The sequence below is a fragment of the Loxodonta africana genome, chromosome 1 (genome assembly GCF_030014295.1).
Source record: "Loxodonta africana isolate mLoxAfr1 chromosome 1, mLoxAfr1.hap2, whole genome shotgun sequence".
Lineage (NCBI taxonomy): Eukaryota > Metazoa > Chordata > Mammalia > Proboscidea > Elephantidae > Loxodonta > Loxodonta africana.
In genome coordinates, this window is record NC_087342.1 from 195,493,176 (window position 1) to 196,646,608 (window position 1,153,433).

At 37.4% G+C, this 1,153,433-nt stretch overlaps 2 protein-coding genes, 1 long non-coding RNA gene and 1 other non-coding gene across 7 annotated transcripts; 1 reads left to right on the plus strand and 3 right to left on the minus strand.

Annotated features, from left to right (window-relative positions):
* Positions 1-122,257: 122,257 nt before the first annotated feature.
* Positions 122,258-682,047, plus strand: LAMA2 (laminin subunit alpha 2). The gene is made up of 65 exons (XM_064294826.1): positions 122,258-122,339; positions 139,865-140,035; positions 143,907-144,019; positions 187,633-187,875; positions 254,378-254,557; positions 261,696-261,785; positions 263,181-263,298; positions 268,784-268,962; positions 271,311-271,410; positions 291,216-291,376; positions 308,143-308,283; positions 311,689-311,862; positions 386,019-386,120; positions 389,144-389,355; positions 399,821-399,932; positions 405,527-405,640; positions 410,126-410,253; positions 423,722-423,808; positions 429,288-429,499; positions 433,285-433,391; positions 438,306-438,486; positions 441,926-442,062; positions 447,382-447,618; positions 449,784-449,927; positions 450,968-451,147; positions 451,256-451,444; positions 451,528-451,661; positions 456,091-456,208; positions 464,625-464,759; positions 480,814-480,938; positions 489,767-489,853; positions 494,452-494,645; positions 506,202-506,344; positions 510,667-510,765; positions 522,836-522,947; positions 529,284-529,446; positions 530,739-530,949; positions 542,061-542,177; positions 543,002-543,165; positions 545,193-545,331; positions 568,667-568,769; positions 591,776-591,892; positions 594,424-594,606; positions 596,402-596,407; positions 599,084-599,238; positions 613,640-613,783; positions 614,774-614,907; positions 617,045-617,204; positions 621,486-621,610; positions 626,328-626,490; positions 627,356-627,500; positions 636,940-637,078; positions 639,387-639,398; positions 643,426-643,546; positions 646,244-646,420; positions 649,993-650,141; positions 654,438-654,614; positions 654,857-655,025; positions 668,650-668,762; positions 669,080-669,269; positions 671,547-671,702; positions 674,196-674,349; positions 677,568-677,698; positions 679,632-679,854; positions 681,633-682,047. Exons 1-65 carry the CDS (start codon positions 122,258-122,260, stop codon positions 681,788-681,790), a joined length of 9,339 nt encoding a protein of 3,112 aa, XP_064150896.1. The 3' UTR covers positions 681,791-682,047.
* Positions 682,048-731,318: 49,271 nt separating this feature from the next.
* Positions 731,319-753,879, minus strand: LOC135232334 (uncharacterized). The gene is made up of 2 exons (XR_010322895.1): positions 736,270-753,879; positions 731,319-735,799 (listed from the first exon to the last, which is right to left on the minus strand). It is a non-coding gene; the product is annotated as an uncharacterized LOC135232334 (long non-coding RNA).
* Positions 753,880-754,857: 978 nt separating this feature from the next.
* ARHGAP18 (Rho GTPase activating protein 18) lies at positions 754,858-910,110 on the minus strand. Of its 4 annotated transcripts, XM_023558010.2 has the most exons (16): positions 909,908-910,004; positions 888,945-889,015; positions 826,782-826,981; positions 823,280-823,515; positions 815,891-815,954; positions 809,808-809,986; positions 797,715-797,880; positions 795,430-795,521; positions 789,202-789,279; positions 782,731-782,890; positions 781,081-781,163; positions 776,163-776,369; positions 774,600-774,740; positions 760,683-760,807; positions 756,919-756,980; positions 754,858-755,492 (listed from the first exon to the last, which is right to left on the minus strand). In XM_023558010.2, exons 3-16 carry the CDS (start codon positions 826,957-826,959, stop codon positions 755,401-755,403), a joined length of 1,863 nt encoding a protein of 620 aa, XP_023413778.1. In that variant the 5' UTR covers positions 826,960-826,981; positions 888,945-889,015; positions 909,908-910,004; the 3' UTR covers positions 754,858-755,400. The 4 variants fall into 4 exon arrangements, with proteins under 4 accessions (XP_023413778.1, XP_003404071.2, XP_023413847.1 ...); XM_003404023.4 differs by lacking the exon at positions 888,945-889,015 and having other exon boundaries at positions 909,908-910,110; XM_023558079.2 differs by lacking the exons at positions 888,945-889,015; positions 909,908-910,004 and adding an exon at positions 840,196-840,520.
* LOC111750454 (small nucleolar RNA SNORA57) lies at positions 762,145-762,304 on the minus strand. Its single transcript, XR_002785584.1, has one exon. It is a non-coding gene; the product is annotated as a small nucleolar RNA SNORA57 (small nucleolar RNA).
* Positions 910,111-1,153,433: the final 243,323 nt, after the last annotated feature.

Below are 1,153,433 nucleotides of genomic sequence, written 5' to 3' on the forward strand. Positions count from 1 at the left end.
GGACAGTGGGTCTGATTTTGTATACTTTGGGTTCACATGTAACTTTGCCTTAATACCATTGCTATGTATTCAATATTTATCCAGGTTCTGAAAATCAACATGTATTTGCCTCTGTCTAAACATTTTGTAAACATTTCACTCAGGCATTCACATAAAAATGCAGACAAGCTAATGGAAAAAATATTGCTTTTCTTAAAAAAAAAATATGTATACACACATACATATATACTACGTATAAATTTTCCCCCTTTTAATTGTTAACTTGTTTTTTTAGATTAGTCTGTGGTTGCCTTTAAAGAGTTAAAAAGAGCACAGGGTAAGAACTAAGGAAGGAATGCTACCCTGAGCATTTCTGATCCTCTTAGTATTTTATGGAACAGTATGAGAGATGTCTTCCAATTGTGTAGGATAAGTACAGCCCACTGAACACTGCTTAATGGAAGTTTACTACAAGCCAGTTATAATGTCAAAAACATCAGAGCCTTTCCTATTTTCTGTATTTGAATAATGATAAATGCCTTCATGCTGTGTGAAAACTATTGAAGTGTGCTTCTCTGCAGGTAAACTTTGCGGCGTCTTATATAACTCCGCTCTATGGAAGTATTACTTAAACAGTGTGAAATACATTGTCTGACAGGAATTGTATCACAATTTGGAATGATGTTTATGCAGGTGGGTAGGCTGCCAGTTATACAGAGTTTTAAAAATGGACCTTTGAGGCCAAGATATAAAACCCAAGTCTTTATTTGGATATTTGTAGTGAAAAGTGTAATTGTTCCTTGTGAGAGAATAATGTAAGCTCAGTCATTTGGCTGTAGTCCATCTAGTATATACGATGAAGGACAACTTGGCTGCTCTCTATTTCTTAAATACGATGTATAGTATAATTAATTGGTCAGTTCTTTTAAAATACCTAAATATAATTTTCACTGAAATTTAGTTGCATGTGTTCCTAATGCTTGGTTATCGACATGTTGGCCGTGGTTGTTTATTATCTGGCTGCTGTGCCACCCTCCTTCTTTGCTGCAAGTCCCAGTTTGTCTCCATCAGTCTCCTATGGTGATGATAGTCTTGCTTCTCATGACAAGTTTCATGAGTGGCCTTATGGGCCCAGCTGATCAGTATAATAGGTAACCAAAAGCCTGATAAGCTAATTGGGATATTGGAATGGAGCAGCAAATTTTAAAGTCCTTGGCAAATTTTTGATAGACTTCAATTTTATTAATTCATATTTCCATTCATTGAGTTTGTCGGTGGTATAAAATAAATGTAATAATCACAGAAAATGCTAAATGTAGATAGTAATTATAGCAACTGAAGTCTTTGGTATTTGGGTCACTGAGCTACAAATATATGAATCTATGACTAGCTATGTGGCTACTTGTGAACTGGAGTATGCAGTGCTCTCATAGTTGGACATGTCAATTGAGTACTATAAACTAAAAGATCTCACTACTCTGTTATGCTTTTGGAGAATAACTGGCATTTCAAGTCTTCCCTCCCTCATAGGTGTTTCGACTTTTTCCAATGATTACTTTTAAAAGGTATAATCTAGTTGCTTAGAGTCCCAGGGTTCTTTCCTATAGGGTGATGTTTCTCAACCATTGTGGACATTGGAAAGTCTGGAGGGCAACTTACAACTCTGAGAAGCTGTTTGGGTCATGGCAGCCGTGGCTTCAAGATCAGTCTATGAACTTAGGGCTAAAGGTGAGTCATATCCTCCCTACCTAATTTCCTTTACATTTGAAGTTTTACCAAACAAAATTGAAACCCATTGGCCCTTCAAGCTGGATCTTTCCTGTTTTAAAGAAAATGTTTTGGGTAGATCATGGTGCAGATGGTAAGAGTGGACTTGACAAGGTAGATTTTTAGGAAATGGAAGCTTTAAAAGCCCATAAAGCTTAAGATAAGTGAGGCTTGTTGCCTCTTCTGCTCCCCTGTTATCTTCACATTTGGATTTGCTATTCTCTCTTCTCTTCTCCTCCTCGCCTGGTTCTTGTCCTTTTTTTCTTTCATTTTACTTGTTTTGGATGCCTTTCCATTTCCACAGTTACATGGTGGGCTAAGCTCCTCTTCTTGCTCCAAAATAAACCCTCTCCCCCGCCCAAAAAAAAATAGAATGTGAAACTGTAGCCCATTCCTCTTTTTAAAAAATTAATTATTGAATCAGCATATGTTTGTCGTAGGAGAAATTAGAAAATCTAGGAAAAAGAGAACAAAAAGTCCCATCATTTCACCACCAGAAATTGGTGGCGTGCCTTGAAAAGTTGTAATATGTACATAGAGAAGTGTATTTTACCTTATTTTTCATAGCTGTTTAAAAGTTTGTTCCGTGATCTCAATTTAAAAAGTCATTTTATCTTTTACTTTCTCTCTTACACAAAAACTAAATTAAATTTTATTTGCTTTATATGTGGCCTATTAACCTCAATGGAGAAAGAGGCTCCCCTTGCTTACTTCAGAATTTATATATTTAGTCCTTAAGGTGTGAGAAGAGCCTGACATCAGTACTAGTTCTTCAGCATGGAATTTTAATTCCACCACAACCCTATTAATGAATGTGTACAAAGTAATCTTGAGTGTTATTTTATTTTCTTACATCTATTATTCTCTTTGGAAACCGTGGTGGCATAGTAATTAAGTGCAACGGCTTTTTTTTTTTTTTTTTTTAATTCTCTTTGGAAACCATGGTGGCATAGTAATTAAGTGCTACAGCTGCTAACCAAAAGGTCAGCAGTTCGAATCTACCACGCGCTCCTTGAAAACTGTATGGGGCAGTTCTACTCTGTCCTATAGGGTTGCTATGTGTTGGAATCAATGGCAGTGGGTTTATTTTTCTCTTTATTTTACTCTACCCCTATATTTGTCTTTTTTTATTTTGGCCTTCTTACTATTCCTCATTTCTTTTCTTTATCCTCTTTCCTTCAAACTCCTTGTTATAGAGTGGTATGGGTCAACCCATTGTGATAGATAGGTTAGAGTTTCATTATCATTTTTCTGTGAGTGAAAGGTTTGGAAGTAAGTACATGTTGTAATTATTTTCTCTAAATGATGATGTTCACCAAATAGTATTATTACTGTAAATTTCTAAACTTCTCTTTAAATTTGGTGAAGTTGGAATTCTGTATTAGATTTTAAAATATCAGAAACACACACTTGGTAGAATGAATGTCCATATATCTGCATTCTAGTAATGGTTATGTTTATCTGATAGCTTAATACATTTTATCATAAAAATCTACAAAAAGTTAAACTATCTGAAAAGGAGTTAGAATCAATAAAATAGAAATAAAGGAATGTTGGAAGCTAGAACTTTCATATTTATTGTCCCAAATTGAATTTATCATCTTCCTGTCCTGTACTAGCTCTCCTCCAATAAGCACTGTCTAGAAAAGCCATTACCACACAAGCCATTGTCCAACCAGAAACCTGGTAGCCTTCCTAATCCTTTATTTTCTTGATTTTTTTTATTATATCCAACAGTCACTTGTAACAAATATAATATTCACAGTATTGTGCAAAAAAACCCCATTAATTTCTAGGATGGAGCTTGGAGGACCTGAGTGGTGCAAATGGTTACTGTTCTTACTGCAAACCCAAAGGTTGGAGGCTCAAGTCCACCCAGAGATGCCCTGGAAGAAAGGCCTGGTGATCTGTTTCTGAAAAATCAGCCATTGAAAATCCTATGGAGCACAGCCCTACTCTGACACACATGAGGTTGCCCTGAGTCGAAATTGACTTGATTGGTAACTGGTATTAACATAGAAGTTAGCCTATGACTCCCAGTTGCCAGTTTCCCTAATACAAACAACTTAATCTAAATGTTTTCAGGTAATTTCAGTTCAATCTGGTAATTTTTAGGTCATTTTTCCAGTTAAAACCAAGTCAGTTCAAGGTGTGACCTGATACTCTTTCTCATTTTATAGAATCTGGGCGCAGGAGGACACATACATAAAATCATTGTATCGGGACTGGGAAGTGTGCATTTTGGTCCTGGTTGAATGTATCAAGATTGGTAGTATACTGCTATTGCTTCAACTAGTGGAGATCAGAAATCTTTCCTGGTACACATTCAGTTTCCCCACAGTAAACTCAGCTGTCGCTTCAACCTTACCTTCCATCTGACATTGCTTTCTTCTGATGCTGGTCACCTTACATTGCTCTCTGTTGGTCTCTAGCAAGTGAGATGACTTACATTTTGTTTCCTCAGTGATGGTTCCACAAGAGTTCTGGGTATTTTCTTCTGCCTCCTCTTTTGAGAATCATGAGGGAACTCATGGAGATTTTTGTTCTGGGTTGGTTCCCTGCTTGTGCCTATTTATGCATAAGCCATATACACTCAACTGTTCTCCTAATAACTAGAGGTAGCAATCTTGTTTAACCCTATGGGGCAGTTCGACTCTGCCCTCTCGGGTCACTGTGAGTCAGAATCGACGGTAACGGGTACTTCGTAAACTTTGAATCTGTTGCCATTGAGTCCATTCTGACTCATAGCGACCCTATAGGACAGAGTAGAACTGCCCCATATGGTTTCCAAAGAGCACTTGGTGGATTCGAACTGCCGACCTCTTGGTTAGCAACCGTAGCTCTTAACTGCTGCGCCACCAGGGTTTCCTTGTAAACTTCAGTGTACAATAATCTGTGTCAATCAATCTTGATAATAATAACACTCTTAACAACAACAGAAACACCAATATCATCCAACAATTATATAGTGGTTGATATTTGCCAAGAACTATTAGAAATGCTTGAAATATATTAACTCATTTAATTCTCAAAACAACACAATGATGTAGATAATACTGTTCCCATTTTGTAGGTGAGGAATCTGAGTCACAAAGACAGATTAAATGACTTGACCACAGTTACACTCAGTAAGTGGCTGACCCAGGTTATCTTAAAGTCTGCGCTCCTCATCTCGAAATCCTGAGGGGACCCCCATATGTTTGACGTTCCCCCTCCCATCTCTGTCAGCTCTTTTGTTCTCAGTGATCCAGGTACTAGGCTAGTTTAGGAATGCTGGTGGTAGATTGTGGAGGACCTTGTTCATTTCGAGAGTCAATTTTCTGCTTTAAAATATTCCAAGTGTCTCTCACCTGAACTCGAACCTGTTTTATTTAGAAACCATAGATTTGGGATCTTCATTTGCTGGTCCCGTCCTCCTCACCCCCCAAACCCTGAGCCCCAGCAATAATGGATGCCCCCATATTCTAAGATTCAGCCAGTATTGGTCACATGGGAGAAAAACAGCACACATCAGGTAATGTTTTAAATTGCTATTTTGCCTAGCACACACTGAGCGAAGAAGTAAAATCATCCTCTTTCTTGCAATCTAATAGTTGAAACTTACAAAACTTCCATTTCTGTAGGTAAAAAAACCAGTGAGTAGCAACAATTTCATATGGTTCAACCTGATACAACTTCATCAATTTCCTTGCAGGCTCACGACCATTACAGTTATTCAGGCAACCATCATCTCACACCTAGAAGTCATCATAATGGTTTTTTAATGGATCTCCCTGCTTCCAATTTACCCTTCCCCCATTTGTTTGTTACACTTCAGCTAGAGCAAGTTTTATAAAATACAATAGTATGGAGCTACTCCTTTAGATAAATTGCTACAAATTGCATCTGATTGACCTTAGTATAAAATGCAAGCTTCATTTATGGGGTTTATAAGTCACGGAGCCATACATCCCAGTTAGTATCTGACAGCCCTGTTTACACCTGCTGCCCCAACATAATTATTAATGGTGTCCCCTTTTATTATCAGAAGTGGCCTGGTTTGGATGACGAATTATACGATCATCTCATTTATAAGGTAATTCATGATCTGGCCTTTGCCTTTCTCTCCAGCCTCATGTCTCACCACATTTTACTTTTTAAATTATAATCTACGCTGTAGCCACTCTCAACTACCCTGGATTTATGGCACATGTCACATTCTCTCTCAGTTCTGATCTGGGGCTCATACTGTTGTTCCTGTCTCAAACATCCCTCTAGTAACATAATCAACTTATGCCAGTTGGTCAGGTTTGCATTTATATACTTCCTGCAGGAAGTGCTTCCAGGCCTCTAGACTAGTTTGAATTATCCTGTTTTCTGTATGCATATTTGAACCATACATCCCTAGTCCAACCCTCTTTCCACTTAACTATGTTTGTGTGTTAGCTTTTGTGCTTCTTCCTAAAGCCCAAGTTCTGGCAAGACAGGGCTCTCAGTTTATTTACAACCGTATCCCCAGTGCTTAATAAGTGCCTGTTACATAGATGGTACTAAACATAATACTTAATGAATAAATAAATAAGACAAAAAATAACTTTAAGGTGCTGTATTAGTTCCCCAGGCTTACGTAACAAAGTTCCACCAAGTGGTTGGCTTATAAGAACCTAAATTTATGGCCTCACGGTCTGGAGGCTAAAATTCCAAAATTCGGGTGTTGGCCCTGTTTATTCTGTCTGAGGGCTCGGAGGAAGAATCTGTCCCATCTCTCTTGCCAAGCTTCTGATGATAGCCAGCTCTGCTTGGCATTACAATCTCTGCCTTTGTGTTTACATGGTATATAGTAAATATTTGTTATTCTTGTTACTACCGTGCCTCTCTGTCTCTACGTCTCTTCTCCTCGCCTATAAAGACACAGTTTGTATTGGATTAGGGCTCATTCTACTCCACTATGATCTTATATTAACTGATAACGTCTTCAAACACCCTATTTCCAAACAAGGCCATATTCACAGATACTTGGGTTAGCACTTCAGCAATTCAATCTATACCCATTGTCTTTGCACTTTGACATCTGCCCTTGACCTTTTATGTTAGGAGAGAGAAATTGAGAGAGTATGAAGCACTAGTACAGGAGAGAACGAGAGAGACCAGAAGAAGACCAAGTCTTGAGTGTAAAGAAAAGAACAAAAAGAAAAACAACAACAACACAATGAGAGACTTTGAACACCTTCATTCTGCTTCTTTGCACAACTGTACCTTAGCAGGGACGCTTAAAAGCTTAAAACCCATTATATTTTATCTGCTGTGTTCAAACTTATTAGAACATCTTATATAGTACCATAATTATCAGTAGGTGTGGAAAGTAATGTTTGAATTTGAGGAAATATTGGACTAAGATAATCCCTCCTTTTTAAAGTTGGCAACAGTTAAGTTAAACAAAAACAAAATAATTTCTGAAATGGCGACTAAAAGTAAAAAAAAAAAGTAAGAGCTGTTTAAATCCACTTTATAGCATTTACTTCCAGAAGTTGAAAGTGGGACACTGAAGTGGCATTTTTTGTCATATTTTAAAAGGGAGAAAGGTGCATCCAATGTATTGAATACAGAAAGAATGGAGATAGAAATGAGAGAATAATCAGATGAATAAGTATTTCAAATGTAAATTCTGTGATGTGCTTTCTTACTGATCTCAATCTAAGTCATAATTCTTTTAACAACTCAATAACTAATCTACTTTGCTAGTATGATCAGTATAGGACATGCTTCGGGAACAGATAATCCCTGAAATCTCAATAGCTTAATACTAAAAACCAAACCAAACCAAAAGCTAGTAATTGCCATTGAGTCAGTTCTGGTTCACGACCACCCCATGTGTGTCAGAGTAGGACTCTGCTCCATAAAGTTTTTAATGGCTTATTTTTCGGAAGTCGAATGCCAGGCCTTTCTTCTAAGGCACCTCTGAGTAGACTTGAACCTTCAACCTTTTGGTTAGCAGCTGAGTGTGTTAATCATTTGCACCACTCAAGGACTCCAACATAACACTTCATGCAATGTCCGATGTAGGTGCATCCTGTGATTCAGGATTTCTGGTTCCTCACCTCTTGTGATGTCTTCAGTTCAGCAAATGGCTTCCATTGTTGGTGCAATAGAGGAAGAGAGGAGGACGGAAGTGGCACTTCAGAGCTTCATGCAGAATCTTACTTATTCCTCCCACATACATTTTTCTTGTCTGGAACTAGTCATATGGCCTCTCTTAGCTTCAAGAGGACTGGGTAAGTGTAGAAAGCACAAGGTTCCAGAACACTTAATTGTGCTCATGAGGAACCCGTACATAGACCAAGAGGCAGTCGTTTGAACAGAACAAAGGGATACTGCGTGGTTTAAAGTCAGGAAAGGTGTGCATCAGGGTTGTATCCTTTCACCATACTTAATCTATATGCTGAGCAAATAATCTGAGAAGCTGGACGATGTGAAGAAGAATGGGGCATCGGGATTGGCGGAAGACATATTGACAACCTGAGTTATGCAGATGATACAATTTTGCTTCCAAAACGTGAAGAGAACTTGAAGCATTTACTGATGAAGATCAAAGACCACAGCCTTCAGTATGGATTACACCTCAACATAAAGCAAACAAAAATCCTAACAACTGGACCAGTAAGTAACATGATAAATGGAGAAAGGTTTGAAGTTGTCAAAGATTTCATTTTACTTGGATTCACAATAAATGCCCATGGAAGCAGCAGTCAGGAAATCAAACAATGCATTGGGGAAATCTGTTGCAAAAGATCTCTTTAAAGTGTTAAAAAGCAAAGATATCACTTTGAAGACTAAGGTGCACCTGACCCAAGCCATGGTGTTTTCAGTTGCCTCATGTGCATATGTATGTGAAAGCTGGACAATGAATAAGGAAGATAGAAGAAGAATTGACACCTTTAAATTATGGTGTTGGCAAAGAATATTGAATATACCATGGACTGCCAAAAGAAGGAACAGATGTGTCTCGGAAGAAATACAGCCAGAATGCTCCTTAGAAGCAAGGATGGCAATACTTCGTCTTACATTCTTTGCACATGTTATCAGGAGGGACCAGTCCCTGGAGAAAGACATTATGCTTGGTAAAGTGAGGGTCAGCAAAAAAGAGGAAAACCCTCAATGAGATGGAGTGACAGTGCCTGCAACAAAAGGCTCAAGTATAAAAACGGTCATGAGGATGGCACAAGACCAGGCAGTATTTCATTCTGTTGTACATAGGGTTACTATGAGTTGGAAGTGACTCAATGGCACCTAACAACAACAACAACTATCTGTGCTTAGCCATAATGGCAAAAGAAAACATTCAAAAAAATCTATGAAAAATGTGTTATCTCCTCTAAGAATCTAGCTAAAAAATCCCAAAAAACCAAACCCATTGCCGTTAAGTCAGTTCTGACTCATAGCAACCCTATAGGACAGAGTGGAACTGCCCTCATAGGGTTTCCAAGGCTGTACATCTTTATGGAAGCAGAAAGCCACATCTTTCTCCTGCACGATTCTAGCTATTCCCCTTAATTTGATTTCTTTCTATCCCAGTGCTAGCCTTTTAAAAGCTTCTTTTCACACATATAAGTATCTTCATTAACATGGTGTTTCATTTATCCTTATCAGAAATACTGACAACAGAAATTAACTTTTTCTCTTTCCAAAATCATTCTTTATTAAAATGTTCATTAATGTTCGATTCCAATGCATTTGAACTACTTACAATGATGACAATGACTAAGAGGGAGAAGGAGAAAGATTCTGCACTGCAGTTTTTAAAGTAACCTGAAAGCTTTGTATTTTATGTATCATTTGAATTATCAATTAATAATTTAGAAAAGTGTACCTAAAAATCCCTCCCATGTAGCAAACTGAACCTGCACGCAGCATTCTTCCTAGTCCCTTCTATGAAAAACTTATACTCTTAGATGTTAGTAAAAGCTCAGTGCACAGATGGCTAGGGTGCCCCCACCTGCCCCGTAGAGTTGTAGGTGCAGCTCATGAAAGTGTTTCTTTCCCAGCAGGTACTTTACATGAATCACTACCAGTGAACCACCCCTTCACACCAAGCCAGTTGAAATTACTCTTTATACAGTTACATCTTCTTTTAGAGATAAGAATCATTTAACCAGAAATAACAGCAACAAGCCTTTTATGGAATACACTTGCTTGAGTCTCACAACATATTTTTAAGGTATTTATCTGTGTTCACAAAAATCATATAAAAATATATTTTGGTTGTAAAATATATAAGCATAGCATTCTCATTCCTAAAGCTCTACCCAGAGAAAACCACTTTCTTAATTCATCGATTATTGTTGTTAGGTGTCTTCAAGTCAATTCTGACTCGTAGAGACCCCCCTGTGAGAGAAGTAGAACTGCATCATAATATTTTCTAGATTGTAAATCTCTATGGGAGCACAGTGCCAGATCTTTTCTTCCATGGAGCTGCCGGTGGGTTCGAACTGCCAACCTTTCGGTTACAGCTGTGAGCTTAGCTGTTGCTCCCCCAGGGCTCGCTCTTCAGTTATTAGGTCTGTGTATTTACATACATACATATTCTCATGTAGAAATACATGGCTTATTCTTCAGTTAGGTTTTCACATAAATGTTTTCTTACTGCACTTCTTGTTCTGCTTGTCTGTCTTGGTTATCTAGTGCTGCTATAACAGAAGTACCACAAGTGGATGGCTTTAACAAACAGAAATTTATTCTCTCACAGCCTAGGAAGCTAGAAGTCCAAATTCAGGGCACCGGCTCCAGAGGAAGGCCTTCTTCCTCCGTTCTTTCTCTGTCGGCTCTGAGGAAAGGTCCTTGTCATCAATCTTGCCTTGGTCTAGGAGCTTCACGCAGGAACCCTGAGTCCAAAGGACACGCTGTGCTTCTGGCACTGCTTTCTTGGTGGTTTGAGGCCTCACTGTCTCTCTGCTCCCTTCTGTCTTTTATAACTCAAAAGAGATTGGTTTAAGACAAAACCTAATCTTCTAGATTGAATCCCGCCTCATGAACGTAACTGCCACTAATCCCATCTCATTAACATCACTGAGATAAGATTTACAACACAAAAAAATCACATCACATGACAAAATGGTGGACAATCACACAATACTGGGAATTGTAGCCTAGCCAAATTATATACATATTTTTCGGACACAATTCAGTCCATGACAATGTCCAACAATGTTTAAGTCCTGTTATTAGAAATGGGGCAGAGGCTTCTTGTTCCTTTCTCTGCCATGTTCTTCCTTGCCTTTTTTCTATTGAACTGAGACTCTCTATTGGTCCTTCACTAGTAAGCAAGTCTGACTGACTTTTTCATGGTCCAACTGATTTATAACTTATACTTCTATCATTTTTATATTATTTCTCATAAAATCTCCTCTTCTTGAAGATTGAATGTGGGTATATGTCAGAATTTATGTTTGTGTGTGTGTGTGTGTGAGGGCAGGTGGGGTGGAGTGTTGGGCTTCAAAGATGAAATAGCATCTTTTCACAACACTTCACGTTTCCTTAACTTTGAGTTTGTTCTGAATTTCTTTAAAAAGTTTTTGATGGAGGGAACAGGGATTGGAGGACAAAGATGGACTCTCCTTTAGGTCTCGATTATCTTATTTCTTTTTGAACCTAGAGCAATCCAAAATTACAGTCAGATACTGCATACATAACCATTTTTTAATACTAATATTATGCCTTGTTTAATAAAAGGTATTATAGGCCACATTTTGAATTTTTATGCTCCTTTTTCATTAATAATTCTTTCTCTGAGATAAGTTCCCCACTTTTGGAGTAGATAAAGACCACATAGAAATATTCAGTATAGTGGTAAAACCCAGAGTTGAAAAGATGTTTTAGTATTCAGCAGATACAATGTTGTAGTTTTCTTGGTAGGGCTGTGAGACAAATCCCAGTGCACTTAAGCTCTGCTAACAAAGACAAAATGAAATGGAGAATTAAGTGGCTATATGCTGAATCTGATTAAAGTTGACATCCAGCTTGAATACATTCATCTTCTAAGTATAGTTTTGAGTATAAATCATTAACTAAGCTTAAGATGGTGAAGTTGAGAGCAGAAGGACACAAAGACCTGGTAGATTTTAATGGACTGAGAATGTTCTATGGTTATTGAAATAGAAGTGTGAAATGGGCTCCATAGCTGATATTTGTATGTCACTAATATTAAAGTGGTGAAAGAATTCTCTATGGAATTGCACATGCCATCTTTCTGGTCAACACACCAACCCCCCTCCTCTCACCTCACTCCTCTAGAGCAGTGGTCTTCAAACTCTTTTCTTGGTAAAAAAAATACATTTAAACTGTGACCGGGTCCTCCCCCCCTCCCCATATCACTCTCTCTCTAGCATACACACACATGTCTGCACACATGTACACACACGGAATGAGTGTTGATTGACTAATTGATCACTTTACCTCAGTAGGCAAGTAAAAAGTTTCTGTGAGCTGAAATCTTTGTTCAGGATATTTGCTTGAAAATCTTCATAAAGGATTCACCTTAGTCAGCCTTTACCAAAAGTTCATGCCTGTACATGATAAGGCAAAGGGAAAAGAAATCTCTCTTTAAAAAAAAATAATACAAAGACAAAGGAAGAACACCAAGGTCACACGACAACTAAGAACCCAAGAGACAGAAAGGGCCACTTGAACCAGAGACCTACAATATCCTGAGACCAGAAGAACAAGTTGGTGCCCGGCCACAATCGATGTCTGCCCTGTCAGGGAACACAACAGACAACTCCTGAGGGAGCGGGAGACCAATGGGATGCAGACCCCAAATTCTCATTAAAAGACCACACCTAATGGTATGATTGCGACTAGAGGAATCCCAGAGACAATGCTCCCCAGAACTTCTGATGGCACAGGACAGGAACCATCCCCGAAGACAAATCATCAGGCATGAAAAGGACTGGTCAGTGGGGGGGAGAGAGATACTGATGAAGAGTGAGCTAATGAAATCAGGTGGACACGGGAGAGTGTGTTGGCAACTCTTGACTGGAGGGGGGATGGGAAGATAGAGAGAGAGGGAAGAAGGTAAAATTGGCACGAAACGAGAGACTGTAAGGGCTGACTCAATAGGGGGAGAGCAAGTGGGAGAAGGGAGTAAGATGTATGTAAACCTACATGTGACAGACTGATTGGAATGGTAAATGTTCACTTGAAGCTTAATAAAAATTAAAAAAAAAAAAATAATAATAATAATTTTATCTTTTTTATTGTGCTTTAGATGAAGGGGGCCCTGGTGGTACCGTGGTTAAGTGTTTGGCTGCTAACCGAAAGGTCAGCAGTTCGAATCCACCAGCCACTCCTTGGAAACCCTGTGGAGCAATTCTACTCTGTCCTATAGGGTCCTTATGAGTTAGAATTGACTCAATGGAAATGGGTTTGATTTTTTTTTTTTGGTGAAGGTTTACAGAGGAAATTAGTTTCTCATTAACAACTAATACACATATTGTATTATGGCATTGGTTGCCAAACCTGCAATGCCTCAGCACTCTCTCATTCTTGACCTTGGGTTCCTCGTTTCCATTCTTCGAGTTTTCCTGTCCCCTCCTCCCCTCTTGTCCTTGCCCCTGGGCTGGTGTGCCCATTTAGTCTTGTCTATGTGGTTAACCTATTTGTATTATTATTTGTTGAATGGGCCTGCCTAATCTTTGGCTGAAAGGTGAACATCAGGAGTGACTTCAGTACTGAGTTAAATGGTGTCCAGGGGCCATGCTCTCGAGTGTCTCTAGTCTCCGTCAGACCAGTAAGTCTGGTCGTTTTTTGTGAGTTTGAATTTTGTTCTACATTTTTCTCCAGCTCTGTCTGGGACCCTCTATTTTGACCCCTGTCAGAGCAGTTTGTGGTCACAGCCACACTCGATCTAGTTATTTTGGACTCAGCCTATTGGAGGCTGTAGAACTTGTGGTCCATCAGTCATTTGGACTAATATTTCCCTTGTGTCTTTGGTTTTCTTCATTCTCCCTTATTCCAGAATGGAAGAGGGGGAGGGTGGTGCAGGGGAACCAGTGATGTATCTTAGATGGTTGCTTGCAAGCTTTTAAGACCCCAGTACTACTCACCAAAGTAGGATGTAGAACATGTTCTTTATAAACTGTGTTATGCCAGTTAAGCTAGATGTCCCCCTCTCTTTTTAAAAACTCAAAAATTGTTATAATGCTTTACAGAGGATCATCTTTAAATATGTACTTCTTAATTATCCTAATGGAGATCAACAGTCTTCACTTTTATTTATACTCTGACCTTTTAGGAGTGAGATACAAAAGCATTAAGACTGTATTAACAAAAGACTCCGGAAGGATTCACAATTCGTAACTATTACCCATTTTAATACTTACAAAATAGTTGTGTCCCTTATTCCTGTTGTAATTTCTCATCTACATTATTTTTGCCATCAGTATTTTATTTTTTTCTAGGACTATGAAGCCAGTAAAATAAAATCAGCATTCTCTCTATTGGCTCAAAAATATGACCAGGTCAGTCATGATGTGAAATTTGGAATTTCATCTAAGCCCATAGATTAGAATATTACTTCTATGTCAAGGACTCCAAAATCTCTTACTTCCCTACTTGACCTCTTGTGGAGCTTGAGCTCCTAATTTTCAACTGTTCCTTGGCTATGTTTACTCATATGTCCTTGCCAGTACTTATTTGGCAGGACTTATGGAGTAACAGTCTAAATAGAGCAAGAACATTCTCTCTTTGACTTAATCCATTTTTGCTGCACCACCCTGGAAATTCACTCTTTTTACTCTTCTTTCCAAATTTCTGCTAAGGGCACCATCAGTCTTCCAGGCATAAAGCCTTATAGTCATACTAGATCCTTTTCTTTCCTCCCATTTTATATCAATTGACAAAACCTTGATTCTATTTCTACAGTATGTCTTATATTCTCTTATTTCTTTCCATTCCTACCTCTTACAGGTTCATTACCTTTCATCTGAACTATTACAACCACTCTTTAGGGTAGTCATTGGTGCTATTCATGGATATTTTCGGTTCTCCTTCTGGTCATATAGTAGGATTGTACTTGTCCACCCACTGAAGTTAGACATAGTCGATGACATGGTCAATGCAATATGAACAGAAGTGATATACGTTACTTTTAGACTGAGTACTTTAAAAGCCAGTTTGCAGTTCACCATGGTTTGAAGACATGATCTTTCAGATGGGTATCTGAGTGAGGAAGATATGGATGAGTGCCCCCCATGGACCCAAGATGCAGCTGGAACAGGAACAAGAAATAAGTCTTTGTTGGTTTAGTCTACTGAAACTTTTGTATTTGGGTTTATGCAATATCCTAGCCATCCTAGCCTGCCCTGACTGATTGCTATTTTGTGCCATCGAATCAGTTCCTACTGATAGCAACTTAATAGGACAGAATAGAACTGCGCCATAGAATTTCCTAGGCTGTAATGTTTATGGAAGAAGATCACCAGCCTTTTCTCCAATGAAGCTGCTGGTGGGTTCAAATTGTCAACTTTTCAGTTAGCTGCCGAGGGTTTAACGACTGCACCATCAGGGCTCCTCTCTCTGACTGATATAACCCTTTAAATGATTTTTCTACTCAGTCTCTTCCCCTTCCAGTTATTTTATATTACTATCATGTTAATCTTCCTAAATTACAAAACTAAATATATTAGTTTCTTACTAAAATCTTTCAGTATTACCCTTTTGTCTTAACTCTGGATTTCAAGACCTTCACAGTGTGTTTCTCAACTTCCTTTTCAAATAATCCTTGCTGTATCTCTACATGTATACACTTTAAATGTTTTCTGCCTCTTTTGCTTTTCTATTCCTATGATCCAGGATATCCTCCCGCCTTCTAGTACCATTTGTTGAAATGCTACCTATTCCTTAGTGACAATTCAAACACCACTGTCTTTATGAGGTCTTTTCTGTACTCTTACGTAAAGGGAAAAGAGACATCTTCTTCCTCTAAACATCCAAAGGATTTTGAATCTCTATATTTCTCATCACACTTTGCAGTATAGTTGCAATAATAAGTAGGTTTCTAGCTTCTTTCAAGTAGGAAATGGTCTTCTTTCATCTCCACATTATTGCAGATTCCCTTGCATAGTACTTAGTAGATGTCTACAAGTTGAATAAATGAATGAATAAATGTAATTAAGGTTACATTTGATTTTAAAACTGCCACTTGCTTTTTGGAATCCATTTGGTTATTGGTAATTACAATAAGACAAGTGCTTTCAATGAAATATTTTTTAAGCTAAAAAATGTAAATTTTGTGGCAGTCATTTTCTTTCAAATGATATTTAAAAAAAAAAATATTTTCCTAAGATCCATTTTGGACTTTATTCCTTTCTCTGAATTGAATTTTAAGCATTTCTTTGTGGCTTCAGTTTTTAAAAATATTTAAACAAATAATTACATTAGAGAACTGGTATTTTCCAACTGTTACTTTCAAAGTGGTGCACTTGGACTTTTATTGTAGAATCGGTTCCTAAACTTTTCTTTTTAGATCTATTATATTGTTTTAAAAAATAACAGTAGTTCATTGAATTTTTTTTTCTCAAGCTGCTTTATATGCACCAACCATTACTTTCTGGGTAATATAAGCAAGTAGGTCAATGAATATTCTTCTACAGTAGCCTAACCTTTATTTTTAAAAGAAACAAAAAACTTTTTATTCTACAAAGTCATACTTAAATTAACTCTGTCTTTTACTGTGAAAGCAATCATCACACTAATAGCCAAAAGAAGAAAATTAGGGCATTCTTCATCACTCATTGCAACACATTGCCTCTTCTTTCGTGAGCACTTTAGTGATACTCCCACAAGTGGAACTCTACATTGTTGACCGCACTTTTGCTAATGTGAAATCTTCAGTAGGAGTGACCTGGTCTCATGCAAATCTCTCTGTAGTTGTTCTTTCTTTCAGTACTAACCAATCACTCAACAAGTATTTATTGAGAGCTTACTGATGTTTGGGTCCTAAACTATTGCTAAGAAGAATACTAAGTATGAGTTATAATACCTGCCTCAAGAGTTTATGTTTAAAGCAAGACTTACATATATAAAGAGAAATTAAGAGTGAATGCTTGCATTCTAAATTGCACTATACAGGTTATGAGTGGAAAGAACTGAGAAAGAGGAGAAATCAGTATGGGAAGTGTACAATACAGGAGAGCGGTCCTTGGACAGGATATCAGAAGGTGAGAGTTGATGACTGCTTATGAAATCAGGTGATAATGTATCTATCTAGTCCTGTAGTTAGGATCTCTGGCTCCAAAGCCAGGATGCCTGGTTAATAATTACAGCCCCACCACTTATAAGCTGTGTGACTTTAGGCAAGTCACTTAAACTCTTTCTGCCTCAGTTCCCTTATCAGCAAAAGTGGGAATGAGGGTGATAATAATACTCATATGAACACCTATATCACTGAGCTTTTGTGAGAATAAAATGAGTTAGAAGGTAGAAAATAGTTAAGACAGTGTGTGACATATAGTAAGTATTTGTTATTATTACTAGTCCTTGGGTGGCACAAATGGTTAAGCACTTATCTGCTAACTAAAAGATGGCAATTCAAATCCACTCAGAGGCACCTCAGAAGAAAGGCCTGGTGATCTACTTCTGAAAGATCACAGCCTTTTGAGCACAGTTCTACTCTGAAACACATGGGGTGGCCATGAGTTGGAATCAACTGGACAGCAGCTGTTTTCTCTTTGTTTGTTGGTTACTGGTCATGTATAATTTCATTTGGTCTTCACAACAATCCTATAAAGAAAGTTCTTTTGTCTCATATTTTAGATAAAGAAGCACTTGGAGATGTTACAGTAGTTGATTTCAGTTACCACTTAGTATATAGAGAAGTGGGTATGCAAATGTGACTTTTTCAAATCTTAGATCCTGAGCACTTAATCACGACATCTGCCTTCCCAGGTAAGTATGATCATGTACTGCACCTGAGTTCCATGGGATTGTGTTGGTAGTACAATATGACCTGGAAGGGCATATTTAGAGATGCAGAATTTATTGTAAATATTAATGAGAGGTGTAAAGTATTTATATGGGTGCCTAATTATGTATTCCGGAAAGGAAGACATCAAGAGCAAGAACATGGAATAAGCATGGAGCTTTTAAGATAACAAGTCTGAGCAGAGGTTTGCTTTGGGTGATGGTGGAAAATAAGGATTGGTGGAGTGGAACAAGTTGAATGGAAAGCCTTCACAGTCAGGGAGAATAATTTAGATTAAATGAATTTAATTCAAACTTTCAAAAAACACTGACTGAATGTCTACAAGTTACCAGCCATAATGTAAAGTGCTGAGGAAATAGAGGTAATTAGAATGAGATAGGAGAGATTTATTGTGAGCTCTTAAAAAGTAAAGTTCATGATCAAAGTTTGAATTAGGAAGATTAATCTGAAAGCTTTGAAAAATGGACCTGGAAAGGGAAGGAGGTTTGTGGAATGAATGAAATTGAATAAAGTAGCCCGCTTTTGTTTAGGAAATATTCTGTGCATCATTGTTTACTTTGGTTTCCTTGACTGTGAAATTTGACTATTCTTTGGTTTATTTAAATTCAGATGAAAATATTTTTAAAATATATTTTGAAGAATCAAAAGCAAAAAAAATAAATGACATGTTGGATGAGTAGATGAGCTTAGAACTAAAAAGATAAAGGAGACATGAAGTATATAAGTGAGAAACATGATAATGAGTTTCATTAACAAGACTTATCATTAAGTACAAACATATTCTCATGTGGTAGAGGGCAGTTTTAGTCTCTGTCCCCAGTGGGTTGTTACCTACTGACAGTGATTTTTTGGATGCATTATGGAGCTAGAGGTCATCACATAACTCACTTACAACTCTGTCACTGAGAAGTTCACAGGTAGAAGATGAAGTGGACAGTGTTGGCCTCCGTTAATCTTAGCTTGAAAAGAGCATCTCTAGAGAACAGCATCTAAATTTAGCTACGTTCAAAATGCTTCGCCCCAAAAGAACAACAGAAAACGATCTCATTAAAATAAGCTTAGAAAACAATTCCAAGATATGTGATTAAAAGCAAACCAAACAACTGAAGCACAAATAGTGTGACCTTCTCTTGACATCTACTTTCACAGATCAACTTATTCAAGTTCTGCTTTGGGCATTAAGCTTTGTTCATTGCCATAACTTTTGTGGTTATTCACCCATCCCATCTACTATTTTTCCCCCTCTATTTTTTATTGAGTTCTTTCAGGAGAAGCTTGAAAGAAATCTTTATAAACAAAGGCTTTCACTCAACTGTTTTTTAAAGTAACAGTATGTCTACGATATAATTTAAAAGTGCCTGTTCCATCGTCACTTAAGTTACTGCATATTGAAATTTAACTCAAGACAAGAAAAACAGCTTTTTTACAGTTAGCTTAAAAGGAAAAGCAAGATGGACAGTAGCCAGAAATCCTGAATAAATTATTATAATTTTTATTTAATTTTTAAAGTTATGAGTCAATTCATTTTCTCTGTGTGTGTGTGTCTCTAAACAGTGTTGTCATAGAGATTGAAATATTTTTTTTCAGTTGCGCATATTGGGGATAGCAGATTTCTACCTCTAGAGTGATGCTTCTGTAGAATAAAATCAGAGTCTAGTTAGGGAAGATATGTCTTAAAGGGATTGTTAACACATAGATGACATTTTAAAATCACTTTTTTTTTTTTTTTTACCATTTTATTATGAAGCATACTGAGCAATTTTCAGTTCCATTGGTAACTGCCTTAGTTGCAGTTAAGCCAAAGTACTTTTTGAAGAAAGCTCTCTTGGGATGGCAGGGCTAACTGCAAGGTATGGGAGATTATGGGCTATTCTAGACCTGTAGGAAATGTTCTTGCTAAGACTGCCCTCTTGACAGAGGAACACCATCTGCACAAACTGTCCTCGGTTTGGTATGTAGAGCTCTCATTGTCATTCAGTTCTACAAATTCTGATTTTTTTTTTTAAATCCTTTGTAACAAAAACTATTTATTTATTTATTAAGGTATCTAAGTTTTATTTCCCCCGTGCATCTGTCAGTTTGTCTTACTCTGGGAGCTTGTGTGTTGCTGTGATGCTGGAAGCTATGCCACCAGTATTCAAATACCAGCAGTATCACCCATGGCGGACAGATTTCAGCTGAGCTTCCAGACTAAGACAGGCAAGGAATAAAGACTTGGCAGTCTACTTATGAAAAGAATTGGCCAGTGAAAATGTTATGAATGGCAGTGGAACATTGTCTGATATAGTACTAGAAGATGAGTCCCCCAGGTTGGAAGGCACTCAAAAGATGACTGGGGAAGAGCTGCCTCCTCAAAGTAGAGTTGACCTTAATGACATGGATGGAGTCAAGCTTTTGGGACCTTTGTTTGCTAATGTGGCACAACTCAAAATGAGAAGAATCAGCTACAAACATCCATTGATAATTGAACATGGGATGTAAGAAGTATGAATCTAGGAAAATTGGAAATGTCAGAAATGAAATGGAATGCATAAACATGGATATCGTAGGCACTTGTGAGCTGAAATGGACTGGTATTGGCCATTTTGAATCAGACAATCATATGGTCTATTATGCCGGGAATGACAGCTTGAACAAGAATGACGTTGCGTTCATCATCAAAAAGAACATTTCAAGATTGATCTATCCTGAAGTACAATGCTATCAGTGATAGGATAATATCCATGCACCTACAGGAAAGACCAGTTAATACCACTGTTATGCAAATTTGCACACCAATCACTGAGGCCAAAGATGAAGAAATTGAAGATTTTTACCAGCTTCTGCAGTCTGAAATTGATCGAACATGCAATCAGAATGCATTGATAATTACTGGTGGTTGGAATGCGAAAGTTGGAAACAAAGAACAAGGATCAGTAATTGGAAAAATATGGCCTTGGTGATAGAAATGATGGCGGAGATCAAATGATAAACTTTTGCAAGACCAGTGACTTCTTCATTACCAATGCCTTTTTTCATGAACATAAATGGTGACTGGCCAGATGGAATACACAGAAATCAATTCAACCATACCTGTGGAAAGAGATGATAGAAAAGCTCCATATCATCAATCAGAACAAGACCAGTGTCCTGCTGCGGAACAGACCATCAGTTGCTCAGATGCAACTTCAAGTTTAAACTGAAGAAAATTAGAACTAGTCCACAAGAGCCAAAGTACAACCTTGAGCATATCCCACCTAAATTTGGAGACCACCTCAAGAATAGATTTGACACATTGAACACTAATGACTGAAGACCAGACGAGTTGTGGAATGACATCAAGAACATCATACATGAAGAAAGCAAAAGATCATTAAAAAGACAGGAAAGAAAGAAAGGACCAAAATGAGTGTCAGAAGAGACTCTGAAACTTGCTCTTGAACATCAAGTAGTTAAAACAAAAGGAAGAAATGATGAAGTAAAAGAACTGAATGGAAGATTTCAAAGGGTGGCTCGATAAGACAAAGTAAAATATTATAGTGACATGTGCAAAGAGCTGGAAATAGAAAGCCAAAAGGGAAGAATACACTCAGCATTTCTCAAGCTGAAAGAACTGAAAAAAAATTCAAGCCTTGAGTTGCAATAATGAAGGAATTTTCAGGGAAAATATTAAACTACGCAGGAATCATCAAAAGAAGATGGAAGGAATAATACACGGAGTCACTGTACCAAAAAAGAGTTGGTTGACGCTCAGCCATTTCAGGAAGTAGCATATGATCAAGAACCTATGGTACTGAAGGAAAAGGTCCAAAGCTGCACTGAAGGCATTGGCGAAAAACAAGGCTTCAGGAATTGACAGAATGCCAGTTGAGATGTTTCAACAAATGGATGTCGCGCTTGAAGCATGCCCTCATCTATGCCAAGAAATTTGGGAAACAGCTACCTGGCCAACCAGCTGGAAGAGATCCATATTTATGACTATTCCAAAGAAAGGTGATCCAACCAAATGCAGAAATTATCAAACAATATCGTTAATATCACATGCAAGGAAAATTCTGCTGAAGATCATTCAAAAGCAGCTGCAGCAGTACATCCACAGGGAACTGCCAGAAATTCAAGCCAGATTCAGAAGAGGAGGCAAAACCAGGGATATCATTGCTGACGTCAGATAGATCCTGGCCGAAAGCAGAGAATACTAGAAAGACCTTTACCTGTGTTTAATTGACTATCAAAGGCATTCGACTGTGTGGATCTTAACAAATTACGGATGACACTGTAAAGAATGGGAATTCTAGAACACGTAATTTCGTTCCTGAGGAACCTATACATAGATCAAGAGGCAGTCATTTGAACAGAACAAGGGGATACTGCACGGTTTAAAGTCAGGAAAGGTGTGCATCAGGGTTGTATCTTTTCACCATATTTATTCAATCCATATGCTGAGCAAATAATCCAAGAAGCTGGACTATATGAAGAGGAACGGGGCATCAGAACTGGAGGAAGACTCATTTACAGCCTGCGTTATGCAGATAACACAACCTTGCTTGCTGAAAGTAAAGAGGACTTGAAGCACTCACTGATGAGGATAAAAGACGACTGCCTTCAATATAGATTACATCTCATCTTAAAGAAAACAAAAATCCTCACAACTGGACCAATAAGCAACATCATGATAAATGGAGAAAAGATTGATGTTTTCAGGAATTTTATTTTACTTGGATCTGTAATCAATGTCCATGGAAGCAGCAGTCAACAAATCAAAGGAGGCATTGTGTTGGGCAAATCTGCCGCAAAAGATGTCTTTAAAGTGTTAAAAAGTAAAGACGTCACTTTAAGGACTAAGGTGCACCTGACCCAAACCATGATGTTTTCAATCACCTCATATGCAGATGAAAGCTGAACAATGTATAAGGAAGACTGAAGAATCGATGACTTTGAATTATAGTGTTGGCGAAGAATATTGAATATACTGTGGACTGCTGAAAGAACGAATAAATCTGTCATGGAAAAAATACAGCCAGAATCCTCCTTGGAAGCAAGGGAGACTTCGTCTCACATACTTTGGCCATGTTATCAGGAAGGATCAGTTCCTGGAAAAGGACATCATGCTTGGTGAAGTAGAGGATCATTGAAAAAGAGAAAGACCCTCAATGAGATGGATTGACACAGTGGCTACAACAATGAGCTCAAGCATAACAACGATCGTGAGGATGGCGCAGGATCGGGCAGTGTTTTGTTCTGTTGTACGTAGTCTCGCTATGAGTTGGTACTGACTCAGTGGCACCTAACAACAATAAGAACAACAACGTTAGATGCTGGAGGTCTAAGTATGTGATTTCAGCCCTCGAGGATCTTAGTTTATTGGGAAGACAACATAACAAATACATGTTCCTGAAATTACAGCTTGAATATTCAGAAGGCAGTTGCATCTATGTTTGGAAGATGTTTGTAGATGTTGAATTTTACAATGTAAAATCTGGGTATACCTTTTGGCTGGTAAAAGTATCACTCTTTTATATTAATGTTTTATGTTAGTTGTTGTTTCGTGCTGTTGAGTTGGTTGTGACTCATAGTGACCCTATATGACAGAACAGAACTGCCTGATAGGGTTTCAGAGGCTGTAATCTTTATGGGAACAGATTGCCAAGTCTTTTCTCCCATGGAGCTGCTGGTGGGTTTGAACCACTGACCTTTCAGTTACTAGCTAAGCACTTAACCATTGCACCACCAGGCCTCCTTTTTATATTAATAATAATAATTATTATTAAAGTCTATAGTTACCTTCTATATATCATCCTAGATACTTGATTTATTCTTGAAATTATATAAGATAGGAGTCTTCTTTTTGTCAGTCTTTGCTTGCAAGTGATAGAAATCCAAATTTAGTTCCCGTTGACTCCTCCATTAATTTGTCCGTGGAAGTTCAAAGGTGAGCTGAGTTAGGCATCAATTGACCAAGAGTTGCAATCACATTATCAGAACTCTTTCCCTCTTGCCTCTCAGCTTTACTGTTTTTTGTCTTTATTTTCATTGGCTAATATGGCTATCAGTCTGTTTTAGGATTCCAATATTTGTTTGTCAGTTTGTTATACTGTGATGGCTTGTGTGTTATGGTGATGCTGGAAGTTATGCCACCCTGTATTTCAATACTACCATAGTAACCCATTATGGACAGGTTTCAGTGGAGTTTCCAGACTAATACAGACTAGAAGAAAGGTTTGGTGGTCTATTTCTGAAGATAAGCCAACATACTATTCAAGATAGTGTTGAAAGATGAGCCCCTAGGCTGTAAGTCACTCAAAATACACAGTGGGCGCAACAATTGACTTGAGCATACCAATGATAGTGAAGATGGTGCAGGACTGGATAACATTTTGTTTTGTTGTACATGGGGTCCGCATGAATCAGAGCTTACGCCACAGCACCTAGCAGCAAGAGCTCTAGGGTTATGGGCCCTTGACACTTTAAATCTCAGAAAGACTTCTTAATGCTTAAGGTTCCCATTAATCTCTGAAAAAAGGGCTTTGGCCCTGTATGAATTACGTGCACAACCATGTGTTCACAGGGTCAGGGTATGTTGGCTAGCATGGGTCGCATTTCTGTATCAGAGAGGCGAATTTATCTGACCTGCATTCTACAGCTAGCGAATGAAACTGGGATTGGAATCTATGCTCCTTTCAAACTACCACTTCTACTTGGGGTACTCGCCAATTGAAACTGCTTCCTGGTTGTTTCTAACTCACCATCCTCACTTTTAAGTAAAAGTAGTAAAAATATCTTCTTGCAAATAAATTAATTCTTACATATAGTGAATTCTATTAGTAGGTCTCTTTAGGGAAGAAAACCATAGTTTGCAAAAAATGCTACCATACTGTTTGTTATTTAATGCTGTGTCGATTCCAGCTTAATTGAGAGCCTTTGTGATTCTCTTTCCATCCTCCAGAAATGTCCTTTCTAAGAAAACCTGTGTCTGTAGTATGTATGCATGTTTTTGCATATAAATGGGTGTGCGTTTAAATGTGTGTGTGTTAGTGTGTGTGCATGCATGTATAGTTTGTGTGTGTGAGGTAAGGTGAAGAGAGAACAAGAGTGTGTGGTTTTAGCTTGTCAGTGTACTGTGATGATTTTGTTGTTCATTTCTTTTTCTAACTGATAAAAGGACAATTTTAGCTGTGATGTTTAAAGGACATGAACTTTTTTCCCTCTGTCTACTAAGGGCAATTTTATTTTATTTTTTATTGAACTTTAGATGAAGGTTTATAAAACAAACTAGTTTCTCATCAAACGGTTAGTACACACATTGTTGTATGACATTGGTCAACAAGCCAAAGACATGTCAGCACTGTCCCTTCTCAACCCTGGGTTCCCTATTACGAGCTTTCCTGTTCCCACCTACCTTCCAGTCCCTGCCCCAGGGCTGGTGCGCCCCTTTAGTCTTGTTTTGTTCCATGGCCTGTTCAATCTTTGATTGAAGGATGAACCTCAGGAATGGCCTCATTACTAAGCTGAAAGGGTGTCCGGGGGCCATACTTTTTGGGGTTTCTCCAGTCTCTGTTAGGCCAGCAAGTCTGATCTTTCTTTGTGTGTTAGAATTTTGTTCTACGTTTTTCTCCAGCTCTGTCCTGAACCCTCTGTTGTGATTCCTGTCAGAGCAGTCAGTGGTGGTAGCTGGGCACTATCTAGTTGTACTGGACTGAGTCTGGTGGAGGCTGTGGTAGATGTGGTCCATTGGCCCTTTGGACTAGTCTTTCCCTTGTATCTTTAGTTTTCTTCATTATTCCTCGCTCCTGAAGAAGTGAGACCAGTGGAGTATCCTAGATGGCTGCTCACAGGCTTTTAAGACCCCAGACGCTACTGAACGAAGTAGAATGTAGAACATTTTCTTTATAAACTGTGTTATGCCAGTTGAGCTAGATGTTCCCTGAGACCATGGTTCCCACAGCCCTTACCTGAGCAACTCAGTCCCTCAGGGAGTTTAGATTTGTCTATGGAGCTACCATGGCCTTGTCTTGTACAGGCTATGCTGGCTTCCCCAGTATTGTGCACTGTCCTACCTACTACTAAGGGCAATTTTAAAAGAAGCTAATTTCTCACCAAAATGACAAACCTGTCAAGTGCATTTGCATTACTCTTGGTATATTTTATTGGCAGTGTCCTTGAAATACTGATTTTTTTTTCCCTTAAATCTTCAAAAAGTTTAGGGAGTATATTATATCCTGCAGATTTTTGTTGTTGTTGTGCTAAATTTTTGGTTTCATCTCTTCCTCTGCTTCAGTTCCATAGGGGTGTTAGTGTTAGGTTGAGATTGTTTGAGAGTGGTCTTGAGTCTGGAAATTTGTCTCCTTGACCAGTGGATTCTTTCCTAATTATTAAAGATGTAGCATGCATGTCGAAGAAGGTGTTTGTTTTGAGGGTCAGTGTGTTGCATTATTAGCAGAACATATCTTTCAGAGAAAGAAAATACAAACTTTATATGCCTTATAATATTACTCTTAAAGATGGCTATCATTTTAGCTGTTATAAAACAGAAAGAAAACATCATGGAACACTAAAATCCGTAGTCACAGTAGCATACCACTAAATAGAGTGAAGGCATGAACATTTAAATTAGATTTTTTTTTTAAGCTATATTATCTCAGGAAGAAATTGCAAACTCTGGAAATTATTTCGTGTCTTAGTGAAAGAAGGTTCTGGCTTTTATAGCTCTTTTAAAGGAATAACTGCATCAGCAGAAGATTGCTAACAGTTCATATTTTATTTTATTTAACATTTCTTAAATGCACAGCGGCTGTTTTTATGGGGTTGGGGTTTGTTGGCATTTTTGCATTACTGATTCCTTGATTTGGTTTTTACTATCAGTGCTGACCTGTCACGTAGGATAAATCTACACTGACACAGAGCACTATTATGCTCAAGTACCTAGTCAGATATAATGCATTTGAATGAAAAAAAATCAAAATCATAGTGGAGGGCTCTACTTAAGAGCTTTTGAAACAATCCTATGGTTTAAGGCAGAGAAGTAATTCTGTCATCAAAAATAGATTACATGAGATGAGTTTGTGCAGGTACCATCTTAATTTTTGTTATCATTGTAAGTACTCTCCTTACATGTATTTAAATTTCAACAGTATTAATGGGCATTCTTCTGTGTGTCAGTAGAAGGATATTATGATTTCTAAGCCAGATAAGCCTTTAAAACACAGGACTGAGCAAGAAAAGTGCTAAGGTAAGAATCATTCCTCACAAAGATATGCTAAATAAAGTTATTATTAGGAAGTTTCACAGAGTTTTTTTTCACAGTATTAAGAGCTACTGTGTTTAGAAAGAAAAGATTCGATCTAAACATTGTATTTGTTCCATTAATGTAGTGATAAATCTTGCGTTTATTTTGTGTAAGAACTGGGGAATAATACCAGCAAAAGCTTATATGGTATTAATTAAGAACGAGAAAATGACGTGAACTCTATATATATAATATATGAATTTTCTTAATAGCTACTATTAGTTAGGAACAATTCTTATTCCTATTCAGAAGAAGACACAGAAGCACATAAAAGTTAAGTAACTTCCCTGAGGCCTCGCAGCTGATAAGTTGCAGATCAAGATTTGGACAGATATAGAAAGGCCCTAGAAGGTGCGCCCTTAACCACTAGCCTGTATTGCCAGAGCAAAGGAACTATAAAGAGATAACAAGTTTTAGCTATAAATTCCTTTGTCAAAATGTAAAAACAAATAGTCAAAACATGTGGAATCACTCAAAATTGGTAATTTTTTTTTAAATCACTAATAAGGAAAAAAATCAGTAGTTTCATCATTATGTTACTTTTACCACTCCAATTATGGATATTTGAATACAATTTGGGTTTCTAAATTTGGTTTTTATGAAAATAATATTAAATAAATCCATCATCTATCTATTGTATCTACCTTTGCGGGTTTTTCAAATTTGAGGAACATACATAGAGCTAGCTATAGAAACTTTGAAGGATTAAACATTTTTAGCATTAACTTGAGCCATTAATTACAAAGGTCAGCAGTTCGAATCCACCAGCCACTCCTTAGAGACCCTATAGGGCAGCTGTACTCTGTCCTATAGGGATACTATGAGTTGGAATCGATGGAAATAGGTTAATTACAAAAACATTTTAAATGCCTCTGTTTCTTGGATGAGAGCCACACACACTCAGGGTAAGATGTTGGTAGGATAGTGGATCAGTATATCTAAATGTGTAAAAAATTCAGTAGAACATACTTTCTGGACAAAAAGCAAAATAAAGACTCAGCTGATTGAAACACCTGAATTCATATGACTTAATAACTCTAAATTATACTTTTATTTTTATAATACTCTTTCTCGAGATGCCCTTTGAAATCTTCAGTTCTTTTGCTTCATCAATTCTTCCTTTTGCCTTAGCTGCTCAATGATCAAGAGCAAGTTTTAGAGTCTCCTCTAACATCCATCTTGGTCTTTTCTTTCTTTCCTGTCTTTTCAATGACCTCTTGCTTTCTTCATGTATGATGGCCTTGATGTCATTCCACAACTCCTCTGGTCTTTGGTCACTAGTGTTCAATGCGTCAAATCTATTCTTGAGATGGTCTCTAAATTCAGGTGGGATATACTCAAGGTCATGTTTTGGCTCTCGTGGACTTGCTCTGATTTTCTTCAGCTTCAGCTTGAACTTGCATATGAGCAGTTGATGGTCTGTTCCACATTTGGCCCCTGGCCTTTTTCTGACTGATGATATTGAGCTTTTCCATCATCTCTTTCCACAGATGTAGTCAATTAGATTTCTCCATGTTCCATCTCATGAGGTCCATGTGTATAGTTGCCGTTTATGTTGGTGAAAGAAGGTATTTGCAGTGAAGAAGTTGTTGGTCTTTTAAAATTCTATCATTCGATCTCTGGCATTGTTTCTATCACCAAGGCCATATTTTCCAACTACTGATCCTTCTTCTTTGTTTCCAACTTTCGCATTCCAAAAGGGAAGAACACGCTCAGTGTTTCTCAAGCTGAAAGAACTGAAGAAAAAATTCAAGCCTCAAGTTGCAATAGTGAAGGATTCCATGGGGAAAATATTAAATGATGCAGGAAGCATCAAAAGAAGATGGAAGGAATACACAGTCATTATACCAAAAAGAATTAGTTGATGTTCAACCATTTCAAGAGGTGGCATATGATCAGGAACCGATGGTACTGAAGGAAGAAGTCCAAGCTGCTCTGAAGGCATTGGCGAAAAACAAGGCTCCAGGAATTGATGGAATATCGATTGAGACGTTTCAACAAACAGATGCAGTGCTGGAGGTGCTCACTCATCTATGCCAAGAAATATGGAAGACAGCTTCCTGGCCAACTGACTGGAAGAGATCCATATTTATGCCTATTCTTGAGAAGGGTGATCCAACTGAATGCAGAAATTATTGAACAATATCATACACAAGCAAAATTTTGCTGAAGATCATTCAAAAATGGCTGCAGTGGTATATCGATAGGGAGCTGCCAGAAATTCAGGCTGGTTTCAGAAGAGGATGTGGAACCAGGGATATCATTGCTGATGTCAGATGGATCCTGGCTGAAAGCAGAGAATACCAGAAGGATGTTTACCTGTGTTTTATTGACTGTGCAAAGGCATTCGACTGTGTGGATCATAACAAATTATGGATAACATTGTGAAGAATGGGAATTCCAGAACACTTAACGGTGCTCATGAGCAACCTTTACATAGATCAAGAGGCAGTTGTTTGGACAGAACAAGGGGATACTGATTGGTTTAAAGTCAGGAAGGGTGTGCGTCAGGGTTGTATTCTTTTACCATACCTATTTAATCTTTTTTTTTTATTTAATCTGTATGCTGAGCAAATAATCCGAGAAGCTGGACTACATGAAGAAGAACGGGGCATCAGGATTGGAGGAAGACTTATTAACAACCTGCGTTATGCAGATGACACAACCTTGCTTGCTGAAAGTGAAGAGGACTTGAAACATTTACTAATGAAGATCAAAGACCACAGCCTTCAGTATGGATTGCTCTTCAACATAATGAAAACAAAAATCCTCACAACTGGACCAATGAACAACATCATGATAAATGGAGAAAAGATTGAAGTTGTCAAGGCTTTAATTTTACTTGGATCCACAATCAACAGCCATAGAAGCAGCAGTCAAGAAATCAAAAGACGCATTGCATTGGGTAAATCTGCTGCAAAGGACCTCTTCAAAGTGTTGAAGAGCAAAGATGTCACCGTGAAGACTAAGGTTTGCCTGACCCAAGCCATGGTATTTTCAATCGCATCATATGCATGTGAAAGCTGGACAATGAGTAAGGAAGACTGAAGAAGAATTGACATCTTTGAATTGTGGCGTTGGCAAAGAATATTGAATATACCATGGACTACCAAAGGAACGAACAAATCTGTCGTGGAAGAAGTGCGGCCAGAATGCTCCTTAGAGGCAAAGATGTAGAGACTGCATCTTATATACTTTGGACCTTTTGTCAGGAGGGATCAGCCTCTGGAGAAGGACATCATGCGTGGCACAAAGTACAGGGTCAGCGGAAAAGAGGAAGACCCTCAACAAGGTGGATTGACACAGTGGCTGCAACAATGAGCTCAAGCATAACAATGATTGTAAGGATTGTGCAGGACTGAGCAGTGTTCGTTCTGCTGTGCATAGGGTCACTATGAGTGAGAACTGACTCGACGGCACCTAACAACAACAGCAACAATAACTCCAATATTATCATAAATATAACTGGTACTTTTCTGGAAAAAAATTCACACAATTCACAATGTGGGAAGCAATTATCATAAAAGATACGTAAAACCCAAAGAGGCATTCAACACGATTGTCTATCAACAGATGAAAGAAATATAATGTACAATATACATGGAATTGAATATTATTCAGGATAAAAAAATGAAGTTGTGATACATGCTATGACATGGATGAACCTTGAAAATATTATGCTGAGTGAAATAATTCAGACACAAAATGGTAAATATTGTATGATCCCACTTACATGAACAGGCAAATGTGTAGAGACCAATGTTTATTAGTGGGGACTGGACTGGGAAATGCCATTGAGTCGATCCGTACTCATGGTGACAGGGTAGAACTGCCCCATAGAATTTCCAAGGAGTGGCTGGTGGATTTGAACTGCCAAAGTTTTGGTTAGCAGCTGTAGCTCTTAACCACTTCACCATCAGGGGTCCACCAAGATTGGGAGGGAGGGGAGATTGGAGAAGTACTACCTAAGGGGTACTGATTTTCTGTTAAGGGTGATGAAAAAGTTTAGAAATGGATAGTGGTGGTGATCACACAACATGGTGAACGTAATTAATGTTACTGAATTGTACCTGTAAAAATGGCTGAATTTGCAAATGTTTTGCTATATATATTTCACTACAATAAAATTAAAAAAAAGTGTGTATATATATATGCCATAGGGTATGTAAAGCCACCACATGAACATGGCATGTTTTCTTGGGCCATCGGTTTTACTCTAGGGTAATTTGAAACAATATTTTATATTAAAATAAGCATATTGTAGAGTAGAATAAAATTTATTTCAGTTTTTAAAAGATCCAGCCTGACTCTTTCAAGAAATTTCACCGTCATTGTGGCTGTCAAATTGGGCCTATAGCACCAGACCCCAGGGGATATCCATTCATTCACCTCTGCCTTTAGGGAAATTTTGAAGAAGAAGCTTGAGAAGCGCTGAGTTACTGCAGCTTTCCGTAGTTATTCTATTTGGAGTGTGGTAGTAAATTTTTGATAGTTATTATGAGCCCAAGAGTGAAGGTGAAACACAGTGTTTGATATCATTATGTGCCTTTGTGATCTTTGTTAACCAAATAGGATCAATAGATGAATAGTCTTGTTCATCAAAAAGAAACTAAACAGCACTTAATATATAATAAATACACATCAAATTTAGATAATATTTTACATAGCATAGGACTGAACAAAAATGTGTGTCCAGTAATTTTTTCATCTTGGCAATTATTACTTTCTTTAATGGTTTTTACTTTCGTTTCTCTGCCTATAAAGATAGCTCACCTGTTCCGATTATTATCATCTACTGCTTTGATTCTGTTTGTCATAGTACAAATTCATGTTCAGTTCTCAAAAAGTATTTCAAGAGGTCACAAAGAAGGGAATTTTTATTTAAAAAAAGAACACTGAAATTGAGTGATGGTGTGGATGGATTTTATGTGTGACTGAGCTTGTGTAGAGTGAAGAGAAATTCAGAATAGAAAGTTCTGTAGCCACACTGGATGGCAATATCAATGCAATACAATTAGAGTTTACTTTTTTTTTTGTCCATCCAGGAAGTGATCATTCTTTGACGGGGCCACAGTTCCTTCAGGCCACTCTTCTGTTTTTGATTGTGGCACCAAAAGACTTACCAGGAGGAAAATATGATTTGTTTTCATAATGTCATATTATCAAATTATGGTTGTTTCCCCCAAACATTCATTCAAATTAAGAATGTTTGAGTGTCTGTTATGTGCAAGGCACCAGGCTAATTGCTGTGGTTGGATAGAAGGATGTTTGGACTCCAGTAATATTCTTGAGAATAGTTTTTCTTTTATTCTGTCAGTTTTTAAACCAGTGAGTCCTATGTGTTTAATACTTCAAATTCCTTTCTGTCTTAAGTTTACCTAGCCCAGACATTAAGGGGCTATTTCTAGTACTCAGAGGAGTTTGGTATTTGTTGTTAGGTGCCATCTTGTCAGTTCTAACTCATAGAGGTCCTATGTACAACAGAGGGAAACACTGCCTGGTCCTGTGCCATCCTCAAATCATTGCTATTTTTGAGCCCATTGTTGCAGCCACTGTGTCATTTCATCTCATTGAGGGTTACTCTCTTTTTCAGTGACCTTCCACATTACCAAGCATGATGTCATCCTCCAGGGACTGGTTCCTCCTGGTAACATGTTCAAAGTGCATGAGACAAAGTCTCACCATCCTCCCTTCTAAGGAGCAATCTGGCTGTACTTCTTGCAAGACAGATTTGCTCATTCTTCTGGCAGTCCATGTTATATTCAATATTCTGCACCAGCACCATAATCCAAAGGCATTAATTCTTCTCCAGTCCTCCTTATTCATTGTCTAGCTTTCGCATGCTTATGAGGTGATTGAAAGTACCATGAATTGGATCAGACACACCATAGTCTTCAAAGTGACATCTTTGCTTTTGAACACTTTAAAGAGGTCTTTCACAGCAGATTTGCCCAATGAAATAGGTCATTTGATTTCTTGACTGCTGCTTCCATGGATGTTGATTGTGAATACCAGTAGAATGAAATCCTTGACAACTGCAGTCTTTTCTCTGTTTATCATGATGTTACTTATTGTTCTGTTTGTGAGAATTTTTTTCTTTATGTTGAGGTGTAATCAATACTGAAGCCTGCCCATGTTTTTTGTACTTACATCATCCTATAGATTTCAAATGTATATATTCCCATGTTTTTGCCTTTTGTTTGTTGCAAAAAAATCTTTTCAGAGTGGAATATTTATCTTTTTTTTTTTTATTAACTTTTATTGAGCTTCAAGTGAACGTTTACAAATCAAGTCAGTCTGTCACATATAAGTTTATATACATCTTACTCCTTACTCCCACTTGCTCTCCCCCTAATGAGTCAGCCCTTCCAGTCTCTCCTTTCGTGACAATTTTGCCAGCTTCCAACTCTCTCTATCCTCCCATCCCCCCTCCAGACAGGAGATGCCAACACAGTCTCAAGTGTCCACCTGATATAATTAGCTCACTCTTCTTCAGCATCTCTCTCCTACCCACTGTCCAGTCCCTTTCATGTCTGATGAGTTATCTTCGGGGATGGTTCCTGTCCTGTGCCAACAGAAGGTTTGGGGACCATGACTGCCGGGATTCCTCTAGTCACAGTCAGACCATTAAGAATGGTCTTTTTATGAGAATTTGAGGTCTGCATCCCACTGATCTCCTGCTCCCTCAGGGGTTCTCTATTGTGCTACCTGTCAGGGCAGTCATCGATTATGGCCGGGCACCAACTAGTTCTTGTGGCCTCAGGATAATGTAGGTCTCTGGTTCATGTGGCCCTTTCTGTCTCTTGGGTTCTTAGTTGTCGTGTGACCTTGGTGTTCTTCATTCTCCTTTGCTCCAGGTGGGTTGAGACCAATTGATGCATCTTAGATGGCCGCTTGTTAGCATTTAAGACCCCAGATGCCACATTTCAAAGTGGGATGCAGAATGTTTTCATAACAGAATTATTTTGCCAGTTGACTTAGAAGTCCCCTTAGAGCATGGTTCCCAAACCCCCGCCCTTGCTCCGCTGACCTTTGAAGCATTCATTTTATCCCGGAAACTTCTTTGCTTTTGGTCCATTCCAATTGGGCTGACCTTCCATGTATTGCGTGTTGTCCTTCCCTTCACCTAAAGCAGTTCTTATCTACTAATTAATCAGTAAAAAACCCTCCCTCCCTCCCTCCCTCCCCGCCTCGTAACCACAAAAGTATGTGTTCTTCTCAGTTTATACTATTTCTCAAGATCTTATAATAGTGGTCTTATACAATGTTTGTTCTTTTGCCTCTGACTGATTTTGCTCAGCATAATGCCTTCCAGGTTCCTCCGTGTTATGAAATGTTTCACAGATCCGTCACTGTTCTTTATCGATGCGTAGTATTCCATTATGTGAATATACCACAATTTATTTACCCATTCATCCGTTGATGGACACCTTGGTTGCTTCCAACTTTTTGCTATTGTAAACAGAGCTGCAATAAACATGGGTGTGCATATATCTGTTTGTGTGAAGGCTCTTGTTTCTCTAGGGTATATTCTGAGGAGTGGGATTTCTGGGTTGTATGGTAGTTCTAACTGTTTAAGATAACGCCAGATAGATTTCCAAAGAGGTTGTACCATTTTACATTCCCACCAGTAGTGTATAAGAGTTCCAATCTCTCCGCAGCCTCTCCAACATTTATTATTTTGTGTTTTTTGGATTAATGCCAGCCTTGTTGGAGTGAGATGGAATCTCATCGTAGTTTTAATTTGCATTTCTCTAATGGCTAATGATCAAGAACATTTCCTCATGTGTCTGTTAGCTGCCTGAATATCTTCTTTAGTGAAGTGTGTGTTCATTTCCTTTGCCCACTTCTTGATTGGGTTGTTTGTCTTTTTGTGGTTTAGTTTTGACAGAATCATGTAGATTTTAGAGATCAGGTGCTGGTCAGAGATGTCATAGCTGAAAATTCTTTCCCAGTCTGTAGGTGGTCTTTTTACTCTTTTGGTGAAGTCTTTAGATGAGCATAGGTGTTTGATTTTTAGGAGCTCCCAGTTATCTGGTTTCTCTTCATCATTTTTGGTAATGTTTTATATTCTGTTTATGCCTTGTATTAGGGCTCCTAGGGTTGTCCCTATTTTTTCTTCCATGATCTTTATCGTTTTAGTCTTTATGTTTAGGTCTTTGATCCACTTGGAGTTAGTTTTTGTGCTTGGTGCGAGGTATGGGTCCTGTTTCATTTTTTTGCAAATGGATATCCAATTATGCCAGCACCATTTGTTAAAAAGACTATCTTTTCCCCAATTAACTGACACTGGGCCTTTGTCAAATATCAGGTGCTCATATGTGGGTGGATTTATATCTGGGTTCTCAATTCTGTTCCACTGGTCTATGTGCCTGTTGTTGTACCAGTACCAGGCTGTTTTGACTACTGTGGCTGTATAATAGGTTCTGAAATCAGGTAGAGTGAGGCCTCCCACTTTCTTCTTCTTTTTCAGTAAGGCTTTACTTATCCGGGGCTTCTTTCCCTTCCATATGAAGTTGGTGATTTGTTTCTCCATCACCTTAAAAAATGTCATTGGAATTTGGATCGGAAGTGCATTGTATGTATAGATGGCTTTGGGTAGAATAGACATTTTTCCTATGTTAAGTCTTCCTATCCATGAGCAAGGTATGTTTTTCCACTTAAGTATGTCCTTTTTAATTTCTTGTAGTAGAGCTTTGTAGTTTTGTTTGTATAGGTCTTTTACATCCTTGGTAAGATTTATTCCTAAGTATTTTATCTTCTTGGGGGCTACTGTGAATGGCATTGATTTGGTTATTTCCTCTTCGGTGTTCTTTTTGTTGATGTAGAGGAATCCAAGTGATTTTTGTATGTTTATTTTATAACCTGAGACTCTGCCAAACTCTTCTATTAGTTTCAGTAGTTTTCTGGAGGATTCCTTAGGGTTTTCTGTGTATAAGATCATGTCATCTGCAAATAGAGATAATTTTACTTCCTCCTTGCCAATCCGGATGCCGTTTATTTCTTTGTCTAACCTAATTGCCCTGGCTAGGACTTCTAGCATGATGTTGAATAAGAGCGGTGATAAAGGGCATCCTTGTCTGGTTCCCGTTCTCAAGAGAAATGCTTTCAGGTTCTCTCCATTTAGAGTGATATTGGCTGTTGGCTTTGCATAGATGCCCTTTATTATGTTGAGGAATTTTCCTTCAATTCCTACTTTGGTGAGAGTTTTTATCATAAATGAGTGTTGAACTTTGTCAAATGCCTTTTCTGCATCAATTGATAAGATCATGTGGTTTTTGTCTTTTGTTTTATTTATGTGATGGATTACATTAATGGTTTTTCTGATATTAAACCAGGCTTGCATACCTGGTATAAATCCCACTTGATCGTGGTGAATTATTTTTTTGATATGTTGTTGAATTCTATTGGCTAGAATTTTGTTGAGGATTTTTGCATCTATGTTCATGAGGGATATAGGTCTGTAATTTTCTTTTTTTGTAATGTCTTTACCTGGTTTTGGTATCAGGGAGATGGTGGCTTCATAGAATGAGTTGGGTAGTATTCCGTCATTTTGTATGGTTTGAAATACCTTTAGTAGTATTGGTGTTAACTCTTCTCTGAAAGTTTGGTAGAACTTTGCAGTGAAGCCGTCCGGGCCAGGGCTTTTTTTTTTTGGGGGGGGAGTTTTTTGATTACTGTTTCAATCTCTTTTTTTGTTATGGGTCTATTTAGTTGTTCTACTTTTGAATGTGTTAGTTTAGGTAGGTAGTGTTTTTCCAGGAATTCATCCATTTGTTCTAGGTTTTCAAATTTGTTAGAGTACAATTTTTCATAATAATCTGATATGATTCTTTTAATTTCAGTTGGGTTTGTTGTGATGTGGCCCTTCTCGTTTCTTATTCGGGTTATTTGTTTCCTTTCCTGTATTTCTTTAGTCAGTCTAGCCAATGGTTTATCAATTTTGTTAATTTTTTCAAAGAACCAGCTTTTGGCTTTGTTAATTCTTTCAATTGTTTTTCTGTTCTCTAATTCATTTAGTTCAGCTCTAATTTTTATTATTTGTTTTCTTCTGGTGCCTGATGGATTCTTTTGTTGCTCACTTTCTATTTGTTCAAGTTGTAGGGACAGTTCTCTGATTTTGGCTCTTTCTTCTTTTTGTATGTGTGCATTTATCGATATAAATTGGCCTCTGAGCACAGCTTTTGCTGTGTCCCAGAGGTTTTGATAGGAAGTATTTTCATTCTCGTTGCATTCTGTGAATTTCCTTATTCCCTCCTCGATGTCTTCTATAACCTAGTCTTTTTTCAGGAGGGTATTGTTCAGTTTCCAAGTATTTGATTTCTTTTCCCTAGTTTTTCTGTTATTGATTTCTAGTTTTATTGCCTTGTGGTCTGAGAAGATGCTTTGTAATATTTTGATGTTTTGGATTCTGCAAAGGTTTGTTTTATGACCTAATATGTGGTCTATTCTAGAGAATGTTCCATGTGCACTGGAAAAATAAGTATACTTTGCAGCAGTTGGGTGGAGAGTTCTGTATAAGTCAATGAGGTCAAGTTGGTTGATTGTTGTAATTAGATCTTCCGTGTCTCTATTGAGCTTCTTACTGGATGTCCTGTCCTTCTCTGAAATTGGTGTGTTGAAGTCTCCTACTATAATTGTGGAGGTATCTATCTCACTTTTCAGTTCTGTTAAAATTTGATTTATGTATCTTGCAGCCCTGTCATTGGGTGCATAAATATGGAATGTTTATCTTTTAAAATTAGTTCCATGATAGCAGCTCCATTGCAGTAATTACCCTTGCCTTTCTTTCTCTGAACCTTCCATTAGGCCATATCTTCTCAAAAACATTGTTGTGAATGGTACTTTTTTTTTTCATAACAAGTATAGAATAATAGTCTCCACCTTTTTTTTTTTATTTTTATTGTGCTTTAGGTGAAAGTTTACAGTGTGAATTAGTTTCTCATTCAAAAATTTATACACGAATTGTTTCGTGACGTTCGTTGCACTCCTTACAATGTGTTAGCACTGTTCCCATTTCCCTTTACATCTTGGGTTCTCCGTGTCCATTTGTCCAGTTTTCTTGTCCCTTTCTGCCTTCTTGTCTTTGCTTTTGGGCAGGCATTGCCCATTTGGTCTCATATACTTGATTGTACTAAGAAGGACGTTCCTCACGTGTTGTTTGTTTTATAGGCCTGTTTAATCTTTGGCTGAAATATAGGCTTTGGGGGTGGCTTCAGTTCTGAGGTAGCAGGGTGTCTGGGAGCCATAATCTTAGGGGTTCCTCCAGTCTCTATCAGACCAGTAAGACTGGTCTTTTTTGTGAATTTGAATTTTGTTCTACATTTTTCCCCCTCTCTGTCTGGGACCCTCTATTGTGATCCCTGTCAGAGCAGTTGATGGTGGTAGCTGGGCACCATCTAGTTCTTCTGGGCTTAGGCTGGTGGAGGCTGTGGTTCATGTGGTCCGTTAGTCCTTGGGACTAATATTTTCCTTGTGTTTTTGTTTTTCTTCACTCTCCTTTGCTCCAAACATGATGGGACCAATAGATGTATATTAGATGGCGTCTTGAAAGCTTTTAAGACCCCAGATGCTACTCACCAAAGTAGGATGTAGAAATATTCTTTATGAACTATGTTATGCAAATTGACTTAGATGTTCCCAAGACCATGGTCCCCAGACCTCAGCCCCAGTAACTCAGTCCCTCAGGTGTTTTAATGTGTATGGGAAGCTTCTATGACTTTGCCTTGGTCAAGTTGTGCTGCCTTTCTCTATTTTGTGTATTGTCTTTCCCTTTACCAAAGTTAACACTTGTCTACTACCTACTAAGTGATTTCCCCTTCCTACTGCTCCCCTCCCTTGTAACCATCAGTGATTTTTTTTTCCTCTGGGTAACCTTTTCTTGGGTTTTTGTAATAGTGATCTCATGCAATATTTGTCCTTTTGTGATTGATTTATTTCACTCAGCATAATGCCCTCCAGATTCATCCATGTTATGAGATATTTCCCAGACTCATCTTTATTTTTTATCATTGCATAGTATTCCTTTGTACGTATGTACCATAGTTTATCTATTCATCTGTTGATGGACGCTTAGATTGTTTCCATATTTTTGCTATTGTGAATAATATTGCAGTGAACATGGGTGTGCATATGTCTATTCCTGTAATGGATCTTTTTTCCCTAGGATATATTCCTGGGAGTGGGATTGATAGATCATAAGGTATTTCTAGCTTTTTAAGGAAGCACCATATCGTTTTCCAAAATGATTGCACAACTTTGCATTCCCCCCAGCAGTGCATAAGAGTTCCAGTCTCCCTGCAGCCTCTCCAACATTTGTTACTTTCTGTTTTTTGATTCTTGCCAGTAATGTCAGGGTGAGATTATATCTCATTGTAGTTCTGATTTGCATTTCTCTAATGGCTAGTGATTGCAAGCATTTACTCATGTGTCTGTTAGCAACCTGAATGTCTTCTTTGGTGAATTGTCTGTTCATATCCTTTGCACATTTTTTGATTGGATTGTCTTTTTGTTGTAGAGGTGTTGGATTTTCCTGTAGATTTTAGAGATTAAACCTTTGTTGGATATGCCATTACAAAATTTTTTTCCCAGTCTGTAGGTTCTCTTTTTACTCTTTTGGTGAAGTCTCTTGATGAGCATAAATGTTTAATTTTTAGAAGATTTCAGTTATCTAGCTTGTCATCTAGTGTTGGTGTATTTTTAGTTTTGGTTTGTATCCTATTTATGCCATGTATTAGGGCCTCTAGAATTGACCTTATGTTTTCTTCTGTGATATTTATACATGTTGGTTTTATATTTAGGTCTTTGATCCATTTCGAATTAATTTTTGTGTATGGTGTGATGGATGGGTCCTATTTCATTTTTTCACAGATGAACATCCAGCTTTGCCAGAACCATTTGTTAAAAAGACTGTCTTTTTCCCACTTAATAGTTGCGGTCCTTTGTCAAAGATAAACTTACCATAGGTGGATGGATTTATATCTGGGTTCTGGATTCTGTTCCACTGGTCTATGTGTCTGTTGTTGTACCAGTACTAGGCTGTTTTGAGTACAGTAGCTGTATAGTAGGTTCTGAGATCAGGAAATGTGAGTCCTTCTACTTCGTTCTTTTTCTTTAATAACGCTTTTCTTATCTGAGGCCTCTTTCTTTTCCATATAAGTTGGTGATTAGTTTTCCATCTTGTTAAAGAATGTTGTTGGTATTTGGATTGGGATTGGATTATATCTGTAAATCACTTTAAGTAGAATTGACATTTTCACAATGTTGAGTCTTCCTATCCATGATCATGGTATGTTTTTCCATTTATGTAGGTGTCTTTTGATTTCTTTCTATAGTGTTTTGTAATTTTATTTGTATAGGTCTTTTAGGTCCCTGGTTAGATTTATTCCTAAGTATTTTGTCTTTTTAGGGGCTATTGTAAATGGTATTGTTTTCCTGATTTCCTTTTTGAAGATCTCTTTGTTGCTGTATAGGAATACAACTGATTTTTGTATGTTGATCTTGTATCTTGCTACTCTGCTGAATCTATTAGTTCCAGTAGTTTTGTGTATGTGTGTGTGTGTGTGTGTGTAATCTTCGGGGTTTTCTAGGTATAGGATCATATCATCTGCAAATAGGGATAGTTATCAGCAGGGGTTCTAACCAAAATGAACTGTGTTGAAGCCCTGATTTTACTATCAAGAAGAGCTGCATCATCTGCAAAATTGAGGTTTCACTTGAAAATCATCTTATCCCATACCAAAAACAAACCAAAGGCATTACCGTCGAGTGGATTCTGACTCATAGTGAATTGATAGGACAGAGTAGAACTGCCCAAATAGGGTTTCCAAGGAGTGGCTCTTGGATTTGAACTGCTGAGCTTTTGGTTAGCCGTTGAGCTCTTAACCACTTCATTACTAGGGCTCCTCTTAGCCCATAGAGAGGATAATTCACCTCACCTTGAATAGATTCTTTTTATACCATCCCTATTTTCTGTGTCTAATCCACTTATTACCTATTACTAATCTACTTATTACTTTTTAAATTTGCCACATATTTCTTTTTTCTTATTACAAACTATTGTATATTTATACTAAAATTTGGAACATTCATACAGACAGAAATAAGTAATCCCACAAGTCAAAAATAATGTTTGCTAGTATTTAGCATATAATTTTTTTTTCTTGGCAAATACAAGTATTTGGGATTACCCTTTACCCACCATTATAAGCATGCATTTCTTTCTTTGTGGCTTTCTGTCTGTCATCCAGTGGTATCACTATGAGGGTTCGAGGGGTATGGACCACACTGAGTGACACTGTCAGAGGGGGTGACACCAAAATGACTGCCTATAAAATTTTTGTGCAGTGTTTCAGCAGAAATTCATTTTTTTTTTTTTATAAAAAATATCCCTGGCGTTAGTTATAACAATTTTTTTTTTTGCAAGCCCAGGTTACACGTATCAGTATACCTATACAGTTAAAATCTTTGCTAATTTACTTTTTGAAACTTCTAATATGCTGTAGTCAGAGCTGTCATTATTACCCAATTACAACAATGCTTCAAATCATGTGGTTTCATATGTATACTCCCTGCAAGCGTTTTTTTGTTGTTGTTGTTGCTCCTGCCGGTGTTTTTATAGTTGCTGATTTTGTCAAATTTTCTCGTGTTTTAGCTACAATATTGTGGTAATTAGCATGGGAGGGGTGACATCATGAGTTACCACACTGGGTGACACCAACCCTGGTGATACCACTGCTATCGTCTACCTTCTTTTATTACTTGAGCGTGACTTGTATTCCCTGATTACCTAGCCATCTTGTAGAATTGCCAGTTAAGTTTTTCGTATGTTTAAGTATTATAATAATTAAACAATGTATCAATGCTCTCCTTCCCAAATTTACCTCTAGTTCTTCCCATTGTTACATAATTGCCAAGAGGCTTCAGAAGGATCATGGTTTGGGAGTTTTCACTTCACTTAGGTTATTTTCTTGTATTTTTTAAAGAAGGAATTCATCTTATTCCACGGAAAACTTGAAAAAAAATGACCTATTTGTTATTAAACAATCTATTCTTATTGTCAATACAATGTTTCTTAATTACTATGGTTATTCACGCTCTTTGGTTTTAATTTTTCAGCAACTGGTCATCTTAATCTGCAGTACAGATTCTTCTATGACTTCCAAATGGTACTATGAAAGTCTCTCAGCTTTTTAATGGAAACTTATTAAAACTTTCATTTAGATGTTTAATGCATATTACTTTTTCTAAATTCATGATGAAGGCAGAAAATATGACACCTAAATACTGATGGTATTTATTAGATTATTAAGATATAAAATATTACATGCACTGTCAAAACTCACTGTGTGCTATCTCATCATATTCCTCCTCCTCCCCTCCTCCCCGAGAGAACCAGTTGTATTTTATAATTTGTGATCTTGAATGATTTTTAACTAATTTCTATGCTGTTTATATTTTTTTCTGCAGCTTTACCATCATCATCATCTTTAACCTAGAAATAATAGATACTATTGATGTGCTCTGCATTTAATCATCACCTTCCTCTTGCCCCAGCAAGTTCTAGGATGTATTTTAAAGGAGGTTATGTATTTTGTATCTTGACTAAGTTTGTTTGTATCTAAGTAATACCAGTTAGGAGCCCTGGTTGTACAAACTAAGTGCTCCGCTGCTAACCAGAAGGTTGGCAGTGCAAACCCACCCAGTGACTCTTTGGGAGAAAGACCTGGCAATCTATTTTGGTAAAGATCACAGCCAAGAAAACCCTATGAGGGCAGTTCTGTTGTGTCACATGGGGTCGCTATGAGTGAAAATAAACTCGGTGGCACCTAACAACAGCAGGCAACAAATATATTTTTTATCTTGATTCAGTTTATTTATAGCTACGTAATTCCAGTTAAAGAATGAAATAATAATGAAAAGCTCCTAACAAAAAAAAAAAAAAATCACAATTCGTCCACTTCCCTTCATTCCCAGGGGCATGACTGATCTATCTAAGCTGATTCTTCTAGAATTTACCTCCAGATTTTTAAATAATGTATTCAACATGCTATATCTTGAGTTTTAAATTTTAGACATTATCATTCTCTTCCTATTAAGGAAGACAAAGATTGAGCTCTTATGCCCACTCTCATACATATTTCCTCTCCACATCCTCTAACATATATTTATATTTTAAAATAAATATTTAATGTTAACATTATTAAAACTATATGGCTGTTATTCACACTGATCTTTATGGTGCACTATGCCTACCTTTTTTTCCTAATACATGTTTTCCTAGCATTAATAATTGCCTTGTTTCTTTATTTTCTTAGTTTGCTATCCCAGAAAACCCAGTGCCGTCAAGTCGATTCCGACTCATAGTGACCCTATAGGACAGAGTAGAACTGCCACATAGAGTTTCCAAGGAGCACCTGGTGGATTCAAAATAAACCAAAAAACTAAAAACCAAACTGGCTGCCATGAATTCGATTCCAACTCATAGTAACCCGATAGGGTTTCCAGAAGCAAACTGCCACATCTTTCTTTCATGGAGCGGCTGGTGTATTCGAACTCCCAATCTTTTGGTTAGCAGTAGAGCACTTTAACCACTGTGTTACCAGGGCCCTAATCCTTGGTTCTAAATCATGCTTTGTGACAGAGTTGTAAAACTCTCCTCAACATGTTCAGTCACATGAGGTTGTTGAAAACAACCCTCCTGGAGCCTTCACTCCTGCGTTTTCATGAATAACATCATTTTGTGGATAGCTTCATAAGAAACAATGAATGAAAGGTGTATTCTTTTACAACTTGAATGTACACAACTATCTTAATTCTCTCCACTTTAAAATATTAAGTGGTTATAGAGTTCTAGGTTGGGAATAATTTCTCAGAATTTTGAAGGTATAGTTCGTAGTCCCCTCTGCTTCCCTCTGCACTCACATCATTCCAGCCACCCTGCTCTTTTAAGGTAAATTTGTTATTGGGTCCCTCCCTCTGCCCTCCCTAATCTGCTCTCTACCCCCTGTAAATCTTTATGGAAGCAGACTGCCACATCTATCTTCTGCAAAGTGGCATGTGGATTGGTTGAAACCCCTGACCTTTTGGTTAGCATCCTGGCGCTTAACCACTGCGTCACTAGGGTTCCTTAGTCTTGATCCCTAGTGTTCTGCAATTTGATGATGATATGCTTTGTGCTATGAATTTTTTGAACCTTGAAACTCATATCCTTCTGTTCATGGATTTAAATTTTTATTATTAATTTTAAACAATGTATTATTTCTTTATGAAACTTTTTAGTTTGATATTGTATTTCATACTCTAAATTTTTAACTTTTCTCTAATATTTTGATTTCCCTTTTCTTTTTTGTTCCTTTTTTTTCCTGAGACTTCTTCACCTTTACCTTCCAACCAGTCCATTGATTTTTTACAATAATTTCATTCTTAATAACTCTCTTGTGCTTTGAATGCCCTTTTAAAAATTATCATCTTGTTCTTGTTTCATGGGTACCGTATATTTTCCTTGTTCCCAGAGGTTATTATATTTCTTTTAGCGTTTTTAAATCTTTGCCTTTGCTTCCTCCCAGTTCCTTTTTTTTTCTACCTCTCTGCATTGGTTTCTGTCTTTCATGGGGGCATCTTTCCTAAAATGTCTGGGGATTTTGGGCTGTCCAGTCATTATTTGGCTTAGGCACTAAAATAGTTAGAGCTATAGGTGTCAGAAAAGTTTGTTAACTCACTAGAGTGTGATCATGTTGTCATTTAATTGAGAGATCCCCAAATGCCTTGTCTCTAAACCACTTTTCTAGGCAGAAATTTGCCAATCTTTTGTCTTCTAGCATTACTAGTGGGAATGGGATAAGGGTTGCAACGATCACACTGTTCAGTGTGTAGATTTTCATGTTTTTGTTTTCAATGTGGAACCTACTCTCATCCCCATTCTCCACTGCATGGGACTTCCCTGTCTCTGGAGACTTTCTGGTTCAGTTTCTCTGGAGAATAAATCCTCAGTCTCCTATCATGTCAGCAATAGGGTAGTAGCAAGACTTTTTGAGGTTCATGAGGACTTCTGGGTGTCTAAATTATTTTGCAGAGATTTCGCAGATGCAGTCATTACTTCTGCCTTTTAAGTTATCTAGTGCCTCTAGTTTCAGAAACTTTCTGGGGCTCAGCAGCTGAAACTAGCCCTCTTCTTGCTATGGTTTCCTCCTGCTCCTTTAGACATATACCCCCTGACCTCTCTGGTGTCTCGTTTTGGGTTAATTACCATTCATTCTTTCCACTTTCTTTCCATCCTCTGTAAATCTGTTGACATTTCTCTTCTGCTGCCATCTCTATTATCTACTGGCTATATGTATCTTTATTACTTTGCTCTCAATTTAGAAGGCTTTTTGAGTATAAACTGGTGTCTGTCGAGTCCACTCTGATTCATGGCAACCCCATGTGTATTAGAACAGAACCGTGTTCTATAGGGTTTTCAATTTTTCTTCAGAAGTAGATCACCAGGCCTTTCTAACAAGGTGCCTCTGGGTGGACTCAAAATTCCAACATTTTGGTTAGCAGTTATATATGTCAACTATTTGTGCTACCCAGGTTCTTAACCAAAAACCCGTTGCTGTTGAGTCAATTCTGACTTATAGTGACCCTATAGGACAGAGTAGAACTGCCCCATAGGGTTTCCAAGGAGCACCTGGTGGATTTGAACTGCTGGCCTTTTGGTTAACAGCTGAGCTCTTAACCACTACACCACCAGGGTTTCCACCCAGGGTCTTAATAGTATTTAAATATGCATTCACAGCCATCTTTAACTGAAGTTCCAGGTATAGGTACTTTAGTGTGAAACACAAACGGAGTATGATATTACTTCCATTCCTCTACATTTGGAGTCTATACTTTCAATCATATTTTACATACTAATAATGTTAAACTGCTTATTTAATTTTGTGTGTATTACATTGACACAGAGAAGTATATGGTGACTTAACAGGTTTTTCAGCTGCATAAGTACTGTGAAGAGGATGTTTATAAAATTTTCTTCATCTCTAGAGTGACAAAAACAGTGAAAACAAGGTACAATTACATTAAATATTTTGTTAAAAGTTAATTAATAGCAATAAATTAATGAAATCTCTCTTTAGGCATATACTTATCAGTACACAGGGCCCTGTTATGGATTGAATTGTGTCCTCCCCCAAAAATGTGTGTCAGTTTGACTAGTCCCTCATTCCCAGTACTGTGTGATTGTCTACTATTTTGTCATGTGAGGTGATTTTCCTATGTGTTGTAAATCCTACCTCTATGATGTTAATGAGGCAGAATTACTTTAAAAAAAAATACATGGTTGGGTTGGGGGAAGAAGATTGATCAGGGAAAGAGATGGCTTTGTTTTGAAACAGTTCTTTTACTAACTAGTAATTTTGGTTTTCAAATTATGAACACAGATAACCATAGGACTAAATGGTCTTTAAAGTCCCCTTCTTCCTGTTGTCCCTTCCTTTCTGTGCATTTGCTTTTCTTCCCTTTATGATACTGATATGATTGTTGTTGTCAACCTGCTCACATTTCAGAGGTGAAAATGATGGTGCAAATAGGAGTTGGATGGGAGACAAACATACCAATAAATATATACTATATGTTCATATTACTACTATAAAAATGTATGTAAAAAATGCTGTAGCAATATTGACTATTTTCTTAATAATCTTATTTCTTACCTAGTAAGTAGTTAGCACTTCTAATCGTGGAGATGTACTTCATGTAGTGTCTCACATGACTGAGAACCTTCTACAACACTGTCCAGTCCCGCGCCATCCTCACAATTGTTACTTTGCCTGAGAGCATTGTTGCAGCCACTGTATCCATCTATCTCATTAATGGTCTTTTTCACTGGCCCTCTACCAAGCATGATGTCCTTCTCCAGGGACTGGTCCCTCCTGACAAAATGTCCAAAGTATGTGAGACGAAATCTTGCCATGCTCGCTTCTAAGGAGCATTCTGGCTGTATTTCTTCCATGACAGCTTTGTTCGTTCTTTTGGCAGTCCATGGTATATTCAATACTCTTCACCAACACTATGATTCAGAATCATCAGTTCTTCTTCGGTCTTCATTATTCATTGTCCAGCTTTCGCATGCATTTGAAGCAGTTGAAAATACCATGGTTTGGGTCAGGCATGCCTTAGTCCTCAAGGTGACATCTTTGCTTTTCAACACTTTAAAGAGGTCCTTTGCAGCAGATTTGCCCAGTCCAACACGTCGTTTGATTTCTCGACTGCTGCGTCCGTGGACATTGAATGTGGATCCAAGTAAAATGAAATCCATTTTACATACACTAACTAGGTTCATCATTTTGGCCCTTGTATGTGTGCTTTTCTCGTGGCCAAAATGTCTGCAAATTATCAGTAAACACTGACAAAAGCTTAAAATCAGGCAAGCTATTACATTTTAGCTGACAAAAAATTCAGTGAAATACTACCTGTGTGAAGCACTGAGAAATTCATCACATGAATAGTCAAAATTATAGCACAAGGAGAATGTAACCCACTTGGGAGACACACTTTCAATGTTCTTCCAGGTTAATTTAAACCAATGTGCAGATATTTTATATAATTCGTGCTTAGTATCCCAGAAGGTTGTGCCTTCCTTTTGAGCTTTGAATGTGCTGATCACCTTTCATAAACCAGGGCATTCAATTGTACTTTAAAAAATAAATTTTTTCTTTGGAGATAAGTGGTGGGAAAGAGAAATCATTAACAACTGGAGTGTAGGATTGTTGATTGAAAGGATATCAAGTGAGTAGAATGTCCTCTGTTTTTAAAATGGGAGCAATCTCTATTATTACTAAAAGAATCTGCATTTTATGTGATACCTGACATGGAAAAGGAAGGCTTGGTGAGTAGTCAATGATGTTGAACTTGTTGCATTTTCCAACTGACTTGTTTCTCTTATGAAAGCAGTGTTTTAGTGAAATTGTGTTTGTTTTTCTTTCTGATGGGCTCTAATTGAAGTTTGAAGGTTCATTACACAGTGCCTGGGAATATGTTGTCAAATACAATCACCTCTCCCTTAGTGCATGTTGGCATAATTTTACAGGACAGGGGACCCCAGAGCACTCTGTTGTCATCTTATTTAGCTCTAATTTCATTCATCATGTATGGAGTATCTACAGTGTTTAGAATTTCTACTTTCAAATGTCAGTACACTGAAGCGAATGTTAAAGAACGGGCTCGAATGAAAAGTAGATGAACATTGACACTCAAACAATACTTTATATGCTAAATCTTATGTTTCCTTCAATTATGTTGAAATAATTCAACTTTAAATGCTTCATGGATGATTCATCTGAAATTCAAAAAACATACTACTGCATCAAAGTCATCTTCATTTAGGTTTAACAAGAAAAATAAAAGTCGAAAAAGTTGGCTGTTATTATACACACACTTTTCATGTAGGAGGACATTTCCGATTTTATTTGGGAAATTGAATATATGGCTGATGGCTTTGCCCAGTAAATGAGTCTACTTCAGTCTGAGGACTGTTTTTATTAACAAATTTTATAAACTGGCTTGGTAGTTTCCAGCTTTGTGGCAAGGACAATCTATCATAATAAACCTGTAACATAAATGTATAGGATACATCCTTGTTTCAAGAGTCTGTAAGGAGTCCCCTCATGAACAATTTATACGAGAGGATCATAAAATGAAGTTCAGCAGTAGCACAAGCAACTGCAGTGAATGGTGTGTTGTTAAGTTACTTTAAACCGTGAAAAAAATACACTTTCAAGGATTTATTAATATATCTCCAAATATATATGTATATGAATAACAATTGGAAGGAAGAGCTTATATTTTTTAGAAGTGCTGAGCTGACCAGTTTATTAGAAAAATAAATAAAGCAAGGCAGTGATCTCTGTTCTGAGTGAAATATTTTGCTCTGTTTGACATCTGGGTGCAAGGAGTGGTGGGCCAATGTCATTTTATTTTACTCTGGTGCAAATTTGATGAATTTTTTTTAAAGACTAGCTTCCATTTTAGAAAGCCTAAACTCTGTTATATTATGTTGTTGCTGTTGTTAGGTGGCGTCGAGTCGGTCCTGACTCATAGTGACCCTATGCACAGCAGAACGAAACACTGCCTGGTCCTGAGCCATCCTTACAATCATTGTTATGCTTGAGCTCATTGTTGCAGCCACTGTGTCAATCCACCTCACTGAGGGTCTTTCTCTTTTCCGCTGACCCTGTACTCTGCCAAGCATGTTGTCCTCCTCCAGAGACTGATCCCTCCTGACAACATGTCCAAAGTATGTAAGACGCAGTCTCGCCATCCTTGCCTCTAAGGAGCATTCTGGTTGTACTTCTTCTAAGACAGACTTGTTCATTCTTTTGGCAGTCCATGGTATATTCAGTATTCTTTGCCAACACCACAATTCAAAGGCGTCAGTTCTTCTTTGGTCTTCCTTATTCATTGTCCAGTTTTCACATGCATATGATGCGATTGAAAATACCATGGCTTGGGTCAGGCGCACCTTAGTCTTCAAGGTGTCATCTTTGCTCTTCAATGCTTTAAAGAGGCCATTTGCAGCAGATTTACCCAGTGCAATGCGTCTTTTGATTTCTTGACTGCTGCTTCTATGGCTGTTGATTGTGGATCCAAGTAAAATTAAATCCTGGAAAACTTCAATCTTTTCTCTGTTTATCATGATGTTGTTCATTGGTACAGTTGTGAGGATTTTTGTTTTCTTTATGTTGAAGTGCAATCCATACTGAAGGCTGTGGTCTTTGATCTTCATTAGTAAGTGCTTCAAGTCCTCTTCACTTTCAGCAAGCAAGGTTGTATCATCTGCATAACGCAGGTTGTTATTGAGTCTTCCTCCAATCCTGATGCCCCGTTCTTCTTCATATAGCCCAGCTTCTTGTATTATTTGCTCAGCATACAGATTGAATAGGTATGGTGAAAGAATACAAACCTGACGCACACCTTTCCTGACTTTAAACCAATCAGTATCCCCTTGTTCTGTCTGAATAACTGCCTCTTGATCTAGGTAAAGGTTCCTCATGAGCACAATTAAGTGTTCTGGAAACTAGAAGAAAATTGACCTGAGGATATGAATCATAATTTGATAACATGGTCATCAACCTAACTATTCTATTTATTTAATTATTCTAAATAGATAGCATAGCAAATGGCAATTGAGATTTGTCAATTTTTTATTTAACCCATCTTATTTCTTATTTGAATCATTATTCTCCTTTCTTCTCACAGGGACTATAGTTCTGAAAAGGAAATGAGAAGTAAATTAAGGTGTATAGATTTTTGAGTCCTGGTGTTTGTAAACAAACAATCATTAATGAAATTATAATTTTGTGCTACTTAAAAGCCATTTTTAAGCACTTTAAAAATACCTCCTATAAGTTATGTTTTTTAATAACGGGCTGCTAACTAAAACGTTGGCAGTTCGAACCCACTCAGGGGCTTCTCAGGAGAAAGACCTGGTGATCTGCCCCTACAAAGATTACAGCCTAGGAAGCCCTATGGGGCAGTTCTACTCTATCGTATGAGGTCACTATTAGTCAGAATCAACTCAATGGAAATGGGTTTGAAAGGGGGAATTTAAATGTCTTCCAACATTATCACCCCTTCAGACAGCAATATTTGAATACTTCCTAAGTCATATTTTAATCTAGTTTTCCCTTTCGTAAGTGTAGTTGTTGTTAGGTACTGTCTAGTCATAGCAACTCTATACGTACAACAGAATGAAACACTGCCCAGTCCTGTGCCATCCTCATAATTGTTGCTATACTTGAGCCCATCGTTGCAGCTACTGGGTCAGTTCATCTCCTTGAGGGTCTTTCTCACCTTCACGGACCTTCTACTTTTCCAAGCATGATGTCCTTCTCCAGAGACTGGCCCATCCTGATAACATGTCCAAAGTACATGAGACAAAATCTCACCATCCTGGCTTTAAGGAGCATTCTGGTGGTCCTCTTCCAAGAGAGATGTGTTCATTCTTCTGGCAATCCATGGTATATATATTCTTCTTCAACACCGTAATTCAAAGCATCAATTCTTCTTCAGTCTTTCTTATTTATTGTCCATCTTTCGCATGCATATGAGGCGATTGAAAATACCATCACTTGGGTCAGACACATCATAGTCCTCAAAGTAACATCTTTGCTTTTTTACGGTTGAAAGAGGTCTATTGCAACAGATTTGCCCAATGCGATACCACATTTGATTTCTTGACTACTGCTTTCATGGGTGTTGATTGTGGATCTAAGTAAAATGAAATCCTTGACAACTTCAATATTTTCTCCATTTATCATGATGTTGGAAACCCTGGTGGTGTAGTGGTTAAGTGCTACAGCTGCTAACCAAGAGGTCGGCAGTTCAAATCTGCCAGGCGCTCCTTTGAAACTCTATAGGGAAGTTCTACTCTGTCCTGTAGGGTCACTATGAATCAGAATTGACTCGACGGCAGTGGGTTTGGTTTTTTTTTTTGGTATCATGATGTTGCTTATTGGTCCAGTTGTGAGGATTTTTGTTTTCTTTTTTTTTTTTTTATGTTGAGGTGTACTCCGTACTGGATGCCCTGATAGCACAGTGGTTAAGTGTTTGGCTGCTAACCAAAGAGGCTGACAGTTTGAATATAGTGGCCATTCCTTGGAAACACTATGGGGCAGTTCTACTCTGCCCTATAGGATCACTATGAGTCAGAATTGACTTGATGGCAACAGGTTTTATTTTCTTTTTGGTTACTCCATACTGAAGGCTGTAGTCGTTGATTCTCATCAGTATTTCAGGTCTTCTTCACTTTCAGCAGGCAAGGTTGTATCATTTGTATATTACAGGTTGTTAATGAGTCTTCCTCCAATCCTGATGCCATGTTCTTTTTCATATAGTCCAGCTTCTTCAATTATTTGCTCATGATACAGACTGAATTACTATGGTGAAAGGATACAACATTGACACACAGCTGTCCTGATTTTAAACCACTCAGTATCCCCTTGTTCTGTCTGAATGACTGCCTCTTGGTCTGTGTATGAGTTCCTCATAAGCACAATTAAGTGTTCTGGAATTCTCATTCTTTGTAACGTTATCCATAATTTGTTATGATCCACTCAGTCACATGTCTTTGCATAGTAAATAAAACACCGGTAAACATCTTTCTGGTATTCTCTGCTTTCAGACAAGATCCATTTCACGTCACAAATGATATCTCTCATTCCACATTCTCTTCTCAATCTGACTTGAATTTCTGGTAGCTCCCTATCTATGTACAGCTGCAATTGCCTTTGAATTACCTTCAGCAAAATTTTACTTGTGTGTGATATTAATGATATTGTTCAATAATTTCCACATTTTGTTGGTTCACCTTTCTTTGGAATGAGCACAAATATAGATCTCTTCTAGTTGCTTGGCCAGGTAGCTGTTTTCCAAATTTCTTGGCATAGACTATTGAGAACCTCCAGCACTGCATCTGTTTGCTGAAACATCTCAGTTGGTATTCCTTCAGTTCTTGGAGCTTTGCTTTTTGTCAGTGCCTTTGGTGCAGCTTGGATTTCTTCCTTCGATACTCTTGGTTCTTGATCATATACTACCTCCCGAAATGGGTGAACACCAACCAATTCTTTTTGATTCAGTGACTGTATATTTTTTTCTTCTTCTCTTGATGCTTTCTGCCTTGTTCAATATTTTGCCCATCAAAAAAACCAAACCCACTGCCGTCAAGTTGATTCTGACTCATAGCAACCCTACAGAACAGAGTAGAACTGCCCCATAGGATTTCCAAGGAGCACCTGGTGGATTAAAACTGCCAACCTTTGGTTAACAGCCAAGCACTTAACCACTATGCCACCAGGGTTTCCATTTTGCCCATAGAATCCTTCGATATTGGAACTTGAGGCTTGAATTTTTTCTTTGGTCCTTTCAGTTTGAGAAATGCCAAGTGCGTTTTTTCTCTTTTGGTTTTCTAACTGCAGGTCTTTGCACATCTCATTATAATACTTTGTCTTCTCAAGCTGCCCTTTGAAATCTTCTGTTCAACTCTTTTACTTCATCGTTTCTTCTTTTTGCTTTAGTTACTGGATGTTCAAGAGGAAGTTTCAGAGCCTCTTCTGACATCCATTTTGATCTTTTCTTTTTTCCCTCTCTTTTTAATGACTTCTTGCTTTTTTCATGTATGATGTCTTTGATGTCATTCCATAATTTGTCTAATTTGTCTAGTCTTTGGTTATTAGTGTTCAGCACATCAAATCTGTACTTGAGATGGCCTCTAAATTCAGGTGGCATATACCCAAGGTCATACTTTGGCTCTCGAGGACTTGTTCTAATTTTCTTCAGATTCAACTTGCACTTGCATATGAGCAATTGATGGCCTGTTCCATAGTTGGCCCCTGGCCTTGTTCTGACTGATGATAATTGAGCCTTTCGATTGTCTTCTTCCCACAGATGTAGTCGATTCGATTCCTGTGTATTCCACCTGGTGGGTCCATTTGTATAGTCACCGTTTATACTGTTGAAAAAAAAGATGTTTCCAATGAATAAGTTGTTGGTCTTGCAAAATTCTATTATTTGATTTCCCACATCGTTTCTGACCTTGTTGTTAGCAGCTAACAACAACAACAAGGTCAGAATTAGATAAAAACTATTACCTTTTCAGTTTGTAAGACTTCAGTGGGTTCAATCTAGTATCTGAAACAGAAGTGCTTTGATATACTTTTTTCCTAACCAATGGTCTAAGAAATTGCTCACAATTTTAAAATGATACTAGCTATACACTCTGTGTTTGTGTAAGTGTAGAGGCTCAATGTTTGTTTTCAAGCTTTCAATATCTGAGTTAAATTATTTTTAGGAAGTACAAGTTACTTCTGTGATTTCTTTCTGTGGACATCTCCTTGAGGTCTATTCTGTTGTTCTAGGTTAATATACGGCCCTTCCACTTAAAAAACAAATAAATAAATAAGATAATACATGAGAATGGACCAAGGCTGGAAACAAAAGAAAAATAATTTAAACTGAAGGGCCTTTCCTGAGCAAAGCCTCAGAGAATGTGCCAGCTCTTCCTAAGAAAAGTATTGTATACAAAGGCCACATTTAGCTGTTTGAATAGATTGAAAATTCCTTATTATTTGGGTAAATGATTCAATTGTTGTCTCAATGCTAAATATTTATGAAAAGTATCTATTCACTTACATAATCTTTTTTAAAATGAGGTAAAATAAGGAAGAAGTAGGCAAATGTGCTGAGAAATCTCTTCTTTCCCAAATGGTTAATTCTGTATTCTTTCGAAAGAGCAAAAATCAGCTGAGCAAATAAGGCTCTTGGAATAATGAGAGTACTATACCCAAGAAAACCATCCTTTTGTTTTTAATCAAGAAGAGATTAATTAAATTTCACTTTAGATGTATCCCATAAAAACATTTCAAGGGCACAGTTCTTTCTCATTACACAATTAGTGAAGGTTCACATTTCAATGATTAACTCAAATGGAGGTGGGAAAATGTGATCACAAACTTTATGCAATTGTTAGAAAAACCTACATAAGATCCTTGTGAATACAGACTGTGGACATGCCCAGGAGCCAAAAGGCTCAATTCGTTTTTGCTGTTACAAAGCTTCAGGCCCAGGCTCTTTGCGCTGAGACAGAGAACAGCATCAGGGAAGATTTGGCTACCACTTGTGGCCTGCGAGATTTGCCCAACTTCCAATGGACCCAAATCCATTGACGCTCTCGACTCTTCCTGTTATTGTGTGCCATCAAGTGGATTCTGATTTATGACGGCCCCATATGACAGAGTAGAACTGCCCCATACGATTTTGTAGGCTGTAGTCTTTATGGAAGTAGATCACCATGCCTTTTTTCCGTGGAGCCACTGGGTAGGTTTGAACTGCCAACTTTTCTCTTAGCAGCTGAGCATTTAACCATTGTACCACTAGGGCTCCCTTGAATATTCTGAAAGACATACAAATTAAGACATGGATTAAAAAGAGATATACAAATAAAATTTAAAGGCAAAAGAAAACAAGAAAATGTTTTAAGAAATGCAGTTTTTGTGTGCTGTCAGTTATGACTCAGAGTGACCCCATGTGTCAGAATAGAACTGCCCCATATGGTTTTCTAGACTGTAATATTTATGGGAGCAGATTGCTAGGTTTTTTCTCCCATGGAGTGGCTTGTAGATCTTTCTGTTAGCAGTCCAGCACTTAACCATTAAAACGTATCACAGAAAAACACAAAAACCAGTTAATATAGATTATTTTATTAAATATTTATTGAATAAAATATTTATTCCAGGCACTGTTAGATTGGCCTTATGTTCTTTTTATGAGCACCAACTTGCTATCTGTCAGCTTCAGGAGATGCATCTCTGACCTCCCATAACACTAGGTATAATTCCTGTTCGACATTGTACTAAAAGCCCTGGTGGCACAGTGGTTAATTACTCAGCTGCTAACTGAAGGTAGTCAGTGTGAACCCACCAGCTGCTTCCCGGGAGAAAGATGTGGCAGTCTGCTTCTGTAAAGATTACAACCTTGGAAACTCTATGGGACAGTTCTCCCTATCCTATAGGGTTGCCGTGAGTTGGAATCGACTCGATGACAATGGGTTTGACATTGTACGGAGGGAACCATCAGAATCTCTATTGACCAATAGCTGTTGAGTATGTTTGTCAGGCATTTTAAAACTACTCCACCCTTAACAAAGAAGTGTGGGGGATTCCTGCCAACCAGGAACAGGAGGTTTGCAGGGCTCCCAGGAGGAAGGGATTGAGTAAGACCAGTTTTGCTCTAAGTGCCTCAAGGACTCAATTCTCTCCCCATAGAAGCACAGATTTACCACATAAAAACCAAGCCTGTTGCCGTGGAGTTGATTTGGATTCATGAAGACCCTATAGGATAGAGTAGAACTGCCCCATAGGGTTTCCAAGTAGCAGCTGGTGGATTTGAACTGTCTACATTTTGGTTAGCAGTTGAGCTCTTAACCACTGCGCCACCAGAATCCCTTAGTGGGTGATAAATATTTGAATCTGAGCTTTGCATCCCAAGCCATTTCCAAGTTATTAATTTCTAAAGGGCACAAGATTCCCTTCCCTGGGTCAACTGTTGCACAAGGATAGGATCCTAGCCCTAGTGCCTGCATTATTTTTCCCTTGAGCGCCAACTGTGCTGGTCAACTTTGCTCTTTAAAGATTTGCATTAAGTAAATCAATCATTCTAATTTGTTTTTCTACAGATGAAAATGGGTTTATTCAAGGAAACAAAAGGACATAAATGTGAGACAACTATTAAGGAAGAGCTCTCCCTCCAGAGTGGTGAGCAGCTGCTGTGCTGGCTGTGCTCTGGAAAGTCTTTACAATCACAGAAACGTAGCCTTAGTGACACTGATGTCCCGGATGTATTTGTTTGTTCCGAAGAATATGGCTTAGTGAATGCATTGTGGTCTAAAGTGTGATGGTTTCATTCATTCACTTATTACTTGTTCATTAATCCCTCCATTTATTCAACAAAGATTTTTGAGCTCCAATTATGTGTTCAGAGCCCCTGGGTGGTGCAGATGGTTAATACGCTCGGCTGTTAACTGAAGGATTGAAGGTTCCAGTTCACCTGGAGGCACCTTGGAAGATAGGCGATCTACTTCCAAAACCTCAGCCATTGTCAAAAATCCAATGGAACACTGTTTACTCTGACACACGTGAGGTTGACATGAGTGCGAATTGACTCAATGGCAAGTCATTTTTTTTTTTTTTAATTATATGTTAGGCACTGTCCTAAGCAGTGGGAAGAGAATAGTGAACAAATCTCCATTCTCATGATGTTTTCATATTAGTGGGATTGGGAACAGGAAAAGAGACAATGAATCAGGAAACAAATAAATCAACAAGATAATTTCATATAGTGATCACAATTGGAAGAAAATAAAACAGGTACGATGGCACTAGTTTTTTTTTTTTTTTTATGCTCGAGCGTGTGGGGTAGGGGCATTTCTAAAGAGGTGATGTCTTAGTCCAATTGAAGGACTTTCCAGCCACAGAAAGTTTTTAGATACAGATTTTTTCAGATGGACAGAAGAACGCAAAGATCCTAAGATGGAAATGAACTTCACATGTGGGAACGAACTTGTAACATTTGAGGAACAGAAATAAAGCCAGTAAAGCTGCAATATTGTGAGCCAAGGAAAGGGTGGTGTCAAGTAAAAGTCAGAAAACAGATAGGAGCCGGGTCATGGAGGGCCTTGTAAACTGTGCTGCTTTGCTTGAGTTTTATTCTAAGTGCATGGGACACCCGTTAGATGATTTTTGAATAGAGAAGTGACATTATTTTAAAACTTCTTTAATCCTATCTCACTCTGGCTGCTGTTTAGAAAATGAACTGTAGGAACACAGGAGTTTGAATTAGGCAAAAATACTAGTCAAAGCCTCCACAGAAGACTTGGCCAAGCTGAATTTTTATGATTCCCAAACTCTGAAAAGAGTCCACTAGGATTTCTTCCTCAGTTTCCTCTTATTTGTTATGGGCCAAGACTCTTGAGCTGATAAATTTTGGGACCGACTACACTCTTAGTTCTGGACGACCCCTTTGCTAGTAGTAAAAGGTTTATTTAACCAGAGGGAAGATGAACAGAGGGGGTATCTTTTTAAAAAAATAAAGAAACAAAAAAAACAAACAAAACCTTCTTTTCTGGTCCCCACAGAATGGAAATAGCACTTTATAACAGTTACATTTATACAATTTGCCATAAGTTTTGAAATCTTGTATTATTCACTGATGTTACAATTTCCAAAAGAAGTTCACCTGAATTCCCACAGCTGAGAATAGGTTTAAGCTATGATGTTACTACTTCCTGTGTAGTTTTAAATACTTGGGTTAGTATTTCCTTTTACTTTGAAGCATATTAATATATGCATATAGATGCTGTAACAGCAACTTCACTATTTGTATAAAAGTAGGAAAATGAAAAGTGCTATACAAACGGAGGGTATCACATACTTCGGGAATAACTGGTATTCCTATACAAGTGGGCTCAGGTCTGATGGTGAGGCCTAGAGCTGGTGTTGCAGTTATTTTTGGGTCTGAAATGAAAAAATAAACATATGTACTAGGCAACTAAATATGGATAGAAATCAGTGGGCATAAGTTTACTACAGGATTAAACTAATTGAGTGAAATTGAGAATTTGGCTATTAGGGGAAAATATATTTTTCTTTAAAATTTTTGGGTAATTTTATTGAAGAAAACTAAAAATCAGTGGCATTATACGCTGGTAAATGACCAAGTTTAATTCTTATAAAAATTGAAATAATCCTCTATAAACCCTAGGTCGTATTTTAGCCACAGGTCTTTTTGTTTTGTCTTGTTTAATCAAAAATTCTTGGAATAATGCAAACTTACAGTGACTTTTATTATGCTACAAGGTATGTTTTAAACATTTGGTTTAAATAAAACACGATGGAGTCTGGATGCAAAGCACAGAGCCGGAAATTAAAGTGTGAAGACTCTTAAAAGTTCTTTCACTTTTAATTGTTTTCTTCTATATTACATGAGCTACCAATGTTAAGAGCCTGTAAGAGTTTTTTCAGCTGCGTTTGATTTTCCAACACCCTGTGGGAATAGTTAGGAAGAAGACTTATTTGAGGCTTTATAACTGAAATCGGATAGGGTTCAAAGGTTGAACATATATAAACAGACTTTAATTATAAATAATTTAAAAAATTGCTCTCAAACTTTTCCCTAAAAGTTATTCCTGAGTTTCCTCAAATAAACTTCTGTTACAAAATAAAAAATTCAGTTGTGGTGTATCATATTCTTATTCTGTTAATTTGTTTTCCGTAACTTGTCAGGATGTTGTTTCTTAAAGTGTGTTTTTGATTAATGACAGAATTGCCATCATTTAAGTTGGTCATTCCGTCTTTGTTTGTGTACGCTAGCTGTTTTTTGTGAAATCAGTTTAGATCTAATTTGGAATGATTACAACCTGTAACTATGAGCATGGATAGCTAAATGTACATCTGCTAATTAGGAATGGTAGCTTCCTTTTGCATGTCTCTTGAACCAGCATTCATTTAGGATTAAACCAAGAAAACAAACCAGTCTGTGAAGGTGATTCTGACTCATGGCAACCCCATGTGTGTCAGAGTAGAACTGTGCTCCATAGGGTTTTCAATGCCTTATTTTAAGAAGTAGATCACCAGACCTTTTTTCCCTGAGGTGCCTCTGGGTCGACTTGAATCTTTAATTGTTTGGTTAGCAACATTAAACATTTGCATCTCCTAGGCTCTCCTTTGGAAACTCTGGTGGCCTGGTGGTTAAGTGCTACAGCTGCTAATCAAAAGATGGGCAGTTTGAATCTACCAGATAGTCCTTGAAAACTCTATGGGGCAGTTCTACTCTGTCCTGTAGGGTCACTAGGAGCCGGAATCGACTCGACAGCAATGGGTTTGGTTTGGTTTGGTTTTGGTTAGGCTCTCCTTCATTTATGGTTAAAAAAAAAAAAACCCAAACCCACTTCCTTCAAGTCTATTCTGACTCATAGCAATTCTATAGGACAGAGTAGAACTGCCCCATAGGGTTTACAAGGCTGTAAATCTTTACAGAAGCAGACTGCCACATCTTTCTCCCATGAATCAGCTGGTGGGCTTGAAGTGCTGACCTTTTGGTTAGCAGCCAAGCACTTTAACCACTGTGCCACCAGGAATCCTTCATTTAGGTTAGAGCTGGTTTTTTTGGTGGCCATGTGGGAAGGTTAAAAAAGGAGTCAAAACTATTCTTTTCCCCTCCTAGTGTGTGGCATTATCTTCTGTTCTGCCCCAGTCTCTCAGTTAACTCAAGAGGGTTGAGCTGCCCATGACTCTGACAATCAAGAAGAAGCCATCTCCTTTGTCCTCCTGTGCCTGGCACAGGAAAGGCACAGTGAAGACTTAGGAAAAATGTTTATTTTCTCACATATTAAAAACATTTCAAAGCATGTTATTATGTTACTAATATTTATAATTTAATATGTGTTATGGGTTGAATTGTGTTCCCCCCAAAATCTGTGTTGAAGTCCTAAGCCCTGTAACTGTGAATGTGACCTTCTTTGGGGAAATAGGATTTGTCTTTGCAGATGTTATCAGTTAATGAAGTCATACCTGACTAGGGTAGGACCTAATCCTAATCTCTTCTGAGTGGCATTTTATAAAAGAGAAGGATGGAGAGGAAAACAGGGTCACAAATGGGGAAGACAGCATGTGAGGGTCTGTCTACAAGCCAAGGAACACCAAGAGACACCTGGGGCTTCTAGAAACTGAAGGAGCCCACAGAGAAGGAGCATAGCCCTGCTGGTGCCCTGATTCAGGCTTCTAGCCTCCAGAATAATGAGAAAATAAACTTCTGTTCTTCAGAGCTACACACTTTGTGGTATTGTGTTATGGCAGCCCTAGAAAATCAAGACAACATGATACCTATATTGATAGGTATTGATAATTTCAAACTGAGAACATTATTTTTTCAAGTAATTATGAAGTTTTTTTTGTTTGTTTTTTAATGTTCTTAGTATTGTAGTAGGTATAAATGAAGTAGGTGCCTGCCTCCAAGAAAGTGTATAATCTTATTAGGGTCAAAGTTAAGAAATGAGTGTTGTCACAAGAAAAAAAAGATTTAATGCCAATACAGAGAGCTTAGGCAAGTAGGTGATGTGAAAATATAGAAGAGAATGAGTAATCAGAGAGAGCTTTCTCGAAGCAGTGGGACTTGAGCTGGGACTCAGAGGGTGTGTTGGAATTAAATACGAGAGATTAGAGAGAAAACAGGCAGATCTTCCAGGTCGAATGTCTTAGGTTGTTACGCCTAGAAGCAGAGGCTGTGGCAAGGAATTTAGTGTAAATAATTTATTGGGAGAGTGCTCTAAGGACAAATCTATGAGAGAGTGAGGGAAGCAGTATGGGATAGTGGAAGAAACTAAGCAAAAGTATGATTGTAGGGGAAGGTAAAACTCAACTTACTCATGGAGAAATCTGGGAAGAAAATTGTACCACAGAAGTGGTTCCCCATTGAGACACAGGGTGCTGGGTTTTGTAGCAGTAAGTCATTGGCTTTAGGTCAAGAGGGCAGTGGGAGGCACAAGTGAAGTAACTTGCGAGGTGGCTCTCTTTCACAGGTGCCAATTCTCTGGAATGCCACAGCTGCAAGACATGAGTAGCCAGCCCTTGCCACAGCTGAGAGATGGGTACTCAGGCTTATTAAGGGGATCAGGGTACAGCAACAGTTGTTCTGCCCTACAAAATAAATGTTAGGAGCATAGAATACTCAGTGTGAGAGAAGAGACCAGCCTGGTAGAAGTATTCATTAATGTAGATCCATCAAGACTTCTAATTAATTGGTATTACTTTATTAACTGTTGGATATTGCAACTTTATTGTTGTTGATTTATGACTTAGGAGACCCTATATGTTAGGGTAGAACTGCTCCATAGGGTTTCCTTGTAATCTTTAGGGAAGCAGATTGCCAGGCCTGTTTCTTCTGTGGTGACACTTGGGTGGGTTCGAAACGCCAACCTTTTGGTTACCAGGCAAGCGTAAACTGCACCACCCAGGACCTTTGGAGATTGCAACTTTATTTATTCTGAAACAACGACACTGTTTTAAAAACAGTCTTTTGTGAAATATCCATTCCATTCTCTTCCTCAGATACAGGTACAGTTTATTGGTTAAGAGCACTAGATTTGGAGTCAAGCTAAACCCTGGTTTTGTCTCTTACTGTGTATGTGGCTTTACAAAAGTTACTTAGCCACACCAAGCTTCAACGTCTCATCTGTATTATGTGGGTTCTAATGTCTGTCTCATGCTTGTTGGGAGCATTAAATGCAATAATTCATGTCAAGTATTGAATGCAGTGCCTGGTGCATTGTTGTTGTTGTTAGGTGCCGTCTAGTCAGCTCCGACTCACAGCAACCCTATATAGAACAGAATGAAATACTGCCCTGTCCTGTGCTGTCCTCACAATCGTTGTTATGCTCGAGCCCATTGTTGCCTGGTACATAGTAAATGTTAAATAAATGGCATATATCACCTCACCTCACTAGCAAGGAGTAAAATTTTTATTCTTTCAATATAAGATGTTTGGGGCCATTGTTGATGCTTTTCTGGAGATAATTGACAGGCCTGGGACTAGGACGAGGTGAGTGGATTGCCTAGGGCACGCTTGCACTTTGCAAGCACCCGAGAGTAAGTACTTTCTTAAATTTTGTGCCTCAGGTATCACATTCCCTTCACCAGTGAAAAATAAATCTTTATGCAGAATTAGGAAAAAAAAATTTGATATTTGAAAAAGATGGTTTATAGAAATGTTAGCGTATCCATAAAATCTAGTATAAAGGAAAATCTATTAATAGTGCAATGATTTTAGTAATACCTAGAGAATGTCTCTCATTCCAAGCGAACTCTGTGTGTCTTGTAATGACTTTTCAATTACTATGAAAAGTATGAACATTGTCTTAATTATCATATTGGTTTTTTGATGTAGTTTTAATATCTTTTTATTCTTGAAATGTAAGATTTAAACTGAATGGCAACTCTGCGAGAGTTGGAAAGACATAGAAATAATGAATTATAAATTAATCAACCTGCATATTAATTTAAAAGTAGTTTCTAGCAAATTACTGTATTGTAATGGGAAAGAAAAGTTTCTTTTTCTAAGACTGGTGATTCAACAATTGCTGCCCTAATAGCTGATGTCGTTTTTTATGTGGAGCTATCCTAAATCAAAGCCATTGTAAGATGCCACAGGCCACTTAATAGCTTGGCTCCTGTGCTAATGAGCCCAGGACATTAGAGCTCGTTTGAGAGCGGAATTCATGATTCCTTTACTGTTTTTTTACTGTGCAGTACTCCCACCTCTGGCTTTGGCTCAAAGACAGAACCACACACAGCGAAGGACACTGAGAATAAGAGTTTGACATTCTTTATAATTTTTCTTCTACCACGATCATGTTGTAATCCTTGATCAAAAAGAATGAGAAAATTATTGAAAAAACTAAAAGCTTGATTTAAAATGCTTTGCCTTTTTCTTTCCTTGACATTTTCTTCAGAACACCTTTCTTTAGAAACTCCACTGGTGATTAAAATATTGCAACGGTATTTATGACACAATTATTAATATTTTCTTTTAACTATATGCCTCTCCAGCTATATGATTTAATATTTAGTTAATTGTCCTTATTGTTGTTGTGTGCCATCAAGTCAATTCTGACTCATAGTGACCCTACAGGACAAAGCAGAACTGCACCCTAGGCTGTAAACTATGCAGGAGCAAATCACCAGGTCTTTTCTCCTTAATTATAAAAGTTTGCTGGGCGTCTTCACGGGAAACTGGACAAAGAAGGAGAAAAGAAGAGATGGGTGGAGGAGAGATAACAAGCCCCCTTTTTCAATCTACCGAAGGGGGTTCAGATTGGCAGAAGAGCTGAAAGTTAACATCACAGAGACAAGGGACTATTTAAGTATAGGGTTAAGACCCCATAAATAAATAGCTAAGACAGATCTTCACAAATACTTAGCCACCATAGGAGTGGTTAGAGTTGTTGCTTTGAGGATAACAATGCTATGGGACTTTTAGCCTATGCCCCTTCCATAAGGGATCCTGTAAATTGCTTCTAGCACAAATGCAAATTCACATTTCAAACAAACACATTTCCCTCCTCAATTGCTTTTCAAGTTTTGCATATTAACAGTGACCTAGAGCACCATTTAAAAGTCCTAAATATATCATGCAGTGGCTAGCCTAATCAAGCCAAGTAGCTGGACACCTTCATGCTCTGCACAGCATGTCAGCTGGCCTTTTGTGTAAGTCAGGGTACTCCGTTTATGCCCAGTTAACCAGGTGACCCTCTAAGTGCTTTATCAAGCACAGACTTGACTATCACAGGGGTTACATACACTAGGGACAAAAAGTATCCTTGCATCTCACAGAAAGAATTTCTTGAAATCACAGAATGTTTCCTATTATTTGCTAATATTCAATTTCTACCAAAAGACAAGCCTCCATGTTGTGTGAGAAAAGTCAATCCTGGAGGTATACAGGATCTTGGGCTCCAGAACTCTTGCCTATTAGGGTATACAGTGGCATGCCAGGAGATAGGAAAAACTAGAATAAACAGTACTGTCTTATGGCACATCAATTTTACTTAATGATTTTGATGGCAAGGGGTGGGTAAGAAAAACACTGTTTTGCATTAAAATATATTTAAACATATCATGGGATAGAACTGAAACATGTAGTTTTCAGATAAATCCCAAAATGTTAATGTATATCCTGGGGTACTAGGTTGGGTAAGTGGTTAGGTATTACACTCAGATTTCTGACTTGGTTAAGAGAAATGACAGACTTGGAGAGGAAATAAGTTTTCTGTTGGATTTTTTTTTTTTTTTCTTCATTTTCAGTGCTTGATAGACAATCATTTGCAAGTGTCTAGGAGGCAGCTGACTATTTAGAGTCAAAGCTCCGGAGGCAACTCTAGCTGCTGGTATGATTTGGGAATTTTCAACATCTAAATACTCACTGGAACCCAGGGGAGTGAGTGATATTGCCCAGAACAAATTTGCAGAGTGAAAAGAAGGGGTAGAATGAATGCTGAAAAAAACCAACATGGGAGTGGAAGAGATGATTTGCTTGAAGGTGTACTCACCATTTAAATTTTTCTCTTTGAAAGAAACATCATAACAGCAGAAGGAATTCAGTTTCTTTAACATTTCAGGCTTTTTAAGAAGTGTTAACTCATTAATAAAGAGTGTAAGATGTGAATAATGTTGACATTCTTGAGGAATGTATCTTGGGGCCTTCAAATCTGTAAATATCCTTTTGGTTCACACTAATCCCAAGAAATTCTGTGAAGCTTAGATTCATGGTTCTGTGTTACCAAGTGGAAAAAAAAAAACAAAAAACCCAGGTATAGCAAAATTATAGCGCCTGTGAAACTGTTAGCCTTGGGACTCAATGACAGCACATGGTCAAAGGTTACCTCTGTTCTCCAAATTGAGGTTCCCAGACTAATGAAGCAAGCTACTGTGTTCCACTGAATAGAAGATCCTGTCGAGATTTGTCCATCTTCTCTCACCTTTGGATATTTTCACCAATGCATTTTATTCTGGTATCTGTCTGTCAGAACTATTTAACTCTGCTGCTATAAGGGAAAAGTAGCCGCAGGCAACGTATATGTAAGTGGGTGTAGCCGTGTTCCAATAAAACTTTATTTACAAAAGTCAGGCACAAGGAGTAGCTTGCAGATCCCCTCTTTAATCAATCCTAAAATTAATGCTATACTTCCAAGTTTCTCCATTTGAACTTGGGGAGGGATGCTTTGGGGACTTTAGCAGTGCACCGTCAGCAAGCATTATGTACTTTATACGTTGAAAATCGGGTTAGGAAAAAAAAAAATTGAACTTCTTTGATTTTCCTTTGAAATATTGTTGCAAGAAGAAAGCAGCAGGCTGGTTCCTCTGCCAACAGGAAGAGCATAAAAGACAAAATGAAATGCCAGAAACTGAATTACTAGAGGGAATGAGTGCTAAGAAAATGTTAAAAAGGCCTCTTGAAAAGCGAGGATCACAAGGGAGGTGAACTTGTTCAAAGCACACATTAACTCGCCTCTTCCAAGAACAAACTGTATTACAAGGCTCTGCTCCAGCTTGTCTGATGTACAGCACCTGGGGTCTCCACAGACAACAGACTCTGTACTTGAAATGTATTGAGTTTAGTGCTCAGGCTGTAGAGAATGATGCACTGCATAAAGGTGTTCAGATGAAATCTGGAAAAACTAAAGAGCCTTTGAAAAAGTGTGTTTTGCCCCCACTTGTAATCATGGTACTTACTTTGAGTAATTTCTTGAAACTTTTTAAGGCTGAAGTGATCAGTTTGTAAAATTAGTGTCAAAATCACATAGTATGTATATTTAAAGGATTTTGAAATTATAACGCTGTATGCAACTATATCATATTTATGCAACTTGAAGAAGCTGTTTCACTCAGGATGGGCAAAGTTAGGCTGCAGTTACAAACAACCGCAAAATATCAGTGGCTGTGAAAATCAATTTTTTTTTTTTCACTCACGGTATATGTTCATCATAGTCCTAATAGAATCAGCAGCAGTGTCTACTAATTATAGTCCCTGATACGCTTATGCTAATGAATCAGTCACTATCTCAATGTTGTCAGTAGCCAGGATAGAAGACATAGCTCTAGAGCAATTAAATATTTTAAGTTTAAATTTTTTCTACAATGCACTGACCAGAACTAATCAATTAGTCCCACCCACCAATATTCGGCCAGGATATGCAGCCCTAACATGTGCCCAGAGTGTGGAAAGTTGGGAATACTTGGCAAACAGCACTAAAGACTACTACAGGCAGCTTTATATTTCCTTGTATGATTGTGCCTGTGTATAATTGCACCTGGATGGCACTAACAGTTAAGCACTCAACTACTAGCTGAAAGCTTGGGAATTTGCATCCACCCAGAGGCGCCTTGGAAGACCCATAAAACCTGTTGCCATCAAGTTGATTCTGACTCATAGAGATCTTTTAGAATAGGAATTGATTTGACAGCAATGGGTATAGAGCTGTCCCGTAGGGTTTCCAAAGCTGTAAATCTTTATGAAAGCAGACTGCCACATCTTTCTCCCATGGAGCAGCTGGTGGGTTTGAACTGCCAACCTTTGGGTTGGCAGCCCAGCACTTAACCACTGCACTACCAGGGCTCCTCACCTTAGAAGATGGGTCCCGCTATGTGCCTCCAAAAGATCACAGCCTTGAAAACTGTATGGAGCAGTTCTACTCTGCACACGTGGGGTCACCGTGAGTTGGAATAGACTCAACAGCAACTGACAACAGCAATAATCTGTTTGCCTAGATTAGGAGTAACATAAGAGCAGAAAATGTGATTGTTTTTGATCATGGTTTTCCCCGCTCTGTATCTAAAATAGTGCCTGGCATGAGGAGAGACTCATTATTTGTTGAGTGGATGAAGCTATCTGTCTAGTCTAGCATTTGATGCAACACTCAAGCCATGCAAGATAATCTCCCTTTCTTGTCTTCAGGATCTTCAGGAATATACATTCCATTCAGTATTACCCTTTGAAATAGATGTAAAAATTGCTGTTGGAAATTACAGCTAGAAAATGTGTCTTTAAAACTTTCATTCCGTTCAGAAGGAGCTGAAATATTATGGAGATGCTGTGCAGTTAAGCTTGAGGTTTTACTCTATTGGTTCATATTAATCAAGGTGAGTCTGCTGTGATAAACAATCCCTAGAAATCATGGCAGTTTAATGCAAGAATTTTTTTACTTCTCTCTCAGGCTGAAAATATTCCCCCTGAGGACAGGAACAAGATAAGGATGCCCTTTATCATCACTATTATTTAACATTGTGCTGGTAGTCCTGGCTAAAACAATAAGGCAAGAAAAAGAAAGAAAGGGCACCCAAATTGGTAAGGAAGAAGTAAAACTATCCCCATTTGTGGATGATGTGATACTATGGATAGAGAACACAAAGGACTTCACGAGAAAACTAGTGGAACTAATAGAAAGATTCAGCAGAGTAGCAGGATACAAGGTAAATACACAAAAATCAGTTGAATTCCTATACACCAACAGTGAGAACTACAGAAAGAAATCGGGAAAGCAATACCAATTACAATAGCCCCTAAAAAAAGAAAATACTTAGGAATAAGGGACATAAAAGACCTATACAAAGAAAACTACAAAACTCTACTGCAAGAAACCAAATGAGACCTACATAAATGGAAAAAAATACCATGCTCATGGATAGATAGACTGAACATTGTGAACATGTCAATTCTAACCAAAACAGTCTACAAATACAATGCAATTTTGATACAAATACCAACAACATTCTTTAAAGAGACAGAAAAACTAATTATTAACTTTATATGGAAAGGAGAGAGGCCCTGGATAAGGAAAGCACTGTCAAAGAAAAAGAACAAAGTAGGAAGACTCTCACTACCTAACCTCAGAATCTGCTCTACAGCTACCATAGTCAAAACAGCTTGGTTCTGGTACAATGACAGACACATTGACCAATGAAACAGAATTGAGAACCCAGATGTAAATCCATCCACCTACAGTCACTTGATCTTCAACAAAGGCCCAAAGTCCATTAAATGGGGAAAAGACAGTCTTTTTAACAAATGGTGCTGGCAAAACTGGATATCCATCTGTAAAAAAGTGAAACAGGACCCATATCTTACACCATATGTAAAAACTAATTCAAAGTGCCTCAAAGACCTAAACATAAAACCAAAAACTATAAAGATCATAGAAAAAAAAACAGAGTCAACACTAGAGGCCCTAATACACAACATAAATAGCATACAAACCATAACTAACAATACACAAATACCAGAAGATAAGTTAAATAACTGGGATATTCTAAAAATTAAACATTTATGCTCATCAAAAGACTTTACCAAAAGAATAAAAAAAAGTACAGACTAGGAAAAAAATTTTGACTATGACAGATTCAACGAAGCCCTAATTTCTAAAATCTATAGGAAAATCCAACACCTCTGTAGCAAAAAGACAAATAGTCCAATTAAAAAATGGGCAAAGGGTATGAACAGACACCTCACCAAAGAAGACGTTCAGGCAACTAACAGATACATGAGGAAATGCTTGGGATCACTAACCATTAGAGAAATGCAAATCAAAATTACAATGAGATACCATCTCATCCTGACATTACTGGCAGGAATCAAAGAAACAGAAAATAACAAATGTTGGAGAGGCTCTGGGGAGCTTAGAACTCTTAAGCAACGCTAGTGGAAATGCAAAATGGTATAACCATTTTGAAAAATGATACAGTGTTTCCTTAAAAAGCTAGAAATAGAAATACCTTATGACCAGCAATCCCACTCCTAGGAATATGTCCTAGAGAAATATGAGCCATCACAGGAATAGACCTATGCACACCCATGTTCATGGCAGGATTATTCACAATAGCAAGAAGATGAAAACAACCTAAGTGCCCATCAACAGATGATTGGATAAACAAACTATGGTACATACACACAGTGGAATATTATGCAACAATAAAGAATTTGGAAACATCTCACAACATAAATGAATCTGGAGGGCATGCTGAGTGTAATAAGACAATCACAAAAGGACAAATACTGTATGAGACCACTATTATAAAAACTCATGGAAAGGTTTACACACAGAAGGAAACAATCTTTGATAGCTACTAGGGAGGAGAGTGGTGGGGAGAAAAAAATGCTAACTAGACAATAGATTTTTTAGACAATAGATAAGTGGTAACTTTGGTGAAGGGTAAAACAGTACACAATTCTGGGGGAGTCAGCACAGTTTGACCAAGGCAAGGCCATGGAAGCTTCATAGACACATCCAAACTCCTTGAAGGACTGAATTACTGGGTTGAGGGCTGGGGACCATAGTCTTTGGGGACATCTAGCTCAACTGGAATAACATTTTTTTTTTTTTTTTTTTAAAGTTCTACATCTTACTTTGGTGAGTAGTGTCTGGGCTCTTAAAAGCTTATGAAAGGCCAACTAAGATATACTACTGGTCCCACCCCATCTGGAGCAAGGAAGAATAAAGAAACCACAGACACAAGGGAAAGATCTGCCCAAAGAAATAATGCACCACAACTACCATAGCCTCCACCAGACTGAGTCCATCACAACTAGATGGTGCTCTGCTACTACCACTGACTGCTCTGACAGGGATCCCAGTAGAGGGCCCCAGACAGAGCTGGAGAAAAGTGTAGAACAAAATTCTAACTCACAAAAAAGGACCAGACTTACTGGTCTGACAGAGACTGGAGAAACTCCAAGAGTATGGCCCCTGGACACCCTTTTAACTCAGTACGGAAGTCACTCCTGAGGTTCACCGTTTAGCCAAAGATTAGACAGGCCCATAAAACAAAATGAGACTAAAGGAGCACACAAGCTCAGGGACAGGGACGACAAGGCAGGAGGAGACAGGAAAGCTGGTAACAGGAAATCCAAGGTTGAGAAGGGAAGTGTGTTGACGTGTCATGGGGTTGGAAATCAGTGTCACAAAATAATATGTGTATTGTTTAATGAGAAACTAATTTGCTCTGTAAACCTTCATCTAAAGTACAATAAAAAATAAAATAGGGACAATAAAATACGTAGGTAAAAAAAAAGTCAAAATAACAGAACTTAGAGGCAAGTCTTAATGATACAGTTTAGTCTTAGTAAAGGCTAAGATAAATTGCTCTGTAGCTGGCTGGAGGAAAAAAAAAGTTTACCTCTCTCTCATATTCCTTGTTCAACTTGTGTTGTTAGAGAAATGGGAAAACGGTCTCTGCTCTATATAGCCACATTAGGGCTGTGGCTAATAGGCACTCCACTGTATGGAACATTGCTGGCCATTCCTCTCCAGAGGAAGAGACAACTGGAGGTCGCACACCAGCTCTTCCTGCCTTGGCCAGGGAAATGACAAACACCACTTCTCCTCACAGTTCATTGGCCAGAACCAGTCGCATGGCCTCACCTTATGCAAAGGATCTGGGTGATGTGGGAGACCAGAAGGAGTGTATGGAGGGCACTGCTTTTTCCACCAGCCAGATATTCTAGACAGAATGAACTGAACAGCCTAAATGTTTATATGTTGAGATACGCAAAGGAGCCCCTTTGCGACTATGGATACGGAAATTACTAGTAAGCAAAGATATGTTGATATCATCAGGGTAAGTATAGCTCAGTCATAGCTTTCAGAAACAATCGTTGTAACTGATTTGATGATTAAACAATACAAAAAGTATCAAAGAAGTAAAAGCTTGCACTTGAGTCAAGTCTGGGCCCAATAAATGTAAGCTGTTACTGCTGTTGTAAGAACAAAACAACAAAGGATATATTAACCTACTCCTAGGAGAAGTGTTTTATGAATTGGTATTAAAAATAATTTCTCATATCAAATAGAAGAACAGTGCAAGAGAAAAATGGTTCTTTTACTTTTCTAGATTGGTATCATACTTGGTGTAGGTTTTTAAATATGCCGGCTATTGTGTAAATACCTCAACTTTCTGCACTATGTACTGCTTGAAATGACAATACTCCACAGATCTGAATAGTCTTCATATTAATGGCTGTTAGCAGAATGTGTATACTGAATCTTTACAGAGTATACATGTTAACATCCACAGAAGACAGGAGGTTCTTTCTCTTTGGAATTTAATTTTCTGTGTGAAAAAGAAATCCCATTCTTTTTTTGAAGGACAGTTCTCATGGAACGATGGGTCATATTAGGTTAAATTGAGGAAACTCATGTTTATTGAGCTGTCCAGATAATCTGCTAAAGGAATTTCAGATCTATAAATAAATAAGCTTATTTTTCTATGGTGCCAGAGAAATAATGAGACTTTTATATAAAAATATTTCTACCAGCTGAAATATCATGATTGTTATTCTAATATTCCCTCTACAAATACTTAGTGAACTGTGTGTCTGTTTTAGAAAATTGGGGTGTTTTTTTTTTTTTTTCTTCTCAAGCACTACTTTTAACAAGAAAAAAAAATTGATTTTAATGTGCATATCTTAAGATTTCTTTGGATCAATACTAATAAAATGAAAATAAATCTGGGATATCAATCACTGGACAAATGTGCAATTTTTGCCTGAATTTGAGCCTAACTCAATGTAAGATAACATTTGGAAGGTCTTAGTACTCATCTTCCTAGTTATGATTATAATTGGTACTTATCCCAAACCACGCAATATACTCTTCTCCTGAATTTCTCTGTTCATCTGGATGCGCAAGTTGGAAACCTGAGAGACGTCCTCTCATCCTTTCTGTCCCTCACTGTCACATATAATTACTCCTGTATATTTTAGTTCCTAAAGACTTGATTCCCTCCCCTTTGCCCTACTACCTTTACCTGACTTCACGTCATCATCCCTTTTCAACTAGCCCATGGTAAGATACCTATTTGGTCTCTCTGCAGTGATATTTCTATAATTTACATCTGATGATTAAAGATCTTGGCTGGTTCCCTGTCACTCAAGATAAAGATCAAACTCCTGAGAGCTGGATATACTTCTTTCAGGATCTCACCTTTACCTACCCTTCTGTTCTCAACTCTCACTAATGCTCCACCCACAGTCTGAATCTGGGCCATTAAAAGGATTTTCAATTCCTCCCAAATAAATTTTTGTCTCTTGCTTGCTTTGTAAATACCATTCTTATTGCCTTCAACACTGAAATACAACCCTCAGCTCCCAGCATCAACTTCCACACATCTCTTAACTGCCAGTGTTCCTTCCTTTGAGAAGCTGTTTTCTAGTGTCCAGTCAGTTAAGCACCTAGCTCCTCTGCTCTCATACCATATAATCTATTCGCCCAACATGACATTAGTCACACACTGTCAAAATTGCTGTTTTTCTTGCTTGTCTCCTTCACTGCATTGTAAGTTCCTTGAGGGTAGGAGCTGTGAATTCTTTATTAGGTTTTTTATACTAGAAAATTAAAAAAAAAATACGATAAAAAGAAATGATAAATACCCACGTTTATATCCTCTCAAAATAACAACTTCTGATATTTTGTCTTGTTTATTTATTTTTTTTAACCAAAGAAATAAAATAAAACATGACCAACCTTTATCCTAAATCCCACTTCATTTCTGTTTTTCTCAGAGGCAAATATCATCATGGGTTTGTTGTCATTTTCTTCTCCAATAAAAATACACTTTCACACATATTATATATCTGTAGCCAATATATTGTACTTTGTAATTTTTTTCAAATTTTAAGTGGTTTCATACCTTCCTTAACATATACTGCTCTTTGGTTTATCATTTTTATTTTTTTATTGTCAATATGCATACATCTCAAAAACATATTATTTAGTGAAAATGTCAAGAGGAGAATGTTACATAAAGTTTAATTTTTATCAATTTAAAATTAAAGTGATGTATCATGGTAACTTTCATTTACTTTTTTGACTAGTAATGAAAGTGAACTTTTTTCCATTGACTGTTGAGATGTCCTGGACTCTGAATTTCCTGTAAATTCTTTTTTTTTTTTTTCCAGAGAACAAAAGACCACATGCCTGCACGCTGGGGGAAGTAGGAATATTCTAGAATGCATAGGAAGGTATTGCAGTTAGTACTCACTTTAATGTGGTAGAGTGGTAGAAAGAGAAGATGAGGAGGCAAACGCCAGGAATACCATAATGGATTGTATTTGCCTTGCTAAGAGGCTTGGACTTTCTACTCCAGTGAGTGAAATTTATTGATGGACTCTTTTTTTTTTTTTTTTAACCTAGGGAGCAACTGCATCAAAGTTGAGTTTTAAAGAATCAGCTTGTGAAGGACGCTTTGGAGGTACAGGTGGTAGGGAGAAGAAGATTTGGAGTAGGGAAATGACCAAAAATACTGCAGTAGCCTGGAAAAGAACAGTAATGGTCTGAAATGAGCAGAGGGACTGAAGATGGAGAGAAGTGGACATGCTTGCCACTTATTTGGGAAATTGAATTTTAGGAACTTGGATTGTGCCAAGGGTAAATAAAGCTAGGCGTTATATGCATGATATTATTTTCCTTCATTGAACTGAAAATTAAATCAATTGGACTGTATTAAATGTTGCTCTGTGTTCATTATATCCTCAGTGCTAGAAATAGGAAATATAAAATGGATACAATGGATACCTATACATGACTGGAGCCCTGGTGGCACAGTGGTTAAGAGCTCAGCTGTTAACCAAAATGTCAGCAGTTTGAAGCTACCAGCCACTCCTTGGGAATCCTATGAGGCAGTTCTACTCTTTCCTATAAAGTTGCCATGAGCCGGAATCGACTCAATAGCAATGAGTTTGTTTTTGGTATACATGACTACCTGCATAGAGTGTTTTTATGCTTGTAAATCTCACTCTCTTCTGTCATTCAGTCCTTCTGATTTCCCCAGGTACTAGATATGATTCCATCACTGAATATTTTGTTTCAATTTGTTTCTTGGGTGGTCCTGGTGCAGTTCCAAACTACAGTTGACTGTCCACATCCGAGGTTCCTCATCCTTGGATTCAACCAAGGGTGGATGGAAAATATTCAGAAAAAACTGTTACGTTGTTACTAACATGTACAGTGCAGTTAGGCCTACAATAGTTGCATGTATACTGAACATGTACAGACTTCTTTTTCTTGTCCTTATTTCCTGAACAATATAACAAATATATACATAGTATTTACATTGTATAAGGTATTATAAGTAATCTAGAGATGATTTAAAGTATGTGGGAGAATGCTCATAGGTTATATGCGATACTATGCCATTTTATATAAGAGAATTGAGCATCTGGGGATTTTAGTATCCACCAGTCCCTCATGCATATCAAGGGATGACGGTACAGGCAAATTCTCATTTTTCATCTGACTTCGTCTTTTTCTGCACGTGTCCTTGTTGTGCACTAGTCACTATGTAACCATTCGACTAACGCCTCCTCATTTATGGCAGATGTTTGAAAACTTAACTTTCTCATTAAGGACCCATTCTTATGAATTTAAACATGAAAATCATTAGAGACAAGTATCCAGATGTGAACTCCCTCAGATACTCTCCTTTTCACCTCCACTACTAATTTTCTCTGCTCAAAACATTACCATAATTCAACTTTCTGGATACCTATAAAGAAATTGCTGTGTTGTACAAATTCTGCAGAATTAAATTACAAGTTTCCCATACTAAAAGGCGTTTTTCTATGAAACAAAGTTTCTTTTTAGAAAAGAGAATATAATTTTTTTTTTTTTGCAATGGGGAAGGGAGACATTTCTCACCAATCTTACTGTTTTCCATTTGAATTTCTCTGTAGTTTAATTTTGGTATTTACTTGGATAGTCAGACCAGGTTTAGTTAAATTTTACTCCATTCCTTGGTTTTCCTGGGGGAGTACCTGTGACTGTAAGTGTCTGTATTACAAAACAACATAAATTGTACATATATACCTTGGGAATCACTTGACAGCATTAAATCTATGTAGTAAATAAAATAAAGTTTCATGAATATTTCAGTTTACGACAAAGTACCACATTTTTTGTTCTTCTGTGTAAATCTTCTACAATTTAATTAGTTGTTAGGACTAAAATACATGATTTTTATTATGCATTCAAAGGCTGTATTACTTTTTATTCCTTTGATATAAACCATAATATAGTGACAGCTTTTTAAAAACTCTTGTTCGTAGCCTGCCTCATTCTTTTCAGATTTATGTCCATGATGAGCATGGTCCTGAATGTGGAATGGGTCTCTGTGAAGGAAAGTGGGTCAGAGGGTTGCTTGTGCAGATTGGGGAGAAACTGATAGCTTTCTGGGTTCTTTTGAAGGGTGCTGCTTTAAAATCTGAATTAGTCAAGCTTTACAGTGCTGTTACTAGCCTGAACACGTCAAACTATCGTGCAATTTAAACTATTCAGTGCTTATGGCAAAATTCACTTCTTTTGATGTTGAGGCAGGAGTAGTTTATTTTATTGTAAGGCCAAGCAAAAGTAGAGACAAGAATGTTGTATGATTTTTTTTTTTTTGGGGGGGGGGTTGACTATCCTTACACGAGGATTTTGACACCTTTAATATCTAGAAATGGCAACAAAATCACAAACAAATACAACAAAGAAAAATTCCATTTGAGGCCCGCTTAAGAATCTGGTATTAATCTTCCAACAATTTTAAAATGTTTCCTTATTATGGAGAATTTTGAACATGTAAAAAATACGGACTATAGTATAAGGAACTCCTCAAATACACATTGCTCAGCTTCAGCAATTACCTGCTTGTCGTCTAAGGGAGTTTTAATTATATTCTATCGAAGGAAACCTGCCGGGCCAGCACAAGAGTAAGGCCTTGGAATAATGTGCAGGACAGATGCCACTGTTGGCAAGAGAAGGGCTGGTGGGTAGAGAGCCCAGGCCCACGGAAGTACTACCTGGACAATTAAAGTCAGTTATTGGGATTCTTATAGGTTGTTTTACAATTTGACTAAAATAATTTTTTTTTTAATTTAACTCTATGAAATTATAGGACCAAGAGAAATTTATTTCTTCATTTTTATTTTCCAAGCTTGGTGGAGATTAAAATTCATCTGAGATGGGCCAAATGCATTAATACCAGAACATTTGATTTAGAAAACTCAGAAATTTCTTCAGGCTAAAATTGTTCATTTAAACAAGTCTATTGGATTCAACTCAGATTAATAGGCTACTGAATAAAAAAGAAATTGTCCCTTCTTGGATAATTAAATGAAAAAGAGGACGAAATAATTATTTAGTAGAGTTCTATGTGTGTATGTGTGTGTATGTATGAATTGTTGTTAATGCTCTAGAGTGGGTTTCCACTCATAGTGACCCTGTGTTCTACAGAACAAAACACTGCCTAGTCCTGCACCACCCTCACAATCGTTGCCATGTTTGAGCCCATTGTTGCAGCCATGATGTCAATCCATCACTTTTAAGGTCTTCCTCTTTTTGCTGACTCTATGCCTTACCAGGAATGATGTCCTTCTCCAGGGACTGGTTCAGTTGTGATGATTCCTGTTTTCTTTTCTTTGAGGTGTACTCCATACTAAAGGCAGTCTTTGATCTTCATTAGTAAGTGGTTCAAGTCTTCACTTTTCAGCAAGCAAGATTGTGTCATCTGCATATCACAGGTTGTTAATGAGTCTTTCACCAATCCTGATGCCATAGTCCTCTTCATATAGTCCAGCTTCTCAGATTATTTGCTCAGATTGAATAAATATGGCAAAAGGATACAACCCTGATACACACCTTTCCTGATTTAAAGCATGCAGTATCCTCTTGTTCCGTTCAAACAACTGCCTCTTGGTCTATGTACAGGTTCTGCATAAGCACAATTAAGTGTTCTGAAATTCCCATTCTTTGCAATATTATCCATAATTTGTTATGATCCACACAGTTGAATGCCTTTGCATAGTCAATAAAACACGGGTAAACACCTTTCTGGCATTCTCTGCTTTCAGCCAAGATCCCTTTGACATCAGCAATGATATCTGTAGTTCCACATCCTCTTCTGAATCCATCTTGAATTCATGGAAGTTCCCTGTGGATGTACTGCTGCAACCATTTTTGAGTTATCTTCAGCAAAATTTTACTTTTGTGTGATATTAATGATATTGGTTGATAATTTCCATATTCTGTTTGTACGCCTTTCTTTGGAATGGGCACAAGTATGTATGTCTTCCAATCAGTTGGCCACGTAGCTGTCTTTCAAATTTCTTGGCATAGACGAGTTAGCACCTCCAGCATTGCATCCCTTTGTTGAAATACCTCAGTTGGTATTCTGTCAATTACTGGAGCCTTGTTTTTTGCCAATGCCTGCAGTGCAACTTGGACTTCTTCTTTCAATACCATCAGTTCTTGATCATAGCTATTTCCTGAAATAGTTGAACATTAACCATTCTTTTTGGTACAGTGACACTGTGTATTCCTTCCATCTTCTTTGGATGCTTACTGCATCATTCAATATTTTGGCCATAAAATCCTTCAGTATTGCAACTTGAGGCTTGAATATTTTCTTCAGTTCCTTCAGCTTGAGAAATTCTGAGCGTGTTCTTTCCTTTTGGTTTTCTAACTCCAGATGTTTGCACATTTCATTATAATACTTTACTTCGAACATTTCATTATAATACTTTATTTTGAATATGTATGTACATATTGAGTTTCTAGAGTAGCAAAAGATTTTTTGTCTTCAATAAAACATTCTATAAATAATGCTAATGGTAGTGGTATGTGGTATAGGGTATTTAAAAATAATGATTGTCTAGAAGATGTCATGATTATGTTTGAGTATAGCTTCTCTCATTCTCTTATACTCAGTGGAAAGCATTTATTGAGATTACTGAAAATGAGGTTCTATCTTTCAAAGTTCTGACAACTGAATTTAGAGTAAAAAATGCACACATGAAATATTTATTCTTTGAATTTATAAAAAAACTATAGTGTGAAGATTGGGTTATGCAGAGAAGTTAAATCATGTTTGCTGCTCATATCATATTCTCAGTTTGTAAAGCATAAGTTTAAGAAATAGCATTTGAATTCCCTGCATAGATTATGAAGGTATAGACTTTTGGATCTGTGTTGAAATTTCAATCTGCATTTTCTTTCTGAGCTACTAGAAAGGAAGACACTTACCTCTCAGTGTCTCAGGTTCTCCATCTGTAAAATGGAAATAATAATACCTGCTATGCAGAGATGTCTTAAGGAATAGAGGTAATACATATAAAGGGTCTAGCACATAGTTGGTGCTCACAAATTGTAACATTGTTTTTCATTTCACCCCAGGCTTTGTTGATATTTATGTAAGTCAATTTTGTAGATAATTTCCTCAATAAAATTAAGAACAATTATAAATGTAAATAGTTTCAAATGCTTTCTGATTCTTTATTGTGGCCACGGTTAAAAACAAAGCCAAACCTAAAATTCTAGTGTCAGCCAGGAGCTCTTATATAGCTTCATTTTAGAAGACTGTTTATCAGTCACCAGAAGCATACACCATGTGGTTAGCTTTTTCTGTTTTTCAGGTCCTCGGCCTGTGCTATTTCATCAAAAAAATATTATTCTTTTTTGTATTGCTTATTGGTTCCCTGAAGGAAGCAATTATTTCAATTATTGATTATGGTTTAAATGGGGAACCATTTTATTCTAACTCATAGGAATAAAGCAACAGCAAATGGAATGCCTGTGAAGCATCTCATAAATGTATACCTAACAAAGAAGACATACATCTTCAAATATGAATATTTATGTAGAGCCTGGCTTGCTGCTTGAGCTTCTAACAAGTTGTTCTGTGTTTCAACTTCCTATTATAACAGATTCTGCAAATGGAAGCTCTGGGCCAACAGCTAGAGGTAATAGCACCCTATAGAGTTTTGTGTCTGGGAAGAAGTGGACTTCTTTGTGGTTAGGGGATTACATATTTATTATTTTGCCTTAAGCCAAGTACATGGTAAAAACTAGTTTGTATTTTTTGTTTTGTTTTCAAGTAGGCCAGGTTCACTCTTAGTTATCTTGCCCTAATCAAAGGGTTCATTGTTTGTCGAAAAGCTTTAATCTGAAATCCTTTCACTGTGTGTATGTATTTACCTAGAACAAATACGCTAAACATTTTTTAATTGAGTTGTAAGTGATGCCTTGTCAGTACATAAATCTCAGGATGCTGTATATGTCTTAGTATGTGTAAAGAGGATATTTTAATCACACGGATTTCTGTATTTAAAGGTTGAAAAAAATCACTGTCTTGAGCTAAGAATCCAGGTGTTTTTAAAATTATACTTCTAATCACTATAAAGAAAACCCCGGTGATGTGTCTTTAGTGTTGAATGTAAAATTGTGGTCCAATTAGTTCAAACAACTATGAACACAAAGATGATTATTTAACTTGGATTTTGATTCAAAAAATAAGTTCTAAGGACTTGGTGTATTGTGCAATCTATCTCATACAGGAGGAAAAATCACATTCTTGTGATGGTTTCTCCCCTGAGAACAGCATACTGCTGAGAAGTTTATTTTATTCTCCCAAGATTTGCTTCCTTTTTTTTCCTAGAATGACGAGCGGTTTACAAATAGAAATTTGTATCAACTGACACAGTCCTTTTTCCTTCTATTGTTGATCTCAAAACTGTTCTGCATTCCTAAAATACGAAATACTATTTTTTTTGGTACAGCTAGTGCTCTCAAAAATGTAAATGGAGAAAGCCCTTCAGCCTATTACGGAACCAGAAACATCTTCACATTTGCTTTTCAAATTTTTCCAAGTAAAATACAGCCAGGTTTGTAACATCACATAAAATCCCATTTTAGAGCTTTTCACAATGAATTGTGGCAGATAAAGCAACTGCTTCTTATATTAAACAGTGAAGCCGGAAGCATGATTTTAAAGAGCTAGTTCTGTTTTGTTAGGATTCAGAAAATCTGACATGCTTGCTAACTTTTTAAAGCTGCTCTATAAGTGAAACTCATGGTTTGCTATAAAGTGTGTTGTAGGAAAAATATAGTGAGATTGGAATTATATGTCTAATTAAATGATGAGATATTCAGGCAAAAGGACCATTCAAGTGAAAATTTTTGTAAGTACATCATATGTACTCTTAGTGTCGGTGCATGTATTTAATTCCCAGTGAACTGAAAATCCTAGAAGTTGTCTTGTTTGAGTATTAACTTGGGAAATAAATTCATAGCCTAGTAATTTACTTTTATATTCACAGGATTTTAAATCAGAGCATAGATCTGACACTGTGTTTTACGGCAAGGACACACTTATTTGTGAATTATTTAAGCCTTATTATATTTTTTTATTATATTATATTATAGCATATAGTACTGAAGAGCCCTGGTGGTACAGTGGTTAAGCACTTGGCCGCTAACCAAAAGGAAGGCTACTCCAACTCACCAGCCACTGCCCAGGAGAAAGATGTAACAGCCTGCTTCCATAAAGACTCCAGCCTTCCGAAACCCTGTGGGGCAGTTCTGCTCTGTCCTGCAGGGACGCTATGAGTTGGCACATATTTAGTGGCAATGGGTTTGGTTCGGGTTTTTTATAGGATAATTAATATGATCACCTGTTAAGTTTCAATACAATTATAGAACCTTGGCATTTATAGATTTAGCATTCACAGTTCCAATTCAGTTTCAGACATATGTGAGTAGTCTCAAAGGTGTGTTAAATCCTTTGAAATTTGAAAGGACAGGAATTGTGTTCTCACTCTGGTCATGGGTAGCCAGTGAGTGAGCCCAGATGACTACCCAGCATGAACATCACAATATGTTCTCTGTTTTATAGTAACCAGTTACTGTTGAGTTGATTCTGACTCATGGTGACCCCGTGTGTGTCAGAGTTGAGCTGTGCTCCATGGTCATGGTGTTTTGGAAGTAGATTGTCAGGCCTTTCTTTTGAGGTGCCTCTGGGTAGACTTGAACCTCCAACCTTTTGTTGAGCAGCCAAGTACATTCATTGTTTGTGCTACCCAGGAGATCTAGGTGCCTTGCAGTAACTTTTATGAAATAATAAAAACTTATTTCATAGTAGGAGCTGGTCTTTAACGTCCTTTATGATTTTTACGTGAACGTCTCAAGATATATCTACCAAGAATGTTACAGTTTTATCAAAGTTAAATTCCTTATTCTGTGGTAAGATCATTTCAGTAGAAGGAGCCTTGCATTAAGTAAGACATGCTGCAAATTAGCACTTTGTGATTAAAAACCTTTTCCCAGTCATGATCTCTGGGTATAGGGCCCAAGCATTGGCATTTAAAGATAACTCCTATGTATACACACACATACACACACAGAAACACATAATGTTTTCACACTTAAATTTGAATAGCATATCTATGTTTCATAGTATCCAAATACCTTCACTGTATAGTTGGGAAAATGAATTCATGACTAGCTAAGTCAAGGTTGGAAGATGCCTGCTGTGAATTTATTTTGTACTATGACATTTCAGTTTTCCCACAAGGCTTTATCCTTTCTGTCTTCACTTCTAATTGATAGCTCTTTTTTTTAGGTTCTTCACATGCATCATCTTGTTGAATCTACTGGCATGAAGATCCCCCCCCGCAAAAAAATAAAAAAACAAACCCATTGCCCTTGAGCTGATTCTGACTCACAGAGACCCTATAGGACAGAGTAGAACTGCCCCACAGAGTTTACAAGGAGTGCGTGGTGGATTCAAACTCTGACCTTTTAGTTAGCAGACGTAACTCTTAAACACTACCCCACCAGGGTTTCTAGAAAGGTATAATATTAATAAGCTGTAACAATGCTGAGACAGTGTTAAACTAAGGCCTAATTCTCAGTTATGTTTTTTTATCCAACAGAAGAGTGGAAATTCCATTTAATATAAGTGGATCTTTTTTTTTTTTAAGTGAAAATATTTTGGATATCTTATGCCAAATACATCACATATTCTGTATAATTTCCCTACCTATCAGTGAGAACCATCCCTGAGATACACTGCAATGCCATTCTGTGGATGAAATCACTTAACCCCAGCAGTGCCACAGATTATTTATTTTAAATGACAACCACATTTCTGTGTACATGTACCAATCATACCCAAAACTTTCTGACTGCAAAGCTCAGAAGAAAGTGATAAAGCACTCTCTTTTCCATATGAAGACATTACTGACTAGCAGAAACTGGAAAAATATCTACCAAGAACTTAGATATAGTGTAGATAGATCCTGACTTAACAATGAGTGAACAGTTACTTCTCACAAATTTCAGTAACATCGTCATGACAGTGGTTCGTAGTGCCTTTGTGTTGCTAGGCAACCCAAAGGGGGATGGGGAATTTAAACTCAAATTTACTTATATATGTTTGATTTTATACTAGTATGTTGAGAGAGTATTATGCACATTATTACACGTTATTTGTAGATTTCTATCCTACCTTTTGTGTGCGCTACTCAGTATATACATGAAAGACACTGGCTGAATCCCTGTTTCCTTTTTCTAAAAATTTACGTGGCCCTAAGATATGCATTGCTGTGGTTGACTGTTGTGACTACGTGAAAGAAGATATGTAGGCTTTATTGATGCAGAAAGAATAGCTTTTAAAAAAAAACATAATCTGTACAATATGTGTCTCTGTGGGTGTGTGTGTGTGAGAAAGAGAGGGTGGGAAAAAGAGAGTGCAGTGCTTCTGAAACAAAGCTTCCAAAGAAAGGAATAGTCTGTTAGTTCCACTTGCTTTTTGTCATTTTAATGACTATAATTAATGGAAGCCAAAGAAATATATAACAGAGCCCTTAAATCCCTGGAGATATTGTATGTTAAAAATGTGGATATTTGAATTAAAGGCTAGCCATCTTGAGCTTTTTTAAACCATACATATGATGTTTAAGAAACTAGTAGCATCATAGTTTAAAATGAGAGTATTATACTTGATAATGGAGTGGTTTAAGAGTTAAACGTTATGTCAATGCCATAAGCCAGAGAATTAAATATTTATAACAAAGAGCTTTATGGAATGATGTATGATGGATTGTGACAGCTAAAACTACTGAAAAATTATGGCCTGAATCAAAAGACTGCATTATAAATCTTGTGGGATGATTACACACCTGTAATTTTGTGAGGAGCCCTGGTGGCACAGTGGTTAAGCACTCGGCTGCTAACCGAAAAATTGGCAGTTCGAACCCACCAGCTATGGGAGAAGGATGTTACAGTCTGCTTCTGTAAAAAATATTACAGCCTTGGAAACCCTATGGGGCAGTTCTACTCTGTCTTATAGAGTCGCTCTGAGTCAGAATGGGCTTGATAGCAGTGGGTCAGTGGGTAATTTTGTGAAGGAAAATCACTGTATCAGTCAGGGTTCTCCAGAGAAATAGAACACACACACAAATATACATACATGTTGTTAGGTGCCGTGGAGTCTGTTCCCACACACAGCAACCCCATGTAAAACAGAACGAAACACTGCTTGGTCCTGCGCTATTCTCACGGTCGTTATGCTTGAGCCCATTATTAAAGCCACCTTGTTAATCCATCTTACTGAGGGTCTTCCTCTCTTTCTCTGGCCCTCCACCTTATCAAGCATGATGCTCTTCTCCAGGGATTGATCTCTCCTGACAACATGTTCAAAGTACCTGAGGCTAGTATCGCCATCCTTCCTCATAATGAGTATTCAGGTTGTCCTTCTTCCAAGACAGATTTGTTCATTCTTTTGGCAGTTCATGGTTTGTTCAATATTCTTCCCTAACAGCACAATTCAAAGGAGTCAATTCTTCCATCTTCCCTATTCATTGTCCAGCTTTTGCATGCACATCACGCAATTGAAAACACAATGGCTTGGGTCAGGCATGCCTTAGTCTTAAAGGTGACATCTTTCCTTTTCAACACTTTGAAGAGGTCTTTTTGGCAGTTTTGCCCAACGCAATGAGTCTTCTGATATATACATAGACACATATATATGAATATGAATTATACGTTCATGTGTTTATATATTAATTATTTTTATTTCAAGGAATTGGCTCATTCTGTTGTGGGGGCTGGCAAGTTCTAAATTTGTTGGCAGACAAGTTTGAATCTATATAGCAGGCTGGCAGGCTGAAAACTCAGGCAGGAGCTAATGATACGTTCATTAGGCTGACTTTCTCTCTAGGAAACCTCAGTTTTTGCTCGTAAGGCCTTCCGGCTGATTGAATAAGGCCCACCCACATTATTGAGTGTCATCTTCTTAACTTAAAGTCAGCTGATTGTTAAGCTTTGTCATATTTACAAAATATTTTCACAGCAACACCTAGATTAGTGTTTGAATAGATAACAGTACTATAGCCTAGTTTGAAGTGACACTTATAGCTAACCATCACAATCAGTATCTTCTATTTCAAGGAGGACTTTGATGATTATTTTGGGGTCTACATCTTTGTATTAACTTAGTCAATTTTCAGCTATCTATATATGATTCAAATCTGTGAGTGAGGATATGTTTAGTGTGTGATACTGAGATTATGGCACTATTACTGATTGGTAGGTCAGAGTTTATAATCTCCAAATATAACATGCAAATCGATATGTGGGAATGCTAAAGGGATAGAATCTGATGTATTTAAAATATGATACGTTTTGAATTTCTTATGGGAGTTTGGATCAATATTTAGTAATTTTATTTATTTATTTGTTTCTTTTGTTTGCATTATCCTTATTTGATTGAACCTATATATTTCATCTTGTGAAACTCAAGGTTAAATTAAATATGTTTTACTGTATATTTTATTATGATTATGATTATTATTAAGTAGTTCTTAATACAGGAATTGCAATCATATATCCAAAATGATTTTCTACCTTGTAGAAATTTAGAGATAATGAAACATGAGCCTATAGATTTGGTTTTCTAGGCAGAGATAATTATGAACCTATAAAAATGTATCATATTGAATAATATTGTCAATAGAATGTTTTTGTGGGTGAAAATTCTAATGAATAATGTCACATGACATACCTGTTTAACATGGATTCTATCATATTTAGCAGAATATCGTTTATACCTGGTGGTTAAAAAAGATTTCCACAGGAGGAGGATTAAAGATGTTGATAAGAACCAGATATTTAGTACAGAAATCTCCTGATTCCTTAGATTTGTGACTCTATGGTGGTACATTTAATTACTTAGTGATCTGTGAATCTCAAAATTCATTGTAAATGTTGTGGTATAATTGTTTGCTTTTTTGTGATTTAAGAATTTAATTTCAATTCTTCTGTATATGAGTTTCTGGGTTCTATCTTTCTTGCTACTCTGAATTCATTTTTTTTTAATTAAGTTCAAATAGCATTCTGCATATTATGTTTTTAACCCATATTTGACTGATTCATTTTTCCTTTTAATTAATGAGCTTTTATGTACATAAAGGCAGTTTTTGCATAGATAAGCATTTATGTGGCTTAATTTCTCTTATTTAAATAAAACAAAATAAAAGCATAATTTGTAGACTTGGTGTATACTGATTTGGGGGAGTATGGATAGTTAAATGGAGCCCTGGTGGCACAGTGGTTAAGAGCTGTGGCTGCTAACCAAAAGTTTGGCAGTTCAAATCCGCTGGAAACCCTATGGAGCAGTTCTGCTCTGTCCTATAGGGTCAATATAGGGTTGCTATGAGTCAGAATTGCCTCTACGGCAACAGGTTTGGATAGTTAAATAAATACAGAATATTTTTCTTTACTATTTTTAGATTTTTGAGAGGTATGCACTCTCTTACTTCCCTTTCTTTTATTCATTCTGTTTAATGCTCATGAATTCATTCTTTGCTGAGAATATAAACAAGCAGATGAGGCCTTTGTCCTCACGGAGCTTAGAAATCGAATGCTGAAGACAGACTGTAAGCAAATTAACAATATAATTACATATTGCGGTAAGTTCTATGAAGGAAATAAACAAGGCAATGCAGTAGAAAGTAGCTGTGTCAGTTTCATTTTAAATGAAATGGTCAGAAAATGCTTTGTGTGGAGGCTGCATTGCAGCTGAGACAAGAAGGATGAGAAAAAGCCTGGCATGTAAAGAGTTGGGGAAATAACACATCGGGCCAAGTGACAAAAAAAGTAGAAAGGCACAATGGAAAGAAAGAATTTGGTGAATTCAAGAAATAGAATGGCAGTGTGGCTAGAGTGAAGTGAAGGAGGGGAAGGATTCTATGAGTCAAGGCCGGAGAGGTAAATAGGAGTTTATACCTTTGAAATGAAGTTCAGAATTTTCCAGGAGTGATAGGAAGCTGTTGGTTTGTTTTTTCAGCAATTGAGTGAAATAGTTATTTTAGACAGTAGAGAAAAGGTGTTGAGGAGATTCACAATGAAATGATTTTAATGATGGATCATGGAATCATTAAGCCAGAAAAGGGGAAATGAAAGCAGGGAGAAAGTGACAGATGGGAGAAATAAATGTTGGGGGTCAATCAATTTGAGGACCATGAATTTTTGTAGTAGGGTGTGAGAGTAAGTGGCAGAAAGGATGGTATGGTGTAGTGAATGCCATGTCTGGAGAGAAGCCATGAGAATGGATGCCTAAGATGAGAGGGGTAGGAGGTCAATGAAGTCAAGGACCTGAACTGTGGATAAGTCACATAAGTAGATTTAGCAGTTTAGCAGTTTTACAAGGAGAGGAAGAAAGCAAGATGGTGAACAAAAAATCAGTCTTTTGTGAACGACCAGAAGGTGGTTTTATGGAAGCAATGGGAAATGTGATAGGTGGTATGAGAGAAGCTTCACATAAACTGAGATTTTCAAAGAAAAAGGAAAGGAACTGATGCAGAGGTAGCAGCAAAGAGGAGCAAGGTAGAGCTGTATCTTACTTCTAGAGCTTGAAAAGCTTTTAGAAAATCAAGGTTTTTTTTAGAAAATTAAGTTTCTAAATCAGAGCTATGAAGATAGTTGTCATTTTCTTTCAAATTATGGCCTAATATTCACTGACTTGCACCTATATGTATTTCTTGCAATTTAGCAAGGTTGTATTTCTATGATGGCAGGGATTGTGTTTGTTTTGTGGACCATCAAATCACCAGAGCCTAACTTGTTGCCTTCTCAGCAAATATATGTTGACTTAAATTAATTGAATACATTGTTAAATCAATTTCTTGTTTTTCTGATTTTACTTTGCAAATTAAGGACAATACACTGTTACTATTTTCTGGCTTGATTTCTGATTCTTATACACTCATATTTTGACACTTTTTAATTATTATAAAATGGCAAATACTAGTAATTAATATCTTATTGACACTTTATAATATTCTATTAACTAGCATTTAGCACCTTCCTCCACTAAAGACATCTCATGGCATATTTATAGTTAGTGCTTGTTAACACTATCGTATTCTGGTTTCAATTTATGTGATCCAAATTTTCAAGTAAACTCTCAGGGAAGTATCAGATTCTTCACTAACACTCCAAATATTCATAAAACATCTGTTGAGTCTTCAGATAATTACTTTGGAAAGAAAAACATACTGGAATAAAATTTCTACCAATTATAAAGTATTTTATCTTGAATAAAAATTTCTATTGGTTATTATTATGCTACCCTTTTTAATGTGAAAATGCTTAGGTTTCTTTCCCAGAGTTTATTTTCGGCCACTGAGGTTAAATTTTTATAAGGGATTGATTTTAAACCCTCCTTTTCTCCTTCCTTCTTTTTATTGATTTTTTTCTATAAATTCATAGTTTCATAGGCTATGGGGTGGATGATGATTTCTTCATCCTTAGGTCACCTTACTTTATTACCCTAAAATTAAAAATATGTATATTTGCTAATGTTATCTGTCATTCTTTTTTATTAAAAAAAATATGAAGATAAAAGTGCTTATTTTTTAGCATCTTAAAACTGGTATTTTGCCAAATTGATCATTATCGGTAATTTTTTTTTATTTCTCTTTACTTTAAAAAATCTCCAGTAATTTGATAGTAATTGTTCAATTTTAATCAAATTCAAGATCTTAGGCTGATCACAGAGAGACTAATGAATTGTTGAGGGAGTGAGTCACATTATTTTCATATTTGAAAAGTTATTCAATTATTATAAAGCTCTACAGATTGATCCAATGTCAACTCCAATATTATTGTCATTATAATTTTTGGTTTAGAGAGAGAGCGTTTTGTCTTTTTTTTCTCCTATTTTTTCTTCTTGAGATTTATTGTATTTAGAAGAAAAATATATAAGTTTGATATAATTATCTTTATTTCTTGGTAAAATGACTAAGGTTGAAAAGTGCCCATCACTCTCCCTCATGGCAAAACCTACTGCTAGGGAGTTTGCCACAAAGGTTAGATCAGTATCAAATAAATTCAGAATGTGGATTGCAGATGCTGCACGCTAGAAAGGAGTCAGCTTGTTAAGTCTTTTAAATGTGGGATTCTATAATCCGGACCAAGTGACTTACTATTTGATGTTTATTATCATTTGTTGGAAATGGCATTGTTCTATACATATCAATTTCATAGAATTTTTTTAAAAAATTTTATTGTGCTTTAAGTGAAAGTTTGCAAATCAAGTCAGTCTCTCACACAAAAACCCGTATACACCTTGCTACAAACTCCCAACTACTCTCTCCCTAATGAGACAGCCCGCTCTCTCCCCCTACTCTCTCTTTTTATGTCCATTTCGCCAGCTTCTAAACCCCTCCACCTCCTCATCTCCCCTCCAGGCAGTAGATGCCTACACAGTCTCAAGTGTCGACCTGATCCAAGAAGCTCCCTCCTCACCAGCATCCCTCTCCAACCCATTGTCCAGTCCAATCCATGTCTGAAGAGTTGGCTTCAGGAATGGTTCCTCGCCTGGGCCAACGGAAGATCTGGGGGTCATGACCACTGGGGTCCTTCTAGTCTCAGACCATTAAGTCAGGTTTTTAAAAAATAAAAAAATTTTTTTTTTTTTATGAGAATTTGGGGTCTGCATCCCACTGCTCTCCTGCTCCCTCAGGGGTTCTCTGTTGTGTTCCCTGTCAGGGCAATCATCGGTTGTAGCTGGGCACCATCTAGTTCTTTTGGTCTCAGGATGATGTAGTCTCTGGTTCATGTGGCCCTTTCTGTCTCTTGGGCTCGTAATCGCCTTATGGCCTTGGTATTCTTCATTCTCCTTTGATTCAGGTGGGCTGAGACCAATTGATGCATCTTAGATGGCTGCTTTGCTAGTGTTTAAGACCCCAGACACCACTCTTCAAAGTGGGATTTCATAGAATTTTAAAGTGAAATTTAAGTGTTTTTTTTTGTTTGGGTAGAGTTTTTTTCTGTCCAAATCTATTTGTATCAATAGATTTTTATTAAAAAGTGGGGAGGAATCTTAATTTTTTTTTAATCTAATTTAAACACACTTGCCTCAGTGTTTTTGTAGGAACTAGGCAAGAAGACCCCTCATCTCTTCCCCTATATTCCTGATGTTGGTGAATGGCATCCCGTTAACTCATCTATCCACATCGCAAGCCACACCATGGAGACCTCCTTCAGTTTTCACCCACTCAGTCACCGAGTCTTGTAGGGGCTGCCTCAGTCTTTCTCATATCCATCTGCTTCTTTCCAATCCTACAGCCAGTACCTTCTTTCAGAATCTCAGTATTTCTTCATTTAATTTCTGAACAGCCTCCTAAGTTAGTCATATGCGACCCTCTTCTCATTCTTCCCATTCACATTATTCTTTTCCTCAATACTTTTCTAGGGATCCCCATGGTCTCAAATTTAAAATTTTCATAACACCTGCATACACTTCCTAAGCTTGTCACCGCTACCCAGTCAAGCCTAATCTTTGACACTTCTCCCATTGACATAAAACCAGGTGAAATTGTGCACTACAGATCAGTAAGCAAGCACAATTCAACCCATGCACAAAGCAGTGTGTACCATGCTTACTGGCTAATCTGTGTACCTGCATCGACTCACTGTATTACGGTCATGCTGAACTATTTGCTGTTCCTGTGCAGTGTATTTGCATGTTTTCTCACAGGTTATTACTTCTTCCTCTTTTCTCCTGTTCTTCCCATTATTTGCTGTAATTTTCTGTGACACTCTAACCCCAAACAACAGCCTCCTTGTGCTCACAGAGGTCTTTGTACTTATATAATTTACCACTTGGTATTGACCCTGAAGGTTTTAATGCCTGTATCCCATGTGACTCCTGAGCAGCTGTAACCAAAGAGGCTCAGGGGAAGCAATATGGAAGGAAGGGGGGCAAGGAGACCTGTCTTGAGGTTCCTTTGGCTGAGCAATGTTTTGCTTAGATTATATTTAGTTGAGGTGGGGTTAGAGAGGTTTACAGAGATTATTTGGGAGAGAGGAGGTATGAGGGACCCTAAGAGCTCCTTTGCACCACCACTGCTATTTAATGTAAAGGGACTCCTAGAAGAGAGGAACTGTGTCTGCCATCTGTGTGTTCCCAAGCATGACATAGTGTTTGACAAATAGATTATATGCCTGGTACATGTTGTTGTTAGGTGCCCTCGAGTCAGTTCTGACTCAGCAAAACACTGCCCAATCTGCAACACCCTCACAGTCATTGCTATGTTTGAGCCCACTGTTGCAGCCACTGTGTCAATCCATCTCATTGAGTGTCTTCCTCTCTTTTGCTAACCCTCTACTTTACCAAGCATGATGTCCTTCTCCAGGGACTAGTCTCTCCTAATAATGTGTCCAAAGTACGTGAGATGAAGTCTTGCCATCCTCACATCCAAGGAGCATTCTGGCTGTACTTTTTCCAAGACAGATTTGTTCATTCAACATCCTTCACCAACACCATAATTCAAAGGCATCAATTCTTCTTTGGTCTTCCTTATTCATTGTCCAGCTTTTGCATGCATATAAGATGATTGAAAATTTTATAGCTTGGATCAGGCTCAACTTAGTCCTCAAAGTGACATCTTTGCTTTTTAACACTTTAAAGAGGCCTCTTGCAACAGACTTGCCCAATGCAATACGTCATTGGATTTCTTGACTGCTGTTTCCATGGATGTTGATTGTGGATCCAAGTAAAATGAAATTCTTGACAACTTCAGTCTTTTCTCTGTTTATCATGATATTGCTTATTGGTCCAATTGTGAGGATTTTTGTTTTCTCTATGTTAAGGTGTAATCCATACTGAAGACTGTGGTCTTTGATCTTCATAAGTAAGTGCTTCAAGCCATCTTGCTTTCAGCAAGCAAGGTTGTAGCATCCGTATATGGCAGGTTGTTAATGAGTCTTCCTCCAATCCTGATCCCATGTTCTTTTTCAAATAGTCTGGCTTCTTGGATTATTTGCTCAGCATACAGATTGAATAACTATGGTGAAAGGATACAACTCTGGTGCACATCTTTCCTGATTTTAAACCACACAGTAACCCTTGTTCTGTTCGAACAACTGCCTCTTGGTCTATGTACAGGTCGCATAATTAAGTGTTCTGGAATTCCCATTCTTTGTGATGTTACCCATAATTTGTTATGATCCACACAGTCAAATAACTTTGCATAGTCAGTAAAACACAGGTAAACATCTTTCTGGTATTCTCTGTTTTCAGCTAAGATCCATCTGACATCAGCAATGATATTCCTTGTTCCACATCCTCTACTGAGTCTGGCTTGAATTTCTGGCAGTTCCCTGTCTATGTGCTGTTACAGCCACTTTTGAATTGTGCCTGGTACATACTAGGTTCTTAACAAATATTATAAATGGAGAATTCTAGATGCTATTTTTTTTATACATGTATCCATATTAAACTCCTTTCAAAAAGTAAATCCTCTGTCTCATTGAAAACTATTGAAAATATACTTCTTTTCTGAAAGAAATGTCTTATCCTTGTGATTTGATTAAGATGTGTGGATTCAGATGGGATTGATTCAAAGAGTCGCCATGTAAATATAAATATTCCATGAGCAACTGGTCTAATATTCTATTCACTAAAGAAGATTTAGTAAATAAATTGCCCTCTTTGGTCAATATTTTCTGACTGAGAAATAAGTCAGCAATATTAAAATCCTGCTTTCCCCAGTTTAGGCTGCCATTCTTTTTCTAAGAACTGTTATACATCAAACATACCTAAATTGCCTTTCTGAAATACAGGAACACCAGCGTATTGTCAGCAAAGTAGTCTGTGTTGATTAGTTTGTCTTTGGGGTGTAGTTGATTCATCAGATGATAGAGATACTGCTGGCTTTTCTTGCAACCTGCTCTGGAATGTGGGCTTTATTGGCTTCCCAGCAGCGACACTGACACAAACTGTCAGATTTTATGGGCAATTTTAGACTTAATGAAATACATCCTCAAAAAACTTTCTTCACCATTGTAGTAGCTGTATGATTTGAGAGAAAAGAATCAACACAACACAGGATAATTCAGGACTGAAATCATAGAAGACAATGGCAGCATGCCTATTTTGCTCTTGTACATGGTGTCATTAGCTACTCGATGGGATACTGATGCTGCCTCGGAGGCTGGTATTAATCTTTGTGCCAAAGCTTGCAGAAACTCTGGGTGCACTCACTGACGTAAGCATTGCTGTCCATCTTTTTGATTTCAAGATTATTCCTTTGGGGTGTAAGGTAACACCAGGCTGCTGGACTTTTAAAGAAACTCAAAGTTAGTGAAGATAAGAGATGTTCATTTTCTTCCAGAAGTGAAAATTAAGAGTACAAAGCCCCATGTTATTACACAAGAGAAAGTAGTCTTGTCCCTGTTAAGTACTTTGTATCCATTATCTAATTTAATCATAGTCCTGTGAGAGTAGAAATGCTTTTACTCTTATTTTACCAATGAGTGACTAAGTAATCTGCTCTTATTTGACCCAGATCTACCTGTATCCAAAGGACATATTCTTAATTAGTAGCCTATAAAGTCTCCCACTCCTACTAAATCTCTTCTCTTTATTAAGCCTTGTTGTTTTTGTTAGGTGCAGTCGAGTTGGTTCCGACTCATAGAGATCCTATGTACAACAGAACCAAACACTGTCTGGTCCTGTGCCATCCTCACAATTATTGCTATGCTTGAGCCCATTGCTGGAGCCACTGTGTCAACCCATTTCATTGAGGGTCTTCCTCTTTTTTGCTGACCCTCTACCATTATTAAGTCTAGATGCAAAAAAAAAAAAAAAAATCCGTATTTCTACAAGCAAAGAACTGTTGACAAAATGTATTTATATTCAAGAACATCCAGTTCTTTCATCTTTTTTTCCCACCTCTTTAAATATTCCTGAAATGGTGGTAGAGTCAGGATTTGCATATTGGTGCCAGGACCTTTGGAAGATAAGAGATTACTTTTCAGAATCGCTTCCAGAAATTTTCCAAATGATTCCAAATTTTCCAAATGATTCATAAAGAGTCAACTTAATCTTCTGGAAAATGTTTTAGGAACCACAAATACATAGTGTACCCAGCATGTAGCATGTTTACAGCAGAGTGGTCTGTGATTTTTCTTTTAGCATGCGTAATCTAAAGATTACATAGAAATGGTTGATTTTAGCACTTCTAGTTATAAAACAAATACTTTTTTAGAGGAGAATATTTTTGTTCATATAAAACATAATAGCAACTCTAACAAATATAATTAATCTGTTGAGAAAGACATCAGACCATTGGGATCTTACCTGGTGGGGATGAGGAAATAAGCCTTTTCCTTGAGTGTTTTTGAAGTAAAATGAAGATGTAATTAATATTAAAAAACAAACAAATGCTCATAAAATATTTGAGCTATTATGTGGATAAGCTCTCTTCTCTCACAGAATCCAATCTCTCAAGTATTAACAATTTTCCCTGCCAAGTACTTTGGAAGTATGGTTCAGATTCTCTAAAAACTGAGGGTTGTGATGGGTTTTCCCAAAACCTCACAATCTTGATAAATATTTCATATTTTCTTCTAATTAGGATGACTATTTTTAAAAGTCACAACCTACTTAATCAAAAAAATCCAGGCTGAAAGTCAAAATTTGAATGGGTCTTCAGAAAAATGAAGAAATAATTAAAATAAAAATTATGGAGTCATTAATCAAATATTTGACCTTTTGTGGTTTCTCAAGTGACCATCTTCAAAAAGATAGAAGTAATTAGAAGGAAAAGGCAGAGGATAAAAACAGCTTCAATTGCCTCGATATAGATCTGTAAATTACAAATGAGCACTTTTTAAAATTTAAATCCTTGAGTATGGTATCTCAGATGCCGATTGAGTTCTTTTTATACATAACACGGTTAGTACTGCCTCCCAGCTGTGTTCCATTTTCAGATGACCTTCCCTATAAGTTTTATATGTAACTCATAGAAGTCCTGGCTCTGGAGAATAATTATCATGATGGAAAGAGAGTGCTTCTTGATTTTACAGTGGAGTCCTGTTTCCCACCTCTGTTTTTGAAGGATATTAAAGGTAAGATTAAAAATGCTTCAGTTGTTCAGCTTGCCTGATTGTAACAGTGAAGGAGACAAAATTGATTCTAGCTTATGGCTGAGTATTTCAGCGTTATTCAACAGCACCTGTTGGCTGGCAGCTGTTGGGGATTATTGCAGGTTTCTTTGTCAGGAACAGTGTGGCAACAGTGATGAATCAGATATAAACTGGCTGCTGAAGGGGTTTGTTTAAAAGATTTAAAAGTCTTTCTATAGTCAAAGCTCTTAATTCTAAGCAGTGAGCTAGAATGAACTTGCGTATATCTTGGGACCAACTTAATATTTGCTAAATCTAGGTAATGATCATACATGCGTGGAAGCTGGTAACCTCTTTCCCCAGAAATACAGCAACACAGAAAGACTCCCTAACAACAACAACAAAAAAAACCCTAACAAACATGCACAAAATAATAGAAGGGTACATTTTTCATTGTTTTTTTTTTTTTTTTTTAAATCTTTGATTTAGGTGAAATAGAGGATACAGCTCTGATAATTAGAATTTCATATGGCAAATGTTCACATACGTAGTGGATTTGAAGAAATCGCTTCTCACTTTCCTAGTATACAGTGGCACATCTTACATTGAGGCAAACTAGGGAGAAACATTCACGGGGGGAAAGAATGGGGAGGAGAGAAATGTAGCTTATTATTTTATTATTTGCCATGGCAATATATACTTTATACAATTCATTGCTGGTTGCCTAAATGTCAACCCTAGTGGCATAGTGCTTAAGTACTACAGCTGCTAACCAAGAGGTCAGCAGTTCAAATCCACCAGGCGCTCCTTGGAAACTCTGTGGGGCAGTTTTACTCTGTCCTATAGGGTCACTATAAGTCGGAATCGACTCAGTGGCAATGGGTTTGGTTGCCTAAGTATGTGTTTAACCTGAGGTAAAAATCTGAAAATTTCAGAAGACGATTTGGGGATTCCGTGGGTGATGTGAGTGGTCTAGAGCTAAAGCAAGTGCCATATGACTTTGTATTTGTTATATTTATTACGTACACATATGCATCTACATATTACGCATATATCCATATTTAAGGGTTTATTTTTCATATTCAGTTTTTATTTGTGAGAAAAGCAGATTTATTCTTAATCTCATTTATCTTTGTGGAGAATAGCCCACCTTACTCATTTTACCAGCTATTCTTCTATAATACACACTAGCTCTTCCTCTCACCTCTTTCCTTCTCTTTCTTTGTGTCCTGTCAGTAATAGAGCCTTCAGTTCCTAAAACACACAATGACCTCTTTCTGAAGAGTAACTGAAATTAACCGCATACATGATTTTGGTGGTAAACCTTGGAGCCACCACAGTCATTTATAGTGCCAAGTTATCAGGGTTTTTGGTGACAGTAGGTAACGAATGCTACATAAACTCCTTATGTGGAAAAAAAAAAAAAATCAGCTGATAGTTTTATTTAGAAGCCTCGCACCCACCCCATATCCTTTGGATATTTATGAAATTTCTGTTATTTGTCCTTTGTCTTTTCAAGCATTCATAGAGGTTAGGCTCTACCTGTAGAGCTCTTACTCTCTGTACGCGTGGCTTGTCCATCACAGAGTCTTTTTAAACGTTAATGGTTACAACGCTGTGCTCAGCATCAAGGCTGAGCAAAGAAAAGACCTCCCCAGAGATTACTCTTAAAATCTTCCATTCTGAGCACACCTGTTTCTCCCTGCTGCTGATTACTCCAGGATTTTCAGGGTCAGTAGGAATGCTTTTCAACAAATTCGGTTTCTTTTTTAAATTATTTTTGGTTGCTTTTTTCCGTGTGTGTGGTAATTCATTTTAAGTGGTAAAGGGATTGAAATAGTGGATATGTAGAATTCTGAATGTCTTGAGGGTTTTTTTAAATCATACTAATTATTTTTCATAAATTTTATCTGGTCACACATACAAAAACTATAAAAACAAGAATATTATTAGCTTTGCTGGATAACAGAAAATTTATTAAAAGGGGACAAATGTGGCATTAGGCTCCTCTACTACTGCCTATATTTGACCTTTTGCTGTCTTCTACCCAGAACCCAACTGCAAACTTCCAGGATTAATCTTAGTCATTTTATGCAATTCTATACTGTACTTTGTCTTTCTGCAAAGTGAAGATAATATTATAGTTCAAAACTCAGCCATCCACAACATTTAGGGAAAGTGTTTTTTATTATTTTTAGCAGGAACATGTAAAATGTCTTTAGCTGTATTTTGCACTTGTCTGAATTCTTAAACATAGAATTGTTGTTGTTCTTAGGTGCCGTCAAGTCGGCTCTGGCTCATAGTGACCCTATGCACAACTGAACGAAACACTGCCCGGTCACGCACCATCCTTCCAATCGTTGTTATGCTTGAGCTCATTGTTGCAGCCACTGTGTCAATCCACCTTGTTGAGGGTCTTCCTCTTTTCCACTGACCCTGCACTCTGCCAAGCATGATGTCCTTCTCCAGAGACTGATCCCTCCTGACAACATGTCCAAAGTATGAAAGATGCAGTCTCACTGTCCTTGTCTCTAAGAAGCATTCTGGTTGTACTTCTTCCAAGACAGATTTATTCGTTCTTCTGGCAGTCCAAGGTGTATTCAGTATTCTTCACCAACACCACAATTCAAAGGCGTCAATTCTTCTTCGGTCTTCCTTCTTCTCTTTGCCCAGCTTTCACGTGCATATGATCCAACTGAAAATACCACGGCTTGGGTCAGGTGTACCTTAGTCTTCAAGGTGACGTCTTTGATTTTCAACACTTTAAAGATCTTTTGATTTCTTGACTACTGCTTCTTGTGTGTTGATTGTGGATCCAAGTAAAATGAAATCCTTGACAACTTCAGTCTTTTCTCTGTTTATCATGATGTTGCTCATTGGTCCAGTTGTGAGGATTTTTGTTTTCTTTATGTTGAGGTGTAATCCATACTGAAGGCTGCGGTCTTTAATCTTCATTAGTAAGTGCTTCAAGTCCTCTTCACTTTCAGCAAGCAAGGTTGTGTCATCTGCATAACGCAGGTTGTTAATGAGTCTTCCTCCAAACCTGTTGCCCCATTCTTCTTCATATAGTCCAGCTTCTCGGATTATTTGCTCAGCATACAGATTGAATAGGTATGGTAAAAGAATACAACCCTGGCCCGCACCTTTCCTGACTTTAAACCAATCAGTATCCCCTTGTTCTGTCTGAACAACTGCCTCTTGATCTAGGTAAAAGTTCCTCATGAGCACAATTAAGTGTTCTGGAATTCCCATTCTTCAAGTGTTATACATAATTTGTTATGATCCACACAGTCAAATGCCTTTGCATAGTCCATAAAACACAGGTAAACATCCTTCTGGTATTCTCTGCTTTCAGCCAGGATCCTTCAGACATCAGCAATGATATCCCTGGTTCCACGTCCTCTTCTGAAACCGGCCTGAATTTCTGGCAGTTCCCTGTCGATATACTGCTGCAGCCATTTTTGAATGATCTTCAGCAAAATTTTGCTTGCGTGTGATATTAATGATGTTGTTGTTAGGTGCCGTCTAGTCGGCTCCGACTCATAGCGACCCTATGCACAACAGAACGAAACACTGCCCGGTCCTGCACCATCCTTCCAATCATTGTTGTGCTTGAGCTCATTGTTGCAGCCACTGTGTCAATCCACCTTGTTGAGGGTCTTCCACTTTTCTGCTGACCCTGTACTCTGCCAAACATGATGTCCTTCTCCAGGGACTGGTCCCTTCTGACAACATGTCCAAACTATGTAAGACGCAGTCTCGCCATCCTTGCCTCTAAGGAGCATTCTCGCAGCACTTCCTCCAAGACAGATTTGTTCATTCTTTTGGCAGTCCATGGTATATTCAATATTCTTTGCCAACACTGCAATTCAAAGGTGTCAACTCTTCTTCAGTCTTCCTTATTCATTGTCCAGCTTTCACATGCATATGATGTGATTGAAAATACCATGGCTTGGGTCAGGCCCACCTTAGTCTTCAGGATGACATCTTTGCTCGTCAACACTTTGAAGAGGTCCTTTGCACCAGATTTGCCCTATGCAATGTGTCTTTTGATTTCTTGACTGCTGCTTCCATGGCTGTTGATTGTAGATCCAAGTAAAATGAAATCTTTGACAACTTCAATCTTTTCTCCGTTTATCATGATGTTGCTCATTGGTCCAGTTTTAGGATTTTTGTTTTCTTTATGTTGAGGTGTAATCCATACTGAAGGCTGTGGTCTTTGATCTTCATTAGTAAGTGCTTCAAGTCCTCTTCACTTTCGGCAAGCAAGATTGTGTCGTCTGCATAATGCAGGTTGTTAATGAGTCTTCCTCCAATCCTGATGCCCCATTCTTCTTCATATAGACCAGCTTCTCGTATTATTTGCTCAGCATACGGATTAAATAGGTATGGTGAAAGAATACAACCCTGACGCACACCTTTCCTGACTTTAAACCTTGTTCTGTCTGAACAACTGCCTCTTGATCTATGTAAAGGTTCCTCATGAGCACAATTAAGTGTTCTGGAATTCCCATTCTTCTCAGTGTTATCCATAGTTTGTTATGATCCATACAGTCGAATGCCTTTGCATAGTCAATAAAACACAGGTAAACATCCTTCTGGTATTCTCTGCTTTCAGCCAGGATCCATCTGACATCAGCAATGATATACCTGGTTCCACATCCTCTTCTGAAACCAGACTGAATTTCTGGCAGTTCCCTGTCGATATACTGCTGCAGCCATTTTTGAATGATCTTCAGCAAAATTTGCTTGCGTGTGATATTAATGATATTGTTGTATAATTTCCACATTTGGTTGGATCACCTTTCTTGGTAATAGGCATAAATATGGATCTCTTCCAGTCAGTTGGCCAGGAAGCTGTCTTCCATATTTCTTGGCATAGAAGAGTGAGCACCTCCAGCGCTGCATCTGTTTGTTGAAACATCTCAGTTGATATTCCATCAATTCCTGGAGCCTTGTTTTACGCGAATGCCTTCAGAGCAGCTTGGACTTCTTCCTTCAGTACCGTCGGTTCCTGATCATATGCCATCTCTTGAAATGGTTGAATATCGACTAATTCTTTTTGGTGTAATGACTCTGTATTCCTTCCATCTTCTTTTGATGCTTCCTGCAACATTTAATATTTTCCCCATGGAATCCTTCACTATTGGAACTCAAGGCTTGAATTTTTCCTTCAGTTCTTTCACCTTGAGAAACGCCGAGCATGTTCTTCCCTTTTGGTTTTCCATCTCCAGCTTTTTGCACATGTCTTTATAGTACTTTACTTTGCCTTCTTGAGAGGCCCTTTGAAATCTTCTGCTAGGTTCTTTGACTTCATGAATTCTTCCTTTTGCTTTAGCTGCTCGACACTCAAGAGCAAGTTTCAGAGTCTCCTCTGGCATCCATCTTGGTCTTTTCTTTCTTTTCTGTCTTTTCAATGACCTCTTGCTTTCTTCATGGGTGATGTCCTTGATGTCATTCCACAACTCATCTGGTCTTCGGTCACTAGTGTTCAGTGTGTCAAATCTATTCTTCAGATGGTCTCTAAATTCAGGTGGGATATACTCAGGGTCATATTTTGGCTCTCGTGGACTTGCTCTGATTTTCTTCAGTTTCAGCTTGAACTTGCATATGAACAATTGATGGTCTGTTCCACATTTGGCCCCTGGCCTTGTTCTGACTGATGATATTGAGCTTTTCCATTGTCTCTTTCCATAGATGTAGTCAATTTGATTTCTGTGTGTTCCATCTGGCGAGGTCCATGTGTATAGTCACCATTTATGTTGTTGAAAGAAGGTATTTGCAATGAAGAACTCGTTGGTCTTGCAAAATTCTACCATTCAATCTCTGGCATTGTTTCTATCACCAAGGCCATGTTTTCCAACTACTGATCCTTCTTCTTTGTTTCCAACTTTTGCATTAAAATCACCAGTAATTATCAATGCATCTTGATTGCATGTTGGATCAATATCAGGCTGCAGCAGCTGATAAAAATCTTCTACTTCCTCATCTTTGGCCCTAGTGATTGGTGCGTATATTTGAATAATAGTAGTATTAACTAGTGTTCCCTGTAGGGGTATGGATATTATCCTACCACTGACAGCATTGTACTTCAGGATAGATTTTGATATGTTCTTTTTGACGATGAATGCAACACGATTCCTCTTCAAGTTGTCATTCCCGGCATAGTAGACTATATGATTATCTGATTCAAAATGGCCAATACCAGTCCATTTCAGTTCATTAATGCCTAGGATATTGATGTTTATGCATTCCATTTCATTTTTCATGATTTCTAATTTTCCTAGATTCATACTTCGTACATTCCAGGTTCTGATTTTTAATGGATGTTTACAGCTGTTTCTTCTCATTTTGTGTCATGCCACATCAGCAAATGAAGGTCCCTAAAGCTTTACTCCATCTGCGTCATTAAGGTCGACTCTACTTTGAGGAGGCAGCTCTTCGCCAGTTATCTTTTGAGTACCTTCTAACCTGGGGGGCTCATCTTCCAGCACTGTATCAGACGATGTTTCGCTGCTATTCATAAGGTTTTCACTGGCTAATGCTTTTCAGAAGTAGACCTCTGGGTCCTTCTTCCTAGTCTGTTTTAGTCTGGAAGCTCAGCTGAAACCTGTCCTCCATGGGTGACCCTGCTGGTATCTGAATACCAGTGGCATAGCTTCCAGCATCACAGCAACACACAAGCCCCCACAGTATGACAAACTGACAGGCACACAGGGGAAACACAGAATATACATAATAATTTTACCTATTTTTGTGAATTCTCCTGTCTTAGGTTGGGTTCTCTAGAGAAGCAAAAACCAGTATATAAATATATATAGAGAGAGGTTTACATCAAGGAAATGGCTCATTTGAATGTAGAGGCTGGAATGTTCCAATTCTGTGGGTCAGAATAGAGGCTTCACCTGATTTTATATAGCCGCAGGGTCTGGTAAACCCAAGATCGGCAGGTCAGAGAGCAGGGCTCTTGCTTACAGGCTGTGAAGATCTATGAATCCCAAGATCGGCAGGCAAGATCAGAGATAAGCTACTAGCTCAAGTCCCAAGAATTGGAGGTTAGACGAACAGGAACCAGAGGCAGGATCTGGAGCAAGCAAAAGCCCAAGAGCCTTGCCAGAATGTCCACTTATATTCATTGGAGGCTACACACTCAAGGAGACTCCCTTTCAACTAATTTGGTTCTCACAGCAGATCCCATCACGGAAGTGATCACATTATGTCACATCTCATTACGGAATGGATTACAACATCATATGACTGCCAAACCTCTGAGAATCGTAGCCCAGCCAAGTTGATACACAACCTTAACCATCACATCGCCATTATTACAATTGCAGCTCTGATTTGAATACAGTGATAAACTATGTCCTGTTAAGTTATTCAAAACCGTTTGCTATCTGCAAAGAATTCCAAACTCTTATACTGTAATCACCCTTAATTTTCTTTTTAAAAACTGCTGTAATTAGGAATTAACATTATAAAGCTCATTGTAACTATTTAATAAAATGTTTTTTCCTGTGGATGAAGTGCACATTTATTTTGGATATTTAGAAGACATTTGTGTCTTTGTTTTGGCCTACTTCCTTTTTCTTGACTATTTACTTGAAATGGCCAGTTGTAATTTTAATGTAAGTCCCTCAAACATACTGAAGTTGCCATATTGATAAAGGCTTTTTGTTGTAGCAGAGTGATGCTTGCTCACTGAAGGAAAAGAATAAACTTTATAGATTTTTGGTTCATCCAGGTGATGGTTCATAAAAAAAAAAAGGTGTTCCATTGACAAAAGTTAGTTATATGCTTTAGCTTATTAAATGGATTAAAGGACAATGAAAAGAAAAACATTTTAAAATCTGCTATTCTTGACCTTCACTAATTATGTTTTTGCCTATGGGATTTTGGATTTATTTATATTAGAATTAGTGACACATACACCATTCATGTGTAATAAAAGACAAAATGTTTATCTTAAAAGGGGAAGTGCTGTAATTTTCCTTTAACATAGTTATACTCACTCTTTAAAGAATGGCTGAATTTCCATCTCTTCTTGAAGCATAACTTATTTCCATCAGTAAGTGAAATCCACTTTTCACTTTTAAAGATAAATATATATAGAAAATGTTAACAGTTATTGAACATAGGTATCATTTGAGCTTACCTCTCGGCTTTTCTATATGATTTTTAATTTTTCATTTAAATATTTGAAAAAATATTATAATTTGGTAATAAATGACTGGGTGATCTATTAAGATGACCAGGAGAGATCCGATAGATGAAACCAGCATGACATGTTGTAGGAGCTGAAAGAATGCTGGTGTGACTGGAGTATAGAAGACAGACTACATGTGGAAGCTTGACCTTTGATCCAAAGAAAGAGTATAGTTTTATCTATAGCAACAGGAAAGAAGGCAGAGAGTATGGTACAGATGCTGGTAGGTTGGTATATTGTTCTTGAAAATGAGGAAGTTTCTATCTAATTGCTTCTAGTTCCTCAAAAGAATATGAGGCAAGGCCATCAGTGAAGAGTAAGGCAGGGGAGAGAGGCATGTAGTAGATTTGGATAGCAAGGAGAAGGTACAGATTTTTCATCTACACTCAAAACTCTCAAAACACAGTGCCGTTGAGTCGATTCCGACTCATAGCTACCCTAGAGGACAGAGTAGAACTGCCCCATAGAGTTTCCAAGGAGCACCTGGCAGATTTGAACTGCCGACCCTTTGGTTAGCAGCTGTAGTACTTAACCACTACACCACCAGGGTCATCTATACTGCCTTTCCTCTTATGTTTGGATCCTGTGTATTTTTTTTTTTTTTACATTTCCCTGGAGAACTTGGCAAAACCTGTACTTTCCCCACATTAGTTTCAGGCAGATCTAGACAGGTCTAGTTCTAGATTCTTCCCTTTCATTGTATTTCTTGCAAACGTATTTATTGAATGTCAGTTTGTTGGGTACCAGAAGCTACATTTAATCATTCTAAGCCTTAATTTTTCATTGTCCCATCATCTAGATTTCACCTGCATCATGAGAAGTCATGTAAACATGACTTCACATGGCCCATTAAGAATACCAAGATTCTTAAAAGTTATACATTCTGTTATGGATTGAATTGTGTCCCCCAAAATGTGTTTCAGCTTGGCTAGGCCATAATTCTCAGTATTGTGTGACTGTCTACCATTTTGTTATCTGATGTGATATTCCTATGTGTTGTAAATCCTACCTTTATGATATTAATGAGGCAGGATTAGAGGCAGTTATGTTAATGAGGCAGGAATCATCTGCAAGATTAGGTTGTATCTTAAGTCAATCTCTTTTGAGATATAAAAGAAACAAGCAGAGAGACAGGGACCTCATACCACCAAGAAAGTAGTGCCAGGAGAAGAGATCGTCCTTTGGCCCCAGGGTCCCTGTGCTGAGAAGCTCCTAGAGCAGGGGAAGATTGATGAGAAGGACCTTCTTCCAGAGCCGACAGAGAGAGAAAGCCTTCCCCTGGAGCTGGCACCCCGAATTCAGACTTTTAGCCTCCTAGACTGTGAGAGAATAAATTTCTGTTAAAGCTGTCCACTTGTGGTATTTCTGTTATAGCAGCACTAGATAACTAAGACATCTTCTCTGTATAAAGCAGAAGAAAACTGTCCTTCATTCTGTGCAGGGTGCTACGTTGTGGTTTCGTTTATTGATGAACATAATTGAAAAAAATGTACATCTTTAAGTTTGCGTTTTCAATTTCAGGTTAAATATCCTTTACTCCATAACTCTTTTTAATCGAATAGACATGTATTCAAATCCCAGCTCCCCCACTTACCAGATATGTGTTGTTGTTATTGTTGTTAGGTGCCATCCAGTCGATTCCAACTCATAGCTATCCTTTGTACAACAGAGTGAAACACTGCCCGTTCCTGCGCCATCCTCATAATCATTGCTGTGTTTGAGCTCGTTGTTGCAGCCACTGTGTTAATCCATCTCATTGAGTGTCTTCCTCTTTCACTGACCTTCTTCTTTACCAAGCATGATATCCTTTTCCAGAGACTGTTCCCTCCTGATAACATGTTCAAAGTACTTTAAATGAAGTCTTGCCATCCTTGCTTCTAAGGCACATTCTGGCTGTATGGGAATATTATTTAACCTCCCATCTTTAAAACAAAGAATAGAAAATCTAACTAATAATAGAGATGCTAACATGATTATAAAAAAATAAGAATATAAGGATTATGAAATAATAAATGCTCAGTATGATCATTAGACTTTCATCAAGCATGAGTGTATCAGTTATTATATTCCGGCAGGAAAAGGTATCTAGCCAAATACTTTGAACTGTAACTCAGAAATCTATTCTGATTATGTAAACTTTAAAGTAGCCAGTTGATGCTTTTTAAAATAAGTGAGAACACTTTTATCTGAAGTGAGTTAAATATAGATCATTTATCAGTAAAAATGTAAATGAATTACCAAAAGGATACAAGCAGTATTAATATTACTTTGGAGCTGGAAAATAAACAAATGACATCAGTTGGGTGCATTTTAAAAATCACCGTTTTTGTTTTGTGTTTTTTTGGCTTTTGACTGTAGTGGGAATTTGGATTGGAGACAATAGGAACTGTGATGTATGATGTATAAGAGCGCTTCCAACTGAGGAAAACCACCACTCTTGTCTGTGCTTCAATCAGCAGGAGGTTCTCTTTTAGTTTGTTTAGAAGAACTAGGGCCTGTCATCTGCATAGCATACAATATTTGACTGGAGATTTTCTTTTGCCCTTTGTCATTTAAATGCCCAGTGCCACAGAAATTTCTGTCTAGCTGGAGAACAGCTGAAGATATCATTTATGACAATTTTAACAATAAAGCCAAATAAAATTTTAAACTATTACACATAAGAGACCAAGGACCATTATCTGAATACCAAACAGAGCTAAATCATTGTCTGTGATTCAGATTAGACACACACAGAAATAAATTTAAAACACTTTGGAGAACAGTTTGGCATTAACTACTGAAGTTAATGTATGCATTCTCTATGACCCTGCAGTTCAACTTGTAGGCATGTACCCAACAAAATGAGTGCATCTGTGCACCAAGACACACGTCAAGAGTGCTCATACAAGCAGTATTAATATTACTTTGGAGCTGGAAAATAAACAAATGACATCAATTTAGCATGAATAGATACTTTGCGGTATAGTCACATATGGTATGTGAAATTCTTCAAGCAATAAAAATGAACAACTCCTACACGCAACAGCATGGGTGACTCCTGTAACATAATGTTAACTGGAAGAAATTTTCCCAACAAGAATACGTACTGCATGATTCCATCTATATAAGATTCTAAAACTCAACTACAGTTTTAGAAGTCAGGATAATAATTATCTTTAGGGAAGGTGAGGAATCTTCAGTTTGGGAAACGTTTTCTTTCTTGACCTGGAGGTTTTTATTTGTGATAATACACTGAGCTATAAATTTATGTTTATACATTTTTCTGTCTATAAATATTATATACCAATTTTTAAAAATTTTTTAAAAAGAGAAAAAAGTCTTAGGAAATAATAATAATAATAAAACCCTGATTTTCTCTTTACTGGGGTGCATAACTAGGTTATGTACAAGCCATGTATGAAGTGTGTTATGTGAATGTTAAAATATGCTGAATAAGCATTTCAGCATTACCATGTAGACTTGCTTATGGAACAGAAAGCAGGTATAGGTTTAGCTACATTTTATTTAGCCACTAAAAGAAAGAATTAAAGTGAAAATCGTATTTTTAAAAATAAATTATCTTCAGGTATATTAACTGCAACGTAAATGTAACACAAGTGATTATTTTAAATGTTTTGTAACTCAGGGATTGTTGAATCTATCTTGGTTTTCATCATCCAGTTCAACAATTCATTTCAATTTTGGATTAAGACATTTTATTTTGCTCCTACACTATGAGAGTCATTAATGTTTTTATAAATAAATGCTCCAGACCCTGCCTCTCAGTTAGGAAATTTTATTCGTAAGAAGTAATATTGATTTTAGCAAGTAAGCAGAGAAAAATCACTTATGTAAATCTATAGATTACTTATCTGCTGCTGAAAAATCGCATTATGAAAGGTGAAAGACTTGCATTACATCCCTGGCATATGACAGCTGGTCTTTGGCAACATGAAGTCTAGCAAAAATTTATTATTCGGCAGTACATTACTTTCAAAAATTTATTTTTCACATTTCCTTGGGGCGTGTCATAAAAAAGGTGATGTTAAAGATGATACTAATGCTACTAGGGTCGCTATGAGTTGGAATTGACTCGATGCCACAAAACAACATCAACAACAATACTAGGCATGAAAGAAGCCCTGGTGACAGAAACAGTACAGTGCCTGGTTGCTAACCAAAAAGTTGGTGGTTCCAGCTTACCCGGCCACTCCATGAGACAAAGATCTGGCAATCAGCTTCCATAAAAATTACAGCCAAGAAAACCATATGGAGCAGTTCTGCTCTGTCACATGGGGTCGCTATGCGTGGAAAACGACTTGACAGTCCCTAGCAACAACATCAATACTGGGCATAGGAGTCCCTGGGTGGTGAAAACGGTTAAGCGTTCAGCTAGTAACTGAGAGGTTAGTGGTTCAAACCCACCTAGAGCCGCCTTGGAAGACAGGCCTGGTGATCTGCTTCGAAAAAGTCACAGCCTTAAAAACCCTACGCTGCACAGTTCTACTCTAGCGTACATGGGTTGCCACGAGTCAGAATCAACTTGATGGTAATATCATGTGATTTGAGATTTTTTTTTAAAGGCTCTTTCTGTCTACTTTGCATGGAAGAAATATATTAAGAATTTTTTTTTTTTTGGTCATAGCTAGTTGTATCGAACAAGAATAAAAGAGAGGAGAAGTGTTGAACGTTTTAAAATGTTTTTGTTATTTCAAGTTGGAATTGACTGTGAAATACTGTCATACTGAGTAAGAAATTTTCATTTAAGGAACAAAAATGAAGTATTTTAGAAGGCTTAATAAAAGAGTGGGCATGATGATCTTGTATGCTGCTTTAAGAGGCATATGCAGTAATTCTAAGGGGATTGAAAATCAGGAAAATAATTTGAAGGTAAACTTGTGTATATGAGAAGAATCAGCAAAGGTGACTCGTCTTAAATAAAAATGAAAAATTGTCAAGACTTGTTAAAAGTGATATAAAAGTAAAACATTGGTGAGATTTATTATTATGAATTTTTTTTAGTTTTTTTAATATAAAAATAATACAAATAAAAGTTAAATAGCACTAAGAAGCTTGAGATAAAAAACAAAAACACTTTTATCCCATCCATCTACAATTCCCAGTCATGTTCCTCTTAGGTAACTAATGTTAACACTTTTGGCTGTTCCTTCTGAAATTTCTAAATAATATGCTTCTATTTCTGTTTCTCAATTTGTTGATTTTAAATATTATAAATTGACATTCTATTTTTACAAATCACGATTTAGCTTTCTTATACCACATCATCTCTTCCAATCCTTCCAATATAATTACATCACAATTTTGGTCAAATAATAAGTATACACCTTTTATCATGATATAAACATTATCTGATGTTAAACTATCTACTATTCCATGTTTACATTTCCTGTCTTGAGAGCTTATTTTTTGTTTGTTTTTCCTGGACTTCCAATTACTTCTTTCACTATTTGCCAATATTGTATCCCTTTTTCCCATCACAAATATTTCAATATATTAGTTACTCTTAATAGTACCACTTTTTTTTTAGAACTCTAAGCCTAAAGCGCTCTGTGTTCTGTCTGAATTTGGACTGATTGCTCCCTAGGTCTGCTGCACTGCTTTCCTACATCATTTTCACCTTGTCAAGGAGCCCATGTCTTCCTCTTTCTTGGTTTACTTCCTCATTTTACTGGAGCATACTCTTTAAAAATTTATTAAAAATTGTTGCATGGGCAGTAAATTTTCTAAGTTCTTCTAGGTTTAATTTGTTTTGTTTTAGAATATGGTAGATCTTTTGAATCTATGCACTTATTACTTCACAAGAGTCCCTTGGTAGCACAAACAGTTAAGCACTTGACTATAAGCCAAATGGTTGGCAGCTCAAATCCACTCAGAGGTGTCTTGGGAGATAGACCTGGAGATCTGCTCCTGAAAAGCCATAGCCTTGAAAACCTTATGCAGCAGCTCTACTTTGCACACATGGGGTCACCAGGAGTTGGAATCAACTCAGCAGCAACTAGCAACCACAGATTCTTCACATTGGGTCATTTCTTGGGTTGTTATTGTTTTTTAATATAAATACGTTCTCTCCAGTTTCTCCTTTCTGTCTTTTAGGAATTTCTATTAGTCAAATTTGGCCTTCTTGTATTGATGACCTATGTTATCTTTTCACTCATAGCTTTAATCTCTTTCTCTTGTTTCTCTTTTCTAGGCAACGTCTTCAAATTTATCTTCCATAACTTCTATTGAGATTTTATTTTAGAAATATTTATACTACTCATTCTTCATATAATCCTACTATAGTTTCTCTCCTTGACTCTCTGAGAATATTAATTAGAAATTGTTTTTAAAAATGATATTGTCAGTACTTTGTATTATGTTTTATCTTCCAGATATCTTTTTTTTTTCCTGTTTATGATGGTTATTTTTTCCATGAGGACTCTTTGCTCAAATTTCTACATATTCTTTACTCCCTATTAACATTTAGCTTAGCCATTATAAAATTTTGATAGCGTTTATTCATGAGGTAAGGGCTTGTGTGAGGCTTTATATCAGAGTGATTAGGTAAAGAGAGAGCTGTTTGGCTGTTTAGCTGTTTTGCTAAATTCATGCACATTTACCATCAAGTGCATGAATGTGGAAATTTTTCTGCAATTCTGTAAGAATCACATTTTCCAGAGAGAAAACTTCCATCCTGTACCTGTGGTAGAGGTGGCTACAAGAATTATAGGGCCACAGATATATTTGGCCACAGGTGGAAGAAGTTATTAAGAAAAGTTTCCATTACTTTTGTGAAATCTTGTCTCAATCATATCATAAGTTTTATTTCACATAATTGATTTGTTGAAGAAAACTTTGCAGTCTTAATTCTTCAGTAACTCTTTGAACTTTCTTTTGGATTTTCATTTCAATGTATACTCACTGGTTGCCGTCAAGTTGATTCCGACTCATGGTGACCCTAGAGGACAGAATAGAACTACTCCATAGGGTTTCCAAGCTGGAAATGTTTATAGAAGCAGACTGCCACATCTTTCTCCCATGGAGTGGCCAATGGGTTCAAATTGCTGACCTTTTGGTTAGCAGCCAAGTGCTTAACCACTGCACCACCAGGGCTCCTTATTTCAATGTATAAAACCAAAAACCAAACCCATTGTTGTTGTCAATTCCGGCTCATGACAACCCTGTAGGACAGAATAGAACTGCCCCATAGGATTTGGTTTGAACTGCCAGCCTTTTGCTTAGCAGCCAAGTTCTTAACCACTGTGCCACCAGGGCTCCGTTTCAATGGATAGTAGGTTTAAATCCCAGTGTTTGAGAAAAGGCCCAATTTTTGAATCACACATCACTTGCTTGTAGTAGATCCTGGTCGCTAATCACAATAACTCATACACGAGGCAAAATGTTGACTTGTTTTGCCCATAATACCTATTTATTTCAAAATTAAGCTATTTACTTTTCCCATGTATTCAATTTCCCCTATTAATCAACTTCTAACCTATGTTATTTTTTCTTATATGTACATAAACGAAAATAATTTTGAAAAGGCAAATTATTCTGATGATAAAATAAGATTTTCATGGATTTCAAATAGAATGGAGGCTGGTAGAATTAGTTGTATGTTTTATCTAATATAGCTTATTGCTTGGAAATTATAAAGAAAATGCCCATAATTCCGGAAACAAATTTAAAAAGTTTTTTTCAAGGGCTAAAAAGCCCTCTCCAGTTTTTTTTTTTTCCTCCATTTGCTGCAAACCTTATATGTATAGGTATATATGTGTTTGTGTGTGTGTATATATATATAAACACACACACACACATAGAAAAATGGAAAGGAGAGAGAGAGAAATCAGTTATTTCTATAGCGATAAGAATTAGCAGCTTTAGAGAGAAAAGTTAGAAAGAATGCCCTGAGCATCCCTTTGAATAGCTCAGGCAAGAACAGGTGCTATTATCCCAGGAGGAAACTGTAAGTGACTTTGTGTAATTGGAAGTGTGTCCTGCCCTGATAAGAACTTGTGGATAAGGATACAGGAGACTAGTAAATAGCCAAATGGAAGAAAGCCAGAAAGGCTTGCTGTATTCTTCCACTTAAGTATATATCATTTCTTTAGGGACTGAAGGTTTTACAAAGAGATGAGAACTAATTTGGGATGCTACTTACCTCTCTTTCGGAAACAAAAGCCTCCTCTAGAATGTAGTTTTAAATAGGCCATGGACCAAAAACAGGCCATGAGGCATGTCAGCCAGCTTTATGAACTTCAAGATTCTAGGGAATTTTGTCCAATGGACAGTTCTCTAGTGCTTTAAACAACATTAGAAAGGGAACAGCAGTAAAAAATCAACCATGCTAGTAAACAGCTCTTCTGCAGAAGATTACTGAGTGGTTAAACTTTTTTAAGTGATTGTTGTTTTGTTGGTTGGATAGTTTACTGTGGATATTTGCTTGCTTCCTTGCTCACTGATTTTTAGTAAATAAATCTTGACAAGGCCAAGAAAAGAAAATATTCTTTCAGAAGACTTTAAGATAACATCATACATCTTGGGGATTTTTTAAGATTAAGATTCTGTTCTGTTTTATTTAAAAGGAATGTTACAATGCACGCATTTTTGCTTATTCCACGTTTTTGCTTATTCATGAAACTCAGAAGAAATTCTGCTCATTGACAAGTGCTCAGTGTGTATTTATCACCACACTAAACCTCATTTGCACCAAAATTAAGTGTTCAGTTATATGGATATTATAAATTCATTCTTAGTTGTAAAGTTTTTTTGATGCTAAAGAAATGGTACTTTGATTACTCTTAGCCCAATTGTTTAGCAAAAATATTACTTTGATGTACAATGTCAGCATGTTCTTATATTTTGATAAATGTGGACAAAATCAATAGGTAGATGCATGAATGAAGAGTGCCCAGATAAAATCATGGTATTTCAAAAGGTTTTCCTAACTTAACTCACAGCTGTAGACTTTTCCTTTCAATAAAGAGAGAAAGCAGTTTTCATAACTAGAGAGTACCTACTCCACTTTCTATTCAAAGAGTACTTATTTGCAAGAAGTAGAATAATAACCCAACAAAATAAATAGAACTGTTAACTTCAAAGCACTATGGTACTCAAAAGTTCTGTGAATTTTAGAAATTATTTAGGGTTTCCCCTTTACATATTTGGGGACACTACTTGCATCTACCTGCCATGTTATATAGATAGATTCTTTCATTTTGAATATTTCCCACATCAGAGTCTACTCTGTCCATTATCTTTCTTCTCTCTTAGTTATATTTTTAATATACCACTGTATTAGCTCTTTCCCTTCAGCATTTCACATGCTTAATTCTCCCACTCTTTTAAAGGTAAAACAAACAAAAACTTATGTACCACGCCTCCATCGCATTCACGTCTATGCCTGCTGCTTGCTCTTCCTCATATGCATTCACTCCTCATCCATCAACAATCTGTATTCAGTTTCCATCTCTTTATAAACTGTTTTCATTGAGGTCACCAATAAGCCCTTAATTTATGAATCCAAGGAAGAATTTTCTCTGTCTTTGAGTTCTCTGCAGCATTTAACAGTTGTGAGAACTCATTCTTAGAGAGCTTTTTCCATTGACTGCTGAGACAATGCTTTCCTTTAATTTTCTGTTCTCTTTGGTTTGTCCTTTTGGGTAACCTTCACTGGTTCTTCTGTATAATCCTTAAATGTACAGAATCTTCTGAGTTCTATACTGCTTCTCTTTATCTGTTCCATTGTGTCTCTCTGTTGTCTGCATGCTCTTCTATGGTATCCATTCCAGGTGTATACTGGAGACTCCCAGGTTTCAACCTTCAGCCTGCCCTATTGCTCTTTCTATATTCCATACCTCAGTTCTAGTGAAGAAACCTGGGGAACATTCTTGGGTCCCCCTTCTCTCTTATACCCACATTTATTGAATTATTAAATCTCATTGATTTTACTTTTTAATATCTCTTATATTGTTTCTCTTTCTTTATACCTACTGTCAGTTCTCATCAGCCATGGTTATATCTTGACCATATTGCAGAAACCACACCCCAATTTTCTATTTTCTGCCTAGTTTTACCACCTCCACTCAGCCCACACCTCATCTTCTTTCCTTTTTATGTTCTTCGTATCATTTATCATTTGTATAATAAGTTTAATTTTACTTGTGTGCTTATAAGTCTTAGTTTTTTGTAACCTTTTTAAGTAGCAATCCTAAATGCATATTAGTTTTGCATATCACAGTACTTGTTTAAAGTACTCAATATATATGTGTATATAGTTTATATATATATATATGTATATATTTGAGAATAGATAGACAAATAAGTAAAGACTGCTGCTAAGCCAGATGATTATAATTAAATGAGCAGTGGGACATAAAGAAGAGTTAAAGTCATTGAGGTTGGAAAGATTCTGTCTTTTAGCAGTTGCTTTAGCAACATTCTGGGAGAAGTTCTCTGTTTCTTCTTTGCATTTGTTAAAGTTAATGTGTAATAAAAATATGGATACCCTTGAGTGGAGCAAATGGTTAAGTACTTGAAAACTAGCTGAAAGGCTGGCTGTCCAAACCTACCCAGAGGCACCTCAGGAGACAGGCCTGGCAATCTGCCTCTGAAAGGTTACAGCCTTGAAAACCCTATGAGTGGTTCTACCCTGCACACATGTAGTTGCCATGAGTCAAAATTGACTTGCTGATGGTTAACAACAACAATTCAGAAATTTAACATAGAACTTAAATACAACCTCAGTATTGGGTCTATTTAAATACTATGTTACGTATCCAAAAAAACCAAACCAAACCCAGTGCCGTCAAGTCGATTCCAACTCATAGCGACCCTATAGGACAGAGTAGAATTGCCCCGTAGAGTTTCCAAGGAGTGCCCGGTGGATGCGAACTGCCAACCATTTGGTTAGCAGCTGTAGCACTTAACCACTACGCCACTTATGTATGTATAAATGTGAAAAAAATTAGGAAGCATGATCAAATTATTTGATAAATTCTTGAGGAAATATTATGTTATTATCCAAGGAAAAGTTTCAACCCAGTCACTGTTCAGCTGCAGATGAGTCTAGACAAATTAACTTTATGCTATGAGAGTAATAATATGTCTAGATATCATCCCATTTTTTTTTATTATGCAGAAATGTGCTTAATGTTGATCCAAATAAAAGATCAAGGACTATGAGAAAGATTTTCTTATGACTTCAGAAAATTAAAAAAAAAATAATTTAAAGCTAAATAAGTTTGTGAGTCATAATTTATTGAAATTAATCTTGAAGCAATAGCAGTTCTCCTATACACATAATAAGTGTCCATATCTGAGTGAGTCAAGCAGAGAGTGTAATTTAGGTTGAATTATAGGGAAAAGAGATAATTGAGTTATTCTGAAATGTGAAAAGTTTAGTGAAATATGAACCTCTGCTATTTTTTTACATAAATTAAACCTTCCACTTTCAATTATAAAAAATAAATCTTTTTTTTCTCAATCCCTTCTTGTTGTCATCCATACAGAGTAAGTAAATTTCAGAAAAACATGCAAGTATTTCATATCCATTGTCCTTACATCTAAAAGAGTATGCGTTTGGACACATTCTACTGTTGCAAAAAAATAAAAACTTAAATCTTGATTTTGTGCTTGTATTGAGGATTTTAAAAAAATATTAGAGCATGGCTATTGTTCTTTAGCAAAAGTGGAAATATCCCATTTTGTTTTAATATAGCTGTGAGCACCCTTTTCACCAATAGCTTTGTTAGTAGGTCAAGGAGAAATCATACCTAAATAGATGGGTCCGTGGAGAAAAGAGACCAAGCATATCAGAATTAAAATTAGATTGAAAAAATTTAAATCAAGGAAACCACTTTTGGCTTCCTCTGTATGATGTGCAAATTCATGCATTTTAATGGGAAATGGGAAATTTCATAGCCGCTGAACGGCGATGATGTGAGCTTTCTTGTCAGGGTGGATGCAAGGTGCAATATACTTGTGGTAGCTTTTGCTCATTTAAGGAAATTATGTTTGAAACATTCTGACTACATTATGGAGCCACGAGAAAATGTACAGTGATTTGTTTTTAGTGGAACAAAGTACTTGCTCTTTTTCAGCCCAGAATCATTTTCCAATCTTGCTCCACTTAACAAGCAGTGCAGACTGAGTCACAGAAATGTATTTGTTGTGCATATACCTGCATGCACGCACTGTCATGCGTGAGGGTTTACTAACCTTCTGTGTATTCCTTTGTGCCTGTCAAACTTAGCCATCCATTGAAATGTGGGTTATGTCTGAATATTCATTTCTCTCATCAGTCAAATGCCCTTCACTTACGCTATACGTACAGACTGTTTTATAGATGTGTTCAGGATTTCATAGTTAATTTGATGTGGAATAGACTAGAAGGCTGTGTAAAATCAAAATCAGGATATTAATTATTTTTCAATCATTCAGAATAAAATAAGTACTTGACCAGTTTTAAGAAGTATCTATGATAATTAAGAACATTTATACTATCCCAGCTAAATTTGTTGAATATTGATTTTGCGAGTTAAAGTATATAACATTTTTATTAAAATAAATATATTATCAAGTTGCAAGTGGCACAGTGGTAAAAAAAAATTTTATTCTAAGAGAGTTGCATAAATGTTCACAAAAATTGAATCTAACTGCAAAGATGAATGCGATATCTACACATTTACAAAGAAATGCCAAGAATAAAGCTGTTTACAAGCAATTAGTGTATATATGCGTTCTTAGAGAAAGGAGAATGGATCGTGAGTGGGTGTGCATTAACTCCATCAGACGTAAGGGTTCCCCTGCCCAAATAACTCCATTCATGTAAGCAATACACTCCCTGCAAATCGGGTTTCTGCTTCCAGCTGTTTTCTAATGTTGGAAAGTTAAACACTAGGATTTGAAATAGTTATGGGGACACAGACTTTCCTGTCAGGGATTCTAGCAGATGCTGATATAATTTAATATTCGTGGAAGACAGAGCAAATTTAGAATAGCATCAAAATGATTTTGCAGAATTTTTAAGCCAGATGTCCCTTGGCATTTACAAGAAAGAAGTCTACTGTGTACGAAGTTGCATATTTTCGTGTGCAAGTTCTCAGCCATGGTAAGTCATTGGTGTTTTGACAGCCATCTGCTCAGACCTTACTTCTTCTATTCAGCCATAGCTAAAATTGAACATTTTTTGAAATGGAAAATTCCAGGTAGTTTTGATTATAAAAGAACAAATCTAGTACTTGATATTAAAAATAAACAAAAATATATGTATTTTTTCCTTAGTGATAAGCTCTGAATTGAAATATAATGCCTTATAAATAACTGCACAATAAATAAGTTCTTTGAGAACAGAGACCTCACCATCTTCCCTATTGAGTTTGTTCTAACTGTGTGGAAGACTCACAGCTAGACACCAAGGGAGTTACAGAAAAGAGTAACTCCACAGTGACTAGACAAGCCAGCCTTGTCTTGTACACAACAAGCACTCAGTAAATACTTGCTGAATGAACGAATGAATCAATATGTTAGAATACACACATAATAGCTTGTTTACTCGTAGAAAATTTCACCCAACAATTGACAGGCTTTAATATGTGCAAGTGCTTGTGTGTGTGTTTGTGTATATGAAATACGTGTTTATATACTGTAAGTGAATGAAAGTGTGTTTGACTATAGATCTACCAATATGCTAGTCATTCAGGAGATTCAAAAGAAGTATACAACATTGTTTCTAACATCATGAGTATATCCACATGAAAAGAAATAAGAAAATATTTTTAAAAAATAGATTGTGTGATATAGATTAATTGAGAAAGGACAGGAAGCGGTGGGAATTTTTATTTTTTAAACAAGAGGATTAATTTTGAGCTGATCTTGAAGGAAACATAAACGTTAGACTCAGAGAATTATTAAGGCAAAATAACACAACCAAGGTGAGGTGGGTAGGGGGTTGGTGTGTTCAAAGTAAGATATAGTGGAAACTATTTGACTAGAACATGGAATTTTAATTGAGAATAATAAGGAATAAATTTATAATAAAATTAGGTAGTGAAAATAGATTAGACTGAGATTATGAAATACTTGAGATGTCTACACGAAGCGTTTATGTTTAGTTTAAGAATAAAGTGAGAACTCTTAGATATTACTGAGCAGGGCAGGAATATGAGGAAAGTGGACTTCTTTGGAGCTTAATCTGACAACAATGTACAGGAAGAGACTTGATGCGGAGGGAACTAATCAGAATTTATAATAATAATCTCTGATTTTAAGGAATGAAGAATGATAGAGAATAATGTGAATGTAAAACATACTTTGAAAAACAATAGCTAAGACTTAATGTCGGGAAAATAAAAGAGAAGGACTTGTCTCAGATAACTGTAAGACAATGTAGAAGTCCTCCCATTTAAATGATAAACTATTTGTGTTGTTCTCTAAAGTATAAGTTTTTCTGATTCGTATTGAAAACCAGCCTTTTATGTTGTATTCATACATTCCTTGATTCATTTATCAAGTATTTCTTGAGCACTTTCATGGGCCAGGCATTACATTAAGCAGATTTATTACTGAGAAAGGCTTACAATTTAGTATAGAGAAATAGAGACAATAAACAAATATTATGAGTGTCTAAAAATTTTAAGTTTCTCAAATCCATGTATCAGTTTCATAAACATGAATTTCAAGCCTGCTACGTTACTGAAAGGGTTATGCAAAAGAATTATATATCCAAAAAAAAGAAAAAAAAATCCATAGTTTACTGGGTATGTCTGTTGCAGCCAAGAAAATATGTATTTTTCTGGAAATGTTTAAATCTCTTGTTTCGACATGCTTGGAATCAGTTAATGTTTTCAGTTTTGTGAGTGAATAAATCTACATACTGACACATGTCATTCAGTAAGTTGAGCTACTTGAGTTTTTAATAAGTTTTGGAGCCTGAGGAAATCAGCTAGGGTCTTTAAGTTTAATATTCTTATCTGTGTCTAAACTTAATCTCTTGGTATAGCTATCAACTTGTTATTAATATTTTCAATAAATGAATTGTCTTTTGAAATATTTCATGTGGCTAGTAACTTCTAGAAACCCTGGTGGTGTAGTGGTTAAGTGCTATGGCTGCTAACCAAGAGGTCAGCAGTTCGAATCTGCCAGGCGCTTCTTGGAAACCCTATGGGGCAGTTCTACTCTGTTCTATAGGGTCGCTATAAGTCGGAATCGACTCGATGGCAGTGGGTGTTTTGGTTTTTTAGTAACTTCTAGCCACAAACTAATCTGGTGGCAATAGTGAGATTCAACACCAATAAGAAAATATAACCAACCTTTGGCTGTCTACACATGACTGACTCTACCAAATATACTATGTATTTCACTTCCGAAATAATCTTTGGATATATTATCTCAATATGAATTAGATGGTACAGCATATTGTTAAATCACCCAGTAGTACAAAAATAGGTAAAATGTGATTAAAGATACAAGGAGAAAGGAATAAGGGAAACAGGCAGATACAACTCAGAAGTTTCATATAGAAAACTACAGAGCAGTTTTCTTTGGAGGCAAAAATCTCGTGACACTAAAACATGATGATGAACAAATTATGTGCAAGTGTGGAGAAAAAATAGCTTTTGATACCACGTGATCTGAGAGCTCATTATGCATCCACATGAAAAGCCCTAACTACCATGCAATTATAATACTAGAGCATAAATAAGGGTGTGCCATGCGTGATAGCATATAAAAACTCACAAGTGGATGGCATTTTAATGGTGTAATACACTCGTGAAAGCAACCTGATTAGGAATATTTAATTGCATTACAATTATATAGACATCTTCTGTATCATCTTTCAATCAAGAATGTTTCATTTTGACTGTCTTACTAATTGTGAGACCTATACTCCAAATATGCATCTTCCCTCCTTCACCTCCAGTAGTGCATCCTAGATCCAGCCAGCTTCACCTGTCAACCTGAGTGCCAAGCCAAGCGGGATTGGGAACTGGGTAGGGTGCAAAATACCCATTGAAAAACAAACCCATTGCTGTTGACTTGATTCTGACTCATAGCAACCCTATAGGACAGAGTAGAACTGCTCCATAGGGTTTCCAGGGAGCGGCTAGTGGATTCCAACTGCCAACCTTTAGGTTAGCAGCCTGAGCTATTAACCACCGTGCCACCAGGGCTCCACTGGTGATCCAATATGGACAGCTAGTAACCACGCAAAGTGATAACTAGATATATTCCTCTCTTCTCTAATTATATCCCAAACTTACTGACTCCAGTGAAGGTAAAACATTTTGTAAAAATTTGGAAATTCTTGAAATGGCATTTATTCTAGGAAAGTCTAAAGAAAATTAGAAAATTTAAAGATGAATGAAGTTATGAAAAGACATAAAGCTGGTGATTATGAGTGATTTCCTTAATGCCTGCTAAAAGTCAGAGAAAAGAGACATGCCCCTATGTATATATATGAGCTGTGAGAAAAGCTGGGGGAAAAACCTCATAACATTTTGAAAGCAGTTTTTCAGACGTTTTCTGAATTTGAATATCTTACTTTGATATTTAGGAATGGCTTGGTCACTTCTTCCTTAGGCCTCTAGGGCAATCAATTGTAGGTCCTTATTGGCTCTACTCATTGATTCCAGTGTGCCTGCAGTCTGAAAGCCACTTCTGCCTCTAGGCTGCAAAACAGAGTTCTTCCCTTAGGAAGTAGGTGATTCAATATCAGAAACTTTCTCTAAAACACTTATCTTTAATTTTATCATCTCCAAGCTGAGATCCCTGATACTTGCATAGGCAGCTAAGGTAAAGCTAAGATAAGCTGAATCTGGTCTCTCTGAATTTGTGTCCACCTTTACCTTAGCTGGAAACCCTTGTGGCACAGTGGTTAAGTGCTACCACTGCTAACCAAAGGGTCGGCAGTTTGAATCCACCAGGTGCTCCTTGGAAACTCTACGGGGCAGTTCTACTGTGTCCTATAGGGTCACTATGAGTTGGAATTGACTCAGTGGCACTAGGTTTGGTTTTTTTGGTTTTGCCTTAGCTAAACTCTTAGCTGGACCTCTGGTCAAACTCACTTTAAATATTTGTGAAACGTTCTCCTTGCTGACTTTCTATCAATTTTATTTATTATTCCCAGTATGGAAATAATTCTCATAAAAATTATGCGGAAGGCACATAAGCGTGTGAAGGCAGGGTCTTACCTATGTTGTTAAAAAAAAAAAAAAAAATCCAAAACCATTGCTGTCAAGTCGATTCCGACTCATAGCGACCCTATAGGACAGAGTAGAACTGCCCCATAAAATTTCCAAGGAGCACTCAGTGGATTCGAACTGCAGTCTTTTTGGTTAGCGGCTTTAGCACTTAACCACTACACCACCAGGGTTTCCTGTGTTGTTGACTCATGTGTAATAACAACCTACTTGAGCACCTTTTCAACTGGAGAAATTTAATGACTATGTGTTGTGTATACTATAAGGAGCACTAAGACTGGATTTGAGACACCCAAGTTAAATATTTAGGAGATCATCTATCATTACTGTTCTTCCATTTCCTTCTCTATAAAATTGAGCCAAATAATGTCTATCTCATCTTAGAGGTTTGTTGTGAGAATCAAAAGATAAGTGAAAATAGTTTGTAAACTTCTGTGCAACATATTTACTGTAATCAGTAAACTACATCACTCACATAAACATTACTACACCATGTGACAAAAAAAAAAAAAGTTCATGTCTTTCTTGTTTTGGTTTTGTTTGCATGTTTTAGAAGACCAGATAAACTAGAATGAATATACTCCATGCAGAATTTTAAAAAAGGAGTTAAAACTGTAGTGACTTGAATCACATAATCTTTGAAGTCATTCCCTAATTTTATGAATATTTATTAAGCACCTATTTTATGTCAATAACTCTAGTTGTCCCTGAGAATAATACTAATAATAATAATGAATCACGGACACGGCCTTCAAGGAACTTAGAATTTAGTGGTCAGAAAATGTGGTTTAAAGGCAAAAATGAAATTGTGACAAAAAAACTCATTCTACCTGAGAGCTTATACGTGTTTTGTAAATGAAGAGGATTATTAGCAACACTATGCTAAATGACTGCAAAATGCTGATGTTTAGTTCAAGTATTTACAAGAGGGAACAGAATATTTGTGAGTTTTCCTGCATATTTACGTGTGTGTTCAAACAGCTGCTAGAGAACAAAGCGTTTTGCTATAAATACTCTCAAATCTCACTTCCAGAAAACTTTGTCTATAAAACAAGTTATTTCCATAGATACACTGAAGCTGCATAGAATTTGCTTTTAAAGCATAAAATAGGATTAGATGCTTGAGTCAGCTGTGAAGTATTTTTTTCATTCAACTCACATTCTAATTCTTCACCCTGTGGATCAGGCTGAGGCCTGGTACACTTTGAAAGTGATAATGCAATTTAAAACATGCAGAAGCAACCCAGTGGGGAGCATAACTTTAACATTATATTTTCCAGAGCTTCCCATGTGTACCTTCCAGTGAAATTTTTTTGGGCGGTGGGGAGGGTAGACTGGGAAATACATCAATCCATCATTCTAACTCCTCATGTGTCAACCAAACCAACCTTATTCCAGAGAGAAGTGAACATGTTTCACGACAAAATGTAAACAAAGTTTTATTTCTTTTCCAAGATGGAAGATGAAAAACTACATAGAGACTAGGGGTTTGGGTTTAGGGAGCTAAGTTACACAAAAACTTTAAGAAAGTTGATTTTAACCATTGACGTTAAAATTATCTCTATGCTGCCCAGTCACTAAAGCAAAGAAGGAAAAAAGAAAAAAAAATATAGCTGTGTTTCTATTGTATGTTGTTTTTCTTGTGTTCCGCTTTCTTTGTTTTTTTGACAAAAGGGAGTTTACTACTTCTTTAGAACAGGCATACAATTTATACACTAAATTCTGAGATGACTTCCTCATTTGAGAATAATTTTCAGCACCATCGTGTGCCCAGCCCTGTACTAGGCTCCGAGAATACAGTGGTATTCTTCCATCATGAAGCTTATGTTCTAGCAAGGAGGATGGACCTTGGGTAAATAACCACCATTTAAAAGTACATATTGTAAACAGTGCTATACAGAAAAAGTAAGACATGATCAAGGATCATAGTGGGAGACCTGTTCAGAGAGAATTAGGAAGGCCTCAGAGAAGTGAGACTTAAGGAAGAGATACTATGAAAGATAAAAAGGTGTAAAGAGTGGAGAAAAAGTGAGAGCAGAAATTTCTAGGCAACGTCTCGAGGAAGGAAACATCGTAGCCTTGTTCAGAAACTGACTAAAGTCAGCATTCTTTGAATATGGCAGGAGGATATTGAAAACCAGGAAGATAATTTCGAATTTTAATTTAGACACAATCTGAATCCATTGAAAAGTTTTTAGAGGTGTGACCTGAATCAGATTTGCATTTTTTTAATTTATTTTGTTTTTGTTGTTGAGAAAATACACAGCAAAACATAAACCAATTCACCTATTTCTACATGTACAATTCAGTGACATTGATTACATTCTTCAAGTTGTACAACCATTCTCACCCTCCTTTTCTGAGCTGTCCTCCCCCATTAACATAAACTCATTGCCCCCTATGGTTTCTATCTAATCTTTGGAGTTGCTTTTGACCCTTCGATCCCATATAGATTTGCATTTTAAGAAAATCCATTTTGTGAAAAATGGATTGAAGAAAGGCAAAGGGTAATCAGGAGTCCATTTTAAAGGCTGTTGCAGAAGTCCAGATGTTAAAATGCTTGTGATTTGGCTCAGAGTATTGTCAGTGATGATGGAGAGAAATGGGTGGAACTGAGGTTTATCTTGGAGTTAGTGATGGAGTGGTGTCTGCAGTGGCTATCCGGTTTCTGCATGAAACACTGGGTGGGTAAATTACAGTTGGAGCTAGAGAGAATCAGATTCAGGAGTGGAGTACTGAAAAATCACTAGCTCTGTTCTGGATAGGTTAAGTTTGAGATGATTTTGAGACATCTAAGTGGCGGTGTCAATGAGACATTTGAGTAAATAGGTCTGGAGCTTCAGAAAAATATCTGGCCTGCAGATACAATCTGGGAGTTGTTGACTATACAGATGGTGTGTAAATGGCTCGAAAGTGGATGAAATTTTCTGAAGAGAAGAATGAAATAAAAAAAGATCTAGGATTAAGGCCTGAGGAATTCTAATTAAAAACAAACAAAACAAAGAACACAGAAACAAGTTGCTGTCAAGTCAATTCTGACTCATGGCAACCCCAGCGTGTCAGAGTAGAAATGTGCTTCATAGGGATTTCAGTGGCTAATTTTTCAGAGGTAGATTGCCAGGCATTTCTTTTGAGGTTCTCCTGCATGGGCTCGAACTTCCAACCTTTTGGTTAGCAGCCAAAGGCGTTAACTCTGCACCACTTAGAGACAAGTAACTCTAATACTTACCAATAAAAATAAATAAAAAATATAGAAGTAAATGAATGTAACTTTTCATTTTATCCAGGCTTTTTTATCAGGGGAAGCAGGATGTAGGGCAGCATTTTTTATGTTTTTAATCATTAGAGGTAAGATTAGTCCGGCAGTCCTTCAAGAGTAGGACCCGCAGGGCAACTGTATATTTCCTGATGCAGTATATTCTTCACTGGTATGTAAGCCCCTTCTGATATTGTTTGAGGAATGTAAATATAAGCTCATGGTCCTAGTTATGTGATGTTACGGGGGTATCAATTCCTTTTGAGATTTATCATTTATTTTCATCTTTTGGATTGTTAACCGTAGACATAGGCACAAAGTTGTCAGTTTATTTTCTCTATTACAGACACCTTTGTTGTGGGATCATTGCCAATTCAAGGCTCTAAATTTCATTTTCAGTTACATAAAAGTGTTTTACATTTTCTCCCCTTTGTCTTTTTTACTTCTCATTTTGAGTTTGCATACAGACATGCCAAAGAGACACTTAGCTTATAGGCTCAGTTTGGAAGCCAAGCGGAAGAGAGCACATACTGAACATATGTTCTGCTGATACTGATGAAGTGAGGTTGGAAGAGGCTTTGAAGCAGTCTATTTCTTCCCAACTACCACCCCCTCAATGAATATTTTGGCTACGCTCCTGCTACCCACTAAACCCACTGCCATCGAGTCGATTCCACACTCCTGCTAGAATATTCTAAATAAGTACCCCAGCTACGATAGTGATTTTGTATCCCAATGGTTCTAAAAACCTTCAGGGTGATTCAAATTGCTCTACAAGTAGAACATAATAAAACCAAACAGAGCACTGGGTGGATTCTAGTTTTAGTAGTGGCATTGGATAAGATTTCCGTGCATGTTGCAAGGACTGGAAATTTTGTGACCAAGCAGTGCCCACCAGAGAACAAGTGCTCAATAGATGATGAAAGCAGACAGGAAGGGGGAGCTATATCTTGGGGAGATAGATTTGAATTTAAATAATCTATTCAATCTAGCCTTAGAGATGATATTTTGCTAAATTATGCACACATGCACACACACACACACACACACACACACATACATGAGCCCTGGTGGCACAGTGGCTAAGAACTTGGCTGCTAACCAAAAGGTCAGTTGTTCAAATCCACCAACCACTCGTTGGATACCCTACTGGGCAGTTCTACTCTGTCCTATGGAGCCATCATAAGCCAGAATCAACTCGACTGCAATGAGTTTAGTTTATAAAAATGAACCATCATGTCCTTCACAGCATACCTTTAGTATTCCTACCAGAAATATGAGTTATAATTATAATAGCATTTATTTTCTTACATATGTCTAAATTTTAGGTCACTGTAAATTTATAATTCAATGCCATCTTAATAAAATGAATGATGCACTTCATCAGGAATTTAAAATAATCCTATAGTGCTTTGCTGGGCCAAGTGGATAAGACAACATTTTAGTTCAGAGTGTATTTCCTTTGGAATACCTGCTACATAATGTAAATGTGGACGTTCTATAAGCAATTCCTGCTAAGAGCTGCTGGAGTATGGTACATCTGTTTAATTTTTCTTGAAAATAAAAATATGTACATTTTTTCTTAGTTATGGAAGAAAGATAGGAAATAATTTTTTTTAACTAATTCCACAGAGGAATTCTCTGATTTAAAAAAAAAAAAAAATGACAGGAGAGCATATGTCTTAGTCATTTAGTGCTGCCATAGCAGAAATACCACAAGTGGATGGCTTTAACAAAGAGAAATTTATTTACTCACAGTAAAAAAGTAGGCTAAAAGTCCAAATTCAGGGTGTCCGCTCCAGGGGAAGGCTTTCTCTCTCTGTGGGCTCTGGAGGAAGATCCTTGTTCCTCAATCTTCCCCTGGTTGAGGAGCTTCTCAGGTGCAGGGACCCCAGGTCCAAAACTCTGCTCCTGGTGCTGCTTTCTTGGTGGTATGAGTTCCCCAGCTCTCTGCTTGCTCCCCTTTCCTTTTATCTTTTGTAAGATAAAAGGTGGTGCGGGCCATGCCCTAGGGAAACTCCCTTTACATTGGATCAGGGCTGTGACCTGGTAGGGGTGTTACAATCACACCCTAATCCTCTTTAACGTAAAATTACAATCACAAAGTGGAGGACAACCACACAACATGGCCCAGCCAGATTGATACACACGTTTTTGTGGGGACATAATTCAATCCATGGCACCATATCAAAGCAGAAGCCTCCAAATTAACTTTTTTGTCTTTGAATGTGCAAAGGGCAGAACGAAGTAACAGTACAAAACAAATTTGTAAGGCCTGTGAACATTCCTGAGAACTGGTGTGTGTGCTCTGCTCTCCTTGATTTTTTTTGCTTCTGAACAAGTGGATTTGGCTTTATTTATTTATTTACTTTTCCCAGCTTACAAGCATTGTTGTGTCTGGACAGCTATTAGTTCAAATTGAACTGATTTTCCAGTTCTATAAAGCTCTTCATCTGCATCGTGGATCAAGTACATTAAGTTACTGCCTGCAGTGCACGGTTGGAAATCATTCTCTTCGGCAGCATTCTGTTTTGTCTCATTTTTATTTTATATCCAATGTTCCTATACACTCACATAGCTCAGACTTTCAACAGACAAATATCTTCTATTCTTCCTTGACTCTTCTTAGAACATTTTAAATTGGCATGCTCTCTTTTGTCAGTTAAATACCGAATCACTTGCAAACAGCTCTGTTTGCTTGCATGAATATTTTTAAAAATGCTCCACAGACCTAGAAGATTGAAATGGAATGTTGGAAACATTCAAGCACAGTTTCCTCTAATTCTCTTGAGAGGGGAGAGGTGTTTGGCATGAACTAGCAAGAGAAATATTGTGTACCGAGACCATGATAACAGAAAGAAAGAGAGAGAGTGGGTGGAAGTAGAGATTGGCAATATATCGCTGTAAACAGTGTAGAAAGATTTTTTTTTAAGTTATTAAAAATTGAATGTATTGAAGAGAGTTATTTCATTGGCTGAATGATTTTTCCGTGTTAGGCCTCCAAGTTATCAGTTACATTAATGGTGATCTTCATAAGCCTGAGTATATTTCCTAACAAAAATTATTATTTGAGACATGAAAATGCATACTTATATGTATATGTGTGTATGTCTATACTGCTATATAAATATGTTTTAGTATCTTTGAGCACTAATAAGAAAAAATAAATATAATAATATGTGAGGAGCAGGCAGTGAAGACAGCTGCTTTTCAACATTCATTGTTGTGATTAGTGTCACTATTATTTTATGATATGCTAGTGTCCCTGGGTGGCTCAAGCAATTTGTAATTGGCTGCTAGCATGAAGATGGGTGGTTTGAACCCACCCAGTGGTGCCACAGAAAAAGAAAGCCTGGCTATCTCCTTCCACAAAGATTAAAGCCAACAAAACCCTATGGAACAGTTTCTACTCTTGGGTCTCCATGTTTTTGTGTGTGTGTGTGTGGGTGTTCCTTCATATTTTATCCTGTAGATGTTTAAATGAAGCAACTGCCTTCATTTTTTTCAGTTGTAATAAAGCTGCTGCCTTTTGATCTTCCTATCTTTGCTCTATGTGTTTATGTGTACGCATGTGTGTGGATATGGTAGTGTGTAGACGTAGATACACCTTCTCCTCACTTATGTACTGTCAAATTAGCTGACATTTCATGTTTATGACAATAGTAAAAAATCTACTCTCCTACAATTTTGTGCATTAATGAAGTATGCCTCACGGTAACAAACACTGAAGTGCAAGGTGAGAGTAACCCTGGCTTTGATGGTTAGGTTATGTGTCACCTTGCCTGGGCCATGATTCTCAGTGGTTTGGCAGTTATGTAATGATGTAATTTGCCATTTATGTAATGATGTAGTCATCCTCCATTTTATGATCTGATGTGGTCATCCTCCATTTTTGCATAATACCAATTTTGCATGATGACCTGGTGTTTGGAACCTAACCATATTGATAAGTGAGGAGGGGGTATTTGATCTTTATATTAATCTAGATTCTTGGTCACAAGCGACAGAAACCACTAATATTGTTTAAATTAAGCAGAACTTTATCTGAAATATATCACATAGCTCATAGAATTGAAGGAAAGATTTGAGAACCAGCCTCAAGTGATGATAAACATCAGGGTCATTCCTAGGTTTTAGTACATGAACAATTTAGGCACAGCCCCTTTACAGCCGTGCTATCAGTTTCCCCTCCCCCTGGTACTGCTGTTCCTGCCACTGTAATGATCTTGCCTTCCTTGTCTCCCCTGTCATTGCTTCACATGCTCAAGATTCAGAATCCAGGGCTAAAGTCATGTGCACACATCCTAAATCCTTAAGGGCAGGGAGAAGGAAAATCTCCCCCATTTCTGATTCCTTGGTGAGAGGTAGGACACTGCATGCCATAAGTACTAAACGCAATGCCAATTATGCAAGAAAAGAAATGGAGGCTGGGTGTTGAACTGCAAGAAAGGACAAAAGTCTACTACATTTTTCAAATAGGTTAGATTTTTCTTTGAACTATTTCACTGAGCTGTAATACCAAAACTCAGAATCTATACTTCCACTAAATCAAGGGTTTGATTAGCTTAATAACCTTTGTTTGCCAAATTTTCTTTCCAGAAAGATTGTATTAGTACATATATTTATTCCTACTGAATAAATTTGAATCTGAGTGCTGTTATATGCCAGCTAGTGTTAGTTATTAGGAAACCAGGAGTGCAAATGATGCTATCTCTGTATTCAATAATTTTATACACTAGATATCCACTGTAAAGATATTAAAGTTAACAGTATGATGAGGCATCTAATAAAATATCAATGAAGTACCAAGAAGGAAACAACTAATTTTGTATAGCAGAGTCAGGAAACACTTTCAGAGAGCAAGAGATATTTGAGCTGAGTCATGAAAGATGAAGAGATGACTATGTAACAAAAAGAACACTTTCTATGTAGGAAGGACAGGATAATGTCATGACAAAGAGCTTCCAAAGCACCTGATACATTTGCAAAGAGTAAGATGTCAGGACATTGTACATGTAGGAAAGCATGGAGGAGTATGGTAACAGATGAGTTAAGAGAGGTATATAGGCCACTGATTATAAATGTTCAGATTACTGAGGAGTTTGGCCTACCATGCTGTAGGCAACAGGGAATTCACAAAGGTCTTTAAGCAAGAAGGTTACGCTATTGATTTAATTTTAGGAGGATAATTTCAGTGGCAGTGCAGAAGATCAGTGGGCATGGAGTCGAGGCAGGAAGATTAGTAGAGTCTCCTTGCAATAGATGTAAGATAAGAATAAACTGGTCTACTCCAATTCATGGTGACCCCATGTGTGTCAGAGTAGAACTGTACTCCATAATAGGGTTTTCAAATGCCTGATTTTTCAGAGGTAGATCACCAGGCTTTTTGTCTGAGGCACCTTTGGGTAGACTGGAACCTCTAACCTTTCATTTAGTAGTCGAGCGTTAACGATTTGCAGCACCCAAGGACTCCCTATCTGTATACATCTACCCATAAACTTATATTTTTTGATGTAGCACAAACTTCATCCCTAAACATTTCATCATAAATATCAGTAACTAGAGTTCAATATTGGTTTACTTTTTTTTTTTTTAAGGTAAAACCTACAGTGAAGTATACAAATACTCACTGAGTATAACATTCACTCACTGAGTGTAACATTGAGTGACTTTTAACGAATGTTGTTGCTGTTAGGTGCCATCGAGTTGGTTCTGATTCACAGCAACCGCATGTACAACAGAAAGAAACACTGCCCAGCCCTGCACCATCCTCACAATCGTTGTTATACTTCAGCCCATTGTTGCAGCCACTGTGTCAGTCCATCTTGTTGAGGGTCTTACTCTTTTTTGTTGACCCTCTACTTTACCAAGCATGATGTCCTTCTCCAGGGACTGATCCCATCTGACATGTCTGAAGTATGTGAGACGTCATCTTGCCATCCTTGCTTCTGAGGATCATTCTGGTCATACTTCTTCCAAGACAGATCTGTTTGTTCTTTTGGCAGTCCATGGTATATCCAGTATTCTTCTCCAATACCACAATTCAAAGGCGTCAATTCTTCGGTCTTCTTTATTCATCGTCCAGCTTTCGGATGCATAAGAGACTACTGAAAACACCAATTTGAAATTGAAAATACGAATTACTATCAAGCATAATAATCCCAGAAATTTCCTTTATACCTCTTCCTAGTCAGTCCCCACCCTCAATCCTCCAGAGGCGACCATTCTTCCTGTTTTATTTTCTCCATAGATTAGGTTTGCCAAATCTAAGAGTCCATATAAATGAATAATAGAGTATCTATTCTTGTGTAAAGTTTCTATTACACCAATTAACATAAAACCTAAGAACCTTGTAAATATATATATCATTATCCACCCACCTACACTATTCCTTTGTTATTGTTGTCCCATGCATTACATTTATATGTATTGGAAATACCACAAAGCATTATTTTAATTTTTGCTTTAAACATTCACATTTATTTTGAAGCACTTAAGAGGACAAAAAAAAATCTATTGATTTTTCTTGAAGTTTATCTATACTTTCTTTTGTCTTCTGCAATTGTATTTTTCTTAATCTCATGCAGTAAATTGCTTTTATTCCAGATATTGTACTTTTCAGGTCTAGAATTTACACTGAGTATTTTATGTGATTTCTATTTCTCTGCTGAGATTTTCTATTTTTCTTTTCATTACACACATATGTCTTTGTGGTATGCTTGAACATAATTTTATAAAGCTGCTTTAAAATATTTGTATGCTAATTCCAACATCTAAGGTGCCTTGGAAGAAGTACAGCCAGAATGCTCCTTAGAAACAAGGATGGCAAGACTTCATCTCACATACTTTGGACGTGTTATTAGGAAGGACCGGTCCCTGGAGAAGAACACCATGTTTGGTAAACTAGAGGGTCAGTAAAAAAGAGGAAAACCCTCAAAGAGATGGATTGACACAGTGGCTACAGCAATGGTTGCAAGCATAACAACAATCCTGAGGATGGTGCAGGATGGAGCAGTATTTCGTACTGTTGTACATGGGGTCACTATGAGTCTGAATGGACTTGATGGCGCCTAACAACAACAACAAATTTCAACATCTGGTCCACCTCAGTATTATTCTCAATTGATTGCTGTTTCTCTTAAGTATGGGTTACATTTTATTGTTGCTTTTTATGTCTGGTGTTTGCTTTTTTTTTTTTTTTTTAATTCTATTTGAATATTCTCAGTGATATATTGTAGAAACTCTGGATTCTGTTACCATCCTCTGGAGAACTAACCAAAAAACCTGTTGCCCTTGAGTCGTTTCGGACTCATAGCAACCCTACAGGACAAAGTAGAACTGCCCCATAGGGTTTCCAAGGAGCACCTGGTGGATTCGAACTGCTGACGTTTTGGTTAGCAGCTGAACCCTTAACTACTATGCCACCAAGGTTTTCCTCTGGAAAGCAGTGACTCACTTTTCTTTTTTGTTATATCAGTTAGTTAACTTGGCTGGATTCAAACTCCAGACTCTTGTCTTCGCTGTGGAGTGCAGCATCAGTAATCTCTACTCAGTTCATTAAGCCCTTGCTGGGGTGCTTGGAGTCTGCCTAGGGATGTGTAGGTCTAGGATCAGTGAAAGATTTGGACAGTTTGTAAACGGATTTGGAAACTCCCTTTCTATGGCTCTCTCTTTTCCAGTATTTTTCCCCTGACTTTACAATTGCTGTGGTTACCCTCAGTTCCATTCTCTGATTCTTCAAGCCAGTAAAACTGTGGGTTTCTATTTTAATTTCATCCATTCCATATGATGCAGTCTGGGGCTCATCTAGGGTATTTTTTTTCTTTCTTCTAAGCATACCCAACCCTCACGGCTTACCATTTTTTCTTGTTCTCTAGTGTCTTCAGGTATGTGTTTTTAATATTATGTCCAGAGTTAATAGCCGTTTTTTTTTTTTTTTTTCTGGGTTTGAGTGTCTTCAGGTATGTGTTTTTAATATTATGTCCAGAGTTAATAGCTGTAGGAAGTTTGGTTCAATAAGATCTACTCCAAAACTACTAAAAATAGACCTGGTATTATATATATAATTTTAGATAATATATAATTTAAAAAATGCTTCTGCCACTTAAAACTAGAACGTGGGGTTTTCAGAATGAAGATCATCAAAATCATGCAAACACGTATGAATCTACCACGTTATCTGAGCAAGCAAATATAGAAAAAAACGTAGCCAAATAAAAATAGTAAAAAATTTGATGAATTTTCTAAATGTTTGTCATATCATTGCAGAATGTATTTTTCACATGAAATAGACTCAGCCTTTTTCTTTATTTTCTATTTACCAAAATTATTATTACCAGATATATTATCCTATATATACCATATATTCTAAACTCTAATAAAATGTATACAGATGTTTAAAAAAAGTATTGTTTTTTGTTCAGACTTTGTTCCTTGTAACCACAAATCTAACTGAATTTATTTAGTCTAAACCAAAACCAAATCAAACCCTTTGCTGTCGAGTCGATTCTGACTCGTAGTGACCCTATAGGACAGGGTAGAACTCCCCCAAAGGGTTGCCAAGGAGAGCCTGGTGGATTTGAACTGCCAACCTTTTGGTTAGCAGCTGAACTCTTAACCACTACGCCACCAAGGTTTCCTTATGTAGTCTAGGTACTATTAAAAAATATCAGTCACAATTATATGGATATTGAACACTAGCTTTTATGTCAGTAACATTACAATTAAGAGGCTGTAAGTCAATACTCTATAAAAGCTCATCAGCTATTTGCAGTTCATTTACACTTGCAATGTTTATTTTGTTGTTTTTGTTAGGTGCCTTCAAGTCACTACCAATTCACTGTTACACTGTGTACAACAGAATGAAACACTGCCTACTCCTGTGCCATACTCACAATCATTGCTATGTTTGAGCCCACTATTGTAGCCACTGTGTCAATCCATCTTATTGAGGAACTTCCTCTTTTTTGCAACCCTGTCTTTAACCAAGCATGATGTTCTTTTCCAGTCATGATTCCCTCCTGATAATACGTCCAAAGTATGTGAAATGAAGTCTCTCCATCCTTGCTTCTAAGGAGCACGCTGACTACATTTCTTCCAAGAGAGACTTGTTGGTTCTTCTAGCAGTCTGTGGTATATTCAGTATTCTTCCCCAATACCAGGAAACCCTGGTGGCATAGTGGTTAAGTGCTACTTCTGCTTACCAAGAGGTCAGCGGTTCGAATCCGCCAGGTGCTCCTTGGAAACTCTATGGGGCAGTTCTACTTTGTCCTACAGAGTCACTGTGAGTCGGAATCGACTCGATGGTATTGGGTGTGGTTTGGTTGGTTTCCCCAATACCATAATTCAAAGGCATCAGTTCATCTTCAGTTTTCATTATTCGTTGCCCTACTTTCGAATGGATATATGAGGCAATTGAAAATACCATGGCTTGGGTCAGGTGCACTTTAATCCTCGAGGTGACATCTTTGCTTTTCAACACTTTAAAGTGGCCTTTTACAGTGCATTTGGCCAATACAATACATCCTTTGATTTCTTGATTGATACTTCCATGGGTGTTGATTGTGGATCCAAGTAAATATAAAATCCTTGACAACGTCAATATTTTCTTCATTTATCACGATGTTGTTTAAAGGTCCAGTGGTAAGAATTTTTGTTTTCTTTGTGTTGAGGTGAAATTCATACTGCAGGCAGTAGTCTTCAACCTTTATCAGTAAGTTCTTCAAGTCCTCTTCAATTTCAGCAAGCAAGGTTGTGTCATCTTCATATCACAGGTTCTTAATGAGTCTTCCTCCAATCCTGATGCCCTGTTCTTCATATAATCCGGTTTCTCAGATTATGTGTTCAGCATTAAAAAAAAAAAAAAAATCAACATAGAGGTTGAATAAGTACGGTAAAAGAATAAAACCTTGATGCTCACCTTTCCTGATTTTAAACTGTGCAGTATCCCCTTATTCTGGTTGAACAACTGCTTCTTGATCTATGTACAGGTTCCTTTTGATCACAATTAAGTGCTCTGGAATTCCCATTATTCCCAATGTTATCCATAATTTGTTGTGTCCCACATAGTTGAATGCCTTTGCATAGTCAATAAAACACAGGTAAACATCTTTCTGATATTCTCTGCTTTCAGCCAAGATCCATCAGACATCAGCAGTGGTATCCCTGGTTCCTTGTCCTCTTCTGAATTCAGCTTGAATTTCTGCAGTTCTCTGTCAGTGCACTGCTACAACTCTTTTTGAATTATCTGCACCAAAATTTTTCTTGGGTGTTATATAAATGATGCTGTTTGATAATTTCTGCATTCTGTTGAAACAATTTTCTGTGGAATGGGTACACGTATGTACCTCTTCCAGTTGGTTGGCCAGGTAGCTGTCTTCCAAATTTCTTGGCATAGACAAGTGAATGCTTCCAGAAGTGCATCCATTTGTGGAAACATTTCAACTGGTATTCCGTTAATTCCTGGAGCTGTGTTTTTGTCTGATGCCTTCAGTGCAGCTTGGACTTTTTTCTTCAGTACCATCGGTTCTTGGTCATATGCTACCTCCTGAAATGGTTGAAATTGACCAATTATTTTTGGTTCAATAACTCTTTGTATTCCTTCCATATTCTTTTGATGCTTCCTGCATCATTTAAGATTTTCCCTATAAAATTGCAACACAAGGCTTGAATTTTTTCTTTAGTTTTTTCAGCTTGAGAAATGCCTAGTGTGTTCTTCCTTTTTGGCTTTCTAACTCCAGGTCTTTGTACATTTCATTATAACACTTGACTTTGCCTTCTCGAGCTTCCCTTTGAAATCTGCTGTTCAGTTCTTTTACTTCATCATTTCCTCCATTCACTTTAGCTGTTCTACATTCAAGAGCAAGTTTCAGAGTCTCTTCTGACATCCATTTTGGCCTTTCCTTTCTTTCCCATCTTTTTAATGACTTTTCACTTTTTTTCATGTGTGATGTCCTTGATGTCTTTCTGCAATTTGTCTGATCTTTGGTTATTAGCATACAATGCGTCAAATCTATTCTTTTTTAATCGTGCTTTAAGTGAAAGTTTACAGAGCAAATTCTTTTCTCATTAAACAGTTATTACACATATTGTTTTGTGACATTGGTTGCCAGCCCCATGATGTGTCAGCCTTCCTGTCTCCTCTTGCCTTCTTGTGCTTGTCTCTGGGCTGCTGTGCCCACTTAGTCTTGTATACATGGTTGAGCTATGTGTGCTATTGTTTGCTTTATAGGCCTGTCTATTCTTTAGATGGCTTGTAAATTCTAGTGGGATATGCACAAGTTCTTATTTGGGTTCTTGTGGACTTGTTTTAATTTGCTTCAGCTTCAATTTGAACTTGCATATGAACAATTGATGATGTGTTCTGCAGTTGTTCCCTAGCCTTATTCTGAATGATAATATTGAGCTTCTCCATTGTCTCTTTCCTCAGCCGTAGTCGATTTGATTTCCATATTTTCCATCTGGTGAGGTCTGTGTGTACAGTTGCCATTTGTGTCGTTTAACCAAGGTATTTGCAATGAAGACGTTGTTGGTCTTGCAAAATTCTGTCATGCCATCTCTGAAGTCATTTCTATCACCAAGGTCATATTTTCCAACTACTGACCTTCTTTGTTTCCAGCTTTCACATTCCAATCACCAGTAATTACCAATACATCTTGATTGCATGTTTTATCAATTTCAAACTGCAGAAGTTGATAAAAAGCTTAAATTTCTTCAATTTTGGCATTATTGGTTGGTGTGTAAATTTGAAAAATCACCATATTAGCTGGTCTTCCGTGTAGACATATGGATATTGTTCTATCACTGATAGTGTTAAACTTCAGGATACATCTTGGAGTGTTCTTTTTGACAACGAGTTTGATGCTGTTCCTCTTCAATTTGTCATTCCCAGCATTGTAGACCGTATAATTTTCTGATTCAAAATGACCAATACCAGTCCATTTTAGCTCACTAATGCCTGGTAACCCTGGTGGTGTAGTGGTTAAGAGCTATGGCTGCTAACCAAAAGGTCAGCAGTTTGAATCCACCAGGCACTCCTTGAAACCAAATAGGGCAGTTCATTGATCTTCAAGTGTTCCTTTTCATTTTTGACAACTTCCAATTTTCCTTGATTTATACTTTGTACATTCCTTTCCATTACATTATATAGTGTTTACATAATCTTATATCATGTAATGTTTACATAATTTTAATCAAATATCACATTTAATTGAGCAATAAATATTGTACTAAATATTATAATGTAAACATTACATTGTATAGTGTTTACATCATCTTAATCAAATATCCCATATTGAATATGACAGTAAATATTGTTCTGCTACTGTTGAAGGGGAATAAACAGGTATATTCTAGTACACTAACATTTAATGAAAATGGTCTGTAATCTATAATACAACACACTGAAGAGTCAGTAAAAGTTCAGATACAGATGAACTTTTCAAAATGATCATTAGTAATTAATTGGGGACTTTCCTGACCAATGTACTTTACTAATTTTAAAAAATAAACAACAAAACAATTGATACAATTTTAAAAAAGGACTGTTCTCTGACCACAAAGCATGGTAATTAAACTGTGAAAAGATCAATTTTGAGCACCAGATCAATAAATGTAACAGAAACAAAGTGATGGAAAGAAGTGAAAGATAATAAATGTATATTTTATTAATATCTTTATAGGCAGCAAACTCAATTAAGCAATAGTGGGGTGATGATTTGGTAAATTAGTTCCTTTATTAAATATATAAATTGATAATCTTTGTTGAGGACTAGGTTCTGGCTCTTCTTCATGCCTAAAAAAGGCATGAATCTTCTGAGTTCAAGAGTTGAGTTTAGATGTTAGTTATAAATCTTACTAATTCATAGTTTTGTGAAAATTGTTTATCTTCTCTGAGCTGCAATTTCTTTGTTAAATGGAACTAAAATCTACGCAAGGGGCCTACTGGGCATTAAATAATATGAAGAATATGAAATAAGTTTGGAATCAATGCAACTTCCAAACCTATAGTCTTGTTGTGTTGTTGTTGTTGCTATCGAGTCAATTCCAACTCATGGTGACCCCATGCATTATGGAGTAGAACGGCTCCATAAGGTTTTTTTTTTACTGCAACCTTAATGGAAGCAGATTGCCAGGACTTTTCTCCTGTGGTACCACTGAATAGGTTTGATCTGCTAACCTCTAGGTTAGCAGTCAAGTACAAACTGTTTGTACCACCTAGGGACCTAGTCCTTTTATAGTTAGGTCATTAATCCATTCATTTTATTCTGTGGGTAAATTCAGATGTAATTCAGTTATATATTTTCTGTACATACAATGTAGAGTAAAATAAGTTCACCAGAGATCTTCACATATTGATACCCTGCTATGATTACTCAGGCCTGGAATGGTACAAGTGTGGCTGGTTCAAATCACATCCCACAGAGCTGCAGCAAAGCAGGGCATGGGGAGACTTACCCAGATGTGTAAAACAAAACCTAAGGTGAGGGTCAGAACTAGGCCAGAGGTTGAGAAAGTGTCAAAGATCACTGAATGAAACTGAAAATGTTCTGAGGCAGTTTTTGAGATGTTCACCTGTGTCTGAGATGGCTTTGCTTGAAGGGTTTGGAAAGAGCTTGACTACTTAATCTCATTCTAAAATTGATCTTTTCACAATTTAATTACCTTGCTTTATGATCAGGGAACAGTTCTTTTTTAAAATTGTATCAATTGCTTTGCTGTTTATTTTTTAAAATTAGTAAAGTATATTGGTCAGGAAAGTCCCCAATTAATTGCTAATGATCATTTTGAAAAGTTCATCTGTGTCTGAACTTTTACTGACTCTTCAGTGTGTTGTATTATAGATTATAGACTATTTTTCATTAAATGTTAATTAGGCTATGCCTGTTTATTCCCCTTCAACAGCATCAGAACAATATTTACTGTCATATTCAATGTGGGGTGGGATGTTTGATTAAGATGATGTAAACACTATATAATGTGATGTTTACATTATAATATTTAGTACAATATATATTGCAAAAGGATGAGAGGTAGAGTTGTGACCTCTTAAAAAGATGTCCAGCACGTATTTTCCTTCTTAAATTTTTTGATATTATAATGAAAAAAAATACAATAAAACAAATTACTAATAGTAACCAATCAGTAGTTGCGTAGGCCTATATATGAATTATTATGTATACTCCATGTATGTAATCTATCTCTATTTCTATACCTGTATAGCTATGTAACTTTGCAGGTTAGAACCATTACAAATTCAAGTACTCTGCTAGTCACTCAACGTCGACACAAGCTTTCAGGGTAAAATCCATACCACATACTGTTCACTCTGCCTAATTTGTTGGCTTTTTTTCTTCTTTTTTTTCCCTACCTGATAAACTTCTGTTTATCTTTCAAGATTCAGCCTAAGACCACTTCCCACAATAAGCCTATCTTAACAGTCTTTTCATCCCCCAAATCTTTTATGCTCTCTGGCATATTTTGAGCATGTCTGCATGTGCTCAAAACGTATTTGCTGAAAGAATAATTGTATAGCTAAATACAAAATGCTGATGAATATCACAAGAGAAAGATACACAGACAGGCCTTATTTATTTAATCATATATTATTTACCAACTTAGAGAATAAAATGTCTAAGGTAGAGGGATAATTCTCTGGAAACAATTTAATTATTTTTAAATGTGTAACCTGACAAACTTTGCAAATTGTTTGAAGTATTTTAGAATAAGCCCTGTATACATAGACTTGATTAAAATAATAATAATAAAAAAAAGATACTAGCCTTGTATAGTACTTTACGCCTTATAAAACATTTTACATTTTCTCATTAAATAAAAATAGTTTTATGAGTGGCTAATGTTTTTCTAACCAGTAATCATATATCACATCAGCAGAATGTCTCAGAGCTGGGGGCCACAGAACATAGAAACAAAGGGGGAGGTAAATTTATCAGGAAGAATGAATGGGATAGTGACTGCAATTTAGTAAAAAAAAAAAAAGCTCTGGGAAAAGAGGCAAAAATGGAAACCTAGAATACCATAACTATTAGCAGGAGAAAAGTGCAAGGCAGGGTAATTAATGAGGGGCCGGATTGGAGCGACAATATTAGAGGGAATTTAGGGACTGGTAAGGCTGGGGAGGAAGAAAGAGAGAAAAGATTGTGCACAGCTTTTTGGAGACCCTGAGAGTGACTGAGACAAGAGATGAGATGTTGCTTGGTCTTATGAATCTACTTACTCCTTTGACATTTTTGAGATTGATTTCAATCAAGATTTAAATCTTTTTTTTTTTAACTTTCTGTGTGATTGTTTCTTTCAATGCAAGTTTAAGGTCAACCAGGTTCACAAATTAGCATTAGATTTATGTAGGTTTCATATAAGATTGGAGAGACTCTGCGGTGTAGTGGTTAAGAGGGTAGATTCTGGAGCCATACTACTTGAGTTCAAAGTACAGCTCTGTGACTTGCTAGCCATGTGTAAGCTACTGAACATCTCTTTATTTTCTTAATAAAATAGGAATAATAGTAGCATGTAACTGATATGGGTTTTGTGAATTGCAAATTAGTCAATGCAAATAAAAACTGACAGAATAGTGCTTGGTACCTTATAAACATGTAGTGTTGGCTGTTATTGTCATCATCATTACCCAAATGATAGAGAAGAATGTTTCATGAGGCCAACCTTGGTTATTCATTCACTAACTTAGCATATGCTAAGTTCCCAGGATAAGGCAGAATGCCTATATGAACTCAAAACTCTAGGGATCTCAGTAAAAGATGAAGACATATGATTTGGTCAGTGAAGAGCTTTCTGTCAGAGGCTGAATTGATACAGAACTACTTGGCACAAGTATAGAATTCAGACAACTTATACTATTAGCATGTTCCTGGGACAAATCCTGACCCACCCGCTGCCGTCGAGTTAATTCTGACTCATAGCGACCCTATAGGACAGAGTAGAACTGCCCTGTAGAGTTTCCAAGGAGCACCTGGAGGATTCGAACTGCTCACCTTTTGGTTAGCAGCTGTAGCACTTAACCGCTATGCTACCAGGGTTTCCACAAATTGTGACAAATTATCTATATTCTCAAGTATACTTTCTCCAAAGGAAAGTGTCAGTTAATTAAAGAGTGGTTTCTAATGAGTGACTATATTGTCAATGAAGAGAGATCTATACAATACAAATACTAGATGTATAAAGCAGAACTGAAGTTAAGTTATGGAAGGTAAACAGACTGAGTTGGGTTCTCATATGCAATGAAAAGCCTAAGCAGAAATGGCTTCTGAGATTGTGTTTAAGCAAGTCAAACACTTTCAGTTAATGTAAGAAATAATTTGTGCTATGTGATCACGAACTACTGTGATAACTTTCCAGTGAGATGTTGCTGTATAATAGGGCTTTGTAGCACAGAGAGCAGTGAAGAATGGTTTTCCAAAATCTTTTATCATTCTCTATCTTCTCCAGTCTAGATATATAAAGGAATTGTAACAATCATTCATGCTAAAGGGTTATTGGAACATAAACATAACCATGAAAAACAAAGTTTTGAAAGAACTTTACAGGTGATTGTAGTTTATTACATGACATAAAGGACTGAAATGGAAGATGGAGGTAGTTCTTTGAAAGCTGCTGTAGATTTTTTGCCAATAATGTGAATACAGAATTTTTTAAATTGTGTGGTAGTGACAAGACCTTTCTAATTAATTATAGAGGGTTAAAAGAAAAAAAGATAGCCTTAGATTCCAGATTTAATATTCGGTAAAGAAGTGTTCTTTTGAAAACACATGCTAGTTATGTATTCTACTGTATTGTCATGTATTCAATTATTACTGATCATTTCATTTTGAATTAGTTGGATGCTGTGAAAAATATCATACCTTAATTGCATTTTAAGATACACCAGAATCAGGCCACTTTGTTCTGGACCACACGTATTCACTTGTCTGTCTTTTTTAGGTTTATTTCCTGCTGTGCTGAATCTTGCTTCTAATGCTGTCATCACCACCAATGCAACATGCGGAGAAAAAGGACCTGAAATGTACTGCAAATTGGTAGAACATGTCCCTGGACAGCCTGTGAGGAACCCTCAATGTCGAATCTGCAATCAAAACAGCAGCAATCCCTACCGTATGTATTTTAGTTTATGTGGTGTTGGGTTCGTTAGAGAAGAAGATGAAGCCTGATGGGAGAGACTGCCATTGGTTCAGGGATTAGTGGCTTTTTGATTTCACAGAGAATGTGAGAAATCCTGCAGGCATGGAAATGATGCGGGGGGAGGAGGTGGGTTAGAGGTTGAGACTGTGTGGACATGCATTTAAGATGAATTGGGCAGAGGGGAGGAATTAAAGAGAGATATAAAGTTTTACTTTGTCTTACAGGGTCGCTATGAGTCAGAATCGACTCGACGGCACTGGGTTTTATAAAGTTTATATATGTTATATATAATTATGTATATTATATTATATTATATATGATTTCCTGCCTCTGCAAGTAGAAAGTTAGAGCAAACCAGACTTGGAACACAGAAAATTAAAGGACTATTCAAAGCAGTAAACTCAAGGGCTGAACTTTGTGGTGCATATAAATGATATGGAATCTCTGAGAAGGAAAACATCAGTGGGAACTGAAGTAGCAAGGGAAAGTTCCAAGAAGGTGGTTAGACTTAGCTGAGCATTAAAAAAACTGATTTGCCTGAAATAAGAGGGAAGACATTTCAGGAAAGGAGAGAAAGAAAGGAAATGTGTAAAAAGTCATAGAGACAGAATGGAAGGAAGATGTAAGGGTTAGAGTGGAAAACAATTGAATGGGTGACTCTTGGTTGGAAAATGGATGAGATACATTTGCCAAAAAGAGTCAAAGAGCTACATGGTTGTTTATCCTCTTCAGAGTTCTCTATTCAGGGTCTCTTGTATCTCAGTGGAAGGCACCCATATTTAGGCATCCCACCCAGGTTTTGACATTGGGATGAAAAGTAAATAAATTGTTTTAGTAAAGCAAGATGCATAAGAGGTATGCTCTGTATTTTGCCATTTTTATTTAATATGCTTTTCTAAAACTTGTGGCAGCCCAGATTTTCTTCGTGTGTTTTATTTATTTATTTACTCATCTCCATTACATTTTAGAGTCATGTTTTGAACAAGAAGTTTAGACAGGGTAATACTCCACAAGAATAAAAACCTGGCAATAAACCACATGAATATGTTTTAGTGAGAGTTGGAGCAACAGACAATAAAATCCTATAAATTCAGTGAACTCCTAGATAAAGCTGGAAGCCTGTACCTCATTACCACACAAAGATTAAACCTGAACTTCCTGACTGTTAAAAACCAGCAGCTGGAAGATGTTTACTTCATCACCGATTTCCCTGTCAATCTTCAGATGCAGTTAGTCCTTGGGTTGACTTGTATAGTGATCCCTGTTGAGGATGTTCTAAGTTTCTCTCTCTTATTAAGTAAGGGAACTATGCCAATTAGTCAGTATTTGCAAATTAATTGTGATTAAACTTTCATAATGGGGATTATGGTTAATTGTTGATGCATCTCCCAACCCTCCTTTTCATGACTAATTCTCATATCAATTTGACCCGAGGTAGTAGATATCAAAATTTCCATTTAGACAGCTTTCCTCTCAATTACCTAAGAGCCAGAAATTTGATTTGGAAATGCGGCTTGTGTGCATGTTTTTCTATCATATATTACATGGTCTGTAAGGAAGATTCAGGAGGATGTTTGGAGAATGTTTCCTGTGATATTTATTTCTCTTCAGAACCAATGCCAGCAATATTTCATTAATGGTACCAATTCCTAATGTGCTAATTTCAGCACCCACTCACACCCCCAAGTGCATTTATTTGGTATTTAGTTATGGTTCTGGTATTTGGTGGTGCTATAGGGACCTTGATACCTTCCCTAGCTTTGACAGACTAGTGGTAATTATCAAATATACCCAGCAATTTTTATTTTTCATTAATGAGACAGGAAGCCTGATCTCAGTGGACTGCTAATGTGATATCATTTGGTACAAAACCAAATCTACCCAGCCGTTTAGTTAAATAATCACCAGCAAAAATGGAATATTGTCCAGTCCTGTATACCCACAATCCTCTAAGTAACTCAGACATAAACATTTACATTTTCAGTTAAACGGGCTACAGCTGACTCTATTTTTAATTGAATTAATATTAATAAAAATGCTCAAAATTGGAAATTTTAAATAATATTTAAATTACGTTTAATTATAAATTTAATTTTTAGTCCAGATTTTTCTTTATAAGATGATTTTGCTTTACTATGGTGCTGCAAGGATATACATAGCCCTTCATATTACGTCTCTTCATATTCCAAATTTTATGCTTTTTCATTGCCATTATATTTAAAAGAATGCTTAGATTACTACATTATATAGGCAAATTAAGAGTCCATGGTTCCTCATACTGATGTGATTTGTTCATTATTTGAGGTATTTCTTCAATTTACAAAAGGATTGCTTCCAAATCTAAAAGGTTATTCATAGCCATTCAAAGTAAGTGTTAGGAATGTTTCCAAGACTGACACCCCAAAGCATACTTAATCCAAAATGAACAGAAGAGTACCAGGGAAGCTACCTCCAATTTTCTTTTTTTTTACATTTATATGGACAAGCATGCTGACTTCCAAGTGGGTTGTTGAGAACTTAATTATCCTTATTGCAGTCCCAGAAATAGAGATGAGAACATCAATAACCTCTCATCTCTGCCACCCTCACCTACTCATGAGCTGGGCGTATTTAGAGGAGGAGTAAAGAAGCAGAACTCGTATTCCTTGAAAAACTAGAAGCAAAAATTTTGGACAAGAACCAGTAATTGCGAGCCCGAATAGAATGAGGGCTTTGACAGCACAGGGGTAATGACTATTGTTATGAGACCTGAAAAAACCAAACCCGTTGCTGTCGAGACAGGTGAAGCTAAATTGGAGGAGATGAGGAAATCTGTGAGGTTTAAGGATTATAAGAAGAGGAAAGGGAGCCAGAAGACAGGAGTGTGGGGTAGCATTGATTGTCTACACCTCCTTTTTTGTTTTATCTCCAATCACCTTTTAATTTTCACTCCACAGGAAATCCTCATGGCTTAGTGGTTAAGTGCTATGGCTGCTAACCAAAGGGTCAGCAGTTCGAATCTGCCAGGCGCTCCTTGGAAACTCTGTGGGACAGCTCTACTTTGTCCTTTAGGGTCGCTATGAGTTGGAATCGATTCAACGGCACAGGGTTTGGTTTTTGGTTTGGTTAGGCTCTAGTCTTATCCATCTGGAGTAAAAGTGAGGGAAGATCTGTGTTTGATTGGCAGTTTTATGTGCCATCCTCTCCCTGCTTGTCATTACTGTCCAGACTCCTCCATTGAGTAGGGAATAGGAAAATATTGGATGGAAAGTTTGGGGTGTCTTTCACTATAATTTTAAATAGTGATATAACAGTGGCAAGTTAAGGACTGGTTGCAAAAGGATGGATTTGACAGCATTTTATATTAAAAACAGATTATATATTGGATTGCTCAGGTCTCAGTAATAATGAATGTGCTAGAAGGACAAATCTTCAAGTACCTTTCACCACAATTCAGGATTTTAGTGTTTCAGTTAACAAAGTTGATGGCATCCTAGAGTTGCCTCTCATTGTTTCTTTGAATGACTGACATATCAATTAGATTTCAGTATGATTTTTTCACACTTAATATCTACAGTTATGTTTAAAGTTGCCAATTTTAGTTGATTCCCAGAGCGCTATGCAGCCTCTTCTCTTACAGACTAAGCATTTTACCATTTTACTCTTCCTTACACAGTGCCATGAAAAAGTTATCATTCAATAGATTCTATTGAAAATAGAAATTGCTGTCTTTTTATATTATTTTGGTATGCACATGATGATCATTTTAACCTAGTTTTCCTTTTTTTTTAAAAAAAGAAACAGCTATAAAATTTAGTAATATGACCTTTTCTCTATCTTTCACATGCTGTTGATGACTCCACAGAGAGACACCCGATTACAAATGCGATTGATGGAAAGAACACTTGGTGGCAGAGCCCCAGTATTAAGAATGGAATTGAATACCATTATGTGACAATTACACTGGATTTACAGCAGGTATGGTGCTGCTTTCTTTTCCTTTTCCACTTTTGAAGTTACATCTTGGATTTGCTATTTGTTTAGTTAGTAGTTCTTGGGTGAAAGGATATCCTACCTTATCACCTCCCATTATTTTCTTGATCAATGAACAAAAGGGCCTATTCATCTAGTATATTGCCATTTTTAAAAAAGGTATTTGGCATTAATTTCTAAAGCACAAATAAAATGAATCTACATGAAGGGTTTAGTGCTGAATTAGGAACTGAGTCTGTTTTGATTAATTAGACTTAATGATGCGAATATGCATCAATATGATTTTGCATAAAGAAAATGTAATAGTGCCATTTTTAACTTTTAAAGGAAGACAGTGCTCCCACTCTGCTGATAGTGTGTGTACTTAAAGGTTTTTGGATAACAAGGCTCTTGAGTAAATTGCCGCTCATTACTGGGGGTTGAGCAAACTGTGACAGTTGATTCTTAAATTAAACTCGGTCCACTAAACGAGGTAACAAGCCTCGTAGTTGTACAAAATTGACGTTGGAAGTTGTTAGAGGTTGTGTTGTATAGGCCTGGTTACAGGGGCGGATTAACCAGTAAGCACGGTATGCACTGACTTACAGTAAGTGAGTTATGTACGTGTTTAATTGTGTTTACTTACTCATCTGTAGTGCACAGTTTCACCTGGGTTCCACCACTTCATCAGCCATATTGCTTATTGGGTAATCCACTATTCCCCTGGTTGCCTTCTACTCTTAATTTCTTTCTTCTTTCAGTTCACAGTATTCAGATCAGGCTGAAGTTAATAATTAAGAATCAACGTCACCCCAAATTATTTTAGCTTGTAAATAAGAAGGAAGGTAGAAAAACGGTCCTTTATTTTACTGTTATTAGAAACACAAAGACATTTTTAATTGACTGAAGGCTGGGACTGGAAACGTTGGATTTAGATGGCCTCTTTCACTTAGCCTGTTTCTCTCACTCTCTGAAACCAAGGTAGGAAAGATGCTCAGCTGCTCTTCCTTAGCCCAGTATGGAGATAGAGTAGCAAGGAAGTTTGGGATTAATACGGGGGTGGGGTGGGGGATGGTAATAATACTTAACAGCTGATACTATACATTGTCAAGATTATGGTTTCCACAGCTGGCCATTTCGCAGGGAAGCACCAGCCAGTGGGGGTTAGTCCCATTCTCAGGGGGCCAGATAGGCACCAGGCATTTCCATAATGGTGACATTGCTCCCATCAGGAGTACCACTTCCTTCCTCCAGAGTCTGGGCCCACTTTGACCAAGGCTGCACACATTTAGGCTGGCTAGTGGACCAGCAGGCCAGTGAGTCTCAGGGCAGACCCTACTTCTACCCATTTAGAATTCTTCAGCACCTGCACAAATGGATGAGAGCAGGGGATTTCTGGCATAGCAACTGCATGTCAGCCTTCAGTTAATAACATTTCCCAAGAAGTCTCAGTCCTGTGCCTGGGAATGGCAGGACAAACTACCACACTGAGAAATCATGTTTTAGGTCATGAATTCCCTGGGGACACTAGACCCAAAAGGGACTTCATTTCCCTAATGAAGATAGCTAGTTCTTTACGGGTCACAGCATTCTCCCCCTTCGATGTAATCATTGAAAGTCAGCCTTCCCCATCAAAAGTGAGTCTGTTGCTCAGTGCCTAGGGCTATCTCCTGGAACAGGGAGTCAATAAATAGTGATGTTCGAGTGTTCTGGTTTACTCTCCACTTATTCTTTTAGACCACACAGGGAGCAAGACAGTCAATTACTGATACAATTTGCGAAGATCATTTACACTACCCTTTGAGCCTAGCCACAAATTTATCTTGTTATCAAACATAACCTCTTTTTCACTTCTAATTTATAAATGGATAGTGCAATCACAAGGTTTTCCTAAATCATTTCTATGCAATTTCCCTACCATCATTAATTCAGCAGGTCACAGAATTTACCTGCAAGCCCATTTATCAATGAAACCATTTATATTCTTCTAAGTTTCCATTGTATCCCCGTGCATCCATTCCAACAGTGTAGATCTGGAGCAGCACAGTAAAACCAATAAAAAATAAAGATAAAGATAAAATCTTTAAAGAAATCAGAGAAAAGTTTCTTCAAAAGACAATAGATGGTTATCTTCTCTGCATAACCAATGGAATCCTAAAGACAATAAAATGTGCTAAAGGAAAATAACTGCAAACCTAGAATTCTATATCCAATAAAAATGTCATTTGAGAATGGAGATGAATTCTGTAATACAGCTAATTACCAACAGGCCCTGTTAGTGATGAATTTACATATTAGTCTTGAAAACTTTCAAAATACTAAGAGTTGTTGATGGTTTCCCTGTATTCTCGGAAGTCATCTCCTCAATGTGGCTTCTTCTACTCTCACAGCAGGGAGAGGTGTTACCATTTTAGAAGCTCTGGTAGTACAGTTTTGGGTAGTACAGTACTTAAGCATATGGCTGCTAATTGAAAGGTCTGCAATTCAAACCCACCAGCTGCTCCGAGGGAGAAGGATGAGGCAGTCTGCTTCCATAAAGATTTATAGCCTTAGAGACCTGATGGGGAAGTTCTACTCCTGTGTGTAGAATTTCTGTGAGTTGGAATAAATTTGGAATAAACCTGATGACAAAAGGCATCTTAAAGTTATGTGAATTTGTTTCTCCTGTTCTCTCTTCTTTCCATTTTGTTTAATAGTCTTAAGATGGGTGAAAACTTCTAAGATAGCTTTTATAGTAAGCGGTAGAACTGTGTTTATAACCCATATCTACTTGACTGCAAAGTCTGGAATACACCAAATGGAAGTGGTAAGGCAGATATGACCTGAAGAATTTCCGGGATATTCCCACACTTATCTACTCTCAGCCCTCTCCTATATTCTGCAAATCAACCTACTGTGAGTTCAACAGAATGGGAACATAAATAATCTATAAATGGAAGAAACCCTTATTTCCACTTGTTTCACAACTTTAATTTATTTAATGATTTTGATAAGGAGGACTCTTGGCCCAATGGTTAAGTGCTTGGTTGCTAACCAAATGGTCAGTGGGAGAAAAGACCAGGAGACCTGCCCTTTAAAGATCATTGTTGTTGTTAGGTGCTGTCTTAGTCATCTAGTGCTGCTATAGCAGAAATACCACAAGTGGATGACTTCAACAAACAGAAGTTTATTCTCTCACAGTCTAGTAGGCTAACAGTCCGAATTCAGGGCATCAGCTCCAGGGGAAGCCTTTCTCTCTCTGTGGGCTCTGGAGGAAAGTCCTTGTCATTAATCTTCCCCTGGTCTAGGAGCTTCTCAACTTAGGGACCTTGGGTCCAAAGGATGCGTGCTCCTGGCTATACTTTCTTGTTGGTATGAGATCCCCATGTCTCTCTGCTTGCTTCTCTCTTCTATATCTCAGATGAGATTGGCTCAAGACACAATCGAGTCTCATAGGTTGAATCCTGCCTCATTAACTTCTGATAATCCCATCTCATCAAGGTTATGGAAATAGGATTTATAACATATAGGAAATCACATCAGATGACAAAATGGTAGACAGTCACGCAGTACTGGAAATCATGGCCTAGCCAAATTAATACACATATTTTGGGGGAACAGAATTCAGTCCATGACAGGTACCATCTAGTGGGTTCTTACTCATAGCGACTCTATGTACAACAGAGCAAAACACTCCCTTGTCCTATGCTATGCTCACAATCCCATTGTTGCAACCACTGTGTCAATCCATCTACCAAGCATGATGTCCTTCTCCAGGGACTGGTGCCTCCTGACCACATGTCCAATGTATGTGAGAGGTAGTCTCGCCATCCTCACTTCCAAAAAAGCACACTGGCCGTACTTACGCAACATAGACTTGGCCGTTCTTCTGGCAGTCTATGGTATATTCAGCATTCTTTGCCAACACAGTAATTCAAAGGCATCAGTTCTTCTTTGGTCTCCCTTATCCGTTGTCCAGCTTTTGAGTGCATATGAGGCTATTGAAAGTATCATGGCTTGGGTCAGGAGCACCTCAGTCCTCAGAGTAACATCTTTGCTTTTTAACACTTTAAAGAGGTCTTTTAGAACAGAGTTGCCCAATACAATATGTCATTTAATTTCTTAAGTGCTGCTTCCATGGGCATTTATTGTGGATCCAAGTAAAACGAAACCCTTGACAACTTCAGTCTTTTCTCCGTTTATCATGATGTTGCTTATTGGTCCAGTTGTGAGGATTTTTTCTTTTCTTTTATTGTGCTTTAGGTGAAAGTTTGTAGCTCAAGTTAATTTCTCATAAAAAACTGTATACCCACATTGTTATGTGACCCTAGTTGCTACCCTTATAATGTGACAGCACGCTCCTCCTTTCTACTCTGAAATTCCCATGTCCATTCAACCAGCTTCAATCCCTTTCTGCCTTCTCATCTTGCCTCCAGACAGGACCTTTCCATTTAGTCTCATGTATCTACTTGACCTAAGAAGCACACTTTTCACGAGTATTCTTTTATGTCTTAAGATTTTTGTTTCCTTTATGTTGAAGTGTAATCCCTTCTGAAGGCTATAGTCTTTGATCTTCATCAGTAAGTGCTTCAAGTCCTTTTCAATTTCAGGAAGCGAGGTTGTGTCATCTGCATATTGCAGATTATTAATGAGCCTTTCACCAATCCTTATGCCACGTTCTTGTTCATATAATTCAGCTTCTCAGGTTATTTGCTCAGGATACAGATTGAATAAGTATGGTGAAAAGATATAACCCTGATGGACATCTTTCTAGATTTTAAACCATGCAGCATCCCCTTGTTCTAGTTGGTTTTTACTCATAGCAACCTTATGTACAACAGAACAAAACACTGCCTGGTCCTGTTCTATCCTCACATTCATCGCTATGTTTGAGCCCATTGTTGCAACCACTGTGTCAATCCATCTCATTGAGGGTCTTCCTCTTTTTCATCGACCATCTACCAAGCATGATGTCCTTCTCTAGGGACTGGTGCCTCCTGACCACATATCCAATGTATGTGAGATGTAGTCTCGCCATTCTCACTTCCAGAAAAGCACACTGGCTGTACTTACCCAACATAGATTTGGCAGTTCTTCTGGCAGACCGTCTTTTGGTCTATGTACAGGTTGCACATGAGCACAATTAAGTGTTCTGGAATTCCTACTCTTCTCAATGCTATCCATAATTTGTTATGATCCACAAATGCCTTTGCATAGTCAATAAAACACTGGTAAACATCTTTCTGGTTTTCTCTGCTTTCAGCCAAGATCCATCTGACATAGGCAATGATATCCCTCATTCCATGTCTGCCTCTGAATCTGGCTTGAATTTCTGGCAGTTTCCTATCAATGTACTGCTGCAAGCATTTTTGAATTGTCTTCAGCAAAATTTTATTAGCCTGTGATGTTAATGGAGCCCTGGTGGCACAGTGGTTAAGAGCTAAGGCTGCTAACCAAAAGGTCAGCGGTTTGAATCCACCAACCAGTCCTTAGAAACGCTATAGGGCAGTTCTACTCTGTTACATAGGGTCACTATGAGTCAAAATGGGTTGGACAGCAACGGGTTTGGTTTGGGTTTTTTGGTGATGTTAATGATATTGTTGCATACTTTCTGCATTCTGTTGGATCACCTTTTTTGGAATGAGCTAAATATGGATCGCTTCCAGTCGGTTAGCTAAGTAGCTGTCTTCCAAATTTCTTGGCATAGATGAGTGAATACCTCCATTACTGTATCCAGTTGTTGAAACATCTCAATTGGTATTCTGTCAATTTCTGGAGCCTCAGTTTTTGCCAGTGCCTTTGGTGCAGCTTGGACTTCTTCCTTCAGTACCACTGGTTCTTGATCATATGCTGCCTCCTGAAATTGTTGACAGTTGACCAGTTCTTCTTGGTGCAGTGACTCTGTGTATTCCTTCTGCCTTCTTTTGATGTTTCCTGTGTCATTAAATATTTTCCGTAGAATTCTTCAATATTGAAGAACTGAATTTTTTCTTCAGTAGTTTCAGCTTGAGAAAAGACGAGTGTGTTCTTCCCTTTTGGTTTTTTAACTCCAGATCTTTGCACTTTTCATTATAATGCTTTACTTTGTCTTCTTGAGCTGCCTTTTGAAATCTTCTGGTCAGTCCTTTTACTTCATCATTTCTTCCATTCAGTTTAGCTACTCTACGTTCAAGAGCAAATTACAGAGTCTCCTCTCACATCTGTTTTGGTCTTTCTTTCTTTCCTGATTTTTAATGAACTTTTCCTTTCTTCATATATGATGTCTTTGATATCATCTCATTACTCATCTGGCCTCTGGTTATTAGTATTCAATGCATCAAATCTATCATTGAGATGGTCTCCAAATTCAGGTGGGATATATCTAAGTTTGTATTATGGCTCTTGTGGACTTATTTTAATTTTCTTCAGCTTCAAATTATATTTGCATATGAGCAATTGATTATCTTTTCCACAGTTGCCCCCTGGCCTTATTCTGACTGATGATATTGAGCTTTTCCATAGTCTCTTTCCACAGATGTAGTTGATTTGATCGCTGTGTTTTCTACTTGGTCCATGTGTATAGTTAATTTATGTTGTTGAAAAAACATATTTGCAATGAATCAATCATTGGTCTTGCAAAATTCTATCATGCAATCTCCAGTGTTGTTTCTATCACCAAGGCCATATTTTCCAACTTCAAACCCTTCTTTGTTTCCAACTTTCACATTACAATCAGCAGTAATTATCAATGCATATTGATTGCATGTTTGATCAGTTTCAAACTGCAGAAGTTGGTAAAAATCTTCAGTTTCCTCGTCTTTGGCCTTAGTGGTTGGCGTGTGATTTTGAATAATAGTTGTGTTAACTGGTCTTCCCTGTAGGTGTGTGGGTACTATCCTATCACTGACAGCATTATACTTCAGGGTAGACCTTGAAATGTTCCTTTTTGATGATGAACATTAGGACATTCCTCTTCAATTTGTCATTCCCGGCATACTAGACCATATGATTTTGTGATTCAGAATGGCCAATACCAATTCATTTTAGCTCACCAATGCCTAGGATATCGATTTTTATGTGTTCTTTTTCATTTTTGATGACTTCCAATTTTCTTAGATTCATACTATTTACATTCTACGTTCCTATTATTAATGGATGTGTGCATCTGTTTCTTCTTATTTTGAGTCGTACCATATTAACAAATGAAGGACCTGAAAACTTTATTCCATTCATGTCATTAAAGTTGACTGTCCTCTGAGGAGCCGGCTCTTCCCTGACCTGAGGGGCTTATCTTCCAACACTGTCTCAGACAATGTTCACTGGTCAATAGTTTCAGAAACTGACTGCTAGGCCCTTCTTCCTAGCCTGTCTTAATCTGGAAGCTTTGCTGAAATCTGTCTGCCATGGGCACCCTACTGGTATTTAAAATATCGGTGGTGTAGCTTTCAGTATTACAAGAACACACATACCACCACAGTAGGACAAAGTGACAGACGTGTGTTGGCTATGAAGATTAAGCCTAGGAAATGCTAGGACAGCTCTCCTGTGTCCTGTAGGGTCTCTATGAGTCAGAATTGACTCAACTGCACATAACAACAGCAACAATGATTTTAATAATGTAAAAACTTAAGTAGATTTTATAATGAGGTTTGGGATGGAATTTCTCAGACAGAAGGGACTTCAGATCTCTCTGTAGTTCCTGAGTAACAAACTGTGGGACATGTTCATAGTACTTATTCAGCTAAAGAGCAAAACTACAGGTAAGCATATTTCAGTGCACTGGCAACACAGACAATGAGGACACCTGTATTATTTCATTTATTTCTCATATTAATTCAATGAGGCAGCTAGTGTTATTATCGCTATTTAATAGCTGAAGAACAGTGAGGCTTAGAAAAGTTCAGTGATTTGGCCTCATTTACATAGCTTATTAAGGGCAGAGCTATGATTTCAACCTGAACAGTGTGAATCCATACCCCAGACACTTAACCACTACACAGCATTATTTCCTGAACTGTGATCTGAAGACCTAGCTTAAGTAGTGCATGAGAATTTTATATATAATATTTTCAATCATCTCTACGTTGTTCAGGTTCAAGAAACACCACATTGTGCTCTCCAGGCTTCTACAGAATATCATCAACATCTGTTTCATCATAAAATGGACCAAGTCTCTCATTTTCTAGTATACTCTATTCTGCCTCTCAAATGTTTTTTTCTACTTACACCATGAAAGATTAATAGGTTATTCAGCACAATATGAACTATTATTCAGTTAGGAATCAAGGGCAGTAGTTACAATAAATAGGTGACTATCACTAAATGTTTATGATGGATTCAGTAGAGTTTTGATCATTTATTAGTTCTTTTTATTTTGTGATGTATGAATTTCAACAAGTGTCTGTAATTTTGTTGATATATACCTGGCTTCTCTTTAGAAACTCTTATAATAAATTAGCCTTTTAAGTAATTGGTTTCCTTTATTAAATCATTAGAGATTTCACTGTGTTATTTCTTTTATATTTTAATATCCAAGGTAAGCACTATAAAAAATATAACAATTTATTTACAAGAAAGTAGACGCTTATTTTATAATAGATTATTTTTAGACTTTATTACTAAGGGATTATTAACTTTTCCCAATTCAGCTATTTACTCACAGCATATGTGGAGTAAATGATTTAATCATGCTGTGCCCCAACTTGTAGATTAGCAAAATAAATATTATAATAGCATGGAAATATCTGAAATAATGATAACAGCAATATAACAGCTGAACTCCATCTGGCAATTCAGGCCACTATAAGAACGTATCAGAATAACCTTGAAGAGAAGCTTAACTGTTTCCAGTGGTGTGTGTGCAAAAACCCAGTAAAATGGCAAAGAAAAAATACAGCAATTTAAAAGACAATAATAGAGACTTGGAGGTTAGTAAACGGTTTAGAACATTCTGTTAGCCCTCCTTCCACCAGATTTTCACCACAAAATATGTTATGATGCCTGACCTCATTTTTTTTTTTTTTCCCAATCTGACCATTTTCTTAGGCACATTCTTTTGTTTAGGGAGAAACTGATTGGTTGGTGGGATAAAGCACAGAAGGGCAGCATTTTAATAGACTCTGTAAACATATTCTGAGTTCATATATATTCCTGGATAATCCAGGTACGTTACGGAATTAGTTATGCTTATGTGTACGTTCACCTTCACCTCAATCTACAATTCACTTTCTCTTCCTAGTCTATCCCCCAAAACTAAAAATACATTTATTAAAAAACTTTGTCTTATAGCTACAGAGATCACATTCCATGTGTTTTTGGCCTAAATATTTTATCCATTACCCTTACAGGGACATATTTAGTGAGACAGGTTAATAGTTTAATGTGGGAGGTATGATGTGGAAGAAGCTGGGATTAGCATTTCTATTTAAAAATCAAAGAACCTGAGTAATGTAAAAAGCACTGGGCAGCAAGCTGCAAGGTTAGATGTTCAGGTACACCCAGAAGTGCCTTGGAAGAAAGGTCTGTGATCTACTTTTGAAAAAACATCCACTGAGAACCCTATGGAGCACAGTTCTACTGTGACACACATGGAATCACTATGAGTCTAAATCGACTTGATGGCAACTGTAAAAAAAAAAAAAATACTGATATACTTTTAAGAATCTATGTAAATATCATAGAAGAAATTTTTTCTAAGCTTCGAACCATGATGTAATGATTGAACCTGCATAATAATAATACTTCATATATTCCAGTTTTTTTTTAATGAATTTTATTTAAACGTATTAAGGGTAACAAATTTTCAGTCTTGAAGAAAGGTCTTTATTCTTTCATATCAACATTTTTTTCACATTTTCTTCTTTATCATTCTTATTAAAAGTCTGTATTGTTTTACAGATTAGAGAGCATGATTAGCTCTGCCATATTAAAAAATGAAAAAAAGTATTTTTTTTTTATTAACTTTTATTAAGCTTCAAGTGACCGTTGACAAATCCAATCAGTCTGTCACATATAAGTTTACATACATCTCACTCCCTACTCCCACTTGCTCTCTCCCTCTTGACTCAGCCCTTTCAGTCTCTCCTTTCGTGACAATTTTGCTGGCTTCCCTCTCTCTCTATCCTCCTATCCCCCCCTCCAGACAAGAGTTGCCAACACAATCTCAAGTGTCCACCTGATATAATTAGCTCACTCTTCATCAGCGTCTCTCTCCCACCCGCTGACCAGTTCCTTTCATGTCTGATGAGTTGTCTTCGGGGATGGTTCCTGTCCTGTGCCAACAGAAGGTCTGGGGACCATGGCCGCCGGGATTCCTCTAGTCTCAGTCAGACCATTAAGTATGGTCTTTTTATGAGAATTTGGGGTCTGTATCCCACTGATCTCCTGCTCCCTCAGGGGTCCTCTGCTGTGCTCCCTGTCAGGGCAGTCATCGATTGTGGCCGGGCACCAACTAGTTCTTCTGGTCTCAGGATGATGTAGGTCTCTGGTTCATGTGGCCCTTTCTGTCTCTTGGGCTCTTAGTTGTCGTGTGGCCTTGGTGTTCTTCATTTTCCTTTGCTCCAGGTGGGTAGAGACCAATTGATGCATCTTAGATGGCCGCTTGTTAGCATTTAAGACCCCTGACGCCACATTTCAAAGTGGGATGCAGAATGATTTCATAATAGAATTATTTTGCCAATTAGAAGTCCCCGCAAACCATGTTCCCCAGACCCCCGCGCTTGCTCCGCTGACCTTTGAAGCATTCATTTTATCCCGGAAACTTCTTTGCTTTTGGTCCAGTCCAATTGAGCTGACCTTCCATGTATTGAGTGTTGTCTTTCCCTTCACCTAAAGCAGTTCTTATCTACTGATTAATCAATAAAAAACCCTCTCCCACCCTCCCTCCCTCCCCCCCTCGTAACCACAAAAGTATGTGTTCTTCTCAGGTTTACTATTTCTCAAGATCTTATAATAGTGGTCTTATACAATATTTGTCCTTTTGCCTCTGACTCATTTCGCTCAGCATAATGCCTTCCAGGTTCCTCCATGTTATGAAATGTTTCACAGATTCGTCACTGTTCTTTATCGATGCGTAGTATTCCATTGTGTGAATATACCACAATTTATTTACCCATTCATCCGTTGACGGACACCTTGGTTGCTTCCAACTTTTTGCTATTGTAAACAGAGCTGCAATAAACATGGGTGTGCATATATCTGTTTGTGTAAAGGCTCTTGTATCTCTAGGGTATATTCCGAGGAGTGGGATTTCTGGGTTGTATGGTAGTTCTATTTCTAACTGTTTAAGATAACGTCAGATAGATTTCCAAAGTGGTTGTACCATTTTACATTCCCACCAGCAGTGTATGAGAGTTCCAATCTCTCCGCAGCCTCTCCAACATTTATTATTTTGTGTTTTTTGGATTAATGCCAGCCTTGCTGGTGTGAGATGGAATCTCATCGTAGTTTTAATTTGCATTTCTCTAATGGCTAATGATCGAGAGCATTTTCTCATGTATCTGTTGGCTGCCTGAATATCTTCTTTAGTGAAATGTGTGTTCATATCCTTTGCCCACTGCTTGATTGGGTTGTTTGTCTTTTTGTGGTTGAGTTTTGACAGAATCATGTAGATTTTAGAGATCAGGCTCTGGTCGGAGATGTCACAGCTGAAAATTCTTTCCCAGTCTGTAGGTGGTCTTTTTACTCTTTTGGTGAAGTCTTTAGATGAGCATAGGTGTTTGATTTTTAGGAGCTCCCAGTTATCGGGTTTCTCTTCATCATTTTTGGTAATGTTTTGTATTCTGTTTATGCCTCGTATTAGGTCTCCTAGGGTTGTCCCTATTTTTTCTTCCATGATCTTTATCGTTTTAGTCTTTATGTTTAGGTCTTTGATCCACTTGGAGTTAGTTTTTGTGTGTGGTGTAAGGTATGGGTCCTGTTTCATTTTTTTGCAAATGGATATCCAGTTATGCCAGCACCATTTGTTAAAAAGGCTATCTTTTCCCCAATTAATTGACACTGGTCCTTTGTCAAATATCAGTTGCTCATACGTGGATGGATCTATGTCTGGGTTCTCAATTCTGTTCCATTGGTCTATGTGCCTGTTGTTGTACCAGTACCAGGCTGTTCTGACTACTGTGGCTGTATAATAGGTTCTGAAATCAGGTAGAGTGAGGCCTCCTACTTTCTTCTTCTTTTTCAGTAGTGCTTTGCTTATCCGGGGCTTCTTTCCCTTCCATATGAAATTGGTGATTTGTTTCTCTATCCCCTTAAAATATGACATTGGAATTTGGATTGGAAGTGAGTTAAATGTATAGATGGCTTTTGGTAGAATAGACATTTTTACTATGTTAAGTCTTCCTATCCATGAGCAAGGTATGTGTTTCCACTTAAGTATGTCCTTTTGAATTTCTTGTAGTAGAGCTTTGTAGTTTTGTTTGTATAGGTCTTTTACATCCTTGGTAAGATTTATTCCTAAGTATCTTATCTTCTTGGTGGCTACTGTGAATGGTATTGATTTGGTGATTTCCTCTTCGGTGTTCTTTTTGTTGATGTAGAGGAATCCAAGTGATTTTTGTATGTTTATTTTATAACCTGAGACTCTGCCAAACTCTTTTATTAGTTTCAGTAGTTTTCTGGAGGATTCCTTAGGGTTTTCTGTGTATATAATCATGTCATCTGCAAATAGTGATAACTTTACTTCCTCCTTGCCAATCCGGATACCTTTTATTTCTTTGTCTAGCCTGATTGCCCTGGCTAGGACTTCCAGCACGATGTTGGATAAGAGCGGTGATAAAGGGCATCCTTGTCTGGTTCCCGTTCTCAAGGGAAATGCTTTCAGGTTCTCTCCATTTAGAGTGATATTGGCTGTTGGCTTTGCATAGATGCCCTTTATCATGTTGAGGAATTTTCCTTCAATTCCTATTTTGGTAAGAGTTTTTATCATGAATGGGTGTTGGAGTTTGTCAAATGCCTTTTCTGAATCAATTGATAAGATCATGTGGTTTTTGTCTTTTGTTTTATTTATGTGATGGATTACATTAATGGTTTTTCTGATATTAAACCAGCCTTGCATACCTGGTATAAATCCCACTTGATCATGGTGAATTATTTTTTTGATTTGTTGTTGGATTCTATTGGCTAGAATTTTATTGAGGATTTTTGCATCTATGTTCATGAGGGATATAGGTCTATAATTTTCTTTTTTTGTAATGTCTTTACCTGGTTTTGGTATCAGGGAGATGGTGGCTTCATAGAATGAGTTGGGTAGTATTCCGTCATTTTCTATGCTTTGGAATACCTTCAGAAGTAGTGGTGTTAACTCTTCTCTGAAAGTTTGGTAGAACTCTGCAGTGAAGCCGTCCGGGCCAGGGCTTTTTTTGGGGGGGAGTTTTTTGATTACCGTTTCAATCTCTTTTTTTGTTATGGGTCTATTTAGTTGTTCTACTTCTGAATGTGTTAGTTTAGGTAGGTAGTGTTTTTCCAGGAATTCATCCATTTCTTCTAGGTTTTCAAATTTGTTAGAGTACAATTTTTCATAATAATCTGAAATGATTCTTTTAATTTCATTTGGTTCTGTTGTGATGTGGTCCTTCTCGTTTCTTATTCGGGTTATTTGTTTCCTTTCCTGTATTTCTTTAGTCAGTCTAGCCAATGGTTTATCAATTTTGTTAATTTTTTCAAAGAACCAGCTTTTGGCTTTGTTAATTCTTTCAATTGTTTTTCTGTTCTCTAATTCATTTAGTTCAGCTCTAATTTTTATTATTTGTTTTCTTCTGGTGTCTGATGGATTCTTTTGTTGCTCACTTTCTATTTGTTCAAGTTGTAGGGACAGTTCTCTGCTTTTGGCTCTTTCTTCTTTTGGTATGTGTGCATTTATTGACATAAATTGGCCTCTGAGCACTGCTTTTGCTGTGTCCCAGAGGTTTTGATAGGAATATTTTCATTCTCGTTGCATTCTATGAATTTCCTTATTCCCTCCTTGATGTCTTCTATAACCCAGTCTTTTTTCAGGAGGGTATTGTTCATTTTCCAAGTATTTGATTTCTTTTCCCTCGTTTTTCTGTTATTGATCTCTAGTTTTATTGCCTTATGGTCTGAGAAGATGCTTTGTAATATTTCGATGTTTTGGACTCTGCAAAGGTTTGTTTTATGACCTAATGTGTGGTCTATTCTAGAGAATGTTCCATGTGTGCTAGGAAAAAAAGTATATTTTGCAGCAGTTGGATGGAGAGTTCTGTATAAGTCAATGAGGTCAAGTTGGTTGATCGTTGTGATTAGATCTTCCGTGTCTCTATTGAGCTTCTTACCGGATGTCCTGTCCTTCTCCGAAAGTGGTGTGTTGAAGTCTCCTACTATAATTGTGGAGGTATCTATCTCACTTTTCAATTCTGTTAAAATTTGATTTATGTATCTTGCAGCCCTGTCATTGGGTGCATAAATATTTAATATGGTTATGTCTTCCTGATCAATTGTTCCTTTTATCATAGTGTCCTTCTTTATCCTTTATGGTGGATTTAAGTCTAAAGTCTATTTTGTCAGAAATTAATATTGCTACTCCTTTTTTGCTTATTGTTTGCTTGATATATTTTTTTCCATCCTTTGAGTTTTAGTTTGTTTGTGTCTCTAAGTCTAAGGTGTGTCTCTTGTAGGCAGCATATAGAAGGATCGTGTTCCTTTATCCAGTCTGTGACTCTCTGTCTCTTTATTGGTGCATTTAGTCCATTTACATTCAGCGTAATTATAGATAAATAAGTTTTTAATGCTGTCATTTTGATGCCTTTTTATGTGTCTTGTTGACAATTTTATTTTTCCACATACTTTTTTGTGCTGAGGCATTTTTCTTAGTAAATTGTGAGATCCTCATTTTCATAGTGTTTGACTTTATGTTAGTTGAGTCGTTACGTTTTTCTTGGCTTTTATCTTGAGTTATAGAGTTGTTACACCTTTTTGTGGTTACCTTATTATTTACCCCTATTTTTCTAAGTAAAAACCTAACTTGTATTGTTCTATATCGCCTTGTATCACTCTCCATATGGCAGTTCAGTGCCTCCTGTATTTAGTCCCTCTTTTTGATTATTGTGATCTTTTACCTATTGACCTCCATGATTCCCTGTTATGTGTATTTTTTTTTTTAATTAATCTTAATTTGTTTGTTTTTGTGATTTCCCTATTTGAGTTGATATCAGGACGTTCTGTTTTGTGACCTTGTGTTGTGCTGATATCTGATATTTTTGGTTCTCTGACCAAACAATATCCTTTAGTATTTCTTATAGCTTTGGTTTGGTTTTTGCAAATTCTCTAAACTTGTGTTTATCTGTAAATATCTTAATTTCGCCTTCATATTTCAGAGAGAGTTTTGCTGCATATATGATCCTTGGCTGGCAGTTTTTCTCCTTCAGTGTTCTGTGTATGTCGTCCCATTCCCTTCTTGCCTGCGTGATTTCTGCTGAGTAGTCTGAACTTATTCTTATTGATTCTCCCTTGAAGGAAACCTTTCTTTTCTCCCTGGCTGCTTTTAAAATTTTCTGTTTATCTTTGGTTTTGGTGAGTTTGATGATAATATGTCTTGGTGTTTTTCTTTTTGGATCAATCTTAAATGGGGTTCGATGAGCATCCTGGATAGATATCCTTTCGTCTTTCATGATGTCAGGGAAGTTTTGTGTCAGGAGTTCTTCAACTATTTTCTCTGTGTTTTCTGTCCCCCCTCCCTGTTCTGGGACTCCAATCACCCGCAGGTTATCCTTCTTGATAGAGTCCCACATGATTCTTAGGGTTTCTTCATTTTTTTTAATTCTTTTATCTGATTTTTTTTCAGCTATGTTGGTGTTGATTCCCTGGTCCTCCAGATGTCCCAGTCTGCACTCTAATTGCTCGAGTCTGCTCCTCTGACTTCCTATTGCGTTGTCTAATTCTGTAATTTTATTGTTAATCTTTTGGATTTCTACATGCTGTCTCTCTATGGATTCTTGCAACTTATTAATTTTTCCAGTATGTTCTTGAATAATCTTTTTGAGTTCTTCAACAGTTTTATCAGTGTGTTCCTTGGCTTTTTCTGCAGTTTGCCTTATTTCATTTGTGATGTCTTGAAGCATTCTGTAAATTAATTTTTTATATTCTGTATCTGATAATTCCAGAATTGTATCTTCATTTGGGAAAGATTTTGATTCTTTTGTTTGGGGGGTTGGAGAAGCTGTCATGGTCTGCTTCTTTAAGTGGTTTGATATGGATTGTTGTCTCGGAGCCATAACTGGGAAACTAGTTTTTCCAGAAAATCCACTAAAAAAAAATGTAGTCAGATCCCTATCAGAGTTCTCCCTCTGGCTCAGGCTATTTGGATGTTAGTGAAGCCGCCTGGGGAGGGTGGGGGAGGGAACAGAGGGATAGGAGAGTAGCACCTCAGAATATAGCCAGAGTTGTTTGTCTTGCTTGGAATGACTATTATATCTGAGATTCCCGTGGGGCACGTCGCCTATGTGTGCTGGCTGTGTGGAGATTGCTTCCGGGGGGTCTGGCCCGCTGGAGTCACGGTCAGATCCTCCGCTTCCAGCCCCACGCCCAGCGTCAAGGCTCCCCTACTGGGACTGTGCACTCTCGACTCCAAAATCAGTCACTGCCTCCTGAGGACTTCTCGTCCCTCCAGCCGCTTTGCCGTGCCGCCCCTGAGAACCAGTTGGGCCCCCTCCTGGGGTTAGTTCAGGTGGGTGGAGCAGCTCCCCGAAAAAAGTATTTTATAATTAATAATTTCACAAGGAGAAAGGAGTATAAACAATATCCCTACCTTTAATACTTCATTATCTAGGCAATGAAAGAAGAGAAATACACAAAATGCACTTATAAAAAAACCATACAAGGTTTAAATAGCCCCTGTTCAATATATTTTATATAACACAGTCTATTTGATGTAAAGGTTTCCTCCTGGAGATAGGTCTCTCTATAAAGGCATTAGCCCATGTCATGGGGATTAGGTATTTATTTCCCTGTAGCCTCACTAGATGGTGAGTTCTTGAAGGCAAAGGTCTCTAACTATTTCTACCCATCATAGGTTCAGATTTTTCCTACTATATATGTTTTACTTATTTAAGTTGTATGTTTTACTCTTTCTTACTAAACGCAAATTTCATGAAGGTGGAGATATTTGTCTGTTCTTGTTTTTTAATTGTGGCATTTTAAGTACTTAGAATAATGCCCAGTATGTAGAAGGCACCCAATAAATGTTTAGTGAATGAGTAAATGATTGAGTGAATGAACAATGAAAAACATCATTCCATAATTTAATAATATTACAAAAAATGAGAATTAAACAAATTCCTATGTAATCTTGTGATGTTTCTAAGGATGGAATACATTGTGCATTTTTTTTTTTTTTAATTTATGGAATTTCTTTCAAGTGTCAGCTGGAATAGCATTAAGTAAATTTTCTCATAATCTCTTTAAACATGATCTGAACATCACTCATATTTGTCTCTGTATGACTTTACCACATTTAAAACTTTATTTATGAAAAGGAAATTTTAATTTAACTTTTTTTTTTGTAACAGAGAAGTCTGAGACTATAATTTTTTTTTTTTTTTTACTGATTATTTTATTAATTCCTTGACAAAAGATAAGGACGTATAGGAAAAAAAAAATTCTATGTCTAAAACAAGAGTTTAGATACAGAATTTTACATATTTGGATATAAATGCAGATAAATTAAATTCTAACAACATCATGAAAATATAAACATCGTGGCAATACAAATTCTATTTCAAATAGCGTCAAGATGACTGCCTTGGAAAATTCTTCTGGAAGCCAGGGAACAAACTAGAGAATTGCTTCTCTAAAACAGACACAAGAATACAGGGGGGACAGATCTATTAAAGCTCTGTGGGAAAAGATCTGTTAAAATTTTAAATTCATACTAATTCTGTTATGGAATGTCTGAATAGGACTGCCTAAAATAGATTGAATGTGGGCAATTTTCACAGCTGTCTGATGATTTCCACACATAAAACACAACTGCATTTCATTATTTTGATGAAATATTGTGCATTCTCCAATTTTATTCTTGGAGTCTAAATTTTCACACATACACACACAGAGAAATCTTTTATTAAGATTTTTTTTCTTTTCTTTGATGTAAGATGTTTACCACAATGAACCTAGGAGTGATTTTATTTGTATAAATACTGCTTGGGATTTTAAAGCTGCTGCATTCTCTGGATTGATGTCTCTTACCAGGTTTGGAAAATTCCCTGCCAATATTTTCTCAAATATTGTTACCATCCATTCTTTCTCTTCTCTATGTCTGGGAGGACTTCTTTTACACATATACTGGAGTTTTCACCATGTCTAGTATATATTTTATGATTTTCTTTATTTTCCTTTTCTCTCCCTCTCCCTCCAGTCTTCATCAGGTGACCTGTCTTTCAGCATACTAATGCTTTCTTCTGCTGGATGCAATCTCCTATTAAACACATTTACTGAATTCTTAATTCCAATCATTATATTTTTCAGTTCTAGAATTTCCATTTGATACCATTTTTTATATATTCTGGATGAAATTCCCCATTTTATCATATTAATTACAGTTATGTAAAGTTCTGTGTCTGATGACTGTAACATTTGAAACACCCATGAGTCGGTTTCTAATGTCTTTTTTCTCTTTTTTAGATTACTGATTCATGGCAAGCCTAATAGTTTTGAATTAAATAATGCATTGTGTATGAAAAACTGTAGAAAATCTATATGAAGTTATTTTTCTCTTAAAAGGATTCATTTTTATTTTGGCAAGAATTAGAGTAATGCCAAATTGCCTTGATTCAAACAGCAATTAATAAGTTTATGTCTTTCCTTCAGATTTCTGCTTCTGGTCTGCCCTTATCCCTAGTGGTAGTTCTTCAGCATTCCCAACAGAAAACCTGTGTCTTTCCTTCTTGGCTGACCCTGAACTCCAAACATTGTGTTCTCAGATCTGTTTTTTTTGTTGTTGTTGTTAGGTGCCACCTTGTACGTTCTGGCTCATAGTGACTCTATGTGCAACAGAATGAAACACCGCCCAGTCCTGTGCCATCCTCACAATCATTTTTATGTTTGAGCCCATTGTTGAAGCCACTGTGTGAATTCATTTCCTTGAGGGTCTTCCTCGTTTTCACTGACTTCCTCACTTCCAAGAAGCATCTGGCAGTACTTCTTCCAAGACAGACTTGGTTATTCTTGTGGCAGCCTTTGGTATATTCAATATTCTTTGCCAACACCATAATTCAAAGGCATCAATTCTTCAGTCTTCCGTATTCATTGTCCAACTTCCACATGCATATGAAGCGAGTGAAAATATCATGACTTGGGTCAGGTGTACCTTAGTCCTCAAGGTTACGTCTTTGCTTTTCAACCATAGAAAGAGGTCTTTTGCAGCAGATTTGCCCAATGCAATGCATCTTTTGATTTCTTGACTGTTGCTTCCATGGGTGTTGATTGTGGATCCAAGTAAAATGAAATCCTTAACAACTTCAGTATTTTATCATGATGTTGCTTATTGGTCCAGTTGTGAGGACTTTTTTTTTTTTTAATGTTGGGATGTAATCCATACTTAATCTGAAGTTTAGAGGAGAGACTAAAACTGGCAATATAAATTTGGATATCACTGGCAAAGACATTGTCTCTAATACTATGACTGTCCTTAAGATCACGTAAAAAAGGATAGCATTCAAAGGATGGCCTACAGTGTAATCCTAGGCATTTCTCATTTAGAGGGTGTATGGAGAGGGAAGTTGTTGTTAGTTGCTGTCGAGTCCAAATCATGGTGACCCCATGTGCAGAATAGAACTGCACTCCATAGGGTTTCCAAGGCTATCATCTTTCAGAAGCTGATCACCAAGCCTTGTTTCCAAGGTGCTTCTGGGTGAGTTTGAGCCACCAACCTCTTTGTTAGTAGTCCAGCTCTTAACCATTTGTGCCACCCAGGGACTTGTGGAGCAAAGGAGTAGAAAGTTGAAATCAGAGAAGCCATCATAAAATATACCAAGAGGAAGGGAGTGGTCACCTGTGGCAATGCTGTTAGTGAGAGAAACAAGTTAAACCATTCATATATTGAAAATATCAGAACATAGAAAAACACATATTGAACTTCAATGAGTGATGATATTTTTAAAAACTCTTTTGTTAAAGGCGAATATCTATACATATTGATATTTAATTTGTACGTTTCCACCACAGCAACACCTACCAGTGTTCAGTTTATTTATTTAAACACACAAATGTTGATTGTGCACTTTTTAAGGTAAGGTAACAACCAATAAAACTGTAAAGAAGAAAAAAACAGAGGCAATAGAAGATTATAGCATTCTTTCTTATTAGGTTGCATCTAAATATTAAAAATAATATATTCCTTTGTCAAAATACCTCAGCTATGTTTGTTTTTACAAGTATTTTAATGTGGCTTTTCAGGCAAGTTTGCTGTAGGAAGGTCGTAGTAGATTAATCTCAAATTAGCTGAAACAATGAAGACAACGGAAAGAAAAATCAGCTTAGCAATACAATACAACCAAAAAAAACCATTCCAAAACACTAATGAGCAGCTGCCTGTCAGCACTGGGTCATTCTGATTATACTAATAAGCCAGGCTGGAAAACAAAGATGAGTAATCTTCAAAATACACAGTAATTAATTTAGCTGTCTGGCTTCATAGCATTTACTATTTCTCTACTAAAATCTTGCATTTCTGGATTAGAGTGCATGATTTTTGGTATAATACTATTTAAATACAATTTCAATTTCTGCTTTATTGTCATCATCACTGCCACACTCTTAATTAAGTCACTTCAGTTGATAAGCTTTTCCATTCATCAACCTTGAGAGTAACTTATTTAATTAATGATTCTGGAAATAGGGTGATGTTGATAAAATTAGATGCAAAAATAAAGAAATAGAGTAAGAAAAAAAGAGAAGGGATAATTTTTTTCCCTAATTTTGGAATCTACTCAAGAAAATTAAGTAGTGACAAAATAGATTTCACTCTAAAGCTAGACACATTTTATTGTAGAATAGTACACATAACTGAGACTTCAACTAATATTTTTTTTGTGTGACTAGATAATACCTTAATATTAGCATAACTTCATCTTCCATTATTAGATTTCAGGTGGCCCTGCTACCATTTTATATATGTGTCTAGATAAACATGGGTATGTACTTAAGCACAGAGGAGAAGATATGAGGTGTGTTATTCTATGTGGTTATGAGTCGGAATCGACTCGACAGCAGTGGGTTTTTTTTATGTGATATAGAGTGCCCCATGTAATATGCAAAACACCTCTTTAAGGTATTAAAAATCAAAGATGTCACCCTGAGGACTAAGGTGTGCCTGATGGAAGCCATAGTATTTTCAGTTGCTTCATATGCGTGTGAAAATTTTTCATATGCATGTGAAAGCTGGACAGTGAATAAGAAAGACTATAGAAGAATTGATGCCTTTGAATTACAGTGCTGGTGAAGAATACTGAACACACCATGGACTGCCAGAAGAACAAACAAATCTGTCTTGGAAGAAGTACAGCCAGAATGCTACTTAGAAACAAGGATAGTGAGACTTTGTCTTGCTTATTTTGGACATGTTATCAGGCGGTACCAGTCCCTGGAGAAGGACATCATGCTTGGTGAAGTAGAAGGTCAGTGAAAAAAGGAAGATGAGATGGAATGACACAGTGACCCAACAATGGACTGAAACGTAGCAACAATTGTGAGGACTGGACGGTGTTTTGTTCTGTTATACATGGAGTCGCTGTGAGTCAGAACTGACTCAACAGCACCTAACAACAACAACATGTAATATATGGCTCCTAGTGGCACAAATGGTTAAGCACTTGGCTGCTAACCAAAAGGTTGGTGGTTCAAACCCATACAGATCTGCCCTAGAAGAAAGGCCTAGTGATCTGCTTTTGAAAGGTCACATTTATGAAAGCTCTCCAGAGCACCGTTCTACTCTGATATATATGGGATCACCATGAGTCAAAATCGACTCTGTGGCAACTTTGTTTTTTATGGTTTGGTTGTAATATATAAAACCCATTGCCCTCAAGTCAATTCCAACTCATAGTGACCCTATAGGACAGAGTATAGCTGCCTCATAAGGTTTCCAAGGAGCAGCTGGTAAATTCAAACTGCCAACCTTTTGATTAGCAGCCGAACGCTTAACCACTGCACCACAAGGGCTCCAGGAGCCTATATATCTTTCTTTTAAGAGAACCTCATAAAACGTAACCCACTGAGTACATTCTGACTCATAGTGACCCTATAGGACGGAGTAGAAGTGCCCCATATTGTTTCCAAGGCTCTAATGTTTACAGAAACATAATGCCACATCTTTCTGCTGCAGAGCAGCTGGTGGGTTAACAGCGGAGTACTTAACCACTGTACCACCACAACTTCTTAGAGAACCTCATCAAAAAAACCCAAACGTGTTGCCATCGAATCGATTCCTACTCATAGAGACCTTATAGGACAGAGTAGAAGTGCTCCATAGGGTTTCCAAGTCTGTAATCTTTATAGAAGCAGACTGCCACATCTTTCTCCCACAGTGCAGAAGGTGGGTTCAAACTGCCAACCTTTGAGATAGCAGCCAAGCACTAAACCACTATACCACCGGGGCTCAGAGAACCTCATAGGGGTTCCCAATTCACCACTGAAACAGTTCCCACTTCTTAGATTGCCTTTTGACATGTAAGAAAGATCCTTTTGACAAGCTGTTGTTTTTATCTACATCACTGCACTCTCTGACATCAACATTTTTCACTTTTACAAAGAAACCTTATGTTCCTCAGTTACTCTGTTAAAGATTTTCATTTTCTTCTCAACCCAAACAGTGTTTAACAGCCTGGACCTCATTTGCACTTATGGTCAGTATCTCAGAGTATGCTATTATTCACATTTTTAGTCATAGTTCTCTAATCTTTCTTGATTTGATTTTGGCACATTCTGAATCATATGTAATAACTTTTGGACCATATGCTGTTGGGGAGAATAGCTGTGAAGCGTGCTCATGTAAAATTCAAGACTCTTGAAACATGACAGATACAGGCATTCTGTTAAAGAAAGTTAAATCCTGGACACTTGCTCAGCTTGCTGAAATGTGTCATCAAGGAAAGACTCATGATAACTCAAAAATAGTCAGTCAGAAACTATTTTATTTGTTATTTGTATAAATTATGGCTTATAAAATTATATTATAAACCATTTTATAATATGATATGTGAGAGTACTAATGTCTGGAATTACAACAGAGATATTTTTGTCTCTGAAGAGTTACCACTGGCACTTTTTGAAAGCCTACTTTGCCCTAGACATTGGGTGAGATATTTTGCATAAATCATCTTATGGAATTTTTTCAACTCTACAAGATGCTACTACAAATAAGAAAATTTTGTGTCAGAGAAATTAAGCCACTTGCTCAAAACGTTGTAGTTGGCAATCAAGAGCCCAGATTCTAACCCATTCTCTCTGCCTGCAGGGCCTGCACTGTATATCCCAAAGGTGGTTTTGTTGTTGGGTGCCATGGAGTCAGTTCTGACTCATAGTGACCCTATGTAAAACAGAACTAAATACTGCTGGGTCCTGTGCCATCCTCACAATTGTTGCTATGCTTGAGCCCATTATTGCAGCCACTGTGTCAATCTATCTCATTGAGGATCTTCCTCTTTTTCACTGACCCTTTGCTTTACGAAGCATGATACTTCAAAGATATATTTATGCAACTTAATTCCTGACTTAAACCTTAAAATAAGAATAGTATCAGGCTTTCTGGGTTTATGATGGTTAAGGTTATATATCAACTTGCCTAGGCCATGATTCTCAGTGGTTTGGCAGGTGTCATAGTCATCTAGTGCTGCCATAACAGAAATAACACAAAATGGATGGCTTTAAAACCCAGTGCCGATGGCTTTAACAAAGAGAAATTTATTTTCTCAGAGTCTAGTAGGCTACAAATCCAAATTCAGGGTATTGGCTCAAGGGAAGGCTTTCTCTCTCTCTGTCAGCTCTGGAAGAAGGTCCTTGTCCTTAATCTTCGCCTGGTTGAGGAGCTTCTCAGACTCAGGGACCCCAGGTCTGAAGGACGTGCTCTGCTCCTGGTGCCACTTTCTTGTTGGTATGAGGTCCCCAACTCTCTGCTTTCTTCCCTTTCCTTTTATCCCTTGAGAGATAAAAGGTGGTACGGGCACACCCCAGGGAAACTCCCTTTACATTGAATCAGGAAGGCGACCTGAGTAAGGATGGTGTTACAATCCCACCCTTATCCTCTCGACATAAAATTACAATCACAAAATGGAGGACAACCACACCATACTGGTAATCATGGCCTAACCAAGTTGATGCACACATTTTTGGGGGGACATAATTCAATCCATGACAGCAGGTATTATGTAATCATTCTACATTTTATGGTCTGATATGAGCAGCTGATCATTTCAAAGGGAAGTTTCCTTGGGGGTATGACCTGCATCCAATATATATGGATGTTATGGCAAAGCTTGTTTTCTCTCGATCCTGCATCCAATGCATCGTTCTCTCACCTCTGGCTCTTGGGACTTGAGCCAGCAGCCTGCTGCCTGACCTCCAGATTTTGAGATTCACCAGCTTGCATAGCCCCATGAGCCAGGAGCCTGACACTTGACCCATGAATTTGGGCCTTGTCAGCCTCAAAACTGTGTAAGCCATTTCCTTGAAATCTCTCTCTTGCTCTCTCTCTCTTTCGCTGTCTCTCTCCACACACACACACATATTTGATACTACTCTACAATTTTGTCAGAGTGAGACATATAAGGAGGCTGGTTGGTTGGTTCTAATTCCACTAGACAAAGGGGTAAAAGAAAGGGATGAGCTCAAAGCTTCAGAGTCACAGCTGAAGTGTTGCATACAAGACCTGAAAGTTGCCAACTTGTGTCCTGAAGAAAGCATTATTTCTTATAGTAACAGAGCTGATACTGCTGAAAACCAAGCCCAGAGTCTTACTGTAAGATTGCTTGAATCACAACACCAATTGATTCCTAACCTCAAATGGTGTCTGAAGTTAAAGCGAGGGCATTGATAGGGAAGAAATGGGATCCTAAAACTTGGGGTGGGGACATATGGGCAGATAACCAGGAATCTGTGGACATTGAACCCCTAAATTCCATTGAATCACCCCTGCCAACAGAACCAGTCCTCTTAAACCCAGTGCCATCGAGTCAATTCTGACTCATAGCGACCCTATAGGACAGAGTAGAACTGCCCCATAGAGTTTCCAAGGAGTGCTGGGTGGATTTGAACTGCCGACCCTTTGGTTAGCAGCCGTAGCACTTAACCACTACGCCACCAGAGTTTCCACCAGTCCTCTTATTCCCATCTAAAGACTCCATCTTTGCTAAACCACCCTACCCAGTAAAACCATTATCCCTTCCACCAATATCTGAAAAGATTAACCCAGTTGTACCTAAAGAGTCTTTGTTTGAGATATCACCTGGGGCAGCAACTAGGGAATTGCCTGAGTCATGGCCTGTGGCAGATGCCTTACAAGACAGTGTTGAATATCCCTAGGATCCACCACCACCACTACCCATTTTTGCTGAATTTTCCCATCTCTGAAATTTCTTCTGTGTTATTATGACATTACTTTCTTAATATATCTCTCTCTTCTCTATAATTAGATTATACAAATTATTCACTGCTCAGTAGTAGTATAAATTGCTATTCCAATCCCCGAGACTTAACTTTTTAGTGATCTAAATATTTTAAACATCCAATAAAGTTAGGATGTAACATGTTACTTCTCCAGTAGGAGGCCACTTTCAAGTTTCCGAAAGGGTTCAGTTTCAATTAAAAAAAAAAATGTATATTTTTCTGTTGATCACGTAATTTGGGGGTCCTTTTTTTATCTTGATTTATTTTTTGTGATTTCCCTATCTGAGTTGGCATCTGATTGCTCTGCCCAGTGTTCTAGTCTTGGGTTGATATCTGATATATTATTGGTTTTCTAACCAGAGAACTCCCCTCAGTGTTTCTTGTAGTTTTGGTTTGGTTTTTACAAATTCCCTAAACTTCTGTTTATCTGGAAATGTCCTAATTTCACCTTCATATTTGAGAGACAGTTTTGCTGGATATATGATTCTTGGCTGGCAATTTTTTTCCTTCAGTGCTTTGTATAAGTCATTCCATTGCCTTCTTGCCTGCATGGTTTCTGCCAAGTAGTCCAAGCTTATTCTTATTGACTCACCTTTGTAGATGACTTTCTTTTATCCCTAGCTGCTCTTAAAATTCTCTCTTTATCTTTGGTTTTGGCAAGTTTGATTATAATATGTCTTGGTGACTTTTTTTTAAGATCTACCTTATGTGGAGTTCAATGAGCATCTTGGATAGATAGCTTCTCATCTGTCACGATATCAGGGAAGTTTTCTGCCAACAAATCTTCAATAATTCTCTCTGTATTTTCTGTTATCCTTCCCTGTTCTGTTAGTCAAATCACTCGTAGATTATTTCTCTTGATAGAATCCCACATGATTCTTAGGGTTTCTTCATTTTTAAAATTCTTTTATCTGATTTTTCTTCAAATATATTGGTACCAAGTGCTTTATCTTCAATCCAACCAATTCTGCCTTCCACTTGCTCAATTCTGCTCCCCTGACTTTCTATTGAGTTGTCTAATTCTGTAATTTTTTTCTTAATCTTCTGAATTTCTGATTGCTGTCTCTCTATGGATTCTTGCAGCTTATTAAATTTTTCATTATGGTCTTGAATAACCCTTTGAATTTCTTCAACTGCTTTATCTGTGTGTTCCTTGGCTTGTTCTGCGTATTGTCTGATCTCCTTCCTGATCTTGTTTCTGATGTCTTAAAGAGTTCTGTATATTAATGTTTTGTATTCTGCATCTGGTAATTCCAGGAATACACCTTCATCCAGAAGATCCTTTGATTCTTTGTTTTGAGAGCTTGTTGAAGCAATCGTAGTCTGCTTCCTTATGTAATTTGATATTGACTTTTGTCTCTGTGCCATCTGTTATCATATTGGTTTATTTTATGTTTGCTTACTGTATCCTAGCTTCTTGATTTGTTTTGTTTTGATATGTCCAAATAGGTTGCTTGAGTGAGCTAGCTTGATTATTTTTGCCTTTGAAGCTCTAACGTCCTGTCACCAGATGGCTAGAGCTGTTATCAGGTATATGAGTGTAGGAGTCCATTCAGTTTTCTTGTATGGATTCATCTCAGGTGTCTAGGTAGCTGATCATCAATTGTGTGGTACAGGCTCTGTCCTACAGTCTTAGAGGGACAGGGGTGATTGGTGTAGATACCAGTATCTGGTTGCAGCAGGGGGTCATGCTCTGAACGAGGGGGGGGCTGTCAACCATCCCCCGAGTGTCTCTTAGGAAAGCGTGTCCCTGTTACCTAGAGCACACAGGTGGGTGGGTTCTGCAGACAGACCTTGGGTACCCAGTACTTTTGGTTGTAAGGACTGGGAGATACCAGTTATCACTGGACACCTGTTGCAGGTGGCTGGGTGACCTGAGTGGAGCCACCAGTCCTTAGGCCCCTGAGGACCCTGTTAAATAGGCAAAGCAGCGTCAAACATCAAATACCCACCTCTCCACTGCACAGCTGAAACAGTTGCAGTCTGCCAACAAGGGCCTAGCCTCTTGAAATAGGCCCACACATGTCCATGCAGGGGGAAAGGTATTCAAAGTCATCGGATTGTTTATGCCTGGACAGAAGCCGCTTCTGTCCTGAGCTCCCCAGGTTAGTGGAGCTGGAGGATTATCTTTCCCCAGTTGTGAATTTATTTCTTCTCCAAGGCCGGGAGAATGGTGCAGAATGTGCAACAAGACCTATTTCAGGCCTGGGGAAATCGACAGCCAATGAAGCTGGCTTCGGGGCTGGGAGCGTGGTAAAATATACACAAGTACTTAGCTTTTGCCGAGAGCAACATTCTTCTCTGGTTCTGGAGGTGTGAGTAGGCTGTGTCTCCCTGAGGAAACTGTGGGTGAACACTATCACCAGCCCACCACAGCCTGGGGGTTCCCAGTGATTCAAGTCTAGCAATTCCTCTCCACTTCTGAACCATCTCTCCCTCTCCCTGCTGTGCAGTCTGCTTTCTAACTTTTCCTTTGATGTTCAGAACTTCTAGCTTGTCATAAATGTAATAGTTTCATTTGTTTTTTCAGGTCTTTGTTGTAAGAGGGTTCACTGGAAACATCTAACTACTCCGCCATCTTGGCTCTGCCTCCTCCACATTTTGCTTTTTTCAGTGTGGTTTAAATTTATTACTCCATTTATTTTATTTTTTAACCATTTGGTTTTTCCATTGCTACTTTTTTATTGATTGTTTTTCCCATATAAATCTTGATATTTTTACTTACGTTTGATAAGAAGCATGGGTATATTTGTTTTTGTTAGGTGTCGTAGAGTCGATTCCAACTCATAGCAATCCTATGTATGACAGAACAAAACACAGCCCACTACTGCACCATCCTCATGATCATTATTATGCTTGAAACCATTGTTGCCGTCACTGTGTAAATCCATCTCATTGAGGGTCTTCCTCTTTTTCACTGACCCTCTGTTGCTAAGCATGATGTCCTTCTCCAGGGATGATCCCCCCTGATAACATGTCCAAAGTATGTGTGATAAAGTCTCACCATCCTTGCTTCTAAGGAGCAGTCTGGCTGTACTTCTTTCAAGACAGATTTGTTCATTATTTTGGCAATCCATGGTATATTCAATATTCTTCACTGACCACCACAATTCAAAAGTGTCAGTTCTTCTCTCTTGCTTATGCATTGTCTAACTTTCACATGCGTATGAGTTGACTAAATAATCTGGCTTGAATTTCTGGAAGTTCCCTGGTGATATACAGCTGCAGCCAATTTTGAATGATCTTCAGCAAAATTTTACTTTCATACGATATTAATGATATTGTTCGATATTTTCTGCATTCTCATTGGATCACATTAGGGTGACAGGAAGTTTAGGGGGCAGTCAATTTATGTCAGTGGGGGAGGAACAACTCAGAAAAACAGAATGAGAATGGTTGCACAACTTGAAGAATGAGATAAATGTCTCTAAGTGATACATATAGAAAGTGTTGAGTTGGTGTATGTTTTAGTGTGATATTCTCAAGAACAACAACAACAAAATAAATAAAATTTAAAAGAAATTAGTGAAACTATTTGGGAAAGGATATTGAGAAAGGTGCCACAAATTGAAGAATGTAAATAATGTCACTGGATTGTACATATAAAAATTGTTAAGTTGATGTATGTTTTGCTGTGTATATCTTTACCCTCCCCCCAAAAAATTAATTCATGAAAATAAAACTTCCTAAATATACCCATATAAATAAATAGAGAAAAGATTGAAGTTGTCAAGGGTTTCATTTTACTTGGATCCACAATCAATGCCCGTGGAAACAGCAGTCAAGAAATCAAAAGACATTGCGTTGGGCAAATATGCTGCAAAAGGCCTGTTTAAAGTGTCATAAAGCAAAGATGTCACCTTGAGGGCTAAGGTGTGCCTGACCCGAGCCTTGGTGTCTTCAGTTGCCTCATATGAATGCAAAAGTTGGATGATGAATACAGAAGAACAAAGAAGAATTGAAACCTTTGAATTGTGGTATTGGTGAAGAATATTGAGTATGCCATGGATTGCCAAAAGAACAAACAAGTCTGTCTTAGAAGTACAGCCAGAATGCTCCTAAGAAGCAAGGATAGCGAGACATTGTCTCATATACTTTGGACATGCAATCAGGAGGGACCAGTCCCTGGAGAAGGACATCATGCTTGGTAAAGTGGAGGGTCAGCAAAAAAGAGGAAGACCCTCAATGAGATGGACTGACACAATGGCTGCACCAGTGGGCTCAAGCATAACAGTAATTTGTGAGGATGGTGCAGGACCCAGCAATGTTTCGTTTTGTTGTACTTAGGGTTGCTATGAGTCGGAAGCAACTCGATGGCACCTAACAACAACAAAGGTTTCTCTCTAATTTTTGAAGTTGCTTGTGTCAATTTGATCCATATAAATCATTCTTAAAAGAGCATAATGCTCAAAGCAGACAGTTTTGGCTAGTAGGACTAAACTATTGTTTGGTTTTAAGAATACTTCAGGGGATATTTTTGGTTTAAAGATTATCTCAGGGCAGTAATTTCAGGAGGTCATCCAACCTTCATGGCTCCAGGAAGTCTGGAGTCCATCACTAATTATTTTTAATGTAGATTTTTTTTTTTAATCTTATAAGAGTTAGTTAACAGCACTAATATTTCAGTTTATTTGCTTCCAGTTCTCTTCTACATGCACGCATGCACATACTCATTCACACTTTAAACTGGTAGCATATTGTAGATAAATTTTTATAGCTTTTTTTTAAACTTGATATTAAGTTGTGAGCATTTTTCTCCTTGTAGTTGCTTAGTCTTTTGAATTTGGTTATTTAAAAATTAAGTTGCAAACATACGGTTTTATATACTATTTTCCTGCTACCAGACCTTCTTGCGCTTATGGATTCCCTATAATGCAAGAGTAATGTAAGTAAGACAATGGAGCTAGCAGAATCTGAAGAAACACTGTTGCCTTTATGGCACCTGCCAGTATCATGAAAGCCAGCAATATATTTCTAACCAAGTAATAAATTTCTATAAATAAATTAATTAAAAAATATTCTACAGTTACATCATTTTTAATCCTTTTTCTTCATTCTGTATTTATTACAATAATAAAAATCAAACAAAAAAATGAATATCAATAGGGATAGATGGGAGTGGAATCCATGTGGACTTCACCCTCAATTAGAATATATTTATCCACTAATCTATTTTCTATTTCTCTCTCCTTTCTCGGTCTGCTAAAAGTTCCAAAGTAAATCTAGATTCTCTTGCCAACTTGATGTCCAATTGTATTCCCTTTTTCAAGATTATATAAAATGCATTATTGCTTAGTATTGCTACCAATTAGAATAACTAATAATGAATGCTTACTATGAGCCAGAAACTGTTCTAGACATTTCATTTGTATTATTCTTTGTAATCTTCATAACTTTATAAAGGAAGCGTATTATTATATTCTTTGTCTAGATGGATAATTTGAAGCACAGAAAGGTTAAGAAACTTGCCCAAGTGGCAGAGCCCATTTAATGCTACATTGCATCTGTCTCTCAACCAACAAACTGCATTTGAATGTCTAATGGAGCATTGCAAACTTTACAGATGAAAACCAGGAATCTTGATTTCCTTTTCCAAAACACACCTCTCTCAGTGATAAATAGCACCAGTCTTAATCCAGTTGTTCAGGCAAACGAGTACACAGAAACCCCTGTGGATTATCCTTGATTATTCTTTTTTCCTTATGACCCTTATCCAAGTACTACAAGATTCTACTTTCAAAATATATTATGAATCAGACCATGTCAAGAATATCTAAAATTCAAATTATGACCTTCTTTTGTTTTATATTCTGATTTTAAAGTTTATGACCTCGACACGCAAAGAATTCTACTCAAGAATTGAAGTAGTTGTATTGCTATTCTTCACTTCTGTTGGTGATGATACTTGATAGTGTATTGAACTGAACAGGCAAACAATTGAAGAAGAGTCTCCTCTACAGAAGTTAGAGTCTACCCACAGGTGCCTCAGAAGAAAAGCCTGGTAATCTACTTAAAAAAAAATCCTTTGAAAGCCCTATGGAGCAGAGCTCCACTCTGATACACATGGGTCACCATGAGTCAGACTCAACAACAGTTTTTTTTTTTTCTTTGTAGTAGTAGTCAATAAAACTAGTCAAGAAACTTCATGGATTTTGTTTTGTGCCTACCAACAACAAAAAAGTAGAGATTTGAAGACGTTTGGTTTGAGGTGGAGCTTAATTTCATATTGGTGAGACATTACTTTTATTTCCCAAAGATACATTGTTCTTTAAGGTTTATTTCCTTACTTTGTGATGAAATGTTCTATTGCTTAGTGATTTAGGAATCAGAATTTGGTGACAACATTTTGTTGTACTTTAAGTGTATGTAGGTTTAAATGTGTGTAGTATTTCTCTAGTGAAGGTTTTTACATAAGTTAATCATGTTAAGGCTTACTGAATGCTCACAGCAGGACACTTGGCACTACAAAAAGTATCCAAAATCAATTTTTTTTTTTTTCTGAGCAACTATAAACATGGCCGTATGTCACACTCATAGTTTGTTGAGTTGGAAAACTTCCAATTTTAGAAATTGTTATGTCACTTTTTAAGCTTTTTGTTTGTTTGGCCTTCTGTACCATAAGTCCTGGTTTGATGAAACTAGGCAGTCTTCAGATTCCTTACTGGTGGGATTCAAACAAAGGGCTTTTTACTCTGGTGGAATTAGTTAGGCATACATGGAGAGTCTTTGAAAGTTTGAGCAGTCAGTCAAACTTGCTAACAGAGCGAAATGCTTATTCGTGAAGACAGCATAGAGAAATCAGTGGTGCTCTCTAAGTGTAGTCGCTGTGTGCTACGGGCCCTTTCAGAGCCTTAGAAATCTAGCTCTCAGCACTTCATAAGTCAGTTTTGAGTTAACATCACCAAAGTTACAATATGATTATGTGAATTTCTAACTCATAAAGAATCAGGAGAGATCTAGGCAGAATACAAAGAGCAAAGAAATTGTAGGGTGGTTGTTGTAATAACTTTTTCATATGTCCTCTTAAAATTTTAGCCTTTTAGAAATACTTGTGATAACTTTTTGGCACTCAGTGTTCAGAAAATGTCTGTATAGTTATATAAGTGTCATCTCCCATCCTTATTTTTAAATTTCAGCTGAAATGACATCAGGCTCTACAGCTTTCTCATTTTTCATTTCATTTACACTCTTCACACTTCATTGGTGGGTGAGGTCATCTCTTTAAAATTTGGAGTAAAGGCCAAAACCTTGGCAGAATGGTCCATTTTGCAAACTTTCATTTCAGGAGGAGAATATATGATTTCGAAAATATTTAAGATTGTTATCTTGGTAGAATTCCCTCTCTGACAATGACAAGGGAGGAGCCATCTGTACTTACTCATGTTGTGTGGAGGGTGGGTAGATTCACCCTTCTAGGTCCTCGTAGAAATCTTTGATGTAGTCATTGAGTCCCTTAAATCACCTCAGAGGTGACAATCCATTTTGATCAATTACTCAATTGAATTTAAAAAATAATTGATCATGTATTATATAAGGAATTTGCTAGATATTTTTAAAGTATTCTGTACTTTCCCCCGCACCGTTGCCATCGAGTTGATTCCAACTCATATTGACCTGGTAAGAGGAGAACAAAATTGCTTCCTTACAAAGCAAAATAAAATAGTTGTAAGAGATGTTCACTTGTTACTTTGAAATATAAAACCGGCACATGAGAATTTGGCCAGGGTTAGAAATTAAGATGTAGAAGAGATCTTTATAAAAAAGTTAGTGGAAGTAATCATAGACATAGAAGGTATTATTAAGCAAAAAACAAAAGTTGACAAACTGGATCTAAAAACTTGCTCCATAACTTACTAGTCATGTGAAGTAGAACAAGTTACCTAATGTATTGATTTTCTATTGCTGCCATAAAAAATCGCCATAAACTTGGTGCCTTAAAGCAACACAAGTTTATTGTCTTGCCACTCTATAGGTTAGAAGTTTGACATGGATGTCACTGAACTAAAATCCATGTGTGGGTATGATTGCATTCCCTTCTGGAGGCTCTAGGGGAGACTCCGCTTCCATGTCTTTTCCAAGTTCTACAGGTTGTCCACATTCCTTGGCTTATGGCCCCACACTTCATCTTCAAAGCCAGTAATGTCAGGTTGAGTCCTTCTTTCTCTGCATCTCCCTCTCCCATTGTTAAGAACATTTGTGATTACATTTAGGGCCCATCCAGATAATCCAGGATAATCTCCCCATTTCAAATTCTGTAGTTTAGTCATATCTGCAAAATCCTTGTTACCATGTAAGGTAATATACCCAGAGATTTCAAGGATTAAGATGTGGACATCTTTGCAGGGGGGTGAGAGGGGCTTTATTCTGTCTAGGGAGCCCTGGCGGTACAGTGGTTAAAGTGCTCAGCTGCTAACCGAAAGGTTGACAGTTCAAACCCACCAGCTGCTCCATGGGGGAAAGAAGTGGCAATCTGCTTCTGTAAGGATTTCAGCCTTGGAAACCTTGTGGGGCAGTTCTGCTCTGTCCTGTAGGGTTGTTATGAGTTGGAATCGACTCTACAGCAATGGATTTATTCTGTCTAGCCTCTCTTTTCGATTTCCTAATTACCTATGTCAGACAGTTCCTGTTAGTAGAAATGAGCTTTTGGACAATGAAGTAGCTGTCAGAAAGTATACCAGTATACCATACACCAGTTTCTGTCAAGCTGATTCTGACTCGTGGTGACCCAATGTGTGTCACAGTAGAACTGTACTCCACAGGGTTTTCAGTGACTGAATTTTCAGAAGTAGATCACCAGGGCTTTCTTCCAAAATGTCTCTAGGTGGACTTGAACCACCAACCTCTTGATTTTCAACCAGGAGCATTAACTGTTTGCACCACCCAGTGACTAGTACTATAAAAAAAAAAAAAAAAACACCCATTGCCGTGGAATCGATTCTTACTCATAGTGACCCTGTAGGACAGAGTGGAACTGCTCCATAGAGTTTCCAAGGAGTGCTGGTGGATTTGAACACTGACCTTTTGGTTAGTAGCTGTAGCTCTTAACCGCTATGCCACCAGGGTTTCCAGGGTCCTATAGTAGATGCTAAATAAAATGCCATTTTCCCCAGGGAAAAGACGTTTAAGAAATAGGACAGACCATTGGGACATACTATTTTTTAGGGAACTTAGATTGAGAAGAGTTAGAGCAGGAATACCCATAGAGGGCTTAGAGAGAAAATTAGGTTAGTGTTGTCTTCTGAGCACCCCTTCTGTCTTTACTTTCTCCTCTCCTATTGTTTATATTTTAGGCAAAGAACTAAATTAAGAACTTTTTTTTTCTTTATGCAAATCCTTACATTATAAGTAAATATTATCTTTCAAAAATGGAAAAGCATGTCAGAAAGGGATAGGACAGCATAGTAAAAATCTATGGAGACCTCCAAGAAAGCGAGGATGGAGAAAAAGAATATGTATTTTCCAACCAGGTCACTGGTGGCTGTTCCTAGGGTGATTACAGTGGCATGGTGGGATGGTGCATAGCTGCAGGGGGTTAAATAGTGAAAAGTGATAAACAACGGAAGGTACAGACTATTCTTAAGAAAGTCCTTGGAGAAGGGCAAGATAGTGGGCTAATACATAATCACGAAAATAACTGAAGCAATTTCAGTGATACTAGCTAAAATAGAATAAGTGTTAAGTGACTGATCTGTTGAAAGAATTCATGAACCAAGATCAGAAAGTCTCATTCTGTCTTTGATTTGTTATTCTACAAATGTTAACATTATATTTCTAACTTTTTTCATCACTACAAATCTTTGCTATTGTTCTTCAAATGCTTTGAGCTAGAGTGATTGATTCATGTCTGTATTGTCATAAATTGGGGAACTTGTAGGTTCTTCTAGCCCTGGTAACTTAGAAGCACAAAAACAAAAACAATGCTGGGTATATCTCCAGGGTGAATGATTTTTAGAAGGCAAGCTTTGAACTATCACATTGCTGATTGTCTGTGATTCACACCAATATTGTGCTCTCTGATGGCTTCATTGAACAGACTGTCATGTTCTACGTGGGACTCAGCCTAACTGCCCTTTTACCAGTAGCTGGTGTGAAAGCCATGCTGTGCCAATGACTTGTTCACAGAAGGCAGGTCAATCTTTTGAAACCATAGATTGTTTCAAACGAGAGAGAAATATGTGAGAAGAGAGTAGGTGTCAAGGGCAGTGCTAAAGAGAAAGAAAATGCTTGCCTGACTTTTACCTGCAGCTAACATTGTTAAAAGTGATAGTAATTTGATGAAGCATGGAGTGCTAAATTCATTAACAAGCTGAGGGAGAACCTAATTCATTTCAATTTGGATTACATTTGCTTGGGTTACTACTTTTCTTAAAACTGAACTAAAATTTTGATACCTTCTGGGCCAACAATGCCCTTTAGAGTTGATAATTAATTCGAAGGAATTATGAACACATATTTCTCGAGTTTAGAATACAGTGTAGTCTCAGTTTGAGGCGGAGTTAACCATTCATCAAGATAATTAGGAAAATACATTAAATGTTTGCTCTGTAAGAGCAAGCACTAACTTACCAGTAGTTGTAATATTATTACATGGAAGACAATTATTTATTAAAATGAGCTGTAGTAGCAATCATTTTTATTCTTATTGTGAAAATTTGGAAACATATGCAGAAGTATAGAGAAAAGTACCTGGATTCGGATGTACGCAAAACCCACTTCAGGAATGAAATAATGGTCCTTCTGCATAAGCTCTGCAGTCGTCAGTATCTACCTACCCTCCATCCTCAATTATTTTCAGGCAAATCTTGTACGTATCATTTTTTCCATAAATATTTTATTATGTATCTCTGAAGGATAAGGCTTTTTTTTTTTTCTTCCTAAACAAAACCATTGTCATACCTAAAAATTACAACTACTCCTATTTTTAATATTAACATATAACCAGTTAGTGTTCAGATTTTTCCCAATTTCTTTGATCTGGCTTTATACCAGTTGGTTGATAAAATCAGGATGCATATGGAATTACGTATTACATTTCTTTGACATACTTCTTAATGCGCTCTTAATCTATAACCTCATTATTTTTTATTGCCTTGAAGTTTATTTTTTGAAAGAAAAGAAGAACATTTTTGTCCAATTGAGGTTGTCATATTCTTGATTTTGCTAATTGTATCCCTGTGGTACTGTTTAATATGCTCCAATGTTACTGTATTTTCTGAAAACCGATAGTTAAATTTAGAGACTTGCTCTGACTCAGGTTCACGTTTTTTGGCATGAATACTTCATAGATGATGCTGTGTGCTTCCATCACAATGCAGAGAATATCCGGGTCTCCCTTCTGGGGATACTAGTTGCCACTGAGGAGCATTGCCTACATCCACAATTTTAATAGGTAAATAGTAAACAGCGTTGTTTTTGTTGCCATGGGTTTGGCTCCAACTCATAGTGACCTATGTATAACAGAATGAAACGGTGCCTGGTCCTGCACCATCTTCGTGATCTCTGACATGTTTCAGCCCATTATTGTTGTTATTGAGTCAATCCATTTTATTGAGGGCTTCCCTCATTTTTGCTGATCCTCTACTTTACCAAACATGATGTCCTTTTATAGTGATTGGTCTTTCCTGAAGATGCGCCCAAAGTAAGCAAAAGTCTTGCCATCCTCGTTTCTAAGGCACATTCAGTTGTATTTCTTCTAGGACTCATTTGTCGATTCTTTTGGCAGTCTACAAGATATTCAATATTCTTCCACAACACCATAATTCAAATACATCAATTCGTCTTCTATGTTCTTATTTCATTATCCAGCTATCACGTGCGTATGAGGCGATTGAAAAGACCGTAGCTTGGGTCAGGCACACTTTAGTCATCAAAGAGACATTTTTGCTTTTTAGGACTTCAGAGAGATCTTTTGTGGAAGATTTTCCCATTGCAATTCACCATTTGATTTCTTGACTGCTGCTTTTGAGGGTGTTGATTGTTGATCCAAGTAGAATAAATCCTTCACAACTTCATTTTTTTCCTCCATTTATCATAATCTTTCTTATTGGTCCAGTCTTGAGCATTTTTTTGCTGTTGTTGTTAGTGTTCAGGTATAATCCACACTGAAGGCTGTGTAGTCTTTGACCTTCATCAGTAAATGCTTCAAGTTGTCTTAATCTTAGGCAAGCAAGGTTGTGTCATCTGCACATCACAGGTTACTAATGAGTCTTCCTCCAATCCTGATGCTGCGTTTTGCGTATAGTCTGGTTTCTTGGACTATTTGTTCGGCATACAGATTGGATAAGTATGGTTAAAGGATATAAACCTGTCACACACTTTTTTGAATATTGAAGTAGGCAGTATTCCCATGTTCTGTTCCTGTGACCGCCTTTTGATCCATGTGTAGATTTTTCATGAGCACAGTTAACTGTAAACAATTAAAATTTTTCCATATTGCTTTTTTCATTTAACATTGTATCCCTCCATTCATTGCTCTTCCATTTCAAGGCTTTCCTGGCTATTCTTGGTTGTTACTCCTTCAAATTAACTTTATAGTCAATGTGTCTCACTCTAGTAGTGCTATAAGGTTTTCTTGGCTGCAGTCTTTATGGAAGCAGACTACCAAGCCTTTCTTCTGTGGCACTGCTGGGTGAGTTCAAACCCACAACCTTTGCACTACTCAGGGACTTTTAACTGTGTCCAGTGGTACTCAAATAATCAGTACAATCTCTGAAAAACAATACTGACTGTTTGCATTTTTCCTAAACTGTGATTCTGAGAACAGAGGAACTGGGATAAATTTAGTTCCTCAGAATCATAGCAAAGAATAGTATTTTTGAAAAATCCAGACACAACAATGCATGTCCTAAAAAATCTGGTTTGTTAAATTTATCCGCATGGGTTAGAGGTGAGCTATAATACTTAGCCCCAGGGTAATGTTTGGAGTGGCCAAAGCTCCTAGCTTTCTTACCTCAGCTCACGAGGACTCTCTCTTTTACTCAAGTGCTGTACAAATATCATTTTATAGCAGCCATGAAGTGAAAAACTTGAGAAGCATAGCTCTACGTGACTGTCATTGTATGTTATTCGTTACTTGGGGAATGAAGCATTCTTTAGAAAGGCCTATTTTCCAACTCCAGCCAAAATGAGAGCAAGTTCTTAATACTGTGCTTGTGACAAAGGGAACATCCACTTTAATGCTTCATCAATGAAGTAAAATAAAAAAAAAAAAAAATTGAAGTAATTACATGATATTTGCTAGGTGAGTAACAATGGGATATGAAATAGAAAGTTTCATGTGTTACAGTCCAATGTAAAACATTTTATATTAGCTCAAAAGTGATTTTGGAATTTTGGATTTTTTTTTATTTGTTTGTTTTGGGTATCAAATTTATAAAAAGTACCCTCCAACAAAAAAATGTCTGGGCATCATGTGTTGATATCTTAGGTTCATTGAAGTCTTGCTGTTGTTGTTAGGTGCTGTTGCGTCAGTTACCTCTTGTAGAGACCCTATGTACAACAGAACAAAATACTGCCCAGTCCTGCATCATCTTCACAGTTGTTGCTATGTTTGAGCCCATTGTTGCAGGCACTGTGTCAATCCATCTCATTGAGGGTCTTCCTCTTTTTCACTGACCGTCTACTCTACCAAGTATGATGTCTTTCTCCAGGGACTGGTCCCTCTTGATCACTTGTCCAAAATACATGAGATGAAGTCTCACCATTCTTGCTTCCAAGAAGCACTCTGGCTGTATTTCTTCCAAGACAGGCTTGTTTGTTCTTCCGGCATTCCATGGTATATTCAGCATTCTTTGCCAACACCATAATTCAATGACATCAATTCTTCTTCAGTCTTCTTGAGGAGTTCATTGTCCAGCTTTCACATGCCTATGAGGTGATTGAAAATACCATAGCTTGGGCCAGGCGTACCTTAGCCCTCAAATTTGCTGACATCTTTGCTTTTTAGCACATTAAAGAGGTCTTTTGCAGCAGATTTGCCCAATGTAATGTGTCATTTGATTTCTTGACTGCTGCTTCCATGGACATTCATTGTAGATCCACGTAAAATAAAATCCTTGACAATTTCAATATTTTCTCTATTTATAATGAAGTTGCTTATTGGTCCAGTTGTAAGGAATTTTGTTTTCTTTATGTTGAGGTGTAATCCATACTGAGGACTGTGTAGTCTTTGATCTTCATCAGTAAGCCCTTCAAGTTCTCTTCACTTTCAGCAAGCAAGGTCAAAGCCTAGCAATCAGCATTTTAGTACTTCTTTTAAAGGGGTGTTTACTTCGTTGCATACTACTACAAATTGGGGTTTTATTCATCTGAAAATAAGGTTTTAGAACTACAGCCTTTGAAAAGTCTTTTACTGAAAACACAAGGCATAATTAAAAAAAAAAAAGAAGCATAGACACATTAGATAATTTTTCCATTAGGTCCATTAAATTTTTGTAGTACTTAGAAAATTACTGTTAAAATTTTCACATTTTCTGAAGCCTACTCTTCACTGTGTATTTTAATAATGCTGTTTACTACATTTTAAAAAGTTTACTCAAAATACTACAGGCTAAGTAATTTAATTTTTCATGTAATGTGAAAGAATCCATAGAAAATAAAGAGAGGGATATTGTTTTGGGAAGAAATTCCTGTAAGATTCTCTAAGACAGTTACTACTTTTCCATGTCACTTAATGCTGGCTGTTCTACTGAATTATACAAAGAGTCTGTGAGGTTTCTAGTACAACTTCTGTCATGGATTTCATCTATTATTCCAGAACCTACATAGTAGTTCCTAGGTTATAAATTCACACTGTAGCTCCAAGAGAATTTGGCCTCTTCCTATGTTTGCTGCTTCCTAAAGAAAGTTCTTTACCCATAACCTCAGTGTATCTTAATTTTTCTTACTGAGTACAAGTGATTTTCAGTGTACTTTTATTTCTCCTTTTGTTTTCTATCTTTTAAAAAATCTGTGTATTTTTTTTTCTAGAAGGAAAGATGCTAATTTAGAATTATTTGGATTCTTTCTATATTATATAATGTTTTATGTATATTATCTCATTGTCTCTTCCATGATTTTGGCTTTGGAAAAAAAAAGACTGAGAACCAGAGAACAAAAGAGTTTAAGTAACTTTCTCAGCTCATAGAGACATGGTAAGATGAACACCCAAGCAATGTAGTCTTTATTTCCTGCGAGTGACTAAGTATTATCAAAATTTGGAAATACACCAGCATCGTCTGGGATTCAAACTCCAACAAACAAAAAAGACCTGTGTTAAGCTAATAGGAGTAACATGGAAACATGTGACAGTGAAGATTGGGTTATTCAACTAAATCTAATAAACATTGAAGGAGCACTATTTCAAAAGAATTGTAGCATCTTTAAAGATATAAAAGCTATGGTCCCTGCCCTCTAAGAGCTCACAATTTAGTTTTTTGTATTCTTTATCATTTTATAGGCCTTGTCAGGAATACTTTAGGATTATCAGTAATTAGAAACAGAGTGTTTCATATTTTACAGTAGAGAGAATGCTGTCTTTGTGTTACCAGATTAATCGATCAATATATTTCTCAGTGAATTTCTTTATCAAGAAGTTCCATGTGGGTAAGAGGATCACAGAATTTTGAATATAAAATGTCTAAAAGGCATAATTGCTTATAAATAACATCTAAAAAATGCAGGAATAACCAATATTTTAAATAAAGATAGTATATTCCATCTTACTCCTACTCTTGTCCTTTCTCTAATATTTGAGTTTAATTTTCATTTATTTAAAAAATAATTTTATTAAAGCATAGGACACATTTATTTTAATTCAAAGAATATAACAGGGTACTGGAAAAAAAATAAACCCCTCCTGCTCTTTTCCTGGCTCCTCATCTCCAAACCCTAGAGGTAAGAGCTTTAATCCTTTCATGTGTATCCTTTCCATATGTCTAAGCATATTCAAATATATATATATATATATATATATGCACCTAGCTAGACATGTGTATATATCTACATTTATACTTATATTTGTACTTTGTAAATATAAATTCATTAATATTTTACTCCAGGAGTGATATTTAATAAGACAGAATGGTAAAAGCCCAGACCAGGCAGAACAGATGTCTTTTGACTGTTCCTCACTATACCAGGGTTAACCGCATGGTCTCAGGGAAAGGAGGTATTTGGGCAGCAGAGATTTACCAACAGGTACAAAAGCATTTCAGTATTTTAACTACTCATTTCTTCCACCTGTGCCTCCCGGCCAAATACCAGCCCTGTTTTCAGTCATTTAATGGCTGATGATTTTCCCCTCACTACACTCAAGTCTGCCCGCATTCTAGTGAAGATTTCAAAGGACCACCATTAGGGCCATCTGTGTTATGCCCCTTCTGTGCCAACTTTTCATATTTTTAAATTGAGTCCCTTAGAATTTACGTAGATACCAGTACATTAGCCAGTTGCCTTTGAGTAGATTCCGGCTCATGTGCATCAAAGTGGAACTTTGCTCCATAGGATTTTCAGTGACTGATACTGTACACATATGCATGAAGATCCCATGTCAAAACTGTGAAAGTAATACAGTTTACTTACAGCACCTTCCTTTCATGATTCCTGCTATGGCCAAAAGGTCCTTTAATCACATCATAATGGACCTGTCCTCCCAGATGTGCCTGTTCATGGACCCCCAACTACCCAGGGCTTATTTATAGCTGTCAAACTTCCCATATCTAATAACATTTAGTAATCAGTAACATATATTGCTTTATTAGTCTACTTTTCATGTTCCTCATGGAAGGAAAGGACTTTGTTTAAACTAGTACATACATATATGTATACATACATATATATGTGTGTGTGTATATATATATTTTATCTAGAATATTGCACATAAATGTCACTTCATAATGTCTGTGCATCATTCTTAGTCACTAATGACTTTTGGACTTCCGTGGCTAAAGACACACATATGCGCTATCACAAAACATCCAGGATATTTCTTTTTCATGACTTCAAATTCTATGTAAATTCAAACATAGAGGATTGTCATATTTCCCTCAATTGCAACTCTGCTGACTTATAGTAACTTGTTGCCCCTTTCTTCATTTCTCTTTCTTTTCACGTTTACCTCTTGTCTGGCTCAAGACAGAAAATCTTCATTTTCATTTAATATGTTCTAATTTCTGTCAGTTGTCTGGATATCATTCTAATTTCTTTCTCTATTATTTTCTATTTTGGGACATAGAAGAGTTAACACTTATTGAGCATTTACTTCCAAGAGCTGTGCCAGGTGTATTATTTAATCTAAACTCTCTTCAGTAGTGTACTCATTATTGACCTTAATTTGCTGAAAAAGGGAGGTAGTAGTTGGAAATGTAAATAATCTGCCCAGAGTAGTATAAATCCTGGAATCATAATTTGAACCCATGACTGTGCCTCCAAAGCTCCATTTACCGCATTGAATCCATCTAAATGGTATAATTTTTACGAGGATTAAAGTGATATAGGAAACCCTGGTGGTGTAGTGGTCAAGAGCTACCGCTGCTAATGAAAAGGTCGGCAGTTCAAATCTGTCAGGCACTCCTTGGAAACCCTATGGGGGCAGTTCTACTCTGTTCTGTAGGGTCGCTACAAGTCGGAATCGACTCGACGGTAATGGGTTTGGGTTTTTTTGTAAGTGATATAAATAAATTTGATTTCTAAACTATCAAGCTCTATCCACACATGGAATTTCTACCTCATATTTTATAGTCTTTTTTTTTTTTTTTAACAGAGTAGGGTGAAAAAATTGGTATGGAATAAATGTTTTAGGTGATAATGATTATAATGGAACTTTAAAAATCAGGTTAAACTATGTCAAGGAGTTGTTAGAGAATTAAAGTGCAGTCTTAACCCATTTCTTTAAAGTCGTGGCTGTCAATATGAAACATCTCTTTTTAGCAAAAAATTGACTGTATTTTAGAGATCAAACAAGGCTAGAGAATAGTCTGAAATAAAATCTACTGTAGTATTTAGCCTTATAGTTGATGGACAATGGCAAGAATACTCTGGAATTAAAATTTGTTGTTGTTATTCTTCCCCAGGTGTTCCAGATTGCATATGTGATTGTGAAAGCGGCTAACTCCCCTCGGCCTGGAAACTGGATCTTGGAACGCTCTCTTGATGACGTTGAATACAAGCCATGGCAGTATCATGCTGTGACTGACTCGGAGTGCCTAACCCTCTACAATATACATCCCCGCACAGGGCCACCGTCATATGCCAAGGACGATGAGGTCATCTGCACTTCGTTTTATTCCAAGATACACCCTTTAGAAAATGGAGAGGTAAGATGAGAAAACTCACCCTAAGTACATTTGAGATGGCAAAATAGGCCTGTCAGACAGATTGAATATATCAGTAATTAATGTCAGGGAGAGTTTGAAATAGGATTTAGTGTAAGTACATTTAAATGAGTTATTAAATAAAAAAGAAAAACCCAAGGTGATTAGAATTTTAACTACCTTCATCAGATATGTGTCTCCTATTTCCAATAAAGATCAGAGAAGAGGAAATGGGTTTAAGTCGGAAAGTCAATGATTAATTTTACATATAAGGAAGATTTCCTGACAATTGGGTTTGTTAATGATTAGAGAAGGGTTGGAGACCTTACAGGAAGCCAAAGCTTTAGATTTGTGGGTACTCTGGTCTGAGGATGTAGATGAAAATTTGTAAAGAAATACACTCCACACAAAGGATCCCAATAAAAGTTACCTGCAAGAAATTGGTCAGTCTTTGAATGATGTTCTGCTGTCACCACGTAGGGTTACCGTGGGATACATTCCCTTTTGGTCAGGCTTTGCTGAGTAGTCATGTGTAGTAAACCCCAGGTCTCAATTATATGCAATCTGTATTATATACTTATTTCAAATGTGTTTTGTTTCTCTGTAGCATCTTTTATCCTGTGGCTAAGAGTTTAGATGCGTTCATTGGTTTTATGCCACAGACTCAAAACATGGCTTCACCTCTTACCAGCTGTGCGATCTTGAGCTAGGTATTTAAATTATCTATGCCTTGGTGTCCTTTCCCATAAATATGGGAACAGTAACAATAATTATTATCTCAATAGTTATTCCTGATTGTCAAGAAGATTAAATGAGTTATTATATTTAAAGAACATAGACCAGGGCTGACACAAAATGCTTTGTACATATTAACTACAGTTGATCCTAATTATATGAAGATTTCATTTTTGCAAATTTGCCTACTTGCCAAAATGTATTTGTTATCCCAAAATCAACACGCACAGTGATTTCAGTCATTCGTGGGCATGCACAGAGTGGTGAAAACTTTGTGTTGCCCAGCATGCGCGTTCCCCAGCTGAGGTCAAACAAGGTGATGGCTGACTTCTTGTTTCAGCTCTCATATTGTAAACAAGCTTCCTTTTTGTGTTCTATTTACTGCCATGCTTTTCACATTTTTGTGCTTTTTGTTGGTGATGTCTCTGTTTTAAATGGCCCTTAAACATAGTGCTGAAGTACTGTTCAGTGTCTCTAAGCTCAAGAAGGCTATGATATACCTCACGGAGAAAATATGTGTGTTAGATAAGTTCGAGCGCTGTTTACCACGAGTTCAGTGTTACTGAATCAACAATACAGTATATCCAGAAAGAGGAAGAGGAAATTCACCAATCTGTTTGTGAGGCTGCTCTGAAAAGTGCTAATGTATGGTGAAGCTATGGAAAAGATGAGAAAGTCAATAAACGTGTGGATTCATGAGATGATGACAGGTTTAAAAAGCATGGTGGACGGCATTGTTGTGAGGGTGAAAGGCCAACAAATTTATGGTCATGTTACTCAGTATTGGAAAATTTTAGACCCTTCTTGGCTAGTGTTTTATTATAAAGAAATACTGTGTGTAATTAATTATCTGTAAGAAATAGACGTTAAATAAAGTATCTTTAAACAGAAACACACGGAAAACAAGGTTATGTTTTGATTGGTTGATGAAAATGTTTTGACCAGAGTCTCACAAGAACTTAACCCTGTATCTCCCCAGGATCAGTGGTGCAGTGTTCACTAATTCAGTGTGCACTGTGACTTTATAGAACATACCTGCCACGAAGGTGGAGAGTCGACCATATTGACTGTATTTGTTGTTGCTGCTGTTTTTGTTGCTATTTTGCTATTTTTGTACCCTAACCTTGACTTTGTGGCTCTCTTGGATTCTGTAGTACCTCTTTATTATGTTTCTACAACCTGTCTCCCTTGAGTATATGTGCTCTAGCTCTTCTCATCCTACCTGCTTATGTACATCTCTCTTTATACTCACCTGATATTCTCTCCTCATTAACCCACACATCTGAAGCTAGAATCATCTTTTATGTTAACATTTTAAGAAAACCTGTATTCATATTCTATGATGCCCACCATGTCCCATTTAGGGATATTTCTTTAAACACTATGGAGAGAAAGTTAGGTTTTGGACATAAATCTATCAGATTCCATTTTGACAACTCTTAGTCTATGAATGTATACCATTGCCTCACTATATTTCAAATCCAACATTCAAAAATACAGTTTTGGGAAAAATAATTCCAAATGGTATGCTCAGCAGAGATCTCAATCTGCCAAATGACAAAGAGTCAAATGCAGTGAGTCAAACAGCTGTTCCACCTGCTTTATGCCCAGAGGCATCCAATTCCTGGCCAGATTGGCGTGAGGATATGAGAGTAGGGAGGGAATGCAGAGAGAATATATTTGAGTTGAATGTTTATAATTTTTCTCCTGGTCCCAGTGTTTACCCAGGACTAATAATTATCTAATATTTTTAAAGCTATCCTTTATCTTTTAAAAAAAAGGTCCAATTCAGAAATTTATATTGCTTAAAGTAATATAAATATATATGGAGAATATAAAATATATGTTACATGCAAATCACCAATTCATACTCTCCCTACAATGATAGTGGTTCTCCATTCTTTAGACTACACTAACCTACCAACATGGAACAAGCAGAAGTATGTGTGTGTTTGTTGTTTAACTGGCTATATTGTTTTCATTTCTAGACAACATTCACTAAAAGGAAACCCTGGTGGTGTAGTGTTTAAGTGCTGCGGCTGCTAACCAAGAGTCGGCAGTTCAAATCCACCAGGTATTCCTTGGAAACTCTATCAGGCAGTTCTACTCTGTCCTATAGGGTCGCTATGAGTCGGAATCGACTCGATGGCAGTGGGTTTGGTTTGGTTTTGGTTTTCACTAAAAACAATGAATTGATGGTGACTATTAAGAACAACTTTTTCAACTTTCTCTGTGACGTGTTTTCTTATGTCTGTCTCTCCTAGGGAAATGGAAGAGTGAGGACCAGTAAGTAATTCAAAATATTTAGAAGTAGAATGATAGGATTTACGAATAAGAATTAAATTCAAAACTCTCCAAGGCTATCACTTTGCTGTATATAGCTTATTTATAGAACATATCATTGAGAATAGTACTAGAATAAACAGATCCCAGAGAAGATTAGTGGTATTCTCCAAGTCTCCCAGCTCAACAGGTAAGAGCCCTGATCGCCAGGTAATGCTGCTTCTACTACTCTGGAAAGACTGGAAGTTGATAGTTTGAATTGATAGCGAAGTTTCTAATTGCTAAACTCAAAATGGTTTAGAGGAGCTATAGTGATGCTGAACCTAGTATAAGTAGAAAGAGTCCCAATTCTGAAACATCACGATATAGAATAATGTATATGGAATTAGGAATCAGAAGACCTGTGTTATAGTTCTGGTGCTTTTCTTGGTGTGACCATGGTCAAGTCACATAATCTATCTGAAATTGAATTTCCTTAATACATTAATCAGTATTATAGTTGAATTGTACAAAAGCATCTTTCATTTCTCAAGTAATGTAGCTTTAGATATCACCAACAATATAACATTTGGGAATATTGTAAAAGTTTGCGGTGCTTGTTTCCAATATTTTCTAGGCAAGTGACTATAAAATAAATCTCATTAATTTCGAACTGATATACTTTTGTACTGCACCTGAAATATATTTATTAGGTGTTTATGTCCAAAACTTCCCAGAGAAGTGACATTCAAGTAAGAGAAACAAACATATAAGCTAGCTAGTACAACATATTTTAAGTGCTACAGCCAAAATGTATATGAAAAAACCACTCCTGTTGAGTCGATTCTGACTCGTAGTGACCATGTAGGGCAGAGTAAAACTGCCCCACAGGGTTTCCAAGGCTGTAATGTTTACAGAAGTAGATTGCCACATCTTTCTCCTGAAGAGCAGCTGGTGGGTTCCAGCAGTCGTCCTTTAGATTAGCAACCAAGCACTTAATCACTGTGCCACCAGAGTGTAATAACCCTCCTGGGTGAGTGGAAGAAGCCACATTGCAGAGATCAGGGAAACCATCAACAACTCTTAGTATCTCAAAAGTTTTAAGACTAATATGTAAATTAATCTCCAATAGGGCCTATGGGTTAAACTGGGTGTATTACAGAATTCATCTCCATTCTGAAAGGATATTTTCATTGGGTATAGAATTCTAGGTTTCCAATTATTTTCTTTTAGCACATTTTATTGTCTTCAAGGTTCCAATTGTCCTTTGAAGTACCTTTTATCTGATTTCCTTAAAAAAAAGATCTGTGTTTTTTTAGTATATAATTTTAGTATGATGCTCCAGATCTACACTGTCCAATACAATGGCCTCTAGCCATATGTGGTTATTTAAATATAACTTTAAATTAAATTAAAATTTAGTTACCCTGTTGAATTAGCCACATCTCAAGTGCTCAGTAACCATATGCGTCTAGCAGCTGCTACACTGGACTGTGCAAAATAGAACATTTCCATCATTCCAGAAAATTTTATTGGTCAGTGCTCTAGATTATACTGTTTTTTTTTTTTTTCTTAAAATTTTTATTGTGCTTTAAGTGAAAGTTTACAAATCAAGTCAGTCTCTCATACAAAAATTTGTATACACCTTGCTATATACTCCTAATTGCTCTCCCCCTAGTGAGACAGTCTGCTCCCTCCCTCCACTCTCTCTTTTCAAGTCCATTCCTCCAGCTTCTAACGCCCTCTGCCCTCTTATCTCCCTTCCAGATAGGAGATGCAGCATAGTTCAATAGTCTCAAGTGTCTGTTTAATCCAAGAAGCTCATTCTTCCCCAGCATCTTTTTTCTATCCCATCGTCCAGCCCAATCCCTGTCTGAAGAGTTGGCTTTGGGAATGGTTCCTGTCTTGAGCTAACAGAAGGTCTGGGGACCATGACCACCGGGGTCCTTCTAGCCTCAGTCAGACCATTAAGTCTGGTCTTTTTATGAGAGCTTGGAGTCTGCATCTCACTGCTCTCCTGCTTCCTTAGGGATTCTCTGTTGTTTCCCCTGTCAGGGCAGTCATCGGTTGTAGCCAGGCATCACCTAGTTCTTCTGGTCTCATGCTGATATAGTCTCTGGTAAATGTGGCCCTTTCTGCCTCTTGGGCTCATAATTACCTTGTGGCCTTGGTGTTCTTCATTCTCCTTTGCACCAGGTGGGTTGAGACCAATTGATGCATCTTAGATGGCCCCTTGCTAGCATTTAAGACCTCAGATGCCACTCTCCAAAGTGGGATGCAGAATGTTTTCTTAATAGATTTTATTATGCCAGTTGACTTAGATGTCCCCTGAAACCTGGGTCTCCAAACCCCAGCCCCTGCTATGCTGGCCTTCAAAGCATTCAGTTTATTCAGGAAACTTCTTTGCTTTTGGTTTAGTCCAGTTGTGCTGACCTCCCCTGTATTGTGTGTTGTCTTTCCCTTCACCTAAAGTAGTTCTCATCTACTATCTAATTAGTGAATACCCCTCTACCTCCCTCCCTCCTTGCTCCCTCTCTTAACCATCAAAGAATATTTTCTCCTCTGTTTAAACTGTTTTTCGAGTTCTTATAATAGTGGTCTTATACAATATTAGTCCTTTTGCAACTGACTAATTTCACTCAGCATAATGCCTTCCAGATTCATCCATGTTATGTTTCACAGATTCATCACTGTTCTTTATCGATGTGTAGTATTCCATTGTATGAATATACATATATCTGTTGATGAGCACCTTGGTTGCATCCGTGTTTTTGCTATTGTAAACAGTGCTGCAATGAACATGGGTGTGAATTTATCTGTTCATGTAAAGGCTCTTATTTCTCTAGGATATATTCCAAGGAGTGGGATTGCTGGGTCGTATGGTAGTTCTATTTCTAACTTTTTAAGGAAGCCCCAAATGGATTTCCAAAGTGGTTGTACCATTTTACATTCCTACCAGCAGTTCCAGTCTCTCCACAACCTCTCCAACATTTATTATTTTGTGTTTTTTGGATTAATTCCAGCCTTGTTGGAGTGAGATGGAATCTCATTGTAGTTATGATTGTTGTTTGCTTGATATATTTTTTTTCCATCAGTTGAGTTTTAGTTTGTTTTTGTCTCTAAGGTGTGTCTCTTGTAGGCAGCATATAGACGGATTGTATTTTTTTTTTTTAATCCATTCTGCCACTCTCTGTCTCTTTATTGGTGCATTTACTCCATTTACATTCAGAGTAATTATGGGGGAGGTATGAATTTAGTGCTATCATTTTGATGCCTTTTTTTGTGTGTTGTTGACAGTTTCTTTTTCCCACTTAATTTTATGTACTGAGTAGAGTATCTTTATATGTTGTCTTTTCCTCATATTTGTTGTTGATTTTGTTTCTGCTGAGTCTCTATTTTTTCCTTGTATTTTCTTTTGATGTGTAAGATAGTTTGTCTCCCTTGTGGTTACCTTATTATTTACTCCTATTTTTCTAAATTTAAACCTAACTTTTATTTCTTTGTATCACCTTGTTTTCCTCTCCATATGAAAGTTCTATGACTACATTTCTCAGTCCCTCTTTATTGTTTTAATGTTGTCTTCTTTTATATAATGCATCACTAATTCCCTGTTTTGAGCATTTTTTAATCTTGATTTATTTTTGTGATTTCCTTGTCTAGGTTGACATCTAGTTGCTCTGCCCAGTGTTCTAGTCTTGGGTTGATACCTGATATTATTGATTTCCTAGCCAAAAAACTCCCTGTAGTTTTTCTTGTAGTTTTGATTTAGTTTTTACAAATTCCCTAAACTTGTGTTTATCTGGGAATTTTCCTAATTTGACCTTCATATTTGAGAGACAGTTTTGCTGGATGTGTGATTCTTGGCTGGCAATTTTTTCCCTTCAGTTTTTTATGTAAGTCATCCCATTGCCTTCTAGCCTGCATGGTTTCTGTCAAGTAGTCCAAGCTTATTCTTATTGACTCTCCTTTGTAGGTGACTTTTCATTTATCCCTAGCTGCTCTTAAAATTCTCTCTTTGTCTTTGGTTTTGGCAAGTTTGCTTACATGTCTTGGTGACTTTCTTGTAAAATCTACCTTATGTGGAGTTCGATGAGCATCTTGGATAGATATCTTCTCATCTTTCATGATATCAGGGAAGGTTTCTGCCAACAAATCTTCAACAATTCTCTCTGTATTTCTGTTATCCTTCCCTGTTCTGGTACTCCAATCACTTGTAGGTTATTTCTTTTGATAGAATCCCACATGATTCTTTAGGTTTCTCCATTTTTTAAAATTCTTTTATCTGATTTTTCTTCAAATATATTAGCGCCAAGTTCTTTATCTTCAAGTTCAGTAATTCTGCCTTCCACTCACTCAAATCTGCTCCTCTGACTTTCTACTGATTTGTCTAATTCTGTAATTTTATTGTTAATCTTCTGAATTTCTGATTGCTGTCTCCTTATGGATTTTCCCGGCTTATTAAATTTTTCATTATGTTCCTGAATAACCTTTTTAATTTCTTCAACTTCTTTATCTGTGTGTTCCTTGGCTTGTTCTGCATATTGGCTCATTTCCTTCCTGATGTCTTAAAGGGTTCTGTAGATGAATCTTTTGTATCCTGCCTCTGTTAATTCCACTTTCATCTAGAAGATCTCTTGACTCTTTGTTTTGCCAGCTTGTTGAGGTGATCATGTTCTGTTTCTTTATGTGACTTTATATTGACTGTTTTCTCTGAGCCATCTATAAGTTTCCGTATTAGTTTAGTTTATGTTTGCTTACTGTGTCTTAGCTTCTTGCTTTGTTTTGTTTTGACATCCCCATATGGGTAGCTTAAGTGAGCTAGCTTGATTATTTTCGCCTTTGGAGCTCTGTCATCCTATCCCCAGATGGCTAGAGCTGTTATCAGGTATATCAGTCTAGGAGTCCATTAGCTTTTCTTGTATGAATTCAGCTCAGGTAGCTGATCATCAAGTGTGTGGTACAGGCTCTGTCCTATAGTCTTAGAGGGGCAGGGGTGATTAGTGTAGGTACCGGCATCTGCTTGCAGTAGGGCATCACACTCTGAACAAGGCAGGGGGCTCAGAATCATCCCCCCAAATGCCTCTAAGGAAAGTGTGTCCCTCTTCTGTAGAGCGTACATGTGGGTGCGTTCTGCAGATGGCACCCAATGTTTTTGGTTGTAAGGACTGGAAGGTAACAGTTATCCTTGGGCCCCTGTCATGGGTGGCTGGGTGACCTGAGTGGAGCCACCAGCCCTTAGGCCCCTGACATGGGTAGGTGAGGAGCCTGTTTAATAGGCAAAGCAGTGTCAAACATCAAACACCCACCTCTCCACTGCACAGCTGAAACAGTTGTAGTCTGCCAGCAAAGGCCTATTCTCCTGAAATAGGCCCATACAAGTCCATGCAGGAGGGAAAGGTATTCAAAGTCCACTGACCATTTATGCCTGGACAGGAACCGCTTCTGTCCTGAGCTCTCCTGGCTAGTGGAGCTGGCAAGTTATGTTTTCCCCCAATTGCAAATTTATTCCTTCTCCAAGGCCAGGAGGATGGCTCTAGGCACTCAACACGGCCTATCTCAGGCCCATGGAAATCAACAGCTGCTGAAGCTGGCTAAGGAGCGGAAAGCGTGGTAAAATATACACAAGTACTTAGCTTTTGCTGAGAGCACTGTTCTTCTCTGGTTCTGGAGGTGTGAGTAGGCTGTGTGGCTGGCTGCTTCTCCCTGAGGAAAATGCAGCTGAACACTAGTATCCACCTGCCACAGCTGCTCCTGGGAATGGTGCCTGAGGACTCCCTGTGATTCAGGTCCGGTAACTCCTCTCCACTTCTGAACCGTCTCTTCCTCCCCCGCTGCTCAGTTTGTTTTCTAATTTTGCCTTTGATGTTCAGGGCTCCTAGCTTGTCATAAATATACTGTTTTCACTTGCTGTTTTGGGTCTTTGTTGTAAGAAGTCTGTCTGGAAACCTCTGTCTATTCTGCCATCTTGGCCTCGCCTCCCTGTTTTATTTTCTTGATTGGAATTTATTTGGTTTGCTAGATATGCAGAGCCTTTCATGAGTTCAGGAAATAATTCAGCCAGTAACTCTCTAAATAATGTTTCTTCCCTCATTCTCTCTCCTTTATTTCTCCCATTAAAAGAGTTTGGAACTTCTTACTGTTTTCCCTATGTATCTTACCCTTTCTTTTGCAGAAGTTTTCACCCTTTTGGCTTTCTGTTCTTCAGTCTAGATATTTTGTTCTGGCTTACATCCAGTTCACTCATTCTCTCTCTATGTAAAATATGATAAAATTGCTGAAACCATATAGAATTCTTATTTCTAATTTCTAGACCTTCTTATTAATTCATTTCCAAATTGAAGTTGAGTTTCTAGTTTTATATTGAAATTTTCAGTATTTTTCATCTTGTCGAACCTATGATAAGAATTATTTTAGAGTTTTTGTCTGATAATCCTAGTATCTGAACTTTTGGGTATGTTTTATTACCTGTTTCTTCTGCCAGTTCTTTTTTACAAAGTCTTATATTCTCATACGCCTGATTATCTTTCTGTGCTGGGTTGTGTTTGAAAAAGTATTTGTAGAAATAACTTGAGGCTTAGGATGATATTATCTTTAGCTTGTATGGATTTTCCTATGCTTCTGCCAGGTAATGCCCATCTGGTAATCTTTATAAAATTTCAGGGATTCACATTTCTGGGACTCTCAGATGACTCAAAACTGTGCTGTATCCCAAAGCTGTTGTTGTCATTAGTTGCCATTGAGCCAATTTTGACACATGGTGATCCCATGTGAGTCGATTTTGACTCCTGGTGACCCCCAGAGTATAACTGCCACATAGGATTTTCTAGGTTGTAAACTTTATGCAAGCAGATCACCAGGTCTTTCTCCCGCAGAGCAGCTGGGTGGGTTTGAACTGTCAACTTGCAGTTAGCAGCCAACTGCTTAATGGTGGCACCACGAGGACCCCTTTAATTTTAATTCACACTCGTACCTAGGCTACCTGTCTTTGAAGTTCAATCAAAGTGTGTGAGTTTTACTAAAGTCACCACCCATGCAGGTCCTAGAATCCCACTTTTGTCCTCCTTAAGTGACAGCAAGGCTGTCAAAAGTGCTGTTGCATCTGTCTGCCATGTCTCCTGGACAGACAAATATCCACAGGACAAAAGCTGTCATAATGCATAGATCACCTCTCTAGATGTCTGCCTTCTCCTTGACATTGAGCAGTTTTTGTTTTTTTTTTAATTATCTTGAGAGCTCTCAGATGACTTCAAACAGGAGATTTTTTAAATAAGTTTTATACCACTTTAGGTGAAAGTTTACAGCATAAATGTGTTTCTCATTTAAAAATTTATACACAAATTATTTTGTGACATTGGTCACAATTCCCACAATGTGTCAGCACGCTCCCCTTTTCCCTTTTTACCCCTAGCTCCCCATGTCCATTCATCTAGTTTTCCTGTCCCTTCCTGCCTTCTTGTCTTTGCTTTTGGGCAGCCGTTGCCCATTTGGTCTTGTATACTTGATTAAACTAAGAAACATGTTCACCATGTGTGTCATTGTTTGTTTTATAAAAAAAATATAGGCCTGTTTAGTCTTTGGCTGAAAGGTGGCCTTCAGGAGTGGCTTCAGTTCTGAGTTAGCAGGGTATCCAAGGGCCATATTGTAGGTGGTTCCTCCAGTCTCTGTCAGACCAGTAAGTCTGGTCTTTTCTTGTGAATTTGAATTTCATTTTACATTTTTCTCCTACTCTGTCCAGGACCCTCTATTTTGATCTTGTCAGAGCTGTACGTGGTGGTAACTGGGCACCATCTGGTTCTTTTGGGCTTTTGCTGTTGGAGGTTGTGATTCCTGTGGTTCATTACCAAACAGGAGTTTTTATATATTTTGTCTAGGTTTTCTCTAGTTGTCAATATTGGGAGTCTTGGCCCAAATTATGTAATCTAGTACAAACAGAGGAAACCCTGGTGGTGTAGTGGTTAAGTGCTACGGCTGCTAACCAAAGGGTCGGCAGTTCAAATCTGCCAGATGCTCTGGGTTTGGGTTTAGTACAAACAGAAGCAATGTTTCATATGCATTTTAAAAACCTTTTTGCTTTGAAATCATTTTAAATTTACATAAAACTTCTAAGAGTGGTACAGAGTATCTCCATATCCCTTGACCCAGCTTCCCCTAAGGTTAAAATTTTACATAATCACATTGCGTTTGCCCAAACTAAGAAATTAATATTAGTGCATTACTATTAACTAAACCACAGACTTTATTCAGATTTCATTAGTTTTATCACTAACTTCTTTTTTTCTCTTCTAGGATCTAATTCAGTACATTGCATTTAGTCATCAAGTCTCCTTAGTTTCCTCTGGTCTGTGACAGTTCCTTAGTATTCCTTTTTTTTGAAATTACATTGATCATTTTAAGAGTACTAGTCTGACAGCACAGTGTTTAAGAGCTCGGCTGCTAACCAAACAAGTCGGCAGTTCAAGTATACTAGCTGCTCCTTGGAAACTCTATGGGGCAGTTCTACCCTGTCTTATAGGGTCACTATGGGTCAGAATCGACTCAATGGCAGTGGGTAGTATTCTGTAGCATATTCCTGAATTTGGGTTTCCCTGATGTTTTCTAATGATTAGAGGGAATGTCTGAGTTTTTGGGATACCACAGAGGTGGCGTCACTCATGTTTATTTTTCTATGCACAACTCTTTTGTGTATTTCCAACTACTGATCCTTCTTTTTTGTTTCCCACTTTCATATTCCAGCCATCAGAAATTATCAATGAATCTTAATTGCATGTTTGATCATTTCCAGACTGCAGCATTTCATAAAAATCTTCAATTTCTTCATCTTTGGCATTTGTGGTTGGTGCATAAATTTTAATAATAGTTGTATTAACTTCCTTGTAGGTGTATGAATACCATCCTATCACTGACAGCATTGTATTTCAGGATAGATCTTGAAATGTTCTTTATAGTGATAAACACAACGCTGTTCCTCTTTATCATTCCTGGCATGATAGACCATATGACTGTCAGATTTAAATGGCCCATACCAGTACACTTCAGCTCACTAATGCCTAAGATATCGATCTTTAAGTGTTCCATTTCATGTTTGACAACTTCCAATTTTCCTTGATTCGTACTTTCTACATTCCACATTCTAATTAGTAATGGATGTATACAGCTGTTCCTTCTCATTTTGAGTCATCCCATAGCAGCAAATAGAGGTCCTTTTCTCCATCCATGTCATTAAGGTCAAGTCTACTCTGAGGAGCCAGCTTTTTCCCTGTTGTATATGAGGGCCTTCCAATAGGAGGGGCTCATCTTCCAGCACTGTATCGGACAGTGTTCTGTTGTTTTCCATAAGGTTTTTACTGGCTAATTTTCAGAGGCAGATTGCCAGGTCTTTTAGTCTGGAAGCTCTGATGAAACCTGTCCACCATGCGTGACCCTACTGGTGTTTGAGATACCAGTGACATAGCTTTCAGCATCGTAGCAACATGCAAGCCACCACAGTGCAATACGCTGACAGATTATTTTTGACTAACCAGTGGATAATCATTTGCTTTCAGACCTTCATAATATCTTTTAAATAGAAATTTAAGTCAGCTAATAAGAGAAATGAAAGTAGAGCATTTTTAAGGGCATCTGTGAAATAAGACATTCTGAAATAAACATGTCTCAATTATAACACAGTAATTAAGTAATAATTATGTTTCAGGGGTAGAACATAAATAAAAATTAGACTTCCTTGCAATAACATAAAATCTACTTACTCCAAAGTTTGTTACATTGTCACTTTCTAAGAGAATTTTGGAGACAAATCCAAAACTTTTGAACATTCTACAGTGTTATATTTCAGGTGATGTCCAGAAGTGTACCATTTTAGAACTGAGAGGTACCTTAGATAAATCCCTCATTTATACATCCTGACGCTGGACTTCAGCCTCTTTACCAAACTCCAGTAGTGCCGTCCGTCCATGTCATTGAAGAATGTCTAGCCTTTCCTTCTGATCTCTTGCACCCTAACAGTATCACATCTTTGCTTATTTCTTCAGCATTATTTGTTGATCCTGCCACCCCCTCACCCTCTTTCTTCCGTCATCTGGCACAGCCCTTCTACTCCCCTTCATTGCACATTACCTGCCACTAGCCAATAAATATTAATCATGTGGGTTCAAGAGATGTTGCTCTTCAGTCTAGAATCCTGAGCTTCTACCTGAAGGGAGAAGAGGAGCTCACTCTGAGCTATGACATAATTATAGAGTATCAGGTCTCAGGGCCTAGCAAAGAATGGATAAATGGAGGACTGATAGTATGATATTACATGTATGTTATCCATGCTAGAAACAGAAGGAGGCTTTGAGCAAAAACCTTAAAAGGGTTTCATTTTAGAAATGTAATTTTGTATGATCTATGTCAATTTTTTTTCTTTTTTTTTTTTTTTTTTATGTCAGGACAGGGCTCAACAGGAAGCCTGATTTGCCCTGCTCTCAGAGAATGGTACCCAGCTCCCTAATAGGAGTTCAGAGTGTGAAAGCATCATACTGCAGAGGTCTCCATTATTTTGAGGCATCCAAAGGGAACAGCTCTGTAGGAGCAGCTACATGGAGATGCTTCTCCAGTAGCAGCACAGGGAGTCAACTGCATCAAGAGCTACTGTTATAGCCCAAGTGCTGCCTCTGCTAAATGCAGTTGCCCCAGGTAGGATTGAGAACTGCCAGCAAGACCTGCCACTTGGAGGCACCACTGAGAGCTATGGATAGAGCCATGGTTCTTCCCAAACTTGGCTTTACTTGGAAATCACTGGAGAGCGAGTAAAAGACTTTTTATGTTTTATTTCTGGAACCAGAGCTTTTAATTGAGTTGATTTGGGAGGGGCTTAGAAAGTCATACCTATATTTTTATATTATAAATAGGTAATCTTTGTGATTCTGATGCCCCTGCTCCTGGCTTATTATTCAGATACGTCCACTGTCCTCAAACCCACGAGGGAGAAAGCTAGAAGACCAATTATTTAGGGAAAGAGCATCAATCATTCTAACTACCTCTAACTGAAAAGACTTAACAGTTTTTTTTTTTTTTTTTTAATCAGGAAGCGTGATAGGCTTTGATGGACAGAAACTCTGGTTGTGTTTGAGTAAATAAACTTTGAGCTATAACTAGGTTGTCAAACTTATGATTGAAGAGGTGGCAGAGAGTGGAGAATTGTGTCAATAATATTGAGAAGGATGGGGTTGTACAGATGGCACTGCTTTAGGGGCCCTAGAGTTCAAATGGCAATACATGCTTTTCCATTATGTGAGATTCTCACCTTTCTGTTACTGGGATTATTAGTTTTAATTCATTTAGGTTGTCACTAACTACTGACATGGTTACCATAGAGATCTTTGCTTCAATTCCCCATACAGAGACCTTCAGTTATTTACATAAGATTTCCTCTCCTTACTACAACCCTTCCTACTCTCTTGGACTGCAACTCAGACGGAAGGTAGATTACTTTGATTCTGCTTTTGAAACATGGCAAGCTTGCATAAAACCCCCTAGAGAAACCATCATTAATTCTTGAACACACATTTTTTTTTTGTATACTGTGTAGAGCTTTGATATTATTTTGATTTCCTATGTGACAGAATTTTATATATAAAGACAGAATATTTTTCTTTCTGTTTTCATCACCTGGCATTTTGGTGATTCTTAGAATTGCAAATACTTGAGAAACAAATCCAACACTATACTGGAATATGTTTCAGAGACTCTCCTTTGATGTAATATTGTTAAGGATATAGCATGATTGCATGTGTTAGTTTGTATTGAAATAAGGAAATGGAAATTAGAAACTAGCCTTGGAGTTGCTTCTTTAGGGAGAAGCAGCAGGGTATTATTAATTCCTATCAATTATAAACAGAGATTTAGGGACCTAATTGTTAGAGATTCAGACTTTCTCTCTCTAGAAATAATTTGCACATTGATCGACATGGGGCCAATCAGTACCTGGAGCAAATGCATGAAAGTGCCTTATTATAATGAGGTTTTCACGGTAGCCTCCAAAAAACTAAATGTTTTCACTTCAGTTGAAGTACACAAAGCACTTGCAACATTTTGGAATTACAGACCTGGAATAAATAATTCATTTAAAGCGTTTATATTTTTGCATTTGAAACTATACCTTTGTAATAAAATAAAAATAAACTTAAGATGATTCTTATTCCTCCTGTCTTAGTTATCTAGTGCTGCTATAACAGAAATACCACAAATCGATGGCTTTAACAAAGACAAATTTATTCTTTCACAGGGTAGGAGGCTAAAGTCTGAATTTGGGGTGCCAGCTTCAGGGGAAGGCTTTCTCTTCCTGTTGGGTCTGAGGGAAGATCCTTGTCATCAATCTTCCCCTGGCCTAGCAGTTTCTCAGTGCAGGGATCCCAGGTCCAAAGGATATGCTCTACTCCCACTGCTTCTTTCTTGCTGGTATGAGGTCCTTCTTTTCTTTGCTCCATTCTCTTTTTTATAACACAAAAGAGATTGACTCAAGATACCATCTGATCCTGTAAATTAAGTCCTGCCTCATTGACATAACTGCCTCTAATCCTGCCTCACTGACATCACAGAGGTTAAGATTTACAACAAATAGGAAAATTATAGCAGATTGGAAAATGGAGGACAACGCACAATACTGGGAATCATAGCCTAGCCAAGTTGACGCACACTATAAGGGGACACAATTCAATTCGTAACACTTCCTTTCTGTTAACCGGTTTATAACTGTTGTTAAAAACTGTCAAATCAGCTGACTCATAGCAACCCTATGTATAATGGAAGTTGCCAGTCATGCTCCATCCTCCCAATCCTTGCTATACTTGAGCCCGTTGTTGTAGCTACAGTAGTGTCAATCCATCTCATTGAAGGCCTTCCTCTTTTTCATTGACCCTCTGCTTTACCAAGCATGATAATCCTTCTTCAGAGAGTGATCCTTCCTGACAACATGTCTAAATTACATGAGATGAAGCCTCGCCACCCTTACTTCTAAGGAGCATTTTGGCTGTTCTTCTTCCAAGATAGATTTGTTCGTTTATAACTACCTTCCCTCCCCAAAATAAATGTGTTTAGAAAGTATCAGCAAATTCTTGTTAAACTAATACAGTATTGTTGAGAAACAAAGACGGCAAAAGAAACTAAATGGGAATGGAATCTGAAGATGATAACACAAAAATTTAAGCGACCTAGTTATCTAGAGCTATGGAATAATGTCTACCAGGATCTAATAAAATGGAGCAGAAGGGTCAGTTTCTGTTAAGCTGTTTAAAGAAGTCCAGAGCTGTAGAAGACTGAAGGATACAGCATGTGGAAGTTTCCAGTATTCACGAGATTTGGCTTTCAGATAATGCTCTGCCACTTATTAACCACAGAAACTTAGACAGAGGGTTTAACTAATCCTGCCCTGACCAGTTCACATTGCTATAGTGAATATTGAATTATGCAATTTCTGGCAACAGATGCCCTTTGTAACCTACTAAATATGGTGGCAAATTTTCTGGGTTTAATTGCTAGCACTGTCTTAAACCCATGCAAAATAGTGGAATGAGTGATCTGGCTTCGCTGGGATGAGAGTAGGGGCATGGAAGGGGTAGACTCAGGCCATACTGTTCTGTGAGATCAGTGCTAGGGGTGTCAGGAATTACTCAACAAGGCAGAGAGAATAAACAAAGCCAAAAACTGCGAGCCTGCTGAAGTGCAAAGGGCCAGAAGGAACCAGTGAGAGCCTCGGGTGCTGAAGTGGGCTTAGTCCAGGCCGAGAAGGTAATTAATAATAATTTTTTGAACATTTACTTTATGGCAGGCACTGTCCTAATGGTTTTACCAGTATAAACTTTTGTGTACTAATAGTCTTCCCATTTTTACAGCTGAGAAAAATGTGGTACAGAAAAGTCAAGTACCAACTGGTAATTTCTGGAGCTGTAATTTGAACTCAGGTGTTAGGCTTCCAGAGCTCCAGCTGAGTACAGGTCAAAAGTTTTCTTCTGTGTCGGAAGGTTTCTTCAGGAAAACTTTCTGGGCACCGTAAGTCCAGAAGTCTCCACCCCACCCCCAGCAGTCCCTGTTTTGACTATCCTAACATCTTTGAGTTTATAGGGCTTTTAAAGCAAATTAATTTTCTTACATTTTTTCTTTTTCATAGGTAAACTACTTCCTTTTTAAATCTAGTTAATTTTGTAAACTTCACTCTAACCCTTATTTCATATACTCTTTATCCTGTTTTAGGAGTTTTATGTTAGTACATTCACATTTTTCAGATTTCTTTTTCCTTCTCAAACTTTATCCTTGTAAATAATTTTTACCTCTTTCATAGAGTCTTTGTTTTTATAAATTTTGTTTTTGCTTCTGGAATTTTATAGGTTCCAGTTGTGCTTGTTATTGTTGTTGTTAGGTGTCGTTGAGTCGGTTCCGACTCCTAGTGACCCTATGTACCACAGAACAAAACACTGCCCGGTCCTGCGACATGCTCACTATCGTTGTTAATGCTTCAGCCCATTGTTGCAGCCACTGTGTCAGTCCACCTCTTTGAGGGTCTTCCTCTTTTCCGCTGACCCTGTACTATGCCAAGCATGATGTCCTTCTTCAGGGACTGATCCCTCCTGACAACATGTCCAAAGTATGTAAGACGCAGTCTCGACATCCTTGCTTCTAAAGAGCCTTGTGGTTGTACTTCTTCGAAGACAGATTTGTTCGTTCTTTTGGCGGTCCGTGGTATACTCATATTCTCAATATATTCAGTGTTATTTGCCAACACCACAATTCAAAGCCTTTAGTTCTTCTTTGGTCTTCCTTATTCATTGTCCAGCTTTTGCACACATATGATGTGACTGCAAATACCATGGCTTGGGTCAGGCACACCTTAGTCTTCAAGGTGACATCTTTGCTTTTCAACACTTTAAAGAGGTCCTTTGTAGCAGATTTGCCCAATGCAATGCGTCTTTTGATTTTTTGACTGCTGCTTCCATGGCTTTTGATTATTGATCTAAGGAAAATGAAATCCTTGATGACTTCAATCTTTTCTCCACTTATCACAATGTTGCCTATTGGTCCAGTTGTGAAGATTTCTGTTTTCTTAATGTTGAGGTGTAATCCATTCTAAAGGTTGTGGTCTTTGATCTTCATGGGTAAGGGCCTCAAGTCCTCTTCCCTTTCAGCAAGCAAGGTTGTGTCACCTGCATATCTCAGGTTGTTAATGAGTCGTCCTCCAATCCTAATGACCCTTTCTTCTTCATATAGTCCAGCTTCTCAGATTATTTGCTGAGCATACAGATTGAATAAGCATGGTCAAAGGATACAACCCTGACACATACCTTTCCTGACCTTTAAGCCATGCAGTATCCCCTTGTTCTGTCCAAACAACCGCCTCTTGATCTGTGTACAGGTTCCTCAAAAGCACAATTAAGTGTTCTGGAATTCCCCTTCTTTGCAATGTTATTCATAATTTGTTATGATCCGCACAGTGGAAGCCTTAGCATAGTCAATAAAACACAAGTAAACGTCCGTCTGGTATGCTCTGCATTCAGCCAGGATCCATCTGACATCAGCAGTGATATCCCTGGTTCCATGTCCTCTTCTGAATCTGGCCTCAATCTCTGGCAGTTCCCCACTGATATACTGCTGCCACTTTTGAATGATCTTCAGCAAAATTTTGCTTGCCAGTGATGTTAATGATATTGTTTGATAATTTCTGCATTCGGTTAGATCACCTTTCTTGGGACTAGGCATAAATATGGATCTCTTCCAGTTGGTTGGCCAGGTAGCTGTCTTCCACATTTCTTGGCATAGACGAGCAAGTAATTCCAGCACTGCATCCATTTGTTGAAACATGTCAGTTGATATTCTCTCAATTCCTGGAGCCTGGTTTTTTGCCAGTGCCTTCAGTGCAGCTTGGACTTCTTTCTTCAGTACTGTCAGTTCCTGATCATATGCTACCTCTTGAAATGTTTGAACATCAACCAATTCTTTTTGATATAATGGCTCTGTGTATTAGTTCCATCTTCTTTTTTTATATATATATAATTTTTATTGTGCTTTAAGTGAAAGTTAACAAATCAAGTCAGTCTCTCACACAAAAACCCATATACACCTTGCTACACACTCCTGATTACTCTCTCTCTCCACTTTCTCTTTTTGTGTCCATTTCACCACCTTCTAAACCCCTCTACCCTCTCGTCTCCCCTCCAGGCAGGAGATGCCAACATAGTCTCAAGTGTCTACCTGATCCAAGAAGCTCACTCCTCACCAGCATCCCTCTCCAACACACTGTCCAGTCCAATCCATGCCTGAAGAGTTGGCTTTGGGAATGGTTCCTGTCCTGGAGCAACAGAAGGTCTGGGGGCCATGACCACCGGGGTCCTTCTAGTCTCAGTCAGACCATTAAGTCTGGTCTTATGAGAATTTGGGGTCTGCATCCCACTGCTCTCCTGCTCCCTCAGGGGTTCTCTGTTGTGTTCCCTGTCAGGGCAGTCGTCGGTTGTAACCAGGCACCATCTAGTTCTTCTGGTCTCAGGATGATGTAGTCTCTGGTTCATGTGGCCCTGTCTGTCTCTTGGGCTCGTAATCGCCTTTATATCCTTGGAGTTCTTCGTTCTCCTTTGATCCAGGTGGGTTGAGACCCATTGATGCATCTTAGATGGCTGCTTGCTAGTGTTTAAGACCCCAGAAGCCACTCTTCAAAGTGGGATGCAGAATGTTTTCTTAATAGATTTTATTATGCCAATTGACTTAGATGTCCCCTGAAACCATGGTCCTCATCCCCCTGCCCCTGCTACACTGGCCTTTGAAGCATTCAGTTTATTCAGGAAACTTCTTTGCTTTTGGTTTAGTCCAATTGTGCTGACCTCCCCTGTATTGTGTGCTGTCTTTCCCTTCACCTAAAGTAGTTCCTATCTACTATGTAATTATTGAATGCCCCTCTCCCACTCTCCTCCCCACCCCCCCATCAAAACCACAAAAGAATGTTTTCTTCTCAGTTTAAACCATTTCTCAAGTTCTTATAATAGTGTTCTTATACAATATTTCTCCTGTTGCAACTAATTTCACTCAGCATAATGCCTTCCAGGTTCCTCCATGTTATGAAATGTTTCACAGATTCCTCACTGTTCCTTATTGATGCATAGTATTCCATTTGGGTTTTAGTATTCCATTGTATGAATATACCATAATTTATTTATCTATTCATCCATTGATGGGCACCTTGGTTGCTTCCATCTTTTTGCTATTGTAAACAGTGCTGCGATAAATGTGAGTGTGCATGTATCTGTTTGTGTAAAGGCTCTTATTTCTCTAGAATATATTCCAAGGAGTGGGATTGCTGAATCGTATGGTAGTTCTATTTCTAGCTTTTTAAGGAAGTACCAAATCGATTTCCAAAGTGGTTGTACCATTTTACATTCCCACCAGCAGTGTATAAGTGTTCCAATATCTCCACAGCTTCTCCAACATTATTTTGTGTTTTTTGGATTAATGCCAGCCTTGTTAAAAAAAAAAAAAAATTTTTTTTTTTTGTTGGAGTGAGGTGAAATCTCATTGTAGTTTTGATCTGCATTTCTCTAATGGCTAATGATCGTGAACATTTCCTCATATATCTGTTAGCTACCTGAATGTCTTCTTTAGTGAAGTGTCTATTCATATCTTCAGCACATTTTTAATTGGGTTATTTGTCTTTTTGCATTTGAGTTTTTGCAGTATCATGTAGATTTTAGAGATCAGGCGCTGATCAGAAATGTCATAGCTAAAAACTTTTTCCCAGTCTATAGGTAGTCTTTTTACTCTTTTGGTGAAGTCTCTGGATGAGCATAGGTGTTTGATTTTTAGGAGCTCCCAGTTATCTAGTTTTTCTTCTGCGTTTTTAATAGTGTTTTGTATACTGTTTATGCCATGTATCAGGGCTCCTAACGTCCCTATTTTTCTTCCATGATCTTTATTGTTTTAGATTTTATATTTAGGTCGTTGATCCATTTTGAGTTAGTTTTTGCTCATGGAGTGAGGTATGGGTCTTGTTTCATTTTTTTTGCAGATGGATATCCAGTTATGCCAGCACCATTTGTTAAAAAGACTGTCTTTTCCACATTTAACTGTTTGGGGGCCTTTGTCAAATATCAACTGCTCATATGTGGATGGATTTATGTCTGGATTCTCAATTCTGTTCCATTGGTCCATGTATCTTTTGTTGTACCAGTACCAGGCTGTTTTGACTACTGTGGCAGTATAATAGGTTCTAAAATTAGGTAAAGTAAGGCCTTCTGTTTTTTTCTTCTTTTTCAGTAATGCCTTATTTATCCGGGGCCTCTATCCCTTTCATATGAAGTTGTTGATTTTTTTCTCCATCTCGTTAAAGAATGTCCTCGGGATTTGGATTGGAATTGCATTAAATGTATAGATCGCTTTTGGTAGAATAGACATTTTTATAATGTTAAGTCTTCCTATCCACAAGCAAGGTATGGTCTTCTGCTTATGTAAGTCTCTTCGTTTCTTGCAGAAGTGTACTGTAGTTTTCTCTGTATAAGTCTTTTACATTTCTGGTAAGATTTATTCCTAACTATTTTATCTTCTTGGGGGCTACTGTACATGACATTGATTTGGTGATTTCCTCTTTGATGTTCTTTTTGTTGGTGTAGAAGAATCCAACTGATTTTTGTATCTTTATCTTGTATCTCGATGCTCTGCTGAAGTCTTCTATTAGTTTCAGTAGTTTTCTGGAGGATTCCTTAGGGTTTTCCATGTATAAGATCATGTAATCTGCAAATAGAGATACTTTTACTTCTTCCTTGCCTATCTGGATGCTCTTCATTTCTTTATCTAGCCTAGTTGCTCTGGCTAGGACTTCCAGCACCATGTTGAATAAGAGTGGTGATAAAGGTCATCCTTGTCTGGTTCCTGATCTCAATGGGAATGTTTTCAGGCTCTCTCCATTTAGGGTGATGTTGGCTGTTGGCTTTGTATAAATGCCCTTTATTATGTTGAGGAATTTTCCTTCTATTCCTATTTTGCTGAGAGTTTTTATCATGAACGAGTGTTGAACTTTGTCAAATGCCTTTTCTGCATCAATTGATAAAATCATGTGATTCTTGTCTTTTGTTTTATTTATGCGGTAAAAAAAAAAATTACATTAATTGTTTTTCTAATGTTGAACCATCCCTGCGTACCTGGTATGAATCCCACTTGGTCCTGGTGAATTATTTTTTTGGTATGTTGTTGAATTCTATTGGCTAGAATTTTATTGAGGATTTTTGCATCTACATTCATGAGGGATATAGGTCTGTAATTTTCTTTTCTTGTGGTGTCATAGTGGTTAAGTGCTACGGCTGCTAACCAAAGTATCCACAGTTCAAATCCACTAGGTGCTCTGTGGAAACTTTATGGGGCAGTTCTACTCTGTCCTATAGGATCGCTATAAGTTGGAATCGACTTGACGACACTGGGTTTGGTTTTTGTTTTTGTTTTTTTTGGTGTGGTGTCTTTACCTGGTTTTGGTATCAGGGATATGGTGGCTTCATAGAATGAGTTTGTCAGTATTCCGTCCTTTTCTGTGCTCTGAAATACCTTTAGTAGTAGTGGTGTTAACTCTTCTCAGAAAGTTTGGTAGAACTCTGCAGTGAAGCCGTCTGGACCAGGGCTTTTTTTTGTTGGGAGTTTGTTCATTACTTTTGCAATCTCTTCTTTTGTTATGGGTCTATTTAATTGTTCTTTGTGTTAGTTTAGGTAGGTAGTGTGTTTCTAGGAATTCATCCATTTCTTCTAGGTTTTCAAATTTATTTGAGTATAGTTTTTCATAGTAATCTGATATGATTCTTTTAATTTCAGTTGGGTCTGTTGTAATATCACCCAGCTCATTTCTTATTCGGGTTATTTGCTTCCTCTTCTGTTTTTCTTTTGTTGGTTTGGCCAGTGGTTTATCAATTTTGTTGAGTTTTTCAAAAAACCATCTTTTGGTCTTGTTAATTCTTTCAATTGTGTTTCTGTTTTCTATTTCATTTAGTTCAGCTCTAATTATTATTATTTGTTTTCTTCTGGTGCCTGTGGTTTTTTTTTTTTGTTGTTGTTGTTGCTCTCTTTCTATTTGTTCACGTTATAGTGATAATTCTTTGATTTTGGCCCTTTCTTTTTGGACGTGTGCATTTATTGATATAAATTGGCCTTTGAGCACCGCTTTGCTGTGTCCCAAAGGTTCTGATAGGAAGCGTTTTCATTCTCATTGACTTCTCTGAATTTCTTTATTCCACCCTTAATATCTTCTATAATCCAGTTTTTTTTTGAGCAGGGTATTGTTCAATTGCCAAGTGTTTGACTTCTTTTCCTTGCTTTTCCTGTTATTGATTTCTACTTTTATGGCCTTATGGTCAGAGCAGGTGCTTTGTAATATTTCAATGTTTTGGATTCTGCTAACGCTTGCTTTATGACCTAATATGTGGTCTATTCTAGAGAATGTTCCATGTGCACTAGAAAAGAAAGTTTACTTGGTTGCTGTTGGGTGGAGTGTTCTGTATATGTCGACGAGGTCAAGTTGGTTGACCGTAGCATTTAGATCTTCCGTGTCTTTATTGAGCTTCTTTCTGGATGTCCTATCCTTCACCGGAAGTGGTGTATTGAAGTCTCCTACAATTATTGTGGAGCTGTCTATCTCACTTTTCAATGCTGATAGAGTTTGTTTTATATATCTTGCAGCCGTGACATTGGGTGCATAAATGTTTAATATGGTCGTGTCTTCTTAGTGTATTGTCCCTTTAATCATTATATAGTGTCCTTCCTTATCCTTTCTGATGGATTCAACTTTAAAGTCTATTTTGTCAGAAATTAATATTGCCACTCCTGCTCTTTTTTGATTGTTGTTTGCTTGATATATTTTTTTTCCATTCTTTGAGTTTTTGTTTGTGTCTCTAAGTCTAAGATGTGTCTCTTGTAGGCAGCATATAGACAGATCTTGTTTTTTGATCCATTCTGCCACTCCCTGTCTCTTTATTGGTGCATTTAGTCCACTTACATTCAGGGTAATTATGGATAAGTATGAATTTAGTGCTGTCATTCTGGTGTCTTTTTTTGTGTGTTGACAGTTTCTTTTTCCCACTTGACTTTATGTGCTGAGTAGATTTTCTTTATATATTGTCCTTTCCTCATATTTGTTGTTGTTGATTTGTTTCTGCTGAGTTTGTATCTTTCCTTGTATTTTATTTTGATGAATAGGATAGTTTGTCTCCTTTGTGGTTACCTTATGATTTACCCCTATATTTCCAAATTTAAAACTAACTTTTATTTCTTTGTATCACCATAACTTCCTCTCCATATGGAAGGTGTATGATTATATTTCTTAGTCCCTCTTTATTATTTTAATGTCATCTTCTCTTATATAATAACATCACTGTTACCCTGTGTTGGTCATTTTTTTTTTTTTTATAATCTTCATTTTTTTTGGATTTCCCTGCCTGGGTTGACTTCTGGTTGCTCTGCCCAGTTTTCTAGTTTTGGGTTGATACCTGATATTATTGATTTTTCTAACCAAGAAGTGTCTTTAGTATTTCTTGTAGTTTTGGTTTGGTTTTTATGAATTCCCTCAACCTGTGTTTATCTGGAAATGTCTTAATTTCACCTTCATATTTAAGAGACAGTTTTGGTGGATATGTGATTCTTGGCAGGCAATTTTTTTCCTTCAGTTTTTTAAATATGTCATCCCATTGCCTTCTTGCCTGCATGGTTTCTGTTGAGTAGTCTGAGCCTATTCTTATTGGCTCTCCTTTGTAGGTGACTTTTCTTTTATCCCTTGCTGCTCTTATAATTGTCTCTTTATCTTCGGTTTTGGCAAGCTTGATGATAATATGTCTTGGTGACTTTCTTTTCAGATCTACCTTATGTGGAGTTTGATGAGCATCTTGGATAGATATCTTCCCATCTTTGAGAATATTAGGGAAGTTTTCTGCCAACAAATCTTCAACAATTTTCTGTTATCCCTCCCTGTTCTGGTACTCCAATCGGTCATAGGTTATTTCTCTTGATAGAGTCCCACATGATTCTTAAGTTTTCTTCATTTTTTTAAATTCTTTTATCTGATTTTTCTTCAAATATATTAGTGCCAAGTGATTTATCTTCAAGTTCAGAAATCCTAGCTTCTACTTGCTCAGTTCTGCTCTTCTGACTTTTTATTGAGTTATCTAATTCTGTAATTTTATTGTTAATCTTCTGAATTTCTGATTGTTCTCTGTCTATGGAATTTTCCAGCTTAATAAACTTTTCATTATGTTCCTGAATAATCTTTCTGATTTCTTCAGTTGCTTTTTCTGTGTGTTCCTTGGCTTGTTCTGTGTATTGCCTCATTTCCTTCCTGATGTCTTGAAGTGTTCTGTATATTAAACTTTTGTATTCTGCATCTGGCAATTCCAGGAATGCACTTTCATCTCAAAGATCCCTGGTTTTTTTGTTTTGACAGCTTGTTGAGGTGATCATGGTCTGTTTCTTTATGTGATTTGATATTGACTGTTGTCTCTGAGCCATCTATAAGTTATTGTATTAGTTTATGCTTGCTTACTGTGTTGTAGCTACTTGCTTTGTTTTGTTTTGGTACACCCCTATGGGGTGCTTGAGTGAGCTAGCTTGATTATTTTCACCTTTGGAGCTCTGGTGTCCTGTCCCCAGCTAGCTAGAGCTGTTATCAGGCATATCAGTCTAGGAGTCCATTCAGTTTTCTTGTATGAATTGAGCTCAGGTTTCTAGGTAGCTGATATCAAGCATGTGGTACAGGCTCTGTCCTACAGTCTTAGAGGGGCAGAGGTGATTGGCGTATATATCGGTATCTGATTGCAGCAGGGGGTTACGCTCTGAACAAGGTAGGGGGCTGAGAACTGACCTCTGAGTGTCTCTGAGGAGAGTGCATCCCTGTTCCCTAGATCGTGCAGGTGCGTGGGTTCTGTAGATGGACGATGGGTACCCAAAGTTTTTTGTTGTAAGGACTGGTAGGTACCAGTAATCTTTGGTCCCCTGTTGTGGGTGGATGGGTGACCTGAGTGGAGCCAGCAGTCCTTAGGTCACTGATGTGGGTAGGTGAGGACCTTGTTTAATAGGCAAAGCAATGTCAAACATCAAACACCCACCTTTCCACCACACGGCTGAAATGGTTGAGTTTGCCAACAAGGAACTATTCTCCCAAAATAGGCCCACACATGTCCATGCAGAAGGGAAAGATGCTCAAGGTCCACAGACATTTTATCCCTGGACAGGAGTTGCTTCTGTCCTGAGCTCACCCAGTTATTGGAGCTAAGAGATTACCTTTTCTCCCGAGGTGTAAATTTTTTCCTCCCCCAAGGGCAGGAAGATGGCTCTAGGTGCACACCAGGGTCAATCTCAGGCCCAGGGAATCAGCCACTGAAGCTGGTTTGTGGGTGGGGTGAGCGGGCTAAAATATATGCTAGTACCTAGCTTTTGCCAATGGCGCCGTTCTCCGCAAGTTTCGGAGGTGTGAGTGGGCTGTGTGGCTGGCCGCTTCTCCCTGAGGAAACTGCGGCTGAATGCTAGTACCAGCCTGCCGCTGCTGCTGCTCCAGGAATGGTACCTGAGGACTCCCCATGATTCATGTCCGGTGACTCCTCTCCACTTCTGAATGGTCTCTTCCTCCCCCTGCCCCTCTGTTCATTGTCTAAGCTTGCCTCTCAGGGCTCCCAGCTTGTCACAAATATACTTGTTTCACTTGTTTTTTCAGGTCTTTGTTGTAAAGAGGGCTTGACGGAAGTGCCTGTCTATTCCACCATTTTGGCTGCACCCTCCCTTCTGTCTTCTTTTGATGCTTCCTGCATTGTTTAATATTTTCCCCGTAGAATCCTTCACTATTACAACTCAAGCCCTGAATTTTTTCTTCAGTTCTTTCAGCTTGAGAAATGCCAGGCATGATATGCCCTTTTGGTTTTCCATCTCAAGCTCTTTGCACATGTCATTATACTACTTTATTTTGCCTTCTCGAGTTGCCATTTGAAATCTTCTGTTCAAATCTTTTACTTTGTCATTTCTTCCTTTCGTTTTTTAGCTACTCATTGTTCTAGAGCAACTTGCAGAATGTCTTTTGACATCCATTTTGGTCTTTTCTTTCTTTCCTGTCTTTTTAATGACCACTTGCTTTCTTCATGTATGATGCCCTTGATGTCATTCCACAACTCATCTGGTGCTCGGCCATTAGCATTTAATGCATCAGAATTATTTTTGAGATGGTCTCTGAATTCAGGTGGGATATACTCATGGTCATACTTTGGCTCTTGTCAACTTGTACTGATTTTCTTCAACTTCAACTCGCATATGAGCAGTTGATGGCCTGTTCCACAGTCGACACCTGGCCTTGTTCTGACTGATAATATCGAGCTTTTCCGTTGTCTCTTCCCACAGACGTAGTCGATTTGATTCCTGTGTATTCCATCTGGCAAGGTCTATGTGCATAGTGCCGTTTATGTTTATGGAAATAGGTATTTGAAAGAAGTTGTTGGTCTTGCAAAATTCTATCATGCGATTTCTGGCATCGCTTCTATCACCAAGGCCATATTTTCCAACTACGTATCCTTCTTTTTTGTTTCCAACTTTAGTGGAAAAATCACAAGTAATTATCAATGCATCTTGATTGCATGTTCCATCAATTTCAGACTGCAAAAGTTGGTTAAAATCTTCAATTTCTTCATCTCTGGCCTTAGTGATTGGTGGGTAAATTTGAGTAATAGTCGTATTAACTGGTTTTCCTTGTAGGCTTGTGGATATTATTCTATCATTGATGGAGTTGTACTTCAGGGTAGATCTTGAAATACTCTTTTTGATGGTGAATGCAGCACCATTCCTCTTCAAGTTGTCATTCTCAATATAGTAGATCATATGGTTGTTCAAAATGGCCAATACCAGTCCATTTCAGCTCACTGATGCTTAGGATATTGATCTTTATGCATTCAATTCCATTTTTGACTATTTCCAATTTTCCTTGATTCATACCTCATACGTTCCACATTCCACATGGATGTTTGTAGCAGTTTCTTCTCATCTTGAGTCATGCCATATCAGCAAATGAAGGTCCTGAAAGCTTGACTCCATCCATGTCGTTAAGGTCAGCTCTACTTTGAGGAAGCAGCTCTTCCTCAGTCATCTTTTGAGTCCCTTCCAACCTTGGGGGCTTATCTTCTGGCACTATATCAGACAGTGTTTCACTGCTATTCATAAGGTTTTCACTGACTAATTCTTTTCAGAAGTAGACTGCTGGGTCCTTCTTCCTAGTCCATCTTAGTCTGGAAGTTCAGCTGAAACCCATCTGCCATGGGTGACCTTGCTGGTATCTGAATACAAGTGGCATAGCTTCCAACATCACAGCAACATGCAAAACCCACAGTAGGACAAACTGACAGACAAGTGGGACCCAATTCTGCTAAGTATCAAAATTTTTCATTTCTCCTTTAATTTAATTTTTTTGAAATGTTTTTACTTCTCAATTAACTTTCTCTCCATATTTTATTCTAGCTTAAATTTTAAACCATTTTTACCAGATTTTTAATCATTTTATTTTATCTTGTATTTTTATTTTCTAAGTATTACCATATGTCTAGTGTTTTATTATTTTTATTCATTGCTTTCACATGATCTGCAGATGTGGTCATAAAGACCAGAGTGAGGCTAACCTGCACAGAGTCCCTCATCAGTAGCCCTTCCCTTTTGGTAGCCTTTCCCTTTCAGTTGTCTCCAAAAGAGCTCTCCCTAAACTTACAGATTCTCTTCAAGGATGAACCCTAAGACACAGAAGATTCACTGACCAACGCTTCTTCCCAATGTAAAAATATTAATTTATGTACATGACTGTTAAAGCTTTATTTTTTTTTTTATTACCCAGGTTCCTTAGATATGTAAGTCCTCTAAATTTCCCACTGTATAAAACAGTTGAATATAAAGCAACTATTTTAAATAGATAAAGAGGGTAAATTGGAGAAGGATCTTAGAAGTACATATGTGATTTGATTTTAATACGAATCAGATTTCAGTAGACTCTGTAGAAGCTCTGTAGTTTTTAGAGACTGTTTTCTTATTTTAATTTGTATCCAATATGTGCATTAGCTATAAGATTTACCTTCTTTTCAGGCATGGTTATGGGATGAGTCTTCTATTATATCAGTGTCCCAGGGGCACATATGAAATAGGCCAGTGAATATTGAGTGTTGTTAGTTGCCATCCAGGAGATTCCAACTCATGGCCACCAGAAAAATGGAGTCGGAAAAGATTTTTTTAACAGAAGAGTCTAAATGGGTTACTTTTATAAATTAACAATAGAAGCCCTATTGGGTAGCTCAAGTATACTTAGAACTACAGAATTCTCAAGAATTATATGTATGTGTATATATATATATATTTATATACCAAAAAACTCATCATCAAGTCAATTCCGACTCATAGTGACCCTATAGGACAGGGTAGAACTGCCGCATAGGGTTTCTAAGAAGTGGCTGGCGAATTCAAACTGCCCACCTTTTGGTTAGCAGCCAAGCTCTTAACCACCGTGCCACCAGGGTTCTATGTTTGTATGTGTGTGTGTGTGTGTATACATACATATAATGTATATATTATATGTATATATTTCATTTCTTGACCACAGCTTTAATGCCCCACCAAGAACCCCTGACTCTCATTTCTTTATCCATCTCTGCCTCTCTGCAAGGGAGAATATACTGCCGTGCCAGACAGACTTGAGACCCTTTAAAATAACATGATTTAGGTTTAAAGTAAATTTCTCAAATACCCTGATAAATAAATAAATCCTTTTCTGAAGGCTTTAAGTATGACTATTAATATCAATAACAAAATTATATTTTTGGAAAATAGTTACCGACTGTATGTATGTAGTAAGAAAGGCTGGGAAAACCAGAGTTTTAAATGACTTCTAAGAGATTTATTTCTCTAAGCTGTAGATGATTGTATCAAACAGAGATACAGAAATTCCTCACGTTACAATTTTATTAAAAATGTTAATTAAAGCACCAGGCAAATACATTTTTTGTTTCTTCAACACTTTTATATAATTTTATTTATTTAAATTTTGGCTCATGCTAATTCTTTTTAATTGTTATTTTAATTATTAATTAGTTAAATTTTTTTTTTTTTTACTTAGGTAAAATTCTGTCTGGAGTGAATTGGCAACATCTACCCCACTGTTGAAAGAGACAGCCACCTATACCCTTAAATTTGCTAAGCTAGTAATCTTTTAGGCCTCCATTCAAAATTATGTCAGTTTTTATTTAATAATGAATTTCAGGTTTCTTTTTTTTTTTTGGCATGAGGATCAGTCAGTATGTTGTCATACACTTCACTCTTTGTCATTACTAAAATCACTATCATCTTTTAAGGAAATCCTTAAAGGACCAAATAAGACAATACTATATAGAATCTTCATTTATTGTAACTTATACATCTGATAGGGCTTTTCTCACTCATAAGTATTCTAGAGTAAAACACACAAACATTTAAATATGCTAGTGACTTATAGAAGAATAGCAAGAAAGTTGGGTAAAACAAGTTCTACTTCTTAGAGTCATTGTGACTTATCATAGCAAAAGCTCATGGTAAAAGTCTCTGACTTGGAATCATATACACTGTTTATCAGTAATCTGGATCCAAATTGGAAGGTGAATTGAGAGCACAAAATTATGAAGCAGAACAATATTTGTCATCTATGAAAACAGGTAAAAAAAAAAAAAAAAAAGAACAATTAAATGCACTCAATGATATAAAAAGCATTTAAGACCATTGAAGTCATCATGTGGTTTTTAAAATCAAGTCTGAAGTTCTCAGGAAACATCCCGTGATCAGATAGCAGGTCATGACAGATTTGATGGTGCCTTATCAGTTTTATTTCAAAATTACTAAAATAGAAACTAAACTCTTCAGTTAATATGTGAACCCCAAGGGAAGGAAGAAGATTAATGGGCTAACTTTTGTCATTGTTATTAATAATACTGGAAATAACCATTATGACCGTGGTGCTTTGTAAGTTACAAATCATGTTTCCATACATTGGCCCAGTTGATCCTCACCACAGCCTTGAAGACATGAAGCTGAAATTTTTGTTATCCTCATTTTATAGTTGGAAGTTAAGTAACTTGCTTGAGGACACTTAGCTGGTAAATTTTCAATGATAATTTCTGGCCCCAATTCTGTCTAAATTTTCTGATTGAAAATCTTGTAATCACCCCAATTTATAAATTGAACCCTGAGGTCCAAGAAGCCATCTTCTAAATTCATACCTACTATTGGTCACAAGAACTGAAGAAAAAATTCAAGCCCTGAGTTGCAAAATTGAAGGATTTTATGGGCAAAATATTGAATGATTCAGGGAATATCAAAAGAAGGTGGGAGGAATATACAGAGTCACTGTACCATAAAGAATTAGTCAATGTTCAACTATTTCAGGAGGTATCATATGATCAAGAACTGATAGTACTGAAGGAAGAAGCCTAAGCTAAACTGAAGGCATTGACAAAAAACAAGGCTCCAGATATTGACAGAATACCATTGAGACATTTCAACAAAAAGATGCAACACTGGAAGTGCTCACTCGTGTATGCGAACACATTTGGAAGACAACCAACTGGAAGAGGTCCATATGTGTGCCCATTCCAAAAAACGGTGATCCAAAAGAATGCAGAAGTTATCAAGCAATATCATTAACATTACACACAAGTAAAATTTCACTGAAGATAATTCAAAAGTGGTTGCAGCAGTACATCAAGAAACTGCCAAAAATTCAAGCCAGAGTCAGAAGAGGACATGGAGTGGGGAATATCATAGCTGATGTCAGATGGACCTTGGCTGAAAGCAGAAAATACTAGAAAGATGTTTACCTGTGTTTTATTGACTATGCAAAGGCATTCGACTGTGTGGATCATAACAAATTTTAGATAACATTGGGAAGAACAGTTTAAAATCTGGAAAGGTGTGCATCAGAGTTGCATCCTTTCACCATACTTATTCAATCTGTATGCTAAGGAAATAATCTGAGAAGCTGGGCTGTATAAAGAAGAACACACATCAGGACTGGTGGAAGACTCATTAACAAGCTTGCTTGCTGAAAGCAAAGACGACTTGCAGCACTATACCTTTCAGTATGGATTACACTGCAACATGAAGAAACCAGTAATCCTCACAGCTGGACCAATAAGCAACATCATAATAAATGGAGAAAATATTGAAGTTATCAAGGATTTCATTTTACTTGGATCCATAATCAATACCAATAGAAGTAGCAGTCAAGAAATCAAATGATGTATTGAATTGGGCAAATCTGCTGCAAAAGACCTCTTTAAAGTGTTGAAAAGCAAAGATGTCACTTTGAGTACTAAGTTGTACCTGACCCAGCCTTGTAAATAGTCTCGTATGAATGTGAAAACTGGACAATAAATAAGGAAGACTGAAGAAGAATTGATGCTTTTGAGTTATGGTGTTGGTGAAGAATATTGAATATATCATGGACTGACAGAAGAACAAACAAATCTATCTTGGAAGATGCACAGCCAGAATGTTGCTTAGAAGTGAGGATGGTGAGACTTTGCCTTACATACTTTGGACACATTATCAGGAGGAGCTGGTTCCTGGACAAGGACATCATGTCTGGTAGAAAGTCAGTGAAAAAGAGGAGGACCTTCAACAAGATGGATTGACACAGTGGCAGCAACAATGGACTCAAACATGGCAATGATTGTGAGGATGTCACAGTACTGGGCAGTGTTTCATTCTGATGTACATAGGGTGGCTATGAGTCAGAACTGACTTGACAGCACCTGACACCAAGGCAAGAGTTTGTGTGACATTATGTGGATCATTAAATGCCATACACCATGTCTGCTGGAAAAACCCTGAGGGCTTGTCAGTTAATCAGCCTCACATAAGAAAGATAATGTACTATTACCTTTATTGCAGAGGTATACTTGAAAATATAACAAAGGATCAACAAGCTATTAAAATAAGCTTTTGATCCTTAGGGAATCTGTTTCAACACTAGAGCTATTATCAAAAGTCCTTGAGACAAGTAACCCAGGAGTCAAATGGTTATGATTACACTTTACAAGCAAACTTAAAAAGATACCAGGTGCTGATTTACCAGGGCCTCTGCTATAAAATGATAACTGGAGAAAAATCTACTGCAAAGCATTTCAGCCTGAGGATGTGTACTGTTTTGCACCGTGGCAGACCAACATGCAGTCAAATATTTTCACTGGAAATACACAAATGAATAACTTTTGCTGAATTCTTCTACCTGGGAGCATATAACACATACAATTTAAATTCTCATCACAGGTGGCAAAAATCCTGTGATACTCATTTTGCAAAGGAGAATAGCAACCCTGGCTAGATTACAAGTTAGAAAATTATATTTCCTTTGTGTAATTTGTTCTTTGGCTTCATTCAGTAGTAAGAATTATTTGTTTTCTTATTCAATTGATAAGTGCCTTCTAAAACCAAACTTAGTATTAGACTGAGTCATATTAAATTGCCAATACTTGATTATTTCTAGCAAAGAAAAATGGCAATTTCATATGCTTCAAACTAATATATGCGAATGCATGCATAGATATACTTGGAGAAATTTAAAGTGTCTTAAACATAACCTTAGCTATACACAATATTTTAGCAAAAGCACCAAAGGGAAATGAAGTGTCTTTGTTGAAATGATAATTTATAAAACCATGCTAGTTATTTTGTAACAGCCTTTCCCTTACTGTGTTAGTGATATGCTAAATATTGATGAGTCATACTGCATTTGCTTCTTAACTTTTTGGGGTAGGGGAAATAGCAAATAACATTTTGGTATGAATAATCTGACATTCCATGGGGTGCCATGGGGAGCTATGTGGATGTATATTGGTCACTAAAGTTAAGGCTGGGATCTGTGTTGTTTTGGTTCATACAATGGAAACCATGTATATGTATGTCTGCATTTCTACCTAGACATGTTCCAGTGCCCTTATACATGCAGCATAATCACATGTGTGGATGTTAGTTGTGTCAGGAGTGACCACAACCACCTTCTTAGAGGCACTACATAAATTGTAAAGCTGACATCCAACTTAGAGAAGAAGTCATACACTTTTCTCCTAAGGCTAAATTGCCTTATTGCAAGACTATTGGTGGAAAAAAAAAAAAAGAGAACAAAACTTTACTGCCTTTTTTAAAGAAAAAATATTTGCCTTCTTCCTTATCTCCACACTTTTCCCTTCTATCAGTGGATGAGATATATTATGCCCTTCTTTCCTACTATCTGTTATGTTACATTCATTTATCTTATAACAAGATAATCTTTGATGTTGAATTAGCTACAGTGGAGCAGCTCACACACTAAACACTACTAAGTAAATGGATTGCCAAAGAGATAGCACAGCAAATATGGATGGGATACAGTTTCAATTCATTAAATCCAAAAAAAACAAACTTGTTGCTGTTGACTTGATTCCAACTCATAGCGACCCTATAGGACAGAGTAGAACTGCCCCATAGGGTTCCCAACGGGTGCCTGGTGGATTCGAACTGCCAACCTTTTGGTTAGCAGCTGTAGCTCTTAACCACTATGCCACTAGTTCATTAAAAAAAAAAAAAATCGTCGTCGAGTCAGTTTCAACTCATTAGCAACCCTATAGGACACAGTAGAACTGCCCCATAGAGTTTCCAAGGAGCGCCTTGTGGATTCGAACAGCTGACCTTTTGGTTAGCAGCTTTAGCACTTCACCACTACGCCACCAGGGTTTCCACCAATTCATTAGTATTTGGTATCATGGATAATAATATAAAATACTAATATTTGTTACTAATATTACAGATATTATGCCATGAGTTTATACACACAATAAATAGTCCTCAACTTTTAATTTTTTTTTTTTTCTCATTTGACACATACTGAGAATTTGCTATGTGGCCAACACTGTTAGGTGCAGAGGATAAGCGATGAAATATATCAGGGACAATATTTCAGAGTCTGGGAGTAGGTGGTAAAGGCATTTCTAGTAGAAGGAAGTTTCGGTTACAGGAAGAAAGAGAGACACAGAGAGAGGGAGAGAAAAGCAATGAATCATCTGGGAAACTGCGTGGTTGACCCATAAAAAAAACATGGGAGGGAGTGACGGCAGACGGGTTGTGTTCTTAATGATCACTTTGACTCACCATGATTATTTCAGCTACTGAAGATGTGAATAAATTGAGCAGAGAGGCTGCTGTACTGGGCTGTAAAACAGTTTCAGAGTGAGCAAATTTAATTTTAAACTTAAATTTAGAAAGGAAAAAAAAACCTATCTTGCAGAAGTTTGTCAGAGAAACAGATTTTAGGGGAGCAGATTTCTCTCCCTGTATAATAATTATGGCTACGTGCTTGTTAAAATAAAAATAAGAATATTTATCAGCATAGGGACAGAAAATATTTTGGGTTCATGCTATAGTTTATAAAAAGTGTCCTGTTTTATAATTCTTTTCCAATGTTGTTGTTGCTGTTTGGTGCTGTCAACTCAGTTCTGACTCATAGTGACCCCATGTACAACAGAACGAAACACTGTCTAGTTCTGCACTGTGCTCACAATCATTGCTATGTTTGAGCCAGTTGTTGCAGCCACTGTTTCAGTTCATCTCGTTGAGGGTCTTCCTTTCTTTTGGTGGCTCTCTACTTTACCAAGCATGATGTCCTTCTTCAGGGACTGGTCCCTCCTGACAAATGGCCAAAGTATGTGAAACAAAGTCTCGTATAATGTGGAATTCGCTTTTTAGCATGAGGGACTCTATTACTAGGGTTGCAGTGTTTCACCACTCATTTTTTCCCAGAGTTTTGATAAGTATTTCCACTGAGGCTTTTAATTAACCTTTAGTAATTCCCAGTACAAGCATGGGATAATATATGACTTCAAAGTTACTGTCACAGATAAACCAGTCCAGTCTGCAGAAGATAGGTAGAGTTTTATTTGCTAGCACTCTATGCTAAATGAAGCACACAAATTTTTCTTGAGACAATGGCCAGCTAAAAGCATCAGAGCACTGATGGAAACCAAATATAAAGAGAAAAGTCAAAAGGAAAGCAACCAGTTTCGTCTTCAGCACTTCCATTGTGTTGTCTAGGTGCTGTGACATTGTTTCCACTAGTTAATTCAGTTAAGCTTGTGATGCTTGCTAACAAGGCCAAGCTACTTACACAGGTCATTTAAATAAAGGCAGAAAAAACTCTGTGACCATGGATTAAGAGCATCAAAATTTGGGCAGAGGCCTGTGAATGGTGCTTTCAGGAAGATAAATCATTTAGATAGTAGCAAAATGAGGAGAAATGGTATTCTGGGCAATATAATGTATTGACATCCTTCTTTCTACTCACAGAGCCACTCTGCTAAAATTTGCCAAGACTCGCTAGTGTCTTTGAGGGACACCATAGAGGGGAGTCCAGGGACATCAGTTACCCTTAGCTCTGTTCTGGTAAAAGCCCTGCATTAGGACTGAGAGGAGAAAGGGTTCCGGACATTTTTATCCCTATCATTGGAAAAATAGAACAGTTGGTGCCTAACTTTCTTTTCTGAAAATGCACAGGTAATTTTTCAGCTGAATGAGATTTTTATCAAAAGAAGAAACAAAGGCAGAATGGGAAGAAGGAGCTAATGTCAGTTCTTCCAATGATACTAACATTTGTTTTAAAATAATAAAAGAAACAGTATCTCCAGGAACTTTAGACTCCAAAATTGGAGGCAAATCAAATAATAATAAATAGGATATTCATATAACCCCCCAAAAAAATTAGGGGACTTTTACAGCATAAGATAAATGCAAATCAAGGTTGAAAAGATATAAAATAATTAGGTCAAGGGCAATCAGTAAACTATATGCTGAGCAGAACAATGCTTTGATATTCTGTTCTGGAAAGAAGATTTGAAGTTTTTTTGAAAAATAACATCACTACAACTCTGTCCAGAACTCACAGCTGCAGAAACAGAAATAAACAAGTCATCCCATTAAAAGACTGCCAGGTTGAAGAACAACGAAAAACTCAAAACTAAATGACATTCTTTTTTGTTCCCATTGATATCATTATAGGTCATCCAATTCTCTAAGGAAGACTACAAAAGGATGTCTTGAGATAGAAATACAAATGACTTGCTTGTTTATTTGTTTTTAAATCAAGCAATAAAAATAAGGATTAGATACAAGATGTTTTCTGTATTTGCTGTTAAAAATATGTCTCTCTGTTTTACGTGTAGTCATTTCACAAACAGCCAGGGCCATTTACTAGGCATTGCTAAAAGCTATTGAGTGCCTTTAGTCACAGGGAGAGGACCATGACTTACTTTTTTACATTCCCCCATGTATGTGTAAGGCCTTCCATGTTGTTGTTGTTGTTGTTAGGTGTCATGGAGTCTGCACCATTTTATGGTGACCCTATGCAAATAGAATCAGATTGTTTTGACCCATCAGGTTTTCATTGGCTGATTTTTTGGAAACACATAGCCAGACATTTCTTCCTAGCCTGTCTTAGTCTGGAAGCTGTGCTGAAACCTGTTCAATATCACAGCAGCATGCAAGCCTCCACTGACGGACAGGTGGTTGATGTGCATTGGCCAGGAATCTAACCCGGGCCTCCCGTACGGAAGGCGACGACTCCACCACTGAACCACCAGTGCCCTCAAGGCCTTACGTGCAGGCAGCCAAATGAGATCATTCATGCTTGGGAGTAAAATGTGTTACTTGACGTATTTAGCTTGACTCTCCATCAATAGACCTGCTAACTTTAAAATATCTATTACGTTTGCGACAGGAAATTAACAGCTTAGAATTTTATAGAATATGCATGGTGGCATGTATTTATGTGCTAGAGCCAAACCAAACTCCCAGGGAAGTCAAGAACGAATGGCAACCTGTTATTTTGAATTCAAACTTAAATATTCACGTAAGGATACGAATAGACAAAAATTATTTTTATGACAAATATTGTTATTTTGTGACTCTCATCTCCTGGATACCTAGGAGATCTATTCTTCAATCCAAAAACAAGTATGCAAAATGTTACAGGGGCCAAGGAATGTTGCCTCAAAGAGTGTGTTTTAATTACTCAAACCAGGAAACATTTAATTTTGCAACCTTATTCCATCATTTAGGGAGTGCTTTCCACATGTGTGTACCAAAAAGACAATGAAATAATCTCCTGTAACTTAGCGAAAAATCGGGTTGGTGTCCCACTTTGAAATTAATTTCCAGTTTGATTTTCTTTTGTCTCTGGTGTTCTGTATGATCCTTATGAAGCATCTGGCTAATTTTATGTTAACATCTGGAACTGAGAATTTTTTATTTGTCTGATGCGTGTAGAATACTGCTGTAAGAAATATATTTTCCCAGCTGCTAATTCATTTCAGAGAGACATGGTTAAGTGAGTGTAACAGCCTCTAAAACTCCTTGGGAAACAGAAAGCATGTTCAATACGAAGTCTTGTCAGTCTGTTTTCTCTCCTACTCGCTTTTCCCATGGCAGAAATGGTTGAGATCTGTATAGAAGGAAGAATTCAGAATGTAACAGGTGGTGGTATCATTGAGTGCAAGACCCTTTGAAATGAGGCCTGGCTTGGAATCCCAGTCTGGCAGTCAGTAGCTGTGTAACCTTGGGCAGCTCTTTGAAGTTCAGTTTCCTTATCTCAAAATGGGGAAGTATAAATATGTGTCTCCCAAAATTGGTCATATTAAATGAGATGATTTATGTAAATTATCTGGCTCACTATGGGAACTCAGTCAATGGTAGCTATTATTATCCTGTGTTTCAGTCTATTTCAGAATGCAACTTGCAGTTTCTATTTTTCCTGACCTCCTAGAGCTTTCGTGTTTGCAGTCAGCAGCTTGGCTGTTTGTTCCTTTTCCCAGAGTAGAAGGTTTTTAGAACTGAGACTGAATCTTGTCTTTTAAAACTTGAGTCTGAGTAGAATGAACAGGAAAGAGTTAAGCTTGCTACAGACATTAGAGAGGAAGCCAGAGAATTTCCTTCCTGAGCTTCTGTAGAAAAGTAACTTGAACTTCCAGGCAGAGCTTCAGCATTCACATACTAAAATAAAGCCTACAAACACAAGCGATTGTGGTGGTGGAATGAACAGAGCCCCACGTCCATTATAATGAATGCGAAGTTGTTCAAAATGATTTTGGAGTTGGTTGTTTTTATATCCATGACTTATTTGTCAGCCTTTAAATGACTTTATTTGTAAAAAAAAAAAAAAAATTCCCCTTCAAAAGGTGAAATTTTATTACAATGAGGTAGTCAGAGGAACGTACTGGAAGTCCTGAACACACCTCTGAACGGTTCTAAAATGTCTTAAGTGTTGTGGGAAAATGTGTAGAGCCAAGGTGATTAATGTGAAGGATTTTCTGTTAGTTTGCTTGACATAAAAATGTATATGGTAAGGTATATATAACATCGAATTTGCCATTTCAGCCATTTTTAAGTGTACGATTCAGTGGTATTAATTACATTCACAATGTTGTGCACCCATCATCATTATTTGTTTCCGGTTCTTTTTCATCACCCCAAACAGAAACTCTGTATACATTAAGCAACAAATCCCCAACTTTCCACAGCCCCTGGTAACTGCTAATCTACTTTCTGTCTCTATGAATTTGCCTATTTTTGGTATTTCACATAAGTGGAATCATACAAGTCCTTTTTTGTTTGGCTTATTTTCAGGGTTCATGCACGTGGTAGCATGTATCAGAACTTCATCTTTTTTATGACTGAATAATATTCCATCGTATGTAAATATACCACATTTTATTTGTCTGCTTAACTGTCGATGGACACTTGAGTTGTTTCTGCCCTTTTGCTATTGTGAATAATACTGCTGTGGTTTACAAATACCTGTTTGAGTCCCTGCTGTCAATTTTTTGGGAGTTCTATACCTAGGAGTAAAATTGCTGGGTCATTGCTTTAGTTGTGTGGTTTTTTATATCTTTGTTAAAAATTAGCCACTTCATTTTATATTCACAGATTAAAAGGCAGTTTTCCCCAAAGAAGCACGGGCTAAGAGTGTCAAAGAAATGATTTTATAGCATGTATTTCACTATTTTTTCTGAAAACTCAATATTGAAAATATGATTTTTCCTGTGCTCTTAGGCCATTTTAAAGAAATTGAAGGATTGCAGATTGTTAATTTTTCATTGTTTTGTACTTACTAGGATTGGTGCTGGATAACACTCATAGTAAATGAGTAAATGAATGAGTAGATAACATAATAAAGGAATTAATTACCATTGTTTGTTAAGGAGATGTCCCTTTTTATACCTCCACTTATTTATAAGACAAGTGTCAAAAACTGGCACTTGTAACAAAATACAACTTTAAAGGGACAACAAAAAATGAAAATTTAACTGCACAAAAAGTATTGAAGAGAAATGCCTTTCTGTTGCTCATCTGGGTTGCATTAGTTATTGCAGTTGCACTCTTAATTTGATTCAGAATTTCTAGACAATGAGGGCAAACAAGGATAATGTTAAATTATATAGTGTCCTTGTCTGACAAAGGAGAATTTCCGAGTTTTCAGGACAAATATTTCCCTGGCAGTGAATTCTCCCAGCAATGTTTAATGTAGACCCTACATAATGACTTTAGATAGCAAAAACTACAAAAAGTATAAGGTTTCTAACCGTAACTAGAATAGAGGGCAATATTACTAGTTTATTTCTACCGCATAAGAAAGCTAAGGACAAATCTTAAATTTGTCACTCAGTAATGGTGTAGGTGTCTCTGAGGAACTAAGATAATACGATCCAATGCCATAATTTTCTGACAGTGTAACTTAACTCAAGAAGGAGCCCTGGGAATGAATGGTTAGTGTGTCCTTTTGCTCAGGAAAGTCCTCTCAAGGTTGAATTATTTGACAGAGTCTTAAGATGAATATTCTGTGTTGCTGGGTACTCATTTGTGTGATCAGCATACAGATTGTACTCCTACCCAAGTGAAGAGCCAGCCCACTCCCACAAAGAAATACTGTATTAGATGGCCTATGGTTACAGTTAATGTTTTTTCCCCAACACACACTTTGAACAATATTAACTAATATTTGTTGATCACTTGCCATGTTCCAGCTACCATTCTCAGTGCTCTCATCTCCTGATTCATCAAAATTTCATAATGACTCCACGCAGTTGGTATTATTATTGTTCCCATTTTATGAGTGAGGAAACTGATGGGCAATATTAACTTCCCTGGGATTATACAGCTTGTAAGTGGCAGAGCCAGGATTTGAACCCAGAGTGATGCTACAGCCTGATTCTTAGCCACAGAGATGAACTTTCCCTCAACTTGCTTACGAATTTGTATTAGCACATGGACAATATGAAATGGATACTTTAAACTGTTTCATGTAATATGGAAGGAATACTGACTTGAATAGTAATAATGGGAAGAACAACTAAAATCCACTTGCCTTAATCTTGAAGGAACATCAATGTGTCCCCCTGCTTAAATATCTGATTATGGAGTCAGTTGCGTTGTGAACAGCAGGTCAAGATGGAGAAAGTAAAAATATACCGGAAATAGATGAATGAATGAATGAACCTATTCCATGGCAACATCCTGGAAAAGAAAGTTCTTACAGAAGTGTTTGTGTCAAATGGAAAGTGCACAAGATTGGAAGTAAAAAGCAGAAATAAAAACAGAGTTTGATTCCTAAATCTACCACTCATAATCTCTACAACTTCATAGTATCTGCTTCTCTGTAACCTCATGTGTGCCTTCTTGGTTTAAAGTTCTTGTATCTACCTTCCAACTTTGTTATGATACCAAATAAGACACGGTATGCATCATGCCTTTTGCACATTCTAAAGCAATTTAGAAGTGCACAGCATGCAGACATACTTGTCATAGATGATAGACATGCATCCAATTAATGTAAAAGCTGTACCAAGTTATTTTAGTTCAGTTAAAAAAGACAAGTAGCTTAGCTATAGGCCCATTTCAAGGCATTTAAAATTGGAATTTCATCTGTTATAAATCTGTTTCTAACTATTCTGATATGATCTTTGAGAAAACTTTGATAGACTAGAATCTATGCCAAGAGTATATAGAAGCAGAAACTCTCTAAGTATCAAAGACTGATGAAAAATCTCTGAAAGCTGTGAAAAGTGCTTTGTAGCTTTCAACTCTTTCTCTAAAAAATGAAAGAAGTGAAACAGGGACCAGTAGTGTCAGAGATGGGTTCTTTGGTCCTTTCAGGTGATGTGAGAGTGAGGGACTGTTATGGATTGAATTGTGTCCCTCCAAAATGTGTGTCAACTTGCCTAGGCCAGGATTCCCAGTATTGTGTGATTGTCCACCATTTTGTTATCTGATATGAGTTTCCTAGGTATTGGAAATCCTACTTCTATGATGTTAATGAGGCAAGATTAGAGACAGTTATGTTAGTGTGTCAGGACTCCATCTACATGATTAGGTTGTATTTTGAGTCAATCGCTTTTTAGATATAAAAGAGACAAGTTGGCGGAGAGACAGAGGAATCCTATGCCACCAAGAAAGCAGTGCCAAGAGCAGTGCATGTCCTTTGAACCCAGGATTCCTGTGCTGAGAAACTTTAGACTAGGGGAAGATCGATGACAAGGACCTTTGCCCAGAGCCAACAGAGAGCAAAAGCCTTCCTCTGGAGCTGGCACCCTGAATTCAGACTACTAGCTTCAGCACTGTGAGAGACTAAATCTCTGTTAAAGCCATCCACTTGAGGTATTTCTGTTATGGCAGCACTAGATAACTAAGACAGGGACATATTGTGAAAATTGCTTTAGGGCACAAAACGTGGTATAACATATTTAAAGTTTTGGATAAATATTTTTAAAATGCCATTAAATAAATAGTACAAAATAATATTAAGTAATAAAGAAGAGTTCTCTCTTCTCCCCTGTTCTTTCCACTGCTAACAAATATTAGCATTTCAGGATATATCTTTTCAGATATTTTCTATGCATATACAAGCTTGGATATATAAAAGTATATTATATTTTTTTTACACAAATGAATCTACATTGTGTTTCTACTTGATTTTTCGCTATTATGGTATTTTTTTTTCTTTTTCAAGTTTTCCGTAGATTTAGCTTGTTGTTGTTGCTTTTTTAACTGGTGCATAGTATTCTATTAAATTGTAGATATACTATAATTTATTTAATCATTTCCCGACTGATGGTCCTTTAAGATATTTTCAACTTTTCATGACTATAAGCGATGCTGTGATAGACATCTTGTACAAATATATTTATGCTCCTTTATGAATATATCTTTAAATACGCCTGGTAAGAGGAATCGCTAGGTCAAATGACATATACATGTTTTTATTTTGACAAGCACTGGCACAGAATTGAATGAATAACTAATAATTAAATATGTCTGGGGCCACAGTGGTTACCAGCTACGACTGTTGACCAAAAAGCCAGCAGCTGGAATCTATCAGCCACTCCTTGGAAACCCTGTGGGGCAATTCTACTCTCTCCTAAAGGGTTGCTTTGAGTCAGAATCAATTCAACAAGCAAAAAAAGGGACTATAGAAGCTTTCATTGTTTTAATTAGAAAATTATCTATCACTTATATTGGTTTTAGTTATACCTGTGATATGGCCAATATAAGAAACTTTTAAGTATAATTTCTAGTCCTTGTATACTAATGCCAAAAAGGGAAGTTTTATCTATAATCAGAAACTGTAAGGTCCACAAGAGAAACAAATATGTCAAGAACATTTTTAATGTTGTCAGTGCAGGATTAGTATATTCCAGCCTGATTCCCTCAGGTACATATTTCGATGTGTTCAAAAAAATCAAAAGAAATTATTAAACTATCCAAAATTCCATGCAGTTTAGAGTGATGATGCTATAATGTAAGGTTGAAGATTTAGTCTTAAATGTTTTGGAATTTCTGAACAGTTAGTGGAAATCCATAACATAATCATTTGTAATTTTTTAAAATACATCATTAACAACATCCAAAAGGAAAAGCCAAATTCAAATGAAGTTAAATGAAAAGCTTTGTTCTATGGAACATTGCCACATGCAAAAATTGGCATGATTGGACTGTAATACATTTCTGAACTTACAGGGTTTTATAAGGATCAGACTAAGTAAAATGTATAATTTCTTGTAAATAAAAATGTTTTGCAATTTCAAATTCAAAATTAAGAAAACAGAAATCATTCACAGTGCTTAAAAAAAGATTGATTAACCCATTGCTGTCATCAATTCCGACTTCATAGCGACCCTATAGGACAGAGTAGAACTGCCCAATGGGTTTTCCTAGACTGTAATCTTTAAGGGAACAGATTCCAGGCTTTTTTTACTTCCCCATAAAGCCTCTGGTGGGTTCAAAATGCTGACCTTTCAGTTAGCAGCCGAGCGCTTAACCACTGTGCCATCAGGGTTCCTTGGCTATTGATTAGTACACCATAAAACATCTGGAGTTTAGATATGATTTGTATGGCTTTAGAATTCAGACCTTTCCCTGCCAGTGACTTTATTTCTGTTCTGCCTCTGATGCTATTTTGTTTAAAGCCTTGCTCACTTATCTACCCTGTATCAACGTACCATTCTATGACTTTTCAGCGTGTCTCTTTCTATTTGTCTGAAAAATCTTAAAGGGAATTAATATCCTCAAAATTCTACAGAGTCTTTTGCTATTGCATTTGCTAAGACTTGAAGCTAAGACAAAATAAATGCAGGGAAATGTAGACGTGACTACCGCAGAAGAATCCAAATGTGCCTAATGTCTTCTCAGGCTACTTCCTTGAGCCTTTAATAAAATATAACTTCTGAATGGCAAGGATATTTGTAAGCCACATGAATCAGTATGCAGCTTCAGCTGGACTTTTCAAGGAGACTTTTTGAATGCTGAAATGATTAACAGTACCTGAAGCCAAATTGCACAGAACAGTGTGGTGTGGTAATAGTGGGTGGGAATATATATTAGTCTAGAGGCCCCTACTAAGCACAAGACAAAGACCTCCTTCTCATTGTCTCTCACTGATGGTGGGCCTGGGACTTATTTGCAGAAATAATTATTTACAGAACACTTATAAAAATAAATGAATCAACCTCTTCACTGTGCCTGTTCCGTTTGAGGATGTTTGTCTTCTAGGCTGTTAAATTGGGAGATTTAGCAGTTTAATGAGAATTATATTTACTATTTCTTTGAGGACCTCATAGCTTTCTGCAAATATGCTTTCAATTTTTAATACAAACCCTCTTGATGCTCTTGTTTACCGTTGTATTTTGATTTAATTTGAATATTTTAATTTAGTATGAGCCATTCTGGTGAATTAACAGCTTTCCATTCAACTTGTATCTAGTGATATCTTAGGTTGCTGTGTGTTTTCCATGGTACATCTGCTATGCCAAAGATCTCCTGGAATTTTACGTATCAAAACTAGCAAAGCTTAATGACACCTGAAATAACAGCTGGAAGCTATAGAAGAAAAAAAAGGTGCTAATAAATAACCTCAAATCTGGAAATTATATGCTTTTTAAGGAAAATCTTCTCATTAGTGATGCTCTAGATTAGCCCTTCTAATACCATTATACATGGATTTTAAGAATTTAATTATATTGATAGCCTCTGAAAAGTTTAGAAAACCCAACACCCAAAAAGATCAAAGAAATTATAAGGCAATATCAAATTGTAAACAACATATTTTGAAATTAAAATGAACCGGAGTCAGTGTTCTGAAATGTTGAACAATTAAAGATTTTTGAGTTGCCTAAACTCTCAACTCTCCTGAAATACAGGAAAGTTGAGATATAGGGAACATTTACTGCCCAGTTGATTCTGGCTCATGGTAACCTAATGTGCGTCAGAGTAGAGATGTGCTCCATAGTGTTTTTAATGGTTATATTTTTGGAAGTAGATCACCTGGCCTTTCTTCTGAGTCTTTAGGTTAGCAGTTGAATCGTAACCATTTGCACCCAGGGACTCCTGGAGATGTCTCTTAATTATGGCTTCACTGCCTGATCCAATATGCAAAAAAACAAATTTGTAATGATTACTAATGATTGTGATTTCTATTGCTGAAATTATGGTTAACCCTTAAAATTATGTGGGGAAAAAAATCACTAAATCTTATTTTAGTATTTTCCAACTTAAACAGAATTTATAAGCTCTCTAGGCAAATTAAGTTCTACCTATGTGTGTAGCTAAATGTTCTGTGAACAATGTAGGCTTAAATCTATGTAAATCTTCCATCATATCAACAGAAAATTTGTAAATAATAAGATATTAACGGAAAATGGATTTAATTTTCTAATATCACTTATAAATCAACATTTATAAAGTGGATTTTGAAAGGTCTTATATTGGAATTTGGAAACCTGGTGGCATAGTGGTTAAGAGCTACGGCTGCTAACCAAAAGGTTGGCAATTTGAATCCACCAGGCGCTCCTTGGAAACTCTATGGGGCAGTTCTCATCTGTCCTATAGGGTCACTGTGAGTCAGCATCAACTTGATAGCAGTGGGTTTGGATTTTGTTTTTTTTGTATCAGAATTTATTTCTTGTACACCCGATGTTTCTTCCTGAGATAGCTCCAGTATAAACTTCCACGTCTTCCCTGCGTTACTGGATTTCATTCTAGGGAGCTTCGGTGTGTAAATTTGCTCGTTATCTCAAACCTAGACATACTAATACTTGTGGTCCAAAATGAAAACTCAGAGAAAAATGACTCAGAAAGCCCTCATACTGTTTGCTTCACACCCTGGGGAATCTATGGGAGGCTGTATCACTAGACAGAGCACTGAGAAGCAGAATTATATTCAAACTTTACTACCCAATTTCTCCCAAATAGAGCTTGTGTTAACATTTGTAATTTGTGTTTTGTGGGAACTGAACAAAGAGATTGAGACCTAAATTCAGATAACCTTTGCAAATGGCTGTAGATTTTGAAACCAGAGGCACTGATTGTCTTTGTCCCAGACCATCTTTTTAAGGGTGTTTGTAGAGTCAACAAACTGGAAAAGTAGAAAAAGGGTCTCCCTTTGAAGCAAAGGGCAGATGTGCTTACAAACGTGGAAGATAGAAACTGTACCTCCCACCAGAGCAGGGGCAGGTGTGCTTACCGCCCATTATAAAAGATTTGGGTACCCTAAAGGAAGGGTTTCTTTTCTCTAGCACAGCCACTGAGAATGCAGTTATCTGCTGACCTTCTCTGTGTCTTCCTGGGGAAGTGGCACTCAGGGCTCTGGCACCAAATATGCTGATGTTCACGCTGCTTCCTGGGCTGTGAGTCATGAAGTCCTTTTTCTCTGATGTAGAAATCTCATATGTTCTACCAGCATCCATGAAACAGTGGCAGGCTAACTTGTTAGTTTACTAAGGGAGTAAAAGCTCAGATTCCTTACAGTTCTTTTTTTTTCTTACAATTTTATTGAGATATATTTCACCTGCCATAAAATTCACACATTTAAAGTGTACAGCTCAATGATTGTTAGTGTATTCACATAACTGTTCAACCATCACAACAATGTAATTGTAAAACATTTTCAGCATTCCAAAAAGGCACCGATACACATTAGCAGTCGTTCCTTTTTCCCACTTCCTCTGCCCTCCTCATCCTAAGATTAAAGCATAGGAGAGAAGGGTGGAAGCTAGAGACCAGTTAAAAGGCTTTTGCAGTAATTCAGGGGATAAATTACGGTGGCTTAAAGCATGGTGGCTGCAGTGAAGGTGATGAGAAGCAGCTGAATATAAGATGTATTTTTAAAGTAGAGCCAATAGGATTTCCGGACAGATTGGCTCTGCCAAGTGGATTTGCTGATGGATTTTCCACAAGGTGTGAGAGAATGAGATGAGTAAAGGATGAGTCCATGGTTTTTTGGCTTGAACAACTGGAAGGATTGAGTTCCCCTTAAGTGGGTTGGGGAAGACTGTAGGTGAAGCGTGTTTTGACAGGAAAGAGTAGGAATTCAATTTTGGATATATTAAGCTTGAGATGTCTATTAGACATTGTGGAGACGTTGATTAGCAGTAAGATGTAATAATCTAGAGTTCAGGTGAGAAATACTACTTAAATATATGAATTTGAGAATATCTAACATAAAGATGGTGTTTAAAGTCAGCAGACTGAATGAGATCCCAAGGAAGTTCATGAAGACCAAAAAGAGAAAGAGTCCTAGAACTGAGCCCTGGGGCACTGCAACCTTTGGAGGTCAGAGAGATGAGGTAAAACCTGTAAAATCAAAGAACAAATACACATAGTTTGGGGCAAAGAAATTTCTCGCAAGAACATTGCAAGCATTACATATTCTCTTTGTTGAAGGATGTGAAAATAATCTTTTAGGAAATGTGCCCTCAGACTTTGGTATGATTTATACAATAAGCAACTGACAATTTGCTAATCCCATTTGTTTCCTAAGACAAAGAAAGTGTTATTAAATAAACAGTGTCAGGGAAAGGGGCTCCAGGCCCATAAAGAGGAATTTAATCATAGTTTTTCAGGAAAGGTATAGAGAAGCCTAAGTTTCTAATACATAAACTTAAGTATATTATTTTATGTCTTTCAGGATCCATATTACAAATTATCATATGAGATCAGAAATATCATATAATCAAGGACCTAACACAATTTGGGTTCACAAGGTGCATTCTTGAAATAAAATCTGAAGGTTAACCTCTGGATGTAGAGACCTGCTCTGAAGGAATTTAATAACATATTATATTCAGGAGCCCTGGTGGAGCAGTAGTTGAGAGCTCAGCTGCTAACAAAAAGGTCAGCCATTAGACTCCACCAGCCACTCTTTGGAAACCCTATGGGGCAGTTAGTTCAACTGTCTTCTATAGGGTCACTGTAAGTCAGAATTGACTGAAAGGCAATGAGGTTTTTTTATACAAAATTAAGGAGTTTCTAGGCGGTATAAACAATTAAGTGCTTCACTACTAACTGAAAATTTGGCAGTTCAAACCCGTCCAGAGGCGTCTCGGAAGAAAGGCCCGTTGATCTGCTTCTGAAAGATCACAGCCTTGAAAACCCTATAGAGTGCACTTCTACTCTGTAACACATGGGATCGCCATGAGTTGGGATTGACTATACTGCAACCGGTTATTCAAAATTAGGTTTCAATTCTGGCTTTTCTTTGTATTTTGTAAAACACTGAAAAATATTTATTGATAAGTGAAATTTTGTTTATGATATCTTAAAAGTCTTGCCAAGTAGAAACGAATGAAGCTGTCACCACTTCTTTCACACTAGAGTTCTCTCTAATATCGTGTTACAGAACTCAAGAAAGATTTTGTTTTTATGTAAAAGTTAGGTGGTGTCTTACGTGATGCCAAACATCTGGGTGGAACTGAAAAAATATGGTTAGTCATCGATGTTTATTACTATCTGGGTATTTGATGTCAGGAAATGATAAATTATAATTAACATTTCAGTCTGTCAAACAGATGTTCATTGAAATACAAACACAACCTTATTCCACAGACTGAAAGGGCATTTTAGATGGCCCACCTGATGATAATTATACCCCTGTGTCTCAAAGTGAAAGGGAAACACATTCAGTTTACTTAATCCAGTCAATGATTTGTAAAGATATAGTATGTTATTTTGTAAATATGATAAAATATGATAGTATACTAAAATGATAATGTGTTGAAATTTAACTGTTGTGTTTTAATGATATTAATAACTGAAGACAGCAGTATAGGCAGAATCATAAGTTATACTTAAAATCAAGCATGCTTCATATTTTTGCCAGGTGCTTTTTTTTTTTTTTTGGTGGAGGGGAGGGGAACTCTTGGTCTTCTTTTTTTATAATTGACATCAACATAGTAAAACCCTTTCCATAGGGACTAATTATTGGTCTTATATGGACTTGAAGGATGTGATTTCACATAAGTGAAAATATTTCTTTGGTAAACTAACCCCTTGGTTGCCAGTCTCTTCCTCAAACTAATATTTCCAACAGCTCCCTCTAGTTGGTTCTTAAGGAATACTCAGGCTAAGAGTAGACTTGGAATTCTGGGTGGTGGAAGAAATATGTAGGCAGGTTCTACTATCTATAGCATTTTTAGCTTGAATTTTCTATTCTGTTCGTGACCTGTTTTCCTTTTTTTTGTAGTTTAATAACTTTTATTTTTGGAATTGTCTTCCTCCTACGACTTAAAGAAAATTTCAGTAGTAATGAAAAACATAGGAGTAAAAACAAAAGGAGCCCCGGTGGTGCAATGGTTAAGCTCTTGGCTGCTAACAGAAAGGTCAGAGGTTTGAACCTACCAGCAGCTCCACAACAGAAAAGACCTGGTGATCTGCTCCTATAAAGATTACAGCCTAGTTCTTCTCTGTCCTATAGTGTTACCATGAGTTGGAATCAACTCAACAGCACATAACAACAATAACTACAACAATAAGATGGTTATAGAAATAGGAATATTGTTATAAATGGAGCACCCCAAAATAATTCTTCTGCAAGGGCTATACTCATTTGGATGTATAAATACACATATAAATTTAATGATGTTTATTTTAAAATCGCTTCTTAGTTTGTTGACCCTCCAACATACCTGTATTTTTACTTGAGGAAGAAATAGGATTTTTGGTGGTATATGTGTACTTCTACACAGATTGTTTAAATTGATGATGATGTTAATGTCATAAGAGAATATTGTCTTCTGTCTTTGTCAGTGTCATTGTGTCGTTTCTCAGACATACAACTGGGAGGAAATAGGGATATATAAACATAAGGGAGGGAATCAGGTAAAGACAGTGACGAATGCCTTTGGAATTAAGAAGTTATTTTATTAAAAACAAAACAAAACAAAAAATGCCACAGAGACTCCGTAAAGGAATTTAAAAGAAGCGGGGATATAGATGTGGCATTTAAGAGGAATCATTATTTCAGTTGAAGTACCTCATTGGAGAACAGTAAAGTCATGAGATATTCCAATGAAAGGGCTCAGTTATGACAGAGAAAGAGTTAGAAACAGAGAGAGAAAAAAAGTAAGTTTTCAGGAATGAAGTCAAAGAAGGGACTGAATATTTAGATCAGATTTTCAGAAGAACCCATAACAAAACCCAACTCATACCAATGCCAGTCATACACCTGAGGGTTTTCCAAATCAGCTTTCTAGGGTTACACTCAGTTCCTTGTATATAAAGGTGGGCCAAGCTTGGAGTGTGGCTATTGTGGTCCCTGGCCCTGTGCTATGGGATGAGATGATTTGGTTAAGAGAAGTCTGTCTGTCGTATCTCCACATAGGTAATAGAGCCCTTTGGGGGTGCCTCTAAACAAGATTGTAGAGATTCACACTTCTATTTCTCAAAAGCCTACCATGCCTAGACATCTAATATGGGAATACATCTTCTATTAAGAGGTCTGTGTCTGTATTAGCACCTCATCAGATAGAGACATTGAAGATGGTAGTGGTGCTAATAGTGGTGAGACACGGGAGTCCTAGAGGGAGGCTACAGGGAAGCCTGAGATGGAAGAGAAAAAGTAATTTTTAGAAATGGAGATATTGGAAGCATCGCATTCCAGACAGTGAAATTCACTGTTGTTTTTGCTCTTAGTTGCTGTCGAGTCAGTCCTGACTCATGGTGATCCCATGTGTGCAGAGTAGAACTGCTCTGTAGGATTTCAAGGCTGTGACCTCTTGGAAGCAGATCGCTAGGTCTGTCTTCCAAGGCACCTCTGGGTGGGTTCAAACTGCCAGCCTTTCAGCAAGTGGTCGAGCACTTAACCGTTTGTGCTACCCGGGGACTAGGCGAATACTTATAGGACTTAACACCTCTTTTTTCAAGGAACCAAGTTCTCGGTTTTTAGGACTACAAAAACATTAGATAGTTGTACATATGCTTATATTCATTTTTCATAGATGTCATTGTTATAAAGAGCCCTGGTGGCACAGTGGTTAAGACCTACGGCTGCTAACCGAAAGGCCGGTAGTTCGAATCTACCAGCTGCTCCTTGGAAACTCTTTGGGGCCGTTCTACTCTGTCCTACGGTGCTGGTATGAGTCGGCATCAACTTGACGACGGCAACAAATTTCGCTGTTACAAGCTATCTCAATGAAGTGATTCACCTTACCTTCTTATTTTAGAAATAAGCACTGTTAGTGAGAAAAAGAAATGAGACAGTTTTGTTGCCCTTTCTTATCGGAGCCAGTTTGGAATGAAAACAAACAAAAAATCTTAAGCCCAACAGCAACATTGTAACAATTTTCCTAATTTTACTCCTTTTCTCTTTACTAAGAGGAACAGTTGTAGTTTTGTCATTAATAGAAAAGGGAACAGTGTCTAAACAGTCTATTATAAATTCTTCTGGGAAAGCATACTACAAATAACTGAAAACAAACCTGATTCTGTGAACTTGGCAGTGAATGTATAACAGAAAGCAATTCGGCCCTGGCCCCTGGATGATTGATTAAACATTTTCTTCCCTTTACCTTCCATTCATGCTGTGTTTATCAAGAGGAAAGAGAAAAGATATGTTAGGAAACAAAGTCCACTTTAGACTAATAACTTACAGTAGTAATCAACGACCTCTAAGCGGTTGTTTATTCATTTTTCTCAGGTTTTAATGTTCCTAAATATTAACTATTCTACATGGGTTTCTGCAGAAGACGAGGCCCTGGCTTCATCATATTCCCAAGCCCCACCAGCTAAGCAACGACACGAGATGTATCTGAGCTTTTTTGAGGGCACATTCCTGCAGCTTCCTGTGGACAGTTATTAGTCTGAATTCAGTAAAGAAACAAGAACGCTGTGTACTCAGTAAATCTACGGAAAACTTCATCTCCTAGCTTGTGTGGGAGGAGAGGTCCCTGTGAGCATGCTGTTTCTTTGAAAGGACTAGAAATCTGTTGGTTCTGTACAGATGTCGAAAGCACCCAGAGCCAACATCCTACAAACCTAGTAAATAAATAATTATGATCCAACCCTATACAAGATAATGGTGGGAATCTGAACTTAGGATATTCTTGACATATATCGTATTTGTTGTTATTCTATAAAAACTCCAGAAAACCCGCTTCTATAAGCATGTAAAATTAACACCAAACCTCCTCAATGAAACACTATTTTAATGCCTTGATGTTTTTGAGAAATATCTAGTGTACATCATAGTGATGAGCTGCAAAACTAGTGCCTCCAACGATATTTGAAGTATGAATTTGAATTTAATGAGGGCCCTTTCTCAACTCTCACTCTTATTTTTTTTTTTCTTTCTCTTCTCAAAAACAACTACTCAGATGTCACAACTCTATAACCTCCTATTCCTGCAGCCGTTGTACTAGTACTTGGTTGTCTACTCTGAGTTCAGCCCCTAAAGTTGTTGTGTCAGTGGTTAAGAACATAGGCCATCCCCAGAACAATAGCCCCAGCATAGATCTAGAGGGAGTTTGGACCAGGAAGTCTTCTAATACTACTTTCTCTTAAATGCTGTTGGGAAATTGAATCCGGATAAGGGAGCAAACACAGGAGCATGTCCTCCCTCTCTCTCTCTCTCTCTTGTTCTGTCTTTCTCTCCTTGATGCTCAGCCTCTTTAACATTTCCAGAATCACCTCTCTATCATGGGTGGGAACTCGTCACTGCTGCTCGTGTTGTCTGAGGCTGTCCAGGTTGGTAAAAGGTGACTACTGTAACAGTCAATTGTATAATTTTTCTTATTTGCTCAGGAATAACAATAACAAGTAACAATAGTTTTTTTCTGTGTGGTAGGCATTGTTCTAATCATTTCACACTTGATGTCACACAATAACAACAACAACAATCCATCAGGTAGCTTTATAAAGTATTATTATTATTATCTGCCTTTACAGAGGATACTGAGGCACAGAATGATTAAATTGTCCAAGGTCACACAGGCAGTAAATGGCACAGCCACTCTGAACCCAAGTAGCCTGTCTCTAAAGTGTATGCTCTTAAACATTCTGAATATACACACAAACGCACACTCACACACACAATTATACAAAGCTCCGGGCACATTAAAAAAAAAAAAAATGAAAAGACCAAACCCACTGCTGTCGAGTTGATTCTGACTTACAGCGGCCCTTTTTACAGGACAGAGTAGAACTGCCCCATAGAGTTTCCAAGGAGTGCCTGGTGGGTTTGAACCGCTAACCTTTTGGTTAGCAGCCGTAGCACTTAACCACTATACCACCAGGCACTACATAGGTGTAGCCAAATCTACATAGGTGTAGATTTGGCTACATAGGTGTAGCCAAAATCTGAGACACATACATGTAAGAACAGATTTACAGGATTACATGCACTCACTGGTACCCAGATTTATAAACTTACTGAAATGAAAGCTCATTAGTTGTGCAAATATAAAATTTCATTTTGGGGAAAAAAAAAACACAAACATTTTCAAAAGTATTTTTTTACTCCTCGTACAATGGAAAATCATAAGACTGGAGCAAGGAGACCTATAGTTTCTTCTTCAAAAGCTAGTCCAGGAGACATGGAGTTACAGTACACAGATATTAGATCAGCTGTAGAAGTACAGTTTTACTATAAAGATGCAATGAAATGACATAGGACAAGAGTAAAAAATAAAAAAGAGGGTGTGGAAAAGAAGTAAAGACATGGAAGGAGGCACTAAAAATTAAAAATGAGCAAAAGGTGACAAATGAAGGGAATATTCAAAGAATGAGCCTGTCCCTGTGTTGGCAAGAGTAGGGAGTTGGTAGACAAGTGTCAGAGGGTGGGGTTATATGGACAGTCACCCTAGGGACCCTAGTTTGTCAATCTACATATAATGTTAGGGATATTAGAAATATAGCTAGCCTATGAGACATGTTTGGAAATCCTGGTGGCATGGTGGTTAAGAGCTATGCCCGCTAACCAGGTGCTCCTTGGAAACCCTATGGGGCAGTTCTACTCTGTCCTGTAGGGTTGCTATGAGTCAGAATTGACTCAACAGCAATGGGTTTGTTTTTTTGGTTTATGAGACATTTTCAGTCTTGGGGAGCTCTTGTCTATTATCAAACCTTTTTCTAAATATTACTATGACTCCATAATTAAAATTCTCTAACATTTTAGGGTTTGAGGTTGAACCTTTCCAAACACTAAATCAGTTGGGATTTCCAACAGCCACACTAAAGTGATGCTTCTATGCAAATGGGAAAACTTCAAAATAAGGTATCTACACAGATTTTTATTTAGATACTTGCAAAATCCACCTCTCCCTCCGAAAGAAAGAAATTCTCTCTGAGGCTCCCTTGAGACAAAGAATGAGAGATGGATTTTTTTTTTTTTTTTTTTTTTTTTTTTAATGAGTACACATCTAGGTTTTGTTCCAATAGAATGACACAGAATCTGGCCCTGTATTTAGACCTCCTGCTCCAAGATTTTATTTTAATTCTAAACAAGTGTTCCCACACGGGGACTGAAAACAAAACAGGAAAATGTTGCTTAAGTTTTCCTTTGTGCTGTTATTATATGTCTTTCAAGTGTACTGATTGTCCTGTCCTACCGATGTAGGTCATTGTACTCTCCATTGCTTTTTTTCCTCTTCAGGACTTTTTCTAACAGCTCTCCACATTAGGGAAGGACATGTTAGTCTTATACATATTTTTGATATTAACATATTATTTTCCCCTTCTCCCTAAAATTTGAGGGTTTTAGTACTTTTTGTTTAGTAGAATTTACCATAAACTACAAATTCTTTTTTTGCACACCATTATTTTACTTACTAAAATACTTAAGTACTAAAACTGTTGTAACCAATTTTGTGTATTATACTCTTAGTAAGACTTCAGGGCTGGTGGTTCTTTTCTGTGTAGTTGATTGCTTAGCTCTTGATTCATAAACATATTCTAGTTGCGGTTTTGATCAGTATGTAGGATCACCAAGAGGGTCTACTAATACAGATCCATGCCAGGAGGCATTATCAAGTCTGGAAGTAACCCTTGGCTTAGTGATCCTTAATGCTCTCATCTTTCTCACACCTTACCCCTTCCCAGAAGACCAAGACCCCTTCTGATCTGGTGATTAGTCCTGAGTTGTGATTTGGAGTATGGTAAGCAGTCTATCTTAGGAAGTCTAGAACGGATGGAAATGCTTGGATAAATCTGACCCAAATTCATGAAGAAAATCCAAAAGCTAGGGAAGTCAAAGACTAAAGATAATTCCAGAGGAGCAAGAGCAGGACAATAAACAGGAAACGGAGTTAAATTACCAGAGTAAGCCATAGCCAGGGTGAGAATGGAAGCAAGTCAGGAGAAAGGAATGGAGGAAGGGGTACGTGAAATAGGAACCGTGGTAAAGTTTCTGTCACTAGAAATCTTCAAATAGTGCCTAGCACACCACTATTATTTATTCAACAAATGCTCTGTGAGGTAGTGTAGTGATGAGATGAGAACAGCCCAAAAAGTCTGTCTAAAACTGAAACACATCCTAACTATATGAACTCAGCCATGTTTCTTAAAATTTCAACGTCTATTTTCTCTTGGAAAAGCAGAAATAAATATAGCACCTACTTCACGACGTTGTTGTAGGCACTAAAATGAGTTAATACTATATGAGTTATTACGTTCAGCTCGCCCGTAAGCGTGTCTAGCACCTAGTAAGTCTTCAATAAGAACAGACATTGTTTTGATGTGCAAGGTCTTGTGTATCGTAGAGGATTTTCTGAAATAAGTATGGACTTGGAATAGATGACTAATAATTCTATTGTCTTAGGCTGTCTCTGGTTGAAGCGCACCAAAAACAAAATTTGGAGCAATGCAAATGTTTGAAGAGAGTGAGTGAACTTTCCTTTTGGTGATTTTCCCACATGGTATGCTCTGAAGCTGCTTCTGTGAGATTCTTTCCTGGTTCTGAATTTCAGATTATGGCTGTACCCCTTAGCATGCCATGACGGCATGAAAGTTTAGCAATGACATCTGCATTTGATAAAAATTTCAATGAGAAGTTACCCCAAAAGACTAAGAAAACATGTTTTGACAATTCTTCTTTTACCTAGGTGTTATATACTTTATCATATTATATACTTTAGAATGTAGATATTAAATACTTTAACTGGAAAAAAAGAAAAACACGATAAAAAAAGTTTCAACTTGGCATATTGTTTATTATTATTTGAAGAAATTTAAAAATGTAGGTAAAATGAGCTCTTGTGTGTCAAGCTCCTTTCAGAACAAAAATGGGGTGAGGGTTGAGTTTTGCATTTAATAATGTTTTTCTCTCTTTAAAAATTTCCAGCACTTGGTTGTCATTCTATAAGGGTTTTATTCATCATGACCAAAGGGAATGATAACCAGATCTTCCATTCAGTTGTGCTGGATTATTGATCACCCATCTGGGCATGTTTCAGATGAAAATAACCTAAGCCCATCTTGAACAAGGAGCTTAGAAATCAATGCTTTGCTGGATTGTTTTGAGTTGTATGAGGCAAGAGCACCAGAAGCTTTTTGAAAAGGAGCATACCAATTTTGAGACTTTGAGGAAATTGAAACTCCTAAAGCAGCTGAGACTTTGCTTCTATTTTCTGACTGTTCTAAAAAACTTAGCCCTCCTATGTGTTAAGTAGTTCCACAGGAGTTAGAAAGCACTGCCACATGAAACCTGCTGTTGGTACAAAGAAATGGTGCAACTAAGTCTGATGCAAAATAAAAGACAAAGAGAAAACAAATCTATATTTACTTAAATTAGAATTTACGTGCATGCTAGCCATTTAAGACTTTGTCCAGTAGAGAAGTTATAGAAACTTTTGAGGCACGTTATTTAAAAAAAAAAAACAAACTACAGACTTTGGATGAAAAATACACTTTGAAAAGCAGATTTTTTTATTATGCTGCAGTTTATTAGTCATTATTGCTTTGACAATGAAGAATCTGTTTAAATATCTTATGGAAGGCAAAGCTGTCATCAAGGTGTGACAAATGCAAGAATTTTGATTCTAAAGAACAGGGGAAAAGCAATTTAAATTTCAGGAACAATTGGAACCAAGTAGGTGTCAAAAGCAAAAATATTGTCTTCTGGGAGAGTGAAAGATCTGTTAAGACTAAACCCGAGGGGTAGAGTTGTTGTTGATAGAGCCATATATTGCTAAACAGTTCATTAAGCTGACATTTCCTCGTATTCTTGGAGTAGATTAGTTAAGGAAATTAAGGACATGCTACAGTCCTTGACATTTTATGTATTAAAGCATTACTTTTCAAGCAACTCAGCAGTCAGCCATGTTTCAGCAGTTGCTTTAGTTGGGCTGGTAAACTTCTGATAATAGTTGGATAGTTATTAAAGATGTTCCAAACTAATTACAGTGCATTGCGCTCTACATAAAAATAAGGTCTTTTTAGTTCTGTTTAGTAGGAATACTGTGGCACCTGAAGGGATGCATCCTTTTATACAAGTATACCCCATTATTTTTCTCTTGAGATTGGCTCTGCTTGTGTTTTAAATAATTTTTAGTTGCTTATCCAAATATTGAGGCTACAGAGATACCCATATAATGTCCTTTTACAAGTACTAAAACCTTTGCAGCTATAGAGAGATTTATTTGATTATGGAAAAAAAATGTTAAAATTCATGATGTACTTCCTATACATGGAATTAAAAATATAGACAAAATATTGACCCTATAGGACAGAGTAGAACTGCCCCATAGGGTTTCCAAGGAGCGTCTGGTGGATTCAAACTGCGGACCTTTTGGTTAGCAGCCATAGCACTTAACCACTATGTCACCAGGGTTTTCACTTAAAATATATACAAAAAAAAAAAAATAAAAAGTCACTTTTAAAGGTTTTACAGAATATGCAAAGTATGAATCTTTTATTGAGGAATGAGTTAATTAATTAGTTACTGGGAATCTACCATGTGTTACTCATGTTAAGTACTGAGGCTATATGTAGATGAGACAACTTTCCTACCCTCATTGAATTTATAGTCTAATAACAAATACAAGCAAATAAACAGGCAATGGTAATAGAGGAGAGACACGGGAACTTGGAGAAATCATAGCATGAGCTCTTAGATATAGCCTGAAGGTATTTCTGGAAGGTAGGAATTTTCATCTCAGCTGAAACCTGAAAGATGTGTAAAGTATATCCCTGCAATGGGAAGCACTGGGGAGACAGAGAATGTGCTTGATGAAGAGACACAGAGATGAGACAGACCATGGACAAAAGGAAAAGTGAAAATGATTCAGTGACCTGGAAAATTGTAGACATCCAATAAATATTTTTCAATGAATGAGCAGCTGATGAGTGAATGAGAAATACTGGAACATGAAGAAGGGAACCAGAGATAAAGCTTGAGAGATAAATGTATTATTTAAGTCATCAGAGTACCTAATTTTTAGGAATTGCAAATGCAGTTTTTGGATTGATAAAAATAATCATAAAAATGATAGTTGTCACAGAAAATGGTAAAATATGGAAGGGAAAGGAAAATGGAAACTTCAAGTAAACTGTTCCTGATCTAACTGGAAATGATGGACTGGAAAAGATTGATTCCCTAATTTCCCAGTTGGTCAATAAGGCAGTAAAGAATCTTAAAAGATAGATAAATCTCTCATCCTAAATGTTTAAATATTAAATTTTTTATTGTCTCATAATATCTTGGTCATCTAGTGCTGCTATAACAGAAATACCACAAGTGAATGGCTTTAACAGAGAGAAATTTATTCTCTCACAGTCTAGGAGGCAGAAGTCTGAATTCAGGGTGCCACCTTCAGAAGAAGCCTTTTTGTCTACATCGGCTGTGACGGAAGGTCCTTGTCATCAATCTTCCCCAGTCAAGGAGCTTCTCAGCACAGGGACCCCAGGTCCAAAGGGCGCACTATTCTCCTGGCTCTTGTTTCTTGGTGGTATGAGGTCCCCATGTCTCTCTGCTCACTTCTCTCTTTTATATCTCAAAAGAGATTGGCTTAAAACATGACCTAGTCTTATAGATTGAGTCCTGCCTCATTAACATAACTGCCACTAATCCCAGCTCATTAACATCATATAGATAGGATTTACAACACATCAGAAAATCATAACAGATGACAAAATGGTGGACAACCACACAATACTGGAAATCATGGGCTAGCCAAGTTGATATACCTTTTTTGGGGGGGACACAATTCAATCCATAACACATATTATAAATGACATATTATGCAACTTTCATTGTTTACCCAATATAATTTTACTACTCATGCATTTATTGTCCCATATATTTATGTATTTTCACATTTTTATAACATTTAAAAAATCTTAGTATTGCATTGATTTAAAGGCTTTTAAAAGTGCAGTAAAACCTTTCTGAAAATGTGAAGTTATATTTTAATTACTATTTAGTTACCTATAATAAATTTTTTTTTTTTTTAATAAAATTAGTGGCAATCCCTAAAGATAGTAATCAAAATAAAGATAGTAATACACTTAGTAAAAACTTTTTTTCTAGAAATCAGGTACCCTATAACCTTTAATTAGCCTTGTTGATAGTTGTTGAATGCCCATAGGGTTAAAGTAGTGTACTCTATAATTCTAATATATTTTATTGTTTTTTCATTGATTCTTTTGTAAATAATGGTATATCAAATTTATGGGTTGGGCAATGATAGTTAGGAGATGATATGACCAAAGAAGGAACTAACCAGTGGATAAGGCCCACTTATGCCTCCATTTCTTATGTAATTCTCCTCAGCTGAAAATTATCTGTCAAAATGAAATTGATATAATAGAAAATAAAGTTAATTAACATTTAACGAATATTAACAAACATAGTAGGATTGAATATAAGGAAATCATGGATCAAAGCTGGTAATTTCCTAATATTCACTAAATCATCTTCACTCAGAAAGCTTGGGTGGAAGATGATATGAATGATTACTAAATTTAATTTCATTTTTTGAAACTAGCACACTCAAAAATTTACTTATAGGCTAACAGAAAAAATCTTGTCAATTATTCTGTGAAATTCTTTTTAGATAGAAGGCTATTTGAATTCATTAAATATTTCACTTAATTTTTACCAGACACTGTCCTGTTGCTGGGAATTTTATCAGTGAACAAAACAGATAAAAATTCCTGAAGTCTTGGGGCTTATGTTCCAGTCGGTAGAGAGAAACAATAAAAAAGGTAAATAAGTTAAGTCATATTAGTTATATGTTGTAAGGCAAGTATAACATCAACTACAGAGAAAAATGAAGCAGTTAACAGGAAATGAGTGCCAGGGTAGCATTTATACTATGAATAGATAGTCATGAAAGAACTCGCTGAAAAGCCATCATCTAAGCAAGGCTTGAAGGAGATGAGGAAGTGAGCATGTGATATCTGGGAGGAAAACATTTCAGTCAGTGAAACCCCAAGTCAAAAACCCTGACGTAAAAGCCTGTCTGCATGTTCTAACTAAGATGGCTGCCTGGCTGGAGCAGTGTAAATGACGGTGAGATTAGGAAAAGAACCTGAAAAGTAATTGTTCTTATGGCACTGGTGGTAGAGGTTACAGATGATTTAGGTTTTCATAGTTCATTGTAAAGATTTTGGGTTTTATCAGGAGTGGGATAGAACAGCACTGGAAGGTTTTAAGGAAGAGGGTGACATGAAATATTTAAATATTTTAAGTATTTAGCTGTTGTGTTGAAAATAAACCCTAGGGATGTAAGGGTGGTAGCAGAAAGACTCATTAGGAGGCTATTGTAGTGACCCAGGTGGACTATGATGAAAGCTTGAGCCAAGATGGTTTTAGTGCAGGTTGTGAGAAGTGGTTGGATGCTGGGTAACTTTTGAAGGTTGAGTCAAGAGGATTTGTAGACAGATTGGATGTAGAATGAAATAAAATCAGAGGAGTCAAGCATGACTCCAAATTGTTGGTCTTGAGTATTTGGAAGGATGAAATTGCTATTTAGTGAGATTGAAACACTGGGGGGCTGAAGAGCAGGACCTTAGTTTGAGATGTTTTAGATGCCTACTAGATGTTGTTGCTGTTGTTAGGTGCCGTCAAGTTGACCCCTATGTACCAGAGAACAGAACACTGTCCAGTTCTGCGCCATCCTCACAATCATTGTTATGCTTGAGCCCATTGTTGCAGCCACTGTGTCAATCCATCTTGTTGAGGGTCTTTCTCTTTTCTGTTCACCCTGTACTTTACCAAGCATGATGTCCCTCTCCAGGGACTGACCCCTATGACAACCTAGTCAAGTAAATTTATCAAGTAGGCAGTTTTACATTCTGATCTTGAGGGGAGATAACAGGCCTAGGGATTTAAGTGTAGAAAACATCAGTATAGATGGCATTTAAAGCCATGAGCTTTGATGGTATCACTAAGAGATAAGTGTAGATAGAGAAGAAAAGGAGGCCAAGGGCTGAGCAGCGGTGGACTACAATATTAGAAAGTTAGGAAGGAGCGAAGTTGTAGCAAAGGTGATCATGAAGAGGTAGCCAATAAGATAGGAGGAAAACAGACAGTGTGGTACCCTGGAAGCCAATGAAGTTATCAACTGTTTCAGATGTTGCATATAAATCAAGTAAGGTGAAGACTGAGAATTGGTCATATAGTTACTTATGGGATGGACCTTGGTGACCTTCCCAAGAGCAGTTTCAGTAGATTGGAGAGAGCTCAGCAGAATAAGAGCCTAGTGGAGTAGACCAAAAGATTCCTAAAGGCTAGCCAGAGGCAAAGCCAAAACCTTTGTCCTTTGATAGAAAGACAATGATAAATTTTTACGTTGTCCCTTGTCCTCGCTATTTCTGGTATACACTTTTTCATACAGCCCATCCCTCTATTCCTAATATACAGTTTTTCCACAGATTAAAATTAAAGTGATTAGGTTCAGCTTTCAAAGCTATCATCAAAATTTAACTTTCTCTCTTTTTTTTTTTCTTTGAAATAATATATTAAGCATGATTGGATTTAAGAGAGCCCCAGATATCTCAGCCACTCATGTGTATAGAAGTTCTTTGGCCACACATAGAGGTAATTAATCTCCTCCTACATGTATGGATTTTATTGTTCCGTCTCCTGGGGTCAACGTACTTTCAAGGTATTAGACCTATCTCATTTTTTTCATAGGTAGGCTCTCAAAGACTGATAATTCAAGTGAGATTTTTTAAACGTTTTAAAAGAACAGCAACTTGTCAACTCCACCCACTTCTACTATTCATTTCAAAGTTTCTGGTACTGTTAACACTCGTTAAGCAGCCGTCATTCTTCCATAGATCCATTCACTCAATGAACTTCTATCACTGGGGTAGGTATTAGGACTGTAGCTCAGGAATCTAAAGCAGTTGTAGTTATATAAATATAAAAGCATAATAATAAGATGCAATTGTCCACACTAGAAATATTATTTGCTGCACAAACTATTTTTTAACTGCATTCTAATAACAAAAAAATACCATGACATTGCAGAAGTCTTCTTTATGTACAAGGGAAATACGATTTGCACAGTATGCTTACACAAAACAAGTTATTTGGGTGAGTAGAGTGTTATATTGATTTACATATTTGGTCACAGAAAGGAATCTCATGAGGGTTCCCCTCCCCCCCCCCACTTTATCTGTTGTGAAAGCTCGTTTCAGAAAAGGGGGTATTTTTGAAAATCTAAAAAAAAAAAAAAAACAACAGATCAGTAAGCATAGGCTGATATCTTCAGTTGGAATGATTTCCTGTGACAGCATGAGCCAACACCCACCAACATGTGTATAATGAAAACATGTCAGAAGACAATAGACTGCCACAGTTTTCCCAGGGCCTCACAGCAAGCCAGTGGTGGGCTTGGGGGCTGACACTTTTCATCTTCCTTGAAGATAGACACCCCCCAGTTGTCACCCCATAGGAAATCAGGAAGTATGCTAACTATCCAGTGGACTTGGAATTAAACAGCATTGTGCCAGTGGAAATATTCTATCCAATGTTATGATTTATTTTGAAGGAGAGTGGAAAAAAAAAAAAGATGGAAGGAAGCTGCATACAACATGGCCAAACAGCTGGCTGGTTTTATATCACAGAAACAGCTTGGGACTAACTATACTCGAAAGATCTGTTGGCAGAGTAGCTTGATGAAAATACCAAAGCTGTGAAGAGCAGTGTTCTTTTTCTGAACCCTTTATATAACCAGCTTATAGTTTATTAACCTAAATGAGAACATGTGCACCATTTTTTAAAGTTCCTACCTGTTTTTTTACTTGTTTAAATGGAGAACTTACTGATTCCGTACATAGCACAAGTGTGGTTCACCATGGCATGAATACCCAATAAGCCTTAATAATTCAGAAACTTTAATCCTAGACATGTAAAGATTTCCTACTCTCTTTCAAATAGTATTTTGTTGGGCCTGTCAAAGGAGAACCTGATAAGACAGAAATTTAAGCATGGATTCAAAATTAATCTCTAAGGGAAACAATTTAATTGGTTCATGCATTTATTTATTCATTTTTTTAACATTTAATTGATACCTCCTTAAGCAAAAGAGACAGTTTAATTTTAAACATATTTCTATCTCACATGCTAGATGCCAGACTACGGATTATATAAGATCTGCTTTGCTCTTTTAGAATTTCCTTTATTAAAGAGTATACAGTATTTGGAGATTCCATATTTTAGGAGACTGCATTCTATCATCCCAAAATGTGTTAATTAAATGAGTTTATTCTTTACTAAGTATCCAAGATAGATTTAATTAGCTGGGAAATTTCGTATTTTTATAATGAGGCATTTTAAGTCTATTCTTTGTGATGCCAGAATCAGCTTCTCGTTTCAAAGTTGGCCATATTTCTCTACTGACTTAAATAGTTTATTGGCACTCAGTTTGTAAAATGCTCTCTGGGGTTATCTAAGTGCAGGATTTTAGGAATGGAAATATGTACTGTGGCTTCTCCTGTCAAAAAATGTAATTAACACACATGATATATCCTCTTGCGAAAGTGGGTAAAACTTTCCAGTGAGTCTCTTCAAACCTCAGGCTCCCCAGGCACACCAGTGGCTGCCCGTGTGTCTCCCTCCCCAGCACAGGACTTCTCACTTCTTGCACACACACGCTAATGTCGCGTGTGTGTGTGTGTTTTCAGTTCAAAATCTACTATTCAATTCCTATTTCTTTAACAATTTTGATTTTATTTAATGTGTTGCATAATAATCTATTTACAAGTTACAAAAAAGTGTGTACTATTTTCTGTAAATGTATATTTACCTCTTCTTTTTTTTTTTTAATGGCTGCACATGAGCCACTATCTAGTCATATAATTTATTTAGCCAGTTTTTTTTTTTTATGTTGATGAATATGAAGGTTGTTTCTAGTCTCTTGTTATTAGAAGAAAAATCCTGTAAGAATAACTTATACATTTGTATATTTACATAAATTGAATATGTCTGTAGAATAAGTTCCCAGAAGTACTTTTGTTGGGTTAAAAATTCCACTTGTTTGTAATTTTGATAGTTATTGCTAAATTGACTTCCATAGGGGTTTGTGCCATTTGACACTCCCACCTCTAAGTGTGTGAGAATGTCTTTTCCCCCTCAGTCTTGCCGTCAGAGAGTATTACCAATATTTGAGAACTTGAAAAAATGGAAAAAAGGACATCAATGTTGTTTTAGAGAACACTTCTCTGATTATGAATGAAGTTTAGTATCAATTTTTTAACAACTATATTACCTTTTTTTTGAACTGTCTTCGTATCTTTTGTCCATTTTGGTGTTATTTTGCTGGTCTTTTTTCTTACTGATTTATAGGAGTTCTTTAAGTATTAGAGAAGACTCTTTTACTTGTGACAGGAGATTTTTTTTATTGTTTGTTATTTTATCAAACACTTTATACCTCATTAGAATATTCTGTTCTTGTGAAATCCCTGTGAGAGCATGTGGGCCTGGTACTACTCTCCAGGGGTAGTTCCTTGGTATTTGATATCCTGTTTACATGGAAAATGGTATGATTACATTTTATCATCTGGTATCAATTGTGTTAAATTATTTTCCTATAGAATTAGCCATCTCATCCATGTTTTAATGTATTTTTACAGAGGGTGTTTTTCAGAGTGGCTTATACCCTTGGTAAATTTTTATTGTCTTGATCTATCAATTATTTTTAAAAAGCCTATTGAAAAATCTATGATTGTAGATTTGTCTAGTTTTCCTTGTAATGCTACCAATTTTTTATCTTTATATTTTAAGGCTATATAATTAAATGCTTTCAAGTTGAAAATCTTTTTAAGTTCTTGATGGGTTTCTGATTTTGTCTATAATTTTGTAACATTTTTTAAAACCAAATTTTGTGGTTTCCCATTAGCTATATATCAGATTCTTAAATATTTAGGGCACAATTATTTTCAAAAAAAGAGTGATCGGAAATCCTAGGAAGGTGAAATTGATAAAAGTACCTTGGAGCAGAGGAATATGGGTAGTTATAGTATATAGACAATACCTAAGATGTAAACAGTTGAATTGCAAAGACAAGTATCAGACGTCCATAAAATGCCTCAATTATTTCATTGCATTCCAGCCAGTAAACATGAGCCTGTATCTGCCTAACTAATTGGAAAAAGGGAAGCTTACCTTTTTTTTTTCTCCAAGGAAAAAAATCAAATTAAAAACACTCATTTATTTAATTTTGGTTAATTTAATTGTTAAATTGTTTTTCACATTATTTAGATTCACATCTCTTTGATCAATGGAAGACCAAGTGCTGATGACCCTTCTCCTGAACTGCTGGAATTTACCTCAGCTCGCTATATTCGCCTGAGATTTCAGAGGGTCCGCACCTTGAATGCTGATTTGATGATGTTTGCCCACAAAGACCCAAGAGAAATTGACCCCATTGTCACAAGAAGAGTAAGTTATGATAATCACTTTGGCACTTGTGAGTGAAATTACACCCATCATTTTCACTGTTGGTTAAAGGGTAAAAGAATTTAAAAAGAAGATTTCTGTAAGCGATCTGTGGAAGTACGTATTGTCAAAGACTTTAAAATTAGACCTTGGTTCAGACCTAAGCTCCGCCACTAATTAGGTATGTAACAGTTGTCAAAGTTTTTAACATTTTTAAATTTCAATTTCTTCCTTGTAACAATGAGGTATAATAATTTTATTTTTGAGAATGAAATTAGATAGTTTCTGGTGCTTGAGGTGATCACTACTACCATACAAGTGACTTCGAGGAGTTACTACTGAAGTGCGGGAGCTTGAAACATTTTTGGCCATAACCTACACAAAAATACATGTTATATCTTAGCCCACTGCATACGCATGTGCACACATACACAGAGAGAGAGAGAGAAACATAAAGAGAGATGTCTTAAATTTTAAGATACGTGCGATCAGCTGGTGATCTTGTGGAAATACATACCCTGATTCAGCAGGTGTAGGGCAGGGCAGGGATCCTGCACTTCTGCAATTCCCAAAAGATGTTGGTGCTGTCCGTCTGTGGACCATTTTGGTTTTATGCCCCATTAATGAGTTACAACCCATAGTTTGAAATAGAGCTGTTCTAGGGGGAAACTGATTCTATATACTGTTGTATTTTCCATTACAAATAGATTATCAGAAGAAAAAAAGGTTTAAGCTTATTTTCAGTATATCTTTGAAATGAGGAAGTAGCTAACCTAAGCTCTATTTTCCAGTTGTTTTTGTTGTTAGGTGCCATTGAGTTGGTTCCAATTCATAGTGAGCCACTGTACAACAGAATGAAACAGTGCCCAATCCTGTGCCATCCTCACAATTGTTGCTATGTTTGAGCCTGTTGTTGCAGCCACTGTGTCAATCCATCTTGTTGAGGGTCTTCCTCTTTTTCACTGACGCTCTACTTTACAAAGCATGATGTCCTTCTCCAGGGATGGTTCCTCTTGATAACATGTCCAAAGAAACTAGCAAGAAACAAATTTTCTTCCAGGGAGCACTCTGGCTGTATTTCTTCCAAGACAGACTTCTTTATTTTTCTGGCAGTCCAAGGTATATTCAATATTCTTTGCCAACACCAAAATTCAAAAGCATCAATTCTTCTTCAGTCTTTCTTATTCATTGTTCAGCTTTTGCATACATATGAGGTCATTGAAATACATGGCTTGGATCAGGTACACCTTACTCCTCAAAGTGACATCTTTGCTTTTTAGCACTTTGAAGAGGTCTTTTGTAGCAGATTTGTCCAATACGGTACATAGTTTGATTTCCTGACTGCTGCTTCCATGAGCATTGATTGTGGATCCAAGTAACATGAAATCCTTGACAACTTCAATCTTTTCTCTGTTTATCATGATGTTGCTTATTGGTCCAGTTGATCTTCATTACTAAGTGCTTCAAGTCCTCTTTGCTTTCAGCAAGCAAGGTTGTGTCATCTGCATATCGCAGGTTGTTAATGAGTCTTCCTCCAATCCTCATGCCACATTCTTCTTTATATAGTCCAGTTTCTCAGATTATTTGCTCAGCACACAGACTGAATAAGTATGGTGAAAGGATACAACCCTGACGCACAGCTTTCCTAAATTTAAACCACTCAATATCCCCTTGTTCTATTCCAACAACTGCCTGTTTGTCTATGTACAGGTTGCACGGGAACACAATTAAATGTTCTGGAATTCCCATTCTTTGCAATGTTATCCATAAATTGTTATGATCCACACAGTCTAAGGTGATTGCATAGTTAATAAAACACAGGGAAACATCTTTCTGGTATTCTCTGCTTTCAGTAGTGACATGAAATTTGTGGGAGTATGATGTAGATGATCAGCCCAGGTTCCTATGAGTGATAGTTCTGTTTCCTTCATGGTCATGAGTCAGGAGACAATTCAACAACAGCTAAAAACAACAGCCTTACTCCCCACCACCGTATTCACTGGCTCACATCACCTTCCACATATACTACTACACACCAAGAAATTACCAAGAGATTCAGTTGGGTCATAAAGCCATAAAGCAAATCCATGCCAACACAATATCTACCGGATAGTGAAAAGTGTACTTGGGAAAGAGGATTGTAGGGAGAAACTAAGATTGTGTGTCAAAGCACTTAGTTATAGAGTGATCCTACTAAGTTCAGACCAGACCACTGCCACCAAATGCCAAATTGCTGAACTAGTAAGCTAAATATTGAAGGGCAGCCCTTCTCAAGGTTTCTGAATACCGCTTGCATGTTTTCTCTCCTCATTATTTAACTCTCCCACAACTAACCTCTTCATTATCACAAAATACAAATTTTAGTTATCCCCATGGAACATATGCCAGATGTTTTAATGCCATGGATTTTCTGATCTTGAAACAATCTTACCCTGTATTATATTTCAGCATATTGTAGATAGTCTCATGCAGAAGTAATCATTATTTTATAGCAATGCTTTAGATTCTTTGCTTGTTTAAAAAAAATCACTTTTAATTCTAATTTTGGCATGACTTTAAAAATATACTGTGGAAGGCTAAATAATATTGAAGTGAAATTTAATTTTTCCTGACAGTATATCAGAGGAAAAAAAAAATCAATGGCAATAAATACTATTCCTTTTTTCATCTTTTACAGAAGACAGAAGTGGGGGCTGGGGTGTACATCTGTTATTTATGACTGCATGTACATGAGCCTATAAGACAGTGCAATAGAATTCAACATATAAACGTATTTTTGAAAGTACTTAAGTTCACTAAATAGTCCGTGTAAATTTAAATACATATCTTCATGATCCAAAAGTGAAGCATTATACAATTCATATACAAAATGGATTTCCCAATTTTAAAAGCATCTACAAAAACTACTGTATCAGCTTTCTGAACAACTCACTGTATATGTATTTATATTATTAACTGATGAAGTTAAAAGCAGATTTTTACATTACCTAAACCTTCTAGCTAGTTCTACTAGTTCAAGGTATAGCAAATAAGATAATGTAAGAAAAAAACAGGTTTTAAAGGGCACTGTATCTAAACAACAAAAAAAGTAAAAATAAAGGGAGAGAGGGAAAGGAAAAAGGGAATTTGTAGTCAGGAAACTCAGATGTTTGAACCTACTTAACCTTGCTAAATCAGTGATTTTCATTTGTGTAAAGTGGAATAATAGAGCTATCTACCACGAAGGTAGTTATTTGGATTCATACGCAAATATGAGCTGCTCCAACAATTATAAAATTTCATACACATATTAATTAGAATTTTAAAAAATAGTACGGTTCTATAATTATAAATAATCATTAAAAATAGCTGGGTAGATTAAAGTAATTAGGAACATAGTACTGCATTAACTACAGACAGGAAGGTAATTGCATAGACATTTTAACTAATAATGAAGAAAAAAAGCATGTGTACTGAACATCTTGTTTATTCCTCACATTACTTTAAATCAAACTTTCAGCTACTTTTTGTTTCCTTTTTATATGATTAAGGAATGTATTGTTATGAGCAGCTTTTAATAATTGGTTGATTCTTTTTGAATTCATCAAGCAAAACAGTCTGCATGTGATTTGGGAATATTGAGGTGCTTATATTGATGTTACTAGGTGCCTTCAAGTCAGTTCCAATTCACAGCGACCCTATGTACAGCAGAGCAAAACACTGCTCAGTCCTGTGCCATCCTCACAATTATTGTCATGCTTGAGCCCATCGTTGCAGCTACTGTGTCAATCCATCTTGTTGAGGGTCTTCTGCTTTTTTGCTGACTTTGCCAAGCGTAATGTCCTTCTCCAGAGAATGATCCCTCCTGATAACATGTCAAAAGCACGTGAAATAAAGCCTCACCATCCTTACTTCTAAGAAGCATTCTGGCTGTACTTCTTCCAGGACAGATTTGTTTGTTCTTCTGGCAGTCCATGGTATATTCAGTATTCTTAACCAACACTGTAATCCAAATACATCTATTATTTTCAGTCTCCCTTACTCACTGTCCAGCTTTCACATGCACATGAGGCAGTTGAAAACACCATGGCTTGAGTCAGACGTACCTTAGTCCTCAAAGTGACAACTTTGACTTCAAACAATTTAAAGAGGTCTTTTGAAGCAGATTTTCCCAAAGCTATATGTCTTTGATTCCTTAACTGCTGCTTCCATGGGCATTGATTGCGGTTCCAAGTAAAATGAAATCCTTGACAACTTCAGTATTTTCTGCATTTATCATGAAGTTGCTTATTGGTCCCAATGTGAGGATTTTTGTTTTCTTTTCTTTTATGTTGAGGTACAATCCATACTGAAGGCTGTGGTCTTTGGTCTTTATCAGTAAATGTCTTAAGTCCTCTTTGCTTTCAGCAAGCAAGGTTTTGTCACCTCATACAACAGGTTCCACATGAGCACAACTAAGTGTTCTGGAATTCCCATTCCTTGCAGTGTTATCCATAATTTGTTATGATGCACACAGTCGAATGCCTTTGCATAGTCAATAAAACACAGGTAAACATCTTTCTGGTTTTCTCTGCTTTCAGCCAAGATCCATCTGACATCAGCAGTGATAGCCCTTGTTCCATGTCCTCTTCCAAATCTGACTTGAATTTCTGATATTTCCCTGTCATGTACTGCTGCAGCTGCTTTTGAATGATCTTCAGGAAAATTTTATTTGTGTGTGATATTATTCGGTAATTTCCACGTTCCATTGGATCACCTTTCTTTGGAATAGGCACAAGTATAAATTTCTTCCAGATGGTTGGCCAGGTAGTTGTCTTTCAAATTTTTTGGCATAGATGAGGGAGCTCTTCCAGCATTGCATTCGTTTGTTGAAACATTTCAATTGGCATTTTATCAATTCCTGTAGCTTTGTTTTTCACCAATGCCTTCAGTGCAGCCTAGACTTCTTCCCTCAATACCATTGGTTCTTTATTATATGCTACCTCTTGGAATGGTTGAATGTTGACCAATTCTTTTTCGTACAGTGAATCTGTGTATTCTTTTCATCTTCTTTTGAAGTTACCTGTGTCATTCAATATTTTGCCCATAGAATCCTTGAATATTGCAACTTGAAGCTCGAATTTTTTCTTTAGTTCTTTCAGTTTAAGAAATGCTGAGTGCATTCTTCCTTTTGGTTTTCTAACTCCAGATCTTTGCACATTTCATTATAATACTTTGTCTTCTTGAGCCACCCTTTGAAATCTTCTGTTCATCTTTTTAATTCATCATTTCTTCCTTTTTCTTTAGCTACTCTACATTCAAGAGCAAGTTTCTGAGTCTCTTCTGACATTGATTTCATTCTTTTCTTTATTTCCTGTTTTGTTAATGACCTTTTACTTTCTTCATGTATGATGTCCTTGGTGTCATTTGGCAACTCATCACGTCTTCGGTCATTAGTGTTTGTTGCATCAAATCTATTCTTGAGATGGTCTCTAAATTCAGGTGGGATAACTCAAGGTTGTACTTTGGCTCTCTTGAACTCGTTTTAGGTTTTTTCAGCTTCAAGTTGAACTTGTACATGCACAATTGATGGTCTGTTCTGCAATTGGCCCCTGGTCTTGTTCGGAGTGATGATATTGAGCTTTTCCAACATCTCTTTCCTCAGACATAATTGATTCGATTACTGCGTATTCCATTTGGCAAGATTCACGTGTATAGTCACCATTTATGTTGTTGAAAAAAGATATTTCCAATGAATAGGCAATTGGTCTTGCAAAATTCTTTCATGAGATTTCCTGCAGTTTTCTATCACCAAGGTCATATTTTCCAACTCTGGTCCTCCTTCTTTATTCCCAGCTTTCACTTTCCAATCAGCATTAATTATCAGTGCATCTTGATTGTATGCTTGATAACTTCAGACTGCAGGAGTTGGTAAAATTCTTCAGTTTCTTCATCTTTGGCATTAGTAGTTGGTATGTAAATTTGAATAATAGTCGTATTAACTGGTCTTGTAGGTGTGTATTGTCCTATCACTGACAGTGTTGTAGTTCAGAATAGATCTAGAAATGTTATTTTTATGGTGAATGTGACTCCATTTCTCTTCATTTTTTCATTTCCGGCATAATACACCACTTGTCTGTCAGTTTGTTCTACTGTAGTTGTTTGCATGTTGCTATGTTGCTGGAATCTATGGCACTGATATTTCAAATACCAGCAGGGTCACCCATGGTGGACAGGTGTTAGTAGAACTCCCAGACTGAGACAGACTAGGAAGAAGGACCTGGTAGTCTACATCTGAAAAATTGACCAATGAAAACCTTATGAATAGCAGTGGAACATTGGTCTAATATATTGCTGGAAGATGAGCTCCTCAGGTTGGAAAGCAATCATAATACAACTGGGGAAGAGCTGCCTCCTCAAAGTAGAGTAGAAATTAATGGTGTGGATAGGGTAAAGGTTTTAGGACCTTCATTTGCTGATGGGTCATGACTCAAAATGAGAGGAAACAGCTGAAAACATCCATTAGTAATTGGAACATGAAATGTATGAAGTATGAATCAAGGAAAATTGGAAATTGTCAAAAATGAAATGAAATGCTTAAAGGTTGTTACCCTAGGCATCAGTGAGCTGAAATGGACTGTTACTGGCCATTTTGAATCAGACAATCATATGGTCTACTATGCCAGGAATGAGGTTCCTGTAATGACAATAAAAAGATTTTCTTTGAAGGTACTAAGTAAGACAACTTTTATAAAGAATTATAGCCCTTGGCCCCAGATAAAAACTACTGTCAATAACAGGTGCTGTCTGTCCAATCGAAACTTCTAAAATGCCCACCTATCATAACATAAATTATTGGGCTCAAACGTAACAACAATTGTGAGGAAGGCTCAGGACCAGACATCATTTCCTTCAGTTGTACATAGAGTCACTATAAGTCAAAACCAACTTGACAGCACCTAACAACAGCAACAACATATATTATCCTTTCTTTGGCCTACTATTATCATACTAGGAGTGACTGCATCAGTTTTGCAAAGTGCTAAATTTCTTCGAAGAACACAGACTTGCTTCAAACTAAGGGTAAAAAAGAGTATAAAGTGTTTTAACTGACCATTTCTCTTTTTTTACTTTCATCTTGGAGTCTTCGTAACAGGATTTTTCTCTGGATTGCTTTTTGCAGTATTACTACTCCATCAAGGATATTTCGGTCGGAGGGATGTGCATCTGCTATGGTCATGCCAGGGCTTGTCCGCTTGATCCAGAGACAAATGTATGTATATTTATAGGATGCTTACACGAAACGCAGCCTTGAACTGTAAAATGCTTCATGTGAGGCTTTGCTGACAGGAAACGCTGTGAATGGGTGTCAGCTCCGTACTTCAACAGTGTAACAGAAGGCTGCGCCAGGGTGAAATAGAGCTGGCAGTTAGAATGATAGACTTTAAAGTCAGCCATCACGGTATCAGAAAACAGATTAGTTTTTTTTCTAAAAAGGTTCCAGACTGGTCTATTTATTTTGAAACTTCTGTAGCTATGACAGCCTGCTATATGATTTAGCTTTAGAGAATGCTTACCATCACTCAACCTGGCCATTTCTTTAAAATTTTTAATAAAAAAAAATTAATGCAAAATAATGAAAATGGACATGGAAGGAAATGCATAATGGCCATGAAACAGGATGCTGAGGTAGGGCAGGGGCAATAGCGAGTGGGGCGGAAGAAAATATTCAAGAGAGAGTTGAAATTGCCAGGCCAGAAAATGCTGGAATGCTTTCAGGAAGAATTTTTCATTAATGCCAATGTATTATGTGAATATAACCTAAAAGAAGAAGACGAATGAGTGTCTATTTTTTTCAATCATAAACAACCTGGTGAAGTATAAAATCATCTACTGTGGAGTAGACGGAAGAAGTATATTGAATAGTAAGATCATTGAACGTAGGTTGCGCTATGAGTTTTTTTTTTTTTTTTCTCTACTAAAAGTATAACACAAATGATATTACATTCAAAGCTAGTTTTCTGACTAATGGATTACAGTGTTATTTCCCAGGGAAGTTTCAAATACCCTGGTGTATTTGCGGGGGCAAGGTTCTAGTGCTGCTTTCTGCAGGGCATTGCAGCTCTCTATCAATTGTATTGATGGGCAATATTTCCCAAGCTTAGAGAGTCCACAGGAAGCTTAGGAGGGTCAGGTCCATGCAGCACACACAGACAGGAGGTTTAGTCCTGGGGGACATTTGGTTTCTATTCCACCTGTGCACCTCCATGCCTAGGAATCAGCTCCCTTCTTTGTTTACACGACCTAAAATGTTAATAATACTTTGAGGGAAGCCTTAAAATAAGACACATCCAGAAAACCTTCATATCCGAGGCATCAGAGAAGGAGAATCTAGCCTTCAACAGCAATCCTAATTGGGCTCCATGTTGTATTCCAAGCCTAAGCTCAGTGATTCCAGAACCAGCCTGGATCTCCCTGGGCTGGTGCTGGTCACATATACCAGCCCCAAGGCTGGAACCACTTTCTTCCCAGACCAACAAGAATTTTTACATAGTGGTACATAGTCTAGAGGTTTTTCTTTTTTCTTCACACTAAATTTAAGGGAAAGATCCTCATTTATGGTTTTATGTATTGCTAAAATTATGCCTTTCCCTCCCTCTTTGACTAGAAATCCCGTTGTGAATGTGAGCATAATACATGTGGTGATAGCTGTGATCAGTGCTGTCCAGGATTCCATCAAAAACCTTGGAGAGCTGGGACTTTTCTAACTAAAACTGAATGTGAAGGTATGTTCTTGAGAAGTCATAGAATATGTAATTCCTTCCTTCCTTCGAAACATATATTTTAAACATATTGTGATTTTAAGAAAATTCATATTTCTGATATATACGTTTTATCTGAGGCAATAGTTTGTCGATTATTTTTTTCTGTTATCTTCATTAATGAACTTTTCAAAGTTTTTTTTTTTTTTGAAAAATGTTTGCCAAACACCTATGAATTTACCACTGTGTTAGGATTGTGAGAAATAGATTAAAAAAAAAAAATTAGTATACACTTTTTGTCATCATAGTGAAACTGAAGCTTATAGCAAAATGTGTATATAGACTAATAGAAATGTAAATAAACCTTCAGCAAAGCAGAGACTAACCTTCTAAACACATAGGTTTATAAAATGGTTCTAACACCAGTGTTAGCTCCAGCTCCTTCTGTCTACTCCCTTAGCAACCCCCTACCCTACTCCCTCACTTAGTAAATAGACCTGCACACTCATCATCAAATAAAGGGAGAAAAGTAAGAGGTGAGAGATTATACCGTACTTGTTAGAGTCCATTTATTATCTGAAAAACAAAGAATACTGTGATTCATTACCTACCCATTGCCATTGAGTTGATTCTGACTTATAGCAACCCTAGACAACAGAGTAGAACTGCCCTATAGGGTTTCCAAAGAATGGCTGGTGGATTCAAACTGCTGACCTTTTAGTTAGCAGCTGAACTCTTAACTGTTGCACCACCAGGGCTCCATGATTCATTAGTCATACTTACTAAAGGACGGCGTTTGAGAGCAATAGCTGGGAAATTGAAAAGGTGACAAAGAAGGCAAGAAATAAAATTTGTGGAAAATGAATACTTTTTATAATAATAAGCATTAATATTTTAAACACACAGCTTCATATTAGTAACAACTGTATAGAACTACTAATATTAGGAGTGACATCAATGACAACTGTTATCATTGAACTATACTGTAACAATTTATTGGACAGAAACAACTGAGAAAAAACCAGTAGTGAAAATAGTAAGAAAACTGTTTCTGCAAATGTGACAACAAATACTTATTTATACTTTAAATTATTTACTTTCGAAGACAACCCATGTCTAGTTGTCCTAAAGGGAAATACTCAAGGAGTGTAGCAGATGATTTTATAGCCCAGTAGTGCCAAATGGCTTTACATGGTGACAAGGATGCTGGAGAAATGTCTGTTTCTGGTGATCTCCTCAGGCCAAGAAATGACCAAAAAACAGAAGCTTGTGCTGAGCTATAGACTCAGTGTAGTACGAAGCCCAATTCAGTTGAATTCAGATATTCATGTTTTAATGAATCAGCCCTAACCAAATTTTTTTTTCAGTTCAATAAATATATATCGCCTCCAAAAAAGGTTTGGTAGACATTTCAAACTAATACAAATTCTATGCATTTATTGACTAACAAATTAATTCAAATAATATGTATACCTATCACATGTCAGACATGATACGTCTTTAAAACGATTATAGCAAACTTTGATCATAAAATATTTCCCACTATGAAATATGTTTGTTTGTTTTTTACATTTAAGATTCTGATACACTATCAATGTCTTGTCTCTTCATTTTCTGGATCTTCTTCTTTAGCTTTTTGGCTTGGGTCTGCCTGCTTATAGAGAGATTTTGGTTTGGAAATCTCCCATCACTACGGGACATAGCTGGAGGTTGGGCCACCACTACCCACTGCTGTAGGAGACTATTAGAAGCTAAACCTTTATGTTCTTCAATGCCCCTCGCCCTCATCTTGCCAAAATCTCAGGTGCTTAGCAACTTCTCACACAGAGAGCAGATTTTCATTCCGAACAATGCATTTAAATCAAATGCCACCCAGGGGTATTTGCTCTCAAATCTCTGTAAATTTTAATTAAATTTCTCTTCTGCACGTGGAATATCAGCAATCACAGTGAAAGAGGCATTTGAAGGTAGGGGTGCTTCCTGTTGCTTCTGACATTATATCAAAAAAAAAAAACAGACAGTTATAATTTTGAATACACAAGCAGCAGTGTAAGTGGATCTCTAAAATCCTTCACCACCCTCCACTTGGGTACATATTTTAACACAGAGAACAAAAAGACAGATGGAGCTTGTTAGCAACAGGGGTAGACTAAGATAAGGGAGAGGAGATTTTTCACTTGCTATTATGACATTTTAAAAATAGTGGGATTATGAAGTATTTTCTTTATTTCTTTACAGGGCAGAGAAGAGATTGTATTTCCAAATTGAAAAATAAACATTTAAAATACAGAATTAAAGATGGGGACTTAACCATAAAATTGTGTATAAATATTATGCTTTTGGCAACGTGTGCATTTCTAAAAGCTTATGTGAGAATTTTCCTTTCCAGGTTGAATTGCACTCCAATCACCTTAATTTTTAGAAAAATCCTTATGTGACATGACAAATCCCTCTGTAAAATGACTAGTCACCTTCTAATTCATTTGAGTTTAATTTGGATTGTCATCAATCCAGCTTAGTTAAAGGAAGTTATATCTCCAAAGAGCAAAGCATATTCATTCCATTACTAAGCCTTTACTAAAGAACAGTTTCCTATCATGTGTCTTGTATGTCCTGTGAAATGGCAAACTGCTAATGACAGAGCAAAAAGTGGCTGTTGTGATCAGGTGTCACTCGTGTCATCTGAGGCTATCCAAGTAGAGCTGTACAGAGAGCAGGCCCCATAGACAACAACCAGTGCTGCAGGCTGAGGGTCCTTGCTGCGCGGAGTTTGATAGGAATGCTTTTCTAACATCAGTATTTTACCAGCATTAGCGCATGGCTATAAATATTATTAGTAAAACTAACTCTAAATAGTGTGAGATTAAGTTTGTATTACTTTATATTTCCCTCTACTTACACTGACAGTAGAAATTTTGACTGTTTCTTGCAATATATTTTTAGATCAGGGTTTTTAAGAATTCCTGCGTATTGTCCTAAAGATAAAACTACTTATACACCTGTTGTTGTCGAGTTGATTCCAACTCATAGCAACCCTTTTGGAAAAGTAGAACTGCCCCATAGGGTTTCCAAGGAGCTGCTGGTGGATTCAAGCTGCTGATTTTTTGGTTAGCAGCCTATCTCAACCACTGTGCCACCAGGGCTCCAATACTGCTTATAACTCCTAGTAATTTATACTTATTATTATGTGTTTCCTAGAATAAAGTTTGAAAACTCTCCAATAATATAGAAAACTATTATATTCTAAATCAAAAGTCAATAGATTGGGGAACGTATTTGCAACAAATATGACAAGACTATAACATCCTTGCTATATTAATAGAACTTACAAATCAAAAAGAAAAAAGATCAATAACCTTTAAATGATGTTCAAAACAGGCATTTCTGAGCAAAAAAAAAAAGACTTATAACCATACAAAAATATTATCACACTTATAATTAGGAGTCATTGAGTGGTACAAACAGTTAAGTGAGCCAAAAATTTCCAATCCACCCAAAGTGCCTCAAAAGACAGGCCTGGCAATCTGCCTTGAAACCCTATGGAGCAGCTCTAGTCTGCATACTTGGGGCCTCTAATGAGTCATAATCAACTCAATGGCAGCAAACAAGAACTACAAGAAGTCATAATTAAGGTAAAAAACAATTAAAACTACTAAAATTGCTATTTTTAACTTATCAAAGTGTTCACTCATTCAACAAATACTTAAATGCTTTCTATGTTGAAGAACTGGTGTCTTTAGGCGGGCGGTGCAAAGGTTAACATGCTTGGCTACTGACTGAAATGTTAGAGGGTTGGGCCCATCCAGAGGCACTTTGGAGAAAAGCCCTGGCGATCTACTTGGGAAAAGTTAGTCATTGAAAACCCTGTGGAACACATTCTACTCTGACATACATGGATGGGCTCCTATGACTTGGAATCAGTTCAATGGCAACTAGTTTATTTGTTAATTACTATTGACCACCTCGTGTTTCAAAGGGAAACTGACCCTTAGCGAAATTAAGAAGTTGGCCAAATCACATAAGTACCAAGTAACAAGGAGGAGAAGCCCTGTCCGCGCAGTGGTTAAGTGCTCTTCTGCTAACGAAAAGACTGGTGGTTTGAACCAACCAGCTGCTGGTCTGTGGGAGAAAGATGTGGCAGTCTGCTTCTGTAAAGACTTACAGCCTTGGAAAGTCTATGGGAAAGTTCTACTCTGTCCCGTAGGGTTGCTATGAGTCGGAATCAACTCGATGGCAATGGGTTTTTTGTTTTAACGGAAAGGACACTCAAATCCAAGACTGGTGCAAATGAGCATGATCTTAGCCACTAAGTAAACCAGTTCTCATTTTGTCCTGATTATTTGACATTTATCATACATCTGGCCTCCCTGGTTGGTACTGATAGTTAAGGCACTTGGCTACTAACCAAAAGGTTGGTGGTTTGATGAGTCCACCTAGAAATTCCTTATAGATGACTCGTAAGAAAGTCCTAGTGTCTACTTCCCTCAAAAAATGAACCATTGAAAGCCCTATAGAGCACAGTTGCACTTTGACACTATGAGGGTCACTATGAGTTAAAATCTAGTCTACTGCAAATGGTTTACCATACATTTATCTCCCTCATCAGGCAAAACATGAAGGGATGTAGAAACAGTTAGTAGTACTGACTGTGGAGCTTGATTTCAGAATTTGCTTCCCAATATTTATTATGTTACCCTGCACAAGTTACTTCACTTCTCTGTGCCTTAGGTTCCTACTACGTAAGAAAAGTTAATAACTAACCCATAGAGCTATTTTGAGGATTAATGGTAATATAAAACACTTAGAACAAAGCCCAGCATAAAAAAGAAAACAATAAAAAAGTTTTTGTTGTTATTAGTAGTAAAAGAGGGGGGACTGTAGCCTACACATTTTTACCCATAGGATCTAACATAGTGATTTATGTGGAGTCACAGGGTGGTGCTGAAGGCTGGTAGTTGGAACCTGCTTAGAGGCATCTAGGAAGTAAGGCCTGGCAAGCTGCTTCTAAAAGGTCACAGCCTTGAAAACTCCATGGAGTACAATTCTATTCTGAATAAACACAGTGTTGCTGTGGCTTTCAATTGACTCAGTGGCAGTTAACAACAAGGACAGCACTTATTCATTACAGATTATTTGGGTATTAATCACTTAGTGCCACCGTTCAATAATTTTTGCTTAGATTTGTCGTAATTGGAAATTATAGGTTGAATCATATGAAATTGGAATCTTCTTAGTCAAAATCAGTCAGATATTGTCAATTTTACATGATTCAACTGCATTTGGATTATTTCGAGTTGCATGAGGAGGTGTGAATTTAGTAACGCATCCAATAAATCCAAACACTTTGTAGAAACTTCTGTAGTGATTGATATCATATATGTGCGTTTGTGGTAAATATAATGTAGTTTGCCATATAGTATAAAACCTATTCATGTATAACAGAAAATAATTTTTAAATATATCTGAAACCTGGAATGAATGTTTACTAATTTATTTTGCCCTGATGCAGCATGCAATTGCCATGGGAAAGCTGAAGAATGCTATTATGATGAAAATGTTGCCAGAAGAAATCTGAGTTTAAATATACGTGGAAAGTACCTTGGAGGGGGTGTGTGCATTAATTGTACCCAAAACACTGCCGGCATAAACTGTGAGACATGTATTGATGGCTTCTTCAGACCCAAAGGGGTAAAGTCTGCTCTTTCTTTTATGAAGTGGTATTATAGCTTTTTCATACAGAGATGCAATATACAGAAAATTATTTTGATAGCTTCTCTAATAAGTTGAACTTCAAATTCCAAAAGGTGACTAGCAGCTTTTTCCCAGCTGAAACTGATCTAAATCTTTGAGAATGTGATATAAACATTTCTATCAGTAGAGAAAGTTCCCTTGTGTTTTATTCCAGTCAATTCCTCCCTCCACAGTCAAAAATGGTTCTGATTTTCAGAACATAATTTAGTTTTGCATGTTAGTGAACTTCATAAAAATGAAATCATACAGTACATACTCTTTTGTGTCTTCCTTCTTTCACTTAGCATATATTTTGAAATTTATTCATGTTGTATGTATGAGTAGTTAGCTCTTTTTTATATACATATATTGCTAAATAGAATTTCATTGCATTAATATACCATAATTTTTCATTCTTTTTCCTGGTGATGGACGTTTGGATTGCTTACAGTTTGGGTCTAACTCCCATATACAATTCTGTACAAGTCTTTTTGTGGTCATGTTTTCATTTTTCTTTTATAAATACCTGGGAGTGGAATCCTTACAAAAAAAATCAGCCATTGAAAACTCTCTGGAGCCCAGGATAGTGCACAACTGGGCAGTGTTTTGTTCCGTCATACATAGGGTCACTGTGAGTTGGGACTGACTCCACGGCATCTAACAACCTCAAGAAGTACACCAGATTTATTCTGCTTTTGAACATTGTTTCAGTTCTTTGTGCTCAGAATCAACTTGTCAATTTCAAGAAATTGCATTTAGGATTGTCATACAGAATCTACAGACAAATGGCGAGAGAACTGACATCTTAATAATATTGACCCTTCCAATAAATGAGCATATAATATCTCTCCATTTATTTATATCTTCCTAAATTATTCACAGCAGTGTTTTCAGTGTAGCGATCTTACATGGTGTTTGTTAAATTTAATCCTCAGTATTTTGCACCATTTAAAGAGATATTCTTAAAAATAACTAATTATTTGCTACTATAATATAGAAATAGTTTTTATATAATGACTTTGTATCACATATCCATACAATTTTCACTTATTAGTTTTAGTAGTTTTAAACTACATTCCTTAGAAGCTTACACACTAATCATGTTGTCTGCAAATAAATTCAAGTTTCTTCCTTCTTTATGTTAATATTAAATAAAAATGGGCAGAGCAAATGTTATTTGTTTTATTCTCAATCTTAAAAGTAAATGTAGTATTTCACCATTTAGTATTATGTGAGCTGTAGATTTTTCAGAGATACCTTATATCAGATTCAGGAAGTTCCCTACTATTTCTGTATTGCAGAGAGTTTTTATAATACTGAAGTATTGAGTTTTGTGAAATGCTTTATTACACCTACTAAAATGAACATAGGGGTTTTCTCCTTTATCCTGTTAATGTGATGCATTTAAACTGATGGATTCTGTAATATTAAACCAACCCCACATGCCTGAGATAAACCCCTTAGTTATAAAATATTATCTTTTTAATCAATTTGATGATTCAGTTTATTATTTAAGGATTTTTGTTCTTTTCATAAGGGATATTGGTCTGTAATTTTAGTTTCTTGAGACATCTTTGTCAGGTTTTTGTGTTGGAGTATACTAGCCTCAAAAATTAATTTTGAAATGCTAGTTCTTCCTCAATTTTTTAAAAGAATTTTTGTAATGTTGGAATTAAATATTTAAAAAATGTTCAACAGAAATCCCTGGTGAAACTATTTAGGCCTCTAATTTTTATTTTCAGAAGGGCTTTGATAATTCAATTTTAATACATATAAGGCTAGATAAGTTTTGCTTTTTTTCGAGTCAGTTTTGCTACATTGTGTTTTTAAAAGAGGTTATCCATCTAAATTATCAAATTTATTAGCATAACATTTTTAATGTCTTTGTTATTTTTTAAAATCCTGTAGTATCTATACCTGTTTAATTCTAAAATTGTTAATATTTGTTATTTTCTATTTTATTGATAACTCATAATAGAGATTGATCAATTTGATGAATCTATTAAAAAGATGTTTGCCTTTTTTATTATTATGTCTGCATTCTATTTTTTTTTTTTTTAACCTGCCTTGGGTTTAAATTACCTGTTCTTTTGCTGCATTGTTTTTGTTTGTTTGCAAATCTGATAAACTCTTAGAAAAAATGGATTTTTAAGTTGCAAATACACAGTTTTTATATTATGAATTTTACAAAAATAATGTATCATTATGTATTATTAAAATTAATTGGTCCTTAAAATTTTTCAGAATAGAAAAATATTGGCGTTTTTAATACCCTTGATTAAAAGCATTTTAAAATTTCTTCTTAGGTGTCTCCAAAGTATCCAAGACCATGTCAGCCATGTCATTGTGATCCAACTGGTTCCTTAAATGAAGTCTGTGTCAAGGATGAGAAACATGCTCGACGAGGTGAGAGAGGCACTGTTCTGACAAAAGGAGAGCTGAAAGCAAAATACGATTATTTTCAGGAGAAAAATTTATAATAAATTTCATTTACATGATAAATTCGTTCTTAAATTTATTGGTGTTCCTCCAGGAGACAGTTTTTTAATCATCTAAGTGATTAATTGCGTGTTTTACTATAATGCTGTAAAAGCAAGCGTTGAATCATTTGTTTGCAGAAGGCATGTATGTATGTATGTATATTTAGGTCTATATATGTATCTTCTGGTCAATCACAAGTATGTGGTATATGTATTTTTTAATGTCTTTTGCTGTTTGTTAGGTTGGTTTCTAGTGTGAAATGACAGCATTCACTGAGGGCTGTGTGTGCTGCAGTGGGCAGAATGAATAGAGGAGATCATATACTAAGGAAGAAGTATAGACAATAATGTAGGTAGAAAGAAGTGTTTAAAGGACTAAAAAAAAAAAAAAAAAAGCTAATAGCGATGAGTTAATGCTGGAAAAAAGGCTGAAATTAATTTAAGCCAAATACTTTGAGGAGTGAAATTCATGATAACTCCAAATACAGAGACATCAAATGCCAACATAACTCCCTGATGTAAAATGTTGGGAGCTACTTCCAGGGTAGTTGCTTGCCAAATTTAAGTGTAAAATTCATTCATAGAATGTATCTGGAACTGTTACTTTTTATCTCTAAGAGTGGATTCTTCTGTCCTTTGGAAAGATTAAAACAAATCAGGCTACAATGTACGTTTCTTCCCTTCAATGACTTTAGAATTAAAAGACTAGCAATGTCTTTTAACTTACTTACTTTCTTGATAAAACTGTAGGATTATCAATTTGAGCCTCAGGGTCAAAAATCTTGAAATATATATATATAAAGATATATTTCAGTATTCAAATATTACATTACCTAAGGTCATTATTCTTTTTATGGCCCCATTTCTTTTTTAGAGGAACAACAGTCATGTTATTTTCTGTAATGTCACTTAACTCCGCCTTTTTAAAATGATAACTGTATTATCAGTCAAAAGTTAGAAAAAATTGAAAATAGAAAAGTGGCTCTACAACATAGTGGCAATTCAGCAGAGGTACCACTATTAACATTTTTGTGGATTTGTATTATAATACATAAATAACTTTTTAATTTTGTTCCTTTAAATTTTCCATAATGAATCTTTCCCCATATCTTTTTTACCAAGTTTCTCTGCAAATCTGATTTTAGTAGCTGTTATAATATGTCATTATATGGGTATAGCATAATTTATTTTCCCCCTTAACTTTATAGTGGCTTTAACATTATTTCTAGTTTTTGTTTATAGTTATCAATGCTTTAATGGAGATCTTTTTGTAACAATATTTTTAATTAGTATAAAACAATACATAGTAAAATAAAATTTAACATTAAAGAGGGAATAAAATAGTTCCTTTCTCCCTAATCAGTTCCAGTCCCATTTCCATATTTAACCATATTGGACCTTTAGTTTTATTCAGTTCTTTAGGGATTTACCTCCAATATCTCAATAATATTCTCATCAATATTTTTTACTTTATCAACATTAAATATTGCCTAATGACTCTTCCTTTTTGAATGGCAAAAAATGTTACATTAATACCACTTCCTTCCTCTTCTCTATCATCCATCTCAACATTCTTATTAACTATTTCTTCTATGGCATTTTTATTGTGTTAAACAGGAACCTTAAATATCTGTTTCATGACCTATTAAATTTGGACTGTATCTTTTAAGGTTCTACTGGGCATGATGAGAAAAAGACCATCCCTAACCTCCCCTCTAATCTTCCAATTGACTTAGCAATGTCTATCTATTGTGTCTTTACATTTTCAAAGATTGTAACAGTTATATTTGGTTCTGAATCAATAATTAATTCTTCTAATTTTAAATTTAATATTCAAGATTTACAATATTATGATAAAATATACACTATTCAGTATAAAGAAGATTTCAAGATCCTTCCTGAAGTACAACGCTGTCAGTGATAGGATAATATCCATAGATCTACAAGGAAGAAGACTTGAAGCACTTACTGATGACAATCAAAGACTACAGCCTTCAGTATGGATAACACCTCAATATAAAGAAAACAAAAATCCTCACAACTGGACCAATAAGCAACATCATGATAAACGGAGAAAAGACTGAAGTTGTCAAAGATTATTTTGCTTAGATCCACAATCAACACCCATGGAAGCAGCAGTAAAGAGGTAAGAGATGCATTGCATTGAGCAAATCTGCTGCAAAAGACCTCTTAAAATTGTTAAAAAGCAAAGATGTCACTTTGAGGATTTAAGTGCCCCTGACTGAAGCCATGGTGTTTTCAATTGCCTCATATGCATGCAGAAGCTGAACAATGAATAAGGAAGACCAAAGAAGAAGTGACGCTTTTGAATGATGGTGTTGGCAAAGAATATAGAATATAAAATGGACTGCCAAAAGAACGAACACATCTTTCGTGGAAGAAGTACAACCAGAATGCTTCTTAGAAGCAAGCGAGACTTCATCTCATATACCGTGGACACGTTTTCAGGAGGGACTAGTCCCTGGAGAAGGACATCATGCTTGGTAAACTAGAGAGCCAGTGAAAAAGAGGACGACCCTCAATGAGATGGATTGACACCGTTGCTGCAACAATGGCCTCAGGCATAACAACAGGCATGAGGATGGTGCAGGACTGGGCAGTGTTTCATTCTGTTGTACTTAGGGTCTCTATGATTTGGAACCGACTTGATGGCACCTAACAACAACACAAGGAAGACCAATTAATAGACTATTATTTAAATTTACACACCAGCCACTAATACCAAAGATGAAGAAACTGAAGATTTTTACCAACTTCTGCAGTCTCAAAATTGAGCAAACATGCACTCAAGATGCACTGATAATTACTGGTGACTGGAATGCAAAAGTGGGAAACAAAGAAGAAAGATTACTAGTTGGAAAATATGGCCTTCTTGATAGAAAGGAGGCCGGAGATCACATGAGAGTGTTTTGCAAGTCTAACAGCCTATTCTTTGGATATACTGTTTTTCAACAACAAAAATGGTGACTATATGCCTGGACCTTCCAGGTAGAATACACAGGAATCAAATCGACTACACCTGTGGAAAGAGACTTTGGGGAAGCATAGTATTATCACTCAGAACAAGGCTGGGGGCAGACTGTGAAACAGACCATCAATTACTCTTATGCAAGTTCAAGTTGAAGCTAAAGAAAATTAAAACAAGTCCACAAGAGCCAAAGTACAACCTTGAGAATATTCCATCTGAATTTAAAAAAACATCTCGATAATTGATTTGACATACTAAAGAGTAAGGAACGGAGATCAGTTGAGATGTAGGATGACATCAAGGACATTATACACAAAGCCAAAGGCCATTAAAAAGACAAGAAAGAAAGAAAAGACTGAAATGGATATCAGAAGAGACTCTGAAACATGCTCTTGTGTGTGGAGTAGCGAAAGTGAGGAGAAGAAATGATGAAGTAAAAGAACTGAACAGAAGATTTCAAAGGGCAGCTCAAGAAGACAAAGTAAAGTATAATGAAATGTTCAAAGACCTGGAGTTAGAAAACCAAAAGGAAGGACACAATCAGCATTTCTTAAGCTGAAAGAACTGCATAAAAAATTCAGGTCTCAAGTTGCAATACTGAGGATTCTATGTGCAGTAATGAACAATTCAGGAAGCATCAAAAGAATATGGAAGGAATACACAGAGTCACTATACCAAAAAGAACCGGATGATATTCAACTGTTTCAGGAGGTAGCATATGATCAAGAACTAATGGTACTGAAGGAAGAAGTCAAAGCTGCGCTGAAGACATTGGCGAAGAACAAGGCTCCAGGAATTGATGGTATAACAATTGATATGTTTCAACAAACGGATGCAGCTCTGGAAGTGCTCACTCATCTATGCCCAAGAAATTTAGAAGACAGCTACCTGGTCAGCTGAGTGCAAGAGATACATATTTATGCCTATTCCCAAGAAAAGTGATCCAGCTGAATTCATAAATTATCAAAAAAAAATCATTAGTATCACACACAAGTAAAATTTTGCTGAAGATCGTTCAAAAGCAGTTGCAGCAGTACCTCAACAGGGAACTGCCAGAAGTTCAAGCCAGATTCAGAAGAGGACCTGGAACGCAGTCAGATAGATCCCGGCTGAAAATACTAGGAAGATGTTTACCTGTGTTTCATCGACTATGCAAAGGCGTTTGACTGTGTGTATCATAACAAATTATGGATAACCTTTTGAAGAATGGGAATTCCAGAACACTTAACTGTGCTCATAAAGAACCTGTACATAGATCAGTTTGAACAGAACAAGGAGAAACTGCGTGGTTTAAAGTCAGGAAAGGTTTGCGTCAGTGTGGTATCCTTTCACCATACATGTTTAATCTGTGTGTTGACCAGATAATCCGAGAAGCTAGGCTATATGAAGACTGCTGCACCAGGATTAGAGGAAGACTCATTCACAACCTGTGCTATGCAGATGACACAACCGTGTTTGCAAAAAGTAAAGAGGACTTGAAGCACTTACTGATGAAAATCAAAGACTACAGCCTTCAGTATAGATTACACCTCAACATAAAAAAAACAAAATTCCTTACAACTGGACCAATAAGCAGCATCATGATAAATGGGGAAAAGATTGAAGTTGTCAAGGATTTCTTTCTACTTGGATCTACAATCAACCCCCATGGAAGCAGCAGTCAGGAAATAAAACGACACATTGCACAGGCAAATCTGCTGCAAAAGACTTCCCTAAAGTGTTAAAAGGCAAAGATGTCACTTTAAGGGCTAAGGTAGGCCTGACGGAAGCCATGGTATTTTCAATTACCTTATATGCATGGGAAAGCTGGACAATGAAATAAGATCAAAGAAAAATTGATGTATTAAATTATGGTGTTGGTGGAGAATATTGAATATACAAAGGACTGCCAGAAAAATGAACAAATATGTCTTGGAGGAAGTACAGCCAGGATAGGCTTTAGAAGCAAGGCTGGTGAGACTTCGTCTCGTGTATTTTGGACATGTTATCAGAAGAGACCAGTCCCTGGAGAAGGACATCATGCTTGGTAAATAGAGGGTCAGGGAAAAAGAGAAAGACACTTAATGAGATGGACTGACACAGTGGCTGCAACTTTGGGCTCAAACATAGCAAAGATTGTGAGGATGGCGTAGGACCAGGCATTGTTTCGTTTTGTTGTACCTAGGGTCACTATGAGTCTGAATGTGCTGGAAGGAACCTAACAACAACAATAACCTTGTTTATGAGAATTTCTAATATATAGAACTTTAAAATTTTTATGTAACCAGCTATCACAAATCAGATAACGTTCTTTAGCTATAATAATGACACTGTGCTAATTATCATATATATATTAATATTTTCATATTGGATTTATTTCAGGCCTTTGTAATTCTAAATCTCATTGTAAGATAAGGCAAACACATTTATTTTCTTGGTTTCTATGATTCATTTTATTATATTTAATTCCTAATCCATCTGAGATTTATGTAGGTATATTTTATAAGGAGAGTTTCTAACTGTATTTTGTTTTTCCAAATGGTTAATTTTCCCAATTCCACAAGTTACCCTCCCTTCCCAGTGGTTTGTGATGTTTCTTTTAATCTACATTAAGTTTTAATTTATATATTTATTATTGTATTTTGGGGCTATATATTATTTCTAGTGATCTATCTTTAACCTGTAGTAGTTCTACTATGTTTTAATTGTATTAACTTTGTAAAACATTGAAATACCAGTTAAAGCAAGAACCTATCCAGTTATCTTTGTTTAATTTTGATTGTTTGAAGTATTCTTGCCTGTTTTTATTTCCAAATAAATTTTAGAATTGCTTCTTTTTTTCCAAAATCTCATTGGGATGCATCACAAATTGAATTGTGTCCCCCAAAAGTATGTGTCAACTTGGCTAGGCCATGATTCCCAGTATAGTGTGGTTGTCTTCCATTTTGTGATCTGATGTAATTATCCTCCATTCTGTGCTGTGTTGTAAATCCTAGCCTCTATACCTGTGGTTGAAACCCTGGTGGCACAGTGTTAAGAGTTTGGCTGCTGATCAAAAGGTCAAAAGTTCGAATCCATCCGCCACTCCTTGGAAACACTATCGGGCAGTTCTAATCTATCCTATAGGGTTACTGTGAATTGGAATTGACTCAACAGCAATGGATTTGGTTTTTGTGTATGCCTGTGGTTATAATCCCATTTGTGAATGGGTTGTGTTCGTTACGTAAATGAGACAGAATTAGGTTATGTTAATGAGGATTAGGTTATGAATTTATATTAATGAGGCAGGATTAGGGTGTATTTTGAGTCAATCTCTTTTGAGATATAAAAGAGATTAAACAATCACACCAGAAAGCAGAAACAGCAAGATTGAAGACCGCCCAAGAAAAAAAGCTCAGAGACAAGCACCTTCCTCCAGAGCCACAAGAGAGAGAGAGCCTTCCTTTAGAGCTGGTGTCCTGAATTCAGACTTCTAGTCACCTAAACTTGGAAGAATAAATTTCTGTCAGTTAAAGCCATCCATTTGTGGTATTTCTGTCATAGCAGCACTAGATAGCTAAGAAATGTCATTGGGATTTCATAATACCTGAAAATTAATTTGGTAATAAGTAGCATCTATATAATTTAGACTTTCCAGACAGTAATATGGGGGATAGAGTTCTCCTTTTTTTTTTTTTTTTTCTGTAGCTTACATATAGTTTTCTTTAAAAGTACCTACATATTTCAGGTTAGGTTATTCTTATTCCAGATTGATTTTACTTGCAAGCTTGCTAGTTTGTTTGATATTTAATGCTTCTTTTTTGCAGATTTTATTTAACACATTTTCATTAGTGTATCCGTTTAATTTAGTTGTGTAGTATTTTTTATGTAGCTATTTTGCCTAGTTTTCAATTCCAATATTATACAGCTGGCTCATTTTTAAAAGAAGATATACAATCATATTGTTTGCAAATAATAATGGCTTATACTCTTGCGTTCTCAGAATTATACCTCATAAAGTTACTGTCTGGTTGTAGTTTCCATATATTCACAAATAATTTTCCATCTTAGTCACAACGTCATCCACCATTTTATATTTGCTGGGTACTATACAGCAATAAAAATGATTAAATTATAGGTGGACAAATGAACTAGGTTGCCTCTTAATGACATAATAGGAAAGTGAGAAAAGACAAAAAAGAGTAATTCTTTTAACAGATACATGCCAATGTTTAAACTACAAAGAACAGTAAACAGAACGTTCTGGGTGGTAGTTATCTCTGGGGGAGGCATGGGGAGAGTGAGGCTTCAAGAGTCCTGGTTGTATTATCTCTCTTAAGCCAGGTGATCGATACAGTAAGCACATGTAGTTTACAAATAGCTGTTAGTATGTATAATACATGAAAAAATATATCTTAAAAAATAACTGTTAAAATATTATCTGACAGTAAAAGATGAAGAAAAGCATCCCACAAAATTCTGCCTGGTAAATTTTAATAGTCTCTTTTTCCTTCATCTGTATTTATTTTTTCAGCTAACTCAATTCAAGAATTGTTTTCTTATGTGTTTCATAATTGTATGTGTGTATTTTTTCTACTTTAGCCCTGCAGGAGCACTGAGCTTTCATGTGGTTCTCTGCTACTACCTCTTAACTTGTGCAGGACCTAGGATTTGTCTTTGTTCCATAAAACCAATGTACCGTACTCTAGTCTAATTCATCAGAATTTGGCTGTTAGCTCCATGAAAGACAACAGTTTAAGGGTTGGCTGACCTCCCTAGAACTGCATTTTCTTGTAGCTTCGGATCTCCAGGGACTTTCTTTACTTTTTATTAGCAAAACCAATTTCTCTCTCACTCTTTCTCTCCATCCATTCATCCATCTGTCCATCCATTTGGTTTTTTTTTTATACTGCATCTTGAAGTGTTCTGAAAAGAGGTGTTCTTTAGCTGTCTAAACCCAGAAACACAGTGCTGTTGAGTTCACAGTATTTCCAAAAACAAAAATTACGATGGTCATTGTTTATTGCATGGAGTATTTCTACATTAAGTCTCAATTTCTAGAGATTTTTACATCAGAAATGAATGTTAAATTTGTCGAATAATTTTGCAAACTTTATTGAAATTTTCAGATTTTTTTCCATTTGATCCTGCAACTATACATCAAATGATATGTTGAAAAATGTATTTATTAATATTAAATATTATTTATATTACCAGAATAAATTCTACTTGGTCATTATGGAAGGCACTTTCAATGTACTTTAGAATTCAGTTGGTGTTTATTTTATTTAGGATTTTCTCATCTGGAATCAAAAGTTAAATTGGTGTGACTCTGATACTTGCTACCTCTGCTACCTTGGCAAGCAACTTAATTTCTCCATGCCTTGGTCTTTTCTTCTGTGAAATGGGAAAAAATAATAGCCCTACTTCATGGAGATGTTTTTAGTATCTGCTGTGTTAATTAACTTCTAGGGTGCAATACTTATATAATGCCTAGGACAACATAAGTATTGTGCTATAAGTGTTAGCTGTTATTATGTTTATTTTGAACTACCTTTATAAAGATTCTTGGAGCCCTGGTGACACAGTGGTTAAGCTTTACAGCTACCAACCAAAAGGTCAGCAGTTCGAATCCACCAGCCGCTCCTTAGAAACTCTATGGGGCAGTTCTACTCTGTCCTATAGGGTCGCTAGGTGTCAGAATCAACTCGATGGCAACAGATTTTTTTTTTTTTTTTTTTGGTAAGATTATGATATCAGGCTTCTAAACTGAATCACATAGCTCTCTATTTTTTATATGTCCCATAAGAGTTTTAAACTTTTAATATACTCTGTAAAAATTCACTGGTACTAAAACATTTTTGGGGGGTAGTTCTTTGCTAATTTTTCCTCCTTTAATATCCGGATTATCTTTGTTTAAGTCTTTCTTATTTGGTTACTTTTTTTTCAGATCTTTTTGTGTATGTGTGTGTGTTCATTTTTTTGTCATTTTTATAATTACATGAATTAACATTTAATTCATTTATAAAAAAAAAAAAAGGTCATATAATAAAGAAGTATTTAAACATACAAGTTTGGTTTTGACCACATTGCTAAGTTCCATTCTCACTGCTAGTATTTTAGTTTAGGAAACTACTTAATTTGCAACTGATGTCTTGATTTCCTCTTTTCCTGATCAGTTATTAAGAAAGGATGTTTATTATTAATTTTAGAGTAGTTGAATTTTTTAATAAAATTTATTATGTTTTATATTCATAATTTATTTTATTTCTAATTTTGTGAAATTTTATAAAAATGTAGTGATTTATGTTAAGAGAATAAGTCTTCAATAATTTCTGCTTTGAGAAATTGAACATTTTTCTGGATTAGTCAAATAAATATCTATGTTTATATAAAAAAAAAACTAGTGCAAAAAAACTAGTGCCATCGTTTATATAGCACTATATATATAATTTTTTTATATAGCACTAATATATAATTCAATTTTACTGGATTATTCAAGTTTCTGCCTTTTTTCTAATTTATCTGTAAGTATTTTGTGTGGTGAGATTAATGTCATCCTTAATCATTGATTTTGGGATAATATTTCTTTGATTTCCAACATTTTTTGTTGGCTATATATTTTTGTAATTATAATTTGTACTTATTTGGAGCATAAATGATAAAACTGTTATGAGTTTTTTTTTTTTTTTACCTTTATTAATATATAATGACAGCTTCTCCTATTGAGTCCACATTCTACTGTGGCCATAATGATGATGCATCTGCTTTTCCTTTCTGTTTGCCTTCTAATTTGCATTCACCAGTTGTTGTTTTTAATACTTTTAGTTATTTTGTGTGTCTCTCACACGTCACATGTTCATGTTTTTAATAACAACATTATGACTATTTAACTCTTTTGTATGTGTATAGTATGTATGCTTGACACTATTTCTGTCATTTTGTTTTATGCTTTCTCAATATTAAGCTTTTGCTTTTTGCCTCCCCTTTTCCTTTTGTGAGTGGCCCATATTTTATTGATTTGTTCTTACCTTTTTCCAGATTTAAAAAAAAAAAAAGCCCTGTTGCCATTGAGTCGATTCAGACTCATAGTGACCTAGAGGACAGAGTAGAGCTGCCCCATAGGGATTCCAGGGAGTGGTTGGTGGATTCGAACTGCTGACCATTTGGTTAGCAGCCATAGCTCTTAACCACTGTACCACCAGGGCTCTTTTTCCAGATTAAGATTAGCAAGCCGATAATTTGAATTCATTCCTACTGCATTTAGTTACTATTTTGCTGATTCAAAGACAAGAATAAACATTTTTTAATGTATTTTTCTGTTAAAAAAAATGGAAATGTACACTACTTTCATTTCCTTGCACTGTTTCTTCTTATCCCCAAAATATATGCACATCCCCTGCAAACACCTTTTGTCTTTTCTTTAGTAATACTGCCAGTGATGTAGTACTTGGATTATTGTTGTTAAATTGTTGTCTTCAGTAATATATTTTCACTACCAATGCTCTTTTCTTTCTTTTATTGTGCTTTAGGTGAAAGTTTATGGCTCAAGTTATTTTCTCATACAAAAACTTGTACACATACTGTTATGTGACTTTAGTTGCTATCCCTATAATGTGACAGCACACTCCCCCTTTCTACCCCGGATTTCCCACATCCAGTCAACCGGCTCCTACCCTTCCTGCCTTCTCATCTAGCCTCTAGACAGGAGCTGCCCATTTAGTCTCATATATCTACTTGAACTAAGAAGCATACTATTCATGAGTATTATTTTATGTTTTATAGTCCAGCCTGATCTTTGTCTGCAGAGTTGGCTTTGGGAATGATTTTAGTTCTGGGTTAACAGAAAGTCCAGGGGCCATGTCTTCTGGGGTTCCTCTAGGCTCAGTCAGACCATTAAGTCTGGTCTTTTTACGTGAATTTGAGTTCTGCATCCCACTTTTCTGCTGCTCTGTCAGGGACTCTCTGTTTTGTTCCCTGTCACTGCAGTTATTGGTGGTAGCCAGGCACCACCTAGCTCTTTTGGCCTCAGGCTGATGGAGTCCCTGGTTTTGTGGCCCTTTTGTATCTTGGGCTAAATATTTTCCTTGTCTTTGGTATTCTTCATTCTCTTTTGCTCCAGGTGGGTTGGAACCAATCGATGCATCTTAGATGGCCGCTTGCTGGCTTTTAAGATCCCAGACGCCACTCACCAAAGTGGGATGCAGAACATTTTCTTAATAAATTTTGTTATGCCAATTGACCTAGATGTCCCCCAAAACCATGGTCCCTAGACCCATGCCCCTGATACTCTGTCCCTCTAAGTGTTTGGTTGTGTTCAGGAAACTTCTTAGCTTTTGGTTTAGTCCAGTTGTGCTGACTTCCCCTCTGTTGTGTGTTTTCCTTCCCTTCCCCTAAGATAATTCTTGGCTACCATCTAGTTAGTGAATTCTGCCATCCTTCTCTCCCCACCCTCATAACCATCAAAGAATGTTTTCTTCTGTGTTTAAACCTTTTCTTAAGTATAATAGTAATCTCATACAATATTTGTCCTTTCGTGACTAATTTTACTCAGCATAATGCCTTCCAGAGCTGTCCATCTTGTGAGATGTTTCTCAGATTCCTCATTGTTGTCATTGCGTAGTATTCCATTGTGTGAATATACCGTAATTGATGCATTCACCCATTGATGGGCACCAAGGCTGTTTCCACCCTTTTGCTATTGTGAACAGTGCTTTTTTTTTTTTTTAATGGTACTTCTATTTCTAGCGTTTTAAGGAAGTGCCAAATTGATTTTCAAAGGGGTTGTACCATTTTACGTTTCCACCAGCAGGGTACAACCTCTCCATAACCTCTCCAGCATTTATTATTTTGTGTTTTTTGGATGAATGCTAGCCTTGTTGGGGTGAGATGGTATCCCAGTGTAGTTTTGATATGCATTTCTCTAATGGCTAATGACCATGAACATTTCCTCATGTATCTGTTAGCCACCTGAATGTCTTTTTGGTGAAATACCTGTTAATATCTTTTACCCATTTTTTAGTTAGGTTATTTGTCTTTTTGTTGTTGAGATGTTACAGTATCTTATAGAATTTAGAGACTTGACCCTGATTGGACATGTCATAGCCAAAATTTTTTTTCCCAGTCTGTAGGTTGTCTTTTTACTCTTTTGGTGAAGTCTTTTGAAAAGCATAAGTGTTTGATTTTTAGGACCTCACAGTTATCTAGTTTCTCTGCTGGTGTTTGTACATTGTTAGTTATGGTTTGTATTCTGTTTATGGCATGTATTAGGGCTCCTAGCATTGTCTCTATTTTTTATTCCATGATCTTTGTCATTTTAGATTTTATATTTAGGTCTTTGATCTATTTTGAGTTAGATTTTGTGCATGGTGTGAGGTACGGGTCTTGTTTCATTTTCTCAAGGATGGATATCCAGTTATGCCAGCACCATTTGTTAAAGAGGGTGTCTTTTCCTCATTTAAAGGACTTTGGGCCTTTGTCAAATATCAGCTGCTCATAAAAAAAAAATGCTCATAGGTGGATGAATTTACTTCTGAATTCTCAGTTCTGTTCCATTGGTCTATGTATCTGTTGCTGTACCAGTACCAGGCTGTTTGACTACCATGGTGATACAAAAGGCTCTAAAATCAGGTAGTGTGCGGCCTCCTACTTTGAACTTCTTCAGTAATGTTTTACTTATCTGCCCTTTCCACATGAAGTTGGTGATTTGTTTCCCCAACTCAATAAAAAATGTCTTTGGAAATTGGATCGGGATTGCATTGTATCTGTAGATCGCATTGGGTAGAATTGATATTTTCACAATACTGAGTCTTTCTGTCTATGAACAAGGTATATTTTTCCACTTATGTAGGTTTCTTTTGGTTTCTTGTAGTAGTGTCTTGTAGTTTTCTTTGTATAGATCTTTTACATCTATGGGTAGATTTGTTGTTGTTGTTGTTAGGTGCTGTCAAGTCGGTTAGATTTAATCCTAAGTATTTTATCTTCTTGGGGGCTATTGTAATTGGTATTGATTTGGTGATTTCCTCTTAGAAGTTCTCTTTGTTGGTGTAGAAGAATCCAACTGATTTTTGTATGTTTATCTTGTATCCTGATACTTCATTGAAATCTATTAGTTCCAGTAGTTTTCTTGTGGATTCTTTGAGGTTTTCTGTGCATAAGGTCATATCATCTGCAAATTGTTATTGTTGTTGTTAGGTGCTGTCCAGTGCATGGCTGGTTCCAACGCATAGTGACCCTATGTGCTACAGAACAAAACACTGCCCAGTCCTGCGCCATGCTCACAATTGTTATGCTTGAGCCCATTGTTGCAGCTATCGTCTGCAGATAGGGATACTTTTACTTCTTCCTCACCAATTTGTATGCCCTGTATTTCTTTTTGTTGCCTAATTGCTCTGTCTAGGACCTCCAGCACAATGTTGAGTAAGAGTGGTGAAAAATGGCATCCTTGTCCAGTTTCCGTCCTCAAGGAAATACTTTCAGACTTTCTCAATTTAGGATGATGTTGGCTGTTGGCTTTGTATAAATGCCCTTTATTATGTTGAGGAATTTCCCTTCTATTCCTATTTTGCTAAGAGTATTTATCATGAATGGGTGTTAGACATTGTCAAATGCATTTCTGCATCAATTGATGAAATCATGTGGTTCTTGTCTTTTGCTTTATTTATATGATGGTTCACATTGATTGTTTTCCTAATGTTGAACCATCCCTGCATAGCTGGTATGAATCCCACTTGGTCATGGCGAGTTATTTTTTTTTTTGATGTGTTGAATTCTATTGGCTAGAATTTTTTTGACAGTTTTTTGCATCTAAGTTCATGAGGGATATTGGTCTGTAATTTTCTTTTTTTGTGGTGTCTTTACTGGTTTCATAGAATAAGTTCAGGAGTATTTTTCTATCTTTTCTATGCTCTGAAATACCTTTAGTAGTAGTGGTGTTAACTCTTCTCAGAAAGTTTGCTAGAATTGTCCAGTGAACCTGTCAGGGCCAGGGCTTTTTTTTGCCGTTGCTGTTGTTGGGCGTTTTTTAATTACCTCTTCACTCTCTTTTTTGTTATAGGTTTATTTAGTTGTTCTACGTCTGTTTGTGTTAGTTTAGGTAGGTAGTGTGTTTCTAGAAATTTGTCCATTTCCTCTAGGCTTTCAAATTTGTTCGAGTGCAATTTTTCATAGTAATCTGATGTGATTCTTTTAATTTCAGTTGGGTCTGTTGTGATATCACCCATCTCATTTCTTATTTGGGCTATTTGTTCCCTCTCCTGTTTTTCTTTTGTCAGTTTGGCCAACGATTTATTGATTTTGTTGATTTTTTCAAAGAACCAGCTTTTGGTCTTGTTAACTTTTTCAATTGTTTTTCTATTCTCTATTTCATTTATTTCTGATCTGATTTTTATTATTTCTTGTGGGCTTCTTTTGCTGCTCTCTTTTTATTTGTTTGAATTATATGACTAATGTTTTCATTTTGGCCCTTTCTTCTTTTTGGATTGTGTGTTGCTATAAACTGACTTCTGAGCACTGCTTTTGCTGTGTCCCAAAGGTTCTAGCAGGATGTGTTTTCATTTTCATTTGATTCTGTGAATTTCTTTATTCCTTCCTTGATTTATTCTATAACCCAGTAGTTTTTGTCCAATGTGTTGTTCAGTGTCCATATATTTGATTTTTTTCCTTGCTTTTTCTGCTATTGATTTCTACTTTTATGGCTTTGTGGTCAGAAAAGATGCTTTGTAATATTTTAGTTTTTTTGTATTTTGTTAAGGCTTGCTATGTGGTCTATTCTGGAGAATGTTCTATGTGCGTTGGAAAAGAAAGTATACTTGGCTGATGTTGGATGGAGTGCTCTGTATATATCTATGAGGTCAAGCTGGTTGATTGTAGCATTTAGATCTTCTGTGTCTTTATTGAGATTCTTTCTAGATGTTCTGTCCTTCACTGAAAGTGGTATGTTGAAGTCTCCTACTATTATTGTAGAGCTGTTTCTCTTTTCAGTGCTGTTGGAGTTCGTTTTATGTATTTTGGAGCCGTGTTGCTGGTTGCCTAAATATTTATTAAGGTTATGTCTTCCTGGCATATTGACATTTTAGTCATTATATAGTGTACCTCCTTATTCTTGGTGGTGAATTTTGCTTTAAAGTCTATTTTGTCAGAGATTAATATTGCCACTCCCTCTGTCTTTTGATTGCTGTTTGCTTGGTATTATTTTTCCCACTCATTGGGTTTTATATTGTTTGTGTCTTTGAGTCTAAGGTGTATCTTTTTTAGGCAGCATATAGAGAGATCGTGTTTTTTTATCCATTTGCCACTTTCTGTCTCTTTGCTGGTGCATTTAGTCCATTTACATTCAGTGTAATTATAGATAGGCATGAGGTTTTGAGGTTAGTGTTGTCATTTTGATGTACTTTTTGTGAGGTGCTGACAGTTTCTTTGTTCCACTTAATTTTCTGTGCTGAGTCGTTTTTCTTTATGTATTTTCACCTTTTTTAATTGCTGATTTTGTATTTGCTGAGTCTATGTTTTTCTTGTTTTTTATTTTGATGTATAGGATTGTTAGTTTCCTTCATGGTTAATTTAATATTTGCCTCTGTTTTTCTAAGTTTAACCAATCTTTTATTTCTTGATATCGCCTTGACTTCTTCTCCATATGAAAGACCTATGACTACCTTATTTAGTGGGTCTTTTTTGTTTTAATGTTGTCATCTTTCACATATTTAGGTCTCTGTTTCCCTATTTTTAGTGTTTTAGCTTTTATTTTTTTTTATGACTTCCCTATCTGGGTTGATATCTGGCTGTTCTGTCTTGTGTTCTAGTCTTGGATTGTTATCTGATGTTATTGATTTTCTAACCAGAGGGCTCCCTTGAGTATTTCTTGAAATTTTCGTTTGTTTTTACAAATTCCCTAAACTTCTATTTGTCTGGAAATACCCTAATTTCACCATCATATTTGAGAAACAGTTTTGCTCTCTATATATAAAATCTTTGGCTGGTAATTTTTTTTTTCCTTCAAGGCTTTATATATTTCATCCCATTGCCTTCTTGCCTGCAAGATTTCTGCTGAGTAGTCCGAGCTTAGTTTTGTTGACTCTCCTTTGTAGGTGACTTTTTGTTTATCCCTAGTTGCTCTTAAAATTCTCTTTATCTTTGGTTTTGGCAAGTTTGGTAAAATGTCTAGTTGTCTTTCTTCTGGGATCTACCCTGTGTGGGTTTTGATGAGCTTCTTGGATAGATATCCTCTCATCTTTCATGATATCAGGGAAGTTTTCTGACAACAAATCTTCAACAATTCTCTCTGTATTTTCTGTTATCTCCCCCCTCCCCCCATTCTGGTATTCCAGTCCCTCCTAGGTTATTCCTCTTGATAGAGTCCTATATAATTCTTAGGGTTTTTTTCTTTTTTTTTATTCTTTTATCTGATTTTTTCTTCAAATAAGTTAGTGTCAAGTGCTTTGTCTTCAGTCTCACTAATTCTGACTTCCATTGCCTCAGTTCTACTTCTATGACTTTCTATTGAGTTGTCTAATTCTGAATTTTTTTTGTTAATCTTTTAGATTTCTGTTTGCTGTCTATCTATGAATTCTTGCATTCTTTTAAATTTGTCATTATGCTCTTGTATAACCTTCTTAAGTTCCTCTGTCGCTTTGTCTGTGTGTTTCTTGGCTTGCTCTGTGTTTTGCCTCCAGGGGGTTTGTTTGTTCTTTGTTTTGGTCACTTGCTGAAGCCATCATGGTCTGTCTCTTTATGTGACCTGATATTGACTGTTGTTTCCTAGACATCAATAAGTTATTATATTTATTAATGTTATGTTTCCTTTCTGTGTCCTAGCTGATTATATGAGCTACTTTGATTATTGGTGTCTTTGAAGCTCTCATGTCCTGTCACCAGGTGGTCAGCTTTGTTACTAGGTATGTGAACACAGGAGTCCATTTACTTTTCTTGTGTGGATTCAGCTCAGGTGTCCAAATCGTTGATCACTGAGTGTGTGGAGCAGGCTTTCACCTACAGTCCTAGATATGCAGGGGTGATTGGAGTAGGCACAAGTATTTGACTGTAGTAGGAGTTCATATGCTGATCAAGGCAGGGGGCTGACACTTGCCCTTGAGTGATTAGGTGGAAGACATATCCCTGTTCCCCACAGTGTGTAGGTGGGTGGGTTTTTCAGCTGAACTTTGGCCACCCAATGCTGTTGGATGTAAGGACTGGGATGCACCATTTGTTCTTGGAACCCTGTCACGGTTGGCTAGGTGGAGTGGGTGGAGCCACCAGTCCTCAGACCCCTGGTGTGTGTAGTTGAGGACCCTGCTTAATGGGCAGGGCAGTGTCAAATGTCTCCCATCTGCCACGAGGGCTGCAGCTGAAAATAGGCTTCAGGAACATACCCTCTTTACTGTGCTAATGACGGCCTACACTGTTGAAATCGCCCCACATAGATCTAGGTAGGAGTGAAAGGCATTCATTGTCCATGGACTCCTTATACCTGTGTCTAGGCAAAGAAGCTGTGCCTGTCCTGATTTCCCAGCTTAGAAGAGCTGGCAGCCTATTTTTTCCTGTTTGTTAATGTGCTCCCTCTCCAAAGCCAGGAGAATGGCTCAGGGTACATGACAGGTCCTACATCCACCCCATTTGGGCTCAGCAATCACTGAAGCCAGACCAGGACCCAGAGCAGAGTGGGGAGGGGGTAGGTTAATGAGAGATAGGTACTTCCCAAAGGGGGGAAGGTTTTTTTGATCCATGCAGTAGGTTAGATGCTTGTACTTAGCTTTCGTTGATCCAGCACCACTTCTCCCTGGTTCTGGATGCCTGAGCAGTCTCCCTGCTGCTTGATTTCTCCTGACATGGAAAATGCATCCTGAGTGCTACTGCTTACCTCAGGCTGCAAGCACCTGCTAATCCAGCCTGCCCAGTGCCTGCCAGATCAGGTCTGGGAAATCCTCTCTTCTTCTGAACTGTTGCTCCCCCCCGCCACTCAGTCTACTCCTCAACTTTTCCTTTGATGTTCAGGGCTCCTTGTTGTTGTTGTTGTTGTTAGGTGCCGTCTAGTCAGTTCTGACTCATAGCGACTCTATGCACAACAGAACAAAACACTGCCCAGTCCTGCGCCATCCTTACAATCGTTGTTATGCTTGAGCTCATTGTTGTAACCACTGTGTCAACCCACTTCGTTGAGGGTCTTCCTCCTTTCCACTGACCCTGTACTTTGCCAAGCATGATGTCCTTCTCCAGGGACCGATCCCTCCTGACAACATGTCCAAAGTATGTAAGATGCAGTTTCGCCATCCTTGCTTCTAAGGAGCATTCTGGTTGTACTTCTTCTAAGACAGATTTATTTGTTCTTTCGGCAGTCCATGATATATTCAATATTCTTCACCAACACAATTCAAAGGCATCAATTCTTCCTCGGTCTTTCTTATTCATTGTCCAGCTTTGACATGCATATGATGCGACTGAAAATACCATGGCTCGGGTCAGGTGCACCTTAGCCTTCAAGGTGACATCTTTGCTCTTCAACACTTTAAAGAGGTCCTTTGCAGCAGATTTACCCAATGCAATGCGTCTCTTGATTTCCTGACTGCTGCTTCCATGGCTGTTGATTGTGAATCCAAGTAAAATGAAATCCTTGACAACTTCAATCTTTTCTCCATTCATCGTGATGTTGCTCATTGGTCCAGTTGTGAGGATCTTCGTTTTCTTTATGTTGAGGTGCAATCCATACTGAAGGCTGTGGTCTTTGATCTTCATTAGTAAGTGCTTCAAGTTCTCTTCACTTTCAACAAGCAAGGTTGTGTCATCTGCATAACGCAGGTTGTTAATGAGTCTTCCTCCAATCCCGATGCCCCATTCTTCTTCATATAGTCCAGCTTCTCGGATTATTTGTTCAGCATACAGATTAAATAGGTATGGTGAAAGAATACAACCCTGACGCACACCTTTCCTGACTTTAAACCAATCAGTATCCCCTTGTTCTGTCCGAACAACTGCCTCTTGATCTATGTAAAGGTTCCTCATGAGCACAATTAAGTGTCCTGGAATTCCCATTCTTTGCAATGTTGTCCATAATTTGTTGGGATCCACACAGTCAAATGCCTTTGCAGAGTCAATAAAACACAGGTAAACATCCTTCTGGTATTCTCTGCTTTCAGCCTGGATCCATCTGACATCAGCAATGATATCCCTGGTTCCATATCCTCTTCTGAAATCAGCCTGAATTTCTGGCAGTTCCCTGTCAATATACTGCTGGAGCCGTTTTTGAATGATCTTCAGCAGAATTCAGGGTTCCTAGATTGTCATATATAATCAATTCACTTGTTTTTTTGGGTCTTTATTGTAAAAGGTACCAAAGGAAATGTCTGACTACTCCACCATCTTGGTCCTGCCTTTGCTCTTTTTCATCTCTGTTCATCTGGGGAGACAGGCTTATTTCATGAGCCTCCATGTATTCATATGTTATTGCTTATTTTTTTCCAATCCAGCATCATCAGTGTTAGAATTTATGGAATTTCTTCCTTGATCATTGTTTAACAGTTTTATGTAGCCTTAGTTTTGGTAATATTTTCTCTTTTCTTTTTCCTTTTTAAAATATTTTTAAAGTTGCTCAGAAGATTCTGTGTTAGCAAATGGTAGCCAACTTCTAATTAAGCCCTATTCTTTTTCAGTTTTAACTTTTGTTTACTAAAGTGCATGTTATATCTAATTTTTATGGCAAAATAGATTTTTAAAGGTTATTTTTGTTATAATTTTTGGAACTAAAGCATGTATGTGTTTTTAAAAATTTTGATATGTGTTCGGTCTTTTCCTAGGTCTGGCACCTGGATCCTGTCATTGCAAAAGTGGCTTTGGAGGGGTAAGCTGTGATCGATGTGCCAGGGGTTACACTGGCTACCCCAGTTGCCAATCCTGCAACTGCAGTGGCATAGGAAGCAGAAATGAGGACCCTTGTTTTGGACCCTGTAACTGCAAGGTACATTGTTTATTCTAGTAATGTCCTACTGCCAAGACAGAAGGTCATTTTCTTTGACTTCTCTGTTATGTTTGCTGACATTAAGCAATTGTAACAACTGTAAATATTCACTATCGACCTGACATTCCTATAAGTGTCTTTTAAATGGCTACCAGGTTCATTGCAGCAAGACATTTATAAGTCACCTACCATTTGTCTAAACACCTACGCATACACAGAAGAGAAGTCAGCTTTAAAGTCTCTGTTATTTTATAGCAGAAACATTTTTTCCATTACTAGTCTAGTCTATGAAATTAAAAACATATGGCACTAAATATAACAACACTTTAAAACTACAGCATACTAAAATCTACTACAGCATTGCATCTCATCCTGAAAATATTTATGTCAAGTGTCTCATTCTGGATTTTTAAATAATCTGATATTTGGGACTAGGTAGATATTCAAATACTCACCATGTTTAAACTTTTCTAGCTCATCGTGTTAACAGCAAGTGGTGGATTATACCTGCAGCTTATACATACAGAGGAAACATAGAAACATTAGCAAGTTCTAAGACTGACCTCCTTTTGCTGTGCTAAATCAGTCCCGTAACATTCTGATCAAACAGTGTGCAACTAAATTTACTGAGAAAATAAGCAATTTATTGAAGAAGCTAGCATGCCATACTGATGTGGAAATGGATGTTACTTCTTTTTTTTTTTCCCCCTTTATTCTCATTGGTGGATAGAATCTTATTAAGAGTCCTTCCATTGTTAATATTTTAATCTTAGCTAGGTGGCTATAAAGTATTATATGCTTACAGTTGTTATATGTGTGTATAAACAAACATTAAACCATCATGAATTGTAAATATTGGTATTATGGTTGTGTATTAATTGGAATAATACCTGAAATAACAAGCTAAATATTATTATATTTCTATAACAGGGATATGCCCTATCAGGAGTAATTCAGGTACCTACCTTATAGTATTGAAAAATATAAAACTTTTGTCTAAACAAACAGGCATAAAGTCAGCAATCCCTTGGTAAAGAGTTCTCGTGTGCTGTAATATAGTACATTTCTAAATCTAGCTCTTTTCATTCTAATATTATCTGAAAAGAAAAAAAAAATTGGTCTACAAGACCAAGTCTTTTTTCACTCTGTAAGTGATTGCCTGTTTAAGGACAACTACTCTTCTTCATCCTGTATGTCTTTTGGGGCATGCTGTAGACTCTGGAAGCCCTGGTGGCATAGTGGTTAAGTGCAATGGCCGCTTAACCAAAAAAGGTCAGCAGTTTGAATCTACTATGTACTCCTTGGAAACCCTATGGGGCAGTTCTGCTCTGTCCTATAGGGTCACTATGAGTCAAAATTGACTCGATGGCAATGTTTTTTTTTTCTTTTCTTTTCTTTTTTTAATAAGATCTTTGGTCATCCTTTCTTATGTTAACAAAACATATCCTGTGTGTGTTTTATTATATCTCCAAAACTCCACAGAAATCTCTAACCTTTACCATTTGATCAAATAAAAGACAGGCAAAGCTAAGCTTAAAATGGAGGAGAAACTTTTGAATATCTGGTATATTGGAAATCAAATTGGAAAAAAAGTTTTTATACATGTAACATTCACAGAACAGAGATGCCTCGTATTTGCAAGGAAAGAGTAACAAATCAGTGAGAGAGGCAAGATTCATTTTGTTCATTTTCACTGGTAAATATAGCAAGAAAGGCTAGAACAAGATTGCTTCAACCATCAACAGCTCTGAGGGAAGCTGCTTGAGCTACTTACTGTGTGTTTTCTGCCTGACTGAATATTGTGCCCAGAGTGATTGTGATCCTAATAAGAAAAGTGCCTCCCTCAAAGACACTTGAAGCATACGAAGACAATTAAAACACAACAATAAATAACAATTAAGAAATCAAAAAAGGGAATGAAAAATTAAATGAATAGCATCATTGAAAGAGTTGCCTTTATGTGATATTTTAAATTGACCTCTATAAACTTTTATACAGTAAATGTTTTTTGAAGACAGAAAGCAAGTTTCATTAAAGTTCGTCATAGTTTCTGAAATCACAAATTGCGTGCATATAACGTATTATATCACAATATGTGAGGTATGAAATTTATTACAATTGTATATATAGTTTCTTGTTTATTAGAAGAATAAATAGCCTGGAATTACAACAAAACATACATTTAATTTAAATACTGAAAAGACATTTATAAATAAGAAAATGCAGTAAGTCATTCTGTTTAACAAAGCCATGATTTGACACAGGTGTTTGAAACATTATTATTATAAAAAGCAGGGATGAACATGCTATTTAGCAAGAATGATTTTATTGAGAAGATGATATTAAAGAATTAAATTCAAATGAAATGATAGAATTTGGGCTGAATAGAAGAATATATGCTTATATGTCCATTCAGAGTAAATTACTTAAAAATTTTTTTTTTAAATATCAGGAATATAAATTACATGTAAATTTTTTTATATAAGTGTTCATCTCCAAAATGAATATTATTATAAACATTTGTGCATTAATTCCCTTATATTGTATTACATAATAAATATTCATAACTTTCGTTAGAAATTTCTTCATTTACTGAAATGCATAGGCATTTTAAGGAAGGCTTTTATTATGAAGTCTTGGACCAACATTTACTTCTATTGTAAATTTCCAATATTTACATTCTGATAAGATGCTGTAGTGAGCTGATGTGGGCACTTTTCCGATTTCTTTCATTTTACTTTTGTCATATCCAGCATTTATTATATGCTGGATAAAACATAGAAGATAAATTTATAAACATTCCAATTCAGAAAAGAAAGGGAAATTCCTAGATATCATAACAAAGAGGGAAATCTAAGCATAAACTGAAAAAAAGTAGGGTTGTAGAGTGGAGGTGGGGGTGGGGTGGTAACCAGTTGTCCTAATACAGCAACTAAAGTTTGAGATGTTAATGCCCTCAGTAGGATTTAAGGCTAGAATTTAAATCCATAGAGAGAAATTGGGACTGAACCCACTTAAACTGATTGTTGTTGTGTGCCATCGAATCTGATTCATAGCAACAACATAAAACAGAGTAGAAGTGCCCCTTAGGGTTTCCTAGGATGATGGGTTAGAACCACTGACAGGCCGGTTAGCAGCCCAGCACTTAACCATTGTGCCACTAGTACTCCTTCACTTAAGTTTAGACTCCTGAAATGCTCCCTGACTTTCAGTAGTAGACTAGAAAAGTCTCACCTCCAAGTCTGGAAGGGCAGCTAGAAAACTTACTCTCTACTTTGGGGGTCAGGGTGATGAAATATTAGTGTTTTGTGTCACATGGGTATGAAATGAATTTTATTCTCCCTTTATGCTGGAATTTGCAATCATGTTTAATGGCTATGTTAGGTCCATGATGGCATGGACCCTGTATATTTCCTTCATCATTTCACAGTAAGTAGTAACAGTGACTCATACATAAGAAAGAAGGAAGGAAGAAAACCAAGAATCTATGAAGCTTTCACAGTTGCTTGCCCTATCTGATTCATGTTTCTAAATCTATGAAATAGTAATATTACATCTTTCCTATCTAACTCTCAATAGCTGTAATCATAACAGTGAAGCCCCATTCAACTATAAAGCGTAATCATAAATAGCTTCTGGATTACACTTTGTTTATTTATATTGCTTTTCACAGGTAGAAATACATTCCCATTCTTTTTCCCCAGTAGGATATTTATAGGGAGTGCTAACATTTCTGTTGGTCTTCCATTTTCCTTCTCTTTTTCCATTTATGTACAGTAATGGTCATCTTCTTAACTATTTAGGCTTGAACAAAAAATCAAATCTATAAAACCAAAAAACCAAAACCATTGCCATTGAGTTGATTCTGACTTATAGTGACCCTGTAGGAAGAGCAGAACTGCCCCATTGGGTCTCCAAGGAGCCACTGGTGGATTGAAACTGCTGACCTTTTGATTATCGGCCAAGCTCTTAACCACTGTACCACCAGAGCTCTGTTTCTACACAGGGTCTTCAATTCATATTCAATACTGAGTATTATAAATGTTAAATTTTTAGCATGAGAAGTACACACAGTTTATCTTTTGCAACAGCTACAGTTGTTAAAATATTATGTTAAGCAATGTTTTGTGTTGAAAACTAAGCTTGTGAAAGCAAAAACTAATTTTCATTTAATTTCTCCTCTCTCTATATATTTCTTTCTCTCTCCTTTTGTCTCTCCTACCAATTATTTATTTTCTGCCCAAGTCAAGATACTTGAAACAATATCTTTAAAGAGTAAGCACTCAACGAATACTGTGAATTACCTAAATATCCTGCCCTTTCTTAACTTTATTTTAATACTAGTATGCGTTAGAATGAAGGTCATAACAGAGAAAAACTTGTAATTGACTACAAGCACCCATAAAACTGAGCATGACTGTAAAACGCCTGAAGGAATTATCGCAAAAAAACTAACTCAAATGTCACTGGAGATAGTTCTGGTAACATTGTCAACAGAATTCCCAGTTGACTAACAATCACGGTTAAACATGTACTGCTGAAGTTGTACCTAATTTATAATAAGATAGCTTCATGAGAAAGAATTCAAGGAAACTATTGTGACTATTTCTCTAGAGAGAGACTGTACTGAGGAAACTATAGGAAAAAGAAAATTGGTGTCAATCCAACAGCATCTGACTTCAAGAAACCAAAAATAAAAGAACTTAGTAAGGCTTTTCTAATTTAACTTTGTTTTGAGGGGAAGAGAGTACCAAGAGAAAAAAGGACAGCCATTATAAATATTTTTGTAAGATGGGTCATGACATATTTGACTAGACACTTAGCTAAATATGTTCATTACAAATATGTGTCTAAAGCACACAGTTCTCTTAGGGGTGAAAATTGGTTCTGGTGGGGCAAAAACATCATACTCTTTATGTATAAAGCAAACATATTCATAAAATTATACAAAATTTCACGGTAGAAATGATTATGAGAAAAACAACTTAAAGTGGTTCCTTAGGGGCATGATAATGAAAAGTGGGTTGAGAAACTGATCTAAAGTGCAGCAACACTTTAATATCACAGCATGTGAGAGCATGAAGACATTCATTATATGGATTAATAATTGACAATGGAAAAGTAATTGACTATTATTAGTTTTTATTTAATTTTGGTTAATATAATGAATTAGAGCAATGGTTTTAAAATAAACAATAAAAACAGAATATTTGACTTTAAGAAAATATGGTGATATACAGGAATATTAATCTCTAAAGTGAAAGTCTGGAGCATTCTGAAAATTACCCTATTTCATAGGCTTAGGTGTGAACATTATCATCACATTTGTAAATTAGAAGAATCACTAATGGGCTCTCAACAAATAAAACATTAAAATGAATTTACTGGATTGCAGAAGCTACCCAGTTGAAATGCTGAGAGAGTACACTAGACTTCATTTTGTTGAGATAAACAGTTAAAACAAGGTTTTAAAAATAAAACCATTAAATTATATGTTAAATCTTTTAATGTTAATCAGTACAGAGAAGTGATGGACTATTATCTAAAGAAAAGAGAAATTTCATAAATATAAAATAAATTCACGCTGTAAGTTCTGAACTCTCACCATGTTTAGGTGTTTAGGATCAATTATATTTTCATCTGTGCTTTAGAGACTGAGTTGGGTGGTAAGAAGGTAGAAGGTATGATCTCTGCCTTCCAGAAACTTATAAAAGGCAAGATAAAGTCAGTTCTGATTCACAGTGACCCTGTGTACCACTAAATGAAACACTGCTTTGTACTGCACCACCCTCACAATCATTGGTATGCTTGAGGGATTTTTTTTTTTTTCCTCTACCCTCTACTTTACCAAGCATGATGCCCTTCTCTAGGGACTGGTCCTTCCTGGTAACATATCCAGTGTATGTGAGATGAAGTCTCACCATCCTTGCTTCTAAGGAGCATTCTGGTTGTACTTCTTCCAAGACAGATTTGTTCATTCTGGTAGTCCATGGTATATTCAATAGTCTTCGTCAACAGCATAATTCAGAGGCATCAATTCTTCTTAGGTTTTCTTTATCCTTTGTTCAGCTTTCACAGGCGTGTGAGGCAATTGAAAACACTTTGGCTTGGGTCAGGTGCACCTTAGTCTACAAGGTGACATCTTTGCTTTTTAACACTTTAAAGAGGTCTTTTGCAGCAGATTTGGCCAATGCAACGTGTCATTTGATTTTCTGACTACTGCTTCCATGGGTGTTGATTGTAGATCCAAGTAAAATGAAATCCTTGACAACTTCAATCTTTTCTCCATTTATTGTGATGTTGCTTATTGGCCCAGTTGTCAGGATTTTTGTTTTCTTTTTGTTGAATGCAGTCTATACTGAAGGGTGTAGTCTTTGATCTTCATCAGTAAGTCCTTCAAATTCACTTGATTTTCAGCAAGCAAGATTGTGTCCTCCGCATACCGAAGGTTGTTAATAAATCTTCATCCAATCTTGATGCCGTGTTCTTCTTTTTATAGTCCAGCTTCTTGGATTATTTGCTCAGCATGCAGATTGAATAAGTATGGTGAAAGGATGCAACACTGATGCACACCTTTCCTGACTTTAAACCATGCAGTATCCCCTTGTTCTGTTCAAAAGGCTGAGTACAATTAAGTGTTCTGGAATTCCCATTCTTCCCAATGTTATCCATAATTTATTATGATCCACACATTTGAATGCCTTTGCATAATCAGTCAAACACAGGTAAACATCTTTCTGATATTCTCTGCTTTCAGTCAAGATGCATCTAACATGAGCTATGATATCCCTTGTTCCATGTCCTCTTCTGAATCCAGCTTAAATTTCTTGGAGTTCCTTGTATTATATTTGTATTATACTTACTTAAGATACTTCTCTTACTTCCTTTGCTATAAGCCTCTTAAGGGCATTTTTGTACTCCTTCCTGCATCTCATATAATGCCTTGTTTATCATAGCTCAGCTATGATTTGATGAGTGAATGAGCAACATAGAGAAAAAAATAATAAAAAGTAAATATAATAATGTGAAGAGCATTTATTCATAATTTGATAGTGATAGAAAAAGAAATTAATTTTCTCAAGGAGCTCACCCAGAAAGCAGATGGTTTATTTTCAAGCTGGATATTGAAATTTTAAATCCTGGGCCATTCATATCAAGGTATCTTCCAAGAATGAATAAGACGTACAATCAAAGGTTGATTCATGGATGACAGTAGTTGATGGATCAGAGAACAGTTTTGAAAAGCAATTATTCACCTGGGAAGCCACAGAAAGAATTGGTATCCAGACTGCCAAGATTATGTCGATTTGTAAACTAATAGAAGGTGGGTAACATTTGTTTCAGTGAAGGTACACATAAAAATCCTGGAGCACTATACTTCTTTGTTTTGAATTGTACCACTCTAAAATATATAAAATATACCCACTGCCGTCATAAAATTATAATGTTTTCTAGCTTTAAAACCAAATGAAAAACAAAGGAAACATTTGAAACGCAATCCTCTAAGGAAGGAATTGCTTACATATAAGCACTTCGATACGGACTCTCCCAAGGGAGGTTGACAAGGATGGATTACCCAATAAGCAAGGTATGCATGCGTTTACTTGAGCTTACTTATTAATCTGTAGTGTACAGTTCCACCTGTTTTTCAGCATATCAAAGATGTGGTGAAACCCTGGTGAAATTGTGCACCACGAATAGTAAGTAAACACAAGGTAAACCTGTGTATACCTTGCTTACTGTAAGCCACGCATACCTTGCTTACTGGTTTATCTGCCCCTTGCAGGCTGAAAAAGAAAAGAGCAAGTAGAATCTGATCTGCCTAGCTAGTTCTCTACATGTTAAACTACGTCCAGAAAGCAGAGTTCTAGTTAGCTACATGTACTTTCTCCTTCTTCCCTCCAGTCTCAAAAGACTCTTTAACTTAGTCATAAGGACAGATAAAAAGCATATGTTATATTTATTGTATTTACTAATCAGTTGCCATTGAATTGATTCTGATTCATGGCAAATTCATGTATGTCAGAGTAGAACTGTGCTCCATAGAGTTTTCAATGGTTAATTTTTTTTTTCTTGGAAGTCGATTTCCAGGCCTTTCTTCTGAGGTGCCTATAGGTGGACTCCAACCTTTTGGTTGGCAGCCAACTGCGTTAACAGTCTGCACCACCGAGAGACTTGGTTGTAGTTTAATATTAGTCTGTAGCAGAGCCTGAGAAAAACCAGAACCCAGAACTTTTAGATTGACTTAATCTAGCTAGCACTTACGGATGAAGATCAAAGACTACAGCCTTCAGTATAGAGTACACTTCAACTAAAGAAAACAAAAATCTTTAACACTGAACCAATAAGCAATGCCATGATAGATGGAGAAAAGATTGAGGTTGTCAAGGATTTCATTTTACTTGGATCCACAATCAATGCTTATAGTGGCAGCAGTCAAGAAATCAAGGAACATATTGCATTGGGCAAATCTGCTGCAAAAGATCTCTTTAAAGTGTAAAAAGCAAATATGACACCAAATTTGAGGACTAAGGGTTACGTGACCCAAGCCATTGTATTTTCAATTGTTTCATATGCATGTGAAAGCTGAACAATGAATAAAGAAGACTGAAGAAGAACTGATGCCTTTGAATTGTGATGTTGGCAAAGAATATTGAATATACTGTGGACTGCCAGAAGAATGAACAAATCTGTCTTGGAAGAAGTACACCCAGAATGCTCCTTAGAAGCAAGGACGACGAGACTTTATCTCATGTATTTTGGGCATGTTATCAGGAGGGACTAGTCCCTAGAGAAGGGCATCAAGCATGGTAAAGTAGAGGATCAGTGAAAAAAAAGGAAGACCCTCTATGAGATGGATTGTCAACAGTGGCTGCAACAATGGGCTCAAACATAGGAACACCTTTGGGAATGAAGCAGGACCTGACAGCGTTTTTGTTGTACATGGGGCCACTACGAGTTGAAACTGACTCGACGGCACCTAACAACAACAGCAACACCAATAAAACTATGGTATAGTCTCAGAGCTAAAAAGTAGTACCCTGGAAATTCAAAGTTGTGGCATTAAGCTGGCATGCTGTGCAAATTTATGTAAGGTCTATGAAAATGTCAAAGAGATGATAATTACTTGTGTCTAGGGTTGAAGTGAATGGGAACTGGGGAGGAAGAACATGTTAACTTGAGGACCTATAACAGGTCTAAATTATTTTGGCTCAAAGATCTGTCACCATAAGCAAAGCAGAACTACCAGTTGGTTAACCTATTTTTATAGGTGTAAACATCCTATCATTGTTTCTATGGTAATGAAAGTTTTCTCTGTTGCAATCTCACACATTTCATGTAGTACATTTTACCTGCTACTTACAATTTAATTGCTTCAAGTAGAGTTCTCTTGGTTTATCTCTTGATGAATAACCTTTAGTCACTTACAAATTCCTTTAGGACTAGGTCTATGTCTTAGGGTAACCATACAGGTTCATTATCTGAGGGGTAAGGCTCTGGATCTCAAGCACCATGTTAAGTGCCTAACATATAGAACACATTCAATACATATTTTTGAAAGAATAAATAATGAATGAACTTTCTAATTTGAAATGTTCTTATTCCCAATATCTGTGCGAACATAGGCCCCTTTCTCTATCTCTGCCAATAGGTTGAATTTTTATCCCATGCTTCAAGACTTAGGTCAAATTCCTCTCCTGCCGTAAAGTTTCCTGAGTCTTTATAACAAGAATTAGTTCATCCTCTTCTGTTACCGTAATTCATTTTATTTCTGAGATGTACTTATCCTATTCTACCTTGCATTATAGTTGATTATGAATGTACCATTTTACCCAAGTAGTTCTTGGCTTTTAAATAGAGATATTGACCCATCCATTTTTGTTTAATTCTCTAGAATTCTGATCCTAATGTGTTGCATAATGTTATTAAATGAAATTGAATATTGCAATTATTCAACATAATTTTTTCAAGGTCATATTACAAGGCTAAAATGCAGTTAAGGAAAATAACTGATGTTTAAAATTTTCTAATTGTTGAATTCAGTACGAATATCACAAAGGTGGTATTAGAAGCTTTCAAATTAGAGCAAATGAATAGTAGATTAGACCAACCACATTAGAACACAGTGTACAGCTGTCCTGTGTCCTCAATGGGATAAGCTAAATTATAATTATAGATATATTTCATCTTTCCAGCCTGTGTACTCTTCCAAAGATGCTCTCAACTTCAGGAGTTTGGGGATTTGTTTGTCACCATAGGTCTGAAATGAGTGTGATTAGTTTTGCTGAAATTTATCATCTCAAAATATATGAAATCTACCTTAAAAATAAAAACTAGCAAGAAGGTTAATGGCAATACTTCAATTTGTTTACATATCAGGATGCTAAAGTTTAACAAATGAAACAAGGAAGAGGTTGAGGTTGTAAATTCATCATAGTGACAAAAATTAAGACTCAAAAAGAAAGAAAGGGCTTTTCAAACTAATTATTTTCTGGGATAAAAAGGTAACTTCTTTGTTTATTCTAACAATTTCTTTGCACTCCATTTTCTCTCTTTTTATCTTCTACATTTCCCTACATGATTTCAGATTTTACCATTCCTATCTAATGTCCAATCTTGGTTTATTTACAAATGTTTTTATTAAACATCCACTATTTTTATGTGCATACCCCCACATGTCTGTCAGTTTGTCATACTGCATGGCTTGTGTGTTTCTGTGATGCTGAAAGCTATGCCACTGGTATTTCAAATACCAGCAGGGTCACTCATGGTGGACAGGTTTCAGCTGAGTGACCAGACTTAGACAGACTAGGAAGAAGGACCTGGCAGTCTATTTTTGAATAGCATCAGAACATTGTCTGATATAGTGCCAGAAGATGAGCACCTCAGGTTGGAAGGTGCTCAAAATACAACTGCAGAAGAGCTGCCTCCTCAAAGAAGAGTTGACCTTAATGACATGGATGGAGTCAAGCTTTCAGGACCTTCATCTGCTGATGTGGCACAACTCAAGGGGAGAAGATACAGCTGTAAACTTCCATTAATAATGGGAGCATGGGATGTACAAAGTATGAATCCAGGAAAATTGGAAACAGTCAAAAATGAAATGGAAGGCATAAACATTGATATCCTAGGCACTAGTGAGCTGAAATGGACTGGTATTAACCACTTTGAATTGAACAGTCCTGAGGTATACTATGCCAAGAGTGACAAATTGAAGAGGAATGGCATTGCATTCATTGTCAAAAAGAAAATTTCAAGACCTATTCTGAAGTACAATGTTGTCAGTCATAGGATAATATCTATACACCTACAAGGAAGACCAGTTAATAGAACTATTCTCCAAATTTATACACCAAACACTAATGCCAATGATGAGGAAATTGAAGATTTTTACCAACTTCTATAGTCTGAAATTGATCAAACATGCAATCAAGATGCATTGAAAATTACTGATGATTGGAATATGAAAGTTGGACACAAAGAAGAAGGATCAGTAGTTGGAAAATATGGCCTTATTAATAGAAAGGATGCCAGAGATAACATTGTAGCATTCTGCAAGACCAACAACTTTTTCATTGCAAATGATTTTTTTCTTTCAACAAAATAAACAGCGATTATACACATGAACCTCACCAGATGAAATACACAGGAATCAAATCGACTACGTCTGTGGAGAAAGAAAATGGAGAAGCTCAATATCATCAGTCAGAACAAGGCCAGGGGCCGACTGTGGAACAGACCATCAACTGCTCATATGCAAGTTGAAGTTGAAGAAAATCAGAACAAGTCCATGAGAGCAAAAGTGTGACCTTGAGTATATCCCACCTGAATTTAGAGACCATCTCAAGAATAAATTTGACCCATCGAACACTAATGACCAAAGACCAGATGAGTTGTGAAATTACATCAAGGGCATCATACGTAAAGAAAGCAAGAGGTCATTGAAGAGAAAGAAAAGACCAAAATGAATGTCAGGGGAGACTCAGAAGCTTGCTTTTGTACATAGAATAGCTAAAGCAGAAGGAAGAAATGATGAAGTAAGAGAGTTAAACAGAAGATTTCAAAGGGCAGCTCAAGAAGATAAAGTAAAGTATTATAATGAAGTGTGCAAAGACCTAGAGATAGAAAACCAAAAGGGAAGAACACACTCAGCATTTCTCAGGCTGAAAGAACTGAAGAAAAAATTCAAGCCTTGAGTTACAATTTTGAAGAGTTCTACAGGGAAAATATTAAACGATGCAGGAAGCATCAAAAGGCAGATGGAAGGAATACACAGAGTCACGTACAAAAAAGAATTGGTTGATTGTCAATGATTTCAGAAGGTAGCATATGATCAAGAGCCAATGGTACTGAAGGAGGAGGTCCAAGCTGCACTGAAGACATTGGTAAAAAACTAGGATGCAGGAATTAATGGAGCACCAACTGAGGTATTTCAACAAATGGATGTAGTGCTGAAAGTACTCACTCATCTATGCCAGGAAACTTGGAAGAGAGCTACCTGGCCAACCGACTGGAGGAGATCCATATTTTTGTCCATTCCAATGAAAGGTGGTCCAACAGAATGTGGAAGTTACCGAACAATATCATTAATATCACCAAACCAAAAGCAAACCTGTTGCCGTTGAGTCAATTCCCACTCATAGTGACCCTGTAAGTTTCCAAGGAGCACCTGGTGGATTTGAACTGCCAACCTTTTGGTTAGTAGCCATAGCTCTTAACAACTGCACCACCAGGGTATCACACGCAAGTAAAATTTTGCTGAAGATCATTCAAAAGCAACTTTAGCGGTACAGCAACTGGGAACTGCCAGAAATTCAAGCTGGATTCAGATGAGGACATGGAACTAGGAATATCATTGCTGATGTGAGATGGATCTTGGCTGAAAGCAGAGAATTCCAGAAAGATGTAGTTGTAGTCATCTAGTGCTACTATAACAGAAATACCATAAGTGGAAGACTTTAACAAAGAGAAATTTATTTTTTCACAGTAAAGTAGGCTAAAATTCCAAATTCAGGGAGTCAGCTTTAGGGGAAGACTTTCTTTGTGTCAGCCTTCTCATAAATCTTCCCCTGGACTGGGAGCTTGTCTTTGCAGGAACCCTGAGTCCAAAGGGTGCACTCTGCTCCCATTGCTTCTTTCTTGGTGGTCTGAGGTCCCCTCCTCTACTCACTTCCCTTTCCTTTTTATCTCTTGAGAGATAAAAGGTGGTGCAGCCCATGCCCCAGGGAAACTCCCTTTATATTGGATCAGGGATGTGACCTGGGTAAGGGTGGTATTATAATCCCACCCTAATTCTCTTTTAACATAAAATTACAATCACAAAATGGAGGACAACTACACAATACTGGGAATTGACATATTTTGAGGGGACACAATTCAATCCATGACAATGTTTACCTGTATTTTATTGACTATGCAAAGGCATTTGACTATATGGATCATAATAAATTATGGATAACATTGCAAAGAATGGGAATTCCAGAACACTTAATTCTTCTCATGAGGTATCTGTACATAGACCAAGAGACAATAGTTCAAACAGAAAAAGGGAATGCTGAGTGGTTTAAAATCAGGAAAGGTGTGTGTCAGCATTGTATCCTTTTATCGTATTTATTTAATCCTTATGCTGAGCAAATATTCCAAGAAAGTCGACTATATGAAGAAAAACAAGGCAACCGGGTTTGGAAGAAGTCTCATGAACAACCTGCGCAATATGCAGATGACACAACCTTTGTTGCTGAAAGTGAAGATGACTCGAAGCACTTACTGATGAAGATTAAAGACCACAGCCTTTAGTTTGGATTACATCTCAATGCAAAGAAAACAAAAATCCTCACAACTGGACCAGTAAACAACATCATGATCAATGGAGAAAAGATTGAAATTGTCAAGGATTTCTTTACTTGTATCCACAGTCAACACCCATGGAAGCAGCAGTCAGGAAATCAAAAGACACTGCAATGGACAAATCTGCTGCAAAAGACCTCTTTAAAGTGTTAAGAAGCAAAGATGTCAAGTTAAGGACTAAAATGCACCCGATCCAAGCCATGTTGTTTTCAAGTGCCTCATATGCATGCGAAAGCTGGACAATGTATAAGGAAGATGGAAGAATTGATGTCTTTGAATGATGGTGTTGGTGAAGAATACTGAATATACCATGGACTGACAGAAGAACGAACAAATCTGTCTTGGAAGAAATACAGCCAGAATGCTCCTTAGAAGCAAAGATGGTAAGACTTCGTCTCACATACTTTAGACATGTTATCAGGAGGAATCAGTCCCTGAAGGAGGACATCATGCTTGGCAAATTAGAGTGTCAGGGAAAAAGAGGAAGACCCTTAATGAGATGAATTGAAACAGTGGCTGCAACAATGGGCTTAGGCTTATCAATGATTGTAAGGATGTTGCAGGACTGGGCTGTGTTTCGTTCTGTTGTACATAGGGTCTCTATGGGTCGGAATCAACTAGAAGTCACCTAATAGCAACAACATGTGTGTAGTGGAGGCCTGGTTGCACAGTGGTTAAATGTTCAGCTGCTAACCAAAATGTCAGCAGTTTGAATCCACCAGCTGCCCCTTGGAAACCCTGTGGGGAGGTTCTACTCTTTCCGTAGGGTCATATGAGTCAGAATTGACTTGATAACAATCACTTTATGTGCATAGCACTTGGCTATGCATGAAAAAACATAATCAGCAGGAGAATTGTTTAATTTTAACAAAATTTTATGAAGCTAGTGGTCAATGTGGTTGTTCCTGGAACCTTGCTTGTTTCTGGGACTGTAAAGATAAGTAAGAGAAAGTTTCTACCTCAGAATAGATTGTGGTATAGTTGGAGATATCATTTTTAGAAAAAAATAGCTATTTTGTGTGTATATGTGTGTGTGGGGGGGTGGTGGTTATAATAGAGCAATGTATAAAGAGGCTTTGGGAACACTGTTGAGACAGTTCTCTAAGGAAGAGGAAAGCTTCATAAATGAAGAAATAAGGGAATTCAAAGGAAGAGGGGAAATGTGGACCCAATGCATATTAAGGGAATACTGAGAATCAGTTTTGTGGAAAGCAGGGAGTCATCATTTAGCTGTTATTAGATACGATTAGCCATTCTCTAAATTGAGAGATTATACCCTTCCCAGGTTTTCATTATAGTCAGCTTTCATTGTCCTGAGTTCACATTATAGGCCCACCCATAAACAAATAATTTTTATGTGTATCGAAGTAGAATTAATGAAACCAATCTAAGGGGCAGTTACCAAATTAAAATTATTTTTTCCTATGATATTACTATATGATTGACTGGCTATAGCACTGTGTTAAAGGAAACACTGTAAAAGTTAACCAGGAAAAACGTTTATCCTTTTCTACTTAGCCTGAGCAGGGAGGTGCTGTAAGTATTTGCCCCCGTTTCTCTGCCTGTCACGTTCCTAGGCTTACCTCATATGTACGTATTTTAAATGTTAAGGTGAAAAGAATTTTACAGTCTGTATAATATCAATATTCTATTGTACATTCATGTATTAATTTCATGTTTTTAGTTTTATCATATGTATATGGTCTAAGATTAGGTACTTAACAAAGATTTAATGAAGACTCTGTTAATCAATAGTGAACTAAACTGACCACATTTTAGTCAGTCTGATTTGTTAGCTTTATCATGACATTTACTCTACGCTTGTGACATAGATGAAGTTCATCAAAATTGCTACTTTCAATACAACAGATTACCAACCAAAATTATTTCCCACTAATCTGGTTAGGAAGAAGGTAGTTTAATGAGAAGTTTTTGAGCTGTCATTATACTTTAACTATGGTTGTTGAGACGGTAAAAGGAAGATTGGACAGTGAATATTTTCCTTATCCCTTTCAGGAATGGCAAAACCAAAAACATAACCAAAAACCAAAAACCAAACCCAGTGCCACTGAGTCGATTCCGACCCTTAGCAACTGTATAGGATGGAGTAGAACTGCCCCATAGAATTTCAGTATATATAACCCCCAAAAAACCCAACCCAGTGCCATCGAGTCGATTCCAACTCATAGCGTCATAGCTACCACTTATTTTAGTACCTCTGGGGTTCATTGGGAAACCCTGGTGGTGTAGTGGTTAAGAGCTGCGGTGCTAACCAAAAGGTCTGCAGTTTGAATCCATTATGAGTAGGAACCGACTAATATGAATGGGTCACTCTGAGTCGGAATCAACTCGACAGCAGTGAATTTGATTTTTGTTTTTGGGGCTCATTGGGAAGTCCCTGTCCCACTGACAGTATGTGCTCCTGGCAGGCAGAGCTCTCTCTCTCTCTCTCTCTGTATATATAGATATAGATATATATGTATGTATATATCTATATATAACAGTTTGCAAGGGAAAAAACAGAAGTGTGCCACAGATTACTGTTTTTACAGGGTGTTGTATGAGGTGGTCCTAAGTCATTGAATTTTTGGTAGGAAAAACGTGAATTTTGAAAATTTTTATTTGGTACTGGACTCTGGGGGTGGAATTTGTGTTCACAAGGGGTACACATATGTACCTCCAGACTCTGAGGGTACAATTTGTGGAATGAAGCATAAAGCAAAAATCATGCTACCTACCCAAAATTCAGATACATTCAATGATTCAACACGCCCTCCATTACTGAAAACATATAATATCACAAAAATTAAAAGAAAAAGCTAATTGAGTCATGAAAGGGCTAAGCAGAAATCAATGTGGAAAACTCTTAATTTTGAAGGGTATCTCTGTTTGTTTCTAACATACTTCTGTATTTGCAGGAGAACGTTGAAGGTGGAGACTGCAGTAGTTGCAAACCTGGCTTCTTCAATTTGCAAGAGGATAACCATAAAGGCTGTGATGAGTGTTTCTGTTCAGGGGTTTCAAACAGATGTCAGAGTTCCTACTGGACCTACAGCAATGTAAGCAACAGCTTTTAACTTTGTGCACTGCTTCATGGGTCTTTTTGCTGCTGTTGTCATTTTCTTTTGAAAGAAGTTAAAAGAATTTTTTTTTTCTTGCCTTGACGATCTACTCAAAGTTGGCACAAAGAAGTGATGGAATGTTCTTTCACATGCTATTTGTGTATCTGTGCTCAAAGCTTGTAAGGTTTTATCCATGACAATGTGTTGTCTGGAATCTCTTAGAATATTTAGACACCGTAGGGTCCCTATAGTCTGAATCAATACTACGGCAACAAATTTGGTTTGGGTTTAGAATATGTAATGTCCATGATCAAGATGTGAAACAGTAATGAAATTAATATTGTTTTGACCTCAAGGGAAGATGTTTCAATAGAAAAAACATGAAATTGCTGTTTGAAGAATTCCATTTCTCATTTCACTGCTGATGATTGCACACAGGTTAAGAAAAAGCTTTTCATCTATCTATGTAGTGCATAGCGCACATCAGTTTCTTGTTACAATTTGAAGTCTCATGAGCTCTTTCATTGTTAAATGGGTCCTAAATTCGAATAATATCTTCATTCTTAATTGATTTGAAATTTTCCAAATTACTTAAACTATTTAATAGCTACTGGGACTTTCTTAAGGAGCCCTGGTGGTGCAATAGTTAAAGTAGTCTACTGCTAACCAAAAAAAGTCGTCAGTTTGAACAGACCTACCACACTGTGGGAGAAAGATATGGCAGTCTGGTTCCATAAAGATTTATAGCCTTGGAAACCCTATAGGGTTGCTATGAGTCAAAATCAACCCAAAGGCAATGGGTTTGGTTTGTGACTTTCTTACTATAGCATAAAGATGTTTACCTTTCTCCAGCCACTCCCCACTCCCTTTTCACTCTGAGCAAAGTATGAGAGGCAAATGGGACCTCTGGGGAATTTCAAATACATTCTGTGGCTGGAACTTAAGACTGCCAAGTGGCAGATGCATGCTAGAGAAAGAGGAGCCCAGAGGAGGAATGAGAAACCATACCCTATATGGCTGAGGATGCTAAGAAGTCGGAATCTTATTCTTGGAGAGTCATTTAAGGATTTTAAGCAGGGGAGTGAGTGACATGAGTAGATTTATGTTTACAAAGATTTCTATTTGAATAAACTGTCTTGCAAAATGTCTCCCTTTCAGCTTTAGTCAGCTAACGAATTCTTACAAAAAAAAAAAATTCTTACACAATTATAAAATATTTTTCTTTGGCTATGTGGCTTTTAAACCCAGTCTGAAGCTTACAGGTAGTTTCTCACTGTATTCTCAGGCTATTATCTAAATTTGAATCTATATAGACTTTACCAAATGTGTTGCTTTTAGAACCAACTTCATAGAATCGATGAATGGACATCTAACCTGCTGATTCTCAGCCTACCCTATAGACTGTTCCATTAATACTTCAAAGTGTCATAGGTAGTAAATGGCAGAGCTGGCGCTCAAGCCTTAGCCCTCAGAAACTTCAGGCTACTAATTTTTGCATTTCAATAAGTCTTCTGGAAAGAATTCCCCTGAATATCACCAGACTTTCTTAGAATGCCTGAAGGGTGAAGTTGAGAAGAAAAGAGGAGTAAGGAATATATTACTTTATGTCTGTTTTCCAACATTTCATACTGGAGAAAATTATCAGAATGGCTATAACCCTACCCCATTCTGTACCTCTCCTGTTCCTTTTTAACCTGGTCTCTCTTTCTCACCTGACCAGGGCAGTTTCCCCCAAAAACCAAACCTGTTACAGTCGAATTGATTCCAACTCATAGTGACCCTATAGGACAGAGGAGAACTGTACCACAGGGTTTCCAAGGCTGTAACCTTTACTGAAGCAGATTGCCACATCTTTTTCCTGCAGAGTGGCTGGTAGGTTTAAACCACCAACCTTTCAGTTGGCAGCCAAGCACTTAACCACTTCCCCACCATTGCTCCTTAGAGCAGTTCCAGTGATTCCAAAACTTTGACAGGTACAAAATCAACTAACTTCTGCGTAACATAAACACATCATGGACTGTCCAATAACATTTGCTGGCCAATAGTATTTATCAAGGGGCAAATTTATCAAAATAAAAGTAACAATTTATCACTTGAAATTGGTATAAAATCAGTGTCCCAGATAGTTGAAGTTTTTTTTTTTTCAGATCTTTTTTCTATTTTCTCTGTGAGTTTTACTTTTCACTTTAACAGAAGTACTGTTCACCGTTATCCTTGCATATTTCTCCTACAGATTTTATCCTTAACTCTGCCCATTTTAAAAGAAATTCTAAAAATATTTCAGACACATTATCATCATTACCATTCTGCTCCCACCATCCACAAGACCAGGCAACTAACTAGTATGCCTCTGCTAACTCCAAACCTGACTAACCAGTGTTTTGTCCCGACCGGGTGGGACAGTTTAAGTTAGATTTGTAGCTGCATGTCTGACCTGGGCTGGAGTGTAAAGATGGGACAGCAAATACTATTGTATTCCTTTATTCCTCCTTTAAAGCTCCTTCCTTTTTCTGGGCCAGGGATATAACCTATGGGTCCCCACCGCACTTTTGACCCAGTACGAAAGATTAGGTAAAGGATCGTAAACTGCGGCCATAGCAACAGCCTAGTGCATTCAACTGTCCTTAAGCTTCAAAATTCAAATTTTAAAAAGTGGGAAGGAAGGAAATACTGAATGAAAAGCTATCTGTCAGGCACTTACATCTTTTCTTTCTCTGCTTTATAAATACATATGTAACAACTTTGGAAAATTTTTCATAAGCAAAACTACAAATGTAATGAAAAATATGAAATTCAACTGGATGAGAAATTGTATAATTTTACAACCATTTTGTAACTTTGAATACATTTCTTTTTAAAGTGGTATTTGGAACCACAATATTTAAAAAAAAAAATCATTGGATCAAGAAAAACAGATTATTATATTAAAAAAACCCACTGCTATGGAGTCCATTCTGACTCATTGCAACCCTGCAGGATAGAGCAGAACTGCCCCATAGGGTTTCCAAGGCCGTAAATCTTTACCGTGGCAGTGAGCCGCCAACATTTTGGTTAACATCCTGGAGCACTTCAACCACTGTGCCACCAAGACTCCAGATTATTAGGGTTGCTCTAAGTTGGAATCACTTGACCACAACGAGTCTAGTTTTGGGTTTTTATTCAAACTCCTAGTTATAGCAGAGGAAAAAACAAAACAAAACAATGGGAGCTTGTATGAATACATATGCTAAGTTTAATGATATTTTCAACTCATATTTTCCTAACTTGTCTTTTTTTTTTTTTCTCCCCCAAAAGGGGCACCATAAGGAACATGAAAGAGAAAGGAAGCTGATGTCTTTTTTTCCCTCTGCCCCCAACCCCCCACCCTCGCCCCCAACTAATGATGATTCTGTTTTCTTTAAGATACAAGACATGAGTGGCTGGTACCTGACTGACATCTCTGGCCGCATCCGAGTGGCTCCGCAGCAGGACGACTTTGATGCACCCCAACAGACCAGTATCAATAATGCAGAGGCCAGACTAAGGTTGCCACAGAGCTACTACTGGAGTGCCCCAGCTCCCTATCTGGGAAACAAAGTAAGTCCATAGTTACTTGCTTCTTGGAACTTTAAGTGACAAATAATGAAAACAGTTTTTATTCAGTATTTTTTTTTTTAAAGAAAAATGAAATCAAATACACACTACTGTACAGTATTGTCAGAATCAGCTGATCAGAACCAGTTTGGCGTTTCTCCTGTGTTCCGAGGAAGTTCAGGGCCTGGCCCCACTAGTAAAGATACTTGATATAATCTGTCTTTTATGTAAACTTTTTGAATGAATGAATAAATTAATATAGCCTCTAGGGTATTTGGTGAGACAGATTATGGATACAGCAAGAAACTGTGTTGTGTTTGCTTGAAGTACCAGTTTTTCTAGACTTGCCTGTGGTGGTATACTTACTGAAGTTTTCCTCATCGGTTCCTATTTCTTTTCAAAACTGATATTCAAGAGAGCTACTTTTTCTTCTGCCTTGTCTGACTGGTAAATGGAATTGAAAATTACTACATAACTAATTTAATCTCTGCCATAAAACATAGGTAAACAACATATTTCCCAGAACTTAGAAAGTGAACCATCCTAAAAGCAGTGCCAGACTGAAAGCACGTTTGTTTTGAAGCCCACTCCCAGATATAGAAAAACATAACACAGATAAACAAATGCAACAGCTTCAGAAATGCCGGCTTCCCGCCACCTCCCCCCCGCCCCCACCATCTTCTCTTGTGGATTAACTCTGTCTAGGAAGGTGCCTTTTTTAGAATTTTCTTTTATTTTAGTTTGTCCAATAAATTTTCAGAAGCAAAATTTAGTTTATTAACTCTAAATGTGAATACTTGCTTGTCCTGTGAGGATTAAAACCTTATCATCTGATAGTTAAATTAATTACCTAATCAGATAACAGAAAAAAAAAAAAAACTTAGTAAATTGATGGAATTTAAAGCCTAGTTTTCATCTATAAAAATAAAATGTTACTTTCTTTAAAGAAACCTTCACTGACAAATAAAAATGCATTTTCAGTTAGTGGTTTTCTTGCATGGCATGTGAGTATTAATACTGAAAAACTTAATAGTTCATATGTACTCAGTGAATAGGAACTGGCAGTTTTAGCTGATTGAAATGTTTTCACCTCATGGCCAGCTTCTTATTTTTAACAGGCTTCTAAATGCTGTTATGAAAAAATATGTAAACAAATAAAACACGTTTTCAATGAATATGTATTTTAAAGAGACAGCGTATGTTGCATAAAATTCAATAGCTGTAATAAAAATCTAACTAAACTTTTATTTGCAAGGCACTTTATGACAAGAAGTAATTTTGCTCTTTTATATTTAGGAACCTCCTGTACTCCCAATAAGAATAAAATAGCACATAAGACTTCAATAAGACTGTTTAAAATTGAAAGGGGGAAAAATGTTAATTTTTCTTTTTTTTACTGTTCTGAGGAGTTCAGAGAAGAGCCTTGAGTCAAAATTGGATTAGTTGCAGAGCTCTTATTATTCTTTTGTGAAATTTATTTAAGAATACCTATTAAAACTTTTTTTTTTTGTCATGTTTTTTCATCATTTCTTCTTTGGTTATATGGTTTTTCCTACTGTTGGCTGAAAATCAACCCAACAGAAGGAAAGCAAGCAGATGGGATATTAAATAGCATCAGAGCAAAGAATTTGGACATTCTGTTCGTAGTTATTGGTTCCCAAAGATAACTTCCCTTATCCTGGCTGACCTGTTTCTTATAATCGCCCACAATGAAACACTTCATATTCCCCAACAGATCATTTTCACATCAGAAAGCTGTGCTTGTCTGTGCTCTAGTTTCCATTCAGTGAACAAAATAATGGTAACAGGGTGTGCAAAGTGTTTGAATATGGAAGACATTTTTTAATGTAATATGGAAGCCCTTGGTGGTTTACTGTCAGACATCTCAGTATGAAGGAAACAATTTGCCTTAATAACTGAACCATATAAATTTTTGATACTACAATAATATGGCAAGCTCTCACAAATTACTGCCGTACATCTTAACTGTCATGTCACATCACGTAAATTATAGTCATGATGACATGCTTAGCTTGGTTGATTTAATATCTTGCTAAGGAAATGGAAAATTGTAGGCCCTTGTTTGTAAATTCAATAAAGCCACTTTTCTAAATAGTTGAGCCTAAATTCTTTACCAGTAATTGCTGTTAGAATCAGAGCCATTGCCAGCAACTGACAGAAGTAGTACATCAAGATACTAGTGCATCTGCTTACATACTGAACTACGTTTATATCCATCACCTAGAGGCTATGGGTACACGATCCCTCTCCTGCTTTTTTACTGTTAATTTTTAGGTTGAAAAAAAATACTTATGAGATGCTAATAGTGTTTCCAAATATTTGTATACCCAGTTTTCAAACATTTTCCAAGTAGCTAGGTTATAAGGCTACATGTAACAGGAGAATGACATACTATGCTGCTTCTATTCTAATGAGGATACCACATGCCTACCCTTCCTTTTAGCACCTAATACCAAATAAGAAAAGGGCTCCCACTTGCAACACACTTAGATCAAATAACAGAGAGTTCTGCCTGATCATCATAAAACTGAAGAATACTAGCTACTTTAGCAAAGGAGTACTCTTTATCCTATGAAGCATTATTATTTATTGCAATTCCTCTTTGGAGTAATGAGATATAAATAAGTGATCATAAATGTGTGTAGATAGTGCATGGGATCTAGAAAAACTTAGCACATTTTTAGCACATATTGCCTGTTTGCAGAATTCCCATAATCTCAACTATGAATTAATTCCTCAATAACAATTTCAAAAAACATTTTTTTTCCATACACGAGTGAATATGTGGCACAATTGGTGCATTAAGTGCTAATATCATCCCCACCCCTCATTCTAGATAGTCAATGAGAATTTATTCAAGCACTCATGGGGCTATGCTCGACAGCATTTCATTTTCAAAATGCTTGGCAAATATAAATGCTTAGTTTTAGGGTATTTTTAAAATCGTGGGACTAGGCCGGAGTAGAATGAGCTAGAGGACAGAATCCGGCTGGTTTGCTATAGACTTTAGCTCTTCAGAAACAGTTTGGGAATTTCAGAGTTGGGATAATTTACTGCTTTAGTAAACTAAGTGCTGTGGGAACATTGCAACAGTCATTTACTTAGGATTACCCCAGTGGTCTGAAATAGTGCAGCTTCCAAAAGCAATTCTCTTTGCATTGTAAAGTTCCAGGGGATCTGGCTGGCCCTGTCTCCTGTGCCCACATTACTATTAAGGTTTGAAATTTAGTCTCTGAGCACTAGTAAATTAATCCTATGTGATGTTTTATTTACGAAACAATGTGTATTTTCCATATCATGCTGTCTTTTTCTGTTCCTAACTTAGAGGAGCTCTTAAATTGTTTCACATAGGTGCCAGGAATGCCTACAGCCTCCCTTAAGATGCACATTATGATATTCTGCTGACATAATAGCATCTGTCCTCTAAAAGTCATCTTTGGTAAACTTCTTGGATGTGGATGCTTGACTTTCGGTTCTACCTCACAGATCCCAAATTCAAAGTGTGAATTTGAAGGAAGAGGCTGCTGTTTTAGATTTGCAGGACAGGGTAGCGCTTGCCACATAAAAGGAGGCTCAAAAATACAAAAAAAAACAAAAAAAATGCTGCTGTTTAGGTTGCTCAGAAATGATCCTTGAGGTTGGATTTATGTAAGAGTTCAAAGATTATGTCAATCTTGTTAAAAAAAAAAAAAGTAAACACCTGCTAACACACAAGATTCAGTCTCTTTTAAGCAGCATAATTTGTACTTGTGACTTCTTCCTCCATCTTGCTCACAATGATTCCAAAGTGAAATTCAGTACCCTCTCATCCATCCTTAACTTCCTCCAATTTAAGTGTGGATTAGATGGCTTAATTAAGAAGGTCATATGTATGTGGAGAATGGCATGGCCATAAAAGTGAATAGGGTAAATTAAGTGTGGCTAAGTTTTTATTCCATACATCCGATCCCATCCAAAAAAAAAAGATTTGGTAATGGAGCAGTACCAAGAAGATTTGCTACCTAGAGTAAACCAAATGAATTATTAGTGGTAAATGAGAAAATAAATATTAAAAACAAGATATGCCACGGACTCATTAGTTATGGTAGAATCTGCTTTGTAAAACTACTCCATCTATGCGGATTCACACTCAAATATAAAAATCTGTCAGTCTTACATACCCGTGGCATAACATTATCTTGATATTTTCCCTAATTAGATTTTTAAAGGACTAATTCTGATATTTCAAATTATTATATAAACAAACATTTTAATACTCATATGTGCTTACAATGTCTTATACATTATAAATGTAATAAGCTTTTGTTATGGCATAATTTTTTTAAAAAAACAAATCCTGAGAGAAAATTTTATACAACGAATACATGAAGTTCTATTTTAAGTTTGCGTGTTTTGTTAATCATTCTGTAACCATTCTGCTAGGTTCTAGGGTTAAAACTATGACTGAGTTGAGGTCCAATATTAACTGGCAACCAGTGAAGAAAGCATTATCATGCTATTTCTGAACCTAAAATGGCCAAACTGTCCTATATGTTCTGGGCTTTTTGTTTACAAATTGTTTTGGGTAGTGGAAGAAGAGCAAGCAAATGGAGAAATATGAGAAAGAGTGTTGTTAGTTTTCTTGTTTCAGTTTAAAATTTAATTGGATTTTTTATACAGCCCTAGACATGAGGTGAAGATGATAAATTGAAAACAAATGAACAAAAACTAATTCCAACCAGTAGCCATACAAAAATTAATTTCTTCCCTATCAGGAAACATTTCCATAATAGGGACCATTAGAATTTTCAAACAACATATTCTCTCTCATGTGAACCTGATTAGAAGATATAATATGAGCACTATTCCTTATTTTTTTAAAGTGTCATTCTAAACATGTCCTTTTTTTTTTTTTTTTTTTTTTTAAGTATCTACAATGGTAATAAGGATAGGAACCAAAGAGGGTAAGAATTACAAGTCATTTTTACTTTTTATTTTAAAATTTTAAGTGTTTAAAAATCCAGTGAATATTTCCTCAAGTAGAACTGGGGGGAAAAAAAAGACAATGTATTACGATATCATAATGACCTTAAGGAAGAAAAATATCTCTTAAAGAAGACAAAAAGTAAAAACAATAAAAGAACAGACCAACCACAAATACTACATTAAAATTAAGACTTGTTTAACAAAACACAGTGCAAAGAAAGCAAAAAAAAAAAAAAAAAAAACCTAAACTAGAAGATGTTTGAAAAACTTAGAATGACTAAGAATTCATATTCATAACATGTAAAACTCCTATAAATCAGTAAGAAAATGCCAACACAATAAAAAAAAGAACAGGAAAAAAAAAAAACACAGCATGCAACATGAACATGCTTTTCAGAGGCTTAATAACGTAAATGGTCCTTAAATTAATAGAAAGGTATAAATTCTTTGAAAATTAAAGAGTAGAGAAATACCAACTATTGACAAGGATCTACACCAATAATTATGTCCATCCACTGCTTGGAGGAGCCAAACAGATAAGCCAGTCCAATTACTTTAGAAAAGAGTTTGTTCTTATCTGGTAATAAACCAAAATTTTGATACCCATAAATACCTATTATTGTTAGAATAGATGATATAATAGGGACTGAATTTGTTCCCTGCCTTTGCCTTAAACAACTAGATAACTGGACAGAATACATGACACATAGTTTTCAGATATACACATTGGACAACAGAAAGAGCGGTAGTATGATCCTTGAGGGCAGGAAAAAAGAAAAAAAAAAAAAAAAAAAGCAGGGGCATCCTTAGTATTGCACCAAATTACTGCCTCTATTCAGATTGCAGACTACAGCAGAGGGAAGATAAGCCTAAGCAGTGCCCAGTAGCCTTGCTGGGTTTAGGAGACAGAGATTGGTGCTCTGGGTACTAAAATGTGTAGAGAAGAGTTCCAGAGATGAGGGACCTGTACAAAGAGAGCTCAGATATCTTCAGAGGGGTCTCTTTATATTTTTGATTAAGTATAAATCTGGGTATTATTGAGAGGCCTGGGAAAAGACTCCATAAAAGAAGGCAGAAGAGTTCCCAGAGCTGAGAGCTTATAATAGGATATATTCCCAGCATTCAAAGTGGGTATACCTGATAATATCTTAATTTACACACCTAACAAAATTAAAAAAAAAAAAAAAAAAAACTTGAAAGTATCCATTTTATGACAAGAACTTATGTGCACCAATAAATAAATAAATAAAAATAAGTCTATAATGCTTTAAAGATTAAAACAAACTCCAACCAAAAATTTAAATGACAATAGAAATACCCGGCATCCAATAAAAAATTGCTACTCAAGCAAGGAAGCAGAAAAATATGAATCATAATCAGGAGAAAAATCAAACAATATAAACAGACACAGAAATGACAGAGATAGTAGAACAAGTACACAAGCATGCTCAAACAGTTGTTTTTAATAATCTCCATAAACTAGAGGAAAAAAATAATCTCTGTAAGCTAGAGGAAAACATGAATATGATGAGGTGAGAAATATGAAGCAAGGAGAGGGGACAGGAAAAACAAAGCTGGTGAACAGAATATCGGAGAACTGTGAGTGTAATCCCAGAGGGAAAAGAGGCAAGTGGAGACAGGGAAAAAAAACAAAAAACAAAAAATATATATGTATATAAAGGAACCACTGTATATAAACTCAAATTGCTAAAATTTTTAAACCCAACCAGAAAAAAAAAAGAAAAGACACATTACATATAGTGGAATAATGACAGCCAATTTCGTGCTGAAAACAATGTAAACTAGAAGACAATGGAGCCACATCTTTTAAAATACTAAAGAAGAAAAACTGTTAACCTAGAATTCTATATCCAGCACAAATATTGTTCAGAACCAAAGATAAAGAAGAATTTTCAGACATACAAAAGATAAAAAAGTCATCCCCAGGAGGTGGGGCCAAGATGGCAGAATAGTCAGATGTTTCCTTTGGTCCTTCTTACAACAAAGACCCCCAAAACAAGTGAATTGATTATATATGGGAAGGTCATAGATAAAGTCGAGAAGTTGGACTGAGCGGCAGAGGGGAGGGAAAAACAGTTCAGAAGCAGTGAGGATTTGCCAGACCTGCCCTGGCCAGCATCCTGCGGCTGGTTTGGCTGGCATGCGCAGGCTGAGGCAAGAAGTAGCGCTTCGGACACGTTTTCCACATCAGGAGAAACAGATGGTGGAGAGTCTACACAAGACTCCAGAGCCAGGGAGAAGTGGCGCTGGGTCTGCAAAAGTTAAGTACAAGCATCTAACCTATTGCTCAGGATCAAAATAACCCTTTTCCCTCTGAAAAATGCCTCTGTCTTCCTTTACCTGCCCCCTCTGCACTCTACTCCAGTCCTGGTCTGGCTTCAGCAATTGATGCACCCAGTTGGCCAGAAGTGGGACACTTAGCGTGCACCTGAGCCAGTCTCCCAGCTTTGGAAAGGGAAAAGCAAATAAACAAACAAACAGGAAATAAGAATCTGCCAGCTCCCTTAAGCCAGGACCTTAGGGCAGGCACTGCCGCTTTGCATAGGCACAGGTATAAGGGTCCATGGACTTTGAATGCCTTTCACCCCTGCCTAGACCCATGTGGGCCTATTTCAGTAGTGTAGGCCCTCATTAGTATAGTACAACAGGGTACCTGAAGCCTATTTTAAAACACAACATCTAAGGGGGAGTGGCAGATTCATGACATTTGACACCACCCAGCCCATTAAGCAGGGTCCTCACCTACCCATATCAGGGGCCTGAGGACTGATGGCTCCACCCACTCTACCTAGCCACCCATGACAGGGATCTGAAAATGAGCATCCCCTCCCAGTCTTAAAGCCAACAGTATTGACTGTCCAAAGTCAATACCTGCCTACGCGCTGTAGGGAACAGGGACATGCCTTTACCCCAGGCAGTCAGGGGCAGTCATCAGCCCCCTACCTTGCTCAGCATATAATCCCCTACTGCAGCCAGATGACTGTGCCTGCTCCAGTCACCCCTACATAGCCCTACCTGTCTAGAACTGTAGGTGAGAGCCTGTAGCACACAGTGACCAACGACCTGGACACCTGAGCCAAATGCACACAAGAAAAAATAGACTCCTAGAATTGCATACCTAGTAGCAGCTCTAACCACCTGGTAACAGGATGTCAGAGCTTCAAAGACACCAGTAACCAAAGCAGCTCACATGACAAGCCTATTTGGACATACCAAAACAAAACAAGACAAGAAACTAGGACACAGTAAGCAAACATAAAATAAATAAATATAATAACTTACTGATGGCGCGGAAACAACAGTAAATATCAAATCATATAAAAAGGCAGACCATGATGGCCTCAGCAAACAACCAAACAAAGAGCCAGGAAAAATCCCAGAGGAAGAGAAAGTCTTGGAATTACCAGATGTAGAATTCAAAGGATTAATATACAGAGCTGTATAAGAGATCTTTTTTTATAAGACATCAGGAAGGAGATCAGGCAAAATGGAGACCAAGCCAAGGAACACACAGACAAAGCAGTAGAGGAATTTAAGAAGGTTATATAAGAGCATAATGACATATTTATCAGGCTGGAAGAATCCATAGAAAGGCAGAAACAGAAATCCAAAAGATTAACAATAAAATTTCAGAATTGGACAACTCAATAGAAAGTCATAGGAGCAGAATTGAGGCAATGAAAGTCAGGATTAGTGACATTGAAGGTAAAGCACTTGGCAGCAATTTAGTTGAGGAAAAATCATATAAAAGAATTAAAAAAAAAAAGAAAAAACCCTAAGAATTATGTGGGACTCTATGAAGAGGAATAACCTACAAGTGATTGAATACTAAAAGGCAGCAGAGGGGATAACAGAAAATACAGAGAGAATTGTTGAAGATTTGTCAGCAGAAATATTCCTTGATATTGTGAAAGACAAGAAGATTTCTATCCAAGAAGCTCATCAAACCCCACACAAGGTAGATCCAAAAAGAAAGTCACCAAGATATGTTATAATCAAACTTGCCAAAAGCAGAGATAAGGAGAGAATTTTAATAGCAGCTAGGGATAAATGAAAAGTCACTTACAAGGAAGTGTCAATAAAACTAGGCTCTGACTATTCCACAGAAACCGTGCAGGCAAGAAGGCGATGGGATGACATATATAAAGTCTTAAGGAAAAAGATTGCCATCCATGAATTACATATCCAGCAAAACTATCTCTCAAATACGAGGGCGAGATTAGGGCATTTCCAGATAAACAGAAGTTAAGGGAATCTGTAAAAACCAAACCAAGATTACAAGAAATACTAAAGGGAGTCTTCCGTTTAGGGAATCAGCAGTATCAGATTACAACCCAAGACAAGAACACAGGACAGAACAACCAGATATCAACTCAGACAGGGAAGTCACAAAAATAAGTGAAAACTAAAAATGCTGCAAATACGAAAAGAGAGACATCAATATGTAAAAGATGACAACATTAAAACAAAAAAGAGGGACAAAATAGTGTAGTCATAGAACTTTCATATGGAGAGGAAGTTAAGGCAATATCAATAAAAAAAAGATTGATTTAAACTTAGAAAAATAGAGGTAAATTTTAAGGTAACCACAAAGGAAACTAATGATCCTAAACATCAAAATAAAAAACAAGAAAAGCATAAAGACTCAGCAAATACAAAATCAACAACAATGAAAAGGATGAAAATAAAATAAATAAAAATGATTCAGCACAGAAAATTAAGTGAAACAATGAAACTATCAACACCACACAAAAAAATGGGTCAAAATGACAGCACTAAACTCATACCTATCTATAATTACACCAAATGTAAATGAACTAAATGCACCAATAAAGAGACAGAGAATGGCAGAATGGATAGAAAAATACGATCTGTCTATATGCTTCCTATAAGATCCACATCGTAGAGTCAGTGACACAAACAAACCAAAACTGAAAGGATGGAAAAAAATATATCAAGGAAACAATCAAAAAAAAGCAATATTAATCCACCACAAAGGATAAGGAAGGACACTATCTAATGATTAAAGGGTCGATACGCCAGGAGGCCATAACAATAATAAATACTTATGCACCCAAAGACAGGGCTCCAAAATACATTAAAAAAAAAAGAAAAGAAAACTCCACCAGCGTTGAAAATAGTCAGCTCCACAATGGTAGTAGGAGACTTCAACACATCACTTTCAGTGAAGGGCAGGACATCCAGAAAGAATCTCAATAAAGACATGGAAGATCTAAATGCTGCAGTTAACCAACTTGATCTCATAGACATATACAGAACACTGTGCCCAACAGCAGCCAAGTATACTTTCTTTTCCAGTGCACATGGAACATTCTCTAAAAGAGACCAAATAGGCCAAAAAGCAAGCCTTAAAGGAATGCAAAACATTGAAATATTACAAAGCATCTTCTCTGACCATAAAGCCATAAAAGTAGAAATGAGTAACAGAAAAAGCAAAGAAAAAAATCAAATACATGGAAACTGAGCAACACCTTCTTCAAAAGCTACTGGAATTAATGACAGAATAAAGAAGTTCATAGAATCAAATGAGAATGAGAACACATCCTACCAGAACCTTTGGGACACAGCAAAAGCAGTGCTCAGAGGTCAATTTATAGAAATAAATGCACACATCCAAAAAGAAGAAAGGGCCAAAATCAAAACATTAACCCTACAACTTAAACAAATAGAAAGAGAGGAGCAAAAGGGGGCCATGTGCACCGGAAAAATGGAAATAATAAAAACTAGAGCAAAATAAATGAAATAGAGGATAGAAAAACATTTGCAAGAGTTAACAAGACCAAAAGCTGGTTCTTTGAAAAGATCAACAAAATCAATAAACCACTGGCCAAACTGACAAAAGAAAAACAGTAGAGGAAACAAATAACCCAGATAAGAAATGAAGTGAGTGATATCACAACAGACCCAACTGAGATTAAAAGAGCCATAACAGAATACTATGAAAAATTGTATTCTAACAAATTTGAAAACCTAGAAGAAATGGACAAATTTCTAGAAACACACTACCTAGCTAACAAAAACAGAGGTAGAAAAACTAAATTAACCTATAACTAAAGAAGAGATTGAAGAGGTGATTAGAAAACTCCCAACAACAACAACAACAACAAAACCCTTGGTCTGGACTACTTCACTGGAATATTCTACCAAACTTTCAGAGAAAAGTTAAACCACTATTACTAAAGGTATTTCAGAGCATAGAAAAGGATGACATACTCCCAAACACATTCTATAAAACCAGCATAACCCTGATACCAAAACCAGGTAAAGACACCATGAGATGAAAATTACAGACCAGTATCCCTCATGAACATAGATGCAGCAATCCTCAACAAAATTCTAGCCAATAGAATTCAACAACCCAGGAAAAATTCCCAAAAAATAATTCACCATGACCAAGTGGGATTCATACCAGGTATGCAGGGATGGTTCAACATTAGAAAAACAATGTAATCCATCACATAAATAAAACAAAAGATAAGAACCACATGATCTTATCAATTGATGCAGAAAAGACATTTGACAAAGTCCAACACCCATTCATGATAAAAACTTTCGGAAAAATAGGAATACAAGGGAAATTCCTGAACATAATGAAGGGCACTTATACAGAGCCAACAGCCAGCATCATCCTAAATGGAAAAAGTCTAAAGATATTCTCCTTGAGAATAGAAACCAGACAAGGTGCCGGAAGTCCTAGCCAGAGCATTTAGGCAAGAAAAAGAAATAAAGGCTATCCAAATTGATAAGAAAAAAGTAAAAGTATCCGTATTTGCAGATGATATGATCTTATACACAGAAAACCCCACAGAATCCACAAAAAAAGTACTGGAACTAATAGAAGATTTCACTAAATGCCTGGATACAAGATAAACATACAAAAATCAGTTGGATTCCTCTACACCAACAAAGAGAATGTCAAAGAGGAAATCACCAAATCATTACCATTTACAATAGCCCCCAAGAAGATAAAATACTTAGGAATAAATCTAACCAGAGATGTAAAAGACCTATGCAAAGAAAACTACAAAACACTACTGCAAGAAACCAAAAGGGACTGTGTAAGTGGAAAAACATCTTGCTTATATATAGGAAGACTCAACATTGTGAAAATGTCAGTTCTGCCCAAAGTGAACTACAGATACAATGCAATCCCGATCCAAATTCCAATGACATTTTTTAATGAGATGGAGAAACATATCACCAGCTTTATATGGAAAGGAAAGAGGCCCTGGATAAGTAATGCATTACTGAAGAAGAAAAACAAAGTGGAAGGCCTTACACTAACTGATTTTGGAACCCATTGTACTACCATGGTAGTCAAAACAGCCTGGTACTGGTACAACAATAGATACATAGACCAATGGAACAGAATTGAGAATCCAGACATAAATCCATCCACCTATGAGCAGCTGATATTAGACAAAGGCCCAAAGTCCATTAAATGGGGAAAAGACAGTGTATTTAACGAATGGTGATGGCATAACTGGATATCCATTCTGCAAAAAAATGAAACAGGACCCATACCTCACACCATGCAGAAAAACTAACTCAAAATGGATCAAAGACCTAAATATAAAATCTAAAATGATAAGAATCATGGTAGAAAAAATAGGGACAATGCTAGAAGTTCCTAAAAATCGAACACTTATGCTCATCAGAAGGCTTCACTGAAAGAATAAAAAGATAACCTACAGACTGGGGAAAAATTTTTGGCTACAACATACCCGATCAGAGTCTAACCTCTAAAATCTATAAGATACTGCAAAACCTCAACAACAAAAGGACAAATAACCCAATTTTAAAAAATGGGCAACAGATATGAACAAATGGTTCACTGAAGAAGACATTCTGGCGGCTGACAGATACATGAGGAAATGCTCATGATCATTAGCCAATAGAGCAGTACAAATCAAAACTACAATGAGATACAATCTCACCCCAACAAGACTAGGATTAATAAAAAAAAAAATAGTAATAAATGTTAGAGAGGTTGTGGAGAGACTGGAACAACTATATGCTCTTGGTGGGAATGTGAAATGGTACGACCACTTCGGAAATCGATATGGCACTTCTTTGAAAAGTTGAAAATGGAAGTACCATATGAACCAGTAATCCCACTCCTTGGGATATATCCTAGAGAAATAAAAACTGTCACACAAATAGATACATGCACACCCATGTTCATTGCAGCACTGTTCACAGTAGCAAAAAGATGGACACAACCTAGGTGCCCATAAACAGATGAATGGATAAACATACATACAATGGAATGCTATGCAACCACAAAGAACAATGAAGAAACCGAGAAACATCTCACAACATGGATGAATCTGGAAGGCATTATGCTGAGTGAAATTAGTCACAGAAGGACAAATATTGTGTGGGATTAACATTATAAGGACTCAGAAAAGGTTTAAACACAGAAGAAAACATTCTTTGATGGTTATGAGGGGTGGGGAGGGAGGGAGAGGTGAATTCACTAACTAGATAATAGACAAGAATTACCTTAGGTGAAGGAAAGGACAACACACAATACAGGGGAGGTCCACACAACTAGACTAAACCAAAAGCTAAGAAGTTTCCTGAACACATCCGAACACTTTGAGGGACGACGTAGCAGGGGCTAACATCTGGGGACCACGGTATTGGGGACATCTAGATCAATTGGCATAACAAAGTTTATTAAGAATATGTTCTGCATCCCACTTTGGTGAATGATGTCTGGGGTCTTAAAAGCTTGTGAGCAGCCATCTAAGATGCATCAATTGGTTCCAACCCACCTGGAGCAAAGGAGAATGAACAATACCAAAGACACAAGGAAAATAGTAGCCTAAGAGACCAAAGGGCCACATAAACCAGAGACTCTATCAGACTGAGACCAGAAGAACTAGATGATGCCCAGCTATCACCAATGACCGCCCTGACAGGGAAGACAACAGAGAGTCCCTGATGGAGCAGGAGAAATGTGGTGCAGAACTCAAATTCATGTAAATAGACCAGACTTAATGGTCTGACTGAGACTGGAGGAACCCTTGAAGCCACAGCACCTGAATGTTCCGTTAACTGAGAACTAAAACCATTCCCGAAGCCTGCTTCTCAGAAAAAGATTAGACAGGCTTATAAAACATAAAATAATACTCGTGAAGACAGCGCTTCTTAGTTCAAGCAGATACGCAAGACCAAATGGGCAGCTGCTATCCGAAGGCAGGATGAGAAGGCAGAAAGGGACAGGAGCTGGTTGGATGGACACAAGAAATCTGGGGTAGGAAAGGGGAGTGTGTGGTCACGTTATAGGGATTGCAGCTAGTGTCACATAACAATGTGTGTATTATTTTTTGTGTGATAAATTAACTTGAGTTTTAAACTTTCATCTAAAGCACAATAAAAATAAAATAAAGTCATTCCCAGCAGATCTACAATACAAGAAACATTACAGGAAGTCCTTCATGCAAAAAGAAAATTATAACTGATTGCAATATAAATACGCACAAGAGAATAATGAGTACCAGAAATAGTAAATATGTGAGAAAGTATAAAATATTTTTACTTGATAAATATTTTCAAAGATAATCAATTTTTAAAACAAAATAAAATATTTTGGGTTTTATATCAGAGTAAAATATATAACATCAACAGCAGAAAAGTAGAAAGGGGCAAAATAGAAGCATGCTTTTGTGAGATTCTTATGTCATATGTGAAGAATATCTTGAGGATAGTGATAAGGATGTGTATTGTAAAGTGTACAATTGCTTGTCAAAAATAAAAATAATTTAAAAAATAAAACTTGTCTTCAAGTTGATTCCAGCTCAAAGTGATCCTATAGATGGAGTAGAACTGCCCCCATAGGGTTTCCAAGGCTGTAAATGTTTATGGAAGCAAACTGCCACATCTCTCTCCCACGGAGTGGCTAACAGGTTGGAACCACTGACCTTTTGGTTAGGAGTCTAACACTTTAGCCACTGCACAACCAGGACTCCTCAAAAATAAATAAAAATAAATATTGTTAATAAAAAACAATAATGGAGATAAAAAGTAATCATAAAAATTGTTAGTCAAAAAGAAGGAAAGGAAGAAGAAAAAAAAGCAAGATGGTAGAAGTACACATGACCATAGTGATAATTACATTAAATGTAGATGACTTACATACTTCTAATAAAAGGGAAACATCGTCACACTGATAAAAAAAAAGCAAGATTCAACTATATACTCTCTACAAGTAACCTCAGTTAAAGTAAAAATGTAGGTAGTTTAAAAGTAAAAGGAGGAAAACATAGAAGAATCCTGTACGTAATAAAAAGAATCATGAGCTGGCTATGTTAATATTAGAAGAGTCTAGTACAAGGATTATTAATGGAATAACGAATGTCAATTAATAATGAAGGGTCAGTTCATTAAGAGAAAATAAAACCAAACCAAACTTGTTGCCATCCAGTCAGTTCTGACTCATAGTGACCCTATAGGACAGAGTAGAACTGCCTCATGGGGTTTCCAAGGAGGAGCTGGTGGATTCGAACTGTTGATGTTTTAGTTAGCAGTCGAGCTCTTACTACTGTACCACCAGGGCTCCAAGAGAATACAACATTCCCAGACATGAGCCCTGGTGGCACAAGAGTTAAGACTACGGCTGCTAACGGAAGGATTAGCGGCTCCTTGGAAACCTAATGAGGCAGTTCTACTCTGTCCTATAGGGTCACTACGCATTGGAATTGACTTGATGGCAAAGATTTTTTTTTTTTTTTAATAGAAGAGCTTGGAAATAAATACTGATATAACTTTTAAAAAGGTATAAATTGACAGTTATATTTGAGATGTCAATACTTATCAATAACTGATAACACAAGTAGAAAATCAATAAGAATAAGAAAACACTACCAACCTACATAACCTGATATTCAAAGACTATCCCATCCAACAACAGCAAATTATACATTATTTTCATGTGTGCTTGGAGTACTCAACAAGATAGATCATATTCTGGGCCGCAAACCACATTTAATATATTAGGATTAAAGTCACACACAAAAAAGTAAGTTCTCTGATAACAACATAATTAAACTAGAAATAAGTCGTGAGGAGTTATCTGGAACAGAGTCCAAATATTTGGAAATTAAATAGCACCCTTACAAATAACTGTGGAGAAAAAAAATTCACAAGAGAAATTAGACCGTATTTTGAATGGAATGAAAATGAAAACACAGCTTATCAAAATCTGTGATGTGTAACTAAAAAGGAGGGCTTAAATGAAAATTTATGGAACCAAATGCTTGTACTAAAATTAAAAAAAAGGGCCTTACGTCAAGAGTCTAGGCATCCATCAAAACACTCAACAAAAGGAAGAGCAAAGTAAACTCAGAGTAAATACAATAAATGAAAAAAAATAAGATAAAACCAGAAGTCAATGAAATAGAATAATAAAAACAATAGAGAAAAATCAATAAAAACAAAAGCTTTTTTAAAAAAATTTCATAAAAATTAATAAACTTCTTGTCAAAATAATCCGAAAGGAAAAAAGAGACACATACCACCAACATCAGGAATTAAAGGCATGTACATCATTACATTATTATGGATTCCACAGCCATTAAAAGGATAATAAGGAAATATTATGAAAAATTCTATGCCAATAAATTCTTCAATTTAGGTGAAACACGTATTCTTTTGAACACAAAAACTAACACGCTCACTCAGAAGCAGTAAATAACCTTAATAGGTATAATTTATTAAATATATTGAATTTGTAGTTATAAACCTTCTCCTCAAAGGAACTCCAGACCCAGATGACTTCACTGATCAAGACTGCCAAGTAGTTAAGGAAAGAATAATACCAATTCTACAGAAATTCTTCCCGAACATAGAAGAGAAAAGAAGACTTCTGAACTCATATTGTGAAGTCATTATAACCTTCATCCCAAAACGATGAATTGTAAATAAAACAAAGACATTAGAAGAAAAGCAAACTAAGACTAATATTCCTATGAATGTAGGTGCTATAATCCTTAACAAATGAAATCCAGCAATATATCTAAAGGATAATTCATTATGACCATGAGGAATTCATCCCAGAAATGGAAGACTGGTTTAATGTACAAAAATGAATCAGTGTAACTTATTTTATTAACAGGCTATGAAAGAAAATCTGTATGATCATTAAAAAAAAAAAAAATATACATATAATTAATGAAATTCAGCACCCGTTGATGATACAAGCTCTCAGCAAACTAAAAACTGAGTAGAACTTCCTCAGTCTAGAGAGACCATCAACGAAATATCTATAGCTAACATCAGACTTTAATTATGAAACACTGAATTCCCTCTCCCTAAGTTTGGGGAAAAAAAGCCAGGGTATCCACTCCCACCATGTTTATCCAACAATACAATGGTATTCCCAACCAATGCAATGAGACAAATATTTAATCCTTGTACAGATTGTAAATGAAGAAGTAATGTTGTCTTTGTTTGAAAATGACATGATCATCAGTGTAGAAAATTCTAAGAACTACTAGAATTAATAAGTGACTTCAATAAGGCCACACAATACAAGATCACTATTCAAGAACGAATTGTATTTTTATGTATAGCAATAAAATTTGAGAACCGTGATTACAAGAACAATCTTTTTTAATAGCATCAAAATGTGAACTATTAAATGATTAGTGTAACAAAATATGAGCAATACTTGAATACTAAACACTAGGAAATATTGCTGATACTTAAATAATTGGGAGATACTATGCTTCTATATTGGAAGAGTCAATATTAAGATATGAATTTTCCCTAAATTGATCTGTTTAGATTCAGTGCCATCCCAGCAGGTATATTTTGTAGAAATTGACAAGGTTATTCTCAAACTTATATGAAAAAGCATAGCACATAGAAATAGAGAAAACAGCTTTGAATGCGAACGCATTTGAAGGACTTAAGTATCTACTTTTAAGCCTTATTATAAGAAATCCAGACACTGTGGTAATGGTGTAAAGATAGGCATATAGATCAATGGACCAGAATAGACAGACCAGAAATAGTACCACTCACATGTGGTCAATCAGTTTTTAACAAAGGTGTTAAAGTAAGATAGTCCCTGACTTACGACAGAGTCCCTTTCCAACGACTCCATTGTGAATCGATTCTGACAGAAGTTGAAGACCTCATTTTTTTTTTCCTTTGGCTTTCATTATTATTGCCTTTTATTATCAGTATCTTTATAAATCCAATCTTTATTTGTCTTTGGGCTTGGAAAATTACATATAAACTTATAGATATATTTTAATACATATATACATGCATAAAAAATTACATAAATCATAAAAGTTTACTCTGATGTTGAAGAAGAATTGGACAAAGTTGACATTTTATCAGTTGTGGTGATAAGTCCACTTGTGGAAGGTCCAGGATCATCTGGATTATCCCTGGGAATGGGGATGGCGTTTCTAGTCAGAAAATTAATGAGAGTTGTCAGTATGGTCCTTCCAATTTTTTCTTCATATATTTCATGGTAACATCTCACTGTGTCCTGAACCTACCTGTTGCCTTGAGTAAAGCAATCAGAGTTTGGGTCCCAAGGTTTCAAAAAACTGAAGCCTCTGGTTTAGTTTAGAAGAACCTTCAGCTAATTCTTTCACTGTAAAATTTTTTGACAGCTTTGCTCCTTCCTCTTCCTCATTATTTCTTTCTTCTTCAGCATTTCTTTCTTCTTCAAATTCCCTTAAGTCCTGATATGGGCCTTCCCCTATTTCATTATCTGTGAACTGATCAACATCGGCAATATCAAATTCGAAATTCAGCTTTCTGGCCATATGGATGATTTTTCCACTGATCTCTTCCATCATATTATCCTGATTAAATGCTTGGAGAGTGTTTCACATAACTAAGCAAGTCATCACAGCCGCTGGGTACATGCACAGTTCAGTTGCCATATGTCATTAGTGTTGAACATTGCCCAGCTTTCTATCTGTTCTGACTCCTAACGCAGACACTGACTTCATTGGAGACCAGGCTGTAGCCTGCTTCATGGCATTGTTTTGAACAGCAAATCATAAAATCGAACATCTGTGAATGAATAACTGAGAATGATAACATCAGCAAACATTGTATGTGGTACATATTACTAACAATAACCAAAAAAAAAAAACAAATCCATTGCCATTGAGTCAATTCTGACTCATAGTGACCCTATGGCACAGAGTAGAGCTGCCCCACAGGGTTTCCAAGGAGCACCTGGTGGATTCAAACTGCCGACCTTTTGGTTGACAGCCGTAGCTCTTAACCACTACGTGACCAGGGTTTACATTACTAACAATAAGATGTTAAAAAAATAAAAATGAAGAGTCGTAGGTGTGGTAATTTGAATACGTTGTAAGTTGGGGACTTGTTCTTACTGTTGTTAGGTGCCATCAAGCAGGTTCTCACTCGTAGCAACCCTGTGTACAACAGAATGAAACACTGCCCGATCCTGCACCATCCTCACAATCGTTGTCATGCTTGATCCCATCAATGCAGCCACTATGTCAATCCATCTCGTTGAGGGTCTTCCTCATTTTAGCTGACCCTCTACTTTACCAAGCATAATGTCATTCTCCAGGTACTGATGCCTCCTGATAACATGTCCAAAGTACATGAGACAAAGTATCTGCATCCTTGCTTCTAAGGAGCAATCTGGCTGTACTTCTTCCAAGAAAGATTTGTTCATTTTTTTGGTAAACCATGTTATATTCAATATTCTTTGCCAGCACCACAGTTCAAAGGCTTCAGTTCTTCACTGGTCTTTCATATACACTGTCTATATTTTGCATGCATATGAGGTGACTGAAAGCACCATGGCTTGGGTTAGGTGCACCTTAGTCTTCAAGGTGACATCTTTGCCTTTTAACACTTTAGATTAGTCAGAGACTACCTGTAATTAAATGTGGATGAGTAGCCTTTTTAACGAAAAGTACTGAAACTATTGGATATACATGTTTAAAAGTATGAAACTTGATTCTTATATCATACACAGAAATTATCTTGAAATGGATATGTAAAAGTTAAATTAAAAACAAAAAACAAAAAAAAACCAAAAGCAAAAATTGGAAAGGCAAGCCACAAATTAGGAGAAAATATTTTCAAAATATATATCTCAGAAATGATTTTTTTTCCACAATACTTAGAGAACATATACAATATTGAAAAGGCAAATCTATTTTATCTATTTAAATGAATAGATTTTTTAACTGGTTTTGTTTATCTTCAATGGCAACAGGTTTTCATGAAATAAAGTATACCAATGACAATTAAGTACGTAAAAATGATGCTCAAAATTATTATTCAGTAGGACTAAGGTAAATTAAAACCATATTGGGATGCCGCACACACCCAGTAGAAGGACTAAAATTTAAAAGACTGATAATACTAAGTGTTGACTAGGATGTGGAATAACAGTACATCTCAAATTGTACAGCCACTTTGGAAGCAGTTTTGCAGGTTTTCTAAAAATAAAATTAAACGTACATTTACCATACAAAACAACAATTGCCTTTCTAGATATTTACTCAGGGAAATGAAAGCATATGTTCACAAAAAGATCTGTTCTCAAATGTTGCCCCAAACAGAAACACAAACCAAATCAAAAAAATCAACTGGTAAATGGATAAACAAATTGGGTTATATTCATGTGATGAAATGCTACCTAGCAATTGAAAGGGAAAAAAAAAAAATTTTTTTTTTTTTTAATTACTGATACGACAACATGTATGCATTATGCTAAATGATAGAGTCAAACTCAGAGGACTACGTATTATATGATTCCAAGTGTATGGAATTCTAGAAAAGATAAAACTATAGTGACAGAAAACAAATCAGGGTTGGTTTCCTGGGACCAAATGGTTCTGGGGAAAGAACTGACTGACTGCAAAGGGGCACGAAAGCATTTTGGGGGAAATGAGAATGGTTTAAATCATGATTTGTTGGAGTGGTTACATGACTATACATTTGTAAAGAGAAAGTAGAAAGTAGAATGAAGTAGAAGGGGAGAGAGAATAATTAGTTGATAGGAAAAGTGCCCTGGAAATAGGAAGGCAGTGGAATTCAGGACAGAGGATTTATGTAAAATAGAACAATTTCTCTCTTAATGGAGTAGTAAAGGAAGTAAATATGGACACAAGAGCTTTTAATTTCTTTTCTTTTTTTTAAATAAGAGGATAGAAAGTTGAGGATTTCCAGTGGATGGACTTCCCACACCCCCAATGGTGTGGGGACAAAAAAAATTGTACAACCTGGATTCAAATCCTAGCTCTGCTACGTTAATATATAACTATTGTCTTATGTTTAAATATGAACTCTAGTTTGCTTATGTGTTGTAAGAGTAAGATGGCATTAAGTTTATTGTGAAGATTGAACAATATAATAAATGAAAAGCCCTAATGGAGCAGTTCTACTGTGTCCTATAGGGTTGCTATGAGTAGGAATCAACTCGATGGCAATGAGTTTATTTTTTTGTTTGTTTTATTGGGATTAACATCTGAGGGAGAAGGGAAGAAAGGAGTATTGGTTGGACAGAGGGAGATATTGGACTATTGTGAGGCAGTCACAACAAGACCTCAGTCAACTCCATGGGAGTTCTGAAGCTGACATAGTCCCTTAGAGTTATCCTGAGATGGGGTGAGGCGCCAGGCCTTTTCATTTCCTATTGACTAGTCATTTTTTTTTTAGTCATTGGATGTAGGTTTTCCTGGGAAGAGGGCAAATCCTTGGAGAAGATGACTGTCTTCAGTTAAGGGCAATTCCTAGAGTGGGTTGACAACTGAAGGCTGTAAGTTGGCAGTGCTCCTAGGAGCTGGGGGAGTAGTGCCTACAGTTCTGAAGTGGGCATATCTGGGAAGAACAGCATCATGTCCACTACAAACACGTGCTTAGTAATACATTTTGAACGCTTAAAAAGCATCTAACACAGAGGTGCTCAGAAGATGTTAACTATTATTATTCTTTCATCACTTCTTATCATGCCCGTGGTTCAAGCTGCATTCATTGTCTGGTCCTCGTAACATATGATGGTCTTACCAATTTTGGCAAAGACACTGATGGAAAAATATTATAGAATTTAGTTGTTCATGTTTGTCATCTGGCTATAATGGAAACTTTTCTTGGGAAATGCTTATTTCCCGTTGCATTGTATGGTGGCTGACTGTACGATGTTCAATTACAGTTGTCGATTAATGTAGAATAACCAAAGGCATGCTGAAAATTGAATTGGCGTCTGTTTGCACTTACAACTGTGGCAGATTCTACAGTATTCGGGGACATTTTCTGAAACCAGAAAATGAACAAATGAAATCAGATATGAACAAAACTTTGTTATTAGGTGAAAAAGTTGAGATCCTATACTATCAGGAGATATGATATGCCCAGTTCTAATGTATTAAGAATGGCATCTCAGCCTTTCACTTTGCTCGGTCTATTCGCTATATCTTTTTAAGATTTGAAGGTTTAATGTAACCTACTCACTGAACATATATAAAATTAACGAATCTAAGTGTCAGATATTTGGAGTGTACCTCTTGAGTTCTTTTGATGGTGATTGTAAGGGTTCTCCAAAAATGTGGTATTTGTGGCGTTCATTTTAAAGCCAGTCATTTTCTTTTATAAAAAAATATAGCAGGGCCTTAATTTGGCTATTAAATTTAATATACAAATTTCACCGAAGTATATATCATCATGTAAATTCATCCTCAATTATATAAACTAAGAAATTTCCAAAATTACAATTTTGAGACAGTTGATACACTTCTACTTTATAGCTGCAGGATATTGATGATATTTATTAAATTTACTTTTCTAATCAGTTACTGATGGGCAATAATCCCAAATCCCCTTAAACGTCCAGATTCTCAGTGAGGCAGAGTTCATAAGATATTTATCATTTCATTTTCTTGGTAAAAGATATGAAGAAATACATGTTAGTTCTATTTTGTCACCTTTAAGATAAAGTACGAAACACTCTGCAGGTATCTCAAAAAGCTACCTAACTGATATTAACTGTTTCACTTTGCAGCAAAGCTGTCATTTAAGTCACATAATCTACTTATTGCTAAAATTAACTTTCAGTGATTGTCCCTTTTTTTAGTGATATTTTTCCTTACCACCTATGGATGCTATGTTAGACAGCAACAAATAGGCAGGGGATAAACTTTCCATTAACAAGTGTCTTTTATTGATATAAAGATTACCTCAAATATAAATTATTGTGGCATACAACTACAGAAAACACAATGCAACTGGCAGTTTATTGAACACCTTCTGCGTGCTAAGGACATTTCTTAGTGCTTTGCACAAATCTGAGAAGGTGCTGGCACTCTCATTTTGCAGGCAGGGAAAGTGAGACTCAGATAGATTAAGGCATGTATCTAAGATCACAAAGCTAATAAGATAGAGATCCAGCATTTAAGTTAGGCCTGTGAAAAGCACAAGGACCAAAGCACTAATTAAATGTAATCACAAAAATAATGGAATCAGGGCATCTCCTTGCTTAAATAAAAAAAAAAAAAAAATTAATTAATTCTCATGGAAATGAAGAAAAATAATAAAATATTAATTCTTTTTATAACCTCATAATTTTCATTCTTGTTATAATTCATAGCAAACAAAGAGAAAATCTTTTCATACTTTTTATAATTCATAGCAAACAAAATCTCTCTAAACTCTAAAGAGCTTCTAGAATTGATAAGAAAAAAGCCAACACTCTGATAGAAAAATAGGCAACAGACATGAACAAACTATTTACAGAAAACAAAATACATATGGCTCTTAAATATACGAAACAATGTTCCACCTGACTCATAAAATGATAACTATAATGAGAATTCATTTATCATCTATCATATATCAAAGACAATAAGATTGAGAGCACATTCTGTTACTGAAGCTTTCAAAAGACAAGGATCCCATAATTTGGTGGTAGGGATACACATTGATGCAATGTCAGAAATTATTAATTTAGAAATTTTCCACAAAAATTACAAATGCGCATATTCTTTCACCCTCTAATTTCTTTTACAGAAATCTATTCCTCAGGTATATATAAACATATGTGAAATGACATATATGCAAAGTTATTCATCCCAGAGTTATTTGTGATATTCACAAAAGTATCTACCAATGAGAGCCTGATTAAGTGAACTTCGGTACATCCATACAATCAAATACTATAAAGCTATAAAGAAAGAGGAAGCCCTTTGATACTATTGTGGAATAACACAAGATATATTGTTATATGAAGTGATTAAACCTAGAACTAGAACAGTGTGGGTGTTTGTGTGTGTGTGTATATATATATATATCACCATCATTTGTGTAAAAATTGAGAAAACATATTTATATTTGTAATTACAAGATTGCTATTTAAGGTCAAATCTAGCATTTGAATTGAGGTGAGTTTGCCTCAAAACCCCTTTTCTACTGCCCCATGCTAGAATGGAATACTTTCGAGGTTGTAAAACAAGAAATTTTAGCTAGAAGAGTCTTTATTTTTATTTCTACTTTGATCTATAACAAGCTGACTTATTTTCTATCTCAAACATTGTTTTAAAAATGATTTCTTGTGGTGCAATCACTCAATAAGCATTAAGTGCCCAATTCTATAAGCTAAAAATTGGTTGACATGCTTAATTAACCCCAGAGATTCAAATAGAATGCTTATCTTTCTAGAGAGTTTCAGTAAGTTATGTTGTCGTCACAGAGTCTGTTGGAGAAGCCTCAAGCTTACATTTTAATTCCTGAGTTCTTCTCATAACTTCTAAGAGTCAAGGCAGATGCTCTGTTAGCTTATTTTTTCTAAAGCTCTCCCTCAATTACCTGGGTCTGAGATTCCAAGCAGTTAAAATCAGACATTCGCCACATTGCAAAAGGAGCTATGTGATAGGACCCCAATTTGAAATGTGATGAATTATTAAACAGGTAGTTTGTTGGGTGATTGAAAATTACTTGCAAAAGAGTGCTTATCTCCTTGAGGCACATCGAAAGCTAATGGAATTGAGCCAATTAGACTGACTGTCTCTTCAATGAGTTGTGACCTATCAATGGTAATAGCTTATTATGATGATAAATGAACCCATCTCTCAAACTGAAGCCTGAGTACACACTTCAACAGTTTTCTAGAATCCTGAGGCCATTACCTTTCAACTTCAGATCGACAGCTGTGACAGCCACAGGAGCGGAAACCATGGATGACTAGACAAAGATGATTGTTTTACTCAGATGAATATATTTACAGCTATTTCCAAAGAAATGGGCCCTCCTCATACCCAAAATATTTACCATGAGATATTCTCTACGTTAGGAAACGGAACCCCTTCCTGGCTCCATTGTTCTGAGGTAACTGAGAGGGTTTTGTTATATTGTTTTTAAGAAATTTTTTTTTTTTTTGGTTGTTTTTTGCCAATCTTAAGTTCCTCATTCTAATTGACCTTCTGGTTGAGGAAAATTTCAGACTAAAAAATATTTGTTTACACTGAATATGTTTCTACTGTACAAACAAGGGTTTTTTTTTCTTTTTTTCCTTAATAATTTATTTTATTTTAATAAATTCCAGAGTTGATGCAGGTTGGGAAACCCCTCAGAGACCCCTTTTTGTTTGTGAGGAAGTTTCATAAAGAACAGTAATTTAAGTCCTGTAAGTGTAAATACTTGTGGATTTTTTTTTTTTTTTGCTTTGTTTTGTTTTATAAGGAAATAACAAATTCCTTTAAGTAGTTACTGAAGTTTTATAACTTCCTTATTCTGCAATAATGATGTCTTTGGCTTTAGGAAAATTAGGAGAAAAAGGATATTTGTATTCCAGAATGAAACCTTCTAATTCCTAATAAGTATTAGATATTTCCAAAAATAGTCCTAGAAAACCTATTGATCAAGTAAAGCTGAGTTTGTTCTTGATAGATACTTAGTATTGTCTTAGAAGGGAATGGTCGGAGGAGGATATTTATAGGCTTTTTTAGGGGAAGGATTGAGTGATTTCCAGGGGAGGGAGGGATTAAACGATAGCAGACAGGTTGGGGTTGGGCAGTGTTTATGACAAAATAGCTTTGAGTTTGTCTGCAGAGCAAGGCAAAGGTCTTGAACCAGTTCTTGAAAAGCATGCAATTAGTCTGATAAGTAAGCTAGTTTAGTTGGATCAGAGTCATACAGGAACAAGGTTTTTCTGAAGCTTTTTGCAGCATCATTAAAAATAGGATTAGAAATTATGCTTGCATCCAGCATTGTTTAACATGGGAATGGGGAATTGAGCTGGTTTTATTTCTTACAGGCAATAGCTGTGTGATCATAGTTAAATGACTTGGTCTTTTGTGCCACTGTTTTCTAATCTGCAAGTGTAGGTAATATTAATGACTCCTTCATAGAGGTTTTTTTTTTTTTTGAGATTAGATGAATTAATGCATGTAAAGACTCAAGACAGTGCATGATAAGTAATAAACACTCAGTGCTAACTATTATTGTTAACTCCAACTGGGCCTACTTTAAGGTCACACATGATTTTGCTGAAACCTTAGAAAGACTCCCCACAAACACACACCAAAAAGAAAGAAAAACAAAACAGAAAGAAATGAAAAAAAGAAAAAGAATATTCTCACTTATATTTAATTTTTAGTGTATTTTGATTAAGAAAGTAACTGTCAATCAGGATCTCTCTCTTATAGTCCAAATCTAGCAGGAGGTGGTCTAGTTGGGGAGTAAATGCCTTTTCTCAGTTATCATCTGGGGCTGAGTTAGAAGTGATCATTGGTCTCAATGATCTGGCAATAAGTCCCTTATAATGAAACGCAACTGGAAATAAACCACAGGCAAAAAGTTTTGCAGGCCATCAAAGGTCCCTAGACCATTTACTGCCTTAGGCTTATTTTTACTCATCTCAGGGGTGAGGAGGGAAGAGAAAGGAGTTGTTCTTATATCAGATAATTTTAAATTCATATCTGTTGGTTTTATATAAATTAAACTGCTTTATTTTGCTTGTCCTTTCAAAACATGTGTAGAGACAAAATTTAATTTTGTCAATATCTAATCTCAATTCTGCTCTTGATGAGAAATTCTTTTGAAAATGTAAGCTGGAAACAATAGGGCAATTGAATGTATTTCACCAACTAGCAGCTATTTAGAGGTTGAAAAGTGGCATAAGTGTTTAGAACAAGAAGTACTTTTCTTTATGCCAAGCTTGGGGATTTTGTGGCTGGTGAAAGATATTTAGGCTAAGGAAAACATGAACTATTTGGGGAATTAAACTCATGTCAGCTTAATCCCATAAGATTTAGCATGGGCAACCAAGGTTGGACTCCATATCCTTGACTCATGTGGTACAATATGCTTATTTAGAGGAGGCAACTCAGGTTAAGGAGGTTAGTAGAACCATTAAACTAGCTCCTTCTTTCAAAATCTAGTTAGAGGTACAATACTGTCTCTCTGAAGTGATGTTTAGGCCAATCTGTACCAGAATCATATGGAGTCTTTATTAAAAATGGAGATTACTGACCCTTCCTCTGGATTCATTTAGTCAAAAGATCTGCAGAAATGTGTGGAAATCTCCATTTTTAACAATTTCCCAAACTGATTCTTCACACATAAAATTTTGAGCACCATTCTTTTGTCTGAATTCAGAGGTTGACTTTCTTATCCAATAGTTTAGCCTGTGCAAAAAAAAAAAAAAAAAAAACCCAAAATAACCCCTTTTAAGCTACCACACACACACACACACACAGCCCAACAACTTGTAGATCTAAATCTATTTTTCAGTCTCATTACAAACAGAAAAACACATATACAAACACACATTTACATAGGAAAAAAACCTTAGCAGATTTTTGTTTTGTTTTGTTTTGTTTTAGTAGGAATTGTAAAATCCACTGTCATTAATATCTGGAATGAGAAAGAAAAGACACTTGGCAAACCACAGTACCACCTGGGGATGGGTGTCAGGTTCAGATTCTAGATGAGGTGCCAACTCTCCCTGAATATGGTTTTGTAGTGTTTTTACACAAGCAAGATCTTTGACTTCACTGGGCTTCAATTCCTCACCTGTAAAGTTGGTAGCTTAAAATGTCTTGCGGTAGAACCTGTTTTTCAAACAAAATTTTTCTCAAAACACCAAAACAACCAACCAACCAACAACCAACCAACCAACAACCACAGCTAAAAACAACTGCAAGAAAAATGGTTCAAGTGTTCCACAGACAAGAGCTGGTTACAGAGGGAAACAGGGCAGATGCTGGTTACAATGGATGGCAGGACTAGTTTTGGTTAAAGTGAGTCATAGGCCTGTTGCTGGTTCAAGCAGATGACAGGGCTGGTGACAGGGCTAGTTTTGTTTCAGATGTGAGGCAGGACTGATTCTCATTACAGGGCGGGACAGGTCTGGTGTCTGTTCCGTCTTTACAGGAATGGTCCTGGTTACAGTGGGAGACAGGGCTTGGAGCTCTGCCTGCCGTATCTCCCCACGGCCTCATCTGTGGTTCTCCCTTAAGCAACCTAGGTTTTGGAGAAACATGGTATAACAGACTAGGTGTATTAGAAAGTCACCCACAGTTTCAAAAATTTGTGTTTTTAACACCAAATAGAATCATGCAATCAGATGATTATTGGCAATGAAATAATAACTCTAATTAAAGAATATAAATGATGGTAAAGTAACTACATGACTCCATTTGAAAAGAAAAACTTTTACTTAGCTGAGCTGATATCCATAACCAGATGTGTTGATGATATATATACAAGCCCAGCTGTTGAAATGTGGGATAAATGAGAGCAAAAGCAGCTAAAATGATTCAAAACACTGAATAATTGTTTAGGTTTCATCATTTCATACCTAGATTAGGAAAAAAAATCTTTCTTTCTACCTCTAGCCTTCTTACTCTAGTACTTCATTCACATACTTGACAGAGGACAGTCTTTATAAAGCTCAAATCTGATTACCTTAGTTCCCTATTTCAGCTCCCGATATGTTAAGGTAACAATGAAAACTCTGAGGCTATTCGGATTTTTACCTCCCTTTTCCCACCTCCAGAAGGAACTGTGTCTTACAGCCATTAATATGCTCATAGATATCTCATGTTCTCTCATGCCTTCCTGTCTTTGCAAATGTTCCGTCTGTCTAGGATTCGCTTCTACCTTTTTCCTGAGTGACTTCCTTCTATTCATCCTTCAAAATACAGATCAAGCATTGACTTTATCAGGAATCTTTTCTGACCACCCCAACCCCCGACACTGCTGAGTTAGGCCCTTTCTTGTATTCTTCCTGGAGACATCTCACCCCGCAACATAGAGAAATATTCCTTTCTGACCCTCTCTCTAAACTGAGTTCCTGATGGTTGCAGCTGGATTCTGCTCATTTTTGTTTTCTACATCCTCGCAAATTGTTTTGGATAGCTTAGGTAGAGAGCTAGATAGATGGCAGCTGTCAAGTTGACTCCAGCTCATGGTAACATTATGTTCAGCAGAATAAAATGTTGCCTGGCTCTCTGTTGCCCTCACAGTCACCAGCATTGCTGCAAGCTATTGTACCAATCTACCTCAACAAGAGTTTTTCTTGTTCTTGTTGGCCCTCTACTTCACCAACCATGATGTCATCCTCTAGTGGTTGATCCCTCTGCTTTTCTTCATAGTTTGTCTCAGTCTGGAATTCCAGTGAAACCTGTTCACCATGTATTTGAAATACAGGCAGCATGGCTTCCAGAATCACACCAACACATAAACCCTACAGTACAACAGACTGACAGATGGTTAGACGTCATAAACAAAACCAAACCCACTACTGTCAAGTTGATTCTGACTCATAAAATGCTGTAGGAGCTTAATAATTCCTGGTGTGTGAAGGAATGGATGCTCTGTGTGAACAGTAATTATTTCTGTTTCCAGAGAAGATGAACAAGAGAAAATATAGGTAGAACCATCCTAAATGAAAATATTTTGAAACCTTAGAAAAAGTACTTGGCTAAAATTTATTCAGAAATGCCTGTATTTCCTAAGGATTAAAACAAAACAAAACTTCTGGGATCATTTAAGGCCACATCTGTTCAGAGCCAGGGGGATGGTCTGAACAGTTTGCCAAATTCTTTTGTAGTCGTCAAATTTTATGAGCCTGAGCAACATTGTTTGGGTAAAACTCTTGTTTTTTTGTGGATTAGGAGAAAGTTAAGACAGTAAGGATATTTACATAGAAACAAAGAATTTTAAAGCTGGAAAGAATTAGAGTAATATTCTATATAGAATATAGAATTCTACATTTTCACACTGTGTTCTGAGTGGTCCTCCCATGCTTGGGAAGAAGTAAGATGGAGCAGACAGAGCCGCCCTTTCTATCTTACACTAGGGTATTTTCACCTGCTCTGCATGTTGGGAGTCCATGGAATGGAATGTAGAAACTGAGACCTGAGAGACTTAAGTCACTTGGACAAAGATATACAGTTTCTTCAGAGAGCAAACTAATACAGGATTTTTGGTCTCCTGACTTCCACTACAGATCTGTTTCTATTTTTCTATGCAAAACATAATAAAATAGTAGGCTAATTTATTTTATGGTCAGGGTAGGCTAAAGTTGGGGTACTTGTCAAACATCAATTTAGAGTTCATGCTATCAAATTTAAGAAGTTGGTTAACTAAGCTTAACTTGCTTTTACTTAGGAAGCAGCTTTCTTTTAAGATAATAAAATCAACAGATAAAATAGTATTTGGTCAGCTGTGGCTTTTAATTTAAATGTTGTATTTAGTGTCATTTAGTCTTCTGGATTCCAAAATATTCTCCACTAGAAAGCACTTGAAATATTTATGTTGATGTTGTAGGTCTGGCTGTCTTTCTATTGCTCAGTGTTCCCTGTGTTATCCGTGGCGTGACTCTGCTTTGGCAGTACATATTCTACAATAAACATGGTAGTTTTACGATCTAAAAAAATTTAGAAGAAGCAACAAATATGAGATAGACCATTTTTCTTTAAACAGTTGGAATCAAATGACTTAGAAATTGACTATGCTGCTCTAGCTAAGAGGAATATCTTGAAAATTCTCCGTTTGCTCCTGAGAGCTGTAACCTAAACATCTCAAGGCTTTGGGTAAAATAGCCAGTAGCCAGTTGGAATCAAGTTGAATCAACCCCAGTTCATGGAGCCCCCGTTTATGTCAGTAGAACTGTGCTCCGTAGGGTTTTCAGTAGCTGTTTTTTTAGAAGTGGATCACCAGGCCTTTCTTCCAAGGAAGCTTTGGTTGTACTACAACCTCCAACTTTTTGGTTAGCAGCATTAACCATTTCTACCACCCAGGGACTCTTATGGATAAAACACTTCTTACAAACATCCTAGTAAGGCTTATGGCCTAAGTGACTGAATGGGACCTAAAGAGGTGAATCAATATCAGAGTTTTGGGTTCCCAGTGGATTTATAAAGGGCTACAGTATGTTTTTTTTTTACAGTATGTTAGCCGCAGCTCTAACCCAATATCAAACCTTCTGACTTAGACCTCTTCCCCATATCCAGAGGGGTAATTCTCCTCAGTGAGAAGTAACAAGGGGCAATGCTTTACCACTCTATGCCACAATAAAGGCTTTCTGGAGAATGTAGAATGCTGAGGGATATATATTTCTTCCCAGCCAGTGAACACTGTATATTATCCTATCAATGAGGGAGTCAAATAGAACTGATCTTGTTTCTAGAACCTTACATTTACTAGATGTGAGATATTGGAAAAATTCCTTGACCTCATATGATTGACCTCATACCCTCAGTTATTTTATCTATAAAATGGAAACTGCAAAAGCCACTTCACAGAGTTATTCTGATGGCTTAATTAAAAGAGACAACACATAAAACATCTGCTATATAAGAGGAACTAGATAATTATTAGCCCCCTTGCTATCCATTTATATTTCCAAAATAACTTGATTTGGTATCCAAGATTATATGATAGATTCCAGTAGTTGTTGTTGTTGTTAGGTGCAGTCAAGTTGGTTCTAACTATAGAGACCCCATGCACAACAAAACTAAACACTGGCTAGTCCTGCGCCATCCTCACTATCGTTGTTATGCTTGAGCCCATTGTTGCAGCCCCTGTGTCAATTCATCTCATTAAGAGTCTTCCTCTTCTTCGCTGACCCTCTACTTCACCAAGCAAGCATGATGTCATTCTCCAGGGACTGATTCCTCCTGATAACTTGTCCAAAGTATGTGAGAGTAGTCTCACCATCCTTGCTTCTAAGGAGATTTCTGGTTGTACTTCTTCCAGGACAGATTTGTTCTTTTTTTTTTTTTTGGCAGTTCATGGTATATTCAATATCCTTCGCCAACACCATGATTCAAAGGCATCAGTTTTTCTTCAGTCTTCGTTATTCATGGTCCAGCTTTCACATGAATATGAAGCTATTGAAAACACAATGGCTTGGGTCAGGTGCACCTTAGACCTCAAGGTGACATCTTTTCTTTTTAACACTTTAAAGAGGTCTTTTTCAGAAGATTTTCCCAGTGCAATATTCGTTTTGATTTCTTGACTCCTGCTTCTGTGGGTATTGATTGTGGATCCAAGTGAAATGAAATCCTTGATAACTTCAGTCTTTTCTCCATTTATCATGATGTTGCTTATGGGTCCAGTTGTGAGGATTTTTGTTTTCTTTATGTTGAGGTATAACCCATACTGAAGGCTGTGGTCTCTGATCTTCATCAGTGTTTCAAGTCCTCTTCACTTTCAGCATGCAAGGTTGTGTCATCTGCATAATGCAGGTTGTTAATAAGTCTTCCGCCAATCCTAATGCCTCATTCTTTTTCATGTACTCCAGCTTCCCAGGTTATTTGCTGAGCAAAAAGATTGAATAAGTACGGTGAAAGGATACAACCCTGATGCACACCTTTCCTGAGTTTAAACCACACAGTATCTCCTTGTTTTGTTTGAACGACTGCCTCTTGATCTGTGTACCGGTTCCTCATGAGCAGAATTAAGTGTTCTGGAATTCCCATTTTTCACAATGTTATCCAAAATTTGTTATGATCCACACAGTCGGATGCTTTGCATAGTCAATAAAACACAGATAAACACCTTTTTGGTATTCTCTGCTTTCAACCAGGATTTACCTGACATCAGCAGTAATATACCTGGTTCCATGTCCTTTTCTGAATACAGCTTGAAATTCTGGCTTTAGCTGTTTGAAGTTACATATATATATACTTAGTACTTAATCATATTTATTAAGCAGGAGTTACCATTTATTATTAAAAATTCATAGGTAAGACCTCAAAAACTAACATATATCTTAATGGTAGTATATTGATGAAAGTATCCATGTATAGTAGATATTTAGAAGTCCCTGGGTGGCGCAAATGGGTAAGTGCTCAACGATGAGCTGAAAGGTTGGCAATTCAAACACACCCAGAGGTGCCTCAGAAGTCAGGCCTGGTGATCTGCTTCCAAAAGGTCACGGCCTTGAGAACCCTATGCAGTATACTCTGCACACATAGCGTCATCATGAGTCAGAATCTACTCAACAACAACTAGTGATGAGAACAAATAGTAGATATTTGCCAATTTTTTATCCCTCCAAGAATCTTTGATAATGTGCTAGTTTTCATGAGTTTATGTTTATATCCTAATAATGCCCAAAAGCATGTTTGTCAAAACATATGGGCCTAAAAAGATACACTTAGTCATAAGCCTCCAAGCACCCAGGATATACATGATTTATAGGAATGCTTTTGGGGGGTGAATATCAGAACTCCATATACCTATCTTATTGAACCTAAAAAATAAGAAAGAATATGAAGGCTCATGTCATATTCAGTGTGTGGATTGACACTAGCCTACTCACTTGGTTCTTGTGTGCCTTGGTCAGGTTCTCCAGAGAAACAGAACCAGAACCAGTGATTGATATATACAGGCATGTACATATATATACATATATATATACATACATATATACAGAGAGAGAGAAAATGGGAGGGAGGGAGGGAGAGATTGATTTATCTCAAGACACTGGTTCACACTATTGTAGGGGGCTGGCAAGTCCTAAATCCAATGGTCAGGTGACAAGTAGAGTAAAAGTGTTTTGGAAAAATGTCTACTTATAGTCCGGAGGCAGAACACACCCAAGGGAAACTCCCTTTTTGGCTCTTAAGGTCTTCAGTTGTTTGAGGTCTGCCCACACTATGGAAGGTAATCTATTTTACTTGTGGTCAATTGACTTAATCAAATATAATTGCTTTATAACAGCAACTAGACTAGCATTTTACCAAATAACTAGCCTAACCTAGCTGACACCAAAAATTAACCATCATGTGGAGGAAATACAGGGATTTACAATGTGGTAGGGGTTACAGTGTTTACCTCCTTGTTTTTAGCTTTTAACATGTTATGAAATATTTTACTTTTTTTGGCCAGCTGAATTGATTTATGGATTATATCACCTAGCTTTTCACTAAATAAAGCCTCACAAAATAAATATGTGGGTTTAGTATAGATAGTATTGACAATGCAAGTACAAGCATAAAAAGAAAAAACCCAGGGCTGTCGAGTCAATTCCAACTCATAGCGACCCTATAGGACAGAGTAGAGCTGCCCCATAGAGTTTCCACGGGGTGCCTGGCGGATTCAAACTGCCAACCCTTTGTTTAGCAGCCGTAGCACTTAACCACTATGCCACCAGGGTTTCCAGTACAAGCACAGAGTACAAAAAATACTAATTCTTAACCACTACTCCTATTAAGAGTTTTACCTTAGTCCCAAAATGAGGTGAAAGTATGACAACCTTAAGCCTGAGAAGATGTTGGTCAATGAGTGAGAAATTAAATGCCTTGTAAAGGCAGGTTTATTATGGAGAAACCATTTCAAAAGCAGTTGTTCAGAAAGCTCCCATCGTTTTATTATTTTGTAACTGAAATTATTGTGAACCTATCAACCGTGAATACTTTTTTTCCTGCACATTTGGAACTAGAGAACAGAATTATCTAACCTAATTTTTAAAATCTTCTGAACACAAAGTTTTAGTGAGCTTTGGACCTTTTTATTAAAAATATTAAAATGACACATTTTTCTAGATAATTTTCAAGTACAACCAGTTAACATCAGGACATTTATTAGCCACATTTCAATAAGAATCTCAGGATAATTGGTGAAGAGTATTGAAAAGTGAGTATCATAATTTAGTGTGCTCAAACAATGATATAATTCTTTTTTTTTTTTTTTTCCTTTTCTGGTATTTCTTGTCAGGTGTAAAACCAGTAATGCTGAGAAACAAACTGTATCTGGAATCAGAACTTCCAATTTCAATACTTAGTAACATCACTAAGTATTAAACCAAGATTCTCAAAAACAGACAAGAATATTCAGTTGCCTTGCTCTTTCTAAAAAAAAAAAAAAAAGACAGTAATATATTATTGTATACATACGCCCGTTGCCGTTGAGTTGATTCTGACTCATGGCAATCCTATAGGACAGTGTAGAACTGCCCAAAGGGTTTCCAAGGAGTGGCTGGTAGATTCTAACTGGTGATCTTTTGGTTAGTAGCCAAGCTCTTAACCACTGCGCACCAGGGCTCCCCATATATATATATGTTGTTGTTAGGTGCTGTCAACCACTCCATCAGATTTCCTAGGCTGTAATCTTTACAGGAGCAAATCATCAGGTCTTTCTCCCACAGAGCCACTGGGTGAGTTCAAACTGCCAGCCTTTCAGTTAGCACCTGAGCACTTAATGGTTTGTAACACCAGGGCTAGATATAGATATAGATGATATAGGTATAGAGACAGAGACGTAGAGATTATCTATCCATCTACAGAAAGAAAGTACGTTTATATGCTGTCAAAATAGTTTTACTGATAAGATTGTAAAATTAAAAGTCTAGCAACCCCCCAATTCTAGGTTTTTGAGTAATGCAGTAAATACAGCTCTAAGAAAAAATGAATACATGAAGTTTACCTTTCATGGATAATTAGCATCTTCCTCCAGATGCTATTTTCTCTCACTCTCCTGATGGTTATCTAGCTATCTGCTATTACTTTTAATTAATCCCTTATAAAGTGCTCAAGATAGACACTTAAGGAAATAACCACTGCAAAATTAATTGCATTTAAGAAGCGCATTTGATCAGCTTATTTATTCATTCGTTACACGTATACTAATAGACACCCAGCCTCTGAGCAGTGAATAAAACCAGACAAAAAACCTGCCCTCATGGAACTTACCTTCTGGTGAGAAGACAGAAAATAGATAAATAGCTAATACGTATACTATGTAAAAAAATGATAAATGCTAAGAAGAAAATAGAGTAGGGAAAGGAATAGATGGAGTGCTGGTGGATACATGGTTTTGTAATTTTAAATAGAATATTTAGTTTAAAAAAAAAACTAAAGGTGATACAGGTGCAAGCTATGTGGATATCTGGGGGAAGAGATTCTTATGGCAAGAAAAAAGCGAGTTCAAATGTCTTAAGACATGAATGTGTCTGACATGTTTATGGAACATCAAGGCAGGGTAGATGTCATGGATTGAATTACATCCCCCCAAAAATGTGTGTATCAACTTCGTTAGGCCATGATTCCCAGTATTGTGTGGTTGTCCTCCATTTTGTGATTGTAATTTTATGTTGAAGGATTAGAGTGGGATTGTAACACCACCCTTACTCAAGTCACCTCCCTGATCCAAAGTAAAGGGAGTTTCCCTGGGGTGTGGCCTGCCTCATCTTTTATCTCTGAAGAGATAAAAGGAAAGGGAAGCAAGCATAGAGTTGGACACCTCATACCACCAAGAAAGCAGCACTAGGAGCAGAGTGCATCCTTTGGATCCAGGGTCTCCGTGCCTGAGAAGCTCCTTGACCATGGGAAGATTGAGGACAGGGACCTTCTTCCAGAGCCAACAGAGAGAGAAAGACTTTCTCTGGAGCTGACGCCTTGAATTTGAATTTTCAGGCTACTTTACTGTGAGGAAAAAAATTTTCTCTTTGTTAAAGTTATCCACTTGTGGTAAATCTGTTATGGCAGCACTGGATAACTAAGACAGTAGTGTAGAAGGAGACGGGATGGGAACGGGCAAATATTGTAAGTCTTTGGCCCATTGTAGAGTCTGCATTTTTTTCACAGTGAAATTAGAAGCCACCGGAGGGTTCTGAGCAGAGTAGCGTAATGATTTGACTTATGTTCTAACAAGACGAATGTGACTGTTATGTTGAGAATAGACTAAAAGGGAACAAGGGAAGAAGGGCAACCAGTTAAGAGACTTTGCAATCATCCAGTCAGTAGATTTTATGGCTTAGACTAGAGAAGTGGCAGTGGCAGTGGTGAAGAGAGGCTTGATTCTGGATATATTTTGAATGTGAAGCTAAAAAAATGTGCTGACAGATTGGATGTGAAACATGAAAGAGAGATAGAATCAAGGATGATTTCAAGGTTGTGGGCCTGAGTAACTGAAAGAATGGAGTTACCATTTACTGAGGTGGGGAAGACTGAAGGAAGAGCATATTTTGGAAGGAATATCAGGAGCTCAGATTTGGATGATGCCTATTAGACATCCAAGTGGAGATGTTAACGTGATAGTTGTCATTCAAGTCTAAAGTTCAGTGACGGGGAAATCTGTACTGAAGATGAAATTTTTAAATCATCAATTTATCTGTCATTTAAAGCCAGGAGATTGTCTTAGTTTTTTTAGGGCTGCCATGGCAGCAGCAACAACAAGAACAAAATAAAACAAATGGCTGACTTTAAAGAACCGGAATATATTGTCTCACCGTGTTGGAGGTTAGAAGTCCGAATTGGGGAATTGACTCTAGGGGAGGGTCCATCTTTATCAGTAGCCCTGGGTATTCCTTGGCATTGCTTTGTTGCTTGTAGATGTATCATCACATGGTGTCTGTCTTATGTGCCTCTCCATGTCTGTTTTACCTTTTTATTAAGACACCACTCAGAACGGATTAGGTTTAGAATTAGGTTTAGGACCCATCCTACTCGGGTATGATCTCATTAACCTAACAGACAAAAACTCTATTTCGAAACAAGGTCATATTTAAAAGTACAGAGGTTAGGACTTCCACACATATCTTGGGAGGGGTGGGGTCACAATTCAATCCATATCACTAACCAAATGAGTAAAGATAGACAAGATCAGAGGTCTGAGGATTGAGCTCTATGGCACTCCAACATTTATAAGTTAGGAAAATTAACCTGAAATAAGATATTTAGTGGCAGAAAGGTAGAAGGAAAACCAGGAGAGTGGTAAATGTAAACCAATGGAGTTAATCAAGAATGATCAACTTTGTCAAATTCTATTGATGGGTCAAGTAGGAGAAGAAATAAAAATTGTACATTGGATTTAGCAATAGATGTTCCTGATGACCTTGATGACCGCATTTTCGCTAGAGTGATGGGGCCAAATGGAGTGAATTTAAAAGAAAATAAGAGTTAAGGACATGAAGACAGCAAGTAAGGATCCCTCTTTCTAGGGAGAGTATATGAACAGAGATGCTTTCAAGTGGGTTGACGTGCTGCTGGGTCCTATAGAAGTACTCTTCTGTTGAGCTTCATTTTCCTAGAGAAATAGAGAATAGATATGAGGATATTGGAGGACGTCTTTGGAGTTTTGAGAAGAAAGGGGAAAGTATGAAATAGCCTTCTAAGAGCATGGGAGAAAGACTGGACTGGGCAACATCAAGGATCTCCTTGAGGTTAGTAATTATGAATTTGAAGCAAAGTCAATCAACAGGCAACCAGGTGGATGTATTTCTTTAGACAAGTCCAGCTCAAAAGTTGCAGGTGCAGAGAAGGTGGAGAGTTGAATTTAACTAGGGTCATGATTTAGCTGGGAAGGTACAATGAAACTAGAGATGGAAAGAAAGTTGAGAGTATATGCAAATGAGAGATTAAAAAGACTGACCCTGGAATTTAAGCTGTGATGGAAAAGCCTCAGGCTGTAACAGTTCCCCATTCTTCCCTCCTGCTAAAATGGCTTTGGCATTTTAGCAAACTGTCTTTCTTGTATGGGACTATACATGCATTACAGAATATTTAGAATCCTTGGCCCCCAGGTACTAAGTACCAGTAGCATTTTAGCAAAAATTAAAGGAACAGCATGTATTCTTTGACAGTATTTGACCCCATTGCATTTTCTTCTTTCTTGAAATGAAATTTTTTTCTACATACCCCCCAAAGCAAGACTAGTTTATGTAACATTAAAATACTTATGCAAACATAGAAACCAATCCAATCATGCAACTGTTATGTCCAGTACAAAATATGACAACAAAGAAAAAACAAAACAAAAAACAAATCCTTTGCCGTCGAGTCAGTTCCAACTCATAGCGACCCTATAGGACAGAGTGGAACTGCCCCATAGGGTTTCTAAGGAGTGCCTGGTGGATTCAAACTGTGGACCTTTTGGTTAGCAGCCATAACTCTTAGCCACTAGGCCACCAGGGTTTCCAGTAACAAGGAAAGCATTGGTTAAATATTTGCAGTTATAATTAATTGAACACAAGAATTTCTACCATTTCAACACTGGTTTTATTTCTTTGATATATTAAAAACAGCAGTAACTGAAATGTATTGAATATTCATATGTATATCTGGCATGCACTGAGTGTTCATATTTATACCTGGCACAATGCTAACTGGTTAACCTGAGTTATCTGATATGGTCCTCATATGATGTTGTGAAGTATGTATTATCATTATCCCCATTATATAGCAAACAGTATTAAAATATGCTCGTTACTTGGAGAATGGTTAAAGAGAATGTTTTATAATATTACAGTATGGTTGCTCACTTTTCATCCATATATGCTGACATTGAATAGTTTCAGGCTGCTCAGGCAGCACTGTCAGAATCCACCCGTTTTCTAGATATAAACACACTGTATTCCTTTGTCCTTTAGTTCTTCAAAATGTTCATGCACTTTTCCCTGTTTCTTTTAACATGGATGATTAAAATTTCAGGCTTGAGTTTTGTTTTGTTTTTTAATAAAAAACAAGCCGGTGGAACACATGTTGAGTGTACCTTGATCATAAAATGATTCAATTGTCCAAAGAAAATTTTCTGCTTCCAAAGTGGTGTGGGAAACCCTGGTGGCGTAGTGTTTAAGAGTTCAGCTGCTAACCAAAAAGGTGGACAGTTTGAATCCACCAGGTGCTCCTTGGAAATCCTATGGGGCAGTTCTACTCTGTCCCATAGGGTCACTGTGAGTCAGAATTGACTCAACGACAATGGGAAAAACGGCATGACATTAGATATTAGTGACATCTATTTATAAAGGCACTGTTTACTGTTGTTTATAAAGGGCCACTATGAGTTGGAATGAACTTGATGGCCCCGGGTTTGTTTTTTTTGGTTTATTTATAAATGGAGCCCTGGTGATACAGTGGTTAAGAGCTCAGCTGCTAACCAAAAGGTCAGCATTTCAAATCTACCAGCAGCTTCTTGGAAACCCTATGGAGCAGTTCTATTCTGTCTTACAGGGTTGCTATGAGTTGGAATCAGCTTTACTGCAATGGGTTTGTTTTGTTTGTTTGATTTATAAATGAGTGCACATTTTCTTGGAGCTCTGGTGGTACAGTGGTTAAAAGCTATGGCTGCTCACCAGAAAGTCAACAGTTCAAATCCACCAGCTTCTCCTTGGAAACCCTATGTGGCGGTTCTACTCTGTCCTATAGCATCACAATGAGTTGGAATCAACTCGATGGCAATGTTCTTTTATTTATTTATTGTATATCCTTGTGTCTCCATCATAAATGTATCAACATAATATATATGAAATTCCAAATGCATTGCAAAAAAGGGTCTAGAAATGATGGTGGTCACTTGGCTTCTCTTGATTAAGATTGCATCATACAGCATTCCTCACTTTCTAGTCAATAACCTGAAAAATACAGCTATTTAAAGAAGACGTTTCTTTGTTTGGCATTTGGCAGAGTGTTATCATCATACAGAATATGTACAATACGGTCCTAATTTGTGTCTCTTTTATGTGCTAGGCTTAGAAAAGTTACCTTAATTTTTATTGAATTTAGTTTGGAGTTTAGCACTTAGTTTTGACATGATTTATATTCTAAGGAAATTTCAGCTTCTTCCTACTTGAAACTCAGCGAAATGACGTTGGATAGACAGAGAAAGGTGTATGCTCTTTTTATAGCAGTGTCTGTTAGGGCTATAGTCCTGTTTTAAAAGCTTGTCAGAATTTTCAGTGTAAGCTTTTCTGTTCTGAGCGTTATGATTTAATCTTCTAACTTCTTTTGCTCCCTGAAAACTGGACAGCCATTCTGTATCCCAGAAAAAAATCCATATATGCAAGCTCTTGTTTCTTTCTCCATACCTACCCTTCCCCAAATGTTTGGACTTTAATATTTCAAAAGTTTAATCACAGCAACTGATTCCAAATTGGAATTCTGGATCTGTTTTTGGAACTGGTGGCTAATAATTCATTCAGGAATTTTTTTATATTGGTTTAAGTGTAGGCTGGATAATTACTTCCTAAAAATGGTTGTGTAGTAGTTAAGATTTTGGCTGTTAACCAAAAGGTCAGCAGTTTGAATCATCAGCTGCTCTTGGAAACCCTATAGGACGGTTCTACTCTGAGTCAGAATCAACTCGATAACAATGGGTTTTGGTTTTAAAAAATGTCCATGCTCTATCCTCAGAGCCTGTCAGTATATTAACATGTATAGCAAAATAGACTTTGCTGAGGTGATTAAGGTTAAGGACTTTGAAATGAAGAGATTATCCTGGCTTATCCAAGTGGGCCGAATCCAAACATGAGCCCTTAAAAGTGGAAGAAGGCAGGGGAGGGGGTCAGAGAGGAGTGACAATGGAAGAAGAGGCAGGAGAGATTTGAAGCATGAAAGAAACTTAACACCTCATTCCTGGTTAAGAAAATGGTGATCCACAAGCCAAGGAATATGGGTTAGCAATGTGGGCTAGAGGTTAGGAATGGGCCTTAAGGGGTAACCAGCAAAGAAATAAAGACTGCATGTCTGTCACAAAAATCTCTAACAACCTGAATGAGCGAGCAAACAGATTTTTCCCTACAGCCTCCAGAAAGGAACAGAGCCCTGCGGACATGATTTTAGCTCAGTGAGACCCATGTCAGACTTAACATCTACAGAGCTATGAGATCATAAATGTGTTTTGCTTTAAGCTGCTAAGTTTGAGGTAATGTTTTATGGCCTTAATAGGAAATTAATATCATAATATAGATGCTTCAGTCTTTGGACAGAAGGAGATGGGAAGTATTTTGTATACAAAATTGGAAGGAAATAACAAAATGAAAAGTATCTGTGGAGAAGATGTCATGGTATTTGACAACTTTCCCCTTCTCTCTTTTTCTGAGAGTCTGAAAAGCTGATTTGAAGCCTGTCAGTAGAGAAAAAGGTGGAGGACAGAAAATGGAGGGGATATTTTGTTGAAAAAACGTTAAGACAAATTGTGACAGAGGATAAAGGAAAGACTGATTTTCCCCCAGCTCTAACAAGAGCAGGTTGATACTTGGAGGGTTAAGGGCAACTGTGGATGGAGCTGGGTTCCCACTAAGTGAAGCGACTACTGAGCAGTGAAAAGATGTCTTGATGAGTGGCAGGAATAGATTTGCTTTGGAGATGTAAGGGCTCCTTACTGGACATCAATGTGAGACTTCATTTTTATCCATAGGTTTGTGAGACCTGGGGATATGTGCATTATGTAAAAATATTATGTTTATAGTTAGGCAAGTCTCAAGTTATTCATGAGGAGTATTCATGTCCAAATATTCAACCATTTTAAATGGTGGCTACAAAATGCCACAAATATACATGAGAACCAAAACAGTGACTCATTCATCATCATAATTTTTCCAATCTAATTGTTTGTAGTTATGTAGAAGCATCTCAGAGGGCACTGGGTTTTGTGACTTTTCTGAGTAATTTACTTTTATCACAGAGTCAGGATGTTAAAAATATAACAAAATCAGAAGATAAGTTGAAAAAGAATGTAATAATAATATTTCTTCTCCCATACACATGTTATAGTGTAGTTAGCTTTTTGTAATAAGAAATCCATTAGCATAAAAACAGTTTAAATTGAATTAGTAAATTTTATTAAAGCAACAAAATGCTTATTTGGGAAGATCCATTTTATGAAAAACTGTAAAATCAAAACTACATTTTTTAAATTAAACCTTATTAATGCAAATAAGTCAAAGTAAATTTGTTCACTGTTAATTGTATATGTACTGTTTATACTATTTGGAAAATTTAATTACAGGGATGATGTTTTAAATATTCAGTTGATAAACCACCTTGGTAATGTATTAGGGAACATAAAACTGATAATCTACTGTTTTTTTTTTTTTAATAATTTTTATTGTGCTTTAAGTGAATGATTACAAATCAAGCCAGTCACATATAAGCTTATATGCACCTTACTCCATACTCCCACTTGCTCTTCCCCTAATGAGTCAGCCCGCTCCCTCCTTCCAGTCTCTCCTTTCGTGTCCCTTTTGCCAGTTTCTAACCCTCTCTACCCTCCTATCTCCCCTCCAGGCAGGACATGTCAACACAGTCTCAAGTGTCCACCTGATACAAGTAGCTCACTCTTCATCAGCATCTCTCTCCAACCCATTGTCCAGTCCCTTCCATGTCTGATGAGTTGTCTTCGGGAGTGGTTCCTGTCCTGAGCCAACAGAAGGTTTGGGGACCATTACCGCCGGGATTCCTCTAGTCTCAGTCAGACCATTAAAAAAAAAAAAAGACCATTAAGCCTGGTCTTTTTATGAGAATTTGAGGTCTTCATCCCACTGATCTCCTGCTCCCTCAGGGGTTCTCTGTTGTGCTCCCTGTCGGGGCAGTCATCGGTTGTGGCTGGGCACCATCTAGTTCTTCTGGTCTCAGGATGATGTAAGTCTCTGGTTCATGTGGCCCTTTCTGTCTCTTGGGCTCATAGTTATCGTGTGACCTTGATGTTCTTCATTCTCCTTTGATCCAGGTGGGTTGAGACCAATTGATGCATCTTAGATGGCCGCTTGTTAGCATTTAAGACCCCAGACGCGACATTTCAAAGTGGGATGCAGAATGTATTCATAATAGAATTATTTTGCCAATTGACTTAGAAGTCCCCTTAAGCCATAGTCCCCAGACCCCCACCCTTGCTCCGCTGACCTTTGAAGCATTCAGTTTATCCCGGAAACTTCTTTGCTTTTGGTCCAGTCCAGTTGAGCTGACCTTCCGTGTATTGAGTATTGTCCTTCCCTTCACCTAAAGTAGTTCCTTCCCTTCACCTAAAGTAGTTCTTATCTACTAACTAATCAGTAAATAACCCTCTCCCACCCTTCCTCCCTCCCCGCCTCATAACCACAAAAGTATGTGTTCTTCTCAGTTTATACTATTTCTCAAGATCTTATAATAGTGGTCTTATACAATATTTGTCTTTTTACCTCTGACTAATTTCACTCAGCATAATGCCTTCCAGGTTCCTCCATGTTATGAAATATTTCACAGATTCGTCACTGTTCTTTATCGATGCGTAGTATTCCATTGTGTGAATATACCATAATTTATTTAACCATTCCTCCGTTGATGGACACCTTGGTTGCTTCCAGCTTTTTGCTATTGTAAACAGAGCTGCACTAAACATGGGTGTGCATATATCCGTTCGTGTAAAGGCTGTTATTTCTCTAGGGTATATTCCCAGGAGTGGGATTTCTGGGTTGTATGGTAGTTCTATTTCTAACTTTTTAAGAAAACTCCAGGTAGATTTCCAAAGTGGTTGTACCATTTTACATTCCCACCACCAGTGTATAAGAGTTCCAATCTCTCTGCAGCGTCTCCAACATTTATTGTTTTCTGTTTTTTGGATTAATGCCAGCCTTGTTGGAGTGAGATGGAATCTCATCGTAGTTTTAATTTGCATTTCTCTAATGGCTAATGATCAAGAGCATTTTCTCATGTATCTGTTAGCTGCCTGAATGTCTTCTTTAGTGAAGTGTGTGTTCATATCCTTTGCCCACTTTTTGATTGGGTTTTTTGTCTTTTTGTGGTTGAGTTTTAACGGAATCATATAGATTTTAGAGATCAGGCACTGGTCGGAGATGTCATAGATGAAAATTCTTTCCCAATCTGTAGGTGGTCTTTTTACTCTTTTGGCGAAGTCTTTAGATGAGCATAGGTGTTTAATTTTTAGGAGCTCCCAGTTATCTGGTTTCTCTTTGTCATTTTTGATAACGTTTTGTATTCTGTTTATGCCTTGTGTTAGGGCTCCTAACGTCCCTATTTTTTCTTCCATGATCTTTATCGTTTTAGTCTTTATGTTTAGGTGTTTGATCCACTTGGAGTTAGTTTTTGTGCATGGTGTGAGGTATGGGTCCTGTTTCATTTTTTTTCAAATGGATATCAAGTTATGCCAGCACCATTTGTTAAAAAGACTATCTTTTCCCCAATTAACTGACACTGGGCCTTTGTCAAATATCAGCTGCTCATATGTGGATGGATTTATATCTGGGTTCTCAATTCTGTTCCACTGGTCTATGTGCCTGTTGTTGTACCAGTACCAGGCTGTTCTGACTACTGTGGCTGTATAATAGGTTCTGAAATCAGGTAGAGTGAGGCCTCCTACTTTCTTCTTCTTTTTCAGTAATGCTTTACTTGTCCGAGGCTTCTTTCCCTTCCCTATGAAGTTGGTGATTTGTTTCTCTATCACCTTAAAAAATGTCATTGGAATTTGGATCGAAAGTGCATTGTGTGTATAGATGGCTTTTGGTAGGATAGACATTTTTACTATGTTAAGTCTTCCTATCCATGAGCAAGGTATGTTTTTCCACTTATGTAGATCCTTTTTAGTTTCTTGCAGTAGTACTTTGTAGTTTTCTTTGTATAGGTCTTTTACATCTTTGGTAAGATTCATTCCTAAGTATTTTATCTTCTTGGGGGCTACTGTGAATGGTATTGATTTGGTTATTTCCTCTTTGATGTTCTTTTTGTTGATGTAGAAGAATCCAAGTGATTTTTATATGTTTATCTTATAACCTGAGACTCTGCCAAACTCTTCTATTGGTTTCAGTAGTTTTCTAGAGGATTCCTTAGGGTTTTCTGTGTATAAGATCATGTCATCTGCAAATAGAGATAATTTTACTTCCTCCTTGCCAATCTGGATTCCCTTTATTTCTTTGTCTAGCCTAATTGCTCTGGCTAGGACCTCTAGCACAATGTTGAATAAGAGTGGTGATAAAGGGCATCCTTGTCTGGTTCCCGTTCTCAAAGGAAATGCTTTCAGGCTCTCTCTATTTAGAGTGATGTTGGCTGTTGGCTTTGTATAGATGCCCTTTATTATGTTGAGGAATTTTCCTTCAATTCCTATTTTGCTGAGAGTTTTTATCATAAATGGGTGTTGGACTTTGTCAAATGCCTTTTCTGCATCAATTGATAAGATCATGTGGTTTTTGTCCTTTGTTTTATTTATATGGTGGATTACATTAATGGTTTTTCTAATATTAAACCAGCCTTGCATAAAAAAAAAAAATTTTTTTTTTTTTTTTTTAAATCCCACTTGGTCATGGTGGATTATTTTTCTGATATGTTGTTGAATTCTATTGGCTAGAATTTTGTTGAGGATTTTTGCATCTATGTTCATGAGGGATATAGGTCCATAATTTTCTTTTTTTGTGGTGTCTTTACCTGGTTTTGGTATCAGGGATATGGTGGCTTCATAGAATGAGTTAGGTAGTATTCCATCATTTTCTATGCTTTGAAATACCTTTAGTAGTAGTGGTGTTAACTCTTCTCTGAAAGTTTGGTAGAACTCTGTAGTGAAGCCATCCGGGCCAGGGCTTTTTTTTGTTGGGAGTTTTTGATTACCTTTTCAATCTCTTTTTTGTTATGGGTCTATTTAGTTGTTCTACTTCTGATTGTGTTAGTTTATGTAGGTAGTGTTTTTCTAGGAATTCATCCATTTCTTCTAGGTTTGCAAATTTGTTAGAGCACAATTTTTCATAATAATCTGATATGATTCTTTTAATTTCAGTTGGGTCTGTTGTTTTGTGGCCCATCTCATTTCTTATTCGGGTTATTTGTTTCCTTTCCTGTATTTCTTTAGTCAGTCTGAAAAATGGTTTATCAATTTTGTTAATATTTTTGAAGAACCAGCTTTTGGCTTTCTTAATTCTTTCACTTGTTTTTCTGTTCTCTAATTCATTTAGTTCAGCTCTAATTTTTATTCTTTGCTTTCTTCTGGTGCTTGATGGATTCTTTTGTTACTCGCTTTCTATTTGTTGGAGTTGCAGGGACAGTTCTCTGATTTTGGCTCTTTCTTCGTTATGTATGTGTGCATTTATCGATATAAATTGGCCTCTGAGCACTGCTTTTGCTGTGTCCCAGAGGTTTTGATAGGAATTGTTTTCATTCTCATTGCATTCCATGAATTTCTTTATTCCCGCCTTAATGTCTTCTATAACCCAGTCTTTTTTCAGCAGGGTATTGTTCAGTTTCCAAGTATTTGATTTCTTTTCCCTAATTTTTCTGTTATTGATTTCCACTTTTATGGCCTTGTGGTCTGAGAAGATGCTTTGTAATATTTCAATGTTTTGCATTCTGTAAAGGTTTGTTTTATGACCCAATATGTGGTCTATTCTAGAGAATGTTCCATGTGCGCTAGAAAAAAAAGTGTACTCTGCAGCTGTTGGGTGGAGTGTTCTGTATAAGTCTGTGAGGTCAAGTTGGTTGATTGTAGCAATTAGGTCTTCTGTGTCTCTACTGAGCTTCTTACTGGATGTCCTGTCCCTCTCCGAAACTGGTGTGTTGAAGTCTCTTACTATAATTATGGAGGTGTCTATCTCACTTTTCAGTTCTGTTAAAGTTTGTTTTATGTATCTTGCAGCCCTGTCATTGGGTGCATAAATATTTAATATGGTTATATCTTCCTGGTCTATTGTCCCTTTAATCATTATGTAGTTTCCTTCTTTATCTTTTGTGGTGGATTTAACTTTAAGGTCTATTTTGTCAGGAATTAATATTGCCACTCCTGCTCTTCTTTGCTTGTTTTTTGCTTGATATATTTTTTTTCCATCCTTTGAGTTTTAGTTTGTTTGTGTCTCTAAGTCTACGGTGTGTCTCTTGTAGGCAGCATATAGATGGATCATGTTTCTTTACCCAGTCTGAGACTCTCTGTCTCTTCATTGGTGCATTTAGTCCATTTACATTCAGCGTGATTATAGTGTTTAGTGTTGTCATTTTGATGCCTTTTTGTGTGTGTTGTTGACGATTTCATTTTTCCACTTACTTTTTTGTGCTGAGACTTTTTCTTTGTAAATTTTGTGTTCCTCATTTTCATAGTAGTTGAATTTATGTTTACTGAGTCATTATGTTTTTCTTGGTTTTTATTTTGAGTTATGGAGTTGTTATACCTCTTTGTGGTTATCTTAATATTTACCCCTATTTTTCTAAGTAAAAACCTAACTTGTATTGTCCTATATCGCCTTGTATCCCTCTCCATATGGCAGTTCTGTGCCACCTGTATTTAGTCCCTCTTTTTGACTATTGTGGTCTTTTACATATTGACTTCAATGATTCCCTATTTTGAGCATTTTTTTTCTTTTTAAAATTAATCTTAATTTGTTTTTGTGATTTCCCTATTTGAGTTGATATCAGGGTGTTTTGTTCTGTGACCTTTTTTTGTGCTGGTATCTGATATTGGTTTTCTGGCCAATTTCTTTTAGTATTTCTTGTAGCTTTGGTTTGTTTTTTGCAAATTCTCTAAGCTTGTGTTTATCTGTAAGTGTCTTAATTTCGCCTTCGTATTTCAGAGAGAGTTTTGCTGGATATATGATCCTTGCCTGGCAGTTTTTCTCCTTCAGTGCTCTCTATATGTCATCTCATTGCCTTCTTGACTGCATGGTTTCTGCTGAGTAGTCTGAACTTATTGATTCTTCTTTGTAGGAGACCTTTCTTTTATCCCTGACTGCTTTTAAAATTTTCTCTTTATCTTTGGTTTTGGCAAGTTTGATGATATGTCTTGTTGATTTTCTTTTTGGATCAATCTTATATGGGGTTCAATGAGCATCTTGGATAGATATCCTTTCGTCTTTCATGATGTCAGGGAAGTTTTCTGCCAACAGATCTTCAACTATTCTCTCTGTATTTTCTGTTATCCCTCCCTGTTCTGAGACTCCAATCACACGCAAGTTATTCTTCTTGATAGAGTCCCACATTATTTTTAGGGTTTCTTCATTTTTTTTAATTCTTTTATCTGATTTTTTTTTCAGCTATATTGGTGTCAATTCCCTTGTCCTCCAGATCCCCCACTCTGCATTCCAATTGTTCGAGTCTGCTCCTCTGACTTCCTATTGAGTTGTCTAATTCTGTAATTTTACTGTTAATCTTTTGGATTTCTGAATGCTGTCTATGGATTCTTGCAGCTTATTAATTTTTCCACTATGTTCTTGAATAATCTTTTTGATTTCTTCAACTGCTTTATCAGTGTGTTCCTTGGCTTTTTCTGTAGATTGCCTTATTTCATTTCTGAGGTCATCCCTGATGTCTTGAAGCATTCTGTAAATTAGTTTTTTTATATTCTGCATCTGGTAATTCCAGGATTGTATCTTCGTTTGGGAAAGATTTTGATTCTTTAGTTTGGGGAGTTTTAGAAGCAATCATGCTCTGCTTCTTTATGTGGTTTTACATCGACTGCTGTCTCCGAGCCATCTCTAAGATATTGTAGTGATTTATTTTATATTTGCTCCCTGAATCTCATCTTCTTTTGTTTTCTTTCAGTATACGTAGATGGGCTACTAGATTGCGCTGTCTTGATTGTTGTAGCCCTTGAATCACTTATGTCCTATTACCAGCTGGTTTGGGCTGTTACCGGATATATAAGCCTAAGAGTCCGTTCACTATTCTTGAGTAGAATCTGATTTGGGGTCATCAAGTGTGTGGTGCAGACTGTCACCTATCCACCTAGAGGAGTAGTGGTGATAGTTGTGTGCACCAGATTCTAGTAGCAGCAGGATTTCACACCCCGGTGGGGGCAGGATGCTGACAGGCTTCCCCCAAGTGCCAGTTTGCTAGGTGTGTCTCTATTCCTAAAGCACTTTGGTGGGTGTGCTCTGCAGCTGTACCTTAGGCCCCCAATGCAAGTACCTCTACAGATTGGTAGGTGTCACCCTCCTTAGACCCCTAAGGCAGGAGGCTAGGTGGTCTGGGGGGAGCTTCAGCCCTCAGTTCCCTGTTGTGGGTCAGCGAGGGCTCTGTTGAATATGCAGAGTTATCAGACCTGGGAAACTTGTCTTTCCAATAATCTGCTAAAACAATTACAGTCAGATCCCTATCAGAATTGCCTTTGCATTATAATAGTGACCTTGTTCCCTGTAGGGATGAAAGCCCAAGACTGTGGATCACATATGCTTGGCTGTAGCTGGTTCTGTATTTTTAGTCCAATTAGGGAAGGATTTTTGGTCCCTGTTTTTTCTTTTTTTTTTTTTTTTTGTAGCTGCTTCTGTCAGGCCAGGAGAATGGGTTAGGGAAAGACTAAAACCAAAAAAAAAAAAAAAGGAAAAACTGCAGCACACTTCACTCTTTGGCTCAGGAAATTCCAATGTTAATGAAGCCGCCTGGGAAGGGGAGGGGTGGGATCAGATAGATAGGAGGGAGTAGCACCCCGGAATATAGACAAAGTTTCTTATCCTATTTGGTGATGACTGTTTTATCTGAGATTCCCGAGGGGTGTGTAGCCTGTGTGCATTGGCTGGGTCAAGATTGCCCCCGAGGGTCAGGACCGCGTCCCGTGTTTGTGCTGTCTCAGAAAGCTGTGGTTAGTTCCTCTGCTCCCAGTCCAAAGCCCAGTGCCAAGGTTCCCTGGCCGGGACTCGCCCTCCAGGCTCCAAAATCAGTCGCTGCCTCTCGGTGACTTCTCCTCCTGTCAGCCCCGTTGCTGCGCTGCCTCCGTGCACTGGCTGGACTTCCCCCGAGGTCACTTCTGGAGGCTAGGGCTGCAACCCCTGTTTGCACTATCTCTGGATGCCGTGCTCAGCTCCCCTGTGCCCTGTCCAAAGCCCGGTGCCAAGGTTTTCTGAGTGGGATGCTGGCTCCAGGCTCCGAAAGCAGTCGTTGCTTCCCCATGGTTGTTCGTTCTCAGTCTCTGTCACTCAGGTCAACTCTTTAAATCTGTGTTTAATGGTCAGCGTTCATAGATTGTCATGTATGTGATCGATTCACTTGTTTTTCTGAGTCTTTGTTGCAAGAGGGATCCGAGGTAGCTTCTACCTAGTCAGCCATCTTGGCCCCGGCCCTGTTTTTTTTTTTTTTTTTTTTAATGGACTCAACCAAGTTCATTTAAGTAGCATATTACAAATTGAAGCCACTGAGGTTGAATGAATGGAATATAGTGATTTAAGTTAATCTTATTTTTTTCTAATTTATCTTAGACGTTAATGTTTGATTTAAATGAATTGGAAGTGAAATGTTAAACACATTTCTGAAATGTTAAAGAAGGTAATTTCATAATTCAGACTTTAATAAGAGCTTTGTTGGTCCATTTGAGCATGTATGTTCACATTGACTTGAATGATAAGCAGGAAACATCCAGTGACCAAAAAGCTTGGAGCTAATCTAACTGGTACAAAATAAATATTAAGTATTTCAGTGTATAGAGTTTATAGACAAAAATAATTGGACCAATTATTTTGCTACTAGAATGTCCACAGCTTTGTTTTGTTTTTACCAAGCCTTGGCAAGGAGCCAATGGGCTCTAATAAAATGACTCAAAGACCCTCAGTGTCCTGCTTTCATGCCTCGCTTGCTGTGTGTGATCAGCACCTCTCCAAAAAAGCAAGCTTTGTTTTGCCCGGGTGTATTGTCATCTCTTCCATCACCGGACACAGCCATCAGGCTATTCTCTCTTTCTGCCTTGAAAGAAGGAAAAAAGAAAAAGTTTTTGTGAGTTGCACCAAAATAGAAATACATCATTTCTCTTTGCTATACTCTTAAATATATACTTGCTTTGCATATGCCCAAGTTTAAAACCAAAATATGCTTATTGAATTACCTAATAATAACTAAAATTATAACAGAATTTTATTTGGTCTAGAAAAATGACCAAATTTTTTGAATGTCATATGTATAAAATATTAGAAAAAGTTAATAATATGATGTGTGTGCTTGCCTAATGATTATGATATACATTAACATTTCTTCAGTTCTCATTAACTAAATGTAATGTAACTATAAAAATGTCTATTATGGCATTAATTTGCTAAAAATGTATTATGTAACTTAACTTGCATAAAGAATACTTAGCTTGGGTGTTCTTTTCTCTCTTAATAAAAGTCAATTTAAAGTATGTTGCCAGAGTTAATCTCTTTTCTAGAATAAGTGAAATTCCCAGTTTATCTTATATCATTTAATTATTTTATTCTTAATTTATTAATTTGAATAAATTACATGATTTTATGGGAAGGAACTATTTTCTTCTTAGTATATTTTGTTAGAATTAGCTGCTAATTAGATATGTGTCTAATTTGTCTGTAGCTATGAAACTATTCACACCATTAGTTCCCCCAGTATTTTCTTGTTTTAGTTAAAAACTATGATAATAGATCATATATTTATTCTTCATTATTTTGTCACTTCATTACTTCAGTTCTTTCTTCAGTACTTTATTATTGATATGCAAGCAAACAATTATAATAGTGGTAGGCTTCAACTCATGACTAAATCTTTGAAAAGTACAGAGATAGAATTTTAAAAATTAGCAAATAAAACATATGGAAGATAAAAAGTTATGAAAAACATTTTAATAAAGTTGTTAATTTTATATTCATATATAAGATCTATTCCTATGGAATATTTTAAAAACCAATAAACCAATGTCATGGCAGGTCACATGAGCACATGCATTCACACACACACCTTTCAAAAACGCTAAAACCAAAAAATATTCAGGTACCATTCTCTGAGTATGGAATGATGAAAAACAAAAAAAAATGAAGCAAGTATAAATTAGAAATAAAAATGCAATAAGTTAATTAATAAAATGACCACTTAAAATCCCAAGAACATGCAGTACAATAACTTTTTGGCTACAACTATACCTAATTTAGAAAGCTACAACTATACATAATTAATGGATGTTTGTAGCTGTTTCTTCTCATTGTGCTCATGAGGAACCTTTACATAGATCAAGAGGCAGTTGTTCAGACAGAACAAGGGGATACTGATTGTTTTAAAGTCAGGAAACGTGTGGGCCAGGGTTGTATTCTTTTACCATACCTATTTAATCTGTATGCTGAGCAAATAATTGAAGAAGCTGGACTATTTGAAGAAGAACAGGGCATCAAGATTGGAGGAAGACTCTTTAACAACCTGCATTATGCAGATGCCACAACCTTGCTTGCTGAAAGTGAAGAGGGCTTGAAGCACTTACTAATGAAGATCAAAGACCACAGCCTTCAGTTTGGATCACATCTCAACATAAAGAAAACAAAAATCCTCGCAACTGGACCAATGAGCAACATCATGATAAACAGAGAAAAGATCAAAGTTGTCAAGGATTTCATTTTACTTGGATCCACAATCAACAGCCATGGAAGCAGCAGTCAAGAAATCAAAAGATGCATTGCATTGGGCAAATCTGCTGCAAAGGACCTCTTCAAAGTGTTGAAGAGCAAAGACGTCACCCTGAAGACTAAGGTGCGCCTGACCCCTGCCATGGTATTTTCAATTGCATCATATGCATGTGAAAGCTGGACAATGAATAAGGAAGACCGAAGAAGAGTTGACGCCCTTGAATTGTGGTGTTGGTGAAGAATATTGAATATACCATGGACTGCCAAAAGAACGAACAAATCTGTCTTGGAAGAAGCATGGCCAGAATGCTCCTTAGAGGCAAGGATGGCGAGACTGTGTCTTACATACTTTGGACATATTGTCAGGAGGGATCAGTCCCTGGAGAAGGACATCATGCTTGGCAGAGTACAGGGTCAGTGGAAAAGAGGAAGACCCTCAAAGAGGTGGATTGACACAGTGGCTGCAACAATGAGCTCAAGCATAACAATGATTATAAGGATGGCACAGGACCGGGCAGTGTTTTGTTCTGTTGTGCATAGGGTTGCTGTGAGATGGAACCGACTCGACGGCTCCTAACAACAACAACAACAACACAACTATACATAATTTAGAAAATAAAAAAAGTATTGTAAAGTTAAACCTCTAGGATGTGACCAAAGAAGTAAATCCAAATTCTACATGCTTTCTTTAAAAAGAAAAGACATTTTAGAAAGAAGAAAAGGAGGAGAAATAAGAGAAATCCTTACAATCATTATTCAATTCAGGAATTTAGAAAAATGATAAACAATACTCGTCACACTCTTTGTGACTATTGACCATGACCTCTTGCTTCTCCTCCCTGCAAAGCAGTTATTCTGTTTATCTCTATTTTTAAGCCTATCAATTTTTAAAATGTGATTTACTTGTTCAATAGATTTTAGCAAATGAATGAATAAAATTAAAGAAAATAAATAAATAGATTTGACCAAAAATATGTTCTGGTGCAAAAGCATGCTATTTTGTGTCTGCAAAAATAATATATGAAAAGACTGAATAATTATAGGTAGGTCCCAAAGAAAGATCATTTTCTGGAAAGCAAATCTACAGAGCAGTATATCTTTTGATTGCTGGTAGCTGAACTTCCCAAACTAGCTAGTGTACTCAGTATCATTTTGGAGAAAAATAAAACCTAAGAGTGTTCCAGTTATTTACTGCTGAGTACCAGTCCCCCTCAAAATTAGCTGTTGTAAAACACTTATTTTCATATGTTCACACATTCTGTGAGTCAGCAATTTGGACAGGGCACTGTAAGGAAGTCTTGTCTTTGCTCCATGATATCTAAAGTCTTAGCCAGGCACACTCGAATGGAAGTAAAACCCAAAAAACCAAACCCAGTGCCATCAAGTTGATTCTGACTCATAGCGACCCTATAGGACAGAGTAGAACTGCCCCATAAAGTTTCCAAGAAGCACCTGGTGGATTCGAACTGCTGACCTTTTGTTTAGCAGCCGTAGCACTTAACCATTACGCTACCAGGGTTTCCAAATGGAAGTAAGTGAATCAAATATCTGGAGGCTTCTTCATTTACACATCTGGTGTCTAGACTGAATAATTCAAAGGCTGGTTTCAGCTAGGACTGGCAACCAGCATACCATATATGAACTATCTATGTAGCTTGGGCTTTCTCTAAGGCCAAGGGTAGTTGTGCTTCCTTCATGGAAATTCAGGACTCCAATAGAGTACATAACCAGGAAACAAGACAAAAACTTCATGGCCTTTTATGACCATCGCTCCAAAGTTGCAGAGCATCAATACCACAGTATTCCATTGGCCCAAGTAGTTACAAGTCTATCCCATTACGAGAGAAAGGCCAAAGATGCAAATAACACTCACCAGGATAAGTATCAAATCATTTGTGACCACGTTCTAAGACCACCATGACAAAATTAAATAGAACAGAAAACATGTATCAATGAACATATGTAGAGATATAGAACCCAGAGTCGAGACCCTAGTTACCTGTTGTTATTTCAAATCGGCCTTTTTGGGCAGATCACATATCTTCTCTGGGCCCATGTTTTTTTAAAGATAAATTAAGTGGTTTGGGGCTTAAAAAAACCTACAGTGTTTTGATAGTTGAGGAAATAAATGTAATCAGTACGGTTTTCAGTCAACTTCTTGATAAATGATTACTTTCAGCAACATATAAAAAGTAATATTTGGCAGTAGATTCTAAAGTAATGGGAGGTTATTCGTATTATGAAAATAATGCTTATTTTTCATTGAATAAATGACTATTAAAGATCAGATGGTATTCGTGAAAGTAGGTTTTCTTTATTAGTCTTGCTCAGTGAATTTTAAAGGAATTTCTAGTATTATAAAGTTAAATCAGTTGCTTCTAAGAATTGCATGAGTGGCCTAATTGATTTGATTTGGGAAAGAGATAAAAGTTAATATCTCTGTGTTTTAGCAGTTGTGTGGATTAACTCAAGGAGATGTTTCCATTCTTCTCCCTCATTTGGAGAAGTTGCTGTTAAATGGACCAGAAAGCTTCCGGAGCTTTGAATTAGAAAACACTGTCTTTGCTCTTGCTATTTACAAAGTATATGAGAAAATGCACATTTAATTGGAAATATTTTTGCGTTTAGTCTTTAGTAGCTGGAGATCGCGTTCTGTTTTAACTAATAACGCAGATCCCATGCTTTTTCACATCCCAAGCTCTAAATTGTATCACAATAAGAAAAAATGATGAAGAGCCTGAAAAATCAATGGGACATAAAAGCTTTTGATTATGACCTTGAGATTGCCATTTGGTATTTATGGTGTTAAATTAATGTGCCTTCTTTTAAACAGAGAAACAGCTGGTCTGTGTGGGAGGGATGTTCAGTTATGGCTGAGGAGAAAGGGAAACAATTGAAACTAAAAAAAAAAAGAAAAAAAACTTTAGAAATAGCATTTAAAATAAAGTAAAAAAAAAAATATACTACAAAATCCAATGCAGTATGCCAAAGCTTGCAGAGTATGTAAAGTTGCCCCTTCCCCCCAGAAGAATACAATTGCTGTGCTGGTATGAAAGCATATGAGGAAAATAAGTGTCCAAAGCTGCATAAATATTTGCATCCCCGTGAGAGTGTGATAAAGTGTGTGTTTCATGTTGTGATTGATACAACTGCTTTCACACCCCACTTTGAACTCTTAGCAGAAACTTTGTAGTGTCCTGAGGGCCTGTCTGCCTTTGTATGGCAGGAACTCTGTTTTCTTAGAAAATAGTAAAGAACACTGTTGGTACTCCCTTTGTTCTAAAAAGGTACCTACAGTTTATGGGAACTGGGGAACTTAGTAGAAAAAAAAAATCACAAACTTCCTCATATGCCTCCTAAGAAATACTCTGCTTTACCTTCAAACTACAGGTAAAGTTTCCTTTTCTTTCCTTCTTTTTTTTTTTCTTTCAACTGGAAACTCCACAGACTAACATACCGATAATATATGTGTGATGAAATTTGCGGACTCTGGTGAGGCTACTTTATTCTAATGATTTATATGCTGAAATTAAAAAAGGTATACAGTGAAGGCAAATCTGAAATGCGGTATATTATGTATTCATTAAAGCAATGGTTTTTGCATATTAGAGAATTTCCCTAATGAAACAAACATCTTGAACACTTAATTGAAGCTCTAAATTCTCTAACTTAAATGGCATCGCGTTGCCGTTGCCATTTAAGTTAGAGAATTTTAGAATGAAAGGTGTCAAAAAATAAAAGTCTACATATTTGTAGTCTCCAAAATATGTTAACAAGTATTATTTCATATGAAACTTAAAATAATACATTGAAGTATGTAGGACAGTTATTGAAACTTGCACAGAAGACATGATGATTTTAAGGCTCACAAAGGTAATTAATGTGTTTGAAGTCATATTTCCATGAACTACTCAAACCGACACATTCCACATTTTCTTTTTGGTTTTGTCCTTAAAAAATTAAGTTTTTGAAGTTACACAGCTGGTCTAAGGCAGCCCAGGCTAACACTCAGATCTCCTGACTTTCTTTTCATTGTGTTTTCTGTAGTATCTGTATTCCAGGAACCTCTCTGAGTACATGTAAGAGCCCTTTATAAAAACACATTTTCTGATCGGTTGCGAGTGACATTTTGCAGATGCAAAAACCACAAATATTTCACTTAACTCAGATATCTAGATAGCAATGCTGATTCTTCCTATTTGAGTCATTTCATTTTAGAAAATAAATTTAAGCATAAATTGTTGTTGTCATTAGGTGCCATCGAGTCAGCTGTGACTCATAGCGACCCTATGTACAACAGAAGGGAACACTGTCCTATACTGTACGATCCTCACAACCATTATTATGCTTGAGCCCATTGTTGCAGCCACTATGTCAGTCCATCTCCTTGAGGGTTTTCCTCTTTTTTGCTGACTCTCTACAAAGCACAATGTCCTTCTCAGGGATTGATCCCTCCTTATAACATGTCCAAAGTATGTGAGACAAAGTCTCAACATCCTCACTTCTAAGGAGCATCCTGGATGTACTTCTTCCAAGACAGATTTGTTCATTCCATGGTATATTCAGTATTCTTCACCAACACCATAATTCAAAGGCATCAATTCTTTTTTAGTCTTCCTTATTCATTGCCCAGCTTTGACACGCATATGAGGCAATTGAAAACACCACGGCTTGGGTCTGATACACCTTAATCCTTAAAGTGATGTCTTTGCTTTTTATCACTTTAAAGAGGTCTTTTGCAGCAGATTAGCCCAGTGCAGGAAACCTGGCGCCATAGTGGGTAACTACAGCTCTTAACCAAAATGTCGGCAGCTGAAATCCACCAGGCATTTCTTGGAATCTCCATGGGCAGTTCTACTCTGTCCTATAGGGTCGCTATGAGTCAGAATTGACTCAACAGCAATGGGTTTGGTTTTGGGTTTTGCCCAATGCAATGTGTTTTTTGATTTCTTGACTGTTGTTTCCATGCGTGTTGATTGTGGATCCAAGTAAAATGAAATCCTTGGCAACTTCAGACTCTTCTCTGCTTATCATGATGTTGCTTACTGGTCCAGTTGTGAGGATTTTTGTTTTCTTTATACTAAGGTGTAATCCATACTGAAGGCTGTAGCCTTTGATCTTTGCCAGTAAATGCTTCAAGTCTTTTTCACCTTCAGCAAGCAAGGTTGTGTCATCTGCATATCACAGGTTGTTAACGAGTCTTTCTCCAATCCTGGTGCCCTGTTTTTCTTCATATAGTCCACCTTCTTGAATTATTTGCTCAGCGTACAGATTGAATAAATATGGTGAAAGCATACAACCCTGACACATACCTTTCCTACTTAAAACCATCCAATATCCCCTTGTTCTGTTACAATGACTGCCTCATACTCTATTGGTGAAAGGATTAGGGAAACAAGTACTCTTATGCATGGTGATAGAGTGTATAAAATACATGGGATCAATTTGGCAACATATCAAAATTACGGGTGCATATACATTTTGACACAGCAATTCCAGCTCTAGAAATGTATCATATAGTTATACTTGAACATAGTGGCTATAGCTATGCATATGCTTATTCATTGTAACAATATTTGTAGTAGAAAAAAGACAGAAAGCAACCTTATGTCCATCAATAGGAATTGATAATAGACATAATAACAATGATAATGATGGAGCTAACATTTATGCTAAAATGCCAGTCACTCTGCAATGTGGCTTTGCATATATTTTAACTCATTTAATTGTACTCTAGTTTTTTATCCATTCATCTGTTGATGGGTACTTAGGTTGTTTCCATCTTTTTGTTATTGTGAATAATTCTGCAATGGTACTTTCATTCCTTTGTAGACAAAAAGCAATCTATGCTTCCGAGTTAAATTAATATACCTAAGGTCTCATAGTAAATATATGGACTAAGATTAGAGTGTGGATCAGTTTCATTATGAATCACATGATCCATGCATGACAGACACGTGAATATGCGAGAATGTGTGAGTGTGTATTTTTGTGTGTATATTCTGTGTATGCATATTTGTGTGTTGAGGAGGAATGGTTAAAAAGGTAAACATAAATCAAGACTGCATCTCAATCTTGCTAAATTAGTGATGTAGCCTTGAACAACTTAACCTCTTAGAGCTTCAATCTGCTCATCTATAAAATATAGTGATAACAACAAGAACAAACACCTACATAAACAGATCTTTATAAATTAAATAAAATGATGTGAGTACTTTTTAAATTCTAAGTTCCCTGCAAATGTTAGCTCTGATTATGTATGGCTCAGTTCTATTAGTTTTGGAGGCCTACCATATTTTTTATGTTATCTGTATCTTTTAAACAAGTGGTGTATGTTTTCATTTTTAAACTTAAGAAATTCAGATCATACTGATTTGTTGCAGTAATATGGCAGTGAGAGAATCTTGTTCAAGACAGGTACAAATTTTGAAATTTGTTTCACATAATGGCAGCAATAACAAGAGCAATGATAACAGCTAACCTGTATTAAATATTTAAAAACTGTTGATGGTTATTCTAGATTGTTGAATCTTCACAACAACCCTGTGAAGTAGCTACTGTTTATCATTTCTGTTTTCCAGATGAAGATTTGAGACAAAGAGAGATTGTGTAATTTAGTGTAGTCGCACCAGCTGAACAATCATACCTGCAAGGCTGAGTGTTTTACCCAGAGATTTAGGTCTACAGCCTGTATTCTTTTCAGCTATGCTATACTGTCTCTCTGACCCTGTTTGTATAAACAGTTTTCTCTTAATGAAATTTATTGTTTTGTCCTCTATGTGCTTTGTCTTTAAAATCACAGTCACAGAGCAGGAAGCCATTGTATATAAAGCTAATTACATACTTTGAACATATTCTTGTGCTTTACAGTAAGATTAGGTAAAAGACTACAGCGTTCAGTTTGGATTACACCTGACCAGAAAGAAAACAAAAATCCTTCCAACTGGACCAATAAACAACATCATGTTAAAAGGCAAAGAAATTGAAGTTGTCAAGGATATCATTTTACCTGGATCCATAATCAATGCCCATGGAAGCAGCAGCCAAGAAATCAAATGACTTATTGCATTGGGCAAATCTGCCACAAAAGACCTCTTTAAAGTTTTAAAAAGCAAAGATGTCACTTTGAGGACTAAGGTGTGCCTGATCCAAGCCTTAGTCTTTTCAGTTACTTCCTATATATGTGAAATCTGGGCAATGAAAAAGGAACACTTAAGAAGAATCAGTGCATTTGAATTGTGATGTTGGCGAAGAATATTGAATGTACCATGGATTGCCAGAAGAAGGAACAAATCTACTGTGGAGGAAATACAGCCAGAATGTTCTTTAGAAATGAGGATGATGAGACTTTGTCTTGCTCACTTTGGACATATCATCAGGAAAGGTCAATTGCTGGAGAAAGACATCATGCTTAGTAAAGCAGAGAATCAATGAAAAAAGAGAGACACTCAATGAAATGGATTCAAATAGTGGCAACAGTGGGCCCAGACATAGCAACAATTGAGAGGATGGCACAGGAATGGGCAACGTTTCCTTCTGTTATACATAAAGTCACTATGAGTCTGAGCTGACATGACACCATCTAGCAACAACAGTAGAAATTGCAAAGGATTAACCCTAATATTTACACAACCAACTATTAATAAGTTAGCTGTAAAACTAGCATCCTGGCCTTGTGAGTTTCCCAGTGAGATCATCTAGTCCAGCCTCTCAGCAGATGTAGGAAATCCTTATCCATTACCCCAGACTTGTGGACCTCTATTCATACATCTTCAGGGATATGGATACCCTATGAGTTAGTTCATTCCAATTTCAACAATTTTAGATATTAGAAGTTAATTCTTACACAGGATTAAAAAATACCATCTTGATACTTCCTTAGGTAGATTTTATTTCTGCCCTATGAACAGAGCAAGTTTTCTTCCTATTATAAGACCTTCAAATGTTTGAAGAAAACAATCATGTTTTCCCTTAGTCTTCTCTTTTTAAGGTTTAATACTCCCATTTCCTTCCTAAACCTCTTGTTTGGCTTTTAGAGCCATCAACATCCTGGTCACACCTCTTTGGATGAACTTCAATTTGTCAACTGCTTTCTTAAATGGTGGTGTCAAGAATTGATCACGACAGTCTGAATGTGTTCTGACTAGGGAAGATTGCAGTTGGATCATTGCCTCCTATACTCTGTACACTAGGTGTCGTCTTAATGTAGAAAGTATTGAGTTTGCCAATATATCAGAACATACTGAAAATGTATTTATGGCTCATAAAATATCTATTAGTGGGTGCTCAAATTTATTCCATGATCCTAGCACACAGAAGCTGATGAAAAGTAATGCAGTATAGTTGATTTATGTGTGTAAATGTCTAAATGACTTAAATATTGACTTTTCCCCTTCAACTGTAGGTTGAACTTCCTAAATGCTAAAGGTTCTTTATTTTAAAACAAATTCATTTGTGGTTTGCCAGTCAGCAGCACAGTAAGCTCCCATAGTATGATTGAATCACCAAAAAGCTCAAACAGACATATTTCTTTTGATCTGTGTTTAGGACTGATAAAAAGAAGAATAGAGAAACCAGTAAAGACATATTTTAAAAACAACTGCAAGGTACCTCATAGGGGTAGAACAAATTTGTCCATTTTTTTTTATACTATATATATGTATATATATAAATACATTGCAATGATACACGGTTTTGAGTTTGATTAAAATTCAGCAAATATTTATGCACGATCTACTATCTGTAATATGCTTATGAAAAGTACCATAGAGAGACATAAAAGCATGAGTAAGATCTGAATCTTGCCATCACTATGATCTCTCTAGGAAACACTAAGATTTCAAAGTGCATTTAGAATCATAGAATAAATATTGTCATTAGGTTTTTAATATTAAGTGTTTATGGTATTTTAATTTTGAAAACTCTCCTTATTAAAACTGTATGACTGACAGCGTTTGTTGAATACATAGTATGCTAGATACCAGGTGAGGAGCTTTATGAGTATTTTCTTATTTCATGCTCAGAAGTTTGTAATTCAATATACGTAATTCAGCTTATTTTAGTGGAAGTTAAATGAGGATCTGCAAGCATAAATAACTTTCCCAAGAGTCAAACAGCACTTAAAGGCAGAACCAGAATCCAAATCCAGAGCTGAAAATTTTCCAGGAATGGGCTTGATCTTTCCAGGACTGGGAGGGGAGGGGAGTGATTTATAAATGACTCCTATATTGATAGACAAGTTGTGTTAGGTAACTAACAAGTTGTGTTAGGAAACACAACTCTTTGCCTGTTCATTCTGCAGAAGGGCATTGGAATGTATTTTATAAGCCTATTGATTCTTCTCTGGGGTGTGACTTCTTTTCCATTGCACCTTTGAGGATCCTATCTTCTAAAATTCACGACCATCTTCTACTGCTGTCATAAAGAGTCATCTGCAGAGTTCACAAATGAGTGACGAGAGAAAGGGGAATAGTGATAGATCAATAACATTGAGCATCAAATTAAAATAGTAGTCTAAAAGGCTGGTGTTTTGGCTTTTGTGGGAAATAAGTTGACTGATATTCAAAATACCTTCTATCTAAATTATGTAACCTGATATTAATTGAACTCATTTTAAACATACAATATTTCAGGCCATACTCTGTGTTACTGCATTGAGGATTACATTTGGGCAAGATGAAAACTTGTTTTCTATTTCTTGTCCCTCCTTTACAATAAAGAGGAAAAGAGCTGTACAATAGCTGCACACTGTGCAAGGCAGTGAATATCCTCAAACAGTGAGAAAAAGGTTAACTAAAATTCTCATTCAAATAGAAAATAGCAATGCTTGTATCTCATTTTTGCAGTGTTGTCATGAATTTTCCGTAAAGACTATAAACTTTGTTTTTATGCACTTGACAGTTATGTGAAAATAAGAAGTCTGTTTCTCTTTAACTTAATGGAGCTTGGATTAAAATGTGTCCTGTTATTTTAATCAGCATCTATGTTGTATATCATGGAAAATATAGTTTTCCATTTTCTTGGCATTTTTTTTTGAAAATAATTTAAGCCCTATTCAATTAAAAAAAAATTTTGTATGTATAAAATCATAATTTATGGTTTATTTGATTAGATGAATGTTTAGTTATGAATTGCATGTATATTTCTGTTGCATTGAATATTTACACAAAAATTAATCCAGCCCATAGAAAGACTACTAGTGGAACATTCCATCCAAGCATGAGTAAGTAAACAGAAGACAAACAGCTGTTGCAAAGACCCTGTTTTTTAAGTCTGGGCCTGATAACACAAAGCAGTTCAGAGAAGAATTTGGCTGCTACCATTTATCCACATCTGCTGATACGGCACTGTTTCAACTCAGTACTTGATCAGTATATGTCAAAGCAGGGAGTAGTTTTCTAAGCCAGAAAACTTACAGTAAACATTCAATACTAATTTATTGTGTAGAATATAGCCTTTCTCACATTTCATCATCTTTAAAATGTTAAGCAAATCTATTCATAGGGTGTGTCTTGGTTATCTAGTTATGCTATAACAGAAATACTACAAATGGATGGCTTTAATAAAGAGAAATTTATTTTCTCGCAGCCTAGGAAATTAGAAGTCCTAATTCAGGGCACCAGCTCCAGGGTAATGCTTTCTCTCTTGTCGGCTCTGGGTGAAGGTCCTTGTCATCAATCTTTCCCTGGTTGTGGCGCTTCTTGGCACAGGGACCCCGGGTCCAAAGGATGCACTATACTTCTTGTGCTGCTTTCTTGGTGGTATGAGGTCCCCATTTCTCTGCTCACTTCTCTCTTTTATATCTCAAAAGAGATCGGCTCAAGACACCATCCAAATCTTATAGATTGAGTCCTGCTTCATTAACATAACTGCCAATAATCACATCTCATCAGCGTCGTAAAGACAGGACTACAACACATTGGAAAATCACATCAAAATCACATAATACTGGGAATCATGGCCTAACCAAATTGATACACATATTTTGGGGGGGCACAATTCAATCCATGATGCAGTGTTTATATTTTTATGTGCCCCCAAATAGATTTAAGTGTTTGCAGAAGATATGTGAAATAGGAAAAAAAAAAAAGGAATTTGTTGTACTTTAAAATTTGGCCTTTCTTCCTCTTGACTTCTTGTTACATGTGAATCACTAATTGGTTTTCATTTGCAAACAAAAAGCATTATTAACTGATCAGACCCCTACAATTCCATTTGCTTTGAATCATAACTGACTATAAAAAAATTTGGCTTCTGGAATTTCAGAACACTTAAATGTGCTCATAAGGAACCTGTATATAGATCAAGAGGCTGTTCTTCCAATAGAACAAGGGGATACTGCATGGTTTAAAGTCAGGAAAGATGTGTGTCAGGGTTGTATCCTTTTACCACACTTATTCAGTCTGTATGCTGAGCAAATAATCCAAGAAGCTGTACTATATGAAGAAGAATGTGTCATCAGGATTGGAGGAAGACTCATTAACAACCATCGATATGCAGATGACACAACCTTGCTGGCTGAAAATGAAGAGAACTCAATGCACTAACTGGTGAAGATCAAAGACTATGGCTGTTGGTATGGATAACAGTTTAACATAAAGAAAACAAAAATCCTTACAAAGGAACCAATAAGCAACATCATGACAGATGGAGAAAACATTGAAGTTTCAAACAATTTCATTTTACTTGGACCCACAATCAATGCTCATGGAAGTAGCAGTCAAGAAATCAAACAGTGCATTGCATTGGGCAAATCTGCTGCAAAAGACCTCTTTAAATTTTCAAAGCAAAGATGTTACTTTGAGGACTAAGGTCCACCTGGCCCAAGCTGTGGTATTTTGTGCTGCCTCATATGCATGCAAAAGTGGGACGATAAATAAGGAAGTCTGAAGAAGAATTCATACACTTGAATTATTGTGTTGGTGAAGAATATTAAATATACTGTGGACTTCCAGAAGAACAAACAGATTTGTCATGGGAGAAGTATAGCCAGAATGATCCTTAGAAGTGGATGGCAAGACTTCAACTGACGTGCTTTGGACATGTTATCAGAAGGGACCAGTCCCTGGAGAAGGACATCATGCTTGGTAAAGTAGAGGGTTAGCGGAAAAGAGGAAGACCCTCAACAAGATGAATTGACACAGTGGCTGCAACAACAGGCTCAAACATAGCAACGATTGTGAGGGTGGCACTGGGCCAGGCAGTGTTTTGTTGAGTTGTGCTAAAGGCCACTATGAGTCATAACTGACTTGATGACACCTAACAAAACAACATAATTCGGTTCTACTTCATTACACAGAAATCTTATGTTAAAGATAGATTAGCTTTATTCAAGTGAATAAAAAATTAAGTTAATAACAGTTGTATGGGGAACTCATATTGGCCCCTCAATTCCTCTAGATATATGCCTATCACAATTACTTTTTTCTCTCTGTCAATCTAAACACTAAAATGAATATTCCTTATCATTACTAACAAGAAGCATTGTGTGTAATTATTGAGTAGGAGGTAGGTTGTCAGAATTTGGAGAGTTATGGTGAAATGTGGGAAGAATGAATATGGTTGAGGAGTTCCGTGAGCAGTTTAAGGATTGGGCTGCAAGGATATTGATCAGTCAATCAGCGTTACAGTTAGAGAATCTCTGATGAGCTGCCACAGAGCTCTGTCCTTGACCCTGTCACATTCTTAGTTGTCATGACTGCTTTGGATACTTGTGCAGTTTAGATGACACCAAATATGGAGGATTGCAAAGCTATCTTCTCAGGATGGACTAATTATAGTGGCCACATCCAGCAGGAAAGAATTCCAAACTCAGATGTTTCCCCAAGCCAATTCTAATAGTTGCACATGTGAAAAGGACTTAGTTATTGTTGTTTAAAATAAATACTATCAAAACTGTGCTGTGGTTACCTAAAAAAAGGAGAAAGAAAAGGAAGACATAGGTAAAGGAAAGGAAAGAAGGCAGGAAAAGCAGGCAGAAAGAAAGGAAGGTAGAAAGGGAGGACTGAAGGCGGGCAAGAAGACAGGCAGGATACTTCCTCAAAGACTGTCATCTTTGTATCCTCTGGACTACACAGCCTGGTCTCTTGCCTTCCAAACCAAATTTTTTAAATCCGTTGTCTCTGCTCGTCACTCACAACTCCCAGTCCATTTTCTATGCCTTAAAGACAATGTAACGTTAACACCTCTCATGTAAATTTAGTGTGTACTCTAACTCAGTATCTCCTTCTATCTGTTCTATTTAACAATTATCAAGCTTTTAAGAAGAGAAACATGCTTCTATCTTTGTGTTATAAGTGTATGGTTGAGCATAACAAAACCTGAAGTGGAGTACTGTTTCAGTGTTAAAAGAGAGCTCTGTGAATAAAAAAAAGATGCATTAATAAACACTTTCATGGGAGAGATCCCTTTTCAGAGTCTAAGGCTCTGGGGCTTTGGAATTCAGAAAGAAGTATCGCTTGCCCTGTTTGTAATTCCAAATTGAAATTGACAGATATGTTTGATTTATCTGCTCAGTATTAAAAGCCTTTTTCTCAGTGGATTTTAGTGTTATTCCTCCTGAAATATTTGTACTGGTAAGCAAAAGCAAATATTAGGTTTTACACACCATTTAGTGAAATAAGAGTGATGATAATCTGACAAAATCAGAGAACCAAATATTCCAGGCTTACATATAAAAAACTTTTCCCCTCCAGATATTTTATCCTCAATAGGGTACCCATCCTTCACTCCGCAATTCCTATTTCTTGACTTGGGGGGCAGGGGGAAGAGGCATAAGTACAAGTAGCCTCATACTAAATAGTTTTGTAGAGCTTAGTTTTATGAATTACCTTTAGCCTTTTCCACTCACGAGGGGAAACTTTCCTGCCTCATTAAACCTTTAATGTCATCTGCTGCATACACACTACATTATTATGTATGACATGAGGTTATATATTGCATAGTAACTGTAATGTTACTTGCAAACAATCTGTTTTGTTCCGCTGAAGGTAGAATTAAAACAGGTACTCATGGGCAACAGCTATTTGTATTGTTCTTTTATTAATGGGGTGAATTTGAGGATCAGGAAAGTGAAGGGCCCGGTACATGCACCATCTCCAAGAATGGATGGGTGCTGTTCCTTCCCTTGCGGTGCCTTCTCAATTTGATCTCAGAATCTCTCTGAAGAGAATTTCTCTGAATAAATGTGGATAAAGAGGCAAAAGGTCAGGCCTTTTGGGACCCTTATGGAATGGACTACTTTCACTAAATTCATCTTCTCTTTTTATCAGTAAATATAAGAATTGCCTCAAATTGAACTAAAATTGTACTTTCTTCTACCTGGGAAAAACTGTATTCCTCTATCCAGTGAGAGATAATAGTTTAGTTTCTACAAAACAGGAGGATATAGAATGTTCTATTGGCTGTGCATACAATGCTCTGTAAAATTACAGAAATCAAAATTTTCCCCATAATGGACTAACTCGAAAGTTTCAAAAATAAAATTAATAATTGAGTTGCAAGGTAGAAGATTGCTGGAAATTAAAATCATTCGCTGGATGCGTAACTTACCAATAGCATGTTACATGTTGTTAGAACCCAAATTTTTCCTTGGTTGCCACTGACTTCAGTAGATTTTGGGGGTATCACTTAAAAACTTTTTTCCACAGTATTCTGACTAGAGAGATACCAGCCAGGCAAAGAAAGAAAAGCAAGATTGGAATGGTTGGACGCTTGTAGGGATGAAAATTCCAGCAGAAAAAATAAGCAAATATAAGTAGCAAAAATAATAGATATTAAGGGAGCCCAGAAAAGAGGTTTCCAAAATTTCATAGTTTATAGTACTTTACCCCCCAAAAAACTCACTGTTATCAAGTCAATTCTGACTCACAGTGACCCTACAGGCCAGGGAAGAACTTCCCCATAGGGTTTCCAAAGAGTGGCTGGTGGACTTGAACTGCTGACCTTTTGGTTCACAGCTAAGCTCTTAACCACGGAGCCACCAGGGCTCCTTATAGTGCTTTAGTTTCTTCTTAATTTTTTCGCAGTGCTTCCTAGACCAAGTGACATATCCAATAGTAGTACATTTATCAAGTAATTATGCTCAAACAAATTAATAATATTTATTTTCTAACAACTTAGTAACTATTTGAAAACATAATGCCTATAAGTATAAAGTTAAAGACAAAATAATATTTTATTTCCTTCTTAAATAGCCACAATTACTTCCTAATAGGATCTATGTGTCTGTTGGGCAGCATACCCTCTCTCAAACCTTAGAGTCACTTTGGATAACACTACCCTTATTTCTTGTTCTCCACTGAGTCTTGTGCAATGCTTGCTTTTTATCACAGCAACCACTGAAAACCCTGCTTAACAAGGATATTATGTGACCAAAAATACAAGTAAACAAAAACATAATTTGTGAACTACCCTGAGCTAGATGTTCATGCAGTGTCCAACAAATATCCAGTATTACTCTTTTCTTTAAACATTTAAAATATTATGTGGCACCTATGTGTTTTGTTTTTTTTTTATGTGAGTTTGGCACCTCTGTACAGATTGTTAACATAGGCCTAGTTTGATCCTGGAGGGTATTGAAACCACATAGAAACTTTAATAATGTTATATAGCCCAGAGTTATTGGAGGTTCCACATTAAGAAAGTGCAAAAATACAAGTAATAGTTAAGCTTCTCCCAAGAAGAACACTGAAGGCAGAGAAAGAAATTCAGATGCTTCAAGAGCACTTAGTAAGTTTGATGTGGCGGTGGATAAGGAAAGTTAGACAAAAAACGTTGCAAGAGATTAGGATTGCTTGCAAATCTGATATAAGGGATAAAGGGAATACAATATTACATTGAACCTAAGTTTTCCCATTTCAAATAGAGAAATAAAGCAACTGGCTTGACTCAATCATGAAAGTTAGGAAAAGGATCAAGTTTAAGATCTGGGAAGATCCAGATATTGAGGTTAATTTGGGACAAGTTGAGTGTTCGAGACATTATTACACAAATACTCAACAGGGAATAGAGCACAGGACTGAGGAAGTAGATTGAAGAACCAATTGTAAATGTAGTTGGACCCATGAGAGAGCAACGAGTTTTCTAAAATAGTCGATATGAATGGGTAATAAAAAGAGACGGAGAATAGAGCCTTAGAGACATCCAAACAGGATGGAAGGAAATGGGGGGGAATATATATATTTATATTCCGACTCACAGTGACCCTATAAGACAGAGTAGAACTGCCCCATAGGGTTTCCAAGAAGCGGCTAAGGGATTATGTATGTGTGTGTATATATATATATATATATAATATACATATAAACAAGGCAGAGGTATGACCACGACAGAGAAAGTTCAGTGGAACAGAAGCCAAGGGAGATAAGAGTCGTAAGTAGTATGGTATGTCATGTACTGATTAAGAGTAAAACTGATCGAAAGGGCCATTAGTGGTTGCTAGATAGAGCTTATAAATGACCTTTCTAGAAACACTTTTTAATGGAGTGCAAAAGGTGAAAGACAGGTTGCAGGAGATAAAATAGGAAAAGGTGGCTAGGTAGGAATAAAGAAAAGAACATAATGCTCATGTCTCAAAATTTGACAGTGAGATGAATAACTAATCATAAATAATAGCTAGAGACAATAAAGTCAATTGATGATTGACAGCCCTGTGCGCTTTTGATTTGATGGAGAGAGGAAAGATTGGGACACAGAAGGAAATATGGGACAGTGGGGAAACAAGGATATAGAGGAGCCAAGTAAAGGTGGCATCTGGAATACAGAGGAGTAGTTAGATGGAAGAGAGGCAGATAATTCTTAATCTAAAGCTATAGGAAAGGACAATTTATACTCTGAATATAATCAAAGCTTTTTACCCCCCAAAACCCAATATCCCTCAGAAAAAAAGTGTTGTCTTACAATTAGCTCATTACAAAGTCTCTCATATTATAGGACATTGTCTTTGGGAAAGAGTCATTAGCTGGAAGCATCATGGAATGCTTGCTTTTATTGATTACAAAGAGATTACTTTATGAAATTGAAGGAAAAATGAAGCAAAGGAATTAAACAGAAAATATGGAATTATTCTTAGGGATTAAACCTCTAAATATCTTAAGCAACCCTTTTCAGAACTCACTTAAGTAACCGTCTAAGTAGTTATGCAGAGGTAGTCATAAATACACACCTTTAGGATGAATACAAAAGACTATAATCCTAATATTATAAACATGGATACTTGTGATTTGGGAAAAAAAAAACATCGGATAACAGAATCCTGCACATTTTAAAAATAGGGCAGAGTAGAACTACCTCATATGGTTTCCAAGAGGCAGCTGGTGGATTTGAACTGCCGACCTTTGGTTAGCAGCCAAGTTCTTAACCACTGTACCACCAAGGCTCCAACAGAATCATGCACATTTTAAAAATGGTCCTTTTTCCATAGTCTCAGGGAACATCTAGCTCAATTGGTGTAACATAGTTTATAAAGAAAATATTCTACATTCTACTTTGGTGACTAGCATCTGGGGTCTTAAAAGCCTGTGAGCAGCCTTCTAGGATACTCCATTGGTCTCACCCCTTTAGGAGCAAAGAATAATGAAGAAACCTAAAGACACAAGGGAAAGATTAGTCCAAAGGACTAATGGACCACATTTACCACAGCCTCCACCAGGCTGGGTCCAGTGCAACTAGATGGTGCAAGGCCACCACCACTGACTGCCCTGACGGGGATCACAATAGAGGGTCCTGGACAGAACTGGAGAAAATGTAGAACAAAATTCTAACTCAGAAAGAAAGACCAGACTTGCTGGCCTGACAGACTGGAGAAACCCTAAGAGTATATGGCCCCCAGACACCCTTTCAGCTCTGTAATGAGGTCACTCCTGAGGTTTGCCCTTTAGCCAAAGAATGAACAGGCCCATGGAACAAAACAAGACTAAAGGGGCACACCAGCCCTGGGGCAGGGACTGGAAGGTAAGAGGGAATAGGAAAGCTGGTAATAGGGAAGCCAGGGTTGAGAATGGAGAATGTTGACATGTTGTGGGATTGTTAACCAACGTCATACAACAATGTATATACTAACTGTTCGATGAGAAACTAATTTGCTCTGTAAACCATTTCAAGTTCAATAAAAATTTTTAAAAATCATCTTTTTTTCACACAACCTGGGAGTAAAATTGATTTACTCAGGTAAGTAGAACAATCAAACAATGGTTCTAATGGTGTCAAAGAATGACTATCAAAGATTTATGAAAGAGTTGGAAAAATCTTTTTCGTGAAATGTAAGAGTAAAAAAAACTAATTCATCATCAGCATTATTATTAGCCCTCAGGAGACTGGGTTGAATTAATTCTACTCCCTTGTTCATGTTTTCTTTTTTTTTTTTTATTGTCATTGACCTACATAAGGCTCCTCTCTTGTTCTGTATGTTTATTCGTTCATTTTTTCCACATTCCCACCTCTCATTTCTGTTCCATGTAATATTACTTTATACGCTATGCGATTTTATACCTATTGTAAATAGGGTCGCTATGAGTCGGAATCAACTTGACAGCACTGGGTTTGGTTTGGTTTTGGTAAACAGGCATGTGTTTGATAAATACATTACTGAAACAAATATTAGAAGTGAACATTTTTTAATTTCATTTATAGTCTTAAAAGTTTAGATATTCAAATTATACATACATTTATTCCTTTTATTGCTAAACTGAGATTAAAAAAAAAAAAAGAAAAAGCACCTTTAATTCAAATTTCCTTATATTTAGGTACATGTAGCAATTTTTTTAAGAAGCCCTGGTGGCACCTGGTAAAAGCAATCTGCTTCCATATAGATTTACAGCCTCAAAAACCCTATGGGGTTGCTAAGAGTCAAAATCAACTTGAGGGCAGTGAGTTTGGTGGTACAGTGGTTAAGAGCTCGAATGCTAACCAAAGTTTGGCAGTTTAAACACACCAGCAGCTCCTAGGGAGAAAAGACCTGGTGATCTGCCCCTGTAAAGATTATACAGACTAGGAAACCCTATGGGGCAGTTTTATGAGTCAGAATCGACTCGATGGCATGCAATACAACAACAACATGGTAATTTTTAAAATTAAGAATTAATTGGATTTGATCTTTTCCTTTCTTTTAATGGAAACATATTTCAGAAAAATAATGACATATCCACATTTTAAATAGCCAAAATATCTTTGGCGGTGCAAAATCTTTGGAATGCTGTAGACCCATTCTCAATGTCCTTCTCTAACTCAATCCCTACCTCTCCCTCAACATTTTTATTAATTTAGAAAATTCTAAATAGATAGTCCCCTTTAAGGTATATAAAATACTCTTTCTTTCTGACTTTCTAGACTTGTCTTATTGAGAAAACATTTAGCTGATTTGAACTCTGTGAAATTTCAGATGCTTATCTTAATAGAACCAAAAACCTTTTACATAGGTTTACCCTTCATTACTCACAATAATGCCAAATGCTATAGCCCAGGGAGATATTTATTATTTTATATATGAAAAGACATTAGAGTAGGGCTGTTTCTCAGTGGAGCAGGGGAATAAAAGTTTTCTGAGTTTTAGTTCCTTACAGAGCTCCATGTAATGAGCTCTTGGAAGGCATTGTGGAGCTGCAATTTAAAAATCCTGTTTAATAAGCCGTAACAAACTGTGTGCCATTCCCCAAGGAACAATTCTGAGAGGAATCGGGGTTCCTCCTCCTCCACCCAGTGCATGGCCAGGAATTGCCTCCTGATCAGGGTCTGCCTTTAAAAGACACAGGGAGCCAACTGCTGCGAAGCTGGGTCTCCGCATGTCAGCATGCAGGAAACAGAATACAGATCATCTTTGTTTTATGAATATCTTTATTTACAGTGATGCAGTGGAATTAAAAAAAAAAAAAGGGGCAGCACCATTCACATTGAATCTGTCACTCAGAGTCCTAATTCTGATTCCTGTTCTATAAATGATCTTGTTTTCAGATTTTTTTTTTTCCTACAAGGTTACTGTCAATGACAAAGTATGTAAACCTCAAGCATACATTGCATCATGTCTGGTATGCATCTTAGGTAAGGAAAATATTTACTTAATGAAAAGAGAATAATAACATCCATTCAAACTAAGTTTTTTGAGTGCACAGGGGAAGTATACCTTCCTTGGCAGTTTTGATTAAATTTTATCAGAATATAAAATTGCTGCTACGCTTTTTATTTGACTGACAGTATGTCCCCGCTTACCTTATGGTCTATGTAAAGTGCCCGTCAAATGGAGTGATGTCTTTTTTGAAAGCATGCAGGCCCACAGAAAGTCAGTGACCCTCAGGGATGGGTAAAAATCTCCCAATTTTGACACAGATCCTTCTCTGTTTGTAAAACTCAAACTATAGACTAGGGAAATGACAGGAGGGGCTGTGTTTAGTTTCGTGGAACTTAACCTATTTCAACAAGACTGCAATACTGGGGGAAATAATACATGAATTTATATTTGTGTCAGGCTTGCAGTTGATGGGTAAGGTTTGTAAAAAGTTACTCCTAAAGAAATGCCTATCATTTCAACTCTGTACTCTAGTGATTTCTGTTTCATCCAAATGCCATCCTCTGGAATAATAAAATTATTTTAGAATAATAAGTAAAATGTGATTGAATAGCCCATCTCCTAACCTCTAATAACTATGTGTCTCCTCTCTTCTAGCTCACAGCAGCTGGAGGACAATTGACATTCACCATATCATATGACCTAGAAGAAGAGGAAGAAGATACAGAACGTGCACTCCAGCTTATGATTATCTTGGAGGTACAGTATGGAGAATGTCATTTCTGTTGGCTACTTTATACACTTATGTTACTTGAGGTCACTCATGTTACCTTCTACCTGTGTGGATTTGATATTGATTTACATACTACTAAAGAAAAACATACCTCAGGAATGTTCTTTTACTTATGCCAGTCTTATATTTCCCTCTGAGACATATCTAGAAGACTCAGCTTATTCATTGGGTTCCAATGATAAAGGACAATATTAGGCAAGGCTTAGAGTTTAAACTGAAAACATAATGGCCATGTTTCCAAGACAATAAGTTTGATGAAATTGTCTGGGCAAATTCTGATTTACATAATTATATTTTTCCATCTCCCTTTACTCCAAGTAAATTTTATTGTACATTTCCTTGTTTGAATTGGGCAGAAGTAAATGAAAAAGGAAACTTGTGTATTAAAAAAAAAAAATAGTTAAATCTTGACTTTAAACTTTTAATTTAGGTAAGAAAGATGTAAAAGAAACTGCTCTCAGAATCTGGGGGGCCATAGGCAATTCCAAAATGCTGGAAACCTAAAGTTGCCTTAGAGAACCTTTCCCTCTCCTTCCTGTAACCTTCCTTTCTAATAATGCATGTCCCACCTGCCCCCCACCCCACACACACTCACAGGCTTACACACGCTTGCACATTTATGATACGAAATTGTTAGGTGCTGATTTGGTGCCAGACTCTATTTGTCTTTGTGCATGTGACTCAGTGTGTGATAATAATCAGCATGAATCTAGCCCCCCAAATATGGAGATTTATCCAGTGTCCACCTTCCCACTTTTCCATCCTCATTACCAGCTGCCCTTTTGGCACTCACTCTCTCTCTGACTCTTGTCACCCAGAGCTAGGTCAGAGAAAAAAAAAAAGCCTCTTCTTCAGACTGCCAAATAGGCAGACATCAGCCACAAATTTGGAGTCCACATAACACCTCAACCCTCTGATCTGCTGGTCACAAATTTGGAGCTGGTTTCCCACTACCCTTTCAGGATTCCAGCCACAAGCTTGGGAATCCACACTATACCCTTACTTTTCTGACCTATTGGTTCCTACTGCCCCTTTGGGTTCTATAGTTCATTGGAATGACTCACAGAATTCACAGAGAGAATACCATACTTATTATTACAGAGTTAGTATAACCAAAAAGAATACAAATGAAGAAATGCATAGGCTGAGGTCTGGGAGAGCTCCCAATATGAAGTTTCATTTTCCAAGGGACATGATACACTTCCAAGAGCAGATGTTCTCATCAATCAGGAAGCTCCCTGAGCCTCCATGTTCAGGGTTTTTATTGGCCAGTCCTGAGTGATGGGCTAAATTGTACCCCCTGAGACTAGTTGATATTGACCTTCCAGGAGAGTCTTTTCTGGCCTGGTCAACTTTCACTTACCAGCACAAATTCTTAGATGTGGCCTGAAAGTCCAGACCAAGGCACCCTAACTACTCCAATGGTTATTTCTCTAGAGCCAAGACAAAAGCCTCCCTGCTAAAGGTAAAACTAGGACCTTTACCCAAAAATGAGTGACAATATTCTTTCCATAAAATGAATATTTGCAGTATTGGATGAAGTAAGTGGTCTGGATTTTATATATAAAATAAATAAATGGTTTGAAACTAGAATTATAACTAGATTCTTCTGAAAAGAAAAGGGTTCTCTAAACAGAAAATATAGAGAACTTATATACAGGCAGTCCTTGGGTTATGAATGTCCAGTTTACATACAACCTATAGTTACAAACCAACCCCTGTAAAGCCTATTATATTAAAAATTTGAGGTACATACTGTGGTTTGTAATAACAAACAACTGTTACTTTGCAACACGCATCAAAACATTATCATTATTGTATTATTATGTTAAAGATACTTTAGTGTATCTGGAAGTGTTCCTTTAATGTCTTTTATGCAAAGAGAGGTACACTATGTACTATATACTAAGACAAGTATTTGACTAACTGACATAAAATACAATAATTGTCCTTATATACAAATTTGACTTAAAGACAGATTTAGGAATGGAACTTATCGTAATCTGGGGACTGCCTGTATTATAAATATGAATGAATGAAGAGGGATGACCTAAAGATGATAGATCAGTCGATATGCTCCTTCTTATGATGCCATTATCCTCTTGTGAACATTAGACTACAGGGTTTTTACTGTTGATTTTGTGTGTGTGTGTTTATGGCTTGTTTTTGTATTGCTACCCTATAGAAAAATTCTTTAAAACAATAGCTGAAAACATTTTTCTAAGTTTTCTTCCTTATTGTCTGTGCAACCCACAAACAGATTTGAAATATGCAATTTTTGACTACTTATGTAAAATCAAGGTGTTCATAATCACATATATGCTTATGAGCAGCTGGGTATGTACTATCTTAGTTAATTGAGGAAGCAAGGACATGCATAACCAAAAAGCTTATACTTTGTAATGCATTTGGTTAAGGCTGATATTTAAGTTACATTGCCTTGCCTTCATAAAACAAACCAACCCACTGCTGTCAAGTTGATTCTGAGTCATAGTGACCCTATAGGACAGGGTAGAACTGCCCCATTGGGTATCCAAGGAGCAGCTGCTGGATTCAAACCGCCAAGCTTTTGGTTAGCAGTAGAGCTCTTAACCACTGTACCACCAGGGCTCCAAACCCACTGCCGTCGAGTCAGTTCCGACTCATGGCAACTCTACAGGACAGAATAGAACTGCCCCATAGGGTTTCCAAGACTGTAATCTTTATGGAAGTAGACTGTCACATCTTTCTTCTGTGGAGCAGCTGGTGAGTTTGAACTGCTGACCTTCTGGTTAGCAGCCAACCTGCTTTAACCACAGTACCACCGGGTTTCCCTTCATATATACGAGAAATATGCTGTATGACAAGGGAAGCCAGCCTGAAATTAAAAGCCTACTGAGAATATAAATACAGATACTGAGAAGCTTTCTGTATAAGATATTAATGCTTTTACTCTTTTGTACCCTCTTTTCACAGTTTGACCCCTTTATGTTTTCTTTTCATTCTTTAGGGAAATGGCTTGCGCATCAGCACAGCCCAAGATGAGGTGTACCTGCTACCATCTGAAGAACATATTAATGTTCTGTCACTTAAAGAAGAATTATTTACCATACATGGCACAAATGTCCCAGTCAGCAGAAAAGAATTTATGACAGTGCTTGCGAATTTAAAGAGACTCCTCATACAAACCACATACAGCCTTGGGATGGATGCCATCTTCAGGTAAAATCAATAACTGCATCTCCCGTTGTCCACATCTTTGCTTCTGGCAACCATGCATGTGTCGGGAGGGTGAATTTGAAGCTCTCTGGGTCAGCAGTTCGAATCCATCAGGCGCTCCTTAGAAACTCTATGGGGCAGTTCTGCTCTGTCTTATAGGGTCGCTATGAATTGGAATCAACTAGACGGCACTGGGTTTGGGTTTTTGGTTTTAGGGTGGCTATAGGTTTTTTTTTTTTTTTAAATAGGAAACTCTCATGGTGTAGTGGTTAAGTGGTATGGCTGCTAATCAAAGGATTGGCAGTTCGAATCTGCCAGGTGCTCCTTGGAAATTCTCTGGGGCAGTTCTACTCTGTCCTATATGGTCACTATGAGTTGGAATTGACTTGATGGCACTGGGTTTGATTTTGGGGTTAGGGTGGCTATGAGTTGGAATTGACTAGAAGGCAGTGGGTTTTTTTTTTTTTTTTTTTCCTGGTTTAGTGTTATCGTCAAGTAGTACATGGAAGTGAAGCACTAGTTTACTGAAAGATGCTTCTGTTAAAGCTTGAAAGTTTTAAATACCCAAAATAAATTTGTGTTGGCCTTCTGATAGTATCAATGATTCCTTTGCAGTTCTGCAGAACACGTGATAAATGTTGATGCCTAAGCTGAGCCTGGTGGTGCAGTGGTTAAGAGCTACAGCTGCTAACCAAAAGGTCGGCAGTTGAAATCCACTAGCCACTCCTTGGAAACTCTATGGGTCAGTTCTACTCTGTCCTGTAGGGTTGCTATGAGTCAGAATTGTCTCTACAACAACTTTTTTTCTTTTGCTGAGCCTTAGTAACATAAACGTTAAGTGCTTGAACGCTAACTGAAAGGTTGGCGGTTCAAAACTACCCGGTGACTCTGTGGTAGAAAGACCTGGTGATCTGCTTCTGTAAAGATCACAGCCAAGAAAAGCCTACGGGCAGCTCTGCTCTGTCACACGGAGTCACTGTCAGTCAGAATTGACTCAATGGCACCTAACCACAACATGTTGAGGAATGCTGTATGGGCAAATAAAGCCCCCTTTATGGCTCATACAGTGGGAAAATAGAGATATGATTTCAGGGTAGTTATATTTGGAAAGTGGTTTAAAAAAATATTCTTTCCATTAATTAATTAACTAGTTTCTACATAGTAATATACAGTTTGTAATAAGAAATAAAAAAAAATTTTAATAAGAAATAAAGAATCTTTAAATAACCACAAATATCTTTATAAAACTCTCTAAGGCTACACTGGCTAGCATGGTGTAAAGGTAAGTGTGTGAGCTTTGAGCAAGACCTGACTTGAATTTCAAGATTGTTGCTTATTATACGTGTGACCTTCAGCCAATGATTAGTCCTTGTGGAACCTTGATTTCTTCACATGTAAAGTGGAAATAATAATGTCTGTCTTTCAGGGTCATTGTGAAAATAACGTGATAATTATGTAAAGTGCTCATTACCTAGAACACTTTTATAAGTTAGTTCCTTTTTATTCTCCATTCTTTTTTCTTTAAAGAGAGAACTTCTTGAACCAAATAGTCCCATATCTGAATGACTGCAGGTTGCCATGCTTTCTATTTTTAAAATAATGTCATTTTTTTCTGACAACGTTTTTACTTCAGCTATGTCCAAGTGAGCTCTTTTCCCTTCTCCTTTTCTACCCTAATAATGAATAAAAACAATAAAAGTATCATGGCATCTTCATTCTAAATCATATTGAGTTAGATGGTCAAATATACCCAAAACCGACAACTTGACTTTCTCATAATCAAAACAGTGTCTCTCAGTATTGGTTCACCTACAGAAAGATTTTTTAATGCTGATCCCTGCCCCCTGTGATTTGCCTGAGCTGCTTAGTTTGTCTTTCACTTGTAATATTTCAACTAAATGTAATCATCATTATCATCTCCCAAAGGTGGGAACTGCATTCAAAAACAGGTCCATTGCCAAGCAATGTACTTCTTTTGCACAGGCAATTCTGATAGAAGCTGGGTTAAAATGCCATGAAGATGAGAAGCAGCACTTAGGAATTAATTATGTTTTTTTTCCCATTTAGTAAATAGAGATTGTTATGATGTTTAAACAGTGCAAAGGAGATGAATCCTCTAGCTTTCAAAATGAATGACAACTAAATTGACAAAAAGTAGCTAGGGGCTTATTTATTTTTGGCAGCATTGCTTCTCAGACTAGTTAGTCCAAAGGCTTTTCCTCCTGATTTATGTCAGGCAATTTCACTGTCTACCCATCTTAAAATCATTGGTTTCATTTGAAGTCTTCTGCAGCTTCCCCATTACATGAGTGACATGTTCACCGAGGGTGGTTATGTGAACAGACACAAGAGCTAATCCAAGTAGGTGGCTCATTTTTGCTGCCTGCATTATCTAGAGAATGTGGCTCAAGAAGTAAAAGCCGGTGTCAGATCTGAAACTCTTACGCACTTCAGGCGAGGTGAAAATCAGCATGAATCCAGAGTTAGTAACCTTTTTTATATTTTATTTATCTATGATCTACTGGTAGATTGAGTCATATTTGTAAAACATCACTTGAATTGATTTCAACTTGTCTTGCTCAGTAGGCTTCTGACTTGGTATACAGTCTGTGTGCAAGCACAAGTAAATTGAAGCTATTTTAACAAAAAAAAATTCATGCTTAGATTTATTTAAGGAAGATTTACTTCCATGGAAGTTGCTTCAGCAAAGGGGCTTAGAGCTTCCTGTAACATGATTTGATGGAATTGCACAGTGCAACAATTACTGGATTGGAGGTTAAGGATTTTGACCTCTGTTTTCAACTCAGTTATTTAATAGTGGTAAACATAAGTATGGCTTTGACCTCTTTGGACTTATCTCTTATTCTGTAAAATAAAGACGAGGACAACTGCCTTGCCAACCTCAAAAGGTCACTGCGAATTGGAATTAGAAGTCTGCAGAAGCACTTTGCTAATGACAAATCACCACACAAATATGAAGCATTTCTATCCAACTTGCATCATTCCAAGGAATAACATTTTTTCCAAGTACCTTTAAGACTTGGAGAAATCTAGAAGAGGGCACATACTGATGATTCCTCAACCGTGACAGTTTTTGCTGCCATTATTTTCTCAGAATGCTGTGAGCCCAGACAATAAAATTAATTAATTTCTTTTTCACCATCCACATTGGTCAGATGAAGATAAAAATGGCAAACTTTCTCTTCTCTGTTTAAGAATGCAGGCGAAATCAACTTAACCTCGCTGCCCATCTTTATCCTCTACATTTTCTAAACCTTAGATTTCTTAACATTGATTTTTAACTCAAGCAAGCAGACTATTCAGCTTTTTTAAAACATCTATTAGATAAACAACTCTGCGCAAAGTATGTTTTTTCTTGTGCCTTCTAGTAGACATTTGTGCAGTTGACCAAATTTTTCCTTCTTCCCTGATACTGCATTTCCCTAGCATTCGAGGGTAACTATGGTCATGTGATTTGTTTTGGCCAACGTAATGTGAGCAGAAGAGATGTGTGATTTTTCTGGGGAAAAGCACTGAATTGCTAGTGTGAGGCACTCTGGCATTTTTTGAACTACGAGAAGATCAAAGCAGTCTGAATGCTGGCAACACATGGAACTCAGCTGCCCTGGGCAGTCACCCAAACTGGAGGAGATTTTACATGACAAGCTTTAGTTTTAGTTCTTCACATTATTATTAATTGTAAAATGTTTTATTATAGAAAATATTAAACATAAACAAAAGTAGAGAAAAAATGGCATAATTAGCCCTCAAGTACCCATCAGCCAGCTTCAACAGTTATCAACTCAGGAATAATTTCATTTCATATACATTCTCACCTACTTTCCACCCCATGCCAAATTGCCTTGAAATATAGCCCAGATATCATTTAATTCATCTGTAAATATTCCAGAAACCCTGGTGGCGTAGGGGTTAAGAGTTCAGCTGCTGACTAAAAGCTAGCAGTTCAAATTCACCAGGCACTCCTTGGGAACCCTACAGGGTAGTTCTATTCTGTCCTATATGGTCGCTTTGAGTTGGAATCAGCTCAGTGGCATTGGGTTTGGTTTTTGGTTTTTCACAAATATTTAAGTTTGTAGCTCTGAAATGTAGAGAGTCCTTTTGCAAATGTAACCGTTATCACCTGAAAATTAATTTTTCATATTGTTTGATTTTTTTTAACCGTACAATACACAAGGCAAAGAACTTTGGTGTGTTATAAATGCCATTCATTTGCTTTATCAACTTTCTTGATAAAATATTTGAAAAGCTTCCTTTATTATAAATGGTTTCTAGTGTGATTTTTTTTCCTCATTGACAACACATTTTTGTCTTTTAACTATGAGTTTTAATACAAGTGATTGCCGTTCTGAGGAAATACATACTTTTAGTATTTTCAACTTGAATGAATCAAAGTTTATGTCACTACTAATACTAAGCCATTCATTTTTTGTTGTTGAAATGATTATTTTTTAACCCACAGGTAAAAATTTAAGGAAATGAAGACAAATGTATATGATATTAGTTTGTTTCATTTTGTTTAGTTTAAAAAAAAAGAAAGCCATTGCCGTCCAGTCAATCCTGACTCATGTCAACCCTATAGGACAGGGTAGAACTGCCCCACAGGGTTTCCGGGAAGCGTCTGGTGGATTGAGCCTATCAGCCTTTTGGTTAGCAGCCAAGCTTTTAACCACTGTGCCACCAGAGCTTGTTTAGTTCAAACCAAAAAAAAAAGACCAAACCCAGTGCCATCGAGTCGATTCCAACTCATAGCAACCCTACAGGACAGAGTAGAGCTGCCCCGTATAGTTTCCAAGGAGCGCCTGGTGGATTCAAACTGCCGACCCTTTGGTTAGCAGCCACAGCACTTAAACACTATGCCACCAGGGTTTCCTTGTTTAGTTCAGCCACTGAGAATTTGGAGTTGTTTGTTACCACAGCATAAGTGAGCGCATCCTGACTTTTGCCTATTTACTCTGAAACATATCCGTGTGTCTTTATTGCTTGAAAATGAATACAGAATATTTTCAAGACATAAAGAGACTTCTGGAGCAAATTTGGATTTTTCGTATCAAAAAAGATTACACAGAATTACATAAATTATCTAGAAAAACTCAACAGCAAAATCTTTTAATAATCATAGAAGTCATGTTGTTAGGTGCAGAGTAGGCATCTATCTTTTGTAATTAATGATATAAATAACCACATTTCAAAGAAATTATACCAATATGGAAACTTAAAAATATTTTTTAAAGATAAGGGCTTAGAAAGATTTATACAACTGGCTTGGCATCAGACTGTTGGTAAAAGATGCAGCCAGATGTTAAACCATAGGTGTTTCCTTATCATTATTGTAAACTACCTCCCAATGCTATTCTGTTAAGTATTGGATTTATTCATTCAGCAAACATTGACCAAGCATCTTCCATGAATATCGTTTTAAGTCTCAGTTTCCTCTTCTATAAAATGGCAGGAACAATATCAAAATTTCAAGATTGAAGTGAAGGTTAAATAAGAAAACAATCCACATAAAGCACCTTATGTATTATCTAGCATGTACTGGGAGGCAATGTAGTATAGCAAGATGATTACTGGTTTGGAGTCACACTTAGGTTTCAGTCTGTGTTCCGTCAATTGCTAACTGTGATATCTTAGACAAGAGCCTTTGCTACTCTGAGTTTCTTCGTTTGTAAATGTGGGTATGAATGGCTACTGTATTAGGTTCATGGATACTTAAATGAGATATAATGTTTGTCAAGCCCCCCTTATAGTGCAGAGAAGATAGTAGATACTCAGTAAGCAGTAATTATTATGATTTGATAGTCTTAGGCTAAGCAACAAGGATACAGAGGTGGGTACATGATCACTGAATTCAAGGAGATCGTAGTCCAGTAGGAAAGCCAGCCGTGCACATCTGCGACAGCATAATAAATAGTACAAGTGTGCACAATGTACGTTGATAGAAATAAGGAGGAAGAGATGAACTCTTATATTAATGTTTAATATATTTTTGATGAATGGCAGCAACATTATCAGAATCTGTCAGTTGTTTTCCTTACTTGTTGTGGGATTGAAAATGCTTACAGAAAGTGTCTAGCTCTTTCCCAGATGGCTCACTCACACACTGACTTGCCACTCAATTATTCTGTTGCCTTTTTAGGAATGCTGTAATAATTGTCAGGCTACTCTATGAATGGTACTTTCCAGGAATTCAAAAAGACAGAGGCCAGAGGTAGTTCTGAGTCATCATCTTATGTTCTGAAAACAAAATGTAACATGTTTCTATGGTGGCTACTCCCAAGTAACGTTCTTTTAAGTGGAATGAAAGAGAGCTCTTCAGTGTGAAAGAAGGATAGAAGAAGAATTATTTAAAAGAGTATGAAGGTTAAAGTATTAAAATGTCTTTGTTGTTTTACAGTACATCTTTGCTTTTTAGTGTAGTATAGCCTGTATAACTCTGGTGGAAAATATGTTAAACAAATAGATTGAAAAGAATCTCCAAGTCAAGAGGAGGACAATGTTTCCAATAGGGTTGTGATATTTTCCATGGTAGCTGACATGACTTTCTCTTTATGGATCATTTTATCTGTATTTTCAAGTCGTACTAACAGTGAGAAACAGCTAAAACATTTGACTTAGTTCACAAATCTTTGATAGTCCATGCATCTCCAAAATCCAGTATTTTATTACTGCCAGCATTATGTATTTAAATGAATGCAGCCTGGTATCAAGAAAGGAAAATGACCATATTGAAGGGGGGGAAAAAGTAAACTGCTGCCTTCTTCATGAGTGACACTTAAACTGTTAAACGCATTAAAATCCCATTTAACAAATAGCAAAACCTAATGAACATTGGGCCTGCTCAGTGAATACTAATGTAGAATATTACTAGGAAAGATGCTTGAGTGTTGAAATTTCTCATAGCTCAAAATGGTTACACAGACTAGGGAGAGGAACATCTGTTGTTCAAAAGACAAATGAAATGTGGGAGTTTGCTGAAAATGTTTTTGTTTTGGAATCTTTATTTTTTAAATCATTCCCTCTTTAATTGCTTATTCTTCTGTTTTATTTTGAAACATTCAAATATTCTTTCTTTAAGTTTTGCTTATCAAACTTAATACTGAAAATGCTAGGATTGTATCTACATACAGTTGACAGGCCTGCTTTTTTGTAAATTGTGACTGTGTGTTATATTATAATCACCTAGTAGATCAACCATGAAATCATCTAATTCTACAATTAAAATGATCAGAAATACAGGCTCATCATGTGACAGTTCATTAATTCAGGTCATTAGATGGCACAAGACATTCAGGTGAACTCTGACCTCTGCCCTTGACTCCTAACTTTGTAACATTTCTTAATTTATTTTCTGTATCCAATCAAACAAGTAATTTGTCTTAAACTTATCTGATTTTATTCATCTGAAATGTGGATGCCAGCCGCTAGTGTATCATTTGTCATGGAGTATGTTAGCCATTATTTATAATGTAACTACATTCCTTTCATCTGTTCATTCATTCATTCACTCATTTATTTAGTCTTATATCTATGTATCCCTCTGTCCATCCCTCCATCCATCCCTCCATCCCTCCCTCCATCCCTCCATCCATCCAACCATCCATCCATCCATCCATCCATCCATCCATCCATCCATCCATCCATCCATGTATTTTAGGAAAGTGCATTAAATATATATTGAGACATTTATGACACCTCAGAGTCTCTATTCTCAAGGAATGGCTCATAAGCTCGGGTCAGCATAAGCAAGTGCTATGCTTAGTTTAGTAACTCTTTGAAACCCTATGTTGCATTAAGAAGAATTGTCAGTAACGGTGCAACTCTTCGTGTACAAGTTTACTTGGCGGTGCTGAGGGAGGAGTGAAGAAAGGATTAGTTAGAGATTTTCAAATGATATGTGTACCCTTAACACTGTAAAAATAGTGATTTTTTAATACCTACCAGTCTAGGACATTCTGCCAGGTGGCACAAGCTGTACCCCCAGAGAAGAAAACATTTAAGAAAGTGTGGTTGAGTAACCTATAGATAATGGTGATCATCCTTAGAGAGCGCCAGCTAGCACTCAGCACCTGTAATGATTATACCCAACTGCGTATTTTATGAGATTTTAAGCCAGCTTTCCTTTTCTGCTGCTTCTTGATCTTGTATGAACTCATACATATTCCAAGGTGTTATCAAGGTTCTAAGGTTAGTAAAGTGGGGGTGAAAGCAATAAAGATTTCAAAAACTTGTTGCTGAAATGCGTACAACTTGGTTAAAAATTGTGACTTTCTGAAAGACATAAAATGATACTGGTGAGGAGTGAGCTTCTTAGCTCAAGTACACACTTGAGACTATGTGGGCAGCTCCTGTCTGGAGGCAAGATGAGAAGGCAGAGGGGGACAGGAGCTAGTTGAATGGACATGGGAAGTACAGGGTGGAGAGAAGGAGTGTGCTGTCACATTATAGGGAGAGCAGCTAGGGTCACATAACAACATGTGTAAAAGTTTTGTATGAGAAACTAACTTGAATTGTAAACTTTCACTTAAAACACAATAAAAAAAGAAAATATATGTATAAAAATCATCACTTTTCCAGATACATTTTAACCTCATTATGAGCCCATTTGCTGTGTTCTCCAGATTGATTACAACATAGATTCCCAAATCTGGCAAGCAATTTGCTAAATGTGAATCAGTGATCAGTAAAAATCTACCACCTCTCTTGAGAAAGGAGCTCAAAACGTATGCCCTAGGAAAAGTCAGTTACACCTTTCTCACAGTTAAAGGATGGCATATCGTGAGTTATAAAAGTCTATCAATCATTAAAAAATTAATTATTATTGAGTCAATAGCAGTCATTTCATTTTGTGTTCTTGTTTTAATACATCAAAATGATTTTTTTAAAAAAGCCAGTTTTTTAGAAGACAAACAGTATTTCTTCCACTACTCATCATATTTATCTTTTTTGACAGTTAACAAAAATATGTTAGTAAGATGTGTACCTAATAATTGCCTACTATATTTTTTTGATGTATTATACATTATATCAAGAACTGTACATTCTTCAGTTTCTTTAATCCTTTAATCAAGGTTTGGATTAATGGATTATAAGATTATCTACATAATCCCACTAACCCACTGCCGTCGAGTCAATTCCGACTATGAATGATCTACATAATAGAGGCTTAATATATGTGACATAAATGAGATTAAGTAATTTTTCCTAGGTTATATGACTAGTATCAGAAACAGGGTATGAATCCTAGTCTGACTCCTGAATATGTGTTCTTAACAATGAAGCTTGTAAAATTGTCTTTAAAAATATATTAGGAAAGGTCAGTAAGACTTCTATAGCGTTTAATTTGTGAATTCATATTGAGTTTGCAAGATCTTTTGAGAACAAGTACATGTCTTAAAAAGAAAGAATCAGCATATGTGTGTACACACACACACAAACATACATACATATATCTGACATATGTAACCAATGGGTTAATTCGATTCTGACTCATAGCAACCCTATAGTACACAGTAGAACTGCCATGTAGGGTTTCCAAGGAGTGGCTGGTGGATTCGAATGGCTGACCTTTTGGTTAACAGCCGTAGCACTTAACCACTGTGCCACCAGGGCTCCAGTATATGTAGTAGAATTTTTTTTTCCAATTTTCAATTTGGCCAAACCAATTTTTTCTAGAATATTAAAATGTATGAATAAAAAGAAAAGATCAGATCCTATACACACACATGCACGCACACACATACACGCACACACATACATATATCCAAATTATGTAACAGCATTTGTCTCCTATTTTCAATTTGGCCAAACCAGAGTTTTCTAATATACTGAGTTACGTGAAATCACTCTGCTGAAGACCCCAGATTTTATAGACCTACAAATAAAATGAAATCCAGAGATACAGAGAACAATGAATTTAATTAAGGCCAAAAAACGTAAGAGAATTAGTTCTCAGTAATTCAACTGATTATCTGAGAAAGATTTGCTTGTACCTGCCTGCATGCAGGTTTGTCTCTGAGACAAAGAAACAAAAATAATTTCTATTTTTCTTTCAGTTTAAAAGTTCAGATGGAATATTGTTTCCTGCTTTTCTAGTGTAAATGTTAAAAGAAATCAAGCAACCATGGGGTATTTTCTGTTATAGAAATCCCTTCAACTATATAGCTGCCCATCTGTCTTCAAAAATGGAAGTCAAAAACATAGACTAGAACCAAGTGATTGGCCAAAACATTCATATGTTTTCAGCATGTGATGGTGGTGGGTGGCTGTGACCACTTTTAACTGAGCAGGCTGTCTTTACCTAATGTAATGAGTGACCAGAGCGTCACTCATTCATTAGTTTACTTTTTATACAGATATTTTGCTGATATTTATAGCTTTGTTACTACATAGTTATGTAATACGTAAGAGCTTATTTACATTTTACCGTCTCTTTTTCCCTCTGTCCCAGGTTGAGTTCTGTTATCCTTGAATCCGCTGTTCCCTATCCTACTGACGGAAGCATTGCAGCAGCTGTGGAAGTTTGTCAGTGTCCACCAGGGTATAGTGGTTCCTCTTGTGAAGTAAGTTTGCAAGAATGTATCCTCAGTGCATTTTAAGTTCCTTCAACCTTGTTTTCAATATGTTGTTGTATTGTTGCTGGGTTCTGTGGAGTTGGTTCCAACATACAGGGACTCTGTGCACAACAGAGTGAAACACTGACCAGTCCTGTGCCATCCTCCCAGTCATTGCTATGTTTGAGTTCATTTTTGCAGCCACTTGTCAATTGACCTCATTGAGAGTCTTCCTATTTTTCACTGATCCTCTACTTTACCAAGCATGATGTCCTTCTCCAGGGACTGGTCTCTCCTGTTAATATGTACAAAGTAAGCGAGATGAAGTATCACTGTCCTCACTTCTAACCAGCTTTCTGGCTGTGCTTCTTCCAAGACAGATTTGTTCGTTCTTCTGACAGTCCACAGTATAGTCAATATTCTTTGCCAAGACCATAATTCAAAGACATTAGGTCTTCCTTATTCATTGGTTTTCAATATCCTGTTCTAAAAAGACTTTAGTTTTCCCATCAATGATTACACCGATGATAGTATATCATTAAAGAAGAAACTGGAAGGTTTGCCAAAAAGTTACAGCTTTTGAATAAAGTGTTAACCACATTATGTCTTGAAATTATTTTTTTTTAGATGTCTTGCCTTAATATAACAGAAAAATTTGTTCCCATCACTGTCTGTGTTTAGAATCTAGATATTAAGCTGTTTGTTGGTATCTCAATATTATAGGTTTATAATTAGATGAATGTCTTTTAATTAATACCACTCTGTCATTTTAAGGTAATAATTTATACTTACTTCTGTATTTTTTTTTCTGTATATTTTATTTTAGCTGATTTAAAAACTGGTTTTGCTTGAAACCTGGTCAAAAGATGTAAACAACATTTCTCTGATAGAGGGCGTGGCTTGCAGATAAATAGGAGCTTAAATTCTTCAAAAGCGGTGCCTTTGAGGAATCATTTGAGTGCTCCAAGATGTTCCACTTCAGAACACTACGGCATTATGCCATTTGTAGAAATACTCCAGGCATTGCTATGTCAGTTCTCTTGTACTTGAAAATAATGCATGCTGCGAGAAGATATGCAGGGCTTAGAGTCAGATTCGTGACAAATGTGTTTTTGTTAACTGGACTCAGGTTCACCAATCTAGATATAAAACTAAATGTAATTAATTGTGCTTGCTTATCCAAAATTCATGTAGAAGAGAAAAAAAATAATCCTGGATATGGACTACCTACGCCAAACCTGATTTGATTTTACATGTAGTGCCATATTTGATGAAACATATTTTTTTATTAAGAGCCTTGTGGTTTTGATTTTAAACCAGGAAACTCCCTTTGAGCCTTTAAGTTCCTATTTGAACTGAAATAATAAATACCTTGATTCTACTCCTGCTTTCATACTTATTCCTACATTAGTTATTCTTAGCTCTCTTCATCATCTTTGACACGAGCTCTGAGTGTGTGCCCATTGAATATAAAACTGTCCTAATATTAGAAATATTTAATTAGCTGTGCTTATTTTTGCTTCCTTCTTTTCTTCAAAGATATTTATTGAGAATCTTTGATAAATTCTGCACTAGATGTTGAGGGAAGTATCAAAAAATATACAGCATAATCCCTGTCCCTAAAGAGCTAACAATCTGGTGAGGGAGACAGAATACCTATGAAAAATTAAATCACAGCACTATGTAATTAAAAAAAAAGGGACCAGTAATTTTTTTTTTTTTAAGTGGTACCAAACGTAAGTGCCATTATCATTCAAAGGAGTGAGCTGTTCCAGTGGAGAGCCATGTCACGGAAAGTATGCTGTAGTGGAGAAATCTCAAACTGGATGCTAAGTAATGGCAATGATTAGACAGGAGATAATAAAAGAGAAGCACGCAAATGTGAAAAAGAATTGTAACAGAAAAGCGGAGATGGGATAATGGAATCATCCTGTAGCTGTCATACGATAATTGTTTGATAAATAAACTTACTTTGAAACCTGTAAAAGAACTTTATCAAATCAGGAAACAACGGATTCTGGAACTCCGGAGTTTCTCTCTGATTTCTTCACTACTTCTCACTCTAATAACCCCTGCTTTCCTTTATCAAAACTTCTTACCCTAGACTCACTGTTCTCCAATTCTATCTTTCCTGATTTCATTTGCTTTCTTTATTGAGCTTGGTTCATAAGGTCAGTCACTAGGTGGCTTAGTTTTTACTAATATTCTGGCATCTCTTAAAAGCTGAATAAACTCTAATGACAGTTAATGTCTTAATTCTAAGTGGCTGAGAACATCTAGCTGAAAACAGATTAAATGACCCAGTTATAAAGCCATTCTCTTTTACTTTATTTGGGCCACAATACTGGTTCTTTTGATTTTTCCTTTTCCTCGTTTGTACTTAACTTCTTGTAATTCTCTCCACAGTTAATCTTTTAAATATTTTTCTTACTTTCAGAGTACCGTCATAATTAATTTCACTTAACAGGTGGTTCAAGTGGGGAAGTGAAAGCAAAGTGAGGGGCTAAAAAATAAAAGAAAAAGAAAATGGTTCAATCAAAATCTCCATTTTCTCGTCTATATGATGGAAATAATATTAACCACCTCAGAAAAGTGTTCATGTTTTCATTTAGCTAAGAAGTATTTGATGAGCATGATCTTTGTGACTACTAAGATTCTAGGCAGGTCTGTGAGTGGCACAAAAGGCTTATATTCGACTACTAACCTAAAAGCTGGTGGTTTAAATCCAACCCAGTGCCACTGCAGAAGAATGGCCTGGTGATCCGCTTCCATAAAGATTACAGCCAAGAAAACCCTGTGAATCCACTGGCCCAAATGTTGATGGGGGGTCAGACAAGATGTAATCATAGAACTGTACATTGGATTTGGCTTCTTGGTGTTTGATGACACTGACAAGAGCAGTTTTAATAGTGTGGTGGTGACATAAGACAGATTAAAATGGTATGAAGTGTGAAAGGAAGTGAGGAAGGAAAGAAAGCATACAGTCACTTCTTTTAGAGTAGTTTTATTGGCAAGAAAAACAGGTAACTGAAATGTGATATTAAGGGAGTATTTTCGTTGTTTTTCTACTTAGTTTATTTTTGATGAGAGATACTAGATCACATACATATATACACACACATGCATATATATATATGTACACACACATATTGTGCTGATAGTAATGACCCAATAGAAATACATTTATTACTGATGCAACAATAGGAGAATATTGGGAAGACAGCAGATAATGGAATTCAGATTACAAGCCTAGTGGTATTTCTTTGAAAGGAGAAAAATTTCTTTACACACAGACATTGTTTAAGAGGGAAATATGACAAAGATGCTTGGAATATGAATATGAATATGCTTGTGCACTCAGTAACTGAATGATGGAACTTGCCTTCTGATGGCTTTCATTTTCTCTTTGACTAATGAAATGAACCACCACCTCTCAGTGTGTCACTCTGGTGGCTTGTGTGTTGCTATGATGCTGGAAGCTATGCCACCAGTATTTCAGTATCAGCAGGGCCATCTGTGATGGACAGATTTCAGCCAAGCTTCCATACAATGACTTGGAAAAAAGGCCAGGAAGTCTACTTCTGAAAATTAGCCAATAAAACCATGAATCACAATAGGATATTGTCTTATGTAGCACTGGAAGATGAGCCTCCTAGATTTGAAAGCACTCAAAATATGCAGTGGCTGCAACAATGGACTCAAGCATACCAACGATTGTGAAGCTGGTGCAGGACCTGACAACATTTTATTCTGTGGTATATATGGGGTCATCATGAGATGAAGCAAACTTGATGGTAACTAACAACTACAAATGAGATGAAATCATTGGCTGAGATGTGTAAGGAGTTGGAAAGTTTGAGGAAAGAGGATATGGGATGAATAATTCACTTGCAGAGTGTGAAATCGTATTAAGGAAAACTCCATGAATATGTGCTACGAAAAGAGATGACTTCTATAAATGAATTTAGGGTGGCAAAAATTTTAACGGAAAGAATTTATTAGAAAGAGATAGAAAATCTACACCTTTTGTGCACAGCCAAATTAAGAGGAAAGTTGCTATTGCTTTCCTTTCAGATATGAAGTCTCAGCACATTCCTTTTTATGTGTTTGTTACCGATGTTCCAATTTAAGGCTCCCCATATCCTGAGGCAGGAGGAACATTTTCAACAATACACAACACAATTCTATATACTTTATTACTTCAGTGGTTTCTCTCGTGTTTCCATTTTCAACTGAAAAGGAAGCCCTTTCATGATATATTTTGTTGTACTTAACCATCCAGAAATATAGTATATAACCTAAAAAACGTGATTTTAACTTGAGAAGGAGCAAAGCCCCTAGAGGACAGCAACATTTTCCTGGCACATATTTGTCATTCCCAATCAGTTTGGAAAACTTGATTAAGAGTGACAGAGGACTAAGAGCAGGCACTAACGCACGAGTAATCTAAGACACAAACATCCTGTCTTAATCAGAATTCCTTTTTTATAGAAGAAAGAATTTCACATTTTAAATTTGGGGTGATGAATATGGGCAAAGTTATGTAGTAGCACAATGCCATAAAATGAAATTTTATGGGACTGTGTGATAAATGAATCATAAATTATTTCGTGAAATTTGAGAAAGCATAATAGCATGCAGGAAATTTAGAATGAAAAATATGAATTATGTACACTTAGGCATCAGCCATTTATAAGGTCAAACGTAAGATCAGAGTGCTGCCTTTCTTTGAAACAAGTTCAGAGATTTTGTATCAATGATAGAATTAAGGGCAGTTGTTAGCTACTGTCCTATCAGCCCCAGAATGATGGGGACTCCGTGCACGAGGACATGAAATGCTAACTGGTCCTGTGCCATCCTCATGATAGTTTATGCATCAGTTGTAAATCGGACCTTTATGATCCCGAGGATTTTCATTGGCTGTTTTTCAGAAGCAGATTAACAGGGCTTTCCTCCTAGTCTGTCTTAGTCTGGAAGCTCTCCTGAAACCTGTTCAGTGTCATCGTAAAACACAAGCCTCCACTGACAGATGGGTGGTGACTGCACGTTCAGTTCATTGATTGGGAATTGACCCCGAGCCTCCCACATGGCAGGCGAGAATTCTGTCACTGAATCACCACTGCCCCCATTCAGCACAGCTAGTACCTAAGAAAGGGAACGTATGCCAGAGAATCAAAATAGCTTGGGCTGATGTTGGGTACTCTCTTTGGCAAAGGTTTTCTCAAGAGTGTGTATGTTTGCTGCTTTTTTTTTCAGTACTTTTTCTACTATTTTCCCAACTGTGCTTTTTGCTTTGACTGTCATATTTCAACTCTTTATATCTCTGCTTTATTTTACCATTTCAGAAGAGAAACCAAGCTAATGCTTCCTCTAATCTCATGCCTGCCAGTAATGCTAAGGTCAGTACAAAGCCCCAGTGTCAGGAAGAATAGCTCTGTAGCAACGTTTCAATAATGTCAACTCTTTGACAACAACATTTGCTGAGTTTTCTAGCTACGTTATCCTTTTTTATCCCAAAACGAAGCAAACAAACAAAAAAACACACTTTTTTTTTCTTCTTTTTTTAATCCCTAAGGCTGATAGAAACATCATCTTTCTTTCAGTCTTGTTGGCCTCGGCATAGACGAGTTAACGGCACAATTTTTGGTGGCATCTGCGAGCCATGTCAATGCTTTGGTCATGCAGAGTCCTGTGACGACGTCACTGCAGAATGCCTGGTAAGTGTTTTCGCCTTTGGGAATGCTAATTGACGAGGCTGAAATCAGTTCAACAGACCTTGCAATTCAGTTACTACCTTTGAGATCTTAAGCATTTGAATCAAGAAGTGATTTGACAGAGATCTTTATGTTGAACTGAGTTGGAAGCTGAGAATGCCCTTTCATATGTGAGCTCCCTGACAAACAAGTATTTAGGACGTGTTTATTCATATTAGTCTAAGAAATGAATTAGAATCAGATACATCATTATAAGCTTGAGTAATCACTGGGGTATGTATCTATCATGAATATATATGGTTTTGCTCCCTTCCATAAAACTATGAAAAATAGACTACACTTCTTGAAAGGAAAATAATTTGTGTCTTCATAATACGAAAAGTGTAAAATATAACATTTGTAATACACATCAGTCAATTTTATTCACATTAAAAATGAGAGCATACTGGGTGATTTTTATTTAAGAATTTGAGCATTTAACTAAATGCAAAGCTTTGCAAGTAGATTTAAAATAATAAATACATCCACTACGTATTCACTAGAGTTGCTTATTTCCTCTACAATCGTCTCTAATTTTAAGGGGGACAAAAAGCTCTACAAAGGGCAGAACACTTCCTATCCCGTTAAGAAGCCTTTGGATTGGTGAATTACACTGAATAGACCATTCTGATTAACTCAAGGGCATTTTAGTTTTATATTGTCTGACATGGCATGAAGCTTGAAACAACAGTTCTCGTTTCATTAGCCTTGCAGAAACACAATTTGAAACAGTGCCAATCTAGGAGGATATCATACTCTAATTTCCCTGCAGAATTTAAGGCAGACTCTGTTATCTTTATTTCTTAATGTTCTTTCTTTCTCGTACTCATTTTTTTTTTTTTTTTCCTTTTTCGTCTACTAAAAGCTTCTGGGAAAAGACCAAAATGAAAATTCAAGACCTTCTCTTTCAGTGTAATTTGGTATTTAGGTTTATTGATGCTTTTTTTGTTTTCTCTGTATAGGATTTTGTTTAATTTCATTGCAATGCAAAGCATGATAACCTTAATTCATGGATCAGTAGATTTTTCAAATGGCATTTTTATGAATAGAAAGACTAAGTGATTTTTATTTTAAATTATACCATGAGTCTTTTAAAATGTACCTTGGGAAAAATATTAAGTAAAACACTTTGCTAATAATATGCAATGGGAAATATTCAGCCGAACATTAATATGGATTTGCTCCGCTTGAACCTAAAAATACAAAATAAATATGCTGTGATAACCCATAACCTGTTGCTGTGCAGTGGATTCCAACTCATAGCAACCCTATAGGACAGAGTAGAGCGACTGGTAGATTTGAACTGCTGACCTTTTTGGTTAACGGCTGTAGCACTTAATCACTGTGCCTCAATAGTAATCTCTCATATTGAATTAATTAGCATTAAATCAATATCGTGCTGATTATCCAGTTGAATATTTGATATTTCTAAGAATGAAGCCATTTTAAAAGTAAAAGTTTTTTTCTAGGATGATTTTGGGAGAAAGCAAGGAGGAAACTGTGATACCTGAGGCCTTTTTAATAGTGAACCTAGCTTATTATTGACTATTTCGTGGACAGGGAGGTAGGAGTCCACATCCACCTTCCCATAACAGGGAGAATCTTGAGGAAACCATGGAGAACTCAGTGATAGAGACAGAATCTGGTGTTCCCTGGGTTTTCCATTGTAGCTGGTAGATAGGTGATCACGTAGGGTATTTTTTGCAAATGTTCAAATGTCCTTTATCTGAATGGTATTTATAACTATGTGCCAATATCCAGCGTTGAACAAACTGATTCTGATATGATTCACAAAGAAAAAATGTTTAAATTTTTTACACTACGGGATTTTTTTGCTGTTCCCTTGAACCAGCATTTTGCCTTCCTTTTTATTCTTCATGTTATTTTTTTCCACCCAGCATTAATCAGAAAATTTATGAATAAACCTTTTTACCTTGGTTGCCTTTAAAATATGATTAGAAATCAAATGAAATATTTTTTGACATCAAATAAAAATCTGAATCTGCGCTGTAATATGTATTTACAGGAAGATCATCTTAACTCCCATTTTGAAGTGACCCAGGGAACTTTCAAAGCCACCTTGGAAATTGCACAGTTGTTCCTTCTCATTGTTCTTGTGATATGTGATGCAAACAGACATTTGGAAACACTTAACCAGTCCCTCAGAGTGGACTTTCATCTTTTTCAGTTTTGATTTATATTTCATTGGTTTTCTAATGCCATGTTAAAGTTTCATTTGCAAAAAGCGTGAATTTTAAGATTATTTTGATTATTTCCATTTAATGAAATGACATGCAGAAAATGTAAGAAAATAAAGTGTTGTTTCTCTTTTGGTTCAGTGGCTGAAGAAAAACAGGGTCTCTGAGTTTTAGAAATACCTTTTCCGACATGGTTATAGTGTAATCAATTTATGAGCCTCTATTTTAAATTGGAGATGTAATTTAGATTATGCCAAAATAACAATATGCAAAGAATTTTGCAAAAAAAAGAAATTCTTTGATTATAACTAACTTTTTTCTGGGTAAACTTGGAACCTGAAAGAAGCAATATGAAAATCAAAGGAAAAGTTTTCTTCATACTGATTTGTATTTGCATGGTTTATCCCAATATACATGGAAACCCTGGTGGCATAGTGGTTAAGAGCGATGACTGCTAACCAAGAAGACTGCTAACCAAGAGGTTGGCAGTTCGAATCCATCAGGAGCTTCTTGGAAACTCTAGGGAGAGGTTCTCTGTTCTACAGGGTCGCTTTAAGTCGGTAATCGACTCAACTGCAGTGGGTTTGGTTTTTGGTTTTATCCCAATATACCATGTTGTTTAGACAATTTGTAGTAGTCAAGCTAACCATTATGCTGCCTTTGAACCTAATTTGCTAAAGGAATTTGAGAGACATTTTAAAATAACTTGAAGAAAAACTTATTTTCAAGTATCAGATATTACTGAAGTGCCTATTAATTAATAGTTGTTGAAATGGTATGAGATTTTGGAATATGGAAACTTTATAAACCATTGACTTTAGTTCCCTAATTTTACAGACTGTAGATCAAACGGGAGGCTTAGAGAGTTAAATGACTTGATTATAATTCAAATATCTTCTACTCAGTAAAGAATTTTCCCTCCCAAAGGGCCTTTACAAACCATATTAAAAAAATATGTCTATATTTGTATATTTTAAAATAGATTTACTATATTTAATTGAAATTTAACTTCTTTAAAGATATATTGAACTAAATAGTAATTCAAAACTTTCATTAGCTTAGGCTAGTATCCCGAAAGTCATCCAGATGAATACATTCTTACTCTATATTTACAGTGAATTTGTATTTATTAACTTTCTCCACAAATTTGGTTACTGCCCATAGAAATAAAATTTGTGTACCCCTGAGTTCTGCTGAACTCTTTGCAACATGGCAAAAATGCAATTTTATATACTTATTAAATTAAAAAGTGTATTTCTCATAACGAACCATACTATATTATTTTAATAGGAATTAGATGTGTTTCACTATGCCATTGAGCTTGCAGTTATGTCTGTATGATGCAAAAACATCATAAAAATCTATCAAGTTGTGCTATCAGAAGCTTTACAGACAATTCCGCTGCTTGAAAAATGGCACCGTTCCATCTTTATGCCGGTTTTCCTGAGTTTTGTGAACACAGCCTGAGTTGATTCGTATGAAGAAATCAAGACTTACCAGTAATTTCATTTTGCTTCTGTATTTTTTAAAAAGACATAGGTCTTTTCATAAAATAGTAATGAGCAATAAAATACCATTTCGATTTTCTTTTAAACGAGGAAAATTGTTATATACCTTGTGGTTTCATTATATGTTGGTACATGGCTTTCAATTTTTTCAATTTTCTCAATGTTTAATTATGAGTGAAGCAAACCCTTCACGGGTATAATATATTAGTGTATTGTCAAAACCATCAGGGTGCAACAAGGTCACCATTAATGTCTGAGTTAAAAGGGTGATAATCCCAAAGGGTTTGTATGATTAGCCACCATCATCATGAAATCAGCAGTTTTAAGCAGAACAATTGATTTTACCTAGAATCATCTACAATTTCCACTGAACATATGTTATTAGGGTCCCATGACTAAACACACACACACACACATACACACACACACAATCATATTATTTTCACTGAGAAAAAAAATTAAAAACTAAAGAACAAAGGAGATAAGATTTGCAAGTGGCAACAATATATAATGAATTTAAGTCATCTTTTCGTAAGTGTGTATATGCTGAAACTAACATGTAGTTTATGAGCTAGATAATAAGTTAACTTTCCATGCTATTTCTCTGCTGTAAAATTGGCCATTTAATATGGAGAAATTGTTCTTCCTGGCAGGCAGCAGACTGACTTTCTAGACCAATTTTTGGCAGCATGTTGATGCTTGAGACCAAAATGATGAGCTCTGATGTGCATTTTTTTCCTCAGAATTGTAAAGACCACACAAGTGGCCCATACTGCAATGAATGTCTTCCTGGTTTCTATGGTGATCCTACTAAAGGTACCTCTGAAGACTGTCAACCCTGCGCCTGTCCTCTCAATATCCCATCTAATAAGTGAGTAACAAACTTACCTCTTTAATCACTTTGACATCCACTTCTGCAAATGTACTTTTGATATACAGCATACTGTTTTTCTTGTCACATGTACATAAATAGTAAACACATACATGAATTTCTCAGGAGGGTAGTATGAGTTTTTCTAAATGAAATATTTAAAGTTATGGCTATTTGTTCTTCAGAACTATAATATTTTAATTCCAGTTTCGGTGATTTAATATCTAAATGAGAGAACTCAAATAGAAATTCTTAAACTAGTCCCAAAGAAAGACATAATTTTGGAAACATACAAACATATGCATACAAACACCTTAATGGAGCGATAAAAAGACCGCTGATTTAAAATGCTGGTCATTTGGGTCATAGTCTTACATTTCTTATTTGTGAATCTTGGGTGAGTCTCAATCTCTCCAAAGGTAAAATAAAGGAATTGATCTAGCTAAGCTTTCAGTACCTGTCCTTTCCCTTATTTGTAACAGTTTATATATTAATATGTGTGGAATTACAATCTTAATTTACATAAACATTTTTGAACTTGAAAAAGTTTAATGCAAATGTCATACAATTTTTCTAGTCATCCAATTTTGTTTCTAGTTGTTTTCCTAGAGTAATAACCTCTTGGAGCAGATTTTTTTTTTTAATTGTGCTTCAAGTGGAATTTTACAATTCAAGTCAATTTCTCATACAAAAACTTATACACATATTGTTATGTGACCCTAGTTGCTCTCCCTAAAATGTGACAACACACTCCTCCTCTCCACCTGGTATTCCCTGTGTCCATTCAACCAGCTCCTGCCCCCTCTGCCTTGTCACCTTGCCTCCGGACAGGAGCTGCCCATTTAGTCTCATTTGTCTACTTGAGCTAAGAACACTCCTCACCAGTATCACTTTATGACTTACAGTCCAGTCTAATCTTTGCCTGAAGAGCTGGCTTCGAGAATAGTTTTAGTTTTGAGCTAACGGAGAGCTTGGGAGTCATGTCCTCTGGTGTCCCTCCAGTCACAATCAGACCAGTAAGCCTGGTCTTTTTACATGAATTTGAGTTCTGCACCCCACTTTTCTCCTGCTTCATCAGGGACCCTCTGTTTTGTTCCCTGTCAGGACAGTCGTTGGTGGTAGCCAGGCACCATTAGTTCCTCCTGTCTTAGGCTGATGGAGTCTCTGGTTTATGTGGCCCTTTCTGTCTCTTGGGCTCATAGTTTCCTTGTGTCTTTGGTGTTCTTCCTTCTCCTTTGCTCCAGGTGGGTTGGGACCAATTGATGCATCTTAGATGGCCACTTACTAGCTTTTAAGACCCCAGACACCACTCACCAAAGTGGAATGCAGAATGTTTTCTTAATAAGTTCTGTTATGCAAATTGACCTATATAACCCCTGAAACCATGGTCCCCAGACCCCTGCCCCTACTACACCATCCCTCAAAGTGTTTGGTTGTATTCAGGAAACTTCTTAGTTTTTGACTTAGTCCAGTTTTTGGAGTAGATTTAAAAGAAAAAAAAAAAAAATACTTTGTCAATTCCTCTTATCTTTTAGGAGAATGCTGTATTCCAGCTGTTCAGATTCAAATTCCAGCAGGGTGGCCATCCCTAAGTAAATAACTAAGAACTATCTTGAAACAAACAAACAAAAATTTTAATTGGGATATATTATATTGAGCCCAAATCAACATGTTTTACTACTAAACAATTTTAAATAACTATACTTTTAAATAAAAGGGATTTTTTTTCCTCCAAAGAGCCCTATTAAAATTAAGGTTAATTCATAATAAAATCCATATTATATTAGGCAACTTCTACCTATTTTCTGGAAACCCTGGTGGCATAGTGGTTAAGAGCTATGGCTACTAACCAAAAGGTCAGCAGTTCAAATCCACCAGGTGCTCCTTGGGAACTCTATGGGGCAGTTCTACTCTGTCCTTTAGGGTCACTATGGTCGGAATCAGCTTGACGGCAATGGGTTTTTTACAGGAGCTTTTATTTTATTTTATTTTATTTTCTAAATGCTTTCATAATACTTGCAGAGCAGAAATTTTTAATAAAATCTGTCAGCTGTGGTCTTTCAATGTGAACGAGTGATCAAGTAGATCATATTCCAGGTCTTACCTGAGATGCTGCTAGTGAAAATGATCTTTTGTTAGTACATTCGAATGAATACTACAAACTAAAGATTTTGGTATTTATTCTTTCATTAAATTTAAAAATTTTTGTTGAAACGGTGGTTTTTACTCTTCAACCCATATGAATTCGCTTTCCTCCAACCCCAAACCAACTCAGAATTTTCCACCTTAGTCATTGTTCCCTTCCCACCATCTGACTATCAATTGGTCTTTCTGGGGTGGTTTGCATTTTGCTGTGATATCAGAAGCTTTGCCACCAGTATTTCAAATACCAGCAGGGTGACATGTGGTAGACAAGTTTTAGCTGAACTTCCAGACTAAGACACACTAGGAAAAAAGACCTGGTAGTCTAGTGGGAAAAAATGGCCAGTTAAAACCTTATGAATAGCAGAGGAACATTGTCTGATATTGTGCTGGAAGATGAGCCCATCAGGTTGGAAGTCACTGAGAATATGACTGGGGAAGAGATGCCTCCTCAAAGTAGAATCAAACTTAATGACGGGGATGGAATCAGGCTTTTGGGGACCTTCATTTGCTGAGGTGGCATGACTCAAAATGAGAAGAAACAGCTGCAGATATCCATTAATAATCGGAATGTGGACTGTACTAAGTATGTATCTAGAAAAATTGGAAGTCATCAAAAATAAAATGCATAAACATCAATATCCTGGTCATTAGTGAGCTGAAATGGACTGGTATTGGCCATTTTGAATCAGGCAATCACATAGTCTACTATGCCCAGAATGACAAGTTGAAGAGGAATGGTGTTGCATTCATTGCAAAAAGAACATTGCAAGATCTATCCTGAAGTACAATGCTGTCAGTGATAGGAGAATATCCTTACACCTACAAGGAAGATCAGTTAATACAAATATTATTCAAATTTATGCACCAACCAATAAACAGAAAGATGAAGAAATTGAAGATTTTACTAACTTCTGCAGTCTGAAATTGATTAAACATGTAATCAAAATGCATTGATAATTACTGGCGATTGAAATGCAAAAGTTGGAAACAAAGAAGAAGGATCAGTAGTTAGAAAATATGGCCTTGGTGATAGAAACGATGCTGGGGATTCCATGATAAAATTTTGCATGGCCAATGACTTTTTCATTGCAAATACATTTTCTCAACAACATAAGTGGTGACTATACATGTGGACCTCACCAGATGGCATACACGTGAGTCAAATCAACTACATCTGTGAAAAGTGATGATGGAAAAGCTCAGAATCATCAGTCAGAACAAGGCCAGGGGCCGACAGTGGAACACAGCACCAATTGCCCATATGCAAGTTCAGTTTGAAGTTGAAGAAAATCAGAACAAGTCCTTGAGAGCCAAAGTATGACCTTGAGTATATTCCACCTGAATTTATAGACCATCTCAAGAATAGACTTGATGCATTGAACACTAATGACCAAAGACCAAACGCGTTGTGGAATGGCATCAAGGACTTGATACAAGAAGAAAGCAAAAGGTCATTAAAAAGACAGGAAAGAAAAAAAAGCCCAAAATGGATGTCAGAAGAGACTCTGGAAGTTACTTTTGAACATAGAGTAGCTAAAGTGAAGGAATGATGAAGAATGAGAGCTGAACATAAGATTTCAAAGGTTGGCTCAAGAAGACAAAGTATTATAATGAAATGTGCAAAGACCTGGAGTTAGAAAACCAAAAGGGAAGAACATGCCAGGCATTTCTTAAACTGAAAGGATGGAAGAAAAAAATCAAGCCTCGAGTTGCAATACTGAGGGATTCTATGGGGAAAATATTAAACGAGGCAAAAAGCATCAATAGAAAACGGAAGGAAAACACAGAGTCACTGCACCAAAAAGAATTGGCCAACATCCAACCATTTCAGGAGGTAGCATGTGATCAAGAAGTGATGGTACTGAAGGAAGAGATCCAAGCTGTACTGAAGGCACTGGTGAAAAACAAGGCTTCAGGAATTGATGGAATACCAATTGAGATGTTTCAGCAAACAGATGCCGCACTGGTGCACTCAGCACTCATCTATGCCAAGAAATTTGGAAGACAGCTACCTTGCCAACAGACTGGAAGAGATCTATATTTGTATGCATTCCAAAGAAAGGTGATCCAATAGAATGTGGAAATTATCAAGCAATATCATTAATATCACACACAAGTAAAATTTTGCTGAAGATCATTCAAAAGTGGTTGCAGTGGTACTACAGGAAACTACCAGAAATTCAAGCTGCATTCAGAAGAAGACATAGAACAAGGGATATCATTGCTGATGTCAGATGGATCCTGGCTGAAAGCAGAGAATACCAGGAAGATGTTTACCTGTGTTTTGTTGATTATGCAAAGGCATTTGACTGTGTGGAACATAACAAATTATGGATATAACACTGTGAAGAATGGGAATTCCAGAACACTTAATTGTACTCATGAGGAACCTGTGCACAGACCAAGAGGCAATCATTCAAACAGAACAAGGGGATACTTCATGGTTTAAAATCAAGAAAGATGTGTGTCAGGGTTATGTCCTTTCACCATACTTATTCAATCGGTATACTGAGCAAATAATCCGATAAGCAACATCATGATAAATGGAGAAAATATTGAACTTGTTAAGGATTTCATTTTACTGGATCCATAATCAACGCCCATGGAAGTAGCAGTCAAGAAATCAAATGGTGCATTGCATCGGGCACGTCTTCTGCAAAAGACCTCTTTAAAGTGTTAAAAAGTAAAGATGTCACTGTAAGGACTAAGGTGCATCTGACCCCAGCCATGGAGTTTTCAATTGCCTCGTATGCATGTGAAAGCTGAACCATGAATAAGGAAGACAGAAGAAGAATTGACACCTTTGAATTATGGTGTTGGTGAAGACTACTAAATATACCATGGATTTTTTACTACTGAATATCCTAAGAAGAGCTAACAATTCTGTCTTGGAAGAAGTACAGTCAGACTACGTCTCACATACTTTGGACATGTTATTAGGAGGGATCAGTCCCTGGAGAAGGACATCATGCTTGATAAAGTAGAGGGTCAGCAAAAGAGAGGAAGACCCTTAATGAGATGGTTTGACACAGTGGCTGAAACAATGAACTCAAGCATAACAATGATTGTGAGGATGGTGCAGGACCTGGCAGCATTTGGTTATGTTGTACATAGAGTCACTATAAATGGGAACGAACTTGACGACTCCTAACAACAACAACAGTCATTGTTCAGAGAGGAAGGGAAAGAACTTATATTCAGTAAAAGCATACTCCTGTAAATAGGCATCCCAGTGCCGTCGAGTCAATTCCGACTCATAGCATAAGCATAGGACTAAGTATATTTGATATAATTTTACCTTTAAAAACAACCCAATAAAGTAGGTTATTACTTCCATTTTACTGATTTTTCCAAGTGAAAAAATAGCATTATAGGGTCAATTCTGGAGCTATATTGCCTTGATTTATATATAGCGGCATGACCTTTAGCAATTTACTTAAACCATCTGTTCCTTAGCTTTCTCACTAGTATTTGTGATTGTAGAACCTTTCCATCAGGTTACTGTGAGGATGATATAAATTAAGATACATAATATAAAACAGTGATCAGACAAGATGAGCCCAATACAAGGACTGATTGTTATTAAGTAACTTGCCTAGTCAATCTACAGTCTATAAAGGCCATCTAAAAGAAAAAAAAAACACACACAAAGCATTTTAGGTGACAACACTAAAAGCAGTTAACTGATCTACCAGATAAGTGAAGTCCCTAACAAGGCCTTGAAGAAGAGGGAAATGGGTGTAATGTATAGTTAGAGGTCAGACCATTTTCAGAGCCTAGGGCAGGAGCTTTGATGGGCACCAAATGAAAATCTTTTGGCAACCAAAAGTATCAAAGAAGAGGACAAAGCCAAGAGGGAAACACAACAAAATAATGAATAAAAAACAAAAAAATTAAATTAATTCCCTCATAATGAATGCATAGTCAGACCGATATTAGCCATAACCTGACAGCAAGACTTGCTCAGGTGCACAGCACATGTGAAGGGTTAACTGACCCCTGGATGACCTCATTCACTGTAGCTGAAAGGAAGTCTCAGTAACCATCAACACATCACAAAAGGTGTGACTCTTGATTTCACCAAGGAAAGTAGAAGGATTACATCTACTCTTATTTACATTGCATCATATGCATTAGCACAGTTGCCCACCCAGTAGAGTAACCATACATTTTACCATGTGAATTCTAGCCTAATACATTTTTAGAACTAGGTAATTAATTGCATGTGTGGACATTATGGATTCACTTTCCAGTGTGACTAACATTACTATAAAGATAGAGGAGCCATTAGGGAGAGAACTTTGCTTGGGTAATTACAGGCATCCGTGACCCATTGACTCATCCTTGTGTTTATGTTTACTGTGCTTTCACTTTGATAATGGCTTCTAACTGAAAGAAAAAAGGAAGTCAGCAAGCATTGAAACATCATCTATCAGTGCCAAAAAGATTGTGGTCCCAGTGTCCAGTGTTGATGTACCTTAAAATATACATACTCCAATTTGATGCAGTTATGCTGATCTTGCTTTTTTAAAAGAAAGATACTCAGTAATAACAATATCAATTACAATGAGTATTTAAAGATGCTTCAGTTTCCAAGGTGCTTTCCTTACATTATTTAATATTATCCTTATCAGTAAAACTGGTAATAGTTTATGACCTATTTTACTTTCCAGATCTAAATGTAGCATTTTCATAAGTAGAGAGAGGGGACAGTGATAATGCACTTATAAATCCTAGATGTTTTGTGTTCACAGGTATAAAGTCTTTTAAATTTATGAAAACATAGAAAATTATCATAGTTTAAATGCTCAGTCATGATGGGAAAAATCCATTTTAATCTAAAAACTTGAAATGTTTTTTGAAAAAAATCATTGAACAGTGAGACACATAAAGAACTAGAGAAACTATCATCCATTTAAAAAAAGAAACTTAAAAAACATTATTTCTGTTGTAAACTGAGTTAGAAACTTTGAATATTCACATATAGTCAAGAAGTGGAATTAGAATTTTCACAGGTTATTCAGAAAAAAGAGCTAAAGGTTGCTGCAACCTTCATCTAGAAGTGTATGGCTTAGTGATAAGTTTGCCTTGGTGATTTATCTATTTAATCCTTGGTCATAAATCTTATAGATCACAAGCATTTTGGCTGCAAATTTCTTAAATAATATTGCTAAATAAATCAAATGTGTAGAGAGAGAGTGATAGATTGGTATAATTATTATGATGTATGAATACAGACAAGCATATAATATTTAAGTTATATATATATATATCAACTTTGTCAAACATTTACAGTGTCGGCTGTTTGCTTGGCTTTCTCATCTTGCTGATGTATATATTTTAGCTATATATTGTAACTAGGTAGTGAAATTCACCTCTGGAGAAGCAAATACAATTGTAAATGTTTCAAATGTTTTAGATTCGTTAATTTTTGGCCTCAAACAGCTTACAGCTTAAATAGGGCATGAAGCCGACACATGAATTTCTGCCCTTGAACACTTAGGATGTGCTTGGGTAGATAGTATTATTGAAATGTTACAATTTTATCAGTTGTATAACAATAGAAATATTCTTGGTGTAAGACTGGTTAGCAAGTAAACCTTCAATAAATTCTGTCAATAGCATTGTAAATACTACTTCTTTACATGGGACAGGAATCCTAAAACTTAACTTTTGGAAAAAGAGAACACTTGTACAGCTGACTTTGGGGCTCACTCAAAGGGTCACATTGAATTACTGTTAATATTAATACTTAGAGAAATATAAATATTCTAAGGCAAAAGATAAATATGAAGGAACATTTAATACAACAATAGTCTTTAAAAATCATAGTACTTTAGATATCTTAGAGTAATTTCCTACCATTGTTTTAGGTCCACATGGGTGATTACAATGAATCTTATTGATCCCGTATATCAAAGAGGAAAACTGAAGTCCAGAGAAATTAAATGCCTTAATTGTGATCGTACGGCTTGCTTGAGGCAGAACCATTATTAGAATCTATGTATTCTGATTCACCTCTCTGTGCTTCTTCCACTGGGACTATAGAAATACAACTACAGAGATATTGAAAAGAACCAAAAAAAAAAAACAAACAAAAAATAAATAGTAATAATAGAACTTAGTAGACAAACTGCAGATATTCAGTGTTAAAATGAGTCTAGAGTTTGGCAAGTTATGCTAACCCAGATCTCAGAGACTAGAGCATGGTGAGATAGTGTAAACTGGGTTATTTAACTTTCACTAAATGACTTAAACCCTGGCAGCGTAGTGGTTAAGAGCTACGGCTGCTAACCAAAAGGTCGGAAGCTCGAATCCACCAGGTGCTCCTTGGAAACCCTATGGGGCAATTCTACTCTCTTACGGGGTCGCTGCACGTCAGAATTGACTAGACAGTGACGGGTAACAGGGTAAATGCCTTAAACGTTAAATAAATTCATATGGTGTTGATAGTTGCCCGTGAGTTGACATCGACTCATTGCAATCCCATGTGTGCAGAGTAGAGCTGCTCCATAAGGTTTACAAGGCTATGACCTTTTGGAAGCAGATCACCAAGCCTGTCTCCCAAGGCACTTCTGAGTGGGCTCGAACTGCCAAATTTTCAGCTAGTGGTCAAGTACTTAATCATTTGCACCATTCAGAAACTCCCAAATCCACATACCCTGGTAAAAATTCTAAAATATTACTAAATTGTAGCTATAATTTACTGTTGCAGCATGCTGAGTATTCGCCTTCATACTTTTTAAGTATGAAAAGGCTTTTCATATTATCCCCATTTTGCAAATGGGAAATTCAGGTTTAATTTTAGAAAAATATACACAGTCAGAAAAAACCCGTTTAATTACAAAATCCACTTGCAGACATTTAAATCAGATTTCATAGTATTCGAGGATAATTAAAGAAATAATGTTTTTCCTTAATGAGTGTCCTATGAATAAGTAGAGAAGAGATTGAACTGAAGAAGGAAACACAGAGAAAGTTCAGAAATTTATGTGTCCCAAGCCAAAATCATGAAGTAAAAGTTTTTACTTCATTTTTATGCTTCTCTTTTCAGTCCTCTACCCCTTTAATAGTTATTCTTGGGCATCCTTATTATCCTTAATGGTTAGGTGTTACAGCTGCTAACCAAAAGGTCGGCAGTTCAAATCTACCAGGTGCTCCTTGGAAACTCAATGGGGCAGTTCTACTCTATCCGGTAGGGTCACTATGAGTCATAATTGACTTGATGGCAATGGGTATAGCTTTCTCACTGACATTTAGCAGCAACTCACCTGTTTTAGCTTCTCTTTCCCTACCCCATGTGCCCAACGTAAATGTTAGTTAAAAGAAATTCTGCCCCCCTATTATATATGCAAATACCCTGATCTGTCCAACCCTAATGATTTTTTTTTTTTTAATGATGGAAATTTTTTGCCTGTGACTAGAGGAGTGGTTGTTTCATATCAAACCAAGAGGTAATTCAGCATTTTGTATCCCAAATACATGAGAATTAAAGAAATATAAAATACTTTCACACAATTACTTAATATGTGTTTCATTTTATCTTAAGGGTATTGGAATAGCCATACATGGGACCACTTTATGTTAAGACTGAATTTGAGGATGCACAGGTCTTATTATCAGTAATTATTGAACTACTATTGAACAATTGATTTGCTTTTAGCTTTTGAGTTCTCTGAATCATTTACCTGTTATTTCCTCTTACATTGGCTGCAAGAAAGCCCAAGGCCCTATGCTGACCCACTGCTATCAAATGAACTTACTTTACAACATGTGTTTTGCACTCTGAATAAACCCTTGACTTCATCTTTTTTTTTCTTTTTAGTGTTATTTTCTCTTAGCATTATTGAATCAGTTTTACCTTAATGTATATATTTATTAATAAGAAACCTGTTGCCATTGAGTCGATTCTGACTCATAGCGACCCCATAGGACAGAGTAGAACTGTCCCATAGGGTTTCCAACGAGAAGCTGGTAGATTCGAACTCCCAACCTTTTGGTTAGCAGCCAAGCTCTTAACCACTGCACCACCAGGGCCCCGTATTTACTGATAAGTTGAATTAAATTATTTTTGTAACAAAACTAATTTTATCTGTGTGTATATATTCATATACCTATCTATATATATTCATATACATATTTATATGCATACGTATATTCTCATACATACATAATTACACATGCACACATATATAAATGGATCAGTATACATATTAAAATATATTTTCTACCATTTAAAGGGACTATTTCCATGTGCAGATTCTTACTATTTTTTTTTTTCCAGCAGTAACTTCTTTTTCTTTCCCCTGTTTGTGAAAATACGTGCTGTTCTTGGATTTCTTGTGTCCTATGTGGCATTGGGTAGATAATCCGGAAGGAGAACATTCTCTCTGATGGTGCGGAGCTGACCCATTAGAGTTAAATGACATGATCTTGGAATCACTTGAAGTCAATGGTGATCTCAAGTTCTCTCTTCCTGTCATAGGACAGCTAGCTTCATGTTTTGGCCAAATTCAGAGACAAGTCATTACATTTGCCAATTGAAATTTCGTAGACATTTCTCAATGTGCATGTTTATTTCCCATTCTAATTTTACTGTTGTTGAATGCCATCTTCTGCCAAGGGTATAACTGCAGTTGCAGCTATAAGGAAGTGAATCTTTATGTCATTAAAGAATGTTGAAGCACAAATACAGACATTTTATGAGTAGGTTTTATTTAGATGCATCAGATCAAGTATTTTTAGTAATAAAAGCTTCAAGTTGCTTAATTCCTACTAGTGGACTTAAAGACATTTTTGGTTGTAGGGGGTGTATCAGATTACAAATCAGAAATCCTGTATCCCATTCAAAACTTTGCTAGTATATAACTTTGGACAAGGAAAATGGTGCCCACCCCAAACAGCTCATAGTATTATTGTGAAAATGAGATGGAATTATTTGTAAAAATACTCTGAGATTGTAAAGAGCTAGTCAAATCTAATGCATTCTTATTCCTTAATTTTTCCTGAAAAAAGTATTGATTTTTGTCAGTGAGCACATTTTACTTTATTTCTGCCATTTCTAATTGACTCGTGAGTATATTTAAGAATTTGATTTCTATTTTTATAAATGGAGTTAAAGTGTCAAGAGCCTTGTCAACCACATTTGATGTGACTTATGGTAAATTGACTTAGGATTTAGAATAATAATAATAATTATCATGGTTTTCTTTCAGTTACTGTTGTCCCACAGCAATGGGAAACCCAATGTTTTCAGTTGGAGTCACTTTCTCCATAGATGATGAGATAGTTCTAGAATGCCACTTTGTGAAGACATACATGTACTTTCGATATTTGTCAAATAGATATATTAAATTCAGTCTTCTCTTTTTGCATCTGAAAAGAATAGCAAATAACTGGATGAAGATGGGGGAAAACATCCTGTTTCTATTCATTTTTACATGTGCCTATTTTTTTATTCTCTTCAGTAAGGAGCCCTGGGGATGCAGTGGTTAAGCACTCAGCTGCTAACTGAAAAATGGGAGGTTTGAACCCACCAGTAGCTCTGCAGGAGAAAGATGTGGCAGTCTGCTTACATAAAGACTTACAGCCTTGAAAGTCCTATGGGGCAGCTCTACTCTGCTTTACAAGCTTGCTATGAGTTGGAATCAACTCAGTGGCACACAAAAACAACAACATTCTCTTCAGTGCATTCACCCTGCTGCCAGGAAAATCCCCCACAGTGAGTCCCTTTGGGTCATGGGTTCCAAGGCCAGGTGTGCCTTGGCTTTGTTGCTAGTGGCAGCCACCAGAAGCCCCTAAACATGGAAACTTTTATCTGGAAAATAGTTGTAAGTTCAAAATATCCCCAGCCATGCTTTTTCTCCTTGCCCCACTAGTTCATTTAGATTTTCCACTGAGTTGAGATTTTTAAAATAATGGACCTAGTTGGTTCTAATCACTTTCTACTATCAAAAAGTAAGAATCGTTAAATCTTTGCATGAGTTACTAAGCCAGGGGAATATTATTCAAAATTAGCACACGTGATCTGACTTGTACAAAAGCTAAGAAAATATTTCAGAGTCACCTAGTGTCAGGAGCAGAATGAGATCAGGACTAGAAGTACTTAATTTGTTGTTCCCTCCTTAATTCATTTAGCCATCAAGCAAGCCCCTACTGAATTGTCCTGTCATATATAATAGAAAATAAATCTATTTAGGGAAAACATAATGGGAGAAAGAGTAATTGGGGGCATTTTCTTTTAAAATGGTGGAGCAGCAGATCTCACAGAATTCAAATTGTCGATGGCTCTTTGGAGAGCCAGCAGATGACCATATTACAATGTGTCAGTCTCATGGTAAGGTTCAGACAGGAAAGGCGTCTCTCACAAGACAAAGCAGTATGACCAGAATTGAACATGTTGTTGAAGTCTTAAGCTACTGCATAATTACTCCGCAGGTTCTGACTTGGCGTTAACTCTCTTAACTCAAACCCGAACTGGAGATATGTGCAAAGAGACAGACAATTTTGACACATGCCAAATAATCAAACCCATTGCCTTTGAGTCAATTCTGACTCATAGGGATCTTATAAGACAGTAGAACTGCCCTCAGAGGGTTTCCAAGGAGCAGCTGGTAGATTCAAATTGTCAGCCTTTTGGTTAGCAGCCAAGCACTTAACCATTCCACCATCAGGGTTCCAAAATACTCCAGAGGTATGAAATGGCAAGGTGTTTTGGTTTATTTTGTTTATTGTAAGTTTAGGCAGAGTATGCACACTTGATCTCTTCTGGAAGCTTTTCCAAGGATTCATCAGCATAACTGGTATGCTTATGAGTACACACATGCCTGCACACACCCAGCCATGGTAGTTGTACTTACTGCAAGTCGGGATGCCCCACCTCCGCTGTCACCACCAGTACCATGTACTGAGTGTTCCAGAATCTCTAACAAATTGCTCTGGGCTGCTTTGAGCTCAGAGGGATTTGGCTACTACACAGAAAGTATGTAAGGCTATGTCTGGCCAGACCTGGGGAATCCCTAAAAAGCAACTGTACGTTTCCACTTGTTACTGATGATCAACGACCCAGAACAGTCAAAAGTCAGTTAATAACATGTCACAGGAATATAGCTCTCCACTGGGCTATCTTTACGTCTGCAGAAATAGCAGTGTCATTTCATCCTCTATTGGCCAGATTCTAATGTCTCTCTGTGAGACGAGAATGACCAGCCTGTACACTTTTGTCACAGCAGTGCTGGTGAAAGAGAAATGAAAATATGCTGCTAATGACTTTGTGTACGTGCTTCTTCCTTGTCCCTGTTGTCACCCAACAACATCAACATAGCTTTAGCCCGACGTGCCATTTAGACCGGAGTCTTGGATTGATCTGTGATGAATGCCCTGTCGGGTACACAGGCCCACGCTGTGAAAGGTAAGCATGCACTCCACTGTCTTTCAAAATGATTTCTACCTTGGGACTTATAAAAGCATTATCATCCTCTGCACTACCCCAGAAAAGCTGCCACACTAGTGAGGTGAAATAAAGTTTCTCATCATACTTGTCAAACAAATCCATTATATTTTTGTAGTTTATTTATTCTGTAGAAATTGCTCTATAAATCTCCATTCACCTAAAGAATATTTGATTAATGTTTTAATTTTAAAGGTTAAGCATTAACCTACAATCTTTTTAGAAAGTATTGCTCAAGTGGAAAGTCAGGGGCTTTAAGATTTATCTTACTGTCTATGTTGGCACCATTTATTTTTCATAATTAGCTTTTTGTCCTTAAAATGTGGCTTAAATGTATAGTTCATAGTTCAGCAAGTGGTCCATAATTTACCTTGAATATATTTGAAAATAGAAACAAAATGTAATTTATTATCATGATTTATATTCTCTTCTAATTACTTCTCAGCCAATATATCCCTGTAGATTTTACTAGATTGCTTTGCAGTGGAACCGTGGATATTAGTTTATGTAATTTGTGTGCTTATTTTTCCTCCTGAAATGTTTTTGAAGAAATGGTTCTTCTCTATATTAAGTGTCAGTATGAAAATGCTGCTAACTTCCCCTTGATATCTTTGCCAAACATGACAAGCTTTGCTTTACCACTGAAAATAGTTGCCTTTGCTGCCACTGCTGTGGGAGCGGAGGAAGTGACCTGCTTTCGCCCATCATCACCAAGGCTAACCCTGCAGGAGTCTATTTATGCCTATCCACTCTGTGTTCTTGGCAGACCTCACCCCGTTTCACCCAGGGTGCATAAAATTAATGAAGCAGGAGCCAATCCCCCAGAGAGAATTTAGCTAGCAGCCAGTTGTCTTCGAACCAAGTGCCAATGACAGTTTCTAACAGCAACAAGTACTATTTGTGAGTATGACAGCCTCTGTAAATTAGTATGGAAGAACAGAACTGGAATAAGTAGGATTTATTTGCAGTGAAACACATGGAGAAATGGGAGGTCTTTAACTGTGTTAAAGAGAGAGAGAGAGAAAGAATGGAGAAGGTGTATTTTACTACTTACTATAATGGGAGAACGTATAATTGCCAAGACAGATTTACATCAAATGCCTCATCCCCCAGCTCACTACAGGCAACCCTTTTTTTTTTTAAGCAAGTAGAAAATGACAACTGCTCTGTCATACAAGGCCATTAAATCTGCTTATCTAGGTGAGCATAGTCTCTGATGCATTTATATCGTTTTGCTTCATGCCCTGTATTTTCTGTACATGTTAGACAATAGTTTGTGAACCATCTACAGTTCAGTATCCTACATTTTATTAAACAAACATCTGTTTAGCAACTACCACGTGCTAGTCATGGAGCTGGATGTCGGATATAAGCAGAAGCATCATATCATCCTTGCCCTCAAGTAGCTCACATCTTTATTTAAAGTGGGTGAGAATGGTCACGTGAATTCTGGAGAGAATCTTAATCTGAATAATAAAAATCACAAAGGAAGCACAATTTACTGTCTAAAATCCTTATTAATCTATTTAAGAAGAAGATGGAAACATGCATCTGCAGTTTAGCAAATGGCACATCGTATCTCCAAGTCAAATTTTTCAATAACAAATTACCTTAAACTATTAATATTTTTTTTATTAATATAGAGAAGACGATGCTATATTTTGCTAGCCAGTATTTGGATTAGAGCTTTCCAGGAATATTTAGGATTCATCATTTCTCTATGTTTATATGACCCAAAAAGTCCATAAGATGGATCCAAAATATTAGGAGAAACATTTTTTGGATTTGTATGTTGAAGTAGAAGAAAGGGAGAATGTTCAGGGTAAGGAAAAGACACTGGGTTACATTGAAAAATCTTGTCGTCAAAACTATTCTAAGTCATTTGTGGAACCAGTTTATGTGTCTCTCACAGATTCAGCATTTTAGAAACTAAGGCAGGTAAATGTTGCAGCTGACTAGTTGTAAAATAAATCATTCCTGTATATAAAGCAGGAAAATATAAAACAAATAAATAAATAATCCAAGGCAAGGCTTTCCAAACTGTAAATGTTCCTAGAACAATGAATTCTGTGAGAATTCCTTGAGAAGTTTGAGAAGTCCTTATTGTCATGTTAATAGTTCTAACATGTCCAGTAATACAATACGTGCAATGTGTTAACTTAGCCTTTCCTAAACTTATATGACCGTAAATTTAAATTCCCTGTTTCTCTTAGGTAGCACGTATATCAGACTATAGGGCAGGTAAGCGGTGGCTAGACCTTAGAATCATAATCTCAGTCAAATTTAAGTTTTTTTTTTTTTTCCTTTTCTCCTACTACCCTGGCTGGAATCAAAGCTCTACCAAACTTACCTAATACCAAAGTGTGTGTGCATGTGCGTGTGTGTGTATTGAGAGGACAAATGGTTGGGTCAACTAGTCCTGAGCCATTTATCCAAGCATGTTTCTGCTTACATATTTCTTTCTTCTGTCCTACTAATAACCTCTCCCTTCAGACCTATCAACTCTCTCCACTACCTTCATAGCAGGCTTAGGGATACAGGAATCATTTTGCTTCATTCATTCCACACTGAGATCCTATAGCTATACTCTCCTCACTTCTCCTGCATTGGTTTGCTAGGTTGGCTAACAAATTACCAGAAACTGACTGGTTTAAACCAGCAAAACTTTATTCTCTCTAATTCTGGAGAATGAAAGTTCAAAGGGAAAATGGAAACACGCTGTCGGCAGAACCATGCTCCCTCTGACAGTTCTAGGAAAGAGCCTTTCCTTGCCTTTTCCTAGCCTCCGGTGGTTGCTGGCAATCCTTGGCGTTCCTTCACTTGAAGCTGCATCACTCCAATTTCTGTCTCTGTCTTGACACGGCTGGCGTCCCTCTTGTGTGTCCGTGTAGAACACAGGTTTTAGAACGTAGCTACAGATTTTAGCCAAAAGTTGATGAAAAGACAATTGATCAAATGAGATAAAAATCCCATCAATGTTGTTGCTTCCTTTTCTTCCCGCTGTTCCCCTACCCTGTCATTTTCTTTTGCTCTCTTCTTCTAATATTGTTCCTAAATTATCAGTAGCAACCAACATGTAATATAATTACGTGTGTTATCTGGAGTCCCATTTACATTTAAGGTGTCACTTTATAAAATATGACAACTTGATTTGAAAAAAGTTAAGAATTGTGGAAAAGAACTTTGATTTTGCTTTGTCAAAATGTTTATCTCTAGCAAGGAATTCATTTAACTATCTATTTAAACTGTCTTTATTCTGCCTTCCACATGAAAATGAGATGGCTTGAAATTTCAAATTGCAATTGGTTTTTGGTAGAGTGAAAAATCTGAGGCAGTAGAAAGGTCGAAAGGACTCTGATATATACTCATTTTTTAAAATTTCAAATGAAATGTTTTCATAAGTTTCTAAGAATATTATTTTATGGTATAAATGCATGCACACACATACACCAGGAATAAAACCTGAATGTACGGTAGAGAATGGTACTTTCAGTAAAGTGGCATATGAATTATCTATCGTGTATATTCACAAGTTTTCATATGTCCTACAACAAAAATAAAAGACACATGCCTCTTCAGTTTCTCCTCAAACTTTTTTTTTCCTGTAATGTATGAGAATTTTGGCCTGTATTAATTAGTATTTATGTTAAGAAAAACTCCCAGAGCTTGTTACATAATGCCATCTCTCCTGAGGGCGATAAGTCATTTTGAAGAAAGTGAGCTGAAAATAATGGGTTTTCGTTGGCTATAATAATGATCATTTTATGTCTTCATTCCAGTGGAGCAAAATCTCAGCTCCTAGTGGTAAACAAAATGAGATGTGGATATACATGTACGTGATCATAAGTCCTGAGTATCAAATAAGGCAAGAAGGATTGGGTGAAAATTCAAAAGGATATTCTTATTATCTATTGAACACTGCTTCTGAAAGTATTGTGGGGGAACTTGATGCATTAAAATGTTAGTTCATATTTTATGATAGAGAATTAACAAGCAATTCTATTTGTGAGTGACATTATGCTTCCAAGTAATATTATAGAAATGTCTTCACAATTTTGTAACATGTTTTGTGAATATAATTAAAATCTCCTCATTGAAAAAATTATGATAAAAGCTTAAGCCTATGAGGTTATTATGGCACCTATAAATTTTCCAGAAAAGTTAGAATAATCACTTTATCTGTCCAAAATTTGTGGCTTTGACATATAATTGTGATGTTATAGAAGTTTCTCCAAAATAATGTACCGAATTTAAACCATTTCTATTTTAAATGGTAGACAGCATGTCTCAAACCAGTGACTTCCATATCTGTGACTACATGAAAATAAAAATAGTTTACTACTTGAGGGAATTATATCCCCCCATGTTGTTTTTGTTTCCCTTCAGTTTTGACCCCTCCTGCAAAAGACTTTGTATTCTGATAAGATGGTAGAGATGACAGAGCTAGGCTGACTATAAGACTTTAGATACCCTGTTTTATTTCTCTGTTGGCAAGTATGGCTTAATATGAAGCATGAACAAATGCAACTGAAAGAGAAGACTGACCAGAATATAAATAGGTGCTGCCTATAAGGTTGCATTTTTATACGGGCACATCTATACATTGGTCACTTTGAGTGTCATTTTAAAGCGTAACATTGACTCAAGGAAAATTTGACACTATAATTTTTTAAATCTCCTCTGCCATGCCTTAAAAATGAATGAACTTCTTACGTTTCAATATTATGCAAAATAGTATTTGGTCATTAAGAAAAAGAAAAGACCAAGAGTTTGCTAATATGGGGTTGTGGGCACAATGGTACAATTAAACAATGGCATATTACCTCAATATGCTGGCATACTTTCTCCAGCTTCCCACTAGTAAAGACTCTTCAGTGAAAATCTGCAGAGATATTATTTTGGTGAGGACTCAGATAATAATGAGAATATTTTTGAGTCATAATTTTCTATTTAATAAATTCAGAAGTCTCACTACTGAATTTTCTTGTGAGCCTGTTCCCTTATAACAAGCTCTTGCTGCAACAACAACAAAAAAGCATGAACTTTACATATTTGTACAGAAAACACCCAATTGGAGTGGATCCATATGATGTGTTGTACTACAAAGGCTTTCCAACATGGGCCTGGATTCCTCCCGAGTGTCAGCAGCAGATTTCTTACTATGCTTCAGTCTCATCTTGAGTGCCAGTGACAAGATTTCTCTTTTTTTTTCTCCTGGCTGAAATCTAATTACTAAAGGGGCTGGCAGGATTTCATCTTGTATCTACGCTGCAGTTTTTGGGAAAAAAAAAAAGAAAAAAATTTTTTTTAATCACCTTGCATTTGAGAAAAGGAACCCTTAAAAGAAAAACCTAGCATCTTGGGAGATGGGTAATGTGAAGAGTCTGTAAACATTGTCAACGATGAATCTCGTGACCTTCCCCCTAATTTTTCACCTTAGGTGTGCAGAAGGCTATTTTGGTCAACCATCTATACCTGGAGGATCATGTCAGCCATGCCAATGCAATGACAACCTTGACTTCTCCATCCCTGGCAGCTGTGACAGCTTGTCTGGCTCCTGTCTGATATGTAAACCAGGTACAACAGGCCGCTATTGCGAGCTCTGTGCCGATGGATATTTTGGAGACGCGGTTGATGCAAAGAACTGTCAGCGTAAGTCCTGAACTATTGATGCCCCTGACAGAATTGATGAATTTTACCTCAAAGTAGGTGACGAGCTCTTGAGTGGGGACTGAAGAGTAGGAAATTATGCGTAATACATATATGATAGATGCATAGCATAAATACAGAGTCTGCATATTCTAAAATATTTCTTGACAATGGCTAATAGACTAAATTCTCTGAAAATTACTGCCTTGCTGAAGTGTTTTTCAAAGGATACGTATTGGAATGGAGATTTTAAAATGAATTTTATGACCATAGCAAGAAGAAAAATTGGAAATTAGGTAGGCCCCATTTTCACTTTTCTGTTTATCTCAACTCCAAACCTTTCTTTGAAATAAATTTATTTGCCCATACCTGTCAGTGGGCGATAATGGGTTATGCCTTCATATGTGCGCTTCGCATTCTTGTATTTCATAACAGGTGTAAACATCCTGTCTATAATTTCACATACTGACATTTATATATTGTTGAGTGATTAGTCTTCACCTTAGGAGTAGTCATAGAATACTACTTCTGTGCTTTCTTTCTATAAAATTAGCTACCATACAGCTTCGTCAGTATTAGTAGATTCCACCCCTCATCTTCACCCTCTTAGCTGTATTTTTCAGTGTTCCATAGAATCGATAAATCCTTTATACTAGTGATAATACAATATGTAAAGGAGATCTTGTCATGGAAAGTCTAATGGAATGCAAGTCCACATTAGCACACAATGAGTTGGAATCGACTCGACAGCAGTGGGTTTGGTTTTGGTTTTGGCCGTGTACCACCACCACCAGACCATCTACTGTTGTTATCTCTAGTCAAATTAGTTTATGAGACCACCCAACAGTTTATTTCTGCCAATGTTATTAAGTAAGAAGAGGCTCTCTAAAGCATCCAGTTCTATCCCAGGACCTGCAGAATTGTGGAAACTGTTAAAAATGTAGTCTCTCTTATAGTCTCTGCTGTAAGCACCAAACATCTGGTAGGATACCACATTTCAATAAGAGGACAGGAAGTTGAGTGCCAGGTTTTTTGTTTGTTTTGTTTTATTTATTTTTGTCATTTAAAAATGACTTTGTTGAATCAAAAACAAAACACTCAAGGTCTGTGTTCAGCCATGGGATCTCTCAGGAATAATTCCTGTCTATTAATTCCTGTAAATCAATACATTTTTAAAAGCAAAGTTTCCAACAGGCTCAGAAGTGCTTTTTGAACACCGTAGCACCTGCATAAAATCATAGGGAGCTTAAGAAACTCTTTCACTCAAATAGCTCATTCAGAAGTGACCCTAGGCAAGATACTTAACCTCACTAAGACTCAGTTTTCTCATCTACAAAAAAGATCATTAATTTTCTGTGAGGATTTAAGGACCTAGCACATAACAAGTACCCAGTAAGCCTCTTATTACCTGAGGATACTCATCCATGGTAGCTGTATTGGTAGTAGTACTTGTAATAATCATGAGTATCAAAGTTCAGTAATTCTAGGGCCGTGTTAATCATAACATGGCCTCTTTCTCAGTTTTCCAATGAACATCTCCATAAAAATTGAGGAGATAGTTCCACACATTTTATTATGGTGAACTGGTGATCTGTGGCATAAAGTCATAAGAACATGTGGAAGAATGTGTGAAACATTTTTTAAACCAATATCAATTTTTATACCATTTAAATAAAATTTAGAAATATAAGAAACACATTTATTATTAATTATATATTTTTTCTATATTTATAATAGCTGTTCTATGCATAGGTGGTAAGCTCTCAGAAAAGAAAATTCATAAAATAATCTATTATTTTAGTTGCCTTTAGGTTTGTTCATTAAAAGTATACCACCACAAAGAAATATGGTTTGCTGTATAAATTTGTGCATATTGTTTGTGCCACACTTTTAAACTTAAAATGCCACTAAGGTTATTCTATATTACTTTTTGCCAATATTGCATTCATTAATTGCCATCATATTTATGGTAAATTTAATATTATATCTGCTACTTTAAGAAAAAGTGACTTCTAAATTCTAAATTATTTAAGAATTCTAAAATGTATGTGTAGTATGCATAAGAAACTTTCATAAAGTAAAACAAAAAAACTTGTTGCAGTCAAGTCAATTCTGACTCGTAGTGACCCTATAGGACAGAGCAGAACTGCCCCATAGGGTTCCAAGGAGCGCCTGGTGGATTCAAACTGCCGACCTGTTGGTTAGCAGCCAAGCTTTTAACCATTGCGTCACTAGGGCTCCCATAAAGTACATGCAAAAATTCTAGTTTCCAAATACAAATGTATATTTAAAAAAAAAAAATCTTTTTTTAGCCTTTTCTCACACCCCAGCTATAAACTAACTACCCTTAGGCTGTCACCTGAGAAAAACGTCTGAGTGCTCTAAGGCAAGTTCTCAATGGCCAATGCATTGGCATCAAGTTAGCAGTCACTAAAGGCCAAAATTTCCTGCAAGAAAAATCGATCAGTTTTTCAAAAAACAGAAAAAGAAAGTGAAACCTGGATCCAGATGAACAGAAGAATAGGATAGGCTGAAGGAGTAGTTATTTATAGTGTATTTATAAGCTGTGGCCAAATCAAAATATTCAGACATTATACAAAAATTACCAAAGCCATCTATGAATAGTCTAAACCCCTATGTCATCTCTCCCTTATATTTTTATTCTGGTATTAATATAAGTATAACCAAAAAAAAAAAAAAAAAAAAGCCCATTGCTGTTGAGTTGACTCCAACTCATAGCGACCCTATAGGACAGAGTAGAAGTGCCCCATAGAGTTTCCATGGAGTGGCTGGTGGATTCGAATTCCAGACCCTTTGGTTAGCAGCTGTAACACTTCACCACTACGCCACCAGGGTTTCCAACGTACCACTAAAAATACACTTGTAGAGTACAGGGCAAGCCATTAATTACTGTTCTCTTTAAAAAAAAAAAAAAATTATTATTTTTTTTTTTTTGTGAACAGGGCACTTAAGTTTTAGGCTGATTTGTTGTATTTCAGAATAACATTAGACAACTTCACCACAGAAAAATGACAAAAAGATTTCTTAAACTGCATATAGTTTCTATCTTTGGAGATTGTATATAATTTTTTTAAAATAAGAGTTCTTCCCCCCTCAAATTATAATGCTATTTACCTATTACACTAGAAAATATATATTGTTTAACTTATATACTTTTCTAATTTTAAAGGTATATATAGTTATTTGGCCTCAAGCTCATTTTTTTGAACTTAAAAACTGGTACATAGTAAATAATCATTCAGGTGAAGAAATTAATTAATATGTTGCTTGAATAATGGTGATATTAATATTATGCTATGGGTTCTATTAATTTGGATAATTTCTCAAAATTATAATTTCAATGTAATTATAATATTTAATATTTTACTCCATTCTATCTATGAAGAAGTGTAACAGCTTGAGGAGTGATAGAAAGGGCAGGGGACTGGTTTTCTAGACTCAGCTATATCACCTACTATTCATGTAGCTTTGTATAAATTATGGCTGATTTGAGCTACACTGTCCTCATTCTCAAAACTGGAATCATGATGATATTAATATTTCCATAGCATATGACGTGCCAGACATGGTGCTAAAACTTTCAGTGAATTATAACTATGGCTTGTAGAGTTGTTGTTAAGGATCAAATGATATAACACGTAACACAGCATTTAGCAAAGCAGAAAACGTAGCTGTGAATGTTGTATTTGGAGAATGCTATTATTTAACAAGCCTTCTAAGATGATTAGGAAGTTTTTCCTGACCACAGATCACTGCCCTCTTTGCAGCCTGTCGCTGTAACGTCAACGGCTCCTTCTCCGAGGTTTGCCACGCTCGGACAGGGCAGTGTGAATGCAGACCCAATGTGCAGGGATGGAAGTGCAATGAGTGCAAGGTATGGATGGAGGAGGCGCTGACCCGGAAGTGTTTCCTCCTTGAAATATTTTAATGGCTGTCAGTGGCATGTTTTATATGCCTTAGTGTATTGAAAGAAGAGTAAAAAATTATCTAACTTTACATGTGAAATTACTGTCGTCGGCGAAAATTTTTTCAAATTAGAACAAAATTTGCCACATGTTATCGTTTGACCTTCATCCTATATTTCCCTGAGAATGAATTTGTATAATATTTGCTGTAAGTCAGATGTTTCTGAAATTACAGCAAAAATGCCATTCTACAGAGAATAAGCACTCTTTCCTTTGCTTTTATATGTTTGGTAGAATACAATGTTTCTCCTTTTGCTTTTAGCAAGCATGTTCTTCTACTTCTATCCTTTAAAAATTAGTTTCAAAGAGTATTCTACTTAATAAAAGTTTTTGTAAAGAAACCAACGGAAGTATTTTTTTAGATACATCATTTTGCTAAAATGAAATATTTAATTAAACTATGTTGCCCTTCATAGAGGTGATGGATTTGCACTTGCCCTTTCATTTAAATAAGTGTTATTGGTGATAAGGATTGTTAAGCAGAAGCAACAATTTCTTAGATGTTAAACTAGCCTTTCTGTAGGCAAATTTGAAAATATCAGTTCCTGTCTCTTGAATAATACCTTATGCTCTCATTTTTTTTTTTTTTTTTTCATTTTGTTTTCCTGTTGGCTTTGAAAGGCCAACATGTGGTGGGACCCAGAAAAGCGATTCTGTGTGTTATGTGACTGCGATCCCGTTGGCTCTGTGTCACCGCAATGTGACCTGACAGGACAATGTGCCTGTAGATCAGGCTTCGTAGGTAAACTGTGCAACCTCAGCAGGCAGGTGCACCGACAGAAGGAGCAGCCACAGAGAACTCAACGAGTGCTGGGGTCTCCTCAGAGGTGGGATTTCCACAGCTCCAGCGGGTGCCCACGGGGAGCCTATCGGGCCCTGGCTCCGGTAATCCCAGAGGCACTGCATGGCTCATGCCTCAGCATGTTGTGCTCAGTGTGTGGCGGCTGACGTTCCCTGGTGGCATTTTACCAAATGACAGTTGCTAAGTGTGCAAATTGCAAATGCAAAAATTAGATTCTGTCTGATTGAAGCCTTGCCTTTTAAAAATAACTCTCCATATGCTTTAAAGGTTATTCAGTTTCATAGGTTCATGAAAGTTTCAGTTACCCATTGATTTATATAAATCAAAAGAAAATTTATTTGTTGGAACATATATTTTTAGAAGTGGAAGGGTTTTCAAGCATTATTTGCAGCAAACTCATTTATATGAAAGAATAAATGAAGGGAAGTCTGGCAAAGAAAGTGACTTGCCCAAGGTAATTCAGCCCGTTGCTCACAGCTGATTTTGTGCATTTTTTCCTTTCTTCATTCCATTTTTCTTCACCATTTAGACATTGTCCACATATTTTATATTCTCACGTTACTGCCTGGCATTTCATCATATTTAATGATTTGATACATTTCCACATCATAATTTTGCTCCTATATACAACAAATAGGGCCCTGGTGGCACAGTGGTTAAGAGCTTGGCTGCTAACCAAAAGGTCCGAAGTTCAAATTCACTAGCCGCTCCTTAAAAACCCTATGGGAACCTCCAGGGCAAAAAAAAAAAAGAAAAAACAACAACCCTGTGGGGCCAGTTCTACTCTGTCCTATAGGGTTCCTATGAGTCGGAATCAATTCGAAGGCAACGGGTTTTTTGTTTTGTTTTTGGTTTATATAATAAACACAAAAAACACATTTTCATACACCATAAAAATGTACAACATACATGAAGTTAAAAAAAAAAGACAAAAACCAAACCTGTTGCCATCTGGTCAATTCCAACTCATTGAGCAGGAAGGTTCTAGTTCCTTGTAATATCAGTCATTGGCTGGAATAAGCATGACCTGGTTTTGCTCCTGTGGTGAACCTGAAGAGATGAAACTAGGTTGTTAATCATCTACCCTCCCACTGCAGGTTCTCTTGCAGGGAAATCTGTTGAGGTATCTCCAGGGGTGTTTCAGAGTAGTAGTGGGAACAGCGCATAAGACATGCACATGGAAAGTTCTTAGTAAATATTAGGTATTATTACTATTGTTATTAAATGAAATATTTTAAAATCATTTGTTTCTCTTAAAACAACAAATGAACTTAAGGTAAAAGAAAGGGCAGTAACTGATCAAAGCATCTCCAAAGTATGAAATTAGCAGAAAATAAACCCCCTCGTTCATGCCCGTTTCCTACTTTGCACAAAGCAATCTTTTGTCCTGACACTTTTTTTATCCCAAGGAAGTATCTTTAATAAAGGCCACACAGACTTTGAAGCCAGGCTGTCTGATGTAGAATTCTGACTCCACAACTGACTGGGTGACCTTAGGCAACTCACTTACCCTTTCCGAGCCTCAAATGGTGGTGATAATAATGCCTGTCACAGGGTTTTCTTCAGGATTAAATGAGTTCATATTTGTAAAGGGCTTTAGAACAGTGCTTCGCATACAGTAAGCACTATATAAGTGCTAGTTATTATTATTACTCTGAGTAAGAAGAATTTCCTACTGAGACTTGACTGGCACTAATACCTCATTAATATCAGTTAATCTCAGTTACTGACAAGGGATGTTTGCTCCTTAAATTTATTTACCAAGTGTGTTTTCCATAGCCTTGGAAATAAATTTTTGAATACCAAATATATTAAAATTTTGATATTTCTGTAGTATTTAGTTTGTTGTGACCAGCTTTTAAAACTACATTATTTAAATACTTGAAAAGTATGGTAGAGACATTTCTTCTTATGTACTTCCTTACATAATTTGCTTTGGATTTTTTTTTTTAATGATAACTATGACTTAGAAGCTCCTTTAGTATTTTCTTGGTTGATACATTTTATATATGCATATATATTTATGCATTATACATATATTCTAAGTGAAGAAAATCTAGGAAATAAAGACTAATGTAAAGTAGATATCTGCTACTCAGATTAAAAGTTTTAACACATGTTCTAGTCACTTTTCTATGATATATGTTTCAATTTTGTGTCTATGTGGGATTTTTGTTTTTATAGGTATGTAATTAGAATCATAGTATGTAATTGGAATCATAGCACATATATGATTTTGTATCCTGCTTCTAAAAGTTTTACTTAATGCTATATCCTAAACATATTTGTATCATTAAAACAGCTTCAAAACAGGATTTTAATGATTATATATCATTTCATAGCATGAATGCATCATAACTTATTCAACTTATAATTATAACATTGACCATGGAAGTGTCCCTACAGTTTCTGTGATGAATAATGCTGCAACGGCCATGCATGTGTGTTAACCTTTGTCCCAGTTTCTAACTATTTCCCCAGGACAGGCATCTGGAATTTTACATTGATTTCCATTATATAAATAAAAATGCTTTATTTTTTTATTTTGCTTTATGCAGTTGAATTTAATTTCAAAATAATGTATTACAGCATTTGTTACAATACTTATACAATTTCTTATTTTATCATATAATGAAATCTGGATTAGAATTAGAAATAAAAATGAGTCAGCAGTAAATATAAAGACTGAATGATTCTAAAACTCCATCAAACCATTTACTTAAAGGAAATAAAACTATTATTAGCTATGGTCATTTTAAAAGCCTAGTTTTGAGTGTGATTTTGTTTTCTATCATTTGTGTTGGATAATTAACACGAATGGCAACAGCACAGAATGAGGCTTATTCAGTTCTCTTTGGGTGGTTCCCATTAGGAGGCAAGATTTATTTTTACCATGAAGTAATTATTAAGTCTAATTTTCCAAAATAGGAATTATTTTTACAAAGAAGTAATTATTAAGACTAATTTTTCGGATTAAAATATCATAATAATGTGACATACTTTCTATTTAAAAAGACCTACTTTACATAGAATATAAGCTTTTCATTGTTCTTCTAGGAGTGATTTTTAATCCATCAGCATTTTTAAACATAGTCACTCTAGGCCTGATAATATGTATTGCAAGAGACTCAGCCCAAGCTAGTCATGCAGACCTGACTATAGCTTGTTACAAACATATACATAAGAGGAAGTCATAAGAGAATGAAAGTTTCCCTTCACCTCTCTCAATCTGGTTCTTTATACACTTTCTCACAAATCAGCTTGCATTGTTAGCAATAAGCTCCTCAAAAACTAGATGTTTGTGTAACCAATTGTTTTGTCAGTGTAGGCGTAACCTGTGAGTTACATTTATAATGTGATTCCTATGATGGCAGCTAGAATTATTTATAGATATATGGCAAAAAGTAGATAAAATATAAGGGGAAAATAAATTTTAATTTTAAGCTGCTGGTCAATAATATTGAGAACATTTTTACCAAGTAGAAAAAGTTAATATGATCTGAAAGTAATCAGTTCAAATAATTAGGGATGAAGCAAGTAAATTTTTCAAATAAAACTGGGATTACCACCCCATAGATTATTTCCAAATTGCTGATAGAACCTTGGGAAGTATAGGGAAATGCTGGTGAAAATCTAACAGAAGGAAAGATAGTGCCCTACTTCTGTCATTAGCCCCAATGGGATTTTAAAGTAATTGAACGCTTCTTTGGTGGCCCAGTGGTTAACGGCTACCACTGCTAACCAAAAGGTTGGCAGTTCAAATCTACTGGACACCCCTTGGAAGCCCTTTGTCCTGTAGGGTTGCTTTGAGTCAGAACTGACTCGAGGGCAATGAGTTTTTTTGGACATACTAGAAAAGTCCATTATATTAAGTGACAACCCAACTGTAATAACTTCAAAGAAGAACCCTGATAACCCATAGATTCTTCTTTTTCTGCCTGATCTTTTGGTGCTGTGCATTGTATTTTATTGCTAATTAATTAATTTAAATGTAATTTGTCTCCATTGTCTTCTACGCCAGCCTGAAACTTTCGGCCTACAGTCAGCAAGGGGGTGTGTGCCCTGCAACTGTAATTCCTTCGGGTCTAAATCTTTTGATTGTGAAGAGAGTGGACAATGCTGGTGCCAGCCTGGAGTAACAGGAAAGAAATGTGACCATTGTGCCCATGGCTATTTCAAATTCCAAGAAGGAGGATGCACAGGTCTGTAAATAAGACTTAACTCCTATGTACTTGTCCTCTGGGTTGGTGTCTTGTCTTCTGTAACAGTTTGTTCTTCATAGTTCCCAGAGGCTAAAGGAAGTGCACATTGGCAACAAATGTATGATACAAAATATTCGACTAGATAAGTAATTATATACTTAATAATTCAAATTAATTAACAAATGTAATACATTGCAATTTGAAATGTTGTTGTTATGTGCTGTTGAGTTGATTCCAACTCATAGTGACCCAATAGGACAAAGTAGAACTGCTCCATAGGGCTTCCAAGGAGCAGCTGGTAGATTTGAACTGCCAACATTCTGGTTAGCAGCCAAGCTCTTAATCACTCTGCTACCAGGGCTCCAGCAACTTGAAATAGTGCCTTGTAAGTGGGTTTTTTGGTTTTGAAGTAACTGTGGTTGCAAGTAATAAAAAACTGATAAAAAGCCTCAGCAAATCCCGATTTGTGTCCCTTCCTGACTATGACCTCAATTCAGCCAGTCCCTCAAGGTGGCTACAGCTTAAAAGTCAAATATTCCTTTTTTTCTGGGTGCTAAAGCTAACTTGGAAAACCTGGTGGCATAGTGGTTAAGTGCTACAGCTGCTAACCAAAAAGGTCAGCAGTTTGCATCCACCAGAAGCTCCTTGGAAACTATGGGGCAGTTGTACTCTGTCCTATAAGGTCACTATGGATCAGAATTGACTCAATAGCAATGGTGTTTGTGTGTTTGTTTGTTTGCTTGCTTGCTTGTTTGCTTGTTTGTTTTTAAAGCTTTCTTTAGCTCTACTCCTAAGCTATTACAGTTAAATTTTTCCCTTTCCTTTTGGGGAAAAAAAAAAAAAAATTGGGATAAGGAAAACAGAAGTTTTTTGTTTTTCTAGTTAAAAAAATGTTTTCATCTATTTTCAGGAGCATTGAAAACTGTGATGTTCTGAGAGAGAAACAGGTTGGCTCTAGATAGTTTTTAGTTCATGAGAAAATGCAGGCAAGGGGGTCTCCAACCATGATTGCCTTAAGCAGTATTTTCATATGTCTAGCCCCAGCCTTCCCATAAATATTGACTGAAGAAAATAAGAAATAGCACACTATAGATGGAATAAAGATTGAATGTTAACCTTAATTTATATGCTGCTAACTTAGAACTGAAAGCCCTGGTGTCATAGTGGTTAAGTGCTACAGCTGCTAACCAAAAACCTGGTAGCTCGAATCCACCAGGTGCTCCTTGGAAGCTCCATGGGGCAACTCTACTTTGTGGTATAGGGTCACTATGAGTTGGAATTGACTCGACAGCAATGAGTTTCACTTAGAGCTGGCCCTTATTCCTACAATCACTAAGTTGAATGTGACCTTTGCTTACTAAACTCACTGATTCAGCCTTGATAATTCTCCTGTACCCTCAGCAACATGATAAACACTTGATAAGATTTTAAGACATTGTTGTCGACTATTGTAGCATAAAAAAAAAAAAAAAAAAATTTATTGTAGCAAATTTATGTCAGAAACAGCAGGAATAACGCTTAAAATTACTTGAAGAGCCAATACTACTCAGATATTCTCAAGAACTTTCGCTATACTTTTTATCATAAAGTCACATTACAAATTATTCTACATGTCGTAAACGTAGATCCTCACGGAATCCATTTGTAATCGTCAATATCTTATATATTAAAAAATTTTAAAGCTGCATTTTAAAATATACTCTGTTCTGTTCTTTAAACCAAATTCTCACTAACATTTTCACTTAATGTGAATTAATGAGATGGACCTTTATATTCAAATAATATCCACTACAAGAAATTAATTAATGAGATGGAACTTTATATTCAAATAATATCCACTACAAGAAATTATAAATGGGGCCAAAATATTATTTAAAATTATGAAATGGTGATAACGTGTGGACTTAGTAAGCATTCTAACCCATAGAAACAGAACAGGAAAAAAAAAAAAAGCATGAAACAAGCAGAATAGCGTAGTTGAGGCCATGACTTGAGACAGACGACCTGGATTTATCTAGTGGCTCCACCAGGAAGTGGTTATGTCGCCTTGACTGGTTGACTTAGCCTTGCTATCCCACTGCAAAATGCATCTATTAAATTACGTATCTACTGCATATGGTTTGGTGAGAATTAGTTTAATTAATGGCTATAATATTTTTAAAATAGCACTTGGCACATAAGTGTTACGTAAGTGTTTATCGTTATTTCTGTATGAGTATTATTAATCCTAGTAAACATTCTATCTTTTGGCAGGGAGAAACTAGCTAATTAATCAGATCTTTTTCCCATTTGGTATTATAATTCCAGTGAAAAACTATTCAGAGAATTTCTATTCGTGAGTAATGATTTGAACTCTCTTAAGACATAAGACATTCTTCAACACATAAATTTAAATATAAAGTTAACTATTTTTTCTTCTTAATGAATGGTACATATAAAATAAATCCTTTGACTTAAAATTAGCAATGACAATAGTAGTAACAAAAACAACAATTACTAACATTTATTTAGTGCCAAATTTTTTATTATGTGTCAAGCATTGTGTTAAACATTTTTCACAGCTGGTATGGAATGCTGTGAGCAGTGATAACTGTGATCCCTTAAAAAGCTAACTTAATCAAATATCCTAATGTATTCAGTTAAAATGATTTAATCATTATATACCAATCAAAAGGTCTATAGCTTAGTAGCTTGGTCAGTTGTAATGAATAAGTGAAATACACTCTTTATCTTGGATGATCCTGACTATCTCTTCGAACCTTACCTTTGCATCCTTTGAGGAAATGCAGTGAATAATGATGAATTTTGCCCTCTTCATGTGTCACAACATATCAAAGTAAATGAAGAAGGTATTGGAAAGAAATAAGGCAGGTGGTAAATAAAACTCAACAGATATCTTTCATATACTGGTGGTGTCTATAACCTATTTTTAAATATTTGCAAAACTAGATTATCCTGATGTGTGGCATTTGTGATTACATCCATGATATTGTAATTTAAGAAACCTATTAAGCTTATTGACTTTTTGTTGCAAATAAGGGCCATCCACAGGCAGGAAAAGTTAGTCTATATAGCATAGAGACTTTAGTAATGAACTTAAACATAGAAACAAAATTTTAACTTTCTAGCACCTAGGTAATACAATTAGCATGGAATCTGATACACTGGTCTTCCTTTTCCTAAACGTATCTGAAAAGCTGGAAATGCTTTAACTTTTGAACTCATTAAATTAAATACAACATGCATCTACTGAACAACTGCTTTGAGAAATACACTGTACTATGATATAAAGATGAATGAACTTAGTTTTTTATTTTCAAGGAGTCTTAAACGTAGTGTGGAAAATAAGATAACACAAACCTCCACAATAATATTTTATGTCAAATGTTGCTTTTTTTTTTTTTTGCTCTTCTTTGTTCTCCCCTTTCCACCTGTGAAGCTTGTGACTGTGCTCATCTGGGTAATAATTGTGACCCCAAGACTGGTCGATGCATTTGCCCTCCCAATACTGTTGGAGAGAAATGTTCTAAATGCGTACCCAACACCTGGGGCTACAGCATTATCAGTGGATGTAAGGTAAGTAATCAACTTTATTTCTCCTGGTAAGACTTTAAAGTTCTCTGCTGGCAGAGTTTTGCAGTTGGACATCACAGAACTCAAATTATATTACACCATCGTATAAAACTATGAATATCATGTGATTGTAGTAGAATTATGTCCATCTTTCTTTGAGATCTGGGAATTTTTTCAGTTTAGAGTTTTCCAATGTTTTTTCCCCCAACTTCATGGAATTTCATCTCATACATTCACACATTAGTACTCAGCTAAAAACTCAAAAGAACCTGTCTGCCAACTTCTGGAGTTCTGTCTATGTGCAAAGCCCTCCATTTTAGACACAAATTCTGTTTGCCCCGTAAATTCTAGCTACCTCAGCCTCTCCAAACTTCACTGTCTGACTCTCCACTCAGCTGTAGTGCTGGGTCTTGTTCCAGTTCTTCCACTCTGAGTTGCAACCTAGAAACAGCCCCCATTTGCAACTTTATTTCTCTTTAGTCAGAAATCACAGTCCTGTGCTTCCTAATATCCTGCCTCTGAAAACTGTTGTTATTTTTAAAATTTACACCATTATTTATATTTATTTGGTTTACCATTTTTTATGGCAGGAGAGAAATTATTCTAGGAGCTAATTCTTCACTGACAGAAAAGAAACAGATATTTAACTTTTCAACATCCTGAGTGTAGGGTACCTCTGGGACACTTGCCTAGCAGGAAATTAGAAATGTGGAATTAGAGTTCAGCAAGGATGTTTGTGTTAGAAATTTACATACATTGATCATATGTAAGTAATTAGAATCCTCCGGGAATGTATAAATTTCAAAAAAAAGAGGGTCGAAATGGAGCACTTAAAAGATGGCCAAGGAATGAAGATCCTTCATGGAAAATTGAGAAGCAACAGCTTAAAAAAGAGCAGGTAAACCATGTAAGTGTTGTAAAATCTAAGGAGGAGAGAATGTTCAGAGGAGAGAATGTTCAGTGCCAAATGCAGTGCCGAAGGCCAAGATGGTTAGGGCTTAACTGTGTCCATTAAATTTATGAGCTTTAAATAAATCAGGGCATTGCTGATGTGAGAATCCTTCCAACTGATCATATTTGGCTGAGGAATATTGGAACGTGATGAGCAAATGTAGCCTCTTTGGACCCATGGTAATGCTCTTTAGAGATTCACACTAGTTTTCTCTGCTTATCATACACAAAACAGTAGAATCCAACCATTTTTACATGTCTGATAAAACATCTGAGTATGGTGATCTAGAAACCATGGAGGAGAGCAGGAATACCAGTGATAGGGCAAGTAAATTCAGATATTTGACTAATTAGACAAGTGATTAGAGAAAATGAAAACTAGAAGGACTCTCATTTTTTGTCGTCAGTGGCAGTATGGAGCTTGAAGTTCCACCCAGCAGTATTTTTAGAAACAAACAAAATTCCTCAAGATATTCAGTTTTTTAGTTGAAAAATGCCATAAGTTACTAGGGCTGACTTTTTAGATTTCCAACTTTGAAGCCAAATATCTCTCCTACTAATTTGACTCATGAATAAACATAAAGAAACTTAGGAGGCTTCCATTCTATCGTCAAAATCCTAGTCACATGGCCAAACTCTAATGAACTCCTAAAAGTGAAGCTGATGTCTAATTTTCATAATGTAAATCAGAATGGGATATAGAGCAAATTCCCCAAAACAAACAATCCCCCACAAAAAAGAAAAACCCTAATTATGTGCTTAACGTTGTTAGTTTTCCAAATCGTCGATTAAGCATTTATATTATTGAAGTTGATTAAAATGTCTTGGATTACTTTAAGCCACTGTTAAAAATCTAAATTTCTGAATAGCTAGACATTATGAACAATAAGAAAAATATTTATGAGCATATATTCTACTCTTTAAAAAACTAGGGTGACTATAATCTAAATGAACAGTGATTTGAGTGAGATTTATACCTTCCCTTTCTTTGTGTCATGGATAATTTCTCTGTGCTGAGCTCTGAGCACACACATCATTTGAGCTTTTATTGAAGTAGAATACAAAGCCTGCCATCCTGCACTAGCAGGGGAATAGTGCATAAATTCTCTATTGCTAAACAAACACTATGTCTAATTATGATTTAAGTTTTCATGTTGGTTATAGTGCTATCTAAACATATGGTTAATGGTCTCATTTATCTTTCACGATATCTTCCCAAGTAAACTTTCTGATATGGAAAGGTCCCAATGTCTGTTTGTACCAACCATTCCTTAAGAATTAGTGCTTTGGTTTATGCAGTAAATTGTGGGACTGACATTACAAATTTTAGTTATTCAAAGGATGCCTGACAAGATTGTTTTTATTTATTACTTGATACCCTGGTAGTGTAGTGGTTAAGAGCTACGGTGCCAACCAAAAGGTCAGCAGTTTGAATCCACCAGGCACTTCTTGGAAACCCTATGGGGCAGTTCCACTCTGTTCTATGGGGTAACTATGAGTCAGAATCGACTAGAGAGCAACAGGTTTGGGTTTTTTTGGTTTGGTTTATAGTTTTCACAATGTATCATAGTTTTCATTTCTGATTATGGCCTATTTTGTTTGAGCCAATACATACTCAAAGTGATTGGCAAGGAAAATTTATTTAAGTAAATGAGTCAATAATTCTAATTTTGTAATCTTAATCTATATTTGATATTCTATAAGGAAGAGTTATTCGGGAGACAGCAGTGAGTTATTCCATACCTTAGAAGGTATGTCCACTTTTGTAATATAATAAATAATCATGTTTTGGATCTATGGGTTTAAAATAATTTCTAGCTAGCAACTCACACTTCAGTCTTTTTACTAGATATCAGTGAAGACAAAAAATACCAAACCTAAAAGCATCAAAAATTAAGCCTGACATTCATTTTAATATTAGAATGTAAGAAGGCATTTCACCAAACATTTGAGCAGGAAAGAGTAGAGGAGAAACAGGTGGTCGTATATCACATCCTAGAAAGAGTAGTTCCATAAGTAAACTACTGTTGTTAAGAGCAGAAGCAAGAATACCCCTGGTAGTGGTGGATATAAGAATTAAGGTGAGTGGTAAAAGTGTGAGATATACAAAGTGAAATTCAGCCAGATTTGAATCTGGGAATTTGGCAAGTTACAGTACTGTGAGGATGGGGTTCCACAGAGCTTAGATCTGAGAGGGATAATAAGCAGCAACATAAAGAGCTGGGTTATGGGCAAACTACACGGAAAAAGTAAAAATAGAAATTTCTAAACAGGAAGATTAGAGTAGAAGTAATTGTTAGCTAGTAGAAGCCGATTAGTTGCTATAAAAGGGTATAAGAGGACTATAAGGGGCTCAGAAGTAACATGCAAAAGAACAACTATACCTCAAAGAAGGCTGTGGGAATGGATGTAAAGGAACTAAGGACTAGGAGAGGCCATTCCCCCCACCTCCCAATCTGAGATTCAGACCTCTTTGAAGAGGGCGTGGCTACCATAGGACCATACAGCCTAATGGTGGTAAAAATAAATAAATAAAACTTTCCAGAGTTTGTGGGCGGGTTCTGCTCTATAAATGCTGCCCACTGTTGTTGAAGGGTTTGAGTAGACTGGAGCTCTTTGGAAGCAACCTGTCATTGTCAAAGAGTATGTGCAGGCTAGAGCTACTCAGAAGCTGGCTATAAGTAGAGAGTGGCCTGAGGGCACAGATAGAATTTTTTCCTGGGTCACTGGGCTTCCATGCTAAATATTATAATAATAATAATAATGTAGAACTAGAACCCAGAAAGGAGGTGTCTTTCACCAATATGGCATTATTGGTCCTTCCAGGACCCTTTATCAACTAAGCCTAACATTCCATACCTGGCCATGGAGAAATGTTTATAGGGTCCAGCTACAATATCATGAAGTAGAGCGAGGAAGGGTAAATTTGGAACTAGGAGACAATGGATTCTTAACTGGCATACTTGGCCTCTGAAAACAGTGTATTTCAAGATCTTGTATGACATTTTAGAAATCTACTTGGCATTTTCAGTAAATTACAAGAAGATATAAATTCTATCAATCAAGAACAGAAAGCCTTAAAAGGAGAATATGAGATGAATATAAGACTAACCAGAAATTCAAGATGAATGAGGTGAAATTAAGGAAAGGATTAAAAAGAAACTAAAATACACTAGTGTATTAAAAGAAACACCAGTGGTATATACATACAACAGAATTTTCACTCTATAAAATAGGAGCTATAAAATGAAGAACAAATTTGAAAGGAAAATAGAAGAAAGTTAAAGCAAAGTAAGATGATTACAGAAGACATTAGGACATTATAGATTTGGCAGTCAGACAAGAGGGATATACTTTAAGAATTAGAGATGTTTTTGAAGAAGAAAGTTGATAAATTAGAACAGAAGTAAAAATCAAAGACAAATTTGAAGAAATAGGACTGACTTAAAACAATTATGTTTCCAAAATGAAAGAACTCACCATGTTCCAGTAAATTAATGGAAAAAAAAGACCCACACTTGAACAAAATTCCAGCAAAAAATCAAATTACATAAATAACGAGGAAATCCTATGTATATATGGGAAGAAGACATGCTTACCTGCAAAGCACCTCAAATCAGGCTTGTTGACAAAACAAAATGTCAAAAGACAACCTGTTAGATCTCACTTCTCCTGCAAATCCCCCCTGGTTTCTCTGTGTCTGGTTTGTACAACTTATATGTTTTCATAGCATCTTGCCTTCTCCTACCATACAATGCCTGTTACGGCGTATTCTATTTAGATATTTACTTGCCTCCCTCCACAAGACTCTAAGATATCTAAGTTTCAGTAAAACTGAAATGAAATAACAATGAGATGATATGGTAAAACTGACTTTGTCTGAAGTTCAATCTCTGAAGCAAAAAGTGATTGAAAAAACCCTTGGCTAAATCCTTACCAACACAAAAAGACAGAGAAAATACATTTTCTTTCTTCTGCACGTACCATTGTGGTTTCTGGACCATCATATGTTTTAGTAAAGTCAGGAACCAATTTTTATGTTATTCTCACTGATGTGTCCCAAGTTACTTAGACTAGAATAATGCAAAGCATATAATGGCCACATGATTAATATTTGTTTAATTAGAAACAAAAAAGCTCAGGTTGATTCTGACTCATAGCAACCCCACAGGATAGAGTGGAACTGTCCCATAGGGTTTCCAAGGAGTGGCTGGTGGATTCGAACTGCCGACCTTTCGGTTAGCAGCTAAACTCTTAACCACTGCACCATCAGGGCTCCATTTGTTTAGTAGAGGCCTAGAAGCACCAGAATGAAATTTTTAAGCTTACCAAATGGAATTGTGTTAATATATGCTATTTTATCTTCTTTAGGTTTGCAATTGCAGTTTGGTGGGATCTCTTGATATCCAGTGCAATATAAACACAGGCCAATGCAAATGTCATCCAAAATTCTCCGGTGCAAAATGTACAGAGTGCAAGCTAGGTCACTGGAATTACCCTCATTGCGACCTCTGTGACTGCTTCCTGCCTGGGACTGACGGCACGACCTGTGACACAGAGACTAAGAAATGTTCATGTAGCGATCAGACTGGCCAGTGTACATGCAAGGTACGTGCTGCCAGAACACAGCAAGGAAATTCCTACTTGATTCTGTGTCACTTGTTCTCTTTCAGCTTCATTCGGTGTTCATTATCCTTGCTTCCGTACGCTAAACCAACAGATAAACAATAATAAAGAAAAATTGTTGCTAGATACTGAGTTTTCATTGATACGTACTCATTGACATACAGCTAAGCACTGCTTTTCAAGAACTTATAGTCAACCAAACCCCAAAGTTTTTCCTAGTTCATAGAAATGGTGTATTTTCAATGGTAAAATGAAATTATTTCTCTATATATTTGCTTTGCTTAAACAAGAATAATCTGGAAAAAAAAAGTTCTCAAGTGTCGTTAAGGAAGTCACTGCTGAATAATGTTAGAAAGTTTTTTTAATTAATCTGCAGTCACTGTACGTGGAAAAATACATTTACTGCTGTGAAAATGCAGTAAAATTTCATCATTATAAACACTGACATTACAAACAGAGACTATCTGCAAATTTCAGCCTTCATTAATATTGCTAAATGATATAAAAAACAGCCAATTAAAAAGGATAAAAAGGAAGTTTTCTCCTTAGATATTTCTGAGAAAATCAATCCAGTATAAATGCGGTAAACACTGTATCAGAGTTATCTTTTCAAGATAAATTCTGTGTAAAAAAAGGATGGAGGAAATAGGAGGATAATATCTGGGTACTAGTAGTTAATGTAGTCTTGAAATTTAAGTAGATAGCAGTTTCTGCCATCAAGGAAGGGTGTCAGTTACAACAAAAGTACAATGCTGGCCTAGGGTGTATTATTGTTACAGCTGCACATTCTATGTAACTGTGTGTGTGTGTATAAGGAGCTGGGTGGCACCAGTGGTTTGTAATTAGCTGTTAACTGAAAGGTTGTCAGTTTGAACCCACCCAGCGGCTCCACAGAAGAACAGGCCTGGAGACCTGCTTCCATAAAGATAACAGCCAAGAAAATCCTGTGGAGCAGCTCTCTGTAACACACAGGGTCGCTGTGAGTCAGGCGCTGAGTTGGTGGCACAATTAACAAACAACGTGTGTGTGTGTGTACACATCAAAAAAAAAAAACCTAACCCGTTGCCGTCTAGTTGATCCCGACTCATAGCCACCCTATAGGACAGGATAGAACTGCCCCATAGAGTTTCCAAGGATCGCCTGGCAGGTTTGAACTGCCAACCTTTAGGTTAGCAGCTGTAGCACTTAACCACTACGCCACCAGGGTTTCCTGTATACACATATATCTATACATATATATCTATCAGCACCCTGGTGGTGCAGTGGTTAAGCCCTTGGCTGCTAACCGAAAGGTCAGCGGTTCGAACCCACTAGCCATTCCACAGAAGAAAGATGTGTCAGTCTGCTTTCTGTAAAGATTACAGCCTTGGAAACCCTATGGAGCAGTTCTGCTCTGCCCTACAGGGTCTCTATGAGTCGGAAACGACTCTACGGCAATGGGTTTTTTGGTTACACATCAATCTATCCATCTACTTATCTACCTATCTGTTACTATAACAGTTGTTGTTGTTAGATGCCGTCAGGTCAACTCCAACTCCTGGCGACCCCATGTGTGCAGAGTAGAACCATAGAGTTTTCAAGGCTGTGAACTTGCAGAAGCAGATCACCAGGCCTGACTTCTGAGGTGCCTCTGGGTGGTTCGAACTGCCAACCTTTTGGCTAATAGATGAGCCTTTAATTGTTTGTGCCACTCAGGGACTCTTTACAGTAACAATTACATAAATATATATTTTAACCTTCTGCCTGAGCTTTACAAGTTTGCCTGGCATCACTGTCTAGGAATCAATGTTTTTATTTTGTTTCTGAAATTCTCATGAGTCGTTCATATTGCTCACATTAGAATTAAGCAATTCTATTGCTCACAGTAGAATTGTAGGAAATGCGCCACATAGATTTCAAAAACAATATACAATACCCTGGCAATATACTTGTTTATAAATAAAGCATTTCGTAGACCCATAAAAGCCTAACAATAAGATTAACTACATATGCCGTTTGAGATGTGAGTCTAATATTCAGTTTCTTGTGTTTTGCTTTGTTTTGTTTAATTAAAAAAAAAAAAGTGTGCTCCTGTTATTTCTTTTCAAGTTTATTTCCCTCATAACTTTGCCATTATAAACTCCTGAGGCACTCTCGTCTGTCTTCAGATGAACGTGGAAGGTGTCCACTGTGACAGGTGCCGGCCTGGCAAATTTGGACTTGATGCCAAGAACCCACTTGGTTGCAGCAGCTGCTATTGCTTCAGTGCTACTTCTCAGTGCTCTGAAGCAAAAGGACTGATCCGTACGCGGGTGAGTAACGAACTACTGAGCCATGTAATGGTATAATGTCAGTTCCTGCTGGAGTCTTTTAGTCAGGCACTGAGGGGCAGGAGGAAATGGCAAAGCATTTAAGCAACCTTTTCCCCCGTACACGTGCAGAAATTGTAAAGGGGCCATCTGCCATTATGTGGTAGCAATAGATGCCTTTTTTATACTTCCTTAAAACTAGTTTTTTTATTGTTGATAAGATTGTTGTTGTTAAGTGCCGTTGAGTTGGTTCTAACTCATAGCAACCCTATGTACGACAGAATGAAACACTGCCTTGTCCTGCACCGTCCTCACAATCATTGCTATCTTTGAGCCCATTGTTGCAGCCACTGTGTCAATCCATCTCACTATAAGATCTTCCTCTTTTTCACTGACCCTCTGCTTTACCAAGCAAGATGTCCTTCTCCAGGGACCAATCCCTCCTGATAACATGTCCAGAATTCGTGAGGTGAAATCTCCTCATCTTCGCTTCTAAGAAGCATTCTGGTTATATTTCTTCCAAGACAGATGTGTTCATTCTTCTGGCAGTTCCTGGTATATTCGATATTTTTTGCCAGCACCATAATTCAAATGCATCAATTCTTCTTCGATCTTTTTTATTCATTGTCCAGCTTTCATGTACATATGAGGCAATTGAAAATAGATGCCAAGTGAAAAAAAAAGAAGGACTGTAAGGGAAGCCTTATGCTTTGGGATGGGAAGAGGCTGCATTCTGAAGAGCAGGAGTACCAGGACATGAATGGAATTTTAGGGGGGAAAGCATGCTCGTTTTTTACCTTAATTTTCTATTAGTTCTTCCTACTTTTAATTATTTTCAGTGACTCAGATTTTCACCAGATGTTATGATTTTCACAGTGCAAACATGCAGAAACATTTATCCATTGCCCTCACATGCCCAGTATGCATACGCTCTGTTTCTTATGAGAACAGTGTGGCAATAGGCATGCGGTTCATAACTTAGTTTTCAAGGAGTGCTCCCAAAGACTTGAACTTGGCCCCTGCTATGTCTTGACCCCATGCAGGTAACACTGAACCCTGAGCAGACCATTCTGCCACTTGTGGATGAGGCACTGCAGCACACAACTACCAAGGGCATTGCTTTTCAGCACCCGGAGATCGTTGCACACATGGACCTGGTGAAACAAGATCTCCATTTAGAACCATTTTATTGGAAACTTCCAGAACAATTTGAAGGAAAGAAGGTAAGAACAGGAACTTGAAAGCCACGTGAGAACAAAGTAAAATATGTTTCTGGGAGTATGTCATTTGGAGATTCAACTAACTCTTCACTCCTCATTGTATTTTGCTAGTTGATGGCCTATGGTGGCAAGCTCAAGTATGCAATCTATTTTGAGGCTCGGGAAGAAACAGGTTTCTCTACTTATAATCCTCAAGTTATCATTCGAGGTGGGACTCCTGCTCATGCTAGAATTATTGTCAGACACATGGCTGCTCCTCTAATTGGCCAATTGACAAGGCATGAAATTGAAATGACAGAGGTAAGGTTATTAGTTGTTTGGTGTAAGGATACCATTTAGTCTGCATTCAGTTTTGTCAGGGTGGTTTCTTTTCTTGTTAACAGAAAGAATGGAAATATTATGGTGATGATCCTCGAATCAGTAGGACTGTGACCCGAGAAGACTTCTTGGATGTACTGTACGATATTCATTATATTCTTATCAAGGCTACTTATGGGAATATCATGCGACAAAGCAGGTAACTACAATAAAAAAATCCAAGATAAGTTTTCATACTAGGGTCTATAAGCGAGATCAGTCAGCCAAGAAGATTTAAGTGGTTGGTTTTAGAATTTGATGATAGAATACAAGTCAAGGATTGCTTCCATGTCACGTAGTAGAAGTTACTGCCATTCATCAAGAGTAAAATACGATGAGAACGAGATTAGGGGAAAAGATAATGAATTCACCTTAGACATGGTGAGTTTAAAATGATAGTCAAAAACTTGGGTAATTGTATTCTATAAAAACCAAACCCCTTGCCGTTGAGTTGATTCCAACTCATTGCAATGCTATAGGACAGAGTAGAACTGCCCCATAGGGTTTCCAAGGAGCACCTGGTAGATTCGACCTGCTGACCTTTATGGTTACCAGCCGTAGCTCTTAACCACTATGCCAACAGGGTTTACAAACAGTATTTTATAGGCAGAGATAATTAACAATTATGCTATACATGGATGAACAAGGATACTGAGAAAGTGACCTCACTCAGATCTCAGGGAACCAGGCAAAACCGTCTCCTCCAACCTTGAATAGTCTCATTTGTTCACCACAGTATGCCATACAATATTGTCATTTTCCATACAATATGATGGAAATCACTACGAAATATAGGTAGAAATAAAGTGTAAAACTGTGTAAAGAGGTCAAGGGTAGAGATCTCTATGTGGTGATCATCAACAGAGTTGAGGTAGCTGGTGTTAAAGAAGTAGATGGGATCACCCAGAGAGATTACTAAGAAGAGAGTAGAGTACAGAGCATGAAGAACACCAATATTTAGTTAAAGACTGTTAAAGAAGAAATGGCAAAGGACATTAAAAAGAATACAGAAGAACAGTGAGGATGAATGTGGTTTCATGGAAGCCAAAGAATGAAAACACTTCAAGAAGGGAGTATTCAGTATTGTCATATGATCCAAAGATGCAAATTAAAATGAGACCTATTGAGCATGACACTAATACTATTCTTGTGACATTAGTAATACCAGTTTCAGGGAAGTCCTGAGGAAGAAATAATCTCAAAGTTTTGAAGAATGAATGAAAAGGGAAGAACCTAATATTGTGAATATAGACTGTTATTTTCCAAGAATATAATTGTAAAGGAAGGAAGGAGATAGTGTCAAAAGTCAGGAGATGGTTTTTTAACTTGGAAGAGAAGTAAGCAGATTTACAGACCATGGAGAAAGGAATTAGTAACAAGGAAAACTTTAAAAATATAAAGAGAGAATAACTAATGAAGAAACTAGTAGACTTCAATATTGTGTTCATTCATGTGCTTTGAGTGGAAGGGGGGAACTCCTCCAATGAGATAAAATGAGGAAATATGCAGATGTAGGTAAGTTTGATACCATAAAGGCAGGAAGTTGAGTTGAATTCATACATACAGTCTAGTTTCTCTGTCATGTCTTATAAGAACATGCAATCAATGTATATATTTTTAATGGTTTTATAAAATGAATTAGTAGACCAGGGCAGGAAAACAGAACAAAAAAAATCAGAATAATTCTCTTTGTGAAACTAATGAGTATAACCAAAAAACCAAACCTTTTGCCACTGAGTCAATTCTGACTCATAGCGATCCTATAGGACAGAGTAGAACTGCCCACAGTATTTCCAAGGCTGTAATCTTTACTGAAACAGACTTCCACATCTTTCTCCTGCAGAGTGGCCTGTAGGTTTGAACTGCCGACCTTTTAATTAGCAGCCAAGTGCTTAACAACTGTGTCACCAGGGCTCCTAATGAATATAAACGTACCATATTTTAAATGTTTACACTATACTACACACATAAATAGATCAGAAAACTCTCTTATTTCGTGTGGAAGATCCAGGTTGCTTCACTGATTGATTTAGGAACTTTGGGTAGAAGTAAAAATCAGTAACTAAAATTCACTTTCAAAACTGTATTTGTTTAGTTTCCTTCTCATATATAGTCACTTGTAATAGAAGTGACACATAAAAGATTACTTTCATATGAAATAACAAAGAAGCGTATACCAAAAAATGTGCTGTCAACCACATTGTTAATTATTTTAAAATATCAAATGTAAATCAGGTGGCAGAAGCCATAGCAAGCTTGCACTTCATAGAACAGGTAACTTTGTAATTATGCAAATATTATTATGCAACTTGTCCCATGCTGCAATAAGATTTTGGTGTACACAGAACATTTTGTTAGTAGAATTGATAGAAATTTTGTTATTCATTTTTCATTAATATTTTTTTCTCTTCTTCCTCTTTTTTCTCCATAAGTCTCTCATCACGTTATGTTATAAAAAAAAATTTACCTCACTAAACATAATATCCTTGATTTCAGTGACCATATTTTGAAGCTTTAGAGTAAATAAGATGTATTTTACTTTTTTCTAAATTCAATAAGAACTAGAGTCATCATCTAACAATGATAAGAACAAAGAAGTCAGGGGCTCAACCCTTGATTTTGTAAGACAGTGTAATTGTGAGAAAGATAAATATATATATATATTTTAATTTTCCCTCAAAGTAATTAGGACATAACCTTGCTTCTTTATGTATTATTCAGTTATACATTTTAAATAATTTCAGAAGTAGACTTTAGGAGTTGTACATGTTATTTGAAATTCAGACTTTGTAAATTTTGTACTTTGTATGTTTTTGTCTTTGCTTTTGTCATCTGTTTATTTGAAGGAGATAACTTTTGCATTTCAGTATTCTTTTAAATAGAAGCCTGAGTTTGGTCAAATACTTGATGCAGGCAAAACTACTGCTGCCTAACCCCCTGAGAAAAATGGTGTATTACAGAAATATCTGCTGCTGTCACCCTTCATGTTTCACTTGCTTTTTTAAACACTTGCTGGTCTGTTGTGTGCATGCAAGGGTGGAAGAGGGAAAATGACACTGGTAACCCCTTGGGCTATAAAATAACAGGGAGATGCCAATGGAGTCAACTTGTCAAGAAACACCAAGTCACCTTCTGACTCCTACATGAAGTCCAGGAGAAAAGAAGAGCAGGGTCTTTCTTACAGAAGGGGAGTCGTTTGTTCATAGCTCACTATCATTACTTGGTCTGTAAGGAAAACCAAACCAAACTCATTCCCTTAGAGTCAATTCCGACTCATAGTGACCCTACAGGACAGAGTAGATCTGCCCCATAGAGTTTCCAAGGAGCGTCTGGTAGATTTGAACTGCCAGCCTTTGGGTTAGCAGCCATAGCACTTAACCACTAAGCCACCGAGATTACTATACTATAAAAGCAAAAAAAAAAAAAAACCCATTGCCATGGAGTTGATTCTGACTCATAGCAACCCTATAGGACAAAGTAGAACCGCCCTATGGAGTTTCCAAGGAGCGCCTGGTGGATTCAAACTGTTCACCTTTTAGTTAGCAGCTGTAGCACCTAACCACTGCACCGCCAGGGTTTCCTACTATTAGGAAGGGAGAATAAAATTTGAATTTTAACTGAATGTGTGTTTCGTAAAGGCTGGCTGATCTGCAGAGTGCAGATGACAATGTCAATGAAGCCAGAAAGCACATTCATAATTCAGTTTCAATAAAACCTACCTGTGCTTGTTATCAAGTTTGTGATTCAAACTCCTTAAGCTCCTGGAGGCACATATTATTGAAGCGAGACTATTCATTGTCTCATTTAAAAGTTTATTTGCAGAACATTTTTGTGTTACCAGTCAGAAATGAAATAATCTGAGTTTATGGATTACATATATTTTTAATGTATAACTTCAAATTGATAAAAAGGGTGTCAACAATTTCCAAGTGAATAATTTCTTTTGTCAATTTTGAAGACCTTTCCACCAATAGGAAGGGTGAGTTAAGTTACTTGAAGGATTTATGTAATATAGTTAACAAAATACTAATTTGAAAGGTTTTATTTGCCTCAAAATAGATAGATATTATTAGATTATGTTCATTACTTGTTTTCTAGATGTTTTTCTAAATTTCTTAAAAGGGCACTCTGACTGAAGAGAAAGAAGTAGAGATGCTAGTAAATAAAGAGAAATTTCAGTAGTGACTATGGGAGATATCGAAGCAGGCAATAACCTTAGATTGTCTGTTTGAAATAATATAAAAGTCTAATTAATTGGCTGCGTTTACCCGAAGCCACTCACATTTCATAAAGTGAAAAAAAAAGAATCTTATTATAAACTTCTCATCAGGACATCAGACATCTAATTTACTACAGTCTTATGACTTATGTGGATATTTTGCTAATGTGTAATCTCAACCTTTGGGGAAGCCAAGATGCAGTAATAAAATGTGGCATTTGAGCCCCTGAAATTTGAACAGTTTCAAAACAATACAACAAGCTTGAGGTTATTGACAAAAACTTGAGAAGTTTCCTTCTGTAGGATTGAGTGTTTGAGGTGATCTTAATTTACTGATACGATAATGTAAGTATATGCTCCATGTTTCCAGGATTTCTGAAATCTCAATGGAGGTAGCTGAAAAAGGACGTGTGACAGCAGTGACTCCTCGAGCTCACTTGATAGAAAAATGTGATTGTCCCCTGGGCTATTCTGGCTTGTCCTGTGAGGTAAGCTAATTCCCACAAAACTGCTTTACAATAAAATAAAAGCTCAACTCACTTAACAAGACAAATGAAAATACTCCCAGAACTAGGTTTGCTACAATCTACTTTCATGCGAACCCTTAGCCTGTTTTCTTTGATCTTCCTCACAGTGTGAAAGGCAGTAGGATGATATTATTGCTGACTAGTTGTAGGGATCATAGAAACCCTGATGCCATAGTGGTTAAGAGCTACAGCTGCTAACCAAAAGGTCAGCAGTTTGAATCCACCAGGCACTCCTTGGAAACCCTATGGGGCAGTTCTACTCTGTCCAGTAGGGTCATTGTGAGCAGGAATCAACTCAATGGCAGTGGGTTTTTGTTTTTGTTTTTTTTTTTTTTGGTTAGTAGGGATCATAACAGAAAAGAAATGTCTGACAAAAAATTAAAAGATTTGTAAAAACTTAGAACAATCAGAAAATAAGAATGGTTTTATAAGGCCCATTCACTGTAACTAATCTATTTCCATAGCACCACTTCTGAAGAATTAGAGATATGAAAACCACAGAGATTATGAGATAGGATTACACTAGAACCTGAATGAATGTTTTCATACTGAACATGTCAAAACTTATGCATAGTGAGCTGTTTCCTTCCAAATAGGCACCTGTGAAATATGTGTATTTATTACAACAGTGCTACTCTTATTCAGACATTACATTTTAAAAATTGCTTTTTTTTTATTTTATGGGATACTCTTTTGACTATTTCCAGAATTAGAAAATTTTCTTGACCTTTTTCTTCTGGAAATAGACTTAATTTCTACGAATATGAAATATTAATTGGATTAATAAGATACAGGGAAAGCTGGCATTTGAAATTAAACAGCCTAGGTTTGAATCCCAACTTCACCATATACTAGGGCTGAGACCTTGCACAGGTTACTAAACCTCCTTCAGCTTAAGCTAGAAAGTGTTCAAGCCCCTGAGGTACCCTGACAACACTTGTCTGTCTCCTGCAGAACCCACAGAACTCCTAGAGTCTGACAAATAAAACCTGGCATGAGAGGGGCGTCTGGTACCTTCTCCAGCCCTATAAAACAGATTCTTTCTCATTAGTCATAAGGATCTTTAAACCTAGGAAGACTAAATGAATTGTGAACATAACATAAAGCACTCATCCCAATGCCTGGTGTGTAGTCAGTTGTCGTGGTGAATATTATTAAAGTGATCACTAGTTATATACCCATGTATTGATTTATTTATAAGTAATTTTATACATCTTATTTTATAAATAGGATTTCAGAAGTTTTATTAAGTATGGCACGTGAGACAGGCAGTAATACTAGATCAACACTGAAGTAAAACTTAAAAACAGTGTAAATACGTTTCTGGAGAGGAAGCATGGCATAATGGAAGGAAAAAGGAGTTTGGTTTCAGTGAAAGCTCCCTAGCTCCACCACTTCGACAGGTTACTTAACTACGTGCCGAAGCCCGGGCTCTTCATCTACAGAATCATCATAAGGGATAATTTAAATTAAAAAATATGTGTGAAAGCCCCATTGTAAACTGAAGTGCCATTCAGTTTAGTTACCATCCTATGGGTTCCACATTGTTAGAAGACAGTTTTGTAAGAATAACTGCAAATATCTTGTGAAGCATCTTTGGCTTCATAGCCTTGTGTGTGATTGCTCTAAAAGACAATATTCATTAGAATGTGTTCACTTTGATCTAACCACTAATTAAATAAGTCACTTCATTATTAAATCATAACTCCTATATACTCCTGTAGACACCTACATATACATTTATACACACATCAATAAGTATATGTATATGTATGTGTATATGCACACTCCCAGATGAATATACGCATATGCAGTGTATATGTGAAAAGTGAGAGAGAGTTTGGCACATATTAAATATGCTGCCTTCCTAGTGAGCATGAAAGATTAAAAGATAAAAGACAGACAGAAAAAACTTGGTATTTTTCTAGATGTGAAATGAAGTTTTCTTTATCCCAAGAATTGTCTTCCTATATGGTAAACTAACCATATGGCTTTAGTTAATCCCTTTAATTGCTATAAACCAAAAAAAAAAAAAAAAAACCCATTGCTGTTGAGTCAAGTCTGTCTCATTGTGAAACAACCATATAGGACAGAGTAGAACTGCCCCATTTGGTTTCCAAGGAGAGACTCGTGGATTCGAACTGCCGACGTTTTGGTTAGCAACGGAACTATTAACCACTACGCCACCAGTGTTTCATTTAATTGCAATAGGCCTTAGTTATTATATAGTTTTTCAGTCTACAGAATGACTAGTTGGATTTTGAAGCTCTAAAATTCTCTGATTCTGCAATATTATTGTGTTATGGAAGATACTGCTTAAGAGCTCAGCAGCTAACCAAAGGCTGACAGTTCAAATCCACCAGCTGCTCCTTGGAATCTCCGTGGGGCACTTCTGCTCTGTCCTACAGGGCTGCTATGAGTTGGAATTGGCTTGATGGCAATGGGTTAAATGGGTTATGGAAGATATTCAGTAAGTAATCAAAGTCGATCTTTAGAAATATTGGAGAAAGTTACTACAGCTATTTTATTCTCTATTCATTTAAAATAATACTGTTCACTTATGAACAATAAATATTAGTAAAGTAGAAAATTATTTTAACATGGTCTGCTTTTCATTCCAGACTTTAAATGTTTAAAACTCTTCTTATTGTGATCGATAGGCTTTTTAAATAGTATATTCTAGAACATGTTTTCGCATTAAGTTTTAAAAAAAATTAATTAAAATTACTAAACTTTATTTCCCATTAATTTTAGTAATTTATAATTTACATCTTATATGAAAACATAAATTAGCAAAAATAAAGCAAATATTAGATGAAAGAAATTGGGAATACATACAAATTATCGTCTACATTGGTGGCCTCACCTATGTTCTGTGAAATTCACTTAAGCTTCTATTTACTGACAATAATTACAGTGATATCTTAGTGGAGAGATTATGCAGATAAAGCCTGATCTCTTAGAATAGGCTACTTGATGTGTTCTCCACAACTCATTGCCTCTAGTCCATTACGCATCTTATTTATAATTCATCTTGATTCTAAAGTGTAATTACCCAGGCATAAAATCTAATCATCAAAGCAAGAGCTAAGGACAGTTTTGAAATAATAAATCCCATTCCAGTAACATATGCTTTGGGTCATGAATACCCAAAGCAATTCCTTTGCAATATTTTCACCAAATGTATGGTATTCTAGAGGCACCTGCGTTTATAGGCTATTCATTTCCTATTTGTACCCAAAATGTGGTAAGTAAACAAAATTAAGCACTAGTTACCATTAAAAATATAGCCAAGTGTGAAGTTGCTTAGCCTGTTACCTGTAGCATCAGGGCACTACAGCCCTTTTCGTGGAAGATGTTAATTCTGCTGTATGCAGATTCTATTCTTATTTATAACTTTCTTTCTGAAACATGAAAAGTGTGCAGCATTGAATATGTGGCTCTCTGCAATAATAGCATGGAAGTCAGAAATTCACTGATAATCTCTAAGTCAAAATGGGATAGTTATAGTCTCTTCTCTAACCCTCTCTCCCACCATATCTTTTTTTTCCTCCCACTATTTTTTTTTAAATTTTAGTAGCACTTCTGGCTCATAGTTTCATGGCTGGTGTCTACTGGATCATCACTCAGAAGCTGTCACTTGGGTCATTAAAAATAATACCGTAAAATTCCCAAACAATATATACCTATTAAACAAAAAAAACCCAGTGCCGTCGAGTCAATTCCGACTCATATCAGCTCACAAAACCCAAAAAGCAAAATTGTAGAAAGAGACTTTTCTTCTTACACGTGAACAACTCTCAGGATACCCTTTACCACTTCTTTTATACATGTAACACCTAAAGGCTTTTTGTATATGTAAAAATAGAAGAACATGGCATGAGTAAGTGGCACACATTGTAATTCTGTTTCCCAAACATAAATACTGCTTAGAATAATCACAGTCGCCTTCGGTTTTTAGTTTGTCTTCAACGATTACAGCTAAAAATTTATCTGAGATGAAAGAAACCGTATTGATTTATCGCATGGCAAGCACTAAACATACATTATCTGATATAATCCTTACAACCACCCTATTAAAAAATGTACCATTTATTGAGTGCCTATTGTGTCTTACCCAATGCCAAGCATACAGTACTAACACCAGCACCGCTGGCTGTGTATTATGATCCCCATTTTACAGATGAGGAAATTGAGGCCCACACAGATTTAGAAATCTGCTTATGGTCATACATCTAGGAAGTAGCAGAACTTCAATTTGAACCCAGATAATTCTATTTTGGAAACCCTGGTGGTGTAGTGGTTAAGTGCTATGGCTGCTAACCAAAAGGTCAACAGTTCGAATCTACCAGGTGCTTCTTGGAAACTCTATGGGGCAGTTCTACTCTGTGCTATAGGGTCCCTATGAGTCGGAATCGACTTGATGGCAATGGGTTTAGGTTTTTTTTTTTTTAAGTCTGTTTCAAAAAACCTAGATAAACTTTACACTTGACTATTATTTTTATACAACATTATGTTCTAGGTGAGGAAACTGAGGTCTATAGTCCTCAAAACCTGTACCAAATCATATATATTAAGTGGTGGAACAGGAATTAAACTCAGGCTTGCTTGATTGCAAAACCCATGCAAAGATACAAGATAGTGTTTTTATCGACTCCAGCACAAGTATCTATTTTTATTATTAAACTCTGAAGACAGAAAAACACAGGAGGGTATTAAATCTGCACATGGGGCGACTTAGCCCTTTACTCCTTTCATCTCCTATTCCTTCTCTCCACCCATCTGCATTTTTGTGTGAATCTAATGTTTTGATGCAATACCATATTATGATATTAAAGAGGGAAGGAAAGTGAAGAAAATTGAGCTGTGAATAATTTCAGCAGATGGAAAGAAAATTTTCAAAAGTTTAAGTTAGGGAAAAAAAGGTAAGAGGAGCTCAGAAACACGTTTAATATTTATTTCTTTTTTTTAGTCATCCATTTTGCTCCCAAAAAGGTTTTAGTTGAGACTTAAACGAGCTACTATTATCCTTGCTCATTTGTTACCAACTCAATGTAATCATTCCCATGAATTTTACCTCAGCCCACTGAGGGGAAAAACAGCCAATCTTGAAAACTACCCTCAGTAAAAAAAAAAAAAAAAAAAGAGGAGGGGAGCAGAGAATAGATACAAAAGGATCCAAGAAAGGAGGAATTTAAAGTGGAATAAATAGGTAGGCCCTATTCCTGAAAAAAGAAAAAAAATCAAATGGAATAGATTCTTTTTCTTTGCTAACTCTTAGAAGTTCAAGCATCCATCAGGACACTTAAAAATAATCTGGAGTGTTAGAACTAAAAGAAGCTTTAGAAACCTTTCAAAGCAAGTGCTACTCTCTTTTGAGATGAGGAAACTGAGTCTCAAAGAGATTAAATTTCTTGCCTAGATTCCTCAGACAAAAATAACGTATGTAAAATCAAGGCTCCATAGTCAGCATTGTATGTTCATATGCCTTTTTCAAGACACACATTCATGGCAGAGAATGAGGAGTATGCCCATTATTTTGGCATACTTATTAACGTGGTAAACATACATTGACTGCATATTAGAACCTCCTAGACGTTTTCAAACAAACCCTGGCCCAACTCTCACCCAGTTAAATTAGAATCTCTGAGGAGGGAGCCCAAGTGTCAGTATTTTTAAAAGCTCCCCAGATGATGCTGTGTGCAGACAGGGTTGGGACCACTACGGCGCACCTGTAGGTTCTGCAGAGAGCTTCAGCTGGAGCTCCAGGCACAGGACTCCCATGAGGAGTCCTTATCACTGTATCCTGCTGTCTTCCCAAGGAAAAACTGCAGTCATAGGAAATATTGGCTGTATGTTACAGTAAACTTCCCTTGTAGTGCCTACCTTTAAATTTCTGTCTATAACATTGAATTTCATAAGGCTCTTCAATTAAATGTGTTTTGTTTTGTTTTAACTTTATTCTTCTGAGACTTGTAAGCTTTGGGCTGAGAAATAAAGTGGACCCAGAAGCTCTCTCAATTTCTGTGATTTTTTCCACACGCTTAGACATTACCATCACCATCACACACACACCAAGTAAATATACCAGTAAGATAATAATAATTTCATAGGTATCCAGGATGAAATTCAGGTAAAGAAAGTCCAGTTTTATTCAACAGTGAGCATGCTAAAGAATTGGAGCAACCCATATTGTGAAACACTCTTAAATATATCTTGAATGGTTTCTTCAATTATGCTTAAATAAGTTGCTCAGCCATAATTTCCAGACCTTATTCAGTAACAATGTTAAAAATGAACCTTAATTTTAAATAACATGATTACATTTATTAATATAGATGATAACATCTACCATAAGACAAATGAAACTCTAAATATTTTGAATACTACTTTTGGTTTCCTTATCAGCTTGCTCAAGGCTAGGGCATTATTAAATCTCATTAGAATTTCTTATGGGCTGTGATAAAAGCAGGGAAACTTAATTGAGTGCTTAATTGAGGTACTTAAGCATTATCCAAATCAAAATAAACAAGGAGAGTGCTGAGTATTGATCTTTTCTGTCTTTCTAAAGAACAGCTTTGCATATTCCACTCTGGACTAACCTAATCCAGAACCAAAAAAAAAAAAGCATGCAGGGGCATTAGGAAGTACTTATCCAATTTTTTTTTTTTTTTTTTTCGATTAGCCCTGGTAGCATAGTGGTTAAGAGCTTGGCTGCTAACCAGAAGGTCAGCAGTTTGAATCCACCAGCCATTCCTTGGAAACCCTATGAGGCAGTTCTACTTGGTCCTATAGGGTCACTATGAGTCGGAATTGACTTGATGGCAATGGTTCTTTTTTTTTTTTTGTATTCAGCAATTTTCTTTCTTTAGTGAGAGCAAAATATCTTGTGAAGAAATGTACTAAGTGACTAAGGTGGTAAAACAGTCCCAGTACAGTCTTCAGTGAGATCTGAAAAACTGACCCCTACAGATAAGCACTGGGCTGCTAACTGAAGGGTTGCTGGTACAAACCCACCAGTCGCTCCCAGGAGGAAGATGTGGCAGACTGCTCCTATAAAGATGGCCAAAACCAAAAACCAAACCCACTGGCACTGAGTCAATTTCAACTCAGAGCGACCCTATAGGGCAGAGTAGAACTGCCCCACAGGGTTTCCAAAGCTGTAATCTTTATGAAAGCAGACTGCCACATCTTTCTCCACGGAGCGGCTGGTGAGCTCGAACCACTGGCCTTTTGGTTAGTTAGCAGCCGAAAGCTTAACCACTACACCAACAGGGCTCCTTCTGTGAAGATTACTGCCTTAGGAACCGTACAGGGCAGCTCTACTTTTTCTTATAGGGTAGCTGTAGTAGACTGAATCAGCCCAATGGAAACTGTTTTTTTTGTTTTTTGTTTTTTTTCCTTAAACCTCTTCTTCGGAGTCCCTGGTGGCAGAAAGGTAGGTTTGAGTCTACCCAGAAGAGAGGCCTGGTGATCTACTTCTGGAAAATCAACTATTAAAAAAACCCTACGGAGCACAGTTATACTCTGACACACATGGGTGGCTGTGAGACACAACTAACTTCACGGCAACTGATACCTCTTACTCCTAAGTCAGGGAAAACCTGATAAAGGCAACAACTTTGCTTCCTATGAATTGTGAGCCTGAAACAAGTCTGCCCTGATCCTTTGTACACAACTGTGGGCTTCCAGAAAGCCAAAGAGATATTTTTTGATACATTTACATAATAAACCACAATGACAATGGGAGTCTTGATTTTGAGTATGTCAGCTTTGCTAGCAGGTTTTGGGTTGCTCTCAGATTTTTATTAAAAAAAGTAAAAATCTAGTAAAATAAATCTTATTTGTGGCCTAACAGTCCGAAGGCATATAGAGATGTTATTATTTTGAATTTCTTACTTTTATGGTCTAAATTATATCGATGTAAATAATGTGACCATGACACTTTTTTTATTGATTTAGCTTTTTGCTGTGTTTCACTGGGGATTCGCTAGTTATCCATCAAGCAGAGAAGCAGATTTTAGCTTGTCAAGGGCATTAAAACTCTCTCTTTGGTCCATATGACAGTTTTATTTAAAAACAAACCTCTTTTTCAAAAAAAAAAGAAGACCATCGAAAGCTTTTCAGGCTAAGTTTTATATGCAAATAAAAGCTTTCCTTTGCAAAAGTGTGATTACAGAGTGCTGCCTGTGCTCGCCAGGGACTAGGCAGAAATACACACATTAGGCATCAAAATTGGCACTTGCATTTGTAAGTGGTATTGTCCTCAGCACAGGCGGGAGGAAAGAAGTCATTCTTTTCAAATGCTGAAGAATCCAAGTGTTGCTAAAGCAAGATTTCTGCCTTGGCTGTCTTAATTGGTTCTCTTTTCTTTCAGACATGCTTGCCAGGATTTTATCGACTGCCTTCTGAACTGGGTGGCCGCACCCCTGGACCAACCCTGGGCACCTGTGTTCCATGTCAGTGTAATGGACACAGCAGCTTATGTGACCCTGAAACGTCCAAATGCCAGGTATTCACCTGAGTCTGTCCTTTCCAAGGCCCATGTTGTTTCCCTCTACACAAGCTCAGCTACTGTTTGCAGAGGACAGCTAAACTGCAGGAAATATAACTTCTTGGATGAGTGAAATAAAATATGCAGGAAAAAAAGACATCTGCCACATTATACTTTTTAACAAGTTATTTCAAAGAGATAACCAGAAAAACTACTACTAATGTCAAGGAATAGAATATTAACAACATCTGAGAAGAGTACCGGAGGACACGACTATTTAAATATCACATGTATTGCCTCTCCCCAATTATAAACAAATATAAGCTTTTTATAAAAATTAAAAAAATATAGGAAACTATTAAGAAAAAGATAAAAACCACTGCCTTAGTTATCTACTGGTGCTAAAACAGAAATTCCACAAATGGATGGTTTTAACAAACAAATTTATTTTTGCAAGAGTCAGAATAGACTTGACGGCAACAGGTTTTTTGTTTTCTTTTAAGAGCTTAGAATTCCGAATTCAGGGTGCTAGCTTTAGAAGACTTTCTCTCTCTGTCAGCTCTAGGGGAAGGTCTCTCCTGAGCTTCTGTTCCTGGGTGATCTTTGTGTGGCTTGACATATGTCTACCCCATCTTGCTTACTCACTTGCGTCTTTAATCTCTTTTATATCTCAAAAGATATTGATTTAAGACACACCCTATACTAAATCTGTCTCATTAGCATAACAAAAACCAACCATTCACAAATGGGATTATAACCCAAGCAAGTTGTTGTTATCCTTAGGTACCTTCCATTCAGGTCCAACTCATAGCAACCCATGCATAACAGAACAAAACACTGCCAAGCTCTGCGCCATCCTTACGATCATAGCTGTGTCTGAACCCATTATTATAGCCTTTGTGTCAATCCATCTCATTGAACGTCTTCCTCTTTTTCACTGACCCTCTACTTTACCAAGTATGATGTTCTTCTCCAGGGACAGTCCCTTCTGATAACATGTCCAAAGTAAGTGAGGCAAAGTCTCACTGTCCTCCCTTCTAAGGATTATTCTAGCCGTACTTCTTCCAAGACAGATTTGTTCATTCTTTCGGCAATTCATGGTATATTCAATATTCTTTGCCAACCCTGTAATTCAAAGGCATCAATTCTTCAGTCTTCCTCTTATATTGTCCAGCTTTTGCATGCATATGAGGTGGTTGAGAGCACCATCACTTGGGTCAGGTGCACCTTTTTCTTCAAGGAGACACCTTTGCCTTTCAACAGTTTAAAGAGGTCTTTCATAGAAGATTTGCCCAATGCAATACATCCTTTGATTTCTTGACTGCTGTTTCCATGGGCATTGATTGTGGAGCCAAGTAATATGAAATCCTTGACAACCTCAATCTTTTCTCCATTTTTCATGATGTTGCTTATTGGTCCAGTTGTGAGGATTTTTGTTTTCTTTATGTTGAGATGTAATCCATACGGAAGGTTGAAGTCTTTGATCTTCATAGGTAAGTGCTTCAAGTCCTCTTCACTTTCAGCAAGCAAGGTTATATCATCTTCATATCGCAGGTTGTTAATGAGTCTTCCTCCAATGCTGATGTTGCATTCTTCTTCATATAGTCCAGCTTCTCAGATTATTTGCTCAGCATAAACAGTGAATAAGTATGGTGAAAGGATACAACATTGATGCACACCTTTCTTGCCTTTAAACTATTCAGTATTCCTTTGTTCTGTTTGAACAACTGCCTCTTGGTCTATGTACAGGTTCCACATGAGCACAATTAAGTGTTCTAGAATTCTTCTTCTTCACAATGTTATCCGTAATTTGTTATGATCCACATAGCCAAATGTCTTTGCATAGTCAATAAAACACAGGTAAACATCACTCTGGTATTCTCTGCTTTCAGCTGAGGTCCTTCTGACCTTAGCAATGATATCCCACATTCCACATCCTTTTCTGAATCCAGCTTGAATTTCTGGCAGTACCATGTCAATGTACTACTGCTGTAATCATTTTTAAATTATCTTTAGTGTCATTTTACTTGCTTTAGATATTAATGATACTGTTCAATAATTTCTGCATTCCTTTGGATCACCCTTCTTTGGAATGAATATGAATATGGATATCAATATATATTTTTGGAGGATACAATTCAGTCCATAACATTCAACTCTTTGCCCCCCCCCCCCCCATTTATGTCCTTGGCATCTGCAAAGCACATTCACTGGTCACATCATCCCAAAAGTCTTAAATCAACAAAAGTCCAAAATCTCATCTTCAGAATCATCTAAATCAAATATGATTGAGACATTAGGCATATTCCTTCCTGAGACAAAATATCTGCTCATCTGTGAACCAGTGAAATCTAGAATACAAGTTATCTACTTCCAGAGTACAATGATGGAACAGGCACATGGTAGACATTTCCATTACGAATAGGAGAAATTGGAGGGAAAGAAGGGATAATGAGCACCAGGCAAGTCCAAAATCCAGCAGAATAATTTACATAGGCTCTCAAGGCTTGCAAATAATCCTCTGTTCTAGACCATCTGGGCAATGGCTCTGCACTCCAGACTCTCGGTGTTGGCCATACACTCAGGATTCTGGGTGGAGGCCCCTCAACCCTGGGCTTCAGCTTCACCTTCTAGGCCCAGTGGTATAGCAACTCTGCTCCCTTGGCTTTGGGGGTCCCCATTCTCCCAGCCCATCTGAGTAGTGATCCCACCCCGTTGGCCCCAGTAGGCTTCATTCTTCTGCCTCTTGGGCATGGCAGACCCACCCCCTCAGCTTTGAGTAGTGGCCCCATCCCCCTGTTGTTGTTGTTGTTAGGTGCCACTGAGTTGGTTCTGATTCATAAAGAACCCATGTACAGAATGAAACACTACCCAGCCCTGTGCCTTCCTCACAGTCATTGTTATGTTTGAGCCCCTTGTTACAGCCACTGTGTCAATCCATCTCATTGAAGGTCTTTCTCTTTTTCTGACCATCTGCTTTACCAAGCATGATATCTTTCTCCAGGGACTGGTCCCTATTGATAACATGTCCAAAATATGTGAGAGGAAGTCTTACCTTCCTTGCTTCTAAGAAGTATTCTGGGTATTCTTCCAAGTGAGATTTGTTTGTTCCTCTGACAGTCCATGCTGTAGTCAATAATCTTTGCCAACACCATAATTTAGAGGTATAGATTCTTCTCTGGTCTTCTTTATTCATCATCCAGCTTTCGCATGCATATGAGGTGACTGAAAATACCCTGGCTTAAGAGTCAGGTGCACCTTAGTCCTTAAAGTCCTTAATGGCAGCCCCACACTCAGGAATCAAGTTGGTCAAGATCTGACTCTTTGAAACTAGGAGAAAGTGGCCCAACCCTTTGAGATCCAGGAGACCCTGGCTCCACCCTTTGAAACCGAGAAGGCCCTGCTTCCCGTGATCCTTGGAATTGTTCTACTGATCTCTGAGCTGCTCCAGGGATGGTCCCTTTCTTTTCTTGGAGGACAACAGATATTGCTCCTTTAGCCTATTTCCTGACTGTAGAATTCCAAGAGGCAGACAATGTTCTTTCCTTTCATTCATTCATTTCATTTCAGTAAGTCTAAGCCAATGGGTTCTGCTATGGTAGTTGGTTAGATCCATCAGTCACAGGCTTAATCTTTTTAATAAAAGATTGTGTATCCACATCCTTGGTGAACATTCTAGGAGACATGTCCTTAGTTTGTATAACAGAATTTTCCATATCTTTAAGTTTAGTTTAGTTTTCATTTTGCACAGTTCTTTTTTAAGTCCATCTTTTTCCTCTCACATTTTACTATAAGCAGTAAAGAGAAACCACACACCCCGTTAAGATCTTGCTTCAAAATCTCCTCAGCCAGATATTCAAGTTCATCACTTACAAGTTCTACCTTCCATCAAACATTTGAACATAATTCAGATAAGTTCTTTTCCACTGCATAAAAAACATCACCCTTTCTCCATTGTCTGATCATATGTTTATCATTTTCTTCTAAAACCTCACCAGAAGCACATTTTTTTTAGTTGTGCTGTAGTTGAAAGTTTACAGCTGAAATTAATTTCCCATACAAAAATTCATACACATATTGTTATGTGACACTAGTTGCAATCCCTACAATGTGACAGCACACTCCCCCTTTCCACCCTGGGTTTCCCATGCCCATCCAACCAGCTCCTGTCCCTTTCTGCCTTCTCATCTTTCCTCTGGACAGGAGCCACCCTTTTGGTCTCATGTCTGCTTAAACTAAGAAGCACACTCTTCATGAGTATTATTTTATGTTTTATAGTCCAGTCTAGTCTTTGTCTGAAGAATGGGCTTCAGGAATGGTTTTAGTTCTAGGTTGACAGAGCATCTGGGGGTCATGGCTTCAAGGGTTCCTCCAGTCTCAGACCATTAAGTCTGGTCTTTTTACATGAATTTCAGTTCTGCACCCCATTTTTCTCCTGCTTCATCAGGGACTCTGTTTTGTTCCGTGTCAGGGCGATCATTGGTGGTAACTAGGCACCATCTGGTTCTTGTCTCAGGCTGATAGAGTCTCTGGTTTATGTGGCCCTTTTTGCTCTTGGACTAATATTTCCCATGTGTCTTTGGTGTTCTTCATTCTTCTTTGCTCCAGGTGGGTTGGGATCAATTGATGCATCTTAGATGGCCATTCGCAAGCTTTTAAGACCTCAGACACCACTCACCAAAGTGGGATGCAGAACCAGAAGCACATTTAATGTCCACATTTCCAGCAACATTCCGTTGCTTGTGCCATGTATATTCTCTAAGATGATAGAGACTTTCTTTATAGCTCTCCTCACTTCCTTCTAAGCCTTACCAGAATTGTCTTTGACATCCATAATTGTACCAACAGTCTCTTCAATCACCATAAGAAATTTAGGTTTCCCATGTTACCACTAATCCCCCAGACTCTAATCCCCACATAGCTCTAGACATCTTTGCTAACTGCACCTCCCACATCTTCTGAAACCCTTCTATTGAACCTGTGGAGTTCACAGTCGGACATCAATGTAATTTCTCTGTTGCCTGAAACTTGACTCTTCCAGATAGACCTCCTCTCCCCCTGTAAACCTCTCAAGTGGTAACTACTGTTTTCTCCCATAGTCTTCATCCCCCTGGCCCTGAAGATAGGGAAGTTGTCCTTGCTCCTCACTGCCACTTTCATATCATCCTTCTTCTCTCCTCCCTGAAAACACCCAGCCTAGATTCTCATGCCATTTTCCTTGTGCCGACTAAACCAGCTTGTTGATGTTGTCTACTAAACTGTCAGATTCAGGCATCTCATACCTTGAACATTTTTCCCCTGAATCATTGCCATTATCTCCAGCACTACTTCTATGATAATTCTTTGTTATTTTAATAACTATAAAATTAGATCTTACATACCTTAATGCTCAGTTTCTTATCCCCACTCCATGATCATATCCTAGATCTTGTCATTACTAATAACTGCAACCGATCTATAATGTCAATTTTAAGTACTCAATTATTTGGCTACTGTTTTAGTTTCTAGTGCTGATGTAATGGAAATACCACAAGTGGGTGGTTTTAAAGTATAGGAATTTTTTTTCTCACAGTTTAGGAGGTTAGAAGTTCAAATTCAGGGCACCAACTCAATCATTCTGGGGAGAGATCTCTTTCAGTTTCTCTAGACTCGGCATTTCTTGATTCCTCGGTGATTTTCATGTGGCATGTATCTTCCTCTCCATTTGGACTCACTTCTTTGTGCCTAATCTGCTCTTTTTATATCTCAAAAGTGAGTAGGTTTAAGATACACGCTACACTGACATGACCTCATTAACATAACAAAGAAGACCTTCTTCCCAAAATGGATTATATCCACAGGTATAGGGGTTAAGATTTACAACACATATTTTGAGGGACACAATTTAATCCATAACAGCCACTATCTTAGTCCTCTAGTGCTGCTTAATAGGAATACCACAAGTGGATGGCTTTAACAAAGAGAAGTTTATTTCCTCACAGTAAAGTAGGCTAAAAGTCCAAATTCAGGGCTTCAGCTCCAGGGGAAGGCTTTCACTCTCTGTCCACCTTCTCATCAATCCTTCCCCAGACTAGGAGCTTCTCTGCACAGGGACCCTGGCTCCAAAGGACGTGCTCTGCTCCTGGCACTGCTTTCTTGGTGATATGAGGTCCCCTTCTCTGCTCCCTTCCCTTTCCTTTTTATCTCTTATGAGAGGTAAAATGTTGTGCAAGCCACACCCCAGGGAAACTCCCTTTACATTGGATCAGGGATGTGACCTTCATAAGGATGTTACAGTCACACCATAATCCTCTTTAACATAAAATTACAATCACAAAATGGAGGACAACCACACAATACTGGGAATCATCACCCAGTCATGACTGATGCACACATTTTTGGGGGGACATAATTCAATCCATGACAGCTACCATCTCTTACCCTCCAATTCACTTCTTCTTGGTTGTTCATTTGGTTGTCAACATTTTAAATATTTTTGTTTATTGATTATTGATGCTCACATTCCTTCATTGTCATTCTCTTCCTCCTGTCTTGCTTTCTTAAACAGCTTGATATTCATGACATTCATTAATATCATTGCTTTATATAACCCTCATCTCCTTTACCACTTTCTTATTTATTTGTACTAATTTTACCCCAACTCTGGTTAAGTGCTGCTCTCTCTCTTCTCTACATCTGCATCTTCTAAGCTGAATGTGGCTTAAGAAAAACAGACAGCTACTCTGTCTAGTCTCACTTTGAATTCATGATCACTCACTTCAAATAGACCATTAGTGTTACTCTGTAATCTTACACCATTTCTCTAGCCCATTTCCTCTTCTTCATCCCTGGATGACTCTTCTGTAACTTTTGCTCACTCCTCAAACCCAAAATCTCTCCTCCCCTTTCCATCTTTACTCTCAGCTAATAGCACTGTATCTTATTTCATTGAGAAATTTTAAGCAATCAAAAGAGAACCAGCACAAGCTCCCACAACCACATGTACACCCACCTTTCTTCCTCTATGCCAGTTATGCTGACTGTTTCCATTACTTTGCATGAACTGTTTTTGTTTCTAGAATAGACTAAGTCTTCCACTTACACTCTAGATCCCACCCCTCTCTCTCATTCAAGTACACTACTCAGGCTATTGTCCCCTCCTCTCCTACATCATCACTTTTTATTTCTTCTTACACCTTAAAAGAAAAAAAAAAAAAAGACTTTTGATTCTGCTTCCTCTCTAAGTACTGCCTCATTCTTCTTCTATACAGTGAAGTGTTGTCTATACTCTGTCTATATGTTTTCTCCTTCAATTTGCTTGTGAATACTAAATTCAGGCTTTTACCTCTGCCACTATATTGAAACTAAATTTCAGCTATCAGCCTTCATCTTACTTGATTTATCAGCAGCATTTGACAGTGTGAATCATCTCATTCTTCTTGAAACTCTTTGTTCAGTATGCTTCCCAGGCCATGGCATGATGAGCGTTTTCAAACTCAGTGGCTGCTCCTCCTCAGTCTTCTTTGCTTTGTCCTCCTTATTATCCTGACTTCTACGTAGGAGTGTTTCCAAGACTTAATCCTTGGAGAAATTTGCTTTTGTGACTACAGTTGTTCTCATAGTGATCTCCCCCACTCACATGACTTTTAGTACTATGGTGAAATGGGTTCCTTTATGTGGCATTTTGCCTTGGTTATTTGGAAAAACAGCTTGAGGGATTTTTCCCCTAAGTCCTGAGAAGTTACCTTTGCCCCAGTTTTCTATAGTAGAGGATTTGTTGTTTTTGTCCAGGTTGATTGACATTTCCCGGGTAAGCTGTAAACAACATGGTTTTGATACTTTTTGTCTGGTTCTGTGATTTGTGTGCACCTTACAGGGATTGGTCAATAGATTATGCAAATAAGGTGAGTTGTAGCTTATTATGCAAATAAATTGTCTATGGCCTACCAAGAATTGGTCAATTTGTGGTCCCTGCTGGGAGGGGCCATGCCTTGTAATTGACAAAAGTAGTTTTGTATATAAGCATCGAATCCCACAGAGCTTTTTCAGACAGAAAGAAGCAGGAAGAAAGATTAGAAGAAAAAAGAAGCAGAGAGAGAGGATGCAAGGAAGCTCCTAAAAGAGCTATAACACGGGTCAAGGGCTGTAACAGTAAAGTCAACAAGAGGCTTTGAAGGGGCCTAGTGGCAGAGCTGGTGGTGACAGATGGCAGGGCCACAAGGAACCTGCACTGAGGGGGCTGAGAGGAAACTGTCCTGAGGGGGCCAAAAGGAGCCTGTCTTGAGGGGGCCAAGAGGAAGCCTGTCCTCAGGGGGCTGAGAAGAGCCCTGCACAGTCAAGAGGAGCTCAGAGAGCTGTCCTGCAGTGATTCCGATTTGTAGCCTGTTGATCCTGATCCTGAGTTGTACCATGTTCCTTAATAAGCCACTTACCAGTAAGTATGGTCCACGAGTTCTGTCTGGCCTTTGCAGTGGATTATCAAACCCAGAAAAGACTAGAGAATGCCGTGGGAGGGATTAATGATGTTAGAATTGGTAAAAAAGTTGGAGAGTGGAGTTATGTCTGACCTCTACCTCATGGGAATCAGCTTTGGGCTGATCTTGATTTGCATTATCCCCCCTGAAGTTGGATAAGTCCTGATGCTGTTACTATTTACTACCACGATTTCACAAATACCTATGCTGAGATCCTACCGTATTAGCCATTATTTTTATTATTTAATTTTAGATGTAATACTCCTGTTTTTCACATGGGGATATCAAAGTCTAAGCTAGCTGAACTAAAACTTCCTTAAGATCCCCATAGTTTGTAGAAATATTATTTTATCTCAACCACAATTTTTATTTTAAAAAGAAGATATAAAGCAAATCTCCATCATTGACCTGTCTTGCTGCCTGAAAACACCATCAGTATCTATGGTTAAACAATTAGCTCTATCTTCAGAAAATATATCAATTCATAACTATAGTCTACTGTGTTCAAGGTGTTTTATAAACCTTATCTTATTTAATGTTTTGGCTAACAGCCTAGCCAAAACAGGAATTATTAGTATCTTATTACAGCTCTAAAAATTAATGCTAAGAAAAATTGTAAGGAACATACAGAGTCTTGGCTAGAAAGTATTAGAATCAGATTTCAAATCTACTACAAAATGCTGTCTCAGACCTTGAGAGCAAGTAAACACATGCCTAGCTAGTTTAATGGGTTTGATTTTTAAGGCCCAGTTGAGTTATATTCTAGGGTACTAATAGAATATGTAAATATGATTGAGTCATATATGAAAAATATTTGAGAAATTGTGAGAATATGGAAACTCTTATAGTATGGAAAGCAGTGAAATGTCATTCCAGGTTTTATAAAACCTATAAAATGTAGGAAGCATTGATTTTGATCTCCAATAAGATTTAAAGATTGCTTATTTAACCAATATCTGTCAACTGTAGAAAAAAATAAACTATGCTTATTAGGAATTTGAATAGGCTCACTCACAATAGCTCATATCAAACTAATTGCTAGGGTTATTATATAACTACAACTGATAGCCAGATTTCCTGAATCACCAGTATATTATCAAATTCATCAGAAAGTGTAATGCATCTGTCTTGGTTATCTAGTGCTGCTATAACAGAAATACCACAAGTGGATGGCTTTAACAAAGAGAAATTTATTCTCTCACAGTCTAGTAGGCTAGAAGCCTGAATTCAGGGCATCAGCTCCACGGGGAGACTTTCTGTCTGTGTTGGCTCTGGAAGAAGGTCCTTGTCATCAATATTCCCCAGATGAGGAGCTTCTCAGCTCAGGGACCCCAGGTCCAAAGAACCCCAGGTGCTTCTTTCTTGGTGGTATGAGGTCCCCCTGTCTTTCTGCTCACTTCTCTTTTTTATATCTCAAAAGAGATTGGCTCAAGACAAAATCCAATCTTGTAGATAGAGTCCTGCTTCATTAACATAACTTCCGCTAATCCCATCTCATCAACATCATAGAGATAGGATTTACAACACACAACATGTAGGAACATCACATCAGATAATGAAATGGTGCACAGTCACACATACTGGGAATCATGGCCTAGCCAAGTTGATACACATATTTTTGGGGGACTCAGTTCAATCCATGACAGCATCCTACCTCAAATTCATCAAAGATAATAACAATGGCAACTATGTGTCCAACTCTGTGTATATACCAAAACTGGGACCGACTGCTGTAAATAGGTCATCACATTTGTCTGCACAATAAACTTATGAGGTATACAAGATTATTCCTACTTTTCCTGTTGATGAACTAATACTGAGAGAAATTAAATAATTTCTTTAAGTCATAAACCAGTAAGAATCAGAGCTATGATTCAAACCTTGCTTTGTTTAAATAGGCATTTGACAGAATGTTTCATGATATTCTCACAAACAAGGCTGAAAATATGGTCCAGATACAATCAGTTAATAAGTTTGATGAGTGTGTAACTTGTTGAACAACATGAACCAGAGTAAGACCTAGATATGTCTCTAATGATGAGACATAGGCTCTATGCCTGATCCTGTCATGTTCAAATCTTCATCCACGATTTGGAAGAGATCTACCAAACATTCAGATAACATAAACCTGGAAGTGATAGATACCTAATGCATTGGATGGTGGTCAAGAATGAAAGATATCCTGGCAGGTGGAACTATAAGCCACAATTAACAAGATAAAATGAATAGAAGAGGTTTTGTATTTAGGTAGGCTCACTCTTCATTCATTCATTCACACTTTCACTCATTCATTCTGTGGCATTTGTTATTATTTCCAACACAGGCATTGTGAAATACAGTCAAAATATTTGAAAAGCACAGTTAGAGACTTAAAATCCACTGTATTTTAGGAGAAAATCTGATAAATGAAGACTGCTAAATGTTTAGCTTGAAAAAAGATGTTTAGTTTAAAAATGATTTGGTAAGCAATAGTATTATTTAAATATATGAGCACCTTCCCTGGGAAATGGGAATTAGTCTTATTTATCTAGCTTCAGAAGGCAGAGCTTGGGTCAGTGGCTGGAAATAAGAGTGAAACAAGTTTTCATTCGGCATATGGAGAAGTTAATGGCATAGTTGTACAAGATAAACATGATTGTTTCGCAAGAATTCATGCATTTAGCAATAATATCTCAAGGGAAGTGTGGAAGACATCCCTATAAAAAAAGTTTAGGTCAAGTAACTTCTACCTTGAATGTAAGATACTGTAATATAAATGTTCTTTATTTGATTGTGGAGAAAGAATGTATACCACCAGTTTTCAAATATGCAAAAAATATATATAAATCTCGTATATTCTAATCTATTATTGGAAAGATACTAGCATGTAACACTTTTCATAATATAATGAAACTTCTCATTAGGCATCCAAGATACCATTTTTTTTTTTCTTTAAAAGTCAATTTCTATACAATTGAAAATATTATGTCCACTATTTCAAAGTAGACAGGAAAGTCATAAGAAAAGTCTATATTAAAAAATTTCCAAAAATAGCAATATGTTTTATGTGTTGTGTTTATGGGCTTAACTAAGACATTTGATTCAGTTAACTTAGTATATCAGCAGCCCTGTGAAAGATTGTATATCCAGAAAAGGCTAAAACATTTGTTTGCTCTGTGAAGAAATTATACAAGTTTATAAGAGGCAAAGTCCATATTTTTGAATCCTTGTGTTTTTAGTATTGATCAACATTATCTTTAAGTATTTTGATTCAGTTATTAATATTGCATTTATATTAGATAAAATAGTTCATTATGTAGTAGTTTTATTACAAAAGCAAAATGCTGACAATTTTTGTCCAAGATCTTGTGTATTTTTGGCACATGTTCATTTCTATAACTATATAAAAAATGTTTTAAAAACACTCCCCAGTTAACACTTACCCATCATTTGATACCTTGCCAAATGATTTGAGACTGAAATTTGTAGATAATTATTTTATCTTGGAACGATTATCTCCCATAAAGCTACTGTTAAATATGTAATGTCTATTCTATTGTGTAAATATGATGATTCCTTAGATGGTAGAATAAGGGATGATTAGGAGCCCTGGAAGGCAGAATGGTTAAATGTTTGGCTGCTAACTGAAAAGTTGGCAGTTCAAACTCAGCCAGCCACTCCACAGGGGAAAAAGCTTGGCGATCTGCGCCTGTAAAGATTACAGCCTAGGAAAAGCTATGGAGCAGTTCTACTCTATTATATAGGGACACTGTGAGTAGACTTGATGGCACACAATGAGGTACTTATATCAGTGTCAAAATATATCAGATCATCTTTCATTGCTATCCACTTTTCTGTAGTTATTAGACTTAAAACTCAGCCTATTTAATTTTAAGAAGTTGGACCAGTTTCACATACGCTGCTTAGAACTTGTGTTCATTCAGTCATTCAAAATATTGAATGTCTACAATGTTACATTCATTGTGTTGAGCTCCAAGGAAGATTTAATTCAGCCATAGGGCATCAAGAGATGTGTATCAGAGAAAAAAACAAAGCCTGTTGCTGTCGAGTCGATTCCAACTCAGAAATGAGAGTTGAAGTGAATTTGCGTTAGCCAGGTTCGGTCTAGTTGCCGTGGAGTCAGTCTTGACTCATTGTGATGCCATGTGTGTTACAGTAGAACTGTGTTCCACAGGGTTTTCAATGGCTGATTTTTCAGAAGTAAATTACCAGGCTCTACTTTCAAGGAGCTCTGGTAGCACAATAGTTAAGAGCTTGGCTGCCAGCCAAAAATTTGGCAGTTCCAATCTACCAGCTGCTTGTTGGAAGCCATATGGGGCAGTTCTGCTCTGTCCTGTAGGGTCACTATGAGTCCGAATCAACTCCAAGGCAATGGATTTTCTTTCAAAGCACCTCTGGGTGGACTTGAACCTCCAACCTTTTGCTTAGTAGGTGGGCATGTTAAAGGTTTGCACTGCCTTAGCCAGGTAAGAGGAAGAAAAAGCATTCCAGAACAAGACTGAAGAATTGTTGCCTTTGAATTATGGTGTTGGCAAAGAATATTGAATATACCATGAACCGCCAGAAGAATGAACAAATGCCCCTTAGAAACGAGGATGATGAGACTTCATCTCACATACTTTCAACATACTATCAGGAGGGACGAGTCCCTGGAGAAGGACATCATGCTCGGTAAAGTAGACAGTCAGAAGGATTGACACAGTGGCTGCAACAGTGGGCTCAAACATAGCAACGATTGCATGGATGGCACAGGACCAGGCAGCATTTTGTTTTGTTGTACATGGGGCTACTGTGAGTTGGAACCAACTCAACGGCACCTAACAACAACAAATTGCTGTGTAAACTTTCACCAAAAACTCAATAAAATATTAAAAGTAATAATAAAAATGTTTTAAAGAAATAAAAAGTAATAGAATCTTGGGACATGATGATGAAATAGATATCTGAGGTGAGAGAGGCACCTAAGTTGATAGCTTGGTTAGTTGACTAGGTGAATGATATTGATACATTCCTATAGAATGTGTGGGAAGAAAAAAAGAAATGAGATCTAAGATGAAAATCAAGGACGCCAATGTTACTAAACACAAGAGAGACGTGTCCATGAAGGAGAATAAGAGAGTAGCCATAGAGGTATGAGAAAAAGCAACATACTGTACTATCAAAAAAAAAAAAAAATGGGAAGAGAAGATTTCAAAGCAAGAGTAGCCAGAAATGTCAGCTGCTGTAGAAAATTCACATGACAACTAATTATTGTCAGTAAATTTTCATTAGCATCAAAAATTTTATGAATGAGCCTGGAATTACATTTCAACGGTAGAATCAGAAGACTGGGAGATGAGGAAGTAGAGACCAGAAATGTAGACAATACTTTTTAAAAACTTTAGCAAAAACAGAATAGAAGTTGCCAAGAAATTTGAGATTCCAGAGCTTTTCTTTCTTTTTTTTTTTTTTTTTAAGATAGGAAATGCTTGCCTGACCTGGAATGGTAATGGGAATAAGCCAGCTAAGAGAGACTGAAGATTCAGGAGAAAAGGAGACAGAAGGGCAAGGGGACCAGAGTAAAGAAAGAATAGATTTAGACAAAGGCCAAAACGTTACCACTTTCCTGGGAAGGAAATAAATATTAATAGGATGGGATATAATGCAGGCAGGATAGTGAACGGTTTGGAACAGGGCTTTGAATTGGTTTGTTCTGGTTCGAACCTTTGCTGAGAATTTGCATTTCAACCCCAGATATACTGAATCACAATCTGCAGTTTAACAAGATTCCCAGTTTTCCTTATGTGTGACAAATCTTGAGACCCAGGGCTCTACTAGTCATTCTCAGAATTGGTCCCTACCCAGCAGCATTAGCATCACCTGGGAACTTGTTAGAAATGGAAATTCTCAGCAGAGATTTGAGCCTGAAGGAACCAGTTCAAAGCCCTGCTTTGAAAAGAGGCTGAAGGAATATCTCAATGAGGGCTCTCCTTTCTCTGAAAATAGAGGGCAGTCATCTGCTGAGCATGAGGCAGAGAATGCAAAGCTTTGAGATTCGTCCCCTGTCATATTGGAAAATTAGATCCATTTTACAGTGTTATAAAATGCGTTTGTAAACTACATATATATTTTCAAATATAGAACCAAAAATATAGAAAAGTCGGTGGTCTTAAATTCATTGTGACAGTGTCATAATTTTACCCTAGATAATGGCATCAGATCTCGAAAACAATCAATAGAATTTCTAAAACAAAACAAAAAGAGTAGTAAATCTCATGGCCATGTGGTGGAAGTGACTTCAATTACAGTTTATCATAAATGACAACACATACGACACCACACACTGACCATTAGAGAACACAGGAAAAATAAATATGTACTTCTTGTTTGATTGAATGAACCAAAGCCTGGCATATGGAAGGTCTCCCAAGTTCAACACAGAGCCTGCAGGTGGCTCTGTGGCTCCAGCTCAGTTGATCAGATCAGTTCACTAATATATATGTATCTATTTTGTTACTGGCTTTTTTGCTTTTCAACTTGTATTTTGATATTAAAAAAAAAAAAAAAAAAACCCAGTGCCGTCGAGCTTAGAAGTAAATCACCCTGTGATGTCTCCAAATCCATTCTCATAAAATCAAGCTAAAGTATAACTCCAAATTCCCTCTGTTCCTTCCTTTTTCTCAACACCTAAAGCCAAGGATCAATTTTCCACTAAGTAATAATCCAGTATTTTTCCTTGCTGCCCTGTTTCTTACTGATCATTTTTTTTTTCCTAAAGTGGAATTTTTCCTAAATAGGAGGATGCTATTTTATCTTTTCTCCCTCCACTGGCTTCCTCTCAGTGACTGTGTCCATGCCTTGCATGCAGTACCTCATAAGCCCTTACAGCACGAATGATTGTTGTGTTAAATATGGCTCTACTGTATAAGAATTTTAATTTCTGAACTCTTTACACACTATTCTGAAACGGTTCTCATTTCAATATGGAAATGTCTTAAAGGCATATTACCTAAGTGCCTCTTATTATGCAAGTATAAAAAATAGAATAGTGACTTGAGATTGTTAATTTCAGACTGCTTCCTTTATGTCTTTAAAGAACTACCAACCCTTAGCTAGAGATGAAAACCATTTTTAATGTGGTAACTAGGCTGACCTTTTTTAAATTTATTTTCTTACTCTTATTGCCTCTTAAAACATTTATCCTTTTCACCTTAATTTGGTTTCCACTGATGGGCAGTGAGAAACGTGCTTAGGCTCCAGTGTTTTTCTCTCTCTTTTCTAGCACCTTGCAGATCTAAAGCCCGGGATGAGATGAAGCATAAATTGTCAGATGATATACAAAATTTTAGAGATTCTTGAAAATCTACCCCCCAATTTATAGTAAAAGAAGAATTCACATGGCAATTGATGTAGGAAAAAACAGAAACTTAATGTCAGTATAGCTACAATGACACAGTATTCCTTTCTTAAGTGAAATAGCTACTTTAAAAATATATGTATCAAAAACCTAGTCCTGTGTCAATGGCAAGGTGCGTGTGTGTTCATCCACTCATACTTAGGTAACTATATGATAAATTACATTCTATATTTTATTAAATCAAAAACGAATGTTGTCTTCCCCCTTTTTTGTTTTTTTAAAGAATTGTCAGCATCACACTGGTGGTGACTTCTGTGAACGTTGTGCCCTCGGATACTACGGAATTGTCAAAGGATCACCAAATGACTGTCGGCAATGTGCTTGCCCTCTGATTTCTTCCAGCAACAAGTAAGACTGAGAAATGTAACCATATTTTTCAGTCAGTAACACCATCTGTCTGGCACTTGGCCTGTCTAGGATTTGGCTCTTTTTTTCCATATAAACAAAGTCTCAATTTAAAGATTATTTTTAACAACATAAAAACATGACAAAAATATAAAATGCTATATGGTTGATTTTTCTTTTAAAACCCTGTCTCAAGTTATAACTTATTAATTAACATATAAACCCCAATATTTACAGGAGATTTATAAAGTAAATTATATATGTACGTATATATGCATAATTTCATAAATACACTGGTCTTGGTTTGCATGTAGTTCTGCTCCATTCTTCAGCTATGAAGAACTGTTTGGGTTCATATTATGTCCCTTTTGTGCCTGTTGCCATTGATTGTTCATGTTTAATTTAACATTGATAAAAAATTATCAAGAAAATAATTGAAAAAATAGTGCAATGAAAGCAGCGTGGATTATTGTTCAGCTGCAAAATAAAGCAGTGTCTTTCTGAATCACAGCCCCTTTTCTGTTAAAATGGTCCAAGCTTGGTACCATGGAAACACAGCCATAAGGGGAAACCAAAGCTGGAATATTTTATATCAGTGCTGTCTGAACATTCTGCATTGGTTTATGTATTGATGAAAACCCCTAGGTGTTTTCATTTACCTTTTCACTAAGCTGGCTATACTTTCTGCTAAGAGATTTATAGACTTCAATTTCTACATGATTGGGCAGTTTTTCTCTAAGAGTTTGCTTTGAAAAGTATGTATAGCAATTTTTTCAGTATTAGAATCCTGGATACCTTGCCTTCAATATAAAAGAACCAGGAAGCAATTCAGGCAAAGTGACCTTCCCACCTGGTCCTGCTCAGGTTTCTTCTTCATCTTCAGCTTTGTATACGTTCTGAAAACATTTTAGACTAAATTATCTTCCTTTTCTCTGTAAGGTCCTCTTTCTGTTAGCCAGAATTACATCCTTTTAGAGGGTGTCAAATGGAAATTTTTAGGTAAGTTGGATGTTGATGAGGAAAATAGACATCGTGCTAATATGCTTCCAAACACTAACTGACATGTATATGCAAAAGAAATGATATTTTTTTATCTTTCCTTCCCTAATCTCCATGTGATTCCCAGGTTTAAATAAGGGAATGCTATTTATTTGTTGTTTATTGAAACATGAACTATTTGGATAAGAAAAATTCAATAATTAATTACTAAGTCCTTGTTAGGTACATGGCACTGTACTAAAATCTACAGACAATATAAAAGATAAACCTACAATTTCTTGGAGAAGCTCACTTTCAAACTAGTATCTTAAAAGAAGTCACATAAAGAGAATTCAAAGTCATAAAATACCATACTTAATTTGGGAAGATCCAAGAACATATTGGAAGACATCTTAGTATTTATAATAGTTCTTAAACAGTGGTTTGAAGTGTTTTCCTTGTGAAGATATGGAAATTATATGAACAAAAGCTTAGAAAACAGAAAAAAGGCAGATTTAGGAACTAGTAAGTAATAGAGAATGAAATTCAGATGGAATTTAATAATGGCAGATGACAATGATTGGGAGTATAGAGGGTGTATTATAGAAATCCTTGAATACCAGTCTAAGAATCTACCATTTCGTTTTCTACATAATGGGGAGCCACTAAAAGTTTTTATTTAAAAAAAAAAAGAAGGAAACTTTAATGTGAAAACAGCCACGCTTAAAGAAAAACTATGATGATAGAATTTAGTATAATGAATTGAAATAGGCTGTGAAGAAAAGCAAAGAGACCAATTAGAAGGCTACAGCCCTTGTGTAGGCAAGAGATAATTAGAACCTGAAGGCAGGTAATGGTAACAAGGTTGGAAACAATAGGATGCATGTGAGACAAATGTTCAATACAGCTCTACAAAACTGATGACTAATTAAATGTAAGAGGTGAGGGTCAGGTAAAAGTTGAAGACTGAGGTTTTTAGCTAGATTGCCCCTAAAAATGGTGGTGCCAATAACTGAAATAAGAAAACCCAGAGAGAGAGAGCTGCTGAAGAAGAAAGACAATTTATATTTCAAACAGGATCAAACAGATATGAAAGGCCTATATGAATGAAAATATGCAAATAGCTCCAGGAAGTGGAAATCTGAAAACTGGAGCAGCAGACAAAGGAAGACATATGTTAATAGATGAATGAAAGCTTCATAAGATTCCCCAGGGTAACATTACCCAAGAAGAGCAAATAGAAGGAAAAATAGTGCTACCAAATTTAGAAAGCAAGAAGAAAAACAAGAATCAAGATAGGAGTAGTTGGGGAGGCAAGAGAACAGAGACAATGCTGAGTCACAGATACCAAGAGAGAGAAAGGTGGCAGTGAACACGCATCAAATACTACAGAAAGCTCAAGGAAGTAAATACAGTGTCAACTAAATATGATGGTCATTTGAAAATCAATACTAGCAATGACATTAGGTTACAAGGGTGTGAGTTTACAGGTTTAAGAAATTTCTAAGAACAAAGATAAAGTATTATCTTGATTGGCTAGCACAATCAGTAAAAGTGTGTGTTTCCATTTTTGTTTTATATGATTTTATATAATCTAAGTATAATTTTATGCAAAAGATGCTGTAAAAATTAAAATTCCAAAGGCTCAAATTAAAGAGGCTAGTTCAGGGGCTTTCAAATTTTATTGATCACAAAACACTTGGAAGTAATACTTTCTTTTACATCATGATTTTATATTCAGAAACTTCTATGTTTATGTATCTAAATATATGTGCATTTATAAATATGTTTTATATAATATATACTATACACTGGGTTCTGCGTTATGTATAATATAATATATAAAATACATGTAATTGTGGTAAGTTCTCAGGAAATGTACTGTTATGCTATGCATCTTTACTGTTACTTTTATTCAATTTTAGTTTCTTACTTTTTAAAAAAGAATTGCAATCACAACCCACCAAAATGATTTCATGACCAACTAAAATTTGGAATATACTGGGACAATTAACAAAGCAAGACCTATTTGTGGTGAGAAGGATTAAGATGAGAAGTGAAGAAATCAGCAAGGGCAAAGAACAGAGGCACTTCTTCCTAAGATATATAAATACGGATTCTCAGGTATAGACGGAGGAGGCTGAGATATTTCACTTCAGTGACTAATCTTTCAGTCAATGAAAAGTCAGTGGTAAGGTTTGTTGAGTAATTATCAACTGGCTTTGAGGCATTAGTTCAAGCCTTCATTATCTCTTACCAGAGCAAATGTGGTAAACTTCTTTAAATCATGACAGTGCAGCATTGCTCATATACCCTCAGGGGTTTGCCACTGCCTACAAAGGAAAGGGAGTCTGACCGTGGGTGATGTAAATGATTAGCTCACTGGACTGCTAACCAAAAGGGTGGAAGTTCTAGTCCACCCAGAAACACCTCAGAAGAAAGTCCTCACCATCTACTTCTGAAAAATCAGCCATTGAAAACCCAATGGAGCACAGTTCTACTTTGACATTCATAGGATTGCCATGAGTTAGAGTCAACTCCACAGCACCTGGTAATATCAAGGAAAGGTCAGACTTTTAGCAGGGTATAAAACTCTGCAGTCTGACACTTACCTACCTTTCCAAGCTAAATGACCTCAACACTCTTCTACAGTGATGCCGAGTTTAGAGTTACTTGCACCTCTCTAGTTGTGCTCAAAAGTCTTTGCTTATGTGTTCTGAGATAATTCCTCTAAAATCCAATCTATTTTTTAAAAGGCCCAACTTAAATACTACCTCTGCCAAAAAAATCTTCCCTTAGCCTGGCATTTTTTTGTACTTTTAGTATACTATACATTTTACCTCATAACATTATTTCAATCAAATATTCTTTCAGAAATTGAACAGTTAGTAAACATCTACTCTTCCACAAGAGTGTAATAAAAGATAGGTGTCCTGTGCTATATTTGCACATTCCTGTCCCTCACACAAAATTATAAATTTCTTAAGGCTAAACATACTATCTTATTCTTTTATTCAATAACTCTATGCCAGGCATGGTTCTTCAAGTGAACAAAACAGTCCAAGTGTCCTGCCTTCTCAGAGCTTACACTTAATAAGACAGTAAGATGGTAAACAAATAGATATATAATATCAGGCAGAGACAAGTGCAACTAAGAAAAATAAAGCAGGCCAAGTGAATTTCGAGTGACTGAGGTACCATTTTAAATAGAGTGGTGAAGGAAGAGCTCCACAAACAGGGGAGGTTTGTGCAGGGACTTGAATGCAGTATGAGCTGTGTGAATATCTGGAGGTAGAGCAACTGCAGTGGCCCAGAGACAGGTCCATGCTTGGCCCATGCTTGGTAGACAGCAAAAGGCCAGAGTGTCTGGAGCAGAGTGAGTTAGAAGGTGGGTTGCAGTATATGAGACTAGGGTAATTCCAATGGCTAATTCATATCCTGAGGACAAAATATAATAGGAAGCCATTGGAAAACTTCAATCCAGAGGTCAGATAATGGATGATGGGATCTGACTTACGTCTTAAAAGCTCACTCTGGCTGTTGTATTGAAAGTAACCTGAAGCAAGGACAGGTAGAAGCAGAGACACTAGTTCCAAGCAAGAGAGGGAGCGGTTTGGTACAGGGTAATGCAGTGATGTTTGTGAGGGCATCACCAGAGGTATTTGAAGATGGAATATATGAGGAGCGTGAGAGAAGGGAGATAAAGTTGACTCCATGTTCTTTAGAAAAGCAAAGAGAAGAATAGAATGACCATTGACTGGAATGAGAAAACTATAGAAGGGACTTCTTGGAGGTGTATATCTGGAGCTCAGTTTTAAATCTGTTAAATTTGAAATGTTTATTAGTTACTAGAGATTTGAGTATAAAATTAGATATCCAAGCCTGGAACTCAGATCAAGAGAAGGACTAAAGATGTAAATGAATGAGTTATCCGGGAGATATGATATTTAAAGCCTTTAGGACTAAATAGGATCATTTCAGAGTGAGGCGGGAAAGGAAGGGAGTGAGAAAGGAAAGGAAGGAAGAAGGAGAGAGGAGGAGTGGAGAAGAAGGGCTGGAAGACTGAGCCATGAAGCATATTAAGAGAACAAGGACATGAGGTAAATCCAGCAAAGAAGAATTAGGAAAATTACTACAATGGAGTGGTATCCAGGTTGCCAGTTCATCCTGTAGTGCCCACAGGGGATGACACAGAGTAATAGAATATGAAATTTTGAAAATTCTGTTGAAGGGAGTTTGGAATAAGCAATGATAGAGAAATGTAAGAGATGGTCATCAAGAGAAAAGCACAAGGATTTCTGAGTGGTCCCACACACAATATAAGGATTAAGAGCAGATGAGAGAGTTGTGAACAGAAGGCATTAACTCTGGCATCAAGCAAGATGTGACTCCTACTTTTCATAAGTCCTGTTATGTGGTATGGTCCCTGGATGGCACAAATAGTTTGCGCTCAACTACTAACCTAAAGGTTGGAGGTTCAAACCCATCCAGCAGTGACATGGAAAGAAAGCCTGTCAATCTGGTTTTATAAAGATTACAGCCAAGAAAAGCTATGGAACAGTTCTACTCTGTAACACATGGGGTCGCCATGAGTCAGAATCAACTTGATGGCAATGGATTTTGTTTTTGATTTGGTCATGTGAGATAAGTAAAAACACAATTTGTCATAATATCGTAATCATAAAAATTATGACTATCGAATATTCAGGGAAAAATACTGCATTTTTGTGCAATACTTTGAGACAGATATTTTACCATAAAGGATTGTAATTCAACTATGTAAGTGCTCAAGAGTTTCATTTAATATGTCTAGAATCTGTTTCCAAGGGCTTTTATATGTATATGTGTTTTTGTGAGTGTGTGGGGGAGGTGGTGCACACACTCAGCATAAGCTTTAAAGTGAAGAGCTAAAAACTTGGCAGAATGTGTCAATTATGTCTTTCTATTTTTATGAAAGCAAAAAATAAATTTGTTACATAATGAGTTTGTGAGTAGCATTTGTTCACATATTTTGCAAAGGCTAGAGTTCATTACTCATTCATGTACTATTGATTTAATACATTAGAAGACAGCTAAAGTACCATCCTTTACCACTTGTCTGTCAGTTTGTAGTACTGTGGGGGCATGTGTGTTGCTTTGATGCTGGAAGCTATGCCATTGATACTTCAGATACTCGCAGGATCAGCCATGGTGCACAGGTTTCAGCAAAACTTCCAGACTGGGAAGAAGGACATGGCCATCGACTTCTGAAAAAATTGGCCAGTAAAAATCTTATGGATAGCAGCGGGAATTCCAGAACACTTAATTGTGCTCATGAGAAACCCGGACATAGACCAAGAGGCAGTTGTTAGAACAGAATAAGGGAATAATGCATGATTTAAAATCAGGAAAGGGGTACATCAGGGCTGTACCCTTTCACCATACCTATTCAGTCTTTATGCTGGGCAAATAATCTGAGAAACTGGACTGTGTGAAGAAGAGTACAGCTTCAGGATTGGAGGAAGACTCATTAACAACCTGCAGCATGCATGCAGATGACACTGCTTTGCTTGCTCAAAGTGAAGAGGACTTGAAGCACTTACTGATGAAAATCAAAGACTACAGCCTTCTGTATGGATTACACCTCAACATAAAGAAAACAAAAATCCTTGCAACTGGACCAATAAGCAATATCATGATAAACAGAGAAAAAATTGAACTTGTCAAGGATTTCGTTTTACTTGGATCCACAATCGACACCTATGGAAGCAGCAGTCAAGAAATTAAACAACAGATTTCAATGGGCAAATCTACTGCAAAAAAAAAAAAAAAAAAAAGACCTCTTTAAAGTGTTAAAAAGCAAAAATATTACCTTGAGGACTAAGATGCACCTGACCAAGCCAAGGCTTTTCAATCAACCCATATGCATGTGAAAGCTGGACAATGAATACGGAAGACCAAAGAAATACTGATGCCTTTGAAATTATGGTGGGGGTGAAGAATACTGAATATACCATGGACTGCCAAAAGAAGGAATAAATCTGTATTGGAAGTTTCCAAACACACTCAGAATACTCCTTAGAAGTGAGAATGGTAAGACTTTGTTCCATGTAGTTTGGACACGTTACCAGGAGAGACAGTCCCTGGGGAAGGACATCATGCTTGGTAAAGTAAAGGGTCCTAATGGCACCTGACCAATAGGAGTTCTAAACCAAAAAAAAAAAAAAAAACCAGTGCCGTTGAGTCGATTCCAACTCATAGCGACACTATAGGACAGGGTAGAACTGCCCCATAGAGTTTCCAAGGAGCGCCTGGCGGATTTGAACTGTCAACCCTTTGGTTAGCAGCCATAGCACTTAACCACTACACTACCAGGGTTTCCAGCCCTGGCTTATTCACCTTATTGCTTTTTTAGCATCAGCTGATTTAGCTGGACCAGCAAAAAGAAAAATGATTTTGAAAGCATTGCAACATTTTTCAACAAATATGTTTTTTTCTTCCTAAATTCCCAGTGCACCATGCAGTTTTATCCAGTGGGAATGCAGCCCTATGTACCTTTTAGAGAAGTCTGTAGCCACCCAAAACTACATGTTAGGTATAACTTCCAAGTCTTTCTAAGTCTATATTTTGTAAAGTGAGATAATCAGAAATCCAGGAGCAAGGCAGACTTATTGTGGTCTACCAGTATTGCAGTGAAGACACAAGGCAAGTTATCTAAGATTTAATTATTGGAAAAAACATAAAATAGACAGTAAATCTTATTCCTTTTCAAGTTAGAAAGCTTTTCATCTTTCTTTGCACTAAATCACATTACTCTGCGTTTACAGTAAAATGTAGTTTGAAATCTGATGTAAATTAGAAAAGTCACTCTTTTAAGTGAGATGTTTATTCACACTTCATGTGTTGAAATGCCGGTGGCAATTTGGCTGAATTTTCAGAAAAAAATTACATAGCTTTTATGCCACACCTTTTTTTTAAGCTGGAAGAAAAAAAAATTTTTTTTTTTATTCTACTATCAGACAAATGTTTGTTCTAATCATTTTTTTTAATGAGCAAAAAGCAGTATGTATTTTCTAGGTGTTTAATATTTTCATGACTGTCTTATACTTATAAAAATTCCAAATTTTAAGATGTTTAGTGTAATGCACTGTGAATATCTGAAAAACAAACCAATATTTATTTACTGGTTGTAAGTATTGAAAGTATTAACTCATTTATTTTCAGATAAATCTGTACATGGGAACTTTATACACAATATCCAACATTGATATTCTACCCTTCAATAAGAATGTTTTCAATAATTATATATATGGCATTTATGACCACCTATAAGAAGTCCTAATCACCTTGATAATGGATACTAAAAAAAAGAAAAAGACTGGTGCCACTGAGGTGATTTTAACTCATGGTGACCCCATGTGTTTCAGAATAGAACTTCACTCCATAGATTTTTCTATGACTGTAATCTTACGGAAATAGATCACCCGGGAGGTCTTTTTTCATGGCACCACTGGGTGGATCTGAACTGCCAGCTTTTTAGTAGCCAAGTGCAAACTATCTGCACCACCAGGGGACCTTCTGATGATGGATGTTGTTGTTAGGAGATGTCAAGTTGATTTCAACTCATAGTGACCCCATATACTAAGTAGAATTGTCCCATAAGGTTTTCTAGGCTGTAATCTTTATGGGAGAAGATCAATGGGTCTTTGTCCTACAGAGAAACTGGATGGGTTCCAACAGCCAACCTTTTGGTTAGCAACTGAGCACTTAACAATTGCATCACTAGGGCTCCTTTATAATGGATGGGTATACCTAATTTCATAAAGAAATAGGTTAAATTTTTTTTTACAAAAAATTTTTTTTTTCTGATTTAGTTTCAGTCCTACTTGTGTCATGGAAGGTCTTGATGATTACCGCTGCAGTGCTTGTCCACGGGGATATGAAGGCCAGTACTGTGAAAGGTACGAATGGCAATGATACACAGAGATAATGCTACATAGAACGTAATGACACATAGAGATCATAAAAGGTCTCAAGAGAAAAGTTTTCATTATTTTCATAATTTCATTATTTTCATATCTCTAGTACTTTTAATTATATGGTTTCAAAACTATTTTTCTGTATTTAGACTTTCTGCAAAGAAAGATGTTGTTTGCTTCCATCTTATGTTTAGATTTTCAATGATTCCAAATCATTTCACAATTACCTAATTTATATTTTAGTGTGTGTGTATTCTTTCTCCTCACTTATCCACTATCTCATTATTTGACATTTCACATTTACGACAAAAGTAAAAAATCTACTCTGTGACTAATTTGCACATTAATGACGTACAACCGGAAGTAACAAAAGCAGAGTTACAAGGCGAGAGTAATGCTGGCTTTGATGACTACGATCGTGTGTCAACTTGACTGGGCCCTGATTCTCAGTGGTTTGACAGTTATATAATGGCATAATTTGGCAGTTATGTAATGATGTATCTTGGCAGTTATATAATGATGGATTTGACAATTATGTAATGCTATAATTTGGCTGTTATGTAACGATGTGGCACAGTGATTAAGAGCTTGGCTGCTAACCAAAATGTCGACAGTTCAAATCCACTAGCCACGCCTTTGAAACCCTATAGGGCAGTTTTACTCTGTCCTATAGGGCCACAATGAGTTGGAACTGACTCAGCAGCAACGAGCTTTATGGGTAATGATGTAGTCATCCTCTATTTTGTGATCTGATGTGGTCATCCTCCATTTTTGCATAACACTGGTTTTGCATAATGACCAGGTCTTTGGAACCTAACCATGTTGATAAGTAAGGAGAGAGTATATATATATATAGTATATGTGTGTGTGTATACGTATATCTGTGTATGTATATTTATATATATATTTCTATAAGAACAAATAAATTAATTTCCAAAAGCTCATCTGTAGTTACCAATAGTAAAAAGCTGGTCACATAATTCTCATTCTAATTTATTGCTAAATACTGTGCTGCAATAACTGCATGAAAGCACAAAGGCACTACACTAGTAAGTGTATACATAATTCAGAATATGAATGTTTTCAAGAATTTTAGTGCAACCCAAAAAACAAAGTATTTGTTGTTCACTTCTCCCTTTCAATAGGCAAGCAAAATTATTTACATGCTTCCTTTCACCATATTTCTTACAAATCTGATAATACATGTATTATAGCTATTAAATTGAATAATAAATTTAATACAAATGGTAAAATAAGGAATACATTTCCACACTATCTGCTAAGGGTACAAGTAATATCTTTCTGATCCATATTTTCTGCAAATAAGCATCCTGTATATTCAAACTTATCAAAACTCACTTTAGTATTTTTATATTGCCTCTATGTAACAGAGTAACATTAATTATTAAAATTATTAATAACACATGATGATGTTGTTGTTGTTAGGTGCCATCGAGTTGTTTCCGACTCATAGCAACCCTGTGTACCACAGAACGAAATGCTGCCCAGTCCTGCGCCATCCTCTTAATCATTGTTATGCTTGAACCCGTTGTTGCAGCCACTGTGTCAATCCATCAATCATTTGCACCACCAGGGCACCTTTTCCTCTCCCTGAGAAAGGCAAAAATGCCTGAGAATTTACCCCCCTTCCTCCGGTGACCCATAGCCATGACTTCCTAGTGTGGGAATACAAAAGTCCAGCTCCTTTGCCTCAAAGCAGAACAAATTCTGAGGTGTTATTTATGATTTAGAGCTCTCCTTGGAATCAGACTGAGGCTAGTACTTTACCTGAAATCACATCCTTGCTGGATTCTTTCTTTTCCATGTCCTGCTTAACCTATTTCTTTGTGGGATTTTCCTGGGTATACTTTCTTAAATAATGAGTGTCTTTGAAAATATAAACAATATTAATTTTATCATCACCCACTTAAGGCTCTTCTTTTGATACAACCATCAATGACTATATTAATAATGGCAAAAATTAAGTAAATAATAATAAAACCCAACTTTTGTACATTCCAATTCAATCATGGTCTCTATAAGCTTTCAAAGTATATTTCCAAATAACTCTGTATGTGGGCACTCTGAACACAATATCCAATACATCCGTATATATATAATATTACATTCACAATGTCCATGCCAACAGAAATGAGCAGCAATTAAATAACCCAAAACAATACAAAATCCAAAATTATTTCCATTTGTCCTGGAGACATATATATATATTTTAATATTATATATATATATATGTGGTATTGAGATTATATATTATTATGTGTATTTTTACAATATATATAAAAATCATATCTCCACCAGTGTGCTTTGGGATCTGTGTTTAGGCTAATATATATTTTGTGTCCTTATAAAAATGATTAAAAGCATCTCTGGACACCAAGGGGATTATATATAGTAATTTATGAAAAAAAGTGATGGTATAGCTACATTTAAATTAGAGTTACCACTATCAAAGAAAGCATGTATACATGAGAAAAGGCTGGAAGGGCGCATTGAAATGACAGTTATTATCTTAAGGCAGCATGATCACAGAAAATGTATTTTTTCTAATGTTCATTAATATTTAATCAATACGAGTTGACAGTTCGTATAGCATATAGATGAGGGCCCATACACTCTCAGTATGAACGGCTTGAATTGTTTTTGCAGTTCTCAAACGTTGTTACAGCCCTGCATTCATCCTCTCAAACAGATAAACCATCAGGTTATATTTCCCGGAAAAATTGCTTTTATTCAGGTAAATTAAAGCAAAGGTCTTGGTTAAATTTTTTATTTTAACCTCAAATAAATTTGTTCCAGTTCTGAGAGCTTCTTCAGTCATTTCAATCACCTCATGACCTGTCAAAACTCATCAGCCCTGGCCCAAAACTGCTAAAATGTCTTAAGTACCCCTGTAATGTAGAAACCTTCCCTATACTTTTTCTTAGTTACTCTTGTAATAAACCATTTGAGCATTTAAGCAATCTGAACCTACTTTAACAGAATTATTTTGCCTGCAAATTGAAGTATACTCATTTCCATTATTCTTTTATTGAGCATTTTCAATTTATATATACAAGCCTAATGTTACAAAGACTTCTCTTCCTTCTGTGCCCTTTCTCGCCATCACAGGGTGAATTACTGCCACAATTGTTGTTGTTCTTAGTTGCCACGGAGTTGATTCTGACTCATGGTGACCCCATGTGTGCAGAGTTGAACTGCTCCATTGGGTTTTCAGGGCTGTGACCTTTTGAAGCAGATCTCCAGGCCTGTCTTCCTAGGTGCCTCTGAATGGGTTCAAGCTGCCAACCTTTAGGCCAGTAAAATGCTTAAACTTGTGTGCCACCCAGGGACTCTCACAATTAGCCATGTAGATCCTAAGCTACTAAAAATGGTCCAGAATTATCTAGCCAATGTTTATAACTTTTGACCCCAGCTCCCTACTACTTATCAACTTCCTCCCATACTTATTTCCTGAACAAAAATTCTACCTGTTTGTTGTATTTAAGCTGAGCATATATATAGTTTATTGTCCTATCCAGGACACTCTCAAGAGGAACAGGAAGCATTTTTATTTATTAAGCCAGGGCAGCAGATGAACTGGGACCGTCCTGGGAAAACCAGAACATACGGCCCTGTTAGCATCTTGTAAGTTATCAAACTTCCAGTATCATAACCCACTGCAGTCCGTACTTAGATGAAGGATGCATGAATGGGTAGAGAAGCAGATGAGTACATTGTATTTTGGGTTAGTCCAATTGGATTTCTTTTTCTAGTTTCTCAAATCGGTGTTTTAATAATTTATTTGCATAACACTAACTTTCTCCCAGAGAAACACAATGAAAAGATCCATCTTGAGGAACATGTGGTAGAAAGGAAAAACTGACAGAATGAGATAGGAAGCCTGTCTTCTTGCCACTTATATCCATCTTTTTGTTCATTAGTAAAACTGAAGGATTGTATTATTTAGTCATTTCGATTTCTAAGATACATGAGTCTAGGAAAGCCCAGGAGTCAGTATGTAATTTTATTCATCACTAATGAAGGGGAAAAAAAAGAGGACTTTAATGAAAAATTTATGAACCAGAGCAATGGTTGGCAAACAGTGGACCGTGAGTCAAATTGGGCCATTGTCTTGAGTGCCCATATGGCACTCAAGCTAAAACATTTGAGTTTACAGGTGAAGGTTTATAACCAATTTGATGATACGAAACCCTAAAGTTGCACCTCAATTAATAAAATTTTATAACTCAAAAATAATTTCTCTCTTCTCATATGTAGATTGGCATTTACAAAATAATTTGTACTCATTTATTATATTTTGTATCCCATCAGTTAAAAATATATGTGAAAATTTGTTTTCTCTCCTTTCTATAAATACATGCATAATAGCCTTGATTTTGCCTCTTGGCTTGCAAAGACTGAAATATTTACTATCTGGCCCTTCAAGAAAAAAAAATTTGCTGACGCTTGATCTATAGACTCTTGATAACATTTTTGTTTCATTCAAAACAAAACACCCACACAACATAGAAACACAGCTTGTCAGTAACCTCTTTTGCTTTGTTACTGTTTAAATCCAGGTGCGCCCCTGGCTATACTGGAAGTCCAAGAAGCCCAGGAGGTTCCTGCCAAGAATGTGAGTGTGACCCCCATGGCTCACTTCCTGTCCCTTGTGACCCAGTCACAGGGCTCTGCACGTGCCGACCTGGAGCCACAGGGCAGAAGTGTGACGGCTGCAAGCACTGGCATGCGAGAGAGGGCATGGAGTGTGTTTGTACGTACACTAACTTAACTATCAGCTCTGGGGGCCTCGGTTCCACTTCTGTCTCATTTCCAATGAGAAAGAGTGGCTTTCTCTCTCTCTCTCTCTTTTTTGAAATAGCTAGTGCTACTCTTCATTCCTTCTGACACTGTCTGTCCACCTTCTGCTGTTCACCTGCTGTTCTTGTCTCCATCCTGAGAAAATCCACAGTATGCTTCAGTCAGTTCACTGAAGACCTACAACAAAGCTCCTGAAGGCATAGTTTATTTATTTATTTTTTTGTTCATCTCAGGGTTTGCAGTTTTGCCTACATTGCCTTTGTGACAGATTAAAGGTCCGAGTATAGTAATTTTTCTTAGAATCCTCCTGAATTTGTAATCAGCTGCACAGGCACTTTATACCTTCAATTACAATGGCCTTTTTGTTTTCCCAGCTCTCACAGAAATCTGTGGGTCTACTGCTCTATAACTTTTCTTGGACTATAAAATCTAGAAGCAGCAAAAATGAACTCAAGTATTTTTATACACATGGATGATAAGTGAAGAACATTCTGCTCATTGATTTTATTGTTTCTGGATTCAGTAACGCCATGTGGAAAATGCATCAAATATCAGTAATTAAATATAATTCCTGGATCTTACATAAATTCTAATAAAAAATAGTTTATTTATAAATTTAGGGAGGAAGTGTTATACTATGGTATTCTTTTCCTTAAGGGAATTTATATTAGTTATCATAATTACCTTTAACAAATAAAAATGTAAAATATTTTAAAAAATATTTTAGGACCTTTTATTTCAACATTTGCCAATTTTAATGTATACATGTCAGTTTTTTTTTTTGTTTCAGCATCATATGTGTATATAATTCTTAATAGCACTTTAATTAGAAAAATTTTTGTTACCTCTAAGCTAAGGCTGGCTAAAGAAATATGCCATAAGTTAAGAACAAGTTTCTTTGGGAAAATCCAAAAACTCATTGCCATCGAGTTAATTCCAACTCTAAGAGTGATCCTATAGTCAAAGTAGAACTGCCCCATAGGGTCTCCAAGGAATAGCTGGTAGATTCGAACTACTGGCCTCTTGGTTAACAGCCATAGCTCTTAACCACAGTGCCACCAGGGCTTCTTTGGGAAAACAGGTTTTATAAGTTATTTTTCTTTGTATTTTAATCACCTCTAACAATAATGCATTGCACTTAATTGTTTTTTAAAGTCAAGGTTAATGAGAGAGATTAAATGTAACATGTAATATACATTATTATATTCAGTTATTGGTATATGCATATTCACTCTTCCCAACTATCATATTTTAAAAAAAAAAATTTTTTTTTTTAAAGAGATGGACTAATAAAGTAACCTAATTAGGCTTAATGTTGCTTACAAGTTAAATTATTAATATGTATAAAAATATATATATATTTTTTATACACATAACTGTATCATATGTAGGCACTTCTAATATTAACACTAATATACATGGTCCCTAAATTTTTAATCATTAATTTTAATGATTATTTAGTAGTAAACTTGAAATAAAAAGATCACATTTAATGTGAAGCACAAAAATTAAATAATAAAACATCAAAATCTGAGACAATAAAATGGTGGGATAATTTTCCAAACATTTCTTTTTCAAAGAAAATTGTCCTTCTGCCCATCAATTTTAATTTTTCTTGAAATAGCAATCATGCTAATTTCATTTTCTGCTGATGGTCAATGCATTTTAAATAAATTTACTGTAAAAAAACTCATTTTTTTTCCTGTCATATATGTGAATTTCTAATACCCAGGTACCACAGGTGATAACTGGCAAAAGTGCCAGTCTTCTGGTTACGGTGTTAGAGCAGTCTTATTGTGTTCATGGGACGTTATTCTTGTCCGACAGGGCAATGTATTTCTAACGGCATCCATGCTATTCTTCACTTGCTGTGTCCTGGAAATTTTAATATTCTTCTGGAGGATTAAATAATAGTAATTTTTCTGCTATAAAAGGTGTTAAATTAAGGGAAAGTTTTTGATATCTAGACCTCTTTCTAAAGCATTTATAATTATTTTATAATTATGCTGTATAGATTTCTCTTATGCTGCTCTTGAGATATAGTGATTTTCACTTATTTCTTGAAATATTTTCTCTTTACCCCTTGTGAGGTTAAATGTGAGAATTATGCTTGTATGCTTTTCTTCTCATCTTACCCATTTTCTCATAATAGAACAATATGCATGGTTCTATTACGTTCACCTTTCCAGGACTCAGTTTCTACTCCTACTTTTGAAATGAGATAACAAAACGAGGCACAACTAAGTGAGGACACAACTCTGGCTTATCTTCAATTCTCTTTTTAATGTATTTCTATATCCTTAAACTAAATCAGAATTCATTCAAAGAATGAATTCACCTGGTGTGTTTGACCTGCAGGGCTTATTTTATCACAAGTGATCATAGTGGAATTTTATAAGGCCTGGAGGTGTGAGTGGGGGAAGGTAGCCTGGCTCAGGCCGGAGAGTGTATATATTGTAACAGAAATGTCTCTGGCGCTGGTTGTTAATGGTGCAGACTGTAGGAAATAAGATGTTTCTCCTATTAGATAAATATAAATTTTAACACTCAGTGTGGCAACATGTAGCTACACTTTTAATTTTACTCCCTTTAGTTAATTCTCTGGAGCCCTGGTGGTGCAGTGGTTAAGAGCTAAGGCTGCTAAACAAAAGGTCAGCAATTTGAATCCACCAGCCGCTCCTTGGAAGCCCTATGGGGCTGTTCTACTCTGTCCTACAGGGTTTTTACGAGCCAGAATCGACTCGACGGCAATGGCATTGGTTTAGTTTTGATTAGTTAATTCTCTAGGAAATACAATTTAATTTGACTCACATCATGGATTTGTATAAATATACCCATGCTCCCCCCCACCCCACACACACACAAAAAGTCTGAGAAAAGACCTAGGCATGATCATTGCATATCGTAAGTGAGTTGAGTATTGGTAGAAAGAACCTATCACTGTAACATTAGATTAAGTTCTTAATTTATTGAAGAAAGGATATAAAATTGTGCTGAAGGGATCTCACACAGAGCAAATAAAATAAATCATAGAAGAGCTTTCCTTGGCCACTAAATCCCTGAAAGATACTTGTAGCTTCCAGGGACAATAGCCAGTGAGCAAGGCAGGGTCTTACTGCATCCAACATGGTGAGTTTCGTACAGGACACAGGCCTTTTTTAAGTGGGGTTTTCATTACAATTGTGAAGAATTTACACACACACACACACATACTATATATATATATATATGCCCTTATTAGGAAATATTTATAGACACCGTAGTCTCTCATAATTAGCCAAATTCAACCCACCAAAGCCATCTTTATTCAGGGAAGAAAGCAGAGTTAATGCCTTGTTGCCCCTAAGAAATATAGGTGCCTGCCTTCAGATTGCAGGCACCTACACATAGTTTAACCACAATAGTAAGTTTTTGAGAGCTTACCATTTGCCAGCAGCCCTGATGGCACAGATACTGTGTTAAGCACCTTATCTACTGTTCTTGTAACACTCAAAACATCCATATATGTTATTATCTCCAATGTGTGATACAACTGAACTTACGTGGTTTAAGTCACTTTCCTAAGATATACAGTGATTTTTCTACAGAACCATGATTTGAACCTAGGTCTGTCTTGCAAATCTTATTTTCTTAACACCTATGCTGGCTGCCAATGCAATATGCAGAAAGCAAACTTGGTTTTCCCAGTATATTCAATGTGAACCAATGCAGTTCTTTATTCATTTACTTCTTCTGGGCTTTGTGCCTGTTTTACCTCTATGGAGAATAAAGATTAAATGGACTAAAAATAGAAAATGATAAATTTTAAATATGTATATAAGGTCAGTAGGAAACCCTGGTGGCATAGAGGTTAAGAGCTACAGCTGCTAACCAAAAAGTCGGCAGTTCGCATCCACCAGGCGTTCTTTGAAAACCCAATGGGACAGTTCTACTCTGTCCTTTAGGGTCACTATGAGTCGGAATCCACTAGACTGCAGGTTTTATAAAGTAAATAAGTACATTTTTTTTTTGTCTGCTAATCAATGAGGTTTTTTTCTTTAAGATTTAAACCATTATGATAGTCATGATAGTTTTTTATTCACCAGAGATTGTCCAGTGGAGTCCTGTTCTCTGTTAGGTAGAAGACACACTAGCTGGATACTCAGATTTCCTTCAAGGCCCTTTTGTTTTTTTTCTAATGGGAATTATTTGGGGCAGCTGTACAATGTGTTCTTCCCTTATGCATGTTGGTGAGTTTTGAATAGATATTTTAGGGGACTTCTCAAAAGCAGGACTTCTTATGAAGATAGGTTAATAAAAATGCACCCTCCTTTTTCAACCCTCATTCATAATTTACGTGTCATTTTATAAAATAAGGACAGCCACCTGCTTTTCAGAAATTTGAGAACGAGTAAGAAAGCAGTTATTTAAGGATAAAGTTTCGTATTGCGAAATACAAAACTTGGATTTGTTCATGTCCCATTTTCCGTAGACCTAATAGTTAACCCAGAAAATAAATGCACGTGATGTTTAAAATAGTTTGTGAGTAGCATAGTAAAATATATTACTCTCCGAGAACAGAATTAAAATTAGTAGCTGTTGGCACGATGTTACTCCTAAAAGAGTGCCTGAAATAGCATTTTATAAATACTAAATTGCTGGTCCCTATTATTTTTTTTTTTTTATTATTAGGGATCTATCAGTTTCATTATTTATAGTCATATTTTTTTAACAGAACATATAAGATGATGCTTTGTGTTCCAGTGTTGCTAAAGTGATCATGAAATGTGTGTGTATATATATATTTTTGTTGTTGTTGTTTGTTTTGTTTTTTAACTTGCAAGCCAAGATACACCCAGCCAAATGGTATAACTCACCTTGGCTCTGTGCAGTATTCACATTCCAGCCACTTGGTGAATCCTTAGGTCTAAACTTCCATCTTACCTTGATACTAAATTAGCAAAGATGCAATCAAGATTGTTGTTTTTAATAGACAGTTGCCTGCAAGAATTTTATCACAATAATGCAGAGGTCCTTTGATATTATCACTAGAATACTACTGCCCATTTATGATCAAAAATGACTACTAGTGGCAGTTATTGCTCCCCATTTATGAAAGCAGGGACAAAATAGTGGAATGTGGTTGATAGTTTTAAGGGAAACAGGCCTTTCTATGGTAAAGATGATGAAAAAATATCATTTAATCTTCAACTGCTATTTAAAGAGTTATGACCACTGGTTGGACATGTCATCACCCTCTATCTTAGCCCCCTAAATGTTGTCTTCTCTTTGCACCCCCTTATTCCCTAAGTACTAGTTTCTATTCAACAGCAGGTATGTAAGGCATAGTTGCCTAGGACTCTAAGATATGCCCTATTGTTCAAAGACAGGGTTCAAGGAACCCATAGAAGCAACTTCAGCTCACCCTGTCTGCACTTTCTCCTTATCTGTTTTGTTAGAAAAAGATGTTTGAATTACGTGTTGTCCACCTTCTTAGTGCAGGTCCAGGCAAACAATACTATGGTACAGTGAGCTGATTCAGAAATAATGTTCTTAGTTATTGGGGATCAGACAGTAAATCACACTAAGAAAGCTGCTCCGTTAGCAGATTAAGAAACAGCCAGGGTTTAAGAGTTAAACCAAACCCTCTCTACTTTTAGTTCAAAGAAATAGCAGGCCAAAAGGCCATTTTAATGGGTCTGAAAGCAATAATAATAATAATAAATAATTAATTTCTATTTATTTAAAATAATATAGACTAACTAAATCCATTTTCTAAACCCTAAATACATGTTCATATAAAAATTTCTTATTGAAGGCAAAAGGGGAAAGAGAGGAATTTAAAATCCAGACCTACAAAACTAACAATGGGATTCATGTAAAAGACTTAAAACACACACACACGGAGACATAAATTTTACCTTCTGTTAGAAATGTATATTTGCTCATTTTACCTCTGTGTGATTAAAGCAGACAATTTGTGTATCTTTACCTAAAATTGGTAAATAGTTTTGGCCTTTTCAAAAATATCCCGTGTCCTCATTGTGGCTTCAGCTTCTTTCTTTGGATGCAGCGCGGGAATTTTCGGTGCCAGTAAGCCAGTAGTTATCATGCATGGGGGACTCCAGTAGAAATGCACTATTTTGCACTAATTGCTGGCACAAAGATCCGTAATACGAGCTGCATGATTTGCCCCTTACGTGTGCCCAGCTATAACGATCTGAATTTAGCACTGCATTTGTTAATACCAGACACAAATCTATCCTGACACTTTTATAGGCAAAGCCTCGGAAACATTTAGTCATGGAAAATATAATCGTAGTCTTGAAATATTTATTTTTGCTCCCATACATTTTAGGCAGGATATCACTTTACAACCTTATCTGGATTGCTGAAATGGGAGAATGGTATGGAAGGGTCTTTGGGGGTCTTGATTATAAGATAAATGTTAATTTTCACTGAGCAGTTGCTGCACCCTTATCAAAGAACAGTTGTTTACATAATGTGAATATTGCACGTCTTTATACTCTTCACATCTTCCCTATCATAGTGCATTAAATTTGGTTTCAATTTGTATCTCATTTCCAGTGTTTGTTGCCAGACACTTCACACTTCTTGAGGGCAAATAAAAATAGATTCTGGTATAAGTAAAATATTTTGTGTCAAAATAAAATAGCAAATCATTAAGTAAAGGTCAAATTTACCTCACATATTTATCTTATAACTGCATGAACTAGGCTTCTTCAGAGGCTTTAAAAAAATCCCCATAGCTGTCATAATCATAAGTCTTTCTGACCAGTTTAGACAGATGTTAGCATATTACTTGGAGCATGCTATAAAATTTAGCTCTCACTTATGGAAATATGCTTGTACTTTGTTCCCCAGAAAGCAAATGCAGAGACGTGGGATGATAATAGACCTTTGGACACAGAGACATAAAATGGAATCTATGAGTCTTTGAAAGAGCAATTAAATACACTTTCATTTCAACAACTGAAGATGAGGAACCAAAACAGATGGGCAGGGGGTAGAATAAATGAGAGAAAAATTAGTATTCATCATGCCTCTTGGCACTGTAGCTCACCAATTTATTCTGTAGTATATTACAGTAAATCAGATCTATTTCTGCATTCTGGTCTCTGGTTTATTCTTGTATGAAGTAAAAACTGAGAAAACTGTAGATATATTTCCCTGGAAATTTCTAGAACCATCATCAAGGAGCCTCTACCCAGGTCATTATCAACAAGTTGACTCAATTCTTTCTTGGAAATAGGTGGGATATAAATTATAGGAAAAGTAGAGGGAGGAGTAGTAAAGGATTCCTGGAGAACACACTGCCCTAAAAAAGTGTTGTGAGACTTCATATTACCAAGTATCTTTCAAAGTAAAAGATCTTCAAAGTGAAAAGAAAGCAAATTGCTTGCTTACATCCTGGGAACATCTGCCAAAACTATGTCTTCACTAGAAGTCAAGTGAAGTTTTATAAACAGTGCAGTACTTGGACTCTGTGGAGAAAAGACCCTTCATAGTCTTCATAATTTTTCATATAATTAAGAAGCGTTTCTAGTGCTTATTTTTTACCCTATGAGTTGCAACTTGAAAGTCTTCAATCTGAACATGCACTCTAAATCACACATGCAGAACTTGGGGGAAATCTGTCAGTTATCTATGGCTGCTACTCTGAAATTTAGAAGCTTAAAACAACTACTATGTATTTCTTTACAACTTAAAAGCTTGGTTGCTAAGCAAAAAAAGGTCGGCAGTTCGAATTCACCCACAGCTCTTTGGAAACCCTATGGGGCAATACTGCTCTGTTCTATAGGGTCACTATGAGTCGGAATCGACTCAACGGCAACAGGTTTGGGTTTGGGTCTTAGGCTGGCAATTGAGACTGGGCTCAGTTGGACAGGCCTTTTGTTGTCATGCCTGGGGGGCAGGGGGGTTCCAGATGGACTCATTCACATGGTGAGGCCTCAGCGGAACCTGCTTCTCTTTCTCTGCCACATGGCCACATGTGGTATCTAGACTGGGGTTGTTCACAAGGCAGTAGGGTTCCAAGAGCATGGAAGCAAAAACTGCAAAACCCCTTGAGACTGAGGCTCAAAAGTCATACAGTGTCCCTCTGCCACATTCTGTTGTCAGAGGAAGTCATAAGGCCAACTCAGATTCAAGGGAAAGGTAAATAAACTCTACCTCTTAGCGGGAGGATCAGCAAAGAGGTAACCTTTTTTAATCTACCCCAGAGAGTTAGCATTGGCTTTGTCAGATCAGTAACCCCACTGCATTCTTTCTTTCTTAATGTTTTGTATCTCTATTTTCTGTTCCTCCTTTCCAACCTCTCTTCCCAGGGTCAAAATTGAATTATCTCATGTGAGTACCATAGTCATCAGCTCCAGAACACAGTCAGTCTCTGCCTTTTCCAATCACAAGCCAGTTTTCTTCCTCTGTCTCTAACCACTGCTTTTATCCTGTTACCCTGCTCCTCACACAGTTGTGTGGTTCTCCTTTGCCTGTCCTCATCAGATCACCTATCTCCTTCTCACATTCAGAAGTTTCCTGCTCAGTCAACTTCCTTCTTTCTCTCTCCTCTCCTCTTCTTCCAGCAATCTAACTTCCTGATCTTCTCACCATCTCAAGTACATGTGTATATTCCGTGCTTGAATATTTTTTTTTTTTTTTGCTTTTCTTTCACAAAGATAGTGTAAAAATATTTACTGTGCAAGACACTGCCTTAGGCACTGTGACAAAGGTGCTTTAGGTCCCTTCTCTAGTGAAGGACAAATAATAAATAAATAAGATTATAACAAATGGAGCCATGGTGGCGTAGTGGTTAAGAGCTCAGCTGCTAGCCTAAAGATTGGCAGTTTGAATCCACTGGTCACTCCTTGGGAACCCTATGGGGCAAACCAAAAAAAGAACCCAGCACCAGCTCTACTCTATCTTATAGGGTTGCTTTGAGTTGGAAATAATGGTTGTTTTTTTTGTTTGTTTATTATAAAAAATATAATTAAAAAACAATAAGGTAGCTCATGTGCACATGAGAAGATAACACAACAAAGGGAATGTGATAGTGACTGATGGAAACAGGTAAGTTCAGAGTCATCAGGACCTTCCCCTCTGATGAAGTAATATTTGCACTAAGACCAAAGTATCCAGGAGCCAGCGGGGTGAAGATGGGGGGTTAGTGTTTTAGACAGAAGAGACAACAAACGAAGCAGCCTTCTCCAAACTTTCCTTTAATATTGAACATTCCTAAAGTGCATCATCTGGTCTAGAGGTTCTAAACCCTGGCTGCGTAATCGAATCATCAGGAATTTTTTAAAAATACTGGTGCCTGTAGCCTATCACAGACCAATTAAATCAGATTCTCTGAAGGTCAGGAGGAGAAGGACCCAGGTACCTGTATTGTTTAAATTAGCATAAGATTCTAGTGTGAGCAGGTTGAGAACCTCTGATCTAGGGCAGTGCATTCCAATCTGTGAAGTACACAGGAGATCTTACTAAAATGTAGATTCTGACTTAATAAATCTAGTGCAGGGCCCAATATTATGTAAGTGATGCCGATAGTCTTTGCCCAGTTGCTACTCAAAGAGTGATCCCCAGACCAGCAGTATCATTGTTACCTGGTACTTGTAAAAAATGCATTTTCAGACCATACCTCAGACCTCTGGAATCAGAAGCTCTGTGTGCTTCAGTCATCTGTGATTTAACAGAATCCTCCAGGTGATTCCGATGCCTGCTAAAGTTTGAGAACCAGACTGTGGATGGGTTTTGGTGTTTAGACATGGTCAGTTTGGCACCTAATTGTGTTCTATGGTGTGTTTTCTATAATTGTTTCTTTTAAATAGGGATGCTGAAGCTTCTCAAGTACTGGGAGTGAACTAAGGATATGGGAATTAGAGAAGGAATAGCCACAATATTCTCTTCCTTTTACTTTCTATTCAGAGCAAATTCTCCTTAATCCTGATCAGAAGAGTAAGAGAGTAAGAGGCTCGAGTTACAGATGTCAGCACCTCCCTCCAAAGCTTCTTTGTTCACTGGGCTACTAAAGCAGCCAGAGCTTGCAAAGCCCCTGCAGGTGACACTCTACAGTTGCAGGTGTCACCTGCAAGGAGCTGATTTATAAAAAGCTGTGCTGGGGACATTTAATCCCCATGAAGGGATATTGTAACTCACCTCTAACTGCTGTTCTATCAAAAAGTCACCCTCTGAAGTACTTCTCTTTGTTTACAAGCTTTAGTTAATGGTTTTCTCTCCATTAGGCAGCACAGGGGAGTGCTACTCAGAGAAGAAATTGAATTTTTGCCAGTTTGGGGCATGATCCAAAGCCGTTCCAAATCTCAGTGTTTTCCGTCATGTATTTTCCTCCCTTCTAACACGCGTATGGCTCTGAGACCTCCACCTGCAGAATATAAGAAATGGGAACTGTGTACATGGATGCCTATCAGAAGTATGATGGTACATGCCCCTTGGTATGGAGAAGATCCAAAAAAAAACTTTTTTTTTTTTTTTTTTTAAGATAGAGCTCATTAATCCGGGATGCAAAACTGAAAAGTTTGGACTGAAGTCTATACATTTTTCATATCCTCCGAAGAACCAGTAGATTTCACTTTTAGAAACTGGACTCCTGTTTATGAGGTTAATCTCATCATGAAGAGACAGCAATCCATTTCCCAGTCCACCAACTCCGCCACCAGCCCCCACTTAGGCCCTCCACACTAAATTTGAATAGTTCTTTCTCTAATCATTGAAAAAAGGATAGGTCAGAAATTAGCACTTTTGGCTACTTGAGGAATGAAATTGTTCCCAGGCCTTAGCAATTATCCATAAGACTGGATTTGTGGGACTGCATCTAATCATGGGTAATAAGGTGCTGGGAACTGAAGAGGAAAAGTTGGCAAGTACGTAAATAAATAAATAAATAAGCAAATATCATCATGAGGAAAAAAAAAAACTTAAATTATAAAGAAAAAAACTTTGTAGTTTTTACTTAAAAAAAAAAAATCCTGCCCCATAAATGTTAAGTTAAAAAGCTACACAGTTTTTCGACATGTAATACATGAAGGATGTGGAGGGCAAATTACAACAGATACTCTACGGTGTAATGTAATGTAGCACTGCACATATTTGCATACATTTTCAGACTCTGAAACATTATTCACTCTTTGCTGGTTTCCTCTAGATTGCTCATGTGAAATATTTATCATCTGTTATATTTTAGGTATCCTCTTTCCCCCTGGTACTCCTGCAATACATTATTTTTTCACAAAATCTATTTGCTCCTCCTTGGTTTCTTGGTTGATATCATCATCCCTATTTCAGGTTCTGAGCAACAGGCATGTCTATTCTTCTGTTCTTTTCATCTTTTTTCAGCTGTCATTCATTTGATTGTGTTAATTATCTGAGACGAGTAGCATCATCTTTCACAGAAGTATACATGGACCATAAAATATTTCAGAGCTGAAGTCTTTGAACATCTGCCTGGGATGTTTAGCAGAAGTAAATATTCTTTGTCACTTTCCTTTCACAGTTTGTGGAGATGAGTGCACGGGCCTTCTTCTCGGTGACTTGGCTCGCCTGGAACAGATGGCCATGAGCATCAACCTCACTGGTCCGCTGCCTGCTCCCTATAAAATGCTGTACAGTCTCGAAAACACGACTCAAGAACTAAAGGTAGGTTGGTGCAGTAACAGCAAGAGCCAGGGGACAGAGTGACAGTTCTTTCCAAGCAGTATTGGCCATAATTGGTGAATGTTCTGTCCACTACCTCAAATCAAGGGAAGCAGCAGTTTCTTAACTGTCTCATTCAGTGTTTTTCAGATTTGAGAACTGTTTTTTAATACACAGTTTACTACTAAGGGACGAGAGTCTCATGCACCCCCCAGTGTTGACCTAAATTCATTTTATTATGTTACATAAATATGTACAAACATAAAACCAGGCATGAACTTCTCATACTTATAGCTCTTATAAAATCAGATGAATTAATCTTTAAAAACACCTATAAAACCAATAAAATGCAAATTAAAAACATTAATATAAAGCAACAGATGTTGTTTGCTGAAAGTATATTGCTGCTTACAACAAGAATATGATACTAACTACTTCCACACAGGTTCCCTCATCAGCACGAGACACGTGGCACCTCAGTTCTCCCACCTTCACACGGTTTGAACTAGAGAGCCCTTTGCAACATGACATTTGACATGACATTTGACATCACTTGGCATGTTCATATGGCTTATATACCCAGTATGCCATGTGATCAAACACACGTGCACAGGTAGACACTGAGCTCAGGTGGCAACATTTATCTCTTAGGTGCCCACCCAGGGTTCCAGAAGTGCTTACATTAATAAACAAGGTTATTATCAACATGAAAACACATCATTAAATTTTTGTATCAGAGCACTAGTAGACTCTTGAAAGTACTTTAACAAGTATCAATTTCAGAAGCACTACTCTAAAAAAATAGATACCACATTCAGTAGTTAATGGAATAGAGGAAAGGTTAAGGAAATTGCATCTATTTCACCTGATGAAAAATTTATGTGAGGTGGCTACTTATTTACTACCAGGCAGTTATCAGGTATTTATTGAGAAAGAATGCCAGTTATTGCACTTGGTACCCTGGTAGCTTCATGACTCCTATGAAATGGTCATTGTCTTAGAGAAGCAATAGTCAAGCAATTACCAAAAAATGCATACATAATTACCATGTGCTTTCTAAAAATTGGAACCATGGTACAATTCACAGACTGGAGAAACCATTCAGACTAACCAGGATACACACCACTAACAAGGGCGTAATATAACTTGGGACTTACAGGAAAGACACCCTTTTCTTAGGCGGAGAAAAATGTGTGGGGACCAAAAGGAGAAATCTAAGATTTATTTGTTAGGGATTGGCAGACACTCTTATAGGGAACATGTTATTTAATCCTGACCATAGCCTTTGAGGTAAGTATTATATTCTCTATTCCCAGAAGAAGAAGCCAGTAATGATGATAGCAATAATAAGGAACATTTATTGGACACTCTGTGCTAGCTAAGCATGTGACTAAAGCGTTATGTGGATTATTGTCCATAAACTTACAGAAACTCCAATTAGAAAAGGAATATGGTATTATTCACGTTTTTCAACTTGGGAAACTGAGGCACGGAGCACTTACATGTGAGGCACAAGGTCACATGGCTACTAAGTGAAGAGCTACAACTTACAAAGAGGCAGTACAACTTCAGGGCCTGTGGGAATGAAACTGCCTTTTGCAGAGTTCAGAGAGAGAAAATAACCTGCCTGGGAATACCCAGCCAGCATGTAGTGAGGTCTCCCTGACCTACAGCCCATGCATGCTCTTGCCACTGAATCGTGCTTGAGAAAGCCACGAGCAGAGTCAGAGGTGTGAATTAGCCAGGCCTTTCTGTCAGACATTAGAATTCAAGCCTGCTAGTGAAAGATAAGACTGAAGACTTAAGTGGGACAAGGTGATATGAAGAACAACTTTGAAAGCCAGGTAGAGGAATTGGAGTTTACCTTGTAGGCCCAGTATTCAGGGATGTAAAGAGTTTTAATAAATAAAATGCTGACAAGTTATTTTTTTTTTGTATGTGAAGGGAATACAAAAAAGGCATTAAATTAGAAAAGGAAATATTTCAGTTGGATATAACAGATTAAAATAAACAAACATAAGAAATAGAGGATGCAGCACTTAAGGGCCTTATGGAAGAGTCTAGGAAGTTCTAGCCTGTGTACATCATCTAAGCTAATAGATTCAGTCATGCCTGAATCTTAAGAAAAAACAAGATCATTTTGATCAACGATTCCAAGATTTCTTGATTCTTTGATTTTTTTTTAAGTTCATTTGATATCTGGATATTTAAGATCCCGTATCAATATTTCAAAGCCCTAAGTAAGTTTTGTAACCTTCTTAAAGCTCAGTTCCTTTAACTGTGTCAATGCTCTCCAGGTTCCAACCAAAGACCACCAAGAACAAAGGTGATGGAACCGAGTTGGGTTTATTAATTCCTTGCAACAAGAGCACTGCACACCCTGGGGGATTGGGTGTCTCAATAAGAGGTGTTAGGAATAACATCTTAGAATATTTTGGTTGGTACCGGACAATTTTGGGTAAGGTTCAAGGTAGCAGGGGTTTTCTCTGAATAAGGTGTTATCAGGAAGTGGGGTTAATTCTCTGATTGTATATTCCAATGAATTTTATGTAGAAAGAGGAGAGAACAGAGGGAAGCCAAAGCTATGATTGGTGAGGAAGCACAGGAAATGAGGTGTTTTTTGTTTTTTGTTTTGGTGTTTTTGTTGTTTGTCAGAGGCCATGTTCTTGTTGTACTTAGACAGATTACAGTTTAGTTTTTTGTTTCATCCATCACTGTCACAGAATGACCTTGTCTAATGTTCGTGTCTTAGGCTGAGTTCTCTAAAGAAGCAAAACCAGTAAAGCATATAAATACACACAGAGAGATTAATATTAAGGAAATGGCTCACTTGGTTGTTGAGCCTGGAACATTCCAAGTCCATGAGACAGGCTGGAAGCTTCTCCTGATTCACGTAGCCAAAGGGGCTGGTGAACCCAAGACTGACAAGTCAGACAGCAGGGCTCTGACTCACAGGCTGCTGAAAACAACAGTTCCCAAGATCTGCAGGCAAGATGGCAGATAAGCTGCTGGCTTAAGTCCCAAGAACCAGAGGTCAGACAAACAGGAGCCAGCTGCAGGATCCACTGTGAGCAAAGGCCCATGAACCTTGCCAGAAAGTCCAACTATATTAGATGCTAGCCACATCCCCAAGGAAACTTCCTGTCAACTGATTGCCTACTCACAATGCATCCCATCATGGAGGTGATCACATTATATCAGATTCTATCAGATTCGTCATATGACTTCCAAACTACATCATAACTACTAAACCACTGAGAATCATAGCCCAGCCAAGGTGACACACAGCCTTAACAATCACAGTTGGAATTCCGTGAGATTATGTTCAGCAGAAGAAGACCGTTACCTAGCTGTGAATGCCAGACCAGCTCCTACAACAGTGAGGCCAGGCCAATTAGTTAGTGCCTGGCCAGATCCTGATGTCAGGGGCTGCTTTTCTCTTTTTTACTTGCAAACTGTGTGTCATGGATCGAATTATGCCCCCCAAAAATGTGTATCTCAACTTGGTTAGGCATGATTCCCAGTATTGTGTGGTTGTCCTCCATTTTGTGATTGTAATTTTATGTTGAGAGGATTAGGGTGGGATTGTAACACCAGCATTACTCAGGTCACCTCCCTGGTCCAAGCTAAAGGGAGTTTCCCTGGGGTGTGGCCTGCTTCACCTTTTATCTCTCAAGATAAAAGGAAAGGGGAGCAAGCAGAAAGAGTGCCTCCTTTGGACCCAAGGTCCCCTGCATGAAGAAGCTCCTAGTCCAGGGGAACATTGATGAGAAGGCTAACGAGAAAGCCTTTCCTTGGAGCTGACACCTTGAATTTGGACATTTGGCCTACTTTGCTGTGAAGAAATAAATTTCTCTTTGTTAAAGCCATCCACCTGTGGTATTTCTGTTATAGCAGCACTAGATAACCAAGACACTGTGTCTGTTGATTGGAATGCTAGGCTTAAAGAGTCAAACAGAAGAGTTACTCTTGACTCTACCCCTTATGAACTGTGTTCTTGTACAGATTTTTAACCCTCTTCCAACCACAGTTTTCTCCTAATAAAATGTAATAACATTTACCTCACAGAGCTATTGTAATAATTAAATGACAAAACAACACAAGACAAAAAAAAGCCTGGTATATAGTAATTTCTCAATAAATTATAGCTATTGTTATTATTTGCCTGAATATCCAGTATGTGCTCAATCTTAAAACAGTCTCTTTTCTTTGAAAAAAAGGTTAGGTTCTTTGTATATAAAGGAATAATATGTTCTGTTAAATGCACAGCCCTGTGGTCACTGTGAGGCCATTTACTAAACTCTATGGAACTGAATGTTTTTCAGCACTTGCTCTCACCTCAACGGGCCCCAGAAAGACTCATTCAGTTGGCAGAGGGCAATCTGAATACACTCGTGACAGAAATGAATGAGCTTCTGACCAGGGTAAGTTGGCAATATCATGAACCTTCTTAAAGTAGACAGGTAATACAAAGGAAATTACTTCAAAATTCTGAAAAGTAAGACTTGTTCTCCCTAATTCCCTATTTAGTGCATGAGATATATGAATTTGGACTTGCTACTTCTGCCTCAGTTGAAATCCTATAACTCAATACCACACAAAAGTTTGGGATACTTGGGGAAGTGTCAAGAACAAGGAATACGTATCACAATGACAGTATATTGTGAGAATATTATTCTGGAAGCATCCATGAAAAAGTTTTATTAACTTTGAATTCAAAAAGCACAGTTCTGATTATGTAAGAAATAGAAAACCAAGCCAAATCCATTGCCATGGAGTCAATTCCAACTCACAGCGACCCTATAGGAAAGAGAGGAAGGGTCGAATCACTAACTTTTCAGTTAGCAGCCGAGTGCTTAACCACTGTGACACCACGGCTCCTTAGGAAAAGAAAACCAGATGAAAATACTTGTAGTCTCCTTTATCTCATCTTGGCATTTTTGCATTTGTGTACAAATACAGCCCAAATCACTGTTCCTACCCAAAAGAGGAAGTAGTCTTAATTTGAAAACCCAAGGTATTTAACACATTTTTTAAAGCCAGAATTTAAAATTCATGTTGCATTCATCAGATTTTTTAGGAATCGGGATTTTAAAATTGTCAAAACTGCAAGGTTAAAGGTTCTTTCTTGCGGTTGGAGAATGAAAACAGCATAAAGTCCGCCATCTTGTGGCCAGAAAAATGAACGCACAGGGATTCTGGCCTGAGACTATCCATAAACTACTGCTGCTAGCCAAAAGGTCAGTAGTTCGAATCCACCAGGCGCTCCTTGGAAACTATGGGGCAGTTCTACTCCGTCCTATAGGGTTGCTATAGTTGGAATCGACTCGACAGCAACAGGTTTGGTTTTTTTTTTTTTTTTGGACAAAGAATGTTGGAGCCGGAAGGTTATTTGGATTTTAAAGACAAGCTGCCTCAAGCTGTGACAATAAAATGAATTATCAATGTTCATACAGTTTGTGAAACAGAGGGACATGGCAGCAGGACTCAGGTTCCTGATTCCCACTGGCCCAGTACTTTTTCCACCCTAACCTGCTGCTGCTTTAGGAAGATTTCCACCGGGAAATCAAATGGCTCTGAGCACATAATGCTAAATAACTGCCCTGATGTTACAAATAGCATATTAAAGACTTTTTTAGAATCTCACACGAGCAATATAGAATGCACAGACACAGCTTGCTAAATAGACATTGAAATACTATGAGTGAATTTATCTCACGTTAATTTAATATTTAACAATTTTGTATTTGTTACATGAATACAAGTAAATACAAAGTTAGAAATTTTAAACCGATTACAACAGGGTAAACTCAGTTCACAAGCACATAGGATTTTCATCACATACAAAGCCCAAGCTAAATGTTAGCAGATGAAAACTATAAATAAGGCTCAATCTCTGACTTCAAGGAGCCTTCAATGCAGTGTTTGTGTATATCTGTGTATGGCGGAGGGGTGCACATTTGGGTGTGTGAATGATAAAATGAGATATTTGCATAAAAATACATATTATAAAGCAAAATGAATGTGCCTGAAAAAACATAAAAATGGAACAACTTAACTCTGGTTAAGGGTAATCAGGAAAAATTCCATAGAATATGTGGCATTTCATCCATTTGATTGATACTATTGGAGTTTTGGAAACCCTGGTGGCATACTGGTTAAGAGGTACAGCTGCTAGCTAAAAGGTCAGCAATTCGAATCCACCACGTGCTCCTTGGAAACTCTATGGGGCAGTTCTACTCTTTTCTGTAGGGTCACTGTGAGTCAGAATCAATTCTATGGCAATGGGGTTGGTTTGGTTTTTGACTGGAATTTACCACGTTCTAGGCAATGTGGCCAACACCGGGGATATAGGCATAAGCAAAACCCACACAGGCTTTGCCCTCATTGAGTTTATTAGCATAATGATCTGCACTTAGAAACACAAGAAATATTTCACTATGAGAATCAGCTCTTAATTATGTCTTAGACTAAGCCCTTTCATCTTTCCAGAAGATTCTCCAATACTATTTTTAAGTAAACTTTTTTTTTATTTTGGAGCCCTGTTGGCACAGTGGTTAAGAGCTATGGCTGCTAACCAAAAGATCGGCAGTTTGAATCCACCAGCCACCCTTGGAAACCCTATTGGAGCAGTTCTGCTCTGTCCTATAGGGTTGCTATGAGTCAGAATTGACTCGACAACAATGGGTTTTTGTTTTTTTTTTTTTAGAATAGTTTTAGATTTGCAGAAAAGTTGCAAAGATAGTATGGAGAGTTCCTAGGTACTCCATACCTAGTTTCCTCTCTATTTTAATGTGGTGGATTTGTCACAACTAATGAACTAATATTGGTACATTATTATCATTAACTAAAGCCTATACTTTATTCAGATTTTCTCAGTTTTTACCTAATGTCTTTTGCTCTTATTCCAGGATCCCATCCAGGGTACCTCATTACATTAGTCTTCATGTCTCCTTTATTCAGATTTCCTCAGTTTTTACCTAATGTCTTTTGCTCTTATTCCAGGATCCCATCCAGGGTACCTCATTACATTAGTCTTCATGTCTCCTTACACTCCTCTAGACCATGAGTATTTCAAAGACTTCCCTTGTTTTTGATGACCTTGACAGTTTTGAGGAGTACTGTTCATGTGTTTTGTAGACTGTCCCTCAGTTGGGGTTTGTCCCATATTTTTCTCGTGATTAGATTAGAGTTATGGGTTTTTTGTGAGAAAGACCACAGAGATAAAATACCATCCTCATCATATCATGTCAAAGACACATTCGATCAGCATGACCTATCACTGTTGATGCTAACCTTGATCACCTGACTGAGGTAGAATTTGCCAGATTTTTTTTCCACTGTCACTTTCCAATACCATTTTTATCTGCCCATTTTTCAGATTCTGTAACACAAAAAGTCTGGAAATAAGACTTCCCAAAGCAGAGAGCTCCTTTATGGGGTAAGGACAAGAAGGAACTGTAAATACTTATTAATTAGCCTTGTCCCTCTCACATTTTTAATTAGAAACATAATCGTCATGGAGCCCATACTCAAATCAATATGATCAATTATTTCTTGCACTGTAGTTCAGCTGTGTGATAAGCAAAAGGTGAATTGATCCACATGGACTCGTAACTAGAAGGCTAGATGACCTAAAGAGCCAATGATATTAGGCTAAGACCACCGATGCCTCTGTCTCATGGGTCATGAATGATCCTGCAATTGAAACCACATTACATGAAGTGATGTAGCAGTAGCTCACATCACCAGTATTACCTATGGCTATATATATATATATTTTTATATTTGAATAGACAATGCCTTAGGCTCTGGTCACACATTGGAATTACCCAGTATCAGGTCCTGCCCCTAAAGGTCATGATGTCATTGGTCTGAGGTGCATTCTGATCTGGGCGTTAAGAGTTTCAAGAGCTCCCCAGATGATTCTAATGCTGGCGAAGGTTGAGAACTACTGGCAGCCCCAGGGTTACGAACGGGATCCATTCCTAAATATGTCTTTAAGCTAGATTTGTGGGTAAGTTGGAATAGGTGCATATGGTTCTTAGTTAGCCTTACTTTAGTGCAAAAAAAGGCTCAAATTTGTCTCAACGATTTAAAAGCACATATGCAGCAAGTGAAAGCGATTGTGATGAAGAATTTATTGCAAGTAGGGGCTGGTTTAATTGTTTCAAAGTGAGGGCAAATTTACAAAACACTAAAGGGCAAGTGACCGAAAGTCGGACCTTTGCAACCAGGGGACTTATTGCACTTTGATCCTATAGTCACCTAATGGTTAAGGCTTAATGCTTTGATTGGTACTGCCGATCTTTGTGATGCTCCATATTCTCTGCTTTGTTGACTGATGAGTTGCTTTACGACTAATACACCTTTCTTTAGATTTGTTAAAACATTCAGTAAGTGTCATCCAGCATAACAACTATAGGAACTGCCCTCTCTCCTTCAAGTGCTTTTATATTTTGTGCTCATTTTTTCATGGTGTGATCTAGTTCCCTAATATCCATTGGAGACCCTCTTTGGGTAGTGGTTAAGAGTACAGCTGCTAACCAAAAGTTGGCAGTTCGAATCTACCAGACGCTCCTTGGAAACCATATGGGGCAGTCCTACTCTGTCCTGTAGGTTTGCTGTGAGTTGGAATCAACTCGACGACAATGGGTTTAGTTTGGGTTTTTAACATCCATTGGTAAAGAGAATAATATACCTCCCAAGGACTGAACATTTTATATGCATTTTGATATATTTTAATGTGTACAGTTTAAGTAAGCAAAATATCACATAATCACATATCTCAATATATTTTGATTTATTGTTGCTTTATTTCCCCTGCTGGAATATAAATTCCTTGAATGTGGGAATTGTATTTAACATATCCGAATTTTCCTACAATAGGTATGCAATATTTTGATGCTTTTTGATAATGATGCCACATCCTTCTGTAGCTACTGTCCTTAGCTCCCTCTTCTGTATCACAGCAAATTTTAAAAAAAGAAAAATTGTAGATGTGTCTGCATTCATTTCTCACTCCACTATAATCTGGATTTTCACTCCTGTCCCACTGCTGAAACTATTTTTACCAAGACAACCTGAGACAAGCTAGTCACTAAATCCAACAGACTATTTTACTTGAACTCCCTGCAGTCATTGCTACTTTGTTGCTTCCTTCCTTTTGACACACTCTCCTCTCTTGGTGTCTCTCACAGAGCTCCATATTTTTCTCTGAATTCTCTGAGCTTTCATTCTCAGACTTTTCTCCTGCGCACCCATTAAAAGCTGATGTTCTCTGGGGTTCAGTCCTCGCCCCACATCTCCTCTCATTCCTGACTTGCTTTACTCTCTCTGGGCTTCAATTGTCTTATATAAATCGATAATTCATAAATCTGTATTTTCAATACAGACCTCATTCTCATGTTTCAGTCCAATCTAACTTCCTGCTGGGCATCTCAAATTAAACTCATCACCTTGCTCTTAAAATCTACCCTTTCAGCTATTTAGACATCTCAGTGATTTATCTTGCAGTATTTACCCAGTCTTCCAAAGTGGAAATCAGTGGACTGTCCTTTGCTCTACCCTCTGTTTTACTCCCCATCCAACTCTGTTCTTATCTATGGTCTCTCTGTCTAAGCCTTATCCAATCTCAACCAATTATTATTCAAATAGAAGACTTATCACATCACTCTTCTCATTAAAGTATTACAATGGCTGTCCATTTTGTGCAGAATGACATGTGATGCTCTTCCATCCTGATATGACCCCTGTGTAGCTTTCAGCCTCCGCTCCCCTCACACTCATGGTCTGGTTGTCTGAACCCCATGCATTGAACTCATAAGCCAGAAACCTAGATAAATATCTCCTTAATGTCTCTTTCTTCCTCATTACCCTTCTGCTTTTCCAATCCATTCCCAAATACCGTGGGTTCTCCTTCTTTGCGCAGCTCTCATCTCCACTACCCCACCCTCATCTGATCTGCATAATCCCTACCCTAGGATTATCACATTATCTTTCTAACTAGTCTGTCTGTTTTTGCTCTTGTTCTCCTTCAAATTTGTTCTCTATAGCGTAACAAAAACCAGCTTCCGATATTCCACAAATTTGATTATGTCACCCCAGTGCTTAAAATCTTCCCCTGATTTCTCATTGCTCTTCTGCGAAAAGCCAAAATCCTTCCCTTGGCCGCATCTTTCACCACTTGCATCCCTGCCCTCTGCACTCCAACCATATTATCCTTCAGTTTCTCTGCCCCATCATGGAGCCTTTTCACACATTTTTTCCTTCACCTTGAAAGTAATTCACCTGGCTTATTGTCAAACCTCAGCTTTGACTGCCTCATAACAGCCTTCTGTGACATTCCAGACATGCTGAGATTCCCTCAGTAATTGTCTCATACCACTGTTTGAATAATTTGTATGAGCGTGCGACTAATACTTCTCTACCCCACAAGACTATAAGCTCGAAAAGGGCAGATGGTGTGTCTGATTTTGGTTTTGGTCATTATGATATCAGCAATTGCATGCACATAGTAGGTGTTCAATCAATATTTTTTGAATTAATTAGATGAGAATCATTTAAACAATAGCATTTGAACAACCAGATGAAGGGTAGAGAAACCCAAGATGAAAATAGATTTTGAATTTCTCTAAAATGCTTTAAAACCAGGCATATATTTACAATTATATTGAGCTGGATATTTTGCTGTCTTTGATAAACACTTCGTAACATTCTATATTCTGTAAGAGGAGAATGCTCAGTAATAGACTGAGCCATATAAAATACCAAAATTTAGCTTTCTTATTTATCTTTTCCTGCCTATTGAAAATCAGATTTAAATGGATATGAAGCATTTCCAAAATGATAAAGCTAATTTTTTAGATAATCCGGGTATTTACACTGTCTACAGTAGTGTCTACAGTGTAAACATTGTTTGTTGTTGTTGTTAGCTTCCATTGAGTCTACCCGACTCATAGTGACCCCATGCACAACGAATGAAATGCTGTCTGGTCCTGCACCATTCTTATGCTCGCTTGCCTATAGGACCATTGCAACCCATGGAATTTTCACTGGCTGATTTTTGGAAGTAGGTCCTCAGGCCTTTCTTCCTAGTCTGTCTTAGTCTGAAAGCTCCACTGAAACCTATTCAGCATCACAGCAGCGTGCAAGCCTCCACTGACAGGTGGGTGGGTGGTGGGTGTGCATGAGGGGCAGTGGCCAGAAATTAAATTTGGACCTTCCACATGGAAGGAGAGAGAGTTCTGTCACTGAACCACCAATGCTTCATAAACACTGTTTATACTTCTTTATAGCTTTTAAAGGATTTAAGTTGCCAACAATATTTTTGTTTATGTTGTTTTATTTTGAAAGAGAGAGAATATATAGCAAATCATATTTGTTTAGCTTGGACTTTTCAAAATTGATACCAGAAATATTTAGGGAGAAGTTTCACACAGAGCTGGCTCTTTATCATTCCATGGGTCAGTTGTCTGCTCCCTGTCTCTGTCTTTAAGGGTTGTCTGTCCTGATAGCTTACCTGAGGAATACTTTATTGCCACTTAGATATGCAGAACTGGCAGCATTTGAAGATGACCCTTGAGACTCTCATATAAATGATTAGATCTGAGATTTAATTTTAGCAGGAAACCGTATGAGTCTGAAAATGCAAAGATGGGTAGTAAAAGCATTGTTGTCTATTCAGTAGTTAGATTTGCTCCATTAGATTCCAGTTTTAACATAAAGAAAGTAGAAAATGAAAGACACTAGTGATATCCAACCAAGAAAATTATGTGCAGATTTCAAGAGGCACAGTGAGAACTGCTTGAGCTAAAGCAAAAAAGTAACAGCTACGTTGTTCAGAAGTAAATTAATGTGTGCCTAATGGTAATGCATGCAGCCTAGATATAAATACTCTAAAAAACAACAAAACACCCTCCTCAAAAAGAAAGAAAGAGACCTATTTGAGTGAACTTGAATGTAAAAAAAAAAAAAGTAATCAAAGGTAAGAGAGATATGTACAAGGTATTGTAAGGAATTATTTGCAAAGAGACACCAGGAAGATTGCAGAACAGAAGTAAAAGGATGTACAAATAAGAAAATCAAAGATAGAGAATGAAAGGAAGATTACAGAACATATTAGGATAAATGAAAAGACATTTGTCAAATACACAAAGAACAAGATTATAGTGAATTAGAGGGAGGATGACTAAAGGATGGACTTGGTAATTTAATAAAACGTGGAAAGAGCCAAATTAAATCAGACAGATAGCTCATATCATGTACAGGTAATCCCGGACTTATGATATATTCCAGTTACGATGAAATGCACTTAGGACTGTCTTTTTTTTTGGGGGGGGGGGAGTCACATTTTATCATTAGTAACATGTACTACATACAACGTTGCAGCACGTAAATTGCTGATGTTATCATTGTCATGCCAACCCCCAAAGACAAAGATCAGATTTTTAAAGATACAGATAATAAAAGGCAATAAAAATAAAAAGAAAAAACGAGGTATTCAACTTATGTCAGAACCAACTTAGGACACAGTCCTTGGAACGGAACTCTGTCATAAGTCAGGGACTACCTGTAGTATTTAGCATCTGTCTATAACATTATCAATAGTCTATCCTAGGTGAAACTGGTGTTCGTGAATCTCATCCTTACAATGATACTGCTGTCTATCACCACTGCCCATAGGTGAGAGTGCATTTGTCATAGGTTTCCTTTATGGAGTCCCTTATGAATGGTTTTGACAAGGGTGACTCTTCAAATGAATTATTGTGTAATGAGACATGCTTAAAAATATCTATATGATGTTCTCATATGGTATCTGAAATGCACAAATTTACTAAAGCCCGAGTTTATGCACCTAAAATATTACATAAGCTAGAACAATGTCCTTCTTACCCAGAATGCTCAACATTTTCATGTTTTGGATGTGAGTCAAACATAATTTAGTGTTTCGTCATCACAGAATGCAAAGCTGTGAGGCAGAACATTTGTGTTTTGTCCCCAATTCCCAGTATGTGTGAGTTCAGATAGGTCACTTAACTCTTCATACCTTCGTTTTCACCTGTTGTAAGAAGAATCATGCCCTGTATGTATTTCCAAGGCAGGAAGAATAAATGAGACACAAAGAGTGTTGTAGGTTTGTCTTCATACACATATCAATCTAGGGTACAGCTGAACCTGACTGTGTAACCCATCTTTTAGAGTGCAAATGCATATAAGCCAGTCCAATTATGTGTCTTTTCATACCAAGAACCTTGCATCTTCTCCTCTCCTAGAACTCAGGCAAGAGAGGAAGCTCTTCTCCTGGTATGTGCAGACAAAGGGGCATCTTCTTCCCTAGTAAGCATCATCAGTAAGTTGTCTCTGAAGAGTTCTGCCCACCTGCTACCCTCCGACCCCCATCGACATCCTACTTGGAGTTAATAAGTGGCCCAGTTTTGAGTTGCCATGAGGCCAGTAGCTAGAATACAGTGTGGCTGGGACTGGAGGTGCTCATCCCTAGCTCTCCTCCCAAGCATTTAGCTACAGCTCTTGAGTAAGGGCTTCCTATAAGGCTCTGCAAACTTTGCAGAAAATTACCCAGCCATCCACTTTCACTGACAAGCATAGCCCCAGCACATGATCAGTTTAAATGATATTGGAAAGGCATATGGAGAGACTTTTTTTTCTTTCCTTACAGAGGCTTTAGAACTCCAAAGGCATCGTTGGTTTGATGTTCATCACATTATGCAAACACAGAACATGTTTGACCACCTACAATTTGCCAGGCTCTATGCCTGGCACTTCGAAGAATAAACAGAAATAAGACATAACGCCAGCCTCCAAGGATGGAGATTAGATAGATATGGAGAAACACCTAACAAAGTGATTACCCATTACAGATATGAATGGTGGTAATGATAACTGTTTTGGAAAATTTAAAAACGGAAAGCGTGTGCTAGAATAGTCAAAGAGAAGGTGGAGTTGAATCTGAGTCTTGAAGGCTGGATTTATTTTGGATAACAGGAGAGCAATTAAGAAGCAATGATGTGAACAAAAGCTTTTCCTGAGAATGTTCAAGGAAGGGTGGGGAATAAGTAGGCAATAAAAGTGGTAATGAGATTGGCAAGATTAGTTAGGAAAATTGTTACTTAGTCATACACTTAACAACATTCATTGAATATATACTATATGGTAGGCAATGTACTAGGAGCTGGACATAAAGTGATAAACAAAACAGACCGAGTTCCCACCCTCTTGGAGCTTAACTTCTAGTCGGGGAGATAGCAAAAAAATCAACGCACAAATAAGCAATTCTAAAATGCATGCTGCTATGAAGGAAATGTTCTGCCATGGGTAGTGTGAGAACCTAGATAGGTGCCCTGGGAATGACCACACTAAGGAAGAGACACAAGCTGAAAGCTGACGGTTGACAAGGATTCAACCAGGTAAAGTGTCAAGAATGAGGTCATTCCAGGCAAAGGAAGGATACAGGAAGGCCCAAGAAGGGAAGATTTTGGCATGTTTACTATATTAAAAGAGGACTGGGAAGGATAGGGTCTTAGGGATCACTTTTTTAACTTGTTTCTTGTCATGGGGCATTCAAGATTCATGACATCTTAATATTCAAGTGCTCATATAAAAAAAAAAAAAAATTTTTTTTTTTTCATACAATCAGTGCTAATAGCAAACATTTGCTAGTGACGACTCTTAAAAACTACCAAATAAATCCCTATTGAAGGAGTAGAATACGAGTAGAAGAGAGTCAAGGCAATTAATATCATCTATATCATCCAGAATTTATAAGAGACAGTATTAATACATAATTTATAAGAGAAATGTATTAATATACCTTTACTTTCAATAAGTTAGATGCTTTGAGCTATTAACAAGAATTGGCAAATATGGAAATTTTGTACAGTATGACTTTATCCACTTACACAAACCAGAATTCTTGAGCTATTAACAAGGATTGATAAAATCATATGGCCTGGATATTAACATAAATTATGATCTTTTGGTACTGATAAAGTAAGAAATAAATTTTAAGTTCAAATTATAATGTACATTTTCTGTATAGCCAGGATACTAGTGCTGGTGTTATATGAATTCTTAAGATAACAGAAGATGACCATAACATAGATCAAGTCTCTTATAATGATGTTCATGTGATACGTGACAGTAGGAGTGGTACCATAGAGCACAATGTGTACGTATATACTACAAACTGTAAAGAGGAATTTTTTAAAAATTCCAATGGATTCTTAACCTTTCATGCTATAATTTGTGATGCTAACACTTGTGGGGTGAGAAATGATAATAGTTGAATATTATATTCTACTTTTTATGCAAGATCTCAAAAACTTGCATAAATTAAACCTCTTGCTGCCCTTGGGAAATCACAAAATGTGATACAATTCCTGTAGCATCTTCTTACCATGTTCTGTGCTGGCCAGACATTTAATTCTATTTAAAATCCATTTATGTATAAAAATAATTTCGGTTTTCTGGGCATGTCCAGAATGTAAGCACTCTGGTACAAAGATTGTAGAGTATTAATCCTCTGCTAGTTTGGACATTATTCAAAATTATATTGACGCAGTTTGCAATTCTCTAATTTATTAGATGTAGTTAGAATATCTACATCTTTTTAATAAAAGAGAATAAGTCACTTATTAACATATATATACACATCAACAAATGAAGAACCCATTTCAATGTGCTTTAAACCTTGTAGTACTTTTTAAAACTTTTTAAACTGCATCTATCATTCTTAAATGACTATACACACATTAAATTGATTCCATTGTGTTAAATGGCATTTTCAATGTAAATTAAAGGCAAAATAGTATGAGGATACTTCTCAGGGGTGGGGTCTGTGTTTGGGCTCTGTTTTGTTGACAATGATATGTGGTTCTGTGATTGTCATCTTTCCTGGTAATGTCATATGGGAAAAGTTAGCATTTATTCTTTCTTAATGTTTCATTGGCATCTTTAAAGTGTTATAAAACAAGGATTTACTACTTAGTAGCTAAGCATTTCCCCGTCTTTGTTTCTTTAATTAATGTGTTGATCTAAAGTGAATCTATAGGATCAAGCTTATTGAGACAGACTGCCTCAAGAGATCGTTGCTGAACTCCATACTTTCTCAGTAAATAAAATAAGAGCAAAACTACAACATGAGGAGGCTGAAGAATCTATTAAAGACTTTTGGCAAGAGTACCTTAAAGATATTTCAAAAATAATTGTACTTTATCGGTTCTTCTATGCCATTGCATATAACAATGATTTTTAAAAGACCAAGTACAGCTCTCTGATTTCCATTTAATGGAAGAAGTAATAAAGTTTAATTGTATACTTGAGCACAGGGTGTCATTTCCAGTACATCTGATCAATAATTCATTGATTGCCTTTGGCTCAAAGTAATACTTGAAAGAAAATGTAGCCAGGGGGAGCTTATTTAGCTGTAGCTTCCTTATCCCTATTAATTACGCTTTTCTGCATTTGGATCATTAGGCTACCAAAGTGACAGCAGATGGCGAGCAAACTGGACAGGATGCTGAGAGGACCAACACGAGAGCAAAGTCTTTAGGAGAATTCATTAAGGAGCTCGTCCAGGATGCAGAAGGTATTGAAAAATCACCATTTAGTACTTATTTCTCCCAGCAGAAAAATAGAGAAAAGGATTGCACAGAACTAGAATTTCTCTTGTAAGAGATGGCATTTCTAGATTTGAGGGTTGGATTTTAAAAAGTATTTTGGTCAGGAAATCCAAGGATATTATCTGCCAAGAATCTACAACCTACAGTGTTGAGTTAGTGACAACAGTCAAAGAATTTGTAATCATAGGCTTCAAATAGTAGTAATTTGAAGGCATTCTCTTAGGAATGCTCCAATTCTTGAGGAACGGCTGTTGTGATTAAGTACTTAATGGACAACTTATGCTTTGCTATTGTTTTGATTCAAAACAATTTTTAAAATTTCTTAAAATCTAATTTTATCATTCCATTTGGTACATTAAATCAGCATTTTAATTTCTCATAATGATTTTGCTACTGGTTTTTAATGAACATCTGTTGCTTGGGATTTGGATTTGCTACCTTACCAGAAGCTGTACTGCATTTAGTCCACAATTCTCTTGAAGTTAATTCTTGGCATCTACCAATCTGATTTTCAAAAACAGTTGCAGCAATACATTAGCAGGGAACTGCCAGGAATTCAAGCTGGATTCAGAAGAGGACGTGAAATAAGGGATATCATTGCTGATGTCAGATGAATCCTGGGTAAAAGCAGAGAATACCAGAAAGATGTTTATCTGTGTTCTATTGTCTATGCAAAGGCATTTGACTGTATTGAGAATAAAAAAATTATGGCTAGCATTGCAATGAACAGGAATTCCAGAGAAACCCTGGTGGCATAGTGGTTAAGTGCTATGGCTGCTAACCAAAGGGTCAGCAGTTCAAATCCACCAGCTGCTCCTTGGAAACTCCATGGGGCAGTTCTACTCTGTCCTATAGGGTTGCTATGAGTCGGAATTGACTCAATGGCACTGGGTTTTGGTTTGGGGCACTTGTGCTCATGGGGAACCTGTACATAGACAAAGAGACAGTCATTTGAACAGAAAAAGGGGATACTCCGTGGTTTGAAGTTAAGGAAGGTGTGCGTCAGGGTTGTATCCTTTCACCATACTTATTCAATCTGTATGTCGGGTAAATAATCAGAGAAGCTCAACTATATGAAGAACAGGGCATCAGGACTGGAGGAAGATTCATTAACAACCTGCACTATACAGATGATACAACCTTGCTTGCTGAAAGCAAAGGGGACTTAAAGCACTTACTGACACAGATCAAAGACTACTGCCTTCTATATGAATTGCACCATAACATAAAGAAAACAAAATCTTCAAAGCTGGACCAATAAGCAACATCATGATAAATGGAACAAATATTGAAGTTGTCAAGGATTTCATTTTACTTGGATCCACGATCATCCACCATGGAAGCAGCAGTCAAGAAATCAAATGGCGTATTGCATTGGGATAGTGCAAGATTGGGCAGTGTTTCGTTCTGTTGTACATAGAGTTGCTATTAGTCAGAACCACCCTGATAACAGCTAACAGCAACAACAAACAGTCTGATTAAGAATCAAAGTGGAAGCCATTCTTGGATGAAAGCCCAGATTAAAAAACTCTTAAAGAAAACATATAATGCCAAAAAAAAAAAAAATTGTTTCTTAAATACCTACTAATATTAGTAAAGAAAATTTTATAAATATTAAACGTGCATGCATGTTAGAAAGCAGGAAAAAGTATTTACTTTTTTTTTTTTTTTGCCCAACAATGTTATGCATTTTACATACTTTGATTTGTAATATAGCCAAATGAATCAGGACTAGAGATAACCTTCAAGGCAGAGCCCAACTGGTAATTCTTAGTGATCACTGACCGAGGAGACAGAAGCTCCCAAAGGTTCCCTACCGCAAGAAACAATGAGTTTTGATTTGAGGCGTAACCTGAGGCAGGACCTCTCAGGATCTGAAACAGAAGTTAGCCCACCAGAAAAATCTCTGTTACTTTGTTGTGGCTTATCCTCTGCTAGACGCAGTTGTACTTTCCCTGATTTTATTTTCTATTAATGCTACTTGAAAATGCCAACAGCAAAACAATAAACTCCCACTGCAGTTAGATCAGCTTCGCTCTATCTGGAGGTATTCGTCTATACTCCAGTAACTTTCCTTTTCCTTACACCTCAAATCTCAAACACTGAACACTCAGCAGCCTGTCCTGGGGACTTATTTTTAAATTGTTAGAAACGAATATTGTTTTAATACATCACTTCTTTTACTTCCTTCTCTATACTGAGCCCTCCGCCTCCCACCACGGAACCATATTCATGGCCATCGTGTTGGTACCTGAGTCTTCTTTTTACCATGTCAATAAGATTTTATTTCTGGGTACCTCAAGACTCTGGGTAGGGTCAGTTTGTGCACCACACGAAGACACTGGCAGAGCGGGCAGAATGAAGATGATAATAAACCCAGCCTTTGCTCACTGTTACGGTTGTCAGTCAACTTGGCTGGGCCATGATTCTCAGTGATTTGGCAGTTATGTAATGATGTAGTTTGGAATAGTCACCCTCCATGATGTGATCTGATGTAATCAGCCAATCAGTTGTAAGGAGAGTTTCTTTAGGGGTGTGGTCTGCATCCAGTATATATATATGAACATTCTGGCAAAGCTCACTTGCTCTGGATCCTACATCTGGCTCGTCATCATCTGACCTCTGATTCTTGGGACTTGAGCCAGCTGCCTGCCTTCTGACCTGCCGATCTTGAGTTTGTCAACCCTAGCAGCTATGTGACTTAGAAGAGGCCTCCAACCTGATGCCTGACCCACGGACTTAGGATTTGCCAGCCTCTATAACCGTGTGAGCCCTTTCTTTGACCTAAATCAATCTCTGTCTCTCTCTTTCTCCTTCCTCTGTCTCCCTCCCTCTCTCTCTGTCTCTCTCGTATGCATATATATACACACATATATATATCTATATACATATATATGTATATATATACGTATATATATGTATATATGCATATATATGTATACACTTTCGTATATATATATGTATGTATATACGTATATACATACATATATATATACGAAAGTGTATACATATATATACGTATATATACATATATATATGTATATATATACATATATATATGTGTATATATATATATATACATTTCCCTGGTTTTGCTTCTCTAGAGAACCCAGCCTGAGACACTCACCAACCACAACCCCTGGCCTGTCCACCCAGAGAAAGGGCCTACCTCTCACAAAGGATATAGCCCATTCCCTGGTTGTGTATCAGTCAGTGGGGCAGCTGGCTGTGTTTGCCAAGATGGGGATCATGCTTCTAATTCACAAAGTGCCATGTGGGACATCGGTGATCCTGTACCTGAGGAAAATGGAAAGACTAATCACTGTCTCCCACGAAGCAGCAACATAAATGATGACAAAGATGATAACCAGACCTTTATAAAAGAACTTCAGCAGAATGAATCCAACTGTTAAAATCTAATGAAAGTTTAAGTTTTGAACATGCCAGAACTAAACTAAATTCTCCATGAGACGTGTACGTGTGTTACAAGTTTGGCTCTTTAAAACAAAAAAGACAGAGAAAGAGAGAGAGACCTCATCAGAGACTTTAAGTAGGTTATGCAACATGTTCACATGTTTTTTTTCCTCTCAAAACTACCATAATGTTGGATAATCATCGGTCCTCTTAGGTTTTGTTAGTGGCAATAAATTACTGTGGGAAAAGTGAATGCTTCAGCCTGGTATTTGTCTATCTCAGTTTTATTTTTAGATAGATGAAATACTTTACTCATCCCATCTTCCATTATAAGTCATGGCCTCTTTATAGATAATCAATGTCTATTAATCTAAGGCATTCTTATCTCATCATAATTTTATGACATCTACTGTGCCATGACTCCTGATTAGATCATGAATAAGCTACATTTTAGTCTATGCATTATTCAAATTAATGAGTGGACATATATAAATCCATTAGTGTGTGTCCTGACATAATAGGACTTAATAAATGCTAGACACCATTCTTTCCTGTGTCTCATGCCAGAGTAGTATTTGTTATTGCTAATAAATTTTACCCATGAGAGAATATTTTTTCCAGGTTCGGTATGAAAAACAGTTTTGTTTCTCTTAAGAAATTTATTTTTTATTTTTTGGATGCTGTATACCTTTTAAGTACCCCTTTCATCTCCCCACTATTCATTGGCTAGAGACCTTTGGTGGTGCAAACACTTTATGCTTGGCTGCTAACCAAAATGTTGGGGGTTCAAGTTCACCCACAGGCACATTGGGAGAAAGGCCTGGCAATCTACTTCTGAAAAATCAGACATTAAAAATCCTGTGGAGCACAGTCCTACTCTGACACACATGGGAGTGTCATGATTCGGAATCAACTCAAAGGCAGCTGGTTATGCGTTGGCTACTAAGAATGAGTGATGCAAATCGTTAAGTACCTGGTCAGCTACTAACCAAAAGTTTGGCAATTGAGTACACCCAGAGACACTGTGGAAGAAAGCCCTGGTGTTCTACTTTTGTAGGATTATAGACATTAAAAACCCTAGGAGTGAAGTCCTCCTCTGAAACACATTGGCTGGCCGTGAGTCCGAATCAGCTCCGTGTGTGCTGAGCATTACGGCGTGCCTCTGTCTAGTAATGCTCGCTCTGATCTGTACTAATTTTTACCTTTACCTTTATTTCCTTTTCTATTAATTTTACCTTGTTTTAAAGGTATTTTTAAAATACCTTAAATCTCCTTTGAAATGAGGTAAAAGTAGGTGATAATTAAATTCAATAGATGTATTTATTTGGTAACTATTTTCAATACTATGGAAAAGAAGACATAGTGAACTGACAGTGTATACCTACGAATAAAAGACTAAGTAATGCATTCATCTTTAGTTTAAAAATACTCTGAGAAGTTCCAAGTCCCATATATATAAGCAGTGGGGTAATCAGAATTTGCCTATTAAAATGATGCTTGCTTTCTTAACACAGCTTGATTTTGTGAAGACATTTCTCTGTGTGTATAACCTTAATAATTTCTTCTAGTTGCTTACGTGTTGCTTTAGTTTTAAAAGAAATGCCACGTGCGTTCCAAAAGGTACAGCCATCTTTGCCTTTTTCCTTACTCTCTGTGTCATTATTATTTTTCTGCCAAATTATTCTCAGCAGAAGTTTAGCTTTTAGAATAGACCATAAGAGAAAGACTGAGGCTGTATTTCGCATTCCTCCCTTCTTCAGGACCACGTAGGCCTAGGACCTATATTGGATCAGATTTCAAAAAATATTTCTTATCAAAGCTCATTTATATATTTAACAAGTGAAAAACACACAGCATTGGCAGATTGGGAGTAGACTTTATCGCTTTAATTAAAAATAAGTAATGCAAATGATATCAGTGATTACTTATATGCTACAACTAGTTAAAAACAGCTGTACGATCACATACTTATATGCCCTAGCTATAGCCAAATTTGCTGCTACTTTTCTTGAAATCTAAGAAGCAGAAACCTTTTTATTCATAGTCAGAGTGGCTCTCCAGCATGATTCCCACATGGTCTGCTGGACCAAGGAACTTTCAAATAAATTAATCCATGGTCCGTGGTTCCTTAACAAACATAGCAGTCTGGGCGATACCTTACTAATAATAGTGGTGGAATCCTGGGAAGGTCCTTTGGCATATATCAAGGTATGACTAATTATAACGCAGTGAACAAAGAAAGTGGCACCCTCACCATCTTCTAGAAATACAACCTCTGAGTAATACACTTAACACGGGGCTAGGAATGGCCACATTTGTTCTTTAAAACAACAGATTCAAACTGTTCTCTACATAAAATTCCAGCAACTTGACTAACCAAAGGCCACAGAAACTTTCTAACCAAAGACATTTCTAATGAAAAGAGAACCATAAAGGTACCTTTTGGGAAAATATAGATTGAAGATTGAAATTCAATTCCTTCTGCTAACCTTGTTGTTGTTGTGGGTCATCAAGTCGATTTCAACTCATAGTGACCCTGTAGGAGTTTTCAGCTTCTGGGTATTTTGCTGCATGTCTCATTTTTTACCTCTTACCTGAAGAAGGTTTGACCCACTTCTTTATGTGTAATTCTTCCTTTTGAGGTAGAAACACCATGTTTTAATTAATGTGACTCTAAAGAAATACAATAAAACTCTGGAGACATGTGTCACATTTTCCTATTTGTTACTGATTGCGGTATTTACCGCCTCTCTGTTTCCCAGCAGGAATACCCATGGCAAACTACATTTCATTTGGAGATGGTGGTGAAGAGCAGATGCTGATTGCCATTTTTGCATGCAGTGTTTTTATTTACTAATTTGCAAAATTATTTGTTTTACCCCCTGCAGCTGTAAATGACAAAGCTGCAAAACTAAATGACACTCTGGGAGCTCAAGACAAGGCCTTTGAGAGAAATTTGCAAGGACTTCAGAAAGAGATTGATCAGATGATGACAGAATTGAGGAGGAAAAATCTAGATACACAAAAGGAAGCCGCTGAAGATGAGTTGGTGTGAGTAGACACTCTGTTATTTTTTCACTTGATAAACTGAGCTCTCTAAATTGCTGTTTACAGTTTTCTAAATTTTCCGTTACACATGTGAGCAGAAGATACTTCGTTTTTCTGACCTGGAGATGTTTACTATTTATTTATGCTTTATCTTACTCCTAAATGGATTGATAGAATGTTCTTTCCTATGTATACTTAAGTGATTTTTTTTCTCATGCTGTCTCTCCTATGCTTAGGCTAATGGGCTTGCTTTTTTAATCGCCTGCGTTAGGGGCTTTTGCCCTACCAGTAATTTTTGTTTAACAAAAATAACTTTGGATAAATATAATTATTAATTTTCCAGGCTATCCTATACAGTTTACCATCTTTAAAAATGCGAAAAAGAAGAGTTTTTTCAAATCCTTAAACCCCTAATACTTTGAAATAAGTATTGAGGGTTGGGAAAAGTGATAGTAGTTTTTCTCACACTGATAAACTCTGTGATCATACTCTCAATAAAATACTTTTTTTTTTTAATATAGCTAACTTCAGAGTGATTCTGTTATTAATACTTAAATAGTATATACCAAGCCAGCAGCATCAGGAACACCTGAGAACTTGTGAGGAATGCGAATTACAGGCTCTACCCCAGACCAACTGTATCAGAAATTTGGGGGGATGGGGCCCAGCAATCTATGTTTTACCAAACCTTTCAGCAGTTAAGATACATGTTAGTTTGAAAACTACTGCTTTTCAAGTATTTAGCCTTTTTTAAGTGCTCAGGTATTATCACTTTATGAAAGCTATTAGGTTAAACTGCAAAAATTCCCAGATTATTCAATTGGAAGGAAAAGAAAAGTAGGTCAAAATAATATTATACTATCATGGCAATAACATAGATTTCTGTTCAGTTTCTAACCAGACGTATCAATATTCAGTCCCTACGTTCAAAATGATGGAAGAAATGTCTCATTATGGTGACTTTTTTTTTTAACGTGAAGTAAGTCATAAAACTAATTTCATCAGTCAGAGTATGTGAATGACTTGAGACCTTATCCAATTGAAAATGTTATGCCACTAATGAATAGAAGAGGTTTTTGTTGTTGTTGTTGTCTTGAATTTTAACTATAAATGGTCTTACCACTTTTCAGGTAATAGTTTTCAACTTGTCTTAGTACATAGTGAGCCTACTTTAAGTGTTTTCTTATTTTTTCATTCTTTTAATGTTAGCATCTCTTGGTAACACAATTTCATACCAATGGTTCCTGAGGCAGTGGCCTGGGCTTATTGTCCATTATTGGGTTGGGTGGTTGCAGAGCTGCAGAAGCCCTTCTGAAGAAAGTGAAGAAGCTGTTTGGAGAGTCTCGGGGGAAAAATGAAGAAATGGAGAAGGATCTCCGTGAGAAACTGGCTGACTACAACAACAAAGTGGATGATGCTTGGGACCTATTGAGAGAAGCCACAGATAAAATCAGAGAAGCTAATCGCTTGTCTACAGCAAACCAGAAAAACATGACAGCTTTGGAGGTGAGTCTTGGGGGCATTTTCATCAGAATATGGGAGGGTAGGAAGGGGATGAGGGGTGTTGAACATGGCTGGAATACATCAAGTTGATTCGCATTTAAAAGGTCAAGAATGACTGCTCTGAAAAGAGACCTTTAAGAAGTGAACCAAAAATTATCTTTTTTTTTTTGGTCCTCAATGTCCATTGCCCATTGAATCCAATAAGATTTAGATAAACTTTTGAATATTTCTAAAGACAGTGTGAAACAGTGGAGGGAGCTCTTTACTGGGAGTTGGGGACCCTAGTTTTAATAAAACTGTGCCACAACTAGAAGTGCAAGCTTGGGCAAATCATTTAGCACCTGTAAGTATCAGCTCCCCAACCATACAAGGAATGCATTAAACTAGCATACCTAGGGTATCTTCAACTATTAATATGATGTGATTTTACAGTTCAACTCGCCTAATCCACAAACCGTGGCTCAGAGACATGGCTGCCAAAAACCACAGAAGTTCCTTCTATTTTCAAATGGAATCTGGGCGCATGAGAAGGAGCTCACTGAGAGATCAGAAGTTGGGGAAATTTTGGTTCCCTTTTTCCTTTGCAATATGTTTTTTGGAAATGATATTTTAATAGGAAGTAACACGATTTGGTCAAGTCTGAGTTTCATATTTTTCTTTCCTTTTCCTCACAAACAAGTTACTTCTTTCTTCAAGAGATAATGGGCAGCCTCTGCCTTTTCCCCAGTGCTGATGCTGCTAGAACTAAAACAGATTTTCCCAGTTTTCTTTTATTTTCTCAGTTTCTTCCTTAATACTTAACATAGCAAATCGGTTTCTTTTCCCAAGAGTAAATGCTTCACCTATGAGAGCACAAACCTGTATATCGTGTTTAAAAAAACAGCTTTCTCCCCAGAAACAAAGCCACCTTGGCCTTTTCAAAGTATCTGACCCTGACGGATCTGAAAGCAGCAGTGGGCCCACATCTCTTCTAACATGTAATTTCATCTTCCACTATAGCTGACCTCTCTTTGGCATGTATTATGCTCTCAGAAAATGCGGAATGACAATTAATTCTTAAAAATACGGACTTTTTTAAAGCTTCTCATTTCTTTCCATTTTCCTTTGGATTAAGAGGTTAGAGGATGAATTAATTTTTTTTAAGTTTTGTGTGTGTATGTATATGTGTGTGTACGTGTGTGTGTGTCTTTCCTTTTCTGGGTCTCTCTCCTGGGACTTAGCCTTGTCATTCTGGTGGAAGATTGAGGAGGCTCACTTTTTTCTAAAACTAGTGTATCTAATCTTAACCAATTTGGAGTCTGCTGACACGCTAGCAATATTAAAGAAAAAGCACTGCCTTATGAGGCAGGATGCTGGGCCGCTGTCATATCACAGGCTCCAGCATGATTCATCTTTCTCCATGATGCACCAGCAGTGTCTCTCACCCGGAGGTACATGTCTCTATTTTATGGCAACAGTTTAAGAAATTAAAATTACCTGTGTGGAAAGCATAATAAGCATTTGGGAAGTATTTCAAGAAGACTTACAGTGGCGTAGTAAATAGAGCTTTCAGCTATTCCTTCCTTTTCGTAATGCTTAAAACCAGAGGCACCATTCTTGGGCACCCCTAGAGATGCCTGAAGCTTATGTGGTCAGTACTAAAGATCTAAATGGTCCTTTTTGTATTTTCATTTAATATGCCATGCTTAACTATAGGCTTGTTAAAAACTTACTGAAGAAAATAAATTGACCAAATTAACACAAGTAAGGTAGAGCTTCTTTAAGGTTGCTTAAGTCTGATTTAAAGGTTAGTGCTGTTAAAAACAAAACAAACCCATTGCCATCAAGTCCGTTTCAACTCATAGTGACCCTATAGGACAGAGTAGAACTGCTCCATAGGATTTCCAAGGTTGTAATCTTTATGGAAGCAGATTTATACATCTTTCTCCCACAGAACAGCCGTTGGTTTTTGAACCATCAACCTTTTGGTTAGCACCCCAGAGCTTAACTGCTGTTCTACCAGGGCTCCTTGCTTGGTTCCATATTGGCTGAAAAAGGATCAACAGGAGAGTTTGCTATGCAGATTCCTCAGCCCCCACACCCAGAAAATCTGAGTCAGCTAGCTGGTCTGAGGAGCAGCCCAGAGTTCACAGCCTAAGACTCCTCAGGTCAATCTGATCTGCATACAGGTTTGAGAAAAACTGATACATTGTATCCAACTGATTGAATAATGAACTATTTTTTAAATATGATTTCATTGTACCTGTGCCCCAAAAGATGACGATATAATTAAGACCCAACTCAAATTATTTCTGTTTATTTTAAAGGGGGTAAGAATGTGAATTTTATTACTTGAAACATTTATCAAGCACCTAAGAACAGGTAGTATACCAAATACAAAAAATGTGATGATATCAAATACTGGTCTTCATAATGTGGTTCTCATACCAGTAGCATCACCATCACAGAGAATGTGTTAGAAATACGAACTCTCAAGCTCACCACAAATCTATTGTCTCAGAAACTCTAGGAGTGGGGCCCAGCAACCTGTGTTTTAAAAATCCCTCCTGTAATTCTGATGCAGCCTTAAGTTTGAGAACCATTGATAGAAAGAACAAAACACCATCTCTGATGACCTCAAGTAACTTGTATTTAGTGGGAGGCACACACAAGTAAACCACTTTCTACACTATAGCAATTGTCGTGGCAGGAACCCCAACGGGGGCATCTAAACCACACCTGGATTCAGGAAGGGCTTCATCAAGGATCTGACACTTGTGCTAAGTTCTAAAGCATGAGTACCAGTTAGTCAAAGTCGAAGGGGAAGAGCAGTCCAAGAATAGGGAAAAGCATTTGCAACTTCACAGAGGAAAAAAGTTAGATGTTTTGGGAAAGATTTCACTGGTTTGATGACAATGGAATGAAGGCTGAGAAAATACAAAGCCAGCAAAAGTAGGTCAGAGAACTGCATTCTAAGGCTAAGCTAGAGGAATTTGGTTTTATTCTGAAAGCCTTAGGAAGCAATTGAAATAATCGAGTCATCGATTAGAATTACATTATGGGGAACTCGTAGTGGTTCATGTAAACTGGAGACTTGGTTTTATACTGGAAAATAGTGTGATACAAGTCTAGGAAAGTAGGTTGGGATAATGTTTTATTATCTGTCAGGCATTTACCATATCAAGGTGCTGTTGCTAACGAGGGTGTTTGAGGTCAAATGGGAATGATTCCTGGCCTGAAACGCTTACAATCTCCTGAAAATTCTGGCATCTTAACCTTTCACTATATGTAATACCATGATTAATATTGACTGAAAGAATTAGCAAAAGATTCATAAAAGTGATGGCATCCTGGCAGAAATTGAGCAGAAGAGTGGAGAAGCATGAGTGCACACACCAAGATTTAAAAGTGCAAGATATTTTTAAGAAATGCCAAATGGAAGTAGCCAGGAAATCAAACAACGTATTGCGTTGGGCAAATCTGCTGTAAAAGGTGTCTTTCAAGTCTTAAAAAGCAAAGATGTCACTTTGAGGACTACGGTGCGCCTGACCCAACCCGTGGTATTTTCAATCGCCTCATATGCATGCGAAAGCGGGACGATGAATCAGGAAGGCCGAAGAAGAATTGAAGCCTTTCAATTATGGTGTTGGCAAAGAATATTGAATATACCATGGACTGCCAGAAGAATTAATAAGTCTGTCTTGGAAGAAATACAGCCAGAATGCTCCTTGGAAGGGAGGATGGCAAAACTTCGTCTCACTTACTTTGGACATGTTATGAGGAGGGACCAGTCCCTGGAGAAGGACATCATGCTTGGTAAAATAGAGGGTCAACAAAAAGAGGAAGACCCTGAATGAGATGGACTGACTCAGGGGCTGCAACAATGGGCTCAAATGTAACAACGGTTATAAGGATGGCGCAGGACGGGCAGTGTTTTTTTCTGGTGTACATAAGGTTGCTATGCATTGGAATCGACTCGATGGCACCTAACAACAACAGCAACAACCAAATAGAACAATAAAGCTCATTCATAAGCTACATAAAAGTCTGTAGCAGAAAATGGCTCAGGAAGTGGCATTTGGAAGCAGATGGTAGAAGGCTTTGAATGTAGCCTACTGGAAGAGGCCAAGGTAAGAAGGGCATTTCCAGAAATGGAGAGAAGGCAGAAGGAAACTGGCCCTGCTAGGCAAAAGAGAGTAGATGAGCAATCTGATTAAGCAAAGTAATATGTATTTAACAGTTGGTCTCAATGCCTACCACTATAATCTTGCAAAAGTAGGGATTGCAAAGGAAATAAAAGTTAAGTTGCTAAGGAGAAGCAACAAGATAGCTATTGTAGGCTCCTCAAGAATCCACATGCACCAACCATAGAAAAAGAAAAACTGTGTTAAACATGAAAAGCTTTGGAATGCATTAAGATCTAATTAATTTATAATCATCCTTGGTATCCAAGCAGAATCATTTAAAAATTATACTTATGGGGTACTTTTGGAGTATAATTCTTTTTATACATAGGCCTTCCTTTCTGTTCCTCAAACCTTCTAAACTTCCTACCTTAAGTACGTTATATCCTGTATCGTTGTCTACCCATTTCCTTTCTTTATCTTTACAGTACTCATGTGTTACTTAAAAATATACATCAATTTACTCATTCATTTTGTCCATCTCCCATACAAGCTGTGAAGAACATATCTTCTGTATCTGCAGAACCTAGAATAGTATCTGGCCCAAAGGTTGACTGATTTTTTTTTTTTTTAATGAATAAATAAATTGCCACAGAGAAAACCAAATAAATATTATCTCTATACTGTGATCAATATTTGGGAGCTCCAAATTTTCATCATTCTTCAGTGTAAAGCTGGATTCCATTGGTTCCTAAACTGAAAGTGTATTACCTCTGGAATCTCCTTAATCTCTAGATCATCATTTCTGCTTTCGTATAAAGAACATGTTTCGATTTTTGGATGACCTTTGGCTCCCTAAAGTGACTCATTTAGGCCTTTTATAGAACATTCTAACTCACTATTTTATTAAGACCAAAATGTGTGTAGCTTTATCTAACAGGGAGTCCAGGTGACCCAGTGTTTAGGAGCTCGGCTGCTAACAAGAAGGTTGGCAGTTCCAGTCCCCCAGCTGTTCCTTAGAAACCCTATGGGGCAGTTCTACTCTGTCTTATAGGGTCTCTATGAGTCAGAATCGACTTGATAGCAACGGGTTTGGATTTATTTATTTGTTGGTTTATTTTACCTAACACACATGAAAATATTCTCCTCCCTCCCCTTACAAACAAGTCACGTTGTAAAAAAAATTCTTGGATTTCTGTACATGATATAACTTTAAATCAGTTCACACAAAAGCTAAGAGCTGAAATTGGCAGTTATATAAAAGAACGTCAGAAGTTTGGAAGATATGACTTGTGATCAAGGACACAGGCACTGCCCTACATTTGTTGTCTATGAAGAGGTATCGACATATCAAGACAACTTTCTCTGAATTAACCAGTGTTGGGAGTAGTTGAACAAGCCCGTGTCACCAGTATAAGTCCCTGGAATGGACTCTGTTTTCATTTAAAAATATTTCTTGAGGAACCTCTTCCAGGCCTGAAAATAGAGTGATAAATAAGACTATTTTTATGGAATTTACATTATAGAGAAGGAGTTAGCCACTAAACCAATAAATAAATGAATAATGTGGTCATAAAGTCTGAAAACATAGGCTAATATACATAATAAATAGTTTATTCATGTAAAATACATGATGTAGTCAGTGATATTATATGAGGCATTCAATGTGTTATCCTTCATCAGCAATGTACAGTTCAGCAGGCTGTGCATTTCCACTAACCCCTGCACAGGCATCTGTGATGTGTTGCCTGAAATGATTGGTGTCTTTGACTTTCATTAAACGACCCATGCTTTTAGCAAATCCCAGATGTAACCAAGTATGTTTCGTCTATTAAAAAAAAAATAATAATATTATCTTTTTTTCCGTAGTTTATGGCCACACTGTAGAATATAATTCAGATAAATCAGTGCTAGGAAGAATAAAATAAGATAATTATGATAGTTAACAAGAGTTTACTGTGTGCCAGGCAATATTCAAGGGCAGTTCTTCTCAAATTTTAATGTGTATATCAATCTCAGCCCTGGGTTTTTTTTAACAGTCTCTTGAGACTCTTTTTAGAATGATAATTCTTAGTCATTAGCTCCAGAGAAGGGAGTAAGATTTTGCATTTTTAACAAGCTGTCAGGTGATTCCAGTGCTGCCAGTCAGTGGGCCACACTTTGTGTAGCATGAGACTAAGCAATTTACCTAAGGCTAAATTATTTTGTCAAGGTTTTACAGCTGGGATCTCAACCCAGGTAGGCTGTTGCCTGAATCCAGTTTTTAATCATTGTGCTCTAGTATAAGAGAATGATTGGAATGGGGATTGGGATGTGTTTTTTTTTTTTTTTAAATAGGTGGTGAGAGAAGTGGAAAATGGGGGGAGGAAGCAAGCCATACAAAGAACTGGAGGAAAAGCTCATAGTGGAAGGACTTGCAAGTACAAAAGCTCAGAGGCAGGAAGGTGTGTGTACGTGGACACTTATTGAAGTGAATAGTGGAGAGCTACAGAAAGATAGGCGTGAAATAGTGCTAGCCCAGTGCAAGTAAGAAGTGTGCTGTCTGTAATAGGAGAGGCAGGGTATTCATAGTTCATGACACAGACTCTGTCATTAGGTGGATCTGAGTTCCAATATTAACCCGACTCTTTACTGTGTAAACTTTGGGTAAATCACTTAACATATTCAATTTCGTACTTATTTAAAAGGTGATAAAACAGGGCCCACAGAGTTAGTGTAGAATTAAATGAGAAATACTTATAAACTGCCCAGCACATATTGAACTCTAATGAATATAAACTGGCATTGATATTTATATAAAAAGCATAAATGCAAAGACAAAATTATTATTGAAGCAGTTATATTTACAGTCATAAAGGTGATTGAATAAATATGAATGAGTCAGAAGTATAAAGAAAAAAATAGGCAAACTTATGCTTCAAAGGGAGAAATAACAGAATTCTCTTTCTTTGGTTTTGATCTCCTAGACCAAAAATGAATTTTATATAGTTTTGAGACAAGCTGTAAGTTCAAAACAAAATTAAAATCTTATATATTCTTATGAAACAGTCCATTAAATATGGTCTTCCATATCACAGTTTTGCTTTTCCTTCAAAAGCACTTACCCCTGTGGGTGGAACAAGATGATGAAGTGAGTGGACACTCCTGTTGACTACTCCAGCAACTAACCCAGTGAACAGATAAAAACAAGCACAGACTGAGATCTCAGAAATCCAGACAGTAGCTGAGGTGGTGGAAAGTCAGGGTAAATCCAGAAGTGAGGAAGAGGAGGAACAGGAACTGCACAGAAGCTGGAAGAACCTACTCACTAACATTGGGAGTGCTTGCTCATCACATCCATTTTGGGACAGGGTTGGGCAAAACCCAAAACAGGCAACACAGAAAGGGAGCTAATCTGAGGAAGCTGTAGCCCAATTTTGTTTAAGGAGAGATTGTTCATGGAAGTTCATGAGCTGTTCACTTATGAGGGGGCAAAGACCATGGTTCTGTGAGAGAGTGCCGTTGAATCTCGCTGAGACTCGAGATGGATGGGCACTAGATCTGGAAGGAACTGCAAGGGCAGCAGGGTGAGGAAAAGACTTCAGAAGGCTCCCTGCCCACAGTGGGACACCGTGAGAGAGCCCATGCAGGGGTGCCCGTGAAGAAAAGACATAGAGCCCCCACCTTTGCCACAGGAAGATTGATCCCCACTGTTTATGTCCCCATCTGTGACTAGCTAAACTGCCCTCCTCCCCCTATGAATGCATATTGAATTTCAGAGATCAAGCATCCCGAACTCCTAAATCAGCACTGAAAAAAGGCTAAGGATAAGAGTACCTTCCAGTGGTACTCAAGAGAAGATTCCAGGCCCACTGCCACTGGGGCAATTCTGACTTATGGAGACCCTGTGGGGCAAAGTGGAGCTGCTCTGTGGGATTTCCAGGGCTGTGGGCCTTTATGGAAGCAGGCTGGCAGACCTTTCTCCCGTGCAAGCCCTGGCCTTTCATGTGGCAGCTGGGAGCTTGGCCACTGTGGCACCCAAGTGCCCAATCAGAAAATTTTCCCCCCAAAAAACAGAATACAAAATTTAAAGTTAAAAAAAAAGATAACAAAATGGCCCAAGTTTAACAAGAAGGATAAAACACACAAAATCACAAAAGAAAAAGGACCAATCAAAAGTAAAACATATAGAAGAAGAAATTTCTCCTATAGAGGCCAGACTAACAGAAAGAATTGAAAAATTTCAAACTATCATGCTCAATATGTTTAAAGAGAGCAAATAGCATGCAGTAAACAAACTGTCAGAGATCAGGAAACAAATGAAGGAACAAAATGAGAGACTCAACTAGGGAACTGAAAACATCAAAACAGACAAAGAAAACGAGAAATGAAAACTAAAGCAACTGAATTAGAATAATTCTAATTCAAGAGAAACAACAACAGGATGGCACTGATTTTTTTTTTTTTAAGGAGATTAACAATGGCATTGGCAAGGATGTGGGGAGATTGGGACCCTTATCCATTACTGGTAGGACTGTAAAATGGTGCAACCACTGTAGAAAACAGTATGGTACTTTTTCAAAAAACTAGAAATAGAACTATCCTATGATCTCATAATTCCACTCCTGGGTATATAACCTAAACCTAGAGACCTAAAAATAATGACACAAACAGACATGCACAACTGTATTCATTGCTGCTTTATTCACAATAGCAAATAAATTGAAACAACGACAGTATCCATGAATGAATGAATGAATAAGCAAATTGTGGTACAAAAAAACAATTGAATAGTATGTAACCATAAAGGACAAATGACGAGTCAGTGAAACATAATATGGATGGACCTAGAGGGCATAATAAAATAAGTCAAGCATATAAGGAGAAATATTCTATGATCCCTCTTTTATAAGAAGACAAGAGTAGATATAATAGAGAGACCAGTGTTCATTGGTGGTTATCAGGGAGAGGAAGGGGGGAGTAGAAAGTACACTTTAGATCACAGAGACTTGTTATTTTATTTTATTTTTAATTTTTTGGTGATGGGAAAAGTGGCACTGAATGTGGATGTAGGGAGCACAGCACAAGAAAACTATTTGCGCACATATGGATGGGTATAGGCATATTGGTACGCAGGTAGGTACCGGTCTGTATATAGGTGAGAACAGACAGAATTATCTATGCCCATTGCCGTCAAGTTGACTCCAACTCATAGGAACCCTACTGGATGAGTAGAACTGCCCCCATAGGGTTTCCAAGGATTGCCTGGTGGATTTGAACTGTCGACCTTTTGTTTAACAGCCATAGCTCTTAACCACTATGCCACCAGGGTTTACAGAAGTATCTATCCCAAAAAAACCAAACCCAGTGCCATCAAGTCAATTCCGACTCATAGCAACCTTATAGGTCAGAGTGGAACTCCCCATAGAGTTTCCAAGGAGCTCCTGGTGGTATGTGTAAATACAGATATGTGGGTGAAGGCACAGATATTCACTGAAGACACAAATGCACATACTCCAAGACATAAAAAAAAAAAACCTTTACACATTGGTTTTCTGGGTTTGAAAGCTTAGGATCATAGTCTCATGGAACATGAGACCACAGTCCCAGTCACTTGGCATAAAATAGTTTACAAAAATCATGTTCTGCATCCTAGTGAGGTGAGTAGTGTCTGGGGTATTAAAAGCTTTCAGGCAGCTATCTAAGACACAGCTACAGGTCTCTACTCACCAGGAGCAAAACAGTAAGAATGTAACCAAAAGCTCAGAAAAGAAATAAGTCTACACAAGCCACAACTTCATCTAACCTGAGACCAGAAGGATTAGATGATGTCTAGCTACAAACACTGACCGTTCTGGCCAGAGTCACAATAGATGGTCCTGGATAGAATGAGAGAAAAATGTGGAGCATAATTCAAATTCTTTAAACAAAAAAAAGAAGAAGAAGCCAGACAAACTGGAGCGATAGAGAACAGGGAACTTCCTGAAACTATTGCCCTGAGACATTCTTTAAGTCTAGAACCAAGCCTATCCTCTGAGAGCTCCTATTAGTGAAATAGCAGAGTGGCATACAAAATAAAGGATATTACGTAAGATCAGAGTTCTACTTAAAAACCATCAGTATGAGACCAAAAGGTCAACAATTACTCAAAAGCAAAGATGAAAAGAGAAGGGGGCAGATAAACTAGAGTGCTGGAAATGGAACAAACAGAACATAATTAAAGCGAATGTTGAAATGCTGTGATGAATGTAACTAATGTCACCGAACAATCTGTGTGGAGATTGGCAAATGGGAGATTAATTTGCTGTGTAAACTTTCACCCAAAACTCGATTAAAAAAGAAAGATTACAGAAAAAAAAAAAAGCAGCACTCCCCGTTGTTGTTGTATGCGATCGAGTCAATTCCAACTCATAGTGACCCTGTATGAGAGAGTAAAACTGCCCCAGTAGAGTTTCCTAGGCTATAATCTTTGCAGAAACAGATCACCAGGTCTTTTCTTTTGTGGAGCCACTGGTAGGCTTGAATCAGCGACCTTTCCATTAGCAGCTCAGCCCTTACCCATTGCAAACCACACCCTCTAAGTAACCTTAAAAATCCTTCTTCCAGTTATACAGAATTTCTGTAAAACAAATCTACTTATGTTTGTGCTCACAGTCAATGTGTAGTCCCAATATAATTCAGGATACTACCAGAGAATCACTAGTACATATTTAGCACTTACGTTTTCGTTAAAAGTGAACGTCCGTATAGTTTTAAAAATAATTTTAAATCTTCAGCCACTATCACATAACTTTTCTTCACTTGGATGACTCTCTCACAGTGGGAGGAAGAAATTCCTGTACAGGCATCTAAATAGAACAATTCTTGGAATACTGGCTGGTAGATTATATTGTTCTCATCTAGCCACACTGTCAACATAGTATAGCTTGTTCATGAAGCTTTTTTTCAGTCATCTCAGGAGAGTCAGGAATACAGGGCTGGATGGGGTTTTGCCCAAATGGCATTTTGATGCTTTGTTCACACTTACGACAGAAAATGAAGGAGGCTCTTGAAAGTGGCAAACGGCAAACTGAGAACACTTTAAAAGAAGGCAATGACATACTTGATGAAGCCAACCGTCTTGCAGATGGAATCAACTCAGTGATAGAAGTAAGTATTTGATAAAGTGCAAAGTTAAAAGAGCAATGATAACAGCATTGTTGTTGTTTTGTTGTTATGTGCCGTCGAGTGGGCTCTGACTCAGAACAACCATATAGGACAGAGTAGAACTGCCCCATAGGGTTTCCAAGGAGCAGGTGGTGGATTTGAACTGCTGACCTTTTGGTTAGCTCCTGAGCTCTTAACCACTGCACTACCAGGGCTCCAGGGATAACAACATAGGTGCTCATTAATGGGAAACAATAATAAACCTCAGTATTATTAGCAAATACTAATATATTTTGTTTGGATACCTACTTTCACTTTGTTCTCCTTTTGATCTCCTGTTGTCCCCCCCCCCACACACACAAACCTGTATTTTTTTTTTAACCATATTAATGAAGGATGTCTATTTTTTCTAGGGCAGCACTTACAATCTGCTTCAAAATTTATATAACCTTAGTTAAAAGAAAAATGTTAATTTGCAAATAAACTTGTTAACAAAGTGTCTAATGTGCTACACACTGTGATAAATGGTAATAGAAATGCAAATGGTCTAAAAGTTCCTAACGACTATCATTTATGCATTTATACCTAAGAAGCAGAAAATATTTTAGAGAGTTAGGTTCTTCCTAGTGTAAATTGGCTTCACAAATTTCCTAATTGCTATCATTAAATAGGTGCTTTATTCTTTGTTCTCTTTTTGCCATGTTAGTAAATTCAAAGGTTCCTTTAAAAAAACTAAGTATATGTAATCATGTCTCATATAGAAATTAGTAAATGAGAGGAAGCTTGGAGCTGCTTGCTTAAAGTGTCCTCTCTCCTGTGCGTATTAGTATGTTGAAGACATTCAAACTAAATTGCCACCAATGTCTGAAGAGCTTAAAGATAAAATAGATGGCCTCTCCCGTGAAATCAAAGACAGGAATCTTGCTGAGAAGGTGTCCCAGGCCGAAAACCATGCTGCTGAGTTGAATGACTCCTCTACTGTCCTTGATGGGTATGTCATTTGTTGTTGGAAAATGTCTATGTGTGTTGACACTTGTTCAAAAGTTTTGAATAAAAAAAAAATGCTAAAGAATTGCTTTCAAATCTTGATTCTATAATTATGAACATACAAGCTACATGGCCTTTCTGTGGAAGAGCTTAATTAGGCGGGTCTGGGCGAAGCTCTACTGGAGCAGTATCAAAAATCTGAGTTAAAAGTGGATGCAAATGCAGCTTGGTAGGGAGTGAACATAGCCCTAGGCTACACATAGAAAAAGTATATTTTCTCTTCTTTATTAGAAAGCACAGTGGTTGTCTTATTAGCATTTTAAATCATGATATGTAAACACACATTCTGCTTCAAGTTTCAGTTGTATATTTCTAGTGCAATCAAAATAATTTATTTTTTAAAGGCTAGCTTTGGAAAATAAGGCCTCATATAATAGCCTTTAGCCAGTGAGTTTTAATCTTTCTTTTCTGTTCCAAATTCCAGGGAGATGCTGTATACTCCTATAGCTTACTATAGCTTACTATAGCTGGGATTCTTAAATGGGTTAGAGGAGGGAGGGGCAAGTGGAAAGGGCATGTGTGGTTTGTAAACAGCTCTCTAGATTATTCTGATATGCTTCTACTTAAGTATGTAGAGCAATTGGATGTTTGCCATGATAAATATTAACCCTCAAAATAATTTTCCAAATATATTTGTATTTAACATCCACCATGTGCAAGGCTTAATACTTGTCTTAGTTACCTAGTGTGCCATAACAAAATAGACCATAAGTGGGTGGTTTTAAAGAAAGAAATTTATTTTCTCACAGATCTGGAAGTTTAAATCCAAATCAGAGTCTTGGCATGTGGATTCCTTCTGTGGGCCTCTCTACTAATTTCTCATGTCTGCTCACCATCCTTACGGTTCCATTGCTTGTAGACAAGTCCTCATATGGCATCTGTCTTCCCCCGTTATGTGTTCATGCCTATTCTGCTGTTTTCATAAGACATCACTCAGAAGTGATTAGGTTTAGGACCCAGCCTACTCTGGTATGACCTCATTAAAATAACAAAGAAAATCCCTATTCCCTACTTCTAAACAAAGTCGTATTTGTAGTGACCCTACAGGACAGAGTAGATTTTCCCCATAGGGTTTCCAAAGCTATAATCTCTACAGAAGCAGAATACCACATCTTTCCCCCACAGAGCGGTTGGTGGGTTTAAACCGCTGACCTTTCAGTTAGCAACTGAGCTCTTAACCACTGTGCCACCAAGGTTTCCACATTTCTTTCTGAGAAACACTACTGAATCCATAAAATACTCCTACAATACAAAGAAAAATGTTAATATTGGAAAATTATGGGAATGACATGCACAACACATTTTATAATTGAGTAAAAAAAGGTGGTAGATCAAGCAGTAAGCTAGAAGTCAAAGGACCCAGGCTCGCTCTAGCCCTTAATCAGTTACCTATTATTGGTTGTGTGACCTGAGGCAAGCCATTTAACCTTCCTGAGATTCCTTTTTCCTTCTCTGGGAAGTATGCCTACCCCGTAGAGATTTTGTGAAAATTCAGTCCGACAGTGTGGAACAAGTGGTATGAAACCTGCAGCATGCTCACAAATTAACATAAAGGATTGTCTTATTCCACACACCTGAATGGTACCCATGGTCACAGAACCTTTTGAAGGATGCTGTCGGTACGTAAGACATGTTGGTAGTGGTGGTTAAACAACATGATTAATGTAATTGATATCATTAAATTATATACCTGAAAAATGTTGAATTGACAAACGTTATGTTATATATATTTTTATAACAATAAAAAAAAGATATGTTGGTAATGCTCACAGCTGGGTTATTTAGGAATGTGAGTTTGAATTGTAAACTACAATACAATATGATAAGTAAATACCTCCTCACTGTGATTTGGAATTAGCACAATTATATTGTCAGTGATCACTTGGAAGTCATATTCGTTATAGGTAAGATGTTTTTCATTGGAGGACCAACTGCTCTGTTTTTTTGGGGGGGGGGCGGTTATCCCAACAGAATCCTTGATGAAGCTAAAAACATTTCCTTCAATGCCACTGCGGCCTTCAAAGCTTACAGCAATATTAAGGACTATATTGATGAAGCAGAGAAAGTTGCCGAAGAAGCCAAAGGTCTTGCAAATGAAGCTACAGAACTGGTAAGAAAAAAATAGTTATTTGTAGGGAATGGAAGTTAAGCTATTTAAAAAATTATCTAAACTAAATTTCCTTAGTGAGCTCTGGAAAATCCCAGTGAATTAGAATATTTGTTTCTAATTATTTTCAAAGTCCTCTTTAAACTTTAAACTTTACCCAAAACTTTTTGTGGTCAAAAAAAAAAAAGACTTTGCCACTGAGTCAATTCCGATTCATAGCAACCCTATATGATAGAGTAGAACTGCCCCATAGGGTTTTCAAGGAGTTCCTGGTGGATTTCAGCTGCCAACCTTGTGGTTAGCAGCTGAGCTCTTAACCATACGGCACCAGAGTTTCCATAAGAGAATTCTTTTCTCAGTCAGCCCACTACTTACCACAGTCAGAATTTTGAAATTATCACAGATGCTGAGCAGGTCTGTGCCACCGACTTACAGAAGAAAAGGAGGTAAACAGGAGACTCTGGACAGGGGAATTCACCATTATTCCAAACATCATCAGTAAGAAAGATACCTTGAAAATTAAAACTGTTGCTTGTGGGCTTGTAGTTGCACACACAATTCGGTTTTATATGAAATTTCACTGTAAAAGTGTACTTTCAACAAAACATATAAGGTCATATGCTTCTAAACTATTTACACTGTCTTTATCCATTGAAAAGCTCTGAACTTTTGCCACTATCATTGCTCAAATACATTTATATCTAGCATTTTAGAATTTTTTTTGAGTTCTGAGTTACATCACCTTCTTTGAGTATTTTCAATAGTGACAAATGCTCAGCCTTTACTTATAAGTAACATTTCGTAAGTAAGTCATATGATAAACTGTGGTAATACTATTTTAGGTCAAAAAACATTTCATAAGGCTCACACCATGAGTTAAACAGTTCAGAACTGCTCCTTTGCTTCACACAGTATCCCTTAAATGCATCATAATTTCTGGAAGAACAAACCGACCAACCTTAATCAGGCATTTGACTCTGAATGAAGTATGCACAAACAATTAGGTGTTGAAGAAACAGATCAATATCTTCTTTGTTTTGGTGTTTGGCACAAATGTTTTCTTGGCTCTCAGAGATATTAAAGCCTTTTAACCACAATCACAGAGGTTTTGTTTTTTGGTTATACTGAAAAACATCATGTTCCACCAGCAATTACTACTGTGTTTGGCTTCTTCGGAAAGAGCTCTACTAATACCATGTGTTCTTGTTTTCTCCTTACTGAAAATGGTGACACAATCATTGCAGAAATTTTAAAATGAACCCAATTTCTTATATCTAAACTGAATTATTTACCCATCTTCTTATAGATTATTTTTCTATTTTAAAGACCCTAATTTTTACCTTTAACATTTTCAACTAACCTATGTTTTATTGGATGATCTTTTTCAGCATCTAGTACAGTGCTTGGCAAATAATAGTCGTGGATGGATAGATGAATGAATGAATTTCGTTCCTCTTAATTAACATCTCCGTGCCTATTTACAGTCTTGTGTACCAACAAAAATATTGCTTTTGTCACTGTTTCAACCTTATAAACGTCCTTTGACATTTTAAGTTAAGGAGTTGTTTGATTTTATCCAAATTCAATACTATCATTTTATACTTAACAGACTCTCACTTTTATGCCAGCATGAAATGTAAACTTCTCCTCACCACCAGTGTTTATACTTGATAAACTAGCCAGCCTTAAACATAGAGCTATGGTAAGTCGTAATCTATTGCAGCATGTCCCCCTGTTATCATTATTCCTTCTCTCTCTCCGTGTAAAAATAATTAAATGTCTGAAAAATTACAAGACAAATGATAAAGAGAATCATTGATTTATTAAATGATTATCAGTGAACACAAAGAAGACGAATTTGTCCCAGGAAGTTTTTGGACTGTGTTTCATGAACAGAATAAAGTTTTTATTTTAATAATTCATGATATTATAGTTTTATTTTACTGGAAAAAAAGTATTTACTAAATATTAACTTGAGCAATCACCTAGACAGGCCTAGCATCCTATGGCTATAAGATCTGGTTTAATTGCCAGAGCTATAAACACAGATGAGCTAGATTATGTTTATCATCCATCAGTGAAAGAATTCAAAGGATGATAATACAGAAGAGTACTCCAGTCCTTTGAATCTAGCTCTACAGAGAAGGAACAATGTTTTCAATGATTTGTAAAACAAAAAAGATACAAAAACAAAGTAGGCATTTGTGGGAAATGGGGGGAGATCTATTAAACAAGGAATAAGTCAATCAGCTACTACTGTGAAGAAAATGGAGGTGAGATAATTTAAGAGGGGAAAAAAGTATAGAAAATACCTTAGGAAAAGAAACAACTGAATGAGCAGATATAACCTCTAAATATAATGGAGACCTCATTTTTAAATTAACTTCACTCTGGTAATTAACTTTATTCTGCCTATTTATAAGCACATAACACAAAACCAAGAATGGAATTGAAAGGAAAATGTGAGCGATAAGAAAGCTGATCCTTAATTTTAATTAATTAGCAGGAGGAGGATCTATACAACTTAAGTTTGAAATATTTCCATGTAAAGAGTAACAGATACTGGTTTTGCAAAGATGAGTTCTTTAAATATCAGGATAAAATATTATTTTTAAGAACTTAGGAATTATCAAGAAACAGACGCTATTCTATTAGCATTTGATGGGAACAAACACAATATATAGCTTTTTTTTTTTTTTCCTCCTATACATAATCTCTAAGACAACATTTCATTTAATACCTCTCTTAGGTAGGTACAAGAAAAAGGAGATAGAAAATATGTCACTGTTTGGAAAATTGAGTATGGAGATTCAGTAATTTTTTTTTTCTAATCTTAGTTGCTTAGATCCTATAAATGACAGAAAATCCTCAGACTCTAAAATGATAGAGTTAAATTTTTTTTTAAATTTCCACATCACAGGTTCACTTGATACCTGCATTATCAATCAGATCAGATATTAGAAGTAGTTGAGCAAATAGATATAATGTATTTCATATGTTCCTGGTACATTTGGCATGACCACCAGTCATAGTGGTCATGTTTCAGTGCCATTGGGATCTGAGGCCTTCTTACACTGTTATTTCCTAGAAGGGACTTGAAAGTTGTATACTTGAAACTGCTATATCCAAACACCAAATAATAGAAAAGGATAAGATGTCATGAATTCTATAGTTATCGATCTTTATGATGAACAATCATCATACAACAATCCTTACACAATCTCTCCTTATCCTGAAATATGACCTTTCTTCCTTCTCTGGTGGCATAGTGGTTAAATGTTTGGCTGCTAACTAAAAGGTTGACAGTTCGAACCCACCAGCCACTTCTTGGAAACCCTATGGAGCAGTTCTACTTTGTCCTATAGGGTCGCTATGAGTTGGAAATGACTCTATGGCCACAGGTTTTTGGTTTTCCTTCCCTCCTTCTTCCATTTCTTTCTTCTTCTCTTCCTTCCTTTTTCCCTTCCTCCCTTTTTCCCTTCCTGTCTTCCTCCCTCCCTTCTCTAAGTCAATGAAATGTGATACTGTGGTTTATATACTTTGAGGTGGAAAAAATTGAGGCAGTCTTCAACTTCACTAGGTATCATCTGTTTAAAAAATAATCACCTTTCCTCTTCCCACAGCAACTGAAGGTTTTCTCTCTTCTGTCCTCTCTTCTTCACCCCTGAAGTTACTTCCATTGTCTCAGTCTCTCTCTCTCCTTTTTCCTCCCTCACTCTCTCTCACACATACAAACACACACACACTCGTGCAAACACATACCGTGTTAATGTTCCATAATGCCATCTAATACAAAATAATAACAGAAAAGGAAATTGGTTTATTGAAAGAGTTTAACAGATTACCCAGAATGGAAGAAATATGGTAAAATACAAAAAGACTTTAAGATACAAGAGCGATAACCTAAGTCTATTAGGAGTTAGAGAAATTGAGAAGACTGAGAATGGGGAGAAGCAATACTAAGAGACCATATGGAAAGTTTTAGAATTAGTAAAAAATATGATTCCTTAACTTAAGGAAGCCCATCATAATAAATAAAAATGAACCTGTTCCTAAAAAGAGCATTGTTAAACAACAGAAACCAAAAAGAAAAATAAAACAAAACCTTAAAATAATCTAGAGAAAAAAAATGTCCATTATCTGCAAAGGAATTAGATTAGACAGTATATTTCCCATAAAAGCCTCAATAGAAGTCAAAAGACAGTACAGTAATAGCCTAACCATGCTAATATAAAATGCCTGTCAACTCAAAATTCTATACCCAGTTCAACTATCATTCAGAGGGAAGGACAAAATAACATTCTATTTTACCACTCATAAACTCTTCCTGAGCTATTCTAAAATACACTTCAAAATAAAGACAAAGATGTCAGAATAAGAAAGAGAAATCAATATATAATAGTGGGAGATTTACCATCTCTCTCTCTTTGAACAATTTATTGTGTTTTAGGTAAATGTTTACATGGCAAATTAGTTTCCCATTCAACAATTCATACACAAATTGTTCTGTGACATTGGTTGCTATTGTTCTGTGGCATTGGTTGCTATCCCTGCAATGTGTCAACACTCTCCCCATTTCCACCCCGCCTTCCCCATTTCCATCCTTCCAGTTTCCCTGCCCTTCCTTGCCTTCTCGTCTCTGCTTTAGGGCAAATGTTGCCCTTTTGGTCTCCTATAATTGATTGTTCTAAGAAGCACATTCTTCATGGGTGTTATCATTTATTTTATAGGCCAATGTATTATTTGGCTGAAAGGTAACCTCTGGGATTGGCTTCAATCCCAGGTTAAAATGGTGCCTTAGAGCAGTTGTCTCAGGGGATCCTCCAGTCTCTATCAGTCCAGCATGTCTTATCTTTTTTTATGAACTTGAATTTTGTTTTACATTTTTCTCCCATTCTAACCAGGACCTTCCCTGGTCAGAGTGGTATAGTGATAGCCGAGCATCATCTAGTTCTTCTGGTCTCAGCCTAGAGGAGGCTGTGGTTTGTGCAGCCTATCCATTATCCTGTGGACCAATTGCTTCCTTGAGTTTTTGGGTTCCTTTACTCTCCTTTGCTCCACACAAGCTTTTAAGACCTCAGGTGCTACTCACCAAACTAGGATGTAGAACATTATCTTTCTGAACTATATTATGCCAATTGACCTAAATGTCCCCTGAGACTATGGTCCTTAGCCTTCAAGCCCAGTAACTCAATCCCATGTACCATATCTTTCTTAAAAATTGATAGATCAAACCAAGAGATGTAACAATGTAAAGATTTTAAAAATCCAATTAACAAACTTAACCTAACAGTTTTATAGAATTCTGTATCAACTAAGTAATTAATTCTGTATGGCTTACTAGATAAACCATGAAACTTAAAAAACTTAACCAAAAATAAGGTCACAAACTAGACCACAAAGCAAGTACCAGCAAACCCCAATGATCTAATAGCACTCAGACTAGTTTCTTGACCACACTGCAATAAAATTAGAAATTGGTGTAAAAAGACTGACCAGAAAATGTTCTAAAGTAAAAGAAACACACTTATTGTACTCATTGAATAAAAAATAATAATAATCGGAAATTACAAAGTATTTAATAACTTCATGAAAATAAAGCTATGCTTCTAAATTCGTGGGGTACAAATAAAGTGACACAGGAAAATATATCATTTTAAGTGTACATATTAGGTAAGGAGAAGAAATAATTATTTGAGGTATCTGCTTTAAAAGTTAGAAAACAACAACAGGAAAGTACAAGGAATAAAATAATAAAAATGAGTGCAGAAATTAATAACCTAGAAAAAAACATTAGACAAGGTTGACATAGTAAAAAGCTGATTCTTAGAATAAACAGGCAAATAAACACAGAAGATAAGAGCAATTAAAAAGAGAAATGGCACGTATAAGCAGTATTAGGAATGAAAAGAAGGACGTAATTATAGATACAGTATAAATTAAAAATAAATATGGATATAGTAGAGTAGATGGGCAACTTTATAAAGTGGACAATAAATCTAGAGCAAAATGTACTCAAAAAGAAATAGTAAGCCTGATAACCATTAAATCAATTGGATCAATAGTTCATAATTTACCTGCAGCAACATATCAGTATCTACCAAACTCAAAGACCCATTCCCAGAACATTCCAAACTATACCAAGAAAGAAAGGTTTTCTGGCTCCTTTTAATACTCGTAGGGGCGAGAGCGAACAGTATAGAACAGTATAAAAACTGGTCAAGCATAAATTCAGATGTAAAAAGTATAAATATTAGCAAACCAAATCTAAATATATATTTTAAAGATTTGTACAAATATAGCAAAATGTCAATATTCATCAACTGTGGATGATGGTAATAACGGTATTTATCATTAATTTCTGTTCTTATCTGTATGCTTAAAATATTTCCCAGTTAAATGTTCTAATCAAAATGAGTGAAAGATTTTTTTTTTTTTTTTTTTTTATCAGTCATTCAGGAAGATCTGTCCTGAAAAATAAAGGAAAGTGTCTCTAGAAGGGGCCTGGAAAAGAAATAACTGTCATCTTTTACACAAAGAGACCCTAGATATCTTTCTTTCTTTTTAAATTCATGATGCATGTATACTTTAATTTGTTTTTTAAATTAAGAATCAAAGCTAATAATTTCAAGCAACAATTCCCTGACCTAACTTTTTCACTCCTTAGCTCACAACTGAGGGGTGACCATTTCTAAATCTTTCAACTATTTCTTCTGCTACCATATCTTTTAATAATATTATCATACTGTTCTTGATTCATTAATTTCATTAATCACTGCCACGATGAATGAAATGTAGTTCACTTAGAGTGTATCACATCACATTTCCCTCCCAACAATTTCCAGTATAAATACCATGTTTAGATCCTTAACTATTTTCCTTTTAACCGTAAGTGATACATTTGGAGCTTTAGAGTTTTATTTCCAGTTCATCTGTGAGATGAAGGTATTTGTGCTCTCATGCTTCCCTTTAGCTCCACTTCTTCCCTTTTACCTCCAAACTTCTACCCTTTTTGACTTTCATATTGTCGCAGTCAATAATATTTACATTTTATATATAACTATAGATAAATGTTCTGCGGAAGAATTCAGAATTCTTTTCTCTGGAGCCATTGTGTTTCCTTAAAATTTTGATTTTCCAGAAGGGGTGGAGGAACTGATGCCTGGTTGCATGAATGAAGGAAAAGGGGGCACTGTGTTCTATTAGAGAACTTGCAGCGAATTGTCTATTTTGACTCACAAGACTAACACTCATCTTCTACCTTACCTGTTGTTTCTGAGGCCTGGCCTTTTCCAGTTTCTGTCCAACTCCTTCTGGACCCATATTGCACAGTGCAAAGTGTGTGTATGATAACTGCAAAAGAGTAACCCTTTTCCATCCAGTCAATTCCGACTCATGGCAACCCTGTAGAACAGAGCAGAACTGCCCCATAGGGTTTCCAAGGCTGTAAATCTTTACAGAGGCAGACTGTTGCATCTTTCTCCCATGGAGTGGTTGGTGGGTTCAAAATACTGACCTTTCTATTAGCAGCGTAGTGCTTAACAATTGCACCAACAGAACTCCTCTCGCAAAAGATTGAGAGGGAATTAATCTTTTGCAGTTATTGCACAGTGGGATATGGGTCAGGAAGAAGATGGACAGAACCTGGAAATTGTCAGACCTCAGAATTTGAAGGAGTCCCTCGTGGTGTAAACAGTTAACACACTCAGCTTCTATTGGAAAGTCTGGAGGTTCAAGTCTACTTGGAGGTGCCTCAGAAGAAAGGCCTGTCCATCTAGTTCCCAAAATATCAGCCATTGAAAACCCAAAAGAGCACGGTTCTACTCTCACACACAGGGTTGCCATGAGTTGGAAATGACTCAATGGCAACTGGTTGGTTGGTTGTTGTTGTTGTTAGGTTCCGTCAAGTCGGCTCCAACTCATAGTGACCCTATGCACAACAGAACAACACTGCCTTGGTCCTATGCCATCCTCACAATTGTTACTATGCTTGTGCCCATCGTTGCACCCACTGTGTCAGTCCATCTCCTTGAGGGTCTTCTTCTTTTTTGCTGACCCTTTACTGTACCAAACACAATGTCCTTCTCCAGGGACTGAGCCCTCCTGATAACACGTCCAAAGAAGGTGAGACATAGTCTTACCATCCTTGCTTCTAAAGAGCATTCAGATTGTACTTCTTCCAAGACAGATTTGTTTGTTCTTTTTACAGTCCATGGTGTATCCAATATTCTTCGCCAGCACCACAATTCAAAGGCATCAATTCATCTTCAGTCTTCCTTATTCATTGTACAGCTTTTGCATGCATGTGAAGCACTTGAAAACACCATGGCTTGGGTCAGACACACCTTAGTCCACAAAGTGACACCTTTGCTTTTCAACACTTTAAAGAGATCTTTTGCAGCAGATTTGTCCAAAGCAATACATCTTTTGATTTCTTGACTGCTGCTTCCATGGGTGTTGATTATGGATCCAAGTAAAATGAAATTCTTGACAACCTCAGTCTTTTCTCAGTTCATCATGGTGTTGCTTATTGGCCCAGTTGTGAGCATTTTTGTTTTCTTTATGTTGAGGTGTAATCCATACTGAAGGCTGTGGACTTTGATCTTCCTCAGTAAGTGCTTCAAGTCCTCCTCACTTTCAACAAGCCAGGTTGTGTCATCTGCATAACCTAGGTTGTTAATGAGTCTTCCTCCAATCCTGATGCCCCATTCTTCTTCATATAGTCCAGCTTCTCAGATTATTTGCTCAGCATACAGATTGAATAGGTATACAACCCTGACGCACACCTTTCCTGACTTTAAACCAATCAGTATTCCCTTGTTCTGTTCAAACGACTGCCTCTTGATCCATGTACAGATTCCTCATGAGCACAATTAAGTGTCCAGAGTTCCCATTCTCAGCAGTGTAATCCATAATGTGTTATCCACACAGTGAAATGCCTTAGCATAATCAATAAAACACAAGTAAACATCTTTCTGTTATTTTCTGCTTTTAGCCAGGATCTATCTGACAGTGGCAATGATATCCCTGGTTCCATGTCCTCCTCTAAATCCAGCTTGAATTTCTGGCAGTTCCCCGTGGATATACTGCTGCAGCTGCTTTTGAATGATCTTCAGCAAAATTTTGCTTGCATATAATATTAATTTTTTTTTTATATATAATTTCTGCGTTTGTTTGGATCACCCTTCTTGGGAATAAGCATAAATATGTTTTTTTTTTTTCTGGTCATTTGGCCAGGTACTTAATGTCTTCCAAATTTCTTGGCATAGACGAGTGAGCACTTCCAGTGCTGTATCCAATTGTTGAAACATCTCAATTTGTATTCCGTCAATTCCTGGAGCCTTGTTTTTCACTGGAAACCCTGGTGGTATAGTGGTTAAGTGCTACGGCCGCTAACCAAAGGGTCGGCAGTTCGAATGCACCAGGCGCTCCTTGGAAACTCTTATGGGGCAGTTCTACTCTGTCCTATAGGGTTGCTATGAGTCAGAATTGACTCCACGGCGCTGGGTTTGGTTGGTTTTTTGGTTTTGTTTTTCACCAGTGCACCGTAGACTTCTTTCCGTACCATCGGTTCCTGATCATATGTTGCCTCCTGAAGTGGTTGAATGTCGACCAGGTTTTTTTTGGTGCAGTGACTCTGTGTTTCTTCCATCTTCTTTTGATGCTTCCTGTGTCGTTTAATATTTTCTCTGTAGAAAACTCGAGGCTTGAATTTTTTCTTCAGTTCATTCGTGTGGTTAGAAAAGGGCATCCCTCCTGCTAGAACTATGATTTCTCTGCTGAAATCAGGCATGTTCTTTGATCTACTTTTCTTTACTCCATCTTAGTTTTATTCTCCACTCATCAGCTTTGAGCAGTTATTTCATTTTATTGGATCTCTTGTTAGTAATTTCAGTCTTTCGCTCAACATTCAAATTCTAAATTAAACAATCCATATTTCTTAGGAGGCTTTATTTTCTTACTATACATTTTATTTCCTCCATGGGGATGATATGTTCAGGGCCTCCACTATCCTATCAGTATTTGAGTGAGTTAAAAAAATGGCACCCCTACTGGGTGAGATACACCAGGGCACACAGTTTGTCTAGCAGTACCCTGACTGGTTAGTCTACCAGCCCTCCATACAAACTTTGGGTAATATAGGACTGCACAGCCCCAGCATTCCAGGCTTTCTGTATCAATTTGGAAGTACTGAGCCTCTCTGCTTCTCACTAATCAGTTCTCTGTGACTCATGGCCTGTTGTCTCTCTGTCTTCCATGCTGGGTGACAGTGGTGTTTTGTTTTGTGTTCCTACTTTTTTTTTTTCCGGAAAAGGATGTCTCCAGACTTAAACTTTGAGCTGAAAATAGAATGCACATGGGAATAAACATGATAGCTACAAATTTCCCCCTAAAAATTTCACATACAACATCTTGTGATTTTCTTATAGTTAACACCTGATACATAGTAGTTGTTCAGTAAATGTGGAGAGCCTCTCCCATCTTCACACACACGCTAGAGATCTAGAATGGCTAGGAGTCTCCAGGTTTTCAGAGTTAACCAAATATTTATGTTGCGGTGACAGATAGGGAAGTTGAATAGAGGAAATTTTAAAAGAAAAATAAAACTACAATCTTTTTCTATTTAGTTTGAAATCATGTTAGAATATCTGATGTAGGTTTTTTTTTTTTTTAGTTTTGGTAGGATTTCCTATCATGTAGGATTTTTTTTGTTAATGGATCTAAATTTGGTTCAAGTATTAGGCTGACATTTCCTAATCAAGTTGGTCAGAATCTGGGAATAAAAAATCTGTCTCCAGTTTGAATGTATGTTGTCTATGTATTGAGCTGAATTACTACCTCTTCCAAGAAACATTGTGTAGTCCATTCTGCTTAATTTTTACTATGAGTTAATGTTCAATCTCCAATTACATAAAATCATGCCTTACCCGTCTTTGGTACAGTTACTGGTGCTGATAATAGGTGCTTATTAACTACTTACTGGTACAAGGCATTAAGAATGTCCACATGCTTTCAATTTTCTCTTTAAATTTTAAAACCATTTTTAGCCCCATACTCACTATACTTGACATGCCAATAGCATTATGAAACAAAGGGTAATCAAAGATAAATAGAAATTCTTCCCTGGCTTCAGACCTGCAATAATTATTTATGTTTTTATTATTTGTCACACTCATAAAAATAATGTTTTCACAACTTTTATATCCTAATAATTTATTCTTTTCCTTTTGAGCCCTTATATTAGAAAAATTCTTTGCTATTGGTCAATAAATCATGTAGTTAAACACCAAATCTTGGCAATAGTATGATTAAAATTCAGGTATTTCTAATAAGTATTTGTTTAGAAATGTGGCCATATATTCTCTTTAGTCTGATTTATTTAATATTTGTTTTTTGTAATTGGATAAACCAAAATACATAAAGAATACTTGCAAGGTGATTTTTGAGTTTTTATGTTCTATATAAAGGACTGTATAAATATTAGCAGAGTATATATTACATTCAAAAGGTCAAACAAAAAATATGGTGTCAGCCATGCTGTAAAACTTTAACTTACATATACTTTGTATTTTATTCCGTAAGCCATTACTTAGTAGTCATTCAAATATGAATTTTAACTTCCTATTAATATCTACAATCATTGGCATTGTTGGGTTTTTATAATGGGAATAGAGAAATGATGTACAGCCATAATTGACTTGAGAATTGAGTCTGTCACTAAAACTAGTGAGCATTTCTTCTCCTTCATCAGCAGTTCAGCAACATAGCTTGGAACTGAGTGATTAATACAATAGCAAATATGAAAATGTCAATGTAAATCTAAGTTACATAGAAAAATATTGAATCTGTGTGTGAAAACAGTGTTCATTAAACCACCATGAGTTTAGCCGTTTTCTTTGTATCTGATACATGCATTTGAATCAAAAATGAAAAATCCATTGAAAGCAGAAAAGCAGACGTTTATTTTATGACCTGACATTACCTTACCAACGCATAGTGACCCCGTAAGAACAGAGTAGAACTACCACATAGGGTTTCCAGGGAGTGGCTGTTGAATTCGAACTGCCTACGTTTTGGTTAGTAGCCAAGCCCTTAACCATTGTGCCACCAGGGCTCCGGGACCCAACATTAGACATATTTTTAAAAAATTAATGCATAAAATGTTAAAAATCAAAGGGTTGTTTCATCAGACAAACACAAACTCTTTGGGATAATGTTATAATTCAGTATGAGTTTGAAATAATTTTCTTCAAGGCAGCAGTGCTCTCAATGTCATTATACCTGCTGTTTAGGATTTCTACCTGTAGGTGGAATAATCAAGTACTGAGATTGCCTTGTTGGGTTTGGGCCTGGACATTAACTGGAAAGAAAAATCTATGCCCTGTGAGGATGTTCTTGTACTCAATATCCACTTCTCCGTTGCTTTTATTAAAAATCAAGACTCCTTGTAGTATCTGCCTACTACCCCTATTGTCTAGAAGCTTGTGCAGTCCCTGCCTCATTGCAGCACGCTTGTGTCACCTGCAGGTGCTAAAACAGTTAGGGCTGTTCTGTTCTCACTTACCAGTGCCAGTTGCTGTCAGGTCTATTCCGATTCCTGGTGATTCTGACTCATTTCGATTCATGGTGTCAGAGTAGAACTGTGCTCCATAGTGTTTTCAATGGCTGATTTTTCAGAAGTGGATTGACAGCCTTTCTGCTGAGGTGCCTTTCAGTGAACTTGAACCACCAACCTTTCATTAGTAGCCAAGTGTGTTAACCATTTACTTCACGAGGGACATTCTGAGATATATCTATATCAATACCAATATGTGTCTGTATATCTATACCTATAGATATATCTATATCTATGTATATTTTATTCCTTTCTTGATATTCTTAGTGTTCCCATCAAGCTGAAAATTTACAATCACAAAACCCAAGTTCTCATAAGCAATTTTTAGGATTTCCTATTTTATCCCTTAGTCAGCTGGTGTGCTCAGTTGTTTTCTGTCTTCCACAAAAACTCATTGTATCCCCCTGCAATCATCCAAGGACGTACTATGCAATACCAGGAATCAACAGCCTTTCTCAAATTTCTGACCAAGGCCATCTCTTTGAGTGGTTTCTTTTGTCATTTTTGATTCACTATTTCATTTTAAATACCTTGTAGCATTTTAAAAATATAGATTATTTTTAAACTCATTTAAAATAAATACATAACAGTTTCTTTACTTTGAAATTATGTATTTTTTAAAATTATTATAAAATCAGTTCATGGTCATTATAGAAAAATAGAAAATCAAACAACAGGGAGAAATATAAAATGTGTGTAATTTGTAATTATTATTAAACCAACCACAAACTATTAATTTTATAATATTGTAATATCTGTCCATACTTTGTCCTGTGCAAATAATTTTTTCACAAATGGCTGATATTTTACATAACTGTTTTTTAACTTAATGTATTGATGAACATCACATATACCTTATTCTCAAGATATTAATTATATCATTTTAGATGTACTTAGAACTAGATTCCACCATTTCCTCTGTAATTTTATTTTATTATGGTAGGAAAATTCTCCCTGATTTTTAACAGTGGTCCAACATACCAGAATATAAATTTCTCTGACGTGTATTTTACATAAACACATTGCAGCCAATCACCAGCCCTCACATATATTCCTGCACATTTTGAACAGTTTTCTTTATTGAAAACATTTTAGTTTCAAATCATTTAAATTACATATTATCTTGGCACAGTAAGCCCTGTGAAAATACGAGACTTGCCTTCTGAAACAAAGTATTTCATAAACAGAAAGTAATGAAATAGGTCATAGACCATGCTGATGAGTTTTCAGTTACCACTTTCTTAAAAAAAACACAAAAAACAAAAACTCTGCATCCTTTCCTAGGGCCAAGTCTCAACAAAGTCAGAAAATGTATCCCTACTAAAGGAGTTACTTAAATGTTTAAAAAAATAATGAAACCATAATATAGAAAGTAGTCTAAATAATAGCTTTAAACTTGCTTATTTAGGTAATAAATCACCAGGCTGCAGGTTTACCAGCTTCACAAACTGTCACCCACCTTCAGGTCTCACTTTCACATCTCTTGGCCCTTGTAGAATCTTCTCCGATAGCCACATGTTTAGGTGCTTTGTGCTCCATTACGGAAGTGATCATTTTCTTTATAAGTGATTTTTCTGTCTCTCTCTCCATACCACCACAGTTCCATTAGGGAAGGTCTAGTCTTTCTATCTTGGAATTCAGAGCTTAATGTGCTACTTGAGACATCTAAAAACTTTTGTTGGTTAAACCAATTCATCAATTCATTTATCAATTAATCAATGACTTGATGCTTTAACAAGAGTTACTATGAATATTGAACAGATCATAGGAAGAAAAATTAACGTTTATTAAAAGCCAGTTAATTACCAAGCACTCTGTAAAATGCTTTAGACTTTATCATTTCATTTTTTTCTGTACCTTTCCTCTGAGTGAGCGAAGTTGTAAATTATATCATATAGTCAGTAAATGATTTGTAACTAACAAAAGCATACAGCAACTTACATATATCTAAGCTTCTATTTTGTAGGACTTATTATAATAAAAATGTATATATAATTTGTATATATATTCATATATGTGTACACACAGAGCACCAAGAACGTATAATTTATAAAAATACAACCTGTGAGAAGCAAGGAACAAAATATCTTGCAATTCTCAGAACCTCATTTATATTTCACATAAGCTGTAGACACAGCTCGGAAACTCAGACGTGCTGTTTATGAATATGTATTAAGTATAATTAGCTTGGAAATTCTGCTTCATCACCTGTGTAGAGATTGCTAATGTGCTTCAGCGACTTACTAAGCAATGTTGGAAAAGGGTCTCTCCAAATTTCAGTGAATTGAAACATTTCTGTTCATCCATAACACGTTAGTGTTTTCCATTCCATTACCATATGATAGGCATGTCTTTTAAACCTGTATTGTTGGGAGACTTATTACTGATGGTGTATGCCATCAGCACTTTTCTTTCATTTTTTTTTTTTTTTTTTTTCAATTTTAGACAGGAATGAGACCTATCTGATTCCTCCACACCAGTGGAATCCAAATGTCTTATTTCCCTGCCCTTGCCCAAGGTCACAGCTCTCTTTTCTCTGGCCTACACTATTATAATAGCCCACTTATGGCTTCTTCCCTTCCACACAGCTGCCCAATTCATCTTCCTGGACTACAACGCTGATATTCTCCTGTTCAGAAATTTTCAGTGATTCCATATTGCCTTGCCCAGTTTTTCTTCTCACATTCCAGAAATTGAGTCCAACCTACATAATCGCCTCACCTTACTACAATGCCCTTCACAAACTCTATAGCCCTGAAACCCAAAAAAACCAAACCCATTGCAGTCAAGTTGACTCCAACTCATAGCGACCCTATGGGACAAAGTAGAACTGCCCCATGTGGTTTCCAAGGAGCACCTGGTGGATTTGAACTGGTGGATTTTGGTTAGGAGTTATAGCTCTTGACCACTAAACCACCAGGGTTTCCCTGCAGTCCTGAGGAACTGAAATACTTGAGTTCATGCTACAAACTTCTCTGCATCTCTTTGTTTTCTTACCCTGTTACTACTGTATCTCCCACCCCTCCCCCCAGGACTGAGGATCCAGGAGGAAATAATTAGCTTCCTGAAAAGCAATAAGCATAACAAACAAAAAGCAAGCAATATTCAGAAATGCAAAAAGATAAGACATTAAGCAGCAAGGAAGTCTATCAACCACTCAGGTGTGTTGCTGAATGAAAGTACAAGGATCCTATGAAAGATCAATACATTGATAAACATCCAGCTGGACTAATCAGAAAAAATCATAAAAGCCATAAATTACCAATATCAGCAATAGAAGAGGGGAAATTATTATAGCTTCTACAGGTAGTAAAGGATAATAAGCAATATTATGAACAACTTTAAGCCAATAATTCAATAAGTTAGATGAAATTGACAAATTCTTTGAAAATCACGAACTACCAAACCTCACACACAAAGAAATTACTTGAATAGCTAATTTATTAAAGAAATGAATTTGTAGTTGAAAACCTTAGACACACACGCAAATAGAAATTCATTTCCAGATAGCTTCATTGATTAATTCAACCAAGCGTTTAAGGAAGATATAATAAATTCTTCCAAAAAACTGAAGAGGATAAAATAATTTCCACCGCATTCTATAAGGACAGTATTACTCTGATACAAACCCAGACAAAGATAAAATCACAGACCAGTATCCTTCATGAATATCGATGTAAAAGTTCTTAGTTATAACAAATTTAACACAACCATATCTAAAAAGGATTATATATTATGACTAAGTAGAATTCATCTCAACAATGTGAGATTGGTATAATATTTGAAAATCAATCAATGTAATTTACCATATTAACAGACTAAAGAAAAAATATAGTCATCTCAACCAAAGCAGGAAAAACATTTGACAAAGTGAAATGTTGTTATTGCACTGCTTGTTGCTGTTTTTAGTTGCCATCGAGTCGGTGCTGAGTCATGGTGACCTTATGCTTGACAGAACAAACTTTTGCCCAGTCCTGAGCCATCTTCATGACGATTGGTATGTTTCAGTCCATTGCTGTGGCTATTGTGTAAATGCATCTCACTGAAGGTTTCCCCCAGTTTTGCTTACCTTCTACTTTACCAAACACAATGTCCTTTTCCAGTGATTGGTCTTCCTGGAATAAGTGTCCGAAGAAAGTGAGCCCAAGTCCCACCATCCTTGCTCCTAACAAGCATTCTGGTTGTATTTCTTCTAAGGCTGGTTTGGCAAGAAAAAAGAAATAAAAGGAATCCAGATTGAAAAAGAAGTATAATCGTCTTTACTTACAGATGACATGGCAGTCTGTGCATAAAATCCAATGGAATCTGTAAAAAGCTACTAGAACTAATAAGTGAGTTTAACAATGTTACAGGATATGAGATCAATATATAAAAATAATCATGTTTCTACATACTAACAAAGAGAAATTGGAAAGTGAAATCAAAAGTTATACCATTTACAATACCATCAAGATTATTAAATATTTAGGAATAAGCTTGACAAAAAAAAATGTGCAAGACCCATATAGGGAATGCTGCAAAAGATTACTGAGAGAAATTAAAAACACCTAAATAAAATGAAGAGATATGCCCTGTTCATGGATCAGAAGACTCAATATTCTTAAGATGTTCATTTTACACAAATTTATCTACAGATTCAAAGCAATCCCACTCAAAATCCTAGCAAAATCTTTTTTTTTGTAGAAATTAACAAGTGGATTTTAAAATGTATATGAAATTGAAAAGAAGAAAAATGATGGAAGAGTAAAACTTCCTGGCTTCAATACTTATTATAAAGCTACATTAATCAAGATAATGTGGTATTGACATCAATATAGCCAAATAGATAATTAGATAGAATAAAGAGTAGACCAAGACATATAGGGTCAATTGGTTTTTCAAAAACGTACAAAAGAAATTCAATGGAGAAAGGATCGTCTATTCAACAAATGCTGCTGGAATAAAAAAAAAAAAAAAAAACTTAAGTCTGTATCTTGTACCACATACCAAAATTAATGCAAAATGGATGATAGACCTAAATGGAAAATCTAAAATATATAACATTTCTAGAAGAAAACATAAGAGAAAAATCCTTATGATTTTGGGTAAGACAAAAATTCTTAGATATAACAACAAAATCATGGTCCCTAACAGAAAAAAAAAAAAAATTGATAAACTGACTCCATCAAAATTGAGAACTTCTGCTTTTCAGAAAACATTATTAAGGAAATGAAAATAGAAGCCACAAAATGGAATAATGTATTTGCAAATTGCATATCTGATAAGGAACTTGTAACCAGATTATGTATCAAGGTCTTTCTAAGCTCAAAAGAAAACAAATAAATCAATAAAAAAATTGCACAAAAGTTTTAAATAGTTTCCCAAAGAAGATGTCAAATAAGCACATGAAAAGCTGCTCAACATTATCAGTCATTAGGAAAATTCAAGTTAAAAATCAAAATAATGTATCAACCAAACCAAACCCACTGGCATCCCATCAATTCCAACTCATAGCAACCCTTTAGGAGAGAGTAGAATTGTCCCATAGGGTTTCCAGTGCTGTAAATCTTTACAGAAGTAGACTGCCACACCTTTCACCAGTGGCTGGAGGTTTCAAACCACTGATCTTCCAGGTAGCAACCCAGCACTTTAACCACTGCACTTAAAATGATGTACACACACATCAAAATATGTAAAATTAAATAAGACTGGGTATATCAAGTACTGGCAAGATGTGGGGCAAATGGAACTGTGTCATGCACTACTTGTGGGAATTCCCTGGTAGTGAAGTGGTTAAGAGCTTGGCTGCTAACCAACAGGTCGGCAGTTCAAATCCGCTAGCCACTCTTTGGGTGCCCTATGGGGCAGTTCTACTCTGTCCTGTGGGGTCCGTATGAGTTGGAATTGCCTCAGCAACAATGGCTTTTTGTTTTTGTTTTTTACAACAACTTTGTGAAACAGGTTGGCAGTTTATTAAAAAATTAAATATATACCTACCATATGACCATATGATTCAGCCATTACACTTTTAGGTATTTACCCAGGAGAAATTAAAGCATATGTCTACACAAAGATTTGTATAAAAATGTTTCTAGCAGCTTTATTTATAAAGCCAAAGCTGGAAACAACCCAGATGTCCATTAATAAATGGAGTATATCCATACAATGAGCTCCTACTCAGCAATAAAATAGGAATGAAGTATTAATGCACACACAACACTGATAGGTATCAAAATAATTATTCTGAAAGAAAGAAGCCAGGTAAGAAAGTGTACATACTGAATGATTTATATAAACTTCTAGGAAATGCAAACTAATCTATAGTGATGGACAGTAGATCACTATTTGCCTGGGGATAGAGGAAAGACAAGGAGGGGTGGAAGGAAAGGATTAAAAAGGAGTGATGGATATGTTAACTGCCTTGATTATGGTGATAGTTTCATGGTTGTATATATGTTTTTAGTTACCTAGTGCTGCTGTAACAAAAATGCCACAGTGGGTGAGTTAAAGAGCTGAATTTATTGTCTCACAGATTGGGAAGCTAGAAGTCTGAATTCTGGGCCATGCTTTCTGTTGGCTGTATGGGAAGGCCCTTCCTGGTCTCATGTGGTTTCTGTGGCCCCAGGAATTCCCTGGCTTGAAGATAAGATTCTCAAGTGGTGGAGTCTCCCCCAACCCCTCTGTGTGTGTCTCTCCCTGTCTGTTTTCCCTTTTTATAAGACACCACTCAGAAGGGGTTAGGTTTAGGACCCACATTCTCCATGATATCATTAGCATAACAAAGAAAAAACCCTATTACGAAACAAGGTCACATTGACAGGTACAGGGGATAGGGCTTCAATATATCATTTTGGAGGGCACTCTTCAATCCATAACATATGTCAAAACTTATTAAATTATAGATTTTGAAAGTACATGCTTTACTGTGTGCCAATTATACCCCAATAAAGCTGCTGAAAAATATAAAAAAAAATTTTTTTAATTGAATATTGGTTTTCACTGTTCATAGGCCCTCAACAATTTCCACACCTCAGGCCTCTTTCCTTGTTGTTTGGCCCTTCTCACTCTTTTCTGTCTTCTTCCACTTAATATTCTTACATGCAGTAAGTCAGTTCTCTCTCCCTCGTAAACCTCTGTGCTTCACTTTGCATATCCAAGATTAGCTTTAAAAGTATGATTTTTAAGTGCTTTCCGGCTTATGTTCTTACAGAAAAGCTTGTACACCCCCAGGTGGTGGGGAAAAGTGTTTTTGTTTGTTTGTTTGTTTTGTTTTGTTACCTGGTTTCATCTACCATTATGAATGTCCCATGTTTTCTTGATGACTCGGGATCATCATTGTTAACATTACTTATTTTATTACTGTAAAGTTGGCATCTCCTGAGACCTGCAAAACCATTTTACTCCTACCTAAATTGACTTGGACTTCAGAGCTTTAAAAATTCTTCTCTCTGCTTTTTAGAGTTTTCTTTTCTTTCCTCATTGTCAGACAGATTGTCAGCTGTCACTTCTGCTATTTTCATGTGCCTGCTTAGAGAATCTTCACCCTTCTCTCTTTATAATTTCCTGTCTGTAATCTGTTTTGATTCAGAAAACCTCTAACCAAGGAAGTAAGAACAATGTATAAATTTGGTACATATATAGAACCTGAAGCATACTTTTTCTAGTAAAGTGCATTGACTATGTACTATTTTTACACTATTTTTTTTTCAAGATAAATGATATTTATGTGATGTTACTATATCTAATACCTTAGGGAAACTGTAGGACTAAGAATTCCTATGTTCTCAGATGAAGGCACTGCCAATTTTTCAAAGAATAATTTGCCAAGTTGGTAAGAACAGCTCTTTTTGCAAGTACTGGGTATTGATGCACAATGCCTCTTTTTATTCATCTGTAGATATTGCCAATATGTCCTATAGCAGATCTCATACTATTGTATACTCATCTGTTCTTTGGGCACTGGACTATTTAAATGAAAGCTGTTGGTATACTACCTTAAAATAAATTTGACCAAACAGTAGCAAGTTTTATAATCTTTCCTAGTTTGTGACTGACATTAAAAAATGTTACTAAGGCACATAACGAAAACAAAAACCCTCACAACTAGACCAATAAGCAACATTATGATAAATAGAGAAAAGATTGAAGTTGTCAAGGATTTCATTTTACTTGGATCCACAATCAACACCCATGGAAGCCGCAGTCAAGAAATCAAAAGATGCATTGCATTGGGCAAATCTGCTGCAAAAGACCTCTTTAAAGTGTTGAAAAGCAAAGATGTCACATTGAAGACTAAAGTGCACCTGACACAAGCCATGTGTGTTTTCAATTGCCTCATATGCTTGTAAAAGCTGAATGATGAATAAGGAAGGCTGACGAAGAATTGATGCCTTCTAATTGTGGTGTTAGCAAAGAATATTGAATTACCATGGACTCCCAAAAGAACGAACAAATCTGTCTTGGAAGAAGTACAACCAGGATGCTCTTTAGAAGCAAGGATGGTGAGACTGCATCTCACATACTTTAGACATGTTATCAGGAGGGATCAGTCCCTGGAGAAGGACATCATGCTTGGTAAAGTAGAGGGTCAGAGGAAAAGAAGACCCTCAACAAGATGAATTGACACAGTGGCTGCAACAATGGGATCAAGCATAGCAAGGATTGTGGGGATGGTGCAGGACTGGGCAGTGTTCTGTTCTGTTGTACATATGGGTCGCTATGAGTCGGAACTGTCTCAGCAGCACCTAACAACAACAACAACAAGACACCTTTATAATGAAATGTGCAAAAGACCTGGAGTTAGAAAACCAGAAGGGAAGAACATGCTGGTCATTTCTCAAGCTGAAAGAACTGAAGAAAAAATTCAGGCCTTGAGTTGCAATATTGAAGGATTCTATGGACAAAAAACTGAACGACGCAAGAAGCATCAAAAGAAGGTGGAAGGAATATGCAGTCACTATACTGAAAAGAATTGTTCAAAGTTCAGTCATTTCAGGAGGTAGCATACCATCAAGAGCCGATGGTACTGAAGGAAGAAGTCCAAACTGCACTGAAGGCATTGGTGACAAACAAGCCTCCAGAAATTGATAAAATAGCAACTGAGATGTTTCAACAAATGGATGCAATGCTGGAAACACTCATTCATCTATGCCAAGAAATTTGGAAAACAGCTCCCTGGTCAACCAACTGGAAGACATCCACATATGTGTCCATTCCAAAAAAAAAAAAAAGGTGATCCAATGGAATATGGAAATGATTAAATAATATCATTAATATCACACTCAAGTAAAATTATGCTGAAGATAATTCAAACACAGTTGGAGCAGTACATGGACAGAACTGCCAGAAATTCAAGCAGAATTCAGAAGAGGACGTGGAAAGAGGAAAATCATTGCTGATGTCAGATGTCACACGTCAGATGCTTACCTGTATTTTATTGACTGCACAAAGGCATTCAACTGTGTGGATCATAACAAATTATGGATAACATTGCAAAGAATATGAATTCCAGAATGCTTTATTGTGCTCATGTGGAACCTGTACATAGACCGAGAGGCAGCTTGACTTCAACAGAAAGTAATTAGCATTTCTGGCCTTTCTTGCAACCTGAAAACTTTTCCAATTTAAAATTTACACATTAAGTCTTATTTGATTTATACCTTAATATAAATACATTATATGATGGATTACCAAGGAGCAAACTGTATTAAAATGGATTACAAGACACTGAAGCTAAACAATCCATTTCTGACATTAATCTGTTATCTTTGTGTCACCTCTTTTCATGTAAACTTCAACAAATACATCTTAATTAGAAGATAATCTGGACTCAGGGATTGCCATTTAGAAGTTTTTGTTTTGTCTTAGTAATTTGAAATGCAGTTAAAAGGAGCAGTGTTCTTTCTCATTTCAATACCTATGGTATAGAATATACAGAAAATCTACCCCTCCCCGCTCACTTTCAACTTCCTCCACTCCACTCCACAACACCAGTGAAATGTCTTTAGGGATAAAATCAGAAGACATTTTTAGTTAATAAATGATAATACTGATCAATTATGTTTGGTAAGGTAGGAAAAAAAACCATTGCCATGGAGTAGATTCCAACTCATAATGACCCTGTAGAACAGAGTAGAACTGCCCCATAGGATTTCCAAGGAGTGGCTGGTGCTTTCTAGCTGCTGACCTTTTGGTTAGCAGCCAAGCTTTTAACCAGTGCACCGCCAGGGCTCCTTGACAAGGTAGAGGGTCAGCAAAATTGAGGGAAACCCTCAATGAGAATGGCAGACCCAATAGTAAAAACAATGGTCTCAAACATACCAACAATGATTAAGATAGTGCAGGTTCAGGCTTACATAAGGTTGCCATGAGTAGGAGTGAACTCAGTGGCAACTAACAACAACCTCCTTGCAATGCAGCCAACCATCATCATGTATTGAGCCAGTTGTAGATGACTCGACTTCTATAATATGCTCTCCTGGTTTTTCTTTTACCTCTCTGAAACCTTAGCTACTTTGCCAGCCCCATTCCACTGCCCACCTCTTAAACGTTGGTGTTCCTAAAAGTTCTTTTCTGGGTTCTTTTCTCCCAGTAAACAATCTCACTAACTTTACTTATCAACTATGTGCTGAAATTTTACAAATGTAAATCTGGAGCCCAGAACTCTTTCTTACTCAATAATTGACATCTCTACTCAATAATTTTATGTTGTTAGATATATGACACTTCTTTTTCTGTCCACAGGCAACAGGTCCTCAGGGCTTATTGAAAGAAGGTGCCAAAGCCTCTCTTCAGAAAAGCTTCAGGATTCTTAATGAAGCCAAGAAGTTAGCAAATAATGTAAAAGGTTAGTGTGGCCTCTGTTTATTATTATTTTCAGGTTAAATGTAGTTGTAATTGGTAGGAGATTTTACCACACTATCGAAGGAATATAATTGTTTCTGCATGATTTTTTATGACTATTTTATTATCTGGATTTAACACAAGTAATAACCTTTCTCATTAATTTTACAGTATTTTGTCTTTGTTTCTCATTTTGCATCAGGTAATATTTCATCATTTTTAAACCTAACTTCTATAGCATCAATTCACCTATATTTAAAGTATAGTAATTTTTAAAATGAACTATAAGTGTTTATGAACACAAAAACCTGCTTTGTTTTGGCTTCAGATGTAAAAAGTCAATGAGAAATGGATCAGGCAGATGTAGCATAAATGTCTTCATGAAACTTTCAGGTTTCTTAGTGTAACACATTTCCTGAAAAGTTTTCAAAGTTTTTTAAGTACATACATTTCTTTCATGTATTTTTTTCTCAATTCAAGGATTAAAGTCCATAAAATATCTACCTTGATATTGTATGGGTTTTATGTGAAGAATATATTATTAAATGTGGCTGTTTTATAAATTTATACATAGCAAATTTATACATGTGAATACCTAGAATTGCCTCTTGTTTCTCCCTCCATTCTCATCCCTTACCATTTGCTGGTATGCCCCAATCTCTCTATCCTTACCTAATTTTCATGAGCCCTCCAAAATATCCTAACATTGCAAGCCACCTTGCTTTCATGATGTTATTCCTTTTCCTTGGAATGCCTTATCTCCCGTCCTCTTTCATCTAACTCCCTTCTACCAGTCTTTAAGATTTAGTCCAAATGTAATCTTCTCCAGGAAATTTAACACCCCATTCAATTTACATGGCACCCATTCTGTGTGTAGGAACCCTTGATGGTCCACTGGTTAAGCTCTCGTCTGCTATCCAAAAGGCTGGCTGTTCAAACCCACCAGTCACTCCATGGGAGAAAGATGTGGGAGTCTGCTTCCATAAAGATTTACAGCCTTGGAAACCGTATGGAGCAGTTGTATTCTGTCCTATCCAGCTGTTATGAGTCAGGATCGGCTCCACAGTAATGGGTTTGGTTTTGGTACTCTGTGAATACCTTTCTCAGAGACTTGCCAAACCACCGTAATCATGGATTTATTTTTCTGTCTTCCTGAAGACAGAGAGAGAGTTTTTTGACTTTGTATTTCTAGTGTGTGTCATAGTGACTACACAAATTAGGAAATAATTATAATTTTTTTTCTGTTTTACATAAGGAATGGTATTGGTCTTATCTTAAGAAGATATTTTATAATCATTTTTATGTGGCATACTTTAAACTAGTAACCTTTGGTCTCCAGTAAAGGCTGATGTGAAATTACAAGATCTGTTTCCATTATAGATGGCACTTTGGTAGTAAAATGTTTTGGACTGTGTATTACAGGTAAAATAAGACTCACTATGCACAAATTCTGTGTAAGAGATAGCTCTAATTACAACCTGAAGAGTGTCTCAAAAAAGTGAAAACCTGGTTTCCTGTTGGATGGATGGAGTAGATCTCATTTTGTGATCACTCCCTTCTATCCAAGGAGTCCTGATGGCATGATAATTGAGCATTCCGCTGCCAACCGAAAGGTTCACTGTTCAAACCCATCCAGTGGCTCCACGGGAGAAAGACCTGGTGATCTGCTTCCATACAGATTGTTTTTGTTGTTGTTGTTGTGTTCTATCCAGTCGATTCTGACTCAACGGCCCCATAGGGTTCCAGTCTGTAACCTTTATGGCAGCAGACTACCACATCTTTCCCCCCTGGAGCACCTGGTGGGTTCCAGAACCTCTGGCCTTTAGGTTAAGAGCTGAGTGCTTAATCACTGTGCCACCAGGGCTCCAAAAGATTACAGCCTAGGAAACCCTATGGAGACATTCTTCTCTGTCACATCAGGTCACTATGTGTTGAAATCAACTTGACAGTACTCAACAACAACCTTCCTATCTATAATACCCTTACCCAAGGCTGAGAACAGTGTCAGTGAGGCACATGAAATGAGCAATTCAGGTGCAGGGATGAATCCTGTCTTTATTTAAAATTTTGATATCTTTTTTATCACAAATTTTTTGCATTAATTTTTATTTTTTTTAAATAATCATTAAGATATTATCTTGACTACTGAGTTTTTTGATGTCCCTTTCAATTTCATGGAAACCCTGGTGGTGTTTTGGTTTTCAATTTCATACTCTATTCCCATCCCTTTCCTTGCCTTTATTTCCCCCCACAAGCACTGGTATTATAAAGATAAAGAATTCCATTTTAAGGGATTTTTTCCAAGGGAAAAAAAAACTATTTTTTCTAAGGGAAAAATAAATCTAATGACAGCCATGGTAGAAAGGGTTAGGTAACAGAAATTTTCATTAGTTTAAATGTCTTTTTTTATACTTCAGGTAGTACATTATTTAAAGTAATGAAAACCCACAAACTCCTCAAGTAATAATTCCTCCAGAAACCAAGCCAAGGCTATGACAGAGATGGCAATGTTTTCTTGCTACATTATGACATTTCCCTGATTTGTGGCCAATTATACAAGTTCTAAAATGGCTGTTAATCAGGAAAATACCATATATTACCACCAGGAACTGCTGAAATAGGCCCTACAGAGCAAAACTCCTGACAGCAGCTATTAAAATAGAGATTTAGTCATTTTTCTCTATATGGTGCCTGGAGTTAGAAGGAATAAAAATGGTGGGCCCAGTATACGCTCCATATTTCTAATTCTTTGCTTGGCTCAATTCAGTACAGTTCAGTTAGGTAGTTCATGAGCGTTAGCCATGAATGACTTAGTGCTGCTTCTTGCCATTTTTATTCTGTCCTTGCCTTAAGGGAGACTGAACTTGCCAGGAGCAATTTGTTTTGCTTTTTAATTTTTGAATATACATCTGTTAAAGGTAAATTTGCCCTTGTGCAAGTCTGAGATTTGAAGCTAATCTACAATACAGTGATGGACTGTCCATGGAGATAAAAATTATTTTGCTGATGAATGTAGGCTTGGTGCAAATTGATGATCAAAAGAGTTAGAAGATGAATGGATGCCACTAAATGAATTAATACTACTTTGTAGACAGATAAGAAATTTTGTCAATAAAATAGCCAGTTGAGGTTCTCATGAAATGTGTATAGGGCAAGGAATGGAGTACAGGATAGTATATTAGAAGTCTGACAATACTAAGGTTTTAAAATCAGACACCCAATCTTAAAAAATCTTACATAGTGTAAATTTAGAATTTTTTTTTAACTTCTTAATTTACTCCTAATTTTTGTCTCTGCCCAAAATAAGTGAAATTATTTAATTACTTCGGAACAAATGCGTAACCTTTCTGTAAAATGGATGATACTCACATGAAACAAAAGACCAATTCCCAAGCTCAGACATATTAAATCAGTGTATTGCATGACATACAGTGATGCTCAACACACAGAACAGTACCAGACACTATTCCACTCGTTAATTTTTGGCAAACCAATCAACACTTCCCTCGTATACTGTGGTTCTCTAAACACTCAGTCATTTAGTCCAGAAAGGTGTGTCAAGAGAGATCTGTGATCATGCATGTAATACACTTGCAATTACTAATCTGTTGAGAGTCCATGTTATTATTTCATATTACGAAAGGAGAATAAACAGGAATACTATATGCTGTTAAACCAAAGTATGATACAAGGGTTAAATTTTGACTAATGCATGATTTTATTATCAAAGATACACCTTTTGAAATCTCATACTACTGATTATCTGAATCAGCTTATCCATAGATAGCTGTGTGAAAGATAAACAGAAGCTTCTCCACTGATGAATAATAATGGACTAAATGGGTGAAACCAAGCCAGAGTTCCCTGACCTACCATAGTCTCGAGAACAAAGCAATATTTTTTCCTGTTGATGAAATTGCTAATTCCTCCTATAGAGTTTTTGTTCTCCCTTTGGAGTGTGAACAGAGAAAGTCAAAGTAATAAAACCAAGCTGGGCTGAGTTTAGGAGGAGAAATGAAAAGTAACAATATAGTGGTAAACATGGAAAAGCAGGAGCTATTGAGATCTCTGTGGCTGTGCTTGTCATATCTAACCGTACGATGTGAGTCAAGCACAAGACACAAACCTTGCAGAAAGTCCCTTTGTATTGTCTGAGCAAAACACGAAGGCCTGTGCTATGAAAGATTAGCAATGCAGCTAAAAACTCATCTGTTTTGTTTGTGCTCATAATCAAAATTTAAGAGTGATATTTATGCAAGTAAGTGCCTGTATACTGGAGATAAATATAAATGCCTTCAAGAACCTGACAGATAAGGTCGTGGAGACTGTGTTAAACCAGAGAGCACTTTTCTTAAAGGTATTACAATTGAATTTCTTTTAAAAATGCTTTGGGGACCAAAGCAAGCAAGCCTTCAGGCCTACAGTCCAGCTTTAAATCTTATCCAAGAGAGACAAAAGATGGGTTTCATTATCTAGCCATTTTGGTACCTCATTCCAATGGCTGCAAACATAATTCCCCTCTATCTTAATAATATAAGTCTTTGAAAAATCTGTCTGCAAACATGTGCCCCTTCACTCCTTTCTGTGCTTTCTACTACAACCCCTAGCAGGAGGAAAAGGATATTGAGATGTAGGTGACAGTCACTGAGTGTCTGTCATGCACTGGACCCATCCCAGACAAAATCTAATTTGACATTTGAGATCAGGGTAGGCTTTCTCAGTAACATGCCTCCCTGCAAAGCATGGGCTTGATTTGAGTGATACCAGGGGTTTCCATGAACAATAATTCATGAAATTATTTTCATATCTATGAAAAATAAGTAATAAGATATAGGACACTTCCCAAATGGTGACAGCAACTGGGGAAAGGGAAGCGGAGGAATACCATCAGGAAAGAAAGCTAGACTGGTACAGAAGGTTAAAGAAAGGATGCTGTCCCTAGTCATTGTCACTAAAGTTAATGATTGCCTACTTAATGCAGACAATTTGAGGGATTAAAAAAAATGGGGGGAGGGAGAAAGACTGGGTGTAGGAACTTTAACAAGTCAACTGGCAGGAGCTAGGGACAGGGATACTGTTCTAGATTTTGCCTAGCTCTCTTCCTTGTGCAGCTGCCCATCCCTCCTCCACAGATCCCAGCGTCCTGCATTAGATAGCGGGTTCAATATAGGGGCCAGATTCTTTAAGAATCTCAATATTAAAAAGACAAAGGACTATCCAAGTGGATAAGAAATTATAATAAAACTTCAGTGAAGTACCTCTTATGTCAAAATATCCCAAGATGAAAATGTAATGTAATAAAACTGTATTAATACTACAAAGGAATAAAGTTATTAACCTCTAGTATGTAAAACAAAATCATTAAGTAAAACAGAATTGAAGAAACGGCTATTAAATTATTTCTGTATTTTACTTTTATCATAAAAGTGAATTATACCCATTAACATAATATAATATTATCATCCATAATGAACACAGACGGATAGATGATTTTGTTCATCCCAATTTCTTTTTTGTTATTGTTTGTTTTGCAAAATACTTACGCTTTTCATGACTTTGTTATTTTTAACTCCTCTCCATATATCACTTTCCACATCCAATCTGTCTCCAAATCCTGCCAAATCTTTTTTTCCTTTCATTTTTCGGATCTGTCCTTTTTGTTTACACAGTCACTGCTACGGCCGCATAGCTAATCTACTGTTCTATCATAAATGTAGATTGTAGCAAACTCCAAGCTTGTCTTCTCTTACCCATATTCACAACAACCAGAGTGATCTTCCACTAAAATTTGCCCCTGCATCAGAATATAAACTGGCTCCCAATTCCAGGGCTGCTGCGTATGATGTATAGATTGTGCATAGCACAACCCTAGTAGGCATCACATACATTTGATGTCATTGTAGATTTGTGTATTTGATATAGAAGTTTTTCAGCAGATACTAGTAAACTGCCTTGGAGAAGGGATGAAATTTTCTAATTTGCACCAAGGCACTACATATTTGGCTTAGGGCACACTGCTGTATAAAATCTAAACACTTTCATTGATCCTTAGGCCAAAGGTCCACCATGAATTCTCTCCCACACAGTGAGCTGCGTGCCAGCTCCTGCTCCAGGCCAGCACTCTCCTCTTCACACTAGTCTTCTACCATCCTCCACTATAACCATCCACCACTTATGGTATCCCCATGCCTCTCCTTTTTTTTAATTCATGCCTTTGTAAAAGCTAGCTTAACCTTAGATTTCTCAATTAACCACACTTTATTCACATTTTTACCATATGCTATTTTAAAACAATCTTATAAATGTAAATACATATACGGAATTGTTTGATGTTGAGTTATGCTGTTCTTCTTAGTATATGACTTTGTAACTGTTCCTATAACTCTATCTCTCCACTAACTTATAAACTCCCCAAGGACAGGTGCCATATTTTCTAATTCTTCTATATCTCTCCATTGACCTAATAGGAGTTTTCTAAATTTGTCAACCAGTGCTTTGTAAGTAACCTGAAAATATATAAATACTCACATGTATATATATGTCCAATTTTCCTACCGAATTTTGGGAGTACATTAGATTTAAAGGAAATTTTGTCTCCAAAGAAGCCAAGAACTAGACTAAGGTTGTGAGGGGAAATCCATTTGATATTTTCTTCTTTGTTCAGGAAGCAAACTCTGGAATAGGCATGCCTAAGGAAGCAGCAGTTCCAATCTAATTCTCTTACAGGGGAGCCATCAGAATCCTTGCCATTGACTTCTCTGATTTATTATGACAACTGATAAACTGATGGACAGCTTATCAGATGCAAACTTTAGAAGGTTACCAAATTGGTTCCACATGTCTGAGAGATCATATAATCATATATCATATATAATCATAGAACTATATGATTATATAAAATATATTTTTTAATAAATTATTATATGTTTGATATGCAAGGGGTTGGTTAAAAGAGGCTCAGTCAATATCAGCTTGGAAAGTCACTTGACCTCTTGGGTTGGCTTATATCAATATGAATATATCCATCTCTCTACTAAAATTATCGTCTAGGTAGCTGGATGGGAAAAAAATGAAATACTGAATATGTAGTCATCAATTTACTAAAAGTAAGGAGCACTGGTGGTGCAGTAGTTAAAGCAATTGACTGCTAACAGAAGGGTTGGCAGTTCAAAAGCACCAGCAGCTCCGTGGAGAAAGATGTGGCAGTCTGCTCCTGTAGAGATTCACAACCTCGGAATCCTTGTGGGATCTCGTGAGTGGGAATCAACTCTACAGCAGTGGGTTTGGTTTGGTTTTTGGGTAAGGTTATTCTGGGCAGATTATGTTAAAACTTTCAAGATTAGAATATTGTGGGTTTTACATTGGCTTTCCCATCCCACATTTCAAATTGGAATTTTAAGTCATTGATAATTATGGTTTAAAACATCCTCAGAAGAATTAATAAAAAAGACATACCAAAAGAAACATAATCATAATACACAACTTGGCTTGACAGCAGACAGTATTTATATAATGATGTAAACAGTGAGCAAGGACAATGTAGAATGTTTACACTGATTTAATGTAAGAGTCAATTATATTGAAAGAAGGGAGTAAATGAATAGGCATATAAGAAAACTAAATCCTCTCCAATTGTAACAATGACATCAGTGGATAATTTATAATTTTAAAACATCAGCAAACAGCAGCTTAAACATATTTAAACATTTAATTAAACATATCCAGCAGGAACAGCTACAAGGTTAGTGCCTTTAGGGAAGGGCAAGTTTTAAAGGGACTGAAACAGCAGGCTACCACCTTTGTTGGTGGTCTTTTGATACTGTTTAGCTCTAAAACTTTGGGCATTGTTTTGCTAAAATTAAATGAATAAATACTCTCAGAGTCAGAAAGTTCCATCCATTTGCTTCTGCTGTTTCAATTACTTAAGAGCAGTCACTGAGGCAACTGAGGGCAAAACTGGATTTCTGCAGGGAGAGCCAGCAACCATTTGCTGAAAAGTCAATTCTCCCTCTTGGCAACTTCTTGTGTGTTAGAATAGAATTGTAATCCATCGGGTTTTCAGTGATTGACTTTACAGAAGTAAATCACCAGACCTTTCTTCTGAGGCACCTCTGGGTAGACTCGAACTGCCAACTTTTTGGTTAGCACCTGAGTGCTTAACCATTTGCATGGAGAGGACCCCTAAGTCTTGGCCAAATAGCAAGCTAAGGACTCTAAGCAATTTATATATATATCGTATTCCTTCGTTACAACTCCCCTATGTGGTAGGCATCAATATCCCCACTTCAGAGGTGAGAAAAATGAGATTCAAAGAGGTTAAATGACTGGTCAAAGCCTGAAAGCAGATACATTGTGGAGTCAATGGTTCAGCTTAAGTCAATCTAGTTCTAGAGCTGATGCTTTTAACCACCCTGGACAGAAATTTTGGGCTTCTGGCATAGGTTAGAAGGTGTCACATTATTGTCCATGATTCTAATAAATGTTTGATAAATGAATGAGTGAGTGGATGAATACCAGAAAGTAGCAGGGGATTGCCCGTTCTGAGGAAGTTGAAAATCTGTTTTCACAAAATGACCTCATGTAGATTCCATAACTATCCTGAACTTCTTGCTTCAGATTAAAACATTTCAGGGATTAACCTATCCTCTAACTCTGAGGGACACTTTAGAACCAAAGGTGAAACGTATTTGTAGGAAATAGAAGTTATGTGGCTTAAGTAATTTTTTTCTACAAAGAAATCTTAAAGAGAGGATTTCTTTCATCTTCTGGAAAAGGAGCAAATCAGAAGTGATAATGAGCCTATGTAAGTGGTAGTTCATAATAAGATAAATGTCATGATAAGGAAAAAGTTCATTGCAAAATGTTATCTAGATGATAATTTGGTAGTTGATTCCGCTTAGCCAGATCCCTTGAAGATTAATACAAGTTCAGGAGAGGGCGGAGCAAGGTGGTGAAGGGAGAGGACATTCTCATTTACTCTCCCAGCAACTAACCTACTGAACAACAAATAAAAATAAGCATAGGCTGAGATCTCAGAACTCCATACAACAGCTGAAGAGTTGGAGAGTTGGGATGAGTCCAGAAGCAGGGCAGGGGAGGTGCAGAGGTGGACAAAAGCTGGGAGAACCTCACTGCTAACATGTGGATCACTTGCTCATTGCAGCCATTTTGGGACAAGGCTGGGCAACATCCCAAACAGGCAACACAGAAAGGGAGCTAATCTAAGGAAGCTGTAGCCCAATTTTTAAGAGTGCAGATTGGCCGTGGGACTTCACAGGCTGCACAGATGGGAGGGGATGAAGGGAGCCTGTGGTGATGTAAGATAGTGCTGTTGAATCTGGCTGAGGCCTGAGATGGATGGACACTAGGACCAGAAGGAACTACAAGGGCAGCAGAGCAAGGGAAATATTTCAGAAGGCTCCTTGCCCACAGCAGAACTTTGTGGGAGAGCCAGTACAGGGACGCCCATGAGAGAAAGTCATAGACAGCCCCCAACTTTTGCCACAGAAAACTAGAGTCCCACCACTTACATCACTATCTGCAGTCAGCTATCCCCTCCCCCCCATGATGCATATTGAATTCCAGAGATCAAGTATCGAGGACTCCTGAATCAGCACTGAAAAAAAACCTAAGGATAAGAGTGCTCTCCAGTGATTCTCAGGAGAAGGTACTGGACCCACTGCTGCTGGGTTGATTCTGACTCATGGAGACCCTGTGGGGCAGAGTGGAGCTGCCTTGTGGGATTTCCAGGGTTGTGAGCCTTGTGGTGCATCTTTCTTCCATGGAGCAGCTGGTGGGTCTAGGCCCTGGCCTTTTGTTTGGCAGATGGGCACTTGGCCACTGTGCCACCAGGGCACCCAATCAGAAAATTATCCCACAAAAACTAGAACACAAAATTTAAAGTTAAAAAAGAAAACAACAGCCAAAAGAAAAAAAGAGAGAGAGAGGGAGAGAGAGAAGAAGGACCAATCAAAAGCAAAACACAAAGAAAATGAAATTTCCCCTATGGAGGCCAGACTTAGGAAACAAATCAAAAATTTTCAGACTATAGTGGTAAATATGTTTTAAAGAAAGCAAAAACCACACAAAAAACAAACTAACAGAGGTCAGGAAACAAATGGATGGACAAAATGAGAGACTCAACAAGGAAATTAAAAATTTATTTTAAAAAAGGGAGAGAGAGAACTACTGGAACTGAAGAATAAAACAAAGTAAATTAGAAAAAGCAAGAGAAACACTCAACAATTGAGTCAAAGAGATAGGAGATAGAATAAATGGACTAGAAGACAAAATAACTGAACTGATCAAGTTTCAGGAGAAACAAGAGAAAAGAACAAAGAAAAGTGAACAAAGCTGAATGGAAATATGAGATTCAATTAAGAAATCTAACATTAGAATTATTGGAATCCCAGACACCATGACAACAATAAAGTCATAGAAACAAATTGCCAGGAGAAAATCAGAGAGAATTTCCCAGACCTGAACAGAGAACCAAGCCTGCAAATACAGGAAGCTACATGAATCCCAATTAGAAGAAATACAAAAAGATCAACTCTGCAGACCTTAATAAAATTCTTGAAAACCAAAGACAAGGGGAGAATTCTGAAAGCAGCAAGAGAAAAATGCAATATAACATACCAAGGGCCTTTCATAAGCAGAGGTGTGAATTCCTCCTCAGAAACTCTAGAGGCAAGAAGACAATGGACCTATTACTAACCAAGAATCCTTTACTCAGCAAAGTTGTCATTCAGAAACTGAGAGGGAAATCAAGACATTCCTAAACAAAGAGAAGCTCTCGAAATTTGCCACTACCAGAAAAACTTTGTAAGTATTATTCAAGGGAAAACTTCAAATGGAAAGGCAAGAGCATTAAATAAATACTTGTATCTACACATAGGAAAAAAATACATAGATAAATAAATACAATAAGAGAGAGCGCGAGATCTCCAAAAAATTCAACAACATGGGCGATCATCAGGACCAAGTATAGTATAATTTCAAGGAATAAACTCAGTTAAATCCTGTAAACAATACAACATCAAGTTTATAAGAAATAAGTACTAAGTAAACTTGCCAAATATAGGTTTTATATTGCTGTTAATAGAGACACATCAGCACAAATGGGGGAGGGAGGAGGATATCAGGAATAGATTTATTATGCTAAGGTTGTATGTTAACTGTTGTTCATATGTTACATGTTAAAACATATGTTACGTGTTATTGCAATTTTAAGTTGTATAATGTAATATATGTGGTAACTACTAAGAAATCACCAAGAAAACACATTCTGAAGATGAGAAGGAAGAAAGCAAAAAGGCTTATCACAATAAAGCAGCCAAATACAAACAAAAACAGAAAAATCAGAATAAAACAAGGAAGATACGAAACACTCAATAAACAAATAAAATGAGTGAGCCAGACACTTCATTTTCAGTAATAAGCTTAAATGAAAATGGTCTAAACACCCTATGCAAAAGGCAGAGAGTGGCAGAATGGATAGAAAAACATGATGCATTCCTTTGCTGTCTACAAGAAACACACCTTAGACATAAGGACACAAACACAGAAAATAAAAGGATGGAGAAAAATATTCCATTCAACCAGTAATAATAAAAGGATTCATCTAGCAAGAAGACATAATTATAAACATAAAAAACAAAAAAAAATTTTTTTGTTTGTTTTTTATGTTTATAATTATATCCACCTAAAAGCGATGTTCTAAACTACATAAGACAATTACTGACTAATATGAAAGGAAAAGTAGACAATTCTACAATAATAGTCGGTGACTTCAATGCACCACCTTCAATTATGAGTAGAATATCTAAAAAGATCAATAAGGTCACTGAGAACTTAAATCAAACCATAAGCCAATTGGATCTAACAGACATATATAGAACACTCCATCCATCATCAGAACAGTGCACATTCTTCTCCAGTGCACATGGATCATTTTCTAGAACAGACCATATGCTAGAACACAAAACAAGTCTCAACAAATTTAAAAAGATTGAAATCACACAAGCCATCTTCTCTGACCGTAACGGAATGAAGCTAGAAATCAATAATAGGAAAAATAAGGAATAAAGTAAGTACATTTCTTCTTTTCTCTTCTTTTCTTACAGAAACTAAATAATACACTACTTTAAAAAGAACTATTGGGTCATAGAAGAAATAAAAAGTCAAAAATTCCTTGAATCAAACAAAAGTGAAAATCCAACACATCAAAACCTTTGGGATGCAGCAAAAGCAGTACTCAGAGGGAAATTCATTGCAATAAATACCTACATTTTAAAAAAAGAAGGTCCAAAATCATTAATTTAAACTGACAACTTGAACAAATAGAACAGGAAGAACAAAAGAAGCCAAAATCTACCAGAAAAAAAGAAATAATGAAGATCAGGGCTGAAATAAATAAAATAGAAAAAAAAAATGGAATCAACAAAACCAGAAGCTGATTCTTTAAAAGGATCAATAAAATACATAAACCACTGGCTAGATTGACCAAAAAAAAAAAAAAAAAACAGAAAAGGCAAATAACTAAATTAAGAAATGAAATTGGCAACATTACAACTGATCCAACAGAGGTAAAGATCATACCAGATTGAAAAATTGTACTCTAACGAATTTTAAAACCTAGATGAAATTAGCAAATCCCTTGAAACACACTGCCTACCCAGACTAACACAAATGGAGGTAAAAAATTTAAACAGACCCATTACAAAAGAAGAGATCGAAGATGTCATCAAAAACTGACAACAATAACAACAAAAAACCTCAGGACCAGATGGCTGCACTGGAGAATTTTACCAAACATCCAGGAAAAAAGTTGAAACCAATCCTACTCAATCTCATCAAAAATATAGAAGAGGAAGGGATGTTATTGAATTCTTTCTGTGAAACCACCATAAACCAAACCAGGCAAAGACACCACAAAAAAATTTAAAAAAGAAAATCACAGACCAATATCCCTTATGAAGGAAACCCTGGTGGTGTAGTGGTTAAGAACTATGGCTACTAACCAAAAGATGGGCAGTTTGAATCTACCAGGTGCTCCTTGGAAACCCTATGGGGCAGTTCTACCCTGTCTTATGGTGTTGCTATGAGTCAAAATCAACTCAGTGGCAATGGGTATGGATTATCCCTTATGAACATAAATGTAAAAATTTTCAACAAAATTCTAGCCAACTGACTTCAGCAATATATCAAAAAGGTCATACCATGATCAAGTGGGATTCATACAAGGGTTACAGGGGTGTTCATCATTAGAAAAGTGATCAGTGTGATCCACAATATATTATAACATGGATGAACCTGGAGAACATAATGCTAAGTGAAATAACTCAGCATATAAGGACAATTATTGTATGATTCCTCTTTTTATAAGAAGATAAGAAAAGAATAGATATAGAGAGATTAGTGTTCATTAGCGTTTACCAGAGAGAAGGTTGTTGGTTGGGGGGGGGTACACTTTAGATCATAGAAACTTGTAATTTTTGGTGATGGGAAAATTGACACTGAATATGGATGTAGTGACCACAGCACAACCAAAGTAAAAATGAGTGTTTGAGCACATATGGATGGGTATAGGCATATTGGTATATGGGTAGGTTCAGGTAATAGAAGTATTTATAAAAACCAAAAACCAAACCCATTGTCGTCGAGTCAATTCCAACTCATAACGACCCTATAGGTCAGAGTAGAACTGCCCCATAGGGTTTCCAAGGAGTGCCTGGTGGATTTGAACTGCTGACCTTTTGGTCAGCAGCCATAGCTCTTAACCACTACAACACCAGCATATGTGTAAATACGAATATGTGGGTGCAGGCACATATATTCATTGAAGACAAAAATACAGATACTCCACAGACATAACCAAATACCTGCGAAGATTGGTTTTCTGGGTCTGAAAGATTACGACCATAGCTTCATGGGACAACGCAGTCATTTGGCATAACAAAGTTCACAAAAGTCATGTTCTGCATCCTAGTGAAGTGAGTAGCATCTGGTGTCTTAAAAGCTTATGAATGGCTCTCTAAGACAAACTATGGTTCTCTACTCACCAGAAGCAAAACAGTAAGAAGTTAACCAAAAGCTCAAAAAAGAAAGAAGTCTACACAAGCCACAACTTCATCTACCCTGAGACCAGAAAAATTAGATGGTGCCCAGCTATCACCACTGATCATTCTGACCAGGGTCACAATAAATAGATGGTCCCAAATAAAATGAGAGAAAAATGTGGGACAGAACTAAAAATCTTAAAAAACAAAAGAATAAGCCAGACAAACTGGAACAAAGAACAGAGGACTCCCTGAGACTAATCACCCTTAAAAAAACTTAGACACTCTTTAAACTTAGAACCAAGCCTATCTCCTGAGAGTACCTTTTTGTGAAATAGCAGAGTAGCACACAAAATAAAGGATATTGCCCATAAGATTGGTGCACTACTTAAAAACTATCTGTATGAGACCAAAAGGTCAACAATTACTCAAAAGCAAAGATGAGAAGATAAGGGGACAGGGAAACTAGAGTACTGGAAATGGAACAAACAGAACACAAAGAGAATGTTGACACATTGTGATAAAAGTCACTAATGTCACTGAACAATTTGTTTGGAATTCGTCAAAAGGGAACCTAACTTGTGTAAACGTTCATCAAAAACTCAACAAAATATTATTTTAAAAGATTAATATTAGTTCTATGAATTTCGCCCTTGAAAACTGGAAATTCTCTCACGCATTTATTTGTGCTCTGTTTGCACTAGGGAAAAGTAAAAATTTCATTTGAGGAGCTGAACTAGGTGATGCTTGAGTAGTAAAATTCAACATTTTCAGGAAGACTCAAACCTTAAAATTTACAAAAATGATATTGAGTTGAAAAGTGAGGCATGTATGTATATATGTAGGTATACATATAACCCAAACTCTTCAAAAATATAAAAGAGAAATTAAAAATTTAGGTTCAGGGCAAAGGAGAAAACAAGTCATAAATAACATTATTTAAAGCTGATAAAGCATACCAGGGCAGTTATGAAACCAACATAAATTCATTACCATTTATTAAGCACCTATAGTTAATCCCTACTACCCATCTACCAGTTTGTGGCTTGAGTGTTGCTATGATGCTGGAAGCTATCCCACCAGTATTTCAAATACCAGGGGTCACCCATGATGGATGAGTCTCAATGAAGCTTCCAGATTAAGACAAACTGAAAAGAAAGGCCTTGTGATCTACTTCCAAAAATTAGCCAGTGGAAACCTTATTGTCCAATTCTCTTGCTTTGGACACATCAGGAAGGGCCAATTGCTGGAAGGAGACATCTTGTTTGGTGAAGTAAAGTGTCAGTAAGGGCAAGGGAGACCCTGAGTGAAATGGATTGGCACGGTGGCTGCAATGGTAGACTTGAACATGTTAGTGATCATGAGGATGACCTAGGACTGGACAATTTTTTTTTCTGTTGTACATAAATAAGAAGTAAAATGATACTTGAATCTATAGTCAGCACCCATGGAAGCAACAGTCAAGAAACTAAACAAAGCATTGCGTTGGACAGATCTGCTGCAAAAGACCCCTTTAAAGTGTTAAAAAGCAAAGATGTCAATTTGAGAACTAATGTGTGCCTGATCCAAGCCACGGTATTTTCAATTGCCTCATATGCATGTGAAAGCTGGACAATGAATAAGGAAGATGGAAGAATTGATGCCTTTGAATTGTGGTGTTGGCCAAGAATATTGAACGCACCACAGACTGTGAGAAGAACAAACAAACAGGTCTTGGAGGAAGTACAGCCATAACGCTCCTTGGAGGCAAGGATGGTGAGACTTTGTCTTGCATACTTTGGACATGTTATCAGGAGGGACTAGTCCCTGGAGAGCAACATCATGCTTGGTAAAGTAGAGGGCCAGCGAAAAAGAAGAAGACCCTCAACAAGATGGATTGACACAGTGGCGGTAACAATGGGCTCAAGCATGACAACAATTGTGAGGATGGCACAGGACCAGGCAGGATTTCATTTGGTTGTGTATGGGGTCACTATGAGTCGGAACCGACTCCACGGCACCTAATAGCAACAACAACTCATAAATAAGGTTGCTGTGATTCATAGTCAACTCAATGGTATCTACGTATCTATGTATGGTAAAATCAGTATTTCTCATACATCGTTTGATTTATTTCTCATATCGGCCACATGAAGAAAGGTGTTATCTTCATTTACACATGTAAACAGGTTAGAAATGACATTTAAACCCACATCTAACTCCAAATCCGATACTGGTTTAATTGCACCACACTACATTTTTAGTGACTAGAATTTTGAAAAAGACATTGCCATATTTTTTTGCAAATAATGTGCCCACATATATAATGTGTGAAAATGATGAAGTTAAGTTAAACATTTCTAGCACAACCCACTGTGCATGTACCGCACGTGTCTCATGACATTTTCAGAAGTAAATTTCAGCCTCATCCACCCATCCTCCCATATTACAGGTAAATCATATTATTCTGTTCATTTTCTTTCATTCTGTTTTCTGTTCACTTTATTTAATCTCCTGCTTATGCATATAAAAATAGTGTAAAAATGTTACTTTTGATCATAATTATGTTTCTGTTTAAGATTAATGAAAGCAATAAAATATAAACACATCTTGTTCTTTTAGTTTTAAGCCTAGGATGATTCTTACTTATTAATTTGTAGCTCTTCATGCATTCATACTCTTTGGTTTCAACAGGGTGTCCCACTGCTCCATTCACGGGAATGATGATGATATTTTATCAGGAAATTACAAAGGTTAAATTTTGTATATCATTTTTGAACTACCGATAAACACTTTTTGCTTAAATTTTGAGTAATATAAAATCAATACCTACCTTAAGTGAAGCTCCTGTGTGTCAGAAATATAAATTAAAGTCAGCAACATGTAAAAAATATTGAGATAGCACACTTACAAAAATAATCTGTGGGGGGATTGCATAGTTGGCAAAAAAAGCATGCACGTGTTATTTTCAAAAAATACATTATTAATGATCAAAGAAATGACTTAGATCTTGACATCTTACTGTTTTAGGCTGGGTTCTCTAGAGAAGCAAAACCAGTAAAGCGTATAAATATAGAGAGAGAGAGATTTATGTCAAGGAAACGACTCATGCAATTGTAGAGGCTGAAACGTCCCAAGTCAGTCTATTAGGATAAAGGCTTCTCTCAATGTACGTAGCCGCAGGGGCTGGCGAACCCAAGATTGGCAGGTCAGAAAGCAGGGCTCCCGCTCTCAGGCTGTGAAAATAGACGAATTCCAAGATGTGCAGATAGGATGATAGCTCAACTCCCAAGAGCCAGAGGCCTGACGAACAGGAGGCAGTTCAGGATCCAGAGTGAGTGAAGAAGCCAGAAGTTCGGCTTGTATTTGGATGCAGGCCACACCCCCAAGGAAACTCCCTTTCAATTGATTGGCTGCTCACAACAGATTCAGTCATGGGAGTGACCACATATAAACACTGAGAAGCATGGCTCAGCCAAGTTGACACATAATTTTAACCATCACACTTACGTAGCATAGTTCAATGTTACCAACTATCATTTAACTAAACCCTAACTCATATCTGAGTGTCAGAAACATGGAAAACAAAAATTTATTATTAATGGCAGTGACTTAGAAATCTGTGTAGTGTTTTGCATTCTGGGTATGTCTATCTTGTACAGTTTTAAGGGGTATGTGGCAAAAGGAAATTATTTTAAGTCAGAAAGGCTCAGTCTGTACTTATTACTCTCTTTCTTCCTTCCCTCACCTTATGAGCCCTCTCTTTGCCAAATCCATTCCTAGACATTTGTTTTCTAGTGAGTGAGAAGACTACGAGAAAAGGACAGCCAGAACCAGAGAGATTGTATGTGCCTATGTGTGTGTGAGAGAGAGAGAGAGACCGTTGAGATTTGTTGGGGGTGATATTTACAGAAAAGAAAATGACTTGGCTATGGCTATTGGGCATGAGAGCTGAATAAATAAGAAAGGGAATCCTACAAAATGATGGTATGAATTATAAATTGGACACTCGTTGTTGTTAGGTGCCATCGAGTTGGTTCCAATTCATAGTGGCCCTATGCACAACAGAGCAAAACCTGCCTGGTCCTGCACCATCCTCACGATGCTTGTTATGCTTAAGCCCTTGTTGCAGCCACTGTGTCAATCCATCTCGTTGAGGGTCTTCCTCTTTTTTCTGACCCTCTGCTTTACCAAGCATGATGTCCTTCACCAGAGCCTGATCCCTTCTGATAACATGTCCAAAGTGTGTGAGACGTATTCTTGCCATCTTTGCTACCAAGGAGCATTCCGGTTGCACTTCTTCCAAGATAGATTTGTTTGTTCTTTTAGCAGTCCGTGGTATAATCAATATTCTTCCCCAACACGGCTATTCAAATACGTCAGTTCTCCTTGGGTCTTCCTTATTCATGGTCCAGCTTTCACATGCATATGAAGCGATTGAAAACAACATGGCTTTACTTATTCCCCCAAACTTACAAGAATTGATTTGGATTTTTTTCTATTAATAATTCTGTTTCTTTGATTATGTTCTAACTCAAACTGGACCACATGGTTATATATATCCTATGTCTCGTATGACTTTTAATTTCAAACCAACCTTGGTATGATTATTTTTCTAGGTTCTCATTGCTGTTTCATTTCAAGGCTTTCCTTTAAAAACTGCAATTCTCTGTGCACAACTTCTACTCATCTAACTCTATCGCCAAAGCTATAAACTTTTAGACTGGGCTTGGCAAGTTCCAGAAACTACTTTTTAAAAAAATAAAAATGACCAGAGTGTAGGAAAAGGATAAATTAGGAAGGAAATAGAGTCAAATGGCTGAAATGTAGGAATAGGAATGAGGTCAGAATATATATGTTTTGACATTCTAGTACAGAAAGCAGAGGATCAAAATTACTGCTTTGGAACTTGAAGGACAGCACTAAAAATTCTCTTCAGATCAGTCTTTCTTCTGAATAATTGTTCAGCCAGCATTTGCTATCAAAATGCAAGAAATAGTATAAATCCAGTGATGCCCTTTAAATTAATGATTTTTTTCACTGTAAGTGAATATCTTGCTTGCCAGAACATTTTGAATGCTTCGTTATTTAAAAAATCAAATTCAATCAAGAAGCTAAGAAATAAAATTTGCACAGTTCCATTTCCTTAATTGAGGAATACTTCCAAGTTAATATCAAAAGACCATCCCTTTAACTGTAAGTATTCTCAAGGAATTCATATAGATATCACAGTCATAATCAGACTGGTTTTATTTCAGAAAATAAGCTCATGATAAACTATCCAAAGATTTTATTTTAGTATAAACAGTGAAAATAACGAAAGTATTAAAAGAAAAGTGAACTGTGATTGACAGAAGAGAAAATCGAATTACTCGGAAAGTATATTTCAAAGGGCTAGAATTGAAAATAGTAATAGTGACTGAAATGGACATATTGATGTTTTTGGAGGCACACTTTACTGGAATATTTTATGCCTTGTTTTTCAATAATGTTGGGTCGTTGGCTTGGAACTTAAAAGCAGATACTTTAAACAATAGTATGTGCATATATTACTACTAATCTGTAGTACTACAGCAGTTAAATCAGCCTGCTTGTAATATCCTTTATATGAAATGGATGGATCGTTAATTAATATGTTCAGCACCCTTTTTCACATCTAGAACACCGTTAGTTAAGAACCCTCAGCCTATCTTCCTATCTTCTTTCCTTTTCCTATTCTTCCCATATGAGAACCAATAAAAACGCAACCGAATGCCATTGAGTCTATTCCGACTCATAGCAACCCTAAAGGACAGAGTAGAACTGCCCCATACGGTTTCCAAGGAGCACCTGGTGGCTTTGAACTGCCAGCCTTTTGGTTAGCAGCCATAGCTCTTAACCGCTACACCATCAGGGTTTCCAGAGCCAATAAAGGCAAGGATTATTCTTTAGCTGCTGGTGGCCTGCACAGCTGCCCTAACAAGGCAGCCGCACTCCTGTAAAAAAGGGTGGGCACACAATCAAATCAAGGCTGAGCTGGCTCTACTGTGAGCAGTATTCTCTCCTGGTCTACTTAATCCTAAAAAAAAAAACTGTTGCCACTGCGTAGATCCTGACTCATAGTGACCCTAGTCAATTCTGACTCATCGCAACCCTACAGGACAGAGTAGACTGCCCCATAGAGCTTCCAAGGCTGTAATCTTTACAGAAGCAGACTGCCACATCTTTCTTCCCCAGAGCAGCTGGTGGGTTCAAACCACCGATCTTTTGGTTAGCAGGCGAGTGCTTAACCACTATGCCATTAATCAGGGCTCCTTCTCCTTACTCTATGTACCAAGCAAGTGATGGAAAATATCAGTTTTCCCCATTTCAGGTTGCTTACATTATTTTTAGCTGTTTTAACTAAACGAGCAGTAATATATGCACAGAGCAAACAATTTAGCCAGCATAAGATATAATCAGGCATAATCTCTAGAATAAAACTCCTGGATTTGAATCCCAGCTCTGACATTTACTAATCATGTAACCCTGGGAAACTTACTTAAATTCTCTAAGCCTCAATTAACTCATTTGTAAATTGGAGGTGGCAATAATATATACACAGTCCCCGAGTGGCACAAACAATTTGTGCTTGGCTACTAACCAAATGTTGGCAGTTTGAATCTACCCAGTGGCAGCCTGGCAATCTACTTTTATAAGATTTTTGTTGTTGTTGTGTGCTGTCAAGTCAATTCCAACTCATAATGACCCTATAGGACAGAGCAGAACTGCCTCATAGGGCTTCCTAGACTGTAATTTGTTCAGGAGCGGGACACCAGGTCTTTTCTCCCAAGGAGTAGCTGATGGGTTCAAAGTGCCAATCTTTCAGTTATCAGCAAGCACTTAACCATTGCACCACCACTGAAAACTCTATGGAGGGCAGTTCTACTCTGACACACATGGGGTCACCATGAGTTAGATTTGACTCGATGGCAGTGGGGTTTAATACTATATGCATCATAAATGTTGTGGTAAGGATTAAGTAAAATAATCCACCTAAACTGACAAGCCCTAAACTTGGCACACAGCACACAGTAACTTGCTGGCCACTGTTATCGCTAAATGTTGACCAGTCCAGGAGGATCTAGGGCACCGTCTCTTCAAGTTTCTTGCTCAATTCTGTTCGTTACTTGGAGGCTCTGCCTTTTATTTATATTTTCATTTCTGTGGAGCTAATGAAAACAATTAGCATGCGTATCTCAAGGGGGCAAATCTTATGGCATAATAAGCTATTTAAAATATATTCAAAAAATAGCCTGTGTTATTCAGTTAGAACAGTTAAAAATTGTTGTGGAAAGAATAGAGTTTTATATCTTTTATTTTTTTTATTTCTGTTGTTCGCTAATAAATGATGTAAGAAAAAGAAGACAGATGAACTCTATCTCAATCTTTCAAACTCTATTTCAATCAAAAGTTGCAGTTTTGATGCATAACTAAATAAGATTGCTAAACTTAACATTCTCACATCAGCAGATATTTATTTTCTTTCCCCTAAATGATCTCATAACTTTCACTCTTTATATTGTTAGAGTCAAACTCCAAACTTTGTAGCTAATATTACAGCATAAACTTACCTGTAGTGTCTCGGGTCTTAAAAGCCTGTAAGAGGCCATCTAGGATACTCCATTGGTGTCACCCCTTCAGGAGCAAGGAAGAATGAAGGAAACTAAAGACACAAGGAAAAGATTAGTCCACAGGACTAATGGACCACATCTACCATGGCCTGTACCAGACTGAGTGCAGTACAACTAGATGGTGCCCAGCTACCACCACTGACTGATCTGACGGAGATCACAATAGAGGGTCCTGGACAGAGCTGGAGAAAATGTAGAACAAAATTCTAACTCAGAAAAACCAGAGTTGTTAGCCTGACAGAGACTGGAGAAACCCTGAGAGTATGGCCCCCTGACACCCTTTCAGCTCAGTAATGAAGTCAATCCTGAGGTTCACCATTCAGCCAAAGATTGAACAAGCCCATGGAGCAAAACAAGACTAAAAGGGAACACCAGTCTGGGGCAGGGACTGGAAGGCAAGAGGAAACAGGAAAGCTGGTAATAGGGAACCCAGGGTTGAGAATGGAGAGTGTTGACATGTTGTGGGGTTGTTAATCAATGTCATACAATAATGTATGTACTGTTTGATGAGAAACTAGTTTGTTCTGTAAACTTTCATCTAAAGTTCAATTAAAAAAGTATATATATGTAAACTCACCTAAAACTGAGGGAATGTTAAAAAAAATTAGAAGAAACTGGAAAATGTGTTATTTCTAGTAAAGAATACTCCATAGTGTTGAAGAAAGTATGCTAAAGTAGTAAAAAAAAAAAAAAAAGTGTGGTAAAGTAATAAAACCTTAGTATAAACCCTATTTGAAGGCAATTTGTTTTTTTATGAGGAAAAATAACAGTTTTTTTTCAGAAAATGTGCTAAAAGTTGTTTTTCTATTTCTGTGACTTTTCTTTGTTTCAAATGAATTTTAATAAATTGTTTTTACTGAACTTGGGAGATTCTGCTTAACAAACGTATCTAATTGAGATTTTTAAAAACTAATCCAATGATCCATTTTGGCAATAATTTTTTTTTAAATAAGTGAAATTAGTGGAAGTGCTGTCCAGGGGAGCATCGTTACAAATGCAAGAAAATATTTCTTCTTCTGAGCTTTTATTTCTACAGGACACCATCAAATTAACTCAGTTAAAGATAAGATACCAAGAAGAAAACATAATTGTTGAACGTGTTGGAGTGTCAAATGATCATATAAGCACTTATTTTATATTATAATTTGAAGTATCTTTATGGATAAAAAAAATAAGTACCAATAAATTAAATAAATTACATCAATTTTCTTGCTTTTTATTAACTTTATATGAAAACGACCTGAAATTGTATATCCAGACATAAGAGATAATTAAAATTCAATATATTGTTTTATTTATTTATTTTTTTCTGTTTGCAGAAAATGATGATCACCTGAATGGCTTGACAAACAGGTTAGAAAATGCCAGTGTTAGAAATGGGGAGCTCCTGAAAGCCTTGAATGACACTTTGGGAAAGTTATCAGCCATTCCAAATGGTAAGCATTCAGGGTTCTGCAAATATTGTCAGTTGACTTGGATTTCTGAAGAATGCTGTAACTTTTACTATTCTGTCTAACATTACATTTGTACTGATGTCAGGAAATTAGATATCGGGTTTCTTACTTACCTGTTATTCTTTGTTACTTACTATAGATTTAATTGGAAACCCTGGTGGTGTAGTGGTTAAGAGCTATGGCTGCTAACCAAAAGGTCAGTAGTTCAAATCTACCAGGTGCTCCTTGGAAACCCTATGGGGCAGTTCTACCCTGTCCTATAGGGTCGCTATGAGTCAGAATGGACTCAATAGCAATGGGTTTGGTTTTTTGGTATAGATTTAATTGTGTCTCCCCACCAAAAAAATACTGAAGTTCTAACCCCAAATGTGAACACGAGCTTGTTTGGATGTAGGGTCTTTGAAAATGTTATCAGTTAATATGAGGTCATACTGGAGTAGGGTAGGTCCTAATCCAATCTGAGCTGGATCCTTATAAAAGAGAAGAGACACAAACACAGGGGCACAGAGAGAAGATGGTCAATGTGATGACTTGGAATTATGCTACAGGTGCAAGCCAAGGAATGTCTGGGGCTACCAGAAGCTGGGAGGGATGAGGAAGGATCTTCCCCTAAAGCCTTCAGAGAGAGCATGGCCCAGTCTGCACCCTGAATTCAGAATCCTAGTCTCAGAGCCGTGAGACAATAAATTTCCTTCCTTATAAACCTCCCAGTTAGTGGTACTTTGTTACAGCAGCCCAAGGAAACTAATAGTTATCTTAGCTGGCATCTGTAGAAATAGGTTTTAAAAAAGGAATATATAGCCATTCTATTAGTACAGTGTTCTTCTACATTTCAGCCCATGAAGCCTAGTATTAGTGAAAAATAATAACCACACAGACGCTACTTTCTAAAATGTTAATGTACTACAACAAAGTCCCACTTTATCAGAGTACCTGCAGTAATAGGTGAGAGCCAACTTCCTTTCAGCGTATCTCTCCTGGCAAAGTTCAATTCATTAAATATTCTAGCTCTCATAAACATTAATGGCTGAGCTATGTCTGTGATATCTTTCTACCAATTAGAATTACTTGACGTTATTGCTTGGTGTTAGTCCCTGAAAGCACATACTCTTTTAGGTATACTATTTTGCAATTTTACTAGCATGTTATAATAACAAGAGTTGCTAACATTTATTAAGTACTTACTTAATATGCTTTCATCAACTGTATGTACTCCACACACCAATCCTACAAGGTAAATGGCACTATTATTCCCACTTTACAGGTAAGGAACTGAGACATAGGATATTCAAGGCCATTGTTAAAAATGGCATAAATGAGATTTGAACCCTGCAGTTTGACTGCAGAGCCTTTGGCCTTAACCACCAAGCTCCACATCATACTAAAAAAAAAAAAAAGTGCCATTAGGCATCTGTATATACAATATATGTTCTATATTTATATAGTTTACGATCAAGGAGATAAATACATACATTTATACAACACGAGACATATTAAAATCTAAGTGGGTTTTATATTTTTTAATATATGAATTAAAAAAAAAAAAAACCTGAGTAACTATCTGGATTTTCATGTCACCTGTTCAGTAGTCATTAAGGAACTACATAGAAAATGTCCAATGCTCAAAACAAATGCGAAGTACGCATGCTCCAACGTACCCAACGAAGTCTCTTTACCCTAAAACTGAAGAACTTTCTCCCTCCTTCCCCCGCTCCCACTGGCAGTGTAGATTAAATCTTAAGCCAAGTTTTGATGAAGTTATATGGCTCATAAGGAGCCTTGCTGGCACAGTGATCAAGCCCTTGGCTGCTAACCAAAAGGTAGGTGGTTTGAATCCACCAGCCACTCCATGGGAGAAAGATGCAGTAGTCTTCTTCCATATAGATTAAAAAAAGAAGAAAGAAACCTTTTCCATCAAGTCGATTCCAACTCACGGCAATCCTATAGAACAAATTGGAACTTCCCCATAGGGTTTTCAATGCTGTAATCTTTATTGAAGCAGAGTGCCACTTCTTTCTCCAGGAACAACTGGTGGATTCTAACTGCTGACCTTTTGGTTAGCAGCTGAGCACTTAACCACTGTGCTACCAGGGTTCCTTCCATAAAGATTACAGCTCTGGAAATCCTATGGGACAGTTCTACTCTGCCCTATAGGGTTGCTATGAGTCAGAATCAACTCCAAGACCATGGGTTTGGTTTTTATATGGCTCATATGGGTAAATTTCTATCTTTAATATGTTTAGCCACAAATCACAATATATCCTTATACACTGGACCTTTAGAATAATCACTTTGCTTTTTTAAGAGCTAGTCAGATATTCATAGCAAAGGCCTTTGAGGAAATTAAATCTAGCTAAAAATTTACTTGATTTCCTATAACTGAATGAGACAGAGTTCAGCCTTTTCCCTTTGTATATGAAGTCAGCCAGCCACAGCCTTGCTTTGACAAGCATGGATTAAGCCACTAACCCCAGACCCTTTGTTTTGTTTGTCATATGCTGTTCTACTGACAGATACAGCCGTGAAACTGCAAGCTGTTAAGGACAAAGCAAGACAAGCCAATGACACAGCAAAAGATGTACTGGCACAGATTAAAGACCTCCACCAGAACCTCGATGGCCTGAAGAAAAATTACAATAAACTAGCGGACAGCATAGCCAAAACAAATGCTGTGATAAAAGATCCTTCTAAGAACAGTAAGATCACCTTTTTCAATTTGACTATGACATTTATTTCTTGATACTGAAAAGGCATTCTAGAGTCATAAATGCTAATGCTGGAGAAGACCCTCAGTCCTTGTTTCATGGACTGAGTTCGGGAACTGTGTCTGTAGATCCAACCCTACAATTCAAGTCTCTTAGCTTGTACCAGTGTATTTTTCACCCAAGTATTGTTTCATCTAAGGAAAATTAGAAATCCTTAAGGCCTGCATGATATTTTGTATAGGAATGCCAGACACTTTAATTCTTCAATATGCAGTTGTACTTGGGGAAAATATATCCTCAGAGTTTGTAAGGTTTCATGGCACATAGAGGTTAAGGCGAATACTCATCAGCAGGCCTATTAGAACAGGGTATTAAAAGGGTGTTGTTGTTGTTGTGTGCTGTTTAGTCAGTTCTGTATGATAGAGTTGAATTGCCCCATAGGGTTTTCCAGGCTGTAATCTTTATAGGGGCCGATCACCAGGTCTTCACCGTGGAGCAGCTAGTAGGTTCAAACCTCTGACTTTTCGGTTAGCAGCCTAGAGCTTAACCATTGCACCACCAGGGCTCCTTTCATTAAAAGGGGTAGCACCTTGAAATGCATTAAAATTTTTTAAGTCTTGATATTTTATTACATAGGTTTCTATTATTTAACATTCCCAGGAACTAAAAATGATAACATTTATCTAGTTTATAAATAAGAGTATTTCTTCATCTTTTATTATATTATATAGACTCATAGGGATTTAATAAGGATTTATTGAAAATAAACTCAGAGAAAATATGGGAGAACTTAATACAATGATAATTTAAATTATTATTTAAATATAGTACATAAAGATTAGGATTTTTAAGTATATTTTTTCCATCCTAACAAATGATAAAACATTGTCTTGATATATTTTTTCACCAAAGGAGGCACTTGATGTTTTTGTACTTGTCACTCTCAGTAGACTAGCCCTCTTTATATACTAACATTAACTGGTTATCAGAATATTTATAGAGTGCAATAACAAAAATATCATTACTATTGACATTACAAGCTATGAATTCAGATGTTGTTTGACTGGGAAGCAGAGTCTGATTTCAGCACCTTAGACTCAAATTAAATGCTGAGAAAGCTATGAAATGATGAATACTGTTGCATGACTCCTTCAAGAGCAAGATAGAATGCAGACACATAATATGCATGTCAGAGCTAGGGATAGGAAGAATTCATTCCTTGACATTTCTTTAAGGAAGAAGAAGGATGTTTGGGTTTTTGTTTTCCCATATGTAAGCTCTGAGCTTTCCCCAATAGGTCAAAGATTTCATTAGAATAACTGGTTCTGATGCATGCCAAATCACAGTATTTTACCCCTGAAAGTGTGGAAATAAATCTTTAAGGTAAATATCACTCTCTTTTTTACTTATTTTATGCTTTAAGGTATCATTTCAGTCAACTTCTGATTGGTTATCAACTGATAGTGGCCTTTCATAATGTGTTTAACCCCACCCTGTGTCCAGAGAAATAATTATTTGTAAATATTAATTAAATTCAATCTGTTTTCTGAATTAGAACATTATAACAATGTTCTTTGAATTTAAGCAGTGCGTTGCTAAGTGACATATTTTTGTACACCTTCATTTGATAACATTTGTTTGTCTTAAAATTGGGTGCAGTTGTAATTTGTACCTATTGTGAAAAGTACCATTTTTCATAGTCACCAGTTTATAATATCTATAAAAACATTTCCTCATTGATTTTCTAATTTCTTTTTGTTTTATTTCCATATGAAATTACCTGCAGAAATCAGTATGTATATGTTTACTTGCATACATTTTAGTAATTTTTATGCTTAATTGCCTATTGCAAAAAGCTTTAGCTCTGCATGTTACTGTGTTTTGATATTGCTTTAAATATCATATAGCTATTCTTTCCAGTGTCACAGTATTAATGCTTTGAATTTTTCTGTATAAAGAAGGTGGTATATGCCTTTGATGTAAAATGTTTTCAATTTTGTTGTGAAAATTAGTGAAATATCTGTATAATACCCACATAAAAATGGACAATTAATTCCCCCACAGATTTAACTAAATTTATATATTTCTGATAACTCAGACTCAGCCACTGAAGTTCATATTACCTACTTCTTTGCTGTTGGACTAAAACAATCTTGTCTATGGTGTTGCTCCTTCTCCCCCCAAATCTCATATTTACCTCTTCCTTAGAGTTTTAATTGGAGAATAACAAAATAAAGTTAAATCTTAGCAAATATGCAACTGCTATGATAGAAAAATATCCTCTCTTAAAAATTGCATATTTTCAATTGAATGGAAAAAATAAAACTTCAAAATAAATAACCCACTACCCAGTGCCATCAAGTCAATTCAAAATAGATAGAAAATAATAATAATAAACCATATCAAAACCAGAAAAAATATGGCCAAAACTGTCCTTAGAGGAAAATGAGAGAAATTGCATTACTAGATAAGCACTGAAATAAACAATTTAGGCAATCAACTCAATAAGTTAGAAAAAATAAAATTTGCCTAAAGAAAGACTAAATGAAAGAAAACATTAATGAATTAGAAGACAGAAAATAATAGCCTTGATAAATAAGCTCAAGAGGTGAATCTTTAGGAATATAAAAATAACAAAATAAGAGATCGACAGGCTTAATCAAGAAAAATCAGTACAAATAGACAAAATTCAAAAGAAGATATAACTAGATAAGGAGGAAATTTAATACTTTATAAGAGAGTATAAGGTCTATGCTAATAAACCTTTAAGTCTAAAAGATATGGATAATATTCTAGCAAAACATTGTTATTTAAAATGATCTCCAAAAGTGATTAAAAAATCTATACTGCCAAATAGTTAGTTTTAAAAAACTACCCGACAAGAAAGCATAAGACTCAATATCACAGATTAAGTATTATTGAGGAAGATAATTTCTATGTAACTAAAATAAACTGCTCCAAAAGATATGCAAGCATAGGGGGAGGTAGACAAAATGATGACACCCAGATTCCATCTTGAAGCATTTGAAGACTCATGGGAGCTTTAAAAGAAATGGATTTGTTACTTGCTTAAAAAAAAAATTTTTTTTTTTTTTAAGCCTAAATTGTCTTTGCTTAATCCTTTTTATCTTTATTATGAATTTAAACTGAAATCATTTTTACCCAATTCTGGAATGGTTTGTAGAAAATTACAGTAATATTGCATAATTAAAAGAAGGAAGAAAATGGATAAATGATTTGCTAAAAGTATACAAAACAAAGTGGCAACTGTGTCTATGTTGAAAATCTATACAATTTTTTATCAAGATTTTTTACCATGATTGCATGCATTTCAGGAAGAAAATACTCAGTTCTTGATCTAGCCACTGTATTAATTAGAGTTAATAATATACCTATATTTTTTAAAATACAACTAACAATATAACATATTTATGAGCATGAGTTCAAAAAAAAAATCAAAATACCTACTTCAAAACCTTGTCTAAAAATAATAATTTACTTCCTTTGAGCACATTTGATTCATTCTTGAGGATAGTTCTCAATGGTTCAATGTCAGCCAGAGAATAAGTCAGTCATGGTCTAGCAAGGCATGTAGCCTTGAACTGTGAGCGCTTTAACTTTTTCATCAGAGTCACAATGACAGAAGGCAGAACAATACGTGCTTGATGTAGTTTGGATAAGACTGCCAGCATCCTTGGGATGGAATAATTGGATTTCCATGTGCTATATGCCCTCCTATGAAAAGTACATGCTGGAAATTTGTGGATTAGTCATAGCCTTTCGAGTATTTTAGAGTTGAACCATTTAAAATTGCCAATATTTGACCTTTTTTGATCTATAAAAAGAGCTGGTTGATATGGTTCAACCTCATACATAGAGAAGAATAATGAACTGTTCTTCAAAATGAAATTGAACTGCAACATGAGGATTTCATTAAAGTCTAACATAAGCCCCAAGCGTAAGAGTTGTTCAACATTGAAATGTTTTACACAAGACATTTTGCTAGCTCCTCTATTTAAGCGTGGGCAGAAAGACAATGAGAAAAAGGAAGAAAATCAATTTTTTGTAAGAATTCTGATTCATGTATAGCTCTGGTTTGGACAGACTATGTGATATTTTAAAGACTCTTCCAGAATTTTCTTAATTCTATGACTAAAGTTCTAGAAAAGGTAGCTTTTTGGCTGACGCTAGAAATTAAATATTGAATTAAATTCGTCATTTTCTCTAGTTTCAATTCTATTTTCTACCTTAACCACAAAGCCAAAATGTTGCCCCTATTTCTCTAACATTTCCTCCACCCTGCTTGAATCCAAGCTAAAATATTCCCATTTGCCATCACTTTGCTTTAGCATTCGTGGCCTTGCTTTGGATTAGATGAAATTCCTTCCATTGTTTAGTAAAGCCTACTGCTATTCTAATTCTTTGTGAATATATGTCCTTGTGTGTGTGTTGATTTTGTTCCATGCAGTTGCAGATGCAGACGCCACTGTGAAAAATTTAGAACAAGAGGCTGATCGACTAATAGATAAACTCAAACCTATCAAGGAACTTGAGGATAACCTGAAGAAAAACATTTCTGAGATAAAAGAACTGATAAACCAAGCTAGGAAACAAGCCAATTCTGTAAGTTCCTCATATTTTCAGTATCAGTAACTGATTGTAATTGTTGGGTGCTAGGGTCACTATGAGTCAGAATTGACTCAACAGCACTACGTTTGTTTTTTTTGGGGGGGGGGGATCACTGTTGAATGATCTCTGGTTCTTTTCCTTTAACTTGAAACTATTCAGGGAGGATAAAAGATTATTTCTTTCGGAAATTTCAGTAGAAGGTTTATGAGAAAATAATTACCACTTATTGTTTAAAAAATGGAACCTCTGGTACATTTTATTATTGGTTGAATAGAGTAATACAAAGAGATTTTCTAATCCTTTTATGGTGGCAGCCTGATTGGCTCTCAGGCTGGGACTGCTTATGTGAGGCCTGTGGCGGTATCCATGCATACAAGAGTGTATCTAGAGCCTTCACTGAGAGGCATAGTGCTATGTAGTCAATTTGCTAATTACACATAGGCTAGGAGCTGTGATGGATATGAAAAACCTTTGTTGTTGTTGTTAGGTGCCATTGAGTCTGTTCCAACTCATAGCGACCCTATGTACAACAGAATGATATACTGCTTGGTCCTGTGCCTTCCTCACTATGATTGCTATGCTTAGGTCCATTGTTGCAGCCACTGTGTCAGTCCATCTCACTGAGGGTCTTCCTCTTTTTCGCTGACCCTCTCCTTTACCAAGCCTAATGTCCTTCTCCAGGGACTGATCCCTCCTGACAACATGTCCAAAGTATGTGAGATGTAGTCTCACCATCCTTGCTTCTAAGGAGCATTCTGGTTGTGCTTCGTCCAAAACAGATTTGTTTGTTCTTTTGGCAGTCCATGTTATATTCAATATTCTTCTTCAACACCACATTTCAAAGACATCAATTCCTCTTATGTCTTCCTTATTCATTGTCCAGCTTTCACATGCGTAGGAGGTGATTGAAAACACCATGGCCTGGGTCAGGCACACCTTAGTCTTCAAAGTGACATCATGGAAAACCTCTATCATATACTAAAAAAACAAAGAGGGATCACTGTTTCTTAAATATATATGTTAAAGGATATATATATAGAGAGAGAGAGACAATATATTATACATATACTTTTGTCAGCATATAAGCAACACCAAAAAGCATTTTGGTTAAAAACAACCTATATATTTTCATTTTTTTATCATGGAGTAGATACAAGGAACATTTCATTTGTCTAAAATTTTGCTCGTTATTAACCCAATTAGAAGACTATTAAGATAGATATAGAACTTTCTAGAAAGTAGCATCCTAATAATGAGTCAGGACAGAGATGTTGACTACCAATGTGAAATTTTATATAACCTATTAACATGTTATGAGGTTTAAACTCAAACCTTTTTGGAAACCTAAGTCTTCTATCTCAAAACTTTCATTGGCCTAACAACCTTGAAGTTAGCTAGGATGGCAAAAAATGCCCTTTTTTAAAGTCCATCAATTTAGATTGTTTAAATAATGACCTGGAATATGATTCCAAATGACAATACAGCCCTTCTCCCTTATACATATCTCATACCTCTAAACATGGCCAAAACAATGAGTTCAAGGTCAACCATGAAAAGGAATTCATGACTGATTAAAGAAAAATTTAGAAAACAATAAAAAGATTGGTACAAATGATGTTTCAGATCAGAATAAATGAAGGAGTGATAGGGTCTAAGAAGACAGACATTACACAATAATATGAGGACCATGTAGCCAGTATAACAGTTGGTCATTATATATGTCAGGCATAAAGTAAAAAGAAACCAGGGTTTATGGTTTTATCTAAGATTTAGCCAGTGTAGAAAAAGCATTCCTGGTTGGTGCAAACCATTAAGGTGCTGAGCTGCTCATCAAAAAGTTGGAGGTTCAAGTCCACTCAGAGGCACCTCAGAAGAGAGGCCTGGTCATATACCCAAAACCCACTGCCATCGAGTCGATTCCAACTTATAGTGACCCTATAGGGTGAGTAGAACTGCCCCATAGAGTTTCCAAGGAGTGCCTGGCAGATTTGAACTGCCAGCCTCTTGGTTAGCAGCGGTAGCATTTAACCACTACCCCACCTGGTCATATACTTCTGAAAAATCAACCACTGAAAACCCTATGGAGTACAGTTCTACTCTGACACACATGAGATCACCATGACTGAGTCGACTCAATGGCAACTGGTTTTGGTATGTTTAGGGCTACCTGCCGTGAGGTACACAAGATGAATGCGGCAGTTCTGCTCACAAAGTTTATAATCTAGTAGAAGAAATAAGACATGTATGCAGAGAACTCTAAGACAATGCAGAATATTGTACATTACATGAGAAATGAGAAGTACTACAGAAGATGAGACAAATCACCTACTGGTAGGTACTAAAAAATTTCCTAAAGGGAACAGTTTGAGTCAGGCTCGAAGTGGGATGTTAGAGGGGAATGTGGTGGGGGAGAGAATTCTGAGAAGAGGAAATGGCTTGAATGGCTTATTTTCTTGAACCAAGGCAGAGAGCAAAGATGAACTTTCAGGGTTGGCTCATGAAAGAACAGTCTAGTTTCCCAAGAGTAATTGGTAGAGTGAACATTGAACTGGAAAGATCAATGGAGGCCAGTTCTTGTCAGGCCTTGAATGGCAAGTTAAGCAGTTTCATTTGGCAGCAACTCTATCTGGGATAAACTTCATTGACAAGGATAAGCTGAAAGTTACTGACCATGAAATGTGGTGTAATCAGAGCTGTGCTTTTTTAATATGAATCTCAAAGTAGTTTCTGGGCTAGATGAGAGAAACTAGAAAGAAGGAAGCAAATATAGTTAGATACCAAACCTTAGCTGTGGCAGTGGCAAGAGAAAGGAAGAGACTGATATACCACTTCTATATTTTGCAAAGTTAACTCTGAAGAAGCAGGAACAGCAAATGTTCTTTGTAAATCACACTTTTAGCTACATTTTCTGGCTTAGTCATCAAACGGGAAATATGAACATTTTTATTATTTCCTCTTTTTAAAGAAATCTAAAAATATGCCCATATGTTCATCAGTTGTAAATAATCCCCAATGATAAAATTCTGACATATATAAAATATAGAATAAAAAATGAATGAAAGGTATAAAAGTAATTCTAGAAAAATTAACCATAGTCCATGCCTTTCAAGGAGATTTTTGATCACTCATGGAAATGGAAGTTACAACAAAATCCCTTACATTTTATAAGATATTAGAAATATGCAGGCAGACTTTTTTTTTTTAATGAGCTTTGTAGTAACTGAAGATCACATTTGTCTATTTTATAAATATATTTTGAAACCTGGCACAAATGTCTGCATGTAACCTTAACACATACGGAATATGACCAAGAGAAAGAAGACATTGATTTTAAAGTGGATTTCTTCTGGTTTGTTGACTCTGTTATTGAGTGGTTGATAATATTTTTAAATGAATGGATAGAAAGTACAGTAAAAATTCAATAGGTATAGTAATGGGATACTCAATAATGTTTAATTGCATTCATGATAATGAACTGGTAAGTAATGTTACATGAAAAATGCCTTAGAGCTACCTAATGCTGAATGATTCATTTGGAAGGCACACTAAAGATTCACATTAAAAACAACAATAATTAATAGAACCAAACATCCTATGAGTATATTTGTATTTCAGAAATTCGTCCCTTCTTATAAGAGGGATACGTACTACAGATTTCTTCTAAAGAAATTTATATATACTATACTGAGATTTATAGGGAAAGTGGTCAAAAGAAGTAGCTGTAATCGAAAATCAAAGCACAAAGAAAACAAAACAGGAAATCCAGTGGGTTTTCTATATGAATGAGTAAGAGTTGAGCAATAGTTTATTTGACAAGACTAATTGCTGGCATATCGGGCATTACATCATTTTGTTCAAAGAACCTTATTTTCTAGATATATTAAGTGCACCACAAGTAAATTAATTGTAACTCCTGGTAATGTTTAAAAAAAAAAAAAAGTGCTATCGAGTCACTTCCAACTCATAGCGACCCCATAGTGTTTCCTAGGAGTACCTGGCAGACTTGAACTGCCGACCATTTGGTTAGCAGCCATAGCACTTAGCCGCTACGCCACCTGGTAATGTTAGATACCCTAATTTTATAATAGCGATTCTTTTAGGCTTTCAGTTCTTAAATGAAGTTTCATCAGTTTGATTAGATTTCAGTCCTGGTGCTCTGTCTTTTCCTATTTTGGAAACTCTCCTTTTCAACACACCAATCATATAATTCCCTATCATTTCCATCCGGCATACCCAGCAAGGGTTGAAACTCCTCCTTTGGCCAAATAGTCATGCGTTCTACTCATATTCAGTTATTTCTTCTCTAAATAGCAACTGAGGAGTGTCATTAATTGTATTCTTAAAACAAACAAACAAACAAAAGTGGCTCATTTATGATTAAACTAGCTATGATATGGTCCAGTTTATAAAGCATTTATGAAGTAAAGATAAGACAAACTATACACACAGTTACATTTGACTACTCATCCAGCCCCACTAGGAATTTGGATTTGATTTCCCACCAGGGATAGCTGTGTCTATTACTCAATCGCACTCGTGAATTCTAGTCAGATCTTGATTTTTTCTTTTCTTTCATTTTCTTTTGATGTTAATGACACAGCTTACTTCAGGTATCAGATTTGCTCAATGTCAAGATCTTTTCTGATAACTGTTTTGGTTCACATGCCGTAAATTCCTAAAGACTTGGTGTCACCTGTACCTGTTCCTGAACATTAAAAACATTTGAAAAATGCATTCCCCCTACATCCCCTCTAATATATTTTCTTTCTCTTGCTTTGCTTTATCTTTTTTTTTTTTTTTTAACCTCTAAGCCCTCAGGTAACTCTTTGTATAGCTACTACTCTATCATGTAACAGCCTTCGCCAACCCCTATCACATATCTGCTTTCTATTATTAACATCCAGAGTAAAAGTTGTGCATTTCCTGATTCAGATTTTCTGCAATTCATTTCAGTTCACTTGTTCTGAGCACTGTACAGAGAGGGGGGAATCCCTTCATCTACAGAGCAAAGAACTAATTCCCTGTATGAAAACTGCATAACCAGGAAGACCGTCACCCCAGGACACAGAGGAAACCCTCTAGGGACCAGAGTTGCTACAGTCCTGGAGTCCTCAGTTTATAGGCTGGGCTGCAGCCTCCAGGGGAAGGCAAGATCAGAAAAAGCAGCCTAAGCAGTAGGCTTCCTAGATGGTTCCAGCCCCAGGTTACCACACACAGGGCTCCAGAAGAGTGAGCCTCTATCTCTTTCCAACACCTAGTTTCCTTTGCATGGTGATGCAAGTTGTTAGTCAGTTAGGTAATGTAGCTGTGGTGTACAAATACTTGACTTATGCAGGGTCTTGGAGTTCCTGGGTGATGCAAATGGTTAATACACTTGGCTGCTAACCAAAAGGTTGTCAGTTCAAGTCCACCCAGAGGTACCTTGGAAGAAAGGCCTGGTAATCTCCTTCTGAAAAATCAGCCATTGAAAACCCTATGGAGAAGCAGGGCCAAGATGGCGGAGTAGTCAGACACTTCATGTGGTCTCTCTTACAACAAAGATCAAAAAAAAAAAAAAAAAAACAAGCGAATCGATTATATATGACAATCTGGGAGCCCTGAACATCAAAAACAAAGATGCAGAGTCAGACTGAACGGCAAGGGAAGGGAGAGACAGTTCAGAAGCCATGAAGATTTGCCAGACCTGACCTGGCCAGCACCCTGCAGGCTGGATCAGCTGGCATGCATGGGCTAAAGCAAGTAGTAGCGCTCGGGATGCATTTTCCTCACCAGGAGGAACCAAGCAGCAGAGAGTCTGAACAAGCCTGTGGAACCAGGGGAAAGTGGAGCTGGGTCTGTGAAAGTTAAGTGCAAGCATCTAACCTGCCTCACGGAATCAAAAAAACCCTTTCCCCTCTGGGAAGCACCTCTGTCCTACCACCCACCCCCTCCTCACTCAGCTCCAGTCCCAGTCTGGCTTCAGTAATTACTTCATCCCCTGGGCCACAAATGGGACCCATTGCACTCCCCTACTCATTCTCCCAGCTTTGGAGACGGAACAAATTAACACACAACTAACAAACAGGAAAAAATAACCTGCCAGCTGCCCTAAACCTAGACATCAGGCAGGCACAGTCCCTTTGCCTAGACACAAGCATAAGGAGTCCATGGACTTTGAATGACTTTCACCCCAGCCTAGACGTGTCAGCCCATTTCAATAGCATAGGCCCTCATTAGCATAGTACAACAGGGTACATACCTGAAGCCTGTTTTCAACTGCAACAGGTAAGGGGGAGTGGCAGATTCATGACATTTGACACGTCCCTGCCCATTAAGCAGGGTCTTCACCTACCCACATCAGGGACCTAAGGACTGTTGGCTCCATCCACCCCATCTAGCTACCCAAGACAGAGGTCTGCTAATAAGTGATGCTTCCCAGTCCTTACAGCCAACAGCACTGGCTGCCCAAAGTTTCGTTGCAAAATCCACCCACCTATATGCTCTAGGGAACAAGGACACGCCTTCTACCTAGGCATTCAGGGGCAGGCATTAGCCCCTTACATTGCTCAGCACATAACCCCATATTGCATCCAGATACTTGTGCCTGCTCCAGTCACCCCTGTGTAGCCCATCTAGGACTGTAGATGAGAGCCTGCACCACACACATGGTGACTGATGACCTGGATACCTGAGCTGAATCCACACAAGAAAAGTAAGTAGATTCCTGAGCTCACATACCTAGTAGCAGCTCTGATCAGCTGGTGACAGGACAAGAGAGCTTCAAAGACACCAATAATAAAGGTAGTTCACACAGCCCGCCTACTTGGGTATGTCAAAATGAAACAAAACAAGCTAGAATACAGTAAGCAAACATAAATAAATATAATAACTTATTGATGGCTCAGAGACAACAGTCAATATCAAGTCACATAAAGAGTCCGATCATGATGGCTTTGGCAAGGAGCCCCCCCAAAAAACCAAGAAGCCTCCTGGAGAAAGATAAGGTCTTGGAATTACAAGAGGTAGAATTCAAAAGATTAATATACAGAGCTCTTCAAGAGATCAGGAAGGAAATCAGGCAAAATGCAGACCAAGCCAAGGAACACACAGACAAAGAAATAGAGGAACTTAAGAAGGTTATATAAGAGCACAATGAAAAAATAACAGGCTGAAAGAATCCACAAAGAGACAGCAAATAGAAACCCAAAAGATTAACAATATAATTTCAGAATGAGACAACTCAATAGAGAGTGATAGGAGCAGAACTGAGGCAACAGAAGTCGGAATTAATGAGATTGAAGATAAAGCACTTGACACCAACTTATGTGAGGAAAAATCAGATAAAAAAATTTTAAAAAATGAAGAAATCCTAAGAATTATGTGGCACTCTTTTTTTTTTTTCTGTCAAGAGAATAACCTACAAGTGATTGGAGTACCAGAACAGAGGGGGATAACAGAAAATACAAAAAGAATTATTGAAGATTTGTTGGCAGAAAACATCCCTGATATTGTGAAAGACAAGAAGATATCTACCCAAGAAGCTATCCACACGGGGTAGATCCCAAAAGAAAGTCACCAAGACATGTAATCAAACTTGCCAAAACCAAAGATAAAGAGAGAATTTTAAGAGCAGCTAGGGATAAACAAAAAGTCATCTACAAAGGTGAGTCAATAAGATTGAGCTCTGGCTACTCAGTAGAATTCATGCAGTCAAGAAGGCAATAGGATAACATATACAAAGTCTTGAACGAAAAAAAAATTGCCAGCCAAGAATTATATATCCAGCAAAACTGTCTCTCAAATATGATGGTGAAATTAGGGCATTTCCAGATAAATGGAAGTTTAGGGCATTGGTAAAACCAAACCAAAATTCAAGAAATACTAAAGGGAGTCCTCCAGTTAAAGAATCAATAATATCAGATAACAACCCAAGACTAGGAAACAGGACAGAACAGCCAGATATCAGCCCAGATAGGAAAGTCACAAAAATAATTCAAAGCTAAAACACTGAAAATAGGGAAACAGAAATGTCAATATACAAAAGATGACAACATTAAAACAAAAAAGAGGGACTAAAAAATGTAGTCATAGATCTTTCATTTGGAGAGGAAGTTGAGGCTATATCAAGAAATAAAAGTTTGACTTAAACTTAGAAAAATAGAGGTAGATTTTAAGGTAACCACAAGGGAAACTAACAATCCTACACATGAAAATAAAAAAGAAGAAAAACATAAAGACTCAGCAAATATAAAATCAACAATAATGAAAAAGATGAAAAGAAAACGCATAAAGAAAAATGACTCAGCACAGAAAACTGAGTGGAACAAAGAAACTGTCAACAACACAAAAAAATGCATAAAAATGTTAGCACTAAACTCATACCTAGCAATAATTACGCTGAATGTAAATGGACTAAATGCAACAATAAATAGAACAGATAAAAAAAAAATGGTCCATCTATATTCTGCCTAAAACAGACACACCTTAGACTCAAAGATACAAACTAACTAAAACTCAAAGGCTAGAAAAAATATATATCAAGCAAACAACAATCAAAAAAGAGCACAAGTGGCAATATTAATCTCTGAAAAAATATATTTTAAAGCAAAATCCACCACAAAGAATAAGGAAGGACACTATATAATGGTTAAAGTGTCAATACACCAGGAGGACATCACCTTAATAAATATTTATGCACCCAACGACACGGCTCCAAAATACATAAAACAAACTCAAACAGCATTGAAATTTGAGAGAGACAGATCCACAATAATAGTAGGAGACTTCAACACATCACTTTCGGTGAAGGACAGAACATCCAGAAAGAACCTCAGTAAAGACACAGAAGATCTAAATGCCACACTCAACCAACTTGATCTCATAGATATACAGAGAACACTCCATCCAAGAGTAACCAAGGATACTGTGTTTTCCAATGCACATGGAACATTCTCCAGAATAGACCACATATTAGGCCTCAAAGCAAGCCTTAACAGAATCCAAAACATCAAAATATTACAAAGCATATTTTCTGACCGTAAAGCCATAAAGGTAGAAACCAATAACAGAAAAACCAAGGGAAAAAAAATCAAATACATGGAAACTGAACAACACGTTGCTCAAAAACTACTGGTTTAGAGAAGAAATCAAGGACAGAATAAAGAAATGCACATAATCAAATGAGAATGAAAACACATCCTACCAAAACCTTTGGGACACAGCAAAAGCAGTGCTCAGAGGTCAATTTATAGCTGTAAATGCATAATCCTAAAAGCAAGGGCCAAAATCAAATCATTAACCCTAAAACTCAAATAACAGCAAAAGAAGGTCAAGAGCACCAGAAAAAAGGAGATAATAAAAATTAGTGCAGGAATAAATGTAATAGAGAATAGAAAAAGAACTAAAAGAGTTAACAAGACCAAAAGCTGTTTCCTTGAAAATACCAACAAAATCGATAAACCATTGAATAAACTGATAAAAGAAAAACAGAAGAGAAAGCAAATAACCCGAATAAGAATAAGATGTATGATATCACATCAGACTCAACTGAAATTAAAGGAAACATAACAGAATACTATGAAAAATGGTACTCCAACAAATTTGAAAACCTAGAGGAAATGGACAAATTTCTAGAAACACACTACCTACCCAAACTAACACAAACTGAGGTAGAAAAACTAAAGAAACCTATAACATAAGACATTGAACAGGTAATTTAAAAATTCCCCTCCAAAACACTGACCCTGCCAGCTTCACTGGAGAGTTCTAGCAAACTCTCAGAGAAGAGTTAAAGCCAGTACTACTAAAGGTACTTCAGAGCATAGAGAAGGATGAAATACTCACAAACTCATTCTATGAAGCCAGCATATCCCTGATAGCAAAATCACACCACAAAAAAAGAAAATTACAGACCAGTATCCCTCATGAAGATAGATGCAAAAATCCTCAACAAAATTCTAGCCAATAGAATCCAACAACATATCAAAAAAATAATTCACCATGACCAAGTGGGATTCATACCAGGTATGCAGGGATGGTTCAACATTAGAAAAATAATCAGTGCAATCCATCACATAAATAAAACAATAGATAAGAACTATATGATCTTATCGATTGATACAGAAAAGGCATTTGAGGAAGTCTAACACCCATTCATGATAAAAACTCTCAGCAAAATAAGAATAGAAGGAACACAATAAAGGGCATTTATACAAATCCAACAGCCAATATCATCGTAAATGGAGAGAGTCTGAAAGCATTCCCCTTGAGAACAGGAACAGACAAGGATGTCCTTTATCACCACTCTTATTCAACGTTGTGCTTGAGGTCCTAACCAGAGCATTAAGGCAAGAAAAATAAGTAAAGGGCATCCAAATTGATAAGAGAGAAGTAAAAACATCCCTATTTGCAGATGATATGCTCTTATACACAGAAAACCCCAGAGAATCCACAAGCAAACTACTGGAATGAATAGAAAATTTCGTCAAAGTATTAGGATACAAGATAAACATACAAAAATCAGTTAGAGTATTCTACACCAACAAAGAGAACTTTGAAGAGGAAATCACCAAATCAATACTGTTTACAATGGCCTCCAAGAAGATAAAATACTTAGGAATAAATCTAACCAGAGACGTAAAAGACCTATACAAAGAAAACTACAAGACACTACTGCAAGAAACCACAAGAGACCTACATAAGTGGAAAAAACATATCTTGCTCATGGATAGGAAAACTGAATGTAGTGAAAATGTCTTTTCTACCCAAAGGGATCTACAGATACAGTGCAATCCCGATCCAGATTCCAATGACATTTTTTAACAAAAGAGAAACAAATCACTAACTTCATATGGAAAGGGAAGAGGCCCCAGATAAGTAAAGTATTACCAAAGAAGAAGAACAAACTGGGAGGCCTCACACTACCTGATTTTAGAACCTATTATTCTGCCACGGTAGTCAAAACAGTCTGGAACTGTTACAACAACAGATCCAGAGACCAGTGGAACAGAATTGAGAATCCAGACATAAATTCACCCACCTATGAGCAGCTGATGTTTGATAAAGGTCCAAAGTCCATTAAATGGGGAAAAGAAAGCCTCTTTAACAAATGGCTCTGGCATAACTGGATATCCGTCTGCAAAAAAATGAGACAAGACCCATACCTCACACTGTGTACCAAAACTAACTCCAAATGGCTCAGATACCTAAGTATATAATCTAAAATGATAATGATCATGGAAGAAAAAATAGGGACAATGCTAGGAGCCTTAATACATGGCATAAACAGAATACAAACCACAACTAACAATGAACAAACACTGGAAGAGAAACTAGATAACTGGAAGCTTCTAAAAATCAAACTTATGCTCACGATCATTAGCCATTAGAGAAATCCAAATCAAAACTACAATGAGATACCACCTCACTCCAACAAGGCTAGCATTAATCCAAAAAACACAAAATAATAAACATTGCAGAGGTTATGGAGAGACTGGAACACTTATACATTGCTGGTGGGAATGTAAAATGGTAGAACCACTTTGGAAATTGATTTGGAGCTTCCTTAAAAAGCTGAAAGTAGAAGTACTATACAATCCAGCAATTCCACTCCTTGGAATATATCCTTGAGATATAAGTCATCACATGGATAGATATATGTATGTCCATGTTTATTGCAGCACTATTCACAATGGCAAAAAGATAGAAACATCCTAGGTGCCCATCAGCAGATGAATGGATAAACAGATCATGGTGTATACACACAATGGAATACTACACAACAATAAAGAACAATGATGAGTCTGCGAAACATCTCATAACATGGATGAATCTGATAGGCAGTATGCTGAGTGAAATTAGCCAGTTGCACAAGGACAAATATTGTATAAGAGCACTATTATAAGAACACAAGAAAAGTTTTAAACACAGAAACAAACATTCTTTGATGGTTATGAGGGTGGGCAGGGAGGGAGAGGGGAATTCACAAACTAGATAAAATCTTAGGTGAAGGGAAGAACAACACACAGTACCGGGGAAGGCAGCACAACTGGACTAAACCAAAAGCTAAGAAGTTACCTGAACATAGCCAAACCCTTCAAAGGACAGAGTAGCAGGGACAAGGTCTGGGGACCATGGTTTGGGGGGACATCTAGGTCAAATGGCATAACAAAGTTTACAAAGAAAGTGATCTGCATCCCACTTTGGTGAGTGGCAGCTGGGGTCTTAAAAACTTGCAAGCGGGTGTCTAAGATGCATCAATTGGTCCCAATCCACCTGGAGCAAAGGAGAATGAAGAACACCAAAGACACAAGGAATTAGCCCAAGAGACAAAAGGGCCACATAAACCAGAGACTTCATCAGCCTGAGACCAGAAGAACTAGATGGTGCCCAGCTACCACCAATCACCGCCTTGACAGAGAACACACCAGAGAGTCCCTGATGAAGCAGGAGAAAAGCAGGGTGCAGAACTCAAGTTCACGTAAAAAGACTGCACTTAATGATGTGACTGCAACTAGAGGAACCCCCAAAGACATGACCCCAGACTCTCAGTTAACCCAGAATTAAAACCATTCCCGAAGTCAGTTCTTCAGACCAAGATCAGACTGGACTATAAAACACAAAATAATACTCAGGAAGAGTGTGCTTCTTAGTTCAAGTAGATACACAAGACTAAATGGGCAGCTCCTGTCCAGAGGCAGGATGAGAAGGCAGAAAGGGATAGGAGATGGTTGAATGGACACGGGAAACCTGGGGTGGAAAGGGGTTACATCATCGGGATTACAACTAGGGACATGTAACGATATATGTGTAGATTTTTGTGTGAGAAATTAACTTAAGCTGTAAACTTTCACCTAAAGCACAATTAAAAAAGAAAACCCTATGAAGCACAGTGCTACTCTGACACACATGAGGTCGCCATGAGTTGAAATTAACTTGACAGCAACTGCTTATGCAGAGTCTGCAGGAGACACAACAGATCTACTGTAACCCCAGACATTCTCAAACATCCAAATTTACTTATTTGCCAGAACTGAAGTTTGCACCCAGCACCCCCTCTGTGTAGTCTGTACCACCCTTGGCAAAAAGGCATGGTGCTACCTACACTTATACCCTATTTAGGCTGTTGGAGACATCCCTTTGTGTCATCATAATATGGAGACTGGTTTGGTGACCTAGGCTATCTTGTTTGGAATCTAAGAGACCCTTCCATGGGGGTAACAATAATGTTAGTTGGCTTTTTTCCAAGCTATCTGGCTAAACTATATTTACTATATTTGCAAACTATATGAGTAGCACAAAATGCTAGAAGAAATAAGAAAATGGAAATTCATGGCTAGTAAGGGTAGCACAAAGTGCTCAACTACTAGCCAAAAGGTTGGTGGTTCGAGCCTCCCGGAGGCTCTTTGGAAGACAGCCCTGATGATCTGCTTCTAACAACAAGGGGCAAGAAGCTTCCTGAGGATGGGCATTTGAGCCCGTGGTGGAGAGGCTGTACCTCCTTCTCTGTCTCTGCCTCCTACTGTAAGCACTATTACTGAGCAAAGTAACACTTTCTCTCAGAGTCCCAGCAATTACATTACAGTCCTGAAATCGCCCTGATGAGTTGATGGAGTTTTGCACCTCACCTAAGGAAATTAGCTCAAATAATCAGCTAGTGTTATTTGGGATTGAAGGAAGGCTCCCCAAATGTAAGTAAAAATTGGTCTGAGCAGTGTCAGTTCTATTCCTGAAGGATTCCTTTTTTAGCAATTTATCATAAATTTTGAAGTACTTAGTCAAAAGAAAAAAGGAGCTGTTAAATACATTAGTAGTGATAGCCACTGGAAATCATTTCCATCTCATTTCCTGGCAACTTAATAAAAAAAATGTATAATTTATTCTGAACTATATGTTCTGAGTGGAATGATTAATAGTATTTTTTCAAAGCTAAGAACATGGGGGGGTAGGTAATTTTCTTTTTGAGAACTCAAGGAAAACAGTTTCCTACTTTAATCGATACCCAAATCGCCGAAATTTCAATCTTAAGATTTCATTAAACAGCTTTAATGAAGATCATTACCACTAGATTCATGTAAAATCATCTTTTGAAGATGTTTCCTCTTTGTTCCCATTTTTGTAAAGGAGAGAGGTATGAAGGTAAGTATTTGTTAGGTGCATGTTTCAAAAAAAATAGTAGCGCGCTAACAAGACATGGGACATTGAACAGCTCATTGTCAAAAAGCTAGTGAAAACTCGCTCTTCTGTGCTGTCATTAATGAGCATAATGGTGTCTGCCTATGGGCATTTAATGATACTATTCGGTGATAGAAAAATAACTTCAAAGAAGAAATGATGACAGCTCTGTGCTTGTTTGGAAGCTACTTCAAACTTTTTGAGAGATTTAGTTTTGGTTCTTTGTACCTTGTTTTTCTTAAAGATCAAAGTATCTGTGTCTTCTGGAGGTGACTGCATTCGAACATACAAACCAGAAATCAAGAAAGGAAGCTACAATCATATCGTTATCAATGTCAAGACAGCTGTTGCTGACAATCTTCTTTTTTATCTTGGAAGTGCCAAATTTGTAAGTCTGATATTCAGTTTTTCTTTGGCCTACTGTGTATGGTATTGTCAGAGGTTCATTCCTGGAGTAGGGGAGATGTGTAGAATCCAATAACATGTCCCCCAAATCATCTAAGGTAGCCTTCTAGAAATGAAAACCTTGGAAGCTTACCTCACAGAGTTCTGAAATGTCAAATTAAGGCTTTTTTTTTCCTGCATGATTTAGACACATTTGCTTTCATATGTGAGTATGCCAACATTCATTTATTTAATTATATTTTTAGATCCCTCTGTTTAAGAAGGTTTTGTTTTTTACTTTTCTCACACAAAGAATTAAATAACTTTACAATATACTTTCATGTTAATGAGGTGAAAGTGGCAAATTGTGTGCTAATCTCTTACCAAAGAAAACTCTTCTGATTCGTGTTGAATTTATGACTCAAATGGATGTAACAGAAGTTGTGTCTACAAAATGCCACCGGAAGAAAGTGCTAATTCCTTCCATTGGCATCGCGTTACTTTGCATTCATCGGATGTTCCAAAATAAATCAGATTTTTTATACGTCAATCATGGTATCAGTCAATACTTGCCATTCAAGTGAGGAGTTCTGGGTCACAATGGGTTAAAAAAAAAACAGCTACACCCTCAGAAGTATCAGTGTCCTTGGTAAAAACTACAATGAATTTTTAATTCAAAGATTTGCTTTTATTTCTGCTACCAGTACCAGAGTGAGAAAAGTCTTTTGTCTCAAAGTCAGACCTAATTAGAATTGGTGAAATTAACACATAGGCCTCTGTGGTGTGGACATATGTGTTGCCTTAAAGTTATAATAATAATATATAAGTTTAATCATACATAAAAATAGAGCATATTGTTTGAGAAGTCTTACTGTGAGGCTTTCAGTTATTTAACGTAGCTGTAAATGTCACCAGTCAAAAAGAACTCCACTGGCCTCCTCTTTCAGGGTGATTTACATATGGTATCTATTGTTTTTGTGTTTCTCTGTACCAGATTGACTTTCTGGCTATAGAAATGCGTAAAGGCAAAGTAAGCTTCCTTTGGGATGTTGGATCTGGAGTTGGACGTGTAGAATATCCGGATTTGACTATTGATGACTCATATTGGTACCGTATTGAAGCATCAAGGTAACTAACTCAGTAAAGATTAAGATAATTGAATACAACATAACTTTGAAGGAGTTTTCCAGTTGATAAGAAAACTCCTATTTTCATTTCACAAGGTAGCCGTGTATGCATGTATGGACACGTAGGTGAAAGCACACACACACATACACACATGCATATATGTATGTGGAGGGAAATGGGTGTCTTTGGAGTGCCTGCTAGGAACTGACAGACGTTCAAGGTATTGACAAGAGCAACAAGTCCCTTTCTAATCCCTGTAGGAATTCAGGAATTTAGACTATTTTTAGGCATCCTCTCTCACCTGAAAAAGAAGTCTCTGATGCTTGCCCTCATTCAACACAAACCGAGTATAAGAGTTGCCATTGCTGCCTGTCATTGGTGTGCACAGCATCCTCTCCTCAGCTTCATAGCGATATGGCCTGCAGGCATGTACAACATCAAAATGCTGCATGAATATGTAACATTTTAGGTCCACACACTATCTTAAAATGGGCAGTAATAGGAAATAATTTCAGTAATTCTATTAGTTGATAAGTAACTCCACTTTGAAGCTTTGATTCAATTATCAACTTTTAGTGTATAGATTGCTTATAGTACTCATACCTATCCTCAATACCTCTCTCTCATTTCCATTTCTTCTTTTCCCAATTCGCAAATCCTACTAAACCCAAAGCAGCTAACAGTTCAAAGGTACGGTTAAGGCCCCAGAGTTACAAATGAGGCTGGTCTATTATTTGGGCGAAGAAGGCTTGCAGTGATAACTGTTGAATCTAGGTGATGGATACAAAAAGTTCCACTCTATTTTTGTATATGCTTAAATTTCCCCATAATAGAAAGCTTTTATTTAAAAAAAAAAAAAAATTGAGAAGCAAAGGAGCCCTGGTGGTTTACTGGTTAAGTGCTCAGCTGCTAACGGGAATGTGTCGACTGTTTGAACCCAGTGGTTCCAAGGGAGAAAGACCTGGCAATCTGTTCCCAGAAAGATTGCAGTCTAGAAAATCCTATGGGGCAGCTCTGCTGTTACGTGGTGTTGCTCTGAATTGAAAATTGGCTCAAAGGAAACTAACAACAAGAAACAATATTTTCAGCTCCTTTTAGGATCATCAGCAAAAGTGTGTGTGTGTAAGTGTTTTGCGTGTGTGTGTGTATAAGAGAGAGAGAAAGAGAAAGAAAATGTGATAAGGAGCAGCGGTGTTGGAGTAAGTACTAAAAAGGATGTTTCTGCTCAACAGAGTGCAGTTCTATCAAAAGATGAACATATTTGAATAAATTTATTCAATTGTTTTCATGTATTTCATTTAGTACTGCACCCTCAAAGAAAAAAAATAATTACCAAAATGAGACAGCAGGAAGAGAAATATGACACTGAAATTTTGTTTTGACTGTTTGCTTTAAAAGAGGGATCAGATTTTCATCTTTAACAATCCATGGAAATCAGTCACTTGAAAAAAGAAGATGAAATAAAATAATAGTAGCTTTCAAAATGCTATTAATTGAATTTAAAAGGGAAGTTGTTCTATGCAATTTGTACACACAACTCTGAAGATTAGATTTTATCCTATATGCATTGAGATGGTGTGCCAAACAATAAAAGACGGTACAATTCCGAGAAGACTCCATCAGCAAATTTGGATCCAAAATATAATAAGGGATTTTAGGAAAAATTGCACAATGTATAATGCGGAAGGGAGGCTCTTTCAGGGTTTACTTGCTAAATTAAATTGAATAACATGCTAAATGAAGTAATATTAACTTGTTTAAATAGCATGTGTTGGTAAATATTAAATTATTAGGCAGAGCAATAGGAAAAAGACTTTCCACTTAACCAACACCAGTTGTATCAGCTAGTTGCTGCTCTTGTCATTTCACATCAGTGGACAGCCACAGGATCAGGGTATGTTGCTCTCTGGCACTGGCCAAGTATGACAATAAGCCTTCAGTGAAGATCAGATTCTGAGTTTTGATTTGAGATTTAATGAATCTGGAATACTTGAAGCTAAAAACTCAGTTAATTCCTAAATATTCCAGAACAAGCCTCTTCGTTTTATCCGCCTTAAAGTCGTAGTTCCCAGAAATGTGATACTTGTTTCATTTTCTATATTTTCTTTCCCTTCACTTCAACGAACAACTCTGGAAGAACTGGGAGAAATGGAACAATTTCGGTGAGAGCCCTGGATGGACCCAAAGCCAGCATTGTGCCCAGTACATACAGTTCAGTCTCACCACCAGGGTATACTATCCTAGATGTGGATGCAAACGCAATGCTGTTTGTTGGTGGCTTGACTGGGAAGCTAAAGGTAATGCGCTCTTCCCCATTCTGTTGATTTCATCTTTATAGACAGGCAACAGCTGATATTGATTACTCTCAGAGAAAGCAAGATGAAGCTCTGCAAAGACTCGACCACTTGGACCACTTGTGTTCCTCTAACCTTATGTTACTCAAAAACATGAATTTATTTTGAGTAAAAATTTCCTCTCTTGAATTTCAGTCTAGAAACACATTGTCTTTAAGCCTAAAGTATATTTACCTTAAACAGTTGCTGTTTTGCCCTTATCTGTGACATCATTTTTTTGTCATTCTCATTTAAGTCACTTTCAGAGCAAAGTGTTTTTTTTAAAATATAGCTTATTCTCTGAATCAGTTTACAATTTATAGATATGAAGTGCTATAAGGTTCATAATCACATCTAATTAAAAGATTTATGAATACCTTGGGAAATACCACAGGAGCCATAAGCTTTCAAATCATGATCTGGTTTTAAAAGTCTTCAAGTTGTGCTTCTCCTCATTCTTACAGGGTAATGCACTTGATATTCATAATCGCTTCATGACAGGTCCTTGTGCATTTCAAATTACAAAGTGCCTACATTTTAAAGGAGCTCATGTTGATTAAATAGAATTAGATGTTGGAAAACGACCTGGGGGTGAGCATAACCAAATATCATAGATAATCCTGGGCTTGTCAAAATCATCCCAGGATGAGATTAGCCGGAAAATGTGAAAAGCCAGGGTGACCTCAAATGTATGAGAACTCAGCCTTCATATAAAGTTGTTTTATTTGTTTATGAGATGTGGATCTAAAGTATTAGAATTAATTCTACAACTGTACACTAAAATCATCCTCATTTCTTAGAACTGCATATAAATATGTATGGTACATAGTAACATATAGGCATATTATCAACTTTCTCTTCTCTCTAGAAAGATAAATATAGAGGTAGCATTTTGAAATCAAATCTGGGTTGGATTCCCTATTTTAGCATTGACTAAAATGTGACCACAGGCAAGTAACCTAACTTCTCGGGCTTCAGTGTTCTCAACTAGAAAAGGGAGATGAAAGTATCTACTTTGCTTGTATATTGTAGGACATAATAATAAACTTTTATAACATTAATGCAGCCCTGCTTATGTGCCAAGTACTATTTTAAGTAATTTCTGAGAATTAATTTACTTAACTCTCACAACAATCCCAAAAGGTAGATAGTTATATAGTCTCCATCTTATAGTTGAGGAAACTGAGGCACAGAGAATGTAAGTGACTTGACCAAGGTCACACAGCTAGTTAATGGTGGAGCTGGAATTTGAACACAGGTAAACCAGCACCAGTAAATCTCCACTCTTTACCAGGAACCACCATGCTTTATTGCCACAATGAATAGTGAGATTATGTGTATAAAATACATGACTAATACCTATGACACGGCAGTAATCGCACCTTAAATCCCAAGAATTGTTATTATTCAGATGTCACTGGTACAAAATAACTCTATTTTGTCAGTCTCAGGGAAAAAGAAAACATAGACAGATGAAATCTACAGAAATCTTTAAAAATCATTTTGACCAAGAGTTTCTAGGCTCCTGCCACACCAGAATATGAACCAAAAGCTGAAAACAAGTAACTAAATGAACTTGCTAATAAACTTCAAATTAACAGGAACATATTCCAAGTATAGTCTTTCAGGGTGAAAAAAGGAGAAGCATAAATCAAGTAGAATCCAAAAGTAGGATAATCAACCTCTGGAAAATTAAGACTTTGAGTGATGACGGAGAATTGCAAGGACCATTCTGACTTGTAAATGTCAGTGGCTGTAATCAGCATTCCTTCTATTTAGCAAAGTTATAACTAGACATTTTTAACTATTTAGTGACCATCTTCTTACATTAGTTCTAGAACTCAAACATGGTGATTCATTTTTTTCCCAAGATTATTCAGATAAATGTGGATTAGCTGTGGCATGGAGTTTCTAAATGTATAAGGTACCAGAATATAGTATTTATTTGTCATATAGAACTGTCAAAATCAATAGCTATTTGAATTATAAAAAGATGCTCTGGAAGGGAAAGGCAATACACAATATAAGGAAGTTAGGACAACATGACCAAGGCAAAAGAAGACACTGAGAGGTAAGCAAGAATGAAGGACAACTACAATAAATACGGAAACCCTGGTGGCGTAGTGGTTAAGAGCTACGACTGCTAACCCAATGGTCAGCAGTTCAAATCCACCAGGCGCTCCTTGGAAACCCTATGAGGCAGTTCTACTCTGTCCTATAGGGTCGCTATGAGCCAGAATTGACTCGATGGCCATGGGTAATGGCTAACAATAAATACTATAGCATATATAATCCTGCAACAACAGTAATAACAATAATTTATGAGTGAATACTTTGGTAGATATGTATGCTAAAGAGGTGTGGGAGGTCATATGGCAGTATGCCTGAACACATATATATGTATGGTTGTGGCTATTTCTACATACATATTTATATGTGCTGCATGTATATTCATCTATATAATAGAGTACATAGGTGGCACGGTTATGGAAACTTTTAGACATAACCAAACACCTCAATGGACTAAGATACTGGGATTGAGGGCTGAAGATTTATAGTCTTGGGAGACATCTAGGTCAACTGGGATAACATAGTTCATAAAGATAATGTTCTACATCTTACCGTGGTGAGTAGCGTCTGGCATCTTAAAAGCTTGCCAGTGTCCATTTAAGATACAACTATTGGTCTCTTTCCATCTGGAGCACAGGACACTGAAGAAAACCAAAATACTCAAAGAAGCCATTAGTCAAAAGGACTAATGGCCCACATGAACTGCAGCATCTGCTAAACTGAGACCAGAAGAACTAGATGGTGCACGGCTGCCACTACTGACCACTCTGACCTAGAACACAGTAGAAGGTCCTGGTTAGAGTGGAGAGAAAATGTAGAACAAAGTTCAAACTCACAAGAAATGATTCTGGTCTGATAGAGACCGAAGGGACCACCGAGACTATAGCTCTAAGACACCCTCTAGTGTAGAACTGAAGCAACTCCCAGAGATCACCTTTCAGCCAAATAATAGGCCTGTAAAATAAATAACAGCACCCATGAGGAATGTGCTCCTTAGAACAATCAACTAAATGAGACCAGAAGGGCAAATTTGCCCAAATGCAAAGATGAGAAGGCAGGAAGGGGCAGGGAAACCAGATGACTGTAAACTGAGAACCCAAGGTGGAAATGGGGATAGTACTGACCCATTTCAGGGATTGCAACCAATGTCACAGAACAATTTGTGTATGAATTATTGAATTGGAAACGAATTTACTATGTAAATTTTCACCTAAATCACAATAAAATGTTTTTTTAAAAGAAAAAAAAAAAAGATGCTTTGGAGTAGAACAGGTCATTCCACTCCTTCAATGATAGTGACAGGTATTAAGTTTCAGATCTTTCCCCATAAGAATGATACCAGCGTTCTCATTCAATGAATATTTATTGGTCTCCTATTAGAAAGATGTGGCAGTCTGCTTCTGTAACGATTACAGCCTTGGAAACCCTATAGAGGCAGTTCCACCCTGTCCTGTAGGGTCACTATGAGACTGGATTGACTTGACTGCAACAGGATTTTGGTGATTAGATGCAAAGCCCTTTGCTGTGTTTACCAGCAAACAACGCCAACAAGGCCCTTTATCTTACAATATCAATCATTTTCCCTTCATGTCATAAACTGGAAAATTTCTTGGTACTAAAGGAAATAAAAAATTGGGGGCAGAACTATCCTAGGGAAAAAAATATATATATATTTGTGTACTCCTTTTCATGATCTTTGCAGAGAAATCTTCTTAATGTGTTCAGTGGCCTAGATTTGCCTAAAGAGAAGAGATATGGAACAATAATGTTTATTAAACATCTTATCTATGCCAGGTACTGAACTTAGTACCATAAATAAATAATCTATTTCCCACAATAGTCCCAGTTCACAGATGAAAATGTGAAATCTCAAAAAAGATAGGCAGTGCAATAAAATCACAAGGTAGGGAAGTGTTTGTTACTAATGGTGATAAACTGGTAGAGCACAGAATAATCAGAATCAGTTAATGAAGTGTTTGAGCTTTCCTCTTTTTTGACCCATTCTGTAGTAGCTGTGGGGATGTAACACAGTTAAAAGTTGAATATGTCAAGCTAAGAAACTCTAAAAGAATGGTTAGTAACTACTCCAGATTCTGCTGCCAATAACTCTCACGAGTACTCCAGGATTATTTATGAAACTCTAAATCCTAACAAACTTATTATTTCTCTCTGCAGAAGGCCGATGCCGTACGCGTGATCACATTCACTGGCTGTATGGGAGAGACATACTTTGACAGTAAGCCCATAGGGTTGTGGAATTTCCGAGAAAAAGAAGGTGACTGCAAAGGATGTACAGTCAGGTTAGTTGAGATGATGACTCTCCCAAGGTCTTCCCTGTGCATCACAAAAGCTTTCATTTTATCAGTCAATATTTTATCAGCATGTAAATGATATGGAGCAGGCTTGAAGCGACTATACTCAAAGGTGGATTTACCATAAAGCTAATGAAACTTCACGTTCCCACTCCCATTTGTGCACACACTTTCCAAGGGTCAAGGAGACATGCTAGTAGTGTTTTATATGGCCGTAAGTTTTTGTGAAGTTTGCAGAAATTTTTACCTCAGTCGGTTAAGACCACTGTCTCTCTCTACTCTCCTGTCCCTTTGTGTCCAGGGAGTTTTGCATGTCCATGGGTAGCTCATAGCCATAATTTTTTTTTTTCTCTTAAGAAGAGACCACTCTAAGCTGATTGAGCAGATTAAGATTGTTATTGTTTTTGTGAGCCGTCTCATTACAAAATTGTGTAGGTTTTGAGTGATCTACCCCGACTGTCTTAGGCTGGGTTCTCTAGAGAAGGAAAACCAGTAAAGCATATAAATATATACAGAGGGAGATTTATATCAAGGAAACAGCTCACGCAGTTGTAGAGGCTGGAATGTCCCAAGTCCATGGATCAGGATAGAGGCTTCTCTCTATTCACGTGGACTCAGGGGCTGGCTAGCCCAAGATGACAGGTGGGAGAGCAGGGCTCCCGCTCTCAGACTGTGAAAATCCTTGAATCCCAAGGGCTGCAGATAAGCTGGTAGCTCAAGCCCCAAGAGCCAGAGGTCAGATGAATAGGAAGCAGCCAAAGGATCCAGAGTGAGCAAAAAAGCCAGAGCGTCCGCTTATATTCAGATTCAGGCCACACCTCCAAGGAAACTCCCTTTCAGCTTATTGGCGACTCACAGCAGATTCAGTCATGGGAGTGATCACATATAAACACTGAGAATTATGGTCCAGCCAAGTTGGCACATAATCTTAACCATCACACTGGACTAGTTTCCCATAAGCTCTGGTATTTGTAGGGATGATTTTTTACAGTACTCCTGGTTGCTTTTTATTTGTCTGTTTGCTTGTTTCAGGAGACTATATATTTTAATATAAAGACCAGTCATTTCAGTTGAAGAGCAGACATGATTACGGGAGGAAGATTTAAAAAATGAGGCTACAAACAGCAAACTGGGAAAATTTCATAGAAAACCTTAAAATGTCAGTTTTAGAAATTTGTATTTATTCTGCAATCAGTAGAAGAGATGTAATTGTTGGCAAGCTTTAGAACAATTAATCTGTCTGTGATATAAAAAAGAAGTGTATCTTATTCCTTATACTCCTGAGAGTCACATTAAGACTAAAATAGGGGGAAAAAAATACTTCTACAAGTAGAATGTATTTAGCTCAACATTGAAATGATAATGAATTTTTAATATCTGGAACCTCAATATACATCTAGTTCTATAGTTTTTAAGTTATATGTGGAAGAGTGTGGCTATCCCAAAATAACATAATTAATCCTCACTTACCTAACCCAATGTCAAGGTTCAAAAGAGAAGCAAAAGGGCAAGTTAAGAAACAGCATTTACAAATAAAATAGTAGTAATTTTTTTTATTCCTGGAAAATCTATTCAAAATGAATATGAAAATTCTAATATGTTGTTGTCGACTGATAGTGACCCTATGCACAACAGAATGAATATGATGTTAGATGTTGAAATATATATTATGTCTGAAAGGACTAATTTTTTTTTTCCAATTCAAATCCAGATTTACTTGGCGATGACTCATAGCTACAGTATTAAGTGAAGCAGGCTGGTCTCCATCTGTATGGTTAGCTGTACCCAGCACAAGACTCTGTCCACAGATCTGCCCTTTACTTGAATAGGAGAATCTCCTATAGTGTTGGATCTGGAAAGGTCCTTAGAAATGATCCTGTGATCTAACCCTTTCCTCTCACAGCTGAGAAGCTGAGAGCTGAAGTGTTAAGGGGCTGGTAGCAAGTAACACAGGTCCTTAGTAACATTCCACACCAGACCCCAGGGCATCTGCCATCTAATCCACTATTGTTTTCCCATTATATGTTGAGGGAATTGATAGATTCCGGTCATAAAAACATCAGGGTATAAATGTTCCAGAGATTTATACAAGGAAAAAAATGTGATATATATTTTTTTATTCCAATACTTATTCTGACGTTGTGTAGTGATATTTTATGTTTTGTTTGTTTCGTTTTTTACATTAGTAAGTAGCACTGTTTGGGCTCAGAGCGTCTGGGGAACTGCCAACGTGACTCCCATAACCTCTTCTTGGGTTGTCATTGGTAGTATGACTGTATGTAATGTAGAATCCTAGTGTTTGATAATGTCAAGGAAACTTCTAAGTAGAAAACCAAAAAAAAAAAAAAAACCCAAAGCCATTGCCGTCAAGTCAATTCTGACACACAGCGACCCTATAGTAGACTCTACACAGAATTTTCATACATCTAATGTAAGAACCAAAAACCAAACCCATTGCTATCAAGTCGATACTGACTCAAAGTGACCCTATCGGACAGAGTAGAACTGCCCCAAAGGATTTCCAAGGAGTGGATGCTGAATGTGAACTGCTAACTTTTTTGTTTAGCAGCCGAACGCTTAACAACTGTACCACCAGGGCGCCAACATATCTAATGTAATGCTCCAGAAATTATTGTACCTGTAAGGATGAGGGAAAGCTAAATAATAGTCAACTTATTCATTATGAATTATAGTGTTATTGGACTGCTTTAGTTCCTTAAACTTTCAGTTAGTGTTTTTCATCAATACTGAAAAGTCATCTTTACATATATAACTTTATATTAGAAAAAATATCTTCCGATAGCACCATGTGTTGTTACACATTAGATGTAACTTAAAATTACAAAGACTTGGCCCTGAAGTACACAGGCCAAGACTTTTCCTTCCCCTTGTCTTCAACACGTTGTTCTCTCTGGTCCAGGAACAGAGAGAAAGCTATTTCATCTAAAATGTGTACAGTCCTTCTTCCAGAAGCCCATAATATTTGTGCACTATTATTTTTCTCAATAGACAAGATTTCATGAAAACTGTATTCTAGTGGCCTATTATTTTATCATGGCATTACTGCATTATTTCTCAATATCCCCTTCCTTCTCCAAAGTTAATACCACACTCCAACCTTAGAGATTCTAAAATATACACTAATATGCATACTTAAAGTTTGAAAAAATATCCTTACAAATTGAGATTTACTCTACAATGTCAGATAGATACATAGAGAGATAACTTCACATTTGAAAAAGAAATCTTTTAAAATGTTATATACACTACAAATATATTAAAAACAATTATTCAATCAATATTGATGGAATGTGTGTTCTCTGTGAGGCAATTTACTACACTAAAATTTCCTTCATTCCATAAACACTGATTAGGTTCTACTATGAGCCAACCATCACACTAGATGCTGAATTTGTGCCTGTTTATAGGGTCTAGCCCACAATGCTTAATAGTTCTCGCAGAGCTTACATTCTAGTGAAGGAGACGGGCAAATAAATACACAGATAAATGCAGGCATCCCTCATTGTCTAAATCTAATTTGTCTTGAAAAAATGTGTCGGAAGGTGAGTGTTCAGAGGACCAAGACCTATATTCTTATATGTTTAATGTGAAATATAATGCAACCCCATCCTATCCAAAAACCCCATAGTTTCCCACAGATACCACTTAAACATTAATATAATCATTTATCAAACACTTCTGCAAAACATAAAGCATTTAAATCACCCATGACCTAGTTATTAAACACTCGATGAAATCTTTAGTGGATATGTTCTGCACAGTACCTAACAAGACTATACAGAATCAATTGTAAATTACATTTTCCTTCTAGATTGCAAGGAACATTTACTTTAATGTACAATGAAATAATGTGTTAAAGATGCTATGAGACTATCTAAATTGAACCTGAGGTATCAATACCCCCAGGCATAGCAAATGCTGAGATCCATAAAGGCTAAATTTTCAGGGAAAAGAGTGGAGGAAATAATAAGAATATAATAGATTATGTTTAAATCCTACAAGTAGGAAATGGGAGAAAAATTGAGGTACTACTGGAGAACATTCCAAATACTCCCATCCAGATTCACATAAACCTATATTTTTTGTACCATTCATATGAGTTTATTATATCAGGTTTCAGGAAATTAAAGTAAAAAAAATTGTACCTCATTATAGCAAATATTTAAATAATCAGGGATAACTAAATGTAATTACATAATGTCTTGAGTTTTAGAAAGGAAAAGACTGGCCTGCTTGTTGAGTAAGAAAACATCAGGTAACTATATGGTTTGGGAAGTCCCCTTTGGAGAAATGGTAAATTTAAACAGAAACATAAAAGTAAAGAGTGGAGTAAAGAAACAAAATGATTCAAGGTCCTATGGCTGGAAAGAGTCAATTACTCTGCCTGTGAATAGAGCTTAGAGTTCAGCAGGGCATGAGTGGAAGTGAGCAGATAAATTAAAAAGTCCAGGTGAGAGATGATTGTTAATTGGTCCAGGATGGCGGCAGTGGGGATGGAGAGAAGTAAAAGGGTCGAAGATATATTTGAGATAATTTCCGCCTTGAAAACCAAACCAAACCAAACCCTCTGCCGTCGAGTCAGTTCCAACCTTGTAGCAGCTTACAATCTAGTTCTAGAGGACAATTTAATGTATGGACTAAGTAGACGATGTCTAGTTCATGTGAAATGTCTCTCTCTCTTCAGTCCTCAGGTGGAAGATAGTGAGGGGACTATTCAGTTTGATGGAGAAGGTTATGCATTGGTCAGCCGCCCTATTCGCTGGTATCCAAACATCTCCACCGTCATGTTCAAGTTCAGGACATTTTCTTCAAGTGCTCTCCTGATGTATCTTGCCACACGAGACCTGGTAAACACACGCATGGCAGCTCTTCCATGATTGAAAATGTGCTTGCTTCTTTTCCTTAAGATTCCAATAAAATTATCAGTTGTTAACATTACCAATTATTGTTTAAAGGAGTCTGGGGTGGCTGCCTGATAGCCAAGTGTGGGTGTACAGAAAAAGTGCTTACGTATATTCATTCATAACTTTACTCACAGATACAATTTAATTACTATCTATTTTCAGTATAAAAAACTGGTAAACCCTTTGCCATCGAGTTGATTCCGACCCATAGAGACCCTGTAGGATAGAGTAGAACTGCCCCATAGAGTTTTCAAAGAGCATCTGGTGGATTTGAACTGCAGACCTTTTGGTCAGCAGCCTTAGCACTTAACCACTATGCCACCAGGGTTTCATAACTCCCATGTAATTCCTTAAGAGAAGTACCCAGTGAAGATTTTCCCAGTATGGAATCATGCAGCAGCAAACCTACTTCTTCAGTCTTCTTCCAGAGACCTAAATTAAAAGAAGATTCTAAATACCCTTTTTCTTATTTCTTTCCAGATCAATGGTTATTAGTAAATGCTTTCAGGAAACATACCTTTTGGTTTACTTAATATGTTTTCAGAAGAACCCATCTTACATTACTGTAATAAAAGGATACAATCTAGAAATTTCGTTGTGACCATTTGCAACACAACATCACACCCACAAAAACACACAATAATAGCAACACCAATTCTATTTCCAAAATGGCTTTCTATTACAGGGCAACATATCCAATAATTTAGCCATAAATCCCTATTATAAACACCAAAGAAAAGCAAATACCCGTGTATTCCTTGGTGTATCTAATCACTGATATTTTTTTTTTTTTTTGCCCTATTAATAGAAAGATTTTATGAGTGTAGAGCTCACTGATGGGCGCATAAAAGTCAGCTATGATCTGGGTTCAGGAATGGCTTCCGTTGCCAGCAATCAAAACCATAATGACGGGAAATGGAAATCATTCACCCTGTCAAGAATTCAAAAACAAGGTGAGTTTTTATAGCAGTAATGCATTATGAACCTTAATCATGCTATCCAAACCTCCTGTGTATCTAATCATGAGGAAGACCACCCTGTCTGCAATTTTAGGTACTCACAAGTTCTTTGAAAAATTGATACAGTCATTTCTTTTACTTAAAGATTGTTGGTGGTGTGGGTTAGACATGACTGATTGAAGAGCCAAATGGTTCTCTGTCATTTTCTTTTGAAACTGAGAGCTTAATTTGAAAGCATAAAACTGTCTGACAACTTGTAAAATTATATCCTGTAATAGATTTGAAAAATGTTGTGTGCTTTTTTTTTTTTTCTTTTCCTATTTTGCCAAGATGTTTCCTATAGAATGGCCCACGGGTAGAATTCATAGGGGTGATAGGGCATGGCTACCTGTGCTTTACTCTCTAAAAATGGCAAAAGTGGGTTTGTATGCAAGTAAATAACTGATTAGTAATAATTTGATATTTTCATGGTTCCTGGACATTTTCAAAACACTTTCACATACATTACTTCATTTGCTCATATAAGCAGATTAAAAAAAAAAAAAAAAAAGCAGATACCTGGTGTTAAAGAAAGGGAAATGTAGACTCAAACTTATACGTGGTCACAGACAGACGTAAGATTTCACAACCAAGACAGAAACCCAAGTCTATTAGGTCCTCATGTGGTGCTATAACTATTCAAGTATGAGTCCCCTAATTCTGTGTAGTATGACATTATAATATCTGCAGATGAAATTTTAATGTCTCTGCCACTATAAATAGAACTAATTAATTTTGACCATGCCAATGTGAAATTTCATGAAAATTTTTATTTAATTTTGTATCATCTTTCATTCCTACATTTAACAAATATTTGCTAAGAACCTACCAAGTACCGCATTAGAACTAAATGAAGCCTAAGATAGGTCATTGCCTTCAAGGAACTTGCAGTCTAAGGGAGAAGAGAGACACGTAAATCAATGGTTAGAGAACAGAGAGCTGATTGCTGTGATAGAACCATGCATAGCAGGCTATCAGCCTCAGAAGAGAGTCAAACAAAGAGGTCGGTTCCCCCCGGAGGGTACTCCTGAGGCACAAGCAGCAATTGATGGGCTAGCTGGATGAAAAGCGCGTTTGGACTTTTCAGGGTGATGAAAGATATGAAAAATCATGAAAGCGTCAGAGGGCATAATACAATATTTTCCAACTGTTTTTCCTTGGATCATGAAACCATGGAGAATCTCCTCAGTAGGGGCCCAAACTGGTTTTGCACTTCTATCAGTTGGAGGACTGCTCCATACCTTACTCCCCTGTAAGCAGGGCACAATGCACATCTCTGTGTTAGAGACTGCACAATAGCTCAGTAAGAAGAATCTGGTTAACTCTATTTGACCAGTATCTCTCAACCTTCTTTGATCACAGAATTCTTCCATTCCTGCAATACTAACATTCTACTGAACCCACTTTGTTGTTGTTGCTATTGTCAGCTGCCGTGGAGTCTTCTCTCAATTTCTGGCAACCTCACACACAAGAACACACTTGAGGAAATCCTTTAGTAACTACAAGTAAATCCGTAGACAAAAAGGATTAAAGTTAGCAGAAAGTTATCAAGAGATGAGACTAGAGAAATAACAATCAATTCATAAAGGGCGTTATGAGCTAGGCTAATGAGTTCCAGCTTTATCCTGAGAGCTATAGAGAAGCACTGAAGAGTGTAAATCAGGGTGTGACACCATCAGATTTGGCTTTAGTAAAGTTTCTCAGCAGCAGCTTAGAGGATAGATTTGTGACAATTCAGGATACTACTGAGGAAACCCTGGTGGTGTAGTGGTTAAGTGCTACAGCTGCTAATCGAAAGGTCAGCAGTTCAGATTCACCAGGCACTCCTTGGAAACTCTATGGGGCTGTTCTACTCTGTCCTGTAAGGTCACTATGAGTCGGAATCAACTTTGGAATCAACTCGACAGCATTTTCAGATATTTTATAGCTGAAATATTTCAACAATTCAGAAACCTCTTTCACCCATTGGTCTGATTTTCTCAAGGGTTTATATAGCGACTTTGTTACTTCTCTGTGGTCTGGAAATTGTAAACAACTTTCAGTTTCAGAACCAGATTATTGCAGAACATTTAGAATCTTCTGTGCCATTCATATTCTCTTGTTCAATCCCTTTGATACCATTGGCCTATAGTTTTTCCTAAGTTTTCTCCTTGGCCTTCAAATAACTCTAGACTCCACTTTGCTTTTCCCCTTCCTGAACACCCCTGTCAAGTGCACCAAGCACTCATTCTCACTTTAATTTTGGGTCTTAGTAGCATGATTCGTCCTCCTTACTTCTCTCATGTGTCTTTATAGTATTGCAATTTAAGATATCACGTTTAACCCTATGGGGTTCAGTTGTTGGGTACCTTGATCCTGAAATTAGTCTGGGACCTTCTCCATTTTCCTGCCCCTGGTTGTGCCCGCTCTCTGTGACCTATGATGCTTCACCACCAACTTCTCAAGTCAAATAGATGAAAACCTTATTAAAATGAATTCTCTGGAGCTGTTCAACTTCCCCCCGTGTGTTCTCATATATTCTATGTATTTTCTTAGCTACTTTTAAAGCATTTTATTATTCTAGCAGATCAATAACATGTACTAATGTTTACTTTAAAAAGAAAAGCGTGAAAGTCACAATAGGAAAGAAAGATTATAAACAGATAATTCATGAAGGAAAAACAAATGCAGATTCCTAATATGTAGGAATATTACAATATCAATAGAATACAAGAACATAATAAGCTGGAAATACAGGTTGGGCCCTGATTTTGAAATGATTTAAAGCCAAAATAGGAGGTACCTATTTTGTTGTTGAAGTCTTTGAGCAGTGCAATCAGATAACATGCTCTGCTGCTAACCAAAAGGTTGGCAGTTCCAGTCCACCCAGAGATGCTTGGAAGAAAGGCCTGGAGATCTATTTCTATAAACTCAACTATTGAAAATCCTATGGGCCTCAGTTCTACTCTGACATGCATGGTGTTGCCCTGAGTCAAAACTGACTCAGCAGCACCTGGATGATTGCATTGTCTACTCAGTTCCCTTTTTCTGGGTCTTGCCTCTCTTCATCCCCATTTACATACACCCAACTTTACTGAAGTTTGTTGAAACCTGGTACCATCCTCTCCCTCCTAAGTGCTCCCTTGGGCACAGACAATAATGTTGGGGAAACTACATTGTCCAGATGCCCTGCCAGTAGAGCTACAATTAGAACGCTCCAGCGAAAGGCACAGTCTCAAAGTTTGAAAGGGGGCAGGAAAGAGAAGTCACTACTCTCTGACAGCAGCAGACGGGGAGTCTTGGCCTCCATCTATCCCTTCAGCACTGCCAGCACTGAGGTCATCAGTTGTGGCTCTCAGGGACTTGAGGTGTCCTCCTGAGGCTCTTTCACTTCACTGTTGCTGGCAGCTGGGACCACTGGTGGCAACTTCCCTGAAATCTTTGTATTTCTAGATTTCTTAAAATACATCTGTTATAGATTGAACTGTGTTCCCCAAAAGGTATGTTCATGACCTAACCGTTGGTGCCTGGGAAGGGGATCTTGTTTGGAAATAGTGTCTTTAAAGATGTTATCAGTTAAATTATGCCAGAGTAGGGTGGGTCCTGATCCCATCCGAGTGGTGTCCTTATAGGGGAGAGGAGAAGACACAGGGAGACAAAGGAAGAAGGGCCATGTGAAGATTCATCTATAAGTCAGGGAATGCCTGGGTCTACCAAAGGTTGAGAGAGACAAAAAAGGATGTTCCCTTAGAAACTTAAAGAGCCTTAAAGCCGTCATGGCCCTGCCAGCACTCTGAATTCATACTACCAGCCTCCAGAACTGTGAGACAATAGATTTCTGCTCTTATAAGCCACCCCGTTTGTGGCACATTGTTATGACAGCCCTAGGAAATATGACAGCATCGTCCCTGACTTTTGCTCCCAATCCTTGTATCAAACCTCTTCCTACTCTAAAAAAAAAAAAAAAAAAAGATTATAATCATTTACCTGCAGTAGCAATATTCAAAGGTCACACTTAAAACAGTGAAATCTAAATTAAAAGAAGGAACATTTGGGAAAATAAGCACTTCATAAGTTTAAAACCCAACCCAGTGCCATCGAATCAATTCCTACTCATAGCAACCCTATAGGACAGAGTAGAACTGCCCCATGGAGTTTCCAAGGAGCGCCTGTCGGATTCGAACTGCCGACCCTTTGGTTAGCAGCTATAGCACTTAACCACTACACCACCAGGGTTTCCTTCATAAGTTTACCTCTAATAAAAAACATGTATTGAGTACCAACTGTGTATCAGATGCAATGTTGAGTCTGTGAAGATGAGCGCACTCCACCTTTGAGTAACTTACATTCTTTGATGCAGAAGTAAATAGATACGCTCAGTGGGATGCAGTAAACATTGTGGAAACACAGAGGTAGGGCACTTAACTGAGCTCAAGGATACTTTTTTAGGGGTGAGGCAGTTGCAGGGTGATCCAGGCTAAGGAGCATTCACAGGAAAAGACAACAGTATATAAAAGCATAGTTTATTTATGGATTGAATTGTGTCCCCCCAAAATGTGTATAACTTGGCTAGGCTATGATTCCCAGTATTGTGTGATTGTCCACAATTTTATCATCTGATGTGACGGCAAAATGTAAATGTGTTGTAAATCCTACCTCTGCGATGTTAATGAGGCAGGATTAGAGGCAGTTATGTTAATGAACAGGACTCAATCCACAAGATTAGGTTGTGTCTTGAGTCAGTCTCCTTTGAGATATAAAAGAAAGAAGCCAGCAGAGAGACAGAGTGGAAGGGTGGGGGTGGGGAGGTAACAGGGGACCTCATTACCACCAAGCAAGGAGAGCCAGGAGAGCTCCTGTCCTTTGGACCCAGAGTGCTGTGCTGAGATGCTCCTAGACAGGGGGAAAATGATGACAAGGACCTTCCCCCAGAGCCAACAGAGAGAGAAAGCCTTCCCCTTGAGCCAGTGCCCTGAGTATTGACTTCTAGCTTCCTAAACTGTGAGAGATTAAATTTCTCTTTGTCAAAGCTATCCACTTGTGTTATTTCTATTATAGCAGCACTAGATAACTAAGATAGCTTATTTAGGGAAAATTTATAATTAGTTTAAAGCACTAGATCACTAAGACAGCTTATTTAGGGAAAATTTATAATTAGTTTAAATCACGAAATCACTTTCAAGGAAGTGGTAGAAGATAATGCTGGGCACCTTGACAAGGACCATTTCACTGGGGGCATTTATACTGTGCTAAAGAGGATATCTCTCTCTTCTCTCTCTCAAAGAGGAGCCACTGGAGGGATTTAAGTAGAGATGTGACACAGTGATTTCAATTTTAAGTAAATGAGCCTGTGTGTCAGTGTGAAAGGCTAAACTGGATGTAGAGTGACTCATTAGGTTCAATAATCATCTAGGCAGGAGATGAATGATAACTTGAAGAAAGCAGTGCAGTGGGATTAGACAGGGAAATGCAAAATATATCCACAATGAGATAGCACTACACAGTTATTAGAATGGCTAAAATTAAAAAGACTGACAATACCAAGTGCCAGTGAAGATGGAACTGGAAATTTCATACACTCCTGGTAAGGATGTAAAATAGTATAATCACTTTGGAAAACTGGTGAGCACTTTCATAAAAGGCTGAATAGATACTATCACATGACCCCACCCTTCCACCCCAAGGTATTCACCAAGCCACATGAACGCATACATCCATACAACAGCTTGTACCAGTATGTTTCATAGCAGCTTTATTTGTGAGCCTCAGAAACGAAAAACAACTCAGATGTACACCAACAGGTGAATAGATACACAAATTGTGGTATATTCATACAATGGCATACTACTCAGCAGTAAAAATTAATGAACTATTAATATATATACAAAATGGATCAGTACCAAAATAATTATTCTGAGTGAAAGAAGGTAGACAAAAAAGAGTCCATTTGTATAAAATTCTAGAAAATGCAAACCAATTAGACTGACAGAAAGCAAATCAGAAGTTACTTGAGGATGGGTGGGGAGGAAGGAGCAGGAAAGAGGGATTACAAAGGGTCATAAGGAAGCTTTTGGGTGATATTTATGTTCATATTCTTGATTGTGGTGATGGCATCTTAGATGTATACATGTCTCAAAACTTATTAAATTGTACATTTTTGATAAGGTTAATTTATAGTATGCTAATTATGCCTCTGTAAAGCTGTTTAAAAAATAGGACAGATATTAGAGTTATTTAAAAGAAGAATCAGACGGCTGTTGACTTATTAGATGTGGAACAGTGAGGAGAAAAGCCAGGTTGACGTTCTAGTTTAGGAACTTGGCTGAGGGCTATAGTGCCAACAAATAAAATAGGCATAATACAAATTGGGTGCAAAAAGATCATTTAGATTTCTAATATGTTTTGTTTGAAGTACTAAAGGGAAATACAGATGATGGTGTCTCATTTATTGAATATGGATTTTTAGGCAAAAGTCAGGTCCAGGCATGCTGATTTCTGAGTTATCCTAAGTAGGTGAAAACTGGAATTTACTCAGATGGTTAAAACCTGAGAGGTGCGTAAAGAAAGGGATAGTAGGGAACATCAGCATTTGAGAGGTGTTCAAAGAAATAGCTTCCAAGAAAGGAGACTGAGAATGAGGTTAGAAAGGTAAGGAGAAGACGTTAGAGAACATGGCATTATGGAATCCAAAAGAGGAAATTTCCAAAAAGAAGGGAGATAAACTAACACCATCATATAGTACATAAGAATCTGCTAAGTTAAGGAGAGAAGTTCTCCGTTAGGTTGGTTATAGGGGAGTCACTGAGGACTTTGGCAAGGTCACAGACCATGGAGTAGTAGGATAGGAATCCAAATAAGACTCCTGCAGTGTGAATCTTGGCTCTTTTCCAGGGGCCAAATTAGTTGTTTTAAATGAATTATTCTCAACAAGTTTGTGAAAGAACTATCTCTTGAAATTCAAATCCACTCCTTCAGGGGACATCCCTGTTGAGAGTCAGTAAAACCACCAAAAAAAAAAAAAAAAAAAACCCATTGTCTGTCCTATAGGATGGCTATGAGTTGGAATCGACTCATAGCCATCCTATAGAACAGAGTAGAACTGCCCCATGGAGTTTCCATGGAGACCCTGGTGGAACCGAACTGCCGACCTTTTGGTTAGCAGCTGAGCTCTTAACCACTGCACCACCAGGGCTAAAATGTGCCACAGCCCCCAAGTGCACTGGTACGGAAACAAGGTTCAGAATGACCGTTTATTTTCAATGAACTAACAGTGAGAAGAAAAAAATACCAAAGTAAAAACAATTAGCTTATAAAAAGTCAGCATTGATTATATTTATTAAGCCCCCACTCCATGTTTAGCATTTAATAAAACCCCTATTTCCCTACGCAGCCATAAATGATGTCTGTACTCATCAACTCTGAAATTGTGTGTTAATAGCTTATTTCTCTATTCTGTAAAGGAAAAGAAAAAAAGACTGTTAGTATTCCATAGCAGAACCTACTTCATGGCTATCACTCATGAAGCGTAGAGTAAAATCCGCCCTTTAAACCAGTAAAAATATTCCATTCAACATATCTCTGCCAGACTTAACTCCTGGGCCAGTGAGTTTCAATTCAATTGTGTTGCCACTCTTTAATCAGTTTTTCTTAGAATGATTTCTAAAAATGCATATATTCATTCAGGGATAAGGAGAAAAACTACTTCCAGCCATTGGCTTGCATGTGATAGAGAGGCAGAATCTCATTTTCACAGACACTATGAAAATAGCGTTTGGTCTGTAAAAAGAGGCTATTACCATGTTCCACTCAACAGCCCCACAGGAAAACTTCTTTGCTGATGTGGATAAAAAGAAATTTGTGTGAAAAAAGTCATAAAAACAGTTTTATCAACCCCTTTTCCTGTAGCCACCAGTCCATGTTAAAGATATAATCTTTTTAATATATATGAAAAATAATTAATTTTTTAATCTTAAACTTGCGAAATATTTTTAATAGGATGATTTTCTTTGGAGTTTTTCGTTTGTTTGTTTTAAACTTAGCTTTGAGGGTCTGAGGTGTTAATAGGTTTGGGTATTTCTTTCTTTCTTTTTTTTTTTTACAAGGTAACTGTGTCTGGTTTCATTGGAGATTCTTTAGGAAGAAAAGTGCTACGGACTACAGCCGAATTTTGGTGTTTGATATTTCTGTGTTTTCCAAAGAGCACTAGTCCTAAAAGGTGATGAGTTGAGGGAAAATAATAATGTCCCATGGTCAAATATATTTGGGAAGTAACTATATTTCCTTCCCTTTAAGCATTACATTGCATATTAGCACGTTAAAAGCTCTGGAGAGTCATAAAATTAAGATGTCTTTAACTTTAACTCAGTGTTTGTCAATTTTATTTGACCTATGAAACTGGTGTTTTAAGCAATAAACTTTTAGAAATGTCCTTATAATTGATTGGTTCAAACGTTCATTTTCAGACCCTTATTAATTCAGATCCTGTATCAGACAAGGATTTAGAGGCCAAATTTATCATGTTAATGAACTGATACCTCAATATGCATCAAGGATCCAAAATATATGAAGCAGTTAAAGCCTAGGCCTAAGCAAATATTGTAGGGAGAAAGCCATAATACCGTAAACAAACCTTGCTTGACCCTTCGTATTGAGGGGGGAAAAAATCAACGAGATAAGAGTTCCCCATCTGCTTTCTGTACAAAGCAGTTTAAGCAGAAAAATGCCTCTCTTCTTTCTCTTTCCTTTCTGTTTCTGAGTTCTTATCCTCATCATATCAGAAATACCTTTGGACACCTGAGAGAAGAGCAGTAATGGAAGAGAACTATGCCTCTCACTACACTTGGCGTCTCAGCCTAAACTGTAATTTATAGTGGATGTGGCTTCTGGCATCTGGCAGGTTCTCGTCTCCCCACTGCCGGGAACAATCATCTTATGCAGGGGCTAGTGCTTTGCATGTGAGCCTAAGTCCCCGTAGTTCTGTGGATACTGAAAGTTTCAGGAAGAGCTACAGACTCAGTGTATCTCTAGTTAATTGTATAATTCCTAATTAGATATCTATTTTAATATAAAACTAATTACCTTATTTCTAATTGTTTCTAACTCCCTACCTACATTATAGAAAACTTGACAAAATTGCTTTTTAACGTACATGTAAGCATCTCTCTCTTATCCTCATGGGTGTTGCCTTGAGAAGTGACTATTTTCATGCTCTCTTATTGTGGATGATTTAATAATGTATTTCATTGATATTATTGTATCTACGATTATTAAATGACTGTGTATAGTACCAATGTTGGAGAAAGTCAATGTTAATTTGAGAATTAATTAAACTAAATTCATCTTGAACTAATAGTGATGACATATATGTGATTGGTATTTCTTAAGTAAAATATTAACCTTTCTATCTCCTTTACAGCCAATATATCAATTGTAGACATAGATACTAACCAGGAGGAGAACATAGCAACTTCATCATCTGGAAACAACTTTGGTCTTGACTTGAAAGCAGATGACAAAATATATTTTGGCGGCCTACCAACACTGAGAAACTTGAGGTAATCTAGTTTATATTTAGAGCTAAGGATGAAGTTTTAAATAAATGCCCACTGTGTTCACTAGAGTTCCAAAGTTTAATTACAATAGGAATGTCATATGACCTTTATTGCAGAAAGACTTAATCAAAAAAAAAAAAAAAAAACATGTTGCATGTTAGAACAGCACTAGGTTTTAGAGATATCTTTGTAGAAGAGATGGACTGGAATCACTGTTTCCCTTATAGTCACCTAATGAAAAGTATTATGAAAGTAATTAAAGGTGGAAACCAGAGTTGAATGTGGATCTTGTAATTTTTGTTCTCTTTACACATTAACTGGAAATAATGGCACACTGACATTGCTTAGTGTTCTGAAAATTAGTCAGTATTCCAGGACACAGTGACTACGACCTATTCTATTGCTAAGAATTAGCATCATTATGGTGTATTGGAGCTTGCCTCTATGCCTAATACTAGAGCTATTAGTTATTCTCATGCCCGTGCCAACATGTTTTTTCAATTTTGCATACGCTTTTTAGCTAGCAGGATGGGGAGACATTTTTAGTTCATAGTTTAATTAGTTCAAAAAATAAAATACAAATAACTAAACAATTTCAGAAAATATTTATCTGACATTTAATTAATTTACTGCTTACTATAAAAGAAAAAAAATTCTTTTTTCTTTTATAAAATATAAGAAGTGAACATCTATAGACTACTTAATGCTCAATAAATTTTCAATGAATTTAATTAAATTGGAATGAATTGATTTGGTTAAACCATAAGAGTTTATTAAAAATACAGACTACTGTGTTTTTAATTTTCTGTTGTGTTTTGTTATTTAGTTAGATTTTTATTGGGACAAAAGTCCTGCCTACGTGTTTCTATTCTAAAAAGTCACATTACATTTGGAGGGATGTCAGAATACCCACTGCCATTGAAAATAGCTGAGAAATATGGTGACCAGTTATTTTCATATTTCCCAAATGAACAATGGAACTTCAGTCTCATTTAACAAGCGACAGCATACGGATTGAGACATACTCTTTTCCCAGTATGTACATTCATAGACCACGCAATTCTAATAACCAGTCTTTCAAGAATAGAAGTTGATAAGTTTTATGGTACAGATAAACTAGTACTGTATTCTTCTACATTATAAGGTATTTTGGGTTAGAAATTTAGATTTAAAGTGCCTGGTCAACATGTATTTGAATAGTGACAGAGCTATTACTTGGAAATTAATTTATTCGGCATTCATTCAACAGATATTTGTTGAGCATCTACTCTGTGCCAGGCCCCATACTAAATGGTAGAAATCCAGAAGTGGCTTAAGTCGTTAAGATTTACTTTGCAATATCAATAACTATATTCTATGAGTGAAATATAGCCAAAATAAGGTTATCTAAGCTTAGATTCACTTCTAGTAATGGCCTGGCTTTAATTATCATAAAGTATTTTTTTTTTAATTAACTACAAAGGTATCCATGTTAATTTCATTGAGACGAGTTTATGTTTTACTTGGCTAGCAAAGCACATATCGTATCTAATGAGTCTTTGCTTTACCATCACTAAGATGTTTTTACTTTCACAGTACATTTCACAATGATAACGCTGCTATAGTAGGCTACATTATTTCAGAACAATCTGTAGACATATATTTGTGACTGATCAAGAAGCCAAGCACTCAGTTACCTTCTGTTTTGCTCTCAGACAGGGTCGCAATATGATAAAGTGCAAAAGACATAGCAAAACATAGATTATTTTTATGGATTTCATTAAATTTAAGCTCTGTGATAGACAATATTTATAAACTACTTATGGGAACTGCAGAATAGAGACCTATGTATTTTCCCAGTCATTATAATGATAAATATAAGTTCTTAAATTCATAACTCAGTGCTAAAATAAAATTTTTCGAAGAGAATTGTATATAGGAAATGGTCATTTTTAGATTCTATTTTCACTGAAGAAACCCTGGTGGCATAGTGGTTAAGTGCTACGGCTGCTAACCAAAGGGCTGGCAGTTCATATCTGCCAGGCACTCCTTGGAAACTCTGTGGGGCAGTTCTACTCTGTCCTACAGGGTCACTCTGAGTCGAAATCAACTTGACGGCACTGGGTTTTTTGGGCTTTTTATTTTCACTGCAGTGAAGGGCGTATGTATGTTTTTCTGTTCTGTCAGTTTTTTGCACACCTTTGCTTTGTGGATCCCTATGAGATGTTTTATTTGGGGGTTTATCATTAATGTCTATTGTTTTGCTAAATGAAAATGCAACTATAAGTAAATTGTTTTGTTTTGTTTTGTTTTTCTCTTTCATGTGACCTAGTATGAAAGCAAGGTAAACTTTAAATTTATGCATGCCTTCTTCGAGTGCATGGGCTGGGTAATTGTGGCTTTAGATAAAGCAGCAGTACAGAAGCAGGGCGACCTGTGCAGCTTTGTCCATAGTATATTTCATGAGCAAGTCATGGATCCTGAGATGTCTCTCATGCTGCCCTTTACTTACAAAGATGCTGCTGCTTACCCACCATCAGTTGGACTTGCAATTTGGGTTGTTTCACCAGCGGTGATGATGGATTTGCTCTGTTTACTTGTTCAACCGCTCACGCACAGTGCCCCCTGGCAACCAGCAGCACACTCAGGCTTATGGGCACGGGCTAGTTCCGGGTAACAGAGCAAAGCGATCTACCCATCTCTGGGATTGAACTTCTGACTCTGGCCTCCCTAATACCATGCCGTCTACTGAACAATCAACTGGCGCTCCTAAACGCTTACCACTGCATTGTTGCTTTTTGCAGGGCTGCAAATTTGCAAACGTTTACACGGCCTTTGCACCTCATGGCAGAGCTGCTTATATATTGCTGTGTTTATTTAGAATTAGCTCTAGAGCCAGATGAAAAGAATCTCTGGAAATATGATATTTTTAAAAAGTGTTTGCATTAATGGTGAAGAAGTTTGTGGACGGTCCCCCTAGCTTCTCAGGAGCATTTGAACTCTAATTTGCAGACAAAGATCAGTGTGAAAGCTGTGAGCAGCATGTCCCTGGAAAGTGGCTGGTCCAAAGCTAGAGAGGTGCAATCTGGCACACTCTAGCTAGCGCTAAAGACTGGTGTTTTGGCATTTCAGAGCCAAACTGTGCCAAATTTTTGGAAAGGAGATAATGAAGCTGAACTGATCCAAGAAATTTTAAAAGCAAAGGCTACAATTTTAGTATCAGAAACTAGAATATATAGAAATGAAAGTGAAAAAAATAAAACAAGTTATGTTCTCACAATACTGTAATGAGGATAGTCCTACTGTGTTTGCTGGGATGGCTAAAAGACAAATGCTGGCTTTCAGTGGAAACAGGTACTAATAAAACTCTGGATGACACTGTGTAGCTTGGTAATTTTGCCCTTGAGTGGTGAGCTTCAGAATTCTATGGTTACATTATGAATCTGATCATATGTGGTTACTTGTCTTCTGTGATTTTCATAACACTGGACTTGCTAAATTGTTGTATTTTGAAGTGGTTCTTTGTGTTTCCATGAAATAACAAACTATATAACTGGTAGGAGTGATAGACTTTATTGACAAGACCTCTGGAAAAATTGTGATAGATAAGCCTTCCCCTAAAGGCAAATATAGGAGCAAATGAACACTGTGAAAGAAATGCACCCATTCCCTTTGCCTTATAGAAGGACATAAGCAAGACCCTCACCCTCCCTCTGGATGTGTTCTTCTGACGGAGCAGAAGGGGGAATCCTTGGGAACAGAAGAAAATGATGGAAGAAAGTAAAGCAGTTACAGAAAAAAAGAAAACAACAAGTATCTGGCATGAAATAAATCACCCGGCACACACCACACTGCCAGGGCCTGATTTGCTTCCCCGCCTGTCTTCCCCGGTGCCATGCATTTTTTATTAAGACAGGAAAAAAAAATAATAAAAATGGATCCTGGAACCATGGACAGTGATAACAGAATTAATCATTACCTTAATAAGTTCAATATTTTGGTGAGACTGGACAGTTTTTACAGAACCTTATTAACATCTCTTAAAGAAGAAAGTATTACTTTATTTAGCCCTGTAGGGTCACTAGGAGTCGGAATTGACTTGACAGCACTGGGTTTGGTTTTGGTTTGGTTATAGACCTGCACTTTTCAAGAGAGTAGCCACTAGCCACAGTCTGAATTTAAATTAATTAAATTAAATAATTAATAAGTATTCAGTTCCTTATTGGCACAAGCCACAGTTATATGTGGCTAAAAAAAAAAACCAAACCCAGTGCCGTCGAGTCGATTCCGACTCATAGCAACCCTATAGGACAGAGAAGAATTGCCCCATAGAGTTTCCAAGGAGCACCTGGCAAATTCGAACTGCTGACCCTTTGGTTAGCAGCCATAGCACTTAACCACTACGCCAGCAGGGTTTCCTATATGTGGCTAGTAGCTCCCAATTTGGACAGCGCAGAACAGATTCTTTCCATCATCACAGAAAGTTCCATTGGACGATGCTTCTATACATTCAAGGAGTGCTATCATAGCTAACAACCTCCTAGCTTGCATTTATGGAGTATTTCTACGTGCTAGGGATTATGTTAAAGTGCTTACATTCGTTGTCTTGTCCAAACTTCACAACTCAATAATGCATATAATAATATTATTACATCCATTTCACATATAAGGACACTGAGTCTCAGAGAAAAATCACTTGCAGATGTCACATAATAAACCAGAGCAACATGCTGGACTCAAGGGCGAGGGCTTCGTTTTCTAATCTGCTGGAATATTTGCCCTGTTTTGAAAAGTGATGAGCAAAAGAAATAGACATTCAAGAGTAATTTGGGTATAAAAAAAAAGAAAAATCCCATTACCATTGAGCTGATTCCAATTTATGGTGACCCCAAGTATTACAGAGTAGAACTGCTATATAGGGTTTTCTTGGGCGTAATCTTTATGGAAGCAGATCACCAGGCCCTTCTTCTGTGCCACTGGGTGGGTTCCAAGTGCCAACCTTTAGGTTATTAGTCGAACACAAGCTGTTTGAGGCCACCCAGGGGCCTTAGTTTGGGTATGGAAACCATTTTTTCAACTCTATTGGAAAAATTAAATATATCTTTTGTGCTTTTGAGGAGCCCTGGTAGCACAGTGGTTAAAGTGATAGACTGCTAACTGAAAGATTGATGGTTTGAAACCACCAGCAGCTCCATGGGAGAAAAGATGTGGCAGTCTGCTTCTGTAGAGATTTACAGCCTTGGAAACCCTGTGGGATCGCTATGAGTCGGAATCGACCTGATGGCAGTGGGTTTTTGGTTTGTGCTTTTGGTTGCTTTATGTTGCTACTGCTCTGGCATAAAATAAGGACTTTTGGGTCAATCTGTACACTCAACTTTAAAATATCGTTTTTTTTTTTTTTTTTGAAGTTGTAATCCAAATGCGTTTCTTGAACTTTGCTTTAGTTAAAGCTTTAAAGCAAAATATAATATTATTCTTTAGCAACTATTCCCCTTCAAAAAAGTCTCAATGATAAAAATATTTTCTAGAATTTTTTTTTTTTTAATTTTTGAGCAAGTTATTATTTTTACTTCTTTCTTATGTAGTTTTATGCTGCTTAAACAATTATCTACTTTTTGGAGGAAAAGGAAACTTTTATTTCATTATACACATAAAGCATTTAATACAAAAAAAAAAAAAAAAACATTTTCAAGTCCATTCCAACTCATAGCAACCCTATGGGACAGAACAGAACTTCCCCACAGGGTTTCCAAGGAGCAGCTGGTAGATTTGAACTGCCACCCTTTTGGTTAGCAACCGAGCTCTTAACCACTGTGCTCCAGGGCTCCAAAAGCACTTAATACAAAAAAAAAAAAAAAAAAACATTGCTGTCAAGTCGATAACCCAAACCAAACCCATGGCCATCAAGTCGATCCCAACTTATAGTGACCCTATAGGACAGAATAGAATTGCTCCATAGGGTTTCCAAGGAACACCTGGTGGATTTGAACTGCCAACGTTTTGGTTAACCGCCGTAGCTCTTAACCAGTATGCCACCAAGGTTTCCATTGAGTGGAGAAAAAAAACCCAGTAATTCCTGTACCTAAATTTAAATGCTGTGGGTGAGATTACTAAAAAAAAAAAAAAAAGGGAGGGGGCGGGGAGAAGAACTGCATAAAGACTCCTACAAGATGCTGTTAACATCTCTTAATCTCACCAGTAGATAAGGGAAAGCACAGTTTGCTGGGTGCCTGTGTGCGCCTGTGCACGAGTTGATAGATGTGCCTGCCTGTGAGTCAGTTTGCTCCTATGGCTTGCTTCCAATAGTTACAGGAACTACACTGTCATTGCCCTAATGCTATTGCTTTTGTTTTCCATTTAACTTTCAACAGGCCGGAAGTAAATTTGCGGAAATATTCTGGCTGCCTCAAAGATATTGAAATTTCAAGAACCCCATATAATATACTCAGTAGCCCTGATTATGTTGGCGTTACCAAAGGATGTTCACTGGAGGTTGGTCTGTTTTTAATGGTTCCCTAAATACATTCATGTCAAGTTTTACTTATATCCTATTGGTGCTTTTAGAGGCACCAGTCCCTTGTTAATCTATTTTAAGATCCTCCTTACCCTCATCAGAGCTGTTCATAAGTGATCAAGCAAGACTGAAGTACTTCTACAAATTACCATGATCAACTGAACTTAGCATATGTTTTATGAAGATCCAAAATTGTGATCCAATTTCCCACATGTATAGAATTTCATAGTATATATTTTTAATATAATCTCTTTTCTGGTTCTATTTATTTCCAATGGTATTTACCCTTTTCCTTTTTTCTGCCATCTATTTTAAATTTATTTTATCCTCATGTATTGTAATAGCTTTATTAGCAGCCCTATTTTTTTCCAGAATGTGGTAGGAGTTTACACAAACAGCAAGTAGTAGTTTGCACCATAATTATTAGTGCATATCATCTTGTCTACAGCTTGAAAGTCAAACCCCCTTTTCTTTGCAAATGGTGCAGACTAGGAACTATGGCATCCACTTTCTGAAGACTTGTCTTTGACAACACTGCAAAGTTTCTTATTACCAACAAGTTAAAGCTTAACCGTAGGCCCAAGCATCCTCTGTATCTCTTCTCTATCACGAAAGCAGCCCAGCAGCCCCCTGATTTACTTGACTACTCTGCGCTGAGTCTTCAATAGGGGCTGACCCATACATGAGAGAAACTCAGGTCAGAGCTCTCCTCTCTTAAAATGTCTATAAACCAGAGCCAACTGTCATCAGCAAGTGTTAGTGAGAATTTTATGGGATCTCAGAACTGATAAGCTTGTTTAAAAAAACAACATGTTAAATATACTTAGAAATTTTAATTACTCTGAGATGATACAACTGTTCATTTTGATTTCTTTCTCCAATTAAAATTATTTTAAAGCACTCCTATAGAATTCACATCCCTGGGTGGTGAAAACTGCTAACAAAAGGTTGGAGGTTCAAGTCTACCCAGAGACAGCTGGGAAGAAAGACCCGGGAATCTATTTCTGAAAAATCAGCCATTGAAAATCCTATGAGCACAGTTCTGCTCTGACACACATGAGGTCGCCATGAGTCAGAGTTGGCTTAATGGCACTCAGCTTATGGCATTCAGGGAAATGGAGGAAGGATAGGGAGAAAGAAAAAAGAATAAATCCATCATATGAGCCATGGGGTTTGAAGGCTGGAACAGAACTGTCAGGGCCTTTATTGTTTGTAGCTGCATGTTCCATTTGAAGTTCCTACCCTGAGAAGCTTTGGAATAAGGAAAAAGGAAATACATAAAAAATTAAAATTCTAAGGACTGATACTGGCTTCTTAAAGAGCATTTCACTGAGAGTTTTAATCTTCCAAGCATTCACTCATCCACATTCAAAAGATATACATGAGGGTGAAAACTATCTAGAAAATGAATAGCCTATATGTGTGGAAATGATGATTCTGTAAAGGCACTTTTCAGTAACCAGGAATTATTTTGCAACTAAAATATGTGGCAGAAATTTGGTATGACTAAATATTGAAAAGTCTGCACAGTAGTTTTATCGGAACTCTCCAAAACTCCATGATTTGGAAATTGGAATAGAAAATAGATTACACACTTTGCCCACACTTTGTGCCACTTAACTGGACCTGAAACACTGTGTGAAAAAAAAAAAATAGCTTACATTAAAGAAATCCTTGCTTTTATTCCGGCAAAATCTGGGATTTTAAAAATGAACATTTTAAGCTGTCTCAATGTCCAACTATATGGGCTTGCTTAAATAAATTATATCACAGTCATACAATGGGATGCCCTCCAGCCATTAAAATTGATGATGAGATCTGTGTTTGCTGACAGAGAGGTATCCCCACATATTTAAGTGAAAAAAGAAGTTACTGATGAACGTGTCTATCATGATTCAGTTTAAATATAGGAAGGGAAGGTGGAGGAAGAAGGTAAGGCAGAGATAGATAAAATGAATGAATGAGTACATCTGGAAAATCCACATACAGCTATATACAGCTTTGGTATGGGAATAATTGCTGATTTCCCTATTTTTCACTTCTTATTGTCTGAAATATTAGTGTTTTTTTTTAATTTTATAATCAACAAAAACAATGGAACTGTTTTTATTTTGAGGAAAAACTGGACTAACTATTAAATGTTTGGATTGTTGATTTTAAAGGTTTAAATTTTATCTGATATTTCTTAAATCTTATACCACACATTTATATATTTGATAGCAATGAACATGTTTACATTGGGCTCATCACGAAGGAAGAATGTTGAAAAAGACTATGGTCATACCCATAAAACAAACAATTAGTTGATGGAGTGTATTAAGGGGATTAATGTCAAGTATTTTCAAGGCAGATTTAGCAAGGTCAATTTAAACCAAAAGAAAATGTTATTTATCAGTAATCACCTTCTGTATTTTAAACCAGAAGTTCTAGAATAAAAGCAGAGGCCACAATGATGAATTTAACCTAAGCTGCTAGGAAAATTCAAAGTTACGAATGGAGATATACTTCTTTAACTGCTCTTAAACTCTCCATGTGACTGTGGGTTTTCATCCTTTCTAAAATTACAGTGTATTTTATGATAACATTGAGAGCACTGAAGGGGGAGAGTGAGATGGAGAAATTAATTTAAATTTTCCTTTCTAATGTTTTTTTCTCTTCTTTCCTTTTACCCACAGAATGTTTACACCGTAAGCTTCCCTAAGCCTGGTTTTGTGGAGTTGGCCCCTGTGCCAATTAATGTAGGAACAGAAATCAACCTGTCCTTCAGCACCAAGAATGAGTCTGGGGTCATTCTCTTGGGAAGTGGAGGGACACCAGCACCACCTAGAAGAAAACGAAGGCAGACTGGTCAGGTACTGTTGCACTTAGTTAATAATGCATTTCTCTAATATTTATATAAAACAGTTGTTTTACAAAGAACCAGTGAGGCATCTAGGGTTTATAAATTGCTTTTATATTTTCATATTTGCATCATTTATTTCCATTACCATATCAGCCAGCCAGGACTGAACATTTCTATATCCACGCTGACCTCCTATTTCTCTCATTTCTTCTTCTTCATTAGAATTTTCCCATTGATCAATTCCAGGTGCACAGTCACACTTGTATTTGCCTTTATATTTCATATCAGTTTAGCATATACATATACACAGAAATCTTAGAATATGTTCAAAATTATATTAATCTTTTCTTGTCTCCAAGTTCAGTTCCTTACCAGATCTGTAGCGATCCGGGGATGGCCTCTTAAATTTAAATTCCTTTTAGGGTCAGTTTCTCAGTTTCACTAGCCAAGGGGATGTGTCTGTTGGAACCTGCCCTGCCCCACCTTCTCTAGTCACAGTGATGACCAGAGAGTGGACCTGGAACTAGAAGTTGCAAATAAAGTACAGCCAACACAGACTTGGACAGTATGAAAAAGAAAACTTATAACCCAAACCCACTCACGGAGCTAAAATTAAGTCTGAACAGTGTGTACTTTCGCAAAGTTGTGAATCTCCAATTTTTAGACCCGTTAGCCATTTAATTATGTTAAAAGTTCTTTGGCAGCTTCCCAGATCTAAACATTATAACTCTTTACTGCCTTAGTATCCCTCCAGTACCTTCAATTATATTTTTAAAATTTAATTTTTCCTCTTAATCTAGTTTTTCTCAGTGAAAGGGGTAATAGAAATTACCTAGTCTGCCATGACCAGAAGATTAGAATGCTTTGCAAATATGTCCATATTCACACTTCTTTGTAAACTAGGTTGTGTTATTTGTGATTGTATGTTTTAATCATTTTTAACATGTAATATTTAACAATAAATAGTATTATGTAGTCTTATTCATTTCCCAAAAAAAAAAAGCTTAGCAAATAGAATCCAAAGGTGTACAGCAGTGTGTAAAAAAATATTACATCATGAGTAAAGTTGGGTTATCTCAGGAACACAAGTGTCGTTTAATATTAGAAAATCTAAAAACCATATAATCATCTCAGTCGATGAAGAAAAACATTGGATAAAATTTAACATCCATTCAAAAAACAAAACAGAAAAAATGCTTAGTAAGTAAGAAGAGGAGGGAGCTTCCTTCACCATCTGTAAAATGACTTATAACAAATTCTCCTGATAGAAAAACATTGGAAACATTTCTTTTAAAATCAGGACCAAGAAAAAGACGAATATTATTACTGCACTGGTCTTAGCTGTTGCAATAAGAAAAGAACAAGTATAGATAAGAACAAGTATATAATTTAAGAATAAATATAATGAAACAGATGTTAGATCCATATGGAGAAAATTATAAAATTTTATGGGAAGGCATTAAAGTAGTCCTAAATAAATGGGTGTATTCAACAAGTTCATTGATAGACTCAATACAAAAAAAAAGCAGTTTTTAAAAAAAAGATATGTAGATTCAATTTCAGTAAAAATGCCACCTTTTTGATATCCATGAGATACTAATTCTAAAGTGTTTATGAAAGAGCAAAAGGCCAAGAAGTTCCTGAAGTAGAAAAAGTGGTACAGCTGCCCCACCAGACACCAGCACATTTGAAACTAGAGATTTGGATTGTAGTAATGTGGTGTTAATTCATGGATAACACTCTGACTATAGAGTCCTGTATATACCCAGCCGTTACAGCTCATTAGGAAAACAGTGGACCTCTCAGTGAATGATACTGGGGCATTTAGTTATCGCCATGGAAAAAGTAAACTTGATTTCTACTTCACACTCAACAGAAAAATCACTTCCCAATGAATTAAAATCTTACACATGAAATGCAAATCTTTAAAAATTTTAGAAGAAAAGAGAGGATAGTTTTTGACCTTTGGAGATGGAAAAGATTTGTTGAACAAAACAGGACAAGTGTAACTTTATGAAAATTAAGAATGCCTGCTCACCAAATGACACAAAACATAAGCTTCATCCTGGAAGCTTATAACAAGTACACCAAAACCAAACCTGCTGTCGTTGAGTCGATTCTGACTCATAGCAACCCTATAGGACAGTGTAGAACTGCCCTGTAGGGCTTCCAGGTTGCAACTGGTGGATTGAAACTGCCAGCCTTTTGGTTAGCAGCCAAGCTCTTAACCACTGGGCCACCAGGGCTCTTTAAGTACCATGTTATTGTTCTTGTTAGGTGACGTTGGGTCGGTTCTGACTCATAGCAACCCTTAAGTACAATAAACCATTGCCATCGAGTCAATTCCAACTCATAGCAAACCTACAGGACAGTAGAACTGCCCCAAAGGGTTTCCAAGGAGTGTCTGCAGGATTTGAACTGCCAACCTCTTAATTAGCCGTTAGCCACTGTGCCACCAGGGTTTCCTTAAGTACTATAGTCCAAAGTAAATTAGAAATAACATTTTTTAATATTTTCAACACTTAAATGATGAGGAATGTCTACTTTTTAAAATATCATAGTAAATGCTATTTGAAATGAGAAACAATGTCAGATAGTTCGTAACTGTTCTAGAATCAACACTGGTTAAATTGGAATATTTTATTTTTCAAAGTGAAACATTTTGATACCCGTAAGGTTCTTTGTGATTATACTGTGCTCAAATGATATCAAATGATCAATTAGCTAAGCAATTTTAATTATTTTACAGTTGCCCCTTCATTGGATGGTGAGTATTAATCCCGTTCCTCTGAACATTTTGTGTTGGACACAAAGCCGCATAGCTAATTAAGTAAATGATTGGAGACATTACGATGTTTGACTGAAACATTCTCCACCATCACAGATGATGCCTGGAGGACCAAGTGATCATTGTGCAGCAGATACTCCATGCTCCACCAGAAATGGAGCACACATGGCATCGGCTTTGGGGACAAGGACTGCATTCACACTCCCTGGGTTTCAAATCAGATATCAAAGCCATACTGGTTGCTATAGTAACAGTAGCAAGAAGAAAGCAGGCATGTTTGTGGATGAAAAACCGTCTTCCTTCTGTCAGAACGTGGGCGACAAGTTACATGTCTGTGATAGCAATCTAGTCAACCAGCTCGGAGAACAAAATTGAAGACTAAATCCTCAAAATGCCATGAGGTTGAGAGTCAGACCTAATTTCCAGAAGCTAACTGTCCACTTGTGATTATAAGGGAGAGGGATTTTGTTGGCCCCGTTTGTTTCCTGATCAGTTTTGTAAGTTAGAAGCTCAATATGAGCGCAGCTATTACTTTCAGTGGCTCAGATCTGCTTGCTTTGCAGAGAAATGCTACATTACTACATCTGCTTCCCATATCATCTAACTAGTAAAAAATGGTAAATTATTAAAAGGATATTTCCAGCTCCCTTAAATACCCTGCTTAAGAAAATATTGAGTCTTACTTCTCCTGTAAGATCTCAGAGAGCATGAGCTGCAGTTCTGACTGAGAACCTGTAAAGCCAGGTCACAGATGAGATTCTTGTTTAATCTTCAATAACCATTTGCTCTTGCAGGCCTATTATGCGATATTCCTGAACAAAGGCCGTCTGGAAGTGCATCTCTCCACAGGCGCACGAACAATGAGGAAAATCGTCATCAAACCAGAGCCGAGTCTGTTTCACGACGGGAGAGAACATTCCGTTCATGTTGAGAGAACTAGAGGGTAACAATAGCACTAGAGTACTTACCGTTAAACAACCTGTAAACTAACAAGAACATCTTTCCCTCACATTAGACCCTACCTGAACCTTCGTATGTGCAGGTACATTATGCGGTACAAAAACAGAAAGCAAAAAGCAGCTTAATTTCCTCTTCTTTACATTTTGTACTTCAGGCACTTCGTTTTATCTTGGCCCTTAGAAGTTCTGCTTAGAGCATTTTTATCCTGTACAGTTCCCCTCTCCACTTGTGGAAAAAACCAAATGCATCTTCTACAGCTATTGATAAGAGAACCCCCACCCTCTGTGCCTCTCAAAAATTCTTTTCTCAAATAAGGTGTACGCATAGTGAAACACACCGAAGAGCTCGGCTGAGGCCAGCAGCCTTTGGCAACTGCTATTTCATTCAGGTTCCAAAGCAGTTACGGCTGCTGTTTAGACATCTGTCATAGAACAAGAGCGTGGCAGCAGCCGTAAGACCTACTGAGCACTGTTAGGTACCTCATTCCTGTCCCTCTCCCTAAGGTGTGCAAAGCCCCTGTGGAGTAACTCCATAAGGAAACAAAGTTGAGAGAGAAGAGAAAAGCTGGCTGCCCTGTGATCTATTCATGCAGGACACCTTTCTACAGATCCACCAAGCACGGGCTTCCAGCCACTGAATAAGAGAGTTGACTTGTATAAGCTGATTTCTCTTTATTGGGAAAGTGATTTGAATTTTTCATCAAAATATCATATGACAATTCAGAGAGGTCATTAGTTTAGAAGGACAATTAGAGGAAAAAAATAAGCTCAGAGATTTCAGGGGTCTCAGACTCCCAAACCAGCGATTCATTTATTAGACTGAAGACATCGAAAAAAACTGGAAATCAAATTTAATGAAACCTCAAAACACAAAGACACCTTTAAATGTGATAATGATATGAATATGTAGCAATACTTCAAGTAAGCAACTGTTATGCTGTATCTCATTATCCTCTTGTGTGGATAATTTAGTTTAGATGAAGAGTAAGGATTTCTTATCTTCTAAGTAAACGATAAAGCTTTCCATGGGTCATATTCTTACTATTATATAGAGGGTGAGGCTGACGGCTGAAGCAATGCTAAGTATTCATGCAGAGTGTCTACCAACTAAGATGTTTAGAAACCATGATTAAGACAAATGAAGGATCAATATTTGGACAAAGAACTTTTACTAATCTAATAGCTAGATATTGCCGTCAGTCTCTGAGGAGAAATACAAACTGAACTTTCTCATTCGAATCTTTGGAAATGCTTTAGAATACTGATTTTACATTTCTTCTAGAATAGATTTCAGGCCCTTTGCCAAATTTTAATCCTTCTCGTTGTGGGGAAAAGTTTTAAAGTCTTTAAACTTTAAGAATTTCAATAAGCTAATGACAACTGGAGAAATATAGTTGACCAAAAATCATCAAAAATATGTTATTTTGTAGAGAGAGAACTCTGAAATTCCCAAATGTATTAGGATGTTGTACTAAGGTGTCCTTTTAACAGGTGTTCCTTTAAGAAGGACATTTTATTATGCCAACTTCCCAGCTGTTGGCCATCAATCCAACCTTTATTTGATTAAGCTCAGTGTACATCACTGAAAATTGGTCATTCAGTTAATTAGCCATGTAAACAAACAGTATTGCCATTCACCGTTAATTACAGGATAGTGTATTGGGTATATTAGTGTGTAGCCACTGCACTCTGTGCCAAAACCAGAACACATTTGCTACCATAAAGTCTCAATTAGCACTGTAAGGTCGAAAAAAAAAAAAAAAACACATCATCTTCTCTTTAAGCAATTGCTACCATAAACTAATTAAGCAGAGATCACTAATGACCTTTAGAACTTCACCCAGAAGCATTTTTAATGCTTCATATACCTAGTTATGGCATGTTCTCTGTCAAATACTAAACAAATATTATGTTCTTTAATCCTTATGGATGTATTTTATATTCGTATTAATATGCATTCATCACAGATGAGGAGATATTAACCAACCTGCTCCAAGTCATACAGCTAGTAAATAACAGAGCCAGGATTTCACACCTCCATCTATGTTCAGCCAATTATTTATCCTTTCCTTTTATTGTGACCTTAAAGATTGGTATTGCTTCATGTTGATTATGATATTATGATTAGATTTGGAAGTATTTGCTTTCTTTCAACACTTTTCAGACTATAAATGTCAATTATGTTTTTTTTCCTAGAACCCTGGGTAAGAGTAGTAACTTAAATACCACCTCACAAAAGCATTGGATTTTTACCAAATTCAGGGGCAAACTTCTCAAGATTGTTCTTGCTCTTCTCTCTCCCCCTTTGCCTTTCTTTAATCTCTCTCCTTCTCTTTCCTTTTCTACCCCTTCCTCCTCAAAATTCTCACATCAGTCCCTTCATTATCTAATTTCTTGGTACTTCAGTGACTCTTGCCTTCTGTATCTGCTTTGCCCTCTGATCCTTCTCCTGAGTGCATCTCAGTGGCAAGCAGTTCTAATGGACTAAAACTGTAAACCCTTAGAGCCTAGAATAGCCACTGAGGCAAGTAAGAAAATGACTAAGTTGGGCTTCTCCTCTGTGAGAGCGAAATTCACACATGCATAGAATTAATGCAGTCACTTAATGTTTTCCATTGTCTGAAGTAGGTATTTTTTTCCCGTTTTATAAATGAATGAAATGAGACTGAGAAAGATTACATAACTGGCCCACGATCCCACAGCTAGTCAGCTTCTAAAACCAGTACTTAACCTCAACCAGTTCCTTTTAAGGCCCATGTTCGTTCTACGTCATCACCCTATGACCTGCTGTGAAAAGACCACTATTATGATCCTTGGGGCAGAACCAGACAAGAGGGAGTCCACACCAAAAAGAGGCAGGCTCTTGGCTTCTCAAAAATTCTAATCAAGAGCAGAGATTTGCTGTTCTTGGATGATTTTTGATAGTGGCTTGAAGCCTGCATTAAAACTCTAGGGACATTCCTGTTATCATGGTATTAAGAGGTTGCTTTTAGCAAAAGAGAGAAGGGTGTTAGGGTAGGATCAACTTCTAGTGAGTCACACATGTCCAGAAGTCAGTGGTTGTCTAAAAGTCGTACAAAACCACTGACCCAGTTAGCAGTGAGGCTGAACCTTCTGACTTTTGCCAAAACATTCTTCCAGAACCTGGTGGAACACCAGTATGTTGGTTGCCTGTACGTTCCTTTGAAACTAATCTGACCCACCCCTTCTCCATCCCCTGAACAGTAACATTTCTGAGCCATAGTGACATCTACCTTTTGTTCCATTCTCTTACATTTGAATTGTCCGAAAGTGTACAAGTGCTCAATGCCAATTCAGAGTATCTTTTCTCTGGTTTATTGTTTCTAGTTCTGCATGCTGTTTTTCTTCTTTATAAAATCACGTAAGATGGTAGTTGAGGGGTGAGTTTTCCACCCAAGTACTTTTGTTTTCTCCCCAGATATGCAGTAAGTTTTCAGTAATCCGTTCAGGATCCTCAGGCTAGTGACTAATACTTAGGACTGATAGTGTCACACTGTTGGTATTGAAGCTGAAAACTTGCTCCTATAACAAAAGAGAAAATCCTTCTGGTCATTTTCATCATCAGAACTCTTTGTCTCCTTCTGATTCTTTGCCCCAGGAGCCAATGATTGTTATGAAGAAGTAGCCTGAGTTTCTCAATTAGTAATGTGTGAGTTATCTCTGATAAGCAAATTAGGGAAATTAATGAAAGAGCCACTAAGGACAATCATTGCAAGGAACAATTAACATGATGTTCTTTCCTGCCTCTTCTATTCAAAAGCCAGCAGCTACATTCTTTATAAATGGTACGGTATGTGTTTGCTGTTGATTGCTGCAATCTAAGCTCTCAGGAGTACAGTTTGTCCCCTAGCAAGAAGATAATAGCTAGCACAAACCAAGAAATAAAGAGCCAAACAAAATGTGACCCCATGCTGTGCTAAACCCACTGAGCCTTACAAGATTAGACATTACTCCACAGTAGAGAAGCCTCAGCTCTTACTGGCTCGTGTTGGGCTGCAGACCACTGATGTCAGCTCCACCAGAGGCTAATGTTGCAGCTACACCATTGCCTGGCTTCAGTGAGCTCTTGGGGAGAGCTAACAAAGGAGGCCGAGGGACGAGATTCTGAGAAACAGCAACATTTGCTTATCGTAGAGCTCCTAACCATTACACTTCCAAGCCACCGGAGGGAGCAAGGAGGGGTAGCAGGAAAGAGTTTGATTTCCAAACATATTGAACATTATGTGTTTTATACTTATTTATTTTTAATATTTCATCAGCATCTTTACTGTTCAAGTTGATGAAGACAGAAGACATGTGCAAAACATGACTGTGGAACAGGCTATTGAAGTTAAAAAGCTTTTTGTTGGGGGTGCTCCACTGGAATTTCAACCTTCCCCCCTCAGGAACATTCCTCCTTTTGAAGGCTGTATATGGAACCTAGTTATTAACTCCGTGTAAGTCAATCTCCTTGTTACTTTTTTTTTTTTTTTTCCTTTTGGTATGAGGATCCCTGTTGCTTTCAAAAACATGTAGTCAAAAAGCTAGGAAGGGAATTGATGATCTTCAAGTCAGATTTAGAAAATTGGACTGATGGCCCTCAAAAAAAAAAAAAAAGTGGGGGACAGGGGAAGAATCTGACTTAGTTGTAAGCTGTAATAAAACATTAGATAAAATATTATAAATTATATTCCATTAGCCCCATGGACTTTGCACAGCCTGTATCCTTCAAAAATGCAGACATTGGTCGCTGTGCAGATCAGAAGCCCCCTGAGGATGAAGATGGAGCAGTTCCTGCTGAGATACTTATCCTCCCAGAGCCAGTTCCCACACCTGCCTTCCCTACACCCACCCCAGTTCTGGCACATGTAAGTGTTTATCATCCCCTCGCTTTCGGTTCTTTATCCAGCATTTTTAGTCATTATCTGAAGGATTGTCATTCAGGATATCTAGTGTATTCTACTGCTAAGATTGAAAGAAGAGGAACCTGTCCATGAAAAACTATTCTCTGCACGTCTTCCTTAGATTCTTTTGTTTATGTATCTGTTCTGCTATCAATTTTCTATAAATAAAATAGTACGTTTTCAGTCGAAAAAATTGGAAAGCACATAAACTTCTAAAGATACAAGAATAAAACCCACCCATAATACCACCACGCAGAGGCAACCATTTTTCAGTCTCTCTTATGGGCATTTTACATAGTAGATCTCATACATAATACAGCTTAGTATCCTTTTCTTAAATACTGGTAACCTATAATTAAAACTGTTTCTAAACCTCATGTAAGTGCATGTGTATGTATATATGTAAAATGAACATATTAACAGCATTTTTTTTATGTCAAAGAGTTATTATGAGGATTAAAAAAAGATAACTGTTTTAAAGTACACTCCCATTTCCACCGAGTTGATTCCTACTCATAGCGACCCTATAGGACAGAGTAGGACCAGTCCACAGAGTTTCCAAGGGGTGCCTGGTGGGTTCAAACTGCCAACCTTCTGGTTAGCAGCTGTAGCTGTTAACCACTATGCCCCGAGGGTTTCCTTAAAGTGCACAGTGCTTGGCATATGTTGTTGTTGTTGTTAGGTGTTGTCGAGTCGATTCTGACTCATAGCAACCCTATGTACCACAGAAAGAAACTCTTCCCACCCTATGCCGTCCTCACATCCGTCGTTATGCTGGAGCACATTGTTGCAGCCACTGTGTCAGTCCGTCTCATTGAGGGGCTTCCTCTTTTTTCGTTGACCCTCTGCTTTAGCAAGGATAATGTCCTCCTCCAGGGACCGATCCCTCCTGATAACATGTCCAAAGTATAGGAGATACTGTCTGGCCATCCTCGCTTCTAAGGAGCATTCTAGTTTTATTTCATCCGAGATGGATTCGTTCGTTCTTTTGGCAGTCCATGGTATAGTCAATGTTCTTCATACAGATGAAGTTATTTTAAGAACTAAATGAGATAAGTGAACATATTTTTGAAAATTGAAAGAAGTGCACACGTGTAGATAATGTGAGGAATCCCTGCATTTACAGTCATGTATCCAGTACTCTGCTGGGCATGTTGTATCTGTTATTTGATTCTTGCAAGCTATTTTTTTAATACATATAATTTATATTATTGGAAGTACTATTAGTCCCATTTCAAAAAGAATATACCTAAGATCACCCAGATATCACCTGAAAGGCCATATGTCACATGGAATTTAGCTCAAGGCATTGATTTTCTCACAGGCCAGGACTAAGATCTACCACACGGATTTCAGAATGTTTATTCAGCTATTTTATGATGTCATCTCAGGCCAGATCTTTCCCCCAGCAAAGGAAAGCTAATGATCCTCCTTCTTTCTCTCTATATACCTTAAAGCCATCTGTTCGCGAGACTCAAGAATGTGTTTTCAATTGGAGAATTCAAAAATATCATGAGTCTTTTTTGACCTGGGATTCTAATGTCCATTTGTAAAAGTTTCTATAAAAAAATAGCTCTCAAGTTTTAAACTAACTTAGAATTACAAATTGTCATTCACATGAGCCCTAAAGATCATCTGGTCCAATTGGTATCTTAATAAATGAATTCTTTTTATATGACACTTGATATGGACTTGCAGCCTTTGTTTGAACACTTGTAGGGACTCTAGCTGTTAGAAAGCTATAGGTCATATTGAAGCAAAACTGCCTTGCAATAAAACTCTATGTAATGATTGTGTTTCTGTAGCCAAACACATTAAATTTATATCTTCTTTTGACTGACATCCCTTTAAGGACTGAAAATAGCTAACTCGTCTGCTTCCCCACATTAAATATTCTGTTAGACATTCTTCAGATGACCTGATTTTTAACTCCATATCCCCACCAATCAATATTCTTTAGTTTGAAATATTCCTTTGAAAATATGGCACCTAGAATAGACCATAATACCCAAAATGGAGTGACAAATACAGGGGAGTAGGAACCTCCCTCCCTTGGTCTGTCATCATATTTCTATTAAAGCACCTGTGCATTCATTAATGTTTTCAACAGATAAATCACATGTTGGATAGTAATCAGGTACCATATTCAGTCAATCAAAACCTCAAGGGCATTTTTATCACTTCGGCTTCTCTTGAGTCAGGTCTTTGTTTTGGTTGGCTGTGTTTTATCTGTGGAAAACCCTGCTGGCCTCCAGTTTTCACCTTCCTTTTCTAAGTGCCCACACAGACTTTTTAATATGGTGTCTCAAGCATTTCCCTCTGTTGTTTCTAGAATCCAGATTTCTCCCTCTTTCTGAAATGAAGATACTTACCCATCTGGAACTGGAGGTTTTAACTCATTTAAGTTTTCTTATAACCTTCTGTTCTAATTCCAACTTCCATTTTCTCTCAGCAGTGTATGTTTTAACTTTTCCAGCGCAGAGCATTCTATTTGTTAGACAAGACAGAAGCAAAAGAGAAGTGGAATAGCAGCCCAATTGGTTCGTTTAGAAAGAGTCATAGAACATTAGAGCTAGAAGAGACCTTAAAGATCCTGACAACTAATTTACACATGAGGAAAAAAGCCCTGAATCTTAGGGCATGACCCAAGGTTACACACGTTAGTGATACATGGTACTAAGACGCAGATACCTAAATTCCAGAGGCTTACCTGGCACAATGTGATTATTTATAAGTGTGTCATCAGAAATAAAATTTTTTTTAGAATTTTCCATCTCTACCAACTTGTATAATATTTTAGAATTTCAGATCATGGAGCTATACTGACCTTCTCTCTGAATTTGTGTTCTTTCTTTTTTGAGGGAGGAGTGTCTACTTTTTAAAAGGTTACTAAAAGTTAAAGGCTTGGCAATTTGTTTTATACCAAACATTTATGAAGAGCTTACTAAATGCAAAGATGAATAAGATAGCATCACTGCTAGGAACTGAATAAGAGTGAGAGAGAGAGAGATTGACTTGAGAAAGACAGACATGGTCATGAATAATACAAGTCAGCAAATATGTGTCGAGGGTGGTCAGGGTAAGTGCTAAGTGTGGGCTATGAATAGAAGCCACCAGCTTTCAAGGTTGAAAATTAGAAGCATGGGAGGGGACACCATTAAAATGGTTAGTGATACCTAGAAGCACAAAAACAGGTCTATCAAATGCAAATCTTAATCTGTCACCACACTCTTATGCCAAATAGCTTTTAGTTCAAACAATAGAAAATCATGAAATGCTTATGACGGTATATTAAGTGGGAAATGTACCATATAAAATATACATACTGTGCATTGTCGTTGTGTGTCATCGAGTCTATTTCAACTCATAGTGATCCTATAGGATGGAGTAGAACTTCCCCCATAGGGTTTTCTAGGCTGTATGGAGCCCTAGTCACTGGGGTTGGGGGATGGAGCCCTAGTGGCACAGTGGTTAAGAGACATGGCTGCTGACCAAAGGGTCAGGAGTTCAAATCCATCAGCTGCTCCTTGGAAACCCATGGGGCAGTTCTACTCTGTCCTACAGATTTGCTATGAGTTGGAATTGACTCAGTGGCAATGGGTAACCTTTACAGAAGATTGCCAGATCTTTTCTCCTGAGGAACGGCTGCTGGGTTTGAACCACTGGTCTTTTGGTTAGCTTAACCATTGCACCACCAGAGCTCCACACCCTGCATAGTCACATCTATATCAGTAGATAACAAACACGTAAGAAAAACTTGCAAGAAATATACCATGTGCGAACAGCAGATGTATTATGGACAAGTGATGATTTTTATCATTTTAAAAACTAGTCTTAAATAGATTAAATAAATAATTAAATAAATTGTAGGAAACCTTTATTTTCAACCTTTGTTCCTTCCCAACATTCCTCCCCAAGACACAGCTGTGTTTCTCAACCCCTCCACTTTGAGAGCCACTAAGGAAACATGAATGGCATCCTTAGAACAAGTGCTCCGTTTTGTGGCCCTGCCTGGCGTTCCACCACAGGAAAGGCACCTGCCTTTACTCAGTGAGCTCAGGCAGTTACTTGTCTTCTCTAATTGTAAGAAACCCATTGACAAATAACGATAATAACATTGACCTCCAAGTATTATTGTGAGGGGATAAATCATATAGTGTATGCAAAAAAACCAGCACAACAGCTAGCTTATAATAACCCTCCATCACTCAGATGAACTCTTTTTCAAAAACTAGTCAGTTAAATCTTACACAATTTTAGGGTGGGGACAAGAGCAAAGAAAAAGATAGCCTTGAGTAATTCCATTTTTAAGCAATTACAAATCCAACATGATATAGTTATTATCTGTCAAGTTTTCCATTATTTTCAATTCTCACCCATTTTCTTTTTGATCAGAATTTGGACTTTGAAGAATATCTTTAAGAAGTAAGACTTAAAAGTTGATTCCTGAAGTGAGAAAGGCCCGTATAGGAGAGCCTCATATTTGTTTTAGCACAGTTGACAGGGATGATCTCCTATTCTCAGTGTCACCCTGTTCTTCTTTACACCCATCACACCCCGCCCCACCCACAGCACCTTATAGGAAGAGGATGATATTCACTTAAGAGTATCTTCAGAAAGCCCTGCCCTGTAAATTTGATTATGCCAACCCTATTATTAATTTTTTTTTTTATTATTAATACCCCCACGAGTCTGTCAGTCTGTCATACTGTGGGGGCTTGTGTGCTGTGATACGGGAAGCTATGCGACCCAGTATTTGAATACGAGCAGGATTACCCATGGTGGACAGGTTAAGCTGAGTTCTAGACTAAGGCAGACTAGGAAGAAGGGCCTGGTGGTCTACTTCTGGAAAGAATTAGTGAAAATCTTATGACTAGCAGGAGAACATTGACATAGTGCTGGAAGATGAGCACCTCAGTCTGGAAGGCACTCAAAATACCGCTGGGGAAGAGCTGCCACCTCAGAGTAGAGTCAACCTTAATGACATAGATGGAGTCATTCATAGATGGGACCTTCATTTGCTGATGTGACACGTCTCAAAATGAGAAGAAACAGCTGTAAACATCCATTAATAATTGGAACCTGGAATATATGAAGTATGAATCTAGGAAAATTGGAAATAGTCAATAATGAAATGAAATACATAAAGATCAGTATCCTAGGCATTAATGAGTTGAAATGGACTGGTACTGGCCATGTTGAATCAGACAATCATATGGTATGCTATGCCAGGAATGACAGCTTGAAGTGGAATGGCATTACATTCATCATTAAAAACAACATTTCAAGACCTATCCCAAAGTACAATGCTGTCAGTGATAGGAGAATATCCATACGCCTACAAGGAAGGCCAGTTAATACAACTATCATTCAAATTTATGCACCAACCACTAAGGCCAAAGAAGAAGAAATTGAAGATTTTTACCAACTTCTGCAGTCTGAAGTTGATAAAACATGCAATCAGGATGCATTGATAAGTACTGGTGATAGGAATGCAAAAGTTGGAAACAAAGAAGGATTGGTAGTTGGAAAATATGGCCTTGATTATAGAAATAATGCTGGAGATTGTATGCTAGAATTTTGCAAGACCAATGACTTCTTCATTGCAAATACATTTGTTCACCAACATAAATGGCAGTTATACACAAGGACCTCACCAAATGGAACACACAGGAATCAAATCGACTACATCTGTGGAAAGAGACAATGGAAAAGCTCAATATGATCAGTCCGAACAAGGCCAGGGGACAACTGCGGATCAGACCATCAATTACTCATATGCAAGTTCAAGCTGAAACTGAAGAAAATTAGAACAAGTCCATGAGAGCCAAAGTACAACCTTGAGTATATCTTATCTGAATTTAGAGACCATCTCAAGAATAGATCTGACACGTTAAACATGAATGATTGAAGACCAGATGAGTTGTGGAAGGACATCATATATGAAGCAAGCAAGAGGTCATTAAAAAGACAGGAGAGAAACAAAAGACCTAACTGAATGTCAGAAGAGACTCTGAAACTTGCTGTTGAACGTTGAGTAGCTAAAGCAAAAGAAAAAAATGATGAAGTAAAAGAACGGAAATGAAGATTTCAAAGGGCAGCTCGAGAAGACAAAGTAAAGTATTATGATGACATGTGGAAAGACCTGGAGACAGAAAACCAGCGCTCAGCATTTCTCAAGCTGAAAAAACTGAAGAAAAAATTCAAGGCTTGAGTTGCAATACTGAAGGACTCTATGGGGAAAATATTAAATGACACAGGAAGCATCAAAAGAAGATGCCAGGAATATACAGTCACTATTTTTTTTATGCCAAAAAGAATTAGTTGACATTCAACCATTTCGGGAGGTAACGTATGATCAGGAACTAATGGCACCGAAGGAAGAAGTCCAAGCTGCACTGAAGGCATTGGCGAAAAACAAGGCTCCAGGAGTTGATGGAACACCAATTGAGATGTTTCAACAAATGGACGCAGCGCTGGAAGCGCTCACTCGTCTATGCCCAGAAATTTGGAAGACAGCTACCTGGCCATCTGACTGGAAGAGATCCATATCTATGCCTATTCCCAAGAAAGGTGATCCAACCAAATGCGGAAATTATCAAACAATATCATTAATATCACATGCAAGCAAAATTTTGCTGAAGATTATTCAAAAGCAACTGCAGCAGTGTATCGACAGGGAACCGCCAGAAATTCAAGCCAGATTTAGAAGGGGTTGTAGAATCAGGGATATCATTGCTGATGTCAGAAGGATCCTGGCTGAAAACAGAGAATACCAGAAAGATGTTTACCTGTGTTTTATTGACTATGGTAAGGCATTTGACTGTGGATCATGACGAATTATGGATAACATCGCGGAGAATGGGAATTCCAGGACACTTAATTGTGGTCATGAGGAATGTGAACATGGATCAAGAGGCAGTCTTTCAAACAGAACAAGGGGATACTGCATGGGTTAAACTCAGGAAAGGTGTGCATCAGGATTGTATCCTTTCACCATACATGCTGAGCAAATGATCTGAGAAGCTGGACAATATGAAGAACCGGGCATCAGGATTGGTGGAAGACTCACTAACAACCTGCCTTATGCGGATGATAAACAACATTGCTTGCTGAAAGTGAAGAGGATCAAAGACCACAGGCTTCAGTATAGATTACACTCTACATAAAGTAAACAAAAATTCTCACAACTGGACCAATAAGCAACATCATGATAAACAGAGAAATGATTGAGGTTGTCAAGGATGTCATTTTACTTGGATCCACAATCAACACCCATGGAAGCAGCAGTCAAGAAATCAAAAGACGCGTTGCATTGGGCAAATCAGCTGCAAAAGACCTCTTTAAAGTGTTGAAAAGCAAAGATGTCACCTTGAGGCCTAACGTGCTCCTGACCCAAGCCATGGTGTTTTCAATCGCTTCATACACATGGGAAAGCTGGCCAACAAATAAGGGATGACCAAAAAGAATTGATGCCTTTGAATTGTGGTGTTGGAGAAGAATATTGAATATACCATGGACTGCCAAAAGAACTAACAAATCTGTACAACCAGAATGCTCCTTAGAAGCAAGGATGGCAACAATATGTCTCACATACTTTGGACATGTTGTCAGGAGGAATCAGTCCCTGGGGAAGGACATCATGCTTGGAAAAACAGAAGATCAGCAAAAAAGAGGAAGACCCTCAACAAGATGAATTGACACAGTGGCTGCAACAATGGGCTCGAGCATAGCAACAATTGTGAGGATGGCGCAGGACCAGGCAGTGTTTCATTCTGTTGTGCATAGGGTTGCTATGAGTCGGAACCAACTCGAGGGCACCTAACAACAACAACAACGTTATTAATACATGTTAGAGCATTATAGATTAGAGAGCATTTCACACATAGCAGCTCATTTGACAGTGTGGTAGCCTGTATTTTCTATTTCTCTCTTATTCTTTAGCCTATTTAAAGCTAGAAGAAACACTTCTATGAATTATGTTTGTGTATATTTCTCACAGAGATGGCAGGGGGTGAGGGGTAGATAACAGTCTTCACTTCAAATATTACAGAAATTTGTTGAAATCCAATGAGTTCTTTGCAAGTATGTGCAATGTTTATACCAAGTCTTCATAACCAGCATGACCTGTGTAGATTTGTATACAATGAGCTGGCTGCATGTTTTTTTCTTGAATTTTATTGGAAAGTTGAACTTTGAACTGCAGAGTTTAAAAGTGTGAAAACTAAGACAAGAGATATCCCTGGGCTGATAATGGGTCTTTGGGGCTTGGGCAAAGGAGTATGCAGACAAGGAAAGAATAGAGTCAAAGAAATTATTTTTCTAGCAGCTTTCATATTACAACTTTAATATCTAAGTACAGTTTAGGCCACAGGATAAGTGTATTGGATACTGATACCCATATAAAGGGAAAATACACATTTTCCATACTGCAAGAAATCGCTATTCAAGCTTATACAAGCTTTAAACCAAAAACCAGTTGCCGTTAAGTCGATTCCCACTCACGGCAAACCCACGTGTGTCAGAGTAGAACTGTGCTCTGTCAGGTTTTCAATAGCTGATTTTTTAGAAATAGAACGCCAGGTCTTTCTTTTGAGGTGCCTCTGGGTGGACTAGAACTTCCAACCTTTCAGTTAGCGGCCAAGCTCATTAATCATTTGCACCACCCAGGGACCTCGTTTGGGCTTTAGTGTGTCAATATTACTAGAAATGACCAATACCCACCAAAGAACTCATATGCAGAGAATTAACAAAATACAGTTTGTCAATAAATGGCATAAGTAGGAATTTTATACCTGAGAACATTAAAGTTAGTGCTGTAAAATGTGTCTTCTACTTAGTATTCATCTATAAAAAGAGCCTCACAAATACACGTCCAACTTCTCAGATGTAATTTTAGCCAACATTTGTTAGAGGGATTATTGACCCAAGAAGGAAGAAAATTATGCAGTTTTTATGAGCATTCTTTTGTGGTGCTTTCAATGACAAAGATTCAGTTTTGATAAATGCATTTTAAACTTGTGCTCTGAATTCAAAGGTTTATTGACCAATCATATGCCATGTTGAATCCAGCAATTTCCAAATGCTAGCCATCAATTAGCCAGTTGCAAATGACCACGGCTTTATTCTGACCTGAAATTAAATGCATAACAGTGTGAGGGTGGGAAAGTGTTCACCCCTTACTAGTTTACTGCACTATTCCACCTCCTTTTTTTTTTTTATTCCACTTCCTAAACACTTCCCTAAAAGAAACATGACTTCCTTCACAATCCCCTCCCACTCTTATCAACAGGTGCACTGCCACATGTAGACCCCCACCCAGTACCTATCTGACCACAGCTAGTTACCTGCCAAGCAGAGACAAACAGCTAGTACCTCGTGTCCTTGTTTTATATCACATTTCCCCCAAGCATACTGGTAGTGAAGGACCTCTCGCGGTGCAGGGTTTAAGCACTCGGCTGCCAACCAAAAGGTTGGCTGTTCGAACCCCCCAGCTGCTCCGTGGGAGAAAGATGTAGCAACCTGCTTCTGTAAAGCTTACAGCCTTGTGAACCCTATGGGGGCAGTCCTACCCTGTCCTGTAGGGGTCTTTATGAGTCAGAATTAATTCCGGGGCAATGGGTTTGGTTTTTTTTTTGTTTTTTTTTAAAGCGTTTGGTAGTACTTTAAAGAGTCGCCACCAGGTGGCAGAATTGTAACGTGTTAAGATTGATGCGCTTCAACTGTGACCCTGATTTTTATTATTGTTTCAGAAATCAGTGTTTCCAAACCAACACAGGTTAAGTATCATGTCCGTAAATATGATGACTCCCCTCAAGCTCACATCACCTTGAAAGAGGAAGGTTCATCTTGCGATGACCTTGTAATTACCTCATTTGAAGACTCTTCCTCCTATCCCTCTTTTTTAGTTTAGATGATTGTAGGAAGCAGGGTTGAATACGTCCTTAATTACAAGATCGTTTTATTCTTGTGTGAACCCAGGGGTACTTTCTATTCCATCTCACATGTTCCTCTTTAAAATGTTAGAAGTAGAAACAAAAGCTTGAGAGCCAGGGCGAGGAGCTCTACCCTCGGAGGGACCTGAGAGAGGGAGAAGAGAATACAGCAGCGGGTGAAACGCTGGGAAATGGCGCTGTGTTTACGTACCCTAAAATCAGGCACGTTTTCGGATACACCAGCGAACAGTGTTGCTATAAGCAGACATGATCCACGTTCGTCTCCCTTTAACCAAGGGAGAGAGAAGGTCTATATTTACACCAAAAAAATCTACCAGATTAGAGGCTTGAGAGTTTTATTCCCTATATAAATGGTAAAGTAGGTTCATACAAAAGTATTCCTACACAGGCACTTCTCAGACCCTTTTTCAACTGTTAGTTTTATACAGGAAGGTGGTAGTTTTATTAAAGGAATATCCATAAGCTCCATCTTATTGCAGATCAATAATAGTAAACATCTGTTCAGGATGTTATGAAAGAAAAATGAACTTACTGTACTGGTTTTAGACTTTGTCCGTTGCCAACGGGAGTGGTAAATTGTTACTCTATTCTGTATCATTGGTCCATCTGAGAATATTGTTTTGTTAACCACTGCTTCCGCCTGTTTCTCAAGATCCACCTGTTGCAGAAGTCAAGAAGCCACACTGGAGGGCGCTTTTCTTCCTAAATTTTAAGTGGGTATTTCACACAATGGAGCCCTGATGGCGCAGTGGTTAAGAGTTTGGCTGTGAACCAAAAGATCAGCAGTTCGAATCCACTAGCCACTCCTTGGAAACCCTATGGGGCAGTTCTACTCTGCCTATAGATAGAGTCGCTGTGAGTCGGAATCAACTCGATGGCACTGGATTTGGTTTTTGGTTTCAGGCAGTACTTCTCAAAAGGACCCTTACAAAATCCCTGTCCTTTTCTGGTCAGAGGTGTTCTGGACATGACTTAAGGAGGGACTTTTCCATCTAGAGTATCTGATACCAAGTGATGGAGAACTACTGCTCAGCTCAGGAGCAGTTCTGGAAATACCGGTACAGTCGAGCAACAAGCAACTTGATCACAGCATTAGGGCCATGAGGCAACATATAAAGTCAAAAGTTCTCCGGACATAGAGCTGCTAACAATAAAATATCTAATCTTTGCAGCTGCTACCTTGATAATTTTAAAAATTATATTAGAAAAGTTATTTTATATTAACATTTTTATGTATTAACTAGGAGTCCCTGGGGGGTGCACACGGTTAATATGCACAGCTGCTAACCAAAAGGTTGGAAATTTGAGTCCATTCAGAGTTGCCTCCAAAGAAGGGCCTGGTGTTCTGCTTCCAAAGATCAACCACTGAAAACCCTGTGGAAGCCAGTTCTACTCTGAGGCACATGGGTTGCCATGAATTGGAACCCACTCGAGAACAACTGGTTTGTATTGGCTTATGAAAACTAGAGAAGTGACCACAGTGTTAACAATGAGATAGAGATAATCTGGTGGTAGTTTTCTTTTAGACTGTGCGTTATTGTTCCCTAAATCTTCAACATTCATTGACCTTTTCAATCCCTCAGTTTTCAGAGCTGAGGGTTTAGAGAAGTTTTAGTCAAATTCTTCCCCCAGTGGGCTCATATCTGGAAAGGTTCTTTTAGAGATTTCTGAGGGGAGATCACGGGCTACCTATGTGTGTTACGATGGCCCTCTGTACAGGAAATGTCGTGAGAGCTTGATAAACGTTCCCAATTATGTTAATAGCAGCATTGACTGCTGAGACACTAAGGCTCCAAAGCCTTTTCCTTTTGGGCTCTCTTTGCAGGCAGTGTAATAGGAAAGGTGCGCCATGTGGTCAGCTCTCCAAGTGAACATTTTCCTGTCCTCCCCACTGGGTTTGTGCATATCTCAGGAATTTCAGCCACAGCCTGCTTTTTATAACTGACCATAACCTGGGGAGCAAGAAAGAAAATACCCCCATGAAGACCAATTTCATAGCATTTCAAAACACGTAAAGCCTCTTACCTGCTGTGGCAAACAGCTCAGTATGATTAAGCTCAAGAGAAAGGAGAATGAGGCTTTTCCTCACCGAGTAGAAATTGTCTATGCACCAATGAGTCATATCTGAGGCACACTATTCAGAAAGAACACTTCTCATCAAAGAGGCTGCCTTGAGCTGTTCGGGCACCAAGTCAGTGCTCCCTGGGGCAGTGGCCTATTGAGAACTATTCAGTGCAGATGTCAAAAACAGGTGGGTTGGTCAGAGTACGCAGGTTATTTATTTTCTCATGTACTACATGTTCTACAAGCCTTTCTAACCAACCAGTATATGGAGCTATCTTGTGAAAATAGAGAAAAGGGAAAAGAATTGTGGCTTTGGTAATTTAAGAAAGCTTAATATTCTGTTGAGCTGAGGCTTACAGTAGTCAAATATGGGCCACCTAGCCAGGACTGGCTATATAATTTGCAGGGCCCAATGCAAAATGGAAATTCAAGGACCTTTGTTCAAAAATTATTAAGAATTTCAAGATGGCGACAGCAGAGGCTTAAACCAAGTGACTGCACACGTTGCACTCCTATGAAGCCGGCCCTACACCTGACTCTCTCTCTTAAGCACGCTAGGATCCTAATCTTTGAACAGTGGCAGTTGAAATGGTGTATGATGGGTTACATTAAAACATGTGCTTGGTTGCCTAGCAACTGGCTAAGGACTTGAATGGGCTGACTTGCAGGTTTAGATACACCATCTTGAAAGTCTAAATTCATGGAAACCTTCTAGTGGGCCGATAATTTTCATGGAAAAGTAATATAACAGGAGATGGGAATGGGGAGGGCAAGAAGAAAAATGTTTTTCTACTGTTATAATCTCCTGGGTAGCTAGCTTGTCATTTTCCCTGTTACAGTCTTCTAAGACTGAAACTCTTCCTAAGCGAAGTAAAAGTAAAAAGGAAATTCTGATTTCCTCAGAAATATAAGCAATGTTTTTCCTTAGAGGGTAATGAAAAACATTAGTTAATAAATATTTGTTGAACACATTCATTTGGCAATTCAAAAATATATGAAAACTGATTCACATTCAGTAGACATTTAATAAGTACTTTTTTTTAATAGAAGGAAACCCTGGTGATAGAGTGGTTAAGTGCTACAGCTGCTAACCAAGAAGTCACCAGTTCAAGTCCACCAGGCACTCCTTGAAAACTCTATGGGGCAGTTCTACTCTGTCCTATAGGATTGCTATGAGTTGGAATCGACTCAACGGCAGCGGGTTTGGTTTGGTTTTTTGGTTATTCAGTAGAATACAGAGATAAATAAGAGTCAATTTTTATTCTCAAGGAACTTAAATAAGACTATACAAAGACACCAAGCTAGTTTTTGAGAAACAATTAAATACCAGCAGAGGGGCAGCAAAAGAGAGGAAGATGCTCAACCAAACAGACTGACACAGTGGCTGCAACAATGGGTTGAGCATAACAACAATTATGAGAATGACGCAGGACCAGGCAGTGTTTTGCCCTATTGTACATACGGTCACTATGCGTTGGAACCCACACGACCACACCTGACAACAATATTACATTTTCAAAGAACAGAGTCCATAACTTCCTTTTTCTCTCTCCCCTTGTATTTTACAGGGTCCTTGTGCTGTAGATTCAGAACCAGCCCTTTTGCTGGGGAGTAAGCAGTTTGGGCTTTCAAAAAATAGTCACATTGCAATTGCATTTGATGACACCAAGGTTAAGAACCGGTATGTATTAGTCTGAGATGTTTTGCAAAAACTGATAAATTGAAGTACTGGGTATTTGCATTTAATCAAGTTTAATCAACTGTATGTATAAATTAATGAAGTGTGTGTGTGTGTGTGTGTTTTAATTCATGGTGTGTAGTAGAGAATAGAATTATATTTTTCTGAGCCTGAGCAGCCCAGATTAGAAAATCAGCAGACCTGGAGAGTCCTCTCCTCTGAGAAGGTTTGCTCTACTTCTGTGGAAGTACACTCATAATCTGCCATTATTCTATCTTAGAAGAATGCCTTGTTTTATTTTGTATGCCTTGATTTCACAGCCTCACAATTGAGTTTGAAGTGCGAACCGAAGCTGAATCGGGATTGCTTTTTTACATGGCTCGGATCAATCATGCTGACTTTGCTACTGTTCAGCTGAGAAATGGATTGCCCTACTTCAGTTATGACTTGGGAAGTGGTGACACCAAAACCATGATCCCCACCAAAATCAATGATGGCCAGTGGCACAAGGTATTATAGTCCCCAGGACATTGGCGGTGGCCTCTGATGTGGGTACAGGGTATGGGTGGCAGCCATCGGCCTTCCCCTGGTGCCAGTACTCTTTTGCCAGTGCAGACACTGTGGGGCTACTAGAGAGTGGCAGAGACTATAATAGAGCAAGAGCCTTGTACAATTGCCACAACCCTGGAAAATGTGATAAGACCTGGATAGGTTTATGTTTAACTAGTTAAATGCTTCATCATGGTACTGCAGGGTTCTATCATGCTCCATGACTGAGGTTCCCAAACATCTGCCCACAGTCTAGGGCCAGGCAACTGAACACATTTTTGCTATTGGAAGTGAGGAATATATGACATTGGAGTGTATTAATCAGGAAGCTCTATTTCTTCCATTTAAAGGGATAATATTTATTCTGAGATTATGTTGACCTAGTTTTAAGGTACTAAAGTGACCTCTCTTTTATGAAAGAATGTTTGGCAAAATTAAAAGTTGCCAACACTAGGCTGGGCCCAAAGAGTTAGCCCCCACACCCAACCGCTACTGTTCTGTGAAAACCAGAGTCTGGAATCTCTGCTATATTGTATTTAAAGGGCTCTGAGGTATCGTTTCCACCTATGTTCATTTGGAACAACTTAAAAAACTTTGGCCTTACACCCAGAAACTGGTACTATTATGGTCACAGGAGGCTCATTTGCCAGCTTATTGTCCTCTTTGGCATGATTGCAAGTAGATAATATACTGCCTAATTAAAATAAAATCTCAGAATTTGTCTCTGCACCTGTGATAGCCTATTAAGTAAAGCTTCCCAAAATAGACCAATAAAATGTTTTAATTTGATATATTAACATACTTGGACTTTTCATATCCTATAGAAAGCCAAAGAACCTAAAATAAAAATGCAAAGCCTACCAGTTTGTTATCACGAAAATAAGAAATGGAATTTTCTTATTTGCTTGGAACATTATCACTTTCAAAGATCAGTCCTCATGAAGGAACTCTTATTGTGGGTTTATTCTGATCTCTAGCTAGTAGAATAAAAAATATAACACTTGAAAGAAAGATATATTGTTGGGCCACATAAGGGTGGGATTAACGACCAACCAAAACCAAACCCACTGCCACCAAGTTGATTCCAACTCATAGCAACCCTATAGGACAGAGTAGAACTGCCCCATAGAGTTTCCAGGGAGCACCTGCAGATTTGAACTGCCGACGTCTTGGTTAAGCAGCTGTAGTACTTAACCACTACACCACCAGGGTTTCTGGGATTAAGGAAGGAAATTTAAATATCATAATGAGCCAAATTAAAAAATCCTTTTATTTTAAAGGTTTTTAAAAACTACTTCCCACACCAGAATAGCTTAAGGTAAAATAAGATCTTAAATAACTCTAATTCTGATCTAGACCCATTTTAAAATGATCATTGTAAGCTAGCATTTCAGAGGTTTACGCACTCATTTCCCTAAATTCAGAGTCCTGGTTGCATACTCAGGAGCCCTGGTGACACAGTGGTTAAAAGCTCATCTGCTAACCAAAAGGTCAGCAGTTCAAATCTACCAGCTGCCAACCGGGGCGGTTCTACTCTGTCCTGTAGGGTCTCTATGAGTTGGAATCAACTCGATGGCAGTGACTTTAGGTTTTTTTTTTTTTTTTTTTTTTTTGGTTGTATGCTCAAGCCAGTATTCACACCCCTTGTTTTACTCTATCCAAGAAGATAATTCATGCCACTGCCATAATTTCAGCATCTCATCAGTCAGCTTTCCCCTCCCTCCCTGGCTTGGTACTAATCAGGTGCTACAGAAATGGCACTGCAGCTTGGTTGCACTGCTCTTTGTTTAGTTCTGTAGAGAGGGGCGTGTAGATTACCTAAAATTGTGTTGACTAGTCCAGGCTTTGCTCAATCAAACTAATACACTTTTAAAACTGGACTTTGATTTTGTAACCCAGTTAATTCATGACAGTGCCATCAGTCTCCGAGGTTCCTTCCAACATGTCTGCCTCTTGATACAGATGCACCCTTGGCAACCTATAGAAGAATCTTCAATCTAAAACTTAACCAGAAAAATTTTGTATTCTTTTGTAGATAATAGTAATGAAGAGGACAGAATTTGTGATAACCTGCAACATAGGCCTAATTTCACTTATATTATGGGCTTCACACACACTAGGCACTCAGTAAAAGTTATTTCCCTTTTTCTTAGGTATCTGATAAAAGTCCATGTCTTATACTCTGTTTTTGAAATTTGTCCAAGATTGGTATTGATGGCGCCTCTTGTTTTTTTGTAGATTAAGATTATGCGAATTAAGCAAGAAGGAATTCTTTATGTAGATGATGCCTCCAACAGAACCATCAGTCCCAAGAAAGCTGATATCCTGGACGTTGTAGGAATGCTATATGTTGGAGGGCTGCCCATCAACTATACTACCCGAAGAATAGGTCCAGTAAGTGTCTAATTTGTTTCTTTCTTGTCTAAATAACTGGCTGAGTTATTTATTCTTGTATTTTGAATTATTAGGTCACATTTGCCCACAATCACTTATAGGTGAATAAGAAATAAGTTTTCTGAAAAGTGACAGAAGATTTCATAGGCAGATTTGACTATGAAAGGCAATATCACAGAGCAAAGCATGAACTCTGCAGCCAAACTCCCTTGGTTTGAATAGCTCCTTTACTATTGACTAGCTAGCTGTGTGAGCTGGAGCAAGTTACTTACTTTTCTTTGACAAAGTTCCCTCATTTATAAAATAGGATAATAATGTTGTGTTGCTAGCTGCTGTTGAGTTGGTCCTCGACTCATGAGGACGCCATGCACAACAGGATGAAACCCTTGTGATTAATACAATTTTCATTGGCTAATTTTTCAGAAGTAGCAGGACTATCCTCCTAGTCTGTCTTAGTCCAAACACTGCTGAGACCTGTTTAGCATCATAGCAACATGCAAGCCTCTAATGACAAACAGATGGTATGTTGGGTAGGAATCGAACCTCAGTCTCCCACATGGAAGATGAAAATTCCACCACTAAACCACCACCAAACAAATAGGGTCACTATAAAGGTTAAATGAGGTAATATATTTAAAGTGCTTGAAATAGTACCAGTCATATAGACAGCAAGGAAGATGATAATGATGGTGTTGATGTTCATGTTTCAGGATTGGAAACCACATATATTGAGAGATGCAGCATTTAGAGTATAGTTACCCAATATTGGATTAGAATTTAAAGTCCCCACAGTTTTGTAAATCAATATTCACAAAATAATTTTCTGTCAAACTGTGTGTCTTGGTTTGCTTTGGATAGCATTATTCCAAGAGCATAGAGGATTAGTGTTTTCAGAGAACACACTACATATAAATGTGATACATTTCTATTCTGAAATTAGAACACTTGATAATACACATAGATTTGTTTATTCATCAAAAACAATTGCCCATTATAGTGTGATTCTCAGTATTTGGCTTCTCTGTGTATGATCAGTATTACTCTTCTTTTATAGCTGTTGGACTGTAAATGAGAGTCTCTGAAGTGAGAGTGGCAAAAGTGATTAATGTGAGCCCCCGAAACCCGAAGAAGTATAATGGAGCAGAGTATGGTTGATTTATTTCTAGAGTTCCTGAACCCCAGAAGTTTAATGCAAACTTTCAAGTGTTATGTGTATGTGCATTTCCTTAGGGAAGGGTCCACTGCTTTCATTAGATTTTCAAAAGGAAGAAACCCTGAACCAAACCTAATTACCTTTTTCAAGTGGAATTGAATATAGATTATGGCAAAATGTATACATAATAAGGTTAATAAGCTATTAATGGAAACATGAAATCAGAAACATGGAGACTAATTAAAAGTTATGACATCCAATGGAGTATCTCAGATGGCCACTCACAGGCTTTTAAGACCCCAGACACTACTCACCAAAGTAGAAAGTAGAACATTTTCTTTATAAACTATATTATGCTGATCGAGCTAGATGTTCCCTGAGACCATGGTCCCCACAGCCCTCAGCCCAGTAATTCGGTCCCTCAGGGAGTTTGGATATATCTATGGAGCTTCCATGACCTTACCTTGTGCAAGAATGAAGAAAGCTAAAGACACAAGGGAAAGATTAGTCTGAAGGACTAATGGACCACAACTACCACAGCCTCCACAAGACTAAGTCCAGTACAACTAGATGATGCCTGGCTACCACCACTGACTGACCTGACAGAGATCACAGTAGAGGGTCCCAGACAGAGCTGGAGAAAAATGTAGAAGAAAATTCTAACTCACAAAAAAAAAAAAAAACCAGACTTAGTGGCCTGAGAGAGACTGGAGAAACTCCAAGAGTATGGCCCCTGGATACCCTTTTGACTCAGTAATGAAGTCACTCTTGAGGCTCGCCCTTCAGCCAAAGATTAGACAGGCCCATAAAACAAAACAAGAGGAGCACACCAGCTCACGGGCAAGGACTAGAAGGCAGGAGAAGACAGGAAAGCTGTTAAAAGGGAACCCAAGTTCGAGAAGGGAGAGTGTTGACATATCATGGAGTTGTTAACCAAGGTTAAAACAGTATGTGTACCAACTATTTAATGAGAAGCTTGTTTGTTCTGTAAGCTTTCATCTAAAGTACAATAAAAAAAGAAAGAAAAAAAAGTTATGACATCCAAGTGGAGCCCATAGCTCTGTCAAGCCAGTGGTTCTGTTACAGATATAGGAACCACCGAAAATCAGAAGGATCATATTCCAGGCTAGATACATTCTAGTTGAGAGGCACAACACAGGAATCTCTGCACCATGCTGTGAAGCCTGGAGTGATAGTGCAGACCCTGACAGCCTTTGGGGCTGCCATATGCAACTGGCTAAGAATAACATCCGTACAGCTCCTTACAAATGATTGCATTCCACATAAAGGCAAAGGTCTGCAGAAACCTGACGTTTATGTCTTCTAACTTGAACATTTAGGTCACCTACAGCATTGAGGGCTGCATCAGGAATCTTCAGATGGCAGAGGCCCCTGCTGACCTTGAAAAGCCAACCTCCAGCTTCCATGTCGGGACATGTTTTGCAGATGCTCAGAAGGGAACATACTTCGATGGAACAGGTTTTGCCACAGCAGGTAAGGTTCTTCTATTCCCTTCCCTTTAAATATTAACCAGTTACAAACATGAATTTCTCGCTTTTACCAAAAAATAAAAGTCCCTGGGATCTTAACTAGTATCTTTTATTTAAACCAAGAATGAAACTTACAAAAGTAATAAAAATATCTCTTGAAAGTTAATGTATCTAATTGTGATAAGAACTAATAGAATAAAGTAAAAGTCTACTTGGAGAGCTTGTTCTATCCATTTCCTTCCCTGGAAATCAACAGTAAAACAAGTATAATTCTGCCAAATCATTCATCAGTTTATTCCATGCAGTTTTATCTACTTTCCCATTTTTCCCTTTCTACTCTTCTGAAGATGAAATACCGTTTTTCTTTCTTCTGCTCCAGTGTTTTGCAGAACTCAATTTCATGCCTCTCCCCCACAATGCACACATACTTATACCCATTTCCTGTTGATGGTGATGAATGTACCTTTCCCAGGCTTTCTTTAAGTATTCCTGCCTTTCCAATGAACATTTCTAGGGCAAATCTGGATCACTGATAGTGAGTGTACAATGTGGAAAGAAAAATATGAAATAACCTCTATATAATACTAAAATAAATCTGACATTAACCTAATTTAAGGTAGGATATTTAACCATATAACTAATAGGCACATTCATCTGTTCATTAAAAAATAGTGAACATATAATATCTACAAACTATTATGGGAAACAAGTAAATAAGGCATATTTCTCTCCCACAAGACTATATTATCAAGAGATAAGATTCTGTATGTTGCGAAATCACAAGAAAACAAATAGGAATGATTATGAACTATAAAAGACATACAGCAAAATTCTGTGACTATTTTAGAAGAAAGATTAAATTTGGTTAGGAAAATCAAGAAAAGTTTCCCAGAGGAAGTAGCATTCAGCTAGGATTTAGAAGATAAGTTTAACACTCACATGCAAACGGTGTGGGAAGTGGAAGGGCAAGGTCCTCCAACAAAGAGTACAAGTAGAAAACCTCACCGATGCATAAGCAGAAAAAAATAGGATGGTTATAAAAAAAATTTTTTTTTTTTAAATAACCATATTGACCCTCAAATTCTCTGTGCTGTGGAAGTTTCAAGCCTTTTCCAAGATTTCTGCAAATTCAAAAATGGCTATTGTTCTCTTGGGTAAATTTGATGGCAAACTTCAGCTTCTGGAGTCAATGGATTGATTTGCGATCCCGCCTGGGCTCTTCAGGTTCTACATCACTCTAGACCAGGAAATTAGCCACTTTCCCAGTTTCTAACATCCCCTGCCACCCCTCGACATGGAGTGTAATACAATCTATATAAGACTTGGGTGGTCAGAGGAGGTTACTTCACTGGAAAATGTACAGCTTCAATTTAAACCTTAGACATCTTTGTTTTTAAAAGCTTTCCAGTCATCCCAACACTGTTCTTTTTTTTTTTTTTTTTCTTTTTTAACTGACCTCTTTGCTCCTCCCCCTGTCCTCAGCTGAACTACTTCACGTCTGTCATTCCTCTGTTCTCTTTTCCCACAACTCCTTTTCGGAACAGAAACCAAGTCTTTCTGTTTTATTTTCAGAACAAGTTAGCTTCTTCTACCCTTTTCTTTTAAAATCTTTTCTAGGCCCATTTTTGCCCCAAAAAGCCTTCCACATAACAGGTTTCCCCCTTCTTTGGAGACAGTTGTGGTTACCCATACCATGTTTTTCTTGTTGTCTAATAAATAAAAGACATGAAGAAAATTTTCTTGAGGTTCTTCCCTAACACTCTATGCAGTCGATGTAGTATAACATGGAACTTAATAGATCATTTTGTTTTCTTTTTAATAATATTTTATTTTTGGTGCCAAAATATACAACCAAACATGTATCCATTCACAATTTCTACATGAACAGTTCGACAACGTTAGACACTTCACGTTGTATCGCCGTTCTATCTCTACCCGTATTGTTTCATCACCATTAAACTCTTCAAGTGCTCCTCTGTGCTTTGACTGTTGTCAGCTTACACTCACATAGGGAATTCTTTATAAAAGTGCTACGCTCGAGGCAAACATTCGTTATTAATTAGGCTAAAGTGTCATTTAGTTAAACGATGGCTTCTTGGAACAGTTCAGTATCACTTTGTTTCTAAGAAGCGTGTCTTAAATATTTGCCAAAAACTAAATAAATGAATGAATCAAATGCGAAAAGCTCTAGAGAAAAGACTGAACTGGATGAACTAGAGAAGTTTATTAAAACTCAGAATCTTCCCATTCAGAAAGTACTTGTATTTTCTTTCTTTATAAATAAAATGGGAATTTTTTAACTCTTTCAAATCATTGTACCTTTTAGAATGTTCTAGTGACATTTTACGAAAGAATCACGTAATCCAACAGAGAGATTTCTAACATAATCATACCTGGCTGTGAGATTCTTTGAGTCAGTCTCTGTGTATGTTTATTTATTTATTTATTCAACAAACATATAGTAAACCTCCATTATGTATGGCACAATGGTTAAGGTGATCAGTTGCTAACCAAAAGGTCGGCAGTTCAAACCCAACAGCCGGTCCATGGGAGAAAAATGTGATGGTCTGCTTCTGTAAAGATTAAAGCCTTGGAAACCCTGTGGGGCAGATCTCTGTCCTATAGTGTTGCTATGAATAAGAGTCAACCAACACCAACGGTTTTTATGATCTTTTTGTTTTTGTTTTTTAATGCCAGATAGAGATCCCTGGGTTGTTCAAATGGTTTGTGCTCAACTACTATCCTACAGGTTGGCAGTTCAAACCTAGCCAGTGACACCACAGAAGAAAGGCCTAGTAAAGTGCTTTAGTAAAGATTAAAGCAAGAAAACCCTACAGAGCAGTTCTACTCCATAAAACATGGGGTCTCCATGAGTCAGAGTCAACTTGACAGCACCGGATTTTGTTTTGTTTTTTTATGTGCCACATAGTTTGCTATACACCAGGAATCAGTTTGTGAGCAATAAAGACCCAGTCCCTGCCCTCAGAGAACCTACATTCTAGCAGGGAAGGTAGCCACGAAAATAAGCAATAACCAATAAAGTGTCAAGTAATATGATGGTGGACGTGAAGCCCATATGGGAATCCATAACTGACATTCCTCATTCTAATTGGTTAACATATGAACTGAAATCTAGTAAAACCATTGCATTGTACAAATTTGAAGTAACATTCCCTAAACTCTAAACTGCAATTTAAAAAACAAAAAATCTTCATTTTACAGTTGGTGGATTCAAGGTGGGATTGGACCTTCTTGTAGAATTTGAATTCCGCACAACTAGGACCACTGGAGTTCTTCTGGGAATTAGCAGCCAAAAAATGGATGGAATGGGTATCGAAATGATTGATGAAAAGGTGAATGTCAGCAGTGCGAACATTTCTGGATCTCCTCATCGTAATATCATTCATACGTAGAGAAATCTTATGAAGTCTTCAAATTGAAGCCCCACTATATTCTTTGTTTGGAGAAAGCTAGTTTGTATCTTTTTGATCCTTCTAGATTATTTCAATTCGTATGTGTTTTTGCACAGTTATTTTGTGGACCCGTGTAAACTTTAAAAGTGCTCATTCCAAAGCAAGCCAGTTGTATTGACTAATATGACACCAAATGGTTTAGATCTCAAGCTCTAATCATGCTGCTAAAAGAACACTGTTATTTTCCTCTTTATAAAAACAGTTTATAAAACTATGGATTCCAATGGAGGAAGAGACTTGCATCATTGAAAATCAGTCTTTGCCTCTGATAATAGGGTAGACACCTCTCAGAATCCAGGGTATCCAGCTGACATGATATTTTAAAAGCATTGAGATACCATTATAAAAACAGCAAATTAGTAGCAAAAGTATTTTATCAATTTGCTTACCAAAAAAAAAAAAAAATTGATAATCTAATTCAACACATGTCTTTAGTCCCTGCCTGCCTGTCACCAGCGACCTGCAGTGATAGGATCTGTTTGTATATACTTTGTACTATAGGGAACAAATAAGTAGAGGAGGCAAAGCAAGAAATTCCTTAAGTTTCCTATTTGGCTATTAAATAGGAATCATACTTCAACTCTGTATTTCACTGTTCGGGTGTTATTACTATCTTCCCAAGCCTGGCAGTGACTTAAAATACTCTTTTCCTTGCCTTCTACCAGCCCCTCCTCAGGTCCCAAGTCATCCTCAAAGGCAATATAACAGAAAAGATCCAGGATCTCAGAGACAAAAGGGTGAACAAATAAGCTACACTTAATAGTTTTGCCAAATTTTCGAAACACACTGTGGCTGCATCTTTTTCAGAGCGAGCCTCATTTTATCACCTGCTGATAACTGCTGTTACTATCAACATGCCAATGTATAAGTTCCTTTACAGGGCATGTGGATTTCTGTTTATTACAAACCACACTCTGCATAGTAAAGCTATTAATTAATATTTACAACACTATATAGTTTATGAACTTTTCACCTATTGCACTTGCAATCTTTTTTTTTTTAATGCTATTTCTTTTCTTTTACTTCGTCAAATGTGTTGGCAATTGTATTAAATGTTTTTATTGTTTCAGTATGTTTCTTGTCTTCATCAGCTTCAAAAGAATTCTGTCATCTCAAATTTCAGGGACCTTTCCACATTACTGAAAGCAGATTTTTTTTTTTTTTAGACAAGAACTTCCAATCTAATTTATTCATTTTTAGGACGTTAACTAGCCTTCTGGCTCAAAGACTTTGGCACCTGTGAAATGAAGTTTGCCCCCCAAAAGTCATTTATGTAACTTTCCATCCCGTGTGCAGATGGAACCCATGTAGGAAAGAAAACTACAATTACAACATCAAAAGTTTAAATTTAAAAACAATGACAATAATCCTTTACCATGTATTTGTAAATGGCATTAGTGAGTCAATTTAAACAACATCTTTTAATGTAAGGTTATAAGGTCCACCAAGAGCTCTAACACTCTAAAAAGAACTGTGGCAGAATTTTTCCCCGTGTATACTAGGTCTTTTTGTTGTTATTTGGCCTCAAATTGTACTTCACATTTTCTGAAAGCAGAACTATTATCTACTTCATACCTCTTGTCTATTTCCCCCAGTAATGCTTAAATACAAAAAACATAATTTATAACTACTGGTGATTACATTTGTATTTTAATTTCTGTCACATTTTAATTTTTTTAATGTGACCCAGTTATATTCACATCAAACTCTTCAGCCAACATCTTTCCTAGAGACCTAATAATTGTGCTATGTGAACCATTATGATATCCCTCTAATGAACCCGTCTGTGACCGTTCAATTCCCCACTTTCTAGCTCATGTTTCATGTGGACAATGGAGCCGGCCGATTCACTGCTGTCTATGATGCTGGGATCCCAGGGCGTTTGTGTGATGGACAGTGGCATAAGGTCACTGCCAACAAGATCAAACACCGCATCGAGCTGACGGTTGATGGGAACCAGGTGGAAGCCCAAAGCCCAAACCCAGCTTCTACATCAGCTGACACAAATGACCCTGTGTTTGTTGGAGGTTTCCCAGGTGAGTGCTGGCTACCCCAGCAAGAATGCCTTTGCTCTGTTGTGTTAGTGGTTTTGAAAATATTTATATTCATATAAATATGTCCAAGAATGTGAATTTAAGTGTACTTGGGCCCTAGCTTTAGAATCTACTTCCATAAATAACGCCTTAGCTAAAATTTCCAATGTGTAAAATGAGCATATTATTTATATAAACCACATGGGACTAACCTTTTCATGATAGCCCCCCAAATTTAATTTGTAGGGTGATTGAGGCTAGAGGAAATGAATTTTGCTTATAAAAGATATGAGACATTTAACAGAAATTGGCGCCAGAGGTAGTGTTCTTTGTGATTATTTTAAATTAATATACCAGAGGAATCATAAAATGTTATGGAACATATTTCCTCAAGTTCTGGAAATCATTGGGTTAAACCTAACTAATTTCTCCCTTCAGTTATTATAGAGTTTATATTTATATTACAAAGAAACCCGAGCAATAAATCTGCATTCAAAAATCCTTCTCCAGCATATTAAGTATAGCATTCGAGCCATAGAGGGTTACCTAAAATACCCATAAATACGAGTGACCAACTTGATGAGAAATAAGCTAAGCGCCATTTAATAAGTACTGTAAGAATACGGACTTGAAATGCTCTTTCATCATTTAGGCAAGAGAAACTTTTGTCCCCAAAGCTCCTTTGCTTAACAAAACACTTACTCGGCAGTGTTGACAGAGAAAAAGATACAGGCAAAATGGGGACCGATTTAGAGCTCCTCTTTCCAAAGTTGCTTCTGAGTTTTAAAAAGACCCTCTTCTGCTTCAATCAGGAATAACACCAAGATTAGGAAGGGTATAATGTACTCCTCCGTTGCCAGTCTACCTCACTTAAGAAACAGCAGCCTAGTTAGTACCTAGCAGGCCTGCTGAAAGAATAGAAGGAAGAAGGTTTTGTATGAGTTTTCAACCCATTTAACCTTTTAAGAAGGTAATAAATCAGCCTTTAAAAACTCATGTCCTAACTGAGTATTTAGAGTTTAAAAGCTCATGTCCTAATTGAGTATTTAGAGTATTTGCTTAATTGCTGTGTTTTATTAAATAAAATTTAATGGTTTTATATCACAACTCTAAATTAGTTCATTCCAAACCAATTCTTTGTTTGCTACCTTAAAATGTATACTTCTAGATGTTTTCATATTTCATAATACATAACTATAAAAAGTTGATATTTCTTTATAGGCTTAACTTTTAATAAAGACAGCCTTCTAATTTAATCTCAAGCTAACAGCTGGCTTTGAGACGTGCTCTTAATTGCCACTGAGTCACCTGTGCCTCGTGATGACCCCCATGTAAAACAGAATGAAATGTTGCCCAGTCTTGCACCATCTTCATGATCTTTGAGATCCTTGAGTCCATTGTTTCGGCCACTGTGTTTTATGAGTGCCTTCCAACCTAGAGGACTCATCTTCCTGCACTGCGTCGAACAGTATTCTGTTATAATTCATGGGGCTTTCGTTGGTTAATTTTTGGAAGTAGATCACCAAGCCTTTCTTCCTAGTCTTAGTCTGGAGGCTCCACTGAAACCTGTCCACAACAGGTATTTGCTGGTATTTGAAATAACCGTGCCATAGTTTTCAGCATCATAGTAGCATGCAGGTCACCACAATAGGACAAACTGACAACTTTACATAAGGCAGCCTTCCAATTTAATCTCAAGCTAAGAACTGACATAGTCTTAACATAACAGCACCTTTTCTAAATTAAGCCCTCTCACCCTTTTTTTTTTTTTTCTTCTTTAGATGGCCTCAATCAGTTTGGCCTGACAACCAACATTCGGTTCCGAGGTTGCATCCGATCCCTGAGGCTCACCAAAGGAACTGGCAAGCCACTGGAGGTTAATTTTGCCAAAGCCTTGGAGCTGAGAGGTGTTCAACCTGTATCGTGCCCAGCCAACTGATAAAAATAAGTTTAACTCCAAGAAGTGTCCTCAAAACAAGTATAATCAAGTAAAACAAGTATATTTTACCTACGTATGTTAATAAAACTAATTGGTACACATATATTAAATCCTTTCTGTATTCAGTTGGTGCTAATTCAGATTTGAGACTGAATTTAATTCAGTTTCTTTCTCAAGTCCATAAATAATAAACCAGTTATTTCATTCTAAATAACAGTTTGTTTTGTTTGACTATGTCTAAGTACAAAAGGCAACTGACCATAAATTGCTGAGTTTGCAACACGCCCTGCAGTCATTACAAGAAAAGCTCTGCTCTGATGGAATTCGCGAAGGCAACTGGTGGCACAATGGTTAAGAGCTTGGCTACTAATCAGAAGGTCAGCAGTTTGAATCTACCAGCTGCTCCTTGGAAGTTCTATGGGGCAGTTCTACTCTGTCCTATGGGGTTGCTATGAGTTGGATCGATGGCAACATTTTTTTTTTTACTCCTGTTAATACTTTTTCTCATCCTTTTCTGTGCACATTGGCTTTGGCTCTGGCTTCGGCTTCCCGTGCAGGCCACTAAGAACAACTGTGGATTTGGTGTGTAGGGTAGGGAGAAAATCAGCTCCCATACTGCCAATGTTTGTGAAAGCATTAGCAAATCATTTCCCTGATCCAAGTTCATTATTACAGAGTTTAACTAGCCATTTGAATGAATACCCTTTTATGCTGAAGTTAGTGAGTATAGATCAGATTCAGGGCGGAGAGCTTAATTACTTGATTTTCTTGTTTGATAATGATTTATAGGCTTTGGGAACATAGCAGACCCAAGCTCCAGAATAACAATTAAGCACACATTTGATCCTACAGTACTGAGACTTTGGGCTCTTTTAAGTTTACAGTGAATATCACAGTCTACACTTAAGTAGAAAGAAATAATGCTGAAATGTGTTTTGACCTAGCAGGAAACAAAAAGCCAGAAACTTAAACATCATTGCCTTGTATCTTTTTGAGTTGTAATTTGACCTAACAAATTAATTTCCTTAAAAAATGTTTTGTGCTCTTTTTCCTCTGTATTTCAATCACCTGCAAAAGGACCTCTGAGAAAACTGGCCTAGATTTTATTCATCAGCTCAAGCAAAAAAGGAATCATTTGGCATTTTCAGTATAAGTAGTTGTAGTCTATTATTGTAAGACATTTTTAAAAAGCAGGAGACTTCCCTCACAATGGAATTTATAGCGAAAAAAAAAAGAATGATCCTCCCTGACAATGTTATCCACTGGGAAAAGAAAGGTGCTGTTTCTAATCAGGGTGATGGCTAACACACTCTTAGCATATCATCTTTGGCCAGTTGCTCAATAGAACTTGGCTGTACTTCATTCTAGAACAGTGTCTTAGGCTGGGTTCCCTAGAGAAACAAAGGCAGTGATGCATATATGCAGAAAGGGAGATTTATCTCAAGGGAATGGCTCATGTGATTGTAGAGGCTGGCAAGTCCCAAGTCCATGGGTCAGGCATTAGGCTGGAGGTTTCTCCTGACTCATGTAGCTGTAGGGGATGACAAATCCAAGATCAGCAAGTCAGATGGCAGGCTACTAGCTCACAGGTTGCAGAGGCTGACAAGTAACCCTATAGGACAGAGTAGAACTGCCTCATAGGGTTTCCAAAGAGCAGCTTGTTGATTCGAACTGCCATATCACTTAACCACTGCATCACCAGGGCTCTCACAGGCTGCAGGTAAGACTGCAGGTCACTAGCTCACAGGCTGCAGAGGCCAACAAATTCCAAGATCAGCAGGTAAGATGGCAGGCTGCTGGTTCACAGACTGTGGAAGCTGATGAATCCAAGATAGGCAGGTAAGACAGCAGGCCAGTGACTCAAGTCCCAAGAACCAGAGGTCGGATGATGGCAAGCCAAATGCAGAATCTAGAGTAAGCAAGCAAGCTTTGCCAGAACATCTATATATATATTGGATATAGGCCACAACCCTGAGGAAGCTCCCGTTACAACGGATTGGCTGATCACATCAGATCACATCATGGAGGATGACTACATCATTACATAACTGCCAAATTACATCATTACATAACCACCAAACTACATCATTGCATAACTGCCAAACTAGATCATTACATAACTGCCAAGCCACTGAGAATCATGGCCCAGTCAAGTTGACACATAACCTTAATCATCACTGTCTACCCCTTGTCACCTTGACACTTGTACTCATCTCTTTAAATCATACAGTCTCTAAAGACATTACAAACTCATACTTGCACCTAACATGATACAACTAACATGTGTACAACCAAAAACACACTAGCCCTGTTTACATCCTATATTTTATAATATAGTAAAGAAAACAAAAATATTTGATCCACACATACAAGGAAGAAATACTCATAACAATTACTGTCCTTATTTCTGCAACAGGTCACATGGTCATAATTGATATTTAGAACCACCTTCATCCACTACTCGTTCCATATTCCCTCCACTCTCAGCAAGCCCCTTATCTGGTGATTGTTCTTCGCCTGGTGGAGTAACCTTCATCCCTGAAGGATCTGGGCCATCACTATTCATTTTGAAAATGGGTTGCTGTAGTTTTCCATTGACTGTACTACCATACAGGACATGTAGTACTGAGACACCTAAGGGATCTCCTATATTTCAGAAATATCTTTTTTACCTCTATTATGCAACATCAATCTGGTTTCCCCTTGGTAGTCAAGGTCAATCATACCAGCCAATATAACTCCCTTCTTTGCCTGTTGATCCAGGGGCATAAGGAGCCCAAAGTGGCCAGGTGGTGTTCTTAACTTCCAGTTCAATAGAATCAATATTGTATCTCTAATTGGGAGCATTCATCCTATTAAAAATAAGACCTCTAAACATGAAGAGCATAGGGTCGTGGGGACAGGTAGGGCAAAAATTTTGCTAATGATTCAGTAATGAAGTCACTCCCAAGGTTCACCCTTCAGCCAAAGATTAGATAAGCCCATAAAACAAAATGAGACTAAAGGCACAGCAGCCCAGGGGCAAGGACCGGAAAGCAGGAGGGGACAGGAAAGCTGGTAATAAGGAACCCAAGGTTGAGAAGGGAGAGTGTTGACATGTCATGCGGTTGTTAACCAATGATGTAAAACAATATGTGCACTAACTGTTTAATGAAACGCTAGTTCTGTAAACCTTCATCCAAAAAAAACCCATTGCCGTCGAGTCGATTCTGACTCATAATGACCCTACAGGACAGAGCAGAACTGCCCCCACAGAGTTTCCAAGGAGCGCCTGGTGGATTTGAACTGCTGACCTTTCGGTTACCAGCTGCAGCACTTAACCACTATACCACAAGAGTTTCCAAACCTTCATCTAAAGTATGATTTAAAAACTTTTTTTTTTTTGCTAACGACCCACTAGGGGTAGTAGTGGTTCCAGCCCCATCTCTACCCCTTGATTCATGAAATCATGAATCCTGGCTATACGAGAAACAGCACCATATGTTGGACGCTGGTTTAGAGCACATACAGCCCCCTGGAGAACATTACCCCATCCCTGCAAAGAGTTGCCACCTAGCTGATACCATAATTCTGTCTTTAGAAGGCCATTCCATTGTTATATCAATCCAGCTGCTTCAGGATGTTAGGGAATATGGTAAGACCTGTGAATTCCACAAGCATGGGCCCATTGCTGCACTTCATTTGCTATAAAGTGAGTCCCTTGATCCGAGGCAGATGCTGTTTGGGATACCATGATAGTGGATAAGGCATTCTGTGAGTCCACAGGCAGTAATTTTGGCAGGGGCACTGCGTGCAAGGAAGGCAAATCCATATCCAGAATAAGTGTCTCTCCCAGGAAGAACGAAATGCTACCCTACCCTTTCCATGATGAAAGCAGTACAGTGTAATAAATCTGCCACCAGTTTGCTGGCTAATGACCTTGAGGAATGGTGTCGTATCAGGGACTCAGTGTTGGTCTCTGCTGTTGGCAGATTAGGAATTCAGCAACGGCTGTAGCCAACTCGGCTTGGGTGAGTAAAAGTCCATGTTACTGAGTCCATGCATCCCTGCCACCATGACAGCTGTTTTTTATGAGCACATTGGGCAATGACTAGAGTGGCTGGGGAAAGAGAATGACTGGTTTTCACAAAATGTGTCATCCTATCCAACTGACTGTTAACAATTCTCAGCTGAGGTCACCTTTCAGTGAGCATTCACGTGAGACACAAATATCTTCACGTCTTTGGCCCATTCAGAGAGGTCTGTCCACATACCTCTTCCCCAAATCTCCTTTTCACTAATTTTCCAATCATATTGCTTCCAAGTCTTTGCAGCCAAACCATTGGCCACAAACCGTGAATCAGTACACAATCACACATCTGGCCATTTCTCCTTCCAAGAAAAGTGAACAACAAGGTGCACTGCTCAAAATTCGGCCCACTGGGAGGATTTTTCCTTCGGCACTGTGCTTTAGGGAGGTTCCAAAACTGTGCTGCAGTTCTGCCACTGTCCACTTTCAAGTGGTGCCTGTATATCGTACAGAACCATCTGTAAACAGGCATGAATTTTCTCTTTCTCAGTCGGCTGATGATAACGAACTCCCCAGGATGCCATAGGTGCAGACTGGGAGAAGGCAGGTAATGTGACAGGCATGGAAACCATGGGCATTTGGGCCACTTTCTCATATAATTCATCTGTGCCTTCAGGTCCTGCTCAAGCCCTATCTCATATATACCACTTCCATTTAATGAAAGAATGCTGCTGTGCATGTCCAACTTTATGACTCCGTGGGTCAGAAAACACCTAGTTCATGATGGGCAGCTCAGGTCACATGGAGACTTGGTGGCCCATAGTTAAGAAGTCAGTCTCTACTAAGGCCCAGTAACGAGACAAAAGCTGTTTCTCAAAAGAAGAGTAATTATCTGCAGAGAATGCCAGGGCTTTACTCCAAAATCCTTCTGGTCTGTGCTGTGATTCACCAATAGGGGCCTGCCAAAGACTCCAAGTAGTATCTCTATCTACCGCTGACACTTCAAGTACCACTGGATCAGCCAAATTATATGGCCCAAGTGATAGAGTGACTTGCACAGCAGCTTGAACCTGTTGAAGAGCCTTCTCTTACTCTGGGCCCCACTCAAAACTAGCAGCTTTTTGAGTCACTTGATAAATAGGATGGAGTAGCACACCCAAATGAAGGATATGTTGCCTCCAAAATCCGAAGAGGCCCAACAGGCACTGTGCCTCCTTGTTAGTTGTAGGACGGGCCAGATGTAACCACCTTTACTTTAGACTACCTCATTATATAACTGCCAGACTACGTTATTACATAACCGCCAAACTAGATTATTACACATTTGCCAAACCAGATCGTTATATAACTGCCAAACCACTGAGAATCATGGCCCAGCCAAGTTGACACACAACCTTAACCATCACAAATAGCAATTCTCAATCTTAGCTCCATTTTGGAATTACTTGGAAAGCATTAAAAAAAAAAAAAAAAAAACTGGTGCCTGGCCCAGTGATTCTGATTGGGTCTAGGCTTATAGCCTGGCCACTGAGGTTTTTAAAGTTTTTCAGATCATTCTAATGGTCATCCAGAGATAAGAAGCATTGTTCTAAAGGCAAAAATTGTCTACTGTGCCAGAAAAGAGTTGTATAGTCATTTGAGAACCCTACTGTTATCTTTGACTTAGCCATGTCGACACACATAAATATAATATTGAATCTAGTTAATGCCGTTTGAGCAACTTTTAAGTAATAAAACGATTTGAAAGCTAATATGCTCTGAAAATGAAGACATTACTTCTTCACTGAAAACTCTCATGGCTTTTTGGGCTTATCCTGGATACTGAGCGGAATAAACAGGAATAAAGATGCTAGAGTCCTTAAATCAAAAACTTCCCTTCCTAGTCCCCACAAAAGATACATAACAAATTTGAAATCGAAAGTACTTAATTAGCATCTCTAATAGAATCAAAGGAGCTCTGGTAGCACAGCTGTTAAGCACCTTTGTTTCTGACCAAATTGTTGAATGGTCGAATGGGATGGCTCAAACCACCAGCAGCTTCAGGAAAGAAAGATGGGACAAACATCTTCTGTAAGGATTACAGCCTTGGAAACCCTGTAGGACAGTTCTATTCTGTCTTATAGTGTCACTATGAAGGCAACAGGTTTGTTGTTGTTTTTAATCAGAGTCAAGTCCAGCTGAAGTCAATTTGTAGGTAAGAGCCTTGAATAGTAGAGTTGGAAGGGGCCTTTGAAATTATTCAATACAGTGATTGTCAACTGTAGCTGAAAACATTAGAATTACCTTGGGTGCTTTAGAAAATACTTATGTCTGGGTGTATCCCCAGACTAATTAAATTACAATCTCCAGGTGCTGCCCTGGCACTGGTATTTTCCAAAAGATTCCTAGTTGATTCTAAAGTGCAATTAGGGCTAAGAAACCCTGGGTTTCTACATTTTCCACATTTTATGTAAAGGAACTGGATGGGAACCCAGAGAGACATGATGGCTTGCTCAAAGTCCCATATTGTCCAAGTTTTCCAATGTAGTCCCAAGAAAAGTTGTCTCTTAGACCCAAGCAGAATTTACTGAATTCCAGTTTTGGCTAAATTAGTCTCATACAACATCCAAATTCCATAGTGGCCAGTGAATTTGTACAGACATTGTCCAAATTTCAGGATCATAAATAACGAAATGTTATGAAAGGAGAAAGTCTCTCTTGTTGTTGTTGTTTTTAGGTGCCATCAAGTTGGTTCCAACTCACAGTGACCCTATGTACAACAAAATGAAACACTGCCTAGTGCTGCGCCATCCTCACAATCATTGCTATGTTTGAGCCCATTGTTGCAGCCACTATATCAATCCCTCCCCTCGAGGATCTTCCTCTTTTTTGCTGACCCTCTACCTTACCAAGCATGATGTTCTTCTCCAGGGAGTGGTCCCTCCTGATAACATGTCCTAAGTACATGAGACAAAGTCTCACCATCCTCACTTCCACAGAGCACTCTAGCTTTAATTCTTCCAAAATGAGACTTGTTCATTCTTCTGGCAGTCCGTGGTGTATTCAATACCTCTTCACCAACACCATAATTCAAAGGCATCAAGTCTCTGTAGCATATTTTAAACTCATTTTCTACCTCAAAAATCAAATTAATTTTTACCCCAAAACAAGGTAAAATGCTTCCTTCCAGCCAGCCTTATCCCTTCAATAATCACTTCACAACCTGCCACATACAATTCATGAAGAAAGTAGAATACTTTTCATTTATTTTCCAAACACCCACTCCTACTTAAGTTGTCAGCCTTCTTCTTTAAGAAGGTGTTTTACACTTTAGAGAAAAAAACATTGCAAGGGGGCTTTTATTGACGTTACCATAGTGAACCCTGCTGACAAAGAAAAATAAAGAACAGAGCAGATTTCAGCCCCAAATCTCCAGAACACTGCCAGACACTTAAAGCTTCACTCAGTGTTTTAAAAATCATAATTATTTTCTCCTACACTGATTTAACCTATTTTCTCCAGGTACAGAACTCTTCTGGATTCTCTATATAACAGAGGAAAAGACTACTTTGACAAATTGAAAAAGTCTTGATTTTATGTGGGCTATCAAATTATCTTGTGTGTAAAATTGAAAGCTAGGATTAACATGAAACCAAAACACATTAGTCAAGTTTCGCAAGTATAGAACATAGTCTTCATTTCCAGTACCACTTGCAAAGGATACAATGACTTACTGCTGATGCAACTTTTTTTTTTTTTTTACTTATTTATTGTTCTTTAGGTGAAAGTTTGAAAATCAAGTCAGTCTCTAATACAAAAAGTCATACACACCCTGCAGTGCACTCCCAGCTGCTCTCCCCCTAATGAGACAGCACATTCCTCCTCTCCACCCTATATTCCCTGCACCCATTCAACCAGCTCCTGTCCCCCCTTCCTTCTCATCTTGCCGCCAGACAGGAGTTGCCCGCATAGTCTCATGCATCTACTTGAGCCACGAAGTTCACTCCTGACCAGCATCATTGCCTATCTTATAGTCCCAGGCCAAACCCTGTCTGTAAATTTGGTTTCAGGAATGGTTCCAATCTTGGGCTATCAAAGGATTGGGGGACCATGACCATCAGGGTCCCTCTGATCTCAGTCAGACCATTAAGCCTGGTCTTTTTACAAGATTTTAAGATCTGTGTCCTATTATTCTCCTGCTCCATCAGGGACTCTCTGTAGTGTTCTCTGTCAGGGCAGTGATTGGTGGTAGCCAGGCACCATCTAGTTCTTCGGGTCTCAGGCTGAGGGAGTCTCTGGTTTATGTGGCCTTTTCTGTCTCTTGGGCTCATATTTACCTTGGGTCTTTGGTGTTTTCATTCTCTTTTGCTCCAAGTCGGTTGAGACCAATTTATGCATCTTAGGTGGCCTCTTGCTAGCATTTTAAGACCCCAGACTCCTCTCACCAAAGTGGAGTGCAGACTGTATTCTTGATACATTTTCTTATGCCAGTTGACCTAGATGTTCCCAGAAACCATGGTCCCCAGACCCCCATCCCTGCTACTCTGGCCTTTGAAGATTTTGGTTGTATTGAAGAATTTTATTTGATTTTTATTTAGTCCAGTTGTACTGACTATCCTTGTGGTATGTGTTGCCCTTCCCTTCACCTAAAAAATTTTTTGTCTAATATCTAGTTAGTGCATATCCCTCTCCCTCCCTCCCCACCCTCATAATCATCAAAGGATATTCTCTTCTGTGTTTAAACTTTATCTGGAGTTCTAATAATAGTGGTCTCATACAATATTTGTCCTTTTGAAATTGACTAATATCACTCAGCTTAATGCCTTCCAGGTTCCTCCATGTTATGAAATTGATGCAACTTTTTTTTATCTTTGTTTTTCAGTCTATTTTAATCTCTCTTTAATCAAGATAGACATACAAATTTATGTATTTTACTAACTTGCTTGACTGAGATTAGTACATACCTCCAAAACCCAAGGGGTATCTAAAATGGAGAGATGTCCCAGGCTGGGCCCTGAATGCCAAAGTTATTTTAAAATCATGACATGCAGAGTGGTGGCTCCAATGTACAGTCTGGCATTTGTGCCAGTTACCAGTGTCAGCATGACATTTGTGCCCATTGCTTAAGTGAGTCTGCCCTAAAATATTTAAAAAATAAAATAGCCAAAGCACCAGCACATTTCAGGAAGGATGACATGTACATTGGCAAAATTAATTCTTTTGAACAGTGACTATTATCACTTACGTAATGACTAGAAAATGTTTAAGACTGAAAAAATACAAGAATATTTATAACATGTTTTACTTGAGTACATGTTTTTCTTGAGCTTTGGGGATATTAGAAATAGGTACAAAGTAACTATAAATTGAAAAATAATGTTCTACTCAACAACACCATTTCTTGAACTTTTCAGTAGAATGGATACTCTTAAAAGCTGATTTGGAGATTAAGGTTTGGAGAACTACTTATTCATCTTGGACAAATTAAGTCTCTGCTTTATCTAGGAAGGTTGGCTCTCTGAAACTCAGCACATCTGCAGGGACATGCCTAGTGAGGGCATTGGGGGTTCAGTGGTAGAAACCTCGCCATCCATGCTGAAAACCTGGGTTCAATTCTTAGCCAATGCATTGTTCTGTTGTTTGGGGCCAGCTTGACAGCCGCTAATAACAGCAAAGCAGTGGAGGTAGTAGAAGTAATCAGATTCTGGATATAATTTTGAAGGTAGATAAGTATTTCCTGAAGGATTTCATGTGGAATATGAGAAAATAACATACAGATAACTTCTAATCATCTGAAAGGATGAAGTAGCCATTACTGGGCTGGAGGTGGGGTTGGTAGAATAGGTTTTTGTGGAAAGAAAAACCCAGAGTTTAGTTTTGGACATGTTGAAATTAAAATGCTCATTAGAAATCTAAGTGTATTATAACCATACCAAACCAAACCCATTGCCATCAAATCAATTTCGACTCATAGCAACCCTACAGGACAGAGCAGAGCTACTCCATAGAGTTCCCAAGGAGTGTCTGGTGGATTTGAACTGCCAATCTTTTGGTTAGCAACTGTAGCACTTAACCACTACACTACCAGGGTTTCCATTATAACCATACCAAACCAAACCTAGTGCCATCGAGTCGATTCCAACTCATAGTGACCCTATAGGACAGAGTAGAACTGCCCCATTGGGGTTTCCAAGGAGCACCTGGAGGATTCAAACTTCTGACTCTTTGGCTAGCAGCAGTAGCACTTAACCACTAAGCTACCAGGGTTTCCATTATAACCATAGGCAGTTGGATATATGAATCTAGAACTCAGGAATGAGATTTGAACTATTGATATAAATATGGGAATCATAAGAATACTGATGTTATTTATAGACATATCACGAATGAGATCACCAAGAAGTGAGTGTAAATAGAGACTACATAGAACTATGGACACACTACAAAATGAAGAGTACAGGTGTCAGAAACATTATTTAAAACTTGGAAATAGGCAAAAGCAATTACTGAGTATTTTTTTAGTGCAATATTACACTTGACTTTCTATTGGCTGAGCTAGTTAGCAACTCTATAAGGGCAAAGTTTAACTTGTAGACTTCTGTCTAGTGCAAATAATTTTTGTCTGGTGGAAGAGATAATCCTAATAGTAACAGTTTTATATCTTATCCTAATGTCCTTTTATGAAAGAAAATATTCTCAAATGCTCTTTGAACTAGTTTTAACATTTTATTGATTCCCTCATTAAAAATGAATAAAATTAAATCTTTGACATGTGTTCATGTTATAGTTTCATGACAGTAATAAATTTTTAACATTTTGAAAATTATACTTTAATAGGGAGAGTGAGGAACTAGGTGAGTTTGTCCAGCTTAATTCAAAACTAAATATCAGGTCACACAATTTGCTTATTTAAAATTGAATTCTCTCAACTCCTTAACCCTGTTTCCATTTCTGCACTTCATATGAAGTAAATGTTACTTTAGAAACTTACTTCAAAAGTAATTGTTGAGGGGAAAAAAAAGGTTAAGAAAAGAACTATAGCTTTTTATTTCCCTTTTTATTGAAACTGCCCTTTCCTGCTAGTTCAGCCTCTGCTTTTAACACACACACACGCGCACAACACACACACACACACACATCTAGTCTTACCTGTTCAGTAATATTAGAGCCAAAAACAGATTGTTTGTGGCCACACTATTGACTTTTTATATCGCTTTAGAGAAGTTTGGCCCAACATTTGACAGTCATACTCTTGGATACAAACAAATAATCTCAAAAACATGATAGAATTTTTAATCATTTTGTCACTTCTGCATTACCTAAGACAAATGCATCTGTCAGTTTGTCATACTGTGGGGGCTTGCATGTTGTTGTGATGCTAGAACTTATGCTACTGGTATTCAAATATCAACAGGGTCACCTATGGCAGACAGGTTTCAGCTGAGCTTCCAGGCTAACACAGACAAGAAAGAAGGACTGGGCACTTTACTTCTGAAAAAAGCTAGCCAGTGAAAACCTGGCAGCAGAACATTGTCTGATATAGTGCCAGAAGAGGAGCCCCTCAGGTTGGAAGTCACTCAAAACACAACTGGAGATGAGCTGCCTCCTCAAAGTAGTCTTTAGTGACATGAATGGAGTCAAGCTTTCCGGACCTTAGTTTGCTGATGTGGCACAACTCAAAACGAGGAGAAATAGCTGCAAACAAACATGAATAATCTGAACGTGGAACATACAAGTATGAATCTAAGAAAATTAGAAATTGTCGAAGATGAAATGGAACACATAAACATTGATATCCTAGGCATTAATGAGCTGAAATGGACTGGTAGTGGCCATTTTGAATTGAACTATCATATGGTCTACTATGCTGGGAATCACAACTTGAAGAGGGATGGTGTTGCATTCATCATCAAAAAGAACATTTCAAGATCTAGCCTGAAGTACAGTGCTGTCAGTGATAGGATAATATCCATTTGCCTACAAGGAAAACCAGTTAATATGACTATTATTCAAATTTACACACCAATTACTAAGGCCTGAGATGAAGGAATTGAAGATTTTTACCAACTTCTGCACCTTGAAATTGATGGAAGATGCAATCAGGATGCATTGATAATTACTGGAGATTGGAATGCAAAAGTTGGAAACAAAGAACTATCAGTAGTTGGAAAATATGGCCTTGGTGATAGAAATGATGCCGGAGATCACGTGACAGAATTTTGCAAGACCAAGAACTTCTTCATTGCAAATACCTTTTTCACCAACATAAACAGCAACTATATACATGGACCTTGTTAGATGGAATACACAGGAATCAAATCAACTACGTCTGTGGAAAGAGACGATGGAAAAGCTTGATATCATCAGTCAGAATAAGGCCAGGGGCTGACTGCAGAACAGACCATCAATTGCTCCTAAGCAAGTTCAATTTGAAGCTGAAAAAAAAATTAAAACAAGTCCACGAGAGCCTTAGCGAGACCTTGAGTATATCACATCTGAATTTAGAGACCATCTCAAGAATAGATTTGATGCACTGAAGACTAATGACCAAAGACCAGATGAGTTGTGGAATGACATCAAGGATATCATACATGATGAAAGCAAGAGGTCATTAAAAAGACAAGAAAGAAAAGACGAAAATGAGTGTCAGAAGAGACTCCGAAACTTGCTCTTAGACACTGAATAGCTAAAGCAAATGGAAGAAATGATGAAGTAAAAGAGCTGAAAAGAAAATTTCAAAGGGCGGCTCTAGAAGACAAAATAAAGTATTATAATGACATGTGCAAAGGCCTGGAGTTAGAAAACCAAAAGGAAAGAACACACTCGGAACTTCTCAAGCTGAAAGAACTGAATAAAAAATTCAAGCCTAGAGTTACAATAGTGAAGGATTCTATGAAGAAAATACTGAACTCCACAAGAAGCATCAAATGAATATACAGAGTCACTGTACCAAAAAGAATTGGTCAATGTTCAATCACTTCAGGAGGTATCATATGATCAAGAACTGATGGTATTGAAAAGTCCAAGCTTCACTGAAGACATTGGCAAAAAACAAGGCTCCAGGAATTGATAGAATACAAATCGAGATGTTTCAACAAATGGATGTAGTGCTGGAAGTGCTGACTCATCAAAAAAAATTGGAAGACAGTTACCTGGCCAACTGACTGAACAGATCCATATTTATGCCTGTTCCAAAGAAAGGTAATCCAGCCAAATGTGGAAATTATCAAACAATGTCATTAATATCATACGCAAGTAAAATTACACTAAAGATAATTCAAAAACATTTGTAGCAGTACATTAACAGGGAACTGCCAGAAATTCAAGCTGGATTCCAAAGAGAATGTGGAACCAGGGATATCATTGCTGATGTCAAATGGATCCTGGCTAAAGGCAGAGAATGCCAGAAAGATGTTTACCAACAGCATTCGACTGTGTGGATCATAACAAATTATGGAAACAATGAGAAGAATGAGAATTCCAGAGCATTTAATTGGGCTCATGAGGAACTTGTACATAGATCAAGAGGCAATCATTCAAACAGAATAAGGGGATACTGTGTGGTTTGAAGTCAGGAATGGTGTGAGTCAGGGTTGTATCCTTTCACCATGATTATTCAATCTGTATGCTAAACAAATAATCTGTGAAGCTGGATTATATGCAGAAGAATGGGGCACCAGGATTGGAGGAAGACTCATTAACAACCTGAGAATATGCAGATCACAACCTTGCTTGCTGAAAGTGAAGAGGACTTGAAGTACTTACCAATGAAGATCAAAGACTACAGCCTCAGTATGGATTATACCTCAACATAAAGAAAACAAAAATCCTCACAACTGAACCAATAAACAATAACCTAATAAAAGGAGAAAAGATTGAAGCTGTCAAGGATTTCATTTAACTTGGATCCACAATTACCCATGGAAATAGCAGTCGAGAAATCAAATGACACATTGCATCGGGCAAATTTGCTGCAAAATACCTCTTTAAAGTGTTAAAAAGCAAAGGTGTCACTTTAAGGACTAAGGTGCACCTGATCCAAGCCATGGTGTTTTCAATAGCCTCATGTGCATGGAAAAGCTGGACGAGGAATATGGAAGACCATAATTGAAGTCTTTGAGTAAAGGTGATGGCAAAAAATGTTGAATATACCATGGACTGCCAAAAGAATGAACAAATCTGTCTTGGAAGTAGCACACCCAGAATGCTCCTTAGAAGCTGGGATGGTGAGACTTCATCTCACATACTTTGGACATCTTAACAGGAGGGACCAGTCCCTGAAGAAGGACATTCAGGCTTGGTAGAGGGTCTTTGAGAAGGAGAAAGACCCTCAAAGAGATGGATTGACACCGTGGCTGCAACAATGGGCTCCAGCATAACAACAATCATGTGGATGGTGCAAGATTGGGGAGTTCTGTTGTATATAGGGTCGCTATGAATTGGAACTGACTCGACAGCACTTAACAAACAACAAGACAATTATTTTAATTAAAAAAAAAATTAGACAGTATATTATTTTATAAAATTTATATTTTATTTTCTAATGAAGTCCATTATCTTACATGTAACTGAAATGAAATTATTGAAAGTTAAAAATAATAAAAGAGGAGGTGGAGCCAAGATGGTGGAATAGACAGATGCTTCTGGCGAGCCCTCTTTACAACAAAGACTGGAAAAAACAAGTGAAAGGAGTGTGTTTGTGACAAGCTTGGAGTCCCTGAGCATCAAAGACAAGCTTAGGCAATGAACTGAGGGGCAGGGGGAGGAAGAGACCGTTCATAAGGGGAGAGGAGTTAACGGACCTGAATCATGGGGAGCCCTCAAGCCACCATTCCCAGAGCAGCGGGGGTGCGGCAGCAGCAGAGGTGGGCTGGTACTAGCGTTTGGCCGCAATTTCCTCAGGGAGAAGCAGCCAGCCACACAGCCTACTCACACCTCCAGAACCTGAGGAGAACGGCGCTCCCAGCAAAAGCTAAGTCCTGGTATATTTCACTGAGTATATTTTACCGAGCCCCCCACTCCCCCAAGCCAGCTTCAGAGGCTGAATCCCTGGGCCTGAGGTAGACCCTGGTGAGCACCTGGAGCCATCCTGCTGGCCTTGGGGAAGGAAAAAATTTGCAACTGGGAGGAAAAGATAATTTGCTAGCTCCATTAACCAGGGAAGCTCAGGACAGAAGTGGCTTCAGTCCAGGCATAAACCGTCCGTGGACCCTGAGCACCTTTCCCTTCTGCATGGACCTATGTGGGCCTATTTTGGGAGAATAGGCCCTTGTTAGCATATTCCAACCATTTCAGCTGTGCGGTGGAGAGGTGGGTGTTTGACATTTGACATTGTTTTGCCTATTAAACAAGGTCCTCATCTACCCACATCAGGGACCTAAGGACTGGTAGTTCTACTCAGGTCACCCAGTCACCTGCGACAGGGGTCCAAAGATAACTGGGACCTCCCAGGCTTTACAACCAAAAACTTTGGGTACCCATGGTCCCTCTGCAGAACCCACCCACTAGCACACTCTAGGGAAAAGAGGTACATTTTCCTCAGAGACACCTGGGGGTTGGTTCTCAGCCCCCTGCCTTGTTCAGAGCGTGACCCCCTGCTGCAATCAGATACCAGTATATATACTAATCACCCCTGCCCCTCTAAGACTGTGGGACAGAGACTGTACTACACACTTGATGATCAGCTACCTGAAAACCTGAGCTGAATTCATACAAAAAAACTGAATGCACTCCTAGACCAATATACCTGATAACAGCTCTAGCCAGCTGGGGACAGGACACCAGAGCTCCAAAGGTGAAAATAATCAAGCTAGCTCACTCAAGCAACCCATAGGGGTATACCAAAACAAAACAAAGCAAGAAGCTATGACACAGTAAGCAAGCATAAACTAATACAATAACTTATAGATGGCTCAGAGACAACAGTCAATATCAAGTCACATAAAGAAACAGACCACGATTACCTCAACAGGCTCTCAAAACAAAGAATCCAGGGATCTTCTAGATGAAAGTGCATTCCTGGAATTACCAGATGTAGAATACAAAAGTTTAATATACAAAACCCTTCAAGATATCAGGAAGGATATGAGGCAATACGCAGAACAAGCCAAGGAACACACAGATAAAGCAACTGAAGAAATTAGAAAGATTATTCAGGAACATAATGAAAAGTTTTGATAAGCTGGAAAAATGCATAGACAGACAACAATCAGAAATTCAGAAGATTAACAATACAATTACAGAATTGGATAACTAAATAGAAAGTCAGAGAAGCAGAATTGAGCAAGTAGAAGCTAGAATTTCTGAACTTGAAGATAAATCACTTGGCACTAATATATTTGAAGAAAAATCAGATAAAAGAATTTAAAAAAATGAAGAAAACTTAAGAATCATGTGGGACTCTATCAAGAGAAATAACATACGAGTGATTGGAGTACCAGAACAGGGAGGGATAACAGAAAATACAGAGAAAATTGTTGAAGATTTGTTGGCAGAAAACTTTCCTGATATTGTGAAAGATGAGAAGATATCTATCCAAGATGCTCATTGAACTCCACATAAGGTAGATCTTAAAAGAAAGTCACCAAGACATATTATAATCAAGCTTGCCAAAACCAAAGATAAAAAGAGCATTATAAGAGCAGCTAGGGATAAACGAAAAGTCACCTACAAAGGAAAGCCAATAAGAATAAGCTCGGACTACTCAGCAGAAACCAAGTAGGCAAGAAGGCAATGGGATGACATATTTTAAAAATTGAAGGAAAAAAATTGCCTGCCAAGAATCATATATCCATCAAAACTGTCTCTTAAATATGAAGATGAAATTAAGACATTTCCAGATAAACACAAGTTTAGGAAATCCGTAAAAACCAAACCAAAACTACAAGAAATACTAAACGGAGTTCTTTGGTTAGAAAATCAATAATATCAGGTATCAACCCAAGACTAGAACACTGGGCAGAGCAACCAAAAGTCAACTCAGACAGGGAAATCCAAAAAAACAAAGCAAGATTAAAAAAAAAAAAAAAAAAATCCCAAAACAGGGTAACAGCAATGTTATTATATAAAAGAAGACACCATTAAAATAATAAAGAGAGACTAAGAAATGTAATCATACTCCTTCCATATGGAGAGGAAGATACAGCAATACAAAGAAATAAAAGTTAGGTTTGAATTTAGAAAAAATAGGGGTAAATAATAAGGTAACCACAAAGGAGACAAACTATCCTCCTCACCAAAATAAAATACAAGGGAAAAATACAGACTCAGCGTCAACAACAACAAATATGAGGAAAGGACAATATATAAAGAAAGTCTACTCAGCACATAAAATCAAGTGGGAAAAAGAAACTGTCAACACACAAAAAAAGACATCAAAATGATAGCACTAAATTCATACCTATCCATAATTACCCTGAATGTAAATGGACTAAATGCACCAATAAAGAGACAGAGAGTAGCAGAACGGATTAAAAAACAAGATCGGTCTGTATGCTGCCTACAAGAGACACACCTTAGACTTAGAGACACAAACTAAAACTCAAAGGATGGAAAAAAGTATATCAAGCAAACAACAATCAAAAAAGAGGAGGAGTGGCAATATTAATTTCTGACAAAATAGACTTTAAAGTTAAATCCATCAGAAAGGACAAGGAAGGACACTATATAATGATTAAAGGGACAATACACCAAGAAGATATAACCATATTAAATTTTTATGTATCCAATGACAGGGCTGCAAGATACATAAAACAAACTATCAGCATTGAAAAGTGAGATAGAGAGCTCCACAATAATAGTAGGAGACTTCAACACACCACTTTCGGTAAAGGACAGGACATCCAGAAAGAAGCTCAATAAAGACACGGAAGATCTAAATGCCCCAGTCAACCAACTTGACCTTGTAGATATATACAGAACACTCCACCCAACAGCAACCAAGTATACTTTCTTTTCTAGTGCACATGGAACATTCTCTAGAATAGACCACATATTAGGTCATAAAGCAAGCTTTAGCAGAATCCAAAACATTGAAATATCACAAAGCATCTGCTCTGACCACAAGGCCATAAAAGTGGAAATCAATAACAGGAAAAGCAGAGAAAAGAAATCAAACACTTGGAAACTGAACAATACCCTGCTCAAAAAAGACTGGATTATAAAAGACATTAAGGATGGAATAAAGAAATTCAGAGAGTCCAATGAGAATGAAAACACTTCCTATCAGAACCTTTGGGACACAGAAAAGCAGTGCTCAGAGGCCAATTTATATCAATAAACACACACATCCAAAAGAAGAAAGGTCCAAAATCAAAGAATTATCCCTACAACTTGAACAAATAGAAAGAGAGCAACAAAAGAAACCCACAGGAACCAGAAAAAAAATAATAATAAAAATTAGAACGGAACTAAATGAAATAAAAAAGAAAACAGAAAAACAATTGAAAAAATTAACAAGACCAAAAGCTGGTGTTTTGAAAAACTCAACAAAATTGATAAACCACTGGCCAAACTGACAAAAGAAAAACAGGAGAGGAAACAAAGAACCCAAATAAGAAATGAGCTGGGCGATATTACAACAGACCCAACTGAAATTAAAAGAATCATATCAGATTACTATGAAAAACTATACTCAAACAAATTTGAAAACTGAGAAGAAATGGATGAATTCCTAGAAACACACTATCTACCTAAACTAACACAAACAGAGGTAGAACAACTAAATAGACACATAACAAAAGAAAAGATTGAAAAGGTAATCAACAAATTCCCAACAAAAAAAACCCCTGGTCCGGACGGCTTCACTGCAGAGTTCTACCAAACTTTCAGAGAAGAGTTAACACCACTACTACTAAAGGTATTTCAGAGCATAGAAAAGGATGGAATACTACCAAACTCATTCTAGGAATCCACCATATCCCTGATACCAAAACCAGGTAAAGACACCACAAGAAAAGAAAATTATAGATCTATATCCCTCATGAATGGAGATGCAAAAATCCTCAACAAAATTCTAGCTAATAGAATCCAACAACATATCAAAAAAATAATTCACCATGGCCAAGTGGGATTCATACCAGGTATGCAGGGATGGTTCAACATTAGAAAAACAATTAATGTAATCCACCACATAAATAAAACAAAAGACAAGAATCACATGATTTTATCAATTGATGCAGAAAAGGCATTTGACAAAGTTCAACACACATTCATCATAAAAACTCTCAGCCAAAAAGGAATAGAAGGAAAATTCCTCAGCATAATAAAGGGCATTTATACAAAGCCAACAACCAACATCACCCTAAATGGAGAGAGCCTGAAAACAGTCCCACTGAGATCAGAAACCAAACAAGGATGCCCTTTATCATCACTCTTATTCACCATTGTGCTGGAAGTCCTAGCCAGAGCAATTAGGCTAGATAAAGAAATAAGGGCATCCAGATTGGCAAGGAAGAAGTCAAAGTATCTCTACTTGCAGATGACATGATCATATGTATATATATATATACGCAGAAAACCCTAAGGAATCCTCCCGAAAACTACTGAAACTAATAGAAGAATTCAACAGAGTATCAGGATGCAAGATAAACGTACAAAAATCAGTTGGATTCTTCTATACCAACAAAAAGAACATCGAAGAGGAAATCACCAAATCAATGCCATTTACAGTAGCCCCCAAGAAGATAAAATACTTAGGAATAAATCTTACCAGAGATGTAAAAGACTTATACAAAGAAAACTACAGTACACTTCTGCAAGAAATCAAAAGAGACTTACATAAGTGTAAGAACATACCTTGCTCGTGGATAGGAAGACTTAACATTATAAAAACGTCTATTCTACCAAATGCGATCTATACATTTAATGCAATTCCGATCCAAATCCCAACGACATTCGTTAATGAGATGGAGAAACAAATCACCAATTTCACATGGAAGGGAAAGAGACCCCGGGTAAATAAGGCATTACTGAAAAAGAAAAACAAAGTGGGAGGCCTTACTTTACCTGATTTTAGAACCTATTATACTGCCACAGTAGTCAAAACAGGCTGGTACTGGTACAACGACAGATACATGGACCAATGGAACAGAATTGAGAATCCAGACATAAATCCATCCACATATGAGCAGTTGATATTTGACAAAGGCCCCAAAACAGTTAAATGGGGGAAAAACAGTCTTTTTAACAAATGGTGCTGGCATAACTGGGTATCCATATGCAAAAAAATGAAACAAGACCCATACTTCACTCCATGCACAAAAACTAACTCAAAATGGATCAACGACCTAAATATAAAATCTAAAATGATAAAGATCATGGAAGAAAAAATAGGGACAACGTTAGGAGCCCTAATACATGGCATAAACAGTATACAAAACATTGTAAAGAATGTAGAAGAAAAACTAGATAACCGGGAGCTCCTAAAAATCAAACACCTATGCTCATCCAAAGACTTCACCAAAAGAGTAAAAAGACTACCTACAGACTGGGAAAAAGTTCCTAGCTATGACATTTCTGATCAGCTCCTGATCTCTAAAATTTACATGATACTGCAAAAACTGAACTGCAAAAAGACAAATAACCCAATTAAAAAATGGGCAAAGGGCATGAATCGACACTTCACTGAAGAAGACATTCAGGTAGCTAACATATATGAGGAAATGTTCACGATCATTAGCCATTAGAGAAATGCAGATCAAAACTACAATGAGATGGGCGGAGCCAAGATGGCGGACTAGGCAGACGCTACCTCGGATCCCTCTTACAACAAAGACACGGAAAAACAAGTGAATCGATCACATACATAACAATCTACGAACCCTGAACAACAAACACAGATTTAGAGACGGAGAACGAACTAATACGGGGAAGCAGCGATTGTTTTCAGAGCCTGGAGCCAGCGTACCAGTCAGGTACGGCACAAGCACAGAGAGCTACTCCACCCCCCTGCACTAACCCCGGGAGGGGGACCAGCCGGTTCCGTGGGCGGCCTGGGACGCAGCCGGTAGAAGAAGTCCCCGGGAGGCAGTGACTGGTCTTGGAACTGGGAGAGCAGTGTCCCAGCCAGGGAACCATCCCACCGGGATTTGGACTGGACGCAGGCGGCTTCATTAACATCCAAATAGCCTGAGCCAGAGGGAGAACTCTGATAGGGATCTGACCGCATTTTTTTTTAGCGGATTTTCTGGAAAAACTAGTTTCCCAGTGATGGCTCGGAGACAACAATCCATATCAAACCACTTAAAGAAGCAGACCATTACAGCTTCTCCAACCCCCCAAACAAAAGAATCAAAATCTTTCCCAAATGAAGATACAAGCCTGGAATTATCAGATACAGAATATAAAAAACTAATTTACAGAATGCTTCAAGACATCACAAATGAAATAAGGCAAACTGCAGAAAAAGCCAAGGAACACACTGATAAAACTGTTGAAGAACTCAAAAAGATTATTCAAGAACATAGAGGAAAAATTAACAAGTTGCAAGAATCCATAGAGAGACAGCATGTAGAAATCCAAAAGATTAACAATAAAATTACAGAATTAGACAACGCAATAGGAAGTCAGAGGAGCAGACTCGAGCAATTAGAATGCAGACTGGGACATCTGGAGGACCAGGGAATCAACACCAACATAGCTGAAAAAAAATCAGATAAAAGAATTAAAAAAGAATGAAGAAACCCTAAGAATCATGTGGGACTCTATCAAGAAGGATAACCTGCGGGTGATTGGAGTCCCAGAACAGGGAGGGGGGACAGAAAACACAGAGAAAATAGTTGAAGAACTCCTGACAGAAAACTTCCCTGACATCATGAAAGACGAAAGGATATCTATCCAAGATGCTCGTCGAACCCCATTTAAGATTGATCCAAAAAGAAAAACACCAAGACATATTATCATCAAACTCACCAAAACCAAAGATAAACAGAAAATTTTAAAAGCAGCCAGGGAGAAAAGAAAGGGTCCCTTCAAGGGAGAATCAATAAGAATAAGTTCAGACTACTCAGCAGAAACCATGCAGGCAAGAAGGGAATGGGACGACATATACAGAACACTGAAGGAGAAAAACTGCCAGCCAAGGATCATATATCCAGCAAAACTCTCTCTGAAATATGAAGGCGAAATTAAGATATTTACAGATAAACACAAGTTTAGAGAATTTGCAAAAACCAAACCAAAGCTATAAGAAATACTAAAGGATATTGTTTGGTCAGAGAACCAATAATATCAGATATCAGCACAACACAAGGTCACAAAACAGAACGTCCTGATATCAACTCAAATAGGGAAATCACAAACACAAACAAATTAAGATTAATTAAAAAAAAAATACACATAACAGGGAATCATGGAAGTCAATAGGTAAAAGATCAAAATAATCAAAAAGAGGGACTAAATACAGGAGGCATTGAACTGCCACATGGAGAGTGATACAAGGCGATAGAGAACAATGCAAGTTAGGTTTTTACTTAGAAAAATAGGGGTAAATAATAAGGTAACCACAAAAAGGTATAACAACTCTATAACTCAAGATAAAAGCCAAGAAAAACGTAACGACTCAATTAACATAAAGTCAAACACTATGAAAATGAGGATCTCACAATTTACTAAGATAAATGCCTCAGCACAAAAAAGTATGTGGAAAAATGAAATTGTCAACAAGACACATAAAAAGGCATCAAAATGACAGCACTAAAAACTTATTTATCTATAATTACGCTGAATGTAAATGGACTAAATGCACCAATAAAGAGACAGAGAGTCACAGACTGGATAAAGAAACACGATCCATCTATATGCTGCCTACAAGAGACACACCGTAGACTTAGAGACACAAACAAACTAAAACTCAAAGGATGGAAAAAAATATATCAAGCAAACAATAAGCAAAAAAGAAGAGGAGTAGCAATATTAATTTCCGACAAAATAGACTTTAGACTTAAATCCACCACAAAGGATAAAGAAGGACACTATATAATGATAAAAGGGACAATTGATCAGGAAGACATAACCATATTAAATATTTATGCACCCAATGACAGGGCTGCAAGATACATAAATCAAATTTTAACAGAATTGAAAAGTGAGATAGATACCTCCACAATTATAGTAGGAGACTTCAACACACCACTTTCGGAGAAGGACAGGACATCCAGTAAGAAGCTCAATAGAGACACGGAAGATCTAATTACAACAATCAACCAACTTGACCTCATTGACTTATACAGAACTCTCCACCCAACTGCTGCAAAATATACTTTTTTTTCTAGCGCACGTGGAACATTCTCTACAATAGACCACATATTAGGTCATAAAACAAACCTTGGCAGAGTCCAAAACATCGAAATATTACAAAGCATCTTCTCAGACCACAAGGCAATAAAACTAGAGATCAATAACAGAAAAACTAGGGAAAAGAAATCAAATACTTGGAAAATGAACAATACCCTCCTGAAAAAAGACTGGGTTATAGAAGACATCAAGGAGGGAATAAGGAAATTCTTAGAAAGCAACGAGAATGAAAATACTTCCTATCGAAACCTCTGGGACACAGCAAAAGCAGTGCTCAGAGGCCAATTTATATCGATAAATGCACACATACAAAAAGAAGAAAGAGCCAAAATCAGAGAACTGTCCCGACAACTTGAACAAATAGAAACTGACAAACAAAAGAATCCATCAGGCACCAGAAGAAAACAAATAATAAAAATTAGAGCTGAACTAAATGAATTAGAGAACAGAAAAACAATCGAAAGAATTAACAAAGCCAAAAGCTGGTTCTTTGAAAAAATTAACAAAATTGATAAACCATTGGCTAGACTGACTAAAGAAATACAGGAAAGGAAACAAATAACCCGAATAAGAAACGAGAAGGACCACATCACAGCAGAACCAAATGAAATTAAAAGAATCATTTCAGATTATTATGAAAAATTGTACTCTAACAAATTTGAAAATCTAGAAGAAATGGATGAATTCCTGGAAAAACACTACCTACCTAAACTAACACATTCAGAAGTAGAACAACTAAATAGACCCATAACAAAAAAAGAGATTGAAACAGTAATCAAAAAACTCCCAACAAAAAAAAGCCCTGGCCCAGACGGCTTCACTGCAGAGTTCTACCAAACTTTCAGAGAAGAGTTAACACCACTACTTCTGAAGGTATTCCAAAGCATAGAAAATGACGGAATACTACCCAACTCATTCTATGAAGCCACCATCTCCCTGATACCAAAACCAGGTAAAGACATTACAAAAAAAGAAAATTATAGACCTATATCCCTCATGAACATAGATGCAAAAATCCTCAACAAAATTCTAGCCAATAGAATCCAACAACACATCAAAAAAATAATTCACCATGATCAAGTGGGATTTACACCAGGTATGCAAGGCTGGTTTAATATCAGAAAAACCATTAATGTAATCCATCACATAAATAAAACAAAAGACAAAAACCACATGATCTTATCAATTGATGCAGAAAAGGCATTTGACAAAGTCCAACACCCATTTATGATAAAAACTCTTACCAAAATAGGAATTGAAGGAAAATTCCTCAACATAATAAAGGGCATCTATGCAAAGCCAACAGCCAATATCACTCTAAATGGAGAGAACCTGAAAGCATTTCCCTTGAGAACGGGAACCAGACAAGGATGCCCTTTATCGCCGCTCTTATTCAACATCGTGCTGGAAGTCCTAGCCAGGGCAATTAGGCTTGACAAAGAAATAAAAGGTATCCGATTGGCAAGGAAGAAGTAAAGTTATCACTATTTGCAGATGACATGATTATATACACAGAAAACCCTAAGGAATCCTCCAGAAAACTACTGAAACTAATAGAAGAGTTTGGCAGAGTGTCAGGTTATAAAATAAACATACAAAAATCACTTGGATTCCTCTACATCAACAAAAAGAACACCGAAGAGGAAATCACCAAATCAATACCATTCACAGTAGCCACCAAGAAGATAAGATACTTAGGAATAAATCTTACCAAGGATGTAAAAGACCTATACAAAGAAAACTACAAAGCTCCACTACAAGAAATTCAAAAGGACATACTTAAGTGGAAAAACATACCTTGCTCATGGATAGGAAGACTTAACATAGTAAAAATGTCTATTCTACCAAAAGCCATCTATACATTTAACGCACTTCCGATCCAAATTCCAATGTCATATTTTAAGGGGATAGAGAAACAAATCACCAATTTCATATGGAAGGGAAAGAAGCCCCGGATAAGCAAAGCACTACTGAAAAAGAAGAAGAAAGTGGGAGGCCTCACCTTACCTGACTTCAGAACCTATTATACAGCCACAGTAGTCAAAACAGCCTGGTATTGGTACAACAACAGACACATAGACCAATGGAACAGAATTGAGAACCCAGACATAGATCCATCCACGTATGAGCAGCTGATATTTGACAAAGGACCAGTGTCAATTAATTGGGGAAAAGAAAGCCTTTTTAACAAATGGTGTTGGCATAACTGGATATTCATTTGCAAAAAAATTAAACAGGACCCATACCTTACACCATGCACAAAAACTAACTCCAAGTGGATCAAAGACCTAAACATAAAGACTAAAACGATAAAGATCATGGAAGAAAAAATTGGGACAACCCTAGGCGCCCTAACACAAGGCATAAACAGAATACAAAACATTACCAAAAATGATGAAGAGAAACCCGATAACTGGGAGCTCCTAAAAATCAAACACCTATGCTCATCTAAAGACTTCACCAAAAGAGTAAAAAGACCACCTACAGATTGGGAAAGAATTTTCAGCTATGACATCTCCGACCAGCGCCTGATCTCTAAAATCTACATGATTCTGTCAAAACTCAACCACAAAAAGACAAACAACCCAATCAAAAAGTGGGCAAAGGATAGGAACACATATTTCACTAAAGAAGATATTCAGGCAGCCAACAGATACATGAGAAAATGCTCACGATCATTAGCCATTAGAGAAATGCAAATTAAAACTACGATGAGATTCCATCTCACACCGGCAAGGCTGGCATTAATCCAAAAACCACAAACTAATAAATGTTGGAGAGGCTGCGGAGAGATTGGAACTCTCATACACTGCTGGTGGGAATGTAAAATGGTACAACCACTTTGGAAATCTATCTGGCGTTCTCTTAAACAGTTAGAAATAGAACTACCATACAACCCTGAAATCCCACTCCTGGGAATATACCCTAGAGATACAAGAGCCTTCATACAAACAGATATATGCACACCCATGTTTATTGCAGCTCTGTTTACAATAGCAAAAAGTTGGAAGCAACCAAGGTGTCCATCAACGGATGAATGGGTAAATAAATTGTGGTATATTCACACAATGGAATACTACGCATCGATAAAGAACAATGACGAATCTGTGAAACATTTCATAACATGGAGGAACCTGGAAGGCATTATGCTGAGCGAAATTAGTCAGAGGCAAAAGGACAAATATTGTATAAGACCACTATTATAAGATCTTGAGTAATAGTAAACCTGAGAAGAACACATACTTTTGTGGTTACGAGGCGGGGAGGGAGGGAGGGTGGGAGAGGGTTTTTTGTTGATTAATCAGTAGATAAGAACTGCTTTAGGTGAAGGGAAAGACAACACTCAATACATGAAAGGTCAGCTCAATTGGACTGGACCAAAAGCAAAGAAGTTTCCGGGATAAAATGAATGCTTCAAAGGTCAGTGGAGCAAGCGCGGGGGTCTGGGAACCATGGTTTGCGGGGACTTCTAAGTCAATTGGCAAAATAATTCTATTATGAAATCATTCTGCATCCCACTTTGAAATGTGGCGTCTGGGGTCTTAAATGCTAACAAGCGGCCATCTAAGATGCATCAATTGGTCTCAACCCACCTGGAGCAAAGGAAAATGAAGGACACCAAGGCCACACAACAACTAAGAGCCCAAGAGACAGAAAGGGCCACATGAACCGGAGACCTACATCATCCTGAGACCAGAAGAACTAGTTGGTGCCCGGCCATAATCGATGACTGCCCTGACAGGGAGCACAGCAGAGGACCCCTGAGGGAGCAGGAGATCAGTGGGATACAGACCCCAAATTCTCATAAAAAGACCAAACTTAATGGTCTGACTGAGACTAGAGGAATCCCAGCAGCCATGGTCCCCAGACCTTCTGTTGGCACAGGACAGGAACCATCCCCGAAGACAACTCATCAGACATGAAAGGGACTGGTCAGCGGGTGGGAGAGAGATGCTGATGAAGAGTGAGCTAATTATATCAGGTGGACACTTGAGATTGTGTTGGCAACTCTTGTCTGGAGGGTGGATGGGAGGATAGAGAGAGAGAGAAGCCGGCAAAATTGTCACGAAAGGAGAGACTGAAAGGGCTGACTCAAGAAGGGGAGAGCAAGTGGGAGTAGGGAGTGAGATGTATGTAAACTTATATGTGACAGACTGATTGGATTTGTAAACGTTCACTTGAAGCTTAATAAAAGTTAATAAAAAAAAAATAAAAAACTACAATGAGATTTCATCTCACTCCAACAAGGCTGGCATTAATCCAAAAAACACAAAATAATAAATGTTGGAGAGGCTGTGGAGAGACTAGAACACTGATACTCTGCTGGTGGGAATGTAGAACGGTATAACCACTTTGGAAATCGATTTGGCGCTTCCTTAAAAAGCTAGAAATAGAACTACCATATGATCCAGCAATCCCACTCCTTGGAATATATCCTAGAGAAATAAGAGCCTTTACATAAACAGATAGATGCACACCCATGTTTATCGCAGCACTGTTTACAATAGCAAAAAGATGGAAGCAACCAAGGTGCCCATCAGTGGATGAATGGATAAATAAATTATGTTATATTCACACAATGGAATACTACACATCAATCTGTGAAACATTTCATAACATGGAGGAACCTGGAAGGCATTATGCTGAGTGAAATTAGTCAGTTGCAAAATGACAAATATTGTATAAGACCACTATTATAAGAACTTGAGAAACAGCTTAAACTGAGAAAAAAAACATTCTTTTGTGGTTACTCGAGGCAGGAGGGAGAGGGGCATTCACTAATTAGATAGTAGATAAGAACTACTTTAGATGAAGGGAAAGACAGCACACAATACAGAGGAGGTCAGCACAATTGGACTAAAGCAAAAGCAAAGAAGTTTCCTGAATAAACTGAATACTTCGAGGGCCAGCGTAGCAGGGGGAGGGGTCTGGGAACCATGGTTTCAGGGGACATCTAAGTCAATTGGCATAATAAAATCTATTAAGAAAACATTCTGCATCCCACTTTGAAGAGTGGCATCTGGGGTCTTAAACGCTAGCAAGCAGCCATCTAAGATGCATCAATGGGTCTCAACCCATCTGGATCAAAGGAGAATGAAGAACATGAAGGACACAAGGTAATTGCGAGCCCAAGAGACAGAAAGAGCCACATGAACCAGGGACTACATCATCCTGAGACCAGAAGAACTAGATGGTGCCCGGCTACAACCGATGACTGCCCTGACAGGGAACACAACACAGAACCCCTGAGGGAGCAAGAGAGCAGTGAGATGCAGACCCCAAATTCTCATAAGACCAGACTTAATGGTCTGACTGAGACTGGAAGGACCCTGGTGGTCATGGCCCCCAGACCTTCTGTTGGCCCAGAACAGGAACCATTCCCGAAGCCAAGTGTTCAGACATGGATTGGACGAGACAATGTGTTGGAGAGGGATGCTGGTGAAGAGTGAGCTTCTTGGATCAGATGGACACTTGAGGCTATGTTGGCATCTCCTGCCTGGAGGGGAGATGAGAGGGTGGAGGGGGTTAGAAGCTGGTGAAATGGACACGAAAAGAGAGAGTGGAGAGAGAGAGTGGGCTGTCAAATTAAAAAAAAAAAAATTTTTTTTTTTTTCTTTTTAGGGGGAGAGTAATTGGGAGTGTGTAGCAAGGTGTATATAGGTTTTTGTGTGAGACTGACTTGATTTGTAAACTTTCACTTAAAGCACAATAAAAATTATATGAAAAAAAAACCTCTAAATAGACTTTCATCAAATTTGGTTTGGCTGACTTAAAATGCAAGCTATGCAACATACAAAGAATTCACCAGGGGTTGCCTGATAGGCAGGCAATCCGGGGAGATAGGCAACTACTCTGAAATTGAAGTATCAACATTAGGGACTGTTGAGTGCTGATGGAAAAAGACAGGCCATACACGCTAAGCCATTTATAGACAAAAGAACAGTATTAAGGATGAACTCTAAATCAAAACTTACCAAGATGATGTAACAAATTGGAGATGCTGATGTGTTACTGAGCTGTATTTTCATGGGCAACTCTGTAGAGTATGTTCCAGGATAAGAACCATCAAGGATTTAGTTAAATGTGTACCAGCATACCAAAAAAAAAAAAAAAAAAAAAAACAGTGCCGTCGAGTCAATTACAATTCATAGCGACCCTATAGGACAGAGTAGAATTTCCCCATGGAGTTTCCAAGGAGCGCCTGGCGGATTCAAACTGCCAACCCTTCGGTTAGCAGCTGTAGCACTTTAACCACTACACCACTAGGGTGTCCTACATGCATACATGTATATATAAATGATGGTTCATGATTCTTCCAACAGATGTAGCATAGGCCAGCTAACTTCTTTCTACATAAGCAGATAGAGAGGGCAGAAGGAGAGAGGGATAAAGAAGCAGAAAGAATGAGAGAAAAAGAAAGATTAAGACTTTTCTCATTCTAATGGTGATAAAAAATATACCTGCTTTAAATACTTAAGTAAAAGAAAATTTATTTATAAATTCTTTTTCTTGAGACTTAATAAACTGAATGTATAATACTACTTGGGCACACTGGTGGTGCAGCAGTTAAGAGCTCAGCTGCTAATCAAAAGGTCAGCAGTTCGAATCTACCAGCTGCTACTTGGAAACCCTATGGAACAGTTATACTCTGTCCTATAGAGTCACTTTAAGTCAGAATCGACTCAGCGGCAACAGATTTTTTTCGTATAGTAATACTCTAATTAAAAATTTAGCAATGTAAACCTACATGTGACAGACTGATTGGAATGGTAAATGTTCACTTGAAGCTTAATAAAAATTTATTAAAAAAAAAATTTAGCAATGTCTCTACTTTGGTGAGTAGTATCTGGGGTCTTAAAAGCCTGTGAGTGGCCATCTAAGATATTCCACTGGTCTCACCCTTTTGACAGCAAGGGAGAATGAAGAAAACTTAAGATACAAGGAAAGATTAGTCAAAGGACTAATGGACCACAACTGGTATGGCCTTCACCAAACTGAGTCCAGTAAACTACATGGTGGTGGTGCCCGGCTACCACCACTGATGCTCTGGCAGGGATCACAATAGAGGGTACCAGACGGAGCTGGAGAAAAATGTAGAACAGAATTCTAACTCATAAAAAAAGACCAGATTTACTGGCCTGACAAAGACTGGAGAAACCCTTAGAGTATGGCTCCCAGATACCCTTTTTGCTCAGTAATGAACTTACTCCTGAGGTTCGCCCTTCAGCCAAAGATTAGACAGGCCCATAAAACAAAATGAGACTAAAGGGGCACACCAGACCAGGGGCAAGGACTGGAAGGCAGGAGAGGACAGGAAAGCTGGTAACAGGGAAACCAAGGTCGAGAAGGGAGAGTGTTGACATGTCGTGGGGTTGTTAACCAATCATAATAATGTTTATATGATTGTCACTAATTGGTACGTGTGCATGCTCACTTGATATGCACTAGTGGGCTCTCAGCTATGCAGTTATTAGGGGTAACATTTTAGTAATTATTTCATTTTTGTATAAGACCCTTTTAAATGGAGATAGAAATATTTTCTATCATTGCCTTTTGAAAACAGGGGCTCTCTTGAACACAGTCATAAAACCCTGGGAGTACAAAATTACTAGTGAGAAAGTACTGCTTTGGGCATTAATTTTCAAAATGCATTGTGAAGACACATCAGTGGATCATGAAATCAAATTATAGGATTGTAAAAAAGCAATTTATTTATTTAATAGACTGGGATAAAAGCAATAGATTACATTTGAAAACAAAGATTAGGACAGATGTTTCTAGAAATGATAGACATGAAAGTCCATTATACAGAATAAGTATTGTTTTTGAAACTTTTTTAATGTATATATGTGTTCTTATGAGTCTGTGTATATGCTGTCATAATGTAAAATGTATTTATTTCTACAGCTTAAAATTTTAAAAATCTGAAATAGAAATAATAATTGACGTTAATGGGGAAAAAATGAAAAGGAATCATTAAGGAAACTATTTTTTTTTTTCTACAGGGAAATTAGAAGAATAAATTTGTAAGTTATGTGCAAACCTAAATCAGATTAGTTTAAACCAGTGTAAATGGGTACTGTTAAGCTGAATTCCTCTCTGACTGAACTGCTTTCACTTTATGTCAAGTAGTTTTGTAAAACTACATTAAAATGTATCAAAAAGTGTAGCTTAATAAATAGATCCCCAGTTGTGATTGCTCCCACTCTACCAGATACCAAGGGCTTTAAATTATCTAGTTTCTAACTTATCTCTGAAAAGATGCGGTGACACTGGAGAAGTGTCACAGGAGAAGAAAGTTCTAGAAGGAATGATTAAACAGAAGCATAACAGAAACTGAAGCAGGACATTAAACTAAAAAATGTTCTTTTTCTAAATAAAAACATCACCAAAATCCCATTACTTTATCAGATTTGGAAGAGTAGGTCCCCATAAAAAGGAAAAAAAAAAGACAAATAATAAAAGAAGAAAGAACAATTTGTTCAAATCAACCTTTCAGTTAAGATAAAATATTTATTAGATTCCAGTTTTTAAAACTACATTGAGAGATAAGCTAACGAAAGATTATGCAGCAGTTGTAATAGCTTATACATAATGAAATACTAAGAAAAATAATTATAATTTGTGTTTTTTTTTTAGGCCCTCTCCAAGGTGAAAGGAAGGTACACTTACTGAGTTTATTGAGATGCAGAGGACATCTACCCAAAAACTCTTCCTCTTATATCTGGGAAGAATTCTCTGCATTTCCTTTGGGATAGGTCCTCCCACTTCTCCAACTCCAAAGATAGGTCCTGATAATTCAGTCAGTGAATTCCATCCCCATTCCCCCTGGCCAAAATGCCTGGGATAAGGAGTCCAATCAGAGCCAATTAGCTTTCTGTGAGGCATATTTGAAAGATACACTCCTCTTCCAGCTAATGCATACTGTGCCTAAGGATACAAGGACTGGAACCCTTGAATCCAATTTGTTACTGTGTAGGGAGAGCGCAAGGTCCCTAGGTGGCTCAAACAGCTTGTGCTCAACTGCTAACCTACAGACTGGTGGTTTGAACCCACCAAGTGGTACCACAGAAGAAAAGTCTTGGTGATCTGCTTGCATTAAGATTAAAGCCAAGAAAGCCCTACTGAGCAGTTTTAGTCTGTAACGCTTGGGGTCACTAGGAGTAGGAATCAACACAAAGGCAAGTAACGACAACAGGAAAAGCCTAGATATGCCAAGGGATCATGGGATGAAACCAGGACTTTCAACTGGCTCTTCAGGTTTGGACTCCTGCTGAGAATTTGCGTTCTCATCCAAGATATACTGAATCAGAATCTACATTTTAACAAGATCCCCAGATGATTCTTATATATACATTGGATTCTAACTGATACACAGGCTCTGTGTTAGGCACTAAGAGCACAATATCCTAGTTCATTCTCACAACATATTTCAAGGTAGCCCTGTTGTTATCCCCATTATAAAAAAAAAAAAAAAGCCGAAAACTTACCTAGAATCATCCAGCCAGGAAATCCTGGAATCATGAGATTTAAATTTAAAACATTCACATTAGGTTCAACACTCTCTGAAAGCAAAAGTACTAGATTATTATTTCCTTACACTTAAACATTGTTAAAAAAACAAAACTGGAAGAATTATGGTCAAATTAAAAAGTAGTTATTGTGAGCTCAGGGCTGTTCACACTAAGAGAGGTAAAGATCATCAATCACAATCCATCCTTCTTCCCACAAATATTTCTTTAAGTCCTAAAATACACAAGTCCTGTTGAGATAAGAAACACATATCTTATCCACGGTTTTATTTATTTATTTATTTACTTATTTTTACTTTGTAACTAATAATCTTCAAACCAGCCAAAGCAACCCAAGGGAGTTTATTATTAGAATATCAGAGTTTTTCATAGAACCCAAGGAAAGAACAGAAGCTCATGAGGGCGTGCAAGCAAGGACTGAATGTTATCAGGTTCCCCGGTATCTATTCTGCCTCCATCTCTGATTTCCACTGAGTTACTGCTTCAGTCTTCTCTCTCTCCAGACCTTATTCCTGCTTTGGATGTGTGTAAATAGACAAGCTTTGTTGATAAAAGTTTATCTTCAAGTGGCACACAGACAAACTGCTCTCAATCCAAATCCTAATCTCCCTAAAAAGAAAGCATGATTGGCTGGGCATGAATCAAGTGTTGATCCCTTGTGATCCAAACAGTATGGCCATGGAAAGGACTGGCCTGCATGTAGGTAGTACTGCCCAGTGGGTGAGAGGCAGGGATATTCCTAGGGAGAGAGGAGATTGGTGAGATCCAAAAAGCTGTTGCCTATAGCATAGCATCAAAACAAAACCAGGGCTAAATTCAGGGTACAGAGAAGTTCAGGGGAGAAAGGCTTTTGTGGGACGAGCAGGAGAGGCTTTGAATCTGGGTAGAACTTGAATTGGGTCGTAAGGGATTTGGGAGAAATGGAAAGGTAATACAAATTGGGAAGCCTGAAACATGGACTTCTACAGAAAATGATATGATGAATGAGAGTATCATTTGTTATTAAATCTGTAACAACAGAAATGGACACTGGAGAAAAAAAAAAGAATGAATCCGTTGAAACTAGAGCTTTTTTCGTATTCCTGAGGAGGCTGAAAGAACTACATGGCGTCTCTTAGAATTCTTCCAAAAAGACATGATAAATAAATTTTTAAACTAAGTGCTGGTTTTAAATGAAAGCTTTATCACCACAACTAAAAAATAGCCATCGATTAAATGATAATGAGTTTTTAAAATCCTTTTTTCTCCACCCTCCCACACTCGCTTCTAAACAACCTCAATCTGCCTGATAAATCAATTTAAATTGCACCATAATTTAGAGGTCTAGTGTCTACTCAAAAATGTTTGGTTTGTGTGTTTATTGCAGTCCACATAGTGCAAATATGAAAAAAAAAAATCTAGTTTTCTTAATGGAAGGGCTATAATTGATTCCATCTAATATATTTCTGAAAGATTAATAAAGCTACTTTTCTTCATTGCAATAAGCCAGACATTAAATAAAAATATCTCTCAAGTGTAATTTCAATAGTAATCCCAGTGACCTCTTTCTCATTATCTGGAAATACTTTATAAACATGTACAAGTGGAACGTGGTCACTGGATACACAGTTGCCATGAGGGAAGTAAACTAGATGTTTTTTCCCCATTTAAATGGAATAAAAATTGCAAAATTCACATAAGCAAGTAAATAAATGCTTTCTAGGTCAAACATTATGATTCTCAGGAGTGATTTTTCAATTAATTTTAATTCGAGGTAACATAATTCATAGCTTGATAAATTCTAAAATGCCTCTTGTAGCCCTCTTCTCTTACTCTGTCTTCTCCATTTTTCTCTGCCTTTTAACTATAACATTCTCATTTAAAAAAAAAAAAGTCTGAACTTGATGAAAGCCAGATTGAGGCCAATGGACATGGCTATTAAAAATAAGAAAAAAAAAACTTAATCATTCCTCACTCATCCAGCACCTAATATTGAGGGGTATGGCACACAAAAATAACAAGCAAGGCAATGGCTAGGTGCTGGGGACACAATGTTGAATAATACAAACAGAAGCCCTTATCTCTTCTATTCTTCTGGGAGAGGTAGCTAAATAGAGTACTAAATAAATTAAAATCTTGCACTATGTTATAAAGGAAATAAACAAGGAACAAAAACAGAAGTATTGGGACCCAACTTTAGAATGGGAGCTCAGGGAAGGCTTTTCTGAGCAGATGACCTTTATCCTGATACCTAAAAGACAAGAAGAAGTTAATTACATGAAAAGTATGTGCCTATGTGTGGAAAAGGTGAGTGTCAACTGTCAGAAAGCAATCCAAGCAGGAGGAACAGAATGTGCAAAGACTCTGAGGGAGGCATTGGAATAGGATGTTTTCAAGGGACCGGAAAAGAATCAGTGTGGCCAGAGAAGGATGGCATGAACTGAGGTTAGACAAGAGTGACAGGGGTCACATCATGTGGGCTACTACAGGCCATGGAGATAAGTTTAGGTGTTAGCTTAAGAGAAGTTAGAAGCCACTGAAGGGTTTTAATTAATTTAATTTTGATTATTTTCTCTTGCTACCCTCTGAACCCAGGACTGGAGGGGCATAAATGTAGCAGCAAGATTCCCACAGTAATCCTAGCAAAAAGGTAATGAAGGCCTGGACAAGGGCGTGTTTGTAGAAATGGAGAGAAGAGAGTAAATTAAAGAACATTTTGATGAAGCATCTGGACTTACAGATGGACTTGGAAGGGTAGAGGAGATTCCTGAGGGAGCAGGCACGGAGAGAGTAATCGAGGATAACTCTTAGATTTCTAGCTTGAGTGGGCAGGTTGATGATAATGATGGCATTTGGTGGACTAAGGAAGATTGGGAAGGGAAGGGAAGTGGAGGGTAACAATGAGGATGCTTTTGGCTAACAGCACAGACTTAATTTGCCTTAAATCATACGGGAATGTGTTATATAACATGACAAGAAGTACACAGAAGGGCAGGATCAAGATGCCGTACTTCTGTGTAGTCCTCTTAACTCTGCCCTGTTCATGTAGAGGGTCTGTCCTCTGGCACATTAGCTGCAGCCACTTTCAGGCATCATATCACATCCAGAGATGACAGCGGCCACTCGACGCACTGGGTTGGGTTATCGCCTTCTTAAATCTGAAGAAAATTTTCCTAGAATCTCCCAGCAGGCTCTACTCAGGTCCAATTGGCCAGAATCTGACCACCCTAAACCGTGTGCAACGGAAAAAGATCCCCATACCATCTTGTATCAATCAGGATATATTACTGAGACTGAGACTGAAGATAGAGCCCTCTTTCCTTGAATTATGTGAGAAAGTTGTAAATAATAAAGTCAAGGTTCTGCCTACGAGGAGTATATGATAGACAGATTTGCATAGGTTGCTAATAGTATCTGCTATGGGTGAGGGAAAGAACTAGTGTTTCTTTTCGAACATATTTAACTTAAGATGTATAGCATCATGGAAACCCTGGTGGCATAGTGGTTAAGTGCTACAGCTGCTAACCAAAGGGTCGGCAGTTCAAATCCGCCAGGCGCTCCTTCGAAACTCTATTGGGAAGCTCTACTCTGTCCTATAGGGTCGCTATGAGTCAGAATCGGCTCAATGGCACTGGGTTTGGTTTTTTGGTTTGTATAGCATCATGTGGTTGTACCAAGTAGGCAGTTAGATATGTGGACCTAACAATCAAAGGCAAAATCTGGGCTAGAGATATGATTTGGGAGGAAAGGATACAAGAAATCCATGGAAATCAAAAAGATCTCCTAGGGAGAGAGTGTAAACAGAGAAAGAGAGAAGGTCCCAGGATGAGGTTTGAAGAACCACCACATTTACAAGTTGGACATAGAGGAGGTAATGTCAACAAAGGAGAATTAGAAGGAGAAAACAGTGAGATTTTAGGAAAATATGATGTTAGGAAAGACAAGAGGAGAGTGTTTCAAGATAGAGGAGATGGTCGAATGTGTGTTTTTGAAAGGTAAAGGCAGAAGAGTGTCCTTTAGTAAACAACCTGGAGGTCAAGAAATTATAACTAGTGGGGTCACATATGCCATCTTACCCAGGTATGCCTAGATTCTGACTTGGAAACTGAAGCAAGGCGGAATGTTTCCGGATTTCTAGAGCTTAAATAATTCAATTAAAAGAAATTACTCTCCATCTATCAATATGTAATAAGACCTTACACACTTAATAAAATTTATTATAGAGTAGAATAAAAACAAAACAAAAAATCAAAATGAAAGACAAAACATAGAAAACCTAATAGAATATAGTAGAAAAAATATAAAATTAAGTAAAATGCAAATCGCTGCTAATCACAGTCCCCACTCCCCCAACACACGCACAAAGGCTATTAGGACCCTTTAAAGGTTACTGGTAGATGAGCCTACCACTCACATTTTCCTTGCCTGGAGGTGAATTGGCTTGGCGGGCACTTGAGCCACCTTAGTATGTTCTGGTTCCGTGGCAGACACTGGTGCAACTGTCTAGGAAACAAGGAGTTTTTAGGCAGTTGGTCTGTACCACTTTTAAGTGTTGAGAGACATCTGTATGATGGAATGCTTTCTGGAGGAGCGATTCTGTGAAAGTTTTGTGTCTTTTGGCTTCTGCAACAATGGGCTCAAACACAGCGATGATGGTGAGGATGGTGCAGGGCCAGGCAGTGTTTCATTCTGTTGTACGTAGGGTCACTATGAGTCAGAACCAACTCAACGACACCTAACAACAACAACAGTGAGATAAGGCTTGCAAGTGCGTTTACTATTTTCCTTGTGTTATTGGGAAGGCACAGTTATTAGCATCTGGAAGAATTCAAGTAAACGAGTTATCTTTGGGGTGAAAATAGTTTGTGATGAACTTCCTGGGCCATAGTACTGATATGTGCAACATGTGTGATGTGCTTTATGGAACATGGTACCAAAATAGTCCACTCTAAATCAAACTGATAACAGTAATGTGCAGCAAGTGCAATGTTTATTTCATATTTTGTGTGTATTTTTGGAAAGCTGAGTGAGATAGTATATCGCTCAAATGTAACCAGGAAGTGTGATGCACTTCCTGAGCCATGACTGATACATATCACATTTGCAATGTACTTCATGGAACACGGTACCGATATGGCCTTCTTGCAATTGGCATGCTGTTTTTCAAATAATAAAAATCTACCGACAAACAACGATTTGGCATCCATTACATTGGTGAAAAAACATGGCATCACCAGAAATTCCAAAAAACAAAATTATTTACCCACGAAAGGGTTAAGATGAGTAGTTGTAGAGAGTGAGCCAGACTACTGAGAAGGTTCCCCAGCTCAAGTGCTTACTGGAAACGACATCTGATAATTGGGGTTTTAGGAGAGGACTCCATTCTTAGTAAACTCCAATATGGCTACAAAATCCAACGAAAATCTCCTTGGGAAACCTAAAAAAGCAGTGAATATAATTGAGTTTATAAGCATGGGCCTTAATTTACATCGTTTATATTCCTTCTTGTTTTACTTGAATGAGAGGTATGAGAATAGCTGTATCTGTTTGGGGCAGGTATAGAATACAGGGACAATAGATTTCTGCCTTGTGTGCAGCATTCCGATAATTATGTCAACCATAATGAATCTGAGATTAGATATCAGGTGGAAAAAAATATATATTTTTGCTATGAGATCCATTTTGAAAGCGTTCAAAGGTAACTATCTGTCCGATATATTATAGAGAAGGTTGTCTTAGAATTGGAGGGGATATTATAGCCTAGTGAGATAGAAAAATAATTTATGTAGAAGACAGGCCAGAGTTTGGTTTCTAACACTTAAATCCAAAAAAACCTACGGCGGTCGAGTCGATTCCGACTCATAGCGACCCTCTGATTTTAGGTGAATCATTTAAACTTTTTGAGACTCATCCACCTCATGTGTAAATAAAACTAATACCTTCTGCCCAGCCCATCCCGGAGGCTTCAATTTGACATCTCTTCTCCTTATATTCCTAAATTATGTTGAATAAGTAATTCTCCGCCTTTTTTAATCTCTATTGTTTTTTTTTTTTTTTATTGGTTTGGCAGTTCTATGTTCTATTTTTATTCTTTTACTTGTTACTCTTAAATACATAAAACTAAAGTCTAAATTTCATTTGATAAAACAAAGTCTAAGAGAACTTAGAATGCTTTATTTTCATCCTTTTCGTCCTTCACTTGGAAGGGGCTTGCACAAATGAGGATCCGGGAGCTTAACTGTCATTACTTCATGGTCATTATGGAAATATGTCTCTATACGTTTTCCATTCTTTTATCTCTTTCTGTTATACAGTGATTTTTTCACTTCTACTTTACGTTTCACTAATTTTCATTTGGAGCCCTGTTGGCTCAGTAGTTAAGAGCTCATCTGCTAACCAAAAGGTCAGCAGTTCGAGTCTACCAGCCACTCCTTGGAAATCCTATGATGCAGTTCTACTCTGTCCTATAGGGTCACTATGAGTTGGAATTGACTCAGCAGAAACAGGTATACAATTTTCTTTTGAATGGAGTTGTGAATCGATCTGACTACCATTTAATACATCTTTTGACCTTCATTTTGATGGGTTTTTTTATTTCTAGAATTTCTAGGTTTTGCTTTTTCTTTTTTATACCTTTCTGTAATTAAAAAATAATAATCTTCTTCTTGTTTTTTTTTCAATTCAATTTACTTTTTATCTCTAACCATTCTGCATATATTTTAATTCAGTCTAGGTTGCTCTATTACATTAATTCCTTTAGTGGGAATGTTCCCAATTATTGTGCCTGCTAACAATCTCAGGGTGGTAGAATGCCTTGTGTGTTTTTTAATCTTTGATTGTATGCTTATCATGATAGGAGTCTCACATGTGCCCTGGGTTGTGGAAGCACCCCATGGGGCAGTTTCCTGTTTTATGAGTAGAGTCCAGGTGTAGTGCTCTACCACATTTGAGGGCTGCATCAACACCATCTCTGCACTGATATTAAAACTCCATCCCTTGTTGCAAATGGATAGAAGACAATTTGGTCATTCATCAAATATATATATATGTGTAAATGTTGTGATCTTCCTGTGGATCGAGGTTAGGTATCAGCTGATACTACACACACACATACACACACACACCCAACCTGTATAACTCCAATGCCAAGCGCTGTATCACATGAAAGCAAGTCATGATCCCCAATACCCCCACCAAAAGAAGGAAACATTGAGTACAAAACTAGTTACATGCTTGTAGTCTTTGCCTTCTAGTATCTTGCATGAAAAGCTTGCTCCAATATGGAAGTAATACTCTGATAACAGAACAAGCCATCCTTATAGTCAGGCCAGGCGACTGGATCATTCTTGAACTAGAGGAACATAGGAACAGTGGTGCTGTCGACCTTAAGCACTATAGCAATGGTAGAAGTCTACTGGGCTACTTGGATTTTTATACATTGTACTTGTACAATGTTCCTAATCCAACATCTCTTTTGAGCATGACTGACTAATTTATCAATGAAGAAATTGTTTCTAATCCCTCATTCTAATTAACAAAGCCTCTGGTGAAGATTTTGATAATGATATTTGAAGTGCTAAGCATCACCTCTAATGGTATAGATCTCTGATGAGGATACTTTAAATACTAACTAACCATATTCGTCTCCATATTTGTCAGCTTTATTCTTTCATGTTGCAGAAAATTCTCTCCATCTAGCAGGAAAGATGGCCACCAGCAACTCCCAGTATTTCATTCCAACAGCTGCACGACAGGAGTGGGAAAAGGACTTTAGCCTTCCAGACTCAGCTTGAAAATTCCAGTGTAAAATATTCTTCTTAAATGTAGCGTTCAGAACCAGATTACCTGATATGGGTCAAACGTCATCAAGGAAAACATGGCTCTTATATCATTGAGATAAAAATTTTTTTTTTTTTTATAAACTCCTCTTATTCTGTTAACGTAATTGTAAGTGTTTTAGCAGCTATTGGTTGATATTGGGCTTTTAATCACCTGTTTATTTTATTCACACAGATGCACTCAAGGTAGGGATCTTCCATTCTGTAATTGTGTAATTAATTTGTAGACCAAATTTTAGGGTTTATATGCATTCCTTTCACACTTAATCTTACAACTTTCCCTATATAATGTCCAAGTTGTTGTTGTTTTTTTTTTTAAAATAGTTATTCTGCCATCTGGATGAACAGATGGATGGATGGATGGATAAAACATCTAACATTACTCCACTCAGTAGACCATGTTTTCCAGTCAGCAGTGCTGTCCTAAACCTATTTCAAGCTCTGGATCTTGCTTCTATTATTTCCCTACCCTTGCTTCACTTTCTCACTTTTTTGGATATTGCAAACACTCACTACTAGCAGCCAAGGAAACTGCAACTGAAGAGAAAAGCTTATCATGAAGAAATAGCAATTTATGAAGTGGCACCCCAGTGGCCTAGATTATTACAGGCTCCCAGTGAGCCTGACTCCCTTCTGGGGAGCAACTTGTGCAGTAAAAGAAGCTGATTCGACACATTTCTGATTTCGTGTCCTCCCCCGGTGCTGGGTATGTTATAACCAACTCTGCTAAGTGATCAAGTTTCATGGCACATGTAATAGCACAGCGAGACTTTAGTAAACAACAAAAATTAGAGGTAACAAGGGAAAGCAAACAGTTATGGAAGAGAAAAGTTAAGGATTCAGGAGAGGAGGATCTTAAGGCAGAAAATTCTTCCTGTTTCAGGCTCGAGCCTAGGGAAACATAAATACAATGGCCTATTGTACAACAGTCCAATAGTAATGGACTTTGGTCACTACCAGCTTGGGAATGTTTATACCAGGCAATCATAAAAGTAATTTGGTCAATTATTAGTCCCTGCAGCCATCCTGTCATTTTATGCTAAATAGTAATAATATTTATTATTATCATTTCGAAAGTATTGCATACAATAAGGTTTTTAAAAATAAGCACACTCTAATTCATAACAAAATAAAATGTGTTAAGGGATATAGTATCAGATTACTCATCTCTCAAAAGCTCTTGAGGAATACAGTGTTATCCAACTGGATATCTGAACCTACAATTTCTATTAAATGAATTACCTCCCTAGAGATGAGTTTAACAGGTGCGAAAGATTTGACTCTTTTATTCACTGACTTTTTCTGAAATTTTAAGGACCCCTTTGTGTATATTTAAGCCCTGTAAGAATCCCTTCATATAGCTGCCCATAAGAAAAAAAATGCCTATAAAACCAACAGGAGTTCTCTGTTTTGGCGTCTTTGCTCTTGATGTCCCCTCCTCAACTCAAAAACCTCATTCTCCATGCCAAACTGTCCTTTCATTTTATCTTCACTTATTCATATAAGGGAAATTGGCTTTTCAGGATCCCGATGGTGCTTCATCCACCCTTTTAGGTTCTAAAAACAAATTGTTTGTCCTTTGTTATGTGTGGATATTTCGAACAGCCTCCTCATGGATCCTGTTTCCTGTTTGAAAGGTACTAGCCAAATGTCCTTCTAAGGAAAGAGGAAATTACCTTTAGGCCTTGATTCTTGATTATCTTCTTCATCCTCTTCAGAAGTAGTGAAAGCAAGGAGCCTGACAAGTCAATCTTTGTGCTCAGGCCAGAGAATTCCAATTCATATGTAACTGTCAGCTTTAGCTCTGACATGTTATCCTTATAACCCTTTCTTGGGGGCTTAACTAAACTGCAAAGTGGAGTCCTTGGGAGGTTCAAATGGCTAACGTGCTCAGCTGGGAAACAAAAGGTTGAAGGTTTGGGTCCATCCAGGGCGTCCTCGGAAGAAAGGCCTAGCGAACTACTTAAGAAAAATCAGCCATTGAAAACCTTAACAGGCACGGTTCTACTCTGACACACATGGAGTCGCTATGAGCCGGAATCAACTCCAGGGCAACTGGTAGGCAGCTAATCGATGCCTGGGCTGTGGAGCCTCCGTCAATAGCAAACATCTGCATATGCGCATCTCTGGTCAGAGAAGTGATTACTAGTGTACCGTTTTGTGTGCTGGTGATTATGTTTGAGTCTGGGGTCGAGGGAAATTTTTAGCTCAGAAAATGGTAAATCAGCAAATCTCCACCCACTCCCCCACCCCCCCCACCCCCCTACCCCCCCACCCCCGCAAAAAAAAAGTTGTCTGTTTTCCCGAAGCTAGTGAAGAATTGTAAGCTCTGGTCTGATTTCAATTCACTGGAATCCCATTAAAAAAGATAATCATTTTTTTCTGTGTTAAAACTAAGTGCCTTTTCTTTTACATTGTTTCTTAAGAAATATAACCACAAAGTAAATAAATACAAAAGCTTTGCTGACCTGAATAACAATTTGCCTTGTCTTCAGCAGATGTAATCTGAAGGAGTTGATAAAGAAACTAAGGTTCCTCAGAGGCCTCTGTGTAATTACAAAGGAAACACTCCAGAAAACTAAAATGGCAAATATATTTAAGGTAATTCCCTGTGAATAGACTTTGGCCACCACCATCCATTTTATTATTGCTTTTCTAAATTGCTTTCTTGCTGCTCTCTACCAGAGTCTCAGATCAATCTCTAGGTATTGCTGTGAGGACTTGTCCAAAGTAATGACACCTGGCACGGAGTTGTAATTGTTTTATGTGCAGGGCATGTTATGCTGGGCACTAAGTCTTTTTCTTCATTAAGAGACTTTGAATCTCATAGCAGGCTTTAAGCACAAAAGAGGGCACCTTGCAGCAAATGCTTTAGTTTAAATAGAATTTCTCCAGAAAGCAAGGACACAGGGTCACCTCATTCAAGGAATGAGAAGTGGTGGGGAGACTTCTAGAGCACTGTGTCAGTTACCAATTTGTTGCCTCCCAACCTCAAATCCACACTTCCTTCCAAGCTCTGCAGTAATGGAGCTGAATTCTATAAATATCTGTCTGTTGACAGCCATCTCAATGTTAGGTATTGCCAGCAGAGTGACACAGGAGGAGGAGAAAGAGGTTTCTCTTTCCAGTTTGGTTCCAGTATGCTCAACTTGTGGGCTCCCCAGAGTGTCCAGTTCTTTTCAGCAGTGCCTAGGGGCCACAGCAAGTAACACCTTCCCGTGGGCAGCTTCCCCAGCACACTCCCTTGGAGATGTCACAGTGGGGTGTCCTTGATGGTGTGCCTAACTCTGACAGTCTGCCCAGCATGCTCCGCCCTTGGGCAGTTTCCTAGGGGAGTGACTTGTGTTAGGCACCTCCCCATGAATGCCTTTCCTACACCCCCCTTGGAGACTTTACCCCAGGGCCAGTGGGTGGGGCTGCTCCTCTTAGCTTCACCTGCACCCCCCTGCAGCCTGTAGGGCTCCGGACAGCACCTCTGCCTGAATGGCTTCCCTCTCAGCAGCCCAGAGGGAAGATTTCCAACTAGTCCAGCCAGGGCAGCACCACAGAGAACTTCCAACCATGAAGCCAAGACTGTGCCCTCTCCAAGAAGGTCTGGATCTCTGGATCTCAGCTCTGGGAGGGGGTGACCTTTTTCTTGGATGTTCTATCTCAGCCCCAGGGTGGTGGGTGCTCCCTATATCTGCTATTCCTATATTTGTTAGCATTCTTTTTGCTCTTATTAAGCAATCCCCCACTATTATAATCTCCTGTTAATTCTTTACCCTAATGGTGCAGTAGTGGTTCACTGGTAGAATTCTCGCCTTCCATGTAGGAGACCTGAGTTCTGTTCTGGTTTCAAATCTAACCAATGCATCTCACATGCAGCCACCGCCAATTTGTCAGTGGAAGCTTGCATGTTGCTGTGATACTGAACAGGTTTCAGGGGAGCTTCCAGAATAAAGAAAGACTAGGAAGCAGCAAAGCCTGCCAATCTACTTCTGAAAATCTGCCAGTGAAAACCCTATGGGTCACGATGGCCCCATCTACAACCCATCATGGGGATGGTACAGGACTTGGCAGCATTTTGTTTCATTGTGCATGGGGCCACCATGAATAGGGGGCCAACTTGACAACAACTAACAGCAATTGTGGCTTCTATCTTCTGATTGGATGCTGCCTGATATAATCTCTCAGTGGAGATGGTGAGAGAGAGCACCTCAATACCTCACAGAAAGAAGTGATGCTTTGTCCCTGAGCATTTCTGCTCCATTTGTCCTTCTTCCTAAGAACACTCTTCCCTCCGCTGGCTGTTCTCTACAGATAATAAGCACTGCCTTAAACCTGTTGAAAACTGACATGTAAAGGCTCCTACCTTCCCCACCCCAGGGTTTCTCCCAAACCCTTGCCCATAGTAGATACATCTGTAGATACACCTTTCTTGGGGGGCGAGTAAGAAGAATCACTTTAATTTCTGCATGAAATGTACTCAGGTAAAACCTGTTCCTTGGCCTTTAAAAAAATTCACAACTTGATACTTTGGAACAATACTTGAATAAGGACTCTGATTCGATCAATATTACAAATTGCCAGTTTGTGAAAGTCCCTGAGAATCATGCTGAGAAACAGCAGAAAGTTCTTCATAATGTGAAGGGTTGTCAGGAATGCCTGAATTGCATTGGACAGTATCACAGCCACAATGGTCTGGTTTTGACACTCTAATCCATCTCAGCCATAGCACACAGAAAATCAGTGATCATTATACAATTTTCCAGTTCATGACCAGACTAGTGACAAATTGACTTCCCCTGATGACTATAAATTAAAGAAATGCACTGTAAGGCATGCCTGTCTATGTTCTAGCATAGTAGATTCTAAAATGTATGCCACAGTTATTTCTTTGATCTTATTCCTCCACTGGCCTTTATCCTCTTGTCCCAAATAGAAATACACTCCAATTATTCCTTAAGGTGTAGACAATTCTACTCTCAGCTGAAAAAGAGTGATTCATCTGAAAAATTAAAATCTGAGCACAAAATCTGTAATAAACAATGAACTCTTGTCTTTTAATAATTTTCATTAATAGTGGAGTCTAGGACTTGACTGACAGCAGTGGGTTTGGGTAACCTCTTAAAAGAGTCTTGTTGAAATGACAGACTAGTCCTCAACTACTAGCCTAAAGGCTGGCATTTCAAACCCACTCAGCAGTACCACTGAAGAAAGGCCTGGTGATCTGCTTCTGTAAAGGTTACAGCCAAGAAAACCCCACGGAGCACAGTTCTACTCTGCAATACATGAGGTCGCCATGAGTCCAAATTGACTCGACACCAATGGGTTTGGTTTTGATAATGAAAAAGGAGTCCTGTTTCACAATATATGTATCAAACATTACTCATTACTCCCCAGCACACTACAAGATTGAACAAGATGAATAACAGAAATAGTTTCTAAAATGCTTTAAATTCACCGACCCCATAACCGTAACTATGAAGCAATTGAAGACACAGCCAAGATCTCTGAGATGACAATAAGAAACAGGGAGGAGACACACAGAAACCTGAAACAGGTCCTTGTTAGTACCTTGCAATGACATGTATTTCCTTAGTTCATTCTCTCCTACTCCCCTGAATGACTATTTCACACCTTGTGCTCCTTCCTCCAACACCTTCCCCTGCTCAGTTAATGATCTTGATACCTACTTCACAGAGAAAATGGAAGCCTTCAGAAGAGGACTTCTTAGAGTCCTATCATCACACCACCTACCCAGCATCTGTACTCACATCCTTTGATTCCCTTCTAGTGTTAGAGAAGAACTATTCATGTACCTATGTAAAGCCAGCCTTTTAATTATGGTGTTGGAGAAGAATATTAAATATATCACGAGCTGCCAGAAGAATGAACAAGTCTGTCTTGGAAGAAATACAGCCAGAATGCTCCTTGGAAGTGAGGATGGCAAGACTTAGTCTTGTATGCTTTGCACATGTTATCAGGAGGGACCAGTCCCTGAAGAAGGACATCATACTTGGTAAAGTAAAGGGTCAGAGACAAAGAGGAAGACCCTTGACAAGATGGGCTGACAGGGTGGCTGCTACAATGGGCTTAAAAAACAGGTATGATTGTGAGGATGGTGCAGGACCAGGCAATGTTTTGTTCTGTTGTACATAGGGTCGCTATGAGTGGGAACAAATTTGGCGGCACCTAACAACAAACAACTCATAGCGACCCTCTAGGACAGAGTTGAGTCAGAATCAATTTGACAGCACTGGGTTCTTTTGGTTTTTAACAACAACAACATGTAAGGCCAATCCCTCATTCTGGGAACATCCTATCCTTTCCCATCTGCTAAAGAGTATCTCTGCAGCAATTCTCTCCTTACCTACAACAGAATTCCCTTTTCTGGATAATTTCCCAAAACAGTAAAATATTCTGTTATTTCTCCTATGCTTAAGAAACAAAAGAAAAACAATCTTCCCTTGATGACGATGCTTCTCCTGCCAGCTATTACCGTATTTTTCTGATCTTTATAAACAAAACTTTATCAAAGTATTTTCACATACTTTCTCCCAATTCTTTTCTCCCTAATCTCTCTGAAATCCTGTCCAGCCTAGCTTTTTCCCTCTGCCTTTCTGTCAATCTGCTCTTGTCAAGAGAACCAATGATCTCCATGTTGCTAAATTCAATGATCAATTGTCAGTCCTGCATTTACTTGCTCATGATATTTGATAACTTACAGCTATAGGTTGACACAGTTGGTCGTTCCCTCCTACCTGGTACACTTTTTTCACTTGGCTTCCAGACACCAAACTCTGTAGGTTTTCCTCCTGTCAGTTGCATTTTCTTATTTTTCTTGACTTCTTTTTTTTTTTTTTTCCTTAAAAGTTGGAGTGCTCTGGGTCTGTTTTAGGCCCTCAACTCTTTTCAATCCATATTCATCCTTTGGGTGACAACACCAATTTCACAGCTTTAAAGATGTTAATGATTCCCAAATTCCTATCTTCACCCTAAACCTCTCTCCTGAACTTCTGATTTACATCTCTTAACTGAAAATTAACATCTCCATTTGGAAGTCAAATGGACATTTCAAATACAGCATACCTAACATTGATGTATGTATGTATGCTCTCTCCCACCCCATTCCCAATCTTCTCTCCCTGAGATTTTTCCCATCTTAAATGTTGGCAAACTTATACTTTCAGTTTCTCAAGCTAAAATCTTTGGAACCACCTTTGATTTTTACATTTTTCTCTTATATCTAAACGACTAGAAAATCCTATTTGTTCTGCCTTCCAATATACTCCCTGTTGCATTCGGTGTTTTGGTTGTGAATCTCTGCCATTGAGTGAATGGCAGATATGACACTTCCCTGGCACTACCTCCTGGCAGTTTCCCTCCTTCAGCTTGGGTATTTTCAAAATAATAGAAAAAGAGAGAAAGCTAATGAATAAAAGGGTATGGTGTGGGTGTGATACTCTAATTGCTTCTTAGAGTTTCTTTGTTTTCAAGGAAGTTATGTTTAGAAACACAAACAATTAACAGGAGGAAAAATTAGAAGCAGAGTAAGAAGCAGAGTAATTTTATATTCTCCACAGGGTCTATGACATTTTCAGTGCTTAATGAATGTTCACTGACACAAATAATACCACCTTACATTTATATAATGGCTTACAATGTCCACTGTGTTGCTATATGCATCTCATTAAACCCATTTACTATTTACCAATATCCTACCAGACTCTGCAGTCCTTGTGGCCAGAGATTGCTTTGAATTTAAAGATTAGCACAAGGCCTGACACATGGTGGTTACCCAGGAAATGTCTGATGAATGGGTGAACCCACTGGCATAGGTTTATTATCCTCACTTTATGAATAATAATAAAAAAAAATCAAAACAAAAACTCAAAGAGATGGAGTAACTTCCTCAATTTCACCCAACTAATAATATGGAGTAAGCCTGTCTTCTAATTCCTAACTCAGGACTCTGCATTAATCACAACATACTTTTACTTCAAAGTGAGTTATGAAATCTGGATAAAGTAGAATTTAACATATTAGAGCAACAATCTAACACATTATGATTAGCATAGTTCGGTGGTTTTGGTATAGGTCTATACTACCAAAACAGAGCTAAACATTGAGACTGTATTTTGAATGAAACCTTAATTACTTACTTTTACAACAAATTTCTACAGAATGTGAGAATCTTATAGGGCCTCCTGACAGATGATCATCTCATCGCTATTTGAATACTTCCCTAGGACAGTCCACTCAGGGTTGGGATTTTTCTTTTTTTATAAAGGTATTCATTATTTAATATAAAAAGTGTCTACTGAGTCCCTACACTCTGCCAGAAATTTCTACTCAGTGGTCTGTATTCCATTCTTTGGTCAAGCACAGACTACATCTTATCTTTGCTCACATACACCTAAATCTCTTTAAATATCTGAAGACTGCTCTCGTGCCTTCCCTAAGTGGCCCCATTCCCCTGGGTTATTTTCAACCTGCATCTTGTGATATCATGTCCACATTGGTCCTCATCCTCTGAATCCTACTTTACATTATCAAAAGTTCTCTTAAAATATATTTATCAGAATTTAATATAATTCCTTAGGAATGGTCTGAAAATTGAGGTTTCAAAGGATGTTAATCTCTCTACTTGAGTTGACAGAGTTTAAGATTATTGCCCTTTTTACCCCAAATGGGAAACCCTGGTGGTGTAGTAATTAAGAGCTATGGCTGCTAACAAAAAGGTCAGCAGTTCGAATCCACCAAGCACTCCTTGGAAACCCTACGGGACAGTTCTACTCTGTCCTATAGGGTTGCTAAGAGTCAGAATCAACTCAATGGCAACGGGTTCGTTTTTTGTTTGTTTGTTTGTTTGTTTGTTTTTACCCTAAATGTACTGCATAATGTAGAGTATATTAAAATGTGGCTAAGGGTTTTTTTTTTTTTTTTTTTAATTTACTGGAACTTTTGCCCAGAAAGCTATACCAAGCTTGTACACTTGTAACTTTTCTTAATTCTAATAAAGAACTTCATAATTTTGCTGTTTTAGTTCATCTTCCTTGTTTTAATGCAGCTCATTTTTCATTTGATTTAGACACTGAAGGCTTCAGTTTGAAGGCTAAACACTCAGTTCACAGGCCAATTTGACCAGGCTGGACAGTAATGCGAGTCATCTTCCATTCCATAGGATGAAATGGAACTTGTTTATTTATTTATTTGCCTGTGGATCTTAACACCCTCACATGGTTCAGGGCTTTGATCCTGAATTATATTTCTCACCCATCTTGCAAAATACTTCTTGATCTTTTAACTTCTAATCTCATAATCCGTCTGACCTTCAATGTTGCCACTTCATACCTTGTATCTGACACATCATATCTTCTCTTCATCTTATATTTTTGCCATCCTCCTCAACTGTAAGTAGAGTCTTGGGCTACTCTACCCAAGCAGCTCTCGGTAAGCTCTCTGCATTATTCAGCTCAGCCTTGGGACCTCATATCTCACTGGGTTTGTCCCAGCAGGACCCATTGAAAATTTGATACTGCATTAAATTCTCCTCGTGTTGTGTTGTTGTTGTGTACCATCCAGTCAAATCCAACTCATAATGACCCCTAAGCCTTCCTGAAATTAATCATTTGTATAACCTAACTTCTGTCTTGTTTTTCCAGTTGCTAGCCACTGCAGGAGATAGGTTCTACTTCCATTACCCTTAACTGTTGGTTGGGATCATGTTTAAACTGGTACAATACTTAACATGTCATCAACTTCCTTCTGAGTATCACCTCTGTATGAAAATTTTACTAGTCACATTTCACACACCAGATTGGAATGCCATCAACACTGATAGCAGCTCAATCAAGGCCAGGATGACAGGGTCCTTTTGCACAGGCATCTGGACTGCAGTTCTCTCTTTTCTTAAACTAGTTTTACATCTGGGTCATTCCCCATGTTCTGGCTTCACCCCTACTTCCAGTTTTCCATCTGTCTTAATATGCCTGTCTCTGCCTAAGGTACACCAGCACACCTCACTCTAAAGCCAAGCTTGCTCAAACTCCTGAAGCATTTTTAATTTGACTGTGTCATTCAGACCTAGTTCTCTCACTGCTTATTTGATAAGCATGTCTTCTTCTTCATTCAAGTTGTGAACAAAAACAACAAATCTTGAATTGAACTGTGTCGCTTGAGACCCCTCTCTGGTTTTAAAAATGATCTACCAGTTAACACTGTTAGAGTATTCACTGCTTAAGCATGATATAATTCAACTCACATCCTGCAATTTTTCTTAAAAATGAGAGACATGTGGTAAAATATATGCCCAACTGAATGCTATGTATTTGACAGTCTCCTAATCCACCAAACCTACTTTTAAAGAGATAGAAAAAGAAAATGAGATTCTTTTGACATGTGATTTTCTAGTAGTTCCTCATAATCATACTTAAAGATTTACACTTTTTACAACTACAAATAGATGGGAACAGCCTTGGATTAGTCAAATGGTGGCATATAACTTAAGCAAACTGAAGCAAAATACCTTATAATTTGGTCATGAGGATTAAACCAAAATGTAAAGCAAGTAGGACTTAAGCATGTAATAAAAGTAAGATCCTTTTCTCTTTACCCTCTTCTCTCATATATTGATCTAAAGCTTCTTGTTCATTTTCCTCCTTAAGATTTGGTTTCCTGTTCCTTATGGTAGAACAGACTTTTTATAGAACATCTTGATTGTCTGCCACTATCTTCTTTCACTATCTTCCAATTTAATCTAATTAGATATCAGTTTTCCATTTTTTCCAGCCATAAATAAACCTAAGAAAAACAGTAAAATTGGTATAAGCTCACTGGTGACTGTAAATGCCACAGAGTGCCAATATTAATGCTTTCGGGAATGTTGTTGTTGTTGTGTGCCATCGGGTTCTTTCTGACTCATAGCAACCCAATAGGACAGAGTAGAACTGCCCCATAGGGTTTCCAAGGACTTGCTGGCGGATTTGAACTTCTGACCTTTTTTTGATTAGCAGCCTGAGCTCTTAACCACTCTGCCACCAGGGCTCCAATATCCTACTTTAGTTAGATTGGTCATATTGATTATACCAAATCAATAGTATTCTCCCAAAACATATATGCTGTTTACACTTGGGGATGGAAGGTGGGATAAGAAGCAGATAAACAGTAACACTCAACATTAAGTCTATCTGAAACCAGAAACAAACAAAAACAAGCTTATTGCTGTCAAGTTGATTCTGATCCATAGTGATCCTACAGGACAGAGTAGAATTGCTCCTACAGGGTTTCCAAGGAATAGCTGGTAAATTCAAACTGCCAACTTTTGGTTAGCATCCAAGCTCTTATCCACTGTGCCACCAGGTCTCTTCTCTCCACTAGCACATTTCTCCCAACTATTCTCTCTAATCATTATTCCTGAGTCACTGAACTCTAGAATCTTTCTTTCACATAGAAGTATATAGTTAAAACCACCGCTATACTGCTATTTGGGGTTTATTGTTTCATCTCCACTTATATGTATGTGTACCTTATTAATAAATATTGTTTCCATTTTCCAGCCACCTTCCAGATTCATCCTTTGCAGACTTCCACATATTGGGGTCTCAACAATCAGTACTAGCTTTATCTGTTCTTCCTTTTGGCTCTTCAAAGCCTCTCCCTTTTTTTCAGTATTCTAAGGTGGCACCTGCAATAGACCATTTTGTCATACTTCATTCTCATAAAGCCAAACTTCTCATCCATGGCAGCATACCTCAATGCCAACATGTTTATAATAATAACAGTAAGCCCCATCCCCCAATACTCTCTTGCCTTCTCGGCAATACTTGGAAAATGTATCCAAGATTTCTTAAGATAATTCACAAGGTACAGATTTTAGAAAATATAAGAGAGAAAAGTGACAGGATTTAAGAAAGAAACGTAGGGGGTAATTGGGGCTTTTAACACAGCCCATTGCAGTGAGCCAGACCACACCAGTATTTTCTAGAAGCCATTACATGATGCATTCCAATTATAATCAATCACAAGACAGCTTTGGAACAATCAAGAAGCTGTTATACCCTATATGCAAACTAATCTGTGAAACAGCACACACAGACTAAGAAAAAGTAATGTCCTAGAAGTGTACCATTTATAATAGGCTAATTTTTATATACATTGCATCGTACACAATCTTTCACAGCTTTACTGACTAGTAGAATCCATTTCTAACTAGCCTAGAAAATGTCTACCGGCACTTAACCTGAGCTGACATTAAAAAAAAAAACAAAAAAACTCACCACCATCAACAAAAACAACTAATAAATTTAAATACTCTTGTTTATCTTAATGAAGCAGAAAACGCAGTTTCTACTTAGGAACTGTTATGGATTAAATTGTGTCCCCCAAAAACGTGTGTCAACTTGGCTAGGCCATAATTCCCAGTATTGTGTGATTATCCACCATTTTGACATCTGATGTGATTTTCCTATGTGCTGTAAATCCTATCTCTATGATGTTAGTGAGGCAGGACTAGAGGCAGTTATGTTAATGTGGCAGGACTCAATCTGCAAGATTATGTTGTATCTTGAGTCAATCTTGTTTGAGATATAAAAGAGAGAAGTAAGCAGAGAGACAGAGCAACCTCATGCCATATTTGGACTGCGGGTTCCTCCACTGAGTAGCTCCTAGGCCAGGGGAAGATTGATGACAAGGACCTTCCTATAGAGCTGATAGAGAGAGAAAGCCTTCTTCTGGAGCTGTCATCCTGAATTCAGACTTCTAGCCTCCTAGATTGTGAGAGAATAAAGCTCTGTTTGTCAAAGCCATCCACTGGTGGTATTTCCGTTATAGCAGTACTAGATAACTAAGACAGGCAATAATGGAGACGGAAAGAAAACCAGTAATGTCAGGTTAAAGAAGTTTAGAGAGAAGTGGGAAGATGAGAAGCCGGGAACATGGTCAGGTAAAATATTGCAATTCTAAGCCATTCTAAGGATTTTGGATTTGGTTCTAATGGAAATAGAAAACTGCTGAGGAGATTTAAATAGGGAAGTGACCTGATTTACTTCTTAAAGCATATCATTCTGGGAGTAATATGGAGACAGGATGAGAGAGCAGAAGCATATGTGAAAAGAAGAGGTAGGCGAATGATGCAGGTGATAGTGCCTTGTTATTTTAGAATGGTTAAAAACAGGGTTTGAAGTCACATGAACTGTATGCTAATTCCGTTTTAGCCAAGTTGGTTATTCTTCTCTGAGTCTTGGTTTCCTCTCTGTAAAATGAAGATCATATTGTCATCCATCTTGCCCATCAATTGCAATGGCCCAATGAGAGTACACATAAGTGCTGTGCTGGGCACATAGACAGTGCTGCTGACTGTTGTAACTCTGAAGTAGACTTGAAATATCCATTCCTGAAACAAAATTATGGAGGTAGTCTTTAAAAGGAAAGAAGGCATTGATTACATCTAAAACAAAGTATTTAAAACCAATAAAGCATTGTCATAAATAAGCACAGTGGGATAAGGAGCTGGTCTCTGCACAGTCTGATTAGGTTGTGAACTGCTCCCCCTAGAGAAGGGAGGAGATAGCTTAGAGCTCAGTGTCACGGATTGAATTGTGCCCCCCAAAAATATATGTCAACTTGGCTAGGTTATGATTCCCAGTATTGTGTGATTGTCCACCATTTTGTCATCTGATGTGATTTTCCTGAGTTGTAAATCTTATCTCTGTGATGTTAATTAGGCAGAATTAGAGGCAGTTATGTTAATGAGACAGGACTCAATCTACAAGATTCAGTTGCATGTTAAGCCAATCTTTTTTGAAATACAAAAGAGAAAAATGAGAAGAGATGGGGGAGCTCATACCACCACGAAAGCAGTACCTGGAGCAGAGCTTGTCTGTTAGACCCAGGCTTCCTGCACAGAGAATCTTCCAGATCAGGGGAATATTGATGACAAGGACCTTCCCCCAGAGCTGACGGAGAGAGAAAGCCTTGCCCTGGAGCTGGCACCCTGAATTCATACTTCTAGCCTCCTAGACTGAGAGAGAATAAACCTGTTTGTTGAAGCTTTCCACTTGTAGTATTTCTGTTATAGTAGCGCTAGATGACTAAGACTTTCAGTGAGAACTTTGGATTCCAGATTTTAATAACAATAAAACAATGAGAAACAAAACCACCACTGGGATGTTTGGTTCCCAAAGATTGAATGCGATGAAAATGAATAAGGTTGAGGATTCTCAGAATTGCTTTTCTTGGTGTCACCAAGCAATGAGGTAGAATAGCATTTTGTACAGAAGCATAGATTTAGGCATGACAAATGGGTTCAATTCCTGACTGTTTCACTGACTAGCTTTATTACTGGGAGAATTACTTAAAGTCTATGACCCTCAGTTACCACTGCTGAAAACTGAGATATTGATAGAAAATATGGCACACATGGGTCTTCATCAGAATTCAATAAGAAATTGACTGTACAGTCAGTGTATGGCACAGGGTAAGTACCCAAATGTTTGCTGTTGTTATTATTAATGTTATTAATTGCTACAGTCTTTTTATTCTTCTTATGTATTTATCATTCCAATGGCTTTCAAGGAATTGTGAATAGCATCCTGCAAGTTAAGGGAGACAGGAGAGAGGCCAGCAGAGAGACAGCAAGGGGAATATCAGGGCCAATACCATGTCATACCAAACAAAGAACATACTTACTTGCCTACGACTCAGGCAAGGAAGGGGAATTGTGTTCCAGTTGAAGTGTGTGAGCAAGGAGCAGACTGAGGAGCAATCAAGGGAAGATGTAGGCAGGCACCAATGGGAGAGAGAACCACAGTGCACCAAGAGGCACTCATCTGCTGGAGTCCTGGCTCACTTTCATCCCGCAGGGAGGAGGATAAATAAGAATACTGGCCATGCTCTCAGGCTGCAGCTACCCTCTCTGTGAAAAACACAGGCACATTAACCCTCCTTAAATGAAAGGGGTGGAAGAAACTGTTTGGTTACAAACTACTCCAGAGGGCAGTAAGTGTCTACTATTGGAGTGAGAAAAAGAACCACTTAAAAGTGACAAGACAGCTGTTGTCAATAAATAAAATCCTGAAGACACAACCTCCTCACATATTATCAAGACTAAGAGCCCAGTGTTTCCGAGCTTCCCAATGGGTTTGGTTGCCAACATTTGTAAGATGAATGTAGTTAGGAAAAAAAAAAAATAGATAAACTAATTTGCAAAAAGCCGATGAGGTAAGTGGAAGTCAAGGTCAAGAAATGAAAGGAAAGTCTCTCTGACTGAGCCTCCTGAGGAAGGGAGGAGAATGGGAGAGTCACCAGGCTGATATTCTTCCCTTTTGATGCTTCACAAACTTAGGCTGAGAAAAGTGTATCTAATGCTATTGAAAGGAAGTACTTTGATTTCATCTCAGCAAAGCACATTAGAGCAGACACTTGGAATGGCTGGCATAAGATGAATTTAGCAATTTTCAGAACTAAGAAGCATGAGATGTCTTCGGCAAACTAGATATGATTGATTACATGTCACTCCAATACTAAAAGATTTCAGTGCCTCCCCATTTCCTACCAATTACAAATTCTTTACCCTGGTTTTGAAAAACCTTCACTTTCTCTCCTTCAGTCCCCATGGTGAAATAAGAACACCCTGAGTCTCCCAAGTGCAATCCCAACCATGTGTGGAGACTAACAAAATGAAGCAAAGTCTAATTTCTAAATTCCATGGGGGGGAAAAAAACTGTCCATCTCAAGTATCCACTGTGGTCCAATTAGACATGGTGAGTCCACTCACACAATATGGCTGCCCGAGTACCACACATGTGCATCAGGAAAGGTGAATTGAAGCTTTGGTAGAGATTCTATAGTGTGTCCTGCCTACCTGTCTCCTCTCTTTACTTCCTATTCCTTACCCTTGGCCACGTTAGACAGTTGGTCATTCCTTCCACTCCCTTCCTCTGGAGTTACTTATGATTTTTCCTGGGGTGAAATGCCCCTTTCTATAAGTTTGCCTGTTGGGAAAAAAATCAGACACAGCCTTTAAGGACTGGGTTTGGAAATTGGTCAGAATACACATTCAGACCCACAGATCTCAAACCAATTATATTTCCCTGCAGTAAGTTTAAAAGAGATTCTGAAACTTGCTCTTGAACATAGGGTAGCTATTTGAACATAGAGTAGATATTTGAGTACATTGCTTGTACCTAGGTAGAAGAATAATAAATGAACAGAAAAATGGTCACTCTGGGACAAATCCTCCAGCCACCTGATCCAGGGTCCTGTGGATAAGCTCGAGGTATTTATTAGGTGCAAACGTTCACTGAGTACCTACTACGTGCCAATTACTGTATTAAACACTAAAGACACCAAGATAAGAGAAGATAGATTCTGTCCTCAAAGTGTTGGCAATCTCACTCCTGGATGCATTATCTACTTTAAGACTTAGTTTAATGTTGCCTTCATGTTCACCTAGCCACAATTTACACAACATATGGATTGGTTTACAATAAATCTATAGAGTATAATCTGTATATAATCTGTTGGTTTTTAGTATCTCTTTTGATAAGACTAGATGGTTAGCATGCTTTTTCCCCATGGCTGGTTGTTGGCCCTTGTCTTCTTGGTATGACCTATATAGTGTTTACTAAGTTTCTATCCTAAGTTTAGACTCAGGGTCATACATTTTATGTTTTAAATTTGAATAAGTGTCACTCCCAAATATATGACTGTACTTAACATCCTTGAAGGTCATTCACTATCTTCCTACCCATTCAAAGATTTGCAAGTTTTTATAGTCTGAGCTCAGATCTCAAATGGTTGTCATTCCAGGATGATTTTATGTTACGCCAGGATGGAAAGTTTTTAAATTTATTGTTTTACTAATTTTTACCAATAAATTTGTATCTCTGGAACCTTAATCATTACATTGATCCATCTGCGAAGTTCATTATCCTTATTTTTTATTATTGTCTCAATAAAAATTACCTGACTCTCATAATTCTATAGAAATTACATTTGTACATAAATATATTTCAGCATATAAGTTTGAAAAACATTTTAGATCTCAAATACATATACCTGTTTCCATCTATCCTAATGCCTCTTCAACCCCACTCTGGATGATTTTCAGTTAGTATACACTGGTCCAGTACACTACCAGGCCTACAGTGAAATATCATGCCCATTTGGTTTGGTTGGTGCCATGGAACACCAGTTATTAAAATTTAATCGCACTCCTTCCTCCACAGAATTATTTGTAGGTATTTTGATATAGCATAGACAATTTCTAAATATTGTCTAACATCCTAGAAAAAAGACAGATAGTTAGGAAGTCTCAAGTTGAAAGGAAATGGATGAAATTCCTTTTCTCTAGCAATTCCTATACTTAAATCAACAAGTTATAGGAATGGGTGAGGATGAATTATTCTTAACACTATTTTTCCAGGGATGGATAGTTCATAATTTCTAAGGAAACTTTCTTTACTGAATAACGACTTCTCCATTCACAAGAACTCTGGAACACCAAGATAAAAAAGATGAAATTTAATATTTAAAGGCAAAAATATTTTAAATATTTAAAAGCAAACTAGAGGAAAGGTTTCGCACTGGTAATAATGATGATACTGATGATGATTGACAGATATTGCTTTCTAGGGGTCAGTCAGTATTCTACACACACACACTCCTTTAATAAGTGAATATAATAAATCTAAGTATTACATTTATATACATAAACTAATACTGCAATAGAGAAATGAGGGACAAAGAAGGTAAAGAGATAACTTTTATAGGTTTATTAATTCAATAAGAAACATGATTAGCCTCATTAACTATCCATGAAAAGCAAATTAAAACAGCAAAATATCATTTTTTTACCCATGAAATCAATGAAACATTAAAGAAAACAATGGTAAGGATGCATTGAGATTACACTCACCTGCCATTGGTGGAAGAATAAATTAGTACAACTTTTTGAAAAAGCAATTTGGCAATAGATGCAACAAGAGCTTTAAATATTTTTATACTCCTTGAGGCAATAATTTCACATCTATCCTAAGGGAAGAGGACTTATTGCTATGGACAAGCGGTAGAGATGGGGACTCTGGCTGACCGCCAGCATTTAGTTGCTGCTCTGAATTTACTAGCTGTGTGACCTCGGGCAAGTGACATTATCTCTCTGTGCCACATTTTCTCCTCTTAACTGGGTTAGTGTCAGGTTCTGAAAAAAAAAGAAAAAAATCCTTGTAAAGCAAGGAGCTCAGTACCTGCACCATAACAAGTGCTCAATAAATGTAAGTTATTATTATACATCCAAATCCCTCATTCACAGCAATATTTATGAGTAAAAAATTAGAAACAAACTGAATATCCAACATGAGGGGAGTAATTATATAAACTTTTTTTTTTTTGACATCCATTCAATGAAAAACTTGGTATCACTCAAAATAGTTTGTAATAATATTAGAAACACAGTATATTCAATGGGGGAAAAACATGATACAAAAGTGTGATCTCAGTGGCCTGATATATATATTTGTACAGAAAACAAAAGGAAATAAAATATTAACTGTGGTTCTTTCTAGGTGTGACATTTTTCTTGCTTTTGACTTTTTAAATTTTCTATAATGAGTACATATTTATAACCAGAAAAAAATATTTAAAAATAAACAAAATCATTAGACGTGAATACTTCCTCCTTAAACTGTCATTTTAAGAACTGTAGAAAATTCAATGAATTTTTATGTATTTGAAGGCAGTTCATAATTGGTACATCCACATTCTGGTTTACATTAAATAATCCCAACTTCAACTTCAATTGGCCCCATTTTTTAAATTTTCTTTCTTCAATTTTGTTGTTTCCTATTTCTCATCATGTGAAAACCAATATTAGTTATGGTCCCTCTATTACTGGCCTCATCAAAGCCTTTGAACGCGCAAAGATTGCTTTCTCATCCAGAATGTCGCTAGTATTAATGTTATCTCCTGGCATCATGGTAATTAAAACATACACACACACACTAAGTTTATGGCACAATTGCTGTTGTTAGGTGACATCCAGTCCTTTCTAACTCATAGTGACCCTATGTGCAACAGAACAAAACACTGCTCCTGCACCATCCTCACAACTGTTGCTATGTTTGAATCCATTGTTGCAGCCACTGTGTCAATCCATTTCATTGAGGGTCTTCCTCTTCCTCACCAACCCTCTACTCTACCAAACATGATGTTCTTCTCCAAACACTGACCTCTCCTGATAACATGTCCAAATTACATAAGATGAAGTCTCGCCATCTTCGCTTCTAAGGAGTATCCTGGCTGTACTTCTTCCAAGACAGGTTTGTTTGTTCTTCTGGCTGTCTATGGTATATTCAATAGTCTTTGCCAACATCATAATTCAAAAGCATCAATTCTTCAGTCTTCCTTATTCATTGTCCAGTTTTCACATGCATATGAGGTGACTGAAAATACCATGGCTTGGGTCAGGTGCACCTTAGTCCTCAATGTGACACCTTTGCTTATTAATACTTTAAATAGTTGTTTTGAAGCATTTTGCGCAAGAAAATACATTGTTTGATTTCTTGGCTGCTACTTCTCAAATTTTTTTTTTTTTTTACTCCTCAAAATAGAGTAGACCTTACTGATGTAGATAGAGTAAATCTTTCTGGATCTTCATTTACTGATGTGGCATGACTCAAAATGAGAAGAAAGAGTTGCAATCATCCATTAAAAATCAGATCATGGAATGTATGAAGTATGAATCAAAGAAAATCAGAAGTTGTTAAAAATGAAACAGAATGCTTAAAGATGGATATTTGAGGCATTAATGAGCTGAAATGGACTGGTATTAGTCATTTTGAATTGGACAATCACATGGTCTACAAGGCCAGGAATGAAAAATTGAAGAGGAACAGTGTCACATTCATAGTCAAAAAAAAATTTCAAGATCTATACTGAAATACAATGCTGTTAGTGATAGGATAATATGCATATGCCTACAAGGAAGACCAGTTAAAACAACTATTACTCAAATTTATGCACCAAACACTAAAGGCAAAGATGAGGAAATTGAAAATTTTTACCAACTTCTATAGTCTGAAATTGATCAAACATGCAATCAAGATGCATTGATAATAACTGGTGAATGGAATGAAAAAGTTGGAAACAAAAAAGAAAGATTAGTTGAAAAATATGGCCTTGGTGATAGAAACGACACTGGAGATCCCATGGTAGAATTCTGCAAGATAAATGACTTAGTCATTGCAAATACCTTTTTTCAACAACATACAGGACTATACACGTGGACCTCACAGTATGAAATACACAGGAATCAAATTGACTACATCTGTGGAAAGAGATAATGGAGAACCTCAATATCTGTCAAAACAAGGCCAGGAACTGCCTTCAGAACAGACTATCACTCAAAGGCAGTGTTCAAGTTGAACCTGAAGAAAATTAAAACAAGTCCACAAGAGCCAAAGTATGACCATGAGTATATCCCACCTGAGTTTAGAGACCACCTCAAGGATAGATTTAATGCATTGACCACTACCGAATAAAGACCAGACAAGTTGTGGGATGACATCAAGGACATTGTACATGAAGAAAGTAAAAGGCTATTAAAAAGGGAGAAAAGGAAAAAAAAAAAGGATGTCAGAAGAGACTCTGAAACTTGCTGTTGAATATAGAATAGCTAAAGCAAATGAAAGAAATGAAGTGGAAGAGCTGAATGGAAGATTGCAAAGGGTGGCTCAAGAAGACCAAGTATTATAATGAAACATGCAAAAACTTGGAGTTAGAAAACCAAAAGGGAAGAACATGCTCACCATTTCTCAAGCTGAAAGAACTGAAGAAAAAATTCAAGCCTCGAGTTGTAATACTGAAGGATTCTATGAGGAAAATATTGAACGACACAGGAATACACAAAGTTGCTGTACCAGAAAGAACTGGTCAATGTTCAACCATTTCAGAAGGTAGCATATGATCAAGAACCAATGGTACTTATGCCTATTTCCAAGAAAAATGAACCAACCGAATGCAGAAATTATCAAACAATATCATTAATATCACATGCAAGTAAAATTTTGCTGAAGATCATTCAAAAGCAGCTGCAGCAGTACATCGAAAGGGAACCACTGGGTATTCAAGCTGGACTCAGAAGACAATGTACAACTAGGGATATCATTACTATGTCAGATGGATCTTGGTTGAAAGCAGAGAATACCTGAAAGATGGTTATCTGTGCTTTTTTGATTATGCAAAGGAGCTCCACTGTGTGGATCATAACAAATTATGGAAAACATTGCAAAGAATGGGAATACCAGAACACTTTAATTGTGCTCATGAGGAACTTGTACATAGGCCAAGAGGCAGTCGTTCAAACAGAACAAGGGGATACTGCAAGGTTTAAATTCAGAAAAAGTCTATGTCAGTGTTATATCCTTTCACCATACTTAATCTGTATGCTCAGCAAATAATCTGAGAAGCTGGGCTATATGAAGAAGAATGCAGCATCAGGATTGGAGGAAGACTCATTAACAACCTGTGATATGCAGATGACACAAGAGGACTTGAAGCATGTACTGATGAAGATCAAAGATCACAGCCTTCAGTATAGATTACACCTCAACATAAAGAAAACAAAAATCCTCACAACTGGACCAATAAGCAACATCATAATAAACAAAGAAAAGAATGAAGTTACCAAGAATTTCATTTTACTTGGACCCACAATGAACACTCATGGAAGCAGCAGTCAAAAAATCAAATGACGCATTGCATTGGGCAAATCTGCTGCAAAACTTTAAAAAGCAGTCACCTTAAAGACTAAGGCCTGTCTGATCTAAGCCATGGCATTTTCAATCATCTCACATGCATGAGAAAGCTAGACAATTAATAAGGAAGACCAAAGAAGAACTGACACCTTAGAATTGTGGTGTTGGCGAAGAATTCTGAATATACCATGGATTGCCAGAAGAATGAAAATATCTGTCTTGGAAGAAGTATAACCAGAATGCTCCTTAGAAGCAAGGGTGGTGACACTACATCTCACATACTTTGGGCATGTTATCAGGAGGGATCAGTCCCTGGAGAAGTCCATTGTGCTTAGTAGAGGGTCAGTGAAAAAGAGGAAAACCCTCAACAAGATGGATTGACACAGTGGCTGCAACAAGGGACTCAAGCATAACAACGATTGTGAGGATGGCACAGGACCAGGCAGTGTTTCGTTCTGTTGTACATAGGGTCGCTATGGGTCAGAAGCAACTTGACAGAACCTAACAACAACAAAAAGCTCTTCCTATCATTTTCCTACGTGCCCGTGGCAATGCTTTTCAAACTGTGGTAAGCATGCTGCTGAGATACATGAAGACTTTTTAAGGATCAGAAGTGGAGAGATCACTTTATTAGAGTCACTATCCAGGTCCTCAACTTCAACAGACTTATATGCTTTCCTAAAATGTCATCTCTGTGATGATAAGCCATAGATGAAGTTTAAAGTTTAAAACAGAGTATGTGGTCTCTACTAGGGCCGAATTCTGAATTCACATATTTTGTAGTATAGTGTGGCAGAAGTGACACAGTTTTCACTGAGAGACCTCACCTTTTCCACCTACTGTTGTCAAAGAACACATCACCCCTAAAGGAGAGTCTCATAAAAGGAAAGCAAATAACCATCAGTAAGTAACACTGCAGTTGGTGCCTAACTTCATACTGAGGAGAAACTCATGGTATGGCTTCCTGCCTCCTCTTTCTCTCTCTCCCCTTCTCTTTCACAATTAGATCAGTAGTGAGATGGTTGTCATGAGGTCACTTAGTAACATGCTAATTGCATGGAAACATGAAGCTGGACTTTTTCTGACAGAAAGCAATTATGATTTGGCTGATTAGTTTGGCAATGAGAACTGCTTTGCCAAATTAAGTTACATGGTAGACAATGCCTGTAAATTGAATGTTCTAAATCTAAAGCATCAAGGTTTGATATATATACATATGTATAGATATACATATATATAAACCATTGCCGTCGAGTCATATATCACATAAAATAGATTATCAAATGGTCAAAGATCTTATCAATACCTAAAAAATATTTTAATGGCCAAAATATACTGGAATATATATTTTAATGTTCTCTAGCCATTCTGAGTATATCAGGTTAAACAAAGTACCTCAAAGCAGAACAGATAAAAGGAGTGTTCTTTTGGTAATCACTTCATAGCATACTTCTCAGAAATTGACAAAATAAGTAATCATAGTAGCTGGGTAACAGATCTTTACTCAAGTCTGATTGTTTCAAATTTTTTGTTTTCAGCAAATATGAAGAAGGGTCTTTTAGCCGATACATCACCACAAATAATTTTAATGATAGATCTCTTTGCTTGGAACATATAAAGAGCTTTAAGGGAGGTTTAATAAACTAAATATGGCTGCTATAACTAGATTGTCATTCCCATTTACTTTTGTATGTGAGGAGGTTGCCCTGTGTGTAAAACAAAAAAATAAGATTGAAACTGAACTTACGTAATTTTAGGAACTTATATAATTTTAGGAATAAGTAATATCCATCCACTGATACTTAAATTGAGAAAAAAGCTAAAAACCCTGTTTTTCTCATTAAGAAGTTCATTTTCAATAAAATTTAAATTTTTGTGTTTAGTAACTACCAAAATTTGTGATATATTTTTGTCATTTTGGTCAATTTCATACTAGTAATATTATGACAATAACTTTAATTTATATACGTATTTTTGTTGCAAAGAAATGTAATAGAATAACCAATTTGTAGCATGGAATATACTACTTTATGATAAATTTATAAGGGGGAAGTACAATAAAAAAATAGGAGTTCCAAGGGAAAATAAGGAACAAATGTGAAATTTCTTGCTATTAATAAAGAAATTATATATATATATGTATATATATATATATTCCCAAGCAGATGAAAAAAAAACAAAAACCAAACCCATTGCTGTCTAGTCAGTTCCGACTCATAGTGAATGAGTAGAACTGCCCGTAGTTTCCAAGGAACGCCTGGTGGATTTGAACTGCCAACCTTTTGGTTAGCAGCAGTAGCTCTTAACCACTATGTCACCAGGGTTTTGAAGCAGATGGAAGAGGGTGTCAAATCACTATGGTATTAAAATTCCACTTGAAATATTTTAAAGTATTAAAATGTCCTCTGCAATTATTTAAACTTACAATAAAAAATTTTTAGATTTCATTTTGAAATTATGCAAAGATTTTAAAAGTTATTTTAGGAAGAACATGAACAAAAATTTTGAAGAACAGAGTTATTTATAGAATAATTCAATGTATTGTTTACCTTTCAATAATTACAGTTTGGAAGCAAAGCTTTCCTTAACTCTTGTCCTAAGTTTTGTTTTTACATACCATCCTGTTTTCCAATTTATTTTTTATATTTCTCAGGTTTTGCTATATTATATTCCTCAGGTTTTGCTATACATATTACAGCTGGCAGAGTAAAATATACTCTTCCTGTACGTGGCAAGGCAGAAAACCAGTGAAAGAGAGTAGCATTTCCCTACCAAGAGTATTGTCTTAGCTAGTGCTACTATAACAGAAATACCACAAATGGTGGCTTTAAAGAACAGAAATTAATTTTCTCACAGTTCTGGAGCCTAAAAGTCCAAATCAGGGTCGTGGCCTTGTCGATTCCTATCTTGTTGGTAGTCCTGGGCATTCCTTCATTATTGGCAATTCTCATGTGGCATCTGTCTCACCCAGTGTGTGCCCATTTCTGTGTCTAACCCACTTTTTTTTTATAACTCAGAAGTGATTAGGCTGAGAACATACCCTACATTGGAATGGCCTCACTAACATAACAAAGAAAACTCTATTTCCAAATAAGGTCATATCCACAGAAATAGGGGTTAGGATTTCCAACATGTATTTTGGGAACACAATTCAATCTATAACAACTATCATCAAAAAACCTGCTAACATGGAACAAACTTTATTATATCAGAGTTGTCAGGCCCTTCTTTAACATCAGCTTCCAATCAAACTTATTTTAAGGTCATTTGATTTAAAATTGGGGAAGATTCTCAATTAAAAAATCAGAAAAATAAAATTTAAATTAATATTAAAAGGGTTGGCTTTAATATGAGACATGGCAGCATGGGTGGATGCCATATTGACTCATTATTTTCTATGCACGGGTGTCAAAAGGACTGTGACGTTCCTAGTTGGAAAGGTGAAAATGATCTTGCATAAGATCTAGCAAAATTCTTGGGGAATTTTTCACCTTTAGCACAATTTTAATCAAAAACTTCTCACTTTATTTTCTTGAGCAATATTTCATCACAAGGACCAAGAAGCTCTTGAATTAACAAAATTAAAATACAGATAATTTCAGATATCAGAAACTATGTTTGTAATTATGATCGAGTTTCCCCTCTGCAAAATATCAAAGAAAACCTCACTCCTTCTGTTCCTATCCTCCCTTCCCCCCGACAATCACAACTGCTTTCAAAGTTTCCAGTTCTGGTTTACATCTTGGACTACTGCAATAAGGTCCTGTACCCACCGCTCTAAAAACCTTGCTCTTTATAAGGTTAGCCCTGAATTTATAAACCTCAGGTCCAACGGTCTCTACTCAACCCTCATCTGGCTCACTTCTCTGAATTATTTGACATTGTTGACCACTTTCTCCTTGTTAAAACTGTTGTCTCCCTTGATATCTGTGATTTTTACTCTCCTGACAGTACCCCTATGGTTTGAACTGCTACTTCTAAGGCATATCTTCCATTATACATACCTTAAATGGAGGGAGGCACATCTCCAAGGCAACCGTAGCCCTCTCTTGGCCCTACTCTCAGTAGACTATCCCTTTTGTTCCTATGGATTTAACCATCACCTTCACTCAGATATTTTCCAATTATGTATCTTTCAAACAAGTGTTATCTAAAAGAGGTCTCATTTCTACTGTTCAGCCTCTTCACACATCTTAAGCTCTACATATTTTAACTTTCTCTCCCTTCTACACCCATAATACTTCCCTCTCTCTTCCTTCAATTCCTTTATTCCAAACCAGTACTTCCCCTTATCCCATAAGTCTGTGAAAGTCACCATCATCTTCTCCTCCCTCTCTCACTCCTATGTTCAATGGAATCACCAAGTCCTCTTGACCTCCAACTCCAAACCTCATTCTAACCCACTCTTACTCATTTTCATTGCCACAGGCCTAATTCTGAGCCACATGATTTTTGACTGGCCCTTGTGTTTGGTATCCTACCTGCTCTTCCAACTTAAATTTCACTGCCTCCATTAATAGTTACCCAATTAATGGTGTCCTTCCTCTATACTCCCACTATATTTTATCCCTTTGGTTAGCTGTACCCACATCTGCCTCCCTCAAATCAGAGTTCACTTGCTAAGAATACATTTCCTGTCACCTGTTTATATCAATGTTGTTGTTGATGCTGGAATAAGAATAAGGAATGTTAATTTCTCCTCCCTCTACCACTTGCCTGTCAGTTTGTCATACTGCAGGGGCTTGGTTGTTGCCATGAGGCTGGAAGCTATGCCACTGGTATTTCAAATACTAGCAGGGTCACCCACGGTGGACAGATTTCAGTAGGGCTACCAGACTAAGACAGACTAGGAATAAATGCCTGGTGATCTCCTTCCAAAACTTAACCAATTAAAATCTTATGGATCACAATAGAACATTGTCTGACTCACTTGCTTTGTACATGTCATCAGGAGGGATCAATCATGGAGGAGGACATCATATTTGGTGAAGTAGAGGGCCAGCAAGGGTAAGGGAGATGTTCAGTGAGATGGATTAGCACAATAGCCTCAACAATGGACATGCCAGCAACAGTGAGGATGACTCAGGATTGGGCAATGTTTCATTCTGTTGCATATAAGGTTGCCATGAGTCAGCAGTTATCCACCTCTACCTCCTTAACAGGAAGACAAGGCATGAGGGTGAGTGAATGAGGCATGTCCTAGAATGCATTCAAGATTCTTGGACAAAAGGTGATGTACACTTAACAATTAATTCTTTATGTTCTTAGTAGAAATCTCCCTTGCCAAACACAACCTCGGTGATAACCACAACCAGACCAAAGATGCCCCAAGAGCCCCCAATTGAAAAAAGCATTTTTAAAGCCACAGGTAATGATTTTAAATCAATGCTTTTTTATATGTGTAACAAGATTACTGTCAGGTGAGAGAATGAAAATCTTAATTGTTCAGAATGAGGCCACTCTTGGTGACACTCCTATGAACTTCCATCTAGGAGCAATTTCTTTGCTTTGTCCCTGGCTGTAGCAGAACGTGACTTAAGGCAGAAGTTACATGAAAGCTGTTATTTTGTAAAGGTTAAAGTAGATGCAATAAGAGACAGAGGTGAGTTGCCAAGGTACAATGAGGTGAACCTCAAAAGAGGAGTAAAGGCAGCAGAGAGTGTGGCTGCTTTCTCTGAAGCTTATCTGAGCTCCTTAGGCTGAGAAATCAAGACTTGAAATCTTAAGATAAAAAGCTTGCCTGTGACAAAGCTAGCGTGGCTTGGTCTTAGGTGAAAATACCATAAGAGCGACTTTTCAGGCAACCAATCTGTGTCTCTTCTACAGAATGCAGTAACATGTGCAAATTATACATAAAGCCCTTCAAAGAAATTTTGAGTTTAAGAAATGGTCGTATGGAAGGAAAAGGGTTCTAACGTTTCAAATGAATCCCTTTCTATCAGAGCTAAGTCACGCCATACAATATGTGAGACCAGAAAGTAAGAGAGAGAGGCTGGATGTCAGGTCCAGATTCCAAGATGTGAAGCCAATAGAGATGGAGGAAAATTATTGGTACTTAGTATGGGATGAAAGAGGCCAAGGGCCCAGAAAAACCAAGATAAATGAGTAAATGGATGAGGCTATGACAGTAGAATAATGTTTTCAGATAATTCATAAGGTATAGCTCTGATACTATTGATCATAATACCCTAATTTAAATACTCATGTTTATTCAATACTTACTATGAGGCAAGTTCTCTGCTGAGCCCTTTACGTGGATTGACTTACTTATAGAAAATCTCTAAATAAAATAAACCACTGCTGTCAAGCGGATTCTGACTCATAGCAACTCTATAGTGTTAGTAAATCTCTAAGAGGTAAACAGTCTTACTATTCTCATTATACAAAGTAGAAAATGAATCACGGGTTAAGTAACTTGCCCAAGGTCACATCAGTTAACCCAAGTAGTTGGGCTCCAGAACCCTTGTCACCTCTTCTCAAAATACTGCTTAACTTCAAAAATTCCAAGCCCAGCATTCAAGCTCCTCTATACAAGCCTCACTACCTACTTCTGCTGCTAGATAGTCTCATTCATTTGCTCCCTTTTATAACAGAACCCCTTGTAAGAGATGTCCATACTCACTGTCTTCAATTCTTCTTCTCCCCATTCTCTCTTAACCCCACTGCAATCTGGTTTTCAATCCTATCACTTTACCTAAACTGCTCAGCAAGTTCAATAATGACCTCCATATAGATAAGTTCAATGGTCAATTCCTAGTCTTCAGCTTGTTTGAGATATAGGTAACACCTGATATTATAATCATTCCCTTCTTTTTTGACACCTTTCCTTCAGTTGGTTGCTTGCATACCACGCTTTCCTAATTATCTCAAAAGTCACTTCTTTTCAATCCCTTTGTTGTTTCTTCTCGTCTTCCTAACCCCTAATGATGGGTGAGGAGTTCCTGGGTGGTACAAACAGGGTCACGTGAGTCAGAATTGACTCCATGCAACTAACAACAATGTTGGGTAGCTCCAGGACTCAGTCCTCGGTCTTTGATCTTCTATATCTACACTCAATGCCTTGATGATCTCAGGCTCATGGTTTAAGTTTAAAGTCCATATACTTCCCAATGACTCCAGCCCAGGTCTCTCTGCTGAACTCCTAGACATTGCCACTTGGATGTCTAACAGGCACCTTACAGTCAGCATGTTCAAGATTGAACTCCTGAATCACTCCTCCCCCAGAATACCCGCTTCACCTTCACCTTCACTATTTATTGTTGGAAACTCCATCCTTCTAACTGCTCAAGTAAAAAGTCTTGTTATCCTTGATTATTCTCTTCCTCTCATACCAGAAACCCTGTAGGTTATACCTTCAAAAATACGCCCAGAATCTGATCACTTCTTAGTATTCCACCGCTACCACCTTCGCCAACAGTGCCCGTTTCACTGGAAGAGACATCCTGAACTGAACGATCAATTCTAGATACCCTAGTACGAGGCCCTCTCCCATGCTCTCACCCCCTACATTCACGTTACCTCTCGGACCTCCTTTGCTATATCAGCTGGCACTCATTCCACTCCAGCCACACTGGTATCCAGGCATGCGCCCGCATTTGGACTTCTGTTCTAGTTATTTCCATTTGGAATGCTCTTCTCCCAGATGTCTGCATGGTAATTTCCTCATTTCCTTCAAGTTTTGTTCAAATGTTACCTGTTCAATGAGATCCCTTGTTTAAAACTGCAAAACACTTACCCCTTCATCCTACAAGTCCTGGTCCCATTTATCCTGGTCATCTTTCTGTGTGTGTGCATCTCTATTGCACTTACCACCTTTTAATACTATAAAATGTTATTTACTTATGAATTCATTTTATATAATTCATTCTGTGTCCCTCCCCTAGAAGTGTAAAGTCTATATAGCTATGAATGACACCAGCCCTGACCTCTCTCCTGAATTCCTGCTCGTACAAATGCTACTTGACTTTGCCACTTGGATACCTAATCAACCCAAAACCAAACCCACTGCCGTCAAGTCGATTCCGACTCATAGCAACCCTATAGGACAGAGTAGAACTGCCCCGTAGAGTTTCCAGGGAGCACCTGGTGGATTTGAACTGCTGACCTTTTGGTTAACAGCTATAGCACTTAACCACTATGCCACAAGGGTTTCCTGGATACCTAATAGGTACTTAAAACCCAATATGACTAAGACTGAACCCCTGAATTCCTTCTTTGAGGGAGGCATTTAGGAGCTCCATGAGAACAGGGTTCTTTTGTTATTTTGTTCACTGAATGTATTCCAAGGGCAGAGCGTGCCTTCCACATATATCCCACTACCCACTCCACATATATAGATGCCCAATAAATATTTGCTGAATGAATAAGTGAACATGTATACATTAAAATAAAGACAGAGGTATGTTATACACTCTTACCTTAGTCATCCTTTCAATTTTTCTGGTTCACTACCTTGCTTCTTGTCATAATCCTTCTTCTTAAAATAGACATGGCCAGAATGTCTAATTTTGAGTCAGAAAAATCTTCTCTCCCTCCCCCTCCAATGGGTTAAGGATAAAAGACTAAATGTAAAAACACTGCAATTAAATATGATTTATTATTTCAGAATCGGTGATCCAGATGAGAGATCTGCGGTGTTCTTACCTAATTGCCTTGCAATTACCTATGAACTTATCTATGAACTCAAGTTCACGGTCAAAACCTCCCAGGTTTTAGATGCAAACAAATCCCTTACCAATACTGCCACCTACTGACAAATCGGTGAAAATGCAGGAGAATGCAATCAAGTTTAAAAATCCCTTGAAGTCAGTAAAACGAACTGCTTTTCCTAAATAGTGTTAGCAAGGAATTTACATTGAATTCCACAGCAGCAGTCAGCAAAGATTGTGTAACTGTAAAGAATTATAATGACCTTCTTCAGAAAAGAGGAAGTAACTGCAAAATAATAAGTCTTCTCTGGTAAATACCATATAGCCAGGTCTTCTACTTTTCACGGAAACTCCCTTAAGAGTTAAACTGTTTGAGTCTCAAAGCAATATATTTGTTGTTTTTATTTTCCCTCATACACTAATAAAAACAAATTTGTCCTGAGACTGTATACTGTCAATTTTCTCTTCTACAGACCTGTAGACAGACACCTTTCTTGGTTATTTAAATGCAACGTTGTTCAATGACAATGAATTTGGGTCCTGAGTTTCAAGAGGGACTCAAAGTTGCATCTGGAATTTTACTTACCAAAAGCTGCTACTTTTTTGTTACTGAAAATCTCGTGTGTTTGTTTGTTCACACCAGCTAAGTAGTAAACATGGTGAAAACTAACTGGCATACATTCTAGAAAACCATTTATTTAAAACAGCGTATTCATTCCTGCTTTGTTTTTGAAGTTGTGCTTGCCTAAGTGTTTGAAGCACTAGACAGGGTCTCTATGAGTTGAAATGGACTCGATGGCAGTGTTTTTTTTTTGTTTTTTTATACTCTTTTATATTGCTACTTGCTTTCATTAAATTCAACCTTTAATAAAACATAATTTTGCTATTTGGGAAATTAATACCTATTTTCAAAATCAGGAACAGTAAACAGTCTGTTTTGAAAAGCCCTAAAGACTAGCAATGAGCATAAGGACAAAACTAAGGAGGGAAACAAGTTGATTATCTCCCACGTGCCCTCTTACTTTAAAAATTACCCAGGAGCAAAAAGTACTAGAAATGACTTTCACCCTCCCACCCCCCCCCAAAAAAGTCCATTAGTAAACTCATGAACACATAGGATTAAAAGTAATAATTCCAAGAGAAGATAATTTAGAAAAATGCTTTTAATTACAAAATTTCTCTTTAAATAAAAAAAAAAGCAATGGCACTAACCACCACCAAGTTACTTAAGTGGTCATATCCACAGGCTGCTCTTGTAATTATACGCTAAAAATTTACGATTGTTCTCATTAACAGCATTTTTCCCCCTAATGAGAGTGACATCAGGAGCATCTGAGAATGTATAATTTTTCCTAAAGTACTACTAAAAGTATCATAAACACAGCTTGTGTAGCATGAATTTACATCACCTTTTATTTACTACACTCGAAACTCATAAAATATTTAACATTTCTATCTCATTTCATTCCTCTTATTTACAGAACAGAGGCTCATCTCCTGTCACAATATGGTTTGTGCATTAAAATCCCTGGGAAGAGTACTTTTCATGGCATTTTAATAAATCTGTTCTGATTATTTAAATAAGTACACCAACAAAAGCTTATTCATATGAGACTGTGTCTGACTCAGAAGAATAACCCTTCTGGTAGACTTATGTATGAGTTAAAAAAAAAAAAATCCCTCTTTAAGTAGAACACTTTCTCTAACCACTACTGAATTATACTATGATGCATATTTATAGAGCTACTATGACAATCAGTAAAGCCAGCTACGACTTTTTAAACTCCATTTAGAAGAGAAGAGCATACACTAAGTGATTTGGCTTTCACTCTCTTAATATCCGTAATCCAGTTATTCCACATAGATACCGTTTATTTATGCTTCATATAGAAGTATTTTAGGGTTCAGTAATAATTGGCAGTTTCTGACAGTTCTATTTTCTTGACAGCAGATACAGTTCTGTGAACCTATGTCAGATGAGCTGAAAAAGATCCCAATCATCTCATCTGAGACAGCGGGAAGGAGGAGGGTGTTCCTGTCTGAAGAAACACTTCAAAGAGATGAACATTAACATTCTACAGTGACAGGAATACTATTGAATTCGGTGTACTTTAAGGTGTGCTGGCTTAACAGCCTGCCACACCTGATATTTGTTATTAGGAGGAAGACTTTTTGGTCAAAGCAAACCTCATTGGTGGAATGGAGAGATGAGGAAGAGGGACAGTGAGACAGCATATATTACAGAATATGCTATTTTGAAAAAAAAGTGAGAGGGAAGAGAGTTTATTTTCAAATGAGGAAAAAACGATGTCACATCTGGGCACATTTCACAGAGTACAAGTAAATAGTCCAAAAGCCAAGTGAGTCCCTCTCCTCTCACTCCAGAGATACTGGTGTTCTAATAATAATAATAATAAAATCAGCAATTCTGGCAGCAGCACAAAGCTATCATTTTTTAAGGTTTGGGTGTCACATTTTAATAGTGGGGTACATTTGAACAATAAAAGAGTCCTGCCATTTCTTTTATTTACAATCTTGAGCCAGCAAGTATTATTAAGTAAGTCCTCGTGGTTATCGGCAGCTTGTTAAGTCTTCTATGATGACTTTGACTTTATAACCCACTCAGCATTTGGGTTGAGCTGATATAAGTCCTTCATGTAAGTGTCATCATCAAGGCAGCGTTCCCCTATTAGAGAGACATTTTATCAGCTTAATTGTGGGTAAATTGGAATGTGGTTTTGAAACTTAAGCCTAATGGTTTATCCCTGCTGTCCTAGACTTCAAAATACTTCTCATCCTCTCTCATTTCCTGTAATAATACTGTAGAACTTGGTCAAAACATTAGAAAAGTCAATTTAGAAGTCTTTCTCTAAATGAACAGGTTTAAAATTAATTCATAAAGTAGAAAATACTTTAAGGACTCCTGGCAGTGTATGGTGCAGTGGTTAAAGCGCTCAGCTGCTAACTGAAAGATCACTGTTTCAAACCCACTAGCTGCTCCCTGGGAAAAAGATGCGGCAGTCTGCTTCTGTAAAGACTGCAGCCTTGGAAACCCTATGGGACAGTTCTACTCTGTTCTATAGGGTCACGATGAGTCAGAATTGACTCAATGGCAGTGAATTAGAAAATACTTTGGGTAATGGGCTTTTCAACAATTTCTTAAAAGTTTATTCACCTTTATTAAGAATGGCAACAGTTTTGAATCCATCTAAATAAGAAATCACACTAAGTTCTCAAAATCTAATAGCAAAATGAAAAATAAAATACATAAATATTTAAACAATCTTTACTAATAGAGTTAACAATTTCAGGTTACTCATGTCATTACAGTTTATTTGAATTTTAAGAAGGAGCCTTCACAATCCTGTATTCAGCTTTCAATATTTACTAACATTTTTAAGTCCTGGGGTCGGGGGGGGGATTCTACAAAACTTATCTTAAAATATTTTCAACGCTATTTTGACTTTAACATTGTTTCATGACAATATCACCATTACCATGTTCAAGAGTCCAAAAAAAAAAAAAAAAAAAGAGTGAGAAGCCAGTTTACTTTAAATTTTAAAAAGAGATATTAAGATCCACTATGATGATAATTTCACATGGGCAAAAAAAAAGTTAAGTCCTGGTCAAAATTAATTCATTTATTCTATTTGTATTTCCTAAGTTACCAACGTATATACATTATTTAGTAGGAAATCAACTTAAGGCAAAAGTAATTTCTGCTTTTACAAAATATCTAGTATTGCATCACGGTAAAAGTGTTATCTTGGCCTTAAATAAGCTCTAGCACTTCCTTAATTATGATGTGACTTAAGCGTATAAGAAAGTAGTTTTGAAAAACTTGCATCATTAACCATTCGAGAAGTAATTCCTTTTAGAGGGAACTTGCCTTTGCAAAAGTTGAACATAGTCATTTGTGCAGAGGGAGCTCAAATAGAGCCTGAGGAAAAAGGCCAGACCATTAAATCTACAGTTTCATCACCTATCTATAGATTGTTACATTTTTATATGTTTTACTTCTAATTTCCTTTTTTCCTCCAAAGACATAAATAATAACCATTGGTAATGTCAAATCAGCATACAAAATGTAATAGAAAAAAATTTGCGCTTACCAATATTTCCTCCAATTTCATACAAAAAAACTTCCCCTTTCTTGAGAGTCTGGGCAACCCCACTATTAGGGACAAAAATAAATAGATTAGTTCTACCATCACAGAGCTTTTGAGTAAATCACTTTAATGTGCTTGGGGAATTCCAACTTGCATAGAAAATGCACAACTTAGACACACTGTAATTATCAGCACATTTGTATTTTCCCATCTGTTAAATGTGCCTAATAACTAATAAAAACGTCACACCTGTAAATTAAGGCAAATTGAATCATAGAGCTGAAGGCAAAAAGTAAGTATCTAAATTTATAAAGTTAAAAGGAAAAGTAACATTTTTCTTTCCATTAAAATTATTAATATGATCATCTACTTTGCATAAAGGCCAAGAGGGTCCTCATAAAACTATAAAAAGAAATGTTTCCACCTTAGTTTTCACCTTGCATTTATTCAGTCAGTATTTATAATGTGTTTGCAGTGCTGACAACTCTAATGGTGTATATGGTGTACCAGATGGATGTAAATAGGAAGACATGGTTCATAACCCTCTTTGTGTTGGATGTTGAAATGTGGGAGGTGCATACACTCAGAGAAGTAAACACTTATTATGAAGATTGCAACAAGTGAAATGTATTTACAAATTTACTGTCTTCAGAAAAAAAACTCTTCCAGAAACTGGGTTAAAACAGTAAAAATTAGTAGAGTTCAGTGGCTTTCAAAACTTTCTGTATAAAGATTTCCTGGCAAGCCTGCTAAAAATTCAAATCTAGAGCTTTAGGGATTCTGATTTAATCTGTCTAGGATAAAGCATGAGAATTTGCTTTAAAAACGCTCTGTAGTAGATTGTGATGCATGGAAAGTTTCATAAACCACTCATACAAGGTCCTGACCATATGCTCTCTGGAATTAAGAGAAAACAAGGTCCAACTCTTATTCAAGTGGCTAAGAAAAATACAGTACAGTAGAAGCTCTCCTGATCGATATCCATCCAATTTTATGATCATCTGGTTCTACAGCTTTATCCACTCTGATGTCCTTGACCCAGTAGACACTTAGGACTGTGTATATGTATATATACCCATAACCTCACACGTAAGCTCTCACCTACTGAGTCGTATTCTAACCAAGAGTCAACTCGGTTTGATTCCAAACCAGTTTATATTTATTTTTCAAATTAAAAAAAAAATTATTATTTTTACTTGTAAAAGAGGAAATAACGCAATAAACCATAAGCATAAAAAAAGTCATTGTCTCTATGAAAACAAAGTTGGATGTTTTGGGAGACTTGATTAAAAAAAAAAAAATCAAGCCAGGAATTGTCCTCAGATTACTTCTCAAGTGTCTATGTTATTACTCCACTTTAAAGAAAGCTAAACTGAATTTTCTGGTAGATACAAGCCTTTGCATGGTAGTAATCAACAAATCCATAATCAAAGACTTTACCAGAGACTGGGGAATGAATGTAGAATTTATTGTACACTTACTTTTTACGTCATGCATGCATTCATTGGCTTCATTGGAGAAAGTTGGGGAGGAAAAGAATGGAGGGAAATAGGGTTTCCCACTGCCTCCCCACTGGTGTAATCTAAGTGGGAAAAGCTTGAGAAGGTGGTGGATGAAAAAAATATATTTGCATTTATTGAGGACTTCACTTACTATGTGGCCCAGACAGATGATGCTAAGTGCTTCACAGTCTGTTTCCTAGTTAATTATCACGAAACTATAAGGTAGGTTCTATTATGGTTCCCTTTTACAGATTAAAAACTTGAGAATTAAAGAGATTATAAAAATTAGACTAAGGCAGCACTGGGATTTGAATACAGATGATGTATCTCCAGCCTCCCCAAGCATAAAGAAAAAGGCCGAGGATTGGGAAGAAAAGATGCAAATGGAGGGGGAAATTTACCAGAGCAGGTAGCTTAGGGTTGAGTAGGATGAGGGAAAGGGAGGAAGTAGAGGAGAAGATATAGCTCCAGGGGGTAGCAAATGCTTTAATAAAAGCACCATTGTAAACGGAAATCCAAATACATGGAAAGTACTGGTGCTGTATCATGCTATACCCTAAGTATTAAAGTTACATGAATATATTGTACAACCTCATAGTTACATCTTATAGTATCAGCATAGAGAAACCAAAGTACAGAGTTCACCTGAGCACCTGGATCACAAAAGTAAATGCTGTGTACATATCTGGGTCTATCATGAAAAGCCTGCTTAGAACTGAAACGGGCCAGACCTTAGGTACACGCTCATCCCTGGAGGGAAGAATGGCATAGAGTTGGTATCTACTAAGTCGAGGCAAAGAATAGAGAGGAAATGGACTGACTTTGTTTAACCAGAGAGACATTTCAAGTGCAAAGACATCCGAGAAATTCCAACTACTCCCAGAGCTTAATCCTGAGAAATTCCAACTGCTCCCAGGACTTAATCCTGAGAAATTCCATCCATCTACTCTTAGGCTATAGCAATGGCTCCCAGATTTGTGATGATCTCTATACCCTTTAGCCAGTGTGGAGGGGCTGCTTTTGGAAACAGAAACCAAAGATTTAGAATCCCGCCCCACCATCTCTGAAATGTGTGACCTTGTGAAGTCTCAGTTTTCTTATCGGCAAAGCAGACATTTTAACGGTGCTGACTTCAGAGGTTATGGAGAGGGGCACTTATCACAGCTCACTAGAAGCCCCGATATTACCAATCAGCTTCTCTTTCATTTCACCACCATCTGTTAACAGCACAGATTCATCTCATCTCTGAATTTATAAACCCTGAGGGAAGATACTTTAAAATTAATTTTTATATCCATTCCAACACCTAGCAGAGGGCTTTAAACAGGCACAGATTCAATACTTGTGGTACTGTTTTAAAATTAGACAGGTTTCAGCAGAAAACTTTATTGAAGGCCTAAACTCAACGGAAGGCCAAAACAGAGTATTCATAAACCAAGATACCCCTGATTTCACTGACTTTTTAAAAAATTAGACTAGTTTATTTCAGGGGGTGAGGGGAGGCTGGTAGGGGAGGAAAGCACTAAGAAATATGACCTTAGTTGATAGTAAGAATTCAAAGGGTAAAAACTGAAAACCCAACACATTTGTTTGACCCTCTAAAATTCATAAATAGATATTGAAAAATGTCCTAGAAAGCACACACTCTAGTATCATGAGAAGGAAGCCCCTGGCTTTCAAAGGACTCCACGGCTCCATGAGCCCCAGAATAGAGATGAAAGTCTTGGTTGTCTCTACAGAGGGTGGTGAGCCCTGCTCTTGTACCTCAGTGCCCCAGAGACTGGTGTCCTCTCTCAGTCCTTTACACCTTCTACTAGATTTTGCTCTTACTTTGTGTATGTGTGCATTACTTTTTATTCATTATCCTTAACAGAAAAAGTTGTGTTTTTGTATCAGTTTGTTTGAATCCTACTGTACCATCATCAGTAATTTGTTAACAGCTTACAAACAGTAATTAACCTCCAATCAACATATTCTGGAAAGAATACTGAGTGGTCTCATGTGCCAAGTGCATTGCAGGCCCAGTGAAGGAATCCTTAGACATCCTGCTTGAAACAGGTTCAACGTAAAAACAAACTACATCAAAGAAGCTCAACTCATTCCAAGGGTTTCATTAAGTCTGTTCTTCTTTTTCTGCTGGGAAGACACATTTTTTAAGTACTTCACACCATTCCGTACTTTAAAAAAAGGTGGGGGGGAGGGTCACGGGGGAGGCAGAAAGTGAGTTTATACCATGAAATAATTAAAACAGAAACAGGCCTCTACCTTTCTTGGCTGAGAAACCTGGCAAGAACATCACTGGCTTTTAGTTCTTCAGTTAGCTGTATTGCCATGGAAACTTTCGAAAGATGGGGAGCTTGCACTCGAATCACTCCCTGAGGAACGTCAGCCTGCAAAGCAATAATGACACTGGAACAAAGCTGGCGGCAGCTGGAACATGTAACTCTGTGCAATGCATTATATGGTAAGTATGCTTAACTACTCCGCCTTTTACTTCACTACATAAAAACCTTAACTACTGTATAATGTAATTTGCTAAATTACATCAAACCTCAAATATCCTCTTAATGGTGATAGGGGAACTTTATAATGCCCATGCAGTAATGCTTAATTATTTTTAAAGATGTAAAGAATGACAGCCATAACCATTACTGCCGTATTAAGTGCTGATTTCTGAGTATTATCTACTAGAGGGCGCTTCTTCATGCAGCAATTTATGAAACTGAATCAGAAAGAAGGGGCTTCATGGGCTATCACAACGTATGCATTTAAAAAATCTTCCCACATATTCACAAAATTTCACAAAAATTATTTTTTATTCCTTGCAAGTCTAAAAAATGAAATACACTTTTCTAATATATGTGTTTTGTGTCTGCTGTCCATTTGGTTAATGATCTTACACTTTTGACCAATTTTAAGCCCTTTGCCCATGGATGATAAGTACATTTTATCTGTGCTTTGGGGATATCATGAAAGATCTTGAGGTCAGTAATATCAAAATGTCAGCTACAGCATTTGAAATATTAGTTCTGCTAAAATAAATGCTAGTTTATTATCTATAAGCGTATGTCTTAAACAGACCCTAGAACAAACAGCATGCACAAATGAAGTTTAGGGATGATGCTCTAAACACTACAAAGACAATACCTTGCTTAATTCAACCAAAATGGTCTAAAGCAATTACTGCAGACCAGGCACTGTGCTAGGCCTACTTAACTAGTAGATAAATACAACACAAGTCTTTTACCTCACAGTATTATTTTTGTGCCCACAATATCAGATCTTATGTGTACCTGGTGGTGCAGTGGTTACGGCTCTTGCTTGCTAACCAAAAAGTCAGGGTTTCAAAACCACCAGCAGCTCTGCAGGAGGAAAATGTGGCAGCCTGCTTACCTAGAGGTTACAGCCCTGGAAAACCTATGGGGTCACTATGAGTTGAAATGGACTCAAGAGTACTGAGTTTGGATTTTTTTTTTTTTTTTAATGTACACAGTGGTCTTGAATTATTATTATTATTTTTTTTTTTTTCTGAGTGTGAATCGACTTGATGGCAATGAGTTTTTTGGTTTTACATAAAGCACAGATACATCACCCACACCTGTCAAGGTGGAATCGATGCTGACTCATAGCGACCCTATAGGACGGAGTAGAACTGCCACACAGGGTTTCCAAGGAGCGGCTGGTGGATATCATTAATTTAATATCTTCTTTTTTTGTTGTTTTGGTCCCTTGTCCCTGCACTTGAAGATACAACCACTGGACTGGGAAGCTTCTGACCACACGACACCGAGGTGACCGGAGCCCTTATCATCTGCTTCTGGATATAAAGGGGACCCGGACAGCACACTCAATGCCCACCTCCCTCCATCTCCACCAAGAAAAAGATGGTCTGCCTGCTCAGCGCCCCCTCCCAGCCTCCACTGAAGCTCACACTCACTAAGTGACCACCTTGGAAAGCTAATCTGGTTTCTTTCAAAGTTCAACAAAAATAACACGACTTTAGAATCAGGCTGCAAAGAAACATATGTGCTCTCAAAAGGTTTAAAATTCCTTTTCAGTAATATCTGAGATTAAGTGTGGAAGGGGAAAGAAAAGAAGCTACACTGTGTAAGGCTGTACAGGGAGCAAGAGGTTATGTGAGACCATGGCTTTCTCCTCGATGAACTACAAATGCCTGTCACACCTGCCAGGAGACCCCGGGAGGCCCACCACCAATCAGAAATTCAGCCATGGACCAGGCGTGGCCCTCACCTGCTAGTCCTCACCTGCCCATTCAGTGAAGAGCCACGCTGCGTACTTACCCACAGACAGATAAAAGGATCTCCAGCCCTTAACACTCCTGATTCTGCTGGATGAAGGACTGCCTTTTTAGTGTTCTAACCTCTCTTTCTGGGTGCATTAGGTTAAACTTAATCCTGATTCCAATCTGTGCCCAGCCTCTTCAAGTCCTGCCTCATCTCTACTGTCCAGTCTGGGCCCTTGGCTTGGCTTTGTGACTTCTACTTTCTGGGCCACGTGATTTGGCCTAATACCTTAGTCTAGTCTCTGAACTTGACCTTGCCTCTAGGGTCTTGATTCTGTAACAGACTTTAATTTCATTTGCAACACTGTTGCTTCTTACAAAAGATGTGCATTTCATGTGGTAGTACTGTTACCTTTTTCCTTTCAAAGCAATTATTAAATCAATGGCATATCTTGTAACTGAGGGACTATGCTACAGGAACTTAACCCTTGGATTTAATCTCTAGCTTATATCTTGCTGTGGTTATTCTACCTGCTGACCTGGCCTCACCTGTTTCCTCACAGGAAGTGGAAAACAATAAAGCAGCACAGACAAATGTCAGAGTAAAAACTGTAATAGAAATTGTCTTAGTCACCTAGTGCTGCTATAACAGGAATACCACAAGTGGATGGCTTTAACAGAGAGAAATTTATTTTCTCACAGTCTAGTAGGCTAAAAGTCCAAATTCAGGGTGTTAGCTCCAAGGGAAGGCTTTCTCTCTCTGTCCACTGTGGAGAAAGGTCCTTATCATCCATCTTCCCCTGGACTAGGAGCTTCTCCATGCAGGAACCCCAGGTCCAAAGGATGTGCTCTGCTCCTGGTGCTGCTTTCTTGGTGGTATGAGGTCCCCACTCTCTGTTTGCTTCCCTTTCCTTTTATCTCTTGTAAGATAAAAGGTGGTGCAGGCCACACTCCAGGGAAACTCCCTTTACATTGCATCAGGGATGTGACCTAGTAAGGGTGTTACAATCCCACCCTATTCCTCTTTAACATAAAATTACAATCACAGAATGAAGGACAACCACACAATACTGGGAATCACGGCCTAACCAAGTTGATACTTTTTTGGGGGACACAATTCAGTCCACGACAGCAATGCTCAAAGAATTGAGTTTGTATGCATAATGCCCACCAACCCATCTTATCCACTCAGGAAAGACAATGGATATTGGTGTTTTGTATTCTTTTAGTTGTTATTATTATTATATTGTGGAGGGCCCTGAATGGCAGGCTGGGGTTTTCAGAGAACCATATACTTTATGCTGGTGTTAAAGTTAGAAAAACCTGGTCAAGTCAGAGTGCCAAACACACTTACACATAGGTATTTTCTGATGAAAGTAATAGTGACAGAAATTGTTCCCATAATTATGTTTTAACTAGTCCCAGAATATCAAAAAAGACAGGCAAATCTACGCTGACATTTAAAAATGAGGTAAGATGCTATGGTTAAGTTTTATATAGAAGGTACACAATAAATTTGAGTTATAAAACCAAAATGATACAGAAAAATAATATGTTATCATGAAGAGTTCAGGGATATGCCAGCTATAGTCTGTTTTCTGCCTTTTTATCCCACTGTTCCTTGTGACACATTCTACTGTTTGGGCAAAAAAAAAAAAAAAAAAGGAGTCATAATTTCCTAAAACCACTCCATGTTTTCCTATATTTGTATACGTTCTTCTCCCCATCTGAAATATCCTCCTGCTGCCCATTCTCTAAGGTCCATGTCAAATACCTCAAACTCCACGAAACCTTCCATGATCCCCAGTGTTAAACGGAATTTCCTCCTTCTACTGACTTTCATAAACTTCTGAGCCTCTTTATGAGAAGTATCCTAACATATGATAACCATACTTGTATGCTAGTTACATCTGTCAAATTATTATCTGTAGCCACCCATTGATGTTTATTGATTAAATGAACCACTCAAAAATATTTCTCACTAAAAATTGTATGCTAAGGCTAATAAATTTTTTCTAGACTAAAAGTATATATAATATACCAATGTTTATTTGCTTAAAGGCAAAAAAGTATCATCTAAGAACACTGATTAAAAGAAAAAAAAGTTAAGTTGCTTCAATCACATGGTATTCCCTCTATTAATGACAAGAAACAGGAAGGGAAAGAGAGTGGAGGAAAGGAAGAAAAGATGCTAGAAGAGATAGTGCAGTCATTTACTACTGCAGTGAGCCAAGGAGAAAAGTCAGGTTTACCAACATGAGCGTGCACCTGCTTAAAGATACAGCCATTTCCACCATCCCACTCCCCACCCCCCAACATCTCATGAACAGCTGAAGGCCTCAAATAATATGGCCACAGGCCTCCGCTTTGTAGATCAGCACAGGATCGTAAATATAGAAAGTACAGCCATGTTCCTCATAACACACGGCGTTGAGTTCAGTGGGGACAGCACTATTCAGGGTCTTTCTGACAGAGCTTGAAAGAAAAGAGTTCTAAATATAAGCTTCTGAGAGCATTTAGAGTTCTTATGCATGTATGTGTGAAAGGTCAGATAACTGCCATATTGTGGGGCCCAGGGGCTGGCTTTTGCCAACATAAGAGGAGTAACATGAGTATTTTCCCACAGCTTCTTTATGGCTGTGAGGTTAAACAGTACCCTCATCCCTTTCCCTCAAAGAGCAGGGGATGAGGCTGGGCCAGCTCTGACTCAGCTTTAACCCTACCCAAGCTACAAAGTGTGAAAGCCTTGACTCATTTCACATAGAAATGGAATATTAATGTCCTTGAAAAGCCTTTAATTAGGTCAACAACTTCCACATGGCATCTTCCTAGATGAACACCAGGCTGACTCACCACATCCCCTGACAACTTGGGAACTTGTATTCTAGTGGATGTGTGTGCCTGGATGTGTGTTCACAGGACAGGAACAATTCCTAGCCTATTTATTTCTGGGTTAATCAACACGTCTGAATTCTCACAACAACATACAGATTGACAGTCTAACTCCACATGAATCTACCACACTCTTTTCCTTTGTAGAAAAAAATTAGCTTAACCAGTAGATGTAATTGTTAAAGACCAAGAGTTCAGAAGTTGTTTATGGAAAGTTTCTGCTGGGTATCTTGACAAGGTGGCCAAATGATACTTCCATAAGGATAGTAAACAATAAGCGATTCCAAAGTTCTTGTTTAAATGGTGTATGACAACCACCACTAAGCTTCAAAATCATGCTGTATCAAATACTAAAGCTATTAGGATACTAACTGCACTGATCTGCTAAGCTTTCAAAAGATACAACATGTCTGATCATTAAGCCAGTCTGTTCTCAACTTAAGCCATAATAATAAGTGAATAATACAAAGTATAATCTTTATAAACTTTCTATTTCTCATTTTGTTATCTAACAGCTGTGACTTTGTTCCCTATATTCTTTTTTTTTTTTTTGCTGTGCTTGTGAAATGAAGCCATACAATGTGCAGCAGGGTTAGAGAAGAGCAGTAGTTAACTAACACACCATTAATCTTTAGTCACAAAGGGGTTTACAACTTAAAAAATGTTACAATTTCTTATCCATGCAAAGACTACTATAACAGAAAACTATCTCATATGGTCTTCCCATGCTTTATATATTGAATTAAAGCAATATTTTTTTAAATCTGATTTTATTTCTCATTTTTCATTTAAATAAACAGGGATTTTAGTCTTCTTTATAAGGTGCAGATAAAACACCGCATTGCTCATATTTTTACACTCTGGAGATGAGAAATTTAAATCCTCATTAGACCTTTAGAAGATACAGACTACTTTATTCTAGTTTTTCATTAAAAGCTAATTTAAATGTAAAACTGGGGTCTTTAATACTACAGAAAAACTTTTTTATGGCCAAAAGGGCAAATTGGAAATACGGCTTTCAAAAAAGAAGCCCAGATATAAGATATATTTTGCAATTAAACAAGGACATTTTAGCAAGGTATCTTAAACTAAAATGGCATATTCATCACCCTAGTCTGAGCCAAAAATCCTGGAAGGTGGACATATAGAAGGAATTCTCCAATATCTGGAACTGTCTATGTTCTGACTATAACTGGGCCTTTGTTATCCAAATGCCTTAAACTATTACCCAGTTCACAGATTCAGAGAATTTGAAAGAAGCACCTTAAATTATTTCCATAGTTAATAGACATTTAATTTACAGTGAAGTTCTGATTTTTTTCTTTAATATTGCATCATTTTATGCACCATAAAAAAATCAGAGAATGTCTTTAAAAGAAACAGGGTTTTACGCTTGATATTGTAATTTGATTTTCCACATGGGGCTCCCAATTAAATCCAGACACTGCTCCTTGTCCTGGAGCAGATGGTTGAAACAATACCTGCAATGATGCTCCAGGGTCAGAGCTGTTAAATGAAACCAGCAATATAATTCTAAATAGAGTTGTGACTAAAGACAATCCCAGCTACAAACCACCAGAGCCTACACGCACTGCTGACAACTCCAGGGTTCTTACAGTAGCACCAACCCCCAAACAACCAAACCCATTGCCATCAAGTCAATTCCGTCTCATAGTGACTCTACAGGACAGAGTAGAACAGTATCATAGGGTTTCCAAGGCTGTAATCTTTACAGAAGCAGACTGTCACGTCTTTCTCCCATAGGGCGGCTGGTGGGTTCAAACCTCTGCCCTCTCAGCAGCTGAACGCTTATCCACTGCGCCACCAGGACTCCTATGGCACCAAGAGGTATCTTAAAATGTTACAAGATCATTTTGGAACTTTTGCCAAGTCGTGTAAGTGCTCTAAAACTTGAGTTTCTCATCTGTACATTAAGGGTGTGACACTAGATCCTCTTGAGTTAACCATGAAGTCAATCATATGAGAGAGAGCTTCTGTTCCCTCTACTCATGAGATGAGATGGGCTATCAGCTTGGCATATTTCACAGAATCTCACAGAGCCCACACCCTGTGCACACAGTCTCTCAGAAATGCACAAGCTTTCTTTCACTGAGAGGTGAGTCTGGATGACACAAGGAGAAAAATCATATAAATCTACATCTACAATGGATCCTGAAGGCTGGAACGATTCAGCAATTCATAACCAGATGCTCTTCAAAGCCATCTCTAGACCTTAAATAATAAGAGATGTAATCTGAGGTATTTAGTGCCCTGAGTGGCACAAACAGTTGTGTGCTCCGCTACCAACCAAAAGATTAACAATTCAAATTAACCTAGAGCCACCTTAAAAGAAAGCCTTGGCAATCTACTTCCAAAAGGTCATAGCCACTGAAAACCCCATGTGCAGTTTTACTCTAAAACACATAGCATAGGGTCATTGTGAGTCGGAATCGACTTGATGGCAACTGTGCCTGTGTGCTTTAATGGGTAAAATGATAGGATATCTGTGGTTGCTCAAAAATATGAAAAGAAAAAAACATGGGGGTGAGTAGAAGAAGAAACAAGATCCAAAAAGAACGTTTTAGTGGCGATAGGTATATGGGGGTTCATATACTATTTTATTTTTGTGCATGTTAGAAAAATTCTATAATAAAATTAAATGTGTGTGTGTGTGTATACACACATTATACAGACCTACCAAACAGGAAAAAAAAAAAAAAAAAATCACTCTTACAGTTTTTATAAAAGGCATAGGTCCAGACCTATCCTGGGAGATTCTGCTTCAGTGAATCCAGGGAGTGGCCCAGTCATGTATTTTTTTTCTTTTTTGAATAATACTACAGATCCTCTACTGCATACTCATGATTAAGTAGTATTAATCTAGCCTTACCTACTCATTTTACGAGGAAACTGAGGTCCAGAAAGACGCAACAACTTGTCACATTCATTAATGGCAGATCTGCTTTCAAGCCACCTGACTTCTGGTGTGTATGTGTGTGTGTATGTGTGTGTGTGTGAAAGAGGGAGAGATAGATTACAAGTTAAAGGCTATCATAAAATAGCTATTTTTAATGATCTACAATTTTGTTATTTTTCACCAAGTGTCTCTTCCTGCTGTAATTAACAGGTAAGCCTCATTAGTATTTAAGTACCTCCACATTTGGACCAAACAACAGGCTGTGGTCATTAAAAACATTTGTCTTATTAGGGAGATTGAATATGTCCCTTACAACCTAAACTATTAATTTAGCTAGTCAAGCATGTCTTAATAATCTGCATGCCCGATTACACAAACCAAAACCAAACCCACTACTATCAAGTCGATTCTGACTCATAGTGACCCTATAGGACAGAGTAGAACTGACCCATAGGGTTTCCAAGGCTGTAAATAAATGCTTCACAGAAGCAGACAGCCACATCTTTCTCTCCCAGAGTGGCTAGTGGATCTGGACCATAGAACTTTAGGTTAGCAGCCAAGCACTTTAACCACTGGACCACAAGAGCTCCTGCCCAATTATATAGTTAACATTAATAGCACACAAAATACTTTGGGAAATATTACCTTAATAAATTTTCACGACTACAATCTCTGCTTTCACTATTCAGTCCCCAAAAATCTGATTTCTTTTATCAAGCCTCACTGAAAGTGTTTTGGAGAACATTACATGTATCCTTCTAAGTATAAAATTCAGTGAACCTTTATCTAATAGTAGTCTTACTCAACCTCTCTTTAGCATTTGATATTACTGAAGAAGTTTTTTTTTTTTTTTTAGGAAAGTTATTTCTTCCTGGGTTTTCAACATACTACATTCTTACTAGCTATTATTATTTCGTGGTTTTTACCAGGTCCTCTTCCATTGCCCATTACTTAAATATTAGTGCCCTCCGAGATTTGTCTTTTACGTTTTCATTTTGTTACCCACACAGCCATCATGTGTAATCTGAAACATTGTGTGGCTTCAGCCATGATCTCTGTGCTGATCCCAAATGCATACCCCCAGCCCTGGCCACACCCTGAGTTTCAGGCCCACGTACCCAACATTCACACAGGCATGTCAACCCAAAATGTCAAAAGCTAACTCTCTCATCTTTTCTTTCAAGTCTGTTTCATTTTTTTCATGCTTTATTATCTTGATGATGAAGCAACCAAGGCAGAATTCTGCCCATTATTCCAGAGTCCTTCTTTTCCCTTGCTCCCCACATCCAGTCAGTTCCACATTTTATGGGTTCTCCTATCTCATATTCAAAACTCCTTTTCCATCCCCACTGCTGGGTCTAGCTATATATGAAACAAATGGAACCCTGGCGGCACAGTGGTTAAACACTCTGGGGGCTAACCAAAAGGTCATTGGTTGGAACCCACAATCCGATCCATGAGAGAAGATGTGGCAGTCTGCTTCTATAATAAGATTTACAGCCTGTAAAACTCTATGGGGCAGTTCTACTCTCTCCTATAGAGTTGCTATGAGTTGGAATACACTTGATGGCAACAGGTTTATGTTAAACGAATTTTATAATGGCAGGAATACATGTTCATCGTATTACCATCCGTAAGCCTGGTATTTTCATATATATACATCTTAAGAGTTTTTCCATGTTCTATGGAGAAATAGAGGATAATGGTGGAGGCACAAATGGTTAACTCACTTGGCTGATAACTGAAAGACTGGAGGTTTGTGTCCTACCACAGGCACCTTGGAAGAAAGGCCTGGTGATCTACTTCCAAAAAATCAGCCATTGAAAACTCTTCGGAGCACTGTTCTACTCTGACACACATGGGTTTGCATGAGCTGGAATCAACTAAAAGGCAACTGTTTCATTTTATTTTTAGATTTGGATTCAAATTCCACCTCCACCATTTCCCACCTAAATAACCTTAAGTCATTTCAGATTGCTGAACCTCACTTTCCTCACCTGTAAAAAACTGAGACAATAATACACTCCAACTAGAACAACTATGACTGTAAAATGAGATAGTGTTTGCAACACGTTAAGTATCATGCCTGACCTCTGGTAAGCGTTCAAAAAATAAAAGTTATTATTACCCCTTAAAAAATACAGGAATATACTATTCACTGATTTCTACCTTTTTTTTCTTTTTTTCATATAGTAACATATCAATATCTTTTGGTGTCAATTTATAAACTTCTACATTTTCATGGTATTTCATTATACGGATATGCCATGACATATTTAATTAACTGCCACTATTTTTTTTTTTTATTCTTTTTGATTATTTCTAATTTGGGCCAGTATAAACAAAATGACAAGGAATTTAAGTGTAAATATTTACATGCCCCCTTTGAAGGAATTTCTGAGTCCAGGAGTAGCAAGACTTAAAGGGCTCTGCCACATGCCAACTGCTCTCCAGGAGGGCAGTATAGCAATATATGAAATTAGCCAAAGTCTCATACATTAACCTTCTATTCTACACTCTTCCAATCTTTCCTTCGGCCTGCCATCACAAGGACTGTTGTGAAATGCAAATTTGATTGTGTAACTCCTGAGGTCACAATCTTTCAGTAGCTCCCTGTCATCTACAGGATGGAAACCTCACTTTTCCTTGATTTCCTGTTCCTGCCTTCCCTCCTCCCCTGTCCCTCCATACTGTGGGCCAGTCAGGATGAACTGATTTGCCATCCAAACACCTTCAAACACTGTCACCAAGATGTCTAGTAGACATCTCACATTCAGCAAGCCCCAAATGGAAATGGCAATCTTTTCTATCTTAGTCTCAATTTCATACTTCCAGTTTCTGAAGCCAAAAACCTTTGAGTCATCCTTGACTTCTCTCTTTCTCTTGAAACTCACATCATTTTCTTCAAGAAACTTTGATGGTTCTAACTTCAAAAAATGTCCAGAATTCAACCATTTCACCTGCAAAGCTAACACTCCGGTCTGAGTCACCATCATCCCTTGCCTAGGTTATGACAAACTGGATGCCATAGAGTCGATTCCAATTCACAGCGACCCTAATGTCCTCATTTCTATCTTTACTCCCCTACACTCTGTTTGCAACACTACAGCCTGCAGGATCACTTCAAAACATAGCATAGATTGTCATATCTTTTCTGAAAACCTTGCAATGACCCCTTATCACCAAATTCCTAATGATGGTCTACAAGATCCTATGTAATCTAGTCTTATCGACCTAATGACCTTACTTCATACTACCACCCCCCCTTGATCCCTCAACTCCAGCCACATTCACTCCGTGCTAGTCCTCAAATACCGCAAGCAAGTACCTGCCTTAAGGCTTCTACAGAGACTATTCCCTCAACCTGGAATGTGCTTCCTCAGATATCCACACAGCTCAACTCCCTGACCTCCTTAACCAAACCACCCAATTTAATATTTAATAGGCTCCTCCACCCAATTTCCCTTTTCCTGCTGTACTATTTTTATAGTTTCTACAGCAATTATCACATTCTAACATACTATATAATTTATTTATTGTATTTATTTTCGTTTATAGAATTTAAGCTCTACAAGGGCAGTGATCTTTGTCTGTTTTGTCCAATAATGGATCTCAAGTGCCTAGAACAATGCCTGAGACATAGTAGACACACATCAAATGGTTGTTGAACAAATGAATAAAATATCGCAGGAAGTTGCATGCATGCCTTAGTGGGTTGCATATTGAAATTATTCAGGGGGAGAGTCAGGAAACATAAACCAATGAAGTAGGATGAAGCAGGGGAGGGCATACAGCAAAATAGGTTGTCCATAAGCCATCCAAAGGTAACAGCTGCTACTTAGGTCCAGTCAATTATGACCCTGCAGGAAACTAACAATACCTCTACCACCCCCAACCCCATTATCAAATTTGCCAAGTTAAGATGGAAATCTAGACTTTTACATTATTATTATTTTTTTAATTCTGTCCATTGATCAAATATTTTAAACCAAAATTATAGGTCAGACAAACCTCCACCGTGGGCCATGGCTCCCTGCAGGGGACCATTCAGTCACATAGCTTCCTCTGCTGGCTAGGCCTTCTCTTCCTCACTGCCTGAATAGCACTGACTTGTTTTTCACAGCTCAGCTCAAGAGTGTCCCAGTGAAGCCTCTCTAGTGTCCATAATTCATCATTTACTCCCTCTTTTGTGCCCCCAGGATACCCTGGTTCACGCTTCCATCGGGACATTTTCAGCGTCTCTGAGTTAAACCTCTTTCCTTGCCCTCCTTTCTCCCTGGGGATGAGTTCCCTGCTTCATCTCCCTTTGAATACCAACATAGAATGTGTGCTAAGCACCAAGGCAGCACTTAGTAGCATTTTGTTAAATGAATAACTGAATTTCACTAGAGAAAACTAAAACTCAGAGAGACTAAACAAGGGCTAATAAATAATAAAACCAAGATTGCTACCCAGATTTAAATTCCAAACTCCTAAAATGACACTATAGCTTTTAAGCAGTACAGAGACGATGCTTAGACCAACTTATGTCTAAGTAACCCAAAGTGTAAAGAGATCCAAGTTAATGCTATTTTTCTATAATGACAAAATTATTTAATATTCTATCTCCAAAAAGATAACCTTTAAATTTTTTAGTCTAAGGATATATAAAATGTATGCCACAATTTTGTTTCCTTAAGTAGACACTATGCCTAAGAGCATCACATTATAACTGCCTTATATGAAAAGACAAGGCTATAAAGTCACCTAAGTTAATATGAATAAGCAGGGCTATAAAGCAAGAAGATATCTACATATCTACAATGTTTACGGGACAATGGAGCATTCTAAACTTAAGCGAATTATTATATCTCAAAAATCCTTTCTAAATGTATGATTATATCATTTTTTCAAAAAAATAAATATTTATTATTTCCATTTAATATACTACACATTTTTAAAGATACTTAAAAATTGATTAAAAAAAATTTACAAACCCACGAAAGTGTTATTTTGTAAAAGTGAGAGCTATTTCCACCTTAATTCAGGAAAAATAATTTTTTATAATTACTAGGTCCTTAAGCCGACCCTGGAAACCCCTGGTGGTGTAGTGGTTAAGTGCTAAGGCCGCTAACCAAAATGTCAGCATTTCAAATCCGCCAGGCGATCTTTGGAAATTCCAAGGGGCAGTTCTATTCTGTCCTACAGGGCTGCTGTGAATCGGAATCCACTGGATGGCAGTGGGTTTGGTTTTTTTTGGGGGGGGGGGGGGGCGGGGGTAGGCTGGCCAGAGAGAAAATTCAAAGGCTGATAACTGCATCTCCACAACATTCCACAAGATGTCAGCATGTAACTGAACAACCTCAAAGTGGTGTTACCGGTGGCGGTGGTAGGGTATTCTCCGTAAACAGAACAATAGAAAGGCTTTCATTTCAGGATCTGAAGTGACGGCTTTGGTAACAGCTCACTTCATAAATGTGTTTCATGCATATTTCACTGTTTTTCTTAGCATACTTTTAGAGCAGTTTGTAAATACTGATATTTAGGTATTTCTTTATTGAAACATTTGTCTTCTTTCCAAGAGAACTCTTTCCAAATTCTTCCTCTGATCAAATTAAGAATTTTTAAGTACGCATGGAAGTCCAGGAATTATCCTAGGAGCAACAAAAACACTTGCCTATTTGTTTATCTGAGTTATTTAGTTTTTGTCCCACTCTGTCCCCTCCCCCCATTTTACAAAAGAGAAAATTGGAAAAAACAAAAAAAGATCAATGGTTCACAGTGGTTCACCCAGGGCGTTCTTTCCACACTACACATTTGGTGGGCAACTGGAGTCTCCATGGGAGTCCTTTGTGTGTGTGTGTCTGTGTGTGTTTTCAGACATGCCTGTCTCATTATCTTCCATTGTTTCCCATTATCAGCTGACACCCTGAGTCACCAATACCTGACCAACTGGCAATCCTGACCATTACTAGGGCAGGAGTGTAATTATTACTGCTGATGCCTTTACCTATGAACAGTACCAGGGCCTAGTAAGTGCGTAGAAAGCCAAGCCATACTCGGAACACATAAAATTCTTTTTGGGGGGAAAAGAGGGTATTATAAACAATACTGAAATCTATATAAATACACATCATTAAGTTTTTCTTACATCATTTGGGTTCTTCTCTTGCTTTTCATATTTTTCTCGGTCATAAGCCATTTTCTTCAGCAATTTCTTCATGGCTTTTTTATCCTTTTTATGATTTTCGGTGTTTTGTTTCCTCACTTGGTTTACAATAAACTTGGGAATCTAAGAGGAAATGAAATTAAGTTTGGGGAAGAAAATGAAAAGGCACCATTTTAAACTACAGAAATAATTATTTTGGTTTCTTAAATTTCGGGAGGAGTAAAAGTTTTGTCTATTTGATAAGACCGTGTTGTTTTACATCCACTATTCATTAAAACTGTGAAGAGAGAATGTATCATATTATTCACTGACTATGTGTACAGGGCATCCAGGTGATGCAATTTACTACCCATCGTGTAGGGTTCCAAAAGAGACTTTTCGAAGTTCAGGGACAGAGTGGCCATTCTTCCATGCCATGTAAGCCAAGAAGCAGAGACTGCCTGAGTGGCAGTAAATGGTTCTTCCCTTTAGCAGCCACCTATCCACAGTCCCTCTGACTAGCCTAGAGTTCTCTTTCCAATAACTAGCTATCCTCTACTGTCAAAAAGAGAAAGAAAAATTCACCAATAAACAAACGTTGACAAGTATTGAGCAATAAACCAGGAAAAAAAAAATCTCAGAAATTACATGAGCAAAAATAAAATATTTTAAAGCTCCTATAATGAAACCATAAAATAATACTGGCATTTTAAAAATTGAGATTTAATAAACTCACATTAATTTAAAACACACACATACACACACACACACATTAGAAATCACTTGTGTCACTTGCTTTTCATAGAGAATAGAAAAATAAAAGACTTTAAAATCAGATTATCATCATTCTGTCTTTTCAACGAATTATATCGGGGCTTCCTCAAATAAAAGACTGTGATATTCACTAGTATATTCTACTTGGAATGTCTTTAGTTCATTTTTCTAAATGCCTATAAAATGCTTCTTTCAAAAATTATAAATTTCACTGGATAATGAGACTTTCATCAACTGAGCTCTCATCCACCATCTTGTTATCGTGCCAAGAAGCAGGCCACTGATTATGTGTCAAAACTCGAGCTCAAAATAAGGCTAAAACGGGGAAATCATTTTCAAGACGTTCCCAGCAAGTAGGATGCAAAATGTACATATCCCTTTAAATAAAGGCTCTAGGAAAAATAACTCTGAATGATCTGATCCCAAGATAGTATGAGCTTTTAAAAAGACTACAGGTTTAAATATCAGGAGAAAGGAAAATGTACAGAAGCAAACAAGTACTAATTTTTGCAAAGCTTGCTTGTTTAATATAATTTCATGATTTTAAAATAACAATTCAAAGCCTCCTTATGTACGTGAATAAAATGCCTTTACTATTTTCTTCACTCACAAGTTTTAAGCATAATTGTATAAAGCCAATAACAAAAATGTGATGTGCTTTTTTAAACCATTCAGGAAAAAAACCACATAGAATTTTTATACCAGTTTTATAAAATTAAGTTTAAAATTGCTATAGACAATTATGCTAGGAAATTATATCGTCATTAACAGAACTTAAAAATAGATACTTACTGTCCACAGAAGTTTCTGATACTTAATCAATAAATGCATGATATTAGCTGTCCCAGCTGCCATTACAAATTCTCGCTGTTCGCTGGACTTCAAACCGAATGCATGACACATAAAGAGATTGGGGGCCATGACCATTGCTACATTCATGACCGTCATTTTATTTTTCTCTTTATTGTCTATTACTCTTTGGAGAAATTCAAGCAGAGCCTGAAACAGAAATGACTCTTTGAGATTTGTGCTGTATGTGAAGATAAGAGATTTAAACATTATAGCACACAGGATATTTATTTAATTTAAAAAATCAGTCGCGCAGCTAGCTGCATCCAACAGGCCTTGCCATCAAAGCTTCTCCATTAGGGCAACACACTCTGAGATGGCATTTTGTTTTTGTGAAGGACCGTGGCACTGAGGGATGAGGTAGAAAGGGTGCAAATCTAAACCAGCTGGCAAAGAGAGGAATGGAAAATTATCCCCTCTAGCCTACAGGAGCCATGGAGCACTGAAAAGCATTTTAAAATATCATACAAATGTTTACTTGTTTCAGGAAGACTTATTTTTATCCCTAGGGATTAAAAAAGAGAGAGAAAGCGCAAAAGAGAGAGAAAAGTTCTCTTAAAAAGGCTCATTCAACTTCAATTTCATTTGCTTTAAGGTAATCAATAGCTGGGTGACCCAAAACCAAACCCATTGTCATCGAGTCCATTCCAACTCATAGCAACCCTATAGGACAGAGTAGAACTACCCCATAGAGTTTCCAAGGAGCGAGCGCCTGGTAGATTTGAACTCCTGACCTTTTGGTTAGCAGCTGTAGCACTTAACCACTATACCACCAAGGTTTCCAGCTGGGTGACATAAAACTTAAAAAGAATGGAAAAGAAGTGGGATAAGGAGTGACCCAGGAGAGGAGTATTTTTAAAAATGAACGAATGAATGAAAAGGAACTGCTCATCAGAAGAGGTCAGGTTATGCTGAGCTTGATGCTACCCAGTCCCCACCTCCACTGTGAGCACCCACCCATGTATTGACTGAGTCTACCCTCCACAAATGCCATAGGCTGCTGAGACCACCCTACTCCTGACAGCTACAGGCTTCAAGCTCATCTTTTGTTTTATGTCCTCTATTTTTATGGGTGAGGCGCTGCATGAAGAGAACATCTCACTTAATCCTTACTCGATCTCGAGGAGATCTATTAGATGCCATAATTATCCCCATTTTGCAGATGAGAACACAATGTCTTAGAGAAATTAAGTAGCTTACCAGAGGTCACACAGCTAGGAAATGGTAGAAAAGGAATTTAATTGCAGGTCTATCTAGCCTTTGGTTTGGAACTTTTAGCTAATAGGAGTCATTATTTTTCATATTTTGCCCAAAACTCCTACCTTAAAAAGGCCAAATAAATTATAACAAAATGGGAAAGAACCATACCAAAAGGGAAAAAAGGTGCCTATAACTCACTGGATATCAGAAGAAAAAAAAAAAATCCTCCTAAGTGCTAACAGGTTGATCTTGGACAAATTTAGCTGCTATATAGACCTCAAATTTTGAAACAAACTAAAGGCATAGCGTTTATGAGATTTATCTATCTAATTTCTGGTACAGTGCTTAGAAAGTTAAATTGTAATCCAAGCATAAAGTTATATAGAAACAACAGATTATCGAATGAGGACAAAAGATTAATTGGTGAGGTTTGGAAGAAATATTTAATTTTGTTCCACAGGGACTAGAATAATTATCTGGGGACCAGTGTATCTCCTTGTTTATGGGCATAAATTACAGAGATTAGATAATAAACCATTTTAATTGTGGCATGCATATGCAGTAAGGTTATTCAAAACATTACCATTAGAATCCTAGAATGCATGAGTACATGTATATAGATATGAAATAAATAATAAGATGCAAGCCTAGCCCTGGCTGGAGAACTGTAAGAAGCCCTTGTTTTTTTTTTTAATGTATTTATCACCAGTCTGCTGTTGTCAAAATATCACTGGATGCGCTCTTTGAAATCTTGAGTCCCAGCGTGGTTACTTACTAGCTATGTGTGATCTGATCTTGAAATTTTTCTCATTGGTAAAATGGGAATTCTGATTTCATAGCCTATGAGGATGAAGTGAGATGACGCCCATAAAGAACTTCCTAAAACTACAAAAAGGGTAAACAAATGCCAATAATTATATTAATGTGGATGCTTTGCTGACATCTTAAAATCCTCCAAGTCAAAGGTAAGTATGATAATTGGTCCAAATACACAGCAATAAAGGTAAAAGAATTCTGGTTAAGCAGTTTAGCCAAAGACACCTGTACCTTTGCACTTATACCACGACAAGGCGTTTAACATGGTGCCTTATCACCTGTAGGCCACACAACTCATGATCCTTGCCCTCCAAACGACAATCGAATGCGTGGTCCTAGCACTTGATAAGTTGCAGAACTTTGTGTTAGGCTGCCCAAAATTACTTTGCAATGGAGTGTCCCTTCTCTTCCACAGAACTGAATTTAAATGGCTTATTCTCTTGCACATAGGGCATATTTATTTTAATGATTCTATTATTAAAATTCTCATTTAAAACCTTCATCAGAACTACTTAATTAACCCACTAAAGCTTAAGTAAAAATACTTTTTTGCATCTGCCAGTTTTTGACAAAAAATAAATAACATCCTCCATCTTAGTTATAACATTTTGCTCCCATTAACCTAATCTGCAAAAAACCAACACTACCCCCAAAACTTCAAAATATGTTTTTAAACAGAGAATGCTTAAAAGAACATACCTGAGACTTGGAAGGCCATGCCCAAAGAAGAGCACTATACCAGCCCTGCCCAATGGTAACCATGTTGGAACTAGTGTTTCCTCCCACAGCTATTTGAACACTTGAATACAGGTAAATTCTAAAAGCAGTCCCTAGGACACAAACAGGTAACATGCTAGGCTGTTACCTGAAAGCTGAAGGTTTATATCTACCCAGAGGTGCTTTAGAAGAAAGGCCTGGCAATCTACTTCCACAAAAATCAGCCATTGAAAACCCTATGGAGCACTGTCCTACTCTGACGCATGGGGTTGCTATGAATTGGAACAGACTTGATGGCAACTGGTAAATTTTAAAATAAGTCATGTGACTTTCAGTTCTAACCTGATACGGTAGTACCTCCTTACCCACGGTTTTGCATTCCACAGTTTCAGTTACCTGCAGCCAATCACGGTCCAAAAATGTTAAGTGAGGAACATGATGAAATCTCACACCATTTCACTCTGTCCTGCCCAGTGACCACATTCACATAACTTTTATTGTTATGATTGTTCTATTTTATTATCAGTTATTGTTATTAATCCACTGTGCCTAATTTATAAATTAAACTTTATCATATCATAGGTATGTACATATATAGGTTTGGGTACTACCCGTGGTTTCTGGCATCCATGGGGGACTTGGAATGTATCCCCTGCGGATGAGGGGGACTACTGCAGTGGTCATTCACAGGGCCATCACCCAGAAAGGCATCTTTATGGGAGTAAGAAAAAGATGTTCTTTTTTCTTTCCAAGTAGATGTAGCCCTGGGCCACAGGCACAGCTGGCAAACAAGCTGGAAATCAGTCCCCACTTTGTTCTGGGCTGGATGTCCCTGTTTAGGTCACAACCTATACATCCATACATAGCAGCTCTGGTCACACAATGTATGAATGTAACCCTTTCTACACCTGGTCACTGCATCAAAAATAGATAAAAATAAAACCTAATGTTACCTGGTTAGTTATTCATTTGACAATCAGTGGCGCAAAAGACTTTTTCTGACTTAATAAAGTCAGGAAGTTCTCCCGTAGCAGAGATAATGCTTTCATTCCAGCCTTCCTCACAGACTGCGTCACCCAGAAAAGTTGAGTATTAACATTCATTCCGTGGGCATTCAAGAACTATTACTCATGTAATTATACAGTTCAAGGAGTATTCATAAGCTACAGGAAAAGTTTTTACAAATAACAAGGTTTTGCTTTCATTTCTTGACGTGAGATTTCATTTGAAACAGCAAGAAATGTAGAAGATAAGGAGGCAAGGGTGTCACCCTCACCCGTATATTAAAAAAAATAATAAAAATAAAATAAAGAACAAAATGTAAATATTCTTTCTAGATTAAAAAAGTGTTTTTTTTTCTTTTTCCTTTATAAAATTTTATGATTAAAACTTTTACAAGTATTCTATACACTTTTGCCCTTAAGGAAAATAAAATCAATGTGGAGCAATCCAGTGGATATTATGAGAACCACTGACAATGCTTAGAGTAAATGATATTAAAGTATATTAATATTAGAGCAAATCACTTTGAAATGATAATATATACCAGAAACTCAGAATGTGACTTAGAGAAACAACTAGAATTTGTTTGAGTTGGTCTAACAAGCATTTCAAAATCACCATTATGCTTATTTCAAACTCTGATCCCTGGAAGCTCCAAACAACTGTAAGTTCTTAGTTGAAGGCAACAGTGGGTCACAACTGATGAGTCTTAGGATTTTTTTAAACATTTATTTTTAACTTCATTAATACATGTTTGCTAAACTTCGAAATATATGCTCAATAAAATTTGGAAAAGGCAGAAAAACAGAAAGAAGGAAAAAACAAAAATTACCCATGGTCCCATTTATAAATGAACCTCAATCATCTGTTAGACTATAAGAAATGTTCTAGTGAAAACCTAAAAAAAAAAAAAAAAAAAACCTAAGAACACTAATAACATAACCTACCTAATAAATAAATAAATAAACTTTGAAGACTTTCTTTCACCATTTGTCCTTACAAATAGGCCTTTTCTCTGCAGCCTGTTAACATTTCCCAGATACACATCATATTGGGCTGCCGCAAAGAAAGAAAAATTCCTCTGCTTCGTTCTAAGGGATAGTTAACGTAAACCAACCCAGCTGACCTTCAGTGTGTCCCTGTTCGCGTCAGGTAGGAGGATTACCAGGAGATTCAAAGCCTGTAGTTGCTGCTTCTTGGTTGGAAGATCTGCAGATAGATTAAATAAACCTGAACTGTTTTCTTTACTGAACATTTCTCTTCACTTTCTTTTTTTCATTTCTTTAAGACAAAAGTTATTTGGCGCAAACATGACTGTGAAATGTAAGCCTTGTTGAGCGTGTTTGTGGGAGATCAGTAAAAGCAGCTGCTGTTACAGTGCTGCTCTCTCAGAATGCTCACTTCCAACTGCGATCATATGACGAGCGGCCTTATGTTTGCAGACACTCAACAGTGCTTTGGAAATAATTTTAACTTCTGCTTGTTAATTATTTCCCCATGAAAAGACACAGAAGATGGCACCGTCCATGATATGGTGTCAGGGTGCATCCGTAACACTGAAGCTTGCTTCTTTTAATGGTTAATGAACAAACTACATGGTAAGAGTCTGTTAATTCCAACAGGAATATGTGAAACAGGGCCTGTAACACAACGAGTGCTCAATAAATGTCTGCGGAATAAACTGGAAGTCAAGATCGACTTCACGGCACCTAACAACAAAAGGTGTATTATTGTGGTTGGTACACATCATTTTCAGTAGCTTTTATTCCATTTATGTGACATGCATGGATATTTTAAATCATTCCTGTATTAGTTTTTCAGGGATGAATTTAGCACTTTAATCCATATCTAATGCATATAGGCAAAATAACACAATGAACCACTAAAAAATATTTTAGGTAGAAGATAATTTCAGTCATTTCTCTCCTAGAAATTCTAAAGAAATGTTCTGATACCATGTAGCTCATGAGAACCATCTCAACATTGTATAGTTTATGAATGAATGGTCTGGAAGAGTTCTGGTTGACAGTAACTCACCGTGATCATTAATAGTGATCCTTTTTTACTCTCACTAGTGTCTTAGTTTGGATGATTAATTGTATAGTCAAGTGAGTGTGGTTATGGCGATTTTTTTGGATGGCCTCTAAGGGTAAAAGGGATACTCATACCAATATGCAAACCTCACAATATCTCTTTGTTCCTCTGAAAAGAAAGCAAGGACAATTAGAGACACTAATTTGGAGCTTGCCTAAGACCACAAAATGGCAACACCTAAGGTGTTTGTTGCCTTCCACCAAAATGCTTTGTTCCATGTTTCTCCACGATAATTTCAGAATTTAATGTCTCAATAAATGCTGACAGACTCTGCCACATCTCTGTATGCTTCTATGATAACTGTTAATCCACAGCTTCTCCAGTAAGTGTTGCTTTTAACACTTGGCAAGAAAAAATGTATCAGAGATCTTACGTGACTCATTCTACTACAAAAGAAATGTGAAGTTTCCAGGCTTCGACACTAAAATATATTGTATTGCTTAAATGCCATACAACTAATCTGTATTCAAAGAGAACATTCTATTATCTACTTAGTCAGAGATGTATATTCATAAAGAAAAAGGAAAACAACGTGTGGCATTTGAGCGCCTGTTGACGTCAGTGAGTCAATACGTCTATTTCAATATATCTGGTTATATTCCTTGTCATACAAAATGTCATTAAAGCAATTAATATGGATGGCAACGGTACCAGGACTGCTCCAAAGTGGGATGTCACTTACTTTGGACAGCCTGAAAGGCTTTGAGATATTCTGTACTGAGCAACGGCTGGGGCAGCTCCCGAATGAACAGCTTCAGAAGGCTGGCTGCATCGTGCTGCTTGACACTTTCCCAATTAAAAACCCCTTCATAAAACTTTGCTTCAAGTTCTTGGCAAAGATTCTGAAAGGCAGAAGAAGAAAGAAAGAAAAAAAAAACTACCAGTAAATGCATTTTTTCCTGCTCAGGGTTTGATATTATTTCTTACTTTATAAGGGATGCTTTTTCAAAAACACACCTGAAAGTACCAAAAGCCAATAGTTCACTGTGACTCAAAAGAATATTCTTAATTGGACTGGACTAAAAGCAAAGAGGTTTCCGGGATAAAATGAAAGCTTCAAAGGTCAGCAGAGCAGGGGCTGGGGTCTGGGGAACTTGGTTTGAGGGGACTTCTAGGTCAATGGGCAAAATAATTCTATTATGAAAACATTCTGCATCACACTTTGAATTGTGGCGCCTGGGGTCCTAAATGCCAACAAGCAGCCATCTAAGATACATCAATTGGTCTCAACCCACCTGGAGCAAAGGCAAAGGAAGAACACCAAGGTCACACGACAACTAAGAACCCAAGAGACAGAAAGGGCCACATGAACCAGAGACCTACATTATCCTGAGACCAGAAGAACTAGTTGGTGCCCGGCCACAATCGATGTCTGCCCTGTCAGGGAGCACAACAGAGAACTCCTGAGGGAGCAGGAGACCAATAGGATACAGACCCCAAATTCTCATAAAAAGACCATACCTAATGGTATGACTGCGACTAGAGGAATCCCAGAGACAATGCTCCCCAGAACTTCTGATGGCACAGGACAGGAACCATCCCCGAAGACAACTCATCAGGCATGAAAAGGACTGGTCAGTGGGGGGGAGAGAGATGCTGATGAAGAGTGAGCTAATTAAATCAGGTGGACACTGGAGAGTGTGTTGGCAACTCTTGACTGGAGGGGGGATGGGAAGATAGAGAGAGAGGGAAGATGGCAAAATTGGCACGAAACGAGAGACTGAAAGGGCTGACTCAATAGGGGGAGAGCAAGTGGGAGAAGGGAGTAAGATGTATGTAAACCTACATGTGACAGACTGATTGGAACTGTAAATGTTCACTTGAAGCTTAATAAAAATTAATTTAAAAAAAAAGAATATTCTTAGTTGTGGAGAGACTGCAGTACTTACACACTGCTGGTGGGAATGTAAAATTGTACAACCACTTTGGAAATCGATTTGGTGCTTCCTTAAAAAACTAGAACTACCATATGATCCAGCAATTCCACTCCTTGGAATATATCCTAGGGAAATAAGAGCCTTTACGCAAACTGATATATGCACACCCATGTTCACTGCAGCACTGTTTACAATAGCAAAAAGATGGAAGCAACCAAGGTGCCCATCAACAGATGAATGGATAAACTATGGTATATTCACACAATGGCATACTACGTATCAATAAAGAACAATGATGAATCCATGAAACATTTCATAACATGGAGAAATCTGGAAGACATTATGCTGAGTGAAATCAGTCAATTACAAAAGGTCAAATATTGTATAAGACCACTATTATGAGAACTGGAGAAACAGTTTAAATAAAGAAAATATTCTTTGATGGTTACGAGAGCGGGAGGGAGGGAAGGAAGGAGGGGGCATCCACTAATTAGATAGTAGGTAAGTTTCATTTTAGGTGAAGGAAAAGACAATACACAATACAGGAGAGGTCAACACAACTGGACTAAACCAAAAGCAAAGAAGTTTCCTGAATAAACTGAACGCTTCAAAGGCCAGCGTAGCTGGGGCGGGGGTTTGAGGACCATGGCTTCAGGAGACATCTAAGTCAATTGGCATAATAGAATCTATTAAGAAAACATTCTGCATCCCACTTTGGAGAGTGGCATCTGGGGTCTTAAATACTAGCAAGCAGCCATCTAAGATGCATCAATTGATCTCAACCCACCTGGAGCAAGGAAGAATGAAGAACACCAAAGACACAAGGTAATTATGAGCCTAAGAGACAGAAAGGACCACATAAACCAGAGACTACATCAGCCTGAGACCAGAAGAACTAGATGGTGTCCAGCCACAACCAATGACTGCCCTGACAGGGAACTCAACAGAGAAACCCTGAGGGAGCAGGAGAGCAGTGGGATGCAGACCCCAAATTCTCGCAGAAAGACCAGACTTAATGGTCAGACTGGGACTGAAGGGGCCCCAGAGACCATGGTCCCCAGACCTTCTGTTAGCCCAGGACAGGAACCATCCCCAAAGCCAACTCTTCAGTCAGGGATTGGACTGGAATAGGGGATGGAAAACGATACTGGTGAAGAACAAGCTTCTTGGATCAAGTGGACACATGAGACTATGTTGGCATCGCCTATCTAGAGGGGGGATGAGAGGGCGGAGTGGGCCAGAAGCTACCCGAATGGACATGAGAAAGAATGGAGGGAAGAACTGTGCTGCCTCATTGGAGGGAGAGCAATTAGGAGTGTATGGCAAGGTGTATGTAAATTTTTGTATAAGAGACTGACCTGATTTGTAAACTTTCACTTAAAGCATAATAAAAATTAATTCAAAAAGACTTAAAAAAAAAAAAGGAATATTCCTATCCTCACCCACCCTAATTGTACTTTACCAATGAAAAAATGAAGCAAAGACCAAAAAATTAAAAAACTTTCAAATTTTTCTTGGACATTCAAGAAGCCTTAGTAAAGGCTTAATTAAAATACAAGATAGTCTTTCCTTGTGGGGACTTTACCTAGAGACTATAATTTTCAAATTAAAAAAAAAATTACAAATCTATGTTTTAAATGATACAGAAGTACATTATAATCAGTCTCTGGGCCTAAAGCAGAAGGCTACTTTTGATTAGTCATCTCTGGGAAATGCAAAACCAAATCCTACAGCAAATGAGGCATTAAAAAACATCCATACACTTCTCTTAAATGCACAGGCTGTAAGTGACAGAGCCGTTTTGTCGTCACCTGCAGAAAGTAGTTTGAGTCCAAGCAGGATTAGAAATACCTAGTTCATTTACCTCAAGGACTCTACAAAAATTTGCCAGGCAAGTTATTACTAATAAATCAATTTAGTTTCAAAATTATTTTCTGTATGTTTTCACTATGGCACAAATCCTAGTATGTTAGAAATCCTTCCAAGGTTCTGTCACTTCCTTCTATTATTTGAAACAGTTCTCACAAAGAATGTTCTTTTTTTTTTTTTGTAGAATAAATTTATTACATTTTCTGTCCCCAGCATAAATTTATTACATTTTCTGTCCCCAGCATAACCACAAACCTCTACCCCAATTATTTTTGTAATACATGGAATACATGAACATAACCCCAGAGATAGGAGAAAGACAGAAAAACATACAGTGACAGAAAGACAGAGACAGAAGAGTACAAAGAAAATTGGTGGTGGGGGTAGGGGAAGACAACCAAAAATTGTGTGTATTATCTTTAAATTATTTATAATGAACCAGCTGGTGCATAATTTGGTGTGTGACAACAGGCTGGGTTGAAGAGTTGAGCCAGCTGAATTCACTTAATTGGGCTTTTTGGCAATTACACTTAGTTGAACTTGCCCTTTTGACAGCCTTCCTGTGACAACACAAAATGTGCATTACACTCACTACTCGGTACTTCAGTAAACATGTGTTTATCACTTCTGCGAGTTGGTCACCATGCTCTGCTATTGAGAGTCTGACTGCTTTGAACAGTGAACTGAGAAGCAGTGTTCTTTCTGATATATAAAAAAAAAAAAAAATTTTTTTTTTATATAGGTAATATGAAATCACATTGCCTCTTTCTGAGGGATTATGATATTTTTTACGCAAATAAGGTGCACACTCTACATTTTATTTTATTTTATTTTTGCCAACTGCACCCTCCCACGAGGTATTTTCTTAAGTGTGCTATGTCAATTTTTTTTTTTTCAAATGTCACTTTAAAAAAAATGGGCATAGTGCACTTCACGAAAATACCTCACAGGGGAGGGCACAGTTGGCAAAACGAATGTAGAACTTGCACTATTGGCATAAAAATACCATAATCCTTTAAGAAAATGTGCTTCTCAATAAAACTTATCCCAGAATCACGCCCAGTGTCCATTATTGACTGGGGGTGGAACTGCCTTACCAAAAACCCAGTGCCATCGTGTCGATTCCAACTCATAGAGACACTGTAGGACAGAGGAGAACTGTACCACAGGGTTTCCAAGGAGCAGGCTGGTGGATTCAAACTGCTGGCCTTTTCGTTAGCAGCCTGAGCACTAAGCCACTGCACCACCAGGGCTCCTGAAAGTGCTATAGGTGTTAGTAAATGAAATGAGACAATGCCAAGTTATCGTACCTACAGGCACACCAAAACTCTTTCAGGGAGCTTTATGCATCAGATACCAAACCCAGGGGACACAAGCTGCAATCTGTAAGCAGGGTATATCAGGTTAGTCAAATACTATTAAGCTGAGATTACTATGAAGTAAGAGCTAAGTAGGCCAAAACCTGTGTCATACACTGGAGAAACTTATCAAAATAAGCAGGTGATGCAAAACTGTTGAATGTATACAGCAATTCCAATCCTGGCAGCATCGGAGCACATTAGTCACTGGTGAGGAGAATATGAACCCACTAAGAGCCTTTCCCCCCTGCTCCAGCTCTAAATATTTCATATAAAATAGGTCTGAAGTAAATAAACAGAATTATCTTCGCTTTCTATCCTATTTTCTTTTGGATATTAAAATTCAGGAAGACAATATACTGAATGTGGGCAGCTACTAGTGTTATCTCAGTTTAGAGATCAAGCTGAATTTGGAAGGTAACTAAGGTAACAGAGGTAGTTAACGACCACTAACCAAAAACATTTTCTGGGTACTTTTTCCAGATTAAGCTGTAATTCCAAGTCTGAGGCTCCTTTAAACTGCAAATCCCCTGAGAGGCACACCATTATGTATTATGTATAACCTGTAGGGTAACTTCACTTTATCCTATATTTACTGGAAACTTGCAGGAGTTAGGCAAAAGAGATGAAGTCAGGAGGGTACACACTACAGGAAGAAAATGTCATTCAGAGAGGAAAAAATTGGGGAGAAAAGGGTGTAAAACTGGGAATTCTGGGGGTCATCATACCTCTTTCACAAACCAGACTCATGCTGCTTGGATACAGTGGGACAGGGAACAAAAGACAGGGGAAGGAGCTCTACTCAGGAAAGTGGTTGAAACAATCTTATTTTGTCACCTCAAAAAAGTGTTTTTTAAAGGTTTTTTTTGTGGATTCCTGTCAAGGCTCCTAGTCTGACCTAGGAAAGTCTGTCCCTGCCTTTCTTTTCTTTTAACTCAACTGACATAGCTCATCCTGACTAAATCCATCACCAACCAAAACCAGCCGTCATCCAGTAGCAATCCCCTGTGTTGCACTTCACAGGGTTTCCAGTGGCTGTGATCTTCTGAGGCGCCTCTGGGTGGATTCAAACCACCAACATTTTGGATAGTAGCTTTTTTTTTTTTTTTAATTGTACTTTAAATGTAAGTTTACAGAACAAACTAGATTCTCATTAAACAATTAGTACACATATTGTTTTGTGACACTGGTTACCAACCCCATGACATGTCAGTGACCTTGGGTTCCCTATTACCAGCTTTCCTATTCCCTCCTGCCTTGTGGTGCTTGCCTCTGGGCCGGTGTGCCCCTTTAGTCTTTTTATTTTTTTTAATGGGCTTGTCTAATATTTGGCTGAAGGGGGAACCTCAGGAGTGACTTCATTACTGAGCTAAAACGGTGTACAGGGGCCACACTCTCAGGGTTTCTCCAGTCTCTATCAGACCAGCAAGTCTGATTTTTTGTTTGTTTTGAGTTAGAATTTTCTTCTATATTTTTCTCCAGCTCTGACTGGGACCTCCTATTGTGACACCTGTCAGAGCAGTCAGTGGTGGTAGCCAGGCACCGTCTAGTTGTGCTGGACTCCGTCTGGTGGAGGTTGTAATACTTGTGGTCCATCAGTCATTTGGACTAATCTTTCCCTTGTGTCCTTGGTTTTCTTCATCCTCCCCTGAGTAACCTTTTGTGCCACCCATGGAGTCCACTGCCAGCCCCCTATTAATATCTTGACTCATCCTGTTCTCTGTTCATCAGAAGAAAGGAACTACTTTTGTTTTTTACTTGTTCACTTTTGTTCCTATTTTACTCCGCACCATACACAGATTGAAATCATTTGCATGTTTATTTATTATAGTATTATTATAGATAACATGGTGATTTTTAAAACACTAAAACAAAAATAGAAGGGACATTAGAAAAGCTGAATTCAAGCTGAATTGTAAGAGGTTTTATTGCTTTTATTTTATCCACTTTACTAGCAATGGAGAGAGAGTGTAGAGGACAAGTTAACTTTTAAAATGGAAAAGTATAATTAAACAATAAAATGTTACATTAGTAGGGCCAAGAGATTACCTTGATTCTAACAGCAGCTCCAGGTATTCGTAAGAGGCCTTCAGTTTCCAAACCTCCCTCTTCAATTCGAGAAATCAGCTGTGTATAAACAGAGGAACATTCTGATTTTGGTATTCACAACAGGTACAATTCCAAATTTAACATCTGTTTCACATATAAATAAAGGAAAACTGATTACAACGACACGCAAACTGGATTTTATGAGGTTTTGAATGCTATTGCAATATCACTATCCTTTAAACCAACAAGTCCCAAAACTTTAGTTATAATTTAGAAAAAAGTTAGGTCTTATTCTCCTTTATAACAGAAATGTGTAACTTCACACATCAGCTGTGGTACTCCAAACAAAGGGAGAAAGAAGACGTTCATTTTTTAAAAGCAACTAAAAACATCCATTTCTTCTGCTTTTCCAGAAACATGCATTCTGCAATCAAATAAATCTTACAAAATTCTAGTATTTACACATCTACATCTCATTTTTAGTTTGTTCAAAAAAAAAAAAAAAGAATTATTTATGATATAAAGTCAAAAACTATTTGCAAATATTCATGTGTAAGTCTTAAGCTTTGGGTAGTAAAGAAAAAGCAATTCTTGTATAGGACTTCTAAATCATGTCCAATGTCTGACGAATATATATAGGCCTTGCTATGTCCAGAAGCCCACTAAGTTAACAATTAAGGATTTTTTTCTTTTCTTTTTTTTTTTTAAGGCAGAAACTCACAAGGAAAAGGCCAATGGAGACAATTTAATGACAAATTGTTGGAAGCAGGGAAGAAGATAAAATAGTGGTTACTTTCTTGACGGAATGATCTTGAAATGGGAATATAAGTTCCCCTGGTAGTATACAAGGACTTTATAGGGGTGCTCTGCTATTTTAAGGGAAGCCATTTCCATATTCTCAATTTAAATATGAAGCATTTATTAGTATCATATAGGGTTTCCTTCCTCTTCACCCATCTTCCTTTCACAAGTCTTCTCCTAATTTTAAAAAGATAGACCTACCCTTCACTCAGTCCAAATCTTACTATAATACTCCCTGCAGGCCCTAGAGCATAAAATCTTCCAGAGCGCCAACAGAAGGTAAATTTTTATTTTCTTTCAGGGAAGCTCCCTTTAATGATTAACTAAGGCTTTATAAACTACATAAAGCTTATTCTTTTCCCCTTGCTTATCTGTTAGGAGCAATGCACAGCTTATAAAAGAGGCTTTTTGACCTTTGTCTAGATGTATGGACATCAAATACATGGTATCATGTAGATACTGAAAAGCATGATAATTTTTCTTAAATGATCTCATTTCTATCCTTAGATTACTTCCAAAGAATGCAATGATCTGGAGGGACTCTGGTAAGACTAAAATAAAGAGTATTCTCAAAATTACCCCAGGGATTTATTATTACTAATAAAGGCAAACATCTTTGACCAGTCAAAGCAGTACATGACTTTTTTAAAATTCAACTGGAATATTTTTCAGGACCGTATTTTTCAAGTTACACTGGATAAAACACCTTGCAAAGAGTTTTACATGAGTTATTTTAGATTAAATAGGCATTACTCAATAAAGAATTTAAAATTTATCAAATTATACCTTGCAAAATGTATTCAATGTGCAGACAATTTTCATGCTATTTCATCTTATAAAATATTTAAAATGTTTCTATCTCTTCTTAAAAAAATAAAATTATATGCTAGCTGCTGGAACAAATTAGTTTTCAGCAGTATGTGCTTTTCACTTTCATTAAATACACAGGAAAAATTGAATGTGATTTCTAAATAACTGAATGGGAGAAATTTCCAGGTTTATATTTGAGTCCTTTCTACTATTATTATTCTCCAAAGCTGAATCGTAGTCGTCAATGAGATATGTATAGAGGCTGAAGGAATGCCACTTGTTTTCTCATATTTTTCACTTAGAAAATAACATTTTTAACTACCCACATTACATTTCATTATCAAAATATAATACAATATAATAAATAAAAATACTAAATACTGTATAGTTTTTCTTATTGTTAAGATTTAGAAATGGAAAATAACTATATTGATCTATATGTTTTAGCCGAGCTGCTTTCAGTTAATTCATCTTACAAGATGCAGTCTTTAGTTTATTGGTACATGCAATCCTCGGGCTACGGATGTCCGACTTACGGACAACTTGTACTTGCACTTTAATCTTATGCAAATCTGTCCTGACTTTGATTGAACCAAACCCTAATCGTAAATCTTCATCACAATCACGTTCACTTACCACATGTGTAGTGTAGCTTTCAAATCACTGAAAAGGCTTCGAGACTTTTCTTGCATTAAGGTAAGGCTAAATAAGAACTGTACACACCTGTTCTGACTTACCCACAACTTCCACTTGAAGACACAGTGAGGAATAGATCTGGTTCTTAACCCAGGACTGTCTGTAATATTCACACCATTTCTCAGAATAAATATACTTACATGAACTGAAAAATTAAGTCAGACAGTTTGGATGTAAAGTATGTCTGATTTGGCTGACTAATTTGACATTAAGATTTACTAATTAGCTTAAAAGGCAGAATCTTTCCATAGATTTAAATTTAACAATATTTCTATTTTCCCAAACCTTTCTGATCTTTGTAATAGTTTGAACAATGTGCTTCTGAGCATAAATAAATAACAGATACAATTAATAGATGCTGCATAAGTTTTATTAATACCCTTTGCTTGTGTATTTCTCAAAAGTTGAGAAAGTGCTATCATCTTATTGGTAATGAATATTTTTGTAACTCAGTGGTTTCCAATTCTTTCATTGCACAAAACTGATGGACTTAATTGAGCTGTCAGCTGATAGGTTAAAAAAATATTTTTCATGCTAGATCATTGTAATGTTGGCTTATAATTCAGAGAGGATGTGAATATATACGAGAGTTATCTCAAAGTAAATTTCTATTTCCCTTTATTTCTCAGGGAAACAGAGTTGTTTGGTGATTACGCCAATAAAAATTAGAATGAGACATTGTTGAAACACGTGTCAACCTAGGAATAACGACATTCATTCATAGGTACAGTAACTAATATTTTTAAAGCCACATCATCTCGTTATGAGATGCACATATTTCCAACACAATTTTACCTCTTCCTTTCTTTTTTCTTTTATTAATTACCATCAAAGTTTGCATCTATTGGCCCATGTATAATTACAAAGTTACAAAGATAACTCAATCCAAAAGAAATATTATTCACACTTAAAAATATGTTTGTAAGAAATGTTTTAGAAATTAAAGTTTTGTTTAAAAAATTTTGTGACATAAAAGCATGATAAATGATCCTTAGAAAAACTAATACTTGAATATGTAGTATGTTAGTACAAAATTCTATGCAGGAAAAGGAATGAAATATAAGTTCAAGGAAAGAAAAAAAAAAATGATGTAAAATTTCCCACTGATAAAGAAGAGCTACTTTGTACTTTACAAGGCTGATGCTGAGTATCAAATTGCTGTGGTATATATATTCTATTGGATACATTTAAAAGAACGATATAAGAGTTTCATTCCAAAATGTCAGTATTTATATTATGCCAGAAATTATATCTTTTGCGTCTATTTAAACTTGTTATAATTTCAAGTGTCAAATTAAAAATGTATAACTGGGTATATATATTATAAAAATCCATTTCTCCCAAAAATTTGAAGACCACTGACTCAGTGGATGCAAGAAGGCCGAAAACTAAAGCCAGCAGTAAGGAAGTCAGAAGCAGCCTGATTTACAACAGAGAGTAGCCAAAAAGTAAGTACACTTATTCCTCACTTAACGACTATCTCATTATCTGACATTTCACATCTACGACAATAGTAAAAAAAAATCTACTATCCTACTATTTTATGCATTAATGATGTACATCTAGCAGTAACAAATGCTGAGGTGGGAGGCGAGAGTATTACTCACTGTGATGGTTAAGGTTATGTGTCAACTTGGCTGGGCCATAATTTTCAGTTGTCAGTTACATAATGACGTAATCTGGCAGTTGTGTAATGATGTAGTCATCTTCCACTTTGTGATCTGATGTGGTCATCTTCTATTTTCACATAATGCCAATTCTCATATAACGACTTGCTCTTTGGAACCTAACCATGTCGATAAGTGGGGAGTGGGTGTATTTCTATATTTTAAAGACAGAGAAGCTACAACTAAGAAACGTTATGAAATTACCCAATATTTAAAGCCAATAACCCTTGACAAGAGGTATTCAGGGCTCCTCAATAGGGCCATAGGCATCAAGGTGATAATTAAAGATACTGCAAAGGTACAAACTTAGGAGTTTACAAAATACGGTTCACAAAAGTCAGTCAACAATAACTTCAAGATGACTAACTTCAGCGACTCCAATGATACAAATTCCATTCACAGAAAAACATACAGGAATTTCAATGGGGATGATTTCACAAGGCCATTGATTAAACAAAATTGAGTTTTATGAGGAAAGACCGAGGATACACAAGATTATTTTCATTCACTTAGCACTGTTTGTTCAGTGTCTATGAGTTTGTTTACAACAGCAATGAAACAAACTTTAGGCAGACATAAAGCCAATGATCATGAAGATGGCACAAGACTAGGCAACATTTTCTTCTGTTATACTTAAGGTCCGCATGAATCAGAGCCAACTTGATGGCAACTAACAACAACAAGGCCAGGGCCTACTGAGGGTGAGAGGATTAGTTCTTTTGGAAAATTAATTCCAGGAATTGATTTTTAATTAGCCCTGGAAGTAAGCAGTGGAATCAACTGGGGTTGTTATCCATTACTTCAATCTAGTGGGTAACCAGAGTCTCCAGAATACTAGAAAGTTCAACAATTTAAAGGAACTAGCTAAATAAACAAATAAGCAAACAATTCCAAGACAAAATAACAAAGAGAGGTTTTCTAGGCCTGGGTGGAATCCTCAGCCTGGTCAAGAGGTACCACTGACTCATGGAGACCTAAGCTTGCCCTTTATGGGATGATCACTGCTGTCTACAGTAACTCACAAATTTTATCTACATTAAAAGAAGTTGAATACGTGGCACATATTTGTTGCATCTCTGTTAGTTCTAGCTACTGTTGATAATTATCCACACAGGGAAGTGTTCTATGTCAGTGGCTAGCAGAGGAAGATGAGTACGATAAGTTGTGCAGAACAAAGCTCATTAGGAGAAATAATGAGATACAGCATTGAGTGTACAATGGTGGGCATGAGGAATAAAAGAACCAGACGTCAGTAGTAGACAGTAAGTGACTGGTTTGGGAAGGGGACAAATATCTGCCAAGAGCTTTAGTATTGGATGAGTTTGCTAATAAGCCAATCAACTCCAAGGTTCCCATGTTCATGCTTGCTGTGCCTGGAAATTTCAGAAGCTGTGATATGCTAACCAAAGGGTCGGCAGTTCGAATCCACCAGGTGCTCCTTGGAAACTCTATGGGGCAGTTCTACTCTGTCCTACAGGGTCGCTATGAGTCGGAATTGACTCCACAGCACTGAATTCAGAGTTTACTGAGTGATATGTCTGAGTTATTGAAAAGAATCTTTAGCTTAGGTAGTCTACAACTGATTTGATTCTAGAAGCCATGAGGAGAAGGAAGCTGACTTGTTTTCCTCACAGTGCACTGACTGGCTATTAACAAATACAATCTGTGTTTCAAATAATGATGGCTCAGAGGTTGGAATGAAATGTTTATATTGCCATGGATAATCCCCTTATGAATAATTGAGTGTTGACTACACAAGTGACTCGATAGTTTAGCAATCATTTTCTAATTCTACTTTTATGGTTTCTTTACCTACTTTGGAAGTAAAAAAAAAAAAAAAATTAGGCACTGGTAAATTAAATTGGACATCCTCACTGTAAATAGGAAAGCTTGGGAAATACATACAGGCATAAAATATTCATGAGGATTCAAATTCCTAGAAATTTATAAGCAGTTCCCTCTACTACGTATTGTAGAATCGAAATCTCAATTATACAAAGCGAGCTAATATAAGACAGGAAAATGATTCCAGGTAATCACAGTTACAGTAATAACACTGAAAGCATCACCATGAAATAAAAATTATGAGCCCTTGAAACAAATTTGTTTCCTGAATAGAAAATCAAAGTACAAAATAAAAGAGCATATCAACTGGAAAACTGTATTATAATAATATGAATGCCAGAAAAGACAAAAAAACAAACTGTTAGCTAAAGCATGTTTCTTCCAAGTTCACTCACTCAGGTCTACTTACTTTTTGAAAGATCAAGGGTATTCGAGTTCCTGGCACTTTCTTCTGGTCTTGTTCTAGCAATACTGTCAATGGAACACCAAACAGGCCAGAATCTGCAAGAAGAAAATAAAATTTCTTCACTTCCCTCAATCTATAAAATACAAACAAGAATTTTTAAGGCATAAGATTTCTTACATTGTCATTTAATCAGACTCTTTATTGAGCATCTACTAAGTGAATGACACTGTCCTAGCCATTAGGCATACAAAGCCCAACAGGATGACTCTGGCCCTGCCTTACAGAGCAGTCTAGCAAGAAAAGACAACTGTACAACCCAGTGTAAAAAAATCACTGAAATAATTAGAAAAGTGCAAACTGTTACACCAGAGAAATGGAAGGCTGTGGGAGTAAGAAAAATATGTAAATAATTTACTAAATGTAATCAGATTAAAAGTTCTGGCTTAAAGCAAATATCTCTCATCTCTTCTACACTGAATTAACATCTAAAATTCTACAGTACAGCAAAATATATAAATAAAATATCTGCTTTTAGAAAAATCAGCCAATATTACGATCTTGTTCTACAAATGTTTCTTTTTACAAAGTATAGAAGACAATTGGTATTCTTGAATTTGAATCTGTAGTGTTATATATTTGTGATTAACTCCAGAAGCAATGAGAGGTAATAACTTATGATTTTTCTAAATTGAAATCATAATCCTTGAGTCTCGTGCAAGCATAGTTTCTACCCAGCACCCCTACCCCATCCCTACTACTGGGCACAGAGTTAACACAGAAGTGATAATGATCGTTTCCTTCACGACAAACATCATCAGGGTAGATATAAGTCACTTTCAATCCTGGAAAAGGAAATTACCTTGTGGTATGAGGACAGGTATTAGAAATCATGACAATCATGATGTCATTCAAAATAACGTCAGTAACCCAGGAAATAAGAAAAGATATAATCCTCAAGAATGTCAAGGGTCTAGTTTATAAGATAAATATACTGGGTAAGACACACAGATATATATATATGTATATATATATAAAGATGGAAAAATCTATTAACAGTGATACGCTTAATAAGAATGACAATATTTCTCTCTCTGCTAGGATGCAATACTAAAAAATCACATTAAAAACCCTCTCTAAGCCACTTTAAAAGATTCAAGCAATGAGTCATGGCTATTTAAATTATTTTTCTATTTTACATTTGGAGAAGGCTTTGTCAAAGGCTTCTAAAAAGGCATCTGAAAAACAATAAATAAAAAGGCATCTGAAGTCGTCATTATCCATAACGGACTTTTGGAAAATCATAATCACTGTTTGACTCATAAATTCACCATCCCAAGTCTCAGGGTAAAATGCTCAAAGGAACTGAGCACAGAAAGAGACCCTCTGGGGCTCAGCATGGAACAGAAGACCTGAAGGGAAGGTATACCTCAGCCCTACAAAGAAATTACCTCTAAAACATAAATCGGGCGAATGCTTATCTTTGCTAAGGTTACCATAGCAACTCAATAATCCTCTTTCTTGGTTTCTCTTTAGGAGATACCTTTAAGGTTAAACAAGAGGACAGGGATTCCTAAACAGTACAGCTTTGTCAACAGAGAATTATCTGAATTTCAGGCCAATAAAGTCTAGGAAAAACAAAAACTGAGGTAGTGTTTGTTCTTTTGTCATATTAATAAAGATGAATTCTGTTTATATAGTGGGTAAAGCAAGCTGCTTATAAAAGGAAAACTATACAAATGCATGACAAGTATAACTTGGTGGCATTGTGCACCACAATGGCATATTCTTAAGAGGGTGAAGAATGTTTTTGCAAAAAAGTTAAAAGCTGAACATAAATGAACAAAGGGAAAGTCTACTGACTACCCATTAGATGAATTTCCTTTCAGATGAATAAGAAAAAGTAATTATTCAGGATAACATCTGAAAGTCATTTTTCAAGATCTAGTATTGTAAATAAATAAGTAGATGCACCAAATATATCTTTTTAAATATATGCTTTTTCAAGGAGAAAGCACAAGAGCTAAGACGCCTGGACTCAGAATTTTCTTCCAGAGGAATTAAGTTATTTGATTATCCTTTTCTTTCCTATAGTCTAGGGGACAGTGACTTTTATCCAGTTATATAATTTTTGGAGGTAATGTTTTAGAATCTGAGATTTAGATGTATTCAATGGTTGGGGTTTTTTTTTTTTTTTTTTTGTAGGTGTTTTTATCTTCCAAAAATACTGATATAAGCCGAGTCTATCCTTTCTACTTTAGAAGTCAATCTGGTTTTCATTTCAAGATTACCTTTTGTTTTGATTTTCACAGCTTTTTCTTGTTTCAATTCCACACCCAATACATCATAGAGGGCAGTCAGCTCAATTAGAGCTAAATAGCCAACTTTCTTCATGTCCTGGGGTGCTAGATCACCAATCCGTGTGGTGCCCGTTTTGTCTTTTGGCAATCTGAAATTCTAAAATAAACATCATTAATACGGTGAAGGTTTACAGTATCTAACCCTCCCTTTTGTAATAAAAGAAGAAAAAAATGTAACTATAGAAAGAAGCTATACTCAAAACAAGTGGCAAAGAAAGCCACTGCAGAATTTCTCTAGTCAGAACTAAGAACAATTCTGTCACAATGAGGAGCCTCAAACTTGTGGGAAGTTTAAGAGTTGATACCCAAAGTTGAATAGTGAATGGAACCAGACTTTGTACTAGGAGTACTAATACTGGTAGCTCAGAGGACAAAAGAAACAATAAGCTCAAAGGAGAAAAAGAACCCTAGTTAACTGACCTTCAAAAATCAAGAAAGACTAGTAATCAAGTACAAACCATGAGGAAGAGGGGAAGGACAAAAAAGAGAGAGATAAAGTAGAAGAAAGGGAAGAAGAAAAAGAATAGTAGCCATGAATGAGCACTTAGAAGGGGCCAGGTATACTTTACACACATAAACAAACAAAAAACCAAACTCATTGCCATTGAGTTGTTTCCGACTCATAGAAACCCTATAGGACAGAACAGAACTGCCCCATAGGGTTTTCAAGGCTGTAATCTTTACGGAAGGGGGATTTGAACCTCCATCCTTTCAGTTAGCAGCTGAGCACTTAACCACAGCACCACCAGGGCTCCTGGCTACATACATTATGTACCTTTTAAATGTTTTGGAAATCCAAATGAGACAGGTGCAGAAAGGCTGATTAGGAAGGGGAGGGGGCTAACAGCATGGACTTTCAAGCCAGAACGAACCCTTACTAATCATTGAGCTGCTTGCTAGTTGTATGACTTCATGCAATTTTTTAACCTTTCCTTCTGTAAAATGGGATGATAACGATGACATCACATAATTCAGAAAGCTGTTGTGAAGTTAAGTGCCCAGCACTTGCCAAGCACTTTCATGTGGCTGCAATTATTATTACTTTTACCACTGAATAGATAAACTGAGATTTGGAGAGGGTACCAGGACCGCAGGCAAATAAGTGTCAGCACCAGGGAAGAATCCAGAATTTACTTTTTTAGCACCTCCCATCCAGTCATTATCTCCCCTTGTTATACCACAAATTCATACCTTTGTGTTACCTGTATAAAGAGACCCTTTCCTCTTCCAAGACTTGTCTGTAATTCTATGGGTGAGAGAGGATTCCAGAAAGAGAGCCAAAAAGACAAGTTTTGGACATATTCTAATCTTTTAATCTACAGCCTAGATAAAATTTAATGAACTCACTCTTCACCTCCACTTACCAATGGGCCCTTATGTCAATGACAAGGCAAAAGACAGAAAAGGGTATAATTAAAACATAAGAACTATTTTTTTCTTAGTAAGGAACTCAGTTCTCTGCTTCCTCTGTTCTTGCATCTCCCATCTCATCCAAATGAACACACACAAATATGGAGATGGGAAGATAGTAAAAAACAAAACAAAACAAAAACCTATACCTTCTATACCAACTCTGTACCACTGAAAAGCTTCAGTGACATAGTTCACAAACAAAATAGTCTATTTTGAACTTTCCATGTTACCGTGTTACTTCAAGTTGCAATAGTGAAGGATTCTATGTGGAAAATATGAAACAACACAGGAAGCATCAAAAGAAGATGGAAGGAATACACAGAATCATTATACCAAAAAGAATTAGTCAACTTTCAACCATTTCAAAAGGTAGCATATGCTCAGGAATCGATGGTACTGAAGAAAAAAGTCCAAGCTGCACTGAGGGTATTGGTGAAAAACAACGTTCCAGGAATTGACAGAACATCAACTGAGATGTTTCAACAAACAGATGCAGCATTGGCAGCGCTCACTTGTCTATGCCAAGAAATATGGAAGACAGCTTCCTGGCCAACTGACTGGAAGAGATCCATATTTATGCCTATTCCCAAGAAAGGTGATCCAACCGAATGTGGAAATTATAGAACAATACCATTAATATCACACACAAGCAAAATTTTGCTGAAGACCATTCAAAAGTGTCTGCAGCAGTATATCCACAGGGAACTGCCAGAAATTCAGGCTGGATTCAGAAGAGGATGTGGAACCAGAGACATCACTGCTGATGTCAGATGGATCCTGGCTGAAAGCAGAGAATACCAGAAGGATGTCTACCTGTGACTATGCATTCGACTGTGTGGATCATAGCAAATTATGGACAATATTGCAAAGAATGGGAATTCCAGAGCACTTAATTGTGCTCATGAGAAACCTGTACATAGATCAAGAGGCAGTTGTTCGGACAGAACAAGGGGATACTGAGTGGTTCAAAGTCAGGAATGGTATGCATCAGGGTTGTATCCTTTCACCACACCTATTCAATCTGTATGCTCAGCAAATAATCTGAGACACTGGACTACATGAAGAAAAACGGGGCATAAGGATTGGAAGAAGACTCACTAACAACCTGCGTTATACAGATGACACAACTTTGCTAGCTGAAAGTGAAGAGGACTTGAAGCACTTACTAATGAAGATCAAAGACCACAGCCTTCAGTATGTATTACATCTCAATATAAAGAAAACAAAAATCCTCACAACTGGACCAATGAGCAACATCACGATAAATGGAGAAAAGATTGAAGTTCTCAAGGATTTTATTTTACTTGGATCCACAATCAACAGCCATGGAAGCAGCAGTCAAGAAATCAAAAGACACATTGCACTGGGTAAATCTGTTGCAAAGGACCTCTTTGAAGTGTTGAAAAGCAAAGATGTCACCTTGAAGACTAAGGTGTGCCTGACCCAAGCCATGGTATTTTCAATCGCATCGTATGCATGTGAATGCTAGACAATGAATAAGTAAGACTGAAAAAGAATTGATGCCTTTGAATTATGGTGTTGGTGAAGAATATTGAATATACCATGGATTGCCAAAGAACAAACAAATCTCTCTTGGAAGAAGTACAACCAGAAAGCTCCTTAGAAGCAAGAATGCGTTTTACATACTTTGGACATGTTGTCAGGAGGGAACAGTCCCTAGAGAAGGACATCATGCTTGGTAAAGTACAGGGTCAGCAGAAAAGAGGAGGACCCTCAAGACTGACACAGTAGCTGTAACAATGGGCTCAAGCATAATGATTATTAGGATGGCACAGGACTGGGCAGTGTTTTGTTCTGTTGTGCACGGGGTCGCTATGAGTTGCAACCGACTCGACAGCACCTAACAACAGCAACGTTACCATTATTTTCTGCCCATGAACTATGGCTTAGTTACTGGTCTTGTATCCTAGCACAAAGAGAATGCAATATACCTTTTTTTTAAAAAAAAAAAAAGTTGCCGGGTGTTTTTGTTGTTGCTGTTGTTTACCTTTCTCGAATATCATCCTCTTTTTACATTAAATATAACAAGCCACAAGAGGCTACAAGCTAAAAGCATGAATTTTCCTAACATTTAATATAAATAACAGTCATATTGAGTTTACCCAAGGCCAAACCGATTGCCACTGATTCGATTATGACTCATAGGGACATTATCGGACTGAACAGAACTGCCCATAAGCTTTCCAAGGCTATAATCTTTACGGAAGCCGATTGCCACGTTTTCTTCCACTGAGCAGCTGATGGGTTCAAACTGCCAGCCTTTTGGTTAGCAGCCAAGCTTTTAACTACTGCACCACCAGGGCTCCTACTGAATTTCTAGACTACTAAAACTATGATTATTCTCTGAGAGTTTGATAAAAATCAAGCTATCATGACATACCGTATTTTACAGAAATAACGCGCCTTCTGTGTTTGTTTGCCTGTCCTGTTCCCCTGGGAGGTCTTTTCATAAACATGCCATGCTAATTTTTTTTATAGGAACATGTGAACAGGACTGGCATGGCAGCTTGGGAGGGCACCTTTTTGAGGGGAGGATGCAGTCAGCAAACAAGTGCAGAAGGCACACGTTATCTGCATAAAAATGTGGTTTCCTCATTTCATTTAATGCCCAAAGATGTTCAAATGATCCCTTTTTTCTCTTTGCTTAACTATTTTGCACCTAATCATAAACACTTCATGGACTAAATATTAGTGCAAGAGACATGTCCTAGAGCCGCAGAACTCAAATTGTGGTCCAGGGACCCAGGAGGAGGAGTACTCAAGTCTCATAGGTCTAAACTATTTAATACTATGACATTATTTGTCCTTTTGACGGTCATTCTCTCATGAGTGTACAGTGGAGTTTTCCAAAGGTACATGAATGCAGGTGCAGTTATGAGTATACTGTCTAGTAAAACTAGACATCAGGAAGTTGCTAAAACATAAAACCATAGCTCCTTTCTCAATAATTTCTTTGTTTTAGAAAATAGTTATTTGCTATTAAAACTTTATTTATGTTAGCTGTATTGTTATTTTACATGGATTAATAAATACTTTTGCTTCTCAAATTTAATTTTAAATATAGTAAATACTGATAGGTATAACCAACATAAAAGATTTTTGAGGTCCTTAATAATTTTTTAAGAGCGTGAAGGATTTCTGAGACCAAAATGTTTGAGAGTTCCCGCTGTAGAGAAATCCCTAAAACCTACAACTTTTGTTACCTGAACTGCTAATTCCTTTTAAGCAAACTCAGTTTCAATAGAGAAGCTTCAAGTTCACTACAGGAGAAACGGATCTGTCTTAATTCTTAGTAATACATTTTTTTCCCCCTATAAGAACATTAAATAAAACAGCAATAGAGAAAATTGATGATGTAGCCTAAGTAAATTTCCAGCATAGGCATTAATGGCCTCTGTGGTACAGAGAAGCCCTGGGGCACAATGGTTAAAAGCTACGGTTGCTAAACAAAAGATTGGCAGTTCAAATCCACCAGCTGCTTCTTGGAAACCCTATGGGGACAGTTCTACTGTGTCTTATAGGATCACTGTGAGTCAGAATCCACTCCACAGCAACAGGCTTTTTATTTATTACTATTATTTTTATGGCACAGTGCAGAGGGTTTGAGAATGTGCAGCCAGGCTACTGGTAGCAAATCCTGTCTCTGTCACTTACTACTTCTGTAATGTTTTCAAATTATATCACCTTCTGTGCCTCAGCCTTTTCATCTCTAAAATGGGAATAATAACAATAGCTATCTTTTAAGGGTATGGTGAAGATCAAATGGCACAGAGTAAGCACGCAAAAAGTATTTTAAGTATTATTGTTATGTTTTTTCACAGACTTTTTTTTTTTTAAATAATTTCAAGATTTCAGTGAGACAAGTCACTCTGATTCCTGCATGATGAAAAATCACGCTGCCATTATTCATGGTATTCCTTTTCTTCTAAATATTATGGGAAGGTAAGAAAAAACAGTAAGGATCATACTTATTTTTGATAAATAGTGTCTTATTAGAATCTCCAAAAGTCCCAAAGGGGTAAGAATAATCATACTCCAGATAGGGAAACTGAGGCTCAGTAGAGTTATGAGGCTTAAACACGGCCATGTCACCAGTGATGTAATAAGAGTGCAAATTCAGGTTCTCTAAATCCTAAATTCAGTAACCATTTTGTTCTAATGCATTTTTTCCTAGTGCATCACAACAGGCAGAGAAGAATCTGGGTTGGCAGGAGTCTGTCTGGAACTGTGAGCCTCTCAAGGAAAGAAGCCATGTCTTAGTCCCTCTGTAACCCTGTTGTACTGCAGGCCTGGCACACCACGGCTGCTCTGTCATGGTCTGGTCAACAAATGATGACACATACTTCATGGAATGTATCCACAGAATCAAACTCAGTTGGGGGGTGGGGACACTGTCTTGATGTTCCCCTCATTACCTGTGATTTCTATTGAGATTTACGTTTAAAATCATACAACACTCGTCTCATCTTTCTCATGCGTGGTCCCATGGCTTTGTTTGAAGCCGTGTCTGAAAATGACTTTGTTTTCTGAATGGTTGAACAGTATTTATCAACCATTTTTTTAAATTAGTTTTAAATGTTTTATTAAAATAAGTTTATTTTGGTCTAATAAAGCAAATATGTAACATAATTATTTTAAGTGTTACTCAAGGGAAATGTTTAGAGAAACCTGAAATATTAGTTCAAACATCTGATTTACCTAGCATTGCATTCCTGAGCTTTACTTATTTATTTAAATATTGTCCTTAATGAAAGGAGTTTGTTCTTTATCCCAATGTTTAATTCATAGCAGTAGGTTTAAATATTTATGAGGTTTCCTGTCATTTTTATTTAGTTAATAGACTGGATAGTTCAGTTTGCTAGCTAAGAGAAGGCAGTGCAATTCCAGCAAAAAAGCTCTTTACCTTTTGAAAAATTGATTAAAAAAAAAGAGTGAAATGAAAATTTCAAAAAATAAATAAATAAGGTCATTAGTTCTTATGTGTTACCATAAATCATTCAGGTAGCTCTCTCTGATGGCACCCCTCTTTTTTAAGCCCTGCAATGTAAAAGGGGCCCCTTAGGTACTTGATCAGTAATGATGAACTGGACTTTTGTTTACTGATCAAATCATTCTAGCTTTAAACTGAAAAGCAAGACAATCTACTCATAACTGGCCAACTTCTACAGGTTACTTCTTCATATCATCTACTAGGAAAGTCATTTCTTACCTAAGATTTTCCATATATAACTTCATTATACGATCTCATTCACTGTCATTTCCACAGGATGAATACTTTTCTAGACAACCAAGGCTTTAGAAACCTTCCAAATTTTCTGTTTTTTTTAAGAAAGCAATAACCATAATTTAAACTTTTCTTAACAATTCGGGATCATAATCCTAAACAACTATTTTTACACTATATAAAATACAAGTTTGCATCTTCCTTAGATTTTCTGTCTCCTCACTCAATCCTGAACCAGTCTTTCCTCAACTGTCCTTCTGCTTATTTGCCCTCTGGTATGCAATGGCCCTGCTACCAGGCAACCAAGGTTATTATAAAATACAAATTTAAATGAATTAAACATAACTTAAGAGGCCAAAAACTCTGAATAAAGACCTAAGAATTAAAATATAGGCATGCATCTAGGATATGGACTTTATCACAGCTACATTTCAAGGCTATTATAACTTCCTGAATAAAGCTTTAATGAAGGAGTATTATTAAGTTTCTATTGTATATGATGGACCCAGAAAACTAGAATCTTATTTATATGACATCTCAAGGTATCCTGAACAAGTTGTCAGTAGCTCTAATACAAAAACAAAACTCGCCGTTGAGACAATTCCGACTTGTAGTGACCCTATGGAAATGCTGGTGGCGTAGTGGTTAAGTGCTATGGCTGCTAATCAAGAGGTCAGCAGTTCAGATCTTTCAGGCGCTCCTTGGAAACTCTATGGGGCAGTTCTAGTCTGTTCTATAGGGTCACTATGAGTCAGAATCAACTCGACGGCAGTGGGTTAGTGACCCTGTAGGACAGAGTAGAATTGCCCCATAGAGATTCCAGGGAGCGCCTGGAGGATTCGAACTGCTGACCTTTTGGTTAGCATCTGTAGCACTTAACCGCTATGCCACCAGAGTTCAGCTCTAATACAAAGACACTTATATTCACACCTAAATCAAGTGCACATATACCTTTAGGGCACATTAAGTAGAGTCAACATGAACTTCAGGAAAAAGCTCAGGCTTTGACAGCTGCCACTGAAGCCAGGCTCAGCAGGCCATGTAGTCTCCTTATCTGAATAGTAAAGGTAAAAATATCTACCTAGCAGAGATTATTTAATAAATAAGTGACATATCCACAAAGTATATTTTCTGAGATATAGTGAGTACACAGTAACTAGTAGTTAATTTTTCAAACTAAAGCACATAAAAAATTATAAAAACCAGTCTCCAAGTTTAAGAAGAGAAATTTGAATCCACTGTGAGACACTATCGAGAATTAAAAAGGCTTCCCAATGCTGTAAAAAAAAAAAAAAAAAAGGAAGTGAATATGAAATGAACAATGAATTCCATAAAGGCTCCTGCTTATTTACAGAAGTAGGGGAACATGGAGTAGAATTGGAACTTTAGGCCTTATTTGCTTAGACACCTGCCTCAGAGTGCTGAGTATAAATTTTCATGTCTTCTACTAGGCTAAGGGCTTGGTAAAAAGCTTGTAATATGTCCCCGGCTTTGAAAAGATAGATGAATAAATGGTTGTATAGATGAACAGATGCGGATGTGCATAAATAAATACATGGATTAATAGTAATCAACAAAAGCACGGGGTCCAATAGTTTTAAAGGTGATTTCACGTATTTTACCTAACGTAAGTTTACAGTCTCAAAAGACTTAATAGGAAAGTTAGACATTAAGCCAAATATGGAACAAAAGAGGCATGGAAATGGGGGGGCGGGGTGTTTCACTTTAGGCTTGGAGGGCAACGTGCACAAAACCAGGAAGGTGGGCAAGCACAAATTCATTTGTTACACAGAGAGGAAGTATTTTTCAAGCCTCCCAAGTGGAGATTAATTTATATTTCATTCAATTGTTTTAATCAACAACATAGAAACCAATAATGTCTTTATTTTGTTTAATCAGACACGACTATACTTTAAAAGCTTTCCATCTGTTGAGATGATGACTTAGTGTCACTTTTAAAAATTCTTTTGCTAAGGATTGTCTGGGTACAGGTATCATCTCTTTAGGCCAAATGATGCATGCTTCTTTTCTTTTCTCACAAAGTATATTTATATAAAAATATATTTTTTAAAGTTTATGTTAAAAATATAAAATAAAGCCTGGAAACAACCCAGGTGTCCACCATTAGGGGAGAGGTTGAATGCACACCTTCACGATGAAATGCAACGTATCTATTTTTAAAAAGTGAGAAATATTTCTATATACTTTTATGAAGTGTTAAGTCAAAAATATTAAGATAGAGAAAGGTATACATAGTGGGCTATTATCTAGGAAGAGAAGGGTAACTTAAAAAAAAAAAAAAGTTTACCTGTAAAGGGAAGGAAAGGATATGGTCATAGCTCAAGGATAGCAACTAGACTTTTAAAACAATGTATTTTTTTTTATTTGGCTTTTCAGACATGTAAATATTATACATGCTTATTAAACTTCAAAAAAGCAATCCCTATAAACTGAAAATAAAATTAACCCAACCAGGTATGTACTTGGTAGTTTAACCACACAGACAGTCAGTTTGTGGCTTAACCCCATAGGTTCCAGCAACCAAAAAGAGTAATTTTGCTGTGCATCACTTTTGGGACACACTCATTAATTATTCTGGGAATGCTGTGCATTGTGAAGGATAAAGAAAAGAAGTTATTATGGGATATTCTAATCATATCATCCACTTTCCTGAGAACCAGGAGTCTTAGCATAGAAGAAAGAGATACAGACGTACTTCTGCCCTCTGAAGAGGCTTGAAAGCAATGACCAACTCAAAGAAATGAGTAGTCCTAATGTCCTGATTGTAGTCACGAAATTGTATTCTTATGAAAAGAACTAGAACTTCCTACAAAAATGGGCAAGTCTAGGTCTGGAGCAGAAAATAGCCAAGATAATCCTGGGAAATTTTGTCTAGGCTCACGTCAAATATGTCTAAATTCATGAGTTAATATAATGTTTTTATAAAAACAAACAAACATGAATTGGTTATTGATGAAGGATGCTAAGGATCCAAAAAAATTCTGGAAACTGGCAAATAAAAGGAAAGAAATAAACATATATATTTTCTTTTCTTACATGAACTGTGCCACTAGAACATAAATGAAGGAAAGTTTTTCTTAAAAGAAGTATTCCAGATAATAAACGAAAAAGAGAAAAAATGGAATATCATCATTTTGCAACAATTAATAAATTAATGGATGAGCACTGATCAACAATAGTGGCTAATATTACAAAAAGAGAAAGACCACCAGATATTATGTCTCCTGATAGAAGATGACACTCTGCCATTTGAAGTAATCTTGACAAAAAAAGAAAAAAAATTGAACCTGAATCTGATATAACCTATAGAGTCAACCTAGAAACAGAAAAGGCATGTTAAATTACACCACAAGAATAGAATCATCCAGAGCAGGAAGATTCTCTGCAATTTAACAACCTGGTTTCTTCAACAACATGGCAAGGGAAGGAAGAAGAGATGGATGGATGCAGAAGGCAGGGCAGGAAAGAAAGAAGAGAAGGAGAAAAAGGAGGAATGAAGAGGGAAATTACAGATTAAAAGAGACTTAAAAGACATATGAACTAATTACAGTGCATGGGCCTTATTTTAATCCTGATTTAAGTAAACTGAACCAAAAAAAATCATAGAATTTGTGATAAATTTGAAATGCAAACACTGATGAATATTTGACATTAAGAATTATTAGTATTTTTAAGGTATGCAAAAATGTTTTTTTAAAAAAAACCTTTATTATAAATACATACTGAGATATTTATGGCTGACGAAATATAATTCAGAGATGTACCTCAAAACAACACAGGATGGGGAAGTGGATGGGGGATTGAGAGGCCAGGTTTGGCCACAGGTTAGTGAATATTGGGGCTCGGTGATGAGTATTTGAGGGTTCGTGATATTATCTAACTTTTGCATGTTTGAAATTTGGCATTACAAATAACTGAATTTTGGGTTCTTTGTTTTAAGAGCATGACATTCAGCAGCAATAAGACCACTCAATACCCAGAGCTTGGTTTCTAAATACAATTTGCCACTGAAAGGAACAAGGGCTCCTAGCAGAAAGACACTTACAGGTCTGAGGGGAAAGAATATAAAGTGGGCCAGGGACATCTTTTGCTAGAAAGCAAAGAAGTAAAAGAAAGGGTCTTTTAACATGTGGCACGCCAAAATGGCATAGAAATCAGCTTAAAGGGGCTCCCCACTGGTCAAATTTGGGTAAATTTGATTTAAAAAAAAAAGATAATAATGATTTATAAAACACTGCATGAAAAAAGAATCCATCAATCTGCAATGATATTCAAAAATGAAAAGACAGGAGGAAAAGCAATTACTGTAGAAGAATACCTGCCAATAAATGTAGAAGGAAAAATAGAATTGGAAGATTGCCATTTTTTTAAAGTTACTTCAGGATATTAAAAATATCAGGTGCTAGCTTACTATTGGCAAATAGGATATGCACACAATCTCAAGAATCACCCCACAGATTAGTATTACTTGCAAATAGAAAAAGATATCTTTATAATGGAGAGCTCTGGTGGACATTTTAACTAAGTGATCAAACTTCATTGCCAATTATGGTATCTTCTGACACCATGCACCTCTTGGTAGGCGGTGTAAGCATCATCTATGCAGTAGTTCAACCAAAAAACGTTTAACCTGACTCCAGTCATGAGGAAACAATCATACAAATTCAGAAAATTGGCTTGGACTCTTCAAAATATTAAAGACAAGAAAAAGTTAGGGGGGTAAACTGAGATTCAAGAAAACCAATGCAACTCCATACAACTTATGACCCTTGATTGAATTCTAGATCAGGAACAGGCAAAGGAGAAGCTATAAAAGACAATATTGTGACAACTGGGGAAATTTTACTTGTCTGTACATTAAATATAATTATACTAGTATTCAATTTCTTGAGTATTATAACTGTGTTGTGCTTTATATGTCCTTCTCAAGCTATTGGAAAAAAAAAAAAAAAAAGGTGGGTGTATATCTACCTGAGAGCACAACACATAGAGAGAGAGAGAGAGATCATAGATAGATCAAGCTATTAAAAAAAAATGTGGGTGTATATCTACCTGAGAGCACAACACATAGAGAGAGAGCGAGAGATGATAGATAGATCAAGCTATTAAAAAAAAAAGGTGGGTGTATATCTACTTGAGAGCATAACACGTAGATAGATACAGACAGAAAACAAAGGTTGTAAAATGTAAATAACAGGTGAATTGCTCTGTGTGAGGGTTGCAGAGGTGTTTGATACACTACTCTCTTGTCAAACTCTTTAATGTTATTAAATTTTCAAAATAAAAAGCTGATAAAAAATACTATCTACTTATGTCTAGTGACATCTGAATAGTAAGTTACGTACATGTAACTGGGTATCGTCCCCTTTGCCCTTCTGTGTCCTATCCTTTGAACTCTCTTTCTGATTGACGGCTTGCTCTGCAAATGAGACTTCCAAGTTGATGTCTGTTTCAGAGACGGGCGACTCCTCAGCCACCAGTGGGCTCAGTTCCTTCTCACCAACAAGAAGCCTAGGTGCTTGGTCTGGGGAAAAAAAACAGAGAGATCAAATTCACATGATTTCTTTTTTTCTCTTTTTTACTTTTAACTCATACCTACCCCCACTGCCGTCGAGTTGATTTTGACCGGACTAATTTTTTTTTTTTAATGTAAAAACCTGTGGGAAGAGTACTATTTTCTCTGGGCAATAATTGTTGTTGTTGGGTGCCGCCAAGCAGATTCCGACTCATAGTAACCCCATGTGACAGAGTAGAACAGCCCCATAGGGTTTTCTTGGCTGAAATCTTTCTAGGGGCAGATTGCCAGATCTTTCTCTCATGGAGCTGTTGTGTAGGTAGGAATCACCAACCTTTTAATTAGCAGCCAAGCACTTAACCACTACACAACTAGGGCTCCTTGGGCAATAATTAGTTATTTTAATAGAAAAAAAGTATATTCATAGAACCCTAAAAATGGTGTGGGAGCTGAGGAAGGCAGTGGAGCAGAAGGTGAACCCATAGTTCAATCGCAGAATCTTTGAGATCACAATTCTTAAACTCCAATTCCAAAACGTTGCTGGAGGCTATAAAATTCTTAATGAAAAAGTCTCACAAATAAGTAAGCTTAATTTTGTTATTATATTCTACACTGAGAATTGAAAAAAAAAAAAAAGTAGGGGATTGGTTATAATCACTCGTAGAACTGGTGATAAATCATTTCATTTCCTCACCGTTGAACAGATTCCTGGAAAAAAAACTTTTCTACACCCTGCATTTCCTTTATGGAATGTTACTTACCTATCATAGTGAAAATCCCAAAACAAGAGTTTAATGCCAAAAATTTATCACTGTGGGAGTCAGGTCTGGACGTACCTGGTACAGGGACCAAAAGGTTTTATGCCTGATTTGATATCAAAAAGTATAAAAAGTCTTTATAACTATAAACACTGATCAAATAAACTTCACATATTTTTATCAACATTTCATGGATAAAATAATTTTAATGTTATTTTGGTTCTTTTGGTTGGTTGGTTTACTGTTAATCGTCCAGGAATGAATTGATATTCAAAACCCATTTGAAGAAAATACTTCTAGATTCAATTATTTAGTATTTGGCTTTTAATGCAACTGATTTTTTTAAAAACTCTGGAACCGATAATAGGGATCATTGATTTTTTTTTTTATTGCATACCATTAATTCATAGTGAGAAGTTCTGAATGACAAGATAAACTTACATGGTGCACTTATTTGCTCATAGCAAGATGGTGGAAGGCAAAGGGCCTAGGACTGTTAGAGGCAGAACTTCAAACAGTACTGGTTTCAGAAGAATATCATGCTTAGAGTTATTTAAATTAAAAAAAAAAAAAATTTCTTTTAACCAAAAGAAAATTAAGAAGTAATTATAAATCTAATCTTATTCACTCCCATTCAATAAGGAGGTGTGGCTTCGTGGACCTGCCACCTGTGTAGTCACACAGGGCCCCTGTGTTCACAAGGGCTTGGTTTAATGCTCTGTTGTCACTGTCTTGAAATCTGAATAAGCAGCCCCGCATTTTCAGTTTGCCCTGGACCCTGCAAATTACGTAGCTGGTCCCAGTGGCATCTCAAAGTTAAGAAAGTAAGCAACAGTTACTTATGTCAATTCCAAAGATAGGGATAAATTTGAAGCTCCTTAATATCCCGGGTTTGATTCCTGGCCAGTGCACCTCAAACACAGCCACCACCTGTCTGTCAGTGAAGGCTTGCTACATTGCTATGATGCTGAACAGATTTTAGCAGAGCTTCTAAGACAGACTATGAAGAAAGGCTTGGCAATCCACTTCCAAAAATTAGCCAGTGAAAATCCTATGGATCACAATGGTCAGATCCCATTGTACACACGGTTACCAAGAGTTGGGGCCAACTCAACAGCAGCTAAACAACATTATTAATAAATATTTATCTTCTGCTTTCCATGTCATATTTACGTTTGTTAACAGCCTGTGACAATTGTTAAAAAAATTAGAATACCTATAGGTCCTTTATGACTAGTTCTTAAATTATTAACATGTCAAAGCACAATTTTATTTTCCCACTAATTTGTACTGTTTTATGTTTTAGGTGAATATGTACGTTGGTTTCCTAGGAAACCATGCTAAGGGAGGTGGGGAATGATTAGCCATTTTCTTAAATTAGAAGCTGCCTTTCCAGCAGCTGTTTGTGGATAAGAATTCTAAAAACACTTCCTTCTTCTGCTCAAAACCCCCATTTGGATTCCAATAAACAGCACCACTACCTCCAAACAAGTGGACTATGCAGAGGAGTTTTATTATAATTAGGCTAGAACATATTTAATACATAAAATTTCCAACAAAAACAGCAAATATTTTCAGCACAATTAAAAAGGGGGAAAAAAAAAAAAAAAACCATGGCAGATAAAAATATGGTAGATAAAAGCCTAAAAGTTCAACTGGCAAATTGAGTTAAGACATATACTAGGAAAACTCATAGATCTGGGGTGTGGGAAGTTACTGCTACAAGAAACAAGGGAAATGGATGGTTAACTAGCTAATAAAGACATCTAACAAATCAATTATATACTCTCAAAGAGAATAGTTAACAGAGAAGGCTGAGATAAAAGCTTTGGCTCTTAAAGTCCTAACGTGTAAACCATATAATTTATTTCATTTATTCTCCTTTGGTTTTGAAGTGAACAGTAGCACTGGGTTACTAATATTTGATGGATGTCCTTAAAGTTCTTTGTCCAGACTATCCTGAATTGCTTGTATCTTACAAGAGATCTCCCTTCCTCCATGGAAATCCAAAAAGAAAATAATAAAATGTGTGCATCAATATGAAAGGTTAAAAATGCCTATGTGGGTGTTATTAAGTGTAGTAAGCACTGGACATTTTATATGGGCAGAATTGTACAGTTTGATGAAAAGTTAAGATTAATACCTAGTGGATTAATTATTTGGAAATGTGAAGAATAACACAAATAATATTAAAAACTTTATAAATTTTTTCATTTAGAAAAAAGCACATTTAATTAGACATGGATAAAAACTCAAGTGTGGGAAAAACACTGAAAACAGACCATGTTGCCCACCCCTTTGGATTTCAAGCAGAAACGGCCTCACTTCTGAACTTCAGACAATTGTTTTCCATGCATTTCATTCTGAACTTTCCAATGTTTGCATAACACTGGCTAAGTCACTGGCTAGTGAAAGAGCATGGCATCGCCCAGAACAGGTGCAGTAGTAAATACTGTGATTTGGATGGCTTTACACAGACTCTCTTGTTATTCTGATTTGAGGCTCTATGCCCACTTCATAACATTCTAGCAAAAGCAGATGTAAACCAGGCAGCAAGCTTGTCACATTTCACTTGCCTGCTGCAAGCTAGGCTGAAAAAAAGCACTCATATAATGAGCTTGTCTTCCAGAACTTCTGTTTATATAGCCTGCATCATGATCTCTGGCAAGGGAGGAAAACACCAAGAAAGAAACAATGTTTCCCTCAGTATCTGTTTAGCAATTGCCACTCTTCCCCAAAGCCCAAAGCATATTGACATTGGCACAGAAGGCTCATCTCGCCTGATGACCCAGCTCTCTAGCAGGCCAGTGCTGGCTAGTCAACGTTGCTTGATTGCCACTTAAATGCTTGCTGGTATATAGATTTGGGAAACACCCAGTAATTTCATCCTGATATAAAACATGTAACTAAAGAAACCTCCACAGAATAATAGCAAATGGCAAGTGCTTATACAGATAAAAATACATAAATATATGTGTATGTATAGGGTTGGGTATATGCAGAAGCCCTGGTGGCTCAGTAGCTAACAGGGGTTTGAACCCACCAGCCGCCCCATGGGAGAAAGATGTGGCAGTCTGCTTCCCTGTGATTACAGCCTTGGAAACCCTATGGGGCAGTTCTACCCTTTCTTACAGGGCCACTCTGAGTAGCAATTGACTTGACAGCATACAACAACAAACGCTTGAATATACAAACATACAAGCATTTACATATCTATTTACTATCTATACATATGTAGGAACAGTGGTTCAATTTCTGGGTAATGCACCCCATGAATGACACCACCCATCTGTCAGTGGAGGCTTGCATGTTGCTATGCTGCTATCAGATTTCAGGGGAGCTCCCATACTTGACAGACTAGAAAAAAAGGCCTAGAAATCTACTCCCCAAAAATCAGCCAATGAAAACCCCATGGATCACAATGGTGTGATCTGTCACCAGTCATGGGGATGGCACAGGACCAGGCAGCATTTCATTCCGTTGTACATGGGGTCATAATGAGTTGGGGACAAACTCAACAGCAGCTAACGACAACAAAGTATAGACAGGTAGATATATTCTGTTTTGTTTAAAGCCAGGGGTACGAAAGAGAAGTTCTGAGAAAAATACAGAAGGAGAAATAGAGATACTCCAAACTATCCCATACAATCTTGGACTAACATGTGATTCTTACAGGAAGGTTGGGAACACCGCTCAGTTCTTCACAGTTTACTGATAGCCATTTTCCCACTAATCTCAATCCAAACACAATCCTACCGATGACATGATCAGTCCAGGTACCATGTTTCAAAAATGTAAACAAGAGAAAAGGACAAGTTCCTGAACTGGAATCCAGTAGCCGCAGGCCAACTTTGTCATAATTTTTAAAATAACAATATATAAAGGGCTAAATTTATAAGCTTAACTCTATGACCTTAACTTAGAGCATTTTTCCTTTTCATAAACAAATGAAAATAGCTATAATTTCTTTCTTGATAAAATACTAATAAAGTCTTCATATTTATTTTCATCCATGCTTTGAATTTCTAAATCATTTCTGAAATACAAATTATGAAAAAGGAAAAAAAGAAGAATTGTAATCAATTATGCAAGAAACCTCTGAAAAGCATTCCATTTACGAATTAAGAGCTTGTGATCTGAGAACAAGGTTCCAAAATCCATTGAACTGCACACTTTCAATGGGTGGTTTATGTGGTATGAGTGGTTATAAAACAAAATTTAAAATAAAAATTATAGGCTGCCATATAGGTAACAAAACAATTTCTTTAAAATAAACAAAAAGCTAGCAATAAATGTGAGATAATTAAAGCTAAATTCCTCCCTTGCTAGAAATCATGATGCAGGCTATATGAATAGAAGTTCTGGCTCCAACCACTAGATGTGTGACCTACGGAAAGTGACTTCATATCTCTAAACCTCAGTTCTCTCATTCATAAAATGGATTAAGAATAGTACTGTTATAGATTGAATTGGGTCCCCCCAAAATATGTTGTAAATCCTAACCTCTATGCCGGTAGTTATAACCCCCTTCGGCAATGCGTTGTTATGTTAATGAGGCAGGATTAGTGTAGGGTGTATCTTGAATCAATCTTTTTTGAGAAATTAAAGAGTATAAACAAGTGAGCAGAGAAGAGATAGAAGAGAGGTGCCAAACCACATGAAGATGGCCCAGGAGCAGAAGCTCAGAAGAAACAAGGACCTTCCTCTAGAGCCGACAGAGAGAAAAAGCCTTCCCCTAGAGCTGGTGCCCTAAATTCAGACTTCTAGCCCCCTAAACAAAAATAAATTTGTTTGTTAAAGCCACCCACTTGTGATATTTCTGTTACACTAGCACTAGATAACTAAGACGAGTAGCTACTAGGTTGGGTACTTGAGTATATTCAATAAGGTAAACCTCTCTGTACAGTATCTGGCACATGGTAAGCATATGGAAGGGATATGAATATGCATATGGATGTTGTAACAAATAGAGATCCAAAAATATTAAAAAAGTGAGGGCCCACTATACGCTGAGCCTCACTTAATTATCCATGTAATGCACTTTACCTTAGTACTTTAATATAATTTGTTTACTAGAATTGAGGATGTTTTAAAAGGTTGTATCTGTTTGTTATAGTAATAAATGGGAAAATATAAGAGAACAGGTCCAACATACCATCTTTTCCTTGGTGTTTGTTTTCATTTGTTCTGACTGACTGAGATTCAGTGCCATCTGGAGCCTAAAGATAGAAAATGTTCCATTTAGTCATTTCCAACTTACAACCAGAGAAAATGGTATTGTAAATAATTCTATTACCAACATTTAAAAAGACCAAACCCACTGCCGTCAAGTCGATTCCGACTCATAGCTACCCTACAGGACAGAGTAGAATTGCCCCATAGAGTTTCCAAGGAGTGCCTGGTGGATTCGAGGTGCCGACCTCTTGGTTACAGCCGTAGCAGTTAACCACTATGCCACCAGGGTTTCTTACCAACCTTTAGAGTATATACTAAGATACATACTAAGAATTAAAAGAATCACAGTGGGGGAAAATATGGCTATAATCAACAAGCAATCATCTGACAAATATTTGATTTGCTATGGCTGGTAAGACACAGCCCTACTAAACCCTGTGGAGAATATGAAAAACATCAAGAATGCCCATCATCAAGGGCATTGCCAGTGGAGGGGGAAAAGCAAACATGTTCAAAAGTCAGTAACATCCATCAACTGATGAACGAGTAAATAAAATGTGATGTATCCATATAATGGAATGCTGTTTGACTTATTTGGCAACAAAAAGAAATGAAGTTCTGATACACGTCACAACATGGATGGACATTGAAAACATTAAGCTGAGTGAAAGAAGCCAGTCACAATGGCCCACATATTGCATGACTGCATTTATATGAAATGTCCAATACAGGCAAATCCAAAGAGACAGCAAGTACATTGGAGGCTGCCTAGGAGGAGCTCAACTACTAATTTATGTACCAGCTACTAATGGCAAAAATGAAGATTTTACCAACTTCTGCAGCCTGAAACTGATCAAACATGCAATAAAGACACATTGATAATTACTTGAAATTGGGATGCAAAAGTTGGAAACAAAGAAGGAAAGCAACAGAAAATACAGCCTTGGTGACACAAATGATGCTGGAGATTGCATGACAGGATCTTGCAAGACCAACTACTTATTCATTGCAAATATCTTTTTTAAACAATATAAATTGTGACTATACATGTGGACTTCACCAGATAGATAACACAGGAATCAAATCGACTACAGCTGTAGAAAGAGATGATGCAGAAGCTCAGTGTCATCAGTCAGAACAAGGCCAGAGGCCGGGTACAGAACAGACCATCCATTCCTCATATGCAGGTTCAAGTTGAAGCTAAAGAAAATTAAAACAAGTCCATGAGAACCAAAAAATGACCTTGAGTATATGCCATCTGAATTTAGGGACAATCTCAAGAACACATGTGGCACACTGAACACTAATGATTGAGGACCAGATGACCTGTGGAGTGACATGAAGGATATCACACATGAAGAAAGCAAAAAGTCATTAAGAAGACAGAAAATACGAAAATGGATGTCAGAAGAGATTCTGAAACTTGCTCTTGAATGTAGGGTAGCTAAAGCAAATGGGAAAAAAAATGAAGAAGTAAAAGAGCTGAACAGAAGATTTTAAAGGGCAGCTGAGATTATAATGAAATGTGCAGAGAACTGGAATTAGAAAGCCTAAAGGGAAGAACACGCTTGGCATTTCTCAAGCTGAAAGAACCGAAAAAAAAATTCAAGCCTTGAGTTGAAGGATTCAGTAATCAAAATATTGAATGATGCAGGAAGCATCAAAATATGATGGAAGGAAAACACAAAGTCACCGAACCAAAAAGGATTAGTCAACGTTCAATCATTTTAGGAGGTAGAATATGATCAAGAACCGATGGTACTGAAGGAAGAAGTCCAACCTGCACTGAAGACATTGGCGAAAAACAAGGCTCCAGGAGTTGATGGAACAGCAGTTGAGATGTTTCAACAAACCGGGACAATGCTGGAAGTGTTCACTCATCTATCCCAAGAAATCTGGAAGACAGCTAACTGGAAGAGGTTCATATTTGTGCCCACTCCAAAGAAAGGTGATCCAACAGAATGCAGAAATTGTCAAACGATATCATTAATATTACATACAAGTAAAATTTTGCTGAAGAGAAAACAAAATCCGTTGCAGCAGTACATTGACAGGGAACTGCTGAGAATTCAAGCTGGATTCAGAAAAGGACATGGAATGAAGGAAATCATTGCCGATGTTAAATGGATCTTCACTGAAAGCAAAGACTACAAAAAAGATGTTTACCTCTGTTTTATTGACTATGCAAAGGCATTCTACTGTGTGGATCATATCAAACTATGGATAACATTGCAAACAATGGGAATTCCAGAACACTTAATTGTGCTCATGTGAAAGCTGTGATAGACTAACAGACATTTGTTGGAACGGAACAAGCAGATACTGCATGGTTTAAAATCAGGAAAGACGTGCATCAGAGTTGTATTCTTTCACCATGCTTATTCAATCTGTATGCTGAGCAAATAATTTGATAAGCTGGACTATATGAAGAAGAATATGGCATCAGGATTAGAGGAAGACTCATTAACAACCAGCGATATGCAGATGACGCAATCTTGCCTGCTGAAAGCGAAGAGGACTTGAAGCACTTATGGATGTTACACCTCAACATAAAGGAAATAAAAATTCTCACGACTGGACCAATAATCAATATGACGATAAATGGAGAAAAGATTGAAGTTGTCAAGGATTTCATTTTACTTGGATCCATGATCAACGCCCATGGAAACAGCAGTCAAGAAATCAAAGGGCATGTTGCACTGAGCAAATCTGCTGCAAAAGACCTTTTTAAAGTGTTACAAAGCAAAGACATCACTTTGAGGTCTAAGGTGTGCCTGACTCAAGCCATGGTATTTTCAATTACCTCATATGCATCCAAAAGCTGGACAGTGAATAAGGAAGACCATAGAATTGACGGCTCTGAGTTATGGAGTTGGTGGAGAATACTGATTATACCATGGACTGACAGAAGAATGAACAAGTCTGTCTTGGAAGAAGCACAGTCAGAACGCTCCTTAGAAGGGAGATGGCAAGACTTTGTCTTGTGTACTTTGGACATGTTATCAGGAGCGACCAGTCCCTAGAGATGGACATCATGCTTGGTAAAGTAGAGGGTCAGTGAAAAAGAGGAAAGCCACCAATGAGATGGACTGACACAGTGTCAGCAACAATGGGCTCAAACATAGCAATAATTATGTGGATGGCAGAGGACCGGGAAGTGTTTTATTCTGTTGTACATGGGGTTGCTATGAGTTGTAACTGATTTGATCGCACCTAATCACAACAAAAGGAGCCCTGGTGGGGCAGTGTTTAAAGCGCTCAGCTGCTGATTGAAGGGTCAGCAGTTTGAACTCTCCAGCTATTCCATGGGAGAAAGATGTGGTACTCTGCTTCCGTAAAGATTACAGCCCTGGAATCCCAATGGGGCAGAATTCTACTCTGTCCTATAGGGTCGCTATGAGTCAGAAGCGATTCAACAGCAACAGGTTTGATTTGGGGTTTTTTGGGTTAAGGCTAGGGGTAAGGAGAGGGCTGCAAGGAAATGAGGAGTGTCTACTAACCAGTAATGGAGCTTCTTTTTGGGGTAATAAAAATGTGCTAAAATTAATTGTGGCGATGACTGCACAATAGTGAATATACAAAAAAATCACTGAATTGTACACTTTAAGTGGGTAAACTGTGTTATGAGAAAGCTATCTCAATAATGCTGTTATAAAAAATAAGCTGACATAAAGGTAACTAAATAGAATTTCTTTAAAATAAAAAAGAGCTAGCAGTAATAAATGTGAGATAATTAAAGCTAAATTATCAAACAGGCAATAAGAGCTATGATATTTGAAAAAAAACTCCTTTTTCAAGGGTTGCAGCAGTAACACCCAAGAATGCAGCCCTCCAAGCATTTATGGATATGATAAAACATGGCTGGACTCTCTCCCTAGTAAGTGAGGCCTCCTTTCGAAGCATGGCTTCAAAAGGAATCCAAGGATGAGAAAGGGGAGTCTGGGCGAATCATCTGAAGAGGTCTACTTGAATGAAAGATTTTTTAAAAAATAATCACTGTACTGGATTTTCATCTCTACACAAAACACAGAAAATAGCCTTTGTCGCCACATTTTTAGCCTCAAGCTGTTAGCCAAGAAGAACTCCCCTCTCCAACTCAAGTCTAAGAAGCATCTAGAAAAGCACTGAGGCAGGTGTGTATAGGCCATTAGTGTACCACTTAGAGACTGGCAGTACACGGGATAGTGCACAGCAGCTACCAAATCACAGAACTGATAGGAGGATGCCCAGCACCACTTTAATCACCTCAGGGCAGAGCAATACCATTCTCCTGCCCTCTGCCCATAAGCCTGCAGAAGGCTCATCCTCCATGGCACAAGGAGCACAATGAGTGATTCCAATCTTACATATGAACACGTATTTTAGAGCATGTGGTTAGAGTTGTTTTTCTCAGCAATTGAAGATGACAGTGCAGATGGTATTCATTTCTGTATTGTATTTCCTAGTGTCAGCAAGGGATTCATGAAGAAGCATTTAAAATGGAAGAATTGAATATATTCTTACTCTGAGAACAGAAGAACCGCACATGAGGATGGTTAGCCCATGTTTGCTTGAGGGATTGAGGTTGTAAAGCAAATTTCTAATGGGTGGCAGTGTTTCAGTTAAAGGCATGCAGTGTAAGCAAGTTAACATTATTTTAATTTACTTGTGCTATTTCTCTCAAAGACTCCAGATGATACAATCCACCAATTACCTTGACTCAACTCACGTGGTTTAGATATTACCAGGAATTTGCTGGAAAATGCTGTTTCTAGCACTGAATAACAACATTCTCTTGGAGACTGGCAGGAATCCCACAGTATATATTTTGCCCACAGTATGTATTTTGTGGTTAAAAAGCAAAACTGTCACCTTGAGGACAAAGGTGTGTCTGACCTAAGCGACGGTATTTTTAATCACCTTATATGCATGAGAAAGCTAGACAATGAATAAGGAAGACCGAAGAAGAATTGATGCCTTTGAATTAAGATGTTGGTGAAGAATATCGAATATACATGGGCTGCCTGAAGAACAAACAAATCTGTCTTGGAAGCAGTACAGCCAGAGTGCTCGTTGGAAGGGAAGATGGCGAGATTTCATCTCATGTACTTTGGATATATTATCAGGAGGGACCAGTCCCTGGAGAAGGACACCGTGCTTGGCAAAATAAAGCATCAGTGAAAAAGAAGAAGACCCTCAACAAGATGGGCTGACACAGTAGCTGCAACAATGGGCACCGACATAGCAACAGTTGTGAGGATGGTGCAAGACGGGGCAGTGTTTCATTCTGTTGCACATGGGGTTACTATGAGTCAGAACTGACTCGACAGCGCCTATATATATATATTTTGCTTAGGCTCAGCTCTCTGCCCCTTCCCCATTTTCACTTCCTTTTAACACACTTAGGAACAGTTCTTTAATTGGGAAGGAAATGCCATAATACTATATTTCCCTAGCACTCATTTTTCTATAGCTGGAAAGCTAGTATAGTCCTTCAGCTCTAGTGGATGTCCCAAAGAGACTCCAAGTGGTAAGCGAGGGCTTAACTGCCTCACAGCAGCAAGAGATCTGCTTATAGAAATCTAGTGATTCCAAAACTCCCATAAATGGATGGGGCTTGATCCACAACTGACCATGCAAATGGAGTAACAATCTGCAGCTATAAAGAATTATTCTGAAGAATGAAATATCAATAAAAAGTGAAAAAACTCTGACAGAAAGATACCTTAAATATAAGCCCTTTTGTTCTCACATTCTTTGTAAAGAATCATAAAATTTTTGTTGTCCTGTATTTATAGTATAAATAGAATCTCATGTCCAGATTGCTTAATATCAGAATCATGTATAGAAAACCCAAATCCTAATATAGCAGGACAGAGAGTGGTTAAAGGCACATACTTTAGAGTCAGACAGATTTGGGTTTACTATCTATGGAACACTGAACAACTTGAAGTCTGTGAGCCTCAGCTATAGAATGGAAATGATAATGCCTCATTCACAGGATGGCTGTGACAATTAGAGATAAGTCATGTAAAGCAGTTAGCACAGTAAGTGTTCTGTAATGGTGGTGGCAATTATAACTGTTATTATGGTCAAAACAATCGTCACCAAGGCTCCCTTCCTTTAGTCTCATTCTAACCACTCCATTGAGTCTCCAAAGCTAGAGCTACTGAAAGTGTGGCCTGTGGATAGACAATGAAATAAATCAACTTTGACCCTAAGTGCATTCTTTAGGTTCGAGTGACTTCTTCTTCCCACTCTCCTTTGCGGGCAGGGGAGTCGGTAGCAAGATTTTCTCAATGTGGAAAGAAGGTTAATTTATATTCCAGTGCAAGCTCCTTGTCTCCTCCCAGACAAGTAACAAATAGTTCACCAACTGGCTGTTTTCAGTGGCACTGTTCTAGGTCATAAAAGCCTTATACTTCTACCATACCTTCCCTGGTATCTCTTCACCACCATCTCTACCAAATTTCAATGGTTTCCATTAATAAACTAATAATTTTAGCAAATATGTACAGAAATCTTCTATATGATATGCACTGTGCTTAGTACCAGGCATAAAAGGGAAGTTTCTTCATGTCTCAGGGTTCCTACTTTGTAATTTAGCTGCAATTAGTTCCTTCACACTGTACTTCCATTTATTCCAAAAAAAGTCTATGAAAAATTAAATATTCCTACAAGAATTAATAGATAACAACCATCTACATCCTACTTTTCTATGATAGCCAATTGGCACTCACATTGTTTGAGAAGCCTTCCCTGTCACCCTGATGGGGTTAGGCCCACCTCTAATGCACCAAGGGCACCATCTTCCCCTAACACAAGACATATCACACTGAATTTTTTTTTTTAATTTTTATTGTGCTTTAAGTGAAAGTTTACAAATCAAGTCAGTCTCTCACACAAAAACTTATATACACCTTTCTACATACGCCCAGCTGCTCTCCCCCTAATGAGATGGCTCATTCCCTCCCTCCACTGTCTCTTTTCATGTCCATTTCGCCAGCTTCTAACCCCCTCTACCCTTTCATCTCCCCTCCAGGCAGGAGATGCCAACATAGTCTCAAGTGTCCACCTGATCCAAGAAGCTCACTCCTCATCAGCATCCCTTTCCAACCCACTGTTCAGTCCAATCCCTGTCTGAAGAGTTGGCTTTGGGAATGGTTCTCATACCAAATTTTAAGTTGTGTAATTTTCTGCCCCATCAGCATAGCTTCTAGAAAGGGCAGGGATTAAGCCACTTGTTCACTGCTAGCTTGGAGCTTCAGTGCCTGGAATATAATAGGTGTTCATTAAGTTTTTAATGATTTGAATTAAACTGGATTGGCCTTGTTGATTCTAAGCAATAATTCCTTTGCCTTTAATATCAAAATAAAACAAAAAAACCTACCTTTTCCTTTGACTCTGTCTGTTGAGCAAATATGTCTCTGACGTCAGGAATCTGGTACTGTTTGTTTTTCTTTCTCAAGGTCTGGGAGACTGTTTCTACCCGTTTCTGAACAGCTGCTGCCTGAGTCCGAGTCAGTGTTGATAAAAACACCATGCTTTCTTGGGAATCGCCAGCAGACTCTCCAAAGAGGTTGGACAAGCCAGCCTCTTTCAGCCATTCTTCTTCCAATTCTCCCTCTAAGACAGTAGAGAAAAATGGTATTCAAATTATTAAAAATGTGAGCACTTTTACATTTTTCAAGCCGTTAAAAATTCTTACCTAAACTCTTCTATTACAACCAAACCACAATGCTAAGAATCATTATCTGATGCTTGGACAACTGCCATAAAGTCCAGCCACAAAGATATCAAATTTTAGATCCATTTCATATATACTCAATTAAAAAAATTAAATGACTTCACATGTAATTAACCTCTATAACTTCTCTGCAGATTAACTAGGGAAGATGATCCTGTTTTCCTTCCAAAGATGAGCAAGCAATGAAAAGATAACTTACTTCCATTGAGTTACAGAAGGAAGTTAATGCTAGGGACATGCATTAAGCCCCGTTTCTTGGCTTAAATTCAGCCAGAGTCTTAAATACCCCAGAGTCCAACACTAATTTATGGGAATACTTGTGTTCTGTTCACTGTGGCTGACAGGGCGTATGGAAAGAAGGAAAGAGCTTCTGGACATCAGGAACTAATCAATTCCAAATTAATTTTTTAATCCTCCTAGTCAGCACATCAGATTCATGTTATTTTAACGAGTTAAGAAAAAAGCAGCAGATGATTTTTCTGCAAAGAGCTTATAATAGGAAACTAATTAAATAACTGAATCTATTCAAAATACTGAAAGCAGGAAGTAAACAGTAAAGCAAATATACTGTGGGGTCTAATTACGGCAAAAGAGAATGATAGCTAGAAGTGATTCACTGCAAGCACCACGTTTATAAGTAAGGGAAGAAAACTCAAAGACTTAGGACACAGAAGGCCCACCTCTGTACCTTGATAGCCATGTTGCTTTGTACAAAGTCACTTAGCCTCAAGCAGGCTCCATTTTCTCATCTGTAAACTCAAGCATAGCTGCTCTGGCTACCTTATAACCAAATGCGAGAATGTTATGTGGAAGAGCTTTCTAAAACACTATTATAGCCCATATCATTTGGTATAACACTGATTGGTTTGCCTGTCTATCCTTCTACCGATAAACTTCTTGAGGACAAAAATCAATTATTAATAAACTTGGCTTCAAAAACCATAACCTGGGGCCAGGTATTCTGTGTGTAAGGCAACAAAAACTGTTTATTGAAATGGAAAGTCATTGTTATCAATGCTATTAAGGTAGAACTCAGTACACGCATATAAAACCAAATTGCCAGAAAAAGCTGGTATTGCCAGGACAACGGAAACAAAAAAGATTACTATGATAGTGGCTTGTTCTGTTAAAAAATAGAGGTAAAACTCAATCAACTTAAAGCTGAAGAAAAGGCCATGGCAGGTAGGATCATTCCCAGTCTTTCTGATGGCCACACTGTGAACAGTAATACGTGCATTTATTTTAAACTCAAAGAATTATGAAACAGCTAAAGACAAACAGTAATGTAATCTAAGTCAGACTTGAACACCGTTTTCTCTAATGTGTTCTCCGCTTATTCAGCAGACCACTTGTATACTGCGTTTCTCTTGAAACAGAGACAGAAAATTTGGTACCACTGCTAACCAAAAGGTCAGCAGTTCAAATCCACCAGGCACTCCTTGGAAACTCTATGGGGCAATTCTACTCTGTCCTATAGGGTCGCTATGAGTCAGAATTGACTCGACCACAATGGGTTTTTTTTTTTTTTGCAATTAATTATCACAAATAAGCTCGACTTTACTGATAATGTATTTGAGAAAGAATTAAAATGAAAGGGAATCTAAACAAAAGAATGAGATTATATATATATATATATATATATATATATATAACTATAGGGTTGCTATGAGTCGGAATGGACTCGGGGGCACTGGGTATATATATATATAAACCCTGGTGGCATAGTGGTTGAGTGCTATGGCTGCTAACCAAAAAGGTCGGCAGTTTGAAGCCACCAGGCGCTCCTTGGAAACTCTATGGGGCAGTTCTACTCTGTCCTATACAGCCACTATGAGTTGAAACTGACTCAATGGCAACTTTTTTTTTTTTTTTTGGTATACACACACACACACGCACACACACACACACGTATATAGGTGTTTTTTTTTAAAAAAGAAATTTTAAATCAAGGAAAATTCCCAATTTTTCTTTTTAAAATATCATTGGTAGATTTTTATACCATTGTTGTAACAAGGGAGAAAAACCTGTTTACACAGATTTAGCTCCTTAAATGACAGGCTCTAAACCATTTAGTTAAGTAGGCATTCTTTTGAGAAGTAGGCCTCTATTTAGTGGGTCACGAGGCATTGACAGTAGCTCTTTTCTGTTTGGAATTTGTATAAATTTATATAAAAAAAAGTTTAAATTTTATGGATGACATAAAACATAGAAAGAGACCTAATAGAACAGATGATAGAATGGAGTATAAAAAACCTGGTGACTGCTTGAATTTAAGTGGTTGAAAAAACAATTCGAAATTTCAGAAAAGAAATGTAAAGCTTTGCATTTTTCTTCCAGAATGTCAAGTATAGTAGTGGAGACTGTAAGAAATATGGCTGAGGAGAGACTTAGGAGAAATTATGGACAAAACAGAAGAAAGAAGCAAACATAGAGGTTAAAAAAATTAATACCATCTTACACTATCCAATTCTATAGCCTTGAATAGTTGGCCAAACCTGTGGCATTTCACCCAGTCTGGAATAAGGAGGCTTTGAAAGATAGGATGACCAGGACAGGGATATCTCTGAAACCCACCCACAAAGATTGGTTTATGTGAATTTTCCTTCTAAAAAAGACTTGGCTAGAAACAAGATAACTTTCCTCAAATATTTGAAGTAGAACAGGCTTGTTCTGCTCTTTCAGAAGGTAGGCTATGGCACGTAAGTCCTAGTTGGAGAAAAGTAGATTGCCAAGTCAATAAAATAAAGAACATTAAAACAACTCAAGCTGACTGACCACTGGAAAAATGGCAAAGTACTGAGCTTTTCATATCCATCTGTACTCCAAAGAAGCACAGGCTAGGGTCTCACAGAAGGAATTTAAGGGGCAATTAAATAATCTCGACCATCAAGTCTAACCCTAGGAGTCTATGATTCAGTAAGTTTCACCAGCAAGACCAAGTGATTTTACTCATGTCACCTTTATTTGGCAGCCGTATTCTTAAATCTGCCATAAAAAGTAATTTTCAAGGTGAAAGGTAACTAACATTGCCTTTTATGTTACTCTAGTTTCATTTTTTTTTCTTTCTCCTCTTCTTTCCATGCATCATTGGCCATAGGTACGTATGCCAAAAAAAAAAAAAAAGTTTTATTTAATTAGTTATTACCATCAGGCTCTTTGACAACAACCACCTCTTGATCTTCTTGTCTATTCTCATTAGATTTCTTGATATTTTCTAGTTCTGTCCAATAGTCTTCCATAGATAATTCATCCAAAGAATCCTGGGAGCTTGATCGATCAAATGGTGGCTTCTCTGTAACTTTGGTTGTGTCCTCCTGGTTCATAGTGTACTGGCCATATCTGCGACTATAAATTCAAAAGATAACATAGCTCATTTTAGTACATAAAGACCTAGAACAATTTCAAAAATATCACAGCATGGAGTTAGAGAATTTGGAAACTCCTTAAGCTCTCCTTATTAAAACCAAAGAAATAAGTATTTTGAAACACTTTAAATTGAGGTGCTGCTGATTATAACATGCTCTAGAAAGAGCTAAGAGTTTCATTCTCCGTAGAGAAGTATAGTAAAGAACAATTAGCAATATGGTAAATTACTTTTCAATTTCTATTTCAGTAAAATTGTTTTAAGACTTAAATTTGAACTTGGTTCTTGGGAAGCAACAGGATGGATCTTGATTACAGACTAGTAATTAAATTTTGGTTGCGTTTCATACAGCATTTAATATTTATCAATTACATTTGTAAAACAAACTCAGTCAACCCTTATACAGCAAACATCTGTAATGAAAGAAGCATGATTTGAGCTTCCATTTTATTTTTGGAGCTGAATTATAAAGAGAAGGACAATTTATTAAATTTGTTGTTACACTATTATAGAGAAAAACTTTTAATCTTTACTTATAAATGTATCTAATATTTAAATGTATCAATTTTTAAATATGATAAAATCTCATTTATTTGGCAATTCTGAATAGTTAGGAATTACCTCTTAATCATTTACCTTTTAAATATTATCAATGAAAGAAAAATTTGAATAAATGAAAACATTTTCAAGATTTCAAGTAAAACATTTTCTTTGTAATTCACAACCTACCCACTTCTAAAACGGAATTAAAGGAGCTTAAAATAAAAACCCATATACAACAGAAATATTAAGTTTATTATTATTTTGAGATAGAAAAATGATAATTACTTAAAGAGGAAAATTTTCAGCTATGGTACCTTTCTTCTATATTCAATAATTTTTAAAAATACAATTTAAAAGGGCCAATAATTGGTAATCCAGCATTTTGATACTATGATTTCAAATTGGTCTTTTATCTTCCAAGAAGAACTTCTAGGAAGTAATATTTTGCTATATTTGTTTTACTGATTGCACATATTTAAAATAAAACAAAATGCAACAAACAGAAAAAAAGTTTTAATAGTGAGTGAACATTTTCACATTTAAACTGGTCTTTCCCACAATTAATTCAAAACAGTAGAATTTTAAGACTATATAAGGCAGATAATCACTTTACTCCATCACTTTTAATTCCAATTGATTTGTTAGAAAAAGTCAAGAATTTAATTGGCTTTTGCAAAAAATAAATGTAACATAACTGAGTAGCTGTAATATACTAATAAACCAGCTTTGTCCCATTAAAAATGATTCTGTCTTGACTTCCCGCTTTACCGATTCTGGTTGTATGAGTGAATGAACAATTGCTAAAATTTCTCCCCAATGGCAACCCTAGGATGACGACTGGTGGGTGTTGGGACTCGGGCCAACAGGAGGAAGTTTAGACATGTTTGTGGAAAATCTCTTTTCCTCAAATCCCCATTGTCCATTGTTTGCCTCCTCCATCCCTCAATTCAAGGGCTTCTTCTTGGCCCTAGTCCTCCTGTTTATATGCCTACACCTCACCCTCCTTCCCTTCTCTCCCTTCCATGGTCATTATTACAGCCAGTGTTTTGATTTGAAAGTTTACACTCTAGAATTTTAAATTACAATGCAAATGAGAAAATTATTTCTCACTCTCAAAAAAAAAGCAAATTTTATACATACATACGAATGTATGTATATATATATATACATATTTTTTCTGTGATTAGCAGATCAATACAATAGCTAAGTCCAATTTACAGAATGTCTGCCAGACGCATTTTGTTTTTTTCATGTCAAATATGTAGATGCCTAATTCTTGTTTCTCTTTTAACTTGCACTATACTTCAAGACTATCTACCTTATTTGTGTCTCCCACAAATCTCAGCCCACGGGAGACTACAATAAGTACTGTGGACTGAGTGAAGTATAATGACTAATGACTAATTTGAATTATCTGTTCACAGGAAAGAGATTCAGTTGAACCAGAAAGTACATTCAACCTTTCCCTCTTGAAGGAATGTGTTTATTCTGGCCAGAATTTTCCTGTAAATTTCCATTAAGATAGCATGTGTCGAAAAATGCCAGGGCATGGCGTAAGAGCACAGTTATGTAAATATACCTTCTATATCAAGCCTGGCTTTCAAAACATGCATAAAACAGAAACCTAATACCTTAGTGCTGATGAATTGACTTAATATTTTGACTTTAATAAGATTCAGAAGCTGAATAGGCTTGTGATAACCTGAAGATACTTAGTCATGAAAAGCAGGGGTTTGGGGGGGTTTTTTTGCTTCTTCTTCTTTTTTTTTTTTTTGATCACAGGTAACTGTTGCAAGAAAACATTTTCTTTTTGAAATATTAGGGAGTAGAGTGGAGAGGAAGCAGCCATCTAGTAATAAACTACCCTCATTAGCCAGCCTGCCATGGAGTCTATATTTCCTGCAAAAATGCAACAGAACACTCTTTAATTACAGTTTACATCAGTAAACATGCACGTCACCGTCTTTTCTTCTTAGCATATACTCTCCTTTTGTACTCCAGACAGGCTATGACTAAAAGTCTGGTCCTTCTTAAAGCTGCCTAACGTCACCGGTCCTGGTAGAGGCCAGCTAACTAGTTTCCTCTCTTCTGTTTTAAAGAGTATGTTACATGATAAAATCTTCATTAGGCAAATTGGGTTTAAAAACATAAAGCAACATCTGCTAGACATAAAGAACTACTGAGCAGAAATACTGAATATTTCCAAAAGAAAGATCCAAGCAGACACATGGTACTGAAATCATTCAAAGAAACACAGTTTATACCACAGGCAACTACCAATTACTCCCACCTGACTTACTGGCAAGTGATGCTCCATGTTCTTTTCTCCTCACCCCCCTTTCAGAATCCTACGTGCTAATCATCCCATGGTTGCTCTTCACAAACTCCCACATCTCTCACCTTTTACAACCCTAATGACAGAACTAAACACAGTCCTCTAAAAAAAGCTGCCGGTGTTGCTTTATAAAGAACTACTTCCTAGCTAATTGCACATGTTACACCCTTTCTAATACCTTACAGTATTATCACTTTACTTTTTTCATAGCGCACTAACATCACCAGAAAATACTCACTTTACAGACTTTATGGACCTTTAATGGAATGCCTCTTTTATTTTGCATCTTGCTAGCATTTCATCCTTGCTGTGTTTATAAAAATTAGAGCTTTGTTTCCTTGTATTTTCCTCAGATATATTTTATCTCATCTTTCTGTGACAATTTATCCACCTGGTCAGTGAATTTCCAAAGTGTTAATAGCATTCAGGTTATTGTTCTTGTTGTTGTTAGGTGCCGTCAAGTTGTTTCCGACTCACAGTGACCCTATATACCATAGAATGAAACACTGCCCGGTCCTGCACCACCCTTACAACCATTGCTGTGTTTGAGCCCATTGTTGCAGCCACTGTGTGAATCTATCTCATTGAGGGTCTTCCTCTTTTATGCTGACCCTCTACTTTACCAAGTATGATGTCCTTCTCCAGGTACTGGTCCCCCGTGATAACGTGTCCAAAGTATGTGAGACAAAGTCTCCCCATCCTTGATTCTAAGGAGCATTCTGGTTGTACTTCTTCCAAGACAGATTTGTTTGTTTTTTTGGCACTCCATGGTATATTCAATGTTCTTCACCAAGACTATAATGTAAAGGCATCAATTCTTCTTTGGTCTTCCTTATTCGCTGTCCAGCTTTCCCATGTTTATGAGGTGATTGAGAATACCATGAATTGGGTCAGGCGCATCTTTGCTTTTTAACACTTTAAAGAGATCTTTTGCAGCAGATTTGCCCAATGCAATACATTATTTGATTTCTTGACTGTTGCTTCAATGGGCATTGATTGTGGATTCAAGTAAAATGAAATCCTTGACAACTTCAATGTTTTCTCTGCTTATCGTGATGTCACTTATTGATCCACTTGTGAGGATTTTTGTTTTCTTTACTTTGAGGTGTAAACCATACTGAAGGCTGTAGTCTTTGATCTTCATAAGTGCTTCAAGTCCTCTTCACTCTCAGCAAGCAAGGTTGAGTCAACTGCATTATCAGTTTGTTAATGAGTCTTCTTCCAAACCTGATGCCCTGTTCTTCATAGTCCAGCTTGTCTGAATATTTGCTCAGCATACAGATTGAATAAGTATGGTGAAAGGATACAACCCTGATGCACACTTTTCTTGATTTTAAGCCATACAGTATCCTCTTATTCCATCTGAACAGCTGCCTCTTGATCTATATTCAGCTTTCACATGAGCACAATTAAGCATTCTAGAATTCCCATTCTTCACAATGTCATCCATAATTTGTTATGATCCACACAGTAGAATGCCTTTGCATAGTCAGTAAAATTCTTTCTGGTATTCTCTGCTTTCAGCCAAGATCCATCTGGCATCAGCAATGATATCCCTCGTTCCACATTCTCTTCTAAATCCAGCTTGAGTTTCTGGCAATTCCCTATGTACTGCTGCAACCACTTTTGAATGATCTTCAGCAAAATTTTACTTGTGTGTGGTATTAATGATATTGTTTAATAACTGCCCCATTCTGTTGGGTAACCTTTCTTAGGGATAGGCATAAATATGGATCTCTTCCATTTGGTTGGCTAAGTAGCTGTCTTCCAAATTTATCAGCATAGACAAGTAAGCACCTCCACTGCTGCATTTGTTTGTTGAGACATCTCAACTGGTTTTCCATCAATTCCTGGAGCCTGGCTTTTTGCCAATGCCTTCACTGCAGCTTGGACTCTTTCCTTCCATACCATTGGTTCTTGATCATATGCTACCTCTTGAGTTCAGGCTATTAGGTTATTTATTTTGTCATTTTTTTACCAGTTGCCTCTGAGTCAGCCCTGACTCATGGTGACCCCATGTATGTCAGAGTAGAACTGTGCTCCATAGGGTTTTCAATGGCTGATTTTTTGGAAGTATTTTTATGCAAATAACTCATGCCTTCTATGTTTGTTTGCCAACCATGCCCACGCCTCTCCTTGAGGTATTTTCGTAAGTGTAATATGCTGATTATTTTATTTACACACTGCTATAAAAAAAAAAAAAAAAAGCATAGCATGCTTACAAAAATACCTGGTCAGGGGAGGGCACAGTTTGCAAACAAAAGTAGAAGGAGCTCATTATTTGCATAAAAATATAGTCAATAGCCAGGCCTTTCTTCCAAGGCACCTCTGGGTACTTGACACTCCAACCTTTCAATTAATTAGTAACCAAGCATATTAAAAGTCTGCACCACCCAGGAACTCCTGTTTTGCCATAGAGGATATTAAAATGGTCAAACAGCTCATTCTTCACAAAAAAATGGTGACTGCCATGCACGATGTTGTGGTCTACTAGATGGATTCAAACTGATTGATGATTCTTTCTAGTATCAATGCAATCATTCTTGGTGTCAGCAAAATGAAATGGAAACATATTAGACTGGGAGTCATAATTATCACCTATCTCCATAATCTTTCGAAAATCACTTAACTTCTCTAACTCTCACTATTCCTATCTATAAAATGGAAAGAATAACAACAGCCTTGACTACTGCTCTCACAGATTTGTTGTGAGTTATTGTCTTAGTCATCTAGTGCTGCTATAACAGAAATACCAGAAATGGATAACTTTAACAAAGAGAAATTTACTTCCTCACAGTCTAGTAGGCTAGAAGTCCAAATTCAGGGCGGCGACTCCAGGGGAAGGCTTTCTCTCTCTGTTGGATCTAGAGGAAGGTCCTTGTCATTAATCTTCCCCTGTTCGAGGAGGTTCTAAGGTTCAGGGACCCCAGATCCAAAGGACACACTCTGCTCCTGGTGCTGTTTTCTTGGTGGTATGAAGTCCCCAACTCTCTGCTTGCTTCCCTTTCATCTCTTGTAAGAGAAAAGGTGGTGCAGGCCACACCCCAGGGAAACTCCCTTTACATTGGATCAGGGATGTGACCTTAGTAAGGGTGTTATAATCCCACCCTAATCCTCTTTAACGTAATGTAATCTTACCTCAGTAACCACAGGCAGAGACTACGATTTACAACACAAAGGAAAATTACAATCACAAAATGGAGGACAACCACACAATACTGGAAATCATGGCCTAACCAAGTTGACACATATTTTGAGGGGACCCATTTCAATCCATGACAGTTACCAACCTAAAATTTCTATTGAATTGTCTTATATGCCAACTATTAAGAGGGTACTCAAGCTAGTATCTTTACTAATACTCATACTGCTGACTATATATAACTGTCTCTCCCAGAGTTGAATAAGATCATCCTTGCCTCCTTCCAAGGTTCAGAGGAATTACTTAACCTCTAGAACTTTTTGGTCACTGAACACTTTTACGCTCTTAAAAATTTCTAAGGACCTGAAACAGCTTATGCTTATGTTGGTTATATCTATTAATATTATGTTATTAGCAATTAAAACAGAAAAAAAATTAAATATCAATTTATTTAAAAAGAGTGATAAACATGTTAACATAAATAACATATTTTTGGAAAAAAATAACTCTTTCCCACCCTCCTCCAATAAAAATACTGCGGTGAATGGCATTGTTGTACCTTTTTAAAAAATATATCTTTAATGTTTGGCTTTGTAGAAGACAGCTAGATTCTTAAATCTGCTTCTTCATTGAATCTTTTGCAATATCACATGTCATGCAGTCTCTGGGAAAGTCTACTGTATTCTCACGAGAGAATAAGAGTAAAAATGGCAAGTAACCTCTTAGTGTTGTTATGAAAATAGTTTGTATCTCTTAGACCCCTTAAAGGGTCTTGGGGACCCTCAGATTTTCAGAGACCACACTTTTAAAAGAATTGCTCTAGAATTTTTTAAAAACACTACCTAATGAATCTGAAAAACTACTTTTCATTTCTGTGGGCAATGCTCCAGCAAGCCCTACTGAGAGACAAAGACATGTTTTCCTACTGACTCTTGACCTACTTTTTTGTTTATTTTAGTTCAGTTTTGCAGCCTTCCATCAAAACTGGGACTTATTTCAATGGCATATCCATCTTTAAACTATAATAATGGAAATCATCATTGAAAAACTCCTGCCTTGCCAAATGTTGGCAGAAGTTCTCTGTAGGTTTCTTTTTGGCCAATGTATTTGAAGACATGCATTTTCTTTAATGTCCCTTTGTTATCTGTGCCCTCGGTCTGCAACCATCTCAAGGCAGATTTTTTTGCAACTAGAATGTTTCTTTGAACTCATATTTAAGTATCTGGCCTAACTTCTACATTTTTGTACCCTATCTTAACAAAAAAGGAGACAGTGGCAGTTCAGTGGTAGTACTTGCACCTTCCACGTGGGAGACCTGGGTTCAATTCCTGGCCAATGCGTCTCATGCTCAGCCACTACTTGTCTGTTAGTGGAGGCTCGCGCACTGCTATGATGCTGAATAGGTAACAGCAGAGCTTCCAGACTGAGAGGAAATGGGAAGAAAGGACTGGTGACCTACATCCAAAAATAAGCCAAAAACCCTAGGGATCACAACAAGATCTGGCAGTTTGTCGTTCCGTTGTGTGTGGGGTTGCCATCAGTCAGGGGCCAAATCACAGCAGCTAAAACAGCAATCCTATTAAGAGTTCAGTTGCTACACTTCATATCCAGCTTATATCCTAATTCTGTCCCTTTCTTAGGCATTTTTTGTGTGTGTCCCAAAGTCAGCTTCCTTAAAGTCCTATGATGCAAGAACTTATTTTTGTTTGTTTTGTTTTGCTTTATTTTCCTTATAAGATTATTTCAAAAAAGGCTATGCTTTCTTTCACACTCCTATCCTACATCTATTTCCAATGGATAACAAACAGTGACTGAGTCGGGAGATGTAAAGACAGAATAAAGATTATTTTTGTTTTGTCTTTGTTCTGTTTTTAACTTGCAAAAAAAAAAAAAAAAAAGTTCTTACCCAGATCATGACTTATCATCAACCATAATGACTAAGTATATTTTAGAGAAAGCCACATTTATTGAAGCATAAACTTTAGAATGGGATTAGACCTTAGAGATTCAAACCTATCCCATCATTTTCTAGATGAGGTAACCAGGCCCCAGGATTAATTCTTCCCCATAGTCACAGAGCAAAGTCATGGTAGAACCAAGGTCAGTGTCCTTATTTCTTCTTCAGTGGTCTTTTTATTATACCAAATAGACAACAAAGGGTAGAATTTACTTTTCTCTCACTAAATATTCCAACCATTCTGAGTCTGTACTGTACATAGCAAAACCAAAAGACATTTTCTTGATGTAATCTATGATTAGCATTTTTAAATGGCCCCTACACTTCTCTAAAAAAAAAAAAAAGTACATTTAGGAATCAAACCATACCTCTTTAAAATGCAGGAGAAACCTTTTCCAATGCACTTTTTAAACAATAGTTTATATCATGCCCCAGCATGACTTCAAATATAACCCTTTTCTCAAAAATTTTTTGTTTTGAAAAAAATTAAATTTTTTAAATCATTTAAAAAACTCATTTGGCTTCGCCATTTACATTATCTCTACGTTGCAAAAATAAAACAAAACAAAAACAACACATTTCTGATGTGTAGATTTTTCTCTTTCATTTCTGCAGTGTTATTAAAGAAGCAATCACTGTCATCATGAGATGGTGAAGCTATTAATACTGTGTAATGGCCTGTCAGTCAGAATATGCTGAATTTGAATGATTATGAAAAGCTGTAGCCTATGAATGACCAAAGTCATCCCCCTCCCCCTTGGAAGTAAATGCCTACTATTGTTTAGCTGAAAGCAGTAATTATTAGAAGTAGCTCTGACATCCAGGAAAAAAGAACATGGACAATGCCTGAAAGCAGTAAGAAGTTGATTAGAAAGCAATACCACACCACCCTCCCCAAACCCAGGCAGCCACCAAAGCCCAGAGAAAGGAGTCCTAATCTCTTCCACCCAACACAATGACTATCGCTTTAATTGTCACATTTCATGTAAGCTTACTTCTTGCCTATTTTATCTGTTTCTTTTTTTTGGAAAAATAAAATTAAATATACTAATTCTTTCAGCTTTCCTTTTCCTTAAAAATAAGTCACTTAAGCATCTTGTATACTGCTTTGTAATCTTTCAAAGAGTGTCCATCTGCTTTTGATCATCACAATGTAAGGGAGGCAGTGGGGTGAAGCGGCAGTAATAAACCCAAACCAAACCCACTGCAATCAAGTTGATTCCAACTCATAGTTACTCTATAGTACAGAGTAGAGCTGTCCCACAGGGCTTCCAAGGCTATAATTTTTTTTTTTTTTTTTTAGTTTTATTCATTTTGTTGTTGAGAATATACACGGCAAACCATACACTAATTCAACAGTTTCTATATGTACGATTCAATGATATTGATTACATATTTTGAGTTGTGCAACCATTCTTTTCTGAGTTGATCTTCCCCCATTAACGTAAACCCACTGCCTCCTAATGAAGCCTCCACAGAGACTTCCCCCGCTCCACTGCAGTCCCCCCCAAGCCCGCCAAGCCATGGCTTCTAACTGCAGTTTGACCCATCCATGCTGCTGCCCTAACTGCAGTTTGAATTTGGTGCCAGAACCAGCGCATGCACAAACCAGGATTTTGGAGCATGCAGGACCTGAAGAGCTGTGTCCTCAATCTGCCCTTGGACCTGAACATCACCAACATGATTTAACATCCAGACCTCCAAATGTGGACATGGGAGGGCTAAGCGCGGAGAATTCTGGGCACCAAACCCAACCCCCAGATGCCACTGGAAATGAAAAAGCTCCCCAACCCCCTCAGACAGCTAGCACGTGGTCTTTGGCTGCTAAGCCCCATGTTGCTCCCTGTTTGCACAAACTATACATTTCCACTTTCTGTTTCCCTTGCACCTGGTGGTGTGGTGTCTGTCTTATTTCAATCAGCTAATAGGACAGGACAAGAACCCTCACTTGGTTACACTAAATTTCCCATTTAATCTTTTAAGTTGCTGTTGTCACTCTGATCCCATATAAATAGATCTTAAGGAACATAATGCTCAAGAAAGACATACTTTATTAGTTAAGCTAAACTATTGTTTGGTTTTAAGAAGACTTCAGGGGATTTTTTTTTTTTTTTTGGTTTAGGGTTAAAGATTATCTAAGGGCAATAGTTTCAAGGATCTCCAAGGCTGTAAATATTTGAGGAAGCAGACTGCCACATCTTTCGCCCACCTAGCAGCTGGTCGGTTTGAACTGCAGACCTTTCAGTTAGCATCCAGCACTTAACTACGGTATCACCATGGTTCCAGAGGTGGTAATACTGCTATTTTGCATATGAGGTAGCTGGTTCAGAGGGATGGATATTATATGTAAGGAGCACTAGAGCACAAAGCCAAGAGGGACCAAGGCCTGTCAAAGTGAAGAGAGGGGTACATAAAAGCAGCAGCTAGCTCTGCCCTGCAAGTCTAGGTCTGGTGGGGAGGGAGAGATGTGTGAGCAGACCCAGGTTGCCTTTTGCATCCATTTCCATATGTGGGGCTCCCTTTTATCCATTTACACAGCGAGCTTTGGTTGTGTCCTCCAATATATCCAAATCCTATCACAAGGATAGCAAATGGTAGTAGTGAGAGCTGGGGTTTCTCAGTTCTTCTTGCCCTAGGCCATATTTCCTCAAATGACAAATCTGACTCTTAAAGAAGGCAATAGCAAACATTTATTGAACACTTCCTAGGTAGCACAAATCGACACCTTTCAATAAGTTGCACGTGCTCTCTCTGTCCCATCTTCCCTTCCCAAAATGTCTTTTTGAACTTGCTTTTTTAAAACACAGAGAAATTGGAAACATGGGAAAATGTATTCTGAATTCTGTCACTAATTCCTATAATTAAAATTACGTGTAAAAAATAAATAAATGAATAATGAAAATTAATAAAAGACACTAGGGCAAGCCTTGCTGTTTCCCCATCAGTCTCTGAAAGTTGGTAGGAATTATGAAAATAAGTAGTATTTTAACATTTTTCTTTAAAAAAAAATCAGACTTGACACTTGCACAACTGTGCTATTGTTGTTGTGTGCCATTAAGTCGATTTCAACGCATAGTGACCCTAACTGCCCCATAGGGTTTACCAGGCTGTAATCATCATGTGGGCAGATCACCAGTCTTTTCTCCCTAGGAGCCACTGGTGGGTTTGCTCTGAACAACTGACTTTCCATTTATCGGTGGAACACTTAACCATTGTACCCCCAGGGCTCCTTTGTACAACTATAGACATTCTTTTTAACATTTGGCAGCCACATTACAAGTTTTAGTTCATTACTGATACACAGCAAAACAATGTGCAAATGAACTGACTAGTCTCTATTTATGCAACATTACCTAAGCAAACTGAAGCCCATTAGTGATATTCTCTTGAGAGCTAGGTTTGAAAACTTCATCACTTTTAAAGAAAGGAAAACATAGCAAACCAGTTTACATATATATATATAAACACTATGTGTGTGTGTATATATATATATATATATATATACACATACAAAAAAAAAAATCCATTGCCATCGAGTTGATTCCAACTCATAGTGATCCTACAGGACAGAGTGGAAGTGCCCCAAAGGGTTTCCAAGGAGCTGCTGGTGGATTCAAACTGTGACCTTTTGGTTATCAGCCAAGCTCTTAACCAGAGCACCACCTGGGCTCCATAGAGAGAGAGAGAGAGAGAGAGAAGCTGAACTATATGATGAAGGACAGGGCATCAGGATTGGAGGAAGACTTACTAACAACGTGCATATGCAGATGACACAAACTTGCTTGCTGAGAAAGAAGACTTGAAGCACTTAGCAATGAAGATCAAAGACTACAACCTTCAGTATGGGTTACACCTCAACATCAACTGGACCAATAAGCAACATCATGAAAAATGGAGAAAAGTTTGAAGTTGTCAAGGATTTCATTTTACTCGGTTGCAAAATCAACACCCATGGAAGCAGCAGTCAAGAAATCAAATGACATATTGCACTGGGCAAATCTGCTGCAAAAAGACCTCTTTCAAGTGTTAAAAAGCAAAAATAGCCCTTTAAGGACTAAGGTGCACATGACCCAAGCCATGGTGTTTTCAATCACTTCATGTGCATGTGAAAGCTGGGCAATGAATAAGGAAGACCAAAGAAGAATTGACGCCTTTGAGTTATGGTGTTGGTGAAGAATTTACGCCTTTGAGTTATGGTGTTGGTGAAGAATTTGACTATACCATGGACTGCCAAAAGACGAATAAATCTGTCTTGGAAGAGGTACAACCAGAATGCTCCTTAGAGGCAAGGATGGTGAGACTTTGTCTCACATACTTTGAACACGTTATCAGGAGGAACAAGTCACTGGAGAAGGACATCGTGCTTGGTAAAGTGGAGGGACAGCGAAAAAGAAGAAAGCCCTCAACGAGATGAACTGATATAGTGGCTGCAACAATGGGCTCAAGCATAACAATGATCATGAGGATGGCACAGGATTTCATTCTGTTGTACACAGGGTCACTACGAGTCGGAACCAATTTGATGGCACCTAACAACAAAATATATATGTATGCGTGTGTGTGAGTGTATGTATATGCATATATGTATGTGTGTGTGTGTATATGTATATATATATAAAAGAGAGAGAGAGTTACTGTTTTAGCACACTTATTCAACATCACTAATTGAATAGAGACAAGGTAGCAACCACCATTATGTCTGGTAGAAAAGAGAGGGAGGGCTCAAAACAGAAAGAAGTAGGAAGTCAAGAGTCGGGCAAGGCAAATCAAAAATAAACTCACTCCCATTTAAGCATATGGGGCAGTTCTACTCTGTCCTATAGGGTTGCAGTGAGTTGGAATCAACCCAGAATAATAGATTTTTACATAAGCACAGACACAGGGTTCACACACACACAAAGTTCCGTATTATCACTGGCAACCAGGCATAGGTCTTTTCCCTGTTTGATCTCTGGTCCTGGGTAGAGTAAAATCCTCTTTGGTCCTGAGCTCACCTAATCTCTCTCAGGAGGCTGTTTTTTTCCCCTCATTTGGAGAGACAACCCAAAGTGGCCAAATGGGAGCCGCAGGTTCTTAATGTCAAAATCATCTACGATGAGGGTGAGGGTATCTTCAGTAGAGCTTTGACAAAGGATCTCAGAACACTGACTCAAAGCATATCAAATGGAGTTCTCATACCTATTTCATTCAGTTAGCTGTCACCATGACTTGCACCCACCTGACACGTGTATCTCCAATTCTTCTCCAGGACTCCTTCCTTTCCTTCTTCTGCTCAGCTGCAGAGCCACCAGTAGATGAAACACCAGCAGCTACTTTGCGTGTTAAGCACAAGCTCTCTAATTTGGTCTATTTTCCAGCTGTCACTACTGAATTTCATGTCTAGGTACCTTTCCCCGTGGGGGTTGGAATAAAGAAAGACATTTCCTCTCTTCTTCAGTCTCCCCGCAACCTTGACCACATCCTGCGTGGTGATGCCCTGCCCACATTTGTGTCTCCACCAATAAGCTGTACATTCCTGGGGGCAAGAATCCATGTTTTGTTTGTTTTTTGTTTTTTTTTCATCTTGGTGTCCCTGGGTTGAGAAACTGCTTGCCATAGCAGATGCTTGCGAACTGTTGAATTATTAATTACTGAATTATTGCTCTCTCTGAAACAATAACCTCATTTTCATTTCAAAGTTTTTTTTTAATTGCACATAACCACAAAGGAATAGACAGGGGCATTAAAAGTAGACAGTAAAGAAATATCAGTCATCAGGAAACCCTAAAGCTAACAAGGTAATTGTTCTATGTATCTCTGACTCAAGTCTTGGCTATTTAGTCTGAAAGTAGGAGTCCTTATGAGGGAACAGAATGATAGATAACAAAAGGAAAGGCTGATTTTGTATCAGATGATAACTAATATTAAGTCACAAACAAGTACACATTCTCTGGTTCCATCTTGTTACTTTAGTCTCTGAAACAACTAAAAAATATTTATCAAATGTTTATTCAGTGTTTGGCATCTTATTAGAGATGTCTATTTGACCAAGCTCTTCAAAACATTTGTGTGAGGTTGATCATAAATAACACTACCAGGTATGGGTAGAATTTTCCAGTTCCTCTCAGTGGCCTAGACAACTTTCCAAATTGGGTCTCCTGGTCATAAACCCTGCTTTAGCATTGCCCCACACTTTTAAGGTCCTACTGTGGTTCACCATCCCTTCTCAGTAAGAATTTCACTTCCTTCTCTTACTGCTATTGCATCTGCCACCAACTCGCCCCCATACCTCCTCCACTTCAAATAATAATTTCTCTAGATTCAGGCCAATAATACGAGGTCGCTTCTCTACCTCTTCCTAGAATACCACCCTTTCCCTGGCTTGTTTCTGATAGTCCTCCTGGATTTGCCTGAAGTCTACTCACTGGTCCATTATACCCAGGGTGTTCTTCCCTGAGACGGAGCCCAGTTTCTTTACCATATATGTCTAGTACCTGGTTCTTGTTTCACAAGAGTCATGTGGCTTAAAGGCAGGTATCAGTCACCCAAATTTTTGTCAGTCTTCTACTCACTTATTTTTATTGCTCCTGTAAAATCAAATTTTTGCCTTCTCATTTGAAAGCTGTGATCCTGTTTCCATTCTGAGGAATCTATCAAGTTTTCAACACATCTTCTGTGATATAATAAAGAACTACATTCCCTAATCAAGACAAAAGGTCTTCATATCTCCCCTGATTCTTTTGAACTCATCACTTACAAGCCAACTCCCATGCCTATTATTTCAGAAGCTCATCACTATGGTTTACCAGTATTCCCTAAACATGTTGTTGTTGTTGTTCGGTACTGTCAAGTTGGTTCTGACTCATAGCAACCCTATGCACAACAGAATGAAATACTGGCCTGTCCTGTGCCATCCTCAAAATTGTTGCTATGTTTGGGTCCACTGTTGCAGCCACTGTGTCAATCCACCTCATTGAGGATTGTCCTCTTTTTCGTTGACCTACTTTATCAAGCATGATGTCCTTCTCCAGGGACTGGTCTTTCTTGATAACATGTCCAAAGTACATGAGATGAAGTCTCGCCATCCACCCTTCTAAGAAGCATTCTGGCTATACTTCTTCCAAGACAGATTTGTCCATGAGCTATTCAATATTCTTCACCGACACCGTAATTTAATGGCATCAATTCTTCTTTGGTCTTCCTTATTCATTGCCCAGCTTTCATATTCATATAAGGTGATTGAAAATATCATGGCCTGGATCAGGTGTACCTTAGTCCTTAAAGTGACAACTTTGCTTTTTGATGCTTTAGAGATGTCTTTTGCAGCATACTTGCCCAAGGCAATACGTCATTTGATTTCTTGACTGCTGCTTCCATGGCCATTGTTTGTGGGTCTAATTAAAACAAAATCCTTGACAACCTTTATTTCTTCTCCATTTATCATGGTGTTATTTACTGGTCCAGTTCTAAGGATTTTGTTTTCTTTATGTTCAGGTGTAATCCATTCCCTAAACATATATTACTGTAAACAGATAAACCAAGGTACAAAATTCCTGGCATACAAAATTAAACAATATGCTTCAAAATCTTGGGTTCAGGAATGGCATTTAAACGTCAGCCAGGAATTTCATTCAGAGTACTGACTGATGACAAACCATAATTTTATAATATCCCTTTGCTCATAAAGAAGATTTCTATTGATTTATAATGCCTGCCATGACACAGGCAGTAACAAAATACTTATTGATATAACACAAAATTATGAATATTAATATTTCTTAAAATTTAATGTTGTGATAGTGCTGTGATAAAACACTATGATAGTTAATGTTATGTGTCAACTTGGCTGTCTCATAATTCTCAGTATTATGTAGTTATCCTCAATTTTGTGATTGATGTAATTATCTTCCATTTTGTAATAGAATGTGAACCACCTCTAAGACGTGATCTGATGTTATCAACCAATCAGTTGTAAGGGGAGTTTCCTCGAGGGTATGGCCTGCACCCTATACTTATATATACATATATGGATATTCTAGCAAAGCTTGCTTGTTTGCTCTGGATCCTGTTTCCAGCTCATCAACAGTTGACCTCTGGTTCTTGGGATCTGAGCCAACAGCTTGTCATCTGACCTGCTAACTTCAGTGTTTATCCGCTTCATAGCTCTGCCAGCCTGCAGCCTGCCATCTGACCTGCCGATTCTGGGTTTGTCAGCCCCTGCAGCCACGTGAATCAGAAGTTTCCAGCTGACGCCTGACCCACAGATTTTGGGATTTACCAGCCTCCACAATAGCGTGAGCCATTTCCTCACGATGAATCTCTTTCTCTCTTTTTTTCTCTATCTATCTGTATCTATAACTGTATCTACAGCTATCTATTTGCTTCACTGGTTTTATTTCTCTAGAGAACCCAGCCTAAGACAAGTCCTGAACATACTATTGGTGTTATTTATTTCCTATGAACAAAACTCTTGCCCTTCAGCAAGATTTTTATATACAAATTAACATCAACTTGCTGATGCTAAAAAAAAAACCACATGGACACAAGGCAAAGTAAGATTAAAAAAAAAAAGGCTCTTGGATAATAACTAAAGCTCAATACATAGCAAACTGTGGAACAGACATGGACGTTATTATTAAATTCTTCTTTGTGATTATTGCAATAAAGTAGAGAAATCATCTCAAATCTCATTGGGGCTGCAGAGGAATAAAACCAACCTCCCACTGGCTAAAGGAAGGCAGTAAGCAAAGACGGGAAGAAAATGTTAAAAATGAAAGCGTGTCTGTGTGCACATTAGACAATAAAAAAGAAAAGGATATTTATAATGGTAACAGAACAATTAAAACAGCAACAGAATGGCAAACACCTGAATGGCGGGAGGGGAAACTGCTTCCCTTAGGCTGCAAAGTGCAATTTTATGGGTAGCTACAAATGACCTTCAAGTACTATAAATGTTCCAGTGATAAGTACTGAAGGCCAAGAAGTATTTTTATAAGCCAGGTGCTCAATATCAGCTCTGTTGTTGTTAGCTGCCATCAAGTAGGTTCTGACTCATAGTGTCCCTATGAACAACAGAATGAAATACTGCCTGCCTCTGCACCATCCGAAGTCAGCGCTACCAGGGGTTAAAGGAGGTAGAGAAATAATTTCCACCTAATCAAATAATTTAGCCAAGCTTAGAAGCAATTCATCCATAATGTTTTCCACTAAAAGTCTTTAGCAGTCATTCACAAGGAGAATATCTGAATATTACAGGGCAAAGTTTCCTCTTAAAATGAGATTATCTAAGGCTACTTTTATCTTGGCATGTTTTAGAATCTGAGCTAAGCAACATAAGACAGATGTGAGTCCAAGTAGCCTAAAAGAAACATGAAATATAAGAGAAGAACATGGGCTAACAGTTATAACAGTATACTTGACCCAGAAAAATGAAAGGTTACTTCCAATCTTTAAATGCTGCTTGGGGTGCAGGACTTTAATCTTAACATCTGAAGGGGAAAAAAAAAGTTTTCAGTAAAAGTCACTGAGCTTTGTTTAGAGGACAGGATCAGGGCCCACAAGTTTTTAGGCCATGAGGATTAGACAAGGGCTTTGTGGAAAGGAATTGCGGGAACCCCCGAGGGGTGAGGGGAGGCAATGTAGAAAGTAAAGAAAAAAATAATAAGGACGAAACAATCCTATTGCTTAGCATTATTACATTACCCAACAGTTATGCATCCACTGGAAGAAATATTTTTCTCTGGGCTGTGGAAAATGCTACCTACCAACCAAACCCACTGCCATCGAGTCGATTCTGACTCATAGCAACTCTACAGGACAGAGTAGAACTGCCCCATAGGGTTTCCAAGGTCGTAAATCTCTATGGAATCAGACTGCCATATCTTTCTACCACAGGGTGGCTGGAGGATTCGAACTGCCGACCTTTCGGTTAGCAGCCAAGAGCTTTAACCACTGTACCACCAGGGCTCCTTCATGCTGCTCACAGACACATCAAATTCTGGGAGGAATAAAGCCCCCAAGCTGGAAGTTTCTAAATCTGTCCTAGTTTAATCCTTGCCCCAGTTCTTTTAGGAACCCCCTGGGTCTCTGGATCATCACCAGGCTCCTGCTACCCTACTGCTTACTTGTTTACATGGAACAGCAAAATTCCCACTTAACCGAGAGCAATATGGCGTCTGGTTCTAAAATGCCATTACATGTGGGAATTGTAAACAGGTCAAGTTCACAAGAAGTTAATGTTTAGAGTTCCCTCCCTAGACACAGCCAAAGCTATTAGCACTATTTAAAAAAAAAGAAAAAAAGCTGATGCTAAATTGACATCCAGCTCAAGGATTTCTACCTCTTACTCTCCTCTAGGACCCTGGGTGGCGCAAACACTTTGCTCTGCTGGCTTAACAGTTAAGCTCTCAGCTGCTAACCAAAAGGTTTGTGGTTCAAAACCACCCAGCAGCTCTGAGGGAAAAAAACTTGGTGACCTGCTCCCATAAGGATTACAGTCAAGAACACCCTATGCGACAATTCTCTCACATAGGGTCACTATGAGTCGGAATCGACTTGACAGTAGCCACTGGTGCCATGGAAGAAAGGCCTGGCAATCGATTTCCATAACGATTAACCCAATGCCATCGAGTCGATTCCGATTACAGCCAAGAAAAATCCTGTGGAACAGCTCTACTCTGTAATGTATAAGCTGAGGTTGCCATGAGTCAGAATCGATTTTATGGCAGCCAGTTGTTTGTTTTTTTTTTCTGCTGTTGTTTTTTATCTCTCCTCTAGGAGTACCTGAGTGACACAACTAAGTACTCAACTATTAACTGAGGGGTTGGTGATTTAAACCCGCCCAGAGCTGCCTAGGAAGAAACAAAACCAAAATCCATTGGCGTCAAGTCAATTCCAATTCATAATGACCCTACAGGACAGAGCAGAATTGCCCCATAAGGTTTCCAAGGAGCACCCGGTGAATTTGAACTGCTGATCTTTTGGTTGGCAGCTCTGGCTCTTAACCACTACGCCACCAGCATTTGCCTAGGAAGAAAGGTCTAGCGATTTGCTTCCGAAACATCATAGCCTTGCAAAACCCTATGAAGCACATTTCTACTCTGCCACACATGGAATGGCCATAAGTCGGAATCAACTCCCCTGGTTTGGTTTGTTTTTGTTGTTAGTGTTCTCTGCTTTCCTCATTGCTCCATACATAGCCATATTCTTTGTGCCCAGTCCCTACAATGAAACAACCCAGGCCGATTGATTTCTATTCCTCCCCCAGAAGTTGCCCGCTGGGTCATCTGCCTGAGCCCACATTCTGCACTGGCCAAGGCTCACAGCACTGCACATCCCAGACAGGTCTGGTGCCCGTGTCCCGACCTGCCAGAAAAGAAAGATTAAAGAAAGAACTATGTTGTCTCAGAGAGGCACATCAGACAGCTAACAGTTCAGAATAGATTCACCAGTAGACTACTGAATAGAGAGCAGAGCCTCTAGAGACAAGAACAGGGCCTGCATAAGTTCTAAAAGAAGTTGAAAGAATTGAGAACATGTAATGCTCCCCAGGGCAGAAGGCACTATTTGTGCAGTGCGCACCACATGCACAGGGGCCCAGGAAGCATGTGGATGGCATCAAAGATGAACTTCCTTTACTATCTTGCCAAGACAAGTCTTCAAAAGGACCTAGGTTGTCAGATGATCCAAGGTAAAAATTCAAGGCTTACAACTTTTTCCTATTCTTCTTTTTTTTTTTTTTTAAACTCAGGCGTTTAAGTGCCAACTCTTAAGGGTTCCCGCTTAATAAAGTATCTCAGTTGTTTGCTCAACCCAGTTCCATAGAGTGAAATGCACAGCTTTTATAAGTCAAATATTTGTGAGACCTCTAAACTTACTTTCAGATGACAATCTAATACAGGAATATTAATTTCTTAATCCAATGGCTTTGTGATTGGAATGTTACACTGAACAACTACGTATAGGTTTATTCATTGGCCTTCTTTCATCATGGATATCAGTAGGAATTCTGTACTCATGTACAGATTTTAATTTTAAAAAATAATTTGCAGTTACTCTTTAGAAGTAAAATCAATCTATATAATGAAGTAGGTTCTCAGTGTCAAGTGATGAAGTAGACATTGAAAAGAACAATGGAACTGGAATGGAGTCTGTACTTCAATCTTTTGTTTGAGCGAGATGAGAAACTGAGCTCTTGCTTGTTAATAAGGAACAGATCACAGAGTTGTGATTCATACATTCATCCAACAAATACTGAATCTTCATTTGCAAGGCACTATACATATTGATGTCCATAGTCCGAAGAAGCACTGAGCTTCATCTCTGACCTCCAAAAGTCTACATTCCAATGGAAGAGGTAAATCATATAGAAAAACAACAATACGGGCCAGCATTTGCTTCATGCTACATGAATGCTGGTGGTACAAATGGTTAATGAGCCCAGCTGTGAACCGAAAAGTTGGAGGTTCAAGTCCACCCAAAGGTACCTCAGAAGAAAAGCCTGGTGATTTACTCCCCAAAAATTCAGCCATTGAAAACCCTGAGTAGCAAAGTTCTACCTTGACACACATGGGGTGACCATGAGTCAAAATGGACTTGATGAAAACTCGGTTTTATACGAGTAATACAGACAGCAGGGGATGCAATAATGTTTACTTCCAGTTAAATAAACATAGGCAAAAAAAAAAAAAGTGTAAAAAAAAAAAAATTCTGTATAAGTAAGAGGAGTTAAGAAGGGAGATTCCAGTCTCTTGCTAAACTCCATTCTAATTTTATAAAACTCTCCCCAGAGCCAATGATGTCTTCCTGTTGATTCAATTCTATTTTCCTCTAATTTAAGCCCATTTCCTCTGAGTAAATAAAGAATTAATAGTGTCCTCTTTATATTAACCCCTTTGCTGGGAATACTTCTAAGTCAGTCCTTTATTATATCTTGAGTTGGTTAATGAATATCAGCTCCTTGATTTTTACTCCTATATTTTAAAAAGCATTTTTTTTTTAAGAAATACATGTTTGGTACACATGCTTAATGTCCTTAGCATCCACGTCATGAAGAACTACCAACAGGTGACAGCGTATCATCCTTGTTTTGAATTTTCTTCCTTTGGGCCTTTTTCAGGTTGGCTCTTGCTCTACAAATGAAACCCTCAAACTGACATCAGTTTTAGAAACAGGTACCCGTTTAAACCCAGGCGGGCAATCCTTGGGACAGATAGCAATGTTCAAAGCCTAATCATAAACGTTTTTTCTTCCTTATCAAGGAAATAAGCACTGTTAATAATTGCTTTCCATGGCTCTGCTACCTTTTTGAAAAAAGCCGTTGCTGATCATTTGCTTTAATATTATGCTAATAAAGGTAAGGAGAGGCTAACTAATTCAGTCTCTCCAGTAGTAACTAAGGATCAGAGAGAGAAGTAATTTGCATGTTTGCTTGATTGGAGCGAACTGGCATTTAAACACTCATTGTCACTATTCTTGAAATAAAAAATAATAATACATGTTGGGTCAGACCAAACAGAAGTAATTTCTCTAGTGGAACCATCTCAAACTCAAGTATTTCAAGAGATAATTTGCTTCTAAGCATGAATCTCATGACAAGGATGAGCATTCAAACACAGGGAAACCATCTGCATCATAAATACATTTCAGTTCCTCTCTCCAGAAGAAATTCATTTACTGTTGAAGGCCATTCACTTCCACTTCTGAGTGCTTATTCCTCAAAAAGCTTCCAAGTGTTGTGAGAACAATGATTAAAAGAGGATCTTTCCATCTGCGCTGTATTAGACTGCAAGACACCACCCCCCCCGCCCCCCCCCCCCCCCGCCGACTGGACAGCAGCTAACAATAAGCAATGACATGAGGACAGAGGAGGGAAGAGAGATTGACACTGTAAGTTATCTCCTGAGCATCCACCTAACTCTCCCACATTGGGCTATTGCTCCATGAGTCATAGAAGACATACCTTCACTTATCTCTGACAGGTTCAGGCAACACCTGAAGCCTTGCCATCATTAAGTCATACTAGTGTCCCAAGAAAGAATATTTCTTAGGCTATTATCACAGAATAGTGTAGGAAAGAAGATTTGACTGGAAGACAAAAGTATTGGCCTGTCTCCAGTTCTATGATCCTTGTGGGAGCGCTGTACATTCACCTCAAGTCTTTCCCAGTTTTAAAAATTATAGAACTCGAATGTGTTAATGAAACAGTGGTGGTTTAGCAGTAGAACTTTCATTTTCTATGCAGAAGACTCTGGTTTTTGATTCCCAGCCAAGGCACCTCACGCATAGCCACCATAGCATTTGCTATGATGCTGAACAGGTTTCAGTGGCGCTCCCAGACAAATACGAACTAGGAAGAAAGGCCTGGCAATCAGCCAGTGAAAATCCTATGGATCACGGTGGTACAATCTGCAATGGGGATGGCACAGGACCGGGCATTTTTTTCGTTCCATTGTGTGTGGGGTTGCCATGAGTTGGGGACCGGCTGGACAGCAGCTAACAACAACAATCTGTTAACACTGATTTATCACCTATATAGCCTTGTTTAGCCTTTGACAGCAATGGGTTTTATGGGAGCCTTACACTTTGCTTTAGTGCTGCATTTTTAAAATAATGTCTCAAGGTGCCTCAGTGGTTATGGTGGGAAAGAAGCAGCAGCTAAGGTGGCAGGGAGGGGCCTCTTTGGGTCCCCCACTTACTCCTCAACCATAGCAACCTGGCTCTGATTTGTTTATATTTGAAGATCCATTTAAGGATGTACCGGGAAAGGATTCAATGACTACAGAAACTTAGAAAAACAACTACCTTAGACACTTGACTTTTTTTTTTTAACTTTAAGTTATAGAATTTTTATGCTTTGAACACTAAAAATTTGATGAAACAGAAGGTTTTAATGATGGCATGCAATGTGTATGAGTTTGCACCTACAAAAGCAGTAGAAACTATGAGGGAAGCAGGTTTGAGGATGTGAGTTCTACTTTTTTTACTAAAATACTTCATTTTCCATTTCTTATTATTCCTTAGGTCATAGGAAAAAAAATTGTAATAAAACAACATTTTGAGTTTTATATCTACAGGTAACAACAATATCTGAAATATGGCAAGGGTCCTGAGATTTATTTTGGTTACTCAGTAAAGACGAGATAGTAACTTAAAGAACTGAATTCAGTAGTAATATATTTACATTGGGAAACCCTGGTGGTGTAGGGGTTAAGAGCTATGGGTGCTAACCAAAAGGTTGGCAGTTTGAATCAACTAGGTGTTCCTTGGAAGCCCTATGACGCAGTTCTGCTTTGTCCTTTAGGGCCGCTATGAGTCGGAATTGACTCAATGGCAATAGATTTTAGATTTTTGGATCTTTACATAAATTAATTTCTAATTTTTTGAACTCATTCTTACTAATTTATTCTAAATTAGCATACTAATTTATTCCTAAATTAGTAACTTAAAATAACAGAGAACCTAACTCTATACAATAAATACTCGACAGAATCTTAAAAAGCACAATATGGGGCGGGAGGGAAGTAGAAGAAAACGTCCCTGAGCTGTTTTAAATTTTATAGGTAAATTGTTATTTTAGAACAGTACTGTCCAAAGGAAATAAAAGGCGAGCCACAAAACTAATTTTAGATTTTCCAGTAGCCATATTAAAAAAAAAGAGGTGAAATGAATTTTAATAACATACTTGAGTTAATCCAGTATACCCAAAGTATCATTTTGACACATAATCAACATAAAAATTATAAGAGCTTTTTTTTTTTTTCATTTCGAGTGTTCCAAATCCAGTGTGTAATTTACACATGCTTACATCGCAATTCAATTTGGACCAGTCACTTTGTAAATGTTCAGTTGCCACAGGGGGCTGGTGGCATAGCATGGCAACAGAGCACCAGAATGAATGAGGCGGTAGGCATGTTTTCCTTGTATACTCCAGTATATACAAATGATGCAATTCCCTCCCACTTCTAACATGCAAATTTAGTGCCTGTTTGTCTACAGAATATTTGTGTCCTCATTGATTCAACAAATATTTAGAGAAAGTCTACTTTACTCCACAGTATGCTAAACTACAAATCCAGATGTATTTAGTCTAGATAAGCATGGGGTTTAGAAAGCAATAAAAATACACATACAACAAACTCCAACACAGCATTGTAAGTGTTTACTGCTCCAGGAGCACAAATTAGGAAAATCAAAGGCTACAACGGAGAGACTTCTTAAATGAAGGGTTCACGTAAAAGTGATATGAGCTGGAACTTGAAGCCTAAGCAGTATTTTGCTAGGTAGAAAGTGACAAGGAGATGGAAGCATCTGAACAAAGACAGAGAAGCACTTGAGTGTGCGGAGCTGTGAGTGGACACACATGCAGAGACTGCACTGACTTTCAGGGGGTTCAATCCCATGAGGGATATTTGGATTAGCATCTGGAAAGAAAGGCTGGAACCAAATTGTGCAGGGCCAAGCCTTGCTTGCCAGAGTGAGCAATCTGGAATGAAAGCAGTGAAACGTGAAGCCATTTAAACAAGGAAATGTGCAATCTAATGAGTATTTTAGAAAGATAACTTTAAGAAGTGTAATCTAACATCTCTACAACAAAAAGACAAGTAATCCAATTAAATAATGGGCAAAGGATAGGAACAGACATTTCACAAAAGAAGACATTCAGATGGCTAACAGACACATGAGGAAATGCTCAAGATCACTAGCCATTAGAGAAATGCAAATCAAAACTACAATGAGATATCATCTCACCTTAACAATACTGGCACTAATCAAAAAAACAGAAAACAATAAATGTTGGAGAGGCTGCAGGGAGACTGAAACTCTTACGCACTGCTGGGGGAATGCAAAACGGTACAACCATTTTGGAAAATGATATGGTGCTTCCTTAAAAAGCTAGAAATAGAAACACCATATGATCCAGCAATCACACTCCTAGGAATATATCCTAGAGAAATAAGAGTTTTCACACAAATAGACATATGCATACCCATATTCATTGCACCATTATTCACAATAGCAAAGAGATGAAAACAACCCAAGTGCTCATCAACAGATGAATGGATAAATAAACCATGGTCCACCCATACAATGGAATACTATACCACGATAAAGAATGTTTATAAATCTGTGAAACATCTCACAACATGGATGAATCTGGAAGGAATCATGCTAAGTGAAATAAGTCAAACACAAAAGGACAAATAACATATGAGATCACTATTATAAAAACTCAAGTTTTTCAAGTTTATACACAGAAAGAAACAATCCTTGGTGGTTATGATGGAGGGGAGAGGTGAGAAGGAAAAAACACTAACTAGACAATAGACAAGCGGTAACTTCAGTGCAGGTTAAGACAGTACACGATACTGGGGAAGTCAGCACAACTTGACCAAGGTAAAGTCATAGATGCTTCAGAGATACATCTAAACTCCCTGAGAGACTGAATTACTGGGCTAAGGGCTGTGGAGACCATGGTCTCGGGGAACATCTAGCTCAATAGGCATAACACAGTTTATAAAGAAAATGTTATACATCCTACTTTGATGAGTAGCATCTGGGGTCTTAAAATCTTCTAAGTAGCCATCTAAGATACATCTACTGGTCTCACCCCATCTGCAGCAAGGGAGAATGAAGAAAACCAAAGACACAAGAAAGATTAGTCCAAAGAACTAATGGACCACAACTACCACAGCCTTCTCCAGACTGAGTCCAGTACAACTAGATGGTGCCCAGCTACCACCACTGACTACTCTGGCAGGGATCACAACAGAAGGTCCCAGAAAAAGCTGGAGAAAAAGTAGAACAAAATTCAAACTCACAAAGAAGACTAGACTTACTGATCTGAAAGAGATGAAAAAAACCCTAGGAGTATGGCCCCCATGCACACTTTTAGCTCAGTTATGAAGTCACTCTTGAGGTTCACCCTTCAACAAAAGATCAGACAGGCCTATAAAACAAAATGAGACTAAATGGGTACATCACCCCAGGTGCAAGGATGAGAAGGCAGGAGCAGACTGGAAAGATGGACGAATGAAAATGGGGAACCCAAGGTTGAGAAGGCGAGACTGTTAACATTTCATGGGGTTGGCAACCAATGTCACAAAACAATATGTGTATAGTTCAATGAGAAACTAATTTGCTCTGTGAACCTTCACCTAAAGCACACACACACAAAAACCCATGGGAGTGAAAAGGTCTTACAGAAAACGACATTTAAATAGAATAAAAGAATCTGTGTGTAGCTAGGAGGAAGCTGTATGTTTGGAAAAAAAAAGAGAACTATAATAAAGGTAAACAATGGTTCTTAAGTACATTAAATAAAAACTGAACCAAGAAGAAAAAGAGGAAGCAAAATCTTTTAAAAATAACTATAGGGTCGCTATGAGTCAGAATTGACTCAATGGCACTGGGTTTGGTTGTTTTGGATTATAGTGAATCCCATTAAAGATGTAAAGAACTTGCATTGATGATTAAGAGAAATTCACATTTTCCTTAAAACTCAAGGATGCTGACCAACAGAAACAAATTTGTTGTGAACAAACGTAGCATAAAATAAAAGCCCAAAAGAGGCTACTGCTGGCAGGGGCAGAGGTCACCAGAGCCTCGAGGGGGTCAGAGGCCTGAATTTTAGGCTGGCCTCAAAAAAAAAAAAATTTTTTTTTTTTTTTTCCACCAAGCAGCTACTGAACTTTAGGAAGGCCACCTTTTCTGTGTGTGCCAGTCTTTTCAGCTATATGATGAGGGGGTTGAGAACAAGGTTTTCTCTCCTTAAGGGCATTTCCAGCTGTGACTGTCTATGATTTGAATTGGTAGCAAGATGAGATTCATCTGTTGACTCCAAACACTCCCCAGCCAATAGCGCAAAAAAGGTGCAGGGCATCATTCCATTCTCCACCCTCAGCCCATCCCAACCTCCTCATCCCCCATCTCACCCAGTGAATAACTTTCCTGAAGTTTGGTGCAGAATTCAGGGCCTGTTTAGAATTGGTTTCAACCAAGCTTGATGAAATATTCTGTTTCCACCAAGCAGTCTTCTGTGTCTTCTGTCTCCCAGGTGACACTGACGTCACTGCCCAGCGTTGCCAAGCACACACCCAGAATGCAGACGCCTTGCAACCAAAAGCCCCTCCCAAGACCTATGCAAGCTGTTGCTCCCTAAGGCATAAGGCCCTCTGAACGTGTTTTGCTAAATTAGATGGCAAATAATTAAAAACCATTGTGCGTAAGTACCATCCCATGTAAAAGCCTTAAAACACTTCTTAAAAAAAAAAAAAATACTTTTAACGCGGGTCTCAGAAGCAAAAGCCAGGAATATCAAGCTGTGCTTTCTTCTGTGGGGGATAGTGCACATGAATACAAATATGGCAAAAAGATGAAAGCGCAGCAGACAAGGACAGGCTGCTCCTTTAGTAATGGCAGCAGCTCAGTCTGAAGGGCCCGTCAGGGCAAGATGCCTGCTTCTCAGCTCCTTAGAGCAAATCCTCGGTGTAAACTCGAGCTCTCCTTTTGAAGTGGATGCAATTTGTCTCTTGTCATCCTCTTGCCTTAAATTCTGCTCCGATATGTCTCTGGTGAGATGTTTTGTTTTTCTAGTGCAGATGTCCTTCACATTAGCACACAGAAACTGTTTCGTGACCCACCGTACATATAGTTACCACCTAATTTTTTCTGCCTCTGGGGTTCATTGAGAAGCTATTTTACCCCTGACAGTACACACTGCCAAACAGGCAGGGCCCTATATAACAGTTTGAAACTGGTAGGAGTCGGGGGTGGGGAAGGGTATGTGCTGCAAAGTACTGTTTTTACAGAGTACTCCATGAGATGGTACCAAATCATTGAATTTTGGGTAGCAAAAACATGCATTGCATTTTGAGATTTTTTTATTTGGTATACATATGTATCTCTGGACTCTGGGGGTAGAACTTATGTTCACCGGAGGTACACATATGTACCTCTGGACTCCACGGGTATGTATGATTTATGATATGAGGCATAAAACAAAAACCGTATTACCTACCAAAAATTCAGACACACTCGATGATTCAGCATGCCCTCCATTACTGAAAACACATAGTATCAACAAAAAATTAAAAGGAAAAAATAATTGAGTCACCAAAGGGCTCGAGCATCTTCATATGTAAAAAACGCCTCCATCTACAGCAAAGGTGCAGTCAGCTGTTTCCTTCTAGTGACACCAAATTCATATGTGCAAGACTTCTTTCAGCTTCACGGGCACATCTACCAAGTCCCATTTAAAGTTAGCCCTTTAGTTAACATCACGACCAGGTCACAACCATCTTACACAAGATTCATTTCTCTTTGCCTCTGTGCCTTAATCAGCTGGCACCATTCAAATACTGAGAAGCATGCAAGGCTACACTGAACGTATGAATGAGGCACAGTACTGATGAGCTCTGACAGCTCTTAATCTCAACATCTCAGTTTCTTAAAAAATATATAAATAAATTAAAAACTCCAAATGTACTGAAAAGGCAGGGAAATTCTCACGCTGCATTTCCAGTCTAAGTGTTAATTAAATTTTTATTATCTATGCCATCCAGTTGTTCCATTATAATAACAAAAAGAATATTTGTTCTTGCTAGGAACAATTACTACAACAAGACTATGACGCAAGCACTACTATTATCCCAATTTTAAGGCTCAGGGAACTGATGCACAGAGATATTCATCAGCATACCCAGGGTAACCAGGATGCAACCCAAGCCATGTGGTCCTAAAGCCCATGCTCTTAGCCTCTACATTATAAACGGCTTTGAAATCTGTCCTCAGAAAGGGTAACTCTAGTTGTGATGGAGTTCAGAGCTTCATTGGTGGCTCACAAGAGGAACACCAGCAAATACTCTACCCATTGCCATCAAGTGAATTTTTACTCATAGCAACCCTATAGGAAAGAGGAGAACTGCCCCATAGGATTTCCAAGGTTGTTTTAACCTTTATGGAAACAAACTGCCACATCTTTCTCCCACACAGCGTCTGAAGGTTTCAAACCACCAACCTTTCAATCAGCAGCCAGATGCTTAACCACTGCACCACCAGGGTTCCTTACTCTAAAATTACTAATTACTATTGACTCTACCAGCACACAACAATGTGCTTAAAGCCACAAGTAATAACTACAAACAATCCAATCGAATTCCTGCTTTTCTGTGACTTTTTTTTTTCTTTCTTTTTTTCTAGAGACAAAGATAAAGAACCAGGTTCAAGTCCTGCATGAAATCTTATCCTTTGTTTCCCAGGCCTGATACAGTCCGGCCCTTAATTATGCCAATGTAAATACCGCCAATGAGAAAAACTGGATGATTTGCCCAGTAACATAACCCAGTGCCGTCGATTCCGACTCATAGCGACCCTAAAGGACGGAGTAGGAGTGCCCCATAGAGTTTCTAAGGAGTGCCTGGCGTATTCAAACTGCCGACCCTTTGATTAGCAGCCATAGCACTTAACCACTACGCCACCAGGGTTTCCCGCCCAGTAACATACAGGCAGTTAATCCACTGCGCCAGTCCTACAGAACAGTTTCCAGATTCCCAGTCACGAAATAGCATAACCAAGTACACTCCATTAGGGCAGAAGCTATTATGACAGAGAAGACACATTACTCTTCAACTTTATCACTAGGGTAATAAAAAAAAAAGGGGGGGGGTAATAAATACTCCCTTATTGATAATTATTTTCACTCTGTGAACTTTGACAGCCCAACCTACTAATACTTCAGCTAGCCTAAATAACAAACCACAACGATACCAGTTACTGAAACTTGCTCCTTTGGAAAAAAAAGAGTTACTAATAAGACTTTAGCAGTTATAAACCAGGCGCCAACCTGGGATATATCTGACTGCAGACGTGTTTTATTTGGCCAGCATGCTGTTTTAAACATTTTTTGAGTGGTTTACCACATTTTTCTCTTGTACTTGTTTCTCTGAGCAGGCAGCAGGTGCTATGGGGCTGGACCCTTTGAACAGGTGGTATACCTTCCAGATAACCACAGTCCCCACCAGTCCCACCTGATATGCTCTCTGCTAGACCCTGGGGGCATCTGAGTTTGCAGCTTCTGCTTCACTGCACTGATATCATGGCAATTACAATAACATGACCCACTGTTTCAAACCCATCTCCATTAAATGAGATCTACATCCCACCTCAAAATAATCTGCTTTATCAAGAAGAAAGTGGGTAGGAGAAACAGGACTGAACTGGAAGATGGAGTACGTTGATTTCTGGTCTTACCTCTATCAGTAAAGTGCAGTATTACTTTGATGAAGTCATCCAACCTCAGTGCATCCCTGGTTATTTCTTCATTTGCAAAATTGGAAGGTTAGATTGGCTGTTTAAGATTATTTTTACCAATTTGAAAATTCTGTACAATGCCTGTCACTCAAATCATGTACAAATATACGAATTTTCCCAGATAGAGAGACATTAATCAAGGGCAGACATGGGGACGTTGGAAATCTGATAGGCTAGAATTTGAAACCTGGTTCCATTACTCTCCATGAGATCTTAAGCAAGTTATCTAAAACTCAGTCTCCTCAGCCATTCACATACTCACAACGACTTACCGAGCATTTGCAAGTATATATATATATATTAACCAAAAACCAAACCCAGTGCCATTGAGTGAATTCTGACTCATAGCGACCTGGTGGCATAGTGGTTAAGTGCTACAGCTCCTAACCAAAGGGTCAGCAGTTTGAATCTGCCAGGCACTCCTTGGAAACTCTACGGGGCAGTTCTACTCTGTCCTATAGGGCCGCTATGATATATATATACTAGGTATGCCCAAAATGCTGGGGACTCAGTATTAAAACAAAATAAAACAAAGCCCTTATTCTCATGAAGCTCACATTCTAGCAGTAAGGAGACAAAAAATAAACAAAAGGATTTATAATCTGTCAAGTGGTAGAAAGTGCTGTGAAAATGAATTAAGTGAGTTAAGGGCATTTTAGGGGAGAAACAGACTAGTATAGATGAAGGAGAAGATGACTCTGATAAGAAGACACTTGAGACCTGAATTATGGAAGAAGGAAGGAGTAAGCCATGCATGTTTTTCAGGCAAAACACCCAGTCATTGTACAAATTTAAAGACATGACAAAGAACCCCTGACAGTGTCTTGGCACTTTTTAGGAGTGTGGTAAGTTCCTGTTTTCCCTACCTCTTCATTCCTTACCTTCCCTCCTCTAGAAGGTGTAGTCTTCAGGACTACAGTCGGCCTTTAAGTCAGCACCAAACATATCAAAGTAGATCAAGGTTCAGAAAACCTCACCTTTGATTCCACATTCTAATCAATGACAACTACACTTGTCAAATCCGTTTTTGATAACCAACTGTGTTTTGAGTAAATTCATTTCATAATAAAGTACTCCAAAATAACCTGGAGTAATTTGTTTAATAGTTATGACCAGCTCACCTTGGATGGTGATTGGCAGAGCATAGAGGCTAAGTTCAAAGCTTCTGCGTCCGACAAGCCTGAGTTCATAGCCCAGCTCTCTACTTACTGGTTGTATGATCTTAGTCATACAAGGTCATACTCAGTTTTTCTGAGGCTCCGTTTTTCTCATCAGTCAATTAGGGCTAGCAACTTTCCCTCCTTTCAGAGTCACAATGACACTTGAATGAGATAATGAACATAAAACACATAGGACCTTCCTGGAAGAAGAATTCCAATGATGTGTATCTATTTGTATCAGGGCTCTTAATTGCAAGTAACAAATCAACTCTGATTAAACAAGAAAAATTTATTAAAAGCTCACTAGTGGCTCCTAGAATATCCATAAACTGGGATAATGCTCCACATCATGCCAGAGAGTGATCCACAAACACCCTGGAACCACAGATGATGTACCTCAAACCACCAATCTCTTTAGCACCAGATCCAAAAATAAAAATAAAACCGTTTGCCATGGAGTCAACTCCCAGGCATCCTAGGCATCTCTAGGTGGACTCAAACCTCTAAACTTTCAGTTAACAGACAAGCGTGTTAACAGTTCGCACCACCCCAAAAAAAAAAACCAAACCTGTTGCCATGGAGTCCATTTGACTCATAGCGACCCTATAGGACAGAGTAGAACTGCCCCATACGGTTTCAAAAAAGCACCTAGATTCGAACTGCCAACCTTTTGGTTTTAGGGATTCTCATTTTTTCCTGTAGGAAGAATTCTCCAAACCAGAATGGGCACTCAGGCCAGGCAGCCAAAAGACAAAGCCCCTGCTCTCGTGAAGCTTACTTTCCAGCAATAAAAAGACAAAAAATAAACAAATAACAGGACTTGTGTTTGTTTTTTTTTTATTTATTTGGATGACAGGGGTCCAACAACACCATTATTAGAACATACAGCTTCCTCATCCAACCTGCTTTGGAGCATCTCCTAGTTTGCTCATGCAACTTCCCTCACCAAGAATGCCCCTTGGCACTTCTAAGTCAATTGGCAAAATAATACTATTATGAAAACATTCTGCATCCTACTTTGAAATGTGGCATCTAGGGTCTTAAATGCTAACAAGCGGCCATCTAAGATGCATCAATTGCTCTCAACCCACCTGGAGCAAAGGAGAATGAAGAACACCAAGGTCACACGACAACTATGAGCCCAAGAGACAGAAAGGGCCACAGGAACCAGAGACTTACATCATCCTGAGACCAGAAGAACTACATGGTGTCCAGCCACAACTGATGACTGCCCTGACAGGGAGCGCAACAGAGAACCCCTGAGGGAGCAGGAGATCAGTGGGATGCAGACCCCAAATTCTCATAAAAAGACCAGACTTAATGGTCTGACTGAGACTAGAGGAATCCCGGCGGTCATGGTCCCCAAACCTTCTGTTGGCCCAGGACAGGAACCATTCCCGAAGACAACTCATCAGACATGGAAGGGACTGGACAATGGGTTGGAGAGAGATGTTGATGAAGAGTGAGCTACTTGTATCAGGTGGACACTTGAGACTGTGTTGGCATCTCCTGTCTGGAGGGGAGATGGGAGGGTAGAGAGGGTTAGAAACTGGCAAAATTGTTACAAAAGGAGAGACCAGAAGGGTAGGGGGAGAGTAAGTGGGAGTATGGAGTAAGGTGTATATAAGCTTATATGTGACAGACTTGATTTGTAAACGTTCACTTAAAGCTCAATAAAAATTATTTAAAAAAAAAAAAAAGAATGCCCCTTGGCTCACCATGCAGTTCAGTCCCCTCTTGTCTTCCAACCTGCCTGACCATTCCTCCCTTCTCCAGCTAATTCCCTACAAGGCACCTTATCACCAGTTGATTTACACCCTAACTATACATATCCACAGGTAAACAGACATAAATCTGGTTGGGAATACACAGGGTACAGATTTAAAACAAATGCATATGCAGTTATAAATAACACCGTCTGCTCACTAATCATTCTGTGAGTGTATATCTCTCATCTCACAAACGAGGTTATAACTTCAGGGTGATAAAGAACACCATCTTCTCCTCTTATACCTGTTAGAGGCCTATTTCCTGGTCTTTCCCAATGCTAAATACCTCCTATAAATCTGCAATGAAGTATAGTTTTTATATTGAGTATCAAATATCTAATGTATCTACAAATATTTCATAAAATGCTGAAGTATTTTAAAATTATCATTTTTAAAAAATCCTTTCTAATCCTTACTTTCAGATTTAAAAAAACTAACTTCCCACTCTGGAAAGTGGGGAATCTCACACTGCCCCAATTTTACAAAGTAAAAAGGAGGCTTTTTTCATGGGATAACATCCCCATCTTGTGGGCACCATTACTCAATGTTTTCAAAAATTACGGTGACATTTTTCAGAACTGTAAAATCTCTTATTACCTTTAGAGGACAGATAGAATTGAACTACAACCTATATGGGGCCTATAAGCTAGAAGTTGCCTTGTTTATACTAAATGCATATCCACAGAGCACTTAAAATTTTAAAATAATTTTAAAACCTGCAAAATTGTATCAGGCATTAAACATGTCTTCAGGGAAAAAAAAAAATTGGATCCACCTAAAGAGGAAGTCCTCTCATGAAAGATTTCTCTCCCCCCCATATGCAATGAACTCATTGAAAAAAAACATTTATTGAGAACCAAAGTTTCTAGCAAGGTACTGGGCGTTATGCTCAGGTCAGGACCTGCCAAGCAGAAAGCAATACATACCCATAAAGCCAACCCATTGCCGTCAAGTCGATTCCGACTCATAGCAGCCCTATAGGACAGAGTAGAACTGTCCCACAGAGTTTCCAAGGAGCACCTGGTGGATTCGAACTGCTGACGTTTTGGTTAGCAGCCATAGCTCTTAACCACAATGCCACCAGGGTATCCGCAATATATACATTGAGGGAAAAGAGGAACCGACAAGACCTCAGTTGTTCCCAGCAGGATTTTGGCCAAGGGCGGGAGACTGATAATGTCTGCCTGGGCTCTTGGCCAAGAGGAGGCATTCAGGAATATGTGTGTACAAAAGGGTAGAAAAACAAGAAGGGAAGGGATGGTGGTAAAAGAAGGGAACAATGGAAAAGCACGGGGAAGAAGTATCAGTGGTGTCCTTTTCATCAAGGAGAAGGAAAGACAAGCACATCTATCAAAAGGAAGTAAAAATGGAAGGCAAGGAAAAAGCTGACAACAGCTCACAAACATCTCCTCCCTCTGTATTTCAAAAGCCCCTTAACAATTCCAGTAAGCCTATCACTTCCAGATACCACAGATGTTTAAAGTTCCCCAGTCATTACCTTCCATCTTTCTAGAATTATCACGCAACCAGCTTATCTGGGCTTGGTTTATGCTCACGTCTCCTCACTCAGTCTTTTTTTTTTAGAAAAAGAGGGAATTGTGCTTCCAAGCCAGGGCATGATGTAAATCCACTGTTTTCAGCTGTAATTTATTTCAGAAGACCTTTTTTACTGAAGAAGGTTATCACTGCATGATGGAATGCATGTGCAATACAAATGTAGCATCATCCTCTACCATTTGTTTCCAAACAACTGGTGAAAAACTAAATATTCACCAAAATACATGTAAACGTATTCTATGGATTCAGCATGTCTCATCATCTATAAATTCACTTCTAAATCTCTTTGTAAAGCATAAAAGCAGGCGCACAGGAGCAGCCTGGTTCACTGGGTCCCTAGATGCTTCGCTCTGATGTTCACGACCCTATAAGCTCCACCCCAGCTTTTCACCCTTCTTGGCACGAGGCTCATCTATCTCTTCTCCCTTCAAGAACCCCACACTCTGGCACAACAGTCCTGGCTTGCCAGGTCCACAGGGACCCAGGCACATTTCCCACCTCAAGAGCATTGTCTGCACAGTTTCTGCCCCATGTAACACCTCTTCTACTTTCCCTAACTCCCATCACAAGGAATGTTGTCATCCCCTCAATCTCTCAACTTCTGTGTACCACTTTTATGGCTCACTCACTGAATGACTCCAGAATTATACATCCCTGTAGCAAGAGAGCCTAGTACTGTAGAAGAATTGCAGCCTTTGGAGTCAGTCAACCCTACTTTTACTGGATGTAGAACTTTGGCCAAATCACCTAACCTCTTTGAACCTCATTTGTAAAATGAAATAAAAATACCTACCCTTCAGAGCCATTATGAGGATTGGAGCTAATTTATGCAAAGCGCCAAACACTACACAGTAGATATTCAATGGAAGCCCTGGGTGGCGCAAATGGTAACGCACTTGGCTGCTAATCAAATGACTGGTGGTTCGAGTCCACCCAGGGGTGCCTGTTTGTCTGCATCCAAAAGATCTGCCATTGAAAACTCTATGGAACACAGTTCTACTCTGACACACATGGGGTCGCCATGAGTCAGAGTCAAGTCAACAGCAAGTGGCAGTGATAGATACTCAATACATGAGAATCCTGGTTGAAAATGAAGCAACACTGTAGCCTCAATTCTGGAAAAATGAGGCAAGTACAAGTGGCTGCAGTAAAATCTCGGGGCTCCCTGAGAGCAGGTCCATGCCTTACTCTCCTCTCTGTACTTAGAGCTCTGACCCTTGTGCTTAGCATTTAACATTTAATTTTATTTAAAAAGCAGCAGGGAAAATGAGTAAAATAGTACATATGAAAATGTTAATGCAACTATAGCACTGGTGTAGGCAATCTATTGTTTATTTGTACTTTTCCATATTAACTAAGAGAATTAACAATGATTACAAACGTTATGGTAAATGTATTCAAATCACACCCCAGTCAAGTACTAATCCCCATTACACATTGCAAATAAAAGTTACATGAAGAGTTGTTTTCCTTTTTCACATGACTTTACATGTTTTCATACTTTGTCTACTTTTTCTCCTTAACCACTTATACAACATAAAGCAACTTTTCTAAACTAAAGTAAAAACAGTTTTTATTAAAATTTCCCTAATTTGATTCCAAAATATCCCCTCAGAATTTCATTTGCCACCATAACGAGTGTTAACCTTCTATATAAATTTCAAGTTCAAATTTTCTCTGGTTTGAAATCAACTTTTAAAAAAGAAAGAAACCAAGCCTAAGAAATACCATCTTATTTTTTTAAAGTATGTCTTATTATTTTGACAAGATTCATACTTTCTCAAGTGGCAGGTGTCTACAGTCTCCTGCAGTTTTAATATTTTAAATATTCTTTAATATATTGTTCAGGCTTACAAATGAAAGAGAAATGCTCTCATTCAAACCTGAAGTGGCAGCACAGAGTGCATGTTAAAATAAAAAGGAAGACTGTACATCGTGGAGAACTTTCTTCCCCACGTTCTGGTAGAAGGCATGTACGCTAATGATGATGATGGTACCATTTCATAATTTTAAAGGAAAATTTACTGCCAGAGGAAAGAGATACATTGGGTAGGTCAATAAATTCTCTGAGAAATCTCTTACATCACTCACGTCATATCAAAAGGAGATTCATCCAGATATAGTTCTCAATAAACGATTGTGAAGTCATGAATCCAATATTTTTTAATTCTTTTTCCCCAAAAAGGAGCTCTGGTGGTGCAGTGGGTAAGCACTCAGCTGCTAACTGACAGGTAGGCAATTTGAACCCACCAGAGGCTCCACAGAAGAAAAATAAGGCAATCTGCTTCTATAAAGATTTACAGTCTTGGAAACCCTGTGGGGCAGTTCTGCTCTGTCCTATAGGGCCACTGAGGAATTGACTCAACAGCAATGTTTTTTTTGTTTGTTTGTTTTTTGTTTTTTTTCTGTTTTCCTTTTGGTTCATCTCCTAAAGAGCCCTCAGTTTGCTGCTCGTCTCACTTGTAAGCACAGCCATTGCCTCTTTATCAGCAGGACTGTGGCTCTCCCCAGCACTAATCATGTCCCTCCTCCTCCAGACAGATCTCAATCTCTCTCAGGCTTCCTGGATTCACAGGAGGTATCTACTCCACTCCCAATTTCCAAGCCCACACAGTCAGTTAAATACTTCCAAGTATTAGCAAAGCTACTTCTTTAAACCATCATGTTCATACCAAACCAAGCCCATTGCCCTGGAGTCAATTTCAACTCACAGCAGCCCTATAGAACAGAGTGGAACTACCCCATAGAGTTTCCAAGGAACAGCCGGTGGATTCGAACTGCTGACTTTTTGGTTAGCAGCCATGGGGTTCTAACATGATGGGCTCCACCACGTTCACAGAACCGCAGTATTTTAGAGATGTCTGGAGTTAGAAACCTTGCGGGTTAAATGGTTCTCAATCTTATCAGACTTACTTCCCCTTCATATAACACAAATTTTATGATCTCCACCTTTACTATCAGAAGTGAAAGTCAGATCATTTATCTACATATAATTTTAATAAGCTTTGTGTCTATGTGTGCATATGCACAAATGTCCTTTATCATAATATTAGGGAGAAATAAAATAATTCAAAAGAAAATATTGTGTATTTCAAAAACTTAATGTTTGGGCACTAATGACATAACGAAGTGGTCACCTGCGTGTATCTATTTATAATGCATGAGTTTAGATTCAGTGAAAAATGAGATCAGAATATATTCCTCATAAGAAATGCAGAAAATAAAAGAACAAAGACGCAGATGGTGCGTAGAATAAACGTGACTGAGGACACGCAAAGATGAACTTATTTATATATGACATCCTTCAGGAACACCAACTGGATCACTGTAAAGTCATACAGGCCACCAGACAATTCTTTGTTTAGAAAAACCATCCTGAAACTGTAGGACTTCCAACACAACCAGACCCTGTCCCTCAAACAAAGCCACAACATAAAACACCCCCACAAAGTTCCAAAATGTCCTTTAGTAGGCAATACTACCCCCCGCTGAGAACTGCTGATCTAGTTCGACTTCATCCACCCATGCTGTCTTTGAGAACACAGAAACCCTGAGAGGTTCAGTGATTATACTCACAGCAGGTTGCTGACAATGACATGGCTGGTTTCAGAAACAAGCTCATAATCACTACGTGCACACATACACACACGTACACACTGTCTATTGTCTTCTCTCCCCCACTCCCTCAAATGTTTCGCCCTTGCCCTCTGTAGTCATAACCCTTAGAATTTAATCATGTGTGTCCTTCAGACCCCACACCTCATTCATTCTCTCCTAATTGTGTAGCTGACTTGACTATTCCCTGCACATCACGTCTCACTAACATGGTCACAGCCTGAGCCTCATTATCTCAAATCACAAAGATCTCCAATTCATTGTTCCTCTTCCTGAAACACAGTCAATGTCCTTCTTGTCTTCTAGACCTTCCAGTTCACAACCAGGCCATTAGGTCAGTTCCTTCCTCCCCGCAACAGACTCTCTCAGCACACCGGAGAAGTAATCAACCCTGCTCCCTCAATGCTGCCATTCATTTGTATCCTGAGCCTTGATTTACACACCCCAATGTGGCTTTTTCCTTAGTCCTTACTGCATGAAACTAGAAAAAGAAAAAAGTCACCATCGAGTCAACTCCAACTCATGGAGACCCCATGTGTATCAGAGTAGATCTGTGCTCCACTGTGTAGTCACCATCGAGTCAACTCCAACTCATGGAGACCCCATGTGTATCAGGGTAGATCTGTGCTCCACTGTGTAGTCACCATCGAGTCAACTCCAACTCATGGAGACCCCATGTGTATCAGAGGAGATCTGTGCTCCATTGCATTTTCAATGGCTGATTTTTAGGAAGTAGAACATTAAGACTTTCTTCTGAGGTGCCCCTGAGTAGACTTGAACTTCCAACCTTTCAGTTAGGAGCTAAGCTTGTTAATTGTTGGCACCACCCATGGATAAAATATGTTAAATTCCATATCTAAGCCAACCTGTGATATTTCATATTCATCAGCAACAATAAAATTCTATTCAGTGTAGTTCCAGCTCCTTGAAAACTTCTTTCAATGGCTGCCTGAAATTCGCTGAGCCAACCCCAAATTTGATCCACCTAAAATGACTTTGCTTTTTTAATAGTCAGGCATTTAATAGTCAGGATGCATCTTCCAGTCATGTCTTCGTTCATGCCTTTGTATCGAGTGCCCTCTTTCTAAAAAACCAATTTCTGTATTTTCTTCAGAAGGATCCCTGGTTGCACAATGGTTAAGCACTAGACTGCTAATCAAAAGGTTGGGGGTTTGAACCTAGAACACACCCAGGCCACTTTGCAGGAGAAAAGGCCTGGTGATCTGCTCCTGGAAAGAGTACCCATTGCTGTTGAGCTGATTCTGACTTGGTAACAACCCAATGGGACAGAGCAGAAATACCTTATAGGGTTTCCAAGGCTGTAATATTTACAGAAGCAGACTGTCACCTTTCTTCCATGGTGGGTTCGAACTGCCCACCTTTTGGTTAGCAGCCAAGCACTTAACCACAGAGCCACCAACACACCTCCTGAAAAGAGTACAACCTAGGAAACCGTATATATACACCCATTGCTGTCAAGTCGATTCTGACTCAAACCCTGTGGGGCAGTTTTACTCTGTCACATGTGATCACTATGAGTCAAAATTGACTCAACAGCACCAAACAACATTTTTTCTGCAAGATCTGGTTCCTGTTAATATCCTCAATAAAGCTTTCTAAACCTTGGCTCAAACACTGACCTCTGAATTCTCAAATTAATCACTAAATTGCAGAAATGAAAGAAATCTTTACATCATCTAGTTAAATCATTTTATTTCACAGATAAAGACAAGTGAGACTCAGGGAGGCTAGGAAATCATCACTGGTCACATAATCAACTACTTGTTTGCAGACCAAGTTGCAGCTCAGGTTCCTCCATTTCCTGCCCAATGTCTTTCAAATACACCAGTGGATAATTTGATTATATTTACATACCTTTGAAAAAAAAAATTTAATGTTCTTTCTTTAAAAACAGTCTTTTGGATAAATTTTACAAAGATAATTTTACTATGCTTCATACTGTCATTTACTTAAAAATGGAAATGTTTTTATTTGCTATATATTTGCAGAATGCAAATATCCAGTTCCTAGTTCCCTTGTTAATTTCGATTTTTTCAAGTCCAAAACCCGTCTTCGGCTTGCTTCCAGGACAAAATATTCATGCCAAAAAAAAAAAAAAAACCTAAATGGAGTAGTTACATTAACGTCACAAGTGAAGGTTTAAAAATTTTATAGCAGTTAGGTTTTTTTATAGCAGGTTTCATACCAGGTTTATGTTATGCGTATTCTTCCGCTTTATTTTATGACTATATAGGAAGGATGGGGTAAAGGAAAACATAGTATTTAATCTGAAATCATTTCTTAAATTTCCAAACTATGTCTTGCATTCTTTAATATTATTAATTAGTTAAGTAATGATTCACACATTCTTTAAGCACCTTGCTCTCAACTATTTAGTTAGGTGCCAAATATCGTGAATGACCAGATAAGATTATTTCTATTCGTTTCACGTACTTATTTTTACTATTTGTCTTACATTAATGTTTCATCAATCAACGCTTTCCAATGATGTCTAAAAGGGAGAAAGCAGTCAAAATCCAGAATGCCAACCCATTTCAGGCCTCCAGGTACATATTACCGCTGTGTGGAATGTACTCCAGCACCTTCGAAAATCTGATGTTTCTATCCTTTGAAGAATAGTCATTTTATACTCTATTTTGAACACCATCAAAACATGGAAAAGAAAAGTGAATATATTTTCCCAAAGCCACTCTACTGAATGACAACATAGAGAAACGATTTTAAAGATACGGACTCAAATTTAATTTTCTGACATGTAATCCCACAGAGAAATTCATACGCACACGCGTATGGGTAGCCACAGCCTCTCTGAAAATGGTGATAGTCACTCTGTTTTTAGCTTCTTCTCAATTCTGCCTGAAGCTTTTAACCTCCATTAAGGAAATACACTTCATTGAAGTATTTTCGAAACTGTCTCAAAACTCCAATTAACTATTTTTATCTACATGAAAACTGTTCGGTGAGATTCTCATTATCACAAGTACTCATTATTGAAGAGAACTAGAATAAGATATTAGCTAAGCAGGTAATGTGTACATATTAAGACTTATGATGCATTTCTACAACTTCAAGCAAACAGACCACAGACTGTCTGCCTGGTGCTATCATTAACTATGTAATCTTGAATACGTAAATTAATCTCTCTGATCTGTTACCTTCCTTATAGATTAGGGGAGTGAAGAATGTGAAAATAAAGTTTCAGCTTTAAAATACTACAGCTTTAGAAAACTACAAAAATTTACTGTTAGTTTCAGTAATGTGACTAAATGAAAGGTTAAAAATATATGTATTTATTTAGCCCCTCAAGAGAGGCATTTCCTGAAACGCTGATGTTCAATACTATTAAGCAACAACAGTCCATTGTCACATATTAAGTGTGGCCAACTGAATCTATAAATAACCCAGAAATTTTATTTTCATAAAGCATCTGTCACCTTTACTTTTCATTTTAAAAATTCTGACAAAAATGCTAACAAAAGAGCAAAATAGCCAAGAAAGAACAGAACAACAACAGTGATACTGGTAGCTCATACCTCCTGAGCTCTTACCATCTACCAGGAATGATTTTAAATACTTTTACAGGTATTTTGGCATTTAATTTTCACAACCACCTGACTGTACTGATTCGTCAGACGAAAAACAGAGACCCAAAGTAGTTAAATAACTTGGCCAAACCCACTGTCTACAAATAAATCCTGACTCACTGCGACACTACAGAGCAGAGAACCACCCTCTAGGGCTTCCAAGGTTGTAAATCTTTATGGAAGTAGACTGCCACATCTTTCTCCTGCAGAGCGGCTGGTGGGTTTGAACCACCTACCTTTTGGTTAGCAGCCAAGCACTTAATCACTTCAGCACTAGGGCGCCCCAACTTGGCCAGGGTAGCGCCATATGTGGGGGAGCTGGACTTGGACCCCAGACAATGTACCTTCAGCACATTCAGGTGGTTAACTCCTTCACCTTGTAGGCCCTAGTTAAGAGGCCAACTGGCAGTATGGAGATTAGTTCTGCCTGACACAAATCGGCTACATAACCCTGAAACTCATTTTCTATATCTACAAAATAAGGATTGATGTTGGAATAGCTCTAATGTTGCACTATCTGGTGGTGTAACCAGGAAAGCCCATACAAACATTTGCTACTGACATCTGAAAAGGCTCGCATTTCTCTCTGGAGCATCTCTTCTATCATAGCCACCTGCCCCTTGTCCTACCTAATAAATGGATCTCTAATCAAAAAAGCAATGCTGGTTCCCAGTCCTAAGAGATTATGAAAAAATATGTCAAAAGAAATAAGGAACACAGACTTGTTTTCCCCCATCTCCTGTTCCTTGGATGATACATGTAATCAATCCCTTCCTTATGTTCCCACGCCCACCTGTGCTGCCAATCAAACAGCTCCCAATTCCAGACCAACCCCCGCTCCAACTCCATCCTACCCTATTCCACGCTTTCTGGAACTTTGGAGAAGCAACTGTATGATGCATAATGACTGGCCAATAAGTGGCCAGGGGTCATTTTAAATGGCCACTTTTATTTCTACTGAAACCATAAAATACCCACCAGTGCCATTGAGTTGGAAACCATAAAATAGACCCACTAAAAAACCTGGTTGGTGTCATCAGGGTCAGGCACTTGATCTGTATGTCAGACACCAGACTCTGATTATTTCCTGGCTATATTTCCGAAGAGTCTGTGCAATGGTGAGAAAAGCAGAAGGGATGGGGGGAGGGGCAGCAGCTGACTAACCAAGCCGCTTCACCTGTGTACCTGTAGTAGATGTAAAATACATATGCAGCAAAAGTAGTCAATGTCTTCTTCTGAGTAGAAGTGGTAAGGACTGTGACTTCTGTTTTCTAACCATCACAAAGGCTAAATGACTGCATGGCCTGAAAAGAAGGCAGCAGGTCAAATGCTCTGCCTACAACACACATCACTGGGTAACCCATTAAACAGGGCTTCAATTTACTTGTATATATAGTCAGCCCTCCGTATCCACCTTTTTTGCATCTGAGGATTCAAACAACCGTGGATCAAAAATATTCGGAAAAAAAAATTCCAGAAAGTTCCAAAGAGCAAAACTTGAATTTGCCACGCACCAAGCACTGTGCTGAATCCACACGAATGAAGTGATGTGTAAGCATACCCTGTGGTAGCCTCCCACCATTTCACACACCCTCAGTGTCTCTCCAGCACTCCTTTGAACCTTGTTCGCCTTGCGTCTCATTCGTTCACTACGTGTGTCATGTGCACCCTTTGTTTCTGTCACAAAAAATGGCTCCAACAAAGCAAAGAAGTGGTCAAAGCAATCGCTCAAAGGCTAAGTGTGAGGGGGTTGAAGACAGCAAGAGGAAGGTGTTTCAGGCTAGTAAGGGATAGCTGGCTGGCTATATAAAGCGCTACAGCCTTCAGAACTTCAAGATCACAGCTGAGGCAGCATCAGCTTCCCAGAAAAGCTCAAGAAACTCATAGAGGAGAATGGCTACCATCCAGAGCAAGTCTTCGATTGTGAAGAGACAACTATTTACACAGTATTTACATTGTATTAGTTATTATAAATAATCTAGAGATGATTTAAAGTACACGGGAGGATATGCAGAGGTTATATGCAAATACTACACCATTTTATATAAGAGACTTGAGATTTTGGTAACTGCAGGGGTCCTGGAACCAATCCCCTACCGATACCGAAGGACAATAGTATTCACAAGTATATGAACCACCGAATTATCCATAATCAACCACTGAGACTCCAAGAAGGGATGCGGGTGCCACGTACACCTCAATCACCCCTACTGTCTCAAAAGTTAGAGGTCATACAAAAACATTTCTCTTCCATCCTTGAAAAAATAGAATGAAAAGATTCCATCTACAGAGCACAGCATAAATGCTACATTTTATAGATCTTCTATATTGATTGTTTTCACAATACTCTTAAAAATGCATGGAAAGTAAAACTCATGCAGTAGACACATCACTTAATAACATCCATCACAGATTCTAGACTCTGTTCCTGCTTCCGTCACCAGCTGGATTTGAGAAATCCTATGCAGTCATTTTACCTCTATGGGCCTCTGTCTCCTCATGTGTAAAAGAAAAGGGTTAAACCAAATGATACTTAAAATCTCTTCAACATAAAAATCTATGATTACAAGATAAAGGTAATATCCTTGAAAATTATCTAGGAATCAGTGATTAGAGAAAACAAATGAAGAATTGCTTGTACATTTTTGCAAAAAGGAAGGAAAATGAACACGCAGGGACAATTACTCCACTGAAGTTTTACACTGCCAAACCTAGATAAGAAAATTACAAGGTCATATCTAAACTGTAAATCAATAATCTAGAGATGATTTAAAGTACACGGGAGGATATGCAGTCCTGTGCCGTTAAAAAAGTAAGGTCTTGCTTTAAAGCATTGGAAACCCTGGTGGTGTAGTGGTTAAGAGTTCAGCTTCTAACCAAAATGTCAGCAGTTCGAATCCACCAGGCAATCCTTGAAAACCCTATGGGGCAGTACTACTCTGTCCTATAGGGTCTCTGTGAGTCAGAATCTACTTGAGGGCAATGAGCTTAAAGCATTTAGATTCTATCTCTTGGTTAGATTTCTGTGGACTTTTTGGCAAACTTCTGAAGCTTTCCCCAGTTATAAAACTCTTGAATTTTGATGTTTAGAGAATATTCAATGAAAGGCACAAAATAACAATGGTTAAAATATTTCCAAGAACTTTTGTCACCACTAAGACTCCCCTGAAAGGCTCACTGGCTCTTTTCCTAGACACACATTCACAATCCTCTTTTACCAATGCCATTCCCAAGTCTCTTCTTCCTATCATCATTCTTCTGGTCTTTGCAGAAGCCTTTGCTACCATACTGCACCACTCCCACCATCAGCCAGAATTTAAGCTCTCTACATCAAAATAACACTGCCACCAAAGCTATGAGTATCGTATTTTAAGCAAATAATGCATGCATTATATATTTTTTGTCAGTCATGCAACCCCTTGCATGTTATTTTCCTGAGCATACTATGCATGTCATATGTGTGCGTAAATTATTTACATGGGCACGTTATTTGAGAAAAATGCAGTAATTTTAATATGTTCAAAGGAAAAGAGGATGCAAGGTAGCAAAAACTGAAAGTTAACAAATAAAACTTGCGTATGAGTGTCATCTGTATCTTAACCAACTATCTTCACATTTCTACCAAAGTGGAATTATTACAAGATAATGGGAAGATGATTATGTGCATAAAAGTACACTAGCTCACCCTATCAGGGAAGAGGGTGCTTTAAGTCAGTAGTTTTCAAATTGTGCCCATTGAATCCTAGAGATCCATATAGGTAAGCCTTTTGGGGTTTTGAGCAATGGTTGCACAAATTTCCACCTTATATTTCTGTGCACATATTTGAACCTAAATGCAGCATCAATTAGAAACTTGCAGTTCCCCGTTGGTCTCTTTTCTAAAACCCAGAGTGACACATGTATGCTCAAGAAAACTATACAGGCAAGGCCATTACTTAGACATACAACACACTCAGCTGGTGCCAAGCTAAATCCTGGAGCCATTTATAAAATTCATTCATCACCTAACTTGCACCAGTATGTCTTCTAGACAATGGAGATACAGCATGGAACACACCACAGACAAAACAAATCCATGGTCTTTACGGATAAATGTTGTTGTTAAGTGCCGTTGAGTCAATTTTCGACTCAAAGCAGGCCCATGTAACAAGGGTAGAACTGCGTCTATAGTGTTTTCCAGGCTATAATCTTTATGGGAGGAGATTGCCAGGTCTTTCCGCCACAGAACTGTTGGGTGGGTTCCTACCTCCAAGCATTTGGCTAGCAGCCAAGTGCTTAACTGTTGCACCACTCCGGTTCCTTTTATGGAGACATAGCAATCATGATATTTTGGAATAAAAAACAGCAACAAAAGACATGCAGGGAACAGTTGTGGACCAACTCTGACCTGGATTACATATTAGACAATAATTATCTTTGGTGTGATAATAGTAAAATACAGTGATTCTACAACATGTCTGCCCACTGAGATCACCTGGGGAGCTTAAACGAAATTACTCATAGCTGGGATCCATCCAGGGATTGTAACTTAATTAGTCCGGGGTGTGATCTGAGCCTTGGAATTTTTAATTCTTTGATTTAAAACTTTGAATCCAGATGAAAGATTTATGTGTATTTATTAACCCAATCTAAAAACATTTCTAAGGGCTTAAATTGTTCACAACAAAAAGCTGGGGAAACAAAATCACCAATCTTGTTCACTTGATCATCTTAGACAGAATATTGTCCTGAGTACAAAATTCAGCATATAACAAGCAGAAAACTACTTCCAGATGATGGAAAATGTTTTAAGAATTCATCGAGTAGTTTCATTTTGACTTATTAAAATAGTTTTACTATAAACATTTTGTTTCTATGCTTATCTTAAAATGTAAAAAAAAAAAAAAAAAGTTTTAGTACAAAATCATCCTGTCTTTAGAGTGCCTCATGGTCATTATTACAAACATCAATTGCCTCTGTAGAATACTGCAGGCATAGAATGCATTTGAATTCTTATCTCTACTAACCTAAAAAACATACTTTAAAGTACATTTTAAAATAAATCCTTAATATATATTTGATTTGTTCTGGTTTGCCTCTTTCTCTTAAGAGGCATAGCAAAAAAGTTCCGGTTAATATTTATTATACAATCAGTCTATGCTAGTGCCATCTGTCATCTGGAAAGTTATTATTCATAAGGGAAACTATAGTTATTATTCATTATTTATATCTCACCAACTTGATTTTCTTTCTTTTTTTTTTTCCTGGCAAGAACATAAAAAGAATAGTAAATATGAAAAAGCAGACTGAAGCCTTAATTAGAAAGATATTCATACTTAAGCATGTATTCATTTGGGAAATGTTTACTAAGAACCTACTATGTGACAAATGATGTGTATACAACTTTAAGCAGACCAAACGGGGTCCCAAGTTTATAGTCATATTGTTGTTGCTGTTAGGTGCTGTCTAATCCATTCCGACTCATAGCGAGCCTATGTACCACAGAACGAAACACGGCCTGGTCCTGCACCATGTTCACAATCGTTGTTATGCTTGAGCCCATTGTTAAAGCCACTGTGTCAATCTATCTCATTGAGGGCCTTCCTCTCCTTCGCTGATCTTCTACTTTACCAAGCATGATGCCCATCTCCAGGGATCAATCCTTCCTGACAATATGTCCAAAGTATGTAAGATGCAAGTCTCGTTCTCCGTGCTTCTAAAGGGCATTCTGGTTGTACTTCTTCCAAGACAACTTGTTTGTCATATTATATATATATATACATATACACACACACAATAGTCAAATTACAAATAAAAATGTATGACAATTAAATAGTGTTGCTTTGAGATGATTAATTTGAAGACCAGAATTAAGGTAAATTAAATCAGGCTTGTATTCTTTTTTGTATTAAGAATACATACTACGCACAAGTAAATTAAAAAAAGGAGATTCTTTTTATAAAACATTAAGTTTGACAGTATGGTTCTCTTGACCCAGTTGCTTTGCATTCATTTTCTCTCTGGAGCTGTCTGAGTCTGAACTCAGTATCACTGGAATGAAATCAAGGTTTCAGCAGGGTCCCACTCCCTCTGCAAGCTCTTGGGGAGAACTGACTTCCTGGTAGCTGTCAGCATTTCTTTGCCTGTGGCCACATTATTCCAATCCCTGCCTCCGTCTTTACAGGACCTTCTCCTCTGTGGTGTCAAATCTCCCTCTGTGTCACTCTTATCAGGACACTTGTGATTGCATTTAGGGCCCACCTATATAATTCAGGATAATCTCCCCATCTCTAATTCTTAACTTCATCTCATTTGCAAAGACTCTTTTTCCAAACAAGCTCACATTCTTGGACTTCAGAGAGTACAACCTGAAATCTTTGGTAGCCATTATCAAACTACCACACCTACATAGAAAGCCTAATAAAGAGTAAAAGGACAACAGAATAAAACCAATCTGATTTAACCAGAGAATGTACAGGTCTGCTCCAAACAAATCTGATGAGTTTACCTGCTCCTAAACAGGGACCCAAACCCTCTGCCATTTTACATGCTTATTATAAGAATGCAATTAAATGAGACTGGGAAGCACCATACAAATAAAGCTCTTTCTTCTTCTTCTTCTTTTTACTCTTCTTCAGTCATAACCTCAAACTTCCTCACAAAACAGCTCCTGTTACTTTCATTTACCCATTTCAGCCCTTTTGCTTGGTTTTTCATTATATTAAGTACTGGAAGAAAGACACCAATGAAGCTTAGCAAGGCAGCCCAATTCAGGGCCAGTTCCCAGGAGTCTTTAGGACCAGAAGTGAACCTGGGTAAGACTCAAGCCTGGTCTGGTAGAACACGGGAGCTAGAACCTTTCCAGTCTTTAGAATGAAACAGTGACGTGGCATTCATCCTGAGGACATTCTAGGTGTAGTCATTTTTCCAAAAGTAAGTCTTAGCTAGAGATGCTAAGAAGCATAACAGCCAAAATTATATGTACAAGACTGGTGGTGTAGACAGACCTCAAGATTCCAATCATAAATACTAAGTAGCCATTATTCCTTTTGTACTTCAGCAAACCAAACCCTGTTGCCATTGAGTCGATTCTGATTCATAGTGACCCTATAGACAGAGTAGAACTGCCCCATAGGGTTTCCAAGGAGCACCTGGTGGATTTGAACTGCCAACCTTTTGGTTAGCAGCAGTACCTCTTAACCACTACACCACCAGGGTTTCCACAATGGGGAAAGCTAAGTCAAATCTTTGACTTCCTGACCTAACTATTTGCGAAGAACCAAACTGGGACCACCTGACCTGCCTCATTCTCTAATTGCAGGAATATGGAATACTGCACCCATTCTGGAATCCATTAAGCCAGGAACCCTTTGCTAAAAGTCTTACTCAGAAGTATTTCTTGATATTGTTAATACTAAAGGCCATCCTCCAAAAAAAGAAAACTTCTTGATGTAGAAAACTCAACATGAATCAACAATTGCTTATATACAAGCCCCATCTATCTTCTTCCCATTCCACATCTGAACTAGTATATAAATTTAATAGACTCTCAAGCAAGAATAAGAATACTAACTCACAGACTATGATGCCACTACAAAGAAATTTCCGTATTTGGGGGTGTCATGGATTGAATTGTGTCCTCCGAAAATATGTGTCATGGTTAGGCCATGTGTGGTTGTCCTCCATTTTGTGATAGTAATTTTACGTTAAAGAGGATTAGGATGGGATTGTAACATACCTTACTAAGGTCACATCCCCGATCCAATGTAAAGGGAGTTTCCCTGGAGTGTGGCCTGCACCACCTCTTATATTACAAGAGATAAAAGGAAAGGGAAGCAAGCAGAAAGTTGGGGGCCTTATACCATCCAGAAAGCAGCGTCGGGAGCAGAGTGTGTCCTTTGGACCCGGGGTTCCTGAACTGAGATGCTCCCAGACCAAGGGAAGACTGATGACAAGGATCTTCCTCCAGAGCTGACAGAGACAGAAGGCCTACCCCCTGGAGCCGGCACCCTGTATTCAGACTTCTAGCCTACTGGACTGTGAGAGAATAAACTTTTCTTTGTTAAAGCCATCCACTTGCGGTATTTCTGTTATAGCAGCACCAGATGACTAAGACAGGGGGCTATTGACATTTTTTGCTTTTATAAACAGAATAAAATAATCCATTTCATTGTTGCCCTGACTTAAAATACAGCAACATGAAGGCAGATATAAAGTGAATAACAAACTAAAATCCATGGGTCAAGGGTTTAGTCAAGGGTTAGTCAAGGGTTATCTGATGTAAGCACTGTAGGACAGACCAAAGACATAAAACAGTGAATTCTACTTCCTTGTTTTCAAAGAGTCTGAGAAACAAACTCACAAATCAGGCGATCCATTATCTCCTCTTCCTCATTTATAGGTTGCCTTCTTTTTTTTTTCAGGTAGCAGATGCTCCAGGCAGTTTCACAATAAGTCTATTGTTTCTCTTCTACTATCTTACCATGCAATAGCCTTCCACTACAGTGAAAAGCCTATATTCTCTTTAGAGCTCATTTTAACTTATTAAATTTATAATGTAATAAGTATGCCACGAGAACACACTGTAAGTACAGAATCGTAGAATTTTAAAAGAGGAAGAGACACTGGAGGCCCAGTGTACGAAAGCAGACATTGCATCAATCCTTTGATCAGACTTTCTGGAAAAAATCCATCCTTCTTTCGGCCCCTCAATTTTGTCTAAATCAAGGAAAAGACAATATTGGTGTGTCTGTAAGTATGAAGGCATGCCAGGGTCCCAGAAGAGATAACGCCAGCTTTGGATTATAAAACAACTCAGGCAATTTCTCTTTACCAAGCCATAATCCTCACATGACCACTGAAACATACTTGCCTCATTTCCATGTGGCCTCAGGCTAGCTTCCTTTCCTGGCTCCCAACCCCAAAGCAAAACAAGAGGTCTCAGAGCCAAATAGCCGCCCCGATCCAAGAGGAATAAATCCATGGCTGTCATCAACACAGGATGCAAATGAAATCTCCTCATGGACAACCGGATGCCATTATTGGTGGGTAGTTGATGAAACATGGACTTCTGACACCTGGTGTTAACACAGTCAAATTCTTAAGTTCTATCTGGTTAAAAATAAACTACAACCCTGGAGGTACAAAGAAAGATTATTATGTCTCAAAACATCGCCACATAATCAGTAAACATTTATTGACTGTGCACAACATGCCTGGCCCTAACTAGATACAGAGAATCAGAGACAAATTAAGAAAACAACATGTTGAGTGCTTTTACAGGTTTATACTGTAGGATGGATACAGTAACGAGATACACGTAATTGGGAACAAAAAAGAAACTGAACGACAATGAGAATATGGTTTGTTTATTGAAAAAATGGCACACATAATACATTTTTATCCAAGAAAAACATGCTCTTAATAACGTATTTTTATCAAAGGACATAACTTGATAAGATTGAGTTCCTGCTAGCTGTTCTATTTCCTTCTCTCCCCCACGTCTTTTCTCCATTTCTTTTTTACTATTATGCTTTAGTTTATTCCCACTTATATACTTACATACTGTATATTGTTGTTATTATTATCGTAATTTTTGTTTTTAATATGGGAAATTTGTGGTAGAAGGAATCAACACAGGATTGCAAACTTTTCATTTGCCAAATGAGGGTTTTTTTTTTAATATGAAAAACTGTATCCACTTGCATTAGCTTTTATCCATTAAAGACACTTGATCACACAAAAGAATACGTGCCAGAAACACATTCACATTGAAGTATAAACAACCAACATTAGAGGTTTTCAAATTTTGATTAAAAGTGTTAATTACAGAACAAGGGGAGTACTAAATGACAAAGAGGAGAGAGAGAGAAACTAATGAAAGTAGAGGCTAGACATGGCAGAGACTTTGCTAATTTTAAATTTTCACTAGGACCAGCTCAATTTACCTTTAACGATGCAATAACAAAGGACCATGGTGTATTTTGTCTTGCATGGGATGCATAAGGTGAATGAAGACACCATTAAGATTCTTAAAACGATTCAGGGATAACTGAAAGCAAGGCAGAGGTGTTACCATGGAGAAAATTATTTTTTAAGTGTGGATTGAAAAGAGAAGAGGCTAGAGGCTGAAAAAAACAGACAACGACAGCATGAGATGACTGAACTGCAGATTAGGGCTGTGGCAATTGAAAAGTAAAATACAGATCTGAGACATTTTAAGGAGGAAAAAAATAACAGTGCTCCCTATCAGGCTCCTTGAGCAGGCCTGAGGTGAGAGATGTCAGCGATGACTCAGATGTCATGAGTGGAGAGCCAGCAGGCCAGCAGCAAGACGGCCCATGACACAGAGGAAGTTGGAGAGGAAATGGTGCATAAGATAGCTAAGAAACACTATAAATAGTTGTATATCTGTGGTTTCTCCAGCTAAAAATGCATGTGTGAAGTTTTGCATTCTAGACCTTGGTTACAATTTAACTGAAAGGGTAACATATTAACTACACGAACTGTTGCCTTAAGATAGCATGTCTAAGAATGTGTTTGTAGGAAAAAGAAAAAACACTAGAGAATGTAACTAAAATTTAATGGTGACTAGTTCTGGAGCTTTAGTTCTGGAGCAGTATTATAAGTGACAATCATTTTCTTTCTACTTTTATTTATTTTACCAAATTTTCTCTAATGAGTCCATGTTATTTTGTTGTTAGAATTTTTTTTAATTTCGTAACTGAATATTAAAAAAAAAAAAAAGGATTTTTTTTTTATTGCCTGTGACTTTGCAAGTTTCATGGACATACATACACAAAAAAATGTGTGCATCTGCTTTAAGCATTAGGAGCCTCTAGCACATTGGGGGAGCCCTGGTGGTGCAGTGGTTAAAAGCTTGGCTGCTAACCAAAAGGTCAGCAGTTCGAATCCACCGTCCACTCCTTGGAAACCCCATGGGACAGTTTTACTCTGTCCTTTAGGGTCGCTATGAGTTGGAACTGACTCAACAGCGAACGGGTTTTTTGGTTTAGCACATTGGGGGTACCCCAAAACTTCACTAATATGTCCATAAAAGTTAAATGGATGATCGTTGTCTACCATCTAGTGATTTTCACATACTTAATATATATATCAGAGTTATACAGACTGACTGTAATTCAGCCAAAGCTTACCAGGAAGACCAAGAAATTTTAGCCCAATAAATAAGTTATTTAAACTAAAGGCTGACATTGCCAAGGGTCAATATCACATTGACTTTTTTGCTAAGCATCTGTGAAAAGCCCTCCAGAATAATAGAAGATAGCAGCAATAGGATTTTGTAGTTTATTTATAAGGAAATTCATGGTCACAAAAAGTGGAATGGGAACTTCCAAAGTAAGTGGACATATCTAGTATCTAAGGTCACTGAAACAGAGAACAATCAAAAAGCAGTCCTAACTCCCACCCCAGAGTCAGGCTGTGGGGACACAGCACACAGCAGTAATTAAGAGAGTACACTCTCAAACCAGACAGCTGGGGTCTGTAACCTAGTTCCCCTACTTCTCTAGTGTGTTACTATCAGCAAGTTACTTAACCTCTGTGTCTCAATACACCTAACAGTAAAACGGAGGTAATAATTATATTACCCCATAAGATCACGGTGAAGTATTTATGAATCTAAATATGTAAAGCACGTAAAACAGTGCCAGGCCATATAAAATACATCTACTTGTCCCACCCCATCCGGAGCAAGGGAGAACGAAGAAAACCAAAGACACAAGGGTATGATTAGTCCAAAGGAATAATAGAACACAACTACCACATCCTCCATCAGACTGAGTCCAGCACAACTAGATGGTGTCTGGCTACGACCACTGACTGCTCTGACAGGCATCATAACAGAGGGTCCTGGGCAGAGCTGAAGAAAAATGTAGAACAAAATTCAAACTGATAAAATAGACGAGAATTACTGGTCTGACAAAGACTGGACAAACGCCAAGAGCATGACCCCAAACACCCTTTTAACTTGATAAAAAAATAAACTAAAACAGTGCCAGGGAGAAAGAAGGTACTATGTAAGGGTCAACTAACCAGTGCTTGCTGCCATTCCAAAGAAAGGTGACCCAACAGAATGTAGAAATTATTAAATACTATCATTAATATCACACACAAGTAAAATTTTGTTGAAGATAAATACAAAATGGTAATAGCAGTACATTGACAAGGAACTGTCAGAAATTCAAGCCAGATTCAGAAGAAGACAAGGAACAAGGGACATAACTGCTGATGCCAGGTGGATCTTGGCTGAAAGCAGAGAACACCAGAAAGATGTTTACCTGTATTTTATTGACTATGCAAAGTCATTTGACTGTGTGGATCATAACAAATTATGGATGACATCGTGACAATGGGAATTCCAGAACACTTAATTATGCTTATGCGGAATCTGTACATAACCCAAAAGGCAGTCGTTCAAACAGATATTGCATGTGGTTTAAAATCAGGAAAGGTGCGTGCCAAGATTGTATCCTTTCACCACACTTACTCAATCTGTATGCTGAAAATAATCTGAGAAGCCGGACTATATGAAGAAGAACATGATATCAGGATTGGAGGAAGACTCGTTAACAACCTGTGATATGCAGATGACACAACTTTGCTTGCTGACAAAGAAGAGGACTTGAAGCACTTACTAATGAAAATCAAAGACTACAACCTTCAGTATGGGTTACCTTAACATAAGAAAACAAAAATCCTCACAACTGGACCAATAAGCAACAACATGATAAAGAGAGAAAGATTGACGTTGCCAAGGATTTCATTTCACCTGGATTCACAATCAACGCCCATGGAAGCAGTAGTCAAGAAATCAAACAATGTATTGCATTGGGCAAATCTGCTGCAAAAGACCTCTTTAAAGTGTTAAAAAGCAAAGATGGCACTTTAAGGGCTAAGGTGGGCCTGACCCAAGCTATGGTCTTTTCAATCACCTCATATGCATGAGAAAGCTGGACAATGAGTAAGGAAGACTGAAGAAGAGTTGACGCCATTGAATTATGGTGCTGGCAAAGAATACTCAGTATCCCATGGACTGCCAGAAGAAATCTATCTTGAAGAAATACAGCCAGAATGATCCTTAAAAGTGAGGTGGTGAGACTTTTTCTCACGTACTTTGGACATGTTATCATGAGAGACCAGTCCCTGGAGAAGGACATCAGGTATGGTAAGTAGAAGGTTAGCAAAAAAGAGGAAGACCCTCATCGAAATGGATTGACACAACAGCTACAACAATGGGTTCAAACATAGCAAGTATTGTGAGGCAGTATTTCGTTCTGTTGGTCATAGGGTCAGTATGAGTCAGAGCTGATTTGATGGCACCTAACAACCTGTTGCCATGGATTCAGCTCTGACTCATGGCAACCTCATGTGTGTCAGAGTAGAACTGTGCTCCATAGGGTTTTCAAAATGCTGACTTTTTTGAAGTAGATTGCCAGATCTCTCTTCCAAGGCAGTCAAGCACATTAACAATGTGCATTACACAGGGACTCCAAGGGTTAACTACTATCAAATATTTTTCATCATAAAGTCAGTTGAAAAAGCCCCAATGTGGCGGTTACCGTTGTGTGTCAGCTTGGCTGGGCCATGATTCTCAGTAGTTTGGCAATTATGTAAGGACGTAATCGCCTCCATGATGAGATCTAATACAATGTAATCACCTCCGTGATGAGATCTGCAACAAGCAGCCAATCAGCTGAAAGGGAGTTCCATTGGGCATGCAGCCTACATCCAATAGGTACGGACTTTCTGGCAAAGCTCATGGGCTTTTCCTCTGCTTTGAATCCTGTATTTGGCTTGTCATCATCCAATTTCCAGTTCTTGGGACTAGAGCCAGCAGCCTGCCGTCTAACCTGTCAATCTCAGGTTAATCAACCCTGCAACTACGCGAGTCAGGAGAAGCCTCCAGCCTGACACCTGACCCATGGACTTGGGGCTTTTCAGCTTCTATAACCACGTGAGCCATTTCCTTTATGCAACTCTTTATATATATATACATTGTTAGGTGCCATCGAGTCAGTTCCAACTCTCTCTCTTTATGTACATGTGTGTAGATATACACAGATAAAAAATATATATAATTCACAGGTTTTACTTCTCTAGAGAACCCCACCTAAGACACCCAGACTTCTCAAAAAAATATATTAATACCATAAACTCTGCTGATCACTTGGTAATCACTTGATACAGCCTTTCCATATTCAAAGATACAAGGGTGCTTTTTCTCTCTTCTACTTCCTGTTATTTTTCCCTCTGACTTATATACAAAGAGTAACATAGCTGATATTAGAGTTCCTCAAAAATAACAGCATCCCAAGAATGAGATGCCTAGATATTTCTTCCACCGTATCACATTCTTTCCTTCACAAACTCTCCCCTAAAAAACCAGGAAAACAAGCCCTTAGGCTCGCAACAACTTTCATAAATAAAAACAAGTGGACCCCACTGTAAAAGAAAAGGCTTATACTACAGGACAATTAAATAAATATATAGGTATTTTACAAAAGGCCAATTATGATAACTAGATATCCCATACTACAACACAGTCTCTCAGAACCCAACTACGAGTATTTCTTAATCACCTCTCTGGATAAAGAACCTCTTCTCAGCAGAGTTGTGCATTTGTGTGATAAGAGCCAGCACAGCCTGAAACACTAATTTCCACTGGTGCCAAACCTCTCCACGGTGGTCTACTCACTAGCCTCCTCCTGAACGCTCTCAATTTCACGGCAGTTTGGATTGCTCACTTCATAGCGAGCTTGTCTTTTCCCAGCCGTCCAAGATGAGGCACTCTGAGTATTCTAGACATAATTATTAGGCAGTCCAAGAAAGGCTACCCAAACCCTAATCTAACCAATGAGAGTAGCTTCTAGCCTAGTGCTCCATCAATAGTTCTGTTAGATAAGCTGATAAATGCCAAAGGCTTACCCAGAAGTCCATTCAGAGGGAACTAACTTTTTCAAAGCTCAGGCTTTTCTCTAGACTGTAGAGAATATATACCTGGTTACTCTGAAGAAATATGGGCAGAGGGCTTCCAGAGCCCTCATACTTGTAACTATAAAAGTGCTTATACAGGCTTCTGGCTTTTTCCAGATTCACATTTCTTTTAGGAGTCAGGAAAGTCACCTTGTAAACTTTCACTGCATTCTCTCCCATAAAAATTCATTCTTTATAAGCACCCAGTTTTATCACTTTAAGAAGACAACCAGATGGAGGTGGTGAGCAGGTACTCAGCTTATTTGCTAGGGACGAGATTCTATACACCACATACTCAGGATTTGCGTTCTATTACATGGGCCTCAGAGAAATCATAAAATACCACAGGTCTGGACTTTCCCAATTACTGCAAATAGTGTTGTTGTGAGGTGCCATCGAGGGTAGGTCTCTACCCTATATACAACAGAATGAAACACTGCCCAATCCTGTGTCATCCTCACAATCATTACTATTTTTGAGCCCACTGTTGCAGCCACCACGTCAATCCATCTTGTTGAGGATTTTCCTCTTTTTCACTGATCCTCTACGTCATCAAGTATGGCGCTGTTTTTATCACCAAGGCCATATTTTCCAACTACTGATTCTTCTTTGTTTCCAACTTTTACATTCCAGTTACCATTAATTATCAACATAGCTTGATTGCGTGTTTGATCAATTTCAGACTGCAGAAGTTGGTAAAAATCTTCAGTTTCAAGCATTTCCCTTGAGAACGGGAACCAGACAAGGATGCCCTTTATCACCGCTCTTATTCAACATCGTGCTGGAAGTCCTAGCCAGGGCAATTAGGCTAGACAAAGAAATAAAAGGTATCCGGATTGGCAAGGAAGAAGTAAAGTTATCACTATTTGCAGATGACATGATTATATACACAGAAAACCCTAAGGAATCCTCCAGAAAACTACTGAAACTAATAGAAGAGTTTGGCAGAGTCTCAGGTTATAAAATAAACATATAAAAATCACTTGGATTCCTCTACATCAACAAAAAGAACACCGAAGAGGAAATCACCAAATCAATACCATTCACAGTAGCCCCCAAGAAGATAAGATACTTAGGAATAAATCTTACCAAGGATGTAAAAGACCTATACAAAGAAAACTACAAAGCTCTACTACAAGAAATTCAAAAGGACATACTTAAGTGGAAAAACATACCCTGCTCATGGATAGGAAGACTTAACATAGTAAAAATGTCTATTCTACCAAAAGCCATCTATACATTTAACGCACTTCCGATCCAAATTCCAATGTCATATTTTAAGGGGATAGAGAAACAAATCACCAATTTCATTATGGAAGGGAAAGAAGCCCCGGATAAGCAAAGCACTACTGAAAAAGAAGAAGAAAGTGGGAGGCCTCACCTTACCTGACTTCAGAACCTATTATACAGCCACAGTAGTCAAAACAGCCTGGTATTGGTACAACAACAGACACATAGACCAATGGAACAGAATTGAGAACCCAGACATAGATCCATCCACGTATGAGCAGCTGATATTTGACAAGGACCAGTGTCAATTAACTGGGGAAAAGATAGCCTTTTTAACAAATGGTGCTGGCATAACTGGATATCCATTTGCAAAAAAATGAAACAGGACCCATACCTCACACCATGCACAAAAACTAACTCCAAGTGGATCAAACACCTAAACATAAAGACTAAAACGATAAAGATCATGGAAGAAAAAATTGGGACAACCCTAGGAGCCCTAATACAAGGTATAAACAGAATACAAAACATTACCAAAAATGATGAAGAGAAACCCGATAACTGGGAGCTCCTAAAAATCAAACACCTATGCTCATCTAAAGACTTCACCAAAAGAGTAAAAAGACCACCTACAGATTGGGAAAGAATTTTCAGCTATGACATCTCCGACCAGCGCCTGATCTCTAAAATCTACATGATTCTGTTAAAACTCAACCACAAAAAGACAAACAACCCAGTCAAGAAGTGGGCAAAGGATATGAACACACATTTCACTAAAGAAGATATTCAGGCAGCCAACAGATACATGAGAAAATGCTCTCGATCATTAGCCATTAGAGAAATGCAAATTAAAACTACGATGAGATTTCATCTCACACCAGCAAGGCTGGCATTAATCCAAAAAACACAAAATAATAAATGTTGGAGAGGCTGCGGAGAGATTGGAACTCTCATACACTGCTGGTGGGAATGTAAAATGGTACAACCACTTTGGAAATCTATCTGGCGTTATCTTAAACAGTTAGAAATAGAACTACCATACAACCCAGAAATCCCACTCCTGGGAATATACCCTAGAGATACAAGAGCCTTCATACAAACAGATATATGCACACCCATGTTTATTGCAGCTCTGTTTACAATAGCAAAAAGTTGGAAGCAACCAAGGTGTCCAACCACGGATGAATGGGTAAATAAATTGTGGTATATTCACACAATGGAATACTATGCATCGATAAAGAACAATGACGAATCTCTGAAACATTTCATAACATGGAGGAACCTGGAAGGCATTATGCTGAGCGAAATTAGTCAGAGGCAAAAGGACAAATATTGTATAAGACCACTATTATAAAATCTTGAGAAATAGTAAACCTGAGAAGAACACATACTTTTGTGGTTACAAGGGGGGGAGGGAGGGAGGGTGGGAGAGGGTTTTTTATTGATTAATCAGTAGATAAGAACTGCTTTAGGTGAAGGGAAAGACAACACTAAATACATGGAAGGTCAGCTCAATTGGACTGGACCAAAAGCAAAGAAGTTTCCGGGATAAAATGAATGCTTCAAAGGTCAGTGGAGCAAGCGCGGGGGTCTGGGGAACATGGTTTGCGGGGACTTCTAAGTCAATTGGCAAAATAATTCTATTATGAAATTATTCTGCATCCCACTTTGAAATGTGGCGTCTGGGGTCTTAAATGCTAACAAGAGGCCATCTAAGATGCATCAATTGGTCTCAACCCACCTGGAGCAAAGGAAAATGAAGAACACCAAGGCCACACGACAACTAAGAGCCCAAGAGACAGAAACGGCCACATGAACCAGAGACCTACATCATCCTGAGACCAGAAGAACTAGTTGGTGCCCGGCCACAATCGATGACTGCCCTGACAGGGAGCACAGCAGAGGACCCCTGAGGGAGCAGGAGATCAGTGGGATGCAGACCCCAAATTCTCATAAAAAGACCAAACTTAATGGTCTGACTGAGACTAGAGGAATCCCGGCGGCCATGCTCCCCAGACCTTCTGTTGGCACAGGACAGGAACCATCCCCGAAGACAACTCATCAGACATGAAAGGGACTGGTCAGCGGGTGGGAGAGAGATGCTGATGAAGAGTGAGCTAATTATATCAGGTGGACACTTGAGATTGTGTTGGCAACTCTTGTCTGGAGGGGGGATGGGAGGATAGAGAGAGAGGGAAGCCGGCAAAATTGTCAAGAAAGGAGAGACTGAAAGGGCTGACTCAAGAGGGGGAGAGCAAGTGGGAGTAGGGAGTGAGATGTATGTAAACTTATATGTGACAGACTGATTGGATTTGTAAACGTTCACTTGAAGCTTAATAAAAGTTATAAAAAAAAAAAAATCTTCAGTTTCCTCACCTTTGGCGTTAATGGTTGGTACATAAATTTGAATAATAGTCGTATTAACTGGTCTCTCTTGTAGGCGTATGGATATTATCCTATCACTGATAGCGTTGTACTTCAGGGAAGATCTTGAAATGTTCTTTTTGACAATGAATGCAACACCATTTCTTCAAGTTATCATTCCCGGCATAGTAGACCATATTATTTCCAGTTTAAAATGGCCAGTACCAGTTCATTTCAGCTCACCAATGCCTAGGATATCGATCTTTATGTGGTCTATTTCATTTTTGCCAACTTCCAATTTCCTAGATTCATACTTCCTACATTTTATATTCAATTATTAATGGATATTTACAGCTGTTTCTTCTCATTTTGAGTCATGCCACATCAGCAGATGAAGGTCCCAAAAGTTTGACTCTATCCATGTCATTAAGGCCAACTCTACTTTGAGGAGGCAGCTCTTCCCCAGTTGTCTTTTAAGTGCCTTCCAACTTGAGAAGCTCATCTTCTGGCACTATATCAGACAATGTTTCACTGCTATTCACAAGGTTTTCATGGTCAATTTTTTCAGAAGTAGACCACTAGACCCTTCTTCCTAGTCTGTCTTAGTCTGGAAGCTCAACTGAAATCTGTCCCCCATGGGTGACTCTGCTGGTATTTGGAATACCAGTGACATAGCTTCCAGCATCCCAGTGACACATAAGCCCCCATAGTACAACAAACTGACAGACAAGCAGTGGACTACAAATAGTAGAAACTGCAAATGTTAATTCTGGAAATGCCAAGAGTCTAAGGGTCTACTGACAAACCATGTAACTGAAATTTCACCCCAGAGTTAAGAAAGTGTTTCCTGTGTTTTCAAGCCGTAAACCCCTTTCTTCTCCTGAGATATCTTATAGTACTTGCCAAAACACCCATAGCTCATACTCAAGGCACACCAGAGAAGGCTTGACCTGAGGGCTCTCTAATTCTCTTCTCTGAGCATAGGAAGGAAGTAGACAAGAATCTTTGCTCTAGGAAGGCATGCTTCATTACAGGAAACAACAGCTATACAAAGAGCCATCTCTTCTTCTAACCTGCACCTTTACCTGTGTTGACCATCTCTCTATCTCTTCATTACACTTTGTCTATCTAGTCTAGATTCACCCACAGACTTATCGTATTCCACGCTCATGACAGGACACAGGGGGAGGAGACTATCTCAGGTGGTATAATAAGTTCATAGGGACCAAGCTTTTTTTAGTGATTTACAACGTGCCTATGTATTTTACACTGAATCCTCACGACTCTTTTAATCCTCACAACACCACTGAGGCACAGAGGGGTTTAATGACTTGTCTAAAGTCACATAACTAGTAAATTTCAGATCCAAGATATGAAGCCACACAATCTAGGGCTTTCTGTACTCACCACAGATAGATACAAGGGTCCACAATGGAGTAGTTGGGTATTATGAAAACTGGGGAAATCACAACCAGACCCTGATGGGAAAAAAAAAATCCCAATTCTTCATTTAAAATTGACTTCAATCTCCCCTTCCGGCCTCTTCTTCCTCCTCCCTTGAGTGTCTTATCTAGCCAATTTCAATCTTCATAATATGTTAATCCCCAGCCAAACCTCCCTCTCTTCAGAAAGATTTCTTCCTCCAAAGTCAAATCCTTCCCAACTACACCAACACGATGAAATTGAAACTTTCTCTGATCCTCTCATTTGATGTAAGATGGCCTTCCTCTGTAAACACTCACAGCAGTTTTTTTTATTTGTTTAACTCTATAATGTCGACTATAATTTCCAGTCCTATATTATGGATATGTGACACAGCTCACTATCCTTTACAGAAATCTGAAATCTCCTTCAAAGAGCTTATCTCTATAGAGTACAGGGAATCTAGGACAGGATAGTACACAAAGTACCTTGCTCAATGAAGTCCCAGGGGTTACCACATCACAGCTTTTGTAAAAAGATTCCTTATCATTGACAGCTTCTACACTAGGTAATGAAAACCAAATAAGGTTGCTGCCTGTGACGATAACTATTTTTTTTTAAGAGATTCAGCAGACTAATTCTAAGTGCACTGCATCTAAACTATTGTCTAATATAAAATCTGTATTTTCTTTCTAATCTACCAGCTGCTCCACAGGAGAAAGATGTAGCAGCCTGTTTCTGTGAAGATTTCAACCTGGGAAACCCTATGGGGCACTTCTACTCTCTCCTACGGAGCTGCTGAGTCAGAATTGATAGAGCAGCAATGGGTTTGATTTTTTGGTTTATTTTATTTTATTTCTGTTCCTTTGAGGATCTCGATATCACCAAGCTAAGAGCTTCTTTAAGATTCAAAAATGTATGTACAGTCACTCCTCTTTTTCTGCTATTTATTGAACAAACAGAACAAAGGGCTCTACTCTGAAATGTCTGGAGGAATATATGGGCGCTACCACACTTTTTTTTTTTTTTTACCACTAGTGGTTATTCCCCAGCCAGGCCTCTGAGACCTCAGCAGAAGCTTGGAAACAAATTCATCAGTCTCTGATCATGAAAGACAAGGAGAAATCTAAAAGCTAAGAGGCAGCAATTTCCCTCTTAGATAAAGATGGGTGCTTCCCCTATGAAAAAGAAATGTGCACTTTTTTTTTTTTTTGCATTGGAGAACTTCACCGAAGTACTTCATTCAAGGATAAAACAAAAAATAAAAAATAAAAAAAAACCCATTGCCGTCAAGTCGATTCCGACTCATAGCGACCCTGTAGGACAGAGTAGAACTGCCCCACAGGGTTTCCAAGGACTGCCTGGTAGATTCGAACTGCCAACCTCTGGGTTTGCAGCCAAACGCTTACCTACTACGCCACCAGAGTTTCCTCATTCAAGGATACAGACATAATTATCAACTAACATATTACAGTTTTGCACTGATATCCTTTTTGCATAGTTTCACATATCACCGAAATTATGAATGCAGAATGCATACACAAGGACACCCTTCTGATATGTCACCTTCCCTCTATTTTATCACCTGGAAAAATGATACACTTTTACATTTGCGTTTCATGGGGACTGTAGAAAAAACATCCCAGGGAAACAATTCTATCTCTACCCACCAGTCCTGGCATCGTGGCCTTCAAATGCCCATTCTTAATTCTAAAACTACATAGAGGTTTGACTACCTAAGCCAACTTGTCATTTAATTTCAAAAGGAGGCCAATCAATTTCCGTTTTATAATAGTTATGTAAATTTAAATCACCAGCCTAGTGTTAATGGAAGATTTACAAGTACTTTGGCTAAACAGTCCATTTTTAACACTTCATTCATTACAAAATCAATATAAACTCCCTGTCCATGTAAACCATGTGTGCGTGTGTGTATGTCTGTGTGAAATGATTTTAATGGATATTATAAGTAAAAATGCACCAAATTGTTTGATAAAATACCAACATTATCTTCACACATGTGCACTACCTCAAATGACACATGCCATGAAAATGAATAAAACCACTGCTGAACTACATACATAGGCCCATCAGATATACCCCCACTTAAAACGGGAAACATTAAATATCTGCTACAGCAAAAAAAGCCAAACCCGTTGCTATCAAGTCAATTCTGATTCATAGTGACCGTACAGTATTGCTATAATTTAAGCAAAAGTGGTAGGCTTTTACTCTAATTTCATGTCATTTATCATTATGTACAAATTTTTCAAAATGCAAAATGATTCATGTTTCAAATACAATAAAATGTGACAATTCAGACAGCAAAAAAAAAAAACAGTTGATTGTTCACATTACTCACAAGTACAACTTTAGAATCTCTAAATAAGGTTCATTTTCAAACAATTAATATTTTTCTTATTTACTTTTTATCAAACATGTAATGCAAATAAAATATTTAAATGATATAAATATTCACTTTGAAAATATTTATGCATAAAATAGAGAAGAGGCTATGTATCAATAATACAGATTAGATACATTTGTAGCATTTAATATTCCTCTCAAAAAAGAAAAATATTTCATACTATGATTTTACAGCCTGAACAACATATGTCAAAACCTAGAAGATTCATGAGGGATCAAATAAATTTCATAAGCTTTTACAATATTAGAAAGTTTTCTTAAAATCTCTAGAACTGAAAATTCCCTGCAATGGTATCATCATTTATTCAATACAAACTACTTTTGAGTTATTTTAAAAAGATGCTGGTAGTATACAAAAACACAGTGCAACAGCTGCTATAAACCTTGGTCTCTGCATATTGGGCTTAGTTTAAAATGTTCCTTTGATGAGTAACATAAGGCATGTCATATTATTACACAAAATCCTTGCAATTTAACAGATTATTCCACAATTAATTTAATCCACTAATAAAAATGAGATGGGGGGAAAAGGCAGTGAGTATGATCAAAGGGGAGGCAAAGGAGTGAAATGACCCAGAAACAGTCACCTTCAACACAAGGACACTAAAACTTTCCCTAACCCCAATCCTTGATAAAGGATACAGAGACTTTGGCCTAGCCTCTAATCAGCCTGGGCCCTTAGAGCCTGGGGAAACTCCACTTAAACAGCAGTGAGATAGGGATTGGGGGTGGGGAGACATTGAATCAGGCAGATCTTTTGCTTTAGCCAGCTCTATGGAAAGATCCAGCTCAGCCTAAAATGAATTTTGTACACTTTACCGTTTTGCACAATTCACTAGCAATTTTTATACAGAACAATAATAAGCTAGTTTTTCGTGATAAAAATTTATTGTTTCAATCATTTCTTCAAGATGCTTGGGTAATTAGGAATTTGGATGAAAATCTGAAGAGTGCCCTCTCCATACATTAAGACTCACAGGCCAAGGCTCCACAAAACAAAATTTTATGAGACTTTTTTTTTTCTTTCAGTACTTTCAATTAAAAAAATATAACAAGTTACACCTATAAGGGGTACTCCCCTGGCTACCCACCCCACGATGACAACAAATAGTCTCTGGCTGAGACCCCAGCCACTTAATGTGGGAATGTTTTCCTACCCAGTCTTGTGTTCAGGACCCCAAAAGGCTGCCAAGGGGTTACATCCGCTCCCCACTGTAGCCGTTAACTCTAGTAACTGCTCTGGCCGCATGCCTCATATCCTCACTCCTGATCAGCCTGCAGTGACCTTCTCCAGTCCTTGGCTGGTTCTGCAGGCCACCTCCATTGCCACGGGTGCCTCGGCGGCAGCCTTCCCCCATGGCCATGTGGGCCTTCCTTCCACAGGCTGCCTCAGTGCTGACCCTGCCAACAAGCACCTCTGTAAAGCAACAGGAGTAACGGTCCTTTCCTTCCCTAATGTCCCTCTCTTCTAGGCCTCTGCCCGTTATTACCGTCCTTCACCTCAAAGCCTAGGGGTCCTTCTTTTCCCTAGACTGAGACTTCTGTGCCCACTGACCCAAGACGAGGACTGCACGGCCTGGACTTTTTTTTTCTATTTCACTTTTCCATTGTGAAATGTTTTACTCTTTACAAAATGCATGCTTCCTTCCTTCTCTCCAAAGACACACAGGTTGTCCCCTTACCTCGACCAGGCCCCTTTCTCAAGACAATTCTATCAGGCCCTGTTCCCTGGCAACTCGAGGGCATATTTTCCTTCATCCTCCCCGACCTCTATGCACTGGTTCTACAGACTTGACAGCCTCAGGTAAGCCCTCCATGCCAACCGTTTGCCGGGTAAAGAATAAGGCTATACTGTGAAGGAGCCTAAAAAGGCACAGAATTTGGAGAATAAATACAAAAGCATGCAGACATCACCCAAAGAACTCTCCTGGGTAAAGGCAGCCCAGGGGTGGCATCCTAGGAAAGCAGGAACGATTTAAACGGCCACCAAATTCTATTTTTGCTAAGATTGGCAATTTGTGGCAGCAAGACATTTATGGGAACATGTCATGCAGGGACACCTTGGCCTGGAAATCAACTATTTATAAAACAGGCTTACATTTAGGACCAAGAATAAGGCAATCTCCATACTTTTGACTCTCTGACAAGTTTCAAATTTTTTTGCCTAGAAATGAGGAAGCCCCCGAAAGAGCTGCAGTAAGTTGATCACTTGGTTAATACTTATAAACTAAGAAAATTAAAATGGTCTGAAAAATATCCATGGCTAAGAAATAGTTACAAATATATGCTCGCCAGCCAGCCAGCCAGCCCTCACTCACCACCTTTTTAAATATTTTCAAAATTTAATCAAAAGCGCTTTGAAACAGCCAATATGTCATTTTATTTTGAGACCTTTGGGTCTGTGGTACGCCAAGGCTCTAATGTCCTTGTGGGCCCCTAAAGTGTTTGGATGACTTTACTGAGTGAAAAGTAGCTACTCATTAGTAATGGTGAGAATTCTTCAGTGTTTCACAGCCAAAAAGAATTGCTCATCTGGATTTCAGTGGAAAGTTATCGTCGTACAGAAAGGGCACTGAAACAATCTAGATTGTTGGGGAAGCCCTGCAAACAATGGAGACTCGTAGTCTTTTTATTGTCCTATTTTTTAGATTAAGGAAAATCTGATTAGTCAGGCTTTTTAGAAAAATACAACCATTTATTGTCAGTGAAAGAAGGCAGCGGTGGTTCTGCGCTGGAATTCTTACCCTCCATGTGGGAAACTGGGGTTCAATTTCCAGCCAATGTACTTCAGTACAGCCACTACCCATCTGTCAGTGGAGGGCTGCATGTTGCTATGATGATGAACAGGTTTCAGTAGAATCTCCAGACTAAGACAGACTAGGAAGAAAGGCCCGGAGATCTACTCCCAAAAACCAGCAAACAAAGACCCTATGGACCACAGCAGTCCAATCTCATTGTGTATGGACTTGCCTTGAGTCAGGGCCCAACTGATAGCAGCCAACACAACAGTGTCAGCAAGGATGGTGATGGTGGTAGTGTTTTAAAGGCATATTTTGTGGCTGTGTCATGCTGATTCCAGGAGATTTTCAGTGCATTTAAAGAGTTTCCAGTTTATAAGGGCTTACTGATAAAAAAAGGAGAGAGGTCCCAGTCTGAGGCTTTCTCCTCTGCTCTATCTACAGACCATTATTTCTCCCATATGTTACTGCAGCCCGCAACACAGTCATGGCACACCCAGGCTGTTGGGGGGCATAAATATAAACTTTCTCTGTAAAAGCATAACCCAAAAACTGTTGTACTGAGACTCTTGTGTTTTATGAACCTTGGGTATTAAAAATCCGGAGGCATTCTTACTGGAAACACATCCACCAAGGAAAGATTCGGCAGGGAATGCCTGTATATGTAAGATGCTTAGAATAGTGGCTGGCATACAGGAAGAAAGAAGGGCATTTTAAAATAAACAGCAACTATTGTTAATACTACTTATAGTAGTAACAATACTAGTAGTAGTATTACTCTACTGCTATTAAAAAGAGCCCAAAAGGTCTGACTGGTTCAAAAGCATGTAATTTTTAACATTTTTCCATGTATAAAGAAGCAGCAGTATCTTGGGATTTCACAAATTGTGTTTTCTGGGACATCAGTTAATAATTATTCTGCAAAAGATGAGAACTCCAAGGCCAGCTAAATTTGGCATCTGCTACTTACTAAAAAAATCTCCTAATCTGTCTTTTAGGGATTCATAATACACACTAGGACACTATATGCTAGAAGTAAACTTTGTTTACACCAAAATGTTGGACCACAGAACACTTTTTATGAACAACTATAAACAGTGTTCCACAGGTAATTTGGGAAACAGGAATCTAACTCTTAGGATTACTTACTGAAGAAATTTTGCTTTAAGAAGATTAACAAAGTATGAATCTCTCCTGAGACGTGTAAAAGCAGTTATTAGAATGGTCTTTCATTGTAAGGGTCCCTAACTTAGACTTTACCTTCAAGCTTGAGGCTTCAAACTCAACTCAAAAGAGGTTAGTCCCTCTCCTTTGCCTGAAAAATGGAGACGACACAATTTCTGATCTATAGCATATGGGATGAGAAAATTTATTTCTCTAGATTACATCAAATTCTTAGGAATTAAGTAATCTGACAAAATAAATCGTTATGAGCATTTTTAGAGACAAATCATTTAAATTTATGCATTAGGTTCCCACAAAAATACTGGCTGTCATAAACTGCAGATACAAAGTATTTTTAAAGAAGTGTAAACATATAATTCTCCAGTTTTATCTTAGAGTACTATTTAAAAAAATAATTTCCCTTAGCTATTTAAAGGCAAATCACTTTCCCCCCAGAGTTCAGAGAATTTCTAGTTACTTTTCTTCTTCCTCCTTTCTTTGAGGTAAGTGTAGCAAGAAGCAAATACAGTTTAGTAATAGGTACTGTAAAGCAAACATTTCTACATGAGAAAGAAAGAAAATCCTACAGTGAGGCTATTTGGGTCTGTTAAGGCTCAATGACAACAATTACTGGATGATTGCTGAATCTAACTATTGTACTGGGAGTAGCAAAGCCAAGTAACTCAAATAAAAAAAAAATACTGACTATTAATTTTTATATACCCTCTGGGATCTTTTCCATGTATAATATGTGGTCTCAAAATATTATGTATTCTAAAATACTACATCGGTGTCCAATGGTCCCTTAGAATAAGTATTACTGGATATAAACAAACAGCCTTTAACAACACTGCTGCCATCAAATAGAGGGAATTGCTTAATTTATTATATCACACAAAATAGCTAGCTACCTGACATTTCATAGGAACCAAGAGGTCCCTTAGATGAAAAGTCTGACAATCTACTTCTGAAAAATCAGCGATTGCTAGACCCTGCCACGTTCTTTACAAGGAGTAACTCATTTTTCAGTACTCTATTCTTCCCAACTTCAAACTGACATTTATGCCTACAAGCAATTTTAGACCCCTTTTTGAAGATGTTTTGTCAGAGTTAAGCATAATTTTTTGACTAGAAGAATAAAGCCTCTACCACATACTGTCCTGCAAATGATCAAAACCCAACCCTTCTAAAATATCACATATCAATCATCAACAAACACAATTGTGCTCTGACTATGTGTGAAGCACTTGAATCCATCTTAGCACTTAGGATAAATAAAAAATTAACACTAGGCCTCTGAATCCATCTTAGCACTTAGGATAAATAAAAAATTAACACTAGGCCTCTGCTTGAGGCATTTATATTCTTGAGGGGTAGAAAAACTTTCTCAATATAGGCTGACCTTCCAAAACAAGGCTGCAGGATTAATGCACGCAGGATACGTGTACACTGATCCAGAATTGTAAAGTCAAGCACCAAGGAACAGAGGAGTCTATATAAAAGCAGTAGGCAAAAAGACAAAGAAAGCCAGGTAGGGCCAGGTACAGAGAGATGGTTATAACTTCGGCAGCATGTTGCCAAAGATGGCCACTATCAACACCTTCCAAGCTGGCCACCTCTTGAATATGAGATGACCTATGATTGAATGGCCAATAGAACATCCGAAGTGATGCTGAGTAACTTCTGACGCTAGGCCATACATAAGAAAGAAGCCTTGCAGCTTCTACCTAGACCTCTTGGAATGCTCACTCTGGGGTAAGCCAGCCACACAAGAACTCTGACTCCTCTGACACTGCCATGATATGAGGAAGCCTCAGCTAGCCACATGGAGTGGCTGAGGCAAAAAAGACAACTGACCAGGCTCAGCCCATCTAGCTTGAAGAACCCTAAGGAAGAACTTGATCATGATTCCTCAAATTCATGAGAGAAAATTATTTAAGCCACTCAGTTTTGGGATGGTATATTACATGGCAATAGATGAACTGAAACAACAACTTTGTACTTCATGCTAGGGGTCACAAAATGGCGGTGCCTGGGCCAGGTCCAACCTACACGCAGGTTTTGTTTGGCTTGCCATTGTTGTTAGGTGCTGTCGAGTCAATTTCAACTCAAAGGGACCCCATGTGACAGGGCAGAATTGTCCCATCAGGTTTTCTTGGCTGTAATCTTTACAAAAGTAGATTGCCAGGTCCTTCTCCCAGAGTGCAGCAGGATGGGTTCGAACTACCAACCGTTCAGTTAGCAGCCAGGAACTTAATCATTTGTGCCACCAGGGCTCATTGTCTGTTTGGCTTACTCAGTATGTTTTAAAAATTTTAGCTAACATTTTCAACCAAAACTTTTCTGAAGCCTGCACTTTCCAGTCATCCACTTTACTCATTTATCATATTGCCTGCCAGGACTCTATTGATTTTTCAATATATAAAACTTGCTCTAAGAAATGAAGAACAAAGGGATATAATTACCTAAATATATCCAGTGTGATGATCTACACTATAATATAGCATGCTTCAAAGATGCTATAATTCAAAAGAATTTTACTCTGGATATACTAATATATATCATAATTTTAAAAAATCAATGATTGAAAAAGAGGCACTACACAAATTTACTTCTTCTTCTTCTTCTTGTTAGGTGCCGTCGAGTCGGTTCCGATTCATATCGACCCTACGCACAACAGAACGAAACACTGCCCGGTCCTGAGCCATCCTTACAATCGTAATTTTACTTCTAGTCTTACCCAGATAACCTCTTCTACCAATGAGGGACCTTAGCGTTCAGAAATTGACCACGTTATTTGGGCCAGAGATAAATGAACAGGCACATACTTAGTAACTCTAGTAAAAACATTAATTATAGAATAAGTTGATCAAGTTACATGTTTCTAGACCACCTATAAATAGCCCAAGTTCCTTCCAACATTCAGTAGCCAACTTACTTTTTATTACTCAAACCAAATCTCAATTACTCAGCAACAAATTATTTTGATGTTTTATACAGCAAAAGAGAGATCTATGCCAACCAAGGCTTTCTAAATGTAATATCGAAAAAGTTACTTTAGAGTCCATTTGAATTACATGGCAAGCTCGTTCAGAGCAGAAACATTTATTTTTATTCTAGTCTTATTTATACCCAGTAAGGACCACCATATCCCCACAGTTATTTAGCTAAATAACATATTAAGATTTTTTAATAATCAAATTTAAGCTATTCCATATTTACACATCCTTAATACATTTCTAGTAGCCCTGGTGTTACAGAAGTTGAAGCACTCGGCTGTAAATCGAAAGGTCAGTGGTTCAAGCCCACCAGCCACTCCATGGGAGAAACGTGTGGCAGTCTGCTTCCACAAGGATTTACAACCTTGGCAACGTTATGTGGCAGATCTGTCTGTCCTACAGGGTCGCCATGAGTCAGAGCTGACTCAACAATAGTGGGTTTGTTTTTTGGTTTTGAATACCCTTCTCAGTTACCCAAATCACTTTCTAGGCAGTATTTAAATTTTATGTTGTTTGTCAACAATATATATTTTTTACTATTTTCTTCAAAATATAGATGGTATACAACAGCAACACTCCCATTCAGAAGCAAACTAGGATTCTATGGCTGAATCCCCCCAAATTTGAAATTGTGGCTCTTGTGAATTCCCATATTTTTCTACACAGTTCTAGTTTTACAACGGCGTGGTGTTGAAGCATTTCTCACAGTAAATTAATTAAATTACATGGCTCTAATCTGATTCAACTGTAATCACGAGAGCATATGTCAATTTCCGCCTTTCTAATCTTCCAAAATAAATGACAAATTTAAACAAATACATAATTCCTAATGGAAAACAGGCACGTTTAGAAGACATGGAAAAACATGGTTACTGGGGCATACAGAGCTACCGAGGATCTTGGGAAGGACACGGTGCTATATACTAAGATACAACCACCGGTTGCCCTAGACTTGGTGGTCACTCATGGCTGCCCCATGTGTGTCAGAGCAGAGCTGTGCTCCATATGGTTTTCCATGGTTGATTTTTTTGGAAGTAGATCACCAGGGATTTCTTCTGAGGTGCCTCTAAGTGGACTCTAACCACCAACCTTTCAGTTGACAGCCACAGTTGTATTAACAATTTGCATCACCCAAGGACTCCAAAATAAAAGTAAAGACTGGAAAAACACAGCACTTTTATTTATCAGTGAACAATGGTCCTGACAGGCAACGAAGAAACATGAATCCATAATCCCCCATTTAGCTGAGGATTTTATTTGGGTCTGAAAAATTTATTTCTGAACCTGTTGCTGGGAACTCAATACTTTCCCATAGCAACAATGCTGCAAGTAAACGGTTAGTGAAAAGTTTCTGGGCAGTTAGAAGAAATCTTTTTAACCCAAAATATGACCAAATTGGAGAATTTACAGCATTACGGTATTTCAATAACATTTACACCATATTTCCCCTATGGAAAAAGACTTCTGCATTTTTAATTGGCACTTGTCTCTCCCGATCCTCCAGTTCACCATCTCAGCTCATCCTCTAGTTTCTTCCACTTCCATCAAAAACTCTCCAGTCTCTTAGAAAAACCAAACCGGTTGCCATCGAGTCAATTCATAGTGACCCTATAGGATAGAGTAGAATTGCCCCATAGAGTTTCCAAGGAGCACCTGGTGGATTTGAACTGCTGCGCTTTTGGTTAGCAACCATAGCTTTTAACCACTACTCCACCAGGGTTTCCCAGTCTCTTAGAGGTAAAAGCAAAGCAGCCTGCTCCTGTGAGCTATTTGTAAGCAGCAGCGACAGGGATTGTTGAAACGCGGAATGCAGGTTCAGGGAGGGATTTGCGAAAGTTTTAAGAGGATAGAGTAGGGACACAGTCAGCCATTTCCTAGAGTAGGGACCCAGTCAGCCATTTCCTAGCATAGGGACTAACGCATAGTAGGCATTTAAAGTAAATGTATTCTGTATGATGCAGATGAAGAGAAAAACTAACAGAACAGTTTACAAAAAAAAGTTTACAGTAAGTGGGAAGGGACGGAGGGCAATTACTCCAAGCAAGGAGTCAGCTCAAAGTGAACTGGGTGAGAGAACACATCCTCCCAGATCTGTACTATGGACATCATATCTTCAGCTTAGCTCTGTCTCATGAAACAAATTCATGTCTGTGAGATCAATAGTTGTCCATAAGATACATAAATATATTTTAGAGGGAAAAAAAGGCAAAAATTATTTTCTGAAATACTTTACTAGACCCACAATGATATATTTTCACCCTCAAGTCTTCCAGTAATCGGAGGTCTATTTGCTCTTTGAAGAACACGTACAAATTACTTTTCCTTCCTCCACACCAGATGATTTTTCTTAAGAGTACAAATGATTTACAAATTTACATCTGTCCAAACTAAACTCCAAAGGTATTCAAAACAGTCACCTGGGTCTAACGAGCGTTCAGTGTCTTTCAGCCCTTTCTAAGATTTATGTTTTAGTATTTTTTTTTTTGTTACTAAAATAAATAATAATCTGAGGTATTTTTAACTTATTTCCCCAAATGTTAGTTTTTAATAAAGAAATTATATACTACACAGGTACTAAAGCAAACATTCTTTTACAAATTAATCTCAAAAATGCTTTCTAATACTACTTCTGAATTAATTCACCAACAGGTGACAGTCTTTGATTGCCTTTCATCATCATAGAAAATATATTTTCCTTTCTTCATGCGAAGTACTCTTCTAACCATATTAAAAATCAAAGAACCAAACCCGTCGCTGCCAAGTCTATCCCAACTCCTAAAAGCCCTACAGGACAGAGTAGAACTGGCCCCCGGGATTTCCCAGGCTGTAATCTTTACGGGAACAGACTGAAGCAGACTGCCATGTCTTTCTCCTGTTGAGCAGCTGGTGGTTTCAACTGTCGACTTTTCAACCAGCAGCTGAGCACTAAATCATTGGCACCAAATTCTAGTACATTACATACATTAATTCATTTAATAGCTCATAATAGCGCTGTGAGGTAAGTACTGTTGTCCCCATTTTGCAGAAGAAAAAAGAAAAAACTAAGGTCCTGAGATGTTAAGTAACTTGCCCAAGTTTACACACAGCTACTGAACAACAGAGCTAGAACCCTAACTCAGGCAGCCTGGCTCCAAAATCTAAGCGCATAAGCATTAAGACCCTACTCCTTCTCACACTCATTCATTCATCAAATTTTATTAACTGCCTAGAGTGGGCCGAGCCCTTTGCTAAGGCCTAGGTATAATAAGACAAAAATAAAAAGGCAAAGTCAGTACTCTCAAGGAACTCACAGCCTAATATGTACTAAATAATCAAATGCAAATTAAATCAAAAGATCCATATGACAACTCTGCTTAAGGAAAATGTCTGGGGAAATTTTAAGATATTGTATAGAAGAGGATTTAATAATGACATTCCTTATCTGTATATATTTTAAGTACTCTAGAAAACTACACATTTGATCTTTAATAATAAACCTTATGAAGCAGAAGGACACTGTTAGGCCAATTTTATGGATGAGGAAACAGATAAAGGTATGATGTCCTAAACATCTTAGCAAGGATGCCACACCTCCTCTACAGGAATCTGCTCTAATCACAGAGCCTATTTCTCTAAAAAGACCCCAAGACAGATAATTTATAGGCTTCTTGGGGCTCTACCATGGTCTGCTCAAACAGATTACCTCGGCCAACCAGATCCCCTTTGAAAAATTTGAAATTAGGAAACAGAGGGATGGGTCAGTTAGCTATGAAATGCAAGATGACAGAGCAAGAGAGCTGGGACATCTACTGGGAGCCATGTGCAAGCTGAAATGATGAAACAATAATGCCTATGGGTAGAAAAGAATACAACAGTCTCATAGAGAGAGCAGACATTCCATGAGTGACACCATGCAAACAGTCTCTGAAGGAAGAAGACTGGAGGTACTTCCTGGCCCTAAGGCTTTCTGATTCGGTTCCAGTCTACCCAGATCCCTACCATAAGCCTCATTTCCCTAAAGAAACTTAAGTGTTCTTTACAGCCAAAAAGCAATTCCCCAAATAGGATGTGAAAAGGAGATGATGTTTCACACTCACTTTCAACGTAGAAATTCAAATATATAGTGGACGTAGTTATGGAAAAGACTCCAGATGGGATCCACAGTGTAACTAGTAACTAGGCATCGAACCGAAAAAAAAAAAAACAAACAAACCCACTGCCACCGAGTTGATTCCAACTCATAACGACCCCATAGGGGAGAGGAGAACTTGCCCCATAGAGTTTGCAAGGAACACCTGGTGGATTCAAACTGCCAACCTTTTGGTTAGCAGCCGTAGCTCTTAACCACTACGCCACCAGGATTTCCAACTAAGCACCAGTCACCATGACTTCTGTTTACCTCTTACAAAGAGGATAAACTTGACCAGCTCAGAGCAAACAGAGAAGTCAAAAAAATATGTCTTCAGAATTATCCAGACATTCTTTCTGCCCCCTCTGCCCCACTCCACTTCAACACCTTTACCCATCCCCACTCCCAAATAATGTTTCTTCTCACTATCTCCTCTTCTCAAAAGAAAAAACTAAGACTTTTACAGCAAACCATTCCATCCCAAGGTACTTATACAAAATGAAAGGTTTGGATCCATTATGTATGTTTCAGGACAGGAATCACCTAGAGGCGGAGAGTTCAGAGAAGGGTTGTCATCACGCCTAGTCTAACACACGTTCTTCCCCAAACCAAGGGTGGGGATCATGCAGTTAACCATCACCATCACCACCACCTCACAAGCTAAACCTTCGAGTTTCTGCAGTTCTGAGATCTCTCGCAGTAATCCCATTAGGGTGACAAGAAGAGAGGCTTCCAGGACTCTTGAGCAGAGACAAGTCAAGAAGAGGCAGGAGAGAGAAGGCAGCCACAGGGAGTGAGACCCACAGATGCATGAGCATGAAGCACAGGGGACTTCCACCTCTAGCAAGTGTGACATTGGCTTCTAATGTGTGAATGATACTGATGTTTACAGCTAGAGGGGAAGTCCAAACAAGAGTAAGAAAAGATAATTCATCTTGATGGACCAATTATTAAATACCTGGTGGTACAGTGGTTAAAGCACTCAACTGCTAACAAAAAGGTTGGCAGTTCAAAACCACCAGCAGCTCCTCCAGAGAAAGATGTCACAGTCTGCTTATGTAAAGATTTACAGCACTGGAAATCTTCCGGGGTTGCTATGATTTGGAACCAACTCAACAGCAGTGTGTGTTGGGTATTTAAGCCTAAGTGCCACACAGACCAATAGCAATCATGTGATTATGTCAGTTTTGGGGAGCTCATTTTGCAGCAACGCTGTTAAAGTCTGGTAAGTACTAAGAACATAACACATAAAAGGAATAACGACAAACAACTGTGCATGGTACGTTAGTACTATGAAAAGAGGTAGTTACGTATGCCCCTGAAAACGAAGTTTTCAGCAGGTTTTTGTGGTTTTTTTTTTTTTTTTGGTCGGGGAGGCTCTTTTTTCTTGTCGATAAATCCTTCTATTTGCAAGGTATAAGCCTAGCATAAATTCCACAAAGATAACTTTAAACAGACCCATGAAAATCACAACCCTCACAGATGAGGTCAATTAAAAAGAACATATCACCCACCCTACCTCTAAATGAAGAACCTGACCAGGTGGAATACTGGGTGATCTTTTAACAATTCCAGAGAAAATTGTAGATAGGCTTCTAAAAATCAACACAGTAAAAAAAAAAAAAAAAGTTTTACAAAAAGTATTTATATCAGGAAATCAAGGGACTAGATTAATCTAGCAACAACTACCCATATGGACAGCATAAAAAATGTATTTGGTCATCACTAAACTCTACAAAATTAGAATGAGGAACCATGCCTTCAAAGCAAAGTTAGGGAAAATAAAAGGAAATGTTACTTCACATATTACAGAGCCATGCTGTAAAAATCATTACTATTCCTCCCTTCATGAAAAAAAAGTACATAATTTCAGAAAATACACAAATTTGGAAGGAAAAAACTATTAATGAGCGAGTATATAAGTTTTTTTTAATGCTACGTGATTCATGTAAAAATGCTAACCTCATCAAGAAAGACAATCATGTCCCTCCGTAAATGCCGCTCTTAAAAATATGTTTCCGAGTTGTATGCCCAAAACTTTGCTTAAGCTCATGTCTACCCACCATCCACCCCCCACCACTTGCACTTTTGGAAATCTTCCCCAGTTACATAAATGGCAATGTTATCCTCACAAATTGTTTAGGCCAAAAACCATGCAATCATGTTTAACTAATCTCATTTGCTCATATCTCACAAGCATCAGGAAATGGTTAAGTGCTATGGCTGCTATCCAAAGGGTCGGCAGTTTGAATCCACAAGGTGCTCCTTGGAAACTCTATTAGGAGGCAGTTCTACTCTGTCCTGCAGGGTCGCTCTCAGCCAGAATTGACTCGATGGTAACCGGATTGTTTTTTTGTTTTGGGTTTTTTTTTTTTTTTTTGGTCTAATTGGGAAACCCTGGTGGCATAGTGGTTAAGTGCTACCGCCGCAAACCAAAGGGCCAGCAGTTCGAATCCACCAGGTGCTCCTTGGAAACTCTATGGGGCGGTTCTACTCTGTCCTGTAGGGTCGCTATGAGTCGGAAACAACTCGAAGGCACTGGGTTTCTGGGTAATTACAAATTATTTCACGGCTTGCCATCTCTACTATCATAACTACTAATACCCGAGTCCAAGTCACCATTGCCTTAACCCCCTGAGTAAATGTCTAAAGTCCGTACCAATGCAGCAATCAGAGCGACTTTTTAAACCTAAACCTGCTCTGTTCCTCCTATGTTCAAAACCCTCCCCAATGGCTTCTCATCTCATTTTGAGTAAAAACCAAGTTCTCAAATGATCTGCAATGTTAGCAGATCTGCCTGCCCAACCTTGTTTCCTCCTACCTGGCAGACCTCTTTGCTCTTCCGTGGCTTGATCTAAGCTAAAGGCTTCTATACTCCCTACTTGTTCACTCTGCCTGAAAAGCTCTTCCCCTAAATCTTTCCCCGAGGTATCTGTGCGGCTCACTCCCCTCACCTGCTTCAGGTCTTTATTTTCCACTCTGCAGCACCCCCCCCAACCACCCTCCCCCCCAACCCCAGATAAACACAGGTATCTGTTTTGTTCCTCACCATAGCGCCAGCACCTGGAAAACTACCTGACCCACAGTACCAACCCAGTTGCCATCAAGTCAACTCTGACTCAGGCTAACCCCGTGTGTGTCAGAGTAGACCTGGGCTCCATAGGGTTTTCAATGGCTGATTTTTTAGAAGTAGACTGCCAGGCCTTTCTTTCTTAGCAGGTGAGTAAACCATTCAAGGACTCCTGATACATAGTAAACCCAGAGCTCAATAATTACATGTGGAATGACTGAATTCATAGAACTGATGAGTGAGACTTGGAAAAGTCTAGAGCTAAACTAAGTCTGGGAAGATGCCAGCCCTCTTCCTTTAGACACACTGGACAGTAGAAGCTCTGAATGGAAGAGGAGGAAGCATGGAGGCAGCAACCAATCTGTCTGCCAAAAAGGACCCACCCACATTCCTTCTTGCCATAAAAGCACGTGTTTATAGACCTTAGCTTGGCCCATCACTACCCCTGGGCAGGTCTGCTATATGCTGCTGTCACTAACTCAAATCATAAATGTTGCCATGGACCAAAAGAACATTCCAAGGTCTTTCAAACTTCAAAGGCTTGAACTTTTACATTATGGTGAATTTTGAGTTACAGTACTTCTAAATACATGGAGTTTGGCCATATTTCTTAACAAATAAAAAATTATATTGATGAAAATGCTCCTGAAACTAGGAAGAATATACTATAAAGATCAGTAATTTCTTTATCTAATGTTTAGGAAAGCAACAGCTAACTATGAACCAGGCACTGTTCTATGGGCTTTGCATGGATCATCCCACTTAATCCTCCCAATGAGGTAAGTACTATTATGAAGCTCAACTGACAGAGAGGTAAATCGTCCAAGGTCACACTGGAAAACAAGATGTGAAGGCAGGCAGACTAACTTGAAAGCCCAGAGATTTAAGGCTATGTCAACAGGTCATGGTGCTTCTTGGTTCCCTCTTGGCTCTGTTTACCCAATACCAAAGGCAAATGGGATCAACAAAACAAGAACTTACACACTGAAACTGTTAATTTATTCATAGAAGACAAAAAATATCTCACCCAGGTAGCTGGGTTAAAGAATGAAAAGATCTAAGAGAAAGGGAAATTTCATTTGAAGTTAACATTTACCAAAAGAGAAAAAAAAAGATACAAAACCATCAGAATGATATTTCTTAAAATAATGGCAAAATCAAGAGATAACAATAAGAATAGATAAAACACAGTATTCTTTGAAAAACTGCTTTTCAAAAGGAATATTAAGAAATCCATTTGAAAATTAACATGTAAATAAACCCTTATAAATACAGCTACTCAGAGAAAAAGTTATTTCCTTTAGGAACATTTGGCTGTGTACAAGTCAGTCAACAACTAAAGTTAATATTATTTCTTTAAATCCTGATGTGTTGAGGAGGTAACCTTACCTACTCACCCCCCCCAAAAAAAATGGAAATAGAATTCCTCAAATATCTGAGATGCTCTAACCAGGAGTGGGGCGGGGGGGAATTCCTTAATCTGGCATTCAATGAATGTGTCTTGATAAAGAGGGATAATGGAATGGAATAAAGGGAACTTTAACGGATTACTTATGAAAATATTAATTCCCTAAAATTCCAGCTGTTCAAAAGACCAAAACAACAAAAAGGACTTGGACAGGCAAGGCTAAAAATCATAAACACTTTCTATGTGTGCTTTAAATCATATACACAGTCCTTCACACTTTTTAAAAGGCATGATACATATATTAATCTTATTGAACTAAATGTTTGAGTAAATAGTTCATCAAAGTACATATTACTTAGAAAACACAAAACCTTATGATAAGCAAAATTAGACTTCTGCACTTTCTCTGGCCACTTTTAAACAGGCAGAGGGAGCCCAGGTATCTAACTTTGCCTCTTTTAAGAGTTTTGTTCGTTTTGTTTTGTTTTTGCATTAAGAGCTTTCTAAAAAAGGCATCAACCATCACCTTGCACTTTGGAGCAGCCACCGCCCAAAAGCTTAAGTACCAGCTGACCAATCCAACCAGAGTCAAAGCCCTTTGTACCACGGCCACCCCTCTCCCATCACCATGATTATTTGGTTATTACCCACCTCATCTGACTCTCAAACCTCTCCTCCTTCCATCCAACCTGTTTCCAGTATCTCAACCCTTCAAGTCTAAACAAGGTTCCTCCCAAAGTAATGATAAGCTTATCTGATAAATTAGTCCATGCTTAAGGGTAAAAAAGTGGTTAGGCAGTTGACCGCTAACCAAGAAAGCCTGATGGTTTGAACCCACCAGCCGTTCCACAAGAGAAAGATGTGGCAGTCTACTTCTATAAAGATTTACAGCCTTGTAAACCCTATGGGGCAGTTCTACTCTGTCCTATACAGTCACCGTAAGCTGGATGGCAATGGGCTTGGGTTTTGTAAGGCTAAAAGCTAATGAGAACACTGCCCCTCCTCACTCTTCTTGCCTTCCCTCCCAGCCTTCAAGCCAGGCTCCCATCTTGTTCAGTCAAATAAAATAACTCTGTCCCTAGGATGGAGTCCCTGGGTGATGCAAAGGGTTAATGTGCTAGGCTGCTACTGAAAGGTGGTTAGGTTGAAGTTTACCCAGAGGCACTTCAGAAGAAAAGCCTGGCGGCGATCTACTTACAAAAAATCAGCCACTGAAAGCTCTGTGGTGCACAGCCCTGCTCTGACACACATAGGCCGCCATGAGTCTTAATTGACTCCAAGGCAACTGCTTTTATGTGCAAGCAATATGGCAGCTGGTGGGGAACGGGCAGCATTTGGGAGCATACCTGATGCTACAGTCCCCATAGAGAGCACTGTGTGGGCAGCTGCCAGCCCTGCCCCTTTTAACATGTTTTAGCATGGGTTGAGAAGGATCTGTTCCTCTCTTTTGTTCTCTCAATCCACTCAAGTATAGGACACCCATAACAAGCTGCAGACCTGCAAACACAGGATGAGGAACCTCCAGGCCTAGAGAACTACAGACTTTGCAACAATTTAATCCCCAGGGTTTAAGACCTTCAAGGTGAAAATGAGAGGTTTGGACTAAAAGTTCCTAATGTTCCTTCAAATTCTTACTATCTAAGACCCAAGATTCAGATCCTCAGGCCACCCTAGCCTAAAGTCATTTGAGAATGTGCTGAGTTTGCATAATTCTGGCAGTACTGTGACTGCCCTTGGAAATCAAGTTATGAGGTTGCTGTTTCAGGCTCCATACTCCTAAAGGGTTACTAATATATTACTTGATCTACAGAAAAACGGATGAAAACACTATGATTTTTCACAGAAAACATGCTAATTCTCCTTTAAAGAACAGCATGTAAAATGCTAGCACAGCTAGAGAACAAGTAACAATTCACTTTTATCTCTGGAAATGAATCAAGTCAATGGAATACATGCTAAGGTTGCTATGTGAGAAAACAGTTCAGGTCATCCAGAGGGTCTAACACAGAGTATTACAGTCGTTCCTTTGATTTTTACCCTCCCCCGTATTTGGGGATTTTTAAAACAAAGTGAAAGAGGGCATTATCTATCTCAGCTTAAGGCAAGACATAAGTCACATCAGAACAAAGGAGGCTTTATTATCACATTAAACATCAAGGAGGAAATGCGCGCGCTCACTGAGAACTAGGGTCCTAGGCTCTTAGGTTAGCATTTGCTTTCCTAAGCTTCCAGGCCAATATTTACAGTTTATATCTAAGACTGGAGGTAAAAATGTTCTGCTAGTGGCAATATCATCAAGGACAGAAAGAAAGGGAAAAAAGCCCTTGGAAAACAGAGCAAAGTACAGAGAGAGAAAGGTACTCTTTGCGCCTCAGTTGCCTATAGAACATTTGCCCTCTGCGCCTATAAAACGATTTAACATTAACCACCTTTCACTCGGGCAGCCGAATACTACCTCCTTACCAAAACTCCTTTTTGAAAGCCTGAAAAAAATTCCACATACACAAAAGATTGTGAAACATACTGCCACAGGCCAGTGTCTTGAGCTTTTTCCCTAAGAGGTTTGCTTTCAGCAAGAAGGAAGAAAGAAAAAAAAAAAAAAAAACACCACTCCAACAACAACAGCTCATACAGTGAGCCGCCTCCCTGCGTTTTGGCAGACTTTTCCAACTAACAGTTCCAATTACTGTGTCCTGAGCCCATTCAAGAATTCCACCTCTTAGGAAGTGTTTCAAATATAGTCATTTGATCTTTCAGCATTTGCACCTGCACCTGCTAAGCAACAAGTCTGATAGCCATACCTCCAGTTCGTTATTCCCCGCCTTCCCCAGTAACCATATGGGCTATTTCAGACCTGGAAGGGGTGAGACCAAAAGCACGTAAAACCCATGCTACACATTTCTGCAGCTGCTGGAGTTTAGGCTCTATGTGCCCCTATTGTTCCCTTCTCCCCAGACCAACTTCCCTGTTACTTTTTTCCTGGAGCATGTAAGAAGGTTTTGTTTTGTTTTGGCGTTCCAATGCCAGGGCTTACCTGGAGGTGGCTTCCTCCCCTCCCTTGGCATGGGTGCCCCCTACGGCCTGGTCCTTGCCGCTGGGGTGGTAGGCAGTCAGTACAACTCCCTGCGAATTGGAGAGCCAGTTCATGGTGAGAGAAGGGGCATAATTTTCTGCGATGCCGACACAGAGAAAGGGAATGAAGTTCCTGTCTCTCCAGGCAACTCCGCTCATTAGCGTCCGCCAGCTCCTCCTCCCTAGGACGGCGATTCACACAGGGAGGGCGGGGTCTCTCCCATGAAGGGCTGCCCGGCTCTCCAATTAGAAGCTGTGACTCAGGGTATTGTTTAAACCGTGGGCAATTCCAGCCTGAGCTGTTGCAGTCCACGCTGGAGGCAGGGAGCTGTTTGTTGCTCCCCCCGCCATTTGTTATTGTGATATTATACTACCGAACTGTGTTCTCAAATCATTAATATAGATACAAGCAGTCTTGGTTAGGAAACAAAAGGCTACTGTAGAGCCTTTTTTTTTTTTTTTTCCAATTCCTGTTTCCATCTGATAATCTCTACTTCAAGCGACAGGAGTAAGGGCATTTCTTAACCCCTTCACCTTCAGCGTTAAAACTGGCAAAAACCAGTGAACCTGAGGCAAAACTGCAATGCAGCTGACAAGAAAGTCTTTACCTCTTGTATTCAGTTAAAAAATGACTGTGTGCTCTGTAATGGCTTCTTCATTCATCTAAAATCCAATGCCTAATTTACCTCTTGCTGTATCAAAATACCCTTCAGGACCCAAAAGACGCATCTACCACAGATCTGTTAAATGTTACTGCTGTGAATAAAAACAGTACCTACCATTTATTGAGGACCTACTTACAACATGCCAGGCACTGTGCCAAGGGCTTTAAGTATTTCATCCAATTCACTTCTCCCTTCTCCCTTTCTCCTCTCTGTCACACGTGTGCTCGCGCATGCACACACACACACACCCTGCAAGACAGGTGTCATTATTATCTGCATCTTATATAGTATAAAGAAAGTGAAGTTGAGAGATATGCTAAGTAAGTTGTCTAAGTGCCAGAAGTTGGATTTGAATAGAATTTCAGAGTAAATTACATTCCTTTTAACCACCATGCTGTTCTCCCCCTTGTTTGTAGATTAAGAAACAAACAATTTATGAAAACTACAAAAAAGGTTTCTGTTCCTCCTCCTCTGAAAAACCTTTATTCTCTTCTACTTTCCTAGTGTTTGCTGTTGTTATTGTTAAATGTTACCTTTATGACCGACCTATTGATCTAGCTAAAATTCCTCATAAACAAGTTTTCAATCCGTAATTACGGTTTTTTTTCCATTATTTAAAATGATCATGAAAAATAAGTAATTTATTCATACTTAAACACTCTTCGGGGATCTAAAACGTGTTTTTAAAAATTTCCTCTCTTTCGTATCTACTTTGAGCTCTCAGTTGCAAAAGCCTTCCTGAAAAAGGGCCAGGTATTATATTTTCCTCCTCTCTGTCCATAATTAGCTGCAGAACCTTTCCATTTTCACCTCCATAGGGCTCTACCTGCTGTCTCCTTTGTACTCCATCGCCCACCACAAGTTGGGCTAAGGATCATGTCTTAGCTCTACTATTAAAACAGCCCTTTTAGCTCATCCCATTGTCTCCTTCTCCAAATTATTCTGCACATTATTATCATACCCAAGCAGAGTCTTAATAACGTCTCTCTGGGCTTAAAAATGGGAAACCCTGGTGGCGTAGTGGTTAAGTGCTACGGCTGCTAACCAAAGGGTCAGCAGTTCAAATCCGGCAGGCGCTCCTTGGAAACTCTACGGGGCAGTTCTACTCTGTCCTATAGGGTCGCTATGAGTTGGAAATCGACTGGACGGCACTGGGGTTGGGGTGGGTTAGGGGCTTAAAAACCTTCACTGGGTCTACTGGACGGCCCTGGGGTTGGGGTGGGTTGGGGGCTTAAAAACCTTCACTGGGTCTCCATGCAAACAGCTAGTTCCAAACTTTTAAGTAGATCATTGAATGACCTTTGTCTTAGTTATCTAGTGCTACTATAACAGAAATACCACAAGTGGATGGCTTTAACAAAGAGAAGTTTATTTTCTCACAGTAAAGTGGGTTAGAAGTCTAAATTCAGAGTGTCAGCTCCAGGGGAAGGCTTTCTCTCTCTGTTGGCCTTCTCATCAATCTTCCCCCTGACTAAGAGCTTCTCTGTGCAGGACTCCCAGGTCCAAAAGACACACTCTGCTCCTGGCACTGCTTTGTTTGGTGGTATAAGGTTGCCCTGTCTCTCTGCTCACTTCTTTTATATCTCAAGAGATTGCCTCAAGATACAATCCAATCTTGTAGGTTGAATCCTGCCTCACTAACACAACAGCTGCCCATCTTCCCTCATTAACATCATAGAGGCAGGATTTAGAACATATAGGAAAATCACACAATACCAGGAATCATGGCCCAGCCAAACTGATACACACATTTTTGGGAGGACATAATTCAATCCATGATGTTATACCCTTTGGCCCCCAAAAAATCACATCCTTGCAACATGCAGAACATATTCACCCCATCATATCATAGCAAAAGTCTTAAGTCCAAAATCTGAAAATTCCTCTTCTTCTGTGAAATCTAGAATACAAATTATCTGCTTCCAAAAGTACAATGGCAGAACAGGCACAAGCTAGATATTTCCACTACAAATGGGAGAAACTGGAGGAAAAGAAGGGATAACAGGTACCAAGAATGTCAGCAGAACACATTACATCACCGCTCAAGGCTTTGAAAATAACCCTCTGTTCTCTGAGACCATTTACACAATAGCTCTGCCCTCCAGACTCTAGGTATTGGCCACACTCTCCAGATTCTGACTGGAGGCCCCTCAGCCCTGGGCTTCACCTCTGCCTTCCAGGCCCAGTGGGACAGCAACTCTGCTCCCTCCGCTTTAGGGGCACAATTCTCTTCCATTTTAGTGGCAATGTCACTCTTAGAAACACCAGAGGCCATGGATCCACCCTTTGAAACCCCTGAAGCTGTGGGCATGCCTTTTGAGACTGAGGCACCTCAGCTTCTTGTGTTCTCTTAAGCTTCTGCTTCCTGGTTTCTTGGCCTCTCAGCTCCTCTGGCCTCACACCAGCATCTGCCCTGCTGGGGCAAGTGTTCCAAAGCTCTGTAGCTCCACTGATAAGTGCCTAGAGGCACCCCACTCCACCAGGAAGCCTCCGGCGCACAGGCACTCAGCTCTCTTGCTCTCTGGATTGGCCCCAGTGCTGTCTCTCACTGGTCTCCTGGTTCTGTTGCTGTTGATTCTCTGTCACTGCTGCACCTCTATCCATTCACAGCTTCAAAACCGCTTCCACATTGTAGGTATCTGTTAGAGCAGCACCCCACTCTCTCGGTACCAGATTCTGTCTTAGTTATCTAGTGCTGCTAAACAGAAATACCAGAAGTGGATGGCTTTAACAAAAAGAAGTTTATTTTCTCACAGTAAAGAGGGTTAGAAGTCCAAATTCAGGGTATCAGGTCCAGGGGAAGGCATTCTCTCTTTGTCAGCCTTCTCATCAATCTTCCCCCAAACTAAGAGCTTTTCTGCGCAGGAACCCCAGGTCCAAAGGATGCGCTCCGCTCCTGGCACTGCTTTCTTGGTGTTATAATATCCCCTGTCTCTCTGCTTGCTTCTTTTATATCTCAAGCGATTGCCTCAAGACAGAATCCAACCTTGTAGGTTGAATCCTACCTCACTAACACAATCGCTGGCCATCCTCCCTCATTGACATCATAGAGGCAGGATTTAAAACACATAGAAAAAGCACACAATACTGGGAGTCATGGCCCAGCCAAATTGATACACACATTTTTGGGGGGACATAATTCAATCCATGACATCCTTGCTACCTTCGTAGTTGTTGTTAGGTGCCATCAAGTTGGTTTTGTATCATAGTGACCCTACGTACAAAAGAATGTAACACTGCCCAGTCCTGAGCCATCCTCATGATCGTTGTTATGCTTGAGCCCACTGTTGCAGCCACCGTGTCAATCCATCAGTTTGTCATACCGTGGAGACTTGAGCGTTGCTGTGATGCTGAAGCTATGCCACTGGTATTTCAAGTACCAGCAGAGTCATCCATGGGGGAGAGCTTTCAGCTGAGCTTCCAGAATAAGACAGACGAGGAAGAACGACCCTGTAGTCTACTTCTGAAAAAAATTAGCCAGTGAAAACCTTATGAATAGCAGCAGAACATTGTCTGATACAGTGCTGGAAGATGAGCCCCTCAGGTTGGAAGGCATTCAAAAGACAACTGGGGAAGAACTGCCTCCTCAAAGTAGAGTCAACCTTAATGACATGGATGGAGTCAAGCTTTTGGGCCATCATTTGCTGATGTGCCATGACTCAAAATGAGAAGAAGCAGTGGTGAACATCCATTAGTAGTTGGAACGTGAAATATATGAAGTATGAATCTAGGAAAATTGGTAGTCATCAAAAATGAAATGGAACGCATAACATCAATATCCTAGGCATTAGTGAGCTGAAAATGGCTTGGTATCGGCCATTTTGAATTGGACAATCATATGATCTGCTATGCTGGGAATGAAGAATTGAAGAGGAATGGTGTTGCATTCATCATCAAAAAGAACACTTCAAGATCTATCCTGAAGTACAATGCTGCCAGTGATAGGATAATATCCATATGCCTGCAAGGAAGACCAGTTAATATGACTATTATTCAAATTTACACAGCAATCACTAAGGCCAAAGGTGAAGAAATTGAAGATTTTTACTAACTTCTGCAGTCTGAAATTGACGGAGCATGCAATCAGGATGCATTGGTAATTGCTGGTGATTGGGATGTGAAAGCTTGAAACAAAGAAGGATTGGTACTTGGAAAATATAGCCTTGGTGATAGAAATGATGCTGGAGATCACACGATAGAATTTTGCAAGACCAACAACTTCTTCGTTGCAAATACCTTTTTTCAACAACATAAATGGCAACTACACACGTGGACCTGGCTGGACGGAATACACAGGAGTCTTGCTATCTTACCCACGTATTAAGCCTTTTCATCTCATCTGCCAGACACCAACCCCTCAAAGGGGCCACTGACATTCCTTTCCCCTCCTTCAGTTCTAACTCCTTCCACATTGTAGTCCTTTGATGAAAGTTGAATGGGTGAATAATTGAATGAATAGGTGTCCTTAAAAAGTATATTAATTTTTTTCACTAATATTGGTAATATTAGACAAGTAGATCCCATGGAAAGACTAGGGCTAACCTATGATGAAACATTCACCAGTTCAGGCACAATGAAAAACATTAGAAGAGAGACAAAAGGCGAGTAGAGAGTATTATGAGTTCTAGTTTTTTAATAATCTTGTATGGAAAAAAAAATGGTTAAAGTCCCCCATATTCACCCACTTTTTTTTTTTTAATGTCATTGCTCTAAAATGCAAAGATACATGAATCACTATCTTATATGATTACTATTGGTGGCAGCCCATACACTCTATCTTTTGAAAACTCTTCTCTTCCTTTGTTTTCCTCTCCACCCCAACCCCGACTTTTCCCTTGCTTCCCTTGACCTCCTTTTATCATTTTCCTTTATTTCTCTTCTATTTCTTCTTCCTTTGCTCTGTCTTCAGCCTGTCAGTGCCATCCACCCTCACTGGCAGCCATAGGCATGCCAACTCTCATGACTCAACTCATGAAAAAGAGGGCACCTGTCCAGTCTTAGCCAATATAGTCATTAAATTATGTCTTTGTCTACTTACTCTCTCTTTGCTTACTTAGTAACAAATAAATCATTCGATATTTAGGCTGAAATGTAAATATTATATAAGTTCAAAATAACATTTGGGTTAAGAATAACCACACTGTTTAATATCTGTGAGACAGAAAATAGAAAATGATAATAAGATACAAATTGATTTACATAGCTCCAAAACACAAAATTTGAATCTTACTCATTTAGCATCCAAATACATGGTAACTCCCTAGGCTGCTTCTCTTTTCCTTCCAATAAGCTTTGCCTTTACTGGTCTGATGGAATCACCTGTCATGTGCAGACAGCTGGTAGGGTTCTGTGTCAGTACACACAGCCTCAAATACGGACACACATAGATTATAAATGGTTTTCAGAATTTTTCTGTGGCCATCAGGGAAACAAACCTTTCTACCTACCTTCTCCTTGGAAAAGCTATTTTATTCCACAACTAAAAACCCCAAGATTCAGCGAGGGTCCATGCCGTATACTACGTCACCCTTTCACATAAAGACACGTTTTTATGAAAAAAGCACGATTTTACTCCCTTCCATAACAATTTTAAACAAACACCGAGAATCTAATGTCCTTGAAGATGTTAGTATTTTAGACTGTTGATTGCATGCCACTTTCCTGTTATGAAACATCTGAAAAAGTAATTAATAACATCAAGACAGTTTAAACGTTCATTTCACTCATTCCTTTCCAGCAGGGTGTCCTAGATGACACAGGAAGGAAAACGGAAGCAGTGATATCTGTACCGAAATAGATTGATAAAAATAGGCCAGAGATAGTACTTGAAGCCGCACACAATTTGAAAATCATGTTTAAAAATAAATGAAAAAAAAAAAAAAACAAGTCTTAGGTTCACTATGTGTAGGACCAGAGTTTATTAATTGGTTTTCATATTTTGATTTAGAAGCATAGTTGCAATGTTAAAATTGGAGGGGAAGTAACATACTTATCGAAATTCCTCTCAAATGATTTATTTTGCTTTTAAAGGAAGTAACTAAGGATAATGTGTACACTCAAACAATTTCTATAAGTTGAATGAAAGCCTGTTTAGGAACAAGAAGCCATGTGAAACTATCCTTTCAATTGTCAAAGTTAAACCAACTTTACAATAATATAACAAGAACTTGAATAAATTAATCATCAACTGTGAAGTTAAAGTTTTACATAGGTGATAAAACCTAGATTTATAAAGTAGTGTTGGCTAATGAAAAGGGAGTGTTTTGACATTCCTTACCTTGTTTTATCAAGGCTTTGTATGAACAGATCTTGTGAGCTTGCCAGATAGCCATTCTGTGTTGGGAAATGGTGGAAAATTATTCCGTATATGGAATCTAAACCTACTTTCTTGGAAATTGCTTTCATTGTTACTAGTTTTGCCTTCCAGAGCAACAAGGAATAAGCCTTTTCCCTTTTTCCAGATAGCTCTAAACATTTTTGCATTATTCTCAAAGCTATTTTGTGTTTCCCCAGAGCGAAAATATTAGCCATGCTTGGAATAATTTGGAACTTCCATTATCAGAGGCTAATTTAGATTTCTTGGCTAACATCTGGAAAAGACCTTTCTTACAGTTAAAGAGTTTATTACCCATAAACAATAGTAGCTCATATTTGAATGCTTACTCTTTGCCATAGTTCACACAGTCTCTCATTTAATCATCACAGCAACCCTAAGGGATAGGTATTAGAATTACGCCAACTTCAGAGATGAGGAAAATGAAGTCACGCAGCTAGTAGGTGGCAGAACCAGGGCATGTAGGCCCAGGTTTGTGTGATCAGTGAGCTTGAGCTCTTAAACGTTATAAAGGTTAATCTGTCCTGGAACGAACTCCATTGCTTTTATGAAAAGAACCATATGAATAATTCATGAAGTACAATTATCTACAGCAAATCTAAAGGGCTTCACCAAATGAAATATTGATGTAAGTGTAAATGCAATGCTATGGAGGTGTATATTCACCCAGGCACAAACATATTAGTTTCTTTCCTGGAACTTTGAAAGTTCTTTTTTATCTCAAATTACTAGGCTAGTGTGGCATAGTATGCATACTATTGTGCGAGATTATCATCATTATGCCACCATATCTAATGATTTCTACTGGTAGAAAAGAAAGTACTCTGGCCATTATGATTAAAAATATACTTTTTAATTTAATTTTGTTGTTGTTGAGAGTATACACAACAAAACATACACCACTTCAACAGTTTCTATACGCACAATTCAGTGACACTGATTACATCCTTTGAGTTATGCAACCATTCTCACCCGCCTTTTCCAAGTTGTTCCTCCCTCAATATAAACTCGCTGCCCCCTAAGGTTCCTATCTAATTTTTCAAGTTGCTCTTGTCAATTTGATCCTATATAGTAGATCTTAAAAAAGCACAACACTCAAGGAAGATATTCTTTACTAGTTAAGCTAAACTATTCTTTGAAGAAGACTTCAGGGAATATTTTTGGTTTAAAGTTTAAAGATTATCTCAGGGCAAGTGTTTCAGGGGTTCATCCAACCTCCATGGCTCCAGTAATTCTGGACTCATGAAAATTTAAAATTCTGTTCTGCATTCCCCACTTTTGATCAGGATTCTTCTATAGAATCGTTGCTTGAAATGTTCAGTAATGGTAGCTGGGCACTATCCAGTTCTCCTGGTCTCATGGCAAAGGAGGCAGTTGTTCATGGAGGCAATTAGCAGTGTATTCCATTTCCTTCTCCTAGTCCTGACTCCCCCCTTTCCTCTGTTGTTAAAGGCAAATAGAGGCCAATTGTTGGGCCTTGGATGGCCACTTGCAAGCCCTGACACATGCTACAATATGGATGGAGCTTGAGGACATTACACTGAGTAAAATAAGTCAATCACAAAAGGACAAATAGTATATGGCCTCATTTATATAAAAAGTCAGGAAAAAGCAAATGTATACAGACCAAAGTTTATTAATGGTTAGCAGGGGTGGGAAGGAGGGGAAAGGCAGGGATTGGGGATGGTGGTGGTAGTTATTGCTTACGGAGTACTGAGTTTCAGTTTACAGTGATGAAAAAATCACATTGATTAAGGGCTGGGTTGCATAGTCAATTATTATAACTGATATCAGTAAGTTGTACTCCTGTAAAAAGTTCAGTTACCAAAAGTGTGGTAGACATATTTACAACAATGACAAAAAAAAAAAAAAAAAAAACATAGCTGCTGAGTCTACTTATGTACAACCAAACATCTCATGGGATTTGGTTCCTTGGTTTGGAGTTTTAGGGTCATGGTTTCATGGGACATCAATGTTAATTGCCCTTATAACATGTTTAGTGCTTCTATCCTACTTCCTAGTTTGTCATGTAGAACATACTTTTTGTGGAGAAAAAAAAAAATATGTATATGTATATATACCCAGACCCAGTGCCGTCAAGTCGATTCCAACTCATCGTGACCCTACAGGACAGAGTAGAGCTGCCCCATAGAGTTTCCAAGGAGTGCCTGGTGGATTTGAACTGCCAGCTCTTTGGTTAGCAGTCATAGCACTTAACCACTACACCACCAGGGTTTCCATATGTATATATCAGACAAGGACTGATCTAGGTTTGTAGACCCTGAAGTTTATAGAATTTGTTAGATACTAGACCTGGCCAAGAATGGGACTATGAAGGTTCAACTTCATTTAGCCTCTTGGTAATCTACACCTATCTCAAAGCTAGCCTAAATTGAAAATATCCAAGAAAAGAAAGTACAGCGATCCTAACTTTTCCTTTGGCTTTCTTTTCATTGCTGAATACAGTGGGACCCATTTGCAAGCACTTGCCATTGGGAGCATGAAGTCAGCCAGGCTGAAGGTCACGTGGCACATTGTGGAAAGGTAGAATTTTGCTTATGAACAAAAGCTAAGTTTGAAAATCTGGAATTTTACCAATACTTACATATGCTCTCATACAAAAGCTTTGAGCTAAAGTAGATTACAAGGGATGCTCATCTCCTTGCCAAGTAAAAGAAGCTCCCTGATTGGGGAGGACTTGGTAAAGCTGTATATCTAAAGAAAGGGCTGAGCTGATTTGTGGCTTAGAGAAAATGAAGGAAATGAAGCTGTGGGTCTAATGGGGAAAAAATGATGGTTATCCACTCTGTTGTGAGTTGAATAGTGCCCTCCCCCCTCCCCCCCACAAAAGATATATCCAAGTTCTACCCCCTGTGAATGTGACCTTATTTGGAAACAGGGTCTTTGCAGATAAAATTAGGATTTTGGAGAGATCATCCTGGATTTAGTGTGGGTCCTAAACACAATGACTAGTGTTCTCATAAGAGAAGGAAGAGAAGATTTGAGACAGACACAAAGTAGAAGGCCATGAGAAGATGGAGGCAGAGACTGGAGTGATCCATCTACAAGCCAAGGAATGCCAAGAACTGCCAACAGCCAACAGAAGTTAGGAGAGAGGCACAGAACAGATTCTTCCTCAGAGCCTCCAGAAGGAATCAACCCTGCTGACAACTTGATTTGGGATTTCTGGCCTCTAGAACTGTGAAAGAAAAAATTTCTGTTGTTTTAAGCCACCAGATTTGTGGTAATTTCTTGTGACACCCCTAGGACACTAATATGCACTCCAAAATAAAGGTGTTTCTTCTAATATTTTAGAGTAGTTTCTGAAGAGGTTATCCCATTTCTTTTGACCAAGATACTTGATGAAACTACACAGATATCATCAAAGAAAACTTTCCATTTTATGTGTCCTTTGGTAAATTTCTGAGACCAAAAATGTCTTCACAACACACAATACAGGAAAGATCAGCACAACTGGACTAAACCAAAAGCAAAGAAGTTTCCTGAACACAATCGAAGGCTTCAAAGGCCAAGGTAGCAGGGATGGGGGTTTGGGGACCATGGTTTCAGGAGACATGTAAGTCAACTGGCATAACAAAATGTATTAAGAAAACATTCTGTGTCCCACTTTGATGAGTGGCATGTTGGGTCTTAAACGCTAACAAGCAGCCATCTAAGATGCATCAATTGGCCTCAACCCACCTGGAGCAAAGAAGAATCAAGAACACCAAAGACATATGGTAAAGATGACCCCAAGTGACAGAAAGGGCCACATAAACCAGAGACTACATCAACCTGAGACCGGAAGAACTAGATGATGCTCAGCTACCACCAAAGACAGCCCTGACAGAGAACACAACAGAGAATCCCTGATGGAGCAGGAGAACAGTGGGATGCAGACCTCAAATTCTCATAAAAAGACCAGACTTAATCGTCTGACTGAGACTAGAGGGACCCTGGAGGTCATGGCCCCTGAACCCTCTGTTAGCCCAAGACTGGAACCATTCCTGAAGCCAATTCTTCAGAGAAGAATTGGACTGGACTATAAGACAGAAAATGATACCAGTGAGGAGTGAGCTCCTTGGCTCAAGTAGACATGTGAGACTATGTGGGCAACTCCTCTCTGGAGGCGAGATGAGAAGACAGAGGTGGACAGGAGCTGGTTGAATGGACCCGGGAATACAGGGTGAAGAGGAGGAGTGTGCTGTCTCATTACTGGGAGAGCAGCTAGGAGTACATAGCAAGGTGTGTAGAAGTTTTTGTATGAGAGACTGACTTGATTTATTAACTTTCCCTTAAAGCACAATAAATAAATAATTTCTAAAAAGTCTTTGAAAATGGTGAAGCAAAATTTTTCTGTTAAAAAAAATCTTATTACTCTATTAACAGATGGAGCACCTAAAATCCTTGGTGACATGCCTGGTTTTGCTTTTCCAGTGGAAAAAAAATAGATTCACATGTCATCACGGATCAAGACTCTCTACAAATGCAAAACACCAGTGGCAAAGACAACCATGCAAGTTGTTAACATCATCAGATGGACCTTAATCACTGGCTTTTCCAAATAGGTATCAAGAAGCAATAGAAAAATATTAGTATCACCGCTATTACACAGAAACCCACTAGTTTTCCTGATGATGTCTTAGATGTGTTTATACTTCATGGAGAAGTCTGAGTTTTTAAAGAGAAAAGAAAAACCAACTCACAGGATAATTTCAAAGAGGAATCTAATGGAGACTTGGTTTACTTAATAGTAATTATTTTTGGTCAACTAAATGAGTAAATATTTTTCTTTTTTAAGATACAGAAAAGGTAGAGCGACCACCATGTCAGTGGAGGTTAGAAATGGAAATAATGGACACATTCTCTGAATGCTAGCATAGAGAGGGACAACTTCTCAATTTCCCTGCAAGCAAAAATCTCTGGAGAACTCTTTTTCAAGTTTGCTTGTACTAGCCAAATGCAGAGTAACAATTCATAACTTCCAGACATGACTTCAATTCAGAGTCTTAGGGGGCTCTACCTCCCTTGACATCACTATCTGTGTCTAGCAGAGCAAGTTATGTGAATTTTAATTTCCTCCACTACTGCATACTTCTGGGAATGAGGGTTTTCAGCAATCGTTGTTATCAAAACAAAATAAAAATAAATGATATATAAAAGAAAATTTGTGCACTGCTTTGTGAAAAACAACCTTTTTATTAGAATTTATTTTGGAAACAATGTACTTTGGTCTTGTTTGATGGTTTTAGACCCATCCTTTTTCTTTTTTAGAAAATAACCATCGTTTTCTTTTCAAGTAAATGAGACAATGCTTTACAGAAAATGTTAAGAAACAGATTTTAAAAGTTTTAAAATAAGTATATACCTTAAAATCAATCAGACTATTTTATATGGTGGCAATACCTTTATTTCCCAAAAATCTATTTATTTGATTGCTGTCTTGTAATGAATGGCAGCCTAGAATTAAACAACTAAAGTATTCCATCTCTACATCATTTTGGTGTAATTTACTTATTTCCCTTGGTACAATGTATTTGCTTCATTGGTTATAACTTATTTCAGTGGAAATTTATTTCTCTGTTCAAAAACAAATTTCCAGTTAAAGAAGGATGCTACTTCCAAAATTTTGAGTATTATTGTTTATACTGATTTTTGTTTGTTTATTTTTAAGGCAGAGTCCATAGGTTTCACCATATTAGCAAAGTGCATCCAGAAAAGATAAAGAGCTATTATTCTAGACCTTACTATAGAGGTTTTCCAGCCAAATGTCCCATGTCCCACTCTAATTTCCTAAGATTTCCTTATATAATATCCTAGTCTCAAATTGTTTGTGCTCCTGAAATACGCTCTGGAAATATCTAGAAAAGTTGTTTGCTTTCATTTTATTTAATAATTTGGCTAGCTGGTTTGTTACAAAGGCTCAAAGAGCTCAGTTATAATGGTGAGGACCTTGGCCTTCTGAAATTTTAAAAACACAGAAGCTCTGATTTATAGGATTAAGGAAATCCAAAGGTTATCTAGTGCAACCTACTTTTTTTTTTTTTTAATAGAAGCAGCTGCTACGGAAGGAAATTAGGCAATACACAATCATGCAGATGGTTACAGAGGCAAGACTATAAGATTTGGCACCAAAATACTTTTTTCCAGTATAAATTGCTGAAGATCAGAGATTGCCTCAACACACAGTCCCTGGCTCAATTAAAATGTCTACTGTAAGAACAGACGTCAAAGCTCACAAGTCGCTTCTAAATAAAATCTTCAAAATTTCTATCCCCCTCTCAAAAAAACCCCAGAAGGTTCTCTATAATCCAAACAGTCAAACAGTAAAAGAATGTACATTCCACTATATACTCTGGGTAGAAAATGTATTATTTTCCATCACGCTGTCTTCTCTACAACTATGTTTTATCTTTGTATTTTTCTCTAAAAGTATATACCTCTCTTCACAATAATGAAATTACATGTTTGATATTGGATATATCATAAAAAAAATAAAATAAAATTCCTGTAGGTAAGGATTAATAAGTAACAATAATAAAAAAAAAAATCTCATTGCCTTCAAGTCGATTCCAACTGATAACAACCCTACAGGACAGAGTAGAACTGCCCCATAGGGTTTCGGACTGTAATCTTTATGGAAGCAGACTGCTACATCTCTCCTGAGGAGCAGGTGGTGGGTTCAAACCACTGACCTTTCAGTTAGCAGCTGAGAGCTTAACCACTGTGCCACAAGGGCTTCTTAAGTAACAATAAACATAATAAAATTCCATCCAGTCATCATCCATCCAAGCACCAATCACAATACATTTTAGACATACATCAAATACCCACAAACACTGTAGAATGGATTTAAAAAAAAAAAAGAATGGATATAGTCATAAAGAAAAGCTTTTATCACAAATTGGCATGAGAGAGAAGAAAAGCAACCTGATATGACAAAGGTAGATTATTCTTTCAGAGTTTCCATACACACATTAAACTGTATTGACTTTTACCCTACAAGTGAGTTTTTAACATTTTTCTAGAAGGTGACTATAACCTTCCAAGTTTTTTAGTTTAAATCACACTCTGTGATGTTATGGGAAATTTATATCACAATAAATTATCAAGAATTCAAATCAAGGCAGTAGAGCCACATTTTTGGCCATGGAAATGAAACATATATCATGTATATGCTTACCAGAAGTCTGCCTCTCTCAAAAGCAATACTAGCCTTACCTTGCAAAGATCATCAAAATAAAGTCTGTGGTGAACAAATGAACACATCACGTAGAGAAAACAAAGTGATGCAGAGAGAACCCTCTATGATTTGATTTCTATGAAGAGAGATTGCTTTAGTGTACACCAGGTAGCCTATTATGAACATTCACATATTAGAGAAATATAAAAAAAATTCAGTAGAGTTACCATTAATAAGAGAAGAAGAAAAGACTTTTTCAAAAGCTTTAGGCCAGAGCAAAAATTCCACCACCTTTTTGGAAAAAGAGGCACAAGTGTGCCCATCTAAGACACTTTGTCTGTCCCAAGAGCAGAAACTAGGCACCGGCAATGGCCTACTCAGGGTGCTTTGAAGGGAACTAAGATCTGCCTCTAAAAAACCCCAAAATAATAACCGCCCCAACAGCCCAGTTTCCCTATCGAAGGTACATGTAGCATTATATTGCATAGCCATTGGTTCACTTCAAACAAATACCTGAGGAAGGAAATGTGAGTCAGGTACTACCCCAGCTCCCAGTGATTTACACTCAATTGGGATTAACAAATGTATATCTAGTTACAATATCAAGCATTGCATTAAAAATGCAAAAAGTATAACCTAAATGCTAAGGGGAACAACTAAAAAGAGATAAATAATTCTTAAGGGAAGATCCATTCAGGTTTCAGGGGTGAGGTCAGTCATGATTAAAGTAATGTGTATAGTACATGATTTCCCCCCAAGCTTTCCGCATTGAACATTTATTATTTTATAATTATAATGCTACTAAACATACTCAAGTAAAAATAATACATTAGGCCTTGAATCAGGGAGGGTAGAGCAGGGCTTTTCCCAAGGCGGGAACAAAGGAAGCCAAGGCGCAGATTCAGGAGGAGTGTTTACACAAAGTCAAGGTGTCTTCATGGTCAAGGTGTTGAGAAGAATCCAAGATGAGGAAGGGAGGCAGGATAGGTAGACCCAATATAAAAACATGTAAATTTGTACCAGATATTAGGGACCTCCAGTGTCTTGCAAGAATTTAATCTATATTCCACAACAAGAGAGGAAAAGTTATTGAGCAAAAGAGTAACATAATCTCATCCATGTAAAGAAAAAACACTATGGTGGTGGTAGTTGTAAATAGTACAGATGGTAGGAAAAAATGGAGAAGAGAGATCAGTTAGGAAGTCACTATAATAAATCTTATTACAGCATCAGGAGGTTGCTGTAGTGTTACAGTAGTGGCAGATCTGTCTCTTCATCTCTTCCCCAATACGTATAGCAAGACCAGTACAAAGAGATGACCTGGTACCTATTTTTAAGTGGGAAGGGAAAAGGGGAGTCAAAAATGACGCCATGGTTTCTAACCTACATGAACAGAGATGACCAGTATATAGCTAGAAACAGAGTTGTATGAGGACAGGTAGGAAGGCCTCAGGCAACATGGAGTTATGAAGGACCTGGTGGCAGATGGTAAAAAAAAAAAAAACATTGCCGTCAAGTCGATTCCGACTCATAGTGACCCTGGTGGTGTAGTAGTTAAGAGCTACGGATGCTAACCAAAAGATCAGCAGTTTGAATCCACCAGTCGCTCCTTGGAAACCGCACGGGCCAGTTCTACTCTGTCCTATAGGGTCGCTATGAGGCAGATGGTAGGTAAAAAAAAAATGTTGAAAACTCACTTTTCAAACTTGTAGTCTTGGATCACTAGCCAGTCCTCTCCAAGAAACCTAATTGTCCAGAGGGTTTTTTCCTGCACCTGCCTTTGATCCAAATGATGCATTTACCTTTTTCTCGAAGATGTTTAATTTCCACACTGAAAGTACACTTAAAAAAAAAAAAAATTTTTTTTTTTTAGATCCCCTAAAATTCAAAACTGCTCAATGAATGTTTTGAATTAAGGATAAAGAAGGAGGGAAGACGAAAAATCAGAAAGGTAAGTTCACCACGCATCTGAAGTTCCAGGTGCTTACTAGCCCCTTTAAAACGTTTTCTCTTTCTCATCCTCCTTCTTATATATAAGGTTGCAGAAGTTTTAAGATCCCTCAGAAAACTGGCCAATATCATCCAGCTAGCCCTTGCAGAGTCTGGAAGGCTAGCCTCCAGTAAGTGCCACCCATCTCCTCTTCTTAAGTTTGATGATATTTTATTACTGAAATAAGTTTATTTCCTTGTTATTTGATCTAATTAAAAATGTGATTACTAGACACAAAAAAGAAATGCTGAGTTGAAAAAAATTTTTTTTTTTTTTGGTAATTGAAATTTTTCAGGTTAGACTGACAAAATAGGAAAGCAGTTTCTACGGCATCTACTAGTCAATTCACCCCAGCTCTTTAAAAGCCTGAAGGTGTACATTGCATTCTCTATCACTGTATCTTAGAGTACTACTGATAACTTGCTTTTGGTTGTGCACCAAAAGGTTTTAGTATCAATTTTTAATCTTCCATACCTTCTCATAGTTTCGTTCTATTCAAGAAAAAGAAAAGTATGAATTGATTTATGGATCACAGTAGTTCTGAACGTTTGGTTTATACCATCGTGAACTGATTCTCCACGAACAATGAAACAAGGAAAACATCTGCTCCTAAAAACTCTAGGCCAGGTGATACAATATCCTTTTTCCTCTTCCTTTTCCTCTTCCTTAAATGGAGGTCATCCTTATTTACAGGATGAGGGCAAGCTGTAAAATCCTTTCCGAAAAGGATGTAGTGTGTGCAATTGTTATTCAACTCTTGTCTAAAACTGTTACACTGAATACCTGAGGAGATTTAGCAACAAAAGAGTAACTAAGCTCTCACCAATGTCTATGTAACGTGTGAGAAGGCTAGTAAGAACACTGAGGGATACTGGGAAATCAAAGGCTCCAGAGAGCTCTCTCTCTTACCTTACTTCATACCACTAAACCTCTGTTTCTGAACCTGTAAAATGGAAATTACATGTTCCTAAAAAAAAAAAACTTCTTTTTTTTTTTTTACCTAGCAGGGCTGTTCTAGGAACGGACATTCACTGAATTTTGTTTGCTGTATGTATGCCTATGTAGTGCAGAACACTATCATGAATGCTTTATTTCCATTTTACTGGAAAGAATGCAGTAACTCAAAGATTAACATCAGGGCAAGTTCTTTTCTCAGACTGAAAAAAAAATATAGCAGAGTCAGGGTTCACAACAAAATGCCTTTATTCCAAAACCCACGCTTTTCTCATTACTCTATCCTACGTATAAAGCACTATACGTATTGTTAAGGTGAGCCTAGTCTTGTTATTACAGCTTATCAAATTTAAGAAACCTATTCTTTGTTACACCCACCTTTCATTTTTTTTAGAAACTACTGGAAAAGAAAATAATGCTGTCAATAAAGCTATGAACACCACCACCTGTAAGTTGCATTCTAATTTCAGAGATGTTCAAATGTGAAGTATACAAATATATCTCTTAGTATCAATGAAATACAGAAATAGTATCACCAAATAGAACTAATTATTTAATATAACCCAGAAGTTACCAAGTTGGTTCTTTTAAGATTTATCAGGTATTTCAAATCTTTAATAAATGATATGGATATAGTCATTTATTTGGTCAATTAATTAGAAATTTATTTCACTACTATGGGCTTAACACTATCTCGGACCTCAAGAAGGATAGGCATGCTACAAAAAATGGCAGTCAAGTGCTCTGGTTATGGGAACAGAAGACTGCATTGGTTAGAGTGGACACAAAGCATGGAGTAGTTAATTCTGCCAGAACTAGAGCAAATCTTCAATCTTTTTATGGCAAACACAAAGCTTGGGTCAGTTACAGGTAGTCATTTTTCTCCTTGTCTTTTTTATACACATGTAACTGACTTCAAATGCAAAGCTCTCAATTATAATGTGAAAACCGTTACTCTGTTGTTGTTGTTAGTTCCTATTGAGTTGGCTCCAGCTGGTGGCGACTTTCCATATAATGGAACAAAAACTTGTCTGGTCCTGTGCCATCCTCACGATCATTGGTATGTTTGGGTCTATTGTTGTGGCTATTATGTCAATCCATCTTATTGAGGGTTTCTCTCACTTTCGCCGACCTTTTACTTTACCAAACATAGGTTCTCTTCTAGCGACTCATCTTTCCTGATGATGTGTTCAAGGTAAGCAAGATGCAGCCTTACCATCCTTGCTTCTAAGGAAAATTCTAGTTTTATTTCTTCTAAGACTAATTCTAAATTTCTATACTTGATTACCTGTTTATCCCTCTTTACCTTTAAGAAGGTTCATTGGCTTTCAGAGCAAAAGAGAATTTCCAATGGGACAGTTTACTTGGAATCTGCCCCAGGCCTAGATTCCTCCAGACTTTGGATGTCACCACCATCACATTCACTGGCTTGGTTTGGGGCTCCTGGAAGACTCTGAGATTGTCTGTTGGCTCACCCAAATCTCAGCATTTTCTCTGAGCCAGTCTCCTGCTGGGAAAGGTTTCCATGTTCTTTTGGAGTACACATGAACCCCTATGTGTCCTGGATCCCTTGGCAAGGACACAGTTCACTTTCTTTCAGATTTCTGATTTGTACCACTCAAGGAACTTGTAGCCTGACAGACTTCAGTTGGAAACACAGCCAATCACTTCTGAACACAAAAGCCTCTTACTTGCCCCATAATTGATATAGTAAACTAATTAGTAAAAGAAGAAAATCCCTAAACTACCTTTTGATAGCTGAGGAATTTCTCCAAACTCTCCAATTCCTGGGGTAATGCAAGAGTCACTGAATTGGCCCTAAAAAAGAAAAAAAAAAAAATCCATGGCACAAATGTTTTGAGTTTATTTGTTTATTGTTCTACGAGGATGCTTCCCTTGGCCACTCATTATTTATTCAGTGAATACTTCTATCATGCACCTACTAGCACCAGGCACTGTATTAGTTAATAGTAATAAATTGATAAATATGATGAAATACTGATCCCGCTAAAAAGCTAGTGGGCACAAATTCTTAGCCTCTAGTTGAAAAAAACATGCATTTAATAAATGACAACTATATGTTATTTTATGTGTGTGCCATTGAGTTGTATTCCAACTCATGTTGACCCTGTGGTTGTCAGAGTAGAACTGTGCTCCATACAGTTCTCAATGGTTGATTTTTTAGAATTTCCAGGTTTTTCTTCCAAGGTACCTCTGGGTAGACTCAAACCTCTAACCACCAGTTAGCAGCCATATGTGTTAACCATTTGCACAAGCAAGCGACTTCACATGCACAGCCTCGCATTTAAAAAAAAAAAAAACAAAAGCCTCCATTTCCCACAGAGAAGAGCTAGATATTGGCTTAGATCTCCCCTGGATACCACCTAGGAAGGTTCAACTACTGAAGTATAAAAAAGTACTCGATTATGGGATAATTTCACCTGTAACAAGTTCCCATAGAATATGTCTAGCCCCTATTCCACTGTTATACTGAAATGATATAATTTTTATTTCTAACAGCCCCCCCCCCCACACACACACACAATGATTGTAAGTTCATTGATGGCAGTAAGTTCTCTGAACTCTAAATATAAATTCTGGTACACTGTCATTCATCAGTTTTTATTGACCAGATATCCCCAGATAAAAGCTGCTGATCTAGCCAATGACACAAGTAAAAGCCTCAAAAGCCCTGCTTCCCCACAGAAAAAGGTGAGTAGGTTGGTGGGACTCCCAATAATAGCATCATAGAAAAATGCAGGAGATTTGGAACCACATCAGAATAGGTTTTCTGACTGATAAGACAAATTCTGGGTGTCAGTGGTAAGAATAAGCTATTGTACTGAATCAGTCATTGTTAATACAACCTTATATCACCTGTGATGGAAAAGTAATGGTAACTATGCATTCTGAAATGGGAAGGAAAAAAATGATCATTTTCACTCTTTTACCTCCTCCCTACTAAAGAAACCAGAATTGCTATCACATTAGAATTGACTAATTTATCAATAGTCTCAACCTGTCTTTATCTTACTGAGCTTCAGAAAACATGATAAAATGTATCAAGAGAACAGAAAATCCATAACGTTCTGCAGCATAGCATTAAACTACCATTGGCATCACTAATCAACAACTATAATTAAGCCCAATTATAAATTTCAAGTATCTAATTTTAGAAGACCTTTGCTTTATAAATGTTAGGCATTAGAGATGCTATTAACTCAGTTACTTCAAATTATTCAAGGGCCAGAAACAGCCTTCAAGTTATTTATGTACTCTTATCTGGTATATCTGGCCTAGAAACAGTATTGTAATTAGGACCTTGTCCTCAGGTTTATAGGGATCAGGGTCAGTGACCCAAATATCTCCTCTCCTCATACCTGAAACCTCCCCTTGGGCTTCAGATTTTTCTTTACTTGCTCCCCTGAGATTCTGGTGTATTTTTTCATATAAGTGGTCCAAAAAACCAAAAACCAAACCCATTGCGGTCGAGTTGATTCCAACTCACAGCAACCCTATAGGACAGTGCAGAACTGCCCCATATAGTTTCCAAGGAGCACTTGGTGGATTCAAACTGCTGACATATGGGTTAATAGCTATAGCTTTTAACCACTACACCACCGAGGTTTCAAGGAAATGTGGAAACTTCAGTTCCTATCAGTTTAACAAAGAACCTAAGTGGGGGAGACCCCTGCAATGGGAAAAGAAGTCTCAGAGAAAAGAAACAAGTCAGCCTGCAGAGTACACACGAGTGCCTTGCAGAGTGCGTGAGCCCCTTGCTTCCAGTTTTGAGCAGCCATCACTTACGTTTCTGCTGGGTTGTGAACTTTTCCAGCTATAACTGACATGACCAAAGTGTTCTCTTTGCCAGGTGTACCTACTGGTGTGAAAAATGAAGGAGAAGTCACAGTGGTCGTTTTGGAACTTGATGGCCCAATGGCATCCTGCTGAGCTTTCTGATTTGTGAAATGAGTGCTAACGCACAGTGGTGATACGGAAATGATGGCGACAGCCAGTGGCCGATACAAGGCACAATGTCCCAAAATCTCTGATCTCTGGAAACAGTGGATGGTCAAAAGTGGTGAGCAGCAAGCTATATGGGTGGAAAATGTTTGTTCCTCTGGCTTCCTACTCCTTGAAAGGCTTTTTCAAAGAGGCTATGTAAATCACTAAAGGCAGCTGCAGGGCTGCAGAACAGCAGCTTTAGCAAGTGAACGTCCACAAGTCTTCCCTGTAACATGGACAGTGGTGGTGGCTAACAGCCGTTTTTAACAGTCACAGCACATAGCATGTATCATGTACAAGTAGGTATGGTCTTCCTGTGGAGAGAAATGTGGTCTGGTAGTGACTTGCTTTGGAAAAGCAAGCTAGCATTAGGGGTTTACCTTACCTTGTAGGGTTGGCTTTATCCAAAAGATATCAGTAACATCGAGCATACGACAGGGGATCAATCATCACACCCCTAAATGCAGTCACCATTGTGACTGCTACACCCACCACTCTGCCCATGGTCCCAAGAAAAGGGGAGAGCTAGTCTACAAAAGCCATGTTCTGTACCATCCACCTCCAGTCAGAGCTGATTAACCCAAGGGTTGGTGGTTAAGAAAGATCTGCAGATTCAGGAGACCTAGTTTTGAGAAATGATGTTGACTTTAATTAGCTCTGCAATATTGTGCAAGTTGATTTTTCTACGCCTCAGTCTCCTCTTCAAACCATGAAGGGATTAGTTAGATTATATGAACTCTCAGATTCCAACTCTAGTGATTCTGTGATAATAATATCAGTCCTCTAAATGGAGCCATGTATGATTCTTGCTTCCTGTGTACCATGCATCATACTAAGCACTTTTCAAACATCATGTAATTTAATCCTGACAACAATATATGATTTCGATGATAATTATTCCCACTTTAGAGATGGGGGGGGGGGGAAAAACAAGACTCAGAGATATAATGTTTACAAAGGGTCTACCCTACTTATGTCTTTAATTTTTAGTCAAAGGGTATGCTTTGTTTAAAATCACACACAAATTAGCAGTGGGTAAACAAACAAAAAAATCACATTAGTCATATTAAAAACAAAATGTGATCGTATTTTTATAACCCCTTTACTTTATCAACTGATGACTTTACTTTTTACTCTGCTTTTTAAACTGCCAAATCAAGTAAGTAAATTCATTATTTTAAACACAAAAAAACACCATGTTGCATAAATCTCTATGAGGCCTCTGACAAGCCTCTAAGAAGATGTATGACAGTGAAGCTCACACAGTGAAATCAAAAGCAGTCTTAGAAAAACTAATCTTCTCTATCTGAGGCCTCATGCTAAAAACACCTTAGTCAGGGATGACTCCACCTCACTGCCAAACGTTTTTCATTGACCTGTCATTTCCACCAAGCATTAATATGAAAAAGGAAATGTTTTTACCTGTTACCATAACGAGGTGAAGTTTAGCTTTCATTTGGTTGCCACCTGCTGGCTGAAAGACAAAAACCTTCCTTCTGCAGCAAAAACCACTTGGTTTAAAAAAAGATCAAATGCAAAAAAAATAAAAAGGAGTTCTATGTACCAAAAAAAAAAAAAAAAAAACTCTTGGTAACTCAGAGGACAAATGTAATTCCATATCGTTAGCAAACCATGTTTGGGTAATAGGAAGTGATCTTCTAAATGTGGAAAGGAACCAATATTTAATGGGTCTGTTGTATGCCAGGCACTCTGCTAGTTGCTTCTCATGTATTAGTACATTTAATTAGCTGCAAACTACATGATATAAGTATCAGTACTATCATTTCCAGGAAGAGAAAGCAAGGAACTGACTTCAGGTTACACAAACAAAAAATGGCAATGAATTCAAAACCAGGTCCCACCTGGACATCAATATATCCTATTTTTATTATTCCATGATGCTACTTTACACTGGTGTGTCCAAGTGATCTCATATTAGACATAAAATACTGATGAATTGAGGCTTAGAAGTGTAAGAAGTGGAGCTACAATTCACTGTATAGGGTCATAAAGCCTTCATAATATTATACAAGTTAAGTAAAAAAAAAAAAAAAAATTTTTTTTTTTTTTTTTAGAGACCAAAAAACCAGTTAATTCCAACTCATGGTGACCCCATGTGTGTCAGAGTAGCACTGTGTTCCATAGGGCTTTCAATGGCTATGACCTTTCGGAAGCAGATCACTAGGACTTTCTTCTAAGGTGCCTCTGGGTGTCCTCAAACCTCCAACCTTTCAGTCAGCAGCCAAGCGTGTTAACCATTTATACCACCCAGGGACTCCTTAAACAGAGATAGGCCAGATAAATATTTCATACCTTCTGCAGGAAGAACCATCAACAATTGGTCAAAGTAAGGCATATGAGAATATTGTGAGAGCCATTAATAAAAGTGATCTCAGGGGATCTGAAAAAATAAAGTATCATAAATGTGAAAATGGGAAAAAAATGTGACCATGTGAAAAAAATGGGGAGATGGGGTATTTTTCTTTTGTGCATTTAGGAAATAGTCATCTTTGCACCCTTCTCCTCATTGCCTCCAGTGTAGTGGGTGCCACACCAGCACATACGCAGTCCAGCACCTGGCCTCAAAGAGTTCACAATCTGGTAGACTAGACACAAATATAAAAGACCTTCCTACCTTCTGAAGTAGCCCTAGACATCCTCATCTATCTTCCTCGTGATACATCTCTTTTTGTTTTTGAGAAACATGTCTTAAATCATCTAGTGCTGTTATAGCAAAAACTCTGCAGTGAGTGGCTTTAAAGATCCGGAAATTCTTTTCTCACAGTTCTGGAGGCTGATAGTCTACATCAGGGTCTCGGCTGTGTCAAGTCCTCTGTGGGCCTCTCTCCGAGTTTCTGGTGACTGCCAGCAATCCTTAGCGCTCCTTTGCTTGTAGACATATCCTCACATTGCATCTGTTTTTCCCCTGTGTATGCGCGCGTCTCTCCATGTCTGCATTCCTCTTTATAATCCTCAGAAGGGATTAGGTTTAGGACTCGCCCCACCCTAGCATGGCCTCACTAACACTTAAGAGAAGAACTCTATTTCCAAACAGGATCATATCCACAGGTACAGAGGCCAGGGCTTCAATACATATTTCGGGGGCAACACAATTCAATCCACAACAAGGCTCTATCTACCACTGCTGATAAAACAGCTATATTTGGATGATAACTCTGTCATGCACAGTTCTAAGCACTTTGCATACATACTAACTAACACTCTCCACACAACCATGTAAAATAACTGGTATCTTTAATCTCTATTTTACAGATACAAGGTTAAATAATTTGCGTACGATCACAGAGATCTATGAAGTGATGGAATCAGTGTTCGAACCCAGGCACTTTGCTCCATAGTTCATATGTTTAACCACTAGACTATACAGCCTCTTAAGTAGAGTATGCTTGTCCTGGTTCCACGGAAGAACAGGAATAGAAAGGTCCAGTGGCTTATCCAATGCTGTACAGTTTAAGTAGCCAGCAGAGCCAAAAGTGGAATCTAATTCTCCAATCATTAGTCCAATTCTCTATTACTACATGATGCTGCTTCTTCAAATAAGTGTAAGAATAATGACACAACAAGCACAAAGGAAATTCATACATGTCACCTGAGAGAGTTCAAAGCCAAATTTTTGGGAACTGAACCTGTAGCAGTGATGGCAATAGAGTAGTCTTATTCCAGTCAAGATTGCTTGGAGGCTGTGAGTTACTTCAAGACCCAGCTCAAAAATAATAGCCACTGAATTGATGGGGGAGGAGCAGGAATAGAGGAGAAAGTTCTGGATAAGTAGAAAGGCATATAAATAAAACAGCATATTCGTAAAAGTCAATTCCCAGAGAAGACCTCCAAAACCTGTTTCACAGTTACAGCAAAGAAGTAAAATAAATGTATAGCCTCCAGATGGAATCAAACTTATTTGGACATATAAAATGTGAAATCACTTGATTAAAAACTGAGCTTTGTAATCACAGCGTGCAGTTTCTCTCCAGGGGCTTCATGGGGCCACTTGCGAATGTTCAGGTAATAAAGAACTCTAGCATCCTGAGCATGAATTATGTTATGTCTGAGTGCTTCCTTATCAGCAGAGTGAGACTGATGTTTGAGAGGTGGGACACCTGGCTAGGTGGTAACGCAGAGAAGCTCACTCCTTACCAAAGCAAACCAAACAAACCAAACCGGTTGCTGTTGAGTAGATTTCAACTCATAGCGACCCTATAGGACAAAGTAGAACTGCCCCATAGGGTTTCCAAGGAGCAGCTGGAAGATTCAAACTGCCAACCTTTAGGTTAGTAGCCGAGCTCTTAACCACTGCACCATCAGGGCTCCCCTTACCAGAGCAGTAATGCAAAATCAACCGGCCAAAGAGAGACACCCCTGCATTTATTCTGGCCTAACTACATGAAAATAATTCCATTCTAGGCAACAACTTTTCAGAGACATCTACCACCTTTCATGAAATAAGCTCTTTTTTTCCCCAAATAGTTGTACATTTCTCTCTTCCCAGTTTGTTGGAGAAAGCAGAAGTATGAAACTCTAAATTCCTTGGGGGCAGAGTCCTTGGTTTTTCACAGTGTGGAGTATGTGAGAGGTGTTTAATAAACGTTTATGCAATGAATGAAGAATGATAATCTCTGGCCCACCCCATCCCCCTTGGCAATAAATCCTTCCTTCTCTTTTTATTTTACTTTGTCCTCCTCCAATGACACCATTCTGCGGCGTGATCCCGTTTGTCTTCCTCATTAGGCTGTGCACGCCTTCCCATCTTGGAAGCCCAGCTTCCCAGAAGGGCCTGACAGAAAGCTACAATTCTGTGAGGAGAAATGATTAACTAGACATCTCAGATAGTCCTTATACTTTGAGAAAGGGTCAGCAATGTGAGCTTCCATTTACATGGTTTATCAAGTTACAATGATAAACCAACCTCTGGGACAAATTTAAAAGTCAGCATCTTTATGTTCTGAAATCAATTGGAAAGACATGAGAATTACAATCCACTCCTAACACTCCTCTGGAAGTAACACCTACACACAATCATTATCCTCAGATGAAATTTTACCTGCACGTTTTAGCAGAAATAATCATCTTTGTTTACAACCATTTCTCATGTTCATCTAAAACTGCTATAATTGGAAGATAGAGTTCTAACAAGTATTTACCACCAATCAAACAAAATGTTGACACTGAAGGCAGCGTATGTACAATGATATAGGTGGTAGGTAGACAGATAGCTAGAGGAGGAAATTAAACTATTCAGAATTAAAAGACATCAAATCAAGGCTACTGGTCACCAAAGAGTAGATCCAAAAGAATTTGACAAATATTCCTTCTTTGTTGTTTTTATTCCGTTTCCCAAGGCATGAATGCTAGTATGTCTCCATGTATTTATCTACCATAGAATGATGGATTTGTTTTCTTTTATGGGAAAAAGGAAAAAAATAATGCAAGTGGAGAAAGGAACACTGGTAATATAGGTACTTCTATGGAGAATTTTATGAGCGAGTTATAATTTTCATTGTTTTAAAATACTCTATAATCATTGCCATTGGCTTGAAGATGGATACATCATGTTCTGTCCCTGAGCTGAATAAGACATACTTTTTTTTTAAGCTGTAATACCACATTTTAAAAAAAATGTATATCTGGAGAGGATGATTGGGAGGGTATGAAATTCTCCAAATATATCTTATGAGAAAAGGTGGAAGAAAATAGGGATGCTTGTCCTCGAGAAGGAAAAAAATGTTCAGAAAAAATAATAGCAAACATTTACTGAATGCTCATTATATGCCAAGCATTGTGCTAAATATATTTACAAGCATTATCTCACTCAGTCTTGACAACAAACATATGACGTAAGTATTACAGATGAAGAAACTAAGGCTTGGAAATATTCACTACTTACCCAAGGTCACAGGTTAATAAACAGGAAGGTAAAACCTCTCTGCAGGTCACCTTACCTTTAAGCCTAATGTCTTGTTCAGTCTTCTGTAGTATAAGACACAACTACTCAGTAGCTTTTATAGAGATAGTGTTAATAGAAGTTCTAATGTCACTGCTGCCCCCTGGGAATATGATCTTAGAGAAATTATTATCTCAGTGGGTCATTATTCCACTGCCTTAAAACAAGAGTTGGTATGATCACTAAAGTTTCTTACAGCTCAAATTCTGTAACTCCAAATATTTGAAAGTATATTGAATACGGAATGAATTAATTTTATGTTGCTCTAGATAGAAGAACTAGAACAAACGGAAGTTACACAAAGGCTGATTTCTACAATCTATGGATTCTTTTTGGCACTGTTCAAGAATAAAATGAAATAGAAAGATTCACAGAAATGGAGAACAAATGAGTGAAAATACAGGCCTCAGATTTCTTTTATTCTATGTTGACTATATTTATATTTTTGCAGTATTTTATTTATTTTGTCATAATGGTATAGCAGAACCAAAAGTAGACTCTGAATTCAACTTTCTTAATAAGAAATTTTTAACATTATATTACGTGGACCTTCTAATTGCTATTATTTTCCTATATCTAACTGCTACTCTACCAGGGTTCCTTATATCTAAAACAGCGCCCCTCAAAAGAATTAATCAAATGCTGAATCCCTTAAATGCTAAAAGAATTAATGGTTTGAAACAGTTTTAGTATAATTTGGTAGTAGTAATGATGGAGTTCCTGGTTGGTACAGATGGCTAATGGGCTCAGCTGCTAACGAAAAGTTTGGAGACTGGAGTCCATTCAGAGGCCCAGTGGAAGATCTGCTGGTCTACTTCCAAAAAAATTGGCCCTTGAAAACCTTATGGAACACAGCTCCTCTGACACACATGGGGTCACCAGGAGTCAGAGTCAACTCAATAGCAACTACTTTTTTTTCTTAGAAAATATACCCATAATCAAGAAGCAAACTTCATATTGGCACTATTTATCCCAACAATCTGATTTCAAGTATGAACATATTTTAGATGACATGTTTAATTATTATCTTATCCAACTAAGTTTGTGGTAAAAAAAATTTAAGTGTTGATAGAAAATCCATGTTGTATAGACATCCTACTTTAAAAATTAAAGTGTCACTTCTATGCACATAACTTGCAGTTGTGGTTTCTATTCCCCATTTTAATGCTCATCTTGCACTTCTGCCTACATGCTGGATATTCCTATTAGACATCTCTCCCTCATTTCAACTCTATATGCCCGTGGTGTCAGTCTGTGGACATGGCTAAAGGGTACCTCCAAACAAGTTTAAAAAATGACGGCAACCAGCAGTCCTGAGTCTAACGGGTCAGTGCAGAGCTATACGAAGTAATCTGAAGGACGGATCAACTATTAGGACAGCAGGACTATGCCAGCGAGACTAAATTATAATCCTATTGAGTCAACACACCTAAAAACAAGCTATGTGGATGAAAGGGTATGGGAGGTGAAGCATAGGCACAGCAGGAAGAGGTGACAGGTGTATAGGAAATAGCCCTATCTATATAAATCCTGTCCAGAAGGCCAAGAGTCTTACCCACTGGACATAAAGGCTTGCTAGACTTGTCACTGATACAAGCTTCCCTGCAGGGTCATAGGATACACATATCTTCAGCTTTAATGCCAGTTATCCACAGGACTTGTACCAATACATTCTCTTGGCAGTACAGAAGAGTTCCTACTATTCTACATCATTGCCAATACTTGATATTGTCAGTTTTTAAAAACTTTATTCAATCTGTTAGTTGAAATATTTTTTAAGTATAAATAGAGTTGATTTTTTCATTTTATCAATTCAGACATGCCTCTATTTAGACAATCAAATAATTTTTTTTTCTATTGATGTGGTACGTTGTAATGATTGATTTTTCAATGTTAAATCAATGCTATATTTCTAGAGTAAGCCCAATTTGGTTTTTACATACTGTATTTTTATGCAAATAACGCATGCCTTCTGCATTTGTTTGCTAGCCACGCTTCCCCTCCCCCTCAAGAGGCATCCTCACAAGCTGACACGCAAATCCTCTTCCACGTGTTGCTGTAACAACAACAAAAACAATTAGTATAGGGTGCTTAAGAAAATACCTAGGGGTAGGGGTGGGGAGTGGGAAGGAGTAGGTTGCCACTGGCCAACAAAAGCAGAAAAAAAATTTTTTTTTTTTTTAAGGCAGGCACTATTTACGTAAAAATACAGTACATACGTAACACACACATTTCACATATTGTCAGATTTAGTGTGCCAATATTTTGTTAAGGACTAGCTTCATGAAGAAAATATGGATGTGTGCTATGATAGGTATGCTAACACCCATGTCACAGATGTCCACGTCCTAATCCCTGAAAACCGTGGATGTTAGGTTATACTGCAAGGGGAGTTAAGCTTGCTGATGGAATTAAGGTTGCTAATCAGCTGACCTTAAAATATGAAGATTATCCTGTATCATCCAAGTGGCCCAGTGTAGTCACAAAAGTCCTTAAAGGTAGAAGAGAGGGGGACACAAGAGGAGGTTAGAATGAGGCTATGTTTTCTGGCTTTGAAAAGGGGAGAAGAGGACCACATGCCAAGGAATGTGGTGACCTGTAGATGTGGAAAAGGAAAGGAAATAGAATTCTCTCTAGAGCCTCCAGAAAGGAACAGAGCCCTACTGACACATTCATTTAGCCCAGTGAGACCTGCATTAGATTTCTAACCTACCGAACCGTAAAATAGTAGATGTGTACTGTTTTAAGCCATTAAATTTGTGGTAATGTGTCACAGCAGCAACAGAAAAATAATGTATGTGCTTAGGTGGTAATTCAACAAAGAAAAGCAAGTAATTGATTATTATATGAATTCTTCAATGTCTTTGTCAGTGTTTTGATATCAAGGTTATGCTGATCTCGTTAAAAAAAAAAAGCTGGAACTATTTCTACTCACTCAAAGAATTTGAAAGCACTCACGTTATCTTTTCTTAAATGTTATGTAGAATTCCCCAGTGAAGTCATATGGGACTAGGTATTCTTCATGTAAAGGTTTTAATTACAAATCCAATTTATTTAATAGTTATAAGATGATTTCAATTTCATATTTTTTCTTATGTCTATAGGGTCACTGAGTCAGAACCAACTCAACAGCAACGGGCTTTTTTTTTTTAACAAGGGATTTGTTCATTTCAGCTGAATTTTCAAATATGTTGGTATAAAGTTATTCATGTTATCCTTAGCTGTCATGAGTAGTCCTCAACTCATGTCAACCCCACGCACAACAAAATGAAACGCTGCCCAGTCCTGTGCCATCCCGTGATCAATTGTGGATCACACTCTTGTGATTCATAGTGTTTTGGCCGATTTTTGGAAGTAGATCACTATGCTTTTCTTCCTACTCTGTCTTTAGTCTGGAAACTCCACTGTAACCCGTTCAGCATAAAGCAATACACAAGTCTCTACTGCCAGAGGGGTGGTGGCTGGGCATGAGGTGCAATGGCCAGGAATCAAACCCAGGTCTCCCATGGGAAAGACAGGAATTGGACTACTGAACCCCTGCTGCCCCCTAAAGCTTCCCTCGTTATCTTCATAATGTCTTTAAGATATATAATGATGTCATGTTTTCTTTCCTGAAATCAGTTATTTGTGCCTTCTCTTTTCTTAATCTTAGCCTCACCAGGAGGTTATATATTTTATTTCACCTTTCAAAGAGTCAACTCTAAGATGTGTGATTCTTCTTTACTGTATTTTTATTTTTCATGTTATTAATTTTTGTTATTTTTATAATTTTCCTTTTATGTTTTTAGGTTAAATTTTCTTGTCTTTTCCTAACTTCTCATTGTGAATGCTTACTTAGTTCATTGATACTCAGACTTTTTTCTTTTTCTAATATATGTATTTAAAGCTATACATTTCCTTCTAAACAGGGCTTAGGCTTGGCTGTATCTAACGAATTGTAATATACAGCACTTTATAATCATTCAGTTAAAAATATTTTCTAATTTTATTTGTGATTACTTAGATATACACTTCTTTATTTCCAAACATACGGGTTTTTTCTAGTTATCTTTTTGTTGGCTTCTAGCGTATTTGAATTGTGATCAGGAAAAACACTCTCCAGGACTTCAATCCTCTGAATTTTTTTGAGACTTGTCCTTAGCCCAGAATATAGTCAATTTTCATAAATGTTTCACATTTGCTGGAAAAGGGGCAGATGCTACAGTCACTGGGCTCTATATATGCTCTTTAAGTCAAGTTTGCTCATCCTACATTTTCACCGTTTCTCCTGTTTTTTCTATTAGTTCCCCAGGGAGGTGTGATCCAATCTCCCACTATGATTCTGGATTTGTTCACTTCTCCCTGTAGTTCTGTCAATTTTATGGTGCAGGTATCAATTGTGGCAAATTATTTGGCTAGCATTTTAATCTTTATCAATTCATAAGTATCATTTAAATAGAGTGACTCAGGCTGTGAAGGTGTGATGGCCTGCAGGCACACATAAGGGTCTCTGGATTAGGGATCCTCAACCTTTGTGCCCTGGACCACTTTGTCAGGCTGGTGAAATCTGTGGACACTACCTCAAAATAATGTTTTAAATGCATAAAATAAACAGGATAGCAAATGAAAGCAATTTGCTTAAAATACAGTTATCAAAATGCCACCCAAAAATCGTGATATAGTAACATGTTTTTCTTTACTAATGTATTCAGTAACACGATCTAATGGTGTTTCTACTGACCTCCATAACTGCAAACTAGTGATAAGCATAAACAGCTTTTCAAGATACTTGCAACAACTATTATGTGATATGAAAATATCTGTGGTATCTCTTGCTGACAAAGTAACAGGTTCTGCTCATATCGTTGCAGTTTATCATCTACATTCCTGATTAATGTTCGATTTCAATGAGAAAAGAGTAGTTTTTTTCCATTCAAGTTCGTGCAAAACCAGGTGCTGTCAAGTCAATTCTGAGTCGTGGTGAACTCTGTGTATCAGAGTAGAACTGTGCTCCAAAATGACTGATTTTTTGGAAGTAGGGTGTCAGGTCTTTCCTCCAAAGAGCCTCTAGGTGAACTCAAATCTTCAACCTTTAGGTTAGCGGCTGAGCATATTAACTATTCGCACCTCCTAAGGACTCCATCCAAGTTCACTGACACCCTGAATCCTATCCATCAAAAATTGTAGGCTAAGAACCTCTGGTTCAGGTTATCAAATCAGAAGTCAGCTTTTGGTACATGTTTAAATGGTGGTCTTCTCAGATCTAGCTTGCTATCTCCTGTTTATTCATTCTCATTCTTGTATTTTCTCCCCCATCTCTCTTCCTCCTTCTTGCTATTTCTCATTCTATAGTTTATAATAAAAACAAATGTATAGTTTGCCCACCATTTTCCAAGATCCTTTCCTCTCGACATCACTATTTAAGTGAATGGAATAATTGTTATCTTAAGAAATATGACTGTTTCCTTCTCTCAATCCCTATAGCAGTCTGCTTCTCTTGTTACATCTATTATATTGTGTTTTGCATTATGGATATTGCTATATCAGCTTTGTGTATACTATTAAAGCATAAATTGTTTATAGCATATTCATCTTTGTATTTCACACAGTATAAATTTAATAGGTATTTAATAAATATTTGCATCAAAGACATTACCAATTTAATTTCATTCATCCCTTAGAGATCCCTTAGGGACTGAATGAAAAAAATTCTTGACTCATACTTTCTTTTTGTCCTGATTCTCCCTTGAATAATCTAAACTAAGACAAGATGCTGATTTTATTTATATTAGCCAAAATCTGGAATCTATCCAAATGCCTACTTACAGGAAAATGGATGGACTAACTGTAATATCTTCTTACAATGTAATACTACCCAACAATTACCAAAAAAAAAACACAAAACTTCTAACCCATTAACAATATAGGTGAATTTCAAAAATATTATATTGAGAAAAACAAACAAACTCAGACACAAAAGCACATGTGCTACATGACTAAGGAGCGCACCAGGGAACTTTCTGGGATGACGGGTATGCTCTTAATCTTGACCTGGATTGGTAGTTACACAGGTGTATACATTTCTAAAAATTCATCAAGCTGCGCATTTAAGATGCCTGCATTTTGCCACAGGTAAATTATGCCCCCAAAAGTTAGCATTATAAGATCAAATGCCCCAGCATTTAAAAGAAAGCCTACTACTAGGCACTATTCTAAGCACTGAAGGCATAAAACAAAAACCCAATGCTGTCGTAAACAAAACAGTCTGATAGAGAACAGAAAAATGCATAACACATTACGATTATAAACTTCATTTGACCAATGACAGCAAAATATATAGCTAGTAGCAAAACTTGAATTACCATCTTTCTGAAGCACTCGTTTTTATTGACTTTATGTTTTCCTATTTTTATTACAGCTTAATGTCTTCATTAATGCATTTTCCTAATACACAAGCAATAAATGTTCATTGTAGAAAATATAGAAAATCCAAATAAGCATAAAGAAAATTAATTATCCATAATCTCACCACAGGAAATATTTTCTTTTTATATTGACTAAATAAATTGTTATTTGTTCTACTATTGGACCATATACAAGTTAAAAAAGAGTTTTTAACCATAAATTCCAGGACCTCTTCAATGCTAAAATTACTTCATTTTAATCAATTCATCTCTTACTGAAAAAAACAAGAAACTCAACTATAGTATGTTTTGTTTACAGATTTTCACAGTAAATACACTATGGATCCATGAAACATTCAAATTAAGTTTCAACCATATTAAGAAAATATATTAAGCCTGATGGGATTTTGAGGGGCTTAAGGATCCTTGAATTTGGTCACTGAATATCATCAGGGTTTTTGGAAATTTTCAGTACATGAAGGATTCATAACCTTAAAGAGATGGCAGGGTGAAAACAGATTCAGAGTCTTAAGAGTAAAATGTTCTTTGGAACCCTGGCGGTACAGTGGTTAAAGGTTCAGCTGCTAACCAAAATGTCGGCAGTGCAAATCCACCAGCCATTCCTTGGAAATCCTATGGAGCAGTTCTACTCGTCCTAGAGGGTCACTAAGAGTTGGAATCAACTCAACGGCAACAGGTTTTGGGTGATGGGTCCCCATGGCCTAAAGCAGCATTTCCCAATGTGTTGGGAGTGGTGAGTAGTTCTGTGATCAGTGGATTTAGGAAAAGATTCATGCCAATTCTCATTCTAGGAAAGTCAAAATTCAGAAGTCCTACAACTAGAAAACAAAAATCTCTTTTATACTATTTCCCAAACTTATTTGGCTCCCTAAGCCTTCCTATTCCAACGCCCAACTCAAAAAAAAAAAAAAAATCTCAAATTAAGGCCACACTTTGGAAAACACCAGCGTATCAGTTTATCAGGCTTGTCACAAACACAGCACCTATCTACATGCTCTTTCCTCAGCATCAACACCCTGCTCTCCCTTAGACCAAGCTACCCAGGAATGGCTGGCTACACACTCTTCAAGTTGGATAAAACCTGCTCTGCTCTGCTCTGCTCTGCTAGGAAGGCTTGGGAAAACTTCCCTCCTTGCTTCTATTTTACATTCCAACTTTCTTCATTGTTGACATTTCTACACTATAATTGTTTTTTTCATGTGACTCCCTACACACACAGGTAGGTAGGTCTTCTCCTTTTTTATCTTCTCCTAAGGTGGGCTGACAGTAAATTCTTCACAAATATTGGCTAAATAAATAAATAAATGTGTGAATAGTAAATTATGAGGCTAAACGTGTGACTTGTAAATTACGATATAAGCTCTTTTCAGGGAGAGGAATCAAAATGAAATAGCAGATAGATTAAGGTGCCCATGTTCTTACTTCACTCCCTAACTAGCATTAGGAGTCTTACTAAATGTGTATTTCTCAGTCACCCTAGATCTCCATATTTGTTATCTAATGAAAAAGCAAATGGAAACAAAAAGTATTTATCTGATTTTTGTCAAGGGGGAAAAATACACTTAACACTGTAATACAATACCTATAATATTAAAAAAAAAATTAATAGACCAGCAATTTTTCAAATGTGCTGAGATGAAATTGAAAACCGAAGGGAAAAACAAAACAACCGAAAAAAGTTGAAAGCAAAGATACATGTTTTACTATGACATTAAAACATAGTAAGTGTCTTAAAAGAGAAAATAGAGAAGCATTGCTGCAAATGACAACCCCGTTAGTACCACTTAAATTGCAAGGGACAGCTTACAGCTCACGTGTCATTATACACTAAATTAACTGGTTTTAAAATAAATATATTCTAATACCAGCACATAAGAACTATCTATGAGAGAGATTTTTATGTGGCCCATAAGCCTATTTCAAAAGATAGCCTAGTCGAGGGTTCCTAAGGCACTTTGATACATGAGAGACTCATTCTAACAACAAATCCCCAAGGCATTTACTCCTCATAAATTTCCTTCGAAGAGGACCATTTCTGGTTTGCTTTAGAATAATCTTTAGTAACTGCAGAGGCAAAATGCTTCTTTATTTCAGAACCTCAACCAAAAGCTGTGTGTAAGATACGGTCAGCAAGAATAACCATACTTAAGCTGAATCCATCAGTCATATGACTTAGACATAGAGAACAAATACATTCCAGTTCTGATATTTTTGCCATGCTTAAAAATAAAGCAATTTTAAAATTGGCTCAATTAAGATTTTCCAGTTTTCCCTTATAATTAAGGTTTAACATGTAACTTTGATGAAAAATGATTAACGACGAAAAAGAAATACAATTAATCGCATAAAATGTGCCAATCCAACAACATAAAAGACACTTTCCTTAAAAAAAAAGTTACAGCACAACAGAAATAATAGTCGTTAATAATGACTACTAAAACAAAACTAACATTTCTAGGATTTTCTCTGTTTACATCTTGTAGCTGTGATTTTTCTTAATCACACGTGAAAAAGATAAGGGAAAAAAGTATTATCTACTCACTTTCATAATTTGGTGGGGGCAATGAGCTTAATATTTTCTGTCACTTTTTTTTTTTTTTGAGACTAAGACCAAGAATCTCCATACATTTATCATCTTTACCCCACCATCCTCTGAAGGCTACACTGAATTAATGAACATACTTTTTCCCTACGATTTTTATAGGCTGATAATTCACGATCATAAATTAGAAGAAACCAGTTCATCTAGAATGAGTGAGTATAGCCACATGGCTTTTTCCTTTTACCCCACTGAGCAACTAGCGAGCAGTTTTGCTCCACAGACACTAACCAAACAGTGTCACCACCTCTCACTTTGGTTTTTTGTTTCTTGCTTCTTATCCACTATAGGTTAGAACCACACAGGTAAATTTTGTAGATAACCTATATAACCTGTGAGAGGAGTACAAAGCAAAAGCTATTTATCAATTCTGCATGACCTACTAGGTCCTTTCACCCAAGATGGGGACATAACTTCCCCCAATTGACTCTAGTATCAAATGTCATTATTGCTGCTGTCTGACCTATGAACAAGACTTATGTTTAGATGGAGTCCCTGAGTGGTACAAATGGTTAACACACTTGACTGCTAAATGGAAGGCTGACAGTTCGAGTTTACCCAGAGACATCTTGGAAGAAAGGCCTGGCAATCTACCTCCGAAAAGTCAGCCATTGAAAACCCTATGGAGCAGAGTTATGCTCTGACATACAAGGAGTTGCCATGAGTCAAAATTAACTCAATGGCAACCGGTGTAGTATTCAGATTCTAACGCGTGGCGTCATTAAATAGATCTATCCTTCTCATGGCAGTTTTTGTGCCTAGTTCAATGTCCCTTTTTCCACAGGTTTCTAAACTTGAATTTCTGATCTATCCCTCCATCAATTTTTTGGACTTGACACTTTGCTTGGATTGTGTTCCCAGTCCATTCCTCATAACTTCACAAACTTCCCCCAATTTGATTTCTGACATGCCGGATTTATGATACCGACCAGCCTACCTTCTAGCTGACCACATCTCAGACGTGGGCATCCGTGGTCTGTCACTTTCACTGCAATTTCTAGAATAGATAATCCACAAAATAATCGGTATGAAGTTATTTTTTCACTAATGCCCCCAAGCTATTTTGGGAGGTGGAAGAAGAGACACATGTGCATAGCCAAAGACTAAGACTTGATAATAAGGGCTCTGATTCAAGAAGAAACATATACCAAGAAAAAAGACTACATCTTGTTAGCAAAATGTAAAGCATGCAAGGAATTCAACAGAACTATAATAAATGACACTGATGTTTATCATCAATATATAAATGAGGAGAAACTGGTACTGTATCTGAGCACATTGTAGTTCTTTAATGTGCATTAGATTCAAAGTTAATAGAGGGTAAGTTTGGTCATTCTCAACAACTTTTTTTAATTTTCTTTATAAAACCACAAATTTCAAAGAGCCTCTGCATAGTGTTATGATGGTGAGATATAAAACAACGTGCATAATTTTTACCATTTGGGTAAAAATGAGAGAAAATAAATATATATATGACAGAACTTTTCCCAACCCTCTGTAAAACCAACTGAATGGAACCCAGTGTTCAGTACTTGTAGGCTTCCATCTAGATTGGTGAAGCTCTTCTGTCATTATTTGAGTTTTACATGCTTTCTAAGATTTTGCAAGCTATTCTGGCTCATTAGATCTATTATTTTATTTAATAATTTAATTACTTAAGTTACTTGTGCCATCGAGTTAATTCCAGCTTCTAGTGACCCTATCAAACAGAGTAGAACTGCCCCATAGGGTTTCCAAGGAGTGCCTGGTGGATTCGAACTGCTGATCTTTTGGTTACCAGCCATAGCTCCTAACCACTATACTACCAGGGTTTCCTATATTCAAATTGATAAAAAATTAGTTCAAAAGGAATTGTGTCTATGTAAACTAAATTGAATGCCTTGAACATTCTTAATAAAGGCAGGTTGCCAAGAAAAATGATGCTGAATTAGGTGAGAGCGAGACAACTATAAAAAATTAAGAGAAAAATGAATAAAAACCTAGAAAAATCCTGCACTAATTTTAAAAGAGCTTTTAAGTTGTAGTACTAATTTAAAGAAATCCATACTGAAAATAGTAGATAATATAATATGGATGTGGTTTATGCAAGGAAGACAACCTGGAACTTCCATCTTGACAACCCAGAGTCAAAGTAAAGGCCTCAACCCTGTTTCACACAAATGGAGAATAAGCATACATGTTTGTTTAAAAATATTTACTGTACATTTATACCATTTTTTTTATGCATTGTTTTAGTCATCTAGTGCTGCTATAACACAAGTATCACAAGTGGACGGCTTTAACAAACAGAAGTTTATTCTCTCATAGTCCAGTAGGCTAGAAGTTCAAATTCAGGGCGCTGGGTCCAGGGGAAGGCGTTCTCTCTCTGTTGGCTCTGGAGGACAATCCTTGTGAACCTCAGGTCCAAAGGACGCACTCTGTTCCCAGCACTGCTTTCTTGGTGGTATAAGGTCCCCATGTCTCTCTGCTTACTTCTCTTTTTTATATCTCAAAAGATCTGGCTTAAGACACTATCTAATCTTGTAGATCTCATCAATATAATTGCCACTAATCCATCTTATTACATCATAGTGGTAGGATTTACAACACATAGGGAAACCACATCAGATGATAAAATGGTAGACTATCACACAATACTAAAAATCATAACCTAGCCAAGTTGACAGATATTTTTGGGGGACACAATTCAATCCATGACATATGTCATTCAGTATTTTAACCCAATTTTTCAGTTCACCCTCCAACAGTAAATCCTGATGGTGTCAGATAAGCATATAAAGTAGAAACACTTGTGTGTATTCATAAACCATGTCTTGCTGATAAGACGAGAAGCTTGTCACAGTGTTTTGCCTCTGGAAAAGAGATGGAGAGCCTGTGAGTGATAGCTCAGGGAAAAGGGGGCTTGATTTACTTTACACAGGAGGGCCTTTTGAAGTAGGCAGGTCATTGGCGATTTTTATAGATATCTGTATAGCCCTGGAGCCCTGGTGGTGCAGTGGTTAAGAATTCAGCCGCTAACCAAAATGTCGGCAGTTCAAATCCACGAGCTGTTCCTTGGAAACCCTATGGGGAAGTTCTACTCTGCCCTATAGGGTAGCTGTGAGTCAGAATCGACTCAACAGTGAAGGATTCACAGCTAATGAGGAGCCCTGGTACAGCAGTGGTTAAGCAGTAGGCTGCTAAATGAAAGGTCAGCTGTTCGAACCCATCAGCTGTACCACGGGAGAAAGATCTGGCAGTCTGCTTCTGTAAAGATTTACAGCCTTGGAAACTCCATTAGGCAGTTCTACCTTGTCCTATAGAGTTGCTACAAGTCGACCCAACTTGATGGTAGTGGGTGGGGTATAGCTAATGAGAAGAGTGCACAGTATACTTTTTGTACTGTTTGAACAGATTACTACATGTATGCATTTTTGTCTTGAAAACAAGATATTATCAACAACTGAAAAAATTTTTACTCCTCTTTGTTTTATGCACTTAAATTGGTTGAAAAATTCACAATGTGCATTGCATTGGAAATCTTAAAAAGTCCTCTAGATATTCAAAATAAGAATGCATAGGGAGAGATAAGATGATGGGGGAAAAGGATGTATACATGATTAAAGAGCTAAGATATTCATACTCAGCTGCCCAGCTCTCCTCACAGATGTGTGTTTGAACAAAGTTTGTCTTACAGTATTACACATCAACAGCATTTTTTACACTGTGTCATAATTATTTAGCAACTATTTTCTCTCACAGAAGTTAGTTTCTTCTTTAAGGATGGGAGCCAAGTCTTACCAATCATTGAATTTCAGTTCTCTGGTACAGAGCCTAGCACACAACATTCCTTGAAAAACTTTTGAATAAATACTTAAAGGATTCCATCAATAAGACATTATTCATACAACTCAGATTTGTGTAAGGAGAAAATAATGTCAATACCCATTCCAACATTGTCACTGACACTTGAGAAAATGTTATGAAGTAGGTTCTGTTATTATCTCCATTTTATAGATGAGGAAACTGAGGCACAAATAAGTTAGGTGGCCTTCTAAAGGTCACACAGCCATTAAGTACAAGAACTAAGATTCGAACCCAGGCAGTCTGCCTTCACAGCCAGGGCTCTTAACCACTAGACCATACTGTCTTCATTGAAGTAACTTCAATTGGTTGACTATGAATTAGAAAACCATTTATGGCCCAAAAGCATGTTAAATATTCAGATAATCTTTAAAGAACATAAAATTATCTCTTACTGCTGATAGCATAATGGTATATTCATAAAATCTAACCAACTAATTAATAAAAGAATTTGTTAAAGTGGCTGCATACAATACAAAATTCATCAATAATCAATAACTTTTTTTCTATACCAGCAACAATTAACAAGAAATCAAATGGGAAAGATATTGTATTCACAAGTGACAAAAACTATAAAACAATTTGTTGTTTTTGTTGTTGGGTGCTGTCGAGTCAATTTTCAACCCATAGCAACCCCCTGTGAGAGAGCAGAACTGCCCCCTAGGGTTTTCTAGACTGTAATCTTTATAGAGCAGATCTCCAGGTCTTTCTCCCTCAGAGTGACGTGGTGGGTTCCAATTGCCAGCTTTTACATTAGCATCCAAGCATTTACCCATTGAGTTACCTGGGATTATTGTAAAGTAATTTAGAAATAAATTTAATAATAAAAGTACATGGCATGTTTTAAAAGCCATAAAAATTTTATTGAAGGACAGAAAATATATACAAAGAAAAACATATCATTTTTTAAAGGAACAATTTAAATAATAACATAAATAATATTTTACACAAATTTTAGTGTAATTCCAATTAGAACCCAATGAGTAAAGTGTTTTTTTAATCTTCACATAAAAGGATACATGTTCAATAATAGCTGTATAAATTATAAAAAGAATAAGAGTGAGGGAGGACTTGCTGTAACAAAATGTATTATAGAAACACTATAACCTAAATAATATGGCACAGAATAGAAAAAATAATCCATGGAATACATATAGAATGCAAAACTAATGCCCCAGTATTCATGAGAATATGGTAAAGGGCAACTCAATCCAGTGGGAAATAAATGATTTAAAACATGTTACTGATACAAATGGCTACTCATCTGAATAATATAAAGGGAGGCCCCTGCTGCATACAAAAATAAAATAAATATTTTCCATTTTATTTTAACGGGCAAACATATGAAGAGAAATTTCACAAAAGAACATATCCAAACATCTAATAAACATTAATAAATACTGACTCTCCCTAGTGATCTGAGTAATTCGAGCTATTATTATTCAAAATATTAAGTAATAATAGGGAAAACTGATACGTAGACATTGCATGAAAATTACTTTTGATCCCCTCTGACAGAGTATCCATTCTTATACAAGGGGAAAAACTACAGTGACCCCTCTGCCTCCCAATTCCCAGAACCTAAAGCTTCATTCTTCAGGAAGCCAAGGAACCAGCTGTTTCAAACCTCTTACATTCTCAGTTGGCAACACATGCCCTTAAGCTCCACACTTTTTCTTGCCCATCTTTCCTGCAGTATTTCAATGGAAAATTAACACCACCCGTTTAAATATCTATAGCCTACAGACCCACTTATGACTTCAAGTCAGCTTGCCTTCTGGTGCTTTTCAATATTTTTTCAGTTCAATGAATCGGGCATTAATTAAGAACAAAACACTTTTAACTCTAGACCAGTGCTTCATTTAAGCAATGCCCGTCACATGTTATAGTCTAATCGTAAGAGCAATGCATTATTCTTTGGCCTCCCGACAGATAGGAAGCATCAAATCTGAAGTTGCCTTAATTAGTATTAACAACAAAGGACAGAGGACTTTGATATGTTTAAGTTCTAATAGTATATTCCCAAGTATGTATCTAATGATACATTCCCAAATATGTGTGTGTCTCTGTGTGTGTGTGGTGTGTATGCACGTATTGGTTTATAAAAAGATCCTAAGGAAACCTTGATTTTTATTTTAACTTCACTTAAAGGGAAAAAATAAAGGGGAAGTAATTCTAAAAGAATAATTATATAACGATGCTACAACACAAGCTAGTAATTCAGGAAGCTCTGAGACCTGGAATGATAATCCATTTCTTTGACTACCTTCCAGCAATTCTTTAGGAACATCTTGGAAAGAGAGTATTCATGTATTATTAAACACGTTTTTTAACATATTTTCTTCTTTCCAATAAATCTCAAACCTTCAGACTTAATTTCTGCTTTAAAAAAAAAAGTCATGCTTGTAATAATCTATTCTTTCTTCTCTATTAATTCAGTTATTCATTCTAGCAGTTGCCATCAAGTCAATTTCAACTCATGGCTACCTCATGTGTATCACAGTAGAACCGTACTCCACCGGGATTTCAGTGGCTGACTTTTCAGAAATAGCCAGGCCTTTCTTCTGAGGAACCTCTGGGTGAACTCAAACATACAATCTTTCTGTTAGCAGCAAAGCACCCTAACCATCTGCACCACCCAGGGACTCCATTTATTAGACCTGCCCAAATAGCAGTTACTATTTACATGTGTGGTATCTACTATGCATCAGATACTTTATCTGTATCAGCTCATATATAGAGGGAATTCAAGCCCACAGAGTTACTTGCCTGTTTCTATACAGATAATAAGTGGTAAAGCTGGAATTCAAACTCACATCTGGAATTCCCTAGATTCTGGATAAGAGCAGATACAAAGCATTCAAAACAGGGATATGGATCTTCCAACCCTCCATGTTTCATAATAGCTCAATTAATCAAAATCTACCTTAGGAGTAGTTTCCATAAGATTAAGTTTACCTTACAGGGGTTCCATCACCGTGGTTGATATCTAGAACTGTTTGTCTTTAAATTTCTCCAAGATGATTCAAGAAATAAAAATAGAACCTTCTGGAGCTACTACAAACTGACAACAATCTTCCAGGTCCACAGCAAAAGCATATCCATTCGTTCAAAGTAAAAAGGACCATGACTGGAAAAAAATCTTCCTCTATTCATGCCCATTCAGACCAGACTATAACAGAAGTCATTTCGTTAAAAGGCTCGTGGTGGTAGAATGCAGAGTGCATCTCAGAGCTGTTGCCTTTGGCTAATGCAAGAGCCCGGACAGACACTGATGTGGCCTGTCTCGCTTCATGGCTCTTCTCATCCTGTCTTAATAATTCATTTGGTTTTACTTTCATTTACACATGTGCACACATACCACACAGATGTATCACTAGGAGTAGTTATTACTATATTTAATATTAATGTCAAGGCATGTATTCTGAACCCATCCAAAAATGCAATTATTTCACTCTGGGAAGAAAACATGGTTAATTCTGCATATCTGTTCTCCTGAAAGTAATTAGATCATTCAGATGCTGTACACGCTGTAAAGTACAAAACACACAACTAGACATTTAAGTCTTGTGTTGTCAAAAGTAGAATTCAAACACAAAAATCAACTCATTCAGCAGGATCACATAGCTTGCAAATTATCTGATTTCCATTTGTCTCTTCTACATTCAGTTACAACAAAGGCAGATAATGTGGTATGGTAGAAGAAATCTGAACCTGGGCTCAGGAGCCCTAAATTCTAGTCCTACCTCTACCTTCAATCTGCTGTGTGACCTTGGACAAATGCCTTAACCTTTCTAGTCTTAGGTTGCTTATATGTGAAAAGGGAAGAGAGATGAACGAGTAACTGCCAAGATCCTTTACAGCCTAACCCCCTCTGATTCTAATCTCCACCTTAGAGACCACTGATCCAACCTAAAGAAAAACCTGGTGATCTACTTTCAAAAATAGCCAGTGAGAAACCTATGGATTACAACAATTCAATCTATAACCAATCATGGGGATGGCACAGCACTAGGTAGCATTTCATTCAGTTGTGCAAGGTATCACCGTGAGTTGGCAACCAACTCAATGGCAGCTAACAACAACCTAACCTATGACAACACTTCCCTACTTTGAACTTTTACTTGGACTAAGTGTGGATTTTTATTATCACTGTGCAGTACCCCCTTAGAAAAAAAGACCACTCCGTTACAAATCTAAAGAAACACCTGTTCTCATTTTGCAATAAAGAAATACAGAGCTGAGGAAGCAGGAGAGATGGAGTATTATCAACTCCCGTGTGAAATGAAACTTGTGGTTGATGCTGTTGACAAAGGACGTTATTAGACTCTTCCAAATTACAAATGAAGCTGGGGGTCATATGAGATATTAAGCAGATTCTATTTCACAATAATTAATACGGATAGAAAACTGTACTAAATCACGTCAGAAATTTCCTTCAGCTCTTCTAGGCATGCCGGGAAGAACTTAGCTACTTTTATTGCTTACCCTATTCTTTGTGCTCCCAAAGGAGGGGAGAACAGGAGGAAGAGCCTTAGTCATCTGCAATTAATTACTCATTGAATTTTTTAAGCCATGATCATCTTTTCTTTTGAGCTTTCATCTAAGTATCTCTAAGAACTATGGAATATTAATTATAACAACGGTGTCCTGACATAATTTTTGGCTTTGATTAAAATTATGTGCCCTACTTCAGGTGACTCTCCAGGTCTGGAGCCTGAAAAATCCTAGAAGGTTACAGCCTGGAAAGAGGTTAGAGCTCATCAGGGCCCCCCTCACCTTTTACGGATGATGCCTCTGGGGGTTCAGAGGTTAGGAGACGTGCCCAGTTTCACCTAGCTAATCAAGAAGCGGGCTGAGCACAGCGTGAACCACATCCTGTGCTGCAAAGCCTCACTTGAGCTTGTGCCAAAATAACATATTTCACAATAAACTTTTCCTCACTCACCTCCTAAGTCACTAAAAGGATTAATAAAATTTACAGATTACTTTCTTAGTCACAAGGCCATCAGGTAGGTGGAAATGCCACGGCCATATAATGGCCGATCTGGAGGCCTTAATAAAACATATTTCATGTCCCTTCCTGAAATTTTTAACATTTGGGTTACCCCCTCAATATCAAGTTAATCAAAATTAAGTTAAACATCCCTATGTAATGAGTTGCATATAATTTTAAAGATGAATGAGATGAACTGTGATCAAACGCAAAAAAGTAGCCCTTAAACATTACAAAATCCACTTATCTGGCTAGTCACCTTCGAACCCGGGTTTCATTATTACTTTACCTATTTAAGGGATAACAATAAAAGGCTAAACAGCTTTTTGCTTTTATTTATTTATTTATTTAGGTGCCCGTAGAAATTCCTGTATGGTACAAACAGTTAATGAGCTAGGCTGCTAACTGAAAGTTTGGAGCTCTGAGTCTCCCCAGAGGCACCTCAGAAGAAAGGCCTGGCTATCTACTTCTGAAAAATCAGCTGTTGAAAATTCCATGGAGTACAGTTCTACTCTGACACACATGGGGTCACGATGAGTTAGAGTCGACTCAACAGCAACTGGTAAGAGCGCCCAAGGTTCTCTAGGAAATGGTGGGCCACTAGCATAAGAGGTGAGGAGACTGGAGTATAAGTGAGAAGGATATAAAGAGCTTTGAGAGGCTATGTAAAGAATATTTCAATGTCTTTATAATATGGTATGTATTTGAGTTTTGGCCCTCAAATGCCACATATCTTACAGGAAGTCACTATACTTACGAGGTTGAAAGTTGGACCTTAAGAATCAGACAATCCTGGTTCTTTCATTCAGTAACCATGATACCCTGGGCTTATTATTTCACCTTCCTAAGCCTCAATTCTCTCATTCATAGAGTGGGGTTAATAATTAGACCCTCCCACAGAACTGTTGAGAGGATTACATGAGCTAATACAAGTAAATAGTATCAACTATTAGGTACATAGTAAGTACTCAATAAATTAACTTCTAAGCTAGTCTCAGAACAGTTGGCCCACCTTTACTCAAAGTGTTTGGCCCTTAGTGGTTTATGTAGTTGTGATGAGGAAAGAGACTCTTAAAATATTATTTTTCTTCTCTCCTGGAAAACTTTTTTTAAAATTAAACATAGTGTGTCCCTTTCTGATTTTTTTTTTTTTTTTGCTTGAAGTACAGGGTTTAGACTGATCTTTCTGTCTGCTGTTATTTTTATTTCTTCATAGACATTCAGAAAATGAGGTGAAATTAGATTGACCTTAGTCACATTACAGCATCTAATTTGAATACCTCATTCTTTGTTTGCTCCCTTGTATCATCCTTCCTCTGTTTTCTATCTTTTGCTTTATTCTGCCTTAGTGGGCTCTACTCTACTTCCAAGGAAGCCCAGATGCTAAAAAAGAGAAGCGAAAGAAAAAAAAAAAAAAGTGCAATAGTGGAAAATACAAATAGAGTTAATAAGGTCCAAAGTCAGGCATTTTCACAGCCTCAGAACAATGACCTCTAGTTAATAAATGTGTACCCCTTTTGCTTATGTTCATTGACCCTCGAATAATGCTGCAAGCCTACTGTTCCTGGTAATGTATATTGCAATATCCAAAGAAGTAAAGAAGTATAACAATTCACTTTATAGAACTCATAGGAGCTCTATATTGTCTTTTGCAGATACTCAATTTAATTTTGCTACAGGTAGGGCCAGAGTCACTTAATGAAAATGACGCTAGCGGGTCTGCTTGGTTAATGTTTGCCAAAAAATAAAGAAATGGCTTTCAGGTTAGATTTAATAAAGTTCTACTCCAAATATGAGCTATGGCAGGGTTTTATATTAGCAAAATCTCAGGACAGGTGGCTGATCAGAGAAAACTTGGTCCTTAAATTAGTTATGAGTAGCCTGAAAACATCAATGATTCACTTCAGAAAATTATATTACAAATCAAAATGAAGGTTACGCATATTCTGTCTCCCATCTCCTTTGTTCTCAAGCGCCATCTAGTGTTGTGAAAGGGAATATTTAGCCAAAGTCTCCTACCCAATTCAGGCCTGCAAGACGAAGGCCTTAGTGTGGAAAGAGATCATCTAGTCCAACGCCCTGCCCTCATTTTTCATATGAAGTAGACTCACTGCTTTCAGGAGACGGGCGACACAGATAATTACCAGTATATCTGGGATTTAGATTTATTACGGGGGTGCATTCTCCATTAAGTCCAACTGACTTACTTTGTCAGTGGGTTTGGTTTGTGGTTTTTGAATCAACATCAGTAATAGTTTCAGTGGCACATAGCTGAGATATACACAATGTTCATTACCAAAAAAATTAACTACTAAAAAAAGTGGCTTTGGATGAGACAAATAACTATGATTTTGGGCAAGTTATACACTTCACTCAGACTCAGTTCTATGTAAAATGGACATCATCATATGTATCTCAGAAGGTTATTATAAGGAAAAAAATTAAAAAGAATGTGCAAATTCCCTGGTAGAGTTTATGATCCATGGACGCAATCATTCAATGGCAGCCGTTTTTAACATTCTTTCTATTAACAATTCTATCTCCATGATGTATGCTGTAGAATGCAATGGGTGAGAGCAGTGGCTCTAGAGCTGACAGACTGGGTTCAAACCCCAGCTTCTCCCCAGACTAGCCAAGTAATGTCAGCCTTTTTGCATGACTTCTCTGTAGTGAACTTTCATCATCTGTCAAACAGGGATAATGATAAAACCTATCTCATTGGTTTTCTCGTGCTGATATATGTGCTTGGACATATCACGTGCTATTTAATTTAGCTGTTGTTATCTACTAGCTTAACTTAAAGAAAAAAAAGAAAAAGATATACACGAACATAGTTGAGTTGGAAGAATTAGGGGGATGGGAGTAGATTAAAACACAGGTGTGTACAGTGTGCTGTAATGGGGGTTCTGTATTGCAGTAATCCTATTTCCATTTTGTTACACTCTAGCCAGGATTGAATGTTATTAGAAGAAATGTGAGGATTTTCTTCCATCTGAAACCCCTGCTGCCCTTTTTTCATTTTTTACTTAAACATTTTTATGATGACTTAGAAGAAATTTGTTCTTTGTCAGTTAATGTTGGTTCCAATCCTTCGAGATGTTCATATCTACTTTATAACATTCACTGTATTAACCTTTCTGCAAGATGAATGTGGTGGGGGGTGGTAACAAAGTTTAGTTACACCCTCAAGATAAAGTCTTAGTTAAAAATAAATGCTCTTTAGTCATACATGTTTTTTAAATATATATGTATATCCCCACCCATTGCCTTTGAGTCGATTCCGACTAATAGTGAGCCTATAAAAAAAAAAAAAAAACCCAGACTATAGGATAGAGTAGAACTGTCCCCACAGTCTTTCCAAGGTTGTAAATCCTTGTAGAAGCAGCCAGCTGCTTGTTTCTCCCATGGAGTAGCCGGTGGGTTCAAAACTCTGACCTTTCGGTTAGCAGAGCACTTAACTACTGTGACACCAAGGCTCCTATATATATATAAATATTTTTAAAAAACCCAAAATATATGTATATATATATAATATATATTGTATTTAATATATATTACATATGTCTATGTATACTGTAAAGTATGTATATGTAATCACCTTTCCTTGATATTATGTATTAATGACACTATTGTAGAATTACTAAATAATATTTAAATGAAACCTAAATTTTCAAGAAAAAGACTGCTGCTGCTACAATACAGATGTATATTTCCTTAATCAGAAATAACTGGGAAAACTTACATGTTTTAGGTGTTTCTAATATATATTGCTTTAAAAATGTCATCTTCTTGGAAGATCTATTTGATTGAAGTATTTTTTCTTTTAGTTTAAACAATAATAGTAGTTAACTTTCCCTGATTTCTTTCTATATACCCCATACTGAGCTGTGTGCTTAAAGTTATTATGTCACCTAACCCGCATGACAGTGATTTGAGGGAGGGACACGTGGATGTTTTCCAGATTGAACACATGAAGATCACAACCAATTATGGATAATGTTGCAAAGAATGGGAATTCCAGAACACTTAATTGTGCTCATGAAAAACCTGGACATAGGTTAAGAAGCAGTTGTTTGAACAGAACTAGAGAATACTTTGTAGCTTAAAAGCAGGAAAGGGTTGTATACTCTCACCATATTTATTCAGCCGTATGTTGAGCAAATAATAAACCAAGAAACTAGGCTATATGAAGAAGAAAGTGGCATCAGGATTGGTGGAAGGCTCATTAACAACCTGTGTTACGCAGAAGACACAACCTTGCTTGATGAAAGCAAAGAGGACTTGAAGCACTTACCAATGAAAATCAAAGACTATAGCCTTCCGTATGGATTACACCTCAACATAAAGAAAACAAAAATCCTCACAACTGGGCCAATAAGCAACATCCTGGTAAATGGAGAAAATATTGAAGTTGTCAAGGATTTTATTTTACTTGGATCCAAGATCAACACCCACAGAAGCAGCAGTCGAGAAATCAAACAACGTATGTATTGCATTGGGTAAATCTGCTGCAAAAGACCTCTTTAAAGTGTTGAAAAGCAAAGACTTCGCTTTGAGGACTAAGGTGTGCCTGATCTAAGCCATGGTATTTTTAATCGCCTTACATGCATGTGAAAGCTGGACAATGAATAAGGAAGGCCAAAAAAGAACTGATGCCTTTCAATTATGGTGTTGGTGAAGAATATTGAGTATACCATGGACTGCCAGAAGAATGAACAAATTTGTCTTGGAAGAAGTACAGACAGAATGCTCCTTGTGTGCAAAGATGGTAAAACTTCATCTCACGTACTTTGGACATGTTATCAGGAGGGACCAGTCCTTGGAGAAGGACGGCATGCTTGGTAAAGAAGAAGGTCAGCCAGAAAGAGGAAAACCCTCAAGGAGATAAATTGACAGAGTGGCTGCAAAAATGGGCTCAAACATGGCAATGGTTGTGATAATGGTGTAGGATTGGGCAGTGTTTCCTTCTGTTGTACACAGGGTCACTATGAGTCAGAACCAACTCCATGGCACCTAACAACAACAACACAGATGAAAAACTGAAGGCACAGAGAAATTAAGTAATTTACACATGTTCACTGAGCTAGTCGTATGTATGAAAACGCTCAGTATCCCAATTCAGGAATGTTTATAACTACTATGTTAAACTGCCTCTTTGCTTATAAATGGTTGAAACAGTGCCCTATAAATAATTCAAAGCAAAATAATCCCTGGATTCTAAACAAATTGCTTAATATCTGTAAGTCTCAGTTTTCCTTGGATGTCAAATGAGAGTGATTAGATCAGATGGTCCAAAGTGCTGAAAATTCCTGAAGTAAAGCAATATTTTCACTTCATAAATCTGGTTGGCAAATCTAGGAATTGGCTTGCTGTATTGAGAAATTTTTAAATAAATCTACTCAGGATTTTTCTAAATGATATTCAAAAATTATAAATCATCTATATCAGTGTAACAGAAGACTAGATTTGATATTATTTAATTTAGAATTCAAAATATATAAGCACATCTATTCCTGGATATATATAACCCATTAACTCTGTATTTGGTCATTTTAATGATGCTCAAAATCTCTACTAGTATAGATTTTTTCTTAAAGCAGATATCATTAAAAAAAAAAAAATTTTACAGGGACTAACTTCTCAATCAAAATATACAATGTATTAATTTTTTTTTAACTTCTCAATCAAAATATACAATGTATTAAATCTATATTTAAAAAATGCAATATACAACTTGCTTAATTCTACATATTCTTCTCTAATGCTATAATATTTAAATATTTCACATTAAAAATGTCGTCTCTTTGCTTACTCATGGCCAGTCCCAATTTCTTTATTTCAGTAAATAAAATGCAAGGAGGAAATCTGCCACACCTGTTGCCGGGGAGTCAATTTCAACTCATAGTGACCCTATAGACACAGAAGAACTGCCCCATAGGGTTTCTAAGGAGCGTTAGCAGTCATAGGTCTTAACCACTGTACACCAGGGCTCCAAGTTTGCCACAAGTCAGCTGATATATCAGCAGATGAACATATCACCAGAAGAACACATCTTCAAGCCAACCAAAGAAATTTTTATGAAAAAGGAAAGTAGTAATATTTAGGCAATCCTACATTCTTTTGTACTCAATTAACACACATCCAACGACTGGAAAGTATCTACCTGCTATTGCAGAACTGACGTAATAGACGGTACTGAACTAGATCTAAGGTCCCATAAATCATCCTATACAGCCAAGTCTGTTCAATGGCCTGGCCAATAATGATAATTCTGTAGTGGTTCTTGAGATAAGAGAACTGAGCTCTTGACAAATTAGCATGTTAGTGTAATGACTACATTTGGCGTAGAAAGAAAGAGAAGGAGGACATCCCCATATTCCCTACCACCCATTGTTAACGTCCACAATATTTCACGTAACACAATTTTCATTCTCTTTGCAGCACCCATAACTCTGATGTGTTGGTTTATTAATTTTCTCTTCCCTCTCCATCATAATTTAGGCTCCATGATATCAGGAACTTAACTGTCTTCTTACTTCTGTATTCCTAGTGCCTAGAATAGTACCTGAAACATAATAGGTGCTCAGACCACATTTATTGAGTAACGAGTGAGATCATGCAAGTAGTTAAAAAGTGACTTCCTTTTTCTGGATATTTTTACTCCTAACCACTTGTTAGTTATTGTCCTCTCTACCCACCATGACCAAACTCCTCCCTCTTCCATCAACAAGTGTGTGTTTATTTGAAAAATCTTTACAGGCAGTGACAGACAGTGATGGTTTGGTGTTCAGCCATTAGTCGCCTGCTCCTGAGCTCTAAGGATGCTTGTCCTCTAAGCACACAAACTTTCTCTGCGCAAGAGACATTTTGGGATGGTTCCACTTCGCCTTTTAAACTTCTTAGGTTTCTTCTCGTAGTCTAAATGCTCTCATACTGCAACACAAAACTTTCTTGTACATCACCATCATGTCTAGAGTTACAAAATTCTTTATATATTAAGAGACTTGTTTCTTTTGTGTGTAGTAGTAAACATGTATATAACAAAATATTTGGCATTTCAACAGTTTTACATGTTCAATTCAGTAACATTAATTATGTTCATTATAGTTAACAGCCATAGCACTTAACAACTACACCACCAGGGTTTCTGCCCTATGGGACAGTTCTACTCTATCCTATAGGGTTGCTATTAGTGAGAATTGACCCACACAACAATTCCTTCCTAGGAGCTATTAAAACAAATCTTAGGAATAAAAGCCCCCTTTTTCAGAACACGGCCCTGGTGGTGCAGTGGTTAAGAGCTCAGACTGCTAACCAAAAGACTGGCAGTTCAACATTTTTACATGTTCAGTTCAGTAACATTAATTATGTTCATTATAGTTAACAGCCGTAGCACTTAACAACTACACCACCAGGGTTTCTGCCCTATGGGACAGTTCTACTCTATCCTATAGGGTTGCTATTAGTGAGAATTGACCCACACAACAATTCCTTCCTAGGAGCTATTAAAACAAATCTTAGGAATAAAAGCCCCCTTTTTCAGAGCACGGCCCTGGTGGTGCAGTGGTTAAGAGCTCAGACTGCTAACCAAAAGACTGGCAGTTCAAATCCACCAGCTGCTCCTTGGAAACCCTATGAGGCAGCTCTACTCTGTTCTATAGGGTCACTATGAGTCGGATTTGACTGGATGGCAACAGGTCTGGTTTTTTTCTTTTTTGGTCTTTGTAGAACAGACTGAGGAATAGAAAGTTATATTCACGGGTTAGGAAAAAGAAAAAACAACAGATCTTCATTTCTACTTAAGGCACAGCTTCTAAATATCCTCTCTAATCTTAATGAAATGCAAAAAAATAAAGTAAAATAATGAAGTGTGAAAGAGAATTTTCACTCAAGACAGCCTGGTTGAACCTTGAAGTAATCCAAAAACACTTAATAAATGAGCTCTTCCATAATTTAGAACATTATTCCTGTCCAGCCATTTGTCAAATTCTGACACTTCATGTTAGTAATCAGCATGATTCTGTAATATAGAATTATTTGATTTAAAAAGTTGATGGCTATTTTGTTGTGTGGAGTTTGGGTCCTATAAACCCAAATCTTGGTATTTATTCCTATCCTTTTAAGACCAAGAGTTCAAAAATTTTAATAAAAGTGCAAGCCAAAAGCTTGGCAGAAATGCTTGGCCTTCCTAAACGCACTGCTTAAGAGTCCTTTGGACAGCTCTGACTGTCCAGGCTACTACGTTAGCTGCCAGAGATCTGGTTCTTCTACATTTACTATTTCATTTTTGCCTTGCCTTATTTGTATTCTGACATAATACTTGGCTTCAGAATGCTACAAACAGCAATCAACGAAGTTGAAATGAACACAGCTATACAGTATTCTGAAACTGTAGAAGAGGAGAAAGAAGTTCTCTTTAAAAAAAAAAAAAAAAGCACCTATGGAACAACAAGGACTTTATATTGTTTAAAAAGCACCTTATCCGGGTATTAAGGGATATTTTCTCTCTGAAGACTGAGGAGGAACAGCCAGGAAAGAAGACCTTTGCAGGGTCATAGCTATTTCTAGGAAGTACTTGTACATTTAGGGTGGCAGAATGTGAGCCATTCATGCCCCCTTTCAGAATAAAATCTCACTCACTTCCAAAGAAAAGCAGAAAGGGAAAGTGTCAGGTATAGAATTACAACAAATTTTCACACCAGATGAGAATGAAAACACAAGCCAAATTTACAAACTAACACTTAGCAAATTTACCAAGCAAAAGAAAAAACATCTTCCTGAATAGAACACAGCGTACCTTTGGGACTATAGCTTTATTGCAGTCTTTTTATTGATAAATAACTATAAGGTACATACAAATAAATAATACTTTAGTTTATAGTTTTTATTAAAACTGGGAATTTAATAAAATTTATATCTAATTGTTGTTTCCAACTGATTCATCAAAACATCTCACACACACCTTAGCCAGTAAAGCCCATAAAATAGTTATAAAGGTGTGATGATAGTTCCAAAAGCAGAGAGCTTACATAAATACTCTTTAGAATCATTCTTTTTAAAAAAACAGATCTAACCTGGGGATTCTGATTTAGTAGGTCTGGGGTAAGGCCCAAGTATGTTTACTTTTAAAAGCTCCTTAGGTGTCTGTGAGACACAGATAGGGGTCAGAAACCTTCCTCTGGACTAGAGGTTGCCGTAGTTTCGGAAAACTTGCCCTGGACTAGAGGTTGCCAAGTAGTGCAGGACCAGCAGCATGAGCAACCTATGAGAACTTGTTAGAAATGCAATTTCTCACGCACGGCTTCAGACCTACTGAATTAGAAACTTGGGGTGGGGGACAGCAATCTCTGTTTGACAAGCCCTCCAGATAATTCTAATGCATATTAAAGTTTGAGAATCACTGTTTAATCTAAACATAAATTTGGTCAAAATCATCTGTCTTTTAATCTCTAAAACTAATCTACCAGAACTTTCATCAGATTTTCTTTAGGCTCGAACAGCTAATACACTTGACCACTAACCTAAAGGTTGACGATTAAAACACACCCAGTGGTGCCTTGGAAAAAAGTCCTGGCAATCTGCTCCCTTAAGATAAGAGCCAAGAAAACCCTATGGAACAGGTCTAATCTGTAATGCATGGGGTCACCATAAGGCAGAATTGACTTGATGGCAACAAATTTGTTTTTTTCTTAGAAATATGTTACTTCATGTAAGGACCTAACAGCTGCTCCTTTGGAAATGTTCCCATAAAGAATTACTTTTGCCACTTTAATCTCAGCCTCCAGCTCTTTCCTTGAGTTAGAACAGTGGTCAGCAAACTTTTCCTGTAAAGGGCCAGAAAATAAATGTTTTCAACTTTGTGGACCATATGATCTCTGTCACAACTACCCAAATCTGCCACACAAATTACATAAATGAGTGAGCATGGTTATGTTCCAATAAAACTTTATTTAAAAAAAAAAAAATGGCAGGGCAGATTTGACCATAAAGCTGTATATAGTTTTCTGACTCCTGAGTTTAAGAAGTGAAGGCAGAAGTTGGGGGAAAAAAAATCATACCACCCCTTACCCATGGAGGCACACTCTCATGAGCTCATAATCATCAAATCTGGTAGCTGCTTCCAGGTGGAAAGGGGTGGAATATGAGTAAAAGGAGAGAAAGTATTGTATCTTGTTCATTCTTTTATCATTTATTCACACTGTAAATATTACGTGCATACTACGTGCCTGGACTCCCACACATCTGTCAGTTTGTCACACTGTGGGGGCTTTCATGTTGCTGTGATGCTGGAATTTATACCTTTGGTATTCAAATACCAGCACAGTCACTGTCTTAGTCATCTAGTGTGCCTATAACAGAAATACCACAAGTGGATGGCTTTAACAAAGAGAAATTTATTCTCTCACAGTCTAATAGGGTAGAACTCCAAATTCAGGGTGTCAGCTCCAGGGGAAGGCTTTCTCTCTGTTGGCTCTGGAGGAAGTCCTTGTCATCAATTTTCCCCTGGACTAGAAGCTTCTCTTTGCAGGAACCTCAGGTCCAAAGTATGCACTCTGCTCCAGGTGCTTCTTTCTTGGTGGTATGAGGTCCCCAACTCTCTGCAGGCCACACCCCTGGGAAACTCCTTTTACATTGCATTAGGGATGTGACATGAGCAAGAGTGTTAGATCCCACCCTAATCCTCTTTAACCACAGGCAGAGACTATGATTTATAACACATAGGAAAATCACAAAATGGAGGGCAACCACACAATACTGGGAATCATGGCCTAACCAAATTTACACATATTTTAGGGGGACAGGATTCAAACCATGACAGTCACCCACAGCAGATAGGTGTCAACTGAGCTTCCACACTAAGACAGACTAGGAAGAAGGGCCTGGTGGTCTACTTCTGAAAAGAATTAGCCAGTGAAAACCTAATGAACAGCAGGAGAACATTGTCTGATATAGTGCCAGAAGATGAGCCCCTCAGGTTGGAAGGCACTCATAAGATGACTGCAGAAGAGCTGCCTCTTCAAAGTAGAATCGACGATAATGATGTGGATGGAGTCAAGCTTTTGGGACCTTCATTTGCAGACGTATGTAGCATGATTCAAGATGAGAATAAACAGCTGCAAACATCTATTAATAATCAGAACATGGAATGTATGAAGTATGAATCTAGGAAAATTGGAAATCATTAAAAATGAAATGGAATGCATAAACATTGATATCCTAGGCATTAGTGAGATGAAATGGACTGGTATCAGCCATTTTGAATTGGACAATCATATGGTCTTCCATGCCAGGAATGACAACTTGAAGAGGAATGGCGTTGCATTCATTGTTAAAAAGAACACTTCAAGATCTATCCTGAAGTACAATACTGTCAGTGATAGGATAATATCCATATGCCTACAAGGAAGACCAATTAATACAACTATTATTCAAATTTACACACCAAGCACTAAGGCCAAAAATGAAGAAATTGAAGATTTTTACCAACTTCTGCAGTCTGAAATTGATCCAAGATTCAACCAGGATGCACTGATAATTATTGGAGATTGGAATGCAAAAGTTGGAAACAAAGAAGAGAGATTGGTAGTTGGAAAATATGGCCTTGGTGATAGAAAAGATGTCGGACATCACATGATTGAATTTTGCAAGACCAAGGACTTCTTCCCTGCACAATACCTTTTATCACCAACAAAAATGGCAACTATATACACGGACCTCACCAAATAGAATACACAGGAATCAAATCAACTATATTTGTGGAAAGAGACAATGAAAAAGCTCAATATCATCAGTCAGAACAAGGCCAGGGGCTGACTGTGGATCAGACCATCAATTACTCATATGCAAATTCAAGTTGAAACTGAAGAAAATTAGAACAAGTTGAAAAGAGCCAAAGTACAACACTGATTATATCCCACCATGACCATGACAATATCCCACCAAAATTTGGTCTTAGAGACCATCTAAAGAATAGATTTGACGCATTGAACACTAATGACCGAAGACAAGTTGTGGAACGACATCAAGGACATCATACATGAAGAAAACAAGAGGTCCTCAAAAAGACAGGAAGGAAAGAAAAGACCTAAATGGATGTCACAAGAGACTCTGGAACTTGCTCTTGAATGTTGAGTAGCCAAAGCAAAAGGAAGAAATGATGAAGTAGAAGAACTGAACAGAAGATTTCAAAGGGTGGCTCAAGAAGACAAAGTATTATAATGACATGTGCAGAGACCTGGAGATAGAATATGAAAAGGGAAGAATATACTCAGCATTTCTCAAACTGAAAGAACTGAAGAAAAAATTCAAGCCTCGAGCTGTAATATTTAAGGATTGTATGGGGAAAATATTAAATGATGCAAGAAGCATCAAAAGAAGATGAAAGGAATACACAAAGTCACTATACCATTTCAGGAGTTAGCTTATGATCAGGAACCGATGGTACTGAAGGAAGAGGTCGAAGCCGCACTGAAGGCTTTGGGGAAAAACAAGGCTCCAGAATTGATCAAATACCGATTGAGATGTTTCAACAAATGGATACAGCACTGGAAGTGCTCCCTGGTCTATGCCAAGAAATTTGGAAGACAGCTACCTGGCCGGCCGACAGGAAGAGATCCATATCTATGCCTATTCTGAAGAAAGGTGATCCAACCAAATGTCGAAATTATCAAACAACATCATTAATATCACATGCAAGTAGAATATTGCTGAAGATCATTCAAAAGTGTCTGCAGCAGTATATTGACAGGGAACTGCCAGGAATTCAAGCCAGAAGCAGAAAAGGACGTGGAATGAGGGATATCATTGCTAATGTCAGATGGAGCCTGGCTAAAAGCAGAGAATACCAGGAAGATGTCTACCTGTGTTTTATTGACTATGCAAAGGCATTCAACTTTGTGGATCATAATAAATTATGGATAACATTGCGAATGGGAATTCCAGAACACTTAATTGTATTCATAAGAAACCTGTATATAGATCAAGAGGAAGTTGTCTGGACACAACAAGGGGATACTGTGTGGTTTAAAATAATGATGTACCTGTAAAATGTAATGTATTCTGAAACTACAATAAGTGGTAAAATGGGTACATTCTTAGGGATTTATAAGGAGGCTACTGCAAGATTTCTCCCTTTCATGTTTTGGGTATCCACTCCCTGGGGGAAGCTGCATTCTTCCCTTACTGATCAAGACCTCTACCAAAACTATTTGATCCTCCCAGCCCCAAGACTTCTCCCGGCCCATTCAAAGCCAGGTCAGGCCTGCCAAATCCAATGTCTTCCTCAGCTACCTCTAGTAAAAATATTCCGGAAAATCCATGAGAGTTTTAATATCTAAATCTTTGCTAAAGCAGGGATAGTAAACACGCACAATTTACAAACATAGTATAAAGTTCAAATTCTGCCTTCCTAACCCAATGAATGTAGTAGTACAGACTTGGGATGCGACTAAACGATGGTTTATTAAGAGAGCGTACACCATAGATAATGGAGCCCAACTCCCACACCTGGTATCAGTAAAATATTTAACAAATGAATGAAGTAACTCTGTGGCAGATTAATTCATTTTTTTCCATCCAGACTTGTTGCTGACGTTTTCTAGTTTATTAAAGCCCAAAGAGATGTTTTATCAGAATATTCAGAATAAACCAGTTTCCTAAAAATAATAATTCACTTTCAAAAGGGTTCACAAACTAGATATCAAAACTATTACCAGTGATTATGTTGTGGGGATAGGATTATGGATGATTTCTTTTGGTAACATGTCCTTATATTTTCTAAGTTTTCTTAGAAAATAGATACCAAAAATATTACAGTGATTAAGTTTGTGTGGGGCGACTATAGAGAGTTCAATTTCTTTCAGAGCCCTGGTGGTGCAGTGGTTAAGAGTTAGGGCTGGTAACCAAAAGCTCGGCAGTTCAAATCCACCAGCCGCTCCTTGGAAACCCGACAGGGCAGTTCTACCCTGTCCTATAGGGCCGCTATGAGTCGGAATTAACTTGAGGCAATGGGTTTTTTTCCATCGCTTTCAGGGATATGTCTATCTATTTATAAATTTTCTACAGTAAAAATACATTGTTTTGTATTAAAAAATAAAATATATTTTATAGAAGAGAAAGTCTACATGTTGGTTTCCACCTCCACTGGTACCTTATTCCTAGTCACCAATATCTTTTCTACAGCATAGCATCTTCCCTGATCTCCCAGCTTTCCCTCTTGATCCTACATGCATTCTCCACAAAGTATCAGTGTGCCGCTTTTAAAGCTTAAAGTCCTCCAGTGGGCTCCTTACAATTACAATTTTTGGTCTCTACAGCATGTCCTACTGGACCAATTGATCTGGCCTCGATCTCTCTGACCTTACCTCCTAAATCTCCCTAGTCTGTTCTCTAAGATTTGGTCACACTGCATTATATCCATCCCTAAAACAAACCAAACAACCTGGAACATATCCCCAGACTTCACTTCATTCTGGTCTCAGGTCATGTGTCATATCTTCAGAGAGGGTTTTCCTGACTGCCCTATCTAAAGCCACCCTCTATACTATTTCTATGTCTGCTCTTCAGAGTACTCAGCCTAGTCTGATACGGTCCCCTTCCCCAGGCCAGCCACTACCCTCTCCCACTATAATATAAGCCCCCGGGAGCAGAAACCTTATTTATTGTGTTCAAGAATATATCCCCAGTATCACAACAAATCTCATCATATAGGTGCTCGATGAACATTTGGTAAGGAAGGGAGGAAGGAAAGAAGTTATCAGCTGAAAAGATTCTATGCAAACACTGCTGTCAAGTTTGTTTTCTAATGTGTTTGAAGAATTATTAAGATTGTGCCTTTTCTTGCCCAGAATGTCCATGACATCACCATTGTCAGTATATGTGATATACCGAAGTACAAGCAGAAAATGAAGATTTAGTTAGAATTGTTCTTTTGAACGCTTTTACTGGAAGCCTTTTTGGAACTCAAGGGCTCTGAGAGATTCACCAGTTTAACTCTACAGTGGCTTACAACCTTTTTTATTTTATTTTATTTTTTAACTGATATAACCAAGACATTCAAGCACAATAATACAAAGAATTTAATTACGCAGAAAGATAGAATGGAAAAGAAACACTGGGAATTTGTTCCAAGAAGTGTGTATATTCCAATTCAATCTGGACTTGCACATTTGAAAAAATGTCAGCCATGACATTATCCCCGATGGTTGAACTATTTGGCAGAAACAATACCACTTCCTTCAATGGAAGAATACCATGCTTTCCTTCAAACCTCTGGAGGTGTCTATATTCTCAAATTCTATTCCTCACAGTGGGGCAATCTGAAAGTCATTGGCTGGGCTAAAAGCTAACTATGCCCTTGAAGAAGACACAGAATCCCTGCAATTTTGGCCATTAGCATATCAATCCAAGACCTATTGTGATATTTCTGGCTTCTTGCCTAGATTCTAGTTAATGTTTTGAGTATTTCTAGTTCTGTGTAGGTACAATTTATCCTTTCATTAACTTGCTAAAATCAAAGCTAGGAGTCATCCTAAGTAATGGAAAATTCATTTAATAAGTCAAAATCCATCAGTGACTAGCACTCCCTTGCCTGTTATACATAGCTGATCAACTCTTTTTAGACTTCTAGGAAAAATCTGATTGGGGAAAGGAGGATACCTGAAAAAGTTCTGCATTTTATTATTATTAAAATGAAAGCACCTCTGATCATGTGGCCCTCTATGGAAAGTATTTGGAATATTTACTAGTCCAGGTGGAGAATGGACAAAACTATAGCTGAACTGTGTTCTAATGTTAAATGCTAGTTCAATCCATTTCAAAACAGTGTAGAAATAAAAAAGAAGCAGGCATAAATGCTTCATTCATGAAGGAAAACACACATCGTGATGAGTTCTGGCACTATTTCATGGCTAAAAGGAAAAACTGAATTCATTATATTTTAAACATTTGCATCACAGATTAACTTACTCTAAGGGAGTGTGTAAAACCCCATTTTTCTATCTGATATGAAGAGACACCAACAATGGGTACCTGGGGTAGGACAGGTTAGTGAAAGAAGATGGAATAGTCCAACCACCATTCTCTCTCCATAACTTTTGCAATGGGAAAAATGATGACTTGCCCTGGAATTGTTTTACTCATCGTGTGTCATAACAGGTTGAGAGGGGAAGAGGAGAGAAAGGAACAGAGCTTCCTACCTACTCCTGTAGATATCCAAATGTGGAAATAATTTTTTTCCTGTTTTCTTCTCACAACTGATCTTTAAGGCACTATTCTATGTGATTGTTCATTGCAGTACTTTGCATTAGGACAAATTTTATGTCTAATTTTTATGTCTATTATTCCTAGGACATGATCGTTGTTGAGTTGATTCTGACTCATTGTTACACTATAGGACAGAGTAGAACTCTCCCCATAGGGTTTTCAAGGATTGGCTAGTGGATTCGAATGGCTGACCTTTGGTTAGCAGCCTGAGCTCTTAACCACTTTACCACCATGGCTCCAGGACATGTCAGGAAGTTCTAAAGGCACCTTCTAGAAACTGTTCCACAGAATGAGACCAAAAAAGAGGCTCAGGTCAGGCAGGGAAGGCAGCTTTTCTCAGTAAAATCCTGGGTCATTGGGAATCTTCTGAAAAGGGAGCTTCTTGTGTTAATTCCACTGAGAGAAGCTGGGATGCGGACCTCCAGCTCAGCTAATTTGACCAGGTAAAGGTCAGAGGCCAGACTATTAACATCAGAGTCCCCCAGGCAGCTTTGGTCTTGATCCAGGTCAGCTGAGTGCTCATACTTGGGGTACCCTGAATACACAGTCCTGGAATGCTTAAACCAAAAAAGGGAGGAAGAAATGGATTTCTCTACGTTCCCAGGCAAGTAATCAGAATTTTAGAACTTGGCTCCCTATGTAGAACAAAGCCTACTGATGGAATGTGGTTCAGTTCTAGTCCCTAAAGAACAAACTTCAATTCTTAGCTCTGAACAGTCTTGATTCCTAGCCCTTTCTTAGAAGAGGTGTTCTCAGATTTGGCCCCTTCTTCTCTTTTATCCAGCTTTGTCAGAATTTGTCCACTGCTTCCAATCATTGTCATTAAGTTGATGCTTTTCAGGGCTGAGGCATACCTCCCTTGCCTTCCCACTCTGTTTTTATACCAAGGCTTATAGTTCTAACAAGTTCCCAGGTGATGCTAATGCTGCTGGTTAGGGACCAATTCTGAGAACCACTAATAGAGCAGTGGTTCTCAAAATTTATTATACATAAGAATCACCTGGGGATCTTATTAAACTGTAGATTCTGATTCAGTACATCTGGAATAGAAATCCAAATTCTCAGCAAGGGTTTTTAACCAGAACGAAACAGTATTTAGCCCTGCTTTATGTCTTAATTTATTTTTTTTATATGTCTTAATTTAATGTGTTAGGTATATATTTATAAACTTGTATAAATATGCTATGGAAAATATCAAGTTCTTCAGTGAAGGCTTAGATAAGAGTTATAAAGCAAATTTTGAACCTGTATTACGTTTTGCCTACAAAGGTACTGCCACCTGCTCATGGTTAAATAGGCCCACAGAGGAACACAAGGCATTACGATTATTAAATTATGTTTTATAAAAGGCTTTAAAAGCAAAAATTCTGTCCAAAAAATTCCAATTTTTATTAGTCAAGTATTTACCAGTCAACATCAAGTATTTCCTTTTTTTATTCCTTTTCATCACTACAAGATTTGTGCCTTTTTTTTATTTTGATAAGAAAAAACCTATGTGATGTCTTAAGAGAATTATACAGAATTACTATTTTAAATGAGTTATTAATAAATTACTTCTAGATTAAGCAGGAAATACAGAAGTTGGATATAAATTAGGAAGAAAACACTTTACTTCCCCATTTGATTACAATTGCTAAATGTTACCCACACTTGTAGTACCTAGTACTGCTTCAGTAACGTGGGATTTCTTTGGAAAAGTGCTCCTTTCTCTTAAGATTGCCGGACAATAGTAATTGATATTGTAGCTACTATTAGATGACACTGTGGATAGTTTTTCTTTGGTAGCACAGAGTTAAATACGTCTGTTCAAGTGTTGTTGGTTTATTTTCCCAAAGACTCCTCTTTCCTTTTTCTTTTTTCTTGTACATGAAGAGTCACTGGAAGATGCTGCATCCACAGTTTCCATCAAACATGTTTGCAAACACAAAAGTGCATTTCAAAAATGTCTGTTTTCAACTGATCCCTCTGTGCCAAAGCTATCCTGCTCAACACTTTTAAGTGTTTTAACGATAGATGCTTACTTTTAATTTTTATTGAAATTTGTGGGCTTTTATTTATTTCACAGGAGTAAGCCTTGAACACTTGGTGGCTTTTTACTTTTTTAAGCAAATAATCAGATAACCGTAGTATTAATATTTCCTCTAGTCAGCTTAACTTCAATGCTGAACAACGTTGATGTTAAATTTTAAGAACATTAATTATTTTTCTTGGCTGAAATCATAATCACCTCAAAAAGGCTATCGACTATGATATCTGTTTATCTATATGGCATGAAATAACTTCCCTAGACTATCCCAGGATTCTTGGGGGGAAAAAAAAAAAAAAAAAAGCCCTTAACCTCATCTTGCAAATGGAGACCTTAATGGTAAAGACAAAAATTTTACCAAAGAGGTCAGGGACAGAGTGGAGAAAAAAAAACGATGCTTGAACTTCAACCCGAAAGAATTTTTTTAAATCACACAAGGAGTCTTTTTTCCCAGTCTTCATTAAGAACGAACTAGTAGAGTGAGAACAAGCCAAATATATAAAGACCGTTTCCCAGCTGTAGACTTCCAAGCCAATAAATGCACTGAGACGAGAAAAGCATGTAAGGTGCTCTCCTTACCTGAGGTGAAGACAGTGTACCAGCTTTGTTACTGCTGTGACCATTTTTCCCAGGTCAAGAGCAGGGAATGCCAGTGAAGAAAGCAGCGATAATTAGAGCTCCCGCAACAATCTTCCCAAAGCACTTTCTTCCGGGACACACCTTCTCTCTCTGTCGTAAGAAAAAAGTGCCCTCACTCGCTGGTCACGGTTAACTACAAGTCTGTCATTTCTGCTCACTCATCCAGCAGCTGCTGGAAGAGGACGGGGCTGCAGCGTGGGCAGAGCAGGGTGCGAGGGAGTCCCAGCGCTGAGCAGAGTGGCTGCAGCTGGCGGACTCCGCTGCTGCAGCTGAGGGCACGAAAGCCACTAATTATTGGGCTGAGAGGATGGCTTTTCGAACAAGCATCAGTCAGCTATGATGTTTCACCAAGCCCAGATGCTTCATTTAGCCTAGTGTTAGCCAGTGTGGTGCAAGCCTAAGCCCGCGGTGTGCTCAGAACGCTGCCCAGCTACTGAGCATGCTCGGGTTCCCAGCTGCTCTTACAGGAGCCTTTCAACCGGTGACTTTTCTGATTGAGAAGGGGAGAAGTGGACAGAGGGTGAGACTCAGTGGAAGTAATTTCTTTACCATGGAAATAAGCCCCTCCCCCTCCCTCACACACAGACACACAAAGCAGAAAGGACACCTTGCCGTGCACTCAGCAAATATTTTTGATTGATAGATTGCTAGAGCTGCTTGGAAGCTATTTATTAGTAGTGTTTAGTCTTTGTCATGGATTGAATTGTGTCCCCCCAAAATAGGGGTATCAATTTGGCTAGGTCGTGATTGTCCACCATTTTGTCTTCTGATGTGATTTTCCTATGTGTTGTAAATCCTGTCTCTATGATGATGATAAAATGGGATTAATGGCAGTCATGTTAATGAGCAGGACTCAATCTACAAGATTGGATTTTGTCTTGAGCCAATCTCTTTTCAGATATAAAAGAGAGAAGGGAGCAAAGAGAAATGGGGACCTCATACCACCAAGAAAGCAGCACTGAGAGCACTTTGAAACTGGGGACCCTGTGCATGAGAAGCTCCTAGTCCGTGGGAAAATTGATGACAAGGACCTTCCTCCAGACCAACAGAGAGAGAAAGCCTTCCCCTGGAGCCGATGCCCTGAACTTGGACTTTTACCCTACTAGTCTGGGAGGGAACACACTTGTGTTTGTTGAAGCCATCCACTTGCAGTGTTTCTGTTATGGCAGCAGTGGATAGCTAAGACAGTCTTTAACTTACTCTTTGCACCATGTTTCTTCTGGGGTCAAGCATGTGGTATAAGCAGTGATAGGGTTTCATTCCTAGCACATCGCTGTCACACAAGGTTTGGTTTGAGATTGCCTATATTTGAAGGTCTAGGTAACGTGCCACAAATTTATTGACCTCTGGTTTTTGTTTGCTGCTGTGGACTCGATCCTGACTCATGGCCTCATGGTACCCCATGTACAACAGAACTAAATGCTGGCCAGTCCTGGCCCATTTCCGTGATGGAGTGCAAATTTTTTCAGTAGTAGATCACCAGGTCTTTCTTCTTACTCTGTATTAGGCTGGAAGCTATTTAGCATCATAGCAATATGCAGGCCCCCACTGAGAGATAGGTGGTGGTTGCACATGAGTCATATTGACTGGGAATCTGAACCCTGGTCTTCTACACGGAAGGCAAGAATTCTACCATGCCAACCACCAATGCTCCCAACTGATTTCTACACAAGGGAAACCTGCTGCATAGAAAATTACTTTTCTTAAACAAAATGGTAAGGAGAATTGTATAAAGTAATCTTGCAGATTTTTAATTTGAAATGTTAACAACCTATGTTATATTAATTTACATTTTAAAAGTTAAGGCTTCCAGGTGGCTAGCTCCAAGCAGGCAGGGAATTCCTGGCTCATTTGTGGTTGTAAAAAAAATCCTCGCTCCAGACTTGATAAATAGCAAGCACGCCATATATGTTTGTGTGAGGACGAACCCTGGGTTTGTTAGGTAATTTGTAAATGGCTCTTAAAAGCAGGCTAATGTTCTTAAATTTGATACGAACCTAAATACTGATGTTTTACCTTCTCAATTTTCTATCTGTGACCTGTCAAGTGTTTGGAAATAAGAATAGATTGTAAAATGTTGTCATATGTGTCCAATGCAAAGCAAATTTGCTTTTAAATATGATTCACATTTTTTGCTTTGTGTGGTTCCCTTTCCCCTCTTTTCCCAGCCCTCTAAGATGCTGCTTGCCAAGTTGAGCCAAATTCTCCATGCTCTAGCATGTTCTCTCTGCTACTATTGAAACTACTATTGACTGTCCGTGGTTTTCAGATAAAATGGAGCTGTAGCCTGGAAGCTAGGCGTATGAGAGTCCCCACAGAAAATGTGGGTGAGCCAGAGATCAGGTCTTTCTAGAATTCTTACCAGGTTTCTGTTTCACCTACTGATCTAATCCCTTGGAGCAGGAAAGTCTTCTCTTGCTCTCTCTCTCTTTGCCCCTCCCTCCTTCTATTGGCTACCTTCTACTTCCCCTTTAAGACCCAGTCACCACCTCTCCCAGAGCCTTTCCTGTCCCTTCTCCCCGTGCCTCTCCTTGGAGCATCCATAGTCCATAACAAGTAAATTTATCGCCACACTTTTAGCGTTGTCTTTAGCTGCCTCACCTACCACCAGATGGGAATACCTTAAGAGTAGAGACAATGCTGGTTGCTTGCATCTATAGTATTAAACACTCTGCACAATCACTGTTTATCTACACAATCACTGGTTTTTAGATTAGATGGAGGCAGAGGAGGAAATCAGGGAGAGTAGTGACCAATTAGAAAAGTGGTGGAGTTAACTTAGGGCCATTGTCTAGAGGAAGTGATTCAACAAGAAAAAAAAACTTTTTCTGTACAATGGAATCAAAGATTGCATAACAAACGGAGGATGAAATTTATTTCTGTAGACCTGATGAGTGAAGATAGCTGGGGTGGAGCTGTTTTATGGTCTTTAATCCCTGTTTTTTTTTTTTCTCTGACCAGGAATAGAGACAGAAGCAGAAGTAGAGGCACAACTTCTCCTGCCGTGGGTCATTTGGACTCATTTAATTTCACAGACAGAGGTCCCTTATTCCATATTCCTTCATTAACCTCCTACAATTCTTTTTGCCATTCATTACACTGCAGAACATCTGATTCTCAAAGGTTACCATGGTGTCCTAATCATCAAAGCCAAAAACTTCTCAGTTTTGATGATGCAATCATAGCTATTATTTATTTGGCACTTTATTCTTTGCCAGGCATAGCTAAACTCTTTTCAACTGAATTGCCACATTGCATTTAATCTGCACAAGGAGCACCTTTTAATAGCATTAACCCCAAGTTCATAATTTGAATTTATAGTAAATAATGTATTTGTTTATATCTTAATAAAACAGGCACACAAACTATAACTGGTAATGGATAAGGGTTATTATAATATGTGTTAGATGGGTGATGAAATCAAGACTTTGAGGCCTACGGTAATATAGCTAATAGGTGGAGCCATTTGTGAGTGTCAGGCTGTTTGGTGCCAATGTTCATTAGTGTTTAAGTAATCTACATTATAGCCTCACTCCCCAGTAGTAACTTTGCAAGGAAATATGGCTACTAAAAGCTGGAGGTAGAGGTCAATTCCAACTCAAACTGATGTCAAAGCCTAGGCTTAACTTGTGTGCTGTACCCACTCCATTCCTTCTCTATAGAAATTTTTCCTCTTGAATTCCCTGACATCACACATTTCTGATTCTATACCTTTCTTGATTAATAAAAAATAAGATTTATAACACACCCATTCATTTATTCCATTGTCACTACTCTGGTTATCACTTCCATGACTGATGCATTCAATGCCCAATGCATCATGCTGTTTTAATCTCTTACTCTCCATACCACCCCAAACAGTATTTTTCTAAAATCCCTTTACTGTTACAGTGGACATTATTAGTTGCCTTGGCAAAGTCCTCTCAACTTTCTCCTAATAGATGTTCAATTATGATTATAAATCCATTCATTCCCCCAAATAGTCCATTTGTCCAAGGGGAAGTTGACTGCTGTGATTGGTCTAAGAGTAATACCACATTCTTGCCATTAAGTGGTTAAAGAAGGGGTATGTATTCCAATTTTAACGGTGAAGAGGCCAGGCAAGTTTGTGGCAGGCTTTTGGAAGGTTCTTGTTTTAAAAGAAGATCATGGAAATCCACTAACATCTCATATTTAAACAATGAAGTATGCTGCCAAATACTACTGGGAATCATGTTTCTACCTAGGAGATATCGGCCTGAGGATAAAGCCAACATTTACAAAGAGTAGAGATAGAAAAACTCAGGCCCCTGGTGATATCATTGACTTGATCTACCCACACAAATACCTGCTTTATCTCTTGATTTCTTGGAATGTGAGCCAAAAAATTCCACTTAAAAGCCACTCTGAGTTGGGTTTTCTACTTGTAGTCATTAAATGTCCTCTCTGAGACAAGCCTTATCATTTTTCTACTCAAAATACTGCAATGATTTCCCTCTGCCCAAAGAATACACTGATGTCTTAGCATATAGCATTTGAGAGCTTTCACCTGGCCCCTTCTGCCTTTGTACCTCAGTCTCCCATTACATTTTGTGATGCATTTTACATTGTGGCTATGTTGAGCTACTTGCTTTAAACATGCCATTTGCTCTTCCATAGCCCAGCCTGCCTTTCCCTCTGTCTTCTATCAAAATCCTACCCCTCCTTCAAGATTAAAAGACATCTTCTCTGAAGTAGATTTTCACAATTGATATTTCCTTCTCTATTCTCATAAACCCTGGTGGCGTAGTGGTTAAGTGCTACGGCTGCTAACCAAAGGGTCAGCAGCTCGAATCTGCCAGGCGCTCCTTGGAAACTCTATGGGGCAGTTCCACTCTGTCCTGTAGGGTCGCTATGAGTCGGAATCGACTCAACAGCACTGGGTTTGGCTTGGTTTTGGGGTCTCTATTCTCATACATGTTGCTTATACCTCTGTGTGTAAGTCTGGGTCCTCCAAGAAGCAGAACCTAGATGGGGCAAAATGTGCAAGACATTTATTAGAGGAAATAGCTATAAGAGAAAAAGGAGAGGGAGCTGGGGGAGCCTGGGAAAGCTGTCAGACCAGGATGTAAGTCTAACCCTGAGTGAAGGACAGAAGGAAGAAGGCCTATCTGGTGGAAGTGTCTTAGATGGCAGTGCAGCTCTATGGGAAGTTTTGCAAGGCTGTCAGCAAGTCCTTGAGCCAAAGTCATCCATCAGAAGAGGCCTGCATCTTTCAGAAACGGGCTGCCTTAGTATTGCTGCCACACTCAGCTCGTGGGAAGTATGGCTTCAGAAGTAAAGCTGTGATGGAGAATGTCAGAGTGCAGCAGCTGGGGCCTTGGTCAGGTATGCTGCCTGCAGTTGGAGGTTTGAGAGGTACATTCTCAGGGCTGCCACACTCTTATTTTATTACCCATTTAATCAGTTGCCATCAAGTTGACTCCAACTCATGGCAACCCCATGTGTGTCAGAGTAGAACTCCTCTCCATAGGGTTTTCAGCAGCTGATTTTTCAGAAGTAGATCATCAGACCTTTCTTTCGAGATGCCTCTTTTTTTTTTTTTTTAATTTTTATTGTGCTCTAAGTGAAAGTTTACAAATCAAGTCAGTCTCTCACACAAAAACCCATATACACCTTGCTACACACTCCCAATTACTCTCTCCCTAAGGAGACAGCCTGCTCCCTCCCTCCACTCTCTCTTTTTGTGTCCATTTCATCAGCTTCTAACCCCCTCTACCCTCTCATCTCCCCTCCAGGCAGGAGATGCCAACATAGTCTCAAGTGTCCACCTGATCCAAGAAGCTCACTCTTCACCAGCATCCCTCTCCAACCCATTGTCCAGTCCAATCCACGTCTGAAGAGTTGGCTTCGGGAATGGTTCCTGTCCTGGGGCAACAGAGGGTCTGGGGGCCATGACCACCGGGGTCCTTTCAGTCTCAGTCAGACCGTTAAGTCTGGTCTTATGAGAATTTGGGGTCTGCATCCCACTGCTCTCCTGCTCCCTCAGGGGTTCTCTGTTGTGTTCCCTGTCAGGGCAGTCATCGGTTGTACCCAGGCACCATCTAGTTCTTCTGGTCTCAGGCTGATGTAGTCTCTGGTTCACGTGGCCCTTTCTGTCTCTTGGGCTCGTAATTACCTTGTGTCCTTGGTGTTCTTCATTCTACTTTGATCCAGATGGGTTGAGACTAATTGATGCATCTTAAATGGCCCCTTGCTAGTGTTTAAGACCCCAGATGCCACTCTCCAAAATGGGATGCAGAATATCTTCTTAATAGATTTTATTATGCCAGTTGACTTAGATGTCCCCTGAAACCATGGTCCCCAAACCCCTGCCCCTGCTATGCTGGCCTTCGAAGCATTCAGTTTATTTCGGAAACTTCTTTGCTTTTGGTTTAGTCCAGTTGTGCTGACCTCGCCTGTATTGTGTGTTGTCTTTCCTGCCACCTAAAGTAGTTCTTATCTACTATCTAATTAGTGAGTACCCGTCTTTCACCCTCCCTCCCTTCCTCCTTCCCCTCTCTCGTAACCATCAAAGAATATTTTCTTCTCTGTTTAAACTAATTCTTCAGTTCTTATAATAGTGGTCTTATACAATATTCGTCCTTTTGCAACTGACTAATTTCACTCAGTATAATGCCTTCCAGATTCCTCCATGTTATGAAATGTTCCACAGATTCATCACTGTTCTTTATTGATGCATAGTATTCCATTATGTGAAATACCATAATTTATTTATGTATTCATCCGTTGATGGGCACCTTGGTTGCTTCCATCTCTTTGCTATTGTAAATAGTGCTGCAATGTACATGGGTGTGCATATATCTGTCCGCGTAAAGGCTCTTATTTCTCTAGGATATATTCCATAGAGGTGCCTCTTGATGGGCTCAAACTTCCAATCTTTTGGTTAGCAGGTGAGCACATTAACAGTTTTCACCACCCAGGGACTCCATCATTCATTTAGTCTGTTCTAAATTATATTTGTCATATACATGAATCTCTTCCCTACTGGATTGCGTCCCCTGTAGGCAGGGCCTGGATTCATCTTTGTATCCCACTGTAGGTTATACATAGTAGGATCCCAGTAGAGTGCTGGTGTGTTACTAAACTTAATTCTATAAAATATTGCCACGGACCTCTGTAGTTGTAACTCCTTACAAAAGTAATAGGGAAAATATCACTAATGATGATGAGAACTTGCTTCTGGAAAATTTAAAATACTATGACATGATTAATATATTTTTAAAATTAATTTAGCCTTACTCACCTGGCTTCTGAACTCCTGCCAGCCTAGGTGTCCCCATATAGAAGTTCTATTCTGAAACTTTAGTATCCATGAGGCAGTGAAGTTGAACATTTTCTGATTAGTATTCCATTCTTCACAACTTAATCCCTCAGGCAAGTAGATAACTGAACATTTGGGTTAAATGTATAATACACTATGTTTCTTGATTGGAGGAGAAATTTTCCCCAGCATGATACAGTGGGTACCATTTCCTCAGCATTTCTTTTTAGGTGATTCAAGAATAGATCTTTCAGGTGCATTTTTCAGATAAAAGGAAGATTGATAGTAGTTCCTAGAAAAAAGAAATAGAAAAATCTGTGATTATTTAAGGTATAATCTACATTACCAAGCAAAGAAGAAAAACATGTAGATGTAGTTATTTTATCTTATTATTTTATCCCACATGAGTATGTATCATTATTAAGTTAAGGTCAATTATTGTTAAAATGTAATTTATTGCGCTTGTGCTTATATCAGTCAAGGTCCAATAAGGAGACAGAAACCCCACAGTATTCAAAAAGAGAAAGCTTAATACAAAGAATTATTAAGAAACGAGTCCTGGCAATGCCACAGTTAAGTGTGTGGTTGCTAACTAGAAAGTTAAAAGGTCAGCAGTTTCAACCTGCCAGTGGCTTCTCCGGGGAAAAGACCTGGTGATATGGTCCCATAAAGATTACAGCCTAAGAAACCCTATGGGGCAGTTCTAATCTGTCCTATTGGGTCACTATGAGTTGGTATTGACTCTGACGGCACACAACGACAACTACTAAGAAGAAATAAAAAAAAATCTAAAGAATACCTTAGGGCTGAGGAAGAGTACAAAGAAAGAAGGCTCTCCCCAAGGCTAGGACTCAGATCTCCTAGGAGACATTTTAGACAATGAAGTGTACTGGTTGTCCCAGGCCAAAGCTAGTCTGCAATCAGTAGGCTGGGCCTGGTGGGCATGGAACTGTGGGCTGGGCCTCACCAGCAGGGGTACCAGTGAGCTGAGGCTGGTCAGTAGGACACTGGAGTGCTGATGAAATTTGCTGGGAAGCTGCCTGCAAAGCCTGCTGTTAAACTTGCAGATAAGTTGGCTGGCCACTGGTTGAACTTATCAGAAAACCTCAAGGAGGCTGCCTGTGAGAAGTGTTGAACTCTCTGGATACCTGTAGAACTTAGGGAAATTTGTCCATGGGGTTGTAAAGCTAATCAGGGAGATTGTAGAACTCATCCAGAAGCTGCTGGGAGGAAAGCCAGCTAGGATGTCTGTAGAACTCTCCTGGAAACTGCCCTTGGGAGATACTGCTGAACTCACCACTGGAAACCCCACTGGGGGACTCATCACAGGCTTCTGCCAGGTGCTAGTGAAAGCCATTAGAGATGAGCTTCACTAGGTGTCCTGCTGGCTAGCCCATGGTGACCCCATGTGTGTCAGAGTAGAACTGTGCTCCACAGGGTTTGCAATGGCTGATTTCTTGGAAGCAAAGCACCAGACCTGCTGGAAAGCAAACCAGAACCTATAAGAAACAGCCCATCCTCCCACAGAGTTTCTCCAGTGCCCTCTAATGACACAGCTTAACATCATGCCAGCTGGCAAGAGACAAATGAAATTATCTATTTATTCATTTGTCTTATCCACTAATGGATGATATATGTTTCAAAGGATCAGCTCTTTTTCATATTATATAAGTAGTATAATACCTGAGTCGCTATGTATTATACTACTGAGTCACTAGTATAATATAGAGTCGCTATGAGTCGGAATCAACTTGATGGCACTGGGTTTGGTTTTTGTTTTGGATAATACCTGACTCTATGGGAAGTCTGGGTGGCACAAGCAGTTTGCAACTAGTTGCTAACCCACAGGTTGGTGGTTTGAACCTACCCAACAGCTCCATGGAAGAAGGCCTGGAGAACTGCTTCCATAAAGATTATAGCCAAGGAAATCCTATGGAGTAGTTCCATTCTGTAACATATGGGGTCACCACAAGTCAGGGGCCAACTAGACGACAGCTAACAACAACAGTTCCTGACACATATAACTCTAACAAATTTGTCAAAATTTGTCAAAATGGTGTACTGAAAGGACTCACTTGTTTTGAGAGCCACTGTTGTTCTTATTGTTGTTAGGTGCCGTGAAGTCAGTTCTGACTCGTAGCAACCCTATGCACAACAGAACGAAGCACTGCCCCAACCTGAGCCATCCTTACAATCGTTCTGCTTGAGCTCATCGTTGCAGCCACTGTGTCAATCCACCTTGTTGAAGGTCTTCCTCTTTTCTGCTGACCCTGTACTCTGCCAAGCATGATGTCCTTCTCCAGGGACTGATCCCTCCTGACAACATGTCCAAAGTATGTAAGATGCAGTCTCGCCATCCTTGCTTCTAAGGAGCATTCTGGCTGTACTTCTTCTAAGACAGATTTGTTCATTCTTTTGGCAGTCCATGGTATATTCAATATTCTTCGCCAACACCACAATTCAAAAGCGTCAATTCTTCTTTGGTCTTCCTTATTCATTGTCAGCTTTCACATGCATATGATGTGATTGAAAATACCATGGCTTGGGTCAGGCGAAGCTTAGTCTTCAAGGTGACATCTTTGCTCTTCAACACTTGAAAGAGGCCCTTTCCAGCAGATTTACCCAATGCAACGTGTCTTTTGATTTCCTGACTGCTGCTTCCATGGCTGTTGATTGTGGATCCAAGTAAAATGAAATCCTTAAGAATTTCAGTCTTTTCTCTGTTTATCATGATGTTGCTCATTGGTCCAGTTGTGAGGATTTTTCTTTTCTTTATGTTGAGGTGTAATCCATACTGAAGGCTGTGGTCTTTGATCTTCATTAGTAAGTCCTTCAGGTTCTCTTCACTTTCAGCAAGCAAGGTTGTGTCATCTGCATAATGCAGGTTGTTAATGAGTCTTCCTCCAATCCTGATGCCACGTTCTTCTTCATAAAGTCCAGCTTCTCGTATTATTTGCTCAGCATACAGATTGAAGAAGTATGGTGAAAGAATACAACCCTGATGCACACCTTTCCTGACTTTAAACCAATCAGTATGCCCTTGTTCTGTCCAAACAACTGCCTCTTGATCTATGTAAAGGTTCCTCATGAGCACAATTAAGTGTTCTGGAATTCCCACTCTTCCCAATGTTATCCATAATTTGTTATGATCCACACAGTCTAATGCCTTTGCATAGTCAATAAAACACAGGTAAACATCCTTCTGGTATTCTCTGCTTTCAGCCAGGATCCATCTGACATCAGCAATGATATCCCTGGTTCCATGTCCTCTTCTGAAACTGGCCTGAATTTCTGGCAGTTCCCTGTCGATATACTGCTGCAGCCATTTTTGAATGATCTTCAGCAAAATCTTGCTTGCATGTGATATTAATGATATTGTTCTATAATTTCCACATTCAGTTGGATCACCTTTCTTGGGAATAGGCATAAATATGGATCTCTTCCAGTCAGTTGGCCAGGAAGCTGTCTTCCATATTTCTTGGCATAGACGAGTGAGCACCTCCAGTGCTGCATCTGTTTGTTGGAACATCTCAATTGATATTCCATCAATTCCTTGAGCCTTGTTTTTCGCCAATGCCTTCAGAGCAGCTTGGACTTCTTCCTTCAGTACCATTGGTTCCTGATCATATGCCACCTCTTGAAACAGTTGAACATTGACTAATTCTTTTTAGTATAATGACTCTGTGTATTCCTTCCATCTTATTTTGATGCTTCCTGCATCGTTTAATATTTTCCCCATAGAATCCTTCATTATTGCAACTCGAGGCTTGAATTTTTTCTTCAGGTCTTTCAGCTTGAGAAATGCAGAGTGTGTTCTTCCCTTTTGGTTTTCCATCTCCAGCTCTTTGCACATGTCATTATAATACTTTACTTTGTCTTCTCGAGAGGCCCTTTGAAATCTTCTGTTCAGTTCTATTACTTCATCAATTCTTCCTTTTGCTTTATCTCCTCGATGTTTGAGAGCAAGTTTCAGAGTCTCCTCTGACATCCATATTGGTCTTTTCTTTCTTTCCTGTCTTTTCAATGACCTCTTGCTTTCTTCATGGATGATGTCCTTCAACAGCTCATCTGGTTTTCGGTCACTAGTGTTCAATGCATCAAATCTATCCTTGAGATGGTCTCTAAATTCAGGTGGGATATACTCAAGGTCATATTTTGGCTCTTGTGGACTTGCTGTGATTTTCTTCAGTTTCAGCTTGAACTTGCATGTGAGCAATTGATGGTCTGTTCCACAGTCAGCCCCTGGCCTTGTTCTGACTGGTGATATTGAGCTTTTCCATCGTCTCTCTCCACAGATGTAGTCAATTTGATTTCTGTCTGTTCCATCTGGCGAGGTCCATGTGTATTGTCGCTGCTGATGTTGGTGAAAGGAGGTATTTGCAATGAAGAAGTCGTTGGCCTTGCAAAATTCTATCATTCGATCTCTGGCATTGTTTCTATCACCAAGGCCATATTTTCCAACTACTGATCTTTCTTCTTTGTTTCCAACTTTCACATTCCAATCACCAGTAATTATCAACACATCTTGATTGCATGTTCGATCAATTTCAGACTGCAACAACTGATAAAAATCTTTTATTTCTTCTTCTTTGACCTTACTGGTTGGTGCATAAATTTGAATAATAGTCATATTAACTGGTCTTCCTTGTAGGCGTATGGATATTATCCTATCACTGACAGTGTTGTACTTCAGGATAGATCTTGAAACATTCTTTTTGACGATGAATGCAACACCATTCCTCTTTGAGTTGTCATTCCCAGCATAGTAGACTATATGACTGTCCAATTCAAAATGGCCAATACCAGTCCATTTCAGCTCACTAATGCCTGAGATATCAATGTTTATGCGTTCCATTTCATTTTTGACTATTTCCAATTTTTCTAGATTCATACTTCTTACATTCCAGGTTCTGATTATTAATGGATGTTTACAGCCGTTTCTTCGCATTTTGAGTCGTGCCACATCAGCAAATGAAGGTCCTGAAAGCTCTACTCCATCCACATCATTAAGGTCGACTCTACTTTGAGGAGGCAGCTCTTCCCCAGTCATCTTTTGAATGCCTTGCAACCTGGGGGGCTCATCTTCCAGCACTATGTCAGATAATTTTCTGCTGCTATTCATAAGGTTTTCACTGGCTAATGCTTTTCAGAAGTAGACTGCTGGGTCCTTCTTCCTATTCTGTCTCCGTCTGGAAGCTCAGCTGAAACCTGTCCTCCATGGGTGACCCTGCTGATATCTGAATACCGGTGGCATAGCTTCCAGCATCACAGCAACATAGCAACCTCACAGTAGGACAAACTGACAGACACGTGAGAGCCACTAGGTGGGCTCAAATCTAGTGGGAATGAAGGTAGACTACTATTTGATTTGTTCTCATACAGAAGTAAAAGTTCCAGTGGTGGTGACTGGCACAGAGAGCCAAAAGTCGTTCCTCCCCAAACATATTGAAGTCTTAATCCCTGTACCTGCGAATATGACCTTGTTTGGAAATAGGGTTTTTTCCTTGCAGATGTTATCAATTAAATTAACAAGGTCATACCAAGTAGGGCAGGCTGACTTCCCTTCAGAGTGGTGTCTTATAAAAAGGGAGAACAGACATGAAGACAGAGTCACACGGGGGGAAGGCACCATGTGAACATACAGCTATGAGCGAAGGAACACCAAGACATCCCTGGGGCTACTAGAAGCTGGAAGAGACAAGGAAGAATCTTCCTCTACAGTGGACTGATCCGATGCCCTGAATGCAGGCTTATGGACTCCAGAGCTGTAAGAAAATAAATTTGTGTTCTTTTAAGCTCCCCACTTGGTGGTGTTTAGTTATGAGAGCCCTAAGAAACTAAGACAAACCCAGTCACTGCTGTCAAATCTATTCCAACTCATAGCGATCCCATAGGGTTTCCAGGGCTGTAAATCTCAATGGAAGCAGACTGCTACATCTTTATTACGTGGAGCCACTGGTGGTTTCTGACTGCCGACGTTTTATCTAGCAGCCCACTTCTTTAAGCACTGTACTTCCAGGGCTCCCTAAGAAATTGAGACAAGTACCCTTAAACCAGAGTGGAGAGATCTCATTTAATACTTGAGTCTAGAGGCCCACACCTTAGAAAACCCACTGCCATTGAGTCGATTCTGACTCATAGCTACCATATAGGTCAGAGTGGAACTGCCCCATAGAGTTTCCAAGGAGCACGTGGTGGATTTGAACAGCTGACCTTTTGGTTAGCAGACACAGCACTTCACCACTACACCACCAGGGTTTCCACACCTTAGAAGTGAAACTAAATTGGCCCTAGAATAAAGACTACTGTAGATCTAACCTAAAAGAATTTAAAAACGAATCTCAAAATGAATAAGCTTATCCAAAAAAACTTGACGTCCTGCCTAAAACCAAAATCTAATAGTATTTTAAAAATACAACAAAATCCAGCAGTCAACAATGTAAAATTCGCAATGTTTAGCATCCCATCTGAACTCACCAGATATGAAAAAGAAAAACGTAACCTATAACTATGAGAGAAAAAAAAAAAATCAGTCACTAGAAATAGACTCATGTTGCATTAGCTTGTCCCTTAGTAACAAAAAAGGTGAAGAAAGCACTTGACTATTAGCCAAAAGGTGGTAGTTCAAACCCACCAAGAGATGCCTTGGAAGACAGTCCTGGTCATCTGCTTCCTAAAGTTTGCAACCTTGAAAACTTTATGGAGCAATTCTACTCTGCATACATGGAGTTTCTATGAGTTGAAATTGACTTGATGATAACATATATTTTTCAACAAAAGTAAGTCTAGAAGGCTGTAACGTGTGAAGTTCTTGACCTCAGAACCCACCATTAGACTAGAAATATAAGTCGTGAAATTATTGACAAAAGATGACAAGCAAGGTCACAGATGTCTATTTTGATTTCTTGCCCAGTATCCTTTCCCTTTTTTTCAGGCAATAGAACACATTTTATCCGGTGAAGAACTTATCTCATGTTTTTTGGCTGGATTCACTCTGCTCTACTCCTTCCGCAGGGGTAAGCATTGGACCTATGTTGAGTCTCTAGGTGCTGCAGTGTTTAGTTCAAGACTAACACATGAATTGAGCTAAGCCCGTCACAATCCTTGTAGGGCAAATGGGAATGGACATGAGAAGAATGTTGGTCTGCTTCTTTCTAAAATCCTGGCCCACAGAAGTCTGGAGTTGCTAGTGGCTCCAATGGCTGTTAATGAAGAAAGCCTGCCTGAGAATGAAGACAACACTAAGGAAAGCAGGACTAAGGGATAGAAAACAAGATGGATTCTCAGTATCATTAGTCACCATTCTGTATATAGCCAGGTAAGAAGCCAGTTTCATTCCTTCAATTCCCTCACTGATTTGTGCCAATAATTTCCCTTCCTGTCCAAGATGGTTTGAATTACCTCTGAAAGTGTTCTGTCTTGTGTAGTGGGAATGACTAAGGTTACCATGTGAGAATAGAATAAGTACAGCAGAGTGTCTAGAAAAGATTCCTGAAAGCCTCAGAACTATGAGTAGAGGAGATGATAGCAGGGGAGACTGAGAAGGAGATGCTGGGTAGATGGATTAAGAAAAATAAGGAAAAGGTAATGCCATGATGGTTATGAGAAGTCAGCCTCTCATGAGGGAGAAAAGAATCAACAATATTAAACAAACCCTGGTGGTATAATGGTTAAGAGCTGTGGCTGCTAACCCAAAGGTCGGCAGTTCAAATCCACCAGGTGCTCCTTGGAAACTGTATGGGGCAGTTCTACTCTGTGGGAATCGACTTGACAGGAATGGGCTTGGTTTGGTTTTGGTTTAAGGTCAATCAAAAAATGGACAGAAAAACTGGCTTTGGTGCCATAAAGGAGCTGACCGCATCATTTTAGAGGTGTTGGTGAGAGCAATTTCAGTGAAGTGGTGAAGTAAAGCCTAGTGCAAATGGTTTGAGGAGTATGTGGGGATTGGAGAAATTGAGACAACGAATAGAGACAGCTCATTCAAAAAAAATTGAGGCTTGTAGATAAAAAGAGATAGCATAGAAGTTGTCAGGGAATAGGTTTAGGGAGTTTTTCTTTTTCTTTAAGATAAAAGAGACATGAATGTAATTAAATATTGATGGAAAGAACCTAGTGAAAAGGGAAAAATTGAAGTAGAGAGATCTAATAATTTATAGTGCAAAATCCATGAGACATCAAGGAGAAATGTAGAGGGATAACCAGATAAAAAGAAAGAAGGTGGAAAGGATGGGTACATGAAATTAGTTTTATAGGATTGGTTGGGAGAGTTGCTATCTGATGAATCCATTTTCACTGTGAAGTAAGATGCAAAGTTATCTGCTGAGAATGAGGAGGGATGGGATATTTGACAGAAGTGGATAAGGTCTGACATTGTTACTGGGTCAAGAAGGAAATTTGGCAGGATGGTTGGATGAAGTTTAGGTCTAGATAAAGTTTGTGTCCATGAGTTTAAAGTGGTACACCCTGCAGAGTTGATTGAGTTGCTTCAGCAATAAAGGGAAGTATGACTGCAGGCAGGGAGAGAAAGGGTTGAGGTTTTGATAAACGTATGGTTCTGGATGATAATGGTGTGGTAGAATTTAGGATAGCAACAAGAAAGTGTTAGTAGGAGAAGATCCCACTGTGGCTGCTTTATAAGACATGCAGGTAGTGGAAACCTTTGGGAGGAAGAGCAGAGCCTCCTAGAACAGCAGTGGGCAATACTGATACACAGCCATCAAAGGGGGTAACTTGTCACAGAATGGTGGTCATTGTTTCTTATGGAGTTTAGCAGAAATAGAGTGCTTTTCTTGGGAATAGAATTTCTATAGAAAGCAATCCATCTGTTTTCTTATCTGAGGGTATGTGTGGGATAGTTAATGGAGCTTATTGATTACACAGTGAGGTGGTGGGTGGACGGGTACATTTTGCATTAAGAATAATGACAATATATATGTTAAAAAAAGGTAATGAAAAATGTATTTTGTAATTTGTTCATTTAATCTTTGTAACAACGCTAGAAGATACTTTTATTGGACCCATTTTATGAATGAGAAAACTAAGACTCAGAGAATTAACAACTTGTCCAATGTCACCCAGCAGAAAATGGCAGAAAGACTATTGCATCAGAATGGATAAGTATGATTTGTGGTGTCAGAGCTAAATTGCAAATCCAGGTATGTCAGACTGTTTTGACTTGTCATTGTGTCTGGTCCAAAACACTCTGCATGATATGATTAGTTAACCTCTGGGAGAGTAGCCTGATGAAGGCCTTAGGGGCATAGTCATGGCTAGGTCATACCACAGCCACAGGGTTCCCAACCATCCTTCCTTAGGACTTGGGCAAGGAGGGCCTGCCCTGGGCCTCACACTCTTGTGAAAGAGACCGTGAGTACTTCTGTCACCTGTGATCCAGTTCTGGGTGCTGACACAGCAGAACCTGTAACCCTAAACATCTGCTTTTGGTAGTAACACGTTCCCATCTTGGAAGAAACACTTCACATGTCTTTCCCTACATCTTAAAAACAAACATCAGCTGGTACTGTATGCTGTTAAGGTTTGTGGGTTGTGTAGCTGGCAGTACTTCTGAGAGCAGGAACGATTTTGGATGTGGAAGCACTTAGGAAACAGAACAGACAACTTAATGAGGTTTTTATATCCTTTCAGATAAGATTATTATAATAGACTCTTCCATATGAAATATCCCTTCCCAGTGGTGTCCAACATACACATTCTTGCTTTTCTAGTCTCTTGTATTCACTTTTACACCTACCACTTGAGGACCATTTTGCAGTGTTAAACAGTTTATATTACTCTTATGCATGTGTGTGTGTGTGTGTGTATGTGTGTATGTATGTATGTATCTAATCTGTATCTATATATCTATACAAGTCTAGACATAACATGAGTAAAACCCAAAATCCTCTGCTATGGAGTCGATTCCAACTCAAAGCGACTCTATAGGACAGAGTAGAACTGCCAACTGCCCCACAGTGTTTCCAAGGAGCAGCTGGTGGATTCAAACTACCAACCTTTTGGTTAGCAGCCAAGCTCTTAACCACTGTGCTTTTTTAAATGGTGACTAGGTGAACATTAAATGCTGGAATTACAGATAGTTTTATTTTTATTAAAGTGCTTAATTGCCTTCAAAGTAAATAATTTCAGTATTATTTACATTTGTTTTAAAATTTATATTGATCATAATTTTTATTTTGAATTTTATGTATTACTTGAATATTTTAGAGCAAATCTTTTTTGAAAACATATAAACAAAATTTTAATTTACATTTATAATGAAAATACTGTCAAAGCAAATTCATTATGACTACAATTACACTTTCTTTCCTAATCCTTTAGGTCAGTGAGAATATGCTCAAGTTGAGATCATGTTAGAGGAAAGTAGAGCTTGGATAAAAAAGCTGGTAAACAAAAAAGATGAAAAATCTTCTGAGGGAGTGTGCTTACAGTTTTTTAAAACTGGGAACTATAAAAGTGAGATTTATATTGAGCATGACCCATATAAAATTTGCAAACAGAACATTTCAAATTCCTCACTAAAGACTTAATTACTAAACGAAACAAGGAAAATAAGCAAAAATTATTTTTATCAAATTTACAATTTGAACAAGTCAAATGAAACCCCTGCAATTTTGTATCCTTTCCTAAATGAATATTTAATAGAGGTATTGCTATAAGAAATGATGAAAACTGATGCAAGTAATAGAGGTTTATAGGATAAAAGCAAAATATCTCAAAATTTTCTATCACATTAACAAATTGTAAAATTTTTGTTTCATTACTGTCATGGATTGAATTGTGTCCCCCCAAAAAATATGTGTATCAGAGCCATCTAAGATGCATCAATTGGTCTCAACCCACCTGGATCAAAGGAGAATGAAGAACACCAAGATCACACGATAACTATGAGCCCAAGAGACAGAAAGGGCCACAGGAACCAGAGACTTACATCATCCTGAGACCAGAAGAACTACATGGTGCCCGGTCACAACCGATGACTGCCCTGACAGGGAGCACAACAGAGAACCCCTGAGGGAGCAGGAGAGCAGTGGGATGCAGACCCCAAAGTCTCATAAAAAGACCAGACTTAATGGTCTGACTGAGACTAGAGGAATCCCAGCGGTCACGGTCCCCACACCTTCTGTTGGCCCAGAACAGGAACCATTCCCGAAGAAAACTCATCAGACATGGAAGGGACTGGACAATGTGTAGGAGAGAGATGCTGATGAAGAGTGAGCTACTTGTATCAGGTGGACACTTGAGACTGTGCTGGCATCTCCTGTCTGGAGGGGAGATGGGAGGGTAGAGAGGGTTAGAAACTGGCAAAATTGTCATGAAAGGAGAGACTGGAAGGGCTGACTCATTAGGGGGAGACTTCTGTGGGAGTATGGAGTAAGGTGCATATAACCTTATATGTGACAGACTGACTTGATTTGTAAACGTTCACTTAAAGGTCAATAAAAATTATTAAAAAAAAAAATATGTGTATCGACTTGGTTAGGCCATGATTCCCAGTATTGTGTGGTTGTCCTCCATTTTGTGAGTGTAATTTCATGTTGAGAGGATTAGGGTGGAGTTGTAAGACCACCATTACTCAGGTCGTCTCCCTGATCCAAGGTAAAGGGAGTTTCCCTGGGGTGTGGCCTGTACCACCTTTTATCTCTCAAGAGATAAAAGGAAAGGGAAGCAAGCAGAGAGCAGGGGACCTCATACCACCAAGAAAGCAGCACCAGGAGCAAAGTGCGTCCTTTGGACATGGAGTCCCTGAACCTGAGAAGCTCTTCAACCAGGGGAAGATCGAGGACAAGGAATCTTCCTCCAGAGCCGACAGAGAGGGAAAGCCATCTCTTGGAGCTGACACCCTGAATTTGGACTTGTAGCCTACTAGACTGTGAGAGAATAAATTTCTCTTTGTTAAAACCATCCACTTGTGATATTTCTGTTATAGCAGTACAAGATGACTAAGACAATTCCCAAATATAGATACCGAGAAATTTATTAAGAATTTCATTTGCTACCCTTCAGCAAAGTTTCTCCAAATTTAAATTAATTAAAAGCTGTCTAAGAACAGCTCTCAATTTGGCATAACTGTTAATAGAACACAAGGTAGGAGAAAATCTGGATTTTAACATAATTAGTACAATTATGTTGACAAGAGAAATACATTTTATGAAATACTCATATAACAATTTATGAGTTATGGGCTATCTTTATTTTATTACTCATTAAAATATCACCAGCCCATCAATAAAACATCCAAACTTATATAATAACAAAATTCCCTTTTCTTGAAATCTTGTTCTCTTTCAGTTACATAAAAGTCGAGTTTTACATTTTTTTTCTTCAATTTTATTGTTGTTAAGATATTTTTATCAAGGTAGAGGGATAGAATATATTTCATTTAACGATTTTATATCATGATCTTAATGTTTCAAGATTTAGTCATACAGTATATGGGCCTCCCTTGTACTCGTCCAGTAAACCATTCAGTAGTTAGCAATGGACTGGAGACTGGTCAGCAGTTGTTAAATCAGAACCCATTAACTTAACTATGTAAGGACCCCATTAACTTAACTATGTGAGGATTCATTAATTTAGCCAAGGATTCTGGAGACCTATCTGATCATTACCCTTAATATTACGCTAGGATCATATAATAAAGCTCAGAATAACTTTGAAAAGCAACAGTGCAAGCAAATTAATCTAAAGAGATTCAGCCAGGGTAAAAGACATCAGAAAGGAAGGACACTTGTAATTAAAATGATCTCTAAATTACTGGCTCACATCAGGATCACCTTCATGAAACATTGAATGCAATGAACAAGACTAGTAAAATTTTTCACCTGGAAAAGGCTTAACCAAATTATTTTTAGGTTATGTGCAAATGTGGAATTGTAATGAGTTGCTTATTTATTTTTGTTATTTTTTTCCCTTAAAAAAAAATTAGCGGTTTTGGTGTATGGAAGCCACTGCAATAGTGTGCTGGGTATGACTTAGTCATAACACCTTCTTATTGAAAAATACCCAACCTCATCCTATCTGCAATGAGAATAGGGTAGTTCTTTAGTGTACATAATAGAAAAAAATTACAGCTGTCAGAAATGATAGCCTAGACTACTTTTGTAAAGCATTTCCCTAAAGCTCTAAATCAGCAGGGTTAGCACAATCTCATAAATTTTCTTCTCATTTCTTCTCTACTCTGTTCCCTTCTCCCTGTTGATATTTCCCCTCCTCTTTACTTCATTTTATTGTCCTCCTTGTAAGTGTTTACCCATGCTGTCATTTTGAGTAATGCTTCTCATTAAAAATTTTAAAATATTTTTCACATATTGAACATATTAAGCATCAAAAATTTGTGGCCATTGTGATATCATAATCTCTGTTTGGATTTATGAAGGATTCAGGAAGGGGGTATTTTTAGTTTTGACTTTTGAGGAAATTTTTTACTAGTATTAAAACGTATGCAATAATACTCATTAGAATTTTTATTTTAACCTGAGAAAATATAAGCAAGAAAACAAAAATAGCAGCGGCAGTTGAAGCACTGACTCTGGATAAATATACCTCAATTTACTCTGAGCTCTCCCTTTACCAGCTGTGTGACCTTGAACCTTATGCTTTAACCTCCTTGAGGCTGAATTTCCTCATCTGCCAAATTGATGTAATAGTAGTTCCTAGCTCATAAAAATACAAGAATTAAATAAAATAATCTGTTTAAAGTGCTTAGAACTGTATGAAGCACATGGACAAGTTTGTAAACATCATTATTAAACCTTTTGTTTTTATTATTAACCACCTTTTTATTTTTTACAAAATAAAGTAATATATGCATACAATAGAAAATTTGGATTATACAGGAGCCTGTGCCCTCCCTTCTCCATTAATTGCTTCTCATGTGTACCATCCAACAATGATTTAGGAACCAGTATATGTAGTCCTGGAGTCCTCTGGTGCAGTGGTTAAGATATACGGCTGCTAACCAAAAGGTCAGCAATTCAAATCCACCAGCCCCTCCTTGGAAACCCTATGGGGCAGATCTACTCTGTCCGATAGGGTCACCATGAGTCAGAATTGACTTGATGGCAACAGGTTTGGTTTGGTTTTTGGTTTAGTAAGTGAATATGGGAGCTCCCTAAAGGCAGAATGATTGAAGCAGAGGCAATAAATAAGTACTGTAGGAAGGAGTACAGAATAAAATGCGGGGGTGTAGAAGATTAACCACATGCTTTCTAATATCCCTTCCATCCTTAACATGAACTCAGAAAGCTACCGCAAACATAGTACGTGTTGAGTAAACAAAAACCAAACCCGTTGCCCTTCAATCGATTCCAACTCCTAACGACCCTAAAGGATTTTCCAGGCTGTAAACTTCATGAAAGCAGACCACCACATTTTTCTTTTGCCAGCAGCTTGTGGATTCGAACCACTGGCATCTCTGTTGGCAGTCAAGCATTTAACCACTGCACCACCAGGGCTGCTTATGTGTTGAGTTGTTGTTGTTAGGTGCCGTTGAGTCAGTTTCGACTCATAGCGACCCTATTCTTCGGTCTTCCTTATTTATTGTCCAGCTTTCACACGCATATGATGTGATTGAAAATACCATGGCTTGAGTCAGGCGCACCTTAGTTTTCAGGGTGACATCTTTGCTCTTCGACACTTTGAAGAGGTCCTTTGCAGCAGATTTGCCCATTGCAATGAGTCTTTTGATTTCTTGACTGCTGCTTCCATGGCTGTTGATTGTGGATCCAAGTAAAATGAAATCCTTGACAACTTCAACCTTTTCTCCGTTTATCATGATGTTGCTCATTGGTCCAGTTGTGAGGATTTTTCTTTTCTTTATGTTGGGGTGTAATCCATACTGAAGACTGTGGTCTTTGATCTTCATTAGTAAGTCCTTCAGGTCCTCTTCACTTTCAGCAAGCAAGGTTGTGTCATCTGCATAATGCAGGTTGTTAATGAGTCTTCCTCCAATCCTGATGCCATGTTCTTCTTCATATAGTCCAGCTTCTCATATTATTTGCTCAGCATACAGATTAAATAGGTATGGTGAAAGAATACAACCCTGATGCACACCTTTCCTGACTTTAAACCAATCGGTATCCCCTTGTTCTGTCCAAACAACTGCCTCTTGATCTATGTAAAGGTTCCTCATGAGCACAATGAAGTGTTCTGGAATTCCCATTCTTCGCAACATTATCCATAGTTTGTTATGATCCACACAGTCAAATGCCTTTGCATAGTCAATAAAACACAGGTAAACATCCTTCTGGTATTCTCTACTTTCAGCCAGGATCCATCTGACATCAGCAATGATATCCCTGGTTGCATGTGCTCTTCTGAAACTGGCCTGAATTTCTGGCAGTTCCCTGTCAGCCATTTTTGAATGATCTTCAGCAAAATCTTGCTTGTGTGTGATATTAATGATATTGTTCTATAATTTCCACATTCAGTTGGATCACCTTTCTTGGGAATAGGCATAAATATGGATCTCTTCCAGTCAGTTGGCCAGGAAGCTGTCTTCCATATTTCTTGGCATAGACGAGTGAGCACCTCCAGCGCTGCATCTGTTTGTTGAAACATCTCAATTGATATTCCATCAATTCCTGGAGCCTTGTTTTTCGCCAATGCCTTCAGAGCAGTTTGGACTTCTTCCTTCAGTACCATTGGTTCCTGATCATATGCCACCTCTTGAAACGGTTGAACATCGACTAATTCTTTTTGGTATAATGACTCTGTGTATTCCTTCCATGTTCTTTTGATGTTCCCTGCATCATTTAATATTTTCTCCATGGAATCCTTCACTACTGCAACTCGAGGCTTGATTTTTTTCTTCAGGTCTTTCAGCTTGAGAAATGCAGAGTGTGTTCTTCCCTTTTGGTTTTCCATCTCCAGCTCTTTGCACATGTCATTATAATACTTTACTTTTTCTTCTTGAGGAGCCCTTTGAAATCCTCTGTTCAGTTCTTTTACTTCATCAATTCTTCCTTTTGCTTTAGCTGCTCAACGCTCAAGTGCAAGTTTCTGAGTCTCCTCTGACACCCATCTTGGTCTTTTCTTTCTTTCCTGTCTTTTCAGTGACCTCTTGCTTTCTTCATGGATGGTGTCCTTGATGTCATTCCACAACTCGTCTGGTCTTCGGTCACTAGTGTTCAGTGCATCAAATATGTTCTTCAGATGGTCTCTAAATTCAGGTGGGATATACTTGAGGTCATATTTTGCCTCTTGAGCACTTGCTCTGATTTTCTTCAGTGCCTGTCAGTTTGTCATACTGTGGGGGCTTGTGTGTTGCTGTGATGCTGGAAGCTATGCCACCAGTATTCAGATACCAGCAGGGTCACCCAAGGAGGACAGGTTTCAGCTGAGCTTCCAGACAAAGACAGACTAGGAAGAAGGACCCAGCAGTCTACTTCTGAAAAGCATTAGCCAGTGAAAACCTTATGAATAGCAGCAGAACATTGTCTGATATAGTGCTGGAAGATAAGCCCGCCAGGTTGGAAGGCACTCAAAAGATGACTGGGGAAGAGCTGCCTCCTCAAAGTAGAGTCGACCTTAATGACGTGGATAGACTAAAGCTTTCATGACCTTCATTTGCTGATGTGACACGACTCAAAATGCGAAGAAACAGCTGCAAACATCCATTAATAATCAGAACCTGGAATGTACAAAGTATGAATCCAGGAAAATTAGAAATCGTCAAAAATGAAATGGAACACATAAACATTGATATCCTAGGCATTAGTGAGCTGAAATGGACTGGTGTTGGCCATTTTGAATTGGAGGCATATAGTCTACTATGCTGGGAATGACAACTCGCAGAGGAATGGTGTTGCATTCACTGTGAAAAACAACGTCTCAAGATCTATCCTGAAGTATAACACCGTTAGTGATAGGGTAATATCCATACACCTACAAGCAAGACCAGTTAATACGACTATTATTCAAATTTATGCACCAACTACTAGGGCCAAAGATGAAGAAATAGAAGATTTTTATCACCTGTTGCAGTCTGAAATTGATTGAACATGCAATCAAGATGCATTGATAATTACTGATGATTGGAATGCGAAAGTTGGAAACAAAGAAGGATCAGTAGTTGGAAAATATGGCCTTGGTGATAGAAACAATGCCAGAGATCGAATGATAGAATTTTGCAAGACCAACAACTTCTTCATTGCAAATACCTTCTTTCACCAACATCAACGGCAACTATACACATGCACCTTGCCAGATGGAACACACAGAAATCAAATTGACTACATCTGTGGAAAGAGACGGTGGAAAAGCTCAATATCATCAGTCAGAACAAGGCCAGGGGGTGACTATGGATCAGACCATCAATTGCTCATACACAAGTTCAAGCTGAAACTGAAGAAATGTGTTGAGTAGTGTTTCTCAATCCCTTTTTGCTGGAGCACTGTGCAACTGATGTGATAAAAACTTCATCCTGTGGACCTAGCCTCCAGATCCAGAGGCCTCCCAGATATATCTGACCTAGGAACGTAGTTGCTTCCGGAGTGTTGTTGTTGTTGTTAGGTGCCGTTGAGTCGGTGCTGACACATAGCGACCCTATGCACAACAGAACAAAATACTGGCCAGTTCTGCGCCATCCTTACAATCATAGTTATGCTTGAGCTCATTGTTGCAGCCACTGTGTCAATCCACTTCTTTGAGGGTCTTCCTCTTTTCCGCTGACGCTGTACTCTGCCAAGCATGATGTCCTTCTCCAGGGACTGATCCCTCCTGACAACAGAAGAATGGATAATACAAATAATTCCCAGGTGCCCTTCACCCAGTTTCCTCAAATGTTAACATTTTCTACAGTTAGTTTATCCTCTTAACAATCTGTACGTGTGTGTACACAAATCATAGTGATTTTTTTCTGAATCACTTAAGAATAAGTTGGAGACGTGATGCTCCTTTCCCCTAAGTACTTGAGTGTGTATTTTCTAAAAACAAGGAATTCTTTAACTGCAGTACAATTATCAAAATCAGGAAATTAATAATGAAAGAATACTATGCTAGAAATATTATTTGGAGCCCTGGTGGCATAGTGATTAAAGAAATTGACTGCTGACCAAAAGGTGGGCAGCTCAAATCCACCAGCCACTCCTCAAAAGCCCTTTCGGGGCAGTTCTACTCTGTCCTATATGGTCACTATGAGTCAGAATTGACTTGATGGTAACAGGTTTTTGGTTTGGTATGGACTTTATTGTGATTTTGTCATTTGTCCCAAAAACGTCCTATATAGCAAAAGAAAATCCCAGATCACACGTTGCATTCTGTTGTCGCATCTTTTATGTTATATCATTCCTTTAATCTGGACAAATCCTGGAGTTTTTCTTTGAATTTCATGATATGGGCTTTTTAAAACAGCCCACCTATTTTGTAGAGTGCATATAAATTTGGGCTTGTTGATGTTCTCTCATGATTAGATTAATATTATTCACTTTTGACAGGCATTCCTTAGAAGTGATGCTGGCTTATTCTCAGTACATTATGTCAGGAAGCACATGCTGTTGAGTAGTCGCATCACTAGCAATGTCAACTTTGATCTTTTGTCTAAGGGGGTATCTTCCAGGTTTCTCTACTGCAATAATATTTTACCCTTTGTAATTCAAGAAGAATCTTGTAGTATGGATACCCCTTAAACTAGATTTAACATCCATTGATGATTCTTGCTTGAGTCAATTATTGTCACGGTAGTTGGTTAAATTCCATCATTACTTTTACATTTATTGGTTGGCTTTACCCTGTAAAGAAGAGTTTACCTTTTCCCTCACTTTGTTTCCTTGTTTAGATTACTATGGGCTCATGAAATCTAATTTTATTAATATTGTGTAATCCTTTAATTTACTGTCTATTTATTTTGATGCTCAAATTGTCCCAGATTTGCCCAATGGAATCCCTTCCAGCTGGCTCCTATATCCTTTTGACATGTTCCCATCAACTTTTAATTACTTTCTTGCTTTTTGGCACCACAAAATATTTCAGCTTTATCCTGTTCTTTTCTTGACTTAGCCTTGGTATCAAACATTTCACCAAGGAACTCTGGGTTTTTTTTTTTTTGTGGAAAATGGTATTTAGAAAACAAAATTTAGGTGTTGAGTGTACTCATTGCTACTAGGGTTTTATTGTCTTTAGATTATTTTAGAGGACGGAGCTGGGGAAAAAATATACAGTACATTTATACACACAGACACTAATATATATATATATATACACACATTGACACACATCTGTACCTGTCTATGTCTATCTGTTTATTTACTGAGGAGCCCTGGTGGAGCAGTGGTTAAGTGCTCAGCTGCTAACCAAAAGGTCAGTGGTTCAAAACACACCAGCTGGTCTACAGAAGAAAGATGTGGCAGTCTGCTTCTATAAAGATTTACAGCCTTAGAGAGGCGGCACCAAGATAGCCGAATAGTCAGATGCTTCCTGTGGTCCCTCTTACAACAAAGACCTGAAAAGACAAGTGAATTGATTATATATGACAATCTAGGATCCCTGAACATCAAGGACAAAGTTGAGGAGTCAGGCAGAGGAAGAGACAATTCGGAAGCAGTGAAAAAGTCCCAGACCTGACCTAGCTGGCACCCTGCTGGCTGGATCATTTGGTGTACATGGGCTGAGACAAGCAGTAGCGCTCAGGATGCATTTTACCACGTCAGGAGAAAATGGGTGGTAGAAAGTCTGCACAAGCCTCTGGAACCAGGGGGAAGCAGTGCTGGATCTGGGAAAGTTAGGTGCAAGCATCTAACCTTCTGCATGGGACTTCTGTAGTAGAGAAGAGTCCTCTTTCCCATCCCCCGCCCCCTGATCCAGTGCTGGTTCAACAGTGTTCAGGGATTGCCACACCCCCTATGCCACAAGTGAGACCCTTTGTGCCTGAGCCAGTCTCCTGGCTTTCGGGAGGGAATAAATAAACAAACAAACAAACAAAAAAAGAAACTGCAAGGTCCCCTAAGCTGGGAGCTCAGGACTAACAATGCCCAAACCAATCTCATGGCTTTAGAAAATTGTCACACCCCCTAAGCCAGGAACTCAGGGCAAGCACTGCCTGTACCAGGCATGAGGGGTTCAGGGACTTCGAATGCCTATCACTTCTGTTCAGACCTATGTGGGCCCATTCAACAGCATAGGCCTTCATTAGCATGGTACAACATGGTATATATCTGAAGCCTATTTTCATTTGAAGCCTATTTTCAACTGCAACAGCCAAGGCAGAGGGCAGGTTCGTGATATTTGACATCACCCTGCCCATGAAGCAGAGTCCTCACCCACACACATTGGGGACCTGAGGACCGGCGGCTTAACTCATTCCACCTAGCCACCCATAATGGGGTCCAAGAATAAGTGGTGCCTCCCAGTCCTTACAGCCAACAACATTGGATGCTCAAAGTCCAGTTGCAAAACCCACCCACCTACACATGCTAGGGGACAGGGACATGCCTTCCATCTAGGCACTCAGGGGCACCCATCAGTCCCCTACCTTGCTCAGCACATAACCCCCTACTACAGACAGATACCTATACCTGCTCCAATCACCCCTATGTAGCCCTGCCCATCTAGGACTGTAGGTAAGAGCCTGTAGCACATACTTGGTGACCGATGGCCTGGACACCTAAGCTGAATCCACATCAGAAAAGTAAATGGACTCCTGGGCTCACACACCTAGTAGCAGCTCTAACCAACTGGTAACAGGACATGAGGGTTTCAAAGATGCCAAAAGCCAAAATAGCTCCCACACCCTGCCTATTTGGGCATATCAAAGAGCTAGGATACAGTAGGCAAGCATACAATAAATAAACGCAATAACTTTTTGATGGCTCAGAGACAACGGTCAATATCAAATCACATAAACAGGCAAACCATGATGGCTCCAGCAAGTGACCAAAACAAAGAATCAGGAAACCTCCTGGAAGAAGATAAAATCTTAGAATTACTGGAGGTTGAATTCAAAAGATTAATATACAGAGCTCTTCAAGACATCAGGAAGGAGATCAGGCAAAACTGAGACCAAGCCAAGGAACACACAGACAAAGCAATAGAGGAATTTAGGAAGCCAATACAGGAACAGAACGACGAATTGAACAAACTGCTAGAATCCATAGAGAGACAGCAAATAGAAATCCAAAAGATTACAAATAAAATTTCAGAATTAGACAACTCAATAGAAAGTTATAGGAGAAAAATTGAGGCAATGGAAGTCACAATTAGTGAGATTGAAGCTAAAGCACTTGAAATTAATTTATTTGAGGAAAAATAAGATAAAAAGATTAAAAAAAAATGAAGAAACCCTAAGATTATGTGGGACTGTCAAGAGGAATAACCTACGAGTGATTGGAGTACCAGAATGGAGGGGCATAACAAAAAATACAGAAAGAATTGTTGAAGATTTGTCAGCAGAAAACTTCCCTGATATCAGGAAAGATGAGAAAATATCTATCCAAGAAGCTTATCAAAATCCACACAGGGTAGGTCCCAAAAGAAGTCACCAAGACATATTATAATCAAACTTGCCAAAACCAAAGATAAAGAGAGAATTTTAAGAGCAGCTAGGGATAAATGAAAAGTCATCTACAAAGGACAGTCAATAAGACTAAACTCTGACTACTCACGCAGGCAAGAAGGCAATTGGGTGCCATATATAAAGGCTTGAAGGAAAAAAATGGACAGCCAAGAATTATATATTCAGCAAAACTGTCTCTCAAATATGAAGGCGAAATTAGGGCATTTCCAGATAAACAGGAGTTAAAGGAATTTATAAAAACCAAACCAAAATTACAAGAAATATTAAAAGGAGCCCTCCAGCCAGAGAACCAATAATATCAGATAACAACCCAAGACTAGAACACAGGACAGAACAAAAAGCTATCAACCCAGATAGGGAAGTTGCAAAAATAAGTCAATTGTAAAACACTGAAAATAGGGAAACAGAGACATCAATTTCTAAAAGATGACAATATTAACACAAAAAAGAGGGACTAAATTGTCTAATCATAGAGCTTTCATATGGAAAGGAAGTTAAGGCAATATCAAGAAATAAAAGATTGGTTTAAACTTGGAAAAATAGAGGTAAATTTTAAGGAAACTAACAAATCTACGCATCGAAATAAGAGGAAAAACATAAAGACTCAGCAAATACAAAATCAACAACAATAAAAGGATGAAAAGAAAATACATAAAGAAAAATGACTCAGCACAGAAAATTAAGTGGAACAAAGAAACTGTCAACACCATGCACACATAGACACAAATGACAGCACTAAACTCTTACCTATCAATAATTACACTGAATATAAATGGACTAACTGAACCAATAGGGACAGAGAGTCCAGAATGAATAAAAAAAAAAAAAACACGATACGTCTATATGATGCCTACAAGAGACACACCTTAGACTCAAAGCCACAAACAAACTAAAACTCAAAGGATGGAAAAAACATAAATCAAGCAAATAGCAATCAAAAAAGAGCATAAGTGGCAATATCAATCTCTGACAAAACAGACTTTAAAGCAAAATCCACCACAAAGGATAAGGAAGGACACTATATAATCATCAAAGGGTCAACACAGCAGGAGGACATAACCATAATAAATATTTAACACGCCCAATGCCAGGGCTCCCAAATACATAAAACAAACTGAAACAACATTGAAAAGAGAGATAGACAGCTCCACAATAGCAGTAGGAGACTTCAACACACCAGTTTCGGTGAAGGACAGAACATCTAGAAAGAAGCTCAATAAAGACACAGAAGATCTAAATGCCACAACCAACCAACTTGATCTCATAGACATATACAGAACACCCAAGAGCAGTCAGGTATACTTTCTTTTCCAACTCACATAAAACATTTTCCAGAGTAGACTACATATTAGGCCACAAAGCAAGTCTTAACAGAATCCAAAACATCGAAATATTACAAAGCATCTTTTCTGATCATAAAGCCATAAAAGTAGAAATCAAAAATAGAAAAAGCATGGAATCTGAACAATGCCTTGCCCAAAAATCACTGAGTTATAAAAGAAATTAAGGACAGAATAAAGAAATTATAGAATCAAGTGACAATGAAAACACATCTTAGCAGAACCATTGGGCCACAGCAAAAGCAGTGCTCAGAGGCCAATTTATATCAATAAATGCACACATCCAAAAGGAAGAAGGGGCCAAAATCAAAACATTAACCCTACAACTCAAACAAATAGAAAGAGAGCAGCAAAAGGACCCCTCGAGCATCAGAAGAAAGGAAATAATAAAAATTAGAGCAGAAATAAACGAAATAGAGAACAGAAAAACAACTGAAAGAGTCAAAAAGACCAAAGACTAGTTCTTGAATAGATCAACAAAATCGATAAGCTGCTGGCCAAACTGACAAAAGAAAAACAGGAAAGGAAGCAAATAACCCGAATAAGAAATGAGATGGGCAATATCACAACAGACACAACTGAAATGAAATGACTCATAACAAAATACTATGAAGCATAAATTTGAAACCTAGAGGAAATAGGCAAATTTCTAGAAAGACTACCTAACTAAACCAACACAAACTGAAGTAGAAAAACTAAGTAAACCTATACAAAAAAAGAAGAGATTGAAGAGGTAATAAAAAAAAAGCTCCCAACAACAACAACAAAAAGTCCTGGCCCTGACAGCTTCACTGGAGAATTTACCAAACTTTCAGAGAAGAGTTAACACCAGTATTACTAAAGGTATTTCGGAGCATAGAAAAGGATGGAATAATTCTGAACTCATTCTATGAACCCAGTGTAACCCTGATACCAAAACCAGGTAAAGATACCACAAAAAAAGAAAATTAAAGACCAATATCCTTTAAGAACATAGATACAAAAATCCTCAAGAAAATTCTAGCCAATAGGATTTAACAACATATCAAAAAAAAAAAAAAAGAATTAATCATGACCAAGTGGGATTCATACCAGGTATGCAGGGATGGTTCAACATTAGAAAAACAACAAATGTAATCTATCACATAAATAAAAGAACCACATGATCTTTTCAATTGATGCAGAAAAGGCATTTGATAAAGTCCAACACCTATTCATGACTAAAACTCTCAGCAAAATAGGAATAGAATGGAAATTCTTCAACATAATAAAGGGCATTTATACAAAGCCAACAGCCAATGTCATCCTAAATGGAGAGAGTCTGAAAGCATTCCCCTTGAGAATGGGAACCAGACAAGGACGCCTTTTATCACTGCTCTTATTCAACATTGTGCTGGATGTCCTAGCCAGAGCAATAAGGCAAGAAAAATAAATAAAGGGCACCCAAATTGGTAAGGAAGAAGTAAAACTATACCTATTTGCAGATGATATGATCTTTTTTTTTTTATGATCTTACATACAGAAAACCCCAAAGAATCTACAAGAAAACTACTGGAACTAATAGAAGATTTATCAGTTGGATTCTTCTACACCAACAAAGAGAACTTCAGAAAGGAAATCACCAAATCAATACCAGTTACAATAGCCCCCAAGAAGATAAAATGCTTAGGAATAAACCTAACCAGAGGCATAAAGGCCTATACAAAGAAAACTACAAGACACTACTGCAAGACAACAAAAGAGACCTACATGGATAGGAAGACTCACCATTGTGAAAATGTCAATTCTACCCAAAGTGTTCTACAGATACAGTGCAATTCTGATCTAAATCCCAACATTTTTTAACGAGCTCGAGAAACAAATCACCAAGTTCATACGAAAAGAGAAAAGGTCCCAGATAAGTAAAGCATTACTGAAGTAGCAAAACAAAGTGGGAGACCTCACACTACCTGATTTTATAACCTGTTATACCACCACAGTAGTCAAAACAGCCTGGTACTTGTACAACAACAGATACGTAGACCAATGGAACAGAATTGAGAATCCAGACTTAAATTCATCTGCCTATGAGCAGCTGATATTTGATAAAGGCCCAAAGTCCATTAAATGGGGAAAAGACAGTCTCTTTAACAAATGGTGCTGGCATAACTGCATATCAATTTGTAAAAAAATTAAGTAAGACCAATATCCTACACCATGCACAAAAACTAACTCAAATGGATTAAAGAGCTAAATATAAAATCTAAAACTATGAAGATCATGAACAAAAAAATAGGAACAATACTAGGAGCCCTAATACATGGCATAAACAGAATACAAACCATAACTAAGAATGCACAAACACCAGAAGAGAAACTAGATAAGTGGAAGCTCCTAAAAATCAAATGCTCATGCTCATCAAAAGACTTCACCAAAAGAGTAAAAAGACAACCTAAAGACTGGGTAAAAATTTTTGGCTATGACACATCTGATAAGGGTCTAATCTCTAAAATCTACAAAATACTGCAACACCTTAACAACAAAAAGACAAACAACCAAATTAAAAAATGGGCAAAGGATATGAACAGACACTTTACCAAAGAAGACATTCAGGTGGCTAACAGATACATAAAGGAAATGCTTGCAATTATTATCCATTACAGAAATGGAAATCAAAACTACAGTGAGATACCATCTCGCCCCAACAAGGCAGGCATAAAACCAAAAAACACAAAATAATAAACATTGTAAAGGTAGTGGAGAACGAACACTTATGCACTGCTGGTGGAAATGTAAAATGGTACAACCACTTTGGAAATCAATTTGGTGCTTCCTTAAAAAGCTAGAAATGGAAATACCATAGGATCCAGCAATCCCACTCCTTGCCATATATCCTAGAGAAATAAGAGCCTTCACATGAATAGACATATGCATACTCATGTTCATTGCAGCATTGTTCACAATAGCAAAAGATGGAAACAACCTAGGTGCCTATTAACAGACGAATGGATTAACAAATTATGGTACATACACACAATGGAATACTATGCAATGACAAAGAACAACAATGAATCTGCAAAACATCTCACAACATGGATGAATCTGGAGGGCATTAAGCTGAGTGAAATTAGTCAGTCACAAAAGGACAAATATTGTATGAGACCATTATAAGAACGCAATAAAAAGTTTAAACACAGGAGAAAACACTCTTTGATGGTTACAAGGGTGAGGATGGGGAGGGAGGGAGGGAGAGTGTAATTTACTGACTAGATAGTAGACAAGAATCATCTCAGGTGAAGGGAAGGACGAGACACAATACAGAGGAAGTTAGCACAACTGGACTAAACTAAAAGCTAAGAAGTTTCCTGAACACAATCAAACACTTCGAGGGACAGAGTAGCAGGGGCGGGGGTCTGGAGACCATAGTTTCAGGGGACATCTAGGTCTATCAGCATAACAAAGTTTATTAAGATAATGTCCCACATCCCACTTTGGTGAGTGGCATCTGCGGTCTTAAAAGCTTTCGAGCGGCTATCTAAAATGCATCAATTTGTTCCAACTCATTTGGAGCAAAACAGAATGAAGAACACTAAAGACACAAGAAAAATGTTAGCCCAAGAGACAAAATGGCCACATTAACCAGAGTGACCATCAGTCTGAGACCAGAAGAACTAGATGGTGCCGGGCTACCATCAATGACTGCCCTGACAGGGAACACAACAGAGAGTCCCTGATGGAGCAGGAGAAAAGTGTGGAGCAGAACTCAAATTCGCATAAAAAGACCAGACTTAATGGTCTGACTGAGACTGGAGGAACCCTCTAAGCGATGCCCACCGGATGCTCTGTTAACCCAGAACTAAAATCATTCCCAAATCCCACTCTTCAGACAAAAATTAGACTGGACTATAAAACATAAAATAATACTTGTGAAGAGCATCATACACGAGACCAAATGGGCAGCTCCTGTCTGGAGGCAGGATGAGAAGGCAGGGAGGAACAGGAGCTGGTTGGATGGGCACAGGAAACCCAGGGTGGAAAGGAGGAGTATGCTGTCACATTATAGGGATTGCAACTAGTGACACATAACAGCACGTGCATAAATTTTTGTATGAGAAATTAACTTGAGCTGTAAACTTTCACCCAAAACACAATAAAACAGAAAAAAAAAAAAGATTTATAGCCTTGGAAACCCTATGGAGCAGTTTTTCTCTGTTCTATTGAGTCATTATGTGTCAAAATTGATTCAATGGCAATGGTTTATTTGGGTTTTGGTTTAGCTATCTCACCATAAATTAATATTTATATCTCCAATTCCAGTTCAACACTAGAGAGTTCATTCTACCATTTCCTTTTTCCATATTTATAACTCTCTTCTCCAACAGTGAGAAACGTGGTCCCATTATTCACAATATATATATTTATTTGTTTCATCCTAGATATACAAAAAGTACTTTCAGAGTTGACTCATCTATGCCTCTGGAAAAAAAGAAAGAAATCTACTAACAAGAGTTTAATATATTTTTGTGTCTTTAGTGTGAAGAAAAATAGTCCAGATACTGTGTTCGGAAGTTGCTTGGGTTAATTTTTTTTTTTCCTACCTCATTGAGTGTGATTATATTATTCTTTTGAAATCTAGTCCAGTTATTTATTTGTTTGTATTCAATTTTAGGGTTTCCCCCATACTTGTAGATTTCTTTTTTTTTTTTAACATGTGAAACATTAACATGATTCTCAAAGTCATGTTTGTAAAAAGAGGTATATTCAGAGAAAAGCCCCTTATTCTTTCCATCCAGGTCCCACCATACCCAACAGGTAATGGATCACATTACTCTCCAATTTTTTTATTCCTGTGTTTCTTCTCACCCAAGTAAAATAGTGAAAGGTACACATTCTCTTGTTTCCCCTGAAATCACTCTACATCAATTCTAATGTGTCCAGTGTTTCTTATAGTTGTATAGTACTCCCTCGTGTAGCTGTGCCATAGTTTATTCAACTATTCTCCTATATATAGGCATTTAAGTAGTTTCAAATATTTTTCAATGTAAACAATGCTCCAATGAATAACCAAACTTTGCATAATGTATTTTTGTATTGTTGGGGTTTTTCTTCCTAGTAGAATCCTAGAGGTGGATTTACTGGCTCAAAAGACAAATGCATATGTAGTTTTGTTCTGTAAAAAACCCGTTGCCATCGAGTCGATTCTGGCTGATAGTGACCCTATAGGATGGAGTAAAACTGCTGCATAGAATTTCCAAGGAGCACCTGGTGGATTTGAACTGTCGACCTTCTGGTTAGCAGTTGTTGCTCATAACCACTACACCACCAGGGTTTGTTAAAAAAAGTACTGCAAAATTCCCCTCCAGAGGCTGCATTCCCTCCAACAACATATGACAGTTTTTGTTTCCCAACAACCTAATAAAATAGTGTTGTTTTTTTTTTAAAACATTTGCTAATCTGATATATTGCTATAGGACAGTTCCACTGTGTCACACAGGGTCTGTACCAGTCGAAAACCTACTAGATGGCATCTATCAACAGCAACAGTCTGACCAATGAGAAATGATATTTCAGTGTAGTTTTAATTCTCATTTCCAGTATTATGAGAGAGCTTAAACATCTTTACCTCCATTTTTATATCTTTTTTCAGTTGTTTGTTCATGTCTTCTCTTCAGTTTTTTTAATCAGATTTTAAATATTTTTACCCTCAATTTTTAAGTTTTCTATATATTATAAACATTATTACTTTATCTGTGATATACACTGCAAATATATCCTTCCAGATTGTCAGATGTCTTTTGACATTGTTTATGTTACTTTGCAATGCAGAAGATTCTTCATTTATGTGTAGTCAAATTTATTGATTATTCTATGACATCTGAATTTTGAGTCACAGTTAAAAAGGCTTTCCCAGGTTGTTATGCATTGAATTGTGTCCCCCCAAAATGTGTATAACTTGCCTGGGCCATGGTTCCTGGTATTGTGTGACTGTCTTCCATTTTGTGATTGGATGTGATTATCCTATGTGTTAACCTCTATGATGTTAGAATGAAGAAGGGGATGTAGAACAAGGGATATCATTGCTGATGTCAGATGGATCATAGCTGAAAGCAGAGAATACCAGAAAGATATTTACCTTTGTTTTATTGACTATGCGAAGGCTTTTGGCTGTGTAGATCATAACAAATTATGGATAACATTGCAAAGAATGGGAATTCCAGAACATTTAATTGTGCTGATGAAGAACCTGTACTTAGACTAAGAAGCAATCATTCAAACAGAACAAGGGGATACTTAAAGATGCATTGGGGTTGTATCCTTTCACCATACTTATTCAGTCTGTATGCTGAGCAAATAATCTGAGAAGCTGGACTATATGAAGAAGAATATGGCATCAGGATTGGTGGAAGAATCATTAACAGCCTGTGATATGTGGATAACACAACCTTGCTTGCTGAAAGTGAAGAAGACTTGAAGCACTTACTGATGAAGATCAAAGACTATGGCCTTCAGTGTGTATTATACCTCACCCTAAAGAAACCAAAATCCTCACAACTAGACCAATAAGCAACATTATGATAAATGGAGAAAATATGGAAGTTGTCAAGGCTTTCATTTTACTTGGACCCACAATCAACACCCATGGAAGCAGTAGTCAAGAAATCAAACAACACATTGCATTAGGCAAATCTGCTACAAAAGACCTCTTTAAAGTGTTAAAAAGCAAAGATGTCACTTAAAGGACTACGGTGTGCCTGCCCCAAACCATGGTATTTTCAATCGCTTCATATGCTTATGAAAGCTGTATAAAGAATAAGGAAGACTGAAGAAGAATTGATGCCTTTGAATTATGGTGTTGGCAAAGAATAATGAATATACCATGGACTACCAGAAGAATGGAAAACCTGGTGGCATAGGGGTTAAGAGCTATGGCTGCTAACTAAAAGGTCAGCAGTTTGAATCCACCAGGCATTCCTTGGAAACCCTATGGAGAAGTTCTACTCTGTCCTATAGGGTCGCTATGAGTCAGAATCTACTCAGTGGCAATGGGTTTGGTTTTTGGCTTTTACTAGAAGAGTAAAAAAATCTGTCTTGAAAGAAGTACAACCAGACTGCTCATTAGAAGCAGTCATGCCAAGACTTCCTCTCACATACTTTGGGCATGTTATCAGGAGGGACCAGTCCCTGGAGAAAGACATCCTGCTTGGTAGCGGGTCAACGAAAAAGAAGACCCTCAATGAGATGAATTGACACTGGCTGCAACAGTGGGCTCAAGCATAGCAACGATTGTGGGGATGGTGCAAAACCAGGCAGTGTTTCATTCTATTGCACATAGGGTCTCTATGAGTTGGAACTGACTCTACGGCACCTAACAACAACAACATGATGTTAGTGAGGCAGGATTACAGGCAGTTATGTATTTGAGGCAGGATTCAATCTACAGGATTAGGCTGTATCTTCAGTCAATCTGTTTTGAGACATAAAACAGGATCAAGCAGAGAGGAGAGGAAACTCATACCACCAAGAAAGAAGCACCAGGAGCAGAGTGTGTCCTTTGGACCCAGGATTCTTGCACTGAGAAGCTCCTAGACCAAGGGAAAGATTGATGACAAGGACCTTCTCAAGAGACAACAGAGAGAGAAAGCCTTCCCCTGCAGCTAGCACCCTGAATTCCGACTTCTAGCCTCCTAGTCTGTGAAAGAATAAATCTCTGTTTGTTAAAGCCATCCTCTTGTAGTATTTCTGTTACAGCAGCATAAGATAACTAAGACAGAATTTGGTACCAAGAGAGTGGGGTGCTGCTCTAACAGATACCTACAATGTGGAATTGGTTTTGGAATTGAGTAATGGGTAGAGGCTGGAAGAGATTTAAAGTGCCTCGTAATAAAAGCCTAGATTGTCTTGAAGAGACTGTTGGTGGAATTATGGACATCGAAGACAGTTTTGGTGAGAACTCAGAAGGAAGTGAGGAGATCTGTTACAATAGAGACAGTGCAGATGAAGCAGCAGCAGAGAAACAGCGGCAGCAGAACCAGGAGACCAGTACAAGACAATGCTGGAGCCGACCCATGGAATGAGAGAGCTGAGTGCCTTTGCTGCAGGAGGCTTCCTGGCCGAGTGGGGTGCCTCACACAAGGAGCAAGAGAGCTGAGTGCCTTCTGGCCAAGATTTACTGGTGGAGTGGGGTGTCTCCAGGCACTTATCAGTAGAGCTAAATAGCTTTGGAACACTTGCCCAAGTATGGCAGATGGGGCTGGCACAAGATGGCCAAGAGGCCAAGGAACCAGGAAGCAGAAGCTGAAGAGATAAGAAACCCAGGAGGCAGAGCTGCCTCAGTCTCAAAGGGTAGGGCCACGACCTCTGTGGTCTCAAAGGGTGGAGCCATGGCCTCTGGGGTTTCAAAGGGTGGGGTCACAGCCTCCTAGGTTTCAAAGAGTCAGATCTTCGCCAGCTCAGTTCAGGAGTGTGGGGTAGCCCTTCAGGAGAACCACGGGGATGGGGCCAGATCTGCTACCCAAAGCTGACGGGGCGGGGTTGCCATACCCAAGAGGCAGAAGAACAGGGCCTGCTGGGGTGGAGGAGATAGTGTTGCCACTCAGATGGACTAGGAGAATGGGGCTACCCCAGTGCGAGGGAACAGAGTTGCTGTCCCAGTGGACCTGGAAGGCGGAGCTGAAGCCCAGTGCTGAGGGGCCTCCATCCAGAATCCAGAGAGTGTGGCCAATACCCAGAGTCTGGAAGGAAGAGCCATTTCCTAAATGGACTCAGAGAACAGAAGATTATCCTCAAGACTTGAGAGCTAATGTAACGTGTTCCGCTGACTTGCTTGGTGCCTGTTATCTCTTCTTTCCCTCCAATTTCTCCCATTTGTAATGGAAATGTATACCTTGTGCCTCTTCTACCATTGCACTTTGGAAGCAGATAACTTGTGTTCTAGATTTCACAGATGACTAGAAATTTTGCCCCAGGATGGATCTGGACTTGGAGTTGATTTAAGACTTCTGGAATGATATGATGTGGTGAATGTGTTTTAATGTGGCAAGGACATTAATTTTGGGGTGCCAAAGGGTGGAATGTTATGGACTGAATTGTGTCTCCCTAAAATGTGTATCAACTTGGCTAGGCCATGATTCCTGGTGTTGTATGTGACTGTCCTTCATTTTGTGATATGATGTGATTACCCTATATATTGTAAATCCTAACCTCTATAATACAAATGAGGCAAGATTAAAGGCAGTTATGTTAATGAGGCACGACCTAATCTACGTGATTAGGTTGTATGTTTAATCAATCTTTTTTAAGACATAAAAAGGGAGAACCAGGTAAAGAGGAGAAGGAGCTCATACCACCAAGAAAGAAGCACTAGGAGAGGAACGTGTCTTTTGGACTGGAGGTCGTTGTACTGAGAAGGTCCTAGACCAGGGGAAGATTGATGACAAGGACATTCCTTCCCCCAGTGCTCACAGAGAGAGAAAACCTTCCCTGGAGCTGACACCCTGAATTTGGACTTCTAGCCTCCTAGACTGTGAGAGAATAAATCTGTTTGTTAAAGACAATCACTTATGGTATTTCTGTTATAGCAGCATAATATATCTAAGACACAGGTTAAAGGGAAATTCACTTACATTTTCTTGTTGTTCATGTATGATTTTATTTTTTATAATTAGCTCACTGATTCATTTGGAATTATTCTTGTGTGTGATGTGAGATACAAATCTAATGTTACTTTTTTTTTCCAAATGGCTACACAGTTGTTCCAGTGTAATTTATTAAAAATCCACATTTTCCCCAGTAATTTGAGATGTTCCCTTTATCATATACTGAATTTATATATATAGTTTGGTTTCTTTCTGGACTTTCTATTCTATTTGACTTGCCTGACAACATGCACTTGTTGCTGGCAGGAAACTCAAATAGAATAGAATTTTACTGTTTAATTACAGAGGTTTTATAGTATGTTTAATATCAGGTAGAGCTAGTATTTCTCAGAGCTGTTTTTTTCCATTGTTTTCCAGGACATATTTGGTGGATATATACATACGCATCATCTCATATTATTAGTGGGATTGAATTAAATTTATAAATGACATATTGCATTTGGAAAATCTGCAAAAGATCTCTTTAAAGTGTTAAAAAGCAAAGATGTCACCTTGAGGACTAAGGTGCGGCTAACCAAAGCCGTGGTATTTTCAATCAATCACCTCACATGCATGTGAAAGCTGGACAATGAATAAGAAAGACCGAAGAAGAATTGATGTCTTTGAATTACGGTATTGATGAAGAATATTGAATATTCAATGGACTGCCAGAAGAACAAACAAATCTGTCTTGGAAGAAGTGTAGCCAGAATGCTCCCTAGAAGCAAGTGTGGCAAGACTGTGTCTCATGTACTTTGGACATATTATCAGGAGGGACCAATTGTTACAGAAAGACATCATGGTTGGTAAAGTAGACAGTCAGTGAAAAAGAGGAAGGTACTCAATGAGATGGATTGACACAGTGGCTGTAACAATGGGCTTAAACATAGCAACGATTATGAGGGTGGTGCAGGACTGGCTAGTGTTTCGTTCTGTTGTACATAAGGTCACTCACTATGAGTTGGAACCAACTCGACTGTACCTAACTACAACAACGACATCATTAATATGGTTTTAGATGTATTTTTGGGGGGTAACTTCCATAAATAATTATTCATTTATTCACTTACTCAATTCAAAAATTATTTTTCAAGCACCTACCATGTGCTAGGCTAAGATTTCTCAGAAACAATTGCCATTGTGACCAGTAGGGCACATTTGTAGGATAAACATCAGTTAATGGCTGTGAGAATGGCTCATGTTACCATTCCTCCACAAAAAAAAAAAAAAACTTTGCATAGTTTTCCCAATATTTTTTGCTAATTATATAAATATAAGCAGCACGAAAAAAAAATGAATGTAATATGTTAAACTTTCATATAATTATCTCATCAGATTCAATTTGGATTTTGTAAGTGGGAGAAAAAATAGCTTACTCTTTGGAAACATCACTACATTACTTATTACATAAATGCGTACTATAAAATTTTAAGCCCGATTTCACAGGACCAAGTACATTGGTCGGTAGAGCGTTTGCCCTCACAACAGAAAAGAAAATACAATAATGACTGAGTATCCGAAAATAAATTTTACCTATGCTTATTTTCAACACTATGACATATAACCCATCTCATTTGTACCACAATATTTTGAAGCTACATTTGGAACTGAAACTCCTAAGAATTAGAACCTTCGGTGAGTTTATGACCTTGGTAAATTCTCAGATTATGATAGACACTTGCAAATTGTCTTTTTATTACAATAATTTCAGCAGTCATTAACTTTGTCTTCACAAGCAAAGTTAGAAATGCTCTTTGGAAAAGGCTGCCCCAGGCCTAGTTTTACACATCCAATGCCGAACGGATATGTCCATTCAAAAATCCTGTCGTCAGCTCAAAATCAGCATGTTCAACACTTAAATTGATCTGTTTTTTTTTCTTCTGTCTCATTCCCAGCCACTCTTACTCTGCCCCAGGCAATCAGGATCATGAATCACTGTATTATTCTTGCCATACATGTAGTCACCTACATAGAATATGTGATGCTATTTGTTTGCACGTTAAAAATTTACATAAAGAAGATAAACATGCCTTTTTTTTTTTCCACAGAACATTTTTGAGATCTATCATGTTCGCTCATCAACCTCTTGTTCATTTCTTTTAAGCCTACATACTGTTTCACCTTTTCGTAAACTTTAAAAATCCTTACTTATATTTATGGACATTTATATTGCTTCTAATTTTTCTCTATTACAAACAATGCTGCAGTGAACATTTATCTACAGTGAACTTGTGCAAGAGTTTCTCTGGGGTGTTCACATACAAGTGGACTTGCTGAGTTATTGGATATTTCAGAGGGACACTTGCTAGGTATTGCTCCCCAAAGAGGATGCACCATTTTCCCTCCTATGGGCAGTATAAGAGCATTCCTTTCTCTCCACATTCTTGACATCTTTTGATATTATCATCTGCATGTTCAATTTGAAATTTCTTAATCTTAAGCCACCTCTGATAAATCCTCAAAATATTATCTACAATATAATTTGCTATATAAATTAAATGCCCCAGCCCACTTCCTATTAGCTAGTTTCTCCTAAAACCCTGTCCTCCATCACACCTTGATCACACAATCCATTTTAATGAATTAAAGACTCTAACTCTGTATTTAAGGAGCCTTGGTGGCACAATGGAAACCCTGGTGGCATAGTGGTTAAGTGCTATGGCTGCTAACCAAAGGGTCTGCAGTTTGAATCCTCCAGGCGCTCCTTGGAAACTCTGTGGAGCAGTTCTACTCTGTCCTAATAGGGTCGCTATGAGTCGGAATGGACTTGACGGCACTGGGTTTGTTTTTTTTTGTTGTTGTTGTTTGGTGGCACAGTGGTTAAAGTGCTCAGCTGTAACAGAAAGATCGATGGTTTGAAGCCAGCAGCTGCTCCGCAGGAGAAAGATGTGATAATCTGCTTTAGTAAAGAATCACGGCCTTGGAAACCCTATTGGGCAGATCTACTCTGTCCTGTAGGGTTGCCATGAGTCGGAATCAGTGGCAACAGGTAATCCCATATCTGACTACTAAATTCCCTCTCTGATTTCCATGATCAAAATTTTAGCAAATGCTTCCTCATCAACCTCATAAACGTAGCCATTAAAGCACTCCAAGGAAGCAGGGCAGACCTAGTGTACAGGTCCTCAAACATTATTTCCCAACGGAGAGGAACAAGTGTTGGCCAGAATGTGGGGGCACAGCCACTCTTATATATTGCTGATGCGAGTACAAATTGATTGGTATATTAACCTTTGCATGCCATTTGACTATAGTTACTGTATCAATTTTTTGAATATACAAAAAATACATAGTCACTGAATATTTTTTATTTTAGCCAAGCTTATTGGTAACAAGTAGAATTTTGTAATGATTTAAAATTAAATTGCCTTGATTTCTAGCATGTATGGACATCTTTCCACAGGTATATTGGCCTTCTGTAGTTCTTCTTTTGTTAATTTCCAGTTTATATATATCCTTTGGTCATTTTTCTGTTGAGTTGTTTGTATTTTCTTATTCATAAGTAAAAGTACTTTTTATATTCAGGATACTATTCCCTTGTATGTTATATGCACTGCAAAGGACTTCACACTGTACTGCTTGTATTTTAACTGGTCACAATGTCTTTTTCTTTCCTATCTCAAAGTTTCTTCTTAATATAAAATATGCTTAATTTTAAAAACAGTTGGATTCCAATTTACCTAGAGTTTTTCTTTTATTTATTTTGCTTTATGATGTAAGGAAGAAGTCTATTTTTTTTCCCCCATATGGAAAGTCACTTATTTGGTAGTATATATTTTCTCCACCAATTTACAATGCTACCTCTGACTTACATTAAGTTCCACTACCTGCTTGGGTTTGTGCATACTTTATTCTGTTCCATTGATCTACGTATCCTCTCCAAAACCAGTTTGACACTGCTTTATTTAATACAGCTTAATAGTAAATTTTTATATCAGATATAACAAAACCTTCTCTTAAACTTCTTCTTAAAAATTATCTGGGTTATTCTTGGACCTCTACTCTTTTATATGAATTTCAAAATCAGTTTGGTCGGTTCATTGAAAATCCTATTGGGAGTATTATTTGAAATTTCATTGATTTTAGAAATTAATTTGGGCAAAATTGACTTCTTTACAATATTACATCTCCCAGTCCATGGATGTATATTCAATTATTCAGTGCCCTTTTTTTTTTTTTTTTTAATGTATTTCAACTTACTTTTACAAATTTTTTTTCATGCATGCCTGCTTAGTTTTATTCCTGGCAACTTAAAGATTTTGTTGCAATTTTAACTGAGATCTTTATTTAGTTGGGATATTTTCTAATTGGCTGTTGGAGAGGAATATTTTCAATTTTTATATGTTCATCTTGTTTCCTCCTATATTCTCTTATTGAGTCTAACTAGATGGTTCTTTTATTTTAATGTCATGTCATCATGCATTCTGTCAATAATAACCTATTAACATTTTGTTATTCTTCTCTTATTTGATTGGTTAAGACCATTTGTCCCTGGGTGTTGCAAATGGTCAAGCTCTCAACTACCAGCCAAAATGCTGGCTGTTCGAACTCAATCAGAGGTGCCTCAGAGCTCAGGCCTGGAGACCTGCTTTCAAAAAGTTACAGCCTTAAAAATCCTACAGAGGAGTTCTACTTTGCACACATGGTGTTGCCATGAGTCAGATTCATCCTGATGGCAACTGACAAGACTTTCGGTAGATTGTTGAATCATGGGAGGTTGAGGGTATAGTAGGTATACTTGTCTTGTGGCATTATTATTTGCAAAGTAGTGTCTAACTATTAAATATATTGTTTTAGGTTTTTCATATGTAATTCTTATTCATTAGATAGGTTTTCTCTTGTTTCTACTCTGAGGTTTTTTTCCTGAGAACATGAATTCTCGGGGTCTATTTTTTTTCTTAACTTCTGTTAAGAAGATCAAAGTTTTCTCCTTTAATCTGGTATATGGTGACTTATATTGATAGATTTTCAAGTACTGAACTATCCTTATATTCTTGGGACACATTTTATGGTATTGAGATAATATTTTAAAAATAGAGTTATATTAATTTGCTGATATTTTACTTTCAATTTTTAAATACGTTTTCATAAATGAGACTGATTTTTTATTTTATTCTAATTTATTATATTTGTCCAGTTTTGTTATCAATGTTATACCAACCTTGAAAATTAGTTGGATAGCTTTCCCTCTTTATTTATTTTTCTATTGTACTTTAAATGAAGGTTTACAGAGCAAATTAGTTTCTCATTAAACAATTAATACACATATTGTTTTGTGACATTGGTTACTAACCCCACGACATGTCAACTCTCCCCTTCTCGACCTTGGGTTCCCCACTACCAGCTTTCCTGTACCCTCCTGCCTCCTCATCCTTGCCTCTGGACTGGTGTGTCCGTTTAGTCTTATTTTGTTTTATGGGCCTATCTAATCTTTGGCTGAAGGATGAACTTCAGGAGTGACTTCAGTACTGAGTTAAAAGGGTATTTGGGAGCCATATTCTCAGAACTTTCGCTCTTTTTCTATTCCCTGGGATAACTTATATATCGATACGGCTTTTGATTGTTTGGTATACTTTACCCGTAAAAACACCTGGGCCATATGTGCTGTTGTTGTTGTTGTTGTTAGGTGCCACAGAGTCGGTTCTGACTTACAGTGACCCAATGTCAATAGAACAAAACCCTGCCTGGTCCTGCACCATTCGCACGATCATTGTTATGCTTAAGCCCATTTTTGTAGCCATTGTGTCAATTCATCTCATTGAGCACCTTCCTCTTTGCTGACCCTCTACTTTACCAAGCATGATGTCCTTCTCCAGGGACTGATCCCTCCTAACAACATGTTCAAAGTATGTGAGACGACGTTTCACCATCCTTGCTTCTAAGGAGCATTCTAGTTGTACTTCTTCCAAGACAGATTTGTTCATTCTTTTGGCAATCCACGGTATATTCAATATTCTTCACCAACACAATTCAAAGGCATCAATTCTTCTTCGATCTTCTTTATTCATCATCCAGCTTTCACATGCATAGGAATTGACTGAAAACACCATGACTTGGGTCAGGAGCACCTTAGTCTTTGCTTTTCAATACTTTAAAGAGGTCCTTTGCAGCAGATTTGCCCAGTGTAATGCATCTTTTGATTTCTTGACTGCCGCTTCCGTGGGATTGATTGTGGAGCCAAGTAAAACGAAATCCTTGACAACCTTAATCTTTTCTCCGTTTATGATGATATTGCTTATTCGTCCAGTCGTGATGATTTGTTTTATTTACATTGAGGTGTAATCCACACTGAAGGCTGTGGTCTTTGACCTTCATCAGTAAGCGCTTCAAGTCCTCTTCACCTTCAGCAAGCAAAGTTGTGTCATCTATATAACTTAGGTTGTTAATGAGTCTTTCTCTAATCCCGATGCCCCGTTCATCTTAATATAGTCCAGCTTCTCGGATTATTTGCTCACCATACAAATTGAATAGATATGGTGAAAGGATACAACCCTGACACACACCTCTCCTGAATTTAAACTATGCAGTATCCCCTTGTTCTGTTTGAACAATTGTCTCTTGATCTATGCACAGATTCCTCATGAGCACAATTAAATGAGAACCAGTGAAAACCTTATGTGCTTTATAAGTAAAGGTTTTTAGGGTTTTTACTGCCAAATTAGGTTTCTTAAATGATTATTGAAGGAGCCCTGGTGGCACAGTGGTTAAAGCTATCAACTGCTAACTGAAAGATTGGTGGTTTGAAACTACCAGCATCTCTTCAGGAGAAAGATGTGGCAGTCTGCTTCCACAGAGATTTACTGCCTTGAAAACACTATGAGTCAGAATCAACTCGATGGCACTGGGTAATGATTATTGATTTTATTTAGGCTTCCTATAAAAAAAAAAATAGATTCCATATTTTCTAAAAATCGTCCATTTTCATAAAATTCTCAACTTTTAAATTTTATTATTTAAAAAATTCTCTACTGATTCTGAACTATATCTACTACTTTGTTCTTAATATTGTTTGTGTTTTCTTTCTTTCTTGATTAGTAGTAGCACTTTTCATACAAGTAGAGGTTTGTCAGATCTAGAAAGGTCAATTTCTTTTAATGCTATACTTCCTTTTTTATAGTCACAGATTTGAGTCCCAGTCAAGACAAATTAACACAATTTATTTGACTTGTTTAAAGGAATGTTTATGAACACCAAGCTTTTTGCTTCATGAACCCAGTTCAGCAAGGCCAAATCCCCACCAGGGCACAGAGAAGCAGGGCAGGAGGGGTGGGAGAAAGCAGAGACTCTATCAAGGTATTTCTGGACAGTATCTGCTTCAAGCTGATTTAAAAAAAAAAAAAAGAAAACCTGTCATGGATTAAATTATGTCCCCCCAAAAATGTGTGTATCAATTTGGCCGGGCCATGATCCCCAGTATTTTGTGGTTGTCCTCCATTTTGTGATTGTGATTTTATGTTAAAGAGGATTAGGGTGAGATTGTAACATCCTTACTAAGTCACAGCTGATCCAATGTAAAGGGAGTTTACCTGGGGTGTGGCCTGTTTTACCTTTTATCTCTCAAGAGATAAAAAGAAAGGGAAGGGAGCAGAGAGTAGGGGATCTCATACTACCAAGAAAGCAGTGCCAGGAGCAGAGCATGTCCTTTGGACCTGGGGTCCCTGAGCTTGAGAAGCTCCTTGACTGGGGTAGATTGGTGACAAGGACCTTCCTCCAGAGCTGACTGAGAGAGGAAAGCCTTCCCCTGGAGCTGACTCGCTGAATTTGGACTTTTAGCCTACTTTACTGTGAAGAATGGAAACCCTGGTGGCATAGTGGTTAAGAGCTACAGCTGCTAACTAAAAGGTCGGCAGTTCGAATCCACCAAGCACTTCTCGGAAATCCTATGGGGCAGTTCTACTCTGTCCTATAGGGTCGCTGAGTCAGAATCGACTTGACTGCAGTGGGTTTTTGGTACTGTGAAGAAATAAATTTCTCTTTGTTAAAGCCATCCACTTGTGGTATTTCTGTTATGGCAGCACTAGATGACTAAGACAAAACCCCACTGCTGTCAATTCCAGCTCATAGGGACCCTATAGGACAGAGTAGAACTGCCCCATAGGGTGTCAAGGCTGTTAATCTTTACGGAAGCAGACCGCCACATCTTTCTCCCGAGGAGCAGCTGGTGGGTTCGAACTACTGACTTTTCAGGTAGCAGCCAAGTGCTTTAACCTCTGAGACACCAGGGTCCCTTGAAAAGGAGAGGCATTCTAGAAAGTCCATTTTCCTACACTAAGTAACCTATCTTTCATCTCTGGTTACCTTTAAGAATTTATCATCATTATTCTTCAATCTCTGTATGCTACATCTGGGTCCGTGTCACTTAATTCATATGCCTTGATATTTGGTGAGCCCTTTTAATCTGGAAACAAATATGCCTGTGCAGTTCTAGAAAACCTTTAGCCACTGTAGCCACATATTTTATGTCCTTCATGTTTTTCCCCCTCTTCTCTCCTTCATTCTTACTGGTATATCCTCCTAGCTTCCAATTAAATGGCTGACGGGGCTTCTCAAGCTATATCCCATGGTCTCACCCTATCTCACAGTCTCACCCTATCTTCCATATTTTCCGTCTCTTTTTCTATAGTGAATCCTAAGTGAGTTTTTCAAGTCTCTCTTCATATCATTCATTCTCCCTCTTTAGCCGTATTTAGGCCACTCATCTTGTCCACTTAGCTTTTTATAGCAATGGCTGCATTTTTCACTTCTGTGATTTCTAAATTGAGCTTATGTATATCTGCCTACTTTGTATGATTATCTACTGTTCCCACTGCAGGGGCAATATTTCCTATTTTTTTCTCTTCAAGGGAAAATACAAATACATATATTTGGTTTTTATCACTGCGTTCTTTTTATCTCTGTTGCTGAAATTCTTCCACATCTTGTAGGTGCTGTTTTCTATAGAGGTAAATTTTCTCAATTGATTTGTCATTTTTGGAAGAACTACATTGTATAGGGATTTTTCTGTTCCTGCTGTGCTCTGACTTGTGGGTCATTGGTTTACTTGCACTGGATCTCTGGGTTGCATAGCCTAGACAAGATCTTTCATTAGAGCTCCTTGCTTGAGAGGGTCCTCCTATCTCTCTCTCTGTGTGTGTGTGTGTGTGTGTAGGATGGGGTGGAACAAGGAAACGCAAAAGAGGGCACCCTTTGAAGACTTCTTTCTTATGGGGGCACACCACTTTCTAAAGAATCCTTATTTCCCCCCAGGCTCTGAGATTCCTGGGAAATGCAAAGCCTTTCACTCACTTCAAGTCCTCAGGAAGATCCCACATATGGCCCAGGGTTGGGATTAGAGGGGATGGAATCAGGGGAGTTAGATTGTCTGGGACTGAGGCAGGGAGGAAAGTCAAGGTCACCAGGAAGCCTCTGCCTGCAGCAACAGCCAGTACAGCCCCGCATGCTAGGTAAACTGAGGCTGCTGAGGCTCCTGGCTCCAGTATCCTCCTTTGTGACTAGAAGCCTCCATGGTGGTTGAGATCTGCTGCTGACTTTGGTACAAAGCTTCCTGGTATTTGGCAAGGCCAGAAGAGGGCATTAAATTGCTTTCAAAGGAATAATTCTGCCCAAAGAGCTGGCAAAGAACGATGGAGGAGAAGGAGGGCAGAGTAGTAGCCAAATCACTGGATCAAATAAATACTGTGTAACAATTCCACAGATGAAAGGTGCTAACATTAGGGGCAGAAACCTCACCTTGGTCCTTTGTATCTCTCTATAAACACTAACGGCTCAACACATTTTTCAACAATGATATGCTTAAATTCTGCAGTGCTTAACGTACTGGGTCATAGTTTAGTTATCAAAAAAACCTCGGAGTTTGTCAGAAGGCATCAAATAGTTATTTGTCTGCCCAATGCCAGCCCTCATTTGATTAGTATCTTAGTCATCTTGTGACAGCAGTTTCCTAGAAAGAGATGCTTATAACTCCCAACTAGGTACTGCCAATACACTCATTAGAAGACTCGCTGACTATTTTGGATTTACTAGAAAATAAATTGCACATCTGACTAGATTGTCCCTGAATAAATCTTAATTTATTATTTTTTTTAGTGTTGAACAAAAAAATAATATCTGAGATATCCAGAAAGAGCAGCCAATTATGGAAAAATTATAAACCATTTCTGGGGATAAAAAAAGAGGAAATAGAATAAGTCTAAATATATTTGGCATTATCTTCTGAGAATTTTAACTGGGCATTTCCAGAAGATAATGCCAAATATATTTAATCCTATTCTGTCTCTTTTTAATTTATTCTTAGAGCTTCTGAAAAACAACAATCATCCTTACACTCCCAAACCATTCAAGATAGGCTTATTGTGCTACCAGTAGTGATATAAGAGAGTAGTCATCACCCTTACCCAATTCCATTGTATTTTTCCCCACCTGACACCATTAACCCATCAGTACACCAATAGTTGGAACACACCATCAAACTATCAACCTAGTAGTTGAGCATTTAATCATTTGAACCACCCAGGGACTCTGTTATATACTTAGGCAACTCAAAGATTGTTAAGGTTGGAGAAAGGTCAGACATGTTTTCTACCTTTCTATTTCCCACAATGCCTAGCATGGTAACCTCAGAATAATTGCCTGGCACATAGTAGGTACTCAATGGATATTTGTTGGCTGATTAAGTGAATGAATAAATGAATGGGCAACTGGTGTCTTATGCACAGTAGGCATTTGATCTATATTTCTGTATTTCAGAAATAGAACAAAGTTAAATCTTTCTAACTTAGAATCGGTTTACTGACCACCTTACTTTAGGTCTTAATTATACAAATGATATTTTTGTAACAACTTAGGAATTGATATGAATTTTAAAAATATCATTTAATAGATGTATATTAATAGTGTAGAAAATGACAAGTCTTAATATTGGATGGGTACAGTAAATGGGTACTCTCAGACTTCTGGTGGGAGAATAATTTGATACAGACTTTATGAAATGTATTTTGGAAATAATTTGATCAATTTAACCAATGATTTTTACCATTTGGCCAATAATTCCCTTACAATGATCCATTTTAAAGTTATATCTGAGAACACAACTGACAATCTATCTAAGTCCTATCTACTTATACGGAAACATAAAGAATTTAAGCATCAACCATATTGAAAAACTAAATAAATCATTATTTATACTATAGAAAAATTCACAGCCATCATATTGTATATGAAATATGTGTTTAGAATATGATGTTAAGTAAAAAGAGAAAGCAGCTTTGAAAACTATAGTATAATCCAAAGTAGTCAATAAATGAGCATACATATCTAAATGCTAAATCTCGATTCTGGGATTATGAGTTATTTTAATTTTTCTTCATATTTTTTGTATTTTCCTATTTTTAAACAAAGCAAATATTACTGAGATACTCTCTAATATTATTAATACACAAGAGATACACAGGAATAGTAAAGAGATATGAGCCCAATTTCAAATGATGAAATATGATACTAGCTTTTTATATGCTGGCTAGATTAACAAGCTGATATTTTGTAAAAGTGTCATTTAAAATACTTAATTGGAACAACATTTTTAGTTCCTTCCTGTTTGAATGATCTGGCATGTGAGTGGTGAGTATTCTTCACCAGAAGAAAACTGGGTGATTTTTACCTCTGTTTTAAAATACATTTGCTTTTCTTATTGCTAGACTACTAGGAGCATTTAGGAAGAATAAAAGAGAATTTAAACAGAACAGCTAATGTAAGTAACAAATAATCAATGGGAAATTTATAACTTTATCATCATCTATTAAAAATGCAAAACATTTCCCAATTTTTACATCTTTTGAGAACTTTTTTTAAAGTAAAAACTGCAGTAGAAAATTTCTGTAAGAAAATTCACCTTCATATGAACAAAATTTTGTTTCCTTTCTTTTCTGACAATTTCGACCACACCATTCCTACAGTTTGTTCTTTTTTTATACATTTATTTACCTAGCAATTCAGGTTTCCAAAGCTTATGGAACAACTTTAGGAAATGTTTTTATTTTTCCTTAGGATGTTTGTCATAAATAAAATTCACTATCTCTTTCACTTCTTTATATAATCTCTACAGCTTTAAAATGATGCTAAACAGCTTCAGAACTTAGCAGTTCAGCTGCTAAGTTAGACTGCTTTAACAAAACTCATAAAAATCTAGACAGAAGTCTACCATTTAAAACGCTGAGAAAACAGCCCTCATATACAATTGGGATCATTGTCAACAAAAGTAAAGATACTATTATTTCATTTAAAATAATTTTAATTATTTTAAATAAAATGCTGAATGTTAATTCAAGAAAAGCCAAATTCATCACCATCAAGTTGATCCCGACTCATAGTGACCCTATGGGACAGAGTAGAACTGTTCCATAGGGCTTCCAAGGAGCAGCTGGTGGATTTGAACAGCTGACCTTTTGGTTAGCTGCCAGAGCTCTTAATCACTGTGCCTCCAGGGCTCCTATACTCAATGTTAAAGAAATATATAAATGGTTTAAATTATAAACAAGGACAGAATACTCATTAAGCAAGATACGCACAGATTTACTTGTGTTTACTTACTAATCTGGGGTGTACAATTTCACCTGTTTTTCACATCAAGGATGTGGTGAAACCCACGTGAAATTGTGTACCCCAGATTAGTAAGTAAACACAACTAAGCCTGTTTGGTATCTTGCTTACTGTAAGCCTTTGTGTACCTTGCTTACTGGTTAACCTGCCCATGATTACAAGATTAACACAATGGTATAATAAATTTGAAGCATATTTATGAAAAGGTTAAATATAAAATCTTTCTTAAAATATGAAAATAATATCAACCATGAAAAAATATGCATCTAAATATTAGATAGGATTCTACTAGTTTAGGATTCCATGTGGGACACTGGAAAAGTCAGTCAAATGGGCATGATTCCTAGCCTTTGAGAAGATCAGAATTTAAGGCAATAAAACTAAAGTGAACATTTAGTTGATATGTCTGGTACACAATATTTTCTGTGCTAAAATATGCAACCTAATTGTATTTTTAATTTTTGTGTGTCAAGTAGTGTCATCAAATAGATAATGGTAATTATCTTAATGAGCAAACAAGGAAAACCACGGATTATTCTTGTGTGAGGAGAAGAAATAAAGAGGATTAACACAATAGTAATTACCTGAGCAGATGGGTTCCCAATCCTAGAACGAACATACTAATTAAGCTACACTTTACAAAATGACAGGATATTAAGGTCTTCCAAGTCTAGAGAGATTGTTATTCTAATTTACTGGTGTAACTTAATTCTTGTTATATGAAAAAGTACTTAACCTTATCTTTTTTAATTGCCAGGTATATTTAGCTAGTTTTAATGTTCCTGCAAAATTTTTTCCATGGGTGTGAGTTTCTATAGGGTAGACTTTCTCATCAGCATACTTATGGATTGTTCAGTCTCTACATTTTCATAGGTCAGGATTGAGTTTTGTTGTATCTCTAACAAGACAGTCTTTCCTGTTTGCTATTAATTGGGTTTTGACTGAAGTACCAAATATCAAAATGCTGGCTGTTTCATAACAAATCTATACTGCCTTCCTTTAAATATGGAAAAAAAAAAAATGTTAGTAATTGGAATTCATAGACCCTTGACAGATTTTGAGACTCCCATGATCAAATATGTTGGAGGAAAGTCACAGGAAGAATGGGAAAATGAATGGGGGACACAAGCTTGTATGAATATGTAACTGTAAGAAAGAAGCAAGGAAGACAGAATCATGTGTGGTGAGCTTAAACTGTATAGTGATCAATACAATGTGGTTTTTGGAAGGTCACCTGGGACACATATAATCATCTTGATATTTCTTAGTGGTTGAATGAATATCTTCATGGAAAAAATGGATTTTTATGGTAAAAAGACTTACCTAGGAAGGAATTCTAGGAGGTGGCTTAGTTTAGCTTCTAATTGTCTCCCAAAATGTTTGTGTGTGTCCATGTGTGTGTTGCTTTCCTTTCCTTTTCCTATGTTTATATTTTCATTGTAATCACAGTATCACTTCTTTTATATCAGGAGCTATTTCAATCATATAAAAAATGGTAAATATTTAAGACAGTTCCATAAATTTTTTCACCACAGCTTTAATCCAATTCAACAAGCATTTATTGAATGATAATTATATAAAAAGCATCGAGCTGGAAGAACAAAACTTAAAAAAGATGAATTGGCCCCAATCTCTTAGACTCTTGCTACTCAAAATGTAGCCATAAACTAGCAGCAATGGCATTTTCAAAGAATTGTTAGAAATATAGAAACGTCAGGCTGCACCCCAGCCTTTCAGAATCTGTATTGTGACAGGAACCCCAGGTGATATAAATGTACCTTAAAGTTTGAAAACCACTGTCTAAAGTAGCAAATAGACACTAATGTTTTAAAAAAGAAAAAAAGCAGTAATTATGTACAAAATGGTCTAACACAGAAACACATATTGTGGGACAATAATAAAATCTAACTCTGGTTGCAGGAATTTGCAACAGTTTTGAATTTGCCGTCTTCTGTTTGTTTTCCACGTGGTACACCAGCATTTCCTAAAGTATGTCCCCAGTCAAACAGGTTTGAGAAACAGTGCGTAATGTAATGTATACTACCACTTAGAGATGCCTTGTTCATAGCAGTATGTTAAAGATTCAGGCAAGTCCTAAAATAAACAAGTCTGCTTTATTTATACCCAGGATTCCACAAATATACTTAAACATACTTTTTTTTTTCCTTGCACAACACTGATAACACCCTTCAGAACCAGCATTCTATGGAACACACTTTGGGAAACACTACATTTGATGAGTTTTGCAACATTTTGCTCATGAATTCTTTACCAGGTCTCCTCTGCTCTCCATTAACTTCTCTTTTTATAGTTATAAAGTATGCTGAATAAATTATACGTTAAATATAACTATGAACAGAAAATAAAATTTACCTCTTACACAATATATGCAATTGTGTAGAAATTCTTGGGCAAATTAATCCAGCTGTTAAAAATCATGCAGATTTAGATCAATGAAATTGTCTTTGAACAAACAGTATGCTAAAGTCTGGCCTCCACATATCATTGAAATTAAGCCGGATAATACAAGTAAATGAAAGGAAAGTTTTGGTTAACTACCAATAATGAATAATTCATTGGTAAGATTATGAATCAGAACAATCGTCATGACTAAAATAATGTTCCTGAAACTGACATAGCATTTGAAATAGTTTATGGATTTAGCTAAAAGAAGGTAGGTATATATTCTGAGGCTGGTAAATTGTTGAAATTCAAAAAATTCCTTCAGGGAATAGGGGCATGGTTCTCTCAAATCAATTGTAAGGAGTTCTTAAATCTGAGAAATTCGAAGGCAATGAAGTCAAACCACATGCCTAGGAATTCATAATTTTCAAGTCTTTTAGCTCTTTCAGCCCTGCGATTTGTTTGTGTTGTTACTATTTAAAAACCATGTATTTGATATGGTGTTTTCCCTTTAATTATAAAAGGAAAGCATGCTCACTAACTTGGAAAATATCTTTAAATATAGAAAAGATTTTGAAAACCAGGATTCCACCTAGAGCTATTTGGTTTTATGAAAATGATTTTAGAACTGAGTTCGCTGGCCCAATATTTCTTCTTTGTTTTAAAATATTGATTTGGCCTTCCATAGCTTTCATAAATCTGTTATTCCTTGTGAGACAGCAAAAGCATAACTCCTATAAAAGGTAAAGCGCCTTGAGGCAAGTACCCCTAATGAATGAAGGCCTGAAAAGACTACACAACTTCCTCACACAAAGATGCAGGACCAGTGTGAGAACATGGAATAGAGCTTCAAGATGTAGAGCCACTGTTTCCTCATATCTAAATTTCTCACTCAGGGAAAAACAAAGAAGGTTACTTCAGATATCATTTGGCAACCATCCTCTGAGTAATCTGACCCTGATTACTGATATTAAAATAGTCATCCAACTATTTTAATAAATTCTATAGGCCATTCCATTATGCTTACAGTGACTTTGCTATGTGACTGAGCTGACTAAGGCACAGTAAATTTCGTGGTATTATAAATCAAATCCAAAAGAGATAAGGTCTTTTTTTTTTTAACAGAGAAAAGATTATTTCCACTTATGCTTATATCATTTCTTTCAATAATTTTTTTCTGATTTATTAAAAATTTACATCTTAGAAAGGCTTGTGAAAAAGGAAACACTAGTACTCTGTACATATGTTTTCTGTTTGCACTAAACAATCATGGAGAAAAGTACACGTCTCAGACTTACAGACATGCAAGGTAAGTGAAGAACTAAACTCTAGGGAAGGAGACTAGCAGGTAATATAAATAAAACTGGTAATATAAACAGATAACTCAAATTTCAGGAAAAGAATGTGGTAAAGTGTCACTTTTTAGTTTCTCATCAATAAATATGCCCATGATTAGATAAAAACGCTTGCCAATTTTACCGAAAAGGAGAAGCCTTGAAAAATGGTTTGTGGTCAAAATCTGACATAAACTGAAAAAAAAAGCTTTAGAAAAGTCCACTTTCACTTGGCTAATTTTCTTGCTCAATTGAGGAATTCAGTTGTTCAATTTGTGAGCAGAAAAAAATAAATACAATAATGACACTGTGTCTTGTATTACTAGAAACTGTGTAACACCGTTCACGTAGAAAAGAGAAAAGAGTGTGTCACAAATATATATCCAGTGTCTTACTCCCTGTAACGTTAGAATGATATGTAGCCCTTGGTGGAGCAGTGGTTAAGACCTTGGCTGCTAACCAAAATTTTGACAATTCGAATCCACCAGCTGCTTCTTGGAAACCCTGTGGGGCAGTTTTACCCTGTCCTATGGGGTTGCTAGGAGTTGGAATCTACTCGACGCCAGTGGGTTTGGTTTTGGTTATATATGTGTGATTGTGTGTGTGTGTGTACATATATACACATACATATACACATATATGTACATATATACACTTTAAATATATATAATTTTTATTTATATATTTTACATGGAAACCCTGGTGGTCTAGTGGTTGGCTGCTAACCAAAAGGTTGGCAGTTCAAATCCACCAGATGCTCCTTTAGTATATCACCAGGTGGTACTAAAGTGATGCTGCTTTGAACATTTCTTTGCATGCTTCTCCTGAATCTCAGGTCCTTATCTTTCCACAGACACATACAGCAGGAGTGGAACGGCTCTTTATTAGGCGTATCTTCAGTGTTTTGAGACAATGCAAAGTTTTCCAAAGTAATTGTGCTGATGTGCCTGTTCACTATCGCTGTGTTGGCATTCCTTCTATTCAACACTCTTGACAACCCTTGGTATTAGCAGGCATTTACATTTTAGCCATTTTGATAGGTGTGTAGCTCTAATTTGCGTTTCTCTGGTAACTTAAAATTAAGTACCTATAGTGTCACTACCGTCAGAATCAACTCTACAGCAACAGGTTTTTTTTTTTTTTTGGAGCAGTTCTACGCTGTCCTATAGGGTTGCTATGAGTCAAAACTGACTCGGTGGCAATGGGTTTGGCTTTATAATGTATTACATTTTTATTATATAAAATATATATTTTATATAAATATAAAATTTATATATGTCATATATAAATTTACATGTGCATATTTTTTATATAAAGAGCCCTGAAAGGTCAGCAGTTTGAAGCCGCCAGCTGTTTCATGGGAAAAAGATGTGGCAGTCTGCTATCATAAAGATTTCAGTTTTGGAAACCCTATGGGGCAGTTCCACTCTGTCCTATAGGGTCGCTATGAGTCGGAATCAATTTGAGGGCAATGGGTTTGGTTTCTGGATGTGCATATATGTAAAATCATGCTCCCTATAACATCCATTCGGGCAGTGTCCAACCAAATATACATCCTGTGATCCCATAAGGTTATAATAAAGTTCAGAAATCCCACTGGGAGACCGAGATGTAGTGACCATACTTTGCTAAGGAGGAGATCCAATCTGTCTCTCACTAACTTTCTGAGGGAGATCTGATCTGTCTTTCACTATCTCCCCAGTCCCGTGTATGCCCCAGCCCTGGCGTGGAAGAGGGCTCCTGGCACTGATTCACAGTGCCTGTCCCACCACGCTCGCCTCAGGCAAGAATTGCACACACACCGCAGAAGCCACTGAGGTGGATGCCCCTCCAAGGCTGCCTCCCTCCCCCCACACCCCTTGGCGGCAGCCTCGTGGTCCAAGCTGTGGTAGTGGTGGGAGGAGGAGCAAGAGGAAGGCAGCTAGGGAGGAGGCAAAAGCAGAGGAGGAAGTGGAGGAGGGATGGGCGCGGCCAGAACAGGTTAAAGCCCATTGGAAAGGGTGGGGAAGGCAGGTAGAGAGGAAGCAACGAAGGGAAGGGAGCTGGCGCGGGGGTGGGGTGGGGGCAGCTGGGAGGTTGCCTGCGGGATGGCAAGGCTGGGGTGTGGGGGTGTGGGGGTGGGCAGGGGCAGGGCGTGGCTCTTGGAGACCAGCGGTGACCACGCAGGAACTGCGAAGGCAGAGCCAAATTTTTCTCACCGTCCTGAGAGGCAGCGGCAGCGGTGCGGGTCCCAGTCTTGCCCGTGACTGTCCTGTGTGCCTCTCTCCTGTGTATAATATGCCGTTTGCACAATGTCCAAATCACAAGTGGAAGTGAACTTTTCTGTGTATAGGAGTGTCTCAGGGTTAGCAATGTATATTGGAAGTAAAGTCCAGTTAGAGAACATAATCTTAGTGGCTGTAGGAGCTCTAATAAATGATTAAAATCCTAGTTCACAGAACACATCAGGGACTCTAAGTGATGTATGGCTGTGTATGTGTGTATCTACCCACTACCTTGCGCACTGCCGTTGGGTCCATTCTAATTCATAGTGACCCCATAGGGTTTCTAAAACTGTAAGATGTGAAGCAGACTGCCACATCTTTTTTCCCATGGAGCCCCTGGTGGTTTCAAACCGCTGACCTTTCAGTAAGCAGTCGAGTGCTTTTAACCACTGTGCCACCAGGGATCCTTATATGTTTATCTAGAACTGGTAATTATCAATTTTTTCTTTGAACATTCCCAAGGTGAACACTAAATAACTTCCCTTGGTCATCTACTGCAGTGTATTCAAGACCCTGGGCAAGATGGATTGACACAGTGGATGCAACAATGGGCTCAAGCATAGCTACAGTTGTGAGTATGGCACAGCTCCCAGCAGTATTTCGTTCTGTTGTACACAGGGTTGCTATGAGTCAGAACTGACTAGACAGCACCTAACAACAACATGTACCAAATAGTTTGCTAAGGACCGAATATTTTTTTTGTATTTTAGCTCAAAATGTTTTATATACTTAAAAATTTTGCCATGCTATAACTTTTTTCAGATATACTGAATCAGAATCTACATTTTAACAAGATCCCAGGTGATTTTTATGTACGCATAGAATTTTATTAAGATCCTGAGGTGATTGTTATGTGTTCATAGGAATTTTAAGAAGATCCCCAGGTGATTCATATGTATACGTAAGTATCACCTGGGGAACTTGTTAAAATGTAGATTCTGATTCAATATATCTGGGGTGAAAATGCAAATTACCAGCAGGGGTTCAAACTGGAATGAACCAGTTCAAAGCCCTGGTTTAGAAACACATTCTTTGAGCACCTGTATGCTCTTTGCCAAATTATGTCATAAATGTGTGCTTCTGTTTGATTTTAAAGCAATATCATTGTCATGTATTGAATTATGTCCCCCCAAAAATGTGTGTATCAACTTGGTTAGGCCATGATTCCCAGTATTCTGTGGTTGTCCTCCATTTTGTGATTGTAATTTTATGTTAAGAGGATAAGGGTGGAATTGTAACACTGCCCTTACTCAGTTTACCTCCTTGATCCAATGTAAAGGGAGTTTCCCTGGGGTGTAGCCCATACCACCTTTTATCTCTCAACAGATAAAAGGAAAGGGAAGCCAGCAGAGAGTTGGATACCTCATACCACCAAGAAAGTAGCACCAGGAGCAGAGCGCATCCTTTGGACACAGAGTTCCTGTGCCTGAGAAGCAACTCAACCTTCCTCCAGAGCCGACAGAGAAAGTCTTCCCCTGGAGCCGATGCCCTGAATTTGGACATGTATCCTACTAGACTGTGAGAAAATAAATTTCTCTTTGTTAAAGCCACCCACTTGTGGTATTTCTCTTATAGCAGCACTAGATGACTAAGGCAATCATGGAACTAGAAAGCAATGGGGAATTCCTATCAGAGTTTCAAATTCTAATTGCTCATTCTGTCTTTTTTTTCAGCTTTCTTTCATTCTTCCCATTGCCTAAATGGTAAAAAAAAATTTTTCATTCTTCCCATTGCCTAAATGGTAGCCCTCTCCAATTCCTGTAAGCTCTGCCCTTTGCACTGTTCTCTAACTTAGAGATCTTATTCATTACAGAAGAAGCAATCATCATATTTTTGCAGTGGTGGTTTTAAGATTTCTATGTATAGAAGAGTATCTCAGGGTTACCAATGTATGTTGGAAGAAAAGGCCAATTAGGGGACTCACATTAATGGTTGTAGGAACTCTAATAAATGATTAAATTCTATATGCTTCAGTTTCTACATCTGCAAAAGTGGAAAATAATACCCAGCTCACAGTGTTTGTAGCAAAGGTTAATCACTAAAAAACCTACTGCTGTCGAGTTGATTCCGACTCATAGCGACCCTATAGGACAGAGTAGAACTGCCCCATAGAGTTTCCAAGGAGCGCCTGGCAGATTTGAACTGCTGACCTCTTGGTTAGCAGCCATAGCACTGACCCTGGCTCATATTAAACAATCAGTAAATCGTTGTTGTTGTTGTTATTGTTGTTAGGTGCCATCCCAACTTTACCTGGGAATTTGTTAGAAATGTAGAATCCTAGGCCCTATCCAAACTGACTAAACCAAAATCTACATTTTAATAAGCCTCTCAGGTGGTTTGCATGCATTATGCACATTAAAGCTTGAGAAGCTCAGCTCTAGCCTACACTTCTAGGTCCTTTGCGTTAATAGGAAGAAAAAAAAAACAGGATTATTTATCTTGGCATTATTTTATGTTCCTTGTTTCTTATATGAGGTTTTTTTAAATATATAATTGTGTTTTAGGTGAAAGTTTACACAGTAAATTAGGTTCCCATTTAAAAGTTTTTGTACAAGTCGTTCTGTGACATTGGTTACAATTTTTGCAATGTGTCCTCATTCTTATTATTTCCCTTCTGTTTGTTCTGTTTGTAATTATCTAGCGTCCCTGCCCCTCCTTGCCTTCTCATTTTTGCTTTTGGGTAAATGCTGACCATTTGATCCCATACAGTTGATTGTTTAAGGGAGCACATTCCTCATAGGTGATATTGTTTATTTTATAAGCCAATCTATTATTTGGATGAAACGTGACCACCAGAAGTGGCTTCAGTTCCAAGTTAAAAGGGTATCTTAGGGAGATAGTCTCAGGGGTTCCTCTAGTCTGTATTGGTCCAGGAAGTCTGGTCTTCTTTAGGAATTCGAGTTTTGTTCTACATTTTTCTCCTATTCTATCTAGGACCTTCTATTGTGTCCCAGTCAGAACGGTTGGTACTGGTAGCAGGGTGCTATCTCAGGCTAGAAAAGGTTCGTGTGGGCTGTTAGTCCTGTGGACTAGTTTCATCTTTGAGTCTTTGGTTTCCTTCATTCTCTTTTGCTCCAGACAGGAAGAGACCAATAGTTGTATTTTAGATGACCGTGTGGAAGCTTTTAAGACCCCAGATGCTACTCACCAGTCTAGGATGTATAATATTATCTTTATGAAGTATGTTATGTCAATTGACTGAGTTATCCCATGAGACTATGATCCCGAGCCCCTTAACCAAGTAAACCAACCCACAAGGTGTCTGGATATGTCTAGGACATCCTCATGTGAGCTTTTCATTTTTTACTAGTTTCAATACACAACAATTTTTGTTGTTCTCACTTTTTTCATCATAATTTTATGTTTATAGAGAGGTATCTCTCTTTACATAATTTGTTTCATTTTTGTTGTTGAGAATATATGCACAAAACATATACCAAATCAACAATTTCTACATGTTTAATTCAGAGACATTCTCATCTTCTTTTTTCTGAGTTGTTTCTCCCTCATTAGCATAAACTCACTGCCCCCTAAGATTCCTACCTAATCTTTCGATTTGGTGTTATCAGTTTGATCCTATATAGATAGATCTTAAAAGAGCACAATGCTTAAGGCAGGCATTCTTTATTAGTTAAGCTAAATTGTTTGGTTTTAAGAAGATTTCAGGGAATATTTTTGGTTTAAGGTTTAAAGATTATCTCTAGGCAATACTTTAGGGTTCATTCAGCCTCAGTTACTCCAGAAGGTCTGGAGTCCATGAGAATTTTAAATTCTTTTCTGCATTTACCCTTTTTGATAAGGATTCTTCTATAGATTTTTGATCAAAATATTCAGTAATGGTAGCAGGGCACCATCCAGTTCTTCTGGTCTCATGGGAAAGGGGGAAGTTGTTCATGGAGGTAATTAGCCACACATTTCATTTCCTCCTCCTATTCATGACTCTCTTCCTCAGAGAGCTATCTTGAGTCCTTACTAGTTCACATTAATCATCCTGTACAAGGCAGTGCCCTCTACTGATATATAAAACAGGTAACCAACTCCCTGCCTTGCTGAAAATTCAACCTTTTGAAGATCCATCCATGAAAGAGAATTTATTTAGACAAGGGGGTCCAATAAGAAGTTAGTGGGAGCCATGTCTTGGGATATAACATTAAATGAAGGGCAGTCCCATCATAGAATGTCAAGGTCTGAGTTAAGCATGAGGCTCTGAGAATAGATGAACAGATGTCAGAAGACGAAAGTAGGAGAACTGTATTGCTTAGTGTTAGGTTTTGTGTGTACCTGTACGTTGTGCTATTTCTTGGTCCAACCAGTTGATCCATTTGTGCAGTGGAGCATTGAAGCACCTCTGTAGATATGACCAAGAGTCTGTATTTGGTTTCTAGTAAAAGTAAAAATTTGCCATTAAAGAAACATTATTTTAGGGGAAAATTAGACCTACTCTTGTTTTCATACTCATGGTAGCACAATGATTATTCCTTGACATAAGTGAAAATGACAGGGAAAGAAATGGGGGGGGGAACTAGTATAGAACGTAGTTGGAGGCAAGCTAAGGAAAACTATGGCTTAATGAAAACTTTACTATGGTGTAGAGTTTTTATTAGCTTTCATTCACTTCCAGCCCCACCCCCATTATTCCGCAATATGAAAAATAAAATTTGTCATCCCTACATAAATGCAAATTTGATCAAAAGGAGAAGCAGAGTATAGTAAATTTCTTATGTCTATTTACAGATCTATTTTTTGTCTCAAGCACATGTTAAGATGGATTACATTTGGGCTGATCGGAGAGCAAAGATAGACAAGACAACCACTGGAGTTCATCATCAAGAATACTGTGTGACTTTTTATTATCTGTTGTTCTTTGGTGCCTTCGAGTTGGTTCTAACTAATATACACTCTATGTACAACAGAATGAAACATTGCTCAGTCCTGCACCATCCTCACAATCATTATTCTTGAGCCCATTGTTGCCTCCACTGTGTCAATACGTCTCGTTGAGGGCCCTCCTCTTTTTCACCAACTGTCTACTCTACAAAGCATCATGCCCTTCTCCAGGGGATGGTTCCTCCTGATAACATGTCCAAAGTATGTGAGATGTAGTCTCGCCATCCTTGCTTCTAATGAGCATTCTGGCTGCACTTTTTCCAAGACAGATGTGATTGATCTTCTGGCAGTCCATGGAATATTCAATATTCTTTGCCAGGACCATAATTCAAAGACATCAATTCTTCGGTTTTCCTTATTCATTGTCCAGCTTTCACATGCATATGAGGTGATTGAAAACACCATGGCTTGGGTCAGGCTCACCTTAGTCCTTAAAGTAACATCTTTGCTTTCTAACACTTTCAAGAGATCTTTTGCTCCAGGTTTGCCCAATGCAATGTGTCATTTGATTTCTTGACTGCTGCTTCCATGGGTGTTGATTGTGGATCCAAGTAAAATGAAATCCTTGATGACTTCAATCTTTTCTCCATTTATCATAATGTTGTTTATTGATCTAGTTGTGAGAATTTTTGTTTTCTTTATGTTGAAGCGTAATCCATGCTGAAGGCTGTACTCTTCAGTCTTCATCAGTAGTGCTTTAAGGCCTCTTCCCTTTCAAGAAGCAAGGTGGTGTCATCTGCATATTGCAGGTTATTAATGAGTCTTCCTCCCATCCTGATGTCCGTTCTTCATATAGTCGAGCTTCTCAGATTATTTGCTCATCCTACAGATTGAATAAGTATGGTGAAACCATACAGCCCTGACCCACACCTCTCCTGTTTTTAAACCATGTAGTATCCCCTTATTCTGTTCAAACAACTGCCTTTTGGTCTAAGTACAGGTTCCTCATGAGCACAATTAAGTGTTCATATTCTTTGCAATGTTATCCATAATTTGTTATGATCCACTGAGTGGTATGCCTTTGCATAGCCAATAAAACACAGGTTAACATCTTTCTGATATTCTCTGCTTTCAGCCAGGATCCATCTGACATCAGCATTATTTAGCAAGATGATAATATAATAAAATTAATGTCTAAGATAGTAAAGTCTGTTTCCCAAAGCTAGACTAGTTAACATTATTTTTATGCATTAGAGAATCTAAGCTGAAACAATCGCAATATACCTAAAGCAGCCCACCAATGTGATATCGGGGGGGATTCCAACATAACTACAATAGAAAAAAAAAGAAGTGTTCAATTTTAAAATATGTATTATTCCTTTACTCATGAAGAAATTCTTCTGTTTGGTCAAGTCATAAACACATAACAAGGAGAATTTTATCCACATTCATGATATCAGGTAGCCCAAAGGTTGTCCTTAAGTTGTGGTTGAAAGGTCATTTGTTAAGTCAGATATTTGGAACATGTCCTCTAGAAACGACATTATGAATTGCCAGGTTCTCAGGCCAGTGCCCAACTTTGATTTGAAGTGATATGCAGCAGAGATGGTCAAAACAACATCCTGAATCACCAACGCCTGGCTCCCTCTGGAGTTCTGAACCACTAAATGCAATTCAATTCAGCAACCATTTGTTAAGCATGTTTTATGTGCCATGTGTTAGACAATTAACTCATAACTTTTCTGGGTCCAGAACCTATTGGCCATCTCAACCTTGACGCTTGAACTACCTTATGCCCCCAAGCCCTTCTAAGAATATCCTGTGGCTGTCAGGCAGGAAAACGTAAGCCCCAAAGTAAAATAGAGAATTTGAGATGGAACTGCAGTGATTTCTCAAGTTATTGAGGAAGGGTATTTGTCTGACTAAAGTGATGAAAGGAATATTATACTAGCATTCCCTAATAGTGAAGTTGGAATTATCAATTAATTTGGAAATTGTGTACTTTTAAGTTGAAGACTGGTTATACTATCAATAGACCAGAACATTGAAAATACCAGTGATTTAAATTGGCAGTATATAATAATAAACTTTGAATTATAATCTGTGGGTGATCACCACCCATACTTTGACTAGTAATTTTTTATTTGTTTCGTTTTTTAAATAAGGGAGGGTTGTCAGGGACAAAAAGTTACAGTGGAAGGTAAATTTCGAATGAATGGATGAATGAAACTAACATTTATTGAGCAATTATTATGTGCCAGAGAAGAGACAGATTAACCAGTAAGCACTGTATGCATGGGCTTACATTGAGCAAGGTATGCATGGGCTTAATTTTATTTTCTTGCTAATTCGTGGTGAGTAGTTTCATGTGGGTTTCACTACATCTTTGACACAGTGGGGAACAGGTGAAATTGTGCACTACAGATTGGTGGGAAGGCACAGTTGGGCCCGTGTGTACCTTGCTTATTGGGTAATCCGGCCCTGTACCAGACAATGGGCTAGACAATTCCTCATTATCTCATTGAAACTTCATGAGGTTTTCCCCATTTCATAAATGAGGAAACTAACGTGTGAAATGTGACCTGCCCAAGACTACACATCCAGTAAAAGGAAGGACTGGAATTTGAACTCTTGTATTTTCGAATCCAAAGATCACATGTAGAAAGAAAAATTGCTTATCTAAAACCCCCATATTCTTGATAAAATAACTATTTACCACTGGGAAGATTACAGGTTTCCTCAGGTTCTAGTTCCTGGTCTTTGGTCAATTTCTGACTCTGGGAAGGGTTTTGAAAGAAAAAATATTTTTTACAGAGGCAAGACCCACATAATTTGATAGTAGGCTGAATGTAAAAGGAGAATAGGAAATGCCTACATTTTTGGTGTGGTTCTGAACCTGAAGATGTAGCTAACAAACCCTTTCAGAAAAAAAAGTGGTAGGAGAAAGTGGCGGGCCCAGAATCTATTGGAGGAATGAGGGGAAGTTTGAAGAACTTTCTTCAGATCAGTTTTTATTATTTTCCATTATAGGAGAATATGCATACAGTGAAGTTCTACTCTTACGAAGGGATTTAGGTATAATAATAGCATTAATAAATTTTCCTTGTTTCTTTTCACTTCCTGGCTGAAGTGATGGCAATGTGAAGAATAGTTACTGAAATAGCATAACCTCAAACCCATTGTTCCACAATCAAAACAAAAAGCAAGCCAAAAAGTGGGAGACCTCTGTTGAGACTAAAAGAACTGAAAGAAAAAAAAAAAGCTCAGAATTATTTGGGACTAGAGCAACTAACAAATTCTGAAATACAACTAATAACAAGGTCATTAAAGTCACTTTGTGAAGAAATTTTGGTAATTTTTTAAAATTTTTATTCTGTTTTAAGTTAAAGTTTACAAATTCAGTCTCTCATACAAAAATTTATATACACCTTGCTGTATACTCCTAATACCTCTCCCCCTAATGAGACAGCGCACGCCTTCCCTCCACTCTCTCTTTTCGTGTCCATTCTGCCAGCTTCTAACCCCCTCTGCCCTTTCATCTCCCCTCCAGATAAGAGATGCCAACATAGTCTCATGTGTCTACTTGATCCAAGAAGCTTGTTCTTCACCAGTATCATTTCCTATCCCATTGTCCAGTCCAATCCCTGTCTGAAGAGTTGGCTTTGGGAATGGCTCCTGTCTTCGGCTAACAGAAAGTCTGGGGACCACAACCACTGGGGTCCTTCTAGTCTCAGACCATTAAAAAAAAAAAATTTAGGTAAGAATTATTTTAATGTTCTATCTCAACAATCCTCAAATTTGGATAGGAATTTAACATATTCTACCTCTCAGTAATCCTTAGAGTTATAGAAAAATAATAACGTCTCATTTCTGTTTCACATTTTTTGTGCTTGGTATTTTAGAAGGTAAAATAAAATAAAGTTACAATATAACTAACACATGCCAATCTATAAACGGATTGCAAATTTCATTTTAAGGTATATTAAAACTAATGAAAAATTCCATTCTGAGTTTTCAGAAACAGAAGAAATGCATATAAGGGTTTATTGAACTATATATAATGTTTCTTTGGTACCAATCACTGCCTAACTTGGAAATAAATTTGTGTCTTCGTAATAAAATGTTACATTCAAATTGTCATCTGGGAAACATAACCAATAACCATGGATGAAAGAAAGCCTCATAAATGACATGTGTGGATGGAGGCACTCTTCTAAATCTACCCATTGTCTCAGAGTGGTTTCCCTGAACATGTGAAAACAGCTAGTTACTTACAGGTAAAGACCACAAATCTCTGTGAGCAAAGGGTCAGTCTTTTGCCTCTTCTTTGATATGGATCCACAAGATTGTAGCAGTTTCAAAGGAGAGATCCATAAAACTGTGAATTGACAACTATACCACCAAAGTCCCTTTGTAAATGGTGTCACCTTCCATAAAAATTACTTTTCTTTTAAAGGAAACCCTGGTGGTGCAGTGGTTAAGTAATATGGCTGCTAACCAGAGGTTGGCAGTTCGAATCCACCAGGCACTCCTTGGAAACTCTATGGGGCAGTTCTACTCTGTCCTATAGGGTCTCTAGGCGTCAGAATCGACGTGATGGCAGTGGGTTTGGTTTTTGGTTACTTTTAAAATACAGTAAATGGTGTGTAGCAGGGTGTATATTGGTTTTTGTGTGAGAGACTTACTTGATTTGTAGACTTTCACTTAAAGCACAAGAAAAATTATAAAAAAAAATACCGTAAATGATTGGCATGCTCATATAATTCAGGAATCAGTAAATCTAGGTGGGCAAACCCCATATTGCTCAAAGTAAAAAGTAAAATAATCACATTAATGAACTACTGTACAAAAGTGTTCATTAAGCACAAGCTACTGATTGCTTGCGAGTAGGCAAGACATTTACCCAGTAAGCAAGTTCTAGTGTCATCCTTCTTAAGGGAATCTCACTTAGTCTTCTTCATTTCAATTTAATTCAACACAACAGAATTCAAAAGTTCAATGGAGAATTCACTCTCACTCCTTTCCTATTGCTCAGAGATTCCTTTGACCAATACCATTCAGCCCACCATGTCCTGCCAGCTATAAATGAGGCTGTGGAAGGAACTGTGCCATTGAATCACATTTCCACCAACTCTTCCCATCACACTTCCACTCTACATCCATCAGAGCTCACAGACTCTCCACATTATTACAGGGAGATACAGATGACTCTCCTGTTAGTATTTAGAGACTGTATAGGTTAACATGCAGCTGTTTGGAGACAGTGATTTTAGTCTTACACAAGTTGCACTTGCCTGTATTGATAAGTGAATGGTTATATCTTGTGTCATGAATTGAATTATGTCCCCCCAAAAATGTGTGTATTAACTTGGTTAGGCCATGATTCCCAGTATTGTGTTATCCCCCCTTTTGTAATTGAATTTTTATGTTAAAGAGGATTAGGGTGGGATTGTAACACCCTTACCAGGTCATATCCCTGATCAGGTGTAAAGGGAGTTTCCCTGGTGTGTGGTCTGCACCACCTTTTATCCCTCAAGAGATAAAAGGAAGGGAAGTAAGCGGAGAGTCGGGAACCTCATACCACCAAGAAAGCAGTGCTGGGAGCAGAGAGCATCTTTTGGACCTGAGATTCCTGTGCTGAGATGCTCCCAGACCAAGGCAAGACTGATGACAAGGACCTTCCTCCATAGCCGACAGAGAAAGAAAGCCTTCCCCTGGAGCCAGTGCCCTGAATTCACACTTTTAGCCTACTGGACTGTGAGAATAAACTTCTCTTTGTTAAGGCCATCCACTTATGGTATTTCTGTTATCGCAGCACTAGATGACTGAGACATCTTGCTTAAAGCATGATTTCAATAAAATACAAAATTTAAGGAGCTCTGGTGGCACAGTGGTTAAAGCACTCAGTTGCTAACCAAAAAGTTGGTGGTTCAAACCCACCAGCCGCTCTGCAGGAGAAAAATGTAGCCATCATTTAAAAAGCTACTTAACTTCTCTGTGCTTCAGTTTCTTACCTGTAAATTAAACAGTGTAATCTCTGAGGTTCCTTCCTGTTCTAAAATCTGAGTCTATAAAGTACACACCTGGACCTTCCACTGTGTCCGAGTTTGTAGTTCTGTGCAGCTGGTCAGTCAGCAGCCTCCTGGAACTTTAAGGCCAATTACTTCAAATTCCTCAACTCAGACTCACATTAAATTCCAAACCCTCAAAATCCTATGCTCAGACAGCCCTAAAGATTCTTGGTTCTTCCCTGATTTAGGCACAGTCATGGCTTCTCCGGCTCCAGGTAGCAGCTGGGACTGTATGTGAACACTAGCGCTTGCCCAGTGGGTTTGCCTACAAGCACAGAGAACCTTCTTCCCATTGCAAAAATCAGTATAATTATTTTTTTTGGGTATTGATTTTCATATCGAAATCAAAAGACCCATTCGAATGCACAATATTGCATTGCATGCAAAATAAAATTGTTTAAAAATCCACCATCTAGAAAATTATTTGTAAATATTTTATTTCAAGGCAATCAATCTTTTGGTAACCTACTTTGTAGAGAAAATTCAAATATAACAACATAAAAAATTACCTGAAAAACTATGCCTCACATTTTCATGGAACCAATATCATTACATGTATTATGTTCTTTGCCCTCTTGAGAACCCTCTTTTGGATTATTATCGCCCCTAGATAAATAAAGACACTGAGATAAGAAATGTTCTGTGGTTTGGCCAAGATATCCCATGAAGTTAATAAGAATCTTTGCCAGAATGCAGGTCTCCTGACACGCAGTCTAAAGCTACTTCCAGTATATATCAGTAAATTTGTAAATTTCATTAGATTATCTCTAAACTCCCTTCTAGTTCAACCTCCTCTGATTGAACACCAGCCCAGGAAGTAAGAGCACCACTTTGTTTCCATGACCATCCTCCAAAGAGTAACTGGTCCTGTCTGGTTCTGTCCACTTTGTTCATAATTGTTACTTTTATCATTTTCAAAGACAGGACATTTGCTTGTTTTTACGTTAAAAAATAAATAAAACATACCATTTAAAAAATGCACATCCTCTATTCCATAAAGGTATGTCAAGTATTAGATATAAATTCCTTTCATATTCAATATTCATTAATTCCTTTGGAAAGACAATGTGCTACTAACTACAGCATCATGTAACACATCGTCAGCTACACAGTACACAGTGTAGAACAAGATGAGACATATAAGAGGGGTCTCCAAAACAAGCTGCAAAAAAAAAAACAGACCTGATATCCAGAAGTCTGGGGCTTCTTCATATGGTTGTTGGTAACTCCTATGACAAACAAATGACAATGAATGATTGTCAACGAGGCTTGTACTGCTTGGAGACCTACAGGGTCCAAATGACTTCAAAGTGTACAAACTTCAAAGTTGCTAACTAGAGAGTCTGGTATATTACACATTTGCTGTGAAGATTTACACAGTATATAAATCCGTATCGCTTACTCTCCATCAGCTTAAACAAACTTCCTAAATGCCAATATCTGTATTTTAACTTGACAAAATAATTCTAAAGCTGAGTTGTAATAATGAAAACATGAAAACAGCTAAGAAATTTGGAAAAGTATGAACAAAATAAAACAGAACAATAATTAAACCTATGTGAACAAATTGATGGACTAATTAGCTAAAACAAAATGGATGGCCCTAAAGTGAATTTTCCCACATATGAGACTTAAAAAGGAAGCATTGCAGATTAGTGGAGACTGGAAGGATTATTCAACAAATGATAACATGAAAATTGCCTACCTTCTGGGTGGGAAAATTGCATTAGGTTGCAGTCACAAAAAATAAACTTCAGATGGATTAAAGGCTTAAATGCCAAAAAATAGATTGGGAGAAAATGGCTGCAATGTATATAAGAGGCAAAGGATTAATATCTGCAATATATAAGACTCATACAAAAAAAGAGGAACCAATGGAAAAATAGAAAAAGTATATAAATAGGCAAGAAATATTAAAAGTCAATACATATTTGAAAATGTGCTAAACCTCACTACTAATCTTTTAAAATATAACCTTTTGAATGTAACAAAAATTTCAACATTTCACATGGGAATTTTTCAGTTTATTCATCTCAGTTTTGAATTCCTTTCAAAGTCATTTTTTGTGTAGCCAGCATTTTAACACTTTAGGATTTTTCTTTTTCTCTGAATGATCAAATTGTCAAATTTATCTTCTCTCCTAATAAGCCTGGATGCAGAAGGAACCCTCCACCAGAGGCAAGGGAAGGGAGTTAGCACAGAGCACACCAAAACCAATGGGTTGAATGGACCAAATCTATAGATTTTTCAAAAACTTATTTCTTTGAACTATTCTAAAATGGGTGGATTGTACAGCCTAAGATAGCTGTGGGAAACCAAGACTCCAGGATTCTAGGACCTTCAGAATCTCTCCATTCTCAACACCTCCTACTCTTTGCCTCTGGCTCTCCTCTGCCCACCATAATTCTTATCTCTTTTTGCCCCACGTTCTCAGCCCCCTTTGCCTCTCTCCTTGTCCCCTAGTTTTCTCTCCTTCATGATCCTTGGTCTCCCCTTAGCCCTAAGTCTTTTTATGTCTATATTTCTCATCCTCTCCCTGATCTTTCTCCTGAGGCCTGAGTAGCCTTGAGGTGTCATCATGGCTGGCAAAATACTTTTTAAGGGAAGAAGTAAAGTGATGAATAAAAAAGACCTTCTTTCCACAGCTCTCTTTCTTTTATTAGAGTATACAGATCTCTCCTAGAAGTCTCCATCAGGCTTTCCATTATATCTCATTGACAACACTCATGCATGTGTCCACTTTCTAGACAATCACAGGCAAAGAGTAACAGGGTTTACCATGAATAGGTTTAGAACACTGTGACATAGATCCTGGGGATAGGCACCTACGGACACACACACAAATCAGAGCTCTGTTAGCAAGGAAGAAGGAAGGGAGGGTGGGGTTGACTGGATAGTAGGCAATTAACAGTGTCTTCCGAATGGAGTAATCAATATGTAAATATCTAAACACGTTCATCTTGTTGGGAAAATAATTTAGCAGCCAAGAGAAGATAAGAAAGTTTTACTTCAGTTGAAGATCTCCAATGCTGTGCTCACATATAACCTGTCTCAATTTCTTCCCAATTGTTGGGATGAAAATCACCTGATATGGGAGATGGGTACCTGATAGGGAGTAACCATGAGACTTTTTCCGCCCTATCATTTTCAGAAGGGTCATGTTTGTCTTTAAGTTTCCTTTACTCTTTCTTCCATGCATTAACACCAATTTGTTTTTTTGTTTTAAATTCGGGCATTAACAGCTTCTAGTTGATGTATTTCTAGATGATTGCTATATTTTATTTCAATTTGAAATATGGTGAATAATATTTAGTCTTTATACCAATATATTTTTTCAAATAAAAGTGAAACTTATTTCTATATTAATATTGAAATTTAAACAAAATTTTATTTTTTAATATACTCACCTCTATAAAATTTACTTTTATAATTCAAACAGAGGGTTGTGCTAGATAGTAGAAAACTCACAAATACCAAATATGTGTAAGAAATTTGGAAATTTTAAGAAAAAATAAAATCACAATTTGTGGGAGAATATATTTATTGAACAAATTTCACATATATTCTTGCTTTTCCAAATAAATAAGATTCTAAAACATCCCATATAAATCTGTTACAATAATATATTTTAAAATTACTTTGTAAGGAATATTTTGAAAAACAAGGCATATGTTTTATAAATTCTTTTTTTACCTAAATGATTAATCTAGATGTTCAAATAATAATTTTCTTTTAAGCAAATTCCCTTGTCTCTCATAACTTCTCCCTCTAATCTACACTCCACACAGCCTGCAGAACTAACTTTTAAAATGCTATAGGACCATGACATTCACTTGCCTAATATCCTTCTATGGATCCACATTGCTTTCAGGATCCTTTCGTCAGTATACTTGTAATCATCCTAAAAATTCTGAGGTTCTATTGTTATTCCTTTTTTTAGAGGTAAGAGGCTTATAGAGGTTTAGTAACTTTTTCAAAGTTTGACAGTAAATTGCAGGGCTAGGATTCAAACCGTGCTCTCTGACTCTTAACCATTATGATATTGGTGAAGAGCTGACGTGGGGATGAGGGGTTGTTATAGGCAGAAGGAATAGCACCTGCAAAGACATGAATCTGTCTAAGCTTATGGATATGGAGGGGGAGGATAGAGAGTGTTTAAAGACTTGGGGTCAGATCATGAAGGGAATTTTACGCCTTGATGAGGAATTTTGAGTGTCTCTGAAGGCCGGGAGGAGACTGAACTGTCTAAGAAGGAGGCTGAACTGTCTAAGAAGGAGCAGTATATATTAGTGAGAGGCCACCGGGTGAGGAAAACATTTCAAAAGTGTTCGTAATACTTTAGGGCAGCAGTGGAGATGAAGAAGAGAGGATGGATGTATGAACTATTAAGAAAAGCAAATAAATAAATTGTTCCCTGAGGGAAAAGGGGAAGTTGATTATATCTCCTCCCCCCCTTTTTTTTTAAACTTGTTTTACTAACAGTACAATAGAACAAGGAGCAAGATGAAGTCCAAATGATTGGAATGGCAGTTGATGAACTAGACCAGTGCTGTCCAATAGAAACATAATGTAAACCACCTATGTAATTTTAAATTTTCTAACAGCCACATTAATAAAAGTAAAAAGAAACAGGTGCAGTTAATTTTAATAATATATTTTATTTAACCCAGCATATCCATCATACTATAATTTCAACATGTAACTCACGTGGGTTTTATTTAACGTACATTTAAAAATTATTAATGAGCTATTTTACATTATTCGTTTGCACTACCCAAAAACCCACTGCCGTCGAGTTGATTCCAACTCATAGCGGCCCCATAGGTTTTCTGCACTACATTTTAAAAATTCTGAATGTATTTTACTTACAGTCCATCTCAATTTGGATTAGCCACGTTTCAAGTTCTCAATTGGTACATATGGCTGGTGGCTACCATATTGGACAACAAAGCTCTAGCCACTGCCTATCTTTCCAGCTTCATCCCCTAGTGTCCTGCCTCAAATAGTTGATAGGCTAACTACAGCTATTGTTTTTTGAAGGATTACTATATGCCAAGCACTCGATACATTTCTCCATTTTATCATCCCTTCCCCCCACCTCACATGAAAATCTGCTCGGTTTGGCTATCATCTGCATTTTACAGATTAGGAAACTGAGACAAAGAAGGTTCAGAAATTTATACAAGGTCATGTGGGCTGTACGTGGCAGGGCTCTCAACCAGACCTGTGGAACTTTAGAGACCTTCGTCTTAGTCCTGTGCTGTCTTGCCTCCCACATGGTAGGCTTACAATAAAATAAAAGCATGTTGAGTAATCAATTCTAGTTAAACACTTTTTTAGAATTACGGAAACCGAAACTTGGAGAGGTTGAATGAATGGCCCAAGGACACATCTTTATTTAGTGGCAGAGTTGAAATTAGAAAAAAAAATTATTTAATTACCAAAGGAAGGTACTTATTAATACCACCCATATGACTGAAGACACACTTCATTATAATACAAATATTATTATCACACTTGAGGAAAATCTAATAGATGAGAATCAGAAGTTGCAGTAGTCCAGATATTTAGCCACTGCCAAAATTATAATTCTTTAAAAATTACATTTGGATCCTGAATCAAACTAATTGTAAAAGAAATTATGACATTCATGAATCATTTGACTATTTGAATCTTGACTAGATATTTGAGGATGTTAAAGAATTATTGTTAATTTTAAAGGTGTGATAATGGTATTGTGGTTCTTTTTAAAAAGTCCTTATCTTTAAAGACAGGACCCTTGGTGCTGTGGTGGTTAAAGTGCTCCACTGCCAACCAAAACCGTGAGAGAAAGACCTGGTGATCTGCTCCCATAAAAATTAAGTCTTACAAACCCTATGGATCAGCTCTACTCTGTCCTATAGGGTCCCTAGGAGTCAGAATCGACTCAAGGTCAATGGGTTTAGTTTTGGCCATCTTTAAAGATATCAATGAAAATGTTTGCAGATGAAATAATATGATGTCTGTGTTAGCTTCATGATAAAAAGGTGAGAAAATAGGTGGAGATGTAGAGAAAACAAGACCGGACATGAGTTGGTTATTGTGAAGTTGGGTGGTAGGTAAATGGAGTTCAATATACTGTTATGTCTTTGCCTATGTTTAAATTTGTTATAATGAAAAAAAATCTCAATAAGTTCATTTGACCAGTGAACATCTTTTCAAGCTTTTAAAATATGGTTTTATTGACTAGATTTTGAGAATCACCCCTGTTCCTCAGGGAATATAGCTTTTATTTAATACTACTATGGACCGGGCACCAAGCTAGCCACTTTGTAAACCTTGACTCCTTTAATCCTTACAATATATCTGCCAGATGTGAAGTATTATCCATATTTATGATAATAAAAAGGAGCCCTGGTGATGCAGCGGTTAAAGAGCTCGGCTGCTAACCGAAAGGTCGGAAGTTTGAACCCACCAGCCCACTCCGCTGGACAAAGATGTGGCAGTCTGCATCTGTAAAGGTTTACAGCCTTGGAAAGCCCACGGTGTGGTACTATTCTGTCCCATAGGGTTGCTGTAAGTTGGAATCTACTTGACAGCAATGGATTTGGGTTGGGTATGATAATAAAACAGACACTGAGGATCTCCTTTCTTTGCACTTCTGGGGGTCAAGAACATCAACTAGTTGAGGGGTTTTGAGTACTCTGGGCCATCAAGATTGGGGTAAAGAAGGTCCACAGGGCAGTTCAATGGGACTGGAAGGCATGTTGATTGGCTGGACTATGAGGCAATGAGCAGTCAGTTTCTCTGTCTAATAACCATTTACAGTTGAGTTGTTTCTGACTGATGGCAATCCCATGTGTGTCACAGTAGAACTGTGTTCCACAGGGTTTTCAGTGGTTAATTTTTCAGAGGTAGATCTCCAGGCTCTTCTTCCGAGATGCCTCTGGGTGGACTACAACCTCCAGCCAAGCACAATAACTATTTGCACCCCCAGGGATTCTCTGCCTAATAAAAACAGGGATTCTCTGCCTACTAGCAACAAGAAAACACCTTCCACAGCTCTGCAGCAGTTTAACGACGATCTGTGAGGGATCTGTCTACAGTCGATGGCTCATCTTCCTTGTGCCTCCTTGGCACCAGCCACAAAGCTTTCTGGGCAGAGTTCCCCTGCTGACTGAGCATCTTCTCCAAATGCTCCCCGTCCCTTGCAATTCAGTCTCAGATTCCACTCCCACTATGTGCTCTTCGCCTCCCTCTTCTCTCCCTCCAGATCTGGAGTCTCCCAACTAATCCTGGGGGATGGGAGTCAGGCTCTCTCTGCTGCTCTCTCTCTTTTATTTCATGTGAAGAAAAAAAAAAAATTTTTTTTAATTGTGCTTTAGGTAAAGGCTTATGTTGTTCTCTTTTAAGTCTGTTGTTGGAGAACATTTTGGAAGTTAAAACAAACAAACAAAAAACCCTCAATGTTGAATGCTCCTTTTCATCGCATTCCTGCTGTAACAAAACTAGTTCTTTGGGACAATGTCACTATCAGCTGAGGAACTGGCAGAGGAGAAAAGCAAACTTGTTTCACAATATTATCTTGCTACATATATATGTAAAAAAATATATATATATATATATTTTTTTTTTACATATGTGGAGGTAACCCCTGAGTTCTACCAGTTTCGTGTTTGCCCCCATCTTTGGCTCTCCCACCATACTTAAGTAACTTCTGTTCCTGGGAAAGTTCAATGCCATTCCCACTGTCTAAAACTAATGCCCACTTATCTTCTTTTCTTTCCAGGCCTCAGCTTAGTGCTTACTTCCTCCAAGAAGCCTTCCCTGACATTATTCTTTGGTGCTCTCTAACAGTCTTTTCTGTCCTTATCATAGCCCTCATTAGTCTGAATACAGGTAATAATTGACTGTAACCAGAGATTTATAATACTCTAATACAGATCATTTATAAATGCATTTTTTTTTTAATTAAAAAGTCCTATCCTTTTTTTTGTTTGCTTGTGTATGCAAAATTTGTAAAACTATTCTGAAAGTGAAATACATGTGCACAAGTCTTCAGAGTGCAAATTTAGGACATGGTAGAAACTTTATTAGTGGCTCTCAAAAAAATGTCTGCCACAACTGGACTTTTACACTGTCATCTTTTTTGATGCTAGCCTTTCTTCCACTCCATAAACAATAAAGAATTTTTCACTGAGTTGAAATTATGGAAAGGCTATATGTAAAACTCAAAAGACTTGTGGTTCCAGCCCACCCAGGGACAGCAGCACTTCTTTGGAGCCCTGATGGCACCATGGTTAAGAGCTTGGTTGCTAACCAAAAGGTTGGCAGTTCGAATCCACCAGCCGCTCCTTGGAAACCCTATGGGGCAGTTCTACTCTGTCTTATAGGGCCCCTATGAGTCAGAATTGACTCAACAGTAATGGGTTTGGTTTTTCTTAAAATGAAAGCCATTGCAGTTGAGTCAATGAGATTTCAGAATACCCTAAAACTGGGAAAAGTATCTCTGTAAGGGCTTAAATGGGACCCCAGAGTATGAGTATGTGCAGGTGGCATCCTTCAGGATTCAGAGCTTCCGTGGACCGTGAGTGCTCCAGCTGCATAACTCACTGAACTGTTTTGCCAGTTACGACACTGGTGTGACTGGGCATAATTCAAAAAAGAAAAGCTCATATTCATTCATTCTTCTGGAGCTTTGTGTTCTCCGCTTTTCACCCGTCTCTTCATTTGATTCTTGAATTTCTCTTATGGTTGCATTTAATAACACCCCGATGGAATGTCTTCTACATATTATATTACGGCATTTCTTCAAGTAATTGCAGAAAGATATGTGGTCTAAGGATTCCATTACACTTCTACCCATTTTATCTAGGAAGAGATTAGGAGGGAAATGATGTGTCCTTTTTGTGCACTAATATATTGTCTGGTGTGGCTCCTGGCACATAATAGGTACTCATTGAATTTGAGTTGAATCATTCATTATGGTTTTAGGATTGACAGAAGCAGGGCTGACATTCAGCTTGTACTCCCTGCAGGGCATTCGGGTGGTTTAAGGAGTGTCATGATTGGCCACAGACCTGGCCACACTCACTGAATGTCACCCCAGATAAAAGCAATCTTTGCTGTACAATGAGACAATAATCAATCAGCAAATAATTATCAAGTGTTGGCAATGTGTTCAAAGCTGTTTCAGATTTACTGGGTATGTAAAAGAAATGAAATGAGACAAAATATCACAAAGTAAACATTCAGAACAAGCAAATATAGCCAACACTTATATGACCCTTTAAAATACACCCGTATAGATTATCTCACCCTTTGAAATAAACATGTGATCTAGGATTATAAACCAAACCCAAACCCATTGCTGTCGAGTCAATTCTGACTCATAGCTACCGTACAGAACAGAGTAGAACTGCCTCATAAGGTTTCCAAGGTTATAAATCTTTATGGAGGGAGGCTGCCACATCTTTCTCAGAGCAGCTGGTGGGTTCCAAATGCCGATCTTTTGGTTAGCGGCTGAGTGCTTTAACCACTGTGCCACCATGGCTCCTATACCCACATTTTTATAGATGAAGAAGTGCCGGCTCATTGAAATTAAGTGATTTTCACAGTCTCACAGCTGGTTATTGTCTATAGCAACATGTTGGCTCCACCCTCACAGCTGGTCATTGAAAGAGTTGCAATTTTATATGCAGTTTATTGACTCCATCTCAAAATGAAAACTTTGTGGTTCTGATTATAAGGGCAAAACTACCTCACAGAAAAAAGGCTTCATAAAGATACAGGCTCTTAGTAAGAATTCATAGTAAGAATATGCTATTTATATTCAATATCACCCTACCTGTCCTTACAGTGGTTCTTAAACTTCATTATTCTTAAAAAATATCGTGTTTGCATCTGAAAAGTGCAGAATTCTTACACTCCACACCTAGACATTTGGATTCTGTAGGCACTAAAAAGCAAAAAGCCGTTGCCGTCGAGTCAATCCTGACTCATGACGACTCTATATGATAGAGTAGAACTGCCCCTTAGAGCTTCCAAGGAGCACCTGGTAGATTCAAAAGACCGACCTTTTGGCTAGCAGCCGTAGCACGTAACCACTATGCCACCAGAGTTTCCCTGTAGGCACTGAGACCCAGGAAACTGCATTTTAATAAACCTCTCAGGTGATTCCAAAGCGAAGATTGGTTTAGGACACAGGAACTAGTCTGGGTGATAAACAGAAACCTAGATTTCTACAGTTTCCCCTCAGAATTTCTAGGTGGCTACTGAATAAGCTAAATTGGTAGGAGAACAATAGGGTTCCATTGTTGCATTAGTGTGCATATCTTTATTACTAGGGAAGTAAAAGGTCACATTTGTTAATTTCAATTGGAAATTTGTCCCTTTCTCATTTAATTCAGGAACCCATAAGCAGCCAGGAGATCTGGGTTCCTGAGTTAAATGAGAAAGGGACAAATTTCCAATTGAAATTAACAAATGTGACCTTTTACTTCCCTAGTAATAAAGATATGCACACTAATGCAACAATGGAACCCTATTGTTCTCCTACCAACTTAGCCAAGATATTTTTCTTAAAAAAAAATAAAACAAAGTAACTTATTATGGTGAATGAAATAGATACTGTTTTGGACTGCTGGTGTGAGTTGCGTTGGGAGACCTGGTGGAGTAGTGCTTAAGCGTTCAGCTGCTTAACAAAAAGTGGGCAGTTCGAATCCACCAGCAGCTCCTTGAATACCCTACGGGGCAGTTCTACTCTGTCCTATAGGGTAGCTATGAGTCAGAATCAACTCTGCAGCAATAGGTTTTTTATTAGAAAATAATATATCAACATATATTTTTAAAGATGCAATTCTATATCTAAAATATATGTGTTTATGGTAGGAAATATTAAACTACACAGTTTTTGTCTTTAGGTGGTGAAATCATGAGTGTTTTCTCCCCCTTTTCTGTATTCTATAAATTTTTAATGAAAGAGAGACCTGGTTTCTAGTAATTTAAACTTGTGTAACTTTTGGCAAGTTCTATGAGGAATATTTTCATCTACAAAATAAGATGGTAGTGTTTTTAACCACTGTTGGCTTATGATCCTTTGTAATACTTGATGAAACTTTGAGTACTCTCTGCATAAAAATGCATTTCCTCTATAACTATATTGAGAAAATGCATTATAGTTTCAGAATTACCACACCAACAGCACTATCAGCAATCACAAACTTACTAAGTACAAAATTGAAGATTTATTTGCACGTTTCGTCCTTCGAATATATCTTACTCAAGGGTACACACAGTACTGTGTTCAAAAAGTACTTCAGTAAAATTTTTATCTTCTGTGGTTATGTTATCAATTTACCATTCAATTATGTTGATTGTTTATCTTTATATTCAAATTTTAGGGTTTGGTTCTTTACATCCTTTTAGATGTAATACTACTTGAGTGTATTAAAATTTACATTATTTGTCAGTCAAAGCTCCATAAAAAAATAGAGAATTCATACTCCTTTTCCTTCTACTGTGTTCTCACCTACCCCCTTATAGGTTACTATTTTTATTAGTTTCTAGTTTATTCATTTCCTATGATTATGTTTCTATTTTATTATGAAATTTTAAAACATATACAGTGTGTTGATAGAATTTCACGATGTTGATTTTATAGCCATCTGGGTTCTACATTAGCATCTTATACTTGTTTAATTGCACATCTATCCATCCCTATATCCATTCATCAGTGCACCTTCTTTTTCACTCTTTATACCCTTTGTGTTTGTTTGGACAACTTCTATCGATCTGTCCTCACATACACTGATTCCTTCCTCTGTTGTATTCAATTATCTGGTAGCCTTTGAAGGAACTCTTCATTTCTGATGATGTGGTTTACATTTGCAGCATTTCCATCTGACTTAAAAAAAAAAAAAAAAAAGTTTATAGTTCTAAGCTAAAATTCCCCCTCAGGCACCTTGTCCACTGATTTCTACCAGATCCTTTAATATATTAATCACAAAAACACAAAAACCAAACCTGTTGCTGTTGAATCTATTCTGACTCATGGCGACCCTATAGGACAGAACAAACTGCCCCATAGGGTTTCCAAGCAGCCACTCGTGGACTTGAACTGCCAACTTTTTGGTCAGCAGCCATAGCTCTTAACCACTGCATCACCAGTGGTTCATACTATTCAGAGTTATTTCAAAGTTCCTTTGTGATAATTCCTACATCTGGGCCATCTCTGCATCTGGTTCTGTTGGCTAATTTGTCTCTTGATAATGAGACCATCTTTTCTTGATTGTTTATATTCTTAAATACTGAATATTATGAATAGTAGAACAGTAGAGACTAAGGTAAATAATGTTTATGCCTAGAAATAGGCACACACATCTCCCCTGTCATGCTACTTGTGTGTGTTGTGGGGGCAGGATAAGGGTGTTGAATCAATCTGGCCTAGAGTGGATCTAGGTTTGGATTGTTGCTTTCATCACCTTCAATGCACCGCGGACTTCAAATTTTTCTAGTGCTTTTTTGTGCTCAGTGTTAGACCTGGAGTGCCTGAGGGTGGTTTTTTTTTTTTTTTTTTCAGTGTTCCTGCTTCACCCTTATCTATCGCAGGCTCTGCATGCCTATGTCACAGAGGAGGATTGCTCTCCATGCTCTCACCCCTCCCTCCAGTGATAGAATGCTATATCTTATTACTTGATGCAAAGCTCGAGGCAGAGGTGGTGGGTGTGGCAGGGTTCTTGGTTCTCCTGCTGCAGCATTAATCTTTGGTAGGCCCCATGTGTGTGCATTGAGTTTCAGGAAGGGGCTTTCCATTTTTAGAAAATTGTTCTCTGCCCTCCCCTTGTGTCAGACAACCTCTGCCTCCTATTCATTGCAAAATCTAGAGCATCAACAGGTTTCCTCTACCTACCCCACTCCCCACTTGCCCTGCCAGAGGCAGCCAAGCTTTGTTTGTATTAGATCAGAGGCCAGGAGGAAAAGGGTGTCTTGCCTTTTCCATAGCAGCAGATAATAGCTTTTGCCTTGTGTCAAAGTAAGGTCAAGGGCACAGGCAGTTTTCTTGTCCTTTCTCCAGTGGTAGGCAGCTTTTACTTCTTAACAAAGAAGCATCTGGAACATGGGTGGGTTATATGCTTGTCTCTTTTTTTTTTTTTTCTTAGTGGCAGCCAATGGCCACCTTGTACTCATGCAGGGTCAGGGATCACCTGGGCTCCTTCAGATACTCCTGCTCCACCTGAAAACCTTGGCAAGCCCTGCATGTGTGTGTCACCAATTACTCAGTTATTTTTCCTACCCCCAATCTTTCTTGTGAACACCTGGTAGAGGTTGTGGAAAAGAACTGACAAGTAGGTGCAGACACTTCTTGTACCTGGAGTTCCCAGGGATTCTCAACTGTCATGCTAACCCACACTTAGCCCTTAAGAATTTGTTGAAATTTCTGTTGTATTCTTATTACCTACTTATCTGGCTGCCACGTCTCCCTCCCATGCTCTGCCAAAGGTGAAATAGCGTGTGTGTTCTGTCTCCCCTTGTTGCCTTAAAACTTCAGCTCTCTGGTGAACTAAAAATAATTTATGATTTTGTAGACATTTTCTTTTCTCATGTATTATGTGAGAACATCATTCACGTGCAGGTTTCTGCTTCCTAAGTGGAAACAAAATTTATCTGATAATTCTGATGCATATTACAGTAAATTGCAGAATTAATATCTTGTGTTTCTCTTGCAAAAACAAGGAAATGCATACGCACATGCACACATATATACATACATGTGGTTGTTAGGTGCCATACAGTCAGTTCCGACTCATAGCGACCCTATGTAAAACAGAATGAAACATTGCCCGGTGCTACACCAACCTCGCAATCATTGTTATGTTTGAGCCCATTGTTGCAGCCACCGTGTCAGTCCAACTCATTGAGGGTTTTCCTCTTTTTCACTGACCCTCTACCAAGCATGATGTCCTTCTCCAGGGACTGGTCCCTCCTGATAACATGTTCGAAGTATGTGAGACAAAGATGCACTATCGCTTCTAAAGAGCGTTTTGGCTGTACTTTTTCCAAGACAGATTTGTTCATTCTTCTGGTAATCCATGGTATAGTCAATATTCGTCGCCAACCCCATAATTCTAAGGCGTCAATTCTTCTTCAGTCTTTCTTATTCATTGTCCCACCTTTCGCATGCATATGAGGTGACTGAAAACACCATGGCTTGGGTCAGATGCACCTTAGTCCTTTGCTTTTTTAACACTTTAAAGAGGCCTTTTGCAGCAGATTTGCCCAATGCAATAAATCATTTGATTTTTTGACTGCTGCTTCCATGAGTATTGATTGTGGATCCAAGTAAAATGAAATCCTTACAAACTTCAATATTTTCGATGTTTATAATGTTGTTGCTTATTGGCCCAGTTGTGAGGATTTTTGTTTTCTTTATGTTGAGGTGTAATCCATGCTGAAGGCTGTAGTCTTTGATTGTCATCAGTAAGTGCTTCAAGTTCTTTTCAATTTCCACAAGCAAGGTTGTGTCATCTGTGTATCACAGGCTGTTAATGATTCTTCCTCCAATCCTGGTGCCGAGTTCTTCATATAGTCCAGCTTTTCAGATTATTTGCTCAGCATACAGGCTGAATAAACCTGTTGCCGTCAAGTCGACTCTGACTCATAGTGACCCTATAGGACATAGTAAAACTGCCCCACAGGGTTTCCAAGGAGCACCTGGTGGATTCGAACTGCCTACCCTTTCGGTTAGCAGCTGTAGAACTTAACCATTATGCCACCAGGGTTTCCACAGACTGAATAAGTAGAGTGAAAGGATACAACCCTGACGCACATGTTTCCTGACTTTAAACCATGCTGTATCACCTTGTTCTGTTCGAAGGACTGCCTCTTGGTCTATGTACACGTTCCTCATGAGCACAATTAAGTTTTCTGGAATTCCCATTCTTTACAATGTTATCTATAATTTGTTATGATCCACATAGTCGAATGCCTTTGTGTAGTCAATAAAACACAGGTAAACATCTTTCTGGTATTCTTTTCTTTCAGCCAAGATTCATCTGATAATAGTAATGATATCCCTTATTGCATATCCTCTTTTGAATCCGGCTTGAATTTCTGGCAATTCCCTCTTGATGTACTGCTGTAACCATTTTTGAATGATCTTCAACAAAATTTTACTTGCATGGGTGTGATATTAATGATATTGTTTGATAATTTCTGCATCCTTTAAGATTACCTTTCTTTGGAATGGGCACAAATATGAATCTCTTCCAGTCGGTTGGTCAGGTAGCTGTCTTACAAATTTCTTGGCATAGACAAGTGAGCACCTCCAGTGCTGCATCCATTTGTTGAAACATCTCATTTGGTATTCTGTTAATTTCTGGAATCTTGTTTTTCACCAGTGCCTTCAGTGCAGCTTAGACTTCTTTCTGTACCATCAGTTCTTGATCATATGCTACCTCCTGAAATGATTGAATGTGGACCAATTCTTTTTGGTACAGATACTCTGTATATTTCTTCCATTTTCTTTTGATACTTCCTGCATTGTTCAATTTTTTTTGCAAATAGAATCCTTCAAAATTGCAACTTGAAGCCTCAATTTTTTTCCTTCAGTTCTTTCGTTTTGAGAAATGCCAAGCATGTTCTTTCCTTCTGGTTTCCTAACTCCAGGTCTTTGCATGTTTCATTGTAATACTTTGTCTTCTCAAGCCACACTTTGAAATCTTCTGTTTAGCTCTTTTACTTCTTTAATTCTTCTATTCACTTTAGCTACTCTACGTTCAAGAGCAAATTTCAGAGTCTCTTCTGACATCCATTTTGGTCTTTCCTTTCTTTCCCGTCTTTATAATAGCCTTTGCTTTCTTCATGTATGATGTCCTTGATGTCATCCCACAGCTTGACTGGTCTTCAGTCATTAATATTCAATGCCTCAGATCCATTCTTGAGACGGTCTCCAAATTCACGTGGAATATACTCAAGGTCATATTTTGGCTCTTGCCGACTTGTTTTAGTTTTCTTCAGCTTCAACTTGAACTTGCATATGAGCAACTGATGGTCTTTTCTGCAGTAGGCCCTTGGCCTTGTTCTGACTGATGGTATTGAGATTTTCCATAGTCCTTTACCATAAATGTAGTCAATTGGATTCCAGTGTTTTCCGACCGGTGAGGTCCACACGTATTGTCGCCATTTACACTGTTGAAAAAAAGGTATTTCCAATGAATAAGTTGTTGGTCTTGCAAAACTCTATCATGTGATCTCCAGTGTTGTTTCTATCAGCAAGACCATATTTTTGAACTATAGATCCTTCTTTGTTTCAGATTTTTGCATTCCAATCACCAGTAATTATCTATGCATCTTGACTGCATATTTGTTCAGTTTCAGACTGCAGAAGTTGGTAAAAATCTTCAATATTTTATTACCACTATTGATGTCACTATAAATAATCCTATGCATATATATGCAACAATGAACTCAAGCATAACAACAATTGTAAGGTTGGTGCAAGACCGGGCAATGTTTTGTTCTGTTTTGCATAGGGTTGCTGTGAGTCAAAACCAACTTGATGGCATCTAACAACAACAACATGCATATATATATATATATATATATATATATATATATATATATATATAAAATTTTGGTAGAGGTGTATATTTGAGTAAATTCCTAGAAGTGGGACTGTGGGGTCACAAGGTAAATACATATTTATTTTTGCTAGATATTACTAAATATTACATTGGTGTTGTACCATTTTCTGCTTCCACCAGTCTGCTCTATAGGCTCACCAGAGTGTATTATCAAGTTTTGAATTTCTGGCAATCTGACAGAAGAAAAATGATACGTCATTACAGTTTCCATTTGCACTTCTCTAAGTCAAGTTTGGTATCGTGTGTTTATAAGGTATTCATATATTTTTATGTGATTTCATATGTCTTGCCCATTTTTGTATTGTGTTAATTATAGAAGTTTTATAGTATGCTTTAATATCTAATAAGGCTAATCACTTATCATCATTCATTTGTTAAGGTTCTCATAGTTATTTTTCATGCTTATTGTTCCATATAATCTCCAAAGTCTACTTTAATACCTCCATAAAATAACCTTATATTATTTTTATTGGAATTGTGCTGAATTTTTGATGAAGATGGGGATAAATGATGGCTTTATAATGTTTACTCATCGAAAAACAGGAAATCTCTCCAAACTTACTCAAGTCCATTTTTCGGTCTTTCTGGGGTATTTTAAACTTACCTCCTATAGTTTTTACATACTTCTGTTCACATTATTCTTAAATATTTTCTCTTTTTGATACTAATGTAAACAAAGTTTTATTTCACATTGCATCATCTAACTGGAGCTATTCTTTTTTATATAAAGCCTTCTGATTTATGTATATTCACTTAATATTCTATTAACTTACAGAATTGTTTTATTGTTTGTGTTAGAGTTATCCTTGATTCTCTTGGTCTTCCAGTTACGTTAAAATATAATTTATAAATAGAAATAGTTTCACCTTTTCTGTTCCAGTTCTTATGGTTTTATTGCTTATGCTGATCTGATAGCATTGACTAATAACTCTAATATACTCTTAAATAGTAGTGGAGTTAATGGGCATCCTTGTCGTTTTCTTGCCTTTTCTGTGAATGGCTCTAGTGTTCTCCATTAGTAAGATGCTGGCTTTAGGAATTACAGTGTGTGTGAGTGTGTAGTTGTAGATATTTATGAACACTACAGAAGTAATCATTAGTTCCTATTTTAGCCAGTGTTTTAATAAGTGTTTAAAAATTCTGTCAAAGACTATTTTAACATCTATGAAGATGATCATTTGATTTTATACTAAAATTTGCAAACATCATACATAATATTAGTAGATCATCTAATATTGAGCCATCCTTGCATTTCTGGAATAAATTTCATGTGCTCATAATGTGCTATTTTAACACTGAGCCCTTAGATTCTTTTTATAACGTGCTATTTTAATTTTTACCTCATGTTCATAAGTGGTATTGGTCTGTAGTTTTTTGTGTTATCTACTGGGTTTAGGTAACAATGTAATTTTCTTTTTGTAACAATATTGTGTAGTTTTTCTTCTTTTTCTATACTATGAAACAATTTACTTAGCACTGAAATTATACTAATGAATATTAGGGGAATTCCCCTATGAAATACAGTTTTTTAAAATAACATTATTTATGCTATAAAAACTGGAAGCTTTTGTATGATTTTTGCAAAGGAAAATGCTCTCAATGCTTAGGACAGTTTGTCTTCTCTATATAGCAAATAACTGTATGTCCTTCAAGGTCTATCTATCATCTTCCCACCTCATCCTCCACTCCAGGACAGAATCATTCTACCTTATTATTATTTTGCTCCTATAGCATTACGCACGTCTTACAAATCTGATCACATTGTGTTGATGGAGGTATCAATTTCCTCTGCCTCTCAAAGACAGAAACACTGATTTAATTGTGTTTAATTCACCAGCAACAAAAATATACTTAACCTTTGGTAAGTATTCAATAAAAGTATTTTAAATAATAATAAATGGATACAAAAAACCTGTTGCCATTGAGCAGATTCTGACTCATAGCAACCCTATAGGACAGAACAGAACTGCCTCATATGGTTTCCAAGGAGCATCTGGTGAATTTGAACTGGTGACCTCCTGGTTAGCAGCATAGCTCTTAACCACTATGCCAACAGAAAAAAAAAAATGGATCCCAAAACCCCACTGCCGTCAAGTCGGTTTCGCTATGAGTCGAAATCGACTCGACAGGAAGAAAAAATTAATGAAACCCCACTTCAGCGAGAACCATAGCTTATAAATACAAAGTATAGGCTCTAGGGCCAGATACACTGGATTTTGTTTCCCAGTTTCTCACTGGCAAGTGTGTGAGACTGGCCAGTTATTCTCTTCGTCTTGTTTTACTCCTATGTAAAATATAAGTAAAATCTCATAAGGATTTGTTATTCAGAAGACCCATAAAATTTCTAGCATTAATTATTGTCTGCGCTCCATAAATAATAGCTTTCCCTTCCACTTCTCCTCATAAGGCCTGTTGTTTAGCTCTTTGTGCAATTTCTAGAGAAATTATGAGATGTGGCTATCTCACCTATAGGATCATAGCACAGGATACAGCCTACTCATAGTAGCTCCCTCTGAAAGTGTTTTGTATGGATGAAATTTTCCAGTTCAGGTCAACAACTCCTCCAAGGAAATGCAAGAATGTATTGTGCCTGCCTCCAAGACTTTTTACCCATGATATTTGTTTTACCACTGTAAATTTACACTCATTGCATATAGCTATGAAATGTGTACTCTGCTGGGGTAGAATACATTGTATTCTGAACCGCAATACATTGTATTCTGAACAGTCCTCATACCTGGGCTTTCTTCCAGTTCCTGTGCTGTTCCCCCAGACAGCAAATTAATTAAATGGCCTTTGGCCATGACTCTTTCCCTTGAGTCAGCTTTTCCCTCATTTAAAGTGAAGAGACAGGGGGGATTTAATTAGCCCAATGCCTGGCACATTGTATGCACTCAAGAAATGTTTGTTGACTCTTAGAGCTATCTTTAGATGAAGGTCACATTTGCTATTACTATTAATTTATGAGTTTATCAGTAATTCCTGTGCTGATAAAATTGACAGCGAACAAGGATTTAAGAAAAGTTAACTCATAATTTACAGGCATATATCATGAAAATTCAGATTTTCATCAGTTTACCCATTTGGAACATATTCACTACTAGTGTAATGTTCTAAGTGTGTGATTCTGTACACAAAGCTCTGAGATTCTAAAAAATGAAGTACAGCAATTATTGGGATATTTCTGCTGGCAGGAGTGTGTGTGTGTCTGTGTGTGTGCACGTGTGTGTGTGTAATAAGTCCAGACTAAATATAGAGTCTCTTTCTTTGTGTAAGCTACATAAGGGAAAGGATATTATCTTTTCATTTTTATCTCTCCAACAGAATTTATTATTGTTAGTCCTATTCTGAAACTCTGGTGGTGCAGTGAGTTATGAACAGTTTAAAATCTGCTTAAAAATACATTTAAAAAAATGTGTTTCCTGATTTTTTTTTTTTTAATCTGACCTAGAAAATTTTTCTTAGCTGTTGCCATACTTAACATTTCTTACTGATGATGTATGTGGTAATGATGGCAATGAGCAGAAAAAGCTTGAGGAAATACCCACAGCACTGATATTTTACTAAAACGAATATAGCACTAATTCGTAATCATAATTTAATTTTTAAGTAAAAATCTTATTTTCCAGAGCACCATTCCCTGAAGCCTGGCTCTTTATAGGGCCCAAAGCCTGTGTTAATTTACACAGCTGCTCTGAGGCTTTTCATGTTTTAGATTCTTTGATTTTTTTTTTTTTCTAAAGGAGTATTTTTACACTGAAATAAAACACAACTATTAATGCTAGCCTCAGGGGAAAAAGAAACTAACAAATCTGCAGCTTAAAATGTTTCAATGAATGCTTCGCCTTGGAAATCATGTGCATCCTTTAGAAGTTAGAAAAATAAAAGTCACCCTTGGCAAAAAAGATTCTAAGGGCAAACTGTCATGATTTCCGAGAGCGATAACCAAAGTGCAGGTGTGAATACTAGAAAGCTTGGTTATGAGTAAAATGGTACCTCCTTAAGAGCCACTATTTAAATGTTTTAGAATCCTTTCATGAGCACAGGCGCCTCTATATTGCCACTATGACTACATGATGTGAGCAGTGCAGTGGTATGTTTTCCGTATGGTACCCAGCCAAAAGTAAAACAAGTTGCCTACTGACAGAGAGGCCATTTAGAGAACATAATCATTTACACTAGTGCTAGTCAGTAGCTGAAAGGCAATGCAAACAATTTCTCTTTACCTTTCTGGGAACAGCTCTGACCTTGAAAGCCATGTATATACTTCCTATGTCAGGGAGCTGATGAAGCCGCACTCCTTATATCGATGACATCTGGGAGAAGAGATCATTGTCACTGTGAGCTTTTCAATTACTCCTGAAGAGTAAGTGTGAGACGCAGTAGTGCAGGTTGATTGGATTACACAGAATGAGACAGAAGCCATCTGTGAGCCACGCGCAAGCTGCCGAGTGCCAAAATGAACATCCTTATTAGACAACTGAGTTCTCATGCCATTTGTAGTTTGGTCAGATTTGAAAGTTGAGCTGATTGGTTTTAGATGGTGCAGCAAATAGGCTGGGACTTGAAGTTTTTCTGGCTGTATGACTTGTTGGCTGCCCCGTACTTAAATTTAGAACCATGGGTTTTCATATTAGTAGGTCCTACGTTTCTCCAAATGATGGTTTGCCCTGCAGCTCTTCATGCTGAAGTATGGCCTGTCCTCATCTCTGTTTCATTCCCAAGAGCCACGGACTTCTGCAGAAAGGGATATTAGGCCCTTCCATACTGTGGCAAAGAAATACAAAAATTCTGACTCTCTTTGGCAACAGAAGCGTTCTCCTACTTGAAAATAATGGCTCTTACACAGCCAGGAAAATGTTCTCAGGAACTGGACGAGTACTGGAGTTCTCTACCTCTGTGAGCCCACGCCGCCACAACCAAACCTTCATTTACCATGTTTTATTTTCTCATTTTTTGAGCAGCACCAAAAGATATAGATGAGAATTTACTTGTGTTCTGTAATTTTTTTCCACGAGACCATCTTCGTAATCTCCATACAGACCACATTTTGCAATACGTACATACATAAAATCATGGATCTGGTAAGGCTAAAAACAGAGTCTTCAGCAAGCCTGGGACTTGACATTTTTCTTCTGGATATGTTATTAAATTTGACTTTTATAATCCATATGAATAACACCATGAATGTTCTTTTATTAATATTCCTTGAACATTGCTTTAATACGTGGCTTCCCTGTGTCTCTATGAGTTCTTGTGCTTATGTTGTGAGACCTTGCAGAGAAAGGCTCTTCTGCCTGCTAGTCCCTTTGTAACAGCTCACAGTGTCTACTTCAGATTTGGGCACATGGTGGGCCCTTAGTAAGTGGTAACTGACTATAGGAATTCCAGGCCTTTCCCTGTTGGTAACAACAATAGGTCAGCCTTTCTCTCTAACAAGGGCAAGTAGACCTCTCTGGGAGTCAGAGCCAGCACAAAGCAAGCTACCTGTACTTCACTTGCTCTACTCCCAGCACACATAGATTGTTTTGTATACAACTTGGATTCCATCTGAACTATTCCATTGAAGAGTCATCACCTAAGAACTATCTTCTCGGTAAGTTGGTGCTATACGTTGGGAGCCAATATTTTAATTTTATTAAAACCACTCCACTAGATGAATTATTTAAAAACACTAATTTTCTATTTTATCTTGTTGCTCACACTTAAAAAAAAAAAAAAGATACTTGAAAAACTAGGTGGCCAGTGTAATGTATTGAATGGAAATAGAAGACAGATATATAGATAGATAGGTAGATAAATAGAATACAGATATGTAGTTAGGTAGATAGATAGATCTACAGCAATATAGATACACACTTAACAGGCTCCAATTCTATTTTCTAAGTGTGTCATTATATTGATAAATATATATACACGTATACATATGTATGTATGTATATGTGTGTGTGTGTGTGTGTGTTTTTCCATTTAACATACCCACATGAAAGTAAAGGAATACAAACACAGAAAACTCTTCAGATTCTTGGGCTCTGAATTGTTGTGCCCCTTGACATTTCATCATGTTTGAAAGTATTTTCTGTCTTTTTGTACAACTTGTATTCAGAGTGCTACTTCTTTGTTAAAATTTAACTTAGCTCCTTTCTTCATGGTAGTTTCAAGAAAATTCAAGGTATTAGAGAGATATTTCCAAGACAATAGTACATAATTTAGATTTTTTTCCTAATAATATCAGAGGAGAAAAATTAGATTAGATCCACAATCAATCATCACAAATCTTTGGGGCTAGATATGTTTCCAGATTCAGAAATTTTTAAGAATTAGACAGATAATTGGAAACAAATACATAGTACATCACACGCCCAAGGGATGTGAAATGACATCCATACTCAAACATATTTTTTGAATAGCAACATCTATGAGAATCTACTCCAAGTGGGATATATAAAAACTACATAATTTTCTATTGGTTTAGGTCAGGTTTTGCCACAAAGTTAGTTCAGGTTTTATGATGTTTTGCCACCAGAGAGGTTATAAAAATATTTTCGGTAGTTTTCTGAACTTTTTAGATTTTGGATTCACAGTATGAAATTGCAGACAAGCACAAATTTAATAACGATCTGCAGATTGGTGTTGATGAGAGAACTCCAAATACAATTTTAAAAGATATCATAAAGATAAAGCAGCTGTTTTATCAACATCAAATTATCCAGAAGAAATAAAAAAGTAAAATTCCTTTGCCCCGGTGCCAGGATTAAATGAAACTGATACCCACTATTGCTTTCTGCTCATTCTGTTTCAGCTAGCCTTGCTTTGAAAGCTTGGTGCTGTATATTTTATTTTACTTACTCTTTCTAACTCATCTCTCTGAGGGCCTTCTACCATATCTGTTGTTCATTGCCTTTTGGAAGTTAAAGTGCTCTACAGGATATCAATAAATCATAAAAATTATTAAGAACAATCAGACTATTCTATTTCAGGGAACAATGAAAGTAATGATTAAGTTAATTTTTTTTTTTTTTTCTGTTTCTATCTCAAAGGACTTTCCTTTAGGTTTGAGGTCATGATATAGAAGAAATCTATGGATGCATGCACAAATACACACTGATGTCATTGTTTTAGATTTGTTGAGCAATACAACGTGTCTTCAAAGACACAGATAAGTGGCGAGACACCACTTGGTGGTAATGACATGGCATCAAAATACAGCCAGCAAGGATGATTTGTCAAAGCCAATGGCGGAGGACTAGTTATAAACAGTCAAACCCTTCTTGGACAGTTTTCGTGCTTCCTCCCATAAACCAAAACCAGGTTTACTGATACCTACAAATGCGGACACATTTCAGATTTAGTATCTCATTCTCCTGAGTTTTAAGTGTTAGGGAGTTGAGCTGAGCTGAGCAAACTGAGCTGCCAGGAGTTGGAGTAGTCAATTGAGACAAGCCAAAATAAAAGTAAGAGTTAAGCCTTTAATCAATTACTGGGATAGCATATGCAAGAGAAACTCAGAGAAGAAGGCACCGGATCCACCCTGTTCCATATTTCCCCAGGAAAGACACCCTGGTTAGGATCAAGTGAATCAGTGCAGACATAGGGATAAATCTTACTGCTGAAGAGGCCCCAAACAAAAGGCTCCTTTAATGGACCCTGGGGCAGGAGAGGGCTAAGGGAAAGACCTAGTTGAGGAAAAGTACTGAGTACTGTGTCAGAGTGGGAAAAAGTGTCTTCAAGTTTCCCTCTCCTTTCTCCTGATAGAGATACTTAACAGAAGCACCTAAAGAAGACCCTTCCTGAAGACCCTTGATAAAGAGGCCTCTGCGTAGAGGCAACCGCACTAGAAAAGCAGCTACATGAAAAGCAGAAAAGCTACTAGAAAAGCAGAGTATGGCTGTGGGGTAGAGGGTGAGTCCTTGACCACGACTCCCAAAAGAGGCTGCAATGCATTGGCTGAGCACCAAATCTGGTTCGGGAGGGTACCTTTCCCCCTGAGGCCTGCCAGGTAAAGTCTTTGTAATTGCCTATGGTCAGGTCTGAAAAGTTACACAAGATTTTTGTTTGTTTGTTTTTCCTATGCATAGGTTTTTAGCCAGGAGTTAGACTGCTCATTAAGCCAGCTGACCACATGTTGAGCTCTGTATTAAGTATTATAGAGTGGAAGAGTATTAAAATGATACAGAAAGGTCAACAAGTATATACATTGCATCCACAGGAAATAATGCTTGGGAAAGAAACACACAAGTTAGGACAAATGCAACACAATGAACAGAAAGTAAAAACAAGTATAGTAAAGTTAGTGCCCGATTCAAAGAACTGGAATTTGGTTTTCAATAGAAAGAGAAATATAGAGTGGTGGAAAGGAGCAGGAGGGCATTCCAGGTAAGAGAAACATAAAGTACGAAGACATGGGAGTGAGGACAAACCAATGAGGAATGAGACCAAGTTCTCAAAAGACAAACAGGAGAATTTTATTTGGTTCAAAAGCATATCATACTGTTCTTGAATAGGGGCATGACAAAATCAGCATATAAGGACTATTATTTTAGTGGCAAAATGGGATAAAAGAGTTTGTGTGTTCTGTGCCCTGAGGTCGATTCCAACTCATAGAAACCCTATAGGACAGAATAGAACTGCCCCATAGGGTTTCCAAGGCTGTAATCTTTACGGAGCCGCTTAAGGAACAGCTTATGGATTCGAACTGCTGACCTTTTGGTTAACAGCCAAACACTTAACCACTGCACCACCAGGGCTCCAATCTTTATGAAACTCTGGTGTTGCAGTGGTTAAAGTAATTGACTGTTAATTGAAAGGTTGGCAGTTCGAAACCACCAGTGACTATGAAGGACAAAGATGTGGCAGTCTGCTTCTGTAGAGATTTATAGCCTTGGAACCCCTTTGGGGTCGCTATGAGTTGGAATCAACTTGACAAGGATAGGTTTTCTGGTTTTTTTTTTTTTTTTAATCTTTATGGAAGAAGACTGCCACATCTCACATCTTTCTCCTGTGGAGCTCCTGGTGGGTTTGAATCACCAACCTTTTGTTTAGCAGCCAAGCACTTAACCACTGCACCAACGAGGTTCATTGAGTAGAATAAAGAGCATGGACATCTGATGAGTCTTTGGAGAATGCATGAAATTTGGCGTTGTGGACCTAGACTGAGATGGATTAGATCTTTAAAAATACCTTGATTAATGGGACTGTAAAATGGTACAATCACTATGGAAAACAGTATGGCGCTTCTTCAAAAAGCTAGAAATAGCAATACCTTATGATCCAGCAATATCACTCCTAGGTATATATCCTACAGATAAAAGAGCAGTGACACGAATAGACATATACACACCTACATTAATCACTGCATTATTCACAATAGTAAAAAGATGGAAACAACCCAAGTGTCCATCAACAGATGAATGGATAAACAAACTGTGGTACATACATACAATGGAACACTATGCAACTCTAAATAATAATGAGGAGTCTATGAAACATCTTTTAACATGGATGAACCTGGAGGACATTATGCTGAGTAAAATAAGTCAATCACAAAAAAAGACAAATACGATATGGTCCCACGATTATAAAAAATCAAGAATAGATATACACACAGAAAGCAAAGTTCTTTGATGGTTACCATGGATGGAAGGGAGAGGGAACAGGAATCACTTTCTAGATAGTAGACACTTGCTAGTTTTGGTGATGGAAAAGATGAGATCAAATATGGGTCAAGTGAGTACAACTTGACCAAGGTAAATAAAGATACTAAGAAGTGCATGAGAAAAATTTACAATTTAAATAAATGCTATAACATACCAAATTTTGCAACAATAGTAAAAACAATCAAAAATACATGCGTGATTATATGGGTAGATATGGATGCATGTCTGTGTGTAGAATGGCATATGCAAGTAGATGGACATGCATGTATAGGTGTATCTGTAGGCATATGTACATACATGTTTGTGTGTGCTGCATATATATTCACTGATATAACAAAACACATAGCGGGCACAGGTAAAGAGGCCTCCTAGAGGTAGTCAAACAACTTGAGAGATTGGTTTACTGGGTTAAAAGGCTTAGGATCATATCTCGTGGGACAATTTAGTTAACTGGCATAACATAGTTTATATGTTATGCCAGTTAACATATGATATGGTAATGTTGTACATCCTAGTTTGGTGAGTTGCATCTGGGTCTTAAAAGCTTGCACTGGACCATATAAGATACAACTATTGGTCTCTACTCACCTGGAGCAAAAGACAATGAAGGAAACCTAAGATTTAAAGAAGAAACTAGCCTATAGGACTAACAGCCCCACAAACCACAGCCACTTCTAACCTGAGACCAGAAGAACTAGACGGTGCCCAGTTACTACTAGTGACTATTCTGACCAGGGACACGATAGAAAGTTCTAGATAGAATGTGAGGAAAATGTAGAACAAAACTCAAATTTCTAAACAAGGACAGACCTACTGGACCAAAATAGAGACCAGAGGAACCCCCTAGATGATCACCCTAAGATTACCTTTGAACTTCTATTTGAAATATTTCTGTAGGTTACATTTTAGCCAAATAATAGTGTGGCTTACAAAATAAAAAATATCACCCATGAGTAATGTGCTTCCTTAAACAATTAACTATAAGACACCAGTCAACATTTATCCAAAAGCAAAGGTAAAACAGCAAGGAGGGGACAGGAAGCTAGGTCAATGGAAACAAAACAAACAGAATGGAAATAATTAGAATCCTGACACATTGTAAAAATTGTAACCAATGGTGCAGAACAATTTGTATAAAACTTGTTAAAGGGGAACCTAATTTGCTGTGTAAACTTTCACCTAAAATGCAATAAAATATTAAAAAAAAAACAAACCTTGATTACAAAATGGGCAGCCTTCATGATGAGGGGTTGAAAAAGAAAGCAGAATAAACAAAGTAAAAATGGCTTCAGGATCTGATGTCAAACAATTAAGGGGGCTGTGATGTTATTGACAAAAATGGTGAGGTTAAGAATACAAGAAATGAAAACAAACTGGATTAAACACATTAAGTTTCAGGGCTATTGCAAATATCAGGGAGTAACAAAATCACCTGGAGGTCTTGTTAAAGCTCAGATTGCTGGGCCTCACTTCCAGAGTTCCTGATTCAGTAGGTTTGGGGTAGAATCCAAGTGTTTGCACTTCTGGGTACCATACCACACTTTGAGAACTACTGATTTAAATTATGTCTCCTAAGACAATAAGTAATGGTAGAGGTGGGAACGGAGCTCTGGGGCCAACAGTGTAAGCATGGAATTACCCATCCCCTGGTCACTGAAGAAACTATGTTGTGGAAATTACTGATTTATAGCACTTTCCATCATTTTTATACCCTGTATCATGTGTCCTTAATTACATCACTGGCATTAAAGTGAAATAAATGTTCAGTCTCTGGCAGTTGGAATAAAAAAGACTGAAATTTTAAGAAATAGAAACACTCATTCTGCAAATAGACAATGAGTGAGTGGACAACGGAAGATCAGCACATAGATTTTGAAGGATGCAACAGAAAGAGACTTAGGGGCGAATTGCAATCAGACATTAGGTGGCAGTGGATAAAAGGAGCTCTAGGTGCTGGACGAGTTACTCTAGAAATTTCCTCTGACTCTGAAGATGCAAAAAGGTGCACAGTTAAAAAGGAAAAGTTAATAAGTCTACTTTGTATTTTAATTATTGTCAAGTACCCAGGTGCTTAACTGAAGAGTTTCATGTACATATAAATTACTTCTTTGCCCTAGCATATTTGTGGAAATCTAAATGAGTTTTTCCATTTAAAATTTAAATAATTCCCTAGAGAAAATGCCAACCAGATTGCTTCAACTAGAAACCAATGCATAAACATGTATTTGTATTTACTTGTTAATGTGCTCAGTGTCTTGTCGTACTTTGGTGTTTTGGCATGAAGCCTAAAATCCTCTGTAATGTGATTTGATGACCTTAAAATGAAGTTTAACAAAGTAAACAAAATTGCAGTAAATGCAGAGTACACCATTTATAGAAAGGCTTTGTTTTGCCTTTTCTGATATCGTGATTACAAAGTGTGGTACTCCATTGTTCCAAAAGGATTCAGATATGCCTCCACTTGCACTTTTTTTATAAAATGGCAGGTTGGGATCCAAGACTGCAACTTCCTTATCGGGTGACTCAGCAGAGGGAGAGAGCAGAGGCTAAGGAAGGGGCGAGCTTGGCTTTGTTCAGCAGGCTCACGCTGATTGAGTCAGCCGTGGTCCTGGCAAGGCAGCTGCTAGCAGAAATGTGCGGTCGTTTCATATTGTCTATATTCTGATTGGAACTTACTTTTACAAGAATGATTTTTAGTTAAAATGGGGTTGGGGGGAGTTCAAGTAATGTTTAATACTTGAAATGCAGAATTTCCATGCTCCAATTGGGAAAAAAAATTGACTCCAAAACAGATTTTTTATATATATGTATAAAAAAATGCCTCTAGGGTTTCTTGGACATAAAATTGTTTTTTGAGAATAACAATGTGACGAGTTAAGAATGAATGAATCAGAAACATACGGATTACATTTTCCCTGAAATTTGCATGGATTTGGAAGTCATGGAGAAAAGGCACTTGGCAGGATGTATTTGGGATTTTACTGAACCAAAAACATTTGAGAAATAATCTGAGGTGCTTTAGTGGACACGAAACTCTCCTAAACTGTTTCATTTTTATAAACTGCTCTATAATAAAAAAGGAATAAAAGTGATCTAATTGTAATTTAATGAAGACATGGGAACGGAATACTGCTTTTACAGCAACTAGCAAGCTCTGCAGAATAATACAAGCTTTCCAGGAGATCAGGCTAAGGGTATATAAGAGCCAATCTAAATCAAACTGGGACAGTAGTTCTAGAAGCTACTAAGGCTCAATGTCCACAGATACAGCAAGAGTACCAGTACTATTCGCTGCTGTGGAGAGAATGCTGTGTGTGTCTGCCATTTTTCTCCTTCTATCCAAGTGAAATTAAACAGCAGTGGTAATTAAATATTATTTTATGAAAAACACATAGTGATACTTATCTATACACATTAGTAGTTTTTTTTTTTTTTTTAATACATATATCAATAAGGTTATACCTTTGGGGTAAGACAGTGCTTTCACAAGGTCTTTCTGGTACCCACAGTATCAGGTAAGACAGAGTCAGGCTTATGCTGGCATCAGCGAACAAAAATAAGCTCTAAGGTGTTCTGTAAGCACATTGTTTTTGCTGTTAGCTGCTTTTGAGTTGGCCCGCAACTCATGGCAATCTCATGCACAACTGAATAAAATGATGCCCGGTCCTGTGCCATCCCCATAATTGGTTGTGAATCGGACCATTGCAATCCATAGTGTTTTCATTGGCTGAAGTAGATTGCTGGGTCTTTCTTCTTAGTCTGTCTTAGCCTGGAAGCTCCACTGAAACCTGTCCTGAAACCTGTTCAGCATCATAGCAACATGCAAGCATCCACTGACAGACAGGTGGTAGTTGCATGTGCAGTGTATCGGCCAAGAACTGAAACTGGGTCTCCCACATGGCACATGGAAGGTTAGAATTCTACCACCGAAGCACCGATGCCTCATTTATAAGCACGTACAGAGTCATTCATGAAACGATTTATGAGGAAAATACATATTTCTTAAAAGTCTCGATTCTGTTGTTTTCATTGTGCTAAAGATTTGTCAGCCTTAGAAAAGGTCTTAGTGTAACATTTGTTCCTCGTGTTTTTCTGGTGAATCAAAAACAGCACCCTATTCATATCGATGGCACTGGGTTGTTTTTTTTTTGGGGGGGGTTATTCATATAGTAATTCTATATTCATGTAATAGCTTAGGGGGTAGCTACTATAAAAATAAAAAAAAATAGATACAGATAATCATTTTTCTAAACATTCACTGTTTAGTTGAAAAGAGGAATGAAGACAAGGAATAGAATCCACAGTAAGCACTTTTATGGCTATGAGGACTAGAAAGTATAATAATCTTTAAATATTTCATCCACAGACCTACCATTTAAATTTACACCAGAGACACAAGCCAGGATATCAGAAATCTCAACTTATTCCATTTGCTCTTGACCCCAGGTAAATGAGTTCATTTTTTCTTACTTTGTGGATGGGTTCTACCAGCTCCTCAAAAGGAAGTTTCCATGTGAGCTTAGGACAAATTATAAGCACTTCATTTTCTGGCTAATAAGTTAGTAATAAGGACAGTTTTAAGTAGTTCCAAACCAAAATAACCAAACCGATTGCCATGGAGTTGATTTCGACTCATAGCAACCCTATAGGACAGAGTAGAACTGCCTCATAGAGTTTCCAAGGAGTGGCTAGTAGATGGTTATGTGCTTGGCTGCTAACCAAAAGGCTAGAAGTTCAAGTCTACCCAGAGTCACCTCAGAAGAAAGACCTAGAGATCTACTTCCAAAAAATCAGTTGTTGAAATCCCTGTGGCGCACAGTTCTACCCTCTCACACGTGGGGTCACCACTGCTGGGATTAAGAGCAGTTTTAAGTGGAATCCAAGATGACTGGGGAGTCATTTATAGAGCAGATCTTGCCAGGTCTGTTCATTATTATTTGGGCAAAATAAATTATCTGTATATATAACATTTGAAATATTTGAAAGCCAGTTCCTCTGACTTCCTGACTCTGGCAGTATCATATCATATGCAGGGTTGGGAAACTTATAAAGGGCAAATAGCAATGTAAAAAGGTTAGATTTATTCAGACAATGATGAGAGATCTAAGGTTAAAATGTTGGATTCCTGCTATTCTTTCTTAGAGAAAATACTGTATCCACCCAAAATGGGGGGCCTTCATATTTGAAAAGAAGAGATACTGAGACCTTTGTGAAAGCCCACATCTTTGAATTCCACCACACTATACTATTCTCCCACAAAGCAGAAGCAAAAACACATGAACATTTATACACCTCTTAAGGTACATAATGATTTATCTCTACTAATAAGTTCATTTTTACTGGCTCTGGTGCCTGCTGAGTCAGTTTTACTCTCTGCTTATTCTTATTTCCCTATAGAACCCACAGTGGAGCTCAGTTCCCTCATACAGCAGAGCCATTATGACACTCAAATACCACTTTCCAATATGTCAAGGATTTCTAATTGTCTGGCTGATGACCACTGATTTCTCACATCATTTTACTTCACCTTGACTTCCATCTTTGGCATTAACAATTGGCTTTTTTTCCAGGGCCAGTTTTTAAAAATAAACATAAGTTTTGTTTCTTCATCAGACTTAATCGTGTGCCATGTTGGAAGGAAAAAAAATGATACTGCATTGAGGTGTGGCTGCTAAACGAATGGCTGGGCTCACCCTTTAGTGAGGTGACCAACTCTTACCAACGAGCTCCACAGCACACACAACTCAACCTCAGTCTGGATGTCACCTCTTTTAGTGGGGCTTTCTGATGCTCTTCCTCACCCCAACTCAACCACATTCTTAGTTAGTGCTTCTATCTGTGTGCTCGTATGGCACCCTGATCATTGACCATCATAGCACCTGTCACTTTCCATCATGATTGCTTGCCTGCTTATTTTTATACCCAGTAGGTTTTAAGCCCAGTGAAGGCAAGTATTATTGCCTTTTGTTCATTTCTGTAATGCAAGCACATGGGAAAAATGCCCAGCACATAACAGTAACTCAATAAATATTGTAATGCATGAATAAATATACTACACATTACATCCAAGTATATACAGCCCTTTAGTAAATATTACATCCTATTAAAGGACTGTATATATCTTGAAATGCTTGAAAACATGAATGGAACCAAGAATATGCAAAAGTTGGACAATAGGCTTAAACATGATAGGGAGCTTTCCAGATCAGAGAGAGAAATTTTTTTAAGAGTACGTTTTCTTTTAGAAAAAATTTTCAACAATACATTAACACATTTTGCACAATCTTTAATTTTCTTCTCTTCCTCAACATCGAATACACTGTTGAATGCTTTGTGTTTAATTGAAAAACCAATTGAGGTTAAAACATGTGGGTTTCCACATGCCTAATGACCTCTGGGTTTTTCTGGGAATGACCTCCATCTTCATCTCAAGATATCACATTTATAAGACTCATGATTTTTATCATTAATATCAATGTTTTCATTTTTCCAATTTTTATTGTTTTATAAAATAACAAGGGAAGGGGCCATGCAGATGAGGATAATTGTACAACCAGTGCTGTACAGGCCAGAAAGGTGACAGTGCCAAAGCGGCTGAAGTTTGGCAGGCAGCAATGGACCCCCTACATGCAAGCCATCAGCAATTTTCCCTGGATCTTTCTCCAGAGCATACCCTCTACATATCAGCTTCCCTTATTTTTTACTACTACCTCCCTAGACAAGCCACCATCAGCCATCACCTAGAGCACCATAGTAGCCTCCTAACAATTCCCTACTTTAATGTTTACCCTCATAGGCTACCCCATTTATGAAAGGGTATCCAGAATGATCTTTTAAAAACATAAGTAAAATCACTGATTTAAAATTCTCATTGCTTTTACAAAAAGATGACAATCTCTTATTCTACCATACAAACCCCTCCCTGAATGGGCAGGTCTACATCTCTGAGCTCAGCTTGTGCACTCTTCTCCTGCCACACTGGACTTCTTTTTGTCTCAAAATAAGTCTTAGTCATCTAGTGCTGCTATAACAGAAATATCACAAGTGGATAGCTTTAACAAAGAAATTAATTTCCTCATGGTAAAGCAAGCTAAAAGTCCAAATTCAGGGCATCAGCTCCAGTGGAAGGCATTCTCTCTCTGTTGGCCTTCTCATCAATGTTCCCCTGGACGAGGAGCTTCTCTGTGCAGGGACCCTGGGTCCAAAGGATGCACTCTGCTCCCAGCACTGCTTTCTTGGTGGTATGAGGTCCCCCCTCTCTGCTTGCTTCCCTTTTCTTTTGTCTCTTGAGAGATAAAATGTGGTGCAGACCACTCCCCAGGGAAACTCCCTTTACATTGGATCAGGGATGTGACCTGGTAAGGGTGTTACAATTCCACCCCAATCTTTAACATAAAATTACAATCACAAAATGGAGGACAACCACAGAATACTGGGAATCATTGCCTAACCAAGTTGATACACACATTTCTGGGGAGACATAATTCAATCCTTGAGAATATGCTAAGCTCCTTCCCACCTTGTGGTCTTTACACTCCTTTCCTTTTGCCTCTGATCTTCTTCTCTTGGTCTTCATCCTGTTGTTTATATCAAGGGATATCTGTAGCCTAAAACAGTCATCTAATGACTAGCATATCATATTGTTTTATCTCTCTGCATGGAAGTTATTGCCATCTGATAAATTTTTTCTTTTGTTGGTTTTCTCACAAGAATGAAGCTCTTTGAGAACAGAGGCTTTGTGTTTCTTGCTAACAGTTATTTCTCTAGTGGGAGGAGAAGTAGAAGCTACCAAACTTTCTGTAAGCCAAATGCTGACTACATCCTTAAGAAAATCATGTCAGGAAGATTCTAAATGTTAATTAAGTCCCTTTGTCCATGAGATTCCCATTTACTGAATATATAGGATTTTTGGGAAGATCAAGCACATGAGAAGTACTACAAAAGGTACTGTATCTATGTTGTTGTTAGCTGCTGCCAAGTCGGTTCCAACTCACAGCGACCCTACGTACAACAGAATGAATCGCTGCCCGGTCCTGTGCCATCCTCACAACCTTTTCTATGCTTGAGCTCATTGTGGCAGCCACTGTGTCAATCCATCTCATTGTGTGTCTTCCTCTTTTTTGCTGACTCTCTACTTTACCAAGCATTATGTCCTTCTCCAGGGACTGGTCCCTCCTGATAACATGTCCAAAGTATGTGAGACAAAGTCTTGCCATTCTTGCTTCTAATGAGCATTCTGGCTATACTTCTTCCAAGGCAGATTTGTTCATTCTGCTGGCAGTCCATGGTACATTCAATATTCTCCATAATACTCAATAATTATGACCATAATTCAAAAGCATCAATTCTTCTTTCCTCTTTCTTGTTCATTGTCCAGCTTTCACTTGTAGATGAGCCAATTGAAAATACCATGGCTTGGGTCAGGCGCACCTTAGTCTTTAAAGTGACATCCTTGCTTTTCAACACTTTAAAGAGGTTTGTATCCATATAAAGGTGTAATGGGAGTGGAAACACAGAGAAAATATGTGAAAACATTTAACATATTATCTGACACATATTAAGCACCAAGATTTGCTCATGGTTCAAACATACACCACCCTTTATTTAATAATCCCTTTATTCATGCACTCACTAGACAAAGCTCATCAAACCCAAGGAGCACTGGTAGATGTTGAATGTAAAAAGGGAATGTCTTCATAATCACATAAGAAATAAATTCACCAAAGCCATTAAAGACTAGGAAAGCTGAGTCTAGACCAGCTGCTTCATGGCTTTCCAATATTAAATAACATCAAAGCCAACAAGGAATTCAGATGGCCTAGGATTGAACACACTCAACACAGAAAGTTTTAGAAGAAGAGAAGTTTGTTAGAAGATTGTTGGGGAACTTAAATGTGTGCTTGATCTTACAGCCACACGGAGATTTAAATCTATTACCCTGCAGACATGTTTAAATATCGTTCTAGTTACTAGAGCTAAGTAACAAATTACCCCCAATCTTAGTGACATAAAACAACAATTTATTATAATCAAGATTCTAGGTCAGGAATTCAAAAAGGGCACTGTTAGGTAGTTCTCACTTAGGGCTTTCTTACAGATGCGGTTAGAGTTTGGTTAGGAGGGCTTTCTTATAGATGCGGTTAGAGTTTGGTTGGGAAAGTAGTTATCTGAAGGCTTGACTGGGACTTAAGAATCACTTCAAGATGGCTCCCTCACAGGTCTGGCAAGCTGGTGCTGGCTGTGAACGGGTGCTTCAGTTCTTCTCCATATGGGTCTTTCCAAAGGGCTGTTTGAGTGTCCTCATTGTATGCGGCTAGCTTTCCCCAAAGCAAGCAATCCAAGAGATCATGGTAGAAGGTGCAATGCCTTTTACGACCTTGAGAATCATACACTGTCACTTCAGCTGTACCCTATTAGTCACCCAGGGTCAGCCCTGATTCATCGTGAGAGGGGATTACCCAAGGGCATGGATACCAAGATGTACAGATCATTAGGAACCATTTTGGAGACTATCTAATACAAATATCCTTAAATATTAACACGGGATAAATGATACGATTAGATGATCCAAAAACACCAAAACCAAATCCAGTGCCGTCGAGTCGATTCCGACTCATAGCGACCCTATAGGACGGAGAGCACCTGGTGGATTTGAACTGCCGACCCTTTGGTCAGCAGCCATAGCACTTAACCACTAGCCACCAGGGTTTCCAATTAGAATGCTTGGATAAATGGATAAATTAATGAATGATCCTGTCTGCAAAGATATTTGGAATTTTCTATGACTAATACAATTTTGTCTTCTCTGATGTATGTACTAATACATGATAATTAAATATTTTTAATAAAAAAAAGCTGCTATATTATTGATTACTACAAACGATTAATTCTTATCAACTTTAGCCATGAAAAAAAAAATCCTTATTTGTCCTGTGGTGGGATTAGATGATACCACAGAACAAATAAGGATTTTTTTTCATGGCTAAAGTTAATAAGAATTAATCAATTGTAGTAATCAATAATATAGCATTTTTTTTATTAAAAATACTTAATTATATATTAGTATATACATCAGAGAAGACAAAATTGTATTAGTCATAGAAAATTCCAAATGTCTTTGTAGACAGGACCATTCATTAATTTATCCATTTATCCAAGCATTTATTTGATTAAATTTTATTGAATAACTGCTATAGAAACTGTCTTATGAAAGAAGCTGTGAAAAATCATGATATTGGAATCCTCTTTTCAAAAATAACGTAGGCCAATAAAGGTATTGGTGCTTTGACTAAGAAATTACAGAATGGAATGACTCTTTGCACAGATTGCTGCCTTAAAAATATAATTCCAAAAAAAGTTTTGGAACATTTAGACCCATTTCCTGACATTTTTCCACTGTTTCTTCCAGTGCAAACCCACAGGCAGCACCAGGGGGTGGGGTGGGGGACCAAAAACATGATTTCAATAATCATGACGTGTAATGCACAGCTTGTTTTTGACACAGACACGCATGCACACACACACATAAACACACACACACCACATGTGTATGTACATCTCTGTAAAGAATTGGGTTGGCAATAAGTTGTGCAGTTGAATTTTGATCTTCAGGTTGTTCTCTCTGAAAATCAAGTCCAGATGACTCTACAACAAGCTGGCAGTAAGAGGGAGAGAACAGGTTTACCAAATTTAGAACCCACTCAAAGCCTCGTGGAATCTAAGTTGAGAATAAGCTAAATTTTCCAAATCTTTCCAGATTTTGCTTTGCCTAGCACTGGAAAGTGCATCTTTCCAGTAACTTAAGAGAAGAGGAAGGAGAAACAGCAGCAGCAGTTTGTGAAATAACTTCTGCAACTCCTTAGAAATTAAACAGCTTAGATAAAACAACACTATGATAACTTGATTCTTAATTTAGTACGTATCTATAGAAGAATTCAGTTACCCTTTCGTGTATGAACAGTTGCAAAGAGATGGGAGTGGGCAAATATTTACTGAAGTTCTTTTGAGTTTTGCCAAACTCAAAACTTTTCTTGAAAACTATCTGGAAATAAACAAGTTCAAACTACTACCGGGCTTATAATAGATACTGTGTTATAGAATTGAGTATATTCAAAATTTATGAAAAGAACCATTCAATGACGCCATTTCTGACTACCATATTGCACACAGGTGTTCCATAAATAAGTCCATAAACTCTGTATTTGCATTTCCAGCCTGGCGTTCTTGTGAAATTCAATCATAATGGCTCTGAGTCTAGCAACTTAGCTGAGTGTAGTTGCATATATACAAATTTGCATAGAAAATTTCATGCCAACACAGGATATTTAAAATGTTTGCATATGGCAATTACATTCCCGGACAATTTGAAGTTTTGCATAAAAATTCCATATGAGATAAAGCTTGATATATGAATTAACAACTGCACCACCAGGGTTTCCTCAATTAGGCCAGCTTGAACAAATTGCTATCATATAAACTGACTTAGTAGTTTTTTCATCATGGGTCCAAAAAAAAAAAAATCTAATACAGGAAGTGAAACCTAGTTGAATGAAACTCAACCCACGCAAAACTGAAGCTACTCAGATACACAAAGTTTCTTCCAAGAAAGCTCTACCATGCTCTTCTTCAAAATATTAAATGTTTATATAGTTATTATGAGATTTCAAACTTATCAATCTGAAAAATTAATATTTGTTTTATAAGAAGTTTTTTTTTCTCTCTCTCTCTTTTTTCTTTTTCTCTTGACCTTTCAACTTCAAGGCTACAGGTTTTTTCCCACTTGCTGCTTACTTTTGGGAGCTTATCTATTACGTAAGAAGAGATGTGGAGAAAGCCTCCTTCTACACACCACTCCCTTTGTCAATGTTTTTGTAAATGTTCATTCACAGGCTTGGGCATTCCCAGAGCATTATTTACCCAGATATAAGTAATGTTAGTAAAATTAATTTGAGAAAGACTTCTCCCATGTTTGGTTGCTCCAACATTTTGCTTTGAATAAATTCTTAATCACTTAGGTCATTAATAAGTAAGATGCTCAAGGATTACTGGGGGCTGGGGCAGGCCTTCTATCAGGCCTTATCTTTGAGCTTACTAAAACAGCATTGAAGAAACAATGCCCAAAAAAAAAAAACACGGTCTACCTGATACCAGGAAAGAGACAGATATGTCACAATTGCTAGGACAGGTACAATGGCAGCATGAAAGCAGCACCTGGCCAGGGTGGGAATCCAGTCAGGAAATAAACCAAATGTAACGGTAACCCAAAGTCAATACTGGGAAAGACGTTAGACCAGGAAACTTGTAAAATTAGTTCAGGGTAAGGAGGGGAATATAGAAATTCACAAAAAATAAAATAAAATTTATACATAATTTTACCCCTCAGAGATAATCCTGGTTAAATTTAAAAGAATGAATATAACTTTTTTGTTATTTTTGAAAAAAATAGAGATCATATTTTCTAAACTTTTCATTGATATTTCCCTGTACCGATAACTATTCTATACTTAGAATAACTTGAGAACACTCCACGGTATGGAACTATCATTTTATTTAAAGGATCCTTTATCGCTGGACTTTTACCTATATAGATTTGCTTGTTATGGTTGCTGTTGTTTTAGATAATGCTGTGATGTGAATTATTTTATGATTGTGAATAAATGTTCACATACTGCTGATTATTTCTTTAAGATAAATTACTAGAAGTGGAATTGCTAAGTCTAAGGGCCTGTACATTTTTCAGGCATTCATTGAGTACAGGCAGTCCCCAGGTTACGAACGAGATCCATTCCTAACAATGTCTTCAAGTCTTTATGTCAAATTTGTAAGTCAGTCAGAACTGGTTCATGCGTTCTTATTTAGCCTCACTTTAGTGCAAGAAAAGGCTTGAAGCTTTTTCAATGATTAAACGCTGCACGTGTAACAAGTCAAGGTGACTGTGACGAAGAATTTGTTGCCAGTAGGGGTTGGTTCAATTGTTTCAAAGCGAGGCCAAATTTATGTAACATTAAAGGGCAAGTACGGATTGTCTGTAACTCAGACATTTGTAACCACAGGACTGCCTGTACTGAAAAATGTTCCTTTACAAAGTTTATAATGATCGGTAAGTTCATCCGCAGTTTAGGACCTGAGAGGTTCTCTTATCAAGGCTTCATCCCAGCCCTTAAAATCATGCCTCCAGTCCAGTCCAATCACTAGCGAGTTGGTTCTGATTCATGGTAACCCTGTGTGTTTCAGAGTAGAACTGCACTCCATAGGGTTTTCATGGCTGTGATCTTTCAGAAGCAGGCCTTTGTTCTGAGGCATCCCTGAACGGGTTTGAACTGCCAACGTTTCGATTAGTAGCCCAGCGCTTAACTGTTTGCACTGCCTAGTGACATAATTATGCCTCAGTGGGTCTTAAAGTGTCAGTACCTGAGGCCTTGAATTTCAGTGGGAGAAGAGGGAGAAGCCTGACTAATGTGTGCATAATGGTGCTTCTTCGGCTTTATCTGCTTATTCCTTCTAATCTTAAAAACAGAACACATTGCACATAGGAGAACTATAAGGGAATTATGAAATTAAGCTTCATAATTTTTATCTTAAGACCAGGAGAGATTTACTGACTTTCTGAAGGTTATATAAGCAACCCAAGATATGACCTAAGAATAAAACCCAGTCTAGTGACTATTCAGATAATTACCAAACCAATTTTTCTCTCTAATAAAAGTAACTCAGTTTAATTTCTAGGCTAATTTAAAATTAATAAAAGATGTCAGATGAATAGCTCAGAAGGCTACTACCTTTTTAATCTATGATCCAAACAATGGCACTCTCCTACTAGCATCATTCACAAATGAGCTAAAACTGTGTCATCTTCAGGGTTATAACTCAGGACTATGGCAGAATTATATGTGTCTACGAAATTGACCCAGATCAATTGCTTGAAGCTTCTTATAATGCCCTGATGAATTAAAAAACTCAGGGGATGATGTAAATTGAAATGATTAAATCACTTAGGTCATGTTTAATTATTCTGTGGTCATTTACCACAGATTACCTTTCTAAATGTACTTTCTTACTTTCTTCACATATTATAGCATTGGGAGACAGCCCAGTTTTGAGGAGAGCACTGGACAGGGAAACGAAGCTTCTTGGCTTTTCTACCAGCTAACCAAATGAACTGGGGCTAATTTCCTTAACTTTTCTGGTCCACAGTTACTTAATTTGTCATGCAGTAACTTACATTTATAACAACCACTAATTCATATAGATAAGAGCCGGTTTAGCCTATATGGTATTTAAGATATCTGACTATGGAGCCTGATGACAAGTACAAATTCTAGCTATATCACTTCGTAACCACAAGATCTTGGAAAATTTATTTAACCTCTCTGTGTGTCAGTTTCCTCATCTGTAAAACATGAATAACAACAGCATTTACCTCTGAGAGTTCACGTGAGTGTTCGGTAACAGAGCCCTTGCCTGGCATAAGGTCAACACACATTAAATGTTAGCTGTCAATAGTGTATGCTCATTATAACCAGTTGCCATCCAGTCAACTCTGACTGACATTGACGCCATGTATGTCAGAGTAGAACCGAGCTCCACAGGGTTTTTAGTGGCTGATTTTTTTTCTAATTTTTATTGTACTTTAAGTGAAAGTTTACAAATCAAGTCAGTCTCTCATACAAAAATTTATATACACCTTGCTTTATATACTGGTTACTCTTCTCCTAATGAGACAGCACACTCCTCTCCACTTTCCATTTTCGTGTCCATTCGGCCAGCTTCTGACCCCCTCTGCCCTCTCGTCTCCCCTCCAGGCAGGAGCTGCCCACATAGTCTCGTGTGTACTTGACCCAAGAAGCTCACTCCTCACCAGTATCATTTTCTATCCCATAGATCAGTCCAATCCCTGTCTGAAGAGCTGGCTTTGGGAATGGTTCCTGTCTTGGGCTAACAGAAGGTCTGGGGAGCACGACCTCCGGGGTCCTTCCAGTCTCAGCCAGACCATTAAATCTGGTCTTTTATGAGAATTTAAGGTCCACGCCCCATTTTTCTCCTGCTCCATCAGGGATTTTCTGTTATGTTTCCTGTCAGGACAGTCACTGGATGTAGCCAGGCACCATCTAGTTCTTCTGGTCTCAGGCTGATGGAGTCTTTGGTTTAGGTGGCCCTTTATTTCTCTTGGGCTCATGTTTTCCTTGTGCCTTTGGTGTTCTTCATTCTTCTTTGCTCCAGGTGGGCTGAGACCAATTGATGCATCTTAGATGGCCGCTTGCCTAGCATTTAAGACTCTAGATGACAGTGGCTGATTTTTCAGAAGTAGATCATCAGTCTTTTCTCAAATCTGTAAACTTTCAGTTAGCAGCTGAGGGCATTGACCGTTGGCACCACCCAGGGATCCTGCGCTTATCATAGTGTCATAGAAATTTATTATATGAGACCCTTCAATTCATCTAATGTAGGAATTGTTTGCATTAAGGTTTTTATTGCATCTTGAGTGCTAGTGTAGCTCTGTATTTTTACTAGCAATGATGATTTGCTTTTAGGTCCCATAGTTAAGTCTGCTTTATTTTTTAAATAACTTCCCCCCCTCCCCCACACTTAGAGAGACCTTAAATTTCACATTTATCTTCTTGTTTCAGACCTGCTTTCAGGAAAACACCTAGTTTTTTGGTATTCATGATAGGATTATATTCAATTAGCTTTTAAAATATGCCCCAAGTTTAATGAGAACCTAAAATGTGTACCCTAGTTTTTGAAAATTATTTTCAATCACATCAGTTATTCTGTCAAATAAAAATTTAGACTACACAATCCATTACAGTGTTGAAATTTAGTATTACGTGGCTCCATCGCAGTCTGCCTCCAAGGGAATTTAGTTGTCAGAGTAGCAGAAAATCCTCATTGCAACATGCAGTATCTTGAAGAGGTATTTCACCAGCTCCAGGAAGACAACTGGACTAACAAGCAAGGTGTTAGTGTAAAAAGAGTTTTTACTAGCATCTAAAATTTAATAGTGCTTCTTAAATTCCTTTAGTCTCTATGCGATAAAAATAAAATTAAATAAGCTATCAACATACATGGACATAGGGACCTGGACAGATTATAGAATTTTGAGAGTGCAATAGTCTTCCGTGTTAAGAACTATGTTAAAAAAAAAACACAAGGCATTAAAAGACTCCCATATTTGAGTTGAAGAAAAAGTGATGAGTAATTAAGTAGATGTAAAAGAAAGCTATATAATTATACTAGACATAAAAAGATAAATCATTCAATATTACAAATTTGTGATATTTTAAGAAACTGTAGTTTTTCCTGAATTTATATAAAAAAGATAAAGAAAAACACCAAGCCACTCTTGGAAAAATCAATTTTCCCTTGCTTTGCTTTGTTGAGGAAGAAGAGATTTTTATTTAAAATATTATAATATTCATTTTTTAGATGGGTTATTGAATAGGGGTAATTTGATTATTTGCTTCAACCCTAATGGAAACGGGAGTGTCTTTGTGCAATTTTTAACCCCCTTTTCTCATACTGGAAACCCTGGTGACATAGTGGTTAAAAGCTACAGCTGCTAAACAAAAGGTCAGCAGTTCGAATCCACCAGGTGCTCCTCGGAAACCCTATCTGGCAGCTCTACTCTGTCCTATAGGGTCGCTATGAGTCAGAATCGACTCAATGGCAATGGGTTTGGTTTTCTCATACCTGAGTAAACTTAAGGATTATTTTAAATTTCAGATTTAAAATACACTGTGTAGGGAAATCAGAGCTGTAACAAAATTTTAACATCAAACATTCTGATGAGGATAGCACCTCATCAATTTGAAGTGTTTTCTAAATATGCAAAGTGATTAGAAGAGATAAGTTAAAGGAACATTTTGACCCCAATTTTTCAAACTAAAGCTTTTCTAAACTTTGGGCAAAAAAAGGGATCGTAATTTTAATGTTTTCTCATAATGCTTTTATATAACTCAAACCATCAATTTTGTCCAAACTAAATTTAAAAATAAAATGAATTTGAAATTCATATATTGACAGCTTAAGGAATAAGTATGTGACACTGGATCAAACCAATTAGTGAGCTATAAATAGTCAAATGTATTATGTGTGCTTATAACAAAACACAAATAGAAAAGATGATCTTCATTCTCCAGGTAAATCACACAGACCTGAAGTTTAGGGTGTAAGCCAATATCTTAACAAAAGCAGAGAGATGCAAACATTAACCTGGAGGAGTTGCAAAATGGTAGTTAAGAGGATTTTTGTGAAAGACAAGCAATGTCTCCATTTTGATATAAGTTCAAATTCTAATCATGTCCAACTATCCAACTATGGGCCACATTGTCTTATTGACCCATGAGATGGTCTTAACTGTGTTTTTTTATTACCTTGCTTTTCACTGAAAGACATTTCGAGAAATAGCCATATGAACTACTATTTCTAAAAATATTACTTACTGTATCTCCTGCTGCCTCTTAAACTGGAAAAAGTTCTTCTCCCCCAGGAACTTAATTTTTCTCTAAAGAAAATAACTAAAACCAAACCCATTGCTGTGGACTCAAATCTGACTCATAGTGACCCTATTGGGCAGAGTAGAACTGCCCTGTAGGGTTTCCAAAGAGTGGTTGGTGAATTCGAACTGCTGACCATTTGGTTAGCAGCTGAGCTCTTAACCACTGTGCTACCAGGGCTCTCTAAAGAAAATACGATGGTTCTTTTTTCTTTTTTTGCTTTGTCTTCCTGGAAGCTCAGAGCCAAAGTTGTTCTCAAAATGTAACAGCTCTGTTGGATCTTAAGACATACTTACATTCATTTTAACATTATGCTTTTTTTTTTTTTTTTCCCTCCCCCTGGGCCTATTTTTACTTTGGTATTTATAAGTATCAGCTTCCCCTATATACTTTTTTGTATGGTATTTTAAATTCTTCATAGAAAAAGGTCCTGGATGGAGAGCTAGCTAGATATGACTGATACATCTGAAGAACACTGGAGAAGTAAGAGTTGGTTGAGGTTAATAAACAAAGCCTACTGCAAAGGTACAGCTTATTAAAAGTAATACTTTATTCAGATGATAAAAGTATATGTTCTTTGACAAAAATATGCAGACAAGTTAAAAGAAAATAAATTTCTCCACAATCTCAGCTGCCAGAGACACCTACTGTTAACATTTTGGTGTAGTTCTCTCTAGTATTTTGTCTCCACACAGGATATGCATCAGATGAATTCCTTGGCCTCTCTTGCTTCAATATTCAGAGCCCTCCTTTACCAAATACTCATTCTATGGATTGAATTGTATCTCCCCAAAAACATGTGTTGAAATCCTAACCCCTGTACCTGCAATTACGACCCTGACTCAAAATAGAAGGTTTTGTTTTGTTATGTTAATGATCACACCAGAGTTGGATGGGTTCTAAACCTAATCGCTTCTGAGACATAAAAAGAGCAAAATAGATACAGAGACACAGGGGGAGGACAGGTGCCAAGGAACAACAAGGAGCTTCCAGGGCTGCTGACAAAGGAGGGTCTCTCCCTACAGCCACACACGGAAATAGGACTTCTAGCTTTCTAAACTGTGAGAAAATAAATTTCTGTTCTTTAAACTCACCCACTTTTAGTATTTTGTTACAGCAGCACTAGGTAACTAAGACAATTCACTAAGTACAGACTTTGACATAGGCAGTTTACATCTATTATCATATCAACCTTATATCAATCCTATGAGTAAGCACTAACCTCTTACTCCTTATGGGTGAGAAAACATATTGATTATATAATTGGTCACAACATAATAAATATTAAACCTTTGATTTGAATCCAAGCAGATTAACTTGAGAGTGTGCATCTCACCACTGCTCTGGGCCACCACTGAGAACAAGTGTCACACTTGTTGGAAATACTACTAATTTCAGTGTACTGAATCTCCAAGTACTTGATTAATTGGAAGCTGAATCTTTTCCTGTTACGAGCCTCATGGCATACTTTGGAAAACTTTGGGAAGGTTGGGCATGATGCACTGTTGTACAAATTCAGAGCCCTTGCTTTCAGTTTTGTAACCCTGTCTCTGGGGGCCACCGTGACTTCCTTCTCATGCAGTATTGCCCATGTTGATACAAAGTTGCTGAATGTTTCCAGATCACTGACTCCACAATGCTATCTTGACTAACATTGACTTCCTCCAACCTGGGAAATATATATGTACCACATATGACAGACAAAAGGCTAATATCCTTAAAAAATAAAAAGCACTTGTAAATAAATAAAAGCAACTCACTAAAGAAACCGGCAAAGTATAAAAAGGCATAAAAAGAAGTTCTTAGAAGAAGAAATATAGTAGTTTGATAAATGTATAAAAATATACCCAACTTTACTCTTAATTTTAAAAATGCAAATAGAAAGTGAGAAACCATTCTCAGTTTCTTCCCTCCCATGTTGATAAATTGGCAAGCATTAAAGCATTTGGCTCAGCAATGACATGGATGTGAGGGAAATAAGCACTCTCATAAAATTTCATTAAGAAAGAAATTCTTGCAAACTTTTAGGAGGGTAATTGCACTTTATCAAGTGTTAAAATTGATGTTGCAACTTCACTGCTAAGCATTTATCTTGAGGCTCTATTGCACATTTACAAAAAGAGAGATGATAAATACAATGACGCTTTTGTAGCGATTTTTGTTATAGCAAAAAACTGAAAAGAACATAAGTGCCTATCAATGGGGGTTAGACTAATAAATTGTGGTAATTCTCCCAATGGACTATCAGTCAGCTGTTTAGAAGAATGACATCTGTGAATACACCAAGATACATATATGTTACACATACCAAACAGCAACTTAGCCTAGTGGTTTGGAGTAGATCCCAGAGCCTCAGTGCAGATTCCGGAGCCCAGACTTAGGTTTGAATACTGGCCTACGATTTATAGCTGAAGTCATCTATAGCAAGTATCATAATCTCTATGTCCTCACTTTCCTTGTCCATAAAAAGGACACAAGAAGAGTACCCATGTCATAGGTTGTTATGAGGATTAAATGATTCAATGTTTTCAAGGTGTTTGGGCAAGGGCCTAGCACATAGAAATTACTATATGTCTTTGTAAAACGAAATAAATCCTGGTAAAGAAAGATGTTTAAAATAAATAAAGTAGAAAATAAAATGATGTAGAACGCTATAATTCCATATAATAATACACATATATATACATGGATGGGATACATACTTGCATAAAAGTAGAACCAATTCTTTGGTTTTTATTTTGTCATGAATTAGAAGGAGGCACCCAGCAGCAGCAACAGCTCCTGGACCATTTCATGAGAGGTAGGAGGCTCGTTTGCCCTGAGCACACAGGAGACCTCTGAAGAACTGTAGGTTTAACACTGCAAGCCAGGCTCACACCATCTCAGCTCTGATTTGGCCAGAATATTGTTGCACACATTCACACTCACATGCACACACTTCCACACACATGTTCACACATACACTCACTCATATTCACACACTCAGACACACCCACAGTGTACACACACACTCATTCACATGTACACACACACACCTGTGTGCTATGATATGAGGATTATATAGTAAGTATGATATTTTGTTCTTATTCTTTTTAGTTGATAATATTAGGAGTGTTTCCAATTTGACTAAATTTTCTTCAAAAATATGATTTTAATAACTACATAATGTCCTATTATGCACATACCACATCCTTTCCTGAATTGTTATAAGGGGCTGAATGGGTAAAATTGAGCAGAGAATCAAGTCAGGCTGACTTGTGAGGCATCCTCAAGATTCCTTTTGTTTTTACTGCTCTGTGACATTCCTTCCACATCATTATAAAAAGGTAGGCAAGGATCTGGCAAGATAATTCACTTTAAGGCACAAACCAACAATATGGAAAAAACTGATATGGTGAAGGAAAAGAAACAAACCTGATATTGATACTGATATGGGGGAAAAAAAAAAGTCATGTTCTAAGGAAAAAAAAAAAAACATTAATACAAAGATTTAATCTCCAATAGCAGATTTTCATTAATAAGCAAGAAGAGTAAGGAAGGCATTGAGTAGGATGGAAGAGGCATTTAGAGTTAACATTTGCAGTCTGGACTCAATAAATGTTGGTTGAATTGAATATTTGGAGGCTGACACAAATAGGCCTTCAATATATCTCACCTTTATCGTTGCAACTCGCCGCACCCTACAAACCATAGGAAGTCTGAGGCGTCACAACAATAACAGGAAACCACAGAGACTTCTGGAATATAAAATACTAGCTTTCCAATTTTGTCTACTCATGCTTTCTAGCTTTATCATTACCTTGGTTAAGTTTACTTAACTTCTCTTGCCTTACTTTTACCATTTATACTATACAATACAACCTACTCCACAACGATGTGAGAAGTCAGTGCTCAGAATACACAATCCAAACTTCTTGTCTTCATCCTCCCTCTGTCTCTCCTCACCGGGAAGGTTGGATATCTGAGTAGAAGGAACATAAAACTTTTGACAAAGAACATGAATTTAAGTCTTGCCTTGAACACATACCATCTAGATGGGCAACTAATCTTAGCCTTACTTTGCTAATTGATAAAAATACAATTCAATTTTAATTTAATTTAATGTTAGTGCCTATTGTGCCTATTGCTTCACACTCTTATTATCACTGAGAGGAGTAGTAACCCTTAAAATCTAACCCATTGCCACAGAGTTAATACTGACTCATAGCGACCCTATAGGATAGGGTAGAACTGCCCCCATACAGTTTCCAAGGAGCGCCTGGTGGATTTGAACTGGTGACCTTTTTGTTAGCAGCCATAGCTCTTAACCACGATGCCACTAGGGTTTCCATTAAAAATACAGACATCATAGGGTCTTAAATGCTAGCAAGCAGCCATCTAAGATGCATCAGTTGGTCTTAACCCACCTGGATCAAAGGAGAATGAAGAACACCAAGGACACAAGGCGATTACGAGCCCAAGAGACAGAAAGAGCCACATGAACCAGAGACTACATCATCCTGAGACCAGAAGAACTAGATGGTGCCCAGCTACAACCGATGACTGCCTTGACAGGGAACACAACAGAGAACCCCTGAGGGAGCAGGAGAGCAGTGGGATGCAGACCCCAAATTCTCATAAGACCAGACTTAATGGTCTGACTGAGACTAGAAGGACCCCGGTGGTCATGGCCCCCAGACCTTCTCTTGCCCCAGGACAGGAACCATTCCCGAAGCCAACTCTTCAGACATGGATTGGAGTGGACAATGGGTTGGAGAGGGATGCTGGTGAGGAATGAGCTTCTTGGATCAGGTGGACACTTGAGACTATGTTGGCATCTCCTACCTGGATGAGAGGGTGGAGGGGGTTAGAATCTGGTGAAATGGGCACGAAAAGAGAGAGTGGAGGGAGAGAGCAGACTGTCTCATTAGGGGGAGAGTAATTGGGAGTGTGTAGCAAGGTGTAAATGGGTTTTTGTGTGAGAGACTGACTTGATTTGTAAACTTTCACTTAAAGCACAATAAGAATTATAAAAAAAAATACAGATACCATTTTTTAGAACATAATATGAATTAGGTTCTTTAACTGATTACCTTCTTTAATCATCAAAACAGCTATCTAAGGCAGATATTTTACACATGGAGAGATTAAAGCCTATAGTTTGCCCAAATGCACACACTTCAGAAGTAGGACGCCTGTAACTAAAATTCCAAAGCCTTTATTTGCTGCTCACTGCCTATGTGATCTTTACAGCACTGTAGATGTACATACAAATTAAGCATTACTATTATTACTAAAAAGATTATAAAACCAAAGTAGCATGAGTCACCAAAATGGGGGGGTGACTCACCAACATCTCTATTGTGAGAACTTTTTGTTCTAGAAATCTTCCCTCCATATGGAAGGAAGTCATTTATGATGAGGTGTTTCGTACAATCAAACTATGATGTGTCAATCCTTTTACTGTAAATACTAGTAATAGTTAGATTTTTAGGCACAGATGATGAAGCTACTTAGAGAACTATAAAGTATATTATATATATATATATTTACATATACTTGTACATATATATGCGTGTATGACTATATATGTACTTATACATTTTTACATATATATATCAATAATAAGTACACACACATATATATGTATATAAAAGGTATATAGTTGGACTATTAATTTATACCTGAACTATTGATAGCTAAGATTGAATAAAACATTTGAAAAACAGGCAAATTAAATTTTTTCTCTTTGTGAAGTGAGATACACACCTTCCAGTTACTTTTGTGATGAAATTACCTTGGTGTTATGACCATTCCCATTATTTCACCTTTCCCATCATGCCATCTCCATGGAAACCAAAAGGGTGAATCTTATATACCTGTCTTCTTCTCTTCCCCCGTTGAATTTGGCCAAATAGCTTAACATCCATACAACTGGCAATTCTGAGCTCCTGTTCTCGTGCCAATTGTTGTGGCAGGACCTGCATGTACAAAGACAGAAAGTCACTGTTTCTGCTTTCAAGAAACTCACGAATTAATGTGATAAAGATAAGTTTGGAGTGGTGGTAACGGAGAGGCTGAAAGAACTCCTGCATGGTGGAAAACTGAAGAAGGAAAAATCATCTTCTAAGGGTCAATTAGGGCCAATGATTGTTGTTGAGAAAGTGTGAGAAAGCTGATAGACACCAGGAATACATGAGTTTAAAGGGTGCCAAGCCATGTGGTTTTGTGATATTCTTCATCTGGTTTTATGAGAGAGATTACAAAACAATCTGTACATTCAGGAAAAAAGCCAGGGCGTCAAGAGATTTTCCCCACCTTGTCATTGCCTCTCACACCTAGTTTGCACACTTGGTCCTGTGCTGTGAGGCACATAAGTGAGTGCAACTGATCAAGTCAGACAGACTGGAGTCAATTCTGCCTGCCGCTTACTATTGTGGTGACCTTGGGAACTTGCTTAATTAAATTTTCTGATTCTTGGTTTCCTCATACATAAAATGGGGATAATAATACCTATCTCACAGGATTTTTTTTTTCCTTTGGTGAAATGGTCAGCATGTGTGTGTGTATATGTATATGTGTATGTGCATGTGTGTGTGTATATATATGTATGTATGTTTTTTTATATATATATGTATGTATGTGTATATATATACCACTTACCCTAGGGCCTGGAATATGGTAAATAGTCCAAAGTTAGACAGACCGTTGTTTTGCTTCTATACATGTGGCATTTTCCTTCCTGGTCTATTCCCAATCCCAGTATCTTCTCATTATATCCCCTTTTTTGCAGTTTCACCTTCATCCCTTTTGTGCTTAAAACTGTTTCCTGAATCTGTCACACTGACCATGTGTGAGGACCACACGCTCCTCAGCCTAATGTAACCTCCCCCTGTACCCTACCCTAAGGGGCTGTCTGTGTGAGTGGGTTAGCCCTGTTCCCCTACCCTGGCACTAAACCTGTACCCTCAAGCTTGTTGTTTACATCCCTACTCTGGAATACTTTGCAGCTCTTGAAAAAGTACAAGATACATATTCTCAACAACTGACAAGGCCTAATGTCTAAATATGTTATTAAATGAAAAAGAGGGATACAGGTCAATATTTATGGTATGATCCCATTTTTAAAACAAAATCTACTTCTCTATTCTTTACATTTTTTCAATATGCATTTCTACAATTGTTTGTGTGTTTGTATGTGTGTATGTAGCCCTAGTGGCACAGTGTTAAGAACCTGGCTGCTAACCAGAAGGTCAATCGTTCGAACCCACCAGCCGTTCCACAGGAGAAAGATGCAGCAGTCTACTTCCATAAACATTTACATACTTGGAAACCCTATGGGCCATTCTACTCTGTCCTATACGGTCAGTATGAGTCAGAATCGACTCGAGGGCAACAGGTTTGGTTTTGGTTTTAATAGCTTTTACAGGAAAAAAAAAAAATTCCTTGGTCAACTAAGTCTGAGAAACACTAAGTGAAGACAAAGAGGTTTTTCTCTTTAATATGGGATGGGTCTGAGCCTTTAATGTGCTTACGCTCTCTGTGATTCTGCAAAACGGACAGAGTGTACAGTGTCCTCAAAAACTGAATTTTCCCCCACAGGGACACCACCTTTTTCTATGGAACAAAGCCTGATATTGGTTTCCAGAAGGGGGAACCCCATCAATCCAGACAATTCTGCCCTAAATCAAGTGGTCCAGCTATTTCTCACCTTAAATATCTCTATTTTTATCTCTGTTGTCTTTTAGTCCCTTCCCCTTACTCTCCACCAAGTATTTTTATCAGACCAAAAAAAAAAAAAAAAACCCACTGTCATCTAGTCCATTCCGACTCATTTCGACCCTATAGGACACAGTAGAACTGCCCCATAGGTTTCCAAGGAGTGGCTGGTGGATTCAAACTGCCAAACTTTTGGTTAGCAGCCTGAACTCTTAATCACTGCACCACTGGGGCCCCAGTTACGCTTAAACTCAAATTTTGTCCATTTGATAACTGTATATATAAAAACGTAGTGCCCAGTGAACTTGAAATATAAATAACTTCAAGTTGTTTACGCTTAGCCAAAAAAAAATCATCCAGGCAAAATGAGTACCTTCCATACTTGCGAGAAGTATCTTCTTTACTTAGGAGTGAATGCTTTGTTTTCTAAAAAAAAATTTTTAATTTGATTCTTAAAAATGAAACAATCATCATCCTTGTTATTTGATCCTCATGTTTAGAGACTGAGTTGATCTTTATCACCAGTGAATTTTCACTTTTATGGCACAATATCATCATTGGTCTTTATAAGGCCCCTTTTCTGTAAGTTTAGTCATTAATTCATTCCTTCATTTGCTCCCTTTTATATTCATTGCCCAATCACATCTCTCCCTCCTCTAAACTTCTAATGTATTTAAACATATTAAATACAGAATTTGGGGACTATGTGTTCCTCCAAAATGTGAATTGTTTTTTGTCATGTATTTTTAATTTATAAAATGGTTTATATTACGTAACTTTATTCTATCTTGCCTTTTCACTCAGCACTATGTTTCTAAGACTCACTATGTTGCTAAAAGGAGCCCTGGTGGCACAAGCATTCGGTTGCTAACCAGAAGGTCGGTGGTTCAAACTCACCAGCCACTCCACAGCAGAAAAGTGCGGCAGTCTGTTTCTGTAAAGACCACAGGCTTGGAAACCCTGTGGGACAGTTCTACCATGTCCTATAGGGTCTCTATGAGTTGAAATTTGACTCAACAGCAAGGGATTTGGGTTTGGGTTTGGTATGCTGCTAAGAATACTGAGGGCTGATACTTTTAACTGCTGCATAGTAGTTCATCGTGAACATTCATTCATTTTTACCTGTTCACTTCCCCAGTGATGGACACCCAAATTCTTTCCAATGTTCTACTACCACAAATAATACTGTGATGAACATCTTTATGTATGTCCCTTTTGTGGACCTGTGTAAGAATGTCATTGGAGTTTATATATACCCAGGATTGGAGATGCTTGATCACAGAGTAACCATACGTTTAAGTATTATCATATGGTTGACCAGAATGGCTGCACTAGTCTACATTCCCACCAAAAATGCATGATAATTTCTGTGATACCACGTTTTGGCCCACCTTTGGCATTGGCCAGCTTTCTAATTTTTGCTAGTCTAATAGGTGTGAAGTGATATCTCATTATAATTTGTAACTTTGTGACAATTATTTGAAACTTGCTGCCCATGATTTTGTATTTTGACTATATAAAAATATTAATAAAATACTAAATATTAAAACACGACTACTAAGGACACTCAATAACTCTTTAGAGTCATACTGACCAAAATGTAAATACGATAAATGAATGAATTTAGCAACTGTGTGTATATATTTTGCCAAAAATACTAAATGCAAAGCACAAAACTGTCGTATCCAAAGAACATCCTAGTATTATTTGCTGAAAACTGAAATGTTCACTTTATCATTCTCTACAGTCTTCTCGCAACAGGAAATGACTTCTGAATACACTGCCTCATCTGTCATTGTCAAAGATTAAATATGAACCAAATTTACAAGGTATTTTTTAAAGTTTGCTAGAGTAGAATAATGTCATTGTCAACACTTTTAAGCATTTTATGACTTTGAGATTTTTCCTTAAAAAAAAAAAAAGCATATTGCCCAACTAATTAGAATTAGTCATGAATATTAATGTTTGAGTTGAAAACAACTGCCACTAGGTGGCAAACAATCTACATATAGAGTAATACAAAAAAGAGAATTATAAATACACTGCATCATATATGCTTATTACACTAAAAGTGCAAAGTGTCTGGTTAAGATAGTATTTTCTATATGTTGTTAATAATATTACCTCTTGGAACATAAGCCTAATGGTACAAACACTGATAAATGCCCTTCAGGTGAAATAGTTTTCTTTCCTCTTAACTGAAATCTTTGTTTTCTGGTTTTTTTTTTTTTTAGAGAGAGAGAGAGAGTATAAGGGTAGTAGCAGATGTTTGGCCTACAGTCTAACATTTGTCATTATTGTGGAACTAGGACATGAGCCTTTATAATTTACCTCATCTATTTTTTTTATGCTCTATAGGTTTATGCTCTATAGGGTCGCTATGAGTCAGAATCGACTCTATGGCACTGGGTTTGGTTTTTTTTTTTTTTTGGTTATGCTCTCCAAGGCATCTGTCTGTGGTTGAAGATACATTAATGATAAAACACTATAGCCCTGAGTGACCCTGAACATATTTTCCTAGAGCTTCTTATCTAGCTTCATGGATTCTGTATGGTTATCACTTTTCATACCCGGTTGGATGTAAAAGGAGAGAAGAAGCACTGCTGAGAATTTTCTTCTTTCATTTGCTTCAACACTCTTGGGGAACAAACAATAGAGGTATGATGCTGCACTGATGAATGCAGACTCTGGCCCTAGACAGCAAGGTGTGTACTGTGTCACTGTGGTAGATTGCATTATTGTTCCCAAATACTAATTTCCTCTGCCTATTACAATGACTTTGGGCCTCAATTTATTCACCTATTAAAATGAGGCTAAAAATGTTATCTATCTCATAGGGCTTAGGGAATTGAATAAGTTAATGCACGTAGAAAAGTATAGAAAAGCACTTAACATCATAAAAAAAAATTGCTGTGGAGTCAGTTGTGACCCATAACAACCCTATAGGACAGAGTAAAATTGCCCCATAGGGTTTCCAAGGAGCAGCTGGGTGGATTTGAATTGGCTACCTTTAGATTAGCAGCCGAGTTCTTAACCACTACGCCATTTAACATCATAAATCCAAACCAAACCTGTCGCCATTCAGTCAATTCTGACTCACAGCGACCCTATAGGATAGAGTAGAACTGCTTCAGAGGGTTTTCAAGGAGTGGCTGGTGGATTTGAACTGCCAACATTTTGATTAGCAGCAGAGCTCTTAACCGCTACACCACCAGGGCTCCCACTTAACATTATAGACGTTATATTATTATTAAAATAGTCTACATGTTTATATTGTAATAGGGATTCCTGGTCAGGCAGTGGTTAAGCCCTTGGCTACTAACTGAAAGGCTGGCAGTTCAATCCCACCCGTCACTCTGCAGAAGAAAGATGTGGCAGTCTGCTTCCATAAAGAGTACAGCTTTGGAAACCCTATGGGGCAGTTCTACTCTGTCCTATAGGGCCACTATGAGTCAGAACGGACTCAGTGGTAATGGGTTTGGGTTATATACTGTAATAGCTTTCATTTATCGAATGACTACTATAATCTAGCAATATTTTACTCTTGATTTTATTTAATCATACAATATCTTTCTAAAGTATTGATGTTCTTGTTTTGTAGAAGAGGAAAGAGACTCAGAGGTCTCCCAGTTCAGTGAGTCTCAAACCAGCTATGGTTAAGGACAAGTTTGTTGGCTTTTTTTCCCCAGTCATGAACTAAGACTACTGGAAAATATAATAAAATTGAATTATTAGGAAATTCAATGAAACGGGCAAATTAAAAAAGATATTTCCTGTTGTTGTTAGATGCCATCAAGTCAGTTCTGACTCACAGTGATCCTATGCACAGCAGAACAAAACACTGCCCAGTCCTGTGCCATCCTCACAATTGATGCTGTTTGAGCCCATCGCTGCAACCACCATGTCAATCTATCTCCTTGAGGGTCTTCCTCTCTCTCGAAGACCTTCTCCTGCACCAAGCATGATGTCTCTTTCCAGGGACTGGTCTCTCCTGATAACATGTCCAAAGTACATGAGACAAAGTCTTGCCATCCTCTCTTCTAAGGAGGACTCTGGCTGTGCTTCTTCCAAGACAGACTTGTTCGTTCTTCCAGCAGTCTACGGTATATTCAATATTCTTCACCAACACCATAATTCAAAGGCGTCAATTCTTCTTCAGTCTTCCTTATTCATTATCCACCTTTCAAATGCTTATGAAACAAATGAAACTGCTAAGGCTTGGGTTAGGTGCTCCTTAGTCCTAAAAGTGACATCTTTGCTTTTTTTTTTTTTTTTAACACTTTAAATAGAGCTTTGCAGCAGGTTTGCCCAATGCAATGCATCTTTTGATTTCCTGACTGCTGCTTTCATGGGCGTTGATTGCAGATCCAAGTAAAACAAAATCCTAAGCAACTTCAATCTTTTCTTCGTTTATCATGATGTTGCTTATTGGTCTAGTTGTGAGGATTTTTCTTTTCTTTCTATTGAGGTATAACCATACTGAAGGTTGTAGTTTTTGATCTTCATCACTAAGTGCTTTAAATCTTCTTCACTTTCAGCAAGCAAGGTTGTGTCATCTGCGCATCACAGATCATTAATGAGTCTTCCTCCAAACCTGATGCCACATTCTTCTTCATGTAGTCTAGCTTCTCGGATTATTTGCTCAGCATACAGACTGAATAAGTATGGTGAAAGAATACTTCCATCCTTGTTCAGTATCCCCTTGCTCTGTTCAAATGGCTGCCTCTCGGTCCATGTACAGGTTCCCCATGAGCACAATTAAGTGTTCTGAAATTTCCATTCTTTTGCAATGTTATCCATAATGTGTTATGATCCACACAGTTGGATGCTTTCGCATAGTCAATAAAACATTGGTAAACATCTTTCTGGTATTCCCTGCTTTCAGCCAGGATCCATCTGACATCAGCAATGATATCCCTCTTTCCATGTCCTCTTCTGAATCCAGTCTGAATTTCCACAATTCCCTGTTCATGTACTGCTGCAGCAGTTTTTGAATGATCTTCAGCATAATTTTTCTTACATGTAATATTAATGATATTGTCCAGTAATTTCCACATTCTGTTGGATCACCTTTCTTTAGAATGGGCACAAATATGGATCTCTTCTAGTTGGTTGGCCAGGTAGCTATCTTTTAAATTTCTTGGAATAGACAAATGAGCACTTCCAGCGCTGTATCTATTTGTTGAAACATCTCAACTGATATTCCATCAATTCCCGAAGCCTTTTGAATATCCTGAGACATATGAAATGCAAAAGACATACAAAATACAATTCCTACTTTTTATTAGATTCAATAGACATTAAATTACATTTTAATATTATCAGTATAAACATAACATTAAAAATGAAAGAATTACAAAAACTGTGCACATATTTAATGAAAGTATGCATACAGGTGACTACTATAGAAAATCACTATTTTAGTTACAGCTTTTTATCATTTAATAATTGTGACAAAACAAAAAAATTATGAGTGAAGAGCAGTTTCCCAACCTAAACACCTGTGTGCACACTTTAAACTACACAGTTTCTAATGTAACAAATAGGTTTGCTTCTTAGATGTCGGCTTATCTATTTTGTTTTAATAATTTTCATAGTACAGAAACATGTCTAACAGAGCTATCCTTATGGGAATGGAAGAAGAGATTTTAAAGCAATTCCAGCAATCTCAGGACATTTATTTTTAACTTTTACCCAAAATAAAGCAAATGATGCTGCATATAAAGGATTTATATCATTTTTATCAGAAATTAGGTCCAACAATTTATAATGTTATTACTAAATTCTTAATATACAGCATCATTTTTTAATGAGAGAAAAGGAGTCTAGATTTTACATACTTTGGGGTTTTTTGGGGTTACAGTTGGCAAAACCAAACCAAACCAAATCCAACCCACTGCCGTCGAGTCAATTCCAATTCATAGTAACCCTATAGGACAAAGTAGAACTGCCCCATAGGCTATAAATCCTTATGGAAGCAGACTGCCACATCTTTTGCCTGCAGGGCAGCTGGTGCATTCAAACCACCAAACTTTTGGTTAGCAGCTGAGCGCATTAACCACAGTTGACAAATTAACCTTAAAATGTCATGTTGCAGTAAGGTCCTACTATGCACAATTAGGGGCATCTCTTGTGACATAGGACTCATCATGTGAATTCAAGAACACCTGAACTGTGATCAGGGCTGAATTAGGGTATGTGAGGGCCCTAAACATTAATAATCTGTGTTGCCCATTCCTCTGGTTACTCATACGTTCAAACGGGATACGTGAGTTTTATATGTGTGTGTGTGTGTATGTGTGTGACTTACCTATCTATGATTAACTTCTTATTAAATACAACTATAATATTAGTAATTGAACTCAAAAGTGGCCTATGCCATTTGGTGGAATAAGATGGACTGGATTATAAATTTTTTTTGGATGTGGGATACTAAGATATTAACTATATACCACATTTTCTACAGAAAGAATATTCCACATATTCTACAATGAAGAAAACCAGTCAGTGAAGTTAGTTGTTGTAACAATCAATGTAAAATTCTGTTGATCTCCCACAACAAAAAATTGACTTTCACCAATTTTGCTTTAAATGGCTCATACTTTAATTCTGATGCTTGTTTCATAATAAATGCTATAATTATAAATGAATAAAGTCATAAAAGAAAATTTAATGATCAGGAAACAAATATTACAACAAATAACTATTTTATTTTTAAATAGATCTTTCATCTCTAACATGATATAATTAAAAACATTTCTCTCTATTCTTTGCTCTTAAAATTCTTCAATGATTTTGTCATAATCAAGCTGCCAAAGGACCTCTTTTTCTTTTGTAGAATGTGTGGAATATTCTTTTTTGTAGAAAATGTGGTATATAGTAAAAATCTTAGAAGAAGGACCTGGCAGTCTACTTCTGAAAAATTGGCCACCGAAAACCTTACAAATGGCAAAGGGACATTGCCTGACATTGTGTTGGGATGTGAGACCCTCAGGCTGGAAGGCACTCAAAATACGACTAGGAAAGAGCTATCTCGTCAAAGTATAGTTGACTTTAATGACATGGATGGAGTAAAGCTTTCAGGATCTTCTTTGCTCTTGTGGCATGACTCAAACTGAGAAGAAAGAGTTGCAAACATCCAGTAGTAATAGGAACATGGAATGTATGAAGGCTGGATCTGGGAAAATTGGAAATCTTCAAAAATGAAATGAAATACATAAAGATCAGTATCCCAGGCATTAGTGAGCTGAAATGGATCGGTATTGCTCATTTTGAATCAGGCAATCATATGGTCTCCTATGTTGGGAATGACAAATTCCAAAGGAATGGCATCACATTCATAGTCAAAAACAACATTTCAAGATCTATCCTGAAGTACAATGCTGTCAGTGACAGGATAATATCCATATGCTTACAAGGAAGACCAGTTAATATGACTATTATTAAAATTTATGTACCAACCACTAATGCCAAAGATGAGGAAACTGAAGAATTTTACCAACTTCTGCAGTCTGAAATTGATCAAACATGCAGTCAAGATGCATTGATAATTACCAGTGATTGGAATGCAAAAGTTGGAAATGAAGAAGGATTTGTAGTTGGAAAATTTGGACTTGGTGACAGAAATGATGCCTGATATCAAGTGACAGAATTTTGCAAGACCAATAACTTCTTCATTGCAAATAACTTTTTTCAACAACATAAACTACGACTATACACATGGACCTAACCAGATGGAAGACACAAGATCAAACTGACTACATCTGTAGAAAGAGGGAATGGAAAAGCGCAATATCATCAGCCAGAACAAGGACAGGAGCTGACTACAGAACAGACCATCGATTGCTCATATGCAAGCTCAAGTTGAAGAAGAAAATTTTAAAATAGTCAACAAAAGCCAATATACGACCTTGAGTATATCCCACCTGAATCTGAAGACCATCTCAAGAACAGATTTGATGCACTGAACACTAATGATGGAAGACCAGACGAGTTGTGGGATGACATCAATGACATGATAAATGAAGTAAGCAAAAAGTCATTAAAAAGAGAGAAGAGAAAGAAAAGACCAAAATGTATGTCAGAAGAGACTCTGGAACTTGTTCTGGAACATAGAGTAGCTAAAGCAAACGGAAGAAATGATGAAATAAAAGAGATGAACAGAGATTTCAAAGGGCAGATGGAGGAGGTAAAGTCAAATATTATAACAAAAGTTGCAAAGACCTGGAGTTAGAAAAACAAAAGGAAAGAAAATGCTTAGGATTTCTTGACCTGAAAGAACTGATGAAAAAATTCAAGCCTCCAGTTGCAATTTTGAAGGATTCTATGGGGAAAATACTGAATGATGAAAGAAGCATCAAAAGCAGATGGAAGGAATATGCAGTCAGTGTATCAAAAAGAATTGGTCCATGTTCAACCATTTCAGGAGGTAGAATATGGTCAAGAACCAATGAGATTGAAGGAAGAAGTCCAAATTGCATTAAAGGCATTGGTGAAAACAAGGCTCCGGGAATTGACAAAAAAACAATTGAGATGTTTCAACAAATGGTTGCTGCACTGGAGGTGCTCGTCACCTATGCCAAGAAATTTGGAAGACAGCTACCAGGCCAACCAAATGGAAGAGATCCACCTTTGTGCCCAGTCCTAAAAAAGGGGATCCAGAAGAATTTGGAAATTATCAAATGATGTCATTAACATCACAAGCAAGTAAAATGTTAATGAAGATCACTCAAAAGTGGTTGCAGCAGTACATCAACGGGGAACTGCCAGAAATTCAAGCCAGATTCAGAAGAGAAGAGAGATATCATTGCTGATGTCAGATGGATCCTGACTGAAAGCACAGAATACCAGAAAGATGTTCACCTGTGTTTTATTGGCTATGCAAAAGCATTTGACTGTGTGGATCATAACACATTATGGATAAGATTGCAAAGAATGGGAATTCCAGAACACTTAATTGTGCTCATGAGGAACCTGTACATAGACCAAGATGCAGTCGTTCAAATAGAATAAGGGGATACTGCGTGGTTTAAAATCAAGAAAGCTGTGCCTCAGCTAACACCTGTCCACCATGGGTGACCCTGCTGGTATTTGAATACTGGTGGCATAGCTCCCAGCATCGCAGCAACATGCGAGCCCCCACGGTACGACAAACTGACATAAACGGCAACTATACGCATGAGCCTTGCCAGGTGGAATACACAGGAATCAAATCGACTACACCTCTGGAAAGAGACGATGGAAAAGCTCAGTATCATCAGTCAGAACAAGGCCAGGGGCCAACTGTGGAACACACCATCAATTGCTCATATGCAAGTTCAAGTTCAAACTGAAGAAAATTAGAAGAAGTCCATGAGAGCCAAAGTACAATCTTGAGTATATTCCACCTGAATATAGAGACCATCTCAAGAATAGATTTGATGCATCGAATAGTAATGACCGAAGACCAGACAAGTTGTGGAATGACATAAAGGACATCATACATGAAGAAAACAAGAGGCCATTAAAAAGAAAGGAGAGAAAGAAAAGACCTAAAGGGATGTCAGAAGAGACTCTAAAAATTGCTCTTGAACGTCAAGTAGCTAAATCCAAGAAGAAAATGATGAAGTAAAAGAATTGAACAGAAGATTTCAAAGGGTGGCTTGAGAAGACAAAGTAGAGTATTATAATGACATGTGCAAAGATCTGGAGATGGAAAACCACGGTCTGCATTTCTCAAGCTGAAAGAACTGAAGAAAAAATTCAAGCCTTGAGTTGCAATACTGAAGGATTCTATAGGGAAAATATTAAACAATACAGAAAGCATCAGAAGAAGATGGATGGAATACACAGAGTCACTATACTGAAAAGTATTGATCAATGTTCAACCATTTCAGGAGGTAACATATGATCAGGAATCAATGGTACTTAAGGAAGAAGTCCAGGCTGCACTGAGGGCATTGGGGAAGAACAAGGCTCTGGAAATTGATGGAATACCAACTGAGATGTTTCAACAAATGGATGCAATGCGGGAAGTGCTCACTCGTCCATGCCAAGAAGACAGCTACCTGGCCAACCAACTGGAAGAGATTCATATTTATGCCTACTCCCCGGAAAGGTAATCTAACCAAATGTGGGAATTATTGAACAATATCATTAATATCACATGCAAGCAAAATTTTGCTGAAGATCATTCAAAAGCGGCTACAACTGTATATCAGCAGGGAACTCCAGAAATTCAAGCTAGATTTAGAAGAGGATATGGAACCAGGCATATCATTGCTAATGTCAGACGGATCCTAGCTGAAAGCAGAGAATACCAGAAAGATGTTTACTTGTGTTTTATTGACTATAGTATGGCATTCAACTGTGTGGATCATACCAAATTACAGATAACATTTTGGAGAATGGGAATTCTGGAACACTTAATTGAGCTCTTGAGGAATCTGTACATGGATCAAGAGGCAGCTGTTTGAACAGAACAAGGGGATATTGCATGGTTTAAAGTCAGGAAAGTTTGTGTCCTGGTTGTATCCTTTCACCATACCTATCCAGTCTGTATGCTGAGCAAATAATCCAAGAAGCCAGACTACATGAAGAAGAATGGGGCACCAGGATTGGAGGAAGACTCATTAACAACCTGCAATATGCAGATAACACAACCTTGGTTGCTGAAAGTGACGAGGACCTGAAGTACTTACTGATGAAGATGAAAGACCACAGCCTTCAGTATGGATCAGACCTCATCATAAAGAAAACAAAAATCCTCACAGCTGGACCAATAAGCAACATCATGATAAACGGAGAGGAGATTGAGGTTGTCAAGGATTTTATTTTATTGGGATCCACAATCAACACCCAAGGAAGCAGCAGTCAAGAATCAAAACATGCATTACATTGGGCAAATCGGCTGCAAAAGACCTCTTTAAAGTGTTGAAAAGTAAGGATATCACCTTGAAGACTAAGGTGCACCTGACCCAAGCCGTGGTGTTTCCAATCACCTCATATGCATGCAAAAGCTGGACAATGAATAAGGAAGACCAAAGAAGAATTGATGCCTTTGAATTGTGGTGATGGAGAATATTGAATATACCATGGACTGCCAAAAGAATGAACAAATCTGTCTTGGAAGATGTACAACCAGAATGCTCCTTAGAAGTAAGGATGGCGAGACTACATCTTACATACTTTGGACATGTTATCAGCAGGCATCAGTCCCTGGAAAAGGACATGATGCTTGGTAAAGTAGAGGGTCAGCAAAAAAGAGGAAGACCCTGAAGGAGATGGACTGACACAGTGGCTGCAACAATAGTTTCAAGCACAGCAATGGTTGTGAGGATGGCACAGGACCGGGTAGCATTTCATTTTGTTGTATATAGGATTATTATGAGTTGGAACCAATTCAACAGCACCTAACAACAACAACAACAGCAAGGTGCTGAACAATATCTACTTTCATAAATAATGAGAATAATGAATGCAGTCATGTTGTACACTAATGAAAACATTGTTATATAGGTTGAGTTTGTTTAGGGAGGACAATGAGCATTCTGTTGTGCAGTTAGTGATCATTAAAATTTGGAATATGCATAAAACAATTTCAACATTGGCAAATATTCATTGTATTTTATCTTCTATTATGTAATCATACATGCCTACATGAGTAAAAATTTTTTTTTCCGAAGCTGTAAACTTAGTTCTCATGTAAGAATTAAATTTTTGCATTTCTCCATAAAGGTTTGTATTTAACTCATTGGGATAATCCTGCACTAATTTCTTGGTTGCCTTCATGCATTGTTCATCAGGTATAAACACTTTAAGAAGGAAAATCTATTTGAAAGAACTTGCCCTTCTTTTCATGAAAGATTCAAGTATGTCAATGATGGTATATTATGTGGTACATGAAATTAGTACCTGTCACTCAATACTTCTGGAGCACTTTTGTCATTTACTTGTTTCTTTCTAATGCTTCTGCAATGGTGACCGGCTTGATAATCCAATAATTTACACCAATAGAAGGAAAATTATTCCACAAAGAAAGATAGGTATTTCTGTTATTAATGGGATCTGCAGATGCAACAATTTCAGATTCTAAAATAGTTTCACTTTCTACCTTAATTTTTTTTACCATAACAAGGAACGAATGCAGAATTTGGAACAAATTCTGTTATATTTGTATTGCAATTAGTAATTTCAGCACTAGCAGTACTACTACAATGACTTGCAGCAATTAAACTCAAGGTTTCCATGGAAGAAATCTCTTCTGACTCATTATGTTTTAAAAAGCTATCAGTATACAGTAACAATCAATTAATTGGTAAATTGGCTAACAGGTTGATTGGTTTTAGAGTTTTTTGTTTTATTAATTTTTTTAATTGTGGTAAATATGTATGAAACAAAAGATTTGCCATTTCAGCATTCTTCACATGTACAATTCAGTGACATTAATTGTGTTCTCTATATGAATCTATGTATATTATCTTCATAGAAGTATCTTTATATAAAAGTACATATATATGTATAAACATACCAAAAGCCAAACCCATTGCCGTCAAGTTGATTCTGACTCACAGCGACCCTATAGGACAGGGTAGAACTGCCCCATAGAGTTTCCAAGGAGTGCCTGGTGGATTCAAACTGCTGACCTTTTGGTCAGGAGCCGTACCTCTTAAGTGCTATGCCACCAGGGTTTCCCTGTAGATACATACATATATGTATGTATACATTTCTGTGTATAGAATTTTGTAAATTTTGTGAACATAGTGCTCTAAGTGTTAAAAAAAAATTCCACCTGGATTGAGTTATCATTATGATTATTAGTAATGCAGGACTGGATCTATTATAAGCTTTGCTCTATATAAACATCTATGATAAGCTCTGACAAATATGCATTAAACATAAAAAATAAAATTTTCTTGTAAATGCATATTTTAGTGAGATCAATGGGGCTCAATCTACGTATAGATATTACTTATTATTTAACGGAAAACTTGATTTTTCATTTTCATAGATGTAAGCATGGAAAATCACAGTTCACCTAAATATGTATACAGGGCTGGAAGGAAATTTGTTGTGGCCCTGTGATTTAACTGTTTGAACCCCTTCTGAGTTTACACAACAAAAATTCCATAGTGATCTGTCATCAAAAATTAATATTTTATGATCTATCTATTGATTAAAACCGGAAGCAGTGATGGTTCCGTGGTAGAAGTCTTTATCCTACAGAATTACTATGAGTTGAAATCTGCTCCAAGGCAACAGTTCTGGGTTTTTTTTTTTTTTTTTTTTGGTTATTACCTAGTTTAGTCAAAGCAAGCTCTTTTCCAGACTCTAAGGATATTGAGCAGCACAGGACCTGGAGGACAAGTGCTAAGAAAGCCTTCCCTGAAATCTCAGGCTTGGCAAATTCTCTATCATCTGGGCACCCACACCTCTCTGGGCAGATCTTTATCTAACTAAAAGATACTAAAATTATTTTCTTATGTATTTGTCTTCCCCACCAAGCTGAAAAATCTTTGAGATGAAAGGGTGGTGTCATATTCATCCTTGAATTTCCAATTTCTGCACAATACTTAATAGAGACGCTCGATAAATATCTATTGAAATGAACTTTACTGAAGGAAGGAGAAACCATTACATTTACATGGTGTGCTATAAGAAGTACAGTAAAAACTCTTCCACTCTGAAATATTAACTCTCCAAATCATTCTTAATTCCTTTAATAAAGCCTTTTGTATTTCCTAGAATCCTAATATTAAAAAATAAAACATGTCTAGCAGTTAGCTGGGAAAATAATAACTGAGAGGAGAGAAACTGTTCCCTACAGTAGAAGCAATCTCTACAAAGACATTGCAGACATTGCAGGCATGTGCCAGTTAGCAGAGCTTGCGAGGGAGGGAATGCTCCAGGAGGAGGATGAAGAGTTTGATGTGAGCGTGATTACCAGGCTCAGGTTTAGGATTTCATTCTAAGCATGATAAGTAGCCATTAGAGGGTATTAAGCAGAGTACTGACATGACCCGATTTGGTTATTAAAGTATCACTCCAGGCAGATATTTCTCTTTCAGGTAGATCCAGAGTGGTCTAATTACAACAACTTGTCCACTAAAAGCAATCAAAACTGCTAGGAAAATAATTTTTTTTTAATCTATTTAAATTACTGAAAAGCCAACAAGTAAGGAAGGCCAAAATCAAATAGGAAATGGGAACCCAGAGAGATTCAAGAAATTCCAAGCAGGTTAATAAAAGAAGTCTACACTTAGCTATATCACAGTGAAGCTGCAGAAACCTAAAGACAAAGGAAAACAATTCCTAAATCAATCAGCAAAATAAAAGATGGGTTACCTTGAAAAGGGCAATAGCGGATGAAAGCTAAAAACAATGAAATGATATTTTCAGGATACTGAAAGAAAGCAGCTTCACCAATCCGAGCCCAATAAAAATAGAATTGAAGAATAAAGGCAAAATAAAGCCATTTTCAGAGGAATACAGGATAAGTGTGCCATTAGCAGACCTTCGTTAAAGGGAATTTTAAGAGATGTACGTCAGGCAGAAGAAAGGTGGTTCTAGGTGATGAAAAGAATCAAGGGTGAAGAAGAGGGGAAACATGAGTAAATTTAAATGAACATTGATAGTATAAAGCAATAATAACAACAATAACAATTGTAGGATTTTAAAAAGATAAAATAAAAAAAAAAATTACCACTAAAATAAATTGAGTTAAAATATTCCAAGGATCTTGTATTGCCTGAAAGGAAGTTAAAAGTAGTGATTACCTTTAGATTTTATTTTGAGTACACAGCTTAAAAATTCTAAGGTAACCACTTAGAGGAAAAGAGTGAATAAATTCTGAACAAGTAATTAAAAATAGTCCACACACACACACACAAAAAAAGTGGTGGCTGCACTTGGGGTCATTGGCTGGGAATTGAGTCCAGGTCTCCCATGTAGAAAGCAAGAATTTTACCACTGAACCACTACTGTTCTCCAAACATAGTATAGGTGTTACAAACAGAAAAATATAAAATTAGATGCTAGATTTGCACAAGGTATTTCTACAGTAATTGCCTTAAATGCAAATAGACTAAAATTCCAGCTAAAAGACAAAGATGGTCAGAATGAATAAAAAATACAACTGCACGATGTAAACAAACATAACTCAAATGTAAGTACAAAAAAGATTGAAAATGAAAGGATATAAAAAGGAATACCATTGAAATGTTTACAATATAAATTTTAAGGTAAATAGTATTACTAAAGAAGATTACTTCATATTGGTTAAAAGGCTAAACCTTACCAGAAAGATGGAACAATATCGTATTTGCCTTTACCCAATAATAGATTTAAACTCTATTATTCAAAAATATAATTTACTGAAATAAAAATAGAAATACAGGAATCAACGATTACAGTGGATAATTTTAGCACACATCTCTCAGCAATTGATAAAAGAAACAAGAAAGATTATATGATCCAAAATTAGGAAGATTATATAAGCTTTGAAAAATAAAATTAATAAAATTGACTTAAGGGACAAATCCAAACACTGTTGAATGAACCATTTTCAAAAATCAACCACATATTAAGCCATAAGCAAGTCCGATCAAATTTCAAAGGACTGAAACAATGCAAAGCGTATTTTCTGATCACATGCAATTAATCTAGGAACCATTTTTAAGAAAAAGGAAACAAGAATATCCCCCATGCTTATAAATTAAGAAATATACTCTTGTGGGATGCAACTAAAATAGTTCTTAGAGGGAAATTTACAAGCTTACATGTTATAATTTTTGCAATAATTTTCAAAAAACAAAAAAATAAAATCAAAGAATTAATAAAATAATAAAGATAAGAACAGAATTAATTAAATAGAAAACATACAATAGAGAGGATTAACTTAGCCAGAAGTTGGCTCTTCAGTAAGTTTAACTGAACTGACAAAATTCTGGTACTACCGAATTTAAGAGAGAGAGAGGGACAGAAGGAGGGGGAGAAAGAGAAAGAAATGAGAATTAAGAATTCACTGTATGAAGGAGACCTTGCCAGAAACATTAAAAAGCTAATAAAATGTTATGCCAATACATTTGAAATATTAGACAAAACAGATACCAAAAAAAAAAATTCCTAGAAAAATACATTATACTAAAATCGATTAGGGAAGAAATAGAACTTAAATAGCATCATAACTTTTATAAAGAATTTGAATCAGGAAAGACCTTTCCACAAACTGTATCTCCAGCTCCATATGATTTCGATAGTGAGGTATAACAACTGTTCAAAGAAAAAAATCATTCTAATTTTACACATAGTTTTATACAGGAAAAAGAGAGATCATTCCACAGATGATTATAGTAGGATAGCATAACCTTCATACAAAAACCTGAAAAGCACACTGGGAGAAAGGAAAATTAAAGACCAATCCACTCATGAACACAGTCACAAAACCTTAAAAAAGATCATAGATCATTAAGAAGTTGTATTTAATCTAGTAAGACTGGTTTAACATAGGATACAAATTAATATATTTTAAGAATGCAAATATCCCCTATACAACAAATTACAGATTGAAGGATAAAAGCCATGAGCTCTTTCAATAAATTAAAAAGATATTTAATAAAATTCAGCATCCATTCATAATTTAAAAAGAAATACTCTCATGACAAACAGGTAATAAAAGTAAAATTCCTTAATTCCATAAAGGATATCAACCAAACCCTAGAGTAAACATTAATAATGAAATGTTAATATCTTTCTTTTTAGTATTGGAAGATAATATGAGAATACCTGCTAGTACCACTTCTAAATTTTACTGGAGATCTTAACCAGTACAGGAAGGCAAAGTGAAATTAAAAGTATAAATACTGGAAAGAAAGTAATACCATTGTCATTATTTTCAGATGATATGGTTAACAGAAATCCAAAATGATCTAGATATAAATTATTAAAATTAATAAGAGAATGTAGTAAAATTGATTAATACAAAACCAGTATACAAAAATTGTATACTATATATCCATGATAAACACATTAAAGTGATATTAAAAGATACCATTTAAATAACATGAAATGTGATTATTTAGAATTAAATATATCAAACGATCTGTAAGGGCCCTACAGAAAACTTTGACAGAACCAGCATAGCAGCTGGTTTGCTGAAGCACCCATTCCCTGAATTTTTGACAATTTGAGCATCAGAATGAATGACTGTACGATACTGCATTATTGTGTATGGTATAAAGAAAGAATGTATGAGTTCATGCTAATAGTGAAAACATTAAAAAGGATGGGGAGAATGGAAAGCTCTTCTTTATAAAAGAACGTCACCTAATAAATGTAGAATAATGGAATTTTAAATCATTGTTTTGCAGCCTCCATAGGGATAATTAAGGATCCCTGGTGGCACAGTTGTTAAATACTCAGCTGCTAACTGAAAGGTCGACGGTTCAAACCCACCAGCCTGCTCTATGGAAGAAAGAAGTGGCAGTCTGCTTCTGTAAAGATTTACAGCGTTGGAAACTCTACGGGGCAGTTCTACTCTATCCTATAGGGTCGCTGTGAGTTGGAATGACTCATGGAAGAGAGTTTTTTGTTTGTTTGCTTTTTAATAGTGATAATTGATCACCACTGAATACTAAAATCATTAGGTGAAAGATTACCGAGGAACAGGATGTGCACAGAGTTTTACAACATCACCCAGTAGGTTTTTCATTAATTTCGAAAGGAAAATAAAAGTACCTTTTCAAAGGTGAAATCTGCAAACAAAATCTTACCTTAATGAAGAACTCAGACTTAACGTTCCCAATAATGAGAGAAACGGAATCAAGTGTGTCCTGATTTGAGCACTAAGTAGGAAACAGCACCCCTCATCTAGTGCCCCTGCCAAAAAACATAACCCAAATCTAACCATAAGAAAAAAATAACAAATTCAAGTCATGGACTTCCACACTCAGGCTCTTTCCTGGTTGCTGCTGGTTGGGTTCAGACACTGGCAAAAGAATGGAGACTAAGAGATAAGACTGCAGAGTTCCTTCCCTACTTCCTGTTGTTTCAGGGCCACATCCCTGGCAGTGAATGAATTTCCCTAAATCAACAGTGCCCCCACACCCCACTTTATATCTAGGGGTGGCAATTCCTAAAGTTGCTTGTTCATCTCTTTGGTCTCCTTGCCCAAACCTCTGTAAATGGTTTTTTCATTAAAGTTTCTTCATTAGAACTATCTGGAATACACTGGATATCTCTGCCCTTCAAGATCCACTAACCACTTCATCCTTTTCCACCATATTTTATGCCCCAATAAACTGAACCATATAGACTCCACCAAGGGATTTCCTTGCTCAATGGCTTTCAGTTGTGTTCAGCTAAAGGGAAGTACCAGCAGGAGATCAGAAGGTGAAAGGAAAGGAAACCAGGGTATTTATTCCCCCTCCCTAGTTGCCAGATTGCCATTAAACAGAATGCCTTTTTCCCCCAAAGGTCTTAGCTGTTGTCAGGTAGCTCACTTTTCCATACAGAGTCACTTTCTCCTTTGTCCCTTCAGACCTAGAGATTCTGAAGACTCCCTGCTGCTACAAACTGCAGGATATTGTTTTTCCTAAACCTTGTCCATATCTTTGCATAAACCAAAAAACCAAACCCATTGCCGTCGAGTCAATTCCAACTCACAGTGACCCTATATAGTCCCTTTAATAAACTCTCTTTAATCACACTTTGATTTTATCACGTTTCCCACCAGGCCTAATACTGATAAATGAGGTGTACCTCCACCATTACCATATTGAATAATATCTCTCCAGTTGAGCTGTCTGTCCATATTAATTTCAAAGCAATGGATTGTGCTTGTTATTCTAATTCTTTCTTCTGTCACTAAGCGATAATGACTTGCTCAAACTCAGAGAACACATACCTGTGGGAAGAATGGGGGATGAGGCAGCTCTGCCTTCCCATGAGGCTTTTCCAAATGAGGTTCCGGTCCTTCAGTGTCCACGGATCCTCTGTGTGCAACCCTGTGCCACCCCTTTGCACTCTATCTTCTCTGCTACAAAGAAGGGAGGGGTTTTATAGACCACAAGTCTGTGTTGCATGGCCATTTCCTGTTGCTACACTAAGAATTCTTAATCTCCTGGTCTACGAATGCTTAAAGTTTACACTTAATATAGTCATCAACCATACAATGAGGCCATGTTGTGTAGTGCTAAGAGCATGGGAGAAACACCTGAGCATAAGCTCTGGCTCCTTCACTTACCACTGATGTGCTAACACCATCGCCACACACAGGCATGGTTAACGCTAACTCTGTACAAACAGAAGGACGTTTGCTCTGTGAAGTGCAGATCGCATTTATCTCCTATTCAGGAACAGCTTCTCTCCTTTTGGCTGAAATAACTGAAGAAAAAATTCAAGCCTCGAGTTGTGATATTGAAGAATTCTATGGGGAAAATATTAAACGACGCAGGAAGCATCAAAAGAAGATAAAAGGAATACAGAGTCACTATACCAAAAAGAATTGGTTTACATTCAACCATTTCAGGAGGCAGTATATGATCAGGAACCAATGGTACTGAAGGAAGAGGTCCAAGCTGCACTGAAGGCATTAGCAAAAATCAAGGCTCCAGGAATTGATGGAATACCAATTGAGATGTTTCAACAAATGGATGCAGCGCTGCAAGTGCTCACTTGTCTATGCCAAGAAATTTGGAAGACAGCTACCTGGCCAACCAACTGGAAGGAATCCGTATTTGTGCCCATTCCAAAGAAAGGTGATCCAACAGAAAATGGAAATTATCACATGATACCATAAATATGCAAGTAAAATTTTGCTGGATATCATTCCAAAACTGCTACAGCAGTATATTGACAGAAAACTTCATGAAATTCAAGCGAAGTCAGAAGAGGACATGAAACCAGGGATATCATTGCTGATGTCAGATGGATACTGGCTGAAAGCAGAGAATACCAGAAAGATGTTTACCTATGTCTTACTGACTATGCAAAGACATTCAACTGTGTGGTTCAAAACAAATTATGGATAACATTGCAAAGAACAGGAATTCCAGAATGCTTAATTGTCCTCATGAGGAACTTGTATAGACCCAAAGACCAAACAGAACAAGGGGGATACTGCATGGAACTTGTATAGACCAAAAGACCAAACAGAACGAGGGGGATACTGCATGGTTTAAAATCAGAAAAGGTGTGGGTTAGGGTTGTATCCTTTCTACATACTTATTTAATGTGTATGCTGAGCAAATAATCTGAGAAGCTGGACTATATTAAGAAGAACAGGGCATCACGACTGGAGGAAGACTCATTAACAACCTGCGTTATGCAGATGACACAACCTTGCTTGCTGAAGGTGAAGAGGACTTAAAGCACTTAGTGATAAAGATAAAAGACCACAGCCTTCAGTATGGATTACACCTCAACAAAAAGAAAACAAAAATCCTCGCAACTGGACCAATAAGCAACATCACAATAAACAGAGAAAAGATTGAAGTTGTCAAGGATTTCATTTTACTTTTCACAATCAACACCCATGCAAGCAGCAGTTAAGAAATCAAACGACACATTGTATTTGGTAAATCTGCTGCAAAAGCCTTATTTAAAGTGTTAAAAAGCAAAGATGTCACCTTGAAGACTAAGGTGCAGTTTACCCAAGCCATGATGTTTTCAATCACCTCATATACATGCTTAAACCGGGTAACGAATAAGGAAGATCGAAGAATTGACACTTTTGAATTATGATGTTAGTGAAGAATATTGAATATACCATGAACTGCCAAAAGAACAAACAAATCTGTCTTGGAAGAAGTACAGCCAGAATGCTCATTAGAATCAAGAATGGCGAGACTACGTCTCACATACTTTGGACATGTTATCAGGAGGGATCAGTCCCTGGAGAAGGATATCATGCTTGGTAAAGTAGAGGATCATCAAAAAAGAGGAAGACCCTCAAAGAGGTGGATTTGCACAGTGGCTGCAACAATGGGCTCAAGCGTAACGATGATTGTGAGGATGGCACAGGACTGGGCAGTGTCTTATTCTGTTGTAGGTAGGGTCGCTGTGAGTCGGAACCAGCTCAAGGGCACCTAACAACAACAAAGAGCATGGTATTAAGCACATTGTTATATATTATCTCATTTTAATCCTCACAACAACCCTTTGAACAGGTATTATGATCTCTATGAACATAGAAGGAAACTGAAGCTAGAGGATGGTTGAGAGACTATTCTAAAGTCACATGGGTAGTATACATTTCATTTAAAAAAATAATTATATATATATATCTACTCTGTCCTATAGGGTCGCTATGAGTTGGAACTGACTCGATGGCAGTGGTTTGGTTTTTTTTTTTTTTTAATCTATAATACGTAATTCTGAAAATATAATCTTAATACAAAATTTACTTCAAATTCTAAAAGCATTGTGTTCTCCTGCTTCAACTGTATGAAATCCTAACTCATAAACCTGCTAGAAAAGTCTAATTTTAAGGGGTAAAATGTGTCTATGTAGTCACATTTGGAGCCCTGGTGGCACAGTGGTTAAGAGCCTGGCTGCTAACTAAAAGACTGGCAGTTCAAATCCACCAGCCACTCCTTGGAAGCCCTGTGGGGCAGCTCTACTCTGGCCTACAGGGTTACTCTGAGTAGGAATCAACTTGATGGCAATGGGTTTGGGTTTATGTAGTTACATTTAGATAAATGGGGTCCCATGAGTTGGAATCTACTTGACAGAAACATATTTTTTAAGTCACATTTAAAATGAACAGTTGAGTGTGTGTAATTTTTTGTATGAGAAACTGACTTGAATTGTAAACTTCCACTTAAAGCACAAATTTAAAAACAGAGAAAAAAGAAAATGAATAGTTGACAATTATCCTGTCAAGTTAATGATTCAGGTCTGTTTTATCCAACTGGTTATTCTAATCAAATTGCTAGTTTATATGGCTGTGTGAATAAGTTTTTTTTTTTTCTTAATTTTATTTATTTTACAATCTGTGTCTCAGCTTACTAGCGTCACTGTTTCCTGCTATATTTTATGGTATTTCCACCTCTCTTTGATAGGTAACAGATATTTGAAATAGGGACGTTTTGATGACATATCACTTTTCAGAACGATTAGAGTCAGAAAAGTCAGTAAAGTTGGTGTTGCTTCGGAATCTCTTAGATATCTTAATACCATAATAAAGCAGCAAATTACTAAAGGGTTATCATGGGAAGTTGTCTGTACATTGATTTAATATTTTTCTTTGCTTTTTTTCTCACAACAGGAGAGCTCATCTAAGAAAATATCTCTATGTTTTTATTCAAAATGATTAAACCAGAAAAAACTTAGGGTACTTTTTTCCTGACCTATCATTTATTTTCCTGACCTATCATCATTTTGTTTTGTTTTGTTGGTTTGTTTTTTATCATTTAACTAGAACAATGGAACTGAAAGTTGTTTGTTCTAAACCTTTAGTTTTTACTTAGTAAGTAATATACTCAAATAATTAAAAAAACTTAAAGCTTAACAAACTGTACAGTGAAAAGACACACTTCCTCCTCTGTCACTGTCTACCTCATTTCCTGTTTGCCCTAAGGGAGGAATATTTCCTTCATTTCTTATTTAAATTTAGTGTATCATACACCTTATTCTGTACCTTGAGTTTCACATTTATCAGTACATCTCATCCTTTCTCGCTGTTATTTTTTACAGCTGCCTAATATTCCATTGTGTGCATGTACTATAGTTCAATTAACCACTCCTCTGTTGATAGATTTGGTTTGTTTCCAATCTTTTACTATTACAAACCATGCAATAGTGAATAACCTTGGACATAAATCATTTTGATCTATGCAGATGTATCAGTAAGATCCATTCCCAGAAGTGAGACTGCTGGGTCAAAGGGTAAATACATTTGTAACTATTAAAAATATTGCCAAAAAGTCCTTCATGGGGGTTTCATCATTGTGCCCTTCAACTAGCAGTATATGAGAGCCTCAGAAGCAGAATGTTGTTCAACTTAATTGTTGCCATTCTCATAAGTTAAAAATGGTGTTAGGAAGTCTTATTTGTAGTCACAAAATTAACATGCTATTTTGAATAGTGGAAAAATATATTTTTTAATTTCTTGATTTGTTTTGTTGTTTTTTTAGTTCAAAATGTCATCTGTCTTTGCTACATTGTGTCCTCAGTTCCCATGTCACAAAATCATTGCCACAAGTGGAACAGTGTTAATAATGAGGGCTTCTAGTATTTATATTCTTGAACCTTTAGTATAATGTAATAGATGTGATGGCAAGAGCCCTGAACACAAATCGGGAGAAAATCCAGGAACAAGGAGTCAAGTCTTAGATCTGCCAGTACACGAGTATGTGATTTAAGCCAGTCATTGAATCACTAGGGGTTCAGTATCTACAAATGGTAAGAGTATCAGTAAGCAGAATAACTGGAAGGAGAGAAACAAAGTTTTAATAAGTATTGCCAAGGAGGGAGGAAGAAGGCAAAAGACACCAATTTAAGAAAGCAAAAATTTACCTGGCTGATATATCAACTGGAAATAATGAACTAATTTACCTGGGCGGGGGGGGGGGGGCGTTGAAATAGATGTACTTTAAAGTCCATTTCAGCTCCAGTCTGGTGAGGTTCTCAGATGAACCCATGTAATACACCAAATTCTGGTTACTTTGAGGTCAAGCCAGTTGAAATTAAAAAGAGATTGGTATTTCCAAACACTTCAAAACTTAAGACTGGATATAAACAAAATTTATTTTATTCTTGGGATCAGTCACATATTATAACCATAATTTGAATTAAATTTAAAAAAAATTTCTAAGATAGTCTGCTTAAAATTATGTATTAGATTTCTGCCTATTGATATTTATTAAATAATTATTCCCTGATTGCTAAATATTTAATTAATAAGAGGGACGTATTGCTGAAATGGATATTTTGCATAATTTTATTTGTAAACCTATTTATTAGCATATATTTATATAGAATAATGTTTGAGAGACCATACATTGAAAAGTAGAGTTGGCCTCGACTCATGGTGACTCCATGCACAGTGAAATAAAACACTGCCTGATCCTACACCATCCCCATGATCGATTGCTTATCACAGCACTGTGATTCATAGGGTTTTCATTGGAAGTAAATTGCCAGGTCTTTCTTTCTAGTTTGTCTTATTTCTGGAAGCTCCTCCTTCTTTAAATCCATTCTGTGTAGGTTGTAGAATTCCAAGTAATTTTATTTTGTGTTTACTTACATACATTTTTATAACTTTCTACAATGAACATTTATTATCTTTGAAACAAGTTTTTGTAAAGTCACGAAAAATACTTTGGGGTTAAAAATTATAAATGAAGTAGGGTAGGAGTTTTTCTTCTATATCAGGAATCCATCTGAACATTTGCTGCAGGACCATTCTTTCCTTGTTTAACATTTTTTATTTGAACACAAAATAGAGGAAGTCATAGAGCTTGAAGGTGAAGCCTTTCGGTACACTTATTTGGCATGTAAACGTAATTTTTCAAGTGCTTTGTTTTATGCCTCTTAGGATTCCCAACAGATATAATAGGTCTTAGTTTTATTTCCTATTGTATTATAATGGTTATTTTCACAGGACGCTGTTCACAGTATCTTTTTAACTGTTCTCTGGGCAATCCATCTGACATATAACCAGATTAATATATTCCTGAAACGCCACTTCCATTATGGAACTTTCCTGCTCAAAATCTTCAATAGTTTGTTATAGTAATGATTTTTAAGTTTTTTAAACACTAGAGTATTTTTTCCTCCAAAGGAAACCTTATGTGAAATCCCCACATATAAAACAGATGAAAGTAGTATTTTCTAAGAACTTAAGAGATAGTCAATCAATGAAAACCATAGGCTATTTTGATGGACACACACAAAAAAGAGACTTGAACGTTGAGGTTGACACTGAAAGCCTTCAACACCCAACATATTTCTATATTTTCTTTAGATGGCACAGAGCTGGGAAAATCTCAATTTCTAAAACTAAATACATGTTGTTAATAGGCTTTTTTTTTTTTTTAATAGCTGTGCTTAAAATCTCAATGAATCACAAATTACATCAAAAAGTTTACTCCAAGGTTTGCGATGAAAGTTAACGTATTGTGGAAGCCACTGTGTCTAAATGTGATGTATCACATGTGGGAGAATGGGTTCTGCTTTGCTTGTCTGTTTGCTTGTTTATTTTAACTACAGAGCTTAAAATTCAGAAAACACATTTTAAAATATTTAAGATCAGGTTTGTTCTACAAAGCTTCTTAGTTCCTGGAAGGGTTTGCACAAAATGAGAGTGAGTTGGTTCTTGCAGTTTTAAAGTAGGCATTCTCTTTTCCTCCTTGAAACTATGAGGGCTGCTAGGTATCTTCCCCCTCCCACCCCCCAAAAAATAGCCCAGTTTTGTATAATATGAAAGTCTGCTGAGGTGCTAAACCCTTCTCCTGTTGATCTCTGCAAATGTCGGAGGGAATTTTCTTGCATCCGCACTCTCCTCACTTTGTTATTGTGCAACTCTTACTGTGGCCTTGACCTATGGAAACACTATCTTTCATCACGAGTTTCACGAATATCCTTTTCACTGTGCTCACTTGGCCTTCAGATTCTCAAATCCTTGTAATCTTCTCCTGAATCAACATTAGACAGACAGAAGGTTCTGAGGTTGTTCCTTTAGCCTCACGTGTGTTTCTACATTGTTCCGTTATTTTTATACTTTGCCGGCTGATTGTCAATCACAGAGGCAAAGCACTTTTAACACGTTGCTGATTCACTCTTAGTTCTTTGGAATCTATCCTTCCAATGATTTATCCCACATGCCCAAATAACAAGTGTCTTTTCATATAATTTTTAATTTTAAAAATTATTTTTACTTTGTATCACAATCATACTCCCTTTGTTACTTACGATGTTTAAAACTCATTGCAGTTTTTTTGCGCTTATTAGCCTTAATAGGTTAACTACTCTTAGAAACATTTTAAAACAAAAAACACATTTAGCAAACACACAGTAAACTCATAAGGGCAGTAGCCGAGCTACAGCAAAGAGCACTACTATTAACACCAACAGGTGGTGGCAGACACAACTGACTCTATACTGCTCCAGAGGGTTGCTCTGTGTGTACCTATGTCTGTGGGTAAATTGTAAGCTTGTAAGTTGAACTTTCCTAGGATGTTTCGGCAGTTAACAAGTATAATTTTAAAAAGCAATTCAAACCAAGCATTAGCAGAACATAACTATATATTAGAGTAGGGGCCAGCAAACTTAGCCTGTAAAGGACAACATAATAAATATTGCAGACTGCAAAACATCCAGTCTCGATTGTGACTACCGGACTCTGCAGTTGTATACAAGAATAACCATAGACAATAAGAAAATGAATGGGCATGGGCATCTTCCAATAAAACTTTATTTACAAAAATAGGCAATGAGCTAGATTTGGGCCACAGGTTGTAACTTGCTTAAGCTCCCCCTCACTCCCCATATACTTCAGTATAAGTGCTTCTTGTTTGTATTACTCAGTGTACCCTTAATCATTGTGGTAGATTAGTGATGGCTATAAATCCCTTCATACTCCTCCAGTTAAGAATGGAGTCTAATTCCCCTCCTCTTGGGTTAGCATTGTCCTTAGTGATTTGTTTAAACAACAGAATGCTGCTGAAGTGTCATTCTTGGACTTCTGAGGCAAGGTCATAATAACCCTTCTAGCTTTCTCCTGGGACACTTGAAATGCTTGTTCTGGGGAAGCCAGCCACCAGGTAACAACATGATTACCCTGAGCCTGCCGTGTAGTAAAGAAGCCTATGTCACATTGTGAGGCCCTGGGGAATGAGACACCATGTGGAGAGCAAGACAGAGAGAGGTCAAGGATTACCAAGGTGCCAGATATGTGGATGAACAAAGCATCTTTAAAGGGGATTTCTGGTTGAGTATCCCCAGCTGGTGCCAAGTAGAACAAGCCGTCCCCATCAGACCCTGTCCAGATTGCAAATTGACCCAGATAAGTCATTGTGGTTGTTTTAAGTTTGGGGATGGTTTATTGTGCAGTAATAGATAACTTGAACAATCATACACTTATCCTGTATTACATGTATTCTTTCCAGGTATCTATTTTGTTTGCCTAATTAGATCCCTCATTTCTTCAGGACACAGCAGATATTTTCACCATTTTGTGTGCTGTACAGGATCTAACCCAATGTTTTGTAAACAGTTGTTAGCTAATAAATGTTTCTTAAATGATGCAAGTTCACAGATATTGCTATTGTCAAAGAAGCCACTGTCATGATTGATAGGCACAAAAGAAAGGGGTCTGTTGGCATGTAGAGTGCAAATACTCTGGAGCCAGGGAAACAGAAGAGTACTCTGTAAAGTTTTAGGAGGGGATCTGGAGTTTATTTTCTTTGCTGTCTTAAGCATTTGATATTCTTTGGACTATGATTTTTCTGACAGGAACATATATGGTTTTAAGAATGTGATTAGAATTCACTGATAAGCCAAATACTTTTTCTCAGTACCATACTCAGCCATGCTTACAAAACCCTGTGCTATAATGTACATTAGTTGGTATGCTCATTATATTAAGTAATATATTTTAATCCACAGAGATGTACATACATCAGCTTAGTTAACTAGTATATGGCATCCAGATTCATATCTATTTGAATAAAAAATTAAGTCACAAGTCATTTCTGAACTGCAATTATGGACAGAGAACTTTGTTAAGTACTTCAGGTACCATCAAAGCACAGTGGTTATGCGCTCCGCTGCTAACTGTGAAAGGTCGGCGGTTTGAACCCACCAGCTGCTCCTTTGGAGAAAGATGTGGCACTCTGCTACCATAAAGATTTATGGCCTTGGAAATCCTATGGGGCAGTTCTACTCTGTCCTATAGGGTCCCTATGAGTCGAAATCGACTCAACAGCGATGGGTTTGGGTGCATTATTGTTTGTTTGTTTTTGAAATTGGGAAACAGGTAACTGGATGGGTGAAGGTTTGTAGACTGTAGGAGAATAAAGTTGAAGTTATTGCAATAGGTTTGGTGAGGAGATGTAGATCATGACAGCTTAAACTAGAGTTTAAGTGGCCACATAAAGGGAATGTTGCAGATAGCTGTGAAAGATATTAGAAATCCTTGGGTTTCAAGGTGAGATCATTCAAACTAGCTAACACAAAAGAGGGCAGGAGTGTTCTAAGGAATAGAGAACTTTCGTCAGAATCCAAGAAGAGAGCTGATTCAGATAGAACTCTTAGAAATAGGAGTTGGAAACCAAAACAATGTCATGTACCAAGGCTGCTCCACATAGCTCTTACCAGAGGCCTCATTGCTTGCCTCTGTATCTCTCTGCAGGTCTGCTTCCGTGCTCATGCCTGTGCTCTATGCCCTGTTAACCACCTTCCTATACTTACCCAAAATTTTCCAGCCCATAACTTCAAGTTTCACATGGCTTTGTTTTCCCAGAACTCTTTAGCCCTGAATCCACCATGTGGGCCCTTGGCTTCAACTTCTCTGGCTAACTGACAATAGTCTTTCAGCTTTCTAAATTCCTCAGAGAGACAGCTGATGGGCCCAGATGGTGTTTTCTCCCCAGATCACTGGCCAATCAGTGGATTCGTTGTCCTTGCTGAGGGTGAACCACATTGTTCTAAAAATAAGAGGTCTAAACAGGCTGGGATCAAGGGCCAGTACAAGCTCCATCTGGAAGAAAAATGGTGTCATTAGCCAAAAATAAGGAGAGTATATGGGAGAAGGAGTTTTGTGAGAAATGGTAAGTTGGGTTATTGAGGTTTAGAGTATTTGTTGTTGTTAGGTGCCGTCAAGTTGGTTCTGACTCATAGCAACCCTATGCACAACAGAAAGAAACACTGCCCAATCCTGCACCATCCTCATAATTGTTGCTTTGCTCGAGCCCATTGCTGCAGCCACTGTGTGAATTCATCTCATTGAGGATCTTCCTTTTTTTCACTGACCTTTCACTTTACCAAGCCTGATGTCCTTCTCCAGGGGCTGATCCCTCCTGACAACACGTCCAAAGTATGTGAGAGGCAGTCTCACCATCCTTGCTTTCAAGGAGCATTCTGGTTGTACTTCTTCCAAGACAGATTTGTTCATTCTTTTGGCAGTCCATGATATCTTAATACTCTCTGCCAACACCACAATTCAAAGATGTCGGTTCTTCTTCGGTCTTCCTTATTCATTGTCCAGTCTTCACATGCATATGAGGCGATTGAAAACACCATGGCTTGGGTCAGGTACACCTTGGTCCTTAAGGTGACATCTTTCCTTTTTAACATTTTAAAGAGATCTCTTGCAGCCTTTTGCCCAATGCAACGTGTTTTTTGATTTCTTGACTGTTGCTTCCATGGGCGTTGATTGTGGATCCAAGTAAAATGAAATCCTTAACAACCTCAATCTTTTCTCCATTTATTATGATGTTGTTTACTGGTCTAGTTGTGAGGATTTTTTTTTCTTTATATCGAGGGGTAATCCATATTGAAGGTTGTGGTCTTTGATCTTCATCAGTAAGGGCTTCAAGTCCTCTTCACTTTCAGCAACCAAGGTTGTGTCATCTGCATAACGCAGGTTGTTAATGAGTCTTCCTCCAATCCTGATGCCCCATTCTTCATATAGTCCAGCTTCTTAGATTATTTGCTCAGCATACAGATTGAATAGGTACAGTGAAAGGATACAGCCCTAATGCACACCTTTCCTGGCTTTAAACCATGCAGTATCCCTTTGTTCTGTTCCAATGATTGCCTCTTAATCCATGTACAGACTCCTCATGAGCACAATTAAGTGTTCCAGAATTCCCATTCTTCCCAATGTTATCCATAATTTGGTGTGATCCACAGAGTCGAATGCCTTAGCATAGTCAATAAAACACAAGTAAACACCTTTCTGGTATTGTCTGCTTTCAGCCAGGATCCTTCTGACATCAGCGATGATATCCCCGGTTCTACGTCATCTTCTAAATTTGGCTTGAATTTCTGGCTATTCTCTGTTGATATACTGCTGCAGCTGCTTTGAATGATCTTCAGCAAAATTTTGCTGGCATGTAATATTAATGATATTGCTCGATAATTTCCACATTCTGTTGGATCACCTTTCTTGGGAATAGGCATAAATACGGATCTCTTCCAGCTGTTTAGCCAGATAGCTGTCTTCCAAATTTCTTGGCATAGATGAGTGAGTACTTACAGCTCTGCATCTGTTTTCTGAAACATCTCAATTGGTATTCCATCAATTCCTGGAGCCTTGTTTCTCACCAATGCCTTCAGTGCAGCTTGGACTTATTCCTTCAGTACCATTGGCTCCTGACCATATGTTACCTCCTGAAATGGTTGAATGTCGGCTAATTCTTTTTTGATATAGTGACTCTGTGTATTCCTTCCATCTTCTTTTTATGCTTCCTGCATCATTTAATATTTTCCCTTTAGAATCCTTCAGTATTGTAACTCAGGCCTGAATTTTTTCTTCAGTTCTTTCAGCTTGAGAAACGCTGAGTGTGTTCTTCCCTTTTGGCTTTCTGTCTCCAGGTCTTTGCACATGTCATCATAATACTTTGTCTTCTCAAGCCACCCTTTGAAATCTTCTGTTCAGCTCTTTTACTTCATCATTTTTTCCTTTTGCTTTAGCTACTGGACATTCAAGGGCAAGTTTCAGAGTCTCTTCTGACATCCAGTTAGGTCTTTTCTTTCTCTCCTGCCTTTTAAATGACCTCTTGCTTTCTTCGTCTATGAGTCCTTGATGGCATTCCACAACTTGTCTAGTCTTCGGTTATTAGTGTTCAACTTGTCAAATCTGTTCTTGAGATGATCTCTAAATTCAAGTGGGATATACTCAAGATCATACTTTGTCTCTCATGGACTTGTTCTAATTTCCTTTAGTTTCAACTTGAACTTGCATATGAGTAATCAATGGTCTGATCCATAGTCAGCCCCTGGCCTTGTTCTGACTGATGATATTGAGCTTTTCCATTATCTCTTTCCACAGATGTAGTCGATTGATTCCTGTGTATTCCATCTGATGAGGTTCACATGTATAGTTGCTGTTGGTGTTGGCTTTGATGAAAAAAAGGTATTTGCAGTGAAGAAGTTGTTGGTCTTGCAAAATTCTATCATTAGATCTCCAGCATTGTTTCTGTCACCAAGGCCATATTTTCCAACTACCCAAACTTCTTCTTTGTTCCAACTTTCACATTCTAATCGCCAGAATTATCAGTGCTTCCTGATTGCATGTTTGATCAATCTCAGACTGCAGCAGCTGATAGAAATCTTCTATTTCTTCATCTTTGACTTAGTGATTGGTGTGTAAATTTGAATAATATTCATATTAACTGGTCTTTCCTGTAGGTGTTTGGATATTATCCTATCAGTGACAGAGTTGTACTTCAGCACAGATCTTGAAATGTTCTTTTTGACAATGGATGCAGCACCACTCCTTTTCAAGCTGTCATTCCTGACATAGTAGACCATATGATTGTCTGATTCAAAATGGCCAATACCAGTCCATTTCACCTCACTAATGCCTAGGATATCAATGTTTATGCATTCCATTTCATTTTTGATGATTTCCAGTTTTCCAAGATTCATACTTTGTACATTCCAGGTCCTGACTATTAATGGGTTTGCAGCTGTTTCTTCTCATTTTTAGTCATGCCACATCAGCAAATGAAGGTCCCAAAAGCTTTACTCCATCCATGTCATTAAGGTTGACTCTATGAAGAGGAAGCTCTTCCCCAGTCATATTTTGAGCACCTTCCAACCTGAGGGGCTCATCTTCCAGCACTAAATCAGATAAAGTTCCACTGCTATTCATAAGGCTTTCACTGGCTAATTCTTTTCAGAAGTAGAACGCCGGGTCCTTCTTCCTAGTCTGTCGTAGTCTGGAAGCTCAGCTGAAACCTGTCCACCATTCAAATACCTTGCTGGTATTTGAATACCCGTGGCATAGCTTCCAGCATCACAGCAACACACAAGCTCCCACAGTAAGACAAACTGACAGATGCATGGAGGGTATAGAGTATAGTGTGAAGATATTCATCATCTGAGTTTCCTTATGAATGGATGGAGAGTTCCTGAGGAAAGATTAAATTATAAACGTGGATCACTGAGGCATTTCTCCTTTTTGAATGTAGTTAGGCAGTTGCTGAAAAGGTTACCTATTAAGTATTATTTCAAATGTGAATAAATGTTGTTGTTGTTGTTAGGTGCTGTCAAGTTGGTTCCAACTCATAGCGACCCTACATACAATACAAAGAAACAACAAAACACTGCCTGATCCTGCGCCATCCTTACAATCTTTGCTATGCTGGATTCCATCATTGCAGTCACTGTGTCACTCCATCTCATTGAGGATCTTCCTCTTTTTTGCTGACCCTCTACTGTACCAAGCATGATGTCCTTCTCCAGGGACTGATCCCTCCTGATAACATGTCCAAAGTATGTGAGACAAAGTCTTGCCAGCCTCACCTCTAAGCATTCTGTCTGTACTTCTTCCAAAGCAGATTTGTTTGTTCTTCTGGCAATCCATGGTATATTCAATATTCTTTGTCAACAGAATAATTCAAAGGCATCAATTCTTCTTCAGTCTTCCTTAATCACTATCCAGCTTTTGCATGTATATGAGGCGATTGAGGATACCATGGTTTGGGTCAGGAACACCTTTAGTCCTCAAAGTGATGTCGTTGCTTTTCAACACTTTCAAGAGGTCTTATGCAGCTGATTTGCCCAATGTAATGCATCGTTTTATTTCTTCATTGCCACTTTCATGGACATTGATTGTGACTCCAAGTAAAATGAAATACTTGACAACTTCAATCTTTTCTCAATTTATCATGCTGTTTATTGGTCCAGTTGTGAGGATTTTTGTTTTCTTTATGTTGAGATGCAATCTATGCTGAAGGCTGTCATCTTTGATCTTCATCAGTATTTCAAGCCCTGTTTGCTTTCCACAGAGCCCTGGTGTCTCAGTGATTAAGAGCTCGCCTGCTAACCCAAAGGTTGGCAGTTCGAATTTACCAGCTGCTCCTTGGAAACCCTATGGGGCAGTTCTGCAGCAACAGGCTTGTTCTTTGGTTTTGCTTTCCAAAGGAAGGCTGTGTCATCTGTGTAATACAGGTTGTTAATGAGTCTTCCTCCAGTCCGGATGTTTCATTCTTCTTCACGTAGTCTAGCTTCTCGGGTTATTTGCTCAGCATACACATTGAATAAGTATGTAAAAAGGATACCACCCTGACACACACCTTTTCTAATTTTAAACCAGGCATCATCTCCTTGTTCTGTTCGAACGACTGCCTTTGGTCTACGTACAGGTTCCTCTTGAGCACAATTAAGTGTTCTGGAATTCCCATTCTTTGCAATGTTACCTATAATTTGTTATGATTCACACAGTTGAATGTCTTTGCATAGCCAATAAAACACAGGTAAACATCTTTCTGGTATTCTCTGCTTTCTGCCAAGATCCATCTGACATCAGCAATGATATCCCTTGTTCCAAGTCCTCTTTTGAACCCAGCTTGAATTTCTGGCAGTTCCCTCTCCATGTACTGCTGCAAATGCTTTTGAATTATCTTCAGTAAAATTTTATTTGTGTGCGATGTTAATGATAATTCCACATTCTGTTGGATTGCCTTTCTTTGGAATGGGGACAAATATGGATCTCTTCCAGCCAGTTGGCCAGGTAGCTGTCTTCCAAATTTCTTAGCATAGATTAATGAGCACCTCCAGTGCTGCATCCACTTGTCTTGTTGAAATATCTTAACTGGCCTTCTGTCAACTCCTGGAGCCTTGTTTTTGGCCAGTGCCTTCAGTGCACTCTGGACTTTTTCCGTCAATATCATCAGTTCTTTATCATATGCTACCTCCTGAAATGGTTGAACATCGACCAGTTCTTTTTGGTACAGTGACTTTCTGTATTCCTTCCATGTTCTTTTGATGCTTCCTGTGTCATTTAATATTTTTTTCCCATAGAATCCTTCAAAATTGTAACTCAAGGCTTGAATTTTTTCTTCAGTTCTCTCAGTTTGAAAAATGCTGAGCATGTTCTTCCCTTTCAGTTATCTAATTCCAGGTCTTTGCACATTTCATTTTAATAGTTTACTTTGTTTTCTTAAACCACTCTTTGAAATCTTCTGTTCAGGTCTTTTCCTTCATCATTTCTTCCATTTGCTTTAGTTGCTCTACTTTCAAGAGCAAGTTTCAGAGCCTCTTTTGACATCCATTTTGGTCTTTTTTTTTTTCTTTTCTCTCTTTTTAGTGAGCTTTTGCTTTCTTCTTGTATGATGTCCTTGATGTCATCCCACAACTCGTCTGGTCTTCAGTCATTAATATTCAATGTGTCGAATCTATTCTTGAGATGGTCTCTAAATTCAGGTGGGATATACTTAAAAGGTCCTATAAATAAAGGTGATTACTCAAGGTGTATAAATAAAACACCTTTTATTGCTAAATAACTTCTGGTAAATGATGTCCTGCCTTCAAAGTCCATTAACCTGAGATAGTTTGGTTGTAGCTTAAAAATGGCAAATAATGCTGACCTCATCCTTTAACTTATATGGTGTTCATAACAGCATTATCCAGTTATCTTTTAGGTCAAAGGAGTAAATTAAATTTACAAGTGATAAACATTTGCTTCATTGCTAAACTATTATAATTCTAGATAACTTGACCTGGAAGATGAGGTAATAGAATAAGGAACTTTGGACAGGAAGGTGACTTTATTTTTAAAGCACTGCTCACAGATACAATATGGCATTATTCTATGAGCTGATGATACCTCTAGCATGCAAGGCTATTTCTTGCTGTAATGTGATCTGATTGAGAATTTCTACAAGGGGAACACTCAAATCCCAGTGAAAATACCTGTAAATTTTCAAATTGGTCTCATCACTGGAAATGTCTTCCCTAAAATAAGTCACATTTTGTTCCCCCTAAATACACTTATTGCTCTTTCCTCTGAAACTATACAGAATGAAAGTCACTATCTTCAATCTTTTCTCATATGACATGAATTTTAGTTCTCTTACCATCTTCTTCCCCTCTCTAAATATACTTGTTTTACTGATTTCTAAATGTGGTCCAAAGAAGAAAATTCAACTGAGACTTATAAACACAATGGCACAGAATTAGATAATGCAAGAGTTGATAAAACCTGGCACTAGCTTTTTAAAAGCTATGTAACAAAAGCCATTGGATATTTTATGAAAGAATAATAATGGCGATAATGACAACTAACACATGTGTAGATGTCTAGAATTTCCAAAGCTGTTTCCTAGTTGGTATTTCTTTCCCAATCCTTATTTGTACTAGCAATGCTAGTCTTATTCCTGCTCCTAACTTCTTAAGATCCAAAGAAAAGTAGACAGGTACCATGTGTGGTTTGATACAAAAACAGGAGGAAAAAAAAAACTCTACTCACCAATATTAATCTGTTCAGTTCTTAAAAAAGAAAGGAGTGGAACTATACATCCTATCAGACGCCTAATGACTTTTTCAGTTTAGTAGGTTTCCCATCTTCCCCTTATTCCTCTTCCATCAGTCCCCCAAACATCATAATTTCCTACCCTTTCCCCATCCCTGTTTTTCCTCACCCCCTTCTCCCCAACACAATTCTCCAGCACCTGAAGTTTCTGTGTCTTGCCAGGCAGCAACTGGAAGAGATCCGCCTCAAGCAGGAACAGCAGGAGACCTCAAGTAATAAAAAGAGAAAGGAAAACAAGGACCAGAACCAGGGGGAATCAGCAGGAGAGAAGAGCCGATCCAGGGCAGGGAGAGAGGGCCTTTCTACTCACTTGGTTTACAGGAACCGGATCCAGGAGAAAGAGGTGTCGGGGATTTTGTGGCTCTTGCTTTTTGCAGGAAAATGGCTTGGCACTACTAGAGAAGGGAATCTGCTGTCCCCTCCTCCCCTTGCACGAGAGAGATGAGTTCCCAATCAATAAAATGAGTATGACTTTTTGGAACAGGAGGTGAGAGAATGGATAGCAAAGGGTCAAGAATAGCAGAGGATGAGTAATGTGGGAACCATACATTAAGGTCAAGGAAGGGGCAGAGGTAGAGTGGGCAAGGGGTCTGTAGCCATCCTTGCTGATAACTTGGGACTCATCCTTGGAGATCCTGCATTTATCTCTCATGTTCCTTGTAGCAGGTACCAGTACACCTGGACACCATGCAGCCTCAGGAAATTGTGGAAGAGGAGGAGCTAGAGCTGATGAAGGCCCTGCTACAAAGGGAGAATCTCATTCGAAACCTGGGTATTGTGGAGCAGCTCAACCACATGCTGCATCCCAGCCGTCGGGGCCAGAAAAAACTTCATGAGTATCGGGTGAGGGTCCCTATGCAGCTTCCCACAGAACAAGGGAATAAGGGCTGTGGTACTGGCACATGGTGGTGGTCACATCAGAGGAGGCTAATGTGATGGTATCTGGCAGTGGAACCTTAAATATCTTAAAAAATCCACTGTTAGATTTAGTTCATTCATTCAATCATTCATTCATTTTTGAGTGTACACATAGTACAAAATTCAAAAGATACCAAATAGTATACGATAGACAATAACTCTCCTTCCCACTCCAAGCCCCAATCCCCTAGTTTTTCCCCAAAGGCTTTGATCGATACCAGTTTCTTGTGTAGATTTCCAGTGATAGTCTATGAATATGCAAGTATATATGGTAATGTATTTGCATACATGAATAAAATCTTTTTTTGTACACAAATTGTAGCAATATATTTGAGACCATTTTATGATAGAATATAGAATTGTCTCATTCTCCTAAAATATCCATTGTACTACGTGTATCATAATTTAAGAGTCCACTTTTGTTGGACATTTTGGTTGTATTTGGCTTTCTCTAGTAAAAGCAATGCTACAGTGAATATCTTTGTACATATTTCTTTGCCCACATGTGTAAGTATACCTGAAAAATAAATCACTGGAAATGAAAATGATGTGCCAAAGACCATGCACTTTTTTTTGCATTTTAAAGGATGTCAATTAGCCTCCACAGAGTGTGCACCAACGGTGTATGAATGTGCCAATTTCTCCACACCTTTGCCAAAGAGAGTATCATCTAATCTGTTGATCTTTAACAGGTAAGGGGGAAATGTGGTGGAATACATCTCACTTTTATTTTAACTGGCACTTCTTTTTACTAAAATGATGTTAAACATCTTTTCAAATGCTTAATAATTTTAAGTATTTCCTTTTTTTATTACTGGTCTGTTTACATCCTTTTTCTATTGGGTTAGTGGTCTTCTTTTAATTCATTGTAGCAGCTTTTTATATGTGACTCTATCAACATTTAGTCTACAATGTGACACAAAGATTTTCCTTGAGTTTATGTATATACTTGGACTTTGGCTACAGAATTTTTGATATGAAGATTTTAAAAATGTAGTTAAATTCTGAAAAGTTTTCTCTGAGTTTAGTTTACATAGAAAGCCTTGCATTGTATTCTAGTTTATTTACAGTTTTATTTTAATTTTTGAATGCTTCACTCATCTGAAATTATTTTGATATGAAGAGTAAGGTGGAAATTCAACTTTATTTTTATCCAGATATGTAATTACCCCAGAATGATTTACAGAACATTCTATTTTTCCCTGATGATGTGAAATCTCACCTTTATCAATTACAAAGTTTCATTTGGGAATTCTATTTATAAACCCTCTCTTCTGTTCCATTGGTCTGTCTGTACATACATGTGCCACTACAACATAATTTTAAATACCATAATTGGTAGGGCTAATCTTTCTTCATAGCCCAATTGTTTTTTGAAGAAATCTCCTGAATATTCTGGTATCCTTATTTTTCCATGTGATGTTTACAAACTTGTTTAGTTAAAAAGATCTATTAGTATATTACTGAGATCATAAAAAATATGAATTAATGTAGGCACAATGGAGATGTTTATAATATACCTTTCTGTTTAAACCAGAGTACACTTTATACTTAAATCTTTTTTGTCTTTTTTAGTACCATTTTAAACTTGTCCTTACATAGTTTTGCACATTTCTTGTTAAGATTTTTCTCAAGTATTTTTTCTTTTTTTACTTTTACTACATTTTCTGTCTGGTGGCTGTTTGTATACAGGAACACTATATCCCAGTGATTTTTCTGAATTCTTCTTATAATGAAGCAAAAATTTTAAAAACATATATTGTCTTATTTTATTAAGAAGTTTTATCACAAATAAATGTTTACTATCTCATCAAATATCTTTTCAGCCTCTGTGAAGAGGACTGTATTATTTTTCTCCTTTAGTTTATTAATAAAGTGAAATATATTATTAGATTTCCTAATATTGAAATGTCTCGCATTTTTTATATGATTCCTCTCCACTCAAGATCTATTATTCATTTAAAATATGATCAATTTTGGGAGGCAGAGCCAACACATGCTATAGACAGAAGTACCACGACGTCCCACTGCAGCAAAAACCCAAAAAACTAAATAAAACAGATGCAAATGTCAGTCCTGGAACCCTAAGCATCAAATGAAGGAATAAAGAATTCAGTCAAATACTGAATGGAATAAGAAACTGACAGAGAACAGAGAACAAGGAGAGCTATGAAGCGGAGGTCACCTACTAGCTAACATGGCCAGATTCACCATTTTGGACTATAGACACCAAAGAGCTCAAAGAACATGGAGTATGGGAAGGCAACTTCATAGAGCTCCCAACAAGAGACAGAGCACCGGGTAACTAGAGATACATGCTTTCCCACCCCACCCTTCTTCCCTGTACAAGGCCTCCACCACTTGCCAACAGGCCACAATCACTCAGCTGGAGAGATACCAGCTCACTGCTGCCCATATTCACCATCTTGGACCTCAGCCACTAATGACTGCAGGCAGGGAATAGAGGAAGGCAACTCCACGGAGCTCCCAGCAGGAGACAGAGCACCTGGTAACCAGGGATATACACTTTTCCACACCCTCCCATCCTTCTTCCCCCTACACGCCCTCCACCACTTTCCAACAAGCCACAGATGCTTGTCCAGAAAGACAGTAGCTCACTGCTGCTGGGGTCTGCCCCACCTCCACTGGATGGCCCCTTCAGCACTATTTTCTTGCCTATTTTTTTTTTGTTGTTGTTGTTTGGTTTGTATTTTTGCTTGTTTGTTTTTTGATGTTGTGTTTTGGCTTTTTTGTTGCTTTTCTCTGTCTCCTTTTCTTCCTTTCCTTTCTCTCGTGCAACTAGCCCTGTGTGCCATTCTCTCCCCTTCTTGACAGGCTGTTTTTCTGTCTTTTTCATGATTTTATCTATTTTTTAATTTTTGTCTGCCTTTTCCTTCATCTGTTTGAGAACCCTGAATATTAGAGTTTTGAATTTCCTATCATGTAGTTCCAGTGCCTTTTTTCCTTGCAGATCATCTGTTGTTTTATTTTGATTGCTTGCTGGAGCCATCTTCTCCTGTTTTTTTTTTTTTTTTTTTTAATGTTTTGATATTGTCTGCTGTCTCAGGGACATTCAGGAGTTATTTTCTTCAATTATATATTGTAGATTTGATTGTTTTGTCCTCTTTTTGGTTTGTTTATTTGGTTACGTCTAGGCAGGCAGGCTGGGTGTGTTTTGTTGCTTGCTCAGCTGTGGGCACGATACTTCTCACCACCTTGTCTAGGCGGGCAGGGCTGGTCACTTAGCTACAGTGCAGCTGTGTAGATCTAATGGGCTTGAAGTGGCATGGATGGGTAGTTTGCAGCATGAACTAGGGACAATGGGGTGGGGCTGCACATCACATCCTCTCCTTTCCCACCTGAAAATGATGTGGGATAAAATCAAAAACAAAAAATTTGCATGTGATTGGAGTTCCTGAATAGGGGAGAAAACAGAAAACGCAGAGAGGATCACTGAAGATTTGCTGACATAAAACTTCCCTAATGCCATGAAAGATGAAAAGCTGACCATCCAAAAAGCTCAATGAACCCCATACAGGACAAACCCCAAAAGAAAAACACCAAGACATGCCATAATCACACCCACTAAAGCCAAAGACAGAATCCTGAGAGCAGATCAAGAAAAATGAAAAGTCACATAAAAAGGGGGAAAAATAAGACTAGGCTCTGATTACTTGGCAGAAACCATGCCAGCAAGAAGACAATGGAATGACATATATAAAATCTTGAAAGAAAAAAACTGCCAATCAAGAATAGTATATCCTGAATAGTATATCACTCAAATATGATGGCAAAATTAGGACATTTTGAGATAAACAGAAATTAAGGGAATATGTAAAAACCAAACCAAACTTACAAAAATTATTAAAGGGAGTCCTTTGGTTGCAGAACCAACAACATCAGACAACAACCTGAATCTAGCACATAAGACAGCAGCAGCCAGATACCAACCTGGATAATGAACTCTAAAGGATAAAACAAATCTAAAAAATTTACAACAGGGAACCAGAGGGGTTAATCTGTAAATGACAATAATGTCAGAACAATAAAAGAGGGAATAAATGGTGTAGGTATAAAACTTTCAAATGGAGAGGAAGTCAAGGCATTATGAAGTAATAAAAGACTAGATTAATTTAGGAAGATGGGGGTAAGTTTCAAGGTAACCACAAGAAAGTTAACAAACTTACTCATAAAAATAAAGAAGAAAAACATAAAGTATTAGGAAACACATACTACAAAAATGAAACAAACAAACAAATCCACAAACAAAAGGAATTCAGAAGAGTAAGAGGAACAAAGAAAAGGTCAGCACCACAACAAAAAGCATACAAAATAGCAGTGTTAAGCTCACACCTATTGATAACTACACCGAATGTAAGTGGCTTACATGCACCCATAAAGAGACAGAGCGTGATAGGGTGGATTAAAAAAAGAAGAAAAAAAAAAAAAACGGAACCCATCAATATTCTGTCTACAACAGACAAACCTTAGAAAAAAGACACAGATTTGTTAAAAATCAAAAGATGGAAAAAATATATCAAGCAAACAGCTACCCAAAAAGAGCAGGAGTGGCAAAACTAATCTCAGATAAAATATACTTTCAGACAAAATCCACCATAAAAGACAAAGAAGGGTATTAAATAATGATCAAAGGGACAACCAACCATGAGGACACAACCATAATAAATATCTACACATCCAGTGACAGGGCGCCAACATACATAAACTCTAACAGCACTGAAAAGAGAAACTGACAGTTCCACAATAATAGTAGAAGACTTCAATACCCCACTCTCAGTAAAGAACAGAATGTCTAGAAAGAGCCTTAGCAAAGATACAGAATAATTAAAGACCACAATCAACCAACTTGACCTCATAGACATATATAGAACACTCCACCCAACAGCTGCAAAGAGCACATTCTTTTCCAACACACATGGAATATTTTTCAGAATATACCACATCTTAACCCATAAGCAATCCTCAACAAAATCCAAAACACTGAGATAATACAAAGTATCTTCTCTGATCACAATGAAATCAAAATAGAAATTAATAACAGGAAGAACAAGGGAAAAAATCAAATACATGGAAACTGAATAACACCCTGCTTAAAAAACACCAGGTAATGGAAGAAATCAAAGATGGCATCAGTTTCTAGAATCAAGTGAGAATAAAAGCATATCACAACACAACCTTTGGGACACAGCAGAGGCAGTGCTCAGAAGTCAATTTATACCAATAGAAGCACACATCACAAAAGAAGAAAGGGACAAAATCAAAACATTAGCTACACAATTTGAACAAATAGAAAGAGAACAGCAACAGAAGCCCACAGCCACCAGAAGAAACAAAATAATAAAGAGCAGAGCAGAAATAAATGAAATAGAGAACAGAAAAACAATAGAAAGAATCAACAAAACCAAAAGTTGGTTCTTTAAAAGGATCGAAAAAATTGACAGACTATTGGTCAAACCAAAAAAAGAAAAACAGGAGAGGATATAAATAACCCAAATAAGAAATGAAACAGGGGACATTAAAACAAACCTAACTGAAATAAAAAGGATCATAACAGAGTACTATGAAAAACTATGCTCCAATGAATTTTAAAACCTAGAGGGAATGGACAAATTTCTAGAAATACACTACACCCAAACTAACACAAACTGAAGTTGAAAAGGTGAACAGATCTATAATAAGAGAAGAGACTGAAAAGGTAAAACAACAAAACAAAAACAATAAAACCTCCCAACAAAAAAAAAAAAAGCCCTTACCCAGATGACTTCACCAGAGAATCCTACCAAACATTCAGAAAGGAGCTTACACCAGTACTACTCAAACTATTTCAGAACATAGAAAGGAAAGGGATACTTCCAAATTCTTCTATAAAGCCAGCATAATCCTGATATCAAAACCAGCAAAAGACACCACACAAAAAAAGAAAATTACAGATGAATCTCTCTCAGGAATATAGATGCAAACATTCTCAACAAAATTCTAGCCAACAACACTTGAGACTATGTTGGCATCTCCTGTCTGGAGGGGAGATGAGAGTGTAGAGGGGGTTAGAAGCTGGCAAAATGGTCACAAAAAGAGAGACTGGAAGGAGGGAGCAGGGTGTCTCATTGGGGAGAGGGTAATTGGGAGCATATAGTAAGGTGTATATAAGTTTTTATGTGAGAGACTGACTTGATTTGTAAACTTTTACTTAAAGCACAATAAAAATTATTTAAAAAAAAATTCTAGCCAACAGAATTCAGCATCATATCAAAAATATAATACACCACGACCAAGTAGGATTCATACCAGGTATGCCAGGATGGTTCAACATTAGAAAATCAATCAACGTAATCCACCACATAAATAAAAGAATCACATGATCATCTCAATCGATACAGAGAAGGCATTTGAGAAAGACCAACACCCATTCATGATAAAAAACTCTCAATAAAATAGGTATATAAGGGAAATTCCTGAACATAATAAAGGGCATCTACACAAAACCAACACCCAACATCATTCTTAATGGGGATAGGCTGAAAACATCCCCCTTGAGAACAGGAACATTTCAAGGAAGGCCGTTATCACCACTCCTATTTAACATTGTGCTGGAAGTCCTAGCTAGAGCAATAAGGCAAGAAAAAGAAATAAATGGCATCCAAATTGGTAAGGAAAAAGTAAAACTGTCTCTATTTGCAGATGATATGATACTATACATAGAAAACCGAAAAGACTCCAAAAGAAAATTACTGGAACTAATAAATTTAGCAGGGTAGCAGAATACGAGATAAACATACAAAAATCATTTGGATTCCTAGACACCAATAAAGAGATCTATGAAAAGGAAATCAGGAAAACAACACCATTTATAATAGCCCCTAAAAAAAATAAAATACTCAGAAATAAATCTAACCAGGAATGTAAAAGACCTATGCAAAGAAAACTACAAAAGACCACTGCAAGAAACCAAAAGAGATCTACATAAATGGAAAAACATACCATGCTCATGGATAGGTAGGTAGACTTAACATTGTGAAAAGGTCAATTCTACCCAAAACAATCTACAATGCAATTGTACAATGCAATCCCAATTGTACAATTCTACCCAAAACAATCTACAATGCAAAATACAATGCAATCCCAATCCAAATACCAAAAGCATTCTTTAGAGAGATGGCAAAACTAATCATTAGCTTTATATGGAAAGGTAAGAGGCCTCAGATAAGTAAAGCACTATCGAAGAAGAAAAATAAAGTAGGAAGACTTACACTACCTGACCTCAGAAACTACTATACAGCTACGGCAGTCAAAACAGCCTGGTACTGGTACAATGGCAGACACATTGACCAATGGAACAGAATTAAGAACCCAGATGTAAATCCAACCACCTACAGTCACCTGATATTCAACAAGTGCCCAAAGTCCAACAAATGGGGAAAACAGTCTTTTTAACAAATGGTGCTGGCAAAACTGGATGTCCATCTGCAAAAAAAAGAAACAGGACCCATATCTCACACAATACCCAAAAACTAATTCAAAATGGATCAAAGACCTAAATATAAAACCAAAAGCTATAAAGATCATAGAAAAAAAATAGGATCAATGCTAGTGGTCCTAATACAGAGCCTTAACAGGTTACAAACTATAACAATACACAAACTCCAGAAGATAAGACAGGTGGCTGGGATCTTCTAAAAATTAAACACTTACGTTCATCAAAAGACTTCATCAAAAGAGTATAAAGAGAACCTGTAGACTGGCAATAAATTTTTGGCTATGACAGATCAGACAAAGGTGTAACTCTAAAATTTATAGGAAAATCCAATCCCTCTACAATAACAAGACAAATAATTCAGTTAAAAAATGGGCAAAGGATATGAACAGACACTTCACAAAAGAAGACATTCAGGTGGCTAACAGACACATGAGGAAATGCTAGAGTTCACTAGCCACTAGAGAAATGCAAATTAAAACCACAGTGAGATACCATCTCACCCCAACATTACTAGCAAGAATCAAAAAAAAAAAAAAAAAGCAACCCAGAAAATAACAAAAGATGAAGGGGCTGCGGTAAGATTGGAACTCTTATGCACTGCTGATGGGAATTCAAAATGGTATAACCATTTTGGAAAATAATATGGTGTTTTCTTAAAATCTAGAAATTGAAATACCATGTGATCCAACAATTCTACTCTTAGGAATATATCCTAGAGAAATAAGAGGCACTCACACAAATAGACGTATGCATACCCATGTTCACTGCAGCACTGGACACAATAGCAAAAAGGTGGAAACAACACAAGTGCCCATCAACAGATAAATGGATAAACAAACTATGGTACGTACACACAATGGAATAGTACACAATGCTAAAGAACGATGAAACTGTGAAGCATTTCACAACATGGATGAATCTGGAGGGCATTATGCTGAGTGAAATAAGTCAATCACAAAAGGAAAAATACTGTATGAGACCACTACTATAAAAACTCATGGAAAGATTTACACACAAAAAGAAACAATTTTGATGGTTACAAGGGAGGGGACGGATGGGAGGGGAAAACACTAAATAAACAATAGATAAGTGGTAACTTTGGTGAAGGATAAGGCAGTACACAATACTGGGGAAGCCTGCACAACTTGTCCAAGCAAGGTCATGGAAGCTCCATAGCCACATCTAAACTCACTGAGGGACCAAATTACTGGGCTGAGGGCTACGTGGACCCTTGTCTCAAGGAACATCTAGCTCAACTGGCATAATATAGTTTATAAAGAAAATGTTCTACATTCTACTTTGGTGAGTAGTGTCTGGGGTCTTAAAAGCTTGTGAGCAACCATCTAAGATACTCCACTGGTCTCCCCTCATCAGGGACAATGAAGAATACCAAAGGAGAAAACCAAGGGAGAAAGAAGAAAACCAAAGACACAAGGGAAAGATTAGTCCAAAGAACTAACAGACCACAAGTACTAGAGCCTCCACCAGGCTGAGTCCAGCACAACTAGATGGTGCCTGGCTACCATCACTGACTGCTCTGACAGGGATCACAATAGAGGGTCCCGGACAGAGATGGAGAAAAATATAGAACAAAATTCAAACTCACAAAAAGAAAAAAAAAAATCCAGACTTGCTGGTCTGACAGAGTCTGGAGAATTTCCAAGAATATGGCCCCCAGGCACCTTTATAGCTCAGTAATGAAGTTATTCCTGAGATTCACCCTTCAGCCAAAGATTAGACAGGTCGATAAAACAAAATAAGACTAGATGTGCATACCAGCCCAGGGGCAAGGATGAGAAGGCAAGAGGGGACAGGTAAACTGGTAATGGGGAATCCAAGGTCAAGAAGCGGAGAGTGTTGGCTTGTCGTGGGGTTGGCAATCAACGTCATAAAACAATGAGTATTAATTGTTTAATGAGAAAGTCTGCTCTGTGAACCGTCATCTAAAGTACAATTAAAAAAAAAAAAGATCAATTTAAAGTTTTAGAATTTTAAACAATCATCATAAGTAAAATGGATTTTTCTTGGTTTTTATATATTTACCATGTTTTAATCTTGATATTATTTTAGTTCCCTAAAACAGTATTTTGAAGTTTACCCTATCTGTCTGTGTTCTGAAACAGTTTAATTAGCAATAGGATTCTCTACTCTTTAAAATTTCAGAAAATACACCAGTGAAATATCTGAACCTTGTATATTTTTAAGGATGAGAGTGAGGACGAGTTGACTCTTTGTGTGTGTTCTCTATTTTTGTTTACATTTTCTACCTCTTCTGTAGTTAGTTTTGGCAATTTTCTCCAAAACTGTTATATCTCACAGAGGTTTTCAAATTATTTTTCATACAGTGGAGCAAAACGATCCCTCACAACGATTTAAATTCACTCTGTAATTGGGTTACTTTTTCATTTTCAGTCCTAATTGGCATATTTTTTCCATTTTTATTGTGATTGGACTAGCTAATGATTTCTCTGTTTTGTTGTTTTCAAAAAATCAACTTTAGATTTACTTTGCATTTCTTTTTTTTCTATTTTCTAATGCATTGATTTCTAAATCTTCATCTTTTTTATCTCAAAACTATGGTTCTTATTAATATGAAAATATCCGTTGGAGGAGTCATATTTAAACTGCTATTAATCATTAATAATGTCTTAGGATGAATGAGTTTCAGATTCTTTTCTGATGCTACCCTTTGAAAAAGGGAAGGGAGAGTTATTCATCAAGCAATTACTTGAGTCGTAAAAGAGGAGAGGGATGACACCAAGCAAACTCACAGTGTTGGGGAGTGTGGGGAGATATATACTCCCCATGTCACAGAGTCTCTTCCATACACATACATCAGAAAGTGTTCTTCCAACATCTTGCCATAATGGTTCTATGTTCCGGGGAAGAAAAATGTATTAGTATTTGTTGGAAAAGTGCATAAATAAAAACATATAGGATTAAATCATCTACATAAATTATGAAATATAAGTCATGGTACTTTCTGTCCTCCAATAAGCAAAACTAAGCAAACGGCCTTATGGAGAAGCTAACATTTCCAGGAAAATTATGTCCTTAGAGAGCCTAGAGGTAACACAATCCCATCTAGAATTGATGGGCCATCTCAGAAGGCAATAGCAAACTACTGTCTATACTCAGTAGCTCCTTACAAAATATAGGATCCTTCTGACTTGGTAACTAAAGAAAATAGGTGTTAAAAGCTTCTCCATGAACAATAAACCTGCTCCAGCAGATAGGGCCCAAGTTCAATCCCTTTGCCTATCATTCATCGCCTTGGACCCCTGATGCAGTGCCCTGGGCTACACAGAGCTTCTGGGGTTTGCATTAGAAGACAAACTGAACAATATCTGAAGATTTCTGGAAACTATAACTTCTTTTTTTCTTATTATAAAAATAACACCTATTCCTTATAGAAAAATCAAATATGCAAGCAGATATTTTTATTTAAAATAGCAGTCGCTCATAATCAACTCTCTCAAATATCAAATATTAACATGCTGTCATATTTCCTTTCACTGTTTTTCTATGCATATATGTTTTGCTTGGTTGAGATTATAGGGTATAGATGTATTTATTTTTTTATTAGTTAAGAATCTTTTGTGTGCAAGATATAGGAATGTTAAACAAAACAGACAGTTTAATACAAAATCCTGGGGTCTTTCACAGAATAAGTAGAATGGAGACAAAATATCAGCCCATTTGCTCTTTCTCCTTCTCTCCTTTTCTTCTCTCTTCTTCTCTGTCCTTTCCTTCTTGACTCCTTCCATCCCCACTCTTCTCTCTGCTGATTAATTTCTTCTACTTCTCAGGTTCACATAGCAGGAACATAGCCCTTAACTATTTCTGAATTTTATTTATTAATAAGTTTAGCCACACAGAGAGACTGATATGATTCTCTAAGACTTAAGTTTAAATTCCTGGGAAAGAGATTCATTGATCTTCCTGAATTAAGCGTCCATCAATTAGGTGACCAATCAATTGTAGGCAGCGGGACAGTCTGATGGTCTCAAGATAGCAGTTTCCTAGTAACTGCATAAATGGGATGAGGAGGATAGCTCTCCAAAAATTATGGACCACAGAACTATACGGACAAAATAACAAATGATTGGTACAGTAAATACATTTTAAAGGTCTAAATTACTAAATTGCTTTCAAAATTGAGTTAATTTACATTTCTACTTTAATGTATAAGAGCCCCTATCTCAAGAAGTCTTTTCAGAATCCAATATTCCTAATTTTTTAAACTTTTTTGGCCAAATAACATTTTACTGTTTTAACTAGCATGTCTTTGGTTATAAATCAGATTGAACTATTTTTCTTTTCTTTATTAGGTATGTGTCTTGTTTGTGAATTTTCTTTTCATGTCTTTTTCCCATTTATCTATCTGGCTTTTAATATTTTTCTTACCACTTTTTTTGAGTTCTTTTTATATTACATATACTAATTATTTTAGATGTATTTATTATAACCATTTTCTCCACTTTGTATTTTTGTATTCTAATTTTGTTTGCAATGATTTCTATCATAGAGAATTTCTAATATTTTTATGCAGCCAAATCTACTGGTATTTTCTTTGTTATTTCATCCATGGTTTTTAGACTTAGAAATTCTTTAATACTTTGATATCAGGTAAGCATTACTTCCTCTTGAATTCAACTCAGCCCTCAATCATTTTCAGAGCCACGGTGCTTTATTGATCAGGGTGGACTGAATAAAACATGGTTCCCTCTAAACCAGATCCTTTTTATTTATTTAAAAATGTTATTAGCCTTTTTTTTTTTTTCTGATTATAAATCCAATAGAGGCTAATGGAAGGAAATTTGAAAAGTACATAAAATCAAAAAGAAAAAATAAAAATCACATACATGTATGCATATTAATAAAAATAGAATCATACTATAAATTCTGTTTTATATCATTTTCCCCATTTAACAGTGTATCATGAATTTTTCTCTTGTCGTTTAGAACCATAATTTTTAATGACAATATTTTGGAGCACTGGTGGCAAGTGGTTAAGAGCTCAGCAGCTAACTGAAAGGTCAGCAGTTTTGAATCCATCAGCGACTCCTTGGAAACCCTATGGGGCAGTTCTACTCTGTCTTATAGGGTCGCTATGAATTGGAATTGACTCGATGGCAATGGGTTTTATATATTTCATTGCACGATCACGCTATAATTTATTGAATGATTCTTCTATTTGAGGGCATTCCAATATTTTGCTATTATAAAGAATGCTGCAGTGCAAATTCTTGTAGACCAAATAATGCACTTCCCTGATTGTAAAGGAATTGGTCCACATTATATCAACTAAGAGCTTAAATTAATGGCTAGGCTGAGCACATGAACAACATGATTTCCAGAATTTTTTGCCAAAGCAATCAAATATGGCTCTTTCTAGTCACATCTGCATCATCTGACCCTGCTACAAGTTTAAGGACTGTTTATTAAAATCTTTACAATTCATCTCATTGTCTACCTCTGTTTACTACACTGGACCTCACTTATACCACACTTTTTCATGAACCACTGTGTTAGCTAAAGCAAAAGTGCCAAAATGTTCAGCATAGGACATTCTGGATCCGTGCCTCATCTGCTGAGAGGGCACAGCCATTGAGCATGCATGGAAACCCACAGCAAGTCAAGCAAGTTCAGATGAAACTCTCTGGGGGATAGGTTCTAACCAGTGGGAGAAGGCTGATTTCCAGAACATTTTTCCTTTTGGGCTAAACACTCACACACACACACATACACACACACACCCAAAATAGGACACAACATTAAAAGGACATTCAGTGCAAACTATTTATGAACTCATTTGAACTGGCTCACCCTGACCAGAAAATGGGACGAGGACACAAAAAATTTCAACGGATTGACAAGAAATGGGACATCATCAGAAAAAGAAGTGAATATTGACCACTTTATAAAATTAAGCAAGGCTCAAATAGTAAGAAAGAAAATAGGATGAAAAGAAAGGGTTTAATTTGTTTCTTTATTTGGAAAATGGTTCAGCTGATTTCAACTATGGATAATGAGAGTCTAAGTAATTTGGCACAATTTTCTTACTGGAAGCAATTTCAAAAGCTGGATAAAATGTTTTTAAAATTCTTAAAATATCAAAGAGCAAGTATAGACTTCTAGTAATGGTGGAGTCACTCCTATTAGACCAAGCATCCCAGCTATAAACCAAAAACCAAACCCGTTTTCACCAAGTCAATGCTGACTCATAGTGACCCTAAATTGGAGAAAATATGAAAGACACTATCTATATCCACTGGAGAGTGATGAATTTCAGGAGAAAAAATTGAAGATGATCTCATTGGGAAGAAGGGAATGGTACTGGGTAAATTTTCAATATTTTCCTTAGAATAAGACACAGTCAGTACTAAACGAGGTGACTAAAATTCACATAGGAACCATCTGCTTTATCAGCTTGAAGAATCAGAGGAAAAAGTTACCAGAAAGAAAAAAATCAATGAGGGTGAGTATATCCACATTACGTGCATGTACTCAGCCCTTACTTCTGACTGATCCCTGAACTACTCATGTGTGGGGCAAACTTCAAGAACCCTTGTTAAGACTAAAAATACTGAACAGAAATTTCAGCTGCTACCCACGTATGAGGAGACAATGCTTGGAGTTTGAGACCAGCCAAATTAACTGCCTGCTAAAAGAGAAAACTATACTGTTTATACATACATAACAGAATACAGAGTCCTTACATATATAATTTACATTCCCCAGGATACAATCCAAAATTACTACATATACAAAGGAACAGAAAATTACTCATATGAAAGAGAAAAGGCAAACAAAGGAGACCAAATCAAAGATATCAGAATTAACATACAAGGATTTTAAGTGTCTATTTTTTCTTTTTTTTATTATCAATTGGCATGGGTTTGGCTTTGTGTTTTTTTTTTTATTATTATCAATATACCAAAGATGTAAGGGAAAATGTGCTTGTAATGAATAAAAAGATTTAAAAAAAAAAAAAACCTCATCAGAAAAAAAGAGAAGAAATTAAGAAGATCCAAGTACAAATTTAAAACTGGATAGGATTAAGAAAAAATCACAGATGACAAGAAGAAGTAACGTATTTAATGTTAGAGCAATAGAAACTATCCGATCTGAAGAATAGAGTAGAAAAAAATTTTTAATAAACAGAGCCAAGTGATTGATGGTATATTATCAAAAGGACTAAGATACATGTAATTGGAGTCCCAGAAGGAAAGGGAAAGAATACGGTAGAAATAACTATTTCAATAAATAAAGTGAAGACTTTACCAAATTGTGGGAAAGACATAAATGTATAGATTTAAGAAACCCAGAAGACTTCAAGAAGGATAAATATAAAGAGAACCTCACCTCAAGTATATCATAATCAAACTGCAAAAACCTCAAAACAAAAATAAAATCTTAAAAGCAGATTGAGAAAAATGACACATTCCTAGAGGAATACAAAGCATATAAAATGACTGTTTACTTCCTACCAGAAAAATATGGAGTCCCGAAGACAGCATGACAACTTTAAAGTACTGTTAAAAAAAGAAAAAGAAAAAACCTGTGAACCCAGAATTCTATATTGAATAAAGATATCATCACAAATTAAAGCTGGGAATTTTTATTGCCATCATGCCTACAAACTAGAAATGCTAAAGTAAACCTTCAGGCAGCAAAGAAATGAGACCAGATGGAAATTTGGATATGAGAAAGGAATGGAGAGCAGAAAAAAAAAAAAAAAAAACCCAGTCGATAAAGAAATGATAAATAAGTGGACAAATATAAACCATGGCTATTGTTCTCTAATTTCTTTAAAATACATATGAGTATTTTAGGTGAAAATTATATCATTTTGTGCACATGTAATATACATGACTACTATAGTATAAACCCTGAAGGGTTATATTATGTAAATAACTCATACACTCATAAGTTATTAAAATATTATGTGAAGTAGTTCAATACTAACTCTAAGTAGATTCTGTAAGCTTCTGTATGAATTTATAACCCCTAGAACAGACACACACATGATAAAAGCAAAGAGATATAGCTAAAATGTCAACACCAAACCAAACCCGTTGCTGTTAATTTCGACTCGTAATGAGCTTACAGGACAGAGTAGAACTGCTCCCGTAAAGTCAATAATAGATAGTTTAAAACAGATTTTTGAAAACTATTCAACTACCCCAAATAAGAAAATTCAAAAAAAGGAAGAACAGAAAAAAATTAATAAAGCAGTAGACCATTATCAAACATTAATCCCTTTAAATGTCAATGGACTAAACCCTTCTAATAAAAAAACAGAAATTGTAAAAATAGATTTAAAAAAAAGCAAAACTCAACTACAGAGTCTCTATAAGAAATGTACTTTAAACATACATACACTGAAAGTAAAAGAATGGAAGAGTAAACCTTAAGTAAGTAGGGAAAGGAAATAATAAAGGGCTAAAATCAGTGAGCTAGAAAATAGAAAAACAATGGAGAATATTAACCCGTTGCCATTGAGTCGATTCCAACTCATAGTGACCCTATCGAACAGAGTAGAACTGCCCCATAGAGTTTTCAAGGAGTGCCTGGTGGATTCGAACTGCTGACCTTCTGGTTAGCACCCGTATCACTTAACCACTACACCACCAGGGTTTCCTACGGAGAATATTAATCAAGGTAAAAGCTGATTCTTTAAAAGTACAAACAAAATTGATTAAAAAAAAAAAATGTAGTAGCACTGCACATGGGAAAAAAGTGAAATTATCAGTATTGGGAATAAAAGAAGGAATATTACCCTAGGTCCTGAAAACATTAAGTATGATAAACATTATGAATAATCTTATGCCAATAAGTTAGTCACTTTAGATGCTGTTGTTGCTGTTAGGTGCCATCGGGTCGGTTCTGACTCATAGTGACCCTATGTACCACAGAATGAAGCACTGCCCGGTCCTTCGCCATGCTCACAATTGTTGTTATGCTTGAACTAATTGTTGCAGCCACTTTGTCAATTCATCTTATTGAGGGTCCTCCTCTTTTTCACTGACCCTGTGCTTTATACCAAGCATGATGTCCTTCTGCAGGGACTGATCCCTCCTGACAACATGTCCAAAGTATGTATGATACAATCTCGCCATCCTTGCTTCTAAGGAGTATTCCAGTTGTACTTCTTGCAAGACAGATTTGTTCATTCTTTTTGGCAGTCCAGAGTATATTCAATATTCTTTGCCAATACCACACTTGAAAGCATCAATTCTTCTTTGGTCTTCCTTAGTCATTGTCCAGCTCTTGCATGCATATGATGTGATTGAAAATACCATGGCTTGGGTCAGGTGCACTGTAGTCTTCAAGGTGGCATCTCTGATTTTCAACTTTAAAGTCCTTTGCAGCAGATTTGCCCAATGCAATGCATCTTTTCATTTCTTGACTGCGGCTTCCATGTGTGTTGATTGTGGATCCAAGTAAAATGAAATCCTTGACTTCAATTTTTCTCCACTTATCAGGTTTTTAAGAGTCTTTCTCCAATCCTGATGCCCTGTTCTTCTTCTTATAGTCCAGTTTCTCGGATTATTTGCCCAGCATACAGGTTGAATAGATGTGGTGAAAGGATTGAACCCTGAAGCACACCTTTCCTGATTTTAAACTACGCAGTGTCCCCTTGTTCTGTCGAGCAACTGCCTCTTGATCTATGTACAGGTTCCTCATAAGCACAATTAAGTGTTCTGGAATTCCCATTCTTTGCAGCGTTATCCATAATTTGTTATGATCCACACAGTCGAAGGCCTTCGTATAGTCAATAAAACACACATAAACATCCTTCCAGTATTCTCTGCTTTCAGCCAGGATCTATGTGACATCAGCAATATCTCTTGTTCCATGTCCTCTTCTGAATTCAGCCTGAATTTCTGGCAGTTCCCTGCTGCAGCTGCTTTTGAAAGATCTTCAGCAAAATTTTGCTTGTGTGTGATATTAATGATATTGTTCGATAATTTCTGTATTCAGTTGGATCACCTTTCTTGGGAAAAGGAATAAATGTGGCTCTCTTCCAGTCAGTTGGCCAGGTAGCTGTCTTCCAAGTTTCTTGGCATAGATGAGTAAGCACTTCCAGCACTGCATCCATTTGTTGAAACATCTCAATAGATACTCCGTCATTTCCTGGAGCCTTGTTTTTTGCCAATGCCTTCAGTGCAGCTTGGACTTCTTCCTTCAATACCATCGGTTCCTGATCATATGCTACCTCTTGAAATGGCTGAACATCTACCAATTATTTTTGGTATAATGACTCTGGGTATTCCTTCCATCTTCTTTTGATGCTTCCTGCATCGTTTGATATTTTCTCCATAGAATCCTTCACTATTGCAACTCAAGGCTTGAATTTTTTCTTCAGCTCTTTCAACTTTAGAAATGTTGAGCGTGTTCTTCCCTTTTGGTTTTCTATCCCCAGCTCTTTGCACATGTCATTACACTTTGTTTTCTCAAGCCACTCTTTGAAACCTTCTGTTCAGTTCTTTTACTTCATCATTTCTTTCTTTTGCTCTAGCAGCTTGATGTTCAAGAGCAAGATTCAGATTCTCTTCTGACATCCATTTTTGTCTTTTCTTTCTTTCCTGTCTTTTTACTGACCTCTTGCTTTCTTCATGGATGATGTCCTTGATGGCATTCCGCAACTCATCCAGTCTTTGGTCATTAGTGTTCAAGGCATCAAATCTGTTCTTGAGACGGTCTCTAAATTCAGGTGGGATACACTCAAGGTCGTACTTTGGCTCTCGTGGACTTGTTCTAATTTTCTTCAGTTTCAACTTGAACTTGCATATGAACAACTGATGATCTGTTCCACAGTCAGCCCCTAGCCTTGTTCTGACCGATGATATTGAGCTTTTCCATTGTCTCTTTCCACAGATGTAGTCGATTTGATTCCTGTGTATTCCATCTGGCAAGGTCCATGTGTGTAGTCGCTGTTTATATTGGTGAAAAAGGTATTTGCCATGAATAAGTTGTTGATCTTGCAAAATTCTATCATGTGATCTCCAGCATTGTTTCCCCGGCATCATTTCTATCACCAAGGCCATATTTTCCAACTACCGATCCTTCTTCATTTCCAACTTCCTCATTCCAATCACCAGTAATTATTAATACATACTGATTGCATGTTCAATCAATTTCAGACTGCAAAAGCTGGTAAAAATCTTCAATTTCTTTATCTTTGGCCTCAGTGGTTGGTGTGTACACTTAAATAATAGCAGTATTAACTGGTTTTCCTTGTTAGGCATATGGATATTATCCTATCACTGACAGCATTGTACTTCAGGATAGATCTTGAAATGTTCTTTTTGACGATGAACACAATGCCATTCCTCTTCAAGTTGTTATTCCTGGGATAGTAGGCCATATGATTGTCCCATTCAAAATTGCTAATACCAGTCCATTTCAGCTCACTAATGCCTAGGATATTGATCTTTATGCATTCCATTTCATTTTTGAAGATTTCCAATTTTCCTAAATCCATACGTTGTACGTTCCAGGCTCTAATTATTAATGGATGTTTACAGCTGTTTCTTCTCATTTTGAGACATTTCACATTAGCAAATGAAGGTCCCAAAAGCTGGTCTACATTCATGTCATTAAGGTAGACTCTACTTTGAGAACGCAGGTTTTCCCAGTTGTATTTTGAGTGCTTTCCAACCTGGGGGGCTCATATTCCGGCACAATATCAGACAATGTTCCACTGTTATTCATAAGGTTTTAACTGGCTAATTCTTTTCAGAAGTTGACTGCTGGGTCCTTCTTCCTTGTCTGTCTTAGTCTGGAAGCTCAGCTGAAACGTGTCCGCCATGGGTGACCTTGCTGTTATCTGAATACCGATAGCATAGCTTCCAGCGGTACGGCAACACACAAGCCCCCACAGTATAACAAACTAACAGACATGTGCAGGGACAATTTAAATAGAATGGATAAATTCATTTAAAAAAAACCAAACTTACCAAAACAGACACAAGATGAAATAAAATATCTGAGTAGTCCTATATCTAGTAAATACTTCAAATTATCAGAAACTTTTCCACAAAAACCCAGATAGTTTCATTGGTGAATTCTATCAAATATTTAAAGGAGAAATAACAAAACTCTTACACATTTTTTTAGAGGAAGGAACACTTCCCAAACTGTTTGTGAGGTTACCATAATCTAGATACCAAAATCTGACAGATATTACAAAAGAAAGAAAGAAATTACAGACCTATATCCTTGATGTACATTTACACAAAAATCTTTAATAAAATATAAGTAAATCAAATCCTGAAGTATATATAAAAGTGATACATCATAACCAAGTGATTATTCCAGAATGAGAAAAATAAATGTGAAACAGGTGAGCAAATCAAAAACACACAATAAGATGGTAGAACTAAATCCAAATATATGTAATGACATTAAATGTATGAGTTGTTGTTAATGTTATTGTTAGGCACTATCCAGTCGATTTTTGACTCATAGTGACCCCATGTGACAGAGTAGGACTGCCCCATAGGGTTTCATAGGCTGTAATCTCTATGAAGGAAAGCCTGGTGGCATATTGTTTAAGAGCTAAGTCTGCTAACCTAAAGGCCAGTTGTTCAAATCCACCAGGCACTCCTTAGAAACCCTATGGGGCAGTTCTACTCTGTCCTGTAGGTCACTATGAGTCAGAATCAACTTGACAGCAATGGGTTTGGTTTTTTTGGGTTTTCAATCTCTATGGAAGCAGACTACCAGGTCTTTTTCCTGTGGAACCTCTAGGTGGGTATGAACTGCCAAACTTTCATTGTGTACTAAGTATCAAAAGAGTAAGATTGCCAAACTAGATTAAAAAAAAAAAATTAACCACCATATTCAGTTTACTATACATGAAAAAAAATTTTGAAAGGATGGGAAAAAATATACCATGAAGTTAAAATCAAAAGTAAGTTTGTGTACCTCTACTGATATCAATAATAGACTTTATGGCAAAAGATATTTGTAACATTAATACAAGAAAATTTGATTCTTCAGGAATGTATAACAATTCTCGACTTATATGTACCTATTAACATGGCTTCAATATATATAAAACAAAAATTAACAAGAACTCTAAGAAGGAATAATGAGTAATTATTCTTGTCTCAATTTCTTACTCATTTTTGATTCATTAAATCATGCTATATTTGTACTGATTTGTTAGTTGGTTTTAAAATCATTTTAGAAAAAGCAGGGGTATAGCTCAATTAATTAATTAAAAACCCAAATAGTGGGGCCTTATCAAAACCACTAAATTTTTATGGTCATGGTCCCTAACTCTCTTCTGAGAAGGAACTGGAAGTCTGTTGTCTTGGTAAAGAGATCATTACTTTGAACAGAGTGCCTCTCAAAATATGCAACATTTTAATGAGACTTTTCTCCGTTGGTCACTAAATTACCCCTAAACTAACTGAACCTGTAGGCCTTGGATATAAAGCAGGTATGCAATTTAATTACAAGTGCCAATGCTATCTTTGAAATGAAATATATGAGTGGCATCTCTTGGATTTTTTTTTTTAATTTCATTATTTATTCTTTCACTTACTTGCTTTTGCACCTTTTGAAGTTTGTTGAATGGTAATACACACACATCATACAAGATTCAAAACACACAAAACGAAATATTGGTAAAATCCCTCTATCTCCTGCCTCTGTCCGCCAACCAACTGTTCCAAGTCCCAGAGACCAGTGTTACCAAAAGAGAGATTACCATACAAGTGTTCAGCACCCTTTCTTTTTTTTCCTATTTATCTTTGGGACTATTCATATCAGCTTATGGGTAAACCGAAACCAAACCCGTGGCCATCAAGTCAGTTATTTTATCCCCTATATATAAACTCTATTGTATGGATAAACCATGTTTTACCTAACCAGCCCCCTTTGAAGTTTGATTTATTTATGTTGTTTCTAGTCATTTACTGTCACAGTGTTGCAATGAATAGCTTTGTATATACGCCTTTATGTATTTGCTTGCGTGTACTGGGTTTTTATTTGAAGAATAAATTCCTAATAGTGAAAGAGGTTAAATGGCATGGATGTGTATTTAATTTTAACTAATTTTGCCAAATTGTCACATACATAGAAGTTATACAAATTTATACTCTGAAGAATTACTGAAAGCACTTGTGTCCCTGCACCTCTGACAGAACAATATATTAGCAAAATGTTTGTTTTTACCATTCTGGTAAGTGAAAAATAGTTTCTTGCTGTCATTTTACTAAGGGAGCACTGGTGGTAGAGTGGTGCCCTGGTTAAAAACGCTCAGCTCCTAACTGAAAGGTGGGCATTTCAAATCTACCAGCTGCTACTTCCATGGATGATGTGCCGGTCCGCTTCCATAAAGGTTTACAGCCTTGGAAACCCTGTGGAGAGATTCTACTCTGTCCTATAGGTCACTAGGAGTTGGAATCGACTCCATGACAACAGGTGCAGGTCATTTTAATAAGTACTCATCTTATGAGGGGGTTGGGTATCTTTTAAAAAATACTATGAAATAATACTAATAAGAATATAATATCATATTGTAATAATTATAAACATGAGAAACATTATAAATAATAATAAATAACACAAGTACATACCACTTAGCTTAAAAAATACATTACTGATCAGATGAAGATTACTGTACACCCTTCTCCATTCGAATTTCCCCCGTTTCTTCATTCAGAAGTATTTGCCACTCTGAATTTAATATTTACCATTTCCATATTTTTTTTATATTTATGTGTATCTTACAACATGCGTATTTATTCCCAGATTATCTGTGTGTATAATTAGTTTGCATGTTTTTAAATTTAATATAAGTGGATAAATGAATACTGCATGTATTCATTTGCAGTTTGCTTTTTATTTTCAAAATTAGTTTTTGAAAATCTATTTATGTTACCTGTGTAGCTCAAATTTATTCATTTACCCCACTGCTCAGTACTCCTCATATGAACATAAAGAATAAAGTTGGTTTATTTATCCATTCTATCATTATGTCCATTTATTTTTTATTTATCCATTCTATCATTATGTCCATTTATTT

Bases quoted from the DNA above. Each gene is read 5' to 3' on its own strand.
- ARHGAP18 (XM_003404023.4), bottom strand. From the start codon at position 910,104: ATGAGCGGAGTTGCCTGGAGAGACAGGAACTTCATTCCCTTTCTCTGT. The intron at 815,955-823,279 runs GTAGGTTTTTTT...TTCTATCTTTAG, and splicing joins AGACAGAGTCAAAGGAAAAG to GCTCCAGATGGCACTGAATC. The intron at 760,808-774,599 runs GTAAGAAAAACT...ATTGCTTTGCAG, and splicing joins AAGAGAAGAACCCAAATGAT to GCTGACGTTCCTCAGGGAGT.
- LAMA2 (XM_064294826.1), top strand. From the start codon at position 122,258: ATGGGTGGAACTGAGGTTTATCTTGGAGTTAGTGATGGAGTGGTGTCT. The intron at 271,411-291,215 runs GTGAGAGAGGCA...GTCTTTTCCTAG, and splicing joins TGAGAAACATGCTCGACGAG to GTCTGGCACCTGGATCCTGT. The intron at 543,166-545,192 runs GTATGTCATTTG...TTATCCCAACAG, and splicing joins TCCTCTACTGTCCTTGATGG to AATCCTTGATGAAGCTAAAA.